We start from the raw sequence: 1153433 nt of genomic DNA, 5'->3' as shown, positions 1-1153433 counted from the left end.
AAACAAGAAGTGGGGTCTAAATCAGCAGTTATTCTATAACACTCACATCCAAAAGCGCTCTGTACAACGTATTCACTCACTGGCCACCAGATCAGAAATCAGTGGCAAGAGTGATATTCACGCGAGCAAGAGAAATGCCTTACTGGCCCCTACCCAAAGGGTGTTAGAAAAAGACAGACTTGTGCTTTGGTTAGGGAGCCACACCTCTGGGCACCGGTGCTTAGCAACTCGAGGCGGGCAAGTCACTGAAAGCTCGAGCCTGGCTCAGCTCGAGGTGTTGTTGGAACCTCGAGCTCATAGCGAGCCGAGCTTTCGTGTGGCTTCTGTCTCTCCCCCTCCTTCCCATCCTCTACCCAGGATTTAGTATTACGGTCCAGGCTGCTTTGCGACTATGGAACTGGGAAAGCAGGTTCCAGTCTTGGCGTTGGTTCAAGAGCCTGTGATCCTGGGCAAATCACTTAATCTCACAATGCATGTGAACTGAGGCTCATGTAAAGCGCTCCAATACCTTTAAGTCGAGTTTGCGCTATATTTTGAGAACAGCAGAAGAATACACCAATAAGCAAAACACAAAGCCTTAACATAAAGAAAGATAAATAAAAACCAAAATGCGAGTTATGTAGGTGTACACTGTTCTACATGTATCCGCACATATGTTTGCCCCCCTCGCAAAATATTTAAGATGTTTTGCATTATTCCAGAAAACAACCTTGACTTAAATATGCTCTCCTTCCCTGCGGTGTGCTTCATCTGTTGAAGTCTGCCAGCATGCATCCTTTCAAAATATTATTGTAATTGGATTTTTATAGCGCTTGTTATCCCTAACGAGGAGGCGAAGCGCCTATCTGAAAGCAATGGAGCAGAGCATCAAAGGGCTGGGAGGTTCCAGTCTTGGCGTTGGTTCAAGAGCCTGTGATCCTGGGCAAATCACTTAATCTCACAATGCATGTGAACTAAGGCTCATGTAAAGCGCTCCAATACCTTTAAGTCGAGTTTGCGCTATATTTTGAGAACAGCAGAAGAATACACCAATAAGTAAAAACACAAAGCCTTAACATAAAGAAAGATAAATAAAAACCAAAATGCGAGTTATGTAGGTGTACACTGTTCTACATGTATCCGCACGTATGTTTGCCCCCCTCGCAAAATATTTAAGATGTTTTGCATTATTCCAGAAAACAACCTTGACTTAAATATGCTCTCCTTCCCTGCGGTGTGCTTCATCTGTTGAAGTCTGCCAGCATGCATCCTTTCAAAATATTATTGTAATTGGATTTTTATAGCGCTTGTTATCCCTAACGAGGAGGCGAAGCGCTTATCTGAAAGCAATGGAGCAGAGCATCAAAGGGCTGGGAGGTTCCAGTCTTGGCGTTGGGTCAAGAGCCTGTGATCCTGGGCAAATCACTTAATCTCACAATGCATGTGAACTGAGGCTCATGTAAAGCGCTCCAATACCTTTAAGTCGAGTTTGCGCTATATTTTGAGAACAGCAGAAGAATACACCAATAAGCAAAACACAAAGCCTTAACATAAAGAAAGATAAATAAAAAACAAAATGCGAGTTATGTAGGTGTACACTGTTCTACATGTATCCGCACGTATGTTTGCCCCCCTCGCAAAATATTTAAGATGTTTTGCATTATTCCAGAAAACAACCTTGACTTAAATATGCTCTCCTTCCCTGCGGTGTGCTTCATCTGTTGAAGTCTGCCAGCATGCATCCTTTCAAAATATTATTGTAATTGGATTTTTATAGCGCTTTTATCCCTAACGAGGAGGCGAAGCGCCTATCTGAAAGCAATGGAGCAGAGCATCAAAGGGCTGGGAGGTTCCAGTCTTGGCGTTGGTTCAAGAGCCTGTGATCCTGGGCAAATCACTTAATCTCACAATGCATGTGAACTGAGGCTCATGTAAAGCGCTCCAATACCTTTAAGTCGAGTTTGCGCTATATTTTGAGAACAGCAGAAGAATACACCAATAAGCAAAACACAAAGCCTTAACATAAAGAAAGATAAATAAAAAACAAAATGCGAGTTATGTAGGTGTACACTGTAAAATCTACACGCGAGGAAGCCAAACGGGCCTAGTGAAAGCAGGGGAGCGAGCGCTGCATTTCATTAAAGTGATCGCAGACACGGCAATCAAGCAGGATGGCTCTGTCTCCCTTCACGCCCAGGGAGGAGGGAGATGCGAGCAGAGCATCAAAGGGCTGGGTGAGAAGGGAGGGGGGAATGCAAGGGTCAAAGCGGCGAAAGGGAAAGCAATCGAGCAGAGCATCAAAGGGCTGGGTGAGAAGGGAGGGGGGAATGCAATGAGCAGAGGAGCAGCTGTGCACGTGCATGTGATTGTGCACTCAAGGTTTAGGCCAGCCAAAAGACTGGGTAGCACTTTGAAAAACCCACATATAAAATGTCTCTTCGAGCCTTTGGCTCGCGAGACCTAAAAAACGGCACTAAGAATCCATGTGTCATAAAAAGCATTGGGGCATATTATCAAGAACGGCGTTAAAATTATTGCCGCTTTAGGGGCAGGAAACTGCCGCTAAAGCGGAGATAATGGGCTTGATAATATGCCCTTGAGAATTCCAATAGAAGCCCATGTTCTGGTGTAAACCTGAGCTTCTATTGGAATTCACAAGGGCATATTATCAAACCCATTATGATAATTATCGCCGCTTTAGCGGCAGTTTCCTGCCGCTAAAGCGGCGATAATTTTAATGCCGTTCTTGATAATATGCCCCTTTGTGTTTTTTCTGAACTGTATTTTGATACAACTTTGAAATATGAGACGCTCTCCTAGAACATTTGAGGTTGTTTAATAGGAAAGAAATATCAGAGGGATTATGTAATGGATTATACAAACGTTCAAAATGAACTTTTTTAAGTAAGTAAGGTTGTCAAATAACAAGGATATGGGCCACTTTTGAAGGCTTGAAGAATAACATCCCGAGGATGTAACATGGCTGACTTTGCTGGTTCAGCGCAGAGGAGAACATCTTCTTCTATGGACCTGCTGTGTGTAAAGGGAATTTATTTAAGGGGATCTTTCTCTGAGTATTTTACTTTCAGAGAGTACAGCTGTGAACAGTGAGCAAGATTCGCCTCTTTCTGTCTTAAGAGAAAGCTCTAACTCAGATAAACATCAAGTTAAATGAATATAGGTTAAATGAATTTAGTTCACATGTTGCAAGCACACAAAACAGGCGCTTGGGTCGGTGGTGAGCCAGCGAAACCCATCATGACAGGGAAGCATGTTTCATTTACAATAGTGCACTGCGCATGGACTGTCGGATACGCTCAGACAATTCAGCAACATTTCACAGCAATTTGAAATTCACAATGTGATGGAGCAATGAAAAGAAACAGAACAAGAACATTCAACTCAAAGACGTTTCTCAACGCTGACCATTATAGCTAGGGCATGATTTGCACTAAACGCCATTAAAGACAGACCTAAAATAGGGCTTAACACCTTTAAACAAGTCTAAATTGCATAAAATGTAGCTTTTGGTATGCGTTCTGCAGGAAAGCTGTTTGAAGAGTCAGAAACGTTGTTACAGTACCAGGAACTTTATTCATCTGCTGGACGGTGCACTTTGGTGAGCCCACCAGACAACGGGACCTCAGGTTAGAATTCAAAACATCAAAATGTGTGTGCCAAATGAAAAATATTGCTTGTCTGAGAGATGACTTCCTTGCTTGTTTCTCTAGGATTGCACAGGTTCACAAAAACATTTCTATCAGTACTTGTAATGAGACTAAAGGCTCAGGAGATGGCTCGCTTCAGGGCTACGTTGCCCAGGACTTGCATGGTTACGAGGGTGGGCATCGGGATTGAAATTATGGCTCGTGGGGCGGGAGCATGAGAATTACAGTTAAAATTCTTAATAACCTTTCTACGAGGATTATGATTGAATCAAGGGACACCCATTTTGCCCTGGGGTTTATGAAGAATCAATAAGGAGAAAACAAAAGGTAACACATCTCAGAGTCACTCAAGTGAGATCAGAACACAGATTTCAGTCAAGTCAGCACTTCCAAAAACATCCACTGAGCAACATTGACATTCAATCATCTACGCATGTTTCTTCACGCCTGTCACTCCTTCGAATGTCTTCATATTCGGATGCAGCCTGGGTCGTGTCAAGGGCCGCATAGACATTGTCCACATTTTCATAGAGATTCGGTCCCTGCAAAACAAAGCATGCCTTAAGCACATCGACTTTTATTGACAAACCCCAGGCCTTACTTAGGCTATTGTGTGCACCTAAACACAAAGGGACAGATTTACAAGCCCCTTGCGCCACTTTTGCATCACTTTTCCCATGTTAAATGTGATGCAAAAGTGGCGCAATGGGCTTGTAAATCTGCCCCAAAATGATTAGAAGAATTATTTTAAATGACCTTGTCAGTAAATGAGCCAAATAGCCAGATTCACAATATAAACGCAGATATTGACAACATCAGTGGTGCAAGTGTGCCTGCAGTGACGTGAGGCAGCTTTTGTAGCTCCAGCGTGAGCACAGGGGTGTGCTCTGTTCGTGTTATCCCTGTGTTTTGAAAATGACACTAATTAAATAAGTAACATAAGCAGTCATTTTAGGGAGATTTGTGGTTGATTTATGTACTTATCTCAAAGAGAATTAGGGTTTTTATCATGTTATGAAATAATTAGGATGATTGGATTCAGCTCTCTGAAGTGCAGGGGGTTTTGTCGCCAACTTATGCATCTGAAGTTGCTCTACCTGTGGGCTAAATCAATCAAATTCATGACTCTATAACCATTTAGAAGTCTGCTGGGGAAGAGGGTGGCAGAAACCAATAACATGCCACTGTACTCTGGTTGGGCTCTGAGTCTGAAAACTTTGGGGCATATGTTCAAGCCCCTATCGCCACCACAACGTCACTTTTAGGGACGTTGTGGTGGCGATAGGGGCAGCGCCTTAAGTACAACACAGCGTTAAGCCACTTAACGTGGCTTAACGCTTCCTTGTACATAGGGCACCCTTTCACATTATAGTTAGCGTAACAGGAGCGTGCAGTGGGTGTTGTGTTGGGCGTTCCACCGCAACACCCTTTGTATTTGATCCTGTCCCCTCTGTACAAGGGTGGCGCACATAGGAGGCAGCGCTAACAATTAAGACCTGGAAAACCCTGGTCTTAAGTGGACGAAATGAGGAGAAATGCATTATTTCTCCTTGTTTATGCTTTTTCCATGGAAAAAGCAAAATGCCATGGTTTGTTTATGTACAGGAAGGTGTCCATAAATAAACCTAAAAAAAAACAATGTTGTCACTTTCATGTGTGCTGCATGAAGCAGCACACATGAAAGTGACAGAATTGCATTATGGGATTGTTTATGTGCAGGAAAGGACACCATCCTACACATAAACAATCCTCCCGTGCACGCAGATACCCTTGCACTCTGGTGCGCGGGTGCCTGCTTTAGCGCTAAGTTGCTAAACTTAGCGCCATCACAGGGGGAAATGCAAGGCTGCACCACATTCTTGTAAATATGGTGCAGCCTTGCGTTTCAGAAGTGGCAGAACCTGTTGTTAGCCTCCTTGGCTCTGCCACTTACTTGTACATACCCCCTTATTTTCTAAATTCTGCCAAAAAATACAAATTATGTTCAGAAGGTGAGGATTTTAGGACAGATATTTAAAGACGCGGTCTATTAAATGATACATTAAAATACAGGAATTGCTGTTGGAATAGCGATAAATATTGCAGTTAGTGGACATGTCATTTGGGAGACGGGATAGAGGGTAACTTAATATTAAGATTCTCTAAATGTCATCCCGATAAGATTGTACATTAAAACACTGCAGTATAATAGTTTGGTAGGGTAATATGGATGTTACAGAGATCTACGTGTAACCTGCCTGTTACATGTTGAAATTTGGATAGGAATGACCCGGCCTTTACTTTTTATGAAGGCATTCAGTAAAAAGGCACCACAAAGTACATGTGACAATTTATGCAGGGTCAGACCCAATCATCAGTCATGCCTAGGTCTGCTTTTCACTCCATTGATCTTGCATGAACTAGTACGGATATTGTAGGAAATTAGGTATCTGGTCAAGCAGCAACCACAATTCTTGTCAGGGTGAAACACAAGCAAACCCCACATTAACCTGTGACCACCCCTTTGGTAGCTTGGCACAAAGCAGTCAGGCTTAACTTAGATGGAATATGTGAAGTATGTATGCAGCCCACAAATAGTAATACAGTAAAACACTAGAAAATACCACACCAATTTAGAAAAATCGAGTAAAATGTAAAAAATTATTTGACACCAAAACAACAGAAATCCAATTAGTGGAACCGAGGATATGCAATTTTAAGGATTTTATTAAGTATAGTGCCTAAAAGCACAAAGCGCAATTCACAGTTATCTGGTTGGGAGAGACCGGGTGAATGTCACAAGTTCAGGTAGATTGCAATAGAGCACAGATTGGATACAGGAACCAGGTTAGTCCCAGTTAAAGAGTTACTTTCTAAAATCTATATCAAAGTGTTCCATTTGTGATGGATGGGGCCACCAGGAGCAGGGGTGGTGTCGTGGATGGCCATTGCTGTGGCAAGAAGAGCAGGCCGGGTGTTGCGGTCAGTCGTCGCTGTAGTACAATGATCCTGTCGGGCAGCTCGGATGGTCATTGCTGGAGACTTGCATTGGCATTCACTGCAAGCTGTTGATGCTGTAGCGCGAAGTGCAGCTGTCGTATTGCTGGACGTCGCAGATGGTTGCTGTAGCACACAGAGACGGATTCGTCAGAGCTTCACATTGACAGTCTGCAAGGATGGCAAGATCTTGGCATGAACAGCCTGTTTGAGAAGAGAACTTCAGGATTTCTCCATTTTTTGGATGGGAAGCTCAACTGATGCCACACCAACGGTTCAGGATCTGAGGGACACCTTGCCCCTCCTACATTTACTACTGACTAGTAAACGTACATTTGTGAGGATCCCCCATAGAAATAATAAGAGAGATGGAGATGGAAATTTTCTACTCAGAGGCTTGTGAATTGCATTTTTGTTGTAGGTTAATAGTATTATTACAGAATACTTTACGTACTACAATGCAGTTCGTGAATCAGGCGCGTAAAATCTAGTTGTGTAAGATAGTGTACTGGGCAAGGATGCTAAAGTAGCATATTTTAATTTGGCTAGCTGTTCTTAGAGATCCTGAGTTGTGAGTGGAGTAAAAGAAAATGAATCCTGCTTTCACTTATGTTCAAACTAGCATCAAGAATGTTATTTTCAGTTTCATGCCTGAGTCGTTGAATTTTGTTTATGAAATAATTATTAAGAATGTTACTCAGGTCTTGTTATGAGAGGACTTGGACATAGTTCTGGAGTCATCTGAGAATTTTCATTGATCTGAAAACCCGCTTTATAGGGATTATGAGATGTAGCAATTGTTTCAGACTAGGACGTTTGTTTGGCTGATATCAATTAGGTTTCATATTCCATCATAGGGATCGCTGCTAAGGATTATACTAGAGCAATAACGATTGATGGCACGCTTTTGTTTGTGTAATACTTATAAAACTGAGGGAACGCCAATAAAATGCCAAGCAGGAATGATACAGCTTTTCATCCTTTTCAGGTCACTTAAACAATGACACTGGTGTTTGTAATACAACAGTGGTTAATGTTTATAGTATGTTGTTATCTCTTAACACTTTTTGTTGTGAGTGCTTTGTTTGACTAATTCATTATATTCTATTAACTTGAGGTGCAGCCGTTACAGGTAAGAGGGATGGGGTGGGCGGGGAAATGGAGGAAGTCGACATACGATGGGCTAGGGAAAATAAATTGAATACATAAATAGAAACACTTACCTTGCGCTCGCCATATTGCAGAGTTGGTGATGCAGTGAGCTCCAGGTAAGTGGTTTTAATTATTTATTTTAATTTCCTTATACCGTCGTATATTGACCCCCCCTTACTGAGGTATAAGTTCACTATACCTCACCTATCACTGCACATACAAACCTATCAGTCACTCCTATGGCAGGCCTTAACAATCCTGAAGGCAGAGTGCTTGGTTATATGTGAGAGGGTGCCCAGGCATGAGCTGAGCCCCCCTGCAGCCTTTGCAACCTCTTCTTTGGGGTTGTCAGTGGTGCAGCCTGACCATATACTCTTAAGTGCATTATAACCAAACGGTAAATGCTAACTTTGGAATGTCATGTTTGGTGTCAAACAACTTGGAATCATATCCCCACACCAGTAACTGGTGTGGGAGTATGATCCTACCCTTCTAGAGAGAGAGACATGGCAGTACTGATATACCCGGTAGAAACTTAATAGAACCCTGGCATCACAAAATGGATGCTGCAGCCACAGACACAAGTCTGGCCTCCTGCTGCTGACTGAAACTCCGGCAGGGTAGGCCTGGACAATAGGTTTTCTGTCACAGGGAGGTGTAACCAACTCCCAGACAGGCTGCTGTGTATTGGGGCTGGGTGGGAGGACTCTCTAAGTGCTTTGAAGTCCTGCACTGGGGGCACATTTGGTGTCCCTGTGCATAGTCCAGCTCAGACTGGTTCAAGGGCTTCCCGCCCCTCCTCTGGTGTGAAACAGGAGAAAGGAAATGGGTGTAGCCACCCCTCTTTCCAAACCCTCCCATAGGTGGGTCCCCAGAGTTAGTCCAACCCCTTCCTTAGGTATAAGTAAGGAACCTCTGTAACCAGAACTTTAGATATCCCTGTATGAAACTCTGAAGCTGAATCCTGGAACTTCGACGCTCTAATAAAGACTAGAGGACTGAAGAAATCTCCCTTGGGGTCAAGAAGTGACTCCCCTGCTTGACAGGCACCAACAAAGCAATTTGGTGGTCTGCATTTCTGAAGCTCCCGCCAAAATCTGAAGTATTTGCAGCCCAGGAAGAGGATTTCCAGACGTCTCAGAGGTGAACCCGAGTCCCCAGCAAAGCTGCGACCCACAGCCCTCGTGAGTAGCCTGGAACCGGAACTCCTGGTCACCGGGCACTTTTGCAAGTGCATTGACTTCTCAACGTCTCTTGAAGTCATGCTTGGAGTTACTTGTACCCTTCACCTCGAGCAGAGAATCCTCTGAAGATTGTTGACCTAGTCAACCCGAGTGACCTGTGGGCCACCATTTTGTGTTTCTTCTTGAGGTCCCTTCGCGGTCCCTGGTCTGTCGACTGGTGGGTCCCTGTGAAGGTAACTTTGATTTTCCTTGGGCTTTCCTGGTTGCTCTAGATGTGCCCCGACTCCCAACCATGTTGTGAGTCCCTCAGCCCTTGCTGGTCTGCACCAAAGCATCTTTCTCCTTTCTGCATGTGTTGCTGTTGCCAAGGCTTGTTGTGTCCAATCCGGGCACTGACACTGCTGCACTCGACATCCTTCATGGGACAGCTTGAATTCAGCTCCTGGTTGTCCTCAACGCCTCCTGGTCCTCGTGGCTGAAGAGTCAAGCTTCACCTTCTTCACCTGAAGCACTCGACATCGGTGGGCATCCGCCTATCGTCTTCCTGGTCACTGGCAAGTGACCCAGACTCTGACCCCTCTGCTTTCAGGTTCTTCTCATCTTTGATCCAGGCTTGGATCTCTTCGGACACTTTGCATCTTCCCGGCAGCAGCACTTCTTTGCCAGCTTCCATTGAAATCGATGACAAGGACCAAACACCATTTGACACCTATGCACCCGGCTTCCCTGGGTGAGGTAACACGAGTACTCCAGTGCTCCCGGTGGGTGTTGACCCTAGAACTTTCTAAGTCCCAAAGGGTATGGTCCTGACTCACTTCTAGTTGTCCCTAAGCTTTAAAAATCTAAGCGCGACTTTCCCCATAGAAGCTAACGGAAGCTTACGGTTATGTTCTCACACTGCACACGGCCCCTGGGTCCCCTGTGTCACTACCTTGGGTGGTTCCTTGGGGTCCCAGTGATTCTACAGGCTCTAGGCCTTGTGTCTGGTTAAGTCTGGGTTCTTATACCTCTATTTTAGTATATGGTTTGGGCCTGATGTGTATTTGTACTTATTACTGTCATATTTGAAGTGTACCTCATGTGTTTTGACCTCTAGCCTCATAAAGAGACTAGGAGGGTGTGTTTAGAAATAAATACATATATTTTATATATATACCTAGTGTGGTTGTCTTTCATTTAGCCATTGAAGAGATTATAGACTGGTAAAACAAGCTGCTTTACATTCCTTCCAGACTTAGCCTGAAGGCTGCTCTCCATAGCAACCACTAGGATAGCTTTCAATAAAGGTTGTCTTTAATCTATAACCAACAAGGGGTTATTTGGACTGGTACAGAGTGCCCACTATAACTACTGGACAGCATATACCAGGCCAACTTTTCACATTGGTCAGCGTGTTGGATTCCAGCTTGCTATTGTTTTACCAGATAATCCCAATTGAGTGACTAACTGAAAACCAATAAAGGTACCCTTGGTGCATATAATACAAGCTTTAGAATACAGTAAGTTCTACTGAACTTAGAGTTGTGTGTTAAGGGCTTAACACATCCTTTCTACAGCTCAAGAGAGTTTAGTAGGCCACACTAGAGTAGGTAGTGCAATACACCACACCTCACTAGTAATGTCTTCAAGGCCAGGAACCAGTGGTCCCTGCCAGAAGGCAATGAGCTTCTAGTTTCCAGGTATGATAACCTCCCATTCATGGAACTGAGAGCATTATGCACAGCTAGGAAACTGAAGACAGGCAAAATTCCAACCACCCAGCATCTCATAGAGGTACTCAGGCTGGATGATCTTAGAAGACCTATAGGGTCTGAAGGGGTAGGCAGAGTGGGTGACAGCACATGAGGAAGGGCCTAGGGGTGAAATTCCCCTTGACCTGACCTCTAATGCTGACCAGGAATATGACAATGATCTTGACCTAGAAAATCCAGCTCCCCTGGAAGATGAGGGGAAGGATACACTGGCCCACTCTTTGTCCCTCCTGGAAGAGTAGGTGATGGGCCTAGAAGGTCTAGATCTCCCTCAGTGGAGTCTAGCCATTCTGGTTCATCTATAGGGACCTCTATTTCCTCTCATATGAGGGAAACCTCTCAGGAGAGGAGGGAGAGACTGCTTAAGTATGAGGAAGCTCAGCTTGAAATCAGAAGGAAGCAGGTAGCCCTAGATAAGGAGGCCCTAGAGCTCTACAGACCTAAAAAAAAGTTGTGACTAGTCCCATGGTGGCAGCACCATCCCTAGAGATAGGGAGAGGTCTCATGACCATAGAAACCTGCATAAGTATGTCCCTCCCTACCAGAGTGGGGATGACATCCACAATGGATAACTGCACTGGAAAGGGCCTGTAAAGTTCAAAGGGTCCCCCAGGAGCAGTGGGCAGCAATCTTATGGCTCTCCTTTGCAGACAAAGGTAGAGATAAACTCCTCACTGTTGAAGAGGAGGAGGCAGATGATTATAACAGTCTGAAAAGTGCATTGATTGAAGGGTTTGGCCTAACCACTGAGCAATACAGGTTAAAGTTCAGAGATACCCAAAAGGCACAGAATCAAGACTGGGTAGCCTTTGTAGATTGTGCTACTAAGGCTCTGGAGGGTTGGTTACTTGGCAGCAAAGTGTATGACTTCCAAGGATTGTACAATTTGATTATGAGAGAGCAGATCCTTAATAGATGTCAAAATCAGCTGTTGCACCAGTACCTGGTGGACTCAGATCTGGCCTCTCCCCAAGAATTTGGAAAGAAGGCAGACAAGTGGGTCAGAACCAGGGTGAGGCAGAAGGTACAAAACCAAGGTGGTGAACCAAAGAAGCAAGATTCTAAAAACTCTGACAAGATGGGGATTCACAGTCTAACAAGGGAAAAGGCCCAAAGAAAACATAGTGCACAATCTGTAAGCAGAGGTCTCACTGGACAAGTGATAGCACCAAGTCCAAAGACTCAACTCCAGCCACCATTGCCCCTAAGGCAACTGTTCCCCCTAGTATAGCTACAATTGGTGGTGGTAATGTTCAGAATAAGGGTGTAGGAGGGTTAACCCTGGGTTCTGAGATGGACTCTGGCCTAGTCAGAGTTCCAACTCAGGCTGTCCTGATCTGTGATGGGGGCATGGATATGTCCCCCTTTGTGAGTCCCAGTAATTTGGGCAAATACAGACATCAGCCTTTAATAAATGGAAAAGAGGCTTTGGCATTCAGGGACACATGAGCAAGTGTCACAATGGTGACAAAAGATCTTGTGGATCCTGGTCAGATTATACTTGGTGAAATGTACCAAGTGACCAATGCTAGCAATGTCAGAACAGACCATTGTCTGGCAGTTGTTAACTTCTCCTGGGGATGGGTAACTGGCCTTAAGAAGGTTGTGGTAAGTGCAGACCTACCAGTTGAATGCTTGCTTGGCAATGATCTAGAAGCTTCAGCTTGGGCTGAAGTGGAGCTCAAGACACATGCAGAAATGTTAGGGAGTCCTGCTCATGTCTTTGCTGTGACTAGGTCACAGGCCAACATGTCTAACACTGGACAGGCCCTGGATTCTGGAAGAATGGACCAGGTGCCTCCCAAGAGGGAGAGCAGTAGGGTTAAGGCAGTGCCTTCCCCCTTGACTCAGAATGAAGATCAGTCTCCTCAGGGAGATTATCTTGAGCCTGAAAAAGGAACTGTCCCAGAGGAGCTTGAACCTGACCAGGTTGAGTTCTTGGGGGCAAGGGGCCCTTACAGGGAAGATCTGAGCCAGAAACAGAAAACCTGCCCCTCTCTTGATCCCCTCAGAAAGCAAGCTGCTGATGAGGCTGCTGGGATGCTAGTGGCACCCATAAAGTTTATTGGGATGATGGACTCCTTTACTCAGAGAGTAGAGACCCCAAGCCTGGTGCTTCCAGGAGGTTGGTTATACCTCTGAAGTTTAGGGGCTTCCTATTGACACTAGCCCACGATATTCAATTAGCAGGACACCTGGGCCAGAACAAGACTTGGGACAGAATTGCCCCTCACTTTCACTGGCCGCACGTCTGAAGACACTAAGGAGTTTTGTCGCTCCTGTGTGACCTGCCAAGCCAGTGGCAAGGCAGGTGGAACCACAAAGACCCCCCTGATACCACTACCTGTGGTGGGGGTTCCCGTTGAGAGGGTTGGCATTGGCATTGTTGGTCCCATGGATCCTCAGACAGCATCTGGGCACAGATTTATACTGGTGGTGGTGGACCATGCCACCAGGTACCCAGACGCCGATCCCCTCAGGACCACTACAGCCCTTGTGGTGGCAAGAGCTCTCTTGGGTGTATTCTCAAGAGTAGGCTTTCCTATGGAGGTAGTATCTGACCGAGATGCACACTTTATGTCAAGTTACTTAACTGCAATGTGGAAGGAGTGTGGAGTGAATTACAAATTCACCACACCCTATCACCCACAATGCAATGGTTTAGTTGAGAGATTCAACAAAACCTTAAAGGGCATGATTAAAGGTCTCCCAGAGAAGCTTAGGCGGAGATGGGACATCCTTATGCCCTGCCTTTTGTTTGCCTACAGGGAGGTGCTAATAAAGGGGGTTGGTTACAGCCCTTTTGAACTTTTGTTTGGCTATGCTGCTAGGGGTCCTTTGTGTCCGGTGAAGGAGGGATAGGAGTTACCTCTCAAACGCCCTATACAGGACATAGTGGACAATGTACTTGGTCTCCACTCCAGGATGGCTGAGTATATGAAAAAGGCAACTAAAATCCTTGAGGCTAGCCAGGAATTACAAACGGCCTGGCATGACCAAAAGGCTGTACTGACTGTTTATCAGCCAGGACAGAAAGTGTGGGTGTTGGAGCCTGTGGCCCCAGCAGCTCTCCAGGACAAATGGAGTGGCCCCCATACAATTGTTGAACAGAAAGGGGAGGTCACCTACTTGGTAGACCATGGACCCCTAGGAGTTCCCACAGGGTACTTCATGTCAACAGACTTAAACCATATGTTGAAAGGGCAGACATAGGCTTGTTCATGGCCACTGATGAAGGACAGGAGGAAGAGAGTGACCCACTCCCTGACCTGCTTTCTCAGAACCCTGATGATGGATCAGTAGAAAGTGTAGCCTTGACAGGCAGCCTCACTGTCCAGCAACAAACTGACTGCAGAAAACTTCTCAGCCCAAACAGACATATGTTTTCTCTGACTCCAACCAGTAATGCAAAAAAGAACTTCAAGCATAATACTCTAAAACAACACCCGGAAACACTCATTGTAGTAAAACTAACTTCATTTCTACACAAATCGCCCAGCTGAATGGAAAACCACATTCTTTCTTCACCGCCAAGTCAGTAATCATTCCCTATGGTGAAAAAATCTCCACTACCATCTCCCCGACCTTCAAAGGGGAACTCACCATCTCCATCTACAGAACTGGAACCATTCTCATACAGGCCACCGACCCGCACCTCGCCACTTTTGACTGCCACTTCCCCACACTTCTTTCCTCGTTAACTCAACTGAGCCGTCAAACCATATCTCCCCAACCCACCATCACCCTTACTAATAATGTGGAACTGATCCAATCTCCCTGCCCTGAAGAACCTCTCTTCAACTCATGGACATCCACCATCACTCAATATAATCACACTACCCCTATCATTACTCTCCGCCGCCAAACACCCACAACCATTACATCTACTGAGCACACCAGGAACAACAAAATCACAATTAACAAACACCACAAGACCGATTTAGATCTTGACAGCTCGAACTCTAACCTCTGCCCTCCCGCGACCTAAATCCCCACAGGCACTCTCTGCTCGACCCCTGATAATCTGAACCCTCCCTCACAAACTACCTCTTCCTTAAACACAGACCCTTTTCCCCCGACCCTTACTTACCCCATGTCCAACGTCATCTCCAATCCAGTGGTCACTCCGCCTCCGATGTACCACATACACAGACACAACCGGTCTCCACCGATTGCCTCACTGACAACCCCTGTGACATCCCCAATGGGCCAATGTCGTCACCAATCCGATAAACTCGTTCCCCCCTATTATCACTACACTCTCCCTCTGTCAGACTCTAATTACGGTACTCAACTTACACAGGAACAGAGATGCTAGTTCCCAAATCCACCCCGACAGCAATCCAGAGCTTAGTGTGACAAGTCTCTAGAGTGGCTATCTAGGGGGAAGGGGGAAAATGGATAAAATAACAAAAGAGAGAAGAGACTGTTCTGCGGCTTCCTTCAGGAGTCCGTCCAGCAGACTTCTTTTGCTGAAGAGATAACCTGTAGACAAGAGTTATTGTTATCATAAACTTTTAGTCCTTAACCTCTCTTATCTCTTAACCCCTATTGCCTTATTTCCTTACCATGCCGATTTCAGAACTCAGCTTCTCTTCTATTTCTTTTCTGTGTGTGCTTTTATTCCTTAACTATATTCTTCGTCTGCAATTAAAAAGGAAATAGCTAGAACCCAAGGTTTATCTGCCTCATATAAATCTTTCTCTCTGTCCTTCTTACTTACTTTCCTATTTTTCTTTTCACTCTCCTATGTTTTATCTTCCTTGGAATCTGCCTTAGTTCACAGTTTCTTTTTCCTTTTGCACACCTGCAATATATTTACATTTATCTGTTAAGAACTTCTGCTTTCTTTTTAACTAGGTGTTATCTATTTTAATTTGGTATCCTACTTACTGAGTTTGAGGTCTTTTCCTATTGGTAATTATTCATCTGTGTATTTAATGCTTTCTCTTCTTTTCGTGGTGGTATTTTACTCTCTGTACTTAGCTACGGTTCTACGACTTATTTCTGTGGTAAGTATGGTTTTATCTTATTCTAATTAATTGTAGTTGCTCAAGCATTCTAACCTGTATTGCAATTCGTTTTTTCAGGACTTGCTGTTACTACTCGTTACCTCTGTGACGAATTACAGTAAAGCCACTTTCCTCACAGTAAGTTCTATGACTCTATTGATATCAGTAATTTACTTCAGTTCTCTGACGTGACAAATATACACTCGTTAACTTAGCTTCATTTTTCTTTTTCTTCCTTCAGATGCTCCTGTTGACGCTGCTTCCTCTCCCTGACGACTCGGTGCGATATCTTCACAAACTGAGATTTGCTGTTCTCCTCAAACGTCACTTTAATTAATTGAACTCGGATTTTGAACTTGTATCTACTGACTTCCGAAAGCCCTTCAGTGTAGATTCTGAAAAGCCTTCGAACGAAACCTGAAACACTTTTTGTCAGCGCACTCAGAAATGCGCACCTGACTCTCTAGAATTCTTGGTGAAGTGCGCAGTTCCTAAGCAGCGTGAGACTCACCTAGGATTCCAGCGCGTTCTCTGCCAAACACTAGAACGCTAACAGCTACTCGGTTCTGGTGGCCTTTTCTGGCGCCATTTCCGAGTCAGCTCCACCCATGTACCTTCCATTGCTCGGGGTGTACAAACTTTGAATCTTCGATGCGCAATTAAACCTATCTGTAATCTTGGGGTCCTGACAGTACCCTCCAACAAGGTAGGTTCTCTCCTCTGGGGTTTAGTTGGTGATCGTAGGTGAAAGGCCTTAACTAATCTTGGAGCATGGACATCTTCCTCTCGTTCCCAAGATCTTTCCTCGGGCCCATAACCCTTCCAGTTCACCAAATAGTATAACTTCCCTTTTTGTATTTTGGAGTCTAGAATTTCCTTGACTTCAAATTCAGTACCAGTCTCTAGCTGAAGAGGCCTTGGAGGCAGGCTTTTTCGTAGATTTTCTGGAGCCTTCTTCAACAGGGATATGTGGAAAACTGGATGTATTTTCAACTTTGGTGGCAATTGAACTCGATAAGTCACCGGATTTATTTTCTCCTCTACCAGATATGGACCAATAAATCTCGGTTGAAACTTCCGATTACCTTTCAATCTCAAATTCTTAGTACTTAACCAACCCCTGTCTCCTATTTCCAATGAGGGGCCTACTCGTCTCTTTCTGTCTGCATAACTCTTATATTTTTCTTTAGCTAGTTCAAGATTTTCAATTTCCCTCTTATGTACCTGATCTAACTGTGTTACAATCTCCTCCACCGCCGGAACTGAGATCTCGGTTTGCCTGAGGGTCGAGTTGGGATGTCTTCCATAATTCATAAAGAAAGGGGAATACCCAGTGGAAACATTCTTTGCATTATTATGGGCGAACTCTGCTGCCCACAAATAGTCCGACCAATGTCCTTCTTGTTTCAAAAGAAACCATCTCAGATACTGTTCAAGTTCCTGGTTCACCCTCTCGGTTTGACCGTCAGTTTCCGGGTGGTAACTGGTGGAAAAACGGACTTCTGTACCCAACCCTTCCATGAAAGATTTCCAAAAGTGGGAAATGAACTGTGGACCCCTATCTGTGATTACTATTTTAGGGATTCCATGTATTTTCACTATTTGAGCACTAAAATGAGTCGCCAACTGCTTAGCTGTTGGCACTCCCTTTAAAGCTGTAAAATGAGCCATTTTGGAAAGGGAATCTACTACTACTAAAATGGTATTGTAGCCCTGACTAAGGGGTAAGTCAGTTATAAGGTCTAATGTAACAGTGTGCCAAGGATAAGGTGGAGTGGGTAAGGGCATAAGTAAACCTTTTGGGGCCTGCCTTTCGGATTTTCCCTGAGCACAAATCTCACAAGTCATAACATATTGCTCAATACTCTTTGACATTTCTTGCCACCAGTAGTGTTGCTGGATCAGTTCTCTGGTCTTTGCCTCTCCCTTATATCCTGCCAACTTTGCATCATGGCATTCCTTGATAATCTGTTGCTGCAACTCTTTAGTGGGAATATACAGAGCTCCTTGGAAGTAGGGCAACTGATTACGAACCTCTCTTCCTTCCTTCTTCGCCCACTCTTTCAAGGTCTTTTCATCCATTGCGTCAGAGATACCCTGTTCAAGATCAACTGAAGTGATTGCTCTAATAATCTTCTCACTTGGGATAATGGATTGATTTCCTAGAGGTGTCTTTTGATTTTCTGTGTCTATCCTAGACAAGGCATCTGCTTTTCCGTTCTGGGCCCCTGGTCGATAAGTAATGACGAAATCGTAATCAGCAAAGTACAGCGACCATCGCAATTGTCTTGGTGTTAAGGTTCTGGCTGTTTTTAGAAATTTTAAATTTCTATGGTCTGTATATACTGTGACTCGATGCTGTGCCCCCATTAAATGATGTCTCCAATCTTTGAATGCGTCTTTTATGGCCAATAGCTCCTTCTCTGTGATGGTATAGTTTATTTCTGCCGGAGTTAATTTTCTTGACCTTAGGCGACTGGATGCAGCTGCCCCGTTTGCTTGCTTCGTTGGGACAAAATGCCTCCCACCGCCTGATCAGAGGCATCGGTCTCCACATAAAATGGTTCAGTCGGATCTGCATGTTGTAGGATTGGGGCTGACGTAAAACTTCCCTTTAAGGATCGGAAGGCTTCTTCAGCTTTAGTTGTCCATACAAATTTGACCCCTTTTTTCAATAGACGGGTGAGTGGTAAAATCTTATGCGAAAATTCTCCAATGAATCTCCGGTAAAAATTGGCAAAACCAATAAAGCTTTGTACTTCTTTGACGCTCTCGGGGGACTTCCAATTTATCACCGCTTCGATCTTCTTGCGGTCCATAAGAATGCCCGTTGGTGAAATTACAAAGCCGAAAAATTCAACCTGAGAGACACTGAAAGCACACTTCTCTAGCTTTACAAACAGTCTGTTTTCTCTCAGCTTCTGTAAGACCCTTCTAACCTGATCCTGATGTTCTTCCTTGTTCTCAGAGTAGATAAGGATGTCATCGATGTACACCAGTGCACACTGGTCGATGAATTCCTTCAATACATCGTTAATGAAGTGTTGAACGGCTGCGGGAGCGTTACATAGCCCATAGGGCATAACCTGATATTCAAATAGGCCGAACCTCGTTCTGAAAGCTGTCTTCCACTCATCGCCCTCCTTCATTCTCACCAGATGATACGATCCCCTCAGATCCAACTTCGTGTAAATTGTTGCTCCTTTCACTTGATCTAGCAAAACAGATATTAGCGGCAATGGATAACGGTTCTTTTTTGTAATCTTATTGATGGCTCTGTAGTCGATGCAAGTCCTCAAATCTCCTTCTTTCGTTGGCACAAAAAATAGAGGCGAGGAGACTGGGGACTGCGAGGGACGAATGAAGCCGTTTGCTAGATACTTATCCAAATACTCTTTTAGGTGATGGTGTTCTTTTTCCGTAAGGGGATACACACGGCTGCAAGGTAGATTTGAACCGGGTTCTATCTCAATTTTACCATCATAAGGCCTGTGGGGTGGTAATTGTTCTGCCTCCACTTCATTGAATACGTCTTCAAAATCTCGATAGTCCTCTGGTATGTCTTGTACATGGATTATACAAATTGATCCTCCCGTCTGACACAACGAATGTGCAGGATTCACCTCTTGCTCCTGCAGCTGGCTTCTGAAACAATTTCCAAAACAATAATCTGATTCCATCTTAATGGCTCTGGTACTCCAGTTGATTGTTGGATTATGTTCAGTAAGCCAGGGAAGTCCAAGGATCAACTGGAATTGGGGGGCATCGATCAAGTTAAACTGGATCTTCTCCTCATGTCCGTCATTCGAGATCAGATGAATTAATTCTGTGTGACTGATTATTGGACCTGAGGACAGATTGGTTCCATCCACAGCCCTAACGGGCTCAGCTTTTAACTTTTTGATGGCTTCGATTCCCACCTTGCTCGCAAACTTTAGATCACAAAAGTTTCCAGTGGCTCCTGAGTCGATCATCACTGAGACTTCCTTCAGCGTCACGTGTCGAAACCTGATTTCCATTGATAAAGTTAGATGTGGCGCTGCAGACTGTAGAGTATTGGCCACCCTATGTTCTTTTGGAGTCTGATCAAAAATCGCATCCACCTGTTCAACTCCTCCAACAGATGGTGCTTTTCCTTCGGCTTGAAACTTCCCTTGGGTTTCTTTAGACACGCACGTACAAAATGACCTCCCGATCCACAGTACATGCATAGGTTGTTGGTTCTTCTCTTTTCCTTCTCTTCTTTGGAAAGAGGACCCCGTATTGTACCAATCTGCATTGGTTCGATGCCCTGCTGACCTTCAATGCTTCGTCCTCCTTCCGACCTTACTCGATCAAATCGTGGAATCACTGACTTGAAATCTTTCCTTTTGTGGTAAATAAAATATTACGCTCTCAGACTTTTAAAATATAAATAAGATCATGCATAAAGCAAGAGGCTGAGTCTGTGGTATCAGATTCATAAAGGGCTTTATTCCAATAACTCGAGTCAAAGGGAGAATATTTCCATCACCAAAAAAGGATCTGGAAGGGACTGAAAAGTATTCTCAATATTCTCAAAACATTATTCACAGAGTACAGTATATATACATTTCTCAATTGTACGTAAGCAAGAGAGCAAGAGAGAATGAGATAAGAGCATGTGGGCGTGTAAGTAGGCGTGAAGGTGGGCGTCCATGTGGGCGTCCACTTGATGATAATGGGTAATTTGTCATGTGTGGGTGGATACCTGGAGATGATTTCGCAATGTCAGCAGAAATACTTGGCAGAGATGCGCGCGCAGCAGCATGACGTGTGATTGACGCGCAACTAGAGGGTGAAGGGGACTTGACATTTAGCTCTACATGTGGAGACAAAAAGTCTGGGGGGTCAAGTCAACCTAATCCCAAATCATATCTAACATCCTATGTTTAAAGAACTATGTTATCCACAAGGGAAGGGCTCTCGGACAGAATCTATTCTATACTGACTGTGCGTGCGTGTACAAGCGTCTAAGTGTCTATACTAAATGCGAGGGGGTAGGAATATTCCATGGTAACAGGACTATGAATTACTTGCATAAAGACAGAGAGGTCGGGCCTTTTGCTCGGTAACTGGAAAGAATGTTTACTTAAACTACTAGGCAGGAATGCATCGGCTGAGGGGGAAGCAGATAATTCGAAGGTGAAATACAGTTCTTGGCAGAGAATAGGCTGATGTCAGGCTTCGTGAGCCGCGCAGAGAATGAGACAAAGTTCATGGTCACAGATGCAGGCTCAGACTGGAGCTTTCAGAGGCAGAAGGCAAGCAGAGTTCGATGACAGAATCAGGGCCTACTTGCCTGGACTGTAAAATGGCATAAGTGAGCCATATAAAGGCGGTGGCCTTTCGTACTTAGGAAGGGAATATCCGGCCTATTCATGGCGGATCTGACAGAGGACATGTTAACGGTGGACGCACATGTATTTGCGTCTTCATAACTGGAACTGGAGGGAACATACATGTACTTGTGATTCATACATGAAACCGTTGGGGTCCAAGATAGGGGACATAACTGATCAGAAAAATCCATATTTCCACATTCCCTCCTTGTCCCCTACTTGCCCGTTAAGAGATATCAATCTTCATCAATCCATTGATCTGTTCATATAACATCATTTGTTCTTCTTTCTTCTTCCGTGACGAATGAAATCTTGGTGGTGGAATACACGATGTGGCACACAGACCACAGATCGCTGGTCCACATTGCAGGCATAAGCAGCAACTGAATAGTATAAGAAGGCCAATACCTAGGAAGGATAGGACCCTCCATCCAAAGGTAGATAATACACTCCAAAACCAACCGGACCAAGTCCAGGTGCCTGGATTCTGGTGTATCTGGCTTACAATCTTATGAAGGCGAGTTATGGCTTTATATACAGATGGCGAATTTTCTGGTATGAAAAATGCAACAGCTTGATTTGATGACCCTACAAGCTCCGCCCCTATCGGCCAGGATAACGTCAAGGACAAGACTATTTTGAAGCACAACAATCCGCATAGCAGACTGCTCTTCTGTTAAATTGCCTAAGGCGGAAATAGTTTCGTTCACTACTGCTTCAAGGGTTCTGGTTAATCTACGTATCAGTTTACTATTGGTAACTGTACCTATATAGGGAAAGAAACCTTTATTGAAATCTGTGTATTTTTCCCATGCTGTTTCAGTGTAATCGACAATTGGGAGATCTCTCTGCTGTCTATTGTGTACTAAATGAGTATTTCTATGATAATCAGGAGGAGCTAGGAAAACAGGTGGTAGGAGGAATGCTATGTAACAGGTACCATCCCAATCTAGAGGTAGGCGTATATATGCGGTCTGGCCACATATAAAGTAGGAATGACGAGAAGCTCTAAATGTAGACTTGCCTTGATCACTGAATTTTATTACAGTGGTGCATTTACTATGGCCCATGTGTATGGAGCCATTCTTTCTTATACATAATTCCCCTTTTACTGGGAATACGGACATGGCGGGCAAGATTGGTGTAGCTTCAGATTCAACGTTCAGGATCATGAGGTTAAGTGTAAAATTACCTAATCCATATACTTCATGTTCTAGATCAGGTCCTGTTCTTTTGGGAAGTCCCTCCTTGTTAGGGTAGCAGACTTTAAGCAAAACTAAGTTCAGGTTTCCCCATACCCAGTTGTCTTGATAAACTGCGGAATTTGAATCTAGGGAATTAATCAAACTAAACCATGCTCCACAGGAGCCATTGTGTGTGAACGGATAGAGAATAAAGGGGCAAAACTCCCTTATAGTTCTGATAGGGGGGGAGTCGGCCACAGACCCAGCAGTCTGTAGCATTGCTAGTCTGATATGAATGGTGCAGCATCTGAATAAAGGTATTGTTGCGTAAGGCAAGTCGATATGATAGCTCATAGGATGGCAGATCACTAAATGTGTGCTTTATGGTATCATTAGTGGAGGAGTGTAAAAGTGAGGCAATAGGAGGAAAAATAGCATGTAGTATTAAGCTGATACATATTATCGTGATGTACATAAGAGATTGAAAAATTACAGTCACTATACATCTATTTGCTTCTTATCTAGCTCTCTTATTTTTGCTTTATGTTATTGTCCAAGATCTTATGCGAGCCAGAATACATGTTCAACCGCTTCACCACCTAGTGGACTTAATTGATCAAACGGGTTCTGACTTCTTGGATCACAATTTAGCTTTGTGGAAACTTCTGGGCATTCTCCTCTAGAAAATGTTGTTCAAAATCCAAAATCCAAGTTCAAAGTTTTTTTTTTCCTTTGTAAAAGAGTGGTGAAGGTGCAATCATCCTTTCCGCCTTTTGACTTTAACGGCCGTCCCCGTGGTCCAGAGCACTGACTTTGGCGCCTTCCATCCAGGAGCGATGGAGTATTCTTTGACCTGGGTGTTGTCAGGGAAGGCGGCAGCAACCTGCGAACAACAAGAGAGTAGTGCAGACATCAAGGAAGCCAGGTAATCTGTCAGCATGTTACTGTCAACATAAGTAATCTTTTAGGCATTGTAGTGCCCACATATTTTGGTGGTCTACCAAAGACCACTTCATAGGGAGATAAGCCTGTTCTAGAATGAGCTACCATTCGCATGTAAAAGAGGGCAACCGGCAGGGCTACCATCCAGTCTATACCTTTGTCTGCGCAAAATTTTAATGTCTGATTATGTCTTTCTACAAGGCCTGCTGCTTCAGGATGTCGCACACAATGGAATTTCCAGGTATACCCTAACAGAAGGGACACCTGCTTCATTAGTACCAGGACATATTTGTAACCTCTACATCTGTTTATTTGGATATAATCCATTTGGAGCACTTCAAAAGGGTGGTCAGGTGGATGGAATCCACCTTGTTCCATCGGAATGCCTTTACCTGGATTGAATTGGCAACAGATCATACATGTTCTGACCTTTTGTTTCGCTGCTGCACGCAGGTGCTTGTTGAACCATATATTCTGTAAGCTATCTATCATTGCTTTCTCTCCTAAGTGTGCAGGACTATGTGCGGTATTTATAATCACTTGTACCATGGTATCAGGAAGAAACCATGTGGATTTGCCCTTATTCATCCAACCCTGATCAGTCAGTACCCCTCCTTGTTCCGACCATTTCTTTAATTCGTCCATAGTAGCATGTGTCTGTATGTCTTGTACATCCTTGGAAGGATCCCTAACTGTCATGGCTTTGGACACTTATTGAACCTGTAACTTTGTCATGTCTAGTGGGGTCTGAGCTGTCTGTTTAGCAGTTCGGTCTGCCAGATCATTGCCTTGGGAAATGGTATCTGTGGCTCTAGTATGTGCTTTACATTTTAGGATAGCTATGGCTGTTGGTAAATGTATTGCTTCCAGTAGGGCTTGAATATGGGGCCATGCTGTATCTTGACCCCATGAGAGGTCAAGAAACCTCTTTCTCGCCAGAGAATCGGTGTAAATGTTTACTCTCAGGTGCTTAGCTCTTATGCACGCTTGTGTCAGGGCGATGAGCTCTGCTGCTTGTGCTGACAATATGTCTATTCTTTTAGTCTCTATTATTACAGTATCAGTAGTCACTGCATATGCTGCCACTAATTCTCCCGCCCCTGTCCTCATGCATGAGCCGTCAACTTATAGTGTTAGGTCGGGGTCTGGGAGTGCAACGTCTGTCAAGTCTTGTCTTGGTTTAGTCACGGTATGTATTACTTCAACACAGTCGTGTGGTGAAACGCTTTCTGTACTGGAGGGCAAAAGGGTAGCAGGATTCAGTATGTTGCATCGTCTGATCTCTATGTGTGGTTGAAATAACGTTGGCTCATAGCCTGTCAGTCTAGCTACAGTCAGGTGTTGTGTTTGTGTCCGGTTCAAGAGAACCTCTACTGCGTGTAGTACTTGTACTGTCAGAGGGTGGCCCAGCACTATCAAGTCACTTTGTCTTATGGCTAAGGCCGTTGCTGCAACTGATTTTAGGCACGCAGGCAAAGCCTGTGCTACTGGGTCTAATGTACTAGAAAAATAAGCACAGGGCTCGTGTTTTCCTGCATGATCTTGTGTTAGGACAGATAGTGCTGTTCCATCCCGCTCTGTCACAAAAAACATAAACGATTTGTTGTAATCAGGGTTTGCTAAAACTGGTGCTTGACATAAAGCTCTCTTTAATTCTTCAAATGCCACAGTGTGTTCTTGAGGACTTTAGTCTTTTTGTGTCTTGGGCTGGGAAAAACCAGAAATCAATTGAATACGTTCCGGTGCCCACAACTAATTCCCCTGAAAGATCACAATAAAACATGAGAAAAAGGGGAAAACACCATACCTATTTCCTTGGCTTAATTTCTAAGGGGGCTAATTTCAAAGGGGCTTAATTTCTTAAGGGGCTAGCGGGAAGCGAACCTCCTCAGGGGCCAGCAGAAAACCAATATTCTCCTCCTTCCCCCCCTTTTTGACAGGAGGAAATCTGAAACAGATTTCACTGCTGTCAAACACTATCAAACCCTGTGTCTTGTCAACACTATTAATCCCTGTGTGTAGCTACTGGGCGTAAGCAAAATTATAGGAGATACACAGCGTATTTGAAACGGCGAGAAATCCTTCAAATTAATGTACAAACCTCATTGTGTTAGCTCATAAGCTGGCCAAATGACATCTCATATGCAAATGTCCCTATTACATGAACCTACACCAACCTGAAGTCAATATTAATGCTAGGAGGCCCTAATAGGAATGCTAAATTACCTAAATATTCGGAAAACCAAGTTTAAGAACAGTTGTTAATGTTGATAATTAATAATTTATCTGCTAAAGAAATCAGTCATTGTGCAATAATTTCCACCTATACAATAAATAGCCTAATTCAAAAACAAGTCAACTTTTGGGGCCACCACTCACAAGAATGAGCTTACTAAAGCAAACTTTAAAAAGGAAATTCTGTCAGATATTTTCTCATTACCCTAAATACCGGGCCTCATTTGTCACTCTGTGGTGGCAGTCCTTATTTAAAACAGGCCTTCAAGAGTTAAGATGCAAGTGCACAGATCATAATTGTTCCTTAATGTCCAATCTGGAAACATATGACCGAGGCTGCCTGTCTATAAGAGAAAGGCAGTCATGTGATACATATTTTAGTCTTGCATAACTTTTCCTTCTTTTATTCATCTCCAATACCAATTAGACATACACTGATAACGTGTTGTCTGCTATTTTGACAGCATGATAAAGGTAATATCACGTCTGCGAAATTTAGTAATTGTGAACAAGTTCCAGCCAAGCGCTGTGCAAAGATCGCCGTCGTCACGACTATCTCTGTACTTGCACAGGAGAACTTTGTATTAAACGCTAAACAGACTGGTCAATACAACACAAAAACAAAACATATATAAAATACATATGCCAAGCCATCAGTATACCGGGCACAGAAAGCATAGACAATTACACTAACATATATAAATGAGCAGCGATGCGCAATTACAGTACCTACAGCTCAGATGTGAACATTCTGGCCTGCTTAATTTGTCAGGTTTATAATCAATAACTGATTTACCTGCCCTATACACCTCCATCTGACAGTGGGTCATCCCAATGATGACCGCGTCAAGTCTGACACACAGGATCAGCAATAATAATCAAAAAATGACGAACACACGAACCTGTCTCTTTTTTTTTTTTTTTTTTTTTTTTTATAAAAATGTGCTATGCTTCTTTGTACACAATGTACCCTCATGTCCTAGTCGAAGATGCATCTCACATCTTTCCTCACAGACCCGTAACCACTGGATCATTTATCCAATGCAACTGGTGGCAGCTTGTGGCCACAATTCAAAAATGTCTGAATTTGAAAATCGTTTTTATATAGGCACATAGCCCTTAAAATTCCAAACAAGAGCAACATTTTACTTTCTGGCCAGAAGCAATATAACAATTGCTAAAAATAAAACAAATCTTCTCCATAGACATTTCCTCGGGGCACTTGTTTTGCACAGAATAGAACAAGGGAATCTTTCTCGACTTACATTTCTCAGCTGCCCTGTCTTATCAGAGAAGCTAAAAATAGCCCCTCAGCGCGGCCTGAGCCTGGGCTGCCAGCCATCTTTTTTTTTTGTTTTTCCTACTCCTGGCCCCAAGGCTCTCCAGCTGCAGGCATTACACAGATGCGATGTCAGAGAAGCCTTCTAAGCAGTGCCTCTGTTCTGCTCCTCTCACCGGCCCCCACCTACACTGGCTACAAGGTCAGAATCTGACTCCGATTTCTGTATCACATTCTGCTCTACACGGCCCCCACCTTCTCCTCACTCTGAAGCTGTCAAAGACAAAAAGACTACTCAATTCCATAAAAACTGCAATAATTCGCTCAATTGAAAAATTATTTTTACATACAATTTGCACTCAGGGGGTCATAATCTTACCGTCTTGACCCAGCACATTGGCTCACTGGACCATCAAGAACACAAACCTGTATTCATGAACAATTTGCAAATTCGAAATACCCACAATTCTTTTTTCAAGCTAAACTTTTCATTAATTATCTTTCCGTTAACACTTTGTACATTAGGGGTGTCATCAAATCACAGGAGTTGCTCCTTCTCTAGCTGCACCCCTCTCAATTTCCTATTGACAACGTAGTCAAATGTTGGACCATGTAAACACCAGCTATGCGCTGTTCATTTGGTGGGTGGCTCAAGAACCTTTGGGCTACTATGTAATAAATATATGTATTATAACTGGTCTTTCTGCTGGGGCCACTCTTGCTAGGTCCTCTGAAAGGACGGGATAAATACCAGCAACGTCAGTATTTCTTTTTCTGTCAGCCTACGCTCATTTTACCAGCTCTAATTCCTCCTGTAACATCTCATCCTTGGCTTTTCCAGACACCAGTCCACTTCTCTCTGCTTCGTGAAACACTTACTCTGACCTTCTATGTGACGCCTTGCGCCAAAAACTCAATGGCATCCTTCCAAGCTGGTCTACATTTTCTCTTTCATAAGAGTGTTTCGTTGTCCATCTACTTGTCCTGCTTTTACTCGTATACCTTCCTCAACTAACACGTTTTCTCGGGCTTTGTCTGAATCCTCCCTACTTTTCTCTTCTTTTCTGAGCGCTTACTCTGTGCGTCTATGCTATTCTTTACGCCATAATTCAACAGCGTCTGTCTGTGACTGTCTAGCTTTCCTCTTCCACAACTCTTCTTCGACTTTCATGATACATTCGGCATCCCAGGTCCCAGCTACGGGCCATCTCTGACTTTCTGGTAACTCTTTGGTGTAGTCCACCCATAGATCAAGGAATAATATGGCGTCTAAGCCATGTTTGTGATACATGAAGTGCCCTGGAGTGTCCCTAGGAGGAATAGGAACGGCTTCTTCAAGTACCCCTTTTCTAGTAGTGATCTGTCTTAACTTCGAAAAGAGCGGCATATTGACAACTGATCTGATACTTAATCTTGAACACTTTGTCTTGAACACACTTGGTACAAAAGGCACAATAATGAACAGTCATTCATACCACAACATGCAGGACGTTTTTTTAACACATTAGACATTAAACATTAAACATTTTGTGTCCTAAAATGACCAACAGTGATGATCGTCTGCATGACTAAATCACCAAGCATAATTCTTGACCATAACTAGATACTTCGGAATACTTGATATACTGCTAAACAGTACATATACACTGCTAAACAGTGCAGACCGGATTTGTGTACCCAAATCCGTCTTGACCGGCACAACCTATGTGCGCGTCAACACGCCTCCCCGGCGATGGTACTCACCGGGTAGCTCCTTGAAACGGAAGGCCTCGGAGAATGGACTGGACTCGACGACTGCGGACATCGGACCCTCTGGACATCGGGACTTCGAAAACCTGGTGGGCCTCTGTATACCTCGGACACAGCTCTCTCGCAGGTGGGCTCTGGGTAGACAATCTGCGTTCCTCACCGCCTCGTATGGATGCCTGGTCGCAGTCTGTCCCCTTCATTGGCCTGAGGGAGTTGGCGGGAAAACCCGCGACGTGCGCGCTTGAAGTCCATCACGGCCATGGAAGGGGGCAAAACTGGACCTTCATCTCCGGCGTGTGGGGAAAGAGATTAAACTGTTCGGGCGCCATTATGTGGTAAATAAAATATTACGCTCTCAGACTTTTAAAATATAAATAAGATCATGCATAAAGCAAGAGGCTGAGTCTGTGGTATCAGATTCATAAAGGGCTTTATTCCAATAACTCGAGTCAAAGGGAGAATATTTCCATCACCAAAAAAGGATCTGGAAGGGACTGAAAAGTATTCTCAATATTCTCAAAACATTATTCACAGAGTACAGTATATATACATTTCTCAATTGTACGTAAGCAAGAGAGCAAGAGAGAATGAGATAAGAGCATGTGGGCGTGTAAGTAGGCGTGAAGGTGGGCGTCCATGTGGGCGTCCACTTGATGATAATGGGTAATTTGTCATGTGTGGGTGGATACCTGGAGATGATTTCGCAATGTCAGCAGAAATACTTGGCAGAGATGCGCGCGCAGCAGCATGACGTGTGATTGACGCGCAACTAGAGGGTGAAGGGGACTTGACATTTAGCTCTACATGTGGAGACAAAAAGTCTGGGGGGTCAAGTCAACCTAATCCCAAATCATATCTAACATCCTATGTTTAAAGAACTATGTTATCCACAAGGGAAGGGCTCTCGGACAGAATCTATTCTATACTGACTGTGCGTGCGTGTACAAGCGTCTAAGTGTCTATACTAAATGCGAGGGGGTAGGAATATTCCATGGTAACAGGACTATGAATTACTTGCATAAAGACAGAGAGGTCGGGCCTTTTGCTCGGTAACTGGAAAGAATGTTTACTTAAACTACTAGGCAGGAATGCATCGGCTGAGGGGGAAGCAGATAATTCGAAGGTGAAATACAGTTCTTGGCAGAGAATAGGCTGATGTCAGGCTTCGTGAGCCGCGCAGAGAATGAGACAAAGTTCATGGTCACAGATGCAGGCTCAGACTGGAGCTTTCAGAGGCAGAAGGCAAGCAGAGTTCGATGACAGAATCAGGGCCTACTTGCCTGGACTGTAAAATGGCATAAGTGAGCCATATAAATGCGGTGGCCTTTCGTACTTAGGAAGGGAATATCCGGCCTATTCATGGCGGATCTGACAGAGGACATGTTAACGGTGGACGCACATGTATTTGCGTCTTCATAACTGGAACTGGAGGGAACATACATGTACTTGTGATTCATACATGAAACCGTTGGGGTCCAAGATAGGGGACATAACTGATCAGAAAAATCCATATTTCCACACTTTTTTCACCTTTTCTTTCCCCCTGACGGAAATCGATTGCCAGCACTAAATCCACCAACGCTGAGATTTCTGTGGGTCTATTGGGTATTCCGGCCAATGCATCCTTTAGCTCATCTCTTAAACCACGATAAAACACCGCTGCTCTCTTACTCTCAGGCCAGTTGGTTTCCACCACTAGTTGAATTGAGCCAAATAAGAGACCACATCGCGGTTCCCCTGTTTCAGGTCGAGTAGCTCGTTGTCTACGGCTTGGGATATCCGCCTTCTGTCAAATATTCGAAGGAACTCTTCTTTGAAGTTCTCATAATTCTGCAATATGGGATCGTCCTTTGAAATCAGAGGCAAAGACCAGGATGCTGCATCCCCACTTAAGTATGACAACACAAAGGCCACTCGAGACTGAGCATCTGGGAAAATGGAAGGGCGGCACATGAAGTGTAATGAGCACTGCGTAATGAATATTTGAGCCTTCTGCGGATCCCCACTAAAACGCTCGGGTGCCGCTAATGGAATGACAGGTGAGAGGGAGTGAATCACCTGAGTTGTCATCCTATTAGTCCCTTCTGTCAATGAAGCTTGAGCGTCCGACCCTGAACCAAAAGGTTGTCTAAGCCTTTGCGCCAATTCTGCGGTTTCTTTTCTAGAATTTACTACTTCTAATCTGAGGCTCTGGTTTTCCTCTCGGACTGCACTTAACTCTTTTTGTATGGTATCTAATATTGTTCCTAAACCTTGCACGTCTATTCCCTCAGCCATCTCTGTTCGGGTGTAAAATGCAACGTGGGCACTTCACTCTGTCAGACTCTAATTACGGTACTCAACTTACACAGGAACAGAGATGCTAGTTCCCAAATCCACCCCGACAGCAATCCAGAGCTTAGTGTGACAAGTCTCTAGAGTGGCTATCTAGGGGGAAGGGGGAAAATGGATAAAATAGCAAAAGAGAGAAGAGACTGTTCTGCGGCTTCCTTCAGGAGTCCGTCCAGCAGACTTCTTTTGCTGAAGAGATAACCTGTAGACAAGAGTTATTGTTATCATAAACTTTTAGTCCTTAACCTCTCTTATCTCTTAACCCCTATTGCCTTATTTCCTTACCATGCCGATTTCAGAACTCAGCTTCTCTTCTATTTCTTTTCTGTGTGGGCTTTTATTCCTTAACTATATTCTTCGTCTGCAATTAAAAAGGAAATAGCTAGAACCCAAGGTTTATCTGTGTAATCCGGGCACTGCGGAAGACGAGTCTTCCGCGCACTCCAAGATGGTGGTGGCGGCGGAGACCCGTCCTGAGGAGGGAAGCGCTCTATTTGTGCCGGCCGGCACGGAGCTGACGTCATGCCCTGAGACACGAGAAATGCGGACGGAGGAGGTGAGAGAGGCGTCGTGGGACGGAGGAGGACGCGGAGCAGACCGAGGGAGCACCGACGACAACAGGCAGCAGAGAGCGGGTACCGGCGAGGAAGAGGAGAGACAGCGCGGAATTCCAGCAGACACCGCTCTAGTGTCCAGTCGTCCCAGGGAGGATCAGGACCCCGGAGGACTGTAGCTTCAGGTCAGTGCCTTTCCTGAATTACTTGAGGCGCTTAACGGGCAGGGGTAAAGCCAGGGGGCCAACAGCAGCGGGGCACTAGCCAAGACCGACCTGTCCCTCACGGCTTCCCCACCCTCACAATCATGGTGATAATAGGAAGCAGGTGGAGGGTTTTGTCACAGCCACGGAAAAGTGCTAATACTGACGGGAGGTTGTTTTTTTCTGTTTCCTTTGTCTCCCGGGGACGCCACCTTTTCCCAGAGAACCCCTAAGAAGCTGACTTAAAGCAAACCAGAGAGGAACCCGAGGAAGTGACCACCGGACCTGGGACATCGCTTATTCTACTTCCTAGAAGTCTTTAGTTATTGCATCTCTTTGTTCAAATACGAATGACTCGAGGTTTTGGAGCAGTCTCTGTTCGGACCTTATCTACCTCTTTAATAAACCACGCCCACAATTAAACCCAGTGGCTCCCCGAGTACGTCTTTAACAGCTAGAAGCAAGGGTCAGTTACAGGTCCCAAGAGGGGGTCTGACCACAATCTGCCTCATATAAATCTTTCTCTCTGTGCTTCTTACTTACTTTCCTATTTTTCTTTTCACTCTCCTGTGTTTTATCTTCCTTGGAATCTGCCTTAGTTCACAGTTTCTTTTTCCTTTTGCACACCTGCAATATGTTTACATTTATCTGTTAAGAACTTCTGCTTTCTTTTTAACTAGGTGTTATCTATTTTAATTTGGTATCCTACTTACTGAGTTTGAGGTCTTTTCCTATTGGTAATTATTCATCTGTGTATTTAATGCTTTCTCTTCTTTTCGTGGTGGTATTTTACTCTCTGTACTTAGCTACGGTTCGACGACTTATTTCTGTGGTAAGTATGGTTTTATCTTATTCTAATTAATTGTAGTTGCTCAAGCGTTCTAACCTGTATTGCAATTCGTTTTTTTAGGACTTGCCGTTACTACTCGTTACCTCTGTGACGAATTGCAGTAAAGCCACTTTCCTCACAGTAAGTTCTATGACTCTATTGATATCAGTAATTTACTTCAGTTCTCTGACATGACAAATATACACTCGTTAACTTAGCTTCGTTTTTCTTTTTCTTCCTTCAGATGCTCCTGTTGACGCTGCTTCCTCTCCCTGACGACTCGGTGCGATATCTTCACAAACTGAGATTTGCTGTTCTCCTCAAACGTCACTTTAATTCATTGAACTCGGATTTCGAACAAGATCTTCTCAACTTGCTCCCTCTCCCCAGGTAGATTTCCTCCCACCCCACTCAATACCGCTCCCTTCGCCCCACAGTGCACCCCTCGTCCCTCCAGTCCGTCAGCGAGTCAGGCACTCCGACCCAACCGGGATCGCCAACCCTGACGACTCGGTGCGATATCTTCACAAACTGAGATTTGCTGTTCTCCTCAAACGTCACTTTAATTCATTGAACTCGGATTTCGAACTTGTATCTACTGACTTCCGAAAGCCCTTCAGTGTAGATTCTGAAAAGCCTTCGAACGAAACCTGAAACACTTTTTGTCAGCGCACTCAGAAATGCGCACCTGACTCTCTAGAATTCTTAGTGAAGTGCGCAGTTCCTAAGCAGCGCGAGACTCACCTAGGATTCCAGCGCGTTCTCTGCCAAACACTAGAACGCTAACAGCTACTCGGTTCTGGTGGCCTTTTCTGGCGCCATTTCCGAGTCAGCTCAACCCATGTACCTTCCATTGCTCGGGGTGTACAAACTTTGAATCTTCTGCCGTCGCACACCCACATACACAACCTGCCTCCACCGCTAATCTCATTGACATTCCCCAGAACTATGACTTCTTACCTAGAATTTCTCTCCCTCCTCACTTGGACAGTAGACCCTCTACTCCTCCTTTGAACTTCTTGAATGGGAGCATTACTAATCCAGCTCCCCGCGTCCAACTTCTCCCCTCTCCTAATCCCACTGATTCCGTCCAATCCCCGACCCCTGCTCACTCTTCCTCCAAAGACCCAAGTCATTCTCGTTCCCTGCCTAAAACCTTAAATTTTTTCCGCTCAATAGCACAGCAACTGAACAGAATGGAGCTGAAAATTAACTCCCTTGCTGCGGATTTCCTATACTTACAACAAGATCTTCTCAACTTGCTCCCTCTCCCCAGGTAGATTTCCTCCCACCCCACTCAATACCGCTCCCTTCGCCCCACAGTGCACCCCTCGTCCCTCCAGTCCGTCAGCGAGTCAGGCACTCCGACCCAACCGGGATCGCCAACCCTTTTCGATACCAAAACCTGATGAGATCAACAACTCTTACCTCGCTTTGAGCCAGAAGTCAGCCCCTTTCCCCATGCCTGTTATTATCAGCACTAACAGAATCCCTAAAAATGTCCACTCGCCTAGACCTCCTGCTCAATACTCCTCTATCCACCTTACTCCCCCCATCATTGAGGCTCCCCATCCTCTCTCTTGCATGCTCCTCAACTGCAGATCCTGCAGTACAACACGCCACAGACACTGCTGAAGCTCTACTCGCTGAAGAAATTGACATCACTTTCCTCACTGAATCCTGGCTCAATGTCCACTCTACCCCCATTCTTGACATTCTCACCCCTCCAGGGTACCCCATCATCAGACAAGACAGACCGATCAAAATGGGGGGAGGACAAGCCATCATCCACAAGACAGGAATACAGATTGCCAAACTTAAATCTGCAGAATACCTTTGTTTGAATACCTGGGTGTCGAACTCACTGCCAAGGGCACCTCACCCATCAAATTCCACACCATCTACCATCCTCCTGGAGAGCGTACCCTTTTCCACGAAGAACTAACAGACCTAATATCACGGTTCTCCATGACAGACACTAAAGACATGTTACTGGTTGACCTTAATATCCACTGGAACGACCCAGAAGACTCCACTGCCCAGAACCTATCCAACCTACTTAAAATATATAACCTCAAACAACTCTGCAATCAACCAACTCACATCAAAGGTGCAACACTGGATGCGATCATTACCAACAATGATCTGGTTTCTCTGAGAGTGATTTCTCCCATTGACTGGTCAGACCACCACCTCATTCTGTTCAAGATTGATGCACTTGTCTTCCACCAACCTATTCGTGATGACAAACCTAAACACTGGACCAGAAATTTCAAAGCAATCCCTTTATCCGAACTTGAATCCAGGATTCATGCCCATATTCAACTCCAACCCTCATCATCGACGGCCGATGACCTCACTACACACTTTAACTCAAAAATGACAGAGGTTCTAGACCAAGTAGCTCCTCTCAAACTCAAACAATTGAGGCGAACCAAATCTAAACACTGGTTTAACGTGGATCTGAATGAGGAAAGGCGTCAACTCAGACAAACGGAAAGGTCTTGGAGACTAAACCCCTCGACCTTACACCTAGCGCAACTTAGATCTGCTCGGCAAGCATACAAAAAACACATTTTCAGTGAAAAGGCTTCTTTCTTCCGCAACCAACTAGATCTGGCAAAAAACAGACCGAGAGAACTCTTAAACATTGTCAAAAGCCAAACTAACTGCACTCCCTCTCAAGAAATCAAAGCCACCAATGAGCATTGTGAAGAAATTGCCACCTTCTTCACTAATAAAGTCTCGAAAATTGATCAATCCTTCATCCAAACCGCTAACCCTCCTTCCCTCTTAACCTGCCCCACTCTAACCACCCCTGATCATTCAGAAAGAGTTCTTATCAAGGACAATCAGGTCTGCCTCCAGCTAAAAAACAATGCGCATTGGTTCGACTTTGAGCTAATGTGGGAAAATGAGGTTTTCAGTATAATTTCTAACCTAAAACCTTCCTCCCACACTATGGACCCCATCCCATCCACAATCATAAAAGAACTTAACCACACCATTTCCCCTTTCTGGACAAAAATCCTCAACGCCTCTCTCACCTCAGGCTGTGTCCCAGACTCCCTTCAAATTGGACAAATCACACCCATTCTCAAGAAACCATGGGCCGACCCTAATGATCTCAACAACCTCAGACCTATATCCAACCTCCCATTTCTTGCAAAAACATTGGAGAAATGCGTTCTCCACCAACTCAACAAACACATTGATGAGTTCAACCTCCTCAACACCTTTCAATCAGGAATCAGGAAAGGCTGTAGCATTGAAACAGCTATGCTCAACGTCTCTGATGATATTTCCAAGGCTTTAGATGAAGGTGATGCCTGCCTACTCATCCTTATTGACCTATCTGCGGCATTCGACACAGTAAATCATCCAGCGCTTCTGGAGACCTTGTCGAAGTGCTCCGGCATCAATGGCACAGTACTAAAATGGTTCACCTCCTTCTTTCAACACCGCTCGCAACAAATTAAAATCAACTCCTGTCTCTCGAAGCCAACAAAAGTCACACTTGGGGTCCCGCAAGGCTCGATTCTCTCCCCGGCCCTCTTCAATCTTTTCATGGAGCTCCTCACAATCATCTTGAAAAAAGCTGGAGTGAATTACCACATTTACGCTAATAACACCCAAATCTATTTCAAAATCAAGTCTCCCAGCGACATCCAACACCTCAATGCCACTCTAACCGAGATCTAAACTTGGTTCAACACTAACCACTTAAAGCTCAACCCAGATAAAACAGAACTAATCCTATTCTCTCCAAAAAGCAACCATTGTCCAATCCAAGCGTGGCTCAAAAATCTGGTCGCCCTAAACTGCCCCATCGTCCTATCCGACTCAGTTAAGTCTCTAGGCATCACCCTTGACAAGAACTTATCTATGGAGGCCCACGTCAAAAACTCTGCAAAAAGTGCTCTTTTCTCTCTAAAACACCTCAAGAAATTGAAACCCTTTCTTACCCATGATGACCTCAAGTCAGTAGTTCAATCCCTAGTTCTCTCTAAAATAGACTACGGGAACGCCATCCTAACAGGGACTCCAAAAGCTCACCTAGCCCCTCTAAGGGCAGTGTTGAACATGGCCGCTTGACTCGTATCTGGAGTAAAAAGATTCGAACACATCACTCCAGGTCACAACTCCCTCAACTGGCTTCCCATGGAAGGGAGGTGTATTTACAAACTGGCCTACATCACACACAAAACCCTTCACTCTCCGGCCCCTAACTACCTGAACAACAAACTGGTAAGAGCAGGTCAATCCAGATTGCTGAGAAGCTCCAACTCACTTCTTCTTATTCCTCCGAAACTGAAAAAGAAAACCACACAATACCGATCATTCTCGGGCAACGCTCCCAGGATGTGGAACGCTCTCCCTAGAGTCCTCAGATGCAACCCCTCCTTCTCCTGTTTCAAAAGGAACCTCAAAATCTATCTCCTTAACAAATACTTTCCTGACCAAAGTCAACTAACCTACACTTCAATATCCAAGTTTACTCCTCTCTCTTGACATTCAAGGATAGTTGGTGACCGAACTGTGTTAACCACCTAATCTTCCATGCTGTATTTTTTTATCCCTGGTTTTGCTTCCTTACTGTCTGCCTACTATGTAATGCTGTTTTTCTTTACAGTATGTATGTAAAGCGCTCTGATACCTATGGATCAAGCTAGCGCTATATAAAACTTTTAAAATAAAAAAATAAAAGACCACCTGGTGCACTCATGAAGTGGACACTGGTGACACTCTGCCTCTGAAGAATAAGATATACAGGCAACCTGATCATGTCAGGGACTGTATAAGGACAGAAGTCCAAAAGATGTTGGATTTGGGAGTCATTAAACCCTCAGATAGCCCTTGGGCTTGTCCAGTAGTCCTGGTACCTAAACCTCACACCAAAGATGACAAAAGAGAGATGAGGTTTGTATGGACTACAGGGGTCTCAATGCAGTCACTGGGACTGATGCCCATCCCATCCCAAGGGCAGATGAGCTAATAGATACTTTGGCCTCAGCCAAATTTCTAAGCAAATTTTACTTGACAGCTGTCTACTGGCAGATCAGACTAGCTGATGATGCAAAGCCAAAGACAGCATTTTCTACCCCTAGTGGGCACTATCAATTTGTGGTAATGCCCTTTGGTTTGAAGAATGCACCTACCACTTTCCAAAGGCTGGTGAATCAAGTCCAAACAGGCCTGGAAGACTATAGTGCAGCATCTAGATGATATTGCTGTCTTTAACTCCACCTGGGAGGATCACCTGGTCCACCTGAGGAATGTTTTGGAGGCCCTGCAAAAAGCAGGTCAAACTGTCAAGGCTACTAAGTGCCAGATAGGGCAGAGTCAGGTTGTGTACTTGTGCCACCTTGTAGGTGGAGGCCAGGTTCAACCATTGCAGAGCAAAATCCAGACCGTAATGGACTGGGTTGCTCCAACTACCCAGACTCAGGTGAGAGCCTTTCTAGGCCTGACTGGGTACTATAGAAGATTTGTCAAGGGGTATGGATCAATAGTGACACCCCTTAATGACTTAACCTCTAAGAAAATGTCCAAAAAGATTCAGTGGACAGGTAGCTGTCAAAAGGCATTTGATGACCTGAAGCAGGTCATGTGCACTGCTCCCATTCTGCAAAGTCCTGACTACTCCAAAAAGTTCATTGTCCAAACAGATGTATCTGAGTTGGGGGTAGGGGCTTTACTGTCACAGCTGAATGATGAAGGTCAGGATCAACCAGTAGCTTTCATAATCAGAAGGTTGACCCCCAGAGAGAAACGTTGGTCCGCCATTGAGAGGGAGGCCTTTGCCGTGGTTTGGGCTCTGAAGAAGTTAAGGCCATACTTGCTTGGTACTCACTTCATTGTTCAGACAGACCACACGCCCCTCTTATGGCTAAAACAGATGAAGGGTGAAAATCCCAAACTTCTCAGGTGGTGCATTTCCCTACAGGTGATGGACTATACAGTGGAACATAGACCTGGGAGTAACCATGCCAATGCAGATGGACTCTCCAGATATTTCCACTTAGAACATGAAGACTCAACTGGTCAAGACTAGTTTAATGTCCCTGCATTTGGGGGGGGGGTTGTGTAGGAGAGTGGGATCTGCCTCTTATGGTTACCCCCACGTTTTGCTGGTATTTCACAGTTTTTTGACTTTAGTCTGGCTGGGACCCTGCTATTCAGGGCCCAGCCTAGCTGCTTCCTCTCTAAATTGATTCCCTGTACACCGATTGGATCCTGAGGTACCCTTGTGAGTCCCTAGTATATGGTATACTATGTACCCAGGGCATAGGTACCCCAGAGGCCTACCAGGGGCTGAAGCATGTATTGTGCCACCCCTGGACAGCCACCTAATATGACACCACAGGTCTGCTACTGCAGCCTAGGTAAGGTGGTGCATGCACCACTTACTGAGGTGTAGGTTCACTATACCTCACCTATCACTGCACATACAAACCTATCAGTCACTCCTATGGCAGGCCTTAACAATCCTGAAGGCGAAGTGCTTGGTTATATGTGAGAAGGAGCCCATGCATGAGCTGAGCCCCTCTGCAGCCTTCGGAATCTCTTCTCCGGGGTTGTCAGTGGTGCAGCCTGACCATCTACTCTTAAGTGCATTATAACCAAACGGTAAATGCTAACTTTGGACTGGCTGCACGGAAACATGTCGTGTTTGGTGTAAAAACACCTTTGAATCATACCCCCACACCAGTAACTGGTGTGGGAGTATGATCCCACCCTTCTAGAGGGAGAGACATGGGAGTACTGGTATACCCGGTAGAAACTTAATAAAGCCCTGGCATCACAAAATGGATGCTGCAGGCAAAGACACAAGTCTAGCCTCCTGCTGTTAACCGAAACAGCAGGTGAGGCCTGGACAATTGGTTTCCTGTCACAGGGAGGTGTAACCACCTCCCAGACAGGCTGATGTGTATTGCGGCTGGGTGGGAGCACTGTCTGAGTGCTTTGAAGTCCCGCACTGGGGGCACATTTGGTGTCTCTGTGCATAGTCCAAATCAGACCGGTTCGGGGGCTTCCAGACCCTGCTCTGGTGCAAAACTGGACAAAGGAAATGGGTGTAGCCTCTCCTCTTTCCAACCCCTCCCATAGGTGGGTCCCCAGAGCTAGTCCAACCCCTTCCTTAGGTATAAGTAAGGAACCTCTGTAACCAGAACTTTAGATATCCCTGGATGAAACTCTGAAGCTGAATCCTGGAACTTTGATGCTCTACTAAAGACTAGAGGACTGAAGAAATCTCCCTTGGGGTCAAGGAGCGACTACCTTGATTGGCAGGCACCAACAAAGCAATTTGTCAGTCTGCATTTCTGAAGCTCCCGCCGGACTCCGAAATATTTGCAGCCCAGGAAGAGGATTTCCAGACATCTCAGAGGCCGACCGAGTCCCCAGTAAAGCTGAGACCCACAGCCCTCATGAGTAGCGTGTAACCGGAACTGCATCGACTTCTCAACGTCGCTTGAAGTCATGCTTGGGGTTACTTGTAGCCCTCACCTCGAGCTGAGAATCCTCTGAAGATTGTCGACCTAGTCACCCTGGGTGACCTGTGGGCCACCATTTTGTGTTTCCTCTTGAGGTCCCTTCGCGATCCCTGGTCCATCGACTGGTGGGTCCCTGTGAAGGTAACTTTGATTTTCCTTGGGCTTTCCTGGTTGCCCCAGATGCAACCAAGTGGTGAGTCCCTCAGATCTTGCTGGTCTGCATGAAGCATCTTTCTCCTTTCTGCGTGTGTTGCTGCTGCCAAGGCTTGTTGTGTCCAATCCGGGCACCGACGCTGCAGCACTCAACATCCTTTGTGGGACAGCTCGAATCCAGCTCCTGGTTGTCTTTGACGCCTCCTGGTCCTCGTGACTGAAGAGTCAAGCCTCACCTTCTTCACCTGAAAGACCCAACATCGGTGGGCATCCGCCTATCGTCTTCCTGGTCACTGGCAAGTGACCCAGACTCTGTCCCTTCTGCTTTCAGGTTCTTCTCATCTTCGATCCAGGCTTGGATCTCTTCGGACACTTAGCATCTTCCCGGCAGCAGCACTTCTTTGCCAGCTCCGATTGAAATGGACGACGCGACCCAACACCATTTGACACATATGCACCCGGTTTTTCCCAGGGTGAGGTAACACGAGTACTCCGGTGCTCCCGTAGGTGTTGACCCTAGAACTTCCTATGTCCCAAAGAGTTGGTTCCTGACTCACTTCTAAGTGTCCCTAATGTTTAAAAATCGAACCGCGATTTTTCCCATAGAAGCTAACGGGAGCTCGCGGCTGTGTTCTCACACTGCATACGTCCCTTATGGGTCTCCTATGTCACTACCTTGGGTGGTTCCTTGGGGTCCTAGCGATTCTACAGGCTCTAGGCCTTGTGTCTAGTTAAGTCGGGGTTCTTATACCACTATTTTATTATATGATTTGGCTCGCCCATAGGGCCTGACATGTATTTGTGCTTTTTACTGTCATATTTGAAGTGTTACTTATGTGTTTTGACCCCTAGCCTCATAAAGAGACTAGGAGCGTGTGTTTAGAAATACATACATATATTTTATATATATACCTGGTGTGGTTGTCTTTCATTTAGCCATTCAAAAGATTATAAACTGGTAAAACAAGCTGCTTTACATTCCTTCAAGACTTAGCCTAAAGGCTGCTCTCCATAGCTACCACTAGGATAGCTTTCAGTAAAGGTTGTCTTTAACCTATACCCAATAAGGGGTTGTTTGGACTTATACAGGGTGTCCACTATAACTAGTGGACAGCATATACCAGGCCAACTTCTCACAGAAAATACTTAAGGTTTCATTCTCTCTTCCACTAGCAACAAGTGCATCAATTTCAAAGCTGGCTTTACCTGAATAAAACATTCAGAGTTTATTGAACAATCTAGCCTGATTCTTAAACTGTTACATTACTTCCTCCAGTTTTTTTTTGCTTTTTGTGAAACCTACTACATGGTGTAGTAGAATAGTTTGAAAGAGCGATTACCAAAGATCTAGTCAGTTCCAACAGTGGGGCAGATTTACAAGCCCCTTGCCGAACGTTTGCGTCACTTTTCCCATGTTAAAAGTGACACAAAAGTGGCGCAAGGGGCTTTTAAATCTGCTCCAGTGTTTTCAGTGGAGTATGCGGTAACTAAAGATTTGGTTTGAGCACGCCATGCTGGCATCAAACAGCACTCCCAGATTTCTTGCCACCATGAAAGGAGAATTTCCAAGTTCTGTGAGCACTCAAAGGGACCGGATGTCAGGTCTGTTCCTCTGAATATACCGATCCTCGTCTTTGTTGCATTTAGAACAAGGACATTTTCTTACATCTAGTGATGTAATTGATTTACACAATCTGGTATTTTGCTCCAGTATGCCTAGGATGTTGAAGATAAAATGCGAATTTGGGTGTCATCCACGCACATTTAATATTCTGCCTCACATTGACGTAGGACTTGTCCCAAGGGGCTCATGTATATATTAAACAGTATTGCTAGCTTTGTATTGTCGATTGTCTGCTGTTTGCATGATTCATCTGTTTACAATACATGTAAACCACACACAAAAAAAGTTTTGCTGTTAACTCATCGTTGCAGATATTGCAAATTAGTATCAAGTAATAAAATCAGGTAGTTGCGGAAGTTGTGGCAGTGGTTCATTCAGAAAGAACCTCCATTGGTTAGAAATACTTTTTTCTTTACCCACCCTTTTTGCCTATAATTTCTCTTTTTCATATCTTAGTTACCTATTCTTGAAACATTGGGGTTGAACCTCTTTCCAATGGGATGTAATTATTAAACACATTACCAATATAACTATAAACTACCAAGTTCTGGTATTCCCATCACCTAGCCCTAAATGTTTTGAGATTCTTGACAAAACTGATTGTTCAGTATAAAATTGATACTCATTGAGTTCATAATGAATGATAATATCTTACTCAAGCACTCCTTATTTGTTGGGCAATCCCAACCTATATGTACCTCAGTCTCTATTCCACTACATCCTAGGCAACTACTACTAATTTTAACATTCAGTTTGTGCAATTGATTGGGGGTATAATATAACAACCAATGTGCATTTATCTGCATGTGTTTAACATTTCAGTATAAGTTGATACCTGCTTGTTTCTGCGATTTATTTAGCATTTTCCATAAAAATCTAATTGACAATATTCTGATGTTTTTGCAACCATCTTACACACGGAGCTTTTCTACGGTGTTAGGTGGGATCTCCTACTATTCCCCTTGCTGTTACGATTAGTGATGAGATGTAGTGCTTCAAACCAAAGTGCAAGGGCGTCTGCAAGCAGGGAGGTTTGTTTATGTACAGGAAGGTGTCCCTTCCTACACATACACAAACCTTAAATGTCGGTTTGTAACTTACATGTGTGCTGCTTCATGAGGCACACATGTAAGTTACAAAACTGCATTTAAAAAAAAGATTTCTTTAAGTACAGGAAGGGACACCTTCCTGTACATAAACAAACCATGGCATTTTGCTTTTTCCATGTATGCTGCACAAGGCAGCACACATTGAAAAAGCAAAAACGAGGACTAATAAAGCATTTCTCCTCGTTTCGCCACCCTAAAACCAGATTTTTACTGGTCTTAAGTTTGGTGCTACCTCCTATTTACGCTGCCCTTGTGAATAGGAAGTAGCGTCAAACTCAATCGGTGTTGCGGTGGAACGCCCACTGCAGCACCCACTGCACCCCCCCTTTCACGCCAAAAACAGCGTGAAGGAGGCCCTATTGACAAAGCAGCATTAAGCCGCATTAAGCCACTTAACGTGGCTTAACGCTGCCTTGTGAATAGGGCAAAGCCCCTATCGCCACCACAACGTCACTGAAAGTGACGTTGTGGTGGCGATGGGGGCTTGAGAATATAACCCACGATATTCTAAGATGGGGCAATATGTACTCTCTCCTTCGGGGTGGAAGCTTAGCTGTGACCACTTCCCAAGAGATGATTTAGCTTTTGAGGAACGAGTCACTGATTTTTTCAAGATCAGTGTTTAACCATTACTGTATTTTCTGAGATTTATGTGGAGTATCTGTCTTGGTATACAGGAATTTTCAAACATCTCTGCAATTGCTGTTGTTTTTGATAAATGTCATTATGGATTATATTTATAACCAATTTAGGATTTGGGGTGTTGAGAATTGGAAGATCTGGGTAGGGGAACTGATCTCCCTTCATGTTCTCAATTAAGAAATGATCAAGAAACATTCCTGCACTAATGATGTAAAATCTATCAGTGATAAGGAAGGTCGCATAATAATACCCTTTCCAATCTCAAAGGGCCATCCCTTCTCCTTTGCATGAATGCTTTCACTTGCAAGGGCTAGCCATTGTTTCTTTATTTCCAAATGAAAATACTGATTTTAGAATCTATTTTGTAAAGAATTAATCAGCAAGGGAGCCAGGATGTGCAGTGAGGAGAAAATGAAACAGGGACAATGTGTGCATTTTCATCATCGCAGCTCTTCCTACAATGGATATGCACAACTTCTGCCATCCATTTAGCATGGATTTGATCATGTGTGTCAGAGGGAAGCAGTTTAATCTGTGCAGCTCATCATATTTCTCAGTGATTTTGATCCCAAGGTACTGAATTGGCTCCTTGTTATAGTTTGGCTGAAGAGATTGAGGGAGGACTCTTTATTGGTGCCAAAAAGTAAAGCTTCAGTTTATTAGTGTTATCCTTGCAACCAGCAGGGGCTGTGAATGACTATGGTGTCAGATTGTAGATGTAATACCAAATCATCACATGGAGTTTCAGCATGGGGGCCTCTGTATTTGGCACTTTTATTGCGTTGCTCACTCTTAATGCACACACAAAGAGTTAGATAAATACAGCAAATAAGGTTTGTGAGAGATATCACCCATGCCTAGTGCCTCGGTATGTTGCTTAAGTGTCTCTTACCTTATCGCTCAGGACAACGGTTTCGGTTGATCCCGCATTAATTAGGGATATTGACCAGATGAGATGGTCAGGGAAACCAATTCTTCCCATAACTTTGAAAAGATATTTTAAACCCACCAGGTTAAAGGTATTCTCCTTGTCAAGAAATCCAGCTGATGAAGGAGGTTCACAAATTGTGAAATAGTCTATCACTTCAGTTAGATAATATGTGTGATGGTCTGATTTAGATCTTTGTGGACAAATTACTCCCATCATAACGGTGAAGGATATCCCGTTCTCCGAAACATAAATCCTGTAGCATATAATGGGAATTATATTTTGGTGGGCGGGATGTCCGTCACTGTTGGGACGGAGTAACCCATCCGCCAAGATCAAAATCAGGCCCTTAGTGTCTAACTGGTGAGTTGAGATGAACCCATTTTCATCCTTGTTAATTAATTTCAGGATAATAACTTTTGTAAAGATTTTATAATCAGTGTTGCGTAGCGTAATTGGTCTATGGGAGTTTACATCTGCAAAGTCTGTGTCTTTGTCAGGGAAACAATTCAGAATTCCTCTTTCAAAAGATGGCAGAATAGCACTGCCTTTAGTATCTCATTAAAGTGTTGTGAGTGGTGCTTTTAATTTTAATTGATTTTTCACTACAGTGACTAAAAAATGTAGCATCTTTCTCGTGGGTTCTCGACTCAACAGGAATTAACTAAACCTGGCTCTTTTTTGAGCTAAAGTATGGCTCTGCCAATCATGTTTTTCTATCCATTTTTCTGTCTATTTAGGCCTACGTTAGTGTGAGAAGTTGGATTGTTAGTTAGAGTGGATGGTTGTCCACCACATAAAATAATGCCACTATTCGTGTGAGGTCCATTAAAAGTTTCGGTTATTTTAAACATGAGCTCAACCCCTACAAGCTATGGCAGAGAGCAAAGAGGCTTAACATAAGAAAATATGTAGAGCAGATAAAAGTAAAAAAAACACATAACACAATAATAATCCCATTCTACTTTATAAACACAAAGAGTGAATTACTGAACAAATTAACACAAAAATGACAAAAACTACTAGACATATCAATTTTTAAATATATAAATGAAAATTGCACCATGTTGCGTTAAGCAGCCACCTCGGTCATCTGGTTGCACTTTGTTCGAACCGGTGGAAAAGTCACCAACCGACGTCAACAGCTTTCAGTGAGCTGGTGTTGAGAGAAGGGGATTGAAATCAACAGATTCCGGAGTCAGGATGCAACCTTAGTAAAACTTTAGTTTTAAGTGGAAAAAGCTCTCAAGTTAGAAGTTCAAGTTTTCGTACCCCAGAGGCCTCTGGCATCAATCAGTTCTTCTTAGGTGATAGCGTCAACTAAGCTGCGATTCGGAGTCTGAGAGGGCTTGGCATTGATGGACTCCAATGCTGAGAAGAGAACATAGCAGGAGGAACGGCGAAGCCAGGCCCAGCAACAGTGATTCACCCTCCTCAGATAAGCAGAGTAGGTTGGTTCTCCTGATGGTTCTCCAGGTAAAAGGTTTGTAGAAAGTTTCTAAATGCTAGGGTTTCACAGGATATTAGGAGGAGTACACTTTGACAGAGCTAATTGTCCCAGGACTCCAGGTACAGTACTTTGGGTTCAAGACTCACTCTAACTGAAGCCACCAGCAGGGTCCAGGGCCAATCCGGTTGGAACTGGTAAGCAGGGCTCTTTAGGAAGAGGGGCTTCTTGCAGCTTGTTGTATCCCTGTAACTTAAAAAGAGGCAATCCAGCTGAACCTTGGATTATTTTCCTTATTTTCTGGGTAAGTGACAGCAGGTCTGCCCTTTCAGGTCTCCTCACAGGTCTCAGCAGCAGGTGCAGTCCTTCTTCTGTTTTTCACAGCTCCAGTATTATTCTGAAGAGGGTGCCTGAGGGTTCCACTTGTATGCCTGGCAATAGCTGGTGGGGGGACTCCTGTCCCCTACCTGTCAATAGACACAATGATCCAAGGGGTATCCCTATAGCCATGCCCACTTTTGCAGCAGTTGCTGGGTGTCCTACTGCAAAGAATCTCACAATGCCCTCTCTACCTAAAACAAACATGGTAGAACCTTCATTTCCCTGAACGTAGCTAGAGGTGTGGCCAGGCAAATGAACAACCCCCCCTCTGTGTTTACTGAAAACAAGTTATGGAGACAGTTCCTCTCCCATTGGGAGTAGTACCTGGCTAACTAGAGGGACAAAGCTGGGGCAGGCCAAGGTGTTAGCATATCTTCCTGTGATATGGCAGGCCTCTTTGAAACTTAATAAGTACCTGGGCACTCTCCAGAGGGCAATCCTTTCACAGTAACAGAACACCTCCCCACACCCAAGACATTTGTCTCAGAATGGGAGCAAGTTCACACCTCATCAACAGGGCTAATTAGCTCATGCTCATGCAACTGATCTTCTAGACTCTGTAGCCAGGTATAATAGTCTTTTTTTAAAGTACCTTTTTGCAAAATATTTGTCACAAATCACATTTTACATATGGATTGGGCTAGTGATAAATATTTTACAAAGTACATGATTTAATTTAGCAGCTGATTCCTAAGCTGATATAACATTGTTAATTGTACTATTGGATCTCAGTGCTTTCTTAGTTAACCTTGTACATTGAAAATAGCTTTTTGGGCCTTGTCACGCTAAGGCTATGATTGCCATTAAGTGTTTTGCACATCCTACTTTTAAGTACAATGCATATTGCCTTATGGGGACTTAAGGCCCATCTAAGGTGACTTCTTAATATTTACAATGAATGTTTAGTCCTGTCACAAGGGGGTTATTTTGATAGCTTGAATTTGTTGTTTTAAAACTGCACAGAGAGACTACAGTGCTAGGCCTGCAGTCATGTTTTGCACTTCCACTCTAGTGGTGATACAATGTGTGCTGCACTCTGCTGGTGCTTTTTAACTTACAGGACCTGGATGCACTTTGTGCCATATTCTAGGAGCTTATAGGTAAGTTAAGTACACCAATTGGGAGTAAAGCTGATTTCAACATGTTATAAGGGTCAAAGCACATGTCTGGTTAGCAGAGCCCCTGTGCACACAGTCAAAAGACAACAGTAGCATTAGTCAAAAAATGTGGATGATCAAGCCAAAAGAGACATTTTTCTACAGCTACTTGAGGAAAATTAAAATCTCCCCAACAATTAGATTCCTAGATAATTCCAATAGGCGGTTTATTTAAGCATACATGTATTTGGGGATCATCTGCTATACGATAACAGAATAAACAATTTTATGTAAATGCAGGTCTGATTTAACTTCAACAATAGGCCACCTGCTAGCACCGTCTGTTGTGGTTTAAATTAACCTACTGGCAAATTTCCTACATACCATCATTGCTACACCTTTCTGTGCAACCGTCGGTGAGTTAGTAACTTAAAAGGTGACCAGCTGATTGCCTACTTCTCTTGCTAGTATAATTTGACATTCTTTTAATAGATTTAATCATGTCTTATGTTTGGCAAACCATGTTATTATGGCCTTCTCTTTCTTGTGGTTGTTTAACTCATTGACATTTAGGTATGTAACCTCAGACTTTGTGCTAGCCATAGAAGCAATTTTGCTGATTCATTTGTAGCAAATGTAGCAATTGTAACAGAAATTTCTTTCCTACATACATCCAACATTTTTCTATTCTCCTACCCAAACTCCCTCCCCTTTTCAACCACCTCTTCCCAATCCACACAATCCGTACCTCCCTGTACCCCTGATGCCCTCCCCCCTCGCAATTACCCAGTCCCCTTTCCCCCAGCTGAGTTCTGTCTGCTCTCTGGGTGACTCTCCCTTACCCTCCATGGTGGGCTGACGTGTGCACCTTTTGTGTGTGTGTGTGTGTGTGTGTGTAGATGGTCACCATAGCTCTACCCCCTCTTCTCTATTTTTGGAATTTGGTTGAGGTTCCACTTTCTCAAATCTAGTAATGAATTAAACAGTTCGAGTTCACAGTTCATTGTTTCATCTTTCACTCAAATATTCTGAATCGAAAGTAAAAAAGGGGCTGCTTTATTCTCTCATACAGTGTTTTATTAATTACTTTCCCTGTAGTTCACTTAAGGATATTTTTTGCAGCATATGTGTCTGAAAACACTGTATATGACAGAGACTTTGCGCCACAGATTCCTTATCTTTGAATATTGCCCAAGCGTCAGACTGGATCCAGAAAATCTTGAGCGGTACCTCTGCATGCTGGTAAGTGGTGGCAATCGGTTACTGCTTTGTCTGCACCAGATGTCATTCCTGATTCCGATAGAGAGCCTGAGTGGCATAGACTGACACAGATTCTGGTGCCAACCAGACTTAGACCCTCCTAGTCAGAAACAGTGTCTCCCTTTTTTTGACAGGCTCTGTGGAAAATACGATTGGGGTGGATCTGAGGATCCTTATGAACATTCTGACCCCAAAAGATAACTGGTATGAGGAGCTGTCTGATGCCAGTGGTCTGGACATGTAAGTAGAAAATGGCATAGTCTCCCCTCCTAATATGGCTACATGTTAGATTTGGGGGTCTCTAGTTGGCACAGGTAGGTACTTGTGACAAATGGGGACCCTTGCCTTTAGTTAGGGTAAGGGGGTACACTCCTAAAATAACCCCTGCTCACCACCTTGGTAGCTTGGCACAAGCAGACAGGCTTATCTCAGAGGCAGTGTTTAAAGCATTTGTGACCACATACAGTAATCCAGTGACAACACTACAAATGGACACCACACAGGTTTTATATAAAAAATACGTATACTTTATATAGATTTACAACAAGACCATAAACGACAAACATACACAAGACTATTACTTTAAGATGGTAGTTTTTAGCTTAGTTCAGTTCAGTTCTTAAGATGCAACACTTTGCGTCAATGTACCTTACGATGCGTTGCGCTTCCACGACAAGCAATGTCGCAGAGATGGACATGCGGCAAAGTTCTGGTGCAAAGAAATAAAGATGTGAAGATCTTCCAGATGCGGCACGCTTCTCCGGGGATGCGAGAAGTTCTTGGTTCGATGCGTGGACTGCAGCGCCGACACCCTTGTTCAGAAGTGCGACGGCAACAGCTCCAACTGCGACACTCTTCTCCCACGATGCGTGAAGCTTCCGCACAATGCGACATCTACAGCGGCAACAGCCTTGTTCAGAAATGCGATGGCAGCAGCTCCGACGGAGGCGCGCTTCTCGGGGATGCGAGGCGCTTTCTCCAATGCGGTGCAATGCGACAGTTCCAGCGGCGACACCCTTGTTCAGAAGTGCGATGGCAGCAACAGCGACACGCTTCTTCCTTGTTGCTAGACTCTTCTCTCGATGCGGTGCAGTGCGAAAACTCCAGCGGCGACACCCTTGTTCAGAAGTGGGACGGCAGGCAGAAGCGACGGCGACACGCTTCCTCTTCGTTGCGAGATGCTTCTCTCGATGTGGTGCAGTGCGACAACTCCAGCGGTGACACCCTTATTCAGAAGTGCTACGGCAGCAGCAACGACGGCGACACGCTTCGGCTTCGTTGAGTCGCGCTTCCAGCTCCTTCTGACACGCAGTCCCTCAGAAGGCCCAAAACAGCAGCAGGCACTTCCAAAGAACTCTGGGGAGCTGGCGGTTGAAGTCTGCTGTCCCTGAGACTTCAGCAGGAGGCAAGCTCTGTTCCAAGCCCTTGGAGATCCTTACAAGTTGAAATAAGCACACAAAGTCTCTTCTCCTTCCTTTGGCAGTCAGGCAAACCACTGCAGGCCAATCCCCCAAGCAGCACTTCAGCTTAGGGATAGTCTCTCCTCAGTTTCGTCAGGTTCCGCTCCTCAGTAAAGGTTTCTTCTTGTTCCAAAAGTGATCTAATTTCTTGGGATCAGGGTCCCAATATTTATACCCCAAAATCCTTTGAGGGGAGACGGGCCTTTGCCCAGTCCAAACCAGTTCTGGAGCACTCTGTTTACATTACTCCTTATTTCCTTTCACAGTGCAGGGTAGAAACATCAGACGCCCCACATGAGGTGGAGCCAGCATTGTGGAGGGAAAGCCCAGCCCTGGAGCACTTTGTTGACATGATTCCTTCTCTCCTTTCACAGTGCAGGGCAGAGACATCAGACGCTCCACAGGGGGTGGAGCCAGCATTGTGGAGGGAAAGCACAGCCCTATTCAGGTCCCAGGTGCAACTCCTCCCACCCATCTACATGGAGATCTCTCTATTCAGCCCTGTGCTGACTCACCCTGTCTCCGGGAATTCCCCAGCCCCCTGGAAATTCCCAGCCCCTGTCACTCAAACTCCAGACAGGGAATACACAGCCAAGCAGAGGCAGGTTTGAATGGTTAGACAAGAAAATACCAACTTTCTAAAAGTGGTATTTTCAAACACAGAATGTTAAAACCAACTTCACTAAAAGATGTATTTTATCATTCTGAGTTCAGGCATACTAAATTCGAATTTCTACCATGTTCCCTGGGTCAGTTAAGATTATAAGATGTAATAACCAAACTGCCCATTCTGGCCTATGGAGAACAGGTAGCCTTGCAATAGTGAAAAACGAAAATGGCTGTGATTCACTATTAGAACATGCCACACACACCAGGGCATGTCCTACCTTATCCTTACAATGCACCCTGCCCTTGGGCCTACCATAGGGGTGTCTGATATGAAGAAAAGGGAAGGTTTAGGGACCGGCAAGTGGGTGCACTTGCCCAGTCAGCATGACAGTACCAGACTGCACGCAGGCTCTGCAATGGCAGACCTTAGACACATTTTACAAGGCTGCTTCTGTGGGTGGCACAGCCAGTGCTGCAAGCCCACCAGCAGCATTTGGATTTACAAGCCCTGGGCACACTCAGTGCACTATACTAGGGTCTGACAAGTAAACCAAATCAATCAATCATGGAATCACTAATCAATACATTCATTTTACAATAGGGAGAGCATATGCACTTTAGCACTGATCAGCAGTGGTAAAGTGCCCAGAGTCATAAAACAGCCAACAACAGGTCAGAAAAAATACAGGAGGAAGGCAAAAAGTTCTGGGATGACCCTGCATAAAGGGCCATGTCCAACACAACCCCCTTCCAGCCAAAACGCAGGGTAGACCAATCACTACCTTGATGGACTTCCTTGCTTTGGGCGATAGAACCTGGCCCTGGCCCGCAACAGCAGGGGCATATTCCAGTTCTATGCCAATCTGAACCCATTTCAATTCCTCTGTCCATACTCTCAGGGCCCACCAAGCCAATCCAAGGGGAACCCTTCTCCTCACCTGTGGACACCACTTGTGCAGCACCTAACCTTAATTGGCTCACAGGTGTGTCCCAACAGACAGACAGCAAAATGCCACAGTGGCCACTTGTTGACAACTAAAATGGCGATATGATTAGGCATTCACTGAGACATGAATTCTCTCCAGTTAAAACATGTTTTTCGTCTTATGTTGTCTAATGTCTGGACTCCATTTTGTATTGTCATGTCTCCACGTGCTCTGCACGAGAAGAGTCCTATCTTCGTGTTAGTTGTTCTTGTAATCTGCCTAGTAACAGTCTATAAATAGCTCCTTTGTCCGTCTGGCGCATGCCCAGACTTGACCACATCTGTTATCAGTTAGCCCTTGCTTGACCATGTTTTCGCGGGCTCAGGAAATTGGTTACTCCGCCCACATATTGGTTCTGTATCGAAAATGTCCATAAAAGGAAATACTCTTTGCCTCATGTTGTATCCACCCACTTATGAGCCCCTCTGTTGTGTATAAAAAGGGACTGTGTACGCAAGTTCTTTGTGCTACTCTATGCAATACTGAAGAGTGTTGTATAGGTTGTAGGACCACCCTTAAGGGTTAATAAACTCTGTCTTTGTATTTGCAGTTTCCGTGCCAACTTCCTTCTAGTTTTCGTTACAGGAGGGCGAACCCTTGTATTTGCGGGCCTAGCTGGGGCCTGTATTCATCAATTGGCGCCCGTCACGTGGGGCTCATCGGCGACTCGGATGCTCGAAGGATTGGTCGTGCCGAAGGTGAGGAATTTGGCCGGGGACGTGATCACTGCCAGTGGCATTTTAGTCCTGGCATCCCGAGGTTTTCTTCCTTCCCTTCCGAACTGACCTTCTGGGTGGCGCCGGTCATCGACTGAGACCTCTTCTGTCGGTTTGCCGCGACAGCCGTTTGGGCGAATTTTGGAACTTGGCAGTTGGAACCTGGACACTCTTGATTGGTAAGAACCGTTGTACGGTACTTGCTCCGAGTTTTGAAGCCTGGGTTGGCTATTTGAGTTTGATTTGTGATGACCGGTCATATTTTGTATTGATTACTGTGAGAATATATGCGTTGCAACACATATAGGCAGGTAATGTGGAGATATTTCTCCGGAGTTGTGTAAATCTGAACGGCGCAAAGTTTAAGTGCAATTTATTTGATAATACTGCATATTTTGCATTATTTTTGAGCATGCCTGCTTTTAGCGCACTCCGTAAGTGGTGCTGCTGTTTTGGAAACCGGTTAAACCTCGAGGAATCTGCTCCAGCCCCCCCAGAGGGGACTCCTAATAGGGATATGTATGTGAAGCATGGTCTTTCCTCTATAATGTACAGCACAGTGTGGAGGAAATACACCAAAAAGGATCCTGAGTTACGATGGCCTTTGTATGGATCATTTGATATGCGTAAGATTGAGTATGTGGAACAGTGTATGTGTAAACGGCGTGCTCGGCAAGACATGTTTGAATGTGTATGGTTATGGGTGAAGGAAGTGCGTGAGCGAGAGAAGCGTGAGAAAGCGCTGTTTGATAAAGAGCAACAGAAAAATGATCATGTGAGAGCACAGGAAGCGAAGCGTCGGGAGGAAAGAGAACTGGCGGAGAGACAAGAGAAAGAGCGTAGGTTGCAAGTCTCGGGTCAATATGCTGTCCGCCAGCCACTTTATCCTGTCCTTACTAATCTTGACGATGATTTTTATTTATTAGATCGCTCTCCGCCCCCTTATGTTGGTGCGTCTGCCCCAAGATCACAGGATCCTGGATCGGTTTCGGATAAGGTAGACACGCGGTCCATGTTATCAGTTGAGCGTATGGGTGAGCTTGGGAAAATTTCACTTCGTGCACTTAAGGGCAAGTAATCCCTTGCTGAATTGTTGGATTCTTTGGAAAAGTGGCGGGATAGAGAGAAGTTGTATTTTCTTGAAACCTTTTCTCATGACGTGATTGCTGCCTTTCGGAAATATTCAGATGCTTTCGAGCCTGATGATGTAGTATCAGATTCTAAAGCATTACGTAACGGTGTTTTTTCCCCCTCTAAGGTACCCGATGCGGTCCGACGGCTGTTTGCATTGCGGGACGCGGCGAGTGAACTCAAAGAGAGAGCGCGCCTAAAGACAGGGGAGGAGGAGCAATCGGATTCACGTATTGGCGGCGACCAATCATCTACCTCCTACTCAGATAAGAGCGAACTAGTGCATGCTAAACCAATGCGAGAGGCAGCACCTTTGTATGTTCCTCCTAAAAGAGCAGGAACTAGCTCGGATATGTCTTCCCCCGATGCTAAGGGTTATTTTGTGTATAATTTAGTTTATACTCCCTGGCATAGAGCTGATGTTCTGGCATTGAAGAATGCATTGCCTGACCCCCGCAAGAATCCAGCGGCCTTTTATGAAGAGGTCGAAGGGGCCTTGAATTCTTGTACCATGACTTTAGCAGATATAGATTTGTTTTTTGGGCTTATTTTACCACCGGATATGTGGCGCTCTGTGCGGAAGGTGGATGATCAAGCCGTTTTTAGGGCCAAATGGTCTGAGATTGAGGATGAGGATAGCGAGAGAAAACCCGCGCAGAAACCGCCCCAGATTATTTTAGATCTCCCCGCTGCTATCTTGACCAAGTTGAAAACGATTATTCCCCCTAAAAAGATTGACTGGAATATGTTAGCCTCATGTAAACAGAAGGTCGATGAATCAGTTTCAGATTTCTTTTCGCGCTTTGAGGAGACATTCCATGATTTCAGTGGTCAGTCACTTACGGATGATACGGGTCGACATCTTTTTGTTGACAAATGTGTGGCGAATGTATTACCGGGAATAGCAGCTCGTTTAAAAGCGAGTGAAAGTTCTTGGTCCACCTCGTCTCCGGCATCCCTCCTGACTATGGCTCAGTATTATGAGCGTCAGGAACAAGAAGCGAAGGGGAATGAGGAGAAGAAATCGAAAGATTTGAAAACTAAGGTGATCTTAGCACAAGTATATGGTCCGTCTCGTCGGGGTGTAGAAAGAGGTAGGGGAGGATTCTATGGTCCTCCTTCGGGTCGGTCAGATGTAAATAGAAATCAATGTGCGTATTGTAAACAGTCGGGTCATTGGGCCAGAGATTGTCCGGTGTTGTATGCATCTCGTCAGGGACGTGGTCAGGGACCACCGAGAGGTAGAGGGGGCTTTTCAAATTTTAGAGGGAACTCTAATGATCGTGCTCGGTTTGTGCCTAACGTGCAGCAACGAGATAGACCTAATGTATTTGATCGGCAAAATCAGTATCAGATGTCTGGGAATGACCGTTCTGGGTACCATGACTCACAGCATGCATAGGATTGCGTTGGATGGGGGTTTGAATCAGTTGAAGTGCCGGTTGATCAGAAGGGTCCTTATGTTTCAGCAAATGTTTTGGGTTCTACTGATCGGTTCCTAGTTGATACAGGAGCTACTCGCAGTGCGCTGTCCAAACAATTGGTTCCGAGGGCTCCCCCATCTGGCTTAATGGTTACATCGGTAGGGTTTGATGGTACACTCTCTCGAAGCCCTCTTTCCCGACCCCTTGCATTCCATGTTGACAACCTTTCTGCATCCTGTCCATTTTTGCTTGCCCCGAACACGCCTGACAACATTATGGGTCTTGATATGCTTAAGCACTTCAGAGCTACGATCCGCTGCTCCCCTACTGGAGTGCGTGTGATCTTAAACGATAATCACCTCATGACAGAACGGATGTGTGTGGTTGCAGAGGATACTGTCTTAGCTTCCCTCCCTCGTACTTTGTGGGCTACTTCGGATACTGATGTGGGACAGATGGTGATTCCGCCGGTCCATATTAGTGTCCAGGAGGGTGCGGTGTTACCGCGCCTCCCTCAGTATCGTATTTTCCAGGAGGGGGAGGAGGCACTCATACAGATTGTGCAGGATTTGATTAAGGTGGGAGTAGTGGAAGAAGTTCCCTATAATGTCTGCAACAGTCCTATTTTACCCATTTTGAAGAAAGATACTGATAACAGAGTTTATCGTTTTATCATTGACTTAAGGGAAGTGAATAAGATAGTGATACCTCAGTATCCAGTGGTTTCTGATATCACAACGTTACTTACTCTGGTCCCGCCAACGGCGACCACGTTTTCAGTTATTGATTTGAAAAATGCCTTCTTTTCGATTCCTATTCACCCTGATAGCCGATACCTTTTCGGCTTCACTTTAAATAATAGGTCTTATAGATTTTGTAGAGTCCCCCAGGGTTATACAGAGAGCCCTAGTATTTACAGTCAAGCATTGAAAAGGCAACTGGATTCCTTTGTTTTGCCTGAGGGTGTCGCCCTTATACAATATGTCGATGACATCTTGTTGGCGGCTGACACTCCTGAGCTGTGTGAGACGTGTACGTTATCCTTGCTTTCCTTTTTGGCATCTCACAATCACAAAGTGTCGAAGAAGAAATTGCAATTTTGTAGACCAAAGGTGACTTATTTGGGTCCCCTTTTGTCTAAGGAGGGGCGTGCACTCACACCAGATCGTATTCAAGCAATTTTGGACACGCCAGTACCTTCCACACAGAAGGATGTGCGTGCATTTTTGGGTCTTGCTTCTTTCTGTAGGCAATGGATATTGGGGTTTTCATACATAGCTAAACCATTGTTAGCGCTTTTGACAAAAGACACACCGATCCCTCTTCCCTGGTCAAATGAGTGTGAAATTGCTTTTCAGCAATTACGACAGGCCCTTTGTTCAGCACCAGTGTTAGGCACCCCTGATTATACGAAGCCCTTTTCACTGTATGTGCATGAGAAAGATGGATGTGCATTATCAGTTTTAGTACAGATGCACGGCGACAAACAGCGCCCTTGCGCTTATTTTTCGGCTGTACTTGATCCTGGTGCCCGAGCATTACCAGGGTGTTTTCGCTCGGTCGCGGCGACAGCTGTGTCAATACGCCAAAGCGAGGGGATTGTGTTATCTCACAAACTGTTGGTATTAGTCCCCCATGCTGTTGATGCCCTGCTTAATCAGACAAAGACGCAGCATTTGACCAGTGCTCGTTTAACGGGATATGAGTTGACGCTTTTGGCTCCTCATATTACGTTAAAGAGGTGTGCAACGTTAAATCCAGCCACATTGTTGCCGTTCCCGAAAACTCAGTCTGAAGCACGAAAAGCACATGACTGTATTCTTGTGACTGAGGAACAGACAAAGGGTCGTATTGATCTCCAGGATACGCCCTTTACAGATGTAGATGGAGAACTGTGGGTGGACGGATCATGCCTGAAGCTACCAGATGGTACGACTTCAGCAGCGTATGCAATTACCACATTACAAACAATAGTGGAGACTGCACGCATACCGCAGAAATCAGCTCAAGCAGCGGAACTGATAGCATTAACGCGAGCATGTGAGCTCAGTACAGGATTGTGTGTGAATGTTTATACAGATAGCCGCTATGCCTTCGGAGTAGCGCATGACTTCGGCCTACTCTGGAAGGAGAGAGGGTTTCTAACGTCACATGGAGCACAGATAATGTACGGGGAGTTAGTTCACAATCTTTTGACTGCATTAACATATCCAAAGAAGATTGCTATAGTTAAATGTAGTGCCCATAAGAAGGTGGTTGATAAAGTTGGAGAAGGGAATGCTTTAGCAGACCGGGTGACACGAGAGACTGCGATGCAGCCTGGTGCTACTGCAATGTATGTTGTGAAGTCACAGACAGAAAGATGGCACGATGCTAGGAGAGAAGTGCTGGAGATACAGAGGACCGCTTCCGATAAGGAACGGGAGCAATGGTCCAATGATGGAGAATTAGATGATGAAGGGTGTTGGAGAAGTAAGCAGATGAATAAGTGGAAGTTACCCACAGCCTTCGTACAACCTATGGTTCAGATGGCACATGGACTAGCGCATGTCGGAGCTTCCGCAATTGTCAAATTACTCACACGAGTTTGGGAGCATCCGGAGATCGCTAGTACGGCAAAGAGGGTAGTGCAGACCTGCATGATTTGCCTGAGGTATAACCCGGGAAAGGGTACACAAACTCCAGCAGGAGGATTTGCGACACCTACTGCACCCTTTGAGGTTTTGCAGATGGATTACATCCAGCTTGAGCGCTGTAACAATCTGAAGTATGTTCTAGTAGTGGTTTGTGCCTTCAGTAAATGGGTTGAGGCATACCCTATGAAAGACAATACTGCAATGACTACAGCCAAGATGCTATTGAAGGAGTTCTTCCCTCGATATGGTGTTTGCAGATTGTTGTGGAGTGATAACGGACCTCATTTCGTAGCAGACGTTATCAAGTATGTCCTGAAAGGGCTAGGCATTACCCAAAAAATTCATGCAGTGTTTCACCCTCAGTCTGCGGGATTGGTCGAGAAATATAATGGTACTTTGAAGCTTAAGATCGCGAAGATCCAAGCTTCGACTTCTTTGACTTGGCCAGATGCTTTACCGCTGGCATTATTGTCAATTAGATCGATACCGCATTCTCGGACCGGTCTCACACCCTACGAGATCGTGTTTGGACGCCCAATGAATATTTGGGGTCCACCAAACCCAAAATCACTGTATGATGTACCTTGTGTAATGATGAATGATTATCTGGCACAGTTAACGGATAATTTGGTTTCTATTCATCAACAGGTTCGAGAGGCGCTCCCTGATCGGTCCACTGGTGAAGGCCATAATCTCCGACCTGGTGATCAGGTAATGATAAAGGTGTTCGAAAGGACGAACAGTCTGGAGCCGAGATGGGTTGGTCCTGAGCAAGTCTTGCTCGCAACGAGGACAGCTGTGCGGGTTTCCAATCGGAAGAACTGGATCCACTCCTTGCACTGTCGTAAAGAGACGCTTGGATTGGTAGAGCATGCTGTGTTGACCGACCATCGAGAAATCCTGACTGCGGAGAAAGGCCGTGCTGTGGAACCGAACGACACTGAGGAGCTCTTCCCGGACCAAGTGATTCCAGGAGGAAAAAGATATCACCTCAGACCAAGGAAGTGATTGTTGTATCCTAAGTTGTCAGAACGGCCCTTAGGTTAGTGAAACGGAGAGCCAATGAGGCAAGGGGGGGGGATCAGCCCTGCATTAGTGTAGTGACACCCGTCTTGGCCCGCTGGTGAAGAAATCAACGGCTGCCTAAGGGGAAGAGTTCTGACAACCTTTTAGTTTCAGGAAGATATTGACTTTTTACTACAAGATGGAAAAGAAGAAGATTGTTTGTGCGACGAGTTTTATTATCAGTGTAGCTATTGTTGGTATAACCACATGGTTTGTCGAAGACGTGACTCCTGCTCGTGAGTTGCTTGTCTTGACCACTCCAGTGCCTGAGGAGCACTACTTTTATACCCTTCCGTATCAAGAACTGAAGCATCGCAAGTCTTATTTGAATAACACTTTCATCCAGATGTTGCATCATACCCATGTTGCTACAAATGCTACGAACTGTTGGATATGTGGTATGATGCCAACTCAACAGAAGAAAGGAGGAACGCCGTTTATACCTCTTCCTTTCTCTCATAATGGCTCGTGTAGTGCATGGTACACTTTGCTTTTTGCCACACGGAAACCTACAGTGGGACGATTACTTTTCAGACTTAATAAGGAATGTCATCAGGATAAAGAAGGCTATCCACAAGCGAATGGGACAATATGGGAATGGGAAGAATATCGAACAGACAATGAATCGATCCCCTACATTTTCACGAACACTAGAGACACAGCAGGGAAAGAGAAATTTGTAATTCAAGTGGCACAAGCTCAAGCGGACCTGTGTGTCCAGAGTGTGGGTTATATTCCTGTTGGTGTTAGCGATTGTATTATTGTCCTGAACATCGACGGATTAAATAATAGTACTTTCTTAGCCTCCCATAACACATACTTTGTATGTGGGAATAAGGGTTATTATCGTTTGCCAGCCGGCTGGTCCGGAGTATGTTATGTAGCGTTCTTATTACCCCCTGTATTTTTAGCACCTGCATCTTATCATAAAGATTTGAAGTTGTTGAATAATGTGACTGTAAATAGGTATAAACGTACTCTATCCATTGATGATGTTGATCAAACCAATACTAGCTTACAGCAGTATGTTGATTTTAACTTAGGATTGTTTTTCTTTGTTGGAGCTGCCCTAAATAGTAGGAAGGTTCGAAGATTAACAAGAGTTGTAGAGGCTGTGACGAATCAAACCGCTGCTGCTCTTGGGAATCTTACGGAAGAATTACAAATGACTAGAATTGTTGCATTACAGAATCGTATGGTATTAGATGTTATGTTAGCTGATAGAGGTGGAGCATGTAAAATTATCGGAAGTAGTTGCTGTGTGTTTATTCCTGATCATACACCATCAGTTTATAATGCTATTAATAAATTGCATAAAATCGCAGCTGAGATTCATACAGAAAATGGCACTTGGACCTTTTCTGGATGGTTTTGGGCATTGATCACTGCATGGGGATGGAAGGTTTTAACTGGTCTCTGCATTATCGTGGCAATTCTGTTTTCCTGCTGCATTTGTGTCCAGTGTGGTCCTTTACTCTGTTCTCTATGTATGTCATTCTGTATTCCTGATAAGAAAACTATTGCCAATGTCACCTATCAGAAACATTTAACTAAAGAGGTAGAAGAGATGATGAAAATTGACATATATGATGATTATCCTAATAAGCCGAATGTCTTCAGTGAATGCTGAAAGGGTCGTCTGTTGAAAACTAAAATGGCGATATGATTAAGCATTCACTAAAGACATGAATTCTCTCCAGTTAAAACATGTTTTTCGTCTTATGTTGTCTAATGTCTGGACTCCATTTTGTATTGTCATGTCTCCACGTGCCCTGCACGAGAAGAGTCCTATCTTCGTGTTAGTTGTTCTTGTAATCTGCCTAGTAACAGTCTATAAATAGCTCCTTTGTCCGTCTGGCGCATGCCCAGACTTGACCACATCTGTTATCAGTTAGCCCTTGCTTGACCATGTTTTCGCGGGCTCAGGAAATTGGTTACTCCTCCCACATATTGGTTCTGTATCGAAAATGTCCATAAAAGGTAATACTCTTTGCCTCATGTTGTATCCACCCACTTATGAGCCCCTATGTTGTGTATAAAAGGGGACTGTGTACGCAAGTTCTTTGTGCTACTCTATGCAATACTGAAGAGTGTTGTATAGGTTGTAGGACCACCCTTAAGGGTTAATAAACTCTGTCTTTGTATTTGCAGTTTCCGTGCCAACTTCCTTCTAGTTTTCGTTACAGGAGGGCGAACCCTTGTATTTGCGGGCCTAGCTGGGGCCTGTATTCATCACACTGACAGTAGTCAGGGATGAGACCCAGGCCTTATGCCTTTCAGGGCTCTCAAACCTCTGTGGCGCCAGGGAGCAGGGGGCAGTAACCCCACGTGCTTGGCACCCTTTGTCCATTCTCCCTCCTGTCAGGTCAGGTATGACATCCTGGCACTGACCCACCAGCCCAGGCCTGTACCCGGCGGCTGGACCAAAGACTGGGGTGGCCTCTCCCACACCCGGTCCTCCTCCTTGGGGCTCTGTACTCTCCCACTTGGAGTGGTACCCCCTTCCAGAATTGCCATGGCACCTGTGGCAGGTGTCCTGCGCAATTCACCCACCAGTTCAGGGGTTCTATCCTGCAACTGGGTGTCCAGGTCAGGGGGAACACCCTGATCCTGGCCCTCCAACCTAGGGTCTAAACCCTTCAGTTGAGCCGGGGTCAGAGGCAAGGACTCCCTCCCTCTGCACCCCCTTCCAGATGGCTGTACCCTCCCACCTGGAGTGGTACACCAAGAAGACAGAATGGTAGGGATACTGATTACAGATGTCCCTACCTCCAGGTCAGACAACACCTGAACCTGGCTCTCCAACCTAGGGTCTAAACCCTCAGGCTGCACCGGGGTCAGAGGCGAGGACTCCCTCCCTCTGCACCCCCTTCCAGAGTACTGCATCCTCCCATCAGGACTACCTCCAGAAGACAAACCGGTCAGGACACTGTTTACAGTTGTCCCTCCCTCCAGGACAGACAACACCTGAACCTGGCTCTCCAACCTAGGGTCTAAACCCTCAGGCTGCACCAGGGTCAGAGGCGAGGACTCCCTCCCTCTGCACCCCCTTCCAGAGTACTGCATCCTCCCATCAGGAGCGGTACCCCCAGAAGCCAAACCGGTCAGGACACTGTTTACAGTTGTCCCTCCCTCCAGGTCAGATAACAGCTGAACCTGGCTCTCCAAACCAGGGACCAACCCATGCGGTTGAACACTTGCCTGGTGCACCAGGACTTCCTTGGGAGCACGCATGCCCCCCCTGAGGGTAACACATAACTCCTGTGTTGTGTGACAGTCTGCCTGGTGCAGATCTCCCGACCCCTGTCCATCTGACAGTGCGCAAAGATCCCCCAGGACAGAAGTGGTGTCACCATGGTCATTCACTGGGGATGCAGCCCAGCTGGCTGGTTCTGACCCACTGGTTCTTCCACTGGGGACTCTTTCCCCCTCTCACCCCTCAGTCTGGATCTCTGTACCCTCCCAACTGGAGCGGCACTGCCAGACACCAGATCTGATGGAGGTCTGATTACAGACACTCCCCGCTCACCAGACACTAGGGGATCCCCCTCAACGGGTGGCCCATCAGGACAGCCTAGGTTCCCTGCCTGGTGTTCCCTTAAGGAGCCATCCAGGCTCTGAGACTGAGGTTGGGCACTACCGGGACATAACCCATTCTCACTCCTTCCCCTTAAAGACAGGACCTGAGGCCCTACACCCCTCTCACTACTACAGGACCTAGCTGGGCTACTCTGAGCCACTTCCACCACACTGGGTTTGAAGATACCTGAACCACTCATCTTGGGATCACTCCCCAATGCCTCTTCAGACCCTCTGGAAGCCACCAAAAGGTCTGCCTCCAATGTGAGCTCCCTGGGGTCAGAGAACTCGCTCTCCAACAGGTGTTGGCATAGCTCTGGAAAACAGGGACTTACAATATGCTCTCCCACAATTGGATCACACAGCCCCCTAGCAGGGTTAACCAAACTATCCTTCACCTCACCATCCAGTGCCTCACACACGTACTCCACACCACTCTCCTGAGACTGGCAAGACAGTATCTGACTGTCTCTGTCACACAACCCACACTCTTCTGGGCGGTCTTCACACTCACATACCAGGACTTCAACTTTGGGGGAACCCCTCTCCCTGCACCTCTCATCTAGAGTCAGTAGAGTGTCCTTCCCACCACTAGGACCATGAACCCATGCGCCAGTTACCCTATTCCCCTCAGGGACACTGCGCACTACTGGAGCTACCTCATGTCCTTGAACCTCCTGGTGTATGTTAACCCCCTCCTTCAAGTCAGGTGCCATGTCTCTGGGTGTGTGTACTACTCTCCCAGCACTAGATAACTGAATATTGCTGCCACCATCTGAGCTGGATTTCACCTCCAACTCAGCAAAGCTCACTCTGCACTACACACATTTCTTGTTGCTGGGCTGAGACACTCATGGCCTCAAGCCTCTCGAGCTCCATATCAAACTTCCTCATTATCAAGTCATGCTCCATTTGCATTTTCTTTTCTTCTAGGGCCAATTTCCTATCCTCCAACTCCAGTTCTCCACTCCACTTGAGCTTGGCCAGCTCCATTTCATGCATCCTACATCTCTCTCTGTCCTCCCAATAAAAATCAACAGATGCTATGGATGCTGCTTTACTCATGGTGGTTACTTGGCAGTTCTTGGCAAAAATAGACAATCCCAAAAAGAAATCTACCAAAAAGTATGTGGCTGTGTTATGGTCTGCACTAACTAAGTAGTGTTCACCAATCACTGTACATAAGTCACAAATGCAAGTCCAGAATCCTCACCGCTGACCGCCAATGTTAGATTTGGGGGTCTCTAGTTGGCACAGGTATGTACTATGTGACAAATAGGGACCCTTGCCTCTAGTCAGGGTAAGTGGGTACACTCCTAAAATAACCCCTGCTCACCCCCTTGGTAGCTTGGCACGAGCAGACAGGCTTATCTCAGAGGCAGTGTGTAAAGCATTTGTGACCACATACAGTAATCCAGTGACAACACTAGAAATGGACACCACACAGGTTTTATATAAAAAATACGTACACTTTATATAGATTTACCACAAGACCATAAACGACAAAAATACATAATACTATTACTTTAAGATGGTAGTTTTTAGCTTAGTTCAGTTCAGTTCTTAAGATGCGACACTTTGCGTCAATGTACCTTACGATGCGTTGCGCTTCCACGGTCGCAGCGATGGAAATGCGGCAAAGTTCTGGTGCAAAGAAATAAAGATGTGAAGATCTTCCAGATGCGGCACGCTTCTCCGGGGATGCGAGAAGTTCTCTGTTCGATGCGTGGACTGCAGCGGCGACACCCTTGTTCAGAAGTGCGACGGCAACAGCTCCAACTGCGACACTCTTCTCCCACGATGCGTGAAGCTTCTGCGCGAAGCGACAACTACAGCGGCAACATCCTTGTTCAGAAATGCGACAGCAGCAGCTCCGACAGCGGCGCGCTTCTCGGGGATGCGAGGCGCTTTCTCCGATGCGGTGCAATGCAACAGTTCCAACGGCGACACCCTTGTTCAGAAGTGCGAAGGCAGCAACAGCGACACGCTTCTTCCTCGTTGCGAGACTCTTCTCTCGATGCGGTGCAGTGCGACAACTCCAGTGGTGACACCCTTATTCAGAAGTGCGACGGTAGGCAGCAGCGACGGCGACACGCTTCCTCTTCATTGCGAGACGCTTCTCTCGATGCGGTGCAGTGCGTCAACTCCAGCAGCGACACCCTTGTTCAGAAGTGCGACTGCAGCAGCAGCGACGGTGACACGCTTCAGCTTCGTTGAGTCGCGCTTCCAGCTCCTTGCGACACGGAGTCCCTCAGAAGGCCCAAAACAGCAGCAGCAACTTCCAAAGAACTCTGGGGAGCTGGGGGTTGAAGTCTGTTGTCCCTGAGACTTCAGCAGGAAGCAATCTCTGTTCCAAACCCTTGGAGATCCTTACAAGTTGAAATAAGCACACAAAGTCTCTTCTCCTTCCTTTGGCAGTGAGACAAACCACTGCAGGCCAATCCCCCAAGCAGCACTCCAGCTTAGGGATAGTCTCTCCTCAGTTTCTTCAGGTTCCGCTCCTCAGTAAAGGTTTCTTCTTGTTCCAAAAGTGATCTAATTTCTTGGGATCAGGGTCCCAATATTTATACCCCAAAACCTTTGTTCTTTGAGGGGAGAGGGGCCTTTGCCCAGTCCAAACCAGTTCTGTTCTGGAGCACTCTGTTTACATGACTCCTTCTTTCCTTTCACAGTGCAGGGCAGAAACATCAGACGCCCCACATGAGATGGAGCCAGCATTGTGGAGGGAAAGCCAAGCCATGGAGCACTTTGTTGACCTGATTCTTTCTCTCCTTTCACAGTGCAGGGCAGAGACATCAGACGCTCCACAGGGGGTGGAGCCAGCATTGTGGAGGGAAAGCACAGCCCTATTCAGGTCCCAGGTGCAACTCCTCCCACCCATCTACATGGAGATCTCTCTATTCAGCCCTGTGCTGACTCACCCTGTCTCCGGGAATTCCCTAGCCCCCTGGAAATTCCCAACCCCTGTCACTCAAACTCCAGACAGGGAATACACAGCCAAGCAGAGGCAGGTTTGAATGGTTAGACAAGAAAATACCAACTTTCTAAAAGTGGTATTTTCAAACACAGAATTTTAAAACCAACTTCACTAAAAGATGTATTTTATCATTCTGAGTTCAGGCATACTAAATTCGAATTTCTACCATGTTCCCTGAGTCAGTTAAGATTATAAGATGTAATAACCAAACTGCCCATTCTGGCCTATGGAGAACAGGTAGCCTTGCAATAGTGAAAAACGAAAATGGTTGTAATTCACTATTAGAACATGCCACACACACCAGGGCATGTCCTACCTTATCCTTACAATGCACCCTGCCCTTGGGCCTACCATAGGGGTGTCTGATATGAAGAAAAGGGAAGGTTTAGGGACCGGCAAGTGGGTGCACTTGCCCAGTCAGCATGACAGTACCAAACTGCACGCAGGCTCTGCAATAGCAGACCTTAGACACATTTTACAAGGCTGCTTCTGTGGGTGGCACAACCAGTGCTGCAAGCCCACCAGCAGCATTTGGATTTACAAGCCCTGGGCACACTCAGTGCACTATACCAGGGTCTGACAAGTAAACCAAATCAGTCAATCATGGAATCACTAATCAATACATTCATTTTATAATAGGGAGAGCATATGCACTTTAGCACTGATCAGCAGTTGTAAAGTGCCAAGAGTCATAAAACAGCCAACAACAGGTCAGAAAAAATACAGGAGGAAGGCAAAAAGTTCAGGGATGATCCTGCAAAAAGGGCCATGTCCAACACTACAGAAGAAAATGCTTCATTTGCCATGGTAGTGCAAAGGGTGGGTGAGATACTGGACCTTACGTTGCCATCAGTGGCAGTCAAGATCATCGCCTTGACAGTGGTGCTTTAACCAGGGGAAGCCACCATGGAACCTCTCTCCCCTTTAATGAAGCCCTCACTCATGTCTAACCCTGGGCGGAGTTGGTGGAGTTGCACTACGCGAAGCTACGCAAAGTGCAAAAACACTCCATCGCACTACGTGGAGCTCCACGAGTGGTGGAGTACAGTAGAAAAATACTGTTCACAGTGATTGCACAGTGTCGGATGCTTGTCCGCACTGTGCAATCATGGGAACAGCACCATGCACAGCGCAAGCCTACCTTTTCTGTCGCTCGAGTATATTTTTACTCGAGCGGCAGCTTTCTCAACGCGAATGGGCAGTTTCTCAACGCAAGCGGTCGCTAGCATACGCGACCACTCGCAATGAGAAACCTCACCCCCCGCGTTGAGAAATCTCGCCGGGAGATTTATTTTCCACGCTTGCGCTCGCCAACTTGATGTTGGCGATTGCGAACGAGGAAAAGTCTCGCCGAGAGGTGGATTTTCCTCGCTCGCCATCTTGACGTTCGTGAACACGAGCGAGGAAAAAAAATACGCTCCGTTGCGCGAGGCGGAGATTTTTGGAACTCCGCGAGCTCTGCGTAACACGGAGTGCGGGAAACTCCGCAAACTCTGCCATGCACTGCTGCTTCTGTGCACAGGAAGATAGCCGCCTCCTCCGCCCCACTTCTGGGGTTGGGGATCCAGCCCTCCTCCCCAGCCTAGCCCCATGCTTCTGGTGCAGAAATAGTCACACAAAAAAAACTGATGTCAACATACAAGGGTGTCACCTATATGACACCGTGCATGTCATATCTGGCATGGACACTGCCGACACAAAGCAGATGAGCACCACCTACTGGTGCACAGAGGTACTGCTCAATATTTTCAGCATCCAGTCTGACCCGAGGGAATATTCTAATGTAAGGAATCTGCAGCTAGATAGAGTGTACCAGATAATGCATATCCCAAGGTAACCATCTAATTCAAATGCACATTTGGAAGTAGTTTTAGGTTGGTAGTATGAAAAAGCTTTGCTGAGGGAGGTAATAATTTTTTACGTTACGATCTTCATCATGAAGTTGCAAATTGATCTTCCCTTCTAGACTTTGTACTGGAGAAGATTTGCAGTCAGAATTTTCACTTTCATGTGGTAATTTTCAAAGTTTATTTTGAATGTTCTAGGGCACACATTCTTTGGCTTAGCAGAGAGTGGAATGTGATGTTCCCTAGTAATTATAAGGTCTTCGTTATTGTCCTGTAGCACTTGAGTTCAAATGAGTCTATCAATCACCTCAATTGCTGAGGACTTCTGTTTGCTTTGTTCAGGGATTTCTATAAATGTTAAGTTTGAGCACCACATTCTATTCTCACTGATCTTCCAACTGAGCCTTTAGGCTGGGGGTCTATGGATGACACATCTTTGTTTCATGAGGTTGTTTTGGCTCTCTTCACAGACTGATACTCTCTGACGTAAGTCAAAACTGATTTGAGACTTTGCTTTCGAGTAGACAAAATGTTGCAAAGAGGTCAAATTGATTCACAGCTAAAGAGGCTACTCTAGCTCTTGTTCAGACAGGCACTATGTTTGTGTTGGAATCTCTCGTTGGCATTTTCCTCCATCTTGAGGGGTCTGGATCGAAGATGCTTCTAGATTGGTAGTTCCCAAAGGGAAAATGAATCCACTAATTGTAGAAGAAGTCTTGTCCTTTGAGAGTCCAAGGTTAGCTACTGCTTCTTCTGAGATATTTTTCAGATTTATCTGTTTAGATCTAGCCCCTGATTTGAGTATTTTGTAGTGAAAACTGAATGGGATTTAATCAGGTGCTCCTTTGGGAGCGCACCTTGCCCTGCTAGGTCGTTCCCCAGCCACTGCGCTGCCCCCCTGTATGCCCGCTCACGTCTCGCCCGTTCCTGATTGCCTGGTTTCCCGCTTCCCTATTGCCTTGGTTGTGAGAAGTTGGCCTGATATATGATGTCACTAATTCTAGTGTACACCTTGTATCAGTCCAAACAACCCTTATGGTAATTGGTTGTAAAGTCAACATTATAGACCAGCTATCCCAGTGGTAGCATGGACAAGAGCAGTCTTAGGCTAAACTCTGAATGGCATGTGAAGCCAGCTCTGATACCATATGTAACCCCTTGAAAACCAAATGAAAGGACACCACAACAGATATATATAAAAATAGAATGTATTTATTCTAGTCAAACCCTCAGCACTCTTTATGAGATTCGAGGTAAGTACAACACAGTCTTAATTATACATACATTAAATCCCAAAGGTAAGTAATACAGTTAGGCCCCAGGGGCCACGCAAACCATATACTAAGAAAGTGGTATAAGGACCACTGTCACGGAAATAGGCCTAGGGAATCGCTGGAGCTACACTACACTACCAACAGTTAGGAAGTGGGAGGCCCACGGGATTCAGGTGCAGAGTGGAAACACTCACGTGTAATGCGTATAATCGATAGAAATAGTACAGTTTAGAATTATTAGGATTTAGGACACTTCTGGAGTAACTAGGAAGTCGAGACTTGAAACTTAGACACTAGGATAGTCAATACCCTGATGAGCACCGGAGTACCCAAGTTACCTAGCCCATGGGCTGCGGGTGCATAGGTGTGAACTTGCGTCGGGTTTCGTCGTGGACTCCTATGGATGCCTGAAGGAAAGATGCTGACAGGCAGTCAGTGAAAAGTGTCCGGTGGATCACAAGGCCGGGATCAAGAAGGAAGGATACCTGCAAGCAGAAGGGACAGAGTCTGGGTCACTAGCCAGTGACCACGTGGAACCAGGAAGGAACCAGGCGATGTCGTGAAGATTGCAGGTGAAAGGTGAAGCTTGTTGCAGCAGCCACGAGTACAAGGAGATGTCGAGGACGACCAGGACCAGGAGGCGAGCTGTCCCACGAAGGCTCTTGCTGTCGGCGGCGTCGAAGTCGAACTAGGACTCACCAAGCCTTGGCAAGTGGAACCCACGAAGAAAGGAGGACTTGCTTCTGTTGCAGACCAGGAGGGTCTGGGGTGCTTCTCTTTTGCAGAGGAGCAAGAGCCAGTCTGGAGGAGCCAAACCAGCAGTGGAAATTAAAAGGTGTGTCGTCACAAAGGCCGCTAGCCGACGGGCAAGCCACCGGACAGACGCGGCAAGCAGGAAAATGCAGTAGGGCCCCACACAGGACTCGTGGAGTGTGAGGGGCTGATCTTCGATGCAGATGGTCCTTGGGGTTGGGGCTTCTCAATCCCCGGTGCACAACTTCGAGGGTGCCTCAGAAGCTGCGCTGGAAGATACTCGCCACTTTTCCCAGGTAGCCGGTCCCACGTCTCTCGTCGCCTCCACGGATCTCAGCTCGGCTGTGGATGTGGATCAGGGTCGGAGAAGTCTGGAAGTCAAGGCTCTGGTCGGGCTCTGCAGTCGGTCCCTCGTAGAACTTCAGCAAAGCAAAGGGTAAGTCTCTTGATGGTGCCTGTTTGCACAGGGTAGCCACTCCTTGGCTACAAGGGAGATTCTTCAGTCTTCTTCTTTCGTTGAATGTCGAAGGTCCAGAGTTTCTGTTCAAGATGCAGGTTCAGGATAATCTAATCTCGTGAGGCCCAGCTACCACACTTACACTAATCTGGGGGGCTGGGTTGCCTGCTAGGTCACGCCTTATGGGTGGGACCTGGGAGGGGGGTGGTTACACCCCCGTCCCTTTGTCCAGTTTCGCACCAGGACTGGGGCTGGAGTGCCCCAGCACCGGTTTGAACTGGACTATGCATGGGACACCTTGTGTGCCCCAGGCAGTGTCTCGTTTCTTTCATCCCTCCCTGCCCCAATACACTAAGGCCTGTCTGGGGTGGTGCTCGCACCTCCCAAGGCAGGAAACCTATTGTCCAAGCCTCCCGTGCCGGGATCATTCCCATCAGCAGGAGGTCAGACTTGTGTTGTGGCAGCAGCATCCATTTTGTGATTGTCAAGAATTCCTGTCATGCGAGGGGAGGAAAACGGTAACCAGCGAAAACGGACTACATCTCCCAGGGTGCTTAGCGGTTGAGAGGTTATGTAAACAGGAGAGCTGTTACATAACTCAAGGAAAACACGCCCTTATGTAAAACAGGAGAGCTGTTACATAACTCAAGGAAAACACGCCCTTATGTAAACAGGAGAGCTGTTACATAACTCAAGGAAAACACGCCCTTATGTAAACAGGAGAGCTGTTACATAACTCAAGGAAAACACGCCCTTATGTAAACAGGAGAGCTGTTACATAACTCAAGGAAAACAACGCCCTATAAAGGGAGGAACCGGGAGGTACACGCTGTCGGATATTGTGTTTACAACCGACGTACCTGCTTAGTGAAGAGCAGTGTTCCGGAGTGGTGCTCCAGTAAGGCAAGAACGGAGGTAGGTCGAGTCGTTACTCCCTGGGCCGTGTCTTGCCCCCATCGTCACCTGTGAAGGACCCGGAAGCTCTACCGGATAACAATTGAGCTTCGCTTTTTGACTCGGCAGTGGCGCTTTTGCTGGTTGGAGTCGTAACTCCCAGCCCGACCAGAGATACAGGGACTGCCAGTTGTAACACACACCAGGAGGTGTTTGCCACGTTACAGACTCGGAAGTCCACAGGATCGATCGAGCGGCTGCTCTCGGTTCAGTCTTCTTTGCTTGTGATTGGGGTATCGGTGACGCATCACCAGGAGGTGACTCCGCGTCCCGGTGCAGTCTGAGGAAGAGGTTGAGCGGCTGCTCCCTTCAGGTAGAGACCCCGGCTGGGTGTTTTCCTGACTCCTCGATTCTCCCCAACACTCTTCGTGCCCCTCACAGCCTACCGATTGGCATTGTCGGCCATTTCATTTCTGCCCTCTGTTGGCATACGCCGGGATCGGCGTATATGCAGAGGACGGTTAGGACCAGCCGTGCTGTGGGCTGGTAACGTACTTAGCCTGGAGGATTCCAGTGACTATAACCTTTGTTTATTCCTTGTATTATTTTTGCCTTCATTAAAATAACTAAACCTTCACAAGTGGTTGTGTTCTCATTATCGTGTCTGTTAAACGATCCTGAGACGTTCAGGGCGTTACAAAATATCCGACCTTAATAACACTAACTGTCTCCCGGTCGATAACAGACATGGCAACACTTGATGATGTGCTGGCTGCTTTAGCGACCATGCAAATTGAATTGGCTGCCTCCAGGCAAGAAACAGCCGATGTAAAAGCCAGACTGGATGCTATCCAATTGGACCCGCTCACGCCCAGCACCTCCCACACGAACCAGACCCCTGCGGTAGTAGTGGAAATGCCGGTAGCCGTCCCCTTGGCAACACCAGAGAGGTACAGTGGGGATCCTAACACAGTGCAGGTATTCCTCACACAAGTGGCGCTACATCTATCGTGCAAACCAAGGGCGTTCCCCACGAGTCAGGCTCGTGTGGCTTTCCTTATATCCTATTTGGCTGGAAACGCGGCACAATGGGCCGTACCTCTGGTGAGCAGGGACGACCCCATCTTATGTGATTGGGGTGCTTTTCGCGAGGAATTCCTGAAGGTCTTCGACAGAAGGGCTGACTCGTACACGGCGGACCGTGAAATGCTTGAGTTGAGACAGGGATCCAACGACCTGGTGCAGTATCTCAACGCGTTCCGAAGGCTGGTTGCGGAAACCAAGTGGCCTGTTGCTAAACAGACGGCGCTCTTCCATCACGGGCTGTGCGATGAGCTCAAGGACGCCGTGGCTCATATTGACCCACAACCCAAGACATGTGAGGGCCTTATCAACCTGGTATTACGGCTGGAACATAGGCTAAGTGAAAGAAAGGGGGATCATGGGAGAAAAGGAAAATCCCTTCCATCCTATGTGACAGTGGGAAGTCCTGAAACTTCCACCGCATCCAAGGGAGAACCCATGGACATCGGCGCAATACGAGCGAGCCTCACAGCCACGGAGAAAGAGTCACGCCGTAAACAAGGATTGTGCCTATATTGTGGCAAAAAAGGCCACTACGTACGTGAATGCCCTGCCAAACCGAAGACGTCACGTTATCGGGCCAACCGGTCGGTAACAGCCGTGGTGGACGTACCGGCGGAAAACTAGAGGACTCCCAGACCAAAGAAGGGGCATCTCGGAGTCACTCATCCATCCCTTCACTTTCCAACTCGGTCACTAAGGGACAACGACACCTGTTTCTCACGGTGCACGTGGGAGTGCATGACCAGTGGATACCCGTTGTGGCCATGGTGGATTCAGGGGCCACTGGCATGTTTATGGACCACAACGAGGCATGCAGGCTAGGGCTAGTGCTTCTTCCCAAAGCTGTACCCGAAGACGTCTATGCTGTAGACGGAAGGCGATTGGTGACGGGGCCCATCGGGCAGCACACGGGGGTCCTTCCGATGAGATGTGGGAGGAACCATTTGGAACAAATTGATTTTAACATCATCCGAGCGCCCCAATATGGCGTCATATTGGGATTGCCGTGGCTACAGAAACACAACCCCTCTGTGGATTGGCCAACACATCGCATCGAACTGACGTCACCGTATTGCATCCTGCATTGTGGAATAGGAACGGAATCCCTTGACGCAGATGAGAGCGGGAATCAGACGGTGGCTACAGCGGCAGAAAAAGATGTGGCTCTCCCCCAGGCTTATCACAGTTTTGAGGATGTATTTGATGAGGTGAAGGCGGAAGTGCTACCACCACATAGACAGTTTGACTGCCAGATCGACCTGGTGCCAGGGGCCAGCGTTCCCAGCGGCAGGCTGTATGCCCTGACGGAGCCTGAAAACGTGCATCTCCGGGGGTACCTGGATAAACTCCTCAAGCTAGGATTCATCCGCCCGTCCAAGTCTCCGGCCGCCTCGCCACTCTTCTTCATCCCGAAGGCTAATGGGGAGCTGAGAGCCTGTGTGGACTTTAGGGCATTGAATGCGATAACCGTAAATAATCGGTACCCCTTGCCTCTCATCAGTGTACTCCTGGAACAGGTCAAGAAAGCTCGTATCTACACCAAGTTGGATTTGAAAGGGGCATACCATCTGGTGCGCATGAGGGACGGAGACGAGTGGAAGACCGCCTTTAAGACCAGGTTCGGCCTTTTTGAGTACCTCGTCATGCCTTTCGGTCTGTGCAACGCCCCGGCAGCCTTTCAGTACTTTTTGAATGAGGTATTCAGAGAGGAGTTGGATATCTACGTGGTCGTATATATCGACGACATCCTCATCTATTCGTCCAGTGTGGAGGAGCACGTACACCACGTCAAAGCTGTGCTCCAAAAGCTGAGGGAAAACATGCTGTTTTGTAAACTCAGCAAGTGTGACTTCCACGTCACATCCGTGGAATTCCTCGGAGTGATGCTGAGTCCAGAGGGACAGGAGATGGCAGAACGAAAGATCAAGGCGGTGAAAGAATGGCCGGTGCCCCAAAGCGTGAAGGACGTCCAAAGTTTCATTGGCTTCGCCAACTTTTACAGGCGGTTTATAGATGGATTTTCAGGATTGGTGGCCCCAATCACACAGCTACTGAGGAAGTCCAAGGAGTTTGTCTGGTCCCCTGAAGCGAACAAAGCCTTTGAGGCCCTGAAAAGCGCCTTTGGTAAGGCACCGGTGTTGGCTCACCCCGATCCGGATCTCCCCTACGTGGTGGAAGTGGACGCATCGGATGTGGCGCTGGGGGCTATCTTGTCCCAACGCAACCACGACACAGGGGTGCTTCATCCCGTTGCGTACATGTCCCGCAAACTCAACGACGCCGAACGCAACTACCATATTGCGGAGAAGGAGCTTCTCGCAATCAAGGACGCCTTCACCGAATGGAGGCATTGGTTGATGGGGGCAAGACATGTGGTATCGGTGTACACGGACCATCGGAACCTACAGTTCATGACGGCCACAAGACACCTTTCTCCCAGACAGCTGCGGTGGATGATCTTCTTTGCGGGGTTCAACTTCCGCATCACATATCGGCCGGGGACGGAAAACCGGAAGGCGGACGCCCTGTCCCGTCAATCTGCAGTTAGGGAACCATTGCCTGCGACCGAGCATTCCATCATTTCCCCGAGGATGGTATTGGGGGTTATCCAACCGGATACTTTCCTGAGGGGAATAAAGAGAGGGATCAGGTCATTCGCATGGCGGAGGTGGCTCCTCAGTCACAGAGAATGGCAGCTGAAGGACGGGATACCCCTGAAGGGCAGGTGCCTATTGATACCCACGCCTAGGCTAAGGAAACAAGCATTCATCTGGTGCCATGACTCTCCATGCGCAGGTCATTTGGGCTTTGAAAAAACGGTGGCTAGCATGGGACGGCATTTCTGGTGGCCAACCATGAGAGTGGATGTCAGGAGGTGGGGACAGGAGTGTCCTACGTGTGCTACCATGAAGGCCGACCATGGCCGAACCCAAGGGCTCTTACATCCACTTCCAACCCCGGATAGACCATGGGATAGCATATCACTGGACTTTGTGGTGGGCCTACCGGTAGACCAGGGGATGACGGCAATACTGGTGGTGGTGGATTACTTGACGAAAATGGGGCACTTCATCCCCTGCAAGAGAGTCCCTACGGCCGGGGAATTGGAGTCACTACTCCTAAAGAATGTGGTACGACTGCATGGATTACCTGGGGTGATCATGTTGGACCGGGGGTCGCAGTTTACTGCGCAATTCTGGAAGACTTGGTGCACTGCGCTGCATGTTAAGACCGCCCTGTCCACCAGCTACCACCCTCAAACGGACGGCCAAACCGAGCGCCTGAACCAAACGCTCAAACAGTATCTGCGATGTTTTGTGGACCAGGGCAGGGAAGAATGGGTCGACTTGCTATGGGTTGCAGAGATCGCCTATAACAACGCCACTCACAGCTCCACACAGTCATCTCCGTTCTATAGCAACTATGGCCAACATCCCAGGTTCTTGCCATTTCTACATCCGTTCAGAGATGACAGGATTCCCGCCACAGCGGACAGGGTGGCACACATAAAAGACACGTTGATGCGCTCAAGGGCTGTCCTAATAGAGGCCAAGAGAAGATACAAGGCTGCGGCAGACAGGAAGAGAAGGCCCGGGCCACTGTACCGCACTGGAGACTACGTCTGGATATCCACAAGAAACATGAGGTTTCGAAAGAACAGTGTGTTCCATCCCAAGTACATGGGCCCCTATCGAATTACCAAGTGTATGGGTCCCGTGAACGTGAAGGTGTGCTTGCCCCAGTCATTGCGGATACACCCTGTCTTTCATGTACCATTGCTCAAACCAGCACCCTCCAAGCCGTCTGGGACACCTAGGCCGGTATGCGTGGAGTCGGAGGTGGAGTATGAAGTGTCGGGCATACGGGCGTCCCAATGGCGCAGGGGGAAGCTGTGGTACCTGGTTGCGTGGAAAGGCTATGGCCCGGAGGAGCTGTCATGGGAACCGGCTGAAGGGGTTCATGCTCCGCGCTTGGTCTCCTTGTTCCATCAGCGTTTTCCTGCCAGCGCTGGACCCGTGGGGAGCCGCTGAGAGGGAGGATGTACTGTCAAGAATTCCTGTCATGCGAGGGGAGGAAAACGGTAACCAGCGAAAACGGACTACATCTCCCAGGGTGCTTAGCGGTTGAGAGGTTATGTAAACAGGAGAGCTGTTACATAACTCAAGGAAAACACGCCCTTATGTAAAACAGGAGAGCTGTTACATAACTCAAGGAAAACACGCCCTTATGTAAACAGGAGAGCTGTTACATAACTCAAGGAAAACACGCCCTTATGTAAACAGGAGAGCTGTTACATAACTCAAGGAAAACACGCCCTTATGTAAACAGGAGAGCTGTTACATAACTCAAGGAAAACAACGCCCTATAAAGGGAGGAACCGGGAGGTACAACGCTGTCGGATATTGTGTTTACAACCGACGTACCTGCTTAGTGAAGAGCAGTGTTCCGGAGTGGTGCTCCAGTAAGGCAAGAATGGAGGTAGGTCGAGTCGTTACTCCCTGGGCCGTGTCTTGCCCCATCGTCACCTGTGAAGGACCCGGAAGCTCTACCGGATAACCATTGAGCTTCGCTTTTTGACTTGGCTGAGTCAAAGCGCAGTGGCGCTTTTGCTGGTTGGAGTCGTAACTCCCAGCCCGACCAGAGATACAGGGACTGCCAGCTGTAACGCACACCAGGAGGTGTTTGCCGCATTACAGACTCGGAAGTCCACAGGATCGATCGAGCGGCTGCTCTCGGTTCAGTCTTCTTTGCTTGTGATTGGGGTATCGGTGACGCATCACCAGGAGGTGACTCCGCGTCCCGGTGCAGTCTGAGGAAGAGGTTGAGCGGCTGCTCCCTTCAGGTAGAGACCCCGGCTGGGTGTTTCCCTGACTCCTCGATTCTCCCCAACACTCTTCGTGCCCCTCACAGCCTACCGATTGGCATTGTCGGCCATTTCATTTCTGCCCTCTGTTGGCATACGCCGGGATCGGCGTATATGCAGAGGACGGTTAGGACCATCCGTGCTGTGGGCTGGTAACGTACTTAGCCTGGAGGATTCCAGTGACTATAACCTTTGTTTATTCCTTGTATTATTTTTGCCTTCATTAAAATAACTAAACCTTCACAAGTGGTTGCGTTCTCATTATCGTGTCTGTTAAACGATCCTGAGACGTTCAGGGCGTTACAGTGATGCTGGGGCTCTGGTTAACTTTAACCGGGTAAGTAGGTTTCAACATGGCTTCTCCCTCTAGAAGGAAGGGATAATATCCTCATCACCAGAAATGGGATGGGGGTATTATTCCAAAGTGTTAGACACCTTACACGACATGTTTTGATAAAGCCAAACCATAGTTACCATAACCGTTTAAGATTATAAGGCACTTTAAGAGTATATGGTAGGCTATATCATAGAACAGCTATAAGGACATGGTTCCGAAAGCTGCAGACAGGCTCAGCTCATGCTAGAGCACCATCTCACATGTTACCAAGCACTCTGCCTCCAGGATTGTTAAGGCCTGCCACAGGAGTGGCTGATAGGTACACATGTGTCTATATATAAGGTAGGTATAGGAATACTACACCTAAGCAAGGGGTGATTACACGACCTTGCCCCAGCTGAGTGATCAGCCAGTTGTGTCATAATGGAAGGCCAGGCCAGGGGTGGCATAATACATGCTGCAGCCCCTGGTAGGCCTAGGGTACACCTATGCCCTGGGTACCTAGGGCACACTGTACAGGGTCCAATAAGGTGATCCTTACCAATTGGGTATGTACCTAGGGTACATGGAGTCCATTTTAAAGAGAGAGCAGACAGCCTGAGACCCTGAATGGCAGGATCTCAGGCCAACTAAGTCGAAAAACCAGCTAGACACTAGGCAAAAAGTTGGGGGTAACCATAGTCAGATGTTCACCTTCCTACACAACCCCCCCCCCCCCAAACGAAGGGAGATAAGGCTGTCCTTGACAAGGTAAGCCTATATTGCCTAAGTGGCCAAATAAGGAAGAACCAGCACTGGCATGGTTACCCCCTGTCTCATGGTCCACTAAGCAATCCCTCACCCTAACGGTATCATAGGGTCTCCACCATAGGGAATTTCTACCTTTGGTGTGTCTTTGCAAAGTAAAAGGCTGGTGTTGAGATGGAGTACTGAATTGAGGGTCCTCAAAGTGAGCCCTCAGCTTCCTCCAATCATCCTCCACCAAGGATGCCTTTCTTTCTTTAACTGAGTTGCACTGTACTCTCAGGGTCAGCCTCTGGCTACCTAAAGCTGGAGGCTGGGTCCCTTTTGTGGGCTTACTGGAGGGACAGGTCAGGTTTGGGGCCCTAAGGTCCCATGTTTGACTGTGCCCAACAGAATCCCTCTGGGGGAGGTCCCTAACTACCTGTAAAGGAGATCCCTCAGGAATGTTTTTAACCATCACCTGGCTAGGGCTACTAGCCAGGCAATCCTCATTCTTTTGATTGGGGGGTTCTTGTTGACAGGGGCCCTCTTGGGGTCCACTGGCCTCCCTGACCGCTGCAGCCCTGGGCTGACTGAGGCAGGGTAGAGAGAGGCAGGCTACCTGCACCAGACTGGGTCCCACCTTGGAAGGGGCCACTGACATCAGAGGCTATGCCAGGCCAGGCCTGGCTACCTCTGGGGCAGTTCCTTCACAAGGGGTGAGGTCAGATCCCTGAGGAGGCTGACCTTTTCCTAATGTCTGGGAAGAGGGAGACTTTTCTTCCTCCCCACTACTCTCTGTTTGTGTGGAGTGATCCATAGTTTCAGGCTTCACTACACCTATGTCAGTCTGAGTATGGACTGAGACCTTTACAGTCCTGCCAACCTTTTCAGGGAGGCACTCAGTTTGGGTTTGAGCTGTGACTGTTACAGCTCTGCCAATCTCTACAGGGAAGTCTGTCTTTGCCTGGGCTGTGGCTACCACTGCCCTTCCAACCTTTTTGGGGAGGAAATCTACTTGGACAGGGGTTGTGGCTGGCACAACCCCACTACCCTTTTGTGAAAGGCCTACCATTTTGGAATGGGTGTCTTGTTCAACTCCAGCCCAAGCTGAGAGTTCTAAGTCATTCCCCAGTAAGCAGTCTACAGGCAAGGTTGGGGACACTGCCACCCTTTTAGGGCCAGTGCCACCTCCCCAGCTGAGACATACCTCTGCCATAGGATGACTGTTCTGTTTGCCATCAATGTTAGTTACCTGGTATGAGAAACCAGGCAAAAGCTGCTCAGAGGGAACTAGCCTATGGGCCACCATAGTGATGCTAGCTCCAGTGTCTCTGTAGGCCTCAGCTTTTCTACCATTGATGTGGGGCTCCTGTCTGTACCTACCCAAAGTGTTGGGACAGGCAGTGAAGTTGGCAAACCCCATGCCACCATCACAGACAAGAGTAGCTGCTGTAGGGGAATTGGCTAAACCAGGGTCCCCCTGTGTTCCCCAAGAAAACCCAACCAAATTTTTGGGGGCACTCCCACCACCTGGGGGATTACTGCTGACAGTAATAGGTCGTGTGACAGGAGTAGTTGGAGGAACAGTTTTGTTTTTAGCCTTGGGGCAACTGCTGTCAGTTTTCCAATGCCCAGGAGTTTTACACTCATGGCAGTAAGGCTTTTTAACTGTGGTAGAGGAGGGAGCTTGGGACCCACCACCCTGTGTGGAGTTTTTGGGCCCTGAGGAAGATTTCTCTTTTGTTTTATCCCCACCCTTCTCTTGAGGCTTGGTGGTATCTTTCGTTTGGTCACCACCCTGACTTTTAGGCCTAATCCTGGTCCTGACCCATTTATCTGCCCTCTTTCCCAATTCTTGGGGAGAGGTCAAATCTGAGTCTACCAGGTGTTGATGGAGAAGCTGGTTCTGACAATTACTAAGGATCTGCTCCCTCATAATCAAGTTGTACAATCCTGTATAGTCCTGCACCTTGCTGCCAGTTAACCAACCTTCCAAAGCCTTAGTGGCACAATCCACAAAATCAGACCAGTCCTGTGTCTGTGTCTTCTGGGTGTCTCTGAACAACAACCTATATTGTTTTGTGGTTAAACCAAACCCATCTATCAGAGCACTCTTCAGGCCTTTGTAATTGTTAGCATCCTCATCACTAACTGTGAGGAGCGTGTCTCTACCTTTGTCAGAAAAGGAGAGCCACAAGATAGCTGCCCACTGACTCTGGGGTACCTGCTGTACTTTGCAGGCCCTCTCCAAAGCAGTCATCCACTTGTGGATGTAATCCCCATTCTTGTATGGGGGGACTATCTTGCTTAGGTTTCTATGGTCATAAGACCTATCCCTATCTCTAGGAATGTTGCTGCCACCAGCGGGTTCTGACCCACACAATTTTTGCTCTCTGGCCAGAGCAACTTCTCTTTGGCAAGGGCAAGTTCTTCCCTTTCAATCCTCAGATTGGCTTCCCTCATTCTGGCCTGATGCTCTCTCCTCTGGGGGGAAGTCATCCCCCTGTGGGATGAAGCATTGGGGCTTCTTGAGTGATAGGAGTGGAGAGAGTCCCCTGAGGGAGATCTACCCCTTCTATCTCTCTTTTTAAGGTTACTTGGGGCCTGTAAGGGAAGCTCCCATGTAAGCTTAAGTTAGCCTGACTAAGTCTTCTGACTGGGGTCTTGCTACCTCCCTCTTCCTCTGAGGTCTCTTCTGACTCATCTGTATCAGTTAAGTCAGGGGTCTCTTCTGTGGAGGGGAGGCCCTTATCTACAGCTATGGCACCATACTTGGCAGCTCTTTCAGCATCATAGGCCTCCAGAAGCTCCACTAGCTGTCTAAGGGTAGGGTTGGAACCCTGTTTTAATTTCCTGGAGGTACACAGTTGTCTCATCTCCTGGAAAGTGAATGCATCATATCTAGAGGGAATCTGTCTAGGATTCTCCTCTCCTGAGGGAGTATCAGTGTGATCTCCATTCAGGGACATGATTCTAGTGAGGGTGTGGTGTGTGCACCTACCTAAACTAGTTGTATCTACTAAACCTTACTAGTAGTTATAGTCAGGGTGTGCTAGGCCCTTCAACCTACAACTACTAAGTCCAGTAGGACTTAAGTATTTATAAACTATGTTATATGTACCTATACAATATCGTATGTGATCTTTCAATTTAGTATCTCAAGATTACAATGGTATTACAACAGTAAGCTCAGATCCCACCGCTGCCACCAATGTGAGAAGTTGGCCTGATATATGATGTCACTAATTCTAGTGTACACCTTGTATCAGTTCAAACAACCCTTATGGTGATTGGTTGTAAAGTCAACCTTATAGACCAGCTATCCTAGTGGTAGCATGGACAAGAGCAGTCTTAGGCTAAACTCTGAATGGCATGTGAAGCCAGCTGTGATACCATATGTAACACCTTGAATACCAAATGAAAGGACACCACAACCGATATATATAAAAATAGAATGTATATATTCTAGTCAAACCTTCAGCACTCTTTATGAGATTCGAGGTAAGTACAACACAGTCTTAATTATGCATACATTAAATCACACAGGTAAGTAATACAGTTAGGCCCTAGGGGCCACGCAAACCATATACTAAGAAAGTGGTATAAGGACCACTGTCACGGAAATAGGACAGGCCTAGGCCTAGGGAATCACTGGGGCTACACTACACTACCAACAGTTAGGAAGTGGGAGGCCCACGGGATTCAGGTGCAGAGTGGAAACACTCACGCGTAATGCGTATAATCGATAGAAATAGTACAGTTTAGAATTATTAGGATTTAGGACACTTCTGGAGTAACTAGGAAGTTGAGACTTGAAACTTAGACACTAGGATAGTCAATACCCTGATGAGCACCGGAGTACCCAAGTTACCTAGCCCACGGGCTGCGGGTGCATAGGTGTGAACTTGCGTCGGGTTTCGTCGTAAACTCCTATGGATGCCTGAAGGAAAGATGCTGACAGGCAGTCAGTGAAGAGTGTCCGGTGGATCCCAAGGCCGGGATCAAGAAGGAAGGATACCTGCAAGCAGAAGGGACAGAGTCTGGGTCACTAGCCAGTGACCACGTGGAGCCAGGAAGGAACCAGGCGATGTTGTGAAGATTGCAGGTGAAAGGTGAAGCTTGTCGCAGCAGCCACGGGTACAAGGAGACGTCGAGGACGACCAGGACCAGGAGGCGAGCTGTCCCATGAAGGCTCTTGCTGTCGGCGGCGTCGAAGTCGAACTAGGACTCACCAAGCCTTGGCAAGTGGAACCTACGAAGAAAGGAGGACTTGCTTCTGTTGCAGACCAGGAGGGTCTGGGGTGCTTCTCTTTTGCAGAGGAGCAAGAGGCAGTCTGAAGGAGACAAACCAGCAGCGGAAATTAAAAGGTGTGTCGTCACAAAGGCCGCTAGCCAACGGGCAAGCCACCGGACAGACGCAGCAAGCAGGAAAATGCAGAAGGGCCCCACTCACGACTCGTGGAGTGTGAGGGGCTGATCTTCGATGCAGATGGTGCTTGGGGTTGGGGCTTCTCAATCCCTGGTGCACAACTTCGAGGGTGCCTCAGAAGCTGTGCTGGAAGATACTCGCCTCTTTTCCCAGGTAGCCGGTCCCACGTCTCTCGTCGCCTCCACGGATCTCAGCTCGGCTGTGGATGTGGATCAGGGTCGGAGAAGTCTGGAAGTCAAGGCTCTGGTCGGGCTCTGCAGTCGGTCCCTCGTAGAACTTCAGCAAAGCAAAAGGTAAGTCTCTTGATGGTGCCTGTTTGCACAGGGTAGGCACTCCTTGGCTACAAGGGCAATTCTTCAGTCTTCTTCTTTCGTTGAATGTCGAAGGTCCAGAGTTTCTGTTCAAGATGCAGGTTCACGATAATCTAATCTCCTGAGGCCCAGCTACCACACTTATACTAATCTGGGGGGCTGGGTTGCCTGCTAGGTCACGCCTTATGGGTGGGACCTGGGAGGGGGGTGGTTACACCCCCTTCCCTTTGTCCAGTTTTGCGCCAGGACTGGGGCTGGAGTGCCCCAGCACCGGTTTGAACTGGACTATGCATGGGACACCTTGTGTGCCACAGGCAGTGTCTCGTTTCTTTCATCCCTCCCTGCCCCAATACACTAAGGCCTGTCTGGGGTGGTGCTCGCACCTCCCAAGGCAGGAAACCTATTGTCCAAGCCTCCTGTGCTGGGATCACTCCCAGCAGCAGGAGGTCAGACTTGTGTCGTGGCAGCAGCATCCATTTTGTGATGCTGGGGCTCTGGTTAACTTTAACCGGGTAAGTAGGTTTCAACATGTCTTCTCCCTCTAGAAGGAAGGGATAATATCCTCATCACCAGAAATGGGATGGGGGTATTATTCCAAAGTGTTAGACACCTTACACGACATGTTTTGATAAAGCCAAACCATAGTTATCATAACCGTTTAAGATTATAAGGCACTTTAAGAGTATATGGTAGGCTATATCATAGAACTGCTTTAAGGACATGGTTCCGAAAGCTGCAGACAGGCTCAGCTCATGCTAGAGCACCATCTCACATGTTACCAAGCACTCTGCCTCCAGGATTGTTAAGGCCTGCCATAGGAGTGGCTGATAGGTACACATGTGTCTATATATAAGGTAGGTATAGGAATACTACACCTAAGCAAGGGGTGATTACACGACCTTGCCCCAGCTGAGTGATCAGCCAGTTGTGTCATAATGGAAGGCCAGGCCAGGGGTGGCATAATACATGCTGCAGCCCCTGGTAGGCCTAGGGTACACCTATGCCCTGGGTACCTAGGGTACACTGTACAGGGTCCAATAAGGTGATCCTTACCAATTGGGTATGTACCTAGGGTACATGGAGTCCATTTTAAAGAGAGAGCAGACAGCCTGAGACCCTGAATGGCAGGATCTCAGGCCAACTAAGTCGAAAAACCAGCTAGACACTAGTCAAAAAGTTGGGGGTAACCATAGTCAGATGTTCACCTTCCTACATTGGTTTCCCGCTCCCCTTGATTGCCTGGTTCCCCCTCCCCCTCCCGCTGTCCCCTTCTCCGGGTTTTCCCACCGCTGGGTTTTCCCGCCACTGCTCCTCTGTGGCCCCGCCCCCCCAGCATCCCATTTGCCACCCCACTCCCGCCTCCCAGCTGCTCCTCCCTCCCTCAGCCCCTCTTATGGAGGCCGCGCAGTGGCTGCGCCAATGGCGCACCAAAGGTGCATCAAAGGCAAGCCCGTCTGCGCCCGTCCGCGCCTGGACCGTGCCCAGCGCCCAGCGATAAAACCACTCGACCCCACGCTCACCACGTCGCCAGACTCAGATACAACGCCGACTCCCTCCACGCACTCAACACCGGCCGAAACAACACCTGCTTCCAGGCCACCCCGAAATGGACCCACAGACCCTTCGCCTGCCGCACCTGCAGCTTCACCTGCGACAGAACCACCTAACCCCCAAAGACTGGACCCAACCACCTCCGCTGCATTCTGCTCAACACCCGCTCCGCACGCAAACACGCCGTCGAGCTCTGGGACCTGCTCGACACCTCTGCCCCACACGTGGCCTTCCTCACCGAGACCTGGTGGAACGACTCCTCGGCACCCGACAACGCCATAGCCATCCCGGACGGCTACAAGATCACCCGCAGGGATCGCACCAATGGAATCGGAGGAGGAATAGCCATCGTCCACAAGTCCACCCTCAAGGTCACCACCCACGCAGACGACACCCTCAACACCGCCGAACACCTGCACTTCCTGATCCACACCGACCCCAACACCACCCTCAGAGGAACGCTCATCTACAGACCCCCTGGACTCCGGGCTTAGTTCAGCGACTCCATCGCCGACTTCGCCAGCACCCACGCACTCGCCTCCACGGACTACATCCTCCTCGGGGACCTGAATTTTCACCTAGAGAACAACAACAACACCAACTCCGCCACTCTGATCGAAAACCTCGCCAACCTCGGCCTCAGACAACTCGTCACCGCACCCACCCACGCCGCAGGCCACACGCTGGATGCCGTCTTCTCCACTAGCACCCACATCGCCTTTGACCACACCACCGAACCCCACTGGACCGACCACCGCTGCATCCACTTCACCTTCAAAAAACCAACCATGCACCATCGCACCCAACAGCTACCTCGCCGCTACTGGAATAAAGTCACCGAAGACCAGCTGATCACCACCCTCACCCAGAACCCATCCATCGACCCCACCTGCCCTGACGCTGCAGCCCGCAACCTCAGACAGTGGATCGACGACTGCGCCAACACCCTCGCCCCACTCAAGAGACCCTCCAACAGCCCCACCAACAAGAGAGCCACCTGGATCACCTACGAGCTCCAGACCTCCAAGCGTGCCTTCCGAAAGCTGGAGAAGAAATGGCTCCACAAACGAACGCCAGAAAACCACGCAGCCCACAAGGACGCCACCCGCAGACATCACCACCTCATCAGACTAGCCAAGAGATCCTCCTTCAAAGACCGCCTGGATAACAACGCACACAACAGCAAAGAACTCTTCCGCATCATAAAAGAACTCTCCAATCCCGACGCCAACACCAACTACATCCCGCCATCACAAGAACTGTGCGACTCACTGGCCATCTTCTTCCACAGTAAGATCGCTGACATCCACGACAGCTTCAACACCACGACCGCACCGACTATGCCAGACTCCACCTCCCTTGCGAACACCAACAGCTCCAACCGCCTGACCTCCTGGGCCAACGTCAACGACGACGAGACACGCAAGATCATGAACTCCATCCACTCTGGATCTCCGTCAGACCCATGCCCACACCACGTATTCAACGTAGCAGACGCAGCCATCGCACCCCAACTACGGAAGGTCATCAACATGTCCTTCGAAACAGCGACATTTCCGGAAAGCTGGAAGCACGCCACATCAACTCCCTCCTCAAAAAGCCCAAGGCGGACCCCAAGGACCTCAAGAACTTCCGGCCCATCTCCCTGCTCCCGTTCCCGGCGAAGGTCATCGAGAAAATCGTCAACATGCAACTGGCCCGCCACCTCGAAGACAACAACATCCTGGACCCGTCCCAGTCCGGATTCAGACGAAACCACAGCACCGAGACAGCCCTCATCGCCGCAACAGACGACATCAGGTGCCAACTGGACAGCGGCGAAACATCAGCCCTCATCCTCCTGGACCTGTCAGCCGCCTTCGACATGGTCTGCCACCGCACCCTAAAGACACGCCTCCAAGAAGCCAGAATTCAAGAGAAGGCCCTCGACTGGACCACGTCTTTCCTCTCCGGCAGAACCCAGAGCGTCCGCCTCCCACCCTTCCAGTCAGAAGCCACCGACATCATCTGCGGTGTTCCCCAGGGCTCATCCCTCAGCCCGACGCTGTTCAACATCTACATGGCCCCCCTCGCACAAGTGGCCCACCACCACAGCCTGGAAATCGTCTCCTACGCCGACGACACCCAGCTCATCCTCTCCCTCACCAAGGACCCGCACACCGCCAAAACCAACATCCACGAGGGAATGAAGGCCATCGCCGACTGGATGAGGAGCAGCCGTCTGAAACTGAACTCGGACAAGACGGAGGTCCTCATCCTTGGACCCACCCCCTCAGCCTGGGACGACTCCTGGTGGCCGACCTCACTGGGGACTGCACCGACGCCCACCGACCACGCACGCAACCTAGGATTCATCCTCGACTCCTCCCTCTCCATGTCCAAACAGGTCAACGCCGTCTCCTCCTCCTGCTACAACACCCTACGCACGCTCCGCCGGATCTACAAGTGGATCCCGACCGAAACAAGAAGAACAGTGACACAGGCCCTCGTCAGCAGCAGACTGGACTATGACAACTCACTCTACGCAGGAAACCCAGCCAAACACCTATGACGTCTACAACGCATCCAAAACGCCTCGGCCCGACTGATCATCAACGCCCCGCAGCAGCCACATCACCCCCCTCTTGAGGACCTGCACTTGCTCCCCATCAACAAGAGGATCACCTTCAAGCTCCTCACCCATGCACACAGAGCAATCCACAACGCCGGACCAGCCTACCTGCACAGCAGACTCAGCTTCTACACCCCCACCCGCCAGTTCCACTCCGCCAGCCTCGCCCTCGCAGCTGTCCCCCGCATCCAACGAACGACCTCCGGTGGCAGATCCTTCTCCTACCTCGCCACCAAGACCTGGAACACCCTCCCAACCCACCTACGGCAGGCCCAAGACATACTCGCCTTCAGAGGACTCCTCAAGACCTGGCTCTTCGAGCAGTAGCGGCCTTCCCCCCCCCCCCCCCCAGCGCCTTGAGACCCTCACGGGTAAGTAGCGCGCTTTACAAGTTCCTGATTGATTGATTAATTGAAGTTGTAGCTTTGTCATGCGACTGAGCCTCTGAGTGAGATATTGTGACAAAGTGTTCACCTCCCTTCTGCCATGGTAGCTTTGAACTGTGACCTTCAACTGTACTATGTCATGTTCTATTATTTAAAAAATATTTATAGAGCGCACATACACCACATGGTTTCTTGGCACTGAAAATAGGAATAGCCTGCTGCTTAATTGGTGAGCCATATACCTGGGAGAACAACAAAGTTTTTAAGAGTCTTGTGAATAAAGGATAGCTTGTACAGGATCTAATGTTAAAACAAAGAGAGTTCCAGAAGTGGACCGCAAATCTACAGCCGCCTAGGCTCTTCCCTTTGTTTATAAGTAGGTTTAACCAGAAGGTAAGGATGAGTTGACTGCAAATTGTGGACAGGACTTTCTGTTAGAATCAGATTCGATGTACCATAGAGACATTTGAAGATGAGACATATGATTTTAAATGCCCAGCGGTGTATTACTGGGAGCCAGTCTAGCTTCCTCATTAGAGGAGTGGCCTGTTGTCATCTTGGTTGATGATAGGTCGGTCTAGCTGCCTGGTTTTGCACCAGCTGTAGTCTTAATATTAAGTAGATCGGGAGTCTGAATTAGAGTGAATTGGCATAATCAATATGAGAGATGACCAGAGATAAAACAACCTGTATATGTGCTTCCGTGGTAAGAAATCTGCTGGTTTTCCTGATCTTCTGAAGCTGGAAGAAGCAGGAGAAGTCTACCGTTCTAACCTGGAGAGAGAGGTTGCTGTTGATTGTGACACCAAGACTCTAGGCTGAGGATGATGGAATGGGAGGTTTTCCAAACTAACAGGCCAGAATTTAGAATTCCAGGGGTTGTGAGAGCCGCCAACTAAGATCCGTTCTAGTACTAGGAGTATCTGCCATAAAATGTGGCATTAGTTGTTTGTCCATCGTAGAGGCTCCATTGCTCAATACTTTGTTTGGGGCACCATTAGATGACGTGTTAGTTACTTCTGAAAGCCGGTTGGAGATAGAGTCTTGGTTTGGGTGCAAACTGTTTAGAATTTCCCTTTGGCTGTGCCCACTGAAGTTCCTTTTTTAGTTTCAATTGATTTTACATCTATTGTGGAGAGTTCAAGCGCTACAATGTGTGCCACTCCTTTCTTAATGACTACATTCATCTTTTGCACTTTACTATTTTAGATGATAGCCCTTATCTTTTCTGCATTTTATTGGTGAGGGTGGGTAAATTTAGCTTCATAGATTCCATAGCAGGGCTGTAATCCTGGAATGTGGTCTTTCATAGACAGTGTGTAGAGTAGTGTGCCGAAATAAAGTGACAACGGGCTGGGAGGAGGACAGAGCAGAGTTTCCTTAGTGAGTTTCCGCTTCCACAATGGCCCAAGGTCATGCACCTCTAAAATCTGCAAATGTCCAGTCTTTGTGCCTCTTCGGCTGTCTTCATGTCAGCTATAAAAACAGTACCCTGTTCTTTGATACTCCCGAGGGAAGAGGGTGGAAGAACAACACCCGGTTAAGCCTCATACAGTGCCACCTCGGGACTAAGATTCCTCCTCAGGAGAACCATGCCATCAGAAGGACAATAACCCTACAGATAAATGATGACACTGATCAAGGTCCTCCTGGCGCTCCAGATCGCGGGGCGACAAGCAAGCCGGGGAACAGGATAAGGAATACATGAAACTACATGGGTTGCTTCTCTGGACTACAGGGCCTACATGGGGAGGGGAAATGATCCTAAAACAAGATTCTGCTTACCGTTACTGGAAAGGGCTACACTATTGAACTGATCATCTTGGATCCCAGAGACATTCATTAGGGATGGGATCTATGGGAAATCATTGGACTGTTTCAGGCTTTACACCCCATTGGAGTGAAAACTGTTTACACTCCACGACAGAAACTTCATCATTCTTTGAGGTATCACGGAGGAAGAGGGTGGGGGAGGGAGGGGAGAGGGAGTTTCTGTTATTAATGTTATTGGACCCAGTTGCCCTAATGTGCCCGCAATGCATTGTTCCACTTAATATTTTGCTCACACTCTCTGTAACCGATCTCATTGCAAACTATGACTACACACCCACATCAAATAAAATCTTGGTGGTCACCTGGAATATTAAAGGCCTGCTTGATAAAGACTAGCGGGATGCGGTCCCCAGACAGGCAACATGCTTGGGGGCTGACATCCTGGTACAGCAAGAAAATCACCTGATAGGGACCAATACCCCATGTCTGGCCCGTTTTGGCTTTGTTCACATATTCCACTCCAGCTTCACGAGGGGCTCCAGAGGAGTGGCCATCTTAATCAACCACAGATTGCCATTCACACATATATGCACTTGGGCTGACTCGCGGGGCAGATTCCTCTCCGTTCATGGCACAATCGGAAGGGAGGCCATCAAGTTAGGAAGTGTAAATGCCCCACCACACCTCAGCTACACATTCACCGAATGCATAATCGACACCTGGGGATCCTTATCTGACGCCCTGGTGCTGATTGGGTGAGATTGGAATGATGTCATACACCCTGGGCAAGATAGATTCCACCCTAGAGCCACACACCCTGCGCAAAAAGAGTCCTGCTTGGGGCCACTGGTGGAGGCTTTGGGATGGTCAGACACCTGAAGGAGGCTTTACCCATCAAAGGCGGGCTTTACATACTTTTCAACAGTGCATGGGTCATTTTCAAGACTTGATCACCTTTGTACCACCAGGGAGCACACACATAGCCTGATCAAGGTGGATATTTTACCCAGAGGCCTATCAAACCACTCACCTATCCAACTGCAGTTAGAGCTAGAACCTAGACGGACACCATTTCATTGGCAGATGTTACTATGGCATCTGCACAGCCCAAGCTATCGTACCCACTTACATAGAGTTCTGGAAGAATACTTCTTGAGAAACGAGGGAACGGTGGACTCCGCCACCACATTGTGAGAAGCCATAAAACCCACTATTCGTGGCTTAGTCACTGTACCGCTGTCAAGCGTTAGAAAAGGCACAGCTTGACACTGCTAGAAGCATAGATCATACAAACTGAATTGATAGCACTAAACAGAGAAGGAAATAGTGCCTACCGACAATTATGCATACTGCAGAAGAGATATTAAAGCAGACAGCTAGATGAGGCCAAGCACATCTAGCGGGCCACACAAAGCAGGATCTATCAATGGGGAGATGTTGGAAACGGCCCTTTTTGCAGGGTTATCCCCAAACTTTTTGCTTCTTCCTCCTTTATTTTTTCTGACCCGTGGTTGTTGGCAATAGGACTCTGGGCACTTTACCTCTGCTGATCAGTGCTAAAGTGCATATGCTCTCTGTATAAATTATTATATTGATTGGTTATCCATGATTGGTACATTTGTTTCACCTGTTAGCCCCTAGTAAAGTGCACTGAGTGTGCCAGGGCTGGTGATTCAAATGCTACTAGTGGGCTGCAGCACTGATTGTGCCACCCACAGGAGTAGCGCTAAAATGATGTCTTAGGCCTGCTTGCAGTGCCTATGTGCAGTCCAGGACTGCCATGTCGACCTGGCCAGTGCACCCACTGACCAGGCCTTATCCTTCCCTTTCTGTACATGTCAGGCATCCCTATGGTGGCCCTAGGTACCCCCCTGGGCTGGGTGCAGTGTATCTGAAAGGTAGGGCATGTACTGAGGTGTGTAACATGCCCTGGTAGTGAATTACAGCCATTTTCGTTTTTCACTGCTGAGAGGCTATCTTGCCCATAGGATAGAATGGGGAAGGCTGTTTACATGCCTATCTTCCCATAGGGGCAAGATAGAAAATCCAAGTTTGGTATCTCTGTGTTCAGAATTTAATGATACATCTTTTTAGCAAGATGGTTTTTAAATTCACTGTGTGAGAATAGCACTTTTTAGAAAGTAGCTATTCTCCTGTTTAACCTTCCTGTGTGCCTGTGTGCTGGTTGGCTGACTGGTGTCAGGTGATGTGCTAGGTGGCTCCAGGAGCCTGGATGAGTCAGCAGCAGGGTGAATAGGGAGATCTGCTTTAGATGGGTGGGAGGAGTAGTCCCTGGGTCTGAATAGGGCTGTCCCTGACAAACACAAAGCTGGCTCCACCCCCTGCTGGCCAGGCTGAGGACTCTGCCTCTGCTGGCACAAAGAAGGCTCCACCTCCTGCTGAGCGTCTAACGACCCTGCCCCTCACTCTGAAAGGAACCAGGTGCTCCAGAGCAGAGCACACCCAGGAACCGGTTTGAGCAGGGGAATCCCCCCACTGGAACAAAGAGTGACAAAGACTTGGAGGGGTATAAGAAGAGGACCCCAGACACCTAAAACTTTAGATCACTTTGGAACTAAGAAGAAACCTCTGCCAAGGAGAAAGCTGAAAAGGACTGAAGAGGAGAAGACTGCCTGCTTGCTGTTTTGCTTTGCTGCCAAGGAGAGGGGGGACTTTGCTGTGTCCCCTTCTTTTGATTCTGATCTCCAAGGGCCTGAGAAGAGCTGGCTCCCTGTTAAGAAGTCCCAGGAACAAAAGGACTTCACCACCAGCTCCCCTGGAACTCTGCTGAAGGAGTTCTGACCTGCCTTGGAGTGCTTGCCCAGTCTTGGGGCCTCAGGAGGTCATTTTGCTGTTTTTGGGAGCTGGGAAGCAGAAGCGTGAACAAGAGTGACTGGTACCCAATGCATCATCCGATTGCGTGTCGCAAGACGAGAGTGCGAGGAAAATTTCATCGCGGCACCATCGCAACACGCAGGTCCCCGCATCGCCGAGTGCGTCGAGCATCGTCCCGGTGCGAGAAGATTCCTGACGCTGCGAGGGTCGTCGCAGAACCAGTTTGCGGGCCGCACCACTGCCGGTGCGTGAAAAGTCTCCAGTCGCTGCGTGCGTCGACGCAGAGTCCCGTTCTGTGGCGCATCGAGAGTTGCGGCGCCGGAAGGCAACGCTGCGCCACGCATCGCACCACATCGAAGAGTGTCGCATCGAACCTGTGCGTGAAGCTTCCCCCCAAGAAACCTACGCAACGAAAGCCAAAGGTATCGCATCCTCCCCCTACAGATCGGAGCCGGCGCATCCACCTCTGCTGCGTGAAGCAGGGCTGCTGCAAAGCCTCCCCAGGATCTCAGGAGTATCGCATCGCCTTTGCCATCTTCCTTGTTATAGCTTTTGGGAACCTTATCGCAACTACAGGTACTGTTGGGCACAAGAGTGTCGCATTTTGTGCATTGAGAGTCGCATTGTGCAGGACACTGATTTTGACATCCTGGAGTACTTTCTGCAAACTCTTGAACTATCTTTAAAGTAACCTTTTGAATTATATGTTGGTTTGTCTGTAGTATTTGGTCTTGTGAAGTTTTTAGTAAAGATACATTATTTTTCTAAAACTGGTGTGGAGTAAATCTGTGGTGTTTTCACTGTGTTACTGTGAGTGTTGGTACAAATACTTTACACATTGCCTTTGATAGCCTAGACTGCTCAGGCCAAGCTACCTAGAGGGTGAGCAGGGGTTATCTTAACAGTGTATCCCCCTTTCCCTGACTAGAAGCAAGGGTCCCTACTTGGACAGTGGTACCTACCCTGCCAACTAGAGACCCCCAGATCTAACATTGGTGGTCAGCGGTGAGGATTGAACTTGTATTTGTACTTGACCCACAGTAATTGGTGTACATCACTAGGAGTGCAGACCAATAGACAACCACATACTGTATTATTTTTGATTCTATTTTTGAGTAACTCTTCAAGAGCATCATGTCTCAGGTGGCAACAAGTGAGAGGGCAGAATTGGAGTTTTCCATTGAGGATTTGTATTCGTACAAAGTTGAGGAGCTCAAGCAATTCTGCAAAGACCTTGGTTGCCCTGTGAAAAGCGGATCTAGAAAGGATGTGCTACAAAGATTCTTGAAGGCCTGTTGGGAGGCCCAAGAGGAAGATGATGCAGATGAAGAGAATGGTTTTGTTCCCCAAGATCTGCCCGTGGGCAGAGCAGTCTCAAGGGCTGGCAGCTCCCATTCCAGTAGGGGGCTCACTCCAGAGGAGTTGGAGGAGAATCAAAGGGTGAGAAACCATGAATTGGAAATAATGAAAATGAAAATGAAGCAATCGGAAGTAGACAAGGCGGCGGAGGAGAGCAGGAATGCCCGTGCCTTGGAGGAGAAGAAATTGCTTCTGGCTCATGAGTTGAGGATGAGGGAGCTTGATTTGGAGCTCGAGAGGCTTGAGGCCATGAGTGTCTCAGCTGAAGAAGAATGGTTAGCTCAAGAAGTGAGCTTTGTTGAGTTGGAGGTGGAGTCCAGCTCAGATGGTGGCAGCAAGATTGTAATATCCAGTGCTGAGAGAAAGGTACAAACACCCAGAGATGTGGCGCCTAACTTGAGGGAGGGGGTTGACATACACCAGGGGGTTCAGGTTTATGATGTAGTTCCAGTGGAGTGCAGTGTCCCTGAAGTGGATTGGGGAACTGGCACAGGGGACCATATTCCTAGTGGTGGGAGGGACACTCTACTGAACCTAGATGAGAGGTACAGGGAGAGGGGTTCCCCCATGGTAGAAACCTTGGTGTGTGAGTGTGAAGACCGCCCAGAAGAGTGTGAGTTGTGTGACAGAGACAGTCAGGTACTGTCTTGCCAATCTCAGGAGAGTGGTGTGGGGTACTTGTGTGAGGCACTGGAGGGTGAGGCAAACGGTAGCTTGGTTAACAACTGTGGGGGGCTGTGTGATTCATTTGTTGGAGAGCATATTTTAAGTCCCTGTTTTCCAGAGCTGTGCCAACACCCGGTGGAGTGTGAGTTCTCTGGTTCAAGAGAGCTTGCGTTGGAGGCAGACCTTTGGTTGGATGCCAAAAGGTCTGGAGAGGCATTGGGGAGTGATCCCAAAAGGAGTGGCCCAGATATCTTCCAGACCTGTGAGGTGGAAGAGGTTCAGTGTAGCCCGGTTAGGTCCCAGTGTAGTGGGAGGGGTGTAGGGGCTCACGTCCTGTCTCAGTGGAGAAGGGGTGAGTGTGGGACTGTGGGTCCCAAGGTGCCCAAAACCCAGTCTCAGGGCCTGGAGGGTTTCTTAAGGGAACACCAGGTTGGGGGCCTAGACGGTGCTAGTAGGCCATTTGAGGAGGATCTCCTAGTGTCAGGAGAACCTGGAGCCTCTGTAAACAGAGCTCCAGTGGTTCTGGTGTCTGGCGGTACCGCTCCAGTTGGGAGGGTGCAGAAGTCCAGACTGAGGGGTGAGAGGGGGATGTGTTCCCCAGTGGGAGAACCAGTGTGTCAGGGACAAGCCAGAAGGGCTGAGTCCCCTAGGAGTGGCCATGGTGACACCACTTCTGTCCTGGGGGATCTTCGCGCACTGTCAGGTGGACAGGGGCCGGGAGATCTGTGCCAGGCAGACTGTCACGAGACACATGAGTCATGTGTCACCCTCGGGGAGATACTGTGTGAGTCCCCAGAAGTCCTGGCATGCCAGGCAGGTGTGCAACCGGAGGGTTTAGACCCTAGGTTGGGAGACCAGTTGCTGGAGAGAGGTCCTGAACTGGAGGGAGGGACATCTGTAAGCAGTGTCTCTACCAGTTTGTCTTGGAGGTGTACCACTCCGAGTAGGAGGGTGCAGAATTCTGGAAGGGGGTGCAAAGGGAGCGAGTCCTTGCCTCTGACCCCGGTTCACCTGGAGGGTGTAGACCCTAGGTTGGAGGGCCAGGTCCAGGGTGTCCCCCCTGACCTGGGATCCCAGTTGCAGGATAGAACCCCTGAACTGGTGGGTGAATGGTGCAGGACACCTGCCGCAGGTGCCCTGACTATTCTAGAAGGGGGTACCGCTCCAGGTGGGAGGGTGCAGAGCCCCAAGGAAGAGGAGGACTGGGTATGGAAAAGCCTACCCCAGCCTCCTGTCCAGCCACCGGATACAGGCCCGGGGCTGGTCGGTCAGTGCCAGGTTGTCAGACCCGACCTGACAGGAAAGGAAGTGGACAAAGGGTGCCCAGCACCTGGGGCTACTGCCCCCCACCTTCTGATGCCACAGGGGTTTGAGGGCCCTGAGAGGCATAAGGCCTGGGTCTCATCCCTGACCAGTGTCACTGGTCACTGCGGCTTGCTGTCTGTCTGTTGGGACACACCTGTGGGCAAGTTAAGGCTAGGTGCTGCACAGGTGGTGTCCACAGGTGAAGAGAAGGGTTCCACATGGGTTGGCTTGGTGGACCCTGAGAGTATGGATGGAGAGATCCAACCGGGTTCAGGAAGGCGTAGAACAGGAATAGTGCCCTGCTGTTTGGGCCAGTTTCCGTGTTCTATCGCCCTAAGCAGGGAATCCCATCGAGGTATCGCTTGGTCTACCCTGGCTTTAGGCTGGAAGGGGGTTGTGTTGGAAACGGCCCTTTTTGCAGGGTTATCCCCAAACTTTTTGCTTCTTCCTCCTTTATTTTTTCTGACCCGTGGTTGTTGGCAATAGGACTCTGGGCACTTTACCTCTGCTGATCAGTGCTAAAGTGCATATGCTCTCTGTATAAATTATTATATTGATTGGTTATCCATGATTGGTACATTTGTTTCACCTGTTAGCCCCTAGTAAAGTGCACTGAGTGTGCCAGGGCTGGTGATTCAAATGCTACTAGTGGGCTGCAGCACTGATTGTGCCACCCACAGGAGTAGCGCTAAAATGATGTCTTAGGCCTGCTTGCAGTGCCTATGTGCAGTCCAGGACTGCCATGTCGACCTGGCCAGTGCACCCACTGACCAGGCCTTATCCTTCCCTTTCTGTACATGTCAGGCATCCCTATGGTGGCCCTAGGTACCCCCCTGGGCTGGGTGCAGTGTATCTGAAAGGTAGGGCATGTACTGAGGTGTGTAACATGCCCTGGTAGTGAATTACAGCCATTTTCGTTTTTCACTGCTGAGAGGCTATCTTGCCCATAGGATAGAATGGGGAAGGCTGTTTACATGCCTATCTTCCCATAGGGGCAAGATAGAAAATCCAAGTTTGGTATCTCTGTGTTCAGAATTTAATGATACATCTTTTTAGCAAGATGGTTTTTAAATTCACTGTGTGAGAATAGCACTTTTTAGAAAGTAGCTATTCTCCTGTTTAACCTTCCTGTGTGCCTGTGTGCTGGTTGGCTGACTGGTGTCAGGTGATGTGCTAGGTGGCTCCAGGAGCCTGGATGAGTCAGCAGCAGGGTGAATAGGGAGATCTGCTTTAGATGGGTGGGAGGAGTAGTCCCTGGGTCTGAATAGGGCTGTCCCTGACAAACACAAAGCTGGCTCCACCCCCTGCTGGCCAGGCTGAGGACTCTGCCTCTGCTGGCACAAAGAAGGCTCCACCTCCTGCTGAGCGTCTAACGACCCTGCCCCTCACTCTGAAAGGAACCAGGTGCTCCAGAGCAGAGCACACCCAGGAACCGGTTTGAGCAGGGGAATCCCCCCACTGGAACAAAGAGTGACAAAGACTTGGAGGGGTATAAGAAGAGGACCCCAGACACCTAAAACTTTAGATCACTTTGGAACTAAGAAGAAACCTCTGCCAAGGAGAAAGCTGAAAAGGACTGAAGAGGAGAAGACTGCCTGCTTGCTGTTTTGCTTTGCTGCCAAGGAGAGGGGGGACTTTGCTGTGTCCCCTTCTTTTGATTCTGATCTCCAAGGGCCTGAGAAGAGCTGGCTCCCTGTTAAGAAGTCCCAGGAACAAAAGGACTTCACCACCAGCTCCCCTGGAACTCTGCTGAAGGAGTTCTGACCTGCCTTGGAGTGCTTGCCCAGTCTTGGGGCCTCAGGAGGTCATTTTGCTGTTTTTGGGAGGTGGGAAGCAGAAGCGTGAACAAGAGTGACTGGTACCCAATGCATCATCCGATTGCGTGTCGCAAGACGAGAGTGCGAGGAAAATTTCATCGCGGCACCATCGCAACACGCAGGTCCCCGCATCGCCGAGTGCGTCGAGCATCGTCCCGGTGCGAGAAGATTCCTGACGCTGCGAGGGTCGTCGCAGAACCAGTTTGCGGGCCGCACCACTGCCGGTGCGTGAAAAGTCTCCAGTCGCTGCGTGCGTCGACGCAGAGTCCCGTTCTGTGGCGCATCGAGAGTTGCGGCGCCGGAAGGCAACGCTGCGCCACGCATCGCACCACATCGAAGAGTGTCGCATCGAACCTGTGCGTGAAGCTTCCCCCCAAGAAACCTACGCAACGAAAGCCAAAGGTATCGCATCCTCCCCCTACAGATCGGAGCCGGCGCATCCACCTCTGCTGCGTGAAGCAGGGCTGCTGCAAAGCCTCCCCAGGATCTCAGGAGTATCGCATCGCCTTTGCCATCTTCCTTGTTATAGCTTTTGGGAACCTTATCGCAACTACAGGTACTGTTGGGCACAAGAGTGTCGCATTTTGTGCATTGAGAGTCGCATTGTGCAGGACACTGATTTTGACATCCTGGAGTACTTTCTGCAAACTCTTGAACTATCTTTAAAGTAACCTTTTGAATTATATGTTGGTTTGTCTGTAGTATTTGGTCTTGTGAAGTTTTTAGTAAAGATACATTATTTTTCTAAAACTGGTGTGGAGTAAATCTGTGGTGTTTTCACTGTGTTACTGTGAGTGTTGGTACAAATACTTTACACATTGCCTTTGATAGCCTAGACTGCTCAGGCCAAGCTACCTAGAGGGTGAGCAGGGGTTATCTTAACAGTGTATCCCCCTTTCCCTGACTAGAAGCAAGGGTCCCTACTTGGACAGTGGTACCTACCCTGCCAACTAGAGACCCCCAGATCTAACAGGAGACAAATCAGGGAATCTCTTACACAGGCTCCGCCAATACTCCTTTAAACCTGTACAACTCCCTATCATTAAGTCAACACAGGTTCGATGATCTCTAATTGCAGGCATGTGGCCCGATCCTTTGTCAACTTCTACCAAGCATTCTATACTAAACGCAAAAGCCTGTCAGAAGAGCAGATCGTAGATTTGTTTCGAGATCTGCCACTTAGGGCACTCACCACTGCTGCACCAGACTCCCTGGAAGTACCTCTGTCGCTGAAAGAGTTAACCTCAGCAGCCTCAGAAATAGCATCTGGCAAATCACCAGGTCCCAATGAATTCTTCAAAATTAATATGACGACACTGGGACCGGGGTACCTCTCAACTTCCTTGAGAACAAATGCCTACCTTTCGACTGGAGGCATGCAGAGATAGTGGTCTTTCCCAAGCCAGGACGCCCACCCGAACTCTGCGCATCCTACTGGTCAATATCTCTCCGCAACATTGAAGCCAAGTTACTCGCCAATATACTGGCAAATAGATTGCTCCCTCTTCATCCACCAGGATCAGGCAGGCTTTATGCCCCACCGAGCAACCTGACACAATATACGCAGAACGCATAATGTGATAGCGGCCATAGATAAACTAGAAAGACCAGCTGCCCTATTACTTGTAGATGTGGACAAATCGTTTGATTTGGTCAGCTGGACCTACATGTTCATACTACTGCGACACTTGAATATGGGTACCTGATATATAGCATAGATTACACTATTATACACTGCCCTAGCAGCCTCAATCCAGGTTACAGGGGCCAAATCAGCTCATTTTTCGATACAGAGGGAAACCCAACAGGGATGCCACCTCTGCCCTCTGCTTTTTGCCCTTGCCATTGAGCCTCTCGCGGCTTGGGTATGCATGGATGCACTATATCGTGGTTTTGATGGACCCCGGAAATCTCCGATCGTATCGCGCTCTATGCAGATGATGTATTATTCTTCCTAACTGATCCTCACCGATCATGTCCCAGAATATTGCCGATCATGCGCATCTTTGGCGAGACCTTGGGTCTACAGGAATGCCTCTAAATCGCTGATCTGGCTGATTCGAGGGCCATTGGGGAATGGCCGATGGGCGGAGGGACTTTTAAAATTGTCACCTGGGCTCACAAATCTGGGAGATAACATATCGATCCTCAACGCATTTCGTGGAAACATAACTTAGAAGAAACAACAGAAAGGGTCAAGGCAGAGGTTAAAAATTGGTGTGCACTTCCCAATGTCCCTATATGGACGTTCTGCCATTTTCAAGATGGTTTCCCTGCCAAACTATTATATCATTTACAATCACAGCCATATCCTTTCCGCTTGTCATGGTTCAGCCAAATTAATGCCTTACAGGGACACTTCCTGTGGGGGGGGTAGCACCGCCATGGTAGTCCTACGCACATGTATACAATCCACCTACTGTGGAGGCATTGCCGCCGCAGACATACAATTATACCACGCTTCTGCACAACTGCAAGTACTGAATGAATGGTGGTAAGGGCCATGGGATGACCACGTTTATCAACTTGAACAGTGAATAATGGGGAGCCCACCATTCACTTGTTCTTTATATAGCAGGGCCGATCCCAAGGATCTTCCTACTACAACACATGTGGTGATCCTGACTCAGCAACAAAACCCTTTGTAGAATCGGCTGGTGGGGATGCCTAATGCAGGCAACCCCTTTGTGGCACAACCGTCTGCTCCAGTATCTAGCTGACCTGCAGGTTTTCGGTAACTGGGACCAGATAGGAGTCTCAACACTGGGAGATCTCATGAAAGGAACAATCCTCAAATCCTTCGGAGACTTCCAAAGACTTCCTCAGGCCTCGTTCTCAATTCTATCAATTCCTGCAACTGCAACATGCTCTTCTCCCATATATTAAAAATCTGACCAATCAACCAGAATTCAGCCCCTTGAAGGGCAAGCTACTAATGGGGGACCTCGAGGAACACAAGATATCTAAGATCTACCAAACCCTAGTTTCTGATAGCCCAAAACCTTGGATACTCTAAGAGCCGCATGAGACGCAGATGTAGGACCAATAGACGGGGACGATTGTGCTGAAGCTCTGCAATCACAACATGAGGCCGAAATTTCCTCTCGACTTCATCTTATTCAATTTTAAAATTTACGCAGAGCGTATTACACCCAACACAGATAATGGACAGCAGGATTGGTTGCATCCCCACTCTGCCTCCAGTGCCAATTGGAAGAAGGCTCCGTCATACACACAACCTGGTCCTGCCCGACCCTAGATTGGTTCTGGGTGGGTACTCACCTGTCTGACAGAAGTATTGGCATAGGACATGCCGAGGTCTCCAAAATAATACTACTACATAGTACAGAGGGGATAGGAGGCAACAGATATAAAAGACACCTGTTATTCCCAGGACTCACAGTAGCAAAGCAGGATATAGCCATGGAAGGACTTCATTGTGGAGTTGGAGCTCCCTGTCTATATTGCCCGAGGACGTTCACAGAAACACGCCAACATATGGGCAAGGTGGGCCACCTATAGAAACATTCCCCAGAAAAATGATAATGTTGCAAAGAGCCAATTAGATATGGAGATTAAAACACTTCTGTAGAAACAATGAATACCCAACTCTACCCATAGACATGCTTGGCGATGTGTGTGACTCATTCTTTATAATGAGCAGAGGCGGGACAATGTGAGAGTTAGGATAATTATAATGTTTTCTATCGCAATGGGCCTTGTAAAAGATTGTTTACGGAGGAATGAAGATCATTATATGTACTACGATATGCTCTGCCTATGCTCTGCCTATGTTGTATTGCCTCATGCCATTCAGGCCTATTGTGACTTTAAAAATCAATACAATTTGTTAAAAAAAAAAGTATTTGTGCTAAGCCTAATCATCATTAAACAAAAGACGGTCCCTGACAATTTAATATAAGAAGAGGGAGGCGCTTTAGCTTTTCTTCCATTTTTTTTTTCAACTGTACATATTGATGAACTATATCAGAACATGTTTTTATTTGTTAAATAATGTTGTTGAGTATGAATGCAGTCATGGTATGGCTGATAGGCTGAATGTTTTGGATGGTTAGTACGTAATAATGAAAAACTCTTTTGCTGTTTTGTCTTTTTTCTTTTTCTGAGCTCTGTCTTTGTATAATTGTTTGACTTTGTACTCTATCTTTTAAAAGTATATTGAAATGTATTTAAACATTTATATTTAAAATAAGAGAAAAAAAATAAAATCTTTTTTTGAATAATAAAATAAAATAATGAATTATTAATTCATCTCTGTGGGACAATGTTGTTGTCTGTGATTGTGGAGGTAACCCCCAAATTATAATTGAATTTTAAGAAGAGGTTTCTTGTTGTATTTATGCCAAGCCTAATCATCTTAATGTCAAACATTGCTCTTTATCTTTCCCTCTACCCTCCAATACCAAACAATCTCGTCCTACTTGAGACTCATCCTGGCAGCTTCCCAGTTCCCTAAGCTGTACACACTGGAACACCAGGCAGATTCGGGACAAATGGGATCTACAGGCTAACGATGGTGGCATGCATGTGAAGCTTGCTTCTTATTATTACAGCTCTCTGCTTCTTTCCATAGCAGAGGGGCTGCTCACTTAGTGCAGTCAGCAGTGGATGCTACTCCTCTTTTTAGCTGCACTCACGTGATGAAAACTCCAAGAGGCAGTGAACTTCCCATTGAAGAAGCCTCACAAACGCGGAGGTCTCTGTTCACCAAGTAGTTATGCAGCTCCACTGAAATCTGTGCTTGCAAGGGGGAGAGTGTGTGCGCGTTGGCTACTACAATCCCAATCAATGCCTCCGGTAGAATGGACCCGGTAGTGGTAACTGTTGAGGTACTTCATCGAAATTTCTGAGCATATGTTCCTATGTCCTTATGCTTATGTTGTGATTCCTGGCCACTTCTGCAATCTACTCAGTAAGCTCAATTGTGTCACAGGTTGCAGAGAGGTTAAACAGTGCCAAACCAGACTGGGAATCTTCATCCAGTAAGGGTCTGAGTCCTGACTGGTGGTGGAAATTCAATGGGTTATTTTGTCCCACATAATTTTGAGTTATGTTGTTACTTTGACATTGGCCAGAAGAGGTATAATGAAAGCCTGTTTGTGTGGCTGGGGTATACTCTCTAAAAGAGAGATAGGTAACTACATATGTGAGGTCCAACATGAAAGTTGTGATAAATTGTTTTATTACGATATTCAGACATTTGTGCACAATCCACTCTTCATTTTTTCGAGCTTTGGTCTGGAAGGTAATTCTCAACATTCTTCCTCTTTAGAGGTCTGAAAGCTGAATATAATAGTTTTAGTTTAGGTGGGGCAGTAGATAGAAAAGGATTTTGGACAATGTCACCCTTGATTATCTTTTGGTTGTTCTGTTAAATAATTTTATAAGCTCATTGCATTTTTGTGAGGGGCACAGAGAACCTTCTTTGGGGCTTCTGGTTTCATAAGTATTACTATCACTCATACAATCATAATAATAATAGCAACACTGACAAAATATTATTATGATTACTATTGCTATTATAATTACTATTGCTATTATAATTCTTATGATTATTATTATAAGTAGTAGTATTAGTATTAATATTATTATGGGGGAGCAGAAGAAGAGGAAGAAGAACAACATGAAGAAGAAGAGGAAGGAGAAGAACATGAAGGACAAGGAGAAGGAGAAGAAGAAGAAATAGAAGAAGAAGAAGAAGAAGGAGAAGAAGAAGAATGAGAAGAAGAAGTAGAAGAAGAAGAAGTAGGAGAAGAAGAAGAAGGAGAAGAAGAAGAAGGAGAAAAAAAATACTTCTAAGCAATAAGCAAGCCTCAAATGATAACCAACCTTCCGGGTCTTCATCTCATTACTAGATAATAAATCGCTCACCCCATCATGATGTGGCAACTGTTTCAATCGAGTGGAAACGTTGACGTTTTGCTTCTTCTTGCTCCTGAAAGTGAAAATCATTGACATGAACGCTATATCCACAAGAAGATTTACATCTACCACAGATATTGCAAGACTGCATTTTTTTCTGACAGCTTGAGATCTGTTTTTAAGCTTCTAGATTTTTCTAGGTTTGAGAAGGAATTATAAAACGATATTGAATGATGTATCTAAGACATCACATAGAAGACACAGAGGACTAGAGTTATACACCCACTGGAACAGTAAACAAGTATTTGTATCTGAGGATTTACAATGAGCATCATTATTGCATGAGCAGACTATTTACGCAATCACAGGGGATGGTAGTGTTATATCATCATAAACCACATCTGGTACAATATCCAACTCAACAACATCAGAACCAGACTGGGAGAAAAGAGTTTATATTGGTGGTTTAATGTTCTTGTGTATCTCCTGGGAGCTCCTCGGGGTGGATCTAAGTGACTCTATCCTCATGCCTGACCTTCCACCAACTGACCAGACACCTTTGATCTGCCTCCTTCTCCCTCGCTGACACCTCTCGGATCCATTGATCCAATAGCGGAGGACTTTCCTTCTCGCACATGGCAGTCAATGCATAAAGAACCTTCCGATGCACCTCAGGACTGCACCACTGCTCCAGCAGCTCAGGAGGGAACTCAAGAGCAGGATGTTTGAATGAGCAACTGCTTACCCAGTGCCTTGTGACCCTCACGGGTGATTTGCTGCGCTTTCTAAGTGTCTGCATAATAAACTTCCTCCATAGGGTAATAACCGTAAGCCTTTCCGGGACAGATAAACAGACCCATTTTTGGTAAGGGGTCTTGGACGGATGCATTAAGCCTGCTAGATAACGTGCAAGAATCAAAGTTTCCTTTAATATAATATATATTTAGTTTAGTAAGTAATATCTGTGCTTAATTTGAGCTGGTGGTTGCAGCTGGAGCTCACCAGCACTCATTTTAAGGGACTGACATTTATTTTTCCTCATCCAACTTTGACAAACTAAGAGAGCGAAAAGTACAAAAAGGAAAGAAGGAGATGGAAAAACAATGGCAAAGCGTTAGAAATGGGGGTCTCTAGTTGGCAGTGGCTTTTAACATGTCCAAGTAGGGACCCTTCCTTCTAGTCAGGATAAGGGAGTTATGCTCCCGCTATAACCCCTGCTCACCCCCTTGGTAGCTTGGCACAAGCAGTCATGCTTATCTCAGAGGCAATGTGTAAAGTATTTGTATGTAACACACACAGTAACACAATTAAAACATTACAAATGGACACCACACCAGTTTAAAAAAATAAACAATTTTTATCTAAACCAAACAAGACCAAAATGACAATAAACCAACATACATAACTCAAAATATTACTTTTAAAAGGATTTAGCAATTCTGTCCATAGAAAACTATGGATGCGGTGATTTTACTCAAAGTACCTTTAAATGCATCAAAACTCACTAGGCAAAACGGCTGCAGAGGAGGGAAGCATTGGTTCCTGAGTGCTTGGGGAGGCAATGCGTCAGTTCTGCTGCACGCAGGAGAAGTGTTGCCTCGAATCCGGACTGTAGGGGGAAGCAATGCGTGGAAATCCAAGACGGTTCTGGTCTTCGGGTGAAGCGTCGGAAAAACTTGCCGCATAGTTGCAATGCATGGAAATACGAACATGCTGGAGGTCAATGTGGTGTCGGAAAAAAGGCTCTGTATTTATTTCTTGAGCCACGGTCCAACGATGTATCGATTCATTCAGCCACACAACCAGGCCTGCGTCAGAGTCAGTGCAGTGGTCTTGGACTTCGGAGACAGGTGCGTTGAACTCAGGCTGCTGTGGTTTCTTCAGCAGCAGGCAAGCGCTGCGTCAACTTCTTTGGCAGCACGGCAGTGGTGCATGGGAAATCTTTCCACACTGCAGTGCTGCGTCAAAAAACCAGGTGCTGGAAGGGCGATGCATTGATTTTGATAGTTTCTTGATGCATTGCACAGCTGGAACAACCTCCAGTGGCCCAGAACTGGAATTGGCACCACAAGGCAGGTCATACACTCCCAGGAGTCAAATTCAAGGATGCTGCATGGGAAGTCTTTGTGTCCCAGAGAGTTCTTAACAGGAGGCAAGCTCTACTTAAAGCCCTTGGAGAGTCTTCTTTAGCAGGATTCAGCAAAGTAAAAGTCCAGTCCTTTCCACAGCCCACAGGCAGAAACAGCAACTGCAGGCCAACCCAGCAAAGCAACACACAGCAGAGGTGCAATACTCCTGACAGCTCTTCGGCTTTTCTTCTTGGCAGGGTCCTCTTAGTTAAGAAGTGTTCTAAACATCTGGGGTTTTCGGTCCAATACTTATACCCCTTCAGGCCTTCGATGTTGGGATATTTCAAAAGAAAATCTTTATTGTACACAAAGTTCTTGCCTTGCCCAGCCTTGACTCCAGACACACGCCTGGGGGGTGGAGACAGCATTGCGAGAGGGCATGCATTCAGGTGTTAGTGACAATTCCCCAGCCACTTTAGCTCAGGAAGAAACATCAGCCTGGTGATGGCTCATCAGGATATGCAGGACACACCTCAGCTCCCTTTGTGTGACTGCCCAGAGTGAATGCACAAGCAGGCACCTGTTAGTCTAAACCAGACGATGATTCCAGAGGTGGGCAGAGGCACAGGATGGTTGAACAAGAAAGTGCCCACTTTCTGAAAGTGGCATTTTCAAGAACACAATTTAAAAACCAACTTCACTAAAAAAAATATTTTTTAATTCTGAGCTCAGGGAGCCCAAACTCCAATTCTCTTTCTCTTCCCAATTGAAAGTTACACTTGTAAAATGTTACAAGGCAGATCATATGATAGCCTATTGTTAATGTTAATAATTTATAGAGCGCACGTTGCCGGTTGGCTTCATGGCGCTGTAAGGCACAATATGCTGGATAGAATTTAGTTAATTGAAGGCTTGAGAGAATAACCACGTTTTAAGGGATTTCCTAAATTGCAGAAGGTCAGTGCAAGACCGAATTTCTAGTGGGAAGGAGTTCCAAAGTTTAGGGGCGAGAGTGGCAAATCTACAACCGCCTAAGCGTACTCGTTTGAAAACCGGGGTGGTTAGGAGAGCAAGGTGGGCAGATCTTAGGTTATGTGTTGGAATGTGCCTAAGAAGTAAGCTGTTGATAAATGCGGGACTGTTGCCATGCAGAGCTTTACAAATGAGACAGTCCGTTTTGAAGGCACAGCGCTGGGAAATGGGGAGCCAATGCAATTTCCTCAGCAGGGGAGTTGCGGATTGCCATCTCGGTTGTCGAGAGATCAGTCTGGCTGCGTGGTTCTGAACCATCTCAAGTCATTTAAAAAGGTAGAGTGGCATGCCTAGGTATACCGAGTTGGCATAGTCTAGGTGCGACAGGACCGTGGCAATTATAACCTGGATCAGGGCATCATGAGTGAGAAGGCGATGTATTTTCCTGATCTTGCGCAGTTGAAAAAGCACTTGGAGATAACTGTGTCAACCTGAGTTTTCAGTGAAAGGTCACTGTTGATGGAGACTCCTAGGGCCCGATTCACAGAACTAACTTAGGATTTTTCTCAGTTTAGTAGTAGTATAGTTAGGACTCCTAACTTTAGCACTCCTAAATGCCCTCTGTGAATACCTAAAGTCTTAAAATAAGGATTTTTCTCAATTTAGCAGTAGTGAAGTTAGGACTCCTAACTTTAGGACTCCTAAATGCCTTCTGTGAATACCGAAAGCCTTAAAATTAGGATTTTTCTCAGTTTAGTAGTAGTAAAGTTAGGAATCCTAACTTTAGGACTGCTAAACTGAGAAAAATCCTAATTTTAAGACTTTCGGTATTCACAGAAGGCATTTAGGAGTCCTAAAGTTAGGACTCCTAACTTCTGTGAATACCGAAGTGAGTAAGTGCCTTCTGTGAATACGAAAATGGTAGTAAGTTTAGGATTTTGTCTTAAGTTAGTTCTGTGAATCGGGCCCCTAGTGTTTTGGCTAAGGGGGAAAGGGAGGGGGCGGGTCCTAGCTCTGGAGGCCAATAGTGTGGGCCCCAGAACCTGTGGCTATCTCCGGTGTGAACAAGCTCTGTCTTACAAGGGTTTAATTTGAGGTGGTTATAGTCCATCCATTGTTGGATATGCAACATGGTGAACTGAAAATCTGAGACAGAGCTAGGTGAGTTGTCAATCTTAAAGGCTAGCTGTAAGTTGTCAGCATAGTTGAAGACCGTCACCATTCTATCTTTCAGGGACTGAATCAGGGGAGCGCTGTAAAGATTAAACAAATGAGGGGAAAGGGCTGAGCCCTGTGGGACACCACAGGTCATTTTACGCGGGGGAGCCAAGAAGTGCCCTTGGCGAACAGCCTGGGAGCGATCCTCCAGAAATGAAGTGAGCCAGCAGTTTGCCGCACCTTGAATACCCGCAGACCTGACACGGTCGGCCAAAATAGTATGGTCGACCGTGTCAAAGGCGGCGGATAGATCCAGTAATACCAGTGCCAGAGGGGAGTTCCTATCAGCGTTGTCCCGGAGAGTGTCCAGTACAGCGAGAATGACAGTTTCGGTAGAGTGAGCCAGCCTGAAACCTGCCTGATGGAGCTCGAGGTATTTGGATTCTTCCAGAAATTTGGATAGGCATTTAGCCACGTGGGTTTCTAATACCTTAGCTAAAAAAGGGAGCAGGGAGATCGGGCGGTAGTTCGATAGAAGTGCGGGGTCAGCACCTGTTTTTTTTTTAAAGGGGTACCACTATGGCTTTTTTGAAAGCCATAGGGACTTGACCGGATGAGATTGACTCATTCAGGAGTGCAATTGCCGGACCTGGACAAGCTGCCAAGCAGTCTTTGAGTATGTGAGGAGGGCAACAGTCAGAGGGGGAGCCGGATTTAACTATTGCTAAGAGATCGTGGAAGGTCTCAATGCTAATCCTGGGGAAGTCATCAAGGATACAATTGTTTTGCTGCAAGGCAGAAGGAGTCGAAGTGAGTGAGTATTAGGGTATGCTGGCCTTGATAGCAACGATTTTTTCAATAAAAAAATCGTTGAGAGAATTACATAGAGTTTGTGAGAGCATAGCTTTTAGTAGAATTCTTTCTGGATTAGATAGTTCATTAATTATAGTAAAAATTTCTTTGGAATTATTGGAATTGAGGATGCGTGTAGAAAAATGGGCGGCTTTAGCAATCAGGATGTTTTTCTTGTATTCTTTCATGGCTGCAATATACAGGAGTTTTTTGTCCGGGTAGTATTCCAGACGCCATTGCCTCTCTAGCTGGCGCACAGCCAGTTTCTGGGTTTTAAGTTCATTAGAGAACCATTTTTGTGCATCGGCGCAGCGGGATAATTTTACTTTTTTTAAGGGGTGCATGTTTGTTACTAGCATTAAGTAGCCATTCGGATACGTTCATTTCTGTTGTGTTAATGTCAGTGCCAAGAGGCGGAGCAGTTTTGGTTAACGTATCCAGAAATTCTTTTTTATTGACAGTGTTCCACTTCCTAACAAGGCCGCCTTCGGCCGTGCAGGTTTTCTTGATAGGTGGAAATCTAAGTATAAATTTTAACAGATGGTGATCTGACCAGATACAGGTAACAACAGTAGGAATGGAGGTGGTTAGGCCGTTGGTCCAAACTTGGTCAAGAATATGACCTTTTAGATGGGTGGGGAATAAGACCTGTTGGCTGAAATTTAGATTACTGAGAAGGTCAGATAGCTCAGCCGATTGTGGGCCTTCATGTGGTTCTTTGTACCAGTAATTGAAGTCGCCCACGGGGAGGATCTTAGCATGCTCAATCACGAGTTTAGCCATCAATTCACAGAGTGAGAGGGGGAAGAGAGGCATCTGATGGGGTGGCCTATAGAGAAGGACACAGACAAAGGAGTTGTTAATTGAATCAAGTTTTATTACTATGTTCTCAGTCTCTTTAAGAGGGAGACATGTTAGGGAGCAAAACCTGTGACTAGTGTGAATGATGGCTGCGACCCCCCCACCTGATTTGCCAAGTGGGCGGTTGGCATGTATAATATAATAGTCAGGGGGTAGAGCCGCCAGCATATCAGGGGCAGAATCCGCGGTAAGCCAGGTTTCAGTCAACAGTAGAATACTAGGTTTGTCTGTGAGCAGGAGAAGAAAAATGTCCAACTGGTATTTGATAAGGGAACGAGTATTGAGATAGTAGATAGAGAATGGGGTAGCCTCGAGTTTAGCCTGGCTCTGTGAGGTGTACTTGGGAATGGTTGGGGTCTGAAATTCTGGAAAAGTGCGCAGTTTGGCGCGAAATTCGAGTTCGGATATGCGAGCCAGGGTTTTATGGGCGAGATATAGGTGAGTAGAATGCAATGTCTTCAGAGCTATTGGGGAGACAGGCCTTGCAATAGTGAAAAACGAAATTGGCAGCATGTCACTATCCGGACATTGAAACACAACAGCACATGTCCTACCTTTCACATACACTGCACCCTGCCCATGGGGCTACCTTGAGCCTACCTTAGGGGTGCCCTACATGTATTAAAAGAGAAGGTTAGGGCCTGGCAAGTCTGTGCACTTGCCAGGTCGACATGGCAGTTTAAAACGTTACTCACAGACACTGAAATGGCAGGCATAAGACAACTTTACTGGGCTCCTCATGTGGGTGGCACAAGAGTGCTGCAGGCCCACTAGTAGCATTCGATTCACAGGCCCTAGGCACTCGATTTGATTAGATAAACCCTTATTCGGTCATATAGGCCACAACAGCACATCAAATCATACATTTCACACAGTATCAGGGTAAAAACATTACAAAGTGTGCTTATTAAGTGCTAATACCCAAGTGCATTATCTGAAACAGGTTCAACAAATTCAGACTTTAACAATAAAATACCACTTTTGAATGAATACAACATTACCCTGAGTGGTGATATTGATAGAGAATGCCTCTAGTCCTTAAATAGATTTTCTTAAATCTGAGGGCACCTAAGAGGCATCTTTGAACCCCAAACCGAACCATAGGGGAGGGTAAGATTAGTAAAATAAAGAATGCGGGTCTTACTTGCACAAATTGGTTGTTTCCTGCCAGCAGCCTCAGAGCGGAATAAAAATTACCGAAGAATATAAAATCCAAAAGGCCCTTTTCTAAAAATTTCTCACAAGTGCAAGGTTTCATTGCTCCTGGCTTTGAAAATCCCTTTGGGACAAGTTAAGAACCAGTGTATGGAATTAGATCTTAATCTGGTCAATATAAATCGATGGTGAATAACTGACAAATAAAAAATAGTGTTCCCCCCTAAAGCTTGTTGTCAACAGAACATGTTGACGCATTGTGGGTTTCATAAGTTCCCTATCTTTCCTTTCCCCAAGCCACCTGGCCAAAAACATGTCTTTAATGGCCTGCACATCACTTGGTCGTAAATATTTTGGTTTGGTGAACAAATACAAGCAGCCTAGCCTCATCAGCTGCTCCTGAACATATCCTAACCATGGAGTATGCAGGGCTCCTTCCAGGGCACTACAGTCCTTAGTGCATATGGATTCAGGATGGAAGTAGAAACCACAGAGCACTTTACTAGGGACTTACCTGTAAATCAAATATGCCAATCATGGATAACCAATCAGTATTACAACCTCCCCAGAGTCCTTGCTCTTTAGCACTGATCAGCAGTGATAAAGTGCCCAGAGTACCTAAACCACGGGAAACCAGGCCAAGGATGCCAGGTCTAACACAGAGGAAGAAAGAAACAATGACAAAGGACCTGAATGGGTGTAAAAGGCACAGAGAGTGTCTGGTGGGTATTGAAAGAGGCATGAGGTGGAATCAAGATTACATGGCCTTGGTATTCAGCATTCGATAGCGCCGGTCAAGAGCTTCTGAGCAAAACTGGGCCCAGGCCCATATTGTTTTTCAAATTAAGATCTTAGTACACTGCATCGAAATATTAGCAGTGCATTACCAGTTTTCATACTTACTTTAGATATCTCCTGGTCAACAGAATTGCTCCAATTGCTGCAGCTGCCAACACTGCAACCAAAACTCCGGTGACGAGAGCAACAGTTGAAGAGCCGCTCACTGAACAGAAAACGACAATATAATAGTTAAAGCGGCCAGAAAATACAAACACAAAACGTTTTAGTGGAATTCAGCAGCACAGATGGGATATAACACACTGTCACCACAGCTTTTTAGAATACAAAAACAATAGTTGATGGACAGAATGCAGAACAATGACATACATTCACCCCAGTACAGAGATCTGAGCCTAAATCCATCATTTTTTTGCTCACCATGCCATTCCAGTTTGAACCCAGCCATATGCAAATCAGTCTTGACCCTGTGCCTCAAGGGAACAGTCCAGCCCGAACTGCCAAGCCAGGTCCTCCCTGGTTTTGCCTTGTTCGCCATAAGTTGGCAGGGTATGCTCAGACATCAGTCCCTTGCTCACTTTGCCACTGGATTCAAGCAAGCCTGGCTGAAGACGGCTGAAATGCCAGAAACCGGTCCTAGGAAGCTTGTTTCCAGTCCAGGGAAGACATGGCTTGGTAGTTCGGGCTGGACTGTTCCCATGAGGCACAGGGTCAGACTGATTTGCATATGACCATGTCTGAACTGGGGTGGCAGAGTGGGCTAAAGAACGGTGATGGATTAAACCCAGATCAGTTGACTGGGGGTGAGTGCTAGCAATGTTCAACACTCCGTCCATCATTTCCTTTGGTTTTGCTTTGTTTGCCATAAGTTGGCAGGGTATGCTCAGATGTGAGTCCCTTGCTCACTTTGCCACTGGATTCAAGCAAGCCTGGCTGAAGACGGCTGAAATGCCAGAAACCGGTCCTAGGAAGCTTGTTTCCGGTCCAGGGAAGACATGGCTTGGTAGTTCGGGCTGGACTGTTCCCATGAGGCACAGGGTCAGACTGATTTGCATATGGCCATGTCTGAACTGGGGTGGCAGAGTGGGCTAAAGAACGGTGATGGATTAAACCCAGATCAGTTGACTGGGGGTGAGTGCTTGCAATGTTCAACACTCCGTCCATCATTTCCTTTGGTTTTGCTTTGTTTGCCATAAGTTGGCAGGGTATGCTCAGACGTGAGTCCCTTGCTCACTTTGCCACTGGATTCAAGCAAGCCTGGCTGAAGACGGCTGAAATGCCAGAAACCGGTCCTAGGAAGCTTGTTTCCGGACCGGGGAAGACATGGCTTGGTAGTTCGGGCTGGACTGTTCCCATGAGGCACAGGGTCAGACTGATTTGCATATGGCCATGTCTGAACTGGGGTGGCAGAGTGGGCTAAAGAACGGTGATGGATTAAACCCAGATCAGTTGACTGGGGGTGAGTGCTTTGCAATGTTCAACACTCCGTCCATCATTTCCTTTGGTTTTGCTTTGTTCGCCATAAGTTGGCAGGGTATGCTCAGACATGAGTCCCTTGATCACTTTGCCACTGGATTCAAGCAAGCCTGGCTGAAGACGGCTGAAATGCCAGAAACCGGTCCTAGGAAGCTTGTTTCCGGTCCAGGGAAGACATGGCTTGGTAGTTCGGGCTGGACTGTTCCCATGAGGCACAGGGTCAGACTGATTTGCATATGGCCATGTCTGAACTGGGGTGGCAGAGTAGGCTAAAGAACGGTGATGGATTAAACCCATATCAATTGACTGGGGGTGAGTGCTTGCAATGTTCAACACTCCGTCCATCATTTCCTTTGGTTTTGCTTTGTTCGCCATAAGTTGGCAGGGTATGCTCAGACGTGAGTCCCTTGCTCACTTTGCCACTGGATTCAAGCAAGCCTGGCTGAAGACGGCTGAAATGCCAGAAACCGGTCCTAGGAAGCTTGTTTCCGGTCCAGGGAAGACATGGCTTGGTAGTTCGGGCTGGACTGTTCCCATGAGGCACAGGGTCAGACTGATTTGCATATGGCCATGTCTGAACTGGGGTGGCAGAGTGGGCTAAAGAACGGTGATGGATTAAACCCAGATCAGTTGACTGGGGGTGAGTGCTTGCAATGTTCAACACTCCGTCCATCATTTCCTTTGGTTTTGCTTTGTTCGCCATAAGTTGGCAGGGTATGCTCAGACGTGAGTCCCTTGCTCACTTTGCCACTGGATTCAAGCAAGCCTGGCTGAAGACGGCTGAAATGCCAGAAACCGGTCCTAGGAAGCTTGTTTCCGGTCCAGGGAAGACATGGCTTGGTAGTTCGGGCTGGACTGTTCCCATGAGGCACAGGGTCAGACTGATTTGCATATGGCCATGTCTGAACTGGGGTGGCAGAGTGGACTAAAGAACGGTGATGGATTAAACCCAGATCAGTTGACTGGGGGTGAGTGCTTGCAATGTTCAACACTCCGTCCATCATTTCCTTTCGTTTTGCTTTGTTCGCCATAAGTTGGCAGGGTATGCTCAGACGCGAGTCCCTTGCTCACTTTGCCACTGGATTCAAGCAAGCGGGCTGAAGACGGCTGAAATGCCAGAAACCGGTCCTAGGAAGCTTGTTTCCGGTCCAGGGAAGACATGGCTTGGTAGTTCGGGCTGGACTTTTCCCATGAGGCACAGGGTCAGACTGATTTACATATGGCCATGTCTGAACTGGGGTGGCAGAGTGGGCTAAAGAACAGTGATGGATTAAACCCAGATCAGTTGACTGGGGGTGAGTGCTTGCAATGTTCAACACTCCGTCCATCATTTCCTTTGGTTTTGCTTTGTTCGCCATAAGTTGGCAGGGTATGCTCAGACGTGAGTCCCTTGCTCACTTTGCCACTGGATTCAAGCAAGCCTGGCTGAAGACGGCTGAAATGCCAGAAACCGGTCCTAGGAAGCTTGTTTCCGGTCCAGGGAAGACATGGCTTGGTAGTTCGGGCTGGACTGTTCCCATGAGGCACAGGGTCAGACTGATTTGCATATGGCCATGTCTGAACTGGGGTGGCAGAGTGGGCTAAAGAACGGTGATGGATTAAACCCAGATCAGTTGACTGGGGGTGAGTGCTTGCAATGTTCAACACTCCATCCATCATTTCCTTTGGTTTTGCTTTTTAGAATACAGGCAGCTTCTGAGCGGACACAAGATGCTTCTTGTAGGAGTTGGAATTAGGAACATATAGTGGGTAAGACGTTCTCGTTGAATAGAAATCTCTAGCGTGTGCCAGCATCTTTATGAGTTATGGCAGGGGCGTAACAAACGCGGTGCGGGGGGGCCCCCAGTCTTCAGTAGATGAAGGGGACCCCCTCAGCTCTTCGGTAGAGAGCTGTGTGTCTCACTCTCTAAAGCAGCTGCAGCAGTCTACAGCCTGCCCTGAGCTCCTCGCACTGCTGACCTAGGACTGAAGAGAAACAAAGTATCAACTTACATTGTTTCTCTTCAGTCAGAGTCAGAGCCAGGCCCGGAAAAAGGATGGGGGTGGGGGCCCTGGTGCTAATGTGCAGCCCAAGTTTTGTCCATTTGTTTGAGAGGAAATCTGCACAAGAAGGGCCTTTCTAACTACATCACAGGAGGACTTCACTGCAGAAAGCATGTCTAATTTTAGGCACTTGCTTCCCACAATCCCTTGTAGACCCTTTGCAAAAGTTGATTGATTACCTTTCAGTTTCTTTTTGCTAGAATTGAATACTAATGGTACTAATGAGATTAAACCTTTTCCGGGATAGTGTTGAAGTGTTAAATATTTAATACTATCATAAAAGATGCTGCATTACGCAGCATAATTAGTTTTTCCTTGCCGCATACTTTGGTGAACCCTGCCACACAATTTGGTCTTCCTCTGCCATATAATTCCAGTGGACCTGCATATAATGACTCCATTTTGTTTAATTTTTAAAGCTCAATGATTGCCTGAAGGTGTCCTGAGCGGGACTTTTAATCACAGTTTGCTAATGAAGGGAGGACTGCAGGCCAGTTTTTTGTGAAATCAAAGATGATTACTAGTACATCTGCCTTAAGCAATACCTTAAAGTTGGAAGATAAAAGGCTGTGTCAGCCCTGCCATACTTTGAATCTGTGTTGCCCACTCATCTGCCTTACATGATGCCTTAAAATTGGTAAAGATCATGATGTCACCTCCTTGAAGACTGGCAAATATCGCCCTGCACTGGTTGATGAATCACCTGCAGTAACTGTGCAGTTACTGGGGACTGGGGAGCCATCATTTGGGGTATAATGTGCCAATAACAAGAGCTCCCTCCTCCTTTGCAGGAAAGAGGGCCCAGCTGAAGCGATGTCTCATATATTCCGGCGGCCTTACCTTTCAACTTCGCCCCCTGGTAGAGCATTGTGTACACCCCTAGGGCTGCGTTCAGTTTTAGCAGCATCGATCCGGAGTACCGTGTCTAGACTAGGGGCACTGGAATTATGCGGCAAGTCCAAGGTCAGGCTGGGACTGAAAACACGCTGACTTAACTATGCAGCAAGAAAAGGTAAATTATTGGGTGTAATGCAACACATTTTGTGAGCGTATTACTTTGTTATTTTGTGGTTTTTACCCGTGTTAATACTGTTTTAGCAAATGTTTCGCCTTATTAGTACAACCTTAACCTTTAAATACATCAATAAGCTACTGAAAAGTGACTGTTAACCTCCCTGAAGGGCCTTCCAAAGCCCAGCAGCACACAGTGCTTTGTTTATGGTAACTTTCCATCTGGTTGAGCTAGATACATAACATTGTTTTCTAAAAATCTGCAAATTATGCAGCAGATGAAGGATGATGTGGCAAATATGGAAAATTCATAATTATGTGAAAAACAGCAGGGAGGCACAATCGTACAAGACCAGTGGCCTGGCCTAGTCATAGAGGGCTTGTCTGAAGTATTGTGCCCAGCACTGTGCCCGGCATCCAGAGTATTGTGTCCAATTCTGGCAATTTCATTCTTGAGTATTGTGTCTAGTCCCACAGGCTTTGTCGGAAGTATTGTGCTCTGGCTGGCAGCATCAATCTGGAGTATTTGGCATTGTAAATGACAATGCCTTTTATTTATGTTTTAAAAACGCAAACAAAAACAAAAGTGATTGTTATTTGCAATGTCAATAGCTGAAACTCGCGTAAATGCGAGACCTATTGCATTGCAAATGCTTGTTTATGGCTTGGGTGAGCCCATGCAGTATGGCGGGTCACTGGCCTGAGAGCTCTTGACTGGCACAGAGAATGGAGGGCCCCCTCCATGTACTTTGCAGGGGGGCCCCCTCAAGTTTCGTTACGCCACTGAGTTATGGTAAAGAAGGCGCTGGTGGTTCAAAACAAGGAAGGCAACTGTGGCATCTACATGAGGGATGGATGTTCAGGAGAGGATTCAAGCTCCTCAAAGCTATCCTGTCACTGCATCTGTGCTATGATGACCACTGACGCAGCGTCTTATTTATGAGTCGTTTCACCAATCATTTTTACATGAGCTTTTTCTTGAACAGTTTGTGTGTGCGAAAAATGCATTGCTTTTGGAAAAATGCCATATACTTTCTTTTTTGCAGTGTTTTATATAGCGCGAACTTGACCCCAATCGGGTATCTGAGCGCTTTACATAGCACCAGTTACGTTACATGAGGACACACATTCATTTGTGTTAGGCACGGGGAGATGAGCGGGCACATTTACAAACCCCTTGCGCCTCATTTACGCCGACGTTGCGTCACTTTTATGACGCAGCGGCGTCGCAAATCCTGCGCCATGGTGCGGGGTATTACAACGTGACGCATCTGGGAGATGCGTCACGTTGTAAAGCCCTGCGCCAGAAGTAGGCGTTCCTGCGCAGGAAGGGGCGTTCCGTCGCAGGAACGCCTCCTAAAAGTGGCTGAGTGAAATCTACAACATTTCACTCAGTCACTTTTAGGCCCATGCTGCGTCAAAACCCTGTGCCTGCCTGAAACAGGCGTAAGGATTGACTCAGCATTCACAAGATAGGGCCCCCCAGAGCATTGCTGGAGCTGCGTCGCGCTTGCGACGCAACTCCAGCAATGCGCCACTTTTACGGTACAGATGCGTCACGCATCTGTGCCGTTTTTGCCCCATGGATGCGCCGCATTTACAATGCGGCGCATCCATGGTGGCGGAGCTGTAGCACACAATAACTGGCGCATCCCTGCTGATATGCAGGGATGCGCCAGTTATTGTAAATATGCCCCTAAGTGATTTGCCCAGAATCTAGGGATGTTCAGCGTCACTGCCGAGACTCGAACCCTGTTCCCCCAGATTCGAGGTCGACCGCCCTAGCCGTTAGGCCAACTCCTCTCCAATATGCATACCCTGCTACCAAGATTCAAAGTTTTCACTCCGGGGCCTGGCGGGGGGTGCTACAGACACAGAGTTTTAATTTACACTATTGCTTATTGAGAGAGGGAAGCACTGAAAACTGTGTCTGACCCAGCATGTGGCAGCCTGAACTGGTTAGTGGCTGCCTCAAAGATGCCAGAGATGGGATTGAAAGGCCAGTGCACCTTAATTTTGCTTTTTTACTGCATCGCTATGCACTTCTCAGCAAAATCCTCCTGTCAGGCGTAAACCTGTCATTCAAATGATTTCGTTCATGCAGTTAGAAAGTTATCACTGACTGTCAGATTCTCAGTACGAAAATATTTGTTTGTTTTACATTGTTTTGTTTCATCCATTGTGTGAGCTATCAGAATGTTTCTTCCAATTGTAGGACTGTCATCTTACCTGTTCTTGGCCATAAGTATTTCCTAACTCTCTATTAAGGGGCCGATTTCGATGCGGTCAGAAAGGGCTCCAACCGTCAGTCAGTGCCGTTCCGACTGCATCAAAATGCCCTGTTCGGATTCTTTTCCGACCGACCAATTTTTCGGGGTCGGTCGGAAAGGAATCCGAACTGGATTACAGAATGGCCTCCGACGGGCTCGGCTGCCATTCGGAAATCCTCCATCAATCCCTCGGGGGATCTTCCTGGCCAAGGGATTTATGATGGAAGATTCCCACAGCCTTTCTGTGCCGGCCCTCCCAATACAGAAAGGCTGTAGGATTCCCACTTTGGGGGTCCTGCTGGGCCCCCATGGATGCAAGGCCACTGGATGGTGGCCTATGGGGCACCTATGGTGCCTCCCTGTTGATCCCTGCACCCGGTGGCAGGCACCTTGAGGGGCTTGCCACCAGGTGCAAGGATGAACTGTACCTCTGCTCTTAACAATGAGAGAATGCATTCTGTTCGGAATGTATGCTTCCGTTGTTAAGAATAGGATTGCGACCGAACTCCTACTTGGTGAGCTGGAACTGACGACAGGAGGTCGTTCGGTTCCAATTCCCAAATGATGTCGGACGGACTCCAGCCCCTCCGACATCGTAAGCGGGCCCTTAATGTGATTCTGATTTAGAAAGGCAAAGTTTTCAATGTGCCGTGCACCAGTGCATGAGGTGCTACTTTTATGTCACCTATTTCAAGGCAGCTGCATGCAGCAGGCATGCCGGAGGAATGCCAATGGAATGCCAAATGTAAGCCTGTCTGTGCTTTTCCACACCCAAATGCCACCAATCGCCATCCACACTGCCTCTGACATCCCTGATAATCCCATTGCCTCCCAAGCTAGTTGAGGTAACGAGTCATCTCCCTCTCTCTGTCATAGCCCTGCTGAATTGCTTGCATTTTTTTGCCTACTTATAAGCTATCAGTTGTGCAATGTGCATTAGGAAAGTATGAACTATTTTTCGATCCATACATTTGTTTTCATATACATCTTATTACAGATATTAACCTGACGAACGGACAAGGGTCCCGAAATGCTTTGTGCCTATGCTGATTACACTGTAGGGCACGGATTATTTAAGTGTCTTTCATAATTTTGTTATTGTTATTTGTAAGTTGTTTCAAGAATATAACTTTGGCAACTTCCAGGAGAAGCTGTGTCATTCATTTTAATGTGAAATTGTATTAAATTCTAGAGAATGAACACGGATCATTGTATCATATATGTGAAAACATATGTATAACTTATTGTTGGTGTGCACACCTTTGTCCTAGAAGCCAGTCGGCTTCTGGCCCCATTTACAAGTTATTCTGTGTAAGGTAGACACATGTGAAGGTGTAGCACACAGATCACTCAAATCAATTTACGTTACAGCTAACTGTGGGGCAGATTTACAAGCTCCTTGCACCAATTTTGCATCACTTTTAACATGAGAAAAGTGACGCAAAAGTGGCGCAAGTGGCTTGCAAATCTGCCCATGTATCTCTAAAAAAAGGGAGTGCACGATCTACCTGCGCATTATCAGAGGGGCACTGCCATGTCAGCTCTACTGAAGGCATTGTGTGTTTGTTGAGAGTCTGCCATGTTTCATGCGTCTATGCAGTAAACTTTTTTTTTTTTGCAAAAAAAAAATACTACCAAATTGGCAGTTGGTTTTTGAAAAAATAAATAAATAATTACAGTGACACTCTGCAAGATTTCACACAGTGAGTGATGACCATTTTTCCTTTTCTCTGTTTGCTGGAGACCCCACCTCGAGAAAAAAAAGTACATCAGAACGTCCGCCCAACTAGGGCAGACAGTCTACCCTATAGATAGGGTAGGTGATACCTAAAACAATGGCCCCAAGTCTGTCAGACCATCAGTGTACAGTTTTGATGGTGGTGATGGAGCGGGTAGTACAACATTTTGTATACCCCCCATTTTTGCATGTTCATACTAATTAGAATAATCTATTAATTGAAATAATATTAATCTGTTTGAGTGATACCTAATCAACCTTACTAATGTAATTACACGTGGGATTTGCATTTTGCATGGCTAAAATAATTTGTAAACTAATATACGTACGCATACTAATACTAGAAAAATAGAATATTGCATGATATATGTTGCTTTTGTGACGTAATTGTAAGTTGCACCAGATGACATCATTGGGTGAATATAAACGCTTTAAATGTCACCATTATGCTAGATAATTACATACACATAGGGGAATTAGTGAGGATTAAACATTTTATTCATTATTTCCATGTTTTAATTGCTTTTTGTGTTTGTTTTGCTTAAGTTGACCGATTGGGCCTTTCGACAAAATGGCCGACCAACATATACGACGAGACAGCTACCATTCCACGAGGTTGCAGACCAAGTGCGCATGTCCCAGGCTCCTGAACAAGTGGCCTCAAGATGACCTACACAGCCTGTACCCGAACAAGGTCACGACTGGACTTTTGCCAAGAGCTTTAACAATGGACAATTTTGACAACCGGATGGATCATGTCTGACGGTGTGACATCATAGACTTTGGGAAACCGAAACGGACGATCTTAACTAACCAATCAGAAGTGCCTAAAACTGACTTTCGCTACATTTTGTCATTAATTTCATTATAAAAAGATGGTAGAATAGTGAGTTGCGCTGACCTTTTTCTTTTTCCCTGACGTTATGCTGACGGAGAGGACGGTGACACTGCAGGACAGCTGTTTCCCTGAATCTTTGACAGACTAAATTGCTGCCTAATTTCCAGATGAACTGAGGACTCTCGAACTGATCGGCATTGATTGATGCGTACATGCTTATGGTCCAGACCCAATCTTTGGGACTGTAGCGTGCTGTATGACGATTTGATTGACTTAGAGGATGACTGATAGCCAGATTAGCTAAATATGATGTTCTGTGGTTTGATTAATGATTTATTAAAATTTGCAATTAATTAGATAAACAATATTATTGATTAACAAGCAAATGTGTTGGGTTCTTATTGAAAGGGAATAGATTAAAATTAGAATGAAAATTGAAGAGGATTAAAATCACTATTCCAACTCAACTAATTTGATCTATCGACCAAATGGAAGGAATATCTCGAGGTTCAGGTTTTAAGATGTGCTGGACTAAGGATATTTAGTGTATGGTTATGTAAATAAATTTCATTTAGGTCATAAGGTATTCCTTTCATGTCAGCGTTTGGAATACTCATCTCTCCCGTAAGAGCAGATCAATGAAGTGTGAGTGTTGGTGTTATGGGCCCCACCAATGAATGTATTGAGTGAATGTGTTAGTATGATATTTGGTCTGTGACGAAGGGAGGATTTGAAATTCCACGCTGCAACAGTTTATCTGGTAGCAGGATGATGGTTTTTATTGTTTTGGTTTAGGTGATTATTGCTTGTACATTGCTTATTGATATTGATTATTGATTGGTATTGGTTTATGTATTAACACTCTATGTTGAGTCACGTCGAGTTTTATGTTGTCTGCACGGCTTCTGGGATGTAGGAAGTCGGAAGTTTGTAACGGTTCCGTAGTAGAGCAGAGGTAAGCGCTGCTCTCGGGAAAGACGGAATTGTTGTTGCCCTGTAGGTACACAGGGGAAACGTGTAACGAGTGAAGTTGCACGACGCATTGTCTGGGTTCGACTCGGTGACATCGTCGTGTGCCATTAGAGACATTTTCTGTATGAGAGAAGTATGTATGATAGCGAAGGTTACCTGTGAAAGTTTGGTCTTGGGTAACAGGAGGCCAGAAGGTACTCTGATAACACTTATCACTGGAAAGGTAGCAGGTGTTCTCTAAGCTTGTTAGAAGGACAAAGTGGAGGGAAGTGCTACTTTGTTAACGAGTGTTATAATTCTGTAGTAGGGCAGACTGTTCGCTGCTCTCGGGAAAGACAGAATTCTGTATGAATGTACTACATTTTATGTGTGAAAGTGCGTGAATGAAAGGCATTCCGGTTAATTGTGAAACTCTGGTTTTATTTCTCAGGAGCATTGGGTCTCCAACTAGGTGTCTTAATTCTGGAGAAACAGTTAGCTAATGCTTGCTAGAAGGGTAAGGTAGAGGGATGTGCTACTTTATCAACGGTAGTAACGATTCCGTAGTAGGGCAGAGGTAAGCGCTGCTCTCGTGAAAGATGGAATTCTTGTGAAAAAGGTCTTTTGCTAATCTTTGGTTAGCGAAGCGGACAATGGTGGTGTTTTTTGTTGTTACTAACAGATTTGTAAATTTGAAAAACGTAAAACTTAGAGAGAGAATTTTGTAAAGGAAGGGATCAGTAGAAGCAGGAGTAAGAGCAGTGGCTGCTTACGTCAGAAAGACCGCTCTGGGATTGGCCAGTCAGTTAGAGACGTAGACGCTCCAGGTTGGTGCGTTAGTGTATGCCGCGCTAGGAGAGGAGAATTACAGTGTGATGTAGACGCTCCGGATTGGTGCCTATGGGCCTCATGTAGGTAGCATACCAGTTACCACTTCTTAAATACCGAACGTTACCGAATCGGTATTTAAGAAGTGGTAACTCGTATGTAGGTAAAGTGTCGGTAATTTTTACCGATTCGTTAAAATTCGGTAATTACCGAATCGGTATTTACCGATTCGGTAATGAGGCATACCTTCCCATTGATGGGAAGGTATGCCTCATTACCGAATCGGTAAATACCGATTCGGTAATGGGGGGAACACATGCAAGGGTGGCAGGGTGTCACATTGACACCCTGTTGCACCCCTGATTCGGCCATGTGTGCACATGTGGCACACATACATGCCCTAAGGGCATGTATGTCTGCCACATTGCACACTGCTAAGCGCTTAAAAATGCTTACACACATCCATTAATTATTTACCACCAACTATTAGTTGGTGGTAAATACCGACTCCTAAAAACACCCACACACTCCCCCTACATCTCATTTCTGTATTCGGAATTTACCGAATCGGTAAAATTACCGATTCGGTAATTTTACCGATTCGGTAAATTACCGAACACAGAAATGAGCCCCCTACATACCAAAAGCCAAAATACCGGTCGGTAACGGTATAATTACCGAAAATCGGCCGTTACCGACCGGTATTTGGCTTCCTACATGAGGCCCTAAGTGTGAGTCGTGCTATGATTGGTTAAAAACAACTGTACAGTTGTAAGGAGAGACTAGCGATACACGGAAGACAGAAAAGATGTATTACAATCCACCAGAAAAGGAGAAGAAGTCCTGCTTTGGGAGAATTAAAAAGTGGTTTAAATAGGACAAACCGATTGTGACTAGGGAAGGACAATTACTTCCTCCACCGAAAACCCCTGCATCCTTTATGGTTTTGAAATACGGATATCATACTTGTATTTGGTTAGACAACTGGGTAAAATATACCAAGAACGACGGAATCTTGGCATTTCCAGAGCATTGTTCATTTAATTTAGCAGTTTTGAGAAATTTGAGAGAGAAAATGATGAATCTAGAACCGAGACCTAGAGCAACACAATTTGAAGCATTGACAGAATGGGAAGATGAGATGCATGACCGAGAGAGACAGAGGAGTGGCGGAAGATATAGATACATGTTTGGTAGATCATATGGACATGAGAATCATGATGACCGAATGAGAAGGTGGCGGAATGCGAGTATGACTGAAGGTCTATTTCCTGTAAGAACCGCAGAAGAAATTGGAGGTAGAAAATGCACAGAAAAAAGACATAATGTTGAATCAAGAGGGTATGGAGTGAATGAATCAGAGGATGATGTTCTTGATGACGTTTTATAAAAATCCACCTCCGTATCAACCAGAACCAGAAATGTTGACGCCAAGTGCCCCAATGAGAGAGACTTTACGAATCATTAAGTCAGAACCAATGTCCCAAAATTTGCAGAAAAATAATTCCATTAGAGAGGTAGAGAGAAAGTCAGATAGTAAAGTAAATGGTGAAAATTCGGCAGAATTAGCGAAAACAACCTTAGAATTAACTGAGAAGATAAGAGAATTGACTAAAAATCTAGAAGCTGTGACAGTTCCAGTGACAATAGGCCCTGTGATGCCTATTTTTGATAAACAGAAAGATAGCGAACATTGTTTAACGGTTCCTTATAATAGCAATAAACAGGCTGAGAAACCAAAACAGAGCCAAAATGAAAATCCATGGAGACAGTCAATGAGTATGATCGAACCAAATGTTTCGAGTAACCCTTTTATAGGCCAAAATTTAGCAGAAAGCCATACAATGACAGTGGAGTCAATATTAGAAACACAAAAGGATTCAGAACAAGGTAATGTAGAGAAACCAGTAGGTCCATCTACAGAAGAATTAAGTGAATGGTTGAGAAGCTTGCAGAGAAAAGACAAAGAATCCCAATCAATCGATGTGGCCAAATTACGAATGGTACTGGAAGAGTTAGTAGTAGGAACTATCCCCACAGAGAAATTAAAAACATATCAAGATGAGGAATTACTATTTTTGTGCAAAAGTGTAACATGGAGAGCGAAAAATCTGCACGAAAGACTAGAAGAAGTAGCAAATGAAATGGGTATAGAAATTGAAATGGTAAAGGCTTTGCAAAAAACATATCGAATAGATTTCACTGAAAAAGATATTGAAAATTTGGACACCACAGGACGGATAAGTCAGATTAAGGAAATATTTATCTTGTTGAGAACATGGGGAGATGTGGATAAATGGAGAAGCAGGTGGTACTGAAAACGAGATGATGCCCCAGATAAAACGTTTGCAGCATTCCCCGTAAGAGAAAAAGAAAAAGTAGTAACAGAATGCCCCATGAGAGAATTTCCAGGAGGAAGATATGTACATGTTCCATGGACAAGACAGGATATTTTGTCTTTTACAAATGATTTCCCTCGACTACGCGAAAAGAGTGTCGAGTGGTATAGGCAAGTGGACAGATTTTTGAAGTTGTCCAAAGTACTATGGATTGATCTGAATAGTCTATTTGACATAATAGTACCAGCAGATTTATGGACAGAGTGCAAGTTAATGATCAATTGGCCAACTCAGGAATACCCTAGAGATCCAAAAACTGGAGTTTCTGATCCTGAGGTAATGAAGAAATATGAACAGGTTATTGCCTTTTTGAAAAACAAAGTACCTCCTAAGGAGACAGATTGGGTGAAAATTGACAGAACACATCAGGAAAGCTAAGAGTCAGTACATGCATATTACGAAAGGCTGATTTTAGCCTTTAAACAGTTTAGTGTGTGATGAAAATCTGAGTGAAAAGGATTTAAGTCATTTTGTTTACAGATTTGTATATGGTCAACGTCCAGAGATTATTGAAATGCTAAAACAACATACTGTAGACTGGCAAAATAAGAAAATAGACGAAGTATTGAGACATGCAAAATATTTCAGTGATGAAATTGAAGCCAAACAGCGAAAATTAAAAGAAAAGGCTATCTGGGCACAAGTAAAGGTAGCAGAGAGGCAGGAAGCTCAATTAGCGGAACAAGCGAATAATACAGGCCAGAGACAAAAGGTCATTCCTGGGAAAGGTAAGGGAAATTTTAATATAGAAGAAGCTAAAAAGAAATTCCTATGTCATAATTGCGGTAGAATAGGGCATTGGAAATCCGAGTGTAAATTTCCCCCAAGTACTAACAATGAAAATGCATCATTCAATCCACAGGTGCAGAATGAGGTGAGTGGTCAACCGCAGCGACATCAGCAGGTTGTAACCCAACAGAATCAAGTGCCAAAACCGCCTTTTCCACAGAGCAAAACCTCCCAGAAATATAGTAACGAAACAGGATTCTACAACAAAGAACAGGTTAATAAGCTGCCACGCGCTAGCGCTGTTTCGCAGTATTGGCTACAACGTGATGAAAGTGATTCAGAAGAGGGTTATTGACGGTGCCGAAGGGAGGAAGAAAAGTGCGTACTTGGCGCAACTCTAGAAGTAGACCAGACAGGCCCATTTGTAGATGGGAAGATAAATAATGAAAGTATTACTTTCCTAGTCGATACTGGTGCTACTCGATCAACTGTCAGGTCAGCTGATGTTAAGAACCTTCCTCTCTTGGATGAAACGATCCAAGTAGTTGGTGTATCCAACAGACAGGTTAAAACTTATCTTACAGAGCCAGTGAAAGTTAGCATAGGGAAATTTTCCGAAATGCACCCCTTTGTTGTGTGCGATACCAGTCCTGTGAATTTATTAGATAGGGATTTGCTGTGTAAGATGAATTGCACTATATTCTATACCCCTGATGGGATAGCCTTTGAGACAAATGGCAAACAGGGAAAGTGAGGTTACTGAAACCTATGCTGTATTTAACCCTGATGAATTACCTAAAGAATTGAAACAGTCTGTAAAAGCAGAAGTTTGGGATTTCACAGGTGAAGATGTGGGATTAATGAGCAATGTAGATCCAGTAAAAATAACAGTGAAGGAAGGAGTAAGCTATCCAAATGTCCCTCAATATAAATTGACACCTGAAATAATTGAATGAGTTACTCCTGTGATTGAGAAAATGATAAAACAAGGCATTCTGAGAGAAATAATGAGTAGTCCATGTAATTCACCAATTATGGGACTGAAAAAGCCTAATGGGAAGTTCAGGATAGTACAAGATCTGAGAAAGATAAACAAAATTGTTGTGTCTTGCTGTCCTATTGTACCAAATCCATCTGTGATTTTGTATCAGATTCCTCATGATGCAGAATGGTAAACTGTGATTGATTTGTGCCATGCTTTCTTTTCCATCCCATTGCACCATGACAGCCAGCACATTTTTGCGTTTCGTTTCGGCGAGCGTATTTTGGCTTGGTGCCAAATTCCACAGGGGTATACAGAAAGCCCCTCAATATTTAATCAGCTATTGAAGAAGTCTTTGGAAAGTCTAGAAATGCCCGAAAATTCAGTGTTAGTTCAATACATCAACGACCTTCTTGTGGCGTCGAAAACCCGTGAAACTTGTGAGATAGATACTATAGCCTTGCTGAATCATCTGGCAGATGGAGGACTTAAAGTGTCACCATCAAAATTACAATTTTGCAAGAAAGAAGTACAATATTTAGGCCACAATATTGAAAAAGGACTGAGAAAGATAACAATGGACAGAATAAGGATCATAAAAGGAATGAGAGCACCCATGACCCAAAGAGAGGTGAGAATGTTTCTTGGAATGGTTGGATACTGTCGTCAGTGGATCAGCAATTTTTCGTTGATTGCAACACCTTTGGTGCGATTGACAAGAAGTGATGTGAGAGATCCCATTGATTTGAACAAAGAAGAACTGGCAGCTTTTAAACGATTGAGAGATGGGTTGTGTGAAGCACCTGCATTAGGTATGCCTGACTATGAGAAAGAGTTTGAGTTGTATTGCAGTGAGAGGAATGGCTGTGCACCCTCTGTTCTAATACAGAAGCATGGAAAACTGAGGAGACCAATTGCATATTTCTCATCAATGCTGGACCCAGAAGCTGTAGCCCTACCTGGGTGTTTGAAAGCAGTGGCTGCTACCTGCCGGAGTTTGGAACAGAGTGAAGGAATTGTAATGGGATATCCTGTGAAAGTGTTTGTACCTCATAATGTGGCAATCCTTTTCACAAGGAGTCACACTCAGTATATGACACATAGTCGGCTGACTAAGTATGAGAAAGTCATATTAGGTGCAACGAATGTAAGTCTTGTAAGATGTTTGAATGTGAATCCTTCAACATTGCTGCCTGATGCTGAGAATGTAGAAGTCAGAGATGAAGCAGATCACGACTGTCTGGATGTACTCGATTTCTGTACAAAACCACGACCTGACATAAAAGATGTACCTTTATCAGAAAGTGATTTCGTCATGTTTGTAGATGGGTCTTGTTTGAGAACAAATGATGGAGTGTTGAGTGCAGCATATGCGGTATGCACAGTTGCAGCAGTGATGGCAGCATCCTATCTGAAAGGAGTAAAATCGGCCCAAGTAGCTGAACTTGTTGCTTTGACTAGAGCATGCAAGATTGGGAAAAGTGTGAGAGTGACTGTGATAACTGACAGCCAGTATGGCTTCGGAGTCGTACGCGACTTCGGTCAAATATGGCTGCAGAGAGGGTTTTTGACATCAAGTGGAACTCCCATTAAGAATGCTGAAGTGGTTGGAAAATTGCTTGAGGCGATACAGCTGCCTAGGCAATTGGCTGTTGTGAAGTGTGCTGCCCATAGTCAAAGTGGTGATTACATTGACACTGGCAATAAATATGCAAACGACATGGCTCAATACTTTGCACGTAATCATAACAGGGCCAAGGAGAAAGAGGTGATTTCTTGTTCTTTGATGTTTACTAACATTGTGAGTACCTGGGAAGAAGTGAGACAATTACAGGAAGAAGCAGGAAATGAGGAAATGAAGCAGTGGTTAAAAGCAGGATGTGCACCTAGAGAGAAGGATCATGTGTGGGTCTATCGGGATGGAAGACGAGTTATGCCTGATAGCATGATGTCTGCCATGGCACGGATGTATCATGGTCAGGGACACATAGGGAGAGATGCCATGATCAGGTCATTTAAGCAGACCTGGTACAATGCAAAATAAAGACTTGTAGCAGAAAGTCTTTGTCAAAGATGCCTAATATCTCAGCAATACAATCCTGGAAGAAAGACAGTAGTGAGCCTAGGAACAATAGGTCGATAAGGAGGGCCTTTTACCAGAATGCAAGTGGATTTCATTGAGATGCCTCCCTGTAACAGGTTGAGGTATGTTCTAGTTATGGTCTGCCTGTTTTCTAGATGGGTAGAGGCATTCCCAACAAGAAGAAATGATGGAATGACAGTGGCAAAATTACTTTTGAGGGAATTTATCCCTAGATTCGGATTCCCAGTGACAATTGAATCAGATCGAGGAGGACATTTCCATAATGAGATCATAAAATTGATTTGTGCAGCATTGAATGTACGAAAAAAACTACATTGTGCCTACCGCCCAGAAGCTTCTGGTGTGGTGGAACAGATGAATGTTACTATCAAAAACAGGATAGGGAAAGTGTGTTTAATCACAGGTATGAAATGGCCTGATGTCTTGCCTCTGGTACTCATGACTATTAGATCAATTCCAGACAGAACTACATGGTTGAGCCCCCAAGAAATTATCTTGGGACGGGCGATGCGACGTGTTCATACCAGTCAACAAGCTGATGACTATAACTGATGACATGGTGTTGGAATACTGTAAAAGCCTGGCTGACGCAGTTCCTTCTGTGTTTCATCAGGTTGGAGCGGATGCCACCACCCTTGAAAAGAAGCAAGCCCATGATTTGAGCCCAGGGGACTGGGTGAGAATAAAAGTACACAGAAGAAGAAACTGTTTGGTACCAAGGTGGGGAAATCCACGACAAGTCATCTTGACCACAACAACAGCTGTGAAGTGTGCTGGACTGAAAAACTGGATTCATGCAAGTCATACATTGAGAATTCTAAATCCAGTGGATAGCACAGAAAAGGAGTATTTTGATGAATCAGAATCTAGTACTGAATCGTATGACAGAGAGACAAAAACAAAAGAAAACCCTGAAAGGGGGGAATCAGAACCAAGTCTAACATTTGTCCCCAGAAGTATTTCCTTGAGAAGAAGGTTATTTCTGATACCAGCTCAGTCTCAGAGACTGAACAAGGAACTCAATGTTCTAGGAAAAGACAAGGAAAGGACAAAGAAAGAGACAGTGAAGAGACAATAAAAGAAATTCTCGAAAGAAAAGTTCCAGATGAAAGATTGAGAGTGATTCCACCTGAAATAACACATTTAGATGGACAGGTGCCAAATACAGAGAAAGAGGGAAAGATTACTGCAGAAGACCCCCGAGGAGGTGTACGGAACTCCAACATCCAGTTAGAAGTAGGGACAAGTAGTCAGCAGGAAGATTGCGTGTCGGAGATACGAGGAGGGACAGAAGTAGGGAAAACAAAAGAAGTGGTGGAAAAAGAAGCTGTTGAGAGTAAAAAGCAAGTTGAAACAGAGTCAGAGGAAAGGGAAGATGAAGTTCATGAAGGTCGCGTTCTAAGAAAGAGAGCTTGGAGAACTGAGAAGAATGATAAAGGAAGTAAATTGAAAAGAGCAGCAAAAGACAACGTTTGGCCGAATAAAATAACAAGATTGAGATATCGACTGACACAAGTAAATTCACCAAGGGCTGAACAGGTGAATGAAGTGATTGAGTCAGGAGAAATTAAAAGACGAAGAAATCATTGCAATTAAAGAAAGCAAAAGAATAAGAAAACCCAACCAGAAGTATAAGTCACCAGAATGGATATATGTGGCCCTGCCTGAAGTGAAAGAAGAGGCGGATAGCCAAGGAAATCCAGAGGTGATTGTACCAGAAGTGGTTAAGGAGGACAAAGAATCGAAATCCTGAGAGTTATCTTGTCCAATATTGGAGAAGAAGCGGATGTTCAGGACATTCTGTATACAGATCACGAAGGAAAAGTGAAAGATGATGAGATGCCAAACTGAACGAGACAAGAAAGCTGCTAATGGAAGACAATAACATATGGAAAAAGACAAAAACTGGTAGAACCAAGTAGGTGCATAGAGCCTTGGGTTAGAAAAACTAGTTTTTAAGTAGAAGAGGCTAAGTCAAAAGACACTGTCCATTTTAACAAAAATGGCAAACACAGATAGTAGAAAAGGTAGATGTATATTTTTGAGAAGATGGTGTAAAATGTGTTGTTGTTGCACAGGATTACTAATGCTTCTGTGGAGCATAATTGCTCTCCTGATCTCATTTAAGGTTACTATAGATACAATCGAAGGATATAGTAAAAACAAAACTAATATAGAAAAGAATCAAAAGGTAGTTCCAACTAGCATAGATCGAAAGTATTTACATAAAGACAGGTCTATAACCGATTTTTCTAATAATGTGTTTTCGAAATTGCTGTATGAATATGTAAAGACAATGGACGTAAGGGACTGCTATGTTTGTATGCAGTTACCTGCCTCTGTACCGGATGGAGTGACTTATCACCACCTTCCAATAACTTATGGAATGACATGTAGTGTAATAACTAGTTTATTTTACCAAACAGGGAAATTAGAGTATTATTTTTCAGATGTAGATAACATATTTTGACAAGTACCGTCAATTAACAAGCTAAACAAGGTAAAACCTGCAAAGGTAATAGGTGAATTTTTCTTAGAGACTAAAGAACTAACATTAGAATATATATTTAAAAACAATTTGACTTGCAGTTTAAAGAAAGAGGAAAATACATTTTTAGATATGGTTGAAGAAAGGAGACTGAAAATGCAAAGAAAGGCATCTGAAGGAAAGGTGGAAAAGACAGACTGGGATGTAGAAATGGAAAAACACTTGAAAGGTGAAGCTAGTCCAACTATGGCTTTAGATTGGCCTCAGAAAGGGAAATTGTGTATTAGAAGGAATCAAACTGCATATGATAATTATTTTGTAGGTAATATTGAGTGCCATGATACATACCAAATCATGGGTGGATGGGGATTTAAAGGTGGGAAAGATCCAGTTTTCCCTGCATTATATTTCAATTGCGGAACCAGGGCATATTATCGTTTGCCAGACCATTGGTATGGCACATGTTATATAGGCCTGGTTTTCCCGAAGATTTTTCATATGGATAGAGGAGAAGATGGTGTACATAGTTTAGGTAGTTATTTAGCATGTAGTAAGAGAGAATCTTGGTCAGAAATTGTGGGTGACATCTTTGGAGCATTGATACCAGCAGTGGGAATATCTCTGAATGCAAACAAAATTAGAAGACTTTCAACAGTGGTGGATCGCTTGTCAACAAGCACCGCTGGAGGATTTTCATTGGTAAACACTGAAATGGTTGCCATGCGTGCCATGGTAATGCAAAATCGACTTGCCCTTGATATATTATTGGCAAAAGAGGGTGGAGACTGTGGAATGCTGAAAGTTCAACATTGTTGTACTTACATTCCAGACGAAAGTAAAGATTTGAAAATTTATATTAAAAATATATCTGAACTGCATGACGAAATTGCCCCACTGGAGGTTGAAGGTGTTTGGGAAAAGATTGGAAAGAAAATATCAGCTATTAAAGATTTCTTAGTAAACTTAGGTAGTACCTTTTTAGGTAAAATCTTATTTCCATTAACATGTGTGATTTTCATAGTATTAATAATAAGATTAGTGTGTATTTGTCGTACAAAAGAATAAAAGTCAGAAAAAGTTAAACAGAGAAAATTTAAGGAGAAAAGATCAGAAACAAGAGAGAGAATTTGAAGAAATAGAATTAGAGGAAGTTAAGGAGAGTATGTATAAGGCAGCGAAAAGAGAAGAGACAGGGGAAACTGAGTTATGATTAAAAGCAAGAAATCACTTTGAAACTCCATAAAAGAAATACAAAATTTTGATGGTGTGGTGATATAATCACCAAAGTGGGGATTGATGGAGCGGGTAGTACAAAATTGTGTATACCCCCCCCCATTTTTGCATGTTCATACTAATTAGAATAATCTATTAATTGAAATAATATTAATCTGTTTGAGTGATACCTAATCAACCTTACTAATGTATGAATTACACGTGGGATTTGCATTTTGCATGGCTAAAATAATTTGTAAGCTAATATACGTACGCATACTAACACTAGAAAAATAGAATATTGCATGATATATGTTGCTTTTGTGACGTAATGGTAAGTTGCACCAGATGACATCATTGGGTGAATATAAACGCTTTAAACGTCGCCATTATGCTAGATAATTACATACACATAGGGAATTAGTGAGGATTAAACATTTTATTCGTTATTTCCATGTTTTAATTATTTTGTGTTTCTTTTGCTTAAGTTGACCGATTGGGTCTTTCGACAAAATGGCCGACCAACATACACGACGAGACAGCTACCATTCCACGAGGTTTCAGACCAAGTGCGCATGTCCCAGGCTCCTGAACAAGTGGCCACAAGATGACCTACACAGCCTGTACCCGAACAAGGTCACGACTGGACTTTTGCCAAGAGCTTTAACAATGGACAATTATGACAACCGGATGGATCATGTCTGACGGTGTGACATCATAGACTTTGGGAAACCGAAACGGACGATCTTAACCAACCAATCAGAAGTGCCTAAAACTGACTGTCGTTACATTTTGTCATTAATTTCATTATAAAAAGATGGTAGAATATTGAGTTGTGCTGACCTTTTTCTTTTTCCCCTGACGTTATGCTGATGGAGAGGACGGTGACACTGCAGGACAGCTGTTTCCCTGAATCTTTGACAGACTAAATTGCTGCCCAATTTCCAGATGAACTGAGGACTCTCGAACTGATGGGCATTGATTGATGCTTACACGCTTATGGTCCAGACCCAATCTTTGGGACTGTAGCGTGCTGTACTTGATTGACTTAGAGGACGACTGATACCCAGATTAGGTAAATATGGTGTTCTGTGGTTTGATTAATGATTTATTAAAATTTGCAATTAATTAGATAAACAATATTATTGATTAACAAGCAAATGTGTTGGGTTATTATTGAAAGGGAATAGATTAAAATTAGAATGAAAATTGAAGAGGATTAAAATCACTTTTCCAACTCAACTAATTTGATCTATCGACCAAATGGAAGGAATATCTCGAGGTTCAGGTTTTAAGATGTGCTGGACTAAGGATATTTAGTGTATGGTTAGGTAAATAAATTTCCTTTAGGTCATAAGGTATTCCTTTCATGTCAGCGTTTGGAACACTCATTTCTCCCGTAAGAGCAGATCAATGAAGTGTGAGTGTTGGTGTTATGGGCCCCACCAATGAATGTATTGAGTAAATGTGTTAGTATGATATTTGGTCTCTGACAAAGGGAGGATTTGAAATTCCACGCTGCAACAGTGGAGCCAATGGGGCACCACTGGCAACAACATGACTTTCCCTTGACTCTAAATTGTGGACAGAACATCAGTTTGGTAGAAAGGGTATTCCACTAAGTTTGTGGCGCAGGTGTCTGTCTGCAAACTCAAAATGAGGCACTATGGGCCCGGTTACGGGTTTGACGGTCTCACCATCATACCGCCGCGGTGGTGGTCCTGAGTACAATGCCAGGTTGGCAGTCTTCCACCCACCGTATTACGATGTTGCAGCTGGAGACAGGAGACCGCCGCTTCAGCAGTCTTCACTGCTGGTTGAAAGCACTCTGCCGCCGTTGGCACTAACCTTAAATGGCTGTAGTGGGAAATGTAAATGATTTCATATGCATTTCAAAGTTACTTAAAGTATTGAAATAATACGCACCATGATTCATCATCCACATCACTTGTCAGAAAAAGAGCGCTCATCCAAGCGTTGTGCCTTTCCCTATGAAAGTTCTTTGCACTTGTCCAGGAATCATGTAAGTGATGTGGAAGTGAGACAGCTGTAGATTTATGCGATATCTCTAGTTATTCCTGAATTAGACATATGCTCAGCTATGTGTCTGTCATGTCCCCCCAGCTCCATCCCAAGTGCAAGTTCTGTGCACAAGGCAGATACGCGTGCACTATTTATGTCCTGCACACACATTGCAAATTCCTTTTTATCCAAACTCTTGTTGAATCAAGCCCCTTGACGTAATGGCAAGACCGGAGGGATCCATTATGGTCTATGTCTTATATTTATTAGAATATCAGTCTGAGTATAAAATTAAACTACATTACTCAGCATGTATTGGATAAAGACTACGTGGAACCTGAACTAATCAATTATGGTCTCAGAGTATATAAACCATCACTGGCACTTGCAAGTCCTCCTTCTAACTGCTCATTTTGCAATAGGTAAATTTCATTTCAGACCATAGTATTCTGTGTAATATGTTTGTGCCATGTTTGACTTTTCAATGTTGTTGGGTTCTCTCCAACTGCCGGGGCACCATGCGTATTAGAGACTTCTTGTCAGGCACGTGCAAACATGCTTGCTTTCCCTCCCACGCTCACCTTGTCTTTGATGTCCCATGTGTCTCCAGCACCACGCTCCTCCTCTTTGGCCTTCTGTGCTTGGCCGATTGAGACAGCACCCCAACCACCCCAATTCTTCACCTCTTCCCAGCTTTGTTTAGAGTCATGTTGTTCTCACTAAAAAGTGTTGTGAACAATACATGGCAGTCTTTTAGGGATATGCTGGTCTTACAGACCATAGCTGCTTGTTTTAGTGATGTTCTCACTACTTCTACATGGGATTCTGGAAATCTCCTTTATGAACAATATTACAATCAGATGAAACTGCTAAAATCACTTAAAAATAACCATTGGCAAAGTATGTTATAATATATGCTTCAGCTGCATCCTGAAGCATATATGCACCTTAAGCATATATTCAGGTGCATATATGCACCTGAATATATGCAGAAGCAGCCTGTGCAGGTAAGAATGGTGGGGCAGTGGGGCCCGGTGGGGAGTGATTTCGACAGATGACAATGAGGGAAAATTAAATATTTATTACATTTGTTCTCGTGGTCCTCTGTCGAATCCCCCCCCCAATCGTTCTTACCTGCACGGGCCACTCCGGCCCTCCTTACAGGTGTCCTTTATCAATATCTCCAGAAGGGATATTTCTCCTTTCCATTTGAACTTTCCCAGTGTCTCCAGGTCTAGAATTAGTGAGTGTGCAAACTTCCAACCCCATAATCTGGAAACAACATACCTTGATGATTGAGTAGAGCGGTAGGGGTTAGACAGAGCTCCTGTGCCAGCCCACTAACTACAGCTTGGACGAGCTGCAAGAGTACTCCCACATCTAATCTGCCCACACCCGCTACCCACAGAAGATATCCAAAGACCCACCACACAGCATAACCATCTGCCCAAACCAGGAGTAAGTGTGTGTTAATATTGGCCAGTTATTTCCCCTGGAGTGAGGTAAGGGTATGGATTTGAATATTGATAAAAGCCTCAGAGTATACAAATAAGGCATAAAATGCTTATAGTAATTACAGATATAGACTCAAATTCTGACACATTGATGAAAATATCTCACACGATGTGTGAGGACAAAAAAGATTGATGTTGATGATACAGTGATAAACAGAGAGGATGATACTAATAAAACAGGGGCAGATTATAATAAAATGAAAAACAAGGATGGTAGATTGGGGAGAAGTAAATTTATCTTGTCATTACGACTACGTTCAGAAAACTATGGGGTATATTCACAAGAACGTGTGATAACTACCGCAAGGGTAGCTTAACGCGACTCTCAACATCACAGCCCATCGTGGGAAAATAACCCTGTGTCAACGTGGAATTCACAACAAGGCAGTACCATGCGATAGTGTGCCGAAACCGCAGACATTGTCCGCGATACAACCACCTCCATGGAGATAAAAACACAAACCACAACACAAAAAAACCTGCAATGGTCCAAAGCGCGATGAGGAAATCAGCGATAAGCAGCGCGAGGCCTGCAACACACACCTGGCAGGAGGGAAAAATAACCATATAAGAAGAAAACAACACCCAAACACAAACTGACCAACACCCAAGCACCATGGAGGCAGCCGGAGCAGGCGCTGAGGACGCGCGCAGTTCCACAAGCACCCCGGACGACCAGCCGGGACCTCCGGGACAGGGAAGGGCAAGGACAAGCAGAAGAGGAAGATGAAGTTCAGTCTGCAGGCGAACAGAATCATAGTCACGGAGGTGATGGAACACCATCAACAACTGTTCATCACCTTCAACGTGTCATTGGGCACCAAAACTGGAGTATGGCGGGACATCGTGGACAAGGTGAATGCTGTCGGAGAGCACAAGAGGACAATGGATGAGGTCAGGAGGCGTTGGAATGACATCAAGAGGAAGACCAAGGAGAAACTCGCAGCCAACTAGAAGGCAGCAATGCAGACTGAAGGTGGGGGCCCGGCGCCACAGCTCGTGCTGGATGACATGGAGGAGCTGGTGTCGACAGTCATCAGTGTGGATACCGTGGCCGGAGTTGGGGGACCGGACACTGCTCGACAGGACACACCACAACCGCAACAGGGTGAGTGACCAACGGGTACTGGGGGGATGGGTGGAGATGGCCACGATGGCACACATGCACAATCAAGCAGAGCACAGTGCACACCCTCAATGACTCTGGGTCATCGCCCAGATCCACAGAATGACAAAATGTACAATGCCATGCTGTCTGAATGTCAACGTGTACCATGCGGCTACATACATATGGACACATTGCAATACACCATCTCCCCTTCACGTTGCAGGGCCACTGTGAACACCCCCTGCAGAGCAGTCTCAGCCACTCTTCCCTGATGATGAGGAGGACAACCCCAGCATCGACACCCAAGCCCTCCAAGACATCATTGACATCAGCCGCGACTCACCTCCAGGATCAGGGCTGACCAGCTGTATCGAGGAGATCCCACCCACCACCCAAACCACCCAGCAGGAGGCACCCACAGCCCCAGAAGTCTCCCAAGACCCCCTAGAACAACACACTGCCTTCTAACACCGTGTGCTGGAGGCCCAGAGGTAGACGGCTGAGCGGGTGGGGTTTGACCTCATGGCCACCAAACTGGACACCATTCATGGCTATCTAGGCCCACTCCATGGCCTCCATTGAGCCCTGACTGACATCGCTGGTGTCCTGACGCGGAGAGAAGAACACCTGTCCGCTCAGAGGGGCACCAGCAATAGCAGCCGTGAGCTGGCACACATGCGAAGGCTCATGGAGGACATGGTGCGGATGGAGGCGGAAAGGATGGCAGCCACCGCTGCACTTCAGCGAAATATAGCTGGGATCTACCATGCCCTGCAGACCATCATCATGACATTGCTGCCACAAGGCGTGACGCTGATGAATGCTGCTGCCCCCACACCATCCACATCTCCGCCCCCTGGTGTGTCAGTGCCTCACTGTGCGGCAGGCGTATCCGCTCTGGCACCCGATGTGTCACTGCCACACAGTGCGGCCAACAATCCTCCTCCGGCCCCTGATGTGTCAGTGGCACACAGTGCCGCACCCGGTACGGCAACTCCCACAGGGGGGGCAGAGCACACATCCGGGGACGAGGACGTGGATGGGTTTGTGATCAGGAAGCACTAGCATTCATCTCCGCCACCTGGCTTGTTTCTGCTTGGTGCCGCACATGGCCTTATGACCCTCCACTGACCCCCGATACACTCTGATGCACTCACTTTGGACAGCAACATGGACTGCCATATCCTGTCTGATCACCAATGACACGGCGACCAGACTGCGGACTGTACCCTTCCTCTTCCGCAGGACTTGTTCTTCCGCAGGACTTGTCATCCCCGGATGGACTCTGGCTGGCCCTCCACGGGCCCATATTGTGTAGTGTGCTCGGCATTTCCCAGTACCGCTCCAGCTGCAGAACTACACTGGATGTGCAAAAAAACATCCAGTGATGCACTGCTGTGTCATGTCTGTCATCATTCATGTATGAATGTGTGGATGAATGTAAGGACAGTGATTTCCCTTGCTTCAATGATGCTCATCCTGTGGGATGCCAGTCAGAGGGTGCTACATTGCATATTGTTTACCGGGTCCCATTAACACTACAACAGGGACACACGCATCAGTCACTTCCAAGTCTGTACACGGACTGAACCACGCCCAGAGCCCATGAGTCATTGTTGCAAGTCCTGCGCTGGTCCGGCGTACGGCAGGCCAGACCACTCTGCTAATGCTCCGAGGGGGGGCCTTCATTGCTACCCGTCGCAGGCGTACTTGCCCGTGGTGTGCAGGTCACTGGTCTAGTTGTCAGCATGTCACAGCTGCTCCCTGAGGGCAGGTTTGCTGGCACACCACGTCCACCCGGCAGAGGCGTCACAGGCCATGTGAGTCTGCCAACATAAGGGGCCGACAACCTCACATTCCCTTCTGCCGGTGGTGACAGGATGACGGATGCTCCACGCTTCTCAATCAGAATGGGCCCATGAGTTGTTGCACAAAGGGTTAGTGGCACCCAAGGCATTGAGGCCATCACGGGTCAACCACCACGTGGCGCTGACTGGGGTTGCACAGGGTTAGTGGCATCCGGAGTATTGAGGCCGGCACAGGCACCCCGCCAAAGGACGGTGAATTTGGGTGCACTGAGTCAGTGGCACCTAAAGCTGCTGAGCGGGTGTGCAGCTTGCGATAATGCCCCGTCCCGGTGGTCCGGACAGCTCAGGTTTTGTGTGCCATGCTGGGCCGCAGTGTAGGCCAGAGCCAGCGAGCAGCACGGGCCTACTGCCACGTGGCGTTGCTTCCGGGATCACAGAGTTAGTGGCACCCATTGGGCTGAGCGGATGTGCAGCCTGCGATGATGCCGGTTGCACTGGTATGGCGTATGCCATGGAGTAATCAAGACCCAGCACCAAACGTGAGACCTGGTGGCCTGCAGAGCGTGGCTGCATGGTGTGGAGGGTGCAATGTCCGCGGGCCCTGGGCTTGTGGCTTGCAGCGGCAAGTGGTGGGACCTCCTGTCTACATGCCGGTGGTGGAAGTTGAGCAGTGAGGCCTGGGTGTGAATTGGCGGGCATGCTCCGATGGGCGGCGGGCAGGCAATGTTGTCTTGTGCAAGTGTGTGTACTGTGCCAATACTGTTTCAGGACTCTGTTTCAGATGACGGCTCTGTCTCAGATGTGTGACCTGGTGTACTGCTATACGTACCGGCAAGTGGTTGGAGACACACTGGTGGCAGCAGGCAAGCAGTGTGGCCTGGGTGCGCAGGGGCAGCGCTCTCTCTCTCTCTCCCCCTCTCTCTTCTTCTTCTCTCTCTCGCTCTCTCCCCCTCTCTTCTTCTCTTTCTCTCTCTCTCTCCCCTCTCCTCTTCTCTCTCTCTCTCTCCCCCTCTGTTCTACTCTCTCTCTCCCCCTCTCTTCTTTTTTCTCTCTCTCTCTCTCTCTCTCTCTCTCTCTCTCTCCCCCTCTTCTTATCTCTCTCCTCTCTCCTTCCTCTCTCTTTCCTTCACTCTCTCTCTGTTCTTTGATGTGCGCAGGACACGCCTTCTCATCATGATTTTTGTCTTGCAGGATGTAACTTATGAATTGACCAGAGGGGAGCCGCCATGTGTCTTCATTTCATTTCAGTGTTCCTTTAATAAAGTTTCATTTGTTGCTTCGAAAGTGAATGTGTGATGCTCATTTCTGTGACGACACATGCATGTCACCAGTTGTGATTGTGCGACATCAAGCAGATTATTTTGTACATGTTTAGGTGTAGCTGATGTGGCATGTCTTTGCTCGGGGGGGCGGGGAAGGGGGGTCCTGGGGGTGGTGGCGGAGGGTGTTGTTGCCCTCCAGGCTGCATATTCAGTTGCCCGGGTGCATCTGTTGTTCTTCAGGTGTGGCTGTGGGCTGTGCTCCCTTTTGTGGTGCAGGCTGCAGTCCGGCTTTGCACCAGGTCAGAGCAGGTGTTATTTTCCTGCTGTTAACGCACATTATCGCCTGTTTTGTGTTCTTATTGCAGTTCTGTCTGGCCGTTGTGAATGTTGTGGAGTGGTGTTGTCACGTGTTTTGATACAGGAACGCCTACTCTGCATCTCATTAGCGATAGTACAGGGGTCATCTGTGGCTATATTTTTTGTGGCTGCTATCTCAGGGCAACTGGTGGTATCGGCTGTTAGCAACAGCTTGTGAATAGGGCAATAATTTTATCGTCACTTTGCTGCGATAAAATGCTGCTAACTCGGTGATAAGTCCATGTGAATATGCCCCTCCGTTTATATTACCATTAGTCTCTTAATCTGAACAATGTCCCAAATGGTACCTCTCACAATTTTCATACCACATCCAGGTGAACCAGAATCTTCCTTGGAGGAGTGGATGGAAGGCTTTAAGGTGTAGCTTTTACAATAACTGATGATAGAATACAAGCCACCCTATTACACTGTTTAGGTGCAGAAGGTTTGACGATTTATCACACCCATTCACCCCTAACACAGGAAGAAGGGGGAAACACATTACTTTGTGTAAAGACACTAAAGCCAATAGAGTTGTATTTCACAAGCAGAACCAATATATTAAAGCTTTACAAATTCTTTTCAAAAGTACAAAGACAGGATGAATCTATTGAAAATAATTCTGTTACTGCTCTAAGAACATTATTAGTTAAATGTGTATTCACAGGTGTACAAGATGAGTACATAAGCAATCAATTAATGATGCCCACATCAAAGTAATTCAACAGAGGTTTTGGTGTACAAGGAATTTTACCTTAGCTGGAGCCCTATGATAATCCAGGGAGGAAACCTGACTAATAAGTATTTCAAGATCTTGAGTGAACAATCACAATGGGGAGGAGACCTAATGGGGGAGGAATTGTATCAATTTCAACTGTAAAGTCAAAAGGTACATTTTTAAGAATTAAGTCTGTAGGTGATGAACCAATTGGCCGTAAACCAGTTAAAAAGAATATAATCTGAGAACATGTGTAAAATGTGGCAGCTCCAACGAATGGGCTGATGATTTGGTGAATTCAGCTAAGGAAGTAGCTTGCGTGAAATGTAAAACAATTGTTGCATGTTTATATAAATCTACATGTGTGGGGGGGTATCTATTAACAAGAGTGTATATTTTCTTCCGGTTGTTGATCAAGATAATGACAATAGTGAGAACTACATAGTAAGCATTGAGGTAGTAACACAACACAACTGATAAACATTAAAGAAGTGAAGGAATAGACCAGGATACCAACAGGAAAAAAAGTGTAAGAGACCCATAATGCATCGTATGCATAGATGATGTAGAGTTTGATATATTGCTATATTAGGGTGTTTCAATTCAAACTTCAAACTTAGGCTGTCAAACAGAGAGCAAAAATGATTTCATAATATATTTGGGGAGTGTTATTTCCAAGGTGATATCTTGGTATTTGCAAAAACTGAGGTAGAACATGACAAACGACAGGGAAAAGTATTGGATATTCTTCAACAAATTGGGTTGACTGTTAAAGCTGAGAAATGCTAACTAAAGGTAGACAGTGTTATGTACCTAGGACACATCAGTAATGGTGAACATATTAGTCATAGAGACAAGCTGATTGATAGTGTACAGAATGCTACCATACCAGAGTGGAGTGGTTGAACTTTATTCCAAATTTGTTGGGGTGTTTGTTGATAATACTAAACAATGCAGGTGTTATTAAGGAAGAGTAACATGTATATGGTGTCATGAATGTCATTTGAATTTAAAAACACCTGCAAAAAGACCATTTGGAACAAGAGTGGTTAGCAAACATAACTAATGTAGATTTTAGTGCTATAACAGGAAATGAACAGAGATGATGAAGTTGAACAACTTTTCACAATGGCAAATGGGTCTATTAAGGGTGGCCCAGTTCTTGCACAGGTTTTGAGGGATATCATTGCGTAAAAGATGAGTTAAGTTAAGATGTGTAGGGCTTCAGAAGAGCCAGTTAATTGACTTCTCCCAAATTATTAAAACTCAGACTAATCGGATTATTCCATTTAGGTCACATGGGACAGAGTAGAATGAAGAGCAGGTTGAGAGAGATATTTTGGTAGCTAGGCATGGATAGAGCGATTGAACATGAGGTCGAAGAATGTTATGTGCAAAGGGTAATAAGATACATAAAACACAAATACAATTATGCAGCCTTTGTAATTTCTCAGGAGGCTCTGGGCAAATGTTGCTGGTAATATAATTGGTCCAATGGGAAAGCAGCATATGCATATCATAGTGATGGTGGATTATTTCCCAAAATCAATTGAGTTTTAATTTGTAGGGGAGGTCACACCCAGGAGAGTGATAACATTCCCAGTAGAGAGAGCTACTTGGAGGAACTGACATCAGACAATGGTGTGTTCTACTGAAATGGAGACGTACCTCGCGGTTACAACATGGTACATAACAAAAACTGCTGTTTATAATCCAAAGGAAACTGGTTTAGTAGAAAGGGTGAACTGTGTTATCAAAGTGAGTATCCAGTTGGTGATTGCAAATGGAAGATCAGTGATTGAACATATAAATCAGATGGTGTAGTCATATAAGGCGGACCTTTCATGATACCAAAAAGCATATTCTATTTGAATTAGCAAGAACCAGGAAAAACAAGACTATTTTGGTGGTTAGCGGTGTGGATTTCAGTAGCATGAAAGAAATTATTGAAACTGAAAGGAAATAAGGTGGAAACAAGGAAAATATTAGTCATGATTTGATATTTGAGAATTCTGTATAACTAACATAAACTCAGAATACATACACAATGCCACAGATGGGGAGGATATGTATGGGTTTCATTTTGTAATGTTGCTATGTGTAGGTTTGGTCAAATATGAGTCGATAAAATCAAATCTAGACGTTCTTCCAAAGTATGTAAGAAGAACAATTCTGAGCATAGCCAAATGAAATTGTTGATACAGTGGTTCAACCACTGTTCCACCCTTTACCAATACACCAATCCCTGTCATTGCCCTGCTTGAACATGTCTTGGAATATAGTAGAAAATGTTATTCACGCTTCTTCGTTAAAACTGCTCACACATGACTGAAATCAAAGTATCATAGATGTCTATACCACATTCAGTAGTAAAAACTCATTCAGTTGACCGTAAGTTACAGTAAAGGAAAGATACCAAGAAGGGAAATATCTAATGAAGGGAAACATCACAAGAAGGGAAATTGTCTTTATGTTAAGACAAATTATAAGACAACACTGCTCCTTAATAAATGTTTATGATTTAGCCGAGAAGTAAAAAGACGAGTATTGCACCATTGATCCTTCTGACCTGGACACAGAGGGTTATATATTTTGAAGACTATGCGAGTCTTGCTATTTCCAATTTTAGATGCAGAGCCTCATTACAAAAACCTATTTGGCATCATCGAAAAGCAGTCCACTCTTTGGGGCAACTTTTTAAAGTTAAATATTGAATATTTTTTACTGCTGTTCTCAAGGCCTAGCCCTCTTTTAAAGGAGTCTTGGAAGCCGGGCTTATTCTGCATGAACAGCTGGTAACTTAATTCTAGTAGATGAGAGATTGCACCCTCTTACCAGCAATGACCAGCATTATTCTCATGAAGCAAAATGTCCTTTCACCAACAATTTATCAGGAGTCGGTGTAGAGCATGTAAAAATCTGGTAAGTGTTTCAATTCAGAATCATCAATAGCAGAAGAATATCTTATTTACGGCAAAAAAGTACAGCGGACCCATGGGTTCTTCATTTAGCCCTAAAACGCTTATATAAAGTTTTTCTCCCCTCTATTACAGTACAGTTGGCCTCATCCACTGCAACATATATTAGGGACTTATAACTAACTTAAATGTGTCAATGAGGCGGAAGCTAATTTTACATTGTTTAAAGGAAAGAGCGCACACTGTTTACCCTGGTTGTCAGATATAAAGTGCACAGAGTCCTAAAGGCAAACAAAAACAGTGTCAGAAAGAAAAGTAAGAAATATGGGAGAATACCATGCAAAAGATGGTAATTTCTAACAATGGTCGACTCCGGAAGCTCATTAACTTTTCCTCTGATTACCAGACAATCAAAAAGATGAGATGAGGAGCAGGATGGCACATGGCAATTGAGCCATGGATCTTTATCATTGTAGCCATGACACACTACTTCATCAATACTTCACATTGGAACCTTTGGATGATTTGTGAGAAATTTGAGGTATTGTTCTGGTACATTATTTTCTTGCCACTCAATGTTCAATCTCATAATGTCTTGGAAGGTTAATAGCTTATTATTCACTGATCTGTAAATATAATGCAAAACGTGGAACATTGTTTAAATTGAGATCAACTATGGATAATGGATTGGAATGACGGTTGATGTTGAAAAAAGGCACACTATTTTAAAATTAATTGATAAACGTCTTTTAACTGGGAATACCTTTTCTGAGTGTTTATTGCATCTACAAATGGAATGTACTATTCCAGGTCAAAAGGATCTCATTTTTTATTGTGAAAAATGTAACTACACCTCACAATCCCATCCCCTGAAAATATTCAAATGAGAACTAATCCAGGGGCCAATCCATCAAGTTATGGGTATCTGAGATAAGGGTGGGGCTCCTCTGCTGCCCTTATGTGAAGAGTGTGATTTTGGTTGAGGTTAGGGGGATACAGTTTGACCGTCCATTGATAATTTAATGTTTATTGATAAATGGGTATAATTGGACAAAAGCTCTCCACCAGGCTAATGTTTCACTTGTTTCCAGCACTAAACCCCCAACCTTTGCTTCTGATATAATCTATTCCCCTCATCTGAGTCCTATTACCCAACAAATCATTATCTGGAGGCGAGAGACTCATAATAAGCGAGGGCTATGAAATAACTCTGCAGCTTAACTGCTGCCCAGCTCCTTCTATGGGTAAGAGTGGTCATTTCAGTGGATAGTTTGTTTAAAATCCCACCAGTCTTAGATCCAAAATCACACTAAAGCCTCCTGTTTAAAACCTACAACAGGTTAAGGAGGCCAGGATGTTACCTGCCAATGTCTGACTGTAGAATATGCCTAGCATGATGCAAACTTTTCAAGTCAAGTCAAAGTATGCTTTATTCGAATTTCATTCATAAAAGCAGAAAAACAAAATACAATGTAAAACGAATACATACAACAATTTTAAAACAAGATTAAATTTCAATCATTAGCAACAAAGTGCAAAGCACACTTCAAGAGAAATTTTTTTTGACTCAAATTATTGATCCTATATATATGTACTGTTCTATTTATAATGGTAAGAAAATGATAAGATGCATAATTTAAAATAGTTTAAAAAATGGCATACAGATAAAAATACAGTAATAAAACATAACAGAGAATAGTCAAATGGCTAGCAGTCTCTGTCATGAATAAGAGAGTAGTTAGGTAACTAGCAATATCCTTCTAATTGACCACGCCCAACCTAGATACTTTGCGGTGGCTACTGAAACCCATGTCAAAGTGCTGGTGCATATAATGCGCAGAGCCACAGTGCTACTATCTGCCCCGAAATTTTTGCACATTGGGGACAACCAGATACGCCTTGGTACCGCATAGGGTTGACAAGAAAATAAAAAGTGACCGATGGTTTCTTTGGTAATACCACAAACAGGGCAGGTGTCACAAGATCCACCTTCCCACTTGGCTGTCAAAAATTTGAGTGGAAGTGCACCTGCTCGGAGTTGGAAGAGAAGCTTCCTTTCACCTGGCCTGGTTATAGTGTCCCAGTAAGATTCTAAACAGGGATACATTTTAGCCTCCAAAAATTCACCAGACATTGAACCAGCACTGGAGCTTCTCCAGTGTCGGGAGGCAACCATCTCCAAGTAGGTGCTCTTTAAAATACTTTTAGATGGGAAGATTGCTCTCATAGGGTCCTCCCAAAGTGAACACATACCAAGGTCGATCAAGGATATCTTTAGTGATTTCAGCCATCCAATTTTGTGGTATGCATCAGATCTTATGATATCTAAAAAACCCTCGGCGTAATGATGAAGCACAGGAGTGGTCCAAAGCCTATGCCAATAAATAATTGGGCGAAGCTTAACTAAATCTGTAACTGCTCTTCTACCCAAATCATATTTTAGGGGAAACAATGGGGTGCTTTTAGGAACACCAGTAATAGCCCTGAGAAATTTATTCTCCGAGGATTGAAGTGCAGCCACCTTTTCAAAGCCTGTGTCTAAGTGTTGCAAGATCAATATGATGCCGCCAGCTCTTCTCTTTAGATATATGTATACCTAGGTATGTAAAAGTTTTCACTACCTCTAGCGGGCGGTTATTCAAAGTAATTTTAGATTTGAAACTACGATGGGGGTTAAAAATCATAAGTTTAGTTTTGGCTGTATTAACCTCTAAGCCATACTCCCCACAGAATTGAACGAAAATAGACAAGGCATGCTGTAAACCGCTAGGGGTTTTCGATAGGATGAGCGTGTCATCTGCAAACATTAAAATAGGGATTTTAATCCCTGCTAAAAAAGGGGCATCCACTTGTGCTGAGAGCATCCGGCCTACTACATCGTTAATGTACAGTGTAAAAAGCACGGGAGCCATCGAACATCCCTGGCGAACTCCCCTTTCGACAGGAAAGTCCGCAGTTACCGAACCCATCCCCCCCCCCACTGAATTCTAGCGTAATTAGATTCGTGGAGTCTCATTATGAGGGATAATAATTTGTATGGGAGTCCCTGCTTCTTGAGAACCGACCATAACATAGAACGAGGGACAAGATCAAAAGCGGCCCTCAGATCGACAAAAGCCGCATACAAGCTTCCCTCGCCCAGCACTACGGTCTTCCACTGTAACAATGTAAATCGGAAGACCTGGTCCACTGTGCTAGTGGAGCGACGAAAGCCTGCCTGAAAGGGTGAAAGAGCATTAAACTCCTCCGCCCAATCCAGGAGCCTGTTATCGATCACACGCCCCACGACTTTTTGGATAGTATCTATAAGGCTTATTGGCCTATAGTTACCCGGCTGGGACCGGTCACCTTTCTTAAAAATTGGTATAATTACTGCGCCCTGCCAGGATGTGGGTACCGATGCGCCCAGAGCAATAGCATTCAAAAGAAGATGACTGTACTTGCTCCAGCGTTCTTTGTCATTAATAAATAAGTCCGCTGGCACTCCATCAAGACCAGGAGCACGTCCACAAGCCACTGAGCCAAGTGCCGTCGTAATTTCAGAGATGCTAAAAAAAGTTTCCTGGATTTGTTCTGCTCTAATTTCTAGACCCGAACTAGAACTGTTTGGGTCAGCATAATGCGCTCTGAAAAATGTTACCCATTCTTCTTCAGGCACATTATTGTACGGGGTCTCTGCAAAACCAGATTTTCCCCACCTAACAATGTGCCAGAACAACCGGGAGTCCCTTTTCACTTACCAACAACCCTAAGCAAGATGTGAGGAGAAGAAAGAGATGGACCAATCTCATTGTGCGCCATGCAGGAGTAACACCCCACAGCTGCCGCCGTCACATTCGGCATCCTCAGGACAGCCATGGATTGGTTATGTATCTCAACGCTGTCTTTGTACCAGGTGTAGTGGGAGACTGCAGGATTACTGCCATTAACCAAACACTGCAATGACACTGTGTCTCCTGCATTTACCTCATCGCTGGGTGATGAAGATGATATCACTGCTTGTGTTCCTTTTGGGGTATCTAAAAATAAACACAAAGGAAGGATGACGAGTGAAAGTGCTGTAGGACAAACATATTTAGTGCTTTAAAGGATCATATTTCTCTTAACACAATGAATAACTTTACATTAAGTGCATTATTCATCTATTCAGACAAGGGAGATCTAAATATTATTATTATTACCAGTAGTAATAGTAGGAGGAGGAACAATAGTAGGTACAGAAGCAGCAAAACTAATGGAAGTAGTAGAAATATATTTTTTCTTCTAAGTATTATTATGATTAAATAATAATAACAATATTAATAATACTAATAACACTGTAAGATTAGAAACAATGAAATGCTTATAAGAATGGTCATTTCCCCTCCGTATAGTAATTGCAATTTGTGAGGTAGTAAACATTGCTTTTCAGGCCCTCGTATCTGATACCAGAGGTACCCAGGGGGGGGGGGGGAGTTAAAGTGTCTCCCAGGGTGTGTAGCACATAATGTGCCTACCTGAGTGTGACAAGACAACATTTGTCTTCCAGTCGGCCACTGCGGCCTGGAAAAGCAGCATTAAGCTGCTAGCTCGACTTTGCCATTTATTACAGATAAGTCATCCTAAAGTAGGCCTATCAAGCTATGGACAGGGTGCTGTATATTAAAAAGTAGGAAATGTAGAAGCCTACTCTGGCAAGTCAGTAGGCCCAATCGCTTGACTGCCTCTAACCACCGACGCACAGCCTGGAAGACCTACTCTTAACAATCAGAAGTTGCATCCAGGTCTAATGGACTTGAGAAAGTAGTCAAAATGCAGTTTGGTCACATGAACACTAGCCTTCACCAAAGGGACTTGCTGGTTTAGCTGTGACCAGAGACTAGTATTCCATTGGCAACTAGATAGCAGCCCCGGGAACCCCCTGTCAACTGTACCACATCCTCACCATCTTACAGACTCTTCAGCATCCTGTATCCTTTGCATCAGGACCACTCCACTGAAGTCTAAGGAGGTTTGCTCATAGAGCTTGGAAAGTGACTAGAGACTGCCATAAAAGTGATGGGAAGGGCTTGGGCCTGGGTTGCACCATACTCTGATTGATAAAAGGGGGCTTCTGCCCCTCAGGGCAGGGTGATCCATTTAAGGACACATCTGCCTAGCACACGGCCTGTCCTCCCTCTTCCCTTTCCTTCCCACTCCTCTTAAATATATGCCAGAGGCACACTGCCTGGCCCTGTGACCTGGCTTCAGATTGAAACTGACCCCGCCATTATTCAGGCCCTTCCCCAGGGTTATTCAATACTTAGAGCTGATCGTACAACTGGTAGAGGTGGAGGCCTGGCCATCTTATTTAAAGACACCTTTAATTGTCGAACCACACCGACTATGCTATCAGATTGCAAAAGCATGGCTTTTTCTCTAGAGTTCTCACCAACGAGCACCTTTTCCGGTCTGTTGATCTATCACCCCCGAGGAGTCCCAGGGCAATTTCTTCCTAATCTCTCCACCTTAGTCGCCAATATAGCACTGGTTCCAGCTAACTTTACGATACTTGGTGACTTCAATATCCATTTAGATGATCTCTCTAACCGTGTAGCGAGTGAACTACTTTCGGGCCTTTTGGCGATCCAGCTTAAACAAAAATGATTCGCCTCTACCCCATATCTAGGGCCATCTCCTTGACCTTGTATTCAGCAACCTGGACAACCTGGTCCTAGGGAGCCCCTCCCCACTCCCTTGGATGGATCACTTCTTAATTCTCCTAATCTGGGATACCTTCATGCCACCGCCCCCCCAGGAAACAACATCTACCTTGGGAAGGAAATGGTTTAGGCTTTCCTCCACTGGTTGGATGGCAGCCCTTGAAAATACAAGACCGTCTATGGATCCTAATCCCAATCTGGCCAATAGTAATTTTAATACTTGGATCCAAAGCTCCCTTGACCTAGTTCTCCCCAAGGAACCTATCCATAAAAAAATTAGACAGAAAACAGCTCCCTGGTTCTCCCCTAAATTAAGGGTTTTAAAGCAATCTTGCCGTAGACTAGAGAGAAGTTGGAGAAATAACTTCTCAGAAACTAGTAAAGTGGAGTATAGGAAAGCAATCAGGCTATACAAATCTGAAACTAAAATCGCCCAAACAATTTTTTACGATGAGAAAATTAGCACAGCGGCAAACTCTCCTAAGATTTTTCGCATTGCAAAATCACTTAACACTCTTCCTCAAAAACCTCCGACAACAGAAGGAGCCCTTACACGATGCAATAATCTAGCAGTTTTCTTCTATCAAAAAATTTAAAACATTTATTCTACCTTCCCTATCACTACACTCATGCCCATGACAACGGTAATAAGCAGTCCTATTTCCACGGCCAAATGCTCAATAGAGGAGTTTCCCCCCTTAGATGATGAGTCTCTGGACCTGGTCATCTCAAAAGTAATCTCTGGCTCCCATTGGATCCCGCTCCCCCACAACATCTTAACCTGGTCATTAAATCCACTCGCCCAGTCATCCTTGATGTTCTGAATTCCTCGGTCACCTTTGGTATGGTTCCCACAGCATGGAAATGCGCGATGGTTAGGGCCCTCTTGAAGAAGCCCAGCCTGGACCAGTCCAATCTGGCCAACTATCGCCCAATATCCCTCCTCCCTTGGCTGAGCAAACTGCTTGAGAGACACATCAACACCATACTGGTTGATTATTTAGAATCCAACAACCTGTTATGTGACTCTCAGACAGGATTTCGTCTTCAGCATGGGACGGAAACGGCCCTGCTTGCGGTGACGGAGGAGGCAAGGAGGCTGCTGGACCGAGGAGGAACAGCCGCAATCATCCTCCATCCTCCTGGACCTCAGTGCTGCGTTTGACACTGTTAACCACAACATTCTGGCCCATCGACTTGAAAATATGGCAGTGTCAGGGATGGCATTGACTTGGTTCCAGTCCTCTCTCAGTGACCACTGTTTTCAGGTCTTTGAGGGAGATGTGGTGTCCTCCCGGCTACCCCTCAGCTTTTAATATATACATGAGTCCTCTGGCGGAGGTTATCCATCCATTCGGCATTAAGATCATCACCTACGCAGACGACACTCAGTTAGTGGTAGCACTAAATCACTCTGAGGGGTCATCTAGCTCCCTAGGCCCTTGCCTAGAAGTGGTGGCCGAGTGGATGGAACTCTCTTACCTCAGGCTCAATGGGGACAAAACGGAGATTATGTTCATGAGTAATCCACCATCCCCTGTCCCTGCTCTTCTGTGGCCGGTCTGCTTAGGTCCTGCTCCACCTCCAAAGACTCGGATTAAGAGCCTTGGCATGTGGCTTGACAGCTCTCTTGATTTCAACCACCAGGCTACCAAGCTCACAGCCACCTGCTATGGACTGATGAGAATGTTGCGGAAAATCATCCTCCTCCTTCCCTTTCAGGCGAGAAGAATTATGGTGCAGGCCCTTATTCGCTCTTGCCTTGACCACGGGAATGCCCTTTATCTCGGAGCTCCCCAATTTACCATTCACAAACTGCAAGTAACGCAGAACTGTGCAGCGTGCATGCTCTTCCAGATGCCGTGGTGGCAGTCTGCAAAACCAGCACTGAGGAATCTTCATTGGCAGGCTATTTCGGCCAGGTTACAGTTTAAAGCTATGTGCCTGGCTCACAAAGCCATCTGGAAAACTGGTCCGGTCATCATGCATACCCTGGTCACCTCCTATCTCCCCCACAGGACCCTGTGCTCCAGCTCCTTGTGCCTGGCCACCCCCAAGAAAATACAAAGATCTAGATGGGGTGGTCACTCATTCTCGTTTAATGCCGCTAAAATCTGGAACACTCTCCCCCCCCAACTCTTCGAGAGAATAACAGTCTCTTGGCTTTCCGGAGGCTCTTGAAAACCCATCTTTTCAAGATGCTCCCGTAGCAGCACGGCCTCTGTTCTTTTTCCCTGTCCTTCTTTTGAACAGCACAGGGAGGCCTTAGGGTAGCCATGCGCTATATAAATAGAATTTCATTCATTCATTCATTCTGTGAGGATATGTGAGGTGTTAGCACCTCAATAGAAGAAACACAACAAGCGTAGGCTTTGGTGGAAAGTAGATTTATTGCAGGTTGTTTCATAGAGACCTCATCCTCCAGACAACAGCAGTAACTGACCACTAATCAAGTGATAACATTCCTAACAAGAACATTCTGCAATAGAACAGGAAGCCTTAGATACAAGGATGAAACAGGATGATATGTAGGAAAACATGTAGTTACCAACAGTAGGACACCACATCCTCTCCCCCTTTATCAACATGAGAGAAAAACACAGGGAGGAAGCAACATAAATGTAACACAAGGGAAAAACAAAAGAGAAAATAAAAAAGACAACATTTGTGCGATAAGGATCATTACACATAATCTGTCTTTCCATCCCTCAGTGCAGTCCACGACTCTAACAGCTTCCAATCTCCTAGACGTAACCCAAAGAGGCGTGAATTGGATATTACCAACTCTTCCATTAAATAATCTGAAGGGTGAAATGCCAGTGGAAGAATGTGGAGTGAACCTGTACTCACACACCTTCTTGTTTACTGCCTCTTCCCAGTCACCACCAGTGATTACAGCTAACTGTAAAGCTTCCTTGAGTACCTTCACGAATCTCTCAACAACCCCATTGCACTCAGGATGATATAGGGAAGCGCGCTTATGAACAACACCTCTCTTTCTCAAAAAAGTTTCAACCACAGCAGAGGTGAATTGGACACCATTGTCCGACAAAACAGAAACTGGTAATCCTTCTCTATCAAAAAGATCATCTAGAAAATTGATACCAGCCCTGGAATCAACCAAATTGACAATTTTCACTTCTGGCCACGTGTAAAACATTGTTATCAAAAGAGGGACTGGCGGGCTTTTATTTACAGAAGGTCCAGCATACATGCCCAATTAATCGTATTGAAAAGAAAGAGTATGCAGTTCCTCAGAGAGACGGGGGAGTGTGGGTGTAGAGAAGAGACCGTAAGAAAGGGGAATTCCTCTATTCGGAACTAGGGTCCTCACACACCCAGCAAGCTAGGTGTCATGCTTCATCATATGGACCTGCTCCTCGTCGGGCTGGCGCTGCAATGCCCGACGGGCACCCTAAAAAGGGGCTCTTTAGCGGAGATCTTTAGTTCCTGGCCGTATGATGCAGTGTGTGTGAGAGGGACCTAGTGGTGTAGATGTGAGTGCAGGTGTGTGGTTTAAAACAAGTTGGAGAGTCCAGAAATATAATTTTATTAAGGGTGGCTCTCCACCTGATTAAAAATGAAAACAGAGTGGCAGCTGGCTGATATTATGATTCAGCTTGGCTATGCTCTTCTGTGGTGGTCGACATGTTTCTTGCCCGGTGGTCCTATTGATCCGTGGCAATTCTTCAGGACCTACTGAACTGTCAATGATCTACACAACGTGGTAAGTACAAATGTTACCTGCCACCTGTTATATGGAAAACGATCTCGCCATATGCCTAAGGGGACCTGGAATGAAAGGAAAATTTTTAGGAAGGCATCCCAAGCATAGGCAGTGATTAAAATGAGTACTGTACAGGTAGATCTCACAAAGTGGTGATTACCCCCTTGACCAAGTGGCACAAGTAAACGTCCATTGTCACCAAGTGTCAACATACCCTATACAGTGAGTAGGAATTATCCTACAAAAGTGAAACTAAAAACAATTTAAAAACAGAAGACTGGAAGTGTAGTGCTCCCTATAAGGAAGTTATTACAAGTATCTCCATAGTGGAGTCATGGGGCACTCACCTATTGTGGTGTGATACCCTGCTCCTATCCGTGGCCGTGGCGCCACCGGGACACCAAGATTCTGGTGTCCTGATAAAAAACAAAATGGTAAATGGAAAAACAAAGTAATGCACGGTGGGCAACTAGCCCGACAAGTATCGTCAGCACACTTAAAACCATATTGCCCGTGTGCGATCCCGTCACATGAGCTGCCGTGATGCGAGTCATGAACCACAAGGGACAATGAGATGATAAAAGAGCACCACGAAGCAAACTAAGAAAGAAAAAGTCACAGAAGTTGTGAATGCCAACCCGTACAAGGTATCAGCCAGTCAGAAAAGCGTAGGAACTAAAGATCTCCGCTAAAGAGCCCCTTTTTAGGGTGCCCGTCGGGCATTGCAGCGCCGGCCCGACGAGGAGCAGGTCCATATGATGAAGCATGACACCTAGCTTGCTGGGTGTGTGAGGACCCTAGTTCCGAATAGAGGAATTCCCCTTTCTTACGGTCTCTTCTCTACACCCACACTCCCCCGTCTCTCTGAGGAACTGCATACTCTTTCTTTTCAACACGTGTAAAACATGTCAATACAGACTAAAACATAGCGATCCTGCGTCCTTATCTTAACAGGATCCAAAATGTCTACTGTAACATCAACCCAGAGAGCCTCAGCTTGTTTCCTGATCACCATCGGTTGGGTCCTGCACTCGAGGATCTTATCGCTATTAGCACACTGGGAACAACTTTGCACAAGTCTTTCTATGTGCACATCCATAGCTGGCCACCAATATGCTTCCCTAACCCTTTCCTTAGTTTTTGCAATGCCCATGTGACTCGAATGGGCATTGCCCACCAATTCATTACGTAGATTCTCTGGCACTATGAATCTGGTTCCTCTAAAGAGTAAACCGTTCAAGACAAACAACTCTTCTTTCACACACCAATACCCTTTGAGCTGTTCACTACAATCACGTTTTTCACACCAACCACCTTGAATGTAGGTTATGACTTGTTGTAGAGTGGGATCCGCATTTAAACTATGAGACAGCTCCACTTCCATTAGAACATCCCAAGCATAGCCAGTGATTAAAATGAGTACTGTACAGGTAGATCTCACAAAGTGGTGATTACCCCCTTGACCAAGTGGCACAAGTAAACGTCCATTGTCACCAAGTGTCAACATACCCTATACAGTGAGTAGGAATTATCCTACAAAAGTGAAACTAAAAACAATTTAAAAACAGAAGACTGGAAGTGTAGTGCTCCCTATAAGGAAGTTATTACAAGTATCTCCATAGTGGAGTCATGGGGCACTCACCTATTGTGGTGTGATACCCTGCTCCTATCCGTGGCGCCACCGGGACACCAAGATTCTGGTGTCCTGATAAAAAACAAAATGGTAAATGGAAAAACAAAGTAATGCACGGTGGGCAACTAGCCCGACAAGTATCGTCAGCACACTTAAAACCATATCGCCCGTGTGCGATCCCGTCACATGAGCTGCCGTGATGCGAGTCATGAACCACAAGGGACAATGAGATGATAAAAGAGCACCACGAAGCAAACTAAGAAAGAAAAAGTCACAGAAGTTGTGAATGCCAACCCGTACAAGGTATCAGCCAGTCAGAGAAGCGTAGCCACCAAATAAAGGTCCCACCACATAATCGCTCACCCCACGCGTTGAGTCTAGGGCAAGCCCGGTCTGCCGTAAAAAGGAACCGGCGAGAACCCTGGGAAGCCACCAGTCCCCACGGAGTGCCGAGCAAAAGTGCGCCAGAGGACCGATAGATGTGCATCTTGTGCGGTACCCTGACAGCATGTAATATCAAGACTTGTTAACAAGAGAGCACTAACAACACCGCGTTGTTATATACCGGTGGGTCTGTTCGGCAGGGGGCGGGCGGACTATCCGGAAGTGTGTGTTGTGAGTGCGCGGAGCCAGAATCATGAACGAGAGTGTCAAATTCAGCGGCCATCTTAAGATGTGGTCTAAGGTTATTGAAATCATCATTTCCCAATGATTAATGATGTGATTCTTGCCGAACAGACCCACCGGTATATCTTTCATGGCAATATGCCGGGCTATAGTATTCCCGGGTCGAGTGGCGTGAGGGTAGGTTGATAGCCCATTCCGGCAACAACCTTCAAGTAAGTGCTACAGCGATACTACTACGCGCCCAGATGCTAGTGATGGGTCAGGTGAGAGGTCTGAATGCGTGTCCGCAACTGATGGGGTGATGTTTAATGGTGATTGCATTCCCGCCGCTGAACTGGTAAAGTATGACTAAGACGCGGTGTTGTTAGTGCTCTCTTGTTAACAAGTCTTGATATTACATGCTGTCAGGGTACCGCACAAGATGCACATCTATCGGTCCTCTGGCGCACTTTTGCTCGGCACTCCGTGGGGACTGGTGGCTTCCCAGGGTTCTCGCCGGTTCCTTTTTACGGCAGACTGGGCTTGCCCTAGACTCAACGCGTGGGGTGAGCGATTATGTGGTGGGACCTTTATTTGGTGGCTACGCTTTTCTGACTGGCTGATACCTTGTACGGGTTGGCATTCACAACTTCTGTGACTTTTTCTTTCTTAGTTTGCTTCGTGGTGCTCTTTTATCATCTCATTGTCCCTTGTGGTTCATGACTCGCATCACGGCAGCTCATGTGACGGGATCGCACACGGGCAATATGGTTTTAAGTGTGCTGACGATACTTGTCGGGCTAGTTGCCCACCGTGCATTACTTTGTTTTTCCATTTACCATTTTGTTTTTTATCAGGACACCAGAATCTTGGTGTCCCGGTGGCGCCACGGCCACGGATAGGAGCAGGGTATCACACCACAATAGGTGAGTGCCCCATGACTCCACTATGGAGATACTTGTAATAACTTCCTTATAGGGAGCACTGCACTTCCAGTCTTCTGTTTTTAAATTGTTTTTAGTTTCACTTTTGTAGGATAATTCCTACTCACTGTATAGGGTATGTTGACACTTGGTGACAATGGACGTTTACTTGTGCCACTTGGTCAAGGGGGTAATCACCACTTTGTGAGATCTACCTGTACAGTACTCATTTTAATCACTGCCTATGCTTGGGATGCCTTCCTAAAAATTTTCCTTTCATTCCAGGTCCCCTTAGGCATATGGCGAGATCGTTTTCCATATAACAGGTGGCAGGTAACATTTGTACTTACCACGTTGTGTAGATCATTGACAGTTCAGTAGGTCCTGAAGAATTGCCACGGATCAATAGGACCACCGGGCAAGAAACATGTCGACCACCACAGAAGAGCATAGCCAAGCTGAATCATAATATCAGCCAGCTGCCACTCTGTTTTCATTTTTAATCAGGTGGAGAGCCACCCTTAATAAAATTATATTTCTGGACTCTCCAACTTGTTTTAAACCACACACCTGCACTCACATCTACACCACTAGGTCCCTCTCACACACACTGCATCATACGGCCAGGAACTAAAGATCTCCGCTAAAGAGCCCCTTTTTAGGGTGCCCGTCGGGCATTGCAGCGCCGGCCCGACGAGGAGCAGGTCCATATGATGAAGCATGACACCTAGCTTGCTGGGTGTGTGAGGACCCTAGTTCCGAATAGAGGAATTCCCCTTTCTTACGGTCTCTTCTCTACACCCACACTCCCCCGTCTCTCTGAGGAACTGCATACTCTTTCTTTTCAACACGTGTAAAACATGTCAATACAGACTAAAACATAGCGATCCTGCGTCCTTATCTTAACAGGATCCAAAATGTCTACTGTAACATCAACCCAGAGAGCCTCAGCTTGTTTCCTGATCACCATCGGTTGGGTCCTGCACTCGAGGATCTTATCGCTATTAGCACACTGGGAACAACTTTGCACAAGTCTTTCTATGTGCACATCCATAGCTGGCCACCAATATGCTTCCCTAACCCTTTCCTTAGTTTTTGCAATGCCCATGTGACTCGAATGGGCATTGCCCACCAATTCATTACGTAGATTCTCTGGCACTATGAATCTGGTTCCTCTAAAGAGTAAACCGTTCAAGACAAACAACTCTTCTTTCACACACCAATACCCTTTGAGCTGTTCACTACAATCACGTTTTTCACACCAACCACCTTGAATGTAGGTTATGACTTGTTGTAGAGTGGGATCCGCATTTAAACTATGAGACAGCTCCACTTCCATTAGAACTCCTTCGCTCACAACACACACCCTCAAATCTTCATCAACATCCTCTCCAGCAAAATAATCCTTGTTATCAAAGGTATCCAGATCGTCAGATCCACCAAGTCTAGATAAACAATCGGCAAGAATGTTGCTTGACCTTGGTAAATAAGAAACCTCAAACTCAAAGTCCTGTACAGCAATTACCCATTTCCTTATTCTAAGGGAGACACAATCAGTACCTTTCTTTCCAAATATTTTTTTAAGGCTTGTGATCAGACAGAACAGAAAAACTTTTGCCCCAGAGAAACTTTTTTAATTTGCAAATAGCCCAGTAGACCCCCCCAATGCCTCTTTCTGCACAACTGAGTAGTTGAGCTCAGCTCCTCTAAAGGCCTAGATATGAACAAGATGGTATTGTCAAACTCTTTACCTGGTTGAAGCAAAACAGCACCCAGACCTTTACAACTGGCGTCAGTCATGATATATGACTCTTTGGAAGGGTCAAAACTGTCCAAATTCGGAGCTGTGCTCAAACATTTCTTAATACAATCAAATTCCTCACAACAAGCTTGACTCCAAACAAACTCACGTAAAACTCACTCATTCCCAAGAACTTTACAAGTTCATCTTTGTTTTGTGGAAAATTAAAGCGAGATATGGCATCAACTAAAGAGGGACTGGCCCTAATGCCAGCACCTGACACCAAATGACCTAAATATTCAATTTCATTGACATCACATTTACACTTGTCCAGTCTTAGAGTGAGACCAGAGTCCTGAAGTTGCAAGTTCACACCATGGATAAGAACATCGTCTTGGTTAACTTTTACTCCATCAATGCCACCCAGCAGATTCTCCATCACACTTTGAAATACCGAGGCTGCAGAGATGAGCCCAAACGGCATTCTAAGGAATTTAAACGTTCCGAAAGGAGTAATGGACGCCGAGAGATCTTGACATGAGGGATGAAGGAATGAAGGAATGAACTTGATGGTGAGCTAAGGAGAGATCCAATGTTGAAAAATGTGTGGCCCCACCTAAAGAGGATAACATCTCTGATATGTTGGGAATGGGTCAACTACAACAGCTTTGTTCACTTCCCTCAAGTCAATGCACAACCGGGCCTCCCCATTGGCCTGTGAGCCATCACCACTCAAGAAACCCACTCAGTGTCTTCGACCTCTTGAATAACTCCATTCTTTAACAACTTGTCCAATTCTGTTCTCATTTTTCCTTTGACTAACAAAGGCACATTTCTGACCTTTGCTACTCTTGGCTTGGGATCAGATTTTAGCTTCATATGGTGTACATAATTTTTTAGACAACCCAACCTATTGCTAAAAACATCAGGACATCTTGTAATCCGAGCCTCACCACCAGTCACTGTCGCAACTGCATGCAATTCACTCAAACATACTGAGGCAGACTGATTAGGATCTAAATATACATGTAAGTAACCTTAGTGACTCCAACTGATGAGAGAATCACCTTTCATAGAAACATATATCTTTCCTGCAACCACCCTTCCTTTAAAATCAATGGTGCCCAAAAAATAACCCAACAAGTTGATGATTTGTCCACCATAACCTCTAGGAATGATGTCTGGTTTGAGAAGGTCTACCTTCCCAGAAAGTTGTTTCTCATAGAAGGCTTTTGGTATGAGAGGAATACTAGCACCGGAATAGAACAACATTTTAACAGAATTATCATTGACCAAAACTTGCTCAAATGGCCCATCAACTGCTTGTTCGCGGACCAGACACACTATCACCTCTTGATCATCCTGATCATAGATGTCAACTTCTCTGACTTTCTTCTGGTCTTTATTGGATTTACAACATTTAGAAAGGTGTCCCTTCTTTTTGCATCTGGAACAAACAACCTTCCACCCTGGACAATCCTTGAAGTTAGCCAAGTGGCATTTATTCCCGCACCTGAAACACCTACCCTGAAATGTTTTTGTTTTAACATAAGGGCGAGTAGACTTGATCGCATTTCCAATGCCATCCGGAATAGACTTGTAAGATCCTTTGGATGATTGAATCTTAACATCCTTAACTTCTCCACTGTCACTCTTAGGGCCAACATTATCTTTGTGGATTGCCTCAACACAGGCTTTGGAATGCTCATGTATTTTCAATGTAGTTAACACCTCATGAAGAGAAGGATTGTCCTTTTGCCAAAGACTATCCTTAGCTTTATCTAGCGAACAACCCAACATCAGCTGATCTCTCAGTCTTTCCTTGAGGCCACCAGAAAAAGAGCAAGTAGATTAACTTGGAGGCAAAGATTCTGGTTTAAATCCTGGTGACATGACTAACACATGTAATAAGATCACTGATCCACTATGACAAGAATGACTTCATGATGAGCTTCGGATGCAGATGGTCATGGCCAAGCCAGCTAAACTGAATTGGCCAGCTGTGTTAATTTTGATAGACTGCGGGAAGGCATTCAGCATACTCCACTTGCCCTTCATGCTTCAGACCCTGAAGAGTAGGAACTTTGGATACCCTTGCTGTGGTATGTTCAGAACTAATACCATGCTCCTTCGGCATGTGTGCGGGTCAATGGGGTATCCACATTTTTGAAGATATATCGGGTCTCCACATTAAGCACTTTAAGCCAGAATATGTCCAGATCATAACACATTACTCTGAGAATGGCTGGAGAAAGTTTTAGAATATTTTCACATCTCTGGGCATTTGCATTACTGCTGACCCACATCAGCACTGGACTATTAAAAGTGCACCATTGCTGACACAAACTAGAGATGACAAACTCCTCTGTTGATTATGGGCTGTCGGGCCCTCTTTAAGAAGATGACACTCCCGAGGCTGCTTTAGGTCCTCCAGAATTTACTATTTAAATGTATGCTATTAACACCACGCTCATGAAGCTCCTGTGGGCCGGGTCGTAATCCCCAGGTTTGTTGGCCATATCTAACCCAGCTCTGTATGAAAGGGGACTTAAGACAACATACCTCCACTTATATTGCCAGGTCTTACAGCTGGTGCTCATAAATGACTTTTGGGGACACTCAATATCCCACATGTAAACCAGAAAGTGACCTTCTATAGCCTTGGACCCTGGAGGTGATCCTTTATGGCAAATAGGTCCCTAGTGGCCCTCTATGTCCCTCTATGCCTCCTTTGGTCTGTTGGAAGAGGGAACTGAGACATATTAAGTGGTTTAAGAAGATTACAAGAGAAACACGTTTGCTGTAATATGGTATGGTGGCTGTTTGAGTTTTTTAATTAAAATAACAATAAAAAGATTGTATTTAAAACAAACTGTTTTTCTCATTTGCCCTACTACTGTATGCCATATTGGTGAACTGCAGATTTATTTACACAACCTTCACACACCACCTTTTTACCTGACAGATTTGTGCTACAGACTCATGTTTCCTTTGCACTGAAATTGATGTCACTCTTCCAAGTAGGACAGTCCATAACTCTTCGCATTCACATTTTTTTCTCTCAGCCATATCACTCTAGGGAGAACAGTAATATTCACTAGTAACACCGCTAAAGGGTCCTTAGCTTTAACAAAGGATCATTCAGTGGAATATCAGCTTTTTGTTGGTTTGCTGGTTCTAAAAAATAGAAGATTATTTTAGAAGTAGTCCTTGTCCTGATTGATCATTCTATGCATAATAAAAAATGGTGTAGCCTGGCAAGAAGGAGTCTTCTGAGGGCCTTTGAGCTCATTTGTCGTAGCCAGGCTTGCTAATATGGCATTGAAGATGGGTAAACATCTTCCAGGCTGCTACATAGGAGTCTATCTTTTACCAGTGGAGGCTTTAGATGGTGGGCGGAGGAGCCGGCTACTCCAGTTTCACATGCGCTATGGATGTCAATTTCAAAAAGCAATTACTATTGAATTTCCATAGTAAGTGCCTGCACTGCCTTGAACTGCGTAGTCTGCTTACTGCAACAGATGTCAGGAAGCTTTAATTAGACACATCAGGCCTCAAAATATCATAAAAATGTTAATAGGCCTGCAGGCCAAGTAACTTGAATAATCTACTCAATCTAGCTGTAATGTACTTGACCCGTAAACTAATCTCAAATTCTTTTATCATTGGCAAATATAGTTTTTTTACAGAGTTTCCTTTTTCTTCATTCTCACATATTAGTGTACTTTCAAATATGTGAGTTGAGCATTTCTGTGTACAAATCAAAACAGCAGGCGTTGCTGATGCTGGGATTTTGCTGACGTTTGTCGCTACGAACATCGGAGGGGATTGAACAGGAACTTGTGTTGTACTCTCTCCCGGGACTGCGAGGACCAGGTATCCCGGCGCTGATCCACCCGCCCCACCTGACTTCCTCTTCCCGGCGCCTCCCCCCTTGCCTATTTCACGCCTCGCGGCCCCCGCTTCGCGGGAGCCGCTCGCAGGCGTTGCTGATGCTGGGATTTTGCTGACCTTTGTCGCTACGAACATCGGAGGGGATTGAACAGGAACTTGTGTTGTACTCTCTCCCGGGACTGCGAGGACCAGGTAGCCAGGCGCTAATCCACCCGCCCCACCTGAGTTCCTCTTCCCGGCGCCTCCCCCTCCTGCTCACTGGTATATCACGTGCCTTCGACTATACGCGCTAGCGGGACGCGCGCGGGTCGCAGCCCGGAGCGAAGACCGGGCTAAGAGCGGGTCGTTTGAGGCCGTTCGAGGACGGCCGTGGTCGGCCTGGGCGAACGTTTATATTACTAACTTGCCTGCCATACCAAGATGTCCACAAGAGAAACCAGAAGCAAAACCGCCTGTGCCATGCGCCCAGCTACAGGTACTCTGGACACATACTTTGCAAAGGCTGGGTCCTTATTAATTGACGAAATATCAATTTTAGAAAGGCGCATCTCTCAAGAGATCGATTGGGTCAGAAGGTCCTCACTGGGCCCTATACAGCATGCTATAACCCCAGATCACTCTTTGAGGCATATTACGTTATCAGGGGGAGAGCGGAATGTTTTACCCAATGCTAAAACTGATCATATTGTATCATGCAATACTAGCGACCCGATAACCGAATGTGATACATCTGCTCATACTGAGCTTAGCTTACTACCGCTCCCGTTGCCCACTCCATCTAGAAATGTTATTCAAAATAAACCTATACAACTAGATAGTGATCTTTCCACAGGGCCCACCCAGCTCACTCTTGTACAACAACACACTCGGGAAGGGGCTATTCCAATAACAAAAGAAGGGTCACAACTAGGCGGAGGTTGTAAACTGAAAAGCTTTAAGAAAAACCCTAGACCTGCGAACAACCGATCAGCTATAGCAAAAAAGAACTCGAGTTGTGCGCAGGAACAAAGGCCTATATCATCAAATACTCCGCCACATATAGACCATACCTTAAAAGTGGGATTGGGGGAGGAGGCCTTTACTTTGTTAAATATTGGTGTTCTCCTTAAAGACCTCCTCTCCCCACTTATAAAAAGCTTAGCAAACATAGAGAAAAGATTAGCTAATCTTCACATGGGGATCGTTAAACCTGCAGAAAGATTATTGATAACTGACAACAGCTCTAGTGACATACTGCCACCCTCTGTTACGCTCCCTTTACTTGCAAAACCAACTAACAATGGCTCATTAAACCCCAAGGTGGCATCAACGCTGCAGTTAAATCCTGCATCTTCAGAAACTATTAATCCTAACCATTTACCAAACTCCCAATGCCTAGACCAACAAGCGAAGCCAGTTGAACCTCATAATGAAGCCCCTCGCAAAGATGCAAACTATAGATCCATCGATTTACCACCTGAGGCAATCCCCTACACTGTAATTCTTACGGGGATACCAGAACTCAACGCCTCCACTCGTGAATCGCAGGGGACCCTGAAAAACAAGGTCATACACTGGCTTTCAGTTAACAGGCCTCTCCCAGAAGGAATTAGCAGTGAGATATTGATGGTAAGGCGTGTCCCTTGGATAGGGAGCACCAGAAAATTGACCCAAGGGGACTGTATGCTGATTAACTTCAGAGACCCACGTACTGTTTCCCACATATGTAACTGGTCTCATCCCGTACAAGGGATTTCTATTATTCCACGTCCCTTATCTTTTTTTTACCCACTTAATAATTCAGCGCAGCTAAATGAGCGATGGGAACTAGTACCCAGTAGGTTGGGCAATTGTATCTCAAGGCCAGCATGGATAAATCCCCTTCGTAGACCATCGCGCCTAGATTACTTTCCAACCTATAACAGATTTTCCAGTTTCGACATGGTGGATTGACCACAAAAGAGGTGGGGCGGGAGGTTACAGAGGGCATGTGCCCTGTCAAAACTCATAAACGTAGACCCACTTTCATGGAGGAGACCAGAGTCGATTGGGATCCCCTAGACATGGACAAAAGGGCTATATGCCCTGTGGTTGTGCCCAGCTCAAGTGAGGAAACTGTAATCCAACCACCAAGCCTAGTCGCTACTACCACACTAGAACAGGACGAAGGGGAGGACACGGTTTCAAACGGCCAGCCAGAGGAAAACAACTCTTCCTCCCTCAAGATCTTGTCCTGGAATGTGGCAGGCTTGACAAACAAAATTAATACCCCGGACTGGTGTACTTACATAAAAGCCCAAGACATATGTCTATTTCAAGAAACATGGGCAAGAGATCACATTACCCACCCAGGCTTTGCATCTTTTACCTCACAAGCTATATGGAATGGAACAGGCCGCCCATCTTGGGGCCTGGCAATATGGGTTGCTACCGACCTGGGATGTAGGGCTACTGTTTGTCCGCAAAAATCAGAGGATATTCTGGTTGTTCGTCTTGAGTGGACAAACGTAAATAGACTCCTCTTGATTAATATTTATTCCAGGCCAGTTAGCTCCCCCCAGGTATCACGTACAATTGAGGAACTGGCACAGGTCCTGGACGAAATTGCCCCGGGCACTCACATTCTAATCGGAGGAGACTTTAATTGTCAATATGAACCCCTTCCGGGCATCTTGGCGGACCTCACCCAGGATGAGGACTTAGAGTGGTCCATACCCCCATTGAATGCACTGCCGCCAAGAGTATGGACACCTCTGGCCACACAAATAACTTCCTTAACATTAAGATATGGCTTTCGGGCCTGTAATGGAAGGACAAGCCTGGATAGTCCAGCCAATTTTACTTACAACAGGCCTGGTAGGATGTCGAGACTTGATTACATTCTCGTTCCATTAGCTTTGTGGCCATATATCATTGGCTTCCGAGTGACACCTAGGGAAGACAGCGACCCCAGGAATAAGCAAAGGATGTCAATTGAAGGGGGGCTTGTCCTCACTCATAATAGACGTAGAGTGAAATGGGAAAGCCTAACCTCTGACCCAGACAATTTGCCCAAATTTTATACTAGGGTAATTCCCATACTCGAAATTATTCAGACACTCCCGCCAGGGAGACTACATTTACAGTTAGGGCAACTACACAAAGATCTCTCGCTATCACTATCTGAAATTTTTACTCGTCCCGTGAAACGGCCACATGGAAGTTTGTCAGGTCCATCTTGGTACAACAAGACCTGCCGAAATGCAAAAACTAGCTTACTAAACTCCATTAAGGCGAGAGCGGGAATTGAGCTCATTAGGACTAAGAGATCATTGTACAAAACCCTACTGAACAATGCAAAAAAGGAATGGGAAAGTGATAAATGGGAATCACTGACCATTGCACTAGCTTCAGGAGATTCTCGCAAATTTTGGCGTACCGCTAATAATGAATCTGGGAATTTGATGCCCGCAGTGGAGCCAAATATTTCTGCTAGTGCATGGTCAGATCATTTCGCTTCCTTATACCGCTTGCCGGAAGGGAACTTGATAGTCTCTCCTCCAATGGCGATTGCAAATACCACTAATGCAGAGTATTTTACAATTAGCGAGGTTAGAGTAGCTATTGCTGGGTTGGCGTCTGGCAAGGCCCCAGGCCTGGATGGTCTACCAGGGGACCTTTTCAAACAAGAGCAGGACATTTGGGCACCCTACCTTGCTCTACTTTTTAATTCTATTTTGGGGGGCATGGAGGTTCCGGAGACGTGGCTGGGCGCGGAGATCGTCCCCATCTTTAAGAAGGGTTCGCCCCTGCTCCCAGCCAATTATAGACCAATAAGTCTAATTGATGTCTCACAAAAAATCTTTGGAAGATTAATATTAAATCGACTCCAGCTGTGGATCGAGGAGAATGACATCCTGAGTCCATTACAAGCGGGGTTCAGGAAAGGTGTATCAACGGTAGACCAGATCTTCCGCTTGAATATTCTTTATTGGAAGATCGCCTTAACTGAGGGGGGTAGTCTATATTCAGTGTTTGTTGACCTGCGAGCAGCCTTTGACCTAGACCCTAGAGACAGGTTATGGGCTGTTTTGACGGACCTAGGGGTACCAGAGGAGCTCCTGGTACTTCTGAAGATGCTACACCGGGGAAACTATGCTAGGGTAAGGTGTGGCAGAGGAGGAGCCCTTTCGGATCCTTTCCCCGTTGACAGGGGGGTTAGACAGGGCTGTGTGCTCGCACCAACCCTTTTCTGCCTCTTTGTCAACGGGGTCTTCGCCCACCTAAATGAGCTAATCAACATCGACTCTCCCAAGTTGGTTGACACCAGGGTGCCCGCGATTATGTTCGCGGACGACACCCTGCTGCTATCCAAATCCCCGATGGGTATTCAAAGGGTCCTGGATGGCTTCGTGGACTTCTGCAGCAAACATGGTTTGGAGATCAACGCGGGAAAAACAAAATATATGATCTTCAACCCCCCCCCCCACAACACGTCCGAGCCCGCGCATAGGCCATGTCAGTTTGGAGAGGGTTAATACTTTTGAGTATTTGGGGGTCACATTTAACCAGCACATGACATGGGACTCACATCAAACAAAGGTAAAACTCAAGCTGACCCAGACGACTGGCGCCATTTGTAGAATGGCAAAGGGCTTGAATTATAAGCCTCTAGGCCCCCGCCTTCACATCTACAAAACCCAGGCGAGGGCCGCTGGGCTTTATGGAGGAGAAATTTGGGGTCATACTCTAAATAAGGAACTCCAGGTCATAGAGAATAACCTGCTTAGGCATCTGACAGCTCTACCGCCCAGCACTCCCTTATTGCCATTAAGATTAGATCTAGGCTTAAAACCTATCTCCGAGGAGCTTGCCCTTAAACCAATCATATATTGGCGCAAATTATGGAGCTCACCGCAACTCCTGGGATATAGAGCAGAACTCCAGGAGATTCTTTGCCTTGTAAAAATTTCTCAAATCCCATGGTTAAAGTTTGTTAAGCTGGCATGTGAAAAGATAGGAAGACCAGATTTCTGGTCTGACCCAGTAAACACTTGTTGTAAGATCCCACGCAAAACTCTCGCATTAACATTTTATGAGTATAATTTGCGTGTGGCTACTGCGAGTGTACGGGTAGGATCTCTGTCGGAGAAATTCTTGACTTTTAAAGACACCTATCACAGGGAACCAGTTCTTGATAATATAAGTCCTTCTTTAACAAGGAAACTTTATTTACAATGGCGTTATGGCACCCTACCTCTTAGGGAATACATGGCTAATTGGTCCCATTCTCAATTTACACCTCAATGCCCAGCATGCGGTCACACAACCGAGTCAGATTTGCACATTTTATTTTTCTGTCAAGCCTATCAAAGACCAAGAAAGTACTGGTTGGTACCTTTATTAAAAAATCTAGGATTCTCTCATTATCTGTCAGCTTACAGAGTTTTAAAAACTGATCTGACACCTTTCATAGTTTTCGCACTCGCGAAATTTTAACAGCCATGTGGTTTGCTCGCAATTACCACATTAAACTGAATAGTGAACCTAAAAGTAGTCAATGATCTTTGTAAATTGTCGCAGTTTCTATTTTACTAGTCAAATGAATTATTCGTAGTTTCTGTGTAAACCGGATACTATGTATGCTGTCTTTGATAACTATGGCATTCTTTGGGATACATTGTATTGCCTTGAACTGTGCATTTTATTGTATGTATAATTGTTTTATTCTTTTATGGTCCTAGCGACCGAAATAAAGATATAAATAATAATAAAACACTTTTGTTTGATTAAAGAGACTAAACATTTTCTCCATGTTTAATAAGAATCAAGCTGTTAGAAATGGTGGTCTCTAGTTGGCAGAGGTAGGCACCTTTGTCCAAACAGGGACACTTGCTTCTAGTCAGGGTAAGGGGGATACACACTTTAGATAACCCCTGCTCACTCCCTATGTAGCTTGGCACGAGCAGACAGGCTTATCGCAAATGCGATGTGTAAAGTATTTGTATCAACACTCACAGTAATACAGTGAAAACACCACAAAAGGACACCACACCAGTTTAGATAAATAAAGTATCTTTATCTAAACTAAACAAGACCAAAATGACAAAAATCCTACATACACAGTTAAAAATATGACTTTCAAAAGGTTTCAAGTACTTGTACCATAGAAAACTATGAATGTGTGACATTTCACTGAAGTACCTGTTGATGCGTCAAAGTTCCACAAGCCAAACAGCCGCATAGTCGGAAAACAAAGAGATGCAACACTCCTGAGACCTTGGGGAGGTGATGAGAAAGTTCAGCGGAACACGCAGAGGACAAGTTGCATCGAACCCGGTCTGCGTGGGGAGTGATGCGTCGATTCTTCGTGCCGGTTCCGGTCCACAGGTGATGCGTCGAGAAAGCGTGCAGCACAGGTACAATGAGTGTAAATCTGGAATGTGTCGGCGATCGATGCGGTGGCGTCGAGCGGCGCTGCGTCGGTTCTCTTCAGCCATGATCCCTCGATGCGTAGATCTTAGCAGTTCTTAATGTTCCAGCTCACAAACAGCAGCAGCAACCTCCAGAGGTCCAAAACTGGCACAGGCACCTCTTGGCAGGCTAGAACTCACAGCAGAAGAGTTCAGGGGAGCTGGGGATGAAGTCTTTGTGTCCCTGAGACTTCAAAACAGGAGGCCAGCTCACTTCAGGCCCTTGGAGATCTCCTTCAAGCAGGGGACACAGCACACAGCAAAGTCCTTCTCCTTTCCTTGGCAGAAAAAGCAACTGCAGGCCAACCCCAGACACAAAGTAAGGGCAGAACTTCTCCTCAGTCTCTCCAGCTCTGCTCCTTGGCAAAGGTTCCTCTAGAATTCCAGGGAAGCTCTAAAGTTCAGGGGTTTTAGGTCTAATACATATACCCCAAAATGTCTTTGTACTCTTTGTGCAAGGGGCTCGGAGCCCAGTTCAAACCAGTTCTGGGGGGCACTCTGTAAGTGCACAAAAACATCCATTGGTAGTGTGAGCCTTGGCTCCAGATACACAACAAGGGGGCAGAGCCATCATTGTGGAAGGCAAGAGCGGAAAGCAAAGATAGGCAGGGCACTTAGGTTTAAACTGTACATGTCTTTTTGGCCGGCCATTTTGCAACGACCAGCCCGACATGCGCAGTTTAAACATGTCTTAAGACATCTGGGTTAGAGGCAGCAAAGGGCTCTAGTGCCCTGTGGAGTGGCCCTCTGGAGCGACAAAAGAGGCCGCTTTCTCCGATCCTGCCGCTGCCTTCATGCTGTATGAAGACAGCACCAGGATTGGTTACTGCAGCTTCCTGGTCCCGGGTTGGAGCTTGCCTGCCTACCTTCCTGGAGCCGAACGAGGAGGACGTCGTGCCAGAATTGAAGTTAAGTGTATTTTTTACTTTTAATTATTAATAACTTTTATTTTTGTTCCCTCCCACCCTACTCCCCTCCTTACATAACAGCCACTACTGGTAGTCTTTTTGCCTCATATGCATGCTTCCTTCCTTTTCTATCTTTTTCTCACTGTCCCCCTGTCACAACATTTTCTCCCTTTCCCCCTATTCGCTGTCCCTCCCTCTTTCTGTCTAGCAAGTAATAAATTGATCACAAGGCAGCTGCAACATTCTAAATTCTGCCTTGCTCAGAAGCAACAAAGACTGATGCTTTTGCAAAGTGGTCATTTATCCCAGAGGTATATTTTGTTTCTAGAAAGGAAGTTGCCTAATTAAATTAGGGAACTTGCTTTATAGACATAGAATCTATGTGTGGGAATCGATGTTTCTGAAATGTAGTCATTTATCACGGAAGTATGTTTTGCAAGTTGTATAATTAGAATGTGCGTGCTGAAAAAATGACTACTTTACTGAAATATTGGTCTTGGTTCCTTCTCAGTCTGGGAGAATTAAGAATGCTGCCTAATAGTGTTGCACCTATTCAGTGCGCTGGGATGAGAGGCCAAGCATAGGATGATCATAAGAACACTGTCTGAAGCCTTTACTTCAGAGCTCTCAATCGTGGCACGCTATTAACACCTGGAAGTGACTCAGTTGAAAATATGGACTACACGCAAGTTGTTTATTTAGTATTCAAACTGGAGAGACCACAGCGAGGGCTGACCAGTCCCTTGATTGGTAGAACATTAGCAATGCATTTCACCTGCTAGCCCCTCACCCAGACAGGAAATCTAGGGGCATATTATCTAGGAAGTGGCGGTGAGAGGCATTGGCCTCCTTGGCTTAACATCGCTCATCGCCAATTCGGAAGCGCCAGGCTGCACCATATTACCAAGGATATGGTGCAGCCTGGCGTTTCCCCCTGCGATGGCGCTAAGTCTCACGACTTAACGCCAACGCAGGCACCCTTGCACCAGAGTGCAAGGGTGTCTGCGAGCAGGGAGGTTTGTTTATGTACAGGAAGGTGTTCCTTTCTGTACATAAACAAACCTAAAATGCCATTTTGTAACTTACATGTATGCTGCCTCATGCAGCACACATGTAAGTAACAAAATGGCATTTTGAAAAAAGGTTTGTTTATGTACAGGAAGGGACACCTTCCTGTACGTAAACAAACATTGGCATTTTGCTTTTTCGATGTGTGCTGCACAAGGCAGCACACATGGAAAAAGCAAAAACGAGGAGAAATGAAGCATTTCTCCAAGTTTCGCCACCTTAAGACCAGTATTTTCCTGGTCTTAAGTTTGGCGCTGCCATCTATTATCTCCCCTCTTGATAATAGGTGGGCAGCTTCAAAGTGAATGGGTGTTGCGGTGGAACGCCCACCGCAACACCCACTTTACGTCCCTTAGCGTGAAAGGGCCCTTATTACCAAGAAAGCGTCAAGCCAGTTAACATTTTAGACACGTTATGTGGTTTAACGCTGCCTTGGTAATAGAGTGCTGACCCTATCGCCAAAACAACGGCACAAAAAGTGATGTTGTGGTGGCGATAGGGGCTTGGTAATATGCCCCTAGTGTTAAGATTTAAAACAGGACTAAGACAGTAACGATGTAAATGATCTCTTTCGATATAGCAATCATTTCTGTCCTGGACCAAAACTTCTCATGAATTGTTAAATAATAGGCAAATTACTCCAACTCAGATACTTGAAAAAAGAGTGTACATATTCTGCTCAATCACAAGAACATCAGTTTCAAATAACACAGGATATTGTGAAAGAAATGCAAAAGAAACATCATGAGAAGAATTCATACGGCCATATTATCAAGAACGGCGATAACATTATCGCCGCTTTAGCGTCAGGAAACTGCAGCTAAAGCGGCAATAAGGGGCTTGATAATATGCCCTTCAGAATTCCAAAAGAAGCCCAGGTTTGTTTGTCCTTCACACCAGAACCTGGACAGTTTCCTGACGCTAAAGCGGCGATAATGTTATCGCCGTTCTTGATAATATGGCCCATAGTGTCACAAGAAACCTCTAGTTTAATATCTAATACTTGCCATGAACAGGCACCAGAGCGCAATGCATGGAAAACCAAAAAGCATGCCTGCTGGAATAATCCATGTACTCTATATCAAAACCAGACGGGCATAGGTCTGGAGTAAAGAGCTCACCAAACCGACACTAATAATGTGTCCTTGAAAGATTCTACTGTATTTTGCTCTAATTCTAACCAGAAAAAAAAACTGGTACTCACTACATATATTCATGTTAATGTTTTTAATATCCTGGTTTGACATGGATTTGTACTGTAATAAATGGTTGAGGGAAGTGGAAGCACTACTCAGGCAACAACCACAATCCTTGTCAGGGTGAACAACAAAAGTCACTAAATTAAGCTCTGCTTAACCTCGGATAGCTTGCCACTAAAGCAGTCAGGCCTAACACAGAGGCACAGTGTTAAGTATTTATGCACACAAACAGTAATAAAGTGAAAACACAACACAAGAAAAATCCCACACCAATTTAGGAACATAGTGTAATATTTAATAAATAAAATGAGACCAAAACAACAAAAATCCAATCAGTAGAACCGCAAATATGCCATTTCAAAGATTTAGATAACTATAGCATCTAAAAGCACAAAGTGCCACTAGCAGTTATCTGGCTGACCACAATGGAGCATGGGCCGGATACAGAAAACAGGTTAGTCCCACTGAAAAAGGTACCTTCTTAAAATTCAGCGCAAAGAGTCTGGTTCGCTGTGGAGGAGGCCGCGAAGAGCAGTGAGGATGTTGCGGTTGGTTGTCACTGTTGCGCAAAGAGCAGTCCTGCAATTACAAACATTCGTCACTGTAGCAGGAAGATCCAATTGAGCATCGTGGACGGTTGATGCTAGAATTTTAGGTTCCTATTCTCTGTGGACTCTGGCTTTTGTAGTGCAAACTGCAGCTCTTGTGTTGTTTGGTGTTGCTGGTGATCACTGTAGTGCAAAAAGTAGGGTTTACTGGAACTTCGTGTTTGCAGTCATCACAGGCACAAAATTTCAGAGCAAACTGGTCTGATTAGGGTCACAAACAACCCAAAACTTTAGGATTTGTCCTTTTGTTCACAGAGGAGTGCACTGTGATGCCAGCCTAGAGTGCAGGACCAGGGAAGGCACCTTTTCATTTGTGTTACTCCCAGCCACCTATTCTTCTCTATGTACCTTTTGGGGATCAGGGATTCACTCTAGCAGAGGCCAACAGGGCTCAGGCAGGTCCTGTTTCAGGTCCAGTTGCAGCAAGTCAGCTGGGCAGTTGCAGGGAGGCCGCTGGAGCTCATTGAGTCATCCCTTTAGCTCAGAACAGGAGGTCATCCAGCTGACCTGTGGAGTTCCTCTGGTTGTACTTGTTTCAAAGAGATGGTTCTCTCTTCTTCAAGCAGCAACACAGGCCTCAAGCAGCAGGGCAGTCCTCTGAAGAGCAAGGCAGGTATCATGCATCAGGGTAAGCCTCTGGTAGCAGCAGGGTAGTCCTCTGAGAAATAATGCAGGCCTCGAGCAGCAGGGCTCTCCTCTGAAGTACAAGGCAGTCCTTCCAAATTCTTCCAAAGGTCCAGGATTGTCCTCCTCAGAGTTGGTCTGAGGTCCAATATGTATACCTGGTGCCAGCCTTTAAAGTGGAAGAAATATCTAGACTCCCCCCCCTCCCCCACATCTGGTTCTGGAAATGTCATTCCTTACAGTGCCCAAGCTCAAAGGGTTCTGGGATGACAATTGTCAGGAATCAGCAAGCTGCCATCACTGCAGGATTGATTAATTGTGTCATTTGTGCAATTTGTGCTTCTGCACAATTTAAAACCATTAATCATGTTTGTCTCCCTCAAAAAGCCAGCACAAAAGGTTAAAGCTATGTTTGTTTATTTATTATTTTCTTTCATAGGTAAAAGCACACGTTGTATTCTTTTCCCTTTGCTTATTTCTGTAATTATGCACGTGCTGGGCAAGGAAAATGCAACAGAGATGCTTGGTCGTTACTAGGTAACCAGCCGAGAGAACGTTTCATGAAGGCTGTTTAGACACGTGCTCGGCAACGCCCTTTCACGGGTATAAATAACCACGAGTCAAGCATTTCTTGCTTGACTTCGAAAACTGTACCTGAGGAGCGCATCCTGTGATCTTCTGAAAACGAGCACAGAAGTATTCCCGAGGATCAAAGAGCCGGCTCCAACTCTCTATCAAAGACATCAAGAAGTTAAGTCCCCTGAATGCTTTAGTGTTCAGGGGTTTTATTGACATTGAAAAGAACTCTCGTGTTTTTGACATTGAACATTTGACATTGAACAGAGCTCCTGTTTTATTGGCATCCTTTGTGTGAAACACTGCGCTCGCATTTCATGAAGGCCAAGCTTGAGTTATTTAAAGCTCTCATTCTTCAAGTTTGTGTTCTAGGGGCAATAATTCTATTTAGCAGTCGCAGTGGAAATCTTTGCAGTGGCAAAGGAAGAACATGTCATTCTTTTGGGCAATGGTTTATTCAGGATGACTTTTTGTTTATTCAGGATGCCTATTGATTTGTACTAACTTGTAAAAAGAACCTTTACCTTTTTGCGCAAATAAGAAAGTACAGAATGTTAATTGAGAAACAACACAGAACATAAATACTAAGGTGAGGAAAGTCACAAATGACAGTATATTAGAAAAATACGTTAAGTAGGAAGAAACAGATTATTTCATGTCGTCTTCCTTTTTCTTCTGTTCAGTTCAAGTCTGTCCAAGGGTGCTGATTATGTATATTTAACTTATAACAAGACTTTCAAAAACAATCTACCACTACACTCTTGAACTTGGTGCCTCGTATAAAAAGGTGATTAATATTGTTTGGTATAATCTATGTGGTGGTTTACAAACCCTGGTGCACTTAAGGTTAAATTTGACGTATATATACTTTTTACCATAGACAGATGTAGGCGACTTAACATGTAAGAACCCGGCTGGTCCAGGAGTGAAGTTGCAGTGTTTTGTCTTCTTTCTGTGTTTGTGCGTCGTCCCAAAACCCCTTCCCTTTCAGAGTATTTGCCAGAATCATTGTTTATAATCAGTGAGGCTGGGACATAGTCTGGACGGGCTGGGTATAGTCATCTTCATCACCCCTGCCAGCTACCTGGATTTCAGGTGAGTGGTTCGACCACCATAACAGAAAGTCAAGCCACAAAATTTAAAGCCGGCCTGGACGATGGATACCCCTATTGTTGATTCCTTACCTTCAGGAGATAGTTCCCTATCCATGCAGGGTTTATCCAGGTTATTTCAGGAGTTGCAACAAGAGGTAGTAATCTTAAAACAAGAGAATACACTGCTAAAGACAGATTTGCAACGATACAAACCACGTGATAATCCATGGGATTCTACAGTAAGACCCAAAGTAGTGATACAGCCACCTCGTTTTAATTTAAATTCGGCACATGCCGAGACCCCATCAACCCAACCCATCAATGTCTCAGTCACTACTCCAACGCCTGTTCCATTAGCTCCCCTAGAACGTTTCCTTGGAGATCATGCTAAATACGATATATTTTTAAATCAGTGCCAACTACATTTCCTATGCCGTCCGACGGCCTTTACCAATGATGAGGCAAAGGTGGCTTTTATTTTGTCTTATGTGGGTGGCGTAGCCGCCAATTGGTCCATTCCTTTTGTAGAAAGAGACGATCCCATCTTACATAATTTCCCGCGCTTTAAAGCAGAAATGCGCAAATTATTTGCTAGACATCAGTTTGTTCAGGCTAGTGATAATGAACTCCTGAATTTACGTCAAGGCACGAAGGATTTATTAACATATATCACTTCTTTTAATCGCCTCATTGCTGAAACTGAGTGGCCTGATGAGAAAAGAACGTCATTGTTTTATCGGGGACTTCGAGACGACCTTGAAGACGTTCTTGCTCAAATCGTTGACCTTCCCACTGAGTGCACTGAGTTTATTGATTTGGTTGTTCGTCTTGACCATCGTTTAGGCGAACGCAAGGGAGAAAAAATGCGGAATGATACCCCTAGGTTACTAGTGTTCAAACAAGAGAAAAGAGAATCCAATCATTCCTCACCAGATAGCGTGGAGCCAATGCAAATTGGTGGGGTCAGGGGACCATTGTCCAAGGATGAAAAGGATCGTAGACGTCGATTAAAACTATGTTTATATTGCGGAAAGCCCGGACATTTTACCCGGGATTGTACTATGAAACCCACCACTCCCAGAAAGGTCGTTGGTTGTAATGCTTTCTCCATTGTTGAGGATGATCAGTCGGGAAACTTGTCAGCCCGATAAGGAAGGAGACCACCTTATCGAGCGCTTTGGAACCTAGGGTCTCTCCTCAGTATTTGGCAAATACTGTTTCCATCACTCCTCGACATTTAACTCTCATTGTCACCTTGCTTTTGTCAGCACAAACTAGAAAAGTAATTCCTATTCTTTTAGATTCAGGAGCCACAGGCAATTTTTGGGATATAGGACTAGCTAATACCCTAAGCATCCCTATCGTGAAGAAGTCTATTCCAGAACCATTTCGAGCCGTAGATGGTTCAGAGTTAACCTCTGGCTTAATCCAACACCAGACACAACCATTAACCATGATTTGTGCTGACGGTCATTCTGAATAAATCCAATTTGATTTAATTGACACACCAGTATTTGGAGCCATTCTGGGAATACCATGGCTTCAGACACACAATCCCAAGATTGATTGGGTCAAAAGAACCGTTATGCTAGATTCATCTTTTTGTTCTCAATCCTGTTACCAACAAGGGAAACAACCCATTACACCCTTGCATTGTGCTGCTGTGTGCGCAACCTCTGAAAAACAAGAGTCCAAGGTGCCACATTTCTATGAAGACTTCCATGATGTGTTCTCGGAAGTACAAGCTACCCAACTTCCCCCACATCGGTCATACGATTGTCGAATTGATCTTATTCCTGGAGCTACCCTGCCTTGTAGCAGAGTTCACGCCCTGTCTGATCCAGAGACCCGTTATCTAAGAGAATACCTAGATGACCTGCTAATGAAGGGATTTATACGACATTCCACCTCTCCTGTAAGTTCTCCTTTGTTCTTCGTTTCGAAGAAAAACAAAGAGCTTCGCGCTTGCATTGACTATCGCGCGATTCACAAAGTCACTGTAAAAATAGGTACCCTCTTCTGCTCATACCTGTTCTTTTGGATCAAGTACGTAATTCTACTATCTTCACCAAATTGGATCTGAGAGGTGCTTACCATCTCATACGAGTAAAAGATGGAGATGAATGGAAGACGGCCTTCCGGACAAAGTTTGGCTTGTTTGAGTATACGGTGATGCCCTTTGGGCTCTGTAACGCTCCAGCAGCATTCCAGTTTTTCATTAATGAGGTTTTACAGGAATTCCTAGACATCTGTGTCATTTGTTACATCGATGACATCCTGATTTATTCTACCCCTACTGACGAACACATTAGTCATGTAAGAACAGTTTTACAACGCTTACGAGAACATCAGTTATTTGTCAAATTAGACAAATGCGTTTTTCATGTTTCTACTGTTGAGTTCCTGGGTTATGTTCTTTCACCACATGGTATCGCTATGGACCAATCTAAAGTACAGGCGATTTTGCGTTGGGATACACCAGGATCTATCAAAGATATTCAGAGATTCTTGGGGTTTGCCAATTTTTACCGGCGCTTCATCCCTAATTTTTCTTCTATTGTGGCTCCCATCACCCATCTACTAAAAAAGGGAATTCGTTTTTATTGGTCGGCAGAAGCAGAAAAAGTCTTTCCACACCTCAAGAAGGCTTTCACTGAAGCACCCATTTTGCATCACCCTGACCCAACGCAACCTTTTTATGTTGAGGCGGATGCTTCCCTGGTGGCGGTAGGAGCTATCCTGTCTCAAAGAGATCCTGATTCAGGCCACCTTCATCCGGTAGCATATTTTTCAAAAAAATTATTGCCAGCAGAACAGAATTACACGGTGGCAGAACGTGAGTTGCTCGCCATTAAGTTAGCTTTTCAAGAATGGCGTCATCATCTGCTGGGGGCTCGTCATACTGTAACTATCTACTCTGACCATCGAAATTTGCAGTTCTATCAAAGTGTTAAAGCTTTGACTCCACGACAACTCTGTTGGCTTTTGTTCTTTAATGAATACGATTTTGTCATCACCTATAAACCTGGGAAAGAACAACTAAAAGCCGACACATTGTCCCGTCTGAGTTATCAAAGTTCTGAACTGGATATGGAGCAAATAAATCCAATTATCCCAGAAAATAAGGTTGTTGCCCTCTGTGTTCCACAAGAGTTTTTATCACACATACAAAAAGCACAAGGGGAGACCAAAGTTTTACCAAATTTATTCAAAAAAGGGGGTTTTTGGTATCATAATGACCGTCTATATGTCCCAACCAATGAATTACAACAGACTGTTTTAACTTGGACACATGACTTTGTTTTTGCTGGTCATCCTGGAATTAGAAAAGAACATTGAATTATGCGAAAGGCAGTTTTGGTGGCCAACTTTCAATGATGATGTCAAGAGTTATGCTCAAACCTGTCTGATTTGTGTTCAATCTTAGACCCCTCATCTTGCTCCAGCAGGTTACCTACACCCAATGCCCATAGCAGCTGCCCCTTGGCACACACTAAGCATGGACTTTGTCACGGATCTCCCAATGTCTAATGGTTACCATGTCATCTGGGTGGTAATAGATTACTTGACCAAAATGGCCCACTTTGTTCCACTTAAACATATGCCTTCCGCCAAAGAACTCACAGACCTTTTTGTACAACACATAGTTAGGTTGCATGGATTGCCAACTACAATTGTTTCCGACCGTGGCCCCCAATTTGTGTCCAGGTTCTGGCGCAGTTTTTGTTCATCTATGAACATAGATGTCCGTCTGTCCTCCGCTTACCACCCACAGACGGATGGGCAGACGGAACGCCGCAATCAAACCATGGAACAACTTCTGCGTTGTTTTTCCTCTATGTGGACCACGGGATGGGATAAATCTCTGCCTTTAGCGGAGTTTGTCTATAATAACTCTATCCATTCAGCAACGGGAGTTTCCCCCTTTTATTGTTTACTTGGTTATCACCCACGTATGTTGCCTGTCCCTCAAACTGAAAGTGACAACACAGTTCCAGCTGTCTCTTCCCATCATTCAAAACTTCATAAAATTCAAGATCAAGTGCGTGCCCATCTCTTACAGTACCAACAACAGGTCAAAAAGCAGGCTGACAAACATAGAAGACCTTCTCCTCAGTATTCTATAGGAGATATGGTCTGGTTATCGTCCAAAAATTTACGGCTAGAGGGTTCTCGGAAACTACAGCCCCGCTTTTTAGGGCCATTTTCAATTAAGAAAATCATTAACCCTGTTACAGTTGAATTGTCCCTACCCAGTGATTATCAGATTCATCCCGTGTTTCATGTGTCCCTCTTACAACCTTATGTAACACGAACCAGAGCTGGTCCTCCTCCTCCTCCAATTAAGGTCAATGGCAGTGGGAATATGAGGTTGCCAAGGTCTTGGACTCCAAAAGAGAACACGGTGTCTTATACTACCTACTAAGCTGGAAAGGGTATGGATCAGAGGAAAATTCATGGGAACCAGCATCCTCTGTCCATGCTCCTCGTTTAGTTAGGCAATTCCACCTACAACAACCCTTAAAACCACGTCCTGTGTCAGGGGTTTTGCGGGGGAGGACTGTCAGGAATCAGCAAGCTGCCATCACTGCAGGATTGATTAATTGTGTCATTTGTGCAATTTGTGCTTCTGCACAATTTAAAACCATTAATCATGTTTGTCTCCCTCAAAGAGCCAGCACAAAAGGTTAAAGCTATGTTTGTTTATTTAATATTTTCTTTCATAGGTAAAAGCACACGTTGTATTCTTTTCCCTTTGCTTATTTCTGTAATTATGCACGTGCTGGGCAAGGAAAATGCAACAGAGATGCTTGGTGGTTACTAGGTAACCAGCCGAGAGAACGTTTCATGAAGGCTGTTTAGACACGTGCTCGGCAACGCCCTTTCACGGGTATAAATAACCACGAGTCAAGCATTTCTTGCTTGACTTCGAAAACTGTACCTGAGGAGCGCATCCTGTGATCTTCTGAAAACGAGCACAGAAGTATTCCCGAGGATCAAAGAGCCGGCTCCAACTCTCTATCAAAGACATCAAGAAGTTAAGTCCCCTGAATGCTTTAGTGTTCAGGGGTTTTATTGACATTGAAAAGAACTCTCGTGTTTTTGACATTGAACATTTGACATTGAATAGAGCTCCTGTTTTATTGGCATCCTTTGTGTGAAACACTGCGCTCGCATTTCATGAAGGCCAAGCTTGAGTTATTTAAAGCTCTCATTCTTCAAGTTTGTGTTCTAGGGGCAATAATTCTATTTAGCAGTCGCAGTGGAAATCTTTGCAGTGGCAAAGGAAGAACATGTCATTCTTTTGGGCAATGGTTTATTCAGGATGACTTTTTGTTTATTCAGGATGCCTTTTGATTTTTACTAACTTGTAAAAAGAACCTTTACCTTTTTGCGCAAATAAGAAAGTACAGAATTTTAATTGAGAAACAACACAGAACATAAATACTAAGGTGAGGAAAGTCACAAATGACAGTATATTAGAAAAAGACGTTAAGTAGGAAGAAACAGATTATTTCATGTCGTCTTCCTTTTTCTTCTGTTCAGTTCAAGTCTGTCCAAGGGTGCTGATTATGTATATTTAACTTACAACAAGACTTTCAAAAACAATCTACCACTACACTCTTGAACTTGGTGCTTCGTATAAAAAGGTGATTAATATTGTTTGGTATAATCTATGTGGTGGTTTAAAAAACCCTGGTGCACTTAAGGTTAAATTTGACGTATATTTACTTTTTACCATAAACAGATGTAGGCGACTTAACATGTAAGAACCCGGCTGGTCCACGAGTGAAGTTGCAGTGTTTTGTCTTCTTTCTGTGTTTGTTCGTCGTTCCAAAACCCCTTCCCTTTCAGAGTATTTGCCAGAATCATTGTTTACAATCAGTGAGGCTGGGACATAGTCTGGACGGGCTGGGGCATAGTCATCTTCATCGCCCCTGCCAGCTACCTGGATTTCAGGTGAGTGGTTCGACCACCATAACAACAATAGGCTGGTGTCAAGATATGTATGAGTGCATTGGAGACAGCCCCTTTGAAATGTGAACAGCTCCGCCCTTCCCACTCAAACAGAATGGCCCATACTGACAACACCTAGTCCCCCTTTGTCTCACTATATGATTGGATTACAGAAAAGCCAACTGCTAATCTAATCACAGTCATGTGACCCAGGACACAGGCTGCAGGCACCAAATGGTTAGGGCAAGAAAATGCCTCCTTTCTAAAAGTGTCATTTTTCAGAATTTCAACCTAAAATCTGACTTTACCATTAAAGAGGATTTTAAACTACAATTAATTTCAGACCAAACATGATATTTCTACCTGTCCTCTATCTAAAGTTTGCATTTATTAAATGTAATAAGGTAACACAATGTTATCCTAAGGGGGAAGTAGGCCTAGGGCCAGCAGTACTGAAAAGCAAATATAAGAGTTTTTCATTAGCAGGAAATGTAAGACTCAGAAAGTACATGTCCGACTTATTTAACATACTGTACCCTGCCATAGCGGCTTCATAGGGCTACCGTAGGGGGTGACCAACATGTATTAAAAAGGAAGGAAGGTTTAAGACTTTACGCTGCCTCCTTTTTAGTTTATTTGGCCCAGGGGATGGGGTCCTACGAACAATAGAAAATCTGGAGAGAGATGACCATGCACACTCTCTACCGGGAAACTAATTATTACATTATGCGGCCCCCAGGACCTGGCCCACCCCAGCTATAATTCCTGGAAAAGTGGTGGAGCCTTACGCACTACTTCGCTCAGGAAAGTTAATGATTGCTGACCTTAAAGAGGCCACAACTCACCTCACATACAGTGGATTTGGATGATCCTGGAACCATTTATTTACCCCTGGTGGTGAGCTCTAGTCACTAGGAGCATTTCCAGCAGGTCTCCTGGCATCAAAATCTGCAGGGAGCTGCTTCTACTGGCTTTCTGCACCAGCTCTCCTCCTGATAGCTGTCTCTGTGTGTAGAAGTCTTGATCTTTTCCCCAACTGAATCTCACTGGCCCGTGGAGAGTCCACTGATCCTGGGGACAACTGCGGCAGAGTTCTTGGGGGCATATTATCAAGAAACAGCGTTAAAATTATCGCCGCTTTAGCGGCAGAAAACTGCCGCTAAAGAGGCGATAATGGGCTTGATAATATGCCCTTAAGAATTCCCATAGAAGCCCATGTTCTGGTGTCAACATGGGCTTCTATTGGAATTCTCTGCGGCATATTATCAAGCCCATTATCGCCGCTTTAGCGGCGGTTTTCTGCTGCTAAAGTGGCGATAATTTTAACGCCCTGCTTGATAATATGCCCCTCAGTTCTTTTGGGTATCAAGGGGGTTTCTCCTTCCAGTTGTCCATGGCTGTAACATACCAGGGTCCAGCAGTGATAAAAAACAAATGGCACCAGCAACCTTTTCTCTCCCTTGTGCATGAGTTTTTTAAAGGGGGTGGAAGGTTAGAGAAACAGGCACCCCTGATCAATGCTAGGGTGCCACATCACCTTTCTAACCTTGTCTCAACCTTACTGTGCCGTAAGATGGGACAGTTCACGATGGCTTCATCCAGGAGTCACTGGTCGCACCTGCTCTTGGGGTCTCAGCTCCGCCCCTTGTTGACATCACTGCCAGGGCTCTTTCCACCAAAACTTGGTAATTAACAAATGTAGATTTTCATCCCAACCCCTTACTGCTCAGGAGCTGAAGGAAGCACTGTTAAATATTCCTTCAGGCCTTTCTTCCCTCTGCTGGGGAGAAATGCAATTACATTGCCCAGCAGGGTGACAAAAGGCCTGTGCTCTGATTCTGAGCTGAGCCAGGGAAATATAACTTTTCTGGATAACCCATAAGTTGTAAAGATACCTTCTTGGAACTTGCAGAATTGCAATTGGTGCACATGTCCACGTATTTTGATATGTCACTGGAGTTTGTAGGTCAAAGGGAAGCGAAAATGCACTGTAAGGCAGTTATACCTCTTTGTGTATAATAAAGTGTCACTTCAGACAAAACAGTAAACCACACTGACTTTCCCAATAGGTGTACACTACCATTACAAGTAGTCCTGGGCAAAGCACTACGCTACGCGAGCGTAGTTTGCGAAGTTTGCGCTATTTCTACTACGTGAATTGTACGCAGCACAGTGCAAACATGCGTAGCGTAGTGTTGCGTAGTGCAGCGGTCATTTTTTGCTTGCTCGCGGTCCTCAACATCAAGTTGGCAACCGCGAGCAAGCAAAATGATATCCCGGCGAGACTTTTTCCTTGTTCGCGATCAGCAACATCAAGTTGCCGATCGCGGGCATGGAAAATAAACATCCCGGCGAGATTCTCGACGCGAGGAGGTCAGGTTTCTCATTGCGAGTGGTCGCGCATGCTCGCGACCGCTCGCGATGAGCAACTACCAGTCTGCGTTGAGAAAGCTGCCGCTCGAGTAAAAATCTACTCGAGCGGCAGAAAACTACAGCTCGCACTGTGCAAGATGCCGTTTTCAATGATTGCACAGTGCCGGATGCTTGTCCGCACTGTGCAATCATTGAAAACGGCATCTTGCACAGTGTACTACGCAGTTCGCGAAGTGCTACGCGTAGCTCGTGTAGTGCGAAGTGCACTTTGCGTAGCTTCGCGAAGTGCTACTTCATGAACTACGCCCAGGGTTAATTACAAGCCTTTCTAATCCTACCTGTGCACAGTTACTGGGCTGTGCACAACAGTAGTCTACCAAGTGAAGCCCACACACGTTCGCCCACACATGTGTACATGTGCTCATGTGTAACCAGTCAAGTGCCCCTTTACTTTGGCGCATCACAGCGGCCTTACCTTTAAAGGCAGACACTGGTGGTAAATACATGCAGTTCATTGGCCATGTGATTATAGTGGGTTAGGCATGTGTAGTGAGGTGCACCTACTCTTAAAAAGTCCAAAAGGACAGGGCTAGAGTAAGATTTTAGCTCCAAAATTGTCTGGCTGTGTAAATACTCGCCCATTTGCTATGAGGTGGGTACATGGCTCTGGAACCTCTGTTAATTGACATTAATGGCATCTCCAAGCCTGCAGGAAGGCAAAATTGTTTCTGTATCTTGGTAAAATCTTACTTCCCCCTACTAACTTCAATGCATCTCTGCCTGCCTTGATGTTCATGATACATTTTCTCTCATGCATCTAAAGTTATAAAGGGAACTGTGGAAAGAGCAAATATCTGCCCATGTCTGGTACTTCACCTAAGGTTATTCCGTCTGACACGACATGAGATGGAGCAAGAGTGGGCTAAACAGTCTTAAAGTTCTTGTCAATAGGGGCTTGGCAAAGATGGTAGAAGATAACCTGAATCCCTTGATATCCCAAACACAATACAATTTTATGAGATGGTCACAACTTCAACTCTCCCATTGGGGAATAGTAAAAGTAGTGACAATACATGGCTCCCCTCGCCCCCATCGTCAGAACCTATGGACTCAACATTGTGTCATACGCAGACAACACCCAACTCATCCCCTCCCTATCCAACAAACCCAACACCGCCAGACACAACTTTCAAGAAGGCATGGAAGCCGTTGCCAAACGGATGAAAAGCAGCTGCCTACAACTCAACACTGACAAAACCAAAGTACTCATCATGGGGCCAAACCCTAACGCCTGGAATGACACCTGGTGGCTCTCAGCCCCCAGAAGCCCACCCACCCCCACGGACCATGCAAGCAACCTTGGAATCATCCTGGATTCCGAGCTCAAAATGGACCACCAGATCAACTCCGGCTCCTCCTCATGCTTCCACACCCTCCGCCTCCTACGTAAGACCTTCAAATGGATCCACCTGGAGCACAGAAAGACCGCCACTCACGCCCTCGTCACCAGCAGACTCGACTACAGCAACGCACTCTACGCCGGAATAAACAAAAACCTCACCCGCAAGCTACAAAACATCCAGAACGCCGCTGCAAGACTGGTCCTCAACCTGCCAAGACACTGCCACATCTCCCAGCACCTGCGCACACTCCACTGGCTTCCCAATGAGGCTAGAATCACCTTCAAGATCCTCACCCATGCACACAAGGCCCTCCACGACACCAGACCAGCATACCTGAATAGTCGACTTAAATTCCATGCACACCAGAGGATCCTACGATCAGCCCAGCTCTCCTACACCAAGGTCCCCCGCACCAGAAAGACCAGATTGGGAGGCTGCTCCTTCTCCTTCCTCGTAGCCAGAGCCTGGAACGTCCTTCTGCTCCACCTCAGACAGACAATATCTTTCCCCATCTTCGCGAGAAACCTCAAAACCTGGCTCTTCGAAAGACCCCCTCCTTGATGGACTGGAACCTGCACCCCACCCCAGCGCCTTGATACCCTCACGGGTCAGTATTCATGCTTAACAAACACCTAATCAATTGATTGATTGATTGATTGACAATAATAGCTCATCCTTGAAATAATTATTCGTGCATAATTGATATGCAATTCCATACTGCTCTGGACTGATGGTTTAATTAAGCTGCTTGTTTGGGGAGGGAAGCACCTCAGACCGAAATTGTTCAAATTACATTTCACATACTTCATTAGGTGGCTTACCATTCAACATATATAATCTTACTTTTCATTACAACACCTTTCTATACTTGCCCGATCATTACCACCATGACTAAGAGTTGTAGTTGAATTCATGTCACTAAGGAGTACTCTTGAACAGCCCTAATATACATACTCAGGTCCCTGCTACCCACGGTATATAGTGCCTGATTTAGCACATGGGTTACTCCATCACAGACATGACAGATATCTCTACCCCCGTAATACAGCGGACTGGCTATTTGTCATGTTTGTGATGGTGTAAGTCTTCCCATAAACTCTAAATTCGGCCTATAGTCTTTCTTGTAATTGGAGCCATATTAATTAACTGGAAGGCTGCATATTGGGAACTTAGGTTAGACCCACTAATGATGTTTGGAAAGTCATGAACTTTGAAAAGGGATGTATTGCTAGCTTGTAAGCAGTGTCCAATGTCTGTATACACTTGTGATCCATAGTGATATCCAAATGTGGTGACTGGATAATTAAATGAATCCACTTGGCATTGTACAAGCGAGCTATATACCGTGGTAAGGATCTGATGTAAGTGCTTGCCCAGTATGGGGTTAATTTTTAGACCCCACAACCTGGAATAAGTGCTTGACTATGTCCGCAGTGACTAATTGTAAAGAAGATATTGCTACCAAATTCTTCTTTTCTTCTTTCGTTATTCAAGGTTTCTCAGCTACATACAGTTGACTCACCAACACTGAGTTTCGCCGCCTTCTCTCTTCCCTGGAATCTCCCAACCACAGTCTAGATTCCACGTAGTAAACTCTACACAAATGCTTTCCATATTATACATCATTGGAGAGGTAATCTATGTTATATGTGGTTTATGTTTTTCTTCAGATCTGCTGTTTTGTTCTGATTCACTGTGGCCCTATACAAACACATTAGCGTGAAACAGTATATTAAGTTAGATGCATAGACTTACAGTAACTTACATTTCTTGTGGCAGGCAATCTGACTCCTATACCAGCAAACACAAACTCTTGTGGGATTTTCAGAAGCAATGTTAAGCACGTTAAGCTGTGGTTTGCCTCAATACAAACTGATTTCACTCAACAGACTGGTAAATGTTTGGATGTAATTTCTGACAAGATTTGCCTGGGTATAGTCCATAATCACAACAGTGACACCAAGGGGCCGATTCCAATCCTGTAAAACCCGGGTACGAATGGTCGTACGGAGCGTATTCTCCGTACGACTCGTACCCGGGAAATCCACCTTACAAACCAGCAAGTACGATTCATACAGAAATACCATTTCCGTACGATTTGTCACAAACTACGTGCGGCTAAAAAATACCCACAATTCTGATACGGGACATCGCTTACGTGATGTCCGTACGGAGTCAGGCAGCATTTTACGGACCAGCAAGTACGATTCGTGCCTACGTCACTCCGCACGGCTCATTTTTTACGGCAGCCAAAAACTCCTGGGAAATTGAGTACGACGCGATTACGGAGCACCGGTACGCGACAGACAGCCATGGACCCCATCCTACGTGTCATCCCGGCCCTCCTAGCCTACGACCTGGTGCACTGAACCAGACGCACACGCCGCAGAAGGTGAGAACAACACCCATGGGTCAAGGGGGGTTGAGGGGCATGAAACATACCCCCTACACAAATTAAAACATACAATATGGAGGATGTTAGACGGACCGGGAGGGTCGGCCGAGGACAAGAGGAGAGGTCTCCGGGGAGAGCCGTCTCCAGCGATCGTACAGACAAATAACTTCCCCCCCCACAGACAGATACCACACTAGGATAAGATTTAGCGTTCTTTATATGCACTTCTTAAGGTACGATGAAATGGTACAAGGAGGTCTGGACTCAGGGGTCCCCTCGATTAAGTCTCTCAAGATAGGAACAGTCTGTTTACCAGTCTGGTAGTTCGGATGATATGGTGATTAGCTCACAATCCTCGAGCTTGGTGGTTTAGCTGGTACGGGCCGCGGCAGCGCCAGCAGGTCCCGGTGGAGATGGTCGATACACGGTCCGCGGCCGCGCCAGCAGGTCCCGGTGGAGATGGTCGAGGTACGGTCCGCGGCAGCGCCAGCAGGTCCCGGTGAAGGTGGTCGTTACAACGGTCCGCGGCAGCGCCAGCAGGTCCCGACGAGGTTGGATGTTGCAGAAGGCCGCGGCAGCGCCAGCAGGCAGGACGATAGTTCGCCAGGTAGGGCTACGGCAGCGCCAGTAGTCCGTCAAGGCTGAGTTCTCTCGGTGTCTCTCGACTCCAGGATACAACTGCCTCCCTGCTCCGGAGCTGCCCCAGTTATAGGGCAGGCGCCCTTTGATGTCCGGACCCTCGCACTTGGAGGTCGGAGGGTCCGGGATGAAGGTGTCCAGACACCCAGCAGGGGGTGGAGCCAGCGCCTGGGGGAGCTGGAGGCGATCGGCACCTGGCGGGGGAGAGTCCTTGGCGCTTCGTTCTCTCATTGACCTGCCAAGTGGTCCGCTCACCTCCTGGGTGGAGGGTGGTGCCGGGATGTCGGGGCCGGCCAGGCCCAGGGTTAGGGTCGGATGAAGGCCACGCGGCCTCGTGGCGCAGGGCCCAAGATGGCGGCTTGACCCGGCTGGGGGAGCCGGTGGTGGCTTGGGTCCGTGATACATGGAGGTCCGAGGGCAGGAATTCCGTTGGGAGACGGGGTGCGGGTGATTCTCATGGGTCACGCCTGGTGGGCCTGGGCTGGGGCCCTGTTATGCGGGGAGGGAGCCAGCCCTTCGGGTGGCCTGTCCAACAGAGGACATACATTACCTCCAGGGTCTGGTCACTTCGGGGGGCGTGTCCAACAATCCCTGCGTACCGCAACAACGGAAGTGGACGTGGACCACTACAATGGTGGGACGGACCGTACCCACGCCCTCAAAGCGTGGGTACGGTCCGTACCACCATTGTAGTGGTGCCATAGGGGTATGCGTGGTACGGACCGTACCCACGCTCTGAGGGCGTGTGTACGGTCCGTACCACGCATACCCCTACGTCACCACTACAATGGTGGTACAGACCGTACCCACACCCCAGAGCGTGGGTACGGTCCGTACCACGCGTACCCCTACGTCACCACTACAATGGTGGTACGGACTGTACCCACTCTCTGAGGGCGTGGGTACGGTCTGTACCACACGTACCCCTACATCACCACTACAATGGTGGTACAGACCGTACCCACGCCCTCAGAGCGTGGGTACGGTCCGTACCATCATTGTAGTGGTGACGTAGGGGTATGCGTGGTACGGACCGTACACACGCCCTCAGAGCGTGGGTACGGTCCATACCACGCGTACACCTACGTCACCACTACAATGGTGGCACGGACCGTACCCACGCTCTGAGGGCGTGGGTACGGTCCGTACCACTCGTACCCCTACGTCACCACTACAATGGTGGTACGGACGGTACCCTCGCTCTGAGGGCGTGTGTACGGTCCGTACCACGCGTATCCCTACGTCACCACTACAAAAGTGGTACAGTCCGTACCACGCGTACCCCTACGTCACCACTACAATGGTGGTATGGGCCGTACCCACGCTCTGAGGGCGTGTGTACGGTCCGTACCACGTGTACCCCTACATCACCACTACAATGGTGGTACGGACCGTACCCACGCTCTGAGGGCGTGGGTATGGTCCGTACCACCATTGTAGTGGTGATGTAGGGGTACGCGTGGTACGGACCATACCCACCCTATGAATGCAGGGGTATGGACCGCATCACCCTTACCCCTAGGGCACCAGTACATTTGTGATACAAGGCGTACACACGCCACGAATGTCGGCTTAGGGCCTGGTGCAGCATATAACCAGTATATTGGGGTGTGTGTATGCCCAGGACAGCAGTGTACTTCACCAAGGGTGCGGGTTGGTGGGTGGGTGGCTGCCTAGGATTCCCAGCAGTGGACAAAGACATGTGAGGGGTGGGTGCCTATCACTCCCATCAGTGGACAGAGACATGTGAGGGGTGGGTGCCTATCACTCTAATCAGTGGACAGAGACATGGGGGTGGGTGCCTTTCACTCCCATCAGTGGACAGAGACATGTGAGGGGTGGGTGCAGAAGAATACCAGCAGTGGACAGAGACATGTGAGGGGTGGGTGCCTATCACTCCCAGCAGTGGACAGAGACATGGGGGTGGGTGCCTATCACTCCCATCAGTGGACAGAGACATATGAGGGGTGGGTGCAGAGGAATACCGGCAGTGGACAGAGACATGTAAGTGGTGGGTGCCTATCACTCCCATCAGTGGACAGAGACATGTGAGGGGTGGGTGCCTATCACTGCCATCAGTGGACAGAGACATGTGAGGGGTGGGTGCCTATCACTCCCAGCAGTGGACAGAGACATAGGGGTGGGTGCCTATCACTCCCAGCAGTGGACAGAGACATGTGAGGGGTGGGTGCCTATCACTCCCAGCAGTGGACAGAGACATGGGGGTGGGTGCCTATCACTCCCATCAGTGGACAGAGACATGTGAGGGGTGGGTGCAGAGGAATACCAGCAGTGGACAGAGACATGGGGGTGGGTGCCTATCACTCCCATCAGTGGACAGAGACATGTGAGGGGTGGGTGCCTATCACTCCCAGCAGTGGACAGAGACATGTGAGGGGTGGGTGCAGAGGAATACGAGCAGTGGACAGAGACATGGGGGTGTGTACATCATTATCAGATGACCACAACTCCATGGGTGTATGTACGCATCCCTAATTTTCGACTATGTTGATAGTGCCATAACAACACATCACTGACAGCAGTGTCCCACTCCTATGATGATGGATGTCTTTCCCCCACTGCATGACACACCACATGTGGGTGTGAGGACAAATGACACATGCATACCCACTCCTGGCGGATGCAGCACAATACACACACAGAGACCATGCCACAAGACTGTATAGTCATGTCAATGCCTACTAAACTGAGAGAGTCAAAGGGAACACACACTGTCACGCACATCCCAGGACTGATAGGAATGTACAGGTGCTGGGACAGCCACCAAGATGTTGTCTCTAATGGAAGGAATAGGGTCTAGTTCCCACAGATACAATGCCCACAATTGTGAGTCAGGTGCCCAAATACCCTGCAGAACAAGTATCATATGTGTGCTAGGCTGGGATTACACACATGCATAGTGTGGAAAAGGGAGAATTTCTCCATGAAGGCATGGCAACATACTCAATACCCAAGTACAGTGACTAGCAAGGATGGCACAGACGATGCAACCGGAGACATTGCTGAGCAGGCATGGCCATAGTTGAGGGGATCCGCCACCAACAAAGGGAATGTATACACAGGTCAGCACAACAATTGTGCAACTCTCTGCAGGAAAGATGTCAGGTGCCACAGAGGAAGGGAGACTCCTTGGTACAATGTCTCAAAAAACAAATAACACACACGACCAAAGATCCTTTGCAGAGACCTTGTGATGGCATGCAGATCCCATGGTCCACCTCATGACCATCAGACTCGAACCTTTGCCAGAAACATAACACATTACCACAACCCCAACTCCTGGAGCATCAGCACCAACATCAATACCTGAAATGCAATAGTGTTCAAAGTAAAATGAAAATGCTTTAATCAGCATAAAATAATGTTTTTTTCAAGAACACTATATACAAAGGCCAATGGCCAGTCCAGAATAGAAGTCCTTGGGGGACACATGGGCACGCGTCTCCCCTAGCTGGCCTGCACATTTGAACCCTCAGGTTCGTCGTCGGGGGGGGCATCATGTGGGAAAGAACCAGGCACCACAGGGACAGGAGGTGTAAGGGTAGGTGTGGTGGGTGCAGGGCTGGACGCCTCCACCACAGGGTGTGGGGCAGCGCCAAAGGTGGAGGTGAGCTTGGCGCTGCACACTTCTGCCAGGGCGTCCAGAGTATCCCCTGCTCCGGAAGAAACCACAGGCACAAAGGAGGGGGGGGGTCGGAGGGATGGGGTGCAGTGCTACAGGGGGAGGGGGTGGACATGGGGGGACTCAACTCCCCTACCCGGGGAGTGCCTTGCCCGTTTGCGGGCTGGTGACCCAGTGGGGCTGAGGCCCAGCACAGGCATGTAGCTCTCCTTGTCTGACTGTGTGGCAGGGGAGCCAAGGGGAGTGCTTTTGGAGGGACTGGGTAGTGAGGCATGCGGACTCAGACTGTGGCTGCGTGTATGTCTGTGTGCCCCAGACCCAGTGGGTGTGCCTTTATACCCCCGAGTATGCGTGCCAGGAGGTGTGTGCTTGCCCTTATGTGTTGGTGTGCTGCCTGTGTCTGGTGGGGTGCGTGCTTGGGAATGTCTGGGTGTGCATGGGACAGGCATGGGAGTGGGAAGTGTGGATGGGGCTGGGGTAGGGGGGGACGAAGCGCTGCAGGAGACCCACTGCTGCCGTCAGTGAAGAGTCCATGGACCTCAGCAACATCCGTTGGTCAGACATCGCTGCTGACATGCCCTCCATGAATGACACCATCTGTGTCAGCAGTCTGGTGTGGCCATGGAGGACATTCAGCATCGATGTCTGGCCAATCTATAACTGCCGCTGAATGTCCACAGACTCTGCAGTGAGGGCAGCAGGGGTGACAGGGGCAGGGGGTTCGGTGCCTGGCACGAAGGAGACATGGTGGTGCCCTGCACGGACAGAAGGGACCGGAGCAACTGGGAGGGCGGTGATGGGAATGGAGGAGGCGGGGACAGATGTTGTGCTGCTGCCAGGTGTTGTAGCAGCCTCCGCCCCCTCAATGAGTTCAGCCTCGGACCTGTCAGCGTCGTAGTCGGTGTCGCCACCAGACAGGTCCTCCGCCTGACTCCCCTCGCCCTCCGTGGCACCGGTGCTGGATCCATCCTCCAGTTCCGTGCAGGTGTCTCCCTCGGTTTCCTCCGATGATGCTGTGGGCAAGGTGAAGATACAGAAAATAATCAGTCACCTCTATACATCTGACACATGAGTCCAAACAAAATAGGTCACAGTGCATATCAGGCAATGCATCATGAGTACCATCTAGATTACTCCGCACATCTGTAAGCCCTGTACTCCCCAGTTGGTTGACCCACCATGCCACTTGGAAACAAGGAAAAATAAGACACAACAGCCAAAAACCTTGATTTAGAAATATATTGAGAAGCTAGTGTCTGGGAACAGTTGAGCACAGCAATACTATGAAGGCATGCCACCTCTTGTTTACTGTGAAAGAAATAGTCTTGGTGCACCCACGGCTAAATAACAGACCTCAATGCTGAAGGTGTCCCCACATTCAGAGACCTGTAAGTACTTTGGAAACCCAAACGAAATACATTGTGATCTCTTGGGAATCACACCACTTTACACAATCTACATGTTTAGAATGTGTGAATGTGCCACTTTGTGAACAGAACACACATGTGCCTGTATAAAAGAAGTCACACAAGGAGGTGCACACAAAACTACATTAACACAGTCATTGTATGAGCTGCCAGCCTTATTAAAAGAAGCCACTGTCAGAAAGAAATGGGGTTTCAGTAAGTACATATACATGGCACCACGGCGGTCTGGATGACTTGACACTCGTAAGTTGGTATCAGCAACAACCAAGGACTTACCCAAATGCCATCACACTGTGGGAACATGGATATGTATAATCTGAAAAATAGTCTTATTCGAACTGTGCCTTTTTTAAAAATGTGCCAGTGTGTCCACTGAAAGTGTAAATGTGGTTTCTTGTGCACTTCCTTGGGAGACATCTGTCATGCAGGCACATTATTGTCCTTCACAACAAAACATCAAAGTCAAGCATTGAAAACATGAAGACATGTTGACAAGTGTAGTGAGTGCCAAGGTACAAGCCTTCTTGAATAACAATGTGAATCATGCCACCTGTCACATGGCCATCTGTACCATGATGACACAGTTGGCAACACATCTGACCCACTGCCTGTCATGTGGAGTGGCACACATGTCCAAACACAGGACAATGCATAAGCTAATGGGCCTGCAATTGTGTCGGAATAAGGCACACCTGCACTGAGGAGACACCCTCATGTCCACACAGATGTCAGCACACAAAGACCAAACTACGTAGCATCTGGACCACACACTGGTGCCAAAAATGGATGAGCAGGAATTATGTATTTAAATTTTTGACACATGCTGCAAAGCACAAACATTAAAGCCTGCACAACATCACTGGGTCACTGCATGTTGAGTGTCTGTCCAGACAATTATCACACACAGGTCAGACCTGTCAAGGAGACATAAGGTTTGGACATGTAGGCCTCGCCTGCACAAAGCTCCCATACCGGAGAAAATGTGATAGAGACAGATCAAGAAGTGACACCTCTTAATCAGGGTTAACAAAAATGTGCAGCAAGAATTCCAAAATGTACTTCACATCACCTCGTGAGGCTGCCAACACATATTTGTGACAAACAACCATCAACAGATAGTTGTAAATAGACACACAAGCACTGCCCAGTGTGAGTATGCACAAGCCAAATGGGGTCACCCTGTCCAGTGGACACATGTAGCACACTTTGGATAAATACAAATGAGGCCAGGGAACAATGCCACAGAGGCCAACCTATGCTGAACACACAGAGAATGGGCACAGTGTTGAATGACATACAGAATTCCGAGGCAAGGGTGTCTCAGGGGACTGTAGTGGGCACACTGCTCCATGGTCCTGGAATGATCTGACTGTAACATGAGCAACCGTCCCGGCACTCTGCATATCTCCCACTCATGCACATGATGTCTGAGGCCACAACATCTGTCATGCATGCTGCAAGTCTGTTAATTTGAAACCTCACACTCCTATGTTGAGACTCAGCATCAGTGCCAACAAATATGGACCCCCAAATGACTGAACAGGACAGGGCACAGGCAAGGTACCAACACATGTCGCAGACCACCCCCACACATGATGCAGAAAGCAATGTGCACTTGGATTAACTGGCAGCCTAGATGACCATGTGCAATAGTGATTACACACAGACCAGGGAACACATGTCAAGGAGGGGAAGGGAGGAAGAACAGCACCGGTTGACTTGGGGGAACAGGATATGCACTGCACATAGAAACCCTGGCAGTGTATCCAGGTGACGGAGCACTTCAAAAAGCTGGTGACACACAACAAACACACATGTACCTACCCCCTCCTTGCTGCTGTCTCTCCTGTAACCGTCTATCCATGCCAGGGAAGACCACCGCCAGGACATGCCTCATCTGGTGGGTCAGGCGTCGGCGCCCACCGTGGGGGCGTGGAGGTGAGTCCCCCAGCAGGACCTGGGCGATCCTCCGGGTCCAGCACCGGATGTCCTGCCACCGTTTTCTGACTTGGGCTAGGCGCCGACTGCGACCCTCCATCGATCTCACGGCCCTGACGGCCCGCTTCCAGATCTCCCCCTTCTGGTAGGCAGTTACCTGTGAGGATGACAAAGTGAGACAACATCACTACACATGCTCCATGTCAGAGAGACACACATTTGAACATCTTTGATATGTTGAACAGGGCATAGGATGCTGCCAAGGAATAGCATCTTTGTCATATGGACATTGGCCTCTGTGGAAGCCCCAATGCACTACATGGCATTGAAAGTACACAAGTGGCATGAGGGGTGCGACACACTCCCTGATCATGGCACACACTGTGCATCACAAGCAACACCAGGCTGATGGACAGCACCTCCAAGCAGTTACATGCCCCAGGCCATTGACACAACCTCAGCAGGATACACAGACACACACAGGCACAGATCAATCACATGCCATTGGCAACAGCGGATACAAACCTCCCTCTGCACATGTGCCACTTGCCTGTGGGGTGTCACAGGTGTGGGGCAAGCTCAGCAAGTCAGACACACAGCACGGCTTACTTCTCACATGGGTAGAGCTGTTGCCTCCTCCATGCAGCTGTGGTGCAACACTTCACATAGACACTCACCCACATGACAAGGAACATTCCCACACATCAATGTCCAGGGGCGTACACATCACTTGGACACTCTCACCACAGCTCCCCTCAACTCACACACATCTGTGGGTACAGTCACTTGTCACGCCGGGGGGACCACTGAATCACCTCAGGACTATAGACAAAAAATGCCACAAAGGATTAGCCAGGCTGAATGTGTCATGCACTATGCAGTGAATGTCACAGTAAGCACAATGCAAGTGAGGAGTGCACACATGAACTACATCATTTTTTTTTTTTTTTTTTAAACAAATTTTATTAGTTCATTGAACAAAATGCAATCAATCCCCGTCTCCCATAATCCGCCCCCAGCCAAATCAGGACATCTTGCAATACCCATCCCAGCACATAAGCTACATCTGTACAGCATTCACCCCAATAATGTCCGTTCTACTAGGTAGTGCATCCACAGGAGTAATCCACCATGAGCGTGCGAGATAGCCAAAATACCCCCCACCCCATCCCCCAACATCCCCCCCAACGAGCCCCTCCTCCCTACCCACCCACCCAAGCATGTCGCCAGTACCTATCAGAAGTACATGTACATCAAAATCGCAGTCATCACCCGTCGAGTCCGCCTCCCGGGAATCCCAACAGAGAGTACCTCAAGAGCAGAGGGGGGAAGCCCTGCAGAGGGCGCTCAAGGAACCGGGGCCCCGTCATCCCCCACCGGATCTCCCCCATCTCCCACAACCGAACATTTGAACAAGTCCAGGAGAGCCATCCATGCCCGGGCCCATTCATGCGATCTTTCATTGTCACTGCGTCGAGCCAAACATAATCTATAAGTCCCCTCACTTCCCGCCCATTTCTCCATTTCCCTAGCCCACCGTAAAAAATTAGGGCCCCGCCGCGCCTTCCAATGAGAAGTAATCTCCCGCTTGGCCAGGACCAGCCCTAGATCAAGAAACCTACTGGTGACCTTAGTCTTTGCTGTATGCGGAAATCCATGTAGCAAGCATACCCCCGGGCCTACCTCCAAGTCCCTCTCAGTCACCGTCAGTAGTACCGCCGCCACTTCCTCCCAAAACCCAGTCACCTGCGGGCAATCCCAGAGCATGTGTATAAAAGTCGCCCCACTATAACCACATCGGGGGCAAGCATCTGGCCCACCAAAGTACTCAGCTATCTTGTGAGGGGTAAGGTATGCCCTATGAAAGATATAAAACTGGATAAGCTGGAAGCGTGCATTTCGTGTACATTTCCAAGGACGCTCCATGATTTCCTCCCAGCTTTTGTCCGTAAGAGGTGCTCCCAGATCCGCCTCCCACTTAACGCGCAGGGCAGCCAGGGGACGCCGCAGATCGCCAGTAATCCGCCCATAGAGGCAAGTCACCGCCTTATAGACACCCGTCCCCATCACGACATACTGACAAGTAAGTGATGTGTCCGGCTCCATCATCCCCTTCCGCCAGTGCTTCCTGACGGCCGCAGTCAAGGCTGCATGGAATAGGAAGTCCCCCCGCGGGAGATCATGCCGCTCCCTAAAGTCGTCAAAAGGTAACAGGTTACCGTCCTCATACAAGTCTCCCAATGCCATAACTCCCGCCTCCTCCCAGGCCAATAACCGGTTCCAGTCTCCCCCGTGAGGTAGCGCCTCACACATTCGCAACGGGATCTCAGGTGCATAGGGAATGATCACACGCGCCCTCCTGGCCAACCGCGCCCAGCACTGTCGAACCACCCTCAAGTCCGGGGGAAGCGAGGTATTCCTCATCGGCACCCGTAGCAGCACACATGATAATTGGGACCAGCTCGGATCCGCCCCTCCCTGCGCCTCCGGATGCCTGATGTGATCCGCCACCCACTTTGTGAACCACTGGAGCTGCGCAGCGTGGTCATAGGACTCCAGGTCCGGCAACGCAAGGCCGCCCTCACTCCTAGGACGCTGTAGAGTACTCAGCGCTACCCTCCGTCTCCCCGCACCCCAGATGAACCCCGTAATCAACGAGGTCAGCTGAGCAAATAGCTTTCCCGGAATCCAGATTGGAAGAGTCCCAAAGTAATAAAGAAATCTGGGCAAAATCACCATTTTCACTAAGGCGACCCTGCCGGCTACCGACAATGGGAGAGTGCCCCAGAACTCAAAGCAGGTTTTCGCCCCTCTTATCGCTCGCCCCACGTTACCCTCTAACAAATCAGCGGGATCATGATATATCCTGGTTCCCAAGTAAGGCAAACACCGGGATTCCCATGGGACATCCCCCTGGTGTAGCAACCCCTCCGAGCCCGTGGGAAATAGGCAAGACTTGGTCCAATTCACCTGGAGTCCCGCCACCCTCCCCAGGGTCTCCAGCAAACCCCGCGCCCCTCGTAAGGCCTCCCCAGCATTCGGTAAGAAGAGCAGTAGGTCATCCGCATATAATGCTATGTGCTGCTCTCGTCCCTCGACTAGTAGCCCTGGAAAATACTGCCCCAGCCTAGCATGAGCGGCCATGGGCTCCATTGCCAAAGCAAATAATAAGGGGGACAGCGGGCACCCCTGTCTCGTTCCCCGAGCGACCGCACAGGCACTAGATATCAAGCCCCCCGTCCGCACCCTAGCAGTGGAAGCACTATAAAGAAGCGCCGTCCATTGAACAAAACCTTCCCCCATCCCGAAAGCCCTCAAGACATCAAAGAGGTAAGGCCACTCCAGGCTATCAAAAGCCTTTTCAATGTCGACCGCGAATATGCAGGCCTCCTCCTTGTCATAGGAGTCAGAACCTAAGATGCGCATCAATCTGCGTACATTCATTGCAGTATTGCGGGTGGGGATGAACCCAGCCTGATCCTCATGGATCAGTTGCAACATATGGGGCATCAGACGACTAGCCAGAATACGACTCAAAATCTTGTAGTCGAGGTTGAGCATCGCCAGCGGCCTATATGAGGACCGCTCCCAAGCAGGTTTACCCGGCTTAAGAAGGGGAACTATGAGGGCTTCTCGCGTGGTAGCAGGGAGAGTGCCCCCTCGGCGCGCCCCATTATACAGTGCCACCAAGTAGGGTACTAGCACCTCCGCATACGCTGCATAAAACTCGATGGGGAGTCCATCGGTGCCCGGGGTTTTGTTCCTAGCCATGTGCTTTATGGCACTACGGATTTCGCCCGCTTCTACATCCCGACCCAGCGCCTCAGCATCTGCCGCCACAAGTTTTGGAAGCCCCGCACCCGGCAAGAATTCCGCATCTGTTGGACAACCAGGGCCCGCCCCACTCCGATACAACTCTGCGTAGTACTGTAGGAAGTGATCATTAATGCCTTTTTGGGTGTATAGTACCTCTGTACCCTGCCCCCTCAGTTCTGCTATCGGGGTCCCCCTGCGGGCCGGATTGGCCAGCCAGGCCAGCAATGCCCCCACCTTATCACGTTCCACATGCGCCCTGTCCACGTAAGCTTTATAGTCAAAACAACGCAATTTCTCAATCTGGACTGCCAACTCCTCTCGCGCCTCAAGAAGCCCCGCCTGTTCGTCCGGGCGCTCCGGTCTCAGCCTTTCCCTATCGCGCACCCGCTGGTCTGCCGACTGGACATCCCGCAGTAACACTCTGCGCACTCCCACCACCTCACCAATGCATCGCCCCCGAATCACCACCTTAAAGGCGTCCCATTCTACCCCCAGGGATGACGCCGTACGGGCGTTAACTCGAAAATAGTCCTCTATAGCTGATCCAATGTTGGCACGAAACACCGGATCCTCCAGCGTGTCAGGTCGAAGTCGCCACGTGGGAATAGCCGGCCGCTCCCGCAACCAATGTAGGACTGTCAGCAAAGGATTGTGATCCGAGGTTGTCCGGGCCAGGTACTCACTGTGCACCATTGCCCCATGCACGTCAGGGGAGCTAAGGATTGAATCTAAGCGAACATGGAGATCGTGCATGGAAGAGAAATAAGAATAATCCCTCTCCCCCGGGTGATGTGCTCTCCAGGTATCAGTCAGTCCCCATTGTCTCTGCCAATCCCTCCGGACCTCTGCCAACCTACGCACAGGGGAGTCAACAAGGGGGGGATGGGAACGGTCCATGCAGACATCCGTGATGCAGTTAAAGTCACCCCCCAGGAGCACCGAGCCAGTCAACAAGGGGGCCAAGGCCCCAGAGAGACGTGCAAAGAATGAAGCCTGGTCCGTGTTGGGGGCATAAACACTTCCTATCACAATATCCCTACCATCCAGTCTCCCCGTCACTATCACATATCTGCCTTCTGGGTCAACCACTTGCCCAGTGGATTGAAATGGCACCCCCGCCCGCACCCAGATCAACACCCCTCTGGCATAGGCTGAATATGTGGTACAGAACACCTGTCCCCGCCACCTCCGCTGCAGTGCCAGCCCCTCCTGTTTGTTCAAGTGAGTTTCCTGAAGCAGAGCTATCTGCACCCCACGGCGACGAAGGTAGGCATGTATCTTGTGGCGGCGAGACATACTATGCATCCCCCTAATATTCCAAGAGAGACATTTAATCCCTACGGCGGCAGCCATGACATGACAGCATTAGCACCATGTATCCAAGTTTCCCTTGCGACATGCTTGGTCCCACCCCCCCCATCCCCAAATCCCCAACGCTCCCAACTCCCACACCCCAGGATAGGTTCCCCAAAACTAGTCCCCATCCAAACTAAGAAAAACAACAACCTTGTCAGCTTAGAAAGTGAGACGTGCGCAGACCCAAAGCGGAACTCAGAACCCCCCGCCAGCCCTCCCCCGCTACATATATCAGGACCAGCAACAGCCCTGTGGGAGCCCCATTAAAGCCAGTCACTAAGGGTCAAATCCCCCACATGCAATGGGTCGCGGTCCCCTCACTCCTCAGTTCCGGGTTGCAACACAGAATGACCATCCTTGCCCTCCAGTCTCCGCTCAGCCGAACAATTCCGCCGTCTGCGGGGTTACCACCGGGAGCTCTATGTCAGAATCCCCAGTCACGCTGCCATCCAGGGAGACCTGTGAACCTCCCCTCGCTCGACCAGAAGAAACAGAGACCGGGCTGGTGCTACCTCTGCTGATCTCTACCACTGCCCGCACCGCTCTGTCCCGCTCTAGGCGTGGATCCGGCACCGAGGGCGCCCTTGTCGGACTCGCAGCAGCCGAATCTCCTCTCCCCTCAGCAGTCACCGGTGACTTCCGGCCCGGGCTCGTCGGGCGAGTGTCCAACCAGCTCCACACATCTTGCGGAGCGGTGAAGAAGTGCGTGCGAGAGCCATCCACCACTCTCAGCCTCGCTGGGAAGAGCATTGCGTAAGGAACCTGAAGCTGCCGCAATTTCCTCTTAACAGCCACAAAGGAGGTCCGCTGCTTCTGAACCTCCCGCGTGAAATCTTGGAAGATCATCACCCTAGAGTTTCCAATCTGCAAGCGCTGCTTCTCTCGAGCCTTCTGCAGGATATGATCTCTGTCTCTGTAGTGCAGCAGTCGCACCACCAGCGGTCTTGGGGGTGCACCCGGCTTGGGAGGCCTCGCCGGGACTCTGTGAGCCCTCTCGAGGGCAAAGAACGGAGACAGCCCCTCCGGGGCCACCTCGGCCCGAAGCCAGTCCTCCAGGTATCGGACTGCATCAGCCCCCTCCTCACGCTCCGGGACCCCCACTATGCGGAGGTTGTTCCTTCGGGCACGCCCTTCACTGTCCTCAGCACGCAGCTCCAGAGTTCGTACTCTACTCTCCATCTGCGCCATAGATCTTTGCAGGGCAGTCAGTCTATCCGGCATCTCCTCCAGCGTCGTCTCTGTCGCCTTCACCCGATCCTTTAATTTTTTATGATCGTCTTTCAACAACGCCAGGTCCACTCCGATGGTATCTATCTTTGTTTCGAGGGCCTCCCTGGAAGCTGTGATGGCCTGCATGATATCCGCCAAGGAGGGGCCGCCCGGGACCTCCGCACCAGGGGCTCTCGCCCCGCCCCCCTCATCGTCCGACCGGTGTTCCCCCTCGCCATCTTGTAGGGCCGCGAATCCTTTGCGCCTCGACGACCGACCCATCGTGGGCGCCACTTCAGGAATCTCTCAAATGCACCCACTCCAGCAGATTCGGACCAGATCAGTCTATCCAGCCGACGAGGACGCCACAGCAGGCTAAGGTCCCCCGGGGCCCGAGGCGCCGAGCCTCCCCACCAGCGTTCGACAATCTGGACCAGCCACGGCCCCGACTCCACACCTCTCCTGGGCCAGTTCAGTGTACGAAGCCCCCCCGATGCACCTCCTCCACAATAGCAGGGCCCGTCAACCAGTCACCGAGCTCCGCAGGCCATCCCAGCTCACTGTCCGCGAGCCCCAGGTGCCGCGCTCATCCGGAGTAAATGCAGCGTACCTCCTCCACGCCTCACCGCCGGGGACAGCCGGCGATCCGTACCACTCAGCCTCGTGCAGCCAAGCCCTCAGCTAGACAGCCTCCCACGTAGCACGCTGCAGTGGCAATGGGGGCCACCCCTCCACACGCCACTAGGATATAGGAGCCCTCCAATCGCCGCAATGTAGCCCCAGCAGGCCACACTGATGGTCCGGTCCACGCCAGGCAGCCAGCCACCGCTCCCTCGTCTGCCCACCTTCGTACGCCTCACCGCTCGCTCCGGTCTTCAGCGGCTCGCTCTGCTCCAGCCACTCCGAGACGCCATCTTAGGGTCAGGCATCAGCCACCCTTGTCCGCTGGTCATCACGCTCACCAGGCTCCTCGGGCACCCCTGATCACAGCCGCCGCCGCCGATGCAACCACCAGGCTCCCCGCTGCTAATCCAGTCCCCGCGCCGTTGCTGAGGGGGAGAAGAGGACGGATACCTCAGCGGCGATCCGCGGCCGCCATCTTGGGCCGCCCGATCAGCAGCGCGGCGCGACCCTCACACGGTCGTACAACTTCACCAGGGCGCCTCCGCTGTCACCGGATCGCCCACGCAACCACTAGGTCTCCGCTACTGGGGGGAGGAGAAAGGGATCTCCCCCAGCGACTCAGGATGATGGAAACCGAGGGAGGCCGCGGAGGAGCTCCGAGATTCCCGACCTCCTACATCGGCGTCTGGCCACGCCCCCCACACATGAACTACATCATGCCCTGCATGGGAGACATAAGCCATTCCCCGCCAGGAACCCACTCTAAACAACATTGCATGTCTGTCACACCTGGACACAATGCCAGAAGTGACAGTCACAAAAAAGGTGCACAGTCAAAGGTAGTGGAGTCAGCACTCACCTGCTCCCCTGGTCTCCCATACAGGCTGGTGTACTGTGGGAAGATGACATCCAGCAATGCCTCATTCTCCTCATCGGTGAATGGCTAGGCCCTCTCCACAGACCTTGACATGGTGCCAGAGAAAGCACAGACAGCAGCTTTGTTGTCAACAGGAATGTTGTGCAGGCAAGTGCCCTCTCATGAGTTCTGGCTGACTTATATCTATCTTGCAGAGAGGCATTCATTTGGAGGAGTACATGGTGATTGGTCAGATTCATTCGCATCTTACATTTACTCCAATCCCTTTCCACATACACCAGTGACAGCATTTGCATCATTCAAATTTTGAGCATCATGTCAAGTCAACAACCACTTTGCAACATTGTATTTTTATGGCCAACTGACTTTTCCAGGACACCTGATGGAAAAAAATGAACTGAAAACTCTGTATCCATGACAACCAGCATGCATTTAGTGCTTAATACTTGTCCCTTATGTGTCCCCTATCTAATTTTCAAATCCACACACAGGTACGGTGCGTTTCAAACGTACCCCTACGGCACAAGTTGCACAGTGCGTTTGACACGTACGTGTACGCACTGGTAGTACATGTACGTATACTACCAGTGCCTACATGTACGTGTACTACCAGTGCCTACACGTACGTGTACTACCAGTGCCTACACGTACGTGTACTACCAGTGCCTACACGTACTTGTAGGCACTGGTAGTACACGTACCCGTACGTGTACTACCAGTGCGTACACATACGTGTAGGCACTGGTAGTACGCATACGTGTAGGCACTGGTAGTACACGTATGGGTATGTGTACTCCCAGTGCGTACCCGTATGTGTAGGCACTGGTAGTACACGTATGTGTAGGCAATGGTAGTACACGTACTTGTAGGCACTGGTAGTACACATATGGGTATGTGTACTACCAGTGCCTACACGTACATGTAGGCATTGGTAGTACACATATGGGTATGTGTACTACCAGTGCGTACCCGTACGTGTAGGCACTGGTAGTACACGTACCCATACGTGTACTACCAGTGCGTACCTGTATGTGTAGGCACTGGTAGTACACGTACCCGTATGTGTACTACCAGTGCGTCCACGTATGGGGCTGTGGTACGGTGGTGGGGTACGGTGCGTACAAGTTAGGGGCTGGGGTACGGTGTTGGGGCACGGTGCGTACAAATACGGGGCTGGGGTACAGTGTTGGGGTACGGTGTGTACATGTACGGGGCTGGGGTATGGCACTGGGGTATGGTGCGTACAAGTATGGGCATGGGGTACAGCACTGGGGTACATGCGTCCAAGTACAGTGCTGGGGTACGGTGGTGCGGTACAGTGCATCCAAGTACGGGGCTGGGGTATGATGGTGGGGTAAAGTGCGTACAAGTACGGGGCTGGGGTATGGTGTTGGGGTACGTGCGTCCAAGTACGGTGCTGGGGTACGGTGGTGGGGTACGGTGCGTCCAAGTACGGGGCTGGGGTACGGTGGTGGGGTACGGTGTGTACAAGTAAGGGGCTGGGGTACGGTGGTGGGGTATGGTGCATACACGTACGGGGCAGGGGTAGAATGCGGACATGGGGGGGTACGGTGCTGACATAAGGGGGGAGGGGGGGTGTACGACTTGTATCCCGGGCACAAGTTTACCCGGATACGAGTGGTACTGCGTTTGCTCTGTACGGTGCCTTTTCCATGCGCTTATGTTTTCGGCAGGGCGGTACGGATCGTACTTGCGCGCTCGGACTTCAGTTTCACGATGTTTATATAAAACTGTCCGCGGATGTCTCGTAGACTTTTCCCGAAGTGATTCGTATGTATTTTTCAAGTACGAATCGTACTTCACGGTGGGACAGCACTTGTACGATTTGTCCATAAAAAAATACGGATACGAGTCGATCGGTAATTTTTTTTAACGGATCGGAATCGGCCCCTAAATGTACAAAACATAGAAATTGTGATTTCCTAATAGTAATTTTTACCTAATCACAATTAGGAAATTGCAATTCCTCATGTAAGAAAACATACAAACTGCAGATAGTGATTCCTAATGGGGTCGCAAATAGACTTCCTCGTGAATATTAATGAAGTAGGTGGCACTATGCGACCCACTTGCAATCACAGTGATGGTGGCCTGCTGTAGTCCGCAGACCACCATGTCTGTGATTGCTTTTTAATAAAGCAATCTATTTTTTTTAAATGCCTGTTTTCCATTAAAGGAAAAGTGGATTTGTTTAAAAAATAAAATTAAATGTTTCACTTTTTAAGAGCAGGCAGTGGTCCCTGCTCTTAATAAATATTTGTTTCAACATCGCAAAGGAGAATGGTTCCCGTGGAAACCTCTTACAATTGACCACGGTCAACTGTCCAATTGTGGTCATTTGACCCTTTTCTCTGCTTGGGAGGCATTTTTATATTTGAGTCTGTGGTGTTTCTTATTTAATGTTATTCACCTCATACTCCTGAGCCACACTATTCGATCAGCTCACCTGGAACTTTAGAAAATGCTGTGTGATAGAGAGTTTGTGCCAATTTACTTCCAATTGTGCAACTAGCTTTGAAGTGTGCATTCTAGATGCCATGAAGGGATGTTAATCAGGGACATAAGAGGGGCCGGTACATGGATGCATTTCTAGGTCAGTTGACCCTGTTCTCTTCTTGGAGTAGTGGGCATTTTTATATTTGAATGTGTGGTGTTTCGGATTTAATTTTACTTACCTCATGCTCCTGAGCCTTTTTTTTTGATCGGTCTGACACTTTCAAAAACGTCGTGTTTAGCACACTGATGCCAATTCACTTCCGTTTTTGCTGCCATTTTTGAAGTGTGCAGTCTAGATGACGTGGGGGGGATTTCCTCGTGGAGAGGTGTGGCTCACTGGTTAGAGGCGGCAGATCCGCAAGCAGAGAATCGGCCAGGGACCAGGGTTCAATTCCCGACGCGGCAGGGTTGTGGACCAGGGTCAAAACGGACTCGATAATTCTCGCCTCGGTACCTACTCTAACCAGGAACACACTCGGCAACTCTGGGCATTAGCTTGCCTCATCTCCACAACGGCCCCCCACATTCGCCGGGGATGCCTGGTTTCACCTTGGAGATACCCAGGAGGGACCATCTCACAGGGATAGCCAGGACGGGTTCCCCAGCGGTCTACAGCGCCACGACGCCTCAGGGCAGCAGTGCACTTTACAAGACACATACATTTAAGTGAAATAGAGGGGCTGGTGCACAGATGAGCCACTGGAACACCATAAGTGCGCCTAAGGCAAGCCAGTTTGCACTCATCTGCGACAAGCCCACGGTCAGCGTCAGTCACACTGCCCAAATGCCATCTCAGCAGGGTCAGAGATTTCCACTCTAAATCCTGGTGCATTATATTCTAGTCAGTATGACCTGTGCACTTAATTTCTGCCACTGACCTGTCCTCTATGCTTCCTTAAACTGCCGGGTTTAATGTCATCTGGTAACATCTCCCAGGCTTTCCTGAATGTTAGTAACCACAATGCCAATATTTTTAGGATCCATGCAGCGTTAATAATTGTACGGTGCCTCCACCTTCAGAAGGTAAGTAAAGACCAGGCTCTTTCTGAGATCTTAAGAGATCCGAACAGAGCACTCAACCTAAAAAGTCACAGAAACTACCACAATATGACAACACCACAGCCATCTATAATCATTGCCAGCCTTGGATGACACTAAAACCCATGTTGTCCTGATAGAACAATCTGTTCCTGCTTCCTATCTCCAGAAAAGACTACCGCTTACTTCCCTAGTCTATTTTCAGACCTGTAGAACAATCCAATCAGGCAGCCTCAAATCAAAAACCCAAAGGTCACGCCGATATTTGCAGGCAACCATCATCAATATAGCTACCAAGCTGCTGCATACAAATGAGGACATGCACCGAATGCAACGAGATCTGCATTGGCACCTTGGATGGTTTTGGTAAAGTAGATTCCTGCAGGTCTCACTCTCTTCCCTCAATAGCTTTAATATCGGAAGCATTATTAATATACATTGCCCTACTCATTAACCCTATATTTCCTCCTTTATCTGAAGGTTTAATGATTAGGTTATAATCTTTTTCAGGCTCTGTATTACCTCCCGCATTTGCTTCTGGGAGTCATTCATTGGTTTGTGTCTTCTCCTCATATTCTTTAGATCCTTGATGACTAGATCATGAATTACATCTATTACATCCATTGAGGACTTAGGTATGTAGCTTCAATTTCTCGTTCCCAAACTTCCATATGGGATGAGAGTAATGCAGACCATCCAGGCGGATCTCTGTCCTCTTTCTTTAAAAGGTAATAACGAAGTACGCTTCTTTATTACTGTATTCAGCACAGGACCTGCATTAAATGCTCAGAAGTCACCAAAATATCCATTTATGACCTGAAGCATAACTCAAAGCAACTTGTCTTTCCTTCATCATAATTCTAAACTCTGTGACTCAAGTCAGGATAAGAGCCCACTCTGGTCACTCACACATGACACCAAAATGTTTCCCATACTGAACTAATTGCAAATACAACACCTTTCCAAACAAGCATTTCCCAATGGTGTAGCATGTTACCGGACCAATAATGCGCCTCAGTGCCTCGTAGTGGGATATGAAGCCCTATACACATAGCTTCAAGTGGGCTGGGTCCTTCCATGTCTCAGACCTGGTAGTAATTAAAAAACTACATTGAAAAGGACTCCATATGGCCCTATATTTATACCCGTAATATTAATTGCAAAAAACACTGATCACTTTCTGAACAATTAATGTAAAAAATGTTACGGTAATCCATGTCAGTGATTTAGCTCCTGATTATATTTCACATGTTTTACTAACTCATGCATTCCCCAAGAGTGTTTACTATTTCCAAGAAGTTATGTTTCTATATTTTATTTTATTTGTAGCATATTTCTCCTGAGCAGTGCATACTTTGAACTGAGTCACCTCCAGGTGTTTATAAAGGACCACAGCAGTGCAATTTTTCACAGTTCCTTTAATTGATTTAGAAAAGTGTTCAGTACATGATCATCCCTGGGCTTTAAGTGAGCCGGGTCCATCGGGCTCTCATCACAGTAGCAATTAAGAGGGAAATTGAAATGGGTCCATATTGGATAATTTGTTCATGTTTTTACCTCCACTGGTAAGAATACAGATCGATTTATGAACAATAAATGTAAAAAATATTAAAGTAATCCATGTCAGTGATTTAGTTCTAGTATTAGTATTACCTAAAGGGGCCGATTCCGATCTGGGTCGGAAGGGCACCGAACGCGATCCGGCTGGAAAAACTACGAGCCGTATGCGTGTTTTCTGCCTGACTCGTACAGCTGTACGAGGAAGCAATACGATGCGAGCTACATAAAATTCGCCGACCAAGTTGTTTCCGTGTCCGAACCGCTCTCTACATCTCAGTCATAAGTTAACCGTGGCGTGCAATGGATGCGATTCACGACCGAGCCAGTACGATGCACGCGTCAGTCAGCCTGTGCGAGCCGGAGTGTCCGGCTCGCAAATCGTCCGGGTGGTTGCCTTTGGGGGTCCGCGTCGGACCCCCCTGTCACCGGCAGCCCTATGACTCGGACACAGGTGGAGACCCAAGGGTCCCCTCAACACAGGCATGTACTGTGTGGATGGCACCGACGCGTACCCACTGTAGGGGTCGCCCTTGCGCGAGACGTACCCATTCAGTCAATGGGAGCCCATGTACGCGTCGTACGACTGGCTCCCATTGACTTCTATGGGAGTCTGACCGAACCGAGTCCGGCAGCATACGGCCGCATTGTACTCGCTCGGTCGGACTGCAGGACTCCGGCTCGGTGGGAAAACACTCCGGATCCGGCTCGGTCGTAGTGCTTTCCGACCCGGATCGGAATCGGCACCATTGTATTTAATCTTGCATTCCCTAAGAGTGTCAGCTGTTTCCCTCTTTCCAGTATGTTGCATTTCTGTATGTTTATTTGTGTTCATATTGCTCTTGTATACTGAGTCGCATAATGTGTATATAACGAACCACAATTGAGAACTCTGGAATTGTGGCTAAAGGCAATGAGAGTTTCTTACAGTGGCTGTGCCAGTGGGCCCAAAAGGTATTCAGAAAATATGTTCATCCAATCACGGGCCTCTCTGCAGACTGCCTGTGATGCTGCGCAAATGTGTGTGAAGGAGGTACTCAGTTGTCAAAATATTGACAAGGGAAAAGTAAAAGAAAATGCTGTGCTTACAGGGTAGTTGGTGTGCTGTGTGTTTGGGTGGTGAGGTGAAGGTGATGTGAGGTAGTGAATTCATGAGAGAGTGAAAAGGTGCTGAAGAGGAAATAGTTGGGATATGTGATGTGCAGATGGACGAGATTTGGGGAGGAAAAGGGTTTACATGTCTAACAGAGTGGATATATCAGTAAAGATTGAGACACATTGAAGACCACTACCCCTTCCACGGGCTTCAGTAGTATTTAACTCACAGTCTCAACATTTTCAGAATTGAAATTCTCTATAAATTAATTATTTACAACAAAATGATTGCTGTTACTCTTTTATCCTAATCATCTATCAAACGTCGACAAAGCCAATATTCTTAACTGACTTTAAGTGTATGACAGTAGTGTTTATATCTGGAAGAAATATGGGAACGCTCAGTGAGGGACCAAACTACGGGTCTGGGGTTCACTATGGAAATCCTATAAATATAGTTTATGGGGCATATTATCAAGAACGGCGTTAAAATTATCACCGCTTTAGCGGCAGGAAACTGCCGCTACAGCGGCAATAATAGGCTTGATAATATGCCCTTTGAAAATTCCAATAGAACATGGGCTTCTATTGGAATTCTCTAGGGCATATTATCAAGCCCGTTATCGCCGCTTTAGCGGCAGTTTCCTGCCGCAAAAGCGGCGATAATTTCAACACTGTTCTTGATAATATGCCCCTCAATGTTTAAGCCACATCCTTAATTATATAGGCAACAAACATTTTAGAGACCCTGAACTGTTTTTATCCCACTTAAAGCCCTGCCTATACAAATGCACTTTCAAAAACAATAACAAGCTTGTGGGCATATCATCAAGCCCCATTTTCGGAAGGAAAGCAGCGATAATTATATCGCCTAATCAGCAAGGTCACGCTATCCTGTGAATCCTTGCATTATCGCCCTTTCCCCCAACGCCCATCTTTGCATCAATAATGAGATGCAAAGTGGGCGTTCCTGCCCTGACATAACTGGAGAAATGTCGCTAAGCGACATTTCTCCAATTCTCAATGGGCACGCTAACCTGCAGAGCGACAATCAAAGTAGCGATAACCTCTGTTATTGCTACTTTCCTTACGCCTGCTTCAAGACTGACTTAGCCATGATATCCTATGTAAGGTGGATATCATGGCTAAGTCTGCCTTGCCCTATCAGCAAGCTTTCGCCAAATCTTGTGCGATTATCGCTGTATTTCCAGTGATAATCGCACAATTGGCAGCTTGCGCTCAACAGGGTGAATGTGTATCAATCTATATTTCGACACTACACTACATTACGATTGAAAGGTTTCCCAATAGGAAATGGCTATTTACAAGGCCGCCGGCCAAATAGTGCATAATCTCTGCTATTTACACAACATCTGGCAAATAGTATATTGTCTTTGCTATTTAGTCATCCAGAGGATAAATTGGAGAGATGATGCACAATTTGACCAGCAGCTAGATAAACAGTGTGAAGCAGGTGTATATTTAGCCCGCCGTCAAAAAAAAAAGTGACTCCAGGCAAAGGTAGAGTGGTGGCTATCTTGTAACGGGGCTACAACATATGAGGCATTAGAAGGTATGCAGACATAATATCGAGTTTTTATTATTGAACTACAACAAATATCGAGTTTTTAATATCGTAGGGACAGAATTTCGATGTCAAGAACATCGGTGACCGGAATATCGACCTTAAGGTAAGTAATATAGTTTTTTTTATATCGAAGTAAGTAATATCGAAGTAGGTAATATCGAAGTAAGTAATATTGAAGTAAGTAATATCATTAGCAAAAACATAGTTGTTAATAATATCGATATTTATCTTAGTGTTATGTATTTTAGTATGTATTGTATATGTGTGTTTAACATTTTTTGTAATATTTTTAAATTATTTTTAAATATATGTATTAAATGTTTAGAAATTAGTAATTTTTTTTAAGTACATTTTGCATTTTAGTATCAGAGCGGGTTGTGGGTTTATAGGGGAATAGGAATACAAAAGATTTTTATTTATTGTTATTGATTATTAATGTATTGTTAATTAGTTAATAATTGGTAATTAATTTTTATTAATGTAATACTTGTTAATTACATTAAATGTGTTATTTTTTATGTGTAGTGTGTTGTTGATTTATAGGGGAATAGGGTGGGAAGCAATGTATAATAATTAAGTACATTTAAATTTTTCTTAAATGGTACTGATTATTAATTTATTGTTAATTAATTATTATTGATAATTAATTTTTATTAATTGATTAATTGAAAATTAAATTAATTATGTTAGTTTTTATGTGTACTGGGTTGTTGGTTTATAGGGGAATAGGATGGGAAGTAATTTATTATAATTAAGTAATTATTATTTTTTGTTCTCTTTTTTTATTTTGTCCTCATTTGCCTGCCCCACATTCCCAAAAGAAAAAAAGAAAAAAAACAAAAAAAAACGCCGATCACCTTAGATGTCGTCTGGAACTAGATAGGATTATCTCCCAGACCCGGACACCAGAAAGATACGAACACGAACTGACGAAAGACGTTCTCCGGAATGTTATATGGGAAGGGAAAAAGAACAGAGGGCACACCAATCCTCTTGCTACTCCATCTAGACTTGAACAGCCTTTCGGACGGAACAACCATGGAACCTTGGAGTATATTAGCACAATCATCGGACCCAGGGGGAAAATAAATAAATAAATACATTTAAAAACCCGGAAGACCTGCCGAGCATTTCTACTTCCACTGAGCCAGCAAGTTCCAAAAGGTGAGGTTACGTTCACGACATGATCTGGCCAAGTCCACCTTAGATGTGTCGTATAAGGACATTAGCCAGCCTGCGTGCGATGGTGCCTTCTGGTCGACCCAAAATTTGCAAATCTGCTATCTGGCCAGCAGAGTTGCGTAAAATAAAAAGCACTTTGCTTGCCCCGTGATATTATCGTCCACGCCAAATATTATTAACGGCAGTGTGACAGAAACGGAAATCTTAAGAATAGAGTCCAAAGTGATCTTTACTTCCTCCCAAAAGGTGTTGATAAATGGACAGTCCATATACATATGAACGTCGGAGGCTGCGGGGAGATTGCACTTATTACAGCATTTTCCAGTCTGAAATTTGGATAGCCTTTGAGGGGATAGATAGGCTCGATGAACAGTAAACAAATGATTCCGCCTCAGCCAAGCCGGCTTGACCACTTTATACAGGAGAGTGAACGATCTTATCCATAGGTCCTCACACTGCATACCCATGACCCCTCCCCACTGCTCATCGGGTAAAGTGAATTCCCGTCCACCTCCTCCTGAATGGCCCAATACCAGAAGGCTACCTCTTTCCCCCCCTCTTGTCTCTCTACCAACTGTTCTTCCAGAATGCTGCTCCTCCCCAAATGCATCCTTTTCCTCGTCAATTCCCGGGACTAGCTAACGAGCTGCATATATTTAAATCTCGATAGTGTTGGGCCGACCTTTTCATATAACTCCTCCCAACCTACCAGTGCCCCTCCCACTAGCAGCTGTCCCCATCTTACTATCCCTGCCTCCTTTATGGGAGTTGCGAGACTGTCCTTCAAACAGGGAGGGAGCCCCGGGGAGTCCCAAATTGGGGCGAAACTTGAAAAATAGGGCAACCCTACTCTATCTCTAATCAACTTCCAAGCTTTTTCCAATGATTGTAGGGTCTTTAACCTCACATTCTTAAAGAACTTCCGGTCCCCGAATTTAAATAGAAAACCATCAGGAGGCAGATCCGCCCCATTCAACATAGCCTTGAACATTCTACCGATTGATGAACTTGATGGAGATTTCAGCAACATCCTGGAGTATGACAGCTGAAACGCCCAGGCATAATATTGTATGTCTGGTAATGTGAGCCTCCCCTTCTCCCTCCTCCTCCTCAGTTTTTTCCAGGCCAGTCTGGTTGATTTATAGTTCCAAACAAATGAATTTATATCTTGCTGACATTTTTGAATTTGCTTAGACTCAAAAGCTAGAGGGATAGTATTAAAAATAAATGTATACTTGGGAAGGATGGACATTTTTACTAAACTAACTTTCCCAAGTATTGTCAGTGGGAGAAAGGCCCAAGCTTTTAATAACGCCCGACATTCTCGAGAAACCTGATCCAAATTAGTGTGTGCTATATTACCGATCTCTTGGGTGATCCTAATTCCCAGGTAGCGCATAGACGGAGTGACTACCAACTTCAGGTTTTGAATATTCCATGTCATTACCTCTGTCTTTCCTTCGTTGATTTCATACCCCGAAATCTGCCTGAATTCTTTAGCCCATTTAATGATAATGGGGAAGGCCTGCACAGGGTCAGTTGTATAGATAAGGATATCATCCACATAGAGTCCTATCCAGTTAACCCATCCTCCAAACTCAAAAGAGGGGATGTTGTACTCCTCTCTCAAGATTTGAGCGAAAGGTTCAATGTACATATTGAATAGGAGGGGAGAAAGCGGGCAGCCCTGCCTGGTACCCCTCGCAATCTTAAAAGGCTCAGTAAGGGCCCCATTAACCAGAAGTCTAGCCCTTGGATCCTTATAAAGAAGCGTGATAATTCAGCAGAAATTGTCCCCTAAATTAAACCTTTTCAGTAACGCGGCCAGATAGGGCCAATTGACCCTATCAAATGCTTTGGTAGCATCCAGGGTAAAAATGACCAAAGGAAGAGAAAAAGTAGAAGCAATGTCTATGGCTCCAACCAGATCGTGGGTGAGATCTGCCAACTGTCGCCCCCTTATGAATCCCTTCTGATCCTGATGGATTATTGAGCCAATCTCGTTCCCCAACCTTCTCGAAAGGATGGCTGCAAAGATCTTATAGTCAACGTTTAGGAGCGAGATTGGTCTATAGGACCTGCAAACAGCCGTGTTCTTACCAGGTTTGGGGATCAGCACAATCGTTGCCTCATTCCACGATTCTGGTGGGGCCATGCCTTCAAGAAATATGGCATTAAAGAGGGCAGTCAGAGTTGGAACTGGACCTAATGCACCATACACTTCGCCTGGTAGGCCATCCGGGCCAGCCGCCTTCCCTCGCTTCAATTGTTTGATAGCGTTACTAACTTCAACCTCTGATATTTTAGTCTCCAAATGGTCGCACTGTTCTGACAGAAGGGAGGGCAGATGAGCCTTGTCTAACCAAGCCTCCCTGGCCATTGGATCATTTACAATGTCTTCCTTATAGACGTTTTAGAAGAACTCCTGAAAGGCGATCCCTATCTCTGAGGTGGAGGTTCTGTCCTTAGCTTCCCTTTCCAGTTTTATTTCCTTAATATATTTTTGGGCCTGATCTGCTTTTATTTTCCAAGCCAAAATTTTTCCTGGCGCCTCTCCATACTCAAAGTGTGACAACTTGCTTGCCTCCCATCTCTTGGCCACCCTTTCCTGAAGTACACTTTCAAGATTTATCTTCAACGCTGCCCGCTTTTCCTGATCCTCTACCGAACCTGGGCCACCTTTCTGCTCTGCCTGCCTAAGTTCCTGCTCTATGTTGGTAATTGCTGTTCTATAAGCCTTGCATCTATACGAGGCTCTATTTGTTATGCAGCCTCTTAGGAAGGCATTAAATGCTTCCCATACAATGGCTATCGAAGCCGAGTTTAGGTTATTTTTCAGAAATGTGCTTACCTCAGAGACGAGGAAGCAGATTTCTTCCTCGTCAAGCAGGATTGTCCGGTCGAAAGACCAAGAGGTGTGCCTGATCTGCTGGTAATGTAATATGGTAAAAGAGATGGCCGAGTGGTCAGACAGATGAGAAGGGATATATGTTATCTCCTTCAGATCATCTTTCAGCTTGTGGCTAAAAAAAGCATAGTCAATTCTTGACTTATGTTTATACTTAGAATTATGAAAGGAAACCCCTAGTATATTACCCGATCTCTGCCTCCATACATCTATCAACCCCAGATTCGACATTATAGCTATAAGTGTTTGCCTGGATTTAGAAGGCGTCAATGCTCTTGAGTTGTAAGATTTGTCGAGCTTGGGGTTTAAGACTATATTAAAGTCTCCCACCCAAACTACGGGGTCTTGGCATGAAATCAGATGGGTCTGAATTTTATTCAGGAATGACGGATCGTCTTGGTTCGGGCCATAATAACCCACTAGAATATACACTTGCCCTTCTAACTGTACTTTCGCAAGTAGCCATCTTCCGCTGAGATCTTCATTCTGTTCCAGAATCTGGGCTTGGATCTGCCTTTTAAATATTATAAGGATCCCACGTATGTTAGCGTTGTGGTCCGTACATATAAATGTATCTACCCACTTCAGGTTCTTAAGCATGTCCCTTACCTCATGTTTGAGTAGATGCGTCTCCTGGATGACAATGACCTGTGCGGGGGAGTCTTTCAAGTATTGTAAGATTCTATATCTCCTGGCCCTCACACGCAAGCCATTGACATTCCAGGATAAAAACTGCAACCCAGTCATAACGCATTGTCCCTTCCTGTCCTGCCTATCCTTCTGTCTACGGAACCAGCCTCTCTAAAATGAACCGATCGACATCTCTTAACCTGAACATGGTCAAAAGCTTTTTTGCATAATATAGGGATAACTGGGACAAACTTATGAGGACCTTTTAACTCTTTTCTCCCCCTCCTCCCCCCCCCGGAAAACCCTCCCTTACTAGTACTGGCCAGATGTGATGCCAGTTTGCGTCAGGAACAGACCATCCCCTGAACCCCCACGAAGCCTATTAAATAAAAAGGAACCGGCTTGCCACCACCTCGATATCAAGTTAGGAATGTCAGAGTGACAGGGTGGGATCGATGCGGGGGGGGGACTCCATGGTGATGGTCAATGGTGCCCAAATTGACTTAACGTCGTGTTTATCACCTTTTGTATATATATATATTTTTTTTTTATATAAATATATATTTTTTTTTTATTGAGATTTTTGGGATTTTTTTCTTTTTATCCCCTCCTCTTCCTTTACCCTCCCCTTTTGCCTTACTCTCTTTTTTTTCCTTTATTTTTTTTATTTTTTCCTTCCTCCCCCTTCTTCCTCCTTCTTCCTTTCCATATAGACCTTTCACCCCTTTCTCCCCCTCCCCCCTATTTTGAGTTGTTTTCTCTTATTACTTCTCCCTCTTCTCTTTGATTATCTAGTTTTTATGACCCCCATAGCATGACCTTCAGTTGACTTGGTAGCTTTGTCAGGCTGACTTTTTACGATTTTTTCTAGTCAAGCCTTTTGAAGGTATTATTAACTACCTTGTCATTTTCGTTTTAACCCGAGTGTTAAGCCTGACCCCCTAAGAGGAAAGAGGAAAAGGAGAAAAAGAAAAACCCTGAATGGGAAATCCGATCAGTTCCCTTCTCATGAGTGCTGACTAATGGAAGCTATTAGCTCGTCTGCCTCCTGAGGGGTTCGAATATTATACATTTTGTTGTTATACATCACCCTCAGGAAGGCAGGGAACCTCATCTGTACTGTTGCCCTGCTGCTCTAAACTTATCCATTTTTTTACCTAGCTCCCACTGTCTATCTAATATGGTTTTTGACAGATCTGACCGGATTTCAAAAGAAAAATCTGTAGCCTTTACTGATTTCGCTTTTAATGCTAGGTTCAGTATTTTTTCCTTGAGGGTATAGGTGAGAACATTCACCAAGATCTTTCTTGGTTTTACTCTCCTGGGGTTGAGGCGGAAAGGGTCTCTGTGTATCCTCTGTATATCCCTCTCGAGAGCTTCTGTCTTTTCATCGAAATTAAATGAATCTTTTATTAAAGCCACCACAAATGCCTTGAAATCACCGCCCTCCTTCCCCTCTGGTATTTTCAGAAGACGGAGATTGTTCCTTCTAGAGTAGTTCTCCAAGGACTCAACTCTCTCCTTCATAACATTGCCTTCCCTTCGCAGGGATTGGATTTTGCTCTCTGCCAACTCCAGACTAGATTTTAGTCACCCTACCAAATTTTCCAGATACTCTGTTCTCTCAAAGAGACCATCAACCTTCTTCTCAAGAGTCTCACATACAGCCCTGATCTCACTCTGATTAGTTTTTGATTCCGCAAAGCCACACCTTATCTCCTGCCGCATAGCGTTCAAAAGCACCTCCAATGCACCACCACCTTCTTTTTCGTCACCAGTGGGATCACCCTTAGTAGCGGTGGCGGCCCCCCCAACTTCCACAGAGTGATCCACGGGGCGGTCTAGGCCCCCGGGGTCCGATATGGACCTTGAAGCTACTGCTGAGACATCCATTTGGGTACTAGTCCAGGGGGGTCGGCCAAAATAATTGTATCATCACTATCGGCATTGTTATTGCTGCTCATAGCTCCCACCGGGATTTCACTGAGGTCACCAACTGCCTCTAAACCTAATTGGATGTCTAAAATTTGGCGCTGCACCCTGAAATATGAAAGCAGCGAGGGTGTTATGCGGATCGCACCTTTACGTATCTCCCTTTTACTACCTCTTCCAGCTAACTGAGAGCTGGCATTGGCCTTGAGGAGTGTAAATCCTTTACCTCTTTTTGTCTCCGGTACCTCTGAAGCCTTTAAAGCCTCTAAGGTAACTTGTTGAGGCGCCTTGAGACCCACACTTTGCTTTTCCGCCGGGGCGCTATTCATGGGGCTCTTCCCCTGCCTTCTACTCTTGCCTCCCCTCTGTGGAAATGTACCACTGGTAGGGTTTTTGGCCTTTGGTGACCCAACTCCCCCCGCCTGTGCCCCCTCCTTACTGCTCAATCCTTTGTTGCCCAGAAATAGGTGGAGGTCACCAGCTACACCTACAGTTTTTCTTGCCTTTACTGCTCTGTCCTCCGTGTCTTCTTCTGGTTCCGTGGGCTCCTTTAGGTGACCCTTGCCTCGCAGACCTCGAGAACTCCCCCTCAGGAGCCCCCGAGCCGCCGCCCTACGCCCGTGCCTAAGCTCCACGGCTGCCTGCTTCCACCGCAGGGGAGAGGCGGGGGGAGGCTTCAGGCTCGAGCCCACACACATTAACGCCGCGTCAGACGTTCCGAATCTTGTGCCGCAATCGAGCTGAGAGATGGGCGGTAGGAGAAAGAAGAGAGTTCTCACAGCGTCCTTCCAGCAGAAAAGACCTCCGTATCAAGAAAACGCCATGGGGCCTGTAACTGCACACTTTCCACGGAGGCTCAGGGAGGTCGATAGCCGATGCGCGCACCGCCTAACCTGCGGCCGCCATGTTTTCCCCAACCCGCCAAGACAGCGGTGCCCCCCTAATTAATTAAGTAATGATTAATTTATCTTGATTGGTATTGATTAATAAATTATTGTTAGTTAAGATTTCATAGGTAATTACATTTTATTAATTGATAATTAAATTCATTGTGTTCTTTTTTTATGTGTAGTGAGTTGTGCGTTTATAGGGGGGAATAGGGTGAGAAGTAATTTAATGTTATTTAAGTAAATATTAATTTAATTTTATTGGTATTTATTATTAATTTTTTGGTAATTATTTATTAATTATTTATTTTACAAAAATTCTTTAATTAATAATTATGTTAATTTAACCCCTACGCTATCCTACATTTTCCACAGTGTTACACTCACTGGAGTTGGAACAGTAATTTTAACCCTAACGCTATCCAACACTTTCCCTACTGTTGCACTCACTGGAGTGGGAATAGTAATTTAAACTCCTACGCTATCGAACACTTCCCCTACTGTTGCACTCTTTGGAGTTGGAATTGTAATTTTTACCCTCACGCTATCCAACACTTTCCCTACTGTTGCACTCTCTGGAGTGGGAATAGTAATTTTAACCCTTTGCTATCCAGCACTTTCGCTACTGTTACACTCTCTGGAATGGGGATAGTAATTTTTACCCCTACGCTATCCAACACTTTCCCTACTGTTGCACGCACTGGAGTGCGAATAGTAATTTTTACCCCTACGCTAACCAACACTTTCCCTACAGTTGCACTGATTGGAGTGCGAATAGTAATTTTTACCCCTACGCTATCCAATACTTGCCCTACTGTTACACTCTCTGGAGTGGAGATAGTAATTTGAACCCCTTCGCAATCCAACACTTTCCCTACTGTTGCACTCTCTGGAGTGGGAATAGTAATTTTTACCCCTACGCTATCTAACACTTTCCCTACTGTTGTACTTACTGGAGTGGGAATAGTAATTTTTACCCCTACTCTATACAACACTTTCCCCACTGTTGCACTCTCTGGAGTGAGAATAGTAATTTTATCCTCTCCGCTATCATATTTTCTCTACTGTTTTAGTTAATGTAGTGTAAATTTATATTAAAAAGATTTAAAAAAATTTAATGTTTTAATTTGTTACAAATATTTCTTTTATTTTTATTTATATAATTGGTGTATGTGTGTATATATGTATTTATAGTTTTTAAATTGATTTTTAACAATTTATAAGTTATTAAAATAAATATTTATAAATATTATTAAGTAAGTATATATTGTTTTTTATACATATATATGTCTAATTTATTTTTACATTATGGTGCCAATTCCGATCCTGTAAAACCCGGGTACGAACCGTCGGACAGAGCGTTTTCTCCATCCCACTCGTACCAGGGAAAAACACCTTACAAACCCGCAAGTACGATTTGCCCTGAAATACAATTTACGTACGATTCGTATAAAACCACCGACCGACAAAAAATACCCACAATTCCGATCCGGGACACTGCGTACGTGACGTCTGGACGGTGTCAGGCAGCGTTTCACGAACCAGCAAATACGATCCGTGCCCACGTCACTCCGCACAGATAATAATTTACGGCAGCCAAAAACTGCCGGGAAATCAGGACAACGCGCAGAAGGAGCACCGGTACGCGACGGACAGCCATGGACCCCAACCTACGTGTCATACCGGCCCTCATAGCATACGACCTGGTGCACAGGAACCGACGCAGATGCCGCAGAAGGTCAGAACAACACCCAGGGGCAAAGGGGGGGGCAGGGGCAGGAAACATAACCCCCACCCAAGTTAAACATTATACATGCCCTGTACATACCTGACCCCCAGGGCCTGGTCACTTCGGGGGTGGGGGCGTGTCCACCAAGGCCTGCGTCCCGCCACAACGGAAGTGGACGTGGACGCGACCCGTCACCACAACAATCGTGGTACGCACCGTACCCACGCCTTAAGAGCGTGGGTACGGGTCGTACCACGCCTCCCCCTACGTCACCCCAACAATGGCGGTACGGCCCATACCCACGTTCCAAAGGCCTGGGTACGGGCCGTCCCACCATTGTTGGGGTGACGTAGGTGTAGGCATGGTGCGACCTATACCCACGCTTTGAAGGCCTGGGTACGGGCCATACCCCTACAGCACCCCAACATTGGGGGTACGGCCCGTACCCAGGCTTTCAGAGCGTGGGTACGGGTCGCACCACGCCTACCCCTACGTCACCCCAACAATGGCGGTACGGCCCATACCCAGGTTCCAAAGGCCTGGGGCAGCCAACAAGTTGTTGCCTCCCATGGAAGGAAAAGGGTGGAGTACCCACAGATGCAATGCCCACAATTGTTAGTCAGGTGCCCAAAGACCCTGCAGAACATGTAACACATGTGTGCGAGGCTGGGAGTACACACATGCATAGTGCGTAAAAGGGAGAATGTCCACATGAAGTCATGTCAATATATTCCATACACAAGTACAGTGACCACCAAGGATGCCACAAATGATGCAGGTGGAGACATTGCTGAGCATGCATGGCCAAAGTTGAAGGGATCCGTCACACAGCAAGAAAATGTAGACACAGGTCAGCACAACAATTGGGAAACACCCTGCAGGGATGATGTCAGGTGCCACAGAGGAAGGAACACAACTTGGGACAATGTCACCATACAGTAAGAGCTTACATGACCAAAGATTATTTGCAGAGACCTTGTGATGGCACACAGATAGCAGGGTCCACCCCATGAGCAGCACACCACAATTTCCCAGACACCTAACACATTATCACCACCCCAAATCATGGAGCAGCAGCACCAACAGCAATACCAGAAAAGCATTAGTGTGCAAAAGAAAAACAAAATGCTTTATTCAGCAGAAAAAAATATTGCCATAGAAATGTACACTATATACAGGGCCCATAGGCCAGGCCATGTGCAAAGTCCTGGGGGGGGGGGACACTTTGGGACGCAACTCCCCTAGCTTGCCTGCACAGTTCACTGTTCCATTTCATCCACAGAAGGGGGGGCATCATGTGGGGGGGAAGGACCAGGCACCGCAGGGACAGGAGGGACAAGGGTAGGTGTTGCGGGTGCAGGGACGGACGACTCCACCACAGGGGGTGGGGCAGCGCCAAAGGTGGAGATGAGCTCAGCGCTGCACACTTCTGCCAGGTCTTCCAGCATCTCCCCAGCACCCGAAGGAACCACAGGCCCCAAGGAGGGGGGTGGGTCGGAGGGATGGGTTGCAGTGTTACTGGGGGAGGGTGTGGACGGGGGGGACTCAACTACCCTGCCCGGGGAATCCCTCAAACGCTTGCGGAGTGGTGTCACACTGGGACTCAGGGACAGACTGGCCATGAAGGACTCTTTGTCCGACTGTTGGGCAGGAGAGCTAAGGGGAGTTGTTTTGGAGGAAGTGGGTCGTGAGGACTGCGGACTCCCACTGTGACTGCGTGGCTGCTGTTTGCCCCCCGACCCAGTAGCTGTGCCTACTCCCCCCTGTGTGTGCGTGACAGGAGGTGTGCGCTTGGCCTTCCCTGGTGGTGTGCTGCCTGTGTCTGGTGGGGTGCGTGCATGGGGACGTCTGGGTGTGCTTGGGACAGGCATGGGAGTGGGAAGTGTGGATGGTGCAGGGGTAGGGGGGGACGGAGCACTGTAGGGGACCCACCGCTGCCGTCAGTGACGAGTCAATGGACCTCAGCAACATCCGTGGGTCATACATCGCTTTTGACATGCCCTCCATGTACGACACCAAAGGATAGCTGCAAAGATCTTATAGTCAACGTTTAGGAGCGAGATTGGTCTATAGGACCTGCAAACAGCCGGGTCCTTACCAGGTTTGGGGATCAGCACAATCGTTGCCTCATTCCACGATTCTGGCGGGGCTATGCCTTCAAGAAATATGGCATTAAAGAGGGCAGTCAGAGTTGGAACTATAACTGGACCTAATGCACCATATACTTCGCCTGGTAGGCCATCCGGGCCAGCCGCCTTCCCTCGCTTCAATTGTTTGATAGCGTTACTAACTTCAACCTCTGATATTTTAGTCTCCAAATGGTCGCGCTGTTCTGACAGAAGGGTGGGCAGATGAGCCTTGTCTAACCAAGCCTCCCTGGCCATTGGATCATCTGCAATGTCTTCCTTATAGATGTTTTAGAAGATCTCCTGAAAGGCGATCCCTATGTCTGAGGTGGAGGTTCTGTCCTTAGCTTCCCTTTCCAGTTTTATTTCCTTAATATATTTTTGGGCCTGATCTGCTTTTATTTTCCAAGCCAAAATTTTTCCTGGCGCCTCTCCATACTCAAAGTGTGACAACTTGCTTGCCTCCCATCTCTTGGCCACCCTTTCCTGAAGTAGACTTTCAAGATTTATCTTCAACGCTGCCCGCTTTTCCTGATCCTCTACCAAACCTGGGCCACCTTTCTGCTCTGCCTGCTTAAGTTCCTGCTCTATGTTGGTAATTGCTGTTCTATAAGCCTTGCATCTATATGAGGCTCTATTTGTTATGCAGCCTCTTAGGAAGGCATTAAATGCTTCCCATACAATGGCTATCGAAGCCGAGTTTAGGTTATTTTTCAGAAATGTGCTTACCTCAGAGACGAGGAAGCAGATTTCTTCCTCGTCAAGCAGGATTGTCCGGTCGAAAGACCAAGAGGTGTGCCTGATCTGCTGGTAATGTAATATGGTAAAAGAGATGGCCGAGTGGTCAGACAGATGAGAAGGGATATATGTTATCTCCTTCAGATCATCTTTCAGCTTGTGGCTAAAAAAAGCATAGTCAATTCTTGACTTATGTTTATACTTAGAATTATGAAAGGAAACCCCTAGTATATTACCCGATCTCTGCCTCCATACATCTATCAACCCCAGATTCGACATTATAGCTATAAGTGTTTGCCTGGATTTAGAAGGCGTCCATGCTCTTGAGTTGTAAGATTTGTCGAGCTTGGGGTTTAAGACTATATTAAAGTCTCCCACCCAAACTACGGGGTCTTGGCATGAAATCAGATGGGTCTGAATTTTATTCAGGAATGACGGATCGTCTTGGTTCGGGCCATAATAACCCACTAGAATATACACTTGCCCTTCTAACTGTACTTTCGCAAGTAGCCATCTTCCGCTGAGATCTTCATTCTGTTCCAGAATCTGGGCTTGGATCTGCCTTTTAAATATTATAAGGATCCCACGTATGTTAGCGTTGTGGTCCGTACATATAAATGTATCTACCCACTTCAGGTTCTTAAGCATGTCCCTTACCTCATGTTTGAGTAGATGCGTCTCCTGGATGACAATGACCTGCGCGGGGAGTCTTTCAAGTATTGTAAGATTCTATATCTCCTGGCCCTCACACGCAAGCCATTGACATTCCAGGATAAAAACTGCAACCCAGTCATAACGCATTGTCCCTTCCTGTCCTTCCTATCCTTCTGCCTACGGAACCAGCCTCTCTAAAATGAACCGATCGACATCTCTTAACCTGAACATGGTCAAAAGCTTTTTTGCATAATATAGGGATAACTGGGACAAAATTATGAGGACCTTTTAACTCTTTTCCCCCCCTCCTCCCCCCCCGGAAAACCCTCCCTTACTAGTACTGGCCAGATGTGATGCCAGTTTGCGTCAGGAACAGACCATCCCCTGAACCCCCACAAAGCCTATTAAATAAAAAGGAACCGGCTTGCCACCACCTCGATATCAAGTTAGGAATGTCAGAGTGACAGGGTGGGATCGATGCGGGGGGGGGGGGACTCCATGGTGATGGTCAATGGTGCCCAAATTGACTTAACGTCGTGTTTATCACCTTTTGTATATATATATATATATATATTTTTTATATATATATATTTTTTTTTTATTGAGATTTTGGGGAATTTTTCTTTTTATCCCCTCCTCTTCCTTCCCCCTCCCCGTTTGCCTTACTCTCTTTTTTTTCCTTTATTTTTTTTATTTTTTCCTTCCTCCCCCTTCTTCCTCCTTCTTCCTTTCCATATAGACCTTTCCCCCCTTTCTCCCCCCTCCCCCCTATTTTGAGTTGTTTTCTCTTATTACTTCTCCCTCTTCTCTTTGATTATCTAGTTTTTATGACCCCCACGGCATGACCTTCAGTTGACTTGGTAGCTTTGTCAGGCTGACTTTTTACGATTTTTTCTAGTCAAGCCTTTTGAAGGTATTATTAACTACCTTGTCATTTTCGTTTTAACCCGAGTGTTAAGCCTGACCCCCTAAGAGGAAAGAGGAAAAGGAGAATAAGAAAAACCCCGAATGGGAAATCCGATCAGTTCCCTTCTCATGAGTGCTGACTAATGGAAGCTATTAGCTCGTCTGCCTCCTGAGGGGTTCGAATAATATACATTTTGTTGTTATACATCACCCTCAGGAAGGCAGGGAACCTCATCTGTACTGTTGCCCCTGCTGCTCTAAACTTATCCATTTTTTGACGTAGCTCCCACTGTCTATCTAATATGGTTTTTGACAGATCTGACCGGATTTCAAAAGAAAAATCTGTAGCCTTTACTGATTTCGCTTTTAATGCTAGGTTCAGTATTTTTTCCTTGAGGGTATAGGTGAGAACATTCACCAAGATCTTTCTTGGTTTTACTCTCCTGGGGTTGAGGCGGAAAGGGTCTCTGTGTATCGTCTGTATATCCCTCTCGAGAGCTTCTGTCATTTCATCGAAATTAAATGAATCTTTTATTAAAGCCACCACAAATGCCTTGAAATCACCGCCCTCCTTCCCCTCTGGTATTTTCAGAAGACGGAGATTGTTCCTTCTAGAGTAGTTCTCCAAGGACTCAACTCTCTCCTTCATAACATTGCCTTCCCTTCGCAGGGATTGGATTTTGCTCTCTGCCAACTCCAGACTAGATTTTAGTCACCCTACCAAATTTTCCAGATACTCTGTTCTCTCAAAGAGACCATCAACCTTCTTCTCAAGAGTCTCACATACAGCCCTGATCTCACTCTGATTAGTTTTTGATTCCGCAAAGCCGCACCTTATCTCCTGCCGCATAGCGTTCAAAAGCACCTCCAATGCACCACCACCTTCTTTTTCGTCACCAGTGGGATCACCCTTAGTAGCGGTGGCGGCCCCCCAACTTCCACAGAGTGATCCACGGGGCGGTCTAGCCCCCCGGGGTCCAATATGGACCTTGAAGCTACTGCTGAGACATCCATTTGGGTACTAGTCCAGGGGGGTCGGCCAAAATAATTGTATCATCACTATCGGCATTGTTATTGCTGCTCATAGCTCCCACCGGGATTTCACTGAGGTCACCAACTGCCTCTAAACCTAATTGGATGTCTAAAATTTGGGGCTGCACCCTGAAATATGAAAGCAGCGAGGGTGTTATGCGGATCGCACCTTTACATATCTCCCTTTTACTACCTCTTCCAGCTAACTGAGAGCTGGCATTGGCCTTGAGGAGTGTAAATCCTTTACCTCTTTTTGTCTCCGGTACCTCTGAAGCCTTTAAAGCCTCTAAGGTAACTTGTTGAGGCGCCTTGAGACCCACACTTTGCTTTTCCGCCGGGGCGCTATTCATGGGGCTCTTCCCCCGCCTTCTACTCTTGCCTCCCCTCTCTGGAAATGTACCACTGGCAGGTTTTTTGGCCTTTGGTGACCCAACTCCCCCCGCCTGTGCCCCCTCCTTACTGCTCAATCCTTTGTTGCCCAGAAATAGGTGGAGGTCGCCAGCTACACCTACAGTTTTTCTTGCCTTTACTGCTCTGTCCTCCGTGTCTTCTTCTGGTTCCGTGGGCTCCTTTAGGTGACCCTTGCCTCGCAGACCTCGAGAACTCCCCCTCAGGAGCCCCCGAGCCGCCGCCCTACGCCCGTGCCTAAGCTCCACGGCTGCCTGCTTCCACCGCAGGGGAGAGGCGGGGGGAGGCTTCAGGCTCGAGCCCACACACATTAGCGCCGCGTCAGACGTTCCGAATCTTGTGCCGCAATCGAGCTGAGAGATGGGTGGTAGGAGAAAGAAGAGAGTTCTCACAGCGTCCTTCCAGCAGAAAAGACCTCCGTATCAAGAAAACGCCATGGGGCCTGTAACTGCACACTTTCCACGGAGGCAAAGGGAGGTCGATAGCTGATGCGCGCACCGCCTAACCTGCGGCCGCCTTGTTTTCCCCAACCCGCCAAGACAGCGGTGCCCCCCTAATTAATTAAGTAATGATTAATTTATCTTGATTGGTATTGATTAATAAATTGTTGTTAGTTAAGATTTCATAGGTAATTACATTTTATTAATTGATAATTAAATTCATTGTGTTCTTTTTTTATGTGTAGTGAGTTGTGCGTTTATAGGGGGAATAGGGTGAAAAGTAATTTAATGTTATTTAAGTAAATATTAATTTAATTTTATTGGTATTTATTATTAACTTTTTGGTAATTATTTATTAATTATTTATTTTACAAAAATTCTTTAATTAATAATTATGTTAATTTAACCCCTACGCTATCCTACATTTTCCACAGTGTTACACTCACTGGAGTTGGAACAGTAATTTTAACCCTAACGCTATCCAACACTTTCCCTACTGTTGCACTCACTGGAGTGGGAATAGTAATTTAAACTCCTACGCTATCGAACACTTCCCCTACTGGTGCACTCTTTGGAGTTGGAATTGTAATTTTTACCCTTACGCTATCCAACACTTTCCCTACTGTTGCACTCTCTGGAGTGGGAATAGTAATTTTAACCCTTTGCTATCCAGCACTTTCGCTACTGTTACACTCTCTGGAATGGGGATAGTAATTTTTACCCCTACGCTATCCAACACTTTCCCTACTGTTGCACGCACTAGAGTGCGAATAGTAATTTTTACCCCTACGCTAACCAACCCTTTCCCTACAGTTGCACTGATTGGAGTGCGAATAGTAAGTTTTTACCCCTACGCTATCCAATACTTGCCCTACTGTTACACTCTCTGGAGTGGAAATAGTAATTTTAACCCCTTCGCAATCCAACACTTTCCCTACTGTTGCACTCTCTGGAGTGGGAATAGTAATTTTTACCCCTACGCTATCTAACACTTTCCCTACTGTTGCACTTACTGGAGTGGGAATAGTAATTTTTACCCCTACTCTATACAACACTTTCCCCACAGTTGCACTCTCTGGAGTGAGAATAGTAATTTTATCCTCTCCGCTATCATATTTTCTCTACTGTTTCAGTTAATGTAGTGTAAATTTATATTAAAAAGATTTTAAAAAAATGTATGTTTTAATTTGTTACAAATATTTCTTTTATTTTTATTTATATAATTGGTGTATGTGTGTATATATGTATTTATAGTTTTTAAATTGATTTTTAACAATTTATAAGTTATTAAAATAAATATTTATAAATATTATTAAGTAAGTATATATTGTTTTTTATACATATATATGTCTAATTTATTTTTACATTATGGTGCCGATTCCGATCCTGTAAAGCCCGGGTACGAACCGTCGGACAGAGCGTTTTCTCCATCGCACTCGTACCCGGGAAAAATACCTTACAAACCCGCAAGTACGATTTGCCCTGAAATACAATTTACGTACGATTCGTATAAAACCACCGACCGACAAAAAATACCCACAATTCCGATCCGGGACACTGCGTACGTGACGTCTGGACGGTGTCAGGCAGCGTTTCACGAACCAGCAAATACGATCCGTGCCCACGTCACTCCGCACAGATAATAATTTACGGCAGCCAAAAACTGCCGGGAAATCAGGACGACGCGCAGAAGGAGCACCGGTACGCGACGGACAGCCATGGACCCCAACCTACGTGTCATCCCGGCCCTCATAGCATACGACCTGGTGCACAGGAACCGACGCAGATGCCGCAGAAGGTCAGAATAACACCCAGGGGCAAAGGGGGGGGGGCAGGGGCAGGAAACATAACCCCCACCCAAGTTAAACATTATACATGCCCTGTACATACCTGACCCCCAGGGCCTGGTCACTTCGGGGGTGGGGGCATGTCCACCAAGGCCTGCGTCCCGCCACAACGGAAGTGGACGTGGACGCGACCCGTCACCACAACAATCGTGGTACGCACCGTACCCACGCCTTAACCCCTTCAGCGCTGGGCGAATTCCGCCGCGGTGCTGAAGGGTTCGAGCGCGGGCGGGCTCATGACGGAACGGTTCCGTCATGAGCACAGCTCAACCGTGGCTCATGACGGAACCGTTCCGTCATGAGCATGGAAGGGGTTAAGAGCGTGGGTACGGGTCGTACCACGCCTCCCCCTACGTCACCCCAACAATGGCGGTACGGCCCATACCCACGTTCCAAAGGTCTGGGTACGGGCCGTCCCACCATTGTTGGGGTGACGTAGGTGTAGGCATGGTGCGACCTATACCCACGCTCTGAAGGCCTGGGTACGGGCCATACCCCTACAGCACCCCAACATTGGGGGTACGGCCCGTACCCAGGCTTTCAGAGCGTGGGTACGGGCCGCACCACGCCTACCCCTACGTCACCCCAACAATGGCGGTACGGCCCATACCCAGGTTCCAAAGGCCTGGGGCAGCCAACAAGTTGTTGCCTCCCATGGAAGGAAAAGGGTGGAGTACCCACAGATGCAATGCCCACAATTGTTAGTCAGGTGCCCAAAGACCCTGCAGAACATGTAACACATGTGTGCGAGGCTGGGAGTACACACATGCATAGTGCGTAAAAGGGAGAATGTCCACATGAAGTCATGTCAATATATTCCATACACAAGTACAGTGACCACCAAGGATGCCACAAATGATGCAGGTGGAGACATTGCTGAGCATGCATGGCCAAAGTTGAAGGGATCCGTCACACAGCAAGAAAATGTAGACACAGGTCAGCACAACAATTGGGAAACACCCTGCAGGGATGATGTCAGGTGCCACAGAGGAAGGAACACAACTTGGGACAATGTCACCATACAGTAAGAGCTTACATGACCAAAGATTATTTGCAGAGACCATGTGATGGCACACAGATAGCAGGGTCCACCCCATGAGCAGCACACCACATTTTCCCAGACACCTAACACATTATCACCACCCCAAATCATGGAGCAGCAGCACCAACAGCAATACCAGAAAAGCATTAGTGTGCAAAAGAAAAACAAAATGCTTTATTCAGCAGAAAAAAATATTGCCATAGAAATGTACACTATATACAGGGCCCATAGGCCAGGCCATGTGCAAAGTCCTGGGGGGGGACACTTTGGGACGCAACTCCCCTAGCTTGCCTGCACAGTTCACTGTTCCATTTCATCCACAGAAGGGGGGGCATCATGTGGGGGGGAAGGACCAGGCACCGCAGGGACAGGAAGGGCAAGGGTAGGTGTTGCGGGTGCAGGGACGGACGACTCCACCACAGGGGGTGGGGCAGCGCCAAAGGTGGAGATGAGCTCAGCGCTGCACACTTCTGCCAGGTCTTCCAGCATCTCCTCTGCACCCGAAGGAACCACAGGCCCCAAGGAGGGGGGTGGGTCGGAGGGATGGGTTGCAGCGTTACTGGGGGAGGGTGTGGATGGGGGGGACTCAACTACCCTGGCCGGGGAATCCCTCAAACGCTTGCGGAGTGGTGTCACACTGGGACTGAGGGACAGACTGGCCATGAAGGACTCTTTGTCCGACTGTTGGGCAGGAGAGCTAAGGGGAGTTGTTTTGGAGGAAGTGGGTTGTGAGGACTGCGGACTCCCACTGTGACTGCGTGGCTGCTGTTTGCCCCCCGACCCAGTGGCTGTGCCTACTCCCCCCTGTGTGTGCGTGACAGGAGGTGTGCGCTTGGCCTTCCCTGGTGGTGTGCTGCCTGTGTCTGGTGGGGTGCGTGCATGGGGACGTCTGGGTGTGCTTGGGACAGGCATGGGAGTGGGAAGTGTGGATGGTGCAAGGGTAGGGGGGGACGGAGCACTGTAGGGGACCCACTTCTGCCGTCAGTGACGAGTCAATGGACCTCAGCAACATCCGTGGGTCATACATCGCTTTTGACATGCCCTCCATGTACGACACCAAAGGATAGCTGCAAAGATCTTATAGTCAACGTTTAGGAGCGAGATTGGTCTATAGGACCTGCAAACAGCCGGGTCCTTACCAGGTTTGGGGATCAGCACAATCGTTGCCTCATTCCACGATTCTGGCGGGGCCATGCCTTCAAGAAATATGGCATTAAAGAGGGCAGTCAGAGTTGGAACTATAACTGGACCTAATGCACCATACACTTCGCCTGGTAGGCCATCCGGGCCAGCCGCCTTCCCTCGCTTCAATTGTTTGATAGCGTTACTAACTTCAACCTCTGATATTTTAGTCTCCAAATGGTTGCGCTGTTCTGACAGAAGGGTGGGCAGATGAGCCTTGTCTAACCAAGCCTCCCTGGCCATTGGATCATCTGAAATGTCTTCCTTATAGATGTTTTAGAAGAACTCCTGAAAGGCGATCCCTATCTCTGAGGTGGAGGTTCTGTCCTTAGCTTCCCTTTCCAGTTTTATTTCCTTAATATATTTTTGGGCCTGATCTGCTTTTATTTTCCAAGCCAAAATTTTTCCTGGCGCCTCTCCATACTCAAAGTGTGACAACTTGCTTGCCTCCCATCTCTTGGCCACCCTTTCCTGAAATAGACTTTCAAGATTTATCTTCAACGCTGCCCGCTTTTCCTGATCCTCTACCGAACCTGGGCCACCTTTCTGCTCTGCCTGCTTAAGTTCCTGCTCTATGTTGGTAATTGCTGTTCTATAAGCCTTCCATCTATATGAGGCTCTATTTGTTATGCAGCCTCTTAGGAAGGCATTAAATGCTTCCCATACAATGGCCATCGAAGCCGAGTTTAGGGTTTTTTTCAGAAATGTGCTTACCTCAGAGACGAGGAAGCAGATTTCTTCCTCGTCAAGCAGGATTGTCCGGTCGAAAGACCAAGAGGTGTGCCTGATCTGCTGGTAATGTAATATGGTAAAAGAGATGGCCGAGTGGTCAGACAGATGAGAAGGGATATATGGTATCTCCTTCAGATCATCTTTCAGCTTGTGGCTAAAAAAAGCATAGTCAATTCTTGACTTATGTTTATACTTAGAATTATGAAAGGAAACCCCTAGTATATTACCCGATCTCTGCCTCCATACATCTATCAACCCCAGATTCGACATTATAGCTATAAGTGTTTGCCTGGATTTAGAAGGCGTCAATGCTCTTGAGTTGTAAGATTTGTCGAGCTTGGGGTTTAAGACTATATTAAAGTCTCCCACCCAAACTACGGGGTCTTGGCATGAAATCAGATGGGTCTGAATTTTATTCAGGAATGACGGATCGTCTTGGTTCGGGCCATAATAACCCACTAGAATATACACTTGCCCTTCTAACTGTACTTTCGCAAGTAGCCATCTTCCGCTGAGATCTTCATTCTGTTCCAGAATCTGGGCTTGGATCTGCCTTTTAAATATTATAAGGATCCCACGTATGTTAGCGTTGTGGTCCGTACATATAAATGTATCTACCCACTTCAGGTTCTTAAGCATGTCCCTTACCTCATGTTTGAGTAGATGCGTCTCCTGGATGACAATGACCTGCGCGGGAGAGTCTTTCAAGTATTGTAAGATTCTATATCTCCTGGCCCACACACGCAAGCCATTGACATTCCAGGATAAAAACTGCAACCCAGTCATAACGCATTGTTCCTTCCTGTCCTTCCTATCCTTCTGCCTACGGAACCAGCCTCTCTAAAAGGAACCGATCGACATCTCTTAACCTGAACATGGTCAAAAGCTTTTTTGCATAATATAGGGATAACTGGGACAAACTTATGAGGACCTTTTAACTCTTTTCCCCCCCTCCTCCCCCCCACCGGAAAACCCTCCCTTACTAGTACTGGCCAGATGTGATGCCAGTTTGCGTCAGGAACAGACCATCCCCTGAACCCCCACAAAGCCTATTAAATAAAAAGGAACCGGCTTGCCACCACCTCGATATCAAGTTAGGAATGTCAGAGTGACAGGGTGGGATCGATGCGGGGGGGGGGGGACTCCATGGTGATGGTCAATGGTGCCCAAATTGACTTAACGTCGTGTTTATCACCTTTTGTATATATATATATATATATATATATATTTTTTTTTTATATATATATATATATATATATATTTATTGAGATTTTGGGGATTTTTTTCTTTTTATCCCCTCCTCTTCCTTCCCCCTCCCCGTTTGCCTTACTCTCTTTTTTTTCCTTTATTTTTTTTATTTTTTCCTTCCTCCCCCTTCTTCCTCCTTCTTCCTTTCCATATAGACCTTTCCCCCCTTTCTCCCCCCTCCCCCTATTTTGAGTTGTTTTCTCTTATTACTTCTCCCTCTTCTCTTTGATTATCTAGTTTTTATGACCCCCACAGCATGACCTTCAGTTGACTTGGTAGCTTTGTCAGGCTGACTTTTTACGATTTTTTCTAGTCAAGCCTTTTGAAGGTATTATTAACTACCTTGTCATTTTCGTTTTAACCCGAGTGTTAAGCCTGACCCCCTAAGAGGAAAGAGGAAAAGGAGAAAAAGAAAAACCCCGAATGGGAAATCCGATCAGTTCCCTTCTCATGAGTGCTGACTAATGGAAGCTATTAGCTCGTCTGCCTCCTGAGCGGTTCGAATATTATACATTTTGTTGTTATACATCACCCTCAGGAAGGCAGGGAACCTCATCTGTACTGTTGCCCCTGCTGCTCTAAACTTATCCATTTTTTGACCTAGCTCCCACTGTCTATCTAATATGGTTTTTGACAGATCTGACCGGATTTCAAAAGAAAAATCTGTAGCATTTACTGATTTCGCTTTTAATGCTAGGTTCAGTATTTTTTCCTTGAGGGTATAGGTGAGAACATTCACCAAGATCTTTCTTGGTTTTACTCTCCTGGGGTTGAGGCGGAAAGGGTCTCTGTGTATCGTCTGTATATCCCTCTCGAGAGCTTCTGTCATTTCATCGAAATTAAATGAATCTTTTATTAAAGCCACCACAAATGCCTTGAAATCACCACCCTCCTTCCCCTCTGGTATTTTCAGAAGACGGAGATTGTTCCTTCTAGAGTAGTTCTCCAAGGACTCAACTCTCTCCTTCATAACATTGCCTTCCCTTCGCAGGGATTGGATTTTGCTCTCTGCCAACTCCAGACTAGATTTTAGTCACCCCACCAAATTTTCCAGATACTCTGTTCTCTCAAAGAGACCATCAACCTTCTTCTCAAGAGTCTCACATACAGCCCTGATCTCACTCTGATTAGTTTATGATTCCGCAAAGCCGCACCTTATCTCCTGCCGCATAGCATTCAAAAGCACCTCCAATGCACCACCACCTTCTTTTTCGTCACCAGTGGGATCACCCTTAGTAGCGGTGGCGGCCCCCCCAACTTCCACAGAGTGATCCACGGGGCGGTCTAGGCCCCCGGGGTCCAATATGGACCTTGAAGCTACTGCTGAGACATCCATTTGGGTACTAGTCCAGGGGGGTCGGCCAAAATAATTGTATCATCACTATCGGCATTGTTATTGCTGCTCATAGCTCCCACCGGGATTTCACTGAGGTCACCAACTGCCTCTAAACCTAATTGGATGTCTAAAATTTGGGGCTGCACCCTGAAATATGAAAGCAGCGAGGGTGTTATGCGGATCGCACCTTTACGTATCTCCCTTTTACTACCTCTTCCAGCTAACTGAGAGCTGGCATTGGCCTTGAGGAGTGTAAATCCTTTACCTCTTTTTGTCTCCGGTACCTCTGAAGCCTTTAAAGCCTCTAAGGTAACTTGTTGAGGCGCCTTGAGACCCACACTTTGCTTTTCCGCCGGGGCGCTATTCATGGGGCTCTTCCCCCGCCTTCTACTCTTGCCTCCCCTCTCTGGAAATGTACCACTGGTAGGTTTTTTGGCCTTTGGTGACCCAACTCCCCCCGCCTGTGCCCCCTCCTTACTGCTCAATCCTTTGTTGCCCAGAAATAGGTGGAGGTCGCCAGCTACACCTACAGTTTTTCTTGCCTTTACTGCTCTGTCCTCCGTGTCTTCTTCTGGTTCCGTGGGCTCCTTTAGGTGACCCTTGCCTCGCAGACCTCGAGAACTCCCCCTCAGGAGCCCCCGAGCCGCCGCCCTATGCCCGTGCCTAAGCTCCACGGCTGCCTGCTTCCACCGCAGGGGAGAGGCGGGGGGAGGCTTCAGGCTCGAGCCCACACACATTAACGCCGCGTCAGACGTTCCGAATCTTGTGCCGCAATCGAGCTGAGAGATGGGCGGTAGGAGAAAGAAGAGAGTTCTCACAGCGTCCTTCCAGCAGAAAAGACCTCCGTATCAAGAAAACGCCATGGGGCCTGTAACTGCACACTTTCCACGGAGGCTCTGGGAGGTCGATAGCTGATGCGCGCACCGCCTAACCTGCGGCCGCCATGTTTTCCCCAACCCACCAAGACAGCGGTGCCCCCCTAATTAATTAAGTAATGATTAATTTATCTTGATTGGTATTGATTAATAAATTGTTGTTAGTTAAGATTTCATAGGTAATTACATTTTATTAATTGATAATTAAATTCATTGTGTTCTTTTTTATGTGTAGTGAGTTGTGCGTTTATAGGGGGAATAGGGTGAGAAGTAATTTAATGTTATTAAAGTAAATATTCATTTAATTTTATTGGTATTTATTATTAACTTTTTGGTAATTATTTATTAATTATTTATTTTACAAAAATTCTTTAATTAATAATTATGTTAATTTAACCCCTACGCTATCCTACATTTTCCACAGTGTTACACTCACTGGAGTTGGAACAGTAATTTTAACCCTAACGCTATCCAACACTTTCCCTACTGTTGCACTCACTGGAGTGGGAATAGTAATTTAAACTCCTACGCTATCGAACACTTCCCCTACTGTTGCACTCTTTGGAGTTGGAATTGTAATTTTTACCCTTACGCTATCCAACACTTTCCCTACTGTTGCACTCTCTGGAGTGGGAATAGTAATTTTAACCCTTTGCTATCCAGCACTTTCGCTACTGTTACACTCTCTGGAATGGGGATAGTAATTTTTACCCCTACGCTATCCAACACTTTCCCTACTGTTGCACGCACTGGAGTGCGAATAGTAATTTTTACCCCTACGCTAACCAACACTTTCCCTACAGTTGCACTGATTGGAGTGCGAATAGTAATTTTTACCCCTACGCTATCCAATACTTGCCCTACTGTTACACTCTCTGGAGTGGAAATAGTAATTTTAACCCCTTCGCAATCCAACACTTTCCCTACTGTTGCACTCTCTGGAGTGGGAATAGTAATTTTTACCCCTACGCTTTCTAACACTTTCCCTACTGTTGCACTTACTGGAGTGGGAATAGTAATTTTTACCCCTACTCTATACAACACTTTCCCCACTGTTGCACTCTCAGGAGTGGGAATAGTAATTTTATCCTCTCCGCTATCATATTTTCTCTACTGTTTTAGTTAATGTAGTGTAAATTTATATTAAAAAGATTTAAAAAAATGTAATGTTTTAATTTGTTACAAATATTTCTTTTATTTTTATTTATATCATTGGTGTATGTGTGTATATATGTATTTATAGGTTTTAAATAGATTTTTAACAATTTATAAGTTATTAAAATAAATATTTATAAATATTATTAAGTAAGTATATATTGTTTTTTATACATATATATGTCTAATTTATTTTTACATTATGGTGCCGATTCCGATCCTGTAAAACCCGGGTACGAACCGTCGGACAGAGCGTTTTCCCCATCCCACTCGTACCCGGGAAAAACACCTTACAAACCCGCAAGTACGATTCGCCCTGAAATACAATTTACGTACGATTCGTATAAAACCACCGACCGACAAAAAATACCCACAATTCCGATCCGGGACACTGCGTACGTGACGTCTGGACGGTGTCAGGCAGCGTTTCACGAACCAGCAAATACGATCCGTGCCCACGTCACTCCGCACAGATAATATTTTACGGCAGCCAAAAACTGCCGGGAAATCAGGACGACGCGCAGAAGGAGCACCGGTACGTGACGGACAGCCATGGACCCCAACCTACGTGTCATCCCGGCCCTCATAGCATACGACCTGGTGCACAGGAACCGACGCAGACGCCGCAGAAGGTCAGAACAACACCCAGGGGTAAAGGGGGGGGCAGGAAACATAACCCCCACCCAAGTTAAACATTATACATGCCCTGTACATACCTGAACCCCAGGGCCTGGTCACTTCGGGGGTGGGGGCGTGTCCACCAAGGCCTGCGTCCCGCCACAACGGAAGTGGACGTGGACGCGACCCGTCACCACAACAATCGTGGTACGCACCGTACCCACGCCTTAAGAGCGTGGGTACGGGTCGTACCACGCCTTCCCCTACGTCACCCCAACAATGGCGGTACGGCCCATACCCACGTTCCAAAGGCCTGGGTACGGGCCGTCCCACCATTGTTGGGGTGACGTAGGTGTAGGCATGGTGCGACCTATACCCACGCTCTGAAGGCGTGGGTACGGGCCATACCCCTACAGCACCCCAACATTGGGGGTACGGCCCGTACCCAGGCTTTCAGAGCGTGGGTACAGGTCGCACCACGCCTACCCCTACGTCACCCCAACAATGGCGGTACGGCCCATACCCAGGTTCCAAAGGCCTGGGTACGGGCCATCCCACCATTGTTGGGGTGCCGTAGGGGTACGGGCCGTACCCAGGCCTTCAGAGCATGGGTACGGGTCGCACCACGCCTACCCCTACGTCACACCAACAATGGTGGGACGACCCGTACCCAGGCCTTTGGAACGTGGGTACGGGCTGTACCGCCATTGTTGGAGTGACGTAGGGGTAGGCGTGGTGCGACCCGTACCCACGTCCTGAAGGCCTGGGTACGGGCCGTACCCCCAATGCTGGGGTGGCGTAGGGGTACGGCCCGTACCCAGGCCTTCAGAGCGTGGGTACGGGTCGCACCACGCCTACCCCTACGTCACCCCAACAATGGTGGGACGGCCCGTACCCACGTTCTAGAGGCTTGGGTACGGGCCGTCCCACCATTGTTGGGGTGACGTAGGGGTAGGCGTGGTGCGACCCGTACCCACGCTCTGAAGGCCTGGGTATGGCCCGTACCCTTACGGCACCCCAACATTGGGGGTACGGCCCGTACCCAGGCCGTCAGAGCGTGGGTACGGGTTGTATCACGCCAGTGGACAGAGACATAGGGGTGTGTGCCTATCACTCCCAGCAGTGCCCAGACATAGGAGGGGTGGGTGCAGAGGCCTCCCAGCAGTGCCCAGACATAGGAGGGGTGGATGCAGAGGCCTCCCAGCAGTGCCCAGACATAGGAGGAGTGGGTGCCTATCACTCCCAGCAGTGCCCAGACATAGGAGGGGTGAGTGCAGAGGCCTCCCAGCAGTGCCCAGACATAGGAGGGGTGGGTGCCTATCACTCCCAGCAGTGCCCAGACATAGGAGGGGTGGGTGCAGAGTCCTCCCAGCAGTGCCCAGACATAGGAGGGGTGGGTGCAGAGGCCTCCCAGCAGTGCCCAGACATAGGAGGGGTGGGTGCCTATCACTCCCAGCAGTGCCCAGACATAGGAGGGGTGGGTGCAGAGGCCTCCCAGCAATGCCCAGACATAGGAGGGGTGGGTGCCTATCACACCCAGCAGTGCCCAGACATAGGAGGGGTGGGTGCAGAGGCCTCCCAGCAGTGCCCAGACATAGGAGGGGTGGGTGCCTATCACTCCCAGCAGTGCCCAGACATAGGAGGGGTGGGTGCAGAGGCCTCCCAGCAGTGCCCAGACATAGGAGGGGTGGGTGCCTATCACTCCCAGCAGTGCCCAGACATAGGAGGGGTGGGTGCCTATCACTCCCAGCAGTGCCCAGACATAGGAGGGGTGGGTGCAGAGGCCTCCCAGCAGTGCCCAGACATAGGAGGGGTGGGTGCCTATCACTCCCAGCAGTGCCCAGACATAGGAGGGGTGGGTGCAGAGGCGTCCCAGCAGCGGACAGACACATGGTGGTGTGTACACCATCCTACAATGAGCAACACTCCATGGGTGCATGAAGGCATCCACAATGTGCGACTATATTGAGAGTGCCATGACAACTCATCACTGACAGCAGTGTCCCACTCCCATGAGGGTGGATGTCCATCCCCCACTGCATGACACACCACATGTGGGTGTGATGACAAATTACACATGCATACCCACCCCTGGCGCTGGCAGCACAATACACACACTGAGATTATGCAACAAGACTGTATACTCATGTTCCACCCTACTAAACTAAGAGATCCAACGGGAACACACACTGTCTCGCACATTCCAGGACTGATAGGAATGTACAGGTGCTGGGGCAGCCAACAAGTTGTTGCCTCCCATGGAAGGAAAAGGGTGGAGTACCCACAGATGCAATGCCCACAATTGTTAGTCAGGTGCCCAAAGACCCTGCAGAACATGTAACACATGTGTGCGAGGCTGGGAGTACACACATGCATAGTGCGTAAAAGGGAGAATGTCCACATGAAGTCATGTCAATATATTCCATACACAAGTACAGTGACCACCAAGGATGCCACAAATGATGCAGGTGGAGACATTGCTGAGCATGCATGGCCAAAGTTGAAGGGATCCGTCACACAGCAAGAAAATGTAGACACAGGTCAGCACAACAATTGGGAAACACCCTGCAGGGATGATGTCAGGTGCCACAGAGGAAGGAACACAACTTGGGACAATGTCACCATACAGTAAGAGCTTACATGACCAAAGATTATTTGCAGAGACCTTGTGATGGCACACAGATAGCAGGGTCCACCCCATGAGCACCACACCACAATTTCCCAGACACCTAACACATTATCACCACCCCAAATCATGGAGCAGCAGCACCAACAGCAATACCAGAAAAACATTAGTGTGCAAAAGAAAAACAAAATGCTTTATTCAGCAGAAAAAAATATTGCCATAGAAATGTACACTATATACAGGGCCCATAGGCCAGGCCATGTGCAAAGTCCTGGGGGGGGACACTTTGGGACGCAACTCCCCTAGCTTGCCTGCACAGTTCACTGTTCCATTTCATCCACAGAAGGGGGGGCATCATGTGGGGGGGAAGGACCAGGCACCGCAGGGACAGGAGGGGCAAGGGTAGGTGTTGCGGGTGCAGGGACGGACGACTCCACCACAGGGGGTGGGGCAGCGCCAAAGGTGGAGATGAGCTCGGCGCTGCACACTTCTGCCAGGTCTTCCAGCATCTCCCCTGCACCCGAAGGAACCACAGGCCCCAAGGAGGGGGGTGGGTCGGAGGGATGGGTTGCAGCGTTACTGGGGGAGGGTGTGGACGGGGGGGGACTCAACTACCCTGCCCGGGGAATCCCTCAAACGCTTGCGGAGTGGTGTCACACTGGGACTGAGGGACAGACTGGCCATGAAGGACTCTTTGTCCGACTGTTGGGCAGGAGAGCTAAGGGGAGTTGTTTTGGAGGAAGTGGGTCGTGAGGACTGCGGACTCCCACTGTGACTGCGTGGCTGCTGTTTGCCCCCCGACCCAGTGGCTGTGCCTACTCCCCCCTGTGTGTGCGTGACAGGAGGTGTGTGCTTGGCCTTCCCTGGTGGTGTGCTGCCTGTGTCTGGTGGGGTGCGTGCATGGGGACGTCTGGGTGTGCTTGGGACAGGCATGGGAGCGGGAAGTGTGGATGGTGCAGGGGTAGGGGGGGACAGAGCACTGTAGGGGACCCACTGCTGCCGTCAGTGACGAGTCCATGGACCTCAGCAACATCCGTGGGTCATACATCGCTTTTGACATGCCCTCCATGTACGACACCATCTGTGTCAGCAGTCTGGTGTGGCCATGGAGGACAGTAAGCAGCGATGTCTGACCAACCTGCAACTGCTGCAGAATGTCCATAGACTCGGCATTGATGGCAGCAGGGAAGACTGGGGCAGGGGGTGCGGTGCCTGGCACGAAGGAGACATATTGTCGCCTAGCACGGACAGAAGGGACCCGAGCAAGTGGGAGGCTGGTGATGGGAATGGAGGGGTCAGCGAGAGATGGAGTGCTGCTTTCAGCTCTGGGAGCAGCCTCCGCCTCCTCTGGGAGCTCAGCCTCGGACCTGTCAGCGTCGTAGTCGGTGGTGGGACTGGACAGGTCCTCCGCCTCACTCCCCTCGGCCTCCGTGCCACTCGCTGCGCCAGACTCCCCAGCACTGGTGGCACAGGTGCTGGATCCCTCCTCCACGTCCGTGCCAGTGTCTTCCTCGGTTTCCCCCGACGATGCTGTGAGCAAGGTGAAGAGACAGGAAATAATCAGACACCTGTATACATATGACACATGAGTCCAAACTACATAGGTCACAGTGCATAGCATGAAAAGCAACATGAGTAACATCTATCATACTACGCACATATGTAGGCCCTGCACCTCACAGTTGGTTGACCAACCATGCCACTGAGAAACAATGGAGAGCATGACACAACAGCAAATAACTTGATATCAAATTATACAGAGGAGCTAATGTCTGGGGACAGTCGAGCACAGCATCTGGACCACACACAGTTGCCAAAAAAAGGATGAGCAGGAACCAAGTCTTTTAACTTTTGGCACATGCTGAAAAGCAAAAACATTAAACCATGCACAACATGACAGGGACAATACTTGTTGAGTTTCTGTTCATGCAATCAACAAACACAGGCCAGACCTGGCAAGGAGACATAAGTTTTGGACATGTAGGCCTTGCCCGCACAAACCCCCCCCCCCTCCTACATGAGACAATGTGAGTGAGACAGAGGAAGTACTTACACCTCTTACTCGGGGATTTAAAAAATGGCCTTCAAGAAATCCTGATTGTACACAAACTACCCCTCGTGCACCTGACCACACATATTATTGACAGACAACCATCATCGGATAGTTGTACCTAGACACACAGGCACTGGCCACTGTGAGTATGCACAAGCAAAATTGGGGCACCCTGTACAGTGGACACATGTAGCACACTTTACGCAAATACTAATGAGGCCAGGGTACAATGCCACAGAGCCCAACCTATGCTGAAGACACAGAGAATGTCCACATTGTTGGATGACACACATGATACCTAGGAAAAGGTGCCCCAGGGGACTGTAGTGGCCACACTCCTCCATGGTCCTGTATGGATATGACTGCAACAGGAGCGACCGTCCCTGCACTATGCATATCTCCCACTCATGCACATCATGTCTGAGGGCACAACATTGGTCATGCATGCTGTAAGGCAATTCATTTTAAGACACACTCCTATGTGGGGACTCAGCATCAGTGCCAACTATCATGGACCCCCCAATGACTGAACTGGACAGGGCACAGGCAAGGTCCCAACACATGTCACACACCACCCCCACACATGATGCTGCAAGCATTGGGCACTTGGATTAACTGCCAGCCTAGATAACCTTGTGCAAGAGTGACTACACACAGACCAGGGAATACATGTCAAGGAGGGGAAGGGAGGAAGAACAGCACCGGTTGACTTGGGGGAACAGGATATGCACTGCACATATAAACCCTGGCAGTGTATCCATGCGACTGAGCACTTCCAAAAGCTGGTGACACACAACAAACACACATGTACCTACCCCCTTCCTGCTGCTGCTTCTCCTGTAAGCGCCTATCCATCTCTGGGAAGACCACCGCCAGGACACGCTTCATTAGGTGGGTCAGTCGGCGACGCCCGCCATGGGGGCGTGGTGGTGAGTCCCCCAGCAGGACCCGGGCGATCCTCCTGGTCCAGCACCGGATATCCTGCAAGCGTTTCCTCACCTGGGCCAGGCGCTGCCTGCGACCCTCCACCAACCTCACGGCCCTGAAGGCCTGCTTCCAAATCTCCCCCTTGGCATAGGCGCCTACCTGTGAGGATGACAAAGTGAGACAACATCAATACACCTGCTACATGTCACAGAGACACACATTTGAATAATTTGGCTGGTTTGAACAGGGCATAGTATGCAGCCAACTCATTGCACCTTTGTCATAGGGACATTATCCTCTGGGGAAGGCCAAATGCACTACGTGGCATTGAAGGTACACAGGTGGCATGAGGGGTGCGACACAATCAAGGATCATGGCTCACACTGTGCATCACAAGCAACACCAGGATTATGTACAGCACCTCAAAACAGTCACATGCCCCAGGCCACTGACGCAACCTCAGCAGAGTACACAGACACACACAGGCACAGGACAATCACCTGCTATTGGCAACTGCGGGTACAAACCTCACTCTGCACATGTGCCACTTGACTGGGGGGTGTCCCAGGTGTGGGGCTAGCTCAGCACGTCAGACACACTGCACTGCTTCCTGCTCACATCAGATGTGTAGGGTATATGCATCCCTCATGCAGCTGGGGTGCAACACTCCACATAGACACTCACCCACATGACAGGGGACTTACACACACACCAATGTCCAGGGGACGAACACATCATTTGGACACTCTCACCACAGGTACACTCAACTCACACACATCTGTGGGTACAGTCGCCTGTCACACTGAGGGAACCACAGAATCACATCAGGACTGTAGAAACAACATTCCCAAGAGGATTAGCCAGGCTGAATGTGGCATGCACCATGTAGTGATTGTCACAGTAAGCACTATGCAAGTGAGGAGTGCAGACATGAACTACAGCATGCTCTGCATGGGAGACATGAGGCATTCCCCCCTGGGACCCACTTTAAACAACATTGCATGTCTGTCACACCTGGACACAATGCCAGAAGTGACAGTCACAAAAAAGGGGCACAGTCTAAGCTAGTGGAGTCAGCACTCACCTGCTCCCCTGGTCTCCCATACAGACTGGGGTACTGTAGGAGGATGACATCCAGCAATGCCACATTCTCCTCCAGGGTGAATGGCTGGGCCCTCTCCACAGACCTGGACATGGTGCCAGAGGAATCACAAGCAGCAGCAGTGTTGTGGAATGAAAGGTTGTGCAGGCAAGTGCTCTCTCATGGGTCCTGGCTGCCTTATATCTGCCTTGCTGGCCTGTTTCATTTACAGGAGTACAGAGTCATTGGTCAATCTCATTTGCATCCTACGTTTCTTCCAATCCCTTTACACCTACCCCAGTGAGGGCCTTTGCATGGTTTAAAATTTGAGCATGATGTCAAGTCAACAACCACTTTGCAACATAGTATATTGTCTCCAACCGACTTTTGCTTGTCACCTGATGAAAAAATTTGAAATAGAAACTCGGTCTTCATGCCAACCAGCATGCATTTAGGCCCTTATACTTGTCCTTCATGTGTCCCCTATGTTATTTCACTATACACACACAGGTACGGTGCGTTCCACACGTACCCCTAGGGCACCACTACTCCAGTGACACGGTCCGTACACGCGTGTGTAGGGTCCGTATCACTATGCTAGTGTTGCCGTAGGTGTACGCCATAGGGATACGGTCCGTACACGCGTGTGTAGGGTCCGCATCACTATGCTAGTGTTGCCGTAGGCGTACGCCATAGGGATACGGTCCGTACACGCGTGTGTAGTGTCCGTATCACTATGCTAGTGTTGCCGTAGGCGTACGCCATAGGGATACGGTCCGTACACGCATGTGTAGGATCCATAGTACGCCATAGGGATACGGTCCATACATGCGTGTGTAGGGTCCGTATCACTATGCTAGTGTTGCCGTAGGCGTATGCCATAGGGATATGGACCCTACACAAGCGTGTACGGACCGTATCCCTATGGCGTACTGCGGACCCTACACACCCATGTACGGACCGTATGCCTATGGCATACGCCTACGGCAACACTAGCATAGTGATACAGACCCTACATACGTGTGTACAGACCGTATCCCTATGGCGTACTACGGACCCTACACACTCGTGTATGGACCGTATCCCTATGGCGTATGCCTATGGCAACACTAGCGTAGTGATACGGACCCTACACACGCGTGTACGGACCGTATCCCTATGGCGTACGCCTACGGCAACACTAGCATAGTGATACGGACCCTACACATGGCCTCAGAGCATGTGTACGGTGCGTTTCACACCTTACACTGGTGACAGGCGGCACACAGAAAGGAATGGAGCTGTCATACTTGCCCAAGGCTGGACATGAAGTCATTGTCAGTGCAGTCCTTCATGTCTCGGGCATAGGTGTGTCAGGCTGTGATGTGGCACATATCTCCTCATGTTTGTACCCAATAGATGTGTGATGAGCTGTGTACACATGTCATGTGTGATGGTGCACTATGTGCCACACATCCCCTTCACACCTTTTACATGTGTGCATGTAGTACAGACTTGTCGAGCACTGCATCACTGGCATGGCACAGTCACCAACACCCGCAACTGTCCCCTGATGCCAGGTACACGGATAATTACACCTGACATGTAACTACCGGCGTGGCACGATGTGACAATGTCATGTGTGTGTCATGTGTTCCCATGAGCTTGCTGTTGGTGTTCCGTCAAATGCATCTGCAGTTGCTGCATCCAACATGTGTCTGTAGATGGGCATGGCACACAATTACGCACACCAGGCCACATGTGGAATCAGATGTAACGTGTGTATGTATGCATCGAACATGGACTTGCGAGACAAGGACATATCTGCATAGTCTCAATGTATGTGTGATCAGTCTTGACATGTACCCCTTCATGGCAAGGTGTGTGGTCTGTCCTTTTTCTATGACATGTGACCTGTGCCTCTAGTGTTCCGCAACCTGTCTGTATGAGAAAACATCCTTCTTCTGCACATATATGGATGTCTGTCACTCCTGTAATGCATCTGCCTGTTCACTTACACTGGCCCACAGCTAGTTTCATGGCATGTCATGTTGACCTTGAGAACCCACGTTTGTGGCTGGCTCTTGGTAGAAGTATCACCTGGCTGGCATACGTGTCCAGGATATATTGCACAGACCAGACTCTGTATGCAGCATATGTGTATTAGCTGTTGAACATGTGCTCAGTCCATTGACATTGGTGTTGTAATGTACTCACTCTTCGTTATCCCTTCCAAATTCCTGCAGGGCACCGCCTCTCCCCCGACCAATGCCAGACTTGGCTGCCCTGAGGGAACGTGACTGTATACACCGCAACCGCTTCTCCCAACCGTTGATTGAGAACTTGACCGCAAGGCTGGCACCACACCTCCAACCGCTACACAGGTATCCTACTGCACTGACACCCAAGATGAAGGTGATGGCAGCCCTACATTTTTTTGCCACAGGTACGTTTCAATTGACCATAGCTGATGTTGGTGGCATGTCCCAGACCATGTTCAGCCGTGTCCTGCATGATGTTTTAGAGGCCATGTTGGTTCACCTGGATGAATTCATACATTTTCCAACTCGTGAGCAGTTGACAGGTGTCAAGGGTGAGTTCTATGCCCTGGGAGGGATGCCCCATGTCATTGGGTCCATTGATGGGACACATGTGGCTTTGGTACCACCACAGGCACAGAAGGTAGCCTATAGGAACCGCAAACATTACTACTCCATTAATGCCCTTGTGGTGTGTCTTGCTAACATGCTGATTTCCCATGTCTGTGCTCGTTTTCCAGGGTCAGCACACGATGCCTACATCATGAGGCGTAGCAGGGTGCCTGAAATGATGCTGCAGCTGCGCAACAAAGGAGCATGTCTTGTTGGTGGGTATACTCTGTTAGTCCTGTATTTAGCGGTATCTTCATATCTTACTGCTTTTCCTGACCCACTTCTGTCCATGATGTTTCCATGTAGGGGACTCTGGCTATCCCAACATGCCATGGCTGATGACGCCTCTCCGCAACCCCAGAACGGCTGCCGATCACCGGTACAACAACGCCCATGGCCAGACCAGTCGAGTGATTGAGAGGACTTTTGGCCTCCTGAAGAGCCGATTCCGGTGCCTCCACAAAACCGGCGGGTCCCTCCCATATGCACCGGTGAAGGTCTGCAAAATCTTCCTCGTGTGCTGCATGCTGCACAACATGGCAGTGGAGAAAGCTGTGCCACTCATCCTGGATCCGGATGAGCAGGAACATCCACCCGTGGAGGATGAAGGGCTTGGTCACGAGGCAAGTGATGTGGAGGAGGAGGAGGACATCCGGAGTCGGCTCATACGCAACTTCTTCTCATAATGGTGAGTTCCAGTGTCTGACTGTGCACGCATTGAGCCTTGTGTGGCATGTGTTGCAATGTGTGGGTCCATCTGTATGTATGCAAAGTGACTCAGAGGTGTGTTTGGATGTGTCACTCGAGTGATGATGTCATTAAACAAATTGTAGCTGAGACACTCTATTTTCACCTAGCATGTTGACAACCTTACACGTGTCGACTACATACCCATGCATGCGGATGAGCATCTTTTGGCTGACTTCTTGTGTGTCTCTCATCCCCAGGTATTTGCGCATGCTGTCTGCTGGTGGCATCGTTGTTTAGTTTTAGTTTAGTTTTATCCATTTATAGAGCGCTTGGTTACACCAGACGGTGTGTCCCCGCGCTAGACACATGAGATGGAGCTGAAAAAAAAAAGGCGAGGCGCTAGTTTATGACTATGCAAATTCGGTCCTTCTGTACAGCCAGGTTTTTAGTTGCTTGCGGAAATCTCTTTCAGATGTCTTTACTCTTAGGTACATTGACATAGTGTTCCAAGTTTTTGCCGCCCTATACCTGAAAGAACGGGCTCCTAGTCTGGCCTTGTATATCCTTGGTACTATAACCAAGGCCTTACCTAAGGATCGCAGGTTCCGGCCCGGTGTGTATTCGGTTAGAAGAGACTGAAGGTATCTTGGGCTGGTCTTCCTGAGGATGCGGTGGCTGTAGCATAATGCCTTAAAAATGATCCTCTCTTCCACTGGCAGCCAGTGCAGTAGTTTCAGGGCGTTCTTTGAGTTCGCTCTTCTAGGTAGGCCGAGTACAAGTCGAGCGGCAGCATTTTGTACCTGCTGTAATTTGACTAATCCCCCTTTGGTAGTTCCGAGATAGAGGATATTGCCATAGTCCAGTTGCGAGGTTATAGTTGCATGGACAATAGTTTTCCTGGCACTAGAAGGCAGAAGGTCAAGGATCTTGCGTAGGATTTTTATAGTTCCATAGCATTTGCCCGCAACCTTGTAAATCTGGTTGATGAAATTCAGTTCAGAGTCAAAATAGATTCCTAGGTTTTTAACTTCTGTTTTAGGGTTGGGCAATTGTCCTAAGGATTCTGGCCACAATGCAGATGACCAAATGGTTGGTGACCTACCCACAATCATTACCTCCGTTTTATTGCCATTTAACTTGAGGCAATGGTTGGACATCCAGGTCGCCACTTCTGATGGGCAGTTGGAAAAGCGGGTGGATGCGTGATCATCCTTTTGTGATAACAGAACAATTAGCTGTGTATCATCTGCGTATGAAACAATCGATACATTATGTTGTTCTACATGCTCCGCTAGGGGACTTCCATATAGGTTAAAAAGGGTAGGACTCAGTATAGAGCCCTGAGGGACTCCCTGAGTAAGAGGCATACTCTTGGATAGGTAAGGTGTTTGGGCCACTCTAAAACTGCGTCCGGAGAGAAAAGACACCAGCCAGTTCAAGGCTTTATTTCTAACACCACACGATTGTAGTCTATGTAGGAGCAGCTGATGTGATACAGTATCAAAAGCCGCACTGAGGTCAAGAAGGATTAGTGCGGCAGTGTCACCTTCGTCGGCATGTTTCCTCAGTGCTTCAGTGGCGTAAAGTAGTGCTGATTCTGTAGAATGGGCGCTTCTGAAGCCTGACTGTGAGGGGTGCAGTAAATCATATTTATTTATGTGATCAGTTAGTTGTCTGTTGGCTATTTTCTCCGCGATCTTTGCTACAAAGGGCAGTAGCGAGATCGGACGAAGGTTTTCTAGTACCGTATGTTTAATTTGAAAATTTTTTTTTCAATGGTTTAACAATAGCCTGTTTCCATTTTACGGGGACCATGCCTTCCTGGAAGGAGCGAGAGATAATATCCAAGATGTGCGGCATAATGGGGTTGGCTCCTTCCATAATTATATCTGGTCTTGCAATGTCTACGGGGGAGCCAGATTTAATTCCTCTGGCTCTATTAGTAAGTACCGCTAGACTATTAATGGTAAATTTGTCCAGTGTCCCCTCTACGTGAGGTGTTTTTCCAGAATTCTTAATGTTGGTGCCTAATCTGGCTTCTATCGGGAAGGATTCGTAGATGTTCTTTACTTTAATGGCAAAGAACTCAGCTATCGTGTCGCAGCTTTCCCTGGAGGAAGGTTGTTCATTCGTCTCTTTATGTGATTTTAGTGATTTCAGTATGGTGAATAGTTCTTTAGGAGCATTTCTGGATTTTGCAATTTTTTGTGTGTAGTAAGTGCCTCTGACTTTCTTAATTAGTGAGTGGTATAGTTTAAGCTCGTGCTTATACTCCTCTCTAGTATTGCTGCAATAGTTCTTCCTCCATTTTCGTTCAAGCTTTTTACATATTTTTTTGTCCTTCGCTAGTTCATTATTAAACCAAGGGGCAGTAGCACTCTGCTTTTAGGGATCCTCGTACTCCAAGGCGCTACTTCATTAAGTGCTTCGGTGATCCATAAATCCAGTTGGTCATTGGCACGGTTAATATCATTGTCCAATTTCAGTTCCCTATCTGTTAGTGCTTGAGAGAAGGATATGGAGTTGAATTTGCTCCAGTTCCTAGTAGTAGTCACCTTTCAAGGTTGTTTACACATCTTTATGTGTGAGGGTGTTGAGAAAGGGATTAGGTAGTGATCGGACCAAGGGATACGACATGGGGCTTCTGCAGTTAATTCCTCATAATTAGAGAAAATAGGATCCAATACATGGCCCATGGTATGAGTTTGAGTGGTTACCTTTTGCCCCAGATTTAGCATCAGCAGGTCCTTACATAGGGTACTTGCTTCGTGGTTCTGCATATTATCAAAATGAATATTCATGTCCCCAAGTAGTATAAATTTGTTATGTCTAAGGGCTAGTTGTACTATAAATTTGTCTGCTGGGCCAGGCGGTCTATAAATTAGAACCCCGGCTGATATGGTGCCTTCTATAGTAGAAAGAGTGAAAGAGAAGGCTTCACATTTATCTATGTCAATTTGTTTGACCTCACAGTTCATATTGGCTTTATATATTATGGCAATGCCACCTCCAGCTCGGTCCATACGGTCTTGCCTCACTATCTTATAATCATCAGTAATGGAGTCCAGGACGTCAGGAGTGGAGCTCTCATTTAGCCACGTTTCTGTCAGGAAGAGAGCATCTAAGGTTCTCTCATCTAACAGCTCCCTGATTTCATATCTATGTTTAGCTAGTGATCTGCAGTTGAGCAGAGCCATATGCAGATTAAACTCCATGGTGGACTGTGTATCGGGCCTAAGGTTAGTTAGACAATGCAAGCACTTCAGTGTGTTACTGTCCACGCTGAGTCTGTGGGCCCGATTCACAGAACTAACTTAAGACAAAATCCTAAACTTACTACCATTTTGGTATTCACAGAAGGCACTTACTCATTTTGGTATTCACAGAAGGCACTTACTCATTTCGGTATTCACAGAAGTTAGGAGTCCTAACTTTAGGACTCCTAAATGCCTTCTGTGAATACCGAAAGTCTTAAAATCAGGATTTTTCTCAGTTTAGTAGTAGTATAGTTAGGACTCCTAACTTTAGGACTCCTAAATGCCTTCTGTGAATACCGAAAGTCTTAAAATTAGGATTTTTCTCAATTTAGTAGTCCTAAGTCTAAACTTAGGACTACTAAATTGAGAAAAATCCTTATTTTAAGACTTTCGGTATTCACAGAAGGCATTTAGGAGTCCTAAAGTTAGGAGTCCTAACCATACTACTACTAAACTGAGAAAAATCCTAATTTTAAGGCTTTCGGTATTCACAGAAGGCATTTAGGAGTCCTAAAGTTAGGAGTCCTAAATTTAGGACTACTAAATTGAGAAAAATCCTAATTTTAAGGCTTTCGGTATTCACAGAAGGCATTTAGGAGTCCTAAAGTTAGGAGTCCTAACTATACTACTACTAAACTGAGAAAAATCCTAATTTTAAGACTTTCGGTATTCACAGAAGGCATTTAGGAGTCCTAAAGTTAGGAGTCCTAAACTTAGGACTACTAAATTGAGAAAAATCCTAATTTTAAGGCTTTCGGTATTCACAGAAGGCATTTAGGAGTCCTAAAGTTAGGAGTCCTAACTATACTACTACTAAACTGAGAAAAATCCTAATTTTAAGACTTTCGGTATTCACAGAAGGCATTTAGGAGTCCTAAAGTTAGGACTCCTAACTTCTGTGAATACCGAAATGAGTAAGTGCCTTCTGTGAATACCAAAATGAGTAAGTGCCTTCTGTGAATACCAAAATGGTGTGCGGTCGCCTGTCCATCTGTTTAAGTAGTGAAGTTATTTCGGAACTTCTCCCCCTCCTCCCTCCCGGAAATGCGTCAGTCTGATCGGCCGCGCCCTCCACACAATCGGCACAAGCCGTGATGGACCGGGGCGGGCGGAGCAGCTGCGTGGCGACAAGGAACGAGGAAGTGGGAAGTGGCACAGATTGGAGCGGTAAGGCGCCGTTAAGATGCCTCTGTTTATTAAAAAGTGCTAACTTGCTGTAAAAGCGAGTCTTTCCGCCCTCTAATAACACAGTATTGTGATTGAGGGCATGCCCTAACCTCATGGAGGTGAGCACGGTCAAACTAACGCCAATATGTCCTCGTTAGTATAGTGGTAAGTATCCCTAACCTGTCACGCGGGAGAACGGGGTTCAATTCCCCGACGGGGAGACGGTTCCTTTTATTCACACAATCAAATAAAATTATGTATTTTCTAACATTGTAAACTATATTTGTCTTTATCATTGTCTATTACGATTGAGAGAAACGTTGAATTTACAGATGTCCAAATTGCTTACAGATGTGTTAACTGAAACTCAGAATATGCTCTGGATATTTCTTTCTGCACAGACCATACCATCAAAAACAATTTACCTCTATACCTCTATAATCTATTGGAAAATGGAATGAAGCAGTGGCGAATCTTAGGCTTCCGCTCAACTCTAGGGGCTAGATCTAGAAGTGGAGTTACTGCTTTTGGTTAGTAGTGACCCCTGGTGGTTAATGCTTATAAGCTTCAAATATTAAAGTGAGCTGATTTATATATATATATATATATATATATATATATATATATATATATATATTCTCGCCTGCTCCTCGAGTATTTCCTGCCCCTCCTGAACAAGAGTTGCGTTGTCGCTTGTGACTCCTCGGGGCGAGTCATATAAAAATTGCAAAAATGATGACGACGCCGTGTGTGGTTTCTTTAAGCGTTTATTCTTCTGCCGCTACCAAACGCGTTTCAACTGCCAAGCAGTCTTGCTCACTGGTACGAATCAAACAAACGCGGCCATATTTTTAAAGTGTATCACGTGCAAAACAATACTACATCTCCAAATGACATAAAAAACAGACTCGTAGTTTTTTAGTAAAACGCTCGTATGTGGTATTAACTTAGGCATTGTTCTTGGTTAATTAAACAATTTCTTTCATTAAATTCATACATTTGCAACATTATCAATATAGTTGGTAATACTTTGGTTTCTAATATGTGTTGTTTAACATTTTTGTTAAAGCGTTTTTTTAAATCTAGTTCAAGTGAACTTTATCAATACTATTGTGGAAACAAATATATACCGTTCAACTAAAAAAGCCTGTGTTAGCTTCTTTTCAAGTTGTCTCAAATAAATAAAACACATGTTAATTCTTCTAGTGTGCTTGCTCAATGTTGCTCGCATACATATGCATTCTATTTGTGTCTTTGTACCACTTTTTAAATACATGTTACACGCTAGTACATATTTCAATCATGCCCATGTGGGCTGATATCGCAATTGTACCACTTTTCAAATACATGTTGCACGCTAATACATATTTGAATCATGCCCATGTGGGCCAATATCACAATTATAACCATCACGCCCAAGTGGGCTTGAACCAACCCATGCTCGTTGCATCGCCTAAAACATATCTAGCTAATGTTATGAGTCTGTTAAATTTATATTTCATTTCTAATTAAAAACATTTTCATTTGACAGCACTTGACTATTGTTATCTACAAATGAGTATGTAGGTCTTCTTCCATATTCAGGCCTTCAGGTTGTTTGCAATTTAATTCTATGATGTATCGAGACTCGAGTCTGCGCAATTTTTTGACTCTGTTGCCTCTTCTTACATCTGCTTTCACTGAATCAATTACATAGTAGGTTAGTCCTTTTATATCTTGTTTATGGACTTGCTCAAAATGCCGAGCTACTGGGTATAACTTGTCTCTATTTTTTATCGCCCTTAGATGTTGTAACACACACTTGTGTACTTCCAGGATTGTGCTACCTACGTAACGCAGGCCACAAGGGCACTGCAGTACGTAAATTGCATAGTCCGTCTTGCATGTAAACCGGCCTTTGATCTTCCTCATCTCTTTTGTGAGCCCTACTCTGTATTGCGACGTGTTTACTCCATGTAAACATGCCTTGCATTTGGCGCACTTGGTGAAACCTTGTTTCTTGTTTAACCAAGTCGTCTTAGCTGGTTGTTTTTTCATGACATTACTCACTAGTGCCTGCTTGAAAGATTTTGCCTTACGAAAAGTAATCTGTGGTTTCCTAGCAACTTGTTTTCCAAGCACTGGGTCATTTTTGATTATGTGCCAGTGTTTATTCAGGATTTTTCTCACTTCATCATGCTGTTTGCTAAAATTAGTAATGAACCTACACTGGTTCCCATCACTTTTGGCTGATTTTTTATTTAAATCAAACAAAATCTCCTCTCTTTTCTTTTTTGATGATTTATTTATTCCACTGGCTATCCAGGTCTCAGGGTAACCCCTACTTTTGAATCTTTTAGTTAGGGTGTTCAATTCCCTTATACATTCATCGGGTGCACTGCAATTACGCCTCACTCTTAAACTTTCCCCATAAGGGATGCTTCTTTTCAGATTTACAGGATGGAAGCTGTGGGCATGTAATAAAGTATTGCCAGCGGTCGGTTTTCTGAACAGTTTTGTTTCCATTTTACCATTTGAAATATAGATTGTTAGATCAAGGAAATTGACACTTTCTTTGCTAATTTCACTTGTAAATTTCAGATTAAGCTCGTTGTTTTGAATCTGAGCTAAAAACAGTTTAATTTCTTCTTCAGAGCCTCTCCATACCAGAAAGAGATCATCAATGAATCTACTCCAATGCATTATATGGTTTTCCCATTCATTGTGATATTGTACTCGGATCACCTGCTCCTCCCACCAGCCCATATGCAAATTAGCATAGCTGGGGGCGAAGCAGGTGCCCATCGCGGTACCGCATGTTTGGTGGTACAATTGCCCTTCTAAAAGAAAGAAATTGCTGGTCAGACATTGTTCGACCATCCTGATTAACATCTGTGTATGGGCCCAATGTTTGATAGATCTGGTATTGAGAAAGTGCCCCACTGCTCTTAGGCCATCTTTGTGTCTAATGCTTGTGTATAATGTTGACACATCTATGGTTACTAGGAAATAATCATCTTCCCAAGGAAGATCATAGATTCCCCTCAGGAAGTCCCCAGTATCTTGTATATATGCAGGGAGTGTTCTGGCCAACGGGTTAAGAAATGAATCAACAAACTTGGATGTATTTTCTAGTGCACTGCCCATAGCTGATATTATCGGGCGGCCAGGAGGGTTTTTCAGATCTTTATGTACTTTCGGAATTAAATAAAGTACCGGGGTTACTGGGTGATCTATTTTCAAAAACATCAGCTCATCATGATTTATGAGGGTTTGATCATACCAAATCTTTAGTTCGTCATTAAAATGATCGTTACTGCACAACATAACTGGCTCCTCAACCTTGACATAGCAACTCTTGTTGTTCAACTGTTTGTATGCTTCTGTGAGGTACTGTTTCTTCCCCCATAGAACAATATTGCCTCCTTTGTCTGCATTGCGTATAATGCAATTGTCAGATGAAGACAATTTCTTAATCAATACATGATAGGCTTTCTGTTTCTTGTTTAATTTATTCATAGTACAATATGAATGTTTGCCCAGGTTTTTCAGTTCATTCAAAACCAAATCGCTATATACATCTGTTACATCTCTTGGAGTCATTGGGGTGAATTTCGAGCTCTTTTTGAACCCTGTTGGTGCATCTTGATAGATGTCAATGTTCTCTTCTTGAGCAATTTGTGACGCACTGCATGCAGATTCATTATCGTTTTATTTATTTCAATGAAATCATTTCTTAATAAAGCTGATTATTTTTGGCTAAGAATTTCAGATTTTTAATCATTTATGAAAAAAGATTGCTTCTCCTAACCAAAAGAAGCAAAGCTGCCTATTACAATACTGTGAATTGATTGAGGGCATGCCCTAACCTCATGGAGGTGAGCACGGTCAAACTAATGGCAATATGTCCTCGTTAGTATAGTGGTCAGTATTCCTGCCTGTCACGCAGGAGACCGGGGTTCAATTCCCTGACGGGGAGACGATTCCTTTTATTCACACAATCAAATAAAATGATGTACTTTCTAACATTGTAAACTATATTTGTCTTTATCATTGTCTATTACGATTGAGATAAACGTTGAATTCACTGATGTCCAAATTGCTTACAGATGTGTTAACAGAAACTCAGAATATGCTCTGGATATTTCAATCTGCAAAGACCATACCATCATAAACAATTTACCTCTATACCTCTATAATCTATTGGAAAATGGAATGAAGCAGTGGCAAATCTTAGGCTTCCGCTCCACTCTAGGGGCTAGATTTAGAAGTGGAGTTACTGCTTTTGGTTAGTAGTGACCCCTGGTGGTTAATGCTTATAAGCTGCAAATGGTAAAGTGAGGTGATTATATATCGATATATATATATATATATATTATCTACTGGCGGTCGCCAGTAGATAGTTATAGTTAGGACCGTGTTTCCATAGGAAATCCGCAACATTCTATTTGGAATAACTTTGGCGCCGGTTGACAAATCCTCGCACAATTTTAAAAATAGGTGGGGCGCTCCGCTCCGCTCCTACCCTGAAAGTCTCGGGGGGATTTGTCAAGTGGGGGCTGAGAAAAAAGGGGGGTCCCAAAACACGTTTTCCCCATGCAATTTTCCATAGGGACCTTTAGTCCAAGGTACAGCCCGAACGGCTGAACAGAATTACTTGAAATTTGGCAGAGAGGTAGTCCTCAGTTCCGGGAAGTGCCTTTTGCAGGTCTGGTGTCAATCTGTTCAGTAGTTCCTGAGAAAATCAAAAGTAAAATCATATATATATGTGGGCGAAGCCTAACCACACATCTCATCCTGAGATCTGATTGGCTGTCAGCACTTCATCCAAGAAGTGTTGGCAGCCATCTTGGGACCACTATACATGATAGCACCTCATTAAAAAGCATTGCAGTTAATAGAAGGTTTTAAGACTTTAGTTACATTATAAATCATTTGTTGATGGTACCATACTCATTTTAAGAATTGTGGTATGTTCTAAGGTGAATTCACCATGTGAAAAAGCCTTCTGCTGGGATATCATGATTGAGAGAAAAATATTTTCTCATGCTTTTCCCACATAGGTTTGGAAGGTGATCTATAAGCTAAACTGAGAGCTTATTTTCTGTAAATTCACATTATCTTTCTCAGTCATGTGAGAATGAAGTCTAACATTCTCAGTAAAACATGTACATCCAACAAGGGCAGAGACTGCCAGTTGATTCCTTTGTGTTCTACTGCAGCTTCCCAGAGTGTTCCAAAGAACAACTAGAGCACTAACAGTCCTACTTATGATAAACGTATGGCACACCTGAAGCCATCTTGCTTGGATTAAAGTGGTAACTCTTAAAACATTTAATTTAAAAAGGAACAAAATGAGGGGGTTCATTTATCCATAAAAAGTATGATTAGTGCTGCAGAAAGAAAATTTAGGGCACATTTTGAGTGACTTCTCAAATCCTCTTCTATTTCATTAAAAAATTCTGACGTGCAGACTGAAACATGCACTTTCAATACCAGCAGCAGTTTTCCCTGGTGAGCAGTAGATTTACTACAGTGATCTAATGAGCAAAAAGAGTGCTAACATTCTGAATTTATGGCAAATGTGTGACACATCTGAATGCCTTCTTGATGGAATCAAAGTAAAAAACTGAAAGTATTTCATACTGAGGAGACTGCAGTAAATGAGGAAATTAGGAAACTTCATAACAAATATATCTCCCAAGATGGCCACCAGAGACAAAAGAGCCCAAATGTAGCCCAAATATCACCCAGATGTAGCCCAAGTATAGCCCAATGACAGAATGTCCCAGAATGTTCTTAAAAACAACTAGAGCGCTTATTGTCTTCATTATGACAAAAGTATGGCACACCTGAAGCCATCTTGATTGGAATAAACTGGTAACACTTAAAACATTTAATTTAAAAAGGAACACAATGAGGGGGTTCATTTTGGCATAGAAATTATGATTAATGCTGAAGAAAGAAAATGAGGGCACATTTTGAGTGACTTCTCAAATCCTCTTCTATTTCATTAAACAATTCTGACATGCAGACTGAAACATGCACTTTTAATACCAGGAGCAGACTTCCATGGTGAACAGTAGTTTTACTACAGTGATCTAATGAGCAACTAGAGGGCTAACATTCAGAATTTATGGCAAATGTGTGACATATCTGAATACGTTCATAATGGAATCAAAGTGAAAAACTGAAAGCATTTCCTACTGAGGAGACTGCAGTACATGAGGAAATTAGGAAACTTCATAACAAATAAATCTCCCAAGATGGCCACCGGAGACAAAAGAGCCCAAATGTAGCCCAAAATCACCCAGATGTAGCCCAAATATAGCCCAATGACAGAAGTGTGCAAAACACTTATTATTTTGTGTTTTTGCAGTGTTATATAGTGCAGACTTGTCAGGTATTGGAGTGCTTTACATGAGCATTGGTTACATCACACAAGAACAAATTCATTTTGGTTGTAGACATGGGGAGACTAAGGGATTTGACCAGAATCACAGAATGTCGAGCTGAAGCAGAAACTCCAACCTGGTTCCCCAGTTGCAAAGTCTGCAGTTCTGGAAGTAACACCACATCCTCTCCCCTAAGTGCAACATTTAATCAAGTGGTCAACTGGATAAAAAAACTAAGATTACAAATAATTTAAAAGTTCTTTGTCGCTATTTGAAAACTCAGAAAATATGTCCTCATTTTAGTTTTTTAGAGCACTAACCATAATTTTGATGCAAATAAGACCCTCTCATATATGTAATTTCTAAAGGAAATGCTCTAGGTATTACAGTTTTGATTACATCAAGATGACGTCAGGCGTTCCACACTTTTGTAATAAATATAGAATGTTAGCAATCTAGTTGTTCATTAGGATACTGTTGAGAGGCAGAGGCCAGGGGCACGGACTCTGAAAATTGAAGGCAGGTAGGAGGGTGCAAAGGCAACAATTTAACCACACTGAGCAGGCAGGAAGGGCCGTGGCAGCACAACAGACTATGGAGGGCAGTGGAAAGGGGGGCAGGGGCAACAAACCAACAATACAGGACTTGCAAGAGAGGCTGTGGCAATGTAATAGACCATTGTGGGCAGAAGGAAGAGGCAATGGTAGTACAACCATACATGCCATCAGACCTGATTCAGCCAGGAAACGTCCAATGTTTTTAAGCTCAAATGGGCTTTATTTGATCTGTCTCCTGTCTACAATCTCCTCTTTTTCAATGTAACTCAAAGGGGAAAATCAATACCCCAGTTTTTTTTCAAAATCTCCCTCTTACCAAGTTCAAAATGTTCGCAAGTATGGTACATTGGATCATGGTAGGCAGGAGGAATTGAGGTAGGGACATGGACTGGAATAACAGAGGACAGGAGGGACATGGAGAGGTGCACCAAACTGACCCTACAGGGCAGGCATCAGGGTTTGCAGCAGCACAATACACCACACAGCGCATGCGGGACGGGAGTGCAGCACAACAATCCATAGAAAGCAATAGGGAGGGGACAGGACCATGCACATGGACAACAGAGAACAGAGGGGAAAGAGGCAATGGTAGCTAGCTGACCATAATGGACAGACAGGAGAGAAAGCTGCAGCATAACAGACCATAAAGGGCAGGAGGGACGGATCAGGGGCATTACAATGGAACAGACCATCCAGGAGGGAGGGAATAAGGGTGTGCACATGGAAACAGAGGGCTGGGGGCAAGGGGGCAGGGCAGGAGCAGCAAGATGACCATGGAGGTCAGGCAGGATGGGCACTAGAAACAAGACACACCATGGAGAGCAACAGTGAGACTATGATGCCATACACACAGACAATGGAGGGAAGGTGGGAGGGGGGAGGGGGCAGCTAGCTGACCACACAGGGAAGGTGGGAGGGGCCATGGTAGCACAGAAGACCATGCATGGCAAGCGGGAGGGTTAGTGGCAGCACAATGGCTATGATGGGCAAGAAGGAGGGTGCAGTGGCATGCACAAAGGACCATGGAGGATAGAAGGGAGGGTCATAACCTGGGCACAGACAAGAGAGTTCGGGGGAAGGGGCCTCACAACAGACCGCGCAGGGCAGGCAGGAGGAGCAGTTGCAGCACAACAGTCCAGGGAGGGCAGAAGGGTGTGGCAGTAAAATGGACCATGGAGGACAGGAGGAAGGGGATAGGGGCACGGCATGTGGACAGGCCGGGTGGAGGTGGCAGGGACAATTTACAGTCATCTGACAATGCTAGGCAGGTGGGAGGGGAGTGGCAGCTCAACAGAACACTCAGAGTAGATAGGAGTGGCAGGTCCATGGAACAAGGTGGGCAAAAAGGATGGAGCAGGGGCATGCACAAAGACATCGGAGGGCAGGGGGAAGGAGAATAGGGGCAGCAATCTAAGCACAGAGGCTAAGCAGGAGGTCAATGATGGGCCATAGAATTGGGCAATGGAGGGCAGGAGGAGTGGACTGGTACATCATGCTAAATGGAGGGCAGTGGAAGCACATCAAACCATGCATGGCAGGAGGGTGGAGGCTAGTCCATGGATTCAGACAACAGAGGATAGGGAGGAGGTGGATGGGGCAGCAAGCTAACTGTTCAGAGAAGGTGGGTATTAGGAACTTTATTGTTTTTAAAATGTGTGTCTGTGCGAACTACTTAAAATATGAACAAGTATGCCGCATAATCTCACTTTTATTCAGGAAGAAGAGGACGTTTGTGACTGTGACTCCGGGCTCACTTGGCAGAAACACCCCCTGACCCTCCACCCCCATCGCAAAATGTAATGCCAGTGAAAAGGGTAGGTGGATGCAGTGTTATATAGAACATAGTCCTGAGAGCACAATTGAAAATGAAAATTAGATATGGTATATGGTATAAACTATGCACCAAAAAGTGTGATATAAGATGAACCGGGGCGTGAAATATAATATGCAATACATTGTGCGCAATGACAGATTCATTGGAGAGCGTGAGATAGCACAGGCACTAGCGCGTGCTATGCGATATGCGCCTTGGAGTGTAATATGCACAGGGCAGTGTTGTGTAACCTAACTAGTCTCTAAAGTTGTAATATAAAATATGTGCTGGGGAGTGTAACGTTGCATATGCACTATGACAAAGATATGGATCCCAGATTGTAATATGTATGGCATAGCGCTGTGCATTATAACATAGGCATCGAGGAAGGCACGTTAGATGGGGCAATATAACCCGTGCGAAGGCAAGTGTGGCATGACATATTCACGGGGTGGTGTTACAGTGCACATGGGCTAGAGAGTGTCATAGCATATGTACTAGCTGGTGGAATACAACACAGAGGTGTGAGGCACTCGGCGGGCACTTGTGGGTGTAACACAGCATTGGGCTCAGCCAGGAGCACACTGTGACTCTCAAGTGAGGTTTGTCTCCTTTCCAGAGAGTAAAATAAAAAGTATTACACATCCAGCGGTGGATGTGTGTTTTATTAACCGTGAGGGGGTTTCTTGCATAGTTTGGTCGAATTTTTGTCGAGTGCCCTTTGAATGGCTTGGTGTGCGTGTATATTAAATGTGCCCGTCAATAGCTACCCATGTTTGTATAAATAAACGACAAGGGTGTCTACTTGGAGAGTACCCACCGGCGGGGGCGCCGGGATTAGGCACGGTAGGGCGTCAGACACGTCAGAGCTTCACTAGCGGTGTAAATACATTCCATGTGTATTCATTCTATGCATAGTCGCCTTTTAATGAATATCACGCAAATCGTTATGGTGATAGGTACATATGGTTTGTCCAGCATGTCCTAGGTGTTTCTCTAAATATATATTTTTTTAAAATAAGAAAAAACAAAGGCCGGCCCCGGGGGATGGGGTCCCCGGGGCCATAAGTGGCCTGAGGAGGGGGGCAACGCAGCCCCCTCCTAAAGAATTAAAAAACAAAAAAAGCCCATGACCCGAGGGTTGGGATCCCCGGGGCCGATTAAGGCCTTGGGAGGGCCAAATGTATTTTTTTCGACAAAAAAAATTAGGGTGCAGGCACTGGGGGATGGGGTCCCCAGGGCCAGTAAATTAGAAAAAGAAGGGGGGCCACACAGCCCTCCTTCTTTAAAAAAAACGAAATATACAAGACCGGCATCGCGCCGGAGGCCATGCCCCCTCCTTGCAGCACTCAGCAAACGCGCCCCCTGGCCAGTTGTAAGTTGGGGAATTAATTCCCCTTCAATACTGAGGGTCCCTGAGGGCCAACTAGCCCAACAGGTATATCCAGAATGCGCCAGGGAGCGCACACCCCTTTTTACACCTCTATGCAACGCAGCTCTGTGGCGCTTACTGGAGGTAACTAGTGGGCTAGTTTGACCCTAGGGACCCTTAGGATTCTAGGGGACTTAATCTCTCAACTTAAAATGGCCACAGGGTGCATTTACACAGTGGTGAAGGGAGGGGACTGGGCCTGAGGTGACGTGTGCAAACACGCCCTGTGGCGCGTTTAAAGCTGGGGAAATAATTCCCTTTCAATCCTGAGGGACCCTGGGGGCCAACTAGCCCATCAGGTGCTTCCAGTAAGCGCCACTGCTCTGCGTTGCAGAGAGGTGGTGCAGGCCGTGCCCCTTTTTACACCTCTCTGCAATGGCACTTACTGGACGTACCTAGTGGGCTATTTTGCCCCTAGGGATCCTCAGGATTCAAGGGGACTTAATCTCCCAAGTTAAAAAACGGCCACAGGGCGTGTTTACACAGTGGGGAAGGGAGGGGACGGGGCCTGAGGTGACGTGTGCAAACACACCCTATGGTGCGTTTTGAGTTGGGGAAATAATTCCCCTTCAATCCTGAGGGCCCCTGGGGGCTAACTAGCCCACCAGGTGCTTCCAGTAAGCGCCACTGAGCTGTGTTGCAGAGAGGGGTTCCAGGCCGTGCCACTTTTTACACCTCTCTGCAACGCAGCTCTGTGGCGCTTACTGGAGGTACCTAGTGGGCTAGTTGGACCCTAGGGACCCTCAGGATTCAAATGAACTTAATCTCCCAACTAAAAACGGCCACAGGACGTGTTTACCCAGTGGTGAAGGGAGGGTACGGGGCCTCAGTTAACGTGTGCAAACAAGCCCTGTGGCGCATTTTAAGTTGGGGAAATAATTCCCCTTCAATCCTGAGGGACCCTGGGGGCCAACTAGCCCACCAGGTGCTTCCAGTAAGCTCCACTGCGCTGCGTTGCAGAGAGGTGGTCTATGCCGTGCCCCTTTTTACATCTCTCTGCAACGCAGCTCTGTAGCGCTTACTGGAGGCACCTAGTGGTCTAGTTGGACCCTAGGGACCCTCAGGATTCAAGGGGACTTAATCTCCCAACTTAAAATGGCCACAGGGCGTGTTTACACAGTGAGGAAGTGAGGGGACGGGGCCTGAGGTGACGTGTGCAAACACTTCCTGTGGCGCGTTTTGAGAGGTAGTTTTAATCCCCTGCCCTATTATATACTAGGGGCTTACAGAGGAGGTCATGCTGATCACAGGGGGACCCCAAGGCATAGTGTTCCATAGTGTATGTATGCGTTTTCATTGTATTCTGAGTGTCTTTTAACATAGCACTGGCTCTAGGACTGGTTAGTCAGACTCAGTTACCACCAGTATCCGTCTGAAAAAGTTGAGGGTACAGGATTATTTTGCAACAAGGCTTCTTTCTGCTCTTCTGTTCGTTCTTTCTGCACGTTATCCTTCTTCCTGCACTTTTCTTCGACTTTGAGGACTTCTGTTGCTTCTTTCTGCATTTCTTCTTTTTCTTTCTGTGCGTTTTTTCTTCTTTCTTCACATGTCCTATCTCTGTAGGCATAGTTAGAAATTATCATTTAAAAAACCTTTGAAATTCACTGAAAAAACCATAGGTTTCAGGTACGTTATAGTTAGGAATTAGCATTTAAAAAACCTTAGAAATTCACTGAAAAAACCATAGGTTTCAGGGGCGTTATAGTTAGCTGGACTTTTCACTCGTACAGAACCATTGAAATTCCCCCGTTATAGTTAGTTCAGCTAACTATAACTCGCCCGCCCGCAATGCACTGCTGATGACGTCACATATTACATCACTCATGACATGGTCAGTGACATCACTCATGATATCACTGATGACATCTCAAATGACATCATTGATGACATCATTCTTGTGATAGCATGGCAGACCTCCTCTCCCCCTAATATAACCTTTGATACACACATTCAAAAATAGAAACTAAAAGTTTCAAAACAATGGACATACCAATATCAGTTACAACAACCTATTCAGTAAATCTAAGATCCACATACACATCCACGCATTCACCAACAGTCCTATACAGTCACTCATACATGTACTCACTCATCATATGTACTCATACACCTATACATCCTGTTACACAACACCACTCATCCATAGAGTTATTCACACACATAGTCACTCATGCTAATAAAGAATCAAACATCCATTTACTTGCATATACAGTTATACACACACCACCACACTTACTTCTACAGAAACTTACACATACTAACTGGCACATGCATCAACGTAGGCTTTTGCGATTCCTTAATTGCGATTTTTAAGAAATCGCAATTAAGGAATTGCAAAAGCCTATGCATGTAGGAATCGCTATAAGAATAGCGACTCCTACAAATTCCTTAATTGCGAATCGCAAATTGCATGTCGCAATTAAGGAATGCCGTCCCATTCATTCCTATGGGCCTCCAGGCCCATAGGAATGAATTGGAGATTGCATGAGCAATTTGCGAATTTCAAGGGTTCAAGGGTGTCAAAATGACACCCTATTGCACCCCTGAAATTGATCTGTGCACATATGTTGCACACACACATGCTCTAAGGGCATGTGTGTGCGCAACATGAAACTTTGAAAAATGCACAAAAGTGCATTTTTCAAAGTTTTTGCAAATTACCATGAAGTTCAACTTCATGGTAATTTGCTCCCCCTATTAGCGAAATCGCTATTCTTTTCACTTTCATGCATTGCATTTAAGGAATCTCAATTTGGGATTCCTTAAATGCAATCGCAATTTAAGGAATCACAATTTAGAGATTCCTTAAATTGCGATTTTTGCATTTGGGATGATGCATCCCAAATGCAAAAATACCTGTCGCAAAGGGGCAGATTCTGAGAATCTGCCCGTTTGCGACCGGTTTTTACATTGATGCATGTGCCTGTTAGTCTTTTCAACAATCACTTATAGAAACACATACTTATTCATACAGGAACTCTTTCAATCTCTCACATATACTCACTTATATACACCAATAGTCACATATACTAGTTTAAAACATCTGTAGTTACTCATAAATACACTATTGAGACAGTCATTCACTCACTAACACACCCATGCACACACTCATCCACCCATACAGTCTTCAACACATACAAACAGTGAACATCCGATTGGCCTCACTCTGCTAGTCCTATCAGCGTGTAGTCCCAAAGAATTGTGGTCCATGAAGTAGCGTCGGCGGGTACGCCTATGCCAAAAGTTTAAAATGAAAATGAGTCGCGTTAGCCATTCCTGGACACGTATTTTGAGGTAGTTGCCTCTCGTCAGCAGGGAGTAGGTATGTGTGTGGGGTTGCTGCGTAGGCTGCCAAAAAATATTCTCAGGTAAAGTACCACTCAAGGCGCGCAGGTGCGTAGCCATGGGCTCGTCAGCCCCACCGGCTCAAGGGAGCCTGAATATAAACAAAAATCCGATTGGCCACACTCTGCTAGTCCTATCAGCGTGTAGCCCCAAAGAATTGTGGTCCATGAAGTAGCGTCGGCGGGTACGCCTATGCAAAATGTTTAAAATGAAAATGAGTGTCGCGTTAGCCATCCCTGGACACGTGTTTCAAGGTAGTTGCCTCTCATCAGCAGGAAGTAGGTATGTGTGTGGGGTTGCTGCGTAGGCTGCCAAAAAATATTCTCAGGTAAAGTACCACTCAAGGCGCGCAGGTGCGTAGCCATGGGCTCGTCAGCCCCACCGGCTCAAGGGGGCCTGAATATAAACAAAAATCTGATTGGCCGCACTCTGCTAGTCCTATCAGCGTGTAGCCCCAAAGAATTGTGGTCCATGAAGTAGCGTCGGCGGACACGCCTATGCCAAAAGTTTAAAATGAAAATGAGTGTCGTGTTAGCCATCCCTGGACACGTGTTTCGAGGTAGTTGCCTCTCGTCAGCAGGGAGTAGGTATGTGTGTGGGGATGCTGCGTAGGCTGCCAAAAAATATTCTCAGGTAAAGTACCACTCAAGGCGCGCAGGTGCGTAGCCATGGGCTTGTCAGCCCCACCGGCTCAAGGGAGCCTGAATATAAACAAAAATCCGATTGGCCGCACTCTGCTAGTCCTATCAGCGTGTAGCCCCAAAGAATTGTGGTCCATGAAGTAGCGTCGGCGGGTACGCCTATGCCAAAAGTTTAAAATGAAAATGAGTGTCGCGTTAGCCATCCCTGGACACGTGTTTCGAGGTAGTTGCCTCTCGTCAGCAGAGAGTAGGTATGTGTGTGGGGTTGCTGCGTAGGCTGCCAAAAAATATTCTCAGGTAAAGTACCACTCAAGGCGCGCAGGTGCGTAGCCATGGGCTCGTCAGCCCCACTGGCCCCACATCAGCAGTGCATTGCGGGTGCGCGAGTTATAGTTAGCTGAACTAAGTATAACGGGGGAATTTCAATGGTTTTGTATGAGTGAAAAGTCCAGCTAACTATAACGCCCCTGAAACCTATGGTTTTTTCAGTGAATTTCTAAGGTTTTTTAAATGCTAATTCCTAACCAAAAGCAGTAACTCCACTTCTAAATCTAGCCCCTAGAGTGGAGCGGAAGCCTAAGATTTGCCACTGCTTCATTCCATTTTCCAATAGATTAAAGAGGTATAGAGGTAAATTGTTTATGATGGTATGGTCTTTGCAGATTGCAGATGGCGGTCGCCAGTAGATAGTTATAGTTAGGACCGAGTTTCCATAGGAAATCTCAAAATTCTATTTTGAATAACTTTGGCTCCGGTTGACGAATCCTCGCGAAATTTTCAAAACTAATGGGGTGCTCCATTCAGCTCCTACCCTGAAAGTCTCAGGGTGATTCGTCAAGCGGGGGCCGAGAAAAAGGGGGAGTCCCAAAACGTGTTTTCCCCATGTATTTTTCCATAGGACCTTTAGTCGCAGCTACAGCCCGAACGGCTGAACAGAATTACTTGAAATTTGGCAGAGAGGTAGTCCTCAGGTCAGGGAAGTGCCTTTTGCAGGTCTGGTGTAAATCTGTTCAGTATATCCTGAGAAAATAGCATTTAAAACCATATAAATATCTATACGCGCGAACGGTGCGCGCACGGTGAAAAACCTGAAAAAAAAATATATATTAATAAATACATAACTTAGCATTTAAAAAAACGTACAAATTCACTTAAAAAACCATCGGTTTCGCACACGTTATAGTTAGGAATTAGCATTTAAAAAACCTTGCAAATTCACTTAAAAAACCATAGGTTTCACACATGTTATAGTTAGCTGGACATTTCCCTCGTAAAAAACCAATGAAATTCCCCCGTTATAGTTAGTGCAGGCAACTATAACTCACGCGACCGCAATCCTCTGCTGATGATGTCAGATATTACATCACTGATGACATATGTGTCTTTCTGAAAAATAAATATTTGTAATATATGTATAGCTAAAGATTAATGGAAGAAGACATGGGTAAATAGGTGTCTAAATACAGTGATGTAATATCTGACATCATCAGCAGAGGATTGCGGTCGCGTGACTTATAGTTGCCTGCACTAACTATAATGGGGGAATTTCATTGGTTTTTTACGAGGGAAATGTCCAGCTAACTATAACATGTGTGAAACCTATGGTTTTTTAAGTGAATATATATATATATATATATATATATTCACTGAAAAAACCATAGGTTTCGAACATGTTATAGTTAGCGGAAATTTTACTGATAAAAAACCAATGAAATTCCCCCGTTGTAGTTAGTGCAGGCAACTATAACTCACGCGACCGCAATCCTCTGCTGATGCTAATACTGTATTTAGACACTTATTTGCCCATGTCTTCTTCCATACATTTTTAGCTATACATATATTACAAATATTTTTTTTTCATAAAGACACATATGTCATCAGCAGAAGATTGCGGTCGCGTGAGTTATAGTTGCCTGCACTAACTATAACGGGGGAATTTCATTGGTTTTTTATCAGTAAAATTTCCGCTAACTATAACATGTGTGAAACCTATGGTTTTTTCAGTGAATTTGCAAGGATTTTTAAATGCTAATTCCTAACTATAACGTGTGTGAAACCTATGGTTTTTTCAGTGAATTTGTACGGTTTTTTAAATGCTAAGTTACTTTACGCCATTCGTGGCGTGCGCGCCCACTTAACGCAGTTTGTTCCGTGCGCGCACGGTGCGCTTCGCGCACCGTGTGCGCACAGTGAGTACGCGGTGCGCTTCGCGCACCGCGCGCCCACTTTACACAGTTAGTGCCGTGCACGCACGGTGGGCACGCGGTGCGCTACGCGCACCGCGTGCCCACGTTACGCTAGATGGGCCATGTACGCACGATGCGCTTCGCGCACCGTGCGCACATGGAGGACATATGATGCACTTCCTTTTGAAAGGTAATATTTTAATTTTTCGTATATGTTATAAGCCATGCACAAATGGTGCCCTTTGGGCACCATTTGCACACGGGGTGGAGAGAGTGTGGATAAATTTTTTTTTTATTATTTTTTTTTAAATTTTTTTAGTTTAACTCATCTTTAATAAGCAATGCGACCGCCAGTAGGTAATATATATATATTTATATATATATATATATATATATATTATCTACTGGCGGTCGCCAGTAGATAGTTATAGTTAGGACCGTTTTTCCATAGGAAATCCGCAACATTCTATTTGGAATAACTTTGGCGCCGGTTGACGAATCCTCGCGAAATTTTCAAAATAGGTGGGGCGCTCTGCTCCGCTCCTACCCTGAAAGTCTCGGGGGGATTCGTCAAGCGGGGGCTGAGAAAAAAGGGGGGTCCCAAAACACGTTTTTCCCATGCAATTTTCCATAGGCACCATTAGTCCAAGGTACAGCCCGAACGGCTGAACAGAATTACTTGAAATTTGGCAGAGAGGTAGTCCTCAGCTCAGGGATGTGCCTTTTGCATATATGGTGTCAATCTGTTCAGTAGTTCCTGAGAAAATCAAAAGTAAAATCATATATATATGTGGGCGGAGCCTAACGACACATCTCATCCTGAGATCTGATTGGCTGTCAGCACTTCATCCAAGAAGTGTTGGCAGCCATCTTGAGACCAATATACATGATATCACCTCATTAAAAAGCATTGCAGTTAATAGAAGGTTTTAAGACTTTAGTTACATTATAAATCATTTGTTGATGGTACCATACTCATTTTAGGAATTGTGGTATGTTCTAAGGTGATTTCACCATGTGAAAAAGCCTTCTGCTGGGATATCATGATTGAGAGAATAATATTTTCTCATGCTTTTCCGACAGAGGTTTGGAAGATGATCTATAAGCTAAACTGAGAGCTTATTTTCTGTAAATTCACATTATCTTTCTCAGTCATGTGAGAATGAAGTCTGACATTCTCAGTAAAACATGTACATCCAACAAGGGCAGAGACTGTCAGTTGATTCCTTTGTGTTCTACTGCAGCTTCCCAGAGTGTTCCAAAGAACAACTAGAGCGCTAACAGTCCAACTTATGATAAATGTATGGCACACCTGAATCCATCTTGCTTGGATTAAAGTGGTAACTCTTAAAACATTTAATTTAAAAAGGAACAAAATGAGGGGGTTCATTTTTCCATAAAAAGTATGATTAGTGCTGCAGAAAGAAAAATTTGGGCACATTTTGAGTGACTTCTCAAATCCTCTTCTATTTCATTAAAAAATTCTGACATGCAGACTGAAACATGCACTTTCAATACTAGCAGCAGTTTTCCCTGGTGAGCAGTAGCTTTACTACAGTGATCTAATGAGCAAAAAGAGTGCTAACATTCTGAATTTATGGCAAATGTGTGACACATCTGAATGCCTTCTTGATGGAATCAAAGTAAAAAACTGAAAGTATTTCCTACTGAGGAAACTGCAGTAAATGAGGAAATTAGGAAACTTCATAACAAATAAGTCTCCCAAGATGGCCACCAGAGACAAAAGAGCCCAAACGTAGCCCAAATATCACCCAGATGTAGCCCAAGTATAGCCCAATGCTAGAATGTCCCAGAGTGTTCTAACGAACAACTAGAGTGCTAACAGTCTTACTTATGACAAAAGTATGGCACACCTGAAGCCATCTTGATTGGAATAAAGTGGTAACACTTAAAACATTTAATTTACAAAGGAACAAAATGAGGGGGCTCATTTTGCCATAGAAATTATGATTAGTGCTGCAGAAAGAAAAATTAGGGCACATTTTGACTTCTCAAATCCTCTTCTATTTCATAAAAAAAGTCTGACATGCAGACTGAAACATGCACTTTGAATACCAGCAGCAGACTTCCCTGGTGAGCAGTAGCTTTACTTCAGTGATCTAATGAGCAACTAGAGTGCTAACATTCAGAATTTTTGGCAAATGTGTGACATATCTGAATACCTTCATGATGGAATCAAAGTAAAAAACTGAAAGCATTTCCTACTGAGGAGACTGCAGTACATGAGGAAATTAGGAAACTTCATAACACATAAATCTCCCAGGATGGCCACCGGAGACAAAAGAGCCCAAATGTAGCCCAAAATCACCCAGATGTAGCCCAAATATAGCCCAATGACAGAAGTGTGCAAAACACTCATTATTTTGTGTTTTTGCAGTGTTATATAGTGCAGACTTGTCAGGTATTGGAGTGCTTTACATGAGCATTGGTTACATCACACAAGAACAAATTCATTTTGGTTGTAGACATGGGGAGACTAAGTGATTTGACCAGAATCACAGAATGTCGAGCTGAAGCAGAAACTCCAACCTGGTTCCCCAGTTGCAAAGTCTGCAGTTCTGGAAGTAACACCACATCCGCTCCCCTAAGTGCAACATTTAATCAAGTGGTCAACTGGATAAAAAAACATAAAGATAACAAATAATTTAAAAGTGCTTTGTCGCTATTTGAAAACTCAGAAAATATGTCCTTATTTTAGTCTTTTAGAGCACTAACCATAATTTTGATGCCAATAAGACACTCTCATATATGTAATTTCTAAAGGAAATGCTCTAGGTATTACAGTTTTAATTACATCAAGATGACGTCAGGCGTTCCACACTTTTGTAATAAATATAGAATGTTAGCAATCTAGTTGTTCATTAGGATACTGTTGAGAGGCAGAGGCCAGGGGCACGGACTCTGAAAATTGAAGGCAGGTAGGAGGGTGCAAAGGCAACAATTTAACCACACTGAGCAGGCAGGAAGGGCCGTGGCAGCACAACAGACTATGGAGGGCAGTAGAAATACAGGACTTGCAAGAGAGGCTGTGGCAATGTAATAGACCATTGTGGGCAGAAGGAAGAGGCAATGGTAGTACAACCATACATGCCAACAGACCCGATTCAGCCAGGAAACGTCCAATGTTTTTAAGCTCAAATGGGCTTTATTTGATCTGTCTCCTGTCTACAATATCCTCTTTTTCAATGTAACTCAAAGGGGAAAATCAATACCCCAGTTTTTTTTCAAAATCTCCCTCTTACCAAGTTCAAAATGTTCGCAAGTATGGTACATTGGATAATGGAAGGAAATGGGGTAGGGACATGGACTTTGATAACAGAGGACAGGAGGGACATGGAGAGATGCACCAAACTGACCCTGCAGGTCAGGCATCAGGGTTTGCAGCAGCACAATACACCACACAGGGCATGCGGGATGGGAGTGCAGCACAACAATCCATAGAAAGCAAGAGGGAGGGGACAGGACCATGCACATGGACAACAGAGAACAGAGGGGCAAGAGGCAATGGTAGCTAGCTGACCATAATGGACAGACAGGAGAGAAAGCTGCAGCATAACAGACCATAAAGGGCAGGAGGGACGGATCAGGGGCATCACAATGGAACAGACAAGCCAGGAGGGAGGGAGTAGGGGTCTGCACATGTAAACAGAGGGCTGGGGGCAAGGGGGCAGGGCAGGAGCAGCAAGATAGCCAACTAGGTCATGCAGGATGGGCACTAGAAGCAAGACACACCATGAAGAGCAACAGTGAGACTGTGATGGAATACACACAGACCATGGAGGGAAGGTGGGAGGGGGTCAGGAGCAGCTAACTGACCACACAGGGAAGGTGGGAGGGGCCATGGCAGCACAGAAGACCATGCATGGCAAGTGAGAGGGTAAGTGGCAGCACAATGGCTATGATGGGCAAGAAGGAGGGTGCAGGGGCATGCACAAAGGACGATGGAGGATAGAAGGGAGGGCCAGGACCTGTGCACAGACAAGAAAGTTCAGGGGAAGGGGCCTCACAACAGACTGCATGGGGCAGGCAGGAGGAGCAGTTGCAGCACAACAGACCAGGTAGGGCAGAAGGGTGTGGCAGTACAATGGACCATGTAGGACAGGAGGAAGAGGATAGGGGCATGGCATGTGGACAGGCAGGGTGGAGGTGGCAGGGACAGGTTACAGTCATCTGACAATGCTAGGCAGGTGGGAGGGGAGTGGCAGCTCAACAAAACACTCAGAGTAGATAGGAGTGGCAGTTCCATGGAACATGGTGGGCAAAAGGGATGGAGCAGGGGCATGCACAAAGACATCGGAGGACAGGGGGAAGGAGAATAGGGGCAGCAAGCTAAGCACATAGTTTAAGCAGGAGGTCAATGATGGGGCATAGAATTGGGCAATGGAGGGCAGGAGGAGTGGACGTGTACATCATACTAAATTGAGGGCAGTGGCAGCACATCAGACCATGCATGGCAGGAGGGAGGAGGCTAGTCCATGGATTCACACAACAGAGGATAGGGAGGAGGGGGATGGGGCAGCAAGCTAACTGTTCAGAGAAGGCGGGTATTAGGAACTTTATTGTTTTTAAAACGTGTGTCTGTGCGAACTACTTAAAATATGAACAAGTATGCAGCATAATCTCACTTTTATTCAGGAAGAAGTGGACGTTTGTGACTGTGACTCCAGGCTCACTTGGCAGAAACACCCCCTGACCCTCCACCCCCTATCGCAAAATGTAATGCCCTTGAAAAGGGTAGGTGAACACAGTGTTATATAGAACATAGTCCTGAGCGCACGATTGAAAATGAAAACTAGATATAGTGTATGGTATAAACTATGCACTAAAAAGTGTGATATAAGATGAACCGGGCGTGAAATGTATTATGCAATACATTGTGCGCAATGACAGATGCATTGGAGAGCGCGAGATAGCACAGGCACTAGCGCGTGCTATGCGATATGCGCCTTGGAGTGTAATATGCACAGGGCAGTGTTGTGTAACCTAACTAGTCTCTAAAGTTGTAATATAAAATATGTGCTGGGGAGTGTAACGTTGCATATGCACTGTGACAAAGATATGGATCCCAGATTGTAATATGTATGGCATAGCACTGTGCGTTATAACCTAGGCATCGAGGAAGGCACGTTAGATGGGGCAATATAACCCGTGCGAAGACAAGTGTGGCATGACATATTCACGGGGTGGTGTTACAGTGCACATGGGCTAGAGAGTGTCATAGCATATGCACTAGCTGGTGGAATACAACACAGAGGTGTGTGGCACTCAGCAGGCAACGGTGGGTGTAACACAGCATTGGGCTCTGCCAGGAGCGCGCTGTGACTCTCAAGTGATGTTCGTCCCCTTTCCAGAGAGTAAAATAAAAAGTATTACACATCCGGCAGTGGATGTGTGTTTTATTAACCGTGAAGGGGGTTTCTTGCATAGTTTTGGTAACTTTTTTGTCGAATCCCCTTTGAATGGCTTGGTGTGCATGTGTATTAAATGTGCCCGTCAATAGCTACCCATGTTTGTATAAATAAACGACAAGGGTGTCTACCAGGATTAGGCACGGTAGGGCATCAGACATGTCAGAGCTTCACTAGTGGTGTAAATACATTCCACGTGGATTCATTGTATGCATAGTCGCCTTTTAATGAATATCACGCAAATCGTCATGGTGATAGGTACGTACGGTTTGTCAAGCATGTCCTAGGTGTGTCTATAAATATATATTTTTTAAAAATAATAAAAAACAGTGGCCGGCCCTGGGGATTGGGGTCAACAAAATATAATTAGGAGACAGGCCCTGGGGGATGGGGTCAGCAGGGCCAATAAATTAGAATAAGAAGGGGAACCACACAGCCCCCCTTCTTAAAGAATTTAAATAAATAAAAGACTGGCATCGTGCCGGAGGCCACGCCCCCTCCTTGCAGCACTCTGCAAACACGCCCCCTGGTGAGTTGTAAGTTGGGGAATTAATTCCTCTTCAATACTGAGTGTCCCTGAGGGCCAACTAGTCCAACAGGCATCTCCAGTATGCGCCAGGGAGCTGCGCTGCAGACAGGTGTTCTGAGGCCAAGCCCCTTTTTACACCTCTCTGCAACGCAGCTCTGTGGCACTTACTGGAGGTACCTAGTGGTCTAGTTTGACCCTAGGGACCCTTAGGATTCAAGGGGACTTAATCTCTCAACTTAGAACAGCCACAGGGCGCGTTTACACAGTGGTGAAGGGAGGGGACGGGGCCTGAGGTGACGTGTGCAAACAAGCACTATGGCACGTTTTAAATTAGGGATATAATTTCCCTTCAATACTGAGGGCCCCTGGGGGCTAACTAGCCCACCAAGTGCTTCCAGTAAGCGCCACTGAGCTGCATTTCAGAGACGTGGTCCAGGCCGTGCCACTTTTTACACCTCTCTGCAACGCAGCTCTGTGGCACTTACTGGAGGTACCTAGTGGGCTACTTGGACCCTAGGGACCCTCAGGATTCAAATGAACTTAATCTCCCAACTAAAAATGGACACAGGGCGTGTTTACACAGTGGTGAAGGGAGGGGACGGGCCTGAGTTAACGTGTGCAAAAATGCCCTGTGGCCTGTTTTAAGAGGTAGTTTTAATCCCCCTGCCCTATTATATACTAGGGGCTTACAGAGGAGGTCATGCTAATCACAGGGGGATTCCAACGCATAATGTTCCCTAGTGTATGTAGGTGTTTTCACTGTATTCTAAGTGTCTTTTAACATAGCACTGGCTCTAGGACTGGTTAGTCAGACTCAGTTACAACCAGTACCCGTCTGAAAAAGTTGAGGGTACAGGATGATTTAGCATCAAGGCTTCTTTCTGCTCTTCTTTTTGTTCTTTCAGTGCTATGTTAAAAGACAGTTAGAATTAGGAGACAGGCCCTGGGGGATGGGGTCAGCAGGGCCAATAAATTAGAATAAGAAGGGGAACCACACAGCCCCCCTTCTTAAAGAATTTAAATAAATAAAAGACTGGCATCGTGCCGGAGGCCACGCCCCCTCCTTGCAGCACTCTGCAAACACGCCCCCTGGTGAGTTGTAAGTTGGGGAATTAATTCCTCTTCAATACTGAGTGTCCCTGAGGGCCAACTAGTCCAACAGGCATCTCCAGTATGCGCCAGGGAGCTGCGCTGCAGACAGGTGTTCTGAGGCCAAGCCCCTTTTTACACCTCTCTGCAACGCAGCTCTGTGGCACTTACTGGAGGTACCTAGTGGTCTAGTTTGACCCTAGGGACCCTTAGGATTCAAGGGGACTTAATCTCTCAACTTAGAACAGCCACAGGGCGCGTTTACACAGTGGTGAAGGGAGGGGACGGGGCCTGAGGTGACGTGTGCAAACAAGCACTATGGCACGTTTTAAATTAGGGATATAATTTCCCTTCAATACTGAGGGCCCCTGGGGGCTAACTAGCCCACCAAGTGCTTCCAGTAAGCGCCACTGAGCTGCATTGCAGAGACGTGGTCCAGGCCGTGCCACTTTTTACACCTCTCTGCAACGCAGCTCTGTGGCACTTACTGGAGGTACCTAGTGGGCTACTTGGACCCTAGGGACCCTCAGGATTCAAATGAACTTAATCTCCCAACTAAAAATGGACACAGGGCGTGTTTACACAGTGGTGAAGGGAGGGGACGGGGCCTGAGTTAACGCGTGCAAAAATGCCCTGTGGCCTGTTTTAAGAGGTAGTTTTAATCCCCCTGCCCTATTATATACTAGGGGCTTACAGAGGAGGTCATGCTAATCACAGGGGGATTCCAACGCATAATGTTCCCTAGTGTATGTAGGTGTTTTCACTGTATTCTAAGTGTCTTTTAACATAGCACTGGCTCTAGGACTGGTTAGTCAGACTCAGTTACAACCAGTACCCGTCTGAAAAAGTTGAGGGTACAGGATGATTTAGCATCAAGGCTTCTTTCTGCTCTTCTTTTTGTTCTTTCAGTGCTATGTTAAAAGACAGTTAGAATACAGTCAAAACACCTACATACACTAGGGAACATTATGCGTTGGGGTCCCCCGTGATTAGCATGACCTCCTCTGTAAGCCCCTAGTATATAATAGGGCATGGGGATTAAAACTACCTCTTAAAACAGGCCACAGGGCGTTTTTGCGCACGTTAACTCAGGCCCCGTCCCCTCCCTTCACCACTGTGTAAACACGCCCTGTGTCCGTTTTTAGTTGGGAGATTAAGTTCATTTGAATCCTGAGGGTCCCTAGGGTCCAAGTAGCCCACTAGGTACCTCCAGTAAGTGCCACAGAGCTGCGTTGCAGAGAGGTGTAAAAAGTGGCACGGCCTGGACCACCTCTCTGCAATGCAGCTCAGTGGCGCTTACTGGAAGCACTTGGTGGGCTAGTTAGCCCCCAGGGGCCCTCAGTATTGAAGGGAAATTATATCCCCAATTTAAAACGTGCCATAGTGCGTGTTTGCACACGTCACCTCAGGCCCCGTCCCCTCCCTTCACCACTGTGTAAACGGGCCCTGTGGCTGTTCTAAGTTGAGAGATTAAGTCCCCTTGAATCCTAAGGGTCCCTAGGGTCAAACTAGACCACTAGGTACCTCCAGTAAGCACCACAGAGCTGCGTTGCAGAGAGGTGTAAAAAGGGGCTTGGCCTCAGAACACCTGTCTGCAGCGCAGCTCCCTGGCGCATACTGGAGATGCCTGTTGGGGGCGCGTTTGCAGAGTGCTGCACGGAGGGGGCATGGCCTCCGGCACGATGCCAGTCTTTTATTTATTTTAATTTTTTAAGAAGGGGGGCTGTGTGGTTCCCCTTCTTATTCTAATTTATTGGCCCTGATGACCCCATCCCCCAGGGCCTGTCTCCTAATTATATTTTTTGGACACCAATCCCCAGGACCGGCCACTGTTTTTTATTATTTTTAAAAAATATATATTTATAGACACACCTAGGACATGCTGGACAAACCGTACGTACCTATCACCATGACGATTTGCGTGATATTCATTAAAAGGCGACTATGCATGCAATGAATCCACGTGGAATGTATTTACACCACTAGTGAAGCTCTGACATGTCTGATGCCCTACCATGCCTAATCCTGGTAGACACCCTTGTCGTTTATTTATACAAACATGGGTAGCTATTGACGGGCACATTTAATACACATGCACACCAAGCCATTCAAAGGGGATTCGACAAAAATTCGACCAAAACTATGCAAGAAACCCCCCTCACGGTTAATAAAACACACATCCACTGCCGGATGTGTAATACTTTTTATTTTACTCTCTGGAAAGGGGACAAACATCACTTGAGAGTCACAGCGCGCTCCTGACAGAGCCCAATGCTGTGTTACACCCACCATTGCCTGCCGAGTGCCACACACCTCTGTGTTGTATTCCACTAGCTAGTGCATATGCTATGACACTCTCTAGCCCATGTGCACTGTAACACCACCCCGTGAATATGTCATGCCACACTTGTCTTCGCACGGGTTATATTGCCCCATCTAACGTGCCTTCCTCGATGCCTATGTTATAACGCACAGTGCTATGCCATACATATTACAATCTGGGATCCATATCTTTGTCACAGTGCATATGCAACGTTACACTCCCCAGCACATATTTTATATTACAACTTTAGAGACTAGTTAGGTTACACAACACTGCCCTGTGCATATTACACTCCAAGGCGCATATCGCATAGCACGCGCTGGTGCCTGTGCTATGTCGCACTCTCCAATGAATCTGTCATTGCGCACAATGTATTGCATATTATATTTCACGCCCGGTTCATCTTCTATCACACTTTTTGGTGCATAGTTTATACCATACACTATATCTAGTTTTCATTTTCATTCGTGCTCTAAGGACTATGTTCTATATAACACTGTGTTCACCTACCCTTTTCACGGGCATTACATTTTGCGATGGGGTGGAGGGTCAGGGGGTGTTTCTGCCAAGTGAGCCCGGAGTCACAGTCACAAACGTCCTCTTCTTCCTGAATAAAAGTGAGATTATGCTGCATACTTGTTCATATTTTAAGTAGTTCGCACAGACACAATGTTTTAAAAACAATAAAGTTCCTAATACCCGCCTTCTCCGAACAGTTAGCTTGCTGCCCCATCCCCCTCCTCCCTATCCTCTGTTGTGTGAATTCATGGACTAGCCTCCTCCCTCCTGCCATGCATGGTCTGATGTGCTGCCACTGCCCTCAATTTAGTATGATGTACCAGTCCACTCCTCCTGCCCTCCATTGCCCAATTCTATGCCCCATCATTGACCTCCTGCTTAAACTCTGTGTTTAGCTTGCTGCCCCTATTCTCCTTCCCCCTGCCCTCCGATGTCTTTGTGCATGCCCCTGCTCCATCCTTTTTGCCCACCATGTTCCATGGACCTGCCACTCCTATCTACTCTGAGTGTTCTGTTGAGCTGCCACTCCGCTCAAACCTGTCTAGCATTGTCAGATGACTGTAACCTGTCCCTAACACCTCCACCCTGCCTGACCACATGCCATGCCCCTATCCTCTTCCTCCTGTCCTACATGGTCCATTGTACTGCCACACCTTTCTGCCCTCCCTGGTCTGTTGTGCTGCAACTGCTCCTCCTGCCTGCCCTGTGGGGTCTGTTGTGAGGCCCCTTCCCCTGAACTTTCTTGTCTGTGCAGAGGTCCTGACCCTCCCTTCTATCCTCCATCGTCCTTTGTGCATGCCCCTGCACCCTCCTTCTTGCCCATCATAGCCATTGTGCTGCCACTAACCCTCCCACTTGCCATGCATGGTCTTCTGTGCTGCCATGGACCCTCCCACCTTCCCTGTGTGGTCACTTAGCTGCCCCTGACCCCCTCCCACCTTCCCTCCATGGTCTGTGTGTATGCCATCTCAGTCTCACTGTTGCTCTTCATGGTGTGTCTTGCTTCTAGTGCCCATCCTGCCTGACCTCCATGGCTATCTTGCTGCTCCTGCCCTTCCCCCTTGCCCCCAGCCCTCTGTTTACATGTGCAGACCCCTACTCCCTCCCTCCTGGCTTGTCTGTTCCATTGTAATGCCCCTGATCCGTCCCTCCTGCCCTTTATGGTCTGTTATGCTGCAGCTTTCTCTCCTGTCTGTCTATTATGGTCAGCTAGCTACCATTGCCTCTTTCCCATCTGTTCTCTGTTGTCCATGTGCATGGTCCTGTCCCCTCCCTCTTGCTTTCTATGTATTGTTGTGCTGCACTCCCGTCCCGCATGTGCTGTGTGGTGTATTGTGCTGCTGCAAACCCTGATGCCTGCCCTGTAGGGTCAGTTTGGTGCACCTCTCCATGTCCCTCCTGTCCTCTGTTATCCGAGTCCATGTCCCTATCCCATTTCCTTCCATGATCCAATGTACCATACTTGCGAACATTTTGAACTTGGTAAGAGGGAGATTTTGAAAAAAAAACTGGGGTATTGATTTTCCCCTTTGAGTTACATTGAAAAAGAGGAGATTGTAGACAGGAGACAGATCAAATAAAGCCCATTTGAGCTGAAAAACATTGGACATTTCCTGGCTGAATCGGGTCTGTTGGCATGTATGGTTGTACTACCATTGCCTCTTCCTTCTGCCCACAATGGTCTATTACATTGCCACAGCCTCTCTTGCAAGTCCTGTATTGTTGGTTTGTTGCCCCTGCCCCCCTTTCCACTGCCCTCCATAGTCTGTTGTGCATCCACGGCCCTTCCTGCCTGCTCAGTGTGGTTAAATTGTTGCCTTTGCACCCTCCTACCTGCCTTCAATTTTCAGAGTCCGTGCCCCTGGCCTCTGCCTCTCAACAGTATCCTAATGAACAACTAGATTGCTAACATTCTATATTTATTACAAAAGTGTGGAACGCCTGACATTATCTTGATGTAATCAAAACTGTAATACCTAGAGCATTTCCTTTAGAAATTACATATATGAGAGGGTCTTATTGGCATCAAAATTATGGTTAGTGCTCTAAAAGACTAAAATAAGGACATATTTTCTGAGTTGTCAAATAGCGACAAAGCACTTTTAAATTATTTGTTATCTTTATGTTTTTTTATCCAGTTGACCACTTGATTAAATGTTGCACTTAGGGGAGAGGATGTGGTGTTACTTCCAGAACTGCAGACTTTGCAACTGGGGAACCAGGTTGAAGTTTCTGCTTCAGCTCGACATTCTGTGATTCTGGTCAAATCATTTAGTCTCCCCATGTCTACAACCAAAATGAGTTTGTTCTTGTGTGATGTAACCAATGCTTAAAACCTTCTATTAACTGCAATGCTTTTTAATGAGGTGCTATCATGTATATTGGTCCCAAGATGGCTGCCAACACTTCTTGGATGAAGTGCTGACAGCCAATCAGATCTCAGGATGAGATGTGTGGTTAGGCTCCGCCCACATATATATATGCTTTTAAATGCTATTTTCTCAGGAACTACTGAACAGATTCACACCAGACCTGCAAAAGGCACTTCATTGACCTTATAGCTACCTCTCTGCCAAATTTCAAGTAATTCTGTTCAGCTGTTCGGGCTGTAGCTGTGTCTAAAGGTCCTATGGAAAAATGCATGGGGAAAACGTGTTTTGGGACCCCCCTTTTATCTCGGCCCTTGCTTAAGGAATCACCCTGAGACTTCCAGGGTAGGAGCTGAACGGAGCGCCCCATTAGTTTTGAAAATTTCGCGAGGATTCGTCAACCGGCGCCAAAGTTATTCAAAATAGAATTTTGAGATTTCCTATGGAAACTAGGTTGTAACTATAACTATCTACTGGCGACCGCCAGTAGATAATATATTATATATATATATATATATATATATATATATATATATATATATATATATATATATATATATATATAAGTCCAACGCCTCCTCCAATTCGGGAAAAAGCACAGCACACTCCGGAATTCGAAGCAAGGACTTTTAATGAAGTAAAATGCGCGTAGTGCAGCAGTCCCATCAAACGCTAAGGCAGACGCGTTTCAAGCCTCCAATGGCTCTCATAAGTGCCTGTTCCTGGGTCTTTGCGCTCTTTGTGATGGTCAACGAGGTGCAGGTGAGTTAAAAACCGCTCCCCTCTGTGATGTCATTATCTTCTCCTCCAATGGGTAACTCGCGCTTTTAGCCTGCCTGGCTGAAGCATGCTGGTAAATGCAGTCCTGAGGGGTGTTCGTTCAGTAACAGAATCACTCCACCATCAAGTGATGTCCATTGTAAACTATATTTGTCTTTATCATTGTCTATTACGATTGAGATAAACGTTGAATTCACTGATGTCCAAATTGTTTACAGATGTGTTAACTGAAATTATATATATATACAGAGAAAGATAGATAGACAGATCGATAGATAGTTATTTATTTCAATGAAATCATTTCTTAAAAAGCTGATTATTTTTGGCTAAGAATTTCTGATTTGTAATCATGTATGAAAAAAGATTGCTTCTCCTAACCAAAAGAAGCAAAGCTGACTATTACAATACTGTGAATTGATTGAGGGCATGCCCTAACCTCATGGAGGTGAGCACGGTCAAACTAATGCCGATATGTCCTCGTTAGTATAGTGGTCAGTATCCCCGCCTGTCACGCGTGAGACCGGGGTTCAATTCCCCGACGGGGAGACGATTCATTTTATTCACACAATCAAATAAAATGATGTACTTTCTCACATTGTAAACTATATTTGTCTTTATCGTTGTCTATTACGATTGAGATAAACGTTGAATTCACTGATGTCCAAATTGCTTACAGATGTGTTAACTGAAACACAGAATATGCTCTGGATATTTCAATCTGCAAATACCATACCATCAAAAACAATTTTCATCTATTCCTCTATAGTCTATTGGAAAATGGAATGAAGCAGTGGTGAATCTTAGGCTTCCGCTCAACTCTAGGGGCTAGATTTAGAAGTGGAGTTACTGCTTTTGGTTAGTAGTGACCCCTGGTGGTTAATGCTTATAAGCTGCAAATGGTAAAGTGAGGTGATGATATAAAGATATATATATATTCACTTAAAAAACCATAGGTTTCACACATGTTATAGTTAGCTGTCCATTTCACTCGTAAAAAACCAATGAAATTCCACGTTATAGTTAGATCAGGTAACTATAACTTGCGCGCCCACAATAAACTGCTGATGATGTCACATAGTACATCACTCATGACATGGTCAGTGACATCACTCATGACATCAATGATGACATCTGAAATTACACATTGTGGATTGCGGTCGCGCAAGTTATAGTTACCTGATCTAACTATAACGTGGAATTTCATTGGTTTTTTTACGAGTGAAATGTACAGCTAACTATAACATGTGTGAAACCTATGGTTTTTTAAGTGAATTTGCAAGGTTTTGTAAATGATAATTCCTAACTATAACGTGTGTGAAACCTATGGTTTTTTCAGCTAATTTGTACGGTTTTTTAAATGCTAAGTTATGTATTTATTTTTTAATTTTTTTTCTGGTTTTTCACTATGCGCACACCCTGCGCGCACGGTGCGCATAGTGAAAAACCTTACCGTACGCGTACCCCGCGATTTTTTTTTTTAAATTATTAAATTTATTTTTCGTACTTTTGGGTCCTTCTTGGACCCCCTGACAAACACTAGGGGGTCTGCAACTCTCTTCGTTTCCCCTGTTTCACGTTCCCCACCTTTGTTTCTCAGTGCGAGAGACAGAAAATGGCGGCCGACACTTCCTGATTTCGACCGATTCGAATGTTTACAGTCATGTAACCACCAATCAGAATTGAGCTCGCGCACGGCACCGTACGCGTACGGTAAGCTTACGGTAAGCGCACGGAGCGCGCTTACAGATATATATATTGATTTAAATGCTATTTTCTCAGGACCTACTGAACAGATTTACACCAGACCTACAAAAGGCACTTCCTTGACCTGAGGACTACCTCTCTGCCAAATTTCAAGTAATTCTGTTCGGCCGTTCGGGTTGTAGCTGTGTATAAAGGTCCTATGGAAAAATGCATGGGGAAAACGCGTTTTGGGACCCCCCTTTTTTCTCAGCCCCCGCTTGACGAATCCCCCCGAGACTTTCAGGGTAGGAGCGGAGCGTAGCGCCCCATTAGTTTTGAAAATGTCGCGAGGATTCGTCGACCGGCGCCAAAGTTATTCCAAATAGAATGTTGCGGATTTCCTATGGAAACACGGTCCTAACTATAACTATCTACTGGCGACCGCCAGTAGATAATATACAGAGAAATATAGATAGACAGATCGATAGATAGTTATTTATTTCAATGAAATCATTTCTTAATAAAGCTGATTATTTTAGGCTAAGAATTTCTGATTTGTAATCATTTATGAAAAAAGATTGCTTCTACTAACCAAAAGAAGCAAAGCTGCCTATTACAATACTGTGAATTGATTGAGGGCATGCCCTAGCCTCATGGAGGTGAGCACGGTCAAACTAATGCCAATATGTCCTCGTTAGTATAGTGGTCAGTATCCGCTCCTGTCACGCGGGAGACCGGGGTTCAATTCCCCGACGGGGAGACGATTCCTTTTATTCACACCATCCAATAAAATGATGTACTTTCTAACATTGTAAACTATATTTGTCTTCATCATTGTCTATTACGATTGATATAAACGTTGAATTCACTGATGACCAAATTGCTTACAGATGTGTTAACTGAAACTCAGAATATGCTCTGGATATTTCAATTTGCACAGACCATACCATCAAAAACAATTTACCTCTATATCTCTATAGTCTATTGGAAAATGGAATGAAGCAGTGGCAAATCTTAGGCTTCCGCTCAACTCTAGGGGCTAGATTTAGAAGTGGAGTTACTGCTTATGGTTAGTAGTGACCCCTGGTGGTTAATGCTTATAAGCTGCAAATGGTAAAGTGAGCTGATTATATATCGATATATATATATATATATATATTACCTACTGGCGGTCGCCAGTAGGTAGTTATAGTTAGGACCACGTTTCCATAGGAAATCCGCAACATTCTATTTTGAATAACTTTGGCGCCGGTTGACGAATCCTCGCGAATTTTTCAAAATAGGTGGGGCGCTACGCTCCGCTCCTACCCTGAAAGTCTCGGGGGGATTCGTCAAGCGGGGGCTGAGATAAAAGGGGGGTCCCAAAACACGTTTTTCCCATGCATTTTTCCATAGGACCTTTAGACACAGCTACAGCCCGAACGGCTGAACAGAATTACTTGAAATTTGGCAGAGAGGTAGTTCTCAGGTCAAGGAAGTGCCTTTTGTAGGTTTGGTGTAAATCTGTTCAGTAGATTCTGAGAAAATAGCCTTTAAATCAATATATATATCTGAGCCAGCTTACGGTGCGCTTACGGTACGCTTACCGTACGCGTACGGTGGCGTGCGCGAGCGCGATTCTGATTGGCCCTTAGATCTTAGTAAACATTCGAATTGGTCGAAACCAGGAAGCGGCGGCCGCCATTTTCTCTCTCGCACTCTGAGGGGGGGGCTGATAAACAAATGCCAAAAACATATAAAGGGGCTGTTTAGACAGCGCCCATGCACATAACCATGTTAGTTGAGTCTTCAAAGATCCCCCAAGGCAAAAACGGTAATTTTTTATTTTTCGAAAATGTCGCCGATTACGCTTACCGTACGCTTACCGTACGCGTACGGTAAAAAATTATTAAAAAAAAAAAAACCCACTCTCTCCACCCCGTGTGCAAATGGTGGCCGAAGGCCACCATTTGTGCATGGCATATAAGAGCACAGCATTTCCCCCAAAAATTTCAACAGATTACCTATCACAAGGAAGCGCATAATATGTCCTCCATGTGCGCACGGTGCGCGAAGCGCATCGTGCGTACATGGCCCATCTAGTAACGTGGACACGCGGTGCGCGTACACCTCATTAAAACCCTCCGAAATCGAGGGTTAATGTCCAGAGGAGCTGAAGAAGGTGATGCTCCCACCTCAGAGGAAGGGCTCAGCAGAGCTGCCGATGATCTACTCGGCTGAGCTTCTGAGGTTGGGCTCTGGTGACTTACTGAAGAGTTTTCTCCAGTATGTCGAGCAAAGGTCCTGGGATGTTTATCCCTAAGGTGTCTCATCATAGAGTGATTTCCTAAGGAATACTTCTTCCTTGGATTTCCTCTAGATAAAACATGGTCACAAAGTCTGCAAGTGACCAATGGAGAATTTACCTTTTTCTGCCCCATTGGAAAAGTAAAATACTCCCACACAAAAGAATCCTTTTGGTTCCTCCTTCTCTGTATGATGATGGTGCTGCTAGGCTCACTCTCAGAAGAGGACTGCTGTTCTGCCATTGTATCTCAATGTCAATTCAGCTCCTTCTCCTAGGGGATCTCAAGCAGTAATGAGGGGAATGGGTGTGGTGTTGGAAGTTTCTGGAATTGAAAGTAGTTTAAACCAATGAAAAGTGTTCTTTGTGGATCACATGACCTACCGTGCGCGCTCCGTAAGCTTACGCTACGCGCTCCGTAAGCTTACGCTATGCGCTCGTAAACAAGTACGTAAACAAGTACGCATGCGCAAACGTGACGTACACATGCGCTTACGGAGCCCTTACGGAGCGCGTACGTATGACGCACTCGTGAATGCGCATTACACGCACACGCGTAACCGCGACGTTAGTTCCGCGCAATGCGCATGCGTGTACGTGTTGCCGAAGAAGTACGCGTGCGTACGTACGTCACGTACGTATCACGTAAGCGCACCGTACTTATGACGTACGGAGCGCGTAGCGTCAGCTTACCGTACGCGCACGGCAAAAAATTCATTACAAAAAAAAAAATTGAAGTTTCAAGGGTTGTAGAAGATAATAACTGTGATGTACAACTGTATGTAAACATTAATTTTTAAAAAATTAACCATTCCATAATGCAGGATATAGTACATATATTATTTTATACATAGGTTGGATAATATTTTTTAACAAAAATCTCCCAAAAAAATTTACATTTAAAAAACCTTTGAAATTCACTGAAAAAACCATAGGTTTCACACACGTTATAGTTAGGAATTAGCATTTAAAAAACCTTGCAAATTCACTGAAAAAACCATAGGTTTCACACATGTTGTAGTTAGCAGGACATTTCACTTGTGAAAAACCAATGAAATTCTCCCGTTATAGTTAGTGCAGGCAACTATAACTCACGCGACCGCAATCCTCTGCTGATGATGTCAGATATTACATCACTGATGACATATGTGTTTTTCTGAAAAAAAAATATTTGTAATATATGTAGAGCTAAAAATTAATGGAAGAAGACATGGGTATATAAGTGTCTAAATACAGTGAAGTAATATCTGACGTCATCAGCAGAGGATTGCGGTCGCGTGAGTTATAGTTGCCTGCACTAACAATAACGGGGGAATTTCATCGGTTTTTCACGAGTGAAATGTCCTGCTAACTATAACATGTGTGAAACCTATGTTTTTTTCAGTGAATTTATATATATACATATATATATATATCTTATCTACTGGCGGTCGCCAGTAGATAGTTATAGTTAGGACCGTGTTTCCATAGGAAATCCGCAACATTCTATTTGGAATAACTTTGGCGCCGATTGACGAATCCTCACGAAATTTTCAAAATAGGTGGGGCGCTCCGCTCCTTCCCTGAAAGTCTAGGGGGGATTCGTCAAGCGGGGGCTGAGAAAAAGGGGGGGTCCCAAAACGCGTTTTCCCCATGCATTTTTCCATAGGACCTTTAGTCCAAGCTACAGCCCGAACGGCTGAACAGAATTACTTGAAATTTGGCAGAGAGGTAGTCCTCAGGTCAGGGATGTGCCTTTTGCAGGTCTGATGTAAATCTGTTCAGTATTTCCTGAGAAAATAGCATTTAAATCAATATATATATCTGTAAGCGCGCACCGTGCGCGTACGGTAAAACTTACCGCACGCGCACGCTGCCGTGCACGAGCGCGATTTTGATTGGTTGTTAGATCTTAGTAAACATTTGAATCGGTCGAAACCAGGAAGTGTCGGCCGCCATTTTGTCTCTCGCAGTCTGAGGGGGTGAAAAACAAAGGTGGAGAACGGGAAAACAGGGTAGGGTGGACAGTTCCTGACCCCCTAGCCTTTGTCAGGGGGTCCCAGAAGGACCCTCAAGGGCCAAAATTTCCTTTAATTTTTTGGTGAAAAATCGCGGAGTACGCGTAGCGTGCGCGTACGGTAGAAACGGAAAAATTCTGCGAAGAAGCGTACGGTACGCGCACGGTGAAAAACCTGAAAAAAAAAAAAAGAAATACATAACTTAGCATTTAAAAAAACGTACAAATTCACTGAAAAAACCATAGGTTTCACACATGCTATAGTTAGCTGGACATTTCACTCGTGAAAAACTATTGAAATTGTATTGTTATATATTTTTTTAAAGGTTTTTCACCGTGCGCGCACGGTGCGCGCACCCCGCGATTTAAAAAAAAAAATAAATAATGTCTTTTTCACCCTTCGGGGTCCTTCAGGGACCCCCTGACAAAGGCTAGGGGGTCAGGAACTCTCTACCCTGCCCCCTTTTCACGTTCGCCACCTCTCTTTTTCAGTGTCGCACCCAAAACAAACAAAATGGCGGCCGACACTTCCTGATTTCGACCGATTCGAACGTTGACTGACATGAACAACTAATCAGAATTATGCTCGCGCACGTATGGTGCGCGCACGGTGCTCGCACGGTGCGCGGCTATAGATATTTATGTACTTTTAACTGCAATTTTCTCAGGAACTACTGAACAGATTGACTCCATATATGCAAAAGGCACATGTCTGACCTGAGTACTACCTCTCTGCCAAATTTCCAGTTATTCTGTTCAGCTGTTCGGGCTGTACCTTCGACTAAAGGTCCTTTGGGAAAATGCATGGAGAAAAAGTGTTTTGGGACCCCCCTTTTTTCTCGGCCCCCGCTTGACGAATCACCCCGAGACTTTCAGGGTGAGAGCTGAGCGGAGCGCCCCATTAGTTTTTAAAATTTCGCGAGGATTCATCAACCGGCGCCAAAGTTATTCAAAATAGAATTTTGAGATTTCCTATGGAAACATATATATATATATCTATATATATATTCACTGAAAAAAACATAGGTTTCAGGCACGTTATAGTTAGGAATTAGCATTTAAAAAACCTTAAAAATTCACTGAAAAAACTATAGGTTCAGGGGCGTTATAGTTAGGTGGACTTTTCACTCGTACAAAACCATTGAAATTCTCCCGTTATAGTTAGTTCAGCTAACTATAACTCACGCGCCTGCAATGCACTGCTGATGATGTCACATATTACATCACTCATGACATGGTCAGTGACATCACTCATGATATCACTGATGACATCTCAAAGGACATCACTGATGACATCATCCAGTGAATGTGTGTTTTTCTGAAAATTAAATATGTTTTATATATGTATAGCTCAAGGTCGATGGAAGAATTAATGGGTATATAAGTGTCTAAATGGATGATTTGTTTTTGAAAAATTGATTGTATAACTAACTGATTAAGTGTATCTTAGCGAATACATGGCTTAGTGAGTAATGTTTAAATATGTAAATATCTGTATCAGTCTCTCACTTTGTGTATAAGTGGCTGCATGGGTTGGTGAGAAGCTACATGAGTGTCTATATAGGTTATTAGTTGGTTTTTTGAGTATCAGTATGAGTGTCTGAGTGTCTGTATGGTTCGGTGGGGGGTATTACGTAGTGCATAGGTGCATGAATGAGTGACTCACTGTTTGTATGTGTTGAAAACAGCATGTCTGCAGGATTGTATGGGTGGATGAGTGTGTGTCTGGGTGTGTTATTGAGTGAATGACTGTCTCAATAGTGAATTTATGAGACTATTGGTGTATATAAGTGAGTATATGTGAGAGTGAGAGATTGGAAGAGTTCCTGTATGAATAAGTATGTGTTTCTATAAGTGATTGTTTAAAAGACTAAGTATGTGTAAGTTTCTGTAGAAGTGTGGTGGTGTTTGTATAACTGTATATGCAAGTAAATGGATGTTTGATTCTTTATTAGCATGAGTGACTATGTGTTTGAGTAACTCTACGGATGAGTGGTGTTGTGTAACAGGATGTATAGGTGTATGAGTACATATGATGAGTGAGTACATGTATGAGTGAATGTATAGGACTGTTGGAGAATGAGTGGATGTGTATGTGGATCTGAGAATTACTGAATAGGTTGTTGTAACTGGTATTGGTATGTCCATTGTTTTGAACATTTTAGTTTCTATTTTTGAATGTGTGTATCAAAGGTATAATAGGGTGAGAGGAGGTCTGCCACTCTTTCACAAGGGTGATGTCATCAGTGATGTCATTTGAGATGTCATCAGTGATGTCATGAGTGATGTCACTGACCATGTCACGAGTGATGTAGTATGTGACGTCATCAGCAGTGCATTGTGGGCGCACGAGTTATAGTTAGCTGAACTAACTATAACGGGGGAATTTCAATGGTTTTGTACGAGTGAAAAGTCCAGCTAAATATAACTCCCCCGAACCTATGTTTTTTTCAGTGAATTTCTAAGGTTTTTTAAATGCTAATTCCTAACTATAACGTGCCTGAAACCTATGGTTTTGTCAGTGAATATATATATATATATATATATATATATATATATATATATATATACAGAGAAAGATAGATAGACAGATCGATAGATAGTTATTTATTTCAATGAAATCATTTCTTAATAAAGCTGATTATTTTTGGCTAAGAATTTCTGATTTGTAATCATTTATGAAAAAAGATTGCTTCTCCTAACCAAAAGAAGCAAAGCTGCCTATTACAATACTGTGAATTGATTGAGGGCATGCCCTAATCTCATGGAGGTGAGCATGGTCAAACTAATGCCAATATGTCCTCGTTAGTATAGTGGTCAGTATCCCTGCCTGTCACGCGGGAGACCGGGGTTCAATTCCCCGACGGGGAGACGATTCCTTTTATTCACACAATCAAATAAAATGATGTACTTTCTAACATTGTAAACTATATTTGTCTTTATCATTGTCTATTACGATTGAGATAAACGTTGAATTCACTGATGACCAAATTGCTTACAGATGTGTTAACTGAAACTCAGAATATGCTCTGGATATTTCAATCTGCACAAACCATACCATCAAAAACAATTTACCTCTATACCTCTCTAATCTATTGGAAAATGGAATGAAGCAGTGGCAAATCTTAGGCTTCCGCTCAACTCTAGAGGCTAGATTTAGAAGTGGAGTTACTGCTTTTGGTTAGTAGTGACCCCTGGTGGTTAATGCTTATAAGCTGCAAATGGTAAAGTGAGCTGATTATATATCTATATCTATCTATATATATATACAGACCCAAGTAAGTGCAAGTTGATTTTAATCAGTCCAAAAACTGCACCACCGCCATGACGCGTTTCGGCCTTTTGGAGGCCTTGATCACATGACGCTGTCGTCAGAAGCCTGAACTTTTAAAGTGCAAGTGCCAAATCAAATGTGACGTCAATACAATGAACATAGAAAACAGATTTCATCGCCGTCATATAACACAATTGTGAAAAATGCAAAAACAAATGTAAACCAAATATAACCTGATTTAAAATACATTGTTGTTTTTGTAAAACAGCGAGCAGGGGCCACAGGCATAAATAGATCAAAAATCCATACCAATTTGGGCATAATGCAGGAACGCCATATATCGTGGATGCGACTGATGGCTAAAATGGAACTCGTGTGTATTACACGAGAACGAGACAGTTTGAAAAAAATGTAACAACAAAAATGACGAATCTCGTCACGAGAGGATGTGCATGCAAAATACAAGATACAAGAACACCAAAATTGTTACTTGGGTTGCAGAGTGAGCCTAGCAATGTTGTATTGTATTTTGCTTAGCCATGAACAAGTCCCCGCGAATATCTGGTTAAATCCGATATCACTTTACTCAATATAGTCCCAGAATGAATTGACCACTATATTAACTGGGGCCTCCTGAATCTGACTATGATCAAAAAAGTGCTTGTGCTAATGTGTTTTAAAAAAGGTGTGGAGGAGGGGCAACGGTGAAGGAAGACAATTAAAAACAGGAGGAGACGAAAAAATGATCTCCAATTTCATCACATCTACAGGTTCTGGAGGAACATAGATTGGTTTAAACTGACAAGAAGCAACACGTAGACAGATTAGCAGCCGATGTAAGATTCAGAGCCATGTGAAGAAATCTTCACTGGAATTTAATCCATTTGGCACCTTGGAGTCTAGCTCCAAAATGTACCGTGTCTCCAGTTTTCTAAGAAGGGCTTCCCGGTCCCCACCACGTCTAAGTGGTGGCACTGAATCAATAACGAAGTAGCTCAAATATTGTAGGCTGCTGTTGTGTTTCTCTCTGAAGTGCCTTGCTACTGGATAAGATGCGTCATGATTAGTGATAGCCCTCATGTGCTGGAGTATACGTTTGTGAACCTGCAATTTGGTGCTACCAATATATTGCAGGCCACACGTACACTCCAGCACATAGACTGCAAAGTCTGTCCTGCATGTGAGCTTCTTAGTGATTTTACAGGGTGTTTTGCCAAACGGAGAGGCATAGGTTGTAGTACTTTTGCCCAAACTGCAGGCCTTGCAAGAAGAACATTTGGTAAACCCCTTGCTAGCTTGTAGCCAGTTGCTTGTGTTACCACCTATTTCGGGACTACTTTTTACCAACATGTTGCTCATTGATCGAGCCTTCCGAAATGTGATGGCAGGGACATTTGACACATTCTTACCAATTACTGGGTCATAGCGAATAAGACACCAGTTTTTCTTGAAAATTCTGCGCAAGGTGTGTTGTTGGCGACTGTATGTCAAGATCAGTCTGGGTGCATCCCCTTGAGTGGATGCTGGACTGGAAGAAACAACAGAATTGGGGTCTACAGATTTTGAACACAAAATTTGATCTCTAGCCAGAGATCTAGTGCTGCTCATAGCCTTGTCAATGACTGTTGGAGAATAACCCCTTGCTAGGAACCTTAGTTTACTTTGTTCCTGAGCTGCCAAATAATGTTCATCAGTGCTGCAAATACGTCTTATGCGCAACATCTCCCCGTAGGGGATGCTGCGTATAAGGTGCTCTGGATGGTGACTGCTAGCGTGCAACACTGTGTTGCCCGCAGTTTCTTTACGAAACAGTTTAGTATGAAGTTTCCCATTGAATATAAAAAATTCTACATCCAAAAAGTTGACATGGGTTCGACTGATCTGGGCTGTAAACTGCAGGTTGAGCTGGTTGACATTGATGGCCTGAATAAAGTTAGAGGCTGCTGATTCTGACCCCTTCCAAACTACAAATAGATCATCTATATAGCGATGCCAGGCAATGATGTTATTGGCCATGACACCGCTAAAATCTTTATGGAGGACTTGCTCTTCCCACATGTCCATGTGTAGGCACGCATAACTTGGGGAAAAGCAAGCCCCCATAGCCACGCCTCTTAACTGTTGGAACACAACATTCTGAAATAAGAAAAAGTTGTTACTGAGGCATATAGTGATCATAGACAAAATCATTTTGCAGTGGTCCATCATGTACAAGGGCTCTGTTCTCAGGAAATGTTCCACCGCTATAATCCCATCTTGATGGTGTATGCTGGTGTAGAGGGAGGTTACGTCAAGGGTAATCAACCAGTACTCATCCTGCCATTCTATGTCATTGATTTTCCTCAGGAAGTCATTGGTGTCTTGTATGTAAGAGGGCAGTCTCTTCACATACTTTTGTAGAAAAAAGTCAATGTAAAGTGAGGTCTTTTCCAAAATGCTGCCTCTTGCCGAAATAATTGGCCTGCCTGGAGGTTTGACAATGTTCTTATGTATTTTGGGGATGAGATGAAAGACCGGCATGATGGGATGATTCACTTTCAAAAATGTGTATTCCTCTGTACTGAGAAGGCCCGCACTTTTCCAAGCCAATAGTTTGTTGTAGAAATCGCCCCAAGCTGCTTTTACCAATTTCCACTCACTCCTTTTGTAGCACAACCTGTCATTTAAATGCAACAAAGCCTCTTCTACATACAGCTGACGTGGCCATAAAACAACATTTCCTCCCTTGTCCGATTGACGGACAATCACGTTATCATTGCTTTGGATCTTTTTCATCAATTGCCCATATCCATGGTTCCAATGTTGTTGTGTCTGCCGGGCACATTTGACAGATTTATGTAGAGATTTTAACTGACAGGTTACCATTTCATTGTATATTTCTATATTGTCATGTACCATGATGGGATTGAACGTGGATTTCGGTTTGAAGGGTGTTGTGCCTGGTTTGTTGGTAATCAGAGCAAGCACCCCTTGCGAGGGGTCCTCCACTCGGCCTTCTTCGTGTAGCTGATGAAGATCGCGTAAAAGGTTGAAATCCCCCACGGTCCCAATTGGGGGACTAGATGAAACAGCAGGGGTTTCACTTTGCGTTGTATTTGTTCCACCTTTGTTCATCTCAAAGAACTTGCGAAGCTACAACTTCCGTATAAATTTATAAACATCTATGCGAGTCTGTGCATAGTTGAAGTTATCAGCTGGACAAAATGAAAGACCGAGGGCAAGGATCTTTTCTTCATTAGTACTCAATTGCATGTTGGTGAGGTTGATAATAGTGAGGGGTTTGCTGGCAGCATTATTTGCTTGCGATTCCAACGCTTCTGACCTCTCCTGTTGTTCTGTGGTCTGTTATCGCTGCTGGATTTTGCGGTGTTGTCTTCGTTCCCTTCGCTTGATGTTGTTTCTCTTGCCACCCTTGTATTCTGCGCGCGTGGCCTTAAGGTTTGTCATCTGTCCTGACGAAGACAATCCACCTCTTGCGCCAGTGTGAACCGTGTAAACCCCAATTCCTTGTTGACAGGAGTTTGCTCATTTTCAGATTCGCTACCTGGAATCGAACTGAGATCAGAAATAGAGGAAGAAGATTGCAACACAGTCTTACTCGCTGTGGGGTAAGAAGTTGTGGGAAACTGGCACACTTTCTGTTTCAAAGGGACGAATTTCTTTGCGAATGTGAATACTTGACCATTTTGGTACGCAAGTTTGTCCCTTTGAAATTTAAAAGCTTTACGCTTCTTAATCGAATCCTCTTCTTTGGCGAAACGGATAAGCATCTCCTCACGATACCTCTTCTCCAAATCGGAGGAACCAAGCTTGTTGATTTGATCGTTCAGTTCTTCTATGATGGTTTGGACTTTTGAACGATCGCTTTCCGCATGTTTAACCAGGATTCTCAACAAATTGGCAAATGATTGTAAATTGCACTCCGCCCAATCCACCAACATCTGAGGGTCCGGATTCTCGTAGCTGGGTGCCAGCATTATTCGTAACCCTCGCGGTACGCGCCCCACTTCTAGATAGCGTGACAGGGAACGATGCTCCCACCATTTTGAGGTCTCAGTTCGCACAGCCTTCTCCAGCTTCCTAAACAGTTCTTTTAAGTCTGTATTGCCCACCCTGGGGACCTCATGAGAACTAGTAGATTCAGTTGCAACAACTGGTGAATCATCAAACATTTCCGTTGCCGCCTCCTCACGACATCTTGCAGCGCTGGCGGCCATGATGCTGCGGTTTTTGGATTTTCTGTAACTAATAAATTCACTCTTACTAAACAGCGCCAAATAGCGATGCTCACGTATGTGATATGCACACTCCTTCACCGGTTGCAAATGTCAAACTTCCTACCTTCGCGGTCTTCACGGCTGCTAACAATCCAAGTAAGCTAGCCTCTGGCTCACGGTAGGAGTAGTAGTCGACTGACCGGGGGCTGCCACAGATGCTCCGACTAGGAACTCAACGAACTTCCGGGTGACCGGAGAGGTGCTTCCTGCTGCTCAGCCCAAACGAAGAAGGGGTCCGTGACACTCCGTAGAAGCTGCACGGAGGAACAATAAACGCCACAAGGAATCGTCTCACAAACTGCACACCATCGACGTGCAAGAGACGAACACGGACCCAAGTAAGTGCAAGTTGATTTTAATCAGTCCAAAAACTGCACCACCGCCATGACGCGTTTCGGCCTTCTGGAGGCCTTGATCACATGACGCTGTCGTCAGAAGCCTGAACTTTTAAAGTGCAAGTGCCAAATCAAATGTGACGTCAATACAATGAACATAGAAAACAGATTTCATCGCCGTCATATAACACAATTGTGAAAAATGCAAAAACAAATGTAAACCAAATATAACCTGATTTAAAATACATTGTTGTTTTTGTAAAACAGCGAGCAGGGGCCACAGGCATAAATAGATCAAAAATCCATACCAATCTGGGCATAATGCAGGAACGCCATATATCGTGGATGCGACTGATGGCTAAAATGGAACTCGTGTGTATTACACGAGAACGAGACAGTTTGAAAAAAATTTAACAACAAAAATGCTGAATCTCGTCACGAGAGGATGTGCATGCAAAATTCAAGATACAAGAACACCAAAATTGTTACTTGGGTTGCAGAGTGAGCCTAGCACTGTTGTATTGTATTTTGCTTAGCCATGAACATGACAGATCGATAGATAGTTATTTATTTCAATGAAATCATTTCTTAATAAAGCTGATTATTTTTGGCTAAGAATTTCTGATTTGTAATCATTTATGAAAAAAGATTGCTTCTCCTAACCAAAAGAAGCAAAGCTGCCTATTACAATACTGTGAATTGATTGAGGGCATGCCCTAACCTCATGGAGGTGAGCACAGTCAAACTAATGGCAATATGTCCTCGTTAGTATAGTGGTCAGTGTCCCCGCCTGTCACGCGGAAACCGGGGTTCAATTCCCCGACGGGGAGACGATTCCTTTTATTCACACAATCAAATAAAATGATGTACTTTCTAACATTTTTAACTATATTTGTCTTTATCATTGTCTATTACGATTGAGATAAACGTTGAATTCACTGATGTCCAAATTGCTTACAGATGTGTTAACTGAAACACAGAATATGCTCTGGATATTTCAATCTGCAAATACCATACCATCAAAAACAATTTACATCTATACCTCTATAGTCTATTGGAAAATGGAATGAAGCAGTGGCGAATCTTAGGCTTCCGCTCAACTCTAGGGGCTAGATTTAGAAGTGGAGTTACTGCTTTTGGTTAGTAGTGACCCCTGGTGGTTAATGCTTATAAGCTGCAAATGGTAAAGTGAGCTGATTATATATATTATATATATATATATATATATATATATATATATATATATATATATATATATATATATATATATATATATATATATATATTCACTGAAAAAACCATAGGTTTCACACAAGTTATAGTTAGGAATTAGCATTTAAAAAACCTTGCAAATTCACTTAAAAAACCATAGGTTTCACACATGTTATAGTTAGCTGGACATTTCACTCGTGAAAAACCATTGAAATTCCCCCGTTATAGTTAGTGCAGGCAACTATAACTCACGCGACCGCAATCCTCTGCTGATGACATCAGATATCACATCACTGATGACATATGTGTCTTTCTGAAAAAAAAATATTTGTAATATATGTATAGCTAAAAATTAATGGAAGAAGACATGGGTAAATAAGTGTCTAAATACAGTGATGTAATATCTGACGTCATCAGCAGAGGATTGCGGTCGCGTGAGTTATAGTTGCCCGGAAGCTTGTTTCCTTCCCAGTATAAGAATTGGCTTGGTAGTTTGGTTTGCCCTGTTCCCATCATGCACTGGGACAGGTACAGACTAATTTGCATGTAGCCAGGTTCTGAGCTGGGATGGTGCAGTGAGCTAAAAAAACGGTGATGGATTAAAACCATGATCTCTTGACTTGGTAAGAGTATTCTGCATCATTCAGAAACTCTGTCCATCACCACCCCCCTTTTCCCTAAACACACCCTGTAGCCATTTTAAGTTGGGAGATTAAGTCCCCTTGAATCCTGAGGGTCCCTAGGGTCCAACTAGACCACTAGGTACCTCCAATAAGCGCCACAGAGCTGCGTTGCAGAGAGGTGTAAAAAGTGGCACGGCCTGCACCACCTCTCTGCAACGCAGAGCAGTGGTGCTTACTGGAAGCACCTGGTGGGCTAGTTGGACCCCAGGGTCCCTCAGGATTGAAAGGGAATTATTTCCCCAACTTAAAAACGTGCCACAGGGCGTGTTTGCACACGTCACTTCAGGCCCCGTCCCCTCCCTTCACCACTGTGTAAACGCGCCCTGTGGCCGTTCTGAGTTGAGAGATTAAGTCTCCTTGAATCCTAAGGGTCCCTAGGGTCAAACTAGCCCACTAGGTACCTCCAGTAAGCGCCACAGAGCTACGTTGCATGGAGGTGTAAAAAGTGGCGTGGCCTCAGAACACCTGTCTGCAACGCAGCTCCCTGGCGCATACTGGAGATACCTGTTGGGCTAGTTGGCCCTCAGGGACCCTCAGTATTGAAGGGGAATTAATTCCTCAACTTACAACTGGCCAGGGGGCGCGTTTGCAGAGTGCTGCAAGAAGGGGGCATGGCCTCCGGCGCGATGCCTGTCTTTTATATATTTATTTTTAAGAAGGAGGGCTGTGTGGCCCCCTTTCTTTTTCTAATTTATTAGCCCTGGGACCCCATCCCCCAGGGCCTGCACCCTAATTTTTTTTGTTGAAAAATATGTATTTGGCCCTCCCAAGGCCTTAATCGGCCCCGGGGACCCCAAACTCGGGGTCATGGCCTTATTTTTTTTTTTTTTTATTCTTTAGGAGGGGGGCTGTGTTGCTGGACAAACCGTATGTACCTATCACCATGACGATTTGCGTGATATTCATTAAAAGGCGACTATGCATACAATGAATCGACGTAGAATGTATTCACACCGCTAGTGAAGCTCTGACATGTCTGACACCCTACCGTGCCTAATCCCGGCGCCCCCGCTGGTGGGTACTCTCCAAGTAGACACCCTTGTCGTTTATTTATACAAACATGGGTAGCTATTGACGGGCACATTTAATACACATGCACACAAAGCCATTCAAAGGGAATTCAACAAAAATTCGACCAAACTATGCAAGAAACCCCCTCACGGTTAATAAAACACACATCCACCGCCGGATGTGTAATACTTTTTATTTTACTCTCTGGAAAGGAGACAAACCTCACTTGAGAGTCACAACGTGCTCCTGGCTGAGCCCAATGCTGTGATACACTCACCATTGCCTGCCGAGTGCCACACACCTCTGTGTTGTATTCCACCATCTAGTGCTTATGCTATGACACTCTCTAGCCCATGTGCACTGTAACACCACCCCGTGAATATGTCATGCCACACTTGCCTTCGCACGGGTTATATTGCCCCATCTAATGTGCCTTCCTCGATGCCTATGTTATAAAGCACAGCGCTATGCCATACTTATTACAATCTGGCATCCATATCTTTGTCACAGTGCATATGCAATGTTACACTACCCAGCACATATTTTATATTACAACTTTAGAGACTACTTAGGTTACAAAACACTGCCCTGTGCATGTTACACTCCAAGGCGCATATCACATAGCAAGCGCTAGTGCCTGTGCTATCTCGCGCTCTCCAATGAATCTGTCATTACGCACAATGTATTGCATATTATATTTCACGCCCCGGTTCATCTTATATCACACTTTTTGGTGCATAGTTTATACCATATACTATATCTAGTTTTCATTTTCAATCGTGCTCTCAGGACTATGGTCTATATAACACTGCGTCCACCTACCCTTTTCTCGGGCATTACATTTTGCGATGGGGGGTGGAAGGTCAGGGGATGTTTCTGCCAAGTGAGCCCGGAGTCACAGTCCCAAACGTCCTCTTCTTCCTGAATAAAAGTGACATTATGCTGCATACTTGTTCATATTTTAAGTAGTTCGCACAGTTAAATACAATAAAGTTCCTAATACCCACCTTCTATGAACAGTTAGCTTGCTGCTCCATCCACCTCCTCCCTATCCTCTGTTGTCTGAATCCATGGACTAGCCTCCTCCCTCCTGCCATGCATGGTCTGATGTGCTGCCACTGCCCTCCATTTAGCATGATGTACCAGTCCACTCCTCCTGCCCTCCATTGCCCAATTCTATGGGCAATCATTGACCTCCTGCTTAGCCTCTGTGCTTAGCTTGCTGCCCCTATTCTCCTTCCCCCTGCCCTCCGATGTCTTTGTGCATGCCCCTGCTCCATCCTTTTGACCACCATGTTCCATGGACCTGCCACTCCTATCTACTCTGAGTGTTCTGTTGAGCTGCCACTCCCCTCCCACCTGCCTAGCATTGTCAGATGACTGTAACCTGTCCCTGCCACGTCCACCCTGCCTGTCCACATGCCATGCCCCTATCCCCTTTCTCCTGTCCTTCATGGTCCATTTTACTGCCACACCCTTCTGCCCTCCCTGGTCTGTTGTGCTGCAACTGCTCCTCCTGCCTGCCCCGCGTGGTCTGTTGTGAGGCCCCCTCCCCTGAACTCTCTTGTCTGTGGCCAGGTCCTGACCCTCCCTTCTATCCTCCATGGTCCTTTGTGCATGCCCCTGCACCCTCCTTCTTGCCCATCATAGCCATTGTGCTGCCACTAACCCTCCCGCTTGCCACACATGGTTTTCTGTGCTGCCATGGCCCCTCCCACCTTCCCTGTGTGGTCAGCTAGCTGCTCCTGACCCCCTCCCACCTTCCCTCCATGGTCTGTGTGTATGCCATCAGTCTCACTGTTGCTCTCCATGGTGTGTCTTGTTTCTAGTGCCCATCCTGCCTGACCTCCATGGTCATCTTGCTGCTCCTGCCCTGCCCCCTTGCCCCCAGCCCTCTGTTTCCATGTGCAGACCTCTATTCCCTCCTTCCTGGCTTGTCGGTTCCATTGTAATGCCCCTGATCCGTCCCTCCTGCCCTTTATGGTCTGTTATGCTGCAGCTTTCTCTCCTGTCTGTCCTGTATGGTCAGCTAGCTACCATTGCCTCTTTCCCCTGTGTTGTCTGTTGTCCATGTGCATGGTCCTGTCCCCTCCCTATTGCTTTCTATGGATTGTTGTGCTGCACTCCCGTCCCGCATGCCCTGTGTGGTGTATTGTGCTGCTGCAAACCCTGATGCCTGCCCTGTAGGGTCAGTTTGGTGCACCTCTCAATGTCCCTCCTGTCCTCTGTTATCCGAGTCCATGTCCCTACCCCAATTCCTCCTGCCTACCATGATCCAATGTACCATACTTGCGAACATTTTGAACTTGGTAAGAGGGAGATTTTGAAATAAATCTGGGGTATTGATTTTCCCCTTTGAGTTACATTGAAAAAGAGAAGATTGTAGACAGGAACCAGATCAAGTAAAGCCCATTTGAGCTTAAAAACATTGGACGTTTCCTGGCTGAAACGGGTCTGTTGGCATGTATGGTTGTATGACCACTGCCTCTTCCTTCTGCCCACAATGGTCTATTACATCACCACAGCCTCTCTTGCCAGTCCTGTATTGTTGGTTTGTAGCCCCTGCCCCCCTTTCCACTGCCCTCCATAGTCTGTTGTGCTGCCACTGCCCTTCTTGCCTGCCTAGTGTGGTCAAATTGTTGCCTTTGCACTCTCCTACCTGCCTTGAATTTTCAGAGTCCGTGCCCCTGGCCTATGCCTCTCAACAATATCCCAATGAACAACTAGATTGCTAACATTCTATATTTATTACAAAAGTGTGGAACGCCTGACATCATCTTGATGTAATCAAAACTGTAATGCCTAGAGCATTTCCTTTAGAAATTACATATATGAGATTATCTTATTTGCATCAAAATTATTGTTAGTGCTGTAAAAAACTAAAATGAGGACACATTTTCTGAGTTTTCAAATAGCGACAAAGAACTTTTAAATTATTTGTAATCTTAGTTTTTTTATCCAGTTGACCACTTGATTAAATGTTGCATCCAAGGGGAGAGGGTGTGGTGTTACTTCCAGAGCTGCAGACTTTGCAACTGGGGAACCAGGTTGGAGTTTCTGCTTCAGCACAACATTCTGTGATTCTGGTCAAATCACTTAATCTCACCATGTCTACAACCAAAATGAATTTGATCTTGCGTGATGTAACCAATGCTCATGTAAAGCACTCCAATACCTGAAAAGTCTGCACAATATAAAACTGCAAATACACAAAAAATAAGTGTTTTGCACACTTCTGTCATTGGGCTACATTTGGGCTACATTTGGGCTCTTTTGTCTCTGGTGGCCATTTTAGGAGATTTATTTGTTATGAAGTTTCCTAATTTCCTCATTTACTGCAGTCTCCTCAGTAGGAAATGCTTTCAGTTTTTTACTTTGATTCCATCAAGAAGGTATTCAGATATGTCACACATTTGCCATAAATTCTGAATGTTAGCATTCTAGTTGCTCATTAGATCACTGTAGTAAAGCTATTGCTCACCACGGAAGTCTACTGCTAGTATTAGAAGTGCATGTTTCAGTCTGCATATCAGAATTTTTTAATGAAATAGAAGAGGATTTGAGAATTCACTCAAAATATGCCCTAATCTTTCTTTCTTCAGCACTAATCATAATTTCTATGGCAAAATGAACCCCCTCATTGTGTTCCTTTTTAAATTAAATGTTTTAAGTGTTACCAGTTTAATCCAATCAAGATGGCTTCAGGTATGCCATACTGTTGTCATAAGTAAGACAGTAAGCGCTCTAGTTGATCTTAAGAACACTCTGGGACGTTCTGTCATTGGGCTACATTTGGGCTACATCTGGGTGATATTTGGGCTACATTTGGGCTACATTTGGGCTCTTTTGTCTCTGGTGGCCATCTTGGGAGATTTATTTGTTATGAAGTTTCCTAATTTCCTCATTTACTGCAGTCTCCTCAGTAGGGTAGGAAATGCTTTCAGTTTTTTACTTTGATTCCATCAAGAAGGCATTCAGATGTGTCACACATTTTCCATAAATTCTGAATGTTAGCACTCTAGTTGCTCATTAGATCACTGTAGTAAAGCTACTGCTCACCAGGCAAATCTGCTGCTGGTATTGAAAGTGCATGTTTCAGTCTGCATGTCAGAATTTTTTTATGAAATAAAAGAGGATTCCAGAAGTCAAAATGTGTTTTTCTTTCTGCAGCACTAATCATAATTTATATGGCAAAATGAACCCCCTCATTTTGTTCCTTTGTAAATTAAATGTTTTAAGTGTTACCACTTTATTCCAATCAAGATGGCTTCAGGTGTGCCATACTTTTGTCATAAGTAAGACTGTTAGCGCTCTAGTTGTTCTTTAGAACACTCTGGGAAGCTGCAGTAGAACACAAAGGAATCAACTGACAGTCTCTGCCCTTGTTGGATGTACATGTTTTACTGAGAATGTCAGACTTCATTCTCACATGACTGAGAAAGATAATGTGAATTTACAGAAAATATGGTCTCAGTTTAGCTTATAGATCACCTTCCAAACATCTGTGGGAAAAGCATGAGAAAATAGTTTTCTCTAAAACATGGTTCATGATATCACAGCAGAAGGCTTTTTCACATGGTAAAATCACCTTAGAACACACCACAATTCCTTAAATGAGTATGGTACCATCAACAAATGATTTATAATGTAACTAAAGTCTTAAAACCGTCTATTAACTGCAATGGTTTTTAATGAGGTGCTATCATGTATATTGGTCCCAAGATGGCTGCCAACACTTCTTGGATGAAGTGCTGACAGCCAATCAGATCTCAGGATGAGATGTGTGGTTAGGCTCCGCCCAGATATATGATTTTACTTTTGATTTTCTCAGGAACTACTGCACAGATTAACTCCATATATGCAAAAGGCACATCCCTGAGCTGAGGACTACCTTTTTGCCAAATTTCAAGTAATTCTGTTCAGCCGTTCGGGCTGTACCTTGGACTAAAGGTCCCTATGGAAAATTGCATGGGGAAAACACGTTTTTCTCAGCCCCCGCTTGGCAAATATCCCCGAGACTTTCAGGGTAGGAGCGGAGCGGAGCGTCCCACCTATTTTGAAAATTTCGTGAGGGTTCGTCAACCGGCGCCAAAGTTATTCCAAATAGAATGTTGCGGATTTCCTATGGAAACACGGTCCTAACTATAACTATCTACTGGCGACCGCCAGTAGATAATATATATATATGTGTATATATACAGCGAAAGATAGATAGACAGATCGATAGATAGTTATTTATTTCAATGAAATCATTTCTTAATAAAGCTACATTTTTTTGGCTAATAATTTCTGATTTGTAATCATTTATGAAAAAAGATTGCTTCTCCTAACCAAAAGAAGCAAAGCTGCCTATTACAATACTGTGAATTGATTGAGGGCATGCCCTAACCTCATGAATTCACTGATGTCCAAATTGCTTACAGATGTGTTAACTGAAACTCAGAATATGCTCTGGATATTTCAATCTGCACAGACCATACCATCAAAAACAATTTACCTCTATACCTCTATAATCTATTGGAAAATGGAATGAAGCAGTGGCAAATCTTAGGCTTCCGCTCAACTCTAGGGGCTAGATTTAGAAGTGGAGTTACTGCTTTTGGTTAGTAGTGACCCCTGGTGGTTAATGGTTAATGCTTATAAGCTGCAAATGGTAAAGTGATATATATATATATATTATCTACTGGCGGTCGCCAGTAGATAGTTATAGTTAGGACCGTGTTTCCATAGGAAATCTCAAAATTCTATTTTGAATAACTTTGGCGCCGGTTGTTGAATCCTCGCGGAATTTTCAAAACAAATGGGGCGCTCCGTTCAGCTCCTACCCTGAAAGTCTCGGGGTGATTCGTCAAGCAGGGGCCGAGAAAAAGGGGGGATCCCAAAACGCATTTTCCCCATGCATTTTTCCATAGAACCTTTAGTCGCAGCTACAGCCCGAACGGCTGAACATAATTACTTGAAATTTGGCAGAGAGGTAGCCATAAGGTCAAGGAAGTGCCTTTTGCAGGTCTGGTGTAAATCTATTCAGTATTGACCGAGAAAATAGCATTTAAAAGCATATCAATATCTATACGCGCGCAGCGTGAGCGCACTGTTCAAGCCCTGTGCGCACACCCTAACGTGCTCGAGCATAATTCTGATTGGTTGTTAGATGTCAGTAAACATTCGAATCGGTCGAAATCAGGAAGTGTCGGCCGCCATTTTGTCTGTCGCACTGAAAAGGAAAGGTGGAGAACGTGAATAGGGGGCAGAGTAGGGAGTTCTTGACCCCCTAGCCATTGTCAGGGTGTCACAGTAGGACCACGAAGGGCCAAAAAAAAGATTTTAATTTTTTTTAAAAACATCGCGTGGTGCGTGCACTCTGCGCGCACCCGAAAAAAAACCTTAAAAAAAATAGAAATAAAAATCAAGTTTAAGTGTTTAGATATTAGGTGGCTCTAAAAAGAGCCCTTGTGTTTATTGAGTGTTTTTCGGTACCTACAAGTAAGTACCGATGCAGAGTCTAAAGTTCAAGAGGAAGACTCTGTTCCCTTCATCATTAAAATGTACACCATCTCCTCTATAAATGTCTTGCATGTTGTAACGCAAGTTGTTGTGGTATATAGAACCCATACCATAGTCTCTGAGGAAAGCTGAAACAGACTTATTGACGTGCTTTTTTGCTTTGTCAAGCTGCGGACAATGTTGGTTGGACCAGTCCACTTTTGCCTTTGGCATATATTAGAATATACAAAGGCAGTTTGTGGAAAAAGTGACATCAATTGCACAAAGGTGTCCTTAATAAGCATTTCCAGACCTACCCCAGTTAAAGTGCCTAGGTCATTTCCACCACAGTGCACAATAATAAGGTTAGGCTGTGGGAGATGTAGAAAGGTTTTCACCAAAGGCATTAATTGGTGCCACTTTAACCCTCTCTGACCAATTCATTTAATGTCTACATTTGGCAAAGCAAGATCTTTCACAATGCCTCTTTTTTCTGCAAATTGTTCACTCCAGAAGACATAGCTATGACCTACAATCCACACTGTGAACATCTTCCAAGGAGATCTGGATGCACTCAGGAGGTGTCTTTCAGTAGAATGGCAATATGAAAAGAAAGACAGTTGAAAAATGGAGGCATACATACTTTTTTTAATAAAAATAACTCATTGGCTGATTCAAACCATTTTACAGTTAAAACTAGGCTGTATGTTTACATTTTTAAAAGCATGTTTTGGATTGGTTCAGAAAAATGTGTTCCCACTGAACATTACTTTGGATTTGCTGTTAGGTTTGAAAAGGCAAGCACTCTTGCTCTTTGGATTAGAAACATTGTATGCTGAACTTCTGACCTCTCTGCTCACACCAGTGTTCCATGACCTGTTGCTATGGAAGCAGGCAGAAGTCATGTTGGGGGAAGGGATGATTTGGAAAAGGGTTGAAATTTGCAACCAATAGAAATGTGTTATTCCATTTGAAGGACTGTGATTTGACATTAACATGTATATGTGTGAAAAAAGAGAGGGAAACATTGCCATTTACTGGTTCTGGTGAGAGGAGAGAGATGTACAGCTCTGAGATTATGGCTCTGATAATCTGCTGTTTGAGTGCCACATTTCTTTCTCAACTAACTAATTTTAAAGGTGAGTTATGAGTTTGAGAGGGGATGTATGTGGTGAGTTTTGTTATAAATAATAGAATTGTGATTCTTCTTTTAAAGTTGTGTTTTACATTTTGTGTTTTAGGAGATAATTAACTGTCTTGAACTTGTAAGATATTATGGAGTATGTCTTCACTATAAGTTAAGGTGTACTGGTATCACTGAGGAATACTGTTTTGTGCCTAGAATCACATTATGAGTCTGTCTGCACACAGGAATTGTTGGCTGAGATTTAATTTGTGTTGGTCATGGTCTCAAGGAGCTGTTAGGACATGTGCTCTTTTCTGCTTGTCTAAAATATAAGGAAAATGTGTCATGCTTTCACAGTAATTATCACTTGCTCCACCACAGTAGTAAATGTGCATTGAAATTGCCAAAGAAAATATCGCTTTCTGCCTAGAATCACACCATGAGTCTGTGTGCACACAGGAATTGTTGTCAGAGATTTAATTTGTGTTGCTGTTGTTCTGTAAAACTTGCATTTTCAGGAAAGGGCCAGCTTGTTTTCTTCAACTGTGATGGTTAGCACTCAACAGAAATCACTATCTCACAAATGAGAGGCAAATGCTAACACATTTGAAATCAACAGGGTAGATTTTCCTTCCAATTTTGCAATGGGTGAGGTAGTTCCTACATGTTCAAAACTCAAATTAACCCTTAACACACATGTAGTCTTACACACATCTCTGCAGTCTTCATGCAGTTGTGCAAGTCTCCATGCAGATCTCTCTTGCACCTGACAATACACAGTCTCCAGAAACACACTCTTTGCACACATGCAGCAGCTTCACCTACACTCCCATGCATACTACTCAGCTCTGTGTTGTGTTTCAGATAGCAGTGTGTAACGCAAACACATTCAACGTCACCAAGGCTCATTTCCTTTACTCTAGTCTAATCACTCACCCCGTAACACATGCTCATGGTCTCAAGGAGCTGTTAGGACATGTGCTCTTTTCTGCTTGTCTAAAATATAAGGAAAATGTGTCAGTCTGTCACAGTAACTATCACTTGCTCCACCAAAGTACTAAATGTGCTTTGAAATTGCCAAAGAAAATATCGCTTTCTGCCTAGAATCACACCATGAGTCTGTGTGCACACATGAATTGTTGTCAGAGATTTAATTTGTATTGGTCATGGTCTCAAGGAGCTGTTAGGACATGTGCTCTTTTCTGCTTGTCTAAAATAGAAGGAAAATGTGTCAGGCTGTCACAGTAATTATCACTTGCTCCACCACAGTAGTAAATGTGCATTGAAATTGCCAAAGAAAATATCGCTTTCTGCCTAGAATCAAACCATGAGTCTGTGTGCACACAGGAATTGTTGTCAGAGATTTAATTTGTGTTGCTGTTGTTCTGTAAAACTTGCACTTTCAGGAAAGGGCCAGCTTGTTTTCTTCAACTGTGATGGTTAGCACTCAGCGGAAATTACTATCTCACAAATGAGAGGCAAATGCTAACGCATTTGAAATCAACAGGGTAGATTTTCCTTCCAATCTTGCAATGGGTGAGGTAGTTCCTACATGTTCAAAACTCCAATTAACGCTTACCACACATGTACTCTTACACACATCTCTGCAGTCTTCATGCAGTTGTGCAAGTCTCCATGCAGATCTCTCTTGCACCTGACAATACACAGTCTCCAGAAACACACTCTTTGCACACATGCAGCAGCTTCACCTACACTCCCATATATACTACTCAGCTCTGTGTTGTGTTTCAGATAGCAGTGTGTAATGCAAACACATTCAACTTCACCAAGGCTCATTTCCTTTGCTCTAGTCTAATCACTCACCCTGTAACACATGCTCATGGTCTCAAGGAGCTGTTAGGACATGTGCTCTTTTCTGCTTGTCTAAAATAGAAGGAAAATGTGTCAGGCTGTCACAGTAATTATCACTTGCTCCACCACAGTAGTAAATGTGCAGTCAAATTGCCACAGGAAATATCGCTTTCTGCCTAGAATCACACCATGAGTCTGTGTGCACACAGGAATTGTTGTCAGAGATTTAATTTGTGTTGCTGTTGTTCTTGAAAACTTGCACTTTCAGGAAAGGGCCAGCTTGTTTTCTTCAACTGGGATGGTTAGCACTCAGCAGAAATCACTATCTCACAAATGAGAGGCAAATGCAAACACATTTGAAATCAACAGGGTAGATTTTCCTTCCAATCTTGCAATGGGTGAGGTTCTTCCTACATGTTCAAAACTCCAATTAACCCTTAACACACATGTACTCTTACACACATCTCTGCAGTCTTCATGCAGTTGTGCAAGTCTCCATGCAGATCTCTCTTGCACCTGACAATACACAGTCTCCAGAAACACAGTTTTTGCACACACACAGCAGCTTCTCCTACACTCCCGTGCGTACTACTCAGCTCTGTGTTGTGTTTCAGATAGCAGTGTGTAACGTAAACACATTCAACGTCACCAAGGCTCATTTCCTTTGCTCTAGTCTAATCACTCACCCTGTAACACATGCTCATGGTCTCAAGGAGTTGTTAGGACATGTGCTCTTTTCTGCTTGTCTAAAATATAAGGAAAATGTGTCAGTCTGTCACAGTAATTATCACTTGCTCCACCACAGTAGTAAATGTGCAGTCAAATTGCCAAAGAAAATATCGCTTTCTGCCTAGAATCACACCATGAGTCTGTGTGCACACAGGAATAGTTGTCAGAGATTTAATTTGTGTTGCTATTGTTCTGTAAAACTTGCACTTTCAGGAAAGGGCCAGCTTGTTTTCTTCAACTGGGATGGTTAGCACTCAGCAGAAATCCCTATCTCACAAATGAGAGGCAAATGCAAACACATTTGAAATCAACAGGGTAGATTTTCCTTCCAATCTTGTAATGGGTGAGGTTGTTCCTACATGTTCAAAACTCTAATTAACCCTTAACACACATGTACTCTTACACATATCTCTGCAGTCTTCATGCAGTTGTGCAAGTCTCCATGCAGATCTCTCTTGCACCTGACAATACACATTCTCCAGAAACACAGTTTTTGCACACATGCAGCAGCTTCTCCTACACTCCCGTGCGTACTACTCAGCTCTGTGTTGTGTTTCAGATAGCAGTGTGTAACGCAAACACATTCAACGTCACCAAGGCTCATTTCCTTTGCTCTAGTCTAATCACTCACCCTGTAACACATGCTCATGGTCTCAAGGAGCTGTTAGGACATGTGCTCTTTTCTGTTTGTCTAAAATATAAGGAAAATGTGTCAGGCTGTCACAGTAATTATCACTTGCTCCACCACAGTAGTAAATGTGCAGTCAAATTGCCAAAGAAAATATCGCTTTCTGCCTAGAATCACACCATGAGTCTGTGTGCACACATGAATTGTCAGAGATTTAATTTGTGTTGCCGTTGTTCTGTAAAACTTGCACTTTCAGGAAAGGGCTAGCTTGTTTTCTTCAACTGGGATGGTTAGCCCTCAGCAGAAATCACTATCTCACAAATGAGAGGCAAATGCAAACACATTTGAAATCAACAGGGTAGATTTTCCTTCCAATCTTGCAATGGGTGAGGTTGTGCCTACATGTTCAAAACTCCAATTAACCCTTAACACACATGTACTCTTACACACATCTCTGCAGTCTTCATGCAGTTGTGCAAGTCTCCATGCAGATCTCTCTTGCACCTGACAATACACAGTCTCCAGAAACACAGTTTTTGCACACACACAGCAGCTTCTCCTACACTCCCGTGCATACTACTCAGCTCTGTGTTTTGTTTCAGATAGCATTGTGTAACGTAAACACATTCAACGTCACCAAGGCTCATTTCCTTTGCTCTAGTCTAATCACTCACCCTGTAACACATGCTCATGGTCTCAAGGAGCTGTTAGGACATGTGCTCTTTTCTGCTTGTCTAAAATATAAGGAAAATGTGTCAGGCTGTCACAGTAATTATCACTTGCTCCACCACAGTAGTAAATGTGCAGTCAAATTGCCAAAGAAAATATCGCTTTCTGCCTAGAATCACACCATGAGTCTGTGTGCACACAGGAATTGTTGTCAGAGATTTAATTTGTGTTGCTGTTGTTCTGTAAAACTTGCACTTTCAGGAAAGGGCCAGCTTGTTTTCTTCAACTGGGATGGTTAGCGCTCAGCAGAAATCACTATCTCACAAATGAGAGGCAAATGCAAACACATTTGAAATCAACAGGGTAGATTTTCCTTCCAATCTTGCAATGGGTGAGGTTGTTCCTACATGTTCAAAACTCCAATTAACCCTTAACACACATGTACTCTTACACACATCTCTGCAGTCTTCATGCAGTTGTGCAAGTCTCCATGCAGATCTCTGTTGCACCTGACAATACACAGTCTCCAGAAACACACTCTTTGCACACATGCCGCAGCTTTTCCTACACTCCCATGCGTACTACTCAGCTCTGTGTTGTGTTTCAGATAGCAGTGTGTAACTCAAACACATTCAACGTCACCAAGGCTAATTTCCTTTGCTCTAGTCTAATCACTCAGCCTGTAACACATGCTCATGGTCTCAATGAGCTGTAAGGACATGTGCTCTTTTCTGCTTCTCTAAAATATAAGGAAAATGTGTCAGGCTGTCACAGTAATTATCACTTGCTCCACCACAGTAATAAATGTGCAGTCAAATTGCCAAAGAAAATATCGCTTTCTGCCTAGAATCACAGCATGAGTCTGTGTGCACACAGGAGTTGTTGTCAGAGATTTAATTTGTGTTGCTGTTGTTCTGTAAAACTTGCACTTTCAGGAAAGGGCCAGCTTGTTTTCTTCAACTGGGATGGTTAGCACTCAGTAGAAATCACTATCTCACAAATGAGAGGCAAATGCAAACACATTTGAAATCAACAGGGTAGATGTTCCTTCCAATCTTGTAATGGGTGAGGTTGTTCCTACATGTTCAAAACTCCAATTAATCCTTAACACACATGTACTCTTACACACATCTCTGCAGTCTTCATGCAGTTGTGCAAGTCTCCATGCAGATCTCTCTTGCACCTGACAATACACAGTCTCCAGAAACACAGTTTTTGCACACACACAGCAGCTTCTCCTACACCCCCGTGCATACTACTCAGCTCTGTGTTGTGTTTCAGATAGCAGTGTGTAACGTAAACACATTCAACGTCACCAAGGCTCATTTCCTTTGCTCTAGTCCAGTGTTTCCCAAACTGGGGTCCGAGGACCCCCAGGGGTCCGTGGCTCATTCCCAGGGGGTCCGCAGGCAGCAGTTTTAAAAGCACTGCAAAGTTCCTTGTAAAATTAGCAGTTTTCGAGCTACTATAAAAGTGTCAAGAAAATGCCAGTGATTAATGTACCTGCTGGAGAGAGATGAGTGTTTTGTCCAGTGGCAACTTTGACTTATCTAATGTGATACAGAGGGTTAATATGCCTACTGCAAAGAACGTGTACAATGCATTTTAAAAAACAGTATTTTATGTGCATAGGTCAGTGGGTTACTGATTTTGTCACAGAGATTCTTTTGTCACTGTGCAATTCATAAGGGACTATCGTAATCTAGCAGTGCCCTATAAACTGTCATCAAAGAGCTGCTTGCAAACTGCATGGTAAAAGTTAGCAACATATGTTTATTCCCAGTCCATCATTATCCTGATGCTGCTATGTTCCCACTTCCTGCACATGAACAATTTTGTAATGCTATTTTGTCCCATCTATGTGTGCTGCCTAATGCAGCACACATGGAAGTTACAAAACGTAATTTTTATTAAAGATTGTTTATGTGCAGGAAGGGCCACGTTAAGCCACAATAAGTGGCTTAATGCTGGCTTGTAAATAAGGCGAAGCCCCTATTGCCACAGGAACATCGCAAAAAGTGACGTTCCCATGGCGATAAGAGACTTGTAAATATGCCCCTAAAATCCTTAGTAATTAGAGTATTTGTTTTGTGTTCACACGTGTGTTTATTTTTTTCGAATTACTGTTTTAATGTTTGAAATTTAAATCCTACAAATTGTTTGGGGGTCCCCGGCTTCCAGTGGTGACTCAATGGGGGTCCTCAGGAGTCAAAAGTTTGGGAACCACTGCTCTAGTCTAATCACTCACCCTTTAACACATGCTCATGGTCTCAAGGAGCTGTTAGGACATGTGCTTTTTTCTGCTTGTCTAAAATATAAGGAAAATGTGTCAGGCTGTCACAGTAATTATCACTTGCTCCACCACAGTAGTAAATGTGCAGTCAAATTGCCAAATAAAATATCGCTTTCTGCCTAGAATCACACCATGAGTCTGTGTGCACACAGGAATTGTTGTCAGAGATTTAATTTGTGTTGCTGTTGTTCTGTAAAACTTGCACTTTCAGGAAAGGGCCAGCTTGTTTTCTTCAACTGGGATGGTTAGCTCAGCAGAAATCACTATCTCACAAATGATAGGCAAATGCAAACATATTTGAAATCAACAGGGTAGATTTTCCTTCCAATCTTGCAATGGGTGAGGTTGTTCCTACATGTTCAAAACTCCAACTAACCCTTAACACACATGTACTCTTACACACATCTCTGCAGTCTTCATGCAGTTGTGCAAGTCTCCATGCAGATCTCTCTTGCACCTGACAATACACAGTCTCCAGAAACACACTCTTTGCACACACGCCGCAGCTTCTCCTACACTCCCATGCGTACTACTCAGCTCTGTGTTGTGTTTCAGATAGCAGTGTGTAACTCAAACACATTCAACGTCACCAAGGCTCATTTCCTTTGCTCTAGTCTAATCACTCAGCCTGTAACACATGCTCATGGTCTCAATGAGCTGTTAGGACATGTGCTCTTTTCTGCTTCTCTAAAATATAAGGAAAATGTGTCAGGCTTTCACAGTAATTATCACTTGCTCCACCACAGTAATACATGTGCAGTCAAATTGCCAAAGAAAATATCGCTTTCTGCCTAGAATCACACCATGAGTCTGTGTGCACACAGGAATTGTTGTCAGGGATTTAATTCATGTTTCTCTTGTTTTGTAAGACTTGCACTCATAGGAAAGGGTCAGCTCATATGATAGGATTTGAAAAGCTCAAAAAAAAATTGTAATGAATTAAAATTACATAAAGGTATTTTTTTTTAGTTTCTTGCAGGTATTGCTGAGCAACAGTGAAAACATTTAAAGATGCCTATAAAGTCAAGAAAGGGAAAAGAAAAGCAACAACAACTATATTTGAACACAGCTGGTAAAAAAAAAATAGGAGGAGAAGCTCGTGTTGGAAAAAAGAAAAAGTCTTCTGGTAAGCAGACTAAAGAATTTTTAAAAAATATCTTCAAAAAAACAAAAAATGTTAAAAAGATATCTTCAAACAGTGTTTCAAGTACAAAACAACAACAGAGACGACAGCAAAAACAAAATGCTAATGTACAATCAGAAGTAAGAAAGAGTGACTTAACACGAAAAATAGATTTTAAAAACATTCGTTGAAAATGTTTCAGAGAAGAGTGATGTTAAATTTGCTAAAGGATGTGAAAAAATATAAGAAGAAAACCAAATTTTATAAGAAAAAGAAATTTATTGAAACTATTGTTACGAAGGCTTTGGAAATAAAAAAAAAACTTTTCATTTTAATTTTGAACAGGATGCGTAGATTAGATAAATTAGTCAATGCAATGAAGTCACAAAGCAAAAGGAAAAGAGTAGTGAAAAAAAATAACTTTTGTAAAGTGTTCTTAGGAGAATGGAAGCATAGTTCAAGTACTGAACCTTTTTTTAATGAAGAGAGTTATCTTCAAAGTAATAGTTAGTTGCATGCAGTTGACACCAATGGTAGAGCATATGAAGTTAAAGATGGTTATGTAATGGAAAAGGAGAAAATGGTTCCAAGAAATGAGGAAGAAGTGGCTGATGATGTTATGGGGAGACGTCCTAAAGCCCCAGTGTACACTTGGAATTGTAGTAGTATTTGTACTGTGCGTCAGGAATCTATTGATAAATTACGTGACTTTCTAAGAGAATATAGTAAAAAGAGTGTTAAACAGAAGATTAAGGTGCTACAAAGACTAGATCCATGCAGAGTGAGAGAGAATACTGGTTTGCAAGGACATTCTCTGGCTTGTCTATCTAGGAAAGTTTATCAAAGTGTTTTTCACCATTTTAGGATGCTGGCAGTACATCATACTGAAATGAGAAAGTTTGTGAGAACATTGTATTTTGCTAAAAGTCCAGCACTAAAGTTAAATGAGTTGAACAATGCTCTGTTCCATGGATCTGTATCAGATGTAGTGAAGGTTACTGATGAGATTCAGTTTTGTTACTTTGGTCCAGAACAAGAAAGTGCAGAAAATGACACAGTTATTGATGAAAATGTGGAAGAGAATGTAGAACTCACTGTTAGTAAAAATTTTGAAGATGAAATGACAAAATTTACCATCATTTCTAATGAAAGACCAAATATTACTTGTATTTGTTGCCGGAGAAGCCATTATAAAACTCAAAAAAGAAATGTTGATCTGTATAAAAAAAGTGAAAATGAAGATAATTATAAGTGGAAAGATTTTGCATCATATATATTTCTGGAAAATTGTTTTGAATTGGGTGAAGATCAGCGTATTTGTAAATACTGTTATAACAAGTTAGAAGAAAATAGAATGCCAGCTAGAGCTGTACATAATAATTTAGAATTGGTTGATATTCCCCCAGAACTTTCTGATTTAAATACGTATTAGTCTATACTCATTCAATGTGTCCATCCGTTTCAGACCATAGTGCGTATGGCGCCCAAAACAGGTAAATTACCTCCTTCAGATTTAAAAAAAGGGTTACAAGGAAGAGTTGTCTATTTGCCATTGGATGTGAAAAAAAATATGAAAACAATTGATGCAGATACTTTGGAAACTGAACCATTAGTTATTCTGGTTAATGGTGTACCTACAAAGAATAAGAACATTTGGCAGGAGCTGGTAGATGTACGAAAAGTACAAAGAGCAAATTTGTATTTGAAAAAAATTAATAAATGGTATGAAGCAATTTATATGGATGAAGATGAAGAAGTTTTACTAGAAGACACAGGAATACCAACTGGGCAAATTGAAAAAGTGGATACGTCAAAAGAAGAAGAAATTTATGAACATTTCAGCATACATCCTCTTCATTCTAAAGAAGTTATGGGAAACGCTATTAATCTGTTTCAGATGAAGAAAGCAAAAGGAACTCCTGTGAGTGTATGGGAGGAGAGCTTGGAAGCTCGTTGTTTTCCCCAACTATTTCCTACAGGAGAAGGTGGACGATGTGATGAACGTCCAGTACAGATTCCTGCTTCTGAGTATCGGACTACAAGATTATATGCTGAGGATCCCAGATTTCGTCAAAGTATTTCTTATTTGTTCCATCTTTTATTTGAAAGTGACTTGTCTGCACTATCTTATGCAGTAAATCACATTTTAAAAACTGGAGTACATCTACATAATGTGTCAGCAAAGGACATTATCAACAAAGTGCAACAGCGAGATGATCATTTGGAATCTTAATTGATCAATTTGATGGCTTGTCAGCGTTTGACTAATGAATATTGGTACCGACGCCATGGAGAATTGAAGTGTATGTTACGGAATTTAGGAACTCCTACATGGTTCCTTACCCTGAGCTGTGCTGAGTACGCTTGGGGTGATTTACTGGATTTTCTGCGAGAGGCAAATTCAAACATTAAAAACATCCAATACAAGACAGCAGGAGAATTGTGCTCATTGGATCCGGTTAATGTTTGCAGATATTTTAAACATAGATTTGAGGCTATGATGTCCTTCAGCTGCAATAAAAAAAATCCACCTCTTGGAGAAGTTGTGGATTTCTTTTGGAGAAAAGAGTACCAAGCAAGAGGTGCTCCTCATATTCATATGCTGTTGTGGATCAAGGATGCCCCAAAATTTGGAACAGATGCTGATGAAGCAGTTTTATCTTTCATTGAAGAATATGCAACATGTGCTATACCTAAAAGCACAGAAGAGAAAAACTTAAAAGAGCAAGTTTTACGTTTCCAAAGTCATCGGTGTGGAAAATACTGTCAGCGAAAGTACAAGAGTAAAGATAAATTCTACACAAAATGTCGATTTGGATTTCCACGACCTGTTCTTTCAAAAGGAAGAGTCAACAGTTTTATGTCAGCTGTGCGACATACTATTACAAGAAAATCTCCGAAAAATACGTACAACCTAAGAAGAAAAGAAGAGTCAAAATATATAAATGACTGCAACCCAGTCATTTTATCCATGTGGAATGCTAACATGGATATTCAATTTGTGGCTGACAATTCTATTGCTGTTGCTCGGTATGTCACATCTTACATCACTAAATCTGAGAAAACGGAATTGAAGGAAATGTGGGAAGAGATTTCTCACGAGAAGACTGTCAGTAAGAAGCTATACAGTTTCAGTTTAAAGGTGTTATCGCATCGAGAAATTGGATCCTACGAATGCTCAGATAGGTTATCATCTGCAAGTCTGTACTCGAAATCAAGAAGAATAATTTGGGTAAGTTTAGGCCTTGCAGGAATGCGAAATCGGGTACTGAAATCGATTCGAGAAATTGAATATTTAGCTGAGTACGAACCAGAAAGTACAGACATTTTAAGAACAAACATGTTGGACACATATTACCCACAAAGAAGTCATCACCTTGAGAACATGTGTCTCTATGAAGTGCTGCAGAACTACATTTTTAAACGGAATGTCACAGAAGACATCAACAATGGAAAATATAAAGTCAGTGGTGAGGAAGGATGTTTGGTGAAGCAAACAAAAGGAAGTTTGATAAATCACCGGAAGCTGAGTTGCGACACTACTGACAAAAAGGAATTTTACGACTTGGCACTTTTACAGCTGTTTAAACCATGGCGTTCAGAGGACGAACTACTTGGAGAATTCCAGAGTTATGAAGATTCCTTTAATGCTAGCAAAGACAGCATAGAATGCAGTACTTTCACAACTTATGTTCAAATGTTAAATGAAGAAATTGAACAAGAAGCAACAATTGCAGCTGAAGTAGCTAGAGACAGTTCTCAAGACAGTCAAAGTTCTGGGACGTTCAGTCAAGATCCTCTAGGACAACCAATCATAGAAAACGAAGCAGCAATAGCCATGACTGAAGTCGAAACAGCTATGAATCAAGCTCAGGATGATTTAATAAACTTACCGAATTTAGAAGAACAACTGAATGATGAACAACACCAAATTTATGAGGAAGTCAGGAAAAAAATTGATCACGGATTACTACATGAAAATAAAGAGTGCTCATGCACATCTTTTGAACCAATGAGAATGTATGTGAGTGGACAAGCAGGAACTGGAAAACGTTTCTTAATTAATGTAATTAGAAGCTACCTAAGAACAAAACGGATTCAACTTGTGTTGTTACTGCTCCAACTGGGTTAGCAGCGTATAACATAAAAGGAGTTACCTTATATTGTTTGCTAATGTTACCAGTAGAGCATGAGAACAAAATACAATACCACAAACTAGCAGGAGAAGCATGCTTTGAAGTTTCAAGAGTATTGAAGAAAATGAAAGTACTCATTATTGATGAGGTAAGCATGGTATCAAACTTAATGCTTGCCTTTGTGCATTTAAGAATGCAGCAAATACTAAAGACAGACTATGACGTGTTATTTGGAGGAAAATACGTCATAGTTTTTGGGGATCTTTTGCAACTTACTCCAGTTAAAGGACAACCGGTATTCCATACACTTACACATGAAGACACGAAAAAGTCGTTAGGAAGTATAGGCAATGTAAATATTTGGACACATTTTGAGTATAAGGAACTCATTACCAATATGAGGCAAGCCAATGATGAGGATTATGCAAGTATTCTGAAAGGTATAAGAATTGGACTACTCACAGAACATGGCAGAAAAGCATTACAGAGTCTATTGCTGAGTAATTTGTTTACAACAGAAGAAATAGTTCCAGAGAAAATATACAAGAAAATTGCTGAAAAAAATACTGTAATCTGATTAATGCCAACACTACATGAATGCTCTGTATTCAATCAAGAACTTTTGAAATTGGAAAATGAAGAGATCATAAAACTGGAAGCTGTGGATAAAATTCAACATGAACGAATAACTATTATATTGACAGGCAAATTGGCTACTAAATTGGATTCTCTGGTGAAAAACATTTCAAAAACAGCTGGTTTGGAAAAGAATCTTTATGTATGTATGAACTGTAGAGTAATTGTAAGACGTAATTTGGATGTAGAAAAAGGTTTAGTGAATGGAGCTATGGGTAAAGTTGTGGGTTTTGCAAAGTACCAGAAAAAAGATGGAATTGAATTCTTAAAAATAAAATTTGATCAGATTGAAGAGGTTAAAGACATTAGTCGTTGTTCAGTTCGTTTTTTGCTAGTGAAAGACTTATATGTACGTAGGAAGCAGTTTCTGTTTTCTCTAGCATATGCTGTAACTATTCACAAGTCTCAAGGATTAACTGTAGATAGTGCTTTTGTAAACATTGGATCTAGTGTGTTTAAAGAAGGTATGGCATATGTTGCTTTGTCACGCGTGAAAAAATTATCTGGTTTATTCATGATAGACTTTGATGACTCAAAAGTTAGTGCTGATGCAAACTGTGTAAAGGAATATAATAGATTAAGAAGAAGCTATGCTCCTCATTTAGGTCAGTATCCTGTGTTTGAAAAACGTGTTGTTTGTCGGAAAAGGAGATTTGAGAATATCTGTAATGAGGATGTACAGAAGAGAAAACAAAAAGACAGTGATGTGACTGCAAGCAAAAAGAAAAAGGACAGTGTCGAAGAGGTTGTTGGTTGTCATTTTGAAAATAGCTCTGGTGTCAACTGCTACGCAAATGTAGTGCTGAATGTTGTATGTTATCTTGAATTTTTGCAAGAACAGATAATAGTAAAACAGGGAAAAAGATTCTGTTCTTTGCTGAGTCTCCTTTATGAGAAGCTGAGTAATGATAAAACTAAAATAGAAAGTGCTACTGATGTTAGAAATCTTTTAGATGTATGTTCTGGATGTACACAGTTTACACAAAATGTCCAGCAAGATGCACAGGAATTTTTTATATATATGCTGATGGTACTGGAAGATGAAGGGGTAGAAGTAGAACATTTATTTGGTGTCTCTTATAAATGGGAACATTGTTGTGAAAACTGTATGAACACATGCAGTAGTAATGTTGATTCTGAAAGGTTCATATATTTACCATTACCAGAAAGTAAATCAGTGACTTTTAGTAAATTAGTTAAAGATGCTAATCACAACATGGAATGTTCTGAATGTAAATCTGAAATGTTGTCAACGTTATTTTTAAAGAAATATGGACAGTATGTAATTTTAATGGTACAACGTTGTAGAGCTGATGGAACAAAATTGGAAACTTTACTAAAGAAGTTTGTTGGAAATCAATTATCTATATCTGGAAAAACTTTTGTAGCAGTTGCAATAATTTTTCATGACGGTCCTTCTATAACTGCTGGTCATTACACAGTTTATCTAAAATGTGAAAAAGGCTGGACACTGTGTAATGATTTTCAATTGATTTTCAAGCAACGTTTGCCTTATGATTTACCCAATTCTTACTTAATTTTTCTGAAACCCAAATTTTAAATACTAAATTCAGCATCTGAAGAAAGCATTATTTAAATTTTGAAGGATTAAAATTGAATATATCACTCAAAAAGGATTTTCAAATTACCATTTGGCCTCAAGGAAAGGTAAAACAAACAATTGTGGACTTCTTTGACAGATATTATTTTGGCATATGTTCTTTTGCAACAAGGTTTATAGAAGTTATTTCTTGAAAATTGTTATTGTACTTAAAAGGTATTTTTAATATATATGTGACATTTCTATCAAGGTATGTTTTAGTGAGGATACATTTGGGGCTTTTTTAAACAATCTTTCAGATTGTTTTTTTTTTTGCCCGCTGTTAAATGATGAATACAATTGATTTCACTATTTTGAGTGAAAATCAAAACATTCTGAAAAAAGCAAAAAAAGGGCAAAAAATTGCTTTGCTAAATATGAAAAAACATGTACTGTTAAATAAAATGTATTTTTGAATATTATTACTTTTTTTCTTTTTTTCAGAACTAGAAAGAAAATTTAGAAAATGTAATTCAGTTTCCTTGCAATTAAATAAAAACATTTATTTCTAAATAAGTTATTTTTATGGTCAGGTAAGTTTAAAATATCTGTATTTCTCATTCCTTTAGTTTCATGCTTCCTTTTCTTCACCTCTCCTCACTCTGCTTTTCTCATTTCTCTTCCCTCTCTCTCTTCCTGCTTTACTACTCTTTCGTAACTCCCTCACTCCTTCTCTACAAGTGATGCAAAGGTGGTGCAAGGGGCTTGTAAATCTGCCCCATTGTGTGCTGAAGTTTTGACCTCTCTGCTCACACCAGTATTCCTTGATTTGTTGCTATGCAAGCAGGCAGAAGTCATGTTAGAAGTAGGAATCATTTGGAAAGGGTTGAAATTTGCAAGTAATAGAAATGTGTTTCCATTTAAAACAAAGGTGAATAACATGGAAAGGGGGCAGGGTAGAGACTTCCTGACCCCCTAGTCTTTGTCAGGGAGTCCCTCAAGGTTTACTAAAGTTGAAAAAAATGATTATTTTTTTTAAAAAACATCATTGGGTGCGCGCAGCGTGCGCGCCCCCTAAAAAAAATATTGACAAATAGATTCAAAAAACAAGTTTTTGTGTTTAGATTTTAGGTGGCTCTAAAAAGAGCCCTTGAGTTAATGTAGGGACAGAGGAAGAGAAAAACGAAAAAAAGAAAAAAAACCTATGGCCTAGTGCAAGAGTGCTGCTCAAATCTTCTCTGAATGAGATCAACACTGCACTCAACCATAGAAATAAGAGTACCGCAATCCATGCACCGTGTCGACATCCTAGCAAAACAAGGACGTATATACAGAGGTGTGGAAGAAGGTGAAGGCACCATCGCAGAAGAAGTGCTCGGCTGAGCTGCCGAAGATGTGCTCGGCTGAGCTGCTGCAGATGTCGTCGGCTGAGCAGGTGGAGGGTTTGCCCCAGAAGCTTGACGAAAAGTCGCAGGATGCACTTTTTCAACGTGCCTCAACATTGTGTGAATACTAAAAGAGTACTTCTTATTAGCATTCCCACGTGATAAGATCCGTTGACAAAGTATGCAGGTGACTTTTGGTGCATTCACCTTCTTTTGCCCCTCAGGAAAAGTGAAAAACTGCCATATAAAGGAGTCTTTCTGCTTCCTCTGCCTCTGTCTCTCAAGAGTGTCCTGTTCACTCTCAGAAGAGGGCTGCTGCTCTGCCATTGTCTCACAAAAACAGATTAGCTCCTTCTCCCAGGGAATCAGAACTAATAATGTGGGGAGTGGGTGTGGTTTTGGAAGAATCTGGAACTGAAAGTACTTTGAACCAATGAAAAGTGATGTTTCTTGATCACATGACTTGCCATGAGGGGATTGGGTGTGGTGTTGAAAGAATCTGTAACTGAAAGTACTGAAAACCAATTAAAAGTGTTGTTTTATTAATCACATAACTCGAGGTGCGCGCACGGAGCACGCTCAGAGCGCGCACGGTGCAATTATGCATGCGTGAACGTGTATGCGCGCATGCGCAAAAGTATTATGCGCGTACGTAGCGCGCATACGCAGCACGCGCGCATGCGCGAAACGTCAGCGCGCGTACTCCGCGCGTATGCGTGAGTGTAGCGCACGAAGCACGTACGAGGCATGCTTGCGTATGTGGAGAACGTACGCATGCGCACACCACGTACGTACGCATGCGTACTGGGTGCGCGCTGCGAGCGCGTACTAAAATGTACGTATGCGTACGTAGATAACGTACGCATGTGTACAAAAAAAACATACACATGTGTACTAGGTGCGCGCTCCGAGCGCGATCTAAAATGTATGTATGCGTACGTAGATAACGTACGCATGCGTACATGAAAAACATACGCTTGCGTACTAGGTGCGCGCTCTGAGCGCGCACCCTAAAAAAATTTGAAAAAGATTGAATTAAAGTGTACATAAGTTAATAGAAGATATTAACTATGCTGTTCAACTTTATCTAAATTCAAACAAAAAAAAAATGAGCCACACCAAATTAGAGGATACAGATAATCTATAAATGTATACATAGGTAAGTTTATGAAAAAGAAATATATAAAAAATATATTAAAAAATTCTAAAATTAGCATTTAAAAAACCTTTGAAATTCACTGAAAAAACCATAGGTTTCTCACACGTTATAGTTAGGAATTAGCATTTAAAAAACCTTGCAAATTCACTGAAAAAACCATAGGTTTCACACATGTTATAGTTAGCTGGCCATTTCACTCGTAAAAAAACAATGAAATTCCACCGTTATAGTTAGTTCAGCTAACTATAACTCGCGCGCCCGAAATCCACTGCTGATGACGTCACATATTACATCACTCATGACATGGTCAGTGACATCACTGATGACATCACTGATGACATCTCGAATGACATCACTGATGACATCACTGATGACGTCATATATGGGATAAAATAGTACATCTTCTCCCACCCTAAAATAAATTTAGAAACATCAACTTAAACTTTAAAACAGGCAATTTGAAAACCATAGATAGTCCAATACCAATAAGTACATACCTACACATTGACTCTTATATCTACATGCACCTCAATTCACTCACCTGTACAGTCACTTATACTTACAGTCACTCCGTGCAAGACTATCATATGCATTTATAAACATATATAGACACTCGCACACTACCAATCAACCATTCAGGTACTGACACACCTAGTCAGTTGTGCAAATAAATAAGCACAGTCAAATTAACTCACCTATACAGTTAAACACACTCAAGATTACTTACTTATAAAAAAAATAAAACATTTTGATACTCTTACACAATTTCTAGTACAAGCACACACTCATTCATACAGCCAGTTCCGCTATCACACACTCTTAGATATAGATAGTTATATACTCTTACACACATATACCCTGTGTTTCATATATGTAGTTACTTTCACATCTACAACTGAGATGTACATTCAATCCCTAACACACCCCTATATACACTCACTAAACCATACAGTCCATCACAGTTGCACTCTTAAAACCATGCACCCATAGGATCACCCACTCATATATCTATGCACAGAGTTACACACCTCTCCCACTCACACACTCAGGCACCCATACAGATACTCAGATAACAAATACATAACCTATATAAATACTCATATAGCTAATCACAAAACCATGCAGCCACTTATACACCAACACACAGACACATACAGACATTCACACAGTTTAGTCACTAATCTGCAGTAATATACATTTAATGACTCACATATAGACTCAGTTACGCACCCAGAAAATCATCCATTCGCAAACTTGTACATCCACTCATTCTTCAACATACCTTTCCCTATATATATTAAACATATTAAAAATGTTCAGAAACACACAGTCAATGGATGATGTCATCAGTGATCTCATTTGAGATGTCATCAGTGATGTCATCAGTGATGTCACTGACCATGTCATGAGTGATGTAATATGTGACGTCATCAGCAGTGGATTTCGGGCGCGCGAGTTATAGTTAGCTGAACTAACTATAACGGTGAAATTTCATTGTTTTTTTACGAGTGAAATGGCCAGCCAACTATAACATGTGTGAAACCTATGGTTTTTTCAGTGAATTTGCAAGGTTTTTTAAATGCTAATTCCTAACTATAACGTGTGTAAAACCTATGTTTTTTTCAGTGAATATATATATATATAAATACAGAGAAAGATAGATAGACAGATCGATAGATAGTTATTTAGTTCAATGAAATCATTTCATAATAAAGCTGATTATTTTTGGCTAAGAATTTCTGATTTGTAATCATTTATGAAAAAAGATTGCTTCTCCTAACCAAAAGAAGCAAAGCTGCCTATTACAATACTGTGAATTGATTGAGGGCATGCCCTAACCTCATGGAGGTGAGCACGGTCAAGGTAATGCCAATATGTCCTCGTTAGTATAGTGGTCAGTATCCCCGCCTGTCACGCGGGCGACCAGGGTTCAATTCCCCGACGGGGAGATGATTCCTTTTATTCACACAATCAAATAAAATGATGTACATTCTAACATTGTAAACTATATTTGTCTTTATCATTGTCTATTACGATTGAGATAAACGTTGAATTCACTAATGTCCAAATTGCTTACAGATGTGTTAACAGAAACTCAGAATATGCTCTGGATATTTCAATTTGCACAGACCATACCATCAAAAACAATTTACCTCTATACCTCTATAATCTATTGGAAAATGGAATGAAGCAGTGGCAAAAGTTAGGCTTCCGCTCAACTCTAGGGGCTAGATTTAGAAGTGGAGTTACTGCTTTTGGTTAGTAGTGACCACTGGTGGTTAATGCTTATAAGCTGCAAATGGTAAAGTGAGCTGATTATATATCGATATATATATATATATATATATATATATATATATATATACATATATATATAAAATCCAATCCCACTTTTCACTGAAAAACGGGTCCGACACATGCTCAGTGCTGACAGCTAGATTTATTTCCAGATTTCAAGCGCTCAGGGTAAAAATGTTGATTGAAACGCTAGGCAGACGCGTTTCAGCCTGACGGCTTTCCTCAGTGCCTGTTCCATCAAGCGATGTGATTTCACCTGGGGGCTGGTTTAAAAAAGGTTCACAGTCCACTCTGATAGGAGCAAAATGTTAGCCCAGCCTCTGCAGTCACTGTTGGGCTGCCCCCATTCCTTGCCAGGATTTCGTGCGCTCCACAGAGAGTGAAAAATACAGTGATTTTCAACTCGAGGCCAAGTGGCTTCCCAGTCCTGCTGGCTGCGTTTTGCACAATGTCCCAGCAACCATTGAGGGAATAAAAAAGGAAAAATCATGCTGCCAGCACCTTAACGCAGCAAAATGCTGCATCCTCTCTCCCCATATGGCGTACAGACTCAGGTGAGTGTTTTTCCCATACAGGGGGGCGCCGCGCTGTAGTTTCATACAAAGTCCAAAGGTGCAAGCCATGCGCGGAGCTCCAGAACGGGAGGGCGTGCGGAAAACGGTGCCTGCTGTACCGGTCAAAATATAAAATCCAATCCCACTTTTCACTGAAAAACGGGTCCGACACATGCTCAGTGCTGACAGCTAGATTTATTTCCAGATTTCAAGCGCTCAGGGTGAAAATGTTGATTGAAACGCTAGGCAGACGCGTTTCAGCCTGACGGCTTTCCTCAGTGCCTGTTCCATCAAGCGATGTGATTTCACCTGGGGGCTGGTTTAAAAAAGGTTCACAGTCCACTCTGATAGGAGCAAAATGTTAGCCCAGCCTCTGCAGTCACTGTTGCGCTGCCCCCATTCCTTGCCAGGTTTTCGTGCGCTCCACAGAGAGTGAAAAATACAGTGATTTTCAACTCGAGGCCAAGTGGCTTCCCAGTCCTGCTGGCTGCGTTTTCCACAATGTCCCAGCAACCATTGAGGGAATAAAAAAGGAAAAATCATGCTGCCAGCACCTTAACACAGCAAAATGCTGCATCCTCTCTCCCCATATGGCGTACAGACTCAGGTGAGTGTTTCTCCCATACAGGGGGGTGCCGCGCTGTAGTTTCATAAAAAGTCCAAAGGTGCAAGCCATGCGCGGAGCTCCAGAACGGGAGGGCGTGCGGAAAACGGTGCCTGCTCTACCAGTCAAAATATAAAATCCAATCCCACTTTACACTGAAAAACGGGTCCGACACATGCTCAGTGCTGACAGCTAGATTTCTTTCCAGATTTCAAGCGCTCAGGGTGAAAATGTTGATTGAAACGCTAGGCAGACGGGTTTCAGCCTGACGGCTTTCCTCAGTGCCTGTTCCATCAAGCGATGTGATTTCACCTGGGGGCTGGTTTAAAAAAGGTTCACAGTCCACTCTGATAGGAGCAAAATGTTAGCCCAGCCTCTGCAGTCACTGTTGCGCTGCCCCCATTCCTTGCCAGGTTTTCGTGCGCTCCACAGAGAGTGAAAAATACAGTGATTTTCAACTCGAGGCCAAGTGGCTTCCCAGTCCTGCTGGCTGCGTTTTGCACAATGTCCCAGCAACCATTGAGGGAATAAAAAAGGAAAAATCATGCTGCCAGCACCTTAACGCAGCAAAATGCTGCATCCTCTCTCCCCATATGGCGTACAGACTCAGGTGAGTGTTTTTCCCATACAGGGGGGCGCCGCGCTGTAGTTTCATACAAAGTCCAAAGGTGCAAGCCATGCGCGGAGCTCCAGAACGGGAGGGCGTGCGGAAAACGGTGCCTGCTGTACCGGTCAAAATATAAAATCCAATCCCACTTTTCACTGAAAAACGGGTCCGACACATGCTCAGTGCTGACAGCTAAATTTATTTCCAGATTTCAAGCGCTCAGGGTGAAAATGTTGATTGAAACGCTAGGCAGACGCGTTTCAGCCTGACGGCTTTCCTCAGTGCCTGTTCCATCAAGCGATGTGATTTCACCTGGGGGCTGGTTTAAAAAAGGTTCACAGTCCACTCTGATAGGAGCAAAATGTTAGCCCAGCCTCTGCAGTCACAGTTGCGCTGCCCTCATTCCTTGCCAGGTTTTCGTGCGCTATATATATATATATATATATATATGTAAATCCAAAGATGCGGCACTCAGGGAAGAGATTTTTCAAAAGTGAATTTATTTGCCAAACAGCTCCACCAACGCGTTTCAGCCAACAAGGCCTTGGTCACGGTCAGTGAGTCCTTTCTCTATTGCACCTTATATACATCCACTAGATCGTAATGTTGCATTGTGGGTGATGTAGTGCATTTAAAAACCAAAAGTGTGTATAGATCCAGAAGGGTACTCAAATTCGACTGTTAAATAACAGGAAAAGAGAATTTCAACTGAGTTACGGTCTAGTACCAGACATTTCATATAAGTTTGAATTATAGTGCTAGTAGAAAAACGATAAGTGACATTACTATCATGATATCTGACAGTGTAGATTACATGCTCAAGTAATTGTATAGTACAATTATTATATAAGTGGCATAATTAATGTAAAATGCAAAGGTTTCAAAGTCCTATGTTTTCTAGGGCGGAAGTAGAAAAAGGAGGAACACAAACAAGAAGAGAAAGCAAGTTAGTTGAGAGAGTAGAGGTCCCAATCAGGTTCATCGGAGATCAACAACTTCATCATGTAACGGGACTTTATTCCAGGTGTACATAAAGTTCTTCGTCATTATTCATGCCTCGCGGGTTCTTCGTTTTGAGTTTAATTATGTAGCGTGATTCAAGTTGGCGAAGTTTCCTGATTCTATTGCCACCTCGCTCATTCACTGGGATGGTGTCAATCCCATAGTAACACATTGATCTCCAGTCCCCCTTCTGGCAGAGTATCATGTGTTTAGCAGTTGCGTAGGCGATGTCTTTATTTTTCACTGCTCGAATGTGTTCAAGAATACGCTTTTTTAGTGGGCAGATGGTGCTCCCCACATATTGCTGTCCACAGGTGCATTCAATGACGTAGATCACGAATTTGGTGTTGCAAGTTATTCTTGTCCTTATTGTTACAATGTTTCCGTTAGGCTCTGTAATAGTTCTTGTGTTTTTGCCAATCTTGCATGCCTTGCACGAATTGCATTTAGTAAACCCATTTTGTTTTTCCGTTAGCCAAGTTGTTTCTTCTTTTTGTACAAAATGGCTTTTGACAAGCATATCCCTGAGAGATTTGGTTTTCCTGTATGTAACAGTTGGTTTGGTGCCAACTAGTTTTCCTATGTCTGGATCTTTCATGATTAGGTGCCAATGTTTTCTGATTTTGCCCATGATGGTGCTGCTTTCTTTACTGTAGGTAGTTACAAATCTCGGTATTTGTTTTTCATCTTCAGGTATTGGTGTCATTTTGGGTATTAGGGTCTCTGCTCGGCTCTTTTTGTCAATTCTTTTTTTGTTTTTCTTGAGAGTGGGTTCTGAGTAACCTCTTTCTCTGAACCTTTCCATGGATTCGTGAATTTTGTCTTCGGCATCTTCTGGTTTAGAGCAGTTCCGTTTTAATCGCATAAATTCCCCATAGGGAATACTGTCCAGAAGGGGCTTGGGGTGGAAGCTGGTTCCGTGCAGGATACTGTTTGTTGCTGTTTCCTTTCTGTATAATGTAGAGTGAATCTGATCGTTCTCAATGTAGATCAGAGTGTCCAGGAAAGGGATTTCGGACCTGCTCATACTGTATGTAAAGGATAGGCCGATTTCATTGTTGTTCAGTTTCTCAAAATACTTTTTGAAATCTTCATCTGTGCCATTCCAAATTAAAAACAGATCGTCGATGTAACGAACCCATAAAACAGTCTTTTCTAGTTCTTCCTGGTTGTCAAGATTCCACGCAATAGTTTTCTCCCACCATCCCATGGTGATATTGGCGTAGTTTACAGAGAAGGAAATGCCCATGGCTGTTCCGCACATTTGTTTGAACAGTTCCTTATTGAAACAAAAAATGTTGTTCGTAAGACACATTTCGATCATGCTGAGAAGCATTTGAGTGTGTTTTTTTTCCGTGATTTTCCTTTGTCTCAAAAAGTAATTGCATGCTTCCAGACCCACCTCATGTCGTATAGATGTGTATAATGAAACCGCATCTATGGTGATTAGCAGAAACTGATTGTTCCAGGATATCCCATTCAAGACACGCAGGAAGTCTCCGGTGTCCCTAATGTAGGAGCTCATGCTGCGGGCTATTGGAGCAAGGAAGTGGTCCACATATTCTGATACGTTCTCAAACATAGAGTCACATGAGGACACGATCGGTCTGCCCGGTGGATGGTGTAGGGTTTTGTGGATTTTAGGCAGAAAGTATATAGTAGGAATAGTAGGGAATTCGTTCGTCATGAATTTCAATTCCTCTGCGCTAATTAGGTTTTCGTTGTGCCATTTGGTTAGTTTTTCATTAAGGTTCTTAATCATTGTGTTCATTGGATTAGTAGTAATCCTGTTGTAATTTGAGGTATTGTTCAATTGTCTGTATGCTTCGTTCAGGTAATCTTCAGTGTTTAGAAGTACTGTATTGCCGCCTTTATCCGCCGGTTTTATTATCAGATTTTTATTTTGCATCAGGTTTTTGATTGCTTCTCGTTCTTTTTTGCTCATGTTCTCTCTGTTTGTAACATTTCTGGTAGTTGTAATTTTATCCAGTTCTTCAATTACTGCCTCGCTAAATTGGTCGAAGCGATTTCCAGGTGGTAAGACAGGGCAATACTTTGATTTCTTCTTAAGTCCGCTGTCTGGTCTTTTGTCTGTTTCTATTGCCAGGTGTTCAAGAAGTTGTTCCTCAGTCATCTCATCATCATTTAGGTCAAATAAGAGATCAAAGATATTTTTTAAATCAGTTGCTTGGTCAATACTTAGCATGGGTTCCTGGTTTGGAGGAGATTCATCATTAGATATCTGTACGTTCATCATCTCTTTGGAGGCTTTGTTTGCGTGGATTTTAGCAAGTTTCAGTTTACGAATATATTTATACAGATCTATCCTCACTTGAGTATGGTCAAAATGACTTTCTGGGCAGAAAGATAATCCTTTGTTTAGTGCGGATTCTTCTTCAGGTGTGAGTACATGTTTAGAAAGGTTAATGATCAGGTTGACATTGTGTGTTTTTATTTTCGGTTCCGAAGCGAATATTGTCTTTTTCCGCTTAGCGCGTCTGGTTTTTCTAGTACTTGTGAGGGGTGTTCTCCCCTTCCTCGTCCGCGGTTTTGGTTTCTTCCGCGGCCTCTTCCTCGTGTCAAGGTCTGATCTACATGCATCAGCCGCATTTCCTCTAAAAAATTCGTTTTTGGGCCAGGTGTTACTCCAGTGTTAGATTCTCCTTCACTAAGGTCTGATTCCCCTTCAGTTGTGCTGTCTGTTGATCTTGGAATCTGTGCGGGGTAATTTTTCTTTAAAGTTTCGAACCTTTTAGCAAAAGTGAGGATTCTTCCATAACGATAGTCTTGTTCGTCTCGTATAAATTTTCGTTTTTTTCGTTCCTGAATTTCATTCTCGTATTTTTCCAGTCTTGACTCCATGTCTTTGCGTAATTTTGTAACTTCCTCCAAGTTTGAATGTGCTTGTATCAATGTCTCTAATTCTTCAAGATGTTTTGTTATTTCCAGCAAGTCGATGTTTGCGTGTTTAATTAAGATGCGCATCATGTTCATGGAACATTGGGCGTTATTTTCTGCCCACTCTTCCAGTAGTTCAATTTTAGTATCAGGATGTGTTGGCATTGTGAAGATACGAAGTCCTCTAGGGACTCGTTTGACTTCTATATAATTCTCAAGTGCAAGTATCTCCCAACTTTTGTTGATTTCCCTCTTGTATAGTCTCTCCATTTTATTGAATTGTTGTTTGATAGTAAGATCAGCCGGTGATGTCGTTACTCTGGAGGTAACGTCCTCTGTCTGTTCCGTGGGTTCCGTCACTTTAAATAAAGTTGCCGCTGTCATCGCTCGTTTTCCTTTGCGAGCTTCCATTTTTACAATTCCTGTTTTATTTAAGTCGAAAAAAACACACTGGAGCTGTGTGTGAATTGTGGCATATATTGCTATGGTCTCTTTCCCAATGTGTCTGTGAGGAGGCTCCCGCTGTATAGGTATACAGATCGGGTCGTGTGCGTCCTACAACAAACAAACAGTCGCTTCGAGAAGTGCGCTATGTATCAGGCAGATGTCACTCACCCTGACGAAGACTCCCGTGCGGGCGGCGTCCTCCGACTCCGTCCTACGGCGCTTGCTCACAGGGCGAGTTGCTTTCATCCAACGTGGAGACGTGCACTCTCGGGTGCTCCCAGGTCAGTTAATCGCCAAAACAAAGGGACCCAAAATTCCGGGGCACACTGGCAGCGGGTGCTCTGCATACGGGCCGGATCCAGGCCCCAAAATTCAAACGTAAATCCAAAGATGCGGCACTCAGGGAAGAGATTTTTCAAAAGTGAATTTATTTGCCAAACAGCTCCACCAACGCGTTTCAGCCAACAAGGCCTTGGTCACGGTCAGTGAGTCCTTTCTCTATTGCACCTTATATACATCCACTAGATCGTAATGTTGCATTGTGGGTGATGTAGTGCATTTAAAAACCAAAAGTGTGTATAGATCCAGAAGGGTACTCAAATTCGACTGTTAAATAACAGGAAAAGAGAATTTCAACTGAGTTACGGTCTAGTACCAGACATTTCATATAAGTTTGAATTATAGTGCTAGTAGAAAAACGATAAGTGACATTACTATCATGATATCTGACAGTGTAGATTACATGCTCAAGTAATTGTATAGTACAATTATTATATAAGTGGCATAATTAATGTAAAATGCAAAGGTTTCAAAGTCCTATGTTTTCTAGGGCGGAAGTAGAAAAAGGAGGAACACAAACAAGAAGAGAAAGCAAGTTAGTTGAGAGAGTAGAGGTCCCAATCAGGTTCATCGGAGATCAACAACTTCATCATGTAACGGGACTTTATTCCAGGTGTACATAAAGTTCTTCGTCATTATTCATGCCTCGCGGGTTCTTCGTTTTGAGTTTAATTATGTAGCGTGATTCAAGTTGGCGAAGTTTCCTGATTCTATTGCCACCTCGCTCATTCACTGGGATGGTGTCAATCCCATAGTAACACATTGATCTCCAGTCCCCCTTCTGGCAGAGTATCATGTGTTTAGCAGTTGCGTAGGCGATGTCTTTATTTTTCACTGCTCGAATGTGTTCAAGAATACGCTTTTTTAGTGGGCAGATGGTGCTCCCCACATATTGCTGTCCACAGGTGCATTCAATGACGTAGATCACGAATTTGGTGTTGCAAGTTATTCTTGTCCTTATTGTTACAATGTTTCCGTTAGGCTCTGTAATAGTTCTTGTGTTTTTGCCAATCTTGCATGCCTTGCACGAATTGCATTTAGTAAACCCATTTTGTTTTTCCGTTAGCCAAGTTGTTTCTTCTTTTTGTACAAAATGGCTTTTGACAAGCATATCCCTGAGAGATTTGGTTTTCCTGTATGTAACAGTTGGTTTGGTGCCAACTAGTTTTCCTATGTCTGGATCTTTCATGATTAGGTGCCAATGTTTTCTGATTTTGCCCATGATGGTGCTGCTTTCTTTACTGTAGGTAGTTACAAATCTCGGTATTTGTTTTTCATCTTCAGGTATTGGTGTCATTTTGGGTATTAGGGTCTCTGCTCGGCTCTTTTTGTCAATTCTTTTTTTGTTTTTCTTGAGAGTGGGTTCTGAGTAACCTCTTTCTCTGAACCTTTCCATGGATTCGTGAATTTTGTCTTCGGCATCTTCTGGTTTAGAGCAGTTCCGTTTTAATCGCATAAATTCCCCATAGGGAATACTGTCCAGAAGGGGCTTGGGGTGGAAGCTGGTTCCGTGCAGGATACTGTTTGTTGCTGTTTCCTTTCTGTATAATGTAGAGTGAATCTGATCGTTCTCAATGTAGATCAGAGTGTCCAGGAAAGGGATTTCGGACCTGCTCATACTGTATGTAAAGGATAGGCCGATTTCATTGTTGTTCAGTTTCTCAAAATACTTTTTGAAATCTTCATCTGTGCCATTCCAAATTAAAAACAGATCGTCGATGTAACGAACCCATAAAACAGTCTTTTCTAGTTCTTCCTGGTTGTCAAGATTCCACGCAATAGTTTTCTCCCACCATCCCATGGTGATATTGGCGTAGTTTACAGAGAAGGAAATGCCCATGGCTGTTCCGCACATTTGTTTGAACAGTTCCTTATTGAAACAAAAAATGTTGTTCGTAAGACACATTTCGATCATGCTGAGAAGCATTTGAGTGTGTTTTTTTTCCGTGATTTTCCTTTGTCTCAAAAAGTAATTGCATGCTTCCAGACCCACCTCATGTCGTATAGATGTGTATAATGAAACCGCATCTATGGTGATTAGCAGAAACTGATTGTTCCAGGATATCCCATTCAAGACACGCAGGAAGTCTCCGGTGTCCCTAATGTAGGAGCTCATGCTGCGGGCTATTGGAGCAAGGAAGTGGTCCACATATTCTGATACGTTCTCAAACATAGAGTCACATGAGGACACGATCGGTCTGCCCGGTGGATGGTGTAGGGTTTTGTGGATTTTAGGCAGAAAGTATATAGTAGGAATAGTAGGGAATTCGTTCGTCATGAATTTCAATTCCTCTGCGCTAATTAGGTTTTCGTTGTGCCATTTGGTTAGTTTTTCATTAAGGTTCTTAATCATTGTGTTCATTGGATTAGTAGTAATCCTGTTGTAATTTGAGGTATTGTTCAATTGTCTGTATGCTTCGTTCAGGTAATCTTCAGTGTTTAGAAGTACTGTATTGCCGCCTTTATCCGCCGGTTTTATTATCAGATTTTTATTTTGCATCAGGTTTTTGATTGCTTCTCGTTCTTTTTTGCTCATGTTCTCTCTGTTTGTAACATTTCTGGTAGTTGTAATTTTATCCAGTTCTTCAATTACTGCCTCGCTAAATTGGTCGAAGCGATTTCCAGGTGGTAAGACAGGGCAATACTTTGATTTCTTCTTAAGTCCGCTGTCTGGTCTTTTGTCTGTTTCTATTGCCAGGTGTTCAAGAAGTTGTTCCTCAGTCATCTCATCATCATTTAGGTCAAATAAGAGATCAAAGATATTTTTTAAATCAGTTGCTTGGTCAATACTTAGCATGGGTTCCTGGTTTGGAGGAGATTCATCATTAGATATCTGTACGTTCATCATCTCTTTGGAGGCTTTGTTTGCGTGGATTTTAGCAAGTTTCAGTTTACGAATATATTTATACAGATCTATCCTCACTTGAGTATGGTCAAAATGACTTTCTGGGCAGAAAGATAATCCTTTGTTTAGTGCGGATTCTTCTTCAGGTGTGAGTACATGTTTAGAAAGGTTAATGATCAGGTTGACATTGTGTGTTTTTATTTTCGGTTCCGAAGCGAATATTGTCTTTTTCCGCTTAGCGCGTCTGGTTTTTCTAGTACTTGTGAGGGGTGTTCTCCCCTTCCTCGTCCGCGGTTTTGGTTTCTTCCGCGGCCTCTTCCTCGTGTCAAGGTCTGATCTACATGCATCAGCCGCATTTCCTCTAAAAAATTCGTTTTTGGGCCAGGTGTTACTCCAGTGTTAGATTCTCCTTCACTAAGGTCTGATTCCCCTTCAGTTGTGCTGTCTGTTGATCTTGGAATCTGTGCGGGGTAATTTTTCTTTAAAGTTTCGAACCGCTTCGACCAATTTAGCGAGGCAGTAATTGAAGAACTGGATAAAATTACAACTACCAGAAATGTTACAAACAGAGAGAACATGAGCAAAAAAGAACGAGAAGCAATCAAAAACCTGATGCAAAATAAAAATCTGATAATAAAACCGGCGGATAAAGGCGGCAATACAGTACTTCTAAACACTGAAGATTACCTGAACGAAGCATACAGACAATTGAACAATACCTCAAATTACAACAGGATTACTACTAATCCAATGAACACAATGATTAAGAACCTTAATGAAAAACTAACCAAATGGCACAACGAAAACCTAATTAGCGCAGAGGAATTGAAATTCATGACGAACGAATTCCCTACTATTCCTACTATATACTTTCTGCCTAAAATCCACAAAACCCTACACCATCCACCGGGCAGACCGATCGTGTCCTCATGTGACTCTATGTTTGAGAACGTATCAGAATATGTGGACCACTTCCTTGCTCCAATAGCCCGCAGCATGAGCTCCTACATTAGGGACACCGGAGACTTCCTGCGTGTCTTGAATGGGATATCCTGGAACAATCAGTTTCTGCTAATCACCATAGATGCGGTTTCATTATACACATCTATACGACATGAGGTGGGTCTGGAAGCATGCAATTACTTTTTGAGACAAAGGAAAATCACGGAAAAAAAACACACTCAAATGCTTCTCAGCATGATCGAAATGTGTCTTACGAACAACATTTTTTGTTTCAATAAGGAACTGTTCAAACAAATGTGCGGAACAGCCATGGGCATTTCCTTCTCTGTAAACTACGCCAATATCACCATGGGATGGTGGGAGAAAACTATTGCGTGGAATCTTGACAACCAGGAAGAACTAGAAAAGACTGTTTTATGGGTTCGTTACATCGACGATCTGTTTTTAATTTGGAATGGCACAGATGAAGATTTCAAAAAGTATTTTGAGAAACTGAACAACAATGAAATCGGCCTATCCTTTACATACAGTATGAGCAGGTCCGAAATCCCTTTCCTGGACACTCTGATCTACATTGAGAACGATCAGATTCACTCTACATTATACAGAAAGGAAACAGCAACAAACAGTATCCTGCACGGAACCAGCTTCCACCCCAAGCCCCTTCTGGACAGTATTCCCTATGGGGAATTTATGCGATTAAAACGGAACTGCTCTAAACCAGAAGATGCCGAAGACAAAATTCACGAATCCATGGAAAGGTTCAGAGAAAGAGGTTACTCAGAACCCACTCTCAAGAAAAACAAAAAAAGAATTGACAAAAAGAGCCGAGCAGAGACCCTAATACCCAAAATGACACCAATACCTGAAGATGAAAAACAAATACCGAGATTTGTAACTACCTACAGTAAAGAAAGCAGCACCATCATGGGCAAAATCAGAAAACATTGGCACCTAATCATGAAAGATCCAGACATAGGAAAACTAGTTGGCACCAAACCAACTGTTACATACAGGAAAACCAAATCTCTCAGGGATATGCTTGTCAAAAGCCATTTTGTACAAAAAGAAGAAACAACTTGGCTAACGGAAAAACAAAATGGGTTTACTAAATGCAATTCGTGCAAGGCATGCAAGATTGGCAAAAACACAAGAACTATTACAGAGCCTAACGGAAACATTGTAACAATAAGGACAAGAATAACTTGCAACACCAAATTCGTGATCTACGTCATTGAATGCACCTGTGGACAGCAATATGTGGGGAGCACCATCTGCCCACTAAAAAAGCGTATTCTTGAACACATTCGAGCAGTGAAAAATAAAGACATCGCCTACGCAACTGCTAAACACATGATACTCTGCCAGAAGGGGGACTGGAGATCAATGTGTTACTATGGGATTGACACCATCCCAGTGAATGAGCGAGGTGGCAATAGAATCAGGAAACTTCGCCAACTTGAATCACGCTACATAATTAAACTCAAAACGAAGAACCCGCGAGGCATGAATAATGACGAAGAACTTTATGTACACCTGGAATAAAGTCCCGTTACATGATGAAGTTGTTGATCTCCGATGAACCTGATTGGGACCTCTACTCTCTCAACTAACTTGCTTTCTCTTCTTGTTTGTGTTCCTCCTTTTTCTACTTCCGCCCTAGAAAACATAGGACTTTGAAACCTTTGCATTTTACATTAATTATGCCACTTATATAATAATTGTACTATACAATTACTTGAGCATGTAATCTACACTGTCAGATATCATGATAGTAATGTCACTTATCGTTTTTCTACTAGCACTATAATTCAAACTTATATGAAATGTCTGGTACTAGACCGTAACTCAGTTGAAATTCTCTTTTCCTGTTATTTAACAGTCGAATTTGAGTACCCTTCTGGATCTATACACACTTTTGGTTTTTAAATGCACTACATCACCCACAATGCAACATTACGATCTAGTGGATGTATATAAGGTGCAATAGAGAAAGGACTCACTGACCGTGACCAAGGCCTTGTTGGCTGAAACGCGTTGGTGGAGCTGTTTGGCAAATAAATTCACTTTTGAAAAATCTCTTCCCTGAGTGCCGCATCTTTGGATTTACGTTTGAATTTTGGGGCCTGGATCCGGCCCGTATGCAGAGCACCCGCTGCCAGTGTGCCCCGGAATTTTGGGTCCCTTTGTTTTGGCGATTAACTGACCTGGGAGCACCCGAGAGTGCACGTCTCCACGTTGGATGAAAGCAACTCGCCCTGTGAGCAAGCGCCGTAGGACGGAGTCGGAGGACGCCGCCCGCACGGGAGTCTTCGTCAGGGTGAGTGACATCTGCCTGATACATAGCGCACTTCTCGAAGCGACTGTTTGTTTGTTGTAGGACGCACACGACCCGATCTGTATACCTATACAGCGGGAGCCTCCTCACAGACACATTGGGAAAGAGACCATAGCAATATATGCCACAATTCACACACAGCTCCAGTGTGTTTTTTTCGACTTAAATAAAACAGGAATTGTAAAAATGGAAGCTCGCAAAGGAAAACGAGCGATGACAGCGGCAACTTTATTTAAAGTGACGGAACCCACGGAACAGACAGAGGACGTTACCTCCAGAGTAACGACATCACCGGCTGATCTTACTATCAAACAACAATTCAATAAAATGGAGAGACTATACAAGAGGGAAATCAACAAAAGTTGGGAGATACTTGCACTTGAGAATTATATAGAAGTCAAACGAGTCCCTAGAGGACTTCGTATCTTCACAATGCCAACACATCCTGATACTAAAATTGAACTACTTGAAGAGTGGGCAGAAAATAACGCCCAATGTTCCATGAACATGATGCGCATCTTAATTAAACACGCAAACATCGACTTGCTGGAAATAACAAAACATCTTGAAGAATTAGAGACATTGATACAAGCACATTCAAACTTGGAGGAAGTTACAAAATTACGCAAAGACATGGAGTCAAGACTGGAAAAATACGAGAATGAAATTCAGGAACGAAAAAAACGAAAATTTATACGAGACGAACAAGACTATCGTTATGGAAGAATCCTCACTTTTGCTAAAAGGTTCGAAACTTTAAAGAAAAATTACCCCGCACAGATTCCAAGATCAACAGACAGCACAACTGAAGGGGAATCAGACCTTAGTGAAGGAGAATCTAACACTGGAGTAACACCTGGCCCAAAAACGAATTTTTTAGAGGAAATGCGGCTGATGCATGTAGATCAGACCTTGACACGAGGAAGAGGCCGCGGAAGAAACCAAAACCGCGGACGAGGAAGGGGAGAACACCCCTCACAAGTACTAGAAAAACCAGACGCGCTAAGCGGAAAAAGACAATATTCGCTTCGGAACCGAAAATAAAAACACACAATGTCAACCTGATCATTAACCTTTCTAAACATGTACTCACACCTGAAGAAGAATCCGCACTAAACAAAGGATTATCTTTCTGCCCAGAAAGTCATTTTGACCATACTCAAGTGAGGATAGATCTGTATAAATATATTCGTAAACTGAAACTTGCTAAAATCCACGCAAACAAAGCCTCCAAAGAGATGATGAACGTACAGATATCTAATGATGAATCTCCTCCAAACCAGGAACCCATGCTAAGTATTGACCAAGCAACTGATTTAAAAAATATCTTTGATCTCTTATTTGACCTAAATGATGATGAGATGACTGAGGAACAACTTCTTGAACACCTGGCAATAGAAACAGACAAAAGACCAGACAGCGGACTTAAGAAGAAATCAAAGTATTGCCCTGTCTTACCACCTGGAAATCGCTTCGACCAATTTAGCGAGGCAGTAATTGAAGAACTGGATAAAATTACAACTACCAGAAATGTTACAAACAGAGAGAACATGAGCAAAAAAGAACGAGAAGCAATCAAAAACCTGATGCAAAATAAAAATCTGATAATAAAACCGGCGGATAAAGGCGGCAATACAGTACTTCTAAACACTGAAGATTACCTGAACGAAGCATACAGACAATTGAACAATACCTCAAATTACAACAGGATTACTACTAATCCAATGAACACAATGATTAAGAACCTTAATGAAAAACTAACCAAATGGCACAACGAAAACCTAATTAGCGCAGAGGAATTGAAATTCATGACGAACGAATTCCCTACTATTCCTACTATATACTTTCTGCCTAAAATCCACAAAACCCTACACCATCCACCGGGCAGACCGATCGTGTCCTCATGTGACTCTATGTTTGAGAACGTATCAGAATATGTGGACCACTTCCTTGCTCCAATAGCCCGCAGCATGAGCTCCTACATTAGGGACACCGGAGACTTCCTGCGTGTCTTGAATGGGATATCCTGGAACAATCAGTTTCTGCTAATCACCATAGATGCGGTTTCATTATACACATCTATACGACATGAGGTGGGTCTGGAAGCATGCAATTACTTTTTGAGACAAAGGAAAATCACGGAAAAAAAACACACTCAAATGCTTCTCAGCATGATCGAAATGTGTCTTACGAACAACATTTTTTGTTTCAATAAGGAACTGTTCAAACAAATGTGCGGAACAGCCATGGGCATTTCCTTCTCTGTAAACTACGCCAATATCACCATGGGATGGTGGGAGAAAACTATTGCGTGGAATCTTGACAACCAGGAAGAACTAGAAAAGACTGTTTTATGGGTTCGTTACATCGACGATCTGTTTTTAATTTGGAATGGCACAGATGAAGATTTCAAAAAGTATTTTGAGAAACTGAACAACAATGAAATCGGCCTATCCTTTACATACAGTATGAGCAGGTCCGAAATCCCTTTCCTGGACACTCTGATCTACATTGAGAACGATCAGATTCACTCTACATTATACAGAAAAGAAACAGCAACAAACAGTATCCTGCACGGAACCAGCTTCCACCCCAAGCCCCTTCTGGACAGTATTCCCTATGGGGAATTTATGCGATTAAAACGGAACTGCTCTAAACCAGAAGATGCCGAAGACAAAATTCACGAATCCATGGAAAGGTTCAGAGAAAGAGGTTACTCAGAACCCACTCTCAAGAAAAACAAAAAAAGAATTGACAAAAAGAGCCGAGCAGAGACCCTAATACCCAAAATGACACCAATACCTGAAGATGAAAAACAAATACCGAGATTTGTAACTACCTACAGTAAAGAAAGCAGCACCATCATGGGCAAAATCAGAAAACATTGGCACCTAATCATGAAAGATCCAGACATAGGAAAACTAGTTGGCACCAAACCAACTGTTACATACAGGAAAACCAAATCTCTCAGGGATATGCTTGTCAAAAGCCATTTTGTACAAAAAGAAGAAACAACTTGGCTAACGGAAAAACAAAATGGGTTTACTAAATGCAATTCGTGCAAGGCATGCAAGATTGGCAAAAACACAAGAACTATTACAGAGCCTAACGGAAACATTGTAACAATAAGGACAAGAATAACTTGCAACACCAAATTCGTGATCTACGTCATTGAATGCACCTGTGGACAGCAATATGTGGGGAGCACCATCTGCCCACTAAAAAAGCGTATTCTTGAACACATTCGAGCAGTGAAAAATAAAGACATCGCCTACGCAACTGCTAAACACATGATACTCTGCCAGAAGGGGGACTGGAGATCAATGTGTTACTATGGGATTGACACCATCCCAGTGAATGAGCGAGGTGGCAATAGAATCAGGAAACTTCGCCAACTTGAATCACGCTACATAATTAAACTCAAAACGAAGAACCCGCGAGGCATGAATAATGACGAAGAACTTTATGTACACCTGGAATAAAGTCCCGTTACATGATGAAGTTGTTGATCTCCGATGAACCTGATTGGGACCTCTACTCTCTCAACTAACTTGCTTTCTCTTCTTGTTTGTGTTCCTCCTTTTTCTACTTCCGCCCTAGAAAACATAGGACTTTGAAACCTTTGCATTTTACATTAATTATGCCACTTATATAATAATTGTACTATACAATTACTTGAGCATGTAATCTACACTGTCAGATATCATGATAGTAATGTCACTTATCGTTTTTCTACTAGCACTATAATTCAAACTTATATGAAATGTCTGGTACTAGACCGTAACTCAGTTGAAATTCTCTTTTCCTGTTATTTAACAGTCGAATTTGAGTACCCTTCTGGATCTATACACACTTTTGGTTTTTAAATGCACTACATCACCCACAATGCAACATTACGATCTAGTGGATGTATATAAGGTGCAATAGAGAAAGGACTCACTGACCGTGACCAAGGCCTTGTTGGCTGAAACGCGTTGGTGGAGCTGTTTGGCAAATAAATTCACTTTTGAAAAATCTCTTCCAAAAAAATCTCTTCCCTGAGTGCCGCATCTTTGGATTTACGTTTGAATTTTGGGGCCTGGATCCGGCCCGTATGCAGAGCACCCGCTGCCAGTGTGCCCCGGAATTTTGGGTCCCTTTGTTTTGGCGATATATATATATATATATATATATTCACAGAAAAAACCATAGGTTTTAGGCACGTTATAGTTAGGAATTAGCATTTAAAAAACCTCAGAAATTCACTGAAAAAACCATAGGTTTCAGGGGTGTTATAGTTAGCTGGACTTTTCACTTGTACAAAACCATTGAAATTCCCCCGTTATAGTTAGTTCAGCTAACTATAACTCGCGCGCCCGCAATGCACTGCTGATGACGTCACATATTACATCACTCATGACATGGTCAGTGACATCACTCATGACATCACTGATGACATCTCAAATGACATAGAGCCAGTGCTATGTTAAAAGACACTTAGAATACAGTGAAAACACCTACATACACTAGGGAACATTATGCGTTGGGGTCCCCCTGTGATTAGCATGACCTCCTCTGTAAGCCCCTAGTATATAATAGGGCAGGGGGATTAAAACTACCTCTTAAAACAGGCCACAGGGCGTTTTTGCACACGTTAACTCAGTCCCCGTCCCCTCCCTTCACCACTGTGTAAACACGCCCTGTGTCCGTTTTTAGTTGGGAGATTAAGTTCATTTGAATCCTGAGGGTCCCTAGGGTCCAACTAGCCCACTAGGTACCTCCAGTAAGTGCCACAGAGCTGCATTGCAGAGAGGTGTAAAAAGTGGCACGGCCTGGACCACCTCTCTGCAATGCAGCTCAGTGGCGCTTACTGGAAGCACTTGGTGGGCTAGTTAGCCCCCAGGGGCCCTCAGTATTGAAGGGAAATTATATCCCCAATTTAAAATGTGCCATAGTGCGTGTTTGCACACGTCACCTCAGGCCCCGTCCCCTCCCTTCACCACTGTGTAAACGCGCCCTGTGGCTGTTCTAAGTTGAGAGATTAAGTCCCCTTGAATCCTAAGTGTCCCTAGGGTCAAACTAGACCACTAGGTACCTTCAGTAAGCGCCACAGAGCTGCGTTGCAGAGAGGTGTAAAAAGGGGCTTGGCCTCAGAACACCTGTCTGCAGCGCAGCTCCCTGGCGCATACTGGAGATGCCTGTTGGGCTAGTTGGCCCTCAGGGACCCTCAGTATTGAAGAGGAATTAATTCCCCAACTTACAACTCGCCAGGGGGCGCGTTTGCAGAGTGCTGAAAGGTGGGGGCGTGGCCTCCGGCACGATGCCAGTCTTTTATTTATTTAAATTTTTTAAGAAGGGGGGCTTCTAATTCTAATTTATTGGCCCTGATGACCCCATCCCCCAGGGCATGTCTCCTAATTACATTTTTTTGACCCCAATCCCCAGGGCCAGCCACTGTTTTTTATTATTTAAAAAAAATATATATTTATAGACACACCTAGGACATGCTGGACAAACCGTACGTACCTATCACCATGACGATTTGCGTGATATTCATTAAAAGGCGACTATGCATACAATGAATCCACGTGGAATGTATTTACACCACTAGTGAAGCTCTGACATGTCTGATGCCCTACCGTGCCTAATCCCGGTAGACACCCTTGTCGTTTATTTATACAAACATGGGTAGCTATTGACGGGCACATTTAATACACATGCACACCAAGCCATTCAAAGGGGATTCGACAAAAATTCGACCAAAACTATGCAAGAAACCCCCCTCACGGTTAATAAAACACACATCCACTGCCGGATGTGTAATACTTTTTATTTTACTCTCTGGAAAGGGGACGAACATCACTTGAGAGTCACAGCGCGCTCCTGGCAGAGCCCAATGCTGTGTTACACCCACCATTGCCTGCTGAGTGCCACACACCTCTGTGTTGTATTCCACTAGCTAGTGCATATTCTATGACACTCTCTAGCCCATGTGCACTGTAACACCACCCCGTGAATATGTCATGCCACACTTGTCTTCGCACGGGTTATATTGCACCATCTAACGTGCCTTCCTCGATGCCTATGTTATAACGCACAGTGCTATGCCATACATATTACAATCTGGGATCCATATCTTTGTCAGAGTGCATATGCAATGTTACACTCCCCAGCACATATTTTATATTACAACTTTAGAGACTAGTTAGGTTACACAACACTGCCCTGTGCATATTACACTCCAAGGCGCATATCGCATAGCACGCGCTAGTGCCTGTGCTATCTCGCGCTCTCCAATGAATCTGTCATTGCGCACAATGTATTGCATATTATATTTCACGCCCGGTTTATCTTATATCACACTTTTTGGTGCATAGTTTATACCATACACTATATCTAGGTTTCATTTTCAATCGTGCTCTCAGGACTATGTTCTATATAACACTGTGTTCACCTACCCTTTTCACGGGCATTACATTTTGCGATAGGGGGTGGAGGGTCAGGGGGTGTTTCTGCCAAGTGAGCCCGGAGTCACAGTCACAAACGTCCTCTTCTTCCTGAATAAAAGTGAGATTATGCTGCATACTTGTTCATATTTTAAGTAGTTCGCACAGACACACGTTTTAAAAACAATAAAGTTCCTAATACCCGCCTTCTCTGAACAGTTAGCTTGCTGCCTCATCCCCCTCCTCCCTATCCCCTGTTGTGTGAATCCATGGACTAGCCTCCTCCCTCCTGCCATGCATGGTCTGATGTGCTGCCACTGCCCTCAATTTAGTATGATGTACCAGTCCACTCCTCCTGCCCTCCATTGCCCAATTCTATGCCCCATCATTGACCTCCTGCTTAAACTCTGTGCTTAGCTTGCTGCCCCTATTCCCCTTCCCCCTGCCCTCCGATGTCTTTGTGTATGCCCCTGCTCCATCCTTTTTGCCCACCATGTTCAATGGACCTGCCACTCCTATCTACTCTGAGTGTTCTGTTGAGCTGCCACTCCCCTCCCACCTGCCTAGCATTGTCAGATGACTGTAACCTGTCCCTGCCACCCCCACCCTGCCTGTCCACATGCCATGCCCCTATCCGCTTCCTCCTGTCCTACATGGTCCATTGTACTGCCACACCCTTCTGCCCACCCTGGTCTGTTGTGCTGCAACTGCTCCTCCTGCCTGCCCCGTGCGGTCTGTTGAGAGGCCCCTTCCCCTGAACTTTCTTGTCTGTGCACAGGTCCTGACCCTCCCTTCTATCCTCCATCGTCCTTTGTGCATGCCCCTGCACCATCCTTCTTGCCCATCATAGCCATTGTGCTACCACTAACCCTCCCACTTGCCATGCATGGTCTTCTGTGCTGCCATGGCCCCTCCCACCTTCCCTGTGTGGTCACTTAGCTGCCCCTGAACCCCTCCAACCTTCCCTCCATGGTCTGTGTGTATGCCATCACAGTCTCACTGTTGCTCTTCATGGTGTGTCTTGCTTCTAGTGCCCATCCTGCCTGACCTCCATGGCTATCTTGCTGCTCCTGCCCTGCCCCCTTGCCCCCAGCCCTCTGTTTACATGTGCAGACCCCTACTCCCTCCCTCCTGGCTTGTCTGTTCCATTCTAATGCCCCTGATCCATCCCTCCTGCCCTTTATGGTCTGTTATGCTGCCGCTTTCTCTCCTGTCTATCCATTATGGTCCTGCCTCTTGCCCCTCTGTTCTCTGTTGTCCATGTGCATGGTCCTGTCCCCTCCCTCTTGCTTTCTATGGATTGTTGTGCTGCACTCCCGTCCCACATGCCCTGTGTGGTGTATTGTGCTGCTGCAAACCCTGATGCCTGCCCTGTAGGGTCAGTTTGGTGCACCTCTCCATGTCCCTCCTGTCCTCTGTTATCCGAGTCCATGTCCCTATCCCATTTCCTTCCATGATCCAATGTACCATACTTGCGAACATTTTGAACTTGGTAAGAGGGGGATTTTAAAAAAAAACTGGGGTATTGATTTTCCCCTTTGAGTTACATTGAAAAAGAGGAGATTGTAGACAGGAGACAAATAAAATAAAGCCCATTTGAGCTTAAAAACATTGGACGTTTCCTGGCTGAATCGGGTCTGTTGGCATGTATGGTTGTACTACCATTGCCTCTTCCTTCTGCCCACAATGGTCTATTACATTGCCACAGCCTCTCTTGCAAGTCCTGTATTGTTGGTTTGTTGCCCCTGCCCCCCTTTCCACTGCCCTCCATAGTCTGTTGTGCTGCCACGGTCCTTCCTGCCTGCTCAGTGTGGTTAAATTGTTGCCTTTGCACCCTCCTACCTGCCTTCAATTTTCAGAGTCCGTGCCCCTGGCCTCTGCCTCTCAACAGTATCCTAATGAACAACTAGATTGCTAACATTCTATATTTATTACAAAAGTGTGGAACGCCTGACGTCATCTTGATGTAATCAAAACTGTAATATCTAGAGCATTTCCTTTAGAAATTACATATATGAGAGGGTCTTATTGGCATCAAAATTATGGTTAGTGCTCTAAAAGAGTAAAATAAGGACATATTTTCTAAGTTTTAAAATAACGAGAAAGCAATTTTAAATTATTTGTTACCTTTATGTTTTTTTATCCAGTTGACCACTTGATTAAATGTTGCACTTAGGGGAGAGGATGTGGTGTTACTTCCAGAACTGCAGACTTTGCAACTGGGGAACCAGGTTGGAGTTTCTGCTTCAGCTCGACATTCTGTTATTCTGGTCAAATCACTTAGTCTCCCCATGTCTACAACCAAAATGAACTTGTTCTTGTGTGATGTAACCAATGCTCATGTAAAGCACTCCAATACCTGACAAGTCTGCACTATATAACACTGCAAAAACACAAAATAATAAGTGTGTTGCACACTTCTGTCATTGGGCTATATTTGGGCTACATCTGGGTGATTTTGGGCTACATTTGGGCTCTTTTGTCTCCGGTGGCCATCTTGGGAGATTGATTTGTTATGAAGTTTCCTAATTTCCTCATGTACTGCAGTCTCCTCAGTAGGAAATTCTTTCAGTTTTTTACTTTGATTCCATCATGAAGGTATTCAGATATGTCACACATTTGCCATAAATTCTGAATGTTAGCACTCTAGTTGCTCATTAGATCACTGTAGTAAAACTACTGTTCACCATGGAAGTCTGCTCCTGGTATTAAAAGTGCATGTTTCAGTCTGCATGTCAGAATTTTTTATTGAAATAGAAGAGGATTTGAGAAGTCACTCAAAATGTGCCCTCATTTTCTTTCTTCAGCATTAATCATAATTTCTATGGCAAAATGAACCCCCTCATTGTGTTCATTTTTAAATTAAATGTTTTAAGTGTTACCAGTTTATTCCAATCAAGATGGCTTCAGGTGTGCCATACTTTTGTCATAATGAAGACAGTAAGCGCTCTAGTTGTTTTTAAGAACACTCTGGGACATTCTGTCATTGGGCTATACTTGGGCTACATCTGGGTGATATTTGGGATACATTTGGGCTCTTTTGTCTCTGGTGGCCATCTTGGCAGACTTATTTGTTATGAAGTTTCCTAATTTCCTCATTTACTGCAGTCTCCTCAGTAGGAAATACTTTCAGTTTTTTACTTTGATTCCAAAGGCATTCAGATGTGTCACACATTTGCCATAAATTCAGAATGTTAGCACTGTTTTTGCTCATTAGATCACTGTAGTAAAGCTACTGCTCACCAGGGAAAACTGCTGCTGGTATTGAAAGTGCATGTTTCAGTCTGCATGTCAGAATTTTTTAATGAAATAGAAGAGGATTTGAGAAGTCACTCAAAATGTGCCCTAATTTTTCTTTCTGCTGCACTAATCATACTTTTTATGGAAAAATGAACCCCCTCATTTTGTTCCTTTTTAAATTAAATGATTTAAGAGTTACCACTTTAATCCAAGCAAGATGGCTTCAGGTGTGCCATACGTTTATCATAAGTAGGACTGTTAGCGCTCTAGTTGTTCTTTGGAACACTCTGGGAAGCTGCAGTAGAACACAAAGGAATCAACTGACAGTCTCTGCCCTTGTTGGATGTACATGTTTTACTGAGAATGTCAGACTTCATTCTCACATGACTGAGAAAGATAATGTGAATTTACAGAAAATAAGCTCTCAGTTTAGCTTATAGATCACCTTCCAAACCTCTGTGGGAAAAGCATGAGAAAATATTTTTCTCTCAATCATGATATCCCAGCAGAAGGCTTTTTCACATGGTGAAATCACCTTAGAACATACCACAATTCCTAAAATGAGTATGGTACCATCAACAAATGATTTATAATGTAACTAAAGTCTTAAAACCTTCTATTAACTGCAATGCTTTTTAATGAGGTGCTATCATGTATATTGGTCCCAAGATGGCTGCCATCACTTCTTGGATGAAGTGCTGACAGCCAATCAGATCTCAGGAGTAGATGTGTGGTTAGGCTCCACCCACATATATATATGATTTTACTTTTGATTTTCTCAGGAACTACTGAACAGATAAACACCAGACCTGAGGACTACCTCTCTGCCAAATTTCAAGTAATTCTGTTCAGCCGTTCGGGCTGTACCTTGGACTAAAGGTCCCTATGGAAAATTGCATGTGGAAAACGCGTTTTGGGACCCCCCTTTTTTCTCAGCCCCCGCTTGACGAATCCCCCCGAGACTTTTAGGGTAGGAGAGGAGCGGAGCGCCCCACCTATTTTGAAAATTTCACGAGGATTCGTCAACCGGCGCCAAAGTTATTCCAAATAGAATGTTGCGGATTTCCTATGGAAACACGGTCCTAACTATAACTATCTACTGGCGACCGCCAGTAGATAATATATATATATATATATACAGAGAAAGATAGATAGACAGATCGATAGATAGTTATTTATTTCAATGAAATCATTTCTTAATAAAGCTGATTATTTTTGGCTAAGAATTTCTGATTTGTAATCATGTATGAAAAAAGATTGCTTCTCCTAACCAAAAGAAGCAAAGCTGCCTTTTACAATACTGTGAATTGATTGAGGGCATGCCCTAACCTCATGGAGGTGAGCACGGTCAAACTAATGCCAATATGTCCTCGTTAGTATAGTGGTCAGTATCCCCGCCTGCCACGCGGGAGACCGGGGTTCAATTCCCCGAAGTGGAGACGATTCCTTTTATTAACACAATCAAATAAAATGATGTACTTTCTAACATTGTAAACTATATTTGTCTTTATCATTGTCTATTACGATTGAGATAAACGTTGAATTCACTGATGTCCAAATTGCTTACAGATGTGTTAACTGAAACACAGAATATGCTCTGGATATTTCAATCTGCACAGACCATACCATCAAAAACAATTTACCTCTATACCTCTATAGTCTATTGGAAAATGGAATGAAGCAGTGGTGAATCTTAGGCTTCCGCTCTACTCTAGGGGCTAGATTTAGAAGTGGAGTTACTGCTTTTGGTTAGTAGTAACCCCTGGTGGTCAATGCTTATAAGCTGGAAATGGTATAACGTGAGCTGGACATTACCCTTGTTCAAAACCCTAGAAATTCCCCTGTTATAGTTAGTTCAGCTAACTATAACAAACGCCCCCGCAATGCACTGCTGATGACGTCACATATTACGTCACTCTTGACATGGTCAGGGACATCACTGATGACATCACTGATGACATCTGAAATGACATCACTGATGACATCACTGATGACGTCATCCAGTGACTGTGTGTTTCTGTAAAGTTTAAATATGTTTAATATATATATAGGGAAAAACCTAGGGAAGAATGAGTGGGTGTATAAGTGTGTGAATGGATGATTTAGTAGGTGCGTGACTGACTCTATAAGTGAGTCATTAAACGTATCTTACTGCAGACTAGTGACTAAACTGTGTGAATGTCTGTATCTGTCTGTCTGTTGGAGTATAAGCGGCTGCATGGTTTTGTGTGTCTATATGGGTTATTGATTGGTTGTCTGAGTATCTGTACGAGTGCCTGAGTGTTTGTGTGGGTAGGGTGTGTATGACTGTGCATAGATGTGTGAGTGGGTGATTCCATGGGTGCATGGTTTTAAGAGTGCATCTGTGATGGACTGCATGTGTGGGTGAGTGTGTGTATGGTTGTGTTAGTGATTGAATGTATATCTCAGTGGTACATGTATCAGTAACTACATATGTGAAACGCAGTGTATATGTGTGTAAGAGTATATAACTATCTATTTGTGAGAGTGTGTGATTGCGGGAGTGGCTGAATGGATGAGTGTGTGCTTGTATTAGTAATTGTATAAGAGTGTCACAATTTGTTAGTATTTTTATGAGTAAGTGAACTTGAGTGTGTTTAACTGTATAGGTGAGTAAATTGGACTGTGTTTAATTATTTGCATGACTGACTAGGTGTGTCAGTACCTCAATGGATGATTGGTGGTGTGTGAGTGTCTATATAGGTGTATAAATGCATATCATAGTCTTGTACAGAGTGCCTGTAAGTATGAGTGACTGTACAGGTGAGTGAGTGGAGGTGTATGTAGACCTAAGAGTTAATGAGTGGTTATGTAGTTATTGCTATTGGAGTATCTATGGTTTTCAAAATGGCAGTCTGAAATTGTGAGTCGGTGTATCAAAGGTTATATTAGGGTGTGAGAAGATACACTAATTTATCACATGGATGACGTCATCAGTGATGTCATCAATGATGTCATTTGAGATGTCATCAGTGATGTCATCAGTGATGTCACTGACCATGTCATGAGTGATTTAATATGTGATGTCATCAGCAGTGCATTGCGGGGGCGCGAGTTATAGTTGGCTGAACTAACTATAACAGGGGAATTTCTAGGGTTTTGTACGAGGGAAATGTCCAGCTAACTATAACACCCCTGAAACCTATGGTTTTTTCAGTGAATATATATATATACATACATTATCTACTGGCGGTCGCCAGTAGATAGTTATAGTTAGGACCGTGTTTCCATAGGAAATCCGCAACATTCTATTTGGAATAACTTTGGCGCCGGTTGACGAATCCTCGCGAATTTTTTAAAATAGGTGGGGCGCTCCGCTCTGCTCCTACCCTGAAAGTCTCGGGGGAATTCGTCAAGCGGGGGCTGAGAAAAAAGGGGGGTCCCAAAACGCGTTTTCCCCATGCATTTTCCCATAGGACATTTAGACACAGCTACAGCCCGAACGGCTGAACAGAATTACTTGAAATTTGGCAGAGAGGTAGTCCTCAGGTCAGAGATGTGCATTTTGCAGGTCTGGTGTAAATCTGTTCAGTAGGTCCTGAGAAAATAGCATTTAAATCAATATATATATCTGTAAGCGCGCTCCGTGCGCTTATGGTAAGCTTACCGTACGCGTACGGTGCCGTGCGCGAGCTCAATTCTGATTAGTGGTTACATGACTGTAAACATTCGAATCAGTCGAAATCAGAAAGTGTCGCCGCCATTTTCTGTCTCTCGCACTGAAAAACAAAGGTGGATAACGTGAAAAGGGGGCAACGAAGAGAATTGCAGACCCCCTAGCGTTTGTCAGGGGGTCCACGAAGGACCAAAAAGTACGAAAAATACATTTAATAATTTAAAAAAAACGCGGAGTGCGCGTACGGTAAGCTTACCGTACGCGCATGGCAAAAAAAAAAAAGAAATATTTATTAAATAAATTGAAGGACCCGCAAGGGAGAAAAAAAAATTGTTACTGAGTAAAAAAAGGGGAGGCGCGCACGGTATGAACTGCGCAACATGTGCGCACGGTGAAAAACCAGAAAAAAATAAATAAAAAAATACATAACTTAGCATTTAAAAAACCGTACAAATTCACTGAAAAAATCATAGGTTTCACACACGTTATAGTTAGGAATTAGCATTTAAAAAACCTTGCAAATTCACTTAAAAAAACCATAGGTTTCACACATGTTATAGTAAGCTGTACATTTCACTCGTAAAAAACCAATGAAATTCCACGTTATAGTTAGATCAGGTAACTATAACTTGCGCGACCGCAATCCACAATGTGTCATTTCAGATGTCATCATTGATGTGAAGAGTGATGTCACTGACCATGTCATGAGTGATGTAATATGTGACGTCATCAGCAGTTTATTGTGGGCGCGCAAGTTATAGTTACCTGATCTAACTATAACGTGGAATTTCATTGGTTTTTTACGAGTGAAATGTACAGCTTACTATAACATGTGTGAAACCTATGGTTTTTTAAGTGAATTTGCAAGGTTTTTTAAATGCTAATTCCTAACTATAACGTGTGTGAAACCTATGATTTTTTCAGTGAATATATATATACATACATATATATATTTAAAAAAAATTGAATAATTTTTAATTAGGAAAACTATATTCATTCTTTTAAAAAAAAAAATTATACAGAAGTCGCGCACCCTTCATGCACCCTACACGATGGCTGCGCGCATTCCGATAGCTATTTTGAAAAGTCGTGCTGGGGTCGCGACTTCTGCGTAATTTGTTAAGTATGAAATATCTTTAAATGAATTATAAATAAAAGTTTTCCTTTAAGTGTTTGTCTAAATTTATTAATAAAAGTATTTTTAAAGTATTATTTTCAATAAAATTTTGACTAAAAATTATTCGAATATTATTGGATTCGGAGGTTAGGAGGGATGGCCATTTTGCTCGATATGTTTTGCAAGATTTTTTGGTCTAGTCAGGTGGACACCCTTCTCCGGGTGAGGTACGGCTTGAGGATTCTATTCAAAAGGTGAGGAATTAACAGGCAGAAGTATCCATAAGAAGAACAAGTTACTTACGTTCGGTAACGCTTTTTCTGGTGAATACTGTATCTGCCTGTGGATTCCTCACTGCCCCACCCGCCTTCCCGTTGTCCACCTGTTTCTACCAAAAAGATGCATTTACCGTTTGGCCTGAATGTTTTTAATATGTCTTAATCATGCTTATGTTTTAATAGTGAGAAATGCTTGATCTGTTGCTATTTCTTTATGCCTTTATTGGTTATGCATTTGTATATATATATTCACTAAAAAACCATAGGTTTCAGGTGCGTTATAGTTAGCTGGCCATTTCACTCGTACAAAACCATGGATATTCCCCCGTTATAGTTAGTTCGGCTAACTATAACTTGCGCGCCCGCAATGCACTGCTGATGACGTCACATATTACATCACTCATGACATGGTCAGTGACATCACTCATGACATCACTGATGACATCTCAAATGACATCACTGATGACATCACTGATGACATCATCCTTTTGATAGAGTGGCAGACCTCCACTCACCATAATAGAACCTTTGATACACACACTAAAAAATAGAAACTTTTGGGGAGCCCCCACCCAATCTTAATAAGCCCCAGGGAGTGGCGGTCCCCGGGGCTGGGGGAGCCTGAGAGCCCCCCGTACATAACTTAAAAAAGCCCCGGGGGTGGCAGTCCCCGGGGCTGGGAGGCCCCTCTGGGCCCCCCTTTAGATGAGCTCCATTGCCCCCGGGATTTGGCCCCCCGGGGCTTTTCTTTTTTTTTATCGGCAGGATGCGTGCATCCTCTCGTTTTAAAAAAAAAGAACATTTTCTTTTGGGCCTTGGGGGTCCTTGTGGGACCCCCTGAGCAGGCCTAGGGGGTCAGATTGTTTCTACCCTGCCCCCTTTTCGCGTTTTGCAAGGTTTTTTGGGGGGTTTCTTGTGCCTCCGAGGCACAAGATGGTTGCCAACACTTCCTGATTTGGAGTGTTGACAGCCAACCTCGTGCACGGCAGGGTGCGCGCTGGGTGCGTATACGGTACACAGATCCTCTGAGGCCATAGATATATATGTACTTTTAAATGTCATTTTCTCAAGAACTACTGAACGGATTTACACCATTTAAAGGCACAAGTCTGAACTGAGGACTACCTCTATGCCAAGTTTGGCGTACGTCCGTTCAGCGGTTCTGGCTGTGGCTGCGGCTAAAGGTCCAATGGGATATTGCATGGGGAAAACATGTTTTGGGACCCCATTTTTCTTGGCCCCCACTACACAAATCATCCCGAGACTTTCAGGATAGGAGCGGACCGGAGCTGGCCAAAAGTTTTTAAAATTTCGCGAAGATTTGTCAAACGGCGCCAATGTTATTGGGAATAGAATGTTGCGGATTTGCTATGGAAAATAGGTCCTAACTATAACTACCTACTGGCCACATGCCAGTAGGTAATATATATATATTATTCACAGTTCAAGCATTGTGCATGGCTTGCTATCAGACTGTGGCACTTCAACCCTATTGAGCTTTGAGCAGGCAACTATAACTCACGCGACCGCAATCCTCTGCTGATGACGTCAGATATTACATCACTGTATTTAGACACCTAGTTACCCATGTCTTCTTCCATTAATCTTTAGCTATACATATATTACAAATACTTATTTTTCAGAAAGACACATATGTAATCAGTGATGTAATATATGACGTCATCAGCCGAGGATTGCGGTCGCGTGAGTTATAGTTGCCTGCACTAACTATAACGGGGGAATTTCATTGGTTTTTACAAGGGAAATGTCCAGCTAACTATAACATGTGTGAAACCTATGGTTTTTTAAGTGAATTTGCAAGGTTTTTTAAATGCTAATTCCTAACTATAACGTGTGTGAAACCTATGGTTTTTTAAGTGAATTTGTACGTTTTTTAAAATGCTAAGTTATGTATTTATGAATATTTTTTTTTTTTCAGGTTTTTCACCGCGCGCGCACCGAGCGCCCACAATGCGTTGTGCGGGCCGTGCGCACACGGTGCGCGCACCCCGCGCTTTAAAAAAAATAAATAAATGTTTTTTTTACCCTTGGGGGTCCTTCGTGACCACCTGACAAAGGCTAAGGGGTCAGGAACTGTCCACCCTGCCCCCTTTTCACGTTCTCCACCTTTGTTTTTCACTGCCTCAGACTGCGAGAGACAAAATGGCGGCCGACACTTCCTGATTTTGACCGATTCGAATGTTTACTGACATCTAACAACCAATCAGAATTGCGTTCGCGCACGTCACCGTGCGCGCACCGTGCGCGCACGGTGCGAGGCTATATATATGTATGTACTTTTAACTGCAATTTTCTCAGGAACTAATGAACAGATTGACTCCAGATATGCAAAAGGCACATCCCTGACCTGAGGACTACCTCTTTGCCAAATTTAAAGTAATTCTGTTCAGCCGTTTGGGCTGTACCTTGGACTAAAGGTCCCTATGGAAAATTGCATGGGAAAAACGCGTTTTGGGAGCCCCCTTTTTTTCTCAGCCCCCGCTTGACGAATCCCCCGAGACTTTCAGGGTAGGAGCGGAGCGGAGCGCCCCACCTATTTTGAAAATTTCGCGAGGATTCATCAATCGGCGCCAAAGTTATTCCAAATAGAATGTTGCGAATTTCCTATGGAAACACGGTCCTAACTATAACTATCTACTGGCGACCGCCAGTAGATAATATATATATATATTTATATATATAGTTAGTATACTATGTATACATGTGAAAATGTGTCAGTCCACCTGTTTACCTCGGTAGCATGGAAAAAATGGGTGGAACTGACGTCAGCACGCAGACGGCATCCTCTTGTCGCTCCTATGACGTCATAAGGTGTCGCGAGTGGAGCCGTGCTATTATGACATTGCGGCTTCACTCGTCATCAAGGGGAGCTTCCCCAAAACGCGTAGAGTCTGGTAAAGCCAACAAGGTGAATAAACACTTTTTGCAAGGAACTTTGAGTCCACAGCTTGCTGTTTTGTTGGATAAGTATTCGGCAGTGGATCGATATTTGGGGACACGCCGTCTCGCTGTGGAACGCCGTCGGAAGAGGCCGAGATAAGGCGGAGGCTTTGTTGCGCGTTGCGCTGCTTAACCACAACGGATTGTCGAATTGAAATTCTTTGCCCGCCCTGAAGCCTACGACAGCGTCTTTCATAAGAAGGAGCTGGACACGAGTGCTATGGTGAGTTAAAAATACTCGCAAGTAGAAGCACAAGTTAGCTCCCTTTAAAAGTGACAGACGCAGTGTGAATATTAACATCGTACCGAGGCAGACGGCTTCCCCGGGTTGATAACGTAAGTGTTTGAGACCGGGGATTTTGCAAGTAAAGTGGCGTGGATCACGCATTACGTTATCTCGAGATGGCTTTATCTCGCAACATGAAACGCTGCGTGGCAGCAGGCAAAATGTTTGAAAACTTTAAAAGTACTGATATTGACTATATCGAACCGACAGTAGATGGTGCTGGAACTCCAAGTAAAAGGCAGCTTTGGAACAAAACAATAAGATGCACAACAGTTGACAAAGGTCAAGCACCTCAATTCAAAAATAATTTTTTGCATATATCAAAAAACGAGTGCAACAGCACCCCGCATCCACTGTTGAAAGATGCCAATCAATAAGTCAGTCCAAGGAAAAGTGGAAGGTGCACTCTAGAGAGTCAAACTGGAAATGCATTTGGAGTTCAAATCAATTCTTCCTTTATTCAGAATAGACAGTCACTGATTCGCACCATCAACAGTTACCAGGCTGTTTTTCTCGTTCTCCGCTGACTTGAAAGTTAATAACTGAACCCAATGATTCCTGTTTCTTACTATACACGTGATATTTCGGCTCCTACTCTGGTGATACAAACTTTGCTGTTATTGAATTGTCCCTTAATTAAGAAATACACGGACTGATTGAATTGAACTATCTGCAGAAGTGTTTGAATATATCACAAGCACTGTCCCTAAGCTTTTATGTCCATTTAGATTTGTTTCAATATCCTTAGCAAGCCCTGATGAAGTTCCCGTGGCACTAGGGAACGAAACGCGTTGGCTGTGTACCTCGTTTTCACAACACTATTCTGAATAAAGGAAGAATTGATTTGAACTCCAAATGCGTTTCCAGTTTGACTCTCTAGAGTGCACCTTCCACTTTTCCTTGAAAAGGCAGCTTTGGGACCAATTGTGGAAGGCGCTGAAAAAAGAACAAAGCAAGTGGTGGGAAGCCACCACTCTTCAGAAATATATAGATGTGGGTAGAGTCCCGAGAGGACTAAGAATTTTTGTCACCCTGATGTTCAGCGACCCTGACCCTGAGCTAATTAGCGATTGGGCAGCTAATAATCATAATTGCTCAACAATAATGTTGGGACTCCTGGTTAAATATGCACGCAAAGACGTTGACCGTTTAGCTGAGGAAATTGAGAACATCACCAAGCAACTTAAAGAGATATGCAGTCAAGATGAATATAGTACAGAGATGGACAAAATGGAGACAAAATAAAATAAAATTGAAGAAGAAATCAGAGGTAAAAAACAAAGGAAATTTCAACGTGCTCTAATAGACTATCAGAAGGGACAAATCCTAACTTTTTCAAAGAAATATGACCAACTTCGAGGCAACAATACTACGACAAGTAAACCCACAAGTGGAATTTCTGAAAATCCCGATGAGAGCCTGAGAGAGGAAGTGTGATTAGTGAAAGTGATATATCAAGCATTTCACAACATGATGGAGTAAAAGGCAACATTTTAACAGAATTTACACTGATGGCCAGAGGGAGAATGACAACAAACAAGCAAGGACATCGAGGGGGTGGAAGAGGAGGCAGAGGCGTCAGAAGGGGAAACACAACATCATTAGGAGAATTGGGAAGCCCAGTGGGAAGGCAAACAAGGGGCCAGCAGCAAAAGAAATAATGGAGAGAAGAACTGTGGTCAACATCTCCAAACGTGAACTGAACGACCAAGAGGTAGAGATTCTTTCACTTGGTTTATCCTTGTGTCCTACCAATGATTTTAATTATACCCAAAGCCATATTGACCTTTTCCACTTTACCCGCAAGTTTAGGATAAAAAAATGGTATGCCACCAGATTTAAAGATAAGGGTGGTATACCAAGAGAGATCCCAAGTGAAATTAGTATTGGAGACGTTGATCTCTTACATACACTTGTTGAACTTGTTGGTGATACTAATTCTGTTAATCCACCTATTTCAAACTTGATTGAAGAAAGGGCGTGTATTGATATGAGTGCACAGAGTGGTTTTAAACCAAAATCAATTTTTCTACCCCAAATAAAAAATGATGCAATAGATGTGTTTGAAAAAGTTGTCATGCAGGAATTCCTTAAACTTTCTAAACTAAAATGTTATGATTGTAGGAATCTGTCTGTTAAACAAATAGCTGCCATTGAGAGTCTTAGACGGGATAAGTCCATAGTCATAAAGAAAGCCAATAAAGGCGGCAATGTGGTGATGATGTCTCGAGAAATGTACATTAATGCGCCAATTGTCTGATTGTGATTGAGACAGTTACAAATTGAGTAACAAAAAAGATTATGAGAATTGTACAGCTATTTTTCAGAGTCAGCTATGTGATTGGAAAGATAGGGGGCTGTTAGAGATTGAAGAATACAACTGTCTCACTTGTAGATATCCTAGGTTACGAGCTAGCTCTGTATCTACTTCCAAAAATTCATAAAAATCTTCAAAATCCTCCAGGACGGCCGATTGTGTCTTCTAGAGGGAGCTGTTTTGAAAGTACCTCGAAATATGTGGACTTTTTCCTACAGCCTTTTGTACAAAAGGTACCATCATATATAAAAGATACTAGCAACTTTTTAAGAAAGATACAAAATATTGATTGGGAAAAAGATTATGGCCTCCTTTGTATGGATGTAACTAGCCTGTACACATGTATCCCCCATGATTTGGGGATTCAGGCATGCCGTTATTTTTTAAGTGAACGATCAGTTTCATTTTTTCACCATACAGAGATGCTTATCTCCATGATTCATTGTTGCCTGACCCAGAACTACTTCACCTTTGATGCAAAAATCTTTAGCCAAACTCTCGGTACTTCAATGGGGACTTGCTTTGCTCCGTGTTTTGCGGGTCTCTATTTGGGGTACTGGGAGGAAATGGTGGTGAGAAAGCTAGATATTGTGAAAGACAAAATTGTAGTTTGGGCAAAGTATATTGACGACATTTTTGTTGTCTGGAATGGGAGTGAAAAGGAAGCAAATGATTTCATTGAATGCTTAAACATCAATACATTCAATCTTAAATTTACCCATCAGTTCTCTAAAGAGAGCATTGATTTTCTTGACCTTAGACTTGCAATCATGGGAGAGAGACTCGAAAGTAGTCTTTTTCGGAAAGAGACAGCGGGCAATAGTTTACTTCATGCCCGCAGTTGTCATCCTGGTACTTTGATTCAAAGTATCCCTTTAGGGGAATTTTTACGTGCAAAGTGAAATTGTAGCACAGAAGAATGTTACAAGTCCGAAAAAGAAACAATGACGCAGAGATTTTTCGAACATGGGTATAGTAAATCTACCATTAAAAAAGCGGGTCTAGAAGTCAATAAAAGATCAAGCTTGAGTCTAGTTGAAAAGAATGAAGGCAAAAGGGAAGAAGGTCAATCTAAAATAAGGTTCATCACTACCTTCAATAGACAGGCGCAGAAAGTGAGAAAAGGTTTGGGAAAGTTCTGGCAAGTATTAAGCAGACAAAGACATTGCCAGCGAAGTAGAACAGTTCCCACAAATAACCTTTAGAAAGGCCAAATCCTTGAAAGATACACTGTGTAGAACATTGGAGTTAAAAATTTCCAATAAATCCGAGATCAGGGGATATTTTACATGCCGTAAATGTAAAGCATGCAAAAACAGTAAAAATCGAAAAGAATACCAATTCTCTACTACAGTTAAACAATATGAAATCAGGAAGCATGTATCATGCAACACTGAATATGCTGTCTATGCTCTAAACTGTCCTTGTGACAAAACATACATTGGCAGCACGTTGCACAAGGCTAAAAAACGAGTTCTAGAACATCTACGAGCTATTAAAAATGGAGACAGACACTATCCTGTTGCCAGACATTTTCAAGAACGACACAATCAAAATGAAAATCTTTTAAGCTTCTGTGTCTTAGACTCTATTGATTTAAGCATCAAAGGGGGCAATCGGATCCAGGAGTTATGACGCCTTGAATCAAGGCTTATTATACAATATCAAACTTTGGCCCCTCGGGGGCACAATTGTGATGAATAGCTGTCGGTCCATCTAGGTTGAGTATAGGTAGATGTCAATAATGTACTTTTGTGGAATACATGTATAAAGAGAATACTTACGTAATTATATAATCTAAAAAATGTATAAAAAAATGATTTAACAAAGATGTATAGAATAGTGATATTTGAAGAAAACCAGGTGTATTTCTCTTTTAAGATTAGCTATTGAGTAACTGCTGCAGCAACATGATTTTATTTGTTTGTCTAGTGTTTTGTATAGTTTTTAATTTGTGATTGGGATGTTGAATGGTGATTGACACACTGATTTTTTTCCTTTTTTCCCTTATCCTCTAGAAAAAACTGTAAAACTGCAAAACGGAAGAAGAAGACAATTGAGCTATAATATATTTTATTTTATTTTTATTAGAGTTTGTTTCCTATATTGATGGGTTGTTAAGTATATAAGTTGTTTACTTAATAATCTGTAAAATTCAAAGTGCACTGGCACAATAAGATGTAACTGTTAAAAATATTTTTATAAATTTAATTATTTTGAATAGTACAAAGACATGAATTGAATTTTGATAGAATCTAGATAGGTTTACTTAATAATTTGGGAACCTCGGTCCACTGGGACAATTTGATTAGTTGTTATTAAATCAATAATTATATGAGGTTTTTGAGGAGCGTAACTGGATATTTAATAAGATCATGCAATAGATTCGGGTCTTTGATCGATAAAGTTTAATTGAAGCCATTGAGCTTAATACAAATGATATTTTGCTTTTCAAGTTTGGTGCTCCATTTAAGTTAACATTATGGGGTTGATTCCGATCCCTGAATTTTTTTTCCCGTATGATTCGTATCCGTATTTTTTTACGTACAAATCGTACAAGGACCGTCCATCCGGTGAAGTATGATTTGTATGTGAAAAATACATATGAATCGTATCGGGAAAATTCCCCCACACGTCCCCGGACATTTTTACGTACAATTCGTAAAAATGAAGTCCGAGCGCACAAGTACGATCCGTCACGCCATTCCCAATACACAAACGTATGTAAAAAGGCCCATCCGTAGCGAACTCCGTACAACCCGTATCCCGGGTTCATCTGTGCTCGGGATACGAGTCATACAGCCCCCACCCCCCGCACCGCGTCTGTCCACCCATATGTCAGCACTGTACCCCCCTTTGTCAGCACCGTACCCCCATGTCTTGTCCGTCCCACAGCCCCATACTTGTATGCACCGTACACCAGCATTGTCCCCCATCCCCGTACTTGTACACACCGTCCCCCAGCCCCTCACTTGTACGCACCGTACCCCAGCATCGTCCCCCAGCCCCGTACTTGTACGCACCGTCGCCCAGCCCCTTACTTGTACGCACCGTACCCCAGCATTGTCCCCCAGGCCCACACTTGTATGCACCGTCCACCAGAACCTCACTTGTATGCACCGTACCCCAGCATTGTCTCCCATCCCCGTACTTGTACACACTGTCCACCAGCACCTTACTTGTACGCACCGTACCCCAGCACCGTAACCCAGCATCGTGTATGTACGGACCTTACAAAAACATAGCGTATGCGAGCACGGTTCAACCACATCGCGTATGTACGCACCTTACATACACAAAAATGACTCGTACTGAACCAGGACACTGTAAAACATCACAAGGAAGGTCTATTCGACTCGCACAACACCACCAAACACGTCAACAGTACAAAAACCATCAAAATGACTGACAGACAGCCAAACAGAGGCCCAAGCTCACAACCACCTCTTACACACACCCACCAACATTTCAAACTCAGACACACCCACAAATGGACCAATAAAAAGGGCACACACACACACTAACCATGATCCTTTGTGACAGACTCACTACAGACAGAGCACACCGCAACAACTGCACCCATACACCTTTACAGACACTTTCACACAAAATCCTTCACACATACCCCCTCTTCACATTCACACACACCCCTTCACATTCACACGCACACACACACATTCACACACACACCCCCACAACCAGCCACACCTTCACCCCACACCATGCCCACAGACAAGAATCCAAAGTTCACAAGGGAGGAGCTGGACATCCTTGTCAACGAAGTCATCAGAGTCGAGCCACAGCTCTTTGGAACATTGGTCAGACAGACCAGCATAGCTGAAAAATCAACCCTGTGGCAGAGGATCGTCGATAGGGTGAATGTTGTTGCACCCATCAGAAGGACCAGGAACGAATGCCAAGCCAGGTGGTACGATCTGTGGAGGGCAGTCAAGAGAAAGATGAACGAAGCCTACGCCCAGAGCAACATCACGGGAGGTGGGCTGCCCCGCAGACCGGTACATTACCATCCCTGGGAGGAGAAAGTGATGGCCCTGCTTCCGCCAGTGGGAGTACACGGACTACAAGGAGTTCCAGAGCCTGGTGAGTACACAAACAACTTAGGGACCATGGGGGGAATGGCAGCCACACCACAACTACACAAACTGCACGTAACTACCATCAAGCACTCACCGCACACAACCACACTCAAAAACAACGCTCATGCCACTAACATGTGTATGCCACATTCACAAAGCAAGGCCATGCCATGTCCCAGGCTACACGAACAAACAACACAACAATGGATGTCCGCTATGCTGGGAGGGTGGGCCTCTTAAAAAGCATTCTGCAACTCACAATCACATTGGCCTCATCCCATATGGCACAGGTACTTACCCATGCACCATGCTCAATGGACAGGGACTGCCAAATTACTGACAAGATAGATGACACTTGGCCCTGCTGTAGGCAGCACAAGGCCCTCCTCTGACCACTACAAACTCAAACACCAACACAACACGCTCAGATAGCTAGGACAGGAACTCACACTCACTGGCATTGCAGCCTGACCCATGTTGGGACAGCTACATCACCTGGGAGCCCACTGCCAAATCACACCACACCCACCAGCAGGCCCTGTCACACACACCCCTCATACAACCACACCCCCCCCCGGGACAGGTAAAGTATTGACACAGTCTCACAATGGACATGTCTCACAACAAGACCAATACATCGCCCCAGAAGCACACAAGACTAAGACCAACAGTTCAAAGAGTCAGCAGCACATATCAATCTTGTACCAGCAACATACCCATCCACAAGTGAACATGCAGGAGAATGCTAGGAACATACAACTACCTGGAGGAACTGTGACAACTTGAATATGCATGAAATAAGGATGTCGCATGATACAGCTTTAACATTGTCTTTCTCTCACACACAGGGCACCCTGATGGATCTCCCCCCAACAATGGGGGGGAAGAAACAGGGTCCCAGGCTCGGGAGGAACCGGATCCCACTGGCAGTGACGCCTCTCAAGTCTCCGTGGATGACTACGATCAACCTGGCCCCTCTGGTGTCCGACCCCCTGCAGCACCTGCTTCAGGACCATCTCTGCCAACCACCACCCCCATTCCTGCCACATCACAGGAGACACCCTGGAGCGCTGCCCGCACTGAACAACTGAGCCAGCCTGAGCAGGAGGGAGCAGGTTCGCCGGGCACCCAGGAGGAGGCAGACAATACCGCAACTGCCATCCCTCAGGGGTCCCAGAGACCCGATGTGCCCACAATGGCAGGCCAGGCCCGTATGGGCAGTGGTGGTGGGAGTGGAGGCAGGGGGAGGCGAGAACCTGACCAGCCAGCTGAAGGGACCGGTATGTCACATGTACGCAACATCCTCGAGGCATACCGGCGTGACACCAGGGTCCTCAGCCAGGTAGCGGAGACACTCACAGTGATCAAGAACAAGCAGGCCGAGCAACACGCCAGTCAACAAGAACACCAAGGACGGATGGAGGCAAGACTGGCTGAGCTCCTGGAGGTGCACACGGACATGAGCCGTTCACTCCGTCAGATCGCCGACAACATGGGCAACCCTCCCTGTGCCACCAGGCAAAGAACAACACCAGCCACAGGGAGGGAGGAGGAGGAGGATGATTCGTCCGATGGAGCGTCCTGAGCATCGCCCAGGCCTGCATCTGAGGGTCCCGCCAGGAAGGTGGGTCGTCCACGGAAAAGACACTGAGAGGCAGAGGGCCATCCACATCTCCCAGGTCACCTGGCATGGCACCTGGCCTTCATGTGCAACAGCATCACCTCATTCACTGACATTCTCTGCCACATGGACTTGCTGGTCACAGTCTAACCAATGATGACAAAGACTGTGGTCTGGACTATGATGACTTCAAATGGCAACGATACCATCTCCCCCTGTGAACTTTGGATTCTATCATCCCTGCACAGCACCTATTTTCCCCCACAAATCACACCCCAGACCTACAATAAAACACATTAATTTAAATTTGATGTTGCTGTCATTTGGCATGATTCAACAACATACGTGTGGGGAAATGTACAACTATGCCTGAGTGTAGAACTAACGCCAGGTATACATACTCTTGGATCATAGTCTGGAACAGGACACGCGTGGGTCTCAATGTATCATTCAATACAGACATGGAGCCCAACACTCAAACGTGATGTCCACAAGCTAATGAGGGTGTGGTTGCAATCCGGGGCAGACAGTACAATGTGGAAGAGTATCATGAAGCCGTAGAGGTCAAGGCTCATGTGGAGGTCCCCGGGGAGGGAGTACATGCTCGGCTTGGGGAGGTGGGAGTACTATTGGCTGCATGCTGTAGTCCTGTGGATGTGAAGAATGGGGGACAGTGCAAGTTTGGATGCAGGGAGTTGGACAATGGGGTCTTGGATGACAGACGTCTAAGGTTGCTTTGGGGTCCTGGTTTGGGGCCTGCCTCCTGAGTGTGGGTGAGTATTCCGAAGCTCATCCTGCAGCAGACATTGAGCCATTGCAGCTATCTCAGGTGTACAGTGATGTGTGTGGGGCACGCAATGTCGAAGTTGACCTGTGCAGATGCACCCGGGAGGTGGTCAAGTCAGTCCGGATTTTCGTGGTTCTTGCCCCATAGAGGGTGTTGCTGTACTTGTCCCGGCTGGTGTGGGGTAGCTTGTGGATGGTCTATCTTGCCTTGGAGTGGATCTATCTGTGGATCATGTGCATCATGAGGTCCAGATGCTGTTCATTTGCATGGCAATTGTGAGCAAACAGTCCATGATGAACACCAACTTGTGTGCGTTGGCAATGGGTGCTGGTGCAGTGCCCTGGTCATTGGTACACAAGGAGTTGACACAGCTGTAAGGGGACAATCCTCAGATCTATACCCAATTCTTGCCAAAGTTCATCCTCAGTTGGCTGATGTTTTGCCATTTTGGACCACACCTCATGGCTCCTTAAAGTTAGGAACTGGAAATGGCATGGTCTTTTGTGAGTGTGATGAGCAGCTGGCTGTCAATGGCATACGAGATGATGAGGAGGTTGTGTGCGCATGTGATGGAGGAGAGGGGGGTCATGGACACATTGAACATTGACACGCTGAGAGATGACCCCGGGGGCATGGGCCAGATGACCACAGTGTACTACATGCCTAAGGCTCCATGCAGACTCCCTGGGACTTGCTTGGAAGCTAAGACTTGAATTCATTATGGTCCAGACTCTCGATACCAGTGTTGGAAAAGTGTGAGCTGACAGTGTGGTAGCACATTGTGTAGAATGCTATTCAGAGTTCGAGGGGGGTGGCCTCACCATTTTTGAGCGTTGCAAAGTTGTTGGTGGTGGTGGCCATGCTGACGGTTGCAGTGGTGTGATTACTGTGGAAGTTGTTCTTGTGCATGTTTCAGGGAGTACTTAGCATTTTCATCAGTCTGTCAGTTTATCATTGACTGTCTTCTTGACGACATTTCCTGGGTAGGGATTCATGGTGATGTTCCTTGAGAGTCTGTGAGTCTGCCGTACGTTGTTTAAGAATACCGCTGTCTGCCTCTGAGTGCCAAGCCTTGCGTTTAAGTATAGGACCCTGCAGTGCTAGAAAGTTGCAAGGGATTGCCTCTGCCTTGCAAGGGGGGGCAGTCTTGGTGAGTGGTAGCAAATGTCAGTGCACTCACAATGCTGATGATCTACTTGATGTCCTGTAGTTTGGTGCCTCAGCCCTATCATAAGGATCTCTAATTGTCCTTGGTGCTGATATGGTGATGTCTGTGTGTACCGTTTTACATGCTTTGAAGGCAAACGATGGTTCATTCTGTTGCAAACTTGGCACAAGAGCCGGCCACACCTGTTTGAGTGCAGTAGGTCACCCTTCTCACAGGTGGATTAACTGTTGTGTTGCTTCACAGGAAAGTGCGTCAATGTGTCAACATTTGTGAATCATTTGCTGATCCAGTGTGTGAGGTAGCAGGGTGTGGCGGTGGTCTTGGTTCCACTGTCCCACACAGCTTGTGTGGGTTGACTTCCATCAAGCATCTTTTGGGGATTGGTAGTGGGGTGTGTGTTAGTGTGTTGCCTGTCTGAGACGTGGATGTAAATGTTCATGGAACAATGATGGATGGTGGTGTTGCTCTACACCAGCCAGAACTCACTGACACACATCCACATGTAGCCTGTGGAGGTGAGGGCATGTGTGAAGATGGACCTGTTGATGGCTTTGCCATATTGTGGATGTCGGCCTGGAGAGCTGTCTAGGGGTGTTATCCTGAGGGTGTCCAGGGGGTTGTTGGCCATCCGGACAGCTAACTTTGAGGGTGGACTTGTGAATAGCTTAAAAGTCATCCTATGGCATTCTGGGGGACGTCCCTGCGCGTGCTCTTGTATCCGTCAGAGATAGCAATGAAGAAGAGGTGTGCTTTGGCTGCATTTAGCAATCTCACTGCAATGATGGTGATGTGTGGCCCTGTTGTGTTGAGGAGCTAACAGACTCAAATGGTGTTCTGTTGGACGGAGACGCTGTGGAGTAGGATGGACATGACCTGGTTGTTGTGACAGGGCCTGGAAGGCGGGGCATCGTTGTGTAGGCAGTTGGAGTTGCACACCCTTCATGAAAAGGGTTTGTGTGTGCGCTAATGGGATGCCTCAGAGCATGCTGCCAACTTAGGTGTGTACATTGCTTGGAGGGTGTCTGCAACATGAGCCTCTTGTGTGATGTGTGTCATGCAAGAACAAGAGGGTCGTGCACCATGCTTGTTGCATGCGCTGATGGTCATGCATTTGGCATGGCGTTGGTGGCACAGACAAGCTGATGACAGCATGATGAATGGGTGGAGCGAGGAAGTGAGCAGCATCTTGGAGGCGTGTGGCTTTCAGACACATGTAATTGTGTGGTCCCCTGTGGCAGGGGACGCAGAAGCTGGTGTTAGTCTCTTGAAAATGTGCCTAAACTCTCACACAAAGCCAAGGATGACATAAAGGACAACTGCAACAGCCGTACGTAAATGAAGGAGTGTCAGGTAACTCATGTGTCACTCACATACAATTGAGTAACAATCATCAAAGATGACTGACACAGAATCTGTGAGCAGAAGGACAAGCAGCACACAGGAGACACATCCTCTGCATGCGTTGACAGGCCGTTGGGGGGAGCAACCTGCACAAATACAAACACTACCATGGACTTCATGCACATTAGAGAGTAGTAGGCATTAACAACTGAATGCACACTGACAAAGTATAAATAAACTCATATGCACAATCTGTGACAACTATGCCATAGATGATGCCTGCAAAGTGGCAAGAGACGTGCAGTGACAGAGAGGAGGCACTTTTGAGGGTGCAGAACATCTTTATTACACAAACTCAGCACCAAGGGAAATGTATCCATATGAACAGACTCGCATGTCACTTGATTTAACATGTGGGACATACGCTGGAAACCCCCTTCACAACACGGATGTCAGAAATCCAAATGAACTGACACACAAGTTAAGGGGATGAGACAAACACCTCCTGCTGCACACAGAGCAGCTGCAATTCACCATTGAAGATAATGGGGTAACCCAGTAACCCTCAGAACCTGGGCAATTCACCATTGAGCATGTAATGAGGATGTCCCACACCATGTCCACCCGTATGTCTCTGAGGGAAGTGTCAGCCACACTGATACCTTAATCCGAATCCAAAAATGTATACAGGTGACTGTCCCAAAGGGGAACTATCAATTCATGGGAGTGATGATACATGTCAATTTCCCCATGGTGAGTACAAATGTATGCATGGTAACACAACATGCACAGAAGCAGTCACCACACATTCCCAAACCGTAACACCACCAAACAGCCTTGCAGAAAACCTTACCCAAAATGACATTTCCACATGTCCGTGCATGGAATGCTGATTCATCACCACCCGGTGCAATACTCATGAGGGATAGTAGGTGGCCAAAGATGACACTAGCAGACAACAGGTGCAATAACCTGGCAATGACAGACAGACAAGAATTCAGCACGAAGATTTGAGCCTGCACACATAGCCAATCACTGAACAAGAACAATGTTGTAGCCTTGCAAATAAGTTATAAAGTCTCTCTTTACAATGGTGTGCCATTACATCATCACTCGAGTGACACATCAAAACACACATCTAAGTCAATTTACCATTACTCAGGTGCACACAAAGATTGCAACACATGCCACCCAAGGCTACAAGCGTGCACACTCAGAGCCAGTGACTCACCATTATGAGAAGAAGTTGCGTATGAGCTGACTCCGGATGTCCTCCTCCTCCTCCTCCTCCTCTTCACTTGCCTCATGCCCAAGCTCTTCATCCTCCACGGGTGGATGTCCCTGCTCATCCGGATCCAGGATGAGTGGAACTGCCTTCTCCACTGCCATGTTGTACAGCATGCAGCACACAATGAAGATTTTGCAGACCTTCTCCGGGGCATATGGGAGGGAGCCACCGGTCTTGTGAAGGCACCGGAATCGGCTCTTCAGGAGGCCAAACGTCCTCTCAATCACTCGCCTGGTCTGCCCGTGGACATTGTTGTAGTGGTGATCTGCAGCTGATCTTGGGTTGCGGAGAGGTGTCATCAGCAATGGCATGTTGGGATATCCAGAGTCCCCTACATGGAAACATCATGGAAATAAGTGGGTCACAACACACAGGACAAACAGAGTATACCCACCAACAGGACATGCTCTTACGTTGCCCAGCTGCAGCATCATTAGAGGCACCTTGCTACGCCTCATGATATAGGCATCGTGTGCTGACCCTGGAAAACGTGCACAGACATGGGAAATCAGCATGTTAGCAAGACACACCCAAGGGCATTTAAAGAGTGGTAATGTTTATGGTTGCGATAGGCTACCTCCTCTGCCTGTGGTGGTACCAAAGCTACATGTGTTCCATCAATGGACCCAATGACATGGGGCATCCCTCCCAGGGCATAGAATTCAGCTTTGACATCTCTCAACTGCCCAGGAGTAGGACATTTTATGAATTCATTAAGGTGCAAAAACATGGCTGGCAAAACATCACGCAGGACACGGCTGAACATCGTCTGGGACATTCCACCAACATCAGCTATGGTAAATTGAAACGTACCTGTGGCAAAAAAATTTAATGATGCCATCACCTTCATCTTGGGGGTCAGCGCAGTCGGATACATGTCTTGCGGTTGGAGGTGTGGTGCCAGCTTGTTGGTCAAGTCCACAATCAACTGTTGTGGGAATCGGTAACGACAAATGCAGTCACGTTTCCTCATGGTAGCCAAGTCTTGCATTGGTCGGGGGACAGGCGGTGCCCTGCAGAAAATAGGAATGAATAACAAAGATTGAGAGTCTACAAACATCAATGACAATCAACAGAGCACATGCTAAACAGCTCCTCAACATCATGTAACTATCGCGCCTGGTGTGTGCTAAACATCCCGGACACATATGGCCGATTGGTGTCACTCCTAGGAAAATCCTGAGACACCTGTTGATCAACATGTCTACCTGACATGCCATGAAACAAACTGGGGGCCAGTTGGAGTGAACAGCCATAAACATCACAGGAGTGACATACATCTGACGAGATGCAGTCACAGCAGGGCATCTCATACAGACAGCTGACAGCAAGCAAGACGCACATGACACATGCAATGTCAAATGTACATCTCACACACACTGTGATGAAGGGTTACACGTGTAAACAGAATACACAGACATTGCAACAACGGTGATATGTCTTCCTGTGAAAATATGATGGACGATGCACACTGAGCCTGCCTCCGTGGAAGTACACGTGGGGCATGGTGTGTGTAGATGAGTGCCAGGCCCATCTCCACACAGACACATGTCAGATGCAGCAACTGCAGATGTAGTTGACGGAACACTAACAGCAAGATCATGTGAACACAGGACACACACAGGACATAGTTACATAGGGGCACAATGTTCGTGACATGTCACTTGATAGAGTGTCCATGTCCCTGGTATCAGGGGACACCTGAGGGTGGTGGTGACTGTGCCATACCAGTGAGGCTGTGCTTCACACGTCTGTACGACAGGCACACATGTGCAAAGTGAGAAGGGGAAGTGTGCCACATATTGCCCCATCACACATGACATGTGAACGCAGCTTATCACACATCAATTTTTCACATTTATAAGGAGACATGTGCATCATCTACGCATGACACACATAGGACCTGCACCGGTAAATCTGCAATGGAAATGAGTTGATGATCAGGCGTGTTGGAGTCTGCGACATCCATTCCTGGCGTGTGCGCCTCTATCACCATTGTAAATGCCTCTATCACCATTGTAAACATATGAAATGCAACGTACACGCACTCTCCCAGCGTGTGTATGGTCCGTAACACTATAGTGGTGTTAGTGTAGGAGTACGCCTGGTACAGACCATACACACGCACTCTCCCAGCGTGTGTACGGTCCGTAACACTATAGTGGTGTTAGCGTAGGAGTACGCCTGGTACGGACCGTACACACGCACTCTCCCAGCATGTGTACGGTCCGTAACACTATAGTGGTGTTAGCGTAGGAGGTGCTGTCCATCAGCCTGCTGTTGCATGTGAAGCACAGTGTGTGCCATGATCATGGAGTGTGTTGCACCCCTTCTGCCACCTGTGTACTTTCAATGCCATGTAGTGCATTGGGGCTTCCACAGAAGACAATGTGTATATGAGAATACAGCAATTCCTTGGCAGCGTCCTCTGCCATGTTCAACATTGCAAAGATGTTAAAATGTGTGTCTATGGGACATGGAGCTGGTGTAGTGATGTTGTTTCACTTTTTTCCTCCTCACAGGTAACTGCCTACGAGAAGGGTCAGATCTGGAAGCGGATCGTCAGGGCCGTGAGATCGGCGGGGGATCGCAGTCGGTGCCTTTCACAAGTGAGGAAGAGATGGCAAGACATCCGGTGCTGGACCCGGCGGATTGCCCGGGTCCAGCTGCAACTCTCATCTCCACGCCCCCATGGAGGGCGCCGACCCCTGACCCCCCACATGATGCGTGTCCTGGCGGTGGTCTTCCCTGACCTGGATCGGCAGTTACAGGAGAGACTGCAGCAAGGAGGGAGTAGGTACATGGCTGTTTGTTGTGTTGTGTGTCACCAGCTTTTTGCTGTGCTCTGTAGCCTGTATACACTGCTGTAGTTAATATGTGCATTGCATTTACAGTTCCCCAATGTCAACCGGTGCTCTGATTCATCCCTTCCCCTCCTTGACATATGTCCCCTGTCTCTGTGTAATCAGATTTGCACATGGTCATCTAGGCTGGCAGTTAATCCATTGCACATTGCTTTCTGCATCATGTGGGAGGGTTGAGTGTGACATGTGTTGGTACCTTGCCTGTGCCCTGACCTGTTCACTATGTTGTGGGTCCATATTCTTTTGCACTCATGATGAGACTCAACATAGGAGTGTGAGGTTTCTACCAAACACCCTTGCAGCATGCATGACCAATGTTGTGGGCTCAGACATGTTGTGCATGAGTGGGAGGTATGCATAGTGCCATGGCGGTTGCTCAGGTTACAGTCAGCTAATACCATGCCCACGGATCACTGTGACCACCACAGTCCCCGGAGACACCCAGGCCTCACAATCATGTGTGTCACCCGACAGTTTGGCCATTCTCTGTGTGTTCAGCATAGTTTTTCATCAGTGGCATATTTCACTGTGCTCATTGGTACTTATCCAATGTGTGATACATGTGTCCCCTGTACAGGGATACACCAATTTTCTTGTGCATACTCACACTGTGCATTGCCTGTGTGGCTAATCACAAGTATCAGTTGCTGGTTGTATGTCACAAAATTGTAATGCCAGACTCAGGAGTTGATGTGTACCTTTGTGAGTTGTCGCAGAATCTTTTAGTTATCCCTGGTTAAGAAGTGTCACTTCTTGATCTGTCTCAATCACATTGTCTCATGTATGGTGTGTTTGTGCGGCAGAGGCCTACATGGACTACCCTGATTACTCCTTGCCAGGTCTGACCTGTGTGTGCAAAGTGGCACGGCAGTGAATCACCGTGCAGTGACCCAGTGATGTTGGCGGTGGGGTTATTGTTTGTGTTATGCAGGATGTGTAATTCTTTAAAGTACATGATTCCTGCTCATGCATTTTTGTCACTTGTGTGTGTTTCTGGTGCAAGGGACGTTTGTCTTTGTGTGCGTACATCTGTGTGGACATTCTGCCTTGCCATGAGGGTGTCTACACAGTACAGCTATGCTATTTTACATCACTATTGCAGGCCCATTATCTTATGCATTGTCTGTGATTTGGGCATGTGTTCCACTCCACATGACAGGCATTGTGTCTTATGTGTGGCCAACTGTGTCATCAGGTAACAGATGCCCATGTGCCAACATATATAATTGATGTAGTTAGTCAGAAAGGATTGTCCCTTGCCAACCCCTACACTCGTAAACAGCTCTCCATGTTTAAAATGCTTATTTTTGAGGTTTTGTGGGTCTGCACAAGAATGTGCCTGCATGACAGATGTCTCAAAAGGAGGTGCACAACAATCCACTTTGACACTTTCATGTAACACACTTGGACATTTTGATAGACGCCACTGTCACAATTAAGCGGTTTTGCTGATTATCCATAATCATGTTCCTACAGTGTTATGGATTTTGTGTACGTCCTTTGATGGTGTAGATACAAAAGTAACGGTGTTAAGTCATCCATAGCTCAGTGTGCACATGTATATGTACTTTCAGCAACACCATTTATTTACAACAGTGGCTTCTTTAGCAAAGCTGCCAGATCCTTCAATGGATGTGTAAATGTGTTTTGGTGTGCGCCTTCTTGGGAGGCTTCTTTCATGCAGGCACATGTGTGTTCTGTGTACAAATTGGCACATTCGAACATGCTAAACATGTCAATTGTGAATAGTCTTGTGAGTACCAAGAGATAAAAAAAAAATTGATTTAGTTTTACACAGTACTTACAGGTCGCAAGGTGTGTGGACACCTGGAGTATTGAGGTGTGTCATTTGTGCTTGTGTGCACCACTACTGTTTGTTTCAGGGTAACCAAGAGGTGGCATGAGTTCATTGTATTGCTGTGCTCACCTGTTCACAGGCACTAGCTTCTCAGTGCATTTGTAATGAAAGAATTGGCCTGGTATGTCCTTTTTTTCCTTGTGTCCAAGTGGCATAGTGGGTCTACCAACTAGGGAGTACAGGGCTTAGATATGTGCGGAGTAATGTAGCTGGTACTCATTATGCTTTTCCTGATATGCAGTGTGGCCTATTGTTTTTGTACTCATGTGTCAGATGTATACAGGTGACTGATGGTTTGTGTTCCTTCTCCTTGCCCACAGCATCATCCACGGAAACCGAGGGAGACACCTGCATGGACGTGGAGGAGGGACCCAGCACCAGTCCCACCAGTGCTTCGGAGTCTGCTGGAGCCAGTGGCATGGAGGGTGTGGAGAGTCAGTCGGAGGACCTGTCTGGTGGCGACACCAACTACAACGACGACGGGTCCGAGGCTGACCTCATCGAGGAGGCGGTGGCTGCTCCACCAGCTAGCAGCAGCCCACCATCTGTCCCCGCCTCCTCCGTTCCAATCAGCGCCCTCCCAGTAGCTCCGGTCCCTTCTGTCCGTTCAGAGCCACTGCATGTCTCCTTCGGGCCATGCACCACACCCACTGCCCCTGTCACCCCTGCTGCCCTCAGTGAAGAGTCTGTGGACATCCAGCGGCAGTTGCAGGTTGGGCAGGCATCGGTGCTGCAGGTCCTCCATGGCCACACCACACTGCTGACCCAGATGGTGTCGTTCATGGAGGGCATGTCAGCAACGCTGTCTGGCCAACAACGGCTTCTGCTTTCCAAGGAATCTTCCCTGCAGGCAGCAGTGATTCTCCTGCAGTGCTCCATCCCCCCCCTACCATGGACCCATCCACAATTCCCTCTCCCATACCTATCCCAAGCACACACAGACCTTCACACACACGCACCACACCAGACACAGGCAGGACACGACCAATGAAGGGCAAGCACACACCTCCTGGCACGCACACTCAGGGTGAGTTAGGCACATCCACAGGGTCGGGCACTAAAAGGCAGCCACAGTGTGAGTCTGCAGGCCTCAAAACCCTCTACCTCCACAACTCCCCTTGGCTTCCCTGCAAAACTGGCCCCCCAGCAGATGTTTCAGGCTGTGCCACCACAACAGAAGCGGGCGAGGAAGTCCCCGTGCAGGGGAGTTGAGTCCCCTACCACCTCAACCCCTTCCCCCATGAGCGCAGCGCCCCATCCCATGCCCACCACACCCTCCCTTGACCCTGGGCAATCCTGTGGTGCAGGGGCTCCCCTGGACGCACTGGCTGCGGTGTGCAGCGCAGAGCTGACCACCACCTTTGGCGCTGCCACCACCCCTGTGTTGGACAGGTCCACCCCTGCACCCACCACAGCTACCCTTCCCCCTTCTCTCCCTGCGGTGCCTGTGCCTTCCACACATGATGCCCCCCCTGGTCGATGAACCTGAGGGTTCACATGTGCAGGCAAGCTAGGGGGAAACTCTACCATGTGTCCTCCTCATGGACTTCTGACCAGGACTTGCCATATGGCATTTGTGAATATTGTTATTTCTAAACACATTTTGGTTTCTGCTGAATAAAGCATTTTATTTTCATTTTGACACCATTGCATTGCAGGTAATTAATGTTGTTGCTGGGGCTACATGATTTTGGGTTGTGCTGATGTGTTATGGTTCTGAGAAATGTTTTATTCTGATGGTCATGAGGTTGACCATGGTATCTGCGTGCCATTACAATGTCTCTGCTAAGAATCATTGTTAGTGTGTGTTACTTTGGATTGGAGACATAGTCCCAAGGAGTGTTCCTTCCTCTGTGGCACCTGACATCTTCCCTGCAAAGAGTTGCCCAATTGTTGTGCTGACCTGTGTCTACATTTCCTTGATGGATGACGGATCCCTTCAACTATGGCCAAGCCTGCTCACCGATGTCTCCGGCTGCATCGTCTGTGCCATCCTTGGTAGTCACTGTACTTGTGTATTGAGTATGTGGAAATGCATTCATTGTGAAATTCTCCATTTGCAGCACTATGCATGTGTGTAATCCCGGCCTAGCACACAAATGTTACTTGTTCTGCAGGGGATTTGGGCACCTGACTGATAATTGTGGGCATTGTATCTGTGGGAATTCCACCCTATTCCTTCCATGAGAGACAACATCTTTGTGGCTGGCCCAGCACCAGTACATTCCTATCAGTCCTGGGATGTGCCTGACAGTGTGTGTTACCTTTGGCTCTCTTATGTTTGTGTGCAGTTACATGACTATACAGTCTTGTGTCCTGATCTCATGGTGTGTATTGTGCTGCATCTACCATGGGTGGGTATGCATGTGTTATTTGTCCTCACACCCACATGTGGTGTGTCATGCATTGGGGTAAAGACATCTATCTTCCTGGGAGTGGGACCTTGCTGTCAGTGATGTGTTGTTACGGCACTATCATCATAGTCCAAACTTAGGGATGCATACATACACACATGGAGTTGTGTGCATCTGATAATGATGTACACCCACACATGTCTCTGGGCACTGCTGGTATTCCTCTGCACCCACCCCCATGTCTGTGGGCACTGATGGTATTCCTCTGCACCCACACCCATGTCTCTGGGCACTGCTGGTAGTGATGTGCACCCACCCCCATGTCTCTGGGCACTGCTGGTATTCCTCTGCACCCACCCCCATGTCTCTGGGCACTGCTGGTATTCCTCTGCACCCACCCCATGTCTCTGGGCACTGCTGGTATTCCTCTGCACCCACCCCATGTCTCTGGGCACTGCTGGTATTCCTCTCACCCACCCCCATGTCTCTGGGCACTGCTGGTATTCCTCTGCACCCACCCCCATGTCTCTGGGCACTGCTGGTATTCCTCTGCACCCACCCCCATGTCTGTGGGAACTGATGGTATTCCTCTGCACCCACACACATGTCTCTGGGCACTGCTGGTAGTGATATGCACCCACCACCATGTCTCTGGGCACTGCTGGCATTCCTCTGCACCCAACCCCATGGCTCTGGGCACTGCTGGTAGTGATATGCACCCACCCCCATGTCTCTGGGCACTGCTGGTATTCCTCTGCACCCACCCCCATGTCTCTGGGCACTGCTGGTATTCCTCTTCACCCACCCCCATGTCTCTAGGCACTGCTGGTAGTGATATGCACCCACCCCCATGTCTCTGGGCACTGCTGGTATTCCTCTGCACCCACCCCCATGTCTCTGGGCACTGCTGGTAGTGATATGCACCCACCCCCATGTCTCTGGGCTCTGCTGGTATTACTCTGAACAACTCCCCCATGTCTCTGGGCACTGCTGGTATTCCTCTGCACCCACACCCCATGTCTCTGGGCACTGTTGGTATTGATATGCACCCACCCCCATGTCTCTGGGCACTGCTGGTATTCCTCTGCACCCACCCCCATGTCTCTGGGCACTGCTGGTATTCCTCTGCACCCACCCCCATGTCTGTGGGCACTGCTGGTATTCCTCTACACCCACCCCCAATGTCTCTGGGCACTGCTGGTATTCCTCTGCACCCATCCCCATGTCTGTGGGCACTGATGGTATTCCTCTGCACCCACACACATGTCTCTGGGCACTGCTGGTAGTGATATGCACCCACCACCATGTCTCTGGGCACTGCTGGTATTCCTCTGCACCCAGCCCCATGTCTCTGGGCACTGCTGGTAGTGATATGCACCCACCCCCATGTCTCTGGGCACTGCTGGTATTCCTCTGCACCCACCCCCATGTCTCTGGGCACTGCTGGTATTCCTCTGCACACACCCCCATGTCTCTGGGCACTGCTGGTAATGATATGCACCCACCCCCATGTCTCTGGGCACTGCTGGTATTCCTCTGCATCCACCCCATGTCTCTGGGCACTGCTGGTAGTGATATGCACCCACCCCCATGTCTCTGGGCACTGCTGGTATTCCTCTGCACCCACCCCCATGTCTGTGGGCACTGCTGGTATTCCTCTACACCCACCCCCATGTCTCTGGGCACTGCTGGTATTCCTCTGCACCCATACCCATGTCTGTGGGCACTGATGGTATTCCCCTGCACCCACACACATGTCTCTGGGCACTGCTGGTAGTGATATGCACCCACCACCATGTCTCTGGGCACTGCTGGTATTCCTCTGCACCTACCCCCATGTCTGTGGGCACTGCTGGTATTCCTCTACACCCACCCCCATGTCTCTGGGCACTGCTGGTATTCCTCTGCACCCATACCCATGTCTGTGGGCACTGATGGTATTCCCCTGCACCCACACACATGTCTCTGGGCACTGCTGGTAGTGATATGCACCCACCACCATGTCTCTGGGCACTGCTGGTATTCCTCTGCACCCACCCCCATGTCTCTGGGCACTGCTGGTAGTGATATGCACCCACCCCCATGTCTCTGGGCACTGCTGGTATTCCTCTGCACCCACCCCCATGTCTCTGGGCACTGCTGGTATTCCTCTGCATCCACCCCCATGTCTCTGGGCACTGCTGGTAGTTATATGCACCCACCCCCATGTCTCTGGGCACTGCTGGTATTCCTCTGCACCCACCCCATGTCTCTGGAGAATATTTGACCACTTTAAGTGAATGTAATTGGGAAGTCTGTCAACGATATCCATTAGTCACATGATTGGTGTATTTAAATGAGAAACGACACTGAAGACTTCACTCGTGATGAAGGGGGAGCGTCCCCGAAATGTGTAGAGTCTGGAAAAGCCAACAAGGTGAATAAACACTTTTTGCAAGGAACTTTGAGTCCACAGCTTGCTGTTTTGTTGGATAAGTAGTCGGCAGTGGATCGATATATATATCGCCAGTAGATAGTTATAGTTAGGACATATTTTCCATAGGAAATCTGCAACATTCTATTGGGATCATCTTTGCCGCCGGTTGATGAATCTTCACGAAATTTTCGAAACTTTTGGCCAGCTCCGCTACACTCCTATCCTGAAAGTTTCGTGGTGATTCGTCAAGCGGGGCCGAGAAAAAAGGGTGGTCCCAAAACGCATTTCCCCATGCAATTTCCTATAGGACCTGTTGTCGCAGCTACAGCCCGAACTGCTGAACGAACTACACCAAATTTGGCAAGGAGGTAGTCCTCAGTTCAGACTCGTGCCTTTTGCTTAAATGGTGTTAATCCGTTCAGTAGTTCCTCAGAAAATTTGAGTTAAAAGTTAGTGATATCTATGGCTCCTCCCCGCACCCTCCCCGAATCCTCCCGAGCACGAGCTGAATGCTAATTGGATGCCAACACTCTGAATCAGGCACAAGAAAGCACAAAAACAAAGGTGCAAAACGCGACAAGTGGGCAGGGTAGAAACACCCTGACCCCCTAGGCCTGCTCAGGGGGTCCCACAAGGACCCCCAGGGCCAAAAAAAGTATATATATATTTTTTTTAAATCGGCGAAATTCGCGCTCCAGCTCTTCTTTGGTAATTGGCCCCCGGGGGGCCAAATCCCGGGGGCAGAAATAAAAAAGTGTGGGGGGGTCCCAATCCCCCACACTGCCCTGGGAACTGCCACCCCCAGGGGCTCAGAGATACTATATGGGGGGGCTCACAGCCCCCCGAGCCCTGGGGACCACCACCCCCGGGGCTTATAGAAAATGGGTGGGGGGGCTCGCAGCCCCCCCAGCCCTGTCCGTGTGGGAGGGGGGCCACGCGTCCCCCCTCCTCGAGCCAATGATGGCCCTGAGGACCGCCACGCCCCAGAGCCGGCTCCTGCAGTGTCCCGGGGTGCCCACCCCTGGGACACTGCTGTTTGCAATGACAGGGCAGGAGCCTTGCGGCTCCCACCCCGTCATTGCAAACTGCTTTGCTTCATTGAAGGAGAGCAGGGAAACCTGCTCTCGCTTCAATGAAGCAAAGCTGATTGCTTTTCCACATGGGGAGCAGCTAACATCCTGCTCCCCATGTGGAAAAGCAATGCCGGCAGAAAAGATCGGGATTGGGCCGGAGGCCACGCCCCCTCCTTACACCACTCGGCAAACGCACCTCCTGGCACGTTTGCAGAGGGGGAAATAATTCCCCTTGAATACTGGGGGACCCTGGGGACCAACTAGCCCACCAGGAACCTCCAGTATGCGCCAGGGGGCTGCGTTGAGGAGAGGTGTATTGAGGCCACACCTCTTTTTGCACCTTTCTGCAACGCAGCTCCGTAGCGCTTACTGGAGGTACCTGGTGGCCTAGTTGGCCGCTAGGGGACCTTAGGATTCAAGGGGACTTAATCCCCCAACTTTAAATGCGCCACGGGCGCGTTTGCACAGTGGTGAAGGTAGGGGGCGGGGCCTGAGGTGATACTGTGCAAACACGCCCTGTGGCGCGTTTTAAGTTGGGGAATTCATTCCTCTTCAATCGAGAGGTCCCCTAGGGGTCAACTAGCCCACCAGGTACCTCCAGTAAGCGCCACAGAGCTGCGTTGCAGAGTGTTGTAAAAAGGGGCGTGGCCTCTGAACACCTCTCTGCAATGCAGCTCCCTGGAGCATACTGGAGATACCTGGTGGGCAAGTTGGCTGCCAGGGGACCTCAGGATTCAAGGGGACTTAATCCCCCAACATAAAACACGCCACAGGGTGCGTTTGCACAGTGGTGAAGGTAGGGGGCGTGGTCTGAGGTGATATTTGTGCAAACATGCCCTGTGGCGCGTTTTAATTTAGGGAATTAATTCCTCTTCAATCCAGAGGTCCCCTAGGGGCCAACTAGCCCACCAGGTACCTCTAGGAAGCGCCACGGAGCTGCGTTGCAGAGTGTTGTAAAAAGGGGCGTGGCCTCTGAACACCGCTCTGCAACGCAGCTCCCTGACGCATACTGGAGGTACCTGGTGGGCTAGTTGGCCCCCAGGGGACCGCAGGATTGAAGAGGAATTAATTCCCCAACTTCAAACGCGCCACAGGGCGTGTTTGCACACGTCACCTCAGGCCCCGCCCCCTTCCTTTACCATTGTACAAATATTCCTCTAAAATCAGCCGAACTACGAATTCTGATTTACTCACCTGTTATCAGGAGAGAACCCAGGGCTGCATCTTTTAGCCCAGCACTGACCCTGAAAAATAATTCTAAGCGTACTTCCCAGTAACTTGTATTTCCTTCCATAGGAATCCATTGTGTGGTTTTCAGCAGAAAATTTTCTAAGTGTCCATTTTTGAAACGTACAAATATTACTCTAAAATCAGCCGAACTACGAATTCCGATTTACTCACCTGTAATCAGGAGAGAACCCAGTGCTGCATCTTTTAGCCCAGCACTGACCCTGAAAAGTAATTCTAAGCGTACTTACCAGTAACTTGTATTTCCTTCCATAGGAATCCATTGTGTGATTTTCAGCAGAAAAGTTTTTTAAGTTTCCATTTTTGAAACGCAGAAATATTCCTCAAAAATCAGCTGAACTATGAATTCCGATTTACTCACCTGTTATCAGGAGAGAACCCAGGGCTGCATCTTTTAGCCCAGCACTGACCCTGAAAAGTAATTCTAAGCGTACTTACCAGTAACTTGTATTTCCTTCCATAGGAATCCATTGTGTGGTTTTCACCAGAACATTTTCTGTGTCCATTTTTGAAACGTAGAAATATTCCTCTAAAATCAGCCGAACTACAAATTCCGATTTACTCACCTGTAATCAGAAGAGGACCCAGTGCTGCATCTTTTAGCCCAGCACAGACCCTGAAAAGTAATTCTAAGCGTACTTACCAGTAACTTGTATTTCCTTCCATAGGAATCCATTGTATGGTTTTCACCAGAACATTTTCAGTGTCCATTTTTGAAACGTACAAATATTCCTCTAAAATCAGCCGAACTACGAATTCCGATTTACTCACCTGTGATCAGGAGAGAACCCAGGGCTGCATCTTTTAGCCCAGCACTGACCCGGAAGAGTAATTCTAGGCGTACTTACTAGTAACTTGTATTTCCTTCCATAGGAATCCATTGTGTGGTTTTCACCAGAAAAGTTTCTAAGTGTCTATTTTCACAAACTAAAAATATTCCTAAAAAATGGTCTGTATGACTTAAACACATTCTTTCAACTGTTTACAGGAGGTTGGCCAGTGCTGGATCCAGGATCCACCACTGAGTAAGAAAAAGTAATGATAACACTACTTACCTGCTAAGTGAATTTTCTGCCATAGGATAACATTGGTGATTCTATGTGAAAAAATTTCTAAGTGTCAACTTTTAAAATACAATAATATTCCTTAAAAATAACTACTGTAACCAAAGCGCTTTTACTCAACTGTTTACAGGAGATGTCCAAGGACTGAATCTAGGATCCAGTCCTGTGGTTAGAAAAGTAATCCATAAAGTAACTAGTTGCATTTCACTAGAAATTCACATTGAGCTCAATGTTGCTTTGTGTTTGAAATTGTGTTGCCCATTGCAACAACTGTAACTACTGTACTTAAAAGTCTGTTGCCTATTTGCCAAGTATTTAAACTAAAGTAATTCATTCTGAGAAAGTATATTTTGTATTGTAATGTATAATGTAATTATAATGTAATTTAAAAAAATATATCTAAAAATAAATAGTTAAAAAAATATAGTAAATCAGTAATCAGTATCAAAAAATTCAGTATAACAATTAATACATTCAAAATTGTCATTTACAAAACCTTTGAAATTCACTGAAAAAACCATAGGTTTCAGGCCTGATATAGTTAGGAATTAGCATTTAAAAAACCTTTGAAATTCACTGAAAAAACCATAGGTTTCAGGGGCGTTATAGTTAGCTGGACATTTCCCTCATACAAAACCCTAGAAATTCCCCTGTTATAGTTAGTTCAGCTAACTATAACTTGCGCCCCCGCAATGCACTGCTGATGACGTCACATATTACATCACTCATGACATGGTCAGTAACATCACTGATGACATCACTGATGACATCTGAAATGACATCACTGATGACATCACTGATGATGTCATCCAGTGAGTGTGTGTTTCTGTACATTTTAAATATGTTTAATATATATATAGGGCAAAACCTATGGAAGAATGAGTGGGTGTATAAGTGTGTGAATGGATGATTTAGTAGGTGCGTGACTGACTCTATAAGTGAGTCATTAAACGTATCTTACTCCAGACTAGTGACTAAACTGTGTGAATGTCTGTATCTGTCTGTCTGTTGGTGTATAAGCGGCTGCATGGTTTTGTGATTAGCTATATGAGAGTTTCTATGGGTTATTGATTGGTTGTCTAAGTATCTGTTTGGGTGCCTGAGTGTTTGTGTGGGTGGGATGTGTGTGACTCTGTGCATACATGTGTGAGTGGGTGGTTCTATGGGTGCATGGTTTTAAGAGTGCATATGTGAAGGAGTGTATGGTTGGATGAGTGTATGTATGGGTGTGTTAGTGATTGAATGTATATCTCAGTGGTACATGTGTGAGTAACTACATATGTGAAAGGCAGTATATATGTGTGTAAGAGTATATAAGTGGGTATATGTGAGAGTGTGTGATTGTTAGAGTGGCTGTATGGATGAGTGTGTGCTTGTATCAGTGATTGTATAAGAGCTTAAGAATGTGGCACTATTTTTATGTGTAAGTGAACTTGTGTGTGTATAACTGGATAGGTGAGTAAATGGGAGTGTGATTAATTATTTGCATGACTGACTAGGTGTGAGAGTATCTCTATGGATGATTGGTGGTGTGTGAGTGTCTATGTAGGTGTATAAATGCATATGATAGTCCTGTACTGAGTGACTGTAAGTATGAGTGACTGTACAGGTGAGTGAGTGGATGTGTGTGTAGATCTAAGAGTCAATGAGTGGGTATGTAGTTATTGGTATTGGAGTGTCTATGGTTTTGAGAATGGACATCTGAAATTTTGATTGAGTATATCAAAGGGTGTGAGAAGATGCACTAATTTATCACATGAATGACGTCATCAGTGATGTCATCACTGATGTCATTTCAGATGTCCTCAGTGATGTCATCAGTGATGTCACTGACCATGTCATGAGTGAGTAATATGTGACATCATCAGCAGTGCATTGCGGGGGCGCGAGTTACAGTTAGCTGAACTAACTATAACAGGGGAATTTCTAGGGTTTTGTATGAGGGAAATGTCCAGCTAACTATAACGCCCCTGAAACCTATGTTTTTTTCAATGAATTTCTAAGGATTTTTAAATGCCAATACCTAACTATAACGCCCCTGAAACCTATGGTTTTTTCAGTGATATATATATATATATATATATATATATATATATATATATATTGTTAGTATACTATGTATACATGTGAAAATGTGTCAGTCCACCTGTTTACCTCGGTAGCACAGAAAAAATGGGTGGAACTGACGTCAGCACGCCGACGACGTCCTCTTGTGGCTCCTATGACATCATAAGGTGTCGCGAGCGGAGCCGTGCTATTATGACATTGTCGTCGACATGTGAGAGCTAGGAAATAATTTCCGCAGAATGCTGATGCAGTGAATATTCACCTAAGTGTTCAGGCTAGTCCTTTGTCAGCAACTGTTTATTTTGCCACTCCAGAAACCAAAACCAGTGATCCGAAGGCAGAGGCCCTGCAGATGGCACATGAGGTGGGGAGCCCAGTTGTGTGCACCAGCGAGACAGCGAAGTGACAAGCACCACTACCCACAAAAAAGGTAGCGAGGACACCGAATAACATAGGATCTTCTCTTTGTATCCGGCAGGAAGAACAAGGTTAAAATGCCTGTTAGAAGGGCGATCTCCGGGGAGTCAGATGGTGTCGGACTGACCACCCCGAGAGCCGCCGTTCCATAGGAAAGTAGCCGAGCGCCGCTGAGAAGCCTCCTGGGCGACGTCCTTCTCCTATGATCGTAACAGCCAAGCAATCCCACCACCACAAAGGGACACAACAAGGGTATCAATTCTCACAAGTCTTTATCGGTATTAAAGGCAGGTTTCTGTGGCAATGTTTACAGGCGGATCAAGGGATCCAAAAGAGTCTCAGGGTCTTTTAGGGATGGGGTAGCGGGACAGTCTCAGTACCAGCCCGGTACGGGGACACCCTGCGCCCAGCTCTCAATCCTCGAGCTGGGGGGGTTCCGGGAGCCGGGACGTCGTCCGCAGGGCTCGAGGGGTTGCTTCGGTGAGGTCGAGTCGCGACGAGATCAGCAGGGCTCCGGTGGTTACTTCAGCGAGGTCGAGCCGCGACGAGGTCAGCGGGGCTCCGATGGTTAGTTCAGCGAGGTCGGGCCGCGACGATGTCAGCAGGGCTCCGATGTTCCATGAGGGTCTTCTTCTCAGCAAGGGGGAGCTGCGACGCAGTCAGCAGGGCTTGAGTTTCCAAGTTCCAGGCAATGAGTCTCTCTCCGTAGGGTCAGCCGCGATCCGATCAGCAGGGCTCTTGACTCCAGGATACAACTACTGTCCTGGTTTTGGGCTGCCCCAGATATATGTCTGGGGCCCTTTGATGTCCGGACCCTCGCGCCTGGGGGGGTCGGAGGGGCCGGGATGAGAGAGTCCAGACACCCAGCGGGGGGGGCAACCAGCGCCCAGGGAGGCCGGAGGGCGATCGAAACCAGGCGTCTGGGGACGGCTGGAGGCCCCATCAAAACTCTCCTCCTCCGGGATCGGTGGAGTGGCCACTCGACCCCCCGGTCGGATCTTGGCGCCTTGCTGTCGGGGCTTCGCTGGGACGGAGGCCGGGGGCGGGCCGCGTCGCGAAGGCTGGCGCGGGTAGCGGGGTCCAATCCAGGGGGACCCCGAAGGGTTGGGGTTGCCCTCGTTTGGTCTGGTAGGAGGGTTCGGGACCACGCCACGAGGCCGGGTCCAACAATGCCCTAGTCCAAAATGTAGAATTAGTGCTACAACGGTCTTCAAGAGGACCTGTGTTGGATGCTGCTTCTGCCTTCCGTACACTGGAGGCGGCACATGGGTCACGTGGTACGGTCATACTGCGGTGGGACGCACACTCGTTGATCTCTCATGTCACTGCTCCATACTTCAGGGACAATGCTTTCCATTAGCTGTGTTTTCTGATGATGTGTCGTGCCGGCCCCGTCCAACAGCAGAACCCCTTTAGATCCAAACAGACTCTTCCACTCTCTCACCGGAAGTGAAACCAGGCCACGCGGACACTTTCACAATACAACAGCCGGGAATGTACTTTTCGGTAAAAAAACACACATTCCTTCTTCCTAATTTATCAAATAAACGACTCACTGAAGAACAGGGGCCAGCTTCGATTGGTAAACAGCCATTACAATGATTTTTTTACTTCGTGATACCATTACAACGCATGCATTACCATGCATGCGTTGTACATCGCAAAGTAATTACTACGCATTTTTTTAGAAAGCATGGTCATTTACCACACATGTCTTTACAAAAAATGTTGTTGTAAAGGTATGTATGGTAAATCACCATGAGTTCTAAAACAATGCAGACGATCCACGTCGTTGTAAGGAAACAGAGGCTGTTCTGTTTCCTTACAACGACGTGCACCGCCCCTCAGAGACGACATGAAGCAGGAACCACGAGGAGAGAGGAACCACGAGGAGTGAGAGGTAAGGGGGATTGGGCATGTGGTGGTGGTTACTTATCTAGGGTTTAGGGTAGTGCAGTGGTGTTTGGGTCATGTAGGGGGTCGTGCTTGGGGTAGATTTAGGGCTTAGGGTAGTGCAGTGGTGTTTGTGTAGTGTAGGGGGTCGTGCTGAGGGTAGTGTTTTAGGTTTTAGGGCAGTGCAGTGGTGTTTGTGTAGTGTAGGGGGTCGTGCTGGGGGTAGTGTTTTAGGGTTTAGGGCAGTGCAGTGATGTTTGTGTAGTGTAAGGGTCATGCTGGGGGTAGTGTTTAGGGTTTAGAGTAGTGCAGTGGTGTTTGGGTAGTGTAGGGGGTCATGCTGGGGTAGTGTTTTAGGGTTTAGGGTAGTGCAGTGGTGTTTGGATAGTGTAGGGGTCGTGCTGATGGTAGATTTAGAGATTAGAGTAGTGCAGTGTTGTTTGGGTAGTGTAGGGGGTCATGCTGGGGATAGATTTAGGGTTTAGGGTAGTGCAGTGGTGTTTGGGTAGTGTAGGGGTCGTGCTGGTGGTAGATTTAGGGTGGTGCAGTGGTGTTTGGGTAGTGTAGGGAGTCATGCTAGGGGGAGTGTTTTAGGGTTTAGGGTAGTGCAGTGTTGTTTGGGTAGTGTAGGGGGTCATGCTGGGGGGAGTGTTTTAATGTTTAGGGTAGTGCAGTGGTGTTGGGTAGTGTAGGGGTCATGCTGGGGGTAGTAGTTTAGGGTTTAGGGTTTAGGGTAGTGCAGTGGTCTTTGGGTGGTGTAGGGGGTACTGCTGGGGGTAGTGTTTCAGGGTTTAGGGTAGTGCAATGGTGTTTGGGTAGTGTAGGGGGCACTGCTGGGGGTAGTTTTTTTAGGGTTCAGGGTAGTGCAGTGGTGTTTGGGTAGTGTAGGGGGTTGTGATGGGGGTAGTGTTTTAGAGTTTAGGGTAGTGCAGTGGTGTTTGTGTAGTGTAGGGGGTAGTGTTTTAGGGTTTAGGGTAGTGCAGTGGTGTTCGGGTAGTGTAGGGTGTCATGCTGGGGGTAGTGTTTTAGGGTTTAGGGCAGTGCAGCGGTCTTTGGGTAGTGTAGGGGGTCATGTGTGGATAGTGTTTTAGGGTTTAGGGTAGTGCAGCGGTCTTCGGGCAGTGTATGGGGTCAAGCAGGGGGGTGGTGTTTCAGGGATTAGGGCAGTGCAGCGGTGTTCGGGCAGTGCATGGGGTCGTGCAGGGTGGTGGTGTTTCAGGGTTTAGGGCAGTGCAGCGGTGTATGGGCAGTGTAGGGGGTCATGCAGGAAGGTGGCGCTTCAGGGTTTAGGGCAGTGCAGCGGTATTCAGGCTGTGTAGGCGGTTGTGCAGGGGGGTGGTGTTTCAGGGTTTAGGGCAGTGCAGTGGTGTTCGGGCAGTGTAGGGGGTCACGCAGGGGGTGATGTTTCAGGGTTTAGGGCAGTGCAGCGGTGTTCGGGCAGTGTAGGGGGTCGTGCAGGGGGTGGTGTTTCAGGATATAGGGCAGTGCAGCAGTGTTCGGGCAGTGTAGGGGGTCATGCTGGGGCTGGTGTTTCCGGGTTTAGAGCAGTGCAGCGGTGTTCGGGCAGTGTAGGGGGTAGTGCTGGGGCTGGTGTTTCAGGGTTTAGGGCAGTGCACCGGTGTTCGGGCAGTGCAGGGGGTTGTGTTTCAGTGTTTAGAGCAGTGCAGCTTTGTTCGGGCAGTATAGGGGGTCATGCTGGGGGTAGTGTTTCAGGGTTTAGGGCAGTGCAGCGGTGTTCGGGCAGTGTAGGGGGTCGTGCAGGGGGGTGATGTTTCAGGGTTTAGGGCAGTGCAGCGGTGTTCGGGCAGTGTAGGGTGTCGCGCAGGGGGTGGTGTTTCAGGGTTTAAGGCACTGCAGCGGTGTTCGGGCAGTGTGGAGGGTCACGCAGGGAGTGGTGTTTCAGGATTTAGGGCAGTGCAGCGGTATTCGGGCAGTGTAGGGGGTCATGTTGGGGCTGGTGTTTCTGGGTTTAGGGCAGTGCAGCGGTGTTCAGGCAGTGTAGGGGTCATGCTAGGGCTGGTGTTTCAGGGTTTAGGGCAGTGCAGCGGTGTTCGGGCAGTGTAGGGGGTTGTGTTTCAGGGTTTAGGGCAGTGCAGCAGTGTTTGGGCAGTGTATGGGGTTGTGCTGGGGGTGGTGTTTCAGGGTTTAGGGCAGTGCAGCTTTGTTCTGGCAGTGTAGGGGGTCATTCTGGGGGTGGTGTTTCAGGGTTTAGGGCAGTGCAGCAGTGTTCGGCAGTGTAGGGGGTCATGCTGGGGTAGTGTTTCAGGGTTTAGGGCAGTGCAGTGGTGTTTGTGCAGTGTAGGGGGTCGTGCTGGGGTAGTGTTTTAGGGTTTAGGGCAGTGCAGTGGTTTTAGTGTAGTGTGGAGCACATGCACTGCGTCGCTAGGCGAGACCTAAAAAGCATTGCACCAAGATGGCTGCCAACACTTCCTGGATTGAAGTGTTGGCAGCCAATTAGAGCCAAGCTTGTGCTTGTGTAGTTAGGTCCCGCCCAGATATATAAAGATTTTTTCCTTTAATATCTCGAAAACTACTGAACGGATTTACACCATTTAATAAGAAAATTCGCTTTATGAACCAAGCACTACCTTTTTACTAAATTTGGTGTAATTCCGTTCAGCAGTTTTGGCTGTAACCGTGTCTAAAGTTTCCTATGGGAAATTGATTTTTTTACCACGATTTTTTTATTTTCTCCGCAACTACTGAATGGATTTACACCATTTGAAAAAAGGGTGTTTTCTGAACCAAGCACTAACTTTTTGCCAAATTTGGTGTAATTCTGTTCAGCAGTTCGGGCTGTAGCCGTGTCTAAAGTTTCCTATAGGAATTGACATGGAGAAAAAACTTTTTGGGACCCCACTTTCAAGACAGGAGCTCACTAGAGCGCCCCACTCATTTTGAAAATTTCACGATGATTCGTTATCCGGTGCTAAAGTTATTGGGAGAACAATAAATGCTTTTCCTATGGAAAATAGGTCCTAACTATAACCACATACTGGCAACCGCCAGTAGTTAATATATATATATAAAATACTCAAAAAGTTTTTAGAAACACTCACAGTTACTGGATGATTTCACCAGTGATGTCGTGAGTGATGTCATTTGAGAAGTAATATGTGATATCATTAGTGATGTCACTGACTATGTCATGAGTGATGTAATATGTGCCGTCATCAGCAGTACATAGCACCGGCGAAAGTTATAGCTAGCTCAGATAACAATGACAGCTGAATTTCTCTAGTTTTGTATGAGTGAAATGTCAGCCTAACTATAACATCTCTGAAACCTTTGTTTTTTTTCAATGACTTTCTAAGGTTTTTTAAATGCTAATTACTAACTATAACAACCCTGTAACCGTTGTTTTTTTCAGTGAATATATATATATATATTATCTACTGGCGGTCGCCAGTAGATAGTTATAGTTAGGACCGTGTTTCCATAGGAAATCCGCAACATTCTATTTGGAATAACTTTGGCGCCGATTGATGAATCCTCGCGAAATTTTCAAAATAGGTGGGGCGCTCCTCTCCGCTCCTACCCTGAAAGTCTCGGGGGGATTCGTCAAGCGGGGGCTGAGAAAAAAGGGGGGTCCCAAAACGCGTTTTTCCCATGCAATTTTCCATAGGGACCTTTAGTCCAAGGTACAGCCCAAACGGCTGAACAGAATAACTTTAAATTTGGCAAAGAGGTAGTCCTCAGGTCAGGGATGTACCTTTTGCATATCTGGAGTCAATCTGTTCATTAGTTCCTGAGAAAATTGCAGTTAAAAGTACATATATATCTATAAGCGCGCACCGAGCGCAATTCTGATTGGTTGTTAGATGTCAGTAAACATTCGAATCGGTCGAAATCAGGAAGTGTCGGCCGCCATTTTGTCTCTTGCAGTCTGAGGCAGTGAAAAACAAAGGTGGAGAACGTGAAAAGGGGGCATGGTGGACAGTTCCTGACCCCCTAGCCTTGGTCAGGGGGTCACTGAAGGACCACCAAGGGTGAAAATGCGCAAGGTGTGTGCACCGTGCGTGCACGGCGCAGACAACGCATCGTGGGAGCTCGGTGCGCGAAGCGCTCCGAGCGCCCACAGAGCACGCACGGTGCACGCACGGTGAAAAACCTTGAAAAAATATATATATTAATAAATACATAACTTAGCATTTAAAAAACCGTACAAATTCACTTAAAAAACCATAGGTTTCACACACGTTATAGTTAGGAATTAGCATTTAAAAAACCTTGCAAATTCACTTAAAAAACCATAGGTTTCACACATGTTATAGTTAGCTGGACATTTCCCTCGTAAAAAACCAATGAAATTCCCCCGTTATAGTTAGTGCAGGCAACTATAACTCACGCGACCGCAATCCTCTGCTGATGACGTCAGATATTACATCACTGATTACATATGTGTCTTTCTGAAAAATAAATATTTGTAATATATGTATAGCTAAAGATTAATGGAAGAAGACATGGGTAAATAGGTGTTTAAATACAGTGATGTAATATCTGACGTCATCAGCAGAGGATTGCGGTCACGTGAGTTATAGTTGCCAGCACTAACTATAACGGGGGAATATCATTGGTTTTTTACGAGGGAAATGTCCAGCTAACTATAACATGTGTGAAACCTATGGTTTTTTAAGTGAATATATATATACATATATATTTATATATATATATATATATATTATCTACTGGCGGTCGCCAGTAGATAGTTATAGTTACAACCTAGTTACCATAGCAAATCTGAAAACTCTATTTTGAATAACTTTGGCGCCGGTTGACTTATCTTCGTGAAATTTTCAAAACTAATGGGACACTCCGCTCAGCTCCTACCCTGAAAGTCTCGGGGTTATTCGTCAAGCGGGGGCTGAGAAAAAAGGGGGTCCCAAAACGCGTTTTCCCCATGCATTTTCCCATAGGACCTTTAGTCGAAGGTACAGCCCGAAGTGCTGAACGGAATTACACCAAATTTGGCAAAGAGGTAGTCCTCAGTTCAGACTCGTGCCTTTTGCTTAAATGGTGTAAATCTGTTAAGTAGTTCCTGAGAAAATCAAAAGTAAAATCATATACCTATCTGGGCGGAGCCTAACCACACATCTCATCGTGAGATCTGATTGGCTGTCAGCACTTCATCCAAGAAGTGTTGGCAGTCATCTTGGGACCAATATACATGATAGCACCTCATTAAAAAGCATTGCAGTTAATAGAAGGTTTTAAGACTTTAGTTACATTATAAATCATTTGTTGATGGTACCATACTCATTTTAGGAATTGTGGTGTGTTCTAAGGTAATTTTACCATGTGGAAAAGCCTTCTGCTGTGATATCATGAATCATGTTTGAGAGAAAACTATTTTCTCATGCTTTTTCCACAGAGGTTTGGAAGGTGATCTATAAGCTAAACTGAGAGCATATTTTCTGTAAATTCACATTATCTTTCTCAGTCATGTGAGAATGAAGTCTGACATTCTCAGTAAAACATGTACATCCAACAAGGACAGAGACTGTCAGTTGATTCCTTTGTGTTCTACTGCAGCTTCCCAGAGTGTTCTAAAGAACAGCTAGAGCGCTAACAGTCCTACTTATGACAAACGTATGGCACACCTGAAGCCATCTTGGTTGGAATAAAGTGGTAACTCTTAAAACATTTCATTTAAAAAGGAACAAAATGAGGGGGTTCATTTTGCCATAGAAAGTATGATCAGTGCTGCAGAAAGAAAAATTAGGGCACATTTTGAGTGACTTCTCAAGTCCTCTTCTATTTCATTAAAAAATTCTGACATGCAGACTGAAACATGCACTTTCAATACCAGCAGCAGACTTCCCTGGTGAGCAGTAGCTTTACTACAGTGATCTAATAAGCAACTACAGTGCTAACATTCTGAATTTATGGCAAATGTGTGACACATCTGAATGCCTTCTTGATGGAATCAAAGTAACAAACTGAAAGTATTTCCTACTGAGGAGACTGTAGTAAATGAGGAAATTAGGAAACATCATAACAAATAAGTCTCCCAAAATGGCCACCAGAGACAAAAGAGCCCAAATGTAGCCCAAATATCACCCAGATGTAGCCCAAGTATAGCCCAATGCCAGAATGTCCCAGAGTGTTCTAACGAACAACTAGAGCGCTAACAGTCTTACTTATGACAAAAGTATGGCACACCTGAAGCCATCTTGATTGGAATAAAGTGGTAACACTTAAAACATTTAATTTACAAAGGAACAAAATGAGGGGGCTCATTTTGCCATAGAAATTATGATTAGTGCTGCAGAAAGAAAAATTAGGGCACATTTTGACTTCTCAAATCCTCTTCTATTTCATAAAAAAAGTCTGACATGCAGACTGAAACATGCACTTTGAATACCAGCAGCAGACTTCCCTGGTGAGCAGTAGCTTTACTTCAGTGATCTAATGAGCAACTAGAGTGCTAACATTCAGAATTTATGGCAAATGTGTGACACATCTGAATGCCTTCTTGATGGAACCAAAGTAAAAAACTGAAAGTATTTCCTACTGAGGAGACTGCAGTAAATGAGGAAATTAGGAAACTTCATAACAAATAAATCCCCCAAGATGGCCACCAGAGACAAAAGAGCCCAAATGTAGCCCAAATATCACCCAGATGTGGACATAGATATATATGTGATTTTGACCCTGCGCCCGCGAACATAAGGACAAGTGGAGTCTGCTCATTTTCACTGTGAGTAAGCACTGATTTGAAAATTACTCTGTGACTAGAACAGCACTAGTAGTAAGTGCATAAGGATTGAAGTCCACCCATGACTATTTGGGGTTACATGACTGCAGTATGAACTAGTCGTAAGGCGTTTGGACTGGCCCCCTTCTATGTTCAGCTACTGAGGTTTGGACTAAAGGAGAATTGTGATTGTGGCCGGAGTAATCCTGAAGGTGTGGGAGATACTGAGTCAAGGAGGTGGTGATCAACGGGGGTGCTGAAGACTCACACGGGTGTCACGGGAATTCCTGTAGGGGTTTGTTGAGGGATTGGTGGGAGTATAAGTTGCCACATACTGCCTGGAGATTTGAGGTTAAGTCAGGGATAGTATGGTAGGCACAGTTAGAACACGCTCAACCAAATCTAGGTTAGGGCTACCCACACCGTTAAAGCCGTCCTCAATGGAAGACGGCATATTGCCCCTACAGGCTCGACCCACGGCAATTGACCGTATGTTACAAAAAGCTATTGGGGCGGTCTCTAGTGAAATTGAACGAACAGAGAGACGCCTATCCCTCACCCCATTATTCGAATTATCGATCCCAACACAGGCGATAGACTGTGAGAGGGTGGAAATTTCTCCTCCCCAAACTCAAGAGTCTAGTGTCCTGGATCTTCCATGTGCACAGCAGATCCTTGAGGGGGATACGGGGGATCAAATCACGGGTATATTAACAGAGGCATGCAGGAAACGTAAAGCCGGCCCAATGAAAGTCAGATCAAAGAGACCCAAAACTGGCAACGCCCCGCCTACCACGAAAATTAAATCTGAGGTAGGGAGGGAGGTTGAGCCTAAACAATATGCAATCTCACCCATCTGGATGTCGCAAATAGTGGCTGACCTACAAATACAACTGGAAACTTTTATAGCCAGCCAGATTAAACCACTTGTAAGCAGACTGGACAAAATAATTAATGAAATAAAAACCAGGGATAGGGCATATAAGTCAGTGACTGATACCACCATTATTACCAACGTCACCGGCCCCAATCGAGCACCTGTGGAAGAGGGACATACCAGTAACTCAGAGGAGGGACAAGCACAAGCTATACAGACATCAGTACGAGAGGCTCATATAATGCAGCAGACTAAGCCTATTAGCCAAAAGGGGAAGGACCAGCAAAAGGGAGCGAAAGGGCAGGGCTTACGTGCTATACCAAGGGATCAATTAAGCCCCCAGAATACAGTTCAAATAAATCAAGTGACCTGTCAATCGACGAGTGTGCCTAGGTTAGCACCTATAGTTTCCCTCCCAACGATTAATCTACCCCCAGAGGCGTGCCCATTAGTGGTGATTCTTGCAGGGGTCCCAGAACTCAAGGGCGATCAGATGGAGTCCCATCAGGAATTAAAAAATAAGGTCATACACTGGTTGAGTTGTAATAAACCTTTGCCACAGGGGAAAGATGGGGAAATCCTTTTTGTCAGAAGGGTGAACTGGCTTGGCAACAGGCACAAAGACATTACAGGAAACTGCATCATTATTAATTTCAGGGACAGTAGTGTAGTTAAATATATTTTAAGAGAGGACATAGCAAAATATAGGCGGAACATAAAACCTCTGCCCCTGGATTATTTTTATCCCCGCCAACTTGCCCAAAATGAGGAAAGACGTTATGAGGGAGGACAAAGGGAGATAATTCGTACAAACCCTCACACAACTCAGGGATGCTATGGAGAAAGGCTGGGGATGTGGGAAGAAGGCTCGGCTAGGTGGGAAAATAGGTTCACTGCCCTCACGTCCCTAGAGGATAATGACTGACTCACCTATTCTTCTACCACAATGCCACACCAAAGAAATGAAGGGAAATTTAAAAATGTGGTGGATGAGATGGATGGACAGTTGAGTACGTTACAAGATGTCTCCCCCCTTAGTCAAGTGGCAAATGAATAAGATAGACCTGTTAGCATCATCATGGGAAGTAAGAGAGGCAGAGCCGCTGATCAGTTAATTGCCCCTAGTGGAGACACATCATGTCCCTATAGAGTGGAAAGCGAGATAGAGAAAGGCGGAACACCTCAGGGTTACAAGGGAATGAGAGGGGAGTCAAGGGCGACAGGAGGCTCAGGCGGGGTACAAGACATTACCCAAAGCACGGGCCAGGCAAGGAAGTTAGAGGGTGGTCTAAATATTATCTCCTGGAACACGGCTGGATTGGCAAGTAAATTTCATAACCAGGAGTGGACGGAAAAGATTACAAAATTCGAGGTAATAGGCCTCCAGGAAACCTGGGTGACTGATAATAGCTCTTTCCATATACAGGGTTTTAAATGTTTTTTTATTCCAGCCCTAAAATCCAGCTCAGGTAGAGCTATGGGGGGCTTGTCCCTATATGTGGACTTAAGGGTGCAAGGCAAGTGGTCAAATATACTAAGCCCATCCCGTAATGTACAGGTTGTAAGGTTTGAGGGGAAGGGACTTGGCTTGATGTTATATAATATATATAACTTGGGAGATGGTAGTGAGGAAAACTACACCCTGGGAGTATTAGACTCTAGACTGAGCAAGGACTACCCATACACAAATGGAGCAATGCACCCATTTAACATAATTATGGGCGATTTAAATACCCATTTATACCCATTTTCGCTTCCAATAAGCTCAGACTGGTCACTCTGCCCCTCTAAAAAAGGTCCCCATTTTGTCCATACACCAGAAGGAAGAGATCTGAGCAAGCTCTTGATTAGCCACAATATGGAACACACAATAGATATGATGGCTATGGAAAGTGACGGCACCCTCCCCCCGACTTTTAAAGGGAGAGGGTGCTCGTCAACCATTGACTATTTTTTAGTCTCTAGGCCTCTCAAGTACTGGATTATAGCGGTTGGAATTGAGTGGAGCCCATTCAGTGATCACAATCCCCTAATAATGAAATTACAGTATCAGGTCTCATCCAGGATATGTACAGTGGGGGGCATCATTGAGAGGGCGACAGACCAAGGAAGGCGACTTAAGTGGGCTAAGATTGAGTGCACAGCATTTTACAGAGCCCTGATCGAGCAAGGGAAACAGCCCATTGAAGAATGTCTTGACCCAGTAACCGATGGGCCACAACTATTAAATGCATTTGGGAGGTTAACCAGTTTGGTTGATGGGCTTTTAACAACACGAATTGCAAAAAGAACTCTAACTCAACCAAGATGGTTCGATAGTGATTGTTCACGGGCCCTTAGAGAGTTAAAAAGTTGCCTAAAACAGAAGCCCCCGAACACTGACAGGGTTACCCAGTGCAGAGCAAAATATAAGGCTTCAGGGGGAAGTGTGGGCCGATCTAAGGGAGGCAGCAGAAAGAAGGGATCTCTCAAAATTCTGGAGTATAATTAACAATCCCTGCTTTCATGATAGCTGTACTCCGGAGGTTGGTGTAAATATCCTTCCAGAGCAGTGGGTCTCACACTTCAAGAGTTTGTACAATCATGGAAAGGTGATTGTCGCCCCGGAGGAAGGTGCTACCCCACAGGAACAGTTGGTCGAGTTCACCCTAGCTGAAATATCCGTGGGAATTGAGGGTTTATCTAAAAACAAGGCACCAGACCCTGACGGGGTACCACCCGACTTGTTCATTAGTAATGTGGAGTTATGGGCCCCATTAATGACTAGGGTATTAAATGCAGCAATCATGTTCGGCCTGCCGCGATCCTGGTCAACTGCCATTATCGTCACTATTTTTAAGAAGGGTAATAGGGATAACCCCCAGTGTTACCGGCCCATCTCACTGATTGATGTCTCTGCTAAGATCCTGGGAAGGGTAATTCTTAATAGATTAATTGAATGGACCGAGGATAATAACATCATCTCGGACATTCAATATGGATTTAGATCAGGGAGGTCAACCAGTGATCAATGTTTGAACCTATACATGTTAGTCGCCAAGTATACCAAGACAAGTAATGAATCCATTTATTTAGGGTTCATGGACTTGGCGGCTGCCTTTGATCACGTAAATAGGGACAAATTGTGGCTAATGATGAGTCAACTTGGTATTGACCAGGGCCTGATTACAATTCTTAGGGAATTACACAGGGACCCCACAGCCAGGGTACGTTACAACACCGAGGGAGGCCTTACTGAAGCCTTTGTGTGCTCTAGCGGGGTGAGACAGGGGTGCATCCTTGCACCCCTGTCTCCCCTGTTTACAAATAGTAAGACCCTGTAATTTTGACTCCTTTTGGGGTGCTTGAGATAAGATCTTAAACGTCAGAAAATACTTTGTAATTTTACTTCTTTTTGGTTTTACTTCTAGTCTTTGCCAAATCGCTCCAACCTTTATAAATTGTTCACGGGACTCTTACACTCTCCAGGATTTTGGAGGTTGTAGGCGACCCAATGTAGGATAGTCCTTTCTTTCATCCAAAAGAAGCCGAATAAGGTAAATGTCCAGCTGTCCGGTTATATGTTTAGATAATCTAATGTATGGGCTTAGGTCCTAGAATTATCAATACCTGTTCAAATGGACTAGTTTTAGTGTTGCTATGACTGGCTTGCTTTCTTTCCATCTCCAGCTTCGGTAGACTCTCAAACTTACGAGACAGTGGATATCTGGATTCCCCAAGATATTCCTAAGGATTTCGGAGAAACCAAGGGGACTAGGCCTACTATAGCCATCCCTAATTTTTTCGGTACACCGGATTTGAAGGTGAATTGAATGGATGTGGACTATATAGGTTCTCTATATGCATTTTTAAATGTAATTCTATGACCCGGTATATTTGGGGTCAGTAGGGGTAATATTCTAGAATCACTTTGCTGCTCGCAGACATACTCTCCTATTCTTCTTCTGAATAAACTGAGCTTGTTTTCTTTTCTTAAATCTTGGGAGCATACCTTGGCTTATAGATCTTTTCACTGGTTTCCAGCTTTCTCTTCATATTTATGAATACCCTTTGAGTTGGATATACTTTGGAATTCTTCTGTTTGGCAATCCCTACTGTGCTTGGAATCTTTTCACGCTTCTTATGTCACCTCAACCTTTGCATGTCTTTTACTTATTCTTCTTCGTGAATATATGGTAATATTAAACATAGAAATCGTTTTTAAGCGGTCTTTTGTTATTGATTTTTTTAAGGAGAATTTATTAAAAAAAAATTTTAGAAACGGTTATTCAAAGCATCTTATGCGTTTATGTCAGAACACTTCTACTTCAGATCTTTCTACTCTTTAATTTTAGGATCTTATCATGGTTCCTTAGAAACTTGAACTCACGGGATACTTGACGAGAGCGGAGCATATATAGCTTGCTGTTATTCTCGTAAGTGCTATTGAGTTGATCCCCTTTTTTTAGTTTAAAAATATGAGAAATCTCATACTCCAACAAACAATTTTTCTTATTATGTACTGAACCTGCACGCTTCTATTCTCTCCATAGACTTTTGTATTTTCGGAGAGATCCATTATCTTTGGATGTAAGACCCTGTGTCCTTAGACTTAAACATTTGACGTAAGTCACGATCGTTTTACGGTTTTTACAAATAGTAAGGCCCTGTAATTTTGACTCCTTTTGGGGTGCTTGAGATAAGATCTTAAACGTCAGAAAATACTTTGTAATTTTACTTCTTTTTGGTTTTACTTCTAGTCTTTGCCAAATCGCTCCAACCTTTATAAATTGTTCACGGGACTCTTACACTCTCCAGGATTTTGGAGGTTGTAGGCGACCCAATGTAGGATAGTCCTTTCTTTCATCCAAAAGAAGCCGAATAAGGTAAATGTCCAGCTGTCCGGTTATATGTTTAGATAATCTAATGTATGGGCTTAGGTCCTAGAATTATCAATACCTGTCCAAATGGACTAGTTTTAGTGTTGCTATGACTGGCTTGCTTTCTTTCCATCTCCAGCTTCGGTAGACTCTCAAACTTACGAGACAGTGGATATCCGGATTCCCCGAGATATTCCTAAGGATTTCGGAGAAACCAAGGGGACTAGGCCTACTATAGCCATCCCTAATTTTTTCGGTACACCGGATTTGTAGGTGAATTAAATGGGTGTGGACTATATAGGTTCTCTATATGCATTTTTAAATGTAATTCTATGACCCGGTATATTTGGGGTCAGTAGGGGTAATATTCTAGAATCACTTTGCTGCTCGCAGACATACTCTCCTATTCTTCTTCTGAAAAAACGGAGCTTTTTTTCTTTTCTTAAATCTTGGGAGCATACCTTGGCTTATAGATCTTTTCACTGGTTTCCAGCTTTCTCTTCATATTTATGAACACCCTTTGAGTTGGATATACTTTGGAATTCTTCTGTTTGGCAATCCCTACTGTGCTTGGAATCTTTTCACGCTTCTTATGTCACCTCAACCTTTGCATGTCTTTTACTTATTCTTCTTCGTGAATATATGGTAATATTAAACATAGAAATCGTTTTTAAGCGGTCTTTTGTTATTGATTTTTTTAAGGAGAATTTATGAAAAAAAAAATTTTTAGAAACGGTTATTCAAAGCATCTTATGCGTTTATGTCAGAACACTTCAATGTTTGTTCTACTATTACCTTACAGCCTTGAGGAAGTCACGGTGGTGACGAAACGCGCGTTGGCTGTTTCAGATAGAACGCTCTACATGTCAAGTTTTGCACTTACAAGAACTGCAAGAAATGAGATGTGTATATCAAAAAATCTTTGCTTGATGTTTTATCTGACATGTGATGCTACATGTTAGATGAAGTGCTTTGTGTCTGACAATCATTAAAACTGAGTTCACAGCACACATTTGTACGTTTCATAACATTCTCTATACCAATTGGTTTCCTCTCTATACTACTTGGTGTTTGTAGCTCATATGATTAATTTCAAACAAATGTGATTGTTTTCAATTTGACTAGAGTGCCGGGGTTTCTTTGTACATTTTAATGGGAGGTTACCAAGTCAGTTTACACGCAGTGAGGACACAATCCGAAACCGGCATCTGTCACCTTAACAACAAATAGGCAATATCTGTGTCCGAATCGGTCATGTTGCGCTGAGGGCGTCCTTCAGATATGCACCTGCGTCTGTCACCATAACAACTTGCAGCCTATGTCTCTCTCCAAATCAGTTAGGATGCGGCTACCATGCCCTGTGATTATAAATCTGCATCTATCACAATAACAACTTACAGCCTATGGCTCTGTCCGAAACGGTTAGGATGCGGCTATCGCTTTCTTGGATTACTCGGTCGGCAGGGCACACACTTCAGTAATTGATGTATTTTTGTGCATTACATGTGTGGAGGTGGATTTTTCATGATGAAATGGACCTCTAAATGAATAGCTCGCACTCCCATGAGGAGCTAACCTTGAGGTGCACATGACACACTGATTGTGAGGCTTATAATGAAACAAAACTACTCCATTTAGCCTCTTAGGCTTGGTCATAGTGCCAATGAGTTTTTGGGGATCTACAAGTGCATTCTTTGTATATTTACTGCATTTGGGGACTGTGTGGCCCAGTGTGGAATCCATGTGATTTCTGACTGTAAAAGTTTTTTGTCAAAGTCATGGATAATGTGTTTACCTTTGATTGAGTAGACCGTGACATTAATCAGCTAGTGTTTGTTATTTACTAATGTATCTTTGTGTCCCAGACTTAAGTGGATGATGGTGTTATATGCAACTCCTACATAGTTCATGGTTTATGTATGTGATTGTATGTGTATTGCAGACATGACAACATGACAGTGTCTATCCTGTGACAGTAGTGTGCATAATGTACATTGTGAGACGCTGTGTGTGTTTAGTGTCCCACATATCTGGCATTACATAATCCTATTGTGGGTACATTTTAACCATGTAATTTTTCTCACAAACCTATATCTCGGCTTATTTGTTGGGGACTTGTTGAGGATGTGATGCCTGATCACATGAACGGTGACAGACACTAGTGAATTTTACACTACGGCACTCTACCATACCTTGGTAACATATCCGACATGGGTCATAATGATGTGATATGTTTCTAAGGTCAAACTTTTTCATTGAAATGTGTATTTCCAATGTTCTGTAGTTTTAGTTGTGTTCAGATTACATGTTCTGTTTGTCTAAATGCCTGTTGCTTTGGACATTGTGATCTAACACCAACATAGGTGTCGCAGATGACCTTCAGTGTACTGGTCCTTTCCAGACACACATACCATGGAAGAATGGGATACCATATGGAAATACCATTTCACAAGGCCAATAACTGAACAGTTGTCTGAGCAGTTGTCACCTCATTTGCTCACTTTGTCACTGGATTCAAGATAGCCTGGCTGATGAGGGTTATGAACCCGAAACCGGTTCCAGGATGCTTGTTTTCGGTAGAGGGAATGTAGGAAGGTGGAATCTGACTATATGGTTGCCCCCACTTTTTCCTGGTGTTTTCTGGTTTATGACTTAATTGGACTGGGATCCTGTAATTCAGGGCCCCAGTCTATCTGCTTTCTCTGTAAAATGGTTTCCATGTACATTAGGTACATATCTAATTGGATTCTGGAGTGCCTTATAAGCCCCTAGTATAAGCTATGCTATGTACCTAGGGCATAGGTACCTCAGAGGCATACCAGGGGCTGCAGCATATATTATGCCACCCCTGGGAAGCACTCCAAAATGACACCACTGGTCTGCTACTGCAGCCTGGGTAAGGGTGTGCTTGCACCCCTTACTGTGGTATGGGCTACCTATATCACTACCCTATACAGACACATATAAACCTATAAGCCACTCCTATGGCAGGCCTTGACAATCCTGAAGGCAGAGTGCTTGGTTTTATGTGAGAGGGTGCCCAAGCATGAGCTGAGCCCCTCTGCAACATTCGGAAATAATTCCTTATGGCTGTTCTGTGATACAGCATATAATATACTCTTAAGTGCATTATAACCTCGCGGTAAATGCTAACTTTGGAATGGCTGCATCAAAACATGTCGTGTTTGGTGTCAAACGCTTTGGAATACTACCCCGCCGCCAGTCCTGGCGGCGGGGGTAGCATTCCACTCTTCTAAAGGGAGAGACATGTTCACACTGGCCAAACCCGGTAGGACTTTCCTGAGCCCTGGCATCACAAAATGGATGCCTCTGCCACTGACACGGGTCTGGCCTCCTGATGCTGACCGGATCTCCAGGAGGGGAGGCCTGGACAATGGGATTCCAGTCGAGGGGAGGTGTCCCCACCTCCCCAGACAGGCTGATGTGTATTGGGGCTGGGCAAGAGCACTCTCTGGTGCTTTGATGTCCTACACTGGGGGTACACTTGGTGTCCCTGTGCCTGCTCCAGTTCAAACCGGTTGCAGGGGCTACCTGCCCCTGCTCTGGCATGAAACTGGACAAAGGAAATGGGTGTAACCACCCCTCTTTCCTGGCCCACCCCTAGGTGGGGCCTTAGAGTTAGACCAGCCCCTAAACTTAGTATAAGTATAGGAATCCAGTCCCTAGGACTTTAGATTACCCTGCATGAAACTCTGCAACATATATCCTGGACCTTAGACTTTATATCACGACTAGAAGACGGAAGAAATCTCCCTTGGGGTCAAGGAGTGACTCCCCTGCTTGGCAGGCACCAAAGAAGTAACTGACCGGTCTGCAATTCTGAAGCTCCCGCCGGATGCCTGAGGTGGATTTCCAGACTTCCCCGAGGCTACCTTGAGTCCACAGCAAAGCTGAGGCCCGTGGCTATCGTGGGTGACGTGGAACCGTGACCCCTGGACACCGTGAACTTTTGCAGCAACACTATCTTCCTGGTCCTCTTCGAAGTTGTGCTTTGGGCTCTGAGTAGCCCCAGCCTTGAGCACATCCTGCACCAAAGATTGTTGGCCTCCACTCCACGAGTGACCGCTCGAGGCTCCTTCGCGATCACTAGCCCGTTGGCTAGCAGGTCCCCATGAAGGCGACTCCTTTTCTGATTGGGCTTAACTGGTTGCTCCAGATGTGCCCTGACTTACCGTCGCTGGGTGAGTCCCTCAGACCTTGCTGGTCTGCACCGCAGTCCTTCTCTGAATTCCTGTGACTTGCCGTTGCCAAGGCTTGTTGGGTCCATTCTGGTTGCCGACACCGCAGCACTCGACAGACTTTGTGGGACAGTTTGAATCCGGCTCATGGACTTCGTTGATGCCTCCTAGACCTCGTGGCTGAAGAGTCAAGACACCCATCAATTCACCTGAAGCACCCGACATCTGTGGGCATTGGTCCATCCTGCCCTAGGTCACTGGCAAGTGTCCCAGACTCTGTCCCTTCTGCTTTCAGGTTCCTTACATCCTAGATCCAGGCTTGGATCTCTTTGGACACTTCTCCTCTTCACGGCAGCAGCAGTTCTTTGCAGGCTTTCATTGGAATCGACGACGCGACCTTACACCAAAAGACACATATGCACCCGGCTTCCCTGGGTGAGGCAACTCGAGTACTCCGGTGCTCTCGTGGGTGCTAGCCCTAGAACTTCTTAAGTCCAAAAGGGTTTGGTCCTTACTCGATTAGAAGTGTCCCTAATCTTTAAAATTCCAACCACGACATTGCCCATAGAAGATAATAGGAACCCGCGGTTGTGTTTTCACACTGCATACAGCTCCCGTGGGTCCCCTCTTTCACTACCTTGGGTGATTCCTTGGGGTCCCAGTGATTCTAGAGGCAATAGTGCCTATTCTAGTCATGGTTCTTATACCACTTTTTTGGTATATGGTTTGGTACGCCCCTAGGGCACAAAAGTGTATTTGTGCTTTTACTGATGCTTGATCACTTGTAACTTTAGTACTTTGAACTCCAGTCTCATAAAGAGACTAGAGGGGTGTGTATTAACCTAAATACATATATTTTAAATATATAGCTGGTGGGGTTGTCTTTTCATTTGATCATTCAAGAGATTATAGACTGGTAAAACAAGCTGCTTTACATTCCTTCAAGACTTAGCCTGAAGCCTGCTCTCCATAGCTACCACTGGGATAGCTTTCATATAAGGTTGTCTTTAACCATTCACCATAAGGGGTTGTTTGGACTGATACAAGGTGCCCACTAGAACTAGTGGACAGCATATATCAGGCCACCTTCTCACATGGAAGACATGGCTTGGCAGTTTGGGCTGGACTGTTCCCATGAGGCACAGGGTCGGACTGATTTGCATATGGGCATGTCTGAACTGGGGTGGCGGAGTGAGCTAAAGAAGGATGATGGATTGAACCTAGATCAGTTGAATGGGGATGAGTGCTTGCAATGTTCAACACTCCGTCCATCATTCCGTTTGGTTTTGCTTTGTTTGCCCTAAATTGGCAGGGTTTGCCCAGACGTGGGTCCCTAGCTCACTTTGCCACTGGATTCAAGATAGCCTGGCTGATGAGGGTTATGAACCTGAAACTGGTCCCATTATGCTTGTTTCCGGTCCAGGGAAGACTTGGCTTGGCAGTTCGGCTGGACTGTTCCCATGAGGCACAGGGTCAAGACTGATTTGCATATGGCCATGTCTAAACTGGGGTGGCGTAGTGGGCAAAAGAACGATGGATTTAACCCAGATCTCTTGACTGGGGGAGAATGTCTGCATTGTCAGCATTCCGTCCATCATTTCTTTGTTGTAACGCTTTTCGCCCTAATTGGGATGGGTATTCCCAGACGTGGGACCCGTGCTCACTACGCCACTGGAGTCAAGCTATCCTGGCTGATGACGGCTGATAGCCAGAAACCGGTCCTAGGATGCTTGATTCCGGTCCAGGGAAGACATGGCTTGGCAGTTCGGGCTGGACTGTTCCCATGAGGCACAGGGCCAGACTGATTTGCATATGGCCATGTCTGAACTGGGGTGGCGGAGTGAGCTAAAGAATGATGATGGATTAAACCCAGATCAGTTGACTGGGGTAAATGCTTGCAATGTTCAACACTCCGTCCATCATCCCCTTTCGTTTTGTGTCACCTCATTTGCAGCCTGGTCGCACATATCCAACTGCACTGACCCCTGAGGTTATGGCAGCATTACATTTCTTTGCCGCAGGTTCCTTCCAGTTCACAGTGGCAACATCTGGTGGAATGTCCAAAGCAATGTTCAGCCATGTCCTTCAGGATGTGTTGGAGGCATTGCTCTCTTACCTGGATCAGTACACAAAGTTCCCAACACCTGGAGAGTTGTCAGACATCAAGGGGGAATTCTATGCCTTGGGACAGATACCCCATGTCATTGGCTCTATTGATGGCACCCACGTTGCATTTATCCCATCACAGGCAAATGAGCAAGTCAATCGGAACAAAAAACATTACCACTCTATCAATGTCCAGGTGGTATGTTTGGCTGACATGTCCATCTTCCATGTCTACACACGTTTCCTTGGCTGGGAACATGATGTATATATCCTGCAAAACAGCGTCATCCCCCATTTGATGTCTCAGCTGCAACGTGACTGTGCCTGGCTTGTTGGTAGGCGGTGTTGCATGTGTATGTTGTGGTGTGTGTTGATTGTATGTCAGATAGTGCTCTTTTGTCAGACAACTGAAGTTTTTTCTCTGTTAAATGTAGGAAACTCTGGATACCCCAACCAGCCTTGGTTACTGGCACCACTCCGTAACCCAGTCACCCCTGCAGAAGTGCAGTTTAATGTGGCCCATGGTATGACCCAGCGAGTTGTGGAGCAGACTTTTGGGCTACTGAAGTCTAGATTCAGCTGCCTGGAACGACAGGAGTAGTCCTCCAATATGCCACTTTGGAGCTGTGCCAGATCATCACAGCTTGCTGCATGCTCCACAACCTGGCAATACGGAAGGCAATACCTCTTATACTCGATGATGGAGACCACCAGCCGCCAGCGAGAGAGAATCCAGTACTGGTACATAATGACAGTGGTGATGAGGAGTAGGGCTTGGATTTGAGACAACAGCTTATCCACAACTTTTTCACATGAGTGTAAGTATGCAATGAGAGGCGGTAACAAACCCCTATTGTTTGTTTGTGTGTTGCTGGTGTACAATGTGTATGTATGCCTGTGAGTGTATGATAATTGTCCTGAAGTTTTTACTGAAATGGTTAAATTACATTTGCTGGTTAACATGTACAGTGCTACCTGAAATCCTAGCTAGTTTTCACACTGACATTCTTGTACTTTAGATGACATAGTTTGCAAAATTGAACTACCTTATTCCTGAGTTACTGACTTTGTTCTATGTTTCTTCTTACCAGGCTACTTTGCTATGTCAACAGCAGAGTGGTGACCTCACCAGACCCACGATGATGTGACATACTCCAACATTGAACTGTTGAGAAAAATCCCTGGCACACACTCTGTTCTGACTTGATCGTCATTTCTTTTTACTTGGGAAAATTTGTAACTGTGTGATATGATCTGACTTTATGTTAAGGTGCCAGGTTGCACCTGGAGAATAAACCTGTGTTTCACATTGAGGTGTGCCTTGTCTGTTTTCACACATCCAAAGATTTTTAGAAACAAAAATGTACCATGATGAGCGGGTTTGCTAACATTGATTGTTGATTGTGCTGGCAATGGTGATAGTTTTGTAGATAATAGACTTCCATTGAATCTGTACCATGTACTACGGGTTGTGTGATAAGCTGGTTGTGTCTATCTATCATGCTGTGACAAGGTACATTTACTCACACGCCATTAGTTAACATTTTGGAAGTGATTTGTTACCAATGTTGTTGACACTTTCTTCTTTGTGATTTTGCTTGTCATTTCAATCTGTACATTTGGGATTCAAAGACACGACATGAGCAATTATTTTGTGAAAAGTGATTTATTTGTGTACATGACGGTAGGAGATAATTCCACACATTGGTGGTATCCTCCCAACAAAAAAAAAGTGCAGATAGGAGTTGGGAGTGGTTGTAGATGAATTCTTCAAAGGTAAATCTACAGTTACTTGAGTCCAAAGTCCAACTTAGACCCTCCATCCAATGTGGGACAGTTTGATACAGTCAACAAAGTGAACGCTTGGCACACAATGGAGGATATCAGGAGCACATTGTCACTTCATGGGGGTGATGCATAGCCATCTGTCTCTAAAGGATTCTTCCTTGGTTAACCCTTCCCACTTTTTGTGGGGGGGACTCTCAGCTGCAGGCAACTGGGGTGCTGGGGACTCTGCCACACTCCATGTCCCTCCCTGTTGCTTGGGCAGATGTTGAGGTACCAGATGTTGTGGGTACACAGGGAGGTGTGGTTAGATTGTCTGCAATCCGGCGGAGGCTGATACCAATATCCCTCAGCTTTCCAATATGTTGTCATTTTTGGCACTGAATGCGCACAGGCATTGGTTCTGCTCTGTCTGCAGCTGTTCCAGGTTGTGCAGGATCCCAATGACCTGGCCCATCTCTACCCGGTCAGCCTGGTAGGGGTGAATCACCCGGGAGAGGTGTGGGCAATTTTTCTCAACAGCACAAGCTGCATGACGGTGCAGGTCCCCACAGCCCCTTCCACCACCCCTACCCACCCGAGCAGGCCCAGTTGTTGGTGGCACAGTCAACACTGAGCCTCCTTCCTCATTGACAGTGGTGTTGTTGTCTGCCAACTCCAGAGTGTCCTGTGTTGCTGTCCTGTCGGTGGTGACTCGGGCTGCTATATCTGTATGGGTAAGGGTCAGCTGAGGGTTGTCTACTGAGGTGGGAGTGGTTGTAGAGGATCCTGCTGTAGCCGCTCCTGGTGCTCTCTGGTGACCCAAACCTGATGGGCCAGGTCATTCCTCGACATCCGAGGATGGTTGAGAGACATCTACACCAGAGAGCTCCTGCTTGACCAGAGTCTGATACTATCTGTCCTGATTATTTCCAGGGGTGTTCCCAGCTCACCCTGTGGGTACATACATGAAACAATGTTTGATGTGAATGTTCACTGCCTCTCAAACCATTCCTACATAAGTTACTGAACTAAATGATGAGCTAATGTACATAGATTGACCTTCTTCATCCATGATGTTGGCCTATGTTTTTGGAGAACAATGTCATTCGGACAAGATGGGATTGATGAGCATGTCCTGGGCATGTTGTGCTTAGTTCACATTAAATGTCTAAAGACATTATCTGGTTCCTGACACCCTGTAAATGACAAAGGTGGGTTGGTGTTGTTCACATCTGTACTTTCACGGTGACATACGTAGTCTTTGGTTCCCAATGTTGGTATTTTTCAGGCCTGTGTACTGGGCTTAGTCGATGTCTTTATCAGTCACATATTTGTGGCTGCCTACACACTCCCAGTCTGTTTATTTACCCTGAAAGTTTTGGGAATGGTAAGAGTTAGGTGCTTATAGTTCTACACACAAGTGAATGGCTGTCAGAAACCAAATGTGTGACTGCTTAGATTTGTACCTACACAGATAATGTATTTTGCACATTGACTCCATAGTCAGATGAGATCACAAACTCTGCTTTCTGCCATTTTTTGTGAAACTAGTTTAATGTGCTGAGGTTTGAGTGTTTATGGTGTATTTGTGAAACTTACACTCCTCCTCCCACCCATCCCAACCAGGCCACCAGGAAGAGTGTTGTCCAGACAATGCTGAGAAGTGTACTTGCGAGATGGTTGTCACTGGTGGCTGGTGTTTGTAGCACAAAGGCAAATGTGAAAGTTGTGATGGGTTCAGACAGCAGTCCACGATGTCAGTCATCTTGCTAGTGCACATCAACTCACTGTCAGGTAGACATAGGCCCTGTTGAAGTGGTTGTGCTATGTGTGTGGAAGAGTGTTTGCCGTTATTCTAACTCCCATTTGGCCTGGTCCTACATACACCTTTCCAACCAGCCAACCTGGAAAAATGCTTTACTAATAGTGAGTGGCAATGTACTAACAAAGCTGGCTGACACTGGTATCTGTTGTTTGGAGCTCAAGGCCCTGTTGGTAGTTGTGGAAAAGTCAGACACCAGTGCCCAGTGTCATGCATACTGCTTGTACATTTTGAAACACTGTGGGTAAGCTTAGTTCCTGTTGGGCTGTTTGTGCTGTGTAGGAAGGTGTATGTTGGACAGGGCCTGATGTGAGTTGTAGCCATGACAAATACTCCTCCTCCCACCCAGCCAACTCCTCTGAGACTATAGCTAACTGGCAGTGAGGGGAAGTGTACTAGCAAGGTGGCTGACACTGCTGTATGTTGTTAAACTTTAATCCAAATCCCACCAAGGCCTTGTGCACCCAACACCATGCAACCGTGTCAGCCATCTTGCTAGTGCACTTCCATTTACTGTCAGGTAGCCATAGGCCCAGATGAAGTGGTTGTGCTGGTTGGGGGAGAAGTGGTTGCCATTTCTCCAACTCCCATCAGGCTCTGTCCTACACACTCTTCCCACACAGAGAAAACTGACCACATGGCAGAAAGGTTTCCTGACAGTGAATGAAATGGATTATCAAGATGTGTAACTCTTGTGTCTGGTGTCTGAGTAAGCCAGAAATCCCAACACAGCCTTGTGTTCCACCCGCCAGTCCCCAGTGTCATCTATCTTTCCAGTATATATCCACTCACTGTCAGGTAAACAGAGTTTCATGGGAACTGTTTGTGCTGTTGTGGAGGGGAGTGTTTGCCCAGATCACATCTTCCATCACAAAAACGCTGATTACAAGCGCAACAAACCCAGACAGACCTGTGCTCTTGAGGCAGAAGCCGAGAGCGTTCTATCTTGCTTTTAAAAATGTTCACTTGTCAAATACCTGTCACTTTACTCTGTGTGCACTTGCCTCTTGGCATTTCTGCTGATCCCGCGCAGTGGAGTTAGCGCTGCCGCGGCACTCACCAGCAACAAACTGCCCCGCCGCCATCTCGGCGAGGATGGAGGCCACGCCCCTTTGCGAGGCCACGCCCCCGACGCCACCATTACACGCCTACAAATTATGTGCATCTTCCGGACGCGTAGCGGACGAGCGCAGCGGGCGCGCCGCCAGCGCGCCGAAGGCACGCCAAAGGCAAGCCCGTCTGCGCCCGTCCGCGCCAGGCTGGGCCCTAGGGCACGCCACGCCGACCATCTTATTTCGTACTCATCTCAATCTCTCAGAGATCTACAACATATTGCCACCCCGCCATCCCCAACAGCCATCCGCCGCATACTTACAGCCGGCCTTACGCGCCCTGACCAACACCATCTATGTGGATGCACACTGTTAGCTATGCCGATCAGGAATACCACGTCCATCAGGGTGTCATACCTGAACACTCGCTCGTTAGTGAAACACTCCGAGGACATTTTCATCCTGTTATCTAATATCAATCCTGACATGCTCCTGCTCACGGAAACTTGGTTAACATCAGAGTCCCTCCCAGATATCCTGGCTGCCCTCCCCCCTGATTATTACATCCTTCACGCCGAACGCCCTGGTGATCGGCCCGGGGGCGGGGTGGCAGCCATCATATCTAAACGCTTGAACTCCATCTCCTCTTATTCCCTCCCCCTCCCTGAGGTGGAGAACTTACTCATCAGTGTGCAAACTGATATCGGCACCCTTACCTTCCTCCTCTTATATCGGCCTCTTTATCCTATGCCATCCTTCTCCACCATCATGAGTGAACAGCTGTCTAATCTGCTAATGCTGTACTCTAGCTTCGCCATCTTTGGCGACCTAAACTATTGGTTTAACGACACCAATGCCGGCCCCCATGCTACAGAGCTCTTCGAGACTCTTAATAGTCTGAATCTTACTCAACAGGTCACCCAATCCACCCACATTAAGGGCCACATCCTGGACCAGATTTGGACCTGCAATCTGGCCATGTCTTCACCAGACATACTCCCCTGTGTCTGGTCCGACCACAACCTAGTTGATACCACCATCACCGTCGCCGGTCACATTTCTACCCCCCTGATGGCTGGTGGCCTTTCACGGAAATGGAGTACATATGACTCTCAGGGTTTCCTCACTGCCCTGGCCGACACCCGCCCAGTCCTTCATCCCTCCAATGACATCGACGGACTAGAATACGACATCGGCTCATGGCTGGAATCAGCCAGTGACCTGTTTGCTCCCCTAGTCAAATTCCCCCGCAGTAGGCATCATAACTCCCATAGGTGGTTCTCTGATGACCTTAAGGTTCAGAAATTGAAAACGCGCCAGTTAGAACGCACCTGGAGACGCGATTATTCCGATTCAGCCAGACAGTCCTATCTGGCCGCGCGTAAAGAATATAAAGCAGCCATCATTCTAGCTAAAATGGATCACTTCTCCAACAGGATCTCGTCGGCGGTCGACAAATCTAAGGAAGTGTTCAGAGTCTTGAACGAACTCACTACAGATGACAGAACCCTCCCAGCCCAGACCCCCACTCAAGAGGCATGCAACACCCTCAACTCTTTCTTCTTGGAAAAAATTACAAAAATTAAAAAGTCTATCCCTCCCCCTCCCCAGTCACATCCACCGGATATTTCCTCTAACAACCCCTCAACTTTCACCACTTTCCCCACTCTAGACCCCATTTCCCTAGCGGAACTCGCCACCCGCGTGAAATCTGGCTCCCCGAACGACCACTGCCCACCATCTGTCCTGCGGAGCATATGCCTCAACCTGCCAGATTGCATCCTACCTCTACTTAACGGGTCACTCAGCAGCGTCATCTTTCCCACTTCTTTCAAGGAGGCCATCCTAGTGCCCCTCCCCAAAAAACCCGGCGCCGACCCTGCGGAGCCGTCAAATTATCGCCCCATTTCCCTCCTCCCGTACCTTTCAAAAATAATGGAGGCCCACGTCATGCGGTGCCTGTCAAACTTTATTGAATCTTCCCGTCATCTTGAGCCTAATCAGGCCGGCTTCAGATCTGCCCACTCTACCGATGCCGTCATCCTGGCAGTTCTGGACACACTCAGGAGCAACGCGGACGCTGGGTCCCCCCAAGCCCTCGTTCTCCTGGACTTGTCGGCCGCGTTCGACACGGTGGACCATAACATCCTCCTCCACCGTGTCGGGCAGGCAGGCATCCAGGGTACTGCTCTTGAGTGGGTCAAGTCCTTCCTCACTGGAAGAACACAGGCGGTCCGCCTGGGACCCTACACCGCCAAAAAAACTCCCACGTCCTGCGGAGTCCCTCAGGGCTCCTCCCTTTCACCGCTCCTCTTCAATCTATACCTCCGGCCACTGATCCAATTTCTTCAGAAATGGGACATCATCGTCTACAACTACGCCGACGACTTACAGATCATCCTTTCACTCAACTCACCACATGCTATCAATACGTTCCACGCAGTCATGATTCACATCCAACTCTGGATGAACCAGAACCAATTGAAGCTAAACCCCGGGAAAACTGAGCTCCTCCTCCCTGGACTCAGTCACGCTCACTGGGACCCGCAGTTCTGGCCTCCGGAGCTAGGCTCTTCCCCAGTCCCAGCAAAAGCAGTAAAGAGTCTGGGAGTGATCATTGATGCCGAACTCTCCCTCAGAGCCCAAGTGGGAGCGGTAGTCTCATCCTGCATGTACCAGCTTCGGAGGATCCGTAAAGTTCGCTACTTACTTCCCCCGCGACACTCACCCAAGCTGTCATCTCACTTGTGCTCTCCCGTCTGGACTTTTCTAATTCCATCTACTACGGTCTCCCACATTTCCTGTTACACCGCCTCCAAGTCGTCCAGAATCAAGCGGCCCGCTTAATTCATAAAATCCCCAGATGGCAATCGGCCAAGCCTCTACTCCACAGCCTTCATTGGCTCCCAATAGACCAAAGGGCAGCCTTCAAGGTGGCATGTCTCACATTCAAAGCCCTCCGCTGTTCCGGCCCCGCGTTTCTGAAATCTCTTATCCGCCCTCACTGCCCAATACGAAACCTCCGATCAGCCCACCGTCATCTGCTAGTCACTCCCAAAAACAAAACCAAGAAATTCGGCGGTCGCCGTTTTTCCTATTTAGCTCCCGGGCTTTGGAACCTCCTTCCTCTTTCAATCAAATCTTCCTCTTCCCTTCTGAATTTCAGAAAATTGTTAAAAACTCACCTCTTCCCTCCCCTTAGCTAGAATTCCGCTACTCACGCTCCCTCCTCACTCACTCTGTTTATCAGCGCCAGGAAGCTTCGGCGTCAGTGCGCTTTACAAATTGCACCTAAGATAAGATAAGATCATGCTCTGCCCTCCACACACCTTCCCAGCCAGCCCAAACAGGCCACATGGAACTATGCATACCTCACAGTGAGTGGCAATGTACCGCCAAGATGGCTGACACTGGGGCCTGCTGCGCAAACAACAAGGCCGATGGGAGTTGTGTTAAACTCAGTCAACAGACATCACTGTCAGACATCTTGCCAGTTCACTTTCCCTCATTGTCAGGACACCACTCTATCGAGTTGGCTGTTTGAGCTGGGTGGGAAGGTGTGTGTGGGCCCAGGATTGATGGGAGTTATAGTGACAGAAAACACTCCTTCTCACACCCATCACAACAAGCCTACCCAGAACTGTGTTTCACTGACAGTATTTGGAAATGTACTGTCAAGAAGATGTCTGACACTGGTGACTGGTTTTGGAAGCACAATGCCTTGATTGGAGTTGGCTTCAAGTTCAACACCATGTAGCAGTGTCAGCCATCTTGCTAGTCCACTTCCCCTCACTGTGAAAGAGGCTTAGGCCCAAAGGAGTTATCTGGGCTGGATGGGAGGAGTATTTGCAATGGTTACAACTCACATCGGGCCTTTTTTCCCCACACACCTTCCCACCCATCCAAACTAGCCTCTCTGGGACTCCGCTTTCCTGACAGTGAGTGACAATATACTTGCAAGATGTCTGGCACTGGGGACTGGTGTCTGATTTCTGCACAACTCCCAACAGGACCTCCGGGTCCAAACACCATGCCCCAGTGTCATACATCTTACCAGTACGTTTCCACTCACTGTCAGGTAAGCAGAGTTTCTGGTAGGCTAGCTGGGCTGGGTGGGAAGAGTGTGTGTAGGACAGGGCGTGTTGGGAGATGTAGTCAGGTTAAACACTCATCCTCCCACCCTGATCAAAATGTCCACCAGTAACCATGCTTAACTTACAGTGAGTGGAAATGTACTAGCAAGATGGCTGATACTGGTGCATGGTGTCTGGAGCAGAAGACCTTGATAGGAATTGTAGGCAAGTCAAACAACAGGCACCAGTGTCAGACATCCTGCTAGTATATTTTGCACCACTGTGTGTTAGGCATAGTTTATGCTGGGCTGTTTGAGCAGGGTGGGAAGGTGTACGTATGACAGGGCTTGATGGGAGTTGTAGCCATTGAAAATACTCCTCCTCCCATCCATCCCTGGTGGCTCCTCTGGGCCTATCCCTACCTCACAGTTAGGGGAAGTAGACTAGCAAGATGGCTGATACTGCTGCACGGTGTGTTGCTTGAAGCCAACTCCCACTAAGGCCCTGTGCTAAACAAACCAGTCCCCAGTGTCAGCCATCTTGCTACTGTTTTGTTTCATATAGGTACCCTAAAATATACCCGGTAACATCAGATCCCTTCACCTACATTACCTCCCCTATACTACACAGTAACAAGCCTTTTAGGATTGAACCTTTACCTTGTTCTAGTCCTGGGTGCAGAAGGACTGTTTCCCTGAACAATAATGTTCTATGACTTTATCTTTAGACTGACACAGTGTGAATGAATATTCATAAGGGCTCTTAGAAACCAGGCAGGGGCTACATCCACCTGCATAATATCTACGTACAAGATTCATCCCATACATCATCCTCAAATCCAACAATGGCTAATACAAGAAACAAGGGACAAAGGAACCTTAGATACTTTCTGTATAAATACAGCACCTCTTGCTAGTGTTAGCTTAGAGGGAACCGAGACTTCCAGGCTGACACACCGACCAGAGACGCTGAGGGTCCTACATGCAGACGCTCCAGCTGACAGTGGTCTGACACATCCCTTGCGGGGTGTCCAACTCGAGACCAGGATGGGGTCCCACACTCTCTTGCCTCAGATAAGGGGGTTAGACTAAACCTTGAGGGATTCTTGGCTTCCCCCCTACTCACGTGGTAGGTACACTTGGATACATATAGATAGGCATCGTAGGAGTACACGCGCTTTCTTTTATCATGCATTTTATATCTATGTATGTGTTCATGACTATTGCAAAATGGAAGAACAGTGCTATCCTTTTATATTCACTGCACTGCTGATCATATATCTTTGCTACTGTCTAATGGTTGTCACAGCACATATATTATACACTAGAAGAACACCTGTGCAATAAATACTGATTGTAACACGCCCAACTGTTTCTTCTGTGTAACTCTCTGAGTAGAAACTAAGGGGGTCATTACGATAGTGGGTGGATCGCCACCGCCTGCATGATTTTTCCCCGCCATCGTTGGCCATTACGATAGCGGGGGGACCCCGGCGGACGGGAAGACCGTCTGCCGGTTTTACGCTGGTAGGCAATCCGCCCAATTGCCTACCGGGTGGAAAAGCCCAGGAATATGGTGGCGGTGCCTTGCAGGCACCGCCATCTGTATTACCATTGTGGGGGTGTACTGCCTTTCCATGGCGGAGACTCCGCCATGGGAAGGCAGGCGGTTTTGTCTTTGGTTTTGTCTTGGGGGGGGCAAGGGTGTTCGGGGAGGTGGTACCTATGGTACCCCACTGCATTGCAATGGACATGGTGGCAGGCACCTCATGGTGCCTATCACCTTGTGAATGACAATGCACACAGTGCATTCCCACCATTGTGGCTGGCGGTGCTGTGAGCACCGCCTGCCACAATGCTGGGAATGGAGAATGCCACCGCCACAGTGGCAGTGGCATCCTAATTGCAGGTGCGGGACCGCCGCACCACTGGCAGCCAGTCCCAGGGTGGTGGGCGGACTGAAGTCCGCCAGCCATCCGAATGGGCCCCTAAGTGAGCACGAGTGACTTAGCAAAGGTAGTACATTGTTTCCACGATCCTGGGGATCAGGGTTATCATGTTCTAAGGTTGCCAGAAACTATTCTCTCCCCAATATGAGGCAATTATAGTGGCACTGTGTGCTAGCTAATTCAAACAGGCTAACATACGCGGTGGGGGTGCTCAGAGTTAGTCTTCCACCAATCCTACAGTTTATGTTATCCAAACGTGCAGGTCCTGCATGGGTACTATAGGAACTACACGACACTACTACACTTCCATTCACTGTCAGGTAGACATAGGCCCAGATGAAGTAGTTGTGCTGGGTGGGGGGAGGAGTGTTTGCACTGACTCCATCTCCCATCAGGCCCTACCCTAAACACACCGTCCCACCAAGCACAAAAAGATCACCTGGTACTCTGCTTTCCTGACATTGAGGGGAAATGTGCTGGCAAGGTCACTGACACTGGGGACTGGAGTTCAAAGCAAAAGGCCATGATGAGAGTTGTGGTCAGCTCAGACAACATGCACCAGTGTCAAACATCTTGCCAGCACATTTTCACTCACTGTCAGGAAAGCAGAGTACCAGGTAGGCTGGTTGGGCTAGGTGGTGAAAGTGTGTGTAGAACAGGGCATGATGGGAGATGTAGTCAGGGCTAACACTCCTCTTCCCACCCAGCCCAAACAGGCCACCAGGAACCATACTTCCCTGACAGTGAGTAGAAATGTACTGACAAAATGGCTGACACTGGTGTTTGGAGCACAAGGCCATGCTGGGATTTGTGGACAACTCTGACACCAGGCACCAGTGTTAAACATCTTGATGGCACACTGCCCCTCATTGTCTGAACATCACTCTTTCTGGTGTGCTTTTTGAGCTGTGTGGGAAGGTGTGTGTTGGGGCCCATGCCTGATGGGAGTTGTAGTGACAGCAAACACTCCTCCTCACACCCATCTCAAATAGCTCATCTGGGCTTATGGTTACCTGAAAATGTGGGAAATGTACTTACAAGATGACTGTCACTGATACATCGTGTTGAAATTAAAACCAACTCCCATCAAGGCCCTGTGCTCCAAACACCATGCAACAGTGTCAGTCATCATGTTAGTACCTTTCTACTCACTGCCAAGTAACCATAGGCCCAGATGACCTGTTTGTGCTGGTTGGGAGGAGGAATGTTTGCCCTGACTACATCTCCCCCCAGGCTCTGTCCTCCACACACCTCCCTACCAATCCCAACTATCTTATCTGGGACTCTGCTTTCCTGACAGTGAGTGGCAACGTGGTGCCTAGATGGCTGACACTGGGGACAGGTGTCTGATTTGTCCACAACTCCCAACAGTGCCTTGAGCTCCAAACACCAGTCCCCAGTGTCAGCCATCTCCCCAGTACATTCCCATTGACTGTCAGGGACACACAGTTCTAGGAGGGCTTTGGGATGGGTATGAGGAGGAGTGTTTTCTGTCACTACAACTCCCATCAGGCATGGGCCCACACATACACCTTCCCACACAGCTCAAAAAGCACTCCAGAAAGAGTGGTGTTCAGACAATAAGGGGTAGTGTACCATCAAGATGTCCAACACTCGTACCTGCTGTTTGACTTAACTGCAACTCCCATCAAGGCCTTGTGCTCCAAACACCAGTCCCTAGTGTCAGCTATCTTGCGAGTACATTTCCACTCACCATCGGGGACAGAATAGTCCCAGGTGTGCTGTTTGAGGGAAGGTGTGTGTAGGACGGAGCCTGATGGGAGATGTAGTCAGTGCAAACACTCCTCCTCCCACACAGCCCAAACAGCAGCTCATCTGGGACTGTGGCTACCTGACAGTGAATTGAAGTCTACTATCAAGATGTCTGACACTAGTGACTGTTGATTGACATGCCTACAACTCCTTTCAAGACCTTCTGCTCCAGATACCATGCAGCAGTGTCAGTCATCTTTCGAGTACATTTCCACTCACTGTCAGGAAAGCATGGTTCAAGGTGGGCTTGTTGGTCTGTGTGGGAGGAGGAGTGTTTGCTGTCACGACAACTCCTTCACACATCATAGTACCTATTCCTGATATCATCCATTGTGCGCCAGACAGGTGCTTCTGCATTCACCTTGTTGACTATCCTGTCCCACATACTATTTCTCTGGGCAAGAGGGATCTGTTGGAGGCGGTTCCCAAATAACTGTGGCTCTACTCTGACTATTTCATCTACAAGCACTTCCAGCTCCTTCTCTGTGAAACATGGCTGCTTCCTCTGGGGTATGGTGAGGGTGAGGATGAGTATGAAGGTGAGGGTGAATATAAAACAGAGCGTGTGTTTGTAATAAGTTGTTTAAAGTGAAATCTGTGCAAGGTGTGTGGTGAGTGAAGTGTGAGTATGTGAGGCAGAGAGGCAGTGAGAGTGGGAAGTAATTTAATTATAATATATGTATTATTAATTTTTTAGAAGTTATTAATTTTTTTAAAAATAAAATATTGCGTTTTAGTTCCGTAGCGGGTTGTGGGTTTATAGGGGAATAGGGTGGGAAGTAATTTATTTGAAATAATAATTGTTTTAATTACTATTTTTGTATTTAATAACTTATAGTGTTAATTGTGTTAATTAATTTTGTATTCATTAATTAATTGGCTATTAATAATTAATAGGTAACTATGTTATTGTGTAATTGTTTTAGTAGCGGGTTGTGGGTTGATAGGGGGGTAGGGTGGGAAGCAATTTAAATAAAATTAATTAATATTTTTTTTATTTATATAATAGTAATGTAATTAATATGTTATGTTGTTAATTGTATTATAAAAATGTTATTAATTAGTTATTAATTAAATATTCATTATTAATAATTGATTGGTAAATATGTTAATTGTATAATTGTTTAGTGGTGTGTTGTGGGTTAAGGGAGTAGGGTGGGAATTAATTTAATTATAAATAATTATTATTTTTAATAATGTATATGTATGTAATTAATATTTTATATTGATAATTGTGTTAGAAAATTAATTAGTTATTAATTGGATATTAATTATTGATAATTAATTGGTAAATATGCTAATTATGTAATTTTGTAGGAGCGGGTTGTGGGTTGATAGGGGAGTAGGGTGGGAAGCAATTTAAATAAAATTAATTAATATTTTTTTTATTTATATAATAGTAATGTAATTAATATGTTATGTTGTTAATTGTATTATAAAAATGTTATTAATTAGTTATTAATTAAATATTCATTATTAATAATTGATTGGTAAATATGTTAATTGTATAATTGTTTAGTGGTGTGTTGTGGGTTAAGGGAGTAGGGTGGGAATTAATTTAATTATAAATAATTATTATTTTTAATAATGTATATGTATGTAATTAATATTTTATATTGATAATTGTGTTAGAAAATTAATTAGTTATTAATTGGATATTAATTATTGATAATTAATTGGTAAATATGCTAATTATGTAATTTTGTAGGAGCGGGTTGTGGGTTGATAGGGGAGTAGGGTGGGAAGTAATTTAATTAGAATACATTTTTTATTAATGTTTATATATAATATTTATTTAAAGTTATTTTATAGTGTTAATTGTGTGAACTAATTTATTTTTGATGGTTTTTCAATTGCTTGTTAATTGTTATTAGTTAATTAATTAATTGTTAATTAATTATGTTAATTGTGTAATATTTATCAATATTGGTGGTGTCGTTTATAGGGGAATATGGTCGGAGGTAAATTATTCTTGAAAACTTAATTATTTGGTCATTTACGCTCGTGGAGAAACTGACCTTTGGTGCCCTGGGATTCCCGTACCGAGGACTGTGAGGTCCAGCAGCCCTCCAACTTCCTGCTGCTGCTGCCTGCCTCTTCCTCAGGACCCGCCCCCCGGCGTGACTATATCCGTCGGTGCACTCATTTCCGCAGCGCGGAACGCAGCGCGGGCGAAGCCCGGGCCAAGGGCGGGGCCGTTTATGCCTGTTCGTGCCCGAGAGAGTCCGGTCCGGCCATACCCTCTTAGTGCACCAGTCTTGTGAGTACATTTAGATCTTGTCTCAATTGCAGGAGAACTATGGAGAATAAAAGGGGCTTGAAACCGAGTGGTACTGATCATATTGCTGGTTCGCTGGACAAATTCATAGTAAGAGCATCTTCAATACTTGAGCACGAAATTGCAATAACTGAGCGTCGGATGTCCTTGGAACCACTCTTTCCTAAACGCTCCTCATTGGGTACAATTGCATCTAGTCGCTCTCCTGTTACCTCCCCTGTTACCATGTCCACCCAGACTACTACTAATGCTCAGCCTCGCCCACCAACCTTATCTATTGTTCCCACTGATGTAGCTATAGCTACTTTCACAAATGCTCCCGCTTCAGCACTTGGCTCTGCCATTATGCCTGCAACTCCAGTTCGAGAAGTTGGTACCATCCCTAAAAGGAAACGAACTGGGTTATCACCAAAAGGCAGGAGAAATAAAACTCAGAAACCTAATCCTGATACCTTGGACACTTCTTTGACTGTATCTACAGCTACCATCAATCTAACTTGCTCTGAGCGCCCTTCTCCAGTTGTAGTCCCACCGTTTTTAGACATAGACTTGTTACTTGGTAAAATGTCTACTGTATTAGATCAGGCCATGCGGCCGCTCGAGCATAGATTGGTTGCTATAGAAAATAGGTTGGTTGCTCTGGAGACAGCTTTGGTTAAATATGATGAAAATTTACAATCTATTATCTCAGGTCTATCTTCATGTCAAAACCAGGCTGACACTCCTGAAAACCCAATAATTTCGCTAGATCGACCTGATACCCAGTCGACACAACATCGGGGAGCTGCTTGTAATCCTCATTCAAGCCATAGACGGGGGCCTTTTACACAAAAACCAGCTACTAATAATATGTCTGCTAGCCTCCATCCAATTGCTAACTATTGTCCTGAACCTCCTGTTGAGGTTCCTCACCAGCTGGAATCTCCACGGATTGACCTTCCCCCTGAAAGTGCCCCTTACGTGGTTGTTTTGACTAATGTTCCCAAACTGACCTCTAAGAGACCAGAATCCTTTCAGGAACTTAAAAATAAAGTTATGTTCTGGCTGAACGCAAACAGACCCTTGCCCATGAATGTACGGTCTTCCATTTTGTTTGCTAGAAGAGTGGGTTGGGTGGGCCACAAACAAAAAAATGTGGGTGGCGACTGTGTCATTGTCAATTTTCAAGCGCCTGAGGTGGTTGACCACATATGTAGCTCCGCCTTTGATAATTTATCCTCCAACATCAAAACGCTTCCCTTAGGTTATTTCTACCCCCCGTCTACCAAACCTCCCTTTCCATGCCTAAGGCCCCTTGCTCCGTCCCACAATTATGTCGACAGAGAGCAATTTAGTGAGGGAACGTGGGGTAGGCAGCCTGTTAATGAAGCCCTGGGCTTTCCAACCAATAATAGGTTTAGCTTGTTGGATGAGGTTGAATGACTAGAGACACAAGTTAGACCCTTACCTTCCTTTACCCACACTGTAGATGAGACCGGTGCTAAAGGTGGCTATGGTGATCTACTAGCGAGCACCTCTGTAGGTTCTGCATCTTTGGTAGTCGGACCCACTTCTCCCATTTTTTTAGGTCCTACGTGGGACGCCCCCGCACAATCCTCGGCCTTGAAGGTAGTCCCTGCGACTCAATTAGCAATCACTGATATTGTACCCGTTCAGCCTAATTCCATTGAGGTTCTTCCTAATTCTGATAACCAGCTTAAAGTACTTAGCTGGAATATTGCAGGCCTAGCCTCCAATACTGACAATCCAGAATGGTGTTCCTTTATGGACCCCTTTGGGATTTGCCTATTTCAGGAAACATGGTCAACCGAACCTATCCATAGACTGGGGTTCATTACTTATATGCAACCTGCCACAAAAGGCCATTGGGGGAGACCCTCGGGGGGTCTGTGTGTCTGGGTGGGCACTCATCTTGGTTTCAACATCAAAAGGGTTTAAACGAATAGTAGTGATATAATATGCATTCTTTTGTCCCATAAAAAGACCCCTAAGATTGCACTTATTAATATCTACTCTCGCCCTACCCGTGGTGGTGGTCCATCACCTACCTTTGATTTCCTGCTAACCCTTTTGGAATTACTTCCAGACGATGTTGTGTTGATGATTGGAGGAGACTTCAATTGTCACTTTGAGCCCCTGCCCGGAGTAACCCCACTCACACGAGAGGAAGATGAAGCTAGATCTATACCATCTACTAGTATGTACCCTGCTAAACACTGGACCCCTTTGGTACTCCAGCTTACCTCCCTCACTTATGCTTTCTCTATGAGAGCGTGCAATGGTCGTTTCAGCGGAGATATACCGGGCCAGACAACATATAGGGGCATGGGTCATGAAACTGTTATTGATTACGTCCTGGTTAGTCTAGACCTATGGCCCCATGTTCTGGATTTTAAGATAACTAGGCGAACCGAAAGGGACCATGATCCCTTGATAGTTGCATTAAATTTCCATCTATTGAACACGGGGCTAGTTATGGTCACCTCTCCAGTAGGTAACCTAAGAGTTATACAAGGGGGGAAGAGGATTCGCTGGCAAACTATAAAACAGTCAGATACGGCAATTGCCAGCCTGTACCTAAAAATACTCCCCTTACTTGATACGGTGTTCAAAGGAGATGTTAACAATACTGTAGTTGATAGAACCTTAGATTTGGCTAAAACACATAAGTACCTTGTATAAATACTGCATGGTTCCTTTTACACCACAGGTATTGTCAATCCCAAGAAGCCGGTTAACAAAAATTCCTGGTTTACAAAGGACTGCAGGCTAGCCAAACAGGATTTATTACAGGCCATCAGGGGGGGCAACCCTTTTCTTATTCTGGAAGCTAGGAGGGCATATAGAAAGCTAATTCTTATTGCCAAGACCGAGTGGGAAGAGGAAAGATGGGTTGCTATGAGACTAGCTCTCGTGGCAAAAGATCTAAGATCCTTCTGGAACCTTGTCCACTTTGGGAAATCGGAGGGTAACTCCCCGATTGACCCAAACATCTCCAAAGACGCTTGGGCTTCCCATTTCGAAAATCTGTATTCGATTAACACAATCAGGACCGTTGATCCCCCTGCCATTTTATCAGCCATGGATCCTTCCTGGCTTGTTCCCCCCTGGACTCTATCAGAAGTGAATCTGGCTTTGGATCAGGTTCAAGTGAACAAGGCTCCAGGGTTAGATCGTATTCCCGGGGATCTTTATAAGGATGAACCGAAGATCTGGGCCCCTTACCTTCAAATCCTATTCAACGCCATCCTTCAAGGTTTACCGGTACCATCAACCTGGATGGGTGCGGAAATTATTCCCATCTTTAAAAAGGGATCTCCCCTTGATCCAGGTAACTATAGGCCTATAAGCCTAATAGATGTGAGCCAAAAAATCTACTCTAGGCTCATTCTGCAACGGCTACAGAACTGGATAGAAGAGGAAAATATACTAACCCCACTTCAAGCGGGATTTAGGCCCAAAACGTCAACTATGGACCAATTATTTAGACTCCAGATGCTTCATTGGAAACATGTTATATTGGATGGGGGTTGCCTATATATGACCTTCGTGGATTTGAAATCCGCATTTGATATGGTGGATCGTAACCAGTTATGGAACCTATTGCTAGCCATGGGGGCCCCGCCATACCTATGCTATCAATTGAAGATTCTCCACGATGGGACCTATGCTAGAGTCCGTTATGGAAAACATGGTAACTTGACTAGCCCCTTCCCCGTTGAAAAGGGAGTACGACAGGGATGTGTCCTTGCCCCAACCCTGTTCTCTCTCTTTCTTAATGGGCTCATTGCCGATCTTTTGGACACCACTGATATAGACGCACCAAAATTGGCCTCTAGAAAACATCCTGCCCTCATGTTTGCTGACGACACCCTGTTGCTGTCAAAATCCCCAATGGGCATGCAGCGGGTGCTGGATCAGTTTACCAACTTTTGTAAAAAAAGGAACCTGGTGGTCAACATAGGTAAAACAAAGTATATGGCTTTTAATGTAAAACCCTCCAGCTACCCGCATCCCAAAATGGAAGGTACCGCCCTGGATCGGGTTACTATATTCGAGTACTTAGGTTTGACTTTGAACGACAAAATGGGTTGGTCCCCTCAAATGCGTAAGGCCAATCTGAAACTTAATCAGGCTGTGGGGGGCATCCTTAAAGTTTATAAGAATTGTCGTACAAAAATTATAAGTGCTCCCTTAGAAATTTACTGTGTGCAATCCCGATCCTCTACATTGTACGGGGCTGAACTTTGGGGCCATACCCTTGCAACTGATTTGGCTACTACCGAAAACAATTTTATCAGGAAACTCTTATCCCTTCCAACTAACACGCCGCTTATGCCATTGAGGTTGGATCTTAACATCCGTCCCATCCTAGAAGTCATTGCCACTAGACCGGTGATGTACTGGAAAAGGCTCTGGAGTACACCAGAGCTGGTATGCTACAGAGACGAATTGAAAGTAATTCTGGGCACACTTGGGGCCGATAAGATTCCTTGGCTCCAGTATGTAAGGCAGACATTAACTCATATTGGCCTTGCCCATCTCTGGGTTAACCCAGAGACTTCTACCCTAGGCATTTCCAAAAAAACTCTTGCCTTAACCTTTAAAGATTACTTTCTAATGAAAGCTTATAGCTCAGTCAGTCCATCTAGTCTGACAGATGCTTTCCTTGATGTTAAACCTTACTACGCCTTTGTACCTTACCTTGATGTAATCCAACCCATTTTAGCAAAGAAGCTGTTCTTACAGTTCAGATATGGAACCCTCCCTCTTTATTCCTTTACTGATCGATGGGCGGGCGGTTCCAAGCATACCTGTCCTGGTTGTTCATCTGAACTGGAAACTACGATCCATGTTATGCTTTTCTGCCCCGCATATGTCGGTATCCGGAAAAAATGGATCATACAATTATGTTTAAATTTGGGTATTAGGAGTTATCTTGATTTTTTTAGGATTATGCGAAGCGATTTAAACCCAGTTGTTGTGACTGCTGTTTCTAAGTTTTTGTTCGCGATGTGGTCAATTCGTAGGAAACTAATGCAGTAACAACACTGACTGACCTATTGGTTTTAAAAGGGGGTTGTCTACTGATCAATAATATGACATCCAGTTTTTTTAAGATGGGCTATTGTATTAACTGGAATATGTATTCTAAATGAACTGTTTTATATTGTACTTTTATGATTTTAAACAATCGCAATAAAGTTTTTTTGGATTGGAATATTTTATATTGATAATTGTGTTAGAAAATTAATTAGTTATTAATTGGATATTAATTATTGATAATTAATTGGTAAATATGCTAATTATGTAATTTTTTAGGAGCGGGTTGTGGGTTGATAGGGGAGTAGTGTGGGAAGTAATTTAATTAGAATACATGTTTTATTAATTTTTATATATAATATTTATTTAAAGTTATTTTATGGTGTTAATTGTGTGAACTAATTTATTTTTGATGGTTTTTCAATTGCTTGTTAATTGTTAATTGTTATTAGTTAATTAATTAATTGTTAATTAATTATGTTAATTGTGTAATATTTATCAATATTGGTGGTGTCGTTTATAGGGGAATATGGTCGGAGGTAAATTATTCTTGAAAACTTAATTATTTGGTCATTTATAATAATTATTTTGCAGGAGTGGGAATACTAAATTATTCCCCTCAACTATCCAACAATTTTCCTACTGTTGTATTTGCTGGAGTGGGAATAGTAAATTATTCCCCTTCGCTATCCAACAATTTCCCTACTGTTGCACTTTCTGGAATGTGAATAGTAATTTTATCCCCTACGCTATCCAACATTTTATTTACTGGTATAGTTAATGTAGTGTAAAATATATGTTTAATAATAATTATTAATTTAAATATTTTTATTTATTATATATGTATATATTTTATTGTTATATTGATATGACAGGTTTATGTATATATGTATGTATTTATAATTTTTATTATGTTTCTAACATTTTATAATTAAATACAATAATTATTTACTAATATTATTAAGTTAAATATGTATGTTAATTTTTTTTCATGTTACATTTATTATTTATCATTTTTAACATTTATAAAAAAGTCTAACTATGGAGCCCATTAGGATGGGGGTATATCGGCCCTACCGGGCTGGCGGTAGCCACAGCCGACCCGGCGGGGGCGATTCGCCCGCCATCCTCACCAGAATGACCCCTGCCACATCAGGATGACCAGGGGGATTGCGGTAGATGGGAAGACCGTCTGCCGCTTTTCTGCCGGTCGACCCGTCGACCGGCAGAAAAAGTTCCTGCGTATGGTGGCGGTGTCTGCAAGACACCACCATTCATATTAAGATGCTGGCAGTCAACGGCCTTTCCACGGCGGCAACGGTCCTTGCTCTTAGGGGCCCGTTGCGGGCCCCCAGGGTGTAGAGGGGGTAGAGGGTGCACATGGGGAGTACCCCCCTCATTGCCATTCACTACATGGCAGGCACCACATGGTGCCTGCCATGTAGTGCCGTGCACAGTCCTTTTGCATTGCATTGCGGGTGGGTCTGCAGCCTGCAGATCCACCCTCAATGGAAAGGGCACAGGATGCACCTGCCAGTGTGGTGGGCGCTTCCTAATGTGCATGGCGGGACCGCCCCAGCATCGGCGGGCGGTCCCACGCTCCGTTACGGTGGCCGGCAGACTATGGTGCCGATCACGATCCTGCAAAAACCGGGTACGAACCGTCGGACGGAGCACAATCTCCGCCCGACGCGTACCCGGTCGTCAATTTTCACAAACAAGGAATTACGATTCGCACGGGTACACCATCACCGTACGAATCGAAAAAAAGCCCGACCGAACCAAAAAACACCTACCAATGCGATCCGGGAAAGCGCCGACCTGACGTCGGGACGCTCGCAGCCAGCCATTCACGACCCAGGAATCACGATTCGCACCGACGTCACCCCACACGGTGAATATTTTGCGGCAGCCAAAAACTGCCGGGAAATCAGGACGACGCGAACAAGGACCACCAGTACGCGACAGACAGACAGGACGACGCGAACAAGGAGGACCAGTACGTGACGGACACACAGGACGACGCCACCAAGGAGGACCCGTACGCGACAGGACGACGCGATCAAGGAGGACCCGTACGCGACAGGACGACGCGAGCAAGGAGTACCAGTACGCGACGGACAGACATGGACCCGAACCTACGAGTCATCCCTGCCCTCATAGCAGTACACCTCCTCTACAGGTTACGACGCAGACGCCGCAGAAGGTCAGAATAACTAAGGGAGGGGGGAAAGTGGGGTGGGGTGGGGGTGGCACGACCAGGGCAGGCCACACAACAACCACATAAGTCACACACCACACATGGCCTGGACATACCTGACTCCCATGCCCTGGTCACCACGAGGGGGTGGGGGCGTGTCCTGATAAGCCAGCGACCGCCACAACGGAAGTCCGTCACCACGCGAACCGGCAACACAACCAGACAGGTACGTCCCGTACCCACGCCTGAAGAGCGTGGGTACGAGTCGGACCACGCACACACACGTCACCCCAACAATGGCGGGACGGATCGCACCCACGTGGCAAAGGCCTGGGTATGGGCCGCACAAACATCACATAGCGTGGGGACGGATATGTACGGACCCTACCCCCAACCCGTATGCAAGGAGCGTACCCCCCACCCCAACAGTGTAAGTACGACCCGTACCCCCACCCGCGTATGCATGGAGCGTACCCCCCAGCCCAACAGTGTAAGTACGACTCGAACCCTCACCCGCGTATGCAAGGAGCGTACCCCCCAGCACAACAGTGTAAGTACGACCCGTACCCCCACCCGCGTATGCATGGAGCGTACCCCCCATGCCAACAGTGTAAGTACGACCCGTACCCCCACCCGCGTATGCAAGGAGCGTACCCCCAGCCCAACAGTGGAAGTACGACCCGTACCCCCACCCGCGTATGCAAGGAGCGTACCCCCCATGCCAACAGTGTAAGTACGACCCGTACCCCCACCCGCGTATGCAAGGAGCGTACCCCCCAGCCCAACAGTGTAAGTACGACCCGTACCCCCACCCGCGTATGCATGGAGCGTACCCCCCAGCCCAACAGTGTAAGTACGACCCGTACCCCCACCCGCGTATGCATGGAGCGTACCCCCATGCCAACAGTGTAAGTACGACCCGTACCCCCACCCGCGTATGCATGGAGCGTACCCCCCATGCCAACAGTGTAAGTACGACTCGAACCCTCACCCGCGTATGCAAGGAGCGTACCCCCCAGCCCAACAGTGTAAGTACGACCCGTACCCCCACCCGCGTATGCATGGAGCGTACCCCCACCACACCAGTGTAAGTAGACTCATACCCTCACCTCGAATGCATTGAGCGTACCCCCACCGTGTATGTTCCAAGCGTACATATCCTGAAATCGGAGGTGTGTGTGCAGAGTCCACCCAGCAGTGCCCTGAGACAGGAGGGGTGTGTGCAGAGTCCTCCCAGCAGTGCCCTGAGACAGGAGGGGTGGGTGTGGAGTCCTCCCAGCAGTGCCCTGAGACAGGAGGGGTGTGTGCAGAGTCCTCCCAGCAGTGCCCTGAGACAGGAGGGGTGGGTGCCTATCACTCCCAGCAGTGCCCTGAGACAGGAGGGGTGTGTGCAGAGTCCTCCCAGCAGTGCCCTGAGACAGGAGGGGTGGGTGCCTATAACTCCCAGCAGTGCCCTGAGACAGGAGGGGTGTGTGCAGAGTCCTCCCAGCAGTGCCCTGAGACAGGAGGGGTGGGTGCCTATCACTCCCAGCAGTGCCCTGAGACAGGAGGGGTGGGTGTGGAGTCCTCCCAGCAGTGCCCTGAGACAGGAGGGGTGTGTGCAGAGTCCTCCCAGCAGTGCCCTGAGACAGGAGGGGTGGGTGCCTATCACTCCCAGCAGTGCCCTGAGACAGGAGGGGTGTGCGCAGAGTCCTCCCAGCAGTGCCCTGAGACAGGAGGGGTGGGTGCCTATCACTCCCAGCAATGCCCTGAGACAGGAGGGGTGTGTGCAGAGTCCTCCCAGCAGTGCCCTGAGACAGGAGGGGTGGGTGCCTATCACTCCCAGCAGTGCCCTGAGACAGGAGGGGTGGGTGTGGAGTCCTCCCAGCAGTGCCCTGAGACAGGAGGGGTGTGTGCAGAGTCCTCCCAGCAGTGCCCTGAGACAGGAGGGGTGGGTGCCTATCACTCCCAGCAGTGCCCTGAGACAGGAGGGGTGTGTGCAGAGTCCTCCCAGCAGTGCCCTGAGACAGGAGGGGTGGGTGCCTATCACTCCCAGCAGTGCCCTGAGACAGGAGGGGTGTGTGCGGAGTCCTCCCAGCAGTGCCCTGAGACAGGAGGGGTGGGTGCCTATCACTCCCAGCAGTGCCCTGAGACAGGAGGGGTGGGTGTGGAGTCCTCCCAGCAGTGCCCTGAGACAGGAGGGGTGTGTGCAGAGTCCTCCCAGCAGTGCCCTGAGACAGGAGGGGTGGGTGCCTATCACTCCCAGCAGTGCCCTGAGACAGGAGGGGTGTGTGCAGAGTCCTCCCAGCAGTGCCCTGAGACAGGAGGGGTGGGTGCCTATCACTCCCAGCAGTGCCCTGAGACAGGAGGGGTGTGTGCAGAGTCCTCCCAGCAGTGCCCTGAGACAGGAGGGGTGGGTGCCTATCACTCCCAGCAGTGCCCTGAGACAGGAGGGGTGGGTGTGGAGTCCTCCCAGCAGTGCCCTGAGACAGGAGGGGTGTGTGCAGAGTCCTCCCAGCAGTGCCCTGAGACAGGAGGGGTGGGTGCCTATCACTCCCAGCAGTGCCCTGAGACAGGAGGGGTGTGTGCAGAGTCCTCCCAGCAGTGCCCTGAGACAGGAGGGGTGGGTGCCTATCACTCCCAGCAGTGCCCTGAGACAGGAGGGGTGTGTGCAGAGTCCTCCCAGCAGTGCCCTGAGACAGGAGGGGTGGGTGCCTATCACTCCCAGCAGTGCCCTGAGACAGGAGGGGTGGGTGTGGAGTCCTCCCAGCAGTGCCCTGAGACAGGAGGGGTGTGTGCAGAGTCCTCCCAGCAGTGCCCTGAGACAGGAGGGGTGGGTGCCTATCACTCCCAGCAGTGCCCTGAGACAGGAGGGGTGTGTGCAGAGTCCTCCCAGCAGTGCCCTGAGACAGGAGGGGTGGGTGCCTATCACTCCCAGCAGTGCCCTGAGACAGGAGGGGTGGGTGTGGAGTCCTCCCAGCAGTGCCCTGAGACAGGAGGGGTGTGTGCAGAGTCCTCCCAGCAGTGCCCTGAGACAGGAGGGGTGGGTGCCTATCACTCCCAGCAGTGCCCTGAGACAGGAGGGGTGTGTGCAAAGTCCTCCCAGCAGTGCCCTGAGACAGGAGGGGTGGGTGCCTATCACTCCCAGCAGTGCCCTGAGACAGGAGGGGTGTGTGCAGAGTCCTCCCAGCAGTGCCCTGAGACAGGAGGGGTGGGTGCCTATCACTCCCAGCAGTGCCCTGAGACAGGAGGGGTGGGTGTGGAGTCCTCCCAGCAGTGCCCTGAGACAGGAGGGGTGTAACACATGTGTGTGAGGCCAGAATTATCCACATGCATACTGGCTACAAGGGAACATGTCCCCATGAACTCATGTCAACAGACTCCACACACAAGTACAGTGATCACCAAGGATGCCACGATTGTTGCAGGTGGACACATGGCCCTGCATGCATGGTCAAAGTAGAAGGGCTCCGTCACACACACAGCTCATGTAGACACAGCTCTGCGCTAAACATTGGGAACACCCTGCAGGGAAGAAAGCTGGGTACACAGAGGAAGGAATACACCCTGGGACAAGTGCACCATGCAGTAACTGCTTACATGAACAAAGAAAGTTAGCCAACACCTTGTGATGGCACACAGATCCCAGGGTCCCACCAATGAGCAGTACACTACTACACATCCCACACACCAAAACCCTTACACACCACCCAAAACCATGTAGCAGCCCCACCAACACCAATACCAGCATAGCAGTAGTGTGATAATGAAAATAAAAGTAAGCTTTATTCAGCATGAGCACAATGTCCGTGGATCGCAGGCAGTTCAATCTTCACAAAGCCCATAGGGCAGTCAATGATTCTCAGCTGGATGGGGGACACAGTGGGATGCGTGTCCCCTACCTTGCCTGCACAGTCTAATGGCATCGTCTTCCACACTGGTTAGGGCATCAGGGGGGGGGGAAGCAACAGGCACCGCAGGGACATCAGGGCAAAGGGGCGGCGTTGTGGGTGCAGGGATGGAGGACTCCACCACAGGGGGTGGGGCAGGGCCAAAGGCGGAGGCCAGGATGGCACTACACACCTTTGCAAGGTCCTCCAGGGAGTCCCCTGCACCCGAAGGGACCTCAGGCCCCAAGGAGGGGGGGGGTCAGAGGGATGGGTCGCAGCGCCACTGGGGGAGGGTGGAGACAGGGGGGGAGACTCAACCACCCTGACCGGGGACCTCCTTGACCGCTTGCGTGGTGGTGTAACCATGGGGCTCAGGGACAGAGCGGCCATGAAGGAGTCCTTGGGGGAGATGTGGCCAGGAGAGCTGAGGGGAGGGGATTTGGAGGGAGTGGACTGGGTGGAATGCGGACTCCCACTATGGCTGCGTGTCACACGTTTGCCCCCCGACCCAGTGGGTGTGCCTACCTCACCCTGTGTGTGCGTGTCAGGAGGAGTGCGGTGGACCTTCCCTGCTGGTGTGGTGCCCGTGTCCGTTGATGTGGGTGCATGCCGACGTCTGGGTGTACGTGGGACAGGCATGGGAGTGGGAAGTGTGGATGGGGCAGGGGTAGGTGGGGGGAGGTCGCGCTGCAGGAGACCCACTGCTGCAGTCAGTGTGGAGTCGATGGACCTCAGCAAGTTGCGTTGGTCAGCCTGCGATGAATGAATGCCCTCCAAGAAAGCCTCGATGTTGGTGAGGGTTTTGCCGTGGGCATGGAGGACATTAAGGATCGCAGCCTGACCAACCTGCAGTTGCCGCTGGATGTCCACAGACTCTGCATTGGCGGCAGCAGTGGAGACAGGGGCAGGGGGTGCGGTGCCTGGCAGGAAGGAGACATGCTGTGACCGGGCACGCTGGGAAGGGACACGAGCAAGTGGGAGGCGGCTGATGGAAACTGAGGGGGCGGTGCGAGGTGTTGTTCCGCTGTCAGCTGCTGGTGCAGCCTCCGCCCACTCGGAGACATCGTCCTCGGACCTGTCAGCTTCGTAGTCTGATGTGCCAGTCGACAGGTCCTCGGCCACACTCTCCTCCGCCTCTGTCCCACTCGATGTGCCAGACCCGATGTCACGGCTGGCACTGGTGCTCGGTCCCTCCGCCTGGTCTGTGTCCATGTCTCCCTCTGTGTCCCCCGACGATGCTGTGGGCAGGGTGGAGAGACAGAAATTAATCAGACACCTGTACACATCTGTCACATGAGTCCAATCTACATAGGTAACATTGCATAGCCTGAAAAGGAAGATCCCTAACATCTACTGAACAGGGTACCGATGTAGGGCATGAAACACACAGTTGGTTGAGCCACCATGCCACTGAAATACCATGGAGAGCATGAGACAATAGCTAAAGACAGGAAACGGAGTCTGACATAGCACCCAGGCCCTGGGGACAATCCAGCACTGCATCTGCACCACACAGCGTTGGCGAAAATACCGATGACCAGAGACCATATCCATGAACTTGAGACACATGCTGCATAGGTAATGCTGAAAACATGCCCAACATGACTCGGTCACTGCACATTGCGTGTGTGTCCAGACACATCACACACTGCCCAGACCCGGCAAGTGGAAATCGGGATTTGACACATAGGCATTGCCCGCCCCAACAAGACCCTACACGAGGCAAATTGTTGAGACACAGGTGGCACCAACATCTCATAGTCTGGGTGATACATACAGGGGCAGGCAAAAAGCAAGATTGGACGCCAAACAGCCAAGGTGCGCCTGTACAAATAATGAGGTACCAGTGCCCATCCTCAGATGAGTATAACAAGACACACAGGCACTGGCAACTGTGAGTATGAAGAAGGACAATCAGGTCAGGCTGCACAGTGGACACCTGTACACATCTGTCACATGAGTCCAATCTACATAGGTAACATTGCATAGCCTGAAAAGGAAGATCCCTAACATCTACTGAACAGGGTACCGATGTAGGGCATGAAACACACAGTTGGTTGAGCCACCATGCCACTGAAATACCATGGAGAGCATGAGACAATAGCTAAAGACAGGAAACGGAGTCTGACATAGCACCCAGGCCCTGGGGACAATCCAGCACTGCATCTGCACCACACAGCGTTGGCGAAAATACCGATGACCAGAGACCATATCCATGAACTTGAGACACATGCTGCATAGGTAATGCTGAAAACATGCCCAACATGACTCGGTCACTGCACATTGCGTGTGTGTCCAGACACATCACACACTGCCCAGACCCGGCAAGTGGAAATCGGGATTTGACACATAGGCATTGCCCGCCCCAACAAGACCCTACACGAGGCAAATTGTTGAGACACAGGTGGCACCAACATCTCATAGTCTGGGTGATACATACAGGGGCAGGCAAAAAGCAAGATTGGACGCCAAACAGCCAAGGTGCGCCTGTACAAATAATGAGGTACCAGTGCCCATCCTCAGATGAGTATAACAAGACACACAGGCACTGGCAACTGTGAGTATGAAGAAGGACAATCAGGTCAGGCTGCACAGTGGACACCTGTACAAAATAGCACGTCTATATACATGGTGACAGGGGACAATGGCACAGAGCACAACCTACGCTGTAGACACTGAGATTGGCCACGTTTATGATGACACATACACCACTGAGGAAAAGGTGCCCCAGGGGACAGTAGTGGGCACGCAACTACATGCTACTGAATGGTAATGACTGCAACACACGTCACCATCCCTGCACTATGTGTATCGCACACTCATGCACATCATGTCACAGGCCACTACATAGGACATGCGCGCTGTAAGGCATGACACTTGAGAGACCAACTCCCATGTCTGGAGTCAGCATCAGTGCCAACTGACATGGAACCCACATGCAGTGAACTTGACAGTGCACAGGCAAGGTCCCACAACCTGTTACACACCACCCCCACACATGATGCTACAGTCATTGTTCTCGTGGACAAAGCGCCACCCTACATTACCTTGTGAAGGAGTGACTACACACAGACCAGGGAGCACATTGCAAGGAGGGGAAGGGTGGCAGGGGCACAGCGCTATACTGGGGCAAACAGGATCTGCACAGCACCCTTAAACCCTGCCAGTGAATTCATGCTACTGTGCCCTTACAAATGCCGGTGACACACAACACACACACATGTACCTACCCCCTTCCGGCTGCTGCATCGCCTGTAAGCGCCTCTCCAGGTCTGGAAAGACCACCGGCAGCACACGCCTGTGGAGGTGGCTCAGACGGCGGCGGCCGCGGTTCTTGTGGCTCTCAGGTGAGTCCCCCAGCAGGAGCCGTGCAATCCTCCGCGTCCAGCACCGGATATCCTGCCAGCGTTTCCTCACCTGGGGCAGGCTCCGCCTCCGACCATCCACAACCCTCACGGCACTGACGGCGGTCAGCCAGATCTGCTCCTTGGCAGTGGCGCCTACCTGTGAGGAGGAACAAGTGACACCACATCAATACACCAGCCACATGTCACAGAGAGACATATGGGTACAAATTAGCTGGTTACAACAAGGCATGTCATGCAGCCAACGCATTGCACCTTTGTCATAGGGACATCATCCCCTGGTGAGGGAAAAAGCAGTACGTGCCACAGTGGGTACACAGGTGGAATGATGGCAATGTCACAATCAATGATCAAGGCTCACACTGTGCATCACACCCACCCCTCCTGTCTCAGGGCACTGCTGGGAGTGATAGGCCTCCACCCCTCCTGTCTCAGGGCACTGCTGGGAGTGATAGGCCCCCACCCCTCCTGTCTCAGGGCACTGCTGGGAGTGATAGGCCCCCACCCCTCCTGTCTCAGGGCACTGCTGGGAGTGATAGGCCCCCACCCCTCCTGTCTCAGGGCACTGCTGGGAGTGATAGGCCCCCACCCCTCCTGTCTCAGGGCACTGCTGGGAGTGATAGGCCCCCACCCCTCCTGTCTCAGGGCACTGCTGGGAGTGATAGGCCCCCACCGCTCCTGTCTCAGGGCACTGCTGGGAGACATCAGGCACCCCCCCCCTGGGACCCCCCCGACAGTACATGGCATGTGTGTTACACCTGGACGCAATGGCAGAAGTCACAGTCACAACATAGGGACAGTATGTGGCAGTGGCCTATGCACTCACCTGATACCCTGGTCGGCCATACAGCATGGAGTACTGTGGGAGGATCACATCCAGCAGAGCCATGTTCTCCTCCAGGGTGAATGGCTGTGTCCTCTCCACAGCCCTTGACATGGTTCCAGGGAATCAGTCGCAGCAGCTGGGTCGACGAATGCAAAGATGTGCAGGCAAGTGCTCCCTCATGGGACCTGGCTGCCTTATATGTGCCCTTCTGCCCAGTCTCATGCACAGGAGTACAGAGTGATTGGTCACTCACATTTGCATCCTATGTTTCCACCAATCCCTTCAAACCTAGCAGTCTGTGGGTTCTCCATCGGTTTCATTCTCCTGCATGATGTCAGCCCCACAAACACATTGCAACAAAGTAGAAGAATTCCAACTGACTTCTGCTGTGCACCTTCCAGAACAATTTCGAATTTTGAACTTGGTCTCCATGACAACCAGCATGCATGTAGGCCTTAATACTTGTCCCCTATGTAATTTGGAGCATCACACACAGGTACGATGCGTTTCGGGGCCCTAGGGCACCCCAAATGCATGGCAACGGCCCGTACATGCATGCCTACGCTCTCCATCACTATGGGTCTGCACGCGTATGCGTACCCGTAGTGGTACGGACCGTACACTCGCATCTACGCTCACTATCACTATGGGTCTGCACGCGTATGCGTACCCGTAGTGGTACGGACCGTACACACGCATGTACGCTCTCTATCACTATGGGTCTGCACGCGTATGCGTACCCGTAGTGGTACGGACCGTACACACGCATGTACGCTCTCTATCACTATGGGTCTGCACGCGTATGCGTACTCCTAGTGATAGTGAGCGTACATGCGAGTGTACGGTCCGTACCAGTACGGGTACGCATACGCGTGCAGACCCATAGTGATAGGGCCGTACACACGCATCTACGCTCACTATCACTATGGGTCTGCACGCGTATGCGTACCCGTAGTGCTACGGACCGTACAAATGCCTGTACGCTCGCCATCACGATGGGTACACATACGGCAGCACTCCCACAGTGATTTGGGAACATGCACAGGCCCTCTCAGCAGCAGTACGGCGGTTTTTACACATCACTGTGGTGATAGGCGACACACATGTAGGAATAGGGCGGACATACTTGTCCATGGATGGACATACTTGTCCAGGAATGGACATCAAGGCATCGTCTGTGCATTACTACATGTGTGGGGCACAGGTGTCACAGGCTGTGATGTGGAACATGCCTCCTGAGTGGAGAAGGCACCAGATGTATGATGAGATGTGTACATGTGTACTGTGTGAGGGTGCAATGTGTGCCAGGCATGCCCTTGACTCCTTTGACATGTGTGCATGTGGGACTGCGCACTTGGGGTGAGCGTCACTGGCATGGCACGGACACCAACACACGGAAGTGTCCCATGATGCCCGGTACAGGGGTCATGACACATGACTTGTCACTACCCACAGTGCACAATGTGACTATGTCATATATGTGTCCGGGATTTACATCAGGTTGATGTTGTAGCACCCTCAAAAGCTGCAGCCGTTGCAGCAACCAACATGTGGCTGTGTGTAGATTGTCATTGCACACTGTTCCGCACACCATGCCACATGTGTTATCGGATGTGAGGTGCACATGTATGCATGGGACATGGAGTAGCGTGACAAGGCCATGTCAGCAAACTCACAAGGAATGTGTGGTGAGTCATGACATGTGCACCTTCATGGCAAGGTGTGTGGGCTGGACTAGTGTAATGTCATGTGACCTGTGGCTCCAGTGTCCCGCTACCAGTCTCTGCAATCGGCATCACACTTCAGCTGATGTGTGGGTGTATGTCACTCCTGTCTTGCGTCGGGCAGTGCACTTGCACTGGGACACAGCTATTTCCATGGCGTGGCATGGGGAGGTTCTCAATCACCGTGTGTAGCTGGGTCTTGGAAGGAGTGTCACCTTGCATCCATACGTGTCCTGGGCATGTAGCACATGCCTGACTCCCTATGTGGCATGTGTGTATTGCCAGATTTACATGTGCTCAGTAGACATGAGTTGTTCTCGTAGTGCACTCACTCTTCCTTGTCACTTCCAAATTACTGCAGAGCGCCTCCTGTTGCCCGAAGAATTCCAGACTTGGCTACCATGCAGGAGAATGACAGGATCCGGCTCTACCGCTTCACCCAACCGTTGATTCTGGAGCTGACGGCGAGACTGGCACCACACCTGCAACCGCAGCACAGGTATCCTACGGCACTGACACCCCAGCTGAAGGTAATGGCTGCCCTATATTTTCTGGCCACGGGTACCTTCCAAAATACCATAGCTCATGTTGGTGGCATGTCCCAGAGCATGTTCAGCGGTGTGCTGCATGATTTCTTGGAGGCCATGTTGATTCACCTGGATGACTTCATCAAGTTCCCAACCCCTGAACAGATGACTGAGGTCAAGCGTGGATTCTATGCCCTGGGAGGGATGCCCCATGTCATTGGGTCCATAGATGGGACACATGTAGGTTTGGTACCACCACACGCACGGGAGGTGGCGTACCGCAATCGGAAGCACTACCACTCCATCAATGCCCTTGTGGTGTGTCTGTCCAATATGGTGATTTCACATGTCTGTGCTCGTTTCCCAGGATCAGCACACGATGCCTACATCATGAGGCGTAGCGGGATGCCTGATATGATGATGCAGCTGCGCAACGAACGGGCATGTGTTGTTGGTGGGTACAGTCTGTCTGTCCTGTATTCTGTATAGCCGACCAGCACGACCGCTACACCAGTTCTAACGATGTCCATGTGCTTCCCATGTAGGGGACGCTGGCTATCCCAACATGCCTTGGCTGCTGACACCTCTCCGCAACCCCATCACGCCGGCCCAGCTCCGCTATAACACCGCCCATGGCCGGACAAGGCGAGTGATAGAGAGGACGTTTGGCATGCTGAAGAGCCGATTCCGGTGCCTCCACAAGACCGGCGGTGCACTCCCTTATGCCCCGGCGAAGGTCTGCAAGATCTTCATGGTCTGCTGCATGCTGCACAACATGGCAGTTGAAAGAGCTGTGCCACTCATCCTGAATCAACATGACGAGGACCATCCACCCGTGGAGGACGAAGGGCTTGGCAATGGGGCTAGTGATGTGGAGGATGTGGAGCCGCAAGAGGACATCCGGACTCGGCTCATACGCGACTTCTTTGCTTAGTGGTGAGTACCAGGGTCTGAGTGTGCACGCATTGGTCCCCGTGTGGCATGCGTTGTGATGTGTGTCTCCACCTGCATGTATGGCACGTGGGTCAGAGGTGTGTGTGGGTGTGTCACTGGAGTGATGGTGGCAGTGATGGTAGTATTTCCCCAGTCATAATTGTGACCTAGCATGTTGTCATCCATACATGTGTCGAGTAACTGCACATGCAAGTGGCTGTGCTTTTTGTGGCTGACTTCTTGTGTGTCTCTCTTCCCCAGGTACCTGCGCATGCCGTTTGCTGGTTGCATTGTTGTGGCACTGCTATTCCTCATGGATATGACATCGTGGGCTGACTCAGCGTTACAGGCACGGACACGTTTGGAAGTCTCCATGGGGTAAGGGATGCATCTGGGGTGTATTGGGTGTGGCAGTTGTTCACGATGTGTGCACACTGGCCCGGTCGGGGTTTGGTTCCTCTGCAGACATGTGGCATCCCCATGGGACACGACATGCAGCTGGGTACACCTGAATAGATGGGCTGCCTGGTTGTCAGTCATCAGTGATGGGATAGTGGATTGTGATGATGGCATCAATGTGTGTGACACTGCCCTCGGACATATACGGTTGACATTGTCTTGACATGGCGTGGGACTTCCACATCAGCGGATGTATGGTGTATGGCAGGCTCTCCGTGAGCAGCTGTGGGTGTTTAGCTGTTAGCCGACGCTTGTGTGCCAGTTCCCTGGCTATCACGCATTTGTGCTGCAGAAGGGGGGTGCCAGTGTTGGAGCCACATGTTACTCCACATGATGTGTTCATGTGTACTTCGAGTTGCCTCTGCAATCCCAAAAACATGACTAATAAAGGTGTCCCTATGCCTCCAAGGTGCCTCTTCTCAGTCAATGCTGGTGTGTTGGCACGGTGCATCCTGCATGTCTGGCATGTTATTCCCTGATTGTGGCTATGTGTCAATGTTTCGAGTGGCAAGATGCAAGCTGTGTGCGTGTGCTGAGACTGTGTATTGGGCATGATGTCCATGACTGTGTGGGTATTGTGACATGTGCCATCCCCATGCATCCAACGTTGTCCATGACCCCATTCTCTGCATCCACCGGACTCAAGCTTGCAGGACATGGTTCTGCCACCTGTCTACACATACCTGGGTGCCCCCCAGGACACGGGCCAGGATCCCTGACCTCTGCGCATGACTGTTGCTGTACTCAATGTGTCTGTCAGCATGGTTGTTCGGCCACCCCCTCAGCTGGTTCTGACCATCACGGGTGTGTATGGTGCTCCATGTCTGTCTTGCCTAATAAACTGTGACCCATGTGTCCTGTGCCAGACTCAGGCCCCAGGGTGTGGGTGGTTGAAGTGAACAGATGACTCAGGCATGTTTAGACTGTACAAGACACATGTTAGGTAATAATGCTACCAGCAGGCATCTACTCTTAATAGTGTGATTTATTATTGGGGGGGGGGGGGACAAAGTGAGGGGCTTTCCGGGATTAGGGAATCCAAAGTTCAGTAGGGGAGTTGGTGTCCTTGCCATTGGAAATCCTCAGAGTCCATGCCACAGTCTTTGTCAACATTGGTCAGCCAGTGACCAGCAGGGCCATGTGGCAGAGAATGTCTCTTGATGCTGTGATGCTGTTGCTCCAGTGGGCCAGGTGCCAGGCCAGGTGTCCTGGGAGATGGTGATGTAGCAGCCACCCTCACGGTCCTTTCCGTGGACGACCCGGCTTCCTGCGGGGAACCTCAGCAGCACGCCGTGACGACGTCTGGGATGCTCCGTCGGATGTTTCCTCCTCCTCCTCATGATCCCTCCCTGTGGGTGGTGATGTTCTCCGCCTTCTGGCACAGGGAGGGTCGGCCATGGTGTCGGCCATCCGACGGAGTTCAGCGTGAATCCCCTGGGACGCCGTCACTTGCTCAGCCTGTCTGTCCTCCATCCTCCGTTGGTGTAGCTGTAGACAGGCTATTAGCTCCGCATGTTACTGGGCCTGCTGGACCTTGATCCCCTCGAGGACGGACACAACCTGGGCCATGCCCGTGGTGTCCTGCCGGTATGAGTCCAGGATGTTACGGACATGGGAAAATACCGGATCCCCAGCCAACTGGTCAGGCTCGCGCCTCCGCCGTCCTCCACTCCCACCACCCCTGCCCACTTGCGTCTGGCCTGCACTTGTGGGAACATCGGGTCTCCGGGACCCCTGAGGGGTGGCATTGGCGTTGTCGCCTGCCTCCTCCTGGGTGCCCGGGACACCGTGTCCCTCCTGGCGAGCCTGGCTGCATTGTGGTGTTGGGGCAGGGATCCTGGGTGTCTCCTGGGATGTGGCAGGAGTGGGGGTGGTGGTTGGCACGGTTGTACCTGACGCAGGTGCTGCAGGTGGTTGGACACCAGAGGGGCCAGGTCGGTCGGGGTCGTCCGCAGAGTGGTGAGAGTGGTCGCTGCCGGTGGGATCGGTCTCCTGCAGATCCGGGTCCTGTGAGTGTTCCCCCCCAGTGTTGGGGGGTGCAGCACGACGTTGACCTGTGTGTGAGAGAGAAAATGTTAATTTTGATCCATGCAACATCCATGTTTCATCCGTTACAAAGTTGGCACATTTCCTCTTGGAATTAGGATCTGTCTTGCATTCCACTCACAGTGCACTTGTGCATGGGTGTGTCCCTTGGGCACCAATTTGGCCCCTTTAACTATGTGTGGCACAGTCTTACTTGCTGCGTCAAGTGTGACTGCAGTCAGCAGTGGAGTGAGCATGTGTGGCGAGCCATGCATTTGCGCCTTCCTTGTAGCACTGTACATGTGCACATGGAGTGGATCCACACACTTATATGATGCAGGTGGCTGTCCTTGTGCTCGTGTACAGGTTGTGACATGGCCCTGCGTTTTGCCATGATGAAGAGGGGGGGTTCTGGCACTGGCCACCCTTGTCTACATGCACGCAGTCCACCTGCTGACGAGCAGACATTCCCACACACCAAAGGACTGATTTGCTCTCCCTGTGTCTCCCTCCTTCTCTGTCCCCCTCTCCCTTCCTCTCTGTCCCCCTCTCCCTCCCTCTGTGTGTCAGCCTCCTCCCTCTGTCCATCTTCCTGTGTCTCCCTCCCTCTCTGTCCCCCTCTCCCTCCCTCTCTGTCCCACTCTCCCTCCCTCTGTGTGTCAGCCTCCTCCCTCTGTCCGTCTCCCTCCCTCTCAGTCCCCCTCTCCCTCCCTCTGTGTCCCCCTCTCCCTCCCTCCGTGTGTCACCCTCTGTCACCTTGGCCCAGATTCCTGGGCACACACTGTTAGCAGATCTTTGAGTGGCCCTTGGCCTGTTGATGTGAGTTTGTTTCTGATCTCCAGGCACCCATTTTGTCTGCTGTGTGTCTGTGCGCTGCTGCTGTGGTGGTGTGTGCTGCCACTCTTTCACAATGTTGGCTGTTCATTAGCTGCTGTCATGTGCAAAACAGTGCCTTCACCCCCATGTGTTGATGCAAGGCGTCCGCCATTTGCTGGCAAGTCATTCCTGTGTTGGGACACAGTGTTTGTCTAGCTGTGACCTAGGCCATATGGGCAGAGGGCATTGTTGTCTGCTTTGGAGTCGCACTATGTGATTCTTGGTGCCCAGCCTCCCGCCATCCGGGTTACCGTGTCATGTGTTGTTGTCCTCTGTGGCCTGTGACTTGACATTGTCCAGCTGGGTGCATGGGGCATGGTGGCAGCAGTGGCATGTGCCTGCTCATGGAGTGTGGTTGAGTCATGCGATGGCTTGTGGTGGTTGCGTGCCTGTTAATAATTTTGGTTGTGGTTGCAGTTCCCCCCATGTGAGGTGCGTTGTTTGTGTACTCACCCGGGTCTCTGAGTCCTTCTACTCCTTCAACTGCCTCCACCGGCAGTATGGCCATCACCCTCTCCTCCCAGGGATGGTACTGTACGGCTCTGCGGGAGGGCCCTCCTCCGGTGGCGTTGGCCTGGTCGTGTTCCTCCTGCCTCTTGGCTCTGACCCTCCTCCGCAGATCGTACCACCTGTTCTGGCAATCCTGCTTGGTCCTCCTGGTGTCCGCAACAGCATTCACAGCATCGACGATGGTCTGCCACATGGCTGTTTTGGCTGCCTGGCTGGTGCTTCTGACCAATGTTCCAAAGATCTGTGGCTCGACTCTGAGGATTTGATCAACAAGGACCTCCAACTCTCGGTGACTGAACTTTGGATTCTTGGTAGTGGGCATGGTGAGGGATGTGGGTGGGGATGGTGTGGGTGTGGTGGGTGTGTGGATGTTGGGGGGGGGTGTGGATGGTTGTGTGTGTGTGTGAATGTGATGAGAGGGTGTTTGTGAGGGTGGTCGTGTGAAGGTGTGCAAGTGTAAGATGTGGTGTTGCTTGTAGTCTGGTTCTGTGGTGTCTGGCAGCAGTGAGTCTGTTGCAAAGGCTCATGGTTTGTGTGTGTGGGCCCTTTTCATTGGTCCATGGGTGGGTGTGGCAGTGTTTGAATTTTGGGTGGGTGTGTTATAAGGAGTGGTGGTGTATTGGGCCTCTGTTTGTTTTTGACAGTTGCAGGTCAGTGATTGTGTTATTTTAGTGGTTGTTGGCCATGTTTAGTGGCTGTGTGCCTTTCGAATGGTGTATTCTTGTGTTGTTTTGTTTTGTCCTTGTTGTGTACGTGCGTTTTGAGCGTGTGTACGGTGTGTACGGTGTGTACATGGGCCATTTGGTTGTACGATTATGTCCTTGTGTGTGGCTTTGTACGACTCGTACATGCGGTTGTGATGTTGGGGCATGGGGTGCGCTCCGTACTTAGGAGGTTGTGTTGGGGGTGCGCCAGGAACGTACTGGGGTGTAGGTACACGGGGGTATGACACGTACTGGGGTGGGGGTGGGGCTCGAACGTACTGGGGTGTAGGTTCACGGGGGGTACGACACGTACTGGGGTGGGGGGGTGTACATTGACGGTGGTACGACACGTACTGGGGTGGGGGTGTGGCTCGAACGTACTGGGGTGTAGGTACACGGGGGGTACGACACGTACTGGGGTGGGGGTGCGACTGGAACGTACTGGGGTGTACATAGACGGTGGTACCACACGTACAGGGGTGGGGGGGTGTACATTGACGGTGGTACGACACGTACAGGGGTGGGGGGTGTACATTGACGGTGGTACGACACGTACTGGGGTGGGGGTGTGGCTCGAACGTACTGGGGTGTAGGTACACGGGGGGTACGACACGTACTGGGGTGGGGGTGCGACTGGAACGTACTGGGGTGTACATAGACGGTGGTACGACACGTACAGGGGTGGGGGGGTGTACATTGACGGTGGTACGACACGTACTGGGGTGGGGGTGCGACTGGAACGTACTGGGGTGTACATAGACGGTGGTACGACACGTACAGGGGTGGGGGGTGTACATTGACGGTGGTACGACACGTACTGGGGTGGGGGTGTGGCTCGAACGTACTGGGGTGTAGGTACACGGGGGGTACGACACGTACTGGGGTGGGGGTGCGACTGGAACGTACTGGGGTGTACATAGACGGTGGTACGACACGTACAGGGGTGGGGGGGTGTACATTGACGGTGGTACGACACGTACTGGGGTGGGGGTGCGACTGGAACGTACTGGGGTGTACATAGACGGTGGTACGACACGTACAGGGGTGGGGGGGTGTACATTGACGGTGGTACGACACGTACTGGGGTGGGGGTGCGACTGGAACATACTGGGGTGTACATAGACGGTGGTACGACACGTACAGGGGTGGGGGGGTGTACATTGACGGTGGTACGACACGTACTGGGGTGGGGGAGCGACTGGAACGTACTGGGGTGTACATAGACGGTGGTACGACACGTACAGGGGTGGGGGGGTGTACATTGACGGTGGTACGACACGTACTGGGGTGGGGGTACGACTGGAACGTACTGGGGTGTACCTAGACGGGTGGGGGTATACATATACGGGGGTACGTGTCGGACGTACGGGGGCTGGGGGGAGTGTTGGGCGCGTATGCGGGCACATGTCTCCATGGTTGCTATGGGTGTTCGGTGCGGACGGTGTTTTTTCCATACGGTTGTACGCTCGGACGCACGGGATGGATCGTGATTCCTCGGTCGGACTTGGATTTTCACGTTTGTAAGGTAAATCGTCCGAGGACGTGTCGGACACATTTTCCGACCCGAGGACGTGTGGGGAATGATTCCCAGTGCGGTTCGTATGGACTTTTTACCATGCGAATCGTGATTGCCAGTTCGTACGGCACTTGTACGATTCGTACGGTAATAAGACCCGATACGAGTCGCACGGGGGAATTTTTTACCGGATCGTGATCGGCACCAAAGTCCGCCCGCCATCGTAATAGGCCCCTATATTTTTAATAATTATATTTAGTATTTCCTTAATTTTATATTATTTGTAAGACATTTAAGAAAACAATATTTTATACTGCGATATTTTAAACAACGATATTTTGGTGCCGATTACGATCCTGGAAAAACCGGGTACAAACCGTCGGACGGAGAATATTCTCCGTCAGACGCGTACCCGGTCGTAACAATATACAAACATGGAAGTACGATTCGCACGGAAATACTATTTCCGTACGAATCGTACAAAACCCCGACCGACGAAAATAAACATACAAATGTGATCCGGGAAAGCGCCGACGTGACGTCGGGACGCACGCAGCCTGCCATTCACGAACCAGGAAGTACGATTCGCACCGACGTCATCCCGCACGGAGAATATTTTCCGGCAGCCAAAAACTGCTGGGAAATCAGGACGACGCGAACAAGGAGTACCTGCACGCGACGGACAGACATGGATCCGAACCTACGTGTCATCCCAGCCCTCATAGCAGTCGACCTCCTCTACAGGTTACGACGCAGATGCCGCAGAAGGTCAGAACAACAAAGGGAGGGGGGAAAGGGGGGGCAGGAGCAGGGGCAGGCCACAAAACCCCCACCCAAGTCACACAGCACACATGCCCTGGACATACCTGACACCCAGGCCCTGGTCACTACGAGGGGGTGGGGGCGTGTCCAGCAAAGCCAGCATCCGCCACAACGGAAGTGGTTGACGACGCGAACCGGCAACACAACAATACAGGTACGGCCCGTACCCACGCCTTAAGAGCGTGGGTACGAGTCGTACCATGCCCACACCTACGTCACCCCAACAATGGCGGGACGGCTGTACCCACATGGCAAAGTCCTGGGTACGGCCCGCACAAGCATTCCACAGCGTGGGTACGGATATGTACGGACCGTACCCCCACCCCCGTATGCATGGAGCGTACCCCCACCCCAACCGTGTATGTACGACCCGTACCCTCACCCGCGTATGTATGGAGCGTACCCCCACCCCAACCGTGTATGTACGACCCGTACCCTCACCCGCGTATGCATGGAGCGTACCACCCATGCCAACAGTGTACGTACAGACCGTACCCCCACCCCGTATGCATGGAGCGTACCCCCACCCCAACCGTGTATGTACGACCCGTACCCTCACCCGCGTATGTATGGAGCGTACCCCCACCCCAACCGTGTATGTACGACCCGTACCCCCACCCCGTATGCATGGAGCGTACCCCCACACCAACCGTGTATGTACGACCCGTACCCTCACCCGCGTATGTATGGAGCGTACCCCCACCCCAACCGTGTATGTACGACCCGTACCCTCACCCGCGTATGCATGGAGCGTACCACCCATGCCAAAAGTGTACGTACGGACCGTACCCCCACCCCGTATGCATGGAGCGTACCCCCACCCCAACCTTGTATGTACGACCCGTACCCTCACCCGCATCTGTATGGAGCGTACCCCCACCCCAACCGTGTATGTACGACCCGTACCCTCACCCGCGTATGCATGGAGCGTACCACCCATGCCAACAGTGTACGTACGGACTGTACCCCCACCCCGTATGCATGGAGCGTACCCCCACCCCAACCTTGTATGTACGACCCGTACCCTCACCCGCGTATGCATGGAGCGTACCACCCATGCCAACAGTGTACGTACGGACCGTACCCCCACCCCATATGCATGGAGCGTACCCCCACCCGTGTATGTTCTAAGCGTACATATCCTGAAATAGGAGGGTTGGGTGCAGAGTCCTCCCAGCAGTGCCCAGTCATAAGAGGGGTGTGTGCAGAGTCCTCCCAGCAGTGCCCAGACACAGGAGGGGTGGGTGCCTAGCACTCCCAGCAGTGCCCAGACACAGGAGGGGTGTGTGCAGAATCCTCCCAGCAGTGCCCAGACACGAGGGGTGGGTGCAGAGTCCTCCCAGCAGTGCCCAGACACAGGAGGGGTGGGTGCCTAACACTCCTAGCAGTGCCCAGACACAGGAGGGGTGTGTGCAGAGTCCTCCCAGCAGTGCCCAGACACAGGAGGGGTGGGTGCCTAACACTCCCAGCAGTGCCCAGACACAGGAGGGGTGGGTGCCTAACATTCCCAGCAGTGCCCAGACACAGGAGGGGTGTGTGCAGAGTCCTCCCAGCAGTGCCCAGACACAGGAGGGGGGTACGGCCCGCACAAGCATTCCACAGCGTGGGTACGGATATGTACGGACCGTACCCCCCCCCCCGTATGCATGGAGCGTACCCCCACCCCAACTGTGCATGTACGACCCGTACCCTCACCCGCGTATGTATGGAGCGTACCCCCACCCCAACCGTGTATGTACGACCCGTACCCTCACCCGCGTATGCATGGAGCGTACCACCCATGCCAACAGTGTACGTACAGACCGTACCCCCACCCCGTATGCATGGAGCGTACCCCCACCCCAACCGTGTATGTACGACCCGTACCCTCACCCGCGTATGTATGGAGCGTACCCCCACCCCAACCGTGTATGTACGACCTGTACCCTCACCCGCGTACGTATGGAGCGTACCCCCCATGCCAACAGTGTACGTACGGACCGTACCCCCACCCCGTATGCATGGAGCGTACCCCCACCCCAACCGTGTATGTACGACCCGTACCCTCACCCACGTATGTATGGAGCGTACCCCCACTCCAACTGTGTATGTACGACCCGTACCCTCACCCGCGTATGCATGGAGCGTACCACCCATGCCAACAGTGTACGTACGGACCGTACCCCCACCCCGTATGCATGGAGCGTACCCCCACCCCAACCGTGTATGTACGACCCGTACCCTCACCCGCGTATGTATGGAGCGTACCCCCACCCCAACCGTGTATGTACGACCCGTACCCTCACCCGCGTATGCATGGAGCGTACCACCCATGCCAACAGTGTACGTACGGACTGTACCCCCACCCCGTATGCATGGAGCGTACCCCCACCCCAACCTTGTATGTACGACCCGTACCCTCACCCGCGTATGCATGGAGCGTACCACCCATGCCAACAGTGTATGTACGGACCGTACCCCCACCCCATATGCATGGAGCGTACCCCCACCCGTGTATGTTCTAAGCGTACATATCCTGAAATAGGAGGGTTGGGTGCAGAGTCCTCCCAGCAGTGCCCAGTCATAAGAGGGGTGTGTGCAGAGTCCTCCCAGCAGTGCCCAGACACAGGAGGGGTGGGTGCCTAGCACTCCCAGCAGTGCCCAGACACAGGAGGGGTGTGTGCAGAATCCTCCCAGCAGTGCCCAGACACGAGGGGTGGGTGCAGAGTCCTCCCAGCAGTGCCCAGACACAGGAGGGGTGGGTGCCTAACACTCCCAGCAGTGCCCAGACACAGGAGGGGTGTGTGCAGAGTCCTCCCAGCAGTGCCCAGACACAGGAGGGGTGGGTGCCTAACACTCCCAGCAGTGCCCAGACACAGGAGGGGTGGGTGCCTAACACTCCCAGCAGTGCCCAGACACAGGAGGGGTGTGTGCAGAGTCCTCCCAGCAGTGCCCAGACACAGGAGGGGTGTGTGCAGAGTCCTCCCAGCAGTGCCCAGACACAGGAGGGGTGGGTGCAGAGTCCTCCCAGCAGTGCCCAGACACAGGAGGGGTGTGTGCAAAGTCCTCCCAGCAGTGCCCAGACACAGGAGGGGTGGGTGCCTAACACTCCCAGCAGTGCCCAGACACAGGAGGGGTGTGTGCAGAGTCCTGCCAGCAGTGCCCAGACACAGGAGGGGTGGGTGCCTAACACTCCCAGCAGTGCCCAGACACAGGAGGGGTGGGTGCCTAACACTCCCAGCAGTGCCCAGACACAGGAGGGGTGTGTGCAGAGTCCTCCCAGCAGTGCCCAGACACAGGAGGGGTGGGTGCCTAACACTCCCAGCAGTGCCCAGACACAGGAGGGGTGGGTGCCTAACACTCACAGCAGTGCCCAGACACAGGAGGGGTGGGTGCCTAACACTCCCAGCAGTGCCCAGACACAGGAGGGGTGTGTGCAGAGTCCTCCCAGCAGTGCCCAGACACAGGAGGGGTGGGTGGCTAACACTCCCAGCAGTGCCCAGACACAGGAGGGGTGTGTGCAGAGTCCTCCCAGCAGTGCCCAGACACAGGAGGGGTGTGTGCAGAGTCCTCCCAGCAGTGCCCAGACACAGGAGGGGTGGGTGCCTAACACTCCCAGCAGTGCCCCTGCAAAGAAAAGGGTGGAGTACCCACAGATCCAATGCCCACAAATGTCAGTCAGGTGCACAAAGATCCTGCAGTACATGTACCACATGTGTGCAAGGCTGGGAGTATACACATGCATAGTGCCGAAAATAAAACATGTCCACATGAAGTCATGACAACAGTCTACATACACAAGTACAGTGACCACCAAGGACGCCACGAATGATGCAGGTGGCGACATTGCTCAGCATGCATGGCCCAAGTCTAACGAGTCCGTCACACACCCAGCCAATGTAGACACAGCTCAGCACCACATATTGGAAAGACCCTGCAGGGAAGATGTCAAGTTACACAAAGGAAGGAACACACCTTGGGACGATGTCACCATGCAGTAACTGCTTACATGAGCAAAGTTATGTAGCCAACAGCTTGTGATGGCACACAGATACCAGGATCCACCCTATGACCAGCACAAGACTACAATTCCCACACACCCAACACATTATCACCACCCAAAATCATGGAGCAGGTCCACCAACAGCAATACCAGACAGACAGTAGTGTACTAAGGAAAAAGAAATTGCTTTATTCAGCATCCAAAAAACTGTTTGTCCCTTGAAAGTTCAAAATGTACAATGCCCATAGGGCAATCCAAAGTTCAAATCCAGGTGGGGGACACAGTGGGACGCGTGTCCCCTAGCTTGCCTGCACAGTCAGACTCCTTCGTCTTCCGGAGGGGGGGCATCATGTGGGGGGGAAGGACCAGGCACCGCAGGGACATGAGGGCAAAGGGTAGGCGTCGTGGGTGCAGGGATGGAGGACTCCACCACAGGGGGTGGGGCAGGGCCAAAGGCGGAGGCCAGGATGGCGCTGCACACCTTAGCAAGGTCCTCCAGCGACTCCCCTGCACCCGAAGGAACCACAGGCCCCAAGGAGGGGGGGGTCAGAGGGATGGGTCGCAGCGCCACTGGGGGAGGGTGTGGACAGGGGGGGGACTCAACCACCCTGACCGGGGACTCCCTTGAACGCTTGCGGGGTGGTGTCACTGTGGGGATCAGGGACAGAGCGGCCATGAAGGAGTCTTTGCTGGATATGTGGCCAGTAGAGCTGAAGGGAGGGGATTTGGAGGGAGTGGATTTTGTTGAATGCGGACTCCCACTCTGGCTGCGTGACTTACGTTTGCCCCCCGACCCAGTGGGTGTGCCTACTTCACCATGTGTGTGCGTGCCAGGAGGTGTGCGTTTGACCTTCCCTGCTGGTGTGGTGCCTGTGTCTGTTGTGGTGGGTGCATGCTGACGTCTGGGTGTACGTGGGACAGGCATGGGAGTGGGAAGTGTGGATGGGTCAGGGGTAGGGGGTTGGACGAAGCGCTGCAGGAGACCCACTGCTGCAGTCAGTGTCGAGTCAATGGACCTCAGCAGGTTGCGTTGGTCAGCCTGCGATGAGAAAATGCCCTCCAAGTATGCCTCCATGTTGTTCAGCACTTGGCTGTGGCCATGGAGGACATTAAGCCTCGCAGCCTAACCAACCTGCAACTGCCTCTGGATGTCCACAGACTCGGCATTGGCGGCAGCAGTGGAGACAGGGGCAGGGGGTGCGGTGCCTGGCAGGAAGGAGACATGTGGTGACCGGGCACGCTGGGAAGGGACACGAGCAAGTGGGAGGCGGCTGATGGCAATGGAGGGGGCGGGGAGAGATGTTGGTCCGCTGTCAGCTGCTGGTGCAGCCTCCGCCCACTCGGAGAGCTCATCCTCGGACCCGTCAGCTTCATATTCAGTGGTGTCACTGGACAGGTCCTCGGCCTCACTCTCCTCCGCCTCAGTTCCACTCGATGTGCCAGCCACGATGTCACCGCTGGCACTGGTGCTCGGTCCCTCCGCTCCGTCTGTGCTGATGTCTCCCTCCGTGTCCCCCGACGATGCTGTGGGCAAGGTGAAGAGACAGCAATTAATCATACACCTGTATACATATGTCACATGAGTCCAATCTACATAGGTTACAGTGCATAGCCTGAAAAGAAAGATGAGGAACATCTACAAACAAGGTACATATGTAGGGCATGCAACACACAGTTGGTTGACCCACCATGCCACTGAAAAACTATGGAGAGCATGACACAATAGCAAATGACATGAAATGGATTTTGACAGAGGAGCCAGGCTCTGGGGACAATCCAGCACTGCATCTGCACCACACAGCGTTGCCGAAAATAGGGATGAGCAGGGACCATATCCATGAACTTGAGGTACATGCTGCATAGGTAATACTGAAAACATGCCCACCATGACTGGCTCACTGCACCTTGAGTGTATGTCCAGACAAACATCACACACTGGCCAGACCTAGCAAGGAGATATCAGGTTTTGCCCGCACCAACCACCCCCTACATGATACAATTTGTTGAGACACAGGAAGCACTTACATCTCTTAGTCTGGGTGAAATACACATGGGCTGGTGTCAAGAATTCCTGTCATGCGAGGGGAGGAAAACGGTAACCAGCGAAAATGGACTACCTCTCCCAGGATGCTTAGCGGTTGAGAGGTTATGTAAACAGGAGAGCTGTTACATAACTCAAGGAAAACACGCCCTTATGTAAACAGGAGAGCTGTTACATAACTCAAGGAAAACACGCCCTTATGTAAACAGGAGAGCTGTTACATAACTCAAGGAAAACACGCCATATAAAGGGAGGAACCGGGAGGTACAACGCTGTCGGATATTGTGTTTACACCGACGTACCTGCTTAGTGAAGAGCAGTGTTCCGGAGTGGTGCTCCAGTAAGGCAAGAACGGAGGTAGGTCGAGTCGTTACTCCCTGGGCCGTGTCTTGCCCCATCGTCACCTGTGAAGGACCCGGAAGCTCTACCGGATAACCATTGAGCTTCGCTTTTTGACTCGGCTGAGTCAAAGCGCAGTGGCGCTTTTGCTGGTTGGAGTCGTAACTCCCAGCCCGACCAGAGATACAGGGACTGCCAGCTGTAACGCACACCAGGAGGTGTTTGCCGCGTTACAGACTCGGGAGTCCACAGGACCGATCGAGCGGCTGCTCTCGGTTCAGTCTTCTTTGCTTGTGATTGGGGTATCGGTGACGCATCACCAGGAGGTGACTCCGCGTCCCGGTGCAGTCTGAGGAAGAGGTTGAGCGGCTGCTCCCTTCAGGTAGAGACCCCGGCTGGGTGTTTCCCTGACTCCTCGATTCTCCCCAACACTCTTCGTGCCCCTCACAGCCTACCGATTGGCATTGTCGGCCATTTCATTTTTGCCCTCTGTTGGCATACGCCGGGATCGGCGTATATGCAGAGGACGGCTAGGACCATCCGTGCTGTGGGCTGGTAACGTACTTAGCCTGGAGGATTCCAGTGACTATAACCTTTGTTTATTCCTTGTATTATTTTTGCCTTCATTAAAATAACTAAACCTTCACAAGTGGTTGCGTTCTCATTATCGTGTCTGTTAAACGATCCTGAGACATTCAGGGCGTTACAGCTGGATAAATGCAAGATTGGACACAAAATACCCAAGGTGCGCCTGTCCAAATAATCATGTACAAATGGTCATCATCAGATGATTGTAACAAGACACACAGGCACTGGCCACCGTGAGTATGAACAAGGAAAATCAGGTCAGGCTGTACAGTGGACACTTGTACTACATTTTACGTCAATATACATGGTGCCAGGGGACAATGGCACAGAGCACAACCTATGCTGTAGACACTGAGAGTGTCCACATTTTGTGATGACACACATGACACCTAGGAAAATAGGCCCCAGGGGACAGTAGTGGCCACACAACTCCATGGTCCTGAATGGGAATGACTGCAACACACGCCACCATCCCTGCACCATGCGTATCGCACACTCATGCACATCATGTCACAGGCCACAACATAGGACATGCGTGCTGTAAGGCATGACACTTGAGAGACTAACTCCCATGTCTGGACTCAGCATCAGTGCCAACTGACATGGAACCCACAAGTACTGAACTGGACAGGGCACAGGCAAGGTCCCAAAACTTGTTACACACCACCCCCACACATGATGCTACAGGCATTGTTCACGTGGATAAACTGCCAGCCTAGATAACCTTGTTGAGGAGTGACTACACACAGACCAGGGAACACATTGCAAGGAGGGGAAGGGAGGCAAGAGAGCACCGCTATACTGTGGGTAACCGGATCTGCACAGCACCTTTAAACCCTGGCAGTGTATCCATGCAACTGTGCACTTACAAATGCTGGTGACACACAACAAACACAAATGTACCTACCCCCTTCCTGCTGCTGCTTCTCCTGTAAGCGCCTGTCCAAGTCTGGAAAGACCACCGCCAGCACACGCTTGTGGATGTGGGTCAGACGGCGGCGCCCGTGGTTCTTATGGGTCTCAGGTGAGTCCCCCAGCAGGACCCGTGCGATCCTCCGCGTCCAGCACCGGATATCCTGCCAGCGTTTTCTCACCTGGGCCAGGCGCCGCTTGCTACCCTCCGTCCTCCTCACGGCACTGACGGCGTTCATCCAGATCTGCTTCTTGGCAGAGACGCCTACCTGTGAGGATGAACAAGTGACACTACATCAATACACCTGGCACATGTCACAGACACACATATTAGAACAAATTTGCTGTTTACAACAAGGCATAGTATGCATCCAACGCATTGCACCTTTGTCATAGGGACATGATCCTCTGGGGAAGGGCAAAAGCAGTACGTGCCATTGAAAGTACACAGGTGGAATGAGGGCAACGACACAATCAATGATCCAGGCTCACACTGTGCATCACAAGCTACACCAGGATTATGTGCAGCACCTCTAAGCAGTCACATGCCACAGGCCACTGACGCTACCTCAGCAGAGTACACAGACACACACAGGCACAGGACATTCACCTGCCATTGCCAAATGCAGCGACAAACCTCACTCTGCACATGTGCCACTAAACGGGGGGGGGGCTCACAGGTGTGGGGCTGGCTCTGCATGTCAGACACACAGCACTGCTCCCTGCTCACATCAGATGGGCAGGGTATATCCTTCCCTCATGCAGCCCGGGTGCTACACTCCACATATGCACCCACCCACATGACAGGGGACTTACACACACACCGATGTCCAGGGTACGAACACATGTGGACACTCTCAGCACAGGTACACAGAACTAACACACATCTGTGGGTACAGTCACCTGTCACACTGGGCTGACCACATAATCAAATGAGGACTGTAGAGGCTACATTCCCAGGAGGATAAGACAGGCAGAATGTGACATGCACCATGCAGTTATTGTCACAGTAAACACAATGCAAGTGAGGACGGCAGACATGCACCACAGCATGCTCTGGCTGGGAGACATCAGGCATTCCCCCCCCGGGACCCTCCCTACAGTACATTGCATGTGTGTCACACCTGGACACAATGCCAGAAGTCACAGTCACAAAAAAGGGACACAGTCTGTGCTAGTAGACTCTGCACTCACCTGATACCCTGGTCGCCCATACAGCAGGGGGTACTGTGGGAGGATCACATCCAGCAATGCCAGGTTCTCCTCCAGGGTGAAAGGCTGTGCCCTCTCCACAGACCTTGACATGGTTCCAGGGAATCAGGAGCAGCAGCTGGGTCGTAGAATCCAAAGATGTGCAGGCAAGTGCTCCCTCATGGGACCAGGCTGCCTTATTTCTGCCTTGCTGGCCTGTTTCATGCACAGGAGTACAGAGTGATTGGTCACTCATATTTGCATCCTATGTTTCCTCCAATCCCTTCAAACCTAGCACAGTCAGTGGGTTATTATAGTTTTTTTTCTTGAGCATGATGTCAACTCCAGAACCACATTGTAACAAAGTAGATTCGTTCAAACTGACTTCTGCTGTGCACCTGCAGAAAATAATTCATACTTTTAACTTGGTCTCCATGACAACCAGCATGCATGTAGGCCTTTATACTTGTCCCTCATGTGTCCCCTATGTAATTTGGAGTTTCACACACAGGTACGGTGCGTTCCGGGGCCCTAGGGCACCCCAAATGCATAGCAACGGCCCGTACAGGCATGTGTACGGTCCGTATCACTATGGGTGTGCTCGCGTATGCATACCCATGGTGATAGTGAGCGTACAGGCGTGTGTACGGTCCGTATCACTATGGGTGTGCTCGCGTATGCGTACCCATAGTGATAGTGAGCGTACAGGCGTGTGTACGGTCCGTATCACTATGGGTGTGCTCGCGTATGCGTACCCATAGTGATAGTGAGCGTACAGGCGTGTGTACGGTCCGTATCACTATGGGTGTGCTCGCGTATGCGTACCCATAGTGATAGTGAGCGTACAGGCGTGTGTACGGTCCGTATCACTATGGGTGTGCTCACGTATGCGTACCCATAGTGATAGTAAGCGTACAGGCGTGTGTACGGTCCGTATCACTATGGGTGTGCTCGCGTATGCGTACCCATAGTGATACGTACCGTACACGCGTGCGTACGCTCACTATCACTATGGGTACGCATACGCGAGCACACCCATAGTGATACGGACCGTACACACGCCTGTACACTCACTATCACTATGGGTACGCATACGCGAGCACACCCATAGTGATACGGACCGTACACACGCCTGTACGCTCACTATCACTATGGGTACACATACGGCAGCACTCCCATAGTTTTAGGGAACGTACACAGGCCCTCTGAGCGAATGTACGGTGCCTTTCACACATCACAGTGGTGACAGGCAGCACACAGGAAGGAATAGAGCTGACATACTTGTCCATGGATGGACATCAAGGCATTGTCTGGGCAGTACTACATGTGTGGGGCACAGGTGTGAAAGGCTGTGATGTGGCACATTACTCCTGAGTCGAGAAGGCAATAGTTGTATGATGAGATGTGTACAGATGTTATGTGTCACGGTGCAATATGTGCCAGGCTTGCCCTTGACTCCTTTGACATGTGTGCATGTCGTACTGCACACTTGGGATGAGCGTCACTGGCATGGCACAGTCAACAACACACACAAGTGTCCCCTGATGCCCGCTACAGGGGTTACCACACCAGACATGTGACCACCCACGGTGCACGATGTGACTATGTCATGTATGTGTGGTGTGTTCCCATTAGCTTGATGTTGGTGTTCCCTCAAAAGCATCAGCTGTTGCAGCAACCAACATGTGTCTGTGTGTAGATGAACATGGCACACTGTTACGCACACCAGGCCACATGTGGAATCGGATGTGAGGTGCGTATGTATGCATGGGACACGGAGTAGCGTAACAAGGACATGTCTGCATCCTCTCAATGTATGTGTGGTGAGTCATTACATGTACACCTTATTGGCAAGGTGTGTGGGCTGTCCTAGTGTAATGTCATGTGACCTGTGGCTCTAGTGTTCCGCTACCTGTCTCTGAAATCGACATCCTACTTCTGCTGATGTGTTGATGTATGTCACTCCTGTGTTGCGTCTGGCTGTTCACTTACACTGGGGCACAGCTAATCCCATGCCATGTGGAGGTTCACAATCTCCGTGTGTAGCTGGGTCTTGGTAGGAGTGTCACCTGGCAGCCATACGTGTCCAGGGCATGTGGCACATACCTGACTCCGTATGTAGCATATGTGTATTGACAGATTAACATGTGCTCAGTACAAATAAATTGTTGTTGTAGTGCACTCACTCTTCCTTGTCACTTCCAAATTACTGCAGAGCGCCGCCTCTTCCCCGACCAATTCCGGACTTGGCTGACATGCGGGAGAATGACTGTATACGCTGCTACCGCTTCCCGCAACCGTTGATTGAGGAGTTGACGACAAGGCTGGCACCACACCTGCAACCGCTGCACAGGTATCCTACGGCACTGACACCCAAGCTGAAGGTAATGGCAGCCCTACATTTTCTTGCCATGGGTACCTTTCAATATACCATAGCTCATGTTGGTGGCATGTCCCAGAGCATGTTCAGCCGTGTGCTGCATGATTTCTTAGAGGGCATGTTGCTTCACCTGGATGAGTTCATCCATTTCCCAACTCCTGAACTGTTGACTGGGGTCAAGCGTGGATTCTATGCCCTGGGAGGGATGCCCCATGTCATTGGGTCCATAGATGGGACACATGTGGCTTTGGTACCACCACAGGCACAGGAGGTAGCGTACAGGAATCGCAAACACTACCACTCCATCAATGCCCTTGTGGTGTGTCTGTCCAACATGGTGATTTCAAATGTCTGTGCTCGTTTTCCAGGATCAGCACACGATGCCTACATCATGAGGCGTAGCAGGGTGCCTGAAATGATGACGCAGCTGCGCAACGAACGAGCATGTGTTGTTGGTGGGTACACTCTGTCTGTCCTGTATTTTGCGTAGACTTCCAGCACGACCGCTTCTCCTGTCCTACTTATGTCCATGTGGTTTCCATGTAGGGGACGCTGGCTATCCCAACATGCCATGGCTGATCACACCTCTCCGCAACCCCAGCACGCCGGCCCAGCTCCACTACAACACCGCCCATGGCCGGACAAGGCGAGTGATAGAGAGGACATTTGGCCTCCTGAAGAGTCGATTCAGATGCCTCCACAAGACCGGCGGCGCCCTCCCATATGCCCCGGCGAAGGTCTGCAAAATCTTCATGGTCTGCTGCATGCTGCACAACATGGCAGTTGAGAAAGCTGTGCCACTCATCCTGGATCAAGATGATCAGGACCATCCACCCGTGGAGGACGAAGGGCTTGGCAATGGGGCTAGTGATGTGGAGGATGTGGTTCCACAAGAGGACATTCGGAGTCAGCTCATACGCGACTTCTTTGCTTAGTGGTGAGTACCAGTGTCTGAGTGTGCACGCATTGGTCCCCGTGTGGCATGTGTTGCGATGTGTGTGTCCATCTGCATGTATGCCACGTGAGTCAGAGGTGTGTGTGGATGTGTCACTGGAGTGATGGTGCCAGTAATGAGTGTATTTCCCCAGTCATAATTGTGATCTAGCATGTTGTCATCCTTACATGTGTCGAGTACATGCACATGCAAGTGGCTGTGCTTTTTGTGGCTGACTTCTTGTGTGTCTCTCATCCCCAGGTGCTTGCTCATGCCGTCTGCTGGTTGCATTGTTGTGGCACTGCTATTCCTCATGGACACGTCATCGTGTGCTGACTCAGCGTTACACGCACGGACAAGTTTGGAAGTCTCCTTAGGGTAAGGGATGCATCAGGGGGTGTATTGGGTGTGGCAGTTGTTTACGATGTGTGCACACTGCCCCTGTCGATGTTTGGTTCCTCTGCAGACATGTCGCATCACTAGGGGACACATGACATGTAGCTGGGTACACCTGAATAGATGGTCAGACTTGTTGACAGTCATCTGTGATGGGATAGTGGATTGTGATGATGGCATCAATGTGTGTAACACTGCCCTCAGACACATACGGTTTGCATTGGCTTGACATGGTGCGGGACTTCCACATCAGAGGATCAATGGTGTATGGCAGCCTCTCCGTGAGCTGCAGGGGGTGTTTAGCTGTTAGCCGACACTTGTGTGCCAGTTCCATGGCTATCACGCATTTGTGCTGCAGAAGGGGGGTTCCAATGTTGGACCCACATGTTACTCCACATGACCTGTGTATGTGTACTCCGAATTGCCTCTGCATTCCCGAATACATGAATAATAAAGGTGTCCCTATGCCTCCAAGCTGCCTATTCTCAGTCAATGCTGGTGTGTTGCCACGGTGCATACGGCATGTCTGGCATGGTTTTCCGTGATAGTTGCTATGTGTCTATGTGTCGAGTAGCAAGATGCAAGCTGTTTGTGTGGGATTAGACTCTGTATTGTGCATGATGTCCATGACTGTGTGGGTATTGTGACATGTGCCATCCCCATGCATCCAACGTTGGCCAGGCCACCATTCTCTGCATCCACCTGACTCAAGCTTGCAGGACATGGTTCTGCCACCTGTCCACACATACCTGGGTGCCCCCCAGGACACTCCACATGATCCCTGACCTCTGCGCATGGCTGTCGCTGTACTCAATATGTCTGTCGGCACGGTTGTGCGGCCACCCCCTCAGCTGGTTGGGCCCATCACGGGTGTGTATGGTGCTCCATGTCTGTGTTGCCTAATACATTGTGACCCATGTGTGTCCTGTGCCAGACTCAGGCCCCAGGGTGTGGATGGTTGTAGTCATATGAGAACTCAGGCATGGTTAGACTTTACAAGACACATGTAAGGTAATAATGCAAAATGTAGGCATCATCTCTTTGTCGTGTAACTTTTTATTTTTGTTGGGGTATGTGGGGGGGGGTATGACATGAGGGGCTTTCCGGGTGTGTGGAATCCAAAGTTCACTAGGGGAGTTGGTGTCCTTGCCATTGGAAATCCTCAGAGTCCATGCCACAGTCTTTGTCAACATTGGTCAGACAGTGACCAGCAAGTCCATGTGGCAGAGAATGTCTTTTGCTGATGTGCTGCTGTTGGTCCAGTGGGCCAGGTGCCAGGCCAGATGTCCTGGGAGATGGTGATGTTGCGCCAACCCTCACGGTCTTTTCCGTGGATGACCCGCCCTCCTGCGGGAACCCTCAGAAGCAGGCCGTGACGATGTTTGGGATGCTCCGTCGGATGTCTCCTCCTCCTCCTGATCCCTCCCTGTGGGTGGTGATGTTCTATGCCTGGTGGCACAGGGAGGGTTGCCCATGTTGTCGGCCATCCGACGGAGTGTACGGTGAATTCCCGTGAACACCGTCACGAGCTCAGCCTGTCTGTCCTCCATCCGCCCTTGGTGTCGCAGTAGACAGGCATGTTGCTCCGCATGTTGCTGGGCCTGCTGGGTCTTGATCTCCTCGAGGATGGACACAACCTGGGCCATGCCCGTGGTGTCCTGCCGGTATGTCTCCAGGATGTTTCTGACATGGGAATATACCGGTTCCGCAGCCAACTGGTCAGGGTCACGCCTCCGCCGTCCTCCACTCCCACCACCCCTGCCCACTTGCACCTGGCCTGCCCTTGTGGGCACATCGGGTCTCCGGGACCCCTGAGGGGTGGCATTGGCGTTGTCGCCTGCCTCCTCCTGGGTGCCCGGTACACCGTGTCCCTCCTGGTCAGCCTGGCTGCATTGTGGTGGTGGGGCAGGGATCCTGGGTGTCTCCTGGGATGTGGCAGGAGTGGGGGTGGTGGTCGGCCCAGTTGTACCTGACGCAGGTGCTGCAGGTGGTTGGACACCAGAGGGGCCAGGTTGGTCGGGGTCGTCCACAGAGTGGTGAGAGTCGTCGCTGCCAGTGGGTCCGTCATCCCGCCGAGCCGGGTCCTGTGAGTCTTCCCCCCCAGTGTTGGGGGGTGATCCACAACGTTGACCTGTGTGTGAGAGAGACAATGTTAATTTTGTTCCATGCAACATCCATGTTTAATTCGTTTCTAAGTTGGCACATTTCCTCTGGGAATTTGGATATGTCTTGCATTCCACTCACAGTGCACTTGTGCATGGGTATGTCCCTTGGCCACAGCTTTTGAGACTTTACCTATGTGTGGCACAGTCTTACTTGCTGCGTCAATTGTGACTGCAGTCAGCAGTGGAGTGAGCAGGTGTGGCGAGCCATGCATTGGAGCCTTCCGTGTTGCACTGTACGTGGGCACATGGAGTTGTTCCACACACTTATATAATGCAGGTAGCTGGCGTTGTGCTCGTGCACAGGTTGAGACATGGCCCAGTTTTTTGCCATGGAGAAGAGAGGGGGATTCAGGCACTGACCACCTTGTCTACATGCACGCAGTCCACCTGCTGACGAGCAGACATTCCCACACCCCCCAAGGCTGAATTGGTCTCCCTGTGTGTCCCTTTCTCACTCCCTCTCCGCCCCCCTCTCCCTCCCTCCCTGTGTCAGCCTCCTCCCTCTATCTGTCTCCCTGTGTCTCCCTCCCTCTCTCTCCCCCTCTCCCCCCCTCTGTGTGTCACCCGCTGTCACCTCAGCCCAGCTTCCTAGGCACACACTTTTTGCAGATCTTTGAATGGCCCTTGGCTTGTTGATGTGAGTTTGTTTCTGATCGCCAGGCACCCATTGGGTGTAGTGTCTGTGTCTGCGCTGCTGCTGTGGTGGTGTGTGCTGCCACTCTTTCACAGTGTTGGCTGTTCATTAGCTGCTGTCATGTGCAAGAACGTGCCGTCACCCCCATGTGTTAATGCAAGGCGTCCGCCATTTGCTGGCAAGTTTTTCCTGTGTGGGGACACACTGTTTGTCTGGCTGTGACCTAGGCCATATGGGCAGAGGGCATTGTTGTCTGCTTCTGAGTTGCACTATGTGATTTTTGGGGCACACACTCCCGCCATCCGGCTTACCGTGTCTTGTGTTGGTGTTTTCTGTGGCCTGTGACTTTGCATTGTCCAGCTGGGTGCATGGGGCATGGTGGCGCCAGTGGCATGTGCGTGTTCATGGAGTGTGGTTGAGTCATGCGATAGCTTGGGGTGGTTGCGTGCCTGATTGTGAGTTTGGTTGTGGTTGACGTTCCCCCCATGTGAGGTGAGTTGTTTGTGTACTCACTCGGGTCTCGGAGTCCTTCTAATCCGTCCACTGCCACCACCGGCAGTATGGCCATCACCCTCTCCTCCCAGGGATGGTATTGTACGGGTCTGCGGGGCGGGCCTCCTCCAGTGATGTTGGCCTGGCTGTGGTCGTCGGTCATTTTGGCTCGGACCCTCCTCCGCAGATCGTACCACCTTGCTTGGCATTCATGCCTGGTCCTTCTGGTGGACGCAACAGCATTCACAGCATCGACAATCCTCTGCCACATGGCAGTTTTTTCGGAAATGCTGGTCTGTCTGACCAATGTTCCAAAGAGGTGTGGCTCGACTCTGAGGATTTCGTCGACAAGGACCTCCAACTCTCGGCTACTGAACTTTGGATTCTTGTTAGTGGGCATGGTGAGGGGTGTGGGTGTGGATGGTTGTGAGGGGTGTGGGTGTGGATGGTTGTGGGGGGTGTGGGTGTGGATGGTTGTGGGTGTGTGGGTGTGGTTGTGCAGGTGTGTGTGTGAATGTGATGAGGGGGTGTTTGTGAAGGTGTGTGTGTGAAGGTGTGCAAGTGTAAGGTGTAGTTAAGGTTCAAGTATGGTGCTGTAGGTTGTCTGTGGGGTCTGGCAGCAGTGAGTCTGTTGCAAAGGCTCATGGTTTGTGTCTGTGGGCCCTTTTTATTGGTCCATTGGTGGGTGTGGCTGTGTTTGAACTTTGGGTGGGTGTGTTATAAGGAGTGGTTGTCTTTTGGGCCTCTGTTTGGGATGTTGGCAGTTGCAGGTCAGTGAATGTGTTGTATTTGTGCTTGTTGGACATGTTTTGTGGCTTTGTGCCATTCGAATAGTGTATTCTTGTGTTGTTTTGCTTTGTCCTGGTTGTGTATGTGCGTTTTTAGCGTGTGTACGGTGTGTACTTTGGGAATTTTGTTGTACAGTGCTGTCCTTGTGTCTGGCTTGGTACGACTCGTACTTGCGCGATGTTGGGTGAAGGTGCTGGTGTTGGGGCCTGGGCTCCATACGTACGCGGGTGAGGGTACGGGTCGTACATACATGGTTGGGGTGGGGGTACGTTCCGTACATACACGGTTGGGGTGGGGGTACGCTCCATGCATACGCGGGTGAGGGTACGGGTCGTACATACACGGTTGGGGTGGGGGTATGGGTTGTACATACACTGTTGGGGTGGGGGTATGCTCCATGCATACGCGGGTGAGGGTACGGGTCGTACATACACGGTTGGGGTGGGGGTACGGGTCGTACATACACTGTTGGGGTGGGGGTACGCTCCATGCATACGCGGGTGAGGGTACAGGTCGTACATACACGGTTGGGGTGGGGGTATGCTCCATGCATACGCGGGTGAGGGTACGGGTCGTACATACACGGTTGGGGTGGGGGTACGGGTCATACATACACTGTTGGGGTGGGGGTACGCTCCATACGTATGCGGGTGAGGGTACGGGTCGTACATACATGGTTGGGGTGGGGGTACGCTCCATGCATACGCAGGTGAGGGTACGGGTCGTACATACACGGTTGGGGTGGGGGTACGCTCCATGCATACGCGGGTGAGGGTACGGGTCATACATACACTGTTGGGGTGGGGTACGCTCCATACATACGCAGGTGAGGGTACGGGTTGTACATACATGGTTGGGGTGGGGGTACGCTCCATGCATACGCGGGTGAGGATACGGGTCGTACATACACTGTTGGGGTGGGGGTACGTTCCGTACATACACGGTTGGGGTGGGGGTACGCTCCATGCATACGCGGGTGAGGGTACGGGTCGTACATACACGGTTGGGGTGGGGGTATGGGTTGTACATACACTGTTGGGGTGGGGGTACGCTCCATGCATACGCGGGTGAGGGTACGGGTCGTACATACACGGTTGGGGTGGGGGTACGGGTCGTACATACACTGTTGGGGTGGGGGTACGCTCCATGCATACGCGGGTGAGGGTACAGGTCGTACATACACGGTTGGGGTGGGGGTATGCTCCATGCATTCGCGGGTGAGGGTACGGGTCGTACATACACGGTTGGGGTGGGGGTACGGGTCATACATACACTGTTGGGGTGGGGGTACGCTCCATACGTATGCGGGTGAGGGTACGGGTCGTACATACATGGTTGGGGTGGGGGTACGCTCCATGCATACGCAGGTGAGGGTACGGGTCGTACATACACGGTTGGGGTGGGGGTACGCTCCATGCATACGCGGGTGAGGGTACGGGTCATACATACACTGTTGGGGTGGGGGTATGCTCCATACATACGCAGGTGAGGGTACGGGTCGTACATACATGGTTGGGGTGGGGGTACGCTCCATGCATACGCGGGTGAGGATACGGGTCGTACATACACGGTTGGGGTGGGGGTACAGGTCGTACATACACGGTTGGGGTGGGGGTACGGGTCGTACATACACTGTTGGGGTGGGGGTACGCTCCATACGTACGCGGGTGAGGGTACGGGTCGTACATACACGGTTGGGGTGGGGGTACGCTCCATGCATACGCGGGTGAGGGTATGGGTCGTATATACACGGTTGGGGTGGGGGTACGGGTCGTACATACACTGTTGGGGTGGGGGTACGCTTCATGCATACGGGGTTGTACATACACGGGTGGGGGTACGTCTTGTACATACACGGGTGTACATACACGGGTGTACATACACGGGTTTACATTCACGGGTGGGGGTACATCTCGTACATACACGGGTGTACATACACGGGTGGGGATTCGACTCGTACATAGGAGGGCTGGGGGGAGTGTTGGGCGCATATGCGGGCACATGTCTCCATGGTTGCTATGGGAGTTCGGTGCGGACGGTGTTTTTTCCATACGGTTGTAACATCGGACGCACGGGATGGATCGTACTAGCGTGGTCGGACTTCACTTTTCACATTTGTACGGTAAATCGTCCGAGGATGTGTCGGACACATCTTCCGAGCCGAGGACATGTGGGGAATCATTCCCAATGCGATTCGTATGGACTTTTTCCCATGCGAATCGTACTTGGCAGTTTGTAAGGCACTTGTACGATTCGTACGGTAAAAAGACCGGGTACGAGTCGTACGGGGAAATTTTTTCCAGGATCGTAATCGCAACCTCTGTTTTTCATATTTTTGTACTTACCTTTTTAAAGATAGGAAGTCGATATTCTGTCCATCGATATTCTAGAGTTGATAATCTAGTAGGTCGATATTGACGGGCACCACCCCACCTAGGGGGTGTGGTGCCTTTAGTGGCATCAGGGGAAGGAGCCAGGTCAGGGGCTCTTCCGGGTCAAGCAACCCAGAAGAGGGCGTAATAGGGATTCCCGAAAGCGTGTCACCCAGGGGGCGCGGGAGACCCCGGACTGCCGGGGGATTTAAAATCTTAGGACAGGAAGGGGAAGCCCTCTTTTGTCCTCATGCCTCGGGTGAACCGGATCGGAGCTTCGTGAAAGTCACCCACCCACCCATCCCTAGGAATAGTGTTTTGGTAGGTGGGGCCCTGGGCAAGAGAAATGATAGGGACTCCGTTTGGCGGCAGCTGCTTGGCCCCAGAACAGGGCGTGCAGTTAATTGGGGGCTCCGGGCTTACGGGAGAGGGGGCTGACCTGCTGGTGGCCCTGGACTATCTGGCCCTACCTGAGAAGCTGACGCTTGTTATAAGCAGTTTGTTAATCTACCTGCTGCTCTGGTGGCCAGTTGGCGGTGAGCACAGAAGAGAGCAGGGTATCTTGATTGTGGCCTGCTGGCACAACCGGCGGCAAGGTGCTTCTGGAGATCCAGGAATGTAAATACAAATATGCAGCCCATGGCTAAAAATGCATAAGCATTCTGATTTACTATGTGTGTGTTTGTTGTGCAATAAATAATAAAGTTGGTCAAGTGTTGACAGACAGTGAGTCAACGTTTAAAGTGGCGGTATCTTAAATTAATAAAGACTATGGGGCCGATTCCGATTCCGGCCGCAAAACGAACCTACCGACACAGACCCGGACCGAATACCGACCGACACGGACCAGCGCCGTACGACTCGTGCAGTACGATGCAACGCGTGTGAATTACAACCGACACGTACGGAATACCAGCCGTACGACCGAGCCGTAGGTAAAATAGTGATCCGGCCGGAAAACCGACGCGATTTTCACCGACCGATACAAACCCGGAATCAACCCGACTCGCCCGTACCCGAGATGTACGATTAGCGCAGTACGATGCAATGCGTGTAAAACCAGACCGACTCGCACGGAGACCAAGCCGCACGACCGACACGCACAGACAACCCGGCACACAAGCAATAGAGATCGCCGTGACCGACGCGTACCAAACACAGAAGACAGGCAGCATGAACGAGGCGGAGAAGCCCGCACGAGACAACAGCAGCGTCCGTTTCCGTCACATGAACGTCTCCTTCATGCCTACAAAACACAAAGGAAAAAAGACAAAAAAAGGACCAAACAAGCAATGACAAAGCCAATAAATACCAAAGAAAAAACAAAGACACACCCACAACTCCAACTATATAAAGGACTACAATCACTACCATCATCCCTTGCAAACAGGAGACACAGCCAGCAGCAAACACCAGTACACAGCAACCACAGACACACTCACAACTCACCCATCACACAACTAACACACCATCAGCACCTCATACAAAAGCACACACACATACACACAGCAAAACCAACACCAAACCACCCTCACTTGCACCCTCACACACACATCCCTCACCACCGCCACCCATCACCATGCCTCCAAAGAAGAATACAAAGTTCAAAGATAGTGAGTTAGAAGTGCTGGTAGACGAGATCATCAGAGTAGAGCCACTTTTGTTTGGTACATTGGTTCAAAGGACCCCCATCTCACAGAAAACCAAGATGTGGGTGAGGATTGTGGACAAGGTGATCGCACAAGCACCAACGTTGCACACAAAGGACGATATCCAGAACAGGTGGTATGACGTGCGCAGGAGGGTCAAGAAACTCATCGAGAAAGATCACGCCTTGAGTCAGGGCACCGGCGGTGGCCCTCCTGCCAAACCAGTCTACTTCAGGACTTGGGAGGTGAAGGTGCAGGACATCCTACCACCAGAGAGCGTCCATGGTCTAACAGACATACCGGAGCCTGGTGAGTACACAAACAACATACCCAAGATTGTGTGGCAAGGGGACAGTGAAACCATGCACCGCAAGCAAAGCTACACTAACCAATAGATATTCAGCCCAAGATGTGTATGCCAGTCACACAAACACAATACCTGCCATCTCATAGTGACTGGGGACTGTGTCATGACATGCACCAACCTACAAACAAATAGAGCAAGCCAGTGGCACTAAGCCAAATACACCCTGCCAGACAGTTTGCCACCACAAACACACCACCTCACAGTGCAGCTGACTGTCAGGAAGGTATAGTGGGGATGCAGGTGAAGTGAGTGTAGCCAAAAGAATGTTGGGGCCTGTAGTCACAGATAATGCACACCCTCCTGATTGGCCCATTAAGACCTCTCTGAAACATGCCCACATCACAGGGAGTGGAAAATGACTGACAAGATGAATGACACTGGGTCCTGCTGTGGGGAGCACAAGGCCCTTCTAGGGCTTGTGTGCAAATAAATCACAAGCAGGACACCACTGACTGACATCCTGAAAGACAACTTGCATGCCCTAAAATGGAAGCACGTTACATGATGGCAAGGAGAACTGACAGCCCTGACCAGACTACTCAGCATGGGGAGACACCCCCCTCAACACAAACTCCACACAACTCACCGGGTGCAATGCATTGACACACACCTCATTGAAATATCAGCAAAAGATACCCCGTACTGGGTGCTGCTGTGTGAAGCACAGGGGCGCACTTGGGACTTGTAGCCAAACAAACACCAGGATTTCACAGTCAGCCATCTTGCCATTGCTGTCACACCCCCTCACAGGGAAGCAGAGTCAAGAGGGAGGAAGTATGGGCATGCTGGGAAGGAGGGTGTAGCCAAGAGTATGATGGGAGTTGCAGTCACAGACAATCCACACCCACCCACATGGCCCAGCAAGCAAACACTGAACATGCTCGCCTCACAGGGAGTGGGAATGGACTGACAAGATGTCTGACACTGGGTTCTGTTGTGGGGAGCACAAGGCCCTGCTGGGAAATGGGCAACAACAAACACCAGGACTTCACAGTCAGCCATCTTGCCATTGCTGTCACACCCTCTCACAGAGAAGCAGAGTCAAGAGGGAGGAAGTATGGGCATGCTGGTAAGGGGGTGTAGCCAAGAGTATGATCAGAGTTGCAGTCACAGACAATCCACACCCACCCACATGACCCAGCAAGCAAACTCTGAACCATGCTCGCCTTACAGGGAGTGGGAAGGGACTGACAAGATGTCTGACACTGGGCTCTGTTGTGGGGAGCACAAGGCCCTGCTGGGAAATGGGCACCAACAAACAACAGGACTTCATAGTCAGCCATCTTGCCATTGCTGTCACACCCCCTCACAGGGAAGCAGAGTCAAGAGGGAGGAAGTATGGGCATGCTGGGAAGGGGGTGTAGCCAAGAGTAGCATGGGAGTCGCAGTCACAGACAACATACACCCACCCACATGGCCCAGCAAGATCAAACTGAAACATACTCACCTCACAGGGAGTGGGAAGGGACTGACAAGATGTCTGACACTGGGCTCTGTTGTGGGGAGCACAAGGCCGTGCTGGTTAATGGCCAACAACAATATCAAACTCTGTCTGTGACAAGCTGGGAAAAAGCAGTGTACAGGCAGGCATCTGTTTGAAAAGTAGAAAATGTCATGTTTGTGAACCAACGATGCATATAGAAACATAAATCACATTGTGTGTCTCTTCCAAACACAGGTGGTGCTGGGCACCCAGCACCAAATGACGAGGATACCCAGTCCCAGACTCTGGTGGACCCTGAGCTCTCTGGTCTGACTCTCTCACTGTCCTCTTCGGATGACGACGACCAACCTGGCCCCTCCGGTGTGAGCCATCATGCAGCAGCATCAACATCTGCCCCCCTGTACCCACACCTCCAGCATCTGGACACCGACAGGGCACCCCTGCCAACACGGACAGACCAAGGACAATCAACAGCCACAGCACAGGGACATAGGACCCCCCGGAAGCTACAGCCAACACCACCAGCAACACCACCCAAGGGGTCCCAGTGTCACCTGTGCGTACCGCTGCTGGTCCTGCCCGTGTGGAGAGGGGTGCTGGGAGGGGTGGGAGGCAAAGGGCACGCCTTGCAGAGGGGTCTGGAGTGCATGATGACCCCCAACTGGCACGCATCTTAGATGCGTACCAGGATAGCACCGGAGGATTTGGTCAGGTAGTGGGGATCCTCAAGGACATACAACACGAGCAGGTCGCCCACCATGCCCGCATAGAGGCCAAGTAGAATGACATCACTGCGGTGTATCGGGACATACTACAATGCCTCTGACAGATCAACACCAACCTGTCCACACCCACCTGTGTGCTCACAACATCTATCGCAACACCATCTGCCAGCGCCACAGGGAGGGAGGAGGACTCTGGCAGAGAGTCCCCTGCACCGCAGAGGCCTGCACATGAGGATCCCCCACCCGGAAGAAGAGGGGTCATCCGAAGAAGGACATGTGAGAGGCAGATGTCCCAGCACATCCCCCAGGGCCTCCAAACCTGTTCTGGACAATGTTCTTTGTGCGCAACCCGTTCACCTTGTCCAGTCGCACACAACTCGCCCACGTGACATGGAGGGTTCATGTTGGACCAATGTATCAGATGACTGTGGACTTTACTGTGGACATGTCATCTACAAGCACTTCCAACTCCAATGTGAACTTTGGATTCCAAAACCACTGTACAGCACCCACCATCCTGTGCACTTCCCTCACACATGTTTGTAAATAAACTCACCAGTACACCATACTTGCCTCTGTTGTGATTCCAACTTGTTATGTTCAGGGAGATGTCGATCTGCTACACAACACAGTGCATGCCAAATACTGCAACAATGTGACCAGCGTAAGGTGAGTCATGGGGATATGACACAAGTGAGGGACACACACCACTATGGCAACACAAAACATACTCACCATGGCCATGTTACTCATCACACACAATGATGTTGACCTGAAACACATTGGCATGCACAGACACAACACCAAGCCCAGTCAGTGGTAACAAGTCCACAGGTGAGGTAAGCAGATGTCACTCAGATGTGGGAAGACAGACTACGCACATAACAAACCATAGCACAGGTTCATTACACATCAGGAACACATTTATTCCACAATAGTTGCACGGTAATTCTACGTAACAGTGGACCTACGCTCACAATGTGTTGGAGAATGGAAGTCCAGGGATGTGGGGTACATCAGTTGATGGGAATTGTCAACTTCCACACCGGTGTTGGCTTCTGGGTGTTGGGGGTCAGTGTTGACCACGCAACAGGCAAAGTACCCTGAGAAGGACAGACAAGATACAGTCAAAAGCACAAAAGAACATGAGTGAAATGCAATACACATGCACAAAACATGTTGCTAAACACCTACACAAACACTAGTTAGCAGTACTACCCTATTGTGGAGTACACACCAGATGAATGGACACATCACAGCATGCATCCAGTCAAGTGGCACACAGACACACTCAGACAGCAACAGAGCTGGCTCAACACATTCCAGGCTACCTCCATACATTCACATAACAACCCTGCAAACTCACATTCAGGTGAAGAAGTTGTTGATGAGCTGGGAGCGGACGTCACCATCATCTTCATCATCACTGGCATCTTGGCCCAGGCCGGGATCCTCCACAGGTGCCGAAGGTTGGTCGTCGTCATCGTCATCCTGGAGGAGAGGCACCTCCTTCCGCACCTCCATGTTGTGTAGCATGCAGCAGACCAGTATTATTTTGCACACCTTTGCAGGCTCATATGGGAGGGCCCCTCCGGTCTTGTCCAGGCAGCGAAAGCGGCTTTTCAGGAGGCCGAATGTCTGCACAATCACCCTCCTGCTCCGACCATGTGCCTCATTGTAGCGCAGCTCGGCTGGTGTCACAGGGTTCCTGAGGGGTGTCAGCAACCACGGCATGTTGGGGTATCCGGAGTCACCTACACACACAAAAATGAACAAGTAGCTGAGTTTTGTAGGAGGTCGGAATACAACAGCGACAAACAATGAGAAACAGTCAGCACACACCGACAAGCCAGGCACGCTGAGCAGGCATCTGTGACATCAGCATTGCAATGCGACTACACCTCATAATGTAGGTATTGTGCGCCGAACCAGGGAACCGTGCACACACATGTGTGATCGACATGTCAGCAAGACAGACCACCAGAGTATTGATCGAATGGTAGTGCTTCCTGTTCCGGTATGCCTGCTCATGTGCCTGTGGTGGTATCAGGGTCCCATCAATAGATCCAATGACGTTCGGCATCCTCCCCATCCTCCCCAGTGTAAAAAAGGCATCCTTAATTTCAGGGAGTTCAGCTGGGTTCGGGAACTTGATATACAGGTCGAGGAATTGCAACATCCCCTCCAAGACATGGCGTAGCACCCGACTAAACATTGTTTGCGACATCCCACCAGCAGTAGGCACAATGTACTGGAAGGTACCGGTAGCAAAGAAGTGTAGGGCTGCCATTACCTTCATCTCTGGGGTCAGTGCTGTAGGGTATGTCCGGCCAGGTAGCAGATGTGGCACCAACTGCTCCGGCAACTCCACAGTCAGTGGCCTGGTGAAGCGGTACCATCTGATACAGTCGCGTTCCTGCATGGTTGCAAGGTCTGGGAACGGACGATGGACAGCTGATGCCCTGCAGTACAGAGATGCACAAAGGAAGATTGTCAGTACATCCACCCATGTGGCCATGACCACGATCACTATCACATGCTAGTTCATGACATTATACAATGTACTGAGGTGTGTGCTCTTGGGCATGGACACATTTGTCACCTATAAGACCACCACCTCACATCTCAATTCCACATGTCCACATGAGTCCCATGTAGTGCAATGGGCCATTCATCTGGCTGTGTCACCCAACCTATGTGCTGCTGCAACGTTCACAAAACACACCCCAGTGACAATTGATGCCTCATGTCTCCCAGGCATCACAGATCTTTGCCATGCAGAAACCCAGGCTCCCTGTTTTGCCACATCAACACAGCAATGGACATGGCGTAGCACGTACACACCACAAGGCAAGCGTAAGTCCCACAGGCAGTGGCCACTGTTGTCCCTGCCGGCCCTATATGTACGTCTCTCAGACACACACCCCATCAAGGTTGATGCATATACCATATGGATGTGGAGACTGTCACTCATTGGTAACATGTGATCAGACACATCTGAGACACAACATGCACACAGACTGTGTGTGCACATCAGTATTGGGGCTACAGGTCTCACTGTGACGTACATGCCATAACCCCCAGGACTCAGGGTGTATGTGACATGTCTTAAACGTATCCAACCTGACACTGTGGCCTTGACTCATGCCCATTACTGTCCAATTGCACATCACAGTGGCAATGTGCACAACACACAAAGGATTGTGCCCCCATGTACATGTGCACAGCCTGGGAGTGGCTGTACAAAGTGCCAGCCCAAAAAACTGCTGGGGCCCCCACAAACACCCAGGGAATGCAGCCTTACATGCCATGGGACACTGTGTGGCCAATGCTATAGTGTGGCAGGTGTGCGCAGGTGTCCATGGCCAGTATATGTGTGTTGCATCCGTATAATAGTCACACTAATGAGGTCCGACACGGGTGACAATGCGTACGCATTGCACGGGTCATGACCGAGCCGTGCGTACGCTTTGTCATTGAATGCAATGAGGTCCGACGCGGGTGACAATGCGTACGCATTGCACGGGTCATGACCGAGCCGTGCGTACGCTTCGTCGTTGAATGCAATGAGGTCCGACGCGAGTGACAATGCGTATGCATTGCACGGGTAATGACCGAGCCGTGCGTGCGTACGCTTAGTCATTGAATGCAATGAGGCCCGACACGAGTGACAATGCATACGCATTGCACGGGTCATGACCAAGCCGTGCATACGCTTTGTCATCGAATGTAATGTGGTCTGACGTGGGTGACAATGTATACGCATTGCACGGGTCATGACCGAGCCATGCGTACGTATTGTCATTGAATGCAATGAGGCCCGTCACGGGTGACAATGCGTACGCGTCGGGCAGGCATGGTCCGAGATAGGCATACGTCTTGGCCATTGAATCGTATGGAGACGGGTGCATGTGTATTTTCAAAATCAATCAATCACTGCATTTGTAAAGCGCGCTACATACCCGAGAGGGTCTCAAGGCGCTGGGGAGGGGGGGTGCTACTGGTCGAAGAGCCAGGTCTTGAGGAGTCGTCTGAAGGCCAGCAGGTCCTGGGTCTGTCGTAGGATGGTGGGGAGAGTGTTCCAGGACTTGGCGGCGAGGTAGGAGAAGGATCTGCCGCCGGCGGTGGTTTTTCGGATGTTGGGACTGTGGCGAGGGCGAGGTTGGCTGAGCGGAGGCTTCGGGTGGGGGAGTGGAAGCTGAGTCGGTTGTTGAGGTAGGTGGGTCCGGTGTTGTGCAGTGCTTTGTGTGAGTGGATCGGGAGCTTGAAGGTGATCCTCTTGTTGACGGGGAGCCAGTGCAGGCCTCTCAGGTGGAGTGTGATTTGGCTGCGGCGGGGGACGTCGAGGATGAGTCAGGCCGAGGCGTTCTGGATGCGTTGGAGTCGTTTGTAGTTCCTGAGTAGAGGGCGTTCCCGTAGTCGAGTCTGTTGGTGATGAGGGCCTGGGTAACGTTTTTTCTCATGTCGAGGGGTATCCATTTGAAGATCCTGTGGAGCATACGGAGGGTGTTGAAGCAGGACGCGGAGACGGCATTGACTTGCCTGGTCATGTAGAGAGTGGAGTCGAGGATGACCCCCAGGTTGCGTGCGTGGTCCGTGGGTTCCGGGGGTTCCGGGGCTGTGCCTAGTGACGTGGGCCACCAAGAGTCGTCCCAGGCTGATGGGGTGGGTCCGAGAATGAGGACCTCTGTCTTGTCTGAGTTCAGCTTCAGTCTGCTGTCCTTCATCCAGTCGGCTACGGCCTTCATTCCTCTGTGGAGGTTAGCTTTCGCGGTGTGGGGATCTTCGGTGAGGGATATGATCACCTGGCTGTTCGCGGCGTAGGAGATGATGTTGAGGTTGTGTTGTTGTGCGACGTGGGCGAGGGGGGCCATGTAGATATTGAACAGCGTCGGGCTGAGGGAGGATCCCTGTGGGACGCCGCAGATGATCTCGGTGGTTTTGGAGCGGAAGGGTGGGAGGCAGACGCTCTGGGTTCTGCCGGAGAGGAAGGATGTGGTCCAGGCCAGGGCCTTCTCTTGGATACCGGCGTCATGGAGGCGTGCTGATAGGGTGCGGTGGCAGACCATGTCAAAGGCTGCTGATAGGTCCAGGAGGATGAGGGCGGCTGTTTCTCCTTTGTCCATTAGGGTCCGGATGTCGTCAGTGGCGGCGATGAGGGCGGTCTCGGTGCTGTGGTTGCTGCGAAAACCAGATTGGGAAGGGTCCAGGATGTTGTTAACTTCGAGGTAGTGGGTCAGCTGTTTGTTGACAATCTTCTCGGTCACTTTTGCCGGGAAAGGGAGCAGGGAGATGGGCCGGAAGTTCTTGAGGTCCTTGGGGTCCGCCTTGGGCGTGCTTCCAGCTTTCTGGGAAGGTTGCTATCTCGAAGGAACAGTTGATTGTTTTCCGGAGGTGGGGCGCGATGGTTACGCTGGCTTTGCTGAAGACGTGGTGAGGGCAGGGGGTCTGATGGGGATCCGGAGTGGATGGAGTTCATGGTTTTGATGGTGTCTTCGTCGCTGACGCTGGACCAGACGGTCAGGCGACTGGTGCAAGTGGTAGTCGCAGGGGTGGTGGACTCGGTGGTGGGTGCGGGGGGGTCGGAGTTGAAGCTGTTGTGAATGTCGGTGATCTTGCAGTGGAAGAAGGTGGCCAGGGAGTCGCACAGGTCTTGAGATGGCGGGATGTCGTTGGTGTTGGAGCTGGGGTTGGAGAGTTCTTTCACAATGCTGAAGAGCTCTTTGGTGTTGTGTGCGTTGTTGTCTAGTCGGTGCTTGAAGGCGGTCTTCTTGGCGGTCCTGATGAGTTGGTGGTGTCTGCGGGTGGCGCTCTTGAGGGCTGTGTGGTTGTCTGGTGTTCAGTCGTGGAGCCATTTCTTCTCCAGCTTCCGACAGGTGTGCTTGGAGATCCGGAGGTCCTCGGTGAACCAGGCAGCTTTCTTGTTGGTGTGCTTGGTTTTAGAGGTCTTGAGAGGGGCGAGGGTGTTGGCGCAGTCGTTGATCCACTGTGTGAGGTTGGTCACGGCGGTGTCTAGCTCGGTGGGGTTGGTGGGTGGTCACAGGGCGAGGGCTGTAGTCAGTTGGTCCTCGGTGACCTTGCCCCAGCAGTGGCGTGGTAGCTGTTGGGTGCAGTGGTGTGTGGTGGGTTTTCTGAAGGTGAAGTGGACGCATCTGTGGTCGGTCCAGTGTGGTTCGGTGGTGTGGTTGAAGGAGACGTGGGGGCTTGCGGAGAAGATGGGGTCGAGCGTGTGTCCAGGGGCGTGAGTAGGTGTTGTTACGAGCTGTTTGAGTCCGAGGTTGGCGAGGTTGTCGATCAGGGCGGTGGAGTTGGCGTTGTTGTTGTTCTCGAGGTGGAAGTTCAGGTCCCCGAGGAGGATGTAGGCCGTGGAAGCGAGGGCGTGGGTGCTGATGAGGTCGGCGATGGTGTCACTGAACAGTGGGCGGGGTCCGGGAGGTCTGTAGATGAGATCTGAGGGTGGTGTTGGGGTCGGTGTGGATCTGGAAGTGCATGTGCTCGGCGGTGGTGAGGGTGTCATCGGTGTTCGTTGAGATTTTGATGTAGTCTTTGTGGATGATGGCGATAACTCCTCCCACTCCATTGGTGCGGTCTCTGCGGGAGATCTTGTAGCCCTGTGGGATGGCTATGGCGATGTCTGGTGCTGAGGTGGTGTTCAGCCAGGTCTCCGTCAGGAAGGCGACGTCGGGGGCGGTGGAGTCTAGGAGGTCCCAGAGTTCGATGGCGTGCTTGCGAGCGGAGCGGGTGTTGAGGAGGATGCAGCGGAGGTAGTTGGGTTCTCTGGCTGGAGGTGTGGAGGGTTGGATGCTGGTGAATCTGCAGTTCCGGCAAGTGAAAGGCCCCTGGGTGCGTTTCAGGGTGGCCCGGTAGCAGGGGTGGTCTCGTCTGGTGTTGAGAGCGTGGAGGGTGCATGCGTAGTAGTGCAGTCTGGTGTTGCGGGGGTGCGGGATCCAGGGGTTCTGGCGCTGGGTGCGGTCCAGGCGCAGACAGGCGCAGACGGGTTTGCCTTAGGCCTCCATATGAGGGCAGAGGGAGGGAGGAGCAGCTCGGAGGTGGGAGCGGGGCGGCCAATGGGAGGGAAGGGGGCGGGGCCGCAGGGGCTCAGCGGCGGTGGGAAAACCCGGGGAAAAAACGGCGGGAAAAGACGGCGGGAGAGGGACAACAGAGCACAGGGGTACAGAAGGCAAAACACAGGGGCACAGAATGAAAAAACAAAGTGGCACAGAAAGCCAAGCGCAGGGGTACAGAATAAAAGAGGGAGCGAGCAGTCAGGCGGCAAAAGCGGCAACGGAGGTTCAACCCACAGGGGGCTGCGTGGCGGATGGGGGAGCGACCTGCCTGGTGACAGGGTCAAAGGTCACTCTCTACCACCGCTTTGCGGCCTCTATATGACGGCAGAGGGAGGGAGGAGCAGCTGGGAGGTGGGAGCGGGGTGGCCAATGGGAGTGAAGGGGGCGGGGCCGCAGGGGGAAAAACGGCGGGAAAAGACGGCGGGAGAGGGACAACAGAGTACACGGGTACAGAAGGCAAAACACAGGGGCACAGAATGAAAAAAACAAAGTGGCACAGAAAGCCAAGCGCAGTGGTTCAGAATAAAAGAGGGAGCGAGCAGTCAGGCGGCAAAAGCGGCAACGGAGGTTCAACCCACAGGGGGCTGCATGGCAGATGGGGGGAGCGACCTGCCTGGTGACAATACGTGTTGTAGAGTCAGTTGAACGAGCCAGGCGCACCCATTGGCTCAGGACTGTCATGGAGACAGATGCAGATTCAAAACTTGTACATGTTGTGCCTGGAAATTCAGTTGGATGCCTACAACAATGTTGCAAGTTCAAGTGTTCCATGAAGGTGAAGATTTGAATGATGCGGAAGGCATGTACGAGTCGTACTTTTGAATGGATTGGCCAGATTCATAGAATGCAACCGTGTTGGACCTATCACTTGGGACATATGGCACAGAGTCTGCCTCTGCAGCACAGATATAAGGCTGGCTGGCCCCCATGGAGCTCACTTGCCTGCACTACATGCTACTGGACCACATCCCTGCTACCACTGCTGCTGTCTCTGCATCCTCTGGCTCCTGCTATGGCACGTACTCTGGAGAGGACCCCAGCCTTCACTGAGGAGGAGAACCAGGCCCTGCTGGACGGACTCCTTCCAGAGTACACAAAGCTCTATGGGACACCAGGGAAGCAGGTGAGTGTGCAGTCCACTGCCTTCCTAATTGTGCATGTTGTCTGACTAGCAGTACTAGCAGTGTGTACACCAGTGGAAAGCATTCTCACTACTTTTATCCCCCAAAGTCTGTAGGTACATGTAATTAATAGTTTTCCTGCTGCTAAAGTGCATTGTTGCAAGCTTAAACTATCCAGGCATTGTTAACATGTCAGACATGCATGTGAGTTTTCCTTCCCCATGGTTGCACTACCTGTGTAATTTATTTCCCTTTGTGATGATGACATGTATATCCAAATGTGTGCTGCAGCAATCTGGGGCATGTGTGTTAATGTACTTTTCACTTTGTCCTCCTCACAGGTTGATGCCCACCAGAAGCAGGAAATCTGGCTGTTCGTTCTGTGGGGTCTACAAGCGCCGGATCCGCAACTGCCAGAAGAGGTGGCAGGACCTTCGGGGCTGGACCCCGAGGATAGCTAGAGTCCAGCTGAAGCTGTCACCTCCACGCAGGAGGGGTGGACACCGGACCCTGACTCCCCACATGCTCCGTATCCTGGCAGTGGTCTTCCCGGACCTGGATAGGCAGTTGAAGGCCAGACAGCAGCAGGAAGGGGGTGAGTCCATGTCTGATCTGTGTACTATGTCTGACATGCAAAGAGGAGTCTTTTGTCCTGGTCACACTTCCACATTACGTAGGTCTTTTAGTCCCAAACTGAGGTCCCTCATTAGTGTGATGCACCCTCCTCATCTGTTCCACAGGTGTGGCCCCTCCAGTCTGTTGCTTGTGTCACTAGGGCACTGTGTCCCTGCAGTCAGCTATGCTTCAGGTACCGGTCAGCATCAGTTCCCATGACTCTGTTGTGTGTTTCATGGGTGGGTCCATTGGTTACAGAATGCCTGAGATCTGGCATGTGATCTGTGTGTGCCCTTGAGATGTGTACCAATTGCTGGTCTGACTCGCAACATGTGGCTGGGGTATTCCAAACAAACCCATGCAGCAGGGGACTCCAATTTTTGGGCATCAAGAGTATGTATATCAAGTATGTCACACTTGCTTAGCCACCTGACTACTGTCCAGGGCAAAACACTGTTTCACTTAGTCCTAGCCAGGCATGCCCCCTCAAGGGCATTCAGAAACATTCTGTAATCCCACTCCTGTGTATGAAATTGCAGGTTGTGCTTAGTGACATGTGCCCTCAGGTGTCTGCCTCTGTGTCATTAGGGTGTGGCTTGTTGCTACATACAACTGGGGTGTCCATGATTCAGAGGGTCAGCATGACATCTGCGATGTGACTGTGAGAAAGAACACCTGTGTGACATATAGGTGTGTGATCATCTGACAGCGCACAATGGTGTATGCAACTGTGTCCTTCATGCAGCTGGGTTACATGCATGGCAGACAGTGATGTGTTAATGTACAGGGATTTGTGTTTGCTGAGACTCATATGAATGATTTGCATGATGTGGGGTCTTCTGGGTCCTGTATATGTTGTTTGCATGGGATGGGCAAGTGCGCCGGTCATCTGCAGAGTTAGCTTTACCCTGAGCTAGGATTGTGAGTCAGTGCATATTGTTGTTGTCTGGATGCCCTGCCCCTGTGACAGGAGACAGTGTTGACTGACTTTCAGGGCATCCCAGTGCCATGGCCTTTAACTTGCTATGAGTGAGCCTGCATTGTGTTCAAGTGTGCACCATGCACCCCTTTGTGGCATTGGCCATCAGGACATGAGTACATCATAATGTGTGTTGCTGGCATGCATCCCAAGCATGTGAAATGAGTCTCTGCCCATCCCTTTATCCGGACACCTGTACTGAGTCAGTGGCAAGAGATGTGCTGTGTGTATAGTGGCATACTCCTACATGTTCACTTGCATGTACAACTAATGTGTTTGTGGTGCATGTTGGCACATTAGGGTGTTAGCATCCAACATGCAACTGACATATGTGTGAAAGTTAAGGAGGGATATGTGTGCCATAGTTGATGTTGAGAATGACAATTGTCTTATCCTAAATAAGGGTGGGCGTAGTTCGCGAAGTAGCACTTCGCGAAGCTACGCAAAGTGAAGTTCGCACTACGCGAGCTACGCGTAGCACTTCGCGAACTGCGTAGTAACATGTTCGCACTGTGCAAGATGTTGTTTTCAATGATTGCACAGTGCGGACAAACAACCGGCACTGTGCAATCATTGAAAATGGCATCTTGCACAGTGCGAGCTGTAGTTTTCTGCTGCTCGAGTAGATTTTTACTCGAGCGGCAGCTTTCTCAACGCGAACTGGTAGTTTCTCATCGCGAGCGGTCGCGAGCATACGCGACCCCTCGCAATGAGAAACCTCGCGTTGGGAATCTCGCCGGGAGGTTTATTTTCCATGCTCGCGATCGCCAACTTGATGTTCGCACTGTGCTACGTGCAGTTCGCGTAGTGCGAAGTAGCGCGAACTTCGCAAACTACGCGAGCGTAGCGTAGTGCTTTGCCCAGGCCTAATCCTAAACAGTGTTGGCACTTTGAGCTGTGTTCAGCTGATGATGCCAGGGCTTGCCCTGTGATGTGATGTACTCACTGTGGTGTGTGCAGTCAGTGCAGGTGACTGATGTAGCTCTGTTACTCCCTATTCCTATCCAGATACATCCACGGCCACAGGAGGGGACAGCTCCACAGACCAGGAGGAGCCACAGAGCCTTACAGGGACAGGAGAGGAGTCGGGTGCACCCAGTGGCACGGAGGGCGAGTTGAGCCACACAGAGGAGTCGTCAGCACCCTCCCCCCAGCTGAAGGCCACAGCAGCTCTGAGGATGACTCCCTTGTGGAGGCGGGTGTCAGCAGCCACCAAACCCCAGCTAGTGAGGCTGTGTCCGCCCCCGCCACCGCCACCCCCACCACCACCCTCCCATCGGCTCCCATCCCAGAGGTCCCTGTGGGCTCTCGTGAGCATGTCTCCTTTGTGCCAGGCACCGCACCCCCTGCCCCTGTGTCCCCTGCTGCCCTGAGTGAGGAGTCTGTGGACTTACTTCGACAGATCCATGTAGGGCAGACGTCGATGCTGAAGGTCCTCCATGCACACACATGTCTGTTAACACAACTGGTGTCATTCAAGGAGGGCATTTCCTCGGGCATGTCTGCCCTACAGAGGACCAATCAGTCCGTGGCCTCCTCCCTGACAGCAGCAGTGTCCCTCCTCCAACAGTCCCGCACCCCTCCTACCCCTGCACCACCCACGATTCCTAGCATCCTACCTGTCCCAAGCACAGAAGCACCCAAACTAAGGTCTAGACGTGTACACAAGCAAGCGCAGGGGACTGATTCCACACTCACAGGGGCTGGTTTGCTGACACACACACAGTCATCCACAACCACTCTGCAGTCCTCTGAGACATCTCCCTTCCAGCCCCCTTCCCTTGCCTCACCTGCAACCACATCCCCCCAGAAGCTCTTCCTCTGTAACCTTGGCCTCTTCCCCACCGACCCTGCAGATCCTGATTACAAGGGGAAGAGGAAGTCCCCACACACAGAAGGGAGTGTCCCTCACACCTGGACACCCTCCCCCAGGCACTGTCAGACTGAGACACCCACCCGCAAGTCCCCCGGTGCAAGAAGAGCAAGACCCCCCAGCCACCACGCAGCTCCAAGGCAAAGTCTCTGTCCTCCATCCCCCAGGCCACCACTCCAGAGGTTCCCCTGCCACTCCCTGCCCCCCCGGCTTCCTCCACACACAGATACACCATCCCCAAAATGCTAAGGCCCTCCCCCACTAGCACTTGGTCCTCCACACCTGGTCAGACAGTTGGTGCCATTGATGTGGGGACCATGTCCCCACCCCTGCCCTGCCGACCTCACCTGTCCCCCATTCCGCTCCCAGGGATGTAGGCACTTCTTTGGAGTCCACGACCACCCGTCTGACTTGGGCACTGCAGTGGTGAGCCAATCCACTCAATCTGACTTACCCACTGGAGTTGTGCCGGCACCCACCCCATCTGACTTGTGCCCCACAGTTGTGACAGCACCCACCACTTCAGTCAGCTCCACTGCAGTTGCAAGTGTCTCGCCTGCATCCCCTACCTCTTCACTGTCTCCTTCTGGTGCGCCCTGATCCTGTCCCTGCGGTGCCTGGCCTGCCCCCATGTATGCCCCTCCGAGGGGATGACACCGGTCCTTAGCAGTGCAGGAAAGCAAGGTGTGATAGTTGTCACTCTAGTTCACTCCTTGGCATTTGGAGATGGACTGGCCATTGGCCTTTTGTTTGTACAGACGTTTTTATTTTCATATACTGAATTTGTCACTCTAGTTCACTCCTTGGCATTTGGTCATGGACTGGCCATTGGCCTTTTGTTAGAACAGACGTTTCCCTTTTGATATGCTGAATAAAGCTTTTTTCTTTGTCCCTGTGAACTTGTTTTAGATGTACATCATGTTGATGTTGTTTTACATGCCCTTGCACCTGTAATGCTTGTTTTACAATGTTGCATACTGATGTGTTGATGTGAGGTACTCCCTGTGGTCCATGAGATATGTATCCTATTCTGGTGGGTATCCATGTCATCCTTTGCAGCTACCTGGGTGTGTCGGGATCAACTATTTGTGTACATCTCTCTGTGAGCATTTCATTGGCATGGTCACATCTGTGGCTTGCACCCCTGCCCATATGATGTGCTTCCCATTGTCCAATTTGTCACTTCCACATACTTTGTGCTCATCAAGACTGGGCTTACAGGTGTGTGCATCACTGTAATAGGAGCAACTGGGGCCTCTGTGCAACTTGCTAGACATATGTTTTAGGTATGTGCAGATGACTTAGGGGAGACTCACGTACCCAGGCTGTTGTGACCAGAGCCTTCATTGTGTGGTAACTGATGGCTGACTGACCAAGTGTTCTGCAGACATGAGTTGGACTTGCGGTGAATATGTTTGCCACAGCTGGGCTCACACAGGAGTTGTGTCCCCTCAAGTTAGTGTGTTGTCCAGTGACATGGCCAGGGCCCATGGTGTGTGGTGTATGAGCATGTGTGTGTGTCCACATCCCTGTTCATTCACAGATAGTGTCCCCTTGATATGTTCCTGTTGTTGATGCTTGATGAGTGGTACTGGTTTCATCCCACTACTTTTCCAATGGGCTACCAGATGTGTGGGTGCATGACACACAAGTGTTAATTGGTGTATCATCATTGTGATTTGTCAGTTCTGAGTGGTGATGATGTTGTCAGACACAGATGGGAGACAGTCAGGGTTCCTCCAGGCACTTGTTTGTTTGCAATATCATGTAGTTGTCCATAGGTGGTAGTTTTTAGTGATAGAGACATTGTGACTGCTCCCATTTGTCGGGTTCAGGGCTGCGATGCTGGCCGGTGTCAGCATGGGTGCCTTGTGTTTCTCCTTGGCATCTGCATTGTCCTGGGACTGTGGCAGGGATTCTGAAGGTTACATGAGCTTTGAGGTCATGGCCATGTACCGCATACTGTGCAGTATGTCTGTCATTCCCCAGGGTTGTAAACAGTCCTTGTGTGATGTGTCTGTGCACCTTAGTTCATCCCAACATTCCTGCGTTTGTCATGGGTGCATGTGCAATGTCACCTGTCCATGTGGACTTCACACATACACATTGTTGCTGTTAAGGGTGTGTGGTGTTGAGGGTGGACTGATGTGAAGGTTTGCATGGATGGTCCCCTAGCTCCCGTTTGTCCATGGATGAGGGGCCATGCTGAGTGATTTGTGTTTGTGTATGTGTGATGTACGTTTGTGGCACAGGACACATGTCTGGGTTGCCCAGTTTGTATGACATCTGACTTTGTCATCACAGTGGAGGTGTCATGCATGCTTGTGTCACCCCACTGTCTGTTCCCTGGGGGTAGTGGTGTTGTGTGTCAGTCTCTTGCTGTGTTAGTTGGTGTTCATTCCAGCTTGTGTCACATGTGTCTGTTGTGCTCTCTCTCATCTCCCAATGCCTGACTGCCCACTGATGATGTCCCAATGATGGTTTACTTTTGTATGGCACTGTGTCCACATCTGTGTCGCTGTAGTTCAGCCCCCCTCATGTGTTGTGTAGTTACCTGGGGATACTGTGACACACACACACACACATGGTGTGTCCAATGTGCAGTGTGAGTTTGCCTGTTTGTGTTTGTGCATCTGCACCAGTGCATTGGTATTGCTGTTGTGGACCTTTGTCTGGATGCTGTGTCTGTGATTTTGCATGCTGTCCCTGTGAGTCATATCACATCATTGTGCACATTCATCCTGGTTGTTAGGTGCTATTGCTGGCATGGAATGTGAGTTTGTGAGCTGACACCTACAGTCTACACACGTTGTTTTGATTGGTGTGTCTATTTTCGATTTGTGTGCATGCTTGTTGATGGTCACTTCTGCTGTTGTGTCATTGTACGCTGTATGCATTGTAAGCCCCCATGTGTGGTGCTTGTCTGCACATGGCCAAGAGTGTTATGTTTTCACAGCACTGTTAGCCTCACCACATCTCTGTGTGTATGGGACACAACCACTAGTTTGCCCCAGAGGTGTTTGATGTGTTGGGAGCAGGGATCATACATGCTGTTTGTTATTTGCAGCTTTGCCCATGATGACACTTACCTTTTGGTCACTGTGATGAGGGGGGTTATGTCCCCATCACCACAATGCTCCACACCTGCTGCATTTTGTGAGCCCACACTTAACTTCTGTTCTACACAGTGAGGGGATGTTCTTTTTACATTGCCACAGTGCTATGGTGATGCTTGCCTTGTGTATGTCACACTCATGTGTTGGTCACATATGTGTAGTTACTTACATTGTATGCTCGTAGCCATAATCACTGTTGTGGGCATTTGTCACAGACTACCCACTGTTGTCATGATGTTATGGGGGATGTATTTTGCGGACATACTTGATGTTGGAGTATGCTGGATGTGTTGCGCATCACCCATCCTATGGGTGGGGGTGGCTGGGGTGATGGGCAACAGGTCCCCTATGGGTGGGGGTGGCAGTAGTGATGGGCAACAGGTCCCCTATGGCTGGGGGTGTCAGGGGTGATGGGCAACAGGTCCCCTGTGAGTGGGGGTGTCAGGGGTGATAGGCAACAGGTCCCCTATGGCTGGAGGTGGCAGGGGTGATGTGCAACAGGTCCCCTGTGAGTGGGGGTGGCAGGGGTGCTGGGCAACAGGTCCACTGTGAGTGGGGGTGGCAGGGATGATGGGCAACAAGTCCCCTATGGCTGGGGGTGGCAGGGGTGATGGGCAACAGGTCCCCTATGAGTGGGGGTGGCAGGGGTGCTGGGCAACAGGTCCCCTGTCAGTGGGGGTGGCAGGGGTGCTGGGCAACAGGTCCCCTGTGAGTGAGGGTGGCAGGGGTGCTGGGCAACAGGTCCCCTGTGAGTGGGGGTGGCAGGGGTGCTGGGCAACAGGTCCCCTGTTAGTGGGGGTGGCAGGGGTGATGGGCAACATAAGCCCTATGGCTGGGTGTGTCAGGGGTGCTGCAACAGGTCCCCTGTGAGTGGGGGTGGCAGGGGTGCTGGGCAACAGGTCCCCTGTGAGTGGGGGTGGCAGGGTGATGGGCAACATAAGCCCTATGGCTGGAGGTGGCATGGGTGCTAGGCAACAGGTCCCCTGTGAGTGAGGGTGGCAGGGGTGCTGGGCAACAGATCCCCTTTCTGATCCCCATTCCAAAGGCAAAGTGGATGCCCAAATAACATTCTGAGCCCCCGTGACCATGAGCACAGCACATAATTCTCCCCGGTGTGGAATGTACCATATCACCTTTTACAATTTTGCTGCACAATTACTCATCTTCCTGAACTATTGCCTCCCCTCATCCCTTACTTCTAGTGCTTACTTTGAGATGGTGCTGCAGGTGGAGCACAATGGCATTTGAGTGGAGTGGCACTGATAGAGCATGGATGTTATCTTTCATCTAATCTCTATGAGTTCACAAGGGAAAAATGATTTGCGTAATACATTTACGAACATGACATATGTGTGTTGGGTTACCACGTTTTAAGGAAAATGCAGGGATGAAAAAAGATTTGGACACTGCATCGTAAACGCATGCAGGATGTTAGATGTGGGTTTGTGATGACATTTAACCACAGATAAGCTAATGAGAAGTTTTATATATTGATATATCTTTTCCTTATGCATAAATGACCCTAATAGACATACAACGAAGGAATCTTTTTAGCTATATGAATAAAGTTGTTTTATGTATTTAGAAACTGATCATTAGAATGTGCAATGTGAACATTGACATTGATGAGAAAACAGATGCTATAATAATTTGTACTATGTAAAGTTTCTTTTTAAATGTACTTTCAAATTCTGAATGATGTATTAATCCTTAACGTGAGAAGAGACTTACAAATCAATTTGTGAAATAATAATGAAATGTAAAAACAATTGGGGGGGTACATCATACTTACATGATGAAGATTCAAATCATGAATATGTGTAATTGGAGCACTAATGCATTGTATTCAATAATGTGAGATTCATATTTTAACCCAAATTCATTGTGCACAAGCTGTGTTCAATAAAGGCCTCAAAACTTCCTTTCCTTTCCTAGCATGAACTAATGAACTGAATGGTCTAAAGCCCATGGGAACCTTTCGTAAAGTTTCTACTCGTGTGCTAACACTGAGGGCCCGATTTCGATGTCGCTAAAAATGCCTTTCTAATGCTATTCGTAGGCTTACCTTACGACCGACTCGTATCTGGAGCTTTTTCCTACAAACAAGCAAGTACGATGCGTATTACAGGCACATTTCTGACCGAATCGACCGCTCCAATTCGTGCTCTATTTCACTACCGAACAGGCTCATGAAACACAGAAATCGAGTTGTATGGAGGCTTTTCCCAGCCAATTTATGGACACGCAAGTACGATGCGTTTATTCTATGCGTTGTACAGGGCGCCGCTTATAGCACATCACAACATTCGGACAAGGCGTATTTGAGCTCCGATTTGCGCCAGAACACGATCAATGGGAACGAGTCTGTCACTTTGTGCATGTGCTTGGCTGTGTAGAATCGTTCAGGTGCGTGTATATTGGGTTGTGTTAATGCTGGAGTATGTGACACAGTTCGCGTCCGAGTCTGTCGTGTCGTGTTAATGCTTGGCTACATGGAGTTGTTTGCGTACGTGTCTGTTTCGTCGGGTTGACGCTTGGCTATCTCGAATCTAGCACGTACGAGTCTATCGCGACAGGCTCCTTTCCTGCAGATTCGGCCGTAAAAAAAGATTTCCGGCCAGTTGTTTGTAAATTTCAACCATCGCAATGTACTCAGCCATTTAGAAGGCGTGTGTACGGTTCGGTCGGAAAATATGACGGGTCCATTTCGGGAAAAACTTTTTCCAGCCGGAATCGGAATCGACCCCTAACTCGCCTACTTCCTAAATGTCACAACCAATTGTATGACTAAAGAACAGTGGTTTTAAGGAAAATGCAAAGTAAAGTATTGCCTAATTCTTCCAGATTTGTATACTGCTACCTACTACATCATCTCATCCTACTGAAACTGAGCAATGGGACAGAGTGGCCCGACATAATTGATGATGTCAAGGTCTGTGAACCATAAATCAATGGAGTATAATTGCCCAAACTACAGACAGGTGAGGCCCCTATCTTGTACACCTTCTCTACGCAGATTGCGGTACAGAGACTGATGAATTGTACTTCCAGAAACGACTTTGCTGCCAGCTGGTATGCTTGAGTAGTGAAATCTTTCCGGGTGGAAGGTTTCCGACAACAGCTGAGGCATTGGTGTGGCAATACGGACAGGGGCAGACAACAAACAATCCTATCCAGGAACTGGAACTTGTCATTTGGTGATATACTGAACTTTCATCTATAGGGTTTGTATGAGGGATAATTGCTTTCTATAGACTCATTACCTTAAGAAATATTCTCCCTCGGCTGAAGAAGATAGATCCCTTCAGACTGAATTTCACAGTTGTTAATGCTTACAAATCTTTGAATTCTAAATTGGATTGGTATGCTAATCATTTGAACATTTTATAAAGGTACAATTTGAGATAAATGACTCTGCTGATTCTGTGACATTATTTGTTGTGGCCAATTTATTTGCTTACAAGATTTACTGACCTAAAGGTAGATTTAATACGGAAAATTGCATTAGTATTGAAGGAATGTTAACAATGATCTTATTTCAGGTCCTCATATGATAATTGTTAATCCCCTAAGCAGTCTGGTCCCTTTCAGCACAGAACAAGATCCATCGGAGGACCTAATGGGATTAGTGCAGTAGCTGAGGTTAGCTAGAGATAGAAAATTGATCAACTAAATATTTTATGAAGCTCAACTCGTTTACTTTACAGCAGCACTTAATTTTAATCATCACATTTTGACTCAAACCAAGAGATGGACACACAAAGAAGGCGGAAAAGAAGGAGGCAGAAAAACAGACAGAAAACCATGAAAAAAAGTGAGAAAGCTGGACTCTGCAAAAGTGCTGTTAAGGCTCTGGGAGTAGATGCTTCTGGAATAAAAAGGCATGTGGCGGAATCAAGCCTACACATGCTTGATATTTGCAATTCGACAGTCAGAGATGGTGGCTGTGTTCTTATGAGACAAAATAGGGTCCCCAGCAGTTTTTATCTTTTTTTGTACATTAAGCACTCCATATTGCTTCAAAATTTAGACATGTTTCCTTAACCATATGTGTGTGTATCTTAGTTCTAATATATATATATATATATATATATATATATATATATATATATATATATATATATATATATATATATATATATATCTATAACATTGTTGCTGGGTTTGAAATGTTATGACCTCTATTACAGTGCCTTTTAGAATATTAAATAAATCAGATTCTGTGTTGTCTGACATGTATTTATTTGGCATCTGTTGTAATCATTCACAATGACCACTCGCTTGTGACAAGGCTAACACTATGAAAACGAGTATGTCACACATATATAGAACCTAAACAACACACCTAAGTGTGTTTGTGTGTTTGTTTTACTTAAGCACATACATTATTTTAAAAACAACCATTTCCTTACATTGAAAAGTATGTTTAAGAAGTTTTTATTAAGTTTTCAAGAAAAAGAAACAAAAGACAAAAGCATTCATAAATTATAAACCATATTACAAATTATAAAGTGAATAAATAATATATAAATACAATATATGAGAAAAAGAAAAAGAACAATAGATAGGAAAGGAAGAGGGGAAAAAAGAGAAAATAAAGATAAAGGGGAAAAGTAAAGAGAAAAGAATGGAAACGATGTTCTAAAAACTTTATATGATAAAAGAAAGGAGAAGAGAGTTAGTGCATAGGAGCATGTGTGGAGAGATTTGTTGTGAAAGGTAGCCAGAGGAGATCAGATTTAATTTTTTGAGAGAGAGTGGAAGAAGAGACATTAGCAATTCTATGTTCATCACAAATAAAATTCCACCAAGTCAATGAAGATATTTTGGAATTATCTTTCCAAGATGATAAAATAACTTTGAATGCTAATGCAATAAAAAGGTCAAATAGTAAGGAGATCGAGGAGGAGTCATCAACATCAGGTGAGGAAGAACCTAGAAAAACATTTAGTAATGATAATGGCAGATCACAATTAAAACTTTTCATGTAAGTAGCCCAAACAGATTTCCAAAATGTCAATACCTTTGAACAATCATAAAGTTGATGTCTTAAAGTACCGGTAGCAGTAGAACAGGACCAGCATAATGAAGAAGAGGATGGGGAAAACTTGGAAATACAAACAGGTGTAATAACAGCTCTTTTGTAAATAAAATACAAAGATTGGGTTATACGAGCAGCAGCAGAAACTTTAAATAACTTAGACCACACTTTATCCCAATCCGTAACAGAAAAAGAGAAGGACAAGTCTGTTTCCCACACAATTTCAATAGGGGATTTAGGTCTTTCAGTAACATGTGACAACAATAGTTTATAAACAAGCGCGGCTTTAGGTCTTTGCAATTGAAATAAACTGTATAATGGAGTAGGTGGAGTAAGAGAGGGTGTATCAGCAGGAAGGTCAAAACAGGCTAATTGTGATTGTAAGGCAGTTGAAATTACGGTATACTCATTAATGCAAGAGCTAGGTAAATGAAAACATGACTGTAATTCAAGAAATGGAATAACAGACTTTTGATGAATTAATTGGTGCACAAAGATAATACCCTTCTCCTTCCAGTATTTGTAATAGAATGATTTACCCTTATATTTGAGAAATTTATTGTACCAGATCGTAGAGGATAAAAAACATTGAAATGGAGATAGACCATTGGTAAATGTATTGTATAATAAATTCTGGGAATATTTTAAAATAGGGTTATTAGATGTAAGAGTACAATTGGACATATATACTATGTTCTGAAAAGAAAAATCTTTTAATAGTGAGCTTTCAAAAACAATCCATCTGGGAATAGGGGTACCAGCAAAATCACAGGATAAAGCAAAGGATTGTTTAATCAAAAAGGCCGAAAGATAAGCTTTAAAATTTGGAAAACGTACGCCACCTTCAAATTTAGGGCGTGTAAGTTTTGTAAGAGCAATTCGTGGGTGTTTCCTATTCCATAAAAAAGTTGTACAAATTGAGTTAATTTAAGAAAAATAGGAGATGGGAATCCGGATAGGCAACAAAGATAATGTATTGAGGACATGTGGTACTATCAACATTTTGATAGTATCTAACCTACCCCACCCGGAGAGATAGAGGGAAGTCCAGGTAAGAAGGAGTGATTGAACTTTAGTAATTAATGCATTGAACATATATCTAATTGTGGTAGACAAAGAAGCAGAGAACCAAATACCAAGGTGTTTGATTTTTGTGGGGCACCATGCAAAATTAGTGTCTTTAAACATATATTGGTAACACAAAGAGTTCAGAGGTAAAACTTCTGTTTTAGAGAGGTTTAACTTATATCCAGAAATACTTGAGTACAACCCAACCTCATCCAGAAATGGAGGGAGGGAAGTAAGGGGATTTGACGTGTAAATTAACCCCTTCCATGCTTGTGATGGAGCGGTTCCGTCATGCGCGTCAGTCGCGCTGTGTGGATGACAGAACCGCTCTGTCACGGCCCCGCCCGCGCACGAACCCTTCGCGGAAGGGGTAATATATCATCAGCATATGCTGATATTTTGGTTTCTATCGAATTATATGGGAAGCCAGAAATATTAGTGTTAACACGGATGCGATCAAGGAAGGGTTCAAGACATAAAACAAATAACAGGGAAGAGAGGGGACAGCCCTGACGTGTACCTCTAGATAAAGAAAAAAATCTGGAAAAGTGATTATTTACAAAAATGCTGGCTCGTGGGCAGGAATATAATAGTTTAATATATGAAATGAATATAGGTCCAAAACCAAACCATTGGAGAGTTCTAAACATAAATTGCCAATTAATATGATCAAAAGCCTTTTCGGTGTCCAAAGACAGTGCTGCAAGAGGGGATTTGAATTTTTTGCCATAAGAAATAATATTTGCAAACATTCGAGCATTGTCCGATGCTAACCTGCCCTTCACAAATCCAACTTGGTCAGTCTGAAACAATAATGGAATAATATTTTCAAGACGAGACGCAAGAATTTTAGCAAATATTTTACAATCATAGTTGATTAAGGATATAGGGCGGTAATTTTTACAAAGGGATTGATCTTTATCAGGTTTAGGAATGAGAATTATTAAGGCATCCATAAAAGAGCCGGAGGCTTTGGCATCATCAATAAAGGAACTAAAAAGTGCCAGAAGTTTGGGGACAAAAATGGAGGCAAAAGTAGAATAAAATTCAACAGAGAGACCATCAATTTTTTAAGGATTTAATGGCATTAGTTATCTCTTGGGAAGTAACCTCTCCCTCTAATGAATTGAATTCATCGGGCAAGGAAGGGGGAGAGGGAAGGCCGTTAAAAAAAATATCCAGATTGTGATTAGAAGGATTCGTATCATCAGAATAAAGTGATTGATAATATTCAGGAAAAACATTGGCAATATCTTCATCTGAGGAAGCTAAATTCTTAGTGGATTCATTTAAGATGGGTCCAATATTTTTATGTTCAGATTTGATTTTCAAATAATTGGCTAACATCTTACCCGCTTTATTTTGGCCTCCATGATATTTAGATTTAATTTTAAGAAGAATATTACATGCTTCGACTGTCGCAAGTTTCTTAAGTTCAGATTTGGCCTTAATCAACTCATGAAGAGTCAAGGACGATTTGGAAGTAAAGTAATTATGCTCCAATATTTTAAGCTGTTGTAATTGATCTGTATACTTTTTCCAAGCAATTTTCTTTTTACTTGAAACATATGAAATAGTAAAGGCACGGAAAGATTCCTTAAAGGCATCCCAATTATTGGAAACAGAAGTGTCTAATGGATTATTAAACCTGAAAAATTCATTAATAAATGTAGTGGCTTCTTTGATAAAAATAGTATCAGATAACAAAAAGTTATTAAGCTTCCAACGGCTAAATTTTGGGGAACTAAATGAAAGATCCAAAACAGTGTGAACTGGTACATGGTCGGAGATATAAATAGACCCAATTTCCGATGATTGAATGGATGGAAGTAAGGATCTACTAACCAAAATATAATCAATCCTGGAACCTGTTTGATGAACATTGGAAAAAAAGTAAACTCAAGAGAGTCAGGGTTACAAGTTTTCCAAACATCAAATAATGAACGAGAGGCAATGGCCGATTGGAATACTTTATGGGATTTATCAGGATTAAACTTACATTTAGATTGTCTGTCAGAAAAGGGGTCGATCCATTGATTAAAATCTCCAGCAATAATAATATTAGGGCAATCAATGGAGGAGAGTAAAATCTTAATGTCATTCCAAAATTTAGGATCTGGTTTGACTGGGCCATAAATGTTCAGCAAGACCAGAATTTTGTTTTGTATACTAACCTTGGCCATTACCCAACGTCCACCATCATCATTTTGTGTAGATAAAATTTGTACCGACAATGACTTATGAAACAATATAGCAACACCCCCTTTTTTACTAGAGGCAGGAGAGTAAACAACTTGACCCACCCACTGTCTTTTTAACTTAAGCGATTCCGCTTCATTACAATGTGTTTCTTGAAGAAAAGAAACCTGAGAATTTAGTTTGGATGAATGAGATAATACCCTTTGTCTTGTGACGGGATTTCCAAGACCACGAACGTTCCACGTGACAAAATTACACATGACGGAGGGATGGAGGGGTAATACACGTAAAGAGTTGATACACTTCAGGGATACAACTAAAAAGAAAAAAACACCACATATGAAATGAATAGAAGAAAAATATTACAGAAACACAAACATTATTAATGGACACATGCAACGCATTAAACATCATCGAGTTAAAGAGAAAGATGAACAGAAAAAAGGAAAAAGACAAAAAAGAAAAAGGGAATAGAAATAGAAGAAAGAGAAGATAGATCAAGGCAAGAAGTACAGATTTATGAGAAAGTGATAACAACTGATGCATGGGGCGTAACTGCACCAACAAGAGATGAAGCAACAGAAAGAGAGATAAAAGTAATAGAATTACGAACAGCCATAATGAATATGATATGTGAAAGAAAAAACAACAAGAACATTAAAGACTCTATGAAGAACCAGTGGCAGAATTTATAGAAATGCTCTGAAGGGATGACCTCAATTTAAGCGGATCATCAAACGAACGTGTGGAGCCATCATGAGTAATTTTACACAAGCAAGGATGAAGGATACCATATCGAATATTCAATTGTCTCAGTTGAGGATGAAGAGCCAGGAATTCTTTTCTTCTAGCATTCGTAGCATTAGATAAGTCTTGAGATATGAAGATATTATGACCAGACCATTTGAGATGACGTTTTGCTTTGGCTGCAGAGAGGACTCGCATTAAGTCAGTAAATTCCAAAAACAACATAATTATTCCTCTAGGCTTGGCAGCATGAGGATTTATTCGACCAAGTCTATGGGCACGTTGAATATTTAAAGAAGGCTCTGGCGGAAGGTCCAAAAGTTCTGACAATAATTTCTTTAGAAAAAGAAGCATATCCGCACCCTCAAGATTTTCTGGAAGACCATAAAGACGTAGGTTATTGCGTCTATTCCGATTTTCAAGGTCCTCTGTGTGAAGCTTTAGACGTTGAATTTCCTGTTCCAAAATGGGTATTTTAGTAGAAACATCATGTAGATCGCTGATGCGTTGCTCCATATCTAACACCTTAGCTTCCATACTGATCCATCTATCCTCTATTTGTTGAAGTTTCTCGTTAGTCGTGGACATAAAGGACTTAAGACCTCTCACTTCATCCAAAATAGTATCAAGAACAGGATTTTGAGAGGATAAAATGGGTGAAGGAGGATCATTTTTGGCTATCTTGGGTTTGGTACCAGAAGATGAGGCTCTGACCGAAATTGGAGCTTTATTAGCCATCTTGAAATGGTGAGGAGGGCGAGAAGTGATTTTTAATAACAATTTCAATCTGCCCATATGCCTAGTAAAGACAAATCAGTAATGAATAAGGTTCCAGAGAATAATATATCAAAAGAGTTACGTCACCCTCAGTCAGCACTCCATTATTCGCTATCAGGTGATGAAGCGAAAGCGACGTGGCAAATATTAAATCAAATGGCAAGATTTCAGGAGGCTGGGAGGTGTGACCAAAATGTAGAGAAAAATATTAAAGCTTCGACCGAACGTCATAAGCTCGGTAAGCGCAGCATCTTATTGAATTTCTATTCATTTAGCTGGAGAAATAGAGAAGAAAAATACTTGAGGTGAAAAGGAATGGCAGCATAAGACCATCAGTTAGGCTGAAGACGTTGAAAATACATGGTATGTCCAGCAAAGATAGCGCTTAAAACCATGTGGCAGATTAAAAAACACGTTGCCGCGCAGTAAACATATAAACGCCGGTTTACCTTAGAGCTGTATGGGGCCAGCGGTCGATACAAAATGGCGGCTACCACTCACATCATGAGGTAAAAACACCGCCGCTGCCACAGGTACGCTGGAAGAGGTTAGGGTACTCAGAGCAGTTTTAATCACCGCTCCGACATTTCATAGAAAGAAACCCATCGTCGTAGCTCCTGAGGACTGCAAATACGGGCTGAAATCCTTGTAGAGGCTCCGCGGTCGTACGGAGCTCACCGGAGAGCCGCCATCTTCCTGCGGCGCGAGACCATGCCCCCTACATTGAAAAGTATAATATTGTATATATTAATATGCAAAATTGATACTACAATTTTGAATACTTCCTACATTGATTGTAAAATACGTGTTATAGATGACATGTTATTTTACATACAGAATTGTCTGCTTATTGTGATTATCCATATCAGAGATATATGTCAGTGAACAATCTAACATATGCAAACTAAAAGTTGTCCGTAGCATTATACCCAGTGACAAACGGAACGTGTTGTTTTTCCTCTATTTATGTTGCAAAGTTCCTTACTGTCCCACTATGATGGGTGCACATAGATTGCATGAATGTGTCAGTCTTCGGGATCTTCTCAAAAGCGATGATAACAGGAAGCATTATGTGTGTGCTTTACAGGAACCCAATCTGAGTTCCTTTGAAATGTCATGGCTATTTTCACCAATGAAGCTCACAATTATGTTGTGTGTGACAAATCATAGTTATTACTCAATGTTCCCTACTTTAGATAGTCCTTTCTCTAAAATTGAAGTATATCAAATGTATGTTTTATTTTGAATTCCAAGCAATTACTGAATTTATGCTGTAAAAGTCAAGTTTGACGTTGATGAGCAGAATTTAATAATTGTTGTTAAATATGTACACATGAAAGGCACATCGGGCAGCTTTGTTTTATGAGCATTTAAGATAAGATGTCTCACTATAGTTTACTTTGTACTGTGGTGTTCATATTTCAACATTAATGTTAAGCAGAAGACACATAAATATTAGATGCAGTGTAGTACTTTTCAATATATAGGGGTTGATTATTTACAACATTAGAACTATTTGCTTATGAATGAAAATGCTAATTGTTTGGCAGCTAAATGATTGTTGTGTTTTAGGTCATCATCTGCTGTTGTTATTGTTTACTTGGTTATGTTTATTGTGTACACTTAAAAGCAGCCACATTTGATATATTTTGGATGATCAACAGAGGAAGCACAGAGCGATAAGGCAAGCACATTTAATGGTCCATGGCTTCAGAAAAATGAGGAACATTTATAATAAGGCAAAGGAGGGCCAAAAAGCTGCAAGGCGCAGCACATCAATTATGGCAAATAATATGGAATCATCAGAAACAGTAGCCCCAAACTCAAATGCCACAGCTGCAGCACATCCACCTACAAAACCAGCATCAGCATCAGCAAAGAACCACAAAACCAAAATGAGGATGTAGAGACTGATGAAGAGAAAGTTAAAATTACTAAAAGACCTTGCAAAATACAGCAGAAGTCTGAAAAGATATTCAAGGTAACAATTACAATTATAATGCATGGCTGACAGGAGGGCTTCTACACAATAACCCTAGATATTTATTTCATGATATGGACTATTTTAAAACCCTTACCAGGCTATGGGATGACCATGCGCAAGCCCAGGCCTACAGTTGTTAGGGGTCTCAAGACAACTCCCATTCATGATGTGAAGCAGCATCATATTTTCAAGCAGTCTCAGGCATCCTGGCATAAGCCCTGTATTTCACAGGCTGCAAGCAACACCCTTTCCCATCTCCTCACCCTTTACAAGTTGGGAAAGGATGGGGTGCCTACCTGCTGCTAGTGAATGATTGAGGGTATGTGACCTGATCTCACAGAGTTTGATGACTTTGTGGTATTGGGTCACATGCACGCCGTAAACGGATACCCCAACAAATGCTTTCGCACATTCAGAGTATGTTAAAAGCATATTTACACAGAAATATGCGGAGGCTGAAAGGGCATGCTTGGCACTCTCACCACCTTCTCTACAGCTGCAGCAGCACACACTATTATAGGCCAGTTTGCATGCTGAGCAGGATCTTCCAAGTAAGTCTTTAAGTTTTAGTCTTAAGTTTTCTTTCAGCATTAAAGTTGGATCCCGGCATTGTCTGATCCAGCCTTGAGGCTGAAAGCAAACACTGGGGGCAAGCACATCCTCAGCTCACATATTTAAAAAAGCTCTCATATGTGTGTCCTGTTATATTACTGATTTATTACATAGTATACATCAGTTACAGTAACAGCATCCCACAAATGAGGATATATGTGCGAAAGGATGTAAATAGTGGGGTAGGGGGCAGATTATTTGAGCCAGTAATATACTCCAACATCCTTATTCTGGTCATTCTAGACTGTATCTAATAGTACTATGTATTTGTTCTCTTTTTATCAAATCCTAAGTCCCCAGTTACCTCCCAATGTGTGTTGAGGGATATGTTTGATGCCAAAGAACATGACTTAACTATCATGTTCATAGAATTTCATGTACTGTTCAGTTAGAAAAAGTTCAGAATCTGTTTTATTTATTTTTCTGTAGTGTTCTTGCATTCTCAAATTCAATGGTTCAGAAACTACTACCCACATTGTTTTTTGAATTTTTTGCAGAATATGATGTACTGACATGTGTGCAATTACAGTTGATCCTTTGGTCGATGGGTATCCAAAGCCTTGCATCTGAAATTAAATATTTAATGCAAATTTGCACATGTAACAGTGATGTCAGGTAAAGAAACCATGTGGATTCTTAAGGAAGAATGTGGTAGGAGTTCTTTTATCCTCAAATTTACAATGGAAGAGTATTTGTTTTAACTGGGTGGCTTTGCTGAACCCCATCTGGGGTTGTGCATAGATGCTATTGTTAATAGATGGATTGCTAGTTAGAAGATGTCAGTGTTTCTTTAGGACTTCAACACCTTTTTTGATCAGCATTGTGGAATTGTATTATAAATCTCAAGTTCTCCTTATATGTCGCATTTGTGGGTTATGTGTCATCAGATAGTAATGTGAGGTGTGGGGTTTGAGCGATTGTTTTGACAATAGGGTTAAGATTGCAATTTGTAGCCCCTTTGTTATAGCCTATTTAGTAGTGCATCTGATTTCTCTTGAAAAATTACATTTTGTGAGTATTCCCCTTTTGGGAATTGTCTGGATAGCCGGTGGATGGCCGAGCTTGTAGAATTAAGTTCACAGCTGTTTCTTTGTGAATAGTGTGGTTTGAAGTCTGCTAACATCAATGTAAACGACTAAACTTTTTCCTCAAACTTTCTCTCTAATTTGTTCTTTAGTATTCTTTTCCTTGACCACAAATGACTCTTTCACACCCACTATTTCTACTTGTACAGAATGCTCTTCTTGACACACAGAGGAATTTAGTTCATATTATCACCTACGATTGCGATGATTTACTAGTGTGCCTGCACTTGTTTGTTTGAATTGGACACACTTGATGCCAAGGCCCTCATTACGATGTCTTGCAGAATCACTTCCACCCTACACCGCATCAGTCATGGGACCAACCAACACCCGGTCAGCGGACCCGACCGCCTCATTAGGATGCGACCAAACACTGTTAGGTCGCATTCCTACATTTTACTATGGGAGCATGCATCTCGCCTATAAACGCGCCGTAATGCATGCTCCCATAGTAAAATGGGAGGTGCAGGGATCATCATGGGGGCACCATAGGTGTCCCATTTGCCTCCAACAGGAGGCCAAGCACCAAAGGGGGCCCTGCTGGGGGCCTCCAAAGATGCATTACGACATTGTTTCCATGTCGGGCAGACCAGCAGCGAAACCATGTCGGAAACCGTCATCGTAATCTCAAGGGCAGAAAGGCCCGCCCTTGAGATCACTTGCAGATTTCCGACTGGCGAACGAGCTGTCCGAGCCAGTCGGAAGCCAGCCAGAATGACCAACAGGTTTCCTTTCTGACCCCCTCTCTCGTAATGAGGCAGTCGGAAAGGAATCCGACCGACCCATTAGGATGCAGCTTGGAAGGATATCTATCGGAGCCTTCCGAGTAGCATCATAATCGTCCCCAATTGTCATGTGCATACGCTTTGTAAACAATTCTTTATTTTAAAATTTATTAATGTGTTCATGGTATTTTGCAGCCTTGACAAGGTCCAGACCTGCCACCCCACAGCAGGGCAAAACGTGTTGGCTGTTGTCTCTTGGTTGAAAACACTAAGACTAATTTAAATTTATGGGATCTCTGTTGACCATTCTTTATGAAGTGGTTGAATATTTCTACTTTTATATGTAGGATTTCTTAATTTTTTTATCAGGTGTTCTATCAATAAATGGATTAAATGTGACTAAAAGCATTAATTACCTTATTTTGAATACAGATATCTCTAACTTTTTAGGATTGGATTGCAGAGTTGGTCCTATTTTGTCCAGCAAATCAGCAAAGATGTTTATTTCTTCAGTAGAATCTTCTGTAGAATCTGATGACCTCATCCTCCTCCTGGATCAATGAAGCTGATTCTCTGATGATAAATACTCTCTTTTCTACTTCTTCATAGATGGCATTGATAGGCGTTCACGCATTTGAGTTCCATGGCTGAAATGGTTTGGATGGAGGTGTAGGCCACTTTCTATATACAGTAATGGAATTTCGTTGTTCTTGTGCCAACCAGGGCCAATTGTAGGTTTACGGTCAAATTGGATCATTGCGTTATAGTGCATGAGTCTTCATGACACATGCCCCTTGACCCTGTTTCCAGGCAGGTCGCTCCCCACGCCGCGCAGCTCCACCTGTCTGTGCCTGTGCTCTGTGCCCAGCTGCCGCTCCTGCTGACTGGAGTTCAAGGCCCACCTCCATAGGTTTGCTTCTGTTACCTGCACTGTATTGTACTTTACTGTTTGTCTGTTCTTTTCGGCTAATTGCACTGTATTTTGGGATTTGGTTTCTCTGATCGTTTTTCATTCCCCTCCTTTGTGCCCCTTTTGCCTTCTGTTTCCATTTCGCTGTTCCTCACTCCCGTTTTTCCCGCCGCTGCGTCCCCTGCGGCCCCACTCACCCATTTGCCCTCTCCCCCTCCCAGCTGCTCCTCCCTCCCACCTCCCCTTCTTATGGCAGCCTCTGTGCAGTGAAGGGAGCGACCCTTGACCCTGTTTCCCGGCAGGTTGCTCCCCACGCTGTGCAGCTCCACCTGTCTGTGCCCGTGCTCTGTGCCCAGCTGCCACTCCTGCTGACTGGAGTTCAAGGCCTGCCTCCGTAGGTTTGCTTCTGTTATCTGCACTGTATTGTACTTTACTGTTTGTCTGTTCTTTTCGTCTAATTGCACTGTATTTTGGGATTTGGTTTCTGTGATCGTTTTTCATTCCCCCCTTTGTGCCCCTTTTGCCTTCTGTTTCCATTTCGCCGTCCCTCACTCCCATTTGTCCCGCCGTTGCATCCCCTGCAGCCCCGCCCCCTACTCAACCATTCACCCGCTCCCCCCTCCCAGCTGCTCCTCCCTCCCACCTCCCCTTCTTATGGCGGCCGCTGCGCAGTGAAGGGAGCGACCCTTTAACTGTTTCCATGCAGGTTGCTCCCCATGCCGCGCAGCTCCACCTGTCTGTGCCCATGCTCTGTGCCCAGTTGCCGCTCCTGCTGACTGGAGTTCAAGGCCCGCCTCCGTAGGTTTGCTTCAATTATCTGCACTGTATTGTACTTTACGGTTTGTCTGTTCTTTTCGGCTAATTGCACTGTATTTTGGGATTTGGTTTCTGTGATCGTTTTCATTCCCTTCCTTTGTGCCCCTTTTGCCTTTTGTTTCCATTTCGCCATTCCTCTCTCCTGTTTTTCCCGCCGCTGCGTCCCCTGTGGTCCCGCCCCCGCTCACCCATTCGCCCGCTCCCCCCTCCCAGCTGCTCCTCCCTCCCACCTCCCCTTCTTATGGCGGCCGTTGCGCAGTGAAGGGAGCGACCCTTGACCCTGTTTCCAGGCAGACCGCTCCCCATGCCGTGCAGCTCCACCTGACTGTACTTTACGGTTTGTCTGTTCTTTTCGGCTAATTGCACTGTATTTTGGGATCTGGATTTTCATTCCCCTCCTTTGTGCCCCTTTTGCCTTCTGTTTCCTTTTTGCCGTTCCTCACTTCCGTTTTTCTCTTCCGCTGCGTCCCCTGTGGCCCCGCTCACCCATTCGCCCGCTCCCCCCTCCCAGCTGCTCCTCCCTCCCACCTCACCTTCCTATGGCAGCCGCTGTGCGGTTGCGCTGCTGGCGTGCCGAAGGCACCCCTAAAGTAAACCCGTCTGCGCCCGTCCGCTCCTGGACCACACCCAGCACTAGAACCCCTGGCCCTCGCGAACGCCACGACGCCCATCTCCGCTATGACTCCAGCTCCCTCCACACTCTCAACGCCAGACGATCACGCACCTGCTGCCTGGCCGCCCCAAAGCACACCCAAGGACCCATCTCCTGCTGGAACTGCAGCTTCACCAGCATCCGGCCCGCCAACCCACCTACCAAAGAACCCAACTACCTCAGAGGCATCCTTCTCAACACCCGCTCTGCCCACAAACACGCCGCTGAACTCCGGGACCTACTCGACTCCAACACCCCAGATGTCGCCCTCCTGACATAGACCTGGGTGAACCCCTCCTCGGCACCCGACAGCGCCATAGCCATCCCAGAAGTCTACAAGATCACCCGGAGGGACCGCACCAACGGAGCAGGGGGAGGAATCGCCATCGTCCACAGGAACACTCTCAATTCTCGTCAAATACCGACAACACCCTCAGCACCGTGAACACCTACACTTCCAGATCCATACCAACCCCAACACCACCCTCAGAAGAAACCCTCGTCTACAGACCCCCCGGACCCCGACCACAGTTCAGCGACTGCATCGTTGACTTCGTCAGCACACACGCCCTCGCCCCCATGGACTACATCCTCCTAGGGGACCTGAACTTCCACCTCGAGAACAACAACGACTCCAACTCTTCCACCCTGATCGACTACCTCACCAACCTCGGACTCAAGACAACTCGTCACAACTCCCACCCACTCCACCGGCCACACGCTCGATCTGCAAGCTCCCACATCTCCTTCAACCACACCACCGAACTCCACTGGACCGACCACCGTTGCATCCACTTCACCTTCCGGAAACCCACCACACACCACCGCACCCAACAGATGCCTCGCCACTGCTGGAGCAAAGTCACCGAAGACCAGCTAACCACCACCCTCACCTGGAGCCCACCCGCAGACGCGACCGACCCCCACGCCGCCACCCGCAACCTCAGACAGTGGATCGACGACTGCACCAACACCCTCGCCCCGCTCAAGAAACCTTCCAACAGCCCACTAGAAAGAAAGCCAGCTGGTTTACTGAAGACCTCCAGGCCTCCAAGCAAACCTGCCGAAAGCTAGAGAAGAACTGGATCTGAGAACAAACACCGGAAAGCTTTGCAGCCCACAAGAACGCCACCCGCAGACACCACCACCTCATCAGATCCGCCAAAAGGGCCTCCTTCAAAGACCGCCTAGACAATAATGCACACAACAGCAAAGAGCTCTTCAACATCGTGAAGGAACTCTCCAACCCCAGCTCCAACACCAATGACATCCCACCTTCGCAAGACCTGTGCGACTCGCTGGCCACCTTCTTCCACCGTAAGATCGCAGACATCCGCGACAGCTCCAACACTGCGACCGCCCCGGCAACCACCGAGACCTCCACCCCCATGACCACCGCCCGCACCAACTGCCTGCTCTCCTGGACCAACATCAACGACGATGACACCATCAAGATGATGAACACCGTCCACTCCGGATCCCCATCAGACCCATGCCCACACCACATCTTCAACAAAACCAGCACCACCATCGCACCCCATCTCCGGAAAGCCACCAACATCTCCTTTGAGACAGCAACCTTCCCGGAGAGCTGGAAGCATGCCGAGATCAACGCCTTACTCAAGAAACCAAAGGAAGACCCCAAGGATCTCAAGAACTTCAGACCCATCTCCCTGCTCCCGTTCCAGGCGAAGGTCATCAAGAAGGCCGTCAACAAACAACTGACCAGCTTCCTCGAGGAGAACAGCATCCTGGACCCATCCCAGTCCGGGTTCTGCAGCAACCACAGCACATAAACGGCCCTCATCGCCGCCACCAATGACATCAGGACCCGGCTAGACAACGGAGAAACCGCGGCCCTCATCCTCCTGGACCTGTCAGCCGCCTTTGACACGGTCTGCCACCGCACACTACGAACACACCTCCTCGACGCCGGGATCCAAGAGAAGGCCCTGGACTGGACCACCTCCTTCCTCTCCAGCAGAACACAGAACATCCGCCTCCCCCCTTCCGCTCCGAAGCCACCGAGATCATCTGAGGCGTACCCCAGGGCTCATCCCTCAGCCCAACGCTGTTCAACATCTACATGGCACCGCTCGCCCACGTCACCCGACTGCATGACCTCAACATCATCTCTTACGCTGATGACACCCAGGTGATCCTCTCCCTCACCAAGGACCCCCACACCACCAAAACCAACCTCCACAAAGGAACGAAGGCCGTCGCTGACTGGATGAGAAACAGCCGACTGAAGCTCAACTCGGACAAGACGGAGGTCCTCATCCTCGGTTCCACCCCCTTGGCCTGGGACAACTCCTGGTGGCCAACCACCTTAGGAACAGCTCCAACACCCACCGAACACGCATGCAACCTAGGGGTCATCCTCGACTCCACCCTCTCCATGACGAAGCAGGTCAACGCCGTTTCCTCCTCCTGCTTCAACACCCTCCGCATGCTCCGCAGGATCTACAAGTGGATCCCCACTGAAATGAGAAGGACGGTCACCCAGGCCCTCATCAGCAGCAGACTGGACTACGGGAACACCCTCTACGCAGGAACCTCGGCCAAACTCCTGAAACGGCTCCAATGCATCCAGAACGCCTCCGCACGCCTGATCCTCGACAGCCCTCATGGCAGCCACATCACACCCCACCTGAGTGACCTGCACTGGCTCCCCATCAACAAGACAATAACCTTCAAGCTCCTCACCCATGCACACAAAGCACTCCACAACACCGGACCAGCATACCTCAACACCGACTCAGCTTCTACACCCCCACCCGCCAGCCCTGCTCCGCCGACCTCACCCTCACCACTGTCCCCCACATCCAAAGAGAGACCTCCAGTGGCAGATCCTTCTCCCACCTCACCACCAAGACCTGGAACACCCTCCCCATCCACCTACAGCAGACCCAAGACCTGCTGACCTTCAGAAGACTCCTCAAGACCTGGCTCTTCGAGCAGTAGCGGCACTCCCCCCCCCCCCAGCACCTTGAGACCCTCATGGGTATGTAGTGCGCTTTACAAATGCTATGATTGATTGATTGATTGACACATGAAAATACCAATGCAATCAAATTACAATGGGTTTGTGTGCATACATCAGAAGAAATGTGACACAACAAACCTCTCACAGCGCTTATGCCGTGCAAGCAATAAAAAGCTCCAATCTAGGCCCATTACTCTTTACAGCATTCCAGGACCAAACAGGTGTTTGTGGCAGTGCACCATCTATTACCATTTCTTTATCAGCGTGTGCTCAGAGAATACTGATGGACAGCCAGCATTTAGCTGCTGCATGGAAACTAAAATAATCTGTCCTGCTAATTTGGGGTCTAGGAGAGAGAGGTGGTTGTTCTGTGCAGATAAAATGTAACCTTTTCATTTCAAGAAAGGTCATTTATATGCTTGATCTATTGTTGAATTCTGGGACAAATGGTAGATACCTTTTAATGTCTTCCTATTTCTCTTTTTAAATTTTCATATCGGGTTTTCAGATAGCTGTTCCATTCCTCCCTATTGGGTCTAGGAAGAAGGATATTGTAAGTGTTAAAGAGTGAGAGTAAAAATAAACTATAAATGCTCATAGTCTCAGTGTCTTACTTTCCTCAGCACTACCTCTTCATGAGATCGGTCTGAAGCATACCTGGGCCAGGGTCAAATCTTGGGGCATATTTACAAGCCCCTATTACCACCACAATGTCACATTTTTGGACATTGTGGTGGCAATAGGGGTTTTGCCCTATTTAGAAGGCAGTGTTAATCCACTTAACTTGGTTTAACGCTGCCTTGTAAATAAGGCACTATTTCACGCTATAATTAGCATGAAAGGGGAGGGCAATGTGTGTTGTGGTGGGCATCCCACTGCAACACTGACTGATTTTGATGCTGCCCCATATTTACATGGGTGGCGTAAATATGGGCCAGCGCCAAACTTAAAACCAGTGAAAACCTGGTCTTACCCTGGAGAAACAAGGAGAAATTTTTAATTTCTCCCTGTTTTTGCTGTTTCCATGTGTGCTGCATTGTGCAGCACACACTGGAAACATCAAAACACCATTGAATGTTTATGTGTAGGAAGATGTCTCTTCCTGCACATAATCATTAAAATAAAATGACGTTTTGCAACTTCTATGTAAGCTGCAGTAAGGAGCACACATGGAAGTTACAAAACGTCATTTAAAGATTGTTTATGTGCAGGAAAGGACACCTTCCTGTACATGAACAATCCTTCCCTGTTACACAGGCACCTTTTCAATTTAGTGCAAGGGTGGCTGCGTTGGCGGTGCACAGACATAATATCGAGGGTTTTATTTCGATCTACAGAAATATCCAGTTGGAAATATCGAAGGGGCAGAATATCGACATCAAGATTATCGATGACCAGAATATTGACCTGAAGGTAAGAAATATAATTTTTGTTAATGTCGAAGTCAGTAATATCGTGTACAAAAATATTGTTAATAATATCAATGTTTACATTAGTGTTATGTATTCATAGGTGAATAGGGTGGGAAGTCTTTTATTATAATAAAGATTTTCCTTTATTGGTATTGATAATTAATTTATTGTTAATTAATTATTAATAGTTAATACATTTGTATGGATTGATTAATTGATAATTATATTAATTGTGATAAGCATATTAATTTTAACCCTCTGCTATCCAACACTCTCCCCACAGTTACACTCTCTGGAGTGGGAATAGTAATTTTTACCCCTTCGCTATCCAAAACTTTCCCTACTGTTACTCTCTCTGGAGTTGGAATAGCAATTTTTACACTTACGCTATCCAGCACTTTCTCTACTATTGCACTCTCTGGAGTGGGAATAGTAATTTTAACTCCTTCGCTATCCAACACTTTCCCTACTGTTGTACTCACTAGAGTGGGAATATTAATTTTTACCCCTATGCTATCCAACACTTTCCCTACTGTTGCACTCTCTGGAGTGGGAATAGTAATTTTTACCCCTCCGCTGTCCAACACTTTCCCTACTGTTGCACTATCTGGAGTGAGAATAGTAATTTTAACCCCTTCGCTATCCAACACATTTCCTACTGTTGCACTCTGGAGTGGGAATAGTAATTTTTACTCTTACACTATCCAACACTTTCCCTACTGTTGCACTCACTGGAATGGAAATAGACATTTTTACCCCTACGCTATCCAATATTGTCTCTACTGTTTTAGTTAATGTAGTGTATAATTTATTTCAAAAAAGATTAAAAATATTGTAATTTTTTAATTTGTTATATATATTTTTTATATTTGTATTTATATTATTGTTTTTTTGTATATATGTATTTCTAATTTTTAAAATGTTTTTAACAATGTATAAGTTATTAAAATAATTATTTATAAATATTATTAAGTAAGTATATATAATATATTTAAACGCATATATCTTTAATTTATTTTTACCTTATATGTATTAATTATAATTTTAAACATATCTACATTTAGCGCTAGTGCAGGGGGAAATGCAGGGCTGCGCCACATTGTTGTAAATATGGTGAAGCCCTGCCTTTCAGAAGTGGCAGAGCACAGCCTTAAGCCAGGAAGGCTAATACTGCACTTTGTCACTTCCATTGTAAAGATGCCCCCTTGTTTCTCACACCTCTTTTATTGTCTACATGATTCCACCCTTGCCATCCCTCTTCTATCTCTTCCTCCAGTCTTCTTTGTCTTAATTATCCTGAAGTATTTTAGTAAGACCCAATCCTGTTAGTGGGTGGTGATGCAGAGTAAGGGGACTTCCCAAAATTAAAGAATAATATTCTTGTCATCCTTTTACCAAAAGGCAACCCGAATACACATCACAACATAATCACATAATCCCTAATTCAGGATTTGACACCAGAAAGGGTAAAATAAATCCAATGTCTCCCTCTCCACCCTCATGTTCCTTTCCCCAACATAGGACCTGGAAGGTAATCAGCCCAAGTTGGGGTCTGGGTTAGTAGGGTGGCGTCAGGACGACATTTACATGCTGAGCCACAACCTCTCTGTAGGCTGTAGCAGGGTAAGGTTCTTCTGGATGTAGATATTGGCTTCCATCTCAAATGTTTGTCCTCGCGCTGTCCCCTGGCTAAGTCAGAGTCTCCCTGAGTCTTTCGACCGAATCGGATACAGCCTTGTCCTTGTTCTCTACCTGGGTCTCTGGCCATTTGTGGCATCGTTTGTATCCTTCTCTATAAGCTGGCTTCCACGTCTTTGGGGTTTTAATTTCATGCCCTCCCTGGTATTACCACCTGAGGTTTTAAAATATGCACATGTGTCAGTGCAGTGCTTCAAGGTCCCTTCTCCCCTCACGTCTCTGTTCTTTTTTTTGCTTCCTTCTTGTCCCATATTGTGAATAACTCTTGTATTTGTTTTTGGTAGGTGACAGATATTCAAGAAAGAAGGAATGCGGCATGCCAAGGGGATTCCTACCAGGTTAGTACTTCCTACAGTAGCATAAAATAACATCAGAGAGCCTCATAATATTTGCTGACAAAATGGAAGGAAAACTTATAGTGGTTGGTACCTTTGGTGCAAGCTCAAGACGAAGATGACATTGATGAATATTCTGTAGCAGTAAATAAACTGGAGTTGCGTTTTGACGTACAACCTAGGGGGATATTCACAAGGACTTATTGTCGATTTATCACCATCTTAACGCATCAAAAGTGGAGTTAGATTTAACACCCCATTCACAAGCTGGTGCAAACTGCAGACAACGTCAGTATTCCTGTGATAACTGCCACAAAATTTATCTCCACGGTGAACACCACCAACTAACCCTAATGAGATGCAGACTAGGTGTTTCCGTGCAAAAACACACGAAAAAAACCACAACACCACTTTCACAATGAACTGCCAGATCTGCGAAAAACAGGCGATAAACCTCAGTAGCAGCAGGAAATTAACACCTGCCTTTTGCTGGTGTTAAGCAGGATGACTACCTGCAGCATTAAAGGGAGCCCAGCCAAGAGCCACACCGGAAGACCCACAGATGCCATGGACACAATGATCATGCAATGAAGGCGCGCCTAAGGCAAGCCCGTCTGCGCCCGTCCGCGCCTGGACCGCACCCAGCGCCAGAACCCCTGGACCCCGAACCCCCCGCAACACGAGACTGCACTACGACGCAAACACCCTTCACGCACTCAACACCAGACAAGACCACCCCTGCTACCGGGCCACCCCGAAACGCACCCAGGGGCCTTTCACCTGCCGGAACTGCGGATTCACCAGCATCCAACACTCCACACCACCAGACAGAGAACCCAACCACCTCCGCTGCGTCCTCCTCAACACCCACTCCGCTCGCAAGCACGCCGTCGAACTCTGGGACCTCCTAGACTCCACCGCCCCCGACATCACCTTCCTGACGGAGACCTGGCTGAACGCCACCTCAGCGCCAGTTATCGCCATAGCCATCCCACAGGGCTACAAGATCTCCCGCAGAGACCGCACCCACGGAGTGGGAGGAGGAATCGCCATCATCCACAAAGACTCCATCAAAATCTCAACGAACACCGACGACACCCTCACCACCACCGAGCACATGCACTTCCAGATCAACACACACCCCAACACCACCCTCAGAGGAACTCTCATCTACAGACCTCCCGGACCCCGCCCACAGTTCAGCGACACCATCGCCGACCTCATCAGCACCCACGCCCTCGCTTCCACGGACTACATCCTCCTCGGGGACCTGAACTTCCACCTCGAGAACAACAACGACCCCAACTCCACCGCCCTGATCGACAACCTCGCCAACCTCTGACTCAAACAGCTCGTAACGACACCTACTCACGCCGCTGGATACACGCTCGACCCCATCTTCTCCGCTAGCCCCCACGTCTCCTTCAACCACACCACTGAACCACACTGGACCGACCACAGATGCGTCCACTTCACCTTCAGAAAACCCACCACATACCACCGCACCCAACAGCCACCACGCCGCCGCTGGGGCAAGATCACTGAGGACCAACTGACTACCACCCTCGCCCTGAGACTACCCACCGACCCCACCGACCCAGACACCGCCGCGACCAACCTCGCTCAGTGGATCAACGACTGCGCCAATGCCCTCGCCCCCCTCAAAAACTCTACAACCAACCGCACCAACAAGAAAGCCGCCTGGTTCACCGAGGACCTCCGGATCTCCAAGCACACCTGTCGGAAGCTGGAGAAGAAATGGCTCCATGACGGAACGCCAGACAACCACACAGCCCTCAAGAGCGCAACCCGCAGACACTTCCAACTCATCAGGACTGCCAAGAAAACCGCCTTCAAGGACCGCCTAGACAACAACGCACACAACACCAAAGAGCTCTTCAGCATCGTGAAAGAACTCTCCAACCCCAGCTCCAACACCAACGACATCCCGCCATCTCAAGACCTGTGCGACTCCCTGGCCACCTTCTTCCACCGCAAGATCACCGACATCCACAACAGCTTCAACTCCGACCACCCCGCACCCACCATCAAGTCCACCACTCCTGGGACTACCACTAGCACCAGTCGCCTCTCATCACCGCCACTGACGACATCCGGACCCTGATGGACAAAGGAGAAACAGCCGCCCTCATCCTCCTGGACCTATCAGCAGCCTTTGACACGGTCTGCCACCGCATCCTATCAGCACGCCTCCATGACGCCGGTATCCAAGAGAAGGCCCTGGCCTGGACCACATCCTTCCTCTCCGGCAGAACCCAGAGCGTCCGCCTCCCACCTTTCCGCTCCAAGACCACCGAGATCATCTGTGGCGTCCCACAGGGATCCTCCCTCAGCCCGACGCTGTTCAATATCTACATGGCTCCTCTCGCCCACGTCGCACGACAACACAACCTCAACATCATCTCCTACGCCGACGACACCCAGCTGATCATATCCCTCACCAAAGACCCCCACTCCGCCAAAGCTAACCGCCACAGAGGAATGAAGGCCGTAGCCGACTAGATGAAGGACAGCAGACTGAAGCTGAACTCAGACTAAACCGAGGTCCTCATTCTCGGACCCTCCCCATCAGCCTGGGACGACTCTTGGTGGCCCACATCGCTAGGCACAGCCCCGGAACCCACGGACCACGCACGCAACCTGGGGGTCATCCTCGACTCCACTCTCTCCATGACCAGGCAAGTCAACGCCGTCTCCGCGTCCTGCTTCAACACCCTCCGGATGCTCCACAGGATCTTGAAATGGATCCCCCTCGACACGAGAAAAACCGTCACCCAGGCCCTCATCACCAACAGACTCGACTACGGGAACGCCCTCTACTCAGGAACTACAAAGAAGCTCCTGAGATGACTCCAACGCATCCAGAACGCCTCGGCCCAACTCATCCTCGACGTCCCCCGCCACAGCCACATCACACCCCACCTGAGAGGCCTGCACTGGCTCCCCATCAACAAAAGGATCACCTTCAAGCTCCTCATCCACGCACACAAAGCACTGCACAACACCGGACCCACCTACCTCAAAGACTGACTCAGCTTCCATGCCCCCACCCGAAGCCTCCGATTAGCCAACCTCTCCCTCGCCACAGTCCCCCGCATCCGGAAAGCCACCGCCGGCGGCAGATCCTTCTCCTACTTCACCGCCAGGACCTGGAACACTCTCCCCACCATCCTACAACAGACCCAGGACCTGCTGGCGTTCAGAAGACTCCTCAAGACCTGGCTCTTCGACCAGTAGCACCCCCCTCCCCAGCGCCTTGAGACCCTCTCGGTGTGTAGCACGCTTTACAAATGTAATGATTGATTGATTGAGGATACCCATGAGGGCCACAACACCCACCGCAACCACCCCAGGCCCGCCACCATCCCCAGGACCTGTCCCGCCCCCCCTGGGAACACCACAGAGGCAGCATACACAAAGACAGCGAACCCACCTGAAAGGCACCTGCTGCCCAGACCCAACGCCAGAGGAGGACATTGCCCACCACAGGCCCAAAAGGCCAACCATCCCCCTTATCCTGACCCACATCCCCCACCTACTGATGGGAACAACCCAGCGGACAACCAACATCCCACTGCAGACAAAGCTGCCGGCTGCGCAGCACATGCCGGCCCTGGTACCATCCAACCCACAACTGTTGGAGGAGTCACACAGCCAGCCCCATGAAAGGTCATCACACCTGTCCTGGATGCCAACATCAGCCTAGTACCCCAACACCCCGACGTCACCCACACTGCGCAGGAGCAGCTGGAGACCAAGCAAGGTCCCTATGCCATAGCTGGATTCCCTCACATGTCAGATACAATCAACTGCACACACTGCACACAACTACCAAAACAGAAAGCACACGCATACCATGAATGTGCAGGCAATAGAGGACCGCCCGGGACTCCTCAACAATGTTCTGGCAAACTCCCGAGGCAGAGTGCATGAAACTCACATCTCCCGACAGTCAATCATCACTCAGCACTCCCAGGATGACACACATGGAAATGCAGTGCCCGTTGGTAAGTCCAAAATACACACACACCACACACCTCCAGCCCACAGTCAAGCAACTCACGACACTGCCAATGGGCATGCAGCACAACTACATTCAACATGACACACAATATGCCAACCGGCCAGACACGACAACATGACTGTATTGGGAATCCTGCCTTGCCATGCCCACAACCTAGCCACGGCATGGCACCACAGACACAAAATAGCAGGATGTGAGGAGAGGCATGGAGAAGGCATGTGTGAGAGCGGCAAGTGACTAAGGAACGTGAATCTACCCAATGCCAGGTGTGGCATGGAGGTGCCGGACAGACCACAGAGTGCAAACCACAGAAATGGTCATGGGGAGATCAACTGCTGGTGCATGGAGTGTAGTGGCCAGTGGACGCTACCATGTCCCCACAGGTAGTCTGTACTGGGGTGAATGTATGACATTGTTCTGCATTCTGTCCATCAATTTTTTTTTTTGAATTTGTCACCCCGAGTGGGATGGGTATGCCCAGACGTGGGTCCCGTGCTCTCCATGCCACTAGAATCAAGCCATCCTGGCTGAAGAGGGGTGAAACCCCGAAACCGGTCCTAGGATGCATGTTTCCGGTCTAGGGAGGACCTGGCTTGGCAGTTCGGGGTGGACTGTTCCCATGAGGCACAGGGTCAAGACTGATTTGCATATGGCTTGGTTCAAACTGGAATGGCATGGTGAGCAAAAAAAAGATGGCTTTAGGCCCAGATCTCTGTACTGGGGTCAATGTATGACATTGTTCTGCATTCTGTCCATCAATTGTTGTTTTTGCATTTGTCACCCTGAGTGGGACAGGTATGCCCAGACGTGGGTCCCGTGCTCTCCACGCCACTGGAATCAAGCTATCCTGGCAGAAGAGGGGTGAAACCCCGAAAATGGTCCTAGGATGCTTGCTTCCAGCCAAGGGAGGACCTGGCTTGGCAGTTCAGGCTGGGCTGTTCGCATGAGGCACAGGGTCAAGACTGATTTGCATACGGCTGGGTTCAAACTGGAATGTCATGGATCTCTGCACTGGGGTGAATGTATGACATTGTTCTGCATTCTGTCCATCAATTGTTGTTTTTGCATTTGCAATTGTCCTGCGCGGAGTGCGGCAGGGCCTGCGTCCCTGTGCGCCTGCTGCACCCCGGGCCGCTGGTCCCCAGACCCCTCATGCCCGCCCCAGCGCACCAACGAGGCTCCGCTCACCTGCCTACCCTGGCGTGTGTCAGAGAGGGCCCACCACATGCCGGTGCAAGCTTCAAGCACCAGTCACACGACCTCTTCAGCCTCTGCAGACCATCACTGGCCACCCCAACACTGGCCCACATTACTCCTTTCTCATTGACATACTCCACCGGCGTCCCCTTTGGTCCAGTAGATCCCACATGTGGAACTGTGTCTTGAGTCCTGAATGGCAGTGACCCAAAGTCCATGGCAGCGGCCACAGCACCAGACTCCCTTTGATCATAATTAAGGCATTATTCCATATCGCAGGCCTGCGACATGTGGTGCCACTAACCCTGTTCAACGCAAGCTGGCGATACGTGGATGAGGGCTCAGGCCTACCCTGCGGACCAGTAGGTCCAACATCCAGCACATAGTCGTGAATCATGAATGGCAGAGTCCACAGCAGTGAACACACGGAGAGGTGTAAGAGGAAGATGCTGCTCAGTCCGGACATAAGCCGGATCAGGTCCAGAGGTGATCGAACACTATTAACAACTCACCTGGTGGCATCAACCCTGCTCACCGCAAGTCTGGTGCCACTGAACCTGAACTACGCAGGCCGGTGGGGCCATCCAACCTAATCCGGCGACACTCGGTGAATGGCGGTGAATGGCCCATGCTGACCGCTGCCTCAGGCCTACACAGCGGCCCAGTAGGTCACACATGTGGAACTGTGTTTTGTGTAAGATGTGGAGGAGTCCACACCATTGGACACGCCTTATCGCAGGCGGCATCCCCAAACAGCACTGGTGCCACTAACTCTGTCCAGCAAAAGTCATGAGTTGAATGGTTGTGTCCTTCACAATGTACACTCTTGTCGATTTCTGACTGCACCAGGCAGCCCTTGCCGGCTGGTGTGCACACACCCCACACACATTCAACAGAAGTGTCACTCGGTATGTGTGCCTGCTAATATATGTGGCTGGGCGCACTTGCCCGTAGCCATTCACACCATCTGAGCAAGTGTGTCCGTGTGGTCATTGTGTCAGTATAATGGGCACGGGCCCTGCAACATCACAGTGTGCTGTCTTCATCGGACGTTACCATTTCACCTCAGCATCGGCAGTGACCCTGGACATGTAGCTTCGCACGTACCCCCCTGCATGCACAAGTGGCGTGTGCTGGTCCGGCGTATGTCAGGTCAGCGCAGGGGTGTGCTGATTTGGCAGGGGAGCAGGGCGTGGCTCTGACCTGGCCTTGGACAGGAAGTGTGGTGTGTCTCTGTGTTGGGGTGTTGTTGCCACCAGGGCCACAGTAGTCGATGTTGCAATGTGGTATGCACCAGGAGGGTGGGCCTGCACGTACGGGGACATGTAGGAGCGCAAGACCGCTAGGGGTCTTGGTACATGCATGCCAAGTGTTATGTGTATCAGTCCTGCAGATGCATGAGTCAGTTGCCTGGCCTCATTCGCAGGGCGATCACAGCCATCCATGGGCTGTACACCTGTGTCCGCCCTGTCCGGACCATTGGCCGCACACCTTCAAAGGCCAGCATCACGCCGTTGATGGCATGCCGCTGGACATGCACGGACAGGCATTACAATGGTGTACCATAGGAGTGCCCGTGATGCGCCCGTGCAGCGCACACAAGTGTGGGGGCTTGTGGGAGAGAGGAGCAGCTGTGTGGCAACATAACACACAGTGAGGCCGCTCATGTGCCACGTGCTGGGCATATCATCTATGATTACCAGGGTTGCAGACATGCCACCACACCCACAACAGGCCTCTGTACATCTCCTGTATGCATGCAGATGGTGAAGTTACTGTAGGGATGAAAGGTCCTTTGTCTGAACTATCAGGCGGTAGCACATCTGCAGCTCCGAGCAGCAACTTGCATGTTGCAAGCACCCACTGACAGATGCAATAGCATTTGCTTGCGACTCCCACACTACGCACTGCCCGACGTGAGACCAACGTGTACACATCCAAAACACAGACGTCCTTGGTCGTAGTTAGCCTGCGTGAAATGGCCTTCATACATACTCCCACCCCACCCCACCCCAGGCCTACGCCCATTGCACACAGACACTGCTCATTGCACCGAGCTGTGCCATTTCATCCACAGGACTGGCAAAGGGCAAGCCAGTGCTGCTTCAAGCAGAGCCACTGATGCAATGGCAGACCATCCCGGACACATGCTCTAATCCAGTCACGTGGACCTGTACTGAGCACTTCTGCTGCATGTACTGGGGGCACCGCCGTTGGCAGTGCTGCGGATGAGTTACCGGCTGAGCTTCCACCTTGTGGACGTCACCTGCATTCAGCCTGCGTTGCATTGTCGCTCATGCACATTCGAGTGGCCCATGGATGTCTGCCTCTCCAACGTGACAGTAGCTGACCTGGATTACGACATGTGTGTGTGCCCCCTGTTGGCCCACAGCCAGGAGTGTCACCGTGATGCCCATTTATGGCGTGCATGGATGTTTGGCATGCAGGCTGGAAACTGGACCTGGGAGATTGCACAAGTCGTCGTGTGCAGTGAGCACATTGAGCCACTACCAGATTGGGCTTTGGTGCACATTGGGTCCAGTGATTGGAGTCAGCACATCTGTCCCAGTCAGCTGATGGATTACGTTGACGACATGTCAGATGTGGTGGACAACGATCGCTCATTGGAGATGTTGGCCTACGCAGCTGCACTCGTGTTCATGGACGAGTGACAAGGTACCTGCAGGCACAACTGGATGTGACCCATTGCACGTGTCCCGACGCCTGGTTGCATGTTGGGAATCTGGTCACATGTCCCAAGACGACAGTGGACATGGCTGCATTGGCCTGGACTCATGATCCAGGCGCGGACAACCAATGCGGGTTGGCACTGACCTGTGTTGGTGATGGACTCCCCCAAGGTGGACATGGGCGCTTTCCTACTTTCCTCATTCAGACATGCTGCTACATTGGTCTGCATATCGTGGCACTTCTCTTGGCTGTACTGACACGCACTTGTTGATAAATTTTCCGCACTTTCACTTGTCTCCCACTGTGTTGTGTCTTGATTTGTATGCCAATGTGTGTGTCATGGACTCTCTGGCTCAATGCCATACGTGCATTGCTACCCCAGCAGGACTTTGGGTCTGTACTTGTGAAAATCTTCATTGATTTAGTTGGACCTTTCAACCTTCTTCCTCCGTCCTCTCGCTTTGCTGTTGTTGCCATAGATTACTATTCAAAGTGGCCAGAGGTTCTTTTTTTTGGTGAACCTAATTCCAAGAATGTCATTGATCTCCTCAAGGACATTTTTCTGCGGGAGGGTTTCCCCTCTACCATCGTACCTGACAATGGGGTACAGTTTGTCAGTCAGGAATTTCAGGACTTTATAATCCAGGGTGGTATCACTTACTCCAAGTACTCCCTTTATCACCCACAAACTAGCAGGCTTCTGGAACGTATGAACAGGGTTTTGAACAATTACATTCAATGGGCAGTTGCCCGCAAGTGTGTTGTCCAGAATGCTGTGCGTTCAATGCTGTGGTTCTAAAGTACCACACCCCACTTGTCCTAAAAGGTTTCTCCTTTTGAATTGTTGCAGGGAAAGAAGTCTTCCTCCAAGGTGTGTCCTGGGTGGATGTCTTGGTGGGTTAAAATGGATGCTTTGATGGGAGTTGACGATCTCATCAGAGAAAATGTTTACAAAGCTCAGCTAAGCCAAAAGTCTTATTTTGATTCCAGAAACAAAATCTGTTCCACGTACCATTGTTGTTGGAGATACTGTACGTGTGAAGATTCCTGTTCACAGCAAGAAAGGTGATCCAAAGTTTTTTGATCCCATAGCTGTGGATAAGGTTTGTGGTAATGCTGTCAGGGTGAACTACAAACATTGATGTCAAGTTGTCAGGACATTTTTCTAACAGTAGCATTGATTCCAGTCCTCCTGAGGTTTTTAATGGTAAACACATGAATGCTCTTTCACTGTTGAGTTTGTGCAGGAGCATTAGACAACGTACTGTTCTGTATAATTTTAGCTGAGATAGTTTTCTTTTTTTCGCTTCTTTCATGCTGCGCTCTTCTTTGCCCTCTTGGTATATTCTCTTCTTTTCCCTCGTTTCCTGTTTTCCTTTCCTCTCTTTTTTCTTCCTGGTTAATATATGATCTTTGTTATATTTTGCAGAGGGGGGATAATGTAGTGGTTTCCGTTTTGAGTTTACTGTTGTGGAATGCTCACTTCGCGTGGGTGCTGTCTCGTGTGCATTCCACAACATAACCTGAAATTTTGGGGTTTTCAATTCGAGCACTTTTGGCTCATTGGTGGTTTGTCTACCAGCTTCTGCGCAGTCCCTGTCATAAAAAAAGCTTATCTTCTAGAAATCCTCAACGTTTCCTGAGAGTCGTTACAACAGTTGGCCAAAACGTATTCAAGCATTTAGGGAACTGAACCTCCTGTTCCTGTTGGATTCACATTGTGTTCACTACTCTATGTTTTGTGCAGCTCCATCAAGCAGGTGGGCAAAAAAGTCCCATAAGCAACATTTAGGAGCCGATTCCAATGTCGGACTGACCTGAGTCTGTCCGACAACGGTCAAGAACCGTAACCAACTGACCTACTGTTGTTGGTTATGGCCCTGCAAGTACGATGCGACCAAACCCTTTTCGGTCGCACTCGTATGTTGCACAATGGGAGCATGCATTCCAAGCGGAATCCATACCTGCATTGTGAAATGAAGGGGTGCAGTTCATCCCTGCACCCTGTGGCTGGCACACCAAGGTGCCTGCCACCGTGCGCAGGGATCAACAGAGGGGCACCATAGGTGCCCCCAGGGTGCCATTTGGCCACCTCGCACCCATGGGGGCCCTACTGGGGGCACCCAAAGACAGTTTCCAACTGCCTTTTTATACCGGAAGTGCCATCGTACTCCCTCGGTCGTAAAGAGATGGCCAGGGGAGTACTGAAGGATTTCTGGATGGCAGACGGGCTCACCGAGCCCGTCGAAAGCCATCTGGAAATCCGAGGCGGATTCCTTTTCAATCGAGCCCATCGGAATGGCTCAGTCGGAATGGAATCCGAACGGTGCCTTCAGATGCGGACGGAAGGGCTCCAACACTTGCTCAGAGCCCTTCCGTCCGACATCGGAATCGGCCCCTTACTATTACAGCTCCCATTTGATTCTTTGCTCCTCAATGCAATAAACAGCTGAACAAAATTACAGAAAACATGTTGAGGACGTGCCTTTGCTTGGTTTGACAGATCAGTTTAATAGTCTTTGAAAAAACAGCTTTTAAAAGTGTTTTGGTCTGGGGATGACAAGTTAAAGATTTTAGAGATTGCAGATCTTCCACTGAACTATTCCTTTTAGGGTCCTTCGCCGACCTAAACCTTAGACTTGATCTGGCTTGAGCATTACGATCACTAGAAAAAGGACTAAGCAGGTTATTTAAAGTTTGGTGGATTGGGAACTCTGCTGCAAACAGGGTGGAATACCCTCTGCATCAAATTATCATTCTCTTTAGAGAGGGTCAAACTGTAATTTTCCACCGCCAGAACTGCCACTGGCTCCACAATGGGACTCTTAGATCCACACACCTCAAAAGTCCTTGTGATATACATTTTCCCTGTTCCAGACCAGCAGGAAAAGTGTGGTTGTCCTGAACAGAAAAATGTAAATATTTCTGACATACCCTCAAAAAATCTCAGAGGATGTATTTTACTTAAACAAACTCACTCTTTGTGGTATATTTTTGAAAAGCAAAAAGGTTTGCAGGGTGGCCATATGAAAGATGGCAGCCACCCAGCAAGCCTACATTGCCTTTTGGCAGGCTGTCCTCTGAAGACATAGAGGTCTCCGCCAGGCAGGAGAAGATCCCAAAATATAGTGGGCTGTAGTTCACCGAGGCAACAGTGTGCCTGCCACTGCTGCACTGGAGGAACTGGGGACAGCCCATCAAACTTTACATTTCTGCTCATTTTACTCTGCTCTATTTATTTAAATTCGTTTGTGAATGCTATTATGATATTTGCTTGACTTTAAAACATTTGATACTGCCAGAATGTGATGATGTTTTAATGTGTTTAATACAAAATGTGCATTATTAATTGTGTGCAGAGTGATTAATCTAGTGGTACAAAAAGGGGTGGTGATGGACGGAGCATCAGAACCAATCAAACACTCACACCCAGTCAACAGATCTGGGTTTGATCCATCACCGTTCTTTAGCCCACTCTGCCACCCCAGTTCAGACATGGCCAATCAGTCTGACCCTGTGCCTCATGGGAACAGTCCAGCCCGAACTGCCAAGCCATGCCTTCCCTGGACCGGAAACAAGCTTCCTAGGACCGGTTTCTGGCATTTCAGCCGTCTTCAGCCAGGCTTGCTTGAATCCAGTGGCAAAGTGAGCACGGGACTCAAGTCTGAGCATACCCTGCCAACTTATGGAGAACAAAGCGGTAGAAAAGGGGGTGGTGATGGCCGGAGCATCAGAACCAATCAAACACTCACACCCAGTCAACAGATCTGGGTTTGATCCATCACTGTTCTTTAGCCCACTCTGCCACACCAGTTCAGACATGGCCATATGCAAATCAGTCTGACCCTGTGCCTCATGGGAACAGTCCAGCCAAGCCATGCCTTCCCTGGACCATAAACAAGCTTCCTAGGACCGGTTTCTGGCATTTCAGCCGTCTATAGCCAGCCTTGCTTGAATCCAGTGGCAACGTGAGCAAGGGACTCACGTCTGAGCATACCCTGTCATCTTATGGCGAACAAAGTGGTAGAAAAGGGGGTGGTAATGGACGGAGCATCAGAACCAATCAAACACTCACACCCAGTCAACAGATCTGGGTTTGATCCATCACCGTTCTTTAGCCCACTCTGCCAACCCAGTTCAGACATGGCCATATGCAAATCAGTCTGACCCTGTGCCTCATGGGAACAGTCCACACCAAGTTGCCAAGCCATGCCTTCCCTGGACCGGAAACAAGCTTCCTAGGACCGGTTTCTGGCATTTCAGCCGTCTTCAGCCAGGCATGCTTGAATCCAGTGGCAAAGTGAGCAAGCCTGGCTGAAGATGGCTGAAATGCCAGAAACCGGTCCTCGGAAGCTTGTTTCCGGTCCAGGGAAGACATGGCTTGGCAGTTTGGGCTGTACTGTTCCCATGAGGCACAGGGTCAGACTGATTTGCATATGGCCATGTCTGAACTGGGGTGGCAGAGTTGGCTAAAGAATGGTGATGGATCAAACCCAGATCTATTGACTGGGTGGGAGTGTTTGATTAGTTCTGATGCTCCGTCCATTACCACCCCATTTTGTACCGCTTTGTTCTCCATAAGTTGGCAGGGTATGCTCAGACGTTGAGTCCCTTGCTCACTTTGCCACTGAATTCAAACAAGCCTGGCTGAAAACGGCTGAAATGCCAGAACCCGGTCCTAGGATGCTTGTTTCCGTTCCAGGGAAGACATGACTTGGCAGTTTGGGCTGTACTTTTCCCATGAGGCACAGGGTCAGACTGATTTGCATATGGCCATGTCTGAACTGGGGTGGCAGAGTCGGCTAAAGAATGGTGATGGATCAAACCCAGATCTATTGACTGGGTGTGAGTGTTGGATTGGTTTTGATGCTCCGTCCATCACCACCCCCTTTTGTACCGATTTGTTCGCCATAAGTTGGCAGGGTATGCTCAGACGTTGAGTCCCTTGCTCACTATGCCACTGGATTCAAGCAAGCCTGGCTGATGACGGCTGAAATACCAGAAACCGGTCCTAGGAAGCTTGTTAACGGTCCTAGGAAGCTTGTTTCCGGTCCTGGGAAGACATGGCTTGGCAGTTCGGGCTGGACTGTTCCCATGAGGCACAGGTTCAGACTGATTTGCATATGGCCATGTCTGAACTGGGGTGGCAGAGTGGGCTAAAGAATGGTGATGGATCAAACCCAGATCTGTTGACTGGGTGTGAGTGTTTGATTGGTTCTGATGCTCCGTCCATCACCACCCCCTTTTGTACCGCTTTGTTCGCCATAAGTTGACAGGGTATGCTCAGAGGTTGAGTCCCTTGCTCACTTTGCCACTGGACTCAAGCAAGCCTGGCTGAAGACGGCTGAAATGCCAGAAACCGGTCCTAGGAAGCTTGTTTCCGGTCCAGGGAAGACATGGCTTGGCAGTTCGGGCTGGACTGTTCCCATGAGGCACAGGTTCAGACTGATTTGCATATTGCCATGTTTGAACTGGGGTGGCAGAGTCGGCTAAAGAATGGTGATGGATCAAGCCCAGATCTGTTGACTGGGTGTGAGTGTTTGATTGGTTCTGATGCTCCGTCCATCACCACCCCCTTTTGTACAGAGTGATTAATCTATGCCTGAATTCTCATGTGTATACTGAGATGGAACTTTTTTAATTTAAACAAACTAGCTATCACATGTCAAAATGTGTTTTCCTAAATGATGATGATGATCTCTTTAAAATGGATGTCACAGCATCATGTTTTCTATTGGATTATTTTATCTGCTGCACATTTTTCAGCATGATACAGTTTTTGTTTATTTCTGAATGACACTATTCTTGAAGAAAGCCTGCTAGAAGCCTACTGTAACAGTTTCTCATGAACAATTTGCTTGCGCACAGTATTGCTTTCATTCACAATGGTTCACTGTTGTTTATGTAACTAGTTTATTCTGACACCTCTGGATGACATTAGGTCAGGGGGGTGTAACAATATTTTTGTAGTGGGCTAGTGCTTAGGTGATGGGGTTATGTGACATGTTTAAATAATAAATTATGATTTGCTGAAAATGTAATTCCTTACTCACACCACAAGGAGTTTGCAGCTCTAATGCTTCCCTATGCAAGAAAACTGTATATTAACCCCTTGATTTTGGGGGTGAGCCATGAACCTTTTAGAATTCTTTGGGCCTTTACTAGGGATGCTGCATGATTTCTTACTGATTTTGGTGCACATTTGAGACTAAGCCTTTTTTTTTACTTTGCAGATTGTGCCAATTAGTCTGTATCGTGCTTATTATTGAGACCCTTCATGAAAATGATTTTATGCATTTAAAAGTGTCTACACTTTAATATTTCTGTATTCTATCCTTTTGAATTTGTGTTGAAAACCTTCATGGTTTTGCTAAAATCCAGCTCTAGAACACCTTTTTGAGGGTTTCTTTCCCCTGTTCACTCGAATTAGAAATGCTTTTTTGTCTGGGACACATTGCCTCCTGAACCTAGGTTAACACTATCCCTGATCCAACTCCTGGGCGGGCCCGTGAGCTGTAAATTGTAGGGGTACAGTGGGCCCACAAACATCACATGCACTTCTTTGGAGATTAATTTAATAACTGCCATGTTGAGCAGAGTTTTTCTAAGTCTTTTACTGAGACCTAAGAATGTTGTGTATTTTGAGTTGGTAAGGGTACCCCATTCCCAAATGAATAACTCTGTTTCTAAGTGGAATTAGTTTTAAGGGAACTATGAGAGCATGTTGCAGCAGTGTATAAAACAGAATGAATAGCATATCTCTTACAAAAATTATCTATAACAAAATAATTACTGTATAGACAAGACCTGAACTATTAGTGGCAATTTTACCTTCAAGAATAGAACAATATTTCAATATGGAGCAGAAGCCAGTGTGATGTTGGATGCCAGAATAAAGGGTAGTTACATTTTAACTGAACATTAATGTACACCGGGAGAACATTTTAACTGAACATTAATGTACACCGGGAGAACATAGATCAATATTTTACTTGGTTGAGATGCACTGATGAAATACAAAAAAGACAACAGGAATAGAAATAGAGGTCCCATAAAAACATTGTGTTTTTTTCTAAAGATATTTTCATAAAATCACAGTACTTTCGTAAAACTTTGAAATAAAAGAGGCATGCCTTGAACATTAAGGGGCAGATTTACAAGCCCCATGCGCCACTTTTGCGTCACTTTTCCCATGTTAAAAGTGACGTAATAGTGGTGCAAGGGGCTTGTAAATCTGCCCCTAAATGTAGTTTAATACGAAAGAAAAATCCAAGTAGTTTATGTAATGGATTACAAAAATGTTCAAAATGAACATTTTGTCAAAGAAATGTTGACAAAAAACAAGTATATGGGACACTTTTTAAAGGCAAGAAGAATAACATCCCAGGGGTTGGAACATGATAGACGTTGCTGGTTTAGCCCAGAGATGAGCATCTGTTAGTATGCGCCTGCTGTGTGTAAAGTGAATTCATTTAACAGGATATTTCTCTGAGTTGGTGTTTTACCTTTAGAGAGTACAGCTGTAAACAGTGAGCAAGACTTGCCTATTTTTGAGCTGTGATATTTGAAGAAAAAGAACTAACTCTGAGAAATATCACATTAAATGAATTTACTTTACAAGCTGCAAGCACATAATAAGCATTTGCAATACAATCGGTCTCGCATTTGTGAAAGTTCGAGCTATTGTCATTGTTAATGACAAAGGGGCATATCGGACGAAAAGCGGCGAAAATGTTATCGCCTTATCAGCAATGTCACGCTATCGCGTGAAACCTTGCCTCATCGCCATTTCCCTTAACGTCCATCTTTGCATCTCTAATGAGATGCAAAGTGGGCGTTCCTCCCCAGTATAAGGGGACATTTCTCCTATTATCAAGCCTTACGCAAAGCAGCATAGCGATAGGAAAAGTAGCGATAACCTCTGTTATCGCTACTTTCCTTACGCCTGCTTTGAAACTGACTTAGCCATGATATCCTATGGAAGGTGGATATCATGGCTAAGTATGTGAGGGCCTATCAGCAAGCTATCGCCAAACTTCGTGGGATTATCGCTGGGTTTCCAGCAATAATCTCACGTTTGGCAGTTAGCGCTAGGATTTTTATCGCTTTTGAGATAAGCGTTGCTAATTGCATGCATTCTCAGCGATAAAAATCCACGCAAGCCGGCGATAATTATCCTAGCGTAAAGTGCGCTTAGCAATAATTATTGCCGGTTGTTGCTGATATGCCCCAAAGTTCTTTATTTCTGTTTTTGTGTTTGCAAGCATTTAACAATCCTGCGCTGGCAAAAGCTGTGATGAGAAAACGAGAATGCTGAAAAAACAGAGCACATGCACTTTCAATGTCTAACGTACAAACTAGGGGGCATATCAACAAGGCGGCGATAATTTGTTATCGCTGCTTTAGCGTCGAGAAAGCAGCGATATTTCTATCGCCTAATCAAAAAGGCAACGCTAACCCCTGTTAGCGTGAGTTTTCCAGCGATAGCTACCGGATTTTTATCGCCTTCCAAGCCAGCGATAAATATCGCTAATGATATGCAAGGTAGGCGTTCCTGACTGAAATTTCACGAAAAAAGTCGCTAACACAGCTGCTCCATATTAACAAGGTTATCTCCAAAACGCTTAGCTACAAAAAAACGCACGCTAACTCCCGCTAACTCCAGTTCCTAACACCTGATAAAAACCTGACTTAAACTGATACGTGGGTGTATATAAGGGAGAGTTGGGCCGAGCCTCCCAGAACAGCCACAGAAGCCATGGAGATCGTCATCCTGCAGCTCGGACTCCCACCAGTGCTGCAGCAGCAACTACAACAACCACCACCACCGCCAATGCCACCACCACCGGGACCACCACCACCCATGCAGCGACGAAGAAGACAGCGCTCACTGCGCAGACGTGTATACCTCACAGACTTAAGGCCAGAAGAAGGCATAGCCCACTACAGGCTCAAAAGGACATCCATAAAGGACATCCATCCAGCACATCCTGACCCTCATTGCCCACAGGCTGACGCCACCAACAGAGCGTACAAGCAATATCCCTCCGCAGACAAAACTGCTCGCTGTGCTGCACTTCTTGGCCTCTGAGACATTCCAACCAACAACAGCCAGAGTCGGTGGAGTATCACAGGCATCCTTCTCAACCTTCCTCCCCACTGTCTTGGATGCCATACACAGCCTGATTCCGCAGAACCTATACTTCCCCAACACTGTGCAGGAGCAGATTGCCATCAAGCAAGGATTCCATGCCATTGCTGGCATACCACAGGTGATCGGTGCAATTGACTGCACACATGTACCATTTGTGCCCCCTGCGGACAGCGAACACATCTACCGCAACAGGAAGCACACCCATTCAATGAATGTGCAGGCAATAGTGGACCACCGCGGACTATTCACAAATGTCGTTGCCAAATTTCCAGGGAGTGTGCATGATGCATTCATCTTCAGACAAAGCATCATAAACCAGCGCTTCCAGGATGGCACATATGGAAATGCCTTCCTCGTAGGTAAGTACCAACTGAACACACCACATGCACAAAAAACACTATCATGTTGACCCATCTAGAGGTAGAATGTAACTACATTGCCTAGGTACTGAGGGGGGGGGGGCACAAAATGCATGGGCACAAGGTGATGTATTGTGTACGAGGATGAGGTATACAGGCTCATGTCTACTCACAGTATGGCACACGTGCTCCCAGCGGTCTGGCAAGACTGTCTTGTTTGGCCGTGTCCCTTGCCGACATTGTACCTGTGTGCCATGTCTGCAGATTTCACAAGAGTGCCACCAAACACTGCTGCAACAACGCAGACTATGAGATACTCCGCCCCACGGGGGCTGTGCGAGTCCAGCAATAGACAGAGTGGAGATGCATGTGCACCAAGCGGTGAAACACAACAAAAATTAGTTAACAAGTAAATGCACCATGAAATACCTGTGATGTACTGGGGTGTGGCTGTGTGTGTGCCCAGGAAGCTGTCCCAGCCCAGGCTGCCAGGGGGGGAGGTGACAGAAGGTGACAGAGGGGGAGAGAGGCAAAGAGACACAGGGAGGGAGACAGAGGGATGAGGGCGACCGAGTGTGGGAGAGACAGAGCAAGGGAGGGAGAGACAGAGTGGGGAAGGGAGACAGAGAGAGGGAGGCAGAGAGAGAGAGAGAGAGAGAGAGAGAGAGAGAGATGTGTGTATGCCAGTACTGGTGGCTCAGTGACCAAAGGTGTGGGCACCAGGGACCTGTGTCCTACCACATGGCAGTTCCCTTACTCACTAGCCCTGCCCCCTTCCCCACTGACCCCACACCCACCTGTGTGCCACAGGGACACAAACCACACAGCAAAATTGGGACCAGAGAGAAAGTATGTGAGTACCCATGGTGTAGAGTAACCCGCAGTACCTGGCTATCCATGTACCTTATAAAAGTCATCTGGACTGGTTTACCAGTACGGTGTGTGGTCGCATGGTAGATGAAGATGATCATGTTGCAGTACTTTTTCACGGTGACCTATAAGGGTGAGCCAACGTTTCACAAGTACTCACACATGTACAATCAGTGTGTCAAGTCTGCGGTCTGTTGTGACCAAGGTTGTAACAAAGCACTTTGATTGTAGGCAGTGCAGAGTGGGGCAAATGTGCATGCATAGGCCGGAAATTGTGTCATTAAACCACCATACTGCGCCATTTCTGTTGACTGCAGTGTTGTTGGATGCTGCTGTTGATGGTGTTTAGTAGCATTTCCTCTCTCACTTTGCCACAAATATTTCACAGCCTCAACCCTCTCATATGGTGTGTCATGTAGTTGCCCAATGAGTAAGTGGATGTGTATTCGGTCACCACTTGTGTGTAGTAATTGACCTGTCAAATGCTAATCCATTACAAATGCTAAGAAGTGTGCAAAGGTGAGCCATGCCATGTGTATCAGCATGGGGAAGTGTGTGGAGAGTCTGATCTTGTTGAAGAAGCCACATAGTGAGAATGATTGTGAGAAGTTGTGTCATGTTAATCTAATGCTCTGCTAGTGACAGATGACGCAGGCCAGTAAGTTCACGTGGTGTCACAAGTCAGTGTTGATGGTGTGTGCCAACCTTCACTGTCCCCATTGGGCCCTGCAGATTTGGTGGCTGTGGTCTGTTACTCCGTATTACCTTGGGACATACAATTGCGTGGCTTGTGTGGTGTCACAGGTCTGCCATCAGCATGAGATGCATGTCTGAAGGTCAGCTGTGAAAAGAGGTCTGAAGCACACCTAGTTTAGCCCACATTTTTTACTGGTGATCCTATTTGGCGTGCAAACTCTCTTATGCGCTCCGTTCCTGGCGCCGTTTCTACATACTTCAAAACATCGGGACACGCAGTTGTCGTGCCCCAGCAGAGATGCACAGCCGTATGCACATTGGAGAAATATATTCACTCGTACTCCATAGTGTTGTCGAAGTTCAACCAATTTTATTTCCATATTTATCCATTTTCATCCGTCACGTCAAAAGAGATGAAGTTTCAAAGGTTTTCGGCATTTTAATCGCTCAGGAATTGCCCACCGGGCCTATTCACAGGCATGTAACCAAGCTCCATTGTTCCAATACATTTAAATAACCCAATGCATTTCGGTCAGATTTCGACCTTCGTCAGGGGTATCTAAAAATGATTAAAAAATGATCATCAGCCCATACTCATTTAACAATGTTAATGCTCAAACGTTAATCAAATACCCAAACTTATATATATAACATGGTAAACCAAAATCAATGTCCTAATCATCTCTCCTATGTTAAATGCAAAACAACTGTGTAATCATACAATCTGTACAAATAAATAATACCCATCCATTACCCTGCTATCCTCCCTCTGCTTCATTCCCATTGGTTTAACTAAAAAACTTCCCGTGTCAAAATAACCTAAGTCCCTCTCTCAATCCAGCTTTCGTTCGACCCTCGGTTGTACCGCGTATCTTCCCCCCAACTCCCCAGTATAGTTCCACTTCTCTGACTACCCACACCTCCCCAGATTGTACCTGTAGTCATATAATTACTACCGACCTGTCCAACCATCTAGTAGAACGCCATCCAAAACTGAACGCCATGGTTTCAAACCCGTAGTCACGATCTTGCCGGTTTTTTAACCAAACGTTACCTCCCCACCTGTACTCATTCAATGACGTGCTTCCCTAACCCCACCCCCATGAATCTTACGCATAATGCGTGTGTAACTTAAAAAGCAAAACTAAACATTCATAAATGTGAACAAAACTCATCCCGGATAAAACAATGAATTAATACATTCAAATCAGCTTGCATCATGGTGTGGTGTGACATGTCATTTTTCAATGTCATTTCATTATAGATGATAATTTGAATGGATAATCTCAGACGTGATCATCTGTCAGTTTTCATGAGAATCGTTAAAGTTTTCTTGGGTGCTTTCAGAATTGAAACGGAAATAATGTAATTCAGTGAAAAGAGGTCTGAAGCACACCTAGTTTAGCCCACATTTTTTACTGGTGATCCTATTTGGCGTGCAAACTCTCTTATGCGCTCCGTTCCTGGCGCCGTTTCTACATACTTCAAAACATCGGGACACGCAGTTGTCGTGCCCCAGCAGAGATGCACAGCCGTATGCACATTGGAGAAATATATTCACTCGTACTCCATAGTGTTGTCGAAGTTCAACCAATTTTATTTCCATATTTATCCATTGTCATCCGTCACGTCAAAAGAGATGAAGTTTCAAAGGTTTTCGGCATTTTAATCGCTCAGGAATTGCCCACCGGGCCTATTCACAGGCATGTAACCAAGCTCCATTGTTCCAATACATTTAAATAACCCAATGCATTTCGGTCAGATTTCGACCTTCGTCAGGGGTATCTAAAAATGATTAAAAAATGATCATCAGCCCATACTCATTTAACAATGTTAATGCTCAAACGTTAATCAAATACCCAAACTTATATATATAACATGGTAAACCAAAATCAATGTCCTAATCATCTCTCCTATGTTAAATGCAAAACAACTGTGTAATCATACAATCTGTACAAATAAATAATACCCATCCATTACCCTGCTATCCTCCCTCTGCTTCATTCCCATTGGTTTAACTAAAAAACTTCCCCGTGTCAAAATAACCTAAGTCCCTCTCTCAATCCAGCTTTCGTTCGACCCTCGGTTGTACCGCGTATCTTCCCCCCAACTCCCCAGTATAGTTCCACTTCTCTGACTACCCACACCTCCCCAGATTGTACCTGTAGTCATATAATTACTACCGACCTGTCCAACCATCTAGTAGAACGCCATCCAAAACTGAACGCCATGGTTTCAAACCCGTAGTCACGATCTTGCCGGTTTTTTAACCAAACGTTACCTCCCCACCTGTACTCATTCAATGACGTGCTTCCCTAACCCCACCCCCATGAATCTTACGCATAATGCGTGTGTAACTTAAAAAGCAAAACTAAACATTCATAAATGTGAACAAAACTCATCCCGGATAAAACAATGAATTAATACATTCAAATCAGCTTGCATCATGGTGTGGTGTGACATGTCATTTTTCAATGTCATTTCATTATAGATGATAATTTGAATGGATAATCTCAGACGTGATCATCTGTCAGTTTTCATGAGAATCGTTAAAGTTTTCTTGGGTGCTTTCAGAATTGAAACGGAAATAATGTAATTCAGTGAAAAGAGGTCTGAAGCACACCTAGTTTAGCCCACATTTTTTACTGGTGATCCTATTTGGCGTGCAAACTCTCTTATGCGCTCCGTTCCTGGCGCCGTTTCTACATACTTCAAAACATCGGGACACGCAGTTGTCGTGCCCCAGCAGAGATGCACAGCCGTATGCACATTGGAGAAATATATTCACTCGTACTCCATAGTGTTGTCGAAGTTCAACCAATTTTATTTCCATATTTATCCATTGTCATCCGTCACGTCAAAAGAGATGAAGTTTCAAAGGTTTTCGGCATTTTAATCGCTCAGGAATTGCCCACCGGGCCTATTCACAGGCATGTAACCAAGCTCCATTGTTCCAATACATTTAAATAACCCAATGCATTTCGGTCAGATTTCGACCTTCGTCAGGGGTATCTAAAAATGATTAAAAAATGATCATCAGCCCATACTCATTTAACAATGTTAATGCTCAAACGTTAATCAAATACCCAAACTTATATATATAACATGGTAAACCAAAATCAATGTCCTAATCATCTCTCCTATGTTAAATGCAAAACAACTGTGTAATCATACAATCTGTACAAATAAATAATACCCATCCATTACCCTGCTATCCTCCCTCTGCTTCATTCCCATTGGTTTAACTAAAAAACTTCCCCGTGTCAAAATAACCTAAGTCCCTCTCTCAATCCAGCTTTCGTTCGACCCTCGGTTGTACCGCGTATCTTCCCCCCAACTCCCCAGTATAGTTCCACTTCTCTGACTACCCACACCTCCCCAGATTGTACCTGTAGTCATATAATTACTACCGACCTGTCCAACCATCTAGTAGAACGCCATCCAAAACTGAACGCCATGGTTTCAAACCCGTAGTCACGATCTTGCCGGTTTTTTAACCAAACGTTACCTCCCCACCTGTACTCATTCAATGACGTGCTTCCCTAACCCCATTACGAGTGAATATATTTCTCCAATGTGCATACGGCTGTGCATCTCTGCTGGGGCACGACAACTGCGTGTCCCGATGTTTTGATGAATGTCAGCTGTGCCATGTGTGGCTGAAGTCATCTGAACATTCACATGGCGGTGACTGCAACAAGTGTGGATCAGTGCTATGGCTAGATGTTAGGAGAGCCAGACTGCCTGTCGGTGTCTGTGGTTTTTCTGCAGGCATCATTCCCATTTTGGACACTTGTAGTGACACTTATGCAACCGTGCAGCAAACATCAGCAAAAAGGATGGTTTGAGAATCAACAATGTACTCAGCATTGATGCCGCTAAATAGCCAGAAGCAACACATGTCTAACCTAAGTCAAAATATAGCAAAAAGAACAATAGCAAAATATGTCAACACTGCCAACATAGTATGCCTAATGAATCATGTACACATCTCCCTATTACATCTCATAGGTGATCAAGGAAATGCTCTCTGCCCGTGGATGATGACACCAATTAGAAACCCCACCACCCAGGCACAGAGGCAGTACAATGCTGCACATCAACGCACACGTGGGATCGTGGAGCAAACATTTGGCGTGCTCAAGACACGTTTCCGGTGCCTGGACATTACAGGTGGCAAACTGCTGTACAGCCCAGAAATGGTCAACAAAATAATAATAGCATGTTGTGTATTGCATAGCATTTGTGTCCGCACAAATGCTCCCTGGATCGAAGTGCCTGCAGCACCGGCCGATGACCAAGATGATGAAGAAGATCAACGAGGTGGCCCACACAACACTGCCAATGCTGCTGGAATTGCCCGAAGGGACAGGATAATAAACAATGATTTCACTTGAGCACATCACATTGTGACTGACAAAAAGCAATACATGTATATGGAAATTTGCCTCAAGAAGTGTTTGTGACAATAAACAAACTTAACACACATACCCTGTCTGCAAGTCATTTTCCTGCATCAGTATATCACAATGAAATGTTACCATTGTACAATCATTGCAAGTAAGAGTCCAAAATGACAACCCTGTGGTGTATGTTCCTGCATCACAGAGAGTCAACAGGGTGTCAATCGTGCAAAACTTGACTTTACAAGGAGTTAAATCTGGCACAGAATTCCTCAATGCTTGTATCAAAACGCATGCAAACCATGATTCACAGGGTGTACTTATCATTACAAATGCAAATTTCATGTGTTTGTAAGTGCAAAATAATGAATTTCATGGGCAATTTGTTGTTAAAGTATCAGGACAAATCTGAAAATTGTGCATGGAATGTCGATCAAATCTGAGAAGTGGGTGTTGAATGGTGCCAAGCATGAAAATATATCTCTGCATGCATCCAAGACATTGAATGAGTCACCAGCAGAGCTCACATGCACACCATCTCTGGACACCTTCTGGAAGACCGTGTAGACCGGTCTCTACTTTAAAAAAAGCAGCACATCGGCAGTATGACCCAACAGACAAGATGAACTATCTGACCATCCCCCTGCACCCCATGGTGGACAAAGTCACTGAGAGACACAACACCCAGATGACTGGCTACATTGAAGAGAACTCCATCATGGACCACTCCCAGTCTTGTTTGTGTATCAAGCACAGCACCAATAATTTACACCATGCTGACAATGCGTAAATATGCATGCCACTTGATCTGTGTCACATTGTGGACTACACATCCTACTACACCTCTATGCAGCCACAAACACCCTCTCACACACCACATGCCAGACACCACCACAAGGGGATACAAGGAAAAGGCCCCTCCTGGAGTACAACATGGAGCGTCACTAACACACACGTTTTGCTAAATGCACATGTCCCCACTCGCTGCCATTGCTAGACAGCACGGGGTAAGCATATCATACCACACAGACAACACACAGCACATCCTCCCCCTCAAGAATAACGCTGAAGACACAAAAGCCAGCTCCCAGGAATGAATGTCGGAACTAGCAGATTGGATGACACACCTCGGAATAAAGATCAACTGTGAGAAGACTGACCTCATCTCCGCTCCATCCACATCCGCATGGGACAACCGCTGGTGGATGACAGCCCGTGTGAGCCCGCCCTCACTGACAGACCATGCACGCAAGTTTGCCATCATCCCAAGTACAACATCATCCTGCCCAGCAAGATCTACTCCATTGCATGCTCCAGCTGCCTACAGACCCAACCTAATCCATCACAACGTATAATCCCAGGAAGTCTAACAATTGGCCAAAAGGCACCCATCCACAGCAGGCTGGACTACTGCAACAAAGTCTACGCAGGGAGACACAAAACGCCACTACATAAGTTATAAAACAGCATGAAAGCGGCAGACACACCTGTCTTCAGAAACACACATCCCAAACACAAGAGGCAACACACACAGAACATCCAATATAGCAACAACAAGGAGAAAGTAAGCCGCTAACTACTCACACACACATTCAAATCACTACACATCATCAGCCACAAAGACATCCATGACAGAGTCAACCTCAATATCCCCAAGAGGAACAGCTGCTCTGACAACCTTGCCCTTGCAGACTCGACCGGGATCGGCAAATCACAAGGCAGAGGGAGAGCTGCCCCTTACGCCACAAGCAAAGCCATGGATGATATGAAAGTCAAATTCACCCAATCTCACACCCAGCATGCTAACATGCGGAACAACAAGACATGTCTATTTGGATGACTTGGAGCTGCACTCCTACTCCCCCACAGTGCTTTTGGAGCTGCACATGTGAGTAGGGCGCATCATGCCCACCCTTATTGTCGGGTCAATATGGACACATACCCATCACCTACAGACCACCCCAGGGGAGTACTACCCTTACAATTCACATCACTTTTTGTAATGAATGTCTGTGAAATCACACAAAGATGTGGTGATGAGTAATGTCACATGCCATTTTTGGTGTTGTCTGTCTTTGAACATAAAAGGTAGTCTGTGTATACCCCTGAGGAAGTGTTGGCTATGGAACAAAATTTCCCATTCTGTTGTGTGCAGTGGGATACACAGTACCGGGCCCTACAACTTGCTCCGACTCTTGCCTGTACAGCGATGATCAAATATCCCACACTATTGGATGAGACGGATAAGGCGCTGGACTCCTGCTCAAAACTGAGCCTCACATGTTTTTGCGGCCTAGCGGGAGGGTAAATGTTGAGTCGTCCACGCATTTCAAAAGTATGTCAATTTGGACACATGGTGTCCCACCACCGTGCACTCACACAATTGCAAGCCATCAGAACTAAGTCTGTCAGGGAGGGCAAGCGGACTTGCCTCCCACATGTGCAGTTTACCTGGCCACAAATTAAAGGCTGCCTGGGATTTCACCTCATTGGTGGCTACTAACAAGCCACATGCCCCTGATGCATAGTTGAATGGAATAGGCTGCTATGGGAGAAGCAACAGAACTTCATGGACCAGTCTGTGGTGGGAAAAAAATCTGGATCTAACTGTGGCTAGCCCATAAGCACTGGCCCTGGGGCTTGGACTCTTTGCCGGTTAGGGCGCCCACCCACAAGGTCTTGGACAGGATGGCAGGATGGAAGGGGTGGGCCTCGTTCCCCTCACCAACAAACTACAGCGTGGACAAAATTGACTTGCCCCCGGGTCAGGAATCAGCAATATTCCATTGCTGACAAAAACTGGGCTGCAAGAGCATAGGGTCTATCTTTGATCTGGAAGGGCTTGTGCCATGTCTGTGGCCCATACAGTATTATGATTTCCCCAATGCTCTTGTGTATTCAGAATGCTAAATAACACACTGGGTGACGGGACTCGACGTTGGTTAGTCACATGCAAAGTGGTCAGCGCGTAAGGAGGACAAACATCTCCCATATCGGAGCTGTACAAAATGCTCATCACCACTCTGAGGGGTCAGTGCACAAAAGTGCCGGTTTTGATGGAAATGTAGCTACGGAGGCCAACATAAGCCAAGGAATAGGAACGTATCCTGTATTGCGCACACCACACTGTGCACAGTGTAGCGGGGACTGGAACCCCCTACAAGGTTTGCTCTCATTGTTGTCACACACCTGTGCATCTACATGTCTGGTATAACAGCCAGCCAGATTGCTGCTGTCAGGGCTGCAGGATGACTGGTACACTTGTGCACTTACTCAGGCATTGTCAAAAATTGAAGATATATTGTGGTGAGTCCTTCGATAACAGAGACAGCGTGCAACATAGCAATGCCCGGCACAACAAAGTATACTCTCCTTGGCCTCTCACAGTCAAAGGCCTTCTCAATGACATCCCTCAGGGCTAGGCAACTAGTCACAGCTTTGCTCGCAGACAGGCCGGTGATCCTATCAGAGTGGGGGGAAATGGCATTTTCAGGGCTCATGTTCTGGTTACAATGTCTAACTAACCTATTAGCTCTTGAGCGCCTGCCTTGGGCTGCCGAGGGAAGGCTGAGAGAATTTTTCCACTCCGTGTTTGCCCTTTGTGACTTAATTGTCGAGAGATATGAGGGAAGTCACATGCCCAAAGTACTTGCAGTTGTGACACATAACAACGATGGGGCAATCATCCACTGCCAGTCACACAGTGGAGTGACGAGGCGGCCCCCTTACACACATGTTGTGTATGCTTACTCTCATCTAGGTAGGCAGAAACTATTGGAGAAGGTGGGGTTGTGGGAGGCGAATTGGGGGAGGGGTGTTTTTTGGCACTTTTTCATGATTGGTCCACTTCTCCGTCCTACATGGTTATTCATTGGAAAATGGAAGACGCTCCTAGTGGCTCATTTAGCTCTACCGGTATGCGTCCGGCCTACGTGTGGCGGCTTATAAACTGTGCAAATGCACACAATGCGTGCACATCTGACATCCGGATGTAGCCAGCAAGCTTGTTTGCCAACATTAGCCTGCCTTACTAGAAACATAGGTAACACTCAAATGGAGTTGGCCGACATTGTGCAAACCTATCTTTACATTGTATTATTGTGCAGTGATCACAGTATTGGCCTGAATGTCCATCACTGGCCAATGACTTCCAGGATGTGAGATCCACATTGCAAACACGATGATACATCCCACGCGCATTGTAAGGCACATGGCTGGACACACTCCCCAATACGGTATCAGCATCAGGCCAGTATCAGCCTCTTAGCGTGAAGAAATCCATTGAAAGTAATGAAAGATGCCGCATACCCATTACAGTAAGCATATTGACATTAGCGGGTCCTTAACGTGCAGATTCTGGTCGCATGGATGCTGCATTATTCCATTAGATGTCCCATAGCGTGCAGATTTTTATCGCTTTTCATGAAAACGGGCTGCATACCCATTACAGTATCAGCCAGAGTACAGTAGCGGCCCCTTAGCGTGCATTTTCTTGTTGCCATGTGAAAAAAATTGTCTCTGACACACAGGAAGTGATCTATGCCTGCTTCCTGTCTCCATGTGTGTGGCATTCACTTTCACTTTCTCTTTTGAGCACATTTTGTTGGATTTGGCTGAGTGAGGAGGTGTTGGTGTGATTGTGCTGTTGGAGAGTTTGGATTGGAGTGTTGCTGTGTCCTGTCTAACGTGTTTTTTTGATTTGTTTTACATTTAATTTACTTTATACTGTCTAGTGTCCTCAGTCTTGTTGTGTTTTGTGTGGATTATTGTTACTATTTTCCTCATTGGGTTTTTAGTTTTGTCTTGTGGTGTTGAGAACTGGGGTGTGTGGAGATGCCGGGGGTGGGCAGGTCAGGGCGGATGTCTGAGGAGGCATTGGTGGGCTTCCTGTGGCTGGTGCGGTGTACCTGCCTCTAATGCTGGAGAGGGGAGGGCGCATCCTCCAGGGGTATGGTGTTGCGGTGCGCAAGTTGTGTTGGGAGCGCGTGCGGGCGCAGATGCTCCGCTGTTTCAAACTGACCCGGACTGTGCGGCAGTGGAAGCACCACTGGCAGGACATGCTGGCGCGGGAGGCAGACCTGCTGGATTACACCGGTGTCATGCCTGGCATCCAGGGTGGTAAGTACCAATTCCCTTGTTGGCCACAACCAATGTTACGTACATATATGAGTGACGTGTGTGAGAAGAAGATAAGGGGGCATATGTCTTAAAAACCGTATTTGCGAATCGCAAATCGCGATTTGTTGAGAATCGCAATTTGAGAATCGCAAAATGGGAGGTATGTAAAAATTTGCACAAACGTACCAAATTCTGATTATTCCTTAATTGCAAATGTCGAATCGCAATTTTGCAATTAAGGAATACCTTTGCATTCATAACTAACGGCCAGGAGGCCCATAGGAATGAATGGGAAGTCAGTCTCAAATTGCAAATTAAAAATTGGTAATCACTAAATCAGAATTATTTCTAAGGTGCAAGGGTGTCATGAGTACACCCTGATGCACCCTTGAAATTAGCATGTGTGCGCATATGGCGCACATACATGCCATAATGGCATGAATGTGCGCCACATGTCACATAGAAAAAAGCGAAATATAGCTTTTCAATAAGAATTTGCAACATACCACCAACTTGAAGGTGCTGGTAATTCGCAATTTCTCAAGGATAAGTCGCACAACTTGGGTGCTTGTTACCTAGCATTTAAGGAATCGCAATTTGCTATTCATTAAATGCTTACGCCAAATTTATGAAATCCAAACATAGCAAGTTATAATTTTTGCAATGGAAAAAAGGCTCATACATCCAGTTTAGAGATTTTGTCTTCACAAAAGCTGTTTTCTTGCAAAGGTCAGCGTTTGCGAATGACAAATTGCTTGACACATATGCCCCAAGATGTTTTAATGCTGTCCCAAGACCGTGATACTGTAACAACGTGGTTAATGCCATGCAAAGTGAAATAAATACTTGCGCATGATGTCCTTGACCTTGGATTTGCATTACACACTCTTCCAACAGTATGGAAGGTGTTGGGATAGTCTAGAAATATACACATTAATGATGTGCGCCATGCAGTGTGCAAGGTGGAGTGACGATTGGCGTTGCAATGACTGCGTTGAGTAACTGTGCCACTGGAAATACAACATAGGAATGGACATCCCTGGTGTCAAACTTCCCAAAACACACATGCCTAATGTGAGCTAATACTCTGCAGGAAGGGTTGCAGGGGCATGGCGGTGTATGCATGTTGAAGTATATCCAGGGGTGTGTCTGTGGAAGAGCAATGTTCAGAGTTAGTGCTTGGAGATGGAGACCAACGTTGCCTGTCAGAGGTGTAGCGTAAGTGTGCCACAGGCCATATCTGCAAGTTAGGAAAAGGAGCAGACTCACAATCAGGTCCTTCTGGGGCGGGGAACATGGCATGGGCCAGCTGCTTGGATCGTCGGGTCCTTTGATGTGCCATGGAAATAGAGTTGGATGTTAAGGTATGTTTGCCCAGTATTGTGGATGGCTATGTGATCCTGGGTGCACATTTTGAATGTAACTCGAGCTGTGATGTGGAGACAGTGGAATGTGCGCAGGTGGTGGGAGGTGTGCCAGGGTCCTGGCAGTGTGATGATCAGTCCTGTGGTTGCATTTGAGATGTCCTGCAGCTTGCGGTTGTGGTTCATGTTAAATATGATGACACCCTTGTAATCTTTCACTGATCAAGACTATATGCAGAGTGCAGTTCACATGACATCCGTGGGCACATTGGCCGATATGTGTGCACTTCATGGCAGTGTTCAGAAGTAGCTATTGCATAGGTTTTGCACAGGTAGGAGCTAGCTGACGCAATGCACTTTGGAATCAGTAAGTATTGTGGACTCAACTTCAGTGTGGCCTAGTTTGTAGTTCCATATATGTAGGTTAGACCTGTGCCCTTGGGTCTCCTCAGCAATGTGAATCTGTTGTGAACACCTAGAGATGTGACATGCAATGTGCTATATCACAACAATCTTTGGCAAACACGCCCCGTGTTTGGCTATATGCAGGGAGAGTATGCTTTGCTATCATTCTTTGTGACACTACTTCTGTCCTGCAACAGACTTGTACATGTTGTCACAGATGCATCTTGTTAGAAAGTGGCTAGGTATATGCCATTTCAAAATAGGTACGGTGTGCACAGAGTCCACAGTCACCAGAGTCTGTGCAGAGTTTAAAGTTAGATATGACCTTACTCTATGAAGTGTTACCTTGGTCAAGCAGTAAGGCAGGATCAGAGGACAGTACAAATCCTTAGTTGTACACACTCAGTCAGCAGGTGGTCTCACACACTTAATAACTGAACTCAAGGCCACTTTTTTTTATATGAAAATATATGTCTGTTTTATTTTATAACCAACAATAGGTATCAACAGATACTTACTCAGATTGCGAGGCCTTAGTTACATACTTTGGCAATGTGCCATTGACTTTGGTAGTTAATAGTTACAAGTTGTTGCAATAGGCAACACAATTTCAAACACAATAATACATTGAGCTCAATGTGAGTTTGAAGTGATTTGTTAATGATTACTTCCAGGATTACTTTTGTAAGTCATGGCCTGGATCCTATATTCAGTCCTGTGCAAGGTCTTGGAAACATGTGAGTATATCCATTGTAGTTGCTGTTGTGATTTTCCGCAAATAATTAGCAAGTACTAAACTTGACCCTAAGAAGAAATTAGACAGAGTCACTGGCAATGATTTCCTAGGGAAGTAAATAGTGTGATTGGTAAGTACGGTTGTGAGTGGTTTTCAGGGTCAGTGCTGGGCAACAAGATCCAGCATTGGGATCTCTCCTAATAGCAGTTGTTTTTCAATTTCTGTTAGTTGTTTCTTTTCAAGCAAAACTTGTAATTTTGAGGATCTCAACACTTACAAGGACTTTCTTATAAAACCAATCAATGTTACCCTATGGAATAAATTTTGTTTATCGGCTGTTTGGTAAGTACTCGACTGGCAGAGTTAGGGTTCTGTGCACAGACTCAAGGTTCCCCCAGGCTCAGGTTTGTACAGTTGGTACACCCTCTGTGCGACTGTGTCAGACGGGGGCAGAGTGAGTGTTGCACGATGTTATCCCATGGGAGGCAGGAGGTCCTTGGTTGCTGGCTGCTAACTAGCAGGCCACACAGCTGTGGGAGATGGGGTCCTGGTCAGTTGCTCAGGGCAAATGTGGGAAGTAGTTAGGAGTAGAAGTTACACTGCCAGGGCCACTCGGGCAGGTGGGTGGAGGGTGCCTTTGACCCTTTGTGCGCTCAATGAATTGCAATGGGAAGCTTCTGGGCAAACCAAGGCTGCAAGCTCGGGTTTGCAGTTTGTTCATGTGCCCCCACCACTTTGTGAGTTAAATTGGGTATTTTGAGGGTGGGTATGACCCCCATAGTCTGGCATAGGGGGCCGCCGGGTGCTGGGGGACTTGGTCAGGATAAATCTTACCCTCTGTTGATTGTGGCCGGGGGGGTCCTTGGTTCGGAGGCTGCAGGCATTGTAATGAGCGTTGTGGTGAGACCTTGGTGGCCAGATTTGGGCTCGCAGTTGGCGAGGGGACGTCATCGTGGTCTTTGTCCACTCCAACACAGGCCAGGCTTGTCCAGTGCAGGGTGTGCATGCTTTGCGGTTCCGTGATGATGCCAGGGGTTGGAAACTTGCTTTGGCCAGAGCTACTGCTCATGGGCCTCCCATATGATTAGAGTCACAAGGTAGCCAGGTACGCAGGGGTTTGTGATGTTGCTGGCCACAAGTGGGTCTGGGCTGTGGCAGGAACAGTTTCAAGGGCCAACAGGCCGGTAGGGCTGGGGCAAAAGAAGTTGGTGTCTTTGTATTCTTAGCAGCTGCACGGTAGTTAATTTCATCTTGCTCTTCCTTTCTTTTTCTAAATCAGGCAAAGGAAGCTTCAGGGTGCCTGTAAATACTATGTTTCTTTGCGTTACAGGTAGGTACAGGGCAGGGACCAATGTGTCCCTGCCCTGGGGTGGATACACACAATATCCTGCCACTCACCTGTGGGAGTGGCCCAGCAGTCTAGTCCTGATTGTGCGGGGCTTCTCATATTCAAGATGAAGAGCGCACGGAGATGGCCTTCACCTCGCCTGCCCCAGCTGAGGGTTGGTGTGGGCAGGCTGGAACATACCCTGTACTTATTATGTGTTTCCGGCCAGTCTTCCCGCAAGAGTGGGTGTCAGAATAGTTTGCTGGGTACAGCCCGTGGCCTGTAGAAGCTCACTGAGTCTGCATGCCTTTGAAGGTTCACCCTGGCCATCCTGGGGGAGGAGACCTAGCACCCCGCCCAGCATGTGCATTATTGCAGGCCCAGGGGAGCGGGGGCTGTGCACCCTGGGGTCCAGCAATATGTCTGATGTGTGGCAGCCTAGGCAGCCTCCCAACCAGACGTGGATTGTAGGTTAGTTTTCCATGGTTTGACAATTGTGAATATTAGTGGTTCGAGAAGGAACATAGGCCCTGGGCACCTGATTGGCAGGAGTCCAGGGCACACTCACTCAAAGTCCATTCAGCAGTTCCTCAACAAGTGGGTGAATCCCATGCATGAAAGATACTAATTTATCACACACGTCATATATGTAGTGTGACCAGATTTTGGATACTGTTAGTTGTGCCATCATTTCAATGTTGTCATTGCAATTTTGGCCGTGTAATCTTGTTGGGCACCCTGTGGGCCTTCTTCATTCTCTGATTCCAGGTTGTCTTATCTTTGCCGTCATTGCAAGTGTCATTTATTTTGAAACACTGTGCCCCCTTCTGATGGGTTTAGTTGTATTGCTCTTTTACATTTCTTAGCCTGTATTTGGACACGTGTTTTTCAAACCACCTCCGCTCTCCCTTCCCGCCACAGTTTCCCCTGCTGAGCCGCACAGCTAAACGCACTTTTGTAACACCCCCATGCCAGGCTGATCCTCCAAACTCCCCTTCCACTTTCATACCTCCACGCCGGGTCCGCGCAAAGTGCAGGAATATCCTGGGTCCCATAACACAACTACACAAGTTGCCACTACGATGCTAGCACACTCAATGCCCTCAACATAGGACGATCACACACCAGCTTCATCAACAGCACAGTACTCACACAAGGACACATCTACAGCCGGTACTGCATTGTCACCATCATTGACTCTGGAAATCCAACCACTCTGTTGTAAGCAAACTACCTCAGATGCATTGTCCCCAACAGATGCCACAGATGCCAACACACAAAGGGAACTCTGGGACCTACTCAACTCTACCTCCCCAGACATGGTCTCCATGACAGTGACCTAATTGTACCCCGCCTCAGAACACTCCCTCGCCATAGCCATCCTGTGCAGCTACAAGATCAAACATAGGTACCGCCCCAGCAGAGTAGGACTATGAATTGACATCGTCAACATGAAAACTCGCAGAGTCTGAAATAACCACAGCAACATCCTCATCAACACAAGACACATGCACATCCAGATCCACAAAAATTCAAAAACCACCCTCAGAGTAACCCGCGTCGACATAGCCTCCAGACCCCGAACACAGTTCTACATCTCCATCACCAACTTTGTCGGTACACACACCCTCAAATCCACAGACTACATCCTTCACGTTGGGCTGAACTTCCACCTCGTGTCCATTGACGGCACTGTATCCACCACCCTGACCGCCACCCTGGCCACCCTCAGGCTCATACAAGTTGGCACAACACCCACCCACCACATATCTGCAAGGTCCCACGTACACTCCAACCACCCAGCCAACCTCCACTCGAACAACTATCAACGCAGCAAATTTGCTTTCCATGAAGACACCACGCGCACCCACACCCTACAGATCCACTGGCACTGCTGGAGCACAGTCACAGAAGCACAGCTAACCATCAACCTTGCCTGGGGCACAACCACCCACACTCACTCCAGCACCCAGAACGTCAGACAAGGGACAGGCAACTGCGCAAACACACTCGCCAAGATTAAGACACACGCCAACAGACACACCAGCAAGTGAGCCAGCTGGTTCAATACAGAACACCAGGCATCAATGCTGCCCTGCCATGAGATAGTGAAGAAAGACACCATCAACTCCACAGATACGCAATTGGCCCTCCTTCAAAGACCGCATTGCCAACAACGCACACACCAGCCAAGTGCTCTTCAACCTAGTGAAAGAACTCTCCTAAACCAGCTCCAACAACAACACCATCCCACCTTTGCAAGACCTGTGCAACTCCTTAGATACTTTTTTCCATCACAAGGGTGCAGCCATCAACGACAGGTACAATGCCACAACTGCCACGACCAGCACTGAGGCCTCCATCACCACGGATCCCAGACACGGCAACCCCCTGCTCTCCTGGACCAACGTACACAACACAAACACAATGCACATCTGGTACTACATCCACTACGGATCTACCTCAGGCACATGCCCACACCACATCTGCTCTAAAGCCAGGCCCACCATTGCACCCCATATCGAGATGAGCATCAACATCTCCCTCGTACATTCAACATTGACGTGGAGCTGGAAGCACGCCAACATCAACCCCATACTCCACACACAAATGACTGAACCCAAGGACCGACATTTGCTTCCGTCCCATCTCCCTGCTGCCATTCGTGTGAGGTCCATCAACAGACAACTGACCCACAAACTCTATGGGAACAGCATCCATGATCTGTCCCATTTGCGCATCAGCGGCAACTCCTGCAGCAAACTGGACACATCTCAACCGCCAATGACATAATGCCACAGATGGACAACAGTGAAAGAGCAGCACTCATTGACCAGTAGCTGTGATTTGACTTCAAAACTGTCTTGCACTAAACACTATGCACACGCATACACGACAATGAGATCCGATACAAGGCTCATGACTGGACAAACTCCTTCCTCTATGGCAAAACCCAGTCCGCCCTCCTCCACCCTTCCTGCTCACAGTAATCTTCTGCGGATTACCCCAGGGCTCATCCATCACACAACATTGTTCTAAATGTACATGTCACCACTTGCACATGTTACCCAACTGCCAAACCTCAATATCATCTCCTACGAGAACAACAGCCAGCTGATCTTCTCCCTCACCATGGCCACCCTCACTTCCACAACCATACAACATGTAGGACTGTAAGACGTTGCTGAGTGGATGAAGAACTGCCAACAGGAGATAAACATCAGACAAGACAGAAATGCTCATCCTCAAATCCACCCCCACGCATGTTGCACCTCCTGGTGTGCGTTAGCCCTGCGAACAGATCCAGCAACAACCACCCACGCATGCACCATGGGGTTCAACATCAAGTCTACTCTCTCCATGCCAAAGCAGGAAAACATCATCTCGTCCTCCTGCTTCATCACCCTCCAGATGCTTTTCAAGTTCAACAGGTGGATTACCACCAAGACATGGAGTACAGTCACACAGGCACTCTGCAGCAGCAAGTTGGAATACAGTAACATCCTCTATGCAGGAGCCTCGACCAAACTCTAATAACGACTTAGACGCATTTATGATGCCTCTGCACGCCTGGTCCTCAACATCCCTTGAAGACAGCACATCACACCCCACCTGTGAGACCTGCACTGGCTCACCGCCAACAAGTGTCTCACCTCCACGCACAAGAACCACGCACACAAGCCACTCCACAACTCCGGACATGCATATCTCAACAGACAACTCAGCTTCTGCACCCCAATCCAGCAGGTCCGCTACGCTGATATTGCAATCGCCACAGTCCCCTGCATCTGGACAGCTAACTCCGGCAGGAGTTCAGAATGCCACCTCAACACAAACAACTGGGACACTCTCCCCACCCTCCTGCAGCAGGCACAGCACATGCTGACATTACTGTGAGTCCTCAATAATGGGTTTTGCAAGCAGTGGCAGACTCCCACCCACCCCCACTCCTTGAGACACACAGGGGTTAGTGGTGCACTTTAAAGATGTTGTCATAGTAAAATTGTCTAGATTGCTTTTGCACATACACAGCCATCTCACTGCCTATCCGTGTCAGGTCACACATGTACATTGCTTGATTTAGCCTTGCTGGACCTTCTTGGGAATTCACTGCCCCTTACTTATTACCCAAGTTAATAACTTGATTGTTCATGGACACACACACCTGTGTGATTAAAGTGCATTTATTTACATGAAAAAGTGGTTTTGCATGGAGCAGAACTTGACCATAGGACATAGGATTGGCAGTCCATTGCGTGCGACAGAGCCAGGGGAGGAGGCGGATTTAGCAGTGCCAGTGTCAATGAACAAGAGGAGATCTGCTGTGGGTCAATGTGTGGGTCCACGCTGGGTGTTGATGGACGTCGGCAGACAGTGGGAGAGGAAGGACAGTGAGATGTTGTGTACAAACCGACAGGCCTTTGTACATCACTGCTAGCTGGACTTGCGCATCACCATGGTGGCAGTTTCATCCTCCGCTTCGTCCGATGATGTGTCATGTGTCTCACATGTGGGCGGTGGTATGGTGGGAGCAGCACTGTGAGGCACAGACACATCAGGGTGTGGAGCTGAGGATGGGGATGCGCAAGCAGCAGATGTCACAAGACCGTGGGGAGGTAAAGCTGTCATGTGGAGAAGCATGGCCTGCCATATCTGTTCCAGATTGCGCTGGTGTTGAGCCGTGGCAGCTAGCTGTTGGAGCTCCCTCCGCTCCCTGGACTCCATTACCCCTGCCAGTCGGGATAATGCAGCAGAGACACTGCTGGAGCTATCCTGCCGGGACAGTGTGTCCACTCTCCGGATCAGGACCCCAGCAATGTCATCCAGGGAGCGTTGGATGTGATTGAGGGAGGTTTATTTTCCATGCTCGCGATCGCCAACTTGATGTTGCTGATCGCGAACAAGGAAAAAGTCTCGCCGGGATGTCATTTTGCTTGCTCGCGGTCGCCAACTTGACGTTGAGGACCGCGAGCAAGCAAAAAATGACCGCAGCACTACGCAACACTACGCTACGCGTGTTCGCACTGTGCTACGTGCAGTTCACGTAGTGCGAAGTAGCGCGAACTTCGCAAACTACGCGAGCGTAGCGTAGTGCTTTGCCCAGGTTTAATGCTATCCATCATGCCCTGTCACATGCCTTATCAGGGTGGCTCAAGGAGTTGCAGTTTTGCAGGGGCTTGCACATGTGCATGTGTTTCGTGTGCTATTGTTGATGTGTGATGAGTGCCCACTATTGGCACATTGGCAATGTGAGCCTACTTGGGGACATGTTATCATGGAGGTCCATGTTGTTATCTGCGCTTTAGCAGCAGGAGACTTTCGCTACAAGTAGCTAAGATGTCCTTGGAAATGTGCCACATATAATTTCAGGATAAGCACATGTTCTGGTGTGAACATGGCCTTTGATTAGAATTCTCTGCTGCATGTTATCAGGCACATTATCACCACTTTGGTGTCTGTTTCAGGCCGCAGAAGTGGAAATACTTTTCAGAACTTCCTTGATTATATGTGCAGTGTTTTTTCTACAATGCTGCACTGTGTGGGACACATGTGCCTCTAAGTTGCTTTGGCTCCTTGCAATTTGTGTTGTGTGCATTGCGTCTGTCATGTTTAATCTTGCTTCCTGCACTTCTTTGGGATTACCCTTTCAGAGTATGGTGCAGCATGTATGACAAGTTGTGTTGCTATCTGAGCAGAGAGTGTCCACACCCATTACACACAGATTTTGTACCACATGTGGAGTGTGTGTGGCAGTGGTGGGCTGTATTGTGCATCATAGCAGGCGCAAACATTCTAGACTCTGCATGAGCGGTTAGATTTTTAAAGGGGGGGGGACTACATACTCCATGCAGTGATCACAGCGGATATTTGTGCGCATTGTAAAGGGGAACAAGCATGACCTAAGCCTACTTTAGGGTGACAATACATATTGACAGCGCTGTAAAGTTTAAGTCAGTCACATGCCTGTACATGCACATGGGTCTCGTGGAGCTGACCCCTTTGGACATTCTTAATTGCAATGGGAGGTAGATGTCGTTCGAGAGATCCCAGAAAGGGCGTGTGCAGAGATTGTGGAGTAGGCATGGAGGGGCAGCAGGCACACCCGCTTCCAAAGGCTTATTTAAGATGTTTTCCATTGCCTTACCTCACGCCGGCAAAAAGTCAATGCATGTTTCTACACTGACTCATAGGCATGCACAAGGGTCGAGGGAGAGGGGGCAGACTTTCCTCTCATGATTTGGGTGTGACCAGTTTAGGCAACTTATTGGACCATACTGATGACAGTATTGAAGGTGTTGACAGCCACGGAGGTTGATCTGTCGTAGGGGGCTTGTATCCTACATTGCTTCCCACACACGTCTCAACATGTGCTTGCCGCAAGTTAATGGATAGGGTATTATTATTGGCCATGAGGGGATATTCCAATGCACTGGAAGGCAAGTGGGGCCACGAGTTTCAATCAATGGGAGTGCCAGTTCACTAAATGTGCAGAGTGTGATTGGATAGTTAGGCTACTACTGGTCAAGGGTACAGTGGGCAAGGGATCACTTGTTGCGGCTATGGCATGGGACCATTTATTTTCCCCATTTGTGGATAAGACAGCGAGTGCAATGTCAACACTGAGCCAGGTGAGCTGGTACCAGGCTAGTGCATTTATGGCGCGCAGATGTGACCTTTCCACACCATTGTAGACATGCATGATGGGTGAATCTCAAGCGGAAGCCTGTGTATTGTGTTTGTGGTGTTTAGCTTCTGGATAACACAGATTACCACAGATTATGCACTGGTAAGGCTATCAAGGAGTACAGAGCAACATGGGTAGTGACATGCCTTGAGGGATTGTGAAATAGACTTTCGTATGGATTAGTGCTGGTGATGTTGGTTTATATGGCCTGTGTTGTTATTTGTTTGGTATGTCCCTTTTTACATGGTTCTTCAGATTGATGGTAGTAGAGGAGACATGTCATTGTAACAAGCCAAGGATCCTATGCGCAGAAAAAGGAACACCATAGTGAGTGGAGATGAACTAGGGGCCATATTATCAGGATCAGCCTTAATATTATTGTGGCTTTAGAGGCAGGTTACAGCCACTATAGCGGCGGTGTTGTGCTTGATGATCGGCCCTTGTGAATTCCCAAGGGAGTCCATGTTCTGGTGTGAACATGGCCTTCTCTGGGAATTCCAAGGGGCATATTATCAAGCCCATTGCCGCCACTTTAAGGCAGTTTGCAGCCGCTAAGGCAGCAAGGATTTTTACGCTGATCTTGGTAATATGTCCCTAGGTTTGCACAATGCTTAGATCTGAAGATCGAGCTTACGCAGACTTGAGGATTTTAAAATTTAGCAAGTGAAAATTGTACATGCAATGCGTTGACATGGGGCGGGAGAGGGTGTTGTGTATTATGGACAGGGATATGTGTGCATGCAGGTGAGTTGCCTTGGGATGACTGAATGGCTTTCATGGTGCGCCACACATTGCATTTTGCAATGGTGAGCACACAACTAAGGGCAAAATTATCAGAGACAACATGACAGATTATCAGCACTTGAGCAGCAGAGAACTGCTGCTTAGGTGGGGATCATGGCCTTGATAATATGCCCATGGGAATTCTTATAGAAGTCCATGTTCTGGTGTGACCATGGGCTTGTATTTGAATTCGCCAATGCATTTTTTCAGGGCCATTTTCGCCACTTTAGTGGCAGTTTTCTGCCGCTCAAGCAGCTATTATTTTAACGCTGTCCTTGGTTATATGCCCCATGATCCATCTTTTTGTTGTGACATTGCATGTGTTGTCGGTATGCGGAGTGACTCTACTTTCTCATCTTGATGTACACAGTGCTGCATTGCATGTACAGGCAAGGGGGCACTTTTGTAGTACAGACATGCGGTTGTCACCATGTCCCCCTTGCCCCATCACCACACTTATCCAAATCTTCTTCTGCAGTCGGCAACTCCCATGTGGCAAAATGAGTCTGCAGTGTAAATGTGACTGGTCACGTTCAAAAGTACGCATGACAGCAACAGGCTCGGCACAGCTGCAACATTGCACATGTGTCTGGCTCATGTGCAAGGTTGTGTGTGGCCCTCCAAGTCACCCTTGTTGGCCATGCACATCCTTGCACTCAAGTCAGCCACATGTGCTATTTTGCAGGTGTGCTGTTCTTGCTGTTGGCATGCTTACACGTGCACGTGATAAGTCACATTCACACTGCATACTCATTTTGCCATATGGGAGTTGCGGCCTTGTGGATATGATTTGGATATAGGTTGTGATGTTGCAAGGTGTGCATTTTGTGAGCATTGTGTGTCTCTACGTGATGTGGCACTTATTTTGTGGTCTGATGATGTAGGTAGCCTGCATTTTTCTGAGGTTTCAGTGCACATTTGGATGTCAGTGTGTCCGTCAAAGTGTGTGTAGCAAGGTTTATGTGTGTCCATGCCACCATACACAGAGCTATCTGGGACCTGAACCACAGTAATTGTGGGTATGCAATGCTATTTATTATACATGTGTACCATTGTGGCCATCCACCCCCGTCCACCCACTCCATAGTTTGTACTCACCCTGTGGTTGTGTCTGTTGACCTGCAGCGGTGTCCCGACCCGGCACTCCAACCACCGTCTCCTCTGTGATGACTTGCGCCACCAGTTCCTCCTGGTCATCCAGCTCCAGCTGCGGCGCGGGGCCACCACCTCAGGTGGCCATGGCTGCCCTCCGGTTGGCGGCCATCTTCTCCTTGGTGTTTTTCTTGCTGTCGTTCCAGCATTTTTTAACCTCCTCCACGATCCTCCTCTTCCTCTCTCCCACAGCATTGACCTTAGCTGTGATCTCCTCCCAGATACGTTTCTTTCTGGACAATGGCACTGTCTTCATTATGAAGAGCTCCTGCTGGTGTTCAGCCACCAGGCTATACAGGACCCGATTCTCTTGGTGGCTGAACCTGGGGTTCCTCCTCCTCTTTTCCTTCCCCTGGCTCTCTCCCTGCTCCTCCTGGCTGGCTGTGGGGTTCGCTGCGGTCTCTGCGCTTGGTCCTGCTTCCTCCATGTCTCCGGTCTGCTCTGCTCTCTGTTCACTGGTTTCCATTTTCTTTTTCTTTTTTTTCTCCAGCTTGGGGGCCTTTTATAGTGCATTTTCCCGCTTGCTGCATGCAAAATGCAGGCCTGTTGTCATTTTTCAGGCTAATTTTTTAGTTAAATAGCTTATCTCTACTTTTCGCGGCTTAGCGTGCGTTTTTTTATCGCCGGCGCTTAGATTTTATCGCCATCACTAAGCGCCGGAACTGATTGTTATCGCTGGCTAGCGGCTCATTGTTAATACGTCACTATGGCAGCGATAAACAGAGGACTTCGCCGGCGATACAATTTTTGGCATTTTCTTGTTGATATGCCCCTAGGATCTCCGAACCCGAGAGAATACTAACTGGCTGTGGACAGTGGTAAGGCAAACAAAAACACTGCGAGTGCACGCATGTGTAACCCCTACAACAAAGCTAGTACTACAAGTGTGCATGGTATGGGTGGGGCTCACGGTACCTGTGAGTGAGAGGCAAAACTTTAATTGTTTCATATTACCTTCTCTGATAAAAAATAACCCTGTGAAGCGTGGCCTGCCCCTAACATGGCTACAGCTACATATGCTACTGTGTGCAAGGCACGACCCTGCGCCTTCTCATGCCCCTGTACTACATGTGTCTAGTGTGCATTTCAGTTGCTCTGCTCAGTGGTCGAGTACCCTCCATTTCTGTCATTCCACTCCTTCACCTGAGTAGAAAACAAGCAGCAGTGACAAAGTTGCACCCACGCTAGTGTGCCTTCTTTGGGGATGAGAGACATGCAGACATAGAACCGAAATAGCACATTTCTTTTACCAACACATGCTTAGAGTCAGAGAAAAACTTGAAAGTGGAGGAAATCTTGAAAACGCGGAAGCAAATATTTAGAAAAGCTATACATCGACAGAAGTAATGAGTATCAATCGCATGTCCTACAAACATTTCTCGTAGACCGTGCTTGTATTTCAAAATATGAAACGCCTATTGTTGCATCCGATTACACATAGCTTGCTGGAAAAACTGCTGGTTCTTCCTTGCAGCCTCCTATGGTGCTCTCTGCTGCCCAGGCAGGAGTGAGCTCTAGAGGCAACAAAAAAAAAATAGTGCCACAAATGAACGTACATTTAAAAAAAAAAAAAAAAAACACGCTTAACAGGGGCAGTCTGCTCGGAAGGTCCAAAACAGCAAAAGGCAGTACGAATTAACTATATTCACGAATCAGAAGCAACCAATTACAAAAGGCATGAACAGGAGCCAATAGAAAACATGGGAGGTGCTTCAAGCCCATATTTCAGATGCAGCATGGCTCAAAGTGACAGCACATGCAGCGCATGCGATGCCTAGGCGAAACAGGCGCTTGGGTCTGTGCTGAGCCAGCAAACCCCATCATGACAGGAACCCATGTTTTATTTAGAGTGGCGCACTGTGCATGCATTTTTTCTGTCCGGTATGGTCACACAGTCCAACAACATTTCACAGCAATAATAAATTCTAAATGTAATAGAGCAATGAGAAGAAACAACACAACCACATTCAACTCAAAGACATTTCAAAACGCTGACCATAATAGCTAGGGCATGATTTGTACTAAACGCCATTAAAGTCAGACCCAAAATAGGGCTCATCGTCTCATATTAATGCCCCTTTTATCAAGTCAAAATTGCCCCTTTTATCAAGTCAAAAGTTTTTGGTATGCATTCTGCAGGAACGCTGTTTGAACAGTCAGAAACTCTATAACAGTACCAGGCACTTTATTCATCTACTAGATTGTATACTTAGGCGTGCCTACCAGAAAAAGGTACCTCAGGTTAAAATGTAAACCATAGAAATGTGTGTGACAAATGAAAAATAATTATTTTCTGGGATATGACTTCCTTTCTTGTTTCTCTAGGATTGCACTGGTCACAAAAGCATCTCTATCCGTACTTGTAATGAGACTAAAGACTCAGGAGATGCCTTGCTTCAGGGCAAAGTTGTCCAGGAATTGCACGGGTGCAGACGTGGAGCACTAGGGTGAGCATGGGACGTGTAATTATAACTCATGGGGCGAGAGCATGGCAATTACGATTCTTGATAAACCTTTAATGAGGGACATGATTGAATCAAGGGAAACTCATGTTGCCCAAGGGTTTATGATCAATCAGGAGAAAACAAAAATGTAACAAATCTCATAATCACTCGTGTGAGATGAGAACACAGATTTCAGCAACTTCAGAACTTCCCAAAGCATCCACTGAGTCAACCGTGACAGTCAATCATCTGTGTAAGGTTCTTCACGTATATCATTCCTTCGAATATCTTCATACTCAGATGCGGCCTGGGTGCCGTCAAGGGCCGCATAAACATTGTCCACGTTTTGATAAGGACTCTGTCCCTGCAAAACAAAACATTTCTTAAGCATATTGACTTTGCTTGTATTGACACTCTCAAGCCTTACTCTGGATATTTTGTCAGCAAATGTGCAAAATGGCGAGATTCCATATAACAAGGCAAATATTGGTAAAAGCAATCGTTTTGGACTTTTAAGGGTAGTTGTTTTATATTGTATAGATTGCAAGACTGTGGACAATGCATGGATACATGGTGTGGCATTTATTATGTCTATGTGCTTTTCATGATTATGACATGCATGCCTGTAATGGGATGTTGTACATTGTATAATGGGGGTCTATCAGAGTCATTGTGAGAATGATACCATTAGCCAGGGTATCTAGACATAAGACCATATACTTTGCTCATGTGTCTGATATTTGCATAATAATGCCATATAATGTAGGTGTTCACACTAGCGGTGGGGAAATTAACACTTTGCCTCCAAAGTTGCTAAACTTCGCCCTTGATAAGGGTGGGAAAAGGATCAGCTGAATTCATAAAAGGTGAAGTCCAGCGTACACGCCTTCTTTGATCAACTCCAATATTTGCTAACCTCGGGCCACAATTGTGCTCTGCCAGTGGAGTGTGCGGAGATTTGCCTACTCCGCGTTCCGCGTAGAACGTGGAGCATAGGGCAAATTCCTACTCCATTGCGGAGTTGGCCAGCCCCAGCCTCCACCCTGTCTAATAAAAAATGTATATTACTTTATTAAAACCCCAAAAATAAACACTTACCTGTACTGCCTGCGTCCCCGGCTGCCCTCCTCCTCTTCCACGCCGTCTCCTACTTGGGGCAATCAGCTTGCGAAAACTGCGCATGCAAGTACGAGTACGAGATGGCGAGGAAGAGGAGGAGGGCAGCCGGGGGATGCCGCCAGTACAGGTAAGTGTTTCTTTTTTGTGGTTTTAATAAAGTATTAATAATTTTTTAATAGGCGGGTGGCAGAGCGGAGCAGAGTGGAGTTCCACGGAGTTTGTTCCCAACTCCGTAGACCTCCACGTAGTCCCGCTCCTCCGGCTCCTCCCTGGGTTAAAATTTGCTAGTTAAACCGACATGGGCAGGTAAACCACCTAGGTTGCCCATCACTAGGGAAACACTAATGGTGAAAGAATTACACAAAATACATTTTTTGAACTTTGAAGATTTACACATTAATATATTAACAAGCAATTCATCTCCCATACTGAATTCCTGTGCACAGGACATGACACATCAGTAAACCTATTTCATCATAAAGGGCAGTTTCCTTCGTGTCCACGAGAACAGGCGACTGTAAACGATTAACACTAGTTGCAGCAGGCCCAGCCCTGAAGAGGCCAGATACTGTAATGAAAAACACAGTTATGAATGACATGCTGTCCGAATTAGATCAATTCAGAAAAAAGATGTGTGAGACTTAGGGACTTAAAGAACTGATGCACAATGGAACTTATGTTGTAGTCATACAAAAGAATTATCAATGAATGACGCAATATAGAAGTACATCTCAGGCATTCACCATCACTGACACATTTTAGGAAGTACCTCAAAACCGGGCTCTTTGACTGAAGTGCAGTTCCCCTCTCCCCCCAGCACCTTGAGACCCTAAGGGGTGAGTAGTCGCACTTTACAAGAGCCAGATTGATTGATAGATGCATAATAAATCCCTTCATCATACACACCAGTCATTATGTTCACATATTCATGGAGGGAATTCACGAAAAGCTCTAGATGCTCAGCCCCTGGTGTAGAATTTCATCTGGCATCGACACGTAACATACTAACCTGCTGTTGTAGAACGCTCTGCCGAGAGGCACAAGTGCGGTATTTTACCTTTTATTGCTGCTATTCCGCTTTTATTAGTTGAATGTTGGAGTTCTTTTAAAATTGGCTATACTGTGTTCAGCCCACTTACATGCACCTTAAAACTTAATCACATCGCTATTAGCGAAACGTCATTGAATCAAGGCCATCCACCGGGCGCCATTTTTTTCAGCGCTCTAGTGGCTGATCCTATTTAAAAAGGGGAATGGAAGCGCGCAGCGCGCGCACGCAGCGGGCGCGCCGATGGCGCACCGGAGGCGCGCCAGAGGCAAGCCTGTCTGCGCCCGTCCGCGCCTAGCGCCAGTAATGCTGTTCAAACCTGCTTAGGTAGAATTTCTTACTCTAGAGATTCTCTACTCACCATTGGCAACAGGCAGCGGGGGGAATATCAGCAGGCCTTGACTTGTGGTCTGATTAACAGCAGGTCACTGATAAAGCACCATCAAGAGATTAGTGACCTGCTGGAAGACCTGGATCTTGATTTACTGTTTATAACAGAAACCTGGGTAAACCCAGACTCCTCGGTGGTGCTGGGATTTGCATGCCCAGATGGCTATAAGATCCTTCAGAAGCCACGCCTGACGGGGAGAGGAGGAGGGGTAGGGATAATTTTTAAGGAGAAGTGGGACTGTGCCCCATTACAGATTAAAGATATAGCAGGATATGAAATCCTGGGCTTTACCTTACAGAAGTGTAAGGGGAGAATGCTGACTGGCCTGGTCTGCTATAGGCCCCCGGGCCTGGACTCCAACCATCAGGCCCTACTGGATACTATTGTCGCCTTAGCATCAACGCATTCTAGACTGTTGTTCTTAGGCGACTTTAATCTCTGGGAGACAGGGAGTTTAGGGAATCATCTGCAAGCCCTGAGTCATACCTGTGAGAACTGCGGCCTTCACCAGCTTATTCAAAAACCTACTCACAAGGGAGGAGATATGCTCAACCTCGTTTTTGCTAAACAGTCTGAAACAGAGGTACTCAGCATATTACCGCTAAGCTAGACTGACCACTTTTTAATACAATTTAGGAGGACTATACCAGGTGACAAGTCGGCGTGAAAAATTCAAACTACCTTCCGGTGGGGGAGAGATTGGGCGAAACTCTCTAAAAAGGGCATAGCCCCTCTTTTTCCTAGACAAAATTTGTTTAACGCAGAGGAGGCGCCTGAGGAAAACTATAATAGATATAGTAACTCCATTAATAAAGTGCTGGAGGGTTGTGTCCCAAGAAAAAAGCTCAGGATGAGCAGAACACCTTCGGCCCCCTGGTTCAGTGAGGAGCTGAAAGCGCTGCGCTTAGCTCACCGACAGGCTGAAAGAAGCTGGCGCAGGTCGTACCTAGAAATAGATAAGAAAGCTCTAAAATTAAAACAAACTCAATACAAGCAGGCTATCAGGGAGGCCAAATTGCAATTCTATGCCGGTTCCATTCTGCAGGCTTCCAATGGGTCTAAGGCTCTCTTTAACATTGTAAGGGATCTCAGTAACCCCGGGTGTTTGGCTAACAGAGTCCAGCCATCACAAAAAATATGTGCAATGAAGTCGCCACTTTTTTCATCGATAAAGTCACTAAAATCATGGGTGGGTTTGATCAGAATGCAATCGAAATTCCTCTGATTAATGAAGACATCAGGAGGGACACTTCTCTAAAATATTTTCAACCCCCCACGGAGGACTCTTTTAACAACATAGCTCGGGAGATATCGTCCGGGTCGCCCCTCGATCCCCTCTCACACAAGATCTGGAAGGAGTATGGCCCTGACCTATTCCCGGGTCTGTGGCAAATTTGCTGCCAATCCCTGAATGAAGGAGTGGTACCAATCTGCTGGAAGCAGGCGATAGTCACCCCCTTACTGAAAAAAACTTCCTTAGATCCATCAATGCCGGCTAATTTCCGCCCCATATCCCTCCTGCCGTTTCCGGTCAAAATTCTGGAAAAGATGGTTAGTAAATCCCCGTCAAGCTATATGGAAGAAAATCATCTTCTGGATAGGGATCAGTTTGGATTTCGGCCAGGGCATGGGATGGAAACCGCTTTAACAACCGTGTTGGATAAACTTCGAATGCGAGCCGACAGCGGGAGTTCCTCAGTACTGGTGCTGCTGAGTATGTCGGCCGCATTCGACACGGTTAGTCATGCGGTACTGCTGGCAAGACTGGAAGGTTTGGGGGTGACAAGCCGTGCCCTGAAATGGCTACAGTCTTATCTGGCTGACTGACAACAGGCAGTCACCTTGACGCCGTTTGTCTCCCCTTGGTCCCCGGTATGCCATGGAGTACCCCAGGGCTCGGCAATTAGTCCGATTCTTTTCAATGTCTACTTAGGGCCCTTGATCCCCATAATAAAATCTTATGGAATTGAAGTGGTCAACTATGCGGATGATATTCAACTGCTGTTCTCCACTGAGGGAGAGCACGCAGTCTCCTTGAGCTCTTTCCAGGCATGTATGGGGCAGGTCTCAGACTGGTTGAAGGCCAATTCGTTACAGCTGAATGCTGGGAAAACTGAGCTATTGCACTGCTGTGCAGCAAAAATGTCCAAACATCTTATGGGCGAGTTCAGGCTTAGGCCAGAGGACGCCCCCATAGCTGCAGCAAAAACAGTTCGCAATCTGGGGGTCATGATGGACGAGAACCTTCAGATGCAATCTCAGGCCAACAAAACAATCAGCACCTGTATCTACCTGATGAGAGCTCTTCGTCAAATTCTCCCGCTACTTCCAAGCGAGACCAGGTCCTTAGTGGTCCAGAGCGTGAATCTGAGCAGACTGGACTACTGTAACTCCCTGTACTTGGGTGCCCCCCAATATATTGTGCAGGGACTGCAAAGAGTGCAGTCTATGACAGCTAAACTAGCCCTCAGAAGACAGCGTGATTCATCAGTGACGCTGGCATTGAGGGACTTACATTGGCTGCCTGTTAAAGACAGAATCAGTTTTAAGTCCCTGGTCATGGTCTATAAAGCCCTAAATTATATAGGCCCGCTACCTATACGAGAGCGATTCTCCTGGTATGAACCAAAAAAACTTCTTCGGTCCACTAGCCAAAGCCTGGTATCCATTTCTAGAGTAAAACTTGCAAGGATGGGAGGAAGGGCCTTCGGCACGGCGGCAGCACGCCTCTGGAATAAGATTCCCCAAGTTTTGAGATAGGCCGAATCTTTGATGGGCTTTAGGTAAGACCTTAAGACCTAGCTATTCGCCAGGAATAGGTAGCAACGCCTCTGACTAGTGGCTATTCGTTCTATATGCTTCATGTCATTACGGTCTCCAAGCGTCAGGATACCCGTCGGGTGGCAGACGCGCTATACAAAAACATATACAATACAATACAATACAATACAAGAATACCTAGGAAAACAAATGTAAATTAATGATGAATACATATATTGTAATGTAACTAATTCTGTCTGATATGTCTACTGGGCTTAAAGGAAAAAAGCATAAGTAAAGAGCAAAAAACAACTTCATAGGGTGGAGTTTTCTTCTTAGGGGCCAATTAGAATCTCGTTCGGAAAGCATTCCTAACAAATCGGTCCCGGAATGGTTTCCGGACGACTCGAATCGGGTGAGTCCGTCCGAGCGATTTGGATGTGTCACACTGTGCATGGTTGGAAAACGGGTTCCCTAGGGTACCCACATGGACCCGATTTGGAGGGCCCCAGGTGAAGGGGGGCCTGCTACAGGTGCCCCAAAGATAGATTCCAGAGAAACCGATTTGGAACCGCTGTCCGAATTTGTCATTGTAATTGCTCGCTCGTAAACTGAGTCCCAAGAGCTGTACTATTCGGCTCTGAAAGGCTCGACCTGTACGAATGCCTTTCACAATCGATTCAGAAAGCTCCTACAGTTTCCGGACATTGTAATCGGTCGTTCGAAAGTGGGGACGATTCGGTCAGGAACAAGGGTTCCGAATCAGATTCGGCAAGCCTGAATCTGATTCAGAGCCCTATCAAATGAGATCGTAATCGGTTCCTTAGTGTAGATTTCAGTTTTTTATTCTGTCAGTAATCGCACCACTATTTTTCTGTGCTCTTTGATTTCCTCTTATAATCCCAGCTCCTCTTATGCTTAGCTTTCTTATGTCGTCGAGCTGCACCTTCCTGTGCCTTGACTGACTTGCAATCTTTTGGGTCATTGATTTCTTGGTTATGCATTGAATGTTACTCGCGTGAAATCTTCCCTATACTGTATGTTCTTTTTCAACATTGCTGAAAGAACTCTTACTGGCTTTTTGTCAGTCTAAGCTTTGGCTGTGGTAAATTGTTTTGTATTCTATTCTCCATGAATTTAATACGTGTACACCGTTTTTGACAAAGGCTCTATGATCAATCAAATACCGAGCTAATTAAATAAATACCATAACCACAATCATTTAGGAAGATTAGAGGTTGATTTATGTATTTATTTCAAGGAAAATTTGTATTTTCATAATTTTTCAGAATGTTGTATTCAGATATTTGAAATACAGTGTTTTTTGTAGCAAACATACATCTGATGTTGCTCCAACTGTGACCTAAATCAATAAAATGCGTGACTATTTTGGCTTTGAAAAGTCTGGTAGGGGCTGCTGCCCAGAAACCGATATAATTTCACTGTACACTGGTTTGGCTGCGAGTCTCTAAAAACTTATTTTTCTAAATTCTGTCAGAAAATATTAACGATGTTCAGAAGGTGGGGATTTGAGGACAGATATTTAAAGATTTTTTTTTTTTTTTAATGAAACATTAAAATGCAGGAATTGTTGTTGGAGTTACTGGACATGTAGTTTGGGAGACTGGTTTGCTTTAATACAATATTACGATTCTGTGAATGTCATTCCAATAAAATTGCACAATAAAATACTGCAGTAAAATAGTTTGGTAGGTTAATATGTGCGCTACAGAGATCTGTGTGTAACTTCTCTGTTACATATTGAAATTGTGATAGGAATGAACCAGTCCTTCATTTTTCAGAGGCCAGTCAGTAAAAAAGCAGCTCTAGGCACATGTGAGAATTTTAGATAGGTCTACGGAGCAATAAATCTCGAGGTCTGGGACATTCCCTAGACCTCGAAATGAACCACATTTCAACCCTCTGGTACCTTGGCACTAACCAGTCAGGTTTAACCTAGAGGCAAAGTGTAAAGTATATATGCAGCACACAAATAGTAACAAGTGAAACAGAAGAAAAATCCCACACCAATTCAGAACAATTGAGTAAAATGTAATAAATTATTTGGCAGCAAAATGACAGAAATGTAATTAGTAGAACCGGGGATACGCAATTTGAAGAATTTACATAAGTATAGCACCTAAAAGGACAAAGCATCATCCACAGTTATGTGGACATGAAAGACCGGGTGAATGTTACAATTTCATGCTGACCACAATGGAGTGTAGAAATAGGGATCAGGTCAGTCCAGCTAAAAACGTTACCTTCTAAAGTCCAGCACAAAGTGTTCTGTCTGCGGTGGAGAGGGCTGTGCGAGGTAGGGAGAGTGTCATGGATGGTCATTGCAATGGCGTGAAGAGCAAGCTGGGTGTCACGGATGATTGGTGCTGTAACATGAAGATCCTGTAGGGTGTCTGGGATGGCTGTAGCTGGAGACTTACATTGGCTGTCACTGCAGGCTTTTGATGGTGCAATTTTTGCATTGCCACACGTCCCAAGCAGTCGCTGTGGCATGAAGAATCAGGTTCACCGGAGCATCGCATTGGCAGTAACCACGGGAGGCAAGATCTTGTTGTGAACAGTCCGTTTGCGGATGCAGAGAGCCCAAAACTTCGGGATTCCTCCTTTTCTTGGAAGGGGAGCTCAACTGATGCCACAGCAAGGGCCCAGGACCGGTGGGGCACCTGTTGGGGATCAGGAACTCACTCTAGCAGAGGCCAGCAGGACTCATACAGGTACAGTTGCAGGTCCAGCAGCAGGTCATCTGGGCAGATACAGGGATGCCTATGGAGCATGTTATATCCCTGTAGTTCAGAACAAGTCAGTCAGCTGACCCTGGAGTCATTTCAGCCTGGGATGAAGGGTGCAGGTCCAGTCTTCTTTGTCAGTCAGCAGGGCAGCAGAGAAGCAGTCCTTCTTGCAGAAGAGCAGCACAGCAGCCCTTCTGAGTCTTACACTGGTCTTGAGGAGTACTGAAGAGTTGGGTCTTAGGGTCCACTATTTAGCTTTGGTGCAAGCTTTGAAGTAGGAAAAGTGTCTAGAGGGTTCCAAACAAAGAGGTGCTTGGAATTTTTTGCCTTTCTGTGCTAGCCCTAGCTTGTTTGGGGACACAAAAGACTAGTGTAAAAGTCTTTGCGTGTATGCCAGGGCAGAGCCTTTGTGATGTGTAAGTGTGGTAGGTAAAAGCTTTGCCAGCCTATCAAGTCAGAGATGGCCAATCCTGCCAACACCTATTGCCCATTTGTCTCACAGTCTGAGAGCAATACACAAAGACCAATTGCCAGCTACCCCTAGTCAAGTGGCCCAGGATACTGGATGCAGGCACCAAATGGTTAGGACAAGAAAATGCCAGCTTTCTAAAAGTGGCATTATCAGAATTGTTACTTAAAATCTAACTTTACCATTTAAGAGGGTTTTACATTACAATTAGTTAGACACCAAACTCAACATTTCTACTTGCTCCAAATTGAAAGTTTTCACTTAATAAATTAACCCAATGTTATCCTAGGGCAGAAGTAGACCTTGAAGGAGAATGTAAGAGTTTTTCACTAACAAGACATGCAAAACTTAAATGCACATGTGCAACTTTTTAAACACGCTGCACCCTGCCCTATGGGCTCTTTAGGGCCTACCCTATGTGTATCTTATATGTGTGAAACCTGGAAAAGGTTTATTTTGCCTGGTTGAAAAGGCATTTTTAAAATTGCACACAAAGGCTGCAATGACAGGCCTGAAAATGTCTGGAAAGGCTCTTTAAGTGGGTGGCAGAATGAGTGCTGCAGGCCCAGTAGTAGCATTGAATTTACAGGCCCTGCATACATGTAGTACCACCTTACTAGGGACTTGCAAGTAAATTAAATGTATCAATTGGGTGTAAGCCAATTTCACCATGTTTAAAGGAGAGAGCACATTTACTTTAGAGTCCTAGAGCCAGCAAAAACAAGAGGATTGAAGGCAAAAAGTTAGAGGAAAACCAGGCCATGGATGTCAAGTCAGACGGTTATGGTATGTTATGTGTTGTATTTAGAAAGCGCTCTTTCACCAGAAGTTTCTTAGTTCTGTGACTAAAATAAACTAGGGGTGGGCGGAATTTGCTAAATCCACTTTTGCAAAATATTGCGAAAATGTTAAAAATTATCGCAAACACGCGGAAATATCGCGAAGATGCGGAAGTTTTTTTCCCGCATGTTCGCGAGATTTTCTGCATGGTTGCGGCTCGCCAACTTACCCATGTGGTTGCTCGCGGGCGCGGCCATCTTGTTTTCAGTTGTCTCGCGGTGCATGATCGCGAGAAGAAAGACGTGATCGCGCGACGCATCACGTCACTGCGGGCGCGAACTGTCGCGAGACAGCGCAAATGGCTAAAAACAATACAACATCTCATGGAGAACGCGACCTGATCAAGAAAACTTGCCGGCGAATGCAGGGATTCAGGTAAGGCGATCGCGCGCGCGCGAGAATGTATTATTGTACAGCGCGAGCAAGAACCAAATTATCGCTAAGCTGCGGAATGCGGAAATTTTGACATTTTCGCGCTTTCCGCAGAACACGAAAATGTCAAATTATCGCAATTTCTGCGAACGGAACGAAATTTTAGCCCAGGCCTAAAATAAACCCCATGTTTTCAATACATTTTTGAAATCCTTAAGGCATATAGTTGAGTGAAACCAGGGGTAGAGGGTGTTGTTGTGCCAGTATTTGGTTCCTTTTGGAGATGGCAGAAACTTTCCATAAACAAGCAATGGCAATTTTGAGTTTCTATGTGTGCTGCACAACGCAGCACACATGAAAACAGCAAAAACTAGAAGAAATTAAGCATTTCTTCTTGTTTCGCCTGCTTAAGACCAGGTTTCCCCTGGTCTTAATTTTGGCACTGCCTCCTATTTACACCACCCTTGTAAATAGGGGTCAACATCAAAACCAATGGGTGTTGCAGTGGAACGCCCACCGCAACACCCATTGCACTCCCCTTTCATGCTAAGTACAGCGTGAAAGAGTGCTTTATTTACAAGGCAGAGTTAGGCCACGTTGGCTTAACTCTGCCTTGTAAATAAGGCAAAGCCCCTATTGCCACAACAATGTCACTTGACAGAGTCAAAAGCTTTTGAGATGTCTATGACCACCACTGCAGGTGAGTGTTTATATCTTCGTGGCCTTTTAATGATATTCTGAAGCAGTCAGATTTTCAAGAAAACCTCTCACTTTCATGAAGCTTTTTGTCTTACATTCAAATTGATGAATAAAGTGAGTTTTTTGGTCAAGATTTTTTAAATACCTTCATGAATGCTGTACCGATTGTAATTGGTCTTATTTTGTTTAGTTCAGCGATCAGTATATTCTTTGAAATTAGGATCAAACATTTTTTCATTATACATTCAGGGACTCTTCTCATAGTTAACCAAGTTGATAATTTTTGACCAACAGCCTTGTTTATTGTAAACATTGTAAAGATGATTTAAGCCAATATTGCCAGCCCCACTGCTTTATTTAAATTTGATTCTTCAAACGCTTTAGTTATTTCAAGAAGTGTAGTTTTGTTGCATAGTCTTTTAATATCCCATTCTTCTGGTATTCTGTCAACATGGATACATTTTGGGTTCTTGTTCTCTTTTATATTTCTTTTGTTTTCATTTAATTTTTTCCAGTTCAGCTAGAAGCAAGAGTTCATCTTTTGACCATAGTTTGGATGGTTTGTTGCTTGCGAGAGCTACGAGTCCTGCATAATTTTGTACTCTTAGATGTGCCTGCCTTGCATGTTGTGACATTCCAATTTTTGTTACGAATCTGAGGTCACAGAAGTTACAGAGGAGTTGACCCTCTCTCTTTCCTTTATTCTAACTTTGCATTTCGATTAGTGGCCTGCAATGCTGTGGAATTCGGCTTACTTGTCACATTTTGAACAATATGTTTTTATGTCAAATCATTTATGCTTAATGGAGACACACTTCCTAAGTTCTTTGAAAGTTCCCATTATGCCTCCACATAAATCACAGTTTTATTTATCTTTGGGATATTTCCAGTAAGTGACTTATTTAGCAAAATCACTTTTCTTGTTATTGAGTTTCTCACTGACCTCATAAACATAAGGTAATTTTTCAAGTCTCAATGTAACAGTGTCACTCTTGGCTGAAGAAGCTATAAATTCAATGCTTTTACTGAGGTCTAGCGGTACCTCACCTTCTGTTAGTATGAAGGGTGAACAGGGTGACAGTGTGATTTGAATCATTGTCATTTATTGTGTTGTTAGAATTGGATGTTGAAATGACAAAAATGGTAAGGAGATTAATGATTTGTGGAAAAGACAGCACCTCCTTTCGCCAATTTAGCAGGGTTTTTAATCTCCAGGAACGACTCCATCTGGAATTGTGATCGTTAGCATCGTCATTTCTCACTATAACTGGTATTTCTAAAGTGTGAACTAATCACACCTAAGAGTCAGAAAACCCTGGGGGCTGTCAGGGAAATTAAGCAAGCTATTGCTCAGAGTCAGAGGGTGCTGGGCTGGGAATCGAACCGTGAACCTTGTGCTCTGGACTCAGCCACCCTGGTCACTGCTCCACATCTCTATCATGCTCACAGTCATAATAGAACCTTGTATTGGCCTATCTTTTTAGACCTCTCCTCAAAGAGCATTCTGGTATAGAGTTAGTTACCAGTGGGACCACTTGGAGATAAAGGCCACTACGACTTAGAAGAAGTTAAGAGGGTCATAGGTATTCCCGCCATTTACCTGAGCCTCATTGATTTTCTTCTTTGTGACATTGGGCAAAAATCACATTGCGTCAACATCTGACTCAGGGCTTCGTGATACTTTGTTTTAATTAAACAGTTGGATTCCCCTGGTCATTACACCGTCTCCCCTAGATTTTCAAGGACCAGCGCTAGTTCAACGGATACCGCCGGAACCATGACGCATTCCAAGGTTTGGTCCCCTCTCTCGGGGAGAACGCATTCCAGGGCCCCCTGCCCTTCACAAAGGAAAGGGAAATCTCCCCAGGCTTCCCACCGCCTTCTCCAGGAAAGTTTGCATTACCGTTATGGCTGGGTATGGTCCTGATGCTATATCACCATTCATTTTCAGGGCTAGTTGATCCGGCAGGGGAGTTTTTACATGCTCTTTGGTGGAGGCCAACTTCCTTGGCCACCGTCCTGCTGTCTATATCAACCACACCTTTTCTGGGGTCTGATTAATGTCAGCATTGAGCGCCTTAACCCAGCATTCAATTCATCCCACAGCACCAGTTCTGCTTACCAAATATGCCCCAATGGGCACTCTCATTCCATGCCCGGCTCCCCGCCAGCGAGCTGGGATTCTTACCCATTTAAAGTTTGAGAATAGGTTGAGGTCGTTTCAGGCCCAAGACCTCTAATCATTCGCTTTACCAGATAAAACTGGGGGTTCAGAGCGCCAGCTATCCTGAGGGAAACTTTGGAAGGAACCAGCTACTAGATGGTTTGATTAATCTTTCTCCCCATATACAGGTTGGACGATTGATTTGCACGTCAGGACCGCTACGGACCTCAACCAGAGTTTCCTCTGGCTTCGTACTGCCCAGGCATAGCTCACCATCTTTCGGGTCCTATCACGCCTGCTCATGTCTCACCTCCCCAATGAAGTCGGTGAGTCGGGCCACTGGTGCGCCCGCCTCTGGCTTCGCAGTGGGATCCTACCTCAGCCATGGTTCCCCCCTGGGTTTCGCACAGCCCTCTGACTAACGGATATTGCCACAGACCTCTGGCGCCCGATGTGGGCCTCCCCACCCAGCGGCATGACGCAGTTGGGTGCACACTGAGCACAGTCTGCTTCAGTCGACAGTTGCGCTGGGAGCATGGGGGCTTGTCCTCCTTCCCCACCCGGTGCACCCTGTCAGGGGTGGGAGTGAGTGCTGAGGCAGGGCGCAGAGGCGGTAGAGTGTTCTTGGCCTTGCTGTCACAGCAAAGATACTGCCAGGGAGGTCTGTAACTCTCAATCAATCAATCAGGATTTGTAGAGCACAGCTGCTTCACTCTTGATGGTCTTGAGGCGCTGTCAGAACATTGCTGCCTGTTCTCTTATTGGCTGAACATACAGGTCTTGAGGACCTTCCGAAATTGCTGGATTGATGGTGATGTTGTGAGGTGCAAGGGAGGTATTTGCAGGTCTTGGCCGGCATATGGAAGAAGGGGCAGCATCCGCTGTTTGTCTGGTGGATGCAACGGGTGGCAGCTAAGGCGAGGTATCCAGATCTGAGTTTTCTTGTGGGCTGGTGAATGGTTACACTTTAGTTTCAATATGCAGATCCTCCATTGTGTAGTGCCTTGTATGCCTGGGTGAGCAACTTGTACTGGCATCTCTAATAGCTGGTAGCCAATGGAATTTCCTGAGGTGAGAGGTTTGTGTGTCCATCTGGGGAGGTCGAGGATGAGCCTGACCACTGAATTCTGGATTGTCTGGAGTTTGTTCATGAGTTGGGCTGTTATTCCTATGTAGAGGGAGATGTCGTAGTCGAGTCTGCTGGTGACAAGAGCCACCACAGCTTGCCTGGTGTTGGTCGGGACCATCTGAAAACCTTCCTGAGTATTCAGCGCGTGAGGAAGCAGGTGGTGGAAATGGTGCAGATTGTCTTCTTCATGGATAGGTGGCCGTAGAGGATGATGCCGATGTTGCGGGCGTGTTCGTTGAGTATGGGTGTAGGCCTAGCACGGGGGGCCACTGTTCGTTGCTCCAGTGTGTGTCCTTGCCTTTCCCAAAGAGGAGTACTTCTGTTTTGTCAGTGTTGCATTTGAAACAGTTGTTGTTCATCGAGTAAGCAATATCCTTCATGCATCTTTGGAACTTGCCTTTGATGGTGCTTGGATTGTTAGTCAGAGAGAGGATGAGTTGGTTGTTGTCGGCGTAGGAGTTGATATTGAGTGCGTTGGCCCGGGGTGTCATGTATGTGTTGAAGAGGGTTGGACTGAGGGATGAACAATGAGGTACACTACAGGTGATATTCTTAGGGAGCGAGGAGTAGGGAGGGAGTATGATTTTCTGTGTTCTTCCTGTGAGGTATGATGCGATCCAATTGAGAGCTGCTCCTTGGATTCTGATCTGGTGGAGCCTGTTGATCAGTGTGTGGTGGGATGAGGGCCACTGTTTCTCCCTGGTCTAGCAGCATTCCGATGTTATCTGTGGCTGTGACTAGAGATGTCTTGGTAATGTGGGTTGTTCTGAAGTCCGATTAGGAGGGGTCGAGGAGGTCATGGTTCTCCAGATATCTGGTGAGCTGTATGTAGATTCCCTTCTCAATAACCTTGGCTGGGAAGTGGAGCAAAGAGATGGGACAGTATTCTTAAGTTCTCCTGGATCCGAAGATGGCTTCTTCAGCAAAGGCTTCACATCAGCGTGTTTCCAATTCTATGGGAAGTGGGCTGTGGGGATTGAGGAATTGAGGACCTTGCGGAGTTCTTTGCTGATGAGTTAATTGCCGAGGTTGAAAGCATGGTGGGAGCAGGGGTCTGCATGGGCTCCGGAGTGGAAGAATTACATGACAATTGCCATTCCCTTCTCAATGAGGGGGTTCCACAAGGTGAGCTGGTGTGGGTGGGCATGAGGAAGTTGATGCTGTCTGTGGCAGGTAGTTGGGATGCAAAGTCTTGGTAGACTAATTTTTGGGGGAAAAATTCTGCAATGCCATCACAGAGATCTTGCAAGGGTATGATGTTGTTTTCTGTTGCTGAAGGGGTGGTGAATCCCTTGACTATATTGAACAATTGCTACCTGTTGTTGGAGCTATCATTGATGTGGGTGGCCAGGGTGCTCTTCTTGGTGTTTTTGAGGAGGTGGTGGTAGCAGCTGAGGGCAGCTTTGGAGCATATTTAATCCTCGAGGGATACGCAATATTCTTTTAGTCTTTGTGCAGTTGCGTTTCTGGGTTTTGAGTTCTTTCATGAACCAGTTTGGGTGTCATGTTGGTTTCCTGGTCTTGGTAGGTTTCCTCTGGGTACTTCATCAGGGCTTGCTTTGATCCAGTTTGTGAAGTTGTTCACTGATTGTTCTGTGTCCTCGTGTTGGTTGGTAGATGGGAGTTAAGGGCGTTGGTACAACATTGTTCTGAAAGCTTGGACCAGCTGCGCCTTGTTTGGCTGGCGGTGGAGGTGGGGGTGTTGAGAGGTTCTGAGATGACGAAGTGGACACAGTAGTGGTAAGTCCAGGTGACTTCTTCCGATGTGTATTTTATTCTGTTGCTGGCTGGAAAGATAGGGATGAGAGTGTGTCCTGCGATGTGGGTAGTCCGAGGTTAGCCATACTTTGTAGGAGGTCAGTCATGTTGGTGTAGTCGGTGTTTTCAAGGTGAAAGTTGAGGTCTCCTAGGAAGGTGTACAGATTCAAGTCAAATGGTGATCGGAGTGTTGCAGAAGGGTAGGTGGGGTCCCGAAGGTCTGTAGGCAAAAGTGCCTCAGATTGTGAAGTGCATAGAGCCACCTGTCACCCCGAGTCCAGTTGCGGCACACCGTCACAGAGGAAATGCACCCTGCAGGGCAAGCCTCAGCCGCAGTCCCACAGAGGGGATCTGCCCTCCTTGGTGACCGACCTCCTGCGTTGTTTTACTCTCTCTCTTCAAAGTTCTTTTCAATTTTTCCTCACGGTACTTGTTGGCTATCGATCTCATGCCGTATTTAGCCTGAGATGGAGTTTACCATTCACTTTGGACTGAATTCCCAAGCAACCAGCCTCCTAGAAGACTCAAATCCGGAGTGCTTGGGGCTGCTACCGGCCTAACACAGTCTGTGGGGTGAGCCTCAGTCAGAAGGGCTTGGCCCCCTGAGCAAGGCTGGGGAGTTGGTCTGCTGTATGTCACATTTCCTGTGCCCACTGCCAGGTGGGGATTCGGCACTGGACTCTTCTCTCTTCACTCGCCATTCAGCGGATTGTCACATCTGATCTAAGGTTGTAGGTGGATGCCGAAGCGTGGTGGAGCCGGAGGACCAGGAGGGACCACATGAGTCTTCAAACCTTTATCCCGGATGCACAGGATGAACCAGGTACCTGGTAAAGAGGAAGGGTCATCTCCCCTGCTTGTCAGCCGTCTGCCACCGGTCTCAACCCTTGTGGCGTCTAGAGTCCCCAGCTTAGGCAGTGGCCCGAACCAAACCATGCCAGTAGGCTGGTGGTTCGCCTACCCCCGGTCATGGTCAGAGGCACTGGAATGAAAGAAACGTGCAGAGGTGGACCTGAGCCCTGTTGGTCACCAGCAGGGTCAGTACCCCCTTTGTGATTGGGAGGCAGAGGGTCAAGGGAGGCAGACAGACTGAGCTTTCCAAAACAAAGAGCAGCATGACCATGAGTCCCTGAAGCGAGGCTGCAACAGGGGGGTCATTGCTAGAGTTTCACTGTGTTGGCTCTCTCCTTACAAGGCTGTACAGTTGCAGTAAAGGAGGGCCAGTGCCAAAACGTATACCATCCCTTGCTGTCTGCTTAGGTTGGTGCACTGAAGGAGTACCCAACAGACAGGGGGAGCATCTTATTTCCACCTCCCCTCGCCCAGCCCACACCTGCTGACACTGGGGTCGCGGCACAGCCTGAGATGGTCAAACGAAGGTGAAGCAACTTGACCCTCCTACATTGGGGGGTGCAGACCACAGTGGATAAGAGGATGCAGCCCATGTACCTGCCACAGACTGTATACAGCCAATGGCTATGGAGGCTCCTCCAGATAAACTGAACATTATTTTGCAGGTGGTCCGTGAGTCGTGGAAGGCAATTGAGCAACAAATAGGCACACTAATGATGGGCTTTACACTGTTGATTGCTTAATTGATGCCGAAACATAAGGCTTGCACGGAACAGCTGGAGCAGCTGCGTTGGCAGGTGGCCAGCCTTCAGGACAGGATGGAAGACGCTGAGGGCCAGTTGCGCAGAAACAATGTTCGTATTGTAGAACTGCCGGAATGCTGCGAGGGGACAGATCCAACAGGCTTCATAGAGCAGTGGTTGCGCGACACGCTGGTCCCGAACGGCTGACAGACCTCTTCAGTGTTGAAAGGGCACATAGAATCCCAGCGAGAAAACCAATCGCCTCCCCGACCTATGATTTCCTGAATACTTAATTACAAAGATCGTGATACCTTACTCCGCACAGCCAGAGAGAAGTCCCCTATCCTGTTTGAAAACCATTCGATTTCACTCTAATCAGACTCTACGATAGTGGTCCAACGTCAAAGGGCCTCCTATCAAGAAGTCAAATAGAAGCTCAGGGCCCTCAACCTCAAATATGCCTTGTTGTTTCTAGCCTGACTCAAAATCATGCACAAGCAGAAATTGTATTCTTTGGGGACCCAGAGGAAGCTACTAAATTGGTGGCAGTCATGTTTTCTGCTGGCGCTTCACAGGGATCGTCCCAAAACACCAGTCAAAGGTCACAATCATCACAAGGGGGTAAAGTGCAGCGAAAGAAAACAAACCGAATGGGGACGAAGAAAAACCCATCTCCAGAACAAGTCATGGAGGGTCAAAAGTCAGCACTACTTACAATAGCGGCGCTCAATGAACGGGACCCTCTCTCCTCGGCGGACTCCTTTGAAGACACTAATCTACAATCGGACTCAGAAAACAGTTTTGCTCTCTTCTCCTCCATTACCCCACAATTGGTGAATGACTTCCTGGGATATCCTCCCTATCCAGACACCAAGACTGATCTGAATGTACCTGGAGATAGATGGACCGCTGACTTTCACGACCTCTTGGCCTCACTATGCTCTTCCAACCCTGTGATTGGCCATGGTCCGGACAGTTGTATTGCAACCATGCTGCCTCCGGTCTTGGGGACGCTACATGGCACTGTACCCACCACCTCCGAAGCGATTGCACGATGGTTAAAGTTGCACTGGTTTTATCATTGTTCTTTAGTTTGGTCCACTGTTGTTCTCTGGGTACACCTTGTATTTAGTTACATAAAGGGAAGTTATCCACCTGACTAACTCTTAATCATGTCCTTTAGGAATCCTGGCTATCAGGAAGCAACAGGGCACAAGACACTACACATACACTTATGGCTGTGGTGGGAAAGTACATAATAACAACTTCGAATGTTCAGGGAATGGGATCTGTGCATAAACACCACAGAATATATGCGCAGCCGAACAGGAGAAAGGCACACATTGTTCTAATGCAGGAGACACACCTTACCAACTCAGAAGCTATTAAACTATGCAAAAAATGGAGAGAGCAAGTGCTTCACACACCATACTCTGCATTTGCAAGAGGGCCCGCCCTGTGGATCAGGAATGGCATGCCCTTTCTTGCTTTAGATCCGTGAATAGACGTTAATGGCAGATATGCTCTTGTCCACGGCACACTTGATGGCATTCATATAGTATTAGGCAGCATAAATGCCGTGAACTATGAGCAAGACAAATTCTTGGGTGTCCTAAATACAGTGCTAACGGACTGGGTCAGTTATCCCTGGATATTAGGGGGAATTACAATTCAGTCTTGCATATAGGCCTTGACCGCTCCCATCCCCCACTGAAGGGGATGGGCGCAAGAAGCAAGCGGCTGCCCTCCAGGCTGGGCAGAAGGTTGGTCACTGATCGATGCATGGCGCATCAAAAATGCAAACTGTTGTGAATACTCTCCCACTCACGTGCTTCACACGTGAATTGATACGGTGTTCTGCTCTCCATCCCTTATCGCTCAAATAACACACCACATACTTAGGGAAAATGCTATCGGAACAGAACACTCTAGAGAATATGATCTCCTGGGGGAAGATCCCACTCCAATCCCAACTTGGATGCTCCGCCCACAATTGATGGGGGACTGTTTCTTGATACTCTGGCCGCAACTATTTCTAACTATTTCTCTGCAAACACAGACATGACGTCCTCTTTCCAAAGGGAATGACAGGATTTAAGACCATTGTAAGAGGGGTTGCCATTTGTACAACAGTGGGAGACAGACAAATGCTTAGCAAAGAGTTACGATATGTGGAAGATAAACTGGGCAAGTGAGAGCAGATGGCAGTCTCCGACCCCACAAGGGAGGCAGCCCTACAAGAAGCACGTATTACATACGCAGAAATGCTAGTGTGGCTGATGATCATAGATTTCAAATCATGACACAAAGTCAACATGCAGAAGCCGATAGATCGGGCACTTTCCTGCCAGAATCTTATGTGATGAGCCATCACCCACCCCAATGCATGAGATTATCACGCCTGAGGGCACAACAGCGAACACGCAATTGGATAAAAATCTTGCGTTCAGGACTTACTTTAAAAAATGTAAGAGGCCCCAGAGGACTTGGGCGAGGTAACAATAGATGCATTTTTGGACAATCTCGACTTCCCCCAGTTTTCACAAGCAAACCAACGAGACCCAGCGGTTCCCATTTCCAAAACAGAGATCAAGGCAGCGATCAAGGCTCTTCCACGCAACAAAACCCCGGGACTGGATGGACTCCCATTAGAATTTTATGACACTTTCTCGGCTGCTCTGGTCCCCCACCTAGAGCGCATCTACCAGTCAGTGTTGGACGTTGGGTGCCTTTCCCCTACCACAATGCAAGCGCTGGTTACTTCCCTTCCCAAGCCCGGCAGGGAATTAACTGATCTTTCTGGGTACCGACCACTCTCACTCCGGAATACAGAATACAAAATCTTAAGTAAAATACTGTCTAGTCGCCTACTCCCCTATCTGCCACAGCTCATACATATTGATCAGTGCGGCTTTGTACATGGCTGTGACAACTCTCTCAATATTAGGTCTCTCTATTATGTGCGGACTGCCACAACATCGGACTATCCAGGGGCGGGGTGCATCTCATTAGACTTAAGGCAAGCTTTTGACACCCTTAGCAGGAACTACATGCTGACAACACTCACAGAATTTGGAATCCCTCCGGCACATATGCGCTGGGTCAAACTGTTATACAGGACACCCACAGCAAAAGCCCCTACAGGAGTACACATCTTACAGCCTTACCCAGTTAGCCATGGTACGTGTCAAAGCTATATGCTCCCACCACTCTTATTCGTATTAGCACTTGAGCCCTTAGCTATCAAACTCCTGAAAGACGCAATGAGACATGATATCCGTGTTGTCAACACCACACATACCCTCTCCTTATATGCCAATGACATTATCCTCTACATACAAATATACAGGGGTCCACAGGAATTGTTGGATGGCAATCTCTTATGGGAAGTCAAGGCACTCAAACCCAAATAACCTTTTGGACGTCAATACCAGTCTCGGTGGCGGGTAGAATTGCCATTACCAAAATGGTCACACTTCTGAGAGTGCTTTGCTACTTTATTAACCTACCAATAGTGATCCCCACTGCTACCTTTAAAACTCTGAATACACTCTTGCTGGAATTATTATGGGGGAAGGGCCGCAGGAGGTTGGGGCTCTCGAACCTGCAGCTGGGAACAGACAAAGGGGGCATGGGTGTCCCAGATTTCCGGACATACTGTTACGCAAGCCAATTGCAGTGGTTGGCAGACTGGATTGCTGGTCATGACCTCCATGAGATAGGGCTTACGCCGCAGGTGTTGGCCCGCGGCACCCTTCATACTCTATTGCTGCCCAAGGGTCGGGTCCACACCCACTGTCCCTTTACTATTGAAAGTGGCCCTTACCTACTGGAGGCGAACGTTACAATACACTAATCGGTAACTCCCCTATGCCCTCAACATTCCACTGGTAGGGATTCCCACAGGGGTAATCACTGCCCGAGAAATCTCCAGGTGGGAAAGGGAAGGAGTGAACACTGTGGGGATGCTATTCAGAGAAAGTATGTTACTAGACCACGAGAACTTCGCCAGGGAACAGGTTGTTCCATGATCCCTCTATATTCTGCATGCAAGCCTTAGTAAATACATCAATAAGCATTGGACACTAGATAATATAGAGCCCCCCACACACAAGCTAGTGCATACACAATACTTTATGGGTAATGGACGTCACCTGACTCGATGGTTGTATAGGGGTATTCCCTCCCATGCAGCAACCTCCTTAGCGGCACTTAGAGCAAAGTGGAATGCTGCCATTGAGAGGGAATTGTCAAACAAAGAATGGGATTCCCCAAGAAGGTGTCCCACAATGCTAAATTTAAATTCATACAGTACATGGTGTTATATAGGGCTTATCTTACATTGCACTGACTAAATAAAATGTACCGGGAAGCGACGGACCAATGCCCACGATATCTTGCACACAACGCTGGTCTCCTACACATGCTGTGGGCCTGCAAGCACCTGTCCACCTTCTGGGCCACTATTATAAGGGTCTTAGGAACGGTAATGGGAACAGCTGTCGGGCATAAGGTGGCATATTGTGTATTGGGTCTGCGGTGCTGCCATAAGAAGCAGAAAGTACAAGTCTGCTTCGCTAGTCTGGCCTGGCTGATCACAAAACGATCAATTACCATGAGAAGGAAGTCTGCTGTGCCCCTCACGGCACTTAGTTGGCATGGGGAGGTGGTCAGATGGGGGAGAGCCAATAGTACGGCGACAAAGCGGGAAGAAAGTAGGGGCTTACGGAAGACACTGATGTCACTAGATTGGAATTCAATGCTAGAACTATTCATAGCCACGGAACCCCCACCAATATGACACGCTGTGGGCCACAACCACATAAATCATACTAAGCTGTATGTGCAGTACTGGAGCTCCCCTGGATGCGCACCTGCACGAAAGCAGCAAGAATACACCTACACTATAGCAGAACCGTACTTCATACTTATATATGAGTGGACAGGAGTGAGTCAGGTAGTTGGGGGGGTAAGGGCATTGGGACATGGGGAGATGGTTGGGGAATGTTGTTTTGACATGCAGATTGATACCATGTGCCACTCTGTTAGCAGTGCTATTGTGATAACTTTACATTTAATCACGGATTCCATTGTGGATACATATACTGTTTGATATGCAATGTATTGCTGTTTCTTCATTTTGGGACTAATGATATTCACCTAAAGGCAGTATAAACCTGTCATGATGTTATTAACAAAAACCAATAAAGTATGATAAAAAAAAAAGAAGAACCCTGAACAGAGATGGCTATAGAGTCCTGGTTGATGGCCTATAACCCAGGAGGGGTAGCAGGCATATGTAACTAAGTTCTGATAGTAACAACTATAATAATAATAACAATAACGAAAACAGATTATTACTATTATTATTACTACTATGATTAACAGTATTATTTTTATTATTATTGTTATTATTATTATGAAGGAGAAGAACATATCATTACATTCAATGTTCATAAGAAATAAGGAATCCTCAATGATAACCAACTTCCTGGGTTTACATCACGTTACTAGATTCTGAATCACTCACCTTGTGATGCGACAACTGCATCAATTGATTAGAACTGTTCACATTTTTCTTCTTCTTGTTACTGGAAGGGAAAATCATTGATATAAATGGTACTTCCACAATAATATTTACATCAAACACAGATATTGGAAAATTACATGTTTTCTAACTATTTTAGCTCTTTGAAACTATTGTTGATCTTCTAGTATTTTCTATAGGGGTGCTTGAGAAGGAATTATTTTTATAATGCATTTATTTATCTATAGTGTTTTATAAAATGCAAACATGACCATCAGGGTATCAGAGTGCTATACAAGGAGACCTGATGAGGGTTGTGTTACAGTAAAGACAGTTGTCACTTAAGATACGCTGTACATAGAATTTGAAGAGTAAGGTTTATCTAATCGTATACAATATCTAATGGGAAGTGGTTTATTAGTAGAGATAATTAGGGACCTACCACTACAAATAAGGCCACAAACACAACAAATCTTTCAGTCAAGGTCTCAATAAAGTAATCCATTGCTCAACCATTGGTAGCTAGCAATGAGCAGGTAGGCTTATCTTAAGGCGAGGAGTGTAAAGCATATAAAAACACCAATACATTAAATACGTAAGATACAATACACAATACAAATCTAATGCCAATTCATAAAAATAGGATATATGTTTATGACTAAAAGGACACCAAAATGACAAAAATCCAATGTAGGGAACCAGATATATGATTTTTTAAAGATCAAAAGTAAAACTAGCGCTTAGAAGCAAATATCGCTCAAAGGGTTAACAAAGGTTACAATGGACCACGACAAAGTCCAGAGTTCAGGCCCCCCATGATGTAGCACTTTTACACTTACTACCAGAAGTGGAAATTGGTCCATTGCAGTTGCCAAGGGTTCATATACTGGTTTGCCTCTTGGGGACTACAACTACCACAATGCACCTACTCAACCTAGTGAGCATTTTACAAAAGTTGCTCCAAGCATTCTCCAAACTTTTGGAACATATGCCTGAAGTGCCTCTTGTGGGTTCAAAATGTCAAAAACAGCAATCCAAGAGTCTAGAATCTCTGGAATGGCCCTTGGGATGTTGACTACAATTCCCACAATGCACCTGGCCAAATCCTAAAAATAGTCCACTGGACGCGCTCCAGGATGGGGGCCTCTTGGTGGAGAAGATGCTAGTGGGCTCTGTTACCCTGTATATTTTCCAGGAGTCCACTCCTTAACCTTTGTGAACCAGGCAAAGTCCTCATAGCTCCGTTACCAGATTGTATAGCAGTTGCAGTCCTTCAGAGGGGAGTCCTTTGGGTGCAGATCAGGGTTCTAGTAGGGCAGTCATTCTTCTCCGTGTTGCTTCAGGCAGTAGATTTGAGTTGCTTGTCAACTCTTCCATATTTATTCAGTGTTCCTGGGAATCAAGCATGGGGACACCCCTGACCAATGGAATGCAGGGTGCCACCATCAGGTATGACCACTTCCTCCAAAATCAAAAATGGAGAAACTCTCTCCTGGAGAATTACATCTGGATAAGCCAAGCCACTGGTGTGGCTATGATGCTCTAATACTCCCCTTCCGGCCCTTCACTAATCTAATTACAGGGTCTCTTGTGTGGCTGGGAGTGCAGTATGTGAGGGTGAGCCTGCGCTGCCCTAATTGACAGTCTCCCTTTGAAGACGATTTTGGCCACTGCACCCCCATCCTGCCTTCTTCTGGAGCTGCAGTTCTCCCTCCACAGTTAATCTTTTGTCTCTCTAGCAGGCCCCTTCACACCTCATTCAGACAAGTTGGCTTCGCCTGGCAGAGGCTGGCCAGTGAGATGAGGGCAGCTGGAAGTCCGGATATTGGCTGACAGAGAATAAAGTTCTGCAACATCTTTTCTGTACTTGTTATTATATATCTAACCGTGTCAAGTTCTTAAATCCGTAGGGATACCATCGATTATAAGTTGGGGGAAGTTTATTAGTGGGCAGACATATATGCCAAACGTAGGCAGAATAACCCATATACCCAGAATACTGAGACCACTTCCTCGGACAGTGACAGTACAAGCCTCCCAAAAAATGTAGAGAAACCCTCTACATCAACAACAGGAGCAAGTACATCAACAACTACAGCGGTGCCTTTTTTAGAATCAGGCCACCCCGATCGGGACGACCCAGGAGGGCAAAAAGAAAAAGACAAAAAACATCCACAAACCCGCATGGTAACGGCAAAGTGGGACAAAGGCAGGAAGAGTCCACAAACAACCTAGTTATTAACATTTCTGACTATAACCTCAGTGAGATTGAACTGAAGACATTACAAAAGGGAACTTCATTTGTGCCGACTACTCGACTCGCACCAACAGTTTAGAATTAAACATTAGTATTTTTAAACTGATGAGAAAGCTTAGATTACGTCACTTCTTTGAGAATGTCATAACTGAACTCACCAATATACAAGAAGATTTACTGAAAGGTTTAAAAGTGAAAAGCACATATATGGCCCCGGTGAGCCTCAAGAACTTGGACATCTTTGAGCTACTGGTCAAACAGGATATGTCAAAACAACATTTTCAAAATCCACCTAAACATAAAAATCTTACTGCTAAAGAAATGGGTATATTGAAATCCATAGCACAAAAGACCGACATAATTTGTCAGAAAGCCAACAAAGGGGGAGCCTTAGTCATCATGAACACCAGTTACTACAATATGCAGGTACAAGACATGGAAACCTACATGAAACTTGACCTGAACCCCACAGAACAATTCAAGGAAGTTCTATAAAATATTGTGAATAAAGCTTATAATGAAGGTACCATCAACGAGAAGGTTAAAAGATATCTTATACAAACAAACCCCAGTAGCCCGACCCTGTACATGGTACTTAAAATACATAAGCATCCGGTTAAACCTCCATGCAGGCATAGTGTCGACCCAAGGAAGTTTACATGAACCGGTGGGCAAATTCTTAGACAGCAATTTGCAACTGAGTGTCACATCAATGAGAACCTTCATAAGAGACACCACAGATTTTAGGGATAAGTTACACCAAGTCCAAATCATGGAAGATGAAGAGATACTTGTATGTACCATAGATGTTAAATCTTTATACACGTCCATTCCACACCAACTTGGAATAGAGGCGGTGGAACATGCATTATTGCACACAGAATATGAAGAGAGGTTAAAAGTATTCCAAATGGAGCTTTTACAGTTCACTCTATATCACAGCTATTTCAAATGGCAGGATTCCTGGTATCAACAAAAGAGCGGTACTTCCATGGGCAATTGTGCTGCGCCATCATATGCAAACATCTTCATGAATCGTTTTGAAGAAGATAGCATCTTATCTGAACCAACATGGAAAAGACATTTAAAATTGTTTTTAAGGTTCATTGATGACATATTCATACTATGGAAAGGCGCAACTACAACACTGCAAGACCAACTTAATAAACTCAACTAGATTGATCAATGAATCCAATTCACATATGAGCTACAGCAACACACAATAATATTTTTGGATGTAAAAATCACCAAAACACCCACAGGATTTGACACAGATTTATTTAGAAAGGAAACTGATAGAAATAACATTCTCCTCTTTGGAAGCTTTCATCCTCAGCCTCTCAAACAACATCTACCATATTCACAATTGTTGAGAGTAAAGATAATTGTGACTAATCCAGAGAGAATAGAGGAACAAACTAACAATATGTTACACAGATTCAAAGCGCGCGGATATCCTGACCATGTAATGACTGAAGCCAAAAACCGAAGTTCATTAAAAACCAGAGAAGCATTACAAACACCCTGTAGGGAGCAAACCAAGGAGCATACCACAGTGGTTTCAAGATATTCTATGATAAGCGTTGCTTATAAAAAAATCATACACAAACATTGGTCCATCCTGAGACTTGAACAAGACTTCAACCATATCTTTGACGAAGAACCCATTTTCGCACATAGTAGGAGTAAAAATGTGGGAGAAATCATAAAAAGCACAAACTATTTTCCTACCCAAACCACATATAAAGGCAATATTCCCATTTGGAACTGCAACAATTGTAACAATTTGATTAGGGGAGGTCTTGCGCCTGACCCAAGACCACCTCTCCTTCAGGAAGAAGCTGAAGACCTGGCTGTTCGAGCAGTAGCGGCACCCCCCCACCCCCAGCGCCTTGAGACCCTACGGGTATGTAGTGCGCTCTATAAATGTCATTGATTGATTGATTGATTGATTGATCACCCACCCAATGAAAGGACACAAAATCAAATTAAGGGTGAACGCCACCTGCGACACTTCTAACATGGTATATATGCTAAAATGTCTGTGTGGAAAACCCTACATTGGGCATACAGAAAGGAAAATTAAGACACGCCTGAACGAACATAAAAGCAACATAAGGGTTAAACAAATCAAATCCACAGTCGTACAACATTTTGTTGAAGCAGGCCACAATATTAGCCAAATACAATTTTGTGTCTCGGAAGTCATAGACAAACAGGAAGGAAGAGACAACCACAACTTCTTATTGCAACATGAAAATTACTGGATCAGTCCCCTGAGTTCCCTGAAACCTAACGGGATGAACAAACGTATGGAATTCCAGTGTTACTTATAAGCCCGCCTGATCAGACTGTATTTTCCACTACAAGCACGTTTTCACTTCCATTGAGTGACATCATAGTCGTTGTTTAATACGTTTTATGCAGTCATGTATCTTATTGTTCCAACCACCTGACTTAGTACTGTGTACTACGGGCCTAATACGCTATTTGAATTTTTAACATGGTATGATTTATGTTTCAACATGGCATGATGCATTATTGATATTCCGATTTTAGTGTTGTATTGGCTAACATCGTCACTACCAGTACTTACTAGCACTTGTGTGATCGTATAATTATTTACAAGTCTTACACACCATTTTATTTTTCAACATGGTACGCCTCATTATTGATACTCTGACTTTAGCGGTGTATTGGCAAAAACCGTCATCATCAGTACTTATTTGCACTGGTTTATTCACACAACTTTATTCACAAGCTTTAAGACACATAGTGCGCTTTCTATGCGCACTTCACTTTATGTTGATTTAAACCGCACATCCGGGCCGGCCACATTAACTAATCTCACCGTGGACAACGGCGTCCGAATCATTGTGACTAAATCAGCTCTTTTGAACAACCAAAGCGGTAAGCGAAACTAACGGTCCCTTCCATGGGCGCAAACTTGTTAAACATTAGAATAGCGACACAATACACCTATTAAATCGTAGATTCACGTTCAGTATTCCGCAATTTGTTTCCGCATGTTAGTGTTTGTGTATGATATCACTTGTGCACGACACGCTTTATGAGATGCCTTTAAACTCACTCAGGATTCACGAAGAACATACTTCATCATTTCGCGCGAATTTTATAATAGCACTGGCACGTTTATTCACCCCGATATCGAGCACGATTTTTAAAACTCGAGTTTCAGGATCTTCATGCATATCAGTGCAAATAATCACGCGCACCCTAGATGCACAGTATGGATCACCATTAACAGAGTCACCCGTGAATGCCTCTGATGTCACTCATAACCACAATTGCTTACATTGATATAACCATTAGGTATTCTTCTGTATGACGTAGATCTAAAGTAGAACATTTAATTTACAGATAATCCCCAGACAAAGTGCATTAAATCTACTGGGCCTCTACACCTACATGCCCTATCACATACTACGGACTCAAAGGTAGGTTGTCAGTATCAATTGTAATTATGCCTGATTACTGTAAAATCTAGTAGTCAAAATGGGGGCAAAAAGTGGAGGGACACTGCAAACAGATCCTAGTTTCTCAAACAACCCCCTCCCCCAACCCTAGCAACAGCCCAGGAGACTCATCCCAACCCTGGGAGAGTATCCCTGGTCCGTTGGGTGAGAAAGAAAGTAAAGAAACCAGGTGGTAAAATTGCAGGACCTACTCTGCCTTACGTCCTCCTGCCAAGGCCACATCCTCTGGGAAGAGGACCCATCTCTACAGTAGCAGGACACATTTTAAACTAAAACCTCATCCCAGCTGTTTCATTTTCTTCCTCCCTTTTTAGTTTGGATAGTGAGGTGCCCACCTCTCTATGCCTAATCTTGCTAGGGCAAAACCTAGCTTATCCACAGAGGTTAACCAACACTGGAGCAACCCCACCATGACCAACAGGGTCAGAGGGCCTAAATTACTGTTTTCAACGGGGTCTGCCTTCCATGTCCAGTATGCTGCTGCCATGAACATCAGCACCCAGCAGAGGCTACTGACAGCTGTCAGAATCCAAAACCACACCCTACATTCTCTACTGATAGGTGACTGAGCTGCCTTATGGCCAGCTGTGGGTTCCGGGAACCTCTCTTGCTGTTTAGAGTGGGGGGGGGGGCCTAACACATCCTTTGGCAGACACCTTTTTTCCACTCTCCCGTTTGCCAAGGCAGGGACAGGACCCTGCTACCTTACAGCTGCCAGACTTGTAGTCAGGTGAAGCCTCACAAGTGACAACTTTGGGTTTCTTCCTTACTGGGACAGAAGACCCTTGGCTCACTGGAACTCTCTTTAAGAGTGGTGTACCTTACCTCTTCTTTTTCTCTTTCCTTTTGGACCCCGAATCCTAACTGTCCAGACCGGCTCCCCTGGAACTTTGGATTGGGAGGTGCCCTGGGAGAATGCCCCACTTGGGATCAGACCAACCCCTGGGAGGTCATTGCCCAGGAGATAATCTAAGGGGAAGTCTGGACAGACTACCACTTTATTCCAGCTAAGGGTACCCTCCTATTCTATGGGCACCATGGCTACAGGTTTAGTTGTGACCTCACTCAGGGTTACCCTTCTTGTCTCTCCTGGCACATACATGTCTGAGGACACTAACATGTCACTCACTATATTGCGACTGGCACATGTGTCTTACAGGCCAATGGCAGGGATTTCATTCACCTGAATGGAGTGGAAGTGTCTAGTCCCACCCTCAAGGGATAACCAGCTTACCATTGTCTCCTAACAAACTGCTAAGAGGATCTCCTCATCTTAGGAGTACTCCTCTAAGGCTACACTGGACAGCCCATTGCTAACTACCTTCTTGGAACAGGTGGTTTCAGCAGGGGTGGCCGGCATGACTCGTGGGTGGTAGAGCGGGCGCGGGGGGTGAGGGGGCACAGTGGGGGGTGCAGAGTTGCGCAATGGAAAAGAAAATTAATCACTTACCTTGCTGCCGGGTCCCACATCCCTGCTCCTTTATCCTGCTCTCCACGTGCGACAGGAAGCCAGGAAGAACAGCCAGGCTCCCCTGACAAATCACAACACTGCAATGCAGCGTTGTGATTGGTAAGGACCCAGGCTCCCCTAACCAATCACAACAACGTGCGTTGTGATTGGTTTTGAGCGTCCTGGTTCGACACTCAACCAGGGAATGGGGGCCTGTGCTTATTCTCCACACAGGTTGTAATGCAGCCTGCATGGAGAAGGGGGAAAGTGTGCATGACTGGTTTGGGCATCCCGAGAGGGCCGAGCAAGCAGTCATTGTGCACTAAGGAGTGGGCAAACCACTCCTGTCCTGCTCCGTGAGTGGAGCAGCCCCGCCTATCCACAAAGAAAACATAAAATGATACTAACCCAAAGTTATTATCCTTTTATATTTCCTTTCCTTTACACTGCTCAAAGACAGTGAGGCGGCGCTCCTCCGCCATAGCGGAGGAGCCGCCACTGGGTTTCACCCCTCGAAGTGGCCTGACTGCTGAAAGTCAAAGCACACCCTGTTGTCCAAGTCCTTTTTTCAGCCCTGAGTCCCCGTGCCCTGGTTTATTAGAGTAAGGATGGGGGTCTACTCTTCTCCTTCCTAGAGTTCTGGGGTGCTAAGAGAGTCCCTGTGGCGGGCTTACCACCTCCCTCTTTTGACTTTTGTGGGCCTAACATCACTTTCTGGAGTCTTCCCCCTGGTGCTGATTGCAAACCCGGGTTCTCAGCTGTATCCTTCAGTTCCCTGGGCCCAGACAGCTTAGAGTCCAATAGATACTGGTGTAAGTTCTCTTGTACACAATGAGTCAGGATGTGCTCCTTAAATATTAGGTTGTACAACCCCTCATAAGTACTCACCTGGTTACCTTGAATCCAGCGCTCTAGTGCCTTCACTGAGATATCTACAAAGTCCGCCCAGGACTGTGTGTTTACTTTCTGGGTGTCCCTGAACCTCGCCCTGTACTGCTCAGGTGTAAGACCAAATTTCCTCACTAGACATTTCCTTATGTGTGGGTAGGATTTTCCTCATCCCCCTCTAGAGTTAGGAGCCTAACCCTAACAGCTACTGGGATCAACTCCCACAGGAGTAAATCCCAATATTTAGAGTGGACCCATCTCACCCCAAGGACCACTTCAAATGCAGTCAGACATGTTTCAGTGTCGCCCCCCCTACATACATGGGAACTATTCCTTTGGGAAACCTGAGAGCAAACTGGCCACACCTGGCCATCGCAGCATCATCTTTCTGGTCTCTGCCACAATTTCTTCTCTCTTGATCCCTTTGCCCACTTCTTCTCAGCTAGGGGCAACTTCCACTCATTCCAGAGCTACGGAAGCTAACCGAGCCTGCAGCTGTCTCTCCTCAAAGGACAACTCTGGTTCTGGTGGGCGTGTGCCTCGCCATCTCTCCTAACTGGATGTACGCACCTAGTATTGGAAGTACTGGATATCTTATTCTCATCTCCCTTCTCTAGGAGGTCGTTGGTGGCTCACACACCCCTTGAATCTCTGGAGTTGCCTGTGCCCAGACCTTAACGGACCTAATCAACTCTGCCTTCCTGATCTTGTTGCCATGAGGTAGCCCCCTGCACCTACAGTGAAGCCTAAGCTCTGCCACGGTCAGTTTGTTCAGGTTAGCCAGATCTAGCTTAATGTTATCCCTAGTTTCGAGTAACAAAAACCATACAAATCAGAAATAGAAAAAAAATCAAAAAATCAAAAAGATGAATTAAAAATCTGTTTAGGCCAAATTTCAAAAGCATAAATGTTATTCTACGTCAATTTAAAGGATTTTTAAAGATCTTAACTTAATTTACTGAATGGTGTTCTTTAAGCACAATTACATATCCTCACTACTGAACACCAAATGTTGGAAAGTGGTTTATTAGTAGTAGTAATCAATATATTATTCCCTTGCTCAACCCTTGGTAGCTGACAACATGCAGTCAGACTTCACTCAGGAGACTGGATTGTAAAGTATTTAAAAACACCAATACATTAAATAAGTAAAACATAACACTCAATTAAAATCCAACACATTTTTTTTAAAAAGGTTGTATTTGTAAGATTAAAGTGACACCAAAATAATAAAAAATCAATGTAGGGTACAAGAGATACTAACCGTTAAAGATTAAAAGTAAAAATAGAAATTTGAAGGAAATAGTGCTCAAGGGATTGAGAAAGGTCTTCCTGGTCCGGGACAAAGTCCAGATTTAAGGCCACCCACGATGTAATACTTTTACAATTACTTCCAGAAGTGTTTCTTGATACAGGAAAACGGTCCACACACCAGCCTAGGGTTCAGATGCTATGGTTTGCCTCTTGGGGTCTACAACTCTCAAAATGTGCCTAATCAATTGATAAAGTTTTTTTTTTTTACAAAAGTTGCTCTAAATGTCTCCAAACTTCTGGAACTTCTTCCTGAAGTTCCTCTTGTCAGTTAAAAGTGTCCAAATCACAAATCTACTGGTCGAGAAGCTCTGAGATGACCCTTTGGGTGTTTGGACAACAATTCCCACAATGCACCTTGCAAAATCCTTAAAAGTCCACTGGACGCAATCCAGGATGGAGACATCTTGGCAGAGATGCCACCGGTGGGCTCTGGTAACCTGTAGCTTTCAGGGAATCCACTCCTTAATGCTTGTGAAGCCAGGCAAAGTCCTTTGGACTCTAGTACCAGATTGTGCAGCAGATAGTCCTTCAGAGTGCAGTCCGCTGGATGCAGATTAGGGTTCCAAGAGGGCAGTCTTTCTTCTCCTTGTTGTTTTAGGCAGTAGATCGGAGTTGCTTGGCAATACTCCTATATTTAGTTAGTGTTCCTGGTCATTAAGCAGAGGGGACCACTGACCAATAGGATGCAGAGTGCCACCGTCATGTATGACCACTTCCTCCAAAGTCTGACATATTCTTGCCCCAGAATGCACAATTTTTCAAAAATCTAAAATAGAGAAACTCTCTCCTGAAGGGTTAGATCTAACTGAACCAACCTACTGGTGTGGCTAAGGTTCTCTAACACTCCCCTTCCATGACCTTCACTATTCTAATTACAGGGGGTCCTGTGTGGCTTGGGGTGCAGGATGTGGGGGTGAGCCTGTCCTGTGCTAAAGCATCAGTCTCCCTTTGATGTCCAGTTTGGCCACGCCAACCCTAACCTGCCTTTTCCTTCTGCAGCTGTAGTTCTCCACCCACAGGAAATCCTTTGTGTCTCCAGCAGGCCACTTCAAATCTCATTAAGATAGCTAGGCTGACCAATCAGGAGAGAGCAGCTGTAAGGCTTTATTTTGGCTGACAGACAAGAACATTTTATAACTTATTTTCTGTAATAGTTACTATAAATCTTACAGTGGCAATTTGCTGGCGTTATCATCACTATCATTTTGAGTCTTCGAACGACAATTCTAGCTCATTCCTGTCAATATTTATTCTTAAATTAACTATTCTCATGTTAAATTAGGGAGCTAGTTTTCTGCAGTGGAGGAAAGCTAAATTGGCAGTTTCCCCCTCACCAGGGATTATAAAACATATTTTATAATGTCCTTGTTTATAGTTACAAGGCACCATACCCCTTGGGAAACCTAGGGGAGATCTTAGGGGTGACATATGTAAAAATATGGTAGTTTAAGACTTTGGAAATCCCTTCAATTAAAAAGTCATATTTTGCACATAATTTACCTTTAAAAGCAGCCATCAAGGCAGGGCTGGATTTTAAAATGACATCAGGCACCACAGTAGTGGACACCTAAGTACATTAAATCTACTGGGCTGCTAAACCTACGTGTTCACCCATATACTAGGGGCTTACAGGTAGGTTGTCAGTACCAATAGTAATTATACCTAATTACCATGTACTTTTAATCAGATCACATGCCCTGGATCTGGTTAGCAGAGCCCAGGGCACAATCAGAGCTTGAAAAACAGCATCTAGTCATCAAAATGGGGGCAAAAAGTGGGGGGACATTGCCAACAGGTCCTGGTTTCTCGCAATATCGCATAGAGTAAATGACAGTTTCACCAGAGTTGCAATGTATTGTTTCGAAGTGCAGGCAAAAACAATAGTATATAGTATTGAATCTGGTGAATACCTATCTCAGATGATTTCTCTCATGCTACATGGTTTTCTGGTAGTAAGACTTTACTCCTGAACAGCCTGAATGAGGTAATTGATCTTGATGAGGGTGGAAAGGAGTTTCATGATTCTGGAGCATAATCAACAAAAGGTCTCCTTTTTTTAATCTGGCTGGTTCTAGCATGAGGAATTTAGCAATTCTAGAGATTATTCAGCCCCTGATAACTTGATCCTATTCAGCAAGTTTATTGGACCAGAATTGCATAGAGTTGTGTGTGTTGTACATGTAATCAATCAATCATAGCACTTGTATAGCGCACTACTCACCCGGAAGGGTCTCAATGCGCTTTGGGGGATGGGGTCTGCTACTGCTCGAATAGCTAGGTCTTTAGTTGTCTCCTGAAGGCGAGGTGGTCCTGGGTCCGCCGAAGGTTGATGGGGAGGGAGTTCCATGTCTTGGCTGCCAGGTAGGAGAAGGATCTGCCTCCGGCGGTGGTTCTTCGGATGCGTTGTACGGTGGCGAGGGCAAGGCTGGTGGACCGTAGCTGGCGGGTGGGCGTGTAGGTGGTCAGGCGGTCGTTGAGGTACTTGGGGCCTAGGTCGTGGAGAGACTTGTGTGCGTGGGTGAGGAGCCTGAACGTGATCCTCTTGTTGACGGGGAGCCAGTGCAGGTCCCTCAGGTGGCCGGAGATGTGGCTGCGTCGGGGGATGTTCAGGATGAGTCGGGCGGAGGCGTTCTGGATGAGTTGGAGTCTTTTCTGTAGCTTGGCTGTGGTTCCGGCGTAGAGGGTGTTACCGTAGTCCAGACGGCTGGTGACGAGGGCCTGGGTGACCGTCTTCCTGGTTTCGGTCGGGATCCAACAGAAGATCTTGCGAAGCATGCGGAGGGTGTGGAAGCAAGAGGAGGAGACGGCGTTGACTTGTCTGGTCATCGAGAGGGAGGAGTCCAGGATGAAGCCCAGGTTGCGTGCATGGTCTGTTGGCTTGGGGGCGGTGCCAAGGGCTGGGGGCCACCAGGAGTCGGCCCAGGCGGAGGGTGATGGTCCCAGGATGAGGACTTCCGTCTTGTCTGAGTTCAGTTTCAGGCGGCTGTTCTTCATCCACTCGACGTCTTTCATCCCTTCGTGTAGGCTCGTTCTGGCGGTGGCGGGGTCTCTGGTGAGGGAGAGGATCAGTTGGGTGTCGTCGGCGTAGGAGATGATGTTGAGGTTGTGCTGGCGTGCGATGGCTGCAAGAGGTCTCATGTAGATGTTGAAGAGGGTGGGGCTGAGTGATGATCCTTGTGGGACGCCGCAGATGACTTTGGTGGCCTCGGAACGAAACGGGGGGAGGCGGACTCTCTGTGTTCTGCCAGCGAGGAACGAGGTGATCCACTTCAGTGCCTTCTCTTGGACGCCGGTGTTGCTGAGGCGTTGGACTAGGGTGCGGTGGCAGACAGTGTCGAATGCTGCGGAGAGGTCCAGGAGGATGAGTGCTGCTGTTTCCCCGTTGTCAAGCAGGGCTCGGATGTAGTCGGTGGCTGCGATGAGGGCGGTCTCGGTGCTGTGGTTGGCTCTGAAACCGGACTGCGAGGGGTCGATGGAACCGTTCGTCTCGAGGAAGGCGGCAAGCTGACTGTTGGCGATCTTCTCGATGACTTTGGCAGGAAAAGGGAGGAGCGAGATGGGGCGGAAGTTTGAGATCGGTGGGGTCCGCTGTTGGTTTCTTCAGTAGGGCGCTGAGCTCTGCATGCTTCCAGCTCTCTGGGAAGGTGGCAGTGTTGAAGGAGGTGTTGATGACGTCCCGGATTTGGGGTGCGATGGTGGAGTCGGCCTTGTTGAAGACGTGGTGGGGGCAGGGGTCGGTTGGAGAGCCGGAGTGGATGGTGTTCATCGTGCGGGCTGTGTCTTCAGTGGTCACCGTGGTCCAGGTGGGGTGCGTTGGTTCGGTGGTTGGGTGCGAGGATGGTGCGCCGAAACTGTTGTGGATGTCGGCAATCTTGCGGTGGAAGAACGAGGTGAGGGAGTCGCAGAGATCTTGAGACGGGGTGATGTCGTTGTTGCCGGTGCTGGGGTTGGAGAACTCCTTGACGATGCTGAAGAGTTCCTTGCTGTCATGGGCGTTGTTGTCCAGTCGCTCCTTCAGTGATTTCTTGGTGGTGCGGATGAGCTGGTGGTGCTTGCGGGTGGCGTGTTTGAGGGCGGTCATGTTGTCAGTGGTCTGGTTGAGGAGCCAGGTTTTCTCGAGGGTGCGGCAGGTCTTCTTGGAGTCCTTGAGTTCGTCGGTGAACCAGGGGGCTTTCATGCTTCTGGGTCTGCTGGGAGGGTTCTTCAGTGGTGCGAGGTCGTCTGTGCAGGCAGTCAGCCACTGTGTGAAGTTGCGGGCTGCTTCTTTGGGGTCTGATGTGCTGGCAGGTGGGTTCTGGTTGAGGGCGGTGGTGAGCTGGTCGGCGGTGATCTTGCTCCAGCTCCTGTGAGGAACCTGATGCGGGTGGTGGTGGGTTTTGGTTTTTCTGAAGTCGAAGTGGACGCAGCTGTGGTCGGTCCAGTGGAGTCCGGTGGAGTGGCTGAAGGTGATGTGCTTGCTGGATGAGAAGACGGGATCAAGCATGTGGCCGGTGTAGTGGGTGGGGGTGTTGACCAGTTGCTTGAGTCCGAGGTTGGCGAGGTTGTCCAGCAGGGTGGCGGTGTTGCGGTCCTTGTTGTTCTCCAGGTGGAAGTTGAGGTCCCCTAGGAGGATGTATTCAGCGGAGGGGAGGGCGTGTGGGCTGATGAAGTCCGTGATGTCTTCGCTGAATTGCATGCATGGTCCCGGGGGTCTGTAGATGAGGGTGCCTCTGAGGGTCGTCTTTGGGTCGGTGTGAATCTGGAAGTGGAGGTGTTCGGCGGTGGTGAAGGTGTCGTCGGCGTCGGTCGTGATGCGGATGGTGTTCTTGTGGACGATGGCGATGCCTCCTCCGGTCTGGTTGACGCGGTCCTTCCTGATGATATTGTATCCATCCGGGATGGCGATGGCGATGTCGGGGGCTGAGGAGGCGTTCATCCATGTTTCAGTGAGGAAGGCGATGTCTGGTGATGTTGTGTCGAGGAGGTTCCAGAGTTCCACGGCGTGTCTGTGGACGGAGTAGGTGTTGAGCAGGATGCACTTGAGGTCGCTGCTGGAGTTTGGCTTGGCGGGCGTGGTGCAAGGACGCAGGCAGGTGAATTTGCAGGTAGTACAGGTGAACGGTCCGTGAACGCGTCTCGGGGCAGCCCGGCAGCAGGTGGGGTTCCGGCCGGCGTTGAGTGAGTTGAGGGCCGCGGCGTTGTAGGTCCGTCCAGTGGGTATGCAGCGGCGGGGGCCAGGGGGTCTGGCGCTGGGCGCGGGCCAGGCGCAGACGGGCTTACCTTTGGCGCACCTTCGGCGCTCAATCGGTGCTCCCGCTGCGCGCGTCCGCTGCGTGGTCGCTCTGGGGGCGTCATAAGTAAGGAGCCGGGAGGGAGGGTCAGCTGGTTGGCGGGAGCGGGGCGGCGAATGGGAGGACACGTGGGCGGGGCCGCAGGGAGGCAGCGGCGGGAAAACCAAGATCAGCTGGGCAGCTGGGCAGCGGCAAGCGGGGCAGAAAATGCAGGCAGGAGGCGGCGGAGTCAGCAGGGCAGCGAGCAGGCAATGGCAGCAGCAGGGAGTGGAGCGACAGAGCCCAGGAAGGCTGAGCGGTCACACTCTGTGGGCGACTGCGGTCCCCTTAAGTAAGGAGCCGGGAGGGAGGGTCAGCTGGGTGGCGGGAGCGGGGCGGGGAATGGGAGGACACGTGGGCGGGGCCGTAGGGAGGCAGCGGCGGGAAAAGCAAGATCAGCTGGGCAGCGGCGAGCGGGGCAGAAAATGCAGGCAGGAGGCGGCGGAGTCAGCAGGGCAGCGAGCAGGCAATGGCAGCAGCAGGGAGTGGAGCGACGGAGCCCAGGAAGGCTGAGCGGTCACACTCTGTGGGCGACTGCGGCCCCCTTAAGTAAGGAGCGGGGAGGGAGGGTCAGCTGGGTGGCGGGAGCGGGGCGGCGAATGGGAGGACACGTGGGCGGGGCCGCAGGGAGGCAGCGGCGGGAACAGCAAGATCAGCTGGGCAGCGGCGAGTCGGGCAGAAAATGCAGGCAGGAGGCGGCGGAGTCAGCAGGGCAGCGAGCAGGCAATGGCAGCAGCAGGGAGTGGAGCGACAGAGCCCAGGAAGGCTGAGCGGTCACACTCTGTGGGCGACTGCGGTCCCCTTAAGTAAGGAGCCGGGAGGGAGGGTCAGCTGGGTGGCGGGAGCGGGGCGGCGAATGGGAGGACACGTGGGCGGGGCCGCAGGGAGGCAGCGGCGGGAAAAGCAAGATCAGCTGGGCAGCGGCGAGCGGGGCAGACAATGCAGGCAGGAGGCGGCGGAGTCAGCAGGGCAGCGAGCAGGCAATGGCAGCAGCAGGGAGTGGAGCGACAGAGCCCAGGAAGGCTGAGCGGTCACACTCTGTGGGCGACTGCGGTCCCCTTAAGTAAGGAGCCGGGAGAGAGGGTCAGCTGGGTGGCGGGAGCGGGGCGGCGAATGGGAGGACACATGGGCGGGGCCGCAGGGAGGCAGCGGCGGGAAAAGCAAGATCAGCTGGGCAGCGGCGAGCGGAGCAGAAAATGCAGGCAGGAGGCAGCGGAGTCAGCAGGGCAGCGAGCAGGCAATGGCAGCAGCAGGGAGTGGAGCGACAGAGCCCAGGAAGGCTGAGCGGTCACACTCTGTGGGCGACTGCGGTCCCCTTAAGTAAGGAGCCGGGAGGGAGGGTCAGCTCGGTGACGGGAGCGGGGCGGCGAATGGGAGTTCACGTGGGCATTGCCGCAGGGAGGCAGCGGCGGGAAAAGCAAGATCAGCTGGGCAGCGGCGAGCGGGGCAGAAAATGCAGGCAGGAGGCGGCGGAGTCAGCAGGGTAGCGAGCAGGCAATGGCAGCAGCAGGGAGTGGAGCGACAGAGCCCAGGAAGGCTGAGCGGTCACACTCTGTGGGCGACTGCGGTCCCCTTAAGTAAGGAGCCGGGAGGGAGGGTCAGCTGGGTGGCGGGAGCGGGGCGGCGAATGGGAGGACACGTGGGCGGGGCCGTAGGGAGGCAGCGGCGGGAACAGCAAGATCAGCTGGGCAGCGGCGAGTGGGGCAGAAAATGCAGGCAGGAGGCGGCGGAGTCAGCAGGGCAGCAAGCAGGCAATGGCAGCAGCAGGGAGTGGAGCGACAGAGCCCAGGAAGGCTGAGCGGTCACACTCTGTGGGCGACGGCGGCCCCCTTAAGTAAGGAGCGGGGAGAGAGGGTCAGCTGGGTGGCGGGAGCGGGGCGGCGAATGGGAGGACACGTGGGCAGGGCCGCAGGGAGGCAGCGGCGGGAAAAGCAAGATCAGCTGGGCAGCGGCGAGCGGGGCAGAAAATGCAGGCAGGAGGCGGCGGAGTCAGCAGGGCAGCGAGCAGGCAATGGCAGCAGCAGGGAGTGGAGCGACAGAGCCCAGGAAGGCTGAGCGGTCAGTTGAATCCTTGCTTCGATAGGGAGCCAGTTGAGGGATCTGAGTGAAGGGGAAATATTCTGCTTCTTGGCTGTATCGCATGATATCGGTGGCTTCAGGAATGTGGCGGCATCTTAACCAGTTGCGCACCTCACTGATGTTGAGAATGGGGACCTGTCCAGCACCGTCTGCTGCCCACTAGGATCTGCACCATTCATACCATCTGTAAGCCCCAACAATGTGCTTGCTTCAGGGTTGTAACAGCTATTCTGATGTCATATGCCATCTTTTCCTGCAGCAATTTGAGCCTTTCAAATTCTTGTATACCATTGAGTTGTGCGAAACGCACCCGGGGCCTTCTTCTTTGTTCATTTCAAGTAATAGTAATAATAATAATCTTTATTCGGTTTTTAGCAATGTAAAACCATAAAAGATATCATAGCATACACATGTTCATGATAAAATTTGCTTAAAAATGTGATTAAATATACAGTTAAAAAACAAAAAGTGTACGTAGTTTAGGTAATACGGAAATTGATTCGCTATATTACAAATTGTTTCTGTGCCTCATAATACACTTTAAAAAATTTAGTACATGATACACTGTCCATTCGGAGTCCAAAGTTTGAAGTGCCAGCATGGCTGGACGACATTGTCTGTGGCCCCATTTTTTTAATAAAGGGATTAGCCAGACTTTTCGATGGGTATGGAAGAACTTACAGAACAATACTGTGTGCATGTTGGACTGTTGTGAACGATCATCACATGGGCACAGTTCCATCTGAGTTTTCCAGTTATTTTTTTCGGGAAATGACACTAGTCTAAAAAAGAGGTTCATTCTGAACCTTGTTAGGAGCATCTTTTCATAGGTTGTAAACTCCAGTGTCAAATATGGCTGGATATTCAGGGACTGCTGTGTCATAATTGCGTGGATGACCGATTTTTTCGCACTCAGTGATGCCAGTCTAAGGGATTCCAGGTGGCTCAAGGCAACTAGTTTCAGTTCCTTTTTAGATATTTCCTTCAATTCTTCTGGCGTGTGGTAATAATTTTCTAGACCCAGGTCAGAGAAGAAATGTCTTACATAAGAGAGCCAAGATATTTTGTGGGCATGGTCCAGATCCATGGTGTCGCGTAGGATGATTTTAGTCAAAGTGTTTTTTTCTGATACCCATACTCGCCTCCAAAGCAAAAGAGGTTGGATTTTTATTAAATCTTCAATATATGTGATTCCTAGTTCTATATGTGAGGCGTAGATGGAAGTGCCTCTTGGGGTTGATAAAAGGAACCTCGTGAAGATATTCTCCTCTTTTTGAATGGAGCCGATAGGTGTGTGACCCCAGATCCCTGCACCATATAAAGCGATGGCTTGGCATTTCGCGGCATAAATCTGTAGTAGTTCTACTGGTGGTCTTTTGCCGAGTTTATTGGAGAATTTCATCAGTGCCATAATAGCTCGTTTGAAGAGCTGTCTCCTAGCCTCGACTGCCGCTTTCCAATTCAAGGCATCATCAATCATAATGCCTAGGTAGGGATACTGTGAGGTCTTTTCGACTTTTTGTTGTTTCAGAAAAATGGACTTAGATGTTTTTCTTGATCCGCCGGCTACCATAACGTAAGTTTTTTTGATGTTTATGTGGAGGTCCAGAGCGCCCATGAAGTCTGCGTATTTAGATAGAGATTTCTGCAGTTCAATGGGGGTGCGGGCTAAGATGACTGCATCGTCCGCATAGAGGAGAGCGGGGATCAAGCGACCGTTTGCTCTTGGAAGGTCTCTCCCTCCTCTCAGCATAGTCTTTTCTAGGCCGTTGGTGTACAAAGAGAAGAGGAAGGGGGCAAGGACACAACCTTGCCTCACTCCCCGCTCTACCCTGAATGGTGATGTCAGTTCTCCTTTTGTCCCGTACCTCACTCTCGCCGTGGCTTCACTGTATAGCTCCCTCAGAAAGTCCAAAAGAGGGGGATCTACCCCCATTGCACTCAACAGTGACCAGAGTCTTGCGTGCGAAACACAGTCGAATGCAGAGGACAGATCTACATAAACCATGTAAATTGAGCCAGGTTTTGCATGGGTATATTTTGATATTAACAGACTTAGATTTAGGGCCTGTTCAACAGTTCCGAAGCCCTCCCTGAATCCGAACTGTAAATCTGATAGGATGTTTTTGTCTTCTACCCATTGCTGTAGCTTTTCGAGGAGGACTCTACCAACTAGTTTACCCAGGGAGTCGAGAAGCGAAATTGGTCGGTAACACTTGGTGTCTTGTCGGTCCCCCTTCTTGAAGATTGGGACCATGATTGAGGATGACCATGATTCTAACAGCCCAAGTTTCATTGTTGCTAGGCAGACTCTGGTGAGTATTGGTACCCATAGGTCTGGAAGATGTTTGAATAGGTCGACTGGGACCCCGTCAGGACCTGGAGCTTTCCCACTCTTGCTTAATGATAACGCCGTATTGAAATCCTGCAGCTCGATCTCCAATAAGATTGGGTAAGCTACTGGATTGATATTGAGATGATGTTCTTCACTCGTAGCTGTTAGTTTAAAGATTTTTGAAAAGTGATTCACCCACGAATCCTCATCGATGGCCACATCTATTTTTGGGCCAGTGTGGTCCGTTAGCAGAGGTGATTTGACTATTTTCCAGAATGCCTGGCTGTTTTTCTGGAGTGCACTTTTGTGCAAGGCCTTCCACAAAGATTCTTTCAGTTCTTTTTTCCTTGTGTTTCTGGCGGTGTTATACTCTCGTCGAAGAGATTGGATATTTGTTTTATCTCTGTTTGGGTTTCCGAGAGCTTTTTTCAAATTAGAATGTGCCTTAGTGCAATCTTGATTAAACCAACCTGTGGAACTTAGAGTATTTTGTTTTGGTGTTTTAGTTAAAAGTTTTCTGACTTGCTCTATTATTTTCTTGTAATTTTCCACGATTTGATTCGTCTCTGCATGAAGGTCGAGACAGATCAAGATGTTATCATAGGTAGAGTCTACTAGCTGTTTAGTAAGAATATTGGGGTCCAGTTTTTCCCATTTTATGGTGTATCCGTTGTTTTTCCCCAATTCTATCCTGTTCTGTGCTAAGGTTTTTGCTATGGTTGCCATGTGTGTTCTTGGGTGGTCTGTTTGGAAGTTTATTTGTAGAGCAGAATGATCGCTCAAGTTGTTTTCCAGAATTTTGAAGTTGGTAATTTTATCTTTAAGGCCTTCTGTAATTATTATGTAGTCAACGGTGGTCTTGTGGCCCCTTCCTCTGTAGGTGAATTCTAGTTTATTATTAGATTTTTGGATGGGGTTTACGATTTGCAGATCCAAATCGGCAAGTAATTTGTTCATGGCTGGGCCCACGCTAGAATGGATAAAGTGGACTAAAGGATTCTCGTATTCGTCCACCATTCCACAGATGTCATTTTTGGGGCAGGGATGAAGATTGAAATCTCCACCCCAAATTATGTTGGCGTTTTCGATTTTTTGCTTAGGGTGCCCGTGTTCATTTATTTTTTCTTGTATTAGGGAAAGAACGTTCAGAAAAGTATCATCCGCTAGGTTATTATAGATGTTAATTAATGTGATGAAGAGTTTTTTTCCCTAATTTGAGCGTAAGAATTTGGAAATTGGGCAGGAGGTCTACCTTAATGATCTTCATGTCGGAGATTGTATTTGCTAGGTAGATAGCCAATCCCCCTTTAGGTCTACCTGAAGTACTAGGGAGGGCAGGAGATGTAAATGTTCTATATCCCTCGAAGTGTAGGGGCGTCGTTGACCAGGTTTCTTGTAGGCAGATGATTTGAGCCTCCTTCAAAAAGTCGGCTACAGAACCATCCACTATTTTGTTTCGAAGACCTGCCACATTCCAAAAGATCACGGAAAGATGTAAGGAAGTGTGGTCTAAAGCTATGGTTTTTGTTTGTACAGCGGCTGGAATGAGGATGGATGGAGCCAAGCTTGTCTGTGGGGGCTCCGGGGATTTAGTTATTAGTCAATCGACCATTTCCAGACCACTGAACCGATTCATAGTCGGTATGCCTGACCAATTTAGCCCTTTGGTGGTATCTCTATGATTGACTTCATATGGTTGGTAGGATGGTCGCTCCCATTGCTCCCAATTTCTAGGTCTATTTTGTGGACCCATAATCTGCCATGGAAGTTCTCTTTGCTGGTAGTTCTGATTTACAGGGCGCCAGGGGTTATAGGGGTCACTGTGTCATAGCGGTAGTTTTGAACCAACCACCTCTAACTCCCACGGCTGTGGGATAGGTTTCCGCCAAATGTTATCAGTGTCGTATAAGGTGTTATTGTTACTGAATCTTTTTGGGTAAAAATATGACAGTGGTCTAGTAGCGATCCCCCCTGTGGTGTTATGTTCCCAGGAGCAGATATACTCAGCAATTGTGGGGTCCTCAAAAGTAATTACGACGCAATCTCCCCGAATAGTTTTTTCCCTATGGCCCACCCACGGGGTCCTGCTGACTGATACTATTCTGGCTATACAGGGTGGCGGAACCGGGCGGTTTGTGTTCAGCCAATGCCAAACTTTATTCTTCAGTGACCAGTTTGGTTCCGTCCCCTCAGGTGTAAGTTCCGGGACCCCCGTCAAGACTGCCACATATGGGCATGCCTCAGGTGGCATGTTTAGGGGAGGTCTTTGCTCAATGGTCCCTTTCAGGGGTCCTTTTGTTTTTGGTGGATGCGTGTTTATTGTAGCTAGGTTTTTAGGGGCTGATGTGCCAGTGATTGGGGTATTTACTAGTGGTATAAGTTGGGGGTTAGGTTGTGAGGGAATAATCTGGGGGTTAGGAATTGGGTTTTGTGCAATGAGAGTGTTTGGTACTGTCAAGGATTTTAAAGAGGATTGTTTTTTAGTGCGTGAAAGCGGTAAAGTTGCAAGTTGCTTAGAAGTAGGAAGAGTAATCGTGGGGTTTGGGGCTAGTTTTGGGAGAGCTTGAGAGGGTATAGGTTTGATAGACCCAGAGATTTTTGTTAGTTGTCTCTCGATGTTAGTAAGTCTAATTTCTAGAGGGCGAATATGAGAATTTAGGAGGGAAGCTATTTCTTTAGTTAGTCGTGATAGTTCTCTATCTTTGCCTAGTTGTTGAAGGCTTAAGGTATCTGGTGTAGAGATATCTTGGAGAGCATATGAAGGCTGATGTAATTCTATCACGTTGTTTTTTGGGGGGACAGAGTGATGGGGCAATACAAATAGGTCTGTATCACCAACCAAAACTGTGTTCTCAGTTGATTTGATATTTTCAGTTTGGTTTCGTGTTTTCCTAACATTCCTTTTCTTTATGGCCCCCTCCCGCCTCCCTCTCTTTTGCCTTAATTCTTCAGAGGTTGTATCGGGAAAAATGATTGGGGTTTTTTCTAGGTCGCTTTCTGTGGAGGTTGCACTGAGTTGGGAGGCTGAGAGGTCTACGTTGTTTGGGAGGCTAGGTCTGTTTACAGCTGTGTCCCTTTGAGGTAGCAATGGCTGTATGGCTGGAGATCTTGCGGTTGCTAATAGTCCCATTGAGGATCGGCGTGCTATTGCAAGTTCAGTTGAAACCCTCCCCTCGATTAGGCTTAGGCTTTGGTCAATAAAAGTGTTAGCTTTTGCGAGAAAGTCATCCATTGGGCCTAGCAATTTTTCACCTATCCCATTTTTTTTGAGTTTTTTGTGCTTGCTAGATCTCGTATTCATTTTCCTACGATTGATTCCAGGGAGAATTTTGTATGGCAGCTGTTAGTTGTTAGGACAGGTCGAAAGTAATGGTAAATACCTGTGCTTAGATGTCCTTGGTGTAGGGCTTGGGAGGGTGGGCCGGACCGGACTCTCACGTTCTCGAACGGCCTCAAACGGCCCGCTCTTTGCCCGGTCTTCGCCCCGGGCTGTGACCCGCGCGCGTCCCACGGTGCGCCGACCGGTGAGCGCCTTTAAAGTATGGTGGATTGTGTGGGCGTGGTTCTGTGAGGGGGCGCGGCTCTCGCGGGAAGAGGACCAGCTGGAGCTGTTGAATGCTGGTCCTCGCAGTCCCGGGGCCAGCGCCTCACCCTCCTCTTGCGCCACGCGATGCGCTTCCTGCACGGGATCAGTTGGTTGAGCTACTCCTGTAGCGTGGGGGAAGATTCGAGGCTCCAATGACAGCGTAGGCAACACACACTGTTGCGAGTGGCACCCGCGAAGCGGGTGCCGCGAGTAGTTAATGGACTTGGCTGTGGGCGTGGTTCTGTGAGGGGGCGCGGCTCTCGCGGGAAGAGGACCAGCTGGAGCTGTTGAATGCTGGTCCTCGCAGTCCCAGGGCCAGCGCCTCACCCTCCTCTTGCGCCACGCGATGCGCTTCCTGCACGGGATCAGTTGGTTGAGCTACTCCTGTAGCGTGGGGGAAGATTCGAGGCTCCAATGACAGCGTAGGCAACACAAAGGCTCCGTATGCACAACTCCTGTGCTTTCTCTTGGCCCTCTTCTGAGGTCAGATAACTCACTTTACTCAGCTTCTGGTAAGCACAATAATACAATCTGTATTTAAGTATTTTCTCTTCTGTGGCTTCCTTGCATATGACTGTCGCTGCCTTTAGAAGTTCTCTGGACCTGGTTGTTGCTGTCTTAAGCGTTATTGTTCCATATGGATTATTGCTCTGTGGTGCAGTACCTCTTTCACGACCTTACCAGCAGGTTTCTGGCTGATGATAAAGAAAATTCTTTGTAGGGCCTTCGTCTCCTTCGAAAACTTTGCACTGGCTGGAGTGGCGCTTTGACATACACCAATGTCAATCTTCACTTCGACTGAGGCAAATGTGGCACGCACAAGCAGTTTGCTGGACCTCAGCAAGCTCTCTGGGAGAACACTCAAAGTTATTCGGATTACGTATACCATCCTCATCGCCAGTTGTAGCATCCTCCCCAGCTTTGGAGCATGTGAATGATTACAACACATTCTGCTCTGTACTACACGTCTTTATTCCTCAGAGGGTAACCGTTAACTGAACGTTGTGTGCATAAATTTTATTAACCACACCCAAATACTGACGTTACTACTCTGCGGAGTCTGTCAGGGACCAAAGGGATCCTGTCAGTCTAACTCATAAGACACTACAGGTGTTTCACTGATTTGTGGGGTGGTGGTACTGATATTTCCTAGCACATGTCAGTACCTCTGATAAAAATACTGGAAATGCGTGAGAGCTTCTATTGACTCTTATACAAGTTGACATAAAAACGTCACAGATGTTATGTAAATAATGTTCTAGGTAATTCAAGGTTGAATTGAATGGGAAAAAGGTGGCAGGAAAACTGACAAAATAACGAGCTGAATGCAAATTGGAGCACCCCAGTTCAGTACGTAAACCTATCCAAAAATCCAATTACTGTGGGGATAAATCTGCATGAGAATGTGTACAAAAAACAAAAAAAAATTAAAAATGAATCTAGAAGTGACCTTCCGTTGCAGCATTGCAGAAAATCAGCTTCTTAGTTACTGGGAAATAGGCTGCTTTTAAATACCTATGATTTTATGATCCGTGTCATTTCATATATGTAGCTTCTGCATTATAAATAAGGCAGTTAAGATGTAAATCGTAACTTCGTCCGTAAGCTAGAAACCTTAAGGCTTTTTGGTCCAGATGAACAGGCCCATTCATTGGAAGGGGCCCTTGGGGGTGCAGGTAAGCCTGCTAGATAATGAAAAATAATTACTGTTTCCAAAATATCATATATATTTAGTTTATTCAGTAGTATCAGTGCTTAATACGAGCCTGTGGTTGCAGGTGGTGCCAACCAGTCACAAATCTTTAGAGAATGTCAAACTTTGACATAGCAAGGGAGAGAAAAACACAAAAGGGGTAAGAAGGAGGAAGTAGAAAAAACAATGGTAATGAAAGAAAGCAGCGATGAAAAAGGACCTGAAAGACAGGGACATTGTTAGAAATTAGAGGGCATATTTACACACAGAATGTCGGAGAGCGGTGTTAAGCCACGATTGGTAACGCCGCGCTCCGACATTCTGAAAACGCAGGGAATGAGCTGTATTTACAATAATATGGCGCACGACTGCATGTCGCCTAGCGCTGGCACTAAATTTAGCTGCCTAAAGCCAAACCAGGCCACCTTGCCCCCTGGCGCAATGGGACCTGCGTTGAATTATTGTTAATGTGCAGCAAGGGACACCTTTCTGAACATTTCTTTCTATGTGTGCTGCAGAATGCAGAAAATATAGAACCAGCAAAAACTACGAGAAATTAATCATTTTCACTCATTGTGACAGTTTAGGATCAGGATTTCCCTGGCCCTATTTTTGGCGCTGCCCCATAATTATGCCAGCCTTGTAAATAGGGGGCAGTGTCAAAAAGCATTGGGTCTTGCAGGGGAGCACCCACTGCAACACCCATTGGACTCCCCTTTCACGTTAAATGCTGCGTGTATAGGGACATTATTTACAAGGCAGCATTAAGACACATGAAGTGGCTTGACACTGGCTAGTAAATAAGGCAAAAGGGTTATTGCCACCAGAACATCAAAAAATGTGACGTTCTGGTGGCAATAAGCAGGCTTGTAAATATGCACCATGTCTAAGCACAGCAGGAACCATAATCCTAGTCAGGGTAAGTCAGATATACACTTTTAATTAACCTGTGCTCACTCTCTGGTAGCTTGGCACAGAGCAGTCAGAGTTAACTTAAGCGGCTATATGTTACATATTTGTGCAGCACAACAACAGTATAGAGGAGTTGGCTTAACGGCTAGTGTGGTTGACCTCAAATCTGGGGAACCGGGTTCGAGTCTCGGCAAGGACGTGCAACATCCTGTGATTTGGGGCAAATCACTTAATCTCCCTGTGCCTAACAAAAAAAAAATGAATATGTCCTCATGTAACGCAACTGGATTCCTCGGGTCAAGTTTGCGCAACATAAAACTCTGTAAAGAAAAAAAAATGTGAAAACACCACCAAAAGACTACACACAGGTTTAGGTAACTAGATTATGATTTTGTAAATAAAACAAGACAAGCACGACAAAAATCCAATAAGTAGAAGTTGAGATAAGAATGTTTAAAGATTAAATACAGTACTAGCGCTTAGAAGCAAATTGCGCTTCCAGGGGTTTATCTGGTCACACTGGACCGGGACAAAGTCAAGAGTTCAGGCAGGCTGTGATGCAGTGCAGCAGGTGTGGCCGGTCCATTGGGGCTGAAGGTCACGCCCCTCGACCTTTTGCCCCTCACAAACCGTGTCTGTCAGGCTGCACACAGGTCAGCCTAACAGACAATGTTCACTTTGAGTTCAGACAGCCAGGAGCCAGACATGCGCAAAATGCACAGGCTCCTGGCTTCCTGAGCTGAACTTTGCTTGGCTGAGGAAGTCACAGCTTCCTTTGGGCGTGACATCCTCAGCTTAGGAAAGGTTCCCGAGGCCCTCCCCTCAGAGACTAGGGGTAGGGTCACTGATTGCCTCGCACCTGGGAGCTTCAGTTTGAAGCCCTGAAGTCCTCAGGGTTGAGTATCAATCAGTGACACTTTAGCACACAGTGGGGTGGTGTCAGCAGTCTCACTGACCCCATCCCACTCTGTGATGACATTGGGACTCCTGCCTTCCCTCTAAGGTCAGCAAATGAGGGAAGGCAGCAGTCCCAAGCCTACTGGAACCTCCGATGCAGAGCTGGCTGCAGGTAAGAGTGTGTTTTGTTTTCTTTTAAATTAATGTTTGGTGCGTGCGTGTATGTAGGAATGATTCGTAAAGAGTGTAGTGAATTGATATGTTTGTGTGTGCGTGTGCACGTGTGAATGCCTGGCTGTGAGTGTTATGTGAATGTGTGTGTGTCCTGTCAACCACCCTCCCTCCAAAACTTACTGGCCGCCACTGCAGTGCAGGCTGGCTACTGGACCCTCGCAGGGCCCGCTGAGCAAAAGTACCTTAGTGCTTGTTGCAAACAAGAGATGCATCAATGTCACTTCTGCAGTTTAAGAGATGCGTTAATTTTCTCCATGCGTTGAGGGCGATGCACCGGTTTCCGAAGGCAAGTGTTGGTTGCGTGATGCGTTGATTCCATAACCGATGCGCTGGGTTTCTCCACGCTTATCAAAGGGATGTGTCAATCGTTCTTCAGTAGTGGCAGAAATGTGGTGGTCAATGCAGCAGTTCCGGAGATGCTGCGCAAGCCCCAAGTGTGATGTGTCAATTCTGCTCCCCCTTTGGCAGTGATGCATCGATTCTGCTCGTCGAAGTAGAGGATGCGTTGATTTTACTGGAGCAAGCACCTGGAGTCACTTCCAATGACCCAGGCAGAGGAGTAGGGTTAAAGACCTTGATGTCCCTGATTCTTTGAAGAACATGAGGCCAATCAGCTAGCCCTCAGGGACACTACGGGACAACCAGTGGGAGCAAGCAGGCAGCAGAGAGTGCAGCAAGACAGCAATCTTCCAGAGCAGCAGTGTAGCAAGCAGTAATCCTCAGCACGAGTCCTTCTTCTTTTCAAGTGGTTTCAATTCCAGGAGCTTAATGTCCCAATCAAACAAACCAAGTTTTAGGGGAGAAGCACTGGTTAATAGTGGTGTTATGTTTTCTAACCTAGGCCCAAGTAGCAAAGTGGCCTTTTGCTCACCTTTGTCCTACCTTGCTCTGCATAATGGTTCTAGCACTGACCTTTTACCCAGTTAGGTGCTGAATAAATATTGATTGGTTTCCTTGAAACTAGCCTAATTTATTATGCATGAAGATTCTTAGTATCATATCTCAAATCCCCTGCACATGAGTTATGTGGTAAATATTTTGTTACCGGTACTATTTTTTATGCGGTAAAATCTATCGAGAATAACTCAGTAAATATAAGAGGCAGAATCCGTGGTATTAGAGGTTTTAAAATGCTTTATTCCTATACAAAGGAAGACAATTCGAATTGTGGGCCTTCTATTCCATCACCACGAAAGTTCAGGAAGGAAGGAACATATATTATTGACAGGTAGGCAGTTTTATAGAAAACACATTACAGTAAAACAGATGCAAGAGGCGTAACAGCTGATAAAAGGTGCATACGTAACTAATAGAGGGCGTAATTTAATAAACGTCGTCATATATGATGTCATAAGTGGGTGGATCCATAAAAGAATCCTGCAATGTCAGCAGAAATAGTTGGCAGAGATGCGCGCGCAGCCGCATGACGTGTGATTGACGTGCAACTAGAGGGTGAAGGAGACTTGACATTTAGCTCTACATGTGGAGACAGAAGTCTGGGGTTATGTCAACCTAATCCCAAATCATATCTAATATCCTATGTTTAAAGAACTGTGTTATCCAAAAGAGAGGTCTCTTAGGACAGAATCTTATTCTATACTGACTATACTGACTGTTAGTGCGTGTACAAGCGTCTAAGTGTCTACACTAGATGCGAGGGGGTAGGAATATTCCATGGTAGCGGGGCTATGAATTACTTGCATGAGGACAGCGAAGCCTGGCCCTTTGCACGGTAGCGGGAAGAATGTTTACCTAAACTACTAGACAGGAATGCATCGGATGAGGAGCGAAGGAGATAATCTCGAAGGTGAAATACAGTTTTTGGCAGGCAATATGGTGGATCAGGCACCGTTAGCCGCGCAGGGAGTAGGACAAAGTTCATGGTCACAGATGCAGGCTCAGACTGGAGCTTTCAGAGGCAGAAGGCAGGAAAAGGCTTGATGACAGAATTTGGGCCTACTCGCCTGAATCTGTAAAATGTGGAAAGTGAACCATATAAAGTCGGTGGCCTTTCATACTTAGGAATGGAATATCTGACCCATTCATGGCGGATCTGAAAGATGACATGTTGACGGTGGACGCACATATATTTGCGTCTTCAGAACTGGAGCAGGAGGGAACATACATGTACTTATAGCATGCACATGGAGCCGTTGGGGTCTACGATAGGGGACATAACTGATCACAAAATTCATATTTCCTCATTCCCTCCTTGTCCCCTTCGGACCCTTAGGAGATATCGATCTTCATCAATCCATCGATCTGTTCATATAGCATCATTTGTTCTTCTTTCTTCTTCCGGGATCTCGAACGAAAACTTGGATGTGGGATACACGAGGTGGCACACAGACCACAAATCGCTGGCCCACATTGTAGACATAAGCAGCAACTGAATAGTATGAGAAAGCCAATACCTAGGAAGGATAGTATTCTCCATCCCCAGGCTGACAGCACGCCCCAGAACCAACCGGACCAAGTCCAGGTGCCTGGACTCTGGTGTATCTGGCTTACAATCTTATGAAGGCGAGTTATGGCTTTATATACTGACGGCGAATTTTCTGGGATGAAAATGCAGCAACTTGATCCGATGACCCTACAAGCTCCGCCCCTATCGGCCAGGATGACGTCAAGGACAAGACGATTTTGAAGCACAACAATCCGCATAGCAGACTGCTCTTCTGTTAAATTGCCTAAGGCGGAAATAGTTTCGTTCACTACTGCTTCAAGGGTTCTGGTTAATCTACGTATCAGCTTACTATTAGTGACTGTACCTATATAGGGAAAGAAACCTTTATTGAAATCTGTGTATTTCTCCCATGCTGTTTCAGTGTAATCGACAATTGGGAGATCTCTCTGCTGTCTATTGTGTACTAAATGGGTATTTCTATGATAATCAGGAGGGGCTAGGAAAACAGGTGGCAGAAGGAATGCTATGTAACAGGTACCATCCCAATCTAAAGGTAGACATATATATGCGGTCTGGCCACATATGAAGTAGGAATGACGAGAAGCTCTAAATGTAGACTTGCCTTGATCACTGAATTTTATTACAGTGGTGCATTTACTATGGCCCATATGTATGGAACCATTCTTTCTTATACATAATTCCCCTTTTACTGGGAATACTGACATGGCGGGCAAGATTGGTGTAGCTTCAGATTCAACGTTCAGGATCATGAGGTTAAGTGTAAAATTACCTAATCCATATACTTCATTTTCTAGATCAGTTCCTGTTCTTTTGGGAAGTCCCTCCTTGTTAGGGTAGCAGACTTTAAGTAAAGCTAGGTTCAGGTTTCCCCATACCCAGTTGTCTTGATAAACTGCGGAATTTGAATCTAGGGTATTAATCAAACTAAACCATGCTCCACAGGAGCCATTGTGTGTGAACGGATAGGGAAAGAGGGGCAAGACTCCCTTATAGTTCTGATAGGGAGGGAGTCGGCCACATATCCAACAATTTGTGGCATTGCTGGTTTGATGGGAATGATGTAACATACTAATAAAAGTGTTGTTGCGCAGCGCAAATCTATAAGACAACTCATGCGGAGGAAATTCGCTAAAAGAATGTTCTGCAGTTATATTATAAGCATGCTTAGGAATAGGGTAATACATGTGCAATAGGATGCTGACAATAATAATCAGAAGACTTAGAAAAAATAAAATTAATAATGTTACTGTACAGTGACTACGAAGTGATTTACAATACGCATGCTTTTTCAGCTGCTTTCGCTGATTTCTTTCTCTATTTCGGTCTAGAGGATACATGTCAGAGACAAATTCAACCGATTCACCTTGGAGAGGACTTAAACAATCAAATTGTCTGACTTATTAGACCTCAATTTTAGTTTATAGATTTCTGAGTTCGATTGCTCAACCAAGGGGAGCTTTGAGTCTGTCTTTGAGGAAATACAGGGTTTAGTCTCTATATTGGATGGTAGTCCATAAAATTTCTTGATATGACTCGAGTGCAACCATCCTTTTCTTCCTTCGATTTTCACGGCTGTCCTTGTGGTGAGTAAAACTAACTTCGGTGACTTCCACCTAGGATCCAGTTGGGTCTTCTGGTCAAAGTTCCTGACCAGCACCAGATCCCCAGGAACCACGTCATGGGGCTTCACCTCAGTATTATCGGGAAAAGCTGCGGATACCTGTGAACGACAAGATTGTAGTGCAGACATCAAGGAAGCCAGGTAATCTGTCAGCATATTACAGTCAACGTCAGTGATTTTACGAGGTATAGGCGTCCCCCACATATTTGGTGGTCTACCGAAGATCACCTCATACGGGGATAGCCCTGTTCGAGAATGTGCTACCATTCTCATGTAAAAGAGCGCAACTGGTAAGGCTACTATCCAATCGACTCCTTTTTCTCTACATATTTTGGACAATCTAATTTTCAAAGTTTGATTATGGCGTTCTACGAGACCTGCTGCCTCGGGATGTCGGACACAGTGAAATTTCCATTGATAACCTAATAGAAGGGAAACGTGTTTCATTAATTCGGATGAGAACGGCTGGCCGTTATCTGAGTAGACAACACGTGGTAAACCGTACCGTGGGAAGAATTCTCGAACTAACTGTTTGGCAGTAGTCGGGGCAGTGTAATCTGAAACCGGGTATGCTTCTGTCCAACGGGAAAGAGCACAGACAACTACGAGAACATATTTGAATCCTCGACATCGTTCCATCTGGATATAATCCATCTGGAGGACTTCAAAAGCATGATTAGGAGGTTGAAATCCACCCTGTTCTACGGGGATGCTTTTACCTGGATTAAACTGACAACATATCATACAGGTACGAACTTTTTGTTTAGCTGCGGCTCGTAAATGTTTGTTGAACCAAATGTGTTGAATGCTGTCTAGCATAGCTTTTTCTCCTAGGTGCGCTGGACTATGTATAGTGTTAATGATGACTTGGACCATTGAGTCGGGAAGAAACCATATAGATTTTTCCTTCGTCATCCATCCTTGATCTGTTTGGATCCCTCCTAATTCAGTCCATTTCTTTATTTCTTCTGGTGTAGCGTGTGTCTGTATGTCAATTACATCAAGGGCGGGATCCTTAACTGTCATGCAATGTATTGGTGTCGGAACTATTGTCTTTGTCATGTCAGTTGTGAGAGTCTGATTCTGAGCAGTCTGTTTAGCTGTTTTGTCAGCTAGGTCATTACCCTGAGAAATGATATCGGTGACTTTTGTATGGGCTTTGCATTTCATAATCGATATTGCAGTAGGTAGATGAATAGCATCTAATAGGGCTTGAATGAGGGGTCCGTGTTGAATGTGGGCACCGTGAGAAGTTAAATAACCTCTCTCTCGCCACAGTACGCCGAAGTCATGGACGACTCCGAATGCATAACGTGAATCTGTGTATATATTGACTTTTTTATTTGTGGCTTGAATACAGGCTTGTGTCAGAGCGGTGAGCTCTGCTGCTTGAGCTGACAAAGTGTTAATACAATTTGTTTCAATGACTTCAGTGTCTGTTGTGACTGCGTAAGCGGCCACTAGCTCTCCTGTACTTGTTCTCATACATGACCCATCTACATACAATGTCAAGTCTGGATCTGTCAAAGGGATATCTGTCAAGTCTTGTCTGGGTTTCGTCGTGATAGTAATGACTTCGACACAATCATGTGCCAATGGATCTGTTCCGCCTACTGGTAACAGTGTGGCAGGATTTAACGTATTACAACGTCTGATTTCTATATGTGGCTGAAACAGAGTTAATTCGTAACTGGTGAGTCTCGCTATAGTCAAGTGTTGTGTCTGTGTGCGGTTCAAGAGAACCTCTACTGCGTGTGGTACTTGTACTGTCAGTTGGTGTCCTAACACTATGGCATCGCTTTGTCTGATTGCTAAAGCTGTTGCTGCCACTGATTTCAGGCATGCTGGAAGTGCCTGAGCTACTGGATCTAATGTACTAGAGAAATAAGCACATGGTTTGTGTGATCCTGCTTGTTCCTGAGTGAGTACTGACAAAGCAGTACCTTCGCGTTCTGTAACGAAGAGTGTAAACTGTTTACTGTAACATGGTGTTGCTAGGACAGGTGCTTGGCATAAAGCTTTCTTTAAGCTTTCAAAGGCGTGTGTATGTTCTTGAGTCCAAGGGAGGACAGTCGATGTGGCTGCCTCCTGTGTTGTCAACTGGATGAGTGGTTTTGCTAGAAATGCATATTGAGGGATCCACTGCCTACAGTATGAAGTGAGGCCTATAAAAGCCCGCACCTCCTTTTGTGTCTTGGGTGGTGGCATGTTAGCGATTAACTGGATGCGGTCGGATGTAAGCTGCCTTCCCTCCTTGGACAGCGAGTGCCCAAGGTAAACAACTCGCTGGACACAGAATTGCAGCTTAGAAGGGGACACCTTGTGCCCCTTGTCGGCCAGAAATTTTAGAACCGTAAGTGACGCTGTTTCACATTCATGTTCGCTTCGAGCGGTGATCAGCAGATCATCGACATATTGAAGCAAGGCAGTGTTAACTGGCATATGGATACTGTCAAGTTCTCGTTTCAGTGCTTGGCTATAGATGCTGGGGCTTTCTGTAAATCCTTGAGGTGCGCGTGTGAATTTAAAACTTCGTCCATTTAAACTAAAACCGAACAAATATTGACTTTCCGGATCGATTGGGACACTAAAGAAAGCATTCTTGAGATCAATTACAGTGAAAAACGTTGCTTCTGAGTCAATAGCTGTGAGTAATGAAGAGATATCTGGGACCACAGGGTATTGTGGTACAATACATTTATTTAATTCGCGCAAATCAATAACTAATCGATATACTGGTGGAGCTTTTGGATCCGTTCTTTTAAGAATCGGAATTATCGGAGAATTACATACATTGGAGTCTGTTTCGACAACCACTTCTTGTGCAATGAGCTCGTCAATGATTTGCAGTAAAGCCACTACAGCATCTGGTGGTAACTTGTATTGTCGCATTCGTGGTAGTACTATTCCTGATTTCAGTGTAACTCGATATGGTGTAATGTTCATGCAACCAACATCAGTGGGGCCTTGTGCCCATAAATGTGTAGGTAAATTCTGCAGTCGGTGATCCATGTCTCTGGATACGTAGTGACCTTTAAAGTCACGTAAAAATAGTCGTACTCCTTCCGGAGAACAACATATTATAGCTCCTAGAGCTTTCAATGTTTTTATTCCTAACAAGTTTTCTGGACATGATTTAGTAAGCAACAAATCTGTTGTACGTGTTAATGGACCTACTGTTAGTGCAAGAGGTTGTGTTACGTCATTAATTATAGGTTTTCCTGAGAATCCAAGGGAAATATTCTGTGAGCCTGAGAGGGGTGCCCCTGGAACTTCACTACGTCTTATAGTTGTTCTGCTTGCCCCTGTATCAAGTAAAAACTTTCTGTCTTCCCCTAATAGTTCACTATGTACATAAGGTCCCTCTTGGTCTACAGGAACCTCAATAAGGGGTAAGCCAACTTCCCTCTCTAGGCTATCTCATGAGTATCACTGATAATCGGGATAATCTGCTTGTGCATACTGATACATCTGTTGTGTCGTTGCTTGTGTTGCAGCAATAGGCTGCGCTTGTGGTGGTGCTACAATTTGTTGTGGAGCTGCCTGTTGCGGAGCTAGCTGTTGCGGAGCTAACCTAGGTTGTGCCTGCTGAGGCGTCTGTTGATTCTGATCCTGTCTGGGTGGACGTGGTCTCTCATGTGTTCTACCTGTGGCTATATTATGTTTCAGGACTGGACAATCGTGTATATAATGACCTGGTTGTTTACAATAGTTGCATGTCCCTTTCGCAGGGCCTGCGGAATCACCCTTTTGATGACTATCAGCTGGAACTGACTGTGCAACAAGCATTTTCATTTTTGTATCTTTCATACGTCTTTGTTCGTGTTCTTGTTCTTCTCGAATTCTATTGTGATGATATTGTAACATCTGTAGCATCTGTGATGGGGTATTACCTTGCCAGGTACTTTCGAATTTCAATACTCTATTCTTGACTTGTAGTAGAGAATTTTCAACTAATTTTGTCACAAACAGATGTGGATATGACTCACTACTGGCTTTTATGCCACTATTTATACTAAAACATTTTTCAAATCGGGAATAGAAATCACTAGTGTCTTCATCTGGTTTTTGTTTACAGGCTGAGATTGCACCCCAGTCTTCCTTTTTCGTAGTTAATAAACGTGGCAGTACCTGTATTAGTAATCCTGCTAGTGCTGTAGTCTTATCCCCAAGCCCTGCTCCTGCAGCTCGGGCCTTTTCTTCGTTTTCTAATGCTGTCCAATCTATCTTTTGGTCTCCTACCTCCCATTCTTTTTCTTTGAGTTTTTCATAAACACCTGCGGGTAATAGGACTTTTAATATTTTCATAATATCGGGGTAGATATACTCTCCCATGAGTAACATGTCTTTTATCTCACGGTGGAAACCTGCTGGATCTTTGTCATGGCTGGGTACTACTTTCTTCATTTCTAATAATTCCAGTTTAGTTATAGGCGTGTACACAAACACGCGTGTGAAATTATCGTCGGCACCTCTGATCGGGTGCACTTCGCGTAACGGGTTCTGTCTATCTATGTGATACATTTTTCTTCCCATTATGGGAACTGGAACGTGTTCTGGGCATACGAAATTTAAATATTTGTTTCGGGATTCTAGTATTTCCTTAATCAAATCAGTACCTGACCCTCTCCATATGTTCGTGAGTAGTTCTGTCAATATGTCAGGTAAGGGTCCTGGATCGGAGTGTTGGCCTTTATATAATATAAGGAGGTGTTGAATCATGTATATACTAGCTAAACGCTGTTCATATGGGTCTAGATTCAGAAACGTGTGTGCAAGTACATCATCATTGTATTCGCCGGGACTGTCAGCCCATTGTACTGCTGACCTGGCTAATTCTTGTTCGTCCATGGAATCGAGCACGTGGTACCCCCTTCGATCTCGGAGTAATTTATCAGCGGCTTGGAATAAGTGTTCAGGGGATTTTGTATTTAGCATAGGGTTTGGAAGATGTCTATTATATTCTGGACGTATTGGACGTATTGGGTCGTTAAAACCTCTGGTATTATTATGGGGTCTTCCTTTACTTACATAAGCTATCGTTTCTACTTGCTCTGATTCTTGCTCCTCCTCCTCTCTGTTTAGATCAGCGGCGTCTACCTCTAATCTTTCTTCGTGTATTCGTTCTACCTCTTTGCGGATCTTTCGGTACATAGCTACTATACATAACTGTTTATCATGTCTTCCTTCTGATATATTCCGACCCCAAGTGACAAGTGTTTGCATTTCTTCCGGATTTACCCCAGGCCGGTCTTGATTTCTAATTACACAGTTTATGAGGAAACGTAACAGTTGTCCCTGTACCTCCGCTTTCTGGTACTCCATGGCTCTACTAATACTTTCAGGACCTCGCCCTGACTGGACAAAGTGATATATATTTTCTAAATGTGTATTCATTCCTGGTAACTTCGTTAAATATATGGCAGCTCGTCTAATACATAATGATGACAGCAGCATTTCGTCCCGTTTACCGGGCACAGGATCATATCTACAATCTACTAGAAGTTCCTTAAGCATGTCGGGAGTGGCTAGTTTGGGCGTACGTTGGTGTGCTAAATCTCTAAGGGAAAATTTATTTCCTCTGGGTGGCGTAGAAAAAATGTCTGTCGTACCTCCTGTAGCACCGTCTGGGGTGCTGGACGTGAAAGGATTTGTTGAGGGTGAGACAGCAACCGTCGTTGCGGGAAAAGCTGTAGAAACAGATGTGCTTGTCGGAATGTGTGTCGAAGCGTGTTGTTGCGGAGGTACAGACGAAAGATCTTGGCGATGAGCATCATCGGCAAGCGGTCTATGTGGTGCGGTATTAGCATACTCGGGAGCTGCGTCATCTAAATAGCGGGAGAGGAAAACATCTTCTGCGGTTCGGGGATGTCCCTTGGGATGTGCTTTTATCGGAAACAATGGGGTTGGCAAGTCTTTTGGTATTTCCGGAGTAGCCTTAGGTAACCCTTCGGCCAGAAGTGGATACATACCATTCATAAGGGCGTTTCTTTGTCTATCTACTTGTTCTGATTTTACTCGGGTACCTTCCTCAAGTAATAGATTTTCTCGGACTTTATTTGAATTCTCCTTACCTTTCTCTTCCTGTCGGTGTGCTTTTTCTGTACGTCTATATGATTCTTTACGCCATAATTCAATGGCATCTTTCTGTGACTGTCTGGCTTTCTTTTTCCATAATTCTTCTTCTACTCTCATGATGCAATCTGCATCCCAGGTCCCCGCTGCGGGCCATCTCTGACTCTCTGGTAATTCTTTGGTGTAGTCCACCCATAAATCAAGAAATAATACGGCATCTAGGCCATGCTTATGATACATAAAGTATCCTGGAGTATCCCTAGGTGGAATGGGAACAGCTTCTTCGAGTACACCTTTTCTAGTTTTGATCTGTCTTAGTTTTGAAAAGAGCGGCATTTTTAGATCTTGTTTCTAGAACACACTTTATACAAGAAAACACAATAATGGACAGTCATTCATACCACAATATATAGAACGTATTTAAAACATTTAACGCTTAACAGTTTTAACGAACAATGATAACTAATAGAAAACTAGTTATTGACATTATACTGACACTGGATAATATTTATTTATATGCCCAACATACTATATATACTGCTAAACAGTACAGATACACTGCTAAAACAGTGCAGACCGGATTTGTGTACCCCAAACCCGTCCTGACCGGCACAGACTATGTGCACGTTAAATGCCTCCCCGGTAATGGTACTCACCGGGTAGCTCGGAACGGAAGGCCTCGGAACTGAACTTGAAACTGGACCGGACTGGATTCGACTCGACTGGACTCGGAACTTCGGAACCTGGCGGGTCTCTGTATACCTCGGATCTTGCTCTCTCAGCTAGGCTCTGGTCGGGATACTTCGCACTTCTCACCGCCTCGTCTGGGTGTTGATCGCAGCCTCAGTCGTCCCCGCTTGGCCGGAAGGAGACACAGGAAATCCTGCAGATACGCGTTTTTGTTGTCCGTTCAGCTGTGGCAGGAGACCGGGCCTGCAACGCACCGCCGGCGCGTGAGATGAGAAAGTGTCCCTGTTCGGGCGCCAATTTATGTGGTAAATATTTCGTTACCGGTACTATTTTTTATGCGGTAAAATCTATCGAGAATAACTCAGTAAATATAAGAGGCAGAATCCGTGGTATTAGAGGTTTTAAAATGCTTTATTCCTATACAAAGGAAGACAATTCGAATTGTGGGCCTTCTATTCCATCACCACGAAAGTTCAGGAAGGAAGGAACATATATTATTGACAGGTAGGCAGTTTTATAGAAAACACATTACAGTAAAACAGATGCAAGAGGCGTAACAGCTGATAAAAGGTGCATACGTAACTAATAGAGGGCGTAATTTAATAAACGTCGTCATATATGATGTCATAAGTGGGTGGATCCATAAAAGAATCCTGCAATGTCAGCAGAAATAGTTGGCAGAGATGCGCGCGCAGCCGCATGACGTGTGATTGACGTGCAACTAGAGGGTGAAGGAGACTTGACATTTAGCTCTACATGTGGAGACAGAAGTCTGGGGTTATGTCAACCTAATCCCAAATCATATCTAATATCCTATGTTTAAAGAACTGTGTTATCCAAAAGAGAGGTCTCTTAGGACAGAATCTTATTCTATACTGACTATACTGACTGTTAGTGCGTGTACAAGCGTCTAAGTGTCTACACTAGATGCGAGGGGGTAGGAATATTCCATGGTAGCGGGGCTATGAATTACTTGCATGAGGACAGCGAAGCCTGGCCCTTTGCACGGTAGCGGGAAGAATGTTTACCTAAACTACTAGACAGGAATGCATCGGATGAGGAGCGAAGGAGATAATCTCGAAGGTGAAATACAGTTTTTGGCAGGCAATATGGTGGATCAGGCACCGTTAGCCGCGCAGGGAGTAGGACAAAGTTCATGGTCACAGATGCGGGCTCAGACTGGAGCTTTCAGAGGCAGAAGGCAGGAAAAGGCTTGATGACAGAATTCGGGCCTACTCGCCTGAATCTGTAAAATGTGGAAAGTGAACCATATAAAGTCGGTGGCCTTTCATGGAATATCTGACCCATTCATGGCGGATCTGAAAGATGACATGTTGACGGTGGACGCACATATATTTGCGTCTTCAGAACTGGAGCAGGAGGGAACATACATGTACTTATAGCATGCACATGGAGCCGTTGGGGTCTACGATAGGGGACATAACTGATCACAAAATTCATATTTCCTCATTTAAATAATAGAATTAACATACTGGGTACAAAAGTCATTGCTATCTTTATCCTAGGGCGACAGGGCTACTTTGCATAATTACAATTATTGATTTAGGCTCATCCATATTATCATTCTCAAAACATATCGATTGTGATAGAACCTCGCCAAGGCTACCTTTTTGGTATAAAAGAACCACACCTTCACTAGGAAGAAAGAGGAGATGCTTCTAAGCTGACACTGACACGGAGGTCCCTGCACGCTGAAGCTTCAACACGCAGTGCTCTGACATCCCTTGCTGGGTGTCGAACCCGTGACCAAGACGGGGTCCTTCATTCTCTCCCATCAAGTAATGGGGTTGGCTCTTTCCTAGGGGATGCTTAGCTTCACACCCACATACATGCTAGGTACATTGAGGTACACTTAGGTAGGGTACGCATAGTAGGAGTATGCTTGATTGCTGTCATGTTTATAGGCCTGCATATGTTCACTGTTTTAGCACCATGGTAGAATTCTACCTTCTATTTACGATTTTGGTGCTTGTAATCTCTTACATTTGCCTCTGTCTATTGTTTGTTGCAGCAAACATGTTTTATACTAGAATGACTCTGGTTCACAAAATACTTATTGAAAACATCCCCAACATTTATTTTGTGTATCTCTCTGAGGCTCAGTGAGCACGATTGACTGAGCGAAAAATACTGTACTGTTTCCACCAACCATGAAAGGTGAAGGGTTGTCATGTTCAATGATTGCCAGAAACTATTCGCTCCTTGGTAGGGTTCGGAGGCTTATGGTGGCACTGTGAGCTAGCTGGTCTATAGGCTGACATATCCTGTAGGGGTGTCAGGAATCAGTCTAGACACCAATCCCTCAGTTTATGTTGTCCAACGAATGTGCAGATCCTATGTATTTGCAGGAACTACACGACAGTGGTAAAGTGATCAGAGTTCTAAGCCAACAAAAGGAATCAGCAATAAACGGGAGGTAAGCAGGCAAAACGTCTGGGCTTAGACCACTCGAAGGATGGCAGGTCTAACACACAGCTCAAGGATTTTGGGGGCCCTGGGGCAAAAACCTTTTTGGGGCCCCTGTTCGGAACAGCAATGAGTTTATGATCCAATTTCAGCTCTTTCATGCCCAAATTCTTAATGTGCTGACATCTAATATCCTGGAATAGTGACCTGTTTTTTCAATATTGTAACACAACAGCAGCTCACTATGGTTACTGCAAATAATCTCTATGACCCCTCCCAATTCTTATATGTGATTTCCTGTTTTGATATGAAAATAATCTTTGTTTAAAGATGTTGCATGAAACATAAATACAGCATTTATCTGCAAAATGTCTGTAATAGACTCTCATAAATCACCCACATTAAAAATAAATTAAAGAGAAATGGCATTTAAAACAAGGTATTTAAAACAATCTGTTTATGAATTATTTGAGGTCATCAGAGCAAGGCTCTCTTCAAATAAGAGCTGAGTGTATCCCAAAGCCCCCTGAAAGGCTGGGGCCCTGGTCCAGAGCCCTTTTTGCACATGCCTCAAAACGTCTCAGCTGAAAGAGTGAGATATAGGCACAGAGAGTGTCTGGTAGTTAATGAAAGAGGCATGAGTTCAAGAGCTTCTGAGCAAACTTTGGGTCCTTTCACATATTTTTCAAATTAAGGACTAAGTACAGTGCATCGAAAATTGAGCAGTGCATCACCGGTTTGCATACGTACTTTAGATATCTCCTGGTCAACAGAACTGCTCCAACTGCTGCTGCCAACACTGCAACCAAAGCTCCGGTGATGAGAGAGACAGTTGAAGAGCTGTTACTCGCTGGAGAGAAAATGAGAGTACAAGAGTTAAACACATACACCAAAACGCCTTTGTGGAATTCAGCAGCACAGTCGGGATATAACACAACGTCATCGCAGCTATTTTAATAATAGAGGCATCTTCTGACCAGACACAAGATGCTTCTTGTAGGAGTTAGAATGATGAACATATAGTGGGTAAGACATTCTCGTTGAATATAAATCTCCAACATGTACCAGCATCTTTATGAGTTACGGTGAAGAAGGCGCTGCTGGTTCAAAACAAGGAAGGCAACTGTGGCATCTACATGAGGGATGGATGTAAAGGAGAGGATTCAAGCTCATCAAAGATATCTTCTCATTACATCTATGCTACGATGAACACTGACAAAATGTCTGATTTATGAATCTTCGTACCAATAATTTTTACATGAGCTTTTTCTTGAAGAATTTGTCTGTGCAAAGAGTGCCTTGCCTTTGGAAAAATGCCTTACTCATACCTATCTACCAAGGTACAAAGTTTGCACTTGAGGACCTGGCAGGGGGCCTGCAAATTCTGGGGCATATCAGCAAGGGCCGGCGATAATGATCGCTAAGCGCACTTAGCGCTAGGATAATTATCGCCGGCTATCGTGGAATTTTATCGCTGAGATAGCGTGCTATCAGCAACGCTTATCTCAAAAGCGATAAAATTCCTCGCGCTAACAGCCAAAAGTAAGATCATCGCTGGAAATCCAGCGATAATCTCACACATTTTGGTGTTAGCTTGCTGATAAGGCAGGGCATACTTAGCCATTATATCCACCTACATTGGATATAATGGCTAAGTCAGGGTGAATGCAGGCATGAGAAAAGTAGCGTTAACTGTGGTTCACGCTACTTTTCTTATCACTATACCTGTTAGCGATTCCCTTGATAATTGGAGAAATGTCGGTTAGCGACATTTCTCCAGTTATTTTGGGGCAGAACGCCCACTTTGCATCTCATTAGAGATGCAAAAGTGGGCGTTATGAGAAAGGGAGCTAAAGCAAGGAATCACGCGTTAGCGCGACCTTGATGATTGAGTGATAAAATTATCGCTGCTTTTCGTCCGAAAACGGAGGCTAAAGCGGCAATAATTTGTCATCGCCAGCTTGCTGATATGCCTTAGATCTTTGATTTTACATCATCCCTCATTGACAGAGGAAGGCACTGAAAACATTGTCTGGCCCATCCTGTGGCAGACCGAACTGGTGTGTGGCTGCTTGAAAGGATGAAGAATGCAGACATGAGTTTGAGCTACCAGTGCATGTTAATGTTGCTTTCTTGGTGACTGGATGTGCTCGTCTCAGCATTACCTCTTGAATTTGCTCTGGCAATCGGTATTATACCTCTCTGTCATAGCCCTCCTGAATTTCTTACACTTTGCTTGTTTACTTATCAGCTGTCTTTTAGAAATGTGGGTCCAATAAGGGACCCTTCCTTCTAGTCAGAGTAAGGACATTATACACCCAAGATAATCCCTGCTCACCCCCTCGGCAGCTAGGCACAAACAGTCAGGTCTATATCAGAGGCATTGTGTACAGTATTTCTACATAACACACACAGTAACACAGTGAAAACTCTACAAATGGACACCACACAAGTTCAGAAATGAAAGTATCTTTATCTAAACCAAACAAGAGCAAAACGATAAAAATCCAACATACACACCTCAAATTATGAATATTAAGAGGTTTTAAGCAGCTCTGACCATAGAACTCTATGGAATGAATGATGTTTACACAAAGTACTTCAAATGTGTCGAAATCTACAAGATTAAACAGCAAATGAGGAAGGAAACGCCGTAAAGCACTGCAATGGGTCGGTGCCCGAGTCTTTGGCGGGGATGTGCGACAGTTCTGCAGCACGCAGGAGAAGTGATGTGTCGAAGTCCGACTGTAGGGGGAAGTGATGTGTTGATTCCAAGACGGTTCTGGTCTGCGGGTGCTGTGTCGGAGCAATGCGGGGAAATCTGGGACATGCTAAGGATCTCTGCGGTGGCAACAAACAGGCGCTGTGTCGATTTCTTTTGCCACAGTCCCAAGATTTGTCAATTCTTTCAGCCGCACAGCAGGGCCTGCAACGGAGTCAGTGCGGGAATCTCGGACTTCAGAGACAGCACATTGAACACATGCTGCGGCGGTTTCTTTGGCTGCAGACAAACGCTCCATTGATTATTTCATCCGCACAGTGGCGGTGTGTGGAAATTTCTCCCGCACACCGTTGCTGCGTCGGATAACAGGCTCTGGCAGGGTGATACGTTGATTTTGATAGTTTCTTGAATCTTTTTTCAACAGGACCAATCTCCAAGGGCCTGCAATTGGCACCACAATGTAGATCAGAACTCCCAGCAGTGGAGTTGAAGGATGCTGCAGGTGAAGTCTTTGTGTTCCTGAGACTTCTTAACAGGAGGCAAGCTCTACATCAAGCCCTTGGAGACTCTTCTCAAGCAGGATAAATAGCAAAGTCCAGCGTTTGTCATCTCCAACGCAGAGCCAGCAAGTGCAGGCCAACCCAGCAAAGCAACACATAGCAAAAGGTCAGTACTGCTCCTCACAGCTCTTCAGATCTTTTTCTTGGCAGAGGTTCTTCTTGATCCAGAAGTGTTCTAAAGTTTCTTGGGTAAGAGCCCCACTACTTATACTATTCTCAGCCTCTGATGAATGCAGGCTTTAAAGGAAATCTTTCTTGCTTACGAGAACCAGTTCTGTCCTCCCTGGTCCAGCCACACTACAGTGGGTGGCGACAGCATTGTGAAAGGCAGAAACAGCCCTTTTCAGGTGTCAGCGACAACTCCTCCCACCACTCTCGCTCAGGAACACCCATAAGGATTCGCAGGACACACCTCAACTCCCTTTGTGTGACTCTTTAGAGTGAATTCACAAACCAGCCCCTGTCTGATTAAACCAGATGTTGATTCCAGAGGCAGGTAGGGAAACCGAATGGTAAAGCAAGAAAATGCCCACTTTCTAAAAGGAAACATCATGTGGATATGAAGATGCACTCCCTCCCTTAACTTATTATGTAATTTCAACCATTGCATCTTTCTTTGTAGTGCGTGCAGACAGTGGCAGTGAACCGTCCCATCTCAATGTTAATGAAAAATCAGGCACAGGGTGCAGCATTTGCGCACCCAACTGTCGCACTGCCACTTTTTTTTCTTTTTTTTCAAATTCCTCTTAATATCATTCTATTGTTTCGTATCTTTTCCTACATATTGAATTATCACAGAGACAGCAATGTTGCCTTTGAATGCTTTATTCACCAGTTTCACGTGTCTCCTGCTGCCAATCCAGGCTTTTAACAGTGACATGTTAGGTCAACCATACTTCAAAAACATGAACTCATTCCATTACCCAAAGCATTTCGAGACATGCTTCTTCAGGGGTTCACTAAAACAAATAGAAACACGACTGAAATGGCTGCATTACTGCTGACATGTTATGTTCAACTAATCACGTACTGACCCAATACCCCCACCCACAATATTACTCCCTATCCGAACCTCATCATTACCACCACAAAAGAGCTCAAAGGGGCATTTTTGAAGGCACAATTTTAAAACCATCTCTACTAAATATGTTTTTTAAAATCCTGAGATCACGGAGCCCAAACTCCAAATCTCTTGCTATCATCATTTAAAAGTTACACTTGTAAAATGTTACAACCAGTTCCAATGATAACCTATGGAAGAGCTAGTCCTTGTGATAGTGAGAAATGAAATTGGCAGTATTTCACTATCAGGATATGTAAGACACATCAGAACATGTCCTACCTTTCACATACATGGCCTGGCATGTTCGTGCACTTGCCAGGTCGACATGGCAGGTTAAAATTGCACTCACAGACACTGCAGTGGCAAATCTGAGGCCTATCTACAGGGCTACTCATCTGGGTGGCATAATCAGTGCTGCAGGCCCACTAGTAGGATTTGATTTACAGGCCCTGGGCACATACAGTGCACTTTACTAAGGACTTACCAGTGAATCGAATATGCCAATCGTGGATAACCAATCATAATCGCAATTTACACAGAGAGCATATGCACTTTAAGACTGATTAGCAGTGATAAAGTGCCCAGAGTCCTAACACCAACGAAAATGGTCAGAAGAATAGGAAGTAAAAGGCAAAAAGTCAGGGGGCAAACATGTAAAAAGGGGCCGGTCCACCACTATCAGAAATAGTGAGGGCCAATTTTAAATTGGATGTTACATTGAAATGCTTGTTTACAAAGTTTCATCTTTCTCATCTCCACAGTCTAATAATAGAACAAAAATTAAAGCTATTTTTGTGGAATTTGAGTTCAGCTACCCATTGCCTCATTCTGAACCTCTGTTAGAATTATGGGGGTTGGTCCACCATCTGCCAGGGGGCAGAGGTCAGTACCTGTGTGGATGAATGTGATAATGAGTGAAAGGATCAGTGAGTGAGTGCACGTATGATACGCTACTGTGGGCCTAAAGTCACAAAGACGGAAGAGGCAATCTCTGTTATGAGCCAGACCGATTTCTAATGCATCTCTGAAATGTAACCAAACGCTGGCAAGGAGTGTTTATCTCTGCACGCAAAAGATATATGGAGAGAGACTCTCAGAACAAGTGCTGTCCTTTCTTCCTCTCATGTACTGGCGGCACTCAGGCAATATTAGAGCAGTGGGTGGACTCCTATTGCGTCAGTACGTATTCATTAGCTTCTATGAGTCACATAGGTGGGCGGGGATAGCTCCAGCGCGTTCCCACCCTCTCAGTTCATGTGGGTCAGGGATCACTCACATTTCCAGACGTGGCGCGATCCTTAAATGGCTGTGCTGGGAAATGTAATTGATTTCATCTGTATTTTAATTATGCAACTGAAATCATACGCAATGTAACTCATCATCCACATCAGTTGTCAGAAAAAGAGTGCCCGAGAAGCTTAGCGCCTTCCTCTGTAAAAGTTCTCTGTGATGGGAAAGAGAGACAGCTGTTGCTTTGTGTGATATCGCTATCGCTTCCTGAATCACACATGTGCTCAGCCCTGTGTCTGTCATTCCCCCAGCTCCATTCCAAGTGCAAATTCTATGCACAAGGCAGCTAGGCTGGCACTGTTTATGTAGTGCACGCACACACATTGCGCATATGACAATTTGATTTTTCCAAACTCTTCATGAATTAAGCTCCTTGATTTTATGGCAAGATCCAAAGGTTCCATTATGCTCTCTGCCCTATATTTAAAAGTGGATCAGTCAAAGTACAGAATTAAACAGTATTACTCACTGTGTGTATTGGATAAAGACTGCATTTTTATTTCTCCTCACTTTTTCCTTATTTCATGTGTGCTGCATTCTGCATGGAAAGAGGAAAACGCTTCTCAGCATTGTTTTTGTGCAGAAAGGTGCCCCTTTCTGCACAAAAACAATCCTGCCTGCAGCAGAGGCACCCTTGCACCATGGTGCTAGGGTGCCTATGTTAGCACTAGGCAGCAAATAGTGTGCCAGTGCAGGGGGAAAGAACAGGAAGACTTGCTGCACTGCCCTACACCAATTCCTTCATAAATGAGGTTCTAAATTTGTATTGTCATTATGAGTATGTTCAGAAAAATGTGTTTGTGTTGCCATTAGTCTCTTGCAATCGGAACAATGTCCCAACTGGTACCCCTGACAAGTTTCGGACCACATCCAGGTGAACCAGAATCTTCCTTAGGGAAGGCGGCAGGAGAATTGAACTTTTTTTTTTTTTTTTTAAACAAACTTTATTGCCTTTTACATGGTATACGCGGCGCCAGTAAATAGAACGCATGATCAGATCGCATTGCAGTCCCTGCTTGGCCTAATAACCCCAAGTCCTGATTTTATCAGTTGCATATTCAGTCTGATATTGCTTCAGCATACAATCGGGAAGATTCTCCCCTCATTCCCATCCCCAACAAATAACTGAACCCCTCCCTCCCCCTCCTGCCCCGCACTGTTGTCTCCCTACTAAATCTATTGAGCTCAGATAGGAGCCTCTCCTGCGCTTGAGATATGGGTGATGGTGCTTCGCCGGAGCCCCTCTGTTGCATCTCTGTTCTCTCCTGTGTAGTTCTGTTAAACGTTCCCATCTCTCGGAATCTGTAGAGCTATTCCCTCCTAACCAGGCCCCTGGGGGTTCTGTATTTGTGGTGGTCTCTCTGGGGTGGAAGCTTCAGATGCACTATCATCTCTCTTTAGGTCAGCCATCAGCCCCTCCCATGCCTGGGCTCGTTCAGGCTTGCCCACTATCCATCTTGCATTTCTAAGCAGGACCCTGCCCTCGCACCAGGCCCATTTCACCAACTCTCGTTTCCATCTGTGCACGTTGGGGCCTTCCAGTTTCTTCCCGCTACTAGTAATTTCCATTTTTGCGAGGATAAATGCAAGGTCCTGAAACCTATCTGTGGTCTTGGGTTTGATATGCTTGGTGAAGTATATAGAAACTTATCAGGCTAAACCGGGCATTTTGAGATACGTTGGTGGTCCGTTCTAGAATATTGTCCCAGTCCTTGTTGTCTAGCGGTCTGTCAATGTTGTCCCCCCATTTGTGTTGCAGTCGGTCCAGCGGTTGTATGGAATCTCGCCCTATAGCTCTGTAAAGGCATGAAACTGCCTTGATAGTGCCTTGATAGTGCCCCCCAGCAAGGCTTATATAGTCACAGGTGGCGTGTTGTAGATGTTCCGTTGTACCAGTTCCCCCGACAATGACCCAAATCGTTCCATCATAGCCTTTGCTCCTGGCAGTTCTTCCTCTGCATCTTTCAAGAATAGGACGAGGTTATCCGCATATAATGCTATTTGATGCCTCTGCTCCCCCAACTGTAGCCCCCGGTAAGCCCCTCCAGATCGCGCTACGCAAGCTAATGGCTCCACTGCCAGGGCAAAAAGCAGTGGGGAGAGCAGACACCCCTGGCGTGTCCCCCACTCCATCCTGTACTGCTCCAATATTGTGCATCCCGTGCGGACTTTTGCCACGGGAATCAGTATATAGTAGCCGCACCCAACGTATGAACCCCTGCCCTAGGCCCATTTTGTTCAACACGGCATATAAGAAACCCCATTCAAGGCTATCGAATGCCTTTTCCTTGTCAATGGCGAACACCGCCCCTCCTGGTCCACTGTCGACCCGAGTTCGATAATGGATAGCAGTCGACGAATATTTAAGGTTGTGTTCTGGCGATTAATGAAGTCTGCATGGTCTTGGTGCCCCAGAGGTATCATGTGGGGGAGCAGCCGCGTTGCCAGCACCTTGATTAGAATTTTAAAGTCGAGATTTAGCATCGACAAGGGTCTGTATGCTGCGCACTCCAGGGGGACTTGTCTGGCTTTAACAGCTGGATTACCACTGCCTCCCTAGTGGTACCTGGTAAGTGACCCTTCTCCCTCGACTCCGCATACATCCCCGCCAATTTGGGGGACAGCTTCCGTGTATTCTGCATAAAACTCCCTGGGGAGCCCATCCATGCTCGGTGTTTTCCCCCTTGCCAGTTCCTTAATAACTACCCGAATTTCTCGTTCTGAGATTTCAGCTCCTAGGAGCTCTGTGTCCTCGTTGGTTAGGGTGTGTATCCGGAGGTCTGCCAGGTATTCCTCAACTTCCCCTTCCCCTCGTGCCCTGAACTCTTATAAAGTCTCTAATAGTAGCTGCGAAACCTATTGTTGATGTCCTCCTGTAGGTATAGATAGTGACCCTCCGGATCTGCCAATTCTATAATCGTATTCTCCCTGTGGGTGGGATTAGCGAGCCACACCAGCAGTCTACCCGCCTTGTCTCTCTCAGCATGAGTCCTGTCCATGTATGCTCGATAGTCAAAGCACCTCAGTCTCTCTTCCTGCACAGCCACCTCCTCCTTCGCCTCAAGCAACTCCTGGCAGAGTTCTGGATTGTTCGGATGTCAGCATTCTACCTCCCTCAGTGCTCGATCAGCCCATTCCACATCCGTTATTAGTTTGTGTCTTACCCCTATGGACAGTGCCATGCAACCCACCCTGATCACTGCCTTAAATGCCTCCCATTCTGTCACCCTGGAGTCCGTGGATTGTGCATTGTCTACAAAGAATGTGATGATTTGTTCCTAAATCTCATGGTGGAACACTTGGTTTTCTAGTGCCTCAGTCTTGTGGTGCCAGGTAGGGATGGGCTGCCGTGTGATTCCCCACTGTAGTCAAACCAATAGGGGGTTGTGGTCCAACACTGTTTGAGTGAGGTATTCCGCACTGCGGAGTCATGTGTGCATGTCCGAGGAGCATAGGAAGGTGTCCAGGCGGATATGTAAGTCATGTACATGGGAAAGGTGAGAGTACTCCCTATATAGTGGGTGCGTGCGTCGCCACTTGTCCACCAGCCCCCAATGAGACTGCCATTCCCTGAACGTCCTGGCTATCCTATGTACTGGGGCATCCTGAAGTGGTGGGTGTGAACGGTCCAGGGCTGGATCTGCTATAAAATTAAAATATCCCCCATAATTATTGACCCCTTGATGTATGGCACCAGAGAGCCAGATAATTGCTCAAAGACTGTTCCTTGGTCTGTATTCAGGCCGTAAATGTTTATCAGTGTGATGTCTTGTCCGTCTAGGAGCCCTGTTACTACCACATATCAGCCCACTGGATCTACTTTGTGGCCAGTGTGTTGGAAGGGGACGCCCAAACCGATCCAGATCAAGAACCCTCTGGCGAATGCAGAGAACGTAGTATAGAATGCCTGGCCTCTCCATCTACGGTGAAGTGCCGCCCCTCCGGAAGCCAATTTGTGTGTTTCCTGCAGCATTGCTATGTGAACCCCTCGCCTATTCAGATGTGGGAAGATTTTGTAGTGTTTGTGCATTGAGTGCATCCCCCGGACATTTCAGGAAAGGAGATTATATTCCCTCTGATTGGGCATTACAGATCAGCCGTTTCACCTCTGTCTGGCCTTCTTGGCCCCGCCTGACTCCCAGCTCCCTGTGTTGCATGGTGGCATCCTCCGCGCAACGGCTCTTAACCCCACACAAGGATAGACAGCAGTGCCCCCAACTTAAAACAATAGAACTTCCCCAGCACCCCCTCCCCAGGACAAGTGAGCAACTCTCTCCCATCCAAACTACACTCTGGCATACAAACAGGCTAAAGCCCAACTTGTGGGTGGTGGCTATACTACAGCTCGCTGGGAGGAAGACCTTCCCCTCTGCTCCACCGGGTCCCCCCCTTCCAGTGGTTAGCTTGCATAGTGCTCATCCTGAGCCCCTCTAGCTCTCGATCCAATCTCTAGTCCTTGTACCCTCTCTCCCTCCGAACCCCAAAGTCCAGCATGTACTTGCGTGTCAGGCTTAGGTTAGATCAGGTCGCCCGCCATTCTGGGAGTTACCTCCGTCATTGTCTGGCTGGTCACACCCACCGTGCTTGAGCTGGCGTCTGAGTCAGAGTCTCTCTGTTACTCCCCCGATAGGGAGGAAGCACCATGTGGGCCCGCTGCACTCAGGGACGCTATCTCTGCCACCGCTCTTTCCCTGTCCCAGCGTGCCTCCTCCGGGTTTGGGTTGCCTTTGGGTTTCCCCCCCCCTTCCAGGGGATCGCGTGTGATTCTCCACCGGCTGGTCTCTGCTTTCATGCCTCCGGTCTTGTGGCTCTAGCCCCTCGATCCAGACCCAGACGTCTGGAGGTGTGGTAAAAAATGTGGTCTTCCCTGCATGTACTATCCAGAGATTAGCTGGGAACACCATTGAGTACGACACCCCCATTTGGAGCAGTTTCCGTTTGGCCGCAGTGAAGGAGGCTTGCTGTCGCTGCACATCTAAGGAAAAATCAGAGAAAATCCGTAGAATGCTATTTTCAATTGTTAGTTGTCCTTTAAGTAGCGCTTGACTCAGCACATGATCTCTGTCCTTGTAGAAGAGAAGGCGAGCTACCAGAGAAGTGTGGCTCAATGATTAGAGCGGCAGACCCTGATGCAGAGGTCTAGCCCGGGACCAGGGTTCAATTCCCCGCCTTGGTGGGTCTTGGGCTCAAAAATTCCACGGACCTGATAATTCTCGCCTCGGTGCCTATTCCAATCATGGAGTCCCACTCTGTGCAACTCTGGGCAATAGCTTGCTTAATCTCTACAACGGCCCCCACAACGCTAAGGATGCCTGGCCTCCACCTTGGGGGTGCCCAGGAGTGGATGCCTCACAGGGAAAGCCAGGATGGGTTCCACAGCGGTATTCGTACAAGCACCTTGAGACCCTTGCGGGTGAGTAGTGCGCTATACAAGTATCAAATTCACATTGACATTTTACCACTGGTCTCGGCGGCCTCCCAGGTGGGAGTACCCATGCAGGAACTCTGTGTGCCCGCTCAAGGGCGAAGTATGGCGATAGACCCTCAGCTACTTTTGTGTGGATCCAGTTCTCAAGGTAGGCCACCACATTGTTCCCTTTGATTTTTTCTGGCAGCCCAGTGACTCTAATGTTGTTCCATTGTGCCCTATTTTCAGCTTCCTCTGCGTGCAGTTCTAACACTTGAACTTGTTTTTCAATGTCTGTGAATTTGTGGATAGACTCGGATACTTGTGGTTTCAGATCTCCGACGTCTCCTTCCACCGATGTGACACGGTCCGTCAGCTTCCTGTGGTCTACCCGCAGTAGACCCAGATCCCCTTGGAGAGTGTTGATTCTAGATCCCACTGCTGTCCTCGACGCCTCTATGGCATGCAGGATATCATGCAGGGATGGTTCATCTTTCGCTATGGGATCCTGTGTGTTGTCGTGCCCCTGCAGCGTCCTCTCCCGCTGGGTCTTGCTGCTACACCTCCCGCCTTTTGTTAACGCGCCCCTCGGTGATCGTAGTCCCCCGTAGAGGGCCCTTGCTTCTCCTGCCCCTTTCGGTCTGTGCGTGCTCCGGGGTAAAAGTTCTCCCTGCATCCGCCAGTCGGTCCCAGCTGTTATCTACGGTTTCTGCTTATATCCCGCCTGTCTCCGGCAGTACTCGGGTATCCACCGTGCCCCCACAGTGGCCCCTCAAGAGATGGGCAGCGGGGAACGCAGGCTACAAGGTGGGTCACTCAGGTAGCACTACTGGCTGGGGCGTCCCCCCTCACTGCCGGGAATTTCATAGGCCGTCACCGTGGGACTCAGTTGGGCACCGGTGTCCGCTGCATGGGTATTGTCATTCCTAGTTACCTCTGCAGGTATCTGTGGCAGCCGGGGTAGACCCTCACAGGCGGGGGCGCCCCTCCAGTCGCAGAAAGAGAGTGCAGCCCCACTCGTGTATCGCCCCCTGGTATCGGTAGCAGTGGTCTCACCAAAGCCGGTGCTGTGGGTGGCTGGGGCAGGCCCCAGGCAGGTGGCCTGGGCAATAGCGCTGGGGGCAAAAGTTCTGCAGCCCTCCTCCTTCAAACAGAACCCAGGGTCCAGTAGTAGTGGTGCGGGATGCCGGTGAGGTGCCCCCCAGCTGCAGCCCCATGGGAAAAGCAAGTTGGGACGCAGCCAGCAGCCCTCTGGTCCCAGAGGGCACCCCAACTTGTCCCGGGAAGCCCCCCTTACCAAAATGGGACACCGCTCCTGCGGCGAGAGGCGCGCACTCCCCGGTGCTAACACAGTCCGCAGCTGCAGGGGCCTGCAGGCCACAGTGTTCTCAGTGATCAGTTGTTCACGCTGAGTTGGGGAGAGTGGGTAGGTTCCCTCGCACCTCCACCGTTGGGACCTCCTACCACGGTACTTCCCTATGCCACTTGGTGCTCTTTCCAGGTGGCGGCCCGGCTCCCCATCTTAATGCGTCCGCCTTAGATCTCCGCTAGTGTTGTAGATCCCGGGCCGCGGGCGCCATCTTGGCTGGCCGCTACACTCCTTCAATACTGCCGATCCTTTCTTCCAGGCTGGCCCTGTCGCCCCGGGACTCTCTAGTCCGTGCCAGCCCTATACTCTGCGTTCACGGGGCCTCGCCTGTCACCATTGTACAGATCCGCTAGCATCTAGTCCGGCTTCAGAGGGCTGTCCCAGGTTGCGGGCGCCATCTTAGTGAGCCATGCAGGTCCTCCGTCCCTTTTACCCGTCTCTGCCAGTTCTCTGGTCCTGCAGGGGTCCGGGGGTGGGCAATCAAATGTTCGCACTCCCCATTATTGGGCAGGATGGGCTGAATTGGGGGATCACCCGCGGGAGCTCTGGTTTAGGCGCCCTGCTCCATCGGCGTCCGGCCACGCCCCCCCAGGAGAATTTAACTGTTAATAGAAACCACAGCCCCCTTTTACACTGTTTAGGTAGAGAAGGTTTGGCAATTCATCACACTCTCCCACATATATCATAGGAAAAAGAAGGAGACACATTATCTTTGTATGACACTGAAGCAATCAGATTTTTATTTCACAAGCAGAATCAATATCAGAGCGCTTGAAAAACTTTTCAAGAGTACAAATGCAGGATGACAACTGCCAATTTTGGTTTTGATCTAACGGCCCTGTTAAAGAAGCATTCTCAAGTGTACAAGACGGGGGAGTATCTGGTAAGAAGAGTGTAAAAGTACTGGAGGATGTTGATCAAGATAATGACAATAGTGAAAACTATGTTGTAACCTGCCATTGAAGCAACAAACCAGACCACTTATTGAAGTCAAAGAAGTGAAGGGTTACACCAGGATGCATACAGTGGAAAAAGTGTGGGACACAAAATGCATCTTATGCATAGATGATGTAGAGTTTGATGGTTTGGTGAATTCAGGGGCACTATATACCATTGTGCCACAGAAGAAATGTTACATTTGGAATATAGAGTGGTTCATGAAACTAATATAAACCTAAGAGGATATTGTGGTGAATAGATTGACAAGGTTGACTATTTCTTATTGGTCATTGTTATTAAGAATAGAAAGTTAGATGTAACAGTTCATATAGTCAAGAAAGGTGTGCCCATTTTGGGTTGGATACATCAAGCTGCTCTGGGAATGCAATTGTGACCAGGAGCAAAAGAAACAATTATGCTCATTGAGAATTGCAAATAATCTGTGTATTGGGTAATGAGAATTTGTAAAGCATTCAGTGAGAAATTGTTAAAATTGGTAGGTTCGAACCATAAGATTGTATTAAAAAGGAATACACAACCTAAAGTCCATAAGGCTTGAAATCTCACACTGGCAATCCGAGAGCAAGTTAAATGTGAAATCCCAAACCTTTTTGATAACAATATTATAGAGGAAAGTAAATCATCTGAGTGGGTGGTGCCCATTGTAGTGCTACTAAAACCGGATCATTCAGTGAGGATGTGTGTTAATCTACGTAACCTTAACAATGCCATATGTATTGTCAGACATCCTCCCTCAAAAATAAATGAGATGTTGCTCACAATTAGCCAAGCCAATTGGTTTTCCAATATCAATCTACCCTCAGAGTACCAACAGATCGTGGTGAAACTGTCATCATGCCACCTAATGACCTTTTGTTACAATGTTTGGGATGTTTCAATTCAAACGTATGTACTGAGGCCTTGCTTCTGCTAGTGCGGTCTTCCAAAGAGTAACACAACAATATTGTAATATATATGGGGAGTTTTATTTCCAAGGTAATGTCTTGGTATTTGTAAAAAGTGAAGTGGAACATGAGAAACATTTGGAGATAGTAATAGATCTTTTTCAACAAAATGTGTTAACTGTTAAAGAAGAGAAATGCAAACTGAAGGTAGACAGTGTTACGTATCTGGGACATGTTATTAATGGTAAAGAGATCAGTCCGAGAGACAGGATGATTGATAGTAGTCAGAATACTGCAGTACCAGATTGGAGTGGTCCAATTATATACCTAATTTTTAAGGGTGTTTGCTGGTAAAACTAACTATATGCAGTAGTTATTAAGGAAGGATAAAATGTGTATAGTGTCATGAGTGCCATTGTGAATTTGAAACAATAACCGTGAAATCCAGGAAGCACCACTTCTAGGAATGTGTGACAATACGAATAAAACAATGCAAACAACTGATGCAAGTGTCAGTGGTCTTGGGGCTGTATTAAGCCAAATTAAGGATAACAAAGAAGTTTTTCTTCTTTATGCATCATGTACAATAAAGGATAATGAAAAATGGTATTCAGTAATAGAAAGAGAAATGATTGCTGTATTTTGAGTAGTTCCGGTTCACACCACACTCAAACTTTTGCCTGAGCGAGCTCCGTGTCTTCGGCTCCAACAACCCGCAACCTGATCCAACTTAGTTCTTACAAGCAACCCGGGCAGTCGTGGTTTCCAGCAGGTTCATGCAGTAGGAGCCCAGCATCAACACTCTGGGGAGAGACTGATCACAGTGGAGCAGTGCGGAGCTGGTGAAGAGGTCAGGAAGGGTCAGATCAGCGGTCTCTCTGCAGGTGCGTAAGCAGTCAGCGGTAGGCCGATGCAGCTTGCACCATGCAGAGACCGCAGCCTAAACCTGGCCCACAGCCAAAGGGCCTGTAGCCTGTGGGCATGGGGGTCTGATAAATCTGCACCAACTCAAAGCGGTGCTTTATAGCCACAGCACTAAACTCGGCTCAGTTTGACTTCCTTGTTGTTTCCACGGGGGGGGCAACTGTTAATCTGCACTGTCTCATACTGCCGCCTCACAGACATGGTGCTGCACTCACCTCAGTTTGACTTCCTTGCTGCTTCTGCTGAGCATTGCGAGGAAGAAACTTGTGCAGGGGTGCTTTGTGATTTCTATTTGGGGACTAGATCATAGTGGAAAAGCAGTGGAAAGGTAGTAAGGAGTACCAGTTCAACAGTCAATGTTGTGGTTGCGGTAGCGCATCTGACAATAGTTACTCCTTACTTCCTTACTCCTTTCTCTGAAGCAACACCCCCGCTTCGAACATCGACTAGCATAAAAACCCATTTGACCCACAATTTGACCTACAATTGAGAAGGGCAAAGTACTGCAAACAAGGAGACCAGCCCTTTTGCCAATAGCTGGGGACCCTCAGCAGCCTCTTCTTTCTCTACTGCACGAAACACTTTCACCCAGAATCCTGATCCCTTTCTCAGAAGGGGTGGGGGGGGGGGGGGGGCACACCGCAGACTAGGTGCATGATTGCCATAAAACACAGAGAAGCGTCCCGCAGCAGGTGAAGAGCGCACCTGTCTTAGCCCATCAGAGACTGGAGGAGGCTGAGCTGGGCCTACCTTCTTGGTCTCTTAGCTTAGTGGCTTTTTGGTGCTGATATCCCCAGAGACTGCTGGAGTTTGGAATACTTGGTATTCAGATCAGTATACACCTGCTTTCAGTAGTTCATCGAGTGATTGAAGACTGACTCCAGCGGGACGAGCAGGCCTTGTAGGTTCTCTTAAACTATTTAAAATTATTTATATCTTTGGTAAGAAAACGCACTACAAGTATTAAAGCTACAACATCTGGAGGCCCGATTTCGAGATATTGTGGGCATAGTGGGGACTCAGTGACATACACATCTCCTACACGATGGGTAGAAGAAAGGCAACAATCAACAAGTCACCTCCATCGATAAAGACTGTGGGGGCACCGCGTTTAACGTTAATGAACCACCTCACAGGGGCAATGGGGCTTTTTAAAAGAAGATTACTTCAGAAAAAGATAACTTGGGGGGCGTGGCTTAGGAGCTGGAGGAGATGGCCGTCGCTCTGGGGAGTTCCGTGAGGGTGTAGAGCGACAGGACTCCTCCAGGCTTTCATCCCAGACGTGTGATCTTCAGAACTGCAGATTGATGAAGCGGAACCTCTCCTGCCTCGACCGGGACCTTCGCAGCTTCAAAAGGGGAGCGCGAAGAATGGTTTCTTCACTTGTCGGCATGCTGTTAAGTCGCGGAGGCCATTTTGCATATCTGCTGCTCCCCGTGTCTCCTGCTCGACAGTTTGGCTCATGTTTCCGCCCTGAAAATATGCTCACTGGGATTTAAACAGCAATTCCTATTCATTTCTCTTTGATACTGAGCTCCTATTGGCAGTATGTTTATTCTTGGCTCACATTAGTTAGATTTTCAGCTCTCCTCAACAGTAACCAGTATATCCTTGACCGTCATTTTAGATTCTCACACCTGCCTGCCAGTTTGTTTCTCCCCACATACTTTCAATGGCTATGTCACGCTCTAATCGCAGTAGGGCTCAGCAAATTAGTACTAACTGCGCATCATTAGAGGACAATAATCCATTCAGTGTTCTGCAGGACAACATGGAAGGGGCAACTAATGACTCTGTTGAAATAAAAGGCTCCTCAACTAATACTTTTCGTCCAGGTTCTAAGACTAACTCCAAAATACTTTCCACATCCTCTTCCACATCAGGCAAACGAGTGAAGACTAATCCTCCTTCCCCCACCAACTCTTCCTCTTCCATTTCAATGGAATTTTCACTTGAAGAAATTTACTCACTCAAACCGTACATGGCAGAAACAAATTCTCGTCTTTAAAGCTTTGAGGATAACTGGACTCATCCAGAGCAAAAAGTTGAGGATCTTGAGAGAAGAGTGGATTCAGTTCAAGTAGTCTCAGACCAGGTTCCAGGTCTGCACAGAGAAATACAATATCTTAAGCAACCGGTTGAAAATTTGGAAATCCGTAACAGACGCAATAACCTATGCATTTACGGTCTTACGGAAGGTCTCAAAGGTTCTAATCCCATATCCTTCTTTCAATCCTTTCTGCCAACGCTTCTTTAACTTCCAGACTCTCCTCCATTAAATATTCAGCGAGCCCATCGCTTAGGTCAGATCTCTTGCTCATTCATCTCTTTATCCTCTTCAACGAAAACTAGAGGTGTTATCTTGTACTTTCTGGAATACACAGATCTGCTTAAAGTCATCCAAGCTACCAAACAGAAATGGAAACTTACTTGGAACGGTTCCAATCTTTTCTTTGCTCAAGATTGCACCAAAGTTACTGTAGACCGTCGCAAATAGTTTCTAGATATGAAGCCTGCTCTTCGTACCTTGAATGCCCGATATGGCTTGTTTCATCCTTGCCTCTTCAAGGTGACTTATAATAATAAAACGACAAATTATGAAGACCATGCGCTTCTTCAACAATTCCTGAACACCTGCAGAGATGAATCCATGGACATTCCCCGATCATAATTGTCGTAAATACCTCATCAATGTCTGCCGTTATTTGTATTTACCCTCTTTCCTGCTGTATTTGGTTACGTCGTCCTAATATTTCCTCTTTCTTTTTATCAGATGCGGTTTTGTGATCCTTTGATTTATGACCTCTTCGTCTTATGCCTGGAGGCTGTTCCCTTTGCTGCGTCCTCTTGGAGTCTACCTTCTGGTGTGCTACCTCCCTTATGTGGCTCCACCATCCCCATTCTCTTTGTCTCTTTGTGGTATGTCTTTTTGGTATTTTTCTGTATCATCAAATATCTGATTTGTATTGTATCCTTGTTCAGTGTTTTCTATTTCCCTGTCCTTTTTTCTTCCCTTTCTTTTCCTTTTCTTTCCATCTCTTTTCCTTTTTCTCTTTTACACTTTACGATAATTTTCTCATTCCTCTGTCTTTTCTCTCTCTAATCCGGAGTTTCTGTTTCATTCTATGTTTATCTACTTTCTCTCATTCTTTTAGTAATGAATTTGGTTTTCTTACTGTTTGCATAATAACTGTTCAAGTTAAATTTGATCGGTTATTTTTAGAGTTGTTACATGGAATGTTAAGGGAATGAATAATCCTATAAAAAGACAACGGGTATTAACCCATTTAGCTAAATTAAACGCTGACATAGCATTAATTCAAGAGACCCACATTATCTGATGCCGAAGCATCTAAATTAAAACAATGTTGGGTAGGTAATGTTTTTTCTTCCCAAGCTCTAGGTAAGAAAAATGGAGTCTCTATTCTGTGTCATAAGAAATATCAGGTCTCAGTTGTACATCAAGAATCTGATTCAGAAGGCCGTTGGTAATAGTCAAGCTTCTCATAAATCAAATACCTTTAGTCCTTTTTAACATTTATGTACCAGTTAATGTTTATTACGTTTTTTGGACTCATGTATCGGATAAGCTTCTTTTGTTTGATGAGGAATATATTATTTTTGGTGGCAATTGTAATACATTTTTTTACCCCATATTGGACAGACACTCTTCTGTTAGATTCTCTAACACTAAGATGCATTTCCAATTTACTTTCACCATACGCCGTAAATCTTTAGTCGACCTCTGGAGGCTTTGTAACCCAGATATTCGAGAATATAGCTTTTATTCCCCCCCACATCACTCACAATCTCGAATAGACTACCTCTTCTTTAGTAAATCCCTATCTCAACAGGTTTCCCGTTCCGAAATTGGCTCTATTTTAATATCAGATCACGTTTGCGGATTTTGATTTGTTACCCTTTACCCTCATGCAGGTAGATGGCGTTTCAATAATACTTTACTATCTTATCCTAATTTTACAAGCCAATTAACCTCCTTTACTTCTGAATTCTTTTCTTTCAATTCTACTCCAAATTCTTCTCCTGTAATGATCTGGGACTCCTTTAAGGCTGCGATAAGAGGCTTTATTATAAAAAAGAAATTCTCAAAAGAAGAAATCTTTTCAAGCTAAACATTCTCAGCTGCTTGCCAAGATCAAACAATTTGAATATATTTATTATCACTCTAACTCTGAATCTTCGTTAAAAAATCTAATTAACGCAAAATTTAACTTTAATAAAATATCTACTGAGGCTGCTTCTTTTTATCTTTTAAAAAGCAGTGCTCATTATTATGGAGGCCAAAATAAAATGGTGAAATTATTAGCAAATTACTTGAAAATACGACGCGATCGGACTAAAATAGAATCTTTGTGGAATAATGCCGGTATCTCTTTATTTAAAGATAACGATATTCTAAACGAGTTTGTTTCCTTTTACAAAAATGTATATACCCCCGAACAGCAGCCAACTTTAACTAGTCTGTCTACTTATTTTCAATCTATTGATCCCCCTCCACCTCACAACACTGATTTTACATCTTTAGGAACCGACATCACCCTATCCGAAATTACCCATGCAGTCTCGGTCTTATAAAGAGGGAAAGCTCCAGGTGCAGATGGATTTACTATTGAATTTTATGCGCAAGCCCAGAAAAGCCTGCTGAAATAGTTCCACTATAAATTTACGCGGATCTTGCCCTTCTTTGCCTTCGGGAATTTGCATCAGTCTTAAGTTATTGCGGCGAGCACGATTTTCGAAATCGGCCATTTTCCATAATAAGTCCTCTTTATTGCCACTTAAAGTCTCTGTGACCGATTTCTGTTTTACCAACTCATCCTCAATATTAGAGATTCTAGTTTCCACCTCCGTAAACCTTTCCCCAAAGTCAGACTGTGCCTTTACTAACCTCCGTGTAGAACCTTGTAATTTTCGGCAAGAATTCTGAATTTTATGACTTTCTAATGCAGTTTTGTCCATGTGGCTCAAAATAGTCTGATATATCGTGGTTAAAGTAATATTGTCCGTCGTACCTTCTTGAGACCCCCCGTCCGCTCCGTCTATCATAGACATATCCCTTCCACATCTCACTGTAACGGGACTTTCCTCTTCACCAAGTTCACCCAGTTCGTTATCATCATCATATTCACTCTCAACCTCCTCAACCTCCTCCATACACAATTGTTTAGAGTATTGTACAGCCAGGTCTTCACATGAGGAGGCTGAGTTTTCTGATACCGAATAAAAGTCCCCAGATTCAGCCTCCATAGAAATAACAATAGCCGATTTCCCTGGGAGAGGCTTTTCCACCAAAGTTGAGCCATCAACAGGGTTTGACAACCTGCCATCCTCTAATCCGGTGTTGCACTGCCCTTCTGGCATGGTACTATTTATATCTATATTTTCATTTGATGGATTGGCTACAGTAATAACATTTTGTGGGACTACTAAAAAGCTTTCCGATTGAAGTCCTAGTTGCACATTAGGAGCCTTCCCCTTTTGTTTTTGTTCTGAAGCCGTAAACAGGACAGATATAGTCTGTTTAACTTTCCCTGACTTCACACCAGGAGTCCCCATCCCGTTTTTTTTCACACCAGCCCCATTTAAATCTTTCTCACCTCCACCTCCGCCGGTAATCGCTGATGCGGTCGTATTCCCCGCATTCATCTCCTGTCCACGTTGTTTCCGTGTGTTTTTCGGGGCCATCGCTTCTCTCACCCCGCTCTCCACACAGTTGCAATCGGCGTTCAGACGATGCTTGCCGCATAGCCAAGCCGCGGCACCTGTGTGGGTTACCACCCACCAGGCTCTGCGGAATCTCACCAACGCTGTGACTGCCTCCAGCATCGAAGTTCTTCTTCAACGTGCAACGTCCTTCACAATTTTCTTCACTTTTCCGTTAAGAATCTCTCATCAAACATTGCCATTCCACTAGAAATCGCTAGTCCGGTTGTATAACAAGCTCCGAACTTGCCGTAATCCCTGCAGTTAAGCTGTTTGCCAGAGCTCCATATCTTAGATCTTAGACCTGTGGGTCAGCGAGAGAAATCAGCTCACATGTCCGACACGTCCAGCCACGCGGGCGCCATCTTGCCTCCCCACTGGGACTGGGAGCAGGAGATTGAGCGCGCTCACAGATATCCTTTTAATATTCATTTTCGATCTGGGCAGAATGCTACTAAACCTAGACCCTTTCTTGTGGCCTTTAACAATTTTCGTGCCAGAGAAGATGTATATATGCACACTCGACTAAACAGTAAATCTATGGCGGAAGGGTTTACTTTCTTTGCCACACCTGACTATTCTAAATACACAATGGACATTCGCTGGCAGTTGCGACAGTTGGTGAATTCATTTCAATTCAAAATTTTTTTATTTCGGCCGATTAGGCCATAAAAGATACAATCATACAATATCATATAAAACAGTCACTGAAATAAAAACAGTTAATATAATCAATAAAACCAGTGTACAAATGGTTGCGGACATAATATGCAAATGGAATTCATTGTGCAGAGCTGTCATTGATTAGTTTAGACCTTATCTGCCACATGGCCGTTAAAAATTTTGCAACTGCAAAGACTATGTGCGGAGCAGTGTTCGTTTTCAATATTCTATACACATGCAGATAACTCCTTATGCCCAGGTTTCTGCATAGCGGAACTAGCCAGTATATTCTTGGTCTATTATATGCTGAGCAAAAAAACACAATGTGAGTTTCTTCCTCATCATGAATACAACAGCCTGGACAGATTTTATCATTCTTTTTTGTCCAGTTATGGGTAAAAATTTTAATAGGGAGAGTCCCTAGCCTCCATTGTATGAACAATTTTCTAGATAAAATAGGGAAAATAATGTCCATGAAACCTTCAAACTGATAAGAATCCTTGAAGATCAAGAATCGATCAGTCAGGGTCCCTTTGTTAGGTGCAGAGACCAGGCAAGCAAAATGTTTCTCCCTGTATATACCCACGAGGCGTTTGCGAGGAACCCCGAGACAGCCTTGATCAGGAGACTCCCATAGTTCGGGGAGTCCCAACCGGTAAAGTTCTTTCTTTATAGAGGCTAGCCAGGGGATTTTATCGCAAAGGTTCAAATTCATGACATGTACAAGCTCTTGTCTATAATGTGAAAGCTCAGCGGTAGACCAGAGCCTATGCCAGAACCTTAGTGGCATAAGTTCCAGGTCGTCTTTTATGGAGGGTAAGCCCATATCTAGTCTTAGGGGGAGGAGAGGTGTACCTCGGGGGAGGGCCAGGAGACGCCTTAGGAAATTATTTTCTACATTAATAATTCCTGTGCCCGCCTTGTATCCCCAGAGTTCTCCACCGTAGGATGCAGCTGCTTTGGCTTGAGACTTGTACATTTCAACTGCCGGGCTAATTGGTTTATAGGTAGAGGAATTTGCCACCTTCAAAATTCCCCCTGACAGTTGAGAGAGCTTTAAGCGACTGGTTGCTACATGAGGTTCCCATGATAGGTTCTCATGCAGCGTTACCCCTAAGTACTGAAAGGTTTTTACCCTCTCCAGTGTTACTGAACTCAGGGATGGGTTTGGTCTAGTTTTAGCTGAGGGATTAAATATCATAAACTTGGTCTTCCCTGTATTTATTTCCAGGCCATGTTGGCTACAGAAAAGGCCAAAGCCATCTAAAATCCTTTGGATCCCCATCGGAGATTTGGACAGCAGGAGGGTATCGTCCGCAAACATGATGGCCGGTACCCTCCTGCCGGCCAGGGACGGGGCATCATTATCATGAACAGTGTCAAGATGTGCAATTACATTATTAACATAGAGGCAGAACAGGGTTGGGGCAAGGACACAACCCTGTCTGACCCCTCTAAGAACTGGAAATTTAGATGTCAATGCTCCCGTCCGCCCATACCGGACCTGTGCAAAGTTGTTTTCGTGGAGCTTAATAATGGCATTTAATAGATGGAGCGGGACTCCCAGCCCCATTAGCGTCTCCCATAGTTTCTTCCTGGGGACCAGGTCAAAAGCTGACCTCAGGTCCACGAACACCATGTACAGCCTTCCCCTCTCGATACTCACAGTTTTCCAATATAGGAGAATGAGGCGGAAGATCTGATCCGTGGTGGACGTTTTTTTCCTGAAACCAGCTTGTAGGGGGCTGAGAATTTTATTTTCCTCCATCCACTCCGTGAGGTGGTTTAGGAGTAGGCGAGAGTAAATTTTTTGGGGGACATCTATGAGACTTATTGGCCTGTAGTTGGCTGGGAGTAGAGGAGAGCCCTTTTTGAAAATAGGCACTATCTCAGCCCCCAGCCAAGTACCAGGGATCTCCATCCCACCCAGAATGGCATTAAAAAGGGTGAGAAGATAAGGGCCCCATATCTCTGGGTGTAATCGGAAAAGATCGCCAGGCAACCTATCGAGGCCAGGGGCCTTCCCCCTCGCCAAAGCTACAATGGCACTGACCCCCTCAGGAAGAGTGAATTCCAGGAATGTTGTTGGGGCCGGGGCAACAGTAAAAACCATGTCCCCGCTACCGACATTTTGGGGTGGTTCCTGATATAGTTGTCCAAAATGGGCCTCCCAAACAGATGCTGCAATATTTGGCTCTATTGCAGCTTTGGGATCTGCCAGGCCAGTATTTACCAGGGACCAGAATTTTCTCAGGTCTTTCGCTTCTAATGCTGATGTTAAGTCCTGCCATTTATTCCAGTCCCAGTCTGCTCGCGCCACTGCCATGGCTTTCTTATAGTTCCGTCTAAGCTCAGCAAGTTTGCACTTGTCCGTACCTTTTTTAACACACTTTAGTAGTTCGGACTTAATCTTTTTACAAGATGAATTATACCAGGTTGGGGTTCGAGTTATTTTTTGCCTTAGAGGTAACACTGGATAAAAGACCTCGCCTAGAAGGGCCACCAGTTCTTCATGGATTTGGGCTAGTTTCTCATTGAATTCCAAATTTCTTGGCTGCATGATTAAAATGTCCATTTCCATTAGCTTCGGGAGTGCTAGCCGGTAAATTTTACTTAGGGACTCTTCTGAGCTCGCCAGTTTCCCCCATTTAATCCTACATCTATTAGAACTGATTAGTAGGTTCCCAGGATCTTGACTGGGCTCAACGGCGAGTGATCGGGCAACACCTTTAGGGTGCACCATGTACATTACAAGTGCATTATGATCACTGTCCGTTCTTGCTATTATTCTAAAATCCTGAATCTTAGGCCAAAGGCTAATATCTACAAAAATGTAGTCTAACCTAGATTCATGATTCATCCTATTAAAAGTGCATGCAGAGGTGGTATCCGAAGTGCTGCGACCATTGCATGCCCTTAAGGAGAAATTTAACGTTAAGGACAAAATTTGTACTACTAAGGGGGACCAAATTTTAACATATGGAGATTGACAGGGAGGAACACCCCAAAGATCATCTTCCGCTGCGAGGGCTCCTTCCTTTAGACCTTCCAAGGGCTCAAAGTGGCAATTCAGGTCGCCTCCCAAGACTATCTTAAAATCGTTGGGGAGGCTTGCCAAAAAACAGATAAGATCATCAAGTGTGGGGGATTCCATAGCCAGCTTAGTAGGGCGGGAATACACATTGATAATTGCTAAGTTTAGAGCATTGGGCCACTTGAGTAGAACACACTGAATGTCCTGCGAGAGAGTCGATAGACTCTCCGCATTGCACCCAATGTGACTAGCTACCCAAATCGCCAATCCTCCGGAAGGCCTCCCTCTTCCGGACCAGATTGCATTTATTTCGAACACTGCGTAGCCCACTCTAGACAATGGTTCCCTTGCCCATGTCTCTTGAAAAAGGCAAATATCACGGTTGCCTATCAAGGAGTCCCAGTCGCTCGTATCAAGTTTGTTGGCGATGCCAGCGACATTCCAGGAAAGAACCTTTAAAGAGTCGTCGTACGGTTCTAGATCATATCCACCATTATTAAGCGGGACAGCTTCCGTCGGTGGAACCAAAAGCATAGGCAAAGGTAATTCCAGAATTAGTGGATCCATAGAGTCTGCTTTGGAAAGTGTAGAGACTATCGGTTTTAACTTGTTATTATTACAGCATAATATAGTCTTGGATAAATCATTTTCTTGACCATGGGGCTTAATAGATGTCAGGTTCTCCCCTCGAGGGGCTCCTTGTTCTTGGGTGGCGATATCTATTTCGCATCTACCGTGCCCCTGTCCCTTGTAAAGTCAATCTATCTGTTCAAGACAGCTGTATCTATTAGGATGTAAAAAATTACCAAAGTTAGTAGTGGGAACATTACGAGTGGGCCTGACTCTACGGCCGTCGGCAGCAGATCCGACCCGGGTCCAACCATTGTCGTTATTCAAATTTGGATTATAGGTGTTAGGATAAAAGTATGACAAGTGGGCCACTTCGATAGATGTAGTTCCTATGTTCCCAGTCCAATTGCGAATGTAGGACACAATTTTAGGGTTCCTAAAATTTACAATTATGCAGTCACCTACACATTTCTTATCAGTATAGCCAATCCATGGGACTCTTCTTACCATAAGAATTTCTCCGTTAAAATTAGGAGGTAATGGCCTATGGATATTTAGCCAGCTGGTAACCTTGGTGTGTAGAGAATCGTGGGGTTCCACCACACTTCCCTCAAGCGTGGGTACTCCCTTCAGAACAACAGAATAAGCTGCAGCCTCGGGGGGCAAGTTTATTACTTTGCGCCAGTTTTGATGACTGTCTTGCCTACCTGAAGGGTTCCTTACATCATTTAATAGTTTTTCCTGGCCAGAGCCAGAGGCCGAGCCGAGTAAATTTGGCCTACTGGTAAATCCTATGTGGGGTTGTTGGCTACAGGGTAATACAGAAGCAGATTTTGACAGGGGAACTAGAGGGACATTTTCCAGTGGGTTGACTATGGAAGGAGCAGGAAACGGGGTAGTAGGATTTGTAGGTAAATTAGAGGTCCCTATGGAGTCCCCAGCTGCTACATGCGTACCTGCTCTTTGGTCTGCAACTAGACCTAGTAATCCCTTGCGCAGATCTATTAAACAAATTTCTATATTGGCCAAGCGGTCTTCCAGGGGAGTAAGCAATTCCCTCAATAGGGTATGTAAACCAATGAACATAGGGTCATGCATCCCAGAAGCATTTTGTTGGCTAGGCAGATTTTTTGCCGGAGTATGTTGATGCAGGACTTTGGGTTTACGGGATGGAAGTAGCCCTTTGCTAACTGTGTCCTGTTGGGTTCCCCTGGACCTGAAATTGGGTTTGGGGGCTTTAGGTTTTTCCCCCCTTGATGTATAAGCCCTTTTTTTCGTTTTCGGGATAGCTCCCTCCTTCTCCCCCTGTGTGGGCTGGATCAATTCCTTGTTAATGCTTGTATTCAAGTCAGTGACAGCTACCTCGGCAGTAGTTTGTGGTATAGGAGCCTTACAAGTTGGAAGAGGTAGTATACTAAGCTCTACATTCTCAAAGTTGTCACAATCAATAGAGGAGGTAATGGAGCAGTTAATATCAGGTGGAGCTGATACAACAGGCAAACCAATTGCCCCCCCTGCAGGAAGTGATGTGCAATTAGGTAACTTAGCGGGAGTGGTAACGTGTGAAATAGGTCCCAAAGAAGATCTCCTCACCCAGTCAATTTCTTGGGAGATGCGTCTTTCGAGAATGGAGATCTCATCCACAAGAAGAGACCCAGCTTTAGCAAAGTACGTATCCAATGTGCCTGTTGGCCTCCCTGTCGCCATGGCACTCTTACTCCTAGTTTCTCTTGTAGTCATAATGTCACGAACAGCTCCTGATGTATGGAGGATTGCAGACAGCCTATGGTGCCCCACGCCCTACCACGCCCATACTCGAACGGCCTCAAACGGCCCGCTCTTTGCCCGGTCTTCGCCCCGGGCTGCGTCCAGGGCGCGTTCCGCTGGTGCGTGTGGGCGTTGAACTTATGCTAAGGGAGGGTTCCGAAAGGGGGGCGGGGCCGGGAAGAGTCACCAGGTGTGCCGAGTAAGTTGATCAGAGAGCACCCTGGTCCTCGCAGTCCCGGCTTCTCAGGCTCCGCAACGGCCCCTCCACCGGCAGCGCAGCTTCCCCTCCAGTTGGTGAGCAAAAGCAGGGCAGAGACCAGCTCCAAAGCGTCCCGGTGTCAATGTCAGTTTCAACGAGCGGCACCCTCTCCTGTCAGTATACAGCTACAATGACCAACCAAAAACATTGAAACTATTGCCGAAGATGGGCCTGACATTTGCCCGCTCACAACGCCGAGGCCACACCCAAGGACACCGTCAGACCGGCCTCGACTGCTGAGAAACGACTACATCTATGCACTGTGAGGTAAGGCCACTCCTGGGGGGAGGGAGGGTCACGGCTCACCCAAGGCAGCAGTGGTCAACTTTTCCTTTCAAATAAAGGGCGCTCAAGCTTATATCATGAACCCGGCGAAACTCAAAGTGATCTACAAGGAGAAAACTCGATTTTTCACTAATGTTGCGGCAGCAAAAGAGTATTTGCTGTCCATGAATGACTCTTAGCTCTTCAGGTTTCTTAAATTGGAACATTAGTTAATTTAGAATTACTTATTTGAATTATCTGATCTGATCTATTTCACTGTTATAGTGGTATTAATTTTTTTTTTTTTAAAAAAGGTTTCTTAGGCTCTTCGTTTTATGATTTAGTTGTTGTAAGAGTTTCGTGGTTTGGCAGAAAGCCAAAAAAAATCAAGATGTATATAAAAAATAAAAAAAAAGGGGGGGGGGGCTTTTCTTTTTTTTTTTTGATAGCCCTGTGGGGAAACGATAAAGGGGGCATGCAGCTCGCTACCATCGACTGGACCTTGAGTCCTAAAGCCTCGGTTAAGGGGGGGTGGGGGGGGTTCTGGGGAGTGGTGGAGTGGGGAGGGTTAGGAGGGGAGCTAGGTGGTGGAGGGTACTGGGGTAGGAGGGGTTAAAGGGGAAAACTCCACGGCGATTTCGGGTGGCAATAATGAAAAGAAAATATATTGCTGGTATTGGGACGCTATTCTAATTAATTTAATTAATTCAACATATAGTTGTTTAGTTAGACTTAAGTTTGATTTGAGAATTTTGATATTAATATTGTATGTTACGAAATATTAAAATGTGTTCATTTAACGTATCTGGGCTCAACCATGGTAACAAAAGGAGGAGAATTGCAGCTGAAATCCGCTTTATTCAACCAGATATTCTGTGTTTACAAGAAACCCACCTGGCATGGGACAAAAGGAAGCTCATATCAGATTTAGGGTATACTTTAATTGCTGCCTCTCAACAAACTAATAACACTAGAGGGGTAATGATTTTGTCGAGACCAGGTTATTGCAATTCTGTTCGCAATTTAACCGATAAGTGGGGCAGATGGGCAATATCAGAGTTAAAAGTGGGAGGTGGATTTTTTACAATATGTTCAGTTTATGGGTCTAATATAGATGAGCCTGAGGTTTTGGGATGGCTAAATACAGAACTTGCCAATTGGAGATCTCCTTTAATTATTTGTGGAGATTTGAACATTAACTTAAATACCACGGAGCTAGCTGCTGGCCTAGAGAATTATAGGGGCAGAAAACCACGAGTTTTTAAAGCCTTACATAACTTGGTTACTGATCACGGTCTGGTAGATATTTGGAGTAAAAACCACCCAACACTTCCAGGATACACATATTATTCGGCTCCACACAAGAAATTTGTCCGGCTTGATTATTTTTTAATGTCCACATCTATTCATTGTGGGACTAAGATACAGATATTTCCTAGAGTATCATCGGACCACTCCCCAATTTTAATTGAGTGTCCAATCCTAAAAGAGATACATCGTTTAAGAAGTTTTTCATATGATAGGAAGCTTTGTCTCGATGAACAATATAGATTACATATGAATAAGTGGATAGTAGAATTTTTCAATGTTAATCTTGGCTCGGCTAATATTGAAATGGTATGGGACACATTCAAGGCCTGTTTTAGAGGGGAGGCGGTAAGTTATGGGCTGTATAATCAAAATAAATTACGTTCTCAAATGCGAGAGCTGTATAATAGTTTAAGGGCTGCGGAAGAAGAGCTGATCAAAGAAATTGGGAAAAGGGATAATTTATTGCACATTTCAGAGGGCGAGTCCAAGTAGCACAGTGTCGGGCGAGTATAACTGGGGTATGGACCGAACAGATAGCACAGAAATATTTAGTGAATAGAAGGCATACTCATGAATATGGAGAATCCATCGGCTGATCCCTGGCTTTAAGATTAAAAATGAAGGCAACCTCTCGTCTGATCCCCAAACTACAGGATCAGTTTGGGGTGATTCATGAGGAGCCAGGGGAAATATTAGATATATTCCAGCAGTTCTATACGGAACTATATACTCATCAGCCAAATTATGTAGTAGGTCAGGAATGGGAAGAGGGCATGTTCAGTAAATTAAAAGATAGTGAGTCAGAATTCTTGGATAGCCCCTTCTCCATGGAAGAATTAGAGGTGGCAGTTAGAAGTATACCAAATGGTAAGGCGGCAGGCCCTGATTTTATTTCTGGAGAAGTTTATAAATGCTTTTTTGAATCATTGAAAAAGGTTATGCTGGAGACTTTTAGATTGGCACAAAGGGGGATCGCCCCAAATACATGGAATGATGCTTCAATTGTGGTATTTAGTAAAGAAGGGAAACCGCCGGAACTACCCGGATCTTACCTCCCAATATCTTTGCTTAGTTGCGATAGTAAGCTTTATTCAAAAATGATTGTGAACCGGATATCAAAGGTTATAACACCACTTGTAGCAATAAATCAAGATGGTTTTATCCCGAAAAGAGGTACAGTCACACATATTAATAGGGTCATTACCCTATTTGATATAGCGGAAGTGGAAAAGAGAGATCTAGCGCTGATATTACTTGATGCTGAGAAAGCTTTCTATCGTGTGGAGTGGGAATATTTATGGGAAGTGATGAGAAGGATGGGATTTGGGAAAGCTTTCTTGACTACAATTCAGGTTTTATATAAAACGCCCAACGCTAGAATAATTGCTATGGGTTTAAAATCTGAAAAGATTATTATAACGAGAGGGACACGGCAAGGCTGTCCGTGTTCCCCTTTGCTTTTTGCCTTATTTATTAATCCTTTTATTGTTAGTTTGCAAAATTCACCCCATATTAAACCATTTTTAGTTAAAGAAATTGCATATTCAGTGTTTGCATATGCGGATGATATCACCATAGTAACGACTGATCCTGGGGAGGCAATTGGTGAGATTGAACAATTAGCTAGAGACTTTGGAGCCATGTCTGGTTATAAATTAAATTCAGCAAAAACTCAAGTTTTGTGCAGAGAAAATATCCAATTTAAAGATTCAAGGGTTACAAATGTGGTTACATATTTAGGTATAAAAATTAAAACTCAAATGCAAGAGATAGTATATATTAATTGGGGGGAGACAACATATCAAGTTAAGCAATCATTAGAGAGATGGGGCCGATTGCAATTATCTATAATAGGAAGAGGGAACATTATTAAGATGATTGTTCTTGCTAAGATATTATATCTATTTCGGAGCATCTCTACTACTCACTCTCTACTACTCACTCTCTACTACTCACTCTCTACTACTCACTCTCTACTACTCTCTCTCTACTACTCTCTCTCTACTACTCTCTCTCTACTACTCTCTCCTACTTACCATCAACAAATGATTTATAATGTAACTAAAGTCTTAAAACCTTCTATTAACTGCAATGCTTTTTAATGAGGTGCTTATTGATCCCAAGATGGCTGCCAACACTTCTTGGATGAAGTGCTGACAGCCAATCAGATCTCACGATGAGATGTGTGGTTAGGCTCCGCCCAGATATATCTATGATTTTACTTTTGATTTTCTCAGCAACTACGCAACGGATTTACACCATTTAACCAAAAGGCACGAGTGTGAACCAAGGGCTACCTCTTTGTCAAATTGCGTGTAATTCTGTTCAGCAGTTCAGGCTGCAGCTGCGATTAACGGTTCCTATGGAAAATTGCATGGGGAAAACATGCTTTGGGACCCCCCTTTTTTCTCGGCCCCCGCTTGACTAATCACCCCAAGACTTTCAGGATAGGAGCGGACCAGAGCGCCGCACCAGTTTTGAAACTTTTGCGAAGATTTGTCAACCGGCGCCAAAGTTATTAGAAACAGAATGTTGCGGATTTCCTATGGATAATAGGTCCTAACTATAACGACCTACTGGCGACCGCCAGTAGGTAATATACATATATATACATACATACATATATGTCCGCAAATCCTTACGGATCGATGTAAAACGCACTCACAGGATTATAGATTTCCCAAAATATTTTAATTTTCAAACATTCTCAGGTTGAAGAAACATCCGACGCGTTTCGTTATCCCTGATAACTTGAACATGGTATGGATGAGCTACATTCAATTCAACCAATAAAAACAGTTTTCAAAAGCATGTGACTCGTGATACAGATCATTGTTTGTGTAGTGTATTGTGGGTAATGCAGTTTATTCCTATTTATTTATGTTAGTCTTTCTTTTGTTTTTATTAATTATTATTTATTTTTATTTTATATTTAATTTTGTGGATTCTTTTTAACTTAGTTTTGTATATATTTATTAATTATTTGTGTATGTGACACTGATCCGATAGTTTTTTTTACATATAAATCCATTTGGCCCCAGAGTTTAACAATCTTATTTGGGCAACTCAATTTAGATTCTGTTACATGTATTTTGAGGTTGGCTATATTTTCCTGTCGCACCCTTATCACTGGGTTTCTTGCTATAGGAGTCCACTGTTTGCTAAAATAAAATTCGGGTACTATCCATTTAGATTTTCGTAGGTTTTATTAAGACTATTGCATATTTTCTCCATGTCCAAGGCTTTTTGAACGCCTTCCGCCTTGCTACAGATATTTTACCTGCGGTGTTGACTTAAATGAGATAGATCCGAATTGCGAAACCCAGGATTGTTGGAAGAAACAAAATGGATAAACGTGAGGCAAAATGAGGTGCTGGACTCGCTTTTGGATCAGGAGGTGGACGTACAAAACCAAATTAGCAACAAAACTTTACCACCTAAGAAATTAGATACACAAAGTAAATTAAAACAATGGGGAAAACTGAGCAAAACATAAATTAATAAATGGTGGGAGCTGACAACCTTGAAAAAATATCTAGAAGTTAGAAGAGTCCCGAGGGGACTACGGGTACCATTGATGCCTAGCCAACAAGGTGCAACGAATGAGTTATTGCAAGAATGGGGGGAGTATGTGCTAAATTCTTCCCTGGGTTTGATAACAATTTTGGTAAAACATATAGAAGTGGCATTAACAAAAATTAAAGATGAACTGCAGGAATTTGAAAAAGACCTAGAATCATTGGATATGAATCCAGAAATGGTAAAATTGAAAGGAAGAGCTGGAACGTTATGTGGAAAAACATAAGGAAACAATTAAGTTAAGAAAACAAACTAAGTTCCAAAGGGATAAAGATGATTATATGCAAAGGCGGATATTCACATATGCCAAAAAATGTGACATTTTTAAACATCAGGACCAGATGGCAAGCATGGTCCAAAGCTCGAGCTTTGTTACATCTTTAACATCAACTGAAGCCAGTGAGGGTGAACAGGAAACAAGTGTAGACAATCAACACGTAATTTTTTAGGTGAGATGAGGTTGGTCCTGCAACAAAGACATTGGGAACAAAGTCGCAATCAACAACAAATCCCAAGAGGAAGGGAAATAGGATGCAAATGGGAACCATCAAGAAAACAGCAAGGAGGGGAAAAAGGAGAAAGTGGTTCGGAGGAAAGAATTGGTACAAAGACGAGGAGTATGCATCAAAGAAATCCCCAGTAATATGTGAAAAAGGACTGAATGAAAAGGACAAAGGAGCAGAAAAAGAAGAAAAAAATGAATTAACACTGATCAATCTATCCAAATGAAACATCCCAGAAAATGAAAAATCTTTATTAAAATATAGAATAAATTACTGCCCCACACAACAAATGGACATTGCACAGTCGCGTATTGATATTTATAAATACGTAAGGAAAATTAAGCTTGCCAAGATCTTCAAGGAAAATCAGGAGATGGCAAATTACACAGAAATGAAGAAAAAGAAAAAAGAAATAAAACTCACAGAGCCAATTTTGGCAACAACGGATATGAACGCCCTTCTAACGTTAATCAATCTTGATACCACAAATGAACAAGATCTTATCTCAGAGGAAGGAGCTTGTCCTCAGAAGGGAGCAGGTCTAAGTAGGAAGAAACTACCATCTCGTTTTTATCCCCAATTACCTACCCCAAGGGAACAAAATTGATATTTTCCAAGAGGCTGTAGTCCAAGATATTTACAAGATAAAGAGAAACAAATATCGTGACAATTTAACAAAGGAAGAAAGAGCTGCCCTTAAGAACTTAATGGAGGATAAAACCATCACTATAAAAATGGATGACAAGGGTGGCAACATTGACATTTTAAACACTACAGATTATGAATTTGAAGCCCATTTGCAACGAAAGAATCAGGAGTATTATCGAAAACTGGAGAAGAATCCTACCCGAATGTACAAAGAAACTTTGGACAGAAAAATAACACAATGGCTTTCACAAAATCTGTTAAATGAGTATGAGAAAAAGTTCTTAACCACTGAATATCCGATTACAGCTATAGTTTATTTTCTACCTAAACTGCATAAAAATCCATTCAAGCAACCAGGGCGGCCAATAGTGTCAGCAAAGGGATCGCTATTGGAACCGATGGCGAATTATATTGATTTATTTTAATGCCATTTGTTTTGAACAATAATTCTTACATTAAGGACACTACTGATGTGCTGAGGCATCTCCAAGAACTGACATGGCAGGACTCTTACATGCTCAGAACTATGGATGTAATATACTTATATACCAACGTCGAGAACAATATTGGTCTTTTGGCATGTAGTTTCTTCTTGAAAGAATGAAATATACAGTACAATCAACACAACCAGATGTTAATGGACATGATTGAAATGTGTTTAACACAAAACGTATTTTTGTTTGGTGAAGAGATCTACCAGCAAATAAAAGGATGTGCGATGGGATTCTCATTCAACCCCGGATATGCATGTCTTGTGATGGGGTGGTGGGAACAACAGCTAGCAAGGCACCCCAACAATGACAAATATGTTAACAAAACCACTAAATGGCTATGTTACATAGATGATCTTTTAATCATATGGGATGGTACAGCTGTGGATTTTCAGGAGTATTTTGAAATTTTAAACTCAACGGATGCTAAAATCAGGTTCACCTATACCATCAGTAAAGAAAGAGTAGTATTTTTGGATACTGAAATCTATGTACGTAACAAAGAATTGCAAACAAAGCTACACCGCAAGGAGACATCTGCAAATGCCACCTTACATGCGGAAAGCTTTCACAAAACATCAGTGATTGAAAATATCCCTTATGGGGAATTCTTGAGAATCTGTTGAATATGTTCAGAAGAAACAGAGTGGGGAAAAACACAGCATGAAAACAGCATCAAGATTCAAACATGTCATGAGTGATGTAATATGCGACGTCATCAGCAGTGCATTGTGGGGGCGCGAGTTACAATTAGCACAACTAACTATAATGGCCAAATTTCTCTGGTTTTGTACGAGTGAAATGTCCCACTAACTATAACATCTCTGAAACTAGTGTTTTTTTCTATACATTTCTGAGGTTTTTTAAATGCTAATTTCTAACTATAAGGTCCCTGAAACCTCTGGTTTTTTCAGTGAATTTCAAAGGTTTTAAAATGATAATTCCTAACTATAATGCCCCTGAAACCTATGGTGTGAATATACACACACTATCCCTAAATACATTTCTATCAATTACAGTTCCATTCCATTCACAGCACATTTGAGATGTCATGAATGATGTAATGTCTGAGGTCATTAGCAGTACATTGTGGGGGCATACGTTATAGTTAGCTTAGGTAACTTCATACTGCTGAATTTCATTGGTTTTGTATGAGTGAATTCTGATTCTCAGTAGAACATCCCTGTAATCTTTGTTTTTTCAGTAAATTTCTAGCTTTTTTTAACGTTAAGTAAGATGCATATCACAATGGATGGTGGGGGGTTGGAAGCAGGGCCTGGCCAAGCATTGTGCTGACCCCAGCCAAGATTGCTGCTCGTACCTCCCCTCCTCTTTGCCATCCATTGTCCAAGTCCATGTCCCTGCTTCCTTATTACAGGCCTGTGTAGCCGTTGTTCTGCCACTCGCCTTCCCGCATTCTCTGAACAGTTAGCTTGCTGCCCCATCCACCTCCTCCCTATCCTCGGTTGTCTGAATCCATGCACTAGCCTCCTCCCTCTGGCCATGCATGGTCTGATGTGCTGCAACTGCCCTCCATGTAGCATGATGTCCCAGTCCACTCCTCTTGCCCTCCATTGCCCAATTCTATGCCCAGTCATTGCGCTCCTGCTTAACCTCTCTGCTTAGCTTGCTGCCCCTACTCACCTTCCCCCTGCCCTCAGATATCTGTGTGCATGCTGCATCCTTTTTGCCCACCATGTTCCATGGACCTGCCCCTCCTATCTACTCTGAGTGTTCTGTTTAACTGCCACTCCCCTCCCACCTGCCTAGCATTGTCAGATGACTGTAATATGTTCCTGCCACCTCCACCCTGCCTGTCCACGTTCCATGCCCCTATCCCCTTCCTCCTGTCCTCCATAGTCCATTTTACTGCCACACCCTTCTGACCTCCCTGGTCTGTTGTGCTGCAACTGCTCCTCCTGCCTGCCCACTTGGTCTGTTGTGAGGCCCCTTCACCTTAACTCTCCTGTCTGTGCCCAGCTCCTACTCCTCCCTTCTATCCTCCATGGTCCTTTTTGCATGCCTCTGCCCCCTCCTTCTTGCCCATCATGGCCATTGTGCTGCCACTAACCATCCCGCTTGCCATGCATGGTCTTCTGTGCTGCCACAGCCCCTCCCATCTTCCCTGTGTGGTCAGCTAGCTACCCCTGACTCCCGCCAACCTTCCCTCCATGGTCAGTGTGTATGCCATTATAGTCTCACTGTTGCTCTCCATGGTGTGTCTTGCTTCTAGTGCCCAATCTGCCTGAACTACATGGTCAGCTTGCTGCTCCTGCCCTGCTCTCTTGGCCCCTGCCCTCTGTTTTCCATTTGCAGACCCCTATTCTCTCCCTCCTGGCTTGTCTGTTCCATTGAAATGCCCCTGATCCCTCCCTCCTGCCCTTTATGGTCCATTATACTGCAGCTTTCTCTCCTGTCTGTCCATTGTGGTCAGCTAACTGCCATTGCCTCTTTCCCCTCTGTTCTCTGTTGTCCATGCGCATGGTCCTGTCCCCTCCCTATTGCTTTCTATGAATTGTTGTGCTGCACTCCCGTCCTGCATGCCCTGTGTGGTGTATTGTGCTGCTGCAAACACTGATGCCTTCCCTGTATGGGCAGTTTGGTGCACATACCCATGTCCCACCTGTCCTCTGTTATCCGAGTCCATGTCCCTACCCCAATTCCTCCTGCCTTCCATGATCCAATGTCCCATACTTGCTAACATTTTGAACTTGGTAAGAGGGAGATTTTGAAAACAAAAACTGGGGTATTGATGTTCCCCATTGACTTACATTGAAAAAGAGGAGATTGTAGACAGGAGACAGATCAAATAAAGCTCATATGGGCTTGAAAACATTGGGCGTTTCCTGGCTGAATCGGGTCTGTTGGCATGTATGGTTGTAGTACCACTGCCTCTTCCTTCTGCCCACAATGGTCTATTATATTGCCACAACCTCTCTTGCCTGTCCTGTATTATTGGTTTGTTGCCCCTGCCCCCCTTTCCACTGCCCTCCATAGTGTGTTGTGCTGCCACTGCCCTTCCTGCCTGCCCAGTGTGGTCAAATTGTTGCTTCTGCACCCTCCTACCTGCCTTCAATTTGAGCCCCTGGCCTCTGCCTCTCAACAGTATCCTAATGAGCAACTAGATTGTTAACATTTTGGGGCTTATTTACAAGCCTGCTGCGCCACATTTGCGTCACTCTTCCCATGTTAACAATGACGCAAAAGTGGCTTGTAAATCTGCCCCATTATATTTATTACAAAAGTGCGGCACGCCTGACGTCATCTTGATGTAATCAAAACTGTAATACCTAGAGCATTTCCTTTAGAAATTACATAGATGAGAGGGTCCTATTTGCATCGAAATTATGGTTATTGCTCTAAAAAACTAAAATGAGGACATATTTTCTGAGTTTTCAAATAGCGACAACGCACTTGTAAATTATTTGTTCTCTTTACTTTTTTATCCAGTTGACCACTTGATTAAATATTGCACTTAGGGGAGAGGATGTGGTGTTACTTCCAGAGCTGCAGACTTTGCAACTCGAGAATCAGGTTGGAGTTTCTGCTTCAGCTCGACATTCTAGGATTCTGGTCAAATCACTTAATCTCCCCATGTCTACAACCAGAATTAATTTGTCCTTGTGTGATGTAACCAATGCTCATTTAAAGCATGCCAATACCTGACAAGTCTGCACTATATAAAACTGCAAAAACACAAAAAATAAAAAGTGTTTTGCGCACTTCTGTCATTGTGCTACACGTGGGCTACATCTGGGTGATATTTGTGCTACATTTGGGCTCTTTTGTCTCTGGTGGCCATCTTGGGAGATTTCTTTGTTATGACATTTCCTAATTTCCTCTTTACTGCAGTCTCCTCAGTAGGAAATGCTTTCAGTTTTTTACTTTGATTCCATAAAGAAGGCATTCAGATTGTCACACATTTGCCATACATTCTGAATGTTTGCACTCTAGTTGCTGAATAGATCACTGTAGTAAAGCTACTGCTCACCAGGGAAGTCTGCTGCTGGTATTGAAAGTGCATGTTTCAGTCTGCATGTCAGATTTTTTTAATGAAATAGAAGAGAATTTGAGAAGTCACTCTAAATGTGCCCTAATTTTTCTTTCTGCAGCACTAATCATAATTTCTATGGCAAAATGAACCCCCTCCTGTTGTTCATTCTTAAATTAAATGTTTTAAGAGTTACCAATTTATTCCAATCAAGATGGCTTCCGGTGTGATACGTAAGACTGTTAGCGCTCTAGTTGTTCTTTAGATCACTCTGGGAAGCTGCAGTAGAACACAAAGGAATCAACGGACAGTCTAAACCCTTGTTGGATGTACATGTTTTACTGAGAATGTCAGACTTCGTTCCCACATGACTGAGAAAGATAATGTGAATTTACAGAAAATATGCTCTCATTTTAGCTTCTAGATCTTCTTCAAACCTCTGTGGGAAAAGTATGAGAAAATAGTTTTCTCTCAAACATGATTCATGATATCCCAGTAGAAGGCTTTTTCACAGGGTAAAATCACCTTAGAACACACCACAATTCCTAAAATGAGTATGGTACCATCAACAAATGATTTATAATGTAACTAAAGTCTTATCACCCTTTATATGTTCTCCTTTTGGTGACCCTCAAAATCCACCATTCACCACAATGCATTTCAATGGGGTGCTATATCGTATATTGGTCCCAACAGGGCTGCCAACACTTCTTGGATGAAGTGCTGACAGCTAAGCAGATCTCACGATGAGATGTGTGGTTAGGCTCCGCCCAGATATATAAAGTTCTTTTTCCTTTAATACTTAAAAAAAGGACTGAGGGGATTAACACCATTTAACAAAAAGGACTCTTTCTGAACCAAGACCTAGCTTTTTGCCAAATGTGGTGTAATTCCATTCAGCAGTTCGGGCTGTAGCTTTGACTAAAGTTTCCTGTGGTAAAATACATGGGGAAAACTCATTTTGGGACCCCCCTTTTTTCTCGCCCCCCGCTTGACAAATCACCCCAAAACTTTCAAGACACAAGCCGACTGGAGCGGGCCACTAGTTTTGAAAATTTCGCGAAGATTCGTCAACCGGCCAAGTTATTGAGAAAACAAAAAACGCTTTTCCTATGGAAACTAGGTCCTAACTATAACAAATTACTGGCGACCGCCAGTAGGTTATATATATCTATATATAGCTACATCTATATATCTATATCTATATCTATCCATATATATATATATATGTATATATTATATATATATTTCAACAAAGTTTGTCCAAAGGAACGAAGTCGCACTCCTCGTTTCAGGGCTTAAGAAGCAAAGCGTGATAACTGGAAAACTCGGCCTCTTGCCTTACGCGTTTCAGACTATTGCAGTCCTTGATCACAGGCAGCCAAACACAGAATGCACAGGGAAACAGCTTGCGCTTAACACAGTCCTTTAATTTATCTCAGGTGAGTTAATTTCTCAAGGCATCATGGTACATGTAGTGTTGAGCAGTTGCAATCTTACCCAAGTGGGTGCCGTGCATCCCAGAAAATGTTTTCGTAGACAAACCGCTTCACTCAAACAACATATCACTGCCCCACAACGTTCCGTATTCGTGCTTGAAAGTTCAGAAGGCACACGGACCCGTTTATGTTTCCAAGCGGTGGTGCGGCTTCAGCGGTTTGGACCACCGCTTTAACATTTCAATATATATATATATATATATATATATATATATTACCTACTGGTGGTCGCCAGTAGGTAGTTATAGTTAGAACCTAGTTTCCATAGGAAAAGCATTTTTTGATTTGCTAATAACTTTGGCGTCGTTTGACGAATCTTCCTGAAATCCCCCCCCCCCCCCAAAAAAAAAGTTTATCCAGGTCAGCTCCTATCCTGAAAGTTTGGGGGTGATTTGTCAAGTGGGGACTGAGAGAAAAGGGGGTCCCAAAACTTGTTTTCTCCATGTTAATTTTCATAGGAAATTTTGCGATGAGCTACAGCTTCAACTGCTGAACGGAATTACCTCAAATTTGGCAGAAAGGTAGTGTTTGGTTCAGAAAACAACCTTTATTTTAAATGGTGTAAATCCATTCAGTAGTTTTTGAGAAATTCAAAAAAAAAAGAGTCAAAAAATCAATTTCCCATAGGAAACTTTGTGCAGGGCTACAGCCGGAACTACTCAACGGAATTACTCCAAATTTGGCAGAAAGGTAGTGCTAGGGTCAGAAAGCGACCTTTTCAATAATGGTGTAAATCCGTTCAGTAGTTGCTGAGAAATTAGGAAAAAAAAGTCTGGGCGGAACCTAAGTCGCATGAGAAAGCTTCACTGTGATTGGCTGTTAGCACTCCAAACCAGGAAGAGTTGTCAGCCATCTTATGGCTCGGTAGAAGCGAGTCACCCAAAAACAGAGAAACAAAGGTAGAAAATAAGAGAAGGGGGCAGGGGAAAAACCCTGACCCACTAGGTCTGCTCAGGGGATCCCAGGAGGACCCCCAGGGCCCAAAAAATCTTTTTTTTTTTTAAAGAAAAAATAAATAAATAAATCGGCGGGTCGCGGGTTCTCGCTTTTTATTTTAATGAGTCCCTTGGGTGGGCTAGGTTGCGGGGGTATTTCTTAAAAAATAATAGCAGGAGCTCGCAGGGGTTGCCTATCCCCGCCCAGGGCCTTCACTTATGCTGGGAGGGGGGTTGCGCGGCCCCCCCTCCTTGAGTCTTCTATGTGCTTGTAACTTTGGCATCGTTTGACGAATCTTTATGAAACTATCCAAAAAGTTTCTCTATTTTTGATCAGCTCCTATATTGAAAGTTTGGGGGTGAATGGTGTAGGACGGGTTGAGAAAAAAGAGGGTCCTAAAACATGTTTTCTCCATGGAAGTTCCATACAAAACTTTACAGAAGAGTACAGGTGAAACTGCTGAACAGAATTACGCCAAATTGGCAGGGAGAAAGGTGATGGTACAGAAAGCACGCTTTTGTTTAAATGGTGTAAATCCGTTGAGTAGTTTGAGAAATATCACATTTTACAGATATCGAAATTTGAGATTTCTGACACGTGATTGGCTGAGGGGTTACCCAGCTTGCGGCTTATTGGCCATTTTGTGATTTACTCCGTCAGCTCGCATCTCTCCGTGTAGAAGCCATCGGGTCTGCAGTTTTACCTGTGCAAGGCATCTGTGTCTGTGTGAGATATGCCTTTCACGCTGCCTCTCCTCATATCACCACGTCGCAGGTATGCCTTTAGAAGCCTGTCCGTCGGATCAGAGCTCTGTGAGTCAGTCTGTCGGCATGACCCTCTACACTACCCAAAGACTACCCAAACACCACTGCACTGTCGTAAACTCTAAAACACTACCCTAGCATGATTCTCTAAATCCCCAAACACCAGTGCACTACCCTAAACCCTGAATCTATCCCCAGCACAACCCCCTACCCAAACACCACAGCACTACCCTACACCCTAAAATACTACCCCCAACCCAACCCCCTACACTACCCACACACCACTGTACTACCCTAAAGCATAAAACAGTAGCAGTCAATTAGCTTGCAGCTGTGCGTCTGCGAGCTGTCATGTCCCTAGCTGTACATGTGCGAGTCAGTCCATTAGGTGATAGGTGTGTTTCTGATAGCAGGGTCATTAGCCGTTTGTGTCCCTTTGCGAGTTAGACTGGAGGTCTTCCTCTGCGAGCAAGCATGCTGGTGTGCATTTGCGAGCCGACAACCCGTAGCTCACACTGTGCGAACCGAGCTGACGGCGCGTAGCTCTCCCTGTGCGAGCTGAACCTACGGGCCGCAGATGTCCCTCTGCGAGGCTGCTCGACGGCCCGCAGGTCTCCCTGTGTTAGCCAGATCGCAGCTGTCCCTCTGCAAATCGATATTGGGAATATAAGGAGGCTCTAAAAAGAGCCCTTGTGTTTATTAGTTGGAGCTACGTATAAGTGCAGATACACAGCTTCAGTTTATTCAGAAAAACTCGATGTCCCTGATCTGTGAAGTGTACTCCATCACTTCTGTAGATATCAGCCATATTAAAACATATGTTTTTGTTGTAAATCGACCCCATTCTATGGTCTCTGAGGCACGCAGACACAGCTTTGTTGACATTCTTCCTAGATTTTTCAATCTGAGGACAAAATTGGTTTGACCATTTCCATTTCTGTCTTTGGCATATATTGGAATATACAAAGACAGTTTGAGGCAAACGCAACATCAATTGTCGAAAGGTGTCCTTCATTAGCATTTCCAAACCTACCCCAGTCAATGTGCCTAGGTTGTTTCCACCACAGTGCACATTCATGAGGTCAGGGTGTTGGAGATGCAAACAGGTTTTAACCAAAGGCAACAATTGGTGCCACTTCAATCCTCTCTGTCCAAACCATTTAATGTCCACATTTTGTAAACCTAGGTCTAAGTCAATACGTCTCTGTTCTGCATACCTCTTGCACCAGAAAACATAGCTATGTCCTACAATCCACATTAGCATTTTGAAGGTATGGCTGGGAGGAATGAACAGATGTCTGTAGCTCATGCAGTCTGTTCGTAGAATAAGAGATATGTTTAAAGATGGGGAACAATTTTTTTTGCCATACAAAACGATACCTGATTGGTAGATGAAAAGCATTGTTTTTTAAAAGTAGGGTGCACATTCGTTTTGTGGAAAAGCATCTTTGTGATTGGTTAAGAAAAAGCAGTTTAAACGTGGAGTACATATCATAGGATAAAATTTGCTCAACTCAACCACACCTGCTACTAGCATTTGGAAGGCACTGTACGAACTTAAAACAATCGTGAACTTTTAACCGGCACGTGCTGTTAAATGTTTGAGAAAATGTTGCAAACAAATATTGTAAAATGTTCTAGAAAGTGTGTTGATAGAACACGTTGCACTTCTGACTTCTATCTGTCCTTGAATATTAATTTTTTTTTAAAACACAATAGAGAAGTTTTGAACCCTAAAAGAATCAAAGAACAATTGAAATTTGTTCATTACATGGATTTGTGTGTGGAGCAACACAATTACAGACAACAGCACCAGGAAGAGGAAGAAGCAGGGAGTGGGGGGACAGAGGGAGATGGGCATAATGGCACACATGCACAATTAAGTACAGCACAACTATAGACAAACCTTGGCCAAAATGAAACACACCAACAAGGAGCACAAGTCACACAACCCGCCAACATCACACCACTGAACAAGCATAGAAGTGAATACCACACTGCCTGAATGGGAGAAGGGTGAACAAAAGCTCATATGAAGGGACATCTCACACACAACGCAGCACACACACATAGGAAGCAGAGTTCACCAACATCCAACACAATGTTGTCCAAACACAAACATTCGCACAATCAAACACAGGACACAAATGCACTCGCCTGCGGCGGATACGCATCCAAAAGCGTCAGTACGAAACAGGCATATGAGAATGCATATGTACAAACCCAGAGTCTGGATAGGGTAGCAATTCACGTATGGCAGGCAGCCAGAGAGTATGTGACACACACATTGGCATACAAATGAAGACACAACACATTTGGAGACAAGTGAAAATGTGGAAACTTTATTTAAAAAGTGCGTGTCAGTACGGCCAAGAGTAGTGGCACGATATGCAGAGAAATGCAGCAGCATGCCTGAATAAGGAATGTAGGAAAACGTCCATGTTCACCTCAGGGTAGTCCATCACCAACACACATCAGTGTCAAGCAGTGTTGGTTGTCCGCGCCTCGGACACGATTCAATGCAATGCAGCCATGTCGACTGTTGTTTTGGGACATGTGACCAGATGTGCAACGTGCAATGATGCGGGGGGACACGTGCAATGTGGCACATCGAGTTGTGGTTACAGGTACCTTGTCACCCGTCCATGAACACGAGTGCAGCTGCGCAAGCCACTATCTCTAATGGGTGATGGTTGGCCACAACATTTGACATGTCGTCGATGTAATCCATCAGCTGACCGGTACAGATGTGCTGACCCCAACCACTGTACCCAATGTGCACCAAAGCAGAATCGGGAAGTGGGTCAATTTGCTCACTGCATACTACAACACGTGCAATCTCCCAGGCCCAGTTCCCAACATGCATGCCAAACACCCATGCATGCCATAAACGGGCATCACCATGACACTTCTGGTCGTGGGCCAACAGGGGGTGCACACACCCGTCTTAATGCACGTCAGCTACCCATTCGTTGGAGAGGTACACGTCCATGCACCACTCGGATAGGCATGTGCGACATTGCAATACAGGTTGAACTCAGGTGACGTCCGCAATGCGGAAGCTCAGCTAGTAAGTGATCCGCAGTACTGCCAAAGGCAGTGAACCCAGGACATGCAGCAAACGTGCAAGCAATAGGTGGACGTGAATGGAGTCGACCATGTGTTCGGGATGCTCTGCCATTGCTTCAGTGGCTCTGCTTGTAGCTGCACTGGCTTGTCGTGTGCCAGTCTTGTGGATGAAATGGCACAGCTTGGTGCAATGAGCCGGGTCTGTGTGCAATGGGTGCAGGGCAGGGGTGTGGTGGGAGTACGTGTGAAGGCTATTTCACGCACGCTAACTACGATGAAGGAATTTTGAGTGTGGGATGTGTACTCGTTGTTCTCAAATCAGGCAGTGCTCAGTGTGGGAGAAGGATACAAATATTATCATATCTGTCAGGGGGGGCTGGCAACTTGCAAGTTCCTTCTCGGAGCAGCAAATGTGCTAGCGCAAGATAGCTCAGACAAAGAACCTTTCATCCCTACAGTAACTTCTCCAGCTGCATTCATACTGGATCTGTACAAAGGCTGGCTGTGGGTGTTGCAGGATGTCTGCGACCCTGGTCATCATGGATGAGATGCCAAGCCCATGGCACATGAGCGGGTTCACTGTGTGTTACGTTGCCAAACAGCTGCTCATCCCTCCCACGAGCCCCCACACTTCTGTACAGTGCACTGCTGTATCCCGTGCACTCCTACGGCACACCATTGAAATGCCTATTCGCGCATGTCCTACAGCATTCCAACCACACTGTGACACTGCTGTTTGGAGGTGGTGCATGCCACTTTACAACATCGACTGCTGCGGCCCTTGTGGCGGCCACACCAGAACACAGAGACACACTTACTGCACTTCCTGAACACAGACATGTATGAGACACCCTGTTCCCCTTGTCTGATAGGCAGACCCCTGCGCTGACCTGTGTACGCCGGACCAGCACACGCACCTTGTGCATGCAGGAGGATGCGTGCGTAGCTACATGTCCAGGCTCACTGCCAATGCTAAGGTGACATGGTAACTTCCGCTGACACTGTGATGTTGCAGGGCCCGTGCCTATCATGCTAACACGATGACCACATGGACACACATGCTCAGATGCGGGTTCGGGGGGCATTGGCGGTCCTGGGGTTGTTGCGATGAGTTTTGTGGACAGCATGGATATCCGTGTATCGTGCTCATTTACTCTATGGCACCTGTGGATGTTTCGGTGTGGCTCTTGGCTATGTTTCAAATCCAGGTAGTCGTCCTGCTTAACACCAGCAGAAAGCAGGTGTAAAATCCTTGGTGCCAACGCGGCTTATCGCCAGAATTTGTTTCGCATCGCAGTTGTTGTGAAAGTTGTGATGTATTTTTTTTAGTGTACAGAAAAATAAACAAACTGGGCAGTGTATCCCGTCAAGATCCATTACCTGACCCACTATTCCCAATCAATATAAATACAATGACATTTCATCATTGATTTTGTGTGTACACTGTAAGTGCACCTACTACTACAGTGCAATTCAATACAGGATTTTAGTATTTAGCATAAATCGCAAAGGTGCACCTCCTGTCTTTTTGCACGGGAACGCCTACTCTGCATTTCATTATCAGCACGTTAATGCAACTAAAGTTGAGATAAATCTAACACACTATTCAGAAGCTGGTGCAAACTGCAGACATCACCAATATTGCCGTGATAACTGCCCCAAAATTTAACACCATGGTGGACACCACGAAATAACAGTAATAAGAACAAGAAAGAGTCACACAGCTCTTAAGTAACAACCAAAAACGTTACTGATTTTTTTTTTCCAAACTTTTTTTTTCGTAAACGTATATATAAAGGATAAACTACATTTACCAAACTGAACACAAAACAACAAGGCGTAAGACTCCTGTCGGGACCATGAATGTTGACGACACAGCCTGGAAAATAAAGCACAAAATAAGGACGTGTGTAATGCACATATTTAAAGAGTGAGACACAGAGAAGGAAAAAAAGCTAGAGAGAAAAAGAGAGGTAAGGAAAGAAAGGGAGTGAGAAAGGGAGATGGAGAAAGAGAAAGAGAAGGAAAGGAAGGAAGAAAGTGAGAAAGAGAGTGAAGAGAGGGAAGTAATTACCTGCTGCCATCAAAGTGTCTACCAGTGGGCACTCCACGTACACATCAAAGCTCCGTGGCCCGGCAGATCTCACAGATGTCGCTGAGTCCTGAGTCATGAATGGCGGAGACCACATCAGCTTCACCAAGGCCTGGCAGATCTCACAGATGTCGCGGAGTCCTGAGTCATCAATGGCAGAGACCACATCAGCTTTTGGTGCCGCTAACCCTGTGCAACGCAAGTCAGCGCCACGTGGTGGTAGGCCCCTGATGGCCACATCAGCTTTGGGTGGCACTAACCCTGTGCAACTCAAGTCTGCGCACGTGGTAGTAGATCCCTGACGGTATACAGCTCAGGGTGCAACTAACCCTCTGTGCAACTTTTCATGGACTATTTATAATTGAGACCAGTGGAGCGTCTGCCATCCAGTCACCACAGGCAATAATGGATGTGACGTTGTCGATCCATTATATTTGCGTGGTCACAAGGCTTGTGACGCATGTGCCGGATTGTTGTGGTGTGTGTGCAAACCTGCTCTCAGGGAGTGGCCGTGACATGTTGACAACTAGAACACTGACCTGCACACCAACAGTGAGTACGCCTGCGACAGGTAGCTATGTGGGGGGTTCGTCTTTTCTCAATGGATTTTCCATAGAAAACTTTAGACATGGCTACAGGTCAAACTGCTGAACAGAATTACTCCAAATTTGGCAGGGAGAAAGGTCTTGGTCAGAAAGCGCGCTTTCTCGCATTGAGTGAAAATATAAAAGAAAGGTCTCGGGGGCAATTTAATATACCAGAGCTCTGTTTCTGTGAGATAACTCTTTCACGCTCCCTCTGCCCAACATCACCACTTCGCACCTATGCTGTTAGAAGCCAGTCCGTCGGCTTGCAGCTCTCTACCTTTGCGAGCTTGTACGCTACTGTGCCTGTACCTCTGTGAGCTACTACGCTGCTGTTCCTTTGGGAGCGGACGGCTTGTAGTACTGAGTCTGTGAGTTGAGCGGACGGGCCGCAGTTGTCCCTCTGTGAGCCTAGGTGCGAACGGTTCATAACTCACACTACATAAGCATTGAAAAACCATTTTGTGATTCATTCCGTCAGCTGGCATCTGTCCGAGGCATTTCTGAAAACATATCGTAGTTCTTTCTGTGAGAAATACCCCTTTCACGCTGCCTCTCCCCACATCAGCAGGTAACCCCCCCTCTTCCCACATTACCAACATACCTCCAACAACCTTCTTGGGCCCAGAAGTGTCCCTGTGCGGTTGGTCAAACACAAGTCTTAGCCATGTATATATTTACATATAAAACATTTTATTTAAAGAAAACAACAACAAATACAACTGAAGGAAGTCTGGTGCTGTGGTCGCTGCCTCGGACTTGGGGTCACTGCCATTCAGGACTCAGGACACAGTTCTACTTATGGGATCGGCTTGTGTTGAACAGGATTAGTGGCAGCACGTGTCGCACCTTGTGTTGTACAGGGTTAGTGGCACCACGTGTCACCGGCCTTGCATAGGGAAATATGCCTAACTGATAAAGAGAGTCTGGTGCTGTGGTCGCTGCCACGGACTTGGGGCCACTGCAATTCAGACTCTGGACACAGTTCCACATGTGGGATCGGCTTGTGTTGAACAGGGTTAATGGCACCACGTGTCGCCGCCTTCTGTTGAAAAGGACTAGTGGCACCACATTTTGTGGCTTGTGTTGAACAGGGTTAGTGACACCACGTGTCGCCGGCCTTGCATATGGAAATATGCCTAACTGATCAAAGGGAGTCTGGTGCTGTGGTCGGTGCCAGGGACTTGGGGCCACTGCCATTCAGGACTCAGGACACAATTCCACATGTGTGATCGGCTTGTGTTGAACAGAGTTAGAGGCACCACGTGTTGCGGCTTGTGTTGAACAGGTTTAGTGGCACCATGTGTTGCGGCTAGCGTTGAATTCTGCCTCAATAAGGCCATGTGGCTATGACTTGTGGTGCAGTGAGTTAGAAGTACCTTTGGCGCTGAGCATGTACGTACCCTGCGATGATGCGTGGTCTGGGGGGGCCGCACTCGGACCAATGTCTTTTGTCTATTGAATTCTGCCTCAATAAGGCCACGTGGCATTGACTTGTGGTGCACTGAGTTAGTGGCACCTGAAGAGCTCAGCGTGTGTGCACCCTGCGATGATGCGTCGTCCGAGCGGGCTGCACTGGGAGAAAGGTCTTTTGCCTACTGAATTCTGCCTTTATAAGTCCACATGGCGATGACTTGTGGTACAGTGAGTTAGTGGCACCTGAAGCACTCAGCGTGTGCGCACCCTACGATGATGTGTGGTCCGGGCAGGCCGCACTGGTAGCAATGTCTTTAAATGCATTGAAAGAATCTTCATAGCAGTCAAAATCTCCAAGTAATTCCATTTCAGTCCGCCAAGGTTTGAAGAGTTGCAGAAGAGCTAAATGGAAAAACTCTCTTATCTGGAGTATCACAACTTAATTTCCTGTGATTAATCAAATTTCCTTTGGCATCCATCACATCCACTTACAGCATATTTCCCTTCATTTATTTTTTCTGTAACATTTTTTCTAAAACTATAATGTTGCAGTATTTCATATAGACATATGTTTTCCAGGTATGGACTTCCATTTGGATAAAATGCGAGGAACAGCAATTGAGTAATCTGCAACATATTGTATGTCCATATTTGCATTCCACATCTTCAAAATTAGTGGATTGTAATCATTAATGTACTTCGATTCTTCTGTTCTTTTTATATTATAAGTATTTTTAGGTGATTTTCGAGTGAAAGTATGCCTCACTGCTGACATAAAACTGTTCACTCTTCCTTGCGATGACTTATGGTGCACTGAGTTAGGAGTACCTTTGGCTCTCAGCGTGTACGTACCCTGCGATGATGCGTGGTCCGGGGGGGGCCGCACTGGGACCAATGTCTTTTGTCTATTGAATTCTGTCTCAATTCAATTTTCGAGTGATAGTATGCCTCACTGCTGACATAAAACTGTTCACTCTTCCTTCCGATGACTTATGGTGCACTGAGTTAGTAGTACCTTTGGCGCTCAGCGTGTGCGCAGCCTGCGATGATGCGTGGTCCGGGCGGGCAGCACTGGGAGCAATGTGTCTTGCCTACTGGACTGCATCATCTGCAATCACCACTGCATCTGAATTGTGAGCCCTGCTGCCCGCAGTGTAGATCGAAGGCAGTAGTCTGTACAGACATAAGTCTGCGGTGCTGTGCCGCTGGGGTTCGCAGGGGGCCTGTGTCGAGGAAGCCCGCGGTCATGGTGGCAGCCACCTGGCAGGGTGAGGGTCGCCGCTCTGGCAGACGCTTTGGCCTTCCCAAAAGTGAACCACGCCCAGAGCTCCAGCCTATTTATTCATACTCCTATGCTGGAGTGCCGTACGTTAGGCAGCCCACTCCGCTTACGCTTCCAGGGGGGACAACACAGCTACATGACCGAGATCTTCCCCATTGCCTGAGGTAACATGGTTGCGTCCACTGTGTACAACACTACCAATATCAGTAGTATATGTCCACATGGAGAGGTTTGTGCTTTGCATTGTGAGGTCTGTCCAGCACATCACCGCTACACTTGGTAATGTGTGTATTATTATTGATGGGTGACTTGCCTCCTTCACACATACTTGGTTCCCACATCTCCCAACATTCAGCTATTGTGTGGGTGAGGGCCCATGGCATTTTGGGAAGGTCCGTTGTCCTGTGTTGCGCTGCCTCAGTGGTTTTAGGGGGGTGGTCTGGAGGCGAGGTCATGGTGGTGGTGGGTGTTGTGGCCTTTTTGGGTGTCGGAGCTGCATGATCAGTAGCTGTATCAAGTGTTGGTATTTAGATGTGGCTGTGAGTTGGGTCCAATTCACGCTGTAGATAGTTGACCTCCTTACACCAGTTAAAGGCTGATGTTAATTTCTTACTGCTAACTCGGCTTATTGCCTGCTTTTTGGATCGCATTGCAGATTTGGCTGGTCGTTGAAAATATGGGGAAGTGATATGTTAGGTTTTTTTTCACACAGGAACGCCTACTTTGCATATCATTAGCATTAGTTGTGGCTCTCATTTGTGGCCATTTTTTTGGCGCAAGGTATTGATAGAAAAGTGGTGAGATTTGCAGTTTTGACCAGGGTGAGAATGGGATGATAATTTAAAAACACAGAAGAAAAAGATAGGTTTAATGAACATTATAATTAGAAATTAGCACTTAAAAAATCTTTAAAATTCACTGAAAAAAATAGGTTTCAGGCACTTTATAGTGAGAAATTAGCATTTAAAAAAACCTTAGAATTTCGCTGAAAAAAACAAAGGTTTCAGGGATGTTATAGTTAGTTGGACATTTCACTCATACAAAACAATAGAAATTCCCCCATTATAGATAGTTGAGCTAAATAACAGAAACGAGCAAAACGGCTGACCAAGTTTAAGCACATCTCATTCCAAAGTTACAGTAAATAGATTAATGGTGCAGAACACTTGATACATCCGCCGTTCGTGGATGAAAAAAACTCAAAGAAGTTATCAGAGGAAAAAAGAAAAGGGAATGTGCACTCGAAAGGAAGTCAGTCAGTCGAGTCCAATATAATCCAAGAGGTTCCTTCATTTATTTGGTTCAATTTAGAGAAACAGCACACAGCCAACTCGTTTCGTCACAAAAGTGACTTTGTCAGGGCATTCGCATATACAATAAATATGTTGGAACGATTTTAGTTCTTGAACTTATGGAACTATACTTCACACTTGGAAAGTGATTACAAGACCACTGCCCATTGAATATACATATAAAAATGTCTCGGACAGTTTGCTTTTAAATTTTCGCTTTTGACTGATTCATGGCCTATTTTGCCAGATTGTGAAGCACGTTAAGTATCTACTTAGATCTACTTATTCGTTCCAACATATTTATTGGATGTGCGAATACCCTGACAAAGTCACTTTTGTGACGAAACGCGTTAGCTGTGTGCTGTCTCTCTAAATTGAACCAAATAAATGAAGGAACCTCTAGGATTATATTGGACTGGACTGACTGACTTCATTTTGAGTGCACCTTCCCTTTTCTTTTTAGTTGAGCTAACTATAACTCGCACCCCCGCAATGCACTGCTGATGACGTCACATATTATATTATTCATGACATGGTCAGTGACATCACTGATGACATCACTGATGACATCTCAAATGACATACTAACACATACTTACACTCTAATACTATAACTAATACAAGCACACACTGATCCATACAGCCACTCTCACAATCACTCACTCTCACATATAGTCATTTATACACTCCAACACTCACATATACTGCCTTTCAAATGCAGTTACTCACACATGTACCACTGAGGCATCCATTTACTCACCTACACACCCATACTGTTAGAAATGGGGTAGCATGGTGCAGAGCGGGTGGGCCAAACTCCAGAGGAAATGTGCAAAGCATCTGCGCAGCACACTCACAGGCGACACACCAGGCGCACTACAAAAGGAGACCACACCAGGTTATGTGAAAAAAACAGCATACGTATTATGCAGAACACGCCATCAGGTAATCACAGATGTAACACTGTGCCAACTGGCACCGGGTAGCAGTATAAAGGGGACTATTTACAAGGCAGAGCCAATCGGGCCACTGCCAGAACCATTACAAGAGTACGTGGAATAAATGCAAAATACCAGCAATAAGGGTATAACCGCCAGTACCTTCTGGCAAGATCATGGACTTAGCAGGGTATCCTGATATACATAAATCACTGGTTGAGCAGGCCTGAATCTAAACCCTCTTGGCCTTTCCTTAGGCATAGAACCGTACAGCAGGTATTCCCATTAGGCCTAGGACACCAGCATAAACGTAACCGTAGGCATAAACTTCATAGCCTTCTGTATACCCTGCGGGCATAGAACGCATTAGCCTCAAACATGCAATGAAAACCTCATGGCATGACATTAGGCAAAATCACATGCAGTAGGCATCGCCATGGGCACGAACACCTTAGGCCTCATCACATTAGCATTGGCATAAACATGCAAGCATGATGGCATTAAGCTTAAACATATGGGCATCATAACATGACATGCACATTAGGCCTAATCTCGTAAGTCATCTCAGTCGGAGCCTAAATGACATTTGCAGTGGGCGCAGAATGAAAACGTCACTGCCTCGCATTAGTAGTAGGCATCAGTCACATTATGCTCAAAACCATCAGCCGTGTGAGCATCTCATCAGCATAAACCTTAGCAACAATGCAATAAGCATAAAAGCATTAGTATTAACACATTAGCATAAATCAAGTGGACCTACACAGGAAGCTTTGGGCATAAACACATTTGCATAACTATAGGCGTAAGTACATTAGGCACATTAGGGCATCGACAGCACCTTTATGCATATAAACACATTAGCAATTTGGGGGAAAACATTACCAGCATAAATGCATTAGAGTAAATCCCCTTAGCACAGGCATAGCCGTAGCATAAAGCACCTGTACATAAATAATAAGAGGCACTAGGCCTTGCAAGCATAAAGCACCGTGTGCCCCATTTATTGCAACTGCCCACTGTCCAGCGGGGCAGTTGTGTCCAACCAAGTCAGTCCCGTACTGGGACAGGTGGAACCCCTCCTCCGGGACTCTAGAATCCACCAATGCCCCAAACGTATACTGGCACCGGGGTATCCACAGTGCAGCCACAGGGGGCAGGCACCGGCAATGTGCCCCGACTCCACCGCCCCACCAGGTAAAAGCTGAGCCCCACTCACCGGGCTCTCGGGGCTGCAGGTGTCTCGGAGGCATCCTGGCAGCAGCTACCACACACACGGGGCTCTCCTCTACTCACGACGCCCCTCCCGTCTTCACCTGGGCCCCCTCCTGGGACCCGGGACTTCAATAGGGAGGGCACAAGGCTCCAGACAGCTTCTGTGGCCTCCCTCCTCTCGCCTCTGGTGCTGCTTCACTCGCGGGGGCACTGACCGGCGCGGTGGGCTCCCGCTTCGGTCTCTCAGCAACCTGGGGCTCTCTTCACCCGGGCCATCCCTCGGTGGCCCGGGACTTCTTGCTCGACTTGTAGAGATGGGGTAGGCTCCCGTCCTCTTATCCACCCCACTTCCTGGCTCCGGCCGGCTCCTGATGTCGTCCCAGCCCTGCCCACAGTCAGGCAGAGGTGCCTAGCTTCCGCGTCGGCTCTGGGCCCGCGGCGGTGATTTCGGTGAGATTCTTCTTGCGGGGCAATATGGGGTAGGCTCCCGTTTTTAAGAAATACCACAGCGGGGTGGGCACCCGCTCTCGCCGCGCTTCTCAGGCCTAGCGCGGCCTCAGTAGACACCGCTGCGGCCCTGCCCTCACTCCGGGGGGGATTTCGGGTCGTGCAGCCATCCTCCCCTGGCTGGGCAGCGGCGGTGATACTGGCCACGGCGTCATCTCTTGTCTTGTCACGAGGGGCTGCGGCGGAATTCCCAGGCAGACAGCGCTCACCTACAGGTACCCGGGCAGCGGTGGTGATCTTGGGCAGACCGCGTTCCTTATTTCAGCGCGGAGGGAGCATTGCATGATCGCGCCAGCACAGCGCTTGGTAGGCAGGGTGCCAGCAGGTCCTGGGCACATAGCAGCAGTCCGCCAGTACAGCGCCAGCAGACAGCAGCAGATTCTTGGGGGGCAGCGGCTACTTGGAACAGCGCTGGCAGAAGGCGGTAGTTTCCAGCGTTAGAGCGCTTGGGTGGTACATGTTTTACCTTGTGGTTTCCAGCACTTCCCAGTCTTGGCGCTGGTGGCAAGTCCTTTCAGGGTACCGCTTAGCACAGTCAATTGTAATATAGTGCTCTCGCAGCCCAGTGCTGCAGGTGTCAGCTCCTCACCTCCTGGGCAGTAAGATAAAGTGCTCTTCTTCCCCAGGCGCTAGCCAGCAGGCAGGACACAGTAGTAGCGCTCACAAGGCGCTAGGTAGAAGAGCATCAGGAACTACTGGGTAAGCTCAGCGGTCAGTGGGCACTCATCAGTACAGGGCCGCAGTTCCTAGGAACAGTCATCCCCCATAAAGTGGCTCTCCTACTGGGTCAGCGGTCTTCACTCCAGTAAGGGGGCTCTCACTTGCCCTGTGGACAGTAGAGGGGTACAGTTGGGCATAGGGGCCAGCACACAGGCCCATGAGGCGGTACCTCCTGGCAGAGTGTCCCCTCTCATTCAGGTCCACGCTCAGTCTGAGCACATGGCATTCCAGCTCCGCTATTTATACACCCCTCACCCCACCTACCAGAAAGGGCTAGAACCTTCTAGAAGGTTCCTGGCAGTTCCAGTCCCAACTATCACTGTGGGGGAGATGTAGGGCACTCTGTCACTTCAAACACTTCAAACACTAGACCGCCAACCCACCTCAGGCAGGCGGCACAAGCAGACAGAAATGGTGTCCATTTTAAAAGTGACATTTTACAAAGGGCCATTTCTACAATGGTGGAAATAAAGGTGCGTACACCATTGCACAACATTTATTATTTTCAGATCAGACACACCTTGTCAGTAAAAAGGCTAGGGGGAAAAGCGAAAAATGTTAGGACGATAAGGGCCACGTCCAACACTCACCCATCCATACAGCTCTTCACAGATGCACTCTTGAACCTATACACCCAGTGAATCATCCACTCACACATTTATGGATAATTACACCCAACCCCACCTACCCACACAGACACTCGGGCACCCATAGAAATACTCAAACAACTAATCAATAACTAATAATATAGATCCTCATTTAGGTACTCACCAACCCATGGAACCGCTTACACACCAACTGACAAACTAAACTGTGTGAATGTCTGTATTAGTCACTAACACATGCATTCAGTAAGACACAATTAATCACTCACTTATACAGTCAGTCACACACCTACTAAATCATCCATCCTGACTCTTATACACTCATTCATTCTTCAATACACATTGGCATATATATATAAAACATATTTACATTTTATAGAAACACAGTCACTGGATGATGTCATCAGTGATGTCACTGACCAGGTCATGAATAATGTAATATGGGACGTCATCAGCATGCATTGTGGGGACTGTGAGTTATAGTTAGCTCACCTATCTGAAACGGGGGAATTTCTATAGCTTTGTATGAGTGAAATGTCCAACTAACTATAACGTCCCTGAAACCTATGTTTTGTTCAGTGAATATATATATATATATATATATGCTTAAAGATTTTGATAGAAAAACAGACATGTGAGGTGAGCAGATCTAGAGTGTCGCTGGTGTTGAGAGTGTTCCATACAGGAGCTGCTTTCCACCTAAACTTGAGAACTACCCAGAGTTCTCTGCTTCTTTTTTGCATATATATATATTATCTACTGGCGGTCGCCAGTAGATAGTTATAGTTAGGACCCTGTTTCCATAGGAAATCCGCAACATTCTATTTGGAATAACTTTGGCGCCGGTCGATGAATCCTCGCGAAATTTTCAAAATAGGTGGGGCGCTACGCTCCGCTCCTACCCTGAACGTCTCGGGGGGATTCGTCAAGCGGGGGCTGAGAAAAAAGGGGGGTCCCAAAACGCGTTTTTCCCATGAATTTTTCCATAGGACCTTTAGACACAGCTACAGCCCGAACGGCTGAACAGAGTTACTTGAAATTTGGCAGAGAGGTAGTCCTCAGGTCAAGGAAGTGCCTTTTGTAGGTCTGGTGTAAATCTGTTCAGTAGTTCCTGAGAAAATAGCATTTAAATCAATATATATATGTGGGCGGAGCCTAACCACACATCTCATCCTGAGATCTGATTGGCTGTCAGCACTTCATCCAAGAAGTGTTGGCAGCCATCTTGGGACCAATATACATGATAGCACCTCATTAAAAAGCATTGCAGTTAATAGAAGATTTTAAGACTTTAGTTACATTATAAATCATTTGTTGATGGTACCATACTCATTTTAGGAATTGTGGTATGTTCTAAGGTGATTTCACCATGTGAAAAAGCCTTCTGCTGGGATATCATGATTGAGAGAAAAATATTTTCTCATGCTTTTACCACAGAGGTTTGGAAGGTGATCTATAAGCTAAACTGAGAGCTTATTTTCTGTAAATTCACATTATCTTTCTCAGTCATGTGAGAATGAAGTCTGACATTCTCAGTAAAACATGTACATCCAACAAGGGCAGAGACTGTCAGTTGATTCCTTTGTGTTCTACTGCAGCTTTCCAGAGTGTTCCAAAGAACTACTAGAGCGCTAACCGTCCTACTTATGATAAATGTATGGCACACCTGAAGCCATCTTGCTTGGATTAAAGTGGTAACTCTTAAAACATTTAATTTAAAAAGGAACAAAATGAGGTGGTTCATTTTTCCATAAAAAGTATGATTAGTGCTGCATAAAGAAAAATTAGGGCACATTTTGAGTGACTTCTCAAATCCTGGCATGCAGACTGAAACATGCACTTTCAATACCAGCAGCAGTTTTCCCTGGTGAGCAGTAGCTTTACTACAGTGATCTAATGAGCAAAAAGAGTGCTAACATTCTGATTTTATGGCAAATGTGTGACACATTTGAATGCCTTCTTGATGGAATCAAAGTAAAAAACTGAAAGTATTTCCTACTGAGGAGACTGCAGTAAATGAGGAAATTAGGAAACTTCATAACAAATAAGTCTCCCAAGATGGCCACCAGAGACAAAAGAGCCCAAATGTAGCCCAAATATCACCCAGATGTAGCCCAAGTATAGCCCAATGACAGAATGTCCAAGAATGTTCTTAAAAACAACTAGAGCACTTACTGTCTTCATTATGACAAAAGTATGGCACACCTGAAGCCATCTTGATTGGAATAAACTGGTAACACTTAAAACATTTAATTTAAAAAGGAACACAATGAGGGGGTTCATTTTGCCATAGAAATTATGACTAATGCTGAAGAAAGAAAATGAGGGCACATTTTCAGTGACTTCTCAAATCCTCTTCTATTTCATTAAAAAATTCTGACATGCAGACTGAAACATGCACTTTTAATACCAGGAGCAGACTTCCATGGTGAGCAGTAGTTTTACTACAGTGATCTAATGAGCAACTAGAGTGCTAACATTCAGAATTCATGGCAAATGTGTGACATATCTGAATACCTTCATGATGGAATCAAAGTAAAAAACTGAAAGCATTTCCGACTGAGGAGACTGCAGTACATGAGGAAATTAGGAAACTTCATAACAAATAAATCTCCCAAGATGGCCACCGGAGACAAAAGAGCCCAAATGTAGCCCAAAATCACCCAGATATAGCCCAAATATAGCCCAATGACAGAAGTGTGCAAAACACTTATTATTTTGTGTTTTTGCAGTGTTATATAGTGCAGACTTGTCAGGTATTGGAGTGCTTTACATGAGCATTGGTTACATCACACAAGAACAAATTCATTTTGGTTGTAGACATGGGGAGACTAAGTGATTTGACCAGAATCACAGAATGTCGAGCTGAAGCAGAAACTTCAACCTGGTTCCCCAGTTGCAAAGTCTGCAGTTCTGGAAGTAACACCACATCCTCTCCCCTAAGTGCAACATTTAATCAAGTTGTCAACTAGATAAAAAAACATAAAGATAACAAATAATTTAAAAGTGCTTTGTCGCTATTTGAAAACTCAGAAAATATGTCCTTATTTTAGTCTTTTAGAGCACTAACCATAATTTTGATGCCAATAAGACCCTCTCATATATGTAATTTCTAAAGGAATGCTCTAGGTATTACAGTTTTGATTACATCAAGATGATGTCAGGGGCTCCACACTTTTGTAATAAATATAGAATGTTAGCAATCTAGTTGTTCATTAGGATAGTGTTGAGAGGCAGAGGCCAGGGGCACGGACTCTGAAAATTGAAGGCAGGTAGGAGGGTGCAAAGGCAACAATTTAACCACACTGAGCAGGCAGGAAGGGCCGTGGAAGCACAACAGACTATGGAGGGCAGTGGAAAGGGGGGCAGGGGCAACAAACCAACAATACAGGACTTGCAAGAGAGGCTGTTGGAGGGAAGATCTATTACGGGTCAAGGAAGCTAGGGGCGGTCCCCAGAGCCCCGGGAGCCACCACAGAACTGAGCAGGAGAGTGAGTCTGGGACAAAAGGGGCACCTTAATTTGAGCCGGGGTGCCTAGGAACGCTTGCTCCAAAAATGAAGAAAACAGACATATGAGACATGGAATTGGAGGCAGAATACAATGGCAGTTTAATGAGAAGATGCAACTTCAAAGAAACCGCAGAATAGAGACCTAAAGTACAAAATACAGAATCCAGATAATCATACAGCTGTCATGATATTCTCTGTATCTCAATTAATGGACTGACAGAGAGAGAGAGAAAACACATCTATAAATGCATCATGAGAAACAAGTTACACCAAGGAAAATGTTACCTAGGGACACTCACATTTACTCTTAGAGCAAGCATTCCTGCAATTACAATACAACATCTTTTAAATGCAAAAGTAAAGAGAACAATGGTTAAACATAACATGACATTTCATATAGGTAAAATAGAATAAGATACTTCAAGCAAAGCCGAGCAAGACATTTTAAGCAAAGGAAGACAAGAGCTCCCAGTTCTTGGGGAAAACCTGCACAGCCTGTTAACCTACATACAGACGGCGAGGTTGTCCGTCGATATCTGTGGGTGCTCCCTTTTTATATCATTTTGTGGGCTCCTTTGCACGCTACATCTACCTACGTATGCTACCCAAAAGCTTCGTCTGCAGATTTTACCAGACATTTCGTCATTTACCCACTTAATGCTGACAATGGACTGGGTGAAAAGGTCAGTCTCTCAGGCCAATCGCTTATCGTAAGTTCCATAGAGCAAGCAGAAAATAATGGGTATTGTACAGGAATTCAATATATTCATGTATAAAATCTCCTCAGTTCTCCTAACTTGACGCTCTGCGGTTGCCACTTCCTTAAAAGCGGGAAACCTGCCCAGGAAGCAAGTACCAGTCCAGGATGCAGCCTACTGTATGTCGACAGCTTCAGGGGGATGTTGAACTTTGATACCGAGCACGGAGCACTCGGATAGGGTGGGGGCTACTAGTTTGGAGCAGAAGGCCTCGCAGACCTGCCTTCAGACTGCTATACACTAAAATTGCAGAGCTATGGTCAATTTAACAAAGAGGCCTACATATTGAACAGAAGGGCCTACACAGGGGTTTTATGCTGGCTGAGTGGTAAGGATGTCTCAGGATAATTATATAGCAACACAGGACCCGCTGGTCAATTTAATACGGCCTACAAATGCGGCTGGCAGGGCAAGGACAAGGGTCTCATACTTCAGGTGTGGACAGAACGGGCCAGGGGCCCCCTGTGATACAAAATCTACCCTCCTTCAAGGCTGTGGCAATGTAATAGACCATTGTGGGCAGAAGGAAGAGGCAATGGTAGTACAACCATACATGCCAACAGACCCGATTCAGCCAGGAAACGTCCAATGTTTTTAAGCTCAAATGGGCTTTATTTGATCTGTCTCCTGTCTACAATATCCTCTTTTTCAATGTAACTCAAAGGGGAAAATCAATACCCCAGTTTTTTTTCAAAATCTCCCTCTTACCAAGTTCAAAATGTTCGCAAGTATGGTACATTGGATCATGGAAGGAAATGGGATAGGGACATGGACTTGGATAACAGAGGACAGGAGAGATATGGAGAGGTGCACCAAACTGACCCTGCAGGGCAGGCATCAGGGTTTGCAGCAGCACAATACACCACACAGGGCATGCAGGACGGGAGTGCAGCACAACAATCCATAGAAAGCAAGAGGGAGGGGACAGGACCATGCACATGGACAACAGAGAACAGAGGGGCAAGAGGCAATGGTAGCTAGCTGACCATAATGGACAGACAGGAGAGAAGGCTGCAGCATAACAGACCATAAAGGGCAGGAGGGACGGATCAGGGGCATTACAATGGAACAGACAAGCCAGGAGGGAGGGAGTAGGGGTCTGCACATGTAAACAGAGGGCTGGGGGCAAGGGGGCAGGGCAGGAGCAGCAAGATGGCCATGGAGGTCAGGCAGGATGGGCACTAGAAGCAAGACACAACATGAAGAGCAACAGTGAGACTGTGATGGCATACACACAGACCATGGAGGGAAGGTGGGAGGGGGTCAGGGGCAGCTAACTGACCACACAGGGAAGGTGGGAGGGGCCATGGCAGCACAGAATACCATGCATGGCAAGTGGGAGGGTTAGTGGCAGCACAATGGCTATGATGGGCAAGAAGGAGGGTGCAGGGGCATGCACAAAGGACGATGGAGGATAGAAGGGAGGGTCAGGACCTGTGCACAGACAAGAAAGTTCAGGGGAAGGGGCCTCACAACAGACCACACGGGGCAGGCAGGAGGAGCAGTTGCAGCACAACAGACCAGGGAGGGCAGAAGGGTGTGGCAGTACAATGGACCATGTAGGACAGGAGGAAGAGGATAGAGGCATGGCATGTGGACAGGCAGGGTGGAGGTGGCAGGGACAGGTTACAGTCATCTGACAATGCTAGGCAGGTGGGAGGGGAGTGGCAGCTCAACAGAACACTCAGAGTAGATAGGAGTGGCAGGTCCATGGGACATGGTGGGCAAAAAGGATGGAGCAGGGGCATGCACAAAGACATCGGAGGGCAGGGGGAAGGAGAATAGGGGCAGCAAGCTAAGCACAGAGTTTAAGCAGGAGGTCAATGATGGGGCATAGAATTGGGCAATGGAGGGCAGGAGGAGTGGACTGGTACATCATACTAAATTGAGGGCAGTGGCAGCACATCAGACCATGCATGGCAGGAGGGAGGAGGCTAGTCCATGGATTCACACAACAGAGGATAGGGAGGAGGGGGATGGGGCAGCAAGCTAACTGTTCAGAGAAGGCGGGTATTAGAAACTTTATTGTTTTTAAAACATTTTGTCTGTGCAAACTACTTAAAATATGAACAAGTATGCAGCATAATCTCACTTTTATTCAGGAAGAAGAAGACGTTAGTGACTGTGACTCCGGGCTCACTTGGCAAAAACACCCCCTGACCCTCCACCCCCTATCGCAAAATGTAATGCCCGTGAAAAGGGTAGGTGAACACAGTGTTACATAGAACATAGTCCTGAGAGCACGATTGAAAATGAAAACTAGATATAGTGTATGGTATAAACTATGCACCAAAAAGTGTGATATAAGATGAACCAGGCGTGAAATATAATATGCAATACATTGTGCGCAATGACAGATTCATTGGAGAGCGCGAGATAGCACAGGCACTAGCGTGTGCTATGCGATATGCGCCTTGGAGTGTAATATGCACAGGGCAGTGTTGTGTAACCTAACTAGTCTCTAAAGTTGTAATATAAAATATGTGCTGGGGAGTGTAACGTTGCATATGCACTGTGACAAAGATATGGATCCCAAATTGTAATATGTATGGCATAGCACTGTGCGTTATAACATAGGCATCGAGGAAGGCACGTTAGATGGGGCCATATAACCCGTGCGAAGACAAGTGTGGCATGACATTTTCACGGGGTGGTGTTACAGTGCACATGGGCTAGAGAGTGTCATAGCATATGCACTAGCTAGTGGAATACAATACAGAGGTGTGTGGCACTCGGCAGGCAATGGTGGGTGTAACACAGCATTGGGCTCTGTCAGGAGCGCGCTGTGACTCGCAAGTGATGTTCGTCCCCTTTCCAGAGAGTAAAATAAAAAGTATTACACATCCGGCAGTGGATGTGTGTTTTATTAACTGTGAGGGGGGTTTCTTGCATAGTTTTGGTCGAATTTTTGTCGAATCCCCTTTGAATAGCTTGGTGTGCATGTGTATTAAATGTGCCCGTCAATAGCTACCCATGTTTGTATAAATAAACGACAAGGGTGTCTACCGGGATTAGGCACGGTAGAGCATCAGACATGTCAGAGCTTCACTAGTGGTGTAAATACATTCCACGTGGATTAATTGCATGCATAGTCGCCTTTTAATGAATATCACGCAAATCGTCATGGTGATAGGTACGTACGGTTTGTCCAGCATGTCCTAGGTGTGTCTATAAATATATATTTTTTAAAAATAATAAAAAACAGTGGCCGGCCCTGGGGATTGGGGTCCAAAAAATATAATTAGGAGACAGGCCCTGGGGGATGGGGTCATCAGGGCCAATAAATTAGAATAAGAAGGGGAACCACACAGCCCCCCTTCTTAAAAAAATAAAATAAATAAAAGACTGGCATCGTGCCGGAGGCCATGCCCCCTCCATGCAGCACTCTGCAAACGCGCCCCCAACAGGCATCTCCAGTATGCGCCAGGGAGCTGCGCTGCAGACAGGTGTTCTGAGGCCAAGCCCCTTTTTACACCTCTCTGCAACGCAGCTCTGTGGCGCTTACTGGAGGTACCTAGTGGTCTAGTGTGACCCTAGGGACCCTTAGGATTCAAGGGGACTTAATCTCTCAACTTAGAACAGCCACAGGGCGCGTTTACACAGTGGTGAAGGGAGGGGACGGGGCCTGAGGTGACGTGTGCAAACACGCACCATGGCACGTTTTAAATTGGGGATATAATTTCCCTTCAATACTGAGGGCCCCTGGGGGCTAACTAGCCCACCAAGTGCTTCCAGTAAGCGCCACTGAGCTGCATTGCAGAGAGGTGGTCCAGGCCGTGCCACTTTTTACACCTCTCTGCAACGCAGCTCTGTGGCACTTACTGGAGGTACCTAGTGGGCTAGTTGGACCCTAGGGACCCTCAGGACTCAAATCAACTTAATCTCCCAACTAAAAACGGACACAGGGCGTGTTTACACAATGGTGAAAGGAGGGGACGGGGCCTGAGTTAACGTGTGCAAAAACGCCCTGTGGCCTGTTTTAAGAGGTAGTTTTAATCCCCATGCCCTATTATATACTAGGGGCTTATAGAGGAGGTAAGGCTAATCACAGGGGGACCCCAACGCATAATGTTCCCTAGTGTATGTAGGTGTTTTCACTGTATTCTAAGTGTCTTTTAACATAGCACTGGCTCTAGGACTGGTTAGTCAGACTCAGTTACCACCAGTATCCGTCTGAAAAAGTTGAGGGTACAGGATGATTTTGCAACAAGGCTTCTTTCTGCTCTTCTTTTTGTGCTTTCTGCACGTTATCCTTCTTCCTGCACTTATCTTCGTATTTGAGGACTTCTGTTGCTTCTTTCTGCACTTCTTTTGTTTCTTTCTGTGCATTTTTCTTCTTTCTTCACATGTCCTATCTCTGTAGGCATAGTTAGAAATTAGCATTTAAAAAACCTTTGAAATTAACAGAAAAAACCATAGGTTTCAGGCACGTTATAGTTAGGAATTAGCATTTAAAAAACCTCAGAAATTCACTGAAAAAACCATAGGTTTCAGGGGTGTTATAGTTAGCTGGACTTTTCACTTGTACAAAACCATTGAAATTCCCCCGTTATAGTTAGTTCAGCTAACTATAACTCGCGCGCCCGCAATGCACTGCTGATGACGTCACATATTACATCACTCATGACATGGTCAGTGACATCACTCATGACATCACTGATGACATCTCAAATGACATCACTGATGACATCACTGATGACATCATCCTTGTGATAGAGTGGCAGACCTCCTCTCACCCTAATATAACCTTTGAAACACACATTCAAAAATAGAGACTAAAATTTTCAAAACAATGGACATACCAATACCAGTTACAACAACCTCTTCAGTAATTCTAAGATCCACATACACATCCACTCATTCACCAACAGTCCAATACAGTCACTCATACATGTACTCACTCATCATATGTACTCATACACCTATACATCCTGTTACACAATGCCACTCATCCATAGTTACTCACACACATAGTCACTCATGCTAATAAAGAATCAAACATACATTTACTTGCATATACAGTTATACACACACCACCACACTTACTTCTACGGAAACTTACACATACTTAGTCTTTTAAACAATCACTTATAGAAACACATACTTATTCATACAGGAACTCTTTCAATCTCTCACTCTCACATATACTCACATATATACACCAATAGTCACATATACTAGTTTAAAACATATGTAGTTACTCATAAAGACACTATTGAGACAGTCATTCACTCACTAACACACCCATACACACACTCATCCACCCATACAGTCCTGCACACATACTGTGTTCAACACATACAAACAGTGAGTCACTCATTCATGCACCTATGCACTACGTAATACCCCCACCGAACCATGCAGACACTCAGACTGATACTCAAAAAACCAACTAATAACCTATATAGACACCCATGTAGCTACTCACCAACCCATGCAGCCACTTATACACAAAGTGAGAGACTGATACAGATATTTACATATTTAAACATTACTCACTAAGCCATGTATTCACTATGATACACTTAATCAGTCAGTTACACAATCAATTTTTCAAAAACAAATCATCCATTTAGACACTTATATACCCATTTATTCTTCCATCGACCTTGAGATATACATATATAAAACATATTTAATTTTCAGAATAACACACATTCACTGGATGATGTCATCAGTGATGTCATCAGTGATGTCATTTGAGATGTCATCAGTGATGTCATGAGTGATGTCACTGACCATGTCATGAGTGATGTAATATGTGACGTCATCAGCAGTGCATTGCGGGCGCGCGAGTTATAGTTAGCTGAACTAACTATAACGGGGGAATTTCAATGGTTTTGTACAAGTGAAAAGTCCAGCTAACTATAACACCCCTGAAACCTATGGTTTTTTCAGTGAATATATATATATATATATATATATATATATATATATATATTCACTGAAAAAACCATAGGTTTCACACATGTTATAGTTAGCGGAAATTTTACTGATAAAAAACCAATGAAATTCCCCTGTTATAGTTACTGCAGGCAACTATAACTCACGCGACCGCAATCCTCTGCTGATGCTAATACTGTATTTAGACACTTATTTGCCCATGTCTTCTTCCATACATTTTTAGCTATACATATATTACAAATATTTTTTTTTCATAAAGACACATATGTCATCAGCAGAAGATTGCAGTCGCGTGAGTTATAGTTGCCTGCAGTAACTATAACAGGGGAATTTCATTGGTTTTTTATCAGTAAAATTTCCGCTAACTATAACATGTGTGAAACCTATGGTTTTTTCAGTGAATATATATATATATATATATTTGTTTTTTTTTCATTTAAAAAGTCAAAACAAATGAATTAATTTTTATTATGGCGTTCTATTTTAAGCCTCATCCTCTATTATTTTCTATGGGAGGGTATTGCGCTATAAATGGTTGGCTATGTGTGGCTCTGGACTTACTATGACTTCTCTCTGGCAGTAGTAACTTACTCTTGTAAATTTTGCTCCACATTTTGTTAATCAGTGTTCTAGGTGGAAAAAATACCATGCTGCAGAGAAAGAAAGCCTGGCCAGAATCGAAGAATTGGGCCATGATAGGGCCTTCTCCACTGTAACACACTACTCATAATTGGGCATGCCATCTAGTTCATGACTGCTATTAATCTTGGAAATGGCATTGTGATTCTAATGTATCATATGTATCTCATTCAGCACTACTGTTGTGGATGTAATGTCTTCAAACAGCAGAATATATCATGAAAACCGTACAATGCCAAAGCAATAAGTTAATTTGCAACATACTGTGCAGTCACAATATCATCATCTTCTTTGTCATTAGTAATTTGCATAATGGCTATGCCAACTAAAGTATATTTCAGAGCACTGAAAGCACATTTCCTGTTTAGTGGAAAGTCAGATATTCTGGGGCTCACTCCACAACTGATTTTCAAGGTCTCACCGAATATGCACAAGGAGCTGTGACATAGTCACGTAAAGCCCAGTACCTTGTTGCATGCTAGTTGGCTCCGCTTTATGGTTTCTTAAGCACTATGAAATGTCAGTATCCAGAGTTCACCTTGTACTTCCAATTGAGTTTCATTTGTCATCAAGTATGAAACTCCTGCATCCCACTTACACCGGTGTATAAATGTCCCCATAGGCCTCTATTCATTCTCTTCTGGTTCTCTATTCTCCTGTCTCTTCACTTTGCTCTTTCTCTGCCTTATCCTCTCAGTTTGATCCTCTTACATTCTCTGTTCCAAAGAAAAGCTCTGCTAAGTAAGCCTAACATGAAATAGAATCTCCACTGAATATGTTTGCATCTCCGCACCATGGGATGTTTCAGGTACTGTGCTTGTGCAAATGCTGCAAGCTAGTCTGTCAGTCAATCTGTGACATTATAGAGCCGTGGGGGAATGCTTGGACTTCAAATTTTAAAGGAGACCTATCAATGTGCACGAAGCCTACTTCTGTATGAGGTGATTTCTTTCGTCAATCTGATCTCCGGGCTTAGGTGGCTTCTACCTGTGTTCTTGCCAGAATCAACTATTGCATTAGCATTGCATTTGTGTCTCCAGCATGCCGCACGGAAAAAGCTGCAGAGGATTCAGAACTCAGTAGTCTTCATTAGTTACCAATACCTGTAAAGATTAACTTAAAGGTCCTCTGCCAGATGCCCTCCACGGCCTTGCTCAATTCTGTTTGATAGGCTATTTTTCTCCAGGCAGACGTACTACATCTCAGCACTCTGAATCCCACTCTTACATTTATGTGCCCAATGGACTAAGCGCTCCCGTTTATGTCATCACATTAAGGTTCTACACCATGGAATGATCAGCCGATCTACATAAACTGTTTTCACAAAAAGCTCTCTTTTAGTAAACCTTTGAAGAGATTCCTATTCTGCAGATTTCACCTGCCATTATCTGATCAATATTTTCCATCTAGTGTATGCTGTGCTCTACAAGTAATATATCAAATATTATCAGTGATCGTATGGTTCTCACAAGTTGGACCAAAAAAATTGAGCCCATACCTCATGGCACGGCATCCACACCCACTAAACTTGCAAGTAAGCATACCAATCACAACATAGTACCAGATTTCAGTACACCACCCCACACATTACTCACCATTTCTGATGTTCAGAATATGAAACCACAACATATTGCTCCATCAACACTACATTACATTACACCACATAAACCCACAACTCACCATCCATAACAGAGGAAGCAGTAACATAGTATCCAACACATTCTACACCAAACCCCATCTCACACATTAACCAATGAGAGCATCTTCACAGCCATAACAAGCCATGCAGCAAGTTATCCCACCACATTAGACCATACCTACAGCATGTCTTTCATCATAAATCACACATTTATCATGACTCACCATAGTACATAATCCAACCACCTAATATTCCACACAGCATAACAGAACACACGATTCAAAATTTCATAATTTAACACAAGTGAACTCCACCAAAGGATACACTACGATTCTTGGTACCATACCAGGCAAAACACACAACACTATATCTCTTCACACTACACTACACCACACAATGTATATTATATAGGAAAGCAAAACACATCACATAAAATCACATCCTTAGAGAAGGCACCTTATCACATGGCACGATACAAAACGCTACACTATACAGTGTGACAATATATCAGACCATACTATAAAATATCACACCAAATTCGCACCACATACCACATCATCAAAACATGCTTCAATCAACACTATTTCACCTGACCTAATAGCATTCCACTACATCCCCCCTCATGTCTGAAAAAATAATTAACACATATTTTACTAAAATCTTCAACCACACAACATCCACATTACACATCTCAAGATCCCATCATTTCACACCACTCTATTTTAAACCATATCATACCACTGCTTGGAATACAATCACACACCCCTGCATTGTTATATGCTAGCCCAACACTAATTTCCGTAAAATTTTAAAATATTTAAATATTAAAAGGTATGGATGAAACCACGCTCACGTTTGACGTTGACAGTTATAGGTGCAGAAGAGGTGCTGCCCAGTGCATTGTGGGCCACACAGCGGTAGACACCGGCATCATCCATGGCTGTACTCTCAATCTTCAGTGTATTACCTTCCTGCTCTTGTATCACCTCTTCATTTTTATACCAGGTAAAATGAGTCTCTTTTGGGTTGCTGCTCTTCGTCGCACATGAAAATTCCATTGGTTTTCCTTCCTGTGGGTCCTCAAACAGAACAGCATTTACACCTTTCGCAGCATCTGTGTTAAAAGGGGAAATTAATTATATTAATGTCCGCAAACATTAACAATCTCAGATGATTGGCTGTGCAGTGCCAACTCATAACTAGGAATATATTTCTGCCTTTCAGTTTCAGATACATTTTCAAGCAGTAATCAATCTGGCAATCAATTTGGCATGAGCCTTGGTCTGCATGGATCTTTGGTGGGCCTGCACAATTGTACTATTTACATTTACATGTACATGCCACAAGCTTTCAGCAGTGTCTGAGCCGTATTGAGTTACATGTTAGAATAGTACTAGCAAAAGTATTGTCTGACAAATATTGGTCCTATATATTGGTTACAAAAATATTAGATGTAGATATTCTATTATTAACTGTAATGGGGTGATATTTTTGTAAATAATATTTAGGATATTTATGTCAGACAACCATTTAGTTACTATAGTCTGGTACCTTTTCTCCCCATTAGTCATGCAGAGTCATAGGAACATGCACAACAGCTGTGCCACTGAAAATATTGCATCCACCATGCATTTCATACACTCTGGATCACACTCAGACCCCTGACCTAACCACATCTTCACCATGAGACCGGGCACCATCAACACAGCCCTCACCCCTATCCTGAATGACTCAATCTTCACAACCACCTACCTGGACACCTAGAAACACGTCACAGTTCTCCCTCTCCTCAAAAAACCCCCAGCAGATTCGAAGATGCTAGCCAACTTCTGACCAACCTGGCAAAAGTCATAGAAAGATGATAAGCAAATGTCTAACCACCCACCACACTGACAACCACGTCCTCGACACCACTCGCCCGGATTCAGGCCCAACCACAGTACAAAGACTCTGCCACAGATACATCTGAATGATTATAGATAGAGGTGATACAGCAGCCTTCTTCCTATTGATCATTTTGTAGCCTTCAACACAGTCTCTCACTCCATCCTTATCCAACAACTGCACAAAGCTTGCATTTCATGTCCTGCAGTTTGCTGGATTTACCCATTCCTGACAGGTCACACAAAGTCAGTCAACCTGGCTCCCTTCACCTCCGACACCATCAGCCTCTTCTGCAGAGTCCCACAAGGGTCCTCACTCAGCTATACTCTTGTCAACATCTACATGACTCCACTCAAAAGCATCATCCACACCCATGGAATCAACAACTTACCCCATGCTGATGACATCCAACGCATACTCTCCCTTCCCAACAAGATGCCAAACATTTGTCTGCCTGCATGATTGATGTTGTCAGATGTATGAAAAACAACTGCCTCAAATTCAACACAGACAAGACATAAGTAGTAATCTTTGGTAAATACACATCACTCTGGGATTCCACCTGGTGGATTGCTGAACTCGGACCCACACCCCTCTCTGCAACCCATGCAAAGAACCTTGGAAAAGTAATCTAAAACTAACTCACCAGGACCAGCCAAGTGAATGTAGTCTCTGTCTCCTGCTTCCACACACTCAAGATGCTCCAGAAGATCTTCAAATGACTCCCCATCAACACTTGCTGAGCCGTCACCCTAGCCCTCAACACCAGCAAGCTGGACTACTTCAATACACTCTGTAGGAATCAACGCTCAACTGACCAGAAGACTCCAGGCCATAACAAACTCAGTGGCCAGACTCAATCTCAACCACCAAACCTGAACCTACATCCCCCAGAAATCAGACTGCTCTCCTGGCTCCCAATCCAAATGAGCACTCTTCAAACTCCTCACACACCCATACAAAGAATGACAGAACATTTTCTCCAGGTATCTGAACAGGCACATACATTTCTACTAACTTAATTGACACCTCAGCTCAGCCAGACTCCTACTTGCACACACACCCCGGCATACACAGAACCAGATCTGGTGGTTATTTCTTCACTACCTCACTCGTGAAGCCTGGAACCACCTGCATGTCAGAGCATTCTCCTGAGTCCTTGAATTCCACAGAAAACTAAAGATCTGGCTCTTCACCTAGCCCTGACCCTGGATCATCCCATACACCTCCTGCTTCAGGGCCAGTATACCTTCATGGGCGAGTTGTGCACTGTACAAATATACATATCATCACTCATGACAGATCATGTATATAAATCTACAAAGACAGAAACTTTAACTCTGTCCTTTAATCAGGTTGCACAAAGTAAACAAGAGGATATGCTCACCTTCTACATGGGCCGGTGGATGTCCCTGCTCTATCCCTCTGTCCACTGACCAATCACCCAGACTCACTCATTCGCTGGACATCTAGATCATGCATTATGTGTCTGGCAAGAAGACCCACAGCTCCACAAACTATCTGTTCACATTCAGACATTAAGCAGAAAAATACAGATTCTCCTTTCTCCCATAACTCCCTAACACAGCACACAACAATAACATAATAAGATCCCTTTAAAGAGTCCAGCACCAAAGGACACAATGCTCCACCATAATAAACCTAGAGGACAATGACGAATATTGCAGCACAAAAGACAAAGAGTAACACGACACCCCTTGGACACAGAAAGGAAATCCCACAGAAAATTTGGAGATATTCTTCATGCACCACATCATTTTTCAGCATACCGATGCACGATATTAATACACAGAGGTGCGCTTAATTTGTCACTCACAGTAGTGCACATCATATTTAGCAACACTATATTCGCAGGTGCACAACAGCTATGCTTACCAACTCACCACATCCTCAGAAAACAGGCGAGCTGAACAGTCGCACACAACATTCTCAGAAAAAGAAGCTGCTCTTGCAGATGCAAAACAAGCATGTAAAACAGAAGCTACACTGACAACAGATTCAGGGAAACAAAATCAGCTGTGCTCACTGACATACACCATATATGACAATCAAAAACAAGCCTCACTTGCATTTACTTTCAGAGGAGATCAAACACATAGAAATCTACATTAACAAAGATCTGGCCAGACCAGTACTTGACCAGTGTAGTCATCACTATAATACAGATAAGACACCCAACAAAAATCATCCACCACCTTCACTGAGCAATTATCAATCGACAATAAGCACAAGTTGCAGTGACACTCACTACCATTCAAGGACACCATCCATCACAATACATGGGTACCCACCACTACCACACAATGACAATGTATAGTAAGACCATCATCAAACTACCATTCACTCCAAAATATGTAGTGGAGCTTTCTACCATTGGCCAGGAGTGTAGGATTATCAAAAACATCTGTTTGTACAAGGGATTTTTTTTTTACTGAAATCTACTTGCCCTTTAAATAAATCCACATGGTCCATCTGTTCTATAAATATATCAGATGGGCTGGCACAGACACCTTACTATTTATTTTATTGAAACTGCTAAACAAATTCAAACTTTCAACAATGCTAAAGTAATTTTGAGAGCTAAACACATTCCAGGAAGTAGATGAAATTGAGGTAATTTGTGTGTGACATTGGTGCATTATCAAAGTAAATGTTTCAGAGAGTCCAGCTCACTATAACCAATCTCCAATTAGGCAATTCTTTTTCTTGTACTTAAAGAAGGGAAAACCCCGTTAAATGGTCTACTTACTGGATGTAGGACTGGGCAGTAAACTCTGCTCTGTTTGCAGAGTTTGCGGACTTTTATGCACTCCACGCTCCACAGAGCACGCATAGTGCAGAAAACTCCTCTTTGTGTAGTGCAGCGGGTTTTTTTTCCCCCTCGCAAATAGTAAGTTGGTGAGCTTGAGCTACCATTCAGGTAGAATTTCTACTCGAGCAGCAGGAAGATCAGCGCGAATGGCAGTTTGCACTCAACTCTGCCACTTGCGGAACTCTGCTGAGATTTTTTGTCACTTCGCAGAGTTCCACATAGTGAAACTCCGCAAACTACACCCAGGCCTGACTGGCTGACATCTCTGATCAACCTAGCGTAATGGTACAGAACAAAGTCTTAGCCACTAGAGACAGCAAAGTTATTCCTTCATTAGTACAACAGTCACATGTCGCTTTGTCCTGGGATTACCTAAGATCATCTTTGGTACTCCGAGGATCAACAGCAGCATATTATTGCATTCTCATCCAATGTGTAGAAGGCTTTCCATCGAGTCGCATGAGCATACTTTTTATACTGGATAGGGCAGGGCTAGAGTGAACCCTTCTCTTTCACCTTGCTCTTGAACCCCTCACTGCAGGTATTCTGCTTTTCAAGTGCCATTTGTATCTTCACATCTTCAAAAGGACAAAATATTTCTCTATGTTGACAATTTCTTACTTACCCTTATTAACTTCAATACTTCTAACCCTATTTTACTGTCCTTAATAAAAAAAATCTTCTCATAATTCTCAGTTTATATGATGAACTGGGAAAAGTGCAACCACCTGCCCTTACTTTGACAAAGTTGCCTCTCAGTGACTATAATGCGAGACTGGTTTAGAGAAAGCTCACAAATCTTGACATTCTTGTTCATAGGGGCTGGAATGGATAATAGAACACAACTTGAATCCCTTGATAGAAAAAACATGAAGCAATTGTATGATAAGGTCACATCTTCAAGTCTTCTTATGGGGAAAGTTACAGTAGTGAAAATTATAGCTGCTCCTTGAAATAATTACCTGTTCAGCCTTCTGCTTCATTTATATACAATGTCATACTGCTCTGGATTAACACTGTTATTAACTTGTTTATTTGGGAATGACCATAATCCGAAACCACTCACACTGCATGCACCTTAAACATCTGGTGGCCTACATCTCCCACATATGGATTCCTGTTTTTCCGTCCATCACCTTTCTATACTGCACAAACCTGAGCCAACATGACTTTGGGTTTCAGTTAAACTCATTCCACTGAAGAGTGCTCTTGAACTGTCTCTAACATACACACTTAGGTCTCTTCCATCCATGGAAGTGAGTGCCTGATTATGATGGGGGTGGGTCGGCCACCGTCAGGACGCCTGTGGAAATCCCACCACCATCCAGCCCATAGGATCTGACTGCCACATTAGGGTGTAGGCAGTCAGGGCTCGGCTGTCGGGGAAAAGACTGCCATGTCCGACAGGATCAAGGATCCCGCCAGGGCAGCGGTCGGACTCCTATTCACTGCAAGGACGACAGTGTGTGCTCAGGCACTGCCATAGGGGTTAGGATGTTCTTTTCTGCCTGCCCTTTCACCTGCCATGAAAAGGCAGGCAGAAAGTGACTTTGGGGCCCCTAGCAGGGCACCCTTCCCCCTAGACCTCCGCTGTGGGCATAGGGGGCACCCATGGTGCCCCCTAAACATCCCTTCACCATGCGGCAGATACCACATGGTGCCTGCTGCATAGTGCATGGATGTTTTAAATGTGTATATTTTGTATTGCAGCGTGTGCTGCAGTCTGCAGCAAACACCACAATGTTTGCTGCGCCATCTGTTTTAGATGGAGAAGGTGTAGTAATCAATCAAGTCACTGGCGTCTGCTTCAAAATATGTCCAGTATTCCATCTTTTCACATATGAATGTGTCACAATTTACAGAGTGACTAGTTAAATTTTTTGGTCCTAAAGAATGCCCGAGTACTCCATCGGAGTCTGTGATAGGCAGAAACATGTTGACCTCTGAGGAGGTATATTTGCTTTGAACCTCCTATCATCTGCTTTTTTAATTCTATCCAAAGACACTATAGAATAAAATTGTTGGTGCCCTTGAGATAGTTTTAACCTTCACATACAATTTCACTGCACTCTGTCTCTCCCTCACTAATCACTTTGAGGTGTCCCCTTTTCCTAAAACACCTCAGCTCCTCCCCACTCATCATATCTGGTGGGGAGTTGTAGCCCACATCAGGGACCTTGCGGGCCTGATGTGCGGAGGGAGCCCAATAATGAAGCATGTCACCTTCGGGTGAGTGAGGGTTCTTTTCCATTAAAAGTAACATTTTTTCACATATTCACCACTCTATTTTCAAATTTGAATAGAACATATTTTTTGTGAGTTATCATTTTGGAAGTGGAAGAGATATGTTCTTTTTATACTCCCTTAGATCCTTGGTGTGATATTATAATAGTAATTTTTACCCCTTCGCTATCCAACAGTTTCCCTACTGTTGCACTCACTGGAGTGAGAATAGTCATGTTTACCCCTCCACTATCCAACACTTTCCCTACTGTTGCACTCACTGGAGTTGGAATTGTAAATGTAATCTCTCCACTATCCAACGCGTACCCTACTGTTGCACTGACTGGAGTGGGAATAGTAATTTTTACCCCTTCACTATCCAACACTTTCCCTACAGTTGTACTCATAAGAGCGGGAAAAGTAATATTTACTCCTCCGCTATCCAACACATTCCCAACTGTTGCACACTCAGGAGTGGGAATAGTAATTTTTACCCTTCCATTTTTCAACAATTTCCCTACTGTTGCACTCACTGGAGTTGGAATAGTAAATTGAATCCTTCCGCAATCTAACACTTTCCCTACTGTTGCACTGACTGGAGTAGAAATAGTAAATTAACTCACTCCACTATCCAACACTTACCCTACTGTTGCACTCACTGGAGTGGGAATAGTAATTTTTACCCATTCACTCTCCAATAGTTTCCTTACTGTTGTACACATTGGAGTGGGAATAGTAATCTGTACCCCTTTGCTAGCCAACACTTTCCCTACTTTTACACTCTTCTGGAGTGGGAATAGTAATTTTTACCCTTCCGCTATAACAATTTCCCTACTGTTGCACTCATAGGAGTTGGAATAGTAATTTTTACCCTTTTGCTATCCAAAATGTTCCCTACTGTTGTACTTATTGGGTGGAAATAATATTTTTTACCTTTCTGCTATCCAACACTTTCCCTACTGTTGCACTGACTGTATTGGGAAATGTAAGTTTAAATATTTTAATGTATTATGGAATGTTTTTTTTTATACATTTTAAATTATTGATATGTATAATTTTTTATTTTTATATAATTTTAAACTTTTTAAATAAATTACAAATAATAGTTTATTCATTGTTTTAAAGTAAATATATATGTTTATAAATTATTATGTTTCTGTGTTTATCTTTTTTTAAACAAGTTTATTTGTTATATTTTGTTAAAATGTATATTACTTGTTATTTTATGTTGTTAAAATTTATATTAATATTTATTACATATTTTATATATATATATATATAAATCGATGTTTTTACATCTATATTTTTTACATCGATTATTTTGAGTCAATATCTTTGTACTTATATGTTTAGGTATGGGAGTCGATATTTTTGTAGTCTATATTTTTTCATCAATATTTTTTACATCGAGATTTGTGACATCGATGTTGTACCAGTGAACCGTCCAGAGCAGGCGCATTGTGTGAGAAAGGTGAACATTTTAGTTCATTCGTGAACTCTAGAAACCAATCAATGTGCAGTATTCTGTTAAAGTACAGCTGTCTGATTCACAATGTGCAACACTTCTGTGCATTAGTCAACAAATGTATAGCGTGGCTCATGTTCAATATCCATTTATTCTTCAAATACCCCCAAAATTGCCATTGTTGGTATCCCAGAATTGTGTGAGTTGGCCTTTTTGCAGGTTTGCGGAATCGTTATTTTTAAATATCTGTGTAGCTGCAGTGCAGTCAGAGACTCAGCAGGGTAGAAGTCTGAAACTCCCACGCCTAAAAGTTTGCGCAGTGTTGTAAGTAAAACTACATCAATGTTTTAAAACAACATGCAAAAAATGAGAGCCAAGATTGCTGTGGTTTTTTTTAATTCTGCGTGCAAAAAATGGAAGTAGGGCAGAATTGGATTTGCAAGATGAAACTTTGGAAACAGTGTGAGGGACTAAAAAGAAATGGTTTTAATATAAGAATGATTTAGATTCCAAAACTGTTAGTTAGAACGTAAGCATGATGCAATCCGTGGAAGTTTTATAATTTATGACTGATTATATGGGCTGCACTGCTTTCTGCTGTCAAACCATGTGAACAGACCTTTCCTGCAGTGCTGTGTAGTGTTTGTGTAACTCACGTTGAATGTTTAGATGCAGCGGTGGTGACTCTCCTGTCCCCACGTCATTGGTCGCGGTGCAGACGTAGGGTCCGCTGTCCCAGCTGATGTTCTTCAGGGTGAAAGTTGACAAGTAGCCCAGAGTGGAAGTCTTGTGTGGACCCTCAAACCAGCGATAGGTCTTCGCTTCTGGGTTTCCTCGACTAGAACACGATAATGTCACGGTGTCCCCTTCTTTAATGCTTTGACGAGGATAAAATTCAGCCGCAGTGGTGGTCTTGGGGGCATCTGTGTAACAAAATATACACCATTAAAACACTAAAAATGATCAGTCCTACCTGTGATGAGTGATATGTAGGGGCGATCTGTGTAAAGGATACAACCCTAGAACCCATGAAAGAAGCCTTCTATTGAGAGGGCTGAAAAGGAGGCCCTTGTTCTCCTGTACCTGGAGGAATCAGGGCCCTGTAATGTCACCAGGAGTGAGTGCTCGTAGAGGACTCAGTGCCCCCCTCACACATTTGTGATCCACATTCTAAGGACACTTTACTCGTCCTCGCTCTTCAGAGATCCCCCACCAAGGAAACTTCATTATTGATTCCGAGGCTTCCCTTTTACTGTTTCCTTCTTTCCCCTCTCCCATATGCTTTTAAGCTTCTCTCTCTCTCCTCTCATTATAACAGCATGTTGTTTCTCTTACACTCACTCTCGCTGACACTTGCTGTGTCTCACTATCTCGATGTTTCTCTGTACCTTTCTGTCTCCCTTTGATTCTTTCATTCGTACTTTCTCTCTCTCTGTATCACCATGCTCTAGCTCTCTGCGTGCTGTTTTACCTGATCTGCTTTTCTACTTCGTTATTGTCTCTTTTCTTAGTTAGTTTAATCACTTCTTCTTTCCTTTTCACATTGTTTCCCTTATCCTAGTTTCTTATCGCTTAGCCTTTTTTATGCCCAGAATTTAATTCACATTTTACTTTGCTCTCACTCATTTCCCCTTGTGCAACTTTGCTTAATTCTTTCTCTCTTCATTTGTTTTTTAGTTATTTATTTTATTCTAACATCATACTGTGACAAAGCAGTATTATGACAATCAGTATCAGGACGCTAGAAACTAGCACCTGTTTCGTATAATCCATTGTATCTTGATATTTTTATTAGATACTTTTTAGAATCACAGTTGCTCCCTACTAAATATTACTTTTAAGGTTACACAACACAGTGACACCACCAGGCACACCAATGCCATTCCACCCATCTCTCTACACGACACACCCATATGTTCACGTTCAAGGCATTGTCAGTTGTGGTTGTCATAGACCTAGTTCAGCTCTTAACACAAACACTCAAAAAGACAATGTGCCCCACCTTGAAATTCTCAGCCACTCAGAAATACTATGTGTTCCCCTTAAAATCCTAAAGTCCCTCAGCCACTCATAAAGACGAAGTGCTGTCTCTGAAATCAAAAAATCATTGAGGCACCCATAAAGACATTGTGCTCCTCTTGAATTCCTCAATCGAGTAGTGCTCATGCCACTTCCCAACAGAGAATGCCTTCCTCACACAAAGGTCTTTCCAGAAAATTGGATAGAACCCTCCCGTAGAAGAGAAAGCCGTTCTAGACGGTGCTAGAATATTGATATATCACCCACCCACCATTCTTTGGAAATAATAGCAAAATAGCCAGATTTGTACGTGGAATCTTTTCTTCTTTTCAGGGCACTGGTGCTACCCTTCTAGGGTGCTGCTATACAAGTACACATACATCCATATCATCCAGTGACTAAAACCGATCAAAGCAAAATGACTTCCATACGGCTATGAATCCAATGACAGCACTGAGAAATAGACTAACTTGGGAGTTGTAACAGCATCCTCATCACAGACAGTGACGCTGTTGGAAGCTTTCAGCACATTGTTCATAAAGCATTCATTACTATATTCTCGTGCTTGGGATTCATCAGCACCTCTATTGCCTGATTCTCATCATATTTCTCCAATTGACCGTTAATATGCAGAGTTCCACAAGGATTCATCATCTCCCCTGTGGTGCTCAACAGTATCAATCCAAGTACAATGTAGAAGTCAAATTTCATTAAAGAAAGAGAAATCATATCATTAATTCAGTTTTAATGCATTTTTTCTATTATGCCATGTACCTTAACTTTGGAACATCATCTGAGAAACCATAGAATTGGAGTATGTTTATTAATGTTTGTGCGATGTCAAACCTCTCTTAATTGTATAATGTTGTGGCTCAGGAGAATATAGACAGAGGGATTCAACTGAATTCATAGAGGCATAGTACTGGCAAGGGCCTCTGCACTAGAGAGCAGTAGAGGGCCATTTTCCACAGTCTATCACCGAAGCGGGGAAGCCCAGCAAGGTATTGATTAATCTCACCTGGTTTGGCTGGAGGTGTTGGACTTGACCCTTTCTGCAGCCCCCAAACATTTTACCCTCACCTCTCCTATTTTTGCTGAATTCTTTTTTGTTGGCCTATTGCTTCTTTGCACTTTACCACTGCTAACCAGTGCTAAAGAGCTTGTGCTCTCTCCTTTAAACATGGCAAAATTGGCTTGCAACTGAATGGCATATATAATTTAATTAGAAGCCCCATGCAGAGTGGTATACCATATACCCAAGGCCTGTAAATTAAATGCTGCTAGTGGGCCTGAAGCTTTAAGGTAGTCCATGGGGAAGGCTGCATTGTAATTGTGAAACACTCCTTATTTTGTTTTCACTACTTTGGAGCTTCTCTCCCATGGAATATCAATGGGTTACCTTATTACATTTAGTAAGTGCTAACTTTTGACTGGAAACAAGTCAACGTTTTCAGTTTGGTGTCTAACAATTGTAATTAAAAATTATAAAGACAGATTTTAAGTTACATTTTTGAAGAATATTACTTTTAGAACGTTTGCCCAAAGAGGTTGGACCCTTATAAACTGCTGGGCTAGGCCACCATTATAATATGTATTAACAATTACCCAAACTGAAAATACTCAATTTGATCTTTTGTTCAAGGTCAAGTAATTGAATTACCTTGACCCGTGTTTTTATTTTCATTTGTTTTTTGATTAGCATGAAAATCTTCATGTGCACTTTAACATAACTTTCAGACTACATTCAAATGGAAGGCACATTATTATATCATAAAAACATAATTCAAAACAACCTATTCAAAAAACATATAGTACATAACTGAAAAGTGATCTCACTTAGAACCAGTTTGATATTTAACATTACAATGAGGTTAAAATTATTAGTGGTGTTTGGAAAGTGAACCTCTTGTTTATATTGTCCTTTAGGGGGTTATTGAAAACACTGTTAAGGAAGGCCTTCAAAGATTACTTCTAAATGCCCATAACTCACCAGCCCACAATACACCAACACCCTCTGTGTCTGTTGAGGTGCAAGAGAAAGCAACTCAAGAAACTGAATAAAAATTAGGATAAGATCATGAGAGCTGCAAATCAGATTTCCATGATCAAAAATGTTTTCCAACCCACCAAAAAAGAGATCTGTGTGTAACCAGAGTCAGCCCATACCTCGAATCCTCAGAATGTGGACAATGGAGCACTCTCTCAAGACCCTTGTGTTTTGTCATCTACTTAAAAAACAACCAGAATACATATTCCTGAAAGGCCGTAGATTGGTAATGCAGATGCAACCAGCCTACAGGCACCTGCAGCACAAGAAGCACAAACTAAATCAGTTTCACCACTAAGTGAGGCGGTTCCTGGGACCCTTCTTGATACAGGCCTGTTAGACTTGGGGTTCTCTAGTTGGCACAGGTATGCACTTGTGACAAATAGGGAGCTCCTCCTCTAGTCAGGGTAAAGGGGTACACTCCCAAAATAACCCCTGCTCACCACCTTGGTAGCTTGGCACGAGCAGACAGGCTTATCTCAGAGGCAGTGTGTAAAGCATTTGTAAACACATACAGTAATCAAGTGACAACACTACAGATGGACACCACACAAGTTTTATATCAAAAATATGTATTCTTTATATAGATTTAACACAAGAACATTAAACGACAAAAACACACAATACTGTTACTTTAGATGGTAGAATTTGGCTTAGTTCTCTTAAGTTCTTAGATGCGACACTTTAAGTCAATGTACCTTTCAGATGCGACACGCAGGGCAACGAAAGTGTTGCAACGATGTTGATGCGATTAAGTTTTTGGTGCAAAGAAATAAAGACGTGAAGATCTTCCAGATGCGGCGCGCTTCTCCGATGTTGCGAGAAGACCCGACTCGATGCTTCAGCTGCAGCGGCGACACACTTTACGCGATGCGAAGACAGAGGCCTTCGCAGCAACACTCTTCTCCGACGTTTGCGAGATGCTTCCGCTCGCTGCGACGTTGCAGCGGCGACACCCCTTTACGTGATACGATGACAGCAGGTCCGAAGGCGGCACGCTTTTCCGTGGATGCAAGGCGCTTTTCTTGATGCGGTGCAATGGGACAACTACGATGGCTGCGATGGCGACACACTTCTTCCTCGATGCAAGACTCTTCTCTTGATGCGGTGCAATGCGTCAGCTACAATGGCTGCGATGGCGACACGCTTCTTCGGCGTTGCGAGACACTTCATGGATGATGCGAGACGCTTACGCTCGATGCGATGCTGCAGCAGCGACACACTTTACGCGATGCAATGACAACAGCTCCGACGGCGGCACGCTTCTCCTTCTTGAGTCGCGCTTCCAGCTCCTTGCGACACGCAGTCCCTCAGAAGGCCCAAACAGCAGCAGCAGGCACTTCCTAAAGACTCTGGGGAGCTAAGGGGGTGAAGTCTGTTGTTCTTGAGACTTCAGCAGGAGGCAAACTCTTTTCCAAGGCCTTGGAGATCCTTCACAAGTGGAGCAAAAGTACACACAAAGCTCCTTTCTCCTCTCTTTGGCGGTAGGCAACCCCTGCAGGCCAATCCCCCAGTTTCAGGGATAGTCTCTCCTCAGTTTCTTCTTGGTTCCTCTCCTGAGCAGATAACAATAACCATCTATTATTCAGTGCCAAGATACCTAAGGCTGAACATGTGCTTTACAAATACTTATGTTGTTTCCTCATATTTATTTATGGATGCTATTGTACAAGTTTATTTTACTGAGGGTTAATGAAAAAATAAAACAGTAAAATAAAAAAATATTATCTATCATAAATACAGTAAATAATGGAATACAAAACATTGTGCATCCATTTTATTGTATAAGAGAGCGTAAAAAAATCACACATGACTATTATGATACCCCAAAAAGCCCTGGATCATTAAGATGTGGCTGGGCTTGTTTCAACTTTGGGTTTCATTCCATTCTAAGAGCCGTGAAATCCATTGGTGAAATGTGGGGGTGCAGGATCCACCCAGGCAGATGAAATGCAGATTAGTACTGTAGCCATGGCTAAAAGACAAATTTGCGCGGTACCAATGGTACTCCTTTCTTAGCGACTCCTAGCAACATCAGCTCAGCTGTGAGTTTTGTTTAAATCCTCAAAGTTTGTGTTAGAATTTCTTCTATAGCTCCCTTCAGAGGATCTAGAGCCGGGCAAGAAGCAAACGTGAACTATATCAGCATCGGCACTACGGCAGCGGGGACATAGGATACCATCCATGCCACCCCATTGAGCGATCTTGGATGGCGTGTAGTATAATGAAAAGATCCTCTTACAATGTTGTGCTTGCTGACCTGCTACCCTGCATACGGAGTGGCCGAGCTCGAATAAAACCATAAACTTGTCCCCTTCAATATCTAGCTTCTGCTGCCATTTCTCACAATGCTGGTCTAGATCTTCAGCCAGTAGCTGCCTCAGCCCGCCGTAAATCTGAGTAATAGTGCAGCCATCTGGATATCTTATTGCCTCCATAACTAGATCTTTAGTGAAAGTCCCCCCCTTTCTTCCTTGTGATGGAGCTTCATACGTGAAGATATTTTAAAAAATCCCTATGATCAAGACTAAAAAGAAGCTGAGCCTTCTCAATTGAAATTATTCCATTTAAGTCAAGCAAGTACCCCATCTTCCTCACCCCAATGCATCCCATCATGACATAACCCCGTCATGGAATACCTCTGGATAAGTGACAGATTTCAAAACTGAGGAGTGTAATAATTCATCATTCATAGCCCCAACTTTTTCCTGACAGTAGTCCAAACCGTTACAGCTGCACTTTTTTTTTATAGTAACTGGCTTCACTATAGTTAGGCACCTCTCTCTCTAGTAGCAAATCTGGAGGAGTGTCCCTTATCTACCGGTCCACAAAATTCCCCCCCAGTAATCCTTGAATGTATTGGACTGTTGCAGCCTAGTAATACATTTTTAAGTCTGAAACCACCCAGCCCCCCACTGTCCCTGGGTAAGGACATATATCTGAGGGCTCTTCTAGTCTTTCCTTGTGCTCATACAAATCTGTAAACTATTTTTTCCATTTCCTTGAACCAGTGACTCTCAAACACTACGGGAATCGTTCTAAATAGATACAAAATTTTGGGAAGAAATAGCATTTTAATAATCTTACATCGACCCATAATTGAAAGATGCAGATTTTTGAACCTTTCTAAATCTTTCTTACTCTTTTAGATCACAGGGGCCAAATTTTTTTTGGCCCAATTGTGACATCGAGGGAGGTAAGAAACCTTAGGGTTGCCACAGACTACACTCTATCCCGGACCAGGCATGTTAATGTAGTCGCAAGGATGCAACTGAACACAATGCAAACCATACCAAGCAGGGTATTCTGTCATGATAGCTGGGGTAACTTATGCAAATGGCCTACTATGAAACTGCAAATGATCCAACACTGCAACAAGACTGTTACGAAACCTCCATTCAAGAAAACACATAGCAATGGTGCCTGATGCACTACAATAACTACAGACAGACACTTGGCCATTAAGGCCCTTTCCATCATCCATTGGGAAAAGTCAGCATTTCTACAGGGTTTTAAGTTAGCATATTGAATAAAACCATATCGAAATACATTTGCATTATGCCCAAAATGTAAACAAACACAATATTGTGTGGGTAACTCTATGTTGGTAATTATAAATTTACTTTCCTAACTTCACATTACATAGCTTGAAGATATATATAATTTGGAGTTAAGTACAGTTAACCTATAAATACCTATATATCTAGATCTCTATATATCTATATCTTTATATAGCTATAGATATCTAGCTCTATATTTCTATACATATTTATTGATCTCTCTCTCTACTCCTAGAACATGACACTACACTATAGACTGGAACCTATTCTTACCAAAAATACATTTGTTGAGCACCATTCCAAGTACAGACAGTGGAACACTGCATCTCCTTGCCAGCAAATATATAAAGTATACAAGCCCATCTGATCTTCAGAAGCAAAGTAAAGACCTGGCTTCTCCAGAGATTGGAAAAGATCAGAACAGAGCATTTTACCTAACAGTTCTCCAAAAAGTCACGAAAACATCCATTACTTGACAATTCCAGAGTCATCTGTAATCAGTGCACGCCTTTGGTGTCACTAAAACCTCAGTTGGCAGCCAAATAAAATATTCTGATTTGCAGACACCCCCTGCGGGACAAACCCGCACACTCTTGATGCTGGTGTTTGACCCACCACGACTGCTGTTTTTAGATCTCAGCTAGACAGTGCATGCGCTGTCTCAAAGAGATGTGTTGTGTTCTATCTGTGGGCTTACAGGCCGCCCATATAACACCATTAGTAAATGTTAGTGTTGCTCTCCTTTTCTTTGATACCATTCGTCATGGCATGCAGGCATCATGCCTCTTCTTGGGTTTGACCCTCCAATAGTTCCTGGACCAAGTACAAGTCTCCTTACACTGCTCCCGGTTTGCTGAGCTATAATTTACTTTGTTTTCAAGCACTCCATAGAAGTACATGTGTTTTCAGGCCGCTCCTGTATACACATACACATATACCACTAAAATGCATGAGCATGTACATAAACTGATACATTTCTTAAAACGTTGTTAAAAAACAAACAGCACTTGTTTATTGTTTTGCATGAACTCATGGTGTTGGAGCGCTTGCTCCGTCCTCCATCTTGCCATGGGGCGAACACGAGCCGATGGTATTGGAGAACTATAAGTGCCCACAAGATACTTTCCACAATGACACATTCATTTTTGCCACTGATCCTGATTAAACCAAAGTATTTTTTTTACCCCTTAATTGTTGCTCTCTCCCGCCCTCTCCTGTTGTTGCTTTCCCATCTTCACTCACCCTCCTGCTTGCTTGCATGACCACTCCCCCACTACCTCTCTCATCGCTGCAGCTTTTATTTTTTTTGCAAGATCCAATGGTATTGGAGTGCTCATTCCGTCCTCCATCATGCCATAGTGCTAACACCAGCTGATGGTATTGGTGCACTGTAAGTGCTCACTAGTTACATAGCACAGTGAGACATCCATTGTTGTAGACAGGAGGGAAGCATAAGTGATTGGCCCAGAATCACAAAGTGTTCAGCTGACCCTGAGATCGAACCTGGTCTCCAGTACCCCTTTCAGCAGCACTGGCCATTACGCCACATTCTCGCTTCACTTCAAAGCTCCTCATCTGTTTCTCACTAGCACTTCCACATTTGTTCAGCAAGACCCCATCAACACCGAACATGCATTGGCAAAGCCAAAATATCTCGGCAATGCTCAAGCTATTGGCCTTGTCAATGTAAATGTCTTGAAGCCATGTTGTCAAGCAGCACATCTGCTGTTCAGCATGACTGAGTCACTGGAAAAATGTGCTATGATATGGCCAGCGCAGGCCACGTCATAGGGCTTTTTATGTTAGGAGGAGCAGGACAATACACTGGACATGTAGGGGGTGAAGAGACTCGGCGTTGGATCAACATCCTATCATTCTGGACTTTCAGTGACTTTTAGCCAAGCTGAACAGAAGATGTGCTACTAGACAACATGGCTAGAAGACATTTACACTGACAAGGCCAATAGTTCAGGCATTGCTGCAGCCTATTGGCTTTGCCAGTGCTTTTTTTTTACTGGAGGGGTGTCGTGGTCTAGTATATAACGAGAGCCACTAACCTGAAAGCCGGGTACAGCAGGAACGATGCTAGGTAATCTCCTCCCCTAAGAGGTGACACCTGCATGTAGTTTATCTTTACGCCACAAATGACACCCCTACCGGGGAAGGGAAAAAAGGGACAAAGGAAACAAAAACAGAGTTGTCACCTGTACTTCGGACCCGCTTGGCAAGAAAGGTGATGACTCTCTCTTTGGGCTTCTATCCCTATGCCCTGCAACGAGAATACAACATACATTCAGCAGGATTCAAGGTCATGCACTTCCTAACCCCCTCCCCTTCCTTAATCCACAGGTTGTCACTTACAATGATAATAGCAGGGAGAAGGACATGTCAACAGGCGAGTTCTCAAAACAAATAACACCTCTATCAGATTGTTTTCTATCATGCAGTCTTGTAAATAGAGGTAAATGGATACTTATCCGTCCGTCGCGTGCCTGACAGTTTATGCACCAACGAAGTTCAGTTTCTTGCTGAAATCCGGCGCTATCATAAGCGCGCAATGTAGACAGCCTTCAATTCCTGGACCAAGGTTACGGCACTCTGGCAAGTAGAAAACTGAAGGGAACAGCGAATTGTTGATAGGGAGGAGTTCGAATCACCACTGCAGTGCCGCGTCGCTATGGTGGCCGGTAAAGAAATCAGTGGCAAAAAGGTACTTCAGTCCTTCACAGGACTTGGAGCCTCTGCGGGTTCGGAACAAACAAAACGCTGAGAAAATGCGCTCCGGGATAGTGACGATACACCCTCCTACTTCCGCATCTGGGACTGGAAGGCAACGGAGTAGTGGGTAGGGCTTGGTGCATGCGCAGCGCTCTTCTTCGTCTAGAAGAGCCTGCGTCGGTCCCCGGGTGAAAATGCGAGCGTCTCGCTGGTTCGCTTCTGTGAGTTTGTGCGATAATCACTTCTCTCCGGACAAAGCCCGCAACGGCTTTGGAACGTTTGCAGCCATCGTGGCGTTTCCGCGCTGAGAAGAATATACGGAACTCTCCTTCTGGTTGTACAGTATCTGGTATCCTACCTCGGAGTAGGAACTACGTGACTTCTCGGCAGGTCTCTGGAACTTGAGTGACAAGCAAAGATTCACGTGGGGGCGGGGCTTAAATAATGAATGCAGTTCCTCCCCAGTGCACCTTGGGAACTGTAGTTTGTAAGCCCGTCTTTCATACATTCTCATTCCGTACCTGCTCTACGGCGCCCCCTCTGCTCGGCCATGACAAGGGGTTGCCCTCCGGTGCTCTGCTGCCCTCTTCAACCTGCCTTTGGGCATTTCACCAACTGACTCTACAGCGCTGTTTACTTAATTGCTGCAGTGCAGGCGGGGAAATGTTTGTCACCATAATAAATACAGCACAAAGTCTGCATTCCAAACATTCTGCCCCAGCTTCCTATAACCAGAACGGACTACATCTTCCTATTCCATGTTCACACCTGCAGACCTGAAATCAAAAACCAATAGGACATGCCTACTCTTTCAGGCAGCCTCCACCGACCTGCCTACAACACTGAGGAATACAAATGAGGATATGCACCAAATGCAAAAGATATCTGTCCAGTAACCACTCACTTTGGGTGATCCCGGTATAGAGCATCCCTGATGGTCCCACCCTCCTCCCTCACCAGCTTTAACACTGGACGCTCTAAATCTTATACATACATTTTCTCAGTGACTGATTTTTATGTGGGATGACAGTAATGCAGACTACCTCTGTCCTCTCACTCCTCTTTAGGTCCTACAGGTAATAACAGAGTAGGGGTGAATTTTCAAACATTTTGTGCTGGGTTAGCATCACAAAAGTGATGCAAACCAACATAAAATGTTTTTTACCAATTTACTTTCCAGCGGAAAACTTGTTTTACTTTGGAAAGTACCCTACAAGTGACCTGAAGAAGCACGAAGCATTGTTTTGGGTTACTTAGCGCTAACGGGGTGTTACATAGGTGGTACACGGGCGTTCCCATGCAACCACCAATGCCTTTTGATGTAAAACCCTAGCTACAAACAATAGTAGATGGGGTTAAGCACCAAAAGTTAACGCCTTCTGAAAGAAGGCATTAAGAGGCGAAATGTTTTAGTTTCTCCCTTCTTTTCTGACTTTGCATGCTTGCTGCACTGTGCAGCACGGATACAAAAATTAAGAAAAGTGTTTGAACTTGTCTAGGCATAGTATTTTGTATAGGAAGGGTACCCTTCCTGTACAAAACCTATGCTAGACGCAGGCACGCACCTTATTGCTATGGTGCCAAGGTGTGTGCCTGTTGCACAGCAGCTGAAATCAGCGCCAGCGCTAGGGAGAGGTGAGAGACATCTCTCTGTAAATATGGCGCTCTACTGCTCCGTCACTGTCACGCAACGCAGCTCAGCATTTTTGGCTGCTGCTCTGTGTTGCACAACTTTTTTGAAAATCTACCCCTTGATGTCTAAATTATTGTGTTGACAGGACTTGTGTTAAATGGTCAGTAGGCACCAAACACTCCATATATGAACTGAAGAGTAACTCAAAGCTGGCGACTATTGTGACCTCTGAGTCCTGTCTCTGACTCGTCTTTCCTTCATCGCACTGTTACACTCTGTGGCTTGTATTTACCACCAGACCTCCGTTTTTGTCCATGAATCACCTGGATGTTTCAACTATTGACAAATATATATTGTCTCTAATTGCCAAATCAATTGTGTAATCTCATTGAACAGTTTTTTCTTTGAATATATGATTATGCTGTACATATTTACCCTTATTCTGATGCACTAATGATTTTAACTATAAAATAAGAATGGTTTCTGATATTTGAAAAAAACAGAATATAATTAAAATAAAAAGATTTTTGATATATAAAAAAAAATAATTGCATATTGATACAGTCATTTATTAATAATAACGCACAATGTTTTTGGAATAATTAGCATTACGTTGTCCTGGAACTTGTAAGTTTTGGGATTATCGCATACTTGTTGCTAGTTCCCTTCCTTTCCCTTCATGACACTCTGTGACTCAAGACAGGATAAGACACCACTTTAGTCAAGCACACATGCCACCAAAATAGGACTCTTTGCAATTGCAACAATCTTCTAAACAAACCATGGTGTAGCATGCTCCCGGTCTGATCATGCGCCTCAGTGCCTCACAGTGGGATATGAAGCGCTATACAAATGCAGTTTCAATTAGAACAACAAGCTCGACCTTTCCCTTCAGTCAGAAGCTGCTGGAGAAAACTGACGTTTAAGAGAAAACCACAACAGAGCTGCAGGCGCACACCAGGACACCAGAGGGACAAAGAGCTCGAGGCCGCTGAATGCCTCATAAGTGCACCCAGTCCAGTGGTTAGAAGCGTTCTGATTGGCTGGGCGGCTCTCACACTCCTAATCAACATATTTATACATTTTAACACAATATTATTTCAATTTCTCTGTAATGCCCATTTTCATCTCCAGTAATTAAAGTTAAAAGACTTACATCGAATGGACAGTGTAATGGATTGAGACGCTGATTTGCCACTGGGGTAATTAGCTGTGCACACAAACTCCTCCATATGGTGCTCTGCGGCGGGGGTGTAATTCAACACTAAGACAGTCCTCCATCTTCCGTCCAAGAGTTCTTCGTGGTAAACGCGGACACTCGTATGAACCTTGTCCCATGCCAGGGTAGGAGGGTGGGCGGGGCAGGTGTGCTCCACAGAGCAGGTGATTGTTACTGGGACCCCTTCAGTCATGGTTCGAGGGAGGGTCACTGTTGGCCGCGCTGGGGTACCTGCACAAAACACAAATGGACACATGTGACAATGTTCCTGATGAAGGAGCTCCCTCAGAAACAGTGTCTGAGCCCCATGTGATGTGTGTTTTACATCAGAATCAAATGGGGCAAAGTTTATTTGAGATGACTTTACACAGTGTGATTATTCTATTACTGCCATGTCAGATTACTAAAGTCCTTGCGCAACACACTGATTAGTGTAAACTCCATGGTGTGCACAATTAGCAATGCTTATTTTTAATCTTTCCTCCTGGAAATGTACCTCTTGGACCTCGGAATACACCAGTCGCAACCTTCACCCCTACCCATCAGCTTCTAGGCACAACCGTGGCCTTCAGCCACGACGCGCTCTCAGCATCCATGTACCGAGCACGACACGGCTAGTTCCTGCAGGGCACTGCCATTGGCTCCGGTCATTCGCCTCATCCCCAGTATTTGCAGGATCAGTGGGCAGAGGGCATGGCCTTCAGCCACAAAAAGTGGGTGCTCATTTGTATTAACCACTTGGTCACCATGCCCTTTGGCCCATGCTCTACGGGTATTGTATATAGGGCCTTCAGGGAATCCCGACACCCAGTGTCCCCCAAAACTCTTCGAATGACCCCACCTCAATTCCCCTTCCAAATTCTCACTGTGCACAACCTTTGGCCATGCTCAGCAGGACTCTGAGAAAAGAATATCTTCCTACCAGGTCCTGTGCCCCTGCCTCAGTGCCAGCAAGGTAAACCCTGTGTTCCCCAAGCTGTCGAAGGGCAAGTCACTGACACCTTATACACAGAACATGAACTTAGTAACTAGAACTTATGGCTGTGTGTAACAAGTCATGAACGCATGACGTGGCTTTTGGCTGCATTCTGTGACTTGTGCATCTACAGGCCCACTGACTGGTCTTGGTCCTTGGGTGGGAGTATTGCTTTCTCGTGCATTTAATAGAACATATGGCCTTAGGGAGTCCAGTGTAGCCTCACATCCCCCTCTTTGGCCAAACAACACACATCTCACCAAGATCAAACAACAGTAAAAATATGGGTCTTCAAAGGTTTATGAGTTGACTAGAGTTGCAAACTGGGACTGGCCATCAGCCAAACTTTTCCCATGCAAATCGGTGACAATGCAGAGTTCGAATTAGGTGTATATCTAAGAAAAGTATTTTCATATTGTTTGTGTACATGAAAATTAGTTTGCTTAACAATGGATTATTTTAGCATTGTGTCTCTCTGGAAGTGTAGTTCCTCCACCCTCCACTTTCAGATGGAAGAGGTTTTCCACAACCACTGGACGTCATCTGACATCACAAAACTACGAATGGAATCTCATCATAGATAATAAATTTACCAATATTGGCAAGGGCAAGATATCTCAACAAAGGGGTTGGTTTGACCATGCTAGTACTGTCGCCCTCAAGGGACTCAAAGCAGCATTGGCAGCCAAGCCAAGAGACAATAATGTGGTTAGAGAGCTTAGAGCCACCTATCAGGCGGCAGTCAAAAGTAGGAAGACCGAATTAAGGCAAGAGGCCTGGGACAAATTAGATCAGGCAGCCGCAACTTCGGATTCCTCTTTATTCTGGGCTACAGTTAATTGTCCGTTTTTAAAGGACGACAAGATGCCCGAACTGACGGCTAATGTCGGTGAGGAAAATTGGGTTACCCACTTCTCCGCAATCTTTGACTCAGATAGATCTAGAGGTGTGCATGAAGATGGGTGGCCAATCGTCCCTCTGGACATTTCCATCGTTGAGGTGCAGGGAAGTATTACCTCCAGCAGTGGTGGGAAGGCCCAGGGGCCCGATGGGGTGCCGATCGATTTGTATAAATGAGTTCCGGAATTGTGGGGCCCGTTGTTAACCAACGTTTTCAACGGCGCCGAATGTAACGGTGTTCCACCTACGTGGGAGGAATCCATTATCATTCCTATATATAAGAAGGGAGATAGGGGGGATGCGAAGAATTATTGCCCAATCTCCCTCCTTGATTCATCAGTGAAAATTATGAGCCGGGTGCTCTTGGTCAGGTTGGAAGAATGGGCTGATTCTAAAAGCATTCTTGCCAATTGCCAATATGGCTTTAGGAAGGGACGTGGGACCATTGATCAATGTCTTAACCTTGAACTTTTAATCGGGAAATATACAAAGGCCAAGAATGGCTCTCTCTTTCTCTGCTTCGCAGATTTGAGCAGTGCTTTCGATATGGTGGACCATAGCATTTTATTGGCTAAACTGTTTGAAATGGGGGCCCCCGAAGGCATTGTCTATTTCCTGGCCCGACTTTATGCCAATCTAAGTTCCAGTGTTCGCTTTGGTCCGGGTGGGGAGCGCACCCCAAAGTTTAAGATTAGGCGGGGCATAAGACAAGGGTGCGTTCTTGCCCCCCTACTCTTTACTCTTTTTATCAACGAGGTTGATTCTGTATTAAAGACGGTTGCGGCAGATGCCCCAAAAATCAATGATTTTAACGTCCCTGTATTACTTTACGCGGACGATGCCGTGATCTTGTCCAGGACCCCTATAGGCCTTCAACGCCTGATGGACAGATTCTCAATGTTCATCAAGGAGAGAAAGCTGTTGATCAACAAATCTAAAACCTACATCATGGAATGTGGCTTGGGGCGTAAAAAACCCCACTCCTATTTTATTGATGGCCATAAGGTGCAAACAGTGGACTCCTTTAACTATCTTGGCATCACCTTTACCAAGAACTGTAGCTGGACTGGTGAGATTACATATGTCCGGGCCAAGATGGCGAAATGTGCCCACGGGGTGTTCAAGTTTGCTACCAAAATAGGGGACAAATGGATTAAAGACATGTTAAAAATATATCAAATGAGATGTCTTTCAATTGCCCTCTACGGTGCTGGGGTTTGGGGTCACGCCACGGCAGGGAGCCTTCAAGTGGAGGAAAATCTCTTTTTAAAGAGACTTTTGTGTCTGCCCAAATCTGCCTCCAACGATCTGGTGCACAGAGAGTTTGGGATTCAACATCTTTCAGACTCGATTACTTTAAGACCATTAATGTTGTGGCGTGCCATCTGGTCGAAGGAAGAGACCTCCTTAAATAGAGCCATCATTAGTGACTGTTTTTCTACTGATGATCACATGAAGATTCCTTGATCTATGGCTTAGATATAAGAAAGGACAGTTATGCTGTTTCTAGCCTGTCCAAAGTTGAGATGAAGACCGCTTTCGCGAGCTACAAGTCAGAGAGGCGAGGGAGGGATAGTAGACATCTTACTACATGTATGCTCTACGGAAGATATTGTGAGAATGTGGGTTATCAACCGTATCTGAGCTATGCCACCAGAGCCTCCCATCAGTTTGTTCTAACAAGATTAAGGTTTGGGATAGTGCACCATTTGGTGGCCTTCCCTTGTATTAAAAAACACCCGATTGGTCCATGCCCATGCGATAATACCTCAGTACAAAGCACTATGCACTTTCTATTGCTGTGTAAATTCTATGGTAACCTCCGTTCAGCCTTTTTAAAACCTATTTATAAGAAGTATGGTACTAGAACTGTTCATGATTCTATGAAGTTGTTTTTTAACTCGTACCCTGATGTATCTTTTTTCGCTGCTACCTTCCTTCTTCAAGCTGTTAAAGCAAGGACCAGTATGATTTCTTAATTGTATTTTTAATCTTGTATTTTGTACTGTATTTTAACAATGTTGTTTTTATGATGTTGCTTTTGTAGTGAAAATGTATGTGCTTTTATGGACTTTGTGTTTAAGCCCCGAATAAAGCCTTATGAAATGAACTGAAAAATGAGTTGACTAGAGTTGCGAACTGGGACTGGCCATCAGCCAAACTTTTCCCATGCAAATCGGTACCAATACAGAGTTCGAATTAGGTGTATAGCTAAGAAAAGTATTTTCATATGGTTTGTGTACATGAAAATTAGTTTGCTTAACAATGGATTGTGTCTCTCTGGAAGTGTAGTTCCTCCACCCTCCACTTCCAGATGGAAGAGGTTTTCCACAACCACTGGACATCATCTGACATCACAAAACTACGAATGGAACAAGCTGTCAACCCTGAACAGTCAGTCAGACTAGACATCCTTTAATACTTTTTAGACGTTTGCAGACCTCTGTGGACCTAAAAAACCTTCTTGTCAGGATATACACACATCTCTTTTTTAAAACTAGTGTAGTGCTCCCGAGTATGAAATAGGTACTGATAGACCTGGCACTTTTGACAGGTTTATCCCCAAACGTTTCGCCCTTTGCCTCCTACTTTTCTGACCCTGCGTTAGTTGGCTATAGGATTCTGGGCACTTTACCACTGGTGATCAGTGCTAAAGTGCATATACTCTCTGTATAAATTGTGACAATGATTGGTTATCCATGATTGGCATATTCGATTTAATGGTAAGTCCCTAGTAAAGTGCACAGTGTGTGCCATGGCCTGTAAATCAAATGCTACTAGTGGGCTTGCAGCACTAGTTGTGCCACTCACATGAGTAGCCCTGTAAATCTGTCTCAAGGCTACCACTGTAGTTTCTGAGCACCCAGTTGGAGAACTGCCATGTTGTCCTGGCAAGTACACGCACATGTCAGACCCAAACCGTTCCTTTCCTTACACATGTTAGGCACCCCTAACGTAGGCCCAAGGTACCCCCATGGGCAGGGTGCAGTGTATTTGAAAAGTAGGACATGCACTGGTGTGTGGGACATTTCCTAATCGTGAAATACTGTGCATTTCGTTTTTCACTATTGAAAGTATATCTGTCCCACAGGCTTATCATTGGGGTTGCACTGTACCATTTTTACATGTGTAACTTTCCATAGGGCAAGCTGGAAACATTGAGTTTAGATTCTCTGAACTCAGATTTTATTAACGCAACTTTTGGTAAAGGTGGTTTTTAAATTCTGTGTTTGAAAATGTTTTACATGTTTTACCGACGAGGGCAGTATGTGCCTGCCCCCGCCCCCTCTGTCCTGACCAATATACCCAGAGGTAGCGGCACGGGAGTGCTGCAGTGCATAAAAAATGGATAACATGGTGATTAGCGCTAAGAAAGATCTGGAAATTTATGTGAGCATGTAAAAAACACATTTCCCTGCCCTGATGTTATGATGTAGGACTTATACTGGCCTGAGTAATAAGTGTTATGTGCAGTGGCAGCATGATGTGTGCAGGGGCAGCATGATGTTTCCTGAGGTGTTATCACATGTGCTTTATGTATAGTACAAAGAGTCTGTGGACTAATGTGCCAGTTACAAGCATGTGCCTTAGGGCACTAACTGCGATGTTTATGGCCAGTGCCTTATGGCAAGGTGCTTATTGGGTTTGCGCTTATGGTTTAATTCGATTTACATAACATACAATGCGAGTGTGGTCTAAGGTGCTTTACCTCTAATGGCAAAGTGATCTATGATCTCTATATTTATGACAGATGCCTAGTGGTAAAGCAATTTATGATCCATGCATTTCTATGACAAGTGCCTAGTGGCACAGGGATTTATGTGATTGTGGTGTAATGTGTATTGGGTAAAACTTTAAAGGATATTTTTTTATAAAACCTTGTGTGGAGTCTCTTTTTGTGGCATGCCTAGTGTGTCACTGGTGTGTGTGTTGTGCAAACGCATTACACATTAACTCTGGCATAAGCCTAACTGCTCTGCCAAGTTACCAAGGGGGTGAGCAGGGGTTATCTTGGGTGTGGAACTCCCTTCCCCTGACTAGAATGGTGAATTCTGCCTGGCTTAGGTGTAGCCAGCTAGTAGCCTCATTTCTAACAGGTACACAAAACAAATGTGTGTTTGCAAGCTTACTAATTTGGTGTCCAGCAGTTTGATAGTTTATTCAAAAAAGTCCATGGAAATCCAAAGTTAGAAATAGCATCTTGAGCCCCTCCTATCAATTTCAACTGTTTGTCAATACGCTCACAACTTTCAGATTGAGTACAAAGGAGGGCGGGTTCTAAAACTGCACTGAATGGTGGCCCCTCTTGGACCCCCCCCCCCTTTTTGCTCATTTTCCCGTGGACTGAAATGCCTTCTGCAGTCCGACGGTCCTGTATGGGCACGGTGTGATTTAGCGCATGAAATCTAAATACAGATCTGCTCTGAAAACACTAGGGGAAGACTTAAGAAGGTGACCGATGCTCCTAGTGGCTGCTGGCAGTATGGTTTGGGGTAAGGCTGGGAGAATGTCATGTCTTTTGTCAACAGTACCCTGGAAGAGACAAGACAATGTATGAGAGATGGGCATTTCAGCAGTTCACTGTTGGAGACAAGGCAAGATTTCAGAGACCTCATGCCTCACTGGTGGCAGGTGAGACACACACATTTGAAGTTTGGGTTGAACTCTCACTCATAACAGGCTAAATGTCACACCTGATGAGAAGTGCTAAAACATGAAATGTAAATGCACTTGTGTTCAGACCTTTGATGTAGAGCAGGCCCGGGGTGCTACAGAGGCATCAGAAAGTAAGGCCACCCACGGCGCAATCCTCCTACAGACCTCTTCATCTCTGAACACTTCAGTGTGCTGCTGCGCTTCTGTTGTAAATCATGACTCTACTGGAAGATGTTTTATTGTTATGTTAATTATGTTATATATGTATTTAGATTTATTTTAGCATTTCGTTGGTCATTTGTGTTGTTCCCCATGTTAAAGTTTGGGGGGCATATGTACAAGCCCCTATCGTCACCACAACATCACTTTTATTGACGTTTTGGTGGCGATAGGGGCTTAGCTTTATTAACAAGGCAGCATTAAGCCACTTAACATGGCATAACGCTGCCTTGTAAATAAGGCTCCCTTTCACGCAATGGTTAGCGTGAAAGAGGTGGGCAGTGGGTGTTGCAGTGGGCGTTTCACCGCAACACCCATTAATTTTGACGCTGCCTCCTATGTACAAGGGCAGCATACGTAGGAGGCAGCGCCAACATTTGGCGAAAGGAGGAGAAATTTATTATTTCTCCTCGTTTACGCTTTTTCCATGTGTTCTGCCTTGTGCAGTACACATGGAAAAAGCAAAATGCCTATTATTGTTTATGTACGGGAAGGTTCCCCTTCCTGTACATAAACAATCATAAAAAAAAAAAAAGCCATTTTATGACTTTCATCTGTCAAGAGACAAAATGGCATTTCAGGATTGTTTATGTGCAGGAAGGGACACCTTCCTACACATAAACCATCCTCCCGTGCACGCAGACACCCTTGCACTATGGTGCAAGGGTGCCTTCGTTGGTGTTACACTGCTAAGTGTAGCGCCATCACAGGGAAAACACAAGGTGTTGTAAATATGGTGCAGCCTTGCGTTTCAGAAGTGGCAGCATGAGGCGTTAAGCCATGAGGTCTATTCTACATATGCCCCTGTTTATCATTGCTTTCTGTGATATCAGCAAATATTCTAATTAGTTCTAGCTACTAAGACTACTCAAAACTTGAGAGCTCTGGGACTTTATGCGCCATCTGTGACAGAAGTGTGAGGAGAGTCAGAGACCCTACTTACACATAGCCGGAGCCCTTGCAGACTCTGCCTTCCGATTGTTTGGTGCTCAGCACAAAATAAACGACAAAGACCACCTCATTACCTATTTATGACAACCAAATAACAAAATATCAACAAAGTGTCGGATGCATGGACTGTGGATTTGTAAAGGATCTCAGTGCAAAACCAATGTCACCCCATTTTGAGGAGTCAGTACTATTTTCCAAGAGTAGGCATCGATACCGACTTGATGGCTAATACCTAGTGCTTGCTTAAAAGATATTGATCTGAGTCTCCTGTGTAGATATGGCAGCTTTGCAAGTGGTAGCAGTGCATAAGGTTGACCTCACATCCAAGCAAGTATAAGGCAATGTAGAAAAGACCAAACAAATTATATATATTTTGGTATAAAGCCTAAATATATGTGTGTGTTCTACATGTTGCTACCTATGGAGTGCGTAGAGAGTGTATTACAAAACCATACTCAAGAAAATTGTGAGCTGGTTTAGAGCACACCAAAATATGCAGTTCAAAGTGATGGTGTTAACAAACCAAGAAGCTTTCTACTCAGATTATGGGTTTCCCTTCTTTTTTTAAAACTTCCGTATTGCCAAAGACAGCCTGTGTCCATAATTTCTCTAGCAGTATGTACAGAAAGTTCATTTAGATCCTAAACCAGCAATATAATACTACAGACAAATTTGATTAAAGACTTATTATTAAATCATTAACAACTCTCCAATCTGCTATGTATTCAGTGAACGTCTTCTAGAACAAGCAATACAGCCGACACATGTTTTGTCTAAGTGACTTTTTCAAGGCTGTAATTTTTATTTTTTATACAAGCATTATAAAAAGCTAACATAGCCATAGACAAAATGATGAGAAACAGTACACAGTGCCCGTGGATTGATAGAAGAAAAAAGAAAAAAGGGAAGGGAAAGGAATTTGATCAATTCAATTTATTTAGTAAGGTAGTGAAAAAGGGGATTCGATCAATGAAATTAGGGGACATATGGACAAGGAAAGTGGCGGAGCATGTCGTTAGCCTCCTTGTCCTAACGACACGCTCTGCCACTTCTGAAACGCAGGGCTGCACCATATTTACAAGAGTATGGTGAAGCCTTGCTTTTCTCCCTGCGCTGGTGCTAAGTTTAGCAGCTTAGCGCCAACACAGGCACCCTTGCACCATAGTGCAAAGGGTTCTGCGTGCAGGGAAAGATTGTTTATGTACAGGAAAATACCCCTTCCTGGCCATAAACAATCTTAATATGCTGTTTTGTAACTTCTATGTGAGATGCTTAATGCAGCACACACAGAAGTTGAACAACTGCATTTTTTTTAAATGATTTTTTATGTGCAGGAAGGGGGACCTTCCTGCACATAAACAATCATTGGCCTTTTACTGTTTCATGTGTGCTGAACAAGCAGCACACATGAAAACAGCAAAAATAGGAGAAATTTAAGATTTCTCCTCGCTTCGCCAGGTTAAGACTTAGAGGTCCATTAGGATGTAGGGCGGATCGCCACAGCCCGCATGGCGGTGGTGATTCGCCCTACATCCTTCCCTGCCCGCCACCCATTTCCCCCGCAATATTAGTATGGCGGGGGCACCGTGGCGGACAGGAAGACCATCCGCCGCTTTTCCGCCCGGTCGACTAGTCGACCGGACGGAAAAGGGTTTAATATGGTGGCAGTGTCTGCTAGACACCGCCATCCATATCAGGATGCAGGTGGGAGGCAGCCTTTCTGCCGCCACGGAAAGGCATGCAGATTTTGAAGTTGGGGGCCTGTTGCGGGCCCCCAGGATGTTGGGGGTTTGGGAGGCACATGGGGCATACCTATGGTACCCCCCTGCATGTGCATGCACAACATGGCAGGCACTGCGCGGTGCCTGCCACGTTGTGCATGCATATGCACAACATGCCTTTTTGGCATTGCGGCGGGTGATGCTGAAAGCACTGCCCGCCGCAATGTTAAAAATGCAGGATGCGCCCACCAGTGTGGCAGGTGCATCCTAGTCACCCCCACGGGACCGCCCCACTTATGGCGGGCGGTCCCTTTTTACATCAGGATGGCGGACGGACAAAGTCTGCCCGCCATCCTAAAGATGCCCTAGGTTTTCTCCGGTCTTAATTCTGGCGTTGCCTCCTATTTACGCCTCCCTTGTAAATAGGAGGCAGCATCAGAATCAATGGGTGTTGCGGTGGAATGCCCACAGCAACACCCATTGCCCTCCCCTTTCAAGCTAAGCATAGCATAAAAGGGGGCCTTATTTACAAGACAGTGTTAAGCCACGTTTAGTGGCTTAACGCAACCTTGTAAATAAGGCAAAGCCCCTTTGGCCACAGGAACATTGCAAAAACTGACTTTCCCATGGCGATAGGGACTTGTCATATGCCCCAATGTTTCTTAAAGTAGCTACAAAGGAAGCACAATAAACACCTGTGTGGTACTGACACTAACAATCGAACAGACTCTTTAGGTTATTCTGCATATAAATTTCTAAACAAGAGTGAATTAATGAGGTAGCTGGGTCTTTGGGATGAATGGCAATTTAGTTACCACTACCAGGGCAGGAGAGTAGGGAATTCCTTCACTTCAAAGGCACTGTCTAGAAAGCATCTCCTACCTTCCAGAACAAGGGCACCAGAGTATACAAATGAGACCTTGGACATCAGTTCTTCAGTTAACTTCTGGACCTGTGGATACTCTGCCAGGAAGAAGGACTTCTGTGCTGCTGCAAGGATTGCCATTCTGATGGCCTGCTGCTCTACAGGAACTGCCAACCCTGATATGCTGATCTGCTGCAGGCCACTTTCTTGCCTGGGGAAGATGAACTTGGAACTGCAACTTCAACTTGAACCCAGGACCCCAGAGTGACTCAAAGGGCCAGGCTGCTGGCCTCCTGATCTAAGCCTCAGGGACATAAAAGGATCCCCAACAAGTGCCTGGACCCAGCTGCTGAGAGTTCCTGACCCCCAAGTGGTGCCTCTCAGGTCCTGAGCCCCAGGTGTGACTCACAGACTCCTGAAATCAACCTTTTGTATTCTCAGGCCCTTTCTCACTGGAACTGCGCTGCTCGCACAGAAAATCAGTACGAGCTGCCGTCTGCCCGTCTATTTGCATGTCAAGCATCGATCTCCCATACGGGCTTGCCAATGCGAAGCTCAAGCCCGCCCATCCACAAAACTTGACCATCTATGACCACTGCCGGCAATACTGTCCTTACTTCAAAAACTTGAGAAGGTAAACCTTTGTGGACTAATCTGGGACTGTATACGACCTATTCTTCTTCACGGTCGGCCTTAACTTTTAAATTTGGCCTGGTCCAGCTTGACCACATATCCCTGGCTGGTGCTTTATGCTTATAGGTGCTATTTGTCAGTTTATTCTGTGCAAAAATTCATTAGTCTGGGTCTCTTGATTAGAATTTTGTCATTTTGGCCTTGTTTTATTTATTAAAGTAAGCTTGATTTTTCCAACCTGGTGTGGGAACCTTTTTGTGTGGTGTTTACACAGTTTTACTGTTTGAAGTGTTGCACAAATACTGTAAACATTGGCTCTAAGTTAACCTCTTCAGTGCCACGCCCTTTCCCCGCCCTGTGCCGGGCGTTGCATTAGCGGGCGGGGTTCATGACGAGATAGTCTCGTCATGGGCACAGCGCAACCGCGCTCCATGACGAGACCATCTCGTCATGGGAACTGAAGGGGTTAAACCTAACTTCTCTGTGCCAAGCTACCATAGCGTGGAGCACAGGTTAATTTGGGACTCACCCTGACAAGGATTGTGGTTGCTGCTTGACCAGGGCTCTCATCCAGGTCAACCACCAACCCAGTTTCTCACAAGTATATTTACATTACATCTTATAATGATCAAACAGCTTCTATAACAGTGAGGCAGGATGAGGGCTGGAGTGGCGATTATACATAGCTTGAATTGCTGTTTCAAGCACATCTTTTGGGATGCTAACTGCCCCAATATAATGGTTTGTACTTTAAAAATCTCCACCACATCGACTATTACTCTATTTGGGATTTATCGTCCCTCTAATACCACAGCAATAAAATGTCAGATGCCATAGCCCAAAAACCCACACTTTATCAACAACCTTTACTATTAGGAGACTTTAACCTAAATGTAGACGCCCAAAAAGAACATACCGCCAGGGAATCTCCCACTACAATGGACACCCTAGGAACCTCAGAAATGCTTATGCATTGTACTCACATGGTCAATCACATCCTGGATCTAACATTTGCCATGACTGGACTCTTAGCAATTAAGGATCTTGGTCTATGTCATGGACTGTTCACTACTTAATACGATTTTACATCACCAACTTAAATCAGTTAAATGACCCACTAGACAAGCATGAGGCAGATCACGTATTTTACAAGACACAATACAACGCTTACAAACTGCTCACTGCAAAAAAGAAATCATCTTTCTTCACTAAGATCTTAGAAAACACGTAATACACCACAAAATCTTTTTTTCCAGTATTGAAACCTTTTTTGAAATTAAAAAGGTACGGAGACCACCATACAACACTCCCAAAAAATGGCAGAGGACCTCTCAAGCTTTTTCCAAGCTAAACCAAGTGAATTTAAACTGATATCAAGGCACTACAAGTTACTTGGGCATTTCCAGACTAAGCACCTGGCAGAGGCACATTTCAAGCTAGCTGGTCTTCCATCAAAGTACCAAATGAGGATTCAGTGGAAGCCTTTAAAATGGCAAATACATCAGACTCGCCTATGGTTCTCGTGCCCTGAATGTCTTTGGCAGATAATTAAATTAAATTAATGTTTATTGTGTGATTAATTAAAATCTTTACAAAATGCAGAGTATAAAATCCTGTGCAAAGGTATGATTGTAAGTTTTGGCAATTTTATTTTTTCAGTGAACTTCACCAGCTTCCCAATGTGCACATAGCAAGATTAAAAAGACATGCAAAGAGTTGTGCGTGGTCATTTTAGCAAGTCCTTTATCAGGGCTGCATCAGAGTCCCTCTGTTATAGTCACATGAGCCTGAACTAGGGAGTCAAAATGTTCTCAACCTGTGTGATGTATTTAAAAAACCTACAGCTCACCTGGATATTTGACCCTTCTGCGCAAGCTTGTAGTGCTTGATGGCAAGTTAATATTTTCAAAGATAAAAAGCTTTGTTTAGGAAGTGTGGGGTGGGATAAGTATAAAGACGGGCAAGGGCAAAGAACGTGTAGGACTGTTTTGTCGTGATAGCCACATTGCCAGCATTTGAAATGTCCATGGTGGGGCTTTAGCCATGGTTGGAAAATGCCAAAGCAATGGTGCAGGAGTTTCAAGTTCTGCAAGAATGACTGCTTTATGCTTTGTGCTTATGAGTTTATGATGGACCATGTGAGCGAATACTAAATAACCTTTTTATCTGTGTTGATGGAAAGATAGTTTGAGTCTTTCTTTGCTAATCTCTTGAGTGAGTTATGCCTTATTGGAACTATCCACATCTCTTTTAAGCTCGTATTTCAAATTGATGTGTAGGAGGAACAAGCATGAGATCTTACATTGCATCAGGTCGCTATTGATGTTTTTCCAAATGAGCTGAATTATTGTGTTGTCGCTGGTAGATCTCATTTTGTGCAGCAGTTTGATGTACGGTGACTGTTAAGTAATGTCAGCGTTGTTTATTGAGATCTCAAGCCTTGTGATGTTGCTGTGTTTGGGGGAGTGATTAAATGCTTGTCTATAAATTTAGCAAGTCAGAAGATTGATCTGTTTGGCTGTAGGTGATGATAAAGCTGCAAGGCCATAGTTAGTGATGGAAAGATCTTGTTGTTCATATCCTGAAGGAGAGGAAAACAGGGACAGCATGTAGTTTGGATAATGATTCAGGTACATGGGCCAAAGAGTTGGAGTTTAAGCCTAAAGGATCTGTGTGTAATTTAAAGGTTACTCGATCATCAAACATTATTCCTAAGTATTTGTATTCATGATGGGTTTCAATCCTTTTTTATGTGGGCAGCAGGCGTCTTTTTTTCCTCCTGAAGATCATTGCTTTTATTTTAAGCATGTTAATTTTGAGCTTGCTGTTCTCACAGTCACAACGTAGGCAATATATTGGTCTTTGCAGGCCTAGGAGAGTTGTACTAAATAGAACTGGGTCATCTGCATATTGCAGAATTGGCAGGCCTTGGCTTCTACTTCTCAGCATCTCTACTTGCTAGTGGCTGATTGGGTCATACGGGTCCACAATGTAAAGATTAAATAAGGTAGGGGGCAGAACACACCCCAGTTTCAGCCCATTGTGGTAATTAATTTTCTGAACATTCTTTTATTGCTGCTGATTTTGAACTGTACCAATCTGTTTGGAATATAATACCTGAATGGCTTTAAACAAAGGAAGTGGTATATTCCATTTTTCAGCTGTTGGCAGATGATGTTCCACTGGACCTTGTCAAGGTTGCCTTGAAATCTAAGATCATGGAGTATTATGAGGACTTTTTTTCTTATGGTCTGTCCCACAAGTATGGTTACTGCTAAGATGTTTCGCTTTGTTCATGACCCAGATCTCTGACGCAATATCGAGGTAAACAATATATATCGTTTGACACGAATATTATGTCAAAAGTATAAACTACCAAAATACCTTGACCCTATAAAATAATGGTAAGTGCATAAATATTTGAAATAAAAAAATTTAACACTAATATCATTGAAAAACACACAAAAATATTATAATAATGTAATTTACATTATATTAATGTTATATATATATATATATATAATAACATTGTCATCAGGCAAAGTGATAAAGGAGGAAACGTAGTCCTCATGACCAAAGTGGACTACGACAAAGAAGCTTACACACAACTAAATGACCGCCAACACTATGGCAAAAGTAATGCGAGTGAACTTAAATCAAAGCAACAGGAATTTGTCACACATTTGAACAAATGGAAGAGAAAGAAATTGATCACTGAGGCCGAGTTCAAATTTTTGAAGGTTGATTACCCGGTAATCCCTGTGATATACTTCATCCCTAAAATTCATAAAAATGAGGACAAACCCCCAGGCAGACCCATAATATCCGCCAGGGGATGCATGTTGGAAAAAACGTCTGAATATATTGCCTATTTCTTGCAACTAGTAACAAAGAAGGGTACAAAGTTCCTCATGTACAGTGACGGAGAAGAGCGGGTAAGAAAATATCACAGATGGTCAAAACTATAAAAGACCACCCAGATGAAGGCAAGGGAAATTCCTTTAATTTGAACTAGTGCTCTCACACACCCAGCAAGCTAGGTGTCATGCTTCATCATATGAGCACTGCCCCTCGTCAAGTCGGCGCTGCAATCCTTGACGGGCTCCCGAAATCGGGGCTCTTTGTCGGGGATCTTTTGTTCCTGCCGAGGGTGCTTGGGGGTGAGGGGCCTATTGTAAGAAGATGTAGCAGAAAAGTGGAATTTAAAACGGGTCAGTTGGTCCTACTTCAACTTTATTCCAAAGGTCAACTACCCTATTAAAAATGTGTAGAGTGGCTAATTTGCTAGGAATAAGGTATCTAGACAAGAGCTCTACTCTATGTGATCAACATGTTTCATGCCGCTGGAGTCAGGAGGATCAGGGCAATTCATCAGGATCAAAATACTACTGTCTACAAAATTATTCGTGGTAAGGTGATTACTACATACCACTTCTTAAGGTTTGTTCCTGTTGGGGAAAAAAGAGACTATTTCTTGCAACCTCATGTCAAAAACCGTCCTTCCTATATACAGGATACAGGTGATTTTCTCTATAAACTGAAACAAATTGAATGGATGGATGGATACTGGTTGATCGCCCTTGATGTAACTTCCCTCTACACGAGTATCAGACATGAGGATGGTTTGAGGGAAACATCATATTACCTTAACCAGAGAGAATTACCGAGTAATGATCACAATAATATGTTGCTACAAATGCTCGAATTTTGCCTGACCAATAATGTTTTTATGTATAATAACTTACTGTACCGCCAACTTCAGGGGGTAGCTATGGGGGCCAGTTTCTCTCCGAGCTTTGCCTGTCTCCACATGGGCGCTTGGGAGGAACTGGTCCTCAGAGTCAAGCATAAGATGACAATGGATGAGCATGTAGTTACCTGGTACCGGTTCATCGACGATTTATTTATCATTTGGAAAGGAAGTGAAGAACAAGCTAATGAATTTATTTCCAATATCAACATTAATGACCTAAACTTAGCCTTTACTGCTACTATAAGCCAAACATCTACTACATTTTTAGATACGGAAGTCTATATTAAGAATAATCTGATTGAAACAAAATTGTATCGCAAAAAAAGAGCTGGAAACACTGTTTTACACTCAGGTAGTGCACACCCAGTACATCTAATAGCCAGTATTCCCTACGGAGAAATGCTCCGAATCAGAAGTGTCTGTAGTAACACTGTAGATCTTAAAAATGCACAGCAAGCCAGTAAGACTAGATTCATTCAAAGGGGCTACTCTAGCCACAACGTAGAGAAGGCCATATCAAAATCTATGAAGCACACAAGAGAGGAACTCTTAAATACATATGCCAATACGGCCTCCAATGAACAGGCTACTCAGGATCCTATCATTTCAGACACCTCCCATAAAGTGGAGAACAAATTTAGGATCATCACAGGTTACAACAAACAACACAGAGATATTCTTAAAATCATTAACCACAATTGGCCTATCATTTTAAATGATCCTATTATAGGGCCCTCACTACCCGCACGTATCTCTCTAACGTTCAGTAAAGCGATGTCAATGAGGGACCACTTAGTCAACACCAACCCTGAAGTAATTGAAAAATCCACGTGGCTTCAAACTAACACAGGGTTTTACAAGTGCAAAATATGCAAATCCTGTTCGCATGGAGTTAATACTAAGACGTATCAGGATGGTTTTAGTAGTATAAACCACCAGATCACAAAATTTCTCACATGCAAAACTGAGTATGCTATTTACATACTAGAATGTCCATGCTGTCTAAGATATGTCGGCAGTACTAAACTGGCTGTGCATAAACGGATATTACAGCATCTACGGGCTATATCCAACCAGGATAATACCTACCCCGTCGCTAGACATTTTAGGGACATGTATCACAGTGATAAAAGCCTTCTCAAGTTCTTTGTAATTGATGCTGTCAATGCTAGCAGACGGGGGGGCAACAGAGAGGCCAAACTTCGCAAACTTGAGACACGATATATATTACAGCTTGATACGAAAACCCCGAGAGGCCTCAACGTTACAGAGGATCTCTATACCTGTTTACCTTAACTGTATATTAACCTTCTTAGCGTCACTCGTCTATAATTAGGCCTTTCCCCCTGTTTTTCGAACTTAAGTCAGATAACTGAGATTAATCTCAACATCTAATATTTATTACAACTAGCTTGGCCAAGCAGTATACGTCATTTCATATCTATTGGTAGATTTTGAGGTCCTTGACATCTACAACGTCTATATACTCTTAATCTATTACAGTATTTATATTTTTAATCTATTACAGTATTTATATTTTTAACATGAGAATTATATAATTATATACAGTGTTTTAGTCCTTACTTCATCATTTGCACATATTTTTATACTATTAGATTTAATGGAGAAAATTTTTTTTTTGCCCAAATATTTTTTTTGCCATTAATCGATAGACATGTAACCAAAGTGATAACAATCTTCCGATGTAAGGGATTGATGTGACAGTCTCTAAGAAATGTTTTTTATGATTGTAAAGCAATGAATGTTTTTATCCAAAGAAAGTATTTTAGGTATGCATCTATGTTTTTATAATTATCTCAGTTTTTATACAGTTATGCTTTTAGAAATGGTTTTAAGAGATTTTATATTTATCCCTTACCACCTAGCATACAGTGATTAATGGCATTTAAGCCATGAGTAGAAGCCGATTTTATTAACAATAAGGCAATTTGAAAATTTCCTCTGTTTTTACAATATTTTATTTGACACAAATTGTCGTTTTTAAACTGATTTATTTATTTATATACATTTAAAATATGATATATATATTTAATGTGTTTGCATCTCGTAAAACAACATCACTACCATGTAAAATGATTTTGGTATTGATATTTCTTGCGTATTTTGCACAGTCATGACTGAGGCCATTCTGCAGTATGTTGTTTAGTTCTATGTTTTACATAGTCACATGACCTCAGTTTGTACTTTGAACTGTCCATCACCACTACTTAATGGGTCAATTTAAAATTTCACGTTGTCATGTAAACAAGGCTCCTGGGAGCCGAAACGTCAGGACGACACTGCCAGCTAAATAAACAGCACTTAACTGGAGGTCCGTGTCATCTTTGAAGCGGAGGGAGTGACATCTTCAGAGTTCTTATCGGTTTCTGTAATATATATATATATATATATAAATATACATATATATATTCACTTAAAAAACCATAGGTTTCACACATGTTATAGTTAGGTGGACATTTCACTCGTAAAAAACCAATGAAATTCCCCCGTGATAGTTAGTTAACTATAACTCGCGCGCCCGCAATCCACTGCTCATGACGTCACATATTACATCACTCATGACATGGTCAGTGGCATCACTCATGACATCACTGATGACATCATCCTTTTGATAGAGTGGCGGTCGCGCGAGTTATAGTTATCTGAACTAACTATAACGGGGGAAATTCATTGGTTTTTTACGAGTGAAATGTCCACCTAACTATAACATGTGTGAAACCTATGATTTTTTAACTGAATTTGCAAGGTTTTTTAAATGCTAATTCCTAACTATAACGTGTGTGAAACCAATGGTTTTTTCAGTGAACTTGTACAGTTTTTTAAATGCTAAGTTATGTATTTATTATTATATTTTTTATATATATATATATATATATATATATTTTACAATAAACTACGTATGACATTTTTAAAAAAAAATTGTTAATGTTTATTCACCGTGCGCGCACCCCGCGATTTTTTTAAAAAAAAATTTTTACAAAAAATTCTGCCTTCGGGGTCCTTCAGGGACCCCCTGACAAAGGCTAGGGGGTCAGGAACTCTCTACCCTGCCCCCTTTTCACGTTTGCCACCTTCCTTTTTCACTCTCGCACTCAAAACAAACAAAATGGCGGCCGACACTTCCTGATTTCGACCGATTCGAACGTTGACTGACATGTAACCACCAATCAGAATTACGCTCGTGCATGTTAGGGTGCTATAGATATTTATGTACTTTAACTGCAATTTTCTCAGGAACTACTGAACAGATTGACTCCATATATGCAAAAGGCATTTCCCTGACCTGAGGACTACCTCTTCGCCAAATGTCAAGTAATTCTGTTCAGCCGTTCGGGCTGTACCTTCGACTAAAGGTCCTATGGGAAAATGCATGGGGAAAACGCATTTTGGGACCGCCCTTTTTTCTCGGCCCCCACTTGACGAATCCCCCCCGAGACTTTCAGGGTAGGATCTGAGCGGAGCGCCCCATTAGTTTTGAAAATTTCGCGAGGATTCGTCAACTGGCGCCAAAGTTATTCAAAATAGAATTTTGAGATTTCCTATGAAAACACGGTCCTAACTATAACTATCTACTGGCGACCGCCAGTAAAAAATTGTAATAATATAATGGACATTAAATACATACATCTAAAGCACAATTTATGTAATTTACATTATATTAAATTATATTAATGTGATATACAAAAGTATTTAAGATTTATTACTTAAAATATAAATAAATAAATAAATATATTATATATATATATATATATATATATATATATATATATATTCACTGAAAAAGCCATAGGTTTCACACGTTATAGTTAGCTGGACATTTCACTCCACTGCTGATGACGTCACATATTACATCACTCATGACATGGTCAGTGACATCACTCATGGCATCACTGATGACATCTCAAATGACATCACTGATGACATCATCCTTGTGTAAGAGTGGCAGACCTCCTCTTATCCGTATATAAACTTTGATACACACATTGAAAAATGCAAACTAAAGTTTTGAAAACTATAGAGATACCAATACCAGTTAGAACAACCTATTCAGTAATTCCAAAATCTACATTCGCATCCACTCATTCATCAACACTTCTATATAGTCACTCATACATGTACTCAGTCATCATATGTACTCATACACCTATACATCCTGTTACACACCTACACTCATACATAGAGTTACTCACACACATACTCACACATGCAAATAAACATCCATTTACTTGCATGTACAGCTATACACAAACCAGTACACTTACTTCTACAGAAACGTACACATACTTACTCTCTAAATCAATCACTTATAGAAACACAAACTTATTTATACAGGAACTCTTCCAATCTCTCAGTCTCATATATCCTCGCTTATATACATCAATACTCACATATACTAGTTCAAAACAAATGGACTTACTCATAAAGACACTATTGAGACAGTCATTGACTCTCTTACTCACCCATACACACACTCATCCACCCACACTGTCCTGCTCACATACTGTCTTCAAAATACATACAAACAGTGAGTCACTCATCCATGCATCCATACGCTAAGTAACATCCCCCACTGAACCATACAGACACTCATAGTGATACTCTAAAAACGAACTAATAACCCATATACATACTCATGTAGCAACTCACCAACCCATGCAGCCACTTATACACAAAGTGAGACACTGATACAGATATTTAAATATTTAAACATTACTCACTGATACTTGTATTCACTAAGATACTGTTAATAAGTCAGTTATACAATTAATTTTACAAAAAAAACCATCCATTTAGACACTTATTTACCCATTTATTCTTCCATTAACCTTTAGATATACATATATAAAAAATATTTATTTTTCAGAAAGACACATTCACTCGATGATGTCATCAGTGATGTCATGAGTGATGTCACTGACCATGTCATGAGTGATGCAATATGTGACGTCATCAGCAGTGGATTGCGGTCGCGCGAGTTATAGTTAGCTCAACTAACTATAACCGGGGAATTTCAATGGTTTTTTACGAGTGAAATGTCCAGCTAACTATAACATGTGTGAAACCTATGGTTTTTTCAGTGTATTTGCAAGGTTTTTTAAATGCTAAGTCCCAACTATAACGTGTGTGAAACCTATGGTTTTTTCAGTGAATTTGCAAGGTTTTTTAAATGCTAATTTCTTGAACAGTTTTTCATCACCAGTTTCTTTTTGGTGCTCTAAAATTTTTTTAAAAAAATACAAAATTGTTAAAAAACTAAAAATAAAAATACAAAACAAAAAAGACAAAAAAAACAGTTCTTTTCAGAACTCACTTCACTTCTCCAAGAAGAGCTATATTCCTAATATACGGTGTTGTAATTTTATTGAATGAATGTGTAGTGTATACATGAATGATTGAAATGTTTGAAATGACTGAGTGAAGAGGAGGAAAGGACAGACAGAATGAGTGAGAAAAGGAAAGTATGATCAGTCATGAAAGGGAAGTAAAAGACTGACTGCAACAAAAGGACTAAGGGTAGAGGATACAGGTAAGAAGAGTGAATGAGTAAGGGAATGGCAGCTATTTACATCGTGACGCATCTATGGAGATGCGTCACGGTGTAAAGCCCTGCGCCACATTAAACCTGCGTCAGGTTTAATGTATGCATGGTGGGCGTTCCAACGGAAAAAGCCTCAGAAAAGTGACGTAGTGAAATCTACAAGATTTCATTCAGTCACTTTTCAGACGCTGCTGCGTCAAAACCTTGCACCTGCTTGAAGCAGCGAAAGGCATGACGCAGCATGTTAGGTATGGGCAGCCCCTAAACATTGCTGGAGTTGCGTCGTGCTTGCGATACGACTCCAGCAATGTGCCGCCCTTACGCCCTCAGATGCGTCACGCATCTGTTTATCCTTGCGCCATGATGCGCTGCATTGTAAATGCGGCGCATCTTTGGTGGCGCAAGGGTAAACTTGCGCGACACATCTTTCCTGGCGCATCCCTGCTGATTTGCAGGGATGCGCCAGGAAACATAAATCTGCCCCAGAGATGTTAAGGAAATTAAGGGTAAGACAGACAAAGGGAGAGAGACAGAAACAGAGACAGAGAGCAAGGAACTGAGAAGGAGTAAGGCAGTTAGAATGACTGAGACATATGGAGACAGGGAGAGAAACATGGTTGAAAAAATAGTGATGGAGGCAGTAAACCTAGGGGTGTAGTAGAGAAGGAGTGAGGGAGATACGAAAGAGCAGTAAAGGAAGAAGAGAGAGGGAAGGGGAATGAGAAAAGCAGAGTGAGGAGAAGTGAAGAAAAGGGAGCATGAAAGTGAAGGGGTGAGAAATACAGATATTTTAAACTTACCTGACCAACAAAATAACTTAATTAGAAATAAATGTGTTTTTTTAAATACAAGAAAAATGGATTCAATTTCCTACATTTTCTTTCTCGATCTGAAAAAAAAGTAGTAATATTTAACAATACATTTTAAAATACAGTACACATATTTTCATATTTAACAAAGTAATTTTTTGCCCTTTTTTTGCTGTTTTCAGAATATATTGAATTTCACTAAAAATAGTGATATCAATTACATTCACAGTAAAACATAGCTTGATAGAAATGTAACATATATATTAAAAATATCTTCTAAGAACAATAACTATTTGCAATAAATAACGTCTGTAAATCTTTTTGCTTAAGCACATACACCAAAATAATATCTGTCAAAGAAGTCCACAATAGAAACATTTACCTTTCCATGAGGCCAAATGGTAATTTTTAAACCCTTTTTTGGTGAAATATCCAATGATAATCCTATAAAATCGAAATAATGGTTTCTTCAGATGGTGCAATTTGTATCTAAAATTTTGGTTTTAGAAAAATTAAGTAGGAATTTGGTAATTCTGCAGGCAAACTTTGCTTGAAAATCAATTGAGAATTACACAGTGTCCAGCCTTTTTCACATTTTAGATAAACTGTGTAATTACCAGAAGTTATAGAAGGTCCATCATGGAAAATTATTGCAACTGCAACAAAAGTCTTTCCTGATATTGATAATTGATTTCCTACAAACTTCTTTATAAAAGTGTCCAATTTTGTTCCATCAGCTCTACAACGTTGCATCATTAAAATTATATACTGTCCATATTTCTTTAAAAATAACGTTGATAATATTTCTGATTTACATTGAGAACATTCCATGTTGTGATTTGCATCTTTAACTAATTTACTAAAAGTCACTGATTTACTCTCTGTTAATGTTAAATGTATGAACCTTTCAGAGTCAACATTAGTGCTGCATGTGTTCATACAGTTTTCACAACAATGTTCCAAATTTATAAGAGAGACCAAACATATTTTCTATTTCTACCCCTTCATCTTCCAGTACCATAAGCATATACATTAAGAATTCCTGTGCATCTTGCTGGACATTTTCAGTAAACTGTGTACTTTCAGAACATACATCTAAAAGATTTCTAACATCAGAAGCACTTTCTATTTTAGTTTTATCATTACTCAACTTCTCATAAAGGAAATTCAGCAGAGAACAAAATCTTTTTTCATGATTTAGTATTATCTGCTCTTGCAAACTTTCAAGATAAAATACAACATTCAGCACTACATTAGCGTAGCAGTTGACACCAGAGCTATTTTCAAAATGACAACCAACAACCTCTTCAACATTGTCCTTTTTCTTTTTGCTTGCAATCCCATCACTCCTTTTGTTTTCTCTTCTGTACATCCTCATTACAGATATTCTCAATTCTCCTTTTCTGACAAACACATTTTTCAAACACAGGATACTGACCTAAATAAGGAGCATAGCTTCTTCTTAATCTATTATACTCCTTTACACAATTTGCATCAGCACTAACTTTTGAGTCATCAAAGTCTATCATGAATAAACCAGATAATTTTTTCACTCGTGACAAAGCAACATATGCCATACCTTCTTTAAACACAGTAGATCCAATGTTTACAAAAGCACTATCTACAGTTAATCCTTGAGATTTGTGAATAGTTACAGCATATGGTAGAGAAAACGGAAACTGCTTCCTACGTACATATACGTCTTTCACAAGCAAATAACGAACTGAACAACGACTAATGTCTTTAACCTCTTCAATCTGATCAAATTTTATTTTTAAAAATTCAATTCCATCTTTTTTCTGGTAGTTAACAAAACCCACAACTTTACCCATAGCTCCATTCACTAAACCATTTTCTACATTCAAATTAAGTCTTAAAATTACTCGACAGTTCATACATATATAAAGATTATTTTCTAAACCAGCTGTTTGATATGTTTTTCTCTAGAGAATCCAATTTAGTTTTCAATTTGCCTGTCAATGTAATAGTTATTCCTTCATGCTGTATTTTATCCTCGGCTTCCATTTTCATAATCTCTTCATTTTCCAATTTCAAAAGTTCTTCATTGAATATAGAGCATTCATGTAGTGTTGGCATTAAGCAGATTACAGTTTTTTTTTTCTGCAATTTTCTTGTATATTTTCTCTGGAACCATTTTTTCTGTTGGAAACAAATTACATAGCAATCGACTCTGTAAAGCTTTTCTGCCATTTTCTGTGAGTAGTCCAATTCTGATATCTTTGAGAATACTTGTATAATCATCATTTGCTTGCAGCATATTGGTAATGAGTTCTTTGTACTCAAAGTATGACCAAATATTCACATTACCTATACTTCCTAATGATTTTTTCCTGTCTTCATGTGCAAGAGTATTAAATACTGGTTGTCCTTTAACTGGAGTGAGCTGCAGTAGATCCCCAAAAACTATAACATGTTTTTCTCCAAATAACACGTCATAGTCGGTCTTTAGAATTTGCTGCATTCTTAAATGCACAAAGGCAAGCATTAAGTTTGATACCATGCTTACCTCATCAATAATGAGAATTTTCATTTTCTTCAACACTCTTGAAACTTCAAAACATGCTTCTCCTGTTAGCTTGTGGTATTCTATTTTGTTCTCATGCTCTACTGGTAACATTAGCAAACAATGTAAGGTAATTCCTTTTATGTTATATGCTGCTAACCCAGTTGGAGCAGTAACAACACAAGACAAAGTTGAATCAGTTTTTTTCTGTAGGTAGCTTCTAAGTACTTTAATTAAGAAACTTTTTCCAGTTCCAGCTTGTCCACTCACATACATTCTGATTGGTTCAAATGATGTGCATGAGTACTCTTTATTTTCATGTAGTAATCCATGATCAATTTGTTTTGCGACTTCTTCATAAATTTGTTGTTGTTCATCATTCAGTTGTTGTTCCAAATTTGGTAAGTCTATTAAATCTTCCTGAGCTTGATTCATAGCTGTTTCCACTTCAGTCATGGCTATTGCAGCTTCATTTTCTACGATTGGTTGTCCTAAGGGATCTTGACTGTGCGTACCAGAACTTTGACTGTCTTGAGAACTGTCTCTAGCTACTTCAGCTGCAATTGTAGCTTCTTGTTCAATTTCTTCATTTAACATTTGTACATAATTTGTGAAAGTACTGCATTCTATGCTATCTTTACATGCATGAAAGGAATCTTCATAGCTCTGAAAATCTCCAAGTACTTCATCCTCTGAACGCCATGGTTTAAACAGCTGTAAAAGTGCTAAGTAGTAAAATTCCTTCTTGTCAGTAGTGTCGCAACTCAGCTTCCTGTGATTAATCAAACTTCCTTTTGTTTGTTTCACCAAACATTCTTCCTCACCAATGACTTTATATTTTCAATTGTTGATGTCTTCTGTGGCATTCCGTGTAAAAATGTAGTTCTGCAGCACTTCATAGAGACGCATGTTCTCAAGATGATGACTTCTGTTTGGGTAATATGTGTCCAACATATTTGTTTTCAAAATGTCTGTACTTTCTGGTTCGTTCTCTGCTAAATATTCAATTTCTCGAATAGATTTCAGTACCCGATTTCTCATTCCTGCAAGGCCTAAACTTACCCAAATTATTCTTCTGGATTTGGAGTACAGACTTGCAGATGATAACCTATCTGAGCATTCGTGTGACCCAATTTCTCGATGCGATAACATCTTTAAACTGAAACTGTATATTTTTTTACTGACAGTCTTTTCGTGAGAAATCTCATCCCACATTTCTTTCAATTCTGTATTCTCAGATTTAGTGATGTAAGATGTGACATACCGAGCAACAGCAATAGAATTGTCAGCTACATACTGAATATCCATGTTAGCATTCCACATGGATAAAATGACTGGGTTGTAGTCATTCATATATTTTGACAATTCTTTTCTTCTTAGGTTATAGGTATTTTTCAGAGATTTTCTTGTAATGGTATGTCGCACAGCTGACATAAAACTGTTTACTCTTCCTTTTGAAAGAACAGGTCGTGGAAATCCAAATCGACATTTTGTGTAGAATTTATCTTTACTCTTGTACTTTCGTCGACAGTATTTTCCACACCGATGACTTTGGAAACGTAAAACTTTCTCTTTTAAGTTTTTTTCTTCTGTGCTTTTAGGTATAGCACATGTTGCATATTCTTCAATGAAAGTTAAAACTGCATCATCAGAATCTGTTCCAAATTTTGGGGCATCCTTGATCCACAACAGCATATGAATATGAGGAGCACCTCTTGCTTGGTACACTTTTCTCCAAAAGAAATCCACAACTTCTCCAAGAGGTGGATTTTCTTTATTGCAGATTAAGGACATCATAGCCTCAAATCTATGATTGAAATATCTGCAAACATTAACCGGATCCAATGAGCACAATTCTCCTGCTAACTTGTATTGGATGTTTTCAATATTTGAATTTGCCTCGCAAAGAAAATCCAGTAAATCATCCCAAGTGTACTCAGCACAGCTTAGGGTAAGGAACCATGTAGGAGTTCCTAAATTCCGTAACATACATTTCAATTCTCCATGGCGTCGGTACCAATATTAATTAGTTCCACGCTGACAAGCCATCCGATTAATCAATTGAGATTCCAAATGATCATCTCGCTGTTGCACTTTGTTCATAAAATCCTTTGCAGACACATTATGTAGATGTACTCCACTTTTTAAAATGTGATTTACTGCATAAGATAGTGCAGACAAGTCACTTTCAAATAAAAGATAGAACAAATAAGGAATACTTTGACGAAATCTTGGATCTTCTGCATATAATCTTGTAGTCCGATACTCAGTAGCAGGAATCTTTATTGGACGTTCATCATATCGTCCACCTTTTCCTGTAGGAAACAGCTGGGGAAAACCGCGAGCTTCAAAGCTCTCCTCCCATACACTTACGGGAGTTCCTTTAGCTTTTTTCATCTGAAACAGATCAATAGTGTTTCCCATAACTTCTTTAGAATGAAGAGGATGTATGCCGAAATGTTCATAAATGTCTTCTTCTTTTGACTTATCCACTTTTTCAATTTGCCCAGTTGGTATTCATGTGTCTGCTAGTAAAACTTCTTCATCTTCATCCATATAAATTGATTCATAGTACTTATTATTTCTTTTCAAATAGAAATTTGCTCTTTGTACTTTTCGTACATCTACTAGCTCCTGCCAAATTTTCTTATTCTTTGTAGGTACACCATTAACCAGAATAACTAATGGTTCAGTTTCCAAACTATCTGCATCAATTGTTTCAATATTTTTTTTCAAATCTAATGGCAAATAGAAAACTCTTCCTTTTAAACCTCTTTGTAAATCTGAAGGAGGTAATTTACCTGTTTTGGGCTCCATACGAACTATAGTCTGAAACGGATGGACACACTGAATGAGTATAGACTCATACGTATTTAAATCACTAAGTTCTGCAGGAATATCAACCAATTCTAAATTATTATGTACAGCTCTAGCTGGCATTTTATTTTCTTCTAACTTGTTATAACAGTATTTACAGATATGCTGATCTTCACCCAAATCAAAACAATTTTCCAGAAACAAATATGTACCAAAATCCTTCCACTCATAATTATTTTCTTTTTCACTTTTTTTTTTATAGAGATCAACATTCCTTGTTTGACTTTTATAATGGCTTCTCCGGCAACAAATACAAGTAATTTTTGGTCTTTCATTAGAGATGATAGTAAAAACTTTTAAGATCAAATGACAAAATTTACTAACAGTGGGTTCTACATTCTCTTCCACATTGTCTTCAATAACTGTGTCATTTCCTGCACTTTCTTGTTCTGGACCAAAGTAACAAAACTGAATATCATCAGTAACCTTCTCTACATCTGATACAGATCCACGCAACAGAGCACTATTCAACTCATTTAACTTTAGTGCTGGACTTTTAGCAAAATACAATCTTCTCACAAACTTTCTCATTTCAGTATGATGTACTGCCAGCATCCTAAAAAGGTGAAAAACACTTTGACAAACTTTCCTAGAAAGACAAGCCAGATAATGTCCTTGCAAACCAGTATTCTTTCTCACTCTGCATGGATCTAGTCTTTGAAGCATCTTAATCTTCTGTTTAACACTTTTTTTTACTATATTCTCTTAGAAAGTCACGTAATTTATCAATAGATTCTTGTTGTAGAGTACAAATACTACTACAATTCCAAGTGTACACTGGGGCTTTAGGACGTTTCCCCATAACCTCATCAGCTAACACTTCTTCCTCATTTCTTGGAACCATTTTCTCCTTTTCCATTACCCAACCATCTTTAACTTCATAAGTTCGACCACTGGTGTCAACTGCATACAGCAAACTATTACTTTGAACATAACTCTCTTCATTAAAAAATGGTTCAGTACTTGAACTATGCTTCCATTCTCCTAAGAACACATTACAAAAGTTATTTTTTTTCACTACTCTTTTCCTTTTGCTTTTTGACTTCATTACATTGACTATTTTATCTAATGTACGGATCCTGTTCAAAATTAAAATGAATAGTTTTCTTATTAAATCCAAAGCCTTTGCAACAATTGATTCAATAGGTTTCTTTTTCTTATAAAATATTGCTTTCTTCCTATTTTTTTTCACATCCTTTAGCAAATTGAACACCACTCTTCTCTGAAACATTTTTTTACAAATGTTTTGAAATTCAGTTTTTCTTTTAAGGTCATTCTTTCTTGCTTCTGATTTTCCATTAGCATTTAGTATTTCCTTTCTATTGTCTTGTTGTTTTCTTCTTGAAACACTATTTGCAGAGGATATACTTTCTACATTTTTTCTATGTTTGAGGATATTTTTTGAAAAATCCTTACTCTGCTTACCAGAAGACTTTCTTTTTTCCAACATGAGGATCTTCAACTAATTTTTGTTGTCCAGTTGTCTTCAAATATAGATGTTTTTGCTGTTCTTTTCTCTTTCTTGATTTTATAGGCATGTTTAATTTATTTCAGTGTTGTTCAGCAATACCTAAAGTAAACAAAAAAAATGCCTTTATGTAATTTAAATATATTACTATATTTTTTTTGAGCTTTTCAAATCCTATCATATGAGCTGCCCCTTTCCTACGACTGCAAGTCTTACAGAACCAGAGCAACACAAATTAAATCTCTGACAACAATTCCTGTGTGCACACAGACTCATGGTGTGATTCTAGGCAGAAAACAATATTTGATTGGCAATTTCAAAGCGCATTTACTACTGTGGTAGAGCAAGTGATAATTACTGTAACAGCCTGACACATTTTCCTTATAGTTTAGAGAGGCAGAAAAGAGCACATGTCCTAACAGCTACTTGAGACCATGAGCATGTGCAACCTGGGTGAGTGATTAGACTAGAGCAAAGGAAACGAGCCTTGGTGATGTTGAATGTGTTAGCGTTACTCACTGCTATCTGAAATACCACACAGTGCTGAATAGTAAGCATGGGAGTGCAGGAGAAGCAGCTGCCTGTCTGCTAAGAGTGTGTTTCTGGAGACTGTGTATTGTCTGGTGCAGGAGAGATCTGCATGGATGCTTGCACAACTGCATGAAGACTGCAGAGATGTATGTTAGAGCACATGTGGTAAGGGTTAATTGGAGTTTTGAACATGTAAGAACTACCTCACCCATTGCAGGAGTGGAAGGAAAATCTACCCCGTTTTCAAATGTGTTAGCATTTGTCTCTCATCTGTGAGATAGTGATTTGTGCTGAATGCTAACCATCACAGTTCAAGAAAACAAGCTGCCCCTTTCCTACGAGTGCAAGTCTTACAGAACAAGAGCAACACAAATTAAATCTCTGACAACAATTCCTGTGTGCACACAGACTCATGGTGTGATTCTAGGCACAAAACAGCATTGCTGGGTGATACCAGTACACCTTAACTTATGGTGAAGACATACTCCATAATATCTTACAAGTTCAAGGCAGTTAAATATCTTCCAAAACATAAAATGTAAAACACAACTTTAAAAGAAGAAACACATTTCTATTATTTATATCAAAATACTCCACATACATCCCCTCTCAAATTCATAACTCACCTTTAAAAGTAGTTAGTTGAGAAAGAAGTGTGCCACTCACACAGCAGATTATCAGAGCCAGAATCTCTGAGCTGTACTCCTCTCACCAAAACCACTAAATGGCAAAATGTCCCTCTTTTTTCACACATATACATGTTAACTTCAAATCACATTGCTTCCCACATTTTTTTTAAATGGAAACACACATTTCTATTGGTTGCAAATTTCAACCCTTTCCAAATGATTCCTACCCCCAACATGACTTCTGCCTGCTACCATAGCAGCAGATCATGGAACTCTGGTGTGAGCAGAGAGGTAAGAAGTTCAGCACACAATGTTTCTAATCCAAAGAGCAAGAGTGCTTGACTTTTAAAACCTAACAGCATATCCAAAGTAATCTTCTGTGGGAACACATTTTTCTGAACCAATACAAAACATGCTTTTAAAAATTTAAACATACAGCCTAGTATTTAGTGTTGAATGGTCTGAAACAGCCAATGAGCTCTTTTTATTAAAAAAAAAGTATGTAAGCCTCCATTTTACAACTATCTTTCTTTTCATATTGCCATTCTACTGAAAGACACCTTCTGAGTGCATCCAGATCTCCTTGAAAGATGTTCACAGTGTGGATTGTAGGTCATAGCTATGTCTACTAGAGTGAAAAGTATGCAGAAAAAAGAGGTATTGTGAAAGACCTTGCTTTGCCAAATGTAGACATTAAATGGATTGGTCAGAGAGGGTTAAAGTGGCACCAATTAATGCCTTCGGTGAAATCCTTTCTACATCTCCCACAGCCTGACCTTATAGTTGTGCACTGTGGTGGAAATGACCTAGGCACTTTGGTAGGTCTGGAAATGCTCGTTAAGGACACCTTTGTGCAATTGATGTCACTTTTTCCACAAACTACCATTGTATATTCTAATATATGCCGAAGGAAAAAGTGGAACTGGTCCAACCAATATTGTCCGCAGTTTGAGAAAGCAAAAAAGCACGTCAATATGTCAGTTTCTGCTTTCCTCGGAGACTATGGTATGGGTTCTATATACCACAACAACTTGCGTTACAACATGCAAGGCATTTATAGAGGAGACGGTGTTCATTTCATAGATGAAGGGAACAGAGTCTTCCTCTTGAACTTTAGACTCTGCATCGGTACTTACTTGTAGGTACAAAAAAACTCAATGAACAACGGCTCTTTTTAGAGCCAACCAACATCTAAACACTTAAACTTGATTTTTGATTCTATTTTTTAATGATTTTTTTGCCACCGTGCGCGCACCGCTCAATATTTATAATTTTTTTTTATTTTTTGGGGGGACCTTAGGGGTCTTTCATGGTCCCCCTGAGAAGGCCTAGGGGGTCAAGGACTCTCTACCCTGCCCCCTTTTTACGTCCTCCACTTGTGTTTTTAGCTCTCTTCTGCCTCTAAAACTCAAAATGGCGGCTGGGGGGTGCGCGCACCCCGCAATTTTTTGAAAAAAAAATAAAATGTTTTTTTCACCCTTCGGGGTCCTTCAGGGACCCCCTGACAAAGGCATAGGGGGTAGGCTAGGGGGTCAGGAACTCTCTACCCTGCCCCCTTTTCACGTTCTCCACATTTCTTTTTCACTGCCACACACAAAACGGCGTCTGACACTTCCTGATTTCGACCGATTCGAATGTTGACTGACATCTAAACACCAATCAGAATTACGCAAGCGCACGGCACCTTGCGCGCACGGTGCGCGCATATAGATATTTATGTACTTTTAACTATAATTTTCTCAGGAACTACTGAACAGATTGACACCATATATGCAAAAGGCACATCCCTGACCTGAGGAATACCTCTTTGCCAAATTTCAAGTAATTTTGTTCAGCTGTTCGGGCTGTACCCTCGACTAAAGGTCCTACCTCGACTAAAGGTCCTACGGGAAAATGCATGGGGAAAACGCGTTTTGGGACCCCTCCTTTTTCTCAGCCCCCGCTTGACGAATCACCCCGAGACTTTCAGGGTAGGAGCTGAGCGGAGCACCCCATTAGTTTTGAAAATTTCACGAAGATAAGTCAACCGACGCCAAAGTTAGTCAAAATAGAATTTTCAGATTTCCTATGGGAACTCGGTCCTAACTATATACTGGCAACCACCAGTAGAATATATATATATATACATATTTTATATATATATATATATATTTATTTTATCTACTGGCGGTCGCCAGTAGATAGTTATAGTTACAACCTAGTTTCCATAGGAAATCTCAAAATTCTATTTTGAATAACTTTGGTGCCGGTTGACGAATCCTCACGAAATTTTCAAAACTAATGGGGCGCTCCGTTCAGCTCCTACCCTGAAAGTCTTGGGGTGATTCGTCAAGCAGGGGCCGAGAAATAAGGGGGGTCCCAAAACACGTTTTCCCCATGCATTTTTCCATAGGACTTTTAGACACCGCTACAACCTGAACAGCTGAACAGAATTACGTGAAATTTGGCAGAGAGGTAGCATAAGGTCAAGGAAGTGCCTTTTGCAGGTCTGGTGTAAATCTGTTCAGTATTTCCTGAGAAAATAGCATTTAAAAGCATATCAATATCTATATGCGCGCACCCTGCCGTGCGCGAGCGCAATTCTGATTGGTTGTTAGATGTCGGTAAACATTCGAATCGGTCGAAACCAGGAAGTGTCGGCCGCCATTTTGTCTCTCGCAGTCTGAGGGGGTGAAAAACAAAGGTGGAGAACGTGAAAAGGGGGCAGAGTGGACAGTTCCTGACCCCCTAGCCTTGATCAAGGGGTCACAGAAGGACCCCCAAGGGAGAAAAAAACAAATAATTTTTTTCAAATCGCGATGTGCACGCACCCTGCGCGCACTGCGAACCGTGGGTGCTCGGTGCGCGCACGGTGTAAAACCTGAAAAAAAAATAAAAACATAACTTAGCATTTAAAAAACCGTACAAATTCACTGAAAAAAACCATAGCTTTCACACACGTTATAGTTACGAATTAGCATTTAAAAAACCTTGCAAATTCACTTAAAAAACCATAGGTTTCACACATGTTATAGTTAGCTGAACATTTCACTCGTAAAAAACCAATGAAATTCCCCCGTTATAGTTACTGCAGGCAACTATAACTCACGCGACCGCAATCCTCTGCTGATGACGTCAGATATTACATCACTGATGACATATGTGTCTTTCTGAAAAATAAATATTTGTAATATATGTATAGCTAAAGATTAATGGAAGAAGACATGGGTAAATAAGTGTCTAAATACAGTGATGTAATATCTGACATCATCAGCAGAGTATTGCGGTCGCGTGAGTTATAGTTGCCTGCAGTAACTATAACGGGGGAATTTCATTGTTTTTTTACGAGTGAAATGTCCAGCTAACTATAACATGTGTGAAACCTATGGTTTTTTAAGTGAATTTGCAAGGTTTTTTAAATGCCAATTCGTAACTAGAACGTGTGTGAAAGCTATGGTTTTTTCAGTGAATATATATATATATTCAGCAAATATCCAATATCGTGCGCTCTCAGCCTCAAAGAATCCACCAGGCAATGCGGTAAAGAGGGTGTTTATTCACAACGCGTTTCAACTACAAGAGTCTTGATCACGTGAATATTGGTGGTCGTGTTACTGACTGAATAAGTACTAATGGGCTATAAACATGAACAAGGGACCACTGCAAATCGTGCCTATGTCTGCAGCAGACATCTTAGAATGGTCTAAAACGTTGCTGAAATACAGTGCAGTACAACTGATTCTAACAGTATTAACGAAGATGTCGCAAATGTGGGGCAGATGGCATCATGGTCTCCTAATAAATGTAAAAAGATGTAAATTACAACATATATACATTGTCAGAATGTTGATAATAATCTCATCAATTCCAAATTAAATGTGATAAACATGAAAAAACGGCTAGTGCCAGTATACACAGACTTGCAATGTATCAATCCAAACAAAAATTGTCGTTTCCAAGACATAATCATGGTGGATACGTGTCGAGTGTCCATGTGAAATACATCTGAAGCACACGATCCACAACCATACAGATATCAACGAAATTACTAGACCCCAAAGAAGGCCTATACAAGGCCCCATCAAACAGAAAAATGTTGTGCGAGAGGCAGACATTGATCCCCTCCAACAGCATCTTGCTGTGTTCCCTGAGTCTGAGAGGTCTTCTATTCAGAAAATGGTCACATGCATCCAACCCCTGTTTGTGGTCTATGATGGTATACAATGATTGGACATCGAGTGTGACGAGGAAAGAATCCTCGTCCCACTTGATCTCTTGAATTTTCTTGAGAAAATCTTTAGTGTCTTTCACATAACTGGGTAACGTCATTACAAAATCCCTCAGAAAGTGGTCCACATACTTGGAAACGTGTTCTGTCACACTCCCTCTAGATGACACAATGGGGCGCCCCGGGGGATCAGTGGGGTTTTTGTGTACTTTGGGAAGAAGATAAAGCACAGGGAGTACCGGATGGTCATTTTTCAAATATCTATATTCCTCCCATTCCAAAATCCCCTTGTCCTTCCACACTGTGAGCTTGCCCCATAGATCGATAATGCTCTGGTTGTATACTTCTGTGGAGACAGATATGTAGTTGTTGTCATATCTTTTTGATCTTTTTCATCTTTTTCATCTTATTTTCCTCACTCTCTTCTTCCTTTTAAGAACATGTACTAGAATTACCAGATGCAGCATGTAATTACAAGTTGTAATTTCAGCCTTCAAGTATTTGATTATGTATTCTAATCATTTTAATCTTTTTGTATATTTCTATTTCAGGAGGAAAGGAAGGGGCCCCACCACCGGCACTCACTTTGCATGGGCATCCTACCCTTTTCCCCTTATCATCACTGTCATCACCACTAGTACTGTGAGAATGGGCATATAAGAACTTTGGACCACCATCTGTCTACCAACACGGTCAGCCCCACTTGGGGAACACATACTCTGTTCCATCACCACTTTAACAATTGCATTGCTCATTGAGGTTTATCTGTTACTTTTCCTTGTTTGGAGAGAGGAGAATTTGGATACATGGGCACTTGCCCGTACATTATGCATGGTCGAGATCATATACATGGCGACCTTGTTACCGTTAAGAGCGCCCAGACTTTTTCTTTGGGGTCACGTAATTTTGTTGATATCTGTATGGTTGTGGATCGTGTGCTTCAGATGTATTTCACATGGACACTCGACACGTATCCACCATGATTATGTCTTGGAAACGACAATTTTTGTTTGGATTGATACATTGCAAGTCTGTGTATACTGGCACTAGCCGTTTTTTCATGTTTATCACATTTAATTTGGAATTGATGAGATTATTATCAACATTCTGACAATGTATATATGTTGTAATTTACATCTTTTTACATTTATTAGGAGACCATGATGCCATCTGCCCAACATTTGCGACATCTTCGTTAATACTGTTAGAATCAGTTGTACAGAACTGTATTTCAGTAACGTTTTAGACCATTCTAAGATGTCTGCCGCAGTCATAGGCACGATTTGCAGTGGTCCCTTGTTCATGTTTATAGCCCATTAGTACTTATTCAGTCAGTAACACGAGCACCAATATTCACGTGATCAAGACTCTTGTAGTTGAAACGCGTTGTGAATAAACACCCACTTTACCGCATTGCCTGGTGGATTCTTTGAGACTGAGAGCGCACGATATTGGATATTTGCTGAATACTGGATTTCCGGCGTGCTCCGCCGGCGTGTGCGCCAGCTCCCTCGGGTCCCAGCAGTCAGAAGGAGCATTCTGGAGATTGGATTTCATATATATATATATATATATATATATATATATATATATATATATATATATATATATATATATATATATTCACTGAAAAAACCATAGGTTTCAGGGGTGTTATAGTTAGCTGGACTTTTCACTTGTACAAAACCATTGAAATTCCCCCGTTATAGTTAGTTCAGCTAACTATAACTCGCGCGCCCGCAATGCACTGCTGATGACGTCACATATTACATCACTCATGAGATGGTCAGTGACATCACTCATGACATCACTGATGACATCTCAAATGACATCACTGATGACATCACTGATGACATCATCCAGTGAATGTGTGTTATTCTGAAAATTAAATATGTTTTATATATGTATATCTCAAGGTCGATGGAAGAATAAATGGGTATATAAGTGTCTAAATGGATGATTTGTTTTTGAAAAATTGATTGTGTAACTGACTGATTAAGTGTATCATAGTGAATACATGGCTTAGTGAGTAATGTTTAAATATGTAAATATCTGTATCAGTCTCTCACTTTGTGTATAAGTGGCTGCATGGGTTGGTGAGTAGCTACATGGGTGTCTATATAGGTTATTAGTTGGTTTTTTGAGTATCAGTCTGAGTGTCTGCATGGTTCGGTGGGGGGTATTACGTAGTGCATAGGTGCATGAATGAGTGACTCACTGTTTGTATGTGTTGAACACAGTATGTGTGCAGGACTGTATGGGTGGATGAGTGTGTGTATGGGTGTGTTAGTGAGTGAATGACTGTCTCAATAGTGTCTTTATGAGTAACTACATATGTTTTAAACTAGTATATGTGACTATTGGTGTATATATGTGAGTATATGTGAGAGTGAGAGATTGAAAGAGTTCCTGTATGAATAAGTATGTGTTTCTATAAGTGATTGTTTAAAAGACTAAGTATGTGTAAGTTTCCATAGAAGTAAGTGTGGTGGTGTGTGTATAACTGTATAGCAAGTAAATGTATGTGTGATTCTTTATTAGCATGAGTGACTATGTGTGTGAGTAACTCTATGGATGAGTGGCATTGTGTAACAGGATGTATAGGTGTATGAGTACATATGATGAGTGAGTACATGTATGAGTGACTGTATTGGACTGTTGGTGAATGAGTGGATGTGTATGTGGATCTTAGAATTACTGAAGAGGTTGTTGTAACTGGTATTGGTATGTCCATTGTTTTGAAAATTTTAGTCTCTATTTTTGAATGTGTGTATCAAAGGTTATATTAGGGTGAGAGGAGGTCTGCCACTCTATCACAAGGATGATGTCATCAGTGATGTCATCAGTGATGTCATTTGAGATGTCATCAGTGATGTCATGAGTGATGTCACTGACCATGTCATGAGTGATGTAATATGTGACGTCATCAGCAGTGCATTGCGGGCGCGCGAGTTATAGTTAGCTGAACTAACTATAACGGGGGAATTTCAATGGTTTTGTACAAGTGAAAAGTCCAGCTAACTATAACACCCCTGAAACCTATGGTTTTTTCAGTGAATTTCTGAGGTTTTTTAAATGCTAATTCCTAACTATAACGTGCCTGAAACCTATGGTTTTTTCTGTTAATTTCAAAGGTTTTTTAAATGCTAATTTCTAACTATGCCTACAGAGATAGGACATGTGAAGAAAGAAGAAAAAATGCACAGAAAGAAACAAAAGAAGTGCAGAAAGAAGCAACAGAAGTCCTCAAATACGAAGATAAGTGCAGGAAGAAGGATAACGTGCAGAAAGAACAAAAAGAAGAGCAGAAAGAAGCCTTGTTGCAAAATCATCCTGTACCCTCAACTTTTTCAGACGGATACTGGTGGTAACTGAGTCTGACTAACCAGTCCTAGAGCCAGTGCTATGTTAAAAGACACTTAGAATACAGTGAAAACACCTACATACACTAGGGAACATTATGCGTTGGGGTCCCCCTGTGATTAGCCTTACCTCCTCTATAAGCCCCTAGTATATAATAGGGCATGGGGATTAAAACTACCTCTTAAAACAGGCCACAGGGCGTTTTTGCACACGTTAACTCAGGCCCCGTCCCCTCCTTTCACCATTGTGTAAACACGCACTGTGTCCGTTTTTAGTTGGGAGATTAAGTTCATTTGAATCCTGAGGGTCCCTAGGGTCCAACTAGCCCACTAGGTACCTCCAGTAAGTGCCACAGAGCTGCGTTGCAGAGAGGTGTAAAAAGTGGCACGGCCTGGACCACCTCTCTGCAATGCAGCTCAGTGGCGCTTACTGGAAGCACTTGGTGGGCTAGTTAGCCCCCAGGGGCCCTCAGTATTGAAGGGAAATTATATCCCCAATTTAAAACGTGCCATGGTGCGTGTTTGCACACGTCACCTCAGGCCCCGTCCCCTCCCTTCACCACTGTGTAAACGCGCCCTGTGGCTGTTCTAAGTTGAGAGATTAAGTCCCCTTGAATCCTAAGGGTCCCTAGGGTCACACTAGACCACTAGGTACCTACAGTAAGCGCCACAGAGCTGCGTTGCAGAGAGGTGTAAAAAGGGGCTTGGCCTCAGAACACCTGTCTGCAGCGCAGCTCCCTGGCGCATACTGGAGAGGCCTGTTGGGGGCGCATTTGCAGAGTGCTGCACGGAGGGGGCATGGCCTCCGGCACGATGCCAGTCTTTTATTTATTTTATTTTTTTAAGAAGGGGGGCTGTGTGGTTCCCCTTCTTATTCTAATTTATTGGCACTGATGACCCCATCCCCCAGGGCCTGTCTCCTAATTATATTTTTTTGACCCCAATCCCCAGGGCCGGCCACTGTTTTTTATTATTTTTAAAAAATATATATTTATAGACACACCTAGGACATGCTGGACAAACCGTACGTACCTATCACCATGACGATTTGCGTGATATTCATTAAAAGGCGACTATGCATGCAATTAATCCACGTGGAATGTATTTACACCACTAGTGAAGCTCTGACATGTCTGATGCTCTACCGTGCCTAATCCCGGTAGACACCCTTGTCGTTTATTTATACAAACATGGGTAGCTATTGACGGGCACATTTAATACAAATGCACACCAAGCCATTCAAAGGGGATTCGACAAAAATTCGACCAAAACTATGCAAGAAACCCCCCTCACGGTTAATAAAACACACATCCACTGCCGGATGTGTAATACTTTTTATTTTACTCTCTGGAAAGGGGACTAACATCACTTGCGAGTCACAGCGCGCTCCTGACAGAGCCCAATGCTGTGTTACACCCACCATTGCCTGCCGAGTGCCACACACCTCTGTGTTGTATTCCACTAGCTAGTGCATATGCTATGACATTCTCTAGCCCATGTGCACTGTAACACGACCCCGTGAATATGTCATGCCACACTTGTCTTCGCACGGGTTATATTGCCCCATCTAACGTGCCTTCCTCGATGCCTATGTTATAATGCACAGTGCTATGCCATACATATTACAATTTGGGATCCATATCTTTGTCACAGTGCATGTGCAACGTTACACTCCCCAGCACATATTTTATATTACAACTTTAGAGACTAGTTAGGTTACACAACACTGCCCTGTGCATATTACACTCCAAGGCGCATATCGCATAGCACGCGCTAGTGCCTGTGCTATCTCGCGCTCTCCAATGAATCTGTCATTGCGCACAATGTATTGCATATTATATTTCACGCCTGGTTCATCTTATATCACACTTTTTGGTGCATAGTTTATACCATACACTATATCTAGTTTTCATTTTCAATCGTGCTCTCAGGACTATGTTCTATATAACACTGTGTTCACCTACCCTTTTCACGGGCATTACATTTTGCGATAGGGGGTGGAGGGTCAGGGGGTGTTTTTGCCAAGTGAGCCCGGAGTCACAGTCACTAACGTCTTCTTCTTCCTGAATAAAAGTGAGATTATGCTGCATACTTGTTCATATTTTAAGTAGTTTGCACAGACAAAATGTTTTAAAAACAATAACGTTTCTAATACCCGCCTTCTCTGAACAGTTAGCTTGCTGCCCCATCCCCCTCCTCCCTATCCTCTGTTGTGTGAATCCATGGACTAGCCTCCTCCCTCCTGCCATGCATGGTCTGATGTGCTGCCACTGCCCTCAATTTAGTATGATGTACCAGTCCACTCCTCCTGCCCTCCATTGCCCAATTCTATGCCCCATCATTGACCTCCTGCTTAAACTCTGTGCTTAGCTTGCTGTCCCTATTCTCCTTCCCCCTGCCCTCCGATGTCTTTGTGCATGCCCCTGCTCCATCCTTTTTGCCCACCATGTCCCATGGACCTGCCACTCCTATCTACTCTGAGTGTTATGTTGAGCTGCCACTCCCCTCCCACCTGCCTAGCATTGTCAGATGACTGTAACCTGTCCCTGCCACCTCCACCCTGCCTGTCCACATGCCATGCCTCTATCCTCTTCCTCCTGTCCTACATGGTCCATTGTACTGCCACACCCTTCTGCCCTCCCTGGTCTGTTGTGCTGCAACTGCTCCTCCTGCCTGCCCCGTGTGGTCTGTTGTGAGGCCCCTTCCCCTGAACTTTCTTGTCTGTGCACAGGTCCTAACCCTCCCTTCTATCCTCCATCGTTCTTTGTGCATGCCCCTGCACCCTCCTTCTTGCCCATCATAGCCATTGTGCTGCCACTAACCCTCCCACTTGCCATGCATGGTCTTCTGTGCTGCCATGGCCCCTCCCACCTTCCCTGTGTGGTCAGTTAGCTGCCCCTGACCCCCTCCCACCTTCCCTCCATGGTCTGTGTGTATGCCATCACAGTCTCACTGTTGCTCTTCATGTTGTGTCTTGCTTCTAGTGCCCATCCTGCCTGACCTCCATGGCTATCTTGCTGCTCCTGCCCTGCCCCCTTGCCCCCAGCCCTCTGTTTACATGTGCAGACCCCTACTCCCTCCCTCCTGGCTTGTCTGTTCCATTGTAATGCCCCTGATCCGTCCCTCCTGCCCTTTATGGTCTGTTATGCTGCAGCCTTCTCTCCTGTCTGTCCATTATGGTCAGCTAGCTACCATTGCCTCTTGCCCCTCTGTTCTCTGTTGTCCATGTGCATGGTCCTGTCCCCTCCCTCTTGCTTTCTATGGATTGTTGTGCTGCACTCCCGTCCTGCATGCCCTGTGTGGTGTATTGTGCTGCTGCAAACCCTGATGCCTGCCCTGCAGGGTCAGTTTGGTGCACCTCTCCATGTCTCTCCTGTCCTCTGTTATCCAAGTCCATGTCCCTATCCCATTTCCTTCCATGATCCAATGTACCATACTTGCGAACATTTTGAACTTGGTAAGAGGGAGATTAAGAAAAAAAACTGGGGTATTGATTTTTCCCTTTGAGTTACATTGAAAAAGAGGATATTGTAGACAGGAGACAGATCAAATAAAGCCCATTTGAGCTTAAAAACATTGGACGTTTCCTGGCTGAATCGGGTCTGTTGGCATGTATGGTTGTACTACCATTGCCTCTTCCTTCTGCCCACAATGGTCTATTACATTGCCACAGCCTTGAAGAAGGGTAGATTTTGTATCACAGGGGGCCCCTGGCCCGTTCTGTCCACACCTGAAGCATGAGACCCTTGTCCTTGCCCTGCCAGCCGCATTTGTAGGCCGTATTAAATTGACCAGCGGGTCCTGTGTTGCTATATAATTATCCTGAGACATCCTTACCACTCAGCCAGCATAAAACCCCTGTGTAGGCCCTTCTGTTCAATATGTAGGCCTCTTTGTTAAATTGACCATAGCTCTGCAATTTTAGTGTATAGCAGTCTGAAGGCAGGTCTGCGAGGCCTTCTGCTCCAAACTAGTAGCCCCCACCCTACCCGAGTGCTCCGTGCTCGGTATCAAAGTTCAACATCCCCCTGAAGCTGTCGACATACAGTAGGCTGCATCCTGGACTGGTACTTGCTTCCTGGGCAGGTTTCCCGCTTTTAAGGAAGTGGCAACCGCAGAGCATCAAGTTAGGAGAACTGAGGAGATTTTATACATGAATATATTGAATTCCTGTACAATACCCATTATTTTCTGCTTGCTCTATGGAACTTACGATAATCGATTGGCCTGAGAGACTGACCTTTTCACCCAGTCCATTGTCAGTATTAAGTGGGTAAATGACGAAATGTCTGGTAAAATCTGCAGATGAAGCTTTTGGGTAGCATACGTAGGTAGATGTAGCGTGCAAAGGAGCCCACAAAATGATATAAAAAGGGAGCACCCACAGATATCAACGGACAACCTCGCCGTCTGTATGTAGGTTAACAGGCTGTGCAGGTTTTCCCCAAGAACTGGGAGCTCTTGTCTTCCTTTGCTTAAAATGTCTTGCTCTGCTTTGCTTGAAGTATCTTATTCTATTTTACCTATATGAAATGTCATGTTATGTTTAACCATTGTTCTCTTTACTTTTGCATTTAAAAGATGTTGTATTGTAATTGCAGGAATGCTTGCTCTAAGAGTAAATGTGAGTGTTCCTAGGTAACATTTTCCTTGGTGTAACTTGTTTCTCATGATGCATTTATAGATGTGTTTTCTCTCTCTCTCTCTGTCAGTCCATTAATTGAGATACAGAGAATATCATGACAGCTGTATGATTATCTGGATTCTGTATTTTGTACTTTATGTCTCTATTCTGCGGTTTCTTTGAAGTTGCATCTTCTCATTAAACTGCCATTGTATTCTGCCTCCAATTCCATGTCTCATATGTCTGTTTTCTTCATTTTTGGAGCAAGCGTTCCTAGGCACCCCGGCTCAAATTAAGGTGCCCCTTTTGTCCCTGACTCACTCTCCTGCTCAGTTCTGTGGTGGCTCCCGGGGCTCTGGGGACCGCCCCTAGCTTCCTTGACCCGTAATAGATCTTCCCTCCAACAGCCTATCTTGCAAGTCCTGTATTGTTGGTTTGTTGCCCCTGCCCCCCTTTCCACTGCCCTCCATAGTCTGTTGTGCTTCCACGGCCCTTCCTGCCTGCTCAGTGTGGTTAAATTGTTGCCTTTGCACCCTCCTACCTGCCTTCAATTTTCAGAGTCCGTGCCCCTGGCCTCTGCCTCTCAACAGTATCCTAATGAACAACTAGATTGCTAACATTCTATATTTATTACAAAAGTGTGGAACGCCTGACATCATCTTGATGTAATCAAAATGTAATACCTAGAGCATTCCTTTAGAAATTACATATATGAGAGGGTCTTATTGGCATCAAAAGTATGGTTAGTGCTCTAAAAGACTAAAATAAGGACATATTTTCTGAGTTTTCAAATAGCGACAAAGCACTTTTAAATTATTTGTTATCTTTATGTTTTTTTATCTAGTTGACAACTTGATTAAATTTTGCACTTAGGGGAGAGGATGTGGTGTTACTTCCAGAACTGCAGACTTTGCAACTGGGGAACCAGGTTGTAGTTTCTGCTTCAGCTCGACATTCTGTGATTCTGGTCAAATCACTTAGTCTCCCCATGTCTACAACCAAAATGAATTTGTTCTTGTGTGATGTAACCAATGCTCATGTAAAGCACTCCAATACCTGACAAGTCTGCACTATATAACACTGCAAAAACACAAAATAAGTGTTTTGCACACTTCTGTCATTGGGCTATATTTGGGCTATATCTGGGTGATTTTGGGCTACATTTGGGCTCTTTTGTCTCCGGTGGCCATCTTGGGAGATTTATTTGTTATGAAGTTTCCTAATTTCCTCATGTACTGCAGTCTCCTCAGTCGGAAATGCTTTCAGTTTTTTACTTTGATTCCATCATGAAGGTATTCAGATATGTCACACATTTGCCATAAATTCTGAATTTTAGCACTCTAGTTGCTCATTAGATCACTGTAGTAAAACTACTGTTCACCATGGAAGTCTGCTCCTGGTATTAAAAGTGCATGTTTCAGTCTGCATGTCAGAATTTTTTAATGAAATAGAAGAGGATTTGAGAAGTCACTCAAAATGTGCCCTCATTTTCTTTCTTCAGCATTAATCATAATTTCTATGGCAAAATGAACCCCCTCATTGTGTTCCTTTTTAAATTAAATGTTTTAAGTGTTACCAGTTTATTCCAATCAAGATGGTTTCAGGTGTGCCATACTTTTGTCATAATGAAGACAGTAAGTGCTCTAGTTGTTTTTAAGAACATTCTTGGACATTCTGTCATTGGGCTATACTTGGGCTACATCTGGGTGATATTTGGGCTACATTTGGGCTCTTTTGTCTCTGGTGGCCATCTTGGGAGACTTATTTGTTATGCAGTTTCCTAATTTCCTCATTTACTGCAGTCTCCTCAGTAGGAAATACTTTCAGTTTTTTACTTTGATTCCATCAAGAAGGCATTCAAATGTGTCACACATTTGCCATAAAATCAGAATGTTAGCACTCTTTTTGCTCATTAGATCACTGTAGTAAAGCTACTGCTCACCAGGGAAAACTGCTGCTGGTATTGAAAGTGCATGTTTCAGTCTGCATGTCAGAATTTTTAATGAAATAGAAGAGGATTTGAGAAGTCACTCAAAATGTGCCCTAATTTTTCTTTCTGCAGCACTAATCATACTCTTTATGGAAAAATGAACCCCCCTCATTTTGTTCCTTTTTAAATTAAATGTTTTAAGAGTTACCACTTGCATCCAAGCAAGATGGCTTCAGGTGTGCCATACATTTATCATAAGTAGGACGGTTAGCGCTCTAGTAGTTCTTTGGAACACTCTGGAAAGCTGCAGTAGAACACAAAGGAATCAACTGACAGTCTCTGCCCTTGTTGGATGTACATGTTTTACTGAGAATGTCAGACTTCATTCTCACATGACTGAGAAAGATAATGTGAATTTACAGAAAATAAGCTCTCAATTTAGCTTATAGATCACCTTCCAAACCTCTGTGGTAAAAGCATGAGAAAATATTTTTCTCTCAATCATGATATCCCAGCAGAAGGCTTTTTCACACGGTGAAATCACCTTAGAACATACCACAATTCCTAAAATGGGTATGGTACCATCAACAAATGATTTATAATGTAACTAAAGTCTTAAAACCTTCTATTAACTGCAATGCTTTTTAATGAGGTGCTATCATGTATATTGGTCCCAAGATGGCTGCCAACACTTCTTGGATGAAGTGCTGACAGCCAATCAGATCTCAGGATGAGATGTGTGGTTAGGCTCCGCCCACATATATATATTGATTTAAATGCTATTTTCTCAGGAACTACTGAACAGATTTACACCAGACCTACAAAAGGCACTTCCTTGACCTGAGGACTACCTCTCTGCCAAATTTCAAGTAACTCTGTTCAGCCGTTCGGGCTGTAGCTGTGTCTAAAGGTCCTATGGAAAAATGCATGGGAAAAACGCGTTTTGGGACCCCCCTTTTTTCTCAGCCCCCGCTTGACGAATCCCCCCGAGACTTTCAGGGTAGGAGCGGAGCGTAGCGCCCCACCTATTTTGAAAATTTCGCGAGGATTCATCGACCGGCGCCAAAGTTATTCCAAATAGAATGTTGCGGATTTCCTATGGAAACAGGGTCCTAACTATAACTATCTACTGGCGACCGCCAGTAGATAATATATATATATATATATATATATATTATCTACTGGCGGTCGCCAGTACATAGTTAGTTAGGACCGTGTTTCCATAGGAAATCGGCAACATTCTATTTGGAATAACTTTAGCGCCAGTTGACGAATCCTCGCGAAATTTTCAAAATAGGTGGGGCGCTCCGCTCCGCTCCTACCCTGAAAGTCTCGGGGGGGATTCGTCAAGCGGGGGCTGAGAAAAAAAGGGGGTCCCAAAACGCGTTTTCCCCATGCAATTTTCCATAGGGACCTTTAGTCCAAGGTACAGCCCGAACGACTGAACAGAATTACTTGAAATTTGGCAGAAAGGTAGTCCTTAGGTCAGGTATGTGCCTTTTGCAGGTCTGGTGTCAATCTGTTCAGTAGTTCCTGAGAAAATCAAAAGTAAAACCATATACATATGTGGGCGGAGCCTAACCACACATCTCATCCTGAGATCTGATTGGCTGTCAGCCCTTCATCCAAGAAGTGTTGGCAGCCATCTTGGGACCAATATACATGATAGCACCTCATTAAAAAGCATTGCAGTTAATAGAAGGTTTTAAGACTTTAGTTACATTATAAATCATTTGTTGATGGTACCATACTCATTTTAGGAATTGTGATATGTTCCAAGGTGATTTCACCATGTGAAAAAGCCTTCTGCTGGGATATCATGATTGAGAGAAAAATATTTTCTCATGCTTTTCCCACAGAGGTTTGGAAGGTGTTCTATAAGCTAAACTGAGAGCTTATTTTTCTGTAAATATACATTATCTTTCTCAGTCATGTGAGAATGAAGTCTGACATTCTCAGTAAAACATGTACATCCAACAAGGGCAGAGACTGTCAGTTGATTCCTTTGTGTTCTACTGCAGCTTCCCAGAGTGTTCCAAAGAACAACTAGAGCGCTAACAGTCCTACTTATGATAAACGTATGGCACACCTTGCTTGGATTAAAGTGGTAACTCTTAAAACATTTAATATAAAATGGAACAAAATGAGGGGGTTCATTTTTCCATAAAAAGTATGATTAGTGCTGCAGAAAGAAAAATTAGGGCACATTTTGAGTGACTTCTCAAATCCTCTTCTATCGCATTAAAAAATTCTGACATGCAGACTGAAACATGCACTTTCAATACGAGCAGCAGTTTTCCCTAGTGAGCAGTAGCTTTACTACAGTGATCTAATGAGCAAAAAGAGTGCTAACATTCTGAATTTATGGCAAATGTGTGACATCTGAATGCCTTCTTGATGGAATGAAAGTAAAAAACTGAAAGTATTTCCTACTGAGGAGACTGCAGTAAATGAGGAAATTGGGAAACTTCATAACAAATAAGTCTCCCAAGATGGCCACCAGAGACAAAAGAGCCCAAATGTAGCCCAACTATCACCCAGATGTAGCCCAAGTATAGCCCAATGACAGAATGTCCCAGAGTGTTCTTAAAAACAACTAGAGCGCTTACTGTCTTCATTATGACAAAAGTATGGCACACCTAAAGCCATCTTGATTGGAATAAACTGGTAACACTTAAAACATTTAATTCAAAAAGGAACACAATGAGGGGGTTCATTTTGCCATAGAAATTATGATTAATGCTGAAGAATGAAAATGAGGGCACATTTTGAGTGACTTCTCAAATCCTCTTTTATTTCATTAAAAAATTCTGACATGAAGACTGAAACATGCACTTTTAATACCAGGAGCAGACTTCCATGGTGAACAGTAGTTTTACTACAGTGATCTAATGAGCAACTAGAGTGCTAACATTCGGAATTTATGGCAAATGTGTGACATATCTGAATACCTTCATGATGGAATCAAATTAAAAAACTGAAAGCATTTCCTACTGAGGAGACTGCAGTACATGAGGAAATTAGGAAACTTCATAACAAATAAATCTCCCAAGATGGCCACCGGAGACAAAAGAGCCCGAATGGAGCCCAAAATCACCCAGATGTAGCCCAAATATAGCCTAATGACAGAAGTGTGCAAAACACTTATTTTTTGTGTATTTGCAGTTTTATATAGTGCAGACTTGTCAGGTATTGGAGTGCTTTACATGAGCATTGGTTACATCACACAAGAACAAATTCATTTTGGTTGTAGACATGGGGAGACTAAGTGATTTGACCAGAATCACAGAATGTCGAGCTGAAGCAGAAACTCCAACCTGATTCCCCAGTTGCAAAGTCTGCAGTTCTGGAAGTAACACCACATCCTCTCCCCTATGCGCAACATTTAATCAAGTGGTCAACTGGATAAAAAAACAAAGGTAACAAATAATTTAAAAGTGCTTTGTCGCTATTTGAAAACTCAGAAAATATGTCCTTATTTTAGTCTTTTAGAGCACTAACGATAATTTTGATGCAATAAGACCCTCTCATATATGTCATTTCTAAAGGAAATGCTCTAGGTATTACAGTTTTGATTACATCAAGATGACGTCAGGCGTTCCACACTTTTGTAATAAATATAGAATGTTAGCAATCTAGTTGTTCATTAGGATACTGTTGAGAGGCAGAGGCCAGGGGCACGGACTCTGAAAATTGAAGGCAGGTAGGAGGGTGCAAAGGCAACAATTTAACCACACTGAGCAGGCAGGAAGGGCCATGGCAGCACAACAGACTATGGAGGGCAGTGGAAAGGGGGGCAGGGGCAACACACCAACAATACAGGACTTGCAAGAGAGGCTGTGGTAATGTAATAGACCATTGTGGGCAGAAGGAAGAGGCAATGGTAGTACAACCATACATGCCAACAGACCCGATTCAGCCAGGAAACGTCCAATGTTTTTAAGCTCAAATGGGCTTTATTTGATCTGTCTCCTGTCTCCAATCTCCTCTTTTTCAATGCAACTCAAAGGGGAAAATCAATGCCCCCGTTTTTCTCAAAATCTCCCTCTTACCAAGTTCAAAATGTTCGCAAGTATGGTACATTGGATCATGGAAGGAAATGGGGTAGGGACATGGACTTGGATAACAGAGGACAGGAGGGACATGGAGAGGTGCACCAAACTGACCCTGCAGGGCAGGCATCAGGGTTTGCAGCAGCACAATACACCACACAGGGCATGCGGGACGGGAGTGCAGCACAACAATCCATAGAAAGCAAGAGGGAGGGGACAGGACCATGCACATGGACAACAGAGAACAGAGGGGCAAGAGGCAATGGTAGCTAGCTGACCATAATGGACAGTCAGGAGAGAAAGCTGCAGCATAACAGACCATAAAGGGCAGGAGGGACGGATCAGGGGCATTACAATGGAACAGACAAGCCTGGAGGGAGGGAGTAGGGGTCTGCACATGTAAACAGAGGGCTGGGGGCAAGGGGACAGGACAGGAGCAGCAAGATAGCCATGGAGGTCAGGCAGGATGGGCACTAGAAGCAAGACACACCATGAAGAGCAACAGTGAGACTGTGATGGCATACACACAGCCCATGGAGGGAAGGTGGGAGGGGCCATGGCAGCACAGAAGACCATGCATGGCAAGTGGGAGGGTTAGTGGCAGCACAATGGCTATGATGGGCAAAAAGGAGGGTGCAGGGGCATGCACAAAGGACGATGGAGGATAGAAGGGAGAGTCACGACCTGTGCACAGACAAGAAAGTTCAGGGGAAGGGGCCTCACAACAGACCGCACGGGGCAGGCAGGAGGAGCAGTTGCAGCACAACAGACCAGGGAGGGCAGAAGGGTGTGGCAGTACAATGGACCATGTAGGACAGGAGGAAGAGGATAGGGGCATGGCATGTGGACAGGCAGGGTGGAGGTGGCAGGGACAGGTTACAGTCATCTGACAATGCTAGGCAGGTGGGAGGGGAGTGGCAGCTCAACAGAACACTCAGAGTAGATAGGAGTGGCAGGTCCATGGAACATGGTGGGCAAAAAGGATGGAGCAGGTCTTATGTGCTGCCATGGCCCCTCCCACCTTCCCTGTGTGGTCAGTTAGCTGCCCCTGACCCCCTCCCACCTTCCCTCCATGGTCTGTGTGTATGCCATCACAGTCTCACTGTTGCTCTTCATGGTGTGTCTTGCTTCTAGTGCCCATCCTGCCTGACCTCCATGGCTATCTTGCTGCTCCTGCCCTGCCCCCTTGCCCCCAGCCCTCTGTTTACATGTGCAGACCCCTACTCCCTCCCTCCAGGCTTGTCTGTTCCATTGTAATGCCCCTGATCCGTCCCTCCTGCCCTTTATGGTCTGTTATGCTGCAGTTTTCTCTCCTGTCTGTCCATTATGGTCAGCTAGCTACCATTGCCTCTTGCCCCTCTGTTCTCTGTTGTCCATGTGCATGGTCCTGTCCCCTCCCTCTTGCTTTCTATGGATTGTTGTGCTGCACTCCCATCCCGCATGCCCTGTGTGGTGTGTTGTGCTGCTGCAAACCCTGATGCCTGCCCTGCAGGGTCAGTTTGGTGCACCTCTCCATGTCCCTCCTGTCCTCTGTTATCCGAGTCCATGTCCCTAACCCAATTCCTCCTGCCTACCATGATCCGATGTACCATACTTGCGAACATTTTGAACTTGGTAAGAGGGAGATTTTGAAAAAAAACTGGGGTATTGATTTTCCCCTTTGAGTTACTTTGAAAAAGAAGAGATTGTAGACGGGAGACAGATCAAATAAAGCCCATTTGAGCTTAAAAACATTGGACGTTTCCTGGCTGAATCGGGTCTGTTGGCATGTATGGTTGTACTACCATTGCCTCTTCCTTCTGCCCTCAATGGTCTATTACATTGCCACAGCCTCTCTTGCAAGTCCTATATTGTTGGTTTGTTGCCCCTGCCCCCCTTTCCACTGCCCTCCATAGTCTGTTGTGCTGCCACGGCCCTTCCTGCCTGCTCAGTGTGGTTAAATTGTTGCCTTTGCACCCTCCTACCTGCCTTCAATTTTCAGAGTCCGTGCCCCTGGCCTCTGCCTCTCAACAGTATCCTAATGAACAACTAGATTGCTAACATTCTATATTTATTACAAAAGTGTGGAACGCCTGACGTCGTCTTGATGTAATCAAAACTGTAATACCTAGAGCATTTCCTTTAAAAATTACATATATGAGAGGGTCTTATTGGCATCAAAATTATGGTTAGTGCTCTAAAAGACTAAAATAAGGACATATTTTCTGAGTTTTCAAATAGCGACAAATTATCTTTATGTTTTTTGATCCAGTTGACCACTTGATTAAATGTTGCACTTAGGGGAGAGGATGTGGTGTTACTTCCAGAACTGCAGACTTTGCAACTGGGGAACCAGGTTGGAGTTTCTGCTTCAGCTCGACATTCTGTGATTCTGATCAAATCACTTAGTCTCCCCATGTCTACAACCAAAATGAATTTGTTCTTGTGTGATGTAACCAATGCTCATGTAAAGCACTCCAATACCTGACAAGTCTGCACTATATAACACTGCAAAAACACAAAATAATAAGTGTTTTGCACACTTCTGTCATTGGGCTATATTTGGGCTACATCTGGGTGATTTTGGGCTACATTTGGGCTCTTTTGTCTCCGGTGGCCATCTTGGGAGATTTATTTGTTATGAAGTTTCCTAATTTCCTCATTTACTGCAGTCTCCTCAGTAGGAAATGCTTTCAGTTTTTACTTTGATTCCATCATGAAGGTATTCAGATACGTCACACATTTGCCATAAATTCTGAATGTTACACTCTAGTTGCTCATTAGATCACTGTAGTAAAACTACTGTTCACCATGGAAGTCTGCTCCTGGTATTAAAAGTGCATGTTTCAGTCTGCATGTCAGAATTTTTTAATGAAATAGAAGAGGATTTGAGAAGTCACTCAAAATGTGCCCTCATTTTCTTTCTTCAGCATTAATCATAATTTCTATGCCAAAATGAACCCCCTCATTGTGTTCCTTTCTAAATTAATTGTTTTAAGTGTTACCAGTTTATTCCAATAAAGATGGCTTCAGGTGTGCCATACTTTTGTCATAATGAAGACAGTAAGCACTCTAGTTGTTTTTAAGAACACTCTGGGACATTCTGTTATTGGGCTATACTTAGGCTACATCTGGGTGATATTTGGGCTACATTTGGGCTCTTTTGTCTCTGGTGGCCATCTTGGGAGACTTATTTGTTATGAAGTTTCCTAATTTCCTCATTTACTGCAGTCTCCTCAGTAGGAAATACTTTCAGTTTTTTACTTTGATTCCATCAAGAAGGCATTCAGATGTGTCACACATTTGCCATACATTCAGAATGTTAGCACTCTTTTTGCTCATTAGATCACTGTAGTAAAGCTACTGCTCACCAGGGAAAACTGCTGCTGGTATTGAAAGTGCATGTTTCAGTCTGCATGTCAGAATTTTTTAATGAAATAGAAGAGGATATGAGAAGTCACTCAAAATGTGCCCTAATTTTTCTTTCTGCAGCACTAATCATACTTTTTATGGAACAATGAACCCCCTCATTTTGTTCCTTTTTAAATTAAATGTTTTAAGAGTTACCACTTTAATCCAAGCAAGATGGCTTCAGGTGTGCCATACGTTTATCATAAGTAGGACTGTTAGCGCTCTAGTAGTTCTTTGGAACACTCTGGGAAGCTGCAGTAGAACACAAAGGAATCAACTGACAGTCTCTGCCCTTGTTGGATGTACATGTTTTACTGAGAATGTCAGACTTCATTCTCACATGACTGAGAAAGATAATGTGAATTTACAGAAAATAAGCTCTCAGTTTAGCTTATAGATCACCTTCCTAACCTCTGTGGGAAAAGCATGAGAAAATATTTTTCTCTCAATCATGATATTCCAGCAGAAGGATTTTTCACATGGTGAAATCACCTTAGAACATACCACAATTCCTAAAATGAGTATGGTACCATCAACAAATGATTTATAATGTAACTAAAGTCTTAAAACCTTCTATTAACTGCAATGGTTTTTAATGAGGTGCTATCATGTATATTGGTCCCAAGATGGCTGCCAACAATTCTTGGATGAAGTGCTGACAGCCAATCTGATCTCAGGATGAGATGTGTGGTTAGGCTCCGCCCACATATATATATGATTTTACTTTTGATTTTCTCAGGAACTACTGAACAGATTGACACCAGACCTGCAAAAGGCACTTCCCTGACCTGAGGACTACCTCTCTGCCAAATTTCAAGTAATTCTGTTTAGCCGTTCGGGCTGTACCTTGGACTAAAGGTCCCTATGGAAAATTGCATGGGGAAAACGCGTTTTGGGACTCCCTTTTTTCTCAGCCCCCGCTTGACGAATCCCCCCAAGACTTTCAGGGTAGGAGCAGAGCGCCCCACCTATTTTGAAAATTTCGCGAGGATTCGTCAACCGGCGCCAAAGTTATTCCAAATAGAATGTTGCGGATTTCCTATGGAAACACGGTCCTAACTATAACTATCTACTGGCGACCGCCAGTAGATAATAAATATATATATATATATAGTTTACAGTAGTAAATCTTAAATATTTTAGTATATCACATTAATATAATTTATTATAATGTAAATTACATAGATTCATCTAAAAGATAATACTATATATGAATATAAACACACACACACATATATATAGATATATATACTCACATACACAATGATTCACACACCACCCCACATATTCATACAGATACTAACACATACGTATCATACAATTACTGACACAAGAATACACTCATCCATAGAGCCACTCCCACAATCACTCACTCTCACATATAGTCATTTACATAGTCCATATATTGGAGGGGATTCAAACAGGACGAAATCCTGTGATGATCGTGCCATGGTGAAGCTGTTTTTTCAAGTCAAAGAAGTGACAAAAAGTATTTTAAACTCACCTGCCTGTCGCAGAACGAATCTCCACTATGATATCAGTGTGTGTGCCACATTATAGTACCATCAGGTGAAAAACAGATAGGGACATCCAGAATATCTTTGCAAATACCGGCACAATGCACTGTGGGAGCAGTAGTACTGGGATCTTCAGTCACGTGATGCACTATTTGTAATAAATGTCCGAGCACACCTGGACGCTTGCATTTCATGTCCGTGATCAAGGCAGATTAAGCCAAAACGTTGGACGAAGAGAAAGCTGGCGCTTGTGACTTTGAAATAAATGCTTTTTCCATGTTATTGGGCCTCACGTTGTTGTGCTTGCTCGAGTGAGGTTAATGGGTTGCTCCGTGCCCATGTGGTGAGGCCGCCCCGAAGGGCTTGAGGCTCCGGAAATGGGAAACGCTTTGCTTCTTTTGGAATATATATATATATATATTTTTTCACTGGAAAAACCATGTGTTTCATGGACGTTATAGTTAGAAATTAGCATTAAAAAAACCTTAGAAATTCACAAAAAAAAAAACACAGGTTTCAGGGACGGTATAGTTAGTTGGACATTTCAGTTATACAAAACCAGAGAAATTCGTCAGTTATAGTTAGTTAAAGTAACTATGTCTCGTGTCTCCGAAATGCACTGCTGATAACGTCACATATTACATCACTCATGACATGGTCAGTGACATCACTGATGACATTACTGATGACATCTCAAATTACATCACTATGACATCACTGATGACATCATCCAGTGACTGAGTGTTTCTAAAAAGTTTAAATATGTTTTATATATGTATATATGCCAAGGTTTATTGAAGAATGAGTGGGTGTATGAGTATCTGTATGGATGATTTAGTAGGTGCTTGACTGACTGTATAAGTGAGTGATTAAATGTGTTTTACTGAATGCATGGGTTAGTGACTAAACTGTGTGAATGTCTGTATCAGTCTGTCAGTTGGTATATAAGCGGCTGCATGGGTTGTTGACTAACTACATGAATGTCTATATTGGTTATTGATTGATTGATTGTCTGAGTATCTGTATGGGTGCCTGAGTGTCTGTGTGGGTGGGTGGGGGGTGTGTGACTTTGTGAATAGATGTGTGAGTGCAGGATTCACTGGGTGTATGAGTTCAAGAGTGCATCTGTGAAGGACTGTATGGGTGGGTGTGTGTATGTGTGTGTGTGTTGGTGACTGTTTACATGTCTCAGTGGTACATGTGTGGGTGATTTACCAAGTGGCTATGTGGTCACCTCACAAGATAGAATAGGTAAGAGGGGCGGAGGGATAGCGATTGTTCATTTAGCACAACTAAAACTACGAGAGGAAACACACCTAGATCTCCCTGCGGAAGTACTTTATTTTACTATCTATCTAGGGAACTCTTAAGTTTCAAGGCCTATTAGTCTATCGACCACCTGGGCCTAAGTCCATTTTCCCTTCAAGGCTTATGAACCATCTTGAATCCCGAATGGATCCCCATCCTTTTATTCTTTTGGGTGATTTCAATTACCACCTGGAACTTGACAACCAACCGGAGGTAGGCTTGTTGCTCGAAAATCTGGCAGCATTAAATGTAAATTGATACTTGTATAGCGCACTACTCACCCGCAAGGGTCTCAAGGCGCTTGTACGAATACCGCTGTGGAACCCATCCTGGCTTTCCCTGTGAGGCGTCCACTCCTGGGCACCCCCAAGGTGGAGGCCAGGCATCCTTAGCGTTGTGGGGGCCGTTGTGGAGATTAAGCAAGCTATTGCCGAGAGTTGCAGAGTGGGACTCCATGATTGGAATAGGCACCGAGGCGAGAATTATCAGGTCCGTGGAATTTTTGAGCCCAAGACCCGCCAAGGCGAGTAATTGAACCTTGGTCCCGGGCTAGACCTCTGCCTCAGGGTCTGCCACTCTAATCATTGAGCCACACTTCTCCATTAGGCTTCAACCAAGTAGTTAAGGGTCCTACCCATAAGATGGGCCACACTTTAGATGGCATTTTTATGAATATTATGGACCTGGAGGTGGTCAACATCACGGCTCTTCCTTGGACTGATCACAGCGCAGTTCATTTTAACATTAGGGCAGGACTACTAGTATTCCCTTCCTGCCCAAAGCCGGCGAAGGTGAAAATTACACCATGGACCCAGGTGAATGCGGATAATTTAATTGTTGCGTTGGGCCACTCACGCCCTACTCTTAGCAGGGATAACTCGAAGGCTGCACTGCTCTTCAACAAATGGCTGGCGGCTGCTGTCGAGGAAGTAGCACCTGAGAAGTTGCTTGTTATGAGGAGAACTAAACCATCTGCTCCCTGGTATAGTAGGGAACTCAAGCTCCTGAAGAGCATGTGTAGGAGGGCTGAGCGCCTTTGGAGAGTGGACAACAGTGTCGATAGTAAAGTCAGGTACAATCGTGCCCTATTAGCATACAGAGATGCAATAATCGTAGCTAAAGGTGCATTTTACACGATTAAGATCAGGGATGCAGGAAATTCGGCCAAGGAGCTTTTTAAGACAATAACCGCTCTCTCTAAGCCACCCCAGGACAACACTTATCAGCCAGACCAAGAAACATGTCAAAAGCTTGCCTTGTTTTTTCAGGATAAGGTGCAGCTAATTTACAAAGCTTTTATAAATCTGCACCCAAGCTCGGAGAGTCATGGGCAGCTGTTGATAACTAGTACTAAGAGCCATCCCGGCCTTAGGAATTTCTCCCCCATCACAAGAGAAGAAACTTGTAGACTGGTCACTCTAACTAAATCAGGGTCACCTAAAAATCCCTGCCCCCCTTCAATTATGCATCTCGCTGCAGATGTGATTGCTGGAGAACTATCCCCTCTAATCAATCAAGTAATTGAGTCTGGTAGTCATCCCGCTCCTTTTTAATAAGGATTCTGCTTAAGATTTTCCCTTTTATCATATCAAACCAGACCGTTGTAGTTGCCCTTGTGTTATCCAGATTGGACTACTGCAACGCCTTATTGTTAGGGAAAAATAAATAAGACGCAGATAAAGAGGTTGCAGACTCTGCAAAACGCTGCGGCGAGGCTACTACTGGACGTCCCCAGAGATCAATCTATCTCAGGGGGAATTAAAACATTACATTGGCTCCCTGTCATACAGCATATAGACTTCAAGGCCATATGCTTAGTACATAAGGCTGTTTTCGGAGGGGGAGCCAAGGATGTTCAGAAATTATTTATCCGCTACACTTCTGGCCGTGTGCTAAGGTCCAGTACCCGGAGAGTTATTAAGATCAATCGGATCAGGAAAGTCAGATGGGGCGGTAGAGCTTTCTTAGTCCGTGCTGCTGGACTCTGGAACAAGCTCCCCTGTTCCCTAAAACTAGTAGAAAATCATCAAGCCTTTAGGAAATTGTTAAAACACGGCTCTTGCAAGAGGATTGTATTTGAGGATGATGTTTCCCTCTGTGCTTACCAGCGCCAAGACGCTTCAGCATTCGCGCGCTATATAAAACCATATCATATCCTATCCTATGTGGCAGTGTGTGATTGTGTATGAGTGCATATGATAGTGCTTTATTGATGAGTAACTGCATGTATGAGTGACTGTATGGGTGAATGAGTACATGTGTGTGCAGACCTAGGAATCAGAGAGTGGGTATCTAGTTACAGGTATTGGTGTGCCTGGTTTCAAAAATGGTAGTCTGTATTTTAGAGTGGGTGTATCAAAGTTTATATTAGGGTGCGAGGAGGTGCATCAGATTATCACGTGGATGATGTCATCAGTGATGTCATGAGTGATGTCACTGAACATGTCATGAGTGATGTAATATGTGAAGTCATCAGCAGTGCTTTGTGGGGGCACAAGTTATAGTTACCTCAACTAACTATAACAGCCACATTTCTCTGGTTTTGTAGGACTGAAATGTCCAACTAACTACAACGTCCCTGAATCCTGTGTTTCTTCTATTAACTTTTAACTATAACGTCCCTGAAACCTATGGTTTTTTCAGTGATTTTCAAAGGTTTTTTAAATGCTAATTTTTAACTATAACGTCCCTGAAACCTGTGGTTTTGACAGTGAATTTCAAAGGTTTTTTTAATGCTATTTTCTAACTATGCCTACATAGGTAGGACACATGCAGAAAGAGGAAGAAAGGCACAGAAAGAAGCAAGAGACATGCAGAAAGAGGCAACAGAATTCCAGAAAGACGAAGAAAGGTGCAGAAAGAAACAAGAAATATTGAGAAAGAACCAACAGAGGTTCACAAAGAGGCATTGTTGCAAAGTCATCCTGTTCCTCCAACTTTTTGATGACTTGTACTGGTGGTAACTGTTTCTGACTAACCAGGCCCCGCAGACAGTGCTATGCTAAAAGACACTTAGAATACAGTGAAAACACCTACATACACTAGGGTACACTATGGGTTGGGGTACCCCTATGATTGGCATGACCTCCCCTGTTAGGCCCTAGTACATAATAGTTCAGGGGGAATACAACTACCGCTAAGTCAGAGGTGCAGAAAGAAGCAAGGCAGTGCAGAAAAAACCAACAGAGGTGCAGAAAGATGCAAGAGGGGTACAGAAAGAGGTCAGAAAAGTACAGAAAACAGCATAAGATGTACAGAAAGAGGTAAGAAAAGTACAGAAAGAAGCATAAGATGTGCAGAAAGAGGCAAGAGAACTGCAGAAAATGGCAAAAGAGGTGCAGGAAGAGGCAGGAGAGGTGCACAAAGAGGCAAAAGGAGTACAGAAAGAGGCAGGAGGGATGCAGAAAGAAGCAAGAGAAGTGCAGAAAGAAGCAACAGAGGTGCATAAAGAGGCAAAAGGGGTACAGAAAGAGGTAGATGGGGTACAGAAAGAAGCCAGAGAAGTACAGAAAGAAGCAACAGAGGTGCTGAAAGAGGCAAGAGGGCTACAGAAAGAGGTAAGAGGGATACAGAAACTTGCATGAGAGGTGAAGAAAGAAGCAAGAACAGTGCAGAAAGAAGCAGGAGAAGTGCAGAAAGAAGCAAGAGAGGTAGAGAAATAGGGAAGAGGGGTGCAGAAAGAGGCATGAGGGATGTAGGAATTAGCAAAAGAGGTGCAGAAAGAAGCAAGAGCAGTGCAGAAAGAACTAACAGAGGTGCAAAAGAGGCAAGAGGGGTGCAGAAAGAGGTAGGAGACATGTACAAATTGGCAAGAAGAGGTATAGAAAGAGGCAGCAGGGGTGCTGAAAGAAGGAAGAGAAGTGCAGAAAGAAGCAACAGTGGTACAGAAAGAAGCAAGAGAGGTGCGGACACAGGCAAGAAAGGTGCAGAAAGAGAACAAGGGTACAAAAAGAGGCAAGAGAGGTGCAGTAAGAGGGGGCATAAAGAGGCAAGAGGGGTGCAGAAAGAAGCAAGTGAGGTGCAGAAACAAGCAAGAGAAGTGCAGAAAGAACCAACAGAGGTGCAAAAAGAGGCAAAAGGGGTGCAGAAAGAGATAGGAGAGGTGCACAAAGAGGCAAGAAAGGTACAGAAAGAGGCAGGAGGGGTACAGCAAGAGGAGAAGTGCAGGACGAGGCAAAAGAATTGCTGAAAGCAGCAGCAGAGGTATGGAAAGAAGCAAGAGAAGTACAGAAAGAGGCAGGTAAGGTGCAGAAAGAAGCAAGAGCAGTGCAGAAAAAACCAACAGAGGTGCAAAAAGAGGCAAAAGGGGTGCAGAAAAAGTAGGATAGGCAAGACAAGTTCAGAAAGCGGCAGGAGGGTGCAGAAACAAGGATGAGAAGTGCAGAAAGAAGCAACAGAGGTGCTGAAAGAGATGCGAAGGGTACAGAAAGAGCAAGAGAAGTACAGTAAGAAGTAACAGAGGTATAGAAAAACAGGCAGGAAAAGTATAGAAAGAGGGAACAGGGGTTCAGAAAGATGCAAGAGGTGCAGAAAGAGGCAACAGAGGTGCACAAATATGCAAGCGAGGTGCAGAAACAAGCCTGAGTAGTGCGGAAAGAGGCAAGAGAGGTGTGGAAAGAAGCAAGAGAAGTACAAAAAGAGGCAAGGGAGGTGCAGGAATGGAAAGAACAGCAGAAATAGGCAAGAGGGATGCAAAAAAGGGAAGAAGGGTGCAGAAAGAAGCAAGAGAGGTGCAGAAAGAGGCAACAGAAGTGCAGAAAGAGGCAAATGATGTGCAGAATGAGGCAAGAGAACTGCAGAAAGGCAAGATAGTTGCAAAAACAGGCAAAAGGGGTGCAGAAAGAGGGAACAGATGTGCAGATAGAGGCAAGAGAGGTATAGCGCGAGGGAAGAGGGGTAGAGAAAGAGGCAAGAGGGAAATGTGAAAAAGGTGTAGAAAGAAGCAAGAGCAGTGCAGAAAGAACCAACAGAGGTGCAAAAAGAGGCATGAGGGGTGCTGAAAAAAAATAAGAGGTGCACAAAGAGGCAAGAAAAGTACATTAGGAGACAGGAGGGGTGCAGAAAAAGCAAGAGAAGTGCAGAAAGAAGCAACAGGTGCTGAAAGAGGCACGAAAGGTGCAGAAAGAGCAAGAGAAGTGCTGAAAGAAGCAACAGAGGTTCATAAAGATGCAAGAGAGGTGCAGAAACATGCAGGAAAGGTACAGAAATAGGGAACAAGGGTGCAAAAAGAGGCAAGAGATGTGCAGAAAGAGTAAAGAAGGGTGCTGAAAGAGGCAGTAGGGGTGCAGAAAAAAGCAAGTGAAGCGCAGAAACAAGGAAGAGAAGTGCAGAAAGAGGCAAGAGAATTGCTGAAAGAAGCAACAGAGGATCAGAAAGGGGCAAGAGAAGTGCTGAACGAGACAAGAAGTGCAGAAAGAGGAATAAAGGTGCAGAAAGAAGCAAGAGAAATGCAGAAAGAGGCAAGAGGCACAGAAAGAAGAGTGGTTTGTGCACCATTAGTACCAGTTTAACACCCACATTGTGCAATAAGTAACACGTGACCATCCAGCTTTGCAAAGGTCCTTCCACCATGCCTTAACACGTGACGCTGTATTTTTGTAACATTTGAGCCGTTTGAGCTAGAAACAAGGCTTTTTTTGTTCAAATCTGCAGATTAGGCAGCAGATGATGGAGTATTTGGCAAATGCGTAAAGTGTTTAATTATGTGAAAATTGGTGTAGCCGAACAGTCACATAATTCCAGTGGCCTTGCTCATACCTCCGACTAGGTCCAGAAGTGCTCTTCAGTGGTTCCTACTTTTTTTGTGTCTCATTGAGTTTATAGTTTAGCTTCAATGGAAACGAGGAAGACTAACCTTGAGGTAACCACAACACACCACAGACTACAATACCACATAATTACTCTACAAGACACATAATCTCACTCCACATAATTCCTATAAACTAAATACCACATACTTTCTATTCACATGATTTCACTGCACAACATACCACATAATTCCACTACACACAACGTACATCCACTCTACACCAAAAAACATTAGTAAAAACATTTACATTTTCGATGCCAATAGCTCTAACTCTCACAAATGCAAAACCTATTACATTGCAAAAGCGTCTTTAACTAGTAGTCACGTTTGCAGAGTGGTGAAGAAAGGGTGCTGGGCCTCCGACCAGCGCTCAGAAGTTCTGCTGCGTAGGACTTGCAGGAGGTACCAGGAGGGCCACTTGGCCCCCAAAGTCCCTCAGGAGTAAAGTGGACTTCATCCCTCATCTCGTAGTCTGCCATAGGTGTATTTGCAGAGTTGTGGAAAAAGAGCGCATGGTCTCCGAAGACGTCTTAGCAATCCTACAGTGTGGGACTTACTGGAGGTAACAAGAGGGGTACTTGGCCCCCAAGGCCATCCTTGGGGGCCAACTACCTCTCCTATTACCTCCAGTAAGTACCACTCAGCAGGATTGCTTAGTTCTCATAACAGGCCACGTCTCCTTTGCCCACCAATCTGCAAACTCGCTCTCTAGCACATTCTTGGGTGGAGATTGAAGTCACCTTCGCTGCTGGGGTCTTTTGGGGCCAACTAGCCTACCTCTTACCTCCAGTAAGCACCACACAGATAGATTGCTGAGAGTTGTCCGAGGCCAAGCCCTCTTTTTACACCACTCTGCAAATGCACCTCCTGGGGCACTAATGTTTGGGGGATGAAGTCCCCTTGCCTCCTGAGGGTCCCTGTGGGCCAACTAGCCCACCAGGTACTTTTAGTAAGCCCCACACCGCTGGATTGCTGAGGGTGTTCAGAGGCCAAGCCCCCTTTTTACACCACTCTGCAAATGGGCTTCCTGGTGCACTGTTGCTCGGGGGATGAAGTCCACTTGTGTCCTGAGGTCCTCAGGACACATGAGGACCTCATTACCCCACCAGCAGTGCACCAAGAGGTGTGTTTGGAGAGTGGTGTAAAAAAGGGCCTGGCCTCGGACCACCTCTAAGCAATCTCACTCTGTGGGGCTTACTGGAGGTACCTCATGGACTAGTTGGCCCCCAGGGACCCTCAGGAATTAAGGGGACTTAATTCCCCAACTTAGAATGTGCCAGGGGGCACGTTTGCAGAGTTGTGCAGGGAGGGGGCGGGGCCTCCGGCAATATGCGGGCTTTTTCTAAATTTGGTTTTGCGAAGGGGGGTTGTGTGGCCTCCCTTCCCTTTATTATTTCTGGGCTCTGGGATCCCCCAGGGCATGAGCAAAAAAGGGAGGGGTGCAACACGCCCCCCCCCCCCTCCCATAGCTGATTTTGGCCGGGGAACTTCATCTCCCAGGGCATGGCCACATATTTAATATTTTTAAAATGTATTATTTTTAAGGAGGGGGACTGCGCAGCCCCCCAACTGAGGCCAATATTGGCCCCGGGAACCCCATCCCCTGGGGCTGTGTCTCGATCTTTTATTTTTATATATTTTTTGTAATATGGAAGGGTGCCGCATAGCCTCTCTTCCCTTGGCCACTTCTGGCCCCGGGTATCTCATCCCAGGAGCCTGGCCTCCTGTTGGGGACTGTGGGGGGGGCCCCAATACCCCCATGGTCCCTGCCAGCTCCCTGCCTCCTGCAGGAGCCGGCATTACTTTTGGACAAGGGGCGAGGCTAACATGCAGCTCCCCTTGTCCAAAAGCAATTCTGCTTCGCTTCATGGAAGCAAGAGCAGGTTTTTTGCTCTCGCTTCCATGAGCGAAGTAGTTTTTGCTATGGCAGGGCAGGAGCCATGCTCCCGCCCTGTCATTGCAAATGACAATGTTCCAGAGGAGGGCAACCCGGGACATTGCAGGAGCCGGACCTGGAGGGTGGCAGTCCCCAGAGCCATCAAGGGCTCCAGGAGGGGGGCTGCGCGGCCCCGTCCCAACTCCCTAATGCCTCAGGGAGTTGGTGGTCCCCGGGGTCCACAACAGACCCCCTCATTTTAATTAAGTGTGCCCCGGGGAGGTGGTGGTCCCCAGGGCAGTGTGGGGAGGGGCATGAGCCCCCCCACAGTTCCTTAAGTATATTTTAGCCCAGAGTAGGGGGGAGGTCCCGGGCCTTAGGGGGGCCCGGGTGTCCCCTGCACATAATGATGAAGGCCCCAGGGAGGTGGTGGTCCCCAGAGCAGCATATGAGGGGGGCAGGAGGTGCCCCCCACATCTTTTTACAAGTCCCGGGGAGGTGGCAGTCCCCAGGGCTGCCGGAGGGCTGTGTTCCCCCCACATATAATGGATAAAGCCCTGGGGAGGTAGCGTTCCCGGGGCTGCGGGGCCCCCCGTGGGTCCCTGCTAATTTATTGCACATTGTCCCGGGGACCTGGCCCAACTGGGCGTTTATAGAAAAAGAAGCACGAGGGCCCGTGCTTTATTTTTTGATTATTTTATCAGCAGATTTGCGCACCCAATGGGAATTCGGCTGATATATTTTTTTTATGCTTTTTTTGGCCCTGAGGGTCCTTGTGGGACCCCCTGAGCAGGTCTAGGGGATCAGTGTGTTTATACCCTGCCCCCTTCTCTTGTTTTTTTATACATTTTTTTAACTGTTTTCTTGTGACTCTGTTACTGAGTCAAAAGATAGCTGCCAACAGTGTTGTCAGTTAATCAAAATGAATCTCGTGCTGGGGGGGGATTTGCAAATCCTCCTCAGTGCTTAGATATCGACATTTTAATTTTTTTAATTCCTCAGGAACTACTGAAAGGATTTACACCATTTAAAAATAAAGGCGCTTTCTGAAGCAAGAGATACCCTTTTGCCAAATTTGGTGTAATTCCGTTCAGCAGTTCGGGCTGTAGCTTGTTCCAAAAATTCCTACGGAAATGAACATGGAAAAAACGTATTTTGGAACACACCCTTTTTGTCGGCCCCCGCTTGACGAATCACCCTGACAGGAGCTGAACGGAGCACCTCATTAGTTTATACAATTTTGTGAAGATTCGTCAAATGGCAAAACAAAAATCGCTTTTTGAATAAAAACAAGGTACTAACTATACCTATCTACTGGCAACCGTCAGTAGGTAATATATGTGTGTTTACATATGTGTATGTGAACGAAACCCATAATGGCGAACAATTTGTAATAAACTTGCATAATTAAAATTAGTCTGTGCCCGGTTTCTTCATGGGATTCAAGTGACATATATAGACACAATCAATCAATCAATCAATACATACATTTATAGAGCACGCTACTCACCCGTGAGGGTCTCAAGGTGCTGAAAGAAGGGGGGGTGCTGCTACTGCTCGAATAGCCAGGTCTTGAGGTGTTTCCTGAAGGTGAGATGGTCCTGGGTCAGTCGTAGGTGTGCGGGGAGGGAGTTCCATGTCTTGGGGGCCAGGTGGGAGAACGATCTTCCTCTGGTGGTGGTTCTGTGAATCCGTGGGACGAGGGCGAGGCTGGCGGAGTGGAGCTGGTGGGTAGGAGTGTAGAAGGAGAGGCGGTTGTTGAGGTATTTGGGGCCCATGTTGTGGAGTGTTTTGTGTGCATGGGTGAGGAGCCTGAACGTGATCCTTTTGCTGACGGGGAGCCAGTGCAGGTTTCTCAGGTGTGCAGATATGTGGCTGTGGCGAGGGATGTCGAGGATGAGTCGTGCAGAGGCGTTCTGTATGCGTTGAAGTCGTTTCTGAAGTTTGGCTGTGGTTCCTGCGTACAGGGCGTTTCCGTGGTCCAGTCGGCTGGTGACGAGGGCCTGGGTGACCATCTTTCTGGTTTCGGTGGGGATCCACCGGAAGATTTTTTGGAGCATGCGCAAGGTGTTGAAGCATGAGGATGAGATGGCGTTGACTTGTTTGGTCATCGTGAGGGTGGAGTCCAGGATGAATCCCAGGTTACATGCATGGTCCGTGGGTGTCGGTGCGGTGCCCAGTGCTGTGGGCCACCAGGAGTCGTCCCAGGCAGATGGGGATTGTCCGAGGATGAGGACCTCCATCTTGTCTGAGTTCAGTTTCAGATGACTGAGTTTCATCCATTCCGCGACGTCTTTCATTCCTTCCTGGAGGTTGGTTTTGGCGGTGACTTGGTCTTTGGTGAGGGAGAGCATCAGCTGGGTGTCGTCGGCATAAGAGATGATGTTGAGGTTGTGTTTCCGGGCGATGGCGGCGAGGGGGCTCATGTAGATATTGAAGAGGGTTGGGCTGAGTGAGGAGCCTTGGGGTACGCTGCAGATGATCTCGGTGGCTGAGGAGCGGAAGGGAGGGAGGCGGACTCTCTGGGTTCTGTTGGAGAGGAATGAGGTGATCCAGTCCAGGGCTTTTCCTTGGATCCCAGTGTTGTAGGCGGGTTTTTAGGGTGCAGTGGCAGACGTTATCAAAGGCAGCTGAGAGGTCTAGGAGGATGAGAGCAGTTGTTTCCCCATTGTCCAGCAGGGTCCTGATGGCGTCGGTGGCCGCAATGAGGGCGGTCTCGGTGCTGTGGTTGGCTCAAAATCCTGACTGGGATGGGTCGAGCGAGTTGTTTGCCTCATGCAGTCAGCTGTTTATTGACTGTCTTCTCGATGACTTTTGCTGGGAAGGGAAGAAGAGAGATGGGACGGAAGTTCTTGAGGTCTTTAGGGTCTGCTGTGGGTTTCTTCAGAAGGGCGTTGATCTCTGCGTGCTTCCAGCTCTCTGGGAAGGTGGCTGACGTGAAGGAGTTGTTTATGATGTTCCATAGGTGGGGTGCGATGGTGGTGTCGGCTTTGTTGAAGATGTGGTGAGGGCATGGGTCAGAGGGAGATCCAGAGTGGATGGTGTTCATCACGTGGGTGGTGTCTTCAGTGCTGATGGGGGTCCAGGTGCTGAGGGTGGTGGTGGGGGGCGTTGGTTTGGTGACTGGAGGCAGAGTCTGGGCGCCGAAGCTGTCGTGTATATCAGAGATCTTGCGGTAGAAGAATGTGGCGAGGGAGTTGTAGAGGTCTTGCGACGCCGTGATGTCGTTGTTGCTGGCGCAAGGGTTGGAGAGCTCTTTTACGATGCTGAAGAGTTCCTTGCTGTTGTGGGTGTTGTTGTCCAGCCGCTCTTTGAACGATGTCCTTTTGGAGGTGCGGATCAGCTGTTGGTGTTCGCGAGTGGCGTTCTTGAGGGCGGTCATGTTTTCTGCTGTCCGTTCGTGGCGCCAGGTTTTCTCAAGAGTTCGGCAGGATTTCTTTGAGTCTTTGAGGGCGTTGGTAAACCATGTGGTTTTCCTATTGCCGGTCTTGCCTGGGGAGTTCTTCAGTGGAGCAGGGCATCGGCGCAGTTGGCGATTCATTGTGTGAGATTGTGGGCTGTGTTGTTGGTGTCGGAGGTGTTGGTTGGTGGGTTCTGGCTCAGAGATGTGGTTAGCTGGTCTGTGGTGACTTTGCTCCAGCATCTGCGGGGGATCTGTTGCATGTGGTGGTAGGATGTAGTCTTCTTGAAGGTGAAACGGATGCATCTGTGGTCGGTCCAGTATAGTCTGGTGGAGTGGCTGAAGGAGACGTGGTTGCTGGCTGAGAAGATGGGGTCGAGCGTGTGGCCGGCGTGGTGGGTGGGGGTGTTCACCAGTTGCTTGAGTCCGAGGTTGGCGAGGTTGTCGAGCAGGGTGGTGGTGTTGTTGTCATTGTTGTTCTCCAGGTGGAAGTTCAGGTCCCCTAGGAGGATGTATTCTGATGTGGCTAGGGTATGCGGGCTGATTAAGTCGGCGATGGTTTCACTGAATTGTGTGCACGGGCCCGGGGGTCTGTAGATGAGGGTTCCTCTAAGGGTGGTCTTGGGGTCTGTGTGGATCTGGAAGTGTAGGTGTTCGGCAGCGGTGAGGGTGTCTTCGGTGTTGGTCGTGACGCTGATGGTGTTCCTGTAGATGATGGAGATTCCTCCTCCGGTTTGGTTGGCGCGGTCCTTACGGGTGATCTTGTAGCCGTCTGGGATGGCTATGGCAATGTCGGGGGCCGAGGAGGCGTTCATCCAGGTTTCCATGAGGAAGGTGAATTCCGGTGCTGTTGTATTGAGGAGGTCCCAGAGTTCGACGGAATGCTTGTGGACGGAGCGGGTGTTGAGTAGGATGCACTTGAGGTGGTTGTTGTTGTTGCTTGGTCCGGGGGGGTGGGGTGCAGGTTTGGAGGCAGCTGAATTTGCAGGCTTGGCAGGTGAAGGGTCCGTGGGTGCGTTTCTGGGTAGCTCGGCAGCAGGCGGGTGGTCGTCCGGTGTGGAGGGCGGCAGTGTCGTATTTCAGTCGGGTTTCCTGGCTTTTATATATTGTAACAATTATTAAAATATATATTTGACATTAGATTACATGTTAAAAAAATACTTGTATGAAAAGCGTACAAAAAAACAAAGGTTACAGGGATGTTATAGTTAGGGTCAGATTTCACTCGTACAAAACCAGAGAAATTCTGCAGTTATAACTTACGCCCCTGCAATGCACTGCTTATGACACCACATATTACATCACTCATGCCATGGTCAGTGACATCACTAATGACATCACTCATGACTTCTCAAATGACATTACTGATGCAGTCACTGATGACACCATCTAGTGAGTTTAAGTATCAGACCTGGGCGTAGTTTGAGAAGTTTTGCTATGCGGAGCTCCGCGAAGTTACAAAAAAGCTCTGCGAAGTTCCGCAAGCGCGAACTGCAGTTTGTGCTGGTATTCCTGCCACTCTGGTAGAAATTCTACCCGAGCGGCAGCTCGCGCCGGCGAACTTACCGTTCGCAATTGCGAACTTACCGTTCACAATTGGGAGCGGGGAAAACACTCCTGCACATCGTGAAGCGGAGTTTTCTGCACTCCGCTAGCTCTGCGGAGTGAGGAGTGCTGAAAACTCAGAAACTCTGTGAATGGAGCGAAGTTCCCTGCCCAGGCCTAGTAAGTATTTTGTAAGAGTTTATGATTGCTAAACATATATACTAAGCTACTACAAAACGAAGTAGTATACTAAGTGTACTACTAATGAGTGATACTACTTTTAATATACATCATGTGAGTGGCTGTGTGACAGTATGTATCCTTGTGTGGATCAGTGTGTGTGAGTGGCTGTATGGGTGTATAAGTGGTTGTGTAAGAAGCTAAGTGAATGAGTGACATGCTGTGTGAGTGGCTGTACTGGTAAGTGAGTGGATGTGTCAGTGGATGTATGGGCAGGTGAGTGACAGTGTAAGTGATGCTATCAGTGGGTAAGTGGGCATATAGTGACTGCATTGGAGAGTGAGTGTCTGAATGGCTGTATGGGTAAGTGACCGGGTGTGTAAGTGGCTGTGTGGGTGAGCAGGTGGCTGTTTGAATAAGTGCTTTGTTAAGTGACTTCATATGTGAGGGACTGTTTTGGACAGTGAGTGTCTGTGTGAATGGTTTTATGGGTGAGTACAGGAATGTGTGAGCACTTGTATGGATATGTGAATGGTTTTCTAAGTTGTTATGTGAGTGAGTGTATGAGGGCTTCTATAGGTGAGCGAGCAGCTGTATTGAGAGGCTGATTTAGTGAGTTGGTGTTTTGACTTTGTAGTTAAATAAGTGGATGTGTACGTAGCTATATGGGTGAGTGTGTGATTATGTGCCTGGCTGTATGGGTGAGTAACTGGCTGTATGAGTGGCTGTATGGGTGAGTGAATGGTTGTGTAGGTGGATGTGAAATTGAGGGAGTGGGTGTGTGAGTGGCTCTACGGAGGACTGATTGAATGTAGGAGTACCAGTATTGGTCTGTGAATGGGTATATCAGTGGTTGTGGGTGTGTGTGTAGGTGTATGAGTGTTCTGTGGATGATGTCATTAGTGGTGTCATTTGAGATGTCATCATTGATGTGATCAGTGATGTCACTGACCATATCATGAGTGATTTAATATGTGAGATCAGAAGCAGTGCATTACGGGGGCGTTGAGTTATAGTTATCTTAGCTGCTCTGCTGAATTCTGACCCTAACAATAACATCCCTGTAACCTTTGTTTTTTCTGTGAATTTCTACGTTTTTTAAATTCTATTTGCTAACTATAACATCCCTGTAACCTTTGCTTTTTTCAGTGAATTTCTAATGCTTTTTAAAAGCTAATTCCTACCTGTAACGGCCTGTTACCTTTGTTTTTTTCAGTGAATCTCTATGATTTTTTAAACTAATATTCATATTTGCAGAGTGATGGAGAAAGGGGGCTGGGCCTCTGACCAGCTCTCAGGGATCCCACTGTGTAGGACTTAAGGAGGGAGCAGGAGGGCTTTGTGGCCCCTAAGGTCTATCAGGAATAAAGTGAACTTCATCCCCCAACCAGTAGAGCACCACGAGCGGAGCTGCATTTACAGAGTGGTGGAGAAAGGGGGCATGGCCTTCAAAGACCTCTTAACAATCCCACTGTGTGGACCAACTGGAGGTAACAGGAGGGGTTGTTGGACCGCATGTTATATTTCATAAGCTAGGCCTGATTAGTATAGCAACCTTTCACCTACATTAATCCTACCTTGCTCTACATAATGGTATAGCACTGACCTTTTACTCAGTTTTGTTCTGTACAACCCCCTTCAGTGTCGGGGCTGTCCGACGCACCAGTGCTCATTTCAGTTTCGCTTTCTATATGCTCAGGGGGCTATCTCAGCCCCCTGAACATGTAGAAAGACGGGAGAGGTATCATTGGAAAGGGAAGAATCTCCCCTTTATAATGGTATGCCTCACTAGTAGATCCCTGCTTGGGGATTTCCCCAAGCTCCTCCCACTAGCCACCAGGGATGGTGGAGCGGCCCTTTGGGCAAGGGCCTTTGCTCCCCCCCAAAAAATTGGGTATGTTCAGTCTTTCTGCCCCCTGGGGGGGAAGAGAGCCCACTGGAAACCAGGGATGTTTTATGGCAATTTTAATTAGGGGTGGGGGCTGCCCAAAATGGGCATGCCGATGCCCCCAACCCCAGAAAAAACGACAGTCTTTCTGCCTCCCCGGGGGGCAGAAAGCCCGCTAGATGCCATGGATTTTTTTTTTAAACTTAAATTAGGGATGTGGACTGCCCAAAATGGGCAAGCCAATGCCCCCCCCACAAAAATTACAGTCTTTCTGCCCCCCTGGGGGTAGATGGGGCAGTATCCCCAAATCTGTCCCCCCGGGGGAGGCAGAAATCCCACTAGATAACAGGGATTTTTTTTCAATTTGAAATAGGGGTGGGGACTGCCCAATATGGGCATGCCAATGCCCCCATCCCCGCCGCAAAAGTACAGTCTTTGTGCCCCCGGGGGCAGAAAGCACACTAGAAACCACGGATGTTGTTTCGAATGCAAATTAGGGGTGGAGGCTGCCCACTATGGGCATGCCATTGCCCCAACCCCTCCCCCACAACATTCCAACTTTCTGCCCCTAATATGCCCCACTGGGGGACAGAAAGCACCCTAGATGCCAGGGATTAATTTTTTTAAAGACCCGGGGTGGGGGCTGCCCAGAATGGGCATGTAAATCCTACCACCCCAAAGAAAACAAAAGAATTTCTGACCCCTCTGGAGGCTGATGGGGGCAATAGCCCCATATCTGCTCCCCGGTGGCAAAAAGCCCACTAAGCGCCAGGGATTTATTTTCTATATAGGAAGGGGTGGGGGTTGCCCTGAATGGGGTTGTCAATCCACCCACCCTAAAAAAAACTGAAGTCTTTCTGCCCCCCATGGGAGGCAGATGAGGCAATAGCACCTTATCTGCCCCCCGGGGGGGGGCAGAAAGCCCACTAGTCACCATGGATTTTGTTTCTTCAAAGTTCAGGGTGGGGGCTGCCCAGATTAGGCATGCCAATGCCCCAAACCCCCAACGAGATGCCACAGTCAAATTGCCCCTCCCAGGAGGCAGATGGGGGCTGTAGCCCAAGACCTGCACCCCAATGGGGTAGAGAGTCCACTATGCGCCAGCGATTATGCTGGCTTTTTATACGTGGGGTGGGTTCTGCCCAGAGTGGATATCCCAATGCCCCCACCCCTCCAAAAGAATAGCCATAGTCTTTCTGCCCCCCTCGGGGGCATATCGGGGCAGTAGCCCCCAATTTCACCCCTCCCCAGGGCGGCAGAAAGCCCACTAGGCACTGACTTTTTTTCTGAATGTACCTATCTGTGGATTTTGGGTCCTAGCGCAGCCAGCACATACGGAAACTTAGCAAACTTGTATATTTTTTAAAAGTAGACACTAAGGGGAATTCAGGATGGGGTGACGTCTGCGGCTCTCACTAGGTTATTTTACTCAGAATCCCTTGTAAACCTCAAACTTAGTTAAAGAAAAACACATTTTTCTCACATTTCAGTGATGGCAAGTACTGGGATCTGCGTGGATCCACAAAATTCCATCCACCACACATTCCCCAAAGTCTTCCGAGAAAAATGGTACCTCACTTGTGTGGGCAGGCCTAGTGCCCGCGACAGGAAATGGCCCAAAACGCAACGTGGACACACCACATTGTTACAATGAAAATTGACCCTTTTTTTTTTAAAGTACCCAGCTTGTGTGGGTGTCTAATGTAGAATTAGCTAAAAACGTATTTAAAAAAAATGTAGTGCTTAGAATTCTTGGTGCTATCCCGAATAAAATGATACCTTACTTGTGTGGGTGGGCCAAAGGCCTGTGACTGGGAAGAGACAAAAACAGTGATTAGAAGTATAGCACCACACATTCTAAGCACTAAATTTTTTTTTTAAATACATTTTTAGCTGATTCTGCATTGGACAGCCACACAAATGAGGTATCATTTTACTCGGTAGACCAGGGGGAATGCTACGTGGTAGGACATTTGTGCCGGCACAGTGATCCCACACAAAAATGTGTGGGAAAAGTGCTTTATCAGCTACATTTGATGTTTGCAGGGGATTCTGGGTAGGTAAACATTGGGGGATCCAACCTACAAGTCCTATCTATTCCCACAACCAGAAAGGTCCAGCGGATTTAACGGTATATTGCTTTCAAACATATGTCATGTTACAGGTGAAAACCTTGGACAATTTTTCCTATTTTCAACTGTTTAGTTTCTATAAAGAAAACTTGAAGGATCTACGCAAATGACCCCTTGCTGAATTCTGAATTCCGTCTACGTATGTAAAATGTAAAGCTTCCCAGGATCCATTATTGCTTTCATACCCATTTCTACCATTAACTGGAAGAAAGTTGAAAGCACAAAAAATAGCAAAAATAGGGTATGTACCAGTAAAATGGCAAAACTCTGCAAATAATGTTAGTTCTCTGACAAAAGACTCTCAGTTCCTGAAAGCTGGGAAAATTGTGATTTCAGCCCCACAAACCCTTTGTTGATACAATTTGCAGGGAACAAACCAGACACTTTCATTTGCAGCACTTTTTCCCCATTTTTCCCCCTAAAAACAAGATTTAGCTGTATTTTGGCTATTTTCTGGGTCCCCTCCAGGGGTATCCACAATTCCTGGGTATTTTTATAATCCGCGTGATGTTGGAAGAAAAGGACAGAAATTTGGTGTGGATACCTTATGTGGTCAAAAGGTTACAAACCACCCCAAATAGCCAAAAAAGGCTTAGCACGGGGGGGGGAAGGACTAGCAGCGATAGGGATAATTGTTGTGTGGTTTTCCTTGTAACTAGCCTCATTTATTATGCGTGAGGATTCCTAGTATCATATCTTATTCCCCTGCACATGGCGTACATAACAGGATTAACATACTCTGTATTAACTCTGCTCAAAAGTCACAGCTATCGTCATCCTTGGACGACAAGTCTACTTTGCATAACTGCAATTATTGATTCAGGTTTATTTACATAATTGCAATCATAACAGAGAGCTAGAAAGGACCCCTGAGGGTACTTTTTTTTAGAATAAAAGAGCCACATCTTCACGGAGTAACCAGAGGAGATGCGTCCACACTGACACTGAGGTCCCTGCAGCGGTCTGACATCCCTTGCGGGGTGTCCAACTCATGACCAAGAAAGGGTGTTTCATTCTCTCCCATCAGTTAATGGGGTTGGCTCTTTCCTAGTAGATTCTTGGCTTTTACACCCTCATAAATGCTAGGTACATTTAGGTACACTTAGGTAGGGTTTGCATCATAGTACACAGAGAAAACTGGTTTTATATATGTCTGCATATATTCATTGCTTTAGCACCATGGTAGAAATATATCCACTGTTTACTCTCTTGAAGCTTGTAATCTCTTTGCTTCTGTCTACTGATTTTTGCAGCACATATGTTTTATACTAGAATGACGCTGGTTCAATAAATGCTTATTGAAAACATTCCCAACATTTATTCGGAGATTCTCTTGAGACTAAGTGAGCACAACAGACTGAGTGAAAAGTACTGTACTATTTCCACAGTCCCTAAGGGGTCAGAGTTGTCATGTTCTGTGGTTGCCAGAAACTATTCACTCATTGGTTAAGTTCAGGGGCTTATAGCAGCACCGTGAGCTAGCTGGTCTATAGGACGACATATCCTGCAGGGTGTCGGAATTTAGTCTGGACACCAGCTCTAAGTTTATGTTGTCCAACAAATGTACAGATCCTATATATTTTAAGAACTATACGATATGGCACCGCCAACGTTTGTTTGGTTCTTATTTAACAGTCAAATTGGAGATAATCAGTTTTGCTTTCTCAGAGACCCCTCCTCACATTTATCCAGAGACTTCTGGAGTGGGAAGGGAAATCGTGTCAGCTGAGTAGGTACACCATATATATTGGCTGTAAGTTAAATCTAGCTTGAAGGATTATAGTTACCCTTATTGTGCAAAACTGTATCTCATTTTTTTTAATACGACCTCCTGTATTGTCTAACAAAGGACACTCTGGTACGAGTGATAAAAGTGCAGAGGAAGGTAAGCAGGAAGGTGCTCTTAACATTTTTTAAAATTGCAGACATACAGTTACTCTGAAATTATTAAACTATGGCCTCCCGGCAACCGGTGGAAATGTTCCCTTCATTATTGAGGCACACAAGACATTCAGAACAGAGATATTCTATTTTTGGGTTAATTTTTCACCAGTAGACCCACACACACAGTTTCATTCTTACATTGAAGATGAAATACCTGAAGAATACTTTTAAAAAATACCATAGCATGTGTATTTGTAAAGCGCACGTTCACCCGTAGGTGTTTTGACGCTGAATAACAGATATTTATTGTTACCCAACGGTACTCATTTTATCGACCCCAGATGGATAGAAGGCTGAGTGAACCCCCCGGGATTTGAACCTGTGACCATGAGTTCGAATGCAGGCCCCTGCAGTGAATGCATTAGTCCACTGGACCACCATAGAAGTCCCGTTAGCATACTAAGAACATATTAATTGGTTTAAAGGCGCCTTCCCCCAACCACAGCAGATGTGAGACTCAGTCCGCTCAGCAGAGAAGGAGGGACCTAGCCAGTCCTAGCTGTTTACACACCGCATCCAGACATTGATACATTGTCAGTAGCAGAATTACTTACACTTTACTGAGATCTAGTAAAACTAAACAGAAACCTTACACAGTTCGTAATGCAAACACTTACACTACAACCTGCACGGAATGCTCCAGTTGGTCAACCTTTATTGACTACACCAACTAACATCCCACAAACGGGAACAAATCACGTTCTGGATAGCACAGCAAATAGCACAGCTTATAGCTGTATTACCTCATATGGCCCTGCATAAATACACAGAATGCTAACAATTTGCTTGCCATTGGGGATGGCTCCCCCGATAAAGGATTACACCACTTGGGGTACAATCTCCGCTGCCGTTTATATCAGAATTCATGGTACCCCCTCAGTAGGAGTTATACCCGATGTATTGAAACAAATACAAAATGAGTACAGGGCACAACCTGCCCTGGACTTGGGGATGAAACTGATGGGCAATTTTGTCCAGGTATCAGCAATTATGTTAAGTAACATAAAAGGGGAGGCAGCAGCAGTGGCTATACGCCAACACCTGAGGGTATGCACTCCTGGACAAAAGGAGCAATAATTACCTAAGATTATCTAAGAAACCTATGCTTCACTGCGTAGAGATAAATTAGGAGCACAAGAGGCAGGTAATTCTGAGAAGGATAACTCAAAGCAAGCACCTGATTCTACTAAAAAGAAATGGGATAACAAACAATTGAAAAATAATAAGCAGAACGCATCATGTTCACAGGGTTGGTCTCCTCAACAGAAGCCCTCTGAGAAGAGATACAATATATAAACCATGACAATATTAAAAAACCTGACAGGCATCATGATACTGATACAAGTTCTCTCTTTCCTTTCAGGGTTCATCAAAACACTCAGAGAGGAAAGGACGGTCAGAACACAGATCAGTAGAGCAAGTCAAGCCAAAAACGGAGACACATCGTACTTCAGACTACATTATATAAGAAGAAGATAAACCCAAAACAAAACCTTAATTTAAACAGAAGAAGGTAGCTGGCCTTAAAATAGGAAATGCCCTGGCTACTGAGGACTCTGCATCTGAACGGTGACTGGGCTCTGACGATGTTAGACAGCGTAGCAGAAGTAACAATAGCTCACCAGAACCGGACGGAATTTCTGGTGACAACAGTGTTGGATGAACATTATTAAGGTGGAGACACCTGATACAAGGTTAAGTGTCCCACAACGTTTATACAAAATAATACTCCAAATGGAGGGGGACATACCCAGGAAAGAGAAAGGTCTCTTTTGGGAGAACCTGACATATGGATACAACATCCTTTTGGCTAAAAAAGATTGGCCACCAGAGTTCATTATGGATTGCCCTAAGGGGGAAGACGTCATTTTACCAGCTTTCTCCGACCTCATTCCAGAGTCAGTAAAACATTTATAAGCACAGGAATGGACATTAGTACTAGCTTCTACATTTACCACAATCTTGTTGGATGGGATGCTGAGACACCTCATCATGAAATCCCATTAGAATCTACTCCTACTCCAAAGAGGCAGTACCCAATAAAACATGACACAAAGAAACAAGTCAGGGAGATCTTAGATCAACTTGAAGACCAAGGTGTGATTGAAAACTGCACCAATTCCATGAATAATCCTTTTTTTCCGTAATGAAACCCGACAATTCATTCTGTGTAGTCTTAGATTACAGACATTTGAACATATGCACACCAACATTTGTGGTACAAAATGCACACAGTGCCTCATTAATGAATAACATTGTGCGTAAAAAATACAAAACACTAGGTATCTCAAATGGATTCTTCTGCCAAAATATAGCACTTCGAAGCAGATATTTGACCATATTCTCGGCCCTAGGCACGCAACGCCAGTTCTGTAGACTGTCCCAATGGTATAGGAATAGCCCTGGGTTGTTCTCAGCAAGAGTAACAGAGCTACTTCAAAATTGTGATGAGGAGGCATTGTCCTACATAGAAGATATTTATTTGATGGACGATGAGTTACTGGAACACTTCAACAGGGTGAACAACATAATTCTTGGATTCACCAATTTGGGCTACAAATTTAACTTTAGAAAATCAAAAATTGCCAACCTCAAGGTACTATTTTTGTGAAAAGAGCTATCAAGTGAAGGGAGAAACCTGGCAACTAATTTTTTTAGGAAAATGGGCACTGCTCTAACCTACAAAGACTCTGAAAGGTTTTCCATCAATTTTAGGATTCCTAAATGTAGGCAGAAAATACATTTTGGATTATGCAGAAAAGGAGAAACCATTCTACAAACTAATGAGACCTGATTTTTCAGTCCAAAATTGGACACAGGAACACACAGAAATTTTATGGTCCATGCAAGCTGGCATGATAGCTTCCAAACACTTACACACATGTGTAAATCCCACCAATTTGGTGATCCATATAGTCGCGGGTCAATCAGGGTACTCCTACATCACTTTCAAAGAAGGCGAAACAGTACCCATTGCATACAAATCACATTTGTACACAAGCACTAAAATGTGTTTTGCATCCACGGAAAATATACTGACAGCTGTAGTGAGAAAAAGAGCACTAGCACAGGGGAAACACATAATTAGTGTGACTCCAGTACCAACCTTAAAGGGTGTTACCAAAGCAAGGGTTCGAAACACAAAGCAGTGCATTCAAGATGGATACAATGGGATAATTCTCTCACTGCAACAGATGTAGATAACAGATATGATCCAACACTGAAAACACAAGCATTTCTGCAGTACAAACAATAATATCCTTTCCCAAATGCAATCCTGCCTCTTGATCAGTATGAATGGATCATTTATACTGACCGATCTGCCCATCTTGCCATAGAAAGTAAACACCAATACAGTGCAGCATGTGCGATTGTGAAGGGAAGTATGCGGGACTGCAAGTTCTGTCCTACCAATACACAGATGAAGTCTCTAGGAGATTGCAGGGCACACCTGGCAGAACTAAAAGCCCTGATACTGACACTACAGAATACAGATCGGGAATTCCCAGAGTCATTGTTTTCGATTAATTTCATTGCGTCTAGTAATACAATGAATAACTTTAATATTGGGGCCAGAATGGCTTTAGAGATTCCAAAGATTGCACAATAAGGCACATAATGCTCTGGGAACAGGTGGCAAAGCTAAAAGAGTGCTTACCACGGGCTCATGTAATTCACACATTGAGTCATCAGCGTATTGGTGTGCACGTTGAAGGTAATTCATTGGCTGATGAAGCCACCAAGCTGACAATGCGAACTGCTGCCATTGCTGCAATCACTCATTCTAGCACGAGGATAGACGGACAGATAATGATAGCTACGCATAACAGCTCAGCCTTACCAAAAGGTTTCCCATTAAAGTACTCCTACAACTTATATGAATGAATGAATGATTTGAGTCTTATCGTGTGCAAAACTTTGACCAATGGGCGTCAAGGCGCCCAAGTCAAATAATCCAGCTCGTCAATCAGAAACAGCAAACTTTTATTAATACGCTTTGGTAAATAACCAGGTTTTTGCGCAAAACATTCCACATGCTTAAATTCCATGAGTGGCGAATAGAGAAATATCAAACACGGATCGCAGATTAGGATTAATTCTAGCTGCACACAAGGGTCTGGGTTCAGAACATGCAGGTATCACTGCAAGTGTTTAACTACTACTTCAGTGTTATTGGTGGCCAGGTCTTACTAAACAGACCAAGAGCTTTGTCCTTAAGTGCAACATCTGTTAGCAGATAAAAGGTTCCACCGTAACACATCCACTACAAACACCACTACTGATTTTAGCAGACCTCTTGCTGGTGTCTATTTAGACCACTGCAGCCCCCTACAATCTGATGGGGTTTACAAGCACATGTAGGTGGCAGTGGATTCATGCTCTTGATTCCTGTGGGTTTGGCCTCAGCACTTGTCTGACGCTCAAAATGTTATAAAGGATTTGCGAGTCTTCGTTGGGACATACACAATTGGCACATTACATTCCAGCTGTGACCCTGCGTTTAGCTCACAGGCTTACAAAGAAGCCATCGGAAGTTTGTGTGTAGCATTGCGATAATCCTCACCATATCATCCCAAGGGAAATTTGATTGTGGAGTGGAAGAAACGGGACTTAAAGCAATACTTAAGAGCTAGGGTATTAAGCTCTGGTGGCTGTTGGGTCAATCACCTATTTGGGGTCCAGAGGGCACTTAACAACATGCCAAGAAAATCCCTGGGGGCCCGTACTCCATACGAAGTCCTGTTCAGATTAAGAGTGTGTGTTCCTGACCTCGATTGTGGTAGCACAGTGGCAGATGAAAAATAATTTTACACCAATGATCGTTTGGCTGTTTTACAGGAACTCAATGATTTATGTGCATTAGAAAGCAACATCCAAGTAAAACGCACCACCACTGGACAAGTGAAAGCTGTACCGGCAAGACCTGCCAGGGTCCCGAAAGTTGGGGACCTGGTCAGCGAAAGGACTGTGGACAAAAAAGATTTTGGGTCAGCATACAGAGAGCCTCTACCTGTCCTGGCTGTTGAAGGAACAAGAACAGTACTTCTTCTGCCCCTTGTCGGCTGCAAAGACAAGAGATTTGTCTCACTTGATCTGATCAAACCACATTATGTGGCCGATATTCAATAGTAGGCCGCGTGGGGTCCTGGGTTGCCACTGATCTCCTCTCGCTACCCTACAGGAAGTTCAGATGGAAAGACTAATAACTTTTGAAGCCTCAACTCTGCAAAGTGAAGGAGTTACCAAAAATGGAATGTAACTTGTACCTGTTTAAATTTAACAACATCATATTACAAATAACACACAGAACTCAGTTCGGCCAAATATCGATGTCCATGTGAATACGTCTGAAAATGGGTCATCTGCCAGTTTTACAAAACCTTCTGAGCTACCAAAGATAGATCGTACAGCATCTGGTTACTTCAATAATGGAGACTTCTCATCGGATCTCAGTGAACCCCAGCTACCACCACTGCCCTGTTCCCCACAAACAACGAAGTAGTGATTTCTACATTTGGCTGACAAGACTTACTTTGTTTTCCCTGGCTACAGTTCTGGAGTGCAATTGGTCTACTAGTCCTGCGGATTGGTATAGTGATTGTCTTTACCTTGCTCCTGAATGGACATTACCTACCAGAACGCTCTGCAGTCCTATATGTGAACTTGGTCCTGAAACCGCATACATCATCACACGGTTAACAGAGGGACCTATCCTTAGTGAACATTACAGCAGTTCCAGTTCCTGAAGGAATAGTTTGGGATAGAGTTTCCTATGATGTGTATGGAACTACTAAACTTTAAAGAATTACACATATATTTATAATCTCTTTTAATGATTTCATCTCCTCTAGTGCATTCTGAGGTCTGATTTAGAACAATCTACCGCATTTTCAAACGATGATATATATAATTTTGACACCATGTTTTGTTACCAAAACTATGGTCACCATTTTTTGCACAAAGCCGGTATCCCACGTAATGTTTTCACCTGGGAACATTGCCCAACACCACCAAAAGGTACAGCAACATTTGCACAGAAATATGCTTATTTTTCTTGGTTTAACACTGTAGACCCGGCCTCTTATTACTACAGGCTTGCACAAACACCTGCAAAGAAAAATATGTTCATTAACACTAAGCTGATATACTCTGCTTCCTTTATTTACCAACTTTCTTTGCAGGGTCTCGACTATCTCCAGCGAGCGGAGTTTACTGGCACGACTAAAATAACTTCTGAGATAATGCTTTTCTTGATGGTTGAGGTTTATTTTCAGCTGATGAGAGCACATTTGAACCGAAAGTGCAATAGAGATCCTCGCTTTTGCATAAAAATGCAAGAGTGAGATTGTTTGAAAAGTTAAACAATGAGCAGATAGGTCTGACAAAGGGGTACCTTTTCTTCCGGCAAAAAAAACAAAAGCAAAATGCAAAACAATCTAATCACTCACTGTGATCCTTCATGGTGCTCTCTCCTCGGTGATGGCTTGATGGGCGCAATGCTGTTGGTTTTCAGTGCTGTAGTTGCAGATGCCCCCTTCAACCTGCCAACAAGCCAAGCCACACTACCGGGCTCCAGGGGGTCGTTGAGAATCAGCCAGGCCAGGGGAGGCACTGGGGCACACCACCAACGACATGCAGCTCCCTCTGTCTAAAAGCAATTCTGTTCAGCTTCATAGAAGCAAGAGAATTTTCAATGCTCTTGCTTCCATGAAGGGGAGCAGTGTTTGCTATGGCTTGGCTGGAGCAGATCTCCGACCAAGCCATAGCAAACTGCAATATCCCAGGGTGGGCACTTCTGGACATGGCTCGAGCAGGCTCCCAGGACCATTTATGGCTCGACGAGGAGGGCCATGTGGCCCCCCCTCCAACACAAATTAAGCCCTGGGGAGGTGGAGGTCCCTAGGTCTGCGAGGCTGCGCGGCCTCATATATAATTAAGCATACAGTTGCCCGGGGGGGTGGTGGTCCCCAGAGCTGCATGGGGCCCCCATGCATTATTTTTAACCCCTTCGATGCTCATTACGGAACCATTCCGTCATGAGGCCAGGGGCATGAAATCCCTCTGCTGCAGACAGCAGAGGGATTTCTATTACTCCCCTGTGACCTTGGGAGCTGGGGAAGAGCTTCCCCAGCTCCCGAGGCCCCCTCCCTGGTTTCTGTGCAATGACGATCAGTGGGCACGTCACGCTGTCGTCATTGCACAGAAACCGAAACTGAAATGAGCCTTTAATCTCATTTCAGTTTCACTTTCTACGTGCTCAGGGGGCGATCTCAGCCCCCTGAGCACGTAGAAAGATGGGAGAGGTATCATTGGAAAGGGGAGAATCTCCCCTTTCAAATGGTACCCGTCCACAGTGGATCCCTGCTTGGGGATCACACCAGGAGGGCGATCCCCAAGCAAGGATCCACGCCCTAGACACCAGGGAGGGGGAGTGGCCCCTTAAGCAAGGGCCTTCGCTCCCCCCATAATTTATTGGGCGCAATTCTGTCTTTCTGCCCCCCTGGGGGGCAGATGGGTGGGGCATTAGCTGCCAATCTGCCCCCGGGGGGCAGAAAGCCCACTAAACACCAGGGATTTTTTTGGGTGCATTTTCCTTAGGGTGGGGCTGCCTGAAACAGGCACGCCAATGCCCCAACCCCCCACCACCCTCACAGCCTTTCTCCTCCCCCCCCGGCGGACAGTAGCCCCCAATCTGCCCCCGGGGGGGGCAGAGAGCCCACTTGACGCCAGGGATTATTTTTTGTACAATTTATTTTAAGGTGGGGGCTGACCGAAATGTGCACACCAATGCCCCTACCCCCACCACCATCACAGCCTTTCTGCCCCCCAGGGGGCAGGTGGGGCATTGGTCCCTAACCTGCCCCTTCGGGGGGCAGAAAGCCCACTTGATGTCAGGGAACTTTTTGGGGCAAATTTGAATTAGGGTGGGGGCTGCCCAAATCGGGCATGCCCATGCCCCCACCCCTGCAAAAATTACAGCCTTCCTGCCCCCCCCAGTAGCCCTCAATCAGCCCTCCGGGGGGGACAAAAAGCCCACTAGACTAACACTGGTCGTAGTTCGCAAAGTAAGCTACGCGTAGCTATGCAAAGTACACTTTGCGAGCTACGTAGTACCCTGTTCGGACTGTGCAAGATGCCGTTTTCAATGATTGCACAGTGCAGACAAGCATCCGGCACTGTGCTATCATTGAAAACGGCATCTTGCACAGTGCAAGCTGTAGTTTTCTGCCGCTCGAGTAGATTTTTACTCGAGCTGCACCTTTCTCAACGTGGACTGGTAGTTTCTCATCGCAAGCGGTCGCGAGCATATGCGCCCACTCGCAATGAGAAACCTGACCTCCCCGCATTGAAAATCTCGCCGGATGGTTTATTTTTCCACGCTCGCGATCGGCAACTTGATGTTGCTGATCGCGAACGAGGAAAAAGTCTCGCCGGGATTTCATTTTGCTTGCTCGTGGTTGCCAACTTGACGTTGAGGACCGGGAGCACGCAAAAAATGACCACTGCTCTACGCTTCGCGTGTTTGCAAAGTGCTACGTGCAATTCGCGTAGTGCGAGGTAGCGCAAACTTCACGAGCATAGCGTAGTGCTTTGCCCAGACTTACAGTAGACGCCAGGGATTTTTTTCGGCAAATTTTAATTAGGGTGGGGTCATTGGCATGCCCAATCGGGCAGCCCCCACCCTAATTACAATTTGCCCAAAAAAAATCCCTGGCGTCTAGTAGGCTATCTGCCCCCCCTGGGGGGCAAATGGGGGCATTAGCCCCCAATCTGCGCCTCTGGGAGGGCAAAAAGCCCACTAGTCGCCAAGGATTTTTTGGGGGCAAATTTGAATTAGGGTGGGGGCTGCCCAAAACGGGCATGCCCATGCCCCCACCCTCTCCCCCACAAAAATTACAGCCTTCCTGCCCCCCCGGGGGGCAGATGGGGCAGTAGCCCCCAATCTGCCCCCCAGGGGGGCAAAAAGCCCACTAGTCGCCAGGGATTTGTTTTGGGCAAATTTGAATTAGGGTGGGGGCTGCCCAAAACGGGCATGCCCATGACCCCATCCCCTCTCCTGCAAAAAGTAAAGCCTTCCTGCCCCCCTGGGGGGAAGATGGGGGCAGTAGCCCCCAATCTGCCCCCCCGGGGGCAAAAAGCCCACTAGACGCCAATGATTACGCTGGATTTTTTTATGCGTGGGGGTGCAAAAAGTCAATTACATGCCAGGGATTTGTTTGAGCAAGTTTTTATTATGGTGGAGGCTGCCTAAAACTGGCATGCCAATGCCCCTACCCCCACCAGCAAAAATGACAGCCTTTCCGCCCCCCTGGGGGGAAGATGGGAGCATTAGCCCCCAATCTGCCCACTCCGGGGGGCAAAAAGCCCACTAGACGCCAACGATTAGGCTGGCTTTTTTTATGCGTGGGTGTGCACACCCCCCCCCAAAAAATAGCCACAGTGTTTCTGCCCCCCATGGGAGCATATCGGGGCAACCCCACCCCCCCGATATACCCCCGCCGGGCGACAGAAATCCAACTAGGCGCAGATTTGTTTCTAGTAATATGCCTACCTGTGGATTTTGGGCCCTAGCGCAGCCGGCACATAGGGACACCTAGCAAAGCTGTACATTTTTTACCACTAGACACCCAGGGGAATCCAGGATGGGGTGACTTGACTGGCTCTCCCCAGGTTATGTTACCTGGAGTCTCTTGCAAACCTAAAGATTTGTAGAAAAAAACATTTTCTTCACATTTCTGTGGTGGAAAGTTCTGGAATCTGTGTGGATCCACAAAATTCCACCCACTCCACATTCCCCAAAGTCTTCCGAGAAAAATGGTACCTCACTTGCGTGGGTGGGTCAAGTACCCGCGACAGGCAGGGCCCAAATCGTATTGAGGCTACATCAAAATTGTCTATCACAAAACAACCTGGTTTTGCAAGTGGGGTCCCATGACTTTTTGGCCCGGGGCTCAGCGGCCACCTAGAGAAACCTACCAAACCCACACATTTCTGAAAACTAGACAACCGGGGGATTCCAGAGAGGTATGGCTTGCGTGGATCCCCTAACGTTTTCTCACCCAGAATCCCCTGCAAACCTGAAATTTAGCTGAAAAAACCCACTTTTTTCACACATATTTGTGTGCGAAAGTTGTGGCATGACCAGGCTGACACAAATTTCCTACCACCCAGCGTTCCCCTAAGAAGTGATTATTTCAGCTAACTTTAAGGTTTGCTGGGGATTCTGGGTAAGAACACGTCGAGGGATCCACGCAAGTCTTACCTCCCTGGAATCTCCCGGGTGTATAGTTTTCAGAGATGTGTGGGTTTGGTAGGTTTCCCTAGGTGGCCGCCGATCCCCGGGCCAAAAAGTAATGGGACCCCCCTTGCAAAACCAGGTTGTTTTGTGATAGGGAATTTTGATGTCGCCTCAATATGTTTTGGGCCCTTGCCTGTCATGAGTACTTGGGCCTCCCACACGAGTGAGGCACGATTTTTATCAGGAGACCTGGGGGAAGGCAAGGTGGCAGGAAATTTGTGTCAGCCCGGTGATGCCACAATTTTCCCACGCAAAAAATGTGAAAAAAGTAATTTTTTTCCAGCTAACTTTCAGGTTTGCTGGGGATTCTGGGTAAGAACACATTGAGGGATCCATGCAATCCATACCTCCCTGGAATCCCCTGGGTGTCTAGTTTTCAGAGATGTGTTGGTTTGGTAGGTTTCCCTAGATGGCCGCCGAGCCCCAGGCAAAAAAGTCATGGGACCCACCCCCCACCTCTTGCAAAACCAGTTTGGTGTTTTATAGGTAATTTTGATGTCGCCTCAATAGGTTTTGGGCCCTTGCCTGTCGTGGGTACTTGATCCACCCATGCAAGTAAGGTAACATTTTTCTCAAAAGACTTTGGGGAACTCGGGGCGGGTGGAAATTTGTGGATCCACACAGATTCCAGAACTTTCCACCACAGAAATGTGAGGAAACATTTTTTTTTTTTTTTACAATGTTTTAGGTTTGCAAGGGATTCTGGGTAACAGAACCTGGTGAGAGCCAGTCAAGTCTCCCCATCCTGGATTCCCCTAGGTGTCTAGTTTTCAAGAATATATAGTTTTGCTAGGGGTCCCTAGTTGCCGGCAGAGCTAGGGTTAAAAAACTACAGCTAGGCACTTTCTAAAAAAGGGTCATTTTTCACTGTGAAATTGTGGTGTGTCCACGTTGCGTTTTGCGCCGTTTCCTGTCGCGGGCATTAGGCCTACCCACACAGGTGAGGTACCATTTTTCTTGAAAGACTTTGGGGAATATGGGGTGGGTGGAAATTTGTGGATCCACGCAGATTCCAGAACTTTCTACCACAGAAATGTGAAGAAAATGTGTTTTTTGTGACTTTTTTTTGGGTTTGCAAGGGATTCTGGGTAACAGAACCTGGTGAGAGGCAGTCAAGTCACCCCATCCTGTATTCCCCTGGGTGTCTAGTTTTCAAAAATGTATAGGTTTTCTAGGTTTCCCCAGGTGCCGGCAGAGCTAGGGTTCAAAAACTACAGCTAGGCACTTTGCAAACAAAGGGTAATTTTCATTGTGAAAATGTGGTGTGTTCACATTGCTTTTGAGCCGTTTTCTGTCGTGGGCATCATGCCTACCCACACAAGTGAGGTACCATTTTTATCGCGAGACTTAGGGTAATTCAGATGTATAAAGCAACTGTTATTGCCTATTGACTTTCGATGCATTTCTGCCTTCCAAATTAAAGACAACGTGTAAAAAAGAAGTAATTTTGAAAAATGATCGATAATTCTCATGCTAGTATGAGTATTCTCAATTTTGGAAATGTGCAAATGTCTACTGTTTCTAAACTCTATATTTTGTTCCCATTTCAGAAATACATAGGTGTCTTTCATACCGATGTTTCCATGTATACATTTTCCCAGAATAATTGCTATATACCTGGTACATAATAAAAAACCATTGCAAGTTGCTGCTCAGTTTTTGGCTCTGGGTTCGTCGGGTTCTTGGTGAACCTACAAGTCCTATATATCCCCACAACCAGTAAGGTCCAGCAGATGTAACGGTATATTGCTTTCAAAGAACTGTCATAATTAGAAGAAGTTACAGGTGAAAACGTTGACACAAAGGCTGTTTTTTTCAACTAATTTTCAATCTTTCCTATATTTAACTGTTAGTTTTTATGAAGAAACCTTGAAGGATCTACACAAATAACCCCTTGCTGAATTCAGAATTTTCTCTACTTTTCAAAAATGTATAGGTTTCTAGGATCCATTATTGCTTTTACACTCATGTCTACCATTAACTGGAAGGAGGTTGAAAGCACAAAAATAGCAAAAATAGGCTATGTCCGAGAAAAATGCCAAAACTGTGTTAATCTTTTTGGTTTTCTGACAAAGTCTGTCATTCCCTAAAAGCTAGAAAATGTTGATTTCAGCCCCACAAACCCTTTTTTGATACCATGTGTATGCAAAAACCCAGACGCTTTCATTTGCAGCACCTTTCTCCCATTTTTCCCCCAAAAACAGAATTTAGCGGTATTTTGGCTAATTTCTGGGTCCCCTCCAGGGCAATCCACAAACCCTGAGTACCTTTAGAATCCTGAGGATGTTGGAAGAAAGGGGCGCAAATATGGTGTGGATACCTTATGTGGTCAAAAAGTTACAGGGGCCTAAGCGCGAACTCCCCCAAATAGCCAAAAAAAGGCTTAGCACGGGGGGAGGGGGGGAAGGCATAGCAGCGAAGGGGTTAAATAGAGCCCCAGGGAGGTGGTGGTCCCCAGAGCTGTGGGGGGGGGGGGGTGCGTGGCCCCACTGTATTTCAGTGAATTGGCCCTGATGAGGTGGGGGTTCCAGGGGCTGCCTGGGGGGGCTGGACTCACTCATGCAATATTTTTTTTAATATTGCCACGGAGAGGTGGTGGTCCACAGGGCTCAATTTGCCACGTGCCCCCCTGCATTTCAGTGAATCAGCTTTGGAGATGTGGCAGTCTACAGGGCTGCAGGGGGCCCATGTGGGGCACCCCCGTCTTTATTTTTAATTGCTCTGGGGTCCTGGCTCACCCAGGTGCCTAAATTAAATGAAGTGCTGAAGCTGGCCTTTCCTTTTTTTTTACATTCTCAGCTGGATTCAAGGATCCACCGTGACCCCCACCGAAATGTTTAAAAAAAAATGGTCGTGAGCAGGCCTATGGGGTTAGGGTGTTCCTACCTTGCCCGCTTTTCTTTTAACCTTTTTTCTTTTGACTCGGTTTAACCGAGTCAGAAGATGGCTGCCAACACTTCCTGGTTTGAAGTATTGGTAGCCCATCAGATCTCAGGCACAAGATCGGCAGGGTTCATGGATCCATTGTGGCCACAGTTGTATATCTGAGAAATGTTTACATTTCTCAGAAACTACTAAACTGATTAGCACCATTTACCAAAAATAGTGCTTTCTGGACCAAGAGCTCTCTTTCTGCCTAATTTGGTATTATTCCGTTATTCAGTTCGGGCTGAAGCCCTGTCTAAAGTTTCCTATGGAAATTTACATGGCCAAAAAGTGTTTTGGGACATCCTTTTTATCGGCCCCTGCTTGACGGCACCAATTGTTTTGAAAACTGTGCGAAGATTCATCAACCGATGCCAATGTAATTGGCAAATCAAAAAACGCTCCTCCTATGGAAACTAGGTTCTAACTGTAACTGCTACTGGCAACCTCAGTAGATAAAACATATGCACTGATCCATCTATCTGTCTCCCTATAAATATATATTTAATTAAAACTTAAAAAATATTAATTCAACTACAAAATATCAAATAAATTATTTACAAAGTATACCATAAAAAATATATATATATATATATATGTAACCAATGTTAGGAAAAGTATTGGAGTCCAGGACCATTAGCTAGTCTATTCCCAATCCAGTTAATGTAACAATAGGAAAAGTGTAGGACTTTGAATGGGTTACATTACCTATTCCCACTCCAAGAAACATGACAGAAGGGAAAGTGTTCGGGAAAACAACAGGACTTTGGAGGGGTCAGATTTACTATACCTACTTCTATCTGCGCAACAGTAGGGGACTGTTGGACTTGAGAGTGGTTACATTTATTATTCCCACTCCAGTCTAAGCAACAGTAGTAAAACAATTTTTTGGAGAGGTTTTGTTTACTATTCATACTACAAACAGCACAACAGTAGGGAAAGTGTTGGAATTCAGGGGGAATAAATTTACTATTCCTACTCCATACAGTGCAGAATAGCAACATTGTTGGACTTTGGAGAGGATATATTTACTATTTCTACTCCAGTCAGAGCAACTGTAGGGAAAGTATTGACTTCGGAGGGTTTAAGTTTATTATTTCCACTCCAGTCTTAAAAACAGTAGGGATAGCAATAGGCTTTGGAGAGGTTACATTTACAATTTCTACTACAGTCAGTGTAGTAGTGGGAAAAGTGTTTGACATCAGAGGCGTTAAATTTACTATTCCTACTCCAAACAGCACAACAGTAGGGAAAGTGTCAGACTTCAGAGAGGTAACATTTACTATTCCCCCAAACAACGCAATAGAAGGGAAATTGTTGGACTTCGAAGATTTAATATTCCCACTAAAGTCTGTGGAACAGTAGGGAAAGCACTGGGCTTTGGATGGGTAAGATTTACTTTTCCCCAAAAGTATTTCACTTCAAACACATACATATTTGAATAACCCTTTTAATTTAGAAAAAAAATATTAAACTCTTAATATAAACATTGTTATTTAACAGTTATATATGTATATATATATATATAAAATTACAAAAGCAATTAAACAAGTTACATAATTAATAAATCAAATAATTATCAATACAAAATATATAATTACTTAATTAGCTTCTTATCCTATACTACAAGCCTAGCAGCCCACACCTAACTTAAAACAAAAATAAATAAGTATTGCCCAATTACATCATTGATAATAAATACAAAAAATAATTTACAATAATTAATATGCACCTACAAACAGCAACTCCACCTTAATATATATAAGTATTCAGCAAATTACATATTAAGTAATACGTTAAATAATGAACTAACTATTAATTAATACACTCTATACCCCTACAAAACTAGAAACCCACACTTAAAATATAACTAAACCAAATCATTAAGTTATATCATTAATATCAATTACATCATTAATAAAAAGTTACTAATGATTTAATAATCAACTATCAACTTCCCACCCTATCCCCTACAAACCTAACAACCCGTTACAATACTATAAATTACTGTTTACAATTAAATAAAACAGACTTCACTGATGGAAGGAGGGGTCAGAGACAACGCACTACATAGAGTGCCAGTGAGTCTTGCAGTGTGGGTTCCTGAAACGGTTTCCCTGGCTGCTCCTTCTTAACTTTTGTTCTGTGTCTCGGGTGCTACTTTGTCCCCTGAGTTCACTGGTGAAAGGAGAGCCCAGAGACGACGAGCTAAAAAGAGTGCCAGTAAGGTACTCAGTGAAAGATACATGCAGGATGCACCCGGGGTCATTAAAGCTCTTGGAACACTCCCATTAGTGACCATAATCCATTGATCCTTAGACTTAGCCTTGGACTGACCGAAATGGTTCATAAAGTGGCTTGTCAGATAGAATATACTAGAAATGGGGGAGTACGATGGGAATGGCAGGAAAGAGACCCCAATGTATTTCACAAAATGCTCTTGGAAAATTAGAAAGAGCACCTTCAGATTTACTTAAACTCGGACTCTGATCAAGAGGAGATACTAGGGGCCTTTGAAACAATTTGCAGGAAGATTTCTGAAAAATTAATGGCACCCAAACGCCCACAAATCCCATAAATGGTTTGACCAATCATGTTTCCAGGCACATAAAAGCCTTGTGAATGCAGTCAAAAATCACCAGAGGGATCTGCTAGTAATTAGCACCTACAGGAAACACTATAAAGCGGTAATTACGAGGAAGAAAGGGGAGATTAGAAAAGGGTCCACTGCAAGGGCAGTGAATGACTCATCTCAGTTCTGGAGAGTAGTTAATGCACCTTTCCTCTCAAATAGCTCCTCTTTTGCCACTGACACAAATATCCTTGAATTCCTGTGGGTAGTCACTTTACCAACCTTTATGGAATAAAGGAACCAGTCTGCAGTGAGAGCAGTACTACAAGGCGTACAGTTAGTTGGGAGGATTCTGATCAGCTAGTAATCACTGTTAAGGATGTTACGTCAGCTGAGTAGGTGCTCGAGCAGCAAGGTGCCAGGCACGGAAAATATAATATTCTGGGCTCCATTCTTGCTGAGCCTCCTACACTGTGTGTGAACCCATGGCCCACAAAAATCATGGTCCAAGGCAACGATTGTCCCAATTTTTATAAAGGGGGACAGGAGCACCATGCTGCGTCATTTCAAAAACACATAAATGCACTGTATTCACAAGAATATGGTGCACCCCTGTGTTTACCCTGGCGCTTAAACAGCTGCCTAGCGCCAACAGAAACACCCTTGCGCCATGGTGCAAGGTGCCTGCTTTGCAGGGATGATCGTTTCTGTGCATGAAGGGGTACCTTCCTGCACAGAAACAATCATTAAAGGTGATGTGATCCTGCTATGTGTGCTGCAGAAAGAGCATAAAAGTATTTCTTCTCGTTGCACCGCTCTAACACATGCATTTTTTTGCGCAGGCTCAGATTTACAGGTCCATGTAAATCTTGGGCATCATCTAAAAACAATGTGTGTTGCGGTGGAACGCCAACAGGAACACACATTGTACACCCATTTGATGCAGAAAACTGCATTAAAGGGTACAATATTTATAATGCGGTTTAAGCTATGCAACGTGGCTTAGCACTGCATTGGTAATATGGAGCAGAGCATTGCGCCACTGGAGCGTCGTAAAAAGTGATGCTCCTCTGACAAAATGCCCTTGTAAATATACCCTTAGAAAGAACAAATCGCTTTTAATCGTCTTTAATGATCATGTGCAGGATGGTGTCCCTTTCTGCACATAAACAATCATCCCTGCAAAACAGGCACCCGTGCACAATGGCGTTCGAGTGTCTGCATTGGTGGTAGGCAACTTTTTGAGTGCTGTGCCAAGAGAAAACACATGGGTGTGTCATATTCTTGTGAATACAGGGCGTCCCTGCTAGGGATGACCAGTTGTCCCATGTTTTTAAAGGACTGTCCCAGCGTCCCAACGCTATTCCTAATTTTCAATAAATGGTCCGGTTTATGGGACTAAGATAAAGTCCTTCTGCGAAGCAGAAATGAAACCACGCTCTCTTTTCAAGAGATGCCCCAAATGCGATTTAATGCATTATCTGCCTCTTTCAGACAGCATAGGAGGAGGTCAGCTGGGGGCTTGCAGCAGAGGTAAGACCGAGTGGGGAGGAAGGCAGGGGGAGCTCAGGGTGGAGGTCCTTTCACAGTTTATGTTATATAACTTAGCCCTGCAAATGTGTGTGGATATATATCTATATAGATATATACAGTGCTTTAAATGGGCTGGCACTGTCCGATACTGAGTACCGGCACATTGTTTTGAGATGGAGAGTACCGGTACTTCACAAGGGAAATGTAATACTTTTAATTGGAGAGTACCGGCACTTATCAGAAATAAGCAGGTACTTTGGTACAGAGTACCTGCACGTCTATTTTTCTATTTCAAGCACTGGATATATCTATACAAATATACATATGCAAACACACATGGCTGCACAAAAACCGGGACATACTAGACATAAAAATAATACAAAACACTTTAGTCCTACCTTTATGTCTGACCTGTCCCGGTTTTTGCTCCTCAAAAACTAGTCACCCTAATCCCTGCGTTTTTAGGTTGAGCCTAGACAGCGCTTGCGCTGTCTGGAAGATCTGTTGAATGTACTTTATGGGATTTGGAGATCAGCCCCAGGACTTGTTTACATTCCGCCTTTGCTTAGGGACTTTTTTTATTCATTTCTTTTTTTTTCTTCTGACAATTGCCTCTATTTAATTTTCTTGATAGAAATCGACCAGCTGGAAAATACCAGAATCACTTTAGCATTCCCTAGATTCTAGGCCAAACACCCGTAGACAATATTTTTTTCAAATCTTCTGTTTTTAGTAATATGACCACAGAAGGGGGTGATTTTATATTAAAAACAGAGCTTTGGACAATCCAATTTTCCGCTGATAGGCAGTATTTCTCTCCATGTGTTCCCATACCTGGCGTGTTCCACAGTTTGGTGCTTGGTTTCCCTCCATGTTAGAGAACAGTAGATGTTTCAGCACCCAGGCCAATGTGCTGCATAGCTAAATGCATATAAGGTTTCAAGGCGAGACCAAATGCATTGCAAATGCTTTAGTTATGCTCAAGAATTCTGAATTTAGTTGAAAGTGTTTGGGGATGAGCAAGGTTATTGAAAAGCACACACACACCAGGCAACCAGAGACCACCCTTTATCCAGGGTTGTTTTTCTTCCAGTATACTTCAATGGTTGCTTTGTTTCACCTTTGTAGTATGCTGCTTTTTCACTATATCAGTTTAAATGCAGAATTTTCTTATAGGGCAAGGCACTTACAAGTTATGCCCTTCTTCTCTGGTGTGTGTGCGCTGGATGAGGGTATAACAAGGTTTTGGCACACTTTGTTGGTCAAGTTCACAGATGGAGAGAAGTCTTCTAATGAATGCCTGAGAAAGGTGGCAGAACTGGCTGAGTACAAGCTGAGTGGGTGGCCATGTGTATGGATTTTGTTTTTAGGTCGAGCCTGGGCAGCGCATGTGCTGCTCTGCGAGGCATGCTGTATTCAGGTAGGGTGTTGAAGCTCCGCCCATATTTTTCATTTGCTTGTGCCATTGTCCACTGTAAACTGTGGCTGTTCATTTGTCAATAGGCTTGGTAGTCCCTTCTTAGTACCGCCTTGTAGCGTTTTCTAACCGTCCAAGGCGACACCCCATGTTACTTGTGTTTATACTTAGTAGGCTTTAATTACAGACTCTGAGCACTATTTTCTCCAATAGCTGATATGCACTCTCCTAACACTTTTAAAAACAATTTATAGCACGGGCGCTGAACGCATTTGCAATGCAATGGATCTCGCATTTGCAAGAGTTTAAGCTAGTGGCATTGTAAATGAAAGCTCCTTATATTTGTTTGAATACTTCATAAATAAAAGGCATTGTCATTTACAATGCCAATAGCTCAAACTCTTGTAAATGCACGACCTATTGCATTGCAAATGCTTGATTAACTGAGGCTGGACTGCTCCAATGCTTGCAGTGCCGCGTCATTTCTTTGTAGATGTGCCCCATATATTTTTTCTGATTCAGTACCAACATCACCCGTTCACTTGCAAAGTACCTATTGTAATGTGTGCTTTTGAAATTGTACAGATGTGGCTGGTAGTCAAATAGACTGAGCGCACGATTGCCAGTTTGGCTTGCAGTCACATCTAGTTTATCACACACCGTAACCTAGTCCTGGGCTCTTGGTTTGTTCTCATGCTGTCTTTACTAGCAGTCCTTACTGAAGCTGGTTACATGTGTTATGGCGCTGCACCTCCTCGAGGCAGCAGGCAAGGGGGGAAAAGCTGCAAGTGGACTTCAATCAGAAGGTTGTAAGTTTCCTTTACACCTACCAGGTATTCATAAAAGGATGGTTATGAGCAGTGTCGTAGCTATCTGTGGTGCAGAAGGTCTTATGGCACCGGGGTCTAGATACCGCAGGGTGAACCCCAATACGGCCTAGTTTATTCTATCCAAGTAGCAGATGAGGGCTATTGTCCTTGCTTGCACCAGGACGCAGAGGGGCAGATCTACAAGAAACTAATGCAGCGCAGTGCAGCAAATCATTTTGCTGCACCGAGCTGCATTCGTTTCGAAACACAGGGATGCGACATATTTAAAACAATATGTCACATCTATTTGCGGCCCTGTGGTGGCGCACAAACTGCTTCGATGTGCCGGCGCAGGCACCCTTGCACCATGGTGCAAGGATGCCTGCGTCGTGGGAAGATTGTTTTTGTGCAGGAAGGGGCACCTTCCTGCACAAAAACAATCAATTGAGGTGATTTCCTCTTCCAATGTGTGCAGTAGAATTCAGCACGCATTGAAAGAGGAAAAAACAGGGAGAAATGAAAACATTTCTCCTCGTTGCACCTCGCTACGCCACCCCTAGGGTCGTGTAGCATTCTGACGCATTTCCAGATTTACGATTTCTCGTAAATCTGGAAATGCATCAGTGGACATGGGCATTGCGTGGGAACTCCCATAGCAGCACCCATGTCACGCCCCTAACAAGCAAAGTGTTGCATTAACAGGGGCGATATTTACAAGCACAGGTTAAGTCAAGCAGGGTGACTTTACCTGTGCTTGTAAATATCACTCAGCAGGCTGCGCCACCGGTGCGTCACGCAGCATGATGCACCGGCGGCGCAGAGGTTTGTAAATCTGCCCCATAGTGTCTTTGCTTCGGAGTATGTCTGTATATCTAGGCCTCTTTGGGATTCAGACTGAGGATCCGCGCACTAGTCAAACAGTCCTGCGGATTTTCTGTTTAAAACATTTTACTCTTCTATACGGTCGGCTGCAGTGCACTGACCTGAAACGTCGACTGAAACTCTGTGGCTGTACTCCCGTTCAATCAGAGGGTAATATTCATCAGCATCTCGTCCAGTGACGCTGTTTATCTGTAGGGTGCAGTTGTGATCTTCCAAATCACCCATGAGAAGAGCGCGTCCTTTATACCGAGGTAACACGTTCGTTGGATCCTTGTTGTTGTAAACCTCAGGGTACGTGCTGATCCTCCACAGGCACCAGGTGAATGCCAGAGGTCTGTCCGATCTCACAATTGAACCGGTGAACGTGCAGGGAATCACCAGGCACGAGCCCTCGAGGGCCCTGATCTTACGTGGCACAGAGAATGACCACTGCCTGAGGACCGGCTGGCAAAAAATCACTACAAAAGGAAAAAGAGAGAAGGTAGCTGTGGTTAGCTCACTATATTACACTACAACACCCCAGACAGGTACAATGAAACTGCATACTGTTGGCTTCAGCTTTCAGGTCAAAACAAGGGAGCAACCACGGGGGAAAGGATGGATGGACGAGTCACCAAATGGCCAAGCCTTTCCTAAACCAATTTTGTAATTTCCAGTTATATACTTTACACAACCTAAACAAGGAACAGACAATAACATGCTAAGAAACAACTCATTACGCAATACATTTTCTTTCCCCCGTACTCAAAGAAACAGGCACTACCAGTAAGGGCCTTGTTACAAGATGCCTACTAAAATGGATTAGTAAATACCGTACCCAGTATTTCCAATGTCAGGTTGTGTTACCCCCTCATTTGCTAGTGATTGTGAGTTAGATATTGAATGGAAATAACATGAGAGTTTTAGTACTACTGGTTCAGTCACACAATATTTTCCCAAATTTTAGGCAACTTTCTATTCACAAATTGCACCTTTTCTCAGCCGGTGAAATTTGTCACCAGAAAAGGAAGGGGCATTACTGTGTGCAGACTTTACTAGGTCACTTGTTAATTATGCACCTGGTAATACTAGTAACTGTGAGGAGTTTGCTTACCTTATTAGGTCACTAAAAACTACACCTTCGAATACCATGCTAAAATGTGCCTAAAAAAACGACATAATACACTTTAATACCACACAACAGCACGTCACGCACCACACAATACAACATACGCCACAACAAAGGAATACCCCTATAACAAATCTGTTGTCCAACATCTCAAAAGACCATTCCACCACTAATGACAACAGACAATGCCATACTGCGTCACAAAATACCCTCTACGTCACATTAGGCCTCGCTATATAACTTCACACTGCATCTCACCATTCAAGACTACTCAAAGGGACATATTCTCAAGGATCTATCGCCGAGTTATCGGCACTTTATCTCAACCAAAGTCATGATAAATTCATTGCCCCATTCACAAGCTGGTGCTAAGAGCCAATAACACCAGTTTACCTGCGATAGCAGCCGCAAAAGACATCGCCACGGATGACCCCGGCAACTATCGCTAATAAGATGCAGAGTAGGCATTCCCGAGAAAAAAGTAGCAACAACACCACTCCGCAACATTCTCATTGACCAGCCAGATCTGTGATAATATCACAAAACAGGCGATAAGGTGCGTTAGCAGCAGGAAACTAGCACCTGCTCTGACTGGTGCAAAGTCGGACGACAACCTGCACCATAAAAGGGAGCCCAGCCCACAGCCACACCTGAAGAACAACAGATGCCATGGAGCTACTCATCATGCAGCTCGGAGCCCCAAGAGGGCCACAACACCCACCGCCACCCACCCCCGAACCAACCCCCACCCCCTCCCGGGGCCCTACCCCTGGCACTGCCCACTTCCCCCGGACCAAGAGATTGCACCTCAACATCACAAAACCATGAACAAAATCATTCGCCTGATGCCGCAGAATCACAACAGCTAACAGTCATGTGAGTACAGAAAAGGCAGAATCAATCATTGACTATTGAAAGTCCAAATGAAATATCACAATCAAATTTGTCCCCAAACAACTATTTGGAAGAGCATTGGTGGGTCATCCCTGGACAATCTGTAAGTGACAGCCTGTAAGACAATATCCAAGATAAGAAGGTGTGTCAGGCACTCATCAACAACAAAAAAAGAGAAAGAGAGAGAAAGAGAGAGAAAGAGAGAGAAAGAGAGAGAAAGAGAGAGAAAGAGAGAGAAAGAGAGAGAGAAAGAGAGAGAGAAAGAGAGAGAGAAAGAGAGAGAGAAAGAGAGAGAGAAAGAGAGAGAAAGAGAGAGAGAAAGAGAAAGAGAGAGAGAAAGAGAGAAAGAGAGAGAAAGAGAGAGAGAAAGAGAGAAAGAGAGAGAAAGAGAGAGAGAGAGAGAGAGAGACACAGAGAGAGAGAGACACAGAGACACAGAGACACAGAGAGACACAGAGAGACACAGAGAGACAGAGAGACAGAGACAGAGAGAGAGAGAGAGAGAGAGAGACTGAACAAGGCGCGTAAGGACAATCTTGCCCTTGGCCCATACATGACAACTGTTGCATGTGTTTCGCAACTGGTGCACCCTAAATCTAAGGCCTGGCATCAATTTCGCACAAAGGCCACATCACATTCCGGAAATGCAAGCAGTAGTCAGACTAAAATTAGGCATGAAAGCTCCTTTGTCTCAATACACAAGGCGGAAGGACATCTGCACCTCCGACCTTGGTCTTCAATGTGCCCGGCACCCCCTGAGGGAGATCCGTTACCAGACTCTGATGACTCCCACACCACAAACTGTGCTAATGAAAGACCAATGTGCCCACACCCCACACACACTTGTCCCTGCTTGAGCTACACCTGCATGGGATGCCCCAGACACATTGTTAAATAACAACCCATACGTCCAAACTTTGAACACACAGAGGACTCATAACTCCGAGCTGTGGCATATCATCCACAGAACTGCCACCTGTCTGAGGAGTGCCGGTGGTATGAGACCAACAAATGCAATGGCAGGCAATCCCGGGCACATGCACAACCCCTGTCACCTGGAACTGTACCGTGCATGAATGCTGCATCTGTTGAGAGCTCTGCCAATGAAAGTTTTGTGAATCAGTTACCGTCTGAGTTTCCAGCTTGCATACGTCACATGCATCCATGCCTGGTTCCACTGTCGATCATGCACATTCGAGTGGCCCATGGAGGTCTGCCTAACCAACACAATGGTAGCTGAATTGGATTATGACTTGTGTATGCGCCCCCTGTTGGCCCACAAACAGGAGTGCAACCGGGAAACCCATGCATGGGACGCCCTGATCTGTGGCGTATGTGCTAGCAGTAGTGGATGGGAGATTGCACAAGTCATGGTGTGCAGTGACCACATTGAGGCACTCCCCTATTGGGCTGTGTTGCGGAATTGGTGAAACGTTGTGGACAGAACACATCTCTCCGGACCAGTTAATGGATTGGCTCTCTCTCATGTTCCTTGAATTCGAGAACGACGTACTTCTGGAACTGATTGCCTATGAAGCTGCGCTCGCATTCATGGACAAGTAACTACCTTCGTGCAGCCACAACTGACAACAGTGGACACGCATGCCTTCGCCTGTACTCGGAAAGCATGTGTATGCACCTACGCGTTCTATCACACACCTGTGCAAGGTGATGCAGCCCCATGGGCGGAGCTGCACAGCATCGTTCGGCAACCTTCTCAAGTCTGACATACTGCTGGAGGGAGACTACACACATGGCAATGTAGCACGACATGTGACCTTGTTGGTCTCTTTCACCTGCCCACTGACCACATAGCACACAGTCGGCACAGTCCGGTGGAACAGCTCCATGCAGGTCCCATGGGCTGCGAGTTGTGTCCCCGGACACGGGGCAATGAGCAGATGCCAAACATCAAATGACTCGACCAGTAAGGCAAGGTGGGCTGAACCGTTGCCATCTGTAAGGAGATGTGTTCATTTTTGCCTCCCCATTTCTTGCACCTCCATACGTTCCAATTCTGCCTGTATGTGTCTTAAGCATTTGTTTGCCTGTTGTGGCCCATTCCTTGCTTGTACTGACACGCACATGCTAATAAAGTTACGCAACTTCACCAGTGTACAACTGTGATGAGTGCTGATTAGTATAACAAATCCTGTCCCTCAATGAGCATTGTCCATACACAGGGAGGGACAGACTGCCGCATGTACATTGGTGGTAAATCTCTATTGGCAGTTCAATCCATGTGAGCCAGACATTTTGTTTGGGATAGTTGCTGGTAGGGTTTACAGATTTTCAAAACTTAGATTTTACGGGGAAATCCCTGAACAAATGATGTCCTAGTACATAACCACTCAGGTAGTGGAATATCCAAAGCAACCTAAACATAAGATCCCAAGGGGCAACACAGTGTAGATAGTTCTATTTGAACATCGATTTTAACACAAAGATACCATTATAAAGGCTTACAAAATCAGAGGGTCTATTCTAAATCGCTCGTATATGTATATATATATATATATATATATATTCACTTAAACAACCATAGGTTTCACACATGTTATAGTTAGGTGGATATTTCACTCGTAAAAAACCAATGAAATTCCCCCGTTATAGTTAGATCAGATAACTATAACTCGCGCGCCCGCAATCCTCTGCTCATGACATCACATATTACATCACTCATGACATGGTCAGTGGCATCACTCTTGACATCACTGATGGCATCTTCCTTGTGATAGAGTGGCGGTCGCGCGAGTTATAGTTATCTGAACTAACTATAACGGGGGAATTTCATTGGTTTTTTACGAGTGAAATATCCACCTAACTATAACATGTGTGAAACCTATGGTTTTTTAAGTGAATTTGCAAGGTTTTTTAAATGCTTATTCCTAACTATAACGTGTGTGAAACCTATGGATTTTTCAGTGAATTTGTACGTTTTTTTAAATGCTAAGTTATGTATGTATTATTATTTTTTTATATATTTTTTTTTATAATAAACTACGTATTAAATTTAGGTTTTTTTTATGGTTTTTCACCCGCGATTTTTTAAAAAAAAATGTAAATGTTTTTTTCTGCCTTCGGGGTCCTTCAGGGACCCCCTGACAAAGGCTAGGGGGTCAGGAACTCTCTACCCTGCCCCCTTTTCACGTTTGCCACCTTCCTTTTCCACTCTCGCACTGAAAACAAACAAAATGGCGGCCGACACTTCCTGATTTCGACCGATTCGAACGTTGACTGACAAGTAACAACCAATCAGAATTACGCACGCACACGTTAAGGTGCGCGCACGGTGCGCGGCTATAGATATGCATGTGCTTTTAACTGCAATTTTCTCAGGAACTACTGAACAGATTGACTCCATATATGCAAAAGGCACATCCCTGACCCGAGGACTACCTCTCTGCCAAATTTCAAGTAATTCTGTTCAGTCGTTCGGGCTGTACCTTCGACTAAAGGTCCTATGGGAAAATGCATGGGGAAAACGTGTTTTGGGACCCCCCTTTTTTCTCGGCCCCCGCTTGACGAATCCCCCCCGAGACTTTCAGGGTAGGAGCTGAGCGGAGCGCCCTATTAGTTTTGAAAATTTTGCGAAGATTCGTCAACCGGCGCCAAAGTTATTCAAAATAGAATTTTGAGATTTCCTATGGAAACACGGTCCTAACTATCTACTGGTGACCGCCAGTAGATTATATATATATATATATATATATATTTTTTTTTTTTAGTGTGTGACTACAAGACGACACTAACACACAAGACCCGCATGGTGCTCAACAGCACCTTATAGTAGGTGAGAATAGTCAAATGGAAATGTTCAGAAGCACTATTTTGCATGGTATAACACCGAGTCGGGTACCATTGGTGTATGTTTCTCATCTGGGTCATATAGCATGTTCACCAAGTATGTCCCCAACTAGAATTATACACAGGACGATTTGACGGTCAAACCGTGCAACAGACTCAGTAGAAAGATTTACATCATCAATTCTAACCATTTTTAGCACAACTATAGAGAGCACAAATGGGAAATATATTAATTTCAAGGTAGTAGCACTGGTGAGTCGATAGTCCGTAGACATTAATCACCAAAATCACTCTGACTAAATACATTGAATAAGTCATGGTGTAAATAATATATGTACAAGTTACTTATACGAGATCCCCAAATACATATCTATCTTTTCAAATATTCCTGTTTCTTTTGTTTTTTAGAAAATCTACTGGAAGATACAAGATTATAGGTAAGTGCAATAGACCTCATTCCTGTGTTGCATGAATAAATTGCTAAACATAATGCAGGGACACCGAAGAGTAGACATCTCAGCCCTGAAGAAGGCCCCAGACCCGGAAGGGCTTTAATTGAGGGCCGAAACATGTTGGCATTTTAAAGATGGTATATTTGATTAAATTAAATTCAAAAGAACCCCATTGATTCCACGATTTTATCTTATACCACAGGTACCCTCGGAATAAAGTCTAGAGTTGAGGTATACCTGTAGGTATTTTTATTATATCACCCATCTGGTTCCCTGTATAACCAGTCGTTACCTTTTATAAGAACTCCCATAAAAGCTGTGGTTGAGTCCGTCCAGGTAGTACCATCTTACCTGGGTATGGCTAGACGCCAATGATGAAGCATGTCACTATTAGTGAGTAAGGCGTCTTCTCTAATATCTTTGGATATTCCACCACCTGAGTGGCTATGTACTAGGACATCATTTGTTCAGGGATTTCCCCGTAAAAACTAAGTTTTGAAAATCTGTATATCCCATTTGGGAGAACAGAAAACAGCAGTTGCCTTTAGTGATAGTACAGTACCTGGGAGATTGCAACTGTGCTGCTTCTGTCACTCTCCCCTTGTGTAAAATAGTTGCTGGTAGACCTGTGCTCTTACGTGTCTTCAGCAATGTGAGTATGGTGTCAAACTACTTGCCATGTGGATCAATGTGATCCATTAAAACAGACTGTGTCCACACTGATGTGTGTGAGTAGGTCATGCAAAGAGATGTTCTGAAGCCACATGTGATGTGGGACACCAATTCAGGCGTGCAGCCAATTTTGACGTTTCTACAGACAGCCCTATATAACACATGGACGTGGGGCTACGTTGGGGGGTTGCAAGATTGTTGTTCATGTACAATGAGGCCACAGCTAGTTCACACCTTCACAGTCATCTAATTGGTCATGTGGGCAAGGCTCAAACATGCGCATTTATGACATTTACCAGGGTGTGCCTTGTTGTGCAATCAATGTCCCTAAATTCATCCATACTTGTATACGTGAGTGAACATAGACATGACACATCTGTGTGATTTGGAATGTTTTATTCACATTCCGGGGAGTGTCAGAGTTGGAGGGGTACATGGCCAGTTCAAGCCCACATAACGTGGTTGCCCAGTGGTGGGCCAACCAGAGTCCTTGGGGGAATGCAAGGTTAATCTGAAGAGGAAGAGTTCAGTCCGCAGCTGGATTGCTGTGTCATTGGTACCAGAGCAGATATGGCAGGCCATGTCATGGTCCAGGTGAATGTAGCTGAATGTTCCGGGGGACAGTGGGAGGTGTTGTTCCAGGGCCTGATGCATTGGTCTGATCCAGGCAGGTGGAGGCCATGTGGCGGGTACTGATGCTACTGCCTTCTTCCTCACACAGTCATTACCCTCCACATCTTAATCCTCTAAGACGTCTTCTGTGTCCGGTGTGTCAGGTGTGTGGTGTTGTTATGGCTGCATCACCGAGGAGCACTGACACATCAGGGTGGGAAGATGATAGGGCTGCATCACTGTGTGCCAATGACACATCAAGGGGCTGAGATGTGTGTGTCAAAGTTCCAGCAGCATTTATCTGGGACAGGCTCTGTGGCAGCAATGGCAAGATGAGGATCTGCAAGGCATGGAAGATCCCAGCTACATATCGCTGGTGTTCAGCCGTGGCAGACCTACTTCCAGCCAGCATCGGCTCCATGGTCTCCATTGTCCTCCGCATCTGTGCCAACTCTGTACTGTCATCGCTGGAGCCTGTCTGACTAGACAGTTCTTTTATCCGAGTAATGGCCCCAGCGAGGTCAGCCAAGTATTGTTGGTGAGCATGGTGCGGACAGTGGGTGGCTGATAGGGACTGTAAGTGGTCCCTGATGGGACTCAGAAACCCACATATGGCATCGAGTTTGGCTGACATAAGGTTGAACCCCACCCGCAGCTGATAAGCCATCTTCTCTTGGCACCCTAAAACACGGCATTGGAATTCCATGTGTTGGTTGTAGGGGTCCTGTGAGCCAGCCGTGGTGGTGTGTGCTTACTGCTGTGTGGTCTGTGCAGGTTGTGGTGTCACTGCGATGCAGCTGGGCTGACCTGCTCCTGAGGGTTGTGTGCGGAGGATGTCCACGAGCCGTTGGAGGCTGTCTGGGCAAATGTGCAGGGTGTCCTCTTTATCATCACTGTAGAGATGTGTGGTCTGCTCTGCAGGTGGTGTTGATTGCCCCTCTGCAATGTAACGGGGAGATGCAGGTTAACAGTGTGTTCCATGTATCTTCACGCATAGGAGATGTTTACATTCAGAATGCATGACAGTGTACATTTTGGCTGTTTTAGTGAAGCTGGCTATTTGATGGGAGACAGTGGACATTTCAACTACATGAGTGATGTGAGGTTGTACTCGTACATTATCATCTCACAGTGTCATGCAATGCCAGATGTGATTGGTCAGTTACTACGTACTAACGGCACCAGTTGTGTCCTTGTCCTGTGGAGTAAGGGTTGCACTTTTTATGAAATTGTAATAAATGTTGATGTACTGTGATTGCTATGTGTGTGTGCTGCATTGTTGGCGAGTCTCCCCTGCAGCTCTGATTTGGCGGCTCCTTGTCTCTGTGAGTTGGTGTGCCTTTGACATGTGTGCTTTTTGGGTAATGGGAAGTTTGCGACTTGGGTCATTTGTGCTCTTGGACGTTTTTTGTACTCTTGTGCATTGTTTGTCTGCAGATGTGTTTTTGATGTCATGGATTGTAGGTGCACGTGGATGTGTCAAAGTGTGACCTGCTCCTTTACAGGTGTGGTCCACACTCAGCCACCTCGAAGTCGTCTCGTGCACCATGTCATGTATTGTGACTGCAGCCATGCTATCTGTCATGCAGTGTCACTTGCACTTTCCTTGTGGCTCACAGAGTCACTGCTGTTCTCCATTCAGCACATGTGCATGGGTAGGGTGTGGCATTGGTGATATGGAGGGGGGCCCATTTGTGCACATTGTGGATGGGGGCCTACTTTTTGTTTATCAGGGACATGTTATGTTATGTTAAACTTTATTTGTTTAGCGCACATACACCAGGTTGGTTTCTTGGTGCTGCTCTAAACTAGATGTTGCTAGTATGCCTGTTTAAATAGCCAAGTTTTTAGCAATTTGCGGAAGCTCATGAGGTTTGTGCAGGATCTGATTTCAAGTGGCAGAGAGTTCCAAAGTTTGGGTCCTAGGGTGGCGAATCTTGACCCCCCCGGCGCGTTTTAGCCTGAAGGGTGGGGTGCTCAGGAGGTTCATGTGGGCAGATTGTAGGTTGCCGGTCGGGGTATATCTGTTAATCAGACTGTTGATGAATTGTGGGCTTTTGCCATTCAGAGATTTGAAGATGATGCATCCTACCTTGAAGGCGCATCTCTTCAGAAGTGGAGTGATATGTTGGAGCCTGTTTTCTTGGAAGATCAGTCTGGCCACTTGGTTTTGAACCATTTGGAGGCGGTGGATGAGGTAGGCTGGAATGCCAAGGTAGAGAGAGTTTGCATAGTCGATGTGGGATATCACCATGGCGAGGACTGCCTGTGTTTTAGCTTCTTGAGTAAGGTACCTACTGATTTTTCTTATTTTCCTTAGTTGAAAGCAGCATGTTGAGAATGATCACGGCCCCAATTTGGTTTTTCATGGTGAGGTCTTTATTGATTATGACACCCAAGGTTTTGGCGGAAGTGGAGGGGGCGGGGGGCTGTCCCAGTTCTTTAGGCCAGAAGTGGGAGTTCCAGGGGTTCGATGGGTCTCCTGTGAGGATCACTTCTGTTTTGTCTGGATTTAATTTGAGGTGATTGCTGTTCATCCAGTCGCGGATAAACAGCATTGTTCTCTGGAATTCGAGGATGGTGGTGGGGGAGTCATTGATAGGCAGAATCAGTTGAGTCATCTGCATAATTGAAGGTCTGGACTTTTCTTTCTTTTAGTGCGTGGGTCAAGGGGAGAAGGTATAGATTGAATAGATGCGGAGAAAGGGAGGAACCCTGGGGGACTCCGCAAGTGTTCTTAATCTAGGGTGTTGTGAAGTTTCCCAGGCGGACCGCTTGATAGCGGTTTCTAAGAAAGGATTTGATCCATTAAAGGGCCGATCCTTGGTTACCCGCGTCCTCGACACGGTCGACCAGGATGTTATGGTCGACCGTGTCAAAGGCGGCGGAAAGATCCAGCAGCACCAGGGCTTGGGGGAGCCTCCATCCGCTTTCTCTCGCAAAGATTCTAAGACTGACAGTATCACTGACTCGGTGGAGTGGGCTGGGCGGAACCCTGCTTGATGAGGATCTAGGTAGTCTGACTGTTCCAGCAAAGTAGATAGGTTTTTGGCTATGTGGGCTTCAAGTAGTTTGGCCGTGTAAGGGAGCAGTGAGATAGGTCAGTAGTTACTAAGGGTTCTGGGATCTGCTCCTGGCTTCTTCAGGAGGGGGACGACAAGCGCCTCTTTGAAAGCATCAGGTACTTGTCCCTGGGATAGAGATTTGTTTAATAGGGCCATGGCTGGTTCTGGGCAGGCTGTGAAGGCTTCTTTCAAGATCCAAGGAGGACAGCAATCCCTAGGAAAGCCAGATGTAACTTTGGTCAGTAAGTCTGAGAAGGCTTCTCGGCTTATCATAGGGATTTGTTCTAGCCTTTGTGTGTTTATTGGTTTGGTTAGACAATTGGGCTTAGTGCAAGTAGGGATGCTTGCTTTAATAATTTTGATTTTGTCAATGAAGAAGTTATTCAGGGAGTCGCATAAGGGTTGCGTAGGTGTGGTTTTTGATGTCACTCGATCAGGATTAGATAAGTTATTTATTATAGAAAAAATGTCCTTAGATTGATTTTTGGAGTTGATGATTTTAAGTGAGAAGTATTCTGCCTTTGTGGTCAAGATCGATTTTTTATAAGTTCTAAGGGCAGTTTGAAAGACGTTTTTATCGTCGGGTGAGTATTTGCTTCTCCATTTCCTTTCCGCTTGGCGCAGGGCAAGTTTTAACTTTTTTAGGTCGTCAGAGAACCATTTTTGTGCTTCGTGACGACGTGCTCGTTGTAACTTCCTAAGTGGGGCATGTTTATTGCTGGCTGTCAGGAGCCATTCCAACAAGTTTTCCTCACTCTTATCTATGGAGGAGTGGTTGATGGGAATTGTGTTGGCCAGGGTTTCAAGGAATTGGGCTTTGTCTATGGTGTTCCAGCTCCTAAAGTATCCAGGTTAGGTAGGGGTATTTTAGGTTTAGTAAGCTTGTTTATGGAAAATCTCATGAGATGGTGATCTGACCAGATACCGGGAGTGACATCTGGGTTTCTTATGGTCAGGTTGGTGGACCATAACTGGTCTAAAGTATGACCTTTAATGTGAGTGGCGGAGGTGATGTACTGATGGAGGTTTAGCCCCGTGAGTAGATCGGTTAGTTCTGCTGAGTGAGGTCCACCTGCTGGGTCGTTCACCCAGTAGTTGAGATCCCCAATCATAAGTATTTTTGCATCGTTAGTTGTGATGTGTGTCATCTGTTCACCCAGAAGCTGCGGGAACTGTGGCATGCTCGGAGGTGGTCTGTAGATTATGACACATACTAGTGGGGCAGAGACGGATTCTAGTTTAATCACTAGATTGTCTACTTGTGGTAGGTCGAGAGGGGTAAGTGCAGAGAACTGTAGATCTTGATGCATTATGGCTGCCACCCCCCTCCTGTTTTACCCTGAAGACCTTTAGCTTGCAGGATGTAGTAGTCGACGGGCAGGGCTGCTAGGATATCAGGGGAGGAGTCCTGTGTTAACCAGGTTTCTGTTAACAATAGGATATCTGTTTTTTCGGTCGACAGTAGATTATGTATTTCAAGTTGGTGCTTGACCATGGAGCGGGTATTTAGATAGATAACGGTTAGGGGTTGTTCCCTGTTTTGGCCTTGATGTTTGGTTTCTTATTCTGGTGTGTGAGACCACTGAGTTCGGGAAATGAGGATCTTTTAGACATTATCCCATTCATGGCTATGTTAGCCAGGCACCTTTCGTCGATTGCAAGTGCATTAGAGTGGAGCGATATAAGTTTGGCCGTGGAGAAGGTGGTGTTTTGAGCATATTGGCTTGCCCCTTGCCCCGGTCGGCTGCGGACAGGCGCAGACGGGCTTGCCTTTGGCATGCTGCCGGCGCACCCGCTGCGCGCGTCCGCTGCGCTCCTGGCGGCATTTGTATCTGTATTCAGCCTTAGCCCCTCCCACTCTTCTCTGATTGGCGCTTGTAGTGTTTCCACCAGGAAGCGAGTGAGCCGGTGTGACAGCGGGGAATCGGCGCGGTGAGTGCAATTCAATTTTAAAAATCTAAGTGCAGCAAGTAGTTTGTGACAATCAGATTCATAGGCAACACAGTTTTAAAATAACAGGGCGGTAGAGCGTTCACACTAGCACAGGCAGTGGCACCTTCAAAGTGGTCACTCTGGCGCTGCTGACGGCTTTGTATCTGTAGTCAGCCTTAGCCCCTGCCACACTGCACACTCATTGTGGGTGTGCAGTGTGTTGCTCATTATTGTGCATGTGTGCCATTGTGCCCATCTCCCTCCATTCCCCAGTCCCTGGTCGTTACTCACCCTGTAGCTGTTGGGTCAGGTCATATCGAGCTGTGTCCAGATCCCCAACTCCTGCCACCATCTACACACTGATGACTGTGGCTACCATTTCCTCCAGCTCATCCAGCTCCTCCTGTGGCGCAAGACTCCCACCTCCAGTCGCCTTTGCTGCCTTCCTGTTGGCAGCGAGTTTCTCCTTGGTTTGGCTGTGCACTTCATGCCAGCACCTCTTGGCCTCCTCACCTGACCTCCTCGATACTCCAACTGTATTCACGTTGGTGGCGATTGACTGCCATATTTCCGTTTGTGTTGCCAATGACGCAGTGGAGGTGACGAACAGTTGTTGGTAGTGTTCTATCATCTCTGTGACGATGATCCGGTCTTCCTGCGGACTGAACCCCGTCTTCCTCTGACTCTTCTCCTTGCCCTTCCCCAACCCCGGGGTTCAATCAATCAATCAAATAATTAGTAAAGCGCACTACATACCTGCAAGGGTTTCAAGGCGCTGAGGGTGGGGAGAGGGGGGGGGGTGCTGTTGCTACTGGTCAAACAGCCAGGTCTTTTGTTGTCTCCTGAAGGTTAGAAGGTCTTCGGTTTGTCGTAGGATCAGGGGGAGGGTGTTCCAGGTCTTGGCGGCGCGGTGGGAGAAGGATCTGCCTCCGGCTGTGGTTCTACGGATGCGTGGGACGGTAGCCAGGGAGAGGTCTGAGGCGTGGAGTTTCCTGTTGGGTATGTAGAAGGAGAATCGACTGTTGAGATAGGCTGGGCCGGTCTTGTGGAGTGCCTTGTGTGCGTGGATCAGGAGCTTGAAGGAGATTCTTTTGTAGACAGGGAGCCAGTGCAGGTTCCTCAGGTGGGGGGTGATGTGGTCGCAGCGCGGGACGTCAAGGATCAGGCGTCCAGAGGCATTCTGGATTCTTTGCAGTCTGTTGATGAGCTTAGTCGGGCCTCCGGTGTAGAGGGCGTTTCCGTAGTCGAGTATACTGCTGACTAGGGCCTTGTGTCTGTCGGGTTCCATCTGTAGATCTTGTGGAGCACACAGAGGGTTTTGAAGCAGGTGGAGGAGACAGCGTTGACTTGTTTGGTCATGGTGAGTTTCGAGTCGAGGATGACTCCCAGGTTGCGTGCATGGTTGGTGGGTGCGGGAGGTGTACCCAGCGATGCAGGCCACCAGGAGTCGTCCCATGCTGAGGGATTGGGCCAGAGGATAAGGATCTCCGTCTTGTCTGTGTTCAGCTTAAGGCGGCTATCCTCCGTCCAGTCGGCGACGGCCTTCATTCCCTGGTGGAGGTTGGATTTGGCGGTGACGGGGTCCTTGGTGAGGGAGAGGATCAGTTGCATGTCATTGGCGTAGGAGATTATGTTGAGGTTGTGATGTCAGGCGATGCGTGCGAGAGGCGCCATGTAGATGTTGAACAGCGTCTGGCTGAGGGAGGAACCCTGCGGGATGCCGCATATGTTCTTGGAGGCTTCGGATCGGAACGGGTGAGGCGGACTCTCTGGGTTTGGCTGGAGAGGAAGGAGGAGGTCCAGTCCAGGGCCTTGTCTCGGATCCCTGCGTCGTGGAGTCATGTGCGTAGTTTGTGGTGGCAGACAGTGTCGAAGGTGGCGGAGAGGTCCAGAAGGATGAGGGCTGCCGTCTCGCCGTTGTCCAGTAGGATCCGGATGTCGTCTGTGGCGGCGATGAGGGGTTCCTGGCTAGACATCCGTGGAGCTTGTGGGGTTCAGGTTGTCCTCTGTACTCGGTCTGGGTGCATCCATGGTGCTACGCAGTTTGATTTGGTATGTGGGTGGTTTTTTTTGCTTTTATAGTGCATTTTCCCGCATGACGCGTGGGAATTGCAGGCCTGTCGCTGGTTGTCGCTGATTTTTGTATCGCGATTTGGGGCAAACCCAACTTTTTTCACGTTGGTGTTTTGCATTTTTGCAGCGTCGCATTGATTTTAGCACGGTCATTTGACGTGTTGTCGTGGGACTATTGCATGGTGCCGCCGGCTTGGGAATACCACGTTAACACGGAGTTATTTTCCCGTGATAGACTGTGATGTGAACAGTTGCGAAAGCTAATTTTGCGATGGTTATCACACGTTCTTGAGAATATCCCCCAATGTCATATTATTATGTAACACCACAACAGACCAAAGCTTGTATAAAGTAAGAGGGGCTGCTAGATGTTGGCAGTATTCCACACCGTGGGGCAAACACTCTTTACTCCATACGAATTGCACGGAGCTCACAACATGAAATGTCCAACACAAGAAGAAAATAATCAACATTTTTCCTTTCAAATTTGCTCATTTTGGCAATGTGGTAGCTGGGGCGTGAGGGTCTGCGCTCTGCTGGCATACAAGGAAACCTAATATACCACTATATTACTGAATAACTGACACACAGGAGAGTCTAGGGTCATGTAACAAACAGTGTTTCTGCCACCAGTAAAGGGGGTAGCATGGGGGATCAACCCCTTCCATGCTGACCGTATGTCAAATTTATGCCTAAAGGAATTCACATAACTTTTTGGCATGGGGATGGCTGCAGTATTCAGGCTGTTGGGCCCAGGTGGTGAAACGTCTTTTGGAGCATTGTGGGTGGGAGGCTTAGCCCAATATAGGATGGGATGCCACCATCCCATTTTTTAATATACGTATTTACCTCCCTGGTGTCTAGTGGACTTTTCTGCCTCCCTCTTTACCCCAGTATGGGCAGACTGGGGCACATCTCACAATCACCCGGCAGGAAGGGAAAACAGAGCTAAAAAGACTGTAAAAATGAGAACAAGTCGATTGAGCGGAGTAGACAAATGAAAACAGATAGATGATAAAGATCGTGACAGTGCACACGACTACAAATTCGACTTGACAAAATACTCCCCTTTTGACAGGCCTAAACACTCCTTAAAAGTAGGACATGTTATACATGTCCTTACAGTGACAAATCCCTAAAAGCTATTTTCACTGTAGTAGGTTTAACTGTTCTATAGCAAATATTGGGATACAAAATTAACATTAATAATATTATCGTTACCTAGGAAACAGTTAATTATTGGACGTTTTCAAGTATGTATCACAGTCCCAATTTACTTGTAGAGTCGGATTTCAAATAAATATTTTGAAAAGGTGTTTTTAGAAAGTTACCTTTTACCTGTCGAAGCCCATTTGCATCAGCTTCCAACTTTCACCTTTGAGCTGAATAGCCCTTTTGATTAGATGTCCAATTGCCCCCAGAGCTGAGACAAAAGCCTTGGGTGTGTGGAGGTGTTCTATTCTGCTTGGGAGGAAGACCATCTGGGCTGTGCCTATGAACTTAATTAACTTCAAAGAGGCCTATCCTGTCACAGGCAAATGTTAGCTGACAATTGGGCAGGGCCCTCTTTTGTTCACCTGGTTAGTCAAGCACTAATCCCAGTGGAGAGGAGCTGCTCCAGAACTAGTATGAAGTGATCACAGAGGTGAGATTGTTCATTTTTCTTGCCATGCCTCTGGGGTGTCAAATGAAGAGAAGGGGCGTCTAGTATTCCAAAGGAAATAAGGTATGAAGGTCATATATATATATAACATATGTTGCAAAAACAGTCGTTCAGATAAAAGTTTAAAAATTCACAGTGACATACAATTCAAAGACCCTGCTGTCACTGCAAAATATTTAGGAATTCTTCAATTCAATGATTTCATAAATTGCATCAATAAGGTGATGATTCCAATCGGTAAAAAGGTGCTATGTGTGATTGCTCAGTGAAGGTGAAAATAAGTGAAAACATGTGCAAAAGAATGCACAGTGCTCAAACAAAGTAGTACAACAATTTGTAAAGAAAACCACCAAGCAAAAAAAATTTTTAATGGGTCTCTCAAAGTCTAATGGTCAATTTTTTTTTGATTAAGACAAAACTGTTGAAGTTTTGACCCCTAGAGTTTTTCAACAGGGTCTTCATCAGGACACAATTGGAGCAACATAAAAAGAGATAGAATTGTCAAAACTGAACAAGGATGGGATAAAAAAAGCAAAAATCCAAAGGATAAATCCCATCAAACTGCTCACCTCATCCAAAAGCAACCAGACATAATGTAATGCCTACAACATATGGGACCATCAATGTCCTATGTAAATCACCTATCAAAAATAAAACTAAAATTACAATCACTGAAAAAAACAAAGCACAAATTAGACTGGGGATAGAGGGCCTAGCAAAGGGAAGTCCCCAACTCCAGTATATACTACTAATCCCATGAAAAAACACCATGTGAAAGAGGCCAGGTCATTGGGCAGCAATCGGACACAGATAATAAATAGGGAACAAGAATGCGTGGTCTGAGCAGTAAAGTGGTGTAAACCTGGCAATGTTAATGGTTAACCAAGGATATATGAATATAATATTTGCATAGAATACCAGCCATATCGATGGGAAACCGTATACTATTTACCACAGGAGAGAGAGGATGAATCCTACACACATCTCATGAGAAACATAAGGGAAGTGTCATTTATACCACCATCGCTCTTCCTATAAGTAACAAAAAACATCCAGAAAGTGCGACCATGGTGAGGCTGGTTTCCAGTCCAGGGAAGACGTGACTTGGCACATCGGGCTGGACTGATCCCATAGGGAACCTGGTGAAGAATGATTTGTATATGGCTGGGTCAAAACTGTAATGACATGGGGAGAAAAAAAATGATGGCTTTAGGCCCAGATGTCTGTATTGGGGAGAATGTATGACATTGTTCAGTATTCTGTCCATCAATTGTTCTTTTTGCATTTGTCACCCCGAGTGGGACCAGCATGCCCAGATGTGGGTCCCGTGCTCTCCATGTCACTGGTGTCAAGCTAGCCTGGCTGATTAGGGGTGAAACCACAAAACCAGTCCTAGGATGCTTGTTTCCAGTCCAGGGAGGACCTGGCTTGGCAGTTCGGGCTAGACTGTTTCCATGGGTAACAGAGTCAAGACTGATTTGTATATGGCTGGGTCTAAACTGGAATGACATGGGGAGCATAAAACGATGGATTTAGGCCCAGATCTCTGTACTTGGGTGAACGCATGACATTGTTCAGCATTGTGTCCATAAGTTGTTCTTTTTGCATGGTGAGGCACCAAGCACCATAAACAAATAAATGAAAGATTAATAAAAAGGCTGCAAGTTTGGTACATACCAGTGTGCAGCAGTCACAACTCCACGGTCTGCGTGGTCAACCTACACATTTAAGTTGCAGAATGCACCCAGACCAGTGTTCAAATAGGTATGATGGAAAGAAAAGACTGGAACCATGTCCTAGGCTGTATAATTTAGTAGGCGCCATGTTAAATGCTCATGATAGAGATAGTACCGACCTGTACTGCCAGAAAAAATAAACAAAAAAGTACACAAGAACATGGCAGGGATTGCATCTTGGCCTAGTGTTAGAGACAACCGCTATGATGAAATCACTGTTTTGAAAAGTCTTGAAAATCTCAATTGTTCCAACTGGAATCATAATTCAATAACTTAATTAAATATACCTATGTATGGGAGCCAAAACCCAAAGAGAATCGTGCACCAACCTCTCTGTCCTTTGATAGTGTGGACACAAGGGGAGGCAAGAATTAACTTGGATTGTACAAAATATCTATGATCGAATTAAGGATATTCAAAAAGTGACTAACAATTTCATAAATCAAACAGAAAGAAGAATGGGAAGTTGACAATAAGCAGTCTGGATGTTAAATGCAAGAGTAACACCAGTTTAGACCGGAGGTAGCTAAAAGGTTGACACAAATGTGGTATATGCTGTATAGTAGAACAATTTCATCTAATCTGAAGAGAAATTAACTAAAAGCAATACGTTGTTTTTGACAACAAGGATGGAAACTTTGAATATGTAGTAAGGTATTTTCAGCTGTTGGTTTAGTCTATAAAGATGCCCCTAATTTATCCTCTTGATGTTGTATCCAAATGTATAAGAAGTCAACACTTGTCCTACTGACCTTAGGGGGGGCAATTTTAAATTGATAGCACATACATTGATTCATGTGAGAAACTCATTAAGTTGTTGGTCCTCTCCCTCCCAAATAAAAAAAAAGTTGTCGATAAATCTAGACCAAAGTTTGATGTTTTTAAGACCATTTCATTATAAATATGTTTCTCTTCAAATAGACACTTACAAATATTGGCCACACTGGGGGCACATGCAGCTCTCTTGGTTTGCTTATACAGTTCTCCATAAAATTCAACTGGATCTCTCCCAGGACTATTTCTAGACATTGGAGGATTACGGCCACTACACTCTCCAGAATGTATGTGTCAGTATAGCGCTAACAGCCAAGATTGCCTCTCATTTGGGTATATTTGTATAGAGTGCATCAATATCCATCATGACCAACAATTCTCTATGTTGGTGAATTGCATACCTTCCACTTTCAAAATCATGTGACATGTATCCTTCACATATGATGCAAATGTAGCCACAAGAGGTTTAAAAAAAGTGTCTGTGTGTTTAGAAAGAGGTTCCATGATGACACCAATAGTAGACAATATCAAGCGAAGAGGGGATCTTTTGCATTTTTCTGAGTTTTAGGCACTCCATAGATAACCAGGATTTTGGATTCATTTCCATTCAGGAATGCACATACCTGTCTGCAAATGACTCCATCTTCAGCAGTTCGCGTACTTATCCTGTTAATCTGATGTTTAACTTTCTTCAGGTGATCCCCCCCCCCCCCCCACTTTTCTGTTGTTCTTCGACACACAACATGGTTGTCATCTTTTGCCAAGTGGTTCTGTGCTGCCTACATTGTCACAGGCTTTAATAGTGATTTGATCATTCTGCTTTAATTTTATAAGGGCACGGTGTTCTTCAAATGACAGTTTCTGTTCAGGTTTAGGCATATATCGCAGAACCTTCTGAATTTAATTGAAGACAGTTTTCTCAAACATTTCAAATTCCAGGCCCAATTTATCAAAGCTTGGAGGTCAAATCGATTGACTCTAACTAGTTACAAATGTCAAACATTTGGTTAACACTAACTGCCTCGGTTTTAGAAACATTAAAAATAGGAGGGTACACTGACAAAATATTGACACACAAAATATTTCCATACAGAAATATTTAGCCAAAAATATTGATGTCAAAAATATCTACATCCTATACTTATAATGATAAGTACAAACATATCAAGAACACATTTTTGGTCATAAATATTGTACAAAATATTGTTTTTTATATATATATATATATATATATATATATATATATATATATAAAATTAATAAATATTAAATTAAAAAACATTAATTTACAAAAAATAAATTAGATTTAACATACATTTTAACTATAGCAAAAAAACTTAATTTTAAAAAGTTAAACAAACATAATAATAAATATATATATAAACTTTAAAACAATTAAACTAATAATTGTAATTATATAAAAATATATATGTATATATTTTCATTGAAACAAACATGGGTTTTCTGGGACGTTATAGTTAGTTGCACATTTCACTCGTACAAAACCAAAGAATTTTGGCCGTTATAGTTAGTAGAGCTAACTATAACTCGCACCCCCGCAATGCACTGCTGATGACGTCACATATTACATCACTCATGACATGGTCAGTGACATCACTGATGACATCACCGATGACATCTCAAATGACATCACTGATGACATCATCCAGTGAATGTGTGTTTTTGTAAACTTTAAATATATTTTATATATGTATATGTTAATGCCAAGGTGTACTGAAGAATGAGTTGGTGTATAAGTTTCTGGGTGGAGGATTTATTAGGTGTGTGACTGACTGTATAAGTTAGTGATTAAATGTCTCTTACTGAATGCATGGGTTAGCGACTTAACTGTGCGAATGTCTGTATCAGTCTCTCAGTTATTGTATAAGCTGCTGCACGGGTTGATTATTAGGTACATGACTGTCTATATGGCTTATTTATTGGTAGCATAAGTATTAGTATGGGTGGCTCAGTGTTTGTGTGTATAGGTGGGTGGGCGGTATGTAACTTTCAGCCAACATGTGTGAGTGGCTAATTTACTGGGTGTATGGGTTCAATTGTGCATGTGGAAATAGCTGTTTTGGTGAGTGTGTGTGGGTGTATCACTGTGTTGGAGAGTGAATGTATATCTCACTGGTATATGTGTGAGTAACTACATATGTGAAAGGCAGTATATGTGAGTGTTGGAGTATATAAATGACTGTGATAGTGAGTAATTGTGAGAGTGGCTGTATAAATGAGTGTGTACTTGTGTCAGTGATTGTATAGGAGAGTCAGTATATGTTACTATTTGCATGAATAGGTTAGATACTGAATGTATAACTGTATAGGTGAGTAAACGAAAGTGTTATAGATTCTTTACATGACTAGCTACGTGTGTCAATAACTAAGGATGAGTGACGGTGTATGAGTGTTTGTATAAGTGTATGAGTACATATAATAGTGCTATATTGATGAGTGACTGCATGTATGAGTTACTGTATGGGTGAATGAATGAATGTGTGTGTATAACTAGAAGTAGTCAGTGGGTATATAGTATCTTCTATTGATGTGTCTATGGTTTAGAAAATGGTAGTCAGTATTTTAGAGTGGGTGTATGAAAGGTTAAATGAGGGTGTGAAGAGGTGCATCAAATTATCAAGTGGATGACGTCATCATGTTGTAAATTAAAGCAGAATGTGATTAAGCATTTACTGAAAACATTAATGCTTCCCCTTTTATCGTGTTCTCTTCAGTATGTTAGCCGAAGTCCGGACTCCATCTTGTATCATCACGCTGCCATGTGTTCGCCACGAGGAGAGTCCGACCTCTGTGTTAGTTGCTCTTGTAATCTGCCTAGCAACAGTTTATAAATAGCCCTCCTGTCCATCTGGCGCATGCCCAGACTTGACCACATCTGTTATAATTAGCTTTGCTTGACCATGTGTTTTCACGGGCTCAAGGAGTGAGTTAGCTCCGCCCATGTATTGATTCTGTATCGAGAATGACCCTAAATGGTAATGTTCTTCAGCTTCATGTGGTATCCACCCACTCATGAGCCCCACTGTTGTGTATAAAAGGGGACTGTGTACGTAAGTTCGGTGTGCTACTCCTTGCAATACTGAAGAGTGTTGTGTGGATTGTAGGACCACCCTTAAGGGTTAATAAACGTTGTTTTTGTACTTTGCAGTTTCCGTGCCAACTTCCTTATAGATTTCGTTACAGAAGAGCGAACCCTTGTCTCTTGCGGGCCTAGCTGGGGCTTGTATTCATCAATTGGCGCCCGTCACGTGGGGCTCATCGGCGACTCGGATGCTCGAAGGACTGGTCGCGACGAAGGTGAGGAGTTTGGCCGGGGACGTGATCACTGCCAGCGGCGTCTTAGCCCTGGCATCCCGAGGTTTTTCTTCCTTCCCTTCCGAGCTGACCGTCTGGGTGGCGCCGGTCATCGACTGAGACCTCTTCTGTCGGTCCTGCCGTGAGAGCCGTTTGGGCGATTGTGGAACTTGGCAGTTGGAACCTGGACTCTTGATTGGTAAGAACCGTTGTACGGTACTTGCTCCGAGTTTTGAAGCCTGGTCTGGCTATTTTGAGTTTGATTGATGGTGACTAGTCATATTTTGAATTTGTCTTTGTGAAAATATATGCGTTGCAACACATATAGGCAGGTAATGTGGAGAAATTTCTCCGGAGCTGTGTAAACTTGGAACGGCGCAACGATTAAGTGCCATTTTACTTGATAATACTGCATATTTTGCATTATTCCTAGCATGCCTGCTTTTAGCGCACTCCGTAAGTGGTGCTGCTGTTTGGGGAACCGGTTGAACCTCGAGGAATCTGCTCCAGCTCCCCCAGAGGGGACTCCTAATAGGGATATGTACGTGAAGCATGGTCTTTCTTCCATAATGTACAGCACGTTGTGGAGGAAATATACTAGGAAGGATCCTGAGTTGCGATGGCCTTTGTATGGATCGTTTGATATGCGTAAGATTGAGTATGTGGAACAGTGTCTGTGTAAGCGACGTGCTCGTCAGGATATGTTTGAGTGTGTGCGGTTATGGGTGAAGGAAGTGCGTGAGCGAGAGAAACGTGAGAAAGCGCTGTTTGATAAAGAGCAACGAAAGAATGATCATGTGCGAGCACAAGAAGCAAAACGTCGGGAGGACAAAGAGCAGACGGATAGACAAGAGAAAGAGCGTAGGCTACAAGTTTCGGGTCAATATGTTGTTCGCCAACCGCTTTATCCTGTCCTTAATAATCCTGATGATGATTTTTATCTGCTAGATCGCTCTCCGCCCCCTTATGTTGGCGCGTCTGCTCCACGGCCGCAGGATTCTGACCCAGCTTCGGGTAAAGTAGACACACGGTCTATGCTGTCGGCCGAGCAAATGGCTGAGCTTCGCAAACTTTCTTTCCGTGCGCTTAAGGGCAAGGTATCCCCGGAGGACTTATTTCAAACTTGGGGGCCGTGGCAGGAGAGAGATAAAGTGTATTTTCTGGGTCATTTTGCGGAGGAAGTGATTACTGCTTTTCGAAAATATTCTGATGTCCTAGAGCCTGACGAAGTGACTTCGGATTTCAGAGCAATACGTAATGGTGTTTTTTCTCCCCCTAAGGCTCCAGAGGCGGCTCGACGGCTGTTCGCCTTACGGGATGAGGTGCTGGCCCTCAGAGAGAAAGCACGCCAACAAACGGAGGAGGAGAAGCAGTCGGACTCGTTTGCGACAGGGGGCCACCCATCTACCTCCCAGTCAGATAAGGATGTCGTAGTGCATGTTAAACCAATGCGAGAGGCGGCGCCTTTGTATGTTCCTCCTAAAGGAGCAGGGACTAGCTCGGACATTAACTCTGCCGATGCTAGGGGATATTTTGTGTACAATTGGGTTTATACCCCTTGGCATAGGGCCGATGTTATGGCATTAAAGAATGCATTGCCTGACCCCCGCAAGAATCCAGCGGCCTTCTATGAAGAAGTTGAGGGGGCCTTGAATTCTTGCATTATGACCCTAGCGGATATAGATCTGTTCTTTGGCCTTATTCTACCACCGGACACGTGGCGATCTGTCCGAAAGGTGGATGATACAGTTGCTTTTAAGGCCCGGTGGTCTGAACTTGAGGATGAGGATAGGGAGCGGAAGCCCGCACAGAAACCACCCCGGAATATTCTAGATCTCCCTGCTGCTATTGTGGCTAAATTGAAAACAATAATACCTCCCAAAAAGATTGACTGGAATATGTTAGCGGCATGTAAGCAGAAAGTTGATGAGTCAGTGGCAGATTTCTTCACGCGCTTTGAAGAAACGTTCCATGATTTTAGTGGCCAGTCGCTTACCGACGACACAGGCCGCCACCTTTTCGCGGATAAATATGTGGCCAATCTGCTGCCGGCAGTTGCGGCCCGGTTAAAAGCGAGTGAGAGTTCTTGGTCCTCTGCGACACCGACGGCCCTTCTGACCATCGCTCAGTATTATGAGCGTCAGGAGCACGAGGCGAAGGGCCAGGAGGAGAAGAAATCGAAAGATCTCAAAACGAAAGTCATGTTAGCACAAGTATATGGCCCGCCCCGCCGGGGTAATAATAATAGGGGAAGGGGCGGATCTTATGGTCCCCCTTCGGGCCGACCTGATTTGAATAAGAACCAATGTGCCTACTGTAAGCAGTTGGGCCATTGGGCCAGGGAGTGCCCAGCGTTGCGTGCTTCGCGGCAGGGGCACACTATGGGTGGCCAGAGAGGTAGAGGGGGCTTCTCAAACTTTAGAGGGAACTCTAACGATAATGTCCGTTTTGATACTGCGGGACAGCACCGAGATAGCTCGAATGTTTTCGATCGCCAGCACCAGTATCATGTATCGGATATCGATCACTCGGGATATCACGATTCTCAGCATGCATAGGAATGCGTTGGATGGGGGTCTGAATCAGTTGAGGTGCCGGTCGATCAGACGGGTCCTTATGTATCGGCTGAGGTTTTAGGTTCTACTGATCAGTTCCTAGTGGATACAGGAGCGACACGTAGTGCATTGTCTAGGTACTTGGTTCCGGGGGCTCCCCCATCCGGCTCAATGGTTACATCGGTAGGGTTTGACGGTACACTCTCCCGAAGCCCTCTTTCACAGCCCCTCGCATTTAAGGTTGATTGTTTTTCTGCGCCCTGTCCGTTCCTGCTTGCCCCGTACACACCGGATAACATTATGGGCCTTGACATGTTAAAACACTTTAGGGCTACGATTCGCTGTTCCCCTGAGGGTGTGAGGGTGATTCTAAATGACAACTATCCCCGATCTGGGCGGATGTGTACGATCTCAGAGGATGCGTTGTTGGCTACCCTCCCCCGAGCTTTATGGGCGACGTCGGACACAGATGTGGGACGAATGGTGATTCCCCCGGTCCACATTAGTGTCCAGGAAGGGGCGGTGCTACCACGCCTCCCGCAGTATCGTATTTCCCAGGAGGGCGAGGAAGCTCTTATACAGATTGTGCAAGATTTGATCGCAGTAGGAGTAGTGGAAGAAGTTCCCTATAATATCTGTAACAGCCCGATTCTCCCTATTCTGAAAAAGGACACTGACGCAAAGGTCTATCGGTTCATAATTGATTTAAGGGAGGTAAACAAGATCGTGATACCTCAGTACCCGGTGGTTTCCGATATCACGACGTTGCTTACCTTGGTCCCGCCTACGGCGACCGTGTTCTCAGTGATTGATTTGAAAAATGCCTTCTTTTCTATTCCCATTCACCCTGATAGCCGATTTCTTTTTGGGTTCACATTAAACAATAGATCTTATCGCTTTTGTAGAATTCCCCAGGGCTACACAGAAAGCCCTAGTATTTACAGTCAGGCTTTGAAGCGACAGTTGGATTCCTTTGCTTTACTCGAGGGGGTCGCCCTCATTCAATATGTCGATGACATCTTGTTGGCGGCTGACACCCTGGAGTTGTGCGAGAAAAGCACGTTATCCTTACTTTCCTTTTTAGCCTCCCACAATCACAAGGTCTCTAGGAAGAAATTGCAATTCTGTAGACCAAAGGTGACTTATTTGGGTCACCTTTTGTCTAAGGAGGGGCGTGCACTCACACCAGATCGTATCCAAGTAATCTTGGATACACCGAGACCATCCACGCAGAAGGATGTGCGTGCATTTTTGGGTCTCGTTTCTTTTTGTAGACAGTGGATATTGGGGTTTTCACACACGGCTAAGCCATTACTAGCTCTCTTGACAAAAGATACGCCTATCCCAATCCCTTGGTCAGATGAGTGTGATGCTGCTTTTCAGCAATTGCGACAGGCCCTTTGTTCAGCACCAGTGTTAGGGACCCCTGATTATGCTAAACCCTTTTCGTTGTATGTGCATGAGAAAGATGGATGTGCATTATCAGTTTTAGTACAGATGCATGGTGATAAGCAGCGCCCTTGTGCATACTTTTCGGCCGTACTTGATCCTGTCGCCCGAGCATTGCCAGGGTGTTTTCGCTCGGTTGCGGCGACAGCTGTGTCAATACGCCAAAGTGAAGGAATTGTGTTGTCCCATAAACTGTTGGTGTTAGTTCCCCATGCTGTTGATGCCCTGCTTAATCAAACAAAGACGCAGCATTTGACCAGTGCCCGCTTAACGGGATATGAGTTGACGCTTTTTGGCTCCTCATATTACGTTGAAAAGGTGCGTGACATTAAACCCGGCCACATTGTTGCCATACCCCGAGACCCAGCCGGAGGCGCAGAAAGCGCATGATTGTATTCTTGTGACTGAGGAACAAACAAAGGGTCGTATTGATCTCCAGGATACGCCCTTTTCAGAGGTAGATGGAGAACTATGGGTAGATGGATCATGCCTGAAGCTGCCAGATGGTACGGCTTCAGCGGCGTATGCAATTACCACATTGCAAACAATAGTGGAGACAGCACGCATACCACAGAAGTCAGCTCAAGCAGCGGAACTGATAGCGTTAACACGAGCGTGTGAGCTCAGTACAGGATTGTGTGTGAATGTGTACACAGACAGCCGCTATGCCTTCGGAGTAGCGCACGATTTCGGTCTACTCTGGAAGGAGAGAGGGTTTCTAACGTCACATGGAGTACAGATAATGCATGGGGAGTTAGTCCACAATCTTCTAACTGCATTGACGTACCCGAAGAAAATTGCTATTGTTAAGTGTAGTGCCCATAGGAAAGTAGTTGACAAAGTTGGAGAAGGGAATGCGTTAGCAGACCGAGTGGCACGGGAGACTGCGATGCAGCCCGGTACTACTGCCATGTATGTAGTGAAATCACAGGTGGAGAGATGGCGTGATGCAAAGGAAGAAGTGCGAGAAATACAAAGAACCGCTTCTGATAAGGAGCGGGAGCAATGGGCTAGCGAGGGAGAGTTGGATGACGAGGGCTGTTGGAGAAATAAGCAGATGGATAGATGGAAGTTACCCACGGCTTTCGTACAACCTATGGTTCAAATGGCACATGGGCTAGCACATGTTGGAGCTTCCGCAATTGTAAAATTGCTTACCCAAGTCTGGGAGCATCCAGAGATTGCTAGCGCAGCAAAGAGGGTGGTACAGACCTGTATGATCTGTCTGAGGTATAACCCAGGGAAAGGCACGCGAACTCCAGCAGGAGGATTTGCGACGCCCACTGCACCCTTTGAGGTTCTGCAGATGGATTACATCCAGCTTGAGCGCTGTAATAATTTGAAGTATGTTCTAGTAGTGGTTTGCGCCTTTAGTAAATGGGTTGAGGCGTACCCTGCGAAAGACAATACTGCAATGACTACAGCGAAGCTATTGCTGAAAGAGTTTTTCCCTCGATACGGCGTCTGTAGACTCCTGTGGAGTGATAATGGCCCTCACTTTGTAGCGGATGTTATAAAGTATGTCTTGAAGGGCCTAGGCATCACTCAAAAGTTCCACGCCGTGTTCCACCCCCAGTCTGCAGGACTAGTCGAGAAGTATAATGGTACACTGAAGCTTAAGATCGCCAAAATCCAAGCTTCGACATCTTTGACTTGGCCAGACGCCTTGCCACTGGCGTTATTGTCCATTAGGTCGGTGCCACACTCTCGAACCGGCCTTACGCCCTATGAGATCGTATTTGGACGCCCAATGAATATTTGGGGTCCACCAAGGCCTAAGGCTGTGTATGATGTACCTTGTGTGATGATGAGTGATTATTTGGCACAGTTAACGGATAACTTGGTTTCTATTCATCAACAGGTCCGAGAGGCGCTCCCTGATCGGTCTACTGGCGAAGGACATGGTCTGCGGCCCGGAGATCATGTGATGATAAAGGTCTTCGACAGATCGAACAGTTTGGAGCCGAGGTGGGTCGGACCTGAGCAAGTTCTTCTTGCAACGAGGACGGCAGTGCGAGTCTCGAACAGGAAGAATTGGATTCATTCCTTGCACTGTCGGAAGGTACCGCCCGGATTGGTGGAGTCTGCCGTGCTGACCGATCAACGAGAAGTCCTAGCAGCAGAGACAGGCCGTGCTGCGAGGCCAAACGACACTGAGGAGCTCTTTTCGGACCACACGACTTCTGGAGGAAGGCGATATCATCTGCGACCAAGGAAGTGAGATCTTCAGCACCGGGACATACTGTCAGAACGGCCCTTGGGTTAGTGAAACGGAGAGCCGCTGAGGCAAGGGGGGGGGGGATCAGCCCTGCATTAGTGTAGTGACACCCGTCTTGGCCCGTTGGTGAAGAAATCAACCGCTGCCCAAGGGGAAGAGTTCTGACAGACTTTTAGTTACAGGAAGACATCAGGGTACTGTTTTTCTTTTGACATGGAGACGCAGAAAGTTCTTTGCGCGTTGGGTTTCATGCTAACAATAGCTATTGTTGGCATAACAACATGGTTTGTGGAGGAAGTAACACCTGCTCGGAAAACACTTGTGTTGACAACCCCAGTGCCTGCAGAGCACTACTTTTACACATTGCCGTTCCAAGAGTTAAAGCATCGACAGTCCTACTTGAATAACACTTTCATTCAGATGCTGCATCATACCCACGTTGCTACGAACGCTACGAACTGTTGGATATGTGGGATGATGCCAGCTCATCAGAAGAAAGGAGGTACGCCATTCATACCACTTCCTTTCTCTCATAATGGCTCTTGTAGAGCATGGTACACTTTGTTGTTTGCTACTCGGAAACCGACAGTGGGACGATTGCTGTTCAGACTTAATAAAGAATGTCATCAGGACAGAAATGGATATCCACAAGCAAATGGAACAATTTGGGAATGGGAAGAGTACCGACCAGACAATGAATCCATTCCCTATATCTTCACGAACACTAGAGACACTGTGGGGAAGGACAAGTTTGTGATCCAAGTGGCTCAAGCCCAAGCGGACCTGTGTGTCCAGAGTGTGGGTTTTATCCCTGTTGGTGTCAGCGACTGTTTAACTGTTCTGAATATCGATGGACTGAATAACAGCACCTTCCTAGCATCCCATAACACCTACTTTGTATGTGGGAATAAAGGTTATTACCGTTTGCCAGCTGGGTGGTCCGGGGTATGCTATGTATCATTCCTATTACCTCCTGTATTTCTAGCACCTGCGTCGTATCACAAGGATTTGAAATTGCTGAATAATGTGACTGTAAATAGATATAAACGTACTTTATCAATTGATGATGTGGACCAGACAGACACTAGCTTGCAACAGTATATTGATTTCAACTTAGGACTGTTTTTCTTTGTTGGAGCTGCTTTGAATAGTAGGAAGATCCGGAGGTTAACGAGAGTGGTAGAAGCTGTGACTAATCAGACTGCTGCTGCTCTTGGGAATCTTACGGAAGAATTACAGATAACAAGAATTGTTGCATTGCAGAATCGCATGGTATTGGATGTGATGCTCGCTGATCGAGGAGGAGCTTGTAAAATTATTGGAAGTAGCTGCTGTGTGTTTATCCCTGATCATACGCCATCTGTTTATAGCGCTATTAATAAGCTGCATAAAATAGCAGCTGAAATCCACACAGAAAACGGCACTTGGTCCTTTTCTGGATGGTTTTGGGCGTTGGTTACTGCCTGGGGTTGGAAGGTTCTAACTGGTCTTTGTATTATCATAGCAATTCTGTTCTTCCTCTGTATGTGTATTCAATGTGGACCATTATGCTGTTCTGTATGCATTTCATTCTGCATTCCAGATAAGAAAGCTATTGCCGAAGTTGCTCGCCAGAAGGGTCTAGCTAAAGAGGTTAAAGGAATGATGATAATTGACATATACGATGATTATTCTTGGAAACCGGATGTCTTCAGTAAATGCTGAAAGGGTCGTCTGTTGTAAATTAAAGCAGAATGTGATTAAGCATTTACTGAAAACATTAATGCTTCCCCTTTTATCGTGTTCTCTTCAGTATGTTAGCCGAAGTCCGGACTCCATCTTGTATCATCACGCTGCCATGTGTTCGCCACGAGGAGAGTCCGACCTCTGTGTTAGTTGCTCTTGTAATCTGCCTAGCAACAGTTTATAAATAGCCCTCCTGTCCATCTGGCGCATGCCCAGACTTGACCACATCTGTTATAATTAGCTTTGCTTGACCATGTGTTTTCACGGGCTCAAGGAGTGAGTTAGCTCCGCCCATGTATTGATTCTGTATCGAGAATGACCCTAAATGGTAATGTTCTTCAGCTTCATGTGGTATCCACCCACTCATGAGCCCCACTGTTGTGTATAAAAGGGGACTGTGTACGTAAGTTCGGTGTGCTACTCCTTGCAATACTGAAGAGTGTTGTGTGGATTGTAGGACCACCCTTAAGGGTTAATAAACGTTGTTTTTGTACTTTGCAGTTTCCGTGCCAACTTCCTTATAGATTTCGTTACAGAAGAGCGAACCCTTGTCTCTTGCGGGCCTAGCTGGGGCTTGTATTCATCAATCAGTGATGTCATTTGAGATGTCAACAATGATGTCATGAGTGATGTCACTGACCATGTCATGAGTGATATAATATGCGACATCATCAGCAGTGCATTGCGGAGGCGCAAGTTATACATAGCTCTATTAATTATAACGGCCGAATTTCTCAGTTTTTTTACGAGTGAAATGTGCAACTAACTATAACTTCCATGAAACCTATGGTTTTTTCAGTGAATTTCAAAGGTTTTTTAAATGCTAATTTGTAACTATAATGTCCCCGAAACTTATGTTTTTTCAGGTTTTTTTAAAATGCTGATTTCTAATTATAATGTTAATTAAAACTATGTTTTTTTCAGTGATTGAAAATTATCATTCCATTTTCAACCTGGTGAAAACAGGCAATATCGCCAGCTTTCCAGCAATAGCTTCCGCCCCCAAAAAAATGCCACAAATAAGAGCAACAACTAACACAAATAATATGCAGAGTAGGCGTTCATGTTCAAAAATAACACAAAAACACCACTTCACGATATCTTCAATGAGCAGGCAAATCTGCGGTGCGATCCAAAAACAGGCAATAAGCTGCTTGAGCAGTAGGAATGTACCATCTGCCTTTTACTGGTGTAAAGTAGGACCACTACCTACAGTGTGAAAGGGAGCCCAGCCCAGAATCATATCTGAATACCAACACATGTCATAGAGCTACTGATCATGCACCTCCGACACCCAATAAGGCCACAAAACCCACTGCCACCACCCTCAGGACCTTTCCCCGGACCAACCTCCCCCACTACCACCGAGGCAGCACCCAAATTCAGATGGAGTGGCGATTGCAGATGACACAGTCCAGTAAGCAAGAGACATTGTTCCCAGTGCGGCCCACCACACCACGCACATGCTGAGTGCCACACCGACCACTAACTCTATACAGCTCAAGTCAACGCCACATGGATGTGGGCCCTTCCTGACCACTGCCTCCGGTCTACACTGTGGTCAGCAGGGCTCACAATTCAAGATTAGTACTGATGCAAATTCTGTAAGATACTATAAAATCGGTTAAGAAAACCAAATGCTCCCAATCTGTGCAGCTAAAGTCAACACCACGTGGCTGTAGGCCCTCGCTGACTGCTGCCTCTGGCCTACACTGCTGTCAGCATGGCTCAGTCCAGTAGGCAACTAACTACAACATCTTCGAAACCTAAATAATATCCTTTTAGTATCCTTGCTTCAAGAACTTTTTTGATATCAATTATAGCTTTACTACAATCACGAAATTCATCTTGTAAGTCCAAAGGAACACTGAATGGCAGCCTATACTGTGGCCAGCAGAGCTCACAGTTCCAATTCAGTCTTGATTCATGAATTTCAGAGTCCAGTAGGCAACTAACTATAACATCCCCAAAACCTACACATTTCGACAATGTATTCCATACATATTTCATCTTTTGTTACCTACACTGCGGTCAGCAGAGCTCACAGTTTACATTGAGACATGATTTGTTAATTGCAGACATAATTGTACTCTAGGTCTTCGAATTTTGTCAAGAGGAAGTGACAAAAAGCATTCCTCGATGTCTGTGCTGACTACTGCCTTCCATCTACATTGCGGATAGCAGGGCTCACAATTCGTGTATAACCTCACATCTGTTGCTCAATGATTAGAGCGGCAGACCCTGATGCAGAGGTCTAGCCCGGGACCAGGGTTCAATTCCCTGCCTTGGCGGGTCTTGGGCTCAAAAATTCCACGGACCTGATAATTCTCGCCTCGGTGCCTATTCCAATCATGGAGTCCCACTCTGCAACTCTGGGCAATAGCTTGCTTAATCTCCACAACGGCCCCCACAACGCTAAGGATGCCTGGCCTCCACCTTGGGGGTGCCCAGGAGTGGACGCCTCACAGGGAAAGCCAGGATGGGTTCCACAGCGGTATTCGTACAAGCGCCTTGAGACCCTTGTGGGTGAGTAGTGCGCTATACAAGTATCAATTTACATTTACATTTTACCTCGGTGTACCACAAGTCATGGATCCTTTACAATAGAATCTTGTGTGTATTATTTCACATCTGGTGCCCCTACCTCAGTGCAGCACAAATCATTGACCCTTTATGATTGAATCTCTGTGTCTGATCCAATGATTACTGTTCTACTTGTTGCCAGCACCAACCATTCCCGGAGGGCTGGCTTACACTCACCCCACACGCATCCAGCAGAGATGTCACTGGACATGTGACCCTGGTAATCAAAAGGATTTGAGCGCACGTGCCTGTAACCAGTTCCAATATCTATCTGTGTCCATGTGTTCATTATGTATGCAACATGCTGCCCCTGGGCCCTACCACATTACATTGTGCTCTGGACAGCGTATGCAACCAACTTACCTTTGACAGTGGGAGAAAACTTTGGTTGTGTAACTTTGTCTCGGTCACTGTGCAAGTACGTACGTAGAGACTGAATGATTAGAGTACTGAAAGGAGAGTGTATAGTGAATTTATAAGTTCATGGGGATTGGCGGAGTGATTGTATAAGTACATATGTTGGTGCAGCCTAACTCCGACAACGAGCTTGTCTCTAATTGGCTGCCCTCCATGTCCCAAAATCAGAATTTTGGACTTTGCATGTCCCAGTATTGCTACAGCTGCAGTACTCTACTGAATGTGCAATAAACATTCACATCCACACAGATGTGTCATGTCCACCATCTTTCTTGTGTGGAACTATGGATGAATGCAGGGTTAGTGATTACCCGTACCTTCCATGTTATCCATGTTGTGGGACTTGGCTCACAGAAGGACACATTGACGCTTGCGATCCGGGTGACGGCCGCACTACAACAAGAACACCCGCATGGCATTTTTAAGCATTCTCTAGCCCAAAGACAACCAAAAAGTAGCCCAAAATGAAGGAGGGGCAGGGACATCGTCAAGCAGGCGGTGAATGCATTGGAATTAATGTTGCAGCAGGTTGCCAAGTAAATATTTGTCTAATAAAGCGCTTTATCATACTAGTTTGCTGGAGCGCTGTATATATATTTATAATCTGGCAACTAGCACAAACCAAAATTTTACCGCACAACCGGGAAAAATATAGCTCAATTGTGTTTGATCTAGACCAATCTGGCAACAGTGCTGCTTCAGTGGATTCCTCGCACAGCTCACGATGGAGCCACGCCCATAGCTCCGGAGTCATTCTTCACAGCCTCACGCAGGACTGGCAAACACCAGGCCAGCCCACTCTACTTACGCTTACAGGGAAGGACAATGCTACATGGCCCAGATTTTCATTTTAGTGATCTGCTGGTCACAGGCCTAGTTGTCAGTATGCCACAGCCACTCCCTAATGGCTGGTATACACCCACACCACACCCATCCAGCACTGGCGTCACAGGATACGTGGGCCTACCAATAAAAAAGACCTGGCACACGTGCTCTATGCCATTTTAGAGTTGCTCTCACGGCATGCACTGTCATGGCCCATCCCGATGGTCGGGACATCTCATGTAGGCCTGAACCACCGAACAGGGAGGCCTACCGCCACATGCGTAGCCTCACTGGTCACTGAGTTAGTGGCAATGCAAGGACTGAGCGGGTGTGCAACCTGCAGTGATGATAGGTGCACTAGTATGTCCTCTGCCATTGCAAAATCAAGAGGCAGCAACAAATGTGAGACCTGTTGGCCTGCGGAGCGGGACTGCATGATGTGCAGCGGTGGGCAAATACGTCTGGGCGGCGGGAGTGGATGGGGTGCAGCAGCCTGGGTGCACAGTGTCACACAGTCACCTCCGGACAGTGGGAGTGTATGGGGTGCAGCAGCCTGGGTACGCAGCGGCTGTCATACACCTCTGGGCAGTGGGAGTGGATGGGGTGCAGCAGCCTGGGTGTTCAGCAGTGAGTAGACACCTCTGGGCAGTGGAAGTGGATGGGGTACACTAGCCTGGATACACAAAAGCGGGACAGCGATTTAGGCATGCACAGTTGTATGTACTCATCCATTACTGATTTTTTTTTTATTTATATTTCTTTGTCGTATTTTTATACTACTATATGTTTCAAATCTTTTCTTTTCTTCAGTGCTCGACATCGTGTGCGTTTTGGAAACAACCTTTCATTACGTGATAGTAATCATTTAAAGCCTGGCTTGACCGTGCATACGTTATCAATACAGTGGATACTGGGGTTTATCTTTCGACCCGCATTATTCACATGTTGGAATTTCGTTTCAGGTATTTTTTCTTTAATTCTTTGGCATGTTTCAGACTCCTAGTGGGCTTAGCTAAAATAACATCTGTGGTTTTTCATAATTTCCTTAGTTCATTTTCTTTTTTATTGGTTTGTTTTATTTCAGCAATTCCTTGAGTTTTTATTGGCTTAAAATATTCCTTTTCTGGATCCATTGGAATCTCTCTTCTAATCGCCTCTCTTCATCATAAATATAAGCAAGTATAGGCCATATCTTGTAGGCTAGTCTTTCGTTTCTTTTCTTCTTGAAATATATTATTTTTTTCAAGTGTCATTTACGTAAACACCAAAGTCTTTTTGATTCTTGTTTTGTCTCTTTTTTCTTACATACAGGTAGTTTTTACACCTATAATTGGCCTTTATAGGCAAGCAATATATTCCCGACCATCTATAAAGTAAGGGGAAAACAATATATGTTTTTTACATTACAGCTTATTTCTCGTCACATACTGGGCTTTGGATTCTGTCTTTCCCTTTGTTTTTTCTCATTATCTTTTCATCTTGTCACCATTCATCTTTTGTGTTCAGCTGCCTGGTGGACTGTGTTCACCATTTATAGGTATCCTTTAAGCGATCAAGCACTAGTCCTTAGTCTTCACCCTCTTTCTCTTTCTCCTTGCTTTCGTTCTTCTTCACATTGGATGATCATTTCACTCTTGGGTCTCTGATGGCAGCACGAAATTACTAATGTATGAGTATGTATTAGGGGACTCAGTGTTTTTAGAGAGTTGTTTATTCATGTTGATTATTTTTATATTAGGGGAAAAGAATTTTGTGGCTCTCCTGATGACGCTTTTTAGCGTCGAAATGCGCGTTGAGAAGATCTTGGCTACAGCCACCGTCTTTGTTTCCGTTTATGTGTAATTATGTTTGTCATATCGTCTATTGATCTGTCATGTATATTTTTTGTGTTTTAGTTATTGTAATTTTGCATTATAAATTGAGATTATACTTACATCATTGGTTTCCAATGAAGATACATTTTCTGTAATTTATATAAAATAAAAATCAAACCTGTTTTTATAAATAATGTGCACACTGAATCCCCTTTTGAATATTATTGTTGTTATGATTATGTACATGTAATAATTTGACTGCCTAGGGTGTTTAGATTCATATTTATTCTCATCCATTACTGATTCCATACTATGTTTCAGATGACTAAGCTTGAGGGCTGCCCTATATCCCGGCAAGTGGTTGGAGACACACCGGTGGCAGAAAGGTGAACGGTGAGGATTTTCTCCACAGTGTCAACACTCCCTCTCCCTCTCTTTCTGTCACTCACACTCTTTCTCTCACTCTCTATCTCTTCCTTTCTCTGCCTCACACTCTTTCTCTCTTTGTCTCTTCCTCTCTCTCATTCTTTCATTCTCTCTTCCTCTCTCTCAAACTTTCTCTCTCTTCCTCTCTCACACTGTTTCTCTTTCTTTTCCTTGTATCTTACTCCTTCTCTCTTTCTCTCTCTTCCTCTCTCTCTCATTCTTTGTCTTTCTCTCTCTCACTCTTTCTCTCCTCTCTATCTCTCTCTCTCTTTTTCTCTCTTCCTTGTATCTCACTCTTTCTCTCTCTCGCTCTCTCTCATTCTCTTTCTTTGTCTTCCTCTCTCTCTTTCTTTGTTTCTCTCTTTCTCCCTCACTCTTTCTCTCTTTCTCCTTTGCTGGACGCATAACGCACCATCTTATCTTTCTATTTGTCTTGCAGGCTGTGATTCACAAATGGTCCAGCGATGACACGACATGGCTGTACATAGTTTTATTTGTTGTTGTTTTGTTTTAATACATTTTTATATATGTAAATCCATACATGACTAAGATTCTTATTTGTCCAGCTTCACAAGCATCTTCATATTAACATTTTTAGAACATTACCCAATTTGTGGGGGGTGGGGGTGAGGGAGGATGGCGGACTAGGAGCAGCTGGCTGGGGGTGTCGGAGCGGTGTTGGGTGTCCGACCTGCATGATCGTTGGCTCCGTTGCATCTGTTGCCAGAGACTTGCGAGTCGGCGGGCTGGCTCATAGATGAAGAGCTGCGAGCCGACTGGTTGGCTCGTAGAGGGAGAGCTGCGGGCCATTGGTTCGCAGAGGGAGAGCTGCAGGCTGGATAGAAGAGCAACAGCTGCGGGCCGACTGGTACTGGGAAAGGTGTGGGCCGTTGGCTTGCAAAGGGATAGCTGCGGAACAGTGATGTGGGGAGAGGAAGAGTGAAGAGCATATCTTGCAGAGAGAGACCTGCGTTATATTTCCAGTCTCGGCTTCACAGATACAACTGCAGGCCCGAGAACTCGCACCCGAAGAGCTGCAAGCAGACAAGTGGTTCGCAGAGGGAGAATGACAGGCCCAATAATGTTGTTGGAGGTATGCTGTTGATGGTGGAACAGGTTGCGTTACCTGGTGATTTAGGGAGACGCAGCGTGAAAGCGATATCTCGCACAGACAAAGCTCCGGTATATTAAATTGCCTTCTGGACCTTTCTTTTATATGTGCACACAATGTGAGGCACAAGATGGCTGCTAACACTTCCTGGTTTGAAGTGTTAGCAGCCAATCAGAGGCAAGCTCGTGCTCGGGAGTTAGACACTGTCCATTACTGAACGGATTTACACCATTTCAACAAAAGCACGCTTTCTGGACCAATAACTTTCTCCCTGCCAAATGTGGCGTAATTCCGTTCAGCAGTTTGACCTGTAGCCTTGTCTAAAGTTTCCTATGCAAAATGCATTGCGAAAACACTTTTTCGGACCCATAAACTTTCAAGATACGTGCTGATCAAAAAAGAGAAACTTTCTGGAAAATTTAGTAAAGATTAGTCAAACAACGCCAAAGTTAAAAGCACATAGAGGGCTCCAGTAGGGTGTCTGCGCTACCCCCCTGCCAACATGAGTGAAGCCCCGGGTCTGCGGGGACCCCAGCGGGCCCCCACAGCCCTCCGAGCCCCCGCTATTATTTTTTAAGAAATGCCCCCGGGACCAAGCCCACCCCGGGGTCTCGTTAAAATAAAACGCGGGAACCCGCAACCCCAGCGCGAATTGCACCAATATCTTTTTTTTATTTTTAAAATGCTTTCTTTGGCCCCAGCGTCCTTCTGGGACACCCTTAGCAGGCCTAGGGGTTCATTGTGTTTCTACCCTGCCCCCTTCTCTTGTTTTATACCTTTGTTTCTCTGTTTTCTGGTGACCCGCTTCTACCAAGTCACAAGATGGCTGCCAACACTTCCTGGTTTGGAGTGTTGACAGCCAATCACAGTTAAGCTCGTGCACGGGACTTAGGCTCCGCCCAGATATCGAAACTTTTATTTTTCTAAATTCTCAGCAACTACTGAACAGATTTACACCATTTAAAAAAAAGGTCGCTTTCTAATCCAAGCACTACCTTTTTGTCAAATTTGGGGTAATTATGTTCAGTAGTTTTCGCTCTAGCCTTGCACAAAGTTTCCTATGGGAAATACATTTATTGACTCTTTTTCTTTGAATTTCTCAAAAACTACTGAACGGATTTACACCATTTAAAAAACGGTCGCTTTCTGAACCAAGCTCTGCCTTTCTGCCAAATTTGGGGTAATTCCGTTCAGCAGTTCGGGCTGTAGCTCATCGCAAATATGTCCTATGGAACTTAACATGGGGATAACGCATTTTGGGAGCCCCCTTTTTTCTCAGTCCCCGCTTGACGAATCACCCTCAAACTTTCAGGATAGGAGCTGACCTGGATAGACTTTTTTTGGAGAATTTTGCGAAGATTCGTCAAACGATGCCAAAGTTATTAGCAAATCAAAAAATGCTTTTCGTATGGAAACTAGGTTGTAACTATAACTACCTTCTGGCGATTGCCAGTAGTTAATATACATTATGTACTTAGCAATTCCCAGCCTGCGATGTTGGTGCCAGCCTAGCGGCAACAGCAGCCTTGTTAAAAATGAATATGGAGTCCTCCAAAAAAACACCAATGTGTAGAAAGTTGGAAGCGGCACACCAGGAGACAGCACAATTAATTTATTGTGCATCAAAATAAAGGATGACTGGTATGGTGACCAAGACCAGGGACGTGGTTGAAATGCGCTGTCCTTGTCTGCAGCTTTGAAAATAAATTTCCTGCAAACCTTGATCGGGTGGGCTCGAGTGATCTTCATTTTTGGATTCCTTGACTTGGACATAGATATATATATGTTTTTTTATCACAAAGTCTCTATTTGATATAACAATTGCAAGTTTGGTGCAATCTCTACTATTGCTGCAAGCTTTACATTTTTTGCAGCAATATATATATATATATTCGTAAATATACCCCATGTAATGAATACATAGCGGTAATATAAAAATTCCTGGATAAATCCAATTTCACATTTATAAATAATGTAAACAATTCATTCATTATAACTGCATAAATGCATACAATCATTAACAGACTTGTGACTTCGGAAGGCAATGTGCAAAAGTAATTTTTGTTCGTGTTTTTGAAGTGCATAGCAGAACTAATTAAAGAATTAATATTTCAAATCATTCATGTTGAAATCAATGTGATATTAAGTGTGAAGAATATTGGTTACATGGAATGACCACACCGATAGAAAAGAATATAATATATACATATAAACATAATTTATATACAAATATACATTTATCAGCAATCTACACCCGGCTGAGGCACCATTCCAAGTTTACTATGTATTAATACATGATGGCGCCAACTTCTATTTGGAAAATTTTCTTTATCTTTTTAAACCCAGATCATATCTAAATTTAATTATTTCTTTTGAAACAAACAGAAGAACAGTGCCATTCCTTTGATACCAAATCTCTGCCACAGTGTAAATATATCGCCACTAAAAATCGTAAGTACAAATGTACCCATCATTCTTAATATATTTTCTATCCTTCTGTCGTGATCACAAGTTTCACCAATATTCACAAAATTTAAACAATAAGTTGTATAAAATCAGATCAGAAAACAGCAAACTCAAAAAATCTGTACCACATATAAATATAATACTTCGGGTTATCTACAGAATAACTGTTTACAGACATGTGTACATATCTTCGGTATTATTCAGACCATTTGGGCATTTGCTGTCGAAGTTAAGAATAAATTTAGTTTCTAATCTTCTTAGCATAGCCTCTCTGTTTCCTCCTCTGCGTGGTTTAGGAATAGCAGCTACCACATAATATTTTAAACAAGATAAATTATTACCATGAACTTGTTTAAAATGGCGCGCCACTGGGTAATTGGGATCACTATGCATAATGGCACGCAGATGTTGAAGTATTCTCTCATGTACCTGTAGTTTCGTACTTCCGATGTAATGAAGTCCACAGGTACAAGTGAGAACGTAAACTGCAAACTCAGTCTTACAGTTATAGTTTCCCATTATCTTGTGTGGTATAGGGCTGAATGGAGTATAGTATTCTGTGGTATTAACCCCGAACTTACACGCCCGGCATGATGGGCATTTGTAGAAACCATCTTTTGGTTTTAACCAATTGGATTTGGTTCTTATTTCTGGGCTAGTAAGATCTAGTATTGCCCCCATGTTTTTAGCTCTACTGAATGTTATAGTGGGGCTGGATGGCAGACTCATTCTTAAGACAGGATCAGTTAGTACTATTCCCCAATTTTTGTTGACAATAGATCGAATTTTACGTTCGTTCTCACTATATGCTGTGATTAGTCTAGGACATGGAGTTTTAACTATTGCCTCAGGAGTAGCTGATGAAACACATGACACCTCCAAGGCTGTTGTTGGAGCTGGGAGTAAGCTAGCTCTAGACCTAGTTGATGTTTTAGTCAGAGCTTTGGTCAAAATCTCATCTGAGTAGCCTCTTACTTTCATGCGGTGCATGGATTCTGTAGCACCAATGTTGAATTCTTCATCCGTGCTGCAAATCCTTTTCAAGCGTAATAATTCCCCATAGGGAATGCTCGCAATTAGGTGTTTAGGGTGGGCACTGGAGGCATGAAGTGTAACATTGCCGGCAGTTGGTTTCCTGAAAAGGGTGCTTTCTATTCTGTTATTAGCTACATACAGTTTGACATCCAGAAATTCCAAACTGGAATTGTCTATGTGGTGGGTAAAGTGGAGATACAAATTGTTAACATTAATGCTTTCAAGGAATTCCAAAGCTTTCTCTATTACCATGCCACACGATGAAAATGTCATCGATGAACCTGTAGTAGTGCACTATGTTTTCTTTAAAGATGGAAGAATAGTTCCTTTTAAGTACCTGCTCTTCCCACCAGCCTACGTGCAAGCACGCATAGCTGGGGGAAAAGCAAGCACCCATAGCCACGCCCCTTAATTGCTGAAACATCTCCTTTCCAAATAAAAAGAAGTTGTTATTGAGACACCAATTCATCATACTCACTAGGGCCTTATTGTGCTGGTAGAATTCGCACGCTTTTTGGTCCAGAAAGAATTTTACAGCTGCCAGTCCTGCCTGGTGATCTATACTGGTATATAAGGATTCAATATCCAATGTAATTAGATACATCCCATCTGACCAGTGTATGTTCTTAATCTTACTTAAAAAATCACCCGTGTCTTTGATGTAACTAGGCAGTGTTTTCACATGATTTTGCAGAAAAAAGTCGATGTATTGGCCCACTTGTTCCGCCACACTCCCTATAGCTGAAATAATGGGCCTGCCCGGTATAGGAGAGACACCTTTATGCACTTTCGGTATTAAATATAACACAGGTACAATAGGGTTCTCATTATGCATGAATTTAAACTCATCATTAGAAATGAGGCCATCACCACGAAGTTGTACTAACAGTTTCTTGAGAGAATCTGTGGCCCCTTTGTAGTTTTTGATGTTGGATGGTTCATAGCAATCTCTATTATTTAGTTGGCGTTTTGCCTCCTTGGTGTAATCTTCTCGGGGCCAAATTACTAGATTGCCCCCTTTGTCTGATTTCTTAATGATGATTTCGTTGTTTTCACTTAATTTTTTCATTAACTGGGCATAGTCTTTTTTCTTTTTTTCAACTTGTTTTCTTTTTTTGAATTTTTTGGACTGCACTTGTTTGTTCAGTTTTTTAATGTCTTCCACTACACAGTCGTGGAACGTATCTAATGCATCTCTTGGCATCATGGGGATGTATTTGGATTTTTTCTTGAAGGGGCTGATCCCAGCACCCTTTTGTAGCAGATTGATGTTTTTAAGTCTGGTTTGCGTTGAAGAATCATCATTGACTTCGTCACATGCTGCCTCGCCAGTATTTAAATCATGTAGGTCTAAATAGAATGGAATATCAGCTGCCCTGATGCCAAGAATTTCATCATGGTTATTAACCCCTTGTTGCAACTCTTCGTCTTTAAATATATATATATATATATATATATATATATATATATACATATATATATATATATATCATAGTATGCCACCACCGACAGAGAGAAAATAATGGTCAGAATTGAAGAAATCCTTAATGAACTGAAGAAATTGGACCAGGTGTAAGTCAATAAAAATCTCAAAGAAATCAAAGTAAGAATAATGAATAATGAAACATGAACAAGTCATTAAAGAGCGCAAAGCCGTGAAGTTCCAACGTGATAGAAATGACTATCTGCAGGGAAGGATTTATACTTTCTCGAGAAAGTTTGATAATATTCGCCGTCAACAAATGTCATCAGCCAGCACTAGCACAACAAGACCAGTGATACCCAGTGAATCTGAACTGAGTTCAGAACTAGAATCTGACACTGAAGCTATGAGCAACATCTCCAACACCTGCAACGCGCCAACACCTGTAGAGGAATTTGGTTTTTTACGTATGGAGCGCATAATGAGTCTACGACCGAGACCTATGCGCCAAGATCAAATACCAAGAACACAAAGCCAAAAAGGAGACGAAGGAAAGACAGGAGATGGGGCAAGCGCTCCGCAAAGAACAGGCAAACCGTCATACAGGAGGAACAGACGCAGATAGACATGAACAGCGACAACCGCAGCACAGTTATCAATCTTACTAATATGACGCTAACTAAAGAAGAAGAAAATATTCTTTCCCTTGGTTTATCATTTTGTACCAACACAAATTTTGATTACACACAAACCAGGATTGATTTATACAACTTCACACGGTCATTAAAATTACGTAAATATTTCTTCACCAGTCCTAACACCACTACTGAAGTACCAAATGAGACATCCTTCACCTCACGTCCTGAAGGACTTAATGTAGCTGACATGACCATCCTCAAAGACATCATAGAATTGGCATCCGATCAAGAAACTTGCCCCATTACTATAACACAGGTGGTAATCAGCTCTGACTTAAACATTTTCGAATCTGCTCCAACACCTTTCAAACCCAAGTCTGTATTCACGCCGCTCATGCCTAAGGACGGCATTGATATTTTCGCAGAAAGGGTTATTAAAGATTTAAAAGATTTGGCTGTAATGAGCAGCAGTCATTTTATCAAAACGAAACACAACTTCAGGATTGAATACGCTAATGTCATGAAGAAAATCAAAGACAGAACTGACATTGTTGTACGTGGTTCCGATAAAGGGGGAAACGTGGTTCTCTGGCCCATTGAAATGTACAACAAGGAGGCATTATCTCAATTACATGATAAAGAATGTTATACTCGTATTAGTACCACAGGTATAATCAGTGTAAAAGAGAAATACCATAAGTGTTTATATGATTGGAGATGTGGCGGTCTTATTTCGAAAGTGGAATTTGATTTTTTGAAAAATGATTATCCCGTCACGCCCCAACTGTACCTCCTTCCCAAGATCCATAAGAATGCTCAGACCCCCCCAGGCAGGCCGATTATATCTGCAATTGGCAGCCTATTTGAAAACACCAGCAGATTGATAGACCATTTTTTGCAACCTTTTGTTAGAGAACTCCCAGCCTATAATCAAGACACGGGCGATTTCCTAGCAAAAATCTACGACCTAGCCTGGCATGATGACTATATACTTATGACTCTCGATGTACAAAGTTTGTACACAAGTATCAGACATAAAGACGGCCTGAATGCACTCAATCATTATTTAGGCACCAGACCCATAGGGTTACATCACCATACACTCATGCTTTTACATATGGCTGAGTGGTGTCTGGAGAACAATATATTCATTTTCGACAGGCTTTTGTATAAACAAGTACAGGGAACTGCCATGGGTACCTGCTTCGCCCCCAGATATGCTAATTTGCATATGGGCTGGTGGGAGGAGCAGGTACTCATGAAAAGGCATGAAAGTATTTTCATGAATAATGTCATTCTATACAAAAGATATATAGATGACATTTTTATTTTATGGAAAGGCACTGAACAGAGCGCTATTGACTTTGTGTCTGTCATTAATGAGAACCCACTAAACCTGAAGTTTACAAGTGCTACCAGTAATGAGTCCATCTGTTTTTTAGACTTGGAATTGTATATAGATAATCAACATATACAATCAAGAACATTTAGGAAACCCACTTCTGGCAATGCCATCCTTCATGCCAGCAGTTTCCACCCACGCAATCTTATTAACAGCATCCCTTACGCTGAATGCCTAAGGATGAAACGCAATTGCAGCACCCAAGACAGCCTTAAGACTTCTACAGACAGTCTGTTTCAACGCCTAAAAAACAGGGGTTACAATACCACAACATTAAGTTCAGCCAAACACAAGTGTGACAAATTCAAAAGGGAAGATCTGATCTTCAAGGACAGCCAAAAACCCACACACAAGACAGCTGACAATACTCCTCGACTCATTACTGGTTACAACACCTACCACATGAATCTGAGAAAGATTCTATACAGACACTGGCCTCTAGTGCGTGAGGACCCTACAATAGGTCCTACATGCCAAAAATTTCCCCAACTGACTTTCAGAGGAGCAAAAAGTATGCAACAGGAACTGGTCACCAATGCACCCACATTCACTCAGGGAGGTACTTGGCTTAAACCACAGAGAGGCTTTCAGAAATGTTTGAAATGCAAAGCCTGTAAACACGGTGTGAACACTAGATCTATCTCTCTTCCTTTCAGAAAAACCCCTTTTGAAATCCGGGGCAGTTTTTCTTGTAAAACAGATTTTGCAGTATATGTTCTTCGCTGCACCTGCAACAAAACATATGTAGGGAGTACGATACATCCTGTACATGTCCGGATATTGCAACATCTAAGGGCCATCACCAATGATGACCAGTCATATCCGGTAGCGAGACATATTAACTCACAGCATGATGGCAAAATAGATGACCTATCCTATTTTGTCATTGACAGCATTCCCAAAAACATAAGGGGAGGGAACAGACAATTACGTCTGAGAAGATTAGAATCCAGATATATCATACTCCTGGACAGTAAGATCCCCAATGGTATGAACGCTGACGAAGCGTTAAATGTACATCTTTAGGAAATTACTATGAATGTCTACCAGCTGTGTATGCATCTCGCTCCTGTATTCTGATCCGAAACATTGGTTCTTTCCTTTCTTGTATAACCTTTTCTTACCTTCAAGGCACCCACACCTGTTAATTTTTCTTTTCTTTTTATCTCTTTGGAACACTTTGTATGTCGGCCCACTTGGGCTCAAGTAATGAACATTTTACAAATATGGCATATTGTATGTTTTGACGAACTATTTAATTGCTAACCTGCTGTGATGCAATTATTTTCACAATTGTACGCCACAACATTAACTGTATAACGTCTACACACTAGTGTACCATTTCAGTTTCTTCAGCAGGTCTTGGTTTGATTATGCCACAATGTATCAATTGTTTCTTATTTAGTTGAAACCATAGTGTTCTTTCATTATAATTCTTAACCACTATTTCGTTATTGTCGCTATTCAACACAGACACAACTGAAATTTCTTTTATGTCTATGACTAGTGTTGCTGTGACAACCATGGTGGATTGTGCCTTGCCTTTTGTATTTAAGTAGACACTATAGAGGGACCTGATGTAGTGAAGAAGACGGTTGTATCCGTCGAAACGCGTCAGGGCATCCTTTGGAAATAAATATTTCTTTGATATATCGTCCCACGGTGTCAGCGCCTGTCTTCGTATGCCTGCAGTACAGGACTGGTTCAAATATATATATATATATATATATATATATATATATTGCTGCAAAAAATGTAAAGCTTGCAGCAATAGTAGAGATTGCACCAAACGTGCAATTGTTAGATCAAATGGAGACTTTGTGATAAAAAAACACTAACCTGCAATACCATGTACTGTGTATATGCTCTTATTTGCCAGTGCAATAAGGTGTATATAGGTAGCACTATCAATTGTGCCAAAAAAAGTGTGCTTGACCACATTTGTGCGATACGGCCCAACAATAGGCAGTACCCGGTAGCACGCCACTTTCATGACCACCATTTTCAAGATGAAAAACTGTTCAGAATGGTGGTATTTGATGCAGTGTTCAAAAGTGTGAGGGTGGGAATCGAGAAATCTCACTACGTAAACTTGAGTCAAGGTATATAATTGATTTTGAAAGCATGACGCCGAATGGCTTAAACTCTAGTGAAGAATTGGCTGTCCACTTGCAGAAATGAGCATTTGTGTATCAGTAATGCTGAATTGTCTGTTGCCGGTCTCTTCTTTTATAGTATTTTAAATTTAATTTTTCATTTTTTGTAGGAGAGAGCACTGTTTCCTTATATTTTCTGGCAGACACCTGATTGACACTATGATCTTCAATTAATCGCCACTTTCATAGTTTCGCCCACTGGGGCAGGATTATTGATGTAAATCATGGAGGGTTAACCAAAGGATAATGAGATTTTGTTATGGACTCGTTAAGACAATATTGCAATTGATGCCCACTGGGGCAGTATTAGTTCATTTGCAAATCAACGCCGCTTTTGTCAGTAAATTGGATTGTGTTGAGTCTGTATCGTAATATGAGGTACATGTTATGCGAGAGTATTTATCATTTGTGATGCGGAACAACCCAATCCATGAATTAGTTGTGATTTACTCATATCAGTATCGGTGTACTTTACAAATTTTGATGAATTGCTGGTTATTGTTGAAATCAATATCGCACTTTCTTTCAGATCTTTTTAACAGCATTTGCCATCATTCCTATAGTATTATACAGTGATGTTTGTGACAAGATGAATATTGCATTGTGTTAAAATCCCTGCCATAGTAATCGATTGATGTACATACCTTGGTTTGGATTAGTCTTCTTGCTATCTTTAATAGCACGGTTTATAATGGCTGTAAAGACTACTGCTTGTTAGGAGCGTGTACAAGGCGAAAGCTGAAATGCATTGTTGGGAGCCATTAAAGTTTATTTGCATCGTGCAAGTATGTTCTAGCTTTTTTCTGCGACAATCAGAGGAGGTTTTTTGCAAGTGTGGGGTTGCCGGTAACCCGTGCTCGGACCGCCCTACTTTGACAGCCTTTTACCCAACTGGGACTGTTGTAATATATATATATGTATATATATATATATATATATTTATATACAAGTTCCAAAAGCTGTCTCCCACTTCCTGACGGCGAGGAAGAAAGCACACGGACACCAGCTCGTGCTTCACAGGATTTTAATAGAAGTCAGCCCCCACACAGCACGCCATTACGCGTTTCGGCCACCAGATGGCCTTGATCACACAAAGTAACTGCCGTTTCTATTATCCTTATATGTTGAGCACTCTATGACCTTGTGATGCTAGTGATAATAAACATAGAAAACATATATATATGTACATGGTAAATAGAATTGATATAATGTATACAAATATACTTGTAATCGTTATAACAAGGGTTTATGAAGGTCCACTATATTGTCATTGACTAAGGTCTGGTTTAAGCCATTTTAACCTTTGGAAGATGTCCAAAACATGCACAGTAAACAATAAATAAAATTGGTTCTAAAGTGCAGATGTTGGTTGTGCAAATACGCAAGTTTCTAGTGCAATTCCTGGCATTTAAGGTGCGAAATATGCATTCATGGTGCAAACAATGCAAATGTGCAAAATACGCAATAATAGTGCAAAATACAGACAAATGCATCATATGTGCACATAGTAGCTATATCATGAACATAATACATACAGTTAAACAGTACATGAAGAAAATACATCTGTCCAAAAGATGGCAAAAGTACCAAAAGGGAAAAACTTGTCAAAAAACCCAAAATGCTGTTAAAATCATTTACCAATGTATAAATCCTAAAAACTAGTTAAAAGTGAGAAGAGTGCGAATAATAATAGGATAGGAAAACAAGAAAATGGAAAGTAAAGGGGAGATAAAAAACATTTTTTATGTGTCTTTTAATATTAAATTTAAACTCAGCAATACACCTGATCTTGTTTATGACGAAACTAAAGGTTGGACAGATCCAGTTGAGCTGATCTCACATAGAGTATAATTTGGCAAAGATGAAAAAAGCCTGACTGAGTGGATCATCAGCATTGGAAACTGGAAAGCGCCAACATTCGAGGAAGGAAATGTTTTTCTTTTTTCCTACCCCTTCGTGTACAAAAGACAAAAAAGAGAAGACAAAGAAGAGAACAGATTACTCTAGACGGCCGGTCCAGAATTCTATTGTCAAATATTGATAAAGAAAAGCACCTATAGAGGTACTTTTAAAATCAGTGAGGATGAGGATTAAACAAATGAGCAGATCAGTAAAATGGGCAAGACAATAAAAGTTTCCCAAATATGAGTTGGCAATGAAAAAGGCTGCAGATCTCTGTTGAGAATCGAAAAGGTATTGTGACATATAGCCTACAAACACTCAAATAAAGTTATGTAAGTCCTCAGTGTTATTCAACCCTGTGGGTGCTTTGCTGTCGAACTAGAGTATATATTTAGTTTCGAGTTGTCTGAGTAATTTCTCTCTGTTGCCCCCTCTCCGCTGTGCGGGAACACTATCGACAACAAAATATTTCAGGCAACTGAGATCGTTATTATGTTGTTTCTTGAAATGTCGCGCTACAGGGTAGCTGGAATCATTGTTCACAATTGCCCTTAAATGTTGTAAAATTCTGACATGGGCTTGTAATTTGGTGCTCCCTATACAATTCAAACCACATGTACAGAAAAGGACATATACCACAAATTCCGATCTGCAAGTGAAGTGGCCCTTGATTTGTCTGGAGTTGGCACTGAACGGGACTGAATATTGGGTAGTGTTTTGACCGAATTTACAAGCTCGGCAGCTAGTGCTTTTAAAAAATCCACTTTTGGGTTTGAGCCAAGAGCTACAGACAGGGCTTTGAATATTTGGTCTCTTAAGTTCCCCTTTCATGGTTTTGGCCCTTCTAAACGTCAGTACAGGTTTAGAAGGTAACGTTGGGGCCAAAACACCATCAGTGAGCAAAATCGGCCAATTTTTGTTGACAATGGCCCTGATTTTGTGATGCTGTTTATTGAATGTTGTGTTAAAGCGAGGTACACTGGAGATTACATTATCTAGTCTATCAATTGAATTGTGGTCACTCGTGTTGACAGATTTATCCTTTAGCAGTGTATCTCTAGGAATTGATTCCACTTTCTTATAGGCTTCCCTGAGAGTCCTCTCAGAGTAACCTCTTTGCATCATCCTGCTCATTGCCTCTTCTGAACATTTGGCCCTCTCCTCCGGCGTGCTACAAATACGTTTGATGCGGAGGAGTTCCCCGTAGGGGATGCTTTTTATGAGGTGTGATGGATGGGCTCTGCTGGCGTGTAAGATTGAGTTGCCAGCAGTGGGTTTTATGTACAGAGATGTCTCAATTTGGTTCTCAACAATCATGATCTTGGTGTCTAAAAACTCAACTGATGTTTTGTCTATGTTCGAAGTAAACTTAAGATTAAAAACATTATTGTTTAAAACCTCAATAAAATTCACCACACTAACACGATCACCATTCCAAACCATAAAAACATCAATATATCAGAGCCACTCAACAATGTTGGATTTGAACACATTAGCATGGGTCCCCATGAGAACCTGCTCCTCCCACCAGCCAACATGCAAACAGGCGCAGCTGGGGCAGAAGCAAGCTCCCATGGCGACTCCCCTCTTTTGGGAATACATATCATTCTCAAACATAAAATGGTTGTTATTCAATGCCCAGTCAATAAGTTCTAAAAGCATGGCATTGTGGCTGTAAAATTTGATGGGTCTACGGTCCAAGTAATGTTTAGTGGCAGCAATTCCTGTACCGTGTTCTATACTGGTGTACAAGGACTCTATATCTAGAGTCACCAACAAGAAATATATATATATATATATATATATATATATTCACTGAAAAAACCATAGGTTTCACACACGTTATAGTTAGGAATTAGCATTTAAAAAACCTTGCAAATTCACTTAAAAAACCATAGGTTTCACACATGTTATAGTTAGCTGGGCATTTCCCTCGTAAAAAACCAATGAAATTCCCCCGTTATAGTTAGTGCAGGCAACTATAACTCACGCGACCGTAATCCGCTGCTGATGACGTCAGATATTACATCACTGTATTTACACATTTATATACCCATGTCTTCTTCCTTTTTTTTTAGCTATACATATATGTATTTATTTTTTTTCAGAAAGACACATATGTCATCAGTGATGCAATATCTGACGTCATCAGCAGCGGATTACGGTCGCGTGAGTTATAGTTGCCTGCACTAACTATAACGGGGGAATTGGTTTTTTACGAGGGAAATGCCCAGCTAACTATAACGTGTGTGAAACCTATGGTTTTTTCAGTGAATTTGTACGTTTTTTTAAATGCTAAGTTACTTTACGCCGTTCGTGCCGTGCGCGCACGGTGGGCACGCGGTGCGCTTTGCGCACCCACTTCACGCAGTTCGTTCCGTGCGCTTCGCGCACCGTGTTTGCACAGTGAGCATGCGGTGCGCTTCGCGCACCGCGCGCCCACTTTACGCAGTTAGTGCCGTGCACGCACGGTGCACTTTGCACACCGTGCACACACGGTGGGCACGCGGTGCGCTACACGCACCGCGCGCCCACGTTACGCTTCATGGCCCATGTACGCACGGTGCGCTTCGCGCACCGTCCGCACACGGAGGACACATGATGCGCTTTGTTGTAAAGTGTTTTCGCTTGATATTTTACTGTCATAACATAAGCCATGCACGCATACTGCGCAACGCACAGTGTGCGCACACGGGGGGACTAACATTGCTATTTCATTGTTAACATTTTTACCGTGCGCGCACGCAGCGCGAACTTGCCGGAATTTTTTGCATTTATTTTTTTTCGAAAAATCGCCGAGTGCGCGCACCCAGCGCGCACTCGGCGATTTTTCAAAAAAAAATAAATAAAAAATATTTCCCTTGGGGGTCCTTCTGGGACTCCCTGACCACGGCTAGGGGGTCAGGAAGTGTCCACGCTGCCCCCTTTTCACGTTCTCCACAATAGTTTTTTACCCCCTCAGAGTGCGAGGGACAAAAATGGCGGCCGACACTTCTTGGTTTCGACCGATTCGAATGTTTACTAAGATCTACCAACCAATCAGAATTGCGCTCGCGCACGGCAGGGTGCGCGCACCCAGCGCGCACCCAGCGCGCGTATAGATATATATATTGATTTAAATGCTATTTTCTCAGAAAATACTGAACAGATTTACACCAAACCTGCAAAAGGCACTTCATGGACCTTATGGCTACCTCTCTGCCAAATTTCACGTAATTCTGTTCAGCCGTTCGGGCTGTAGCTGCGACTAAAGTCCCTATGGAAAAATGCATGGGGAAAATGCGTTTTGGGACCCCCCCTTTTTCTCGGCCCCCGCTTGATGAATCACCCTAAGACTTTCAGGGCCGGAGCGGAGCGCCCCATTAGTTTTGAAAATTTCGCGAGGATTCATCAACCGGCGCCAAAGTTATTCAAAATAGAATTTTGAGATTTCCTATGGAAACACGGTCCTAACTATAACTATCTACTGGCGACCGCCAGTAGATTATATATATATATATATTCAATGAAAAAACCAAAGGTTTCACACATGTTATAGTTAGCTGGACATTTCACTCATAAAAAACCATTGAAATTCCCCCGTTATAGTTAGTTCAGCTAACTATAACTCGCGCGCCCGCAATGCACTGCTGATGACGTCACATATTACATCACTCATGACATGGTCAGTGACATCACTCATGACATCACTGATGACATCTCAAATGACATCACTGATGACATCACTGATGACATCATCCAGTGAATGTGTGTTTTTCTGAAAATTAACTATGTTTTATATATGTATATCTCAAGGTCGATGGAAGAATAAATGGGTATATAAGTGTCTAAATGGATGATTTGTTTTTGAAAAATTGATTGTGTAACTGACTGATTAAGTGTATCATAGTGAATACATGGCTTAGTGAGTAATGTTTAAATATGTAAATATCTGTATCAGTCTCTCACTTTGTGTATAAGTGGCTGCATGGGTTGGTGAGTAGCTACATGGGTGTCTATATAGGTTATTAGTTGGTTTTTTGAGTATCAGTCTGAGTGTCTGCATGGTTCGGTGGGGGGTATTACGTAGTGCATAGGTGCATGAATGAGTGACTCACTGTTTGTATGTGTTGAACACAGCATGTGTGCAGGACTGTATGGGTGGATGAGTGTGTGTATGGGTGTGTTAGTGAGTGAATGACTGTCTCAATAGTGTCTTTATGAGTAACTACATATGTTTTAAACTAGTATGTGACTATTGGTGTATATATGTGAGTATATGTGAGAGTGAGAGATTGAAAGAGTTCCTGTATGAATAAGTATGTGTTTCTATAAGTGATTGTTTAAAAGACTAAGTATGTGTAAGTTTCCGTAGAAGTAAGTGTGGTGGTGTGTGTATAACTGTATATGCAAGTAAATGTATGTTTGATTCTTTATTAGCATGAGTGACTATGTGTGTGAGTAACTATGGATGAGTGGCATTGTGTAACAGGATGTATAGGTGCATGAGTACATATGATGAGTGAGTACATGTATGAGTGACTGTATAGGACTGTTGGTGAATGCGTGGATGTGTATGTGGATCTTAGAATTACTGAATAGGTTGTTGTAACTGATATTGGTATGTCCATTGTTTTGAAAATTTTAGTCTCTATTTTTGAATGTGTGTATCAAAGGTTATATTAGGGTGAGAGGAGGTCTGCCACTCTATCACAAGGATGATGTCATCAGTGATGTCATTTGAGATGTCATCAGTGATGTCATGAGTGATGTCACTGACCATGTCATGAGTGATGTAATATGTGACGTCATCAGCAGTGCATTGCGGGCGCGCGAGTTATAGTTAGCTGAACTAACTATAACGGGGGAATTTCAATGGTTTTTTATGAGTGAAATGTCCAGCTAACTATAACATGTGTGAAACCTTTGGTTTTTTCATTGAATTTCTAAGGTTTTTTAAATGCTAATTCCTAACTATAACGTGTGTGAAACCCATGTTTTTTTCAGTGAATTTGCAAGGTTTTTTAAATGCTAATTTCTAACTATGCCTACAGAGATAGGACATGTGAAGAAAGAAGAAAAAATGCACAGAAAGAAACAAAAGAAGTGCAGAAAGAAGCAACAGAAGTCCTCAAATACGAAGATAAGTGCAGGAAGAAGGATAACGTGCAGAAAGAACAAAAAGAAGAGCAGAAAGAAGCCTTGTTGCAAAATCATCCTGTACCCTCAACTTTTTCAGACGGATACTGGTGGTAACTGAGTCTGACTAGCCAGTCCTAGAGCCAGTGCTATGTTAAAAGACACTTAGAATACAGTGAAAACACCTACATACACTAGGGAACATTATGCGTTGGGGTCCCCCTGTGATTAGCATGACCTCCTCTGTAAGCCCCTAGTACATAATAGGGCATGGGGATTAAAACTACCTCTTAAAACAGGCCACAGGGCGTTTTTGCACACGTTAACTCAGGCCCCGTCCCCTCCCTTCACCACTGTGTAAACACGCCCTGTGTCCATTTTTAGTTGGGAGATTAAGTTCATTTGAATCCTGAGGGTCCCTAGGGTCCAACTAGCCCACTAGGTACCTCCAGTAAATGCCACAGAGCTGTGTTGCAGAGAGGTGTAAAAAGTGGCACGGCCTGGACCACCTCCTTGCAATGCAGCTCAGTGGCGCTTACTGGAAGCACTTGGTGGGCTAGTTAGCCCCCAGGGGCCCTCAGTATTGAAGGGAAATTATATCCCCAATTTAAAACATGCCATAGTGCGTGTTTGCACACGTCACCTCAGGCCCCGTCCCCTCCCTTCACCACTGTGTAAACGCGCCCTGTGGCTGTTCTAAGTTGAGAGATTAAGTCCCCTTGAATCCTAAGGGTCCCTAGGGTCAAACTAGACCACTAGGTACCTCCAGTAAGCGCCACAGAGCTGCGTTGCAGAGAGGTGTAAAAAGGGGCTTGGCCTCAGAACACCTGTCTGCAGCGCAGCTCCCTGGCGCATACTGGAGATGCCTGTTGGGGGCGCGTTTGCAGAGTGCTGCACGGAGGGGGCATGGCCTCCGGCACGATGCCAGTCTTTTATTTATTTTAATTTTTTAAGAAGGGGGGCTGTGTGGTTCCCCTTCTTATTCTAATTTATTGGCCCTGATGACCCCATCCCCCAGGGCCTGTCTCCTAATTTTTTTTTTTGACCCCAATCCCTAGGGCCGGCCACTGTTTTTTATTATTTTAAAAAAATATTTATTTAGAGACACACCTAGGACATGCTGGACAAACCGTACGTACCTATCACCATGACGATTTGCGGGATATTCATTAAAAGGCGACTATGCATGCAATGAATCCACGTGGAATGTATTTACACTACTAGTGAAGCTCTGACATGTCTGATGCCCTACCGTGCCTAATCCCGGTAGACACCACTGTCGTTTATTTATACAAACATGGGTAGCTATTGACGGGCACATTTATTACACATGCACACCAAGCCATTCAAAGGGGATTCGACAAAAATTCGACCAAAACTATGCAAGAAACCCCCCTCACGGTTGATAAAACACACATCCACTGCCGGATGTGTAATACTTTTTATTTTACTCTCTGGAAAGGGGATGAACATCACTTGAGAGTCACAGCACGCTCCTGACAGAGCCCAATGCTGTGTTACACCCACCATTGCCTGCCGAGTGCCACACACCTCTGTGTTGTATTCCACTAGCTAGTGCATATGCTATGACACTCTCTAGCCCATGTGCACTGTAACACCACCCCGTGAATATGTCATGCCACACTTGTCTTCGCACGGGTTATATTGCCCCATCTAACGTGCCTTCCTCGATGCCTATGTTATAACGCACAGTGCTATGCCATACATATTACAATCTGCGATCCATATCTGTGTCACAGTGCATATGCAACGTTACACTCCCCAGCACATACTTTATATTACAACTTTCGAGACTAGTTAGGTTACACAACACTGCCCTGTGCATATTACACTCCAAGGCGCATATCGCATAGCACGCGCTAGTGCCTGTGCTATCTCGCGCTCTCCAATGAATCTGTCATTGCGCACAATGTATTGCATATTATATTTCACGCCCGGTTCATCTTATATCACACTTTTTGGTGCATAGTTTATACCATACACTATATCTAGTTTTCATTTTCAATCGTGCTCTCAGGACTATGTTCTATATAACACTGTGTTCACCTACCCTTTTCACGGGCATTACATTTTGCGATAGGGGGTGGAGGGTCAGGGGGTGTTTCTGCCAAGTGAGCCCGGAGTCACAGTCACAAACGTCCTCTTCTTCCTGAATAAAAGTGAGATTATGCTGCATACTTGTTCATATTTTAAGTAGTTCGCACAGACTCAATGTTTTAAAAACAATAAAGTTCCTAATACCCGCCTTCTCTGAACAGTTAGCTTGCTGCCCCATCCCCCTCCTCCCTATCCTCTGTTGTGTGAATCCATGGAATAGCCTCCTCCCTCCTGCCATGCATGGTCTGATGTGCTGCCACTGCCCTCAATTTAGTATGATGTACCAGTCCACTCCTCCTGCCCTCCATTGCCCAATTCTATGCCCCATCATTGACCTCCTGCTTAAACTCTGTGCTTAGCTTGCTGCCCCTATTCTCTTTCCCCCTGCCCTCTGATGTCTTTGTGCATGCCCCTGCTCCATCCTTTTTGCCCACCATGTCCCATGGACCTGCCACTCCTATCTACTCTGAGTGTTCTGTTGAGCTGCCACTCCCCTCCCACCTGCCTAGCATTGTCAGATGACTGTAACCTGTCCCTGCCACCTCCACCCTGCCTGTCCACATGCCATGCCCCTATCCTCTTCCTCCTGTCCTACATGGTCCATTGTACTGCCACACCCTTCTGCCCTCCCTGGTCTGTTGTGCTGCAACTGCTCCTCCTGCGTGCCCCGTGTGGTCTGTTGTGAGGTCCCTTCCCCAGAACTTTCTTGTCTGTGCACAGGTCCTGACCCTCCCTTCTATCCTCCATCGTCCTTTGTGCATGCCCCTGCACCCTCCTTCTTGCCCATCATAGCCATTGGTCTTCTGTGCTGCCATGGCCCCTCCCACCTTCCCTGTGTGGTCAGTTAGCTGCCCCTGACCCCCTCCCACCTTCCCTCCATGGTCTGTGTGTATGCCATCACAGTCTCACTGTTGCTCTTCATGGTGTGTCTTGCTTCTAGTGCCCATCCTGCCTGACCTCCATGGCTATCTTGCTGCTCCTGCCCTGCCCCCTTGCCCCCAGCCCTCTGTTTACATGTGAAGACCCCTACTCCCTCCCTCCTGGCTTGTCTGTTCCATTGTAATGCCCCTGATCCGTCCCTACTGCCCTTTATGGTCTGTAATGCTGCAGCTTTCTCTCCTGTCTGTCCATTATGGTCAGCTAGCTACCATTGCCTCTTGCCCCTCTGTTCTCTGTTGTCCATGTGCATGGTCCTGTCCCCTCCCTCTTGCTTTCTATGGATTGTTGTGCTGCACTCCCGTCCTGCATGCCCTGTGTGGTGTATTGTGCTGCTGCAAACCCTGATGCCTGCCCTGCAGGGTCAGTTTGGTGCACCTCTCCATGCCCCTCTTGTCCTCTGTTATCCAAGTCCATGTCCCTATCCCATTTCCTTCCATGATCCAATGTACCATACTTGCGAACATTTTGAACTTGGTAAGAGGGAGATTTTGAAAAAAAACTGGGGTATTGATTTTCCCCTTTGAGTTGCATTGAAAAAGAGGATATTGTAGACAGGAGACAGATCAAATAAAGCCCATTTGAGCTTAAAAACATTGGACGTTTCCTGGCTGAATCGGGTCTGTTGGCATGTATGGTTGTACTACCATTGCCTCTTCCTTCTGCCCACAATGGTCTATTACATTGCCACAGCCTTGAAGGAGGGTAGATTTTGTATCACAGGGGGCCCCTGGCCCGTTCTGTCCACACCTGAAGTATGAGACCCTTGTCCTTGTCCTTGCCCTGCCAGCCGCATTTGTAGGCCGTATTAAATTGACCAGCGGGTCCTGTGTTGCTATATAATTATCCTGAGACATCCTTACCACTCAGCCAGCATAAAACCCCTGTGTAGGCCCTTCTGTTCAATATGTAGGCCTCTTTATTAAATTGACCATAGCTCTGCAATTTTAGTGTATAGCAGTCTGAAGGCAGGTCTGCGAGGCCTTCTGCTCCAAACTAGTAGCCCCCACCCTACCCGAGTGCTCCGTGCTCGGTATCAAAGTTCAACATCCCACTGAAGCTGTCGACATACAGTAGGCTGCATCCTGGACTGGTACTTGCTTCCTGGGCAGGTTTCCCGCTTTTAAGGAAGTGGCAACCGCAGAGCATCAAGTTAGGAGAACTGAGGAGATTTTATACATGAATATATTGAATTCCCGTACAATACCCATTATTTTCTGCTTGCTCTATGGAACTTACGATAAGCGATTGGCCTGAGAGACTGACCTTTTCACCCAGTCCATTGTCAGCATTAAGTGGGTAAATGACGAAATGTCTGGTAAAATCTGCAGACGAAGCTTTTGGGTAGCATACGTAGGTAGATGTAGCGTGCAAAGGAGCCCACAAAATGATATAAAAAGGGAGCACCCACAGATATCGACGGACTACCTCGCCGTCTGTATGTAGGTTAACAGGCTGTGCAGGTTTTCCCCAAGAGCTGGGAGCTCTTGTCTTCCTTTGCTTAAAATGTCTTGCTCTGCTTTGCTTGAAGTATCTTATTCTATTTTACCTATATGAAATGTCATGTTATGTTTAACCATTGTTCTCTTTACTTTTGCATTTAAAAGATTTTGTATTGTAATTGCAGGAATGCTTGCTCTAAGAGTAAACGTGAGTGTTCCTAGGTAACATTTTCCTTGGTGTAACTTGTTTCTCATGATGCATTTATAGATGTGTTTTCTCTCTCTCTCTGTCAGTACATTAATTAAGATACAGAGAATATCATGACAGCTGTATGATTATCTGGATTCTGTATTTTGTACTTTATGTCTCTATTCTGCGGTTTCTTTGAAGTTGTATCTTCTCTTTAAACTGCCATTGTATTCTGCCACCAATTCCATGTCTCATATGTCTGTTTTCTTCATTTTTGGAGCAAGCGTTCCTAGGCACCCCGGTTCAAATTAAGGTGCCCCTTTTGTCCCTGACTCACTCTCCTGCTCAGTTCTGTGGTGGCTCCCGGGGCTCTGGGGACCGCCTCTAGCTTCCTTGACCCGTAATAGATCTTCCCTCCAACAGCCTCTCTTGCAAGTCCTGTATTGTTGGTTTGTTGCCCCTGCCCCCCTTTCCACTGCCCTCCATAGTCTGTTGTGCTTCCACGGCCCTTCCTGCCTGCTCAGTGTGGTTAAATTGTTGCCTTTGCACTCTCCTACCTGCCTTCAATTTTCAGAGTCAGTGCCCCTGGCCTTTGCCTCTCAACAGTATCCCAATGAACAACTAGATTGCTAACATTCCATATTTATTACAAAAGTGTGGAACGCCTAACATCATCTTGATGTAATCAAAACTGTAATACCTAGAGCATTTCCTTTAGAAATTACATATATGAGAGGGTCTTATTGGCATCAAAATTATGGTTAGTGCTCTAAAAGACTAAAATAAGGACATTTTGTCTGAGTTTTCAAATAGCGACAAAGCACTTTTAAATTATTTGTTATCTTTATGTTTTTTTTATCCAGTTGACCACTTGATTAAATGTTGCACTTAGGGGAGAGGATGTGGTGTTACTTCCAGAACTGCAGACTTTGCAACTGGGGAACCAGGTTGGAGTTTCTGCTTCAGCTCGACATTCTGTGATTCTGGTCAAATCACTTAGTCTCCCCATGTCTACAACCAAAATGAATTTGTGCTTGTGTGATGTAACCAATGCTCATGTAAAGCACTCCAATACCTGACAAGTCTGCACTATATAACACTGCAAAAACACTAAATAATAAGTGTTTTGCACACTTCTGTCATTGGGCTATATTTGGGCTACATCTGGGTGATTTTGGGCTACATTTGGGCTCTTTTGTCTCCGGTGGCCATCTTGGGAGATTTATTTGTTATGAAGTTTCCTAATTTCCTCATGTACTGCAGTCTCCTCAGTAGGAAATGCTTTGTTTTTTACGTTGATTCCATCATGAAGGTATTCAGATATGTCACACATTTGCCATAAATTCAGAATGTTAGCACTCTTTTTGCTCATTAGATCACTGTAGTAAAGCTACTGCTCACCAGGGAAAACTGCTGCTGGTATTGAAAGTGCATGTTTCAGTCTGCATGTCAGAATTTTTTAATGAAATAGAAGAGGATTTGAGAAGTCACTCAAAATGTGCCCTAATTTTTTTTTCTGCAGCACTAATCATACTTTTTATGGAAAAATGAACCCCCTCATTTTGTTCCTTTTGAAATTAAATGTTTTAAGTGTTACCACTTTATTCCAAGCAAGATGGCTTCAGGTGTGCCATACGTTTATCATAGGTAGGACTGTTAGCGCTCTAGTAGTTCTTTGGAACACTCTGGGAAGCTGCAGTAGAACACAAAGGAATCAACTGACAGTCTCTGCCCTTGTTGGATGTACATGTTTTACTGAGAATGTCAGACTTCATTCTCACATGACTGAGAAAGATAATGTGAATTTACAGAAAATAAGCTCTCAGTTTAGTTTATAGATCACCTTCCAAACCTCTGTGGTAAAAGCATGAGAAAATATTTTTCTCTCAATCATGATATCCCAGCAGAAGGCTTTTTCACATGGTGAAATCACCTTAGAACATACCACAATTCCTAAAATGAGTATGGTACCATCAACAAATGATTTATAATGTAACTAAAGTCTTAAAACCTTCTATTAACTGCAATGCTTTTTAATGAGGTGCTATCATGTATATTGGTCCCAAGATGGCTGCCAACACTTCTTGGATGAAGTGCTGACAGCCAATCAGATCTCAGGATGAGATGTGTGGTTAGGCTCCGCCCACATATATATATGCTTTTAAATGCTATTTTCTCAGGAAATACTGAACAGATTTACACCAGACCTGCAAAAGGCACTTCCTTGACCTTATGGCTACCTCTCTGCCAAATTTCAAGTAATTCTGTTCAGCCGTTCGGGCTGTAGCTGTGTCTAAAGGTCCTATAGAAAAATGCATGGGAAAACGCGTTTTGGGACCCCCCTTTTCTCTCAGCCCCCGCTTGACGAATCCCCCCGAGACTTTCAGGGTAGGAGCGGAGCGTAGCGCCTCACCTATTTTGAAAAATTCGCGAGGATTCGTCGACCGGCGCCAAAGTTATTCAAAATAGAATGTTGCGGATTTCCTATGGAAACGTGGTCCTAACTATAACTACCTACTGGCGACCGCCAGTAGGTAATATATATATATATATATATATATATATATATATTCACTGAAAAAACCATAGGTTTCACACACGTTATAGTTAGGAATTAGCATTTAAAAAACCTTGCAAATTCAATGAAAAAACCATAGGTTTCACACATGTTACAGTTAGCTGGACATTTCACTCGTCAAAAACCATTGAAATTCCCCCGTTATAGTTAGTGCAGGCAACTATAACTCACGCGACCGCAATCCTCTGCTGATGCTAATACTGTATTTAGACACTTATTTGCCCATGTCTTCTTCCATTAAATTTTAGCTATACATATATTACAAATATTTTTTTTTCATAAAGACACATATGTCATCAGCAGAGGATTGCGGTCGCGTGAGTTATTGTTGCCTGCACTAACTATAACGGGGGAATTTCAATGGTCTTTTACGAGTGAGATGTCCAGCTAACTGTAACATGTGTGAAACCTATGGTTTTTTCATTGAATTTGCAAGCTTTTTAAATGCTAATTCCTAACTATAACGTGTGTGAAACCTATGGTTTTTTCAGTGAATTTGTACGGTTTTTTTAAATGCTAAGTTACTTTACGCCATTCGTGGCGTGCGCGCCCACTTCACGCAGTTCGTTCCGTGCGCGCACGGTGCGCTTCGCACACCGTGCGCGCACAGTGAGCACGCGGTGCGCTTCGCGCACCGCGCGGCCACTTTACGCAGTTAGTGCCATGCACGCACGGTGGGCACGCGGTGCGCTACGCGCTCTGCGTGCCCACGTTACGCTGGATGGGCCATGTACGCACGATGCGCTTCGCACACCGTCCGCACACGGACATATTATGCGCTTCGTTGTGAAAGGTTATCTATTACTTTCGCTATTTTACAATATGCCATGCACAAAAGGTGCTCCTTCGATGACCTTTTGCACACGGGGTGGGGTAATTGTGGATATTGTTGTTTTGTTTTATTTTTTTTTTACCGTACGCGTACGGTAAGCGTAATCAGCGTTTTTTCAAAAAAAAAAAAATAATAATTTTTGGGCCTTGGGGGTTCTTTTGGGACACCCTAACCATGGCTATGTGGTTAGGAGCTGTCTAGCCTGCCCCTTTTCGTGTTATCCAGCTTTGTTTTTCCTCCCCCCCCTCAGAGTGCGTGAGAGAAAATGGCGGCCGACACTTCCTGGTTTCGACTGATTCGAATGTTTACTAAGATCTAACAGCCAATCAGAATCACGCTCGCGCACGTCACCGTACGCGTACGGTAAGCTTACCGTAAGCTGCCACAGATATATATTGATTTAAATGCTATTTTCTCTGGAACTACTGAACAGATTTACACCAGACCTACAAAAGGCACTTCCTTGACCTGTAGACTACCTCTCTGCCAAATTTCAAGTAACTCTGTTCAGCCGTTCGGGCTGTAGCTGTGTCTAAAGGTCCTATGGAAAAATGCATGGGGAAAACGCGTTTTGGGACCCCCCTTTTTTCTCAGCCCCCGCTTGACGAATCCCCCCGAGACTTTCAGGGTAGGAGCGGACCGTAGCGCCCCATTAGTTTTGAAAATTTCGCGAGGATTCGTCGACTGGCGCCAAAGTTATTCAAAATAGAATGTTGCGGTTTTCCTATGGAAACAGGGTCCCAACTATAACTATCTACTGGCGACCGCCAGTAGATATATATATATATATATTCACTGAAAAAACCATAGGTTTCAGGAACGTTATAGTTAGTTGGACATTTCACTTGTACAAAACCATAGAAATTCCGGTGTTATAGTTAGTTCAGCTAACTATAACTCGCGCCCCCGCAATGCACTGCTGATCACGTCACATATTACATCATTCATGACATGGTCAGTGACATCACTGATGACATCACTGATGACATCTCAAATGATATCACTGATGGCATTTTGGTACATAGGTACCACAGGTAAAAAGGACATCCCTATGAACGACATCTAGACATTAATTGTCTTTATAAGGTAATGACTTACTTTCACATGATAAATGTGGGCAGATCTAATTAATATCAGCCAATGTTATACAGTACCTGTCTATAGTCATTCCTACACAAAGCTCATTAATTTAATTTCCCCTTTTTCCCTTGTTGTAACCCACTGTATATGTAACACATGAGATTTCAGCTCAATGGTTTTTATAAAAGACTTGGTTTTTCAAGGCAGAAGCTACAAATATAAACCTATATTTATATATATATGTATACATTTATAGATTTGTTAGGTATTTTATGGCCATGCTCCTTTTAATCCTGATGTATTTCTTACAGGCATATTTTACAGTTATTTATGTAAATATGCTATTACTGGCCACCTTATATATTTTTATAATGTTTAGTATTTTAATTTTGCATTATGCAGTTAGAACAACTGTATTGTAAACACTATGTTCCAATGTGTTTTCTATGTCTGCTCGCCTTCACAAGCACGTGATATTGCACTAGCACTTTAAATATCAGGCTTCCCCTAACAGCGTCATGTGATCAAGGCCTCTAGCAGGCCGAAACGCGTCATGGCGGAGGTGTGTTACTGTTGGATTGAATAAAGTATTGCACTAATTTGATGGGTCCGTGTGCGTCTTTGCAAGAGGAACTAGCAAGCTGGAGACGAAGTCCTATATATATATATATATATATATATATATATATATATATATATATATATATATATATAGCCAAAACTCCGTTTCAAAGTTGCAGGATTGTCCTCAAATAACGGAAGCAGACCCAAAGTGCGGTGCAAATTCCAATGATTTATTTAAATATAATAAGCACCAACGCCGCCATTACGCGTTTCAGCCCGTTACAGGCCTTGGTCACATGATGCGCAACACAGCAAGTTTGTCCTATTATATCTGCCCAAGTGAGTCACATGGTCAGCAAGTGGTCAGGCATAGAAATAGACATACAGTTAACTTGTTCACTGATAGTCTGTCTTCACCAGACTGAGTTACAAAAAGTTCCATTCACTGTATAAATACATTGTAATAACGAACCAATGCTTTTGTCAACTGCATAATAAAACAGAGAAGGTATTTATATAAATAAGCATTGACTAATTATTATAAAAAACAACAATGGTGTATATAAAATCAAATGATTTTTCAAATGACTTGCATAATGCATCCAAATGTCACCATGATATTAGTTGAAAAACCCTCCTGTTCGAAAAGCAGAGAGATTTTGTCATTCTTGCTTTGTTTTCAAAACATAGAAAAGACAAGTTAATCCTGCATTATGCCGCCCCATTGGGGTACTTTCACTTAAGACCCTTGATTAAATAAAGTGACTGTGCGAAGTGCAAAAAATGCATATTTGTAACTAGAGGTCACATCCGTGACAACCTTTGTTAATAAATATACAGTACATTATTTTATTAAAAAGAGAAAACCCTATGTGCAAAGAAGTGTATAAAAACTTAAACTACAATAGTATTTACATTTAAAAAACAGGAAAATAGCAGCATGTGTTTGAACCTTTGTTAAAGTTTGTACAGTATATTATCTGATCTCTAAAACTTAATGACTAGCTTATAGATGGGTAAAGAAGTCCTCACTTGAATTTAACCCTCGAGGGCCTTTACTATCCAACTCCAAGATATAATCCGTTTCCAGTCTCCTAAGAGCGACCTCACGGTTGCCTCCCCTTCTCATTGTGGGAATTGAGTCCACCACCCAGTAACTGAAAGGCTCCAATTTACTTGAGTGGTGCTCTTTGAAGTGGCGTGCCACCGGATAGGCTAGATCATTATTGGTGATCGCTCGCATGTGCTGGAGTACCCGCTTGTGAACCTGCAGCTTGGTGCTACCAACATAACGCAGGCCACAGGAGCACTCCAGCACATACACCGCAAAGTCTGTTTTGCAATTAAGGTACTTGGAGATTGGAACAGGTTCTGGGAGAAAAGGTGACATGTAAGTCCTGCTACTCACTCCATATCTGCATGCCTTGCGTGAATTGCAGCGGAAAAACCCTTTCCTTGCTGTTAACCAAGATTTAGAATGGCTCAGTTCAGGACTGCTGCTCACTAACAAATTACTCGTGGAGCGTGCTTTCCTGAATGCAATCTTGGGCTTTTTCGGAAGTTGACTCCCTAATACCGAGTCCGCACGTATTAGTGACCAATTTTCATTGATAATCTTGCGCACCAGTTTGTGTTGTGCGCTAAATGTCAGTATAATGCGTGTCTTCTCAGTGGTGTCAACTGTTGGACCGTGCTCAGGGGCTATTTTTGGTGCCAGTGCCATGGTTCTAGTTATATTATTAGTTCTCCGCACTGCTCTGGAGAGTATAGAATCAGAATACCCCCTTTCCCTGAAACGATCCCTGCAATCAGTTTGTGCTTTGAGGAAGTCTGCATCCGTGCTGCAAATGCGGCGCATTCTCAGCATTTCACCAAAGGGAATACTGTTAATTAGGTGTTGTGGATGGTGACTCAATGCATGTAACACCGTATTCCCCGCGGTGTCCTTCCTATGGAGTCTAGTTTGAAGTTGATTATTGAGGACAAATATTTCAACGTCCAAAAAGTAAACTGATTGTATACTAATCTCAAACGTAAATTGTAAATTCAAGTCATTGATGTTAATAGCCTCAAGGAAACTGCGTGCACTACATTCATTACCTCGCCAAATCAAAAACAGATCATCGATGAATCTATACCAACAGATAATATTGGACTTCATAATCATGTGATATTTGGCCATGAGGACCCGCTCCTCCCAGTAACCCATGTGCAAACATGCGTAACTGGGAGAAAAGCAAGCCCCCATGGCCACCCCACGTGTCTGTTGGTATACCCGATGTTGGAAAAGAAAAAAGTTATTATCTAAACACATAGAAATCATAGTAAGTAACATCTTATTGTGTGCAGACATTCCCATGGTTCTACGGTTCAAATAATGTTCGCAGGCCCTGACCCCATCCAAATGTTGAATACTAGTGTATAGGGTCGTAACGTCCATAGAGATAAGAATTAAATCCTGACTCCATGGAACATTGACCAACTTTCTCAAAAAGTCCCCGGTATCCTGTATATAAGATGGGAGACTTTTCACTTGTTCTTGTAAGAAGTGGTCAACGTATTTAGACACATTTTCCAGTAGGCTCCCCCTGGCTGAAATGATTGGTCTGCCAGGGGGCCTGTCTATTCTTTTGTGTATTTTCGGGATGAAATAAATGACTGGAGCAATAGGGTGGTCAACTTTAAGAAATTTGAATTCATCCATTGTGATCAAGCCTGCCGATCTCCAGGCTAACAGTTTACTGTAGCAATCCTGCCGTGCTGTATTCATCATATTGAGAGTACTCAATTTATAGCAGTTGCGATTGTTGAGATGGGCGAGAGCTTCTTCCATGTACTGGTCCCTGGGCCACAGGACCACATTGCCCCCTTTGTCAGATTGTCGCACTATGACATCGTTGTTGGTTTTTAATTTATGCATGAGTTGGAAATACTGATTGTCTAGTTTGTTGTATTTTCTATGCGCCCTTGCTGTCATAGAGTACAGACTTTTCAAATCTGTTGCCACTTTGTCACTGAATGAATCCAGATTGTCTTTTAACATCAAGGGATAGAAGATAGACTTGGCTTTGAAGGGAGTTTTGGCCACTGTTCTATCCAAAGGCGTGCAACTCATTTCCCCCATAGTACCTTCTTGCTCATTTTGTAGATGTTGCAAGTCCCTAAATAATTCCATATCACCTGCAGTGAGATTGTAGGACTTAGTACCAGCATCAGCCTGATCACGTGGTCGTTCCTCAACGATATTGGTTGGACCTTGTAGAGCGAAAAATTTGCGTAGTTTTAGTTTCCGCACAAACTTATATATATCAACCCTGGTCTCAGTGTACTTAAAATCCATTTTAGGGCTGTATGATAATCCTAGTGCAAGGATATCAGTTTCCTCCTCTGTCAGGGTGATATTTGTTAGATTGACCACAGTCTTATTGGTAGCTGGTTTGACATTCGTGATTATCTGCGCTTCCATCCCTTGTTTGATTTTTTGTTGCCACTGCCTGCGTTTGTGGTTTTGGCGGCGCCTAGCCCTCCGCTTTTTATTGCTCCTTCTTGTGGCGCTTGCGTAGTCGAGACCATATGGGCTCGTGGTCTGAGGGTTTGTTTTCGGTCTTGTCGCATGCAGCTCATTTCCTGAGCAAGCGATGCTCGTTGAAACCCCAATCCCACATTGGATTTAGCTTGATCCCCATCCGATTCACTATCTATGGCAGAGCTCAGGTCAGTTGTTGATGTAGATGCCTGTTCCTCACCTGTTTGTAAGTGAATCTTGGGTTCTTTCGCCATTACGCCAGCTTTAACCACGTCATACTTTTTGGCGAAAGTAAAGACTCGCCCTTGTTCATAATCTAATTTGTCTCTTTGAAATTTGAAGGTTTTGCGTTTTTTTATAACTTCCTCATCTCTGCGCAAGCGTGCCAACATTTCATCTCTATATTTACTTTTTTCTGGTGTGTCCTCCAATTCCGCAATTATCCTTTCCATATCCTCTATTTCTTTTTGTAAAGTCATTTGGTCACTGATAGCATATTTGACCAGCACTTCTACCAGCCTTCTCGAGGAATCTAAATTGACAGTGGCCCATTCAGTTAACATTGCAGGATCCGGTTTCTCGTAGCTTGGGGCCTATATATATATATATATATATATTTTACCTACTGACGGTCACCAGTAGGTAGTTATAGTTAGGACCTATTTTCCATAGGAAGTTCGCAACATTCTATTCCCAATAACTTTGGCGCCGATTGGCGAATCTTCGCGACATTTTCAAAACTTATGGCCCGCTCCGGTCCGCTCCCATCTTGAAAGTGTCAGGGTGATTTGTCAAGCGGGGGCTGAGAAAAAAGGAGGTCCCAAAACATGTTTTCCCCATGCAATTTCCCTTAGGAAACTTTAGACACGGCTACAGCCCGAACTGCTGAACGGAATTACACCAAATTTGGCAAAAAGGTAGATCTTGGTTCAGAAAGAACCCTTTTTGTTAAATGGTGTAAATCCATTCAGTAGTTCCTGAGAAATTCAAAATGAAAAAAGTTTCGAAATCTATGGCCACGCAGGATCTGCGCACCCTCCCGATCACAAGCTTTATGCTAATTGGCTGTCAACACTCCAAACCAGGAAGTGTTAGCAGCCACCTTGAGCCTCGGTAGAACCGAGGCACAAATAATCAGTGAAACAAGTGCGTAAAATGCAAAAAGGGGGCAGGGTAGAAACACCATGACCCCCTAGGTCTGCTTAGGGTGTCCCCCAAGGACCCCCAGGGCCCAAAAAAACATATATTTTTTTTAAACACCGGCAGGGTGCACGGATCCATCTGAGAAAAAAAAATGAAGCGCGGGCTCCCATGCTTCGTTAATATTCAGGTGGGCCAAATCCCGAGGGCAATATTAGTATTGAGATGGGGGCCAGCCCTGGGAACCGCCACCCCCCAGGGGGGTTATCTAACATAATTGCAGGGGGGCTCACAGCCCCCCAGCCCCGGGGACTGCCACCCCATGGGACTTTAAGTAATGTGTGGGGGGCTCAAAGGCCCCCCCAAACCCCAGGGGCCGTCACCCCCTGGGGATTATCTACAATATTTGCAGGGGCTCACAGCCCCCCGCAGCCCCGAGGACCGCCACCCCCCAGGGATTGATTTTAGTTAAAAAAAAAAAATAAATAACCTGTGTGGGGGGCTCAAGCTCCCCACACGCCCCAGGGATCGCCCCCTCCCCGGGGCTCTAATTATTAAAATTGGGGGTCCATGGTGGCCCCCCAGCCCCGGGGACCAACACCCCCGGGGCTTTGTAAATTGTCGGAGGGGGGCCGCATTTTCCCCTCCTGGAGCCTTGTCATGGCCCTGGGGACCGCCACCCCCCAGGGCCGGCTCCTGCAGTGTCCCGGGGTGCTACCCCGGGACACTGTAGTTTGCTATGGCAGGTCAGGAGCCTAGCGGCTCCCGCCCAGCCATAGCAAACTCTGCTTTGGTATTTGGAAGAGAGAGCAGGAAGCCTGCTCTCTCTTCCAAATATCAAAGCAGATTACTTTTCCACACGGGGAGCTGCATCTTAGCAGCTCCCCATGTGGAAAATCAATGCAGGCTCCCGCATGAGGTTTGGGACCCACCACGGTCGCCAACGGATAGGGCCAGCCCCGGGGATGGGGTCCCCGGGGCTATAAGTGGCCCAGGAGGGGGGGCATACGCGGGAACCCTCACAAATGATTACAAATACATTTTTTTTAAAATAAAAAAAGAGAAAGGCTGTCCCCGGGGGATGGGGTTCCTGGGGCTATGAATGGCCTGAGGAGGGGGGCCACGCATCCCCCCTCCAAAAGTTAAAAAATAAAGAAAATAAAGTGGCCATGCCCCGGGGATGGAGTCCCCGGGGCCGAATATGGCCTAGGTAGGGGGCCACGGGCCCCCTTCCCAAATTTGTTATAAAAAGAAAGGGGGGTCCGGCCCTGGGGGATGGGGTCCCCAGGGCCCATAAAAAAGGAAAAGATGGGGGGCGACACAGCCCCCCTTCTTATAAATCTAATTTTTTTTTAAAAGACCGCCATTGCGCCAGAGGCCCCGCCCCCTCCCTGCAATCGCGCCTGCTGGCACGTTTGGAGATGGGGAACTAATGCCCCTTAAATACTGGGGGTCCCTGGGGGCCAACTAGCCCACCAGGAACCTCCAGTATGCACCAGGGAGCTGCGTTGCAGAGAGGTGATGTTAGGCCATGCCCATTTTTACACCTCTCTGCAACGCAGCTCTGTGGCGCGTAATGGAGGTACCTGGTGGGCTAGTTGCACCCCAGGGACCCTCAGAATTCAAGGGGAGTTAATCCCCCAAATTAAAACGCGCCATGGGGCGCGTTTGCACAGTGGTGAAGGGATGGGGCGGGGCTTGAGGTGACATGTGTGCAAACACGCCCTGTGGTGTGTTTTAAGTTGGTGAATTAGTTCCTCTTCAATCCTGAGGGTCCCTGGGGCCCACCTAGTCCACCAGGTACCTCCAGTAAGCGCCACAGAGCTGCATTGCAGAGTGTGGTATAAAGGGGCGCGGCCTCTGAACACCTCTCTGCAATGCAGCTTGCTGGCGCATACTGGAGATACCTGGTGGGCTAGTTGGCCCCCAGGGACCCTCAGGATTAAAGAGGAATTAATTCCCCAACTTAAAACGCGCAACAGGGCGTGTTTGCAGACATGTCATCTCAGGCCCCGCCCCCTTCCTTCAACATTGTGCAAACGTGCCCCCTGGCAAGTTGTACATTGGGGAATTAATTCACCTTCAATAATGATGGTCCCTGAGGGCTAAAAAGCCCACCGGGTACCTCCAGTATGCGCCAGGAAGCTGCGTTGCAGAGAGGTGTTCAGAGGCCAGGCCCCTTTTTACACCTCTCGACAACGCAGTACTGTGGCGCTTACTGGAGGTACCTAGTGGGCTAGTTGGACCCTAGGGACCCTCAGGATTCAAGGGGACTTAATTACCCAATTTAAAACTGACACAGGGCGCATTTACACAGTGGTGAAGGGAGGGGACGGGGCCTGAGGTGACAAAGTGCAAACACGCCCTGTGGTGTGTTTTAAGTTGGGAAAATAATTCCCCTTTAATCCTGAAGGCCCCTGCAGAGAGGTGGTCCAGGCTATGCCCCTTTTTACACCTCTTTGCAACAACGCTTATTGGAGGTACCTAGTGGGCCAATTTTACCCTAGGGACTCTCAGCATTCAAGGGGACTTTATCTCCCAAATTAAAATGGCCACAGGGCATGTTTGCACACGTCCCCTCAGGGTCCCCCTTCCCTTCACCAGTGTGCAAACACGCCCTGTGGTGCATTTTAAGTTTTAATCCCCCTGCCCTATTATGTACTAGGGTCTTACAGAAGAGGACATGGTAATGACAGGGGTACCGCAACGCAGTGTTCCCTAGTGTATGTAGGTGTTTTCACTGTATTCTGAGTGTCTTTTAACATAGCACTGGCTGTAGGACTAGTTAGTCAGACTCAGTTACCACCAGTACCCGTCTGAAAAAGTTGAGAGTACAGGATGATTTTGCAACAAGGCTTCTTTCTGATACTCTGTTTGTTCTTTATTCACGTTTTCCTTCTTCCTGCACTTTTCTTTGTCTTTGAGGACTTGTGTTGCTTCTTTCTGCATTTTATTTTTTTCTTTCTGTGAGTTTTTTCTTCTTTCTTCACATGTCCTACCTCTGTAGGCATAGTTAGAAACTAGCATTTAAAAAAACGTTGAAATTCACTTTAAAAAATAGGTTTCAGGCACATTATAGTTAGGAATTAGCATTTAAAAAACCTTAGAAATTCAGTGAAAAAACCATAGGTTTCAGGGGCGTTATAGTTAGCTGGACATTTCACTTGTACAAAACGCTAAAAATTCCTCCGTTATAGTTAGTTCAGCTAACTCTAACTCGCGCGCCTGCAATGCACTGCTGATGACGTCACATATTACATCATTTATGACATGGTCAGTGACATCACTCATGACATCACTGATAACATCTCAAATGACATCACTGGCATCTTTGATATTCAGGGGGAACACCCTTTGGAGTGTAGAATCCCCATCATAAATTTAAATTCATCGAACATTATATTATATTACGAGTATTTGTAGAGCTCCCATCTCAGTGTATGCTAGAATGGAACAAGATGGGGCGGAACGAACAGGTATTTATATGGGTATTTATATTTTAACAGGGGCAAGGACCAAGCTCACACGCAGGATATGTTCAGACCCTTGTTCTTATATTTAGACATAAAATATATTCATTATAAATAGTTAGAATCACAATTTCACTCCTAAATCCACCACCTTCAAAAGAAACTCTGACCTTGTTGGCAAGGTTGTAGCTCCTTTTATAAGCAGGGTTGGTGCTAGATTATCTATCTTTCTCACTGGTGAGTTTAATGCCAAACTGTGAAGTTGCTATTTGAAATCTGAACTTTGACAGATGATCGACTATTACTGATGACTCTTGTTCCTTTTTACATCATCATTAAATGGAATCTTTCTAATGTAAATGAGAATCATGCCTACTCTAGCTCTTAGTCTCCCAATTATGTTGCCAGAGGTTGTTCCAGCATAATCAATTACATATTCCGCTCTTGGGTGTTGCTGGATCAAATGTTTTTTGCATCATTACTGGATTTATTTCTGTCCTTTGATGTTTCTAATAGCTGTTAGTCATGTAAGCACTTTTAATAATATATGTTCTGCAGAGTGGGATTTACTTAGCTCTCATCAGCCAAAGAGGTTAACATGGATCCCAGAGGGTTTCAGCATTCTTCTTCTTTGGCTAACAGAACCCTGCATTTAACTCTAAAGCAACAACAATTAAATGCGTTAAAAATCACAAAATCGTATTTAGGGGAAAAGCCTGAAATTACCTTGTTTTAGCTGGGGATATGAAAGATTTAAGAGGTTTTTAGTGCACTCTGAACAGGTTGCTCTTTCAACAAGCATTGGTGAATGCATTCGGTTTTGCCTATATGATGAATAATAAGCTGTTTTTTGCTGCAAGTTGTAGCTTGCTGAGTAGTTGTACATTACATTACAGAAAGTCTGTTAAAGTGTTATGACTTGTTTATGTACAAAAAGTAATATATTGTACTGTTACTAGAGGTAAACTGCAGGTAAGTATTAGCAATATTTTGATAAAATTAAATGAAAGAAGCAAATAATTGAATTTATTGATGTAATAGCAATGGTATGTGTTTAGAGGAGTTATGATGATAGATTTCGGCTCAATGTCACTGCACCTGCTGCACTATTCAAATCATGCCCTTGGTGCCTGCAACAAAACTGCAGTCGTCACTGCCTGTTTAGTAGTAAAATAATGAATATTTGGTGTTTACAGGAGTTATGACAACTTTTGGCCAGGTACCACTACTCCTGCTGCACCATTCACATAATAACCCTACTTTCTATAAAGAAACTGCACTTGTGACTGCCTGTTTACTAGTTAATTATTGCAATATTTGGTGTTTAGAGGTATTGCTAGAGCTTTGGGCGATGGATTCACTGCACCGGTTGCACTATTGGAATCATGATCCTAGTGCCTGCAAGTGAACTGCACTTGAAAGTGCCTGTTTAGTAGTTAAATATAGTAATATTTGGTGTTTAGAGCAGTTCTGACAACTTTGGGCCCTGGTGCCACTGTACCTGCAGTACCATTCAAATCATGACCCAAGTACCTTCGGCAACGATCCCTAGAGCCTTTGGCACCGGTATCACTGCACCTGCTGCACCATTCAAATCAAGCCCCTTTTAACTGCAAGGTAACTGCAAATGTGACTCCCTCTATAGTAGTAAAACATAGCAATATTAGGTGTTTAGAGGTGTTCTGACAACTTTTAGGAGTGGTGCCACTGCAGCTGCTGCAACATTCAAATAATTATCCTGTTGCCTGCAATATAACTGCATTTGTGACAGCCCATTTAGTTGTAAAATATAGTAATAATTGGTGTGAGAAGTTGGCCTGGTATATGCTGTCCACTAGTAATAGTGGGCACCTTGCACCAGTCCAAACAACCCCTTATTGGTGATAGGTTGAAAGCTATCCTAGTGGTAGCTATGGTGAGCAGCCTTCAGGCTAAGTCTTGGAGGAATGTAAAGCAGCTTGTTTTACCAGTCTATAATCTCTTAAATGAAAGGAGAACCACACCAGGTATATATATAAAATGTGTATTTATTACAAAACACACCCCACTAGTCTCTTTATGAGGCTAGTGGTCAAAGCACATATGTTACACTTCAAATATCACAGTAAATTAGCAGAATATACGATAGGCCCTAGGGGCGAACCAAACCATATATTAGGAAAGTGGTATAAAAACCATGACTTGACTAGACACAAGGCCTAGAGCCTGTACAATTGCTAGGACCCCAAGGAACCACCCAAGGTAGTGACACAGGGGACCCACGGGGGACGTGTGCAGTGTGAGAACACAGCCGCAAGCTCTGTTAGCTTCTAGGGGGAAAGTCGCGGTTAGAATTTTAAAGTTTAAGGACACTTAGAGGTGGGCTAGGAACAAACCCTTTTGGACTTGGAGGGTTCTAGGGCCAACACCCACGGGAGCACCGGAGTACTAGTGTTACCTAACCCAGGGAAGCCGGGTGCATAGGTATCAAATGGTGTCGGGTCGCATCGTCGTTTTCAATGGCGAGCTGCTGCAAAGTGCTGCTGCCGGGAAGAGGAAAAGTGTCCGAAGAGATCCAAGCCTGGATCGAAGATGTGAAGAACCTGAAAGCAGAGGGGACAGAGTCTGGGTCAATTGCCAGTGACCAGGGGCATGATAGGTGAATGCCCACCGATGTCGGATGCTTCAGGTTAGAAGATGGGAAGCTTGACTTCAGACACAAGGACCAGGAAGCGTCGACGATGACCAGGAGCTGGATTCGAGCTGTCCCACAAAGGATGTCGAGTGCTGCAGCGTCAGTGCCCGGATTGGACACAACAAGCCTTGGCAACCCACGCAGGAAGAGGAAGGATGCTTCGGTGCGGACCAGCAAGGTCCAGTGGACTCCCCAAGCAATGGAGAGTCAAGGCCCGTCTGGAGCAACCAGGGAATCCCAAGGAAAGTGAAAGTTGCCTTCTCAGGGACCCACCAGTCGACGGACCAAGGATCGCGAAGGTACCGCGAGTGAAAACACAAAGGGCCGGATCACGGAACACTCGTGGAGTGTAGGCTAGCCATCTTCAGTGGAAAAGGTGATCGGGGTCTGGGTTGCAAGTAACCTAATGCACAGCCTCAAGGGACGTAGAGAAGCTAATGCACTTGCAAATGTGCACCGTGTCCAGGGGATCCAGTTCCACAGTACCCACGATGGCTACGGGTCTCAGCTTTGCTGGGGACTCGGGTCAGCCTCGGGGATGTCTGGAAACCCACCTCCTGTGTTGCAAATACTTCGGAGTCCGGCAGGAGCTTCGGAGATGCAAACCAGTCAAATGCGTCTTTGGTGCCTGCCAAGCAGGGGAGTAACTCCTTTACTCCAAGGGAGATTCTTCAGTCATCTGGCGTTGTGTAGATTGATGAAGGTCCAGGATTCAGTTTCAGAGTTTCGTCCAGGGATATCTAAAATTCTGTTTGCAGAGGTTCCTTCTTTATTCCCAAGGAAGGGGTTGGACTAACTCAGGGGACCCACCTATGGGAGGGTTTGGAAAGAGGGGTGGCTACACCCATTTCCTTTGTCCATTTTCTCACCAGAGCAGGGGCTGGGAACCCCTGCAACCGGTTTGAACTGGACATTGCTCAGGGACACCAAATGTGCCCCCAGTGCAGGACTTCAAAGCACGCTTGGAGTGCACCCACTCAGCCCCAATCCACTAAGGCCTGTGTGGGAGGTGGTAACATCTCCCTGTGACAGGAAACCTATTATCCAGGCCTCCCCTGCCGGAGTTTTGGTCAGCAGCAGGAGGCCAGACTTGTGTCTGTGGCTGGCAGCATCCATTTTGTGATGCCAGGGCCCTGTTAGCTGGTACCGGGTATACCAGTGCTGTCATGTCTCTCCCTCTAGAAGGGTGGGTTCATACTCCCACACCAGTTACTGGTGTGGGGGTATGATTCCAAGGTGTTTGACACCAAACACATGTTTCCGTGCAGTCATCCCAAAGTTAGCATTTACCGTGAGGTTATAATGCACTTAAGAGTATATGGTTAGGCTGCATCACAGACAACCCCGGAGAATAGATTTCGAAGGCTGCAGAGGGGCTTTGCTCATGCATGGACACCCTCTCACATAAAACCAAGCACCCTGCCTTCAGGATTGATGAGGCCTGCCATAGGGGTGACTGATAGGTTTATATGTGCAGTGATAGGGTGATATATAGTGAACCTATATCTCAGTAAGGGGTGCATGCACCACCTCACTAAGATTGCTGTAGCAGTACTGTGGTGTCATATTGAAAGGCTTCCAAGGGGTGGCATAATACATGCTTCAGCCCCTGGTAGGCCTCTGGGGTACCTATGCCCTGAGTACATAATATACCATATACTAGGGACTTATAAGGGCACCCCAGAATCCAATCTGCGGTGTACCTAAGGTACAGGGAATCAATTTAGAGAGGAAGTAGCTAGGCTGGGGTCTTGGATAGCAGGGCCAAGCTCGACCGAAGCCGAAAAACAGTGAAACATCAGCAAAAAGTGGGGTAACCATGAGAAGCAGATCCTACTCTCCTACAATTGATGTTTAGTGAAGTTATGAAAACTTTTGGCTCTGGTATCACTGCACCTGTTGCACTATTATAACCATCACCCTAGTGTTTGCTAGATAACTTCACTTTTGGCGATGAGGATGGGATCCGAAATGCTGTAATGAAAGTCAAGAGACTGAGGTGTAGTTTTAGAAGGGGACTTATTAGTTTTAGTTACAGATTAGTATATTATTAGCAATGTCCTTAGGATAGCACCACCAGGAGCATCCTCCCTGCTTCTCAGCCCATACTCCTACTGCCACTCTCCACCTCAAAGGCACCCAAGCATTCCATTGCCACCACGCCAACATTCCACATATCACATTCACATTGGTTGAACAGCAAGGACAAGAACACCAGGGATGCATATTAAAGTACACCTTCCTTTTTTTCAGAACACATAATAAATATAGGAATGCAAGATGGAACAATGAATTGACATGCATACTGAAAATACACTAGATATAACACAGCTTCTCCCTATCAAGGAACACATTAAAAAATATATGAATGCAAGATAAAATAACGCATTTACATGAGGGAACATCTACAGTGAAAATACACTCAATCTAACACATGGTTATAAAATCCAATCTGCTCCATTCAATAAATTACATGCCACCCACCAAGAAGGCCCAGGGGCAAACTTGCAGCCAGTTTTGTCCCTGAAATAATCATCCTCTCAGAGAGGGGAGGGAGTCGATTAAGGCCCAGACACGGAACCAGCAAGCTCATAGAAGATTGAGAAGACGACGAGCTTCCTAATGAGGAGGTCACTGTGTCTTTAATCACTTCAGTGATCTATGAAAGAGATCCCAGGGCACCCTGGTCATAGGGGGCCGTGATTATCAAAGTTTCAGGGACCAAGGAGTGTTCTTCTGCGGAGGAGTCTAAAGTGCCCTCCTCTCTGTGACCAAAATGTGGCCAAGCCCCTGTTACTCCCTCTGACGTCCCCTTCACCCGGAATCCAGCCACTTAAGCCCCTCGCAGTGCGATCATGGCTGGGGTCCACCATACTCAATGCATGTACCTGGACATGGGAGATAAGTCCAGCCAGGACCATACCTCCTCTAAGTGTTCAAAGAAATGTGATTTCACATTTGCCAGAACTCTGAGATTTGCAGGATATATCAACAGACACTTGAGGTTAATTTTGCAGTACTTCTTTTTCACAGCTTTGAAGGACTTGCACTGCTCCTCCACCTAAGGAGTGTAGTGCGGGTAGATAGTGTTGCGGTTCTTGCTTTGCAGGACCGAAAGTTCCCTGGCTGCCATCAGGATAACACCCCTGTCTTGGTAGTTCATGATCCTGGCAATGAGGGCCCTGGGATGGGCCCCAAGCAGCAGAAAAGGGGCTATCACCTGGTGCACTAATTTTACAAGTCACACAGTCCTAAAGAAAGGTCTCCACTGATTGGCCCTCCACCCTTTCTGTAAATCCCAGAAGGCACACATTAATTCGACATGGGTGCCCTTCGGCATTCTCAATGGTGTTCTCCAGCGTATTTGTGAACACAGACATTTGGAACACATGTTTTAGTTGTCAAACCTCCAATTGCAAGATACTATTTTTGGATTCTGCATTGTCTACCTTGTCGGAGACTTAGCGCAAGTCTGCGCGTATGAGATTGACTTCGATGGAGACACCCACAATGTGTCCTTTAAGTGCTTTCCTAGAACCCTCTAAGGCTGACAGTAAAGCCACTCTAGATGGCTCTGCCTCTTTCTCCAGGGACTGTTTGGACCCGGACGCATAATCCTGTGTGGCAGGTGGTGGCTGGTGGTAACCTGTTATGGTGTTCCACTGGGTCTGGCATTGAGAGCTGCCCTTCCCCTTGCCAGCGGCATCACCATGAGCCAGCACGAAAAAGGCAGTTCAATAAGTTGGGGAGCTACCCCCAGGTGTGCAGGGTTACAGTCTGGGAGAGAAGCTGTCTCGAGACCCCAAGCTCCCCAGGGCATTGGGGCAATCGGTGTACTGGATTGCCACCCAACAATCAGAGCTCCAGCAGTGGGCAGGGTGTTAGCAGCACCGCAAATCCCTGGATGTCTGCCAGGAAAGGTCTGACTACCTGGGGAGTAGAAGCCCACCAGCTCCTGCAGAAAACCCTTGTCCCGGGCTCCAGGGTCTCTCAACAGCAGGGGCAGCAGCCAGGCCCTGACATGCTGGGCAGTAGCCCAATCAGGTGGTGAGGGTGTGGCCACCCACAGGTCTTATCACACCACCCCCAGAATCACTGCATCAGTCATCCGGGGGTGAAGAAAGACCTACCCCCACTGGATCGGTGGTGGTCTGCATGGAGATATACTGCCTCACAGGGGGAAGAGGAGCACCAGGCCAGCTCTGTGCTGCTTGTACACATGAGAAAAGCAAGGCCCTGAGGAGTAGGCACCCCCATCCGCAGTCACCAGTGTCCTCCACAGCTAATGCAGGAGAGGGCATTCCCATCTCCTTCTTCAAGGGGCTCACACCAACCAAGCAGGGCCCTGAAACAGTCCCCCAGCTATGCCGGCCCAACTGATCACTGCAGCCTCTTGGGGTCAGGCTGCCACCAGCTGATAAAGGTCCTGCAGCCCGCCAACCTCTCTTTGCACCATGGGGCTGAGATTGTGAAAGTCCAGGCCACAGGTACAGTAAGGACAGGAGAGAGAGTAGAATATAGGGGGACTGCTTACAAAGCCTTCTAAGCCACAGAGATCCCCAGCGGGCAGCCAAGCACTGGCAGACCACGTGGCAGCAGGTAAGTTATAGGCCACTGAGTGGCAGCCCAGACCTTTGATGAGTTCCATCTCCTAGAGGCCTCAATGCGGATGGAGGATGGGCTGAATCGGGGTGAGCTTCCTCTAGCACTGCTACTACTCATCCAGGAGCAAGCCTCAGTCAGGCACTGCGTAGATAGGGAACATTATGTCAGGATTTTGGCAGGATTAGTTGGAGGGGCAGCAGTGTTCCCTAGGAGCACGTCCAGGCAGCCATGTTGCTTGGCCAAGTCTGCAAACCTAATTGATAACTTTGTATCCTTTATACATGATCATGACCTAAATCCCGATCTGTCAATGATATATATTGTGACTTTGGGCCATAAATCCATGAAATTTAGAACCTTTTTTTATTGATAATCTGATTTTAGAGATAGTGGTATAATGTTGCAGCAAAGAGGGAAACATGAATTCAAACACATTGGAAGGGGGCACCCTATGATTCAACAGTTCGATTAGAAAATAGGGGCCACATGTACGTAGCTTTTTTGTTGTTCACCGAACTGGGCTGTTTGCGACAGCAAAAAAGCTTTTTTGCACATACAGTACAGAACAGTATTTTGCAATTCAGTAACCTATGACAGAATTTAAAAATGGGTTAGCTATTTGGTATTAGGAACGGGTGTGTTAAGGCGTCACTTCCTTATACCTAGCGCTAACGCTTAGTTTGGTGCTGCTGCCTTTGTTTTTAACTAGCTTTTAAAATTAATTTGCATTTTGTATTTTGCGCAGTTATTTCCGGCGCTTTGTGTTCTCGGTGGCATATTTTACTGGGGGTTAGCTAGATCATACCCGCACGTTAAAACTTGTCAAACTCACCTGCACTTTGCGGGATTTAGTCAGCTGTTGGGGGGCTACTCAGGACGCGATCGCGGCGTTCCCGCCGCCATCTTTGGTGAGGCTCATTGGATTGGGTCCACCTCGGGGGCCATCTTTGGTGGGGATAGAGGTGTGTCCTCGCAGGACTCCCGCGCACCAGACAGTATATTTAAGGCGCCTTGCGGCGGCCTCAGGTAGACCTTATACCTAGCGCTAACGCTTAGTTTGGTGCTGCTGCCTTTGTTTTTAACTAGCTTTTAAAATTAATTTGCATTTTGTATTTTGCGCAGTTATTTCCGGCGCTTTGTGTTCTCGGTGGCATATTTTACTGGGGGTTAGCTAGATCATACCCGCACGTTAAAACTTGTCAAACTCACCTGCACTTTGCGGGATTTAGTCAGCTGTTGGGGGGCTACTCAGGACGCGATAGCGGCGTTCCCGCCGCCATCTTTGGTGAGGCTCATTGGATTGGGTCCACCTCGGGGGCCATCTTTGGTGGGGATAGAGGTGTGTCCTCGCAGGACTCCCGCGCACCAGACAGTATATTTAAGGCGCCTTGCGGCGGCCTCAGGTAGACCTTATACCTAGCGCTAACGCTTAGTTTGGTGCTGCTGCCTTTGTTTTTAACTAGCTTTTAAAATTAATTTGCATTTTGTATTTTGCGCAGTTATTTCCGGCGCTTTGTGTTCTCGGTGGCATATTTTACTGGGGGTTAGCTAGATCATACCCGCACGTTAAAACTTGTCAAACTCACCTGCACTTTGCGGGATTTAGTCAGCTGTTGGGGGGCTACTCAGGACGCGATCGCGGCGTTCCCGCCGCCATCTTTGGTGAGGCTCATTGGATTGGGTCCACCTCGGGGGCCATCTTTGGTGGGGATAGAGGTGTGTCCTCGCAGGACTCCCGCGCACCAGACAGTATATTTAAGGCGCCTTGCGGCGGCCTCAGGTAGACCTTATACCTAGCGCTAACGCTTAGTTTGGTGCTGCTGCCTTTGTTTTTAACTAGCTTTTAAAATTAATTTGCATTTTGTATTTTGCGCAGTTATTTCCGGCGCTTTGTGTTCTCGGTGGCATATTTTACTGGGGGTTAGCTAGATCATACCCGCACGTTAAAACTTGTCAAACTCACCTGCACTTTGCGGGATTTAGTCAGCTGTTGGGGGGCTACTCAGGACGCGATCGCGGCGTTCCCGCCGCCATCTTTGGTGAGGCTCATTGGATTGGGTCCACCTCGGGGGCCATCTTTGGTGGGGATAGAGGTGTGTCCTCGCAGGACTCCCGCGCGGATTACTGACACAGCATTTAAGGGATGTGTGTTCCAGCGCGCAGCGTTGGCGCGCAGCGAGCGCGACGGCGGCGCGCCAGAGGTAAGCCCGTTTGCGCCCGTTCGCGCACAGGTCGTGCCGAGGGCCGGGAACTCTGCTCCACTGCCCGATGGTCGGTTACCTTATTCCAGAGACATGTTGCTAAAACTAAATCCAGGCACGAACACTTGTCATCAGCCGCATGCCGTAGTGCGGGGAGAACAGGCTCTGATATGTGGTCTGCTCAACGTGAGGTCTCTGAGTAAACATCACATGGAAATTGCTTTACTTATAGACTCCTATAGGTTAGACATTCTGTTCATGACAGAAACATGGACTAGAGCGGACTGTGCAGTGGAACTAGGGCTAGCTTGCCCTCCTGGATTCAAGATCAGACATAACCCACGAGAGGGAGCTAGAGGAGGTGGGGTCGGCCTTATATTTAGGGAGTCGCTTGATGTTTCAGTGCTTGACACAAGGCGCATTTTGGGCTGCGAAACTTTGGCCTTCTCTTTGAAAGGGCATGGAGGAACTCTCTACTCTGGGCTGCTGTGCTACCGGCCCCCTGCCAGCTCTCTATCAGCAGTACCAGAGCTAATTGATTTAATCTACGAGCTCTCCAATACCCATGCTAGGACTTTACTGCTGGGAGATTTTAACCTGTGTTCGGATGGTCCTACAAGGTCGGCTCTCTCGGATTTGACTCAGGCTTGCAGCGATATTAATCTGCAGCAGCTGGTGCATTCACAGACCCACATCAAGGGTCACATTCTTGACCTGGTTTTTGCCAACACTAGCCAGGTTGTGGTTCGGGATATTCTTCCGCAGTGTTGGACAGACCATGCTTTGGTCCTTCTCTCCGTGACATGTCCCATGGCTCCAACTGGGAATGGAAGTACTGGCACTAAGACCAGGATGGGCAGGCAATGGTCGAGGTTACTTAGACAACCTAGCCTGCCGTCCCTGCTTGCCGGGGAAACTCCCCTTTTAGGAGTCTCTGTGGACGCAAGTTACGAGAGCCTTAGTCAGAAAATTGTTAACTCCTTAGAGGTGCTGGCTCCTCTGCGCAAAATTAGAAATAGATCCAGGATTGCCATGCCTTGGTTCACTGCGGAGTTATCGCATTTGAAGCTCCGCTGTAAACGCGCGGAGCAAGCTTGGAGGAAACACTACTTAGAACCCGATAAAGCCCTCTTTAAGCAGGCCTTGCTGACCTATAAAGTGCAGATTAAAAGCGCCAAAGCACGTTTCTTGGAGGAATCGCTCTTGAATGCACCGAATAAAACGCAGGCCTTGTTCAAAATTGTTGGGGATCTTTCTCGCCCTGCTTCTGTGGCTAATGACATTCCTGCCTCCCAAGCTTTATGCTCCTCTTTAGCGCAGGCGTTTGAAGATAAGATCGCCTTGATCCTAAGTAAGCTTGCTCCTACAACTACAATTGTTACTCAGCCCGTACTTGGCTCTACTTTAGCGGCCGAAAGGGAGGCAGTAAGGGTAGTTGATAGTCAGGCACAGCTGGATAGCTTTCCCCTTCCGTCTTTTGAGGAGTTTTGCCTGCTGGCTAACAGCATATCCTCCGGTTCTCCTTTAGACCCATTGCCTCACAAATATTGGAAAGTTTTCCAGACGGAGCTTTTTCCTCCGCTGTATGCTATCTGTTGCCAGTCTCTCTCTTTGGCACGTGTTCCAAAATGTTGGAAATTAGCAGTGGTCTCACCTTTGTTGAAGAAGGAAACTTTGGATCCCACCTGTCCAGCGAATTATAGACCTATATCGCTGCTTCCTTTTCCCATTAAGATCTTAGAGAAACTGGTTACTAAACATCTGTCCAGTTTCCTGGAGACCAACTGCTGTTTGGACGCGTCTCAATTTGGCTTCAGACCAGCACATGGCACGGAATCAGCCCTGGTGACCGTGTTGGACGATCTTCGTTCGCGGGTCGACATTGGGCGAGCGGCCTTTTTAGTGCTGCTCGACATGTCGGCCGCTTTAGACACGGTCAACCATGACATCTTGGTCAGAAGACTTGAGGATGCAGGGGTGAGGGGTTCGGCTCGCGATTGGCTGTTTTCTTATTTAGGAAACAGACGCCAGGTAGTGGCCTTGCCACCATTCCAGTCAGAGATTAAAACAGTTGAGCAGGGCGTACCGCAAGGGTCTGCCATCAGCCCTATACTGTTTAATCTTTATCTTCGCCCTCTGGTGAGCTTGGTCAAATCATTTGGCATCTCGGTTATTAACTATGCCGATGATACGCAGCTCATCTTTTCCATCGAGGGCAAAGACGCGGTGTCGCTGGAGACTTTCCATCAATGTATGGCGTCAACTGCGGACTGGTTGAGGCAGAATTCTCTGCAGTTTAACAGCTCTAAAACAGAGGTTCTACACTGCTCACTGGACCACATCCCTCGGCCACTGCCTCCTGATTTTTGGCCTGCCTCCTTCCAGGAAGTTCCTTCTGCAGCAGTATCTGCCAGGAACCTGGGCGTTGTGTTTGGGTCTGATCTCCAACTGGATCTTTTCGTAAATAAAACCGTGTCCACCTGCATGATGCTGCTACGCATGCTGTGGAAGATTCTTCCGCTGCTGCCGGCCCATGTTCGCCCAGAAGTAGTTCGCGGTACCATTTTGAGTAGGTTAGACTACTGCAACACACTACTTCTGGGAGCTCCAAATAAATTGCTGGCCAAGCTACAACGCGTGCAGAATATGGCAGCCAAGCTAGCCCTGTCCCGTCGTCGATCTGACTCTTCATCTACGGCGCTAGCCGATCTTCACTGGCTACCAGTTTCACAGCGAGTCATCTTTAAGGCGCTTTGTCTGGTGTTTAAGGGACTTCATGGGCAAGGACCTGTTCCACTGCAGGAGCTGTTCCAGTGGTATGTGCCCACTCGCTCCCTTAGGTCACTGTCAGCACATCTTGTGGTAGTCCCAAAGGTATTGAGGGCTCGCATGGGCGGCCGAGCCTTTGGTTTCGTGGCGGCCAAATATTGGAATTCTCTCCCTTTGTTGTTGAGAAGCTCTAGGGAGTTTCTCTCTTTTAAGAAAGAATTAAAAACGTTTCTCTTCCCTAGGTCTGCTTAATTTCACCTGACTGCTATGTGTGGTGTCGGTATAATTGTCTAAAGCGCCAGGATACCCTTCGGGTGACAGTTTGCGCTATACAAATATGCCATACAATACAATACAATAGCGACTCACAGTGCTATGTACGAATGTTTTGTGACCAAAATGCAGTCGCAAAACTTTTGCATTTTGCCGCCTACTTCAAGTAGTTGGTAACCCAGTTGCAAATGGAAAGGGGGTCCTTAGAGGACCCCTTCCACTTTATGAATGGTTGCAAAAACATTTTTTGAGAGAAGGCAGTGGTCACAAGGACCACTGCCTGCTCTGAAAAAGTGAAACAGAAGCGTTTAATTTGTGGTTCCCAAATTGCGACCTACCTCATGAATATTACGACCCTCATTAGGAATCGCTTAATGTGTCAATGACACGTTTGTACATGGGTGTTCTCGATTGCCCAATAGTGAATCACAAAAATTCACTATTAGGAACTAGCAAAGTAAGCATACATACACGTGGCCCCAGATCGCTTAAAGTGTTGGAAGAAACTAGGTTTTAAAGAGGACTTCTGGGTCTCCCACCTCTCATTTTTCATGTCATAAATACATCAGATGAATGATATAGAACATATCATTAAGATGATATGTTCTATATGCTGGTCTCTATTTGGGCTAACCCGGTGGTTTCAAAGAGTGATGAAAATGTAACTGAATGTTTGAGGGCAGAAACCATGTTGTGGCCTCCAACTTAAACACAACAGGAGACGGTAAGTAAATAACTTTCTTAAATGTATTCATGGTTCAATGAGCCACCACTGCCCTCAAACGACAGGAAAGCTCCAACTGACAAATGTGGAACCCTTTCAATGGTCAGCAGCTATGGCAACCCCTCAGACATTCCAAGGGTTCAGAGAAACAACCCTTGCTAAACACAACATATTACCATTTTTTTTTTTAACAACAAACAAAGTCTACCTCTGTAAACATAAAAGTGCAAAACACCAGCCACCAAAACATAACCCCCCCTGCAAAAACATGAAATCTTAAAGAGAGCAATGAGCTATGCTTGCCACATGAGAAAAACAGAAAGTACATCATCTTAGCTTCCAGGGTACATGTTTCACACAACTCGACCTTCGTGGTTCCACACAGGAAGTTGTTCACCAGCAGAGGGCAGGGCTAAATCAACATCTTGTCCCAAATGGTTTCAAGCCCCAACAATTTCACCACTTTGCTGGCATTCAACCGACAGCCATCACGTACCATAATGGCACCACCACACACTCTCTCAACATGCATAGGATCACCATATACCGCACCTCCCTTTCTAACAAAGTATGTATTTTTAACATAAACCATGTCATCAGGGGACCACAAAACAGGTCTAACAGACTTGTTGAGATCCTATCTCTTTCCCATTTTCTCTTGGCCCACTTCCACCCTGTATTCTACAGCCCCTTGATCCACCCAGCATGAAACTTTATAACCGTCTTGAGTAGCCAAGCAGGATATAAAGTGGGCATGGGCATGCGCCTCTGAGCAAAACAAATAGCACGATTTTTGTGAGAGAATGTGGCGTAGTGCGGTAAAACTACAACATTGAGCTAACCGCACCCTCCACATTGTAACCATTGCTCTTTGCCCACTTGATGCATTCAACAACCACCCAATTCATTCTTTTCACCAATCAGTTAGTTTGTGGATGACGACCTGAACTCCTCAAATGTTTAATACCCGACTCACGCAGAAATGTGCTCATCTCATGGTTCACAAATTGCACCCCATTGTCAGACACTAACACTTCAGAGAAACCTTTTCTCATCAAAATCTTCTTTAGGAAATGTCTAGCATTACTCGCAGTTGGCGACGCACAAAAACATACTTCAGGCCACTTACTGTCGTAATCATCAAAACAAGCGCAAAGCATAAATGATGTGGAAGAAAATTGAAAGGTCCCACCAAACCAATTCAGACCTTTAACCATGGCTTCTCCGGCAATGGTATGGACTGTAGCAGAGGTGTAAAATCTTGGTACCCCTTCTCAGCCCCAGAACTTATAACACTCTTTAACCACCAACTCAATGCCCTTATACATGGATGCCACCAGTAGTGTAATCTGACACGCCTCCTATTCATTATGGATCCTAAATGCCCATCATGGGCACAGCCCACCAGTAAAGCACGAATGCCAACAGAGGGAATGCACCTGTCATCTCTCACAATCTCCCCATCTTCAATGGATAATTCCTCAGCAATTTTAAAAAATGGTTGAATGTCTGGAGACACACATCTCTCTCTGGGCCAACCCTTCACTATATATTTTTTGACCTTCCTAAGCACAGTATCCCAATCTCTGCACTCTTCCACTCACTCTCGCTACACGCTTTGTTTTCCAAAGCATCAACATAAACGATAAAACAATCCTCTTCGTCCTCTTCCACATCAAGCACCTCCTCTTCGCAGATAGGAAGTCTGGAGAGAAGATCATCTCTGACATTATCCTTACCCCGAATGTGCTTGACAGCAAAATCATATTGTGGCAATTTCGTAGTCTAACGTGCTATACGGGGCATAGCATACTTTAGTCTGTCACCACCAAGAATGTAAACTAGAGGCTTATGATCAGTTTGTGTCACAAAATTCCTGTCCCACACGACACTCCTGAATTTCTCAATAGCCCAATAGCATGGCAATAACTCTTTTTTGATCACAGAGTATTTAAGCTCTGGATCACGCAACACCCTGGGCGCATAACTAATGGTCACTTCGACTTCCTCCAGATGTTGTGTCAACACAGCGCCTAATCTGTAGTTACTGGCATCAACCGTTATAGTACAACGTATATACGGGTCAAAGGCACTGAGGGTTTTTGCATTAGTCAACTGACTTGTACATCTTGAACGTGTCTTGACAATTATCATTCCATTCAAACAGGACATTAGCTCTTAACATGTTTGACAGAGACTTCATCTCAGTTGCATAGTCCGGTATAAAGCACGCATTAAACTTGCACAGACCCAAAAAGGAGCGCAGCTTATCTTTGTTACTGGAACTCCGGCACTCAACCACAGCCTTCACTAGACCAGGCCTTGGGCTTAGTCCCTTGCATGAAACCAACTGTCCCAAAAACTCTATTTCTTTCTTCCAGGACTCACACTTCACTTTTTTACAACACCCTTCTCCTCAAAGATCCAGAGCACAGCCTTTAACGAGTTCTCATGATCTTCTAAATGTTTAGAGAAGATAAGAACTTTGTCCTGAAAAATGACGACCCCTTTCACACCATTGAAAATCTGCTGCATTATGCATTGGAAAACCGATGCAGCCGAAGCCAGGCCAAATAGCATCTTGCAAAACTGATATGAACCAAATGGGGAATTAAATGCCGTGTAATGGCAAGACTCATCATCCAACACCACTTAGTGGTAAGCTGATGCGAGATCAATATTAGAGAACTACTCTGCACCCCTCAATTTCTCCAAAAGCTTGCCAATCTTGGGCAGAGGGTAGGAATCAACCCAGATTTCCTTATTCTGGCTTCTTACATCAATGCACAAACATATCCCCATTGTGTTGGCGAGCAACAACTAAAGGGCTCAACCACAGGCTTGGTTCTATGGGTTCAATAACCCCACTACTCTGTAGCCTGTCCAACTCTTTCTTAAGATCTTCCCTGAGGTTGGAATGCACAGATCTAACCTTATGCTTGATGGGGACAGCCTCTTTCTTTGCTTTAATTCTGTGTTTGAAAGCCGCTATTTTTCCAAGACTGTTATAGAATGCCTGCGGAAACTCTTCTTCTAAACATACAGAAGCTGGGGTGTCTTTGATAACCAGTACTTGTTCGCTAGTGCCAGGTCTAAAAACCATACCAAAAGCCTCTGGTGATACCACCCAAGAATATTCAGACCACAAACCTCAACATAGATATTCCCTTGGATCCTATGCCCCTTGAACTAAAGAACATCTTAAATGAACCCTTCCAACTCAATTCTTCTCCTCTCATAGGATACAGGCGCTCTGTCTGGAGGGAAAAGAGCCCTATTCACCCAAATTCTTTTAAATAGTTTGTAGGTGATCATTGAAATGCGTGCACCAGAATCCACCAATAAATTGAGGCTCTTGTCTCCCACAAGCACATCAACATTTGGATCCGCACAATTATTTGGGTCACCAGAAACTATGTCACCATCAGACACCACTACAATCCTATCTTGTAAATCCTTTACCAGCTCAGGTTCACTCACTGAAACCTTTTCCATCACATAAGTGACCTTAGCTGGCTTAGCCAGGCCAGACTGACACACTTTGGCAAAGTGACCCATTTTGCCACTCTTGCGACAACACACATTCCTGGCTGGACACACTCTGTTGCCTCTCCCATGTGGCGCATAGCCACACCAGTAACAAATATCGGTTCTTTTTTAAAAAGCGTTCTTGTGGACCTTGTTGTCTTTGCGTGGTACACTGGTAATCACAAATGCATTAGCAGAGTCCTTTGGTTAACAGTTTTTATTGAGTTCCTTGATCTACAACTGTGCCAATTCAAAACTTTTTGCTACCGTCATAACATATTCGAGCCCTGGGTCACCCATAGTTAGAAGCTACAGTTGAATGTGTTTGTACCAACAGTGAGTGATACATTGATCCCTGACCAGCTGTTCATGGTATCCCCAAATTGACATTCAGCACAAAGTTTCCACAAGGCACTTATATATGTGTCCACATCCTCACCCTGTGACTGTGCACATTTGAAAAATGTATGTCATAGCGCAACTAATCTAGCCTGCACATCAAATTTTATAACTAACTTCTTAACTTCATATTACTCATCAACCACCTCAGCGTCACCCAAAACCAATTCAGGGAGATGTTTGAAAACCTCTCTACCCTCAAAATCCAAAAAATGTAGAAGAAGACGCTTCTTCCTTTCAGCCCTGAAAGGTAATGCACCAATTGCTCCCAGGTAAGTCTCGAAAGCATCAAAACACGGTCTCCACTGAATATGCAGACTTCCTGGACGGTGGAGGATTAACTGACTGCATATTCACCAGGTGTATCTGCTTGTGCCAAACTGCACAGATAATAGAGCAGACCACAACTATGTGCCAGAACACAATTACACAGGGTATACGTAGGGAAACAGGGGAGAAAAAATTGAACAAAACCCCACTGAGATGTTACACATCCAATAAAATTACTGAAATAGGCTGCAAGAAACAAGTACAGCATTGTGTGCACATCACCAAAATGTATGGTGATGCGCACGATGCTACCATGCAATGAGAAAAGATAACAGGTGTGCGCATCACCAAACTTGATCTGTGGCACACCAAACTCTTACCTGGTGTGCATGTCACAGTTGAAAAAAAACCCGGAAGGTTTCAAACCCCACCAGGTGAAATTGTAGACAGAGTCCTCCAACGCTGAACTGCCAAAAGAAACTAGCGAACACAGAGGCTTAGAAAAAACAACTACTGAAGTTTTGCCACTTCATGAAACCTTTAACTTTTTCCTACACTTTAGATCTATCCAACCTCAAATGTACTTTATATTTTCAAACTTTTAAAAACTTTCATGACATAAGCACTTGTTGAGAAGCTGGGGATTCACAAGTGATTTCTTATACCTGCAGCTACTATTGTGCCACTGTGATGTTGTGGGGGATGTTCTGCATCTTGCAATCAAGTTCAGAGCTGATCTTGGTGAATGTTATATTAGTTGTTTTATGAATTTATTAAGGTTGGTTATTGTTTTATGATGTATTCATATTATTGTTGTATGTATGTACGAATTTATTTATTTATAAGGCTGCTTTTTAACCTAAGCAAACTAAATTGACATACTGACTACACTGCACACAAAAAAGTATGAAAGGAAGAGTTGTAAACAATAGAGAACTCAATTTCAAAAATGCTCCACTTCCCTAATTGTATCTATATAAAACAAAAGAAAATGCAACAATTAATAATAACCTGCATGGGCCTTGTAAGTTGGTTGCCAGTGGAGACTGGTTGGCTTTTCTCTTTGGCTGTTGTCAATGCTGTGCATTATGTGAAAAAAAAGATTGATGCGTAGGCATGCATGCACATGCATTTCCAAATTACTGCGGCTGAGAAAATGCATGTGTATGCATTACTACGCAGGCACACTAATGCAGCAGGACACCATTATATTTTTTTATTTCCCCTTCCAAGATGGAAAAGCCAAATAATGGAATGGTAAAACAAAAGTGATTTAAATATTCTTCAAAGCACATTTTGTAAAAGGAGCAAGCTGGTAGCAAGTTGCAGACAATGAGCCCTCCAAATAATTAAAGATCACAGCTGGAGAGGCAAAAAAGCAATGGAGAACCGGCTGGAGTAAGACATAAGCATAAGGAAATAACAGAGAATGGAGGATGATGAAGAAACATAGGAACGAGAGGCAGGGGAATAAAACTAATAACAAACACCAAAAAAGGCGGAGGGAGGAGTAGGGAAGAAATAGATGAGCTGCGGGCCAGGGGAGGGGAACACAGAGCAAACGTCATTCGATATTTAAGGTGGGAAACTGCACAGAAAGGAGAGAGTAAGAAAATATATGCACGTCCATTGTGTGCCAATCAGTGGTAAGCAAAGAGGTATCCAAAGTTCGCTGTAAGTACTGGTATTGTTCATAAAAGATCTAACAGCTGTCAGTAGGAAAGAGTTAAACATAAGCTCATATCAATTGTTTTCTGTATAGAAATGGACAACAGAATATATCACAATATGCTTGAGAGTGATGATACCTTGAAGAAGAGCACACAAGAAAACTCCCTGCTTGTAGTCCATTGTTAGCTCTTTTATAAAGCACCTCAGGACATACTGGTCTGAAGAATCCTCAGGTTAAAGCCTTATTATTTTGCAGCCCTGGAAAATGAAATAAACTGAATTAAACAACATAATGATCACAGAAAATGAGACACACTTTTGAGCGGACACTTTACTGATTGTTTGAATCATTTTCACATAAGAACATAATTCTGGTGTGCCCACTATTGTTCCACTCCCACCATGTTAATGTCACATTTTCAGGATAACCACATATATATTCACTGGATATACATTTATTCCTGCTTAATAGCCTGAAAATATGGTATGGATCAGCCTCCTCAAGCAAAGCTGGACACCGGACATAAATGTGATTGGACTAATGAAGGCTATGCACTAGGAGAGTCCTAATACAGTCTGTTAGCATGTATACATTAGTCTTCAAATGTTCCTTCACTAGTGATGTGAATTAGATGACCAAATTGTGTGATGTGTGCATTCAGAGTAAACATATTTAAAAAAATACGAAAACCACTGGGTTAAAAAAAAAAACTCTAGAAAAACAACCCTAGTGCCAAAATGTCATAAACCACGTAAAAATAAACATACATTGCTGGAGAGTTCAAAAAGGAAAAATATAATAACACTTTTTGAATTAAAGAACAATTACATTTATTTTTGTAACATATCAATAATATATTCATTTAAAATGTTTTTCATTTTGGAAGTTTGCAAGTTTTACACATTGCTTCCAGAATTCAGTGTTGCTTTTTTATTGATGTAGGACAGCCAAACAATTCCAAATTTCAATAGACATTTTCCATTCATATCAAGTACAATAATTGGTTTCTTAGATGTTGCACAGCCACCACATGTTTCACTGCATAAAGTGAGCTGTTGCTTCTTCAGGGTATTTAAAAATGTATATTTGCAAAATAATTAGAAAGCTCACATTAATTGATAAAAGTGGACAATCTCAGAAATAGACAGCAATGTTCTCAAATTAATGTACATGTATTTAATTAATATTTAAAATGAAATGCAGATCATAAAAGGGAAGAAGATTGAACAACAAAGGCGTCATCGGAAATAGGCATGCACACAATTACCATTTTAGTTGAAAAAAAGCCATTTTGGGAAAATGTATTTTCAAAAAGAATTTCTAAATTCTATGTTTTAAGTACTTAAATGTTCACGGACTACTCCAAAAGCATCTGCTTGCCGTGTTCACATCCCTTCAAATTTGTTACCTGGATTGATAGGGAATCAGACTCCCTATTCATTCAATCTGGCGTACTTTCCTGTGTCTAATCATTTTGCTATTTACTCAGATACATTTCTGCTAACACATCATGACTGTGTCTAAGTCACCAAATACTGGGTTTGAGATTATAGCATATTTTCTGACCAATCACAGTGTATCAGTTTACCATAGTTGTGAGAAGTTGGCCTGGCATATGCTGTCCTCTAGTTATAGGGGACACCTTGCACCAGTCCAATTCGACTCTTATGGTGATAGGTTAAAAGACAACCTTTAAAGAAAGCTATCCTAGTGGTAGCTGTGGAGAGCAGCCTTCAGGCTAAGTCTTGAAGGAGTGTTAAGCTTATTGTTTTACCATAGATAACCTCTTGAATGACCAAATGAAAGAGTAGTCCACACAGGTATATATATAAAATATATGTATTTATTCTAAGAATAGTCCCACAAGTCTCTTTATGAGGCTGGAGGTAAAGTTACAATTCAAACGAGCATTGATAGTTACAATAAATAGCACTGGAATCATAGGGCCCCAGGGGGGTACCAAACCATATATTAAAAAAGTGGTATAAGAACCACGACAATTCTACAGACAATGCCTAGGGCATTCAGGGTCGCTGGCCCCTTAAGAAACCACCCAAGGTAGTGAGGAAGGGGACACACGGGAGACGCGTGCAGTGGTATAAGCTGCTATCGGGATCTCTATTAAACCCTATGGAGAATGTCGCGGTTGAACTTTACAAGATTAAAAACACTTCTAGCAGGAATTCAACTTCAGGAGCTTAGAGTTAAGCTTTTGAAGAGCCCACACCCACACCCACAAGAGTACCGAGGTACCACTGTTACCTGCCCCAGGGAAGCCGGGTGCATAGGTCGTTTTCGATGTCGGGTCACGGGGTGATTTTCAATGGGAAAACGTGAAGAACTGCTGCTAGCCAAAAGCGTTGTCGATGTCGTGAAGATTGAAGATGTAGATCTTGAAGAGAAGAACCTGAAGGCAGAAGGGACAGAGTCTGGGTCACGGCACAGTGACCAGAGAGCTCAGGAGAAAGAGCCCTTCAATGTCGGGTGCTTCCAGGTGGAAGGGGTGTAGCTTGGATCAGCAGCCACGGGCTCCGGGAGGCTTCAAGGAAGGCCAGCTTCTGGAGGGAAACTGTCCCACAAAGGATGAGGGTCGCTGCAGTGTTAGTGTCCAGATTGGATCCACTAAGCCTTGGCAACCACAACCCACGCAAGAATTACAAAACAGCTACTGGTGCAGACCCACGAGGTCTGAGCAAGGTTTCCAGCAAAGAGACTGAAGAGCAGGCCAGGAGCAACCAGGGGAACTCTTGGAAGTAGAGATTGACCTCTGCTAGGGCCCACCAGTCGAGAGACAAGGGACCGCGGGAGGCAGCAATTTGGCATGCTTAAAGATGCGCCCACGGGTCGCCGGAGTGGGCTAGGGCATCGATCTTTGGCACAGATAATGCTGAGAAGTTTGCTCAATAATGGGCCAAAGCACAACTTACCCACTTGTCGGGCTCGTGTGCTGTGCAAGAGGTGGCTGGTGTCCTGGGGTATTGGGGATCTCGGCACCCACGGGGTCTACGGTGCTGAGCTTTGCTGTGCACACTCACTGGCCTCTGGGATGCTTGGAAACCTACCTCAAGGTAGATAGGAGTCGTCGATGTTCATAGGAGCAGCGAAGTTCCAACTGGGTCACTTGCAGTGTTTCAGGTGCCTGCCAAGCAGGGGGGTAACTCCTTTACCCCAAGGGAGATTTCTTCAGTCAGCTGTGCGGCAGCAAGTCGAAGTTCAAGTCTGTGAAGTTCAAGAATAATCTGAGGCTCTGGGGACCCTGCACCCACCTTTATCCAGAGGTATAGGGGGGTGGCTAAATCAGAGCCCAACAATGAGAGTTCAGGCGGGAAATGGTGGCTACACCCTCTCCCCTTTGTGTGTTTCCCACCTGGGCAGGGGACAGGATGCCCCTGAACCGGTTCCAGGCGGTGTATGGAGAATGTAGGCGCTGTAGCAGCCTACGTGCAACTTTGAAAGGCATCCTATGGTGCACCCACCCAGGACCAATCCACATAGTTTGTCTGGGGAGGTGGGAACACCTCCCTGCAACAAGATCCCTATTGTCCAGCTGCCGTGGCTGGAGTTCTGCCCAGCAACAGGCAGCCAGAGTCGTGTGGGTGGCGGGTAGCATCCATTTTGTATTACGTGTGCACTTTTAAATTGGTTTCTAAATTCTGCCGCTTTTACCACATCGACCCTCTAGCAGGGGGGAATCATGCCCATGGCTGGACTGGGGGTATGATTCTTACATATTTGACACCAAACACGACATGGTTCTGTGCAGCCACTCTTAAGTTATCACGATATCGCGATTACTTATAATGCGGTTAAGAGTATATGGTATGGCTGCACTACAAACAACCTCGCACTAGTTTTAATGAAGGTTGCAGAGGGGTCCTACTCAGGTAGGGGTCCCCCCTCACACATCTCAGCAACCTGCCTTGTAGGATTAGCAAGGCCTGCTTGAGGTGTGACCTATGAGAATATATGTGTTGTAAATAGGTGGGATACAGGGTACCTGTATCCCTGTAAGGGATGCAAGCACCACTTTACCCAGACTACAGTAGTGGTCTGGTGGTGTCAGTTTGTACGGCTGTCCCAGGGTGGCACAATAAGTGCTGCAGCCCTGGTAGGCCTCTGAGGGACACCCATGCCCTGGGTACCATCTACAAGGGGCTGATAGGGGATCCTCAGTATCCAATTGGTTTGTACCTATGGTACTCACATAGGTTTAGAGAGCGCGTATGCGCCGTCCAGATTCAGATTTGTATGTATTTTTTTGCCGGTCGGTCTTTTGTAAGACTCGTACGGAAATGGTATTTCTGTGCGAATCGTACTTGCGAGTTTGTAAGGTGTTTTTCCCGGGTATGAGTCGGATGGAGAAAATGCTCCTTATGACCATTTGTACCCGGGTTTGACAGGATCGGAATTGACACCTTAATGTTTTAATAATTATTTTAATAAATTATAAATTATTTAAAAATATTATAAATTGCAAAAACATACACAAAACAATAACATGAATAAAAATTAAATAATTATGCATGACAAATTTAAAAGTTACATTTAATTTAAATATTGTTAAAATTAATTATATATTACATTAGCTAAAATAATAAAAAATATTAAATAGCAGAGAGAATAAAACTACTACTCCAGCTCCAAAAAAGACAACAGAAAGGAAAATGTTGGATAGCGTAGGGGTAAAAATTACTAGTCCAACTCCAGAGAGTGCAACAGTAGGGAAAGGGTTGGATAGCGCAGGAGTAATTACGATTCCCACTCCAGAGAGCACAACAGTAGGGAAAGTGTTGGATAGCGGAGGGGTAAAAATTACGATTCCCACTCAAGACAGTTCAACAGTAGGGAAAGTGTTGGATAGCATAGGGGTAAAAATTACTATTCCAACACCAGAGAGTGCAACAGTAGGGAAAGTGTTGGATAGCGTAGGGGTAAAAATTACTATTCCCACTCCAGAGAGTGCAACAGTAGGGAAAGTGTTGGATAGCGTAGGGGTAAAAATTACTATTCCAACTCCATGGAGTGCAACAGTAGAGAAAGTGTTGGATTGCGTAGGGATAAAAATTACTATTCCCACTCCAGAGAGTGGAACAGTAGGGAAAGTGTTGGATAGCGTAGGGGTAAAAATTACTATTCTAACTCCAGAGAGTGCAACAGTAGGGAAAGAGTTGGATAGCTTAGAAGTTAAAAATAACATACTTATCAATAAAATAATTCTTTAAAATAATTAGTGATTTAATTATTAAATAACTCAAAATTATTTACAAATACCAATAAATATTTATTAAAAACATAACTACCACCATCTTCAAGATGGTGACACTGCAGCGTCTCTTGTACCGTCTTCAACATTACCCATTCCAGGTGCCCCAGGCGTGGTTCCGGCAGATTAATGCACTATTGAATGGATTCTTATGGCACGGCGGGCCGGTGAGGGTCGCCCTGGCGACGTTTGTGCAATCCACTTACTGCGGGGGAATAGCAGTGGCGGACGTTCAGGCCTATTACAGGGCTGCGCATCTCCTAGTTATCAACGAATGGTGGTACGCCTCCGCCACGGATCCGGCCTATGCGTTGGACCGGGCCGCGTTGGCAGGGACGCCCCTCTTGCAACTCCTCTACAGCGGCTCGTCGTTAGTGCAGTTGCCCCCGGCCTGTGCCACGGTGGTCCGGATCTGGCGGCAATCTGTCAACTCCATCGGATGGCGAGGCAGGCTTACACGGGCCACCCCACTGTGGCAGGGTACCCTGCTCAAGGAGACGGCACAATTGGAGGGTTTTCGCTATTGGGACACAATTGGGATGTCCACGCTGGGGGACGTAATGAGGGGGATGAGGCTCAAATCCTTCCAGATGCTGCAGGCTGAGTTTGAGCTGCATAAATCCCAGTTTCACAGATACCTACAATTGAGACATGCTCTTACACCTAGCATCCAACATCTAGACACTCTGCCAGAGTTCCATCCGCTAGAAGGCAAACTCTTGATGGGGGACCTCGGGGATCACAAAATCCGTAAAATTTATCAGACATTAACAACATACACGAAAACCACCCTAGATAACAACAAGGAGGCGTGGCAGAAAGATATCCCCACACTCACGGAGGACGACTGGGCTGAGGCTATTGCAAGTCCGCGATATGCGGCGGTGGCCACCGAATACCGTTTTATACAATTCAAGTACCTACACAGGGCATATTACACACAGCACTGCCTCTGGCGCATGAACTTAATTGAGTACCCTACATGTCTCAAATGCGGCGACAGCGACGGCACCTTCATACACATGGTGTGGGACTGTGGTCGGTTGCGCCCGTTCTGGGCTGAGGTCCTGTCGTGCTTGGGGGGGGTGCTGGGCTGGGAGCTACCCCTCGATCCCCGGTTAACACTATTACACAGTACTGAGGAACTAGGGGGCAATATCTATAAGCGGCACCTCCTGTTTCTGGGTTTGACGCTGGCCAAGCGAGATATTGCCCAGCACTGGAAGTCATCAACCCCGCCCCCAGTTCAGGCCTGGAGGAAGGCATTGGATCGCTGCATGTCCGCAGAAGAGGCAGTATTCTTGGCGAGGGGCTGTCCGCACAAGCATAGTAAAGTATGGAAGAGATGGGCACGATATCGGGGCATCGTATTATCCATACGTATGGGCGCAGAGACATTGGACCCGATAGAAAGACTGATCAGAGCCCCGGTAGTCACTCATCCGAGGCCCCAAGAACTTTGAGCTGCAGGAGGGTAACCAGAATATGGAACAGAAACTGATGGGACATGTTAAATGTACATGCTGGGCAGTGGGTTGGTGTGATGTGCGGGAGGGGGGGGAGGGGTCATGGGTCTGATGTTCCGCAGACCAGGGGGGACGAACAGGGATACCAATTCTCACTCTTCCAATATCTGTTTTGGTACCATGTATGGGGACGAGTTCCCCGGTGTCCTTAAAATGGCAATAAAGTCTGTTGTCAAAAAAAAAAAAACATAACTACCAATGAATAATTAACAATAAATTAATAAATACCAATAAATAATAATTAATAAATATTAATTACCAATTAAAAAATAAATTTTGTATACCAAAAAATAATAATCAAACTTTAATTAGCAATTAAAAAAATATTAAACAATTAAATATGTTTTATACCCAAAATTATTAAACATTAATTACCAATTAATAATTACTTATTAGTATATTAATTAGGAATATCAATAAACATGTAATCATATTTAATTAGCAATTAATGATTAAACAATGTATTTTTCATAACCAAAATATTATAATTTAAAATATTTACCAATTAATAATTAATCTCCAATTATCAATAACCAACAACACATTTCATAATTACTTAATTAGATTTCAATTACTTCCAACACTATTCCCCTATAAACGCACAACACACTCAAATAATAAAATAATACACTTAACATAATTATCAATTAATCAATTAATAAAAACTAATTACCAATTAATAAGAATTAATTACCAATACTTAATTAACAATAATATAATTATCAATACCAATAAATTAAAAAAATATACTTAATTACAATTAAATTACTTCCCACCCTCTTCCCCTATAAACCCGCGACGGTACTAAAACACAAAATTGACTTAAAAAAACATTATTAACAAATTGTATACATATATTTTAAAACCAGTAGAACACTTAACAAAAAATAATTAACACATACATATTAAATACATAATAAAATACATAGCAATATTATAAATATTGATATTAGTAACATCAATATTAGTAACATCGATATATTTGATATCGATATTACTAACTTCAATATTACTAACATCGATATAAAAAAAAAAAGAAAAAAAAAAGAAAATCGATATTACTTACCTTAGGGTCGATATTCTTAACATCGATATTCTTAACATCGATATTCTGTCCCTTCGATATTCTAAACTCGATATTAGTGTAGGTCGAAATTTATTTTTCGATATTTAGACTGCTCACCGTCGTGAAGATACAAGATGTAGATATTGACGAGAAGAACCTGAAAGCAGAGGGGACAGAGTCTGGGTCACGGCACAGTGACCAGGGAGCTCAGGAGAAAGAGCCCTTCAATGTCGGGTGCTTCCAAGTGGAAGAGGTGTAGCTTGGATCAGCAGCCACGGGCTCCAGGAGGCTTCAAGGAAGGCCAGCTTCTGGAGGGCAACTGTCCCACAAACGATGAGGGTTGCTGCAGTGTTAGTGTCCGGAATGGATCCACTAAGCCTTGGCAGCCGCAACCCACGCATCAATTACAAAACAGCAACTGGTGCAGACCCACGAGGTCTGAGCGAGGTCTCCAGCGGGGAGACTGAAGAGCAGGCCTGGAGCAACCAGGGGAACTCTTGGAAGTAGAGACTGACCTCCGCTAAGGCCCACCAGTCGAGAGACAAGGGACCACGGGAGGCAGCAATTTGGCGTGTGTAAAGATGTGCCCACGGGTCGCCGGAGCGGGCTAGGGCATCGATCTTTGCCACAGATGATGCGGAGAGGCTGGCTCAATAATGGGCCAAAGCACAACTTCCCCACTTGTCAGGTTCGTGTGCTGTGTAAGAGGTGGCCGGTGTCCTGGGGTATTGGGATCTCGGCACCCACGGGGTCCACGGTGCGAAGCTTTGCTGTGCACACTCACTGGCCTCTGGGATGCGTGGAAACCCACCTCAAGGTAGATAGGAGTCGTCAATGTTCGTAGGAGCAATGACGTTCCAACCGGGTCACTTGCAGTGTTTCAGGTGCCTGCCAAGCAGGGGGGTAACTCCTTTACCCCAAGGGAGATTTCTTCAGTCAGCTGTGTGGCAGCACATCAAAGTTCAAGTCTGTGAAGTTCAAGAATAATCTGAGGCTCTGGGGACCCTGCACCCACCTTTATCCAGAGGTATAGGGGGTGGCTAAATCAGAGCCCACCAATGAGAGTTCAGGCAGGAAAGGGTGGCTACACCCTCTCCCCTTTGTGTGTTTCCCACCTGGGCAGGGGACAGGATGCCCCTGAACTGGTTCCAGGTGGTGTATGCAGAATGTAGGCGCTGTAGCAGCCTACGTGCAACTTTGAAAGGCATCCTATGGTGCACCCACCCAATTCCAATCCACATAGTCTGTTTGGGGAGGTGCAACAAGATCCCTATTGTCCAGCTGCTGTGGCTGGAGTTCTGCCCAGCAACAGGCAGCCAGAGTTGTGTGGGTGGCGGGTAGCATCCATTTTGTATTAAGTGTGCACTTTTAAATTGATGTCTAAATTCTGCCGCTTTTACCATATCGACCCTCTAGCAGGGGGGAATCATGCCCTCATGCCCATGGCTGGACTGGGGGTATGATTCCTACATGTTTGACACCAAACACGACATGGTTCTGTGCAGCCACTCTTAAGTTATCACGCTATCGCAATTACTTATAATGCGGTTAAGAGTATATGGTATGGCTGCACTACAAACAACCTCGCACAAGTTTTAATGAAGGTTGCAGAGGGGCCCTACTCAGGTAGGGGTCCCCCCTCACACATCTCAGCACCCTGCCTTGTAGGATTAGCAAGGCCTGCTTGAGGGGTGACTTATGAGAATATATGTGTTGTAAATAGGTGGGATACAGGGTACCTGTATCCCTGTAAGGGGTGCAAGCACCGCCTTACCCAGACTACAGTAGTGGTCTGGTGGTGTCAGTTTGTATGGCTGTCCCAGGGTGGCACAATAAGTGCTGTAGCCCTGGTAGGCCTCTATCATCAATCAATCAATCAAAGCCATTTATAAAGCGCACTACTCACCCGGAGGGTCTCAAGGCGCTAGGGGGGGGGGGGGGGTGCCGCTACTGCTCGAACAGCCAGGTCTTGAGCTTCTTCCTGAAGGAGAGGTGGTCTTGGGTCAGGCGCAGGTCGGTCGGGAGGGAGTTCCAGGACTTGGCGGCCAGGTAGGAGAAGGACCTTCCTCCTGTTGTTCCTCTTCGGATGCGGGGGACGGCGGCAAGGGCGTGGCTGGCTGATCGGAGATGGCGTTTGGGAGCGTAGAAGTTGAGGCGGTTGTTGAGGTAGCTCGGGCCTTGGTCGTGTAGGGCTTTGTGTGCGTGGGTGAGGAGACGGAAGGTGATTCTCTTGTTGACGGGGAGCCAGTGCAGGTCTCTCAGATGTCCAGAGATGTGGCTGCTTCGGGGGATGTCGAGGATGAGTCTGGCTGAGGCATTCTGTATCCGCAGGAGTCTCTTCTGGAGCTTGGCGGTGGTTCCGGCGTAGAGGGCATTGCCGTAGTCCAGTCGGCTGGTGACAAGGGCCTGGGTGACCGTCTTCCTGGTCTTGATGGGGATCCACCGGAAGATCTTCCGTAGCATGCGCAGGATGTTGAAACAGGACGAGGAGACGGTGTTGACTTGTCTGGTCATGGAGAGGGAGGAGTCCAGGATGAAGCCCAGGTTTCGTGCGTGGTCTGTCGGTTTGGGTGCGGTGCCCAGGGCGGGGGGCCACCAGGAGTCGTCCCAGGCAGAGGGCGAGGAGCCCAGGATGAGGACTTCCGTCTTGTCTGAGTTCAGTTTCAGGCGGCTGGTCATCATCCACTCGGCTACGTCTTTCATCCCTTCGTGGAGGTTGGCTCTGGCGGCGGCGGGGTCGTTGGTCAGGGAGAGGATCAGCTGGGTGTCATCGGCGTAGGAGATGATGTTGAGGTTGTGTTGGCGTGCGATGGCCGCAAGGGGGCTCATGTAGACGTTGAAGAGGGTGGGGCTGAGTGAGGATCCTTGGGGGACGCCGCAGATGACTTAGGTGGCCTCTTACTTGTACGGTGGTAGGCGGACTCTCTGTCTTTCCGTCGAGGAAGGAGATGATCCATTCCAGTGCCTTCTCCTGGATTCCGACGTTGCTGAGGCGCTGCACTAGGGTGCGGTGGCAGACAGTGTCGAATGCCGCGGAGAGGTCTAGGAGGATGAGGGCCGCTGTTTCTCCGTTGTCCAGCAGGGCTCGGATGTCATCGGTGGCAGCGATGAGGGCGGTCTCGGTGCTGTGGTTGGCTCGGAAGCCAGACTGTGAGGGGTCGAGGGATCCATTCGTCTCGAGGAAGGCGGCCAGCTGCTTGTTGACGGTCTTCTCGATGACTTTGGCTGGAAACCGGAGGAGCGAGATGGGGCGGTAATTCTTGAGTTCGGTGGGGTCCGCTGTTGGTTTCTTTAGTAGAGCGCTGAGTTCGGCGTGCTTCCAGCTCTCAGGGAAGGTGGCGGTGTCTAAGGCGGTGTCGAAGGAGGGTCCCTCAGATGCCTCTGAGGGACCCATGCCCTGGGTACCTAGGGTACCATCTACAAGGGGCTGATAGGGTATCCTCAGTATCCAATTGGTTTGTACCTAGGGGACTCACATCAGTTTAGAGAGGAAGCAGATAGGCTGGGGTCCTGGATAGCAGGGCCACAGCCTGGCTAGAGTCATAAAACAGTCAAAACATCAGCAAAAAGTTGGGGGCAACTATGCAGTCGATGCCACTCTCCTACAATAGTGAAATCTCCTTACGAGCTAGTACATTAGGAATACCCTTCCAAAAAAGCTAAAGTTCTCTTTTAGTTCCACATCAAATTTATCCTTACAGAATGAACTGATTAGAAAAAGGCACTAAATACTGCCAAAATAAAATAGACAAGAAGAAAGAAGGAGCCATAACTCAAATGTATCCAAAATTCCATTACTTTAGAAATTTCTTCCTTATAGAAAAATGGGCGGGAGGAGCACTCACCTACTTTTAGGAGTATCCATTGCTGTTTCAAAGCTTTAGTTACCAATTGCCTTAAAAATCTAACATTCACCAATTCATGTTCGTGAATTTCAATATCAGGTTAAATGCCTCACATATTTTCATTAACAAATAATTCATTCTACAAAATCAAATTATCAATTGATACTCAATAACTTTTATTCTTTAATCCACCAGAAGATAACTTATCTAAATTATTTACAAATTCTCTAACACTCAAACTTTTAAAATGCCCTTAGATATTAAGCCAACCCCTTTACAAGTAACTAAATCCCAATGTTCAACTAATCAATCACAAAATGAATGATTCCCATTCGAATTTTTTCAAATTAATATAAAAATAAAGGATAATCAAAGTTTTAAGTATACTTTGCCACATTTCTTTACACCTATAGAAAACAAATACCTTACTAAAGTTAAGGTATACTGTATCAAAATATTTGCGGTCATAATCTCCAACCTATTGGTCTTCTCGATCTCCACCACATGTTCATCGTCCCACCAACCGCTCATGAGGGAGTTTTTCACAATCACCACACTCTATATTTGCTTACAAGTTCAGGATGAGCCAATACAAACACTGTTATATAATCGGCTAGAAAAACACCAATAGGAGCCTAAAGTGCAAACTCTGACTCCTCATTTGACTACAAGTATACCATTAGGGACCTGAGTTTCTTAAGCTCAACAGTTAGCTCAAAATTGACCATAATAAAACTGTTTTCATAGTTGACTTGGAGCACACCAATGAGACCCTGAACTTCTTTTATCCCAAACAAAAGATACCAATAGGGACCTGAGTTTCTTAGGCTTACCAGGTAGCTCAAAAGTAACCAATAAAACACTTTTTGCTTGTTCAGCTTGGAATACATCGATGAAAACCTGAGTTTCTTTTATCCAATTCACGTCACAAGCCCCCACCCATTATGATTCAATCAATCAATCAATCAGGGTTTCGTAGAAGGCACTACTAACCTGCGAGGGCCTCAAGGCACTAGGTGGCTGGAGGGTGAAGTGAGCAGCTACTTTAGGGTCATTCGAAGAGCCATGTCTTGAGGTAAAATCTGAAATGGTGCAGAGTTGGGCTCCATCGGAGGTGAAGGGGAGTTTGTTCCATGTCTTGGCTGCGATTCAGGAAAAGGATCTTCCACCTGCTCTGGGCCTGTAGAAACAAGGTACGGTGGCTTGGGCGAGGTCAGATGTGCTGAGATTTCTCTTCGGGGCATGGATGGAGATTCAGTTGTTGAGGTATTGGGGTCCGGTTTTGTGTAGGGCTTTGTAGGTATGTGAGAGCAGCTTGAAGGTTATTCTTTTTTCGACAGCGAGCCAGTGGAGTTAATCTGGCTGTTCATGATAATTGAAGAGTTGAATATGATGTAGAGGTTGCGTGCATGGTCCGTTGGGGTGGGTGGGTTTCCGAGGTTGGGGGGCCACCAAATGTTGTTCCATGCGGAGGCAGTGGAGCCAAGGATGAGAACTTCTATTTTCTCAGAGTCAAGCTTCTGGCAGCTGTTGCTCATCCAGGTAGCGAACGCTTTCATCCCTTCTTGAAAGTTGTGCCTGGTGATGTCGGGTTCCTTGGTGGGGGAGAGGATGAGCTGAGTATCATCTGCATAGGAAACTATGTTGAGACTGTGGTTTCTGATGTTAGTTGCGAGGGGGGCCATGTAGACTTTGAGGAGTGTGGGGCTGAGGCGGGATCCTTGTGATACTTTCCATCTGATCTCTGTCGGTTCTGAGAGGAAGGGCAGGAACCTTATTTTCTGTGCTTTGCCTGATAGGAAAGAATGTATCCAGTCAAAGGCCTTTTCTTGGATGCCGGCGTCATGGAACCTGGTGGCTAGTGTGCAGTGGGAGACGGTGTTGAAGGCTGGTGATAAGTCCAGGAGGTTCAGGGCTGCCATATGGCCCAGGTTGAGGAGGGCGCAGATGTAGACAGTGGCGGCGAGGAGTGTGGTCTCTGTGCTGTAGTTACTGCAGATTCCGGACTGAGAGGTGTCTAGGATACTGCTGTTTTATGTGAAGTATGCTAGCTAGGTGTTGACAGCCTTTTTGATGGCGGCAAAAGGAAGAAGTAAGATACGCTTGAAATTCTTGAGGTCCATTGGGTCTGCGGAGGGCTTCATTAGGTGGGGGTTGACTTTAGGGAGCTTCAATTAGTCAGGGAATGTGGCTGTGTCGAGGGAGAAGTTGATAGTTCAATGTGGCTTGGGTGCGATGGCAGTGGCAGCCCTGTGGAAGAGGTGCGGTGGGCAGGGGTTAGAAGATGCTACAGAGTTGATGCTCTTCAGGTGTCTTCTGTGGTGAGGGGGTCGAGGTGAGATGGGTTTGTTGGGTGGTGTCGTTGGGGTGGGAGTTGAGGCGGTGCCATGGTCTTGATTTTAAAAGTTGTCATGAAACGTCCTGATCTTGAGCTGAGAGAAGGAGCTGAGTTTGTTGCAGAGGTCTTGGGAGGGAGGGACGTCGGTTTTACTGTTTGGTTTGGCGAATTTCTGTATAATGGCAAAGAGTTCCTTAGAGTTGTGGACGTTGGCGAGGATTCTGACGTGGACAAAGTTTTTCTTTGGTGATTTGATGAGTTGGTGGTGTGCTGTGATGGCTGTTTTTTAGGCGGTGTATGCTTTTGGGGTTCTGCTGTTTCACAATGTCTTCTCCAGTCGTCGGCAGGAGAGCTTGGATTCTCGGAGTTCCTTGGTGAACCAGTTGGCTTTCTTGTTGTGTCATCTGGTGTTGGTTTGAAGGGGGCAAGAGTGTTGGCACAGTTGGCGATCCAGTGGTCGAGGTTGCTTGCTGCTGTGTTGATGTCTGTTGTAGTAGGGGTGCAGGTCAGGGTGTAGGTGAGGGTTTCTTCTGAGTCTTTGTCCCAGCTTCTGTGTGGGAGGCAGCACATGTGCTAGGGCACAGTGGGTTTCGTAAAGGAGAAATTAATGCAGTGATGGTCGATCCAGAGCAGTTCTGTGATGTGGCTGAAGCGAATATTGTTTCCGTGGGTGAAGATGGAGTCAAGTGTGTGTCCTGCTGTGTGAGTGGGGGTGGAGACAAGTTGCTTCAGCCCTCTGTTGATGAGGTTCTCCAAGAGGGCGGTGGTGTTGGGATCGCTGTTGTTGTTCAGGTGGAAGTTCAGGTCTCCGAGTAGTATTTAGTCCGTAGAGGCTAGGGTGTGGAGTGCAATGTGGTTGACAATGATGTTGGTGAAGGGGGCATGGGGTCCAGGCGGTCTGTAGGCAAGTGTTCTGCCTAGCATTGTTCTGGGTTTGGGCTGGATCTGGAAGCGAATGTGTTCCATAGGGGGCAAGACGCTGTCCGAGTTGGTGGTTGTCTGTCGGAGGGATATTTTTTAGACGATGGGGAAGCCTCCTACTGAGCAGTTGGGGTGGTCTTTTCTCAGGATCTTGTATCAGTCGTGGATGGGGGATGCAATGTCAGGGGCTGACGTTGGTCCAGGTCTCTGTGTGGAAGGCAACTTCGGGCATGTGGGTGTTAAGGAGGTCCCAAATTTCTACAATGTGCCTGTGCAGGGAGCGTATGTTGATGAGGATACAGTCCAGCGGTTTGTGTGTGCTGGCATCAAGTGGGCTGGAGGCTACTACTGGTGTCCAGAGGTGGGTGAAGGGATGGCGGCAGTGTTGGCAGGAGATCAAGCCTCGAGTGATGCTCGGTGTCGAGAGCTGGTGGTAGTTGTTGCATCTGGGGTTTTGTGCGTGGAGAGTGCTGGGTTTGCAACGGTGGGGAGTCAATGGACCAGGGTCCCTGGTGCTGGTCACGGTCAGGGACAGTTGCAGACAGGCTTGCTTTTGGCACACCTTCAGCGCACCAGCAGTGCTCCTGCGTGGCCGCCATTAAGTAGGGGTCTGGGGAAGGCAGTCAGCTGGCAGGCAGGAGCGGGAACGGCACTCGGGGGAGGGGCCAAGGGTACAGCAGTGGCATGATACGCGGGACGAGGGAGGGCAAGAGGAAGACAGAGAGATAAGTGACTGAAAGTGAACAGGCAAAGAGAAAGAGGCACAATAGAGGAAAAAACGAGAGAGAGAGCAAGAGGCACAACAGAGGAAAAGGGCAGATAGAAAGAGGTAACACAGAGGCAAAAGGCAGAAAAAAAGAAGCACAACAGAACGAAAGGCAAAGAAAAAGAGGCAGAGAGAAAGAGGTAAAAGTGGGACAAAAAAGGTAAATACGAGAAAAGCAAAATGACACAGAACAGAGCAGAATAGCAAAACAGCAGGGTACACTTCCACTAGACCAACAGGGATGAGGGGCAGGCAAAAGTCTGCAGGTGGAGGAGGGCCTAAAACACCTACCTGAAGGGCTTAAGTTGGCGCTAAGGGCAGAGCCTTAACAGTGGAACTGCACGGGGGAGAGCAGTGATTCCGACCAGGAGTCAGAGGTCTTGCTCTACTTCACCAATTTCAATTCCTTTACTTTTTTAAGAAAAATAAATACAGATCTGTTTGTGATATTATATAAATGATACTCACCAACAAAGAGTAATCACTTGCATACTGGAAAAAAAATGTAAAAGCAATCACCACAATAGAACACAAAACTCAATGGCGGGGGAGCAAGTTATAATTAGTTCTGCTAACTATAACTGGTTGTTTTGTGGTGTTTTGAGCTTAAAATGTTGTCATTGACATAGTAACCTACCTATAACATTACTTTAACCTATGTTTTTTTCAGTGAAATTCTAAGGTTTTTTTAAAAACAAAAACAGATCTTTTTAATCACACCTAACTATACCTTTACATTAACCTTTGTTTTTTTCAGTGAATATCTAAGGTTTTTGTAATGTAAAGTAATGTTTTATGACCTTACATAAGCCAACTCCCTGCCATTCATGGCGAAGCAGCGATTGACCACAGGGCCTTGCCTGTAGCCAGGCCCTGTGGCAATATCTCCACAGGCAGCCAAACCCACACTGCACATGACCTTCGCCCATGTCAAGCAGGAGGTTCGTAACAGGGCTCTTTGGCCAGCTCACCCACAGGCAGCAAACCTTACGCTGTGCAAGGCCTTTCATCGTGCATGGCATGGAGCTGCTGCAAGGCCTGGTCTGCAGTTAGGCCTTGCATCCAAGTCCACACAGGCAGCCACCTGGAAGCAGTTAACCAATGCCATGCTTGGGCTTTTGTGTTGCAGCCAGGCCCAGCTTTCCACTCTCTGTGGGCAGCCTTTGGCCATGCGCAGCAGGGGGTTGGTTACTGTGCTTGGCCTGGCGCCAGGCTCTGTGGCCAAAATCACTAGCAGGTTGTTAACCATCCACCATGCGTGTGCAGCATAGAATTGGCCTTCAGGCCCCTGGGAACCCATTCCCTGCGGCCTAAACATATATTTTAAGGGAAAGGGGTCATGCAGTCTCCTCCCGGACCATCAATTGGCCCTGGGCCCCATATAGGGGCAAAAGAAAATTAAACAGGGGAGAAGGGCATGCAGCTCCCCTCCCTGATCCTAAATAGGCCCGCGGACCGCATCCCCCAAAGCCAAAAGCTATGGGAAGGGAGCTTTCAGCCCCACTCCCCAAGGTTTATTAGGCCCTGGAGTCCCGATCCCCTTGCGCCATATATAATGAAAAATGGGTGGGGACAAGACCCCCAGAAGCCTTATTAGGCCCCCATGGATTCCATTCCAGAGGATGGGGTCAAATTTGTTTAAAAGGGGAGGGGCAATGCAGCCCTGTCCTTGAGGTTAATTAGTATCCAGGTTCCCCATCTCCTGGGTCAAAATATAAATAAAAGGGGAAGGGTAAATGCTGCCCCATTCAGCCCCCTCCCTTTGCCTTTAGAGGCCCTGTGCACCCCATCCATGTGGTCTCCATTTTAAATACTTGAGTACCTTGTTGCCCACTGGGGGCACCCACCAAACACATGTTTTCTGTTATTCTATTTCCATGCCCGGATCTGTGTGGACAGGAAAACAGATATCAAGTCTGCTCTCAGCCAGTGGGAGCATTTTTAAAATTCCCACCTGCTTGGAGCACACTTTGTGTTTGCTCCCATTTGGTGTTAATTTGGAAATTGGTCCAATAAGGCTGGTGCAAACAAATGTTTTCCTGACGGTTTTCCTGTGCCGGTGCCAGCAGGGAAACTACTGTGTCCCTGGGATGGGGTCCCCAGGACACTGTAAGTGAGACGGACCTGGTGGATGGGGTTTCCGTGGCTGAATATGGCTTGGAGAGGGGGGGGCGCATGCCTACCTCCCCTAAATAATTAAATTGGGGCCCGGTTATGGAGTCCTTGGAACAGAAATAGTTTGGGAAGGGGGCTGCATGGCCTTCCCCCTTAATGAATGAATTGGGCCAAATGGGATGGGGTCTCTGGGCCTAAAACAGCTTAAGGAGGGGCACACCTCACGCTAAATATATAATGCAGCCCAAAGGCCCTAAATTTCCCTAAATGGAAGAAGCCCTATTGACACCCCCCCCCTATATATATATATATATATATATTATCTACTGGCGGTCGCCAGTAGATAGTTATAGTTACAACCTAGTTTCCATAGGAAATCTCAAAATTCTATTTTGAATAACTTTGGCGCCGGTTGATGAATCCTCGCGAAATTTTCAAAACAAATGGAACGCTCCATTCAGCTCCTACCCTGAAAGTCTCGGAGTGATTCGTCAAGAAGGGGCTGAGAAAAATGGGGGGTCCCAAAACGCGTTTTCCCCATGCATTTTTCCATAGGACCTTTAGTCGCAGCTACAGCCCGAACGGCTGAACAGAATTACGTGAAATTTGGCAGAGAGGTAGCCATAAGGTCAAAGAAGTGCCTTTTGCAGGGCTGGTGTAAATCTGTTCAGTATTTCCTGAGAAAATAGCATTTAAAAGCATATCAATATCTATACGCGCGCACCGTGCGCGCACCCTGCCGTGCGCGAGCGCAATTCTGATTGGTTGTTAGTTGTCGGTAAACATACAAATCGGTCGAAACCAGGAAGTGTCGGCCGCCATTTTGTCTCTCGCAGTCTGAGGGGGTGAAAAAAAAGGTGGAGAACGTGAAAAGGGGGCAGAGTGGACAGTTCCTGACCCCCTAGCCTTGGTCAAGGGGTCACAGAAGGAGCCCCAAGGGAGAAAAAAAACAATATAAATATTTTTTTTTAAATCGCGAGGTGCGTGCACCGCGCACGCACGGCATGCACTGCGAACTATGGGCGCTCGGTGCGCTTCGCGCACCGAGCACGCACCGTGCGCGCACGGTGAAAAACCTGAAAAAAAAAATGTAATAAATACATAACTTAGCATTTAAAAAACCGTACAAATTCACTGAAAAAACCATAGGTTTCACACATGTTATAGTTAGCTGGACATTTCACTCGTAAAAAACCAATGACACTCCCTCGTTATAGTTAGTGCAGGCAACTATAACTCACGCGACCGCAATCCTCTGCTGATGACGTCAGATATTACATCACTGATGACATATGTGTCTTTATGAAAAATAAATATTTGCAATATATGTATAGCTAAAGATTAATGGAAGAAGACATTGGTAAATAAGTGTCTAAATACAGTGATGTAATATCTGACGTCATCAGCAGAGGATTGCGGTCGCGTGAGTTATAGTCAATATATCCAAGCTTGATATGCATAGATCTCAAGTAATTACCTCCATAGTATATATATAAAATGAGAAGTGTGACTCTAATGCAAAATGGTGTGTAGGTCCTCTGTGACATTGAGCCCACCCGGGATTTTAGAGTCAAGTTGAAGTATATATTTGGTTTCCAATTGCCTTAACCAGCCTGTGAGACCTGCACTGATGACGGCCATTTCCGGCTAGAAACGAGTCTGCCCAAGCGTTTCACGGACTGCAAGTACAGCGCTGAATTTGCTCATTAAATCCTTTGTTTACCCGGAGCAAGTGTCTTGCTAATTTTTATGAAGATTAGCATTGGGTGTGTATATATACAAGGGCTGCTGCATCGCAGTTCGTGATTACACGAAGCAACAGGATACATGGTTTTTCCTGCCCCTGCCCGGCGGACACTTGAATGTTGGGGCTAGAACGTAATGGGGACTCGAGGAAGCCACAGGACTGTACATCTACCGGGATTTCAACATTTGGCCACATCGCGGTTTTTTTCCCCTGCACTTCGCAAGCCTATTGAGGCATTACAATCTAAACCCCATGTAATACCTACCTGGTCTATTGAACTCTGGGAGTTGCAGTTCTCATCTGCTGCACTTGGTATACAAATAAGAGAACTGGGTGGAGCATGTTCCCGCCAATGGGAAAGGTGCAGGCTGTATGAAAACGCGGGTGGGAAAGCAACCGGGACATTCAGGCATCCGACGAAGGCCGTGTAGGCCGAAATCCATCATGCCAATCTTCAGTCCATTAAAGAGCTTCCCGCAGCATTTCCCCGTGTGGCCTCTGCTTCTCAAGAAAGGAGGAGTTGCTTTGTGATATATATATATATATATATATATATATATATATATATATTACCTACTGACGGTCGCCAGTAGGTAGTTATAGTTAGGACCGTGTTTCCATAGGAAATCCGCAACATTCTATTTTGAATAACTTTGGCGCCGATTAACGAATCCTGGCGAAATTTTCAAAATAGGTGGGGCCCTCCGCTCCGCTCCTACCCTGAAAGTCTCGGGGGATTCGTCAAGCCCGGGCTGAGAAAAAGGGGGGTCCCAAAACGTGTTTTCCCCATGCATTTTTCCATAGGACCTTTAGTCCAAGCTACAGCCCGAACGACTGAACAGAATTACTTGAAATTTGGCAGAGAGGTAGTCCTCAGGTCAGGGATGTGCCTTTTGTAGGTCTGGTGTAAATGTGTTCAGTATTTGCTGAGAAAATAGCATTTAAATCAATATATACATCTATAAGCGCGCTCCGAGCGCGTACGGTAAGCTTACCGTACGCGCACGCTGCCGTGCGCGAGCTTAATTCTGATTGGTGGTTACATGACTGTAAACATTCGAATCAGTCGAAATCAGAAAGTGTCGGCCTCCATTTTGTGTGTCTCACACTGATAAACAAAGGAGGAGAACGTGGAAAGGGGGCAACGAAGAGAGTTGCAGACCCCCTAGCGTTTGTCAGGGGGTCCAAGAAGGTCATAAAAGTATGAAAAATACATTTAAATTTTTTTTTAAAAAAATTGCGGGGTGCGCGTACGGTAAGCTTACCGTACGCGTACGGCAGAAAAAAAATACATAAAAAAATAGAAGTAAAAAACAAATTTAAGTGTTTAGATATTAGGGGGCTCTAAAAAGAGCCGTTGTGTTTATGAAGTGTTTTTCGGTACCTACAAGTAAGTACCGATGCAGAGTCTAAAGTTCAAGAGGAAGACTCTGTTGCCTTCATCAGTGTAATGGACACCGTCTCCTCTATAAATGCCTTGCATGTTGTAACGCAAGTTGTTGTGGTATATAGAACCCATACCATAGTCTCTGAGGAAAGCAGGAATAGATTTGTTAATGTGCTTTCTTGCTTTGTCAATCTGTGGACAAAATTGGTTGGACCAGTTCCACTTTTGCCTTTGGCATATGTTACAATATACAAAGGCAGATTGAGGAAAAAGCGACATCAATTGCACAAAGGTGTCCTTAATAAGCATTTCCAGACCTACCCCAGTTAAAGTGCCTAGGTCATTTCCACCACAGTGCACAATAATAAGGTTAGGCTGTGGGAGATGTTGAAAGGTTTTCACCAAAGGCAATAATTGGTGCCACTTTAACCCTCTCTGACCAATCCATTTAATGTCTACATTTGGCAAAGCAAGGTCTCTCACCATACCTCTTTTTTCTGCATACTTTTCACTCCAGAAGACATAGCTGTGACCTACAATCCACACTGTGAACATCTTTCAAGGAGATCTGGATGCACTCAGAAGGTGTCTTTCAGTAGAATGGCAATATGAAATGAAAGACAGTTGTAAAATGGAGGCATACATATTTTTTTGAATAAAAAGAACTCATTGGCTGATTCAAATCTTTTTACAGTAAAAAGTAGACTGTATGTGTACATTTTTAGAAGCATGTTTTGTGTTGGTTCAGAAAATTGTGTTCCCACAGAAGATTAATTTGGATTTGCTGTTAGGTTTGACAGGTGAAGCACTCTTGCTCTTTGGATTTGAAACATTGTGTGCTGAACTTCTGACCTCTCTCCTCACAGCAGTGTTCCATGAGCTGTTGCTATGGTAGCAGGCAGAAGTCAAGTTGGGGGAAGGGTACATTTGGAAAAGGGTTGAAGTTTTCAACCAATAGAAATGTGTGATTTCATTTGAAAACATGTGGGAAGCACTGAGATTTGTAATTACCATGTATATGTGTGAAAAAAGAGAGGGCAACATTGCCATTTACTGGTTCTGGAGAGAGGAGAGAGGTGTAGAGCTTTGATATTCTGACTCTGATAGTATGCTGTTTGAGTGCCACATTTCTTTCTCAACTAAGTAATTTTAAAGGTGAGATATGAGTTTGAGAGAGGATGTATGTGGTGATTTTTTATATAAATATTAGAATTGTGATTCTTCTTTAAAAGTTATGTTTTACATTTTGTGGTTTGGGAGATATTTAACGGTCTTTAACTAGTTAAATATTATGGAGTGTGTTTTTACCATAAGTTAAGGTTCACTGGTATCATGGAGGAATACTGTTTTGTGCCTAGAATCAACCCATGAGTCTGTGTGCACACAGGAATTGTTGTTAGAGATTTTAATAGTGATGGTCCGGTTCTGTAACAATGGCATTTGTAGCAAAGGGGCAGCTTTCTTTTTGTAAATATGATGGTTTCCATTCAGTATAAATCAGTAAGACACAAATGGGAGGAAAATGCTAACAATTTTGAAATTGATATCGCAGATTTTGCTTCTAATCATGCAATTGCTGAGCTTGGTCATACATATACAAAACTGCAATTAAACCTTGCCACACATGTACTTTTACATACATTACTATAATGTTTAAGCTGTTATGGATGCATGCATGAATATGTCTCTTGCAAATGAAAATACACAGTCTGCATAAGCAGACTGTTAGCACACACCCAGCAGTTTATCCTGTACAATCATGCTTAGTATTCACAAGTGAGTGGTGTTTCAGGTAGCAGTGAGTAACGCAAATACATTCAACATCACTAAGGCTGATTTGTTTTGCTGGGGTGTAGTCAGTCACCAAGGTCACACATGTTCATGGTCTCAAAAAGCTGTTTGCACATGTGCTGTTTTCTGTTTCTGAAAACTGTAATGAAAATGTATCAGACGATTAGAGTACTTATCACTTGCAGAAAAAAACAGCAGTAAGTGTGCTTTCAAATTGACAAGCAAATTTAGTTTTCTGACAAGAATCACAGCAGGAGTCTGTGAGCACACAGGAATTGTTGTCAGAGATGTATTTTGTGTCACTCTGGTTCTTTTAGAATTGCATTGGTAGGAAAGGGGAGGTTTTGAATGTTGTCAGAGATTTTATTTCTGTTGGCCTGGTTCTGTAAGAATGCCATTTGTATGAAAGGGTCAGCTTTTTTTTGGGTACTGTGATGGTTTCTATTCACTATACATCAGTATCAGACAAATAGGAAGCAAATGATAACACATTTGAAATAGATATAGCAGATGTTGCTACTAAACTTGGAATGGGTGAGGTTGGTCCTACATATACAAAACTCCAATTAAACCTTGCCACACGTGTACTTTTACATACATTACTACAATGTTTATGCTGTTATGGATGTATACATGCATATGTCTCTTGTAACTGAAAATACACAGTCTGCATAAGCAGACTCTTAGCACACACCCAGTAGTTTATCCTGTAGAATCATGCTTAGTATTCACAAGTGAGTGGTGTTTCAGGTAGCAGTGAGTAACGCTAATACATTCAACATCACTAAGGCTGATTTCTTTTGCTGGAGTGTAGTCAGTCACCAAGGTCACACATGTTCATGGTCTCAAAAAGCTGTTTGCACATGTGCTGTTATCTGTATCTGAAAACTGTAATGAAAATGTATCAGACTGTTAGAGTACTTAACACTTGCAGAAAAAAACAGAAGTAAGTGTGCTTTGAAATTGGCAAGCAAATTTTGTTTTCTGCTTAGAATCACACCATGAGTCTGTGAGCACACAGGAATTGTTCTCAGAGATCTATTTCGTGACACTCTGCTACATTTAGAATTGCATTCGTATGAAATGGGAAGCTTGTTTTCTGGAAATATGATGGTTAGCATTCAGCCCAAAACAGTATCTCAAATAAGAGGCAAATGCTAACATATTTGAAATAAACATGGTAGATTATTCTTCCACTCTTGCAATGGGTCATGTAGTTGCTACATGCTAAAAACTCATATTAACCCTTACCACACATGTAGTCTTACATACATGTTTACAGTGTTTAAGCAGTTATGTAAGGGTCCAAAGTGTCTCTTGCACCTGACAGTAGACAGTCTCCAGAACCACACTCTTAGCAGAGAGCTAGCTGTTTTTCCTGTACACTCATGCTTACTAATCAGCACTGTGTGGTGTTTTAGGTAGGAGTGAGGAACGCTGATGCATTGAACATCACCAAGGCTCATTATCTTTGCTGGAGTGTAGTCAGTCCGCCAGGTTACACATGTACATGCTCTGAAAAAGCTGTTTGGACATGTGCTCTTTTCTGCCTCTCTAAACTATAAAGAAAATGTGTCAGACTGTTAGAGTAATTAACAGTTGCAAAAAAAAAAAAAAAGTAAGTGGGCTTTTGAATTGCAAATCCAATATCGTGTTCTGCCTAGAATCACACCAAGAGTCTGTGTGCACACAGGAATTGTTCTTAGAGAATAAATTCGTGTTGGTTTTGTTGTGTTTTTCACTTGTAGGAAAGGGGTAGATAGTGTTATAAGATTAGAAAAGATCATAAAAATATAGTAATATATTAAAATTACAAAAATGTATTTTTTTTTAGTTTCTTTCAGGTATTGCTGCAGAGCAGTGAAGGAAATATAAGATGCCTATAAAATCAAGAAAGCGAAAACAACAGAAAAAACATGTATATTTGAAGACAACTGGAGGACCCAAGTTAGTTGAAGATGCTCATGTTGCGAAAAAGAAAAAGTCTTCTGGTAAGCAGACAAAGGAATTCTTTAAAAATATATTTTAAAAAAAGGAAAAATTTACAAAATGTCCCCATTGGAAAAACTGTTTCAAGTAGAAAACAACAGGACAATAGTGAGAATTTACTAAATGCTAATGTACAAGCAGAAGCAATAAAAATTGACTTGAAAAGAAAATCAGCATTTAAAGAGATCCGTAGGAAAATGTTTCAGAGAAGAGTGATGTCCAATTTACTAACGAATGTGAAAAATATAAGAAAAGAGCTACATTTTACAAGAGAAAAAAAGATATTGAAGCCATTGTAGCTAAGGCTTTAGAATTAAAAAGAAAACTATTCATTTTTAATTTTGAACAGGATGCGTACATTAGAAAAAACTAGTCAATGTAATGAAGTCACAAAGCAAAACGAAAAGAGTAGTGAAAAGAAATAACTTTTGTAAAATGTTCTTGGGAGAATGGAAGCACAGTTCAAGTACTGAATCATTTTTTAATGAAGAGAGTTATCTTCAAAGTAATAGTTTGCTGCATGCAGTTGACACCACTGGACGAGCTTATTAAGTAAAAGATGGTTGTATAATGGAAAAGGAGAAAATGGTTCCAAGAAATGAGGAAGAAGTGATTGCGGATGAGGTTATGGGGAGACGTCCTAAAGCCCCAGTGTATACTTGGAATTGTAGTAGTATTTGTACTTTGCGACAGGAATCTATTGATAAATTACGTGAGTTTTTAAGAGAATATAGTAAAAAGAGTGTTAAACAGAAGATTAAGGTGCTTCAAGGACTAGATCCATGCAGAGTGAGAGAGAATACTGGTTTGCAAGGACACTCTCTGGCTTGTCTATCTAGGAAAGTTTGTCAAAGTGTTTTTCACCATTTTAGGATGCTGGCAGTTCATCATACTGAAATTAGAAAATTTGTGAGAAGATTGTATTTTGCTAAAAGTCCAGCACTAAAGTTAAATAAGTTGAATAGGGCTCTGTTCCGTGGAACTGTATCAGATGTTGAGAAGGTTACTGATGAAATTCAGTTTAGTTACTTTGGTCCGGAACAAGAAAGTGCAGGAAATGATACAGTTATTGAGGAAAATGTGGAAGAGAATGTAGAACCCTCCATAAATAAGACATTTGAAGATCAAATAACAAAATTTGCTATTATCTCCAATGAAAGACCAAATATTACTTGTATTTGTTGCCGGAGAAGCCATTATAAAATCCAAACAAGGAATGTTGATCTCTACAAAAAAAGTGAAGAAGAAGATAATTATAAGTGAAAGGATTTTGCAACATATATATTTCTTGAAAATTGTTTTGATTTGGGTGAAGATCATCGTATTTGTAAATAATGTTACAACAAGTTAGAAGAAAATAAAATGCCAGCTAGAGCTGTACATAATAATTTAAAATTGGTTGAAGTTCCTGCAGAACTTTCTGATTTAAATACGTATGAGTCTATACTCATTCAATGTGTTCATCCGTTCCAGACCATAGTACGTATGGAGCCAAAAACAGGCAAATTAACTCCTTCAGATTTACAGAGAGGTTTAAAAGGAAGAGTTGTCTATTTGCCATTGGATTTGAAATAAAATATGGAAACTATTGACACAGATACTTTGAAAACTGAACCATTAGTTATTCTGGTTAATGGTGTACCTACAAAGAGTAAGAAAATTTGGCAGGAGCTGTTAGATGTACGGAAAGTACAAAGAGCAATTTTATATTTGAAAAGGAATAATAAATGGTATGAATCAATTTATATAGATGAAGATGAAGATGATTTAGTAGGAGACACAGACACACCAACTGGGCAAATTGAAAAAGTGGACAAGTCAAAAGAAGAATAAATTTATGAACATTTCAGCATACATCCTCTTCATTCAAAAGAAGTTATGGCAAACACTATTGATCTGTTTCAGATGAAGAAAGCACAAGGAACTCCCGTGAGTGTATGGGAGGAGAACTTGGAAGCTCGTTGTTTTCCCCAGCTGTTTCCTACAGGAGAAGGTGGACGATACGATGAACGTGCAGTCCAGATTCCTACTTCGGAGTATCGGACTACAAGATTATATGCAGAAGATCCCAGATTTCGTCAAAGTATTCCTTATTTGTTCCATCTTTTATTTGAAAGTGACTTGTCTGCACTATCTTATGCAGTAAATCACATCTACATAATGTGTCTGCTAAGGATTTTATGAACAAAATGCAGCAGCGAGATGATCATTTGGAATCACAATTGATCAATCTGATGGCTTGTCAGCGTGGGACAAATGAATATTGGTACCGACGCCATGGAGAATTGAAGTGCATGTTACGGAATTTAGGAACTCCTACATGGTTTCTCACCCTAAGCTGTGCTGAGTACGCTTGGGATGATCTTCTGGATTTTCTTCGAGAGGCAAATTCAAACATTAAAAACATCGAATACAAGACAGCAGGAGAACTGTGCTCATTGGATCCGGTTAATGTTTGCAGATATTTCAATCATAGATTTGAGGCTATGATGTCCTTCATCTGCAATAAAAAAAAATCCACCTCTTGGAGAAGTTGTGGATTTCTTTTGGAGAAAAGAGTACCAAGCAAGAGGTGCTCCTCATATTCATATGCTGTTGTGGATCAAGGATGCCCCAAAATTTGGAACAGATGCTGATGAAGCAGTTTTATCTTTCATCGAAGAATATGCAACATGTGCTATACCTAAAAGCAGAGAAGAGAAAAAGTTAAAAGACCAAGTTTAACGTTTTCAAAGTCATCGGTGTGGAAAATACTGTCGACGGAAGTACAAGAGTAAAGATAAATTCTACACAAAATGTCGATTTGGATTTCCTAGACCTGTTCTTTCAACTTTCAAAAGGAAGAGTCAACAGTTTTATGTCAGCTGTGCGACATACCATTACAAGAAAATCTCCAAAAAATACGTACAATCTAAGAAGAAAAGAAGAGTCAAAATATATAAATGACTACAACCCAGTCATTTTATCCATGTGGAATGCTAACATGGATATTCAGTATGTGGCAGACAATTCTATTGCTGTTGCTCGGTATGTCACATCGTACATTACTAAATCTGAGAAAACGGAACTGAAGGAAATGTGGGAAGAGATTTCTCACGAGAAAACTGTCAGTAAGAAACTATACAGTTTCAGTTTAAATATGTTATCGCATCGAGAAATTGGATCCTACGAATGCTCAGATAGGTTATCATCTGCAAGTCTGTACTCGAAATCCAGAAGAATAATTTGGGTAAGTTTAGGCCTTGCAGCAATGCGAAATCGGGTACTGAAATCTGTTGCAGAAATTGAATATTTGGCTGAGAACGACCCGGAAAGTACAGATATTTTGAAAACAAACATGTTGGACACGTATTACCCAAAAAGAAGTTGTCATCTTGAGAACATGTGTCTCTATGAAGTGCTGCAGAACTACATTTTTTCACGGAAAGCCACAGAAGACATCAAAAATGGAAAATATAATGTCATTGGTGAAGAAGGATGTTTGGTGAAGCAAACAAAAGGAAGTTTGATTAATCATAGGAAGCTGAGTTGCGACACTACTGACAAAAAGGAATTTTACTACTTGGCACTTTTACAGTTGTTTAAACCATGGCGTACAGAGGACACATTACTTGGAGAATTTGAAAGCTATGAAGATTCCTTTAATGCATGTAAAGATACGATTGAATGCAGTACTTTCATAAATTATGTCCAAATGTTAAATGAAGAAATTGAACAGGAAGCAACAATTGCAGCTGAAGTAGCTAGAGACAGTTCTCAAGACAGCCAAAGTTCTGAAACGCTCAGTCAAGATCCTCTAGGACAACCAATTGTAGAAAATGAAGCTGCAATAGCCATGAATGAAGTTGAAACAGCTATGAATCAAGCTCAAGAAGATTTAATAGACTTACCAAATTTGGAACAACAACTGAATGAAGAACAACAACAAATTTATGAAGAAGTCCGTAAAAAAATTGATCACGGATTACTACATGAAAATAAAGAGTGCACATGCACATCATTTGAACCAATCAGGATGTATGTGAGTGGACAAGCTGGAACTGGAAAAAGTTTCCTAATTAAAGTCATCAGAAACTACCTACAGCAAAAAACAGATTCCACTTTGTCTTGTGTTGTTACTGCTCCAACTGGGTTACCAGCATATAAAAGGAATTACCTTACATCGCTTGCTAATGTTACCAGTGGAGCATGAGAACAAAATAGAATATCACAAGCTTACAGGAGAAGCATGCTTCGAAGTTTCAAGAGTGTTGAAGAAGATGCAAGTTCTCATTATTGATGAGGTAAGCATGGTATCAAACTTAATGCTTGCCTTTGTGCATTTAAGAATGCAGCAAATTCTAAAGAGAGACTATGACGTGTTACTTGGAGGAAAACATAATATAGTTTTTGGGGATCTTCTACAGCTTACTCCAGTTAAAGGACAACCAGTGTTTAATACTGTGACACATGAAGACACGAAGAAGTCATTAGGAAGCATTGGTAATGCGAATATTTGGTCGTTCTTTGAGTACAAAGAACTTACTACCAATATGAGGCAAGCAAACGATGAAGATTATGCAAGTATTCTGAAAGATATCAGAATTGGACTACTGACAGAAGTTGGCAGAAAAACATTACAGAGTCGGTTGCTACATAATTTATTTCCAAAGGAAGAGATAGTTGCAGAGGAAATATATAAGAATATTGCAGAAAAAAATCCTGTAATCTGCTTAATGCCAACACTACGTGAATGCTCGATATTCAATGAGGAACTTTTGAAATTGGAAAAGGAAGAGATTAAGAAAATGGAAGCAGTTGATAAAATTCAGCATGAAGGAATTACTATTAACAGGCAAACTGCAAAATAAATTGGATTCTCTAGAGAAGAACATTTCGAAAACAGCTGGATTAGAAAAAAATCTATATCTTTGCATGAACTGTCAAGTATTTTTAAGGAGAAATTTGGATGTTGAAAAAGGTTTAGTGAATGGAGCTAACGGTAAAGTTGTGGGTTTTGTGAAATACCAGAAAAAAGATGGAATTGAATTTTTAAAAAATAAAATTTGATCAGATTGCAGAGATAAAAGATAGTCGTTGTTCAGTCCGTTTTTTGCTTGTAAAAGACTTATATGTACGTAGGAAGCAGTTTCCATTTTCTCTAGCATATGCTGTAACTATTCACAAGTGTCAAGGATTAACTGTAGATAGTGCTTTTGTAAACATTGGATCTACTGTGTTCAAAGAAGGTATGGCATATGTTGCTTTGTCACGAGTGAAAACATTATCGGGTTTATTCATGATAGACTTTGATGACTCAAAAGTTAGTGCAGATGCAAATTGCGTAAAGGAGTATAATAGATTAAGAAGAACCTATGCTCCTCATTTAGGTCAGTATCCTGAGTTGGAGAAACGAGATGTTTCTCGGAAAAGGAGATTTGCCAATATCTGTAATGAGGATGTAGAGAAGAGAAAACAAAAAGAGACTCATGTGATTGCAAGCAAAAAGAAAAAGGATAATGTTGAAGAGGTTGTTGGTTGTCATTTTGAAAATAGCTCTGGTGTCAACTGCTACGCAAATGTAGTGCTAAATGTTGTATTTTATCTTGAACGTTTGCAAGAGCAGATAATAGTAAATCATGATAAAAGATTCTGTTCTGTGCTAAGTGTCCTTTATGAGAAACTGAGTATTGATAAAAATAAAATAGAAAGTGCTAATGAAATTAGAAATCTTTTAGACGTATGTTCAGGACGTACACAGTTTACTCAAAATGTCCAGCAAGATGCACAGGAATTCTTGATGTATGTCCTTATGGTACTGGAAGATGAAGGCATAGATATTGAGTAAGGGTGGGCGTAGTTCGCGAAGTAGCACTTCGCGAAGCTACGCAAAGTGAAGTTCGCACTACGCGAGCTACGCGTAGCACTTCGCGAACTGCGTAGTAACATGTTCGCACTGTGCAAGATGTTGTTTCCAATGATTGCACAGTGCGGACAAGCAACCGGCACTGTGCAATCATTGAAAATGGCATCTTGCACAGTGCGAGCTGTAGTTTTCTGCTGCTCGAGTAGATTTTTACTCGAGCTGCAGCTTTCTCAACGCGAACTGGTAGTTTCTCATCGCGAGCGGTCGCGAGCATACGCGACCCCTCGCAATGAGAAACCTGACCTCCTCGCGTTGGGAATCTCGCCGGGAGGTTTATTTTCCATGCTCGCGATCGCGAACAAGGAAAAAATCTCGCCAGGATGTCATTTTGCTTGCTCGCGGTCGCCAACTTGACGTTGAGGACCGCGAGCAAGCAAAAAATGACCGCAGCACTACGCAACACTACACTACGCGTGTTCGCACTGTGCTACGTGCAGTTCGCGTAGTGCGAAGTAGCGCGAACTTTGCAAACTACGCGAGCGTAGCGTAGTGCTTCGCCCAGGCCTAATATTGAGAATATGTTCGGTCTCTCTTATAAATGGGAACATACTTGTGAAAACTGTTTCTACACATGCAGCTCTAATGTTGATTCAGAAAGGTTTATCTATTTAACATTGCCAGAAAGTAAATCAGTGAGTTTTAGTAAATTAGTTAAAGATGCCAATCATAGCATGGAATGCTGTGAATGTAAATCTGACATGTTTTCAACGTTATTTTTAAAGAAATATGGACAGTATGTAATTTTAATGATGCAACGTTGTAGAGCTGATGGTTCAAAATTGGACACTTTAATAAAGAAGTTTATAGGACAGCAATTGTCAATTTCAGGAAAAACTTTTGTTACAGTTGCAATAATTTTCCATGATGGACCTACGATAACTTCTGGTCATTACACAGTTTATCTTAAATGTGAAAAAGGCTGGACACTGTGTAATGATTCTCAATTGGTTTTTAAGCAACGTTTGCCTTTTGATTTAGCAAATTCCTATTTAATTTTTCTAAAACCAAAATTTTAGATAGAATTTGCAACATCTGTACAAATCATTTTTGCAATTTTATTGGATTACCATTGGAAATTTCATCAAAAAAGGTTTTAAAAATTACCATTTGGCCTAAAGGAAAGGTAACAATTTGTATTGTGGACTTCTTAGACACATATTATTTTGGTGATTATGCTTATGCAAAAAAAAATTTACGACGATATGTAGTGCAAAAAGTTATTGTTCTTAGATGATATTTTTGGAAAATATGTAACATTTCTATAAAGGTATGTTTTAGTGAGAAGAGATTCTGGGCTTTTTTTAAACAATCTTTCAGATTGTTATATTTTTTGCCCGCTGTTAAGTGATGAATGCTATTGCTTTCACGATTTACAGTGAAATTCAATATATTCTGAAAACAGCAAAAAAAGGGCAAAAAATTGTTTTTTAAATATGAAAATGTGTATTGTATTCTAAAATGTATTATTAAATATTAATACTTTTTTCTTTTTTTTCAGATTGCGAAAACATTTTTTTTTTTTTTTAACTTTTTTTCTAGCAATTTAAATGAAGCATTTATTAATAAATATTTTATTTTTTGGGTCAGGTAAGTGTGAAATTTCTGTATTTATTACACATTTATTTTCATGCTCCCTTTTTTTCACTTCTCCTCTCTCTGCTTTTCTCATTTCCGTTGTACTCCCTCAAGGACCTTGTAGGGTAAAAAAAAAACCAAAAAAAAATATTTTGTTTTAAAAAAAAATAAAAATGCGCGTACAGTAAAAAAAAGTTACAAAAAATTAATGAAATTTATTTTTAAAAAAGTTGTGAGGTAAGGTTGGCTCTTAAAAGAGCCGTTGTGTTAATACAGGGACAGAGGAAAGACAGAATGGGAATATTAATAAGTACTACAGATGTGCTGGTCTATCTTATTGTTTATTAGGGAAACACTGCTCTCCCCATGAACAATTAGACCATAACATCTGGTGCACCTCATTTGTACCCTCAGAAATCAAGGGTTCATTTCCAGAGGAGCAGAAGAGGGTGATGCTCCCACCGCAGAGGAAGGGCTCAGCTGAGCTGCGGAAGATGTACTCGGCTGAGCTTCTGCGGGTGTGCTCGGACGACTTTCTGAAGGATTTGCTTCAGAATGTCGAGCAAAAGTCCTGGGATGTTTATTCCTAATGGGTCTCACCATAGTGTGGTTACCAAAGGAATACTTGTTCCTTGGGTTACCTCTAGATAAGACACGCTCACAAAGTGAGCAGGTGACTAATGGAGCATTTACCTTATTCTGCCCCTCTGGAAAAGTAAAATACTCCCAAACAAAAGAATTCTTTTGTTTCCTCCTTCTCTGCCTGATGATGCTGCTGCCCTGCTCACTCTCAGAAGAGGTCTGCTGCTCTGCCATTGTATCCCAAAGACATTTCAGCTCCTTCTCCTAAGAAATCACAAGCAGTAATGAGGGGAATGGGTGTGGTGTAGGAAGATTCTGGAACTGAAAGTAGTTTAAACCAATCAAAAGTGTTGTTTCTTGATCACATGACCAACCGTACGCGCACGGTAAGCTTACCGAGCGCGTACGGTAAAAGTACGCATGCGCGCACGAAAGGCACGCGCGCATTCGCATTACAGGCACGGTCGAATACCTCCGCGTAGCGCGCGAGTGCGCGTGTAGAGCTTACGCGTCGCGTAGAAAGTACGGATGCATACGCAAATTGCGTAAGCATACGCAAACAGAGTAGAAATATTATGTACGCTCACCGTACATATAGCGAACCGTGCGCTTACGGTAAGCTTACCGTACGCGCACGGTAAAAAAAATTTGGGAAAAAAAAAGGGTTTGTTGAAGATATTAACTATGTTATACAACTATATCTAACCAATAATTTAAAAAAGGTGAATCTTTATAAATTGAAGAATTAATTAAAACCATGAATATATGCATAGGTAGAATAGTGTTTAAAGGAAAAAAAATGGAAAACAATGATGTAAAAAAGAAAAAAAAAAAATCAATCAAAAAATCATACGTTTCACACACATTATAGTTAGGAAATAAAATTCAAAAAACCATGCAAAAACAAAAAAAAATATAGCTTTCACATGCGTTATATTTAAAAATTAGCTTTTAAAAAACCTTGCAAATTCACTGAAACAACCATAGGTTTCCCAAATGTTATAGTTAGCTGGACATTTCGCTCGTAAAAAACCAATAAAATTCCCCCGTTATAGTTAGTTCAGCTAACTATAACTCGCGCACCCGCAATCCACTGCTGATGACGTCACATATTACATCACTCATGACATGGTCAGTGACATCACTCATGACATCACTGATGACATCTCAAATGACATCATTGATGACATCATCCTTGTGATAGAGTGGCAGACCTCCTCTCACCCTAATATAACCTTTGATACACACATTAAAAAATAGAGACTAAAATTTTCAAAACAAGGAACATACCAATACCAGTTACAACCTCTTCAGTAATTCTAACAAGCACACACACATCCACTCATTCACCAACAGTCCTATACAGTCACTCATACATGTACTCACTCATCATATGTACTCATACACCTATACATCCTGTTACACAATGCCACTCATCCATAGAGTTACTCACACACATAATCACTCATGCTAATAAAGAATCAAACATACATTTACTTGCACATACAGTTATACACACACCACCACACTTACTTCTACAGAAACTTACACATACTTAGTCTTTTAAACAAAACACATACTTACTCATACAGGAAGTCTTTCAATCTCTCACTCTCACAGATACTCACTTATATACACCAATAGTCACATATACTAGTTTAAAACATATGTAGTTACTCATAAAGACACTATTGAGACAGTCATTCACTCACTAACACACCCTTACACACACTCATCCACCCATACAGTCCTGCACACATGCTGTCTTCAACACATACAAACAGTGAGTCACTCATTCATGCACCTATGCACTACGGAATACCCCCTACCGAACCATGCAGACACTCAGACTGATACTCAAAAAACCAACTAATAACCTATATAGACACCCATGTAGCTACTCACCAACCCATGCAGCCACTTATACACAAAGTGAGAGACTGATACAGATATTTACATATTTAAACATTACTCACTAAGCCATGTATTCACTATGATACACTTAATCAGTCAGTTACACAATCAATTTTTCAAAAACAAATCATCCATTTAGACACTTATATACCCATTTATTCTTCCATCAACCTTGAGATATACATATATAAAACATATTTAATTTTCACAAAAACACACATTCACTGGATGATGTCATCAGTGATGTCATGAGTGATGTCACTGACCATGTCATGAGTGATGTAATATGTGACGTCATCAGCAGTGGATTGCGGGTGCGCGAGTTATAGTTAGCTGAACTAAGTATAACGGGGGAATTTGCAAGGCTTTTTACGAGCGAAATGTCCAGCTAACTATAACATTTGTGAAACCTATGGTTTTTTCATTGAATTTGCAAGGTTTTTTAAATGCTAATTCCTAACTATAACGTTTGCGAAACCTATGGTTTTTTCAGTGAATATATATATATATATATATATATATATATATATATATACACACACACACACACACACACACACACACACACACACACACACACACACACATTTTGGATACTATTTAAAAAAAGTATTTGCTACAATCGCTCAGAACTATCGTGCGGTTGTGGCAACAATTTTGTTTTTTTTCATTTTGACCAAAGTGGGTTCCTCTGGGTGCCCCCTAATGTGGCCTAAGGGGGCATGGTATCCCTACCTTGCCCCCTTATATTTATATTTTTTTCAGTTCAGAACAGAGTCTCCGAGTCCTGTAATGGCTTGCCAACAATATTTTTCTTATGTTTCTGGCAGCCAATCAGAGCACTCACTTTTAAAATTGGTGAGACCAAACCGTCCAGATGTACATATATTTTTGTACATTCATTTTTCAAAAACTACTTAATGGATTTCCATCAACCCACAATAAACACAATCCAAGATCTAACTTTCTGACAAAATTGATGCAATTCTGTTAAGCAGTTTTTGCGGTAGGGCTTCTTAAAGAAGCTTATGGAAAATGCATGGGGATTTTGGGAACCCGCCTTTTTTGTTGGCCCCCAAGACTGATTATCCAAAACTTTCCATCTTTCCTTGCACAAGCTAGGTAGAAAGAACAATTTTGGGGGAAAGTTTTGTGAAGATTTGGAAAATATCAGCAATACAAAACATGCTTTTCCTATGGAAACGTGGACCTAACTATAACCACCCAGTGGTAACCAACACTATATTTATATATAAACATTATCTACTGGCGGTCGCCAGTAGATAGTTATAGTTAGGACCTTGTTTCTATTCAAAAAGCGTTTTTTCTTTTCCCAATAACTTTGGCACCGGTTGACGAATCTTCACGAAATTTTCAAAATGTTGGTCCCGCTCGTCAGTTCCTATCCTGAAAGTTTTGGGGTGATTCACCAAGCGGGGGGCCGAGAGAAAAGTGGGGGACCCAAAGCGTGTTTTCTCCATGTTAATTCCCATAGAAAATTTTAGATACGACTACAACCCGAACTGCTGAACGGAATTACACAAAATTTGGCAAGAAGGTAGCCCTTGGTTCAGAAAGAGACCTTTTTTAGGTCTCGCATAGCGTTGCAGCGCGAATGCGCTGCCATAGCTTTGCGAGGCATGCAGTATATACTGTAGTGTGGAAGCGCCGCCCACTCTCTGCCCATTGGCTTTTGTCTTAAATGCTGCCTTGCGATTGGTTTGAGGCTTGTTAGTCCCTCCTCATTCATCATTTGTATCCTTCCATGACTATTGGCCCCTTTACTCCCAACACAATTTTCTTCCCTGTCTCCCCAGGCCACCGCCCCCTCCCTCAGTCTGTGACTTCTCAACCTCCCCTGCCCCCCACTTGCATTCATGTTTTCTTGCCTGCCGGCACTTCCGTTTTCATCTTTATTATTGCCACCTTAAAATATCCGAGTTCAAGATACATGCTGTATAAAAACTTCGTGTTTAATGAACTAGATTTTAATGTTACTCTAAATATAATAAGACTCTAGGCAACATTCGAGGTATGCATGGCAACTGACACCTCTTAGTTCACAAATGCCATTGTTTTCGGGCAGGAGGAGCGGCAGTGTTTTAACTCATGCTTAAAACTAGCACTTTTAATAACTTCCTCTCAATTCAGTACTATATTCTTGTGTACTGAGGTGATGCGCTAAAGAAATGCACTTTTTTGAATTCTGAAGAGACATTACCGCACATTTACATCATGTTTACTGTATGATTAACATGCCGATCATTTTCACGGCTCGCCCACTGGCTCATATACGCTTGGCTCGTCTCCAGCTGGCTCTACCTATTAATTAATATATTGGCTCGCGCACCTATAACAAAGAGAGATGAATGGATACATGACAGTGAGCCCAGTAGATGGTAGAGAAATAGACTTGCGCAGACAAACTGACAAAGTCAGTCTCCATTGCCTCACGTCAGAATCTTCACTTTCAATAACCTGGAAATCTGCTGGCAACTCCATGCCCCAACCTCATCCCCCTCCTCTATTCTTAGCAGAAGCGGCAGATTATGAGCTGTGCCCTGCTGGTGCAGAGGAGAACAGCAGAGTCTGTAAAAGCGCTGGGATCCCTAGCTTCTCTGGGCAGGCACCCAAGCCTTCTGGGTGCCTTCACACTCAGGATAAATGAATACATTTTGTCCTGTGCTTTAGTTGCCCCTCTGTGAGCACTGTATGGTAGATGAAGCTGTGTTAATAAACACATTCGGAGAGGTGGTTGTGTACAAACAAACAACAGCCACAATACTGTGAGTTTTGAACGTGTAGTTAAATACCTACTGATCTAGTACCTCATTGACTGATCATTCCATGGCACTACCAAAATTAAATTTGGACACATTTGCTCCACTGTAAAACACTCCCTTCAATGAGTCATTTAACAACTCGGGCTTTGGGGTTAGGTCACCTACTGTGGATTCTGTGTAAATGAGTAAATTCAAAAATTAATGCAATGAAACTAAGCAACCAGTACTGTCTAAAACTCTGTGAAAACTGACATGCAATCTGGCATTTTGTTCAGTTAATGTCGATTTTGTCAGAGATGTAAGTAAAGTACTCTTAATATCCTAATGAAATCTGCACACTTTTAACTAATAGCATCGGGCGACCTTTGACAACTAGGCAATTAATACATTTTCATGTACCCCCGAAGCCCCCCTGGCCCCTGCCCCCTTGGCAAACTTAATTGCCTCCCAGTGTTTGGGGGATAATCAAGACGCAGAAGAGTGAGTCAAATAAGTCTAGAAGATGAAAGAGAAGCCGGGATTCGGATTCACATGCTCTGATCCCGATCGCGTTGGTTAGTCTGCAAGCACTACTTTTATAAAAGAGTTTTGCATTAGTAAAGCACCACTGTGTGCATGTGTAGCAACACTTCAACCATGAGATACGTGCCAAGCAATTGTTGACACAATCCACACTTTGTGGCTTTTTCAATATATTTATTACGAAGTGCAGGACCTTTCCAAAGGATTTTGCACACCATATACATTCACTCCAAAAATAAAAAGGTAAATAACACTGCCATTTACAATGACAATAGCCCTAACTCACAAATGCCAGACCTATTTGCATTGCAAATGTTTGTTTCAAATGGTGTAAATCTGTTCTAATTGGTTCGCAACACTTCAATCCAGGAAGTGTTGGCAGCCATCTTGGTGCAATTCTTGACATCAAGAGTATCTCGGGCTGTGAGATTCTGGCCTTCTCCTTGACAGGGCAGGGTGGCACTCTCTATTCTGGGTTGTTGTGTTACCGGCCCCCTGCCAGCACTCTGTCAGCAGTATCCGAGTTAATTGATACCATCTACGAGCTTTCTAACACCCATGCCAGGACTTTGATCCTGGGAGACTTTAATTTGTGTCCTGATGGACCTACAAGGTTGGTCTTCTCGGACCTTGTTCAGGCCTGTAGTGACATTCACTTGCAGCAGCTGGTGCACTCACAGACCCACACTAAGAGCCACACTCTTGACCTGATCTTTGCCGATGCTAGACAGGTAGTGGTTCGAGACATCCTTCCTCAGTGTTGGACGGACCATGCTCTAGTTTACTGCTGAGCTATCGCAATTGAAGCTTTGCTGTAGACGTGCGGAGCGAGTTTGGAGAAAACACTATCTAGAATCTGAGAAAGCCCTCTTTAGACAGGCCCTATTGATTTATAAAACGCATATTAAAGATGCCAAAGCGCGATTCCTTGAGGAATCGCTCTTAAATGCATCGAATAAAACGCAGGCCCTGTTTAAGATTGTTGGGGATCTCTCTCGACCTACCTCTGCTGCGAACGACATCCCTGCCTCTCAAGCTCTTTGTACTTCTCTGGCGCAGGCTTTTGAAGACAAGATCGCTTTGATCTTAAGCAAGCTTGCTCCGACGACCACTTCTGTTATCCAGCCTGTACGGGGTTCCGTACTAGTGGCTGACATGGAGATGAAAGGGGTAGGTGGTAAACAGGCACAGTTGGATAGTTTTCCCCTTCCGTCCTTTGAGGAGTTCTGTCTGCTGGCTAATAGTGTATCTTCTGGTTCCCCTTGGGACCCTTTGCCACACAAATACTGGAAAATATTCCAGATGGAGCTTTTTCCCCCGCTGTACGCTATTTGTTGCCAGTCTCTCTCTTTGGCACGTGTTCCGGAGTGTTGGAAATTAGCAGTGGTCTCACCTTTACTAAAGAAGGAAACTTTGGATCCCACCTGTCCAGCGAATTATAGACCTATATCGGTGCTCCCTTTTCCCATTAAGATTGTGGAGAAACTGGTTACTATACATCTGTCCAGTTTTATGGAGACCAATTTCCGCCTGGACGCGTCTCAATTTGGTTTCAGACCAGTACATGGCACGGAGTCTGCCCTGGTGACCGCTTTGGACGATCTTCGCGCACGAGCAGACATGTCGGCCGCCTTCGACACGGTCAACCATGACATCCTGGTCAGTAGACTTGAGGATGCAGGGGTGAAGGGTTTGGCTCGGGACTGGCTGATCTCCTACCTAGGAGACAGGCGCCAGGTAGTGGCTATGCCACCATTCCAGTCGGAGATTAAAGCGGTTGAGCAGGGCGTTCCGCAAGGGTCGGCCATCAGCCCTATTTTGTTTAATCTTTATCTCCGCCCTCTGGTGAGTCTGATTAAATCATTCGGCATCTCGGTTATTAATTATGCCGATGATACGCAGCTCATCTTTTCCATCGAGGGTAAGGATGCGGTGCCTCTGGAGACTTTCCATCAGTGTATGGCGTCAACTGCAGACTGGCTGAGGCAGAACTCCCTGCAGTTTAATAGCTCCAAAACAGAGGTATTACACTGCTCGCTGGACCGTGTTCCTCGGCCTCTGCCTCCTGATTTCTGGCCTACATCCTTTCTGGATGCTCCCCTGGCAGCAGTTTCTGCCAGGAATCTGGGCGTAGTGCTTGGGCCTAATCTCCAATTGGACCTGTTTGTGAATAAAACTGTGGCCACTTGCATGATGCTGCTCCGCATGTTGTGGAAGATTCTTCCGTTGCTGCCGGCTCATGTTCGGCCAGAAGTGGTGCGTGGCACCATATTGAGCAGGCTGGATTACTGCAACGCACTATTGCTGGGAGCTCCGGCCAACTTGGTGGCTAAATTACAATGTGTGCAGAATATGGCGGCCAAGTTGGCTCTCTCCCGGCGTCGTTTTGATTCTTCTTCCACGGCGTTAGCTGATCTTCATTGGCTGCCTGTCCCACAGCGAATTATCTTTAAAGCACTTTGTTTAGTGTTTAAAGGACTTCATGGGCAAGGACCTGCTCCACTGCAGGAATTGTTTCAGTGGTATGTGCCCTCTCGATCCCTTCGGTCACTGTCAGCACACCTTGCGGTAATTCCGAAGGTTATGAGGGTTCGGATGGGCGGGCGGGCTTTTAGATATGTGGCAGCCAAACACTGGAATTCTCTACCCCTGTCGCTGAGAAGTTCCGGGGATTTCTCTTCTTTCAGGAAGGAATTAAAAACTTATCTTTTTCCTAGGTTAGATTAATTCCTCATGATCGCTTTGTGTGTTTTTTCAGTATAATTGTCTAAGCACCAGGATACCCTTCGGGTGACAGTCTGCGCTATACAAATACGCAAAAAAAAAAAAAAAATGCTTTTTAGGTCACGCCTAGCGATGCAGCGCATACACTGCACACTACACAAACACCACTGCACTGCCCAAACCCTAAAACATTACAGGTCAGACCGATGAGCCAAAAAAAAACTTTATTGTTCACCAACAGGCCAACACTATGAACATGCAGATAATCTGCTACACGATTGCAAACTATAAGTACTGGGTAAAGATAACGGAACGACGTGCAGACGTAGTCACGTTACATGCAACACAAACGGACCGAGTTATCACCCACTGCAAGCCACGAAGGCGGTTCCCCTAAACACATAAAGAAACAAAAAAACAATTCCAAGGCAACGCGTATGGTACGGGACGGAGATGTAGTAACATCATAACTTATGACTTACGAACCAAACAACCCCCGCGAACAAACGAAAATTATCATCAATTATAAAAGTTATACAGGCAATACAGATGAGAAAAAAACATGCCAAAATGAAAACACAGCACAGAAATGGAGAAGAACGTTGTACGCCAATGAAAACCACCAGCTCCAGCAATTTCAACAAAGCCTCGATAAACAACAAGCGTCTCTATGGCAACGCTCATGGAATGACGTGGGACGAAGTCATGCCACCCGGAAAACAAATGGACCAAACAAACTCTACGAACAAATGAAGGAAATTTCCAAACGCCGAGGACGCAGAACGAGCGAACACCGAGAAGAAGAGAGTCTGAAAATCTACTTCAGAATCAGCAAGGTATGAGGGAACACAATGAAATGCTTTTTGTTTAATAATATACACTGGTGTCAAAAATAGAGGGAAATTCACCTCCGCGTGTACTATAACGAGTAAAAAATGGTTGTTCCCAGCACAAACCCAAACTAATAAATGAAAATGCAGATTCATCATAACTCGAACACAATCGGCTTTAAGACTAATCAGGTGGTGGCCCCAACGTGCGAGCACAAAAGACGGCAAGGGCAAAGAAGAACAAAATTTTCACTCCATTAATTATATCGAAGTTTGTTGCTTATATCCACAGAGAAACGAGCCATTGTACGCAAGAACAGAACCGAACAGAAGCAAATATTGAATAACTTTTCCCCTCTATTCACCAGAGCGGGTAGGTTGTTAAAAATCAAGTTTTGACAGTCAAATACGAGCGCACATGTCACAATAAGACAAGGGAACCCCCGCCGTAATAAACATATCTATTTTCATAGGCAAAAAGAAGCAAACCATTAGAAACGTGGTACGTAAGTTCACTCCAATTTTATTATATTTATGAAGATCAAAAACGAGCGTACATTAAAAGTAGGTACATTGTTATTCTTACAGGCAAAAGATGTCCTACCAGAATTTTTGTTAAGCCCTGAGGAAGACCTGACTGTAACGATATAGGTCCAACATACCAAAGGTCGAAACGCGTCGGCAATAAATAAGCAGCGATTCAGAATACATCGGGAAAACTACGAGGCACTAGTGTTTCCCTCAGAGTAGGAATAATAACCAACTCATTGCCCTGACATCAAAAAGCACTTAGAAAAACATTTTTCTGACCCTGCTAAGGACCACAAGAAACCGTTAATGTTGAGGACCAAGCAAGTTAGGGTCCCTACAGTGAAATCAACTGGACATTTATGTATTGCATTGGAAGATTACCTTTTTGTTTAAAGTATTTAATTTATGTTTTTCATGTATGTTATGTTATACGTTTATGTGAAATTGCACAAAAAAAGTGTACAAGACATTTATACGTTTTATGTAAAAGATCGGTGTAAGTCTACATGATTAAGTGTTCTCTCTCTCTAAAATAATTGTGCAAAAAGAAAAAATTAAATTGAAACTCGCAGTCAATAAATAGGATTGTTGAGAAAAGAAATAGTGTGATTAATGGTGTCGGAGGCAAATTTGTGTTTGTAAGGTCATTGAACTGATTCCGGCCTCTGAAATCCTTATAGAATCAACCCCCTGTCTTTCATGCCCTAAAACATTACCCCAGCACAAACCCCTACACTGCACGAACACTACTGCACTTCCCTAAACCCTTAAGCACTAACCCAGCACGACCTCCCACACTGCACGAACACAACTGCACTGCCCTAAACCATGAAACACCACCCCCACCACGACCCCCTAAACTGCCCAAAAACCACTGCACTAAACCCTAAAACACCACCCCCAGCACAACCCCCTACACTGCCCCAACACCACTGCACTGCCCTAAGCCCTGAAACACCATCCCCTGCATGACCCGCTACACTGCCCGAACACCACTGCACTGCCCTAAACCCTAAAACACCACCCCCAGCACGACCCCCTAAACTGCCCGAACACCACTGCTCTGCCCTAAACCCTAAAACACTACCCCCAGCATGATCCCCTACACTATCCAAATGCCACTGCACTGCCCTAAACCCACAAACACTACCCCAGCACGAACACCTACACTACCCAAACACAACTTCACTACCCTAAACCCTAAAACACGACCCCCTACACTCCACAAACACCGCTGCACTACCCTAAACCCTTAAACGCTACCCCCAGCAAGACCCCCTACACTATACAAACACCACTGCAATACCCTAAACGCTAAAACACTACACAAACACCACTGTACTACCCTCATCCCTAAAACACTACCCCCAGCACGACCCCCTACACTACCCAAACACCACTGCACTACCCTAAACACTAAAACAATACCGCCAGCAGTACCCCTACACTACCCAAACACCACTGCCCGCAGCAGTACCCCATACACTACCCAAACACCATTGAACTACCCTAAACCCTAAACCACTACCCCCAGCAATACCCCCTACATTACCCAAACACCACTGCACTACCCTAATCCCTAAACCACTACCCCCAGCAAAACCCCCTACACTACCCAAAAACCACTGCACTAACCTAAACCACTACCCCAGCACGACCCCCTACACTGCCAAAACACCACTGCACTACCCTAAACCCTAAACCACTCTCCTAGCACAACCCCCTACACTACCCAAACACCACTGCACTACCCTCAATCCTAAAACACTACACCCAGCACGACCCCTACACTACCCAATCACCACTGCACTACCCTAAACACAAACAATACCCCCAGCAGTACCCCTACACTACACAAACATCACTGCACTACCCTAAACCCTAAATCTACCACCAGCACAACCCCCTACACTACACAAACATCACTGCACTACCCTAAACCCTGAAACACCACCCCCAGCATGACCCCCTACACTACCCAAACATCAAAGCAGTGCGCTAAACCCTAAAACACTACCCCAAGCATGACCACCTACACTATATGTATTATCTAATGGTGGTATCCAGTATTATCTACTGGCAGTCGCCAGTAGATAGTTATAGTTAGGAGCCGGTTTCTATTCAAAAAACGTTTTTTCTTTTCCCAATAACTTTGGCGCCGGTTGACGAATCTTCGCAAAATCTTCCAAATGTTAGTCCCGCTCTGGTCAGTTCCTATCCTGAAACTTTCAGGGTGATTCGCCAAGCGGGGCCCGAGAAAAAAGGGGGGTCCCGAAAATGTGTTTTCTCCATGTTAATTCCCGTAGGAAATTTTAGACACGACTACAGCCCGAACTGCTGAACGGAATTACACCAAATTTGGCAAGATGGTAGCCCTTGGTTCAGAAAGAGACCTTTTTTTTTTAAATGGTGTAAATACGTTCAGTAGTTTGAGAAATTCAAAAAATAAAGGTCAGAAAATCATTTTTCCCTTAGGCAACTTTAGACACGGTTACAGCCAAAAATGCTGAATGGAATTACACAAAATTTGGCAAAAAGGTGGTGCTTGGATCAGAAAGCTTCCTTTTTTTTTTAAATTGTGTAAATCCGTTCAGTAGTTTGAGATATTAAAAGGAAAAAAAACCTTTATATATCTGGGCGGGAACTAACTACACAAGCACGAGCTTGGCTCTAATTGGCTGCCAACACTTCAATTCAGGAAGTGATCTTGGTGCAATGCTTTTTAGGGTTCGCCTAGCAACGCAGCGCATGTGCTACACACTACTCAAACACCACTGCACTGCCCTAAACCCTAAAACACCATCCCCAGCATGACCCCCTACACTGCCCAAACACCACTGCCCTGCCCTAGACCCTAAAACACTACCCCAGCAGGACCCCCTACACTATACAAACACCACTACACTACCCTAAACCCCAAAACACTACCCCTTACACTACACAAACACCACTGCTCTGCCCTAAACCCTAAAACACTATCCCCGCACAACCCCCTTGACTACACGAAAACCAATCCACTGCCCTAATCCCTAAAACACTACCCCCAGCAAAACCCCCTACACTACCCAAAAACCACTGCACTACCCTAAACCCTAAACCACTCGCCTAGCACGACTCCCTACACTACCCAAACACCACTGCACTACCCTCAACCCTAAAACACTACCCTCAGCATGCCCCCCTACACTACCCAAACACCACTGCACTACCCTAAACCCTGAAAAACTACCCCCAGCAATACCCCCTTAATTACCCAAACACCACTGCACTACCCTAATCCCTAAACCACTACCCCCAGCAAAACCCCCTACACTACCCAAAATCCACTGCACTGCCCTGAACCCTAAACACTACCCCAGCACGACTCCCTACCCTACCCAAACACCACTGCACTACCCTAAACCCTAAATCTACCCCCAGCACGACCCCTACACTGCCCAAACACCACTGCACTACCCTAAACCCTAAATCTACCACCAGCACAACCCCCTACACTACACAAACATCACTGCACTACCCTAAACCCTGAAACACCACCCCCAGCATGACCCCCTACACTACCCAAACATCAAAGCAGTGCGCTAAACCCTAAAACACTACCCCGAGCAGGACCCCCTACACTATACAAACACCACTACACTACCCTAAACCCCAAAACACTACCCCTTACACTACACAAACACCACTGCACTACCCTAAACCCTAAAACACTACCCCAGCACCACCCCCTACACAACCCAAACACCACCGTACTACCCTAAACCATGACCCTCTACACTACACAATCACCACTGCACTACCCTAAACCCTAAAACACTACCCCAGCACGACCTCCTACACTACCCGAACACCACTGCACTGCCCTAAACCCTAAAACTTTACCCCCAGCACGACCCTCTACACAACCCGAACACCACTGCACTGCCCTAAACCCTAAAATTCAACCCACAGCATGACCCCCTACACTACCTGAACACCACTACACTGCCCTAAACCCTAAAATACTACCCCCAGCATGACCCCCTACACTACACAAACACCACTGCACTGCCCTAAACCCTAAAACAGTACCCCAGCACGACCCCCTATACTACACAAACACCACTGCAGTACCCTAAACCCTAAATCTACCCCCAGCACGACCCCCTACACTACACAAACACCACTGCACTACCCTAAACCCTAAAACACGACCCCCTACACTACACAAACACTGCACTGCCCTAAACCCTAAAACTCTACCCCCACTATGACCCCCTTCACTACCCGAACACCACTGCACTGCCCTAAACCCTAAAACTCAAACCCCAGCCCGACCCTCTACACTACCCGAACACCACTACACTGCCCTAAACCCTAAAACTCCACCCACAGCATGACCCCCTACAATACCCGAACACCACTGCATTGCCCTAAACCCTAAAACACTACCCCCAGCATGACACTCTACACTACACAAACACAACTGCACTGCCCTAAACCATAAAACAGTACCCCAGCACAACCCCATTACGCTACACAAACACCACTGCACTACCCTAAATCTACCCCAGGACAACCCCCTACACTACACAAAAACCACTGCACTACCCTAAACCCTAAAACACTACACCCTACACTACACAAACACTACTGCTCTACCCTAAACCCATAACATACTACCCCCAGCATGACTCCCTACACTACACAAACAGCACTGTGCTGCCCTAAACCCTATAGCACTACTCCCAGCACGACCGCCTACACTACCAAAACACCACTAAACTACCCTAAACCCTTAACCACTACCCCCAGCACGACCCCCTACACTACCCAAACACCACTGCACTACCCTAAACCCTAAAACACTACCCTCAGCACGACTTCCTATACTACACAAACACCACTGCACTATCCTAAACCCAAATTCTACCCCAGCACGACCCACTACACTACACAAAGACCACTGCACTACCATAAACCCTAAACCAATACCCCAGCACAACCCCCTACACTGCACGAACACCACTGCACTGCCCTAAACCCTGAAATACCACCCACAGCACGACCCCCTACACTGCACGAACACCCCTGCACTGCCCTAAACCCTGAAACACTACCCCCACCACGACCCCCTACACTACCCGAACACCACTGCACTAAGCCCTAAAATACCACCCTCTGCACAACCCCCTACACTGCCCAAAAACCACTGCACTGCCCTAAACCCTAAAACACCAACACCAGCAAAACCCCCTACACTACCCGAACACCACTGCACTGCCCTAAACCCTAAAACAGCACCCCTAGCATGACCCCCTACACTGCACGAACACAACTGCACTGCCCTGAACCATAAAACACCACCCCCAGCACGAACCCAACAGTGCCCGAACACCACTGCACTGCGATAAACCCTAAAACACTACTCCCAGCATGACCCCCTACACTGCCCGAACACCACTGCACTGCCCTAAACCCTAAAAACACCACCCCCAGCATGACCCCCTATACTACCCAAACACCACTGCTCTGCCCTAAACCCGAAAAAACACTACCCCCGCACGACCCCCTTGACTACACGAAAACCAATCCACTGCCCTAAACCCTAAAACACTACCCCAGCACAATCCCCTACACTACCCAAACACCACTGCACTACCCAAACCCTAAAACAATATCTCGCAAGACCCTACACTACCCAAACACTGTTGCACTACCCTAAACCCTAAAACACTAACCCCAGCAGGACCCCCTACACTATACAAACACCAATGCAATACCCTAAACCACTACACAAACACCACTGCACTACCCTAAACTCTAAAACACGACCCCCTACACTACACAAACACTGTTGCACTACCCTAAACCCTAAAACACTAACCCCAGCAGGACCCCCTACACTATACAAACACCAATGCAACACCCTAAACCCTAAAACACTACACAAACACTACTGCACTACCCTAAACCCTAAAACACTGCCCCCAGCAGTTCCCCATACACTACCCAAACACCATTGAACTACCCTAAACCCTATATCACTACCCCCAGCAGTACCCCCTACACTATCCAAACACCACTGCACTACCCTAAACCCTAAAACACTAACCCAGCACGATCCCCTACACTATCAAAACACCACTGCACAACCCTAAACCCTATAACACTCCCCTAGCAGGACTCCCTACACTACCCAAACACCACTGCACTACCCTAAACCCTAAATCTACCCCCAGCATGACCCCTACACTACCCAAACACCACTGCACTACCCTAAACCCTAAATCTACCCCCAGCACGACCCCCTATACTACAAAAACATTACTGCACTACCCTAAACCTTGAAGCACCACCCTGAGCATGACCCCCTACACTACCCAAACATCAAAGCAGTACCCTAAACCCTAAAACACTACCCCAAGCACGACCACCTACACTATATGTATTATCTAATGGTGGTCTCCAGTATTACGTACTGGCAGTCACCAGTAGATAGTTATAGTTAGGACCCCGTTTCTTTTCAAAAAGCGTTTATTTTCCCAATCACTTTGGCGCCGGTTGACGAATCTTCGCGAAATCTTCAAAATGTTGGTCCCGCTCCGGTCAGTTCCTATCCTGACACCTTCAGGGTGATTCGACAAGCTGGGACCGAGAAAAAAGGGGGGTCCCCAAAACGTGTTTTCTCCATGTTAATTCCCGTAGGAAATTTTAGACACGACTACAGCCCGAACTGCTGAACGGAAATAAACCAAATTTGGCAATATGGTAGCCCTTGGGTCAGAAAGCGACCTTGTTTTAAAACGGTATAAATCCATTAAGTAGTTTCTGAGAAATTCAAAAAATAAAGGTCAGAAAATCATTTTTCCCATAGGCAACTTTAGACACGGTTAAGAAGGTTGTATGCTCCAAATTTAGGTCAATATCCTGTATTTGAAAAGCGTGTGGTTGGTCAAAAAAGAAGGTTAGAGAATATCTGTTCTGAAGGTTTCAAGAAAACAACAAGATAATGTTGTGATTCCAGGTAAAAAGAAATTGGACACTGTTGAAGAGATTGTTGGTTATCAGTTTGAAAATAGTTCTGGTGTCAACTGCTATGCTAATGTAGTGGTCAATGTTGTTTTTTATCTTGAAGATTTGCAAGAGCAAATTATGGAGAATCTGCAAAAAATATTTTGTTCTCTGTTGATGAAAAATTGACAACAGATAGAAGAAAAATACAATCTGTTTCAGATGTTCGTAGTCTTTTTGATGTGTGTTCTGGTTCTACACAATTTACACAAAATATCCAACAAGATGCTCAGGAATTTTTAATGTATATGCTTACCATTTTTGAAAATGAAGGTGTAGAAATAGAAAATATTTTTGGCCTTTCTTACAAATGGGATCATCATTGTGAAAATTGCACGTATACATGTAGCACTAATGTAGACACAGATTTCTGTATTTAACATTACCAGACTGTAAATCAGTGGCGTTCAATAAATTAGTGAATGGTGCAATTCAAAACATGGAGTGTAGCCAATGTAAATCAGAAATGTTATCCACATTATTGTTAACAAAATATGGAAAATACTTAATTTTAATGATGCAACGATGTACAGCTGATGGAAGAAAATTGGATACTTTAATAAAACAATTGGTAGCAGCACAGATATCAATATCAGGAAGGACTTTTGTAGCAATTGCAATAATTTTCCATGACGGTCCTTCCACCACATCTGGACATTACACTGCCTATCTAAAATGTGACAAAGGCTGGACACTTTGTAATGATGCCCAGTTGGTTTTCAAACAACGTTTGCGTAGGGAATTACCAAATTCCTACCTAATATTTTTGAAGCCAAAGTTTAAGGAAGCTAATTCACTCTCTGAGGAATTTATTATTATAATTTAATAGAACTACCATTGAACAGTTTACATAAAGAAGAAGTGCAAAAATACCATTTGGCCTCAAGAAAAGGTATATTTTTGAAATATGGACTTTTTGGTGGTCATTTATTTGGTGATTATTTTAATGTGGCAACATTTACAGTTTTTATAAGTTAAAGTTATAAAATTTTGTAATCTGTAAGCATTTCATATATGTATGATTTGTATTTTCTGGTATTTTACTGAGAATAGTATGTTGTTTTTTTTTAACAATCTTTCTGATTGTTTTTTTTTTGCCCGCTGTTAAGTGATGAGTACCATTGAAATCACTATTTCGAGTGAAAGTCAATATATTCTGAGAACAGCAATAAAGGCAAACAAATTACTTTGTGGAAATTATGTTGTGTTGTAAAAAATGTATTATATGTTATAATTTTCATTTTATTTCACAGATCCAAATTTTAAAATGAGCAATTTAAGAATTTATATTTTAATGAAAAATAGGCAAAAATGAATCACATTTTTTATTCCTATTACTGTGAAGGTAAGTTTAACTAAGTTTTAATATGCAGAATGAAGAGGCCTGCAAGAATCTACAAAGTTGAAACACGTTTCTTAAAACACTTTATGTAGTTTTGAAATCTGACCATAATCAGATATCAAGTGACCTGCAAAAAAAGAGATTTGAGGGGTTCATATTATTTCATCTTTTTAGCTGTTGAAGGACCGCAATCATTTCAATCATTCTTCTTTGAACATCATTGCAGTCAAAATTCTGTGCTTACCTTCTATCATTCACAAGGAAATTTAAAAACGGAAATATGTCACTTTTTGTAACATGGTTATTGTGTAAGATACTCTTTCATATTTTCAAAGAGATACTCCATGAAAATATAACCTCATCATGCAGACCACTTTCGGTTGAAAGGGTGTTCTATAAGTGTTGTTGTGCATGATTGCACTTAATACTCATAGAACAAGACACATGTCTAGATTTATTAGACATTGTAAATCTCGTTATGTGTGTGAATGGTGCACCATTCTACAATTGGTGTAGGAAAGCACAACAAAGAGTTGTTTTAATTTCTCCACATTTTTATATCTTCAATGCATGCTGAAATGTTCAGCATACATTGAAAGAGAAAAATGCATTTTCTCATTGTTTTTGTACAGGAAGGTGTGTCTTCCTGTAGAAAAACAAACAGCACATGACACATATATCCTTGCAATATTGTGCAAGGGTGCCTGTGTCACCACATGGCTGCAGTTTAAGCAGCCGTGCAGAGAGAAGCATAGATTTGCAACATATTTACATATGTTGCATCCCTGTGCTTCGGAAGTACTACAGCACACTCCAGTTAAAGAGGTTACTGTGTGATGCTGCAGCACTTCCTCATAGTTCTGCACTTATACATTCACCATACGCTACTAATGCATTCATTCAGTCAATTACGTACTACACATACATTCATCTAAACTTTCACACACTAACAAAGAAATTTAGCTCTTTTTTTAAACCAGGAAAGTTAGTTCTTACAAGAACTTTTTTTTTCTTCTTCTTTTATATATTTTTTGGGGTTTTTCAAACAGTTTAGTGAATTTTTTTGGTTTTTCTGGAAAACTAAAAACAAAACAGGAGGAACCAAACAATGAACTTCAGGGAACAGTAATAATAAAACAAAAAAAACCTAGCAAATATGACTTTCCTGCCGGCGGCAGATGAGGTCGATTGACTGCTCGCCATAGCACAAAGTCTTATTGCACTTAGTGCAGAGCACTTTTAAAAATTGAAATTGAGGACAGATGTCCAAGGTTTCGTCTGAGGGATGCACTCTTGACGTGCTCGGCTGCGATGAGGTGGATGGCGCAGGAGCAGGAATGTCGCACATCCATCGGCACTCTTCACGTGCAAGATTGTTTGGATGAAGGTCTCCTCATGTGCTTCATCATACTTGCCGTGCCGCAAGAGTATTTCTTGGTAGGATCCCCTCTCGATAAGACTCTTTTGCAAATCTTACATGTGACCAAGGTGGCATTGGTCTTATTCTGTCCTTCGGGAAAAGTAAAGCATTTCCATACCACTGAAGAGAAACGTTCTTTGCGTGGTAACTCCGGCAAAAATTCATCCTCAGAGGTTTGAGGTGATGCAGGTGATGCCTGCTGCCCTGAAGCCATTTTTGGCTGCAAAAAGTTAGAACTAAGTGTATACTTAGTCTAAAAAAATCTTCTTCTCTCCAAAGAGATGGTTCTCCAAAGAAGCTCAAAGAAGAATAATTGAAATGGGTGGGGTCTTTCAATAGTTAGAACAGGAAAGGTAATGAACCAATCAAATCTCTTTTTTTGCAGGTCACATGGGATCCGCGCACCGTGAGCCTACGCAGCACGCACCCAGCGCGCATCCGCGAAATTGAATTAAAAAGAAATATAGGATTAGATGTCAAAATATATTTGTTTTAACACTAGTTTAGAGTTTGTCTTCAATTAATATTCACATGCAATACATAAATATTTTTTTTAAAATGTTAAATGCTTTGCGGGATCCGCGGACCTACTGTGTCACGGACGCATACGACGCATCGCAGAAGCGCGTAGACGTCACATTACATACATCGAACGTATCGCATATAGGCTGGGAGTCGCGTACTGGTCGCATAGCGATCGCGCACTAAACACCTACCCAACGCATACCATGCGCGGATGCTATCGCGTACGGATCGTGAACGGTGCGCTTAGGGTGCGTGGATCCAAAAACATTGAAGACAAATGTATCTAAAATAAAGTTTTGCAAAACCCATTAAGTTCAAATAATATTTTTTAATTTTTAAAAGAATTAATTGAAGAAATATGTTTAAAAAATGGTGATAAAAAAGTATTTAAAAAAAAAACCAAAAAAAATAATGAAATTGACACACTGAATTTGAAAAATATAGAAATCCAATCAAAATCATTAGACATGATATCTTTAGAGATAAGTTATAGATAGGAATTAGCATGTAAAAAAACCTTTGAAATTCACTGAAAAAACCATAGGTTTCATGCACGTTATAGTTAGGAATTGGCATTTAAAAAACCTTTGAAATTCGCTGAAAAAACCATAGGGGCGTTATAGTTAGCTGGACATTTCCTTCGTACAAAACCCTAGAAATTCCCCTGTTATAGTTAGTTCAGCTAACTATAACTCGTGCCCCCCCCAATGCACTGCTGATGACGTCGCATATTACATCACTCATGACATGGTCAGTGACATCACTGATGACATCACTGATGACATCACTGATGACATCACTGATGACGTCATCGATGTGATAAATTAGTACACCTTCGCACACCCTAATATAACTTTTGATACACCAACTCAAAATTTCAGACGGCCATTTTGAAGACCACTCACTCACCTGTACAGTCACTCATACTTACAGTCACTCCGTACAAGTCTATCATATGCTTTTATACACATATATAGACTCTCACACACTGCCAATCATCCATTGAGGTACTGACACACCTAGTCAGTTGTGCAAATAATTAAACACAGTCCAATTGACTCACCTATACAGTTACACACTCAAGTTCACTTACTCATAAAAAAATAAAACAATTTGACACTCTTATTCAATTACTAGTACAAGCACACACTCATCCATACAGCCAGTCCCGCAATCACATACTCTCACATATAGATAGTGATTTACTCTTATAAACATATACACTGTGTTTCACATATGTAGTTACTGTCACATGTACAACTGAGATATACATTCAATCACTAACACACCCTTACATACACTCACCCAACCATACAGTCCATCAGAGTTGCACTCTTAAAACCATGCACCCATAGAATCACCCACTCGCACATCTATGCACAGAGTCACACACACCCCACCCACACATACACTCAGGCACCCATACAGATACTCAGACAACCAATCAATAACCCATAGAGACACTCATATTGCTATTCACAAAACCATGCAGCCGTTTATACACCAACAGATAAAGAGATACAGACATTCACACAGTTTAGTCACTAGTCTGCAGGAAGATACATTTAATGACTCACTTATAGAGTCAGTTGCGCACCTAGAAAATCACCCATTCACACACTTGTACACCCACTTATTCTTCAACAGGCCTTTCCCTATATATATTAAACATATTAAAACTGTTCAGAAACACATACTCAATGGATGACGTCATCAGTGATGTCATCAGTGATGTCATCTGAGATGTCATGAGTGATGTCACTGACCATGTCATGAGTGATGTAATATGTGACGTCATCAGCAGTGCATTGCGGGGGCGCGAGTTATAGTTAGCTGAATTAACTATAAAGGGAATTTCTAGGGTTTTGTACGAGGGAAATGCCCAGCTAACTATAACGCCCCTGAAACCTATGGTGTTTTTCAGTGAAAATATATATAAATATATATATTCACAGAAAAAACCATAGGTTTCAGGCACGTTATAGTTAGGAATTAGCATTTAAAAAACCTCAGAAATTCATTGAAAAAACCATAGGTTTCAGGGGTGTTATAGTTAGCTGGACTTTTCACTTGTACAAAACCATTGAAATTCCCCCGTTATAGTTAGTTCAGCTAACTATGACTCGCGCACCCGCAATGCACTGCTGATGACGTCACATATTACATCACTCATGACATGGTCAGTGACATCACTCATGACATCACTGATGACATCTCAAATGACATCACTGATGACATCATCCTTGTGATAGAGTCGCAGACCTCCTCTCACCCTAATATAACCTTTGATACACACATTCAAAAATAGAGAGTACAATTTTCAAAAACAATGGACATACCAATACCAGTTACAACAACCTCTTCAGTAATTGTAAGATCCACATACACATCCACTCATTCACCAACAGTCCTATACAGTCACTCATACATGTACTCACTCATCAGATGTACTCATACACCTATACATCCTGTTACACAATGCCACTCATCCATAGAGTTACTCACACACATAGTCACTCATGCTAATAAAGAATCAAACATACATTTACTTGCATATACAGTTATACACACACCACCACACTTACTTCTACGGAAACCTACACATACTTAGTTTTTTAAACAATCACTTATAGAAACACATGCTTTTCTTTCCTCTTTCTTGTCCTTAAAGGCATTTTTTTATTTTTTCACTGTTGCTCAGCAATACCTGCAAGAAACTTAAAAAAATCCTTTTTGTAATTATAATTCATTAAAATATTTTTTAAGCTTTTCATTAATTTCAAATGTTTTACCATTTGCCTCTCATTTGTGATTTACTGATTTGTGCAGAGTGCTAACCACCACAGTTGAAAAAAACAAGCTGCCCCTTTCCTGCAAGTGCAAGTCTTTCAGAACAACTGCAACACACTTTAAATCTCTGCCCACAATTCCTGTGCGCACACAGCCTCATGGTGTGATTCTAGGCAGAAAACAATATTTGATTGGCAATTTAAATGCACATTTACTACTGTGGTAGAGCAAGTGATAATTGCTGTTACAGCCTGACACATTTTCCTTATAGTTTACAGAGACAGAAAAGAGCACAATTCCTATCTGCTACTTCATACCATGAGCATGTGCAACCTGGGTGAGTGATTAGAATAGAGCAAAGAAAATGAGGCCTTGATGATGTTTTTATGTGTTTGCGTTACACAGTGCTATCTGAAACATCACACAGAGCTGCGTACTACGCATGGGAGTGTTGGAGAAGCTGCTGCATGTGTGCCAAGAGTGTGTTTCTGGAGACTGTGTATTCTCTGGTGCAAGAGAGATGAGCAAGGAGACTTCCAGAACTGCATGAAGACTGCAGGAATGTATGTAACCGTGCATGTGTGCTAAGGGATAATTTGAGTTTAGAAAACAGGCTGCCCCTTTCCTGGGACTGCAATTCTTACAGAACAACAACTTCACAAATTAATCTCTGCCCACAATTCCTGTGCGCACATAGACTCATGCCGTCATTTTAGGAACATAACACAGGCTGCCCCTTTCCTGGGACTGCAATTCTTACTGAACAACAACTTCATAAATTAAATCTCTGCCCACAATTCCTGTGCGCACACAGACTCATGCCGTCATTTTAGGCACATAACACAGGCTGCCCCTTTCCTGGGACTGCAATTCTTTCAGAACAACAACTTCACAAATTAAATCTCTGCCCACAATTCCTGTATGCACACAGACTCATGCTGTGTTTTTAGGCACAAAACAGTGTTCCTGGATAGTACCAAATTACTGTTACAGCCTGACACATTTTCCTTATCATTTAGAGAGGCAGAAAACAGCACATGTCCTAACAGCTCCTTGAGACCATGACCATGTGTTACAGGGTGAGTGATTAGACTAGATCAAAGAAAATGAGGCCTTGATGATGTTTTTATGTGTTTGCGTTACACACTGCTATCTGAAACATCACACAGAGCTGAGTACTACGCATGGGAGTGTTGGAGAAGCTGCTGCGTGTGTGCCAAGAGTGTGTTTCTGGAGACTGTGTATTGTCTGGTGCAAGACAGATGAGCAAAGAGACTTCCAAAACTGCATGAAGACTGCTGGGATGTATGTTACAGTGCATGTGTGCTAAGGGTTATTTTCAGTTTTGAAAATATGGCAACTACCTGTGCCTTTGCTATTTTGAAAGGAAAATCTACCCTGTTGGTTTCAAATGTTGTAGCTTTTGCCTCTCATTTGCGATTTAGTGATTTCTGCTGACTGCTAACCACCACATTTGAAGAAAACAAGCTGTCCCTTTCCTGCAAGGGCATGTTTTACAGAACAGCTGCAACACAAATTACATCTCTGGCCACAATTCCTGTGCGCACACAGCCTCATGGTGTGCTTCTAAGCAGAAAACAGAATTGGATTGGCAATTTCACAGCACATTTACTACTGTGGTAGAGCAAGTGATAATTACTGTTACAGCCCGACACATTTTCCTTGTAGATCACAGAGGCAGAAAAGAGCACATGTCCTAACAGCTACTTCATACCATGAGCATGTGCAATCTGGGTGAGTGACTACACTAGAGCAAAGGAAATGAGGCCTTGATGATGTTTTTATGTGTTTGCTTTACACAGTGCTATCTGAAACAGCACACAGAGCGGAGTACTACGCATGGGAGTGTTGGAGAAGCTGCTGCGTGTGTGCCAAGAGTGTGTTTCTGGAGACTGTGTATTGTCTGGTGCAAGACAGATGAGCAAAGAGACTTCCAAAACTGCATGAAGACTGCTGGCATGGCCCAGACTCGCAACTGAGGACTGGGCCAGAGCTCTGGAATCAACGACCTATGCCCCCTCAGAGGATCCTGTCGTAGCTGATAGCAATTTTAGGAAGTGGATCTGCGACTCACTCGATTCTATCCTTCCTATAAAAACTTGTGAAGACAAGAGCGGAAAGACTGGCTTGGCCCCCTGGTTTAGCCTGGAACTCAGAGCCCTCCGCAAGGAATGCAAAAAAGCGGAGCGACTGTGGAGGAAGGATTGGCTCCACTCTAGTAAAGACTCCTACCGGAGGACTGTGAGAGTATATAAATCCACTCTTAAACTCTCTAAGGCCTCCTACTACGACAATAGGATTAAAAATGCCACAAACTCCGCGAGCGAATCCTATCTCATTGTTAAGGAACTCCTAAAGATACCACAACCCCTCTCACCGACCAGGACTCCATCGGACAGGAGTAATGAACTGGCAAAATATTTTGACTCTAAAGTCTCCCATATTTTAACCTCACTTCCACAGCCTAACCAGCCACCCTGTCGGGATGACGTGACGCCTGACACCTGCCCTGCAGGTGACCATCGCCCGCAGCTTAATGCCTTTAGGGCAGTCTCGTTGGTCGAAGTTGAAAGTACTCTGGCCAAGATGAAAAGTGGCTCTCCCGGTGACCCTGCTCCCATGAGGTTCCTGAAATCAGTCGCCTCGGTGATCGTCTCTCCAATCTTGGAGCTGATTAATGCTTCACTGTCCCAAGGCTCCGTTGCCCCTAGTTGGAAGGGTGTGTTAGTCAAAGCCCTTCTAAAAAAAAAAACACAATTGGACCCCGCCGATTTGGCCAACTACAGGACAATTTCGCTCCTTCCTGGCATCAGCAAAATTGCTGAAAAACTAGGTAACGTCCAGCTGTCCCAGTTTCTGGAATCTAACAACCTGCTTCGACGTTCCCAAATGGGGTTTTGCCCTGGCCAAGGCACGGACACTGCCCTCCTCGCTGTCATCGAGGAGGCAAGGTGCATTTTGGATTCGGGGGGGGGGGGGGATCAGTGGCAGTGATCCTCCTGGACCTTAGTGCAGGCTTTGACACAGTGAACTACCGTGTCTTGCTCCACCGGCTGGCCAGGGCAGGACTTGGGGGCACCGCGATGGCCTGGATAGAGTCTTTCCTGTCGGACCGCTCGTTCCAGGTCTGGGATGGCAACTCCCGCTCTGACTCTCTTCCTCTGACAAGTGGGGTCCCCCAGGGCTCCTCACTTAGTCCTACTCTCTTTAATGCATATATGGCCCCTTTGGAGGACGTAGTCACCCCCTTTGGCATCAAGACTGTGAGCTATGCGGACGACACGCAATTGGTCGTCTCTCTCTCTCATCTTGAGCAATATCCAGATAATCTTCTACACTGCCTCCAGAAAATTCATCTCTGGATGTGCGAGTCCTCACTCAAACTTAAGGGGTGCAAAACAGAAGTTATGCTGATGGGGAAGAAGTGGTCAGCAATTCCGCCATCTGTCTGGCCCGATATTATGGGTGAGGTTCCCGCCCCTAAGAAAGAAATCAAGAGTCTTGGGGTTTGGCTCGAACCGGACCTCTCCGTGAAGACCCAGGTGACTAAAACAGCGGGAACCTGCTTCGGACTTATGCGGTCAGTCCGCAAGATCCTTCCTCTGCTCCCCCTTCAATCCAGGAAACTCCTGGTTCATGGACTGGTCCTGGCACGATTGGACTACAGCAATGCTGTCTATTTAGGAGCCCCTGAAGCCACTCTGGGCAAGCTACAACGAACCCAAAACGTGGCGGCCCGGATGCTGATGGGTCTCTCCTCCAGAACCTCTGCCAGACCCGCGCTCAAGGCTCTGCATTGGTTACCAGTCCGAGAAAGGATCGAGTTCAAGGCAATGTGCCTCGTTCACAAGCTCCTCAATGGACAAGGTCCATTGATCCTGGGAGATATGGTAACCCCTTACAAAGCACCGAGATCTTTACGCTCGGACAATGAGGGACTGGTGACTGTCCCCAGGTTTAGGAGGGTGCGTGCTGGAGACCGTCGCTTCTCCGTTAAGGCGGCCACTTGCTGGAACTCGCTCCCCCGCAATCTGCGGTTGGAACCTTGCTACCTGCGGTTTCGCAAGCAACTTAAAACTTTGCTTTTCCCAAAATAAGTCCTCTCTCCCCCTCTTGACTAATTCAAGCTCTTACAGCGCGAGGATGCCTTCGGGTCACCAGGCGCTTTACAATTCTTTAAATAAATAAATAACACAGCATGTGTGCTAAGGGTTATTTTCAGTTTTGAACATATGGCAACTACCTGTGCCTTTGCTATTTTGAAAGGAAAATCTACCCTGTTGGTTTCAAAGGTTTTAGCTTTTGCTTCTCATTTGCGATTTAGTGATTTCTGCTGAGTGCTAACCACCACATTTGAAGAAAACAAGCTGTCCCTTTCCTGCAAGTGCATGTTTTACAGAACAACTAACACAAATTACATCTCTGGCCACAATTCCAGTGCGCACACAGCCTCATGGTGTGCTTCTAAGCAGAAAACAGAATTTGATTGGCAATTTCAAAGCACATTTACTACTGTGGTACAGAAAATGATAATTACTGTTACAGACTGACACATTTTCCTTGTAGATTACAGAGGCAGAAAAGAGCACATGTCCTAACAGCTACTTCATACCATGAGCATGTGCAACCTGGGTGAGTGACTACGCTAGAGCAAAGGAAATGAGCCTTGGTGACGTTGAACGTGTTTGCGTTACACAGTGCTATCTGAAACAGCACACAGAGCTGAGTACTACGCATGGGAGTGTTGGAGAAGCTGCTGCGTGTGTGCCAAGAGTGTGTTTCTGGAGACTGTGTATTGTCTGGTGCAAGACAGATGAGCAAAGAGACTTCCAAAACTGCATGAAGACTGCTGGGATGTATGTAACACAGCATGTGTGCTAAGGGTTATTTTCAGTTTTGAACATATGGCAACTACCTGTGCCTTTGATATTTTGAAAGGAAAATCTACCCTGTTGGTTTCAAATGTTTTAGCTTTTGCCTCTCATTTGCGATTTAGTGATTTCTGCTGACTGCTAACCACCACATTTGAAGAAAACAAGCTGTCCCTTTCCTGCAAGTGCATGTTTTACAGAACAACTGTAACACAAATTACATCTCTGGCCACAATTCCAGTGCGCACACAGCCTCATGGTGTGCTTCTAAGCAGAAAACAGAATTTGATTGGCAATTTCAAAGCACATTTACTACTGTGGTAGAGCAAGTGATAATTACTGTTACAGTCGGACACATTTTCCTTGTAGATCACAGAGGCAGAAAAGAGCACATGTCCCAACAGCTACTTCATACCATGAGCATGTGCAATCTGGGTCAGTGACTACACTAGAGCAAAGGAAATGAGCCTTGGTGACGTTGAATGTGTTTGTGTTACACAGTGCTATCTGTAACAGCACACAGAGACTGTTTATTGTCTGGTGCAAGAGAAATGCATGAAGACTGCTGGGATGTATGTAACAGTGCATAGTTTCAGCACACCTTTGATTATGGGGAAGACATACTCCAAAATATCTAACATGTTCAAGACAGATACATATCTTCCACAACATAAAATGTAATTCACAACTTTTAATGTAGAACGAAAATCTACCATGCTAATTTCAAATGTGTTGGCATTTGCCTCTCATTTCTTTCGAAGTGACTTCTGCTAAATCCTAACCATCATAGTTAAAAAGAAGCTTTCCTTTTCTTTCAAGTGCAAGTCTTACTTTTCAACAGCAACACAAATTAAATCTCTGTCAACAATTCCTCTCTGCACACAAACTCATGGTTTGATAGTAGGCACAAAATATTATTCCTCATTGTTACCAGTACACCTTAACTTATGGTGAAAACATACTCCATAATAGTTTACATATTCAAAACAGTTAAATATCTCCCAAAACACAAAATGTAAATCACAACTTTAAACAAATAATCACAATTCTTTTTTTATATCTAAATTAACCTCAAACACCCCCTCTCAAACTCATAACTCACCTTTAAAATTAGTTAGTTGTGAAAGAAATGTGGCAGTCACACAGCAGTTTATCAGACCAGAGTCTCTGAGCTGAACACCTCTCTCCTCTCAGCAGAACCAGTTAATGGCACAGTTTCCCTCTCTTTTTTCACACATATACATGTTAACTCCAAATCACATTCCTTCCCACATTTTTTCAAATGGAATCACACTTTGTTATTGGTTGTCATTTTCAACCCTTTTCCAACTGAACCCTTCCCCCAACATGACTTCTGCCTGCTGCCATAGCAACAGGTCATGGAACACTGGTGTGTGCAGAGAGGTCAAAAGTTCAGCACACAATGTTTCAAATCCAAAGAGCAAGAGTGCTTGACCTGTCAAACCTCTCATCAAATCCAAAGTAATGTTCAGTGGCAACACATTTTTCATAACCAATAAAAAACATGCTTCTAAAAATGTATACAGACAGCCTAGTTTTAACTTTGAAATAGAATCAGCCAATCAGTTCTTTTTGTTAAAAAAAAATATGTATGCCTCCTTTTTTCAACTGTCTTTCTTTTCATATTGCCATTCTGCTGAAAGACACATCCTGAGTGCATCCAGATCTCCTTGGAAGAGGTTCACAGTGTGGATTGTAGGTCACAGCTATGTCTTCTGGAGTTAAAACTATGCAGTAAAAAGAGGTATGATGAGAGACCTTGCTTTGCCAAATGTAGACATTAAATGGATTGGTCAGAGAGGGTTAAAGTGGCACCAATTAATGCCTTTGGTGAACACCTTTCTACATCTTCCACAGCCTAACCTTATTATTGTGCACTCTGGTGGAAATGACCTAGGCACTTTAACTGGGGTAGGTCTGGAAATTCTAGTTAAGGACACCTTTGTACAATTGATGTCACTTTTTCCACAAACTGCCTTTGTATTTTCTAATATATGCCAAAGGCAAAAGTGGAACTGGTCCAACCAACATTGTCCGCAGATTGACAAAGCAAGAAAACACGTCAACAAATTTATTTCTGCTTTCCTCAGAGACTATGGTATGGGTTCTATATACCACAACAACTTGCGTTACAACATGCAAGACATTTATAGAGGAGATGGTGTACACTTTACTGATGAAGGCAACAGAGTCTTCCTCTTGAACTTAAGACTCTGCATCGGTACTTACTTGTAGGTACTACCAAAAAAAGCACTCAATGAACACAAGGGCTCTTTTTAGAGCCACCTAATATCTAAACACTTTAATGTGATTTTTTTTTCTTTAAAAAATTGTTCGGGTGCGCTCGGCGATATTTAAAAAAATATATAATTCTTTTTTTTTGCCCTACAAGGTCCTACTGTGACCCCCTGCCAATGCCTAGTGGGTCAATATCTCCCCACTCTGTCCCCTTTACACGTTCTCCCCCTTTGTTTTTTACTGCCTCAGACTGCGAGAGACAAAATGGCGGCCGCCGCTTCCTGATTTCCGATTCGAATGTTTACTGACATCTAACAACCAATCAGAAGTGTGCTCGCGCACGGCAGGGTGCGCGCACAGGGCTTGCTCAGTGCGCGCACGCAGTGCGCTTATAGATATATATATTGATTTAAATGCTATTTTCTCAGGAAATACTGAACAGATTTACACCAAACCTGCAAAAGGCACTTCATGGAACTTATGGCTACCTCTCTGCCAAATTTCACATAATTCTGTTCAGCCGTTCGGGCTGTAGCTGCGACTAAAGTCCCTATGGAAAAATGCATGGGGAAAACACGTTTTGGGACCCCCCCTTTTTCTCAGCCCCCGCTTAACGAATCACCCCAAGACTTTCAGGGTAGGAGCTGAGCGGAACGCCCCATTAGTTTTGAGAATTTTGCGAGGATTCGTCAACCAGCGCCAAAGTTATTCAAAATAGAATTTTGAGATTTCCTATGGAAACACGGTCCTAACTATAACTACCTACTGGCGACCGCCAGTAGGTAATATATATATATATATATATATATATATATATATATATATATATTCACTGAAAAAACCATAGGTTTCACACATGTTATAGTTAGCGGAAATTTTACTGATAAAAAACCTGTGAAATTGCCCCGTTATAGTTAGCGCAGGCAACTATAACTCACGCGACCGCAATCCTCTGCTGATGCTAATACTGTATTTAGACACTTATTTGCCCATGTCTTCTTCCATACATTTTTAGCTATACATATATTACAAATATTTTTTTTTCATAAAGACACATATGTCATCAGCAGAAGATTGCAGTCGCGTGAGTTATAGTTGCCTGCGCTAACTATAACGGGGCAATTTCACAGGTTTTTTATCAGTAAAATTTCCGCTAACTATAACATGTGTGAAACCTATGGTTTTTTCAGTGAATTTGCAAGGTTTTTTAAATGCTAATTCCTAACTATAACGTGTGTGAAACCTATGGTTTTTTCAGTGAATTAGTACGGTTTTTTAAATGCTAAGTTTTTTACCCTTATAATAAGCCCTGTACATTTGGTGGCCTTCGGCCACCAAAAGCACAGGGGGTGGGGTAAGTGTGGATAGTGTTTTTTGCCCTTAACATAAGCCCTGTACATTTGGTGGCCTTCGGCCACCAAAAGCACAGGGGGTGGGGTAAGTGTGGATAGTGTTTTTTTTTTTTTTATTTTTTTACCGTACGCTTACCGTAAGCGTACGGTAAGCGTACCCCGCGAAATTGCCGAAAAAAAAATAAAACCGTTTTTGCACTTGGGGGATGTTTGGGGACTCCCTCAACATGACTATGTGGGAGGGAGTTGTCAAAACAGCCCCTTTACATGTTTTTGGGCTTGATATTTTTAAAATCACTCTCAGTGCGAGAGACAAAATGACGGCCGCCGCTTCCTGGTTTCGGCCGATTCGAATGTTTACTAAGACCTAAGAGCCAATCAGAATCGCGCTCGCGCACGCCACCGTACGCTTACCGTAAGCGTACGGTAAGCGTACCGTAAGCTGGCTCAGATATATATATTGATTTAAAGGCTATTTTCTCAGAATCTACTGAACAGATTTACACCAAACCTACAAAAGGCACTTCCTTGACCTAGGGACTACCTCTCTGCCAAATTTTGAGTAATTCTGTTCAGCCGTTCGGGCTGTAGCTCGTTCTAAAGGTCCTATGGAAAAATGCATGGGAAAAACGCGTTTTGGGACCCCCCTTTTATCTCAGCCCCCGCTTGACGAATCCCCCCGAGACTTTCAGGGTAGGAGCGGAGCGTAGCGCCCCACCTATTTTGAGAAATTCACGAGGATTCGTCGACCGGCGCCAAAGTTATTCAAAATAGAATGTTGAGGTTTTCCTATGGAAACGTGGTCCTAACTATAACTATCTACTGGCGACCGCCAGTAGATAATATATATATATATATATATATATATATATATATATATATATAAATAAATGTAAATTCGTCTCTAATGCTGCTGCCTTGGTTAGGAAGACGAAAGAACGGACCCAAAACTTCGGTGCCAATCACTGAGATTTTATTTCAGATTTCTCTGTACCAGTCCGCCATGACGCGTTTCAGCCCCCACTCGGGCCTTGATCACATGACACGTTGTAGTGGGGAATAGCAGTTTTTAAAGGGGAAACAACACCGGAAATGACCTTATCATGGACATTAAGGAGTTACTACATATCCATAGTTTCAATCTTATTGTATAAAATACAGAAATAATTGTGCGCAAATGTGGATGATTCACAATTCATACTCGTATTTACAAATAAATAATTATATAAATATACTATGAACATATATACAACATAGAAAAATATTTATATACAATTTCATATCAAAAATAAATTCATGACATATATAATATATATATAAAAAAGTTTTCCTCTAATGCATCCACTGCTACTATTTAAATGTCCTAGTTGCATAAAATGAATCTTTACTTCCAACAAGATTTAATTAAACAATTCATTGCGGACTATGATAGTTCGTAATCTCTTGACCCGATTGCGCCCCAGTGGGCCAACTAGTCTTAGATTTCATTTCTATCTTGGTAACATCATCCCAAATGGTCCCCTAATATCTTGCTAGCAAATCAAACGGATGTTGATGTATAAATACTTACACTCCCATTTTATCAATAAAAGACAGGTAATTTCTACCCTATCCAATCATTTGCCCCCCACTTTACACATTTACAAAGACTGTCAGTCAATTCCTTAACATTTAAGATTGGAGTTTTTTTGTTGCATAGTTTTCCAATTTTTTCTCATGTTTATATTTTCACGCCTTGTTAAAAAGATATACCTCTAATTCTTTTCTATATTCACTCCATACTGATTTCATTAATTTCTCCCTTTCCCCCTAAGCTTGGCCTCCCGATTGCCACCACGTTTCAGTGGTAAGACTGTGTCAATGACATAATATTGGAGGAGGCCAGAATTGCTATTGTGCTTCCCTTCAAAATGCCTCGCCACGGGATAGGTCTGATCTTTATTGGAAATCGCCCTGATATGCTGTAAAATCCTTTTGTGGACTGGTAGCTTGGTGCTACCGACATATTTGAGTCCACAGGGACATTCCAAAATATAGATTGCAAATTCGGTTTTGCATGAAAGTCTTTTGCCATATATAGGTCAATATCTCGCGCTGCGGGCAGCGCAGGAAACAGTCGCACTCAGGATATATTTTAAGCAGATAGGGTATTTATTGACTTGAGGCGTTTCGACACACTGTCTTTGTCAAAAAGTCATACACTGGAAAACGGGCAGCCATGTCTTTTTAAAGAAGCATTTCCTGGTTACCATCATGAAAATAGAAGACATATTTACATTCATGTGAGTATATCCTGAACTTCTCTTGTTGGAAGAAAGACTATACAATCCTAACAACAAAACTTTATCGTTCCAAATTAGCAACACAGTCACATAGAAGTTTCTAAATAAAATAGAATTCATAAGTGAATTAACTATTATTGCTTAATCAACAATAAAGGAAATTAACTCGTGTGTAAGGAAATACGTGAATTTATGTAAATCAAAAAGATGCCAAGTAGCATATATCTGAAAGCAGCAGATCGGGCCAGTGCCCGTTAAATATATATATATAAATATTCACTGAAAAAACCCCATAGGTTTCAGGCACGTTATAGTTAGGAATTAGCATTCAAAAAACCATAGAAATTCACTGAAAAAACTATAGGTTTCAGGGGCGTTATAGTTAGCTGGACTTTTCACTCGTACAAAACCATTGAAATTCCCCCGTTATAGTTAGTTCAGCTAACTATAACTCGCGCGCCCGCAATGCACTGCTGATGACATCACATATTACATCACTCATGACATGGTCAGTGACATCACTCATGACATCACTGATGACATCTCAAATGACATCACTGATGACATCATCCAGTGAATGTGTGCTTTTCTGAAAATTTCATATGTTTTATATATGTATATCTCAAGGTCGATGGAAGAATAAATGGGTATATAAGTGTCTAAATGGATGATTTGTTTTAGAAAAATTGATTGTATAACTGACTGATTAAGTGTATCTTAGTGAATACATGGCTTAGTGAGTAATGTTTAAATATGTAAATATCTGCATCAGTCTCTCACTTTGTGTATAAGTGGCTGCATGGGTTGGTGAGTAGCTACATGAATGTCTATATAGGTTATTCGTTGATTTTTTGAGTATCAGTATGAGTGTCTGTATGGTTCGGTGAAGGTATTACGTAGTGCATAGGTGCATGAATGAGTGACTCACTGTTTGTATGTGTTGAAGACAGAATGTGTGCAGGGCTGTATGGGTGGATGAGTGTGTGCATGGGTGTGTTAGTGAGTGAATGACTGTCTCAATAGTGTCTTTATGAGTAACTACATATGTTTTAAACTAGTATATGTGACTATTGGTGTATATAAGTGAGTATCTGTGAGAGTGAGAGATTTGAAAAGTTCCTGTATGAATAAGTATGTGTTTCTATAAGTGATTGTTTAAAAGACTAAGTATGTGTAAGTTTCTGTAGAAGTAAGTGTGGTGGTGTGTGTATAACTGTATATGCAAGTAAATGGATGTTTTATTCTTTATTAGCATGAGTGACTATGTGTGTGAGTAACTCTATGGATGAGTGGTGCCATGTAACAGGATGTATAGGTGTATGAGTACATATGATGAGTGAGTACATGTATGAGTGACTGTATAAGACTGTTGGTGAATGAGTGGATGTGGATGTGGATCTTACAATTACTGAATAGGTTGTTGTAACTGGTATGTCTATGGTTTTGAAAATTTTAGTTTCTATTTTTGAATGTGTGTATCAAAGGTTATGTTAGGGGGAGGAGGTCTGCCACTCTATCACAAGGATGATGTCATCAGTGATGTCATTTGAGATGTCATCAGTGATGTCATGAGTGATGTCACTTACCATGTCATGAGTGATGTAATATGTGACTTCATCAGCAGTGCATTGCGGGCGAGCGAGTTATAGTTAGCTGAACTAACTATAACGGGGGAATTTCAATGGTTTTGTAAGAGTGAAAAGTCCAGCTAACTATAACGCCCCTGAAACCTATGGTTTTTTCAGTGAATTTCAAAGAAATGATAATTTCTAACTATGCCTACAGAGATGGGACATGTGAAGAAAGAAGAATAAACGCACAGAAAGAAAAAAAAGAAATGCAGAAAGAAGCAACAGAAGTCCTCAAAGACGAAGAAAAGTGCAGGAAGAAGGATAACGTGCAGAAAGAACAAACAGAAGAGCAGAAAGAAGCCTTGTTGCAAAATCATCCTGTACCCTCAACTTTTTCAGACAGATACTGGTGGTAACTGAGTCTGACTAACCAGTCCTAGAGCCAGTGCTATGTTAAAAGACACAGTGAAAACACCTACATACACTAGGGAACACTATGCATTGGGGTCCCCCTGTGATTAGCATGACCTCCTCTGTAAGCCCCTAGTATATAATAGGGCAGGTGATTAAAACTACCTCTTAAAACACGCCACAGGGCGTGTTTCCACAAGCCACCTCAGGCCCCGTCCCCTCCCTTCCCCACTGTGTAAACACGCCCTGTGGCCGTTTTAAGTTGGGAGATTAAGTCCCTTGAATCCTGAGGGTCCCTAGGGTCCAACTAGAGAACTAGGTACCTCCAGTAAGCGCCACAGAGCTGCATTGCAGAGAGATGTAAAAAGGCGCACGGCCTAGACCACCTCTCTGCAAAGCAGCGCAGTGGCGCTTACTGGAAGCACCTGGTTGGCTAGTTGGCCCCCAGGGTTCCTCAGGATTGAAGGGGAAATATTTCCCAAACTTAAAACGTGCCACAGGGCGTGTTACCACACGTTAACTAAGGCCCCGTCCCCTCCCTTCACCACTGTGTAAACACGCCCTGTGGCCGTTTTTAGTTGGGAGATTAAGTTCATTTGAATCCTGAGGGTCCCTAGGGTCCAACTAGCCCACTAGGAATTAATTCTCCAACTTACAACTGGCCATGGGGTGCGTTTGCAGAGTGCTGCAAGGAGGGGGCGTGGCCTCCAGCGCGATGCCTGTCATTTATTTATTTTATTTTTTTAAGAAGGAGGGCTGTGTGGCCACCCTTCTTTTTCTAATGTATTGGCCCTGGGGACCCCATCCCCCAGGGCCTGCATCCTAACTTTTTTTTGTTGAAAAAAATAAATTTGGAAGGGGGCCGAGTGGCCCCCCTCCCAAGGCCTTAATCGGCCCCGGGGACCCCAACCCCCGGGTCATGGCCTTTTTTTTTTTTTTTTATTCTCTAGGAGGGGGCTGCGTTGCCCCCCTCCTCAGGCCACTTATGGCCCCGGGGACCCCATCCCCAGGGGCCGGCCTTTGTTTTTTATTATTTAAAAAAATATATATATTTATAGAAACACCTAGGACATGCTGGACAAACCGTATGTACCTATCACCATGACGATTTGCGTGATATTCAATAAAAGGCGACTATGCATAGAATGAATCCACATGGAATGTATTTACACCGCTAGTGAAGCTCTGACATGTCTGACGCCCTGCCTTGCCTAATCCCGGTGCCCCCGCAGGTGGGTACTCTCCAAGTAGACACCCTTGTCGTTCATTTATACAAACATGGGTAGCTATTGATGGGCACATTTAATACACACGCACACCAAGCCATTCAAAGGGGATTCGACAAAAATTCGACCAAAACTATGCAAGAAACCCCCCCTCACGGTTAATAAAACACACATCCACCGCCGGATGTGTAATACTTTTTATTTTACTATCTGGAAAGGAGACGAACCTCACTTGAGAGTCACAGCGTGCTCCTGGCTGAGCCCAATGCTGTGTTACACCCACCAGGGCCCGCCGAGTGCCACACACCTCTGTGTTGTATTCCACCAGCTAGTGCGTATGCTATGACACTCTCAAGCCCATGTGCACTGTAACACCACCCCGTGAATATGTCATGCCACACTTGCCTTCGCACGGGTTATATTGCCCCATCTAACGTGCCTTCCTCAATGCCTATGTTATAACGCACAGCGCTATGCCATACATATTACAATCTGGGATCCATATCTTTGTCACAGTGCATATGCAACGATACACTCCCGAGCACATATTTTATATTACAACTTTGGAGACTAGTTAGGTTACACAACACTGCCCTGAGCATATTACACTCCAAGGAGCATATCGCATAGCACGGGCTAGTGCCTGTGCTATCTCGCGCTCTCCAATGAATCTGTCATTACGCACAATGTATTGCATATTATATTTCACGCCCCGGTTCATCTTATATCACACTTTTTGGTGCATAGTTTATACCATATACTATATCTAGTTTTCATTTTCAATCGTGCTCTCAGGACTATGTTCTATATAACACTGCGTCCACCTACCCTTTTCACGGTCATTACATTTTGCGATGGGAGGTGGAGGGTCAGGGGGTGTTTCTGCCAAGTGAGCCCAAAGTCATAGTCACAAACGTCCTCTTCTTCCTGAATAAAAGTGAGATTATGCTGCATACTTGTTCATATTTTAAGTAGTTCGCACAGACAAACATTTTTAGAAACAATAAAGTTCCTAATACCCACCTTCTCTCAACAGTTAGCTTGCTGCCCCATTACCTCCTCCGTATCCTCTGTTGTCGGAATCCATGGACTAGCCTCCTCCCTCCTGCCATGCATGGTTTGATGTGCTGCCACTGCCCTCCATTTAGCATGATGTACCAGTCCACTCCTCCTGCCCTCCATTGCCCAATTCTATGGCCCATCATTGACCTCCTGCTTAGCCTCTGTGCTTAGCTTGCTGCCCTTATTCTCCTTCCCCCTGCCCTCCGATGTCTTTGTGCATGCCCCTGCTCCATCCTTTTTGCCCACCATGTTCCATGGACCTGCCACTCCTATCTACTCTGAGTGTTCTGTTGAGCTGCCACTCCCCTCCCACCTGCCTAGTATTGTCAGATGACTATAACCTGTCCCGGCCACCTCCACCCTGCCTGTCCACATGCCATGCCCCTATCCCCTTCCTCCTGTCCTCCATGGTCCATTTTATTGCCACACCCTTCTGCCCTCCCTGGTCTGTTGTGCTGCAACTGCTCCTCCTGCCTGCCCCACGCGGTCAGTTGTGAGGCCCCTTCCCCTGAACTCTCCTGTCTGTAACCAGGTCCTGACCCTCCCTTTTATCCTCCATGGTCCTTTGTGCATTCCCCTGCACCCTCCTTCTTGCCCATCATAGCCATTGTGCTGCCACTACAACTCCCGCTTGCCATGCATGGTCTTCTGTGCTGCCATGGCCCCTCCCACCTTCCCTGTGTGGTCAGCTAGCTGCCCATGACCCCCTCCCACCTTCCCTCCACGGTCTGTGTGTATGCCATCATAGTCTCACTGTTGCTCTCCATGGTGTGTCTTGCTTCTAGTGCCCATCCTGCCTGATCTCCATGGACATCTTGCTGCTCCTGCCCTGCCCCCTTGCCCCCAGCCCTCAGTTTCCATGTGCAGACCTCTATTCCCTCCCTCCTGGCTTGTCTGTTCCATTGTAATGCCCCTGATCCGTCCCTCCTGCCCTTTATGGTCTGTTATGCTGCAGCTTTCTCTCCTGTCTGTCCATTATGGTCAGCTAGCTACCATTGCCTCTTTCCCCTCTGTTCTCTGTTGTCCATGTGCATGGTCCTGTCCCCTCCATATTGCTTTCTATGGACTGTTGTGCTGCACTCCCATCCCGCATGCCCTGTGTGGTGTATTGTGCTGCTGCAAACCCCGATGCCTGCCCTGTAGGGTCAGTTTTGTGCACCTCGCCATGTCCCTCCTGTCCTCTGTTATCCAAGTCCATGTCCCTACCCCAATTCCTCCTGCCTACCATGATCCAATGTACCATACTTACGAACATTTTGAACTTGGTAAGAGGGAGATTTTGGAAAAAAACTGGGGTATTGATTTTCCCCTTGAGTTACATTGAAAAAGAGGAGACAGGAGATAGATCAAATAAAGCCCATTTGAGCTTAAAAACATTGGACGTTTCCTGGCTGAAGCGGGTCTGTTGGCATGTATGGTTGTACTACCACTGCCTCTTCCTTCTGCCCACAATGGTCTATTATATTGCCACAGCCTCTCTTACCAGTCCTGTATTGTTGGTTTGTTGCCCCTGCCCCCCTTTCCAATTGTTGCCTCTGCACTCTCCTACCTGCCTTAACATTTTCAGAGTCCGTGCCCCTGGCCTTTGCCTCTCAACAGTATCCCAATGAACAACTAATTGCTAACATTCTATATTTATTACAAAAGTGTGGAACGCCTGACGTCATCTTGATGTAATCAAAACTGTAATACCTAGAGCATTTCCTTTAGAAATTACATATATGAGAGAGTCTTATTGGCATCAAAATTATGGTTAGTGCTCTAAAAAACTAAAATGAGAACATATTTTCTGAGTTTTCAAATAGCAACAAAGAACGTTTAAATTATTTGTAATCTTTATGTTTTTTTATCCAGTTGACCACTTGATTAAATGTTGCACTTAGGGGAGAGGATGTGGTGTTACTTCCAGAGCTGCAGACTTTGCAACTGGGAAACCAGGTTGGAGTTTCTGCACCAGCTCAACATTCTGTGATTCTGGTCAAATCACTCAATCTCCCCATGTCTACAACCAAAATGAATTTGATCTTGTGTTATGTAACCAATGCTCATGTAAAGCACTCCAATACCCGACTAGTCTGCACTATATAAAACTGCAAATACACAACAAAAAGTGTTTTGCGCACTTCTGTCATTGGGCTACATGTGGGCTACATATGGGTGATATGTGTGCTGCATTTGGGCTCTTTTGTCTCTGGTGGCCATCTTGGGAGATTTATTTGTTATGAAGTTTCCTCATTTCCTCACTTACTGCAGTCTCCTCAGTAGGAAATGCTTTCAGTTTTTTACTTTGATTCTATAAAGAAGGTATTCAGATATGTCACACATTTGCCATAAATTCTGAATGTTAGCACTCTAGTTGCTCATTAGATCACTGTAGTAAAGCTACTGCTCACCACGATAGTCTGCTGCTGGTATTAAAAGTGCATGTTTCAGTCTGCATATCAGAATTTTTTAATGAAATAGAAGAGGATTTGAGAAGTCACTCAAAATGTGCCCTAATTTTTCTTTCTTCAGCACTAATCATAATTTCTATGGCAAAATTAACCCCCTCATTGTGTTTCTTTTTAAATTAAATGTTTTAAGTGTTACCAGTTTATTCCAATCAAGATGGCTTCAGGTGTGCCATACTTTTGTCATAAGTAAGACTGTTAGCGCTCTAGTTGTTCTTTGGAACACTCTGGGAAGCTGCAGTAGAACACAAAGGAATCAACTGACAGTCTCTGTCCTTGTTGGATGTACATGTTTTACTGAGAATGTCAGACTTCATTCTCACATGACTGAGAAAGATAATGTGAATTTACAGAAAATATGCTCTCAGTTTAGCTTATAGATCACCTTCCAAACCTCTGTGGGAAAAGCATGAGAAAATAGTTCTCTCTCAAACATGATTCATGATATCACAGCAGAAGGCTTTGTCACATGGTAAAATCACCTTAGAACACACCACAATTCCTAAAATGAGTATGGTACCATCAACAAATGATTTATAATGTAACTAAAGTTTTAAAACCTTCTATTAACTGCACTGCTTTTTAATGAGGTGCTATTATGTAGATTGGTCCCAAGATGGCTGCCAACACTTCTGGGATGAAGTGCTGACAGCCAATCAGATCTCACGATGAGATGTGTGGTTAGGCTCCGCACAGATATATATGTGATTTTACTTTTGATTTTCTCAGGAACTACTGAATAGATTTACACCATTTAAGCAAAAGGCACGAGTCTGAACTGAGGACTACCTCTTTGACAAATTTGGTGTAATTCCGTTTAGCAGTTCGGGCTGTAGCTGCGTCAACAGATCCTATGGGGAAAATGCGTTTTGGGACCCCCCTTTTTTCTCGGCCCCCGCTTGTCGAATCACCGTGAAATTTTCAGGATAGGAGCGGACCGGAGCTGGCCAAAAGTTTGGAAAATTTCGCGAGGATTCGTCAATTGGCGCCAACGTTATTCCAAATAGAATGTTGAGGATTTCCTATGGAAAATAGGTCCTGACTAACTACCTACTGGCGACTGCCAGTAGGTAATATATATATATACAAATGCATAACCAATAAAGGCATAAAGAAATAGCAACAGATCAAGCATTTCTCACTATTAAAACATAAGCATGATTAAGACATATTAAAAACATTCATGCCAAACAGTAAAAGCATCATTTTGGGAGAAAAACAGGTGGATAACGGGGAGGCGTTCGGGACAGTGAGGAATCCACAGGCAGATACTGTTTCCACCAGGAAAAGTATTACAGAAGGTAAGTAACTTATTCTTCTGATGGATACATCTGCCTGTGGATTCCTCCCCTTTTGAATCGAATCCCCAAGCCGTACCTCACCTGGAGGAGGGTGTCCACCTGACTAGACCAAAAAATCTTGCAAAACACATCGAGGCAAAATGGCTATCCCTCCTAACCTCCGAATCCAATAATAATCGAATAATTTTTTGTCAAAATTATATTGAAAATAATACTAAAAAAATACTTTTATTGATACATTTAGACAAACACTTGAAGGAAAACTTTCATTTATAATTAGTTTAAGGATATTTCATACTTTACAAATTACGCTGAAATTGTGACCCAAGCGCGACTTTTCAGAATGGCTACCGAAATGCTGGCAGCCATCGAGCAGGGTGAGCGAAGGGTGCGTGACTTCTGTATAATATAAAAAAAAAAAAAGAATGAATATAGTTTTCCTAACTAAAAATTATTCACATTTTAAAATATATATAGAAAATAAATAAAACATAGCATCGAGGTACATTAGACTTACAAATTTTCATTTAAAAAACCTTTGAAATTCACTGAAAAAAAACATAGGTTTCAGGAACGTTATAGTTAGTTGGACATTTCACTCGTACAGAACCATAGAAATTCCGGTGTTATAGTTAGTTCAGCTACCTATAACTCGCGCCCCCGCAATGCACTGCTGATGACGTCACATGTTACATCATTCATGACAAGGTCAGTGACATCACTGATGACATCACTGAAGATCTGATGCACATCCTCACACCTGAATATAACCTTTGATACACCCACTCTAAAATACAAACTACCATTTTCGAAAAAATAGACACATCAATACCGGTTACTAAATACGCACTGACCGATTCCTAGGTCTACACACACATCCACTCATTCACCCATACAGTTACTCATACATGCAGTCACTCATCAATACACCACTATCATATGCACTCATACAGACACACACACCGCCACATATCCAGAGTTACTCACCCACCTAGTCAGTCATGCAAAGAATCAATCATTCTTCCATTTACTCACCTATACAGTTATACAGACACCACCTCACTTATTCATACAGATACCAACACATAATTACTCTTATAAAATCACGGAAACAAATACACACTCATCCATGCAGCCACTCTCACAATTACTGACTCTAACATATAGTTATTTATATACACCATCACTCACATATACTGCCTTTTACATATGTAGATACTTGCACATGTACCACTGAGACATCCATTCACTCACCAACACACCCATACACACACTCACCCACCCATAACGCTGTTTCCACATGCACTCTTGAACCCATACACCCAGTGAATCAACCACTCGCACATCTATGCACAGAGACACACACCTCCCACCCACACACACACTCAGGTAGCCATACAAACACTCAGGCAAGCAATCAATAACCCATATAGACACTCATGCAGCTACTCTTCAACCCATGCAGCAGCTTACACAATAACAGACAGACTGATACAGACTTTCACACAGTTTAGTCACTAACCCATGCATTCAGTAAGACACATTTAATCACTCACTTACACAGTCAGTCACGTACCTACTAAATCCTCCATACAGACACTTATACACCCACTCATTACTCAATACAGCATGGCATATATTTAAAACAAATTTAAACTTTACAGAAACACACAGTCACTGGATGATGTCTTCAGTGATGTCATCAGTGATGTAATTTGAGATGTCATCAGTGATGTCATCAGTGATGTCACTGACCATGTCATGAATGATGTAATATGTGACGTCATTAGCAGTGCATTGCGGGGGCGCGAGTTATGGTTCGCTGAACTAACTATAAGACCGGAATGTTTATGGTTTTTTATGAGTGAAATGGCCAACTAACTAGAACGTTCCTGAAACCTATGTTTTTTTCAGTGAATTTCTATGGGTTTTTAAATGCTAATTTCGAACTATAACGTGACTGAAACATGCGGTTTTTGTCAGTGAATATATATTTTCTACTGGCGGTCGCCAGTAGATAGTTATAGTTAGGACTTAGTTTCCATAGTAAAAGCTTTTTTTGTTTTCCCAATAACTTTGGCGCCTGATGACGAATCTTCGCGGAATTTTCAAAACTTGTGGGGCGTTCCAGTCAGCTCCTATCCTGAAAGCTTCGGGGTGATTTGCCAAGCGGGGGCGAGTAAAAAGGGGGTTCCAAAACATGTTTTCTCCATGTTAATTCCCATAGGAAACTTTAGATACAGCTACAGCTCGAACAGCTGAATGGAATTACACCAAATTTGCAAAAAGGTAGCCCTTGTTTAAGAAAGAGACTTTTTTTTTTTTAAATGGAGTAATTCCGTTTAGTAGTTCCTGAGAAATTATAAAAATAGAGGTCGGAAAATCAATTTCCCATAGGAAATGTAGACGCGGTTACAGCTGTCTATATAAATCCAACGGGACCCCATCCGGACCGGATGCTTTACCGCCTTTACTATTACTTAGACCCTCGTAGACCTCATCCAAACTTATGTCTAAGGGTAATCTTGGCCATATATGATCGTGATCCTGTAAAATATCTAAAACTAACCTATCAGGATTAAAAATATTTAAAAAGTGTTGCATCCATGAATTGCAGTCTACATGCGAGGTTATTTCGGGCACATTATCATTTTTCAAGAAAGGGCTATTTATAGTTTCCCAAAACAGTTTACTATCTTTTGTGTCTGCCGCTAGGTTGAGGTTGTTCCAGGCCTCTTCTTGTAATGCTCTTTTCCTCTTGACGAGGGATGTTTTATAGTTGGCACGACAGTTTTTAATACTAGTGGGGTTTTGTGGTTTAGTACTCAAAGCTTGTTTTAAATCATGCAAGGCATGAGTACAACTCTTATCAAACCATCCCATATTAATTTCTCTTTTCCCCTTATATGTCTTAGTCTTAGTAAGAAGACTGTCTATTGTTTCATTAATTATATGTAACTTATATATTATGCGAATTTACCTCCTCGCCAAGACAATAATCTATCTCCTGTTTGCATTTCCTTAATACCTCCTGCAATAATTTATGTGGAACAATCCTAGACCACCTTATCCTCATTCCATTTGGTCTTACGGCTTCAATATGGTTGTTAATGACCATTTGTTTGTTGCCCCAACAGTGTAATAGTATAGAAATACTATTGTGATCACTTAATGTTTGCTCATTAACCCATAAATTGGAATAAGCAGTGTTATTGGAAAGCAGAATGTGATCAATATGGGAATTAGCACCTCTTCCTGTGAAAGTTGGACAATTAATGTTTTCCCTATTTTTCATACAGCTTAACATGTCCAAATCAAACTTGGCTAACATCTTGTTTAAAGCCATACCATATGTACAGTGTGGAAAGTGTAAAAAAATCAACTTCCTCCTTATTTCCACACTCCCTTCTTAACCCATACAAATTACTCATGGCATGAGGGCATGGACTTATGTTAAAATCGCCCAGCCAAAGAATAATAGACTGGCAGCCAGATAGTACCCGAGTCCTCTCAATTTCTTTTTTCAACTGAATCAAAATTTTACCTCTATCAGCAGTAAAAACATTGTTATAAAAATGTATCAGTATTAAATCTTTGCCCTTATCGAATTCCAGACGCAATACCTGAGAGTAAACATCCACTGGGACGCAACTCTTAATTTTACATTGGTTGAGTTTAGTGGATACCAGAAGCAAAAGGCCTCCCTTAGCCCTTCCAGCAATTGAGCTGACCGCATTCAAACAGTATGATAAATATCCCTCAACAAAAATAGGTTCCTCGCACCAGGTTTCTTGAAGGCATATTATATCATAGCCTATATTAATGAAATCCTTCCAAAAAGGAGTGTCCAATTTTCTGTTCAAACCCGCAATATTCCATGTGACAACACTGTAGCCTAAAGTAAAGTCGCAATTAGCTACTACGCAGACATTTGACACAACCACATTAGAATCTAGATTTAAAAAAGTATCTACCACAGATGGCTTTACTATGGTCCCGGTGGAATTGGGTCCCTCAGTTGCGTTATCTACTTCTGCTATGTTAAATTCAGAAGTAGGGGGGACTTGGGCAGCTACTATGTTAGGTGAATGTCCTGATTACCGCGGGTCTTTTCTCCCTTCCGTTCATTAGGTTCAGCACTTAATATAGGCCTTGTAGGGTAATTGACCTGTGCTGGGTTATTTGACAAAATGTGTCAATCAATGTCCTCCAGGGATTCGAGAATCTTAAATCTGTTGAATGTTGGGATACAAAAATTATGACGAGGTCTCAATGTTTGTACAAAACCGGTGTTACTTGGGTAGCTGGGTTCCAATAAATGCCTATAAAAATAGCCTAATGGTGATAAGGTAGTGTTAAATTCCCAGGCTGATGGTAATGGCGCATTCATAAGCGTGTTTTTGGCCCACAAACAAGTTTTAAAATTTATTATGACGCAGTCACCCTCAAAGTTTTTTCTAAGGGGACCTACCCATCCCACTCTCTGCGCTAGTATAATCTGGCTGGCCCCTACCATGGGAAAATTACAATTATTAGACAACCAGTGGAGAATGTTATTGTTCAATTGATCATGGTTCTCCACTTGCCCATCTTTTAATTTAGGGATATTAACCAGGACTGCTACATATGCGCTGCATTCCGGTGGTAAATTAATACAAGGAGGGGTCTTGCTGATGTTTGATGGAATTCTATATGCTCCCTTATCCTTGTGTATTTGTTCTAATGGTAAGGTGCATGTGTTAGGGTGGCCACCCTGTTGCTCTCTTATTATTGTGTTCCCTTCCGAAGGTGACTGTGATCTTATGACTGGGTCGCCCCGAAGCTGGCTATTAGCGGGCATACTTATGGGCACATTAGTTATTGGCGCATTAGTTATACCAGCATCCCTAACAGCAGTACCCTCTGATAAAGTTAGACTTTCTATACCTTTTGTCTTTAAGTCTCGAATCCCAATTTTGTCAATAGATCCTTTCAGTTTGTGAACCTCCCTGGTCAAATTATCCACTTTATCATGCAGTGGCCTAATAAGCTCAACTAATTTATCAAAAATTGCTTCCAGACTAGGGGTTTCCAACATATTTTGTTTAGCCCTTGTACGTGTGGTAACCTTGTTCTCTATTAAAGGCAATTTTTTCCCTTTTTCTTTGGCATAGTACTCTGTCCTACGCTTTTTTTCCGTGCCCCTTTTTGGTTTATCAAGGGTGATAATAATGGCTCAGGGCTATCTTCTAAGGCCGATAATCTGGGAGTGTTTGAAAGTATCGACTGAGTACTAACATTTACATCCTCTCTTTCTAAATTAATCAAGGCTGTAGGTATTTCGGCGTTGCGAGTGGTAGTATCGCTAAGATTGCCTTGGTTAATTGGTAGTAGTGCGCTTGAACTCATGGATAGTCTTTTTTCAGTCCTATCTATTTCTTGAGTAAGAGCACTAACTGCTTTTACTAAGTAGGTATCAATGGTGTTACATGCTGAATCAGCTGAAGCTTTGGCTCCCCGCCTAACCATGACCAGAAAAGGTGTAGGGGAACTTCTATCAGCACAGTATCACGAGCAACACGATACACTGATTGTAACTACTTGTAACTTGCAACTGGGATTAACTCAATACTTTACATGTCCAGTAGACTCAAACAACCAATTCAAGAGAGTTGGCCCGGCCCGACCTCTTTCGTCCTCTGACGGCCTCAGACGGCCCGCCCTTTGCCCGGGCTTCGCTCGGCGCCGCCCGCGCGCGGTCCCGCGACGCGGGGAGTGTCCTATCAATTTAAACGCCTCCTGGCGCGAAATAGGTGTTGGCAGTGACGGCTTCCTGCCGCAAGGGATCGTGGGGCTTGTAGTCCCTCCCTCTCTGCGGCCGCGCCGATGGTCAGGAACGCGGCGGCAGGGACAGATCCTCAAGGCACCAGGAGCACAGAGCAGCAGTGAACACACCAGTCAGGTAGGATCCCAGGATTATTTCAGCAGCACGCCCGCTCAGCCGGGAGTGTCCTCTCAATTTAAACGCCTCCTGGCGCGAAATAGGTGTTGGCAAGGACGGCTTCCTGCCGGAAGGGATCGTGGGGCTTGTAGTTCCTCCCTCTCTGCGGCCGCGCCGATGGAAAGGAACGCGGCGGCGGGGACAGATCCTCAAGGCACTAGGAGCACAGAGCAGCAGTGAACACACCAGTCAGGTAGGATCCCAGGATTATTTCAGCAGCACGCCCGCTCAGCCGGGAGTGTCCTCTCAATTTAAACGCCTCCTGGCGCGAAATAGGTATTGGCAGTGACGGCTTCCTGCCACAAGGGATCGTGAGGCATGTAGTCCCTCCCTCTCTGCGGCCGCGCCAATGGAAAGGAACGCGGCGGCGGGGACAGATCCTCAAGGCACCAGGAGCACAGAGCAGCAGTGAACACACCAGTCAGGTAGGATCCCAGGATTATTTCAGCAGCACGCCCCAATGAATCAAAAACAAACCAGATAATGTTCTGACTCGCGACAAAGCAACATATGCCATACCCTCTTTAAATACGGTAGATCCAATGTTCACCAATGCACTGTCTACACTTAATCCTTGAGATTTATGAATAGTCACTGCATATGCCAAAGAAAATGGAAATTGTTTCCTATGGACATATAAATCTTTAAGCAAAAAACGAACTCAACAACAGCCAATTTCTTTAACTTCATCAATCTGATCAAATTTGATTTTTAAAAATTCGATTCCTTCTTTTTTCTGATAGTTCACAAAATCCACCACTTTGCCCATTGCACCATTAACTAAACCTTTCTCTACATCCAAATTACGCCTTAAAATTACCCGACAGTTTACACACGCATATAGTGTCTTTTCTAAACCAGCAGTTTTAGTTACATTTTTTTCTAAACAACACAGTTTTGATCTCAACTTTCCCGTCAAAATAATAGTGATTCCTTCATGCAGTATTTTATCGATGGCTTCCATTTTAACAATTTGTTAATTTTCCAGTTTTAATAATTCTTCGTTGAATATTGGACACTCACGCAGTGTTGGCATTAAGCAAATCACTGACTTATTTTTAGCAATTTCCACGTACACTTTTGCAGGAACTGCATTTTCATTTGGAAAGACATTCCAAAGTAATCGACTCTCCAAAGCTTCTTTCCCTGGTTTTGAAAGAATTCCAATTCTTTTATCTTGAAGAATACTTCCATATTCAGCATCATTTGCCTGTCGCATATTTGTTGTCAGTTCTTTGTATTCAAAATTATTCCAAATGTTCACATTACCAACACTGCCAAGAGACTTTCTGGTATCTTCATGGGCAAGTGTTTTAAATACTGGTTGACCTTTTACTGGAGTCAGTTGCAGTTGCAGTAGTGGTGTTTGTGTAGTGTAGGGGGTCATGCTGGGTGCAAGTGTTATAGGGTTTAGGGTAGTACATTGGTGTTTGGGTATGGTGGGGTTCATGCTGGGGTAGTGTTTTAGGGTTTAGGGTAGTGCAGTGGTCTTTGTGTAGTGTAGTGGGTCGTGCTGGGGTAGAATTTGGGTGTAGGATAGTGCAGTTGTGTTTGTGTAGTATAGGGGGTCGTGCTGGGGGTAGTGGTTTAGGGTTTAGAGTAGAGCTGTGGTGTTTCGGTAGTGTAGGAGGTTGAGCTGGGGTAGTGCTATAGGGTTTAGGGTAGCGCAGTGGTGTTTGTGTAGTGTAGGGGGTCGTGCTGGGGTAGTGTTTTACCGTAGAGCAGTAGTGTTTGTGTAGTGTAGGGGGTAGTGTTTTAGGGTTTAGGATAGTGCAGTGGTGTTTGTGTAGTGTAGGGAGTCGTGCTGGGGATAGTGTTTTAGGGGTTAGGGTAGTGCAGTGGTGTTTGTGTAGTGTAGGGGGTCGTGCTGGGGTAGATTTAGGGTTTTAGGTAGTTCAGTGGAGTTTGTGTAGTGTAGGGGGTCGTACTGGGGGTAGTGTTTTAGGGTTTAGGGCAGTGCAGTGGTGTTCAGGTAGTGTAGGGGGTCATGCTGTGGTTGGAGTTTTAGGGTTTAGGACAGTGCAGTGGTGTTCATGTAGTGTAGGGGGTCGTGCTGGGGTCGAGTTTTAGGGTTTAGGGCAGTGCAGTGGTGTTTGGGTAGAGTAGGGGGTTGTAGTGGGGGTAGAGTTTTAGGGTTTAGGGCAGTGCAGTGGTGTTTGGGTAGTGTAGGGGGTCGTGCTGGGGGTAGATTTAGGGTTTAGGGTACTGCAATGGTGTTTGTGTAGTGTAGGGGTCATGCTGGGGTACTGTTTTAGGGTTTAGGGCAGAGCAGTGGTGTTTGGGTAGTGTAGGGGGTCATGCTGGGGGTAGTGTTTTAGGGTTTAGGGCAGTGCAGTGGGCTTCGGGTAGTGTAGGGGGTTGTGCTGGGGGTAGAGTTTTAGGGTTTAGGGCAGTGCAGTGGTGTTTGGGTAGTGTAGGGGGTTGTATTGGGGGTAGAGTTTTATGATTTAGGGCAGTGCAGTCGTGTACGGGTAGTGTAGGGGGTCGTGCTGGGGGTAGTGTTTTAGGGTTTTGGGTAGTGCAGTGGTGTTTGTGTAGTGTAGGGGGTCGTGTTTTAGGGTTTAGGGTAGTACAGTGGTGTTTGGGTAGTGTAGTGGGTCGTGCTGGGAATAGTGTTGTAGGGTTTAGGGTAGTGCAGTGGTGTTTGTGCAGTGTAGGGTGTAGTGTATTAGGGTTTAGGGTAGTGTGGTGGTGTTTATATAGTGTAGGGGGTCCTGCTGGGGGTAGTGTTTTAGGGTAGTGCAGTGGTGTTTGTATAGTGAAGGGGGTCCTGCTGGGGGTAGTGTTTCAGGGTTTAGGGCATTGCAGTGGTGTTCGAACAGAGTAGGCGGTCATGCTGGGGCTGGTGTTTCAGGGTTTAGTGCAGTGATGTTTGCGTAGTATAGGGGTCATGCTGGGGGTAGATTTAGGGTTTAGGGTAGTGCAGTGGTGTTTGTATAGTGAAGGGGGTCCTGCTGGGGGTAGTGTTTTAGGGTTTAGGGCAGAGCAGTGGTGTTCGGGCAGTGTAGGGGGTCTTGCTGGGGGTGGTGTTTCAGGGTTTAGGGCATTGCAGTGGTGTTTGAGCAGGGTAGGGGTCATGTTGGGGATGGTGTTTTAGAGTTTAGGGCAGTGCGGTGGTGTTCGTGCAGTGTAGTGGGTCGTGCTGGGGTAGTGATTTAGGGTTTAGGGCAGTGCAGTGGTGTTTGAGTAGTGTGTAGCACATGTGTTGCATTGCTAGGCTGCCAAAACTTCCTGAATTGAAGTGTTGGCAGCCAATTAAAGCCAAGCTTGTGCTTGTGTAGTTAGGTCCCGCCCAGATATATAAAGGATTTTTCCCTTTAATATCTCAAAAACTACTGAACGGATTTACATCATTTAAAAAAAAAAAAGGGCGCTTTCTGATCCAAGCACCACCTTTTTGCCAAATATTGTGTAATTCCATTCAGCATTTTTGGCTGTAACCGTGTCTAAAGTTGCCTAAGGGAAAATGATTTTCTGACCTTTATTTTTTGAATTTCTCAGAAACTACTGAACGGATTTACACCATTTAAAAAAAAAAAAGGTATTTCTGAACCAAGGGCTACCATCTTGCCAAATTTGGTGTAATTCCGTTCAGCAGTTCGGGCTGTAGTCGTGTCTAAAATTTCCTACGGGAATTAACATGGAGAAAAAACGTTTTCGGGACTACCCTTTTTTCTCGGCACCGCTTGGCGAATCACCCTGAAAGTTTCAGGGTAGGAACTGACCAGAGCGGGACTAATATTTGGAAGATTTTGCGAAGATTCGTCAACCGGCGCCAAAGTTATTGGGAAAAGAAAAAACGTTTTTTGAATAGAAACGGGGTCCTAACTATAACTATCTACTGGCGACTGCCAGTAGATAATACTGGACACCGCCATTAGATAATACATATAGTGTAGGTGGTCATGCTTGGGGTAGGGTTTTAGGGTTTAGCGCACTGCTTTGATGTTTGGGTAGTGTAGGGGGTCATGCTGGGGGTGGTGTTTCAGGGTTTAGGGTAGTGCAGTGATGTTTGTGTAGTGTAGGGGGTTGTGCTGGGGGTAGATTTAGGGTTTAGGGCAGTGCAGTGGATTTTGGGTAGTGTAGGGGGTTTTGCTGGGGGTAGTGGTTTAGGGATTAGGGTAGTGCAGTGGTATTTGGGTAATTAAGGGGGTATTGCTGGGGGTAGTTTTTCAGGGTTTAGGGTAGTTCAATGGTGTTTGGGTAGTGTATGGGGTACTGCTGCGGGGCAGTGTTTTAGGGTTTAGGATAGTGCAGTGGTGTTTGGGTAGTGTAGGGGTACTGCTGGCAGTATTGTTTTAGTGTTTAAGGTAGTGCAGTGGTGTTTGGGTAGTGTAGGGGGCGTGCTGGGGGTAGTGTTTTAGGGTTGAGGGTAGTGCAGTGGTGTGGGTAGTGTAGGGAGTCGTGCTAGGGGAGTGGTTTAGGGTTTAGGGTAGTGCAGTGGTGTTTTGGCAGTGAAGGGGGTCGTGCTGGGGTAGTGGTTTAGGGTTTAGGATAGTGCAGTGGTTTTTGGGTAGTGTAGGGGGTTTTGCTGGGGGTAGTGTTTTAGGGATTGGGGCAGTGGATTGGTTTTCGTGTAGTCAAGGGGGTTGTGCGGGGATAGTGTTTTAGGGTTTAGGGCAGAGCAGTGGTGTTTGTGTAGTGTAAGGGGTAGTGTTTTTGGGTTTAGGGTAGTGTAGTGGGGTTTGTATAGTGTAGGGGGTCCTGCTGGGGGTAGTGTTTTAGGGTTTAGGGCAGAGCAGTGGTGTTCGGGCAGTGTAGGGGGTCATGCTGGGAGTGGTGTTTCAGGATTTAGGGCAGGGCAGTGGTGTTTGGGCAGTGTAGAGGGTCATGCTGGGGATGGTGTTTTAGGGTTCAGGGCAGTGCAGTGGTGTTTGAGTAGTGTGTAGCACATGCGCTGCGTTGCTAGGCGAAACCTAAAAAGCATTGCACCAAGATCACTTCCTGAATTGAAGTGTTGGCAGCCAATTAGAGCCAAGCTTGTGCTTGTGTAGTTAGTTCCCGCCCAGATATATAAAGGTTTTTTTTCCTTTTAATATCTCAAACTACTGAACGGATTTACACAATTTAAAAAAAAAAAAAGGCCGCTTTCTGATCCAAGCGCTACCTTTTTGCCAAATTTTGTGTAATTCCATTCCGCATTTTTGGCTGTAACCGTGTCTAAAGTTGCCTAAGGGAAAAATGATTTTCTGCCCTTTATTTTTTGAATTTCTCAGAAACTACTGAACGGATTTACACCATTTAAAAAAAAAAGGTCCCTTTCTGAACCAAGGGCTACCATCTTGCCAAATTTGGTGTAATTCCGTTCAGCAGTTCGGGCTGTAGTCGTGTCTAAAATTTCCTACGGGAATTAACATGGAGAAAACACGTTTTCGGGACCCCCCTTTTTTCTCAGCCCCCGCTTGGCGAATCACCCTGAAAGTTTCAGGATAGGAACTGACCAGAGCGGGACTAACATTTGGAAGATTTCGCGAAGATTCGTCAACCGGCGCCAAAGTTATTGGGAAAAGAAAAAACGTTTTTTGAATAGAAACAGGGTCCTAACTATAACTATCTACTGGCGACTGCCAGTAGATAATACTGGATACCGCCTTTAGATAATACATATAGTGTAGGTGGTCATGCTTGGGGTAGTGTTTTAGGGTTTAGCGCACTGCTTTGATGTTTGGGTAGTGTAGGGGGTCATGCTGGGGGTGGTGTTTCAGGGTTTAGGGTAGTGCAGTGAAGTTTGTGTAGTGTAGGGGTACTGCTGGTGGTATTGTTTGTGTTTAGGGTAGTGCAGTGGTGTTTGGGTAGTGTAGGGGGTTGTGCTAGGGGAGTGGTTTAGGGTTTAGGGTAGTGCAGTGGTGTTTTGGCAGTATAGGGGGTCGTGCTGGGGTAGTGGTTTAGGGTAGTGCAGTGGTTTTTGGGTAGTGTAGGGGATTTTGCTGGGGGTAGTGGTTTAGGGATTAGGGTAGTGCAGTGGTGTTTGGGTAATGTAGGGGGTATTGCCACCCGGAACACAAATGGACCAAACAAACTCCACGAACAAATGAAGGAAATTTCCAAACGCAGAGGATGCAGAACGAGCGAACACCGAGAAGAAGAGTCTGAAAATCTACTTCAGAATCAGCAAGGTATGAGGGAACACAATGAAATGCTTTTCGTTTAATAATATACACTGGTGTCACAAATAGAGGGAAATTCACCTCCGCGTGTACTATAACGAGTAAAAAATGGTTGTACCCAGCACAAACCCAAACGAACTAAGAAAGATGCAGATTCATAACTCGAACACAATCGGCTTTAAGACTAATCAGGTGGTGGCCCCAACGTGCGAGCACAAAAGACGGCAAGGGCAAAGAAAACAAACTTTTCACTCCATTAATTATATCGAACTTTGTTGCTTATATCCACAGAGAAACGAGCCATTGTACGCAAGAACAGAACCGAACAGACGCAAATATTGAATACCTTTTCCCCTCTATTCACCAGAGCGGGTAGGTTGTTAAAAATCAAGTTTTGACAGTCAAATACGAGCGCACACTTCACGATAAGACAAGGGAACACCCGCCGTAATAAACATATCTATTTTCATAGGCAAAAACAAGCTGACAGTCTTGCAAACCATTAGAAACGTGGTACGTAAGTTCACTCCAATTTTATTATATTTATGAAGATCAAAAACGAGCGTACATTAAAACTAGGTACATTGTTATTCTTACAGGCAAAAGATGTCCTACCAGAATTTTTGTTAAGCCATGAGGAAGACCTGACTAACGATATAGGTCCAACATACCAAAGGTCGAAACACGTCGGCAATAAATAAGCAGCGATTCAGAATACATCGGGAAAACTACAGGCACCAGTGTTTCCCTCAGAGTAGGAATAATAACCAACTCATTGCCCTGACATCAAAAAGCACTTAGAATTTTTTTTTTCTGACCCTGCTAAGGACCACAAGAAACCATTAATGTTGAGGACCAAGCAAGTTAGGGTCCCTACAGTGAAATCAACTGGACATTTATGTATTGCATTGTAAGATTTCCTTTTTGTTTAAAGTATTTTTTTTTTTATTTGTTTTTTAAAATCTTTTTTTATTAGAAAGAATTCGACAACAAGGCAGAGTTTCACATTATCACAGCATAGGCATGGCAAACACAAGGATTCGGTAGCACACATCATATTTTTTCAGTTGGAGTTATGGGGAAGGGGAGACCTCTAATTCGCTCAGCCGGGGGGGGGGGCACATATTTCTCCTCGGTATTGGTTCCAGGGGGTCCATATCTTGGACCTTTTTCGGGGGCAACCCCTTGCAATGTACACATATTTTTCTCGTTGCATGCACCAATAAAGGTATTTTTTCCAGTCCGCTAGTGTGGATGCATGTGCGTCCCCCCAGTGTTGTGCAATATTCCTTTTAGCCATCATGCAAGCAAGTGTGACCCATTGTACGGTGTAGGCGTTGAGGTCTGTGGGTTCCCAAATATTAAGGAGGCATCTGGGAGCTTCTGGCTGGAGTTCAACCTCTAGGATTTCACTCATGACTGAATGTCTCTTATGCCAGTACTCTTGAATCGGTTTACAGTGCCATATGATGTGTATAAAAATACCTGGCTGGGAGCACCCCTGCCTGCAAGAACCATCCGCGTGTCCCCCATGTGCGCCAGCTGAGGCCCCGTTAGATATATTCTGTGCAATATTTTAAGTTGCACCAGGCGGAGCCGCGCTGATATTGTGACTATTTTAGGGGATGAGATCGCTGTTTGCCACCCTTCTTCGTCTAATTCAATACCATCCTCCATCCATTTCTCCCTCAGTGGGGTCACGCATGTTGTTAATTAGTTTTCTATATGTTAGGGAGATAGCCCGTTCAGGCAGGTGCCTATCAAGGAGCCTATCCTCCAAAGGGGAGCTATCCGGCAAGGAGGCGTCTCTCGGCAGTGCGGTCTGTAATGCGTGTCAGACCTGTATGTATCTGAATAACTCAGAGTCAGCAAGTGAGTATTGAGTCTGAAGTGTGCTAAACGATTTTACTCCCTCCGCCTCCCAGAGATCTCCAATAGTGGAAATACCGATCAAGTCCCATTTATCAAACCCCTTTGAGTTGCCCAGGTATCCTAGCTTTTGTGAATCCCATAGCGGGATAGCAAACCATTTTGAATAGCGCGGCCTTGCCCAACAAGGAGATGGGGAGCGATTTCCAGTGTATAATGTCGCTTTTAAGGCGAAGCAGGGGCGGGGCCAAGTTACGCGCATATCGGAGCGCTGGATCCTGAGAGACAAATATTCCAAGATATTTGAAGCCGTCAGTTAAGATTGATATTAGGCAATTTCGGGGCAATTGCGGGGTGCTACCACTTAGGACATATATGAGTGACTTCTGCCAATTGACTCGGAACCCAGAGTATCTCCCAAAGATGTCTAGGATATCAAGTAGGACATTGAGGGATCTCCCGGGGGAGGCGAGGTAGAGGAGAACGCCGTCTGCGTAAAGGGATATGCGGTCCTCCCAACCCGGTGCCCATCGTAGCCCACGAATGGCCACATCATTGCGGATCCACGCTGCAAGGGGTACGAGGGCCAGGGCTAACAGTAGGGGAGAGAGGGGGCAGCCCTGACTGGTTCCACGACCAAGAACAAAGGGGGTGGATATTTTATTATTCACGACCACCTGCGCCATGGGTGCGGTGTACAGAAGTTGCACCCAGCTGATAAAGACCGGGCCAAATCCAAGTTTTGTGAGCACAGCAAATAGATAGGGCCATTCAAGGGTATTGAATGCCATAGTGGCATCTAAGAACGCTATGATTGAGTCTTCCCATATGGTGGGGGCCCTACCCAAAACCCTTTGCACTCTACGCAGGTTCAAGGCAGTATTCCGCCGAGGCATGAAGCCTGATTGGTCGGGATCGACTAGGTCTCCTATGACCTTAATCAGCCTGTTAGCAAGTACTTTAGCTAGGATTTTCGGCTCAGCGTTAAGTAGGGAAATAGGTCGGTAGGAGGAACAGTCTGTTTTGGGCTTCCCTTCTTTATGTATGGTAACGATGGTGGCCAGGCGCTGGTCCAGAGGCAGCATCCCCGTCTCCAGGCTGAAGGTGTACATGGACCTAAGATAGTGTCCAAGTTTGTCAGGGCGAAGCTTGTACAGCTCGATAGGGATACTGTTGGGGCCAAGAGCCTTGCCTGGACGCAGCGCTCGTATTGCTAAGGCAATTTCCTCAGTGGAGAGGGAGCTATCCAAGAATAAGCGATCCACCTCTGAGAGGGTAGGTAGGGAAATGTCCCCTAGAAGGCCAAGGGAGTCTTCAATTGTATGGGGGGCCACCGACTTGTATACTGTATGATAGTGGGCTGCAAATTGAGCTGCTATATCTTGGGGGTCCGTTATGGGGTTGCCGTTGTTTCCCGTGAACTCCGGGACTAGGCAGCTAGCGCACTCTCTCTTATCAAGCCAGGCAATGAGCTTCACCGCTTTGTCACCCCAGTCGTATATACGACCTAGTTTTTCTTGCCCCAGTGTTTTGGCGCGATCTGTAACCAGAGCCCTATACTCATCCTGACATAGTCGAAGTTCGTGTATCGCGTCGGGCGTACGGTGTGAACTAACGGTAGCTTCGAGCCGGTGGACCCTATGCTCAGCGTCTGAGATGTCTTTTAGTCGTTCTTTTTTAGCTCCCACTATGAGGGACAGGGCTTGTCCTCGAATCACCGTTTTAAATGCTTCCCATAGTGTTTTCGGGGATTCAACCGAATGTTCATTTTCTGCGAAATAGTCATCTATGGACTTGATCAGATCCCCACGTATCTTGGGGTTCTTGAAGTGCCAGGGATTTATAGGGGCGACGCGCCCTACTTGCCTGTGATCTAATACTATGTGAGCCCATAGGGGGGGAATGGTCAGAAATACCTCTTGGTAGATATCAGATCTCGTGAATGCTGGAGACCTGGGAGGCAGGGGCAATTATATAATCTAAGCGGGAGAAGCTGCAATGTGCGTTCGAGTAGAAAGTGTGTTGGATTTTGTCCGGGTTGTATGTTCTCCATATATCCACTAAACCAAGTGCATACAAAAAATTGGAAAGTGAGTGTGCCGTTGGGAGTAGGGGACGTGGTGGGTGCCTGTCCAACTCACCCGATACGACGGAGTTAAAGTCCCCGCCCATGACGAGGTGCCCCACTGGTAGTGTAAGTAATAAGGCACTCAGGTCAGTAAATGTAGTGGATTGCAATCCGGGGGGTGCGTAAAGTGAGAGAAAGGTTATGTTATGGCCTTCCCATGTGCCTGTTATGCCCACGTACCGCCCCGGTCGTCTATGTAGGTGGATACAACCGATAGCGGGAACGATTTTTTAACCATGATACCCACACCTCTCGAGTTAGATGTGAAACCCGCATGCGTCACCATTGAGTATCTCCACCTACACATTGCCCTGCACTTGTTGCCCATTAGATGAGTTTCTTGGAGCAGAACTATATCTGGGGAAAGTCTTTTAATTTGCTGGGTCACGACACTCCGCTTGATTTTGTCCCCCAGTCCGTTAACGTTCCAACTTAAGATTTTAACTTCCTTGTTACGTTGCGTACCCATTTGCGCGTCAATAAGGAGTGAAATTGCAATGTACAGTTAGTGACTATGCTGTTGAGTATACAATCATAAGTAACAACCAAAACAACCAATAATCCCTCCCAACTCGCCCCCTCCCTGCTTCCCTGCACGCTGGGCCTCAAACTGCCCATCTTAAACAAAAATGCAGAGTGCCTGTCGCCCTTCAAATAGGAAGAAAGGAAAGTAAACCAGCTAAAGGAAGAACGCGGTCCCCCGATCCTCACTCCCAGGTTGTAGTACATATGAGTCATTATGCAATAGGGTCAATTCGAGCAGTGGTGCATGATGTTACAGCAAAGTGCGCAGTCCTGCATCAGGTGGCCCCGGGGAGTCCTCCAGGTGGGCGCCACCCACAGCCCAGTAGTGTCCAGCGCGGCAACCCCGGTGGTTCAGCTGTCCGAGGGGCCACCTCGTTGAGGGTCCCCCCGGCTGTCAAGCCAGTCAGATGCGGCCTCTGGATGGTCAAAAAAGTAGGATTTCCCATCCGCCTCAACACGCAGCCGCGCAGGGAAAAGCATGGCGTACTTCAGATCTCTGGCTCGCAGCCGCTTTTTGACATCTTGAAATGTGCGTCTACGCATCTGCACCCCGCGGGTAAAGTCAGGGAAAAAAGTAATGGTTGCATTATCCAGTCGAAGCGGGGGGGCAACCCTGTCGGTCTGGAGGATCGTGTCCCTGTCTCGGTAGTTTAACAGACGGGCCAGTATTGGGCGAGGTGGAGCTCCCGGTTTCGGGCGGCCCTCAGGTACTCTATGTGCCCTTTCAACGACAAAAAGTTCGGAAAGACCCTTCGGTTGCAGTTTAGTCGTGATAAGGTTTTCTACGAAAAAGGTCCACCGCCGGGCCCTCCATTTTTTCGGGCACCCCCAGGATGCGTACTTTATTGCGCCTCATCCTTCCTTCATAGTCGTCAAGCTTGTCCTCGGCAGATTTGCGGAAGGCCTGCAGCTCCGCAACCTCAGTCTGAAGCTGCGAGATGTCGCCCCCCTGTCCGGCAGCTGTGGTCTCAAGCTGTTGCACCCTTTCCCTGTAGTTGGCAAGGTCCGCCCTAATTAGTTTCATCTCAGAGGAGAGAGAGTCAATGGATGTTCGGACTCCAGTGATGGCTGCCAGTAGGTCTTTCATAGTGGGCTCTGGGGAACCCTGTTCCACGCCATGCTGGGGTACGTCTCCCTGTGCCCTCTTATCAGGTAGATCCGCCTTCGTACAGGTGTAGCAGTCAAGTTTACTTTGCTGGGACGCCCTGGCTCCCTTGACGCTGGACATTGTGGGGCCCTTAGTTAATCCAACAGAGATATTGAACCAGTTTTGAAACAGGAGAGGCAACAGAATATTGAATTTTCCCCACTGTTTGTGCCACCACTGATGTGTCCCCGATGCGGGGTGGGGGGGGGAAGTGATGCCAGGCACGTCCCGCACTGTCAGCAATCGATGTTAGGGGAGGCGTCCCAGTGCCCGCCGTCGCCAGGTGCCGCTCTGCAGACCGGCGACTTCTGGTGTAGCGCGGCCGCCCCTCCTGCCTCGCCGCGCCGATGCCCTGGCTCACTCCAGTCCCAGGCTGCGGGAACACCTCCGGGCCCAAAACAACGGGACCCGGTGCTCACGATCGGAGCCAGCGCCGAGGTCCCACAATGCAGGGGCCAGGACCGCTGATAGTGGAGAGTCATATTACGACCCTAGATGTCAGATAGTTGGCCGGATGGTGATTCGGGAGGAGGTTATCGGCGGAGCCGAGGCACTACGCGTCCATCTTGCCTCGAAGCTAGGCCATGCCCCCCTTGTTTAAAGTATTTAATTTATGTTTTTCATGTATGTTATGTTATAAGTTTATGTGAAATTGCACAAAAAGTGTACAAGACATTTATACGTTTTATGTAAAAGATAGGTGTAAGTCTACATGATGAAGTGTTCGCTCTTTCTAAAATAATTGTGCAAATGAAAAAATTAAATTGAAACTCGCAGTCAATAAATAGGATTGTTGAGAAAAGAAATAGTGTGATTAATGGTGTCAGAGGCAAATTTGTGTTTATAAGGTTGCTAATAACTTTGGCGTCATTTGACAAATCTTCGCAAACTCTCCCCAAAAAAAGTCTATCCAGCTCCTATTCTGAAAGTTTGGGAGTGATTCGTCAAGTGGGGGCTGAGAAAAAAGGGGGGTCCCAAAACGCATTTTCTGCATGATAATTTCCATAGGAAATTTTGAGACAGGCTACAGCCCGAACTGCTGAACGGAATGACCCTAAACTTGGCAAAAAAGTAGAGCTTGGTTCAGGAAGGGACCTGTTTTTGAAACAGTGTAAATCCATTCAGTAGTTTTTGACAAATTCAAAAAATAAGAGTCAAAAAATCAATTTCTCATAGGAAACTTTGGGCAAGGCTATAGCTGAAACTGCTGAATGGAATTACCCCAAATTTGGTAAAAAGGTAGTGCTTGGTTCAGAAAGCAAACTTTTTTTAAATGGTGTAAAAGTTTCGATATCTAGGGCAGCAGTGGAGTCGCGATCTCTCCCACCCACGAGCTTCATTCTAATTGGCTGCCACGACCACGAGCTTCATTCTAAAAAGTTGTCAACAATCCAAACCGGGAAATGTTGGCAGCCATCTTGTGACTCGGTAGAAGCGAGTCACCAGAAAACGAGACACAAAGATATAAAACAAGAGAAGGGGGCAGGGTAGAAACACCCTGACCCCCAGGGCCTGTTCAGGGGGTCCCAGAAGGACCCCAGGGCCCAAAAAAGCATTTTTTTTTTTAAATGTTGGCACAATACGCGCTGGGGTCACGAATTCCGCCAAAATTGTTTAAAAACAATTAAGCGCAGGTTCCCGCCTCTTATTTTAATGAGGTCCCCAGATGAGCTAGGTCCCAGGGTAATTTCTTAAAAAGTAATGGGGCCCCCGCAGCCCCAGGGATCCCGACCTCTCCGAGGCTTCCCTCATATTGGGAGGGGGCATGCGTCCCTCCTCCTGGAGCCCGTGATGGCCCTGGGGACCGCCACCCCCCACACCGACACTGCTGTTTGCTATGACAGGGCGGGAGCTGCATGTCAGCAGCTCCCCGTGTGGAAAAGCAATGCCGGCTGCCGCAGGATGCAGGGAGCCGGCAGGACCGTGGGGGTATTGGGGATCCCTCCACGGTCCCCAACAGTGAGGCCAGGCACCGGGGGATGGGGTCCTCAGGCCGGAATTGGCCACGGGACAGGGGCCGACGCGGCCCTCTTCTCGTTAGTTTGTTTTTTAAAATAATTAACATGTCAGCATGCTTCGGGGGATGGGGTCCCCGAGGCTAATGTAAATTAGTGAAAGTGGACGATTAAAAAAAAATATATATATATATATATCGAGGTGCGACTCTAGCGCTGCTCTCAGCGCGGCCCCATGTGAAAGCGACGGGTGCACGGCTCAAACACCGAGGGGTATATTCTGAAGGACACATGGCCGAAGTTAACGGCACTTTATTGCAACCAAAATGGTGATAAATTTAACGCACCATTCCCAAGCTGGAGAAAACAGCCCATATCACCAGTTTACCAGCGATAGCAGCCTCAAAAAGCATTGTTATGGATGACCACGGCTTATATTGCGAATAAGATGTTGAGTAGGCGTACCCGTGCAAAAAGCAGCGAACACATCACTTCGCAAGTTTCTCAACCACCAGCAAGATCATCAAAGAGAGTACAAAACAGGCAATAAGGTGTGTTAGTAGCAGGAAGTTTACACCTGCTCTGAGCTGGTGTAAAGTCAGACTACAACCTGCAACATGAAAGGGAGCCCAGCCCAGAGCCACACCTGAATGACAACAGATGCAATAGAGCCAACGATCATGCCGCTTGGACACCCAACACTGCTCAGACACCCCCCACCAGCAGCCCCTTGTCCACCATCCCCCCTCACCCCCACCCCCCACAAACAAATGTGACAGCAACCTTAGGAAATCTGTAACGTAACAAATTGGCTGATGTCTCACAATTATAATGAAGAAGTTGCATGTGAGGTTGGACAAATCAGAATCTCAGTCTTCTATGGATTTACATATAAAACATTTTATTTAAACAAAACAACAAAATAAAAGTAGGTAGAGGCATGGCGTGTCATCCCTTGACAATTTGTGAATCACAGCCTGCAAGACAAAAAGAAAGATAAGATTGTGCGTCATGCGTCCATCAAAGGGGAGAGAGAGAAAGAGTGAGAGAGAGGAAGAGAGAGAAAGAAAGAGTGTGAGAGAGAGAAAGACAGAAAAAGAGAGAAAGAATGAGAGAGAGAGGAAGTGAGAGAGAAAGAGAATCAGTGTGAGAGAGAGGTAGAGAGAGAAAAAGTGAGAGAGGAAGATAGAAAGAAAGAATGAGAGAGAGGAAGAGAGAGAATGAGAGAAAGAGTGTCAGAGAGAAAGGAAGAGATAGAGAGTGAGAGAGAGAAAGAGTGTGTGACAGAAAGGAAGAGATGGAGAGGGAGACATTGTGGAGAAAATCCTCAGAGCTCACCTTTCTGCCACTGGTGTGTTTCCAACCATGTGCCAGGACATAGTGCAGCCCTCAAGTTTAGTCATCTGAAACAAAGTATAGAATCATTAATGGCAGAGTACATACAACTGCACACGTGTAATTCTCTGTTTTGCCCTGGCGCACCCAGGCTGCTGCACCCCTCGACTCCCGTAGCCCAGAGGTGTCTGTCCGCCCTGCGCACCCAGGCTGCTGTACCCCATTCACTCCCACTGCCCAGAGGTGTCTCCCCGCTGCTGTGCACCCAGGCTGCTACACCCCATCCACTCCCAGTGCCCAGAGGTGACTTCCCATTGCTGCGTATCCAGACTGCTGCACCCCATCCACTCCCACTGCTCGGAGGTGACTGCCTGCTATTGTGCACCCAGGCCACTGCACACTATCCACTCCCACTGCCCAGAGGTTACTGCCCGCTGCTGCGGAAACAAGACTCTGCTCACCTTCCGCCACCGGCAGGTGTGTAAGAGGATCCACCATGTGCCAATGCAACCTCCTCAGCCGTTGCGTACACACGGTCAAGGCGAGCTCATAATTCAGAGTGGGTGTTGGTTGCCAGGATGGCCATGCATCATCGCAGGCTGCACACGTATTCAGCTCTGGTGGCACTAACTCAGTGGAACTGAAGTCATCGCCTTGTGGTGGGAGTGCCGTGTGGGGGGGGGGGTCATCAATCTGTGAATCACAGCCTGCTAGACAAAAAGCAAGATAAGATTGTGCGTCATGCGTCCATCAAAGGAGAGAGAGACTGAAAGAGAGAGTGAGAGAGTGAGAGACTGAAAGAGAGAGTGAGAGACTGAGAGACTGAAAGAGAGAGTGAGAGAGTGAGAGACAGAGTGAGAGAGAAAGAAAGAAAGAGTGAGAAGGAGGAAGAGGGAAACTGAGGAAGAGTGAGAGAGGAAGACAGAGAGAAACAGGGAGAGAGAGAAAGAGAGAGAAAGAGAGAAAGTGTGAAAACGAGGCAGAGAGAAACTGAGGAAGAGTGAGAGAGAGAAAGAGAAAGAGAGAGAAAGAGTGAGAGAGAGGAAGAGAGCGAGTGAAAGAGAGAAACAGTTTGAAAGAGAGGAAGAGAGTGAGAAAGAGTGTGAGGGAGAGAAAGGAAGAGATAGAGGGGGACAGTGAGTGCCCACACTGGACAAAACCCTCACAACTCACCTTTCTGCCACCAGTGTGTCTCCAACCATGTGTTGGGACATAGCGAAGCCCTCAAGCTCACTCATCTGAAACATAGTACAGAATCAGTAATGGCAGAGTACATACAACTGCGCATGCCTAAATCACTGTCCCGCCTTTGTGCATCCAGGCTACTGCACCCCATCCACTCCCACCACCCAGGAAGTGTCTGCCCACCCCTGCGCACCCAGGCCTCACTGCTCACCTTTCCGTGGACAGGTCACCCTCCACATCATGCAGCCCCGCAGGCCACCAGGTCTCACATTTGGTGCTGCGTCTTGATTTTACCATGGCAGAGGACATACCAGCGCATCCGCCATCATCGCAGGTTGCACACCTGCTCAGCCCTTGAGGTGCCACTAACTCTGTGACCAGTGAGGCCACGCCACGTGGCAGTATGCCCCCGCTGTTTGATGGCCCAGGCCTAAACTGCGGTCCAGCAGGGCACACAAAACATGACCTGTCCGGATCACCGGGATGGGGAATCATTGCAGGCTGCACACCCGCTCAGCACTTACAGTGCACCTACCTCAGTGCACCAAAAGTCACCATCCCATGGCGGTGTGCCTGTGCTGGCTGCAGTGTATCCGGTGCACAAAGTCTGAAATGGAAATGGCATGGAGCACGTGCGCCCGGTCCTTTTTATTGGCAGGGTCACGTGTCCTGTGATGCCTGTGCTTGATGGGTGTGGTGTGGGTGTAAATCAGCCATCAGGGAATGGCTGTGGCATACTGACAGCTAGACCTGTGAGCAACAGATCACTAGAATGAAAATCTGGGCCATGTAGCGTTGTTGTCTCTCCCTGTATGCGTAAGCGAATTGGGCTGGCCTGGCGTATGCCAGGCCTGTGTGAGTCTGTGAACAATGACTCCGGAGCTCTGGCCATGGTTCCCTCCTGGGCTGTATGAGGAATCAACTGATGCGGGTGTCCCTGTTGTAGTGCTGCTGCCATCCGGGCCGCAAGCGCCAATGTGTCACCCTGTGACCCAAGTCCTAAAACATGCCCAACATGGAAGGAAGGGTAAATCACTGACCCTACATTCATCCATACTTCCACAAATGAAAGATTGTGCACATGTCATATCTGCGTGGATATGAATGTTTATTGCACATTCAGTGGAGTGCTGCAGCTGTAGCAATACAGGGCCATGCAAAGCCCAAATTTCCGTTTTTGGCACATGGAGGGCAGCCAATTAGAGCCAAGCTCTTCCTCGGGGGTTAGGCTCCGCCAACATATGTATTATCCAATCACTCCGCCAATTCCGAAGCACTTATAAATTCAATATACACTCTCCTTGCAGTACTCTAATGATCCAGTCTCTACCTATGTACTTATACAATGACCGAGACAAAGTTACATAACCAAAGTTTTCCCCACTGGCAGAGGTAACATGGTTGCGAGCACTGTCCAAAGCAGAATGTAATGTGGTGGGGCCCAGAAGTAGCATCATGTATACCTAATGAACACATGGACACAGTTAGTTAGATAGTGGAACTGGGTACAGGCACGTGCGCTCATCCCCTTTTTATTACCAGGGTCACATGCCCAGTGACGTCTGTGCTGGATGCGTGTGGGGTGAGTGTAAGCCAGCCCTCAGGCAATGGTTGGTGCTGGCAACAAGTACAACAGTAATCATCGGATCACACACACAGATTCAATCATAAAGCGTCCATGACTTGTGCTGCAATAAGTTAGGGGCACCAGATGTGAAATAATACACAAAAGATTCTATCGCAAAGGGTTTATGACTTGTGGTACACTGAGGTAGGGGCAGCAGATCTGAAATCATACACAAAAGATTCTATCATAAAGGGTCCATGAGTTGTGGTGCACTGAGGTAGGGGCATCAGAAGCATTCCACGTGTGCACAGTTAGCGATGATGTGTGGTCCGGGAGGTCCACACTGGTAGCAATGTCTGTTGACTACTGGACTGCGTCATCGGCAATCGCAACTCGATCTGAATTGTGAGCCCTGCAGTCCGCAATGTAGATGGAAGGCAGTAGTCAGCACAGACATCGAGGAATGTTTGTCACTTCCTCTTGACAAAATCCGAGGACATAGAGTAAAATTCTGTCTGCAATTAATAAATCATATCTCAATGTAAATTGTGAGCTCTGAGGACTGCAGTGTAGGTAACAAAAAATGAAATATGTATGGAACGCATTGTTGAAATGTGTAGGTTTCAGGGACATTATAGTTAGTTGCCTACTGGACTCTGAAATTAATGAATCAAGACTGAATTTGCATTGTGAGCCCTGCTGACCACAGTGTAGGCTGGAGGCAGCGGTCAGCAAAGGCCGACAGCCACGTGGCATTGACTTTAGCTGCACAGATTGGGAGCATTTGGTTTTCTTAACCGATTATAGTCTCTTACACAATTTGCGTCGGTACTAATCTTGGCTTGTGAGCCCTGCTGACCGCAGTGAAGACTGGAGGCAGTGTTCAGGAAGGGCCCACAGCCACGTGGCATTGACTTGAGCTGTATAGAGTTAGTGGTAGGTGTGGGGCTCAGCGTGTGCGCAGCCAACGATGATGCATGGTGTGGGCGGGCCGCACTGGGAGCAATGTCTCTTGCCTACTGGACTGAGTTATCTGCAATCGCGACTCCATCTGAATTGTGAGCCCTGCTGTCTGCAGTGTAGATCGAAGGCAGTAGTCAGCACAGACATCGAGGAATGCTTTTTGTGACTGCCTCTTGAGAAAATCCAACTAAATAGAGTACAGTTCACTCTGCAATAAATAAATCAAAACTGAATTCGAACTGTGAGCTCTGCTGTCCGCAGTATAGACTGCCATTCCGTGTTCCTTTGGACTTGCTAGATTAATTTGGTCACTGTACTAAAGCTAGAATTGATGTCAAAAAAGTTCTTGAAGCAAGGATACTAAAAGTATATTATGTAGGTTTTAGGGACGTTGTAGTTAGTTGTCTACTGGACTGTAATTAATGAATCAAGACTCAGTTTTAATTGTGAGCCCTGGTGACTGCAGTGTAGGCCAGAGACAGCCATCAGCAAGGGCCAACAGCCACGTGGCATTGAGTTGAGCTGCACAGTTAGAGGCATCAAAAGCATTAAGCGTGTGCGGAGCCTGCGATAAGTGGTCCGGGTGGGCCGCACTGGTAGCAATGTCTTTTGTCTAATTAATTCTGCCTTAATAAGGCCTCGTGGAGTTGACTTGTGGTGCACTGAGTTAGTGGTACCTCTGGTGCTCAGCGTGTACGCAGCCTGCGATGATGCGTGGTCCGAGCGGGCCACACTGGGAGCAATGTGTCTTGTCTACTGGACTGCGTCATCTGCAATCGCGACTCCATCTGATTTGTGAGCCCTGCTATCTGCAGTTTAGATCAAGACATAACTCTGTGGTGCTGTGCCGTTGTGTTCGCAGGGGGCCTGTGTCGAGGAGGCCCGTGGTCATGGCAGCAGCCACGTGGCAGAGTGTGGGCCACCACTCTGGCAGACGCGTTAGCCTTCACACAAGTGAACCAGCCCATAGCCCCGGCCTATTTGTTCACACTTCTACACTGGAGTGGCGTACGTTGGGCCAGCCCACTGCGCTTCAGCTTACAGGGGACGACGACACGGGTACATCAACTAGATCTTCCCCACTGCCTGAGCTAACATGGTTGCATCCACTGTCCACAACACTACAAGCACCAGCAGTATATGTACACATGGAGAGGTTTGTGCTCTGCATAGTGAGGTCTGTCCAGCACATCACCGCTACACGTGGTATTGTGTGCATTATTATTGGTGGGCGACTTGCGTCCTTCATACATGTTTGGTTGCCACATCTCACAACATTCAGCTATTGTGTGGCTGAGGGGCCATGCCGTTTTTGGAAGGTGCGCTGTCCTGTTGTGCGCTGCCTCAGTGGTAGTAGGCATAGGGGGTGGTCCGGGGGAGGTCCTGAGGGTGGTGGCAGTGGGTTTTCTGGATTTCTTTAGTGTCGGAGGTGCATGATCAGTAGCTCTATGACACGTGTTGGTCTTCAGATGCGATTCTGAGCTGGGCTCCCTTTTACACTGTAGGTAGTCATCCTACTTTATACCAGTAAAAGGCAGATGTTACATTCCTACTGCTAACGCAGCTTATCGCCTGTTTTTGGATCGCACCGCAGATTTGGCTGCTCGTTGAAATTATCGGAAGTGGTGGTTTCATGTTATTTTGGCACAGGAACACCTACTCTGCATATTATTAGCGTTAGTTGTTTCTTATTTTTGGTGATTTTTTTTGCAGAAGCTATTGCTGGAAAACTGGCGATACTGGCAGTTTTCACTAGGTTGAGAATGGAATGATAATTTAAAATCACTGAAAAAACTATAGGTTTGATGAACATTATAATTAGAAATTAGCATTTAAAAATCCTTTGAAATTCACTGAAAAAACCATAGGTTTCAGGGACGTTATAGTTAGTTGGACATTTCGCTCGTACAAAACCAGAGAAATTTGAACGTTATAGTTGGTAGAGCTAACTATAACTCGCGCCCCTGCATTGTACTGCTGATGATGTCACATATTACATCACTCATGACATGGTCAGTGACATCACTGATGACATCTCAAATGACATCCACGTGATAATCTGAAGTACCTCCTCACACCCTATTATAACCCACTCTAAAATACAGACTACCATTTTCGAAACCATAGACACATCAATAGCAGTTACTATATAACCACTGACTAATTCCTAGCTATACACACATTCACCCATACAGTTACTCATACATGCAGTCACTCATCAATACAGCACTATTATATGTACTCATACACCTTTACAAACTCATACACCGTCACTCATCCATAGAGGTATTGACACACCTAGCTAGTCATGTAAAGAATCAATAACACTGCCATTTACTCACCTATGCAGTTATACATCCACTATCTAACCTATTCATACAGATACTAACATATACTTACTCTCTTATACAATCACTGACACAAGCATACACTCATTTATACAGCCACTCTCACATATAGTCATTTATATACTCAAACACTTGCATATACTGCCTTTCACATATGTAGTTACTCACACATATACCAGTGAGACATACATTCACTCAACAACACACTGATACGTACACTCACTCACCTAACAGCAATTTCCACATGCACTATTGAACCCATTCATCCAGTAAATTATCCACCCACACATGTAGGCAGAAAGTCACACACTGCCCACCCACACACACACACAAACACTGAGGCACCCATACAGATACTCATGCAACCAAAAAGTAACCCATATAGACAGTCACATACCTAATCAACCCATGCAGCAGCTTACACAACAACTGAGAGACTGATACAGATATTCACACAGTTTAGTCACCAACCCATGCATTCAGTAAGACACATTTAATCACTAACTTATACAGTCACACACCTATTAAATCCTCCACCCACACACTTATACACCAACTCATTCTTCAATACACCTTAGTATTAACATATATAAAATATATTTAAACTTTACAGAAACACAGTCACTGGATGATGTCATCGGTGATGTCATCAGTGATGTCATTTGAGATACCATCAGTGATGTCACTGACATGTCATGAGTGATATAATATGCGACGTCATCAGCAGTGCATTGCGGGGGCGCGAGTTATAGTTAGCTCTACTAACTATAACGTTCAAATTTCTCTAGTTTTGTACGAGTAAAATGTCCAACTAACTATAACATCCCTGAAACCTATGGTGTATGTGTATATATATATATATATATATATATATATATATATATATATATATATATATAAATAAATAAATAATCTACTGGCGGTCGCCAGTAGATAGTTATAGTTCCAACCTAGTTTCCATAGGAAATCTGAAAATTCTATTTTGAATAACTTTGGCGCCGGTTGACTTATCTTCGTGAAATTTTCAAAAGTAATGGGGCGCTCCACTCAGCTCCTACCCTGAAAGTCTCGGGGTTATTCGTCAAGCGGGGGCTGAGAAAAAAGGGGGGTCCCAAAACGCGTTTTCCCCATGCATTTTCCCATAGGACCTTTAGTCGAAGGTACAGCCTGAAGTGCTGAACGGAATTACACCAAATTTGGCAAAGCGGTAGTCCTCAGTTCAGACTCGTGCCTTTTGCTTAAATGGTGTAAATCCGTTCAGTAGTTCCTGAAAAAATCAAAAGTAAATTCATATACATATCTGGGCGGAGCCTAACCACACATCTCATCGTGAGATCTGATTGGCTGTCAGCACTTCATCCAAGAAGTGTTGGCAGCCATCTTGGGACCAATATACATAATGCACCTCATTAAAAAGCATTGCAGTTAATAGAAGGTTTTAAGACTTTAGTTACATTATAAATCATTTGTTGATGGTACCACACTCATTTTAGGGATTGTGGTGTGTTCTAAGGTGATTTTACCATGTGAAAAAGCCTTCTGCTGTGATATCATGAATCATGTTTGAGAGAAAACTATTTTCTCATGCTTTTCCCACAGAGGTTTGGAAGGTGATCTATAAGCTAAACTGAGAGCATATTTTCTGTAAATTCACATTATCTTTCTCAGTCATGTGAGAATGAAGTCTGACATTCTCAGTAAAACATGTACATCCAACAAGGACAGAGACTGTCAGTTGATTCCTTTGTGTTCTACTGCAGCTTCCCAGAGTGTTCTAAAGAACAACTAGAGCGCAACAGTCCTACTTATGACAAACGTATGACACACCTGAAGCCATCTTGGTTGGAATAAAGTGGTAACTCTTAAAACATTTCATTTAAAAAGGAACAAAATGAGGGGGTTCATTTTGCCATAGAAAGTATGATTAGTGCTGCAGAAAGAAAAATTAGGGTACATTTTGAGTGACTTCTCAAATCCTCTTCTATTTCATAAAAAGATTCTGACATGCAGACTGAAACATGCACTTTCAATACCAGCAGCAGACTTCCCTGGTGAGCAGTAGCTTTACTACAGTGATCTAATAAGCAACTACAGTGCTAACATTCAGAATTTATGGCAAATGTGTGACACATCTGAATGCCTTCTTGATGGAACCAAAATAAAAAACTGAAAGTATTCCCACTGAGGAGACTGCAGTAAATGAGGAAATTAGGAAACTTCATAACAATTAAATCTCCCAAGATGGCCACCAGAGACAAAAGAGCCCAAATGTAGCCCAAATATCACCCAGATGTAGCCCAAGTATAGCCCAATGACAGAAGTGTGCAAAACACTTATTTTTTGTGTATTTGCAGTTTTATATAGTGCAGACTAGTCAGGTATTGGAGTGCTTTACATGAGCATTGGTTCCATCACACAAGATCAAATTCATTTTGGTTGTAGCCATGGGGAGATTAAGTGATTTGACCAGAATCACAGAATGTTGAGCTGAAGCAGAAACTCCAACCTGGTTCCCCAGTTGCAAAGTCTGCAGCTCTGGATGTAACACCACATCCTCTCCCCTAGGTGCAACATTTAATCAAGTGGTCAACTGGATAAAAAAACAAAGATTACAAATAATTTAAAAGTTCTTTGTCGCTTTTTGAAAACTCAGAATATATATCCTCATTTTAGTTTTTTAGAGCACTAACCATAATTTTGATGCAAATAAGACCCTCTCATATATGTAATTTCGAAAGGAAATACTCTAGGTATTACAGTTTTGATTACATCAAGATGATGTCAGGCGTTCCACACTTTTGTAATAAATATAGAATGTTAGCAATCTAGTTGTTCATTGGGATACTGTTGAGAGGGAGAGGCCAGGGGCATGGACTCTGAAAATTGAAGGTAGGTAGGAGTGCAGATGCAACAATTTGACCACACTGGGCAGGCAGGAAGGGCAGTGGCTGCACAACAGACTATGGAGGGCAGTGGAAATGGGGGCAGGGGCAACAAACCAACAATACAGGACTGGCAAGAGAGGCTGTGGCAATATAATAGTCCATTGTGGGCAGAAGGAAGAGGCAGTGGTAGTGCAACCATACATGCCAACAGACCCGTTTGTCAGGAAACGTCCAATGTTTTTAAGCTCAAATGGGCTTTATTTGATCTGTCTCCTGTCTACAATCTCCTCTTTTTCAATGTAACTCAAAGGGGAAAATCAATACCCCAGTTTTTTTTCAAAATCTCCCTCTTACCAAGTTCAAAATGTTCGCAAGTATGGTACATTGGATCATGTAAGGAAATGGGGTAGGGACATGGACTTGGATAACAGAGGACAGGAGGGACATGGAGAGGTGCACCAAACTGACCCTACAGGGCAGGCATCAGGGTTTTCAGCAGCGCAATACACCACACAGCGCATGCGGGACGGGAGTGCAGCACAACAATCCATAGAAAGCAATAGGGAGGGGACAGGACCATGCACATGGGCAACAGAGAACAGAGGAAAGAGGCAATGGTAACTAGCTTACCATAATGGACAGACAGGAGAGAAAGCTGCAGCATAACAGACCATAAAGGGCAGGAGGGACGGATCAGGGGCATTACAATGGAACAGACCATCCAGGAGGGAGGGAATAGGGGTCTGCACATGGAAACAGAGGGCAGGGGCAAGGGGGCAGGGGAGGAGCAGCAAGATGACCATGGAGGTCAGGCAGGATGGGCACTAGAAACAAGACACCATGGAGAGCAACAGTGAGACTATGATGCCATACACACAGACAATGGAGGAAAGGTGGGAGGGGGTCAGGGGCAGCTAGCTGACCACACAGGGAAGGTGGGAGGGGCCATGGTAGCACAGAAGACCATGCATGGCAAGCGGGAGGGTTAGTGGCAGCACAATGGCTATGATGGGCAAGAAGGAGGGTGCAGGGGCATGCACAATGGACCATGGAGGATAGAAGGGAGGGTCATGACCTGGGCACAGACAAGAGAGTTCAGGTGAAGGGGCCTCACAACAGACCGCGCGGGGCAGGCAGGAGGAGCAGTTGCAGCACAACAGACCAGGGAGGGCAGAAGGGTGTGGCAGTAAAATGGACCATGGAGGACAGGAGGAAGGGAATAGGGGCACGGCATGTGGACAAGAAGGGTGGAGGTGGCAGGGACAGGTTACAGTCATCTAGGCAGGTGGGAGGGGAGTGGCAGCTCAACAGAACACTCAGAGTAGATAGGAGTGGCAGGTCCATGGAACATAGTGGGCAAAAAGGATGGAGCAGGGGTATGCACAAAGACATCGTAGGGCAGGAGGAAGGAGAATAGGGGCAGCAATCTCAGCACAGAGGCTATGCAGGAGGTCAATGATGGGCCATAGAATTGGGCAATGGAGGGCAGGAGGAGTGGACTGGTACATCATGCTAAATGGAGGGCAGTGGCAGCACATCAAACCATGCATGGCAGGAGGGAGGAGGCTAGTCCATGGATTCAGACAGAGGATAGGGAGGAGGTGGATGGGGCAGCAAGCTAACTGTTCAGAGAAGGTGGGTATTAGGAACTTTATTGTTTTTAAAATGTGTGTCTGTGCGAACTACTTAAAATATGAACAAGTATGCAGCATAATCTCACTTTTATTCAGGAAGAAGAGGACGTTTGTGACTATGACTCCGGGCTCACTTGGCAGAAACACCCCCTGACCCTCCACCCCCCCATCGCAAAATGTAATGCCAGAGAAAAGGGTAGGTGGATGCAGTGTCATGTAGAACATAGTCCTGAGAGCACGATTGAAAATGAAAATTAGATATGGTATATGGTATAAACTATGCACCAAAAAGTGTGATATAAGATGAACCGGGTGTGAAATATAATATGCAATACATTGTGCGCAATGACAGATTCACTGGAGAGCGCGAGATAGCACAGGCACTAGCGCGTGCTATGCGATATGCGCCTTGGAGTGCAATATACACAGGGCTGTGTTGTGTAACCTAACTAGTCTCTAAAGTTGTAATATAAAATATGTGCTGGGGAGTGTAATGTTGCATATGCACTGTGACAAAGATATGGATCCCAGATTGTAATATGTATGGCATAGCGCTGTGCATTATAACATAGGCATCGAGGAAGGCACGTTAGATGGGGCAATATAACCCGTGCGAAGGCAAGTGTGGCATGACATATTCACGGGGTGGTGTTACAGTGCACATGGGCTAGAGTGTGTCATAGCATACGTACTAGCTGGTGGAATACAACACAGAGGTGTGAGGCACTCGGCGGGCACTGGTGGGTGTAACACAGCATTGGGCTCAGCCAGGAGCACACTGTGACTCTCAAGTGAGGTTTGTCTCCTTTCCAGAGAGTAAAATAAAAAGTATTACACATCCGGCGGTGGATGTGTGTTTTATTAACCGTGAGGGGGGTTTCTTGCATAGTTTGGTTGAATTTTTGTCGAGTCCCCTTTGAATGGCTTGGTGTGCGTGTATATTAAATGTGCCCGTCAATAGCTACCCATGTTTGTATAAATAAACAACAAGGGTGTCTTCTTGGAGAGTACCCACCGGCGGGGGCGCCGGGATTAGGCACGGTAGGGCGTCAGACACATCAGAGCTTCACTAGTGGTGTAAATACATTCCATGTGGATTCATTCTATGCATAGTCGCCTTTTAATGAATATCACGCAAATCGTCATGGTGATAGGTACATATGGTTTGTCCAGCATGTCCTAGGTGTTTCTCTAAATATATAGGTTTTAAAAATAATAAAAAACAAAGGCCGGCCCCGGGGGATGGGGTCCCCGGGGCCATAAGTGGCCTGAGGAGGGGGGCAACGCAGCCCCCTCCTAAAGAATTAAAAAACAAAAAAAGGCCATGACCCAAGGGTTGGGATCCCCGGGGCCGATTAAGGCCTTGGGAGGGCCAAATGTATTTTTTTCGACAAAAAAAAATTAGGGTGCAGGCCCTGGGGGATGGAGTCCCCAGGGCCAGTAAATTAGAAAAAGAAGGGGGGCCACACAGCCCTCCTTCTTTAAAAAATAAATAAATAAATAAAAGACCGGCATCGCGCCGGAGGCCATGCCCCCTCCTTGCAGCACTCTGCAAACCCACCCCCTGGCCAGTTTTAAGTTGGGGAATTAATTCCCCTTCAATACTGAGGTTCCCTGAGGGCCAACTAGCCCAACAGGTATCTCCAGTATGCGCCAGGGAGCTGCGTTGCAGACAGGTGTTCTGAGGCCACACCCCTTTTTAAACCTCTATGCAACGCAGCTCTGTGGCGCTTACTGGAGGTACCTAGTGGGCTAGTTTGACCCTAGGGACCCTTAGGATTCAAGGGGACTTAATCTCTCAACTTAGAACGGCCACAGGGCGCATTTACACAGTGGTGAAGGGAGGGGACTGGGCCTGAGGTGACGTGTGCAAACACGCCCTGTGGCGCGTTTTAAGTTGGGGAAATAATTCCCTTTCAATCCTGAGGGACCCTGGGGGCCGACTAGCCCACCAGGTGCTTCCAATAAGCGCCACTGCTCTGCGTTGCAGAGAGGTGGTGCAGGTCGTGCCCCTTTTTACACCTCTCTGCAATGGCGCTTACTGGACGTACCTAGTGGGCTATTTTGCCCCTAGGGATCCTCAGGATTCAAGGGGACTTAATCTCCCAACTTAAAAAACGGCCACAGGGCATGTTTACACAGTGGGGAAGGGAGGGGACGGGGCCTGAGGTGAAGTGTGCAAACACACCCTATGGCGCGTTTTAAGTTGGGGAAATAATTCCCCTTCAATCCTGATGGCCCCTGGGGGCTAACTAGCCCACCAGGTGCTTCCAGTAAGCGCCACGGAGCTGTGTTGCAGAGAGGTGGTCCAGGCCGTGCCACTTTTTACACCTCTCTGCAACGCAGCTCTGTGGCGCTTACTGGAGGTACCTAGTGGGCTAGTTGGACCCTAGGGACCCTTAGGATTCAAGGGGACTTAATTTCCCAACTTAAAATGGCCACAGGGCGTGTTTACACAGTGAGGAAGTGAGGGGAGAGGTCCTGAGGTGACGTGTGCAAACACGTCCTGTGGCGCGTTTTGAGAGGTAGTTTTAATCCCCTGCCCTATTATATACTAGGGGCTTACAGAGGAGGTCATGCTGATCACAGGGGGACCCCAACGCATAGTGTGCCCTAGTGTATGTAGGTGTTTTCACTGTATTCGGAGTGTCTTTTAACATAGCACTGGCTCTAGGACTGGTTAGTCAGACTCAGTTACCACCAGTCTCCGTCTGAAAAAGTTGAGGGTACAGGATTATTTTGCAACAAGGCTTCTTTCTGCTCTTCTGTTTGTTCTTTCTGCACGTTATCCTTCTTCCTGCACTTTTCTTCGTCTTTGAGGACTCCTGTTGCTTCTTTCTGCAGTTCTTTTTTTTCTTTCTGTGCGTATTTCCTTCTTTCTTCACATGTCCTATCTCTGTAGGCATAGCTAGAAATTAGCATTTAAAAAACCTTTGAAATTCACTGAAAAAACCATAGGTTTCAGGTACGTTATAGTTAGGAATTAGCATTTAAAAAACCTTAGAAATTCACTGAAAAAACCATAGGTTTCAGTGGCGTTATAGTTAGCTGGACTTTTCACTCGTACAAAACCATTGAAATTCCCCCGTTATAGTTAGTTCAGCTAACTATAACTCGCGCGCCCGCAATGCACTGCTGATGACATCACATATTACATCACTCATGACATAGTCAGTGACATCACTCATGACATCTCAAATGACATCATTGATGACATCATCCTTGTGATAGCGTGGCAGACCTCCTCTCCCCCTAATATAACCTTTGATACACACATTCAAAAATAGAAACTCAAAGTTTCAAAACAATGGACATACCAATATCAGTTACAACAACCTATTCAGTAATTCTAAGATCCACATACACATCCACGCATTCACCAACAGTCCTATACAGTCACTCATACATGTACTCACTCATCATATGTACTCATACACCTATACATCCTGTTACACAACACCACTTATCCATAGAGTTACTCACACACATAGTCACTCATGCTAATAAAGAATCAAACATCCATTTACTTGCATATACAGTTATACACACACCACCACACTTACTTCTACAGAAACTTACACATACTTACTCTTTTAAACAATCCCTTATAGAAACACATACTTATTCATACAGGAACTCTTTCAATCTCTCACTCTCACATATACTCACTTATATACACCAATAGTCACATATACTAGTTTAAAACATATGTAGTTACTCATAAAGACACTATTGAGACAGTCATTCACTCACTAACACACCCATGCACACACTCATCCACCCATACCGTCTTCAACACATACAAACAGTGAGTCACTCATTCATGCACCTATGCACTACGTAATACCCCCAACCGAACCATACAGACACTCAGACACTCATACTGATACTCAAAAACCAACTAATAACCTATATAGACACTCATGTAGCTACTCACCAACCCATGAAGCCACTTATACACAAAGTGAGAGACTGATAGATATTTACATATTTAAACATTACTCACTAAGCCATGTATTCACTAAGATACACTTAATCAGTCAGTTTTACAATCAATTTTTCAAAAACAAATCATCCATTTAGACACTTATATACCCATTTATTCTTCCATCGACCTTGAGATATACATATATAAAACATATGTAATTTTCAGAAAAACACACATCACTGGATGATGTCATCAGTGATGTCATCAGTGATGTCATTTGAGATGTCATCAGTGATGTCATGAGTGATGTCACTGACCATGTCATGAGTGACGTAATATGTGACGTCATCAGCAGTGCATTGCGGGCGCGCGAGTTATAGTTAGCTGAACTAACTATAACGGGGGAATTTCAATGGTTTTGTACGAGTGAAAAGTCCAGCTAACTATAACGCCCCTGAAACCTATAGTTTTTTCAGTGAATTTCTATGGTTTTTTTAATGCTAATTCCTAACTACAACGTACCTGAAACCTATGGTTTTTTCAGTGAATATAAATATATATATTCACTGAAAAAAACCAAAGGTTGAAGTAACGTTATAGTTAGTTGAATTTGTCAGTGATAGCATTAACATGTTGAATAAAAAAAAAACTTAGAATTTCACCAGTTATAGTTAGCAGCGTTAAATATAACTTGCACTACTTATGACCACGCATATGACATCACTCATGGCATGTTCCTTGACATAATTTATGACATCTCTGATGACATCTCAAATTACATCATTGATATTATAATTAATTACCATATACAGATGCAACCCCAGCAACACCAAGCCCTGCAGCCAACACCCCATACAACCGACCCTACACTGTGTACCGTCCTCAGCCATGTGCTGTGGGGGGTTGGCAATAGGGCCTGGCCATGGAGATCCCCTCCTCCAGGTCCATTCATTAAGCCTTATTAGGTTCGGAGGATCCCATTCCCCTGAACCTTATTTGTATTGTTGGGGAGGGGGTCTTCATAGCCCTACTCCTGAGACTTGATAGACCCATTGGACCCCATCCCTCAGGGCCACTCATTAAAATAAAGGGGAAGAGGGCTTGTGGCTTCCCTCCTGGGCCAATTACGGCCCCTATGACCCTATCAGCCAGGGTCTGGAGTTATTATTTGGAGGACCGGGCATGCAGCCTTCATCCCTGGGGTAATTATAGACCCCATCCATGGGGCTTGGTGCTGAAAGTGGGGAGGGGGGCACGGAGCCAGCCTTCACCATGCTGACTGTGGCCTCAGGACCCAATTCCTCTGTAAATGGCATTGTTTACGAGAGGGGCACGCAGCCCCCCTCCCTTGGCCAATTTTGGTTTCGGGATGCCATCTCCCAGGTCCCAGGACTGAAAGTATGGGGAGGACATGCAGCCCCTCTCCCCAGGCTGATTTCGGCCCTGGGGACCCCATATCCAGGAGCCCAGCAAAGTAAATTTGGAGGCTGCGGATAGAGCCTCTAGGCCCTCATTTCCCCAAGCCACTCACCAGGGCCATTAGTGGCTCAGGGAAGGAGTCTGCAGGGTCCCCCATTACACATTTGCTACATTTTTGGCCCGGACTCCTCGAGACCTTTTCAGGCTCTGGGTGGGGGGTCATGTGACCTCCCTCCCAGTAAATTATAAGATCAGCCCCAGGGGTTGGGTCCCCTGGGTATCCAATTGCTCAATGAGGGAGGGTTCCTATCCCTCTTCCCATATACAATTTTTTGGCCAAGGGGGTAAGCTCATTGGGGATTTTATTTAAAAAATACAGACCAGAAACTTTTTGTTTATCCGGTGAGTGTTCACAGCAATTTATGCTTTCTTTTTCCATGGTGGCTAGGAGATTAGGGTTCTCCTAAGCTTCCCCCATATATCTTTTTTTTACACAACTACAGGATAGGGTACTAAGTCCCGGAGTCCTGTAATGGCTTCCGGCAACATTTTTCTCATGTTGCTAGCAGTCAATCAGAGCCCTCACAGAAGTCTGACTCCTGTGAGAGTGAGTTGGCCCGAGGGAAATAAAGCTGCCTGGGCCAGTCAGAATGCTCAATTTTTAAACTGGCACTCCTGCAAGACCCTCGGAGACTCTTGCAAGACCCTCGGAGACTCTTGCAAGCGCAACTGCCAAAATATGCAATAATTTTTAACCTTCATTTCTCAAAAGCTACTGAACTGATTTACACTAAATCACAAAATGCACAATCTGTTCACCAATATCTAGCATACTGCCAAATTTAGTGTAATTCTGTTCAGCAGTTTTTGCTGTAGCTCTGCTTAACGAAGTCTATGGTAAATGCATGGAGATTTTCCATTTTGGGACACTTCTTTTTTATTTGCCCTCCCATGATGGATTACCCCTAAGTTTCCAGGAAAGAGCTTAGACGGATTAACTATTTTTTGGGACAGTATCATGAGGATTCATCAAATGGTGCCTAAGTTATTTGCAAACAAAAAAAGCTCTTTCTATGGAAAAGCAGAGCTTACTAGGGAGAGGGGTTAGCCTAATGGCTAGGGCGATCAACCTCAAATCTGGGGAACTGGGTTAGAATTTCAGCAAGGATTGGCAACATCCAGTGATTCTGGGCAAATCACTTAATCTCCCCATGCCTAACAAAATTGAATATGTCCTCATGTAACGCAACTGGTGCTTGTGTAAAGCAGACAGACAGACAGACAGGCAGACAGGCAGACAGACAGACAGACCTACTGGCGGTTGCCAGTGGGTAGATCTAGTTAGGACCTATTTTCCATAGGAAATCCGCAACATTCTATTTGGAATAACGTTGGCGCCAATTGACGAAGCTTCGCAAAATTTTTCAAACTTTCGGCCAGCTCCGGTCTGCTCCTATCCTGAAAATTTCACGGTGATTCGTCAAGTGGGGGCTGAGAAAAAAGGGGGGGTCCCAAAACACGTTTTCCCCATGCATTTTGCCATAGGACCTGTTGACACAACTACAGCCCGAACTGCTGAACGGAATTACACCAAATTTGGCAAAGAGGTAGTCCTCAGTTCAGACTCGTGCCTTTTGCTTAAATGGTGTAAATCCGTTCAGTAGTTCCTGAGAAAATTAGAGTTAAAAACAGATATATCTATGGCCTCGGAGGATCCGCAACCTAAAAAACAAATGCAAAAAACGCGACAAGGGGGCAGAGTAGAAACACCCTGACCCCCTTGGCCTGCTCAGGGGGTCCCACAAGGACCCCACAAGGACCCCCCGCGCTGAATATTCTAATTTGCCCCCGGGGCCAAATCTGAGGGGCATAATATAAAAAGGAGTGTGGGGGGGTCCCAACCCCCCCACACTGCCCCGGGGACCGCCACCCCCTGGGGCTTTATTTCAATGTATGCGGGGGGGCTCATGGCCCACCTGCAGCCCCGGGGACCACCACCCCTCGGGGCTTGTTTTTTTTTTTTTTTTAAACAAAAAACCCTGTGTGGGGGGGCTTGAGCCCCCCCACACTCCCCAGGGACCGCCACCTCCCCGGGGCACTAAATATTTAAAATAGGGGTCCGTTACGGACCCCCAAGCCCCGGGGACCACCAACCCCCAGGGCTTTAAATTAAGTGGGAGGGGGGCCGCACGCCCCCCCGGAGCCAATGATGGCCCTGGGGACCGCCACCCCCCAGGGCCGGCTCCTACAGTGTCCCGGGGTGCCCACCCCCGGGACACTGCTGTTTGCAATGGCAGGGTGGGAGACTCGCGGCTCCCACGCAGCCATTGCAAACTGCTTTGCTTCATTGAAGCGAGAGCAGGGAAACCTGCTCTCGCTTCAGTGAAGCAAAGCAGATTGCTTTTCCACATGGGGAGCAGCATGTTAGCTGCTCCCCATGTGGAAAAGCAATGCCAGCTCCCGCAGGAGGCAGGGAGCCGGCTGGGACCGTGGGGGGATTGGGGAGTGGCAGAGTGGGCAAAAGAACGGTGATGGATCAAACCCAGATCTGTTGACTGGGTGTGAGTGTTTGATTGGTTCTGATGCCCTGTCCATCACCACCCCCTTTTGTACCGCTTTGTTCGCCATAAGTTGGCAGGGTATGCTCAGACGTAAGTCCCTTGCTCACTTTGCCACTGGATTCAAGCAAACCTGGCTGAAGACGGCTGAAATGCCAGAAACCGGTCCTGGGAAGCTTGTTCCGGTCCAGGGAAGGCATGGTTTGGCAGTTCGGGCTGGACTGTTCCCATGAGGCACAGGGTCAGACTGATTTGCATATGGCCATGTCTAAACTGGGGTGGCAGAGTGGGCTAAAGAACGGTGATGGATCAAACCCAGATCTGTTGACTGGGTGTGAGTGTTTGATTGGTTCTGATGCTCCGTCCATCACCACCCCCTTTTGTATGGGATTAGGGACCCTCCCATGGTCCCCAACGAGGTGGCCAGACCCCGGGAGATGGGGTCCCCGGGGGCCAGTAGTGGCCCGGGAGGGGGGCCACGCGGCCCCACTCCAACAAATTAAAAAATATATATATTTTTTTTAAAAAACGGCCCGGGGGATGGGGCCAATAGGGGCCACAGGAGGGGTGCAAGGCAGCCCCCTCCAAAATACAAAAAGAAAAAAAAAAAAAAAAAAAGGGCCATTCCCCGGGGGATGGGGTCCCCGGGGCAAATTAGGGCCTCGGGAGGGATGTCACGCGGCCCCCTTCCTGATTTTTGGTTTTTTATAATAAAAAAAAATATTGGGGGCAGGCCATGGGGGATGGGGTCCCCAGGGCCAATACATTAGAAAAAGAAGGGGGGCTACACAGCCCCGCTTCTAAAAAAAAAAAAAAGAACAAAAAAAAAGACCGGGATCGGGCCAAGGCCACGCCCCCTCCTCACACCACTCTGCAAACGCGCCCCCTGGCGCGTTTGCAGAGGAGGAACTAATTCCCCTTGAATACTGGGGATCCCTGGGGGCCAACTAGCCCACCAGGAACCTCCAGGGGGCTGCGTTGTAGATAGTGTAATGAGGCCATGCCCCTTTTTACACCTCTCTGCAACCCAGCTCCATGGCGCTTACTGGAGGTACCTGGTGGCCTAGTTGGCCACTAGGGGACCTCAGGATTCAAGGGGACTTAATCCCCCAACTTAAAATGCACCACGGGGCGCGTTTGCACAGTGGTGAAGGTAGGGGGCGGGGCCTGAGGTGATACTGTGCAAACACGCCCTGTGGCGCGTTTTAAGTTGGGGAATTCATTCCTCTTCAATCGAGAGGTCCCCTAGATGCCAGCTAGCCCACCAGGTACCTCCAGGAAGCGCCACGGAGCTGCATTGCAGAGTGTTGTAAAAAGGGGTGTGGACTCTGAACACCGCTCTGCAACGCAGCTCCCCGACGCATACTGGAGGTACCTATGGGCTAGTTGGCCCCCAGGGGACCGCAGGATTGAAGAGGAATTAATTCCCCAATTTAAAACGCGCCACAGGGCGTGTTTGCACAGGTCACCTCAGGCCCCGCCCCCTTCCTTTACCATTCTACAAATATTCCTCTAAAATCAGCCGAACTACGAATTCCGACTTACTCACCTGTTATCAGGAGAAAACCCAGGGCTGCATCTTTTAGACCAGCACTGACCCTGAAAATTAATTCCAAGTGTACTTACCAGTAACCTGCATTTCTTTCCATAGAAATCCATTGTGTGGTTTTCAGCAGAAAAGTTTCCAAGTGTCCATTTTTGAAACGTACAAATATTCCTCTAAAATCAGCCGAATTACGATTTACTCACCTGTTATCAGGAGAGAACCCAGGGCTGCATCGTTTAGTCCAGCACTGACCATGAAAAATAATTCTAAGCATACTTAACAGTAACTTGTATTTCCTTCCAAAGGAATCCATTGTCTGCTTTTAAGTAGAAAAGTTTCTAAGTGTCTATTTTCACAAACTAAAAATATTCCTAAAAAATCGTCAGTATTCTTTCAACTGTTTACATAGGAGATTCACCTGTGCTGGATCCAGGATCCACCACGGAGTAAGAAAAAGTAACAATAACAGTACTTAGCTGCTAAGTGAATTTTCTGCCATAGGATAACATTGGTGATTCTATGTGAAAACATTTCCAAGTGGCAACTTTTCAAATACAATAATAATCCTTAAAAATCACTACTGTAACCAAAACGCTTTTACTCAACTGTTTACAGGAGATGGCCAAGGACTGAACCTAGCATCCTGTCCTTTGGTTAGAAAAGTAATCCATAAAGTAACCAATTGCATTTGACTAGAAATTTACATTGAGCTCAATGTTGCTTTGTGTTTGGAATTGTGTTGCCCATTGCAACAACTGTAACTACTGTACTTAAAAGTCTATTGCCTATTTGCAAAGTATTTAAACTAAAGTAATTCATTCTGAGAAAGAATATTTTGTATTGCAATGTATAATGTAATTAAAAAATAAAATATCTAAAAATAAACAATGTAGTAAATCAGTATAAAAAAAATCAGTATAACAATTAATACATTAAATATTGTCATTTACAAAACCTTTGAAAATCACTGAAAAAAACAATAGGTTTTAGGGGTGTTATAGTTAGCTGGACATTTCACTCGAACAAAACCATTGAAATTCCTCCGATATAGTTAGTTGTACTAACTACATCTTGCGCACCCGCAATCCACTGCTGATGTCACATATTACATCAATCATGACATGGTCAGTGACATCACTGATGACATCTCAAATGACAATCACTGATGACATCATCCACGTGACAATCAGATACAACTCACCATACACTAGTATAACCTTTCATCACTCACTGTAAACTAGAGAGTGCCAGATTTAAAACCATTGACACACGAATATAAGTTTCTAAACACCCACTCAGTGATTCCTAGATCTATACCCACATCTAATCAGTTACCTATAGATTCACTCATACATGCTGTCAATGATCAATAGAACACTATCAAATATACTTATACACCTATATCGACATTACACACCAGCACACATCCTAATCACTTATGAAGTCGTCCTACTCACTTATGTAAACAATGGATCATACTTAGTTTTACTTAGCTATACACTTAAAAAAACACCACTTCATCTATTCATATAGATAATAGCTCCTACTAAGTGTGTTTTAAAATTACTACTACAACTATACAGTTATCCATACAGTCACTCATACAATCACTGAATGTTATATATACAACAACTGACACATACTGGCTTTTATTTTTCTAGTTTGTTGGACATGTACCATTGAGACATATATTTGCTCATCTCCACACCCATAAAGATATTCGCTCACCCAAAAACTGTTATAACATGTAGTTTTAACTTCATATACCTACTGATTCAACTATTCCCACATCTTTGGGCAGTCACACACCCCCCACCGAACCACACACACATTCACTCTTCCATACAAATACTCAGTTAACTAATCAATAAATAATATAGACTTTCACGTAGCTAGTAACCAACTAGTGCAGCGGTTTACACAACAACTGACAAAGTGATACAGATATTCACACAGTTTAGTCAATATCCAATATATTGAGACATTGGACAAGGTCATGGACCATGTCATGAATGATGTAATATGTGACGTCATCAGCAGTGCATTGCGGGGCGCGAGTTATAGTTAGCTCAACTAACTATAACAAGGGAATTTCTATGGTTTTCTATGAGTGAAATGTCCAACTAACTATAACATCCCTGAAACCTATGGTTTTTTCAGTGAATTTCAAAGGTTTTTTAAATGCTAATTTCTAACTATAACATGCTTGAAACCTATGGTTTTTTCAGTGAATTTCAAAGGTTTTGGAAATGCTAATTTCCAACTATAACGTGCCTGAAACCTATGGTTGTTTCAGTGAATTGAAAAGGTTTTTTAAATGCTAATTTCTAATTATAATGTTCATTAAACCTATCTTTTTTTCTGTGTTTTTTAATTATCAACCCATTCTCAACTTGGTGAAAACTGCAAATCTCACCACTCTTCCATCGATACCTTATGCCAACAAAATCGCCACAAACGAGAGCCACAACTAACGCTAATGAAATGCAAAGTAGGCGTTCCCATGTAAAAGAGACATGAAAACACCACTTCCCCATATTTTCAACGACCAGCCAAATCTGCAATACAATCCAAAAAGTAGGCGATAAGCCGAGTTAGCAGTAACAAATTAACATCAACCTTTAACTGGTGTAAGGAGGTCGACTATCTACTCTGTGAATTGGACCCAACTCACAGCCACATCTAAAGACCAACACGTGATAGAGCTACTGATCATGCAGGTCCGACACGCAACAAGACCACAACACCCAGCACCACCACCACCAGAACTTCCCCCCCACCCCCCTACTATCACAGAGGCAGCGCAAAACAGGACAACAGACCTTCCCAAATCGCCATGCCCCTCAGCCACACAATAACTGAATGTTGGGAGATGTGGCAACCAACTATATATGAAGGAGGAAAATCACCCATCAACAATAAAGCACACAATGCCAAGTGTAACGCTGATGTGCTGCACAGACCACACTATGCAAAGCACAAACCTCTCCATGTGTAGATATACTATTGATACTTTTAGTGCAGTGCACAGTGGATGCACACATGTTAAATCAGGCAGTGGGAAAGATCTTGGTCATGTAGCTGTGTTGTCCCCCCCTAGAAGCGGAAGCGTTGTGGGCTTCTCGAACGTAAGCCACTCCAGCATAGGAGTATGAATAAATAGGCCAGGCCCTAGGTGTGGTTCACCTCAGGGAAGACCAATGAGTCTGTCACAGCGGCAACCCTCACCCTGGCACATGGCTGTTGCCATAACGCGGGCCTCCTCGACACAGGCCCCCTGCGAACCCAGCGGCACATCACCGCAGACTTATGTCTGTACCTACTACTGCCTTTGATCTACACTGTGGACAGCAGCGCTCACAATTCAGATGCAGAGGCAATTGCAGATGTCGCAGTCCAGTTCACAGGACACTTTGCTCCCAGTGCGGCCCACCCAGACCACGCATCATCACACGGTGCGCACACGTTGTGTGCTTCAGGTACTACTAACTCACTGCACCATAAATCATTGCCACGTGGCTGTGCGCCGATCCTGACCACTGCCTCCACCCTACACTGGGGTTACACAGTTCACAATTCAAGATTAGTAGCGACGCAAATTATGTAAGAGACTAAAATGGTTTAAGAAGACCAAATGCTCCCAATCTGTGCAGCTCAAGTCAACGTCACCTGCCTGAGGGCCTTTGCTGACCGCTGTCTCCAGGCTACACTGTGGAAGACCAGCGACACGTGGTGCCAACTAACCCTGTTCAACACAAGCCGATCCCACATGTGTAGCTGTGTCCTGAGTCCTGAATGGCGGCGACCACAGCACCAGACTCCCTTCAATCAGTGAGGTGTATTTCCATATGGAAGGCCGAAGACACGTGGTGCCACTGAACCTGCACTACACAGGCCGGTGAGGGCACCAACGTATGCACATGGCTGTGGGCCCTTTCTCACCGCTACCTCTGGCCTACACTGTGGAAGACCGGCGACAAATGGTGCCACAAACCGTCTTCAACACAAGCCGATCCCACATGTGGAACTGTATCCTACTAAGTCCTGAATGGTAGTGACCCCAACTCCGCGAGACAACCACTGCACCAGACTCCCTTCGATCAGTGAGGCATATTTCCATATGCAACGGTAGCGACACGTGGTGCCAATAACTCTGTTCAACACAAGCCGAACAATCCCACATGTGGAACTGTGTCCTGAGTCCTGATTGGCAGTGACCCCAAGTCCATGGCAGCAACCACAGGAGCATACTCACTCTGATTAGTTAGGCATATTTCCATATGCAACAGCGGCGACACGTGGTGCCAATAACTCTGTTCAACACAAGCCGATCCCACATGTGTAACTGTGTCCTGAACCCCAAGTCTGTGGCAGTGACCACAGCACCACACTTCCTTTGATCAATGAGGGGTATTTCCATATGCAACTACAGACTCCAGTGGGCAACTAACTATCACAGTCCTACACCCTACATATTATCCTTTTAGTATCCTCGCTTCAAGATTTTTTTTTATATTAGTTATAACTTTACTACAATTACCAAATTAATCTTCAAATGCAAACTAACATGGAATAGCAGTCTACACTACAGGCAGAACAGCTCACAATTCCAATTTTAAATGCTAATTTCTAACAACAAGATTGTACTCAGAAAATACAATACTTCGTCAATGTATTCTATACTTATTTCATCTTTTCATCATACGCCTACACTGCACTCAGTAGCGCTCACAATGAAAATTATTTCTTCATTCATTAACTACAGAGTCCACTAGGCAAGTAACTATTACAGGCCTCAAATCTACATAATATCCTTTTAGTATCCTTCTCTTCTTGAACATTTTTTATATGAGTTATAGCTTTAGTACAATGACCAAATTCCTTTTCAAGTACAAATGAACACTCAGCAGTCTACACTGTCGGTGGCAGACCTCGCAATTTGAATTTTGGACACGTGGTGCCAACTAACACTGTCCAACACAAGCCGATCCCACATGTGTAACTGTGTCCTGAGTCCTGAACGTCAGTGACCCGAACTTCGTAACAGCGACCACAGCACCACACTCCCTTAAATTAGTGAGGGGTATTTGCATATGGAAGGCCGGCAACACGTGGTGCCACTGAACCTCCACTACGCAGGCCGGTGGGGCCACCAATGTATGCACGTGGCTGTGGGCCCTTGCTCACCGCTACCTCTGGCCTATTCTACGGTCAGCACGCCTCACAATTAAGATGGAGTCCTGATTCAACATGACACAGTCCAGTAGCCAAGACACATTGCTCCCAGTGTGGCCCATCCACACCAAGCATCATCACAGGCTCATACAGTCTCAATGCTTCTGGTGCCACTAACCCTCTTTAACACAAGCCGATCCCACATGTGTAACTGTGTTCCTGAATGGCAGTGACCCCAAGTCCGTGGCACCGACCACAGCACCACACTCCCTTCGATCAGTGAGGCATGTTTCAATATGCAAGGCCGGCGACACGTGTCCTACTAACCCTCTTTAACACAAGCCAATCCCACATGTGTAACTGTGTCCTGAGAGTCCTGAACGGCAGTGACCCCAACTTCGTGGTAGCTACCACAGCACCAGACTCCCTTCATTCTTATTTGTTTTTCTTTTCTTTAAATAATTTTTTTAGATGTAAATTTATACATGACTAAGATTCTTCTTTGTCCAACCGCACAGGGACACTTCCAGGCCCAAGAAGGTTGTTGGGGGTATGATGGTACTGTGGGAAGAGGGTGCGTTACCTGCTGATGTGGGGAGAGGCAGCGTCAAAGGGATATCTATCACAGAAAGAACTCTGATATGTTTTCACAAATGCCTCAGACAAATGCCAGTTGACGGACTGAATCACAAAATGGTTTTTCAATCCTTATGTAGTGTGAGTTATGAACAGTTCGCACCCAGGCTCGCAGAGGGCCAGCTGCGGCCTGTCCACTCGACTCACAGATGCAGTACTACGAGCCGTCCAAGTCATTGTTGCTATCCCTGCCCTGTTCCGTCATACGCCACGCCACTGCGATTACGTTCCGACGTTGGCCCCACATAGCTACCTGTCACAGGCGTACTCACTGTTGGTGTGCAGGGCAGTGGTCTAGTTCTCAACAGCTCACGGCCACTCCCTCAGGGCAGGTTTGCACACACACCACACCCATCCGGCACATGCGTCACAGCCCATGTGACCACGCAAATATAATAGATTGACAACGTCACATCCTTTATTGCCGGTGCGGACTAGATGGCGGATGCTCCACGTGTCTCAACCATAAATAGTCTTTGAAAAGTTGCGCAGAAGGTTATTCGCACCCTGATCTGTATAGCTGTTGGGGGCCGACCACCCCCTTGGCGTGGATTTCAGACGTACAGTACCACCCGAAGCTCATATGGCCATCAGGGGACTACCACCACGTGGCACGCACTTGAGTTCCACAGGCTTAGCGGCCCCAAAAGCTGATGTGGTCTCCACCATTGATGACTCAGGACTCAGCGACATGTGTGAGATTGTCAAGAATTCCTGTCATGCGAGGGGAGGAAAACGGTAACCAGCGTAAACGGACTACATCTCCCAGGATGCTTAGCGGTTGAGAGGTTATGTAAACAGGAGAGCTGTTACATAACTCAAGGAAAACACGCCCTTATGTAAACAGGAGAGCTGTTACATAACTCAAGGGAAAACACGCCCTTATGTAAACAGGAGAGCTGTTACATAACTCAAGGGAAAACACGCCCTTATGTAAACAGGAGAGCTGTTACATAACTCAAGGGAAAACACGCCCTTATGTAAACAGGAGAGCTGTTACATAACTCAAGGAAAACACGCCCTATAAAGGGAGGAACCGGGAGGTACAAGGCTGTCGGATATTGTGTGTTTACACCGACGTACCTGCTTCGTGAAGAGCAGTGTTCCGGAGTGGTGCTCCAGTAAGGCAAGAACGGAGGTAGGTCGAGTCGTTACTCCCTGGGCCGTGTCTTGCCCCATCGTCACCTGTGAAGGACCCGGAAGCTCTACCGGTCAACCATTGAGCTTCGCTTTTTGACTCGGCTGAGTCAAAGCGCAGTGGCGCTTTTGCTGGTTGGAGTCGTAACTCCCAGCCCGACCAGAGATACAGGGACTGCCAGCTGTAACGCACACCAGGAGGTGTTTGCCGCGTTACAGACTCGGAAGTCCACAGGATCGATCGAGCGGCTGCTCTCGGTTCAGTCTTCTTGCTTTTGATTGGGGTATCGGGGACGCATCACCAGGAGGTGACTCCGCGTCCCGGTGCAGTCGGAGGAAGAGGTTGAGCGGCTGCTCCCTTCAGGTAGAGACCCCGGCTGGGTGTTTCCCTGACTCCTCGATTCTCCCCAACACTCGTCGTGCCCCTCACAGCCTACCGATTGGCATTGTCGGCCATTTCATTTCTGCCCTCTGTTGGCATACGCCGGGATCGGCGTATATGCAGAGGACGGTTAGGACCATCCGTGCTGTGGGCTGGTAACGTACTTAGCCTGGAGGATTCCAGTGACTATAACTTTTGTTTATTCGTTGTATTGTTTTTGCCTTCATTAAAATAACTAACCCTTCACAAGTGGTTGCGTCCTCATTATCGTGTCTGTTAAACGATCCTGAGACGTTCAGGGCGTTACAGAGATCTGCCGGGACGTGGAGAAGATGATGTGGTCTCCGCCATTCATGACTCAGGACCCCGTGACATATCTGGGATGCGCGGAGTTCGGACGGGCACGTGGAGTGCCCACTGCTGCACACATCGGTGGCACCATAATTACTCATTGATGCGCAGAGGTGGCAGCGTCTGTCTCTCTCGCTCTCTCTCTCTCTCTCTCCCTTCTCCCTTTCTCACTCCCTTGCTTTCCTTCCCTCTCTTTTTCTCTCTGGTCTTGTTCTTATTACTGTTATTTGATGGAGTCTACCATGGTGGTAAATTTTGGGGCACTTATCGCGGGAATACTGGCGATGTCTGCAGTTTGTACCAACTTCTGAACAGTGTGTTAGATTTATCTCAACTTTGCATTTCATTATCAGCACTTTAATGGAAGTAGACTAGCCGTTCCCGTACCAAAAGACACGAGGTGCACTTTTGCAATTTATTCTAAATACTAAAATCCTGTATTGAATTGCACTGGTGTAGTGGCTGCACTTACAGTGTACACACAAAATCAATTAAGAAATCTCATTGTATTTATATTGATTGGGAATAGTGCGTCAGGTGCTGGATCTTGCCGAGATACACTGCCCAGGTCGTATATTGTTCTGCACACGAAAAAAATCACATCACAACTTTCACACCAACTGCAATGCGAAACAAATTCCGGCGATAAGCCACGTTAGCACCAGGGATTTTACACCTGCTTTCTGCTGGTGTTAAGCAGGACGACTACCTGTACCATTAAACGGAACACAGCCAAGAGCCACACCAAACACCCACAGGTGCCATAGAGTCAATGCGCATGATACAGGGATACCCATGAGGGCCACAAGACTCACTGCAGCAGCTCCAGGACCGCCAACGCCCCCCAAACCCGCATCTTGGCAAGTGTGTCCCTGTGGTCATTGTCTTAGCATGATAGGCACGAGCCCTGCAACATCACAGTGTGCTGTCACCTCAGCGTTGGCAGTGAGCACACACACCACACCCATCCGGCACATGCGTCACAGCCCAGCACATGAAGCTACGCACGCATCCTCCGGCATGCACAACCGGCATGTGCTGGTCCGGAGTACACAGGTCAGCTTGGGGGTGTGCCTATCCAGCAAGGGGAACGGGGTGTCTCAGACATGTCCGTGTACAGGAAGTGCATTAAGTGTATCTCTGTGTTCTGCTGTGGCCTGCCACAAAGGCCGCAGCACTCGATGTTGTAAAGTCATGCACCACCTCCAAGCGGCATTGTGATGGTGTAGTTTGAATGTAGCAGGACATGCGTGAATAGGCATTACAATGGTGTGCCGTACGAGTGCACGAGATACAACAGTGCACCGTAGAAATGTGTGGGGGCTCGTGGGAGGGAGGAGCAGCTGTTTTCAACATAACACAGTGAACTCGCCCATGTGCCACGTGCTGGGCATCCCATCCATGATGACCACGGTCGCAGACATCCCACAACACCAACGACCGGCCTTTCTAAACATCCTGTATGAATGCAGCGTGGTTTTCACTTCTAAGCTTGTTCAGTGGTGTGATGTTGGTGGGTTGTGTGACTTGTGCTCCTTGTTGGTGTGTTTCATTTTGGTCATTGTCTATACTTGTTCTGAACTTAATTGTGCATGTGTGTCATTCTGCCCATCTCCCCTCGTCCCCCCACTCCCTGCTTCTTCCTCTTCCTGGTGCTGTTGTGTCTATAATTTTGTTGCTCCACACAAACAAATATAAAAAACAAATTCGAATAGTTCCTTGATTCTTTTAGTTTTCAAAACTTTAACGGTTTCTTTTTAATTTTCCATTTAAACCGTTTTTTTACTATTCAACAACACATAGAAGTCAGAAGTGCAACGTATTCTATCAACACACTTTCTAGAACATTCTACAACATGTGCAGGTTAAAAATTCATCCATTTTTTTAAACTTAACGTATTTTTTTGCAACATTTTCTCGAACATTTAACGGTACGTGCAGGTTAAAAGTTCACGATTGTTTTAAGTTTGAACAGTGCCTTCCAAATGCAAGTAGCAGCTGTGGTTCAGTTGAACAAATTTTATCCTATGATATGTACTCCACGTTGAAACTGCATTTTCTAAACCAATCACAAAGATGCTTTTCCACAAAACTAATGTGCACCCTACTTTTAAAAAAGAATGCTTTTCATCTCCCAATCACGTATCGTTTTGTATGGCAAAAACAAGTACTTCCCCCATCTTTAAACACATCTCTTATTCTACCAAGGAACTGCATGAGCTACAGACATCTTTCCATACCTTCCAGCCATACCTTCAAAATGCTAGTGTGGATCGTAGGACATAACTATATTTTCAGGTGCAAGAGGTATGCAGAACACAGACGTATTGACTTAGACCTAGGTTTACACAATGTGGACATTAAATGGTTTACACAGAGAAGATTGAAGTGGCACCAATTGCTACCTTTGATTAAAACCTCTTTGCATCTTCCACACCCTGACCTCATAATTGTGCATTGTGGTGGAAATGACCTAGGCACATTGACTGGGGTAGGTTTTGAAATGCTTATGAAGGACACCATTGGACACCTCAGCTCAGCACCATGTGACTCTGGGCAATAGCTCACTTAATAGCTCACATAATTTCCATGCCGGCCTCGAGGGCCTTCACACCCATAGGTGTGAGTAGTTTGCGCTTTACAAATGCCGTATTGATTTGATACGCACAAATTTACCTTTGCACTCCCTGTATAACACCCCCTAAGCACCAAAGAGAAATTACAATGTTCGAAACAAAAGTTCCTCCGAGTAGGTTGAACTACATGCTGACACTACTTGACAGATGTGGCACAGCGGCCAGAGCACATGACTTCACAGCATATGACACACAGTTTGGACTCACGCTTTTATCCACAACTCCGGCAGCACCTCAGCTTAACACCATGAGACTCTAGACAATACCTCACATATTTTCCGTACCCCAGGACTTTCAAACCAGTAGGAGTCAGTAGTTCATCCTAGTAGGTATAAACACATGCTGACACTAATTCCACAGGTGTGCTGCAGCGGCCAGGGGACATGGCTTCACACCATAAGACACACAGTTTAGGCTCATGCTTTCATCCCCGACTCCTGCAGCAGCTCACCTTAGCAGCATCAGACTACGCACTACCTCACTTAATTTCCGTACCCAGCACTTTGACCAGTAGGTATGAGTAGTTCGCTTCGCACCCCCTCTATAGCACACCCTAAACACCCCACAGAGGTTACAGCGCTCCTACCCTCCTCTTTCCTACTTTTTTCGCCCTTTTTTCACCATACTCGCTTCAAAAGAATCACAAAATGGCGGCCAACACTTCCTAGTTGCAACCGCTCGCAGCCAATAAGCATCAAGCTCGTGCTCGTAATGCCTCAGCCAATCAGATGGAAGAATTTCCAATTATCGATATCTGTAAATTTTGATATTTCTCAAAAACTACTGAACAGATTTACACCAAATAAACAAAAGCGTGCTTTCTAGACCAAGACCCTTCTCCCTGCCATATTTGGGGTAATTCCGTTCACCCTGTAGCCTGGTCTAAAGTTTTCTATGGAAATTAACATGGAGAAAACACCCCCAAACTTTCAATGTAGGAGCTGATAGGAGCAGAGAATTAGTTTGGAAAATGTCATTAAGATTCATCAAACGATGCCAAAGTTATAAGCAAAACAAAAAATGCTCTTCCTATGGAAACTTAGTCCTATCTATAACTACCTACTGGCAACCGCCAGTAGGATATGGATATATATATATATTAGGACTAGGCTAAAATTTCGTTCCGTTCACGGAAATTGCGATAATTTGACATTTTCGCGTTCCGTGGAAAGCCCGAAAATGTAAAAATTTCCGCATTCCGCAGCTTGGCGATAATTTGTTTCTTGCTCGCGCTGTAAAATAATACATTCTCGAGCGCGATCGCCTTACCTGAATCCCTGCGTTCGCCAACAAGTTTTCTTGATGCGGTCGTGTTCTCCATGAGATGTTGTATTGTTTTTAGCCATTTGCGCTGTCTCGCGACAGTTCGCGCCCGCAGTGACGTCATGCGTCGCGCGATCACGTCTTTCTTCTCGCGATCTTGCACCGCGAGACAACTGAAAACAAGATGGCCGCGCCCGCGAGCAACCAGATGGGTAAGTTGGCGAGCCGCAACCATGCAGAAAATCTCGCGAACATGCGGGAAAAAAAACTTACACGGAAATATCGCGAAGATGCAGAAGTTTTTTTCCCGCATCTTCGCGATATTTCCGCGTGTTTGCGATAATTTTTAACATTTTCGCGATAATTTGCGAAAGTGGATTTCGCAAATTCCGATATATATATATATATATATATAAAATAAACCACATACGCCTTCATTGTTTAAATATTTAATATAGATAATATATAACACACATACATATATATATATTCACTGAAAAAACCATAGGTTTCACACATGTTATAGTTAGCGGAAATTTTACTGATAAAAAACCAGTGAAATTGCCCCGTTATAGTTAGTGCTGGCAACTATAACTCACGCGACCGCAATCCTCTGCTGATGCTAATACTGTATTTAGACACTTATTTGCCCATGTCTTCTTCCATACATTTTTAGCTATACATATATTACAAATATTTTTTTTTCATAAAGACACATATGTCATCAGCAGAAGATTGCGGTCACGTGAGTTATAGTTGCCAGCACTAACTATAACGGGGCAATTTCACTGGTTTTTTATCAGTAAAATTTCCGCTAACTATAACATGTGTGAAACCTATGGTTTTTTCAGTGAATTTGCAAGGTTTTTTAAATGCTAATTCCTAACTATAACGTGTGTGAAACCTATGGTTTTTTCAGTGAATTTGTACGGTTTTTTAAATGCTAAGTTACTTTACGCCATTCGAGGCGTGCGCGCCCACTTAACGCAGTTCGTTCCGTGCACGGTTTTTATCAACTTTAATAAGCCCTGTACATTTGGTGGCCTTCGGCCACCAAAAGCACAGGGGGTGGGGTCAATGTGGATAGTGTATTTTTTATTTCGATTTTATAATTTCATGTTGCCAAAATTTAGTTTTTTTTACCTGTTAATAAGCCCTGTACATTTGGTGGCCTACGGCCACCACAAGCACCGGGGGTGGGGTAAGTGTGGATAGTTTTTTTTTTTTTTTTTTTTTAACCGTACGCTTACGGTAAGCGTACGTTAAGCGTAGGGTAAGCGTACTCGGCGAAATTGCCGAAAAAAAAATAAAACCGTTTTTGCTCTTGGGGGATGTTTGGGGACTCCCTCAACATGACTATGTGGGAGGGAGTTGTCAAAACAGCCACGTAACATGTTTTTGGCCATCATGTTTGATAAACAACACTCAGTGCGAGAGACAAAATGGCGGACGCCGCTTCCTGGTTTCGGCCGATTCGAATGTTTACTAAGATCTAAGAGCCAATCAGAATCGCGCTCGCGCACGCCACCGTACGCTTACGGTAAGCGTACGGTAAGCGGGCTCAGATATATATATTGATTTAAAGGCTATTTTCTCAGAATCTACTGTAGAGATTTACACCAAACCTACAAAAGGCACTTCCTTGACCTAGGGACTACCTCTCTGCCAAATTTCTAGTAATTCTGTTCAGCCGTTCGGGCTGTAGCTCGTTCTAAAGGTCCTATGGAAAAATGCATGGGAAAAACGCGTTTTGGGACCCCCCTTTTATCTCAGCCCCCGCTTGACGAATCCCCCCGAGACTTTCAGGGTAGGAGCGGAGCGTAGCGCCCCACCTATTTTGAGAAATTCGCGAGGATTCATCGACCGGCGCCAAAGTTATTCAAAATAGAATGTTGAGGTTTTCCTATGGAAAAGGGGTCCTAACTATAACTACCTACTGGCGACCGCCAGTAGGTAATATATATTCATATTCATTCACTGAAAAAACCATAGGTTTCAGGGGCGTTATAGTTAGCTGGACATTTCCCTCGTACAAAACCCTAGAAATTCAGTGATGTCATCAGTGATGTCATCAGCGATGTCACTGACCATGTCATGAGTGATGTAATATGTGACATCAGCAGTGCATTGCAGGGGCGCGAGTTATAGTTAGCTGAACTAACTATAACGGGGGAATTTCTAGGGTTTTGTACGAGGGAAATGTCCAGCTAACTATAACGCCCCTGAAACCTATGGATTTTCAGTGAATTTTTAAGGTTTTTTAAATGCCAATTCCTAACTATAACGCCCTTGAAACCTATGGTTTTTTCAGTGAATTTCAAAGGGTTTTTAAATGCTAATTCCTATCTATAACTTATCTTAAAGATATCATGTTTAATGATTTTCATTGGATTTCTATATTTTTCAAATTCAGTGTCAATTTCATTAATTACGTGTTTTTGAAATTTTTTTAACAATTTCTTTAACCTATTTTTTCATTTAAATATTTTCAAAATTTAAAAATAATATTTGTTTTTATTGGCATATTTTTAAAGATATTTTTTTTAACTATATGTTCAAAACTTTATTTTATATAATTTTTTCCCATGTTTTTGGATCCGTGCACCCTATGCACACCGTTCGATTCCTACGAGATACCATCCGCGCATGGTATGCGTTGGGTACGTGTTTAGTGCGCGAACGCAATGCGACCGGTACACGACTCCCAGCCTATACGTGACACGTTCGATGTACGTAATGCGACGTTTACGCGCTTCCGCGATGCGTCATCTGCGTCTATGACGCGGTAGGTGCGAGGATCCCGTGAAATATTTAACATTTAAAAAAACATATGTATTTCATGTGAATATTAATTGAAGACAAACTCTAAACTAGTCTTAAAAGTAATATATTTTTACATCTAATCCTACATTTCTTTTTAATTCAATTTCACGGATGCGCGCTGGGTGCGTTATGTGTAAGCGCAGGGTGCGCGGATCCCATGTGACCTGCGAAAAAAGATTTGATTGGTTCATTACACTTCCTGTTCTAACTATTGAAAGACCCCACCCAATTCAATCATTCTTCTTTCACCTTCTTTGGAGGAGCATCTCTTTGAAGAGAAGAAGATTTTTGGGACTAAGATTACACTTGGCTCTAACTTTTTTGTCCTAACAATGGATTCAGGGCAGCAGGCATCACCTGCATCTCCTCATACATCTGAGGATGAATTTTTGGAGGAGGCACCACACACACCACGTTTTTCTTCAGTGGTGTGGACATTTTTTACTTTTCCCGAGGGGCAAACGAAGACCAATGCCAACTTGGTCACGTGCAAGATTTGCAAAAGGGTGCTGTCTCGAGGGGATCCTAGCAAGAAATACTCGTGCGGCACGGCTAGTATGATGAAGCACCTAAGGACCTCATCGCAGCCGAGCACTTCAAGAGTGCATCCATCAGCCCAAAACTTGGACATCCGTCCTCAATTTCAATTTTTAAAAGTGCTCTGCACTAAGTGCAATGCGACTTTGTGCTACGCTAAGCAGTCGATCGATCGATCTGATCTGCCGCCGGCAAGAAAGTCACAATTGCTAGTTTTTTTTTTTTTGGTTCCCTGAAGTTCATTGTTTGGTTCCTCCTGTTTTGTTTTTAGTTTTCCAGAAAAACCAAAAAAATTCACTAAACTGTTTGAAAAACCCAAAAAAATATATAAAAGAAGAAGAAAAAAAAAGTTCTTCTAAGAACTAACTTTCCTGGTTTACAAAAAGAGCTAAATTTCTTTGTTAGTGTGTGAAAGTTTAGATGAATGTATGTGTAGTACGTAATTGACTGAATGAATGCATTAGTAGCGTATGGTGAATGTATAAGTGCAGAACTATGAGTAAGTTTTAATTTGTTTGCCTTTTTTGCTTTTCTCAGAATATATTGAATTTCACTAGAAATAGTGATTTCAATCGTACTCGTCACTTAACAGCGGGCAAAAAAAAAAAACAATCAGAAAGATTGTTAAAAAAAAAAAAAAAACATGCTATTCTCAGTAAACTACCAGAAAATACAAATCACACAAATATGAAATGCTTACGGCTTACAAAATTTTATAACTTTAACTTATAAAAACTGTAAATATTGCCGCTTTAAAATATTCACCAAATCAATGACCACCAAAAAGTCCATAATTCAAAAATATACCTTTCCTTGAGGCCAAATGGTATTTTTGCACTCCTTTATGTAAATTGTCCAATGGTAGTCCTATTAAATTATAATAATAAATTCCTTAGAGAATGAATGATCTTCCTAAAACTTTGACTTTAAAAATATTAGGAAGGAATTTTGTAATTCCCTAGGCAAACGTTGTTTAAAAACCAACTGAGAATCATTACAAAGTGTCCAGCCTTTGTCACATTTCAGATAGGCAGTGTAATGTCCAGATGTGGTGGAAGGACCATCATGGAAATTTATAGCAATTGCTACAAAAGTCCTTCCTGATATTGATAGTTGTGCTGCTACAAATTGCTTTATTAAAGTATCCAATTTTCTTCCGTCAGCTGTACAATGTTGCATCATTAAAATTATGTATTGTCCATATTTTGTTAAGAATAATGTGGATTGGCTACACTCCATGTTTTGATTTGCACCTTTAACTAATTTATTGAAAGACACGGATTTACAGTCTGGTAATGTTAAATACAGAAATCTCTCAGTGTCTACATTGGTGCTACATGTATACATGCAATTTTCACAATCATGTTCCCATTTGTAAGAAAGGCCAAAAATATTTTCTATTTCTACACCTTCATTTTCAAAAATGGTAAGCATATACATTGAGCATCTTGTTGGATATTTTGTGAAAATTGTGTAGAACCAGAACACACATCCAAAACACTACGAACATCTGAAACAGATTGTATTTTACTTGTATCTGTTGTCAATTTTTCATAAACAGAATGCAACAGAGAACAAAATCTTTTTTGCCGATTCTCCATAATTTGTCCTCGCAAACCTTCCACATAAAAAACAACATTGACCACTACATTAGCATAGCAGTTGACACCAGAACTATTTTCAAACTGATAACCAACAATCTCTTCAACAGTGTCCAATTACTTTTTACCTGCAATCACAACATTATCTTGTTCTTTTCCCTTCTTGTCACCTTCAGAACAGATATTCTCAAACCTTTTTCGACCAACCACACGCTTTTCAAATACAGGATATTGACCTAAATTTGGAGCATATACCCTTCTTAACCTATTATACTCTTTTACACAGTTTGCATCTGCAGTAACCTTCGTCTCATCAAAATCAATAAAAACAAACCAGATAATGTTCTGACTCGCGACAAAGCAACATATGCCATACCTTCTTTAAATACGGTAGATCCAATGTTCACCAATGCACAGTCTACACTTAATCCTTGAGATTTATGAATAGTCACTGCATATGCCAGAGAAAATAGAAATGGTTTCCTACGAACATATAAATCTTTTTTTCTGATAATTCACAAAATCCACCACTTTACCCATTGCACCATTAACTAAACCTTTCTCTACATCCAAATTACGCCTTAGAATTACCCGACAGTTTACACACACATATAGTGTCTTTTCTAAACCAGCAGTTTTAGATATTTTTTTTCTAAACAATCCAGTTTTTATATCAACTTTCCCGTCAAAATATTAGAGATTCCCTCATGCTGTATTTTATTGATGGCTTCCATTTTTAAAATTTCTTCATTTTCCAGTTTCAATAGTTCTTTGTTGAATATGGAACACTCGCGCAGTGTTGGCATTAAGCAAATCACCGATTTATTTTTAGCAATTTCCACTTACACTTTTGCAGGAACTGCATTTTCATTTGGAAAGACATTGCAAAGTAATCGACTCTCCAAAGCTTGTTTGCCTTGTTTTGAAAGCATTCCAGTTCTTATATCTTGAAGAATACTTCCATATTCAGCATCATTTGCCTGTCGCATATTTGTCAGTTCTTTGTATTCAAAAAGAGTCCAAATGTTTACATTACCAACACTGCCAAGAGACTTTCTGGATTCTTCATGGGCTAGTGTCCTTTTACAGGAGTCAGTTGCAGTAGATCTCCAAAAATTATGACGTGTTTTGCTCCAAATAACACGTCATACTCTGCTTTAAGAATTTGCTGCATTCTTAAATGCACAAAGGCAAGCATCAAGTTTGCTCACATCATCAATAATGAGAAGTTTCATTTTCTTCAGGACTCTTGAAACTTCACAACAAGCTTCTCCAGATAGCTTGTGGTATTCCAATTTGTCGTCATGCTCTACTGGCAGCATTAGTAAACAATGTAAAGTAATTCCTTTAATGTTATGTGCTGCCAACCCAGTTGGACCAGTGACAACACAAGGCAAATGCGAATCAGTTGTTTTCTGCAGATAACTTGTAATTACTTTAATTAAGAAACTTTTTCCTGTTCCAGCTTGACCACTCACATACATTCGGATAGGTTGAAATGATGTACATGAGCACCCTCTCTTTTCATGAAGTAATCCATGGTCAATCTGCTCTTTCACTTGCTGATATATTTCCTTCTGTTCAACATTTAGTTGTTCTTCCAAGTTTCCGAACTGTATTGCATCTTCTTGAGCTTGATACATTGCTGTTTCCACCTAATTCATTGCAATCGCTGCTTCATTTTCAACAATTGGTTGTCCTAGTGGATCTTGACTCAGTGCAGCAGAACTTTGACTGTCTTGAGAACTGTCTCTAGCAATCTCAGCTGCAATTGTAGCTTCTTGATCAATTTCATCATTCAACATTTTGACATAATTTACGAAAGCACTGCATTGTATGCTATCTTTACAATCATTAATTTAATCTTCAAAGCTGGGAAAATCTCTAAGTAATTCCAGTTCTGAACGCCATGGTTTGAACATTTGCAAAAGAGCTAAATAGTAAAATTCCCTTTTGTCAGCAGTGTCGCAACTCGGTTTCCTATGATTAATTACATTTCCTTTCCTTTGTTTCACCAGACATCCTTCGGAACCAATAACTGCATATTTTCCATTGTTGATGTTCTCTGTAGTATTCCGTTTAAACGTGTAGTTTTGCAGCACTTCATAGAGACACATGTTCTCAAGATGATGACTTCTGTTTGGGTAGTATGTGTCCAACATATTCGTTTTCAAAGTATCTGTACTTTCTGGTTCAATTTCTGCTAAATATTCAATTTCTTGAACAGATTTCAGTACCCGATTTCACATTCCTGCAAGACCTAGACTCACCCAAATGATTCTTCTACTTTTGGAATATAGACTTGCAGATGATAACCGATCTGAACATTCCTATGCTCCAATTTCACGATGCAATAACATCTTCAAACGGAAACTGTATAATTTCTTACTTAGAGCCTTCTCGTGAGAAATCTCTTCCCACATTTCTTTCAATTCAGTCTTTTCTGATTTAGTAATGTAAGACATTCCATATCGAGCAACAGCAATGGAATTGTCCGCAACATACTGATTATCCATGTTAGCGTTCCACATGGATAAAATAACTGGATTGTAGTCATTTATGTATTTCGATTCTTCGCTTCTTCTTAAGTTGTAGGGGTTTTTCGGAGACTTTCTTGTGATGGTATGTCGCATAGCTGACATAAAACTGTTCACTCTTCCTTTGGAGAATACATGACGTGGAAATCCAAAACGACATTTGGTATAAAACTTATCTTTTGACTTGTACTTTCGTCGACAGTATTTTCCACACCTGTTGCTTTGAAATCATAAGACTTGTTGTTTTAAGTTTTTATCTTCTCTGCTATTGGGAAGAGCACATGTAGCATAATCTTCAATGAAAGACAAAACAGTTTCATCTGAATCTGTTCCAAATTTGGGGGCCTCCTTGATCCATTATAACATATGTATGTGAGGAACACCTCTTGCTTGATACTCCTTTCTCCAAAAGAAATCCACAACTTCTCCAAGAGGAGGATTCTTTTTATTGTAGATGAAAGACATCATAGCTTCAAATCTAGGATCCAAAGAGCACAATTCTCCAGGTGTATTGTATTCAATATTTTTTATATTAGAATTTGCCTCTCGAAGAAATTCAAGTAAATCATGCCAAGCATACTCAGCACAGCTTAGTGTAACAAACCATGTAGGAGTTCCCAAGTTTCGTAGCATACATTTCAGTTCTCCATGTCGACGGTACCAATATTCATTAGTCCCACGCTGACATGCCATCAGAATAATCAACTGAGATTCTAAATGATCATCTCTCTGATGCACTTTATCCATAAAATCCTTTGCAGTTACATTTTGACGATGCATTCCAGTTTTTAAAATGTGATTTACTGCATATGAAAGTCCAGACAAGTCACTTTCAAACAGAAGATGAAACATATAAGGGATACATTGTCGAAATCTTGGATCTTCGGCATATAATCTTGTTGTCCGAAAGTCAGATGCAGGAATCTGCACAGGACGTTCATCATATCGTCCACCTTTTCCTGTTGGAAACAACTGCGGGAAACAACGAGCTTCCAAGCTCTCTTCCCATACACTCATGGGACTTCCTGTTGCTTTTTTCATTTGAAACAATTCAATTGCATTCCCCATCACCTCTTTGGAATTAAGTGGATGTACACTGTAATGTTCATAGATTTCTTCACATCTGGACATGTCCACTTTTTCTAATTTGTCCACTTATGTTTCAGTATTTTCTGCTAAATCTATTTCTTCTTCTCCTACAAACACATTTCTATAGTACTCATTATTTTTTAACAGATACAATGATGCCTTTTGCACTTTTCTAACATCCACTAACTCTTGCCAAATTTTCTTAATCTTAGTAGGAACACCATTAACTAGAATGACTAGTGGCTCATTTTCTGCACGGTCTACACCAATAGTTTCAATATTTTTCCTTAAATCTAATGGTAAATACACAACTCTTTCTTTCAATACTCTTTGCAACTATGATGGAGGTAATTTACCTGTTGTGGGCTCCATACGAACAATAGCCTGAAACGGGTGAACACATTGTATGAGAATAGACTCATACGTATTTAAATCTATCAGCTCTGGAGGAATAGCAACCAACTCTAGATTATTATGAACAGCTCTAGCAGGCATTTTATTCTCATCTAATTTGTTATAACAATATTTGCAAATAAGCTGCTCACATCCCAAATCAAAACAATCCTTTACCAGCAAATAAGTTGCAAATTCCATCCACATATCATTATCTTCTATTTCACTTTTTAAATACAGATGGACACCCCTAGTCTGATTTTTATAGTGACTTCACCGGCAACAAATACAAGAAACATTTGGTCTTTCACCTGAAATTACCTTAAACTTTGTGATTTCCTCCTCAAATTTTTCTGTAATTACGGTTTGTACATGGTCTTCAACATTTTGTTCTACTAATGTGTCAGTTTCTTCACTCTCTTGCTGAGGACCAAAGTAACAAAACTCAATATAATCACAGACCTGCTTCACATCTGATACTGACCCACGCAAAAGAGCACTGTTCAACGCACTTAACTTTAGTGCTGGACTTTTTGCATAATACAACCTTCTCACTAACTTCCGCATTTGAGTAGGATGTACTGCCAGCATTCTGAAATGGTGAAAAACATTTGACAAACTTTCCTAGAAAGACAAGCCAGAGAATGACCTTGCAAACCAGTATGTTTTCTCACTCTGCAAGGGTCTAGTCCTTGCAACAGCTTAATCTTTTGTTTTACACTTTTTTTAGTATAGGCTCGTACAAAACGACATCATTTTTCTATAGATTCCTGTCGTACACTGCAAACACTACTGCAACCCCAAGTGTACACAGGGTTTTTAGCACGTCTCCCTAAAACTTCATCAGCTATCACATCTTCTGCATTTCTTTCAACCATTTTCTCTTTCTCAATTGGACAACCGTCGGTAACCTCATAACCTCTACCAGTGGAGTCAACTGCATACAATAATTTTTCGCTCCGTGAATAACTCTCTTCATGAAAAAAAGGCTCTGAACTGGAACTGTGTTTCCATTCTCCCAAAAAAAAAAATCACAATTTTTTTTTATTAATAACTCTTTTCCTCCTACTTTTGGCCTTCATTACATGGATTGGTTTATCTAGTGATTGAATTCTGTTTAACACTAAAATAAACCGTTTCCTTTTTACTTAAAAAGCCTTTTCCACAATGTTTTCAATATGCTTCTTCTTTTTATAAAATAAAGCTCTCTTTTTATTTCTTCACATCTTTCAGCAAATTATGCACTACTCTCTTGTAAAATTTTTTTTGCGTAATTCCTTATACTGATTTTGCCTTCTTTTACCATACTTTATCTGCTTTGACTGACCATTTGCTTTTTTACTTTTCCTCTTATTTTGAATTATTTTCTTACTTGAAGAATTCTCAGTAGTTCCAGCATTATCTACATTCGGTTTGCTCCTACAAACATTTTTAATAAATTGCTTTGTGATCTTACCAGAAGAGGTTTTCCTTTTAGCCACATTATCATGTACATTCAATACTTGTGGTTGATGTTTCTTCAAATAATCCTCCTGTCTCGGTTCTTTTTCTTTTTTTTCTGGCATGATTTCTCTATTTTAACGTTGTAAAACAGTATCTGTAAAAAAAGAATCACAAATAAATGTAAAAATAATAACTTTCAAATTTATACTATTCCATTACTGTACAAACACATTTTAAATAAAAACTGACGAAGACATTATAGCCCTGAACCACAAGTGTGACGATGGTTAAAACACTGCATGCATAGTGCATACTACTTTGTAGCAGTTCATGCCCTAAAGCCTACCTCACTAAAAGTACTACATGCTAACTGACTGAATGATTACAGTACTATAAGGAGACACACTGGGTGAGTAGCAGGGTGTTTGCTAGACGTGTATGAATACTGACTGGGGAATTTAAGGTGTGAAAGACAACTGTGAAGGTGGTTAGAGGACTGCATGCATAGTGGATAGGGGTTTGAAGCAGTCCATGTGCTAAGACCTGGGTCGCTGAGTGAGTACTTGGGTACCGACTGAATGATTACAGTACTGCAAGGAGAGTGCATAGGTGAATTTATAAGTGGTTGGGTTTTGGCACAGTGAATGGATTAGTACATGGTGCTGAATGGGTCACTAGAGGAGTACAAAAGGAGTGACAGGGTGTTTGCTGGAAGTGTATGAATACTGACTGGGGAATTGAAGGTGTGAAAGACAAGTGTATAGTATGTTAGAAGACTGCATGCATACTGCATAGACATTTGAAGCAGTCTATGTGGTAAGGCATGGTCCACAACATGAGTTCTTGGAAACTGACTAAATCATCAGACTACTGCTAGGACAGTGCCTGGGTAAAACTTTAAAATGTTCAGTTCTGGCGCAGTGAAGAGACTTTAGTGTCAAACCCTGACTCATTTTATCAATGCATAAGCAAAGAATGGCTTCTAATGCTACTAAAACTTGACAACATGACCGGTTTTAAAACAGTTATCTGTCAGCAAATACACAATGTTACCAAATGCTTCTCTCACAATCCTTACCCAAATGCACACAGACTCAGTGTGATGTTAGACAAGCAACACTATCCTAGGAGTTTACCAAAACTCATTCACTACTTTGGAAGTTGTAAGGGAACTGCATACAATCTACATATTTCACAACTACACTTTAATGTCAATGCCTGACTAATTTAACCAACGCATAAGCAAAGACTGGCTTCTAATGCTACTAAAACTTGACAACAAGACAGGTTTTCAAACAGTTATCTGTCAGCAAATACACGATGTTACCAAATGCTTCTCTCACAGTGGTTCCCAAATGCACAGAGACTCACTGTGTGATTCTAGACAAACAACACTATCCCTTGCACTATACCAAAACACATAGAAGGAGTACTACATTTTAGTGTAGAACCATAACTCATGTCACAAATTCATAAACAATGACTGGTTTCTAATTCTACCAAAACATAAAAACAGCACAGTTATCTGTCTACAAACACATGAAAAAAACAAAACAAATGCTTATCATAGAATGGTTTCTACATGCACACACACGGTCAATTAGATTGTACACAAAAAAAGTACTCCCTACACTTTAGCAGGAGAAATACATTAGTCTGATTAAAATCAAAATAGTCTACATACATCCCCTTACAATTAAATAACTCACCTTTCAAGTTGTTTTGTAGATTAAGAAGTATATCAGTCACAAACCAGATATCAGTCACACACACCAGATTTTCTTATACAGAATCTCTGCACTGTGCACCTCTCAGCAAAACCAAAGAATGGCAAAGTTTCCCTCTCATTTTCCACACATGTACATGTAAACATCAAATCACATTCCTTCCCACATAAATTCAAAAGCAAACACACATTTCTATTGGTTAAACATTTCAACCCTTTCCAAATGACATAAATTTGAACCGTTCCCCCAATCTGCCTTCTGTCCGTTACCATAGAAACAGGTCATGGAACACTGTTCTGAGCACACATGTCACAAGTTCAGCACACAATGTTGCTAATCAAGACAGCAAGTGTGCTTGACTTTTCAACATATCAGCTTATCTTATATAATGTTCCTTACAAACTGTTTTTGTTAACAAATAAGAATCATGCGTTTAAAAAACAGAAATATACACCCTACCTTTCAGTGTAGAAGGTTGTCAAACAACCAATGATTTGTCTTTTTTCAAAACTGCATCTTAGCCACAATTTTAGAAACATCTTACTTTCCAAACTGCCATTTAATTTACAGAGACCATCTGAGTGCATCCAGACTTCCTTTCAAGATGCTTAGAGTGTGGATTGTGGGACACAGCTATATTTTCTGGAGCCAAAAGGTATGCAGAAAACAAAGGCATTCACAAAGACCTAGGTTTGCCAAATGTAGACATTAAATGGATTGGACAGAGGATTAAAAGTGGCACCAATTGATGCCATTGGTGAAATCCTTCATGTATATCCAACACCCTGACCTCATAATAGTGCACTGTGGTTGCAATGACCTAGACACTTTGACTGGGGTAGGTCTGAAGATGCTTATGAAGGACACCTTTGCAGAACTGATTTCACTTTTCCCCAAAACTGCCTTTGTGTATTCTAACATATGCCAAAGGCAGAAATGGAACTTGTCCGATCATTTTTGTCCACAAATTGAGAAAGCTAGGAAACATGTGAATAAATCGGTTTCTGCTTTTCTCCGAGACTATAGAATGGGGTCCATTTACAATAACAATCTGCGCTTTCATATGCAAGAGATGTATAGGAGAGATGGAGTACACTTTACTGATGAAGGAAACAGAGTCTTCCTCAACAACTTTAGACTCTGTATAGGTACTTACTTATAAGTACCAAAAAATCTCAAGGAACACAGTGGCTCTTTTTAGAGCCACTCAAGAACAAAACACTTAAGCTTGATGTTTATCTCCCAAAAATTGCAATTTTTTTTCCCTTGGATCCGCGCACCCAACGCGAGAGAATCCGTGCACCCAACACGTTAGGATGCACGCACCCTGCGCGCATTTCGCCATTAAAAAAAATAAAAAAAAAAATAAAAATAAAAAGGGGGCTCCAGGGGGTCCTTCTGGGACCCCCTAAGCACCTCTAGAGGGTCAGAGTATTTCCACTCTGCCCCCTTTATATGTTTTACACACGTATTCCCCTTGCTTCTTCAGCTGCTTCTACCGAGGCAGAAAATGGACGCCAACAGTTCCTGGTTTCGAATGAAGAGAGACACTCGACAGCCAATTAGCATTCAGCGCGTGATCGGGAGGGTGCGTGCTCGGTTCGGGGAGGGTCTGCTTACGGTGCGGGTAGGGTGCGTGGATCCTCCCCGGCCATAGATATCACTAACTTTTTTACCCTAATTTTCTCAGGAACTACTGAACAGATTCACACCATTTATGCAAAAGGCACGAGTCTGAACTGAGGACTACCTCTTTGCCAAATTTGGTGTCATTCCGTTCAGCGGTTCGGGCTGTAGCTGCGACAACAGATCCTATGGGAAATAGCCTGGGGAAAACACGTTTTGGGAACCCCCTTTTTTCTCGGCCCTTGCTTGACAAATCACCACAAAACTTTCAGGGTAGGAGCAGAGCTGAGCTGGCCAAATGTTTGGAAAATTCCGTGAGGATTCATCAACCGGCGCCAACTTATTGGGAATAGAATGTTGCGGATTTCCTATGGAAAATAGGTCCTAACTATAACTATCTACTTGCGACCGCCAGTAGATAATAATCAGCATATTTATATATGTGTGTGTGTGTATTTGTGTGTGTGCGTGTATGTCCAATGGTCTACTGCCGCACACAAGACAGTCACTTCCACCTATGGCGCTGGTGCCGGTCGATGGGTGCAGCACCTGCTTATTTATATCAAGTCACAATAGTTCTCTTTAAGAAGTGAACCAGCACTACATTAGAAGATGTCCAATCCAGATGGTTATGCGTTTCACCATTACTGCCTTTGCCAAGTCAACAGTATGCTCCACCACCTCACAAAACGTATAACCACAGTGACTAGACATAGAACACATACTTAGCATACATGAATTGCAATGTGGAACTTAGTTGATTGAAAAAAGAATAAATCATTTATTTCCAGGAATACAGCATTTACCTTATGCATCCAAATGCCAGAATGTGTTATAAGCCATATTGAATGTATGGATTTTTAAAAGAATTTATTTTCCCCATATATGAAGCCGTCATTTAATGCAATCCTTAATCTCCTAGGTGCAGTGCACAATAACTGGAAAATAAAAGTGATGCAGTGCAAAATGATCATGTGCAATTAACATTCCCCTAATTTCACTAATTTAAAAGACTAAGGGCCAGATGTACGACCATTTCATTTTGCGCTTCGCAATGTGAGAATAATTGCAAGTCAAAAATTTAATTGCGAGGCGCAAAATAAAATGTACAACAGTGTTTTCACACTCGTTGCGATTCCCAATGGGGTCGCAAAGTGCGAGGCTCATTAATAATAATGAACCTCTCGCAATTTGCAAGCCCATTGGCAATGACAGGCCCTCCCAGGGATGGTGGCCTGCTGGGCTCAGCAGACCACCATGTCTGGGACTGCTTTAAAATAAAGCAGTGTATTTTTTTTTAATGCAGCCAATTTTATTTTTTTTAAAAATGTGATGCATTTAAAAAGACCACTGCCTGCCCTTAAAAGATACTTTCACATGCAAATGCAAAGGGGAAGGCAGCGGATTCCTTTCCATTTGCGAATGCATTACCACCTACTTGAAGTAGGTGGTAATTGCGAGTGTTTTGCGACCGCAAAAATTAGTACATGGTTTTGAGACTCGCTATTTGGAAGGGAACGCCCCTTCCAAATAGCGAGTCACAAAACCTATTTAGCGAGTCGTAAACAATTTGCGACTCACTAAATAGGCTTTGTACATGGCCCATGATGTTGATGAACCAGTTTGCGCATCATGCAAAAATGGGTCGTACATCTGGCCCTTAGGGTCCAATTCCTATGTCGTTCTGAAGGGCGCCAAATTGGATTCATGTTTGCAGATTCTAATCCGGAACCCTTGTTTCTGACCAAATCGGACACCCTTCCTAATAACTGATTTTGATGCCTGGAAACTGTTAGGGCTGACTGAATTGGTTCCGAAAGGCATTCGGGCAGGTTACGTCTTTCGGAGCAGAGTCGTAAAGCTCTATGGACTCTGTTTTCTGAGCAAGCGAGTATGATGACTGATTTGTACAGCCGTTCCGAACCGGTTTTCCCGGAACAAATCGGCTGCCGTGATCGCTCTTAGGTGGCCCATAACAGATTCCCTTTCACCTGGGGCACTCCCAATCGGGTCCGAGGGTGTACCCAAGGGACCTCTTTTCCAACCATGCACATTGTGGCAGGCACCATGGGATGCCTGCCACAGAGTGCAAGGTTTTCCCCAGCCACCCCTTTCTTCAATGGGAGCCTGCTTTCTCGTTTGGAACACTGGCTCCCATAGAAGTCCATGGGAGTCTGACCGACTCGTATCCGGAAGCATCCGAATGCATCCAAATTGCTCGCTCGGACTCTCCCGAGCTGAATCGTTCAGAAAGCATTCCGGAACGGATTTGGTCAGAATGCTTTCCAAATGACATTGGAATTGTGCCCTTGGAATGTTTTCTATGTTTAGTCACTGTGGGAATATGTTTTGCATGGCGGTGGGGCACACTTTGGGTTGATGTATACTGTATAGTTGAAACGTGCAGTGCTTAATTTGTAAAATATTAAGTTCCAGGTCTCTGACCAGGAGGCTACTTCAGCTTGCACCACCCATCACCCTTGTCATCGCTGCCAAAACAACTAATAACAATCTCTCATGCATGTAAATGCGACAGTTCAGATTATTCCAGGTCCCCAAAGCAAAAGGAATGGCTAGGGAGGCAAGTATTGGTAATTTTAATGTATATTGCAATCCTAAACTACCGTTGTTATGCTCAGCTCTAAATTAGATGGGCAGCACCACCATGTGGTGGACTGTTCTAAATATGGTGTTGATAATCAGGTGCTGAGGGGAGCCCTACCTGTGCCCTGAGTTGCCTCAGGTCCCAGCGGGGCTCCCTTGAGCAGCCGGGAGCCTCGGGAGCCCCGTGCAAAGAGCGGAGACCGGAGAAGGAGAAGCTGCCCCCAGAGCTGGTGAGTGAGGGCTCAAGGGGGCGGGGTGGTGCCAGTCGAGGCATAGATTCCAAGTGGTCCCGCCAGGAGAGCGGGCCACTCCACCGTTGTTGGGGTACCTGGTTACCTGGGCCCAGAGGGGCCCATGCTTTGATTGTTTAGGGGGCGTAGTGATGGCCAGAGCCCCCAGAGGCTCCAAACGATGGGGGAAAATTAATTACTAGCCCCGAGGGGGGCCAGAGGGCACCGTAGTGCCAGGCCCCGATCTCCCTTCACAGCTGCCCCGCTTGCTAGAGGGCAGCGGCCACGTTTTGGGGACAGGTTTACTCTCAGAGCCTAGATGGCTCCAACGTTTGGCATGTTTATTCTCAGAGCCAGGTGGCTCTCATGCTGAACACATTGGATTTCAAGGGCCAGGGAGAGCGTATGCCGCATTGTTAACTCTCACAGCTGTCCAGCAAGTAGTGGGCAGCTGCACCGTTTAGGCCCCCAGACTGTTCTCAGATGCCCTGCCAGTAGTGGGCAGTCGCAACGTTTATGTTTTGCGCAGGGGCGCACCCCTGACCTTCGCTGCCTAGGCTGCAGCCCTGGTTCTGGGGACATAGGGCGTTTGAGCCCTTTTTGAGATGGCCAGTTGGCCAGGGGGGGGGGGGAACTGTGAGTTGTGTAGGGCATCAGGCCCTAATGTGATTTATGTTCATGTGATTATGCCTACTGTGAGTTATGATTAGGACGTTAGTGTCTAATGCGTTAGACTTCTAATGTGAGTGTGGTGCTAGGAAATGTAATGTATGTAGAATGATTTACGCACCTGTGTTGATACCTCTAAATGTGCGTTATGATTATGAAGTTGGTTCGCATATAATGGTTTATGCTAGTGAGAGTTATTCCCTAATGTAGTTATACTTAGGAGATAGGGTCTAATGTGTTTAGACTTGTCAGAGAATTGCATAATGTGGTTATGTTGAGGAGGTTGGCGTACAATGCGTTTGGCGCCTAATGTGCATAATGTAGTTTATGTCACAGGCTGATGCTCAGAACAGTGATTCCCAGTGGTTGCAGGTTGTATGTTTATGATCTGCTGTACTTTTACTCAGTCCGCTTTGTGATGGTTCTGACAGTGGTCCATGTGGCCCTGTCATGTGTACATAATCCCTTGTAAATATTGCCCAGTGCCAGTTGGCACAGTGTATAATATGTGCTTACTATTCTAATGTGTTATGATAATACAAAGGCTATTTTTATATAACCTTGTGAGGAGTTTCTTTTGTGGTGGGCCTGGAATGTTGTCGCTGGGTGCGTGCGCAAATGCTTTACACATTGCCTCCGGGATAGGCCTGACTGCTCGTGCCAAGCTACCAAGGGGGGGGTGAGCAGGGGTTATCTTTGGCATGTAACTTCCTTGCCCGGACTAGAGTGGTGGTTTCTGCCTGGCTTAGGTGCACGCCTTAGCCAGCCAGAAATCCCATTTCTAACACTCATGCTGATCCTTTTTGATTCCTGAGGAAACTATCATTAAATAATCTTCATCTGACACTGGTGTAAACCTATGTATTGCTAATATGGACACACTGATAGACCTGTGTGAATTTGACAGGAGTCTTCCACAAGGACATGACAAGAGGAGAACATTGGTATAACTGGGTGTGCAAATTGACAAAGCAAGTTTAAATCCACTTAATTTTCTTTTTACCTTTCATCTCAATATGGGTCATGACAATATGGATGTCCTCCAAAACCTGGTGATTAGAATTCATAAAACTTTGCATGAAATGTCAACCATGGCATTGGGTACTATTTGACTAAATCACACAGACTGGCATTACAAAGTTTAAGGAACTATCCCAATTCAGTAATCAAGTCCTCAGACAAGGGGGGTAATATCATATTATGGGACATTAAGAAATACAAACAGAGGTCATTACTCAACTAACATTGTCAGGTTATTATGAGCAGGTTCCCATAAATATGCACAGAGATATCAAATTATTTTATCATGATCTACTGTGTAATTGAAGAGATTTAGAGTTACTCAGCGTTCAAGAGTATTTATTATTAAAAGTTGATGATTCACTCAACACCTGTTCTTATATATATTACCCAAAATACATATAAACCCCATTAATCCTCCAGGGCACCCTACAGAGTCCTCAAACCAAAGTCTCCTTTAAAATACTGTTATCTATTTGGATTTTTTCTTGTCCCGTATAGTGAAAAGTGCATCATTTTACTCCAGGAATAGCACTAATTTCTGAGACAAAAGCCACAATATTCATTGGGAAAGTAGATGTTGATGTTGCTTCATTCTACATGTTTATTGATCAGGAGTTAGGATAGGAAACAGTCATTTTTTGAAGGCAAGACAATTGTATTAGTTAAATCATACTGAAATGTTATTGAATATGATTAAGTTCTGTCCTAATAACAATCCCTTTTTATTTGATGGGTAGCTATACAGACAACTATCTGGGTCTGCAAGCTATGCAAACTTCTACATGGGCTGGTGGGAGAAGCTAGTAGTCCACAAAAAAATATGAGAAACAGATTCAACAGGTACATTTGTGGTTACATTGATGAGCTGTTTATCTTATGAGATGGAAGTGAGAGGAAGCCATGGAATTTATTGAGTCGCAAAATAACAATTAATTTAAATGGGGCTTTTACTTCAAACATGTGCTTCAGATTGAATATTTGGATATCAAGGTTAAGCTTATAAATGGTGAAATATTCACCAATCTGTTTTGCAGAGTATGACAGGTAACAGTAGCCTTCACTGTACTAGATATCATCCCAAAGATTTCAAATGGAGTATCCCTCAGGGGGGTTCCTCTGGCAAAGCATAATTGTAATTCTGAAGAGGGCTTTACTAATGAGCTGGTTGCCATGAAGGAAAGGTTCAGGATAGTGGATATCCAGAAAAGATATTACATGAAGCTGAAGGCAAGGTTTCTACGTTAACCGGAAAACAATGCTTGTTTTTTAATGTAAGGTAGTGCCATTTCCATAATTCCTAGAGTGATATAAAATGTGGATAATGCTTACCGTACAGCAAGACATTTTTAGCAAACATGATAAATCAGAATCCTGAACGTTTGCAATTGTTTGGCATTGACAGGGTTGATCACAGTAAGAGAGATGGCAATGAAGAAAATATTTTGAGATGGCTGGAGGGTAAATACATTCTGGAGTTTAAATGCAAACACCCCAATGGACACAACATAGATGAAGAGTTATCTATATTTCTATGATCGTTGAGGACAGATGATATATTGTGTGGTTGTTTTGGGGAATTGTTTTGATATATGATTTTTGGTATCCATTCATTCAATTCTGGATGTGCAACATATCTGATTTATATCAGCAAGTATAATCTTTAGTATTTCAAGCTATAATTCTTACAATTAATTGGTGAATAACTGGTGAATACCTAGTATATATACACATGTATAATGTAATGTTATGGATCCTGTTGGCAATGTTTCTGTGAGCCTATCATTTTATGCTAAGCCCATGTGGATGATGTTGAGTATCATCAAGATAAAATCAATATTTATATTATAGATCATTTAGAGTAGGATTTTCTCCAACCAGAAGACACCATGTATGATAACCACCCGGGTTCCGTAGTTGATAATCATATATCAATTACATACATGCCACTATGCACAGTTGGCTGATGGGTTTGTTTATAGGAACACACACCATAATGTGTCATTTGTCTTTTAAATTATTTCAATTATGGGATTGTTAATTATAAATGCTCGCTTTGAACTACAGCACTTTACTTTTACAGTCAATATGCACTGCACTTAAAAGATGTAGGATTTTATTGAATGAAGTTCTATTATGAATGCAGGATTTCAATATGGATTATAATGCATTATGGTCATTGGAGGCTGTTAGACCTGTCAGCCTTAGAGCAGTCTTCACCCAAAAGTTTTGCCTTCCTACTCCATTCTTTATTGTTCTCTTTTTGCTGACCGTTGTACTTTGCACACTTTACCACTGGTGACCAGTGCAAAAGTGCATGCCCTCACTCTGCAAATCATGGTAACGTTGACTTTTCACCAACTGACTTATTTAATTTATTAGTGAGTCTCTAGTAAAGTGATACTACATGTACGCAGGCCTGTAAATTAAATGCTACTAGTGGGCCTGTAGCACTGGTTGTCCCGCCCATTTAAGTGGCCCATTAAAACATGTCTCAAGTCTGCCCTTACAGCCTGTGGGTGCGATTTTAAACTACCATTTCCACATTTCAAATTAAACCTTTTTGCTAGGCCCAATCCTTCCTTTTTAATACATATTGGTTACCCCAGTATAGAACCTGTATAGCTCTGGCAGCAGGGTGCAGTGCATTTAAAAAGCAGGACATGAAATCTTGAGTTTTACATGCCCTGTCAGTGAAGGACTCTTAAATTTGTTTTTCACAACTGCAAGGACTACCTCACTTATGGGATAACATTGGTGTTACCTTATTACATTTAATATGCTGTAATTTAAAATGGGAACAGGTAACAAATTCATGTTTGGTGTCTTTGGAATTGTAATGGAAAATCCTCTCTTATGGTGAAGTTGGATTTCAAATTACAATTTTGAAAATCCTACTTTTCAAAAGTTGGCATTTTCCTGCCTGTAGCTTGATCCTCAGTCACATAGCTTGGCATAGCTGATGATAGGGCCTTGTGTATTCCTTCTAGACAGACGCACACACTAGAGAGCTTAGGTGTGCCAGGAAGGGCCATCACAGGCAGGATGGGAGGGTGGAGCTGGGCACAGCCCTATTTACATTTGAATAGGCTATGTCTTGACTCTACCCAAAGAGCTGCATACCCCCTGTATTTATGCTGGAGCAAGGACAGAGAAAGCAAGAAGCCTGAGGACTTCAAAGGGAAACCTCTAGAAGCTTCTCCCACCTTCCGGAGGAAGGGAACCAGGTACAAATATTAGACCTCAGACACCGCCACCACTTCAGTACACTTCTGGACCTGTGGATTCTCTTCCAGGAAGAAGGACTGCGGTGTTGCTAAAAGGAATGCCACTCTGCTGGGCTGCTGTCCTGATGTGCTGACCTCAAACCTGCTGCCCTCTAGGCTAGGTGAGAAGGACCAGACCTGCAACTGGTTAACCTAGGCCTCCAAAAACTACTCTTTTTGTTTCACAGTTCTTTTTTTGGAGGAGCAGAACAAAACAATGTATTAGGGAAAGGGGAAACATAATGCACGATATGTAAAACAATAATTATGTACAAAAAACACAGTGCAAACTGCATCATATCACTCAACAGAGAGCATGTGGAGGTCCCACGAGGCTGGGGTCATAGGGAGTCAAGAAAAGACAATGACAAGGAAGGGACGTGGGTCCATATCTGTGCACAGGATGAACAGAGAGGAAAGGGGGCCAGAAAAATATGACGTGAAAAAATATGAAGCAAAAAGGGACCCAAATTCACACACATGCCTGGGGGGGGGGGGCGAGACAGGGAATGGGAGGGAGAGCAGGGGGAGAGGCAGGGATAGAAGAAAGAGAGAGGCAGAGAAGAAGAGAAATGTAGGAAGTATGGGAGCGGAAGATGGAGGTAGGGAACGTAGGCACATACCCCCAAGGATTATGACCAGACAGGGTCCCAAGGGCAGTGTCAGCATGATATAATATCTGGTTATCCCACTAAGGGCTCTCAGGGATGCACTCAACTAAGAGCTAGCGTGCTTCAGCCAGGAGAAAAGATGCCCAGGTGAGGAGGAAGGTCTCTCTCTCATTTTGCAGGTTATAGATGACCCACTAATAGGAGGCAGTCTGGTACACCTTCGAGGGCCATTCATCATGGGAGGAAATGCACCAGTGATGGAGAATGAAGATCTTTGCTGTGGCAAGCGCTGTATGCAGCAGACGGTACTGAAGGTGGAAAAGGTCCGAGGAGGTCATGTAAAAGGATCAGGGGGTGAGGCAGGGTTGTTGCGACTGGTAGGGTCTTGCTCAGCGTGGTGCCAACTGCATTCCAAAACAGTTCTACCGAGGGGCAGTCTCAGAGGATGTGTATCAGGTCACAGCGGTCGTGGGCACAGCACCAGTAATTTGTATGAGGTAACAAGCCAGCTGCCCAAAGTTTTTGGGAGTACTGCGCCAATCATGCAGTATCTTAGAGAAACAGAACTTCTACCGTGCCTCCTGGGCCCCACAATCCAGTACCTTCAAAAGGTCTGCCCAATCCTCTGTTTCATATTCTGTTTGAAGTCTGGTTGCCATGTCATACGGAGGCTATTTACAAGGGGCAGGGAGAAAAGATGATGGATCAAGAGGCTATAGAAGCCAGACATCACTCCATGGAAGCTGCCCTACATTCTAAGGTAGGAGACTACAAGACAGTGCTGGAGGACCCAGGGCCATGCACCCAGGCAACAATTCAGGCAATGTTGGAGATGCAAATATTGCCAGGACTGATGAGATTGTAGTAAGGAATCCCTTAATACGTACATACATTGTTAAGTTAGCATAACCACGTTAGATGTTAGAAAGCCATCTTGCTGCTTTTGCGCACGACACTGCGTCTACATGTTATTGTTTAAACAAACTGCTGACTCGTGCTTTGCCTCACACGAGAGGAATCTGTTGTTACCATCCCGAGCTCTGCGCAGTGACCTTGGTCTGTACATAGTGTAACAAACAGTCTGGGTCTTTAGACAATGCATGTTTTCCACTTCAGGTTGATCGACCCACTATTTAGCCATAACACACAGGCAGCTGCGAATACCTGAAAGTTGGTGCTTTTAATATTGCAGACATCATGTTTAATATTCAGACCGAAGACGAGCCTTCCTGCGAGAAGACTCCTGATGCTCCTGTGATGTGATTTCACTAAGCTGATCTTTGAGGTATGGGGTCCCCTATTCAAGCCTAAGAGACCTTTTATTAGCATAATAATAATATTAGCTTCTTAGTAAAGGGAAGGTGGTAGTATCCACTGTCATTTATAACATGATCACTCCTTTTATATTCTATGGTATTGTAACGATGCTGATGGTTTTAATTATAATCATTTGTCTGCTTGTATTAGCCAAAGTACTGCATCTGAGGACACGTGGTCTATAAAAATAAACTCTTTTTATTTTCACCGTGTCTCTGTTTATTCTTGTTGTGGACTGATGTGAGAATAATATACGAACAGGTATTTCCGATTCCAACCATTCCTGAGAGTACACTGAGTCGCTTGTTCTGGGTTGTCTTTTCATTGGGATCGCTGAGCCAAATCTCAGATAACGAATGGAACACTTATGCTAGCCGGATACTGGGTTCTGGGTTCTGAGGTGAGTTTCTGGTACACCACAATTCACTGAGGTCCTGGGGTTCTATGCATAGTTCTTTGTATAAGCAGAATCCCTGCAACATGGCGCACCTAACGTTTGGTCTATGAGTTGAAACGCCTTAGTAGTGCTTACATTAGTCCACAACACCCTCATTCTTGTTTCCGGATAACAAGTCTGACGGATTTAAACCTACCTATTTCTGTTGATATAGATTTCTTCAAGCTTGATCATTAAAAAGGTTATTGAACCCTTGTGCTACTGAGTACTTCAAGTGTAGCTTGTCCTTATGGCGGTAGATATAGCGGCGCACAGCCGTGCAGCTCTGAAACATCATTTGACGCAGTATGGGGTGCCGGACACTGGTATGAACGTCATCTTTGTGGTAGGAGCCGATGTGGCTCATCCTTATGAGTTGTTCTACTCTTGGGTGACACTTCCGGCAGTGAGTGAGGACGATAACTCCTTTCATTCTTACACTACCACTGCCGTGCCAGCGAACTATACACCATATAGGACACAGGAAATACCAATATCTGCTTGGCAGCATCTTATTTGGTTTAATGGCGCCCTTCCCCATGCGGTTATACCGCCGAGAATGGGCCCTTTATCAATTGCAGGGGCCACTTGGCCGGTACTAGCCGGATTTACACCTCATCCCCGTTACCTGAGGGTGACGGTGGCTGAATTTCGTGTACTACACACTGCCCTTATTACAGTATATAGGGCGTTGGTACAGTACGTGTCACGCAATGTGCAGGCGGGGGCACCTGCTGTTGTGGGACAGCCTACTGACCACCACGCGGTGGTCATTAGTCCTGCTATGGTTAATTCTGTTATGGCTTGCTGAGAAATTTGACCAAATAGAAGCGGTATACCTGAATACATCTCCTGTGGAGAAACACAGGATCCTTACCATTAGTTTGCCTACAGACTTGGTCCCCGACATTGATGATTGTGTAAACTGGGGCAAGGTCTTTGCAGCGACATACTCGCAGTGCTTTGGCACTCCGTCTATGTCGGTACTGCCCTCCGTTATTAAACGTGTTCAAGATAACCACGGTGCGGAGTCTGCGATAGAATTGGGCATGCGGCTCCTCGGAAAGTTTGACCTGGTGGCTACCATGATAATGTGTAACCTTACGGGTGATGCTATGCAGTTCCAAATTCGTAATGAACTGAAGAAAGTTGCTGATGAGGATAAGCCGCGGGAGTTTGCGAAAATAATCTCGTCGGCGTACAAAGATTTGGGTCGTAGCTCTTTAGGAGTTAAACCTGTGATCAAAACTCCCGAAATTAAGCAGCAGGGTAAGGCGGAAGCCTCTGGTAAGGATGACCGGCCAAGCTTTCCGAAACAGAATTGGCGGTCAAAACAACAGGGAAAGCAGCAGCAGAAACAGGGGTCACGGCCTGCCTCTCCCGTTCAGTCAGGTAGTGAGCGCACTTATGATCTGCGTGATCGTGCTACTATTAAGTCTCCTGATAGATTTCAGGTTTCTGAACAACGTTCTCCTCGTTCTTCACAGGAAGCATCGGCTTCACAGTCCGGTGGCGGAGGCGGTGGCAAAGGTTAGGGTGCTCCACAAACACGTGACCAGCCCCGACAGACTGAGGGTAAAGGCAAGCAGGACGAATTTGCACGACAAAGACCCCCGTTTCAGAAGAAGAAAGTGGCTGCTCTGATGGCAAGATATGCCTCAGATAGTGCGGACACAGCTTCGGAACCGGACATGGGCGCTGACGCTACTGGACAGCGCGGCGGAAATTACCATAGTCCGTCAAGCTCTGCGTCCATTTCTGGCGGCGACAGCAACTGATATATTGGTTACTGTTGAAACAGCTGACACCAGAGTGGCTCCCCCTGACAGACTTTACGAAATAGTCTTACTAATTGAGGGTGACATACAACGTACAATAAAGGGGATTTTTTGGGATAATCTGACTACCACCTATGATATCCTCCTAGCGGAGGCAGATTGGCCCCCAGTTTTCATTTTAGAAGCTCCTAGAGGGGAGGAGGTAATCCTCCCGTCCTTTGCGCACACAGTGCCTAAGGACCAGGCTGAAGTGTACGCTGAGGAGTGGGCACTGGCGCTTGTATCGTACTCAAGTGGGATGGGACCGGTTGTCCCCCTGCCATGAGATTCCATTGCGGTCTATGCCCCAGCCTCAACCCCAATATCCCATGCGTCGTGAAGCTAGACTGCACGTCGCTGCAATCCTTGAACAATTGGAATATCAGGGTGTTATTGAAACTTGTGTGTCCCCTATGAATAACCCTTTATTCACTGTGACGAAGCCTGACGGGTCGTACCGTTTAGTTTTGGATTACCGGCACTTAAATTCGCATTGCCGGACCTGCGCGGTACAAAATACTCACAGCTCGGCTCTTGTCGACAGTCTTGTGCGTAAGAGATTTAAAACGACACTTGACATCTCCAATGGCTTTTTTAGCCATAACTTGTCCACACCGAGTAGCCAGTGGACGGCGTTTACTTCGGGCGGCAAACAAAAACAGTTCGCCAGATTAGCCATGGGCTATAAAAACAGCCCTGGCATCTTTTCCGCTCGCGTGGTCTCTCTCTTAGAGAGAATTGACTCCGACGCATACTCCTATGTTGACGATATCTACCTCACGGATGATGAGCTGATGCCACATCTGTCTCGAGTCGACAATATTATTGTGAGTTTTGCAGACTATGGCTACAAATTTAGTTTTGCGAAGTCTCACATCGCGGAATATACAGTGTTGTTTTTGGGCTACGAGCTCAACAATGAAGGTAAGGGATTTTGGCTCCTCACTTTCTGGAGAAGTGCGCATGCTTGCGTGCTCCTACAACACTGAAAAAATTACAATCTCTACTGGGCTTTCTGAATTTCGGACGTAGGTATATTCCTGATTATGCCCAGCGTATCAAGCCGCTTTACGCCTTGGTACAACCTTCTTTTTCAAAGTCTAGCTGGCAGCTAGAACATTCTGCTATTCTACAGTCTTTACAGGCTGATCTTCTTGCTTCACAATACTTATTGACACGTGATAACCGCACTAACCTGGTAATAAGAATAGTACCAGGCGCAGTGGGTTTCACGTATTTGACGTTCAATGAGGGCGATACAGTCCCCATTGCGTATAAATCACACTTGTACACCTCTGCTGAATTGCGTTTTTCCACTGTCGAGAAAGTTCTGACGGCAGTACAGATGGCGATCCTTAAAGAACGCGCACTGTCGCATGGAAAACAGATACTGGTTGTAACACGGTATCCTGCCCTAGAGGCAGTGACAAAAGCAAGTGTACCAAATTCTAAAGCTTTGCATCCACGGTGGATACAATGGGCCACAACTCTGACATCACCAGATATCACTTATATCTTTGACGCCTCTTTACAGACTCAGGAGTACTTACAGTATGAATTAGTTCATCCGGCTCCTCTGTCTTTGCGCCCGCTCGAAGAATACCATTGTGTCATATACACTGACGGCTCGGCGCAGCCCGCGATTGGATCAAAGCATGCCTATTCTGCGGCTTGCGCAATTGTCGTGGGTACATTCGTAAATGGTGAATTCCAATCTGATGCTGTGCATACGCAGTCATTGAGTGATTGTACCGCGCAATTGGCGGAGCTCCGGGCTCTGGTGCTTGCACTGGAGTTTGCTGATCCCCGAGTCACTACTCTTATAGTGAGTGACTCCTTTTATTGTGTCCAGTCCTACAATGACAATTTACACTTCTGGTCTCAAAACGATTATCGAGATACCAAAGGTAGCACAATTAAGCATAAACTGCTTTGGGTTCGAGTGGCAGACTTTAAAGAACGTCTCCCTCTCGTGAATGTTATTCACACTCTTGGTCACCAACGACTTGGTGTCCATGCTGTCGGTAACAGCTTGGCTGACGATGCAGCAAAAACCGCAGTGGCTACATACTTAGTGGCAGCAGTTACAAGATCTAAAAGTAAGATTGATGATGACATCTTGGCAGCTATTGCTGCTACAGAGAAGGGAAGTGATTACCCGAAGGGTTTTCCTTCTCGTTATTTTTAGCACTTAAGTCCTGATAACGTCCCGTTAGTGAGGATTAACGACGTTGGTGACAGAATTATTCCCAACGCGGACTACAGACCATCTCTGATACTAGCAGCGCACGAGGGGTTGGCGTCAGCCCACGCCGGTGTGTCCGCTACTATATCTCTGTTACAACAACGTTACTGGTGGTTTGGTTTATATAAACAAGCACGCGCTTATGTTCTTGATTGTGACATTTGCCAACAGATTAAACCTTCCACTGTTGCGCGCCCACCACAAACACAGTTGTACATATCTAATAAACCATTAGGTTGTGTTTATCTAGATCACTGCGGTCCTTTTTCTTCTGATACTGTGTAAAAGTATATCTTGGTTGCAGTGGATTCGTGCACACGTTTTCTCTGGGTATGGCCACAAAGGAGTGCTGACTCGCGGACTGTCATCAGGGATTTGCGTGTCTTTGTGGGAACTTTTGCGTGTGGTACCTTCCATTCTGATCAGGGCCCTGCGTTCGCCTCTAAGGCTTACAAGGAGGCTATGAGAAATTTGGGGGTCCAAGTCAAATTTTCGTCCCCCTACCGACCTGAGGGTAATAGTGTGGTGGAGCGAATGAACCGTGACTTAAAGCAATCTTTGACAGCACGTGTTTTAGGCACAGGCCGGAATTGGCTAGCCCATTTGTATAACGTCCAACGTGCACATAATAATCTCCCTAGAAGGTCTCTGGGTGGGCGGACCCCATACATGATGCTCTTCGGAATCAGAATGTTTGTCCCAGACCTTGATGGTCTAGACATGGTGGCGTCGACCGCACCCTTTGACGTAGATGATCACTGTGCTGTTTTGCAGACCCTACAAGAAGCCAGAGACACTCTTTCGAAGGAACACTTGCCCTCCACGTCTGATGCTGAGCTTCAGATTCCGGTAGTCGGCTGGCTACCCCGAGTTGGAGACCTGGTCCGTGAGAAGGTGGAGAACAAGAAGGAGTTCGGCCCCTATTATCGTGCACCGGTTCCAGTGCTTGGAGTGCAGGGTACAAGAACAGTCATTTTACCTCCACTTCCTAGTCGCAAAGAAAACAGGTACATCTCTATTGACAATGTCAAACTTCAGCGAGTGGCCGATACTTCTTAGTCTAACTCCAGCAGTTTCCTGCCAGACAATGCAAAGAAATTCAGTGTTGGTTCCTGCTTCTACCACCTTGTCTGATGTTGCCATCGAGATGCAGTCAGTTACTGATCCCTTGTTAATACCGCCGGCTGGTGGTCTGCCCGAAGAGACTGAGTATGCTTATCCTACAAATGGTCACTCGCCTGTTTTACAATCTACGGCGGTTGACCAGTCACGTTTCTCCTTTGACACTAACTCATTGCCTCATACTTCCCCTTCGAACATTGCTATTTTTGCTAGTTGGTTCAAAAGACATTTTTTGATTCCCCCTTGGACATACATCTGGCTGGTGCTTAGAAGTATTTTTTTGTTTATGTCCATTAGATTTGTAATAGTATTTTTCCGTCTGGTGAATGGCCACTATCTTAAAGAAAGTTCTACAATTAGACTTATCAATGGAACTTTGGCCCCCCACTCATCGTCCCACATCATGAAAAGAGACCAGACTTTTGTGAATATTACTGCCTGGCCCGTTTTGGATGGAATTGCGTGGGATGCTGTTAAATTCCAAATTCATGGACCTACGGAGGTCATCAATGTACCTAATGTGTTTCTATGGGTGATGTGGTTAAGCAGAACATTCGTTCTGATGATTGGGATGTTCATGCCATTGAAGCACTGTTTTCTGATTTGAAATATTATGCCGCTTTTGATGCAGAAGATTTATATGATAATGCAGCTAACTATGCAGAACAGTATTGTTTTCAGCATTATGGCAATCACTTCCTGCATAAGGCGAACACATTTCGTAATTTTGTAAATTTTACCCAATGGGAACACTGTCCCACCCCATCTTTCGGCAGTTCACCTACATTGGTTGATAAGTATACTTATTTTACTGATTTCAGTGTTTCCAACCCGGCATCCTTTTATTTTAAAGTGATGCCCGAGTCTGCCTCGAAGGTTAGACTGACACACACCAAATTGCTCTATTCTAAGTCCTTTATGGATGAGTTGTCAAAGGTTTTGATCTGTGGAAGGCTACTATTGATCTTAAATCGGTTTGGGGTTCCAAACCGTGGCAGGTTCAGGGAACTGAAGCTTTACATCGTGCCTGTCTTGTACCAAATCATATGTTGTTTTTAAATTCAACCATCTTCCAGACCACCTGTTTCGGATTGGCCACTTCTAAAAAACTAAATTTCCCTTCTGTTCCAGATCTGGGCACTTACCCAAATTGGGATAACCACACAGATCTGTCCCTTCCTGCTTTGCAGTCATTAGTTTCTAATACATCTTTCAATATTTCGAAATGTAGTAGTGAAGGATGGTTAATTTGGCAAAGCAGTTCCGATACCTGTCAACGTCGTTTTCTGGGTCTGAAACCGGGGTATACTCAGCAACGCGTAGACCCTCGGTTTGAGTCCTCTCATACAGTAACTACCTACTCTGTAGGGAAATTATGTCAATCCTGGCTGCGACATTCCACCTTGGCATCTGTCAAAGTTCATTTATCAAAATTACATGACAAAATAGATTTGAATGATTTTGTTAAAGGTCCTGTGAGTGGCATATCCAAGAGGTGGGCGTATGCTATTTACAACGAAGTATGGAAATTGTCGCAAATTGAAGCGGCTTCTAGATTGAGGGCTATTGATCAAGCAAATATGGAAAAGGTATTAGCCGTTATAGATAACAGCATTAACACTCTTTCTTCCAGAATTTATACATTAGACAATATTGTTTCTTAAATTGTTGATATTGTACATGATGATATGTCTGTATTGTACCATGGTCAAAACCAGTTGTGTTCCGTTATGCAGTTTGCATGGACTTTACAAACGTTAAAGGCAGGAAAGGTCCCCTGGGACTATCTGAATACGACATCATTATTCCTTCCCTTTAACCTTACTGTAAAGCAACAGTTCATGTCCATGAAAGATGCTACATATTCATTGTTACACATTGAAAAGTTGGAGCCGTTACCTTTCTCTGTGGCGGAATTGAATTCAGCCGTGTGGTTAGTACATGGGCTGATCACGCTCCCTTTCGCGCTTTTTAAGTTTACGTCATGCATGAAACACTATGCCCTGGGTAGATATGAACAGTTGGGTACCGCGTTCCTGCATGAGGTTTGGTCTCTCCCTTTTACGTATAGATGTACAAGAGACGGTACAGAGGTTTACCTGAAAGGTGAGGAGTGTACCTCGACACCTGATCATTCTGTAGTATGTAGGCACATTCAGTTACACGGTGCATGCAATGTACACGCCCCGAATTTGGCCTGCGTCCTCAAAGGTATCCCAGTGCCAGTGATTACACCGTCTTTCACGCTGCTTGCAAACGGTAGTTATTTGATTTTGAATAATGAAGCTTGCTGCGGGATGTTAGTGGGAATCCCATATATAGTAACTATCGCAGAGGGTAGTCTGCTGCAATAATGTTCTATTTCCTCCCCCGCATGGGCGGCTGGATGTTTCCATCTGGCCTTCGATTCCGACCTTGAAAGCAGAGTTCAACACGATGAGCAGAATAAGAGCTCTATTGTCCCAAAAGGAGGTGCCATTGACTTCCTCCCAAGAAACGTTTGTCCTTCACGTAGCAAATACGCGCACTGAGGTACAGGCGCTTTTGAATACTGACCTCCCCCTGCATTTTGGTGCTTTGATCCAAACACTTTTCAATGCCTCGTCCACAACTGGCCTGGCTCATTTTTTTAAACTTGTAGGCTCAGACCTCGTGACCTCCTTCCAAACTATTTTTGGTGTGATTCCGGCATTTTTTCATTCTATTTTCTCGAGCGTCTTTGGCGGTGTCCCTCTGATTCTGGCGCTGGTGGCAGGTGTGCTATTTTTACTTTTCATACTACGAAATGGCTGCTCTTTCTGTGCCACACGACAACCTGTCCCGTCTGCATCTTCTTCGTGACAGGATGCTTGAATATTATGGTACGCTGCCATTGGCGACTTTGAGCCTGGCGTATGGATTATCCTTCCGGTATTCCTACTTCACCTGCGTGCAACCTGTATTTCACTGCCTGGATTGTCCCTTTGAATGGCCTCTGGATTTGTGCTTAACCAACACGGTGTCTCCGGTGCCGGATTATGATCAACTGATGAGGCCCTTAGTGTCTCACGAGTTTGCCTGTTCTGGTGTTCGGATTATGGCCTGTGGTGCGGCGCATGGAATCCTGGGTAATTGGGACATCGCAAGGGCTGCCTTCTGACTTCTTGGATATGAGTTTTCTGGAAGAACACGTCGGTTGCCCTCTGATGGTGCTAGAGGCTCCGCTCATTGAAGAACATGTATGTTCCTTTTCTTTGATTAACTGGATGGCTGAAACTTTTAGTGGCTGTGCCAACGATTTCCTGTTGGAAGCTGTTGCTACGTATGCTGCATACACATTCATGGATTGAGTGGACTGTCATCCACTATATTTTTTATTTTTTCTGCCATGTACTGAACATTCCCGGTGACTTTGGATTGCTGGCCAAAACAGCGGTTTTTTCATTTTTTTACTTTCCCTTTTTGAGGTTCTCTCTTTTTCTCCAGTTTTCTTTTTTCTTTTCGAACTTGCTCTTAAGCGATACTTGGTTTCGAAATTGAATACGCCTTGTTCTGCTCTGTCGAATTTGAACTCTGCGTTCTCTCATTTCTTCCCTGATGGTTAGTGCTTCGATCAAGGGGGCATGTAGTAAGGAATCCCTTAATACGTACATACATTGTTAAGTTAGCATAACCACGTTAGATGTTAGAAAGCCATCTTGCTGCTTTTGCGCACGACACTGCGTCTACATGTTATTGTTTAAACAAACTGCTGACTCGCGCTTTGCGTCACACGAGAGGAATCTGTTGTTACCATCCCGAGCTCTGCGCAGTGACCTTGGTCTGTACATAGTGTAACAAACAGTCTGGGTCTTTAGACAATGCATGTTTTCCACTTCAGGTTGATCGACCCACTATTTAGCCATAACACACAGGCAGCTGCGAATACCTGAAAGTTGGTGCTTTTAATATTGCAGACATCATGTTTAATATTCAGACCGAAGACGAGCCTTCCTGCGAGAAGACTCCTGATGCTCCTGTGATGTGATTTCACTAAGCTGATCTTTGAGGTATGGGGTCCCCTATTCAAGCCTAAGAGACCTTTTATTAGCATAATAATAATGTTAGCTTCTTAGTAAAGGGAAGGTGGTAGTATCCACTGTCATTTATAACATGATCACTCCTTTTATATTCTATGGTTTTTGTAACGATGCTGATAGTTTTAATTATAATCATTTGTCTGCTTGTATTAGCCAAAGTACTGCATCTGAGGACACGTGGTCTATAAAAATAAACTCTTTTTATTTTCACCGTGTCTCTGTTTATTCTTGTTGTGGACTGATGTGAGAATAATATACGAACAGGTATTTCCGATTCCCACCATTCCTGAGAGTACACTGAGTCGCTTGTTCTGGGTTGTCTTTTCATTGGGATCGCCGAGCCAAATCTCGGATAACGAATGGGACACTTATGCTAGCCGGATACTGGGTTCTGGGTTCTGAGGTGAGTTTCTGGTACACCACAATTCACTGAGGTCCTGGGGTTCTACGCATAGTTCTGTGTATAAGCAGAATCCCTGCAACAAGATGGGAGCCCGAATTCTTCAGTGAGTGCAGCAAAGTATTTAAGGGCACCCTGCCTGAGGACTCAATGAAATCTGTAGATGCCCGCCACCCAGTTCAACATCTCACCACCTATACGGATGCCAGAGTTGCCCCATAACGGTGCATGGGCATGAAAAAGATGATCCACCCTGAAGAGACAATGAGCCCCACCATGCTTTGACCATGGCTTGCAGCGTTGGGCTGGTGGGGCTTGGCATAGGTGTGCCACTTTTGTAGAGTGGACGGAGTCCCTGAGGGCAACTCAGCAGGGTGCGCTCCAGCAGCACCAACTGCGGCAGTTCCAGGGTCCCTGGAGGCATGCAATTGAGCTCTACCAAGTGCAGGGTCAGAGTGTTGTGCTCAACCGACGGGACGCCGAGGCACCCACAACATTGGTGATCCAGGAGTTTGCTACTGGCTAACAGGGGACAGGAGGTCCCCCAGTCAAAAGACTGTATACTCCATTTCACGGAAAGCAGCAATGAAAGATGGACGAGTAGGGGCAGCATGCCGAGGGCGTATGTGTAGTGTGGTAGTGTTGCCATCAGAAATGCTTGTACCCTGCCCCATAACGAGAGTCCGAGTTGAGCCCACTTCTCAAAGTCCAACTTCATAAGTGCCAGCAGGGGATCGAGGTTACTATTGAACCCAGCAATTGGACTCTCCCATCTACGAGTCCTACCCTGCCACGTCATGCCATCCCAGTCCAGGACCCTTGGAAGTGGGCCTGAAGGTGGCCTGCCTGCCCATCTGTGCACCAAGCAGAACCAACACATCTCCTTTGCTGTGTGGCGCAAACCCAAGCAGAACCGATGCATCGCCTCTTCTGCATGGGTTCATTGTACGCAAAATACTCCACATTGACCATGCAGCAGCTTCGAAACTGCCCCTTGTGCATAGCTTTCCTGACTCAGGCCCTCGCACCTCTCTTTGACAGCAGTCTCAAAGATGACAGAGGTTGTTGCACTGCAGCTTCACAGCTCCTTGGAACCAAAGCATCGCCTCAACTGTGCGACACATCGATGACACCAAACTTCGCATCTCAAGCCCTCATCAATAGGATCCTCGACGACGATGCAGGACTTTGAATTGCATCGGTGCAGCACTTCTGAATTGATGCATTGCTTTAGCTGCACGACGCATCCTCTGTGCCTAACCTTTCAGTGAGAAACATTGGGACACAATTTCAATTGAAAAAAGGAGAAAAGGCATGGATAACACAGGAGATATGTTTCTTCAGCACGTACGATGACTCTCAGGGTTAAACACCATTTATATTAGAATTGTGTTTTTACAGAACTTTTTACGCTAATATGACTTTTTAATAAATGGTTTCAAATATGTTGAACCCATACTGTTGGACCCATTCAAAAGTTTACATGTTTAATTAGAGTAACGTGCAGCCGTGTACTTCGAGAATTAAAAGACTTTGGAACTTAAGCCATAAAGCATTCTGAGAAACGTAAAATTCATAGGCTGACCGCGGGATTGATAGTTAGTGAGTAACATATGATATCTGCTGCAGAGTTTTGCGCGTGCACGAGAAACACGTGATCGATCACCTGGGGGAACTACGGGTGATTAAAGTCAGAGAGAATTTGAAAGTATTCAGGCATTTATTACCGAGAAGGATAGAGGTGCATGGGCACACTGAGAGTAATTTGAAATACAGCTGCAGAAACCAGTCAAAAATGACCAAGGCTCTTTGATTTAATCAGTGGAGGAACACATGTCACGGTAAGCAGGTTACGTCAGTGAAGCAATTTTATTCCTCAGTGTGGACATGGTGTAGGAATGTTTGGGAAACACGGGAGGGTTGGACCTGAGATATGTTATGGCTTTGAGAATAGGGCTGTTATACAGAAGGTACGGGTTTTCTAAACTAAACAACTGTTTTAAGTAAATAGCAGCTGAAAAATAATTCTGCAGTGTTATCTTTATGAACTGGGAGGAAAAATTACTTTTTGAGTTCATTCAGGGGCCGATTCCGATCCGGGTCGGAAGGGCACTGAATGCGATCCGGCCAGAAAACCTATGTTTTCCGGCCGACTCGTACAGCTGTACGAGCGAGCAAGTACGATGCGAGCTATATGAAATTCACCGACCGAGTCGTTTCTGGGTCCGAACCGCTCCGTACATCTCGGTCAGAGGCTAACCGTGGCGTGCAATGGATGCGATTTACAACCGAGCCAGTACGATGCATGCATCGGACAGCCTGTGCGAGCCGGAGTGTCCGGCTCAAAAAAGCTCCCGGAGTCGGACTTCGGGGGTCCGCGTCGGACCCCCTAACACCCGCAGCCCTATGACTCGGACACAGGGGGAGACCTATGGGTCTCCCCAACACAGGCATGTATGGTGCGGATGGCACCGACACGTACCCATTGAAGGGGGCGCACTTGTTCGAGACGTACCCATTCAGTCAATGGGAGCCCATGTATGCGTCGTACGACCGGCTCCCCATGACTTCTTTGGGAGTGCGACCGAACAGAGTCCGACAGCATACGTGCGCATCGTACTCGCTCGGTCGGACTGTAGGGGTCCAGCTCGGATGGAAAACACTCTGGATCTGACTCGGTCAGATTGCTTTCTGACCCGGATCGGAATAGGCCCCTCAGTGTAATACACAACTAAGCTGATGGTTGTTTATTCATTTGTTTGTATTTTAGATACCCCTGATGAAGGGTACATCCCAAAATGCATTAGGTGATTTTAAAATAAAATCGTGACATGAGGAAACATTTGATGCTCCTGTGTTTTTGATGAACAAACTTGAAATATGTTAAGAATGAGTAAAATGAATTGATAACAATGAAAAGCCAAAAGGTGAAAAGTTATGGAGAAAATTTGGAAAAAGTGGAAAATGAAACAGAATTTCGATTTATTGGATTCATTTGTGACAGACGTGACTGTGCAGCTTGAAGGGGGGCTGATGTGGTCCCTGTGTGTTTACCACCCAGCAGAGCCAACACATCTCCTCTGCTGTGTGGCGCAAACCCAAGCAGAACCGAAGCATCGCCTCTTCTGCATGGGTTCATCGGACACAAAATACTCCACATTGGCCATGCAGCAGCTTCGAAACTGCCCCTTGTGCATAGCTTTCCTGGCTCAGGCCCTCACACCTCTCTTTGACAGCAGCCTCAAAGATGTCAGAGGTTGTTGCATTGCAGCTTCACAGCTCCTTGGAACCAAATCATCGCCTTGACTGTGCGACACATCGATGACACCGGACTTCGCATCTCAAGCCCTCGTCAATAGGATCCTCGACGATGACGCAGGACTTTGAAACGCATCGCTTTAGCTGCACAACGCATCCTCTGTGCCTAACCTTTCAATGCTTAACAACCAGTACCTAAGGTACTTTGTTAAGTGGGTCTAACTGGGTCCCTGTAGCCGATCCGCGCTTCATTGTGGTTGGCCTGAATTTGAGATTTTATCTCAGTCCAGCATGACTAGATATCCACGGTTAACGCTTCATGCTTTTCAGTGATATTTTCACTAAAATCTTTAAACCTGCATATCTCAGGTTCCACTGATAGGATTTTTGTTGTTTTGGTCTTATTTGTTAAAAATTACTCTATGTCTCTAAGTTGGATTGGAATCCTTTTGGGGTGTGTCTTGCGTATGTTACTGTTTGAAGTGTTGCTCAAATACTTTACTCATTGCCTCTAAGTTCAGCATGACTGCTCTGTGCCGAGCTACCGGAGGGTTGAGCACAGGTTAATTTAGGGTTTGCTTGTGAATTCACCCTGACAAGGATTGTGGTTTCTGCTTGTCTAGGGTCTCACCCTCCCCCCTCAACCAGTCCCCCGGTTTCTTATGGAGGCATATTGTTTGTATCCGAATATCAGGGAATTAATTTTTTATTTTTCTACTATTTTTTCAAACAAATCTGAAATACAGATATGGGATTATTTTTACTGTGGATTTGTAAAATCTTGTGAAGAATTTAAAACTAAGTTGAATAGTGCAATCCAGTAGTTTAAATATATTTTCTATGTCTAGTCCCTGTGGGTAAACATTTTCTGAGGCACTGGGCCATGCTATTGGTTTGACAAAGGCTGTAACGGCAGAATGTGTAACAATCAGGATTAAACATCTTCTACTGCACTTATGAAGTGCCAGTTCATTTCTCTAAATAGAATGATTGTGAGTTGCTATACATACGTATATACATGTATAAAGGATTTAATATTCACAAGCTTTTTCTTGGCATTTCTGCTACTAACCTCGCTTGGAATGTGAATTTTCAGATACTGATATGTTGATGAAGACAAAGGATTGTCATTCTAAAACTCGTTTAAATTTGATAATTGAATAATAATTTAATCTGAGTTGGAGAGACCTGTTGCTGTGGTTAAGTCCTTTGCGCCAAAGGGCACATGATGCTTTGGCTGTAATTGTATTAGTTAAGTGGATAGATTTTGTATTGATGAGACCTGAAATGTTTGGGTGTTCATCACTGATAATCCTAGTGTAATGTTAAAATATGTGGTACAGTAATAAAATTATAGTAGTTCAGGTGGACGACACTTGAGAAAAAGTAGCTCTCACTACAGAAAGGGTCAGTGAGTCCTGCTCCGGTTATTGCTGGTACTCTTGGTTCATAGTTCACATATAGTGCGAATAATACAGCGGGGCCTGCAACATGGCTAATTTTCTTGTGACTAGCTAGATTTAGAGTTGACACAGTGTATGTTTTGCTATCAGTAGTCCTGAGAGTCTCGTTGGAGATCCCTCCTCTACATATAAGGGATAAGATGTATGAAAGGGTTTCACCCATTTCAGGTCTACAGAGAAACACATAGATGCATAACACACAAGAGTATGCGATGATTCATGATCATTTTCAGTCATGTACTTTTCACTACCATCCTCCAGCTCTCTGGAAGTTGTTGTCCTGCTTCTTCCTAACAGGACTGGTTTTGTTTACACATCAGCAAATCATGGGTGTAGGAATGGGAGAGGATGGAAAGGATATGACCCCTCTCTGGAGATGTTTTAGTGACAGTGTCAAGGTAGTAAGCAGCCAACAGGGCTTCATGTGAGTTTCACTGTAAAGCAAAACTAACAATGTCTAGGCTCCTGCCTCATCAACACCTCTTGTTGCTTAGAAGTTTCTTGCGGCAAAAAGAAGCAATGTTACATCACTCGTGTGTCCAAACATTATCAGAGGAGTGCATTTATTACTGTACAATAGCACAGTTGCGTTCTGTATGTGAGAGGCTTAGAATGTAACGTTCATTTGATCAATCACACCCCATTTTATAAGATTTACATTTTGGCATTTTTTAATCAGTCCTTCTACACTGGATAACGACATTTGCTTTTTGTTTCGAAGATCTGTAGAGCAAGTCAGGAAAGAATGCTGTAGATTGGAGATTAAGTCAACAAAGCAAATGTAAAAACAAACTACATTTGAAAAACTGGTTCACTATCATTATACATTATGACTAATGTTTGTTTTTAGAATATGGAGACATTGTTGCATAAACAAGAATGAAAGACTAGGCGTTGGCATCAACTATTTCTTCAAATGGCTCTCAAGCACAACAAGAAAAACAGCCACTCACTCCCTAATCACACAGCAAGTTGGACTATAGGAGCACCCTCATGCTGGGATCACCAGGCATCTCACTAGAAGACCACAAATTCAGAACCCAGTACCTGGACTCATCCTCCACCTCACAAAACTCACATCACACCACACCTCAGGGAGCTCCACTGGCTCCCACTACAGAAATACCCTCATTTTAAACTACTCACAGTCAAAGTACTACATAACTACATAACTTAGGCCCTACCATCTGAAACAGTCACATCACCTTGCACCAGCCACCCAGACCCATTTGCAGGCATCCCACTCAAACATATCTCATGCATAAACAGAACCAGATCAGGATGGCTGGCCCTCTCTCCTAATGCATGGAAAGACTGCTCACCTGGGGCCTAAATACTATTGGTGCAGCAGGTGCAGTGCACCAGGGCCAATAGCCCTAGGGGGCACATTAAACCCTGATAATTGGTGTATTTTAATTGGTGTATTTTACTTTCTCAAGAGAAGTCAAACAGGCCATTTACCTTGCTTGCAGCTGGGCCATTGCATCCTTTCTACAGTACTACCTCTCATTCCACATTCAAGCTTCCTCCCCTCTTCTTGAATTCCTCAAGAAGCTGAAGATCTGCTTTTTCAATTAACCCACCTACTTGAGGCAGGGCTAGGCACACATACCTGCTTAGCACCAGTATACCCTCTCAGGTAATAGTATGCTCTACATATTAGCAAATAACAGACATTGGGCTGTTGGTTGAGTGGGTTTGAGCCCTTCTAAAACAACAGCCACAAAACCACAAACCACAAAAGTCACTAAATTAGCCTGTGCTTACCCCTCTGATAGCTTGCTACAACTGTAGTCAGGTTTACCTTGGAGGCAATTTGTAAAGTATTCATGCTGCACTTGTGGTAATAAAGTGAAAACACACCACAAGAAAAATCCCACACCAATTTAGCAAAACAGAGGAAATGTAATAGATCACAGCAGCAGGCAACCCTCTGAGCCCTTCTGCTGAGGGTCCTCTTTTTATACATAGTGACTCTTTTCAAGTGGTAGAAGCTTCTGGAGGCTTTCCCCCACAGAATTGTCTGTAATTTCCTGCCTTGCTGCACTTGTCCCAATTTATCAGTGGGCACAATAGGCTAGTGTGAAGTTTTTTCTGTGAGAGCAGGGCACATTTTATTGAAGTGCAAGTGGGGTTGTGCACAGCTCCGCACCCCCATCTGCCTGAGATAGCTCGCCAAGGCACGTCTAGTCCTATATTGTGTGGCAGCGTGGGAAAAATACACAAAGGACAACTGACAAGTACACTCAGTCTGACCTAGGAACAGGCAACAAATGGTTAGGACAAGAAAGTGCCAACGTTATAAATGTGGCATTTTCAGACCTGCGACTTAAAATCTGGCATTTACCATTAAAGAGGATTTAAAATTACAATTCCTCAGACACCAAACATGACTTTTCCACCTGTTCCTAATCAAAGGTTAGCATGTATTAAATGTAATAACGTAACCCTATGTTATCCTATGGTAGAGGTAAGCCTCAAGTATTGAGAAATTACATTGTAAATTTTCACTACCAAGGCAAATGTCTAGGTTTTTAATTACAATGCACCCTATCCTATGGGCTGTCTGGGATGTTTTAAAGGGCTTCTTAAGTGGGTGGTACAATAAATGCTGCAGACCCACTGGTAGAATTTAATTTACCAGCTCTGGGTATATAGAATACCACTTTAGTCGGGACTTATACCTAATTGGCATATTTAAGTTTCTTGTAAGTCAAATTTGCCATTTTTTAGGGAGTGATCACAAACAATTTAGCACTTGTTCGCAGTGAAGTGCACAGTGTTCTAATGCTAACAAAAACACATTCAGAAAGACCACAGAGAGAAGGCAAAAGGTGTGGGAGAAGACCACCCTAAGTCTGACAGGTCTAACAATAACTATTTATTGAGAAAGTCACTTGGGAGGCCATACCATCTCCCTATCACATTGCAAAGTTTGGAACTAGAGTATCTTGAAATCCTCACTTCTGTATTTGGGCACTAGATAGTAAATAATCTTTTTATGGAGTTTAATTATCTGCTGCAAATGGTGGAGTGCCTAGAAGCAATTCGGTTTGCGCTCGGGCTATATATGGAAAATCTATTAATTCACAGTGAGGCAATGTCAGTTTCTCTATAGCTGTCCAGTGGCCCTATTTTAGGAGTTTGTAGATCATACAAAATAAAATATTAATAACTTATTTTTATGTATTGCATTACTAAACAATCTGCTGTTTCTAACCACTATAAATTGCAGGTGTTTCTTTTACCCAACTCAATGGTACTTACTGGCCTCAGAAGGATGGATCGCCAAGTTAGCCTTGTTGGCATTGGAACCAGAGACCTGCAGATTATTATTTTTTTTTTTAAACATTTTTATTGAATTTCATTTTATAACAACAAAGTTACCCCTCCTCCCTCCCCCCCATTTCGAACAAGATACAAAATTCAGGGTTTCCCAAAACACAAAAAGCAAATAAGACTGTGGAGAGTGTTAATGCATACATTTGATAAAAAAGAAGAAAAAAAAACAATAGCTCCAATTTGTTTGACCTTTCCCTTTGGAAGAGAAAAAAATAAATATATATAATCCTAAATACAATTGGACAACCATTGTATCAATGGATCCCATATCAACATACCTCTTTTGCACTTATTACGCCCTTTTCTTTTATATATGGCTACCTCTAGATTGCATGTTGCTAATAGGCGAGCCCTCCATTGCTGAAACGTCGGAGGGTTTGGATCCAGCCAAGCTGAGGCTATACAAAGCCTAAGGATAGCCATAGCTACAAAGATCAACCCACATACGCTTTTAGGACAAGCACAATCTGTTATACCCAGCAATATTTCCTCTGTAGATATATAGATATCTGTTCCAGATACTTCTGAAAAAAAAAAATCGGAAATCTCCCTTATTAGATTTGACAGGACATTGCAGGAGGCAAACATATGGACACTATCAGCCTCAAACAGTGAACAGCGTGGACATGAAGTACCTTTCCCGGTCCCCCACTTGGCAATTTTCTTCGGAGTATAATACAATGAAAAGAATGTTTTATAATACTGAGCTTGTAGTTTAGCTGACATAAAGCTGGATTGTGACATTTCAAAGGATCGAGCAGGGGTTTGGGGTGATACAGTTAGTTTTGTCTGCCATGTCTCGAACTGTTTCTCCATATCGTCGGAACCCAAGGAGTTCAGAAATTCGTAAATCTCACCTATAGTTAGAGAGGATCTTTTACAAATCCGGTCTATAATTTGCGTAGGGTGAAATTTCTCCCTAGCCCCCCCTTTATTAACAAAAAATCTCTAACCTGCAGGTATTTAAAAAAATCTCTATGACAAAGGTCATAGTCTCTGCGTAAATCTTCAAAGGTCTTCAAACCTGCTTTATTAAAGAAACAGCCAAGCTGAAGTATCCCTATTTGAATCCACCGATTCATACACCTGTCGTCAAATATCTCGGGAAGATCATTATTTTTGGAGATAGGGGTGTAAAATGAGAATCGTCCTAAGCCTAGCAATTTGCGCAAACAACCCCATACCTTATAAATACCATAAATACTCTTAAATTGTATTTTCTTGAAGTAATTATCATTCATATGACGCCACAAGCATCCTTCAGAGCCTCTACCTAATATGAGTGTTTGTGGACTAGGTATACTATCGCCTATGGGTTCTACGGAAATAAGAGCAGAGCAGTATCTCAAAACCGTGGCCCAATAGTACAATTTAAAACTAGGCATTGCCATCCCCCCTCTATCCTTTGGGAGAGTGATGTATTTTAAAGCCCGGCGTGGATTTTTATAGCCCCACAGGAATTTAGAAAATAAAGAATCAATAGACCGGAACAGTTGGGGTGGAAATTCTAAACAAATGGCCCTAAAGAAATATAAAAATCTGGGGAGATACAAACCGCAGCGCGGTAAAACGGGACCTGTTGTAAGGGCTGCAGATTTTAATATTTTACTTGGGGCAGTTTCTAGCGTGTTTAGCGCGTTTTCGCGCGTTTGGCACTTGTTCTTGTTTCATTTGTTGTGCACTGGCTGGGCTCTCCCCCCCCTCACACCTGCATTTAAATTGTGGAATACTCACCACCGTTTTGGTGGGCCCGGGTTCTGTGGGTGGTCCGGGGATCGTCTTTCATCGGCGACCAGCGCCATCTTGGATTGGGTCCAGGCTTTTTTTGGCGGGCGCCATCTTGGAGCGTCCAGGCGCTCCTCCCTCCACTTCGGTGCCTATTTAAAGTCGCTCTCACCCGCGCAGCGGGAACGCGCAGCTAGGACGCCGTCACTTGCCAGAGTCTTGCCAGAGTCCTGCCAGAGTCCTGCCAGAGTCCTGCCAGAGTCCTGCCCGTCAGCGTCCCGGAGGCGTTTTGGCGGCGGGCGGGGCTCTGTTCACCGAGAATGAGTAATCCGGGCCCTCATTTGGTGCGGTACTCTTCTAGGGAGCTGCGCTCCTTGAATCATAGGGAGAGCTGCTGTTGTACTGTCTTCCCGGGCCGCTACAGAGGTAAGTCGCGATGTCCGGGTTGTGGCTGGCATCCGACACGGGTTCTGTCATCAGCCCCGCCTACTGACAGTGCTGGTGCAGAGTATGCCTGCATGCTGTTAAACACCAGATCTGCACGCAGCCATGCGCAACACATCTTTGAGCTCCTCGAGACAGAGAAGCCACTTTGCCTAATGCTGACGGAGACCTGGTGGGGTGAAGCTTCCAATCCTGATGTGGCTATGGCCATTCCGCCGGATTTTGATGTCTTCAGGAAGGACAGAGCGAAGGGCAGGGGTGGCGGGGTTGCATTGATGGTTAAGAAGGGCACGCCCTGCACTATCCTGCCCACTGAGGACATCCGCGGCTCGGAATCGTTGGCTTTTTCAATTGTGCTAGCGCCGCATCAATCAGTAAAGGGACTGTTAGTCTACCGCCCCCCTGGTCCACTTGGGACGTTTTTTGCTGATCTTGATTCGGTGCTGGTGGGCCTAGCACTGAGAGCAGAACACTGCTTAGTGGCGGGGGACTTTAACATCCGGATGGATGATCCGTCGGACCCCGCCGCTATTAAGCTTTTGGAGGCTATGACTCCGCTGGGTCTTACCCCGCATTTGCAGGGCCCGACCCATGAGAAGGGGCACACTCTAGACCAGGTCTTCTCGACCTCGCCTCTAGTGGTGAAAGAGATTCTCCCGGTCTTGTGGTCGGATCACTGGCTGGCCAAATTTGTAATCAGCGGCAACGCCAGGGCGCCTTACCCTGTCTCACAGCAGCGGGGACGAGCCTTTAGAGCATTTAGCAGGGTGACCCCTGAGATGCTGGCTCAGGCTGCTGCGACGTACCCTAGTCCTCTGTATGGCGAGCTAGAGAGAGATCTGGAGTCCCTGCAAGAATGGCTGACGGAGAGGCTGAATGACCTGGCCCCAGTCCCGCCCCCCCGCCCGACATCTAAGCGGGTCTCGGCCCCTTGGTTCACCCCTGCTCTGAAGGCTACGCGGCAGCAGTGCAAGGTAGCCGAAAGGGCCTGGCGGGCACATTATGACAGCAAGGACAGGTCTGCCTACATGGCTGTGGTTAAAGCTTACCACCGAGACATCCGCCTCGAAAAGAAAGCCTATCTTGCGGGGAGAATCGAAGCAGCTTCGAACTCCAGTAAGGAGATCTTTACCATCGTTCGAGAATTCATCTCCCCTCGGACTACTGCTTCGGAAGAGGGGCCCGCAGAATCTTGGGCGGCGGATCTTGCGTGTTTTTTTACAGGCAAGATCAAACTCATCCAGGACTCCTTTCTATCGAGTGAACTGGTTATATTGCCGCTGCCCGAGGCGGGCTCGCCTCCCTCAGTTGCGCAGGGTGCCTTATTGGCTGAGTTTCCTTCTCTGCCAGCCTCAGCTTCTTTAGCGCTTATGGGCAACTTAAAATCTGGGTCTCCGCTTGACCCCTGCCCTGCTAAGCTCCTGGGTAAACTGGCGGAGGTGGTTAATCCGCTGGCGCACCCTCTTCTCAACCTCTCGTTGAGTCTGGGAGAGGTGCCGCCAGTATGGAAGCAGGCAATGGTCATCCCGTTGCTTAAAATGCCGGGACTTGACCCGAAAGCCCCAGCCAATTATAGGCCAATTTCGTTGCTGCCGGCCCTTGTAAAAATTTTGGAGAAGCACGTTCAGTCGGTGCTCTCCAATTTTCTGGAGTCCCATGAGATCTTACATGACTCCCAGTCGGGCTTCCGTTCACATCGCAGCACCGAGACCGCGCTCCTTGAGGTTTCTGAAACCATTAAAGGGGTGTTGGATACCGGGGGCAAAGTCATGCTGGTGTTGTTGGACTTGTCGGCGGCTTTTGACACCGTCCCCCATGAGGGCCTGCTCGCAAGACTCTTTGAGATTGGTCTGTGGGGGACGGTGCTCAAATGGTTTTCTTCCTTTTTGGCCGGCCGCCGGCAAACGATCTGGACATCATCTGGCACCGCCGTAATGCCGCCTCTGGGAGTCGGGGTCCCTCAGGGCTCTATATTGAGCCCGACCCTTTTTAACATCTTTATGACCCCTTTGGCGGCGGTGGCGGAGTCATTTGGTGCCCGGATCGTGTCGTATGCCGACGACACCCAGCTCCTCTTCTCCTGCGAGAGAGGGGCTGACTTTGACGGGGAGAGTATCCAGAATTGCCTTGGGGCTGTGTTCGCATGGTTCCAACGGAACAGCCTCAAGTGCAATTCTGACAAATCGGAGGTACTCTTCTTTGGGTGCGAGACGGAGCCTAGCTGGCAGGCCTGGTGGCCCATCGACATGTTCCCTCCGTCCGGCTCTTCTCCCATGGCTAAAAACTTGGGGGTTAAGATGGACAAGGGGCTGACGATGAAAGCCCAGATCTTGGGGGTAACCGGCACTTGCTTCGGCCTGTTAAAAATGCTGCGGAGGTTCCTGCCTCTCTTATCCGAGGAGCACAGGAGGCTGACGGTGCAGGCTCTGATAGGCTCCAGGTTGGATTATGCCAACATTCTTTACCTGGGCCTGCCAGAGTATCTGCTACAAAGGCTTCAAGTTGTACAGAACGCGGCGGCCAGGGCCATCTTTGGCCTAAGTAGACGGGCCAGCGCCTCTGGGTTGTTGGTGGCGTTACACTGGCTACCCATCCGCAAACTGATTGCCTTTAAGGCTCTGACCCTGGCCTACAAGGCGCTCCATGCGGTGGGAGCTAAACATCTTCAAAAGAGACTGACCTTTTACAATCCGACTCGCTCGTTGAGGTCAGAATCTCTACTCTTGGCGGCTGTTCCGCGTGTGAAGAGGGCTCGCCTGGGGGGCCGCTCTTTTATTATGTTGGCCCCACAGATGTGGAACGCACTACCGCTCCCTTTGAGGGGGGCGTTCACTCTCCTTGATTTTAGAAGAGGTCTCAAAACCTGGCTGTTTTCTCAATAGGTCTCCCAGTTGTTTGTTTTCTTTTTGTTTATCTTTTAACCTGCTTTTAGTTGTGTTGTGTTATTCTGAAATCTGTTCCCCTTACCTAAAAGCGCCGGGACAGTCTTTTTGAGTAACCGTTGCGCTATACAAAAGAATAAATAACATAACATAACATAACATTTTAAAAACATTAGATCTTCCTCCTAACGTTAAATGAAGGTTATTAAGACGTAACAGATCTTTCTTTGTACGTTGAATCAGAGGCTCTACATTGTCCTTAACTATATTATCCACGTCTGCCGATATGCTAACGCCAAGATATATAGCTTTGTTAATAACTCTAACATCGTTCATCGTTATCTTGTCATTAAGAATAATCTGCGTTTTGGTCTGATTTAATTTATAGCCAGAGACTGATCCAAAAAATAGGGCCTCTTTCTCTATCTCAGCAATTGCTTTACTTGGATTGCTAGTGACTATGGCAATGTCGTCTGCGAAGGCTAGGGTTTTAGTCTCAAATTCATGTACACATATTGAAGGGATTAATAAATTTTGCTCTAGCCTCCGAATAAACGGATCAATATATATCGCAAAAAGAAGGGGAGAACATGGACACCCCTGCCTTGTCCCCCGTGTGATGATTACTTTGTCTGATAACATCCCATTTATTGCCACCCTAGCGATAGGCTCAACATAAAGCATTTGTGTTGCCTTAATGAATCGTTGACCATAGTGTAACATTGCGCGCCAGAGATATTCCCTATCAAAGGCTTTTTCGGCGTCAAGTAATATGAGGGTCATAGGGTCTCCTGTCACCTGGGTAGAGTCAAAGAGAGATATTACCCTTTGGACGTGGTCAATTGTGGATTTCCCGGGAATAAACCCATGTTGACGTTCCGATACAATCTTATATATGATGGGTGCTAGTCGGTTAGCTAAAAGTTTAGAATATATTTTCGAATCGCCGTTTATCAATGTAATAGGACGGTAGGACCCAGGTTCTAAAGAATTTTTTTTTTTTTTTGTAAAAACAATGGTTTTAGCGGAGGACCATGAAGCTGGTGGTTTTCCACCCTCGAAAATATGGATAAAGAGTTCCTGCATAATATCTTTCAATTGTAGTGAGAATTTGACATAGAATTCTGTTGGAATACCATCCATGCCAGCGGCTTTCCCTGCAGTGAGGCTGGTCATAGATAAGAAAATTTCCTCCCAAGATGGAATACTATCTAAGCTATCCTGACCTGCAGATTTCATTGTAAATTTAAAACATTTGTGTTTTCCTTTTACATGTCCAAAGACAAGGTTGTGATTTTCTTTTTAGCCTGCATTACTGCCACCATTTTATTCAAAACATTCTTTGGCCTGGGGAACCTGCAACACTCCTGGGAAACATCATGGTCAGGCTAGTAAAATTTTAAAATTCCCTTTGTTGCAACATGTTTTTAAAAAAATGTCGAGGTCACTACCAAAAATTAAACACGGGAGAGGAATCCAGGCTCCCTAGCTAGGTGTAATTAGAAGATGGTATTCACAGACCACTACCTGGTTTGTCACATTTACAGAGGCCTTTATTGCGCCGTATTGCTATTTGCATGGGCTCGCAGGGCTGTGGTGCATTAAACCGGATGAAGGAAAAAAATTGGAGATTATACCAAAGTATCTTTATGTGTCAGCAAATTAAACCATATCTTAAGAAAAATAAGAGTCATTTTAGCTGTGCATGGAATCAATGGCACAGTTTTATAGATATAGCTCAGCGAACTCTAATTTAGTTTTAAAATCCCTTAATACCAATTGTTTGTTTCCAAGCAAAAATAAGGAGGCGATTTGTTAGCTCAGCATGGTAAATTGGTACAGTAATAGGTGAGAGTGGAGCCGTAGAGGAACAAGCAGGGGACAAAAGTCCAAAAAGACTTAGGTCCTTATTACAAGTTTGGAGGTCCGTTGTGAGCAGCAGCAGATTCCCCCATTCCTGACCTGTTTCGGAGCACAGATTTTTATTCATTTTCACTTCGTGTCTCCCAAAGTACAGGGACAGTGGCATTTGTTGTCAGAAAGATTTAGGGCGCCTTCTCCTTTTCTGGGACGGAGTGGTTTTGTCATGTATAATTTTCACTTACTTTTATTTGCTAAACATATATATGCATGCCACCTTCACACAGCTGCAGAGCTTAATGTATTTTGCAAATGTTTGCGAACAAAGACGGAAGACTTGCGAAATCACTTTCACCAGGCCAGACTTATTGGTTTTTGCTGATGAGAACTATGATATGTTTGTATTTAACTAACACAATTGTGATTTAGTAAACTATTCCCTTGAGCAGCAAGTCTCATTTTAAAAAGGCCATAGATAATGGAATTATGTCATAACAACATGATAGGACCATTTTTAATTAGCATTCACCTTCACACCAACAGATTTTCATTGAGAAATAACCTGATGCAGGATCATTTCAGGGAAACCACGGCATATGCAGTAACGTTTTACTTTAAAAAACACATGTTGACGGGGCATCATAATTCTTTGCAATTAGTTTTATTGCTTGTGCATTTACACATGTGGGGAGGGAGGTATTTAGCGACCGCTGCACAAAACATTTGCTCTGGGCGCGCTGTACAGCAGGTGATGAAGCCCGATTGAGAGGGACTAATCACTGTTTGCATTCTCATAGGCTCGGAACACTGATCAATGGTGTTTATTACTTTGTTATCTGTAATTCCAAACATGCCACTGTGTAGCTGCAACAGGCCGTGGTGATTTCCACAGAAAAGCCTCCCCCCCCGCTCACCTCCAACCCTCATCTCCTAATGTAATTTCATGTATATTTCTTACATAATGACCTACTATTCTGTTACTTTATTTTATCTTAGCTCACATGCTTTTTCATTTCCATTGTTTGTCACTACAGCAGAGCTGCTCTCGTTTTCATGAAAATACATGCTGCACGCTATGGTACCTCTCTACTGAAAAATGTCATTTGCCTACATTTTTTTTCTTGCGGAATGCCACATGTCCCGCGGGGGCAATTATTGGCAACCTGATCACTTGTTTTTATTAATTTTTGTTATAATTTTTATTAACATGACGCTGTGCATGCACCCTCAATCAAGCCAGGTCTCTCTTTCTTCAGTCCAAGAATAGAGTGGAGACGCTAGGACATGGGATCTTGCTTGTATTCGAGTGGGTCCCGTACACACTACACTCGTGTTTAATATTGATGGACCTGGACATACCCAATTTAATTTGTGATCTTTGAACAAGAGAGAATTCTGACATTTTTATCGATTATCCTGGCATGATTACATTCACCCATTTTTGGCCCTTTAAGACCACTGTTGTCATCTCGACTATTTTGCCCGGTCACTGCCTATGGAATTGCCATTGTAGTTTATCACTTTTGGGCTCGTTACCTTTGGTCCTAATTCTTCTGCCTGAGCGTTTTCGCAGCACTGCTTTTATAGCATTGAATATAACCCCACCAGGTTGGAATTATCACCGGTTTTTGGATTTTACGGTGGGCCATTTTGAGTTAACAGCCCTGAAGATTCAGAGACCATTGTGCTCTCTGATGAAACACGTGTTGGCTGGCTGCTCGATGTAACAGCATAATAAAGAAGATTAAGATCAAGATATCCCTGCTGGATTTTGCCCTATTTGTTCTTGAATCATTGACCTTGCTTGTTGTAATATTGTATGTGTGCACAGGTTTCTTTTGCCTTAGCTTATGTGGTAGGGTTTCCCTGCGCAAATTAAGGGGTTATTAGGGGGTTTCCCCTTTCCTGTTTAGCACCATACCACATATTTCTTCCTTTTCATAGGATACAGTCACGTTGATAGCTGAGCGCCACTTCTTCCTTGTATTCAAAACCCGCTCTTTGTACATGTATTAGGTCTCTCTTATACTTTAAACATAAAGCACTTTCTGCGCCTTCTTAGGAAGCTTCTACTGACATTTTTGTGGCTTGTCAATCACAGCACAAGGCATCTCTATGCAACACTATGTATATTATAAATTAACAATATGGTGGTGAACGATAATCCTGCCGAAGTCACGCTTCAGTGCCTCTTAAATTGACTGCCTCAGCTTACAAGCCTTTCCGAGCCTCTAACATTTTGTGCCATCTTTTAGTGTTCTCAGGCAAATCAATTTTAAGGAGGCAGAGTTAACAAATGGCTGCACTTCCCAATCATCACTTTCAGAAATACTTTAAACAATAATAAAAAAACAGTGAGTTTTATCTCTTTACCCTCTTCTATTTCTGTGAATTTTAAGGAATGGATTGGTTCGACTGGCTGTTTAACAAAGCTTTATGCGGCAGTGTTGAGTAAATTATGCAGCAAGATAAGGAAACATTGTAATATTGAAAGTACAATTAGTGGTAGCTCAGGTGCTATGGTATATATTTAGCAACCACTCTCGCGGCCCACACAAATGACCACAATTGTTTCATGACAAGTACTTTTCAAAGCAGTGCTATTAGTGTCAACGCTTCCACGTGGAAGAACAGTAGATGTGGCAGCACCCAGGAAAATGTGCTGCCTGGCTAAATACTTATAAAGATCCCGAAGGCGAGACCGATTGCATTGCAAATGCTTGTTATTAACAGGGTCACCTGACCTGTGATGAGTGGGAGTGCAGTGTGGGGTGCGACAGAGATGGAACACTAGAACGTGTCCAGGAGGACACTACAAAAATGGCCCTGAAAAATCTTTTAAAGAATGTGAAAGAGATACTGCCATCAATCATGTCGTACACTACTTCGAGCGTCCGCTTGCCCTCCCAGACGTTAAATTCTGCAGTGAAACCTCTCTATAAGCGGAGGGGGCGGGCCTGGGTGAGGAGTAGCAGGGGAGCCGGAGAGTAGCTGTGAGTGAGTGACAAGCGTTGGCAGGTAAAAAATGGCTAAACTTACCTGAGCAGCGGCCTGAAGTGCACCCAGTCCATCCGAGGAAACCTAACGCGTCTTCGGTGAAAAGAAGCGCTCCGAGGACCGGCGCGCTTGACCGGCTGTCAAGGGATGTGACCGATACAGATAAACAACAAACACTGCTTGCACTACAGGTGCGGCGGCGCGGGGCTCAGAGGTTTTCAGAAAAAAAGGAACATCAGATCGGAGGAACCATTCTGAGAAGGAAGGAAGTGTCGAAGAGAATGAGTGTTGGAATTGTTCGTGGCTCACCCTCTGCGTGGACCATGCTCATAACAGCCACCTGTGCAGCGCGCGCTGCAGTTGAGTTCACTTTTCGCGTTTACTACAGGAGTTTCTCTTGTTCAAATGAATGGCGGACTAAATGAGGGAGTGTCGAACTGGAAAGGGGTATCTGTGTGAGCATGCGCACACTATTTAAAAGGGAACAATAATATAACATGTATTTAAATGCCAAAATGGACGACGGAACTTACTCGTCAATTATCAATCCGTCTCCAGCCTCCTAAAGTGTAATCCGTAAAATACCATGTGAATATTCGTGAATATTCGTTTCACCGATTACTACAGACTGCAGTGCACTAATAACCCGTAACCACCCTATTAAATCTCACCCCACCGCTTCTCGTGCCTGCCATCCTGCATATTGTAGCCTCTTGGGAACTTCTCCCTCCCCAACCCTTCCTGCACCAGAAACCAGTCTGACATTGTTGAGGCGTCTTCATCCCAGAGTCCCAGTGCTCTCCCAAAGGGTGGAGACTCCTGCCCTAAGATAAGGACCAATGGACTCCACACTTCTTGATGCATTCAGTAGGGCGTGGGCCACCACCAGTCATCTGCTCTATTGCCCTGGGTTGTCACAAGACTTCATTGCATTCAGTGCTTAATTTGCAAAATATTAAGTGCCAGGGCTCTGACCAGGAGGTCACTGCAGCTTGCACCACCCATCGCCCTTGTCATTGCTGCCAAAACAACTACTAACCATCTCTCTCGCATGTAAATGCAACAGTTCATATTATTCTAGGTCCCCAAAGTTAAAGGAATGGCTGGGAGGGCAGGTATTAGCAATTTTTTTAAATGTATTTTGTTTTCCTAAACAAATGTTATACTGCTCATTTTTAAATTACATGAGCAGCGCCACCTTGTGGCAGACTGCCCTAAGCGTGGTGTTGACAATTAGGTGGTGGTGCCAGCACCGCAAACCAATTAAGTGCCGGTGCTCAGCACCGGAAAGCTCCTGCTCAAATTAAGCACTGATTGCATTGCATTGCTTTGCACGAGGGGCTCGTTTCTTTCCCAACACCTTGCTGACAGTCGCTTTGCAGGTCCCAACATGTGAACGATCAATGCATCCAGTTTGGTCATTCGCACATCCCAGTTGACTATTCTGGCCACTTCCGTCAACACGTTGCCGCGCCGAAGACCATGCCAGTTCCATACACACAAGTCTGCTTTCGATTGACCCTAGTCTTTCGTAAATAGGAGCACATGCGTTTTTTAAGATTGTGTCCAATTTTTTCCAAAAAGCTTTGTCTCCCTGGTTCACGGGGTTACCCCCCTCGAGTATCGGTGAATTTTGTCTTCCTTCTCTTATAGTAGTTTCTGGGCATAAAGCAGAATCTGATCCTGAGCCGACCATAAGACCAGGATTCGCCTTTTTGGCTGCCGTAGACTGTTGGCCGCCTCTGCGCTTGTTTTTCCCGGTTAGGCCTGTATACTGTTTAGCACAACCCCCATTGGCGCTACTTGCTGAACGGGTCTTGATAGTTGTCAAAGGTTTAGATTGTGATACGGCAGTATCTACAGTTGACCCTTCCACCGTGGCACCCAACGTTTCAGGTAGGGGGGGAGTGGATACTATAGTTGCGCTGTTACACAGTTCCATCGCAGGGGATATTAGCCCCGCAGATGTCGGGGTATCGTGCGTGCGGCGCGGTGGGGATCTGGAGCTCGCGATAGTTCCCAATGACGATCTCTTGTCACATAAAATATCAAGAGACAGTCTTTTTTCTGTTAACTCTATGTCCTTAGCCAGAACTGACTGGACACGTACGAGAAAGTTATCAAGGGTTCCCATTAAGGCACCTCCTGTTGAACCCAAGGGCATGCCTTCTCTATTACCAGGCTTATTCATTGTATACTACGAATAAATTGGCCACAAGGCCCACTGGTTAGATGGATCCAAAGACCCCAGCAAGCGCGGTCTCACCTTTTAAATCCTCTTCCTCAGATGTTAGGGGGTGGGCCCGGCCCGGCCTCGATCGGTCACGGACGGGCTCAGACGGGCCCGCCCTTGGCCCGGGCTTCGCGCCGGCTTCGTTCCGCGCGTGTTCCGCTAGCGCGACGTAAGTGGTTGGTATATATCCAATCAGGTACAACAAGGGGGAGGGCCAGGGAAGAGGACCCAGCTGCGCCGATGCAACTCCAGGCGCTGAGGGAGCTGGTCCTCGCAGTCCCACCCTCCTCCGATTCCGATGGTCAGGTGGCGTTATGGCAGCAGCAGCAGACAGGTCAGTGTTCGAAGGACACGGAGTTCTTCTGAAGCCACGAGTTTAAATACCCCGAACGGCGCCCGCGAAGCGGGGGCCGTGAGTTGTTGCACGGGTCAAGGGGGAGGGCCAGGGAAGAGGACCCTGCTGCGCTGATGCAACTCCAGGCGCTGAGGGAGCTGGTCCTCGGAGTCCCACCCTCCTCCGATTCCGATGGTCAGGTGGCGTTATGGCAGCAGCAGCAGACAGGTCAGTGTTCGAAGCTACATATTCAATCACAAGAATGAATAGAAACGAGAATGGTTGGCAACCTTGCCTCGTGCCCCTTTGACGATCAAGTTTCTGAGAGTCAATGTAATTTACCCTTGCTCTAGCTGTCGGGAGTGATAATTACAGTACAAAAAAATAATGGTCACAGCGGAAAATGATATAGTACTCAAAATAAAGCTTCACCATCATAAATCAATTAGTACAATTTATTTATGTTCAGAAGTATGCTGCTATATTTAGCGAATAGCATTGATTGTCTGTACATTTCTAAGAAGGTGCTCCAGCAGGAAGAGAGGAGAGGGTGCGCTGAACGAGGTGTGCACTTGTGAGGGTTGTGGGAAAGGGGAAGGCAATGTGCAATAAATACATCAAAGGACTGATAGAAACCTATCCAACCACATAAAGGCGAACATTACATATGTACATAGTATCCTCGTGACACAGACATTATGTTTCTGTTTTCTGTACTTGACAGTTAAATAGAGACCGTCGTCGTTTCAACCCCCTTGTCGTGTATAGGTTGGTTAGTCCTTAACCTGGGTCTTCATCAGGACAGAACAGAGACACCATTTGTGACCGGCTAGACAAATCAGGCAGTCGCTTTCACACACAGATTGCTTTGGGAAAATTCTATGTCCTTCGTTCTCCTCTGATCATCCATACATTGGTGGGAGATTATGTAGAAGTTGACAGCACATACCATAGTTGGAAATAGGGATTTTTGATCACATGAGGGCAGAAGGGAGACTTGATTCATCTGCTCTGACAACACGAAGCTGCCTGTTCAATTACATGGTGAACTTTAATAGTTGCACACACAAATAGAGGGAACAGGTCTATTGTTGAGTTACATGTAACACAAGCACCAAAGTGATAATTAGGAAGTATTCAGCTTTTCATTATATGCCCCATCTCTATTTTGGTTAAAACCTCCTCTAGGAATTCCTAGCTTGTCACGTCAAAAGTTTTCTCAGTATCCATTGTAATCAGGGCAGCTGGTTTTCCTTTGAGACACCCTTTTTAGGTCTCAGCTCTAGACTGCGCGCATGCTCTGTCTCGAAAAGAGACCTGTTTTATGTACTTTGGGGGATTCATCCCACCAATAGGCTTGCCATTTGCTGACTCCCTCATAGCTCCATAATTCGTTCTCTACAATTGCCCATGGTATGCATGCATCACGCCTCTTTCTGTCTTTAGACCTCCCGACAGCAACAACCAATTACTGCTAACCATAAGCAGTGGCCATTTTAAGGCATTGTTTCGGGACTACTTTTTAAATTTATTTAAGAGTTCTTTTCACAAAGCTCCTGTTTTTACTCGCACCGTTCTTTTTTTTATTTACAGCACTCAGCTGATGGATAGCTGAGTGGGCTGTGCCCAAGTGTACTTCAGCTGTGGTACTCACCACACTGCAATATGGCAGCTCAGATTGAATCTGATGAGCTCATGAATGCACAGCATGCTAACTCTAAGCACATGTGTATTAGAAGCATTATCAATATAGGAATGATACATCACTCCAGGCTAGGGATTTACTTCTTATCTTTGCAGCCAGCGAGGGCAGCAAAAGCAGTGATTCGGTACGGGCCTGTCTGCCAGCAGCGTTTTTTTACTGTATGCATGAATTCACTTTTTAGCATAATCTTTCGTGTAGCACTTTATTCTGCATTTGGAGCATGCCATAGCATACAACGATCTATTTTTATAAAATAGACTTCTCTTTTTTGTCTGTGCCATGTTTGCTATTTTGAGTTTTGCATTTCCCCTACAAATCTATGACTGTAACCACTCGAGTGAGATGTAAAAAACATAGGGCCATTTTCACAAGGAGCTATCGCCGAATTAACGGCACTTTACCTCAACCAAAGTCGTGATAAATTTACCACCCCATTCACAAGGTGGTGATAACAGCCCACAGCACCAGTTTACCCGCGATAGCAGCCGCAACACCCCCCCGGGTCCACCCCCAACCCCAGACTAAGAAACTGCACACTAACAGCATGGATCCCAATACAAACATATTGCCTGATGTCGCACAAGCAGGAAAATCAACAGACCTGCGTGGCCAGAAAATGGAGACATAGTCAAACAGCAATGTAGTCAACCAACACAAAACACCATACAAACAAAAGCCGAGACAACCCTTAGGATGAGTCCTAGCGACCAGTCATTGGACAATCCGTAGCACACAGCCTGAAAGACCAAACCCAAGAGAAGAAGGTGTGCCATAAGCCCACCAAATGAAAGAGAGGGAGAGAGTGAGGAAGAGAGACGGAGTGAGATTGCACAAGCAGTGCAAGGCCTCTCGGCCACCTGGCTCCACATGCCAACATACATGTGTGTGTGTGTGTCGCTATCCGTACACCATGAGCCCAAGGCCATGTCCCAATCTGAGCGCCAAAGCCACATCACATTCTGAAAATGCAAGAAGTAAACAGACAAACATCAGGGATGAAAGCTCCATTGTTACAATGCAGAAGGCGGGAGGACACCTGCACCTCTGACCTTGTACCAGAACACGCCTGGAACACCCTGAGAGGGATGCTATGGCAGACGGGGACGACTCCCACACCACGCATTCCGTAAATGAACTATCCAACTCATCCACACTCCACACACAGAAGCCCCTGCCTGTGGTACCCCCTCATGGGATGTCCTTGATACACATGGAAACAGAAAGCCACTCTCCCCAACGTTGCACACACATTTGAATCATTGCTCAGAGCTGTGGCATATCCTCCACACAACTGCCGCAGTTCAGAAGAGTGCCGGTTCCACGAGACGCACCAACGCAATGGCAGGCCACACCGGGCACAGCACAACCCCCGTCGCGTGGAACAGTACCGTGCACGTATGCTGCATTTACTGGGCGCACTTCCACTGGCAGTGCTGCGTATCATTTACCGGCTCAGCTTCCGTATTGTCTACGTCACATGCGTCCAGCCCTGGTTCAACTGCCGAACATGCACATTCAAGTGTCCCATGGATGTCTGCCTATCCAACACAACCGTTGATGTATTGGACTATGACCTGTGTCTGCGCCCCCCGTTGGATCACGATCAGGAGTGTAACCGAGACAGCCGTGCATGGGATGCCCTGACATACTGTATATGTATTGGTAGTTGTGCTTGGGAGATTGCACAATTCCTCGTGTGCACTGACCACATCGAGGCGCTCCCCTATTGGGCTGTGTTGCGTATCGGTGAAACAGTGTGGGATGAGCACAGCTGCCCAGACCATGTAATGGATTGGCTCACCCTGGTGTTCCTTGAACACGAAAATGACATACTATTGGAACACATTGCACCTGAAGCTGCACGGGCATACATGGACGAGTAACTACGTTCCTGCTGCCACATCCGATTGGCACCCACAGCACATGTCCCAACAACCTGCTGCATTGTGGGGCATGCCCACATATCCCACCACAACAGAGGACACGTCTGCCTTCGTCCGGGACCTGGATGCATGTGCGTGAAACAACACTTGTGTACACACACATGTGCGAGGGGATGCAGGACCATGCCCGGTGCAACACAGCGTCGTTTGGCAACGTTGCCAATTCGGACACACTGCTGGGGGAGAGCACACACATGGCAAAGTAGCATGACATGTGAACTTGTCGGACCCTCACATCTGATAACAGTCAGCAGAGCAGACAATAGGCGCACTCCGGAGGCAGAGCACTATGCAGATCCCATGGGCAGTGAGTCGTGCACCATCAATAGGGGCAACGGGCAGATGCAAAATAAAACATGACTCATCCAGCAAGGCACGGTGGGCTGAGAGTTTTGCCATCTGCGATGAATGCTGTCCATTTTAGCCCCAACATATCATGAACCTCGAAATGTACCCATGCTGTGTGTAAGTGTCTTAAGCATTTTCGAGAGGGTTTGGGGGTGCCAGCGGACGTTGCTAAGTTAGCATTAGTTCATGCGTTGCATCACCGCCATCTTGCCGCTTATGCACACAACACTACATGCCTTGGTTCCCGTAAACACTTTTGCTCGTGCTGCTTCACATGGGAACTGTCTGCCTTTCACTATTTATGTTGTGCTCTAAGTTCTCGCCTGTACTTCGTGTTCAAGGCTAGAAAACAATTCCACTGGTTAATCAGCTTTGGTCCGTCCCACACACATATAGATATATAACATGGAACAAAGTTGCGCTTCTGCCTTCCTGGGTGCTTTTAATATTGCACAGGATGCAAGTTAACAACACTTGGAGAAAACCTTTCCAGAGGAAGAGCTGTGCTTGTCCGGAGATATAAATCAAATCATCTAAGACTTGAGGTAGGGGGTTCCGCTCTCCAAGCCCAGAGGTCTTCCACTGATATAATAAACAAAGCTTGTAGCACGGGGAGGGTGGTAAAGCGCTATAAGGCTTAATCCACTGTCATTATAATATGCTATCCCCGTTCGTATTATATGGAATTGTAACCATGCTGATTATATCGTTTTTATGCATTTCTTTGCTAGTGTTAGCAAGTGTACTGCATTACAGAGCATGTTAGTTGAAATAAATGTTTTAAACTATACAGTGTCTCTGGTTACTCACATTGTAAACAGGTATGAGCATCTAAGCAAAAGAGTGTCTTGTTCCCAAAAATTCTGAGAGGCAATGAACAAATGGGATACTATAGCTAGCCGGATAGGGGTTCTGGGCACTGAGGTGTGTTTTTGGTACACCACAATACACCGAAGTCCTGTGCATAGTTCTGTATATGTGCAGCATCCCTGCAACATGGCGCACCTAACGTTTGGTCTGCCACTTATTGACGAGGCACTTTAGAAGTTCTCAGTACTTGTTCACTATCCACTCGCCTCTGTTTCTGGAAAACATTGGTGACGGTTTACCTGCCTATATTGTCGATTTTATAGGTGATTCAAGCTTGAAATTTACAAAAGGTATCGTTCGTATTTTGAATTACGACCCAACATTGTCTTGCCGCCTTTTTCCTTAGTGTTTTCTTTTTCGAGTTTCTATATAGAAGTTGACATCGCGGCAAATAGCCGCTTGGCGGTCCGGCAGCATTTGCAAGCATGTGCAGGGCCAGATGCTGGTGTCAATCTGATCTTTGTGGTCCAAGCCGACCCAGTCTACACATATGAAGTGTTTTATTCCTGGGTGACATTTCCAGCAATTGAGGGGGCGTATAATTTATGGCATAAATACAGCCGTTCCGCCCATCCTGCTGTGTATCGGCCATATAGAACTCTAGAAGTTTCGTTGATGGCATGGCAGCATCACATTTGGTTTGATGGCGCACTTCCGGTACCCCTGACACCTGTCATGTCTGGCCCATTGTCGATTGATAGGGCCACCTGGCCCGTGTTGACGAGTTTTACACCTCATCCATGGCATTTAACGTGCGATGTAGTGGCCCTCCGTCTCATGCACACGACACTAATCCATGTGTATAGAGCATTGGTTCAGAATGTGAACCGCAACATCCAGGCAGGAGCACCTGGAGATGCACAGCAACCAGCTGATGCTGGCGGTGTTACTATTAGCCCCATAATGGTTAATTCAGTTATGGGCAAGCCTCCCCCAAATAAGGAAGATTTACCTTATTGGCTTGCTGAGAAATTTGACCAGCTGGAAGCGGTGTTTCCACATACCACTCCTGTTGAGAAGCACCAAATTTTGATAATTAGTTTGCAGAAAGACTTAGTACCGAAAGTCACTGATTGTGAGTGTTGGGGTAAAATATTTGCAGCAGTTTATGCAAAGTGTTTTGGCACACCATCCATGACAGTACTCCCCTCTGTAATAAAACGTGTTCAAGATGAACACGGACCGGAGGCGGAAGTCGAATTGGGGATGAGGTTAGTTGGAGCATATGACGTGGTTGCTGATCTAATCCTTGCTAATGTTAATGGGTGATACAGTCAACTTTCAGGTGTCTAATGCTTTGGTGCTTGTCCTAGATGTGGACGAGCCCCGCAAATTACCTAAAATCATTGCCCAGGCATATAAAACAGTTGGGCGTGATAGTTAGGGTGTTAAGCCTTTTGCTAAAGTGCCTGCACAATCACAGGCCCAGCGGATGTCTTAAAATGATCAAGGAGGCCGTCCACAATTCCCTAAAAAGAATTGGAAGAATAACAAATAGAGGAAAACACAACAAAATCGAGGGGGACGGGCACCGTCCCCTACGCCTTATCTCAGAACGCCCTTATGAACTGCGTGACCGTGTGAGAATTAAATCTCCTGATCGATTTCAGGTTCCTGATACGCATTCTCCTCGTTCTTCACAGAAAGCATCAGGCTCATATGTGGAGGTGATCACCAGGAGCGCGGACAAGGTCGAGATGCCCCGCAGGGACATGAGCAGCCATGGGCTGGTGCCAGAAAGGGAAAATAAGAAGACTTTCCTCGTCAGTGCCACCCATTTCAAAAGAAAAAAGTGGCCGCTTTAACTGCGAGGTATGCCACGGATGTTGAGGACCCACCTCCGGAATCAAACATGGGCATTAACGCTGCTAGACAGCGCCGCGAAGGTTATAGTAGTGCGGCAAGCACTGCGTCCATTTCTGGAGTCAACAACAACTGATACTTTCATCAAAGTTGAAACTGCTGACACCCGAGTGGTTACCCCTGACAAACTATATGACATTAGTATTCTCATTGAAGGTGAAATAAAACACATTATCAAAAGTTATTTTGGGGAAAATCTTACTTCTTTATATGACATCCTGTTAGCAGAGGCAGACTGGCCCCGCCTTTTGTTCTAGCAGTTCCGAGAGGGAAGGAGGTAATCCTCTGTAGTTTTTCACACAGTGTCCCGAAGGAGCATGCGCAACATTTTGCAGAACAGTGGGCATCGGCGCTTGCGCCGGCTTTATACCATACTCAGGTGGGTTGGGATACAACATCTCCCCATCACGAGATTCCATTGCGGTCCATTCCACAGGCACAACACAAACATCCCATCCGTAGGGATGCAAAGGCTCCTGTAGCGGAAATACTAGACCAATTGGTGTATCAAGGGATAATTGAGACATGCGTGTCTCCGATGAATAACCCTCTTTTTACCGTGACCAAGCCAGACGGGTCGTACCGCATAATTTTGGATTACCGACATTTGAACTCTCATTGTCGGATGAATGCGGTACAGAATACCCATAGTTCCGCACTAGTGGACAGCCTAGTTCGGAAAAAGTATTAAACAACACTAGATATATCCAATGGCTTTTTTAGCCACAACCTGTCCCTCTTGTCAAGTCAGTGGACAGCCTTTTCACACGGCAGCAAACAAAAACATTTTACAAAATTCGCGATGGCTATAAAAACAGCTCGGGTGTTTTCGCCGCATGTGTAGTCTCCTTGTTAGACACAATTGACCCTGATGCATATTCCTATGTAGATGACAGTTATCTTTCGGACGACAAATTATATCCGCATCTTTGTCGCATGGACCGCATCATTGTGGAGTTTGCGAACTACGGTTACAAAATTAATTTTGCAAAATCACACATTGCTGAATTCGCACTTGGACTACGAGCTCAATAATGAAGGACACGGTTTGGCACAGCACTTCCTAGAGAAGTATGCACATTTGCGTCCTCCTACAACCCTGAAAAAATTTCAATCTTTGCTGGGTTTCTTGAACTTTGGTCGTACTTACGTACCAGAGTATGCCCAGTGTATCAAGCCTCTCTATGCTTTGGTGCAACCAACATTTGCGAAAGCATGCTGGCTTCCGGAACATACAAATATACTGCAGTCTTTGCAGTCTGATTTACTTGACTCTAAATTCTTGTTGACCTGTAACAACCATACTAACCTGGTGATACGAATCGTCCCAGGCGCGGTAGGTTTCACATACTTGACGTTTAACGAAAGAGACACAGTCCCTATTGCTTAGAAGTCACACTTGACCACTCCAGCAGAACTGAGGATTCCTCTGTCGAAAAAGTCTTGACGGCAGTCCAGATGGCGATTCTAAAAGAATGCGCCCTGCCGCAAGAAAAACGCTTATTGGTGGTAACACCATATCCTGCTCTAGAAGCAGTGACAAAGGTGATTGTTCCTAATTCCAAAGCTTCACATCCATGGTGGATACAATGGGCTACATTGTTGACATCCACAAATGTCTCATCTATCTATGATTCCTCGTTACAGACTCAGGAGTCCCTGCAATATGAATTAGTTCATCAGGCTCCTCTGTCTATGCGTCCGCTCAAGGAATTCCATTGTATAATTTACACTGAAGGTTCAGCGCAATCGGCTATTGGATCTAAACAATCTTATTCTGCAGCCTGTGCGATTATGGCTGGTTCCATAGTGAACGGTGAGTTTAAGTCCAGTGTGGTTCACACCCGGCGCCTGGCGACTGTACCGCCTAATTGGCTGAGCTGCGTGCTTTGGTGCTCGCACTGGAGTTTGCAGATCCTAACATGACTACTTTGATTGTAAGCGATTCCTATTACTGTGTGCAATCTTTCAATGACAATTTATTCTTTTGGTCTCAAAATGAAGACCGTGATTCCAAAGGCAAGACAATTAAGCATAAGCTGCTATGGGTTCGAGTGGCAGAGCTAAATGAATGCCTACCGCTCACACAGGTAATTTATACTCTTGGCCATCAACGTGCAGGAGTAGAAGCGGTTGGTCACATCTTAGCGGATCAAGCAGCTAAGATGGCAGTGGACACGTGCTCAGTAGCAGCGGTTACAAGATCCATGATAAGATTGATGATGACATCTTGGCAGATATAACTGCTACAGAGAAGGATTCCCTTCCAAATACTCTTATCATTTAAACCCTGACAACGTTCCCTATGTGACAATTAATAACATTGGTGAGATGTTGATTCCCAACGTGGATCGCAGGCTTACACTGATAATCGCAGCACACAAGGGCATGGCCTCGGCGCATGCTGGTGTGTCTGCTACAGTCAGTATCTTGCAACAATGTTACTGGTGGCGTGGCTTATATAAACAAACACGTAGTTATGTAATTTCTTGTGGCATTTGTCAGCAAATCAAGCAGTCTACTGTGACCCGGCCACCACAAACACCGTTCTGCATATCCAATGGACCATTTGCATGTGTTTATTTGAATCACTGTGGTCCATTTTCTTCTGATACTGCATATAAATACATTTTAGTTGCAGTTGATTGTGCACATGCTTTCTATGGGTCTGGCCACAACACAGCACTGACTCTCGAACTGTAGTCAGGGATTTGCATGTCTTTGTGAGAATTTTTGCAGTGGGTACCTTACATTCGGACCAGGGTCCGGCGTTCACCTCCAAGGCGTACAAAGAATCCAAGAGGTCTTTAGGGGTGCATTTTAAAGGGAAAGCCTGTCCCCTCGATTAAACCAACATTCACTCTGTTGTCTAACGGTAGTTATTTACTTCTGAATAATGAAAAGTGCTGTGGCGTGTAAGTACAAAAACAACAATTGATGGACAGAATGCAGAACAATGTCATACATTCACCCCAGTACAGAGATCTGGGCCTAAATCCATCGATTTTGTTTTTGGCTCACCATGCCATTCCAGTTTGAACCCAGCCATATGCAAATCAGTCTTGACCCTGTGCCTCATGGGAACAGTCCAGCCCAAGCTGCCAAACCAGGTCCTCCCTGGACTGGAACCAAGCATCCTAGGACCGGTTTCAGGGTGTCACCTCTCTTCAGCCAGGATAGCTTGGTTCCAGTGGCATGGAGCGCACGGGACTCACGTCTGAGCATACCCGTCCCACTCTGGGTGACAAATGCAAAAACAGCTGTTGATGGACAGAATGCAGAACAATGTCATACATTCACCCCAGCACAGAGATCTGGGCCTAAATCCATCGTTTTCTTGCTTACCATGCCATTCCAGTTTGAACCCAGCCATATGCGAATCAGTCTTGACCCTGTGCCTCATGGGAGCATTCCATCCCGAACAGCCAAGCCAGGTCCTCCCTGGACTGGAACCAGTTTGAGCTGGACTGTTCCCATGAGGCACAGGGTCAAGGCTGATTTGCATATGGCCAGGTCTTAACTGTGGTGGCATGGTGAGCAAAAGAATGATGGATTTAACCCAGATCTCTTGACTAGGGGTGAATGTTTTGATTTGGTCTGCATTCTGTCCGTCAATAGTTCTTTTTGCATTTGTCACCCCGAGTGGGACGGTGATGCTCAGACATGAGTCCCGTGCTCTCCATGCCACTGGAATCAAGCTATCCTGGCTGAAGAGGGGTGAAACCCTGAAACCGGTCCTAGGATGCTTGTTTCTGGTCCAGGGAGGACCCGGCTTGGCAGTTCAGGCTGGACTGTTCCCATTAGGCACAGGGTCAAGACTGATTTGCATATAGCCAGTTCTAAACTGGGGTGGCATGGTGAGCAAAAGAATGATGGATTTAACCCAGATCTCTTGACTGAGGGTGAATGTTTTGATTTGTTTTGCATTCCGTCCATCAATATTTCTTTTTGCATGTGGCATGTTAGTAGGCATACCATAAATTGTAACTGTGTCACAACATGTAGTTTGCTGCAAAAATGTGCTGTTTTCCCTGTCCCAATATCTCAATTTGGCCTTCCATTCCTACTTTGAAGGCAGAGATCGACAAGCTGTGCCGAATAAGATCTTTATTGTCCCAGAAAGAAGTTTCTCTCACGTCTGCCCGTGAGACCTATGTCCTGCAGGTGGCTAATACAAGAACAGAAGTTCAAGCACTTTTAAACACTGACCTCCCACAACATTTTGGTGAGCTAATTCATTCTATCTTCAATGCTTCACATACAACGGGGCTGGCTCATTTGTTTTAAAACTGTGAGCTCTGGCCTTGTAACATATTTTCAAACAATTTTTGGTGTGATCTCAGCTTTCATTCATTCTATTTTTTCCAGAGTCTTCGGCGGGTTGTCACTGTTACTCTTTTTAGCTGCCAGGGCCTTCCTAGTGATTTGCCTGCTCTGAAATGGCTACCCCTCTTGTGGTCATACACAACCCGGCCCGGCTGCAGCTGCTTCGTAGCCGCATGCTTCTGTGCTACGGCACCTTGCCACTGGCGACCCTAAGCGTGGCTTATAATCTGTCTTTCCGATTTCCATGGTACACTTGCGTGCAACCAGTTTTCTCCGGCTTGGATTGTCCTTTTCAATGGGCTTTGGATCTCTGACTCACAAATACAGCGGGCCCGATTCACAGAACAAACTTGAGACTAAATCCTAAACTTACTACCATTCTGGTATTCACAGAATGCACCTACTACTTCTGGTATTCACAGAGTGAACTTATTACTTTTGCTATTCACAGAATGAACTTAGAACTTTTGCTATTCACAGAATGCATTTACGACCACTAAACTTATGTCCGCACTCGGGCTGGAATTTCCGCCCCCGGAGCGGACTTTCCGCACCCGGAGCGGAAAGTCCGCTCACGGGCCGGAGAGTCCGCCTACGGGCCGGAATGTCCGCCTACGGGCCGGAAAGTCCGCATACGGCCCGGAAATTCCGCTCTCTGGCCGGAAAGTCAGAATTGGGGCCAGACTACATTAACTGTGGCCATTGATCATTTGAGCCAAGGGTAAACACCTGTCCAAGTCCCTACCATCCCCCACCATGCATCAGCTGACACACTCCAGCCAATCCCAGCCAACAGCTCCAGTTAGCCATCATGTTGCTAGTGCCTACCATCCCCCACCATGATCCAGCTGAAGCCAATTAACACTCATTGACCAGCAGCAAAAAACATTTAAAAGCAGCACACAGTGAAGGAACAGGTTTGACCACACAGAGTTTGTCTTTGCAAGCTGAGACCAGCTGAGAAAAATTGACCTCCTGAAAAGAAAGAGGAATTTCACAGCAGAGGAGACCACCATGCTTGTGGAGTTCATTGTAAGGCACCACAAACGCCTCTATGGACTCCCACCCTACTGCACCAGTGGGACACAGAAGGCAGCCCTGTGGCAGCAATTATCCACTGCTGTCACAGCATTGGGGGAGGAGAGGCGCACAGTCCAGGACCTAAAAAAAAAATGGCAGGATGAGCAGCTGAGGGTAAAGGAGAAATACTCCCGGATTGAATTACAACGGATGCTCCCAGCCGCATACTCTGGACCACGCATCCGCCTCACCCCACTGGAGGAGGATATCCTGACAACGATACACCACCACTTGGTCCATGGGCTGCCTGTCAGTGACGTCCGCTACGTGGTACCAGGTAAGTGGGATGAAAAGAAAAAGTGCATGAAAAGATTGTCTGTGTTGCACTGTCAATGTGAATAAGGAAGTAGTCCAAAGTGTATAAAAAAATCCGTCAGTCAGAGACTCCTGTGTCACCCTCTGTATGTAGCACTACAAGTCCCACAATCCTTAGCGATGGAAATGGCAAATCCCTCCCCCACTTTAGAAAACATGGGCACTGTCCTGTTGCAGTAATACACCAGCCCGCTAAGTAGCAATTGACAAATATCAGCAAAGATGCGCCAGTAACAATGCGTTACGCAATCCAACTCTTGTGCAACTGCGGATGCGTCACATTTACAATGCGGTGCACTGTGGCGCTGGGATAGACAGATGTGTGTCGCAACTGATGGCATTAGGGGGGTGCTCTGCTGGAGTAGTGTCGCAAGTGTGACGCAACTCCAACAATGTCCATGGACCGCCTACACCTAATGTTCTGGGCCACTCATTACATGTGCCTCAAGCTGGTTTAAGTTTGCATGGCACCACCCTATGAAAAGTGACTACGTGAAATGCCGTTGATTACAATGCATCACTTGTACGAGGCATAACCAAAGAAACGCACACCCTGCCTACATCACAGCTGATGCATGTTTAATGTTGCGCAGGACCGCACAACGTGAGGCATCCCCATAGATGCATAACATTGTGAATAAGTCTAAATGTGTCACCTGTATTACCCCACCGCTGTGTCACAGAAGTGACGCAACTGCGGTGTAAATGTATTACAAGGGGCGTGTAAACCTGCCACCAAAAATCTACTACGTAAATCACCCCGTGCCAGCTAAAAGCACAAAGCAGAAGGTGAGAGAATCATCAGATCTAAAAAGTCATACACCTATTCTGTTGTACATTTCCCACCCTGCCACGCCATTACGTCCCAAATGCACCACTGCTCCTCCCTGCCCAGTCTGCGGCAGTACTGCATAACACTGTTAGCATGCAGAAGAAATGGGGAAATCACAGACATGTTCCACAAGCACATATTCCATATGTTTAGTTTTCTCTCTTCTCACCCATTGACACATTCAGCCAGAGCACAGACAACTGCTGCAGCAGAGGTCCCTGCATCGACTGGGAGGAATCGCCACCGTACAGTGATAGGCATACCACCCTCACCGACTGGTAAGTCAAAGTGGCCAGGAGATGGTCAAAATGCATAAATTGTCAGGAGTGACCGATGGACATATTGTGCCCACATATGAAAGTCAACCAGAGATGAACAAATAGCTGCATTACTATTGGAGTTGTCAATGGACATCCACCTTTAGCTAATTATAATTGTGAACAGCTGAAGACAATATATTACATGCCTTGGCTCATCAAACCTTTGTAATTGCGGAACATGACATGTTTTTCAGCAACAGCCCCAGACCTGGCAATCCAATCCTGTTATCGAGTGCCACAACTACTCAAAAGGGTGTCCCCACTATGTTGTAATGGTGTCTGTAGACGTAATCAATCAATCTCATTGACAGAAATATGGCAATGATGAACAAGTGAGATCCCAGGGTCATTAGTATTGACAATGCATACACTGTCCAACTATGAATGTTTCCAATATAGATCAAATTCCCAGTCCACCCAGCTGGTCATGTACCCCTTACATTGTCTGGCTTTTGTGTTGCCCATCAACAAAACACGACAGTGGACCTCACATCAGGATCCGTAGACATGTCATTGTGATATTGGTTGCATCCAGGTAGTGGGCCCATTCAAAGTTATGTGGGAGCAATCATGATATTACGTATAAAACACCTCAGCAACGCTGGTGCCCACAACTGCTTGTGCTCATCCTTTGTGCCAGAAATCTAGTGCATCACATGTGGCTGCAGGAATATAAAGTAGCAAAACTCACTTATCATTGTAGGTACAACGAGGTCCTCCCAGAATCAAAGACACACACTGACTTCTGCTACAATGTTGGCTGTGACATCTGTTCAGGGCCCACACACTGTTCCGGTGCTGGGCCAAGGGAAGTGAACCCAATAATATATCAGACTGCTCATTAAATGTGCCTTTCACGTCCGCCGTATGTTGTATGTGTTGTACAACACTGTTGTCCTGCATCACAATATGCTCACATATGGCATTTGAACCCATGCAAGATCAGACCCTGGTGGCTAATGAAAGGATGACACAAAATGTATGCCAAGTGAGTGCAGAATGGACATTCAATAGTACCATGAGTCATATGAAGTGACCAAAACACAACCGGCTTGCAATTCAATTATCGGAAACACCATGATGAAAATAGCATGGCTGAGGCCAACACTGATGCCAGTAGTGTACCTTTGAGATGAATGTAGGGGCTGCTAAGGTGAATCTTCATGCAGTTACACCTGCAAAATGACTAGGCTGAAGACCAACACGCTAATCCAGTGCAGGCGGAAGGCATCGAAGCTTCTCAGCCTATCCGCAATGTGTGAGTATAAACCAAATGTTACATTCTGCTTGCCTCCTCTCCTACCGTATTCACATGTATAGGTGAGTGTTTGACATATGAGGTTTGGATGTCTGCTGTACAAGACACCAATCGTCGTCAGCTAAGTAGTACCATGATCTTGGAAATAGAGTATGCAAAGAGAGGACACTCACAGGATGGCCATAAGACATCTGTGTTCTCTCATACAAATATGTGTGACTTCATGCGTGGGGAAGCACAAATGAGCAACATCATGTCCCTGACTATTGCAAACCTCACACATGAAACCCTTTCTGACTTGACAACAAACAACATGAGACTCTGGAAATATGTAAGTCTGAATGGCAAAGGTGAAAGCAGTGTAATGGGGAGGATTCCGGGTCATTTATCCCTTCCTATCAGTAACCTTCTCATACATGTGTGTCTGTTGATGTGTCATCTTATTGATGTCACTGCTGTGTGGAGGAAACGGCTGGCAACTGCTGCATGTGAGCAGGTGCCCAAATGTAAAGTTCAGGAGCTAAACATGCTGCACATTGTACGTGATTACCCACAAATGGACATTGAGAATGACATGTTGGCTCAGAGCTACCATCTGTGGTAGAAAAATCTAGAACTGTATCTCTCATCACAGCTGCTGACAGGATGACGCCACAGCAGCGGACACCGTCCCGGGGACTGCATGACATCCTGGCTGCAGCAGTTCAACCCTCGTGCACCCGTCCTTCAGGTAATTCTAGCATGAGGTGTGTCTGTTGATGCGTCATCTTATTAATGTCACTGCTGTGTGGAGGTAACGGCTGGCAACTGCTGCATATGAGCAGGTGCCCAAATGTAAAGTTCAGGAGTTAAACATGCTGCACATTGTTCTGGATTACCCACAAATGGTCATTGAGAATGACATGTTGGCTCAGAGCTACCATCTGTGGTTGAAAAATATAGACCTGTATGCCTTATCACAGCTGCTGACAGGATGAGACCACAGCTGCGTGCACCATCCCGGGGACTGCATGACATCCTGGCTGCAGCAGTTCAACCCTCGCGCACCTGTCCTTCAGGTAATTCTGGCATGAGGTGTGTCACTGGCTTCGACTCCAAAGCCATGACAGAGATCCTGATTCCCCTCTGCATGTAATCAGCAGTTGTTGTGTACAAAGTGAAATCCAAATCAGCAGTGTCATGTGCCTGTCTGTTAATTGGTGATGCAGATAATTGAGAATGTTGTCATTTCCCTCTACAGCTGCTGGTTCAGGGACAGCTAGGCCTACAAAAGCCGTGAGGAGACAGGTCCAGCAGGTGACACTAGGGGGGAACACCAAGGGACAGAGAGTTGTGCCTGGAGCTGGTGAGTTTGCCTGTATCTGTGTAACACCTCAGTGCTATGGTGTGAGCTGCCATTTGTGGTGGTACCCTACACAGGTCACATGATCCTCATCTGTTGATGCAAAGTACAGTTAATACAAACCCTTGTGTTGCACCACATGTTATACCAGGTCAATCCCTAATACGGTTGCAACCTCTGTTCCAGGGGATGCTGAGGACGAGGATGACAGGCCTATGACCAGTGCGGGCCGACGGGGAATCAGAGGGGAGAATCCCCTGATCCTCCAAGCTGTGATGTCGGCTGCAAGCACTGCTCAAGAGGAAGAGGATGAATTTCCTGAGGACCTCTACTTGGTGGATGATGAGGACTACATGTCTGATGACGATGAAGATGCCAATGCGCGCTATCGTGCCAGATTGGCTAAATCGGTCAGGGCATCACATCCTCTGCCAAGCAACGTTCGTCAGCCTCCTCCCAAAAATAGCATGGCCTGTCCCCAGCCTCAAGCAAACCAGCCACAGCACCCATGCATCACAACACAAACATCACTCCCTCACAGTCCTCACATCCAGGACCAACATGGTGGTTCCCCTACCCGCTCTTCCCTAGACAGTGTATCCCTGCCATCCTCGCCACCATCTGGGGGTAGTACCAGCCCTGTTGTGCTGCCGGAATCCCCTGGGCACCATTCACCTGCCCACAGGCTCCCACCTGCCACCCCCCCCTGCTGTAGGACCTGCTCGTCCCATCCATGGCAGACAGCTGCAGAGAGGGCCTGCGCCTGGCTGTGATGGCCAGTGGGAGCAGGACTTCTACCAACAGCAGAGCAATGTGAGGCAGGACATTTGTGCCATAGGGGCTACCCTGTCCGACATGTCGGACTCCCTGCAGGACATGGTCCACTTCCCTCAGGTGGTGGAAAGGCTGAGCCAAGTGTTGGATAGGATGGATAGGACCTGGCAGGACATGTCCAGAAATATGCGAGACATGCTATCCATCCAAAGGGAAGAGGGTGCAAGACACCATGCCTTGGCCATGAAGATGATGGAGGGCATATTGAAAGTGAGCCAAAGATTCCCTTCACGGTCAACGCAGGGAGGGGAGCCATCATATCTGCCCACAGGACAGCACATCCCCACACCTGTACCAACTGCACAGCAACAGAGCAAAGGGAGATATCCACACCAGCGGGCTGAACTGACACTCCCACCACCAACCCCTGTACAGGCACTCCCGCCACCTGCACAACCACCACCAACCCCTGTACAGGCACTCCTGCCACCTGCACAACCACCACCAACACCTGTACAGGCACTCCCGCCACGTGCACAACCACCACCAACCCCTGTACAGGCACTGCCACCACCTGCACTACCACCACCAACCCCTGTACAGGCACTCCCACCACCTGCACAACCACCACCAACCCCAGTACAGGCACTCCCACCACGTGCACAACCGGCCCTTGTCCAGGCACAACCATCAAGTGTGCATACACCATCTGCTCCAGCACATGTAGATGACCCTGGACAGTCCCTTGGACAGTACCCACCTCCACGTATGCGGCGAGCCAGACCTGAGCACTCCGAGTGGTCCTCCCCCCCCAAATTGCGATGTCGCAAGCACGATCGCCAGTAACAGGAACCCAGGACAATGTAACCACGTGATTGTGTGTTCACCAAATAAAGACCTAAAAAAAAAAAAAATCTGTTTTGTCTCATGTCCTGTGTAACGATGTAGGTGGCCTCGAGATGTGAGAAGGTATGTGTGTGTGTGACACAGTTACAAGTGTAACCCATCATTGCAACAAGCCATTATGTGCATAGCAGATGACTCACCAAATATGTGTCCTTATTCAGAACCCGACATTCTAAATGAAGTCAAACAAGTAGAAGTAATTAGAATTCCTCAAATATATTTAGGTATGAACAGAACCGTCCGTTTGGAAGGGAGGAAGGAAAACAAATGATGGTCTTGATGCAGAGGGAGAAGGGAACCTGGATTGGGGTGGGGCAACAAAAATATAACATGTCAGGGAGCGTCAGGGAAAACAGTCTATTTACAAGGGGAAACTGAAATAATTGTTCACGTCAATGTCTCCGTCAAAAGTCAAGTGTCCTTCTGGTCATCCTCTAGGACCACAATGTCCAGATCCTCTGAGTCCGATGCAGGCACACGTCTGGCAGGTGCAGTAACAGGCACCACATGTGTTCGTGACACACGAGGAGTACGGGGGGAAACAGTGTGGGGCAACGAACAGGGGGAGACATTGACGGTGGTATGGGAAGGGATTGGGGAGACAACAGACGACATGGCTGTGGTCAGTGAATTGATGCTGGTGGCGAGGGTGGCCATAGATCGGAGCATGTCCTCTCACAACATGCGTACCTCCATACACACTTGTAGCATGATGCGAGCGGACATGTCTGGCTGACCCTCACACATCCACATCAAGTCCACTGGCACAGCCACAGGAGGAACAACACCGGGAGGGGCCTGGGGGGGACAGGAGGGATGTGGTGCCTGTGGTCCGGAGCAAATAATGTTGTGGAGCTGGCGGCGACGATGAGGGGGACTTGTTGCATGGGATTCAGCTGGACCCCCGATGGCATGGGGGACTCTAGAGGTAGGGAGGGGCTGATGGCAGGCCCAGGTTGTGTGTTGGCCTGCCCCGAGGACACCTCTTCAGGGCCCACAGGTGAAGAGTCATGGGGAGAGTAGCTCTCCAACACATCATGGTCCTAGGTGTCTGGTTCACCCCCCCCTTCAATGTCTGCAGCCTCCACCCGGGATGTAGCACCAGCATCAGGGTGTCCCTTGTCAGTCCGGGTGGGCGCAATCCCCTTGCCTCTTGATGTTGAGGGTCCCTCCTCATCCTCCTCTATCTCGCTGGTGGAAAGAGGGTGTAGCCGCCGCCGCACTGGTGGCCTCGCACTCCGGACCTGGTCCTGCTGCCCTTCCGTTTCGCCAGCTGTGCCTGCAGAAATGTAAGCAAAATCCTAATGTTATGGTTGTGTCATGCAGGACGAGACACATACATAGAGGAGCCAAGCTCAGACTTATTTTCCTCTGATCACACTCTATAGTTGTCAGCGTCTATGAGCTGACATTACGTGTATGTTCACTGTCATTTACTGGATTGAGTCTGACATGGCCATCTCACGTGGCTGTTTGTGGCTTACACAACTGTATTGACCAACCCTCAACCTGGCATTCTGGTGATCTGTGTGTCCTGCCACTGTTACATGTGCAGGTTCCAAAAGCCGTCCACCAATGGAGAACATGAAGAGTCCTGATTTCTCGGATTTTGGCCATTCATAGGGAGTCGCAGCTATTTAAGGTCTGGACAAGTGTCATCTGCTTTGTGTCATTGTATGGGACAAGACAAGTGGCGAATGGGGGTCACACATCCACTGAGGCTCTGGGCTATTTGTGTAGCTACATTGTGAGTCTAGCCTTGGGCTGTCCCCACACATGATCTGACAATCCAGTGGCACATATTGGCTTTGGTGACTGATATGGTAATGCAGTACACCGCTGAACAGTGGGGGATTGTTGTGACAGCTACCTGTACATGTGAAATGTCAAACAGCCAACTGAGGGTGAGACGTCTGTCAGTGGACACCCCTTGCAAATTTAGAAGCGCTTAAGAGTGATGCAAGGATGTCAAAGTCTGTCTTGACTCCATGGCACATGATGATTTGTCACAATTGGAACCCAAACTCTACAAATGCAATGCAAGTCATAGCATCCAATGCCCTTTGGCCTGCCATGCTCACACTGGACAGTGTCTGTACCATTGCTCATCCAATGCACACATGATTTCCTAGTGCCAATTGTAGTGGTGTGGGAGGAACAGATTTCAGTATAAATGCACTATTATGGCTCATTTTGCCAGTGTATAAAGATACGTGATATGGAGGAAAGGAAATACAAATATTTTCCAACAAGGACACTTTTGATTATCCATTCACATGTGATTGAATTCACTTCTCATTTTCTTTGTATTTGTGCTGAGCATATACAAAAACATATATTTACAAAACAAAACCTCTGTACATATAACAAAACTACGCTACTGTCCTAAACATTAATTTTCAATTGTGGGTCCACCCTTCAATAGTGTGGACAACCCCAGAGGGCATATACATAGCATGAGAAGTATCAATGTCCCCATAAATTCTAAGGCAATGCAAGGTTGTTGAATCCCAACACAATCAAAATCTTTTGGGTCCCTCTGTAAAACCAAAATGTCGACGCGGTCGCGTTTCAGCCAATCAATTCCTTTTGGCCTCTTCAGGACAAGGAAAACCGCAGCAATCTTAGGCTGGTCCCTCTACTCAGCATATCAAGCGTAAGTACTGTACAATAGCCAGGAGTGGGACGCAGGGGATCCACGCCCTATTCCATCTCTTTATTGAAAAGTCAGCTGGGCCCCCTGTTCGTGTTCTAAAGTCAAGATTTATTCCGTCGTGATAACACGCTTGCTTCTCTAGCCTCTCCTTGATAGCTCTTCCGCATCTATCGGTGCTAACTCTCGCTACGCGAGTTTGTTCAGGAGAGCACTATCTGCAGCATATGCGGCAGATGGTGCTCTCCTGAACAAACTCGCGTAGCCTTAGCATTGCATTGCCTTAGAATTTATGGGGACATTGATACTTCTCATGCAATGTATATGCCCTCTGGGGTTGTCCACACTATTGAAGGGTGGACCCACAATTGAAAATTAATGTTTAGGACAGTAGCGTACTTGTGTTATATGTGCAGAGGTTATGTTTTGTAAATATATGTTTTTGTATATGCTCAGCACAAATACAAAGAAAATGAGAAGTGAATTTAATCACGCGTGAAAGGATCATTAAAAGTGTCCTTGTTCACAAATATTGTTATATCTTTTCCTCCATACCACGTTTCTTCATATATTGTGTTCACTTTACCCAGGTAATGGATGGTGTAATTGTTGGTTATACCCCTAGCTATCAGAATCATTTAGCCAGTTGTCATGACGAAACTACAACTCCCAAAATGCGCTCTGCCCTGTACAGTCCATATGCCACAGTGTGCCTTTTTATGCTTGGTGACTGCTGCATGGACACAGAATCTGTGAATGGATGCATCAGACACACAATGGTACAGCACTGTTTCACTCACATCATACTCCCAGACACATTTAGCATATGATGCACTTACCATGTCCCTGCTGCTCATGCTCCTCCAGCTGAGCATGGAGGGTCGGCCAAGCTGCTCGCAGGACCCTCCTGTACAGTGGGGATAGGCGAGGACGATGCACATGGTGCTGGGAAGACTGGCCCACCAGCTCCTCAGCCTTGTGCCGGGACCACCGCTTCAGGTCCTCCCAGCGCTTGCGGCATGCCCTCGCACTCCTGGTGTGGACTCCCACTGCACTGCAGCGCTCCCCGATGTTGGCCCACAGCCTGGCCCAGGCTGCATTGCACAGCTGGTGTTCAGGGTCCCCACATAGCTGAGAATATTTGGCCAGCACCCTCTCAGCCAAGATGTCTAACTCACTTTCAGTGAAAGGGGGTGCCTTCTCTTCATAACCCTCAGCCATTATGGGGATAATAAGAATGATGAGAGCAGCAGGGTGTCAGAGGATCTGATCTGTGAGTAAGGATGACTCAGAATGAACACAAAATGGCTGGCAACTATTTCCTGTGATGTATTTCCTGCCTCCAACTTCCTGTAGAACATTTCCTGAATGAAATAATGTGTTCCGGGTTATTTTCGGAGTTTACGGCCCGTGAGCGCAGTTTCCGGTTCCGGAGCGGAGGGTCTGCACACACGCCGTACGCTCCGTAATCGGGACTTCCGCTTTTGTGCCGTAAACTCCGAAAATGACCCGGAACAGATTATTTTATACAGGATATGTTTGACAGGGAGTGGGAGGCAGGAAATACAACACAGGAAATAGTTGGCAGCCATTTTGTATTCATCCAGATCCATCCACAATCATGAATCTAATCTACTGCCATCCTGCTGTTCTGTTGTGGATAAAAAAGAAAAGACAGTGCATGTGAGAATTATTAAAATGTAACAAGAGGGGGAAGAGACCATTTAAAGACATTTCTGCACTTTTGGGCGGGGGGGCTGACACAACATAAAAGCCCTGTTTCACTTTCTCATGCTTTGCATCATGGTACATGTAGTCCATATTGGGTGCTCAGTAGCAGAGTTGTGTGATGTGTTACGTAACATTGGGGTGGAGAAGTGTGGATATATCACAGACACATGGGGGCAGATTTATGTTCCCTGGCACATCCCTGCAAATCAGCAGGGATGCGCCATGGGAGATGCGTCACGCAAGTTTGCCCTTGCACCACCGCAGATGCGCCGCATTCACAATGCCGTGCATCGTGGTGCAAGGACAAGCAGATGCGTGACGCATCTGCCGGCGTAAGGTTGACGCATTGCTGGAGTTGCGTCGCAACCACCACGCAGCTCCAGCAAGGCTCGGGGTGCCCCTGTCCCTGACATGCTGCGTCAATCCTTAAGCCTGCTTCAAGCAGGCGCAGGGCTTTGACGCATCATGGCCGGAAAAGTGACTGAGTGAAATCGTGTGGATTTCACTCAGCCACTTTTCGGAGGCGTTCCTGCGCCAGAAGGCCCCCTCCTGTGCAGGTACGCCCACATGTGTCGCAAGCTTGACAACGTGATGCATCTCCCTAGATGCGTCACGTTGTAAATAGCCCGCAGCATGGCGCTGGCTTCGCGCTGCCGCTGCCTCACTAAAGTGACGCAACGGGGGCGCAAAAGTGGTGCACGGGGCGTATTCATCTGCCCCATGGTGTTTGGTTCACCCATGACATCACTCACGTTGTAGGCACATCTTTTGTGGGTGAGTCACATCTGTTGATGGCACAGGCCCGACAATGGTATGGTTATGGCCTTTTCTGATTAAGTGACCCATCCTCATGAGGTCCGGCTGGGTCTCTCAGTACATGTATCATTTTCCATCAGTGTCAATAGATTCTTTCGGGACATCCACTACACTGATCGCTGACATGGGCACATGAGCTGAAGCACGCTCAACCTTTTGACTACTGTCACCAGCTGTGATGAACATGTAGTTAGTGTGGCTTGAAAAGCTGTCTCAGGAAGGAATTTCTTTACACAGTCGTGTATATCCAAGTTTCATCATTGGCAACAGACAGCAATCCACATTTAGTCCATTCCACTACAGGTAGCTCATGTGAAAAATGTGGCAACGAGCTGCTCACGGACTTGCATGCTCTGACCTCGGTTATGTGCCATGGCCCGGTTTCCCAGATTCAGAGCTAGCCGAGGTTCCAGCGGTATGTGTAAGCCATGCGTTAAGGCAATGTTGTGCAAGACACAACAGGCTAATATGATCTTGCACACGACTTCTGGGGAGTACTGCAGCACCCCCCCTGTACGGTCGAGACATCTTAATCGCGACTTCAACAGACCAAAATTGCGCTCTATGATGGCTCGAGTCCGTATGTGTGCCCTATTGTACCTACTCTGTGGTACTGTGTTTGCACGCCTGTAAGGGGTGAGGAGATGTGGGGTGAGTGCATACCCAGCGTAACCTGAGGAGAGGGGAAAGGGCAGTTGGTTACATTTCCCTCTTTGACTTGCACAGGACATGATCTATACTGTATTACATGCAGTATCTGTTGGGCCATGTATGTAGCTTTATGATTCTTATTGTACAATGGTTAATGTTGGGGGGCATTCAGACATTTGCAAAACACATTTCCCTCATTTCTAATGCTTGGTACTTACCCAGTAGCCACATGTTGTCAAATATCTCCCGCAGCCATCCGCCGGGCAAGAGGTGACATGCGGAATATGAAGCTGTCATGGGTACTGCCTGGGAACACCGCATGCACATTAATGAACCTCCCCCTGGCATCACAGACAGCTTGCACGTTGATGGAATGCCATCGGTGTCTGTTGCAGAAGACGTGTGCAATGTGGCGGGTGACTGAAGGGCCACATGGGTACAATCAATTGCACCCAGCACACGTGGGAATTGTGCAATGAGATAGAAATCTCGTGCTGCTCTTTATCTCAGGGCCAGTGTACGTGGCATTTGTATGTGGTTGTGGGATCTTGCAGTGATGCATCTCAGTACCTGATGCAGACACCGCGACTCGCTCGCCTGGGATATGCCCACATGGTCACTGGAGACCCTTTGGAAAGAGCCAGTGGCAAAGAAATGGAGCGCAGAGAGGATCTTGAGATATGCTGGGATTGCATGAGAGCAGCAGGTCACAGAGTCAAGTTCCTGCTCCCACTCACATACCATATCCAAGATGACTTCTGGAGGGAAACGGTACCTGGCCCTTACATCTTGACTGGAAATTCCAAATAGGTTGATCCTCTGTCTGAAGATCCTCTCTGCTCTCCTCCTCCTCCTCCTCAAGTGGTTTTGCCGCATGGCAAGGGGCAGTGCAACAAACAAATTCAGTGACATGTTGTAAGGGTTTGTGTGTGTGTCTGCTCTGCAGTTATACGTGCTGCAGAGCTAGGATTGGCTGGAGTGTGTCAGCTGATGCATGGTGGGGGATGGTAGGGACTTGGACAGGTATTTACCCTTGGCTCAAATGATCAATGGCCACAGTTAATGTAGTCTGGCCTCAAATCTGACTTTCCGGCCCGAGAGCGGAATTTCTGGCCCGTATGCGGACTTTCTGGCCCGTAGGCGGACTTTCCGGCCCGTAGGCGGACTCTCCGGCCCGTGAGCGGACTTTCCGACCCGTGAGCGGACTTTCCGCTCCGGGTGCGGAAAGTCCGCTCTGGGGGCGGAAATTCCGGCCCGAGTGCGGACGTAAGTTTAGTGGTCGTAAATGCATTCTGCAAAATACACACTGTATCTTTTTGTACCTTTGACTAAAGGACATCTAAAGACACAACCAACCTTGAGAGATTGGATGTCCCACAAAAGACGGGTCCATCAAATTGTTGCTATTCTGTTAATAGAAGTCTAAGTAAGTCTTTTGCTTCAACAACCTAGTGATAAAAATGTCGCTAATTATAGGACCGCTTTGGTCTTACACTGGGTGCTTGGTGGTGGAATTGAAATACTACTCCTCCTGTCGCTCTACTTTAAGTATCACGATGTGTATGTCATTGTACAACACATACTATTTGCACAAATGGATAGAGAGTTACCCAAACTAGTTGCATGAAGAAGGAAAAGTGAGTTACCCAATTAGTACTAATACTACCTCTTGAGCGTAACAACTTCTTTTTTCACCTTTACCTTACGAATGATGTTGTTTGATAAACTGGTGTTCACCCAACATGTGAAGCATTTCCTTTTTATAATGAATAAATAGGGAAACTTTGGGCCAATTATTTATTGTCTTTTATCTACATGTTGTTTCAGGTTTTCCTGGGGCTTTTTTTCTGTTTTTGAAATACACTTCTGGTCCTGATGAAGATGGCAACTTGGCCATCGAAACGCGTCGACCACTGATCTTGTGATATTAAGATCCTACTTTTGTAGCTGTCTCACCAATTTCAGATAATACTGATGTATTTCGTGTTCTAAATGTTTAGTATATGAGAGAACACAAAAAAAGAAGTTTCTATTGTTGTGGTTTTTGCTTTATGTGTGAATGTGGAGTGTGTGGGTATGGATATGAATGAAAAGGTATGCTGTTAGAATATGTTTTTTGTATAAATTCATATGCCCTAGGAATGCTGTTGATATGATGCTGTTTTATTGTAATGAATTTAATTAGTGTTTACTATGTATAATTTGATTATGTTAAATGTATCGAATTGATCAATGACGAATTGAATAAGTTAAACAACAAAAAAATAAAATTAACAAAAATTATTATATAAAAAAATCTTTTGTTTTGTGTGTAGCATCATTGCTTTTAGCCCAGATTCTTTCCCTTGTACAATTTATTTGTTTGTTTCCAAGAAAAGAGGTTGTGAGGGAAGGTTTATTATTTGTTAGTGTTTATTTCCCCTTTTTCCCTGACCTTTAAGTTTATTTGAAGGGGGTCCCATTCTTTTGCTGTGCATTCACGGTTTTTCAACCGTGGGATTTTTGTTTGTATTTATAAAGTTTTTTGTATTAAAAAGGAAAAAAAAGGAAAAGTCTTTTCCCTGTTGGGTGACACTGTGTGGAGTATTCTAGTAAGGTTTATATTCCTTTCTATTCTTGATAACTAATTCTCCTTTTCTTGTGTATACTATTTTTTGATATATATTAGATCCCTTAAATTAGGAAAATTGCAGCTTTCAGGATTAGTTCCTTGCCCAATTCTTTGAGACGATTACATTAGTACCTCTTCACTATTGTATTGAGGATGGAGGGACTCAAAACTTTTGGCTTCACGGATGAAGATTTAAATACCTTACTGGGACAAATGGCCGCTAATGGTAACCCGAATCCCCCAAATATGCATGACAATGTAGAATAGAACAGTTTACTAAATCTGAAAAAGAAATCGAAGCGTATGGACTCACATGCACAATATATGCTCGAGTACCTCCGAGCAGGAGTGATACCATCAGGCCTAAGGGTCCGGAATGTTCCAGCCCTGTTTGTAGAGATCCGAAAATTCCTGGAGCAGTGGTCACTTATTGCTAACCGCTGCTCCAGGGATTGGATGATCCTCATTATAGAGACTGCCAGAGAAGTTTTAATAGCTTTGAACCAAGAAATTCTGACCTTAGAGGATAAACTGAAAAACTCGACTGCCTTAGAAGACGCGAAAGCGAGACTTGAGAGGATAAGTTCTGAAATGATGGATTTTGACGCCTATCTTACTAATAAAAAAACCGATAAACTGAAGAAAGATATCAGATGGTACACAGAGGAAAAAGCATATCCTTACCTCAATGCTACGTACTATAAAGATTGGAATCAAAATCAAGATCATCAAAGTTACAACTACAACCCTAGACGAAGAGTAGTGAATTTCTCGGATACGTATTCGACAGATTCTGATAATGAGAATGTACAGGATGCACCAAGTGCACACTACGATGCATATAGGGGGAGGCGAATGTCCCAACAATCATTTCGTGGCCAATCTCCTTTTTTAGGGAGAGGCCGATTCAGAGGCAGGAACAGGAGGTGGACGTCGAACAGAGAAGACTCTCACTCGACGGCCCCTCAACATCAAAATCAGCAACCATACATGAGAACCCGGAATCAACAATACTGGCGGTAGAGGATGCTAGAAATAGCTTGGAGGTCAGTGATAGGTTACCTATTTTCAATCTTTCCACTGTCCCCCTGAATGATGACGAACGAGCTGTATTGAGTCGAGGACTTTCATTTGTTCCCTGTACCCGCCCAAACTTGTTTAAACTACATGAGGATCTTTTTTCCTTTTTCAGAAAGGTTAGATTAAAGAAATTCTTCCTTGACCGTCCCCCTACTAATGAGACAGATAACCAATCCGGTTGTAAACCACCATCACAATTTACCCCCACCCTTGATATGGTGGGCCCGGAAGTCCAAATTTTTGAACAAAATGTTCTGAAAGAAATAACACGAGTGACCAAGAAACCATCTTTTGTGAAAAACAATTTGACAATCACAGAGAATGATGCTTTACATAGCATCAAGACTAATAAAGATCTAGTGATAAAACCCTGTGACAAAGGGGGCGGGATTGTCGTAATGGACAAGAACCAGTACTGTGATAAGATGACTAAAATGTTAGCCATCCCTCATCACTACACTAAATCTCACCCTAAGGAATTGGTCAATCTCAGAAAAATCATTTTGGACATTACCAGTCAAGCCTTAGAATGTGGTGACATTTGTCAGGAGGAATTTAACGTTCTGAATAAGTCTTGTCCTATAACACCAGCCCTATATGGTCTGCCAAAAACTCATAAAAACATGGCAGATCCACCAATGCGCCCAATTGTTTCGACAATAGGCTCAAGCACTGAGCCGCTGGCCAAATTTGTGGACTCATATCTCTGCCCTCTAACGCAGAGTTATGCCTCATATATTCGGGACACGGGGGATATGATTAATAAAATTGAGGGTATATCCTTTGACCACAATCAACAGATTCTTGTAACGCTTGATATTGAAGCTTTGTATACTAACATTCCCCAGTACCAAGCATTACAGGCTGTCGCAGCTCTGCTACAGAGAACCCCAGGAGACAGACCGGATAAATTCATCTTGGAGTGCCTAGAAGTGGTACTCATGAACAATCTTTTTGAATTTGAGGGGACTCTCTTCAAACAAATTAAGGGCACCAGCATGGGAGCATCTTGTGCTCCTAGTGTGGCCAACATCTACATGGGTGAGTGGGAGCTTAAAAATATCTACAACGAAGCTGCCCCTTTTTTTGAAAGTGTCATCGGATGGAGACGCTTCATCGATGATATTTTCTTTATATGGACAGGTACTGATGATTCCCTCAAAGACATTATACTTTGGCTCAATGCGAGCGACCACAATCTCAAATTCACAGCTAATAGTAGTACATCCCAAGTGGAATTCCTAGATATTCTTATCTCGGGATTAAATAATACCATTACGGTTAGTCTGTTCAGGAAACCATCTGCGAAGAATACGATACTACATTACAAGAGTTTTCATCCTACTAGCCAGAGGGATGCTATTCCCTTCGGTGAATTCCTGCGCATCAGGCGTAACTGCACTGATATGCAGGACTTCCACATTCATGGAGATGCTCTACGGGTACGACTTCTGGCCAGAGGCTATCCCAACAGACTCATAAGACATGCCTACAAGAGAGCCAAGTATTATGATCGAGAGGCATTACTGGTAGGTTCTGCCGTAAGTCTAAAGACCAGTTGGTCTGTGTTATCAACCACTCACCTCTGAATCATAAGATTAGGAATGTGATTATGAAGAATTGGAAAATCCTGAATAGCGATGATAACGATACTCAGCTGGAACAACCTATAATAGCTTATCGCAGAAATCGCAACCTACGCGATCTCCTGGTACATACCAGATTAGACCAACCAAATACAGCACGTCAGCTAACAATTACAGGTCTGCCTATGATTTTAGGCAATCACAGGTGTGGTTCTTGCCATGCCTGTGAGAGTGCCTTAGTCACTGACTGCTTTGAATATGAAGGCAAAACTGTAAAACTGAAAACCCTGACCAATTGTAGGAGTCACAACATTGTATATATGCTGGTCTGCCCGTGTGGATTAGCATATATAGGTGAAACAGCACGTGAATTCCGGGTGAGATACAGTGAGCATAAATCAGCCGTGAGAAACAAGAAACTAACAGCCCCACTAGTACAACATTGTATAGAGAAGGACCATCTCGAAAGTGATTTCAAATGGCTTATTATAGAGAAAATCTATAATAAAAGAGGGGTAGCCATGGAAACTATTCGCAAACAACGCGAAACTTTCTGGATGTACACTCTAAATAGTGTGAAGAAAGGTCTAAATCAAGAGATACAGTGGTATGTGACCAAGACCTGGTGAAACACTAGTGATCCTAAGGATACGCAGAATACTTAAACAATCTGGGTAGTATTTTGTTAGAGGACCATAGAGTGAGCGATTAAACTAATATATTTCTTAGTTTCGAGAACATCAGAAAATTATTGATATATGGGGAGCAGTTAAACTCTATAACATTCGCATCAGTTGGTAGTCGAACTGGGCAATTATGCATGTAGGGCAGACTTTCATATTTATTCCCTATTTGTGTATCTTCTTGGTTCAAGCAATGGACTGTGTGTTGTCGGTGTGTTTATTAACTTGGACCGATATACCTGAAATGGACGGCTTTTGGCACCATGTCGAAACGATGAGTTTGAAGTGCATCAATACATAATGAGAGGTGTTTACCTCTATTTTTGCAAGGCATTATGACAAGGAAGGAAGTTATGATAAGACTGGATATACTAAATGTTTACCTAATGAGGAACAATAAAGTTACACCAGTCTCTATTTCTTTTAAGAAAAATTATTTTACAAGAAATGTCTGGCCTTTAAGGCATCTTGCGCGACTCTTATATATAACATCTAATACTGTTTGAACCAAATTAATCAATTGATGCAGTGTACAACTTCCTGACCCTGATAATCATGATCATGGAATGGTTGCTATCAAAGATATTATCGTACGGACCCCACTACAAGATGGCACCTAACAAATCACACTCATTAGTCCTCTTTCACTTCCCTCGATTTCAGTCGAGAATGGCGCCAACAGACCCAACATCACTCTCGCTGATTGGCTAAGTTAAAGATTATTAGGGAGCACGGGACACGACGCTGGCGTGCTTCCGGTTCGCGGTTATTGGTTTGTTGGTCACTTGAAGGTTTATGCGGATGAGAATGGGGTAGAAGGTAAGCTGCTCGACTTTACTAGCACATTAGAATGTAGCATGTCTCTTTTTTTGTAATTAAATCTCTTGACTTACCGGCACTAGAATATAGCCGAGTTTAACTTTGGGTTGTGCTCGGTTATTCCTAGATTCGACTATGGAAATCGGATGGTACTTCATGGTCTAGTATATGTACCTGTTTCAGAATCTCTTTAAAGGTTAGTTATGAGATAAAAATGCCATTAACTCAAATCTAAATCTATATAAATCCGTGCGCACTCGCGTTTGTTATTAGAATAATTAGACAGTGTCAGCAGTCCCTAGAACACTATAGATGACACATTTAATGCTAATATTTTAAAACAATCGGAATTGGCGTATTGATTTAAAGACTTTCCTTTTTTTTCCGCTTTTCCGAAAAAACGATATCAATGTCATAATTCATGGGACTAGGTCGAACTATTCTTAAAAATTGCGCACTAATATAGATAAAGAGGGTTTATATCACCTTGCTTTTCTTTTAAATATGGGCATATTATTTAGGAGACCGCGCACCTTATGCTAATGTCAACACGCAGCAATGAAGGGCGCTTTATGCAGACGAACGTAACCTGCTTCCTTCTGTTTTCTAGAAATCTAAATAAAGGCATTCAACCTTTATCTATTGATCAAAATTGAAAACACAGCCATACTAGCGTGATAGTACGCGAAACCGAAAACTAGCAAACCGTGACCTTTTGGAGAAAGTTAAATAATATTTTTTGAGAAACCAATCAGGTAACAAGATGGTAAATTCTTTTTAGTAATGAATAACCTGCAACTTTTGCTGCAAAATACACACTGTATCTTTTTGTACCTTTGACTAAAGGACATCTAAAGACACAACCAACCTTGAGAGATTGGATGTCCCACAAAAGACGGGTCCATCAAATTGTTGCTATTCTGTTAATAGAAGTCTAAGTAAGTCTTTTGCTTCAACAACCTAGTGATAAAAATGTCGCTAATTATAGGACCGCTTTGGTCTTACACTGGGTGCTTGGTGGTGGAATTGAAATACTACTCCTCCTGTCGCTCTACTTTAAGTATCACGATGTGTATGTCATTGTACAACACATACTATTTGCACAAATGGATAGAGAATTACCCAAACTAGTTGCATGAAGAAGGAAAAGTGAGTTACCCAATTAGTACTAATACTACCTCTTGAGCGTAACAACTTCTTTTTTCACCTTTACCTTACGAATGATGTTGTTTGATAAACTGGTGTTCACCCAACATGTGAAGCATTTCCTTTTTATAATGAATAAATAGGGAAACTTTGGGCCAATTATTTATTGTCTTTTATCTACATGTTGTTTCAGGTTTTCCTGGGGCTTTTTTTCTGTTTTTGAAATACACTTCTGGTCCTGATGAAGATGGCAACTTGGCCATCGAAACGCGTCGACCACTGATCTTGTGATATTAAGATCCTACTTTTGTAGCTGTCTCACCAATTTCAGATAATACTGATGTATTTCGTGTTCTAAATGTTTAGTATATGAGAGAACACAAAAAAAGAAGTTTCTATTGTTGTGGTTTTTGCTTTATGTGTGAATGTGGAGTGTGTGGGTATGGATATGAATGAAAAGGTATGCTGTTAGAATATGTTTTTTGTATAAATTCATATTTGTATTTGTATTTGTATTTTTGACTTGTAGAGCGCCTTATCACCCCGGGGTCTCTAAGCGCTTAGCAGACGAGTGAGTACTGGCAGGAAGAAGAACCGACTAGATGTTACCCCATGCCTCTTGAAAGAGCACAGTTTTTAGCTCTTTCCTAAAAGGCAGGAGTCTGGTTTCTTTGCGCAGATTTTCAGGCAGTTGGTTCCAAGCTTTGGGCATTGTGTGGGAAAATGTCCGACCACCGATGGTGGATCGTTTGATCCTAGGGCAGATCAATAGGGCGGCGTTGGCTGAGCGTAGGTTCCTGTTAGGAGCATATGGGACAAGGCGTTTTTTGATGTATTTCGGGGCTTGCCCATATAAGGCTTTCTGCGTAATGCATAGGCCCTTGAACTTGGCTCGTTGAATCATATGCCCTAGGAATGCTGTTGATATGATGCTGTTTTATTGTAATGAATTTAATTAGTGTTTACTATGTATAATTTGATTATGTTAAATGTATCGAATTGATCAATGACGAATTGAATAAGTTAAACAACAAAAAAATAAAATTAACAAAAATTATTATATAAAAAAATCTTTTGTTTTGTGTGTAGCATCATTGCTTTTAGCCCAGATTCTTTCCCTTGTACAATTTATTTGTTTGTTTCCAAGAAAAGAGGTCGTGAGGGAAGGTTTATTATTTGTTAGTGTTTATTTCCCCTTTTTCCCTAACCTTTAAGTTTATTTGAAGGGGGTCCCATTCTTTTGCTGTAGCAAAAGTTCTAAGTTCATTCTGTGAATAGCAAAAGTAGTAAGTTCACTCTGTGAATACCAGAAGTAGTAGGTGCATTCTGTGAATACCAGAATGGTAGTAAGTTTAGGATTTAGTCTTAAGTTTGTTATGTGAATCGGGCCCATAGAGTATAATTGCCCAAACTACAGACAGGGGAGGCGCCTATCTTGTCCACCTTCTCAACCCACATTGCGGTACATAGACTGATGAATTGGACTTCCAGACACGACTTTGCTCCCAGCTGGTATGCTTGCGTGGTGAGATCTTTCCAGATGGAAGGTTTCCGACAACAGCTGTGGTATTGGTGTGGCAGGGGCAGACAACAATCAATCCTATCCAGTAACTGGAACTGGTCATTTGGTGATATACTGAACTTTCGTCTATAGGGTTTGTATGAGAGATAATTGCTTTCTATAGACTCTTACTATAAGAAATAATCTCCCTCAGCTGAAGAAGATAACTCCCTTCAGACTGAATTTCACAGTTGTTAATGCTCACTAAATCTTTGGATTCTAAATTGGATTGGTAGGCTAATCATTTAAAAAGTTTATAAAGATACAATTTGAGATAAATGACTTTGCTGATTCTGTGACATTATCTGTTGTGGCCAATTTATTTGCTTAAAAATTGACAGACCTAAAGGTAGATTTAATTCAGAAAATTCCATCAGTAATGAAGGAATGTTAATACTTATCTTATTCCAGGTCCTCATATGATAGTTGTTCATCCCCTAAGCAGTCTGGCCCCTTTCAGCACAGACCAAGATCCATCAAAGGACCTAATGGGATTAGTGTGGTAGCTGAGGTTAGACAGAGATAGAAAACTGATCAACTAAATATTTTATGAAGCTCAACACGCTTACTTTACAACAGCACTTAAGTTTAATCATCAGATTTTGATTCAAACTAAGAGATGGATACACAAACAAGGCGTAAAAGGATAAGGCAGAAAAACGGACAGAAAACCATGAAAAAAAGTGCGAAAGATAGACTCTGCAAGAGTGCTGTTGATGCTCTGGTACTAGTTGCTTCTGGAATAAAAAGGCATGTGGTGGAATCAAGACTACACATGCTTGATATTTGTACTTCGACAGTCAGAGATGATGGTTGTGTTCTTCTGAGACAAAATGTGTGTCCCCAGCAGTTTTTTCTTTTTTTGTACATTAAGCACTCCATATTGCTTCACAATTTAAATATGTTTCCTTAACCATATGTGTATTTATCTTAGTTCTGATTAATATATATATATTTATTGAAATACCTCTTTCAGTATATGTATCCATGACCACTAAGGTAGATAACATTTTTGCTGTGTTTTAAATGTTATGACATCAATTACAGTGCCTTTTAGAATATATAATAAATCAGATTCTGTGTTGTCTGCCGTGTATTCATTTGGCATCAGTTGTAACCATTCACAATGACCACTTGCATGTGACAAGTCTAACACTATGAAAACAAGTGCGTCACACATATATAGAACCTAAACAGCACACCTAAGTGTGCTTGTTTGTTTTACTTAACTACATACATTATTTTAAAATCAATCCTTTCCTAATATTGAAAAAGTATAACATTGTATATATTAATATGCACAATTATTTAATACAATTTTGAATGCTTCCTACATTGTAATGTAAAATATATTATCCATAACAGAGATATATGTAAGTGAACCATCTAACATATGCAAACTAAAAGTAGTCTGTAGCATTAGACCCAGCGACAAACGTAACGTGTCGTTTTTCCTCCATTTATGTTGCAAAGTTCCTTACTGTTCTACTATGATGGGTGCACATAGGTTGCATGAGTGTGTCAGTCTTCGGGGACTTCTTAAAAGCTATGATAACAGGAAGTATTATGTGTGTGCTTTACAGGAACCTAATCTGAGTTCCTTTGACATGTCATGGCTATTTTAACCAATGAACCTCACAATTATGTTGTGCGTGACAAATCATAGTTATTACTCAATGTTCCCTAATTTAGATAGTCCTTTCATTAAAATTAAAGTATATAAAAATGTATGTTTTATTTTGAATTCCAAGCAATTACTGAATTTATGCTGTAAAAGTCAAGTTTGATGATGATGAGCAGAATTTAATAGTTCTTGTTAAATATGTACACATGAAAGGCACACATCGGGGCAGCAGTTTTATGAGTAATTAAGATAAGCTGTCTCACTATAGTTTACTTTGTACTGTGGTGTTCATATTTCAACATTAATGTTAAGCAAAGTACAATTAGAAGACACATAAATATTTAATGAGGTGTAGTACTTTTCGATATATAGGGGTTGATTATTTACAACATTAGAACTATTTGTTTATATATGAAAATGCAAATTGTTAGTCAGCTAAATGATTGTAGTGTTTTAGGTCATCATCTGCTGTTATTGTTTACTTGGTTATGTTTATTGTGCACACTTAACCCCTTGCATGCCCGCCCCTTTCCCCGCCCAGTGCCGCGCCTTTCATTAGCGGGCGGAGTTCATGACGAGCTGGACTCGTCATGGGCACAGCGCCACCGCAGCCCATGACGAGTCCAGCTCGTCATGGGCACTGAAGGGGTTAAAGGCAGCCACATTTGATATATTTTGGATGATCAACAGAGGAAGCACAGAGCGATAATGCAAGCACATTTAATCTGTTTGGAAGTCAATCAATCAATCAAAGCATTTGTAGAGCGCACTACTTACCCGTGAGGGTCTCAAGGCGCTGAGAGGTGGGGGAATGCTGCTAATGTTCGAAGAGTCAGGTCTTGAGGAGTCTTCTGAAGGTCAGTAGGTCTTGGGTCTGCCGCAGGTGGCTGGAGAGGGTGGTCCATGTCTTGGCGGATAGGTGAGAGAATGATCTGCCGCCGAGAATGATCTGCCGCCGGCGGTCACTCTTCGGATGCGGGGGACAGTGGCGAGGGCGTGGTCGGCGGAGCGAAGCTGCCAGGTGGGGGTTTAGAAGCTGAGACAGCTGTTGAGATACGCTGGTCCAGTGTTGTGGAGTGCTTTGTGTGCATGGGTGAGGAGTTTGAAGCTTATCTTCTTGTTGACAGGGAGCCAGTGCAGGTCTCTCAGGTGGGGTGTGATGTTGCAGCAGCGAGGGATGGCGAGGGTCAGGCTTGCGGAGGCATTCTGGATGCGTTGGAACCTTTTCAGGAATTTGGCTGAGGCTCCTGCGTAGTGGTTCTTTCGTACTTCAGTCTGCTGCTGATGAGGGCCTGGGTGACCGTCCTTCTCGTTTCGGTGGGTTCATGGCTTCAGAAAAATGAGGAACATTTATAATAAGGCAAAGGAGGGCAACCAATATGGAATCATCAGAAATAGTAGCCCCAAACTCAAATGTCACAGCTGCAGCACATCCACCTACAAAACCAGCATCAGCATCAGCAAAGAACCACAAAACCAAAATGAGGATGTAGAGACTGATGAAGAGAAAGTTAAAATTGCTAAAATACATTGCAAAATACAGCAGAAGTCTGAAACGATATTCAAGGTAACAATTACAATTATAATGCATGGCTGACAGGAGGGCTTCTACACTATAACCCTAGATATTTATTTCATGATATGGACTATTCTGAAACCTTAACCAGGCTAAGGGATAACCTTGCTCAAACCCAGGCCTAGAGTTGTTGGGGGTCTCAAGAAAACTCCCATTCATGATGTGAAGCAGCATCATATTTTCAAGCTGTCTCAAGCGTCCTGGCATAAGCCCTGTATTTCACGGGCTTCTTGTAAATCACTTCACAGGATGCAAACAGCACCCTTTCTCATCTCCTCAACCTTTACAAGTTGGGAAAGGATGGGGTGCCTACATGCTACCAGTGAATGATTGAGGGTATGTGACCTGATGTCACAGAGTTTGATGACTTTGTGGTATCGGGTCACATGCACGCTGTAAACAGATACTATGACAAATGCTTTCGCACATTCAGAGTATGTTAAAAGCATATTTTCACAGAAATATGCAGAGGCTGAAAGGGCATGCTTGGCACTCTCACCACCTTCTCTACTATGGGCCAGTGTGCATGCTGAGCAGGATCTTCCAAGTAAGGGGCCGATTCCAATCCTGGAAAAAGGCTGTACGAATCGTTGTACGGAGCGTTTTTCCCATACGACTCGTACCCGGTAAACTTTCCTTACAACCTAGGAAGTACGATTCGTACAGAAAGCCTATTTCCGTACAAATCTTATAAAAGACCGTACGGGTAAAAATAAACAACGGAACAGCCTGTACGCGACGTCCGTACGTATTTAAGCAGCGGTTTCCGGCTCAGCAAGTACGATTCGTCCCTACGGCACTCTGTACGGCTCTTTGCTTACGGTAGCTAAAAACAGCCGTGAAAGCAGAGTCCTACAAACGGAGCCCCGGTACGCGACGTACACGCCATGAACCCCATCGTACGTGTCATCCCGGTCCTCTTGGCCTACGAACTGGCGCACCGAAACCGCCGCACACGCCGCAGAAGGTGAGAACAACACCCAGGGGCCAGGGTGGGGGTGAGGGGCAGGAAACATACCCCATACCCAAAGCCAAACTTATAATATGGAGCCCATACATTACCACCAGGTTCTGGTCATTTGAGGGGGCGTGTCCAGCAACCCTGTGTACAGAAGTGGACGTGTATGGTGCGTTGAACACGTACCCATACGGCACCAGTACAATAGTGATACGATGCGTACACACGCAATGAATGGGGGGTACGTTGCGATTCCCACATACAGGTACGGCACCAGTACATTTGGGATACGATGCGTACACACGCAATGAATGGGGGGGTACAGTGCGTTTCACACGTACAGGTACGGCACCAGTACATTTGGGATACGATGCGTACACACGCAATGAATGGGGGGGGTACGGTGCATTTCATACGTACAGGTACAGCACCAGTACATTTGGGATACGATGCATACACATGCAATGAATGGGGGGTACGGTGCGTTTCACACGTACAGGTACGGCACCAGTACATTTGGGATACGATGCGTACCCACGCAATGAATGGGGGGGTACGGTGCGTTTCACACATACAGGTACGGCACCAGTACATTTGGGATACGATGCGTACACACGCAATGAATGGGGGGGTACGGTGTGTTTCACACGTACAGGTACGGCACCAGTACATTTGGGATACGATGCATACACATGCAATGAATGGGGGGTACGGTGCATTTCACACGTACAGGTACGGCACCAGTACATTTGGGATACAATGCATACACACGCAATGAATGGGGGGTACCTGTGCGTTTCACACGTACAGGTACGGCACCAGTACATTTGGGATATGATGCATAAACACGCAATGAATGGGGGGTACGGTGCATTTCACACGTACAGGTACAGCACCAGTACATTTGGGATACGATGCGTACACACGCAATGAATGGGGGTATGGTGCGTTTCACACGTACAGGTACAGCACCAGTACATTTGGGATACGATGCGTACACACGCAATGAATGGGGGGGTATGGTGCGTTTCATCCATACAGGTACGGCACCAGTACATTTGGGATACGAGGCGTACACACGCCACGAATGTGGGGTTATGGTCTGGCCCTGCATGTTACCTTCATATTGGTGCGTGTGTAGGTCCAGGCCAGCAGTGTACTGCTCCAAAGGGGTGGGTGGGTGCAGAGGATTCCCAGCAGTGGCCAGCCATATGGGGGTGGGTGCAGATGAATACCAGCAGTGTACAGACATATAGGGGTGGGTGCAGATCAATACCAGCAGTGTCCAGACATATAGGGGTGGGTGCAGATCAATACCAGCAGTGTCCAGACATATGGGGGCGGGTGAAGATCAATACCAGCAGTGTCCAGACATGTATGGGTGGCTGTAGAGGACTCCCAGCAGTGGTCAACCATATAGGGGTGGCTGTAGATGAATACCCGCAGTGTCCAGCCATATGGGGGTGGCAGCAGATGAATACCAGCAGTGGACAAATATATAGGGGTGGGTGCAGATGAATACCAGCAGTGTCCAGACATATAGGGGTGGGTGCAGATCAATACCAGCAGTGTCCAGACATATGGCGGTGCGTGCAGATCAATACCAGCAGTGTCCAGACATGTAGGGGTGGCTGTAGAGGACTCCCAGCAGTGGTCAGCCATATAGGGGTGGCTGTAGATGAATACCCGCAGTGTCTAGCCATATGGGGGTGGCTGCAGATGAATACCAGCAGTGGACAAACATATAGGGGTGGGTGCAGATGAATACCAGCAGTGTCCAGACATATAGGGGTGGCTGCAGATCAATACCAGCAGTGTCCAGACATATGGGGGTGGGTGCAGAGGACTCCCAGCAGTGGACAGAGACATGGGGGTGGGTGCATATGACTACCAGCAGTGGACAGAGATATGGGGGGTGTACATCATTATCAGATGACCACACCTACATGGTGGTATGGACGCATCCCTAACTTTGCACTATGATGATAGTGCCATAACAACACATCACTGACAGCAGTGTCCCACTCCCAGGAGGATGGGTGTCTTTCACCCACTGCATGACACACCACATGTGGGTGTGAGGACAAATAACACATGCATACCCACTCATGGCGTATGCAGCACAATACACACCCTGATTTCATGCCACAAGACTGTATAGTCATGTAACTACATACAAAACTAAGATAGCCAAAGGGAACACACACTGTCACGCACATCCCAGGAGTGATAGGAATGTCCAGGTGCTGGTCCAGCCACCAAGATGTTGTCTCTCATGGAAGGAACAGGGTGGAATTCACCTAGATACAATGACCACAATTGTGAGTCAGGTGCCCAAATACCCTGCATAACAAGTACCATTTGTGTGGTAGGCCGTGATTACACACATAGTGCTGAAAAGGGGGAATCTGTCCCTGAAGGCAATTCTACATACTCAAAACACAAGTACAGTGACTAGCAAGAATGGCACAGACGATTCAGCAGGAGACATCGGTGAGCAGGCATGGCCATTGTTGAAGGGATCCGTCACCAACGAAGGAAATGTTGACACAGGTCAGCACAATAATTGTGCAACTGTTTCCAGGGAAGATGTCAGGTGCCACAGAGGAAGGAACACTCCTTGGGACAATGTCTCAAAACAAAATGAACACACACTACCAATGATTCTTTGCAGAGACATTGTGATGCAACACAGATACCATGGTCCACCTCATGACCATCATACAAAAACATTTCTCTGAACCCTAACACATTACCAGAACACCAACTCCAGGAGCCTCATCACCAACATCAAGTACCTGAAATGCAATAGTGTTGAAAGTAAAACAAAAGGCTTTATTCAGCACAAACCCAAAAATTCAAAAAATAGACTATTTACAGAGGCCAATGGCCAGTCCAAATGTCAAGTCCAAGGGGGGACGTAGAGGACCGCGTCTACCCCTAGCTTGCCTGCACAAATGAACCTCCAGGTTCGTCGGACGGGGGTGGGGCATCATCTTGGGCAGTACCAGGCACCGCAGGGACAGGAGGGGGAAGGGTAGGTGTGGTGGGTGCAGGGGTGGACGTCTCCACCACAGGGGGTGGGGCAGCGCTGAAGGTGGAGGCGAGCTCGGCGCTGCACACCGCTGCTAGTACGTCCAGCCTAATCCCTGCACCTGAGGATTCCCCAGGGTCAACGGAGGGTGTGGTGGGTGAGGGATGGAGTGCAGTGCTCCTGGGGGAGGGGGTCGACATGGTGGGGGACTCAACTCCCGTGCCCGGGGACTTCCTCATCCGCTTGTGGGGTGGTGGCTCAGCGGGGGCGAGGTCCAGCTCACCCATAAAGAGCTGCTTGGGTGAGCGTTTGGCAGGGGAGCCAAGGGGAGTGGTTTTGGAGGGACAGGGTTGTGAGGACTGCGGACTGCGACTGTGGCTGCGTGTATGTCATCTGTCCCCAGACCCTGTGGGTGTGCTTACATCCCCCTGAGTGTGCGTGCCAGGAGCTGTGCGCTTTGCCTTACTTGGGGGTGTGCTGGCTGTGTCTGGTGGGGTGCATGCCTGTGACTGTCTGGGTGTGCGTTGGACAGGTATGGGAGAGGGAAGTGTGGATGGGTCCGGGGTAGGGGGGGGACGGAGCGCTGCAGGAGAGTAACTGCTGCCGTCAGTGAAGAGTCCATGGACCGCAGAATCCTGCGTTGGTCAGACATCATTGCTGACATGCCCTCCATGAACGACACCATCTGTGTGAGCAGTTTAGTGTGGCCATGGAGGACATTCAGTAACGATGCCTGCCCAACCTGCAACTGCCGCAGTATGTCCACAGACTCTTCACTGAGGGCATCAGGGGTGACAGGGGCAGGGGGTGCGGTGCCTGGGCCGAAGGAGACATGGTGGGCCTCTGCACGGACAGAAGGGACGGGAGCAACTGGGAGGGCAGAGATGATAACGGAGGAGGCGGGGACAGATGTGGGGCTGCTGCCAGGTGGTGTAGTAGTCTCTGCCTCCTCGAGGAAGTCAGCGTCGGACCCGTCAGCGTCGTAGGTGGTATCGCCTCCAGACAGGTCCTCGGACTGACTCCCCTCGTCCTCTGTGCCACTGGCTCCCTCGGACTGTACAGCAATGGTGGCACTGTTGCTGGGTCCCTCCTCCTGGTCCGTGCAGGTGTCTCTCTCTGTTTCGGATGATGATGCTGTGGGCAAGGAGAAGAAACCGAAATGCATCAGTCACCTGTATACATCTGACACATGAGCACAAAAACAATAGGTCACAGTGAATATCAGGCAATGCATCATGAGTAACAGCTACATTACTCCGCACATATGTAAGCACTGTACTGCCCAGTTGGTAGACCCACTATGCCACTTGGACACAAGGAAAAAAAGAACACACCAGGTCACAACTTGAATGAGAAATACACTGAGAAGCTAGTGTCTGTGAACAGGTGAGCACAGTTATACAATGAAGTCATGCCACCTCTTAGTAGTGGTGCACCCAAGGTAAGCTAACACAACTCAATACTCAAGGTGTCATAACACTCAGAGACCTGTAAGTACTTTGGAACACAAACTGAAAAAATGTTGTCACCTTGGGACTCACAATACTTTACACAATCGACATGTTTTGAATGTGGCAATTCGCCATTTAGTGAAAAGAACACTCATGTGCCTGCATGTAAGATGTCTACCAGGGAAGTGCACACAAAACTACATTTACACTCTCATTGAAGAAGCTGGCACCTTTTTCAAAGAAGCCACTGTTAGAAATAAATGGTGTTGCAGAAAGTACATATACATGGGCCCACGGAGGTCTTGATGTCTTGACACTCGTTTGTTGGTATCACCAACAACAAAGGAGTGTCACAAAATCAAGACCACTGTGGGAACGTGTATATGGAGAATCTGCAACACCATTTAATTCTAACAGTGGCTTCTTTGAAAAGGTGCCAGCGTGTTCCATGAAAGTGGAAATGTCGTTTGGTGTGCACTTCCTTGGGAGACATCTTTCATGCAGGCACATAAGTGTTCTTAACACAAATCATCAAATTACCACATTTAAAACATGAAGAACTGTTGACAAGTGCTGTGAGTGCCAAGGTACAATTTTTGTTGACTAACAACTTGAATTATGTCAGTTGTCACATGTCCATCCGTTACCTGATGACACATTTGGCTACACATATGACCTACTGCCTGTCATGTGGAGTGAAACACATGTCCAAACCCAGGACAATGCATAAGCTAATGGGCCAGCAATTGGGTTGTAAAAAAGCATAGCTGTACTGTGGAGACACCCTCATGGCAAGCCAGAATGTCCACACAGATGTCAGCACACAAAGACCAAACTGCGTTGCATCTGAACCACACACAGGTGCCAAAAATGTATGAGCAGGAATCATGTGTAACAAAAACTGACACAGGCTGCAAAGCACGAACATTAAGCACTGGCCACCGTTACAGGGGCACTGCACGGTGATTCTTTGTACAGCCAATTCTCACACACAGGTCAGACCCGGCAAGGAAAAATCAGGGGTGCCCATGTAGGCCTCTCCTGCACAACCCCCCATACCCGAGTCAATGTGATTGATACAGATCAAGAAGTGACACCTCTTAATCAGGGTTACAAAAACTGTGCAGCAACAATTGCTACATTGACACAACATCACCTCGTGGGGCTGGCAACACATATTTGGGACGCGTTTGTAGGGGGCCGAACTGTGACTCCCTCCCAGAGCCGTGAGGGCAACGGCATCGCTTACCTTGCTGCTGGAAGGGCTCTTGCTCCACTCCACGGAGAGAACATCGCGCTGAAGTCCATCGGGACTGCTGTGAGGGCAACGGCTGTGCTGCGAACTCCAACTCCCAGGCTTCTTCACCCGGCACCAGCAGGTGACGTTAGTGGCAGGCGTCACCTGCCTATATCCTTGCAGTACGCCTCCCGCAGCGCGGGACGCGTTTGTAGGGGGCCGAACTGTGACTCCCTCCCAGAGCCGTGAGGGCAACGGCATCGCTTGCCTTGCTGCTGGAAGGGCTCTTGCTCCACTCCACGGAGAGAACATCACGCTGAAGTCCATCGGGACTGCCGTGAGGGCAACGGCTGCGCTGCGAACTCCAACTCCCAGGCTTCTTCACCCGGCACCAGCAGGTGACGTCAGTGGCAGGCGTCACCTGCCTATATCCTCGCAGTACGCCTCCCGCAGCGCGGGACGCGAGCGGGCGGCGCCCGGGCCAAGGGCGGGCCCGTCCTTGCTTGTCACTGCCTGGAGCGGACTGGACTGGGCAATCCCCCTAACATCGCACTCTCTCCGTCTGTGCCAAGGTACTGTTCTTTTATTTTATGAGCCCTATTACAAGCAACACTGTTATTCGACCATGTGTACTTGATAATTCATTACCATCATTCCTGTGATTTGTGGCTTCTCTTTAATCAATTCCTTGGCCCTCATCATGCCACCAAAAGAATCTAAAGGTAGAGCGGCTAACGCACGCCTTACTGGGACAATGGACCAATTTGTTACTAAGGTCAATTGCGTGATTGACCAAGAAATCATGCTTCTGGAGCGCCGCGTTTCGCAGGACCTCGCGGCAGCCAGGAGGTCCTCCATGGGCTACGTCGCCAATGTGCGTTCTCCTGAACACCAAACCCCAAATCACATCACTATCACTGGCTCTGATGTGGACCTTTTGGCCCAGGACCTGCCACCCAGTGGAACTGTCGCTGCTGTCCCCCCGGAGGATCAGTCTATGGCCTTTGACTCCCTGTTAATCTCCCCTCGTTCGCTGCCGCCTGTCCCTAGTATACCCCTGAGCCCGCCACTAGGCAACTGCGAGTGAGAAACCCCGGGACAATCCCCAAAAAGAAACAAGGGTGTTTACCAGCCAATGGTGGGATTGGTAAGAATAGTAAAAAAAAAAAAAAAAACAACAATCCACAAGGGAAAATTCAAAGCACCCTCTGTTATCCCTGAACAGCATATACAGGCTGGCCCGTCAGATAAGGTTGCCTCTCAATCCCACCTACCATCAACTTGTATGATGTGTCAGGATGTTATTGGGGGGACTAGCGAGGTAGATAGGGAAAGACCACCAGCGTTACCGAACACACCCGACATACTGGATGCGATTAGGCTTCTCCTCCGCCCTGTGGAGGATAGAATGCTCAAAATTGAACAGCTTCTATCTAGGATTGAATGCGGCTTAGGGGCCTTGACTAATACTCCAAACATTTCTTACCAACCAAGGGCTTTGAAAACACCAGCCACTATAAGAGTAGAAAATGATCCGGTGGCCCCTCAAGCCCAATCAGCAGCCCCCTTTGAATGTCATCCATCTACAACAATTAATGAGCCCATACTAGTTCACGATCAGAGGAAACCTATGCAGCCTAGTACAACTCAGTCGAAAGAAGCTGTTAGGTCACCCTTACCTAGGATCTCTAGTGGGGCTAACATACCCAACCTGCCACCTGAAACCTCTCCATACGTAGTTATTTTAACAGGGGTCCCGGAACTGGGTAAAAATGAAGATGAGTCCCCTACAACATTGAGGAACAGGGTGGTACATTGGCTTAATAAAAACAGACCATTGCCAATGCATATAAGCAGCAAATTACTCATGGTAAGAAGGGTTCCATGGGTAGGCCACTTGCCAAAGAACATAAAGGGGGACTGTATTTTGATTAATTTTAATGACCCAAAAACTGTTGACCATATCTGTAATTGGACATATTACAGTCCAAGAACTTCTATTACAGCTCGTCCCCTGACCTATTTTTATCCTCCTGGTCACTTCTCGGACGCGTGGACGTTTGTTCACCGGAATAGGAGTGGCTTCTCGCAAAGGAACTGGCCTACACCCCCTCTGCCACTAGACTCTATCCTCTTGGAAAACCGCTACAGCAGCCTAGAGGCTGTTGATTGACTACAGGGCAATGGAGGTGTATCCACCAGATCCCCGTCCCCCTTAGGCTGTCCCACATCGGAAACCACCATAACATCAGAACACCTGGGTCTGGATCTACCTATTCCGTCAACCACACCTCAGAGGCCCACCATTAGCACTGATCATCAACAGGTCCATCACCTAAGTGCTTTTGTTCCCCGGGAAAGTCTCTCCAGTCACCTTAAGCTTGTTTCGTGGAATGTGGCAGGTCTACGTGGCAAGCTTACTCTTCCAGACTGGGGTGATCTAATCGATGAACATGATATATGTATGTTCCAGGAAACCTGGAGCGTTGAGCCCCTGTACAAGACGGGGTTCAGCTGTTTTTTTGTACCAGCCGTCTCAACTGGCCGTGGCCGCCCCTCTGGCGGACTCATGGTCTGGGTCAGGGCAGATCTTAACCTCAGGATTACACTTAATAGCTGCTCTACGCCTGACATAATGAGTCTTAGCATTAAAGGCACTAAAACCGGCTACTCATGGGAATTATTTAATGTCTATGCCCGAGGAACTCAGGGGGGAGCCAAGTCTCCCATTTTCACAGCCCTTTCAGGTATGCTTTCCTCTTGCCCTCCCGAGTCCCTCCTACTTGTCGCTTGTGATTTTAATTGTTCATTTGAACCACTTGCCACAGATGATATTTTGGGAACACATGATGAGGACACTAGATGGGGCATACCCCTATTGTCTCTCAACCCTATAAAAAGATGGTCCCCGGTGGCTATTCAAATAAACGCTCTATCATTAGAATTTGGCCTAAGAGCCGCTAATGGGCGCACAACCTCTGACCCAATGGGTGCAAACACTTTCAATAGGGTTGCTTCCCAAAGTAGAATCGATTATATACTGATAGACAGGAGGGGATGGAAACATGTTGATGATATGATTGTATTATCAACAATTAACAGCGACCATAACCCTTTGTCTCTTAGCATGCGTGAGATGTGGTATAGGCAAGCCCAAACCCCTTCATGTGGATTGCAAATGACAACTAAGATACCCTTGCCCTCCAACTGTAATAGATTCCTCAAATGGCCTAAATTCATCTTGTGTAACACAAAACTTGCTGCTCTGGAGAAGATCCTTGTTGATCATACTGCCAGGCTCTCCACAGCATTTACAGTTTTGGCTGGCCACACTAAAGTTTTTGAGGAAACTATGGTTTCGATTGGCACTTTGTTCCTTGACCATAGGAAAAAAACCAACTCTAGAACCAAGCCAGAAAACAAGTGGTTTAATAAGGACTGCAGATTAAAAAAAAACAGACTAATTCTCGCAATTAAATCTAATATTCCGGCCGAGGTCAGGCCAGCGAGGTTGCTCTATAAGCAGGCCCTTGTTTCTGCCAGGAGGGACTGGGAAGAGCAACGCTGGGACTCCCTAAAATCCGCGAGCCATTCTGAAAATGGTGAGCTATTTTGGTCCACAGTGAGAAGCTCGACTAACTGTAATGTCGATCAAATTCCCAATCATATTACAGATAGGGAATGGTTCGACCACTTCAGGAATTTATATGTAGGGGAGGAGCACGCGGAGGATCTCTGCACTCAAACTGGCCCTATAACCATACACCTAGACCTCTCCCTATTCCCTAGGATAGAGAAGAAGGAGGTTGAGACCGCCATCAACAAAATTGTATCGGCAAAGGCCCCGGGACCAGATGGTATCCCGGGTGACCTATTCAAAGACAATATTGATGGATGGGCTGCCTATTTTGCAATATTTATCAATGCCCTGTTGGAAGGCTCACCGGTGCCTGAGTCCTGGAAAGGAGCCAAAGTGATTCCAATTTTTAAGAAAGGCTCTAGGGGGGATCCAGCAAACTACCGTCCAATCAGCCTTATTGATTCTGGGCAGAAATTGGCCGGTAGGGTCCTTCTGGAGAGGATCCACTCCTGGGTGGATGAAAACGGCATTATGTCAAAGTTCCAGGCAGGCTTTAGGGCCTGCACTAGCACAATTGATCAAGCATTTAGGCTAGTGCTTCTCTATTGGAAGGTGGTCACTATTGGTAAGGGCGCCTTATACCTGGCATTCATCGACCTTAAGACCGCCTTCGATTTGGTTCCCCGTGACCGTCTGTGGTCGATCTTGAAGGAGATGGGGATTACACCATATATCCTAAACCTCCTCATTCGGATGCATGAAGACAACTTTGCTAGATGGGGGTCTCAGGAACAAAAAAACGATAACATTCCGGTGAATAGAGGGGTTCTTCAAGGCTGCGTGTTGGCACCCACGCTCTTCACATTGTTCGTGAATGGCGTAGTCCCTTACCTGCTTGATGTTGAAGCTGATGTCCCCACATTGGCGGGTGACAAAGTCCCCGCCCTTCTTTTTGCGGACGACACGCTTCTAATATCAAAAACACCAGCAGGATTACAAAAGCCCCATAGTTCCGCTTCTCCTTGTTTTGCGAGTCGAGAGGCCTTGTCATTAATACTTCTAAAACTAAACTCCTCTATTTCAATCCAACCAGATCCTTCAGATCTACCCTGAATTTAGATGGGAAACCACTTGAGCGGGTCAGGGAGTTTGATTATTTGGGGATCAGAATCTCTGACAGGCTCAAGTGGCAGGCCCACATCGACAAAATAGTGTTAAACCACAGACGGGTAACCGGAGCTCTGGGGAAGGAATTCCGTGCCTCCACCACCAAACCCATTGCCCCAGTTCTGGATATCTATGCTGCAAAGGCGGTAGGTAGTGCCCTTTATGGAGCGGAACTATGGGGCTTTTGTTGTGTAGATGCTCTGGTGACTAATGAAAATAAGTTCTTTAGAGACCTTGCATCGCTCCCACGGGGTACCCCGACGAAACCACTACTGAGCGACCTAGGCAGGCGCTCCATTAGAGATTTAGTTACCCTCCGCCCTCTGTTATATTGGGCGCGGCTGTGGCGTACCCCCGAGCTCTCCAGCTACGCTGACGGCCTAAGGGAGGTCATGAAATTGCAAGGAGCCCATAAAATCGAGTGGCTTACAAACATTCAAGAAGCTACTGGCCGCAATAGGCCTCGCATCCGACCAGGATTTGGGGGCACCTTTATCAAAGGTGGAAACTAAAAGAGCTTTCTGGGATTGGGTTGATGCTCATGAATTAAGGGATCCCAATCTCGGTAGGTTGACAGAGGCATTTTGCCAGCATAAGCTTACGCCCTTTCTAGAACCCTACCTGGACTTCATTACGAAGCCTAAGGACAGATCACTTTTCATTCAGTTTAGGTTTGGGATCCTTCCCCTCCGCGACCGCACTAGTAAATGGAATCCCCCGCATAAGACCCCCCCGGAATGTCCAACCTGTCTGGGTGCCGCTGAAAACATCCCCCACCTTTTCTTTGTTTGCCCAGCTTATGCGCAACCAAGAAGGAAATGGCTCAGGCCAGCTTGTTTCGACCTAGGAACAAGGGATCACCTTGCCGCCCTGAGAATCCTCAAAACGGACACAAGTACTATTATAGTCTGTGGGGTGGCTAAATTCCTGGGCTGGGCATGGTTGATCAGGCAGAGGCAAATTAGCTCCAGCTGATTATTTTTTATTACTTTCAAAGCTGCCAAGTTTAATACGTTTTTAAATATTTATTGTATATAATGTTCTTAGACTCTTTTACGATATATTTTTAAAAAAAAAGAAATGTTTTCCTATGCAACTGTGTTTTATGTACGTTTGTGCTTTTATGACATTATTTGTCGAAATAAAGCTTTGACACACACATATTTGTGACAAACAACCATCAACAGATTGTTGTGAATAGCCACACAGGCACTGCCCAGTGTGAGTATGCACAAGCAAAATTGTGTATCCCTGTCCAGTGGACACATGTAGCACACATTAGAAAAATACAAACTAGGCCAGGGAACAATGCCACAGAGGCAGACCTATGCTGAACCCACAGAGAATGTGCACAGTGTTGGATGGCACACATGATTAGGAGGCCAGGGTGTCTCAGGGGACTGTAGTGGGCACACTGCTCCGTGTTCCTGGAATGAGCTGACTGTACCATGAGCAACCGTCATGGCACTATGCATATCTCCCACTCATGCACATCATGTCTGAGGCCACAACATTGGTCATGCATGGTGCAAGGGTGTTAATTTGAAACCTCACACTCCTATGTTGAGACTCATCATCAGTGCCAACAAATATGGACCCCCAACATAGGGAACAGGTCATGGTACAGGCAAGGTACCAACCCAAGTCACAGACCACCCTCCCAAATGATGCAGAAAGCAATGTGCATTTTGATTTTCTAGCACCCTAGATGACCGTGTGCAAATGTGATTACACACAGACCAGGGGACACATGTCAAGGAGGGGAAGAGATGAACAAGAGCACCAGGTGACATTGGGGAACAGAAAATGCACAGCACATATAAACTCTGGGAGTGTATCCAGGCTACAGAGCACTTCCAAGAGCTGGTGACACAACAAACAGCCATGTACCTACCCCCTCCTTGCTGCCGTCTCTCCTGGAACTGCCTATCGAGGTCAGGGAAGACCACCGCCAGGACACGGGTCATGTGGGGGTTCATGCGTCGGCGCCCGCCGTGGGGGCGAGGAGGGTCGATCCTCAGCTGGACACAGGCGATCCGCCGGGTCCAGCACCAGATATCCTGCCACCTTTTGCAGACCTGTGGTTGCCGACTCCGATCCCCCGCCAATCTCACGGCCCTGACGATGTCCCGCCAGATCTCCATCTTCTTGTAGGCAGTTACCTGTCAGGATGACAAAGTGAGACAACATCACTACACCTGCTCCATGTCCCAGAGACACACATTTGAACATCTTAGAAATGTTGAACAGGGCATAGGATGCTGACAGGAATTGCATCATTCTCAATGGGAAAATGGCCTGTGTGCAAGCCCCAATGCACTACATGGCATTGAAAGTCAACAGGTGGCATAAGGGGTGCGACACACTCAGTGATCATGGCACACACTGTGCAGCACATGCAACAGCAGGCTGATGGACAGCACGTGCCAAGCAGTCACATGTCCCACTCCACTGACGCACCCTCAGCAAACTAGACAGGCACACCCAGGCACAGATCACTCGCCTGTCATTGACAACGGCGGATACAACCCTCACTCTGCACATGTGCCACTTGCCTGTGGGGTGTCACAGGTGTCGTGCTAGGTCTGCAAGTGAGACACACAGCATGGCTTACTTGTCACATCAGATGGGTAGAGCTGTTGCCTCCTCCATGCAGCTTGGTGCAACACTTCACATAGACACTCACCCACATGACAAGGAACATTCACACACATCAATGTCCATGAGGTCGTACACATCATTTGGACACTCTCACCACAGGTCCACTCAACTCATACACATCTGTGGGTACAGTCACCTGTCACACCGGGGGACCACTGAATCACCTCAGGACAATAGGAAAAAAAGCCACCAAGGATTTGCCAGGCTGAATGTGTTATGCACTATCCAGTGAATGTCACAGTAAGCACAATGCAAGTGAGAAGTGCACACAGGAACTACATCATGCTCTGCATGAGAGACATAAGCATGTCTCCCCCTGGGAGCCACTATAAACAACATTGCATGTCTGTCAGACCTGGACACAATGCCAGAAGTGACAGTCACACAACTGGTGCATAGGCAAAGTTAGTGGAGTCAGCACTCACCTGCTCCCCTGGTCTCCCATACAGCTTGGTGTACTGTGAGAGGAGGCAGTACAGCAACACCTAATTCTCCTCTAGGGTGAATGGCTGGGCCCTCTCCACAGTACGCGACATGGTCCAGAGGAAGCAGAGACAGCAGCAGTGTGGTTGACTGGAAAGTTGTGCAGGCAAGTGCCCTCTCATGGGTTCTGGCTGCCTTATATCTGTCTTGCTGAGTGGCATTCATTTAGAGGAGTACATAGTGATTGGTCAGAATCATTTGCATTGTACATTTACTCCAATCCCTTTAAACATACACCAATGACACGCATTCGCATTGTTCTAATTTTGAGCATCATGTCAAGTGAAAACTCTGTATCCATGACAACCAGCATGCATTTTGGGCCTAATACTTGTCCCCTATGTGTCCCCTATATAATTTTGAAATCCACACACAGGTACGGTGCGTTTCACACGTACCCCTACGGCACCAGTACAATATTGATACGAAGCGTACACACGCAATGAATGGTACGGTGCTTTTCACACGTACAGGTACGGCACCAGTACAATAGTGATACGAAGCGTACACACGCAATGAATGGTACGGTGCATTTCACACGTACAGGTACGGAACCAGTACAATAGTGATACGAAGTGTACACACGCAATGAATGCGGGTGTACGGTGCGTTTCACATGTACCCCTATGGCACAAGTACAATAGTGAAACGAAGCGTACACACGCAATGAATGGTACGGTGCGTTTCACACGTACAGGTACGGCACTAGTACAATAGTGATACGTGTACACACGCAATGAATGGTACGGTGCGTTTCACACGTACAGGTACGGCACCAGTACAATAGTGATACGCGTACACATGCAATGAATGGTATGGTGCATTTCACACGTACAGGTACGGAACCAGTACAATAGTGATACGCATACACACGCAATGAATGGTACAGTGCATTTCACACGTACAGGTACGGCACCAGTACAATAGTGATACGCGTACACACGCAATGAATGGTACGGTGCGTTTCACACGTACAGGTACGGTACTAGTACAATAGTGATACGAAGCGTAGACACGCAATGAATGCGGGTGTACGGTGCATTTCACATGCTTACAATGGTGATCAGGCCCGGTTCTAGAGGGTGTGACGGGTGGCCCAGGCCCACCCAAACATGAAGCTGGCCCACCCAAACATGAGCTTTGGCCCTCGCAGTGAATATGCCACCGATGTAATAAAAACTGTGCAGATAAATGATGATTTACGATCCTGCTACAGAGAAACCATTTGTCTGTTGGTAGTTTTTAAATGCTGATAAACTGAATTTTATGGGAATAGCTCAGTGGGTTACTGCCTTTGTCACAGATAACCTTGTGTTACTTGCAGTTCAGAAGTTGCTATCCTAACTTAGGACAGTGACCTATGAACTGTCATCAAAGAGCTGCATTCAAACTTCGCTTTTTAGTGTTGTGATTTAGTTAGAACTTCTCCAGTCTTTCATTATTCTAATGTTACTAAAAAGAGTATGTTTGGGCAGTTATACATTTTTATCAGTAAAGCCAACCCCCAACCACTGGAGTACTCTTTAAATCCTGAGTTTGTGCTTCTCCAGACCAAACCCTCTAAAAATATCTTGCCCACCAGTACAGATGACGTGATTCCTACACCTTGTAATCCTCCAAAATTTATATGACATTCCCCGTAGACTGATTTAGTGTCTCTGTATAACGTGTGCTGTTATGTAAAGTACTGTGACACCCTACACTCATATGAGTAGCGCTATACAACAAATGAAATGCATATGAGAGAGGGGCTACAGAGAGATGAGGGGCGCTGGTGGAGAGTGGCAGTGACTGAATCTGAGGAGGAGGTAATGGGGTGGGGGGAGCTACTGAGAGAAGAGGGACACTAGTGGAGGGTGGCAGTGAGGAAATCTGAGGAGGTCATGGGGTGGGGGAGATATGGAGAGATGAGGGGCACTAGTGGAGGGTGGTAGTTAAGGAGTCTAAGGAGGAGGCCATGAGGGGGAGGGGCTACGGAGAGATGAAGGGCAATGTTGGAGGGTGGTAGTTAAGTTATCTACAGAGAAAGAGGTCATTGGCTGGGGCGCCACAAAAGACTTCGACACCAGCACTAGAGCGGGCCCTGTCATGGCCTTCCTGTTTTTGTTTATTTAATTAACAGTCAGGTGATTAAGACAACTGTGGAACATACTTTAAAGTGTGCGCTAATTACATTCACTGCTATATTCAATGTTTCAACTTTGAAGGTGATTTTACTATTGTTTTCTACTGGGACTAATGAAAGTGGTCGCAATCAAATGAAGGACGAATAAAATGTTGAAGACAGATGGGCTATATTTAATGAGGTCCAGTATACAAGCCCTGAAATAGTTAAACGGAAAGGGTATACAGTTCCTCTATTGGTAAAGGAGAGTGTGGAGCACACTCTCCTTGGAATTAGACTAAGTGGGGGGTAATGTTCAGTAAGCCTGAAGGGTATAGGACTGTGTGGGGTGGGGGAACCCACATTGGTGGAACTAAAACCCTCACACACCCAGCAAGCTAGGTGTCATGCTTCATCATCTGGGTTTTGCTCCTCGTCGGGTCGGCGCTGCAATTCCCGACGGGCACCCAGGGATGGGGCTCTTTGGCGGAGATCTTTTGTTCCTTGCCGAGGGTGAGTGCAAGTGAGGGCCAGGAAGGTGTAGATGTTTGTGAGTGTGGTTAAAAAGGGGTTGGTTAGTCTGGATAAATGATTTTATTCGGTCAGTAAACCACCCTGTTAAAAATGAAATGAGAGGCGGTAGTCTTGACTAAATGGGTCAGGGACTACTCTACTCTGCTCCGGTGGTCAACATGTTTCATGCCTACAAGGTCAGGGGGATCCAGCGGCAATTCATCAGGACCAGTGATTACAACTATCTACAAAATTGTGAGGGTGTGATACTAATTATTTACAGCGATGTATAAAACTACCCTAAGTAAGTGTCGGAAAAACTAGACTCTTACATGCTGGACCGGCCTATAGAAAAGGGAAAAAGGAAACAAAACAGGCACCAGCGTACATTAAGACGCACACTTAGTCAAAATTATACATTGAAAATAAGAAAAGGAGCCAGAGACTCCTCCTATGCATCTTCACTAGACAAACAATTTGCGTTACATACTGGTGATCATGCACAGGTGGATGCATGGTGCAGGTACGTGTCAGGTGATCAAATCTAAAATATAAAATTAAAAATTAAAAACGCTCAGAATCTTACGTTAAGTGCGGTAATGCTCACCTAACGTATTAGAAAGTGCCACTCCAGTCGGTACTTGGCGAGCCTCTTGGGGATGCGAGATTGCCTACTGTAAATAATGGTACAGAGTGAAGAGGCGAGAGGCTCATGCTAGAGGGAGATGCATACTCCCTATTCGCTATGTACAAAAAAGGGTGGCAAGATAGCCCTCAGGTCCCGTGACAAGCGAGAGGCACATGCTCGAATAAGATGCATACTGTCTAATCGCTGTGTCCAATCAGGACAAAAGGTGGCAAATTACCCCGTGGGGCCCGTGACAGGAGAACCAACGACCGCGGAACGCGCCGTCCCCCCGTCCCAGGCGTCTCACGGAGAGACAGGAAGGAGACTAGGGACCGGGTCGCTTCCACAGCCGCGGTGCGCCGATCACCGAGACCGAGAGAGTCTCAGCTCAAGAAGTGGAGTCTTAAAGAACAGGATGCAACTACTCACAGTTTTGTCGCCCAAGGGTGGTTTGTAGACCTACCCCGCTCCGCCGAAACCGGGAAGTGAAGTCTGCTTCCCGCTGCTCAGTAAAGAGTAAATCCTGTGAGGCTAGGCGGGTACTGATTGGTCACCGGACACCGCCGGAAAGAATAAACAGGCAGTCTAGTTTCCAAGGTAAACATGGGTGCCATCTTGGAGAGGGGTATGTCACTATGTAGTGGATAGTGTATAGGGCATGATGGGGTCAAGGGGTCCTTTAATGATTACAAAGTGCTGACAAAATATAATCATCTAATATATCCTTCTCAACAATATTGAGTAGTCATGCTCGTATGTATGGTCGTATGGATGAGACTCAGACACATATATGAGCATATGTCTTATAACAAAGTGATGTAGGAGGTGTGGCGGGTTAATGTTACCACTTGTCATCTAGAGCCAATAACGTCAGATCTGTAAGTAATGGTAACTCAAGCTCTGGTAGCTGGGATTTCTCAAACCAGAGGAGAAAGAACAACCGTTCCTTCTATAATCAAGGGGCACCGATATTCCCTGGTCCACCACCACAAACTCAATTTTGGCAATACCCCACGTTTCCCCCGTGTCCTCCCCAATTCTACCCAGGAACCAATCCCCAACCTTTTTTAGGCAGAGGCTGGGGCAGAGGAAGAGGGCGAAGGCGAGGAACACAACATGTTCAGTGGCAAGATCAAGCTCAGCCACCAATGGAAACCCGGAGCCAACGCAGGGGCAGAAGGACCTAGTGATCAACCTCTCTGAAAGATCACTCGATAACATTGAATTACGAGTGATGCGCAAAGGATTAGGCTTTGTACCAACTCCTAAAGTTGATAAATTCAGGGAAGCTTGCGAATTGCACAGTTTCTTCAGAAAGATTCGCCTCAAAGCCTTTTTTCACAACAAATCTAATGACGATACTGAATATACAGACACTGGGCTGCACAATCCCTCAACCTTTACTCCCAACGCTGGCATGGTCCCCCCAGAAGTCCTAACCTTTGAAAAAGTAATACTAAAGGATTTAGCCATGACACGAGATAGGTCTAACACCTTCTATAATCTCTCAAAGGAGGAAATGAATGCAGCCAGGGCCCTGGCAGATGACCCCTCGATCACCATCAAACAAGCAGATAAGGGTGGGGCTACAGTCATCCAGTCCACCCTTGACTATGAGAGAGAATGTCGGAGACAACTAAGTGATCGGAAATACTACACTCCGATCACTTTAGACCCTACTCCTAGGCTTAAGGACACCATCAACAGCCTCACGCTTGAGGCTGAGACAAATGGATGGATCTCAAAGAAAGAGGCTGACTTCCTCAACACACTGAATCCCGTAACACCATATTTCTACACCTTGCCTAAAGTCCATAAGGGAACCTTTCCCACTCCAGGTAGGCCCATTGTGTCCGGAATTGGCTCGGTCCTGGAGCCTCTATCCAGATTTGTGGATCACTACCTGCAACCCCTGGTCCAAAGGATACCATCTTATATCAAAGATACTAGTGATATCTTAAGAACAATTGAAGGGTCGGCACCTAATGGGGATATCAGCCTCCTCGTCACTCTAGACGTGGAGGCACTCTACACTAATATCCCACAACAAGCCACCCTAACTGTGATCGAAGAGGTCCTACGTAAGGAAGAATGGACATCACCCACTCCGGTGTCTTTTATCATGGACCTAGCATCCTTGGCATTAACTGAGAACTTTTTCGAATTCAGGAATGAACTGTTCCATCAATGCCAAGAGACTTCTATGGGCAGTACTTTTGCCCCTAGCTTAGCCTGCCTTTATATGGCAGCCTTCGAGGAGGAAATCATTCAGAGCCCAACCAACCCCTTTAATGAGAATCTGATTTTGTGGAGGCGATTCATTGACGACATCCTCATCCTTTGGAAGGGTTCTATGAGCAGATGTGAAGAGTTCTGCCAATGGATTCATATCCAGAATCCTTACCTGAGATTTACCAACCACATCTCCCCCTCACACATTGCCTTCCTGGACCTAGATATCAGACTGGAGTCAGGAGTCTTAACCACTAGTCTCTATAAAAAACCAACGGACAGAAACAGCCTGTTGTTGTATAGCAGTCACCACCCCAAAGCACTGAGGGACAACCTTCCGTTTGGCCAGTTTCTCCGATTAAGGAGAAATTGTAGTTCTGTGTTGGACTACAAGAAAGAGGCAGATACCCTGGCCAATAATTTACAAGAGAGAGGGTACCCCCCCGCTACTATTAATAACGCCATGAAACGGGCAAGGAATAACCCTAGAGAGGTTTTACTAGAGACTAGGACCCGTGAACAAACCGAAATCTTGACTTGTGTGACTTCTTTTACCCCATCTTCCAACAACATAAAAAAAGTCATTAAGAAACACTGGGGGATTCTGGCGGCTGGGGATCTAACTCTACCACAACCAAGGTTTGCCTTTAAGAGAACGCAAAACCTTAAAGATATTCTGATCCATACTAGACCCAAAAAAACAGCGCAGAACACCCAGGCGACCCTTTGGGGCCTTCCACCAGTCACAGGACATTTCCCGTGTGGCAGTTGCACATCTTGTTATCAGACGATGACCGTAAAGGAATTGGTCTTATCTGATAATCTGACCTGGAAATTGGGACGTCACACAAATTGTAATACAAAGAATTGCATCTATCTATTACAATGCCCTTGCGCTTTGTATTACATAGGGATGACGACACGATCAATTAAGACACGCATCACAGAGCACAAAAGTAATATCAGATGCTCTAAGGAGACCACAAAATTGTATTGTCATTTCAAAAATCTCCACCACACAGCAGACTCCTTGAGATGGGTTGTTCTTGAATCACATCCAGGCATGCCACCACAATCTTTGTTCAGACTGGAACAAAGATGGGTCCACAAACTGGCTTCGGATACACGGGGTCTTAATGATGACATACCATGGGGTTCTTTAACTCACTGAAACCTAGATGATACCTACATTTCATTCCAGTCCCTACTAACAAGTTTGACCCAAGCAAGGGTGGAACATCATCCCATAATACTGATAGCGATAGGGCATATCCCTAGACTCTTATGATACCTATATTTCACTGTAATCCTACCAGCGAGTAATACCCCAGAAAGGGAGGGGCACCATCTCCTAATTAGTGACAGTAACTGGGCAATTTTAGCAACCCTTACTATACTTCTCTGGCATACACCGCCTTGTCGGAGTCACCTCACATATTTTTCCAAGCGCGTTTCTCCCATGACATTAATACACTAGTCGTGAGTTTTACATCGGAGAACGACGTCCTGCAGCGCCTTGCTACTTTTCAGGAATATCACATCACGCATCTTCCCATCCCAATATGGCGCCTATAATCATCCTCTATGACGAGACTGCCGTCGGCAGCATCATGTCAGTCCCTAATACACCTACCATTACTTACAGATCTGACGTTATTGGCTCTAGATGACAAGTGGTAACATTAACCCGTCACACCTCCTACATCACTTTGTTATAAGACATATGCTCATATATGTGTCTGAGTCTCATCCATACGACCATACATACGAGCATGACTACTCAATATTGTTGAGAAGGATATATTAGATGATTATATTTTGTCAGCACTTTGTAATCATTAAAGGACCCCTTGACCCCATCATGCCCTATACACTATCCACTACATAGTGACATACCCCTCTCCAAGATGGCACCCATGTTTACCTTGGAAACTAGACTGCCTGTTTATTCTTTCCGGCGGTGTCCGGTGACCAATCAGTACCCGCCTAGCCTCACAGGATTTACTCTTTACTGAGCAGCGGGAAGCAGACTTCACTTCCCGGTTTCGGCGGAGCGGGGTAGGTCTACAAACCACCCTTGGGCGACAAAACTGTGAGTAGTTGCATCCTGTTCTTTAAGACTCCACTTCTTGAGCTGAGACTCTCTCGGTCTCGGTGATCGGCGCACCGCGGCTGTGGAAGCGACCCGGTCCCTAGTCTCCTTCCTGTCTCTCCGTGAGACGCCTGGGACGGGGGGACGGCGCGTTCCGCGGTCGTTGGTTCTCCTGTCACGGGCCCCACGGGGTAATTTGCCACCTTTTGTCCTGATTGGACACAGCGATTAGACAGTATGCATCTTATTCGAGCATGTGCCTCTCGCTTGTCACGGGACCTGAGGGCTATCTTGCCACCCTTTTTTGTACATAGCAAATAGGGAGTATGCATCTCCCTCTAGCATGAGCCTCTCGCCTCTTCACTCTGTACCATTATTTACAGTAGGCAATCTCGCATCCCCAAGAGGCTCGCCAAGTACCGACTGGAGTGGCACTTTCTAATACGTTAGGTGAGCATTACCGCACTTAACGTAAGATTCTGAGCGTTTTTAATTTTTAATTTTATATTTTAGATTTGATCACCTGACACGTACCTGCACCATGCATCCACCTGTGCATGATCACCAGTATGTAACGCAAATTGTTTGTCTAGTGAAGATGCATAGGAGGAGTCTCTGGCTCCTTTTCTTATTTTCAATGTATAATTTTGACTAAGTGTGCGTCTTAATGTACGCTGGTGCCTGTTTTGTTTCCTTTTTCCCTTTTCTATAGGCCGGTCCAGCATGTAAGAGTCTAGTTTTTCCGACACTTACTTAGGGTAGTTTTATACATCGCTGTAAATAATTAGTATCACACCCTCACAATTTTGTAGATAGTTGTAATCACTGGTCCTGATGAATTGCCGCTGGATCCCCCTGACCTTGTAGGCATGAAACATGTTGACCACCGGACCAGAGTAGAGTAGTCCCTGACCCATTTAGTCAAGACTACCGCCTCTCATTTCATTTTTAACAGGGTGGTTTACTGACCGAATAAAATCATTTATCCAGACTAACCAACCCCTTTTTAACCACACTCACAAACATCTACACCTTCCTGGCCCTCACTTGCACTCACCCTCGGCAAGGAACAAAAGATCTCCGCCAAAGAGCCCCATCCCTGGGTGCCCGTCGGGAATTGCAGCGCCGACCCGACGAGGAGCAAAACCCAGATGATGAAGCATGACACCTAGCTTGCTGGGTGTGTGAGGGTTTTAGTTCCACCAATGTGGGTTCCCCCACCCCACACAGTCCTATACCCTTCAGGCTTACTGAACATTACCCCCCACTTAGTCTAATTCCAAGGAGAGTGTGCTCCACACTCTCCTTTACCAATAGAGGAACTGTATACCCTTTCCGTTTAACTAATGAAAGTGGAACTGGATGGTGGCTGATATGGTGCTGGGGCCCAAGGTCAGCTGTGAGATAAGGTTCAAAGGAGAGGGTTGGTAGAAAAGTGGATAATCAAGCCTGTAAGGGAGTGCGCTGCAGAATTAGGGGTCAGGTGGAGGTAGTAATGAAGAAGGTTTCTCCTTGAAGGCTCACACAGAGGGAGCCTGAGTAGTGTCACTTGCTTGATACTCCCACCTTAGAGACCTCCTCTTCCCATCAAAGGGACATTACATGCAAAAAACACTTTTTGAGAGTGATAACATTTAGAAAGAGACTTGGAAAAGAGTGCATTTTACTGGGCCATGTAAGATTAAGGAGAGATAAAGGAGTGCCCAGAAGCAGGCCTGGCTAGATATATAAGCGATAAATCAGTCCAGCAGTGGCCCACCCGAATGCACCCTTGGCCCACCCAAATTAAAATTCCTGGAGCCGGGCCTGATGGTGATACGAAGCGTACACACGCCAGGAATGGAGGACTATGAGTCGAACAAGGATGTCCCTCAAGTACTTGTCATTGCATACTTTCATGTGCAGGCCCTAGGTGTGGCAGCCAGTGATATTGCACTGGTCATCTCATCTAGTTGCACAATTGATGTGTGATGACCTGTGGACACATGTCATGTGTGATGGGGCACTATGTGGCACACATCACCTTGACACTTGCCACATGTGTGTCTGTAGTCCAACTGTGTCATGCACAGCAGCAGTGGGATGGCACAGTCATCAACACATGCACCTGTCTCCTGATGCCAGGGATAGGGACACTCTATCAACTGACATGTCACGATCAGCGTGCCCCTATGTGACTATGTCAGGCGTGTGTCATGTGTTCCCATGAGCTTGCTGTTAGTGTTCCGTCAACTGCATCTGCTGTTGGTGCATCCAACATGGGTCTGTACATGTACATTTGACATTCCATGTGACCTGTGCGTGTGCCTTGCAGTCAGCTGTCTGGATGAGATGACATCCTTCCAATGCAGCTATGTGGATGTGTGTCACTCCGGTGATATCTCTGGCTGTTCACTCAGACTAGCCCCCAGCTCATTTCTGGGCATGTCATGTAGACTTGACAATCAACAGGTGTAGGTGGCTTTTCGTAGGAGTGTCAGCAAGCTGGCATATGTGTCCTGGATGTATTGCACACACCCGACTCCATAGTTACCTGATGTGTAGTAACAGTTTAGCATTTGCTATGTTCATTGATATTGATGTTGGCAGACTCTCAATCTTCATTATTCCAAACAATGTCCTGCAGGGCGCCGCCTGTCCCAAGACCAATGCCAGACTTGGCTGCCATGAGGGAACGTGCCTGCATCCGCCATTACAGATTCACTCGACAGTTGATTGAGGACTTGACAAACAAGCTGGCACCACACCTCCAACCGCAACACAGGTATCCTACTGCGCTGACCCCCAAGATGAAGGTGATGGCAGCCCTACATTTTTTTGCGACAGCTATGTTTCAATTGACCATAGCTGATGTTGGTGGGATGTCACAGACAATGTTCATCCGTGTCCTGCGTGATGTTTTAGCAGCCATGTTGGAGCACCTTGATGAATTCATCAAATTTCCTATTCCTGAGGAGTTGACAGATGTCAAGGGTGATTTCTATGCCCTAGGAGGGATGCCCCATGTAATTGGGTCCATTGATGGGACACATGTGGCTTTGGTACCACCACAGGCACAGGAGCAAGCCTATCGCAACCGAAAACATTACCACTCTATAAATGCCCTTGTGGTGTGTCTTGCTAACACGCTGATTTCCCATGTATGTGCACGTTTTCCAGGATCAGCACACGATGCCTACATCATGAGGCGTAGCAAGGTGCCACAAATGATGCTGCGGCTGCACAACGAACGAGCATGTCTTGTTGGTGGGTATACTCTGTCCTGTGTGTTGCCGTATCTTTGTCTCTTACGCCATCTCCTGACCCACTTATTTACATGATGTTTCCATGTAGGGGACTCTGGATATCCCAACATGCCATGGCTGCTACACCTCTCCGCAACCCAAGAAAAGCTGCAGATCACCGGTACAACAACGCACACGCCAGACCAGGCGAGTGATTGAGAGGACGTTTGGACTCCTGAAGAGCCGATTCCGGTGCCTTGACAAGAATGGCGGGTCCCTCCCTTATGCCCCGGAGAAGGTCTGCCAAATATTCCTTGTGTGCTGCATGCTGCACAACATGGCAGTTCAGAATGCAGTGCCACTCATCCTGGATCCGGATGAGCAGGAACATCCACCCGTGGAGTATCAAGGGCTTGGTCACGAGGCTAGTGATGAGGAGGTGGATGATGATATCCGGAGTCAGCTCATACGCAACTTCTTCTCATAATGGTGAGTCACTGGGTATGAGTGTGCAAGCTTGTAGCATTGAGTGGCATGTGTTGCAATGTTTGTGTCCAGCTGACTGAATGCAAAGTGACTTTGATGTGTGTTCTGATGTGTCACTCGAGTGATGATGTCATGCTACACAGTTTTGCGGAGAGACTTTCTTTGAAATTTGCATGTGTCCAACTTTGTTCATGTTTCGTAAATGACCATGTGTGCGGCGAGAATTGTTTTAGGTGACTTCTTGTGTCTGTCATTCCCAGGTTTTTGCATCTGTTGTCTGCTCGTGTCATCATTGTCCTCCTGCTATTCCTCATGAGGATTGCAACGTGTGCTGAATCAGCGTTCCATGCACGGACATGTGGAAATGTCAGTTTGGGTAAGGATTGCAGCAAGGCTTTTTGGTGGTGGTACGGGTTGGGAATGTGTGGGGACTGCTTCTGTGCATGTTGTGGTACCATGCATACATGTCTTCTCACCATGGAGCATATACCATGTAGCATCACTCCCATGACATGATAGTCACCCTTCTTGACAGTCATCTGTAGTGGTGTGTGGAGTCTGATGAAGGCATCAATGTGTGTAAACCTTGCCTCTGAAACATTGCGGATGCTACGGGTGGACATAGTGTGGGACATCACAACAACAGGCTCTAGGGGGAATTGCAGCCTCTCCGTGTGCAGCAGGATGTGTTTGGCTCATCCCCTTAACTTGTGTGCCACGTTCATTGGGATTTACATCATCCGTGTTGTGAAGGGGGGGTCCAGCGTATGTCCCACATGTTATGTCAACTAACGTGTGAGTCTGTTCATATGGATGCATTTCCCTTTGTGTGAGTTTGTGGAATAAAGGTGTTCAGCACAATCCAAAGTGCCTCATCTCTGTCACTGCAGATCTCTTGCCAGTTTGCATGCGTCATCTATGGCATAATTGTCAAAGATTGAGCATATGGGTGTATGTGTACTTCGGCAACATGCATGCGGTTTTTCATGGCTAATAATCTCTATTGTGCATGAAGTACCTGGTCATGTATGTATTTGTGAAGGTTGCTCCCCACAAAGGGACGTGAACGCCTGCTGATGGTGTGTCTCCTGTGCGCAGCTCCGCATTTTGTAGCATGATCCTGTGGCCGTCATTTTTGGTGATTGTTCATACATTTTCTCGGAGTGACCCATGAGTAACCTGACACTCCTTCCTTTACATACACCTGTTGCACTGTGCCTTTCTGACCTCCTTGTCTTTGTGTGCTACTTTTTGCCTAGTTTCTCACCCCTTCCGCCTGCTGCTGCCTCACCTGCGGCACCACCCCACTGAGTGCCCTGATTCTGCAACCCACACGCCTCCAAAATGCTCCTCCCTTCCCCCCTCCACCCATTCTAAATGTAGCCAGCAGTTTGTCTGTGCCACTGTTGCGCCAACTCCGTCCCAAAGGCAGGACCGTCTGCGCCTGCAACGTGCACAGTGCACGGCCCTCTGGTCCTTGCATGACCCACATCACACAATAGCCTCATGCTGCAGCCACCTTCCAAGCAATGTCCTCCAGACAATCAACCGCCTGCTATCAGGCAACCCCTAAGCGCACACACGACACCTTCGCATGCTGAGTGTGCAACTCAACTGCCTACACAGCGTTGCCCTGCCTACCAGACCCTGTCAGAACAACCAGGTCATGTGCCTCCTACTCCACACCTGCTTCGTCCACCAGCACGCCATTAGACTCTGTTACCTCCTCAACACAACAGCCCCACACATCACCTTCATGACAGTAACCTGGACAAAAGCATCCTCAGCACACAACTTCTTCATTGCCATCTCAGACGGATACAAGATCACACGCAGGGATGGCACCAACAATCCCAGAGGATGAATTGCAATTTATTCCCAAGTACACCCTCAAAATCAAAATCACAAATCCGGTTTTGCACCAACCCCCTGGCAACCCTCAGAGTAACACTCATCTACAGATCTCCAGGCCTACATCCAAAATTCCGCTAAGCCATCAACACGTACATCTGCACGCACGCCCTCACCTCCACAGGCTACATGTGGCTGGGGGCCAGTAACTTCTTGCTGGAGGAGAACCACACCACCATCCATCATTGGTCCATCAACATTTGCATCAACGTCTCCGACAAGCAACACACTGCCCCACACCCCGCTACCGAACCCCAAAAGATGCTTGATGTAAGTCACCACAGACAAGCTGTGTGGGACACTCAAAACAACACCGCCGCCACACCCTGCAACCTCACACACTGGATCAGCAACTGATCCAACAATCTTGCCACATTGACGGACTTTCCTGTGAAGCACAACAACAGTTAAGCCACCGGGGACAAGGCAGGCCTACTGGACTCATACAGATCTAGCCGGACTCTTGTGCACCACAAAGAACCATCAGTTACCTTACAGCCCTGGAAAACGCCACACACAGCCATCACCATATCATCAGCAAGGTCAAGTGGAGATCCTTCAGATAGGGCCGAGGCACCAAACCACACAACATCAAGGAGCTCATCAGCATTGTGAGTGAACTGACAGCAGATCTCCATCCAAAAGACACCCCACCCTTGCAAGGCAGATCAAATCCCTTGCAACTTTCTACCACTGCAAGCTCATGGACATACACGACAGCCTTGGCACACAGAGGCAGACAGCACTATTATCCGCAGGACAAACCCCCCTCAGGTTCTGGACTCCTGTCAGCAGCAAATACACCACCTGCCTCATGTGCACCATCCACTCTGGCTCTCCATCAGGCCCCTTCCCACACAACATCTCAACCACATTATTCCCCATCCTTGAAGCCCACGTCCAGCGCGTCATGAATGTCTCCTTTTAGTTTGCCACATTCCATGGGAGTTGGAGGCATGCAGAGACCCAGGCCCTTCTTAAACGGACGTCAGTACCGCAGGATCTCCTGGAACATCACCCTGCTTCATTACCCAGCAAATGTCATCAGGAAGACACTCAACGAGCAACTGACAAACTTCCTCCACGCAAACAGCTCCAGGCAACCGGCACCAGACCATCTTCCACAGTAATCACACCACTGCAACCGTCATCATTGCCAACACCAACGACAACTTTGCCCTGCTCAACAATGGTGAGACCACCCCCCTTGACCTCTCAACGGTATTATACACCATGTGCTACCACACTGTCAGCTCACACATCTCCAACACTGGTATCCAGAGGAGGGCCCAGAATTAAATCAACAAGTAGCTCACCAGCAAGGCCCAGGGAGTCGGCCTCCACCCTGCAGCATGTAGTACACTGGGGTCATGTGGCCCATGCCCCAGGGCTCATCTCTCAGCGTGACGATCTTCAATGTCTCCATGACCCCCTTTTCCACCATCACATGCGCACACAACCTCATCATCATCTTGTATGCCATTGACACCCAGCTGCTCCTCAACCTCACCAGAGACCCAGCCATTGCCAGATCCAAACTTCAAGAAGGCATGAGATCCGTTGACGAATGGCTGAACATCAGCCACCTGAGGCTGGACTTGGACAGGACTGAGGTCATCATCTGAGGATTGTCCCCTTACGGCTGGGTCAACTCCTTGTGTCCCACCGGCCTGGGCACCGCACCAGCACCCAGTGGCCACGCACGCAAGCTGGTGTTCATCATGGACTCATCGCTCACAATTACCATGCAACTCACCACCATCTGTACCTCATGCTGCAACACCCTCCGCATGCTGCAAATGATCCACAGATAGATCCACTCCAAGGCAAGACAGACCGTCCCCCAGGTCCACGACACCAGCCGGGTCAACTACAGCACTGCCCTCTACGGAGGAACACCAGCAAAACTGCAGGAGAACTTGTCCACATCCAGGGTGCATCCGCACACCTCATCTTCAACATCCCCTGCCCCAGCCACATCACTGTCCACCTGAGATAGCTACAATGGCTCACTGTCTGCTGCAGGATCACCTTCAGACTCCTCAACCGCACTCAGAAGGCACTCCACAACCCCAGACCCAAAACCGATATTGGACGTCTGTCATCCAACACCCTGTTGGCCCAACAACATGCAGCCCACCTTGCCCTGGCCACCATTCATCACATCCACAGAACAACTGCATGCAGGAGATAGTTCTCCTACCTTGCCAAACAGACCTGGGACTCCCTCCCCGGGCACCTCCACATGACCCATGACCTCTACGCCTTCCAAATTGGTCTGTCTGAGCAGTATTGCAAGCACCCCCTCAGCAGCTTGAGGCCATCATGGGTGAGTATTGGGCTCCATGTCTGTATTTGATGATACACTGTGACCGATGTGTCTCCTCGACCGGACTCAGATCCAAGTGTATGGATGGCTGGAGTTAGTTCCACACTCAGGCATACTTTGACATATCCCCACACATATGTTGTGGACTTATGCTAAATGACTGCAACATACCCATCAGATTGTCCTGGGCGACCACTATCCTCTTAGTATCAGCCTCTCTCTTCTGGATAGGCCCGAAGTTAAAATCGCAAGCCTTCTGGACGAAAACGCACTAGTCCTAGCTACAGTTAACGGCTATTCTCTTAAATGGGACATGGTCGATCCAAATGAAATTATTAATACTGTGATAACTGAGGCTTACTCATCCATTATCAACTGTCTGGACGTAAACACCTCAGACGTTGACGTCATCACTAACTTCACTACTGTGATGCAGTCAATCAATAAAGCCCTTACAGTAAAAAAGAAGAAACGCCCAGGGACCAAGCGGGGCTGGTTCAATCACTCCTGCACGGCAGCTTACTCTAGATTAAAACTAGCGCTGCATAAAACGGTAAGGGATCCCACTGAGATTCCAGATCTGAGAAGGGCTTATAAATCCGCCACCAAACTAAGGAAACTAGAGCTAAAAAGGCAGCTCTGGGTCCAGCTGCATGATAGCTGCTTTAGTAAAAATAGCGCAGCTTTTTGGAAAGTTGTGAAATCTCCATTCTTGTCGGAAAACGATTGTTCCCCAAGAATGGAGGCGGCTATCGACGAAAAGAGTTGGATAGAGCACTTCTCTAAGATTTTCATGTCTGGCCAGCAACCAATCCCTATCGATGAAAGCAGCCCCCATGACCAATTGGTCTTACCTCCTAAAAATCTGATCATTTCCTTAGACCAGGTTACACGGGCATTAACTGCTTGTAAAAAAGGGAAGGCTCCAGGTCCTGATGGAGTACCAATAGACTTCTTCAAAATCCATACCGATCTGTGGATTCCCTTCCTAACTAGGGCATTAAATTCGCTGTGCATCGTTGGAATACCTGAGTCATGGAAGAAGTCTATATTGGTCCCAATTTTTAAGAAAGGGGATAGGAGCTCAGTATCCTGCTATTGACCCATTTCCCTTTTAGATTCCACAGGGAAAAGGATGGGTAGGATAATTCTTGATCGTATGCAGGAGTGGGCGGAGGAAAATAACATCTTGTCTGATTTGCAATTTGGGTTTCGTGAAGGCATGGGGACAATAGACCAAGCCTTAAATCTCTCGTTATTGATCGACAAATATATAAATATAAAGGCAGGAGCGCTCTTCATGGTCTATGTCGATTTATCGGCAGCATTCGACTGTGTGAGTCATTCAAAACTATGGACTATCCTGCTTGAATTGGGGCTGGATGTAACCATAGTTACCTTTGTGAGGGAACTCTACAGTAATGCGACAGCCAGGGTAAGGTTCGGGACCGGAGGAGAACTTACTGCGCCATTTGGTGTGGAGAGGGGCGTTAGACAAGGCTGCGTTCTGGCTCCATTCCTCTTCACTCTCTACACGAATGGATTAGAGGAGGAGATGTTGAACGAAGCCCGTGACCTCCCCATGGCAGCCAATCGCCCCATACCAGCTCTCTTGTACGCCGACGACGCGGTAATACTGGCCCGTACCCCAAATGAACTTCAAAGGGCCCTAAACAGATATGCATCCATCATGGCAAAGCTAGATTTAAAAATTAACATAGGGAAAACCTTTGTCATGAAAGCAGGCAAAAAAGGAGTAACTAAAGCTAAATCCATATTCCTGAAAAATGAAAAAATACTGACCACTGATAAATACCCTTACCTAGGTGTCATGATGGACCACAAATTAAGTTGGAAGCAGGCAGTGGAGGTTAGGAAACTACAATTTATGAGAACGACAAAAGCACTCGTAAATTTCTCTAGGAAGTTAGGTAGAAAACCACCGGTTGAAATGATTAAAATCTATAAAGCTAAATGTACATCGGTGGCATTATATGGAGCGGGAGTCTGGGGCCACGTAGCAGTGGGCCCCATTCAGGCAGTAGAAAACACCTTTCTGAGATACCTGCTTGCTCTACCACCCTCCGCCGCAAATTATTCTTCCCACCTAGAATTGGGCCTCCCTTATATTACTGACCTGGTGAGAATCCAACCATTGCTATTGTGGCACCGAATTTGGTCATCGGAAAAAGCAGTTTTTACCCAAAAAATCATTCAAGACTGCTTAGCCCTTGCTAATGTGCATAAATCTAAGTGGTTGGTTTACATTAAACATTTTTTAACGGATCTGGGGGTACCAGAATACTATGCTGACCCTAACTCGATTTCCAAGATTTCTCGGAAGTCCTTTCATAACCTTTGCTCTGACCATCTTTTTTTTAAGTAATTTTGCTTTTTAATGCTGTATTTGCACATGTATCTTTTATGACCTTTCTTCGGGAGGTCGAATAAAGAAAGTTTTGATTTGATTTGATTTTGACTGCAACATAAAATTTCAATTATTAATTGTTTTATTATAGCTCTGGGGAATGATTTGTGCACAGAAAAAGGTGAAATACAGGGACCATAGAATTCAAAGTTCACAGGGGGAGATGGGATCCTTGGCATTTGAAGTCAGCAGAGTCCACAGTATTTGGCATCATTGGTCAGGCTGTGACCAGCAAGTCCATGTGGCAGATGATGTCCGTCAATGAGGTGATGCTGTCGCACATGAGGGCCAGGTGCCAGGCCAGGTGACTTGGGAGATGTGGATGGGCCGCTGCCTCTCAGGTCTTTTCCGTGGACAACCCACCTTCCTCGGGGGACCCTCAGATGCAGGCCTTGACGATGCTTGGGACGCTCCGTCGGACGAATCCTCCCCCTCCTCCCTCCCTGTGGCTGGTGGTGGTCTTTGCCTGGTGGCACAGGGAGGGTTGCCCATGTTGTCGGCGATCCGACGGAGTGAATGGCTTATGTCCCTTTGCACTGCCAGGAGCTCAACCAGTCTTGCCTCCATCCGTCCTTGGTGTTCTTGTTGACTGGCGTCTTGCTCGGCCTGCTGGTTCTTAATCTCTGTGATGGTCCCCTTTATCTCTGTGAGGGTCCCCACTACCTGGCTGAACTCCCTGGTGTCACACCGGTATGCGTCCATGATGTTGTCTACGTGTGACATACTGGTCCCTTCAGCTGGCTGGTCAGGTTTTTGCCTCCGCCTGCCAGTCCCACCACCCCTACCCACACAAGCCTGGGCTGCCGTTGTGGGCACATCGGGTCTACGGGACCCCTGAGGGATGGCAGTGGCGGTGTTGTCTGCCTCCTCCTGGGTGCCCGGCGCACCTTGTCCCTCCTGGTCAGACTGGCTCAGTTGTTCACTGCGGGCACGGCTCCTCGGTGTCTCCTGGGATGTGGCAGGAATGGGGGTGGTGGTTGGCAGAGATGTCCCTGAACCAGGTGCTGCAGGGGCTTTGACAGCATAGGGTCCAGGTCGGTCGGGGTCATCCGCAGAGTGTCGAGAGACGTCGCTGCCGGCGGGATCAGGTTCCTCCCGAGCCTGGGACTGTGATTCTTCACCCCCTTTGTTGGGGGGAGATTCATCACATTGACCTGTGTGTGAGAGACAGACAATGTTAATGCTGTTTCATGCAACATCCATGTTTCATACACATTCAAGTTGGCACTGTTCCTCCAGGTAGTTGTATGTGCCTAGCCTTCTCCTTAATCCATCACTTGTGGATGGGTATGTTGCGGGGGACAGATTGATATGTTCTCCTGAGTCTTTGACATGTAGATTTTTGGCTTGGATGCTTCTTCGGCTATGTATTGGTCTTGTTGTGTTACATGTCCATTGTGACAGTGGGAAAATCTGTTGCCTGTCCCGGGGGTGTCTGCTTGTGTAAGGGGTGTGTGTGACAGGGCCTGCTGGTGGGTGTAGTGTGATTTGGCACTGGGGCTCCCAGGTGATGTAGCTGTCCCCCCATGGAGCATGCTGCCATGACAGTGAGTGTGAGTTCCTGTCCTAGATATCTGACCTTGATGTCTTGGTGTTTGTGTTTGCACTGGTCACAGGAGGGCCTTGTGCTGCCTACACCAGGGCCAAGTGTCAGCTATCTTGTCAGTACTTTCCCAATCCCTGTGCATTGCGCATGGTGCATGGGTTTGTACCTGGGCCATATGGGATGAGGGAAATTGTGTCTGATTTGGAGTTAAACAATGCGTTTTGTGACACCCACCCTCCCAGCATACCGGACATCCATTCTTGGGTTAGTGCTTCGTGTAGCATGGGACATAGCATGGCCTTGCTTTCTCAATGGGGCATACACATGTTAGTGGCATTAGCGTTGTTTTTGACTGTGGTTCTGGCCGGTGAGGGCTTGGGGGTAGTTGCGTGCATTTGGTGTAGTTGGGGTGTGGATGCCATTACCCTCATGTTACGTAATTTGTTTGTGTACTCACCGGGCTCTGGAACTCCTTGAAGTCCATGTACTCCCACCGGCGGAAGCAGGGCCATCAGCTTCTCCTCCCAGGGATGGAAATGTACTGATCTGCGGGGCCCACCACCTCCAGTGATGTTGCTGTGGGCGTAGTCGTCATTCATTTTTCGCTTGACTGACCTCCGCAGATCGTACCACCTGGCTTGGCATTCAGTCCTAGTCCTTCTGATGGGTGCAACAGCATTCACCCTATCGACGATCATCTGCCACAGGCGTGATTTTTCGCCTATGCTGGTCTGTCTGACCAATGTTCCAAACAGCTGTGGCTCGACTCTGATGACTTCATTGACAAGGATCTCCAGCTCCTCCCTTGTGAACTTTGGATTCTTGTCTGGGAATGGAGTGGGGTGAGGGTGTGGATGGTTGTGGGTGTGTGGGTCTGAATGTGAAGAGGGGGTATGTGTGAAGGAGGTTGTGTGAAGGTGTATATGTTAAGGTGGATGGGTGCAGTTGTTGGTGTGTGCTCTCTAGCTGCAGTGAGTCTGTTGCAAAGGCTCATCGTTTGTGTGTGTGGGCCCTTTTAATTGGTCCATTTGTGGGTGGGCCTCAGTTTGAATTTTTGGTGGGTGTGTTATAAGGGGTGGTTGTGAGTTTGCCCCTCTGTTTGCCTGTTTGGATGTGGCCAGGTCAGTCATTTCTGTTTTTTGTGCACTGTAGACGTGTTTTGTGGTGTTGTGCGAGTCGAATAGACCCTCCTTGTGCTGTTTTACAGTGTCCGTGGTTCAGTACGGTACAGGGGTACGAGTTGTACAGGCACACAACCCCATGCGTTGTGTATGTACGGTGCGTACACCGACATTGCGTATGTACGGTGCGTACACCGACAGTGCGTATGTACGGTACGTACACGACATTGCGTATGTATGGTGCGTACACCGACATTGCGTATGTACGGTGCGTACAACAACATTGTGCGTACAACAACATTGCGTATGTACGATGCATACACCGACATTGCGTATGTACGGTGCGTACACCGACATTGTGAATATACGGTGCATACAACAACATTGGTGCGTACAACAACATTGCGTATGTACGGTGCGTACACTGACATTGCGTATGTACGCTTCGGGGTGCGTACCCCGACATTGCGTATGTACGGTGCGTACAACAACATTGGTGCGTACAACAACATTGCGTATGTACGGTGCGTACACCAACATTGCGTATGTACGTGCGTACACCGATATTGCGTATATACGGTGCGTACATACGCGATGTTGTTGTAAGGTGCGTACATATGCATGGGGGGGCCTGTACGACTCGTACCCCTGTATGACTCGCACCCCGGGGACAACTTTTCCCGGTATACGAGTCGTACAAAGTTTGCTTCGTAGCGGGTACAGTCATTCCCCGTATACGGTACGTTTTCCGTACAATTCGTAAATCGGAAAGCCGGTCCGGATCGTACTTGTACAGTCAGACTGTATTTTTAGGATTCGTACGGAAAAGTGTCCGGGTCCGTCTCGTACAACTTTTCCTGATCTGATTTGTACGGATAGGGCAGATCCGTATGTATTTTTTCATCACGAATCGTACTTCATGGGTCGGACGGGACTTGTACGATTCGTACGGAAAAATTTACGGATACGAGTCGTACGGTGTAACGCCCTGAACGCCTCAGGATCGTTTAACAGACACGATAATGAGGACGCAACCACTTGTGAAGGGTTAGTTATTTTAATGAAGGCAAAAATAATACAAAGATAAACAAAAGTTATAGTCACTGGAATCCTCCAGGCTAAGTACGTTACCAGCCCACCGCACGGATGGTCCTAACCGTCCTCTGCATATACGCCGATCCCGGCGTATGCCAACAGAGGGCAGAAATGAAATGGCCGACAATGCCAATCGGTAGGCTGTGAGGGGCACGAAGAGTGTTGGGGAGAATCGAGGAGTCAGGGAAACACCCAGCCGGGGTCTCTACCTGAAGGGAGCAGCCGCTCAACCTCTTCCTCAGACTGCACCGGGACGCGGAGTCACCTCCTGGTGATGCGTCACCGATACCCCAATCAAATAGCAAGAAGACTGAACCGAGAGCAGCCGCTCGATCGATCCTGTGGACTTCCGAGTCTGTAACGCGGCAAACACCTCCTGGTGTGCGTTACAGCTGGCAGTCCCTGTATCTCTGGTCTGGCTGGGAGTTACGGCTCCAACCAGCAAAAGCGCCACTGCGCTTTGACTCAGCCGAGTCAAGAAGCGAAGCTCAATGGTGGACCGGTAGAGCTTCCGGGTCCTTCACAGGTGACGATGGGGGCAAGACACGGCCCAGGGAGTAACGACTCGACCTACCTCCGTTCTTGCCTTACAGGAGCACCACTCCGGAACACTGCTCTTCACGAAGCAGGTACGTCGGTGTAAACACAATATCCGACAGCGTTGTGCCTCCCGGTTCCTCCCTTTATAGGGCGTGTTTTCCTTGAGTTATGTAACAGCTCTCCTGTTTACATAAGGGCGTGCTTTCCTTGAGTTATGTAACAGCTCTCCTGTTTACATAAGGGCGTGTTTTCCTTGAGTTATGTAACAGCTCTCCTGTTTACATAAGGGCGTGTTTTCCTGGAGTTATGTAACAGCTCTCCTGTTTACATAAGGGCGTGTTTTCCTGGAGTTATGTAACAGCTCTCCTGTTTACATAACCTCTCAACCGCTAAGCATCCTGGGAGATGTAGTCCGTTTTCGCTGGTTACCGTTTTCTTCCCCTCGCATGACAGGAATTCTTGACAGTACATCCTCCCTCTCAGCGGCTCCCCACGGGTCCAGCGCTGGCAGGAAAACGCCGATGGAACAAGGAGACCAAGCGCGGAGCATGAACCCCTTCAGCCGGTTCCCATGATTGCTCCTCCGGGCCATAGCCTTTCCACGCAACCAGGTACCACAGCTTCCCCCTGCGCCATTTGGACGCCCGTATGCCCGATACTTCATACTCCACCTCCGACTCCACGCATACCGGCCTAGGTGTCCGAGACGGCTTGGAGGGTGCAGGTTTGAGCAATGATACATGAAAGACAGGGTGAATCCGCAAGGACTGGGGCAAGCACACCTTCACGTTCACGGGACCCATACACTTGGTAATTCGATAGGTGCCCATGTACCTGGGATGGAACACACTGTTCTTTCGCAACCTCATGTTTCTTGTGGATATCCAGACGTAGTCTCCAGTGCGGTACAGTGGCCCGGGCCTTCTCTTCCTGTCTGCCGCAGCCTTGTATTTTCTCTTGCGCTCTATTAGGACAGCCCTTGAGCGCATCAACGTGTCTTTTATGTGTGCCACCCTGTCCGCTGTGGCGGGAATCCTGTCCTCTCTGAATGGATGTAGAAATGGCAAGAACCTGGGATGTTGGCCATAGTTGCTATAGAACGGAGATGACTGTGTGGAGCTGTGAGTGGCGTTGTTATAGGCTATCTCTGCAACCCATAGCAAGTCGACCCATTCTTCCCTGCCCTGGTCCACAAAACATCGCAGATACTGTTTGAGCGTTTGGTTCAGGCGCTCGGTCTGGCCGTCCGTTTGAGGGTGGTAGCTGGTGGACAGGGCGGTCTTAACATGCAGCGCAGTGCACCAAGTCTTCCAGAATTGCGCAGTAAACTGCGACCCCCGGTCCGACACGATCACCCCAGGTAATCCATGCAGTCGTACCACATTCTTTAGAAGTAGTGACGCCAATTCCCCGGCCGTAGGGACTCTCTTGCAGGGGATGAAGTGCCCCATTTTCGTCAAGTAATCCACCACCACCAGTATTGCCATCATCCCCTGGTCTACTGGTAGGCCCACCACGAAGTCCAGTGATATGCTATCCCATGGTCTATCCGGGGTCGGAAGTGGATGTAAGAGCCCTTGGGTTCGGCCATGGTCGGCCTTCATGGTAGCACACGTAGGACACTCCTGTCCCCACCTCCTGACATCCACTCTCATGGTTGGCCACCAGAAATGCCGTCCCATGCTAGCCACCGTTTTTTCAAAGCCCAAATGACCTGCGCATGGAGAGTCATGGCACCAGGTGAATGCTTGTTTCCTTAGCCTAGGCGTGGGTATCAATAGGCACCTGCCCTTTAGGGGTATCCCGTCCTTCAGCTGCCATTCTCTGTGACTGAGGAGCCACCTCCGCCATGCGAACGACCTGATCCCTCTCTTTATTCCCCTCAGGAAAGTATCCGGTTGGATAACCCCCAATACCATCCTCGGGGAAATGATGGAACGCTCGGTCGTAGGCAACGGTTCCTTAACTGCAGATTGACGGGACAGGGCGTCCGCCTTCCGGTTTTCCGTCCCCGGCCGATATGTGATGCGGAAGTTGAACCCCGCAAAGAAGATCATCCACCGCAGCTGCCTGGGAGAAAGGTGTCTTGCGGCCGTCATGAACTGTAGATTCCGATGGTCCGTGTACACCGATACCACATGTCTTGCCCCCATCAACCAATGCCTCCATTCGGTGAAGGCGTCCTTGATTGCAAGAAGCTCCTTCTCCGCAATATGGTAGTTGCGTTCGGCGTCGTTGAGTTTGCGGGACATGTACGCAACGGGATGAAGCACCCCTGTGTCGTGGTTGCGTTGGGACAAGATAGCCCCCAGTGCCACATCCGAAGCGTCCGCTTCCACCACGTAAGGGAGATCCGGATCGGGGTGAGCCAACACCGGCGCCTTACCAAAGGCGCTTTTCAGGGCCTCAAAGGCTGTGTTCGCTTCAGGGGACCAGACAAACTCCTTGGACTTCCTCAGTAGCCGTGTGATTGGGGCCACCAATCCTGAAAATCCATCTATAAACCGCCTGTAAAAGTTGGCGAAGCCAATGAAACTTTGGACGTCCTTCACGCTTTGGGGCACCGGCCATTCTTTCACCGCCTTGATCTTTCGTTCTGCCATCTCCTGTCCCTCTGGACTCAGCATCACTCCGAGGAATTCCACGGACGTGACGTGGAAGTCACACTTGCTGAGTTTACAAAACAGCTTGTTTTCCCTCAGCTTTTGGAGCACAGCTTTGACGTGGTGTACGTGCTCCTCCACACTGGACGAGTAGATGAGGATGTCGTCGATATATACGACCACGTAGATATCCAACTCCTCTCTGAATACCTCATTCAAAAAGTACTGAAAGGCTGCCGGGGCGTTGCACAGACCGAACGGCATGACGAGGTACTCAAAAAGGCCGAACCTGGTCTTAAAGGCGGTCTTCCACTCGTCTCCGTCCCTCATGCGCACCAGATGGTATGCCCCTTTCAAATCCAACTTGGTGTAGATACGAGCTTTCTTGACCTGTTCCAGAAGTACACTGATGAGAGGCAAGGGGTACCGATTCTTTATGGTTATCGCATTCAATGCCCTAAAGTCCACACAGGCTCTAAGCTCCCCATTAGCTTTCGGGATGAAGAAGAGTGGCGAGGCGGCCGGAGACTTGGACGGGCGGATGAATCCTAGCTTGAGGAGTTTATCCAGGTACCCCCGGAGATGCACGTTTTCAGGCTCCGTCAGGGCATACAGCCTGCCGCTGGGAACGCTGGCCCCTGGCGCCAGGTCGATCTGGCAGTCAAACTGTCTATGTGGTGGTAGCACTTCCGCCTTCACCTCATCAAATACATCCTCAAAACTGTGATAAGCCTGGGGGAGAGCCACATCTTTTTCTGCCGCTGTAGCCACCGTCTGACTCCCGCTCTCATCTGCGTCAAGGGATTCCGTTCATTTTCCACAATGCAGGATGCAATACGGTGACGTCATTTCGACGCGATGTGTTGGCCAATCCACAGAGGGGTTGTGTTTCTGTAGCCACGGCAATCCCAATATGACGCCATATTGGGGCGCTCGGATGATGTTAAAATCGATTTGTTCCAAATGGTTCCTCCCATATCTCATCAGAAGGACCCCCGTGTGCTGCCCGATGGGCCCCGTCACCAATCGCCTTCCGTCTACAGCATAGACGTCTTCGGGTACAGCTTTGGGAAGAAGCACTAGCCCTAGCCTGCATGCCTCGTTGTGGTCCATAAACATGCCAGTGGCCCCGGAATCCACCATGGCCACAACGGGTATCCACTGGTCATGCACTCCCACGTGCACCGTGAGAAACAGGTGTCGGTGTCCCTTAGTGACCGAGTTGGAAAGTGAAGGGATGGATGAGTGACTCCGAGATGCCCCTTCTTTGGTCTGGGAGTCCTCTAGTTTTCCGCCGGTATGTCCACCACGGCTGTTACCGACCGGTTGGCCCGATAACGTGACGTCTTCGGTTTGGCAGGGCATTCCCGTACGTAGTGGCCTTTTTTGCCACAATATAGGCACAATCCTTGTTTACGGCGTGACTCTTTCTCCGTGGCTGTGAGGCTCGCTCGTACTGCGCCGATGTCCATGGGTTCTCCCTTGGATGCGGTGGAAGTTTCAGGACTTCCCACCGTCACATAGGATGGAAGGGATTTTCCTTTTCTCCCATGATCCCCTTTTCTTTCACTTAGCCTATGTTCCAGCCGTAATACCAGGTTGATAAGGTCCTCACATGTCTTGGGTTGAGGGTCAATATGAGCCACGGCGTCTTTGAGCTCATCGCACAGCCCGTGATGGAAGAGCGCCGTCTGTTTAGCAACAGGCCACTTGGTTTCCGCAACCAGCCGTCGGAACGCGTTGAGATACTGCACCAGGTCGTTGGATCCCTGTCTCAACTCAAGCATTTCACGGTCCGCCGTGTACGAGTCAGCCCTTCTGTCGAATACCTTCAGGAATTCCTCGCGAAAAGCACCCCAATCACATAAGATGGGGTCGTCCCTGCTCACCAGAGGTACGGCCCATTGTGCCGCGTTTCCAGACAAATAGGAAATAAGGAAAGCCACACAAGCCTGACTCGTGGGGAACGCCTTTGGTTTGCACGATAAATGTAGCGCCACTTGTGTGAGGAATACCTGCACTGTGTTAGGATCCCCACTGTACCTCTCCGGTGTTGCCAAGGGGACGGCTACCGGCATTTCCACTACTACAGCAGGGGTCTGGTCCGTGAGGGAGGTGCTGGGCGTGAGCGGGTCCAAGTGGATAGCATCCAGTCTGGCTTTTACATCGGCTGTTTCTTGCCTAGAGGCAGCCAATTCAACTTGCACGGTCGCTAAAGCAGCCAGCACATCATCAAGTGTTGCCATGTCTGTTATCGACCGGGAGACAGTTAGTGTATTAAGGTCGGATATTTTTGTAACGCCCTGAACGCCTCAGGATCGTTTAACAGACACGATAATGAGGACGCAACCACTTGTGAAGGGTTAGTTATTTTAATGAAGGCAAAAATATTACAAAGATAAACAAAAGTTATAGTCACTGGAATCCTCCAGGCTAAGTACGTTACCAGCCCACCGCACGGATGGTCCTAACCGTCCTCCGCATATACGCCGATCCCGGCGTATGCCAACAGAGGGCAGAAATGAAATGGCCGACAATGCCAATCGGTAGGCTGTGAGGGGCACGAAGAGTGTTGGAGAGAATCGAGGAGTCAGGGAAACACCCAGCCGGGGTCTCTACCTGAAGGGAGCAGCCGCTCAACCTCTTCCTCAGACTGCACCGGGACGCGGAGTCACCTCCTGCTGAGGCGTCACCGATACCCCAATCAAATAGCAAGAAGACTGAACCGAGAGCAGCCGCTCGATCGATCCTGTGGACTTCCGAGTCTGTAACGCGGCAAACACCTCCTGGTGTGCGTTACAGCTGGCAGTCCCTGTATCTCTGGTCTGGCTGGGAGTTACGACTCCAACCAGCAAAAGCGCCACTGCGCTTTGACTCAGCCGAGTCAAGAAGCGAAGCTCAATGGTGGACCGGTAGAGCTTCCGGGTCCTTCACAGGTGACGATGGGGCAAGACACGGCCCAGGGAGTAACGACTCGACCTACCTCCGTTCTTGCCTTACTGGAGCACCACTCCGGAACACTGCTCTTCACGAAGCAGGTACGTCGGTATAAACACAATATCCGACAGCGTTGTGCCTCCCGGTTCCTCCCTTTATAGGGCGTGTTTTCCTTGAGTTATGTAACAGCTCTCCTGTTTACAAAAGGGCGTGTTTTCCTTGAGTTATGTAACAGCTCTCCTGTTTACATAAGGGCGTGTTTTCCTGGAGTTATGTAACAGCTCTCCTGTTTACATAAGGGCGTGTTTTCCTGGAGTTATGTAACAGCTCTCCTGTTTACATAACCTCTCAACCGCTAAGCATCCTGGGAGATGTAGTCCGTTTTCGCTGGTTACCGTTTTCTTCCCCTCGCATGACAGGAATTCTTGACATACGGAAAAAAAAAATACAGGATCGGAATCGACCCCTAAATCGAGATGGAGGCTTCCCCTTGTACCTGCCACCCTGTGTTTTATTCCTAAGTTTAAGCAAACACTGGGGGCAAGCACATCCTCAGCTCACGTATTTTAAAAAGCTCTCATATGTGTGTGTCCTGTGATATTACTGATTTATTACATAGTATACATCAGTTACAGTAACAGCATCCCACAAATGAGGATATATGTGCTAAAGAATGTAAATAGTGGAGTAGGGGGCAGATTATTTGAGCCAGTAATATACTTCAACATCCTTAATCTGGTCATTCTAGACTGTATCTATTAGTAATATGAATTTGTTCTCTTTTTATCAAATCCCAAGTCCCCAGTTACCTCCCATTGAGTGCTGAGGGATATGTTTGATGCCAAAGGACATGTCTTAACTATCATGTTCATAGAATTTCATGTACTGTTCAGTTAGAAAAAGTTCAGAATCTGTTTTATTTATTTTTCTGTAGTGTTCTTGCTTTCTCAAATGTAATGGTTCAGAAAATACTACCCACATTGTTTTTGGAATATGTGCAGAATATGATGTACTGACAAATGTGCTTTGACAGTTCATCCTTTGGTCGATAGGTATCCAAATCCTTGCATCTGGAATTAAATATTTAATTTTTTGTGTCCACATTTGCACATGGAACAGTGATGACAGGTAGAGAAACCTGGTGGATTCTTAAAGAAGAATGTGGTCAGAGTTCTTTTATCCTCACATTTACAATGGAAGAGTATTTGTTTTAACTGGGTGGCTTTGCTGAACCCCACCTGGGGTTGTGCAGAGATGCTATTGTTAATAGATGGATTGCTAGTTAGAATATGTCAGAGTTTCTTTAGGACTTCAACGCCTTTTTTGATCAGCATTGTGGAATTGCATTATGAATCTCAAGTTCTCACTATATGTGGCATTTGTGGGTTGTGTGATTTCTGATAGTAATGTGAGGTGTGGGGTTTGAGTGATTGTTTTGACAATAGGGTTGCGATTGCAATTTGTAGCCCCTTTTTTATAGCCTTGTTAGAAGTTCATCTGATTTCTCTTGAAAAATAGCATTTTGTGAGAATTTCTCTTTTGGGAATTAGCTGGATAGTAGCTGGTAGATGGCCCAGCTTGTAGAATTAAGTTGTGAATAGTGTGGTTTGAAGTCTGCTAACATCAATGTAAATGGCCAATCCTTTTCCTCTAACTTTCTCTCTATTTTGTTCTTTAGTTTTCTTTTCCTTGACCACGAATGACTCTTATACCCCCACTATTTCTACTTGTACACAATGCTCTACTTGACACACAGAGGAATTTAATCCATATTATCACCTACAATTGTGTTGATTTACTAGTGTGCCCGCACTTGTCTGTTTGGATTGGACACACTTGATACCAAGGCTGTCATTACGATGTCTTGCAGAATCACTTCCGCCCTACACCTCATTGGTAATGGGACCGACCAACACCCAGTCGGCAGACTCAACCGCCTCATTAGGATGCGACCAAACACTGGTCGGTCACATTCCTACATTTTATTATGGGAGCATGCATTCCGCCTGTAAACTCGCCGTAATGCATGCTCCCACATTAAAATGGGAGGTGCAAGGATCTCAGGGGGGCACCATAGGTGTCCTATTCACTTCCAACCGGAGGCCAAGCACCAAAGGGGGCCCTGCTGGGGGCCTCCAAAGATGCATTACGACATGGTTTCCATGTCGGACAGACCGGCATTGAAACCATGTCGGAAACCGTCATCATAATCTCAAGGGCAGAAAAGTCCTGCCCTTGAGATTACTTGCCAGATTCCGACTGGTGAACGGGCTGTCCAAGCCCATCGGAAGCCAGCCAGAATGACCGTCAGGTTTCCTTTCTGACTCCCTCCATCATAATGAGGCGGTCGGATAGGAATCCGACCGACCCATTAGGATGCAGCTTGGAAGCCTTCCAAGCCGCATCGTAATCGTCCCCCAATTGTCATGTGCATACGCTTTGTAAACAATTCTTTATTTTTAAATGTATTTATGTGTTCATGGTATTTTGCAGCCTTGACAAGACCCAGACCTGCCCACCACAGCAGGGCAAAACGTGTTGGCTGTTGTCTCTCGGTTGCAAACACTAAGAATAATTTAAACTTATGGGATCTCTGTTGACCATTCTTTTAGAAGTGGTTGAATATTTCTACTTTTATATGTAGGATTCCTTCATTTTTTTTCTATCAGGTGTTCTATCAATAAATGGATTAAATGTGACTAAAAGTATTAATTAAGTTTGAGTTTGAGTTTAAAATTATTTATAAAGCGCACGTACACCAGCGGTTTCATGGCGCTGCAACTAACAGTTATCTGGGCGGGGGAAGCCGAAGGAAGCAGAAGCAAAGACCAGTAATGGATTAATTAAAGAATTTAGTGAACAGATGAGCTTTGAGCTGTTTCCGGAATTGCGGGTAAAGAGTTAAGGCTCTGAGCTCAAGAGGGAGGGAGTTCCAGAAGAGAGGAGCAAGGGTCGCAAATTTCGATCCTCCCCATTTCTTCCTCCGGAACCGCGGGACTGTGAGAAAGGATTGGGTAGATGAACGCAGTTCTCTGGAGGGAACATAGGGAACGATCTCAGAAGAGATAAAAGCAGGGGCCATGCCCAGTCGTGCTTGGAAGGTGATAGAAGCAAGCTTAAACTGGACACGCGCGCAGACAGGGAGCCAATGTAGGGACTTGAGAAGGGGAGTAACATGGTGGGATTTTGGTAGTTTAAATACCAAGCGCGCCGCCTGGTTTTGGATCTGCTGCAGACGCCTTAAGCTATATGCAGGTATACTTGCATATAAGGCGTTGCCGTAATCCAGGCGGGAGATGACCATTGCCAGGGTGATCAGTTTCAGAGCATCAAAAGAAAAGAAACGGGACACCTTGCGTATAGTGCGCAGAGAGAGAAAAGAAGAGGAGACCACAGAACTAACCTGGGAGTGAAGAGTGAGTTGAGGATTGAGCTTAATGCCTAATGTTTTTACTGAGGTGGAAGGGACAGGTGGAGGGCCTAGGGAAGGGGGCCAAAACAAGGAAGACCAGGGGCTGGATGGACCACCCGTTAGCACCAGCTCAGTCTTGTCTGGGTTGAGTTTCAGATGGTTGTGGTTCATCCAGTCCCGGATATGAATCATGACAGATTGGAAGTTAAGGATAGAGGCAGGAGAAGAAGACAGATTAAAGACAAGTTGGAGGTCATCCGCATAATCAAATACGGTGACCTCCATTTGCTGCAGTGAAAAAATAAGAGGGGCAATGTAAAGATTAAACAAGAGGGGTGAGAGAGAAGAGCCTTGAGGGACCCCGCACTGAACTTTCCGAAAGTCCGCCGAGAAATCACCCAGGCGAACTGCCTGGGTGCGGTCCCTCAGGAAGGAGGATAACCATACCAGCGCGGTGCCCCCGATACCCGCCGCCCTGACACGGGAAAGCAAGATGGTATGATCGACCGTGTCAAAAGCGGCTGAGAGATCGAGGAGAACCAAGGCCTGGGTCTGGTTAGTGTCCATTCCCTCCCTGAGGTTGTCAAGGACCGAAAGAACTACGGATTCCGTAGAGTGTGCGGGGCGGAATCCGGCCTGGCGAGGGGCAAGGACCCCGTACTTCTCTACAAACGAGCTCAGAGCGCAGGTGACATGGCGTTCGAGCACCTTCGCCAAGAAAGGCAGAAGAGAGATGGGGCGGAAATTGGCAGGGACTGAGGGGTCGGCACCCGGCTTCTTCAGGATGGGCACGATGACTGCAGTTTTGAGCGGATTGGGTACCACGCCTTTGGAAAGAGAACTGTTGAGAAAGTGAAGGGGGGGTCTGGACAAGTAGAAAAGATGAGGCGAAGGATGTGAGCAGGGCAGGGATCTAACGGAGAGCCAGATTTGACAAGAGGGATTAAGGAGGTCAGGGATTCCTTAGTTAAGGGGGGGAAGGTGATGAGTTGTCCTTTGGGGGGAGGAAATTGGGGGTCCACAAAGGTAGGAGAGGGGGAGGGATATTGGTTTTAATAGTTACCTTATTTTGAATGCAGATACCTCTAACGTTTTAGGATTGGATTGCAGAGATGGTCCTATTTTGTCCAGCAAATCAGCAAAGATGTTTATTTCTTTGGTAGAATTTTCTGTAGAATCTGATGACCTCATCCTCCTCCCTTGGATCAATGAAGCTGATTCTCTGATGATAAACACTCTATTTTCTCCTTCTTCAGAGATGGCATTGATAGGCGTTCACACATTTGATTTCCATGGCTGAAATGGTTTGGATGGAGGTGCAGGCCACTTTCTATATGCAGTAATGGAATTTCGTTGTTCTTGCACCTACCAGGGCCAATTGTAGGTTTCGGGTGAAATTAGATCATTGTGTTATAGTGCATGAGTCTTCATGACACATGAAAATACCAGTGCAATCAAAATTACAATGGGTTTGTGTGCATACATCAGAAGAAATGTGACACAACAAACCTCTCACAGCGCTTATGCCATACAAGCAATGAAAAGCTCCAAGTTTGTCAATCTAGGCCCATTTCTCTTTACAGCATTCCAGGACCATACAGATGTTTGTGGCAGTGCACCATCGATTACCATTTATTTACCAGCGTGTGCTCAGATAATACTGATGGACAGCCAGCATTTAGCTGCTGCAGGGGAGCCAAAATAATCTGGCCTGCTAATTTGGGGTCTAGGAGACAGAGATGGTTGTTCTGTGCAGATAAAATGTAACCTTTTCATTTCAAGAAAGGTCCTTTATATGCTTGATCTATGGTTGAATTCTGGGATAATTTGTAGATACCTTTAATGTCTTCCTATTTCTCTTTTTAAGTTTTCAAATTGGGTTTCCAGATAGCTGTTCCATTCCTCCCCAATGGGTCTAGGAAGAAGGATATTGTAAGTGTTAAAGAGTGACAGTAAAAATAAACTATAAATGCTCATAGTCTCAGTGTCTTACTTTCCTCAGCTCTACCTCTTCGTGAGATAGGTCCGAATCATACCTGGGCCCGAGTCAAATCCTGGGGCATATCTACGAGCCCCTATCACCACCACAACTTCACATTTTTGGACATTGTGGTGGCAAAAGGGGTTTCGCCTTATTTGCTTTCCCTACTGTTGCACTCTCTGGAGTGGGAATAGTAATTTGAACCCCTACGCTATCCAACACTTTTCCTACTGTTGCACTCACTGGAGTGGGAAGTCATTTTTACCGCTCCGCTGTCCAACACTTTGACTACTGTTGCACTATCTGGAGTGGGAATAGTAATTTTAACCCCTTCGCTATCCAACACATTCCCTACAGTTGCACTCTCTGGAGTTGGAATAGTAATTTTTACTCTTATGCTATCCAACACTTTCCCTACTGTTGCACTCACTGGAGTGGGAATAGTAATTTTATCCCCTTCGCTATCCAATATTTTTCCACTGTTTTAGTTAATGTAGTGCATAATTTATTTGAAAAAAGATGAAAAAATATTGTAAGCTTTTAAATTTGTTATATACATTTTTATTTATATATTTGTTTTTTTTGGTAAATATGTGTTTGTATTTTTTTTTTTAAAAAAGTAACAATTTATAAGTTATTAAAATAAGTCTTTATAAATATTATTAAATAAGTATATGTTATATTTTATACATATATATGTTTCATTTATTTTTATCTTATATGTAATAGTTATAATGTTGAAAATATTAAAATAATTTTAACTATGTTTCTTTTAATTATATGTATTAATAATGTATTTTACATAATTTTTCAAACATTAAAAAAAACTATATTTTTAACAATGATATTGTTGACTACGATATTTTTTTCTCGATATTTATGTACTTACCATAATGTAGATCGGACTTCGATATTGTGGACATCGATATTTCAGGTCCGATATTTTTGTCCTCGATATTTTGTCACTCCCATTGTAAAGATGCCCCCTTGTATCTCACACCTCTCTTATTGTCTACATGATTCCACCCTTGCCATCCCTCTTCTATCTCTTCCTCCAGTGTTCTTCATCTTAAATATCCTGGGGTATTTTAGTAAGACCCAACCCTGTTAGTGGGTGGTGATGCAGAGTAAGGGGACTTCCCAAAATTAAAGAATAATATTCCTGTCATCCTTTTACCAAAGGGCAACCTCAATACACATCACAACATAATCACACAATCCCTAACTTAGGATTTGACAGCAGAAAGAGTAAAATGAACACAATGTTACCCTCCCCACCCTCATGTCCCTTTCCTCACCATTCGACCTGGAAGGTAATTAGTCCAAGTTGGGGTCTTGATTAGTAGGGTGGCGTCAAGACGACACATACATGATGAGCCACAACCTCTCTGTAGGCCGTAGCACGGTAAGGTTCTTCTGGCTGTAGGTACTGGCTTCCCTATCAAATGTTTGTCCTGGTGTTGTCCCCTGGCTAAGTCAGAGTCTCCCTGAGTCTCTCAACAGAATCAGATACAGCCTTGTCCTTGTTCTCCACCTGGGTCTCTGGACCTTTGTGGCATCGATTGTGTCTTTCTCTATAAGCTGGCATCCAGGTCTTTGGGGTTTTAATTCCGTGCCCTCCCTGGTATTACCACCTGAGGTTTTAAAATATGCACATGTGTCATGGCAGTGCTTCAAGGTCCCTCCTCTCCTCACATGTCTCTGTTCTTTTTTATGCTTCCTTCTAATCCCATATTGTGAATATCTCTTGCATTTATCATTGGTAGGTGACAGGTATTCAAGAAAGAAGGAATACGGCATGCCAAGGGGATTCCTACCAGGTTAGTACTTCCTACAGTAGCATAAAATAACATCAGAGAGCCTCATAACATTTGCTGACTAAATGGAAGGAAAACTTATAGTGGTTGGTACCTTTGGTGCAAGCTCAAGACAAAGATGACATTGATGAATATGCTGTAGCAGTACAGAAACTGGAGCTGTGTTTTGATGTACAACCTAGTCTTGTGGTTATTCAGCACAAGTTTTTCAAAAGGGAACAGAGATCTGGAGAAGATGTTCATGCATTTGTTTCTGCTGTTCGCAAGTTGAGTGCTGACTGTCAATTTGAAGAATTCACATTAGTCAGGGAGCAGTACATTCCTAATGTTCCGAAAAGATGATCCAGCAGAAATTGTTGTCTGTGGGTAACGCTTCCCTTGAGGCGACTATTCGCACTGCAAAGAGTATTGAGCTTTGCAAAGCATCGGTGAAAGAATTAGAAGACAAATCAAGTGAACTTGTGGGGGCAGTTTGATCCAGGGATGTAAAAAAGAATGTTGGGCAACGTCCTGAGTATTCCTTTTTCAGGCAAACTAATTTTTGTTTCCGCTGTGGTAATCCTCTCATCTTAAAACTGGTAGGGGGGTCCAGTTAAAAATGTGACTTGCAGGTTGCGTGGCAAACTGGGTCCTTTTGCTAAAGTGTGTCAAGGTGGCAAACGCAGTGGGTTGTCTTCCCAGGCAGTCAAATTCCCCTGCTGTTGGATGTGGAGTGTGTTGATGCTGACAACTACCGTTATAACCAGTATGAGCTCAGGGACATGGTTATGGCAGTTGGTGGGATAGCTGTTGTAGTCAATGACACCTCTGCTTGTGTTGATCTCTATGTTGAAATCAGAATTGGTGATAGGAAGGTGTCTTCTGGTCGATTCTGGTGCAAGAATAACCATGATCACTCAAGAGCTGTTTAGCGAAGTGTGGGGTTCTCACCCTTAGAACCTCCTGACAGGGCTCTGTTTCTTATGAGGGACGTAGGATAGAGCTGGGAGGCTATTTTGAGGACATTCTTGAATATAAAGGTAGAACGATACATGGCAAGGGGTATGTGGCAATCAAGGGTTTGTCCATTCTAGGATGGTTCCATCAAGGCCTTTTCCAGATGGTTCTTAGGCCGGGTACTAACTAACAGGTCTCCATTTTTGCTGTTTTTAGTGGGGGATCGGGACGGATCACGGGTTTCACGCATCAGATTAAGGTTAAGGATGATGCCATTCCCGTAAAGCCCAGGCTCAGGAGTGTCCCCTTTAGTGTTAGAGATCAGCTCGAACAGGAACTTTATGACTTGTACCAGAAGGGCATCATTGAAACAATTGAATCCTCTCTCTGGCTTTCTCCTTTGGTGGTTGCCAAGAAGAAAAATGGTGATCTTCGTGTTTGTATTGACTTACGCAGTCTCAACAAAAATATTTGGGTTGATTATCACCCCATCCCTTAAATTTCAGAGATGCTACTAAGCGCCATCCACCAAGCGCCATCTAGGTTAGCGGTCTAGTGGCTGGCCGGATCGCTAATCACTCCCTAGTTAGGTAGGGTAATGCAAGCTCACTACCCATAATAGTTAGATCGAGACCTGACTGGAAAACAGAACTCGCTAATTTTTAACCTAGGAGCACTCCTCTCCTGTAACGCCTGCACCGCGTCTCATCATCTCTGTTGAGAGGTTAGAATACTGGGGGTTCACAGTGTTGGTTTTTAATTGTTGATACTGTTGGAAGTCTGTTTTTAAAGTGTGATAAATCGCAATTCTGCCCACTTACCCGGACTATAAAAAATCTTGGCACATCATCTCGCTACTTTAGCGGGACAACCGGAAGACTCACTCCACCAAGCGCCATCTACCAAGCGCCATCTGCCAAGCACCATCTTGGTCAGCGGTCTAGTGGCTGGCCGGAGCGCTAATCACTCCCTATTTAGGTGGAGTAATGCAACCGCACAGTGCACGCGCACAGCGGGCGCACCAATGGCGCGCCGGAGGCGCACCAGAGGCAAGCCCGTCTGTGCTCGTCCGCGCACCAGTCGTGCCCAGCGCCAGCAATACTGTCTGGTTGAACAATGGCAGGATCTGCTACTCTAGGGAGTCACTACTCAGGGGCCGATTCCGATGGCCGATCGGACAGCTGTCCGTAGCCTTACCCTGCGACCGACACGTACCCAGAGCCGGTCCATCCTGTAGAGTAAGTACGATGCGCATAAGTGCCAAAAACACAACCGACACGTAGGCTGTGACCGGATGAGGGACCGACGCCGACGGCACAGATGGTAAGTCAGACACCTACAACACAAACAAACGACACGTACACGCAAAATGGCACACACACACAGGGGATCCACATCCTGGCCACTAACAACAGCCCACCATAGGGGTTGCATGGCCAGCACCACTAACACCCCCACCCATAGGGGGCCTGTTGCCCATCACTACTGCCACCCCCACCCATAGGGACTATGTTGCCCATCACCCCTGCCACCCCCACTCACAGGGCTTATGTTGCCCATCACCCCTGCCACCCCCAGTCACAGGGGACCTGTTGCCCATCACCTCTGCCATCACCCCACATAGGGCTTATGTTGCCCATCACCCCTGCCACCCACACCCATAGGGCTTATGTTGCCCATCACCCCTGCCACCCCCAGTCACAGGGGACCTGTTGCCCATCACCTCTGCCATCACCCCACATAGGGCTTATGTTGCCCATCACCCCTGCCACCCCCACTCACAGGGACCTGTTGCCCATCACTCCTTCCACCCCCACTCACAGGGGACCTGTTGCCCATCACCCCTGCCACCCTCACTCACAGGGATTATGTTGCCCATCACCCCTGCCACTCCCCTCACAGAGGACCTGTTGCCCATCACCCCTGCCACCCCCACTCACAGGGGACCTGTTGCCCATCACCCCTGCCACCCCAACTCACAGGGGACCTGTTGCCCATCACCTCTGCCACCACCCCACATAGGGCTTATGTTGCCCCTCACCCCTGCCACCCCCACTCACAGGGGGCCTGTTGCCCATCACTACTGCCACCCCCACTCACAGGGGACCTGTTGCCCATCACCCCTGCCACCCCCACTCACAGGGGACCTGTTGCCCATCACCCCTGCCACCCCCACTCACTGGGGACCTGTTGCCCATCACCCCTGCCACCCCCACTCACTGGGGACCTGTTGCCCATCACCCCTGCCACCCCCACTCACAGGGCTTATGTTGCACTCACAGGGATTATGTTGCCCATCACCCCTGCCACCCCCACTCACAGGGGACCTGTTGCCCATCACCCCTGCCACCCCCACTCACAGGGCTTATGTTTCCCATCACCCCTGCTACCCCCCCCCTCACAGGGGACCTGTTGCCCATCACCCCTGCCATCCCCACTCACAGGGGACCTGTTGCCCATCACCCCTGCCACCCCCACTCACAGGGCTTATGTTGCCCATCACCCCTGCCACCCCCACTCACAGGGGACCTGTTGCCCATCACCTCTGCCACCACCCCACATAGATTCACTTCGGCACGCCCCTCTCCACGGACCCCTTCTCGGTGATTCACTCGCCTCGCCTAAAATCTTCTTCATTGATTGCTCTCCGCCTTCCTCCCGAACGTGAACTACCACGGACCCTTACTTGGTCAAGCGTTGCCGTTTTGTTTGGCTCGCCCTCTTCGAACGATTTGTACTTCCCCGGACCCGCCTGACTCTATACGGGGTCCAGCTTTACCGATTCACTCGGCTCGCCCTTCCCATACGACACTGTTCAAAATATGTGTAACCAGTCCTGATGATGGCCTTGAGTGTTACGGGCCGAAACGCCGTCGACTTCAACAGCGTTATTGTTGGCGCATTGACAAACATGGGCATTTGCTTTATTGTCCTTTGAAATCTCCTACATTTACTGTGTAGATGCCCTAATTTTGCCATAATTAAAGTACCATTGTTCTCTTTGTTGCGCCGTTTCACCGCTGTATATACCACTTTATGTGTCACTTGCGCCGTCACAAATCCCACGAGCACTTGTGCACAGTATTCTTCCGGTTACACTTTCACTAAGTGTCACGCAGTGCTTTTTAACCTACATGATATGTACATATGACGCAATATGTTCTTCATTTGTTGAAAATACAACTCTTTCCTATAAACTTGGTCTCCTGTTGTCCTCTCTGTATGGATTCGTTCCTTTGATACTGTAATATACAGCTCACCTTTGAATAACTTGCCCTTCCATTGAATTCCACGTTGAGACATTGTTGTCTGATATCATATACCGCCCCAGTCTCACTGTGGTTTACGGGCTACCTCCTGTGGTCTGATACTACCACCCCACATAGGGCTTATGTTGCCCATCACCCCTGTCACACCCACTCACAGGGGACCTGTTGCCCATCACCCCTGCCACCCCACTCACAGGGTTTTTGTTGCCCATCACCCCTGCCACCCCCACTATCAGGGCTTATGTTGCCCATCACCCCTGCCACCACCACTCACAGGAGACCTGTTGCCCATCACCCTTTCCACCCCCAGCCATAGGATGTGTGAAGCGCAACACATCCAGCATACGCAAACATCAGGTATGTCCGCAAAATACATCCCCCATGACATCATGACAACAGTGTGTAGTCTGTGACAAATGCCCACAACAGTGACTATGGCTACGAGCATACAATGTAAGTAACAGCACATGTGTGACCAACACATGAGTGTGACATACACAAGGCAAGCATCACCATAGCACTGTGGCAATATAAAAAGAACAACCCCTCACTGTGTAGAACAGACGTTAAGTGGGAGCTTCCAAACTGCAGCAGATGTTGAGCATTGTGGTGACCAAAAGGTAAGTTTCATCAAGGTCAAAGATGCAAATACCAAACAGCATGTATGATCCCTGCTCCCAACACATTAAACACTTCTGGGGCAAACTAGTGGTTGTGTCCCATTCCCACAGAGATGTGGTGAGGCTAACAGTGCTGTGAAAACATAACACACTCTCGGCCATGTGCAGACAAGCACCACACATGGGGCCTGACAATGCATACACTGTACAATGACACAACCGCAGAAGTGACCATCACCAAGCATACACACATCTCGAAAATAGACACACTAATCAAAACAACCTGTGAAGACTGTAGGTGTCAGGTCACAAGCTCACATTCCATGCCAGCAATGACACCTAACAACCAGGATGAATATGCACAATGATGTGATATGACTCACAGGGACAGCTGGGAAAATCATAGAAACAGCATCCAGACAAAGGCCCACAACAGCAATACCAATGCACTGGTGCAGATGCACAAACACACCAGGCAACCTCACACTGCACATCTGACACAGCATGTGTGTGTGTGTCACAGTATCCCCAGGCAACTGCACAACACATGAGGGGGGCTGAACAACAGTGATACAGATGTCGACACAGTGCCATACAAAAGTAAACCATCATTGGGACATCCTCAGTGGGCCATGAGGCATTGGGAGATGAGAGGGAGCACAAAAGACACATGTGACACAGGCTGGACTGAACACCAACTAACACAGCAAGAGACTGACACACAACACCACTATCCCCAGGGACAAGACATTGCGGTGACACAAGCATGCATGACACCTCCACTGTGATGACAAAGGCAGATGTCGTACAAACTGGGAAACACAGACATGTGTCCTTTGCCACAAACGTAAATCACATATACACAAACACAAATCACTCAGCATGGCCCCTCATCCATGGACAAACGGGAGCTAGGGGACCATCCATGCAAACATTCACATCAGTCCACCATCAACACCACGCACCTGAACTGCAACAATGTGTATCTGTGAAGCCCACATGGACAGGTGACATTGCACATGCCCCCATGACAAACACAGGAATGTTAGCAGGAACTAAGGTGCACACACACAACATCACACAAGCACTGTTTACAACCCTGGGGAATGACAGACACACTGCACAGTATGTGGTACATGGCCATGAACTCAAAGCTCATGTGACCTTCACAATCCCTGCCACAGTCCCCGGACTATGCAGATGCCAAGGAGGAACACAAGGCACCCATGCTGACACCTGCCAGCATTGCTGCTGTGAACCCGACAAGTGGGAGCAGTCACACATACATACAAATGTCTCAATCACTGAAAA

General features: G+C 45.5%; 1 protein-coding gene and 1 non-coding gene across 8 annotated transcripts; one reads left to right on the top strand and one right to left on the bottom strand.

Moving 5' to 3' along the window:
* The first annotated feature begins 253003 nt into the window (after window positions 1-253003).
* On the top strand, window positions 253004-253075 carry TRNAD-GUC (transfer RNA aspartic acid (anticodon GUC)). The gene has a single exon. It is a non-coding gene; the product is annotated as a tRNA-Asp (tRNA).
* Window positions 253076-544400: 291325 nt separating this feature from the next.
* LOC146809067 (sialoadhesin-like) lies at window positions 544401-1059367 on the bottom strand. 7 transcript variants are annotated; one of them, XM_085614286.1, is made up of 10 exons: window positions 1058784-1059178; window positions 954839-954939; window positions 880621-880741; window positions 790229-790585; window positions 696391-696684; window positions 683914-684180; window positions 675706-675966; window positions 608253-608352; window positions 567814-567874; window positions 544429-545553 (listed from the first exon to the last, which is right to left on the bottom strand). In XM_085614286.1, the coding sequence occupies exons 3-10, from the start codon at window positions 880661-880663 to the stop codon at window positions 545431-545433; spliced, it is 1506 nt and encodes a 501-aa protein (XP_085470412.1). In that variant the 5' UTR covers window positions 880664-880741; window positions 954839-954939; window positions 1058784-1059178; the 3' UTR covers window positions 544429-545430. The 7 variants fall into 7 exon arrangements, with proteins under 7 accessions (XP_085470417.1, XP_085470412.1, XP_085470414.1 ...); XM_085614288.1 differs by having other exon boundaries at window positions 1059051-1059116; XM_085614289.1 differs by lacking the exons at window positions 954839-954939; window positions 1058784-1059178 and adding an exon at window positions 1059275-1059367.
* Between the last annotated feature and the right edge of the window lie 94066 nt (window positions 1059368-1153433).

The sequence above is a fragment of the Triturus cristatus genome, chromosome 7 (assembly GCF_964204655.1).
Source record: "Triturus cristatus chromosome 7, aTriCri1.1, whole genome shotgun sequence".
Classification (NCBI taxonomy): Eukaryota; Metazoa; Chordata; class Amphibia; order Caudata; family Salamandridae; genus Triturus; species Triturus cristatus.
This window is presented reverse-complemented; position numbering and strand designations above follow the sequence as displayed.

What these genes read in the sequence shown, in the direction of transcription:
- LOC146809067 (XM_085614289.1), bottom strand. Translation starts at nt 880,663, where the DNA reads ATGGACTACAAGCAGGGAGTTTTCTTGTGTGCTCTTCTTCAAG. An exon ending in AGTTTCAGTCGACGTTTCAG is followed by an intron (nt 696,685 to 790,228) that starts GTCAGTGCACTG and finishes TGTTTTGTGCAG; the next exon opens with GTACCCCAGCGCGGCCAACA. An exon ending in TTGACCAGGAGATATCTAAA is followed by an intron (nt 567,875 to 608,252) that starts GTACGTATGCAA and finishes TTTCCCTTCCAG; the next exon opens with TAACAAGAAGAAGAAAAATG.